Below are 1,153,433 nucleotides of genomic sequence, written 5' to 3' on the forward strand. Positions count from 1 at the left end.
TTGGAGTCAGTCAGACAAAGTCCCATTTATTTTGGTCATGTCATGTCACGTGATAACCAGGCTTCAATCCATGTTAACACATTTTCCTCAATAATGTGATCTCTTTCATGGTACCAGCTTATTATGTGCTACCTTACCAAATGCCTTCTGAAAATTCAAGTAACTACATCGACATGTTGCCCTGTATTGACTTTGCTTGTTACATCCTCGAAGAACTTCAGCAAATTTGTCAAACATCATTTCCCATTCAGTAAACCATGTTGACTTGGTTTGATTACATTAAGCTTCTCTAAATTACTATAACAAGAAGTGAAATAGCTACTAGTCCTCGCCCATCACTCACCCCTGACTTGCATGATGGAGGTCCACTGCAAGAAAGCAGCCCAGAGCCCCATCTGGTGGCTGTGGTCGCTGTGAATGAAATGGACAACTTCACACTGCTGGAAAAAGGAAAAAGTGGAACTTCTGAACTACAAGATGAGTCTGATGTGGATGCAAACATCCATCGACCAAAGATGGAGCAAGACTATGACCTGGCTGCACTCTGCGTGGTGTGTTAGCGACCATTGTCAATGGTGCAAGGGACTATCTGTTGTGGCAAGGACAGGTGCTGCTCTCCAACACTTCCCAAGGAGACTGAACAAGTTCCCACAGCACCGCGAGTGAGGAAAACTCTGAGGAAAGAAAGCGATTATTTTATTCAGACATTTACTCAACCTCTCAGTGGCCCAAAGCCCTTCAAAGGCCGAAGTGAGGTGAAGTTGTAGTTGTACTTCATGAAACACTGCTGCCAATTTGCACACTGCAAGATCCCACAAACACCAAATGAATCATTTGTTTAGTATGATTGAATTATTACATGTTGGCAGAGAGGCAGCTCTCTTATACTCTGTCAGGGAGCATCATTGGATCCTTCATGTTTTGAAAAGCTTTGCTTCACCTTCCAAATGATGTCACCTCCAACAGATCTGCACTCGCTTGCACTGTCAGCCAAGATTTTTTTCCCAGATCTTCAAAGTGGCTCTAATGCCTTCAGATTCTAACTCACGAGATTGCAGCTGACTGCATACAAGCTAGATTAATGTACTACAGCATCGCACTCTGGGTCTGGTGTGTGGTCATCTCATGGAATCTCATTATGCCTTTCAACCTGCACGGGCAATTTGAAGATACTTCATAGCAGCCCTTAATGCCACTCCTTTTCCACTGCACTGAAAATCCTCCCTTTCAAGCACACCTGTGCCCTGTGAGCAACACTTTGGGCGAGGGCTCTGATCTGCACAATAGCAAACCAATCACCTGTTTTTCAACTTGCCCAGTTTTGGCTTTGATTGAAATAATTGAGGACATGCCACTTTAAATGATACAAAACTTCCATTTAAATGCACAGCACCTTTGGGGCACAACTCGGGACACAGAACCCTTGGGGCACAACTGCAAACACGATATACGTCCACAAAGATGGCAATGGGCATGGCACAGAGCTCTGACAAACATCTCCTCCAAGGTCAGACCATTGCCAAGTGTGGAATGAAAGAAGACAACCCCACCCCCCTCACTGTCAGCCAGGATGAGCCTATCTTTTTTTTTAAGTGACCATCGGAAGAAAATCAATGGACTAAATCATTTGTTGGCTTTCTTTAAAAAATGTTTGGGGAGTTGTAACTTGGGGTGAGAGAGTGAGACTCGTTAGAGCCACAAATGAGCACAAGCAATAATTGTATTGTCGAGCTGACCAGCGCCCTGAACATTTTAGCAGAGTGTCCACAGGAATGGCTATTCATCATTGACCAGTTTCCAATGCATCTTGACTTCTGACAGGGAAATGGAGTAGAGGAGAATTTTCTTTATTCACTAGTTGGGATCTAGGAGTCATTGACGACATCAGCATTTATTGCCTCACCTCCACCCCATAATTACCCTTGAACTGCGTGGATTGTTGAGGTCTGAAGTCACTAGAAAACAGATCAAGTTATGCCTCTGTCCCACTTAGGAAACCTGAACGGAAACCTCTGGAGACTTTGCGCCCCAACCGAGGTTTCCGTGCGGTTCTCGGAAGTTGCAGGTGATTGCCGGAGTTTGCAGGTAGTGGAAGCAGGTAGGGACACTGACAAAATCCTCCGGGAACCACTCGGAAACCTTGGGTGGGGCGCAAAGTCTCCAGAGGTTTCTGTTCAGGTTTCCTAAGTGGGACAGGGGCATTAGGAGATCGTCCAAAAGGACCAGTCCAGAATCTAGCTCAGACCAACTCCTGTTCACTCATTTATAGTCACTCATACACCAATGCTGAGATTTAACAATTCATAGAATCAGAGTCATAGAATCATACAGTGTGGAAACAGGCCCTTCGGCCCAAATTGCCCACACTAACCAACATGTCCCACCTACACTAGTCCCACCTCCCTGTGTGTGGCCTGTATCCCTCTAAACCAGTCCTTTCCATGTGCCTGTCTAAATGTTTCTTAAACATTGCGATAGTCCCTGCCTCAACTACCTCCTCCGGCAGCTCGTTCCATAAACCCACCACCCTCTGTGTGAAAAATTCTTCATTTCATGTTCAGCATCTTCTGTGTCCTTCTGAAATGAAGACAGAAATAAACAGTTTGACCCGTATATCTCTAAACCTTTCTTATCTGTGTGCCTGTCCAAATGTATTTTAAATATTGTTTTTATTCTACCTCTGGCAACATTTCATACGCGTACCTGTACCATCTTTTATGTGAAAAATGACTCCTCAGGTTTCCGTTCAATCTTTTCCCTTTCACATTTAACCTATTCCATCTCAATCTTGATTCCCCAACGCTGGGGAAAAAGAATGTGTTCATTCACTTTATCAACACCCCTCATGGTTTTTATACATTCTTTGAGAAAGCCTCAATATGCCCAACCCTGTATCTCAGGCCCTTACGTTCTGGCTGTATCCTTGTAAATCTTTTCTGCTTTTCCAGCTTCTCGGCATCTTTTCTATCACAGAGTGACCAAATTGATCACAATACTCCAAGTGTGGCCTCAGCTACGTCTAGTGCAAATGCATTGTAATGTCCTAACTTCTATACTCATTGCTCATGTCAAAACCCCACTTCAACACTCTGTCTACTTGTGATGCCACTCACTAAGTTTTTTGTACTCCTAGTTCTCTCTGTTCTGAAACACTCCCCCGGGCCCTACTGGACACCATGAAAATCCATCCCTCATCTCACTTCCCAAATGTGTTCAGAAAAGTGTTTGGAAACTGGACAAAAATGGAGGCAGAGAGTACATGATCAAGTCTGCTCAATTAACTCCAGGGAAACAAGACTTTAGTTAGACGTAGATGCAAGGAACTGCGGACCCTGGTTTACAAGAAAAACAACAAAGTGCTGGAGTAACTCATATGTGATGTTTCAAGTCATGACCCGTCTTCAGACTGATTGTGGTTGGGGGTTTGAAGGGGGTGGAGAAAGCTGGAAGAGAGGAGGTACAGGACCAAACCTGGTAAGTAATAGGTTGATACAGGTGAGGTGGGCGGGGGGGCGGGGGGGGGGGGGGGGGGGGGGGGGGGGGGGGGGCCTTTGTCTGCACTGTAGATCTAAAATGAACTAGACTTTGTTTTGAAAGATCACATGGGTTTCTGTGATTGGTAAATAGAAGAATATGTGTGGTTGCCAAGAGCAGTTATTGTGGGCTTTGGAAGGAAAATAACAGGTGGAGTAAATTGTTTTGCTGTGCAGGCCTTGCTCATGGCCTGGTCTGATGCCCAAATTATGCCAAGTGTGCAGCAATCTGGACATGATGTGGACTGACCTTGTCGGGTTGCTCCCGTTTACCAGTCTAATGTACTAACCTATCCAGAGTGGTGTGTTGGGCAGAGAAAGAGTTACAAAGGCTATCAATACATCCTTCACCAAATCTCTGATAGTGTAGCTTTTAATTTGACTTGCACTGATGTATAGAGTTACAAATTGTGAAGCTGAAGGAAGGAATATAGGCAGCACAGTGGTAGAGCTGCTGCCACACAGTGCCAGAGACCCTGTTCCGATCCTGCTGTCTGTATGGAGTTTGGACAGTCTCCCTGTCACTGCATGGGTTTTCTCCTGGTGTTCCGGTTTCCTCCCACATTCTAAAGACGTGCAGGTTTGTAGGTTAATTGGCTTCTGCAAATTGCCCCCAGTGTGTAGGATGCAAAATTGGGATGACATGGAACTAGTATATAGGTGATTGTTGGTCAGCACAGACTCAGTGGGCAAAAGGGCTTTTTTCCATGCAATATATCGAAACGATACCAATCTAAACTAAACTTAACTAAACAATGAAACTACCCCTTTCTTTTTGTGCCCCCTCTCCACCATGCTCCACCTGAACACACCTATTTCTCCCCCCCCCCCCTCACATGTTTAATCAATAATGTTTTATTATCAATGTTTAATGTTTTATGTGTCATTCCTAGCTGTCATGTTGTCACTTGCGGGCGCAGCAACAAGGCAAATTCCTTATATGTAAATACTTGGCCAATAAACTTATTCATTCAATCATACATTCATTCATTCATTCATTCATTCATTCAATCATGCATTCACTCAATCATTCATTCCTCTACCATCACAATTCATCATTCTTAATTAATTTGTAATTCGTAATTAATAAATAATCTTTATGTCTCACACCTTCTCAATGTTTAATCTCTGGCCTTTGTCCAATCTCTGGCCTTCGTGGAGGAGCAACGTGGTGCAAGCTGGTTGACATTTAAATGTTAGCTGTCATTTGGACCTCAATGTGATTTCAACTCCAATTTCTATGATGGGAAATCAAGGTAAGTGCAACATTATTATTTTCTGATGTCTTCTCTGGGTTAGGAAGAGATCTTCCCAGCCTTAAAAATACACAAGGCTTTTTGTGTCCCTAGATTCCTCCCACCTTGTCTCCTCACTCCAATATGACTGATAATTGCGAAATAGTTTGGGACGTCCTGGGCTTAAGTTGTTGCAGGGTCGTGGGGCTCTTCACCCTATCTGACAGTCGGATCCCAACCTGAATGTAGCCAGGTGCTATGGGAGTTGAAACCACAGGTATTAAATAATGATGGGGAAAATCATAAGCATGGCCTAATATGCAATAAAACCTTAACTTACATGACAAAGGTTGAGTGAATTTATTTAAATCTTTTGCACAATGTGATAGAACATAGTTACCAATTAGAATGGGATACAAACTGACTGCAGTCTCTTTCCAATGACCACAGGCTCAGGCTAATGATCGGAATGGTAGATTTATTGGTGGAATAATGGTAACTCAGTGGCTGCAGTACATAAACCATGTGGTTTCACACCATTCTTTGCTGAATAACCCCACTCAAATTAAGATTTATATAGAAACGAGGAACTGCAGATGCTGGTTTACAAAAGCAGCACCAAGTGCTGGAGCAGCTCTGCCGGCAAGACAGCATCTCTGGAGGACACAGATAGATGCTTTTCAGGTTGGGACATTTCCCGGCCCAAAATATTCCCAGAGATGCTGCCCAAACCACTGAGCTACATCAGCGCCTTGTGTCTTCTTAAGAATTATACACCTTGATAAACATAGTGCCAAATGACCAACCACATCTTTAAACTATTCTTTGTCCCTATGCAATTAAACATGCCTGAAAGCATTGATTCTCTTCCTAGACCAGTGAACAGTAGTCCTGTCCTCCAGAGATAGTGTTCGGTAATGCCCTGTCCCACTTAGGAAACCTGAACGGAAACCTCTGGAGACGTTGTGCCCCACCCAAGGTTTCCGTGCGGTTCCCGGAGGTTTTTGTCAGTCTTCCTACCTGCGTCCACTACCTGCAACCTCCGGCAACCACCTGCAACCTCCGGGAACCGCACGGAAACCTTGTGTGGGGCGCAAAGTCTCCAGATGTTTCCGTTCAGATTTCCTAAGTGGGACAGGGGCATTAGAAGTTATTTGAGGCCCTTCAGCTCAACTTGCCCACACTGAACAACATGCCGCATCTACACTAATCGCACATGCGTTTGGCCCATATCCCTCTCAACCTATCCTATCCATGTACCTGTCTAAATGTTTTTTTAACATTATGATACTACCTGCCTCAACTACCTCCTCTAGCAGCTTGTTGCATGTACCTATAACCCTATGTGTATTAAAAAACCTGAAGGTTTTAATAGGAATCCTTCTGGTTCCCATTAAATCTTTCCCCCTCACTTTAAAACAATGTCCCTTGCTTCTGGATTCCCTAACCTGGGTATCCACTGTGCATTTACTTATAATAGAGATTCTGCTGGAGGCCTTGCCCCTATTTGCATTGGTAGTGAGAAGTGTTCGCACAAATTAAAGTGCGCAGGAACTGGAAAAGCCACTTTTAACATCCTATCTCCACCTGCAATGCTTTTAAAACCAATGTTTGCATGGAGTTGCCCAATAACTCTGCCAAAAGATTTTGAGTAACTGAAAGCAGTGACATTCACACCGTGTATAATTGAAGTTATAACACTGCGGGTAGGCTCCGGCCCGTGTTGAAACATGCAGACGTTCCCAGCTCAGCCCATCCCTGATCTCCATCAGCCACTCACATATTATTGCAACATCAGTTAGCAAAAAGTCAAAGCTTGCAGGAGCCCCAATGAAGCAGCTGGAGAGGAGAACATGCTGGCTCATTATGTATATGGTGACACGCACAGGACTTAGTAAGGGAGATTTATCACTATCCTTCATTTATAATGTAAGCTATGATCCTATATATCTTCCATTCAGAATAAAATCTTCCAGTTTTACCTGAATTCCCAGTGCAAACCCCTCGGATGTAATCGTGAATATTGTACATCTTGCAGTAAGTAGATTACTATAGATTGGACTCAATGAAAAACATAGGGGGAGCAGTACCGAAACATTTCTACCATATGTTGCTGCCAAAAACTTAAACTATCAGAGAGAATCACTACATGTTACATAAGGGCAATACAGTGACACAGCTAGCTGAGCTTCTGCTTCCCAACTCCAAAGACCCCGGTTCAATCCTGACCTTGGGTGCTGGCTTTGTGGAGTTTGCACATTCCCCTGGGTGCTGTAGTGTATAAAGATGCCTGGAATAGGGAATAACTCCTCAAATTGATCTGTGTTTGCGCCCTACTGCAGAACAATTCAGGAGGGAAGGTGAAAGGTTGCCTCGTATTTCTCACAGCTTTTAATGGAGGCCATTCAACCCGTCAGGTTTACGCCAGCCCTAGGAGCTACCCCATCAGTCCTAATCTCCCACTTATTTTCCTATCATTTCTTCTTTTTTTACATTCCCACTTGATTCTCCTACACAGTGGCGCAGTGGTAGAGTTGCTACCTTACAGCGCCGGAGATCCGGGTTCAATCCTGATGGGTGCAGTCTGTACAGAGATTGTACATTCTCCCCGTGACCGCGTGGGGTTTCTCCGAGATCTTCAGTTTCCTCCCACACTCCAAAGATGTACAGGTGTGTAGGATTGGTAAATGGTAAAAAATGGTGGCTTGGTAATGCAGAAAATTGTCCCTAGTGTGTGTAGGATAGTGTTAATGTGTGGGGATTGCTGGTCGGTGCAGGCCTGGTGGGCCAAAGGGCCTGTTTCTGCACAGTATCTCTAAACAAAACTAAACCCACTTAAACTATGACCATTTTATAGCACCCAGTTAACCTACTTTGAGTATGTCTTCCCACATTCTCATCAACTTGCCCCAGATTCTACCACTCACCTATTCATAGCAGCCATTTTACCTACCTACCTACCCACACAACTTTGAGACATGGGAGCATGTGAAACTGCAGCACCTAAGGGACTGTGAAAACTCCGCACAGACAGCATCTAAGGTCAGGATTGAATCAGGATCTCTGGAGCTGTGAGGCAGAGGTTCTACTAGCTGTGTCACTGTGTTGCCATTTTGTAAAATTGGAAAAAAATTCTGGCTGGTAGTTTAAGTCTTTGGCAAGAAAATGTACATTAAATTATTATTAAGGCACTAACTGGAAGATTTATCAGCAGTCAGAGAGTTTGCTATTAGCATTTCATCATAGGTTTGTAAAAATCCTGCTTCACAATTTAAACAGTTCTATGCAGCTTAGAGATACAGTGCGGAAACAGGCCCTTCAGCCCATTGAGACCGTACTGACCAGCGATCCCTACACATTATCACTACCCTACACATACTAGGGACAATTTTACATTTATACCTAAGCCAATTAACCTACAAACCTGCATGTCTTTGGATTGTGGGAGGAAACTGAAGATCTCGGAGAAAACCCACGCAGGTCACGGGGAGAACCTACAAACTCCATACAGATAAGCACCCGTAGTCAGGATCGAATGCAGGTCTCTGGCACTGTAAGGCAGTTGGTCTACTGCTATGCCACCGTGCCGCCCAATCTACTTATTATGTTGCTGTTGCTGACTAGCATTTTTTGAAAATGTCCTTGAGCTTTTTCTCCTGACCTCCTCTCCCATGTGCATTTCTCCACGCTTATCCGCTTGTTCTTCACCAAATAACCGTTCCAGATCTTTAATGGAGATGAGATTACATTTTTTTCATTGAAGACTGTTCCATTTTTGTGTTATACATTGTGAGAAGTGTCTTACATTTCCAGTCCTGCAAAACCACAGTACTGATTTTTTTTTCTTCTGAATCATTTCATAAGCCAGGACATGTAAGTGGGTGGAAAAACAATTATTTGTTTTGCCCCCTCATAGAGTTATGATTCCCTCCATCACTAGACACACATACACCAGGAAACAAGAACCAAGTCGTCATAATTATTGACCTATGCACAAGTACAGTAAGGTACATTGTTAAAATAAGATTAACTTGTCCGTCGAGTGATATGTGGTTTGCATGCCAATTCCTTGCTATAGCAATGTTGATGACTGTTTTGCTAGTTGTGGTACATTTTAATGAGTCCTAAAATTGTCACACACTTTGTGGAAAATCATGACATTATTACCTTCCCCACGCAGGTAATAAGGAGAATGCTGTCAATATAGAGGAGGTGGGAGGAAATATAATGTAAGGAAATGGTAAATAGGAAGTGCCTCAAAATTAGTAGCCACCTAGGAAAGATGAGATACTGTAATTAGTGGCTGAAGATGAAAGGATCTCTGCCTCTTTAGATACTGCAGCGATTGCATCTCTCTCAGGCGTGATTAGGGCAGGGTTTGCTACTGATACTCTTTTCCCATGAATTCATTCTATAAAAAGGGCAGGGCACTATAATCCCATCCTCTTCAGATCTGAGACTGATGTTACAGCTCTGATTAGAAGAGGGATGGAAGGTGGATAACGGCATGGAAACAAGACCAGCTAGCTATTATCCGTGGTAGGACGGAAGGTCACCATTTGGAAAACCATAGATGAATGAATGAAACTCGGCACCGAAATCGGGATCTGTGTCAAATTCAAAGGATAGTTGGCATTTATGGGAGAGATGGGAGACATTTAATGAGATGCCGAGTTGTACGAAACCCCTCGGCGGATCCAGATTGCTAGAAAGGGTGGAGAAAGGCTTAAAATATAAACATTAGTTTGTGTTATATTTCTCACAACTATTTCTATGCCTGGACTTGGAGCATTCCCATTCCACAAGATATTTTTAATGTATCTTCTCTCACACGTGTTCGTTCAACTCCCCATTTGCCCTCCTCCTCTGATTCTCTTACCACTCACCCACACTCAGAGTAATTCACAGTTGCTAATGTTGATTCTCTTCTGCCAAATGTTAAATAAAGACACGTATTGGCAGTGGGGAATAGGTAAGCAAGATGTCTACGATCTGTGCACGAAAAGTCTTGGCATTATGATCCTGGGTGTACATTAAAACCTGCCGAAGATGATTTCAAGTGTGGAGTTGTGACAGTGATGTGCCAGATCACAGGCGGCAGCCATGAGAAGCCTAGTACAGGTGGAACACTGATTTACTGACAACTGGTGGTCCGGCCCCTCATCTAATCCAGACAAAATCAAGAGAGCGCACATGAAATCTCCGCCGGGAGTCTCCCGAAAATGTGGCGCCGAGGCAACCGATCTCGACCTCATCGGCACTTCCACGCCAACCAGCGGGTTGAATTTGCCCCCCATGGCCAGGACTCTGGAACTCTGGCCCAGCCATTCCCATAGCCGACTTCTGATGCCGACTGTGTGGGCCGATATCTTGGCTCCTCATTGACCTACGCGGACCGTTCCCATATCGTTGGACTCCTCTCGGAGGCTTGCATCGGACAAATATAATACAGATCCTTGTCCCGACAAGCTCAATGAACATAAAACACCATAGTCTCCACAATAATTCAACAGATGAAAGCAACCAAATGTCTTGGAGAAGGTTGTTTGTAATGAAGGAACTCCAATGGAGTTGGTGGTCAACAGTGTGTAGAAAGGAACTGCAGATGCTGGTGTAGTGAAGATAGACACAAAGTGCTGGAGTAACACAATGGGTTTGGCAGCATCTCTGGAGAAAAAGGATGGGTGGCATTTCGGGTCGGGACCCTTCTTGACCAACCCAAAACGTCACCCATCCTTTTTCTGCAGAGGTGATGCCTGACCTTTTTCTGCAGAAGTGATGCACCTTGTCCGGAAACATTACCATCTGGTTTGGGAATTGCTCTGCCAAGGACAAGAAGGCTCTGCAGAGAGTAGTGCATTCGGCCGAACGCACTATGGGAACTTCACTCACCCCCCTGCAGGAACTATACAACAGGAGGTGCAACTCCAGAGCAAACAAAATCATGAGAGACCCCTTCCACCCCTGCAACGGACTGTTCCAGCCGCTACGGTCAGTCAAACGCCTCCGTTGCCATGCAGTGAGAACGGAGAGGTTGAGAAGGAGTTTCTTCCCAGAGGCAATTCGGACTGTAAACGCCTTTCTCACCAGGGACTAACGCTACAGAACGTTTTTCCTTCTATTATTTATTATGTAAAATAATATGTGTGTTATGATTGTGTTTATAATTTGTTTGGTTGTTTTGTTGTTTGTCTTTTGCACAAAAGTCCGCGAGCATTGCCACTTTCATTTCACTGCACATCTCGTATGTGTATGTGACAAATAAACTTGACTTGACTTGACCCGCTGAGTTACTCCAACACTTTGTGTCTATCTTTGATGGTCAACTGTGACTGTTGCTTAAAACACAAAGTGCTGAGTCTCTACTCAGCGGGTTAGGCAGCGTCTGTGGAGGGAACGGACAGGCAACGTTTCTGGTCGGGACAAATCTTCAGACCGTTGTGGGAAGGGAATGATGACGGACGGCACTTTGGAGGATGGGGGCAAGAGAGAGTTATCTGCAATGCCAGCTGAAGCACTGGGAACTATGAACCAGTACAGAATCATTGGGTGGGCTGCTATCATTAATTCTAGGTACAAGGCCCTGAACTGAAGGGCATGTTAGTAAACTGCTAACATGGAGCATTATGGAGCAGAACCAAACACATTCTTCGGATACATTTACATTCCATGCTGTCACCAGGTTTATTGAGAACAAACCCATGACCCATAAAATCGTGCTGTTAGCTGTAAACTAGTTCACCATGCCTGTGCAGTGAAGGGGATTTAGCAACACAACAGTATTGCTGTGTGTCTGTCACACCTCATGTCAAATCATCTCTCCACATAGTAGTTTAGGAACTTTGAGAGTACTTACACTGCAAAATCTGTTGATAATTCCACTTTGTGACAACTGGTGTGAGTGTGAACTGATTGATAAAGCAGGAGGCTGAGACCAGTTCACAGCCAGAGCTGTAGTCTCCAATCTATCAGTCGGCTGCAAATCAGTGAAAGCGCTTGTAAGCTGTAAAGTCCCAGTTAAAAGGCTTAAGCACATAATCACAGTGGGTACAATGGTGCGGTGCTGAGGTCTTGTTGTCTTGGTGGAGGTGTTATATCTTAAACACCAGGTATAGACACAAAATGCTGGAGTAACTCAGGAGGTCAGGCAGCATGTTTGGAGAAAAGGAATAGGTGACGTTTCACATTGAAACCCTTCAGACTGAGTGACCGAATGAATGAATAAATATTGTGTCACATGTGACAAGGCATGCAAATAGTCGCCCATAAAGGGCACTTACAAAGTTACAAAGTGTCCGCACTAGGTCCCCCTTGTTCTCCCCCACCCTCCCCCGCACCAGCACCCCCCCCATTGTTCTCCCCCCCTCCCTCACCCCTCAGGGCGGTCTCCCCAAGCCGGGTCGTCCACTGTTCCTCCCCCCGACAGCGGCCTCCTCACTCTCGCGCGGTCCGTCCTTGTCCGGCAGTCGACGCCATCATCGACCGCCACAACGGCCTCTCCACCATCGCTGCCTGGTCCTACCCGGACATCTCCATGATGCCGACCCAGGCCCCGGCCATGGGTCCCCCTGACCCAGGCTCCGACCCTCGGGCTCCCCGTCGGCCGAGGGCCATCTGCCGCAGTAGCCCAGTGGGAGAGTTAGGGGGGGGGGGAGGGAAACTAGAAGGATGTAAAGGGTGTGAAGGAAGGAACTGCAGATGATGAGACAGACACTGAGACAGACACAAAATGCTGGAGTAACTCCGCAGGATAGGCAGCATTTCTAATATTACTGTGATACAATTCAAAACTCCTTAATTACCTGTAAAAGTAATAAGGGTGGCACATGGATGCAGCTGCTGGTGCTGCTACCTGACAACTCCAATAACCCGGGTTCAATCCCGACCTTCAGTTCTGTCTATGTGGAGTTTGCATGTTCACAATGTGGTCTCTCCAAGTGCTGCTGTTTCCTCCCACATCCCAAAGACATGACCTACTGACACATAGATTACTGCTAATTACCCCCCTCAGCATAAGAACCCAAAGGAGAGTTGGTGAGCATGAGAGAGAGTTTAGAGTAGGAGTACAATGAAGAAATGGGACTAGTGGGATAGTTACTCTGGAAGCCAGCATGGGCTGAATGGCTTTGTCTGTGTCTAAATAAGGAAAGGTATATGTATTATGTTGGCAAGTGTAATATGTTCGCAAGTTCTTTTGGTCCAAACCGGTTTAGTTGGATTCCAAATGTGATAAGTTACTGCAGGAATCTTAAACTATTTCAGTGTCATTCACTCTTGAGACTTTATCACAAAATGTCATTCTCCCTTGACTAAATTTTCTTGTTTTATGGTAATTTTCATCTTATTCTCCCGTGTGTATAATTTTATATGTCATTTATTTTGTTACACGAGCAAAAAACATAAATTAACATTTCTTGTGTCTATTTCATTCAACATTTTGAACATCCTAAAAATATGTAAAGAAAACTAGGAGTGAAAAAAAAAAAGTTTAATTACAACTGGAGTTGGAAAATCGTTCTATTAGAATGAAAAAAAAACATTCCAAAGTCTAAACACTGGGTTTCAGCCCCATCCTACCCTTTCGGGCTTTGATTACTGCAGTTTTTTGCTTGGAAAAAACAAGCTCAAAAGAACATGGAGTATGTAAATTGCTATATACAAATAATTTCATTCACTCATGGGTGAACCATTCACCAGTTTAAGAAGCACTGAGCTACTGTTTCACAACCTGAACTGCATTTGGTTCTCATGCAAATCAAATGAGCATCGGAAAGATTGACAAAGATTTTGTTTTGCATGTGTGAATTCCTAAGTGCACCTTTCACATTCGCTCCAAATCTGGCCCATTCCAGGCAACCCCAGGAATCCCAGTAAAAGACAATATACTCCGTAGGTCAGGCGGCATCTGCGGACAGAGACATGTGGTTAACATGTGTGGTCGATGACCTTGCACAAGAATTCTAAGGCTGTAGCTTTTCGACAAGCACAGAGCCAAGGAAAAATACGGCACTGTGGTGCAGCGGTAGAGTTGCTGCCTTACAGCGCTAGAGACCCGGGTTCGATCCTGCCTAAGGGTGTTGTCTGCATGGAGTTTGCATGTTCTGCCTATGACCACGTGGGTTTTCTCTGGGTGTTCCAGTGTCCTCTGACATTCCAAGGGCGTGCAGGTTTGTAGGTTAATTGGCTTCTGTAAATTGTCCATAGTGTGTATGAGAGAACTAGGGGTATGGGTGACGGCTGATGGGCGCTCGCTCAGTGGGATGAAGAGCCGTTTCCAGGCTGCACCTCTAAATTAAACTAAAAAGGGGAGGACACAGATGCAGGGTCCATGTTAGGGTAAAAGGCAGGGTTGGGGGGAGGAGGGGGAGACAATGGTTGAATCATTATATGGCCATTAATTGTAAATTGCCCCCAATATATAAATGTGTGTAGAATCTGGAGTGAGTTGGTGATAAAGAGGGGAATATGAGTTTGGGGATTAGCATAAAAATTGGTGTTTGATGACTGGCGTAGAGTCGGTGTCCCAAAGGGCTTGTTTTTGGGACGTTTCTCTCAATGACTCTCTGATTCTAATCAAGAGAGATGATTGGGAGAAGGCAAAAGGAGGTGAAAATAAGACAAGGAAGGAAAAGGGAATGCAGAATAGTTGTAAAGTGTTACTACAGAATGTCAGAAAAGCAGGAAATATTCAGCAGGCAATTCAGCGGCTTAGGGATGTGGAAAAGAAAGCTGGGAAGACCCAAGAAATAAGAGCCAAGTTCCGTCTGTTTGCTGATGTGGGAGCCCCCACCTCAGGCACCAGCTCACTCCCTACTCCCCGCAGTTCTGGTCCACTTTCTCCCTGATGGTTGGGTGTGTGTGGAAGCTGTGGGATGTGTATGTAGGTGCCAAACTATCGTTCAGTGTGTGAGGGAGTGGAGGGAACCTAGTGCGAGTCCTGATTGATATTGGGTGCTGCTAATGAGAGATATGGGTGCATTTTATGATGTTAGGAATACAGTATGTAAAGAGGTTCTTTAGCCTCCGACTCCATGCCGACCAGCGATCACCCCAAACACTCACACTATCCTACACATGAGGGACAATTTACAGAATATAATTAACCTACAAACCTGTACATCTTGCGTGGGAGTAAACCAGACTACTCAGAGAAACCCCATGTGGTCACAGGGAGAACGTACAAACACCACCTGTAGTCAGGATCGAACCTGGGTCTCTGGCGCTGTAAGGCAGCAACTCTATACCACTGCGCCACCGTGCCACTCACTGTGCCGTGGCGAAGTGTACGAGGATCTGACTCTTCCTCTCACTTTCCCGCCTTCATTATCTACTTCCCAAGGAGAGGTGTGACCACACGCCCACTGATGGTGGGACTTTACACATGCCTCTTCAATTCTCCTTGTCTGTGACTTCCCCTTTACAATGGTGACAGGGCTTACAACTCCATCTCCTCCATGGGTCGGGCACTTTTCGGCGTTGCCGTTCCGACGCTGCTGTTTCGGCGCCTCTGTTTTGGCACCGCCCATAGTTAATGCTTATCACCTAGTTCATCTTAATTCATCTAAATTTTGGAAAGCTGTTATATACTTATCACCTAGTTCATGTTAATTCCTATAGTTTTCAATAGTTTTGGGAGCCTTTATTAAATAAAGAATAGGTGAATTAAAAATTGGTTAAAAAAAGTTAGTATAAAATAAATTCAATAACTTAATGTATTTCATAGTTATGGGATAAACCACGCAAGTATTCTAGTCGATCCCTTGTACCAAACTGTTGTACAATATTTAAAGTGCGCTCATCAGCTCTCTTGTATTTAAGGAGTTTTTGTTTAGGTGCATGTCCGGCAACCACGTGTTCATGACATACATCACGGCCTTTCTGAATTTTCCTCAATCCATCAATGAATTTCCATATTATGGGGTGGTTAACTCCTAATTCAGAATATATTTTTCTATGTGTTGCTTCAGCATGATTGTTTGTTCGGTCCTCTCCAGCGATTGTTCGATCGGTAGGAAAAAGTGGAGAGTGCCTTCAGTTGCCTCGTCTCAGTGGTCTCCCAACGTAATTATCTTCAAATCAATTAAGCAATGGTTGAAGTTCATCAGGCAAATCTTACGATAATGCATCAATGTAGTTATCCAAGTGAGAAACTGGAACAACTGGAACAATTATCATTTAAACAAGATCTAAACAACGAATTAAGAAGAACTAGGTAGAAACATAGACATAGAAAATAGGTGCAGGAGTAGGCCATTCGGCCCTTCGAGCCTGCACCGCCATTCAATATGATCATGGCTGATCATCCAACTCAGTGTCCTGTACCTTGGTGATAAGTATATAACAGCTTTCCAACATTTATACGAATTAGATGAATTAGGAAAGGATTGGCGCCAAAATGGAGGCGGCGAAACAGCGGTGCCGAAACGGCGGCGCCAAATGGTACCATTCCGCTCCTCTATTGCACACATTTATTCTCTCAGCCCCCGAGACCTTCCATCAAGAAAAATGCCAGGATTCCCCTTGTCCTCACCTTCCACCCATTATCATCATCAACGTTGAAAACACCAATGGGCACAGTGTCTTACAATGCCATGTACGACAGTGATCGCAACTTCTACTGAAGTGTGGATGGCCGTTGGCTCGCTAGGAGCTCATCCGCCCTTTGACATGTATTGTTTTTGGTCCTGCTGGGGGTCCACAGCCCCCTCCTCACCTGCAAACCACATGGGGAGATGGTTAGTCACCGACTATCTGACCATGGAGCAGCTAGCACGGGATTTCATGGTACCCGTGGCAAGGGGAACTCCCCCCGACCTGACCCACCATTAACCTTCACTGATCTCCAACATTTTTGCCATCTTGAATGTGATTCCACCTCGCAGTAGAACTTCCAGTACACTTTCTCATCCCCTCCCCGATCAGCAGTCCATAGGGCCAATTCCCTCTGCAAATCCCTTGTTTGTTATCAAACCAACCCCACCCCCGTTTCATACGGCACCTCCCCTGCAACAATAGGGGTGGCAACACCTTTTCTCTTTCTTTTTCCTTCCCGCCATTGAGAGACCCAATCGGCCTTTCAAGTGGAGCAGCAATTCACTTACACATCGTCCAACTGAATACACTACAGCTGCTCCTCGACCTATGATGGGGTTAGGTTCCGCTAAACCAATCGTAAATCGAAAATATTGCAAGTCGAAAAAGCATTTAATATAATTTGATCACGTGATTGAATGCGACGAGCGGGTCGCTGCCGTTGCCGAACGTTTGCACCATCGTAAAGTCGAAATATCGTAAGTCGAAGCATTGTAAACTGGGGAGCATCTGTAATCCGTAATCAAAATACACTCTCTACATTGGCGACACCAAGCATAGACGGTGTGCCTGTTTTTCAGAACACGCCTATTCAGTCCACAAGGGTGAACCTCAGCTTCCATTGCCTGTCACTTTAACACTCCATCCAATATCTTCTCTGACTGCTCTCGTTTCCCCCACTGATCCAATGAATACCTGTGCAAGGAAGAGCATCCCATTTTCCGACATGGAATATTTCAGCTCTAAAGACTCAACACTGAATACAGATGGGCAGTTAGTTTCGGAACCCGCTGCTCGGGATGCAAGGCAGGCAATGCCGCGAGTACTTCTAGTATTTCCTGATATGTGAAGTTGATGTGTATAGCTGTTGAGTGATGAGATCTGATTACGTCTTCACTGACGCTGGTCATACATATGATATCATTTATTCTCCTGCTACTCTGACCTTCGGTTTCTATGCTGGGCATCAGCCTTGAGTTGTGGCGTCAGGCACTGCTGATTCCATATGGACATGGTGGATTTAAGAGCATGCATGCATCTTTCCAAAGTTCTCCACAGTTGTGGGGATGGGTAATGGGAGGACTAGTTAGTTTATAGGAACTGAGATCAAGATTAATCTGTGCTTGTATTAATTTTGCACCCGGTGACTCCTAAGCTTAAATTGATGCTCTCACCTTTTAACCACTGTTAGACAGCACCTGCTCACCTTTTGCTGGGATTGGGGCTTATCTGACATTCCTCGCCTACATTCCCATAACCCTCAATTTCAATACCAGATGGCACAGTCTCAGCATGAGGAGGTCGCCCTTTCAGTCGAGAGTGAGGAGAAATTTCTCATGTCTGAAGAAGGGTCCCGACCCAAAATGTCACCTATTCATGTTCTCCAGGGATGCTGCTGCCTGACCTGCTGAGTTACTCCAGCAGTTGGTGTCTTTTTATGTAAACCAGAATCCGCAGATTCTTCTTTATTGATTAGAAAACTCTATATCTCAGTCTTAAACATCATCTTGAATTCCGTGGCAGCCGTCACAGGGGATGACCTCCTCTCCGTCTCCCCCGCCCGATCGTCTGTCATGCTGGTGGGTGTGCTTACCCTCATGGAAGCCACGCTCGGCCGGCCCTCTGCAGCTTTTCACCGTCCTCAGATCGCTCCAGGCCTCTCTCTGGTCCATGAAGGTCGCAGCCTAGCTCGGGCCTGGCGCCTGGTGGGGAGGCCTGCTCTACGACCTGGGTAGGTGCTGCCTCTAACCCCTCCCACTCTACCCCCTCCCCGGGGGGCAGAGAGAGGGAGAGAGGGAGAGAGAGAGAGGGTGGGTGTGTCCCTGGAGAGGGAATACCTCCAAAGTTCACGGGGACTTTGGAGGTATTCCGTGGGCGCTGGGCACCGCGTGGGGTTGAGAGTATTGTGAATAATGATTGTAATGTTGTACTATAATGACACGATATAATGTAAGTCCGTTTTGTGTATGACTTGATCTGTTGTATTATTTGATGTGTTGAATAAAGTCTTTGAAAAAGAAAAAAAAGAAAAAAGGGAGAGGGTGGGGGAGAGAGGGGGGGAGAGAGGGAGGGTATGATTACATTTGGAACATGATTAAAAAGAAAGAGAGCACTGGTGAACTTACTAATGGTAAAGGGACTGGCAGGCCAAGGAAGACCTCCACAGCTAATGACAGAAGAATTCTCTCTATAATAAAGAAAAATCCCCCAAACACCTGTCTGACAGATCAGAAACACGCTTCAGGTGTGGATTTGTCAATGGCCACTGTCCGCAGAAGACTTAATGAACATAAATACAGAGGCTACACTGCAAGATGCACCAAATAAGTTGGCCGGGTTACAGTTTGCCAAGAAGTACTTAAAAGAGCAACCACAGTTCTGGAAAAAGGACTTGTGGACAGATGAGATGAAGATTAACATATCAGAGCGATGGCAAGAGCAAAGTATGGAGGGGAAAAGGAACTGCCCAAGATCCAAAGCATACCACCTCATCTGTGAAACACAGTGGTGGGGGTGTTATGGCCTGGGCATGTATGGCTGCTGAAGGTACTGGCTCACTTATCTTTATTGATGATACAACTGCTGATGGTAGAAGCATAATGAATTTTGAAGTGTATAGATACATCCTATCTGCTCAAGTTCAAACAAATGCCTCAAAACTCATTGGCCGGTGATTCATTCTACAGCAAGACAATGATCCCAAACATATTGCTTATGCAACAGATATGTTTTTCAAAGCTAAAAAATGGTCAATTCTTGAGTGGCCATGTCAATCACCCGATCTGAACCCAATTGAGCATGCCTTTGTTATGCTGGAGAGAAATCTGAAGGGATCTAGCCCCCAAAACAAGCACAAGCTAAAGATGGATGCAATACAGGCCTGGCAGAACATCACCAGAGAAGACACCCAGCACCTGTTGATGTCCATGAATCGCAGACTTCAAGCAGTCATTGCATGCAAAAGATATGCAACAAAGTATTAAACATGACTACTTTCATTTACATTACATCGCTGTGTCCTAAACATTATGGTGCCTTGAAATCGGGGAGACTATGTATAATGACAATGTGCACTTTAAACACAAAGGCAAATGAATAAATGATGGGTCTTTGTCCCAAACATTATGGAGGGCACTGTAGACCTAGTGGGAATGTGTGATTGATGGTTAGCATGGCCTTGGTGGGCCGAAGAGCCCATTTCCATGCTATATCTTTCAATGAATCAATCAGAACTGGCCAGTAACTCACCTGGACCAGCCCGATGAAAACCATAGTTACAGGACAAGTTGAAGATTGTTTAATCTGTGGTTGGACTCACCCGACACCTAAAACTTTTCCATATGACAAGTCACAAGTTAGGTGTGTGGTAGAATACTCCCCACTTGTCTGGCAGAGTACACTTTCAACAACTCTCAAGAAATGTAGTACCATCAAGGACAAAGCAGTCTCCCTGGCCAACTCCCCATCCACTACCCTGAACATTTAACTGGTCCACCAGCAGAGCAGCACATTGTGTAGCTTCATGTGCCATCCATAAAATACATGGCAGCTCCCCAGCCATGTCATTCCCACTACATCTTTGAACCCTCCACCTTTATCACAAAGACCAAGGGCAGCAAATGCATGGGAACACCGCCACCTGCAGGTTCCCCACCAAGTGTAACATAGCAAAGAGTAGCGGGAAGCCAGAGGATTGGGAAACTTTCAAAGTACAACGAAGGTGACAAAAATGGCAATACGGGGTGAAAAGATAAAGTACGAGGGTAAGCTGGCCAAGAATGTAAAAGATAGTAAGAGCTTCTTTAGGTATGTTAAGAGAAAAAGATTACTAAAGACAAATGTGGTCCCTTGAAGGCAGAAACTGGTGAAATTATTATGGGGAATAAGGAAATGGCAGAAGAGTTGAACAGGTACACAAAAATAACTGGAAAAACTCAGCGGGTGCAGCAGCATCTATGGAGCGAAGGAAATAGGCAACGTTTCGGGCCGAAACCCTTCTTCAGACCTGAACAGGTATTTTTGTTGTGTCTTCACTAAGGAAGGCACCGCGATCTCACAGATGTACTAGAGGCAGAGGAGCTAGGGAGATAGAAGAATTGAAAGAAATTTGTATTAGGCGAGAAATAGTATTGGGTAGACTGATGGGACTGAAGGCTGATAAATCCCCAGGGCTTGATGGTCTGTATCCCAGGGTACTCAAGGAGGTGGCTCTAGAAATCTTGGACATATTGGTCATAATTTTCTAATGTTCTATAGATTCAGGATCAGTTCCTGGGGATTGGAGGACAGCTAATGTTATCCTACTTTTCAAGAAAGGAGCGAGAGAGAAAATGGGGAATTACAGACCAGTTAGCCTGACATCGGTGGTGGGGAAGATGCTGGAGTCAATTATTAAAGAAGTAATAACGGCGCATTTGGATAGCAGTAAAAGGATTGGTTCAAGTCAGCATAGATTTATGAAGGGGAAATCCTGCTTTACTAATCTGGAATTTTTTGAGGATATGGCAAGTAAAATGGATGAAGGAGAGCCAGTGGATGTAGTGTATTTGGACTTTCAGAACGTCTTTGATAAGGTCCCACACAGGAGATTAGTGGGAAAAATTAGAGCACATGGTATTGCGGTTAGGGTATTGACATGGATAGAGAATTGGTTGGCAGACAAGAAACATAGAGTAGGAATAAACGTGTCACTGTCAGAAAGGCAGGCAGTGACTAGTGGAGTGTCGCAAGGCTCGGTGCTGGGGCTGCCACTATTTACAATATATATTAATGATTTAGATGATGGGATTAAAAGTAACACTAGCAAATTTTCAGATGACACAAAGCTGGGTGGCAGTGTGAACTGTGAAGAGGATGCAGGGTGACTTGGACAGGTTGAGTGAGTGTGCAGTTGCAGTATAATGTAGATAAATGTGAGATTATCCACTTTGGTGGCAAGACCAAGGAGGCAGATTATTACCTCAATGGTGTCAGATTAGGAAAAAGGGAAGTGCAACGAGACCTGGGTGTCCTTGTACACCTGTCACTGAAAGTAAATATGCAGGTACCGCAGGCAATGAAGAAAGCCAATTTGGCCTTGAAGTTGGCCTTCATAACAAGAGGATTTGAGTATAGGAGTAAAGAAGTCATTCTGCAGTTGTACAGGGCCCTTCTGAGACCACATCTGGAGTATTGTGTGCAGTTTTGGTCTCCTAATTTGAGGAAGGACATCCTATTGAAGCAGTGCAGTTCCTGAGGTTAATCCCCGGGATGGCGGGACTGCCATGTACAGCACTTTGTGGTAACTGATGTTGTCTAAAAGCACTTTATAAATAAAGTTATTATTATTATATGAGGAAAGATTGGAAAGACAGGGCTTGTATTCACTGGAATTTAGAAGGATGAGAGTGGATTTTATAGAAACATATAAAATTATAAAAGGACTGGACAAGCTGGATGCAGGATAAATGTTCCCAATGTTAGGTGTCCAGCACCAGGGGCCACAGTAAGAATAAAGGGGAGGCCATTTAAAACTGAGATGAGAAAAAATGTTTTCACTCAGAGAGTTGTGAATTTGTGGAATTATCTGCTGCAGAAGGCAGTCAATTCACTGGATGAATATAAAAGAGTTACATAGAGCTCTAGGGGCTAGTGGAATCAAGGGATATAGGGAGAAGGCAGGCACGGGTTACTGATTGTGGATGATCAGCCATGGCCTTCTCCAGTACCTATTTTCTATGTTTCTATGTAAGTCATACAACATTATTTCTTGAAAATATATAATCATCCCTCATTGTTGCTGGGTCCAAACCCCAACCCAGAAAAACTGCAGTGATTCAAGAACATGATTCACCACTGTCATAGTGATGGTCAATAAATCCTTGTGATGGCGAGACGCCAAGAATGACTAGCAAAAGTACGACGGGATATCAAGGCAAGTGCAGTATCATGGCATCAAGACTTGATGATGAAAGTATGGTCTTTAGTTCTGCCAGCATTAGGAGATAATTAGGTTTGATAGATGATCCACTGTAAGAGATTGGACACCCATTATAACACTCAGTGAATTGCATTTGCACTAAACCATACACGTGAGTAAGTCCCACTTTAGACAAGTAAAATGTGACAGGACATTGTATTGAAGGGGCTCTATTTTCCATCTCCTCCTACCCACACCTCTGCCCTTCCATGCCAAACCCAATGATAGTTTGCCTGAACCTTTGCTGCTTGTCGACTTCATTCTTTTTAGCGAAGGGAGCCTCACTGTTGGGAAAGCCTTTGAAGAACTCAGTGCCATTGGCCTGTCATGTTGACTTGCATCATTACAACATGTCTCCCACACAGATGCAGGCTCAGCAGCCGGTTTCATTTTTACCCACCGTATTTTAGTCAGAAAATACACAAAAAACACTCAATACGGTTACTATTCCTCCACAGTATTGGAATGAATGGCATCAAAAGCACACAAGACTAATTCAAAATAACATTTACTATGTGGAGAGAGAAAGGAAACTAGCCATTCATCGGAGCAAGCATAGGTACGTATGTCAGGTTAAGGGAGCATGCTCATATATATACTAGAGCAAGTGCAGACCCGTTGGGTCTGTTCCCCCAACGCTCGGTTGTGGGGGGGGGGGGGGGGGGGGGGGGGGGAGGCGGCATGCAGCGTCACACACTAACTATCCCCCCCCCCCGCACTCATATTAATATTATTAATTTGTTCCTTTTACCCCATAACCACCCTATCTAATGATGCATAGCCCCCAACTTGCAGTCACATCTAGAGAGGGGGGGGGGGGTAGAGAATGAGGGCAGAGAGAGAAGGGGCAGTGACAGAGAGAGACACAGAGACACAGAGAGAGCGGCAAGAGGGAGAGGGGGTGGAGAGGTGGATAAGAGGGAGGGTGGGAGAGGGGGGAGGGGGAAGGGGGGGGAGGAGAGGGGGGAGGAGGGGAGGAGAGAGAAAGGGGGGAGAGAGGAGGGGGAGAGAGAGGAGGGGTGCTGAGAGGGGGGAGAGGTGGGGAGGGAGGCGGGAGGGTGGAGGGGATGGAGGGAAGGAGGGGGGGGAGAGAGGGGGAGAGAGAGGGGGAGGGGGGAGGGGGGAGCGAGGAGAGGGGGGAGGGGAGGGGGGAGGAGGGGGGAGGGGGGGGGGGGGAGAGGGGAGGAGAGGAGGGGGAGAGGGAGGCGAGAGGAGGGGGAGATGGGGGAGAGGGGAGAGGGGAGGGGGGAAGAGGGATTTTCGGGTAGAGAGAGAGGGAGAGAGAGGGAGAGGGAGAGGAGAGGGAGGGAGAGAGAGAGAGGAGAGGAGAGAGGGAGAGGGAGAGAGAGGGGGAGAGAGAGAGAGAGGGAGAGAGAGAGGGAGAGAGAGAGAGAGCCTTTTTAATTCAACCCAAACAAACATTTGCAGGCAGTGCTTTTTTACTTCAAACTAACTATATTTTCATTTTCAAACCAAATTAAGGGTACTCACAGTGCTGCAGACATTTGTTCAGTGTCATTCACAGCTCAGAGTGACAGAGACGAATTGACAGAGCTCCAGCTTGCAGAGACTAATTGAGGCACACCACTTCCTGGTTTTATAGTCCCTTCCCCTGCCTCCAGCGGGGGCAGCAGAAAGAATGGGGAATTTTGTAAAAACATTAATATCTCTGTCATTTTTCATCGACAGGAAAAATCCTCGGCACACATATGGCAGAGGGGGGCTCTGAGCAAGGTGGCCAAAAATGACGGCCGTAGGTGGCGGCGTTCTCTCGGAAATCGCAGCACAGATGGCCAAAACCGGTCAAGAACAGACTTTTAGTAATATAGATATGGTAGGTCTTATAAGTTAGATAGACACAAAAAGCTGGAGTAACTCAGCGGGACAGGCAGCATCTCTGGAGGGAAGGAATGGGTGACATTTCGGGTTGAGACCCTCCTTAAGTGAATTGTTTGTAAACCAGGGACATTCATGCCTGCACTCCAACATGGGTGAGATACTCTGCATAACACAACTTCTTTCATTTGCTAATTCCAAAAGCATTGCTCCTTTAAATGATTGAAGTTTTGATGTTGGAAGCCTTGAAATGTGTGAGGAATGTCGACCTGCAACAACTGGGCAAGAAGATGAACTGTTTCAGATCCACACCTAGTGGCATTTAAGTTCCACATGCTTTATGACAGGAAATGTGAAAGTATTTGACAGAAACAATTTAATTTCACCCAACCGATGATAATCTCTTCAACCTTTCATAAAATCCAAGTTAATTTCAAAGCAATATCAACATGCCAGCAAGAGTGATGAGAGATTGGATTTAGGGTTTTATTATCCTTTTATTCATTTTTGATTCATATGAGGGGCAGGACGGGCTCACTATCCCTAATCCCACTTCACTCATCGCCACCTTTTAATGTCGGGGTCTTGTGAAATGGTTAGGCATGAGCCCTGGGTCACTTGACAGAATTGAACTAGTCAGCAAGATCTTAGCCGTGCTTGAGATGCAGTGAATGTGGCTTTGATTTCATTGTCCAAGATGAGATTAGTAGGACCTTCCCAGTACAGTAAGATAGAAGCATGTTCGACAAATATTACCCTGACTCTGCACGAATGAGGTAAATTAAACTAGTTGCGCAAAAAATTAAACTGTGGAGGAACTCGGCAGATCAGGCAGCATCTGTGGATGATAATGAACAAGCAATGTTTTAGGCATCCAGTGTGTTCAAGGCACAGACATGGCGGATGAAAAGCTTTATGTCATGACAGGCCTGGAACGCATTGAGGTGGGATTGGAGAGGTACAAAGTATATAGATCTATACACTATAGACCCCTCCGCCCTCCATCCGGCTCCCCCCCACAACATTATGTAAAAGGGTCTAAAGAGGGTCTCAACCCCAAAACGTCACCCATTCCTTCTCTCCAGAGATGCTGCCTGTCCCGCTGAGTTACTCCAGCAATTTTGTGTCTATCTTCAGTTTAAACCAGCATCTGCAGTTCCTTCCTACACATTATTTAAAAGGGTATGCTTGTTTCGGATGGAATGTCCAAGGAAGATTTCTGCACTCTCTGCTGACTCCCTTTCCAGTGTTGCACTCTCTTAAAACTAAGATTGACTATTCCCTCTTGGAAACAAATCAAAACCAAAGCTAATGTTTTTTTTGATAATGATCTAAAAATATGAAAATAAATAAACTTAAACCGACATAAAAGATTGCGTTTACAAAAGTGAAACCAGTGTTAAGGATTCCTGCAGATAAATCTAATGTTACCTACTTTCATGATCCCTGCAGATACCACTAAAACCTTGCTAAGGGTTCCCACCAAAAAACTAAAGCTAACCATGATGATTCTTGCTGATAAATTAACTATAAACAATGCTAACAAGTGCAGAAAGAAACTGCAGATGCACGTTCATACCGAATATAGGCACAACGTGCTGGAGTAACTCAGCGGGTCAGGCAGCATCTCGTGGGGAGAAAGGATGGGTGATGTTTCACCCTTCTTCAGACTGCAGTTTGACGTCACCCATCCTTTTTCTCCAGATATGCTGAGTTACTCCAGCACTTTGTGTTTATCACTCAGTAATTCCTCTGATTGTATCACACAGAATAAATGTTGGAAGAAGGGTCTCGACCCAAGACATCGCCTATTCCTTCTATCCAGAGATGTTGCCTGTCCCGCTGAGCTACTCCAGCATTTTGTGTCTATCTTAAATGTTAGTGATTCCTGCTAATAATTAAACCAAAAAAAAGATAAGGATTCATGTGGATAAAGAAAGCACTGATAATGACTCTTAAATTGATTCGAAAGTTTCCTGTAGATAAATTAATCCAACCCTATGGATTCCTGCAGCTATATTAAACTAATCTTAAGGATTACTGTAGGTACATGAACTAATACCAATATTGAGGACTGATAAGTAAATTAAAGCACACATTAAGGGTTCCTGCTGATAAACCAAAACTAATCCTGGGGCTTCCTGTAGAGAAACAAATTCAGGCATAATGATTCCAGCTCATTAACTAAAACTACACCAAGGATTTCTGCCCATGAATTAACCAACACCGGCAGTGCTGATAATTTAAAACCAGCACCAAAAATTTCCTACGGTAAATAAATCAAAACCAGGGCGTTCCGTTGAAAAGGAACATTAATCATTGTTATTAATGCGGATGATCCCTGTAGATAAGCAAACAATGTTCTCTGATAAATAATCCAAAAGCAAGACTAATGTTTGCTGATGATAAATATTCATTAACCAAAGCCAAAGATTGCCGCTGAAACTAAGCTAATACTCAGAATTCCACTAACAAACAATTACAAAACGTTCCCGCTGAAATGTCGGCATGAAAGAACCTGTTGACAGGTAACCTAAAAACTAACATCTAGAGATTCTGCAGATAAACAGAAACTGACAATGATGACTCCTAAGATAGACATAAAAAGCTGGAGTAACTCAGCAGGCAGGGCAGCATCTCTGGAGAAAAGGAATAGGTGACGTTGGGTCAGGACCCTTCATCAGACTACGAGTCAGGGGAAAGGGAAACGAGAGATATAGACAGTGATATAGATATAGAACAAATGAATAGACGTTAATATAGATAAATCATAATGATGACTCCTACTTAATTAACTCAGGAGTGTTTTAGTGTCATATGTCCCAGACAGAACAATGAAATTCTTACTTGCTGCAGCGCAACAGAATATGTAATCATAATAAATAATAACAAAAACTCAGGGAAAAAATGAACAAAAAAAGTGCAATAATAATAATAATAATAGTCTATTGTAGTTCATAACTTATGAGGTTGGAGTGTTTAGCACTACAGTGTTTGTACTGATGGCTGTAGGGAAGAAGCTGTTCCTGAACCTGGACGTTACAGTCCTCATGCCAGGATGGTGTGGGTCTTTGATGATGTTGGCTGCCTTTTTGAGGCAGCAATTACGATAAAGCCCTTCGATAGTGGGGAGGTCAGAGCCAGTGATGGACTGGACAGTGGTCACAACTTTTTCCGTTCCGGGACGTTCAAGTTGCCGAACCGGGCCACGATGCAACCAGTCAGTATGCATTCTACTGTGCACCTGCAGAAGTTCAAGAGAATCCTATTTGACAAACCGAATCTCCGTAAACTTCTCAGGAAGTAGAGACGCTGATGTTTATGATTGCATCAGTGTGCGGGAAAGATCGTCGGAAACATGCACGCCCAGGAATTTGAAGTTTTTGACTCTCTCTCTCCAACAGGATTGTGGGTCCACCCTCAACTTTCCTCTTCCAAAGTCCACAATCAGTTCTTTGGTTTTGCTGATATTGAGAGCCAGGTTGTTGTGCTGGCACCATTTGGTCAGTCGGTCGATCTCACTTCTATACTCTGACTCATCACCATCTGTACGTCGTTCATCGCCCATGTCCTTCTTGATCACAGAAGTGGTTGATGATTCCTGCTGGGAATTAAACATCAATGTCCAGATTTATTTGAATAACCTAAATAATGCCAATGATATCTGCTCATGATCTAAAATGAACCATGCTCCCATGCTGATTATTGTAACCAACACTAGTGACTTTATAGGTGAAAAACCTAAAACCAATGTGAAGAATTCTTTGCACAAATAAACAAAAATCAACACAAGTCTGAAGAAGGGTTTCGACCCGAAACGTTGCCCATTTCCTTCACTCCATAGATGCTGCCTCACCCGCTGAGTTTCTCCAGCATTTTTGTCTACCTTCAACACAAGGCCCTTCTGGAATTTACCCAAAACAAAAGCTATGATTTATGGCTGTTGCACAAAAACCATTGAATGAATGAATGAATGAATGAATGAATGTATGAATGTATGAATGAATGCCATTTTATTGTCACTATACACATGTACAATGAGATTAAAAGCAGCTCCTACTCAGTGCAGACATGTAATTAATCAAAAACAAAAACAAAACAAAGGGGGGGGGGGGGGGGATAAGGTGCACAGTTCTGCGGTGCTATATACATATCTATAAAAAGACAATGGATGAATTGAGTGAATAAATAGGATTCCTATATACAGTTACAGTACAAATTACAGTAGGTGGATAGATAGAAGTCCGGGGGTTTGGCTGTGAAATCAATACATGTGTGAGTTCAGGGAGGTTATGGCTTTTGGAAAGCAACTGTTCTTGAGTCTGTTTGTCCTTGTTCTGATGCACCTATAGCGCCTCCCTGAGGGCAGCAGGTCGAACAGGCCAAATGCAGGATGGGAGCTGTCCTTGATGATGTTCTTCGCCCTGCTGAGGCAGCGGGAGGTGTAAATGTCCATCAGAGAGGGGAGAGGGCAGCCAATGACCTTCTGTGCTGCCCTAACTACCCTCTGAAGCCTCTCCCTGTCTGCCATGGTGCAGCTGCCATACCATGCTGTAATGCAGTATGTCAGCAGGCTCTCAATGGACGAGCGGTAGAAGGTCAGCAGCAGGTTGGAGTCCAGGTTGTGCTTCCTGAGGACCCTCAGGAAGTGCAGCCGCTGCTGAGTTTTATTGATAACCGCTGTGATGTTGTCTGTCCAGGAGATATCAGCGGAGATGAGGACACCGAGAAACCGGAAGGTGTAGACCCTCTCCACACACTCGCCGTTGATGTATAGGGGGGCTAAGTGGGTGCTGTGCCTCCTGAAGTCGACAATTAGCTCTTTTGTTTTCCTGGTGTTCAAAGCCAGGTTGTTTTCTGAGCACCAGGCTGTCAACTTCAGGACTTCCTCTCTGTAGGCTGTCTCAAGGACCTATGCAGATAAACAACTTAAACTAATGTTGAGGTTTCTTCACGGGACCTACAGATAAATAAACTCAAACACAAAGAAAAAATGCTAATAAACTCAAAGAATTGATTTCACCTGATGAACTGCAACCAACACTGAAAACTCCCTAATAAGCTTAAACTAAAGCTAGGTTTTCCTGCTGATAAATAGAGTAAACCAATAGTACCATCACCTGCTGTGACTGAACTCAAATTAGCACAAAGGTATCAGCTGATAAAAACAGAAAGCCAATGCTCAGGGCACCTTCTACTAATTAAACTAAAATCAATGTTGTTTTCATGTTGATAACTGAACTATATACTCCTACTTTGCCAAGACCAGAGTTTATTATCCACCTGAAGTGTTCAGGCTTAGCAGCCGAGGCAGAACAACATGCCTGGCGCTCCCTGTAGAGGTTGGTTGTAGAGGGTTTGTAGCCATGTCAACAACCAGACTCCTGAAGGGAATGGGAGGTTGAGGCCAGGCCTTCTGGCAAGCCGTCAGGTCGCTGAAAGAGACTGCTGAGCGAAGCAGCAACTGGCTGTGGCTGAAGAGGAAGGACTCCAACTGGGCTGCAAAATGACCAGCAAGAGGGGTAAAACGGAGGGGAGCGCACCTGGGACACCAGGAGTTGCTGTTGAGCCTCTGGAGGTGTCGTGGGCCTATCAACAAAACACCAAGGAAGGAGGGTGCCCACCTGATGACCCCAATGATGTTTTTACCCCTTCACCCAATCAAGATAGTAAGAAGGTGCCAATTATAGTAGGGATTGGCCCAGTAGTAGTGAAGAAGCAGAAATTCTACATTAGGGCAGTGTGTCACTTGGAGGGAACCTATCAGTGGTGGTGTTCTCATTTCAGATTCAATTTTTAATTGTCATTGTCAGTGTACAGTACAGAGACAACGAAATGCATTTTCTCATACGCCTGCCGCCCATGTCCTACTTGATCACAGAAGTTGTTGATGATTCCAGTTGAAACATCAATGCCCAGATTTATTTGAATAAATTAAATTAATTAATGGCAATTATATCTGCTCATGATCTAAAACAAACCAAGTCAAGTCAAGTCATGTTTATTTGTCACGTACACATACGAGATGTGCAGTGAAATGAAAGTGGCAATGCTCGCGGACTTTTGTGCAAAAAGACAAACAACCAAACAAACTATAAACACAATCATAACACACATATACCTTTACATAATAAATAATGGAAGGAAAAACGTTCAATAGCTTCCCTGCTTCCGTGCTTCCATGCTGATAGATGTAACCAACACTAGTGACTTTACAGGTGAAAAACCTAAAACCAATGTGAAGAATTCTTTCCACAAATAAACAAAAATCAACACAAGCCAGGCCCTTCTGGAATTTATCCAAAAGCAATGCTGAAGTTAATAAGTTAATTAGATTCAATGCTAAGGATGGCCATGATAACTACACTCAAACAGCAAGGATATCCAGCAGATAAATGTTTGTTATCGTTATTATTTATTGTTGAGTTTATTGTCATAAGTACAAGTACAACGTAAATCTTGCTTGCAGCAATATCATAGATTCATAGACCAGAGAACATAAAAAACGTAAATTATATATAAATTATATATAAATTCTGCAAGACAGTGAAAACTTGCAAAAAAAAAAGTCTGTGAAAATACACAATACACAGTACAGATCTCATTTTTAATTGTACCCTTTTTTCCTTTTACTATATTGCAGAATTTTACATGTTATTTATTCATTATGTACGTTATTGTGTGTTTCTCTGAGTGTGTGCCTATGATGCCGCTGCAAGCAAGATTTTTATTGTATCTATACCTCACCGTGCATGTTCATTTCACAAGAAACTCAAATTGGATTAGAGAAACAACTCCATGGCAGAGCAAGTGGGAGTCTGCAGTATACGTGGTTGCTGTAGGATTAGGGATGAGTAGGGTAGGTCAGTTCAGGAACATGATCGTTGTAGGAAAGTAGCAGGTCCTGAACCTAGTGGTGTGGGACTTCAGACTTCTGTAACTCCTGCCCAATGGTTGCAGTGAGAAGGAGTATTACCCTACGGATGAGGATCCTTAATGTTCGATGCTGCCTCCTTGAGACAGCACCTCATGCAGATGCCTTTGATTGAAGGAAGGGCTGTGCTTATTATGGACCAGGCTGAATCCAGCTCACCTCAACCTTTTGTGTTCCCGTGCATAGGAATTGTTGTATCAGGCCATGATGCAACCCGCCAGCATACTTTGTACAATACATCTATTGAAGATTGTTAGAGCATTCAGTGGCATGCTGAACCTCTTTAACCTTTGAAGAAAGTAGCAGCATTAGTGTGCCTTCTTCATGATTACATGCCTGTGCTGGATGCAGGACAGGTCATCAGGGAAGTTAATGCAAAATAATTTGAAGCTGCTAACTCTTTCCTCCACTGACTCATCAATGAAAACTGGCACCTCTTCGCCCCACCTCCCCTCGTGATTAGTTCCACGATTTAATTGACTTTCAGCGAGAGATTGTTGTTGCAGCACCACTCAACTAGGCGTTTGATTTCTATCCTCTACACTGACTCATCATCACCGGTGATTCAGCCAACAACAGAGGTGTCCTTGGTGAATTTATAGATGCCATAGGAGCTGTGCTGAGGCACACAGGCACAAAGAGAGTAGAGCAGTGGGCTAGGCACTCAGCCTTGAGGTGCATCTGTGTGATGGTCAATGAAGAGGAGATGTTATTACCTGTCTGTGCTGATTGAGGTCTAGTGATGAGCCAGTCAAGGATCCAGTTTCAAGCGAGCTACAGAGGCCGCTTATAGCTCGGTGATGAGTTTGGAGGAGATGATATTGTTGAATGCCAATCTGTGTCTGACCCGCTGAGTTACTCCAGCTTTGAGTGTGTATATATCTATTTCTATGGATATTGGTTGTACAAAGAACTTTGGTATTTGCATGTATTGCAGTTATTAATTTATTGAATATATAAATTCAATAAATTAATAAATGCAATATAAATTCATTTATATATAAACATATACATTCAATAAATTAATAACTGCACAATACTAGCGCAAATACCAAAGTCTTTTGTGCAATCAAAGTCAGTTCATGGAAATTAATAGTTGCTGAGGTTAGGGTTGTGTAATATTCAGAGTTTGATGATAATTGGGAAGAAACTATTCTTGAAACTGGTGGTCACAGTTTTCAGACTTCTGAACCTTCTTCCCAAAGGTAAGAGCATAATGAAAGCCTGGCCAGAACGATGTGGATCTTTGATGGCTTTTTGATGCAGTGTCTCCTATAGATCGCTAACTAATACAAAGGACTTTTGTTGATAAAGAAACTAAAACCAAAGAAAATGATTCTTGTTGGCAAACTAAAATCAAACTATGGATTCCCTGTGATAAACTAAAATGTAAGCTTGGTTCTCCTGATTAAAAACTAAACCAATGCTACTGACCCCTGCTGATGAATAAAATAAACCAATGTTGAGGATTTCTCCTGAAAAATAAACTATATCAGTCAATGAGGATTCCTATTGGCAAATAAATTAAAGCCAACATCAAAATTCCTGCTGTTAAATAAAGAATTCCCCTTGATCGACTAAAACAACATAAAAGATCACTGGCAATGAACTAAAATCAAGGCAAAGATCTCCTGCTGATAAACCAGATTAACCCAAGGATTCCTGTAGATGAATTAAAATGCCCAGGACTCCAGCTGACAAACTAAAACCAATGGCAAGCATTCTTGCTGATAAATAAATAAAAATCATAAATGAGAATTCCTGCTGATAAATTAAATCTGACACTACTGGCTGCTGCAGATAAACTAAATCTCAAGCTATTAACTCACATTGATAAACTAAATCCAACACCACCGACTCCTGCTGATAAAATAAACACCTCTAACTTCTAACTCGTGCCGATAAACTAAACCAGGCATTAAGAACTCCTGAACCTAACTAAACTAAATTGTAAACTAAACCTAACAATACTAGCTCCTGCTGATAATCTAAACAGCACTACTAACTCCTGCTGGTAAATCCTCTGCAATTGGATCCTCGACCTTCCTCATTCACAGACTACAGTCTGTTCGTATTGGTGGAAATGTGTCGGCATCGACAACAATCAGCACGGGAGCACCTCAAGGCTGCGTGCTCAGCCCCCTGCTGTACTCACTCTATACTCATGACTGCGTAGCCGGTCACAGTGCGAACTCCATCATCAAGTTCGCTGACGACACCACTGTTGTGGGGCGTATCACTGAAGGGGATGAGTCGGAATATAGACGAGAGATCGAGCAATTGTCCATATGGGGCCAGCGCAATAACCTGGCCCTCAACACCAGCAAAACCAAGGAACTGATTGTGGACTTTGGAAGGAGTAGGATGGGGACCCACAGCCCCGTTTATATCAACGGGTCAATGGTTGAAAGGGTCAAGAGCTTCAAATTCCTGGGCGTGCACATCTCTGAAGACCTTTCCTGGTCCGAGAACACTAATAATATCAAGAAAGCTCATCAGCGCCTCTACTTCCTGAGAAGATTACGGAGAGTCGGTTTGTCAAGGAGGACTCTCTCTAACTTCTACAGGTGCACAGTAGAGAGCATGCTGACCAGTTGCATCGTGGCTTGGTTTGGCAACTTGAGCGCCCTGGAGAGGAAAAGACTACAAAAAGTAGTAAACACTGCCCAGTCCATCATCGGCTCTGACCTTCCTTCCATTGAGGGGATTTATCGCAGTCGCTGCCTCAAAAAGGCTTCTTCCTGAGGAGACTAAAGAAGGTCCATCTGTCTCCTCAGATTCTGGTGAACTTCTACTGCTGCACCATCGAGAGCATCCTTACCAACTGTATCACAGTATGGTATGGAAACTGCTCTGTCTCCGACCGGAAAGCACTGCAGAGGGTGGTGAAAATTGCCCAACGCATCACCGGTTCCTCACTCCCCTCCATTGAGTCTGTCCAAAGCAAGCGTTGGCTGCGAAGGGCGCTCAGCATCGCCAAGGACTGCTCTCACCCCAACCACAGACTGTTTACCCTCCTACCATCCGGGAGGCGTTACAGGTCTCTCCGTTGCCGGACCAGCAGGTTCAGAAACAGCTTCTTCCCTGCGGCTGTTACACTACTCAACACTGTACCCCCCCATCGGACACTCCTCCCACCAGGAAAAAAATACTTTGACTGTATGCACGTAAATAGATTTATTTATTGCTCATATTTATGTCGCTCTTCTAGGGAGATGCTAACTGTATTTCGTTGTCTCTGTACTGTACACTGCACAATGACAATAAAGTTGAATCTGAATCTGATCTGAGTATCATCAAAGACCCACACCATCCTGGCCACACACTCATCTCCCTGCTAACATCAGGTAGAAGGTACAGGAGCCTGAAGACTGCAACAACCAGGTTCAGGAACAGCTACTTCCCCACAGCCATCGGGCTATTAAACCTGGCTCGGACAAAACTCTAATTATTAATAACCCATTATCTGTTATTTGCACTTTAACAGTTTATTTATTCATGTGTGTATATATTTATATTATGGTATATGGACACACTGATCTGTTTTGTAGTAAATGCCTACTATGTTCTGTGTGCTGAAGCAAAGCAAGAATTTCATTGTCCTATCAGGAACACATGACAATAAACTCACTTGAACTTGAACTAAATTAATCCTAGCACTACTAACTCATGCTGGAAAACTATACATAACATCACCACCTCCTGCTGCTAAACTAAATCTAACTCCTCCTGATAAGCTAAACACTTCTAATCCCTGCTGATAAATTGAACCAAGCACTACTAACTTCTGCTGATAAATTAAACATCTTTAACTCCTGCTGATATTGTAAACCTTACAACTCATAACACCTGCTGATAAACGAACCTTTAACACTACTAACTCCTGCTGGTAAACTAAACATAACATTATGACCTCCTGCTGGTAAACTACACCTAACACGACTACTCCTGATAAGCTAAACGCCCCTAACCCCTGCTGATAAATTGAACCTGATGCTACTGATAAAACTGTACTGATGAACCTGATAAACTAAACACTTCAACTACTGCTGGTAAACTCAACCTTACAACCCCTAAAACCTGCTGATAAGCTAAAGACTACTAACTGCTGCTGAGAAACTAAAGCCAACTAAAAATTCCTGCTTTTTTCTCCCCTAACTTTCAGTCTGAAGAAGGGTCTTGACCCGAAACGTCACCCATTCCTTCTCTCCAAAGATGCTGCCTGTCCCGCTGAATTACTCCAGTATTTTGTGTCCATCTTCAGTGTAAACTAGCATCTTCAGTTCCTTCCTTCCTGCCTGCTTTTTAAAATTTATTTGTGGCATTTGGGCACCACTAGCAAGGCTTGTGTACATCACACGTCCCCAACTGTTCTTGATAAGGTGGTGAGCTGGTTTCCAGAACTGCAACAGGGGTAGCTAGGAGGATGTTCCTGGCTCTAGATCCAATGATGACTTAAGGTTTGGCGATATGTTACCAGATCAGGAAGATGTCTGACTTGGAGCAAACTTTGTGGGTTTGGGAGATGCCATGAAGTAGCCTGGGCAAGCAATGACCAATGCAATTGATCACCAGGGACGCCGAACGATTGGCAGCCCCGCCAACAGTCTGTTTGTTTTTTCATCTTTTTAAATGTGTTTTAAGGCGTTTTATAAGTCTGTGTAAATGTTCTCTGGTTTGTTTTATGTCGGGGGAGGGGGAGGGGGAGGGGGAGGGGTCATGGGAACCGTTTTTAAGCTTCTTACCTTGCCGGAGACGCAATGTTTACGGGTTGCGTCTCCGGTCGCTCTGCAGCCGACCATCGATGGAGCTGGAGGCCTCTACGGACTGACCTTGGGCCCCACCGCGAGGCGCAGACTTAATATCGGAGCCGATCCCTTGCGTGGGATCCTCCAACTGCGGCCTGCGGACTTACCGTCAAGAGCTCGCAGTTGGCAGAGGCTAGTCAGGAGCTCCGACAAACGCAGAGGCTCGACCAGCCCCGACGCGGGGGATCTGACATTCCCTGATGCAGGAGCTGGATCACCCTGACGCGGAGGGCCCAAAACTCCGCCGGCCTAAGGAATCAAGATCGTCCCGTCAACAGACGGCTCGAGGCCCTTGACTGCGGGAGAGCAAAGGGAAGAGATTCAACTTTTTGTTTTTGTCTTCCATCACAGTGAGGAATGTGGAGGAGTCACTGTGCTGGATGATTATGTTAAAATGTGTTTTGTGTGATCTGTTGCTTTTTATTTGTATGACTGACTTGGCAAATGAAATTCCTCGTAAGTTGCAAAACATACTTGGCAAATAAAATATTATTGTGATTGTGATTTAGTGGAAGGTAGATACTGCATCCAAAGGGCACCAGTGTGGAGGGAAAGAATGTTTAGGGCAGTTGACGGAGTACAGAGCATGCAGGTTGTTTTGCCCTGGTTGGAGTTATTTCAGTTTAGTTTATTGTCACTAGTACCTGTACCAAGATACAGTGAAAAGCTTTTGTAGCGTGCTAACCAGTCAGCAGAAAGACAATAGATGATTACAAACGAGCCATTTACAGTGTATAGATACATGATAAGGGAATAACATTTAGGTAAAGGCAGTAAAGGTCCGAACAAAAATAATCCGATGTTTACTGATGAGGTAGATAGTAGTTCAGCACTGTTTCCTAGTTGCAGTAGCATGATTCAGTTGCCTGATAACAGCTGGGAAGAAACTGTCCCTAAATCTGGAGGAGTGCATTTTCACATCTCTATACCTTTTGCCCAATGGGAGAGGGGAGAAGAGGGAGTGGCTCATCCTTGATTATGTTGCTAGCCTTGCCGAGGCCGGGTGTGGTCTAAATGGAGTCAATGGAAGGGAGGTAGCTCTGTGTGATGGGCTTGGCTGCATCCACAACTCTTGCAGGTTGATGGAGCAACATTCAGCCAAGCAAGGGAAGAGTGACACAAAATGCTGGAGTATCTCAGCAGGACAGGCAGCATCTCTGGATAGAAAGTATAGATGACATTTCGGGTCAAGACCCGTCTGCAGACCAAGGGCAGATCAGCCCTTTGTGTTCACACTGACTCCCAATAATGCAAACCATCAGGCCCATTCATTCTCTTTACTGTCCTGTCCCCTATAACATACTCTCTCCTTTGCCCATGCAATTTGCCATTGATTTGTGTATCACTTGTGCACACTACACTGTCATTTACAGCAACCAGCTATCCTACCAGTAAATCTTTGGGATTTGGGAGAAAACCGGTGCCCAAGGGAAACCCAGTCAGATAATTCAAAGCTTTCACAAAGATAATCTAAATGCAGATAAACTGAAACTAACACCAGACACCAGGAACTCTGCCGATTAGCTAACACCAACAAAAAGGATTATTAGTCTGTAGAAAGTAAAGCGATCTTTGTTGTTCACTACAAGTGCACTCAAACCTTCACAAGGAATCTGTGCAGCTAAACTGATATGACCATGCAGGAGAACAAAAAAAGCCAGTCGGAGATCACAGTCAATAAAGTTAAAGTTGGCACCGGGCTTATTTGTGAATTAACAACCTCCAATACAAGGGAGCACTGCAGATCAACTGAAACCAAAGGAAGAGATCATGGCAGATCACCCATTGCCAAGGGATCATGGCAGAAATGCTGAAAGCTTCATGAGGTTCACTGAAGATAAAGTAACATGAGATGATGATAAAACAAATCCAAAACAAGCCGATCGTGCAGATTAGTTTATTGCAGATAGAGTAAAACTAAGTGATAACTTCAAACCAGACCAGACCAAGAGTTCAGAGCAAAAAGTACTAACATGGTCTATACTAACATACTAACTTTTAACATAAAAGCACTGACAAGAAATCTCTACAGATAAAACAAGAAGAAAACAATGTCGCTGCAGATAAAGAGAGATGATCACAAGGGTCCTCGACATGAAAACTAACCTCGACATCGCTGCAAATAAACTAAAACCATCACCAGGCTTCACTGGTTGTAAAGAAATACCATCCGAAGGGAACTGCGGGTAAACTAACACCATCACTGCAGATAAACCAACATGAAAATCAGAGGTTACCACAGGAATGCTAAAAACACAAGAGCAATTCTTTTGAGAGAGAAATAGAGATAGAAATAGTTAGAGAGAGAGAGAGAGAGAGAGAGAAATAGAGATTAAGAGAAATAGAGAGATTAAGAGATAGAGAGAGATATTCACACACACACACACACACACACACACACACACACACACACACACACACACACACACACACACACACACACACACACACACACACACACACACACACACACACACACACACACATATATATAAAGAAGATAGACACAAAATGCTGGAATAACAGCGGGACATGCAGCATATCGAGAGAAGAGAGAGAGAGAGAGAGAGGAGGGAGAGAGAGAGAGAGAGCGAGAGAGAGATAGCAAGAGATAAATGAGAACACCACTGGAGATAAACGAGAAATGACAGGAGTCAGATCAAAGCTGGTGAAGCAGTGTAGTCTGGCTGTGACAGCCCCTGAGGCAGAGTGGCTGTGGGCAGACAGCAGGCTCAGGCCCTCCAGCCCACAAATACCAGAGCCTGCTTAGCTCTCCTGGAAACCAAGTCTGCTGCTGCTGCACTTTGATCAGATTCCTTCTGACACTATTCGCTCTCTCCAAAACCAGCAAAATATTTGTTTGCGTCAGGCCAAATAAACTATGCCCAGTTATCAATGTCACTTTATGTTACAGAGTCACTCATGACCACTGGTTCAGCTGTCATTCTGGGAGATGACCAGGCTGCAATTTACATCACCTTGGCTTGACCTTGGGCCTTGAAATAAGGATTGTGGCAGCCACAAACTGCAGCACAAAATGACCTTGTAAGGCTGAGGGGTGAATTTAAATAAATGTCCCCTGCGCTCCATTCAAACAATGCAATGGGAACTTGTATTTTCACCTAAGAGGGCATGTGGGAATCTCAGTAAGCTACAATAATCCCCATTGTGTATTTAATTTAGCTTCAATGACCACTTGTGTTGGATTTAGTTTTGCTGTTGTGACTCTTCTTGCGGGTGTTAACTTTCCTGCACAGATTCCTCTCCTCCTCATTATTCTCATCTCCCCCTCCCCTTCCTACCCAAGTTTGTACTCCATTACTCCTCCCTCTATCTCTTTCATCCTCATCCTCTCTATGCTCCTCTATGATTATTCTCCCCCCTTCTCTTCCTTCCCTCTTCTCAGCCCTCCACCTTTTCCTTACTCCCTTCCCTCCCGTTATCCCTTCCCCGCGGCAGTTTCTCCTTTCCTCACAATTATCTCCCGTCCCTCACCCTCTCTCCTCCATTACCCTCCTTCTCTATCTGCACAAATCTCCATCCACCCACCCACTCACCCGCCTTCATCCTGCCCTCTCCAGAAATATACACTGGCCTCATAGACTTCACTGTACCTCCCAACATCAATGCCTTAGCAGGAGGGTGTGAGATACGCAGGGTGAAATAGCAGAGATAGGCTCCAGCATTTCACTATCCTTGTGGAAATAGTACCCAGCTAGTGTCCATTGTCAGAGTGAGGTTAGAGGAACAACATCTCATCTTTCGCTTGGGCAGCTTGCAGTGTTGTAATTACTCTAACTTCAAGCAACCCCGGCATTCCCTCTCTCTCCATCCCTCCCCCACCCAAGCCGCACCAGCTTCTCGTTTTCACCCAACAAACAGCTAACAATGACCTGCTTCCTATATCATCGTTGTTTTTTCTGCATTTCCTTCATTCATTGTTCTTTATCTCTCTACACCATCGTCTATATCTCTCGTTTCCCTTTCCCTAACTATCCTGAACAAGGGTCTCGACCCGAAACGTCACCCATTCCTTCTCTCCAGAGATGTTGCCTGTCCTGCTGAGATACTCCAGCTTTTTGTGTCTGGCTAAAGCTAAGGTTCCATTACAACCTGCAATCCCCACCCAACCCCATCCAGATCCCCTGAAGCCCACAACTGCTCTAAGTTCCCCTGCCAGTCGAAATATTTCCCTGTGTGACTTATTCTCCATGCTAAGTATGGTAGCAGAATCACCCAATCCACCATCTTCACTGGGAATGCAAGTCAAGCTGATGGGATTTCCCCTTATGATTTAACCCTTTACTCCCTGGGGTGCTGTTGATATTGTTGCACCTGTTCAAAACCGAGGCATAGTGTACAACAAAGATCCTATGGCGGAGCAAGATAGACCACTCCTTCTAAATGCAATGGGCTGACGTGCAGTACGCAACGGAGCGGAACGTGGGCCTTTTTTTCATCCATTTCATTAACTCGACCCGACCCGACCCGACCCGACCCGACTCACAGTGTAATCAACGTTGCGGGGGAACAGTTTGTGTTAATAAATTATAATTCTGAAAACAAGGAGAAGATTTTTACCAAATAACTTTTATTTTTACGCGGATGCTTTCGTAACCGGCTTCCGTCACCGCACTAATATCTTTGCTCCGCTACGGGATCTTGTGGTGCAGAGACGGAAGCCGGTTATGGAAATGGGGCCATAAATCTGCCCATGACCGTACTACGTCTTTTTTCGTTGAGTGATCTATCTTGCTTGCTATAGGGTCTTTGGTGTACAAGACTCAGTGCAGGGGTCAGGCCAGGTCTTTGTAGAACCAATGCAGAACTTCCTCCTGTCTATTCCAATGCAATAGAATGCACCTTATTGATTGTGGTTTGCATCAGTGCACCAGTCTTGAGTAACGTGTTCTGAGAAACTGAAATCTCTTCTTCCAGTCCCAACCTCTCACTACTAAGTTGTTATACTGATTATTTCCCTCTGGTTTTGGTTGGGCATGTTGATCTCCACCGCACATTTGTCCGAATTAAACTCCATCTGCCATTTTTCCAGAATATTTTCCAACTGATCCATATCCTGTTGTATCCTTTGACCATCTTCTTCACTCTCCACTTCTTCATCTGTGAACTTACTGCAGACCACCTGATCATCCGCAACAGTAATCTGTATCAGGATCAGAGATCTCATCGCTGATATTTGTGGATCACAGATTCCCTGTAAATAAAACACCCTTCTGCCTTCTACAAGCTAGCCAATTTTGGATCTAACTTACCATCTTACAATGGATCTCCTGTGACTTATCCTCTGGACCAGCTTCCCAGAAGGACCTTGTCCAATGTATTACTGATGCCCATGTGGACAACATCATAGCACTAGCCTCAATCACCTTCATCACTCCTTCAAATAACTCAACATGACCTCCCTCACACAAAGCCATGCTGACTCTCCCTAATATGTCCATGCTTGTCCAAATGCATGAACATATTGTCGTTAAGACTTTTCTCCAGTAATTTACCTACCGGTCTAAAATGTCTTGATTAGCCTCTATTGCTTTTTTTGAACAAAAATTACATCAGCTCTTCTGCAGTCATCTGAGACCTCACCATGTGGCTAAAGATCTCTGTCAAGGCCCCCATTAATCTCCCTTAGCATCTTCGGACAAGTTTAAGTTCTCAAATCATAATCATAATCGTAATTTATTAGCCAAGTATGTTTTGCAACATACGAGGAATTCGGTTTGCCGTACAGTCATACCAAAAAAGCACCAAGACACACAACTACACAAAATATGACATAAGCATCCACAACAGTGGCTCCTCCCCATTCCCCACTGTGATAGAAGGCAATAAAGTCTTATCTTCTTTCCTCCTTTATTCGCTCGGTCGGGGGAGTCGAACCATCCACAGTTGGGGCGATTGAAGCTCCTGCAGCCGGCGATCGAAGCTCCCGCATCGGGGCGGTCGAAGCTCCCGCGGCTTGGAGCTCCTGAAGTCGGTCTCTAACCAGGGACCGCGAGCTCCACGTTGTTAAAGTCCACAGGCTCCCGCAGTTGGATCTCCCAAGGTCCCAGCAAGAGGTCGCCAGCTCCACGATGTTAGGCCGCAGTGCAGACGGAGATACTACACAGAAAAAGTTGCATCTCCGTTTCCCCCACCCCCCACCACACCCCACATAATACAAAATTAAAGATAAACTAAAACATACATTCTATAACAAACTAAAAACACAAAGAAGGAAAAAGACGATACAGACTGTTGGCGAGGCTAACTTGACACCATTCAGATAATAACCTGCCTTCCTGTTCTTGCAACCAAAGTGGTAAACCTCACATTTATCCACATTAAACTGCATCTGCCATGCATCTGCCCACTCACCCAATCTGTTCAAGTGACCCGGGATCCTCATAGCATCCTCCTTACAGTTCACACTGCCACCCTGCTTCGTGTCATCTACAAATTTGTTAATGTTACTCTTAACCCTTCATCTAAATCAATAATGTATATTGTAAATAGCCACGGTCCCAGCACCGAGCCTTGCGGTACCCCATTTGTCACTGCCTGCCATTATGAAAGGGACCCATTAATCTCTACTTTTTGTTTCCTGCCTGCCATCCGTCAGTATCCTATCCACCAATGCCTGGTGCTCTAATTTTGCCCAATAATCTCCTATGTGGGACCTTATCAAAGGCTTTCTGGCTCTCCCTTGTCCATTTTCCTACTTACATCATAATGTTCCAGAAGGTTAGTCAAGAATGATTTTCCCTTCGTAAATCCATGCTGACTATTTATCTTTTATAATTCTCCAGCATCTTCCCTACCAGCGATGTCAGGCTGACTGGTCTGACTGAATCTATAGAACATTGGAAAATGATCACCAATACATCCACGATTTCTAGAGCCACTTCCTTAAGTATCCTTGGATGCAGACCATCAGACCCTGGGGATCCCATCTGTCTACCCAACACCATTTCCTGCCTAATGTGAATTTCCTTCAGTTCCTCTGCCACCCTAGGTCCTCTGGCCACTAGTACATCTGTGAGATTGTTTGTGTCTTCCTTAGTGAATACAGATCCAAAGTACCTTTTCAACTCATCTAACATTTCCCCCTTGGGAAAATGTTTCAGACTATCTACTCTACCAACACCTAATGGGGTGACCAGAATTGGTCAAAATACTCCAAATGCAGCCTAAACCATCTATCTTTATATTACTAAAAATCTCATCTTGTTTTTTTGTATGTGTACATGTGGGTGTGTACCTGAAACTACGCCAAAACGATACATGATAGCACTACAATTTTTGACCCACCTTATTCACCATTGTCCTGTGATGTAATTAAAACAATTTCGTTCCAATTTATGTTATATTTTATAGGTTAATGACAATTAAAACTTTAAACTTTACAAAAAACACTTTTCCACTTGCCCTGCCCGTCAGTTGCTATACAATGATGTGACAATGGGATCCCAAATCTCATTAACATTTAAAAACATGATTCTCAAAAAAAAAACAGTTTTAATCAAATTCTTCCGTTTTCATTGTGTTTAGGTTATTTTAAGGATATAAAACAATTTTCATAGAGAATTCCACTAAAAAAAAAAACGGCAATTTTCATTGTGGGGGCGGAGGGGGGGGGGGGGGGGGATAGGGGGGATGGTTCATTTTTTTTAATGGGATTGATTTTGGAAGTGAGGAGTGGGGGAGCAGGGGGGTAGAGGGAGAGGAGGGGGGTTGGGAGAGGATAGTGTGAGAGGTGAGGAGGGAGGAGGGAGAGTGTGGGAGGAGGGTGATAGAGGGAGAGGAGCGGGGGAGTGGAGGACGAAGGGAGTTGGGGGTAGAGGGAGAGGAGGGTAGTGGGGGGGGGGTGAGGAGGGAGAGTGGGGGGTGGGATAGTGGAGAGGTGAGGAGTGGTGGAGCAGGGGGAGAAGGGGGTTATGTAGGGGAGGGGGGTTATGGATGGAGGGTGGGAGTGACTGAGATAGGGGAAAGGAGAGGGAGGGAGAGGTGAGGGAGGGGTGTGGGAGGGGAGGAGGAGAGGGGAAAGAAGAGGGAGGTGAAGAGGATGGGAAGGGGGATGAGGGGGAATGGAGGAGGTTAGAGGTGGGAAGAGGGATGGCGAGGCGCAGTTGGGTGGAGGGTTGCCATGACTCGTGCCACAACGGGGATATCTGACATCACAACGGGAACCCCTCAGCCGCACCTGCGCAGTTGGGGGCTGTGGGGCAGTGGTGGAATATTGCCTTGGGGGACAGGCCCAACGTGTCCGCACCTGGTCTAGTAGTTTTATACATGTTGGTCGTGGTCCTCAAAAAGATTGGATTCACGGAATGCCCCCTTGGATTGTCATGGAAAGGAGCAATTAAGTTAGAAGAGAGATATTAACAGAAACATTTTTAAGAAACGAGGTTGTTTTTTATGTGTAAATTTCTTTATTATTGTTATGTTGTATTCTTTTTTATGTGCTGCAATGGCAATCCGCATTTCACTGCACCAATTGGTGTATGTGACTAATAAAGAACCTTTGAACCTTTGAACCTCATGGTTCAGACCCACATCACTTAGAACCATGCAGTGACGTGCGCGGCAAAAAGAAACAGGCCAATGGTGGAAAAAAATATGATCCATTCATTTGGATGACTGGGCACAGTCCAGAATCTCTCCTGAATCCTGAAAGACGAAGTAACCTGTTGCATTCTTTACATCTACTAGAAGCAGTTCCGGCTATCAATTGTAGGGATTGTGCAAGTCAGTGCTTACCTCTGGAGTGACAGGTTCAATATTCCCCAAGGAACAAAGTGTCAATCTGGGCTCAACCTTTTTATCGAAACGTTCACTTGTAGGGCACCTTAAACATTGTAATCTGCGATCCACTTAACGGTTTATTGAGCTAACTTTGACATCAAGCCAAATATAGTTCTGGTCAGGTGACAAAAACTAGGTTAAAGAACAGATGGTAAAGGTGCACCTGAAAGGAAGGAAGAGGGGAGAGAGATGGAGATGTTTGGGCAGAGAATTCCACAGCTGAGAGTCCAGGCAGCTAAAGGCATGGCCATCTCGTTGACATTCCTATCATGCAGTCCTGGTATTTCATATTAAATGGGGAAGAAGCCCAGCTACTCAGCGTAACTAAACCTGGTGAAGGTTTTGTGCAGGTTTTGTTGGTGATGCTTCTGACGCCATCCGAGGATCGTGTCCATGATGGGGTTCACAGCCCCCACAGGATGCAGATATTTCCTCCTCAGTAATTGATACCAAGAGATTTTGAGAGGGAGTTGAGGAGATGCTAGCTCTCCCTACAGCATTACTCAGCAGTGAAATACCAACCATTAGACAAACTACAGAGTTGACCTCCAGGTCTGATACTCATTACACTCCTGACAGAAGGAGAGCACGGCAGGGGTCTTCCTGCCAGGCCTCTATTCTCCATCTTCTTGTTAACTCGCTAATGTGATTAAGGCAAAGGAACAGAGATCAAGGCCTTAAACATCAAAGTCCAATGTTATTAAGATGTCAAGAGCTATGCATAATGATTGTGAAAAAATTAACTCTTTCCTGCCCCCAAAGGCAAATAAAGAATTCTTAATCCATAAAAACTTGCATTTATATAGCAGCTTCCACAACCTCCAGACATCATGAAGCACTTTGCTATCAATCATATATTCATGGTGTTGTAGTGCTGTGCAGGAAATGTGTAAATTTATTCATGTTCATTGATGCTGAAAAGGTGCAGAGAAAACACTTAAACGAGATTTTTTTGCCATATAAAAGATGGCACGTCCAACAGTACAGTGTTCCCTCAGACTGAAGAAGGGTCCCAACACAAAACTTCACCTATCCATGTTCTCCAGAGATGCTGCCAGACCTGCTGAGTTATTCCAGCACTTAGTGTCATTTTGTGTAAACCAGCATCTGCTGGTCCTTTTTTAGGCATTCCCTCAGTCATGTCAGACTCTAGAGCGAGGTGTGAATCTACCCTCTCAGCTCAGTAGTAAAAGCAACTACCACTCATTTATCTGCCCTTGTCTGAATGATGTCTGTGCTTGCTGCATATTTCATCAGCTGAAGAGTTGCAAATGCAATTGAACATGGTGCGGTCGTTAACAAACACCCCCACTTCTGGGCTTACGATGATTGGACCCTGAGTAATGTCCTGGACCTGGGATTGTTGATCTTGGATAACCTCCACAACATGCAAGGTATGGGTCCAGCACCCGAATGCTTTGCTTTGATATCTATTGACCAGATTCACTTGGTCAAATGCTGCTGGTCCAACTTTTCAATCAGCTGCTTCCCCCACCTGGTAGCTTTTTCTGACTTGTGACATCAAGACCAACTCTGACCTGGAGTGGTGGCACCATCGAGTATGGCAGCCTCGCCAGCAGCTGTCTGTCCTTTCACCTTTTGGTTATTTTTAGTCTGTCAAAAGTTTGTTTTTGGAGGTCTTTTAGTCCTTTTTATGTGTGGGGTGGGGTGGGGGGACCGTTTTTCTCAGTCACTACCTGGTCGAGGATGCGTCTTTCCTCCGAGCCGCATCTTCGCCCCTCCTCGCGGCCATCCACCTGGATCGGCGCAGCCTTTCCTGCCGGAGACCGGCCAGAGCTTCAGCGTTGGCGCAGCACTGAGTTACCATCGCGGAGCGGGCGATGCCTTACCGGGATCGCCGTGTTGGTGCTCCGGAGTGTTGGGCATGCCGACTTTAACACCGTGGAGCTGTGGTCTGTGGTCTGCGGAGCTTCCAGCCGCGGGCGGCATTGACATTAAACATCGCGGAGGCCTGGGGTCTTTCGCCGAGGATCGCCAGTGTTGAAGCTCTGCCCAGCTCGGCTTGTGGACTTCGGAAGCCGCGGTCCCCCGGAAGAAGTGGCCGATTCGGAACTCCAAGCCGCTGAGAGTGTGTGTGGGGGGGGGGGGGGGTGGTTTGTGTTTTATGTTATATTCTATAGTGTTATGTTTATCTTATTTGTGTGCTACATGGTAACTTAAATTACACTGCACCAATTGGTGTATGTGACAATAAATGTCTCTTGCCTCTTGTCTTTGTCTTTGCTGCTAGTCCCCAAGGGGTGATAAACTCTCACAGGTAATTCCACCTCCCTCCACCTCTGCTGCTGACTCGAGAGCTCAGAGCAGCCTCCCTTGCATGTTGTGCTCCGCTCACTGCCTCTTGCCCTCCTTTCCACATTGATGCACGTGTTTGCAGCTTCATTAGGCTGGCATCTCGCTATCTCTATCTCTGTGCCCTCCTAATTGAACCAAGGCTGTTCCCTTGGCTTGACTGTAAATACAGAGGGATATGCCAGACGATGAGCTAGTCTGTGCTGGTGAACATTTCTGCTGTTACTGACGCATCTCATGGATGTCCAGTTGCCATTTCCAAGTTTATTCAATTGGCTTTGTCAAGTTTTGCATCCTATTGCCTTTTTATGTATTGAACTTTTTAAAATGTACTTATATTATTATCAATTGATTACTGTGTGTATAAACCTGTTGTGCTGCCGTAAGTAAGGATTTCATCGTTCTGTTTGGGTACATCTATAACCACACGATAAACATGATTTTGTGAAAGGGAGATCTTCTCTGACAAACCTGTTGGAATTCGTTGAGGAAGTAAATAGCAGGATAGTCAGTGGATATGATTTACCTGGATTTAGAAGGGCTCATGCCACACATGAGGCTGCTCATGAAGATGAGTATCAGAGGGAAGATATTAGCATGGATAGCAGGTTGACTGGAGGGCAGAAGGAAGGGAGTGGCAATAAAGGGGGCTTTTCTCGTTGGCTGCCAGTGACAAGTGGTGTTCCATAAGGGTCGGTCCTGGAGCCGCTACTCTTCACGCTGTTTATTAATGATTTGGATGATGGGATTGAAGGCTTTGTGGCCAAATTTGCAGATGATATGAAAGTGGAGGGGCAGGAAGTGTAGAGAAAGCAGGGACTCTGCAGAGGTACTTGGACAGGTTGGGAGAGTGGGCTGAGAAATGGCAGATGGAATACAGTGTAGCAAAGAGTGGAGTCATACATTTTGGTGATAGGATTAAAGGTGTAGACTATTTTCTAAATAGGGAGAGAATTCAAAAATCAGAGGTGCAAAAGGACTTCAGAGTGCTGGTGCAGGATTCCTAACAAGTTAATTTGCAAGTTAAATCGCTAGTAAGGAACACAAATGCAATGCCAGCATTTATTTTGAGAGGGCTAGAATACTTAAAACAAGGATGTAATGTCGAGGTTTGATAAGGCACTGAGTCAAACCACATTTGGAGTATGGTGAGCAGCTTTGGGCTCAATTTCTAAGGAAGGGTGTGCTGGTGTTGAAGAGGGTCCCGAGGAGGTTTACTAGAATGATCCCTGGGATCATTGGGTTAAAATAAAATGAACATTTGACGGCACTAGGCCTCCACTCACTGGAGTTTAGAAGGATGAGGGGTCTCTTTATTGAAACTTACCGAATAGTGAAAGGCTTTGGTAGAGTGAATGTGGAGAAGATGCTTCCACTAGTGGGAGAGTCTAGGACCAGAGGGCATAGCCTCAGAATAAAAGGACGTACCTTTAGGGAGGAGATAAGGAATTTCTTTAGTCTGTGGGTGGTGAAACTGTGGAATTCATGGCTATTGGAGGCTGTGGATGCCAAGTCAATGGATTATTTTAAGATGGAGATTGACAAATTCTTGATTAGTAAGGATGTCACGGGTTATAGGGTGAAGGTAGGAGAATGGGGTTGAGAGGGAAAGATAGATCAGCCATCATTGAATGGCGGAGTAGATTTGATAGTCCAAATGGCCTAATTCTGCTCCTAGAACTTATGAACTTATTGTATATGTGTAATATGGTAAATGGTATTTTATATCAAAGTCTCGTGATGAGACTACGTGAAGAACCCACCAGCCCGCATGTGTATCAATACGTCGACGCATAGCGTGAGATACGGATGCATTCGGAAATGCTCCATCAGGTAAGGTGATTTTTCCTTGCAGCAACGGTGCAGCGGGCTCGGAGATGCTGACTGACAGGTGCGAACTGTACAGCAACCAGCATTAAAGCTCCGGAAGGGAGCAGGTGGCCCGGCCTCGGAGTAACTGGCAGGTGCGACCTGCACAGTAATCCACCAAGGCTCTGATATGGAGCAGCCTGCCGCACCGGGATCGGAGACGCTGGCAGGCGGGACCTGCACAGCAACCTCCGTCTAAAGCTCCGAAATGGAGCAGCTTGGGGTACCGGGCTCGGAGACACTGGCAGCATAGGTTGTACAATAACCTCCACCAGCTCTGAAAACGAGCAGGTTGACGACCCGGGCTCAGGGACGCTGGCAGGGTGGTCTGCACAGCGCCCTGTTAAAGCTCCAAAATGGAGCAGCTTCTCAACCCCAGTTCACGGAAGACCAACTCAGAACTGGCTGTTCAAAAGGACCATATTGGCCAGGGAAACTCTGCCTCAACATCAAAGATTGAGATTATCTGGCTGTTCACAAGAGTGAGGACAACTGAGTGAGCGCACTGCACTGATACCGACAGTTAAATTCAGATATTTGAGGATATCTCCTGCACAGAGGCAGGGAGTTTGAGGATTCCCTCAACACATGCAAAATACTTTCAGTTCACGGCTAAAATAGAGCTGCCAGCACTCTGGAACTTAATTTGCAATCCTCTCGGGGATAAGCAAAGCGTCAAAGGCCCGAACTGGCAAGTAGCATTATTACCTGACTACAGGTTCGTGTTGTAAAAAAATAAATAAATGAATAAATAAGAAGCAAAAGTTCTGAAAGGGAGCAGTTTGGTGACCCGACTATGGGGAAAGGCAAGGCCAAAACGGCAAAATATGTCGAAAAGGACAATTCTGGGCAGGCAGGTACTGCCTCATCATCCATTAAGGATATCATCTGTCGGCTCTCAAGACTGGAAAACCTGATTGAGAGGTTGATCGAAGGGAATGTGCTCCGAACACTGGCGAGCGATACAGGTAGTTGCAGTCAGATGTCTGCGGCAGCAATACCTGGTTCAGGGTTACATTATGATATCTTCCGCTCAGAGGAGGGGTGTTTTGAGGAGTATTACATGGTAGACTCTGACTGTGGGGAAGTCAACAGCGAACTCGAATTCCCTCACTAAGTGGATGATATGCTTCAATTCAAGTCTAAAAAGGAGCTGCCGGCATTTGTTAGTAAATTTGCCATCCTCTCGGGGATAGGAGAACCATTAGAGGAAGTACTGGCAAGTAGTCTTGGTTACTTGACTTCTCATCAGCTGAATGAGAAGAACATGCAGGGCGCTGCTGGAAAGTATGCTAGTCCTGATAACTGCCAGACACTGGAGATTCTGAAGGTTAATGCCACCATTTGGGGCTACCTGAATGGCAAAACAAATGCAACAGACTTAAAGTTCCAGTGAGTTCGGAGATTCTCACTAGAGGGATTCGGCCTTTGCAAGGTCAGTAGAGGGAACTCAGCTGTCTGATTTGCAGTAGACGCCTTAGCACTTCTGTGTGATGTACAGTTTGAGCTCAATTGTGTTGCAAAGGATTTGTGCAAGGCAAGTAATATGCAGTCTGCAAGTATCTCTTTGGAGAAGATTTGGGCAAACAAGTAAAATTCAAGGCTGCGGTGGGTGTGGTAAGACACCCTTTGTGGGTAAGACTCCCGTCTGCCGGCGTGCATGTCATCACTACCAAGCTAGCGGCACATACGGCTACACTGAGGCTGGTTGGAGCATCAGGCCTACACAATTAATACCAAGACAGAGGCTTTTTTTATGAGCAGGTTTCACAGCGCCCACAATGGAGGCAGCGCACTCCACATACTCAGTTTCGTTCCCCAGCCGGCTACGATGCCAGAGACAAAGGGACAGAGCATAATCTAGGGTCAGTTGACTCGATTGATCAACTGCCTAAGGCCATTTTGGTGTTGTCAGTCTCAGGGGTTGCTGGATCTTGGTGGCTGATGGTGATAATCACCTCTTGCCTATTATTTTATTAGCAGCCTTGTTGGTTTTTATAGCAAGCTCTTTCTTAGAAACTGCCTTGATCACACCTACAGCCACCGTCTGTCTCGTCATGGACAGCAAAGCGACCAAGAGGTGGGGGCCATTGAGGTATGCAAATACTTTCAGCTTACTAATCACAAATGTTTATAAGATTGAGTTTCTAGCTGATTAATTTCCTTCGCGGCAAGGAAAGCCAAGACTCCTGTATATACGGTCTAAAGAGGGAACTATGGCTATCCAAGTTTAAATAGGGAAACTACACAAATAGGGTGTGATTGAGCAGTCTGCCCATAAACAAGAGGGGATATTTCTAATATCTTCTCAAGGTTGAAGAATAGTGGAGGATACTGAAACTTTCTAGGATTTAGCTAGTCTGAACACATGCTTGGAATATACCCATTCTTAGATGGATATTTTTCATTCAGCAAAAAGTTGATTATAGAGGATTGCTTTATGGCCTCAATCAATCTTGAAGATGTATACTATTCAGTACCAATACATGATAACCACACGATATCTGAACTCAAGGTAGAGCCTAAAATTACCACAACTGGCCAGTTGTGGCAATTTTAGGCTCTACCTTGAGTTCAGCCCTAGGCTATTTACAAAGACTCTAAAGCTAATGTTGCCCTCCTCAGATCTAAAGGGCATATTGTGGGGGTTTTTTTAGATGACATGCTCATTGTAGAGAGGCGATCAGGTGTCACAGAGTTAGTTGTTTCAGCAACAAAGGCACTCCTAGAATATTTAGGGTTTGTTATTCATCCAGGAAAGTCCATACTGGAGGCGACAACATTTATTACATATCTAGGTTTAGTCATAAACTCTGCAGATTTGTCTGTGACCCTACCCAAAGAAAGAAAGAAACGGAATATTGGAGGCATGCACAGGGTATAAATATCGGAAGATGCCTCCAAAGATAATTCAAGTCGAGGCCAAATTGACCTATTCAACAACATGAATTATAGTAGCGCCAAATTGGCCTATTCAACCATTGTAAATAGGTCTGCTGAAAGAAGCTGCTATATCTGCTCCCAGACCCGAGCAGTGGTTAATTCAACCTAACACTCGTGCATTTATCACTGCATGGTTGTATGGAAAAGGGTTGTGAAGAGACACATGTGAGCTATTTTTAAAGCACAACTGAACCACTTTAAGGCAGAAGTAGCTGATGTTTGGAATTTCTTCCAGTTTTGTTTTTTGAGAAGCGTCTAAGTTATGGCGCTATTAACACTGCTCACGGTGCTTTATCAATGTACTTAGTGCTTGGGCTGGGACAACAAGGGGACGACCTCCCCTCCGTCTCTCCCGCCCGATCGTCTGACACGCTGGTGGGTGTGCTTACCCTCGCAGGAAGCCACGATCGGCTGGCCCTCCGCTGCTTCTCACCCTCCTCAGATCACTCCAGGCCTCGCGCTGGTCCATGCTGGCCACAGCCTAGCTCGGGCCCGGCCCCTGGTGGGGAGGCTCTATGACCTGGGTAGGTGCTATGTGAAAGGATTGAAAATAAAGATGAGGATTTAGAATTGAGTCTTTGCTTATCCAGGAGAGGATTTTGGCCGAACACTGGGACGATGTGGACAGGACCGGAATGGCTCGAGAGCAAAATAAAATGAGCAGAAATCAATGGTTTGTGTAAAAAATTGAGCTTATTAAATACAAAATTCTATGCTCAACAACAGTCCATAGTTGATACAGTTCACAGCCCCTGGTCTAAGGAACCCCTGGGACCTGGGTGACATTGTCCATTCCCCTCTTTGCAGGCTTCTTGGTTGCCCTTATCCCTGTGTGAATCCCCACCTTGTTCCCTTTATCTGACAATTCTTAAAGGCTACAAAATGTTTATATTTGGTCTTTAATAAAATCCACTTTATTTCATTTGTTTCCGGCTTTGCAATTTGCTGTTCACATCCGCTCCGGCTCCATTTTCACTGCAGATCCCCCACCGCCAAGAATTCCTCATAGACCCTTGTCCCAGTCAGCTTCTTGCCCAAGCAGTTTTGAGCTGCATCTTCATTATTTGCACCAGATACCCCAAATCGAAATTGTATTCCAAGCTCAGTCATGAGAAGAGAGTGGCGGACAGAGGAAAAAATTCAAGGAGACGCAAGTCGCTGCAGATGCTGGAATCTTGAGTAAAATACCAAGTGCTGGAGTAACTCAGCGGGTCAGGCAGCATCTCTGGAGAAAAGGAATAGGTGACATTTTGAGACCCTTCTTCAAACAGAGAGTCAGGGGAGAGGGAAACTAAAGGTATGAAAAGGTATAGAACAAATCAGAGCCGGCACCGCTCCAGAGATCTCCAGCTTTGTTGCCTGTCCCGCTGAGTTACTCCAATATTTTAGGCCACCCACCCTTTCAGGTACACAGTTATTGTTTAGAAAGGAGATCGACATCTTTCCTGCACTACTGCAGCATCTCCTCTGGTGATCACACAACTACAGATTCTTGAGACAGATAAAGGTTGCGCCCAGCACACAATTCTCTAACCAAGCCAAGTTCCTCACCATGTCTGGTGGTCAGAAGGTGGAGGCCAGGGTTTTGGCAGCTGATGAATGAACTGTGTGCTAATCCATGCTGAGAGATGTTCCCTTCAGAGACGCTGTGATTTTGTTGTGATCAACTCCCTCTAGTGATGGGATGGTGACATAATGTAAAATAACTTTTGCAAAGAGGGAAATTCATGGTGAAAGCTGCTGATCTGTGTGTGCTGCTTGACTTAGTGGGATGGAGTGTGGAATGAGACCTCCATCCACCATCTTCCTACTAGGGGTGCCATTCACTGATTCACTGGCTTTATCTTACAATAAATGTTATTCCCTCATCATTTACCTGTACACTGTGAATGGCTCAATTGTAACTTGTGTTATCTTTCCGCTGTCTGGTTAGTACGCAACTAAAGCTCAGTACACGTGATAATAAACTAAAACTGAAACTCTCCTGAGCGAGTTTTGAAGGTGGACCTTGTGGCCAACTCCGCACCTCCAGTGAATCACTAGCCAGGGAGGCAGGTCATGTGACAGACCTGAATGCTTGCTGATGTATCAGCATCAAACCAATTCCCCCCCATTCCACACCAGTGGACTGTTTCTCATCATACACTCCAATTTCGTTCACAATATTAATCAAGCGGGAGTTTATCTAAGACACTAGGAAATAAAGCCATATAACCGGCGACCAGGCCAATGCGCGCATAAAATGAAGAGGGAAAGCCATGCAATTTATATTTTGCAAATGAACAACTGATTTTACCTCTTCTGTCTGTTTATGTTCTTCAGCAGTGTTGAATCATCATTTAATATCCTAAACACTCTCATAAAACTAGGCAGCACAAGTTGTTTAAATAAACCAACCTGGCATTGAATTAAATTCAATTCCTACCTGTTATCTATGCAGTGAGATAAATCCAAGCGTGCTATCTCATTTACCCTTTCTCATTCCAATAGCAGAGAAGTTTGGTATTGCCTTTGCCAATCATCTATGAGATGCAGTTCGATTAAGGGTGATTTAGCAAGATATTGTGTAGTGTAGGGCTATCACATGCCTCTCAACAGCCAGGTGCGGTGGGAGGGGGCAAGAATCAAATGAAACAAATACGTTGCTACTCTCAGTGACGGGCTCTGTCATTTTACACAGTTGAATGGCCATCCATACAAATGGTAAAACAGAAGGCAGCCCTGAAACTGCGCCAAACAGTTTCAGAAAAGACGTATTTGTCCAATTTGACAGGAAAAATATAAAATATGGATAATTAAAATAATTAGAGATAACCGGGCCCTGAGGTACAGCAGGAATAACATGACATGGTGCATGCTCTGCAAAAAGCTAGTATGCAGGTACATTAAGTAATTAGGAGAGCTAACACATTACTGTTTATTGAGAAGAGAATTGAATATATGTTGGGAGATTATGAATCAGTTATATAGGGCATTACTGAGATCATCGGGAGTATTGTGCACAATATTAGACCTTTTAACTCAGGAAGAAATTAATGCATTGGAAGCAGTTCAGATTAGATGACAGAACGGAGAACATACAGTAGATTACAATATCACAAGAACAGGCCCTTCGGCCCATAACATCTGTGCCGAACACGAAACCAACATGAAATAATGTCATCTACCTGTACATGATCCATATCCCTCCATTAGTATTCATGTGCCGAACTAAAAGCCTCTTAAATGTCACTATTGTATGTCTCCACTGCCACCCCTTGCAGCATGTTCCAGGCACCCACTACTCTGTATAACAAAACTTGCCCCGAACCTCTCCTTTAAACTTTACCCCTCTCACCTTAAATACAAAGCCTTCCAGTCATTGACATTTCCTCCTGGGAGCAAGGTTCTGGCTTTCTACCCTATTTATACCTCATAATTGTATATACTTCTTGGGGGTCTCCTCTTTAACCACCAGCGTTCCAAGTGTGTCTAATCTCTCCATGCAGTCCACTAGAAGTCATAGGTTATTTTATGAGGAAGGTCTGGACAGACAGGATGGATGTAGAGAGGATTTTTTTTTATCTGGGAGAATATAGAACTAGGGGTCCATATGTAAGAATCATTTGTAGCCCATTTAGATAGAAGGAGGTGACATTTTATTGATGTACGCCCAAATTAGCAGGAACAAACCTCTTAAGTATTTATTACTCTTCTACAGAAAAGGTACTGAAGTAGAGCCTATGTGTATTTCAAAGCCAGAGATACAGCAGGTAGATTCTTTATAAGCCCAAGGTTATTGTTGGCATGTTGGAACATGAAGTTTGGATAATAGTCAGATTGGCTTGGAGCCCAGATGAAGAGGGGTGATCTTATTGAAGTGGATAAAATCAAGAGAGGAATAGATCGGGTAGACGCACAGTCTCTTGGGCAGAGTAGGTGGATCGAACACCAGAGGATTTAGGTTTAAGGTGAAGGGGAAAAGATTTCATACAAATCTGAGGGATAACCTTTTCACACAAAGGGTGGTGGGTGTATGGAACAAGCTGGCAGCGGAGGTAGTTGAGGCAGGGACTATCCCAATTTTTAAGAAACAGTTAGAGAGGTACATGGATAGGGCAGGCTTGGAGGGATATGGATTAAAAACAGGCAGGTAGGACTAGTGTAGATGGGGCATGTTGGCCAGTGTGGGCAAGTTGGGTTGAGGGGCCTGTTTCCACACGGTATCACTCTATGACTATGACAATGACTATGACGCCATGGCTGTATTCTGATTGTATTCATGACATTTAATTTGCTTCTTCCACAATATTTGGACATTCTGAATCGTTTAACATCCAGTGTGAACAATACTATAAGAATCACAAAAGTCACTTTCCAGACAATAGGCGTCACAAAGAACTGATAGTGATCAAAGCATCCACTATGTTCACTTACCTCACTCTTCTTCCCCCCCCCCACACCCCCCCCCCCCCCCCCCCCCCCCCCCCCCCCCCCCCCCCCCCCCCCCCCCCCCCCCCCCCCCATTCAGTTTGTCCACTCAGCACTTGGAAGGCTTTGCCCTGCCCCCCGCTTCTCTTCTCCAGCTTTCTCCTCCCTGCTACTATCAGTGAAGAAGGGCTCCAACCCAAACAGTCATCTACCCATTCCTTTCACAGGTGCTGCATTACCCGCTGAGTTCCTCCAGCCCTTTGTGTGTTGCTCAAGGTTCCAGCATCTACAGTTGCTTGTGTCTCCAAAACATCAATTTTTGTGGTATCAGAGGTGTTCAAAAATCTGGGTTCACTAGGTTTTGTGTTGAGGGTGTGCGACAACATTAAGGTATCTTCCCCACACATTAGATATTAAGCTAACTTGCTGTTTCAGGTGAAAGATGTCATCGACTTTTGGAAGAATATTTGGGAATTTTCCCCTAGTGACTCTGACACATGTGTATTCTTAATCACCATCATTAAAACACAGATAATTCAGTTAATATCCCATAGCCACTCACCGGAACTTGCTGAGCACGAAAACTTATTTTTCATACTGTACATTAGCACAATGATGAATGGCACTAGATTAATGTAAGTGTTCCTTCGACAGTCATGTTTCTTCAGGAATAAATGTTAGCCAGGGCACTGGGAAAACTTCCAGTCCACGGGATTTTTACTGTCATATTTATTCTCATTCCAGTCCATGGGATTTTTACTATCCACCTCAAAAGCAAACAGATCTTTCTTTAAAGTCTGACTTGAGAGATGGCATCTTTAATAGTGCAGTAATTCTAGAGTGCTGAACAAGACTACACAAACAACTTTCCTGATCATTTAGAAACATAGAAACAGAAAATAGGTGCAGGAGGAGGCCATTCAGCCCTTCGAGCCAGCACCGACATTCAATGTGATCATGGCTGATCGTTCCCTATCCCCGTGCCTGCCTTCTCCCCATATCCCTTGACTCCACTAGCCCCTAGAGCTCTATCTAACTCTCTCTTAAATCCATCCAGTGACTTGGCCTCCATTGCCCTCTGTGGCAGGGAATTACATAAATTCACAACTCTCTGGGCGAAAAAGTTTTTTCTCACCTCAGTCTTAAATGACCTCCCCTTTATTCTAAGACTGTGGCCCCTGGTTCTGGACTCGCTCAACATTGGGAACATTTTTCCTGCATCTAGCTTGTCCAGTCCTTTTATAATTTTATATGCTTCTATAAGATCACCCCTCATCCTTCTAAACTCCAGTGAATACAAGCCTAGTTTTTTCAATCTTTCCTCATATGACAGTCCCGTCATCCCAGGGATCAGTCTCATGAACCTACGCTGCACTGCCTCAATCACAAGGATGTCCTTCCTCAAATTAGGATGGCACGGTGGCGCAACGGCAGAGTTGCTGTGTTACAGCGCGCTGGAGACCCGGGTTTGATCGACCATGAGTGTCTGTCTGCACATAATTTATATGTTCTCCCCGTGAACGCATGGTTTTTCTCCAAGATCTTCGGTTTCTTTTCACACTCCAAACACAGGTATGTAGGTTAATTGGCTTGGTGTGTGTGTGTACATTGTCCCTAATGTGTGCAGGATGGTGTCAATGTGTGTGGGGATCGCTGGTCGGCGCAGACTCAGCGGGCCGAAAGGACGTTTCTGCGCTGTATCTCTAAACTAAACTTTCTCTTTAGAGAGGGACCTGCAAATGGAGTCAACAGCAAAGACACTCCCCACTTGTTTAATTAGTTCAGAAAGTTTATGTTTTTTTTTTCCAGAAATAGATGGTAAGAATACAACAATATCGATTATTGAAAAACATAGTGAAGATAGTTCATTATCATTCCTCCCAAGCATCTTCAATGGTTAGTTTTTGATGAATGTACATAAAATGATTTTGAACATAATAGTGCCAATTGTAACCTTGCAAAATGTCTTTGCAAGTAATTATCTAAGCTGGTGTTTCAGTAGCTTAAAAATATGGAAAGAATGTACTAAAAACTTTGAACTATGCTGTGCAAGGTCTATATAAAGTAAATTATAGATATGTTGAGACAAGAAATGAATAAATCAAATATCACCTGGCCAATGCAGGGCATGTAATTATAATGTGTTGTTCAATATATCATCTAGCAAGTAACTCAGCTGTGACATCTGAGGTGGAATTCTTAATTTGTGAAGGTGTGGTGTAATTTCTGCATCACTTTGAGGTGAAGGATAAACTACCTTAATTAGGCAGATTCTCTTTTTATATAATGCATTAGAAGAAGCTCGACTCCCGAATAGGAAGTGAGTGCTTATGTAAACATTTGCCATGGTTGGAAAGAATGTAGTTTTAAAACTTATTTGTTCATTATTTGGGATATTGGTGTCCCTGGTACAACCTGCACATATTGCCAATTACTGCTTACCCTTCAGACGATGATATATACAGGATACAGGACACAATTCCACAGCGCCTTACAAATCTCTCGATAATCTTGGCTTGACCTTCTACACTGAGTGATCCAGGCAGTTCTGCAGTGCTGGAAAAAGGGCAGATAATTTGGCAAAAGTAAGCTTGCACATGCAGCAACGTGATAATTTGATTCACTCCCCACGATATCCAGGAAGGGCTGAGAGGACTGAACAAGGAATGCCGATGGGATCCACAACATCCCAGCAGCTAGAGTACTGAGAGCTGCACCACCATCTACTGCACTGTCGAACGAACAGCACCACTTAATCAAGTGTAGGCGGAGCGGCTCTGGCCAGCAGCGGCCTCTGCAGTCTGTCCGCGTTTTTATTATTTTCTGTCGGTGTTTTTAATGTAGTTTTGTTATTTTTTGTTGGTGGGGGTGTGTGTGGGGGGGGGGGGGGGGGGGGTGGAGGGGGGGGGGGGGAACCAAGACCTTTTTCGCAACGAGGAGCGGCCTCCAACAGGAAGAAGCCGGGGACTCTGGTGCTACTCACTGTCCGTCGCGACTGGACGAGTTACGGTGGAGGAGCGCTGCTGGCATCTACTGGTATGCCGCTGCTGTTTTGCGGGTCTAAGCCCGCGGATCCCTGGAGGGAGAACGGCGAATTCTAATCGGGGTTGAAGAGCTCCGAGCGGGCGGGGCCTCACTACCGCCCCGCGCTCGCAATCTTTCGAGCGCAACGGGGGCTGACCCGGTGTGCGGAACCCGGGTGGCCATCAACAATCGCCATCGCCAGCCGGGGGCTTTGACTTTGACTCTGACATCGGGGGGGGGAGAGTGCAGTGGAGAGTTAAGTTTTTTTGGCCTTCCATCACAGCTATGTGATGGATGTTTATGTAAAATGTAATTATGTTGTGTCTGGGGTCTATTTGTGTGTAATGTATGGCTGCAGAAACGGCATTTCGTTTGGACCTCTAGGGGTCCAAATGACAATTAAATTGACTCTTGACTCTTGAAGTGACTCTCATCAGGAATCTGTTAACTGATGCACAGTTTTGGATTCATTTCCCAGAGGGTCTAAACTCGAGAGGCAAAGGGGTGGGACCAGAGTTGGTCAGAATATGGAAGGAGTGATCATAATCATAATCATAATCATACTATATTAGCCAAGTATGTTTTGCAACATACGAGGAATTTGATTCGCCATACAGGCATACCAATAAAAAGCAACAAGACACACAAAATACATTTTAACATAAACATCCACCACAGTGACTCCTCCACATTCCTCACTGTGATGGAAGGCAAAAAAAAAAAAAATCTTCCCTCCTTTGTTCTCCCGCGGTCGGGAACCTCGAGCCTTCCGTTGACGGGACGATCTTGGCTCCCGTAGCCGGCGGTCATGCCCTCCGCGTCGGGATGATCAAGCTCCCTTTTTGGGAGGAATCTCAGCTCCCCCGCACCAGGCGATCGGACCCCGTGTCGGGGATAGTCGAACTACCTGGGACTTTGGAGCTTCCCGACATCAGTCTCTTCCTGAGACTGAAAAGCGCCTCAATGGTGAAATCCGTAGGCCGTGGTTGGAGCGACAATCCCAGGCAAGGGATCACAGGCTCTGATGGTACGTCCATGGTGGGGTTCAATGTAAGTCGTGAGCAAGGCCGCCAGCTCCATGATGTTAAGCCGCAGAGCGACCAGAGATACGGTCTGGAAAACGGCAAGGTAAGAGGTTGAAAAAAAAATCCACCAACTCCTTCCCCCACCCTCACCCCCCACATAAAACAAACCAGAGAACATGAACACTAACTTTTTAAAACACACTAAAAATAAGAAAAAAGCAAAAAGACAGACATACCGAGAAGAAGACCTGCCCTAGTGCCCAACTTTAATATCATCTAGTTATTGGAGAAATAAAAGAAAGGAGAGTAAAGGACACTCTAATCATCTTTGAAAGAAACAAGATTGGCGACGTATAACTGTTTTAGGGACAATACCCACTTTAAAGGACTGATCGAATAAAAAAAACATTCCTCAGTGGTTTGGAGTAAAATTCCTAATTTGCGTCTAAATTATGGTTATTAGAAATAAATTTATAAATTTTGGATTCGGTCTCGAAATTGTGTGGTAATGAATTGTAGGGACTTTAAATTTTGAGATTTGGAATAGACTTGTGGAATCTGGTTTAGGAATAATTGGAGTTTGATTATTCATTGATATTGTTATTATCAATTAATCTCCCCGTGACCGCATAGGATTTCCCCGGGTGCTCCAGTTTCCTCCCACACTCCAAAGAAGTACAGGCTTTTAGGTTAATTGGCGTTGGTAAAAATTGTAAATTGTGTGTGGAGGACAGTACTAGTGTACGGGGATTGCTGGTCGGTGTGGAATCAGTGGGCCAAAGGGCCTGTTTCCACACTGTATCTCTACAGTAAACTGAACTAAGCACAACACTTGACCACAGCAGGCAGTGAAGAAAGCTAATGGCATGTTGGCCTTCATTGCAAGAGGATTTGAGTTTAGAAGCAAGGAGTTCCTACTGCAGTTGTACAGGGCCCTGGCGAGACCTCACCTGAAGTATTGTGTGTAATTTTGACCTTCTAGTTTGAGGAAGGACGTTATTGCTATTGAGGGAGTGCAGCGTAAGTTCACCAGGTTAATTCCTGGAATAGTGGGACTGACATATGATGAAAGAATGGGTCGAATGGGCTTGTATTCACTGGCATTTAGAATGAGAGGGGATCTTATAGAAACACATAAAATTCTTACTGGATTGGACAGGCTAGATGCAGGAAAAATGTTCCCGATGTTGGGGGAGTCCAGAACCGGGGGTTAAAGTTGAAGAATATTACTTACCAAGTTGTCTGCCAGGTTGACACTGATTTGTTTCAATATCCAGCACCCATTTTTCTTCAAGGTCAATGATGCAGTGTTAATTTTGTAGCAACGGCTTGAGAGAACTACAATAATGCTCAGTAAACATTGTTGTTGACACATTTGGTAGGGCTTGGCACACTAATTTCTATCTCATTGCTGGGATAGAGAGTCTTTTATCACAAAAGGAACAAATACTCAACTTAAATTTAATGTTGTGCCTTTTGAGGCTTGGCGAAACTTCCTCAAGAATGGCAAGATGTTTATCTTCATTCACTCCATCAATGAAAGAGAATAATATTGAAAAGGGCAGCTTAAATAGTCGTTCAATACTCAGGCTGCTGCAGAAGTTAAATCTGATGCCTCGCAGTGCCAGAGTCCCGGGTTTGATCCTGACCTTAGATGCTGTCTGTGTGGAGTTTGCATGTTCTCCCTGTGACTGTGTGGGTTTCAGCTGGATGCTCCAGTTTCCTTCCACATCCCAAGGATGCATGTTATGTAGGTTAATTAGCCTCTGTAAAATTACCCATAGTATGTAAGTAGTGGATGAGAACATGGGACAACATAGAACTAGTGTGAATGGGTGATCAATGGTCAGCATGGATTGGGTGGACTGAAGGGCCTGTTTCCATGCTGGGTCTGGAAACTAAACTAAAACCCAATAAGATCATCAATAATCCAATTAAATTGAATCTGAGTATCAACACCAAAATTCCACTCCCTCCCCAAACCATTGATGCTTTTTGTATCTAGAACTTCATCGATCTCCTTGTTAAAAATATTCAGCATCTCAGCCCTGTGTGGCAAAGAAACCCACATCTTCACCATCCGCTAATTGAATAAATTTTGTCCTAAATCTCTTCCGCTGTAACCTGAGAGTGGGATCCTTTGTTCTCAATCCTCCAACCCCAGAAAACACCCTTCATTCATCCAATGTGTCTCACTTTTTCGATGTTGTATTTTTCGATGAGGCCCCCTCTTATTTTTCAAGCACGTCGGGATGCGAAACTGGTCAATTTAATTCCTCCTTATATGACAGTTCTTCTGTCCCAGGAATCAGTCTGGTAAACCTTTGCTCCACACTCTCTCTGTAAGTATATTTTTTCTTTGGTAAAGAGACCAAGACTGCATGTGTCATTGCTGGTGTGTGATCTCATCAAGTCCCTGAATAATAGTAAGATATACTTGCTCCTAAAATCAGAACCATTTTCCATATATTATATATACCATTTACTTCCTTAACAGCTCACTACATCTGCATGTTTGCTTTGAGCAGCGGAGAAAGCAAATGCAGAACGTGGCAACAATGGGATTTAAAGAAGCCGACACACTTAGGAAGGTAGGGGAGAAAGCAGTGCAATTATTTGCAGGTCGGCACAGAAGCGCAGCGGTAGAGTTGCTGCCTTACAGCAACAGAGACCCAGGTTCAAACCTGACTACGGGGGCTGTCTGTATGGAGTTTGAACGTTCTCCCTATGACTGGGTTTTTTCTCCGGGAGCTCCGGTTTCCTCGCACACTCCAAAGACGTACAGATTTGTGGATTAATTGGCTTTGGTAAAAAAATTGCTAAATTGTCCCTACTGTGTAGGATAGTGCTAGTGTATGGGATGATCCCTGGTTGGTGCAGACTCGGTGTGCAGAAAGGCCTGTTTCCATGTTGTATTTCTAAAGTCTAAAGTCTTTGAGTGGTGTACAAGGATGCCCAATATTACCTCACCAAATTATTGATAAATATTGTGAACAGATGAAACTCAATGATCCATGTGAATAGTTGAAACTGCCTGTGGGGGGAAAGCAGGGATTAAATGGTGTATAAAATTGTGAGCCCATCTGTGCTAAATTGTATAACTCTTAAAATAAATAAACTCATATTGGTCTGAATAGGGAAATAGAGCGCAAGTCTTTTAGAAAGATATGACCTCTGAAAAGGAAGCAGTTTATCCGTACTGCACAGCGGTGTCAGTGTAGATCATGTGTTTAAAAATTGGCACTGGGGTTGAACTTACGAACCCTTGACTTGAAGGTCAGGTTGCAGTACTGAGCACAAGGTTGATTGAGAATTACAGGGAAGTGCTAGTAATAGCAATATGTATAAAAATAAGAAGAGATTCTGAAGATAACAGAAAATAGACATGGATAGGAATTAGAAGACAAGCCTTCTACAAAAATTGTTCTTCTTAAAACTGTAAATGACTGAACAGACACAGGTCTGGAGTTTAAATCATCTTTAATCATAAGGTATAGTAGAGCAGTACAGTAGGTTGTTAGTTCATCGCTACTGCTAGTATAACCACGTAGTGTAGGATATAGGTGTTAATATAAAGTGTATAGTAAGGTGGAGTGAATGATGCTACACTACTCTGATTAGTTCACATGCAATAACCAATCTACATCCTTCCCCGTAGAGTCAAAATTTGTTAGACAAATGTTAAACACATGCAGTTAAACATACTCGCCGTACCTGTCAGGTGGTCTACTAATGTGACCCGAACACGTACGACCAAACCCCTCTCCCTCCGTACCAGAAAAGCTAGTGGGGCTGGGAGGTGGGGATCCCGAAAAAGAGAGTGTAGCCGGGGGACACTTGAAGGGACCGGCGGGGAGAGCATGCGGGAATGTTAACGTGGGTGGATGGCGTAACCAACCGAGGCGGAGAGTGCACGATGGGACTAGGCAGGACAGGGGCAGCAGAGGGTTTAAACAGCAGAGGCGGTGCATATGGACCGGTAGGAGCTGGTCGAGGTTCGTTCACAAGCAGGAGATGTTGACGGCTGTGCCGGTACTGACACCATCGGCATTGACAAGGTAGGAACGAGGTTCCTTGGATAGAATAGAATAGTTTCTTTATTGTCATTGTAACATGAGCCATGTACAACAAAATTAAAAAATGTCAGCCAGTCAGTGCACCATTCAAACATTTCTAAAAGCTAACGATACATACAAGGTAAAATATTAAATGATAAACAACTAAATAAATATCACGAAAATAGCACGCATACACACCCAACCCTCCATCCTTCTGTCGATTTCACAGTTACCACAGTCCCTTAGTTTGTCTCGCCCCTGCGTTCCTTGGCGGCTACATTTAGTGCTTTTATAGCAGTGGGGTAAAAACTGTTTTTTAGTCTGTTCGTTCTTGTCCTTGTAGATCTGTACCGTCTGCCTGACGGCAACAGTTCAAACAGGGAGTGTCCGGGGTGGGAAATGTCCTTTATGATGCTCTGGGATTTTTTGGTGCAGTGGGAACTGTGTAAGTCCTCCAAGGTAAGGAGAGGGCAGCCGACAATCCTCTGGGCGTTGTCAATGGCCCTCTGGAGCGCTTTCCTCTGAGCCGCTGTGCAGCTGGTGTACCACACACATACACAGTATGTTAGTATGCTCTCAATGGAGCACCGATAAAAGGACAGCAGCAGTCTCTGAGTAATGTGATGGGTCTTCAACGAGACCCAGACGGGTATGTCCCACAGCAGTCTGCAAACGGACCACTTGACCTTGCATTAGCGGTTTTAGTGATTTGCTGGACTTGTCATAGGAGCGCTTCTGAATATCGTGTCTCTCCTGAATGTGCTTCTGGACCGCAGTCGGATTGAGCACCTGTGGCTTCAGCTGTTGCTGGGCAACGGGTCGTAGAGGCCGTGTTGTACGAGACATCAGCTGTTGAGCGGGAGAACCCAGGACCCCGTCCCTGGAAATGTTTCTCAGGTTCAGGAGGTCGAGGTAGACATCAGACTTGGCAAGATGAGAACGTTACATTAGTTGTTTTGTGCTCCTGATGGCACGTTCAGCGAGGCCGTTGGATTGGGGGTATTCAGGGCTGCTTGTGACATAGTGGAAGCTCCATCGTCTGGCAAAGTGTTTAAATGTTTGGCTGGTGAATTGTCTTCTGTTGTCAGTTTGCAGACAAACTGCTGCGCCGAATACAGAAAAATGTCTCGGAAGCTTTTGTATAACCATGTCGGATGTGATGGTGGGGAACAAGTCAAGTTCGAACCAGTTGGAGTATGAGTCGACTAGGACTAGGTAGTGTTTAACGTGCCATTCAAAAATGTCCGCTGCAAGAGATGTCCAAGGCAGTGCTGGAGCGGGTTGTTGCAGTAGAGGCTGTTTCTGTGGGTGGGGTGCCAAACTGTTGCAGATGGGGCAGGGTGCCGTTCTGTCTCATATGTACTTGGACATCCCACACCAATAGAACATGCTCTGTGCATGGGTAAGCGTGGCCTCGGTGCCTGGGTGGCTGTTGTGTACCTTTTTATAGTAATCGTCTCGCAAGGATGATGGGATCATGACTTTGTGACCTTTGACGATGACACTGTCCTGTATTACCAATTCATCATGGACTAGGAAGAATGGCTGTACCTCCAGCGGTGTGCTGGATTATCTTTCGGGCAATTGCCTCTTTTGATAATGGAGGAAAGCAGCAGTAGAGTTCCGCCAGGCGGCGTAGGCGTTCTGCGGGAACGAAGTTAACCTTGAGAACTGTGAGCTCATCACATTCATAAGGGTGCCGTTCACTGGACGCACGTGTTGCTCGAGAGAGAGAGTGTCAGTGATGAGCATGTCTTTGCCTTTTTTGTAAACGATCTTGAAATTAAATCGCTGGAGCTGCATCATCATGCGCTGCAAACGTGCAGGCGCTGCGTGAATCGGTTTGTTCAGGATGGTCACTAGTGGTTGATGGTCAGTTTCAATTGTGAACGTTTTCCCAAAGATGAAACCTTGAAATTTGGAGCATGCGAAGACAACAGCTAGCGGCTCCTTGTCGATTTGTGCATAGCGTTGTTCGGTGTCCGTCATGGTGCGAGAGGCGTACGATACAGGCACCACTGTGCCGTCGGCAGATGTTTGAAGGCAGGCTGCGCCCAACCCGTATTGTGAGGCATCACAGGTAATTGTGACTGGCCGCATCAGGTCAAAGTATGTCAGGGTAGGAGCGCTGGCCAGCTGGTGTTTTAAAGAGTCAAACACCTGTTGGTGTTGCTGGTACCAGGCCCAGTCAGTGTCCTTGTGGGTGAGCTGTCTCAGTGGCGAGATGAGTTTGCTGAGATTGGATATAAACTTTCCTAGATAGTTGACCATACCCAGAAAGCGTCGAAGGCTGTGTACATCGACAGGGGCAGGCACATTGGTGAAAATGCTTGGTTCTTGCTAATAATGTAATGTTTATTTTCAGGGACACCAAACCTTTTAGTGTCCACCGCAACGTACTTTTGTGTGTGTGATGTGTAACGCACGTTGCGATGTCCACTCAGATGGATGCAGTATTCTACTACATGATCAGGTGAATGAAGTGGGAACGGTGTTTGCAATTTTATTGTTCCATGTGGTATTCATAAACATAGAAAGGAATAAGAAATACGTGCACTCACTGTGCCAACCTGATCACTGGTGGACATCCATTACACAAAATGTATTTGTGTATTCCGAGGTAGACAAAAAAGCTGGAGAAACTCAGTGGGTGAGGCAGAATCTATGGAGAGATGGAATAGGCAACGTTGCTGGTCGAGACCCTTCTTCAGACTGAGAGCATTTTCGGAAACTTGCCATCAATATGCTATCTTTTCTTATATTTTTTGTTGATACTATGTTAGTCATGAACCCAATCAAGTGCTTGTCAACTTTTTTGAAGGACTTTGAAATATGACCTTCTTTTTGTCACATTTTTGTGTGCATTATTGTAAAAAGACACATATCTTTCATTCATTGGTCTTTATCTCTCCATATCACCGTCGATATCTCCTATTTCACATCCCTAACCAGTCTGACGAAGGGTCTTGACCTGAAATGTCACCCATTCCATCTCTCCAGAGATACTGCCTGTGTTACTCCAGCTTTTTGTATCTTTCTTCAGGGTACAGTGAGTATAGAAGTTGGAATGCTATGTAACAGTTGTATAAGACGTTAGTTAGTGAGGCCGAACTTGGAAAGTTGTGTTCAGTTTTGGTCATACCCCTATAGGAAAGATGCCATCAAGATGGAAAGAGTTACGAGGATGTTGCCAGGACTCGAAGGCCTGAGCTATATGGTGAAGTTGGGCAGGCTGGGATTTTATTCCTTGGAGCGTAGTAGGAAACTGGGGGGTGACCTTATAGAGGTATATACAAGCATGAGAAGCATAGATATGGTGATGCACAGTTTTTTTCCCACAAGCTAAAGGGCCCAGGTTTAAAGCCCTGTCTCACTGTACGAGTTTATTCAAGTGTTCTCCCGAGTTTGCCCTGATTCGAACTCGGAGATTTACGGTAATGGCCGCTCGTAGGTACTCGGGGCTCTCGTGGACATTTTTCAACATGTTGAAAAGTCTTCCTGAGACTTTCCGTTCTTACCGCTTTTCCCGAGTACCTGCTGTTAGCGTTACGAGCCGCTAAGAGACGTCCCCGAGCTCCGACGTACCGGCTACGTACATTCTTCGTGCTTCCACGAGTTTGATTTTTTTTTTAAACTCGGGAGAGCTCTTGAATGAACTCGTACAGTGGGACAGGGCTTTTAAGGTGAGATTTAATAGGAACCTGAGGGACAACTTGTTTACATGGAGGGTGATATGGAACGATTCGCTAGATGAAGTAGTTGAGGCAGGTGCAATAACAACATTTAAGATATTTGGCCAAGTACATGAATAGGAAAGGTTTAGAGGGATATGGGCCAGACACGGGCAAATGAGACTAGTTTGGATAATATCTTGGTTAGCATGGACATATTGGGCCGAAGGGCCTGGTCTGTGCTCTATGACGCAATGACTTTCCTTAATAATACAGAGGGTTTATTAAAGTTTCTGAAGGTATTTTCACTGAGGAGAAAATATGCATGACAATATAAGTCAAAAGAAGCTTTAGGTCTGAAAAAAAAGATGCAATATTGTGGGTCAGGCAGCACCTCTGCGAGATTCCGGATTAGTGTAGCTTCATCATAACTAATACCTTAGGGGTGTCCACCTGGCCCTTTAATGTGAAACTGACACCAACCACGATTGGGCAATCAAACCAGGGAGGTAACAGTGATGGCCAATCCCCCCCCCCATCCCCAAGACCCCAACATGACAAAGAGGGATAGATGATATGAAGATCAGCCCCCCCTCCCCCCACCCCGACATCTCCTTCCATGGATTCTTAATGAAGATTCCACTTCTCTGCTTGGTGACCTGTGAACCTTCCTGGAGCAGACTCAAACCCTGGCAAGAGAAGTCCCTGCAGGAGAGCATTGAAACCCCTGTCCACGCACCAGCACCGTCTCTGCGTTCCATAGATGATCTGGCTCGATAAAGATTAGATCTAGCTCATTCATTCAATACTTGCTCTGCATGAAGACAAACATGACAGGCAGCATCTCTGGAGAGAAGCAATGAGTGACGTTTCGGGTCGAGACCCTTCTTCAAACTGATCCTCTGTGGAACGAATGGACAAGCGACATTTCAGGTCGGGATCCTTCTTCAGACAATCTTTCCAGGAAGTTGTTTACTTTAATACTTTAATGGCAAGGGAATACTTGTCAGGAAGTTGTTTCTTGCCAGACTCACATCTGTGACACAAAATTAAATGTTTACACTGGGAACGTCAAGTGGAAAGGAGCAGGAACATTGTGCTGTGCATCTCCTTTCCAACTCCCCACATCTAACCAAGTGGTTTGGGCTGCAAGACGGAGAGGTATTGGCACCGCTCCTGGTTTTGCACCAGTTTCTAATCTGGTGCAGGCTCTACCCATGGAATCCGCCTTGAACTTTTTCATGTGGAATTTTCAAGAACTCAAAATGAAGCAGTAGAGAGTCTGCTGCAGATCCTAGCGTTGGGAACTGACAAACTTATTCCGGCAAGTGACGTAGGAAGAGAGCAGATATAATTATTGAGCTAATTGTGCCGTTAGGCCTATAACTCTTTTGCTGACATGTTATCTGTCAGTGGTGATACCATACGACATAATAGTAGGAGCAATATTAGACAACTCGGCTCATCGAACCTGCTGTGCAATTCGATCATCGCTGATCTATTTTTCACCCAAACCCATTCTGCCTTCTCCCCTTGTCCTTTGACGCCCTCACTAATAAAAAAACCTATTAATCACCGCTTTAAAAATCCCCAAAGACTTGGCCTCCACTGCAATCTGTGGTAATGAATTCCACATATTCACCACCCTCTGGCTAAAGAAACTACTCTGCAACTCCATTCTAATGGTATGCCCTTTTATTCTCAGGTTGTGCCCTCTGGTCCTAGCCTCTCCCACCACTGAAAACATCTGCTCCACATCTGCTCCATCTAGGCCATTCATTATTCAGTAGGTTTCTATGAGATCCCCCCTCATACTACTAAACGCCAGCGAGTAAGTAAGTAAGTAAGTAAGTATGTTTATGGGCCAAGTATTCACATACAAGGAATTTGCCTTGGTGCTCCGCCCACGAGTAACAGCAGGTCTAGAGCCATTGTGGACTGTTGGTGTCATTGGGACTGCTGATCATCATCTGCTCATGTTGCAACTTTGCTTATGGCTGCCAAGGCACTTTGAACCAGAGCTTAAAGTGTTTGGTGGAGACCCCAGGACTCTGGGTGGGCAACACTGGTTGTTTTGAAAGATCACAGAATGCACAGAATCTTTTGCCCAGAGTAGGGGAATCAAAGACAAGGGGACATAGGTTCAAGGTTAAGGGGAACTGATTTAGTAGGAATTTGAGGGGTAACTATTTCACACAGAGGGTGGTGGGTGCATGGAACAACCTAAGAGGAGATAGTTGAGGCTGGGCCTATCCCAACGTTTAAGGAACATAGATACATGGTACATGGATAGGATAAGTTTGGAGGGATATGGACTAAGCACAGGCAGGTGGGACCAGTGTAGCTGGGACATCTCTACAGTGAATTCATGGAGGGGGTCGAGGGTTCAGACCCAGCTGCCGGGTAGGGACGCTGACATGTGAGAGGGTCATTTGGCAGCAGTGGAGAGCCCAACTGCCCATTACCCTGGCGGTGGAGTCCGCAGGTTAGGTTAGGGTGGTGGCAGCATGTTGCTGAAGTGGGCTTTATGGAAAGTTTTATTCAATACACGGGATCATTTTTCAGCACTGCACAACTCGGTTGGCAAACTGGGCAGTTTGTGTCTATCCTGCTGCCTCCATGAGCTTCACTGACGAAAGCACGTACTGTGAGAGCCCCAGGCAGCCAGGATAATTATTAATTATATCAGTAATTAGTCTCGGTCAGGGTCTTGCTCCCTCCACTGAATCAAGACTATTCCCACAGCAAAATATTGAAATTGTAGCCAGAATCAAGTCCTTTCTGCTTCTTGAAAAGAGTAGAACAATTACTGACACTCTTAGCAACGTGGAAGCATAGTATGGAGGAATTTGCCCGTGTTTATATGGGTCATTGCTGAGCACACTTTAAGCCTAATATCCAAAGTTTGGCTTTGCTACACACGCTTGCTACTGCTGGACAGACATCCCAAAGTGCCTTTGAGCCAACCTGGCACACTCCAATGTCTGGCAGCATCCATGGAGGGAGAAACAGAGTTAATATTTCAGATTGGTGATTTTTCATCTTTGACTTTAGAATTTATTTTTATTTTCAGTCTCGAAGAGGATTCTTGCCGGTCAACAGACAATAGACACTAGGTGCAGGAGTAGGCCATTCGGCCCTTCAAGCCAGCACCGCCATTTAATGTGATCATGGCTGATCATCCCCAATCAGTACCCCATTCCTGCGTTCTCCCCATATCCCCTGACTAACTTTAAGAGCCGTATCTAGCTCTCTCTTGAAATTATCCAGAGAACCGGCCTCCATCGCCCTCTGAGGCAGAGAATTCCACAGACTCACAACCTGGGCGTGCACATCTCTGAAGATCTTTCCTGGTCCGAGAACACTAACGCAATTATCAAAAAAGCTCATCAGCGCCTCTACTTCCTGAGAAGATTACGGAGAGTCGGATTGTCAAGGAAGACTCTCTCTAACTTCTACAGGTGCACAGTCGAGAGCATGCTGACCGGTTGCATCGTGGCTTGGTTCAGCAATTTGAGCGCCCTGGAGAGGAAAAGACTACAAAAAGTAGTAAACACTGCCCAGTCCATCATCGGCTCTGACCTTCCTTTCATCGAGGGGATTTATCGTAGTCGCTGCCTCAAAAAGGCTGGCAGTATCATCAAAGACCCACACCATCCTGGCCACGCACTCATCTCCCTGCTACCTTCAGGTAGAAGGTACAGGAGCCTGAAGACTGCAACAACCAGTTTCAGGAATAGCTACTTCCCCACAGCCATCAGGCTATTAAACCTGGCTCGGACAAAACTCTGATTATTAATAACCACTTTCTGTTATTTGCACTTTATCCGTTTATTTATTCATGTGTGTATATATTTATATCATGGTATATGGACACATTTATCTGTTTTGTAGTAAATGCCTCCTATTTTCTGTGTGCTTAAGCAAAGCAAGAATTTCATTGTCCTATACAGGGACACATGACAACAAACTCACTTGAACTTGAACTCTGTGTGAAAAAGTGTTTCCTCATCTCCGTTCTAAATGGCCTACCCCTTATTTTTAAACTGTGGCCCCTGGCTCTGGACTCCCCCAACATCGGGAACATGTTTCCTGCCCCCAGCGTGACCAAACGCTTAATAATCTTATTTGTTTCAATGAGATCCCTTCGCATCCTTCTAAACTCCAGAGTATACAAGCCCAGCCGCTCCAGGCTAACTGGCCTATTATTCTGTTTTTTCTCTCCCGCCTTTCTTAAAAAGTAGGATAACATTGGCTACCCTTCACAATGTTCAAATGTTTCTGTTTCTCCTCTTGCTTTTTGATAAGATGTTGTTCAAAACTTCCGCAGGCACATATCTCCCCGTAGCCATGGGAGGTTGCTGATCTAACCAGTTGCCTCAGTTTCTCTTTGCGCAGATGCTGACCTGCCGATGATTTCTGTGACTTTGTTTTATTTAAGATTTTCAGTGTCTGCAGTTTTTTTTTTGCATTTAAGGCATTTTTGAAGTGTAGTTGCTCTCGTAATGCAAAGCAATGTAGTCCGATTTATGCACATCAAGGTACCACAAATTTCATTGAGTTAAATGTAAATATTGTCTATTTTAGTGGATTTGGTAATTGACTGAGATGTTGGGGAGATCTCCCCCGCTTTCCCAAACATATTGCTCTGGCATCCTATGAGGGATGAAGAGGGCCCAGATCAACATTTCATTGAAATTGCGGCAGCTTTGAAAATGCACCTCTGCCTCAGCACTGCACTGAATAACTCTAATCCCGGGATTGAGTATTTTGATTGATTGAAAGATACAGCATGGAAACAGGCCCTTCAACCCACCAAGTTCATGCCAACCATCGATCATCCATTTACGCTAATTTTATGTTGTCCCACTTTTGCATATAGTCCCGAAATATTAGGACCAATTTAGGGCTTGGGATTGTTAATTTTGAGCCTTTGATTGTCTAGTTTGCTTCCAGACTACCTTTTTCATTCCAAATGGTTCTTTAGCTTGCAGCCGCGGAGACCTTGCGTGTTTTGCAATGTATTTCTAGACTTGCAATCAACTATTCCATTATCAGTTCTTGGAATATTTTCCCTAAACATATTAACCTTACTGCTATTGGAATAGTCTTTAGCTATAGCCAGATTGGTCATGGTCTTCCCACACTTGGTTTGAATTCCGAATGAGGGCTTCTATCCAGATAACAGGATGTTGAAGTGTGAACATTAGAACTTTATTTCAGTCAATTGTATAATTCATTGATGAAGGTGAAATCACAGCGTATTGTAAGTTGTGATAAAGTGTTTTATAAGCCTGCGATGATGTTCATACTGCCTCTGAACATCTGATGTTTAGCAAAACTTTATAAAAAGATTAGATTGGCCCTTTGAACATTTGCCAATTTCTTGTGTGTTATATTTAGATAACAATGAACAATGGGGATTCTTCTCAATGATCATTAACCCTCTAACCCAATCAGCTATATTTAGGCTTTACGAAATCGCACTAACCCAGATTTCTGCTGCAGCTCACCTCAGCTTTTGTTGGTCAGGGGAAAATGGGATGTTTGTGCTACACAGCTTTCAAATGTAAATCCTGGTCTGCTCCGTTTATGGACTGGACGAATGAACCTGATGGTGTTCTCGATGCCCCTAAGTTAGAGGTGGAGGAGAGAAAGAGAGGCAAGGATATACTGAAACGCAAGGAGACACTGCTGATCACTATCCAATACACTTATGGACGCAAAGCACACGCATAGACTGTTTGAGGAACTCAGTGGGTCAGGCAACTTCGGTGGAGGGAAATGGGCATTGGGTATTTCAGGTCGAGACACTTCCTCTGCACACAAAACATTGAATGTTCACTTCCCTCCACAGATGCTACCTGACCCGTTGAGTTCCTCCAGTAGATTGCTTTTCGCTCAACATTCCAACATCTGCATTCTCTTTTATCTATACATATAGATTTGCTTCACTAAATTCCCTCGAAGAATGAACAGTTTCCTGATGTCCAAGATGGCATGTATCAATTTGGACATGGTGGAGCCATTGCATGCTGCTTGCTTGGCTGATGGCAGCGACCAACACTTTGACTCTTTGCTCTACATGGACTTGCACAGTCCATTCCCAGGCTTGTCCAGCCAGGAATGTCCATTCATGTTGTACTCAAGCCTCTCTTCTCCTTCATGTGCTCAAACAGTTGTCCCATCCCCCACCAGTCTAATGCCCCTGTCCCATTTAGGAAACCTGAACGGAAACCTCTGGAGACTTTGCGCCCCACCCAAGGTTTCCGTGCGGTTCCCAGAGGTTTTTGTCAGTCTCCCTAATGGCCGAAAGTGGTTCCCGCTTCTTCTATGATCTGGCGATTATTTCAAAAAATTAAATACTGGCTGCGACTAAAAATAGGTTGCCGTTTTAAAAATTGGTAATTTTTTAGTCGAAGCCAGTTGTGATGCTAGTTGAAGATAGTGGAAGGTCTTACCTGCAACCTCCAGCAACCACCTTCAACTAGTCGGGAACAGTTGGTAGGCCAAAGTGCCTGTTTCCATGCTGTAGCTCCAGACATTAAAAATAAGCAGGTGTAAGCCATTCACACCCTCATGCCTGCCTCACCATTCAATACTATCCTGGCTGGTCTTCCATTTCTGCCCCAATTTCCTGCACTAATCACTTATCCCTTGCTTTCCTTATATCATAAGATGTATTGAATATATTCAGTGTCCACACTCAGGGTATTACAAAAATTCACTATCTCAGGATAAAGATATTTTGTTCTCATCTCAACCCCTGACATTGGGCTGTGGGGATATCACAGGGATGCATTGAGGAGCTTGTGGAAGGGTCCCCTCCTTCCAGCCAGAGTGCAGTGCAACACACATGAACAAGACATCCAGCGACATTTGTTGATGAATCCCGACAGGCAAGCACATGTGAAAGCCACGCAGAATGCACCGCATAAACGGATGGAACTGCAGAGAGGTGCAAATACTAATCAGGTCTGACAGGTTTGAAATTTGTGAATTCCAGCTGTGAATTCATTAAGTGTCTCAAATATGCATTTACTTAAGAATGTTATAATCATTTTTATTTTGTAAGTTCGTTAACACTACCTTCTCAAGGCTGTTTACGCAAGACTGTCTGATTTTGCTTGAAGGGACAGGCTGAGTGAAGCTTTGACCTGTATTTAATTCAAGTGGTGCCAGCTCCAAATGAATTTGACAGAACAATGATTTTGTCTGTATCTAACCAGAACTCCCTGTGGCCTCTGAGCATTTGATGGGATGGTTTAGGCAGCACGGTGGTTCAGCAGCTAGAGCAGGTTCAGTGACCCGGATTAATTTCTGATTTCAGGGGCCTTCCGTGTGGAGTTTGTATATTCTCCCTGTGACCCACATCCCAAAGATAAGCAGGCAGGTTAGTTAGTGACTGTGAATTGCCCCCAGTGTAGGTGGGTGGAAAAATGCATTGAGGAGATGCAGAGAATAGTGGAGTGTGAATTAGATTGACAGGATTGCTCTGCTAGGAGCTGGTATGAATCCAATGGTCTTCTTGGATTGTGTCTCATACATAGTAAGTAAGTAGGTTTCAATACAGTGGTGACACAGTAGTCTGGTTACTGGATTAGTAACACAAAGGACATAGGCTGCAGATTTACCATTGTTTGTCAAAGTGTCGTACAACACATACAGCACAACACAAGAAACGGTCCCTTTGACCCACTATGTTCTCCCATCTAGACTAAACCCCTTTGCCTGTATTAAGAGCGTTATTTTCTATACCTTTTCTATTTAGGTGTCTCTCTTAAACACCGTGATTGTATTTGATTAGACCACCTCCTAAGACAACACATTACAAGTATTAACCTCTCTGTAAAAAAACTTACCTCCTTCCTTTCACCCTAAATCAATGCCCTTTTTGATGCTCAATACTATATTGCTAAAAGTTAAATGGACTAACATTTAATTTGTCCATCCAGAACTATCAATCCTCTACAGCTGACCTCACCCTTGTTCTAAACACAGTTTACTAGGTTCATTATGAGAAAATCTATTCCAAAGTTAAACCAATGTTGATTTTAAATGTTATATATACCATTGTGTCTTTCAAAAGCTGCAAAGAGGTATCTGCTGATTGTAATAGTGAAAACTCCAGGCTGATCCTGAGGTGCTTGTTTCACGTAAATGCTAAGTGCCTTCAGAACGTAAAATGATCTACATGTTTGCTGAAATTAATATTCAGGTGTTGTTGCATCCAATTAGCCTGAACACAGTGCTGAGGTGCTAAGCTGATCCCTCCCTTCATTTCACTGACAATTAGGCAGATCACTTTAGCATAGCATCTGATATCTTGCTTCTGTAGTTATTTGCTATTGCAGACCAGGCACAGGAAGGCTTTTATCCTGCTATAAGATCTTTGCTTTTATCTGTCAGTAAATAAAACTAAAAACAGTGGCTGGAAATCTGAAACAAAACCAAAAAATGGTGCAACCAATCGGCAGGTCGGGTGGAACCTGCGGAACGTGAATCAGAGTTAACGTTTCAAGTTGAGAAAACTTCGACAGAAATGGAAAAGAGGGGAAAACTAGTTAATTTTAAGTTGCGGAGAGGGGGGGGGAGGAAGGATGGAAAGAGCAAAGGGAACATCTAGGATGGGGAGACTGAAGTTGCCGCGGGGATAAATGGTGCACTCCCCGTGCCTGTCTCCATCCAGGGCGGCCTGAGAGCTTCAGCTCCAGCACTTCACAATCTCAGCAGATCCAAAGCACTTCATGTCCAATGAAAGACTTCAGATGCTGAATCACAGTGATGGCGTGACAGACAACCTTGGCATCACAAGATTCCCCAACCTCAGTGATTAGGTGTTCGCATTTAGTGTGACGAGAACAGCAACCTGAGATGTTGAGTTGCTATCTGATCCCCAGCACTTTCTCTCATGGCGTAATGTCCAACATTGCAAGTTCTTCACCATTGCCAAGCCACATTACACACGGCAAAACCCTTGTCTATGGGACCATGGTAGATCCCCGGACATTTATGTACTCCTAACTTATTGAAATGCCTTTCCAAAATATCTTTCACTTCTAACCACATTAGAAATAAGAGCGTGAGGGAACCAGAATACCCCCAAACCCTCAGCCATTGTTATTGTTCACCTTGGTTGACCTCAACTGTATTCTCCTACTTGATTTCCACAGCTCTTAAATACACTCTTTTTTTAATGTCATCAACTTCATTGCCAGTGCCTGACTGTCTTGCCCCCACAGTCTGAGGACCTCATCCACTTGGAGCAGAAAATCACATGGAAATCCACACACATCTCCATCCATCGCAGGCAAACACTATGTGCAACATGAATGTAGTTTTGAACGCTGGAAGACTGAGAACAGGGAAAGGCCGTTCAGTGCTTTGAGGTTACTCACTATTCAATTTGATTGGGATGATTGGCACTTCCGGTTGCATTCCTAAAAGGCTTTGCGAGTTGGGGAGAATGGCACATCTTGGCTTTTGAGATGACCTTCCTCATTCCTGATTGTCCACCAGATATTCCTGATTGTCAACCTGGTGTGTAGGAGCTGCAGACTTCACACCAGCTTTATCAGCTCCTCAATCAGTTCGTTCCCCAACCCTCTGTACCCAGGATTAACCCAAGTTAATGAAGTGGAGGAGCCTTTTGGGACAAGTGACCGCAGTTCGATTAGGTTTAAGATAGTTATGGGAACGGAGAGGGTCCACGTGCTAAAATGCTCAACTGGGGTAAGGCCAACTTTGAGGGTATGAGAGAAGGGCTCACTCAAGTTGACTGGAGCATGTTCAGGATCAGTTGCTGTGGATTGGAGGTTAGATAATGTTATCCCACTTTTTAAGAAAGGCGGGAGAGAGAAAACGGGGACTTATAGACCAGTTAGCTTGACATCGTTGGTGGGGAAGATGCTGGAGTCAATTATAAAAGTTGGAATAACGGCACATTTGGATAGCAGTAACAGGATCGGTCCGAGTCAACATAAATTTACGAAGGGGAAATCATGCTTGACTAATCTTCTGGAATTTTTGGAGGATGTAACGAGGAAAATGGACAAGGGAGAGCCAGTGGAGGTAGTGTGCCTGGACTTTCAGAAAGCATTTGATAAGGTCCCACATACGAGATTAGTGGACAAAATTAGGGCACAGGGAATTGAGGGTAAAGTGCTCACATGGATAAAAAATTGGTTGGCAGACAGGAAACAAAGAGTAGGGATTAACGGGTCCCTTTCAGAATGGCAGGCAGTGACTAGTGGGGTACCGCAAGGCTTGTTGCTGGGACCGCAACTATTTACAATGTACATCAACGATTTAGATGAAGGGATTCAATGTAACGTTAGAAATATTGCAGATGACACAAAGCTGGGTGGCAGTGTGAGGAGGGTGCTATGTGAATGCAGGGTGACTTGGACAGGTTGGATGAGTGGGCAGGTGCATGGTAGATGTGGTTTAATGTGGATAAATGTGAGGTTATCCACTTTGGTAGCAAAAACAGGAAAGCAGATTACTATCTAAATGGTGCCAAGTTGGGAACATTAGAGGTACAACGGGATCTGGGGGTCCTTGTTCATCAGTCAATGAAAGTAAGCATGCAGGTATAGCAGGCAGTGAAGAAAGCAAATGGCATGTTGGCCTTTATAACAGGAGGAGTTGAGTATAGGAGCAAAGAGGTCCTTCTGCAGTTTTACAGAGCCCTAGTGAGACCACACCTGGAGTATTGTGTGTAGTTTTGGTCCAGGACATTCTTGCTATTGAGGGAGTACAGCGTAGGTTTACAACGTTAATTCCCGGGATGGTGGGACTGTCATATGCTGAGAGAATGGAGCGGCTGGGCTTGTATACTCTGGAGAATGCAAGGATGAGAGGCTATCTTATTGAAACATATAAGATTATTAAGGGTTTGGACACACTAGAGGCAGGAAACATGTTCCCGATGCTGGGGGAGTCCAGAACCAGGGGCCACAGTTTAAGAATAAGGGGTAAGCCATTTAGAACGGAGACGAGGAAACACTTTTGTCACAGAGAGTTGTGATTCTGTGGTATTCTCTGCCTCAGAGGGCGGTGGAGGCAGGTTCTCGGAATGCTTTCAAGAAAGAGCTAGATAGGGCTCTTGAAGACAGCGGAGTCAGGGGATATGGGGAGAAGGCAGGAACGGGGTACTGATTGAGGGAGTACAGCCATGATCACATTGAATGGTGGTGCTGGCCCGAAGGGCTGAATGGCCTACTCCTGTACCTATTGTCTGTTGTCTATTGATTATTGTTATTTGAGGGGAAAAGGAACATCGACTAAGTGGGATGTTTTTAAAAGTGTACTGAAGAGAGCTCAGGATATGTACGTCCCTGTTATAGTGAAGGCAAAGCAGGCAAAAACGTAAGGAAGCTTGGTTGACGAGGGAAATTGAGACGTTGGTCAAAAACAAGAAGGTTGCATGGGACAGGTAGACGCAGCTGGGATCAAGTGCATCCCTGGAGGAGTATCGGTAACTAAAGAGCAAACTAAAAAAGGAGATCAGAAGGGCAAAAAGGGGCCAGGAGATGGCTCTGGCAGGTAGCATTAAGGACGAAAGATTTTATAAATACATAAGGGGGAAAATGGTAACTAGAGAATGAATGGGACTTCTCAGGAATCAAAGCGGTCACCTCTATGTGGAGCCACAGGAGACGGGCAAGGTCCTCAATGAGTATTTCTCCTCTGTATTTACCGAGGAGAAAGACAGTAGGACAGAGGAAATTGGAGCAGTCACTGGAGAGCAGTCAGGGTTACCGTCGAGGAAGTCCTGAAGGTAGACAAATCTCTGGGGACTGATCAGATATATCCCAGGACCTTGCGGGAAACTAGAGAGGAAATTGCGGGAGCCTTGGTTGCAATTTATGAGTCATCCTTAAATCCAGGTGAGGTGCCAGAGGATTGGATGGTGGCAAATGTTGTGCCTCTTTTCAAGAAGGGCAGCAGGGAAAATGCTGGGAACTATAGGAACTACAGCTTAACATCTGTCGTTGGTAAGTTACTGGAGAGATTTCAGAAGGATAGGCGATACTGGCGTTTGGATGGGCAAGTGCTGATTAGGGGCAGTCAGCACGGTTTTGTACGTGGGAGGTTGTTTTTCACAAAACTGATTGATTTTTTATTAGGACATGAGCAAAAAGGTTGTTGAGGGCAGAGCTGTAGATGTTGTGTACATGGACGTAAGGCGTTCAACAAGGTGCTGCTCTGGAAGGTTAGATCTCATGGGATTCAAGGAGATAGCTGAATGGATAGCAAATTGGCTCCATGGAAGGAAGCAGAGGGTGACGGTGGAAGGTTGCTTCTCAGAATGGAGGCCTGTGACTAGTGGTGTGCCACAAGGTTCGATGCTGGGCCCGTTACTGTTTGCCATCGACATCGATGATTTGGATGAGAACATACAGGGCAAGATTAGCAAGTTTGCTGATGATACAAAAGTTAGTGGTTTTGCAGGTAGTGAAGAAGGTTGTGAACGATTGGAGCAGCATCTGGATCATTTGGCCAGGTGGGCGGAGGAATGGATGAGGGAATTTAATACAGAGAAGTGTGATGGCGAACAAGGGCAGGACCTACACAGTAAATGTTAGACCTCTGAGTATTGTTGTAAAGCAGAGGGATCTAGTAGCACAAGTGCACATAGTTCCTTGAAGGTCAAGTCGCAGGTAGATAAGATGGTCAAAAAGGTTATTGACACTTTGGCCTTCATCAGTCAGAGTATTGAGTATAGAAGTTGAGAGGTCATGTTGGCATTGTATAAGACATTGGTGAGACCGCATTTGGAATATTGTATTCAGTTTTGGGCACCATTGAAAGATATTGTCAAGCTTGAAAGGGTTCAGAAAATGTTATGAGGATGTTGCCAGGAGTAGAGGGTGTGAGCTATAGGGAGAGGTTATGTAGGCTGGGTCTCTATTCTATGGAGCGTAGGAGGGTGAGGGGAGATCTTATAGAAGTATACAAAATCATGAGAGGAATAGATCGGGTAGATGCACAGAGTCTTTTACCCATAGTTGGGGAATCGAGGACCAGAGGACATAGGTTCAAGGTGAAGAGTAAAAGATTTAATAGGTATCCGAGGGGGTAACCTTTTCGCACAGAAGGTGGTGGGTGTATGGAACAAGCTGCCAGAGGAGGTAGCTGAGGCTGGGACTATCCCATTGTTTAAGAAACAGTTGGACAGGTACATGGATAGGCAGGTTTGGAGGATTATGGACTAAGCGCAGGCAAGTGGGACTAGGGTAGCTAGGACATGTTGGCCGGTGTGGGCGAGTTGGGCCGAAGGGCCTGTTTCCACACTGTATCACTGTGACTATCTATAAGAGAATAGAGCTGATTTGTACATACTATCCTTATAACTCAACCCCTAATCCCAAGGTATGTGTAGGAAGGAATTGCAGATGCTGGTTTAAACTGAAGATGGACACAAAATACTGGAGTAACTTAGTGGGTCAGGTAGCATCTCTGGAGAAAAGGAATAGGCAACATTTCGGGTCGAGACCCTTCTGGGAAATGATTCAGGAGTTGACAGGAGCAAGGTGCCCCTTACTTTGGGATCTTATTTTTAACAAAACTTACATATTAAGGTGACCTCTCTCTAAACTGCCCCGGCAATGTTTATATGATTCGGAAAGACACTTTGGAGCCTGTGGTTGATTCTGGTCAGTTGGCTGTCAGAGTAGCTGAGAATCTTCTAATTGCTGAGTCCCTGGGGACAATGATGGGGCTGCCGGCTGAGGTACAGTAGCCAGGAGCAGCAGAGGGTGATGAAAAGCACCAGGCAACCTCCCTTTTTCAATCTAATTTCAGAAAAAACTCCCTTTGGTGCAATTTGCTGTTTAGAGAAATGCGGGATTACCTCATTGAGACATAAGAGATCCTGAGGGTCAAGGTAAGGGGAGGCGATGAGATGTTTTCACTGGTGGAAGAGTCCCAAGGGTGCATACCTTCAAGATACGGAGTCAGTCATTTAAAACTGAGGTGTGGAGAAATGTTGCTGAAGATGGTGAACATTTGGAATTCTCTATCCCAGAGAAGGTAAGAAGTAATTAAGGTGGAGGTAGATGCGTTTTTGAAAGATCGAGGAATTGAGGGTTATGGGATGTGACACATAAGAGGCATTGACGCCAGCATAGATCAGCCAGGATTACATTGAGTAGTGGGGGCAGGCTTGAGGGGGCAGAGTGATCTATCCCTGCTACTATTTCTTGTGTCCTTTTCCCATTTAGAGCCAGCTCCATCTACTAATCGCAGAGGGGAACATTTCTACCCGAGAACCAGTGCTCTCGGCCTTTTCTCAAGAAGCACCCAGAACAATTTACAGAGTAATTTCATGATATTTTGGCAAGGTGAGCGACATTGTCTTTCATATGTTCAACCCATGTGCCTTTGATCTGCTGTGTTTAATAGCCTTAGGCTTGAGGGTTACTGACTGGAATAAGCAGCAGGAGTTTTTGTTGCACCTTTTGTTCACATGAATAACTCTTCAATATTGTACAGAGGCAAAGCGCAGGTTCAACATAAATGGTTGAAACTATTTAGAAACATAGAAACATAGAAATTAGGTGCAGGAGTAGGCCATTCGGCCCTTCGAGCCTGCACCGCCATTTAATATGATCATGGCTGATCATCCAACTCAGTATCCCGTACCTGCCTTCTCTCCATACCCTCTGATCCCCTTGGCCACAAGGGCCACATCTAACTCCCTCTTAAATATAGCCAATGAACGGGCCTCAACTACCCTCTGTGGCAGAGAGTTCCAGAGATTCACCACTCTCTGTGTGAAAAAAGTTCTCCTCATCTCGGTTTTAAAGGATTTCCCCCTTATCCTTAAGCTGTGACCCCTTGTCCTGGACTTCCCCAACATCGGGAACAATCTTCCTGCATCTAGCCTGTCCAACCCCTTAAGAATTTTGTAAGTTTCTATAAGATCCCCTCTCAATCTCCTTAATTCTAGAGAGTATAAACCAAGTCTATCCAGTCTTTCTTCATAAGACAGTCCTGACATCCCAGGAATCAGTCTGGTGAACCTTCTCTGCACTCCCTCTATGGCAATAATGTCCTTCATCAGATTTGGAGACCAAAACTGCACGCAATACTCCAGGTGTGGTCTCACCAAGACCCTATACAACTGCAGTAGAACCTCCCTGCTCCTATACTCAAATCCTCTTGCTATGAAAGCCAACATGCCATTCGCTTTCTTTACTGCCTGCTGCACCTGCATGCCTACCTTCAATGACTGGTGTACCATGACACCCAGGTCTCGCTGCATCTCCCCCTTTCCCAATCGGCCACCGTTTAGATAATAATCTGCTTTCCCGTTTTTGCCACCAAAATGGATAACCTCACATTTATCCACATTAAACTGCATCTGCCAAACATTTGCTCACTCACCCAGCCTATCCAAGTCACCTTGCAGTCTCCTAGCATCCTCCTCACACCTAACACTGCCCCCCAGCTTAGTGTCATCCGCAAACTTGGAGATATTGCCTTCAATTCCCTCATCCAGATCATTAATATATATTGTAAATAGCTGGGGTCCCAGTACTGAGCCTTGCGGTACCCCACTAGTCACTGCCTGCCATTGTGAAAAGGACCCGTTTACTCCTACTCTTTGCTTCCTGTTTGCCAGCCAGTTCTCTATCCACATCAATACTGAACCCCCAATGCCATGTGCTTTTAGTTTGTATACTAATCTCTTATTTGGGACCTTGTCGAAAGCCTTCTGGAAGTCCAGATACACCACATCCACTGGTTCTCCCCTATCCACGCTACTAGTTACATCTTCGAAAAATTCTATAAGATTCGTCAGACATGATTTACCTTTCGTAAATCCATGCTGACTTTGTCCAATGATTTCACCACTTTCTAAATGTGCTGCTATCCCATCTTTAATAACTGACTCTAGCAGTTTCCCCACTACCGATGTTAGGCTAACTGGTCTGTAATTCCCCGTTTTCTCTCTCCCTCCCTTCTTAAAAAGTGGGGTTACGTTTGCTACCCGCCAATCCTCTGGAACTACTCCAGAATCTAAAGAGTTTTGAAAGATTATTACTAATGCATCCACTATTTCTGGAGCTACTTCCTTAAGTACTCTGGGATGCAGCCTATCTGGCCCTGGGGATTTATTGGCCTTTAATCCATTCAATTTACCCAACACCACTTCCCGACTAACCTGGATTTCACTCAATTCCTCCACCTCCTTTGACCCGCGGGCCCCTGCTATTTCCGGCAGATCATTTATGTCTTCCTTAGTGAAGACGGAACCAAAGTAGTTATTCAATTGGTCCGCCATATCCTGGTTCCCCATGATCAACTCACCTGTTTCTGACTGCAAGGGACCTACATTTGTTTTAACTAATCTCTTTCTTTTCACATATCTATAAAAACTTTTGCAGTCAATTTTTATGTTCACTGCCAGTTTTCTTTCATAATCCATTTTTCCTTTTCTAATTAAGCCCTTCGTCCTCCTCTGCTGGTCTCTGAATTTCTCCCAGTCCTCCGGTATGCTGCTTTTTCTGGCTAGTTTGTACGCATCATCCTTTGCTTTGATACTATCCCTGATTTCCCTTGTTATCCATGGATGCACTACCTTCCCTGATTTATTCTTTTGCCAAACTGGGATGAACAATTTTTGTAGTTCATCCATGCAGTCTTTAAATGCCTTCCATTGCATATCCACCGTCAACCCAAGGCACTACAATAGTTGTTCAGATAAAACACGACATCATTGATGTTAGAGTAACATTTCCAAAGAATTGTAATGTATTGTGTTATTTTGATTTCAGCCACTGATTGCATGATACCGCACTACTTACTGGCTGACCGGTGCTGCCACAGAGAAACACATTTAAAATACCCAGATATTAAGGAATCTTTCTCTTTTTGTTGGGTGCATTTGCAGGAGCTGACATAAACATCATTGTCAAGTTGTTGGACAAGATACAAACTTTCAGGAAAGTAATAAATTCTAACCTGAATAATCATCTTGACAAGCAAACAGGTTTCACAAGTTGTAGTAGTTAATGGGGTGGGAAATTGCAACCTTCACATGGTCCACCCTGTTTCGACGAATGCAGTTAACCTGGCATGCACAAACAGAAGATCAAACAGTACAAGTTGCCTTACAACTTTAGGCTGTGCATGCCATATGCACGAAGAAGAAGTAGTTGGTAGCACATTCCTGGTTTCAAGTCAATTGAAGTCACGTTTTTATTGTTATATACACAAGTACGGTGAGGTATAGCTGCAATTAAAAATTTGACACGAAAACAGAAAGAAAATAAGACTGCAAAAAAACAGCATTTTAGGGCAAAAACACAATTGAAAAATACGTCCATGTTAGTGCAAGAGGAGGTCCACAGTGTTCCGTTGCCGAAGTAGGGTTGGGATTGTGCTGGTCGGTTCAAGAACCAGATGGATGTAGGAAATTAGCTGGTCCTAAACTTGTTGTTGTGAAACCATGCTTCAATACCTCCTGCAGAAGAGGGTGTACCTCAAATGATGTGGATCCTTGATGATAGATGCCACTTCTTGAGGCAGCACTTCATGTGGATGTTTTTTTATAGTTTGGGAGAGCTATGCCCATGAAGGACCGGGCAGAGGCCACCATTCTCTGCAGCCACTTCATTCTTGCAAGCAGTCAGAATACTTTCTACATCTATTGAAGTTTGTTAAAGTATTTGTTGACATGCTGGATCTCTTTCAACATCTAAGACAATAGAGTTGCTGTCACACCTTCTTTTTGATTGCATCTATGTTGCTGGGCTCAGGATAGGTCATCTTTGATGTTCACAGGCAGGTATTTGAAATAGTTAACTCTCTTCATTGTCGACACACCAATGATAATTGACACATGGTCTCCCTACGAACCCTTTTGAAGTCAATGAAAAATGTCTTTGTTTTAATTTTTTTTTAGTTCTAGAGATAACAGTGCGGAAATAGGCCCTTCGGCCCACCGAGTCCGCACCGATCAGCGATCTCCGCATATTAACACTATCTGACCTACATACACTAGGGACAATTTACACGTATATCAAACCAATTAATCAACAAACCTGTACGTCTTTGTAGTGTTGGAGAAAACTGAAGGTCTTGGAGAAAACCCACACGGTCATGGGGAGAATGTACGAAGTCCCACCCATAGTCCGGATAGAACCCGGGTCTCCAGCATGGCAAACACTGTAAGGCAGCAACTCTACCACTGCCCCACCATGCCGTCCAACATTGCCGATGATGTGTTAGAGGTGAATATTGTGTAAGCACTCAAAACAACCAGATTAGAGAAATGAGGGGTGACCTCATTGAGACATAAGAGATCCTGGGGGTCATGGTAGGGGAGGCGATGAGATGTTTTCACTGGTGGAAGAGTCCCAAGGGTGCATAACTTCAAGATAAGGAGTCAGTCATTTAAAACTGAGGTGTGTAGAAATGTTGCTGAAGATGGTGAACATCTGGAATTCTCTATCCCAGAGGAGGTAAAAAGTAATTAAGGTGGAGGTAGATGCGATTTTGAAAGCGAGGAATTGAGGGTTATGTGGATGTGACACAGAAGAGGAGTTGACACCAGCATAGATCTGCCACGATTACATTGAGTAGTGGGGGCAGGCTTGAGGGGGCCGAGTGATCTATTCCTGCTACTATTTCTTGTGTCTTTTTCCCATTTAGAGCCAGCTCCATCTACTAATCGCAGAGGTGAAATTTTCACCCGAGCACCAGTGCTCTTGGCCTTTTCACAAGAAGCACCCAGAGCAATTTACAGAGTAATTTAGAGATATTTTGGCAAGGTGCGTGGCATTATCTTTCATATTAATGATCTGGATGAGGGAATTGAAGGCACTATCTCCAAGTTTGCGGATGACACTAAGCTGGGGGCAGTGTTAGCTGTGAGGAGGATGCTAGGAGACTGCAAAGTGACTTGGATAGGCTGGGTGAGTGGGCAAATGTTTGGCAGATGCAGTATAATGTGGATAAATGTGAGGTTATCCATTTTGGTGGCAAAAACGGGAAAGCAGACTATTATCTAAATGGTGGCCGATTGGGAAAGGGGGAGATGCAGCGAGACTTGGGTGTCATGGTACACCAGTCATTGAAGGTAGGCATGCAGGTGCAGCAGGCAGTAAAGAAAGCGAATGGTATGTTGGCTTTCATAGAAAGAGGATTTGAGTATAGGAGCAGGGAGGTTCTACTGCAGTTGTACAGGGTCTTGGTGAGACCACACCTGGAGTATTGCGTGCAGTTTTGGTCTCCAAATCTGAGGAAGGACATTATTGCCATAGAGGGAGTGCAGAGAAGGTTCACCAAACTGATTCCTGGGATGTCAGGACTGTCTTATGAAGAAAGACTGGATAGACTTGGTTTATACTCTCTAGAATTTAGGAGATTGAGAGGGGATCTTATAGAAACTTGCAACATTCTTAAGGGGTTGGACAGGCTAGATGCAGGAAGATTGTTCCCGATGTTGGGGAAGTCCAGGACAAGGGGTCACAGCTTAAGGATAAGGGGGAAATCCTTTAAAACCGAGATGAGAACTTTTTTCACACAGAGAGTGGTGAATCTCTGGAACTCTCTGCCACAGAGGGTACTTGAGGCCAGTTCATTGGCTATATTTAAGAGGGAGTTAGATGTGGCCCTTGTGGCCAACAGGATCAGAGGGTATGGAGAGAAGGCAGGTACGGGATACTGAGTTGGATGATCAGCCATGATCATATTGAATGGCGGTGCAGGCTCGAAGGGCCGAATGGCCTACTCCTGCACCTAATTTCTATGTTTCTATGTTTCTATATGTTCAACCTATGCGCCTTTGATCTGCTGTGTTTAATAGCCTTAGGCTTGAGGGCTACTGACTGGAATAAGCAGAAGGAGTTTTTGTTGCACCTTTTGTTCACATGAATAACTCTTCAATATTGTACAGAGGCAAAGCGCAGGATCAACCAAACTGGTTGAAACTATTTGAGCTAAAGGCACTTCAATTGTTGTTCAGATAAAACACGACATCACTGATGTTAGAGTAACATTTTCAAAGAATTGTAATGTATTGTGTTATTTTGATTTCAGACACTAATTGCATGATACCGCACTACTTCTTTCCTGCTGAAATATTACGACCGGTGCTGCCACAGAGAATCACGTTAACTTTAAAATACCCAGGTAATAAGGAATCTTTCTCTATTTGTTGCGTGCATTTACAGTAGCTGACATAAACATCATTGGCAAGTTGTTGAACAAGATACAAACTTTCAGGAAAGTAATAAATTCTAACCTGAATAACCATCATGACAAGCAAACAGGTTTCACAAGTTGAAGTAGTTAGTAGCACATTCCTCGTTTCAAGTCAAGTTTTTATTGTTATATATGCAAGTAGGGTGATGTACAGTGCCCTCCATAATGTTTGGGACAAAGACCTATCATTTATTTATTTGTGTCTGTACTCCACAATCTACAAGGCAGCAACTCTACCCCTGTGCCACCAAGCCATCCGGCATTGTTGATGATGTGTAAGAGGTGATTATTATTTAGCACTAAAAGCAACCAGATTTAGAGATACAGCACTGAAACAGGGCCATTGAGTCAATGCCAACCATTGTTTACCCATCTCAAAGCTATCCCACTTTCTCACCCACTCCCTACACAAGCGATACTTTACAGAGGCTAATTAACCTACAAACTCGCATGTCTTTGGGCGATGCCTGGAAACCAGAGGAAGCCCATGTGGTCACAGAAAAAACATACAAAGCCACACAGCCGCACAGTCTGAAGAAGGGTCTCGACCCGAAACGTCACTCATTTCCTCTCTCCAGAGATGCTGCCTGTCCCGCTGAGTTACTCCAGCATTCTGTGTCCACACAGACAACATCCAAAATCAGAATCGTATCTGAGTTTCTGGCACCGAGGCAGCAGTTCTACCAGCTGTACGGCTGTGCTGCCCAAACGATCTCTTTCCTGGAGAAAATGGATAGTTTGCATTTCAGTTTGAGACCCTTTATGTCTAAGGGTCCCGACCCAAAACGTCACCTATCCATTTTATCCAGAGTTGCTGCTTGACACGCTGAGTTACTCCAGCATTTTATGTCTATCTCTGGTATAAACCAGCATCTGCAGTTCCAAATTATTACATTTTATCTCCTTCTTGTACACTGTGTCCTTGCCACCCTTGCTTTGGCCAACCCTAGTGGTATCGTCGGTGAATTCATATATGGCATTGTAACTGGCTTTGGTATTGCTTAGCCATACAGTCAAGGGTGTCGAGTGTAAAACAGGGGGCTGAACACAGCTTTGAGGGTCACTTGTGTTGAAGGTCAGTGAGGAGGAGATGTTGTTATTGATTTGCGCTGATTGAGGTCTGCCGATGAGGAAGTCAAGGATTCTATTGTAAAGGGAAGCACAGAGCCCTGGGTCTTGGAGCTTGGAGCTTGGAGCTTGGTGATGAGTGTGAAGGTGATTATTGTGTTGAATGCTGAGCTGTAATCACTAAACAGCAGCCTGATGTATGTGTTCCTGATATCAGAAAAAGCGTATCAGGCTTCAGAAATCCACTTTCCAGCTCTACTTTAAGAGCTCTGCACTTGATGCTGTGCCTAAAGTGTTAATCCCTGGGGATAGGATAGGATAGGATAGCTAGACTGGTCTTGTATTCCACAGATTAAGTGGTCTTTAAGATAATTAAAGGGTAGATGTGATGGAGCAAAAATATTTCCTCTGGTTTTGACCAGAAGCTTGAAATGAGAACAGGGGGATTGAGGGTAACGTCAAGGGTTCCCTGGCTACACGACCTCCCAATTTAACCACTCATCATTTCATACTCTGTTCTATCCTCTCACAGCCAACACTGACATCCACCGAGAGGCTTTGTCCATTCACTTAACCTAGTATCACCTCATTGTAAGCTGCTACCTCACTCCTGTCACCTATCTCTGCATGGCATACAAACTGTATTTAGTTTAAGTTTAGTGTAGGAATACAGTGCAGATACAGGCCCTTCGGCCCACTGAGGTCTCGCCGACCAGCGATCACCCGCACATTAACACTATCCGACACATACTAGGGACAATTTGCACCTATAGCAAGCCAATTAACCTACAAATCTGTACGACTTTGGAGCGTGGGTGGAAACCGGAGCACCCGGAGAAAAAACATCCGGCCCCGGGGGAACATGCAAACTCCGTACAAACAGCACCCGTAGTCGGGATCGAACCTGGGTCTCCGACGCTGCAAGCACAATAAAGCAGCAACTCTACCGCCACTGTGCATCCTGCACTCTAAACCATCGTTTCCAAGTGAGCTACTTAGCAAGAGGTATCTTACGTAGTTCATGACCAAGTGATTCTAGGTGGCTCTGGAAATGGGAGGTGGCTCTAGAAATAGTGGACGCATTGGTGATCATTTTCCAATGTTTAATATATTCAGGATCAGTTCCTGTGGATTGGAGGACAGCTAATGTTATCCCACTTTTCAAGAAAGGAGCGAGAGAAAACAGGGAATTACAGACCAGTTAGCCTGACTTTGGTGGTGGGAAAGATGCTGGAGTCAATTATTAAAGAGGTAATAATGGGGCATTTGGACGGCAGTAAAAGGATTAGTCCAAGTCAACATGGATTTATGAAAGGAAAATCATGCTTGATTAATCTTCTGGAATTTTTTGAGGATGTGACAAGTAAAATGGATGAAGGGGTGCCAGTGGATGTAGTGTATCTAGACTTTCAGAAAGCCTTTGATAAGGTCCCGCACGGGAGACTGGTGACTAAAATTAGAGCACATGGTTTTGGGGGTAGGGTGTTGATATGGATAGAAAATTGGTTGGCAGATAGGAAGCAATGAGTAGGAGTGAACGGGTCCTTTTCAGAATGGCAGGCAGTGGTGAATGGAGTGCCGCAAGGCTCGGTGTTGGGGCCTCAACTGTTTACCATATATATGAATGATTTGGAAGAGGGAATTAGGAGCAACACTAGCAAGTTTGCGGATGACACAAAGCTGGGTGGCAGTGTCAACTGTGAAGAGGATGTTAGGAGGTTGCAGGGTGACCTGGACAGGTTGAGTGAGTGGGTAGATGCGTGGCAGATGCAGTATAATATAGATAAATGTGAGGTTATCCTCTTTGGCGGCAAAAACAAGGGGAGCAGATTATTATCTCAATGGGGTTAGGTTAGGTAAGGGGGAGGTGCAGCGAGACCTGGGTGTACTTGTACACCAGTCACTGAAAGTTGGCGTGCAGGTACAGCAGGCAGTGAAGAAAGCTAATGGAATGTTGGCCTTCATAACAAGAGGATTTCAATATAGGAGTTCTGCAGTTGTAAGACCACATCTGGAGTATTGTGTACAGTTTTTGTCTCCTAATTTGAGGAAGGACATCATTGTGATTGAAGCAGTGCAGCGTAGGTTCACGAGATTGGCCCCTGGGATGGCGGGACTGTCATATGAGAAAAAATTGAAAAGACTAGGCTTGTATTCACCAGAGTTTAGAAGGATGAGTGGGACTCTTATAGGGACATATAAAATTATAAAAGGACTGGACAAGCTAGATGCAGGAAAAATGTTCCCAATGTTGGGCGAGTCCAAAACCAGGGGCCACAGTCTTAGAATAAAGGGGAGGCCATTTAAGACTGAGGTGAGAAAAAACGTTTTCACCCAGAGAGTTGTGAATTTGTGGAATTCCCTGCCACAGAGGGCAGTGGAGGCCAAATCACTGGATGGATTTAAGAGAGAGTTAGATAGAGCTCTAGGGGCTAGTGGAATCAAGGGATATGGGGAGAAGGCAGGCACGGGTTATTGATTGGGAACGATCAGCCATGATCACCATGAATGGCGGTGCTGGCTCGAAGGGCCGAATGGCCTCCTCCTGCACCTATTTTCTATGTTTTCTATGATTTCAATATTTTTGAAATATTTGTGTGCTTGTAATTTAGAAATACTTAAGGCATAAATTAAACAGAATCTAATTGAGCACAGAACCAGCTTGAGGCGATGAATGACCTATTTTGTTCTTGACAAACTCGAAGGATTGAATGGCATGTTACTGTTGCCACTCATCAGATTCATCCAACTGGTGACTCTTTCCCCCACCCTCCACTCAAGGTGCTGAACATTCCCCACATCCTTTCTGCAGTACAGTGGCACAGTTAGTGCCACAATCTCAAGGCTCCCTGGGTGCGATCCCCACCTCGGCTGTCTGTGTGGAGTTTGCAGGACCCAGGGTTTCCATGCAAGGCTTCCCTGGGAACTATGGTTTCCTTCCGCATCCCGAAGATATGAGGTTTGGAAGGTTGGTGGTAGAAGTTAGGAGGAGTTGATGAAACTGTGGCTGGTGAAGCTGGTGTGACCTCTGCACTCAGCTGGCTCCGTTCCTACCTTTCCAACAGATCCCACTTCATCTCTCTCCACAACCACACCTCTGCTACAGCCACAGTCACTCAAGGCGTTCCCCAAGGCTCCGTACTCGGCCCCCTCCTCTTCATAATCTACATCCTCCCCCTTGGTCAGATACTCCGCCACTTCAACCTGGATTTCCACTGTTACGCTGATGACACCCAGATCTACCTCGGCACCAAATCCCCCCACAACCCACCCCTCTCCCATATCAACTCCTGTTTGTCAGCTGTAAAAACCTGGATGCAACATAATTTCCTCAAACTCAACAGCGATAAGACAGAATTCCTCCTCATAGGCTCCAAAGCCACACTCAGCAAAATCAATAACCCCACTCTCACCATCGACGGCACCACTGTCTCCCCATCTCCCCAGGCCCGCAACCTTGGTGTGATCTTTGATTCCACCCTCTCCCTTGAGCCTCACATCCACCATGTCATTAAAACCTCCTTCTTTCATCTCCTCAACATCGCCAAAGTCAGACCCTCTCTCACTCCTCCCGCTGCTGAAAGAGTCATCCATGCCTTCATCTCCTCCCGACTGGACTACTGCAACTCACTTCTCCTTGGCATCAGCTCCACCTACATCAACCGACTCCAACTGGTCCAGAACGCAGCCGCCCGACTCATCACCCACACCAAATCCTGGCACCACATCACTCCAGTCCTCAAACAACTTCACTGGCTTCCCATCTCCCACCGGATCAACTACAAAATCCTGATCCTCACCTACAAAGCCCTCCACCATCCCCCCCCCCCCATATCTCACTGACCTCCTCTCCCCCTACCAACCCTCACGGTCCCTCAGATCTACATCAGCCTGTCTCCTCTCCATCCACAAGTCCAACCTCCGCAGTTTTGGGGACAGAGCCTTCTCCAGGGCAGCTCCCAGGCTCTGGAACTCCCTCCCCCAACTGATCCGCAGTTCCGTGTCCCTCACCATCTTCCAGTCCCACCTCAAGATCCATCTCTTCACCTCTGCCTATCCTTAGCCCCACGTCCCCCTCCCTTTTCATATGTGCATTAAATGCCTCATATTGTGTTTTGAATTGAATTCTGTCTTTATTTTGTGTACTATTCATGTCTCTACTATTTATTTCATTCCCCTTACATGTTTTTCCTCTACCTGCAAAATTTTTGTAAGGTGTCCTTGAGATTCTTGAAAGGCCCCATAAATAAAATTTATTATTATTATTATTATTGGTGTAAAACGGGATCAGTGTGGGGTTAGTGTAAGTGGCTGGCTGATGGTCAGTATAGACTTTATGTACTGAATAATTTATTTCTGTGCTATGTATGACTCTCCCCCACCTCCCTTTATCCTTTCCTTTCACGGTGCTGGCCTCCCCCACCCCACCCCTAAAATTATGTCACTTTTTAATTCTTTCCATGTGGCTGGGGCCTGGATAGACAAACTCAACAGGTCAGGCATCATCTGTCGAAAGAGACACAAGGTTAACATTTCAGGTGCACAAAAATGCTGGAGAAACTCAGCGGGTGCAGCAGCATCTATGGAGCGAAGGAAATAGGTGACGTTTCGGGCCGAAACCAGTCTGAAGAATAGTTTCGGCCCTTGACCACATGGGTTTTTTCAAGTGCTCCAGGTTCCTCTCACACTCCAAAGACGTACAGATTTGTAGGTTAATTGCCTAATGCATATTAAATCAGTATGTAGGATAGTGTTAGCGTACGGGGTTATTGCTGGTCAGTGTGGACTCGGTGGGCTGAAGGGCCTGTTTCTGTGCTGTATTTCTAAAATCTTTATTTTAAAGTCTATACTATATGACTTTATGCCTCATGACCTGCTTACACTGTTCCCTGCCACCTCCCTGACCCAAGGGCTATCTTCTGACCATCGGCTAGTGTGCTTGTGTTAAATACAAAGAAACATCCTACCTGGTACGCAGGTACTGGCATGGATATGGTAGGTATTGGTCTTTGTTTCAAGTGGATCATAAGAAGGAGACACATTTCTGTACTGTCAGCCGTGCCACTTTATGAACATCCCCCACAGCCTCTTGCAAACAGCACATCCTACACAGCAGGCAACCTCTATACTAATACATAGCACCTGGGTTAACAAGGGTGAATGCTGTGCAGTGGGATTTAGGCAGTGTCAGCAGTGGGTGCTTTCTACCTGATAACTTCACATCTTATTGTGCCCGCTGTAACAAAGTAACCTTCTTAATTAATCATTAAAGCAACGCACAACCTAAAATTAAGGTAGGACAAAGAACTTTTCAATCTCAGTTTTTAAATGGTGTGTGAAATTAAACCATCAAGAGTAATAACAAGCTTAGCCCAACCACTGGCTCTTTGTAATTTTAGATGGTTTAGTCGTAAATGAACAATTATGTCACATCCATTGAGATGAGAAGGTGCACACAGCAAACAACAATTTATTTGCAAGCCAATTGCAACCCTAATCCTGAATTATGTTTGAATAGCTTAAAAACACAAATGGAAATTATTTATTATATCGGAAACTATCATTGAATATTATCTGTCTCTTGTCACCTATTATCTTTCCCAATTGTGCCTGTCTTCTGCTACTGTAATGGCTGTAAAAAAAATGTTAATTTTGCACTTCTGCATGATTATTCCTTGAATTCCTCTCCTTAAAGGAGAATGTTTTCTGTAGAAGAGTACAGTGCAACACTTAAAACATTGACTAAAAATTTTATATTAATGTCTTTTTTCACAGTTCAGTCAGAAGGTTTGACGGAACAACTGCAAAGATCTCATGAATCTGCATTATATCCAATTGAAGAGAATGTAAGTCAATGCCTTCCTTGCCAGAGATCACTTCATACTTTCCCTTCAATCGGAGCAACAGGTCCTAGGTTACTGCTTCAGCCGTAGCTTAAAATGCACCTCGAAGATAGATACGAAAAGCTGGAGTAACTCAGCGGGGCAGACAGCATCTCTGGAGAAATGGAATAGGTGACGTTTCTGGTCGAGACCGTTCTTCAGATTGAGAGTCAGGGGTAAGGAAAACAAGAAATATAGAAAAAATGCATCTCATTGGATACAAATTGAAGTTTGAATGAATAGGAAGTATTTCCAGTGATTCCTACTGTTTTGAGGCATTTGATACTGCAGCCTTAAAGCCCTGTCCCATGGTACGAGTTCATTCCAAGAGCTCTCCCGAGTTTGCCCTGATTCGAACTCGGTGATCGAACTCGGCCACTCGTCGGTACTTAGGGCTTTCATGGACATTTTTCAACATGTTGAAAAATCTTCACGAGTCTTCCCATGCTTACCTGCCGTTAGCGAGTCTTCCCGAGTACCTGCCGTTAGCGTTACGAGCCGTTAACAGACGCCCCCGAGCTCCGACATACCCGCTACGTTCATTCTCCGTGCTTACCACAAGTTTGATTTTTTTTAAACACGGGAGAGCTCTTGGAATAAACCCGTACCGTGGGACAGGGCTATTAGTGTGTTAGTCTATCCCACTTGTACACTTCCAGATGTCTCTAACCTCCACACTGGCCTTGAGCTACCTGTCTGCAGGTTTTTCTCTGATAACATGCTTCATATGTCCAGCTTGTCAGTGTTTTTTGGAACTCTCGAACTTCGTGGAAAACGTATTATCATTCCCTGTCAATGAGCTCCCGAATCTCAGGGTGGATCATGGCTGGAGTGATGTCAACTCTGTTCCCTGCTTCAACTTTGCACCTGTCGATGTTCCTTCCTTAAAGCAAACTCAACAATCAAATGAGCAAAACTCATCTCGTGGCAATGTAATCCCTTGGGCCCCAAGCGTAGAATCCTCCATTTTGTCAGGTGGACATGATGAAACTGGTGCGATTCGACATCGGATGATCTTATAATGAGAGCCAGATCAATTTGACAGCACTGGGCCTCTATTCGCTGGAGTTTAGAAGGTTGAGGGAGGATCTCATTGAAATTTAAAAAGATCCCTCCCCCATTCTAGTCGTCCTGTTTCACTGTTTGTATCCCTTCATTATCACCTCCTCTACAGTCACCAATGGATCATCGTGGGCTCCCTGGCCATCGGTGCCGGCTCTCATTTGTTCTGTACCTTTTCAAACTTCTAATTTCCCTCTCCCTTGACTCTGAAGAAAGATCTCGACCCGAAACATCACCTATTCCTTTTGCCCAGAGATGTTGCCTGACCTGAGTTACTCCAGATTTTTGTGTCTGTCTTCACCGTAATTTCTCTCCTTTCTACTTCTCTCTCTGGTGAGATAACCCTGGGGCGCACATACTTTTGGCTTTAGACCTCGTGGCACAAGCTTTTGTGGCTGGTGCATTTGGAATCCCAGGTTCCTTTGTTCCTCTTCCAAGCACCACATCACATCCCTATTCCAAGCAAAATGATCCTCCACATTTATCCATGCTGAATATCATTTGCCAATTACTTTCCCTGTTCACAATGAGCCACCGAATCCCCACTGCTTGTTCCACTCCAGCAATAACCGCTCTTCACGATATATTTTTGTTTTGCATTAAAATTATTTGAAGCTTTTCCATCTGACATTGTAGAGAAGTGAGTTAACATCATCTACACTGCGTCTCTGCAGGTGGCTAATAGATGCAGCATTCCAAATGGGATCTTGTTCAGCTGACGACTCTTGTGTACCCAGGTACATGTCTGATTACTATTCCATTGTTCAAGGCCAGCTGTGAGCAGACCGTGTTTTGTACTACACCACACAGTCAGGACTCAAGTCTATATGATGTTATTTGTATCTAAAACAGAATCTGAAGGAAAGACTCAAACAGCATCTTCAGAAAGAGAAATTACAGTATGTTTCAGGTCAAAGACCCTTTGTCAGAAGGGTCTTTGGGAAAGAGAGAAAGCAAGTCAGTTTGAAGTTTCAGAGAGGGTGTGGGATACATGGACAGGACAAAGGGAAAATCTACGCTTATCTGAAGACAGCTTTGCCAGAGATTAAATGGTTAATAAACCTACATGAATGATTGGTTAATGAAGGAAATGAGAGAGAGAAAACACAAATAAAGATATGTAAAAGTTATAAAATAGAGGAAGTGTTATAGACAGGTCGGGCTTTGCTAAGAGATAAAAAACTGAACACGTGTTACTTAAAACAGTAACATTTAAAAATATAGATAGACACAAAATGCTGGAGTAACTCAGCGGGCCAGGAAGCATCTCTGGATAGGAGGAATGTGATGTTTCGGGTCGAGACACCTGCCTGAATTGACCTGGCTGGTGTCTGCTTTAGAAAATGAATGCTGTAATATTTGAGTCCAGATGAATACCTGTCTGTGTGTCTCGTGGCGGCACAGTGGTATAGTGGTAGAGTTGCTGCCAGGGACCCGGGTTTGATCCCGACTACGGGTGCTTTCTGTATTGAATTTGTACGTTCTCCCTGTGACCGCGTAGGTTTTTTTCAGGATGTTCCGGGTTCCTCACACACTACAATGACCTACAGGTTTGTACGCTAATTGGTTTCCGTAAATTGTCAGTAGCGTGTGAGATTGTGCTAGTGTACGGGGTGATCGCTGGTCAGCATGGGCTCAGTGGGCTGAAGGGCCTGATTCCATACTGTATCTCTAAACTAAACTAAAGGTGAACTTAAATTGAAAATGAGTTAAAAGCCTATGAAAATGTGTCATAGAAACATAGAAAAATAGGTGCAGAGTAGGCCATTCGGATCTTGGAGTCAGCACCGCCATTCAATATGATCATGGCAGATCATCTAAAATCAGTACCCCGTTCTGGCTTTTTCCCCATATCCCTTGATTCCTTTAGTGCTAAGAGCTAAATCTAAAACCCCTGTCCCACGGTACGAGTTCATTCGAAGAGTTCTCCCAAGTTTGCCCCGATTTGAACTCGGAGATTTACGGTAATGGCCACTCGTCGGCACTCGGGGCTCTCGTGGACATTTTTCATCATGTTGAAAGATCTTCATGAGTCTTTAGGTAGTCCCTGCTTTCCCCTTCTTTCCCCTCCCCAGCTCTTCCACAGCCCACACTCTCTGCCTTTTCCTTTCTTCTTCCCGCCCCCACATCAGTCTGAAGAAGGGTCTCGACCTGAAATGTCGCCTATTTCCTTCGCTCCATAGATGCTACCTCACCCACTGAGTTTCTCTAGTATTTTTGTCTACCTTCAATTTTCCACCATCTGCTGTTCCTTCTTAAACATTGATTCTCTTGATAATTAATAAAACCTATTAACATTTATACAATCTGTGTCATGCTGCATCTTTCATGTTTATATTGAATTAGAGAATTGCTTGTAGCAGCTCCTGATGAAATGTGAGCGTAAGTCGGCATGGAATAATTTGTGGGCTTTATCTATTGCTGTGATTTACACAGAAATGTGCCTCAAGAGTGTTCTAGGACAGCAGATTGTTCCAAACATCTTCACCGCTTACCCTTATTAAATTTTAACTTGGCATCAATCTGCGCAGCCTCACCAAAGCACATCAGCAGTTTAGTGTATAATTAGAATGAAACGCTATTTGCCTCTGTTTAAAGATTAAGAGAATTATGCAGTAATCAAGCTGTTTGCTTGGACTATCCCGTTCACTGTGGAGGTCAAGAGTAATTTGCTACATAGTATGTAGTACAACAGTGTGTTACTGGATCTTGTTGTCAATGTGCAGAGCCAGTTGGTGGCTGCAGGACCAGAACTAAATAACAGTTGCCTGGCAGTTAATATCTCCTGATAGTGAAGGAAGTCAGGGTTCAATTTTGTGTGGTGTAAACCTATAACCATATAACCATAACCATATAACAATTACAGCACGGAAACAGGCCATCTCGACCCTTCTAGTCCGTGCCGAACACATAATCTCCCCTAGTCCCATATACCTGCGCTCAGACCAGTTCCATCCATATAACTATCCAATTTATTTTTAAATGATAAAAAACGAACCTGCCTCCACCACCTTCACTGGAAGCTCATTCCACACAGCTACCACTCTCTGAGTAAAGAAGTTCCCCCTCAAGTTACCCCTAAACTTCAGTCCCTTAATTCTCATGTCATGTCCCCTTGTTTGAATCTTCCCTACTCTCAGTGGGAAAAGCTTCTCCACGTCAACTCTGTCTATCCCTCTCATCATTTTAAAAACCTCTATCAAGTCCCCCCTTAACCTTCTGCGCTCCAAAGAATAAAGCCCTAACTTGTTCAACCTTTCTCTGTAACTTAGTTGCTGAAACCCAGGCAACATTCTAGTAAATCTCCTCTGTACTCTCTCTATTTTGTTGACATCCTTCCTATATTTAGGCGACCAAAATTGTACACCATACTCCAGAATTGGCCTCACCAATGCCTTGTACAATTTTAACATTACAACCTATCATGGTCAAATTCTATAGACTCAGATAAAACATAAGTAGTTCATTGAAGGGCTCATTATGGAAGTCTTCCATAAATGCTGGCCACATGGATATAACACTGGAAGGGGTGGTACAATAACTTATCACAACCAATATTTTATATACCATATGACCACAACAACAGTTCAGGTGACTCCTCTGACCAAAGCAGGTTCATTACTTTTGCGTAATTCAGTAACATTCTCCTTTGGCACACATTGAGAAATAGGACAATATCACAAGAACATGAGAAACTTTCCGACTTCCAATAAGTTTGTGGCTGATCTTTTACCTTGGCACCACTTCCCTGCACATCCTTTAATTCCTCTTGTATCCAAAAACATCTGTCAATCTTTGTCTACATATGTGGTGCTATACTAGATTGTTCCTGGAGGTTGCACCTGCTCTAATGAGGTGGAGAGTAGTTTAGTTCAGTTTCGAGATGTATCTTGGAAACAAGCTGTATCGTTTCTGCACTGACCCATGGAGATGGTCCCATGGATGCATACCCATGCTTTGAACACTGATATTGTGGGCCAAAGGACCTTCCCAGGTTTGTACTGTTCTATTCAGTTCTATATATGTAATCCCATTTATGTAGTCCCACCTACACAATTCCATCGATACCATTGAAATACTGTTGTTTCTTTATATAGTCCCGATTAAATAATGTTATTTATACAGTCCTATTTATTCAGTTACATTTTCTGGAAGCTGAGTTTTCAGGAATGGAGTGGCTGGGCTTGTATAATCTGAAATTTAGAAGGATGAGAGGGTATCTTATTGAAAGATATAAGAATATTAAGGGTTTGGACACGCCAGAGGCAGGAAACATGTTTCCAATGTCGGAGGAGTCCAGAACCAGGGGCCAGTTTTCTTAAGGGGTAAGCCATTTAGAACGGAGATGAGGAAAAACTTTTTCACGCAGGGTGTTGTGAGTCTGTGGAATTCTCTACTCAGAGGGTGGTGGAGGCCGATTCTCTGGATACTTTCAAGAGAGAGCTAGATAGGGGTCTTGAAGAAAGCTGAGTCAGGGGATATGGAGAGAAGGCAGGCAAAACCCTTCTAAAGAGGGTTTCGGCCCAAAATGGTGCCTATTTCCTTCGCTCCGTAGATGCTGCCTCACCTGCTGAGTTTCTCCAGCATTTTTGTCTACCTTCGATTTTCCAGCATCTGCAGTTCCTTCGTAAACATACTGATTGTGGATGACCAGCCATGATCACATTGAATGGCGGTGCTTGCTTGAAGAGCCAGATGGCCTACTCCTGCACCTATTGTCTATTGTTTATGGCTGGTTCTGTCTTTACTCCCCTGTCGAACAATGGACAAACCTGAACTGAATCACTTACTGCGTCATTTCCTCAATACCTTTTCCTACTGTCAAAATGCAATTGAGCTATTAGCTACAATTTCTCTCCATTGAATCCACTCATGCGTGTCCATGCTGAACAGACTGCAGAGGGGCAGACCAAGGGCCCCGCTGGGACATAAAGCCCCACCTGGGACAGGTTTCTGGCAATCCTGCAGATAAATATTTCCCCCTGTTGCTTCCTGAATGAACACCAGCTGCCCTTCTGACACTTTACCCCCTCTGTCTCATCTGGAAACCCCCAAATCTGGTAAGTCCTGTCACTTCTGTCCCATCTTGCCACCATGTTGCGCTGACACCTGAATATAAATAATATAAATGTAATATCTACCTGAATATAAACAATAGTTCAGTGCAAAAAAAAATGTGATCTTCTTGAAGCTTGGCCTTAATTTTCCACAGCTTTCAAACTCAGACCTGTGCCTTTCCGGCCTCATTTACCAAACCCTGTTCCTCCAGGCTAATTTTTCTTCTCTCTTGAAACATTCACTTCGTCAAACATCTAATCTCCCCAATGGTGCCAGTAATTACGGAATCAAGGGATGTGGGGAGAAAGCAGGAACAGGGTACTGATTCTGGATGATCAGCCATGATCGTATTGATTGGCAGTGCTGGCTCGAAGGGCTGAATGGCCTACTCTTGCACCTGCTTTCTATGTTTCTATGTTAATTCTCCTGTGAGGACAGATATCTGATGTAATTTGTCGATTTCATCTGGGCCCCAACCACTGTTGAAACTTCCTGAACATGGCCTTTGGTCGGGTGGGGGTGATTAATGTGTGGGGTGAGGTAGTGTATGAGGCAGGGCAGTGTGTGGTGAAGGGTTTGTCAAGTGGGCAGTGTTGGAGGTGAGGAGTAAGTAGGGTGGGGCAGTGTGTGGGGTGGGAGGTGTCTGTGAGACCAGTGTGTGGGGTGGGCAGTGGAAGATAGTTTTGTGGGGTGGGCAGTGTGTGAGGTGGGAGGTGAGGGGTAGATAGTGTGTGGGTGGGGTGGGCAGTGTGGGGTATGGGAGGTGAGGGGTGGGGGCAGTGTAAAGGGTGCGGGAGGTGAGGGGTAGGTAGTGTGTGGGGTGTGCGGTGTGTGAGGTGTGGGAGGTGAGGTTTGGCAGTGAAGGGTGGGCAGTGTGTGGGGTGGGTTGTGTGTGGGGTGGGCAGTGTGAGGGGTGCGGGAGGTGAGGGGTGGTCAATAGTTAGGGGCTGGCAGATAGCCCTGGGCTAACAGGCTCGCTCTCAGCCTGACTGAATGTTTAGCCTTTTTCTCAGTGGGCGCGTAATGATTCGAATCTCTATAATGAGCGGTTTGTTGCTCTCTTGTCCAAGTGATGGTGTGAAAAGTGCCTGGAATGCACCTCAGAACTAATTAGTGTCTTGTACTAATTATCCTTACATTACTAAGTCAGGCTTGCACTGTGTTAATGTGAGCCATCACAACTTAATTAAAATTCACTTTTCCCTAATAAATGGTCATGATGTGACAGAGAGAGCAGCCATTTGTAGACACTGAAATCTCGACGAGTGAAGCAGCCTTTTCCTTATTCTTGAGCGATGCTGCTCTCTGCAATGTATTCTGGTTCCAACCAAAGCATTACAGCCACATTGCAAAACCTTGCTCGACGGGCAATTTCCAGGAAGGTTTTCAAGTTGGAATCATCCATATGTACCCATCCCTTCCCAGCAGTATAATTGAAAAGTAATCTGGAACAGGAACAAGAGCTTGTTCCTGAGGAGTGGGCCTCATTGCAGCCTGCCAATAGCTTCACGAGACGGGACCAGCAATCTGTAGCAGGTCCCACTTATGAAACCTGAACGGAAACCTCTGGAGACTTTGCACCCCACCCAAAGTTTCCGTGCGGTTCCCGGAGGTTGCAGGTGGTTGCCGGACGTTGCAGGTAGTGGAAGCAGGTAGGGAGAATGACAAAAAACCTCCGGGAACCGCACAGAAACCTTGGGTGGGGCGCAAAGTCTCCAGAGGTTTCCGTTCAGGTTTTCTAAGTGGGACAGGTGCATTAAGGCTTACAGTTCAACCCATTGTGAGTTGCTGAGCAGCTCACTGCATCTCATGTTCCATCCATGTCACCATCATAATGGCTTCCCATCTTGCAGTCCCTGTAAACTTGAAGTTGCTCAGGTCTCATCCAGGCTCCAAGTCTTCCCATCTCATTTGCCCATCTGCATGAACCGACAGACCAATAATGTTTAGAGGATAGGAATACAGCATGGAAACAGGCCTTTCGGCCCACTGAGTCCACTCCGTATACTAGTTCTATATTATCCCACTTTGGCATCCTACATACTAGGAACGGTTTACAAAAACAAATTAACCTACAAATCTGCACGTCTTTGGAATATGGGAGGAAACCAAAGCACCCGCTGAAAACCCAGGCGGTCACAGGGAGAACGTAAAAATTCTGCACTGACAGCGTCCGTAGTCAGGATTGAACCCGGGTCTCTGGCGCTGTGAGGCACCAACTCTACTGCTGTGCTGCTGCGTTGCCCTTTTGTGCTGTGCTACCAGATTTTCACCCTCGTATGCAAATTTCTTCATGGCACCGTCCTTAGTCCCGATCACCTCCTCCAAAGCTCCAACTCTCCATGGCAGTAATGTTCCCTGAAACATGTGCGTAAAACAAGTTTTCTTGCCATACGTGTAGTAAATATAAACTGCATAATGTCATGGATCACGTGTGTATTGTGTGCTTGGTTTGCATGGAAAAACCTCTTTCCACGGACAGTGGCTTCAAGGGTCTCACACCACACTTATTAATGACAAATGAAAGAATAAGACATTAGTGTGACCACACATGAAATACTATGTATAATTCTAGCCACCCACTGTAAGAAGGATGTCATTAAACTGGAAAGGGTGCAGAAAAAAAATCACTGTGATGTTACCTGGTTTTGCGGGCTCTTGTGTTATAGGTTGGATAGGCTAATATTTTTTTATTTGGAGTGTAGGTGGCTGAGGGCTGAGCATATTGAGGGTTACAAGACGTGTTCAAGATCCCGAGGGGGTGATGATAAAGTGAAGACTCAGTGCCTTCTCCCCAGTGTTGAAGATTTTAAAGTAGAGGGCATCGGCTTAAGGTGAGAGTGGTAACATTTAATGGATCTGAGGGCAACCTTCTCACCCAGAGGGTAGTCCGCATCTAGAATCAACGTCCAGGGGAAGCTATAGAGGTGGATATAATGAAGACATTTGGGCAGATATATGGATAGGAAGAGTCCAGGGAGATATTGGCCAAATGCAGGCAAATGGGACTAGCCCAGAATGCCAATTGGCCCACCAATGGACAAGGTGGGCCAAAGGGGCTGTTTCCCTGCTGTATAGCTCTATGACTACACGAGATCTTTGACTGGGATCAGTAAATCCTGCCGATGGAAACAGGATATAGCAACGTGAGATGAACAGAAGAAGTGGCCATCATTTCGAAACCACGGCAAAATAAATCAATGATCATTACAAATTCTGGGAAAGGGAAGATCAAAGAGATGTATGGTTCAAAGCACATCAGCACTATGACATGGGTTAAAACTGATCTATAAAAACCTTATAGAATATAGGCCATTCTCCCTAGGTAAATAATTAAAATGGGGAGAAAGTTACGTTTTGTTGTACAGAATCTTACTGCTCCACATAAGGATTTCTTCATTGAGTCTCAAGGATGGACTCATAGGATAGATATATTGGGAGGAATGTGTGTCCATTCTACATTGTGCAGTAACAGTGTGGATTCGCAGCTTCCGTGAAGAAAACCTGAGGTTTTGTGAAGTTGCATTATTCAAGGTGGGAATTACCCTGGTTTGTGTCTCACTTTTAATGTTATGCTGTAACACTCGACATCAGCCTATGGATCAAAATCTCAGCACGAGTGCCCTCAAAGGGGCACATTTGCAACTCTAGTCTTTCCTCATTTTTTTTCACGTCTAAGGAATAGTAGGAGACCATAGTCCCACTGAACTGTTCTGATGTTTGATCAGATTATGTTTGATTTGTATCAAGGATTAGGATATATTTTACAGTACATATGTAAACGTTCTTTTAGAGTATTTGGTGACATGCTGAATCTCTTTAAACTTTAAAGAAAATGAAGAAGACACAAGAAAGTGCAGATCAGAAAGAATAGGTTTAAAAATGGGATATGGGCCAAATGCAGGCAGATGGGACTAGTGTAGATGGGGCATGGGGCTTGTTGGCCGAAGAGACTATTTTCACACTGTGTGACTATGATTCTCTATGACTATCTCAATATTTACCTATATTTTCTCTATTTACTCTAATACTTTTGTTCAACTAAAATATATTCCTCCCATCTTGAAGAATTCAGTTAAACCCAGCATCCAGAGTTCCAAGGGAATAGACTTCCACAATTCCAATTCTTTCTTAATGAATGAGCCAAGATACCCCTACTAGAGGAAGCAGTTTCTCTATGTTTATACTCTTTCAAATCTCTTAAAAACGTAGATTAGAGCACCCTTATTAACCTTCTGAATGTTCAAACGGGAACACAAGCCTAGTTTAGGTAACCCAACCTCCCTATTTATTCCCAGTGGTGAAACTGTGGTCTTTCAAAATGATTTTATGTTTCCAGCATCACAGTGATCAGAATATTAGAGTTGTCTGGAAAGGCTCTGAATATAGTTCTGTACAAGTGAATGATAATCTCCACACTGAAAACATGCTGGAATAACAACGACTTCTGATTTAGCATGCCTTTCATGGGAGACTGTCCTTTCTTGTGCAGCATTAAAAAAAATGATCATGTTCCAAACTTAAGCTGCTTTAGAACCTTCCCCTTTCGAACAATCCAGCTGCTGAATATAAAGTGGTTATTGCTCAATATCATTTAAAGTTTCCAGCTATTTGCATAAATGTAGTTGCTGCCTTGGGCATGCTTTGTCCTTTCTACAATTCCCTTAGCATCTGAAGAGCAGAGTGCCGGAGAAGTATTTTGCCAAAGAGACAATTACTTATTCAGGTCGAATGTGTCACTTGCTTATTAAGCTAATTTGCCCAGATGCAAATTCTCTCATTTTCTCTTCATTAACAATTTAGAGCTAACTATTTCTTTTTTGTGTTCTCATTTGTAGGGGTGAACAAATTGATGTGGACTGGTGAAATGTTTTGAAATTATAATGGTGACTAATTTTCAAAGGGACAGGCAGAGGTCGAGGCTGGTTCAGGAGCAAACTGAAATCTTAGTTTGGGAAGTTAGATGTCACAAAATTAATTATTTCCACAATCTGTGCCAAATGGTTTCGATTATTTTGAAACAAAGGTGCTGATAATATGGATGTAAAACATCTTCAACTAATGCAAATGACCCGGACTATATTCCAGTTGTAAAATAAATAATGAACCTGAATATAACGACTGAGAGAATGATTATGGTTTTATCATTCAGTGTACTATCTGACATGGATATTCTTTGTGTTATTAGTTCTAGGGATGCAGATGTTGCTAGCATAGTCAGCATTTATTTCCTAGTCTTTTTTTATCCTGGGTGGTTTTTAGTTAATCTCCCTCTTGGGAGTTCTTGGATTTTGACCCCAGTGAAAGCAAAAGAACAACAGTACAGTTCCAACTCAAGAAAAACTATGATTTTGAGAGCTAGCTATTCCATGGTCTTGATCCCATGATGTTTCTCTTGAAAAGGAAGGTATACAAGGGCTTGGATTTAATTATTTAGATTCATACACTTATGGAGTTATATAGCACTGAAATAGACCCTTTGACTCAACTTATCCATGCAACTCCATGCTGAGTTACTCCAGCATTTTGTGTCTACGGTTTAAACCAGCATCTGCAGTTCCTTCCTACCCTGTTCATCTTCACTAGTCCCTTTTGCCTGTCTGTTTGGCCCTTATCCCTCTAATCCTCTCCTATTCATTTACCTGTGAAAATGTCTTTTAAACATTATAATTTTACTTTGGAGTCACGTGAGTGACTTCGTGAAGAACCCCGCTTCCAGCGCATGCGTGTCATATCGCTACACGCATTGTACGAGTCAAACAGGAGGGGGAGGACGTCCCCAGTAACGGGAGAGTACAAAAGGACCAGCAAAAGGCAGGTAAGGACTCTACATTTTACATTTATAGGAAAATGGATAGAGTTACAAGGAAGCGGCCTGCAAAGAAGCTGCCCGACAAACGAGTGGAAAACACGGGTGAACGGCAGGAACAGCAGCCGCCGACTATGGACACCTCGGCAGAGGTACCAGCTGTGCCAGAAACCGTTCTGGCACCACCAAAACTTATGGCCCGGGCGGGAGGAAAAGTTCGGAGAAAGACGCACCATCTAGAGAAACCCGACTTTGTTCCGCAACGGGAGACCAGCCCATATCAACACACTGCGGCTGAGGAGCGCGGGATGCAATTAACCCGCTATGAATGGGTGCACACAGAGCAGCCAAAAGACGCCGCGGACCGGGAACACACTCAGGAACGGTATGGTCAGCGGCCCAAGGAAGCAAGCCCGCAAGCCAGCACCCGTGAGTACCAGGGACGGGAGCAGCTGGGATATACCAGGAAACAGCAATTTGCTGAAAGCCTGCAAGATGTGGGGCAGCCAACAATGCCTAGTGCAGCCCAGCATAGAGAGCGCTTAAAGGAGCTGCTCGAGGAGCTCATTCATAGTGGCAGTCCCGAGAAGGAGACTTGCCAGAGTGAGCAGGCAAGCCCCATAGGGGTACCCCGTGAGGGACCCCCACCAATCTCAGACTCCTCAGAGGAGAGTGGGCAGGACCCTGAGGGGCCAGAGCCCGACAATACAGAGGCCCATGATCCAAATACAGCAGGGACTCTGCTGGACATGGTCGCCACGTATTTCATGCCAAGTCAAACAGGGGGAGACTTGGATCCCCGGATGGCAGCCAGTATCAACTACATGTCTGGCCACAAGCCACAGCAAGACGTATTCACCGAAACTCTGGCCAGACATCTGCCACCGGGGAACTGTGAGGCGTTACAAGTGCCCACTGTGAACCAATCTATTTGGCAGCATATGGGGAGGACCATAAGAAATCAAGACCTCAAAATCCAGAGAGCACTTAAGGGGCTGACAGCAGGTATCACGGCCTACACCCGCACATTGGACAAAACAGAGCTCACCAAGAATCACCAGGATGCACTAGCTCTGTTTTGCAATGTGCAGTACGAATTGAATAATATGCGGAAGACGGCCATTCAGCCAACCTTAGACCCCAGATATGCGCCTATCTGCAAACAGAAAACGGCTAACACATCAACCCTTTTATTTGGGAAGGACTTGACCGCACAAGTCAGAAAACTGGACGATGAAGCAAAAACACTAGGGCTCATTAAGGCCAGTGCAAAGGCATATTTTGGAGCGAGGTATCAGCCACATGCAAGACCTAAGAATGTGGCTCACACCAGTCGCATTTTCAAACCTCAACAGTACCAACAGCAGCCTTTTTTAGGATATGGCCAGGGCCGGCCACCCTGGAAGACACGGAAGCCTCAACCTCACACACAAAACCGAAAGGACATCAAACCGGAACCCCCCTTTTTCAGGAAACCCAAGAAATAAGTAAACCACCAGTAACCATGGAGGTAGGTGGGTGTGGTTCTGCTATAAAAAAGGGACCCACTATGGTGGGGGGGAGGTTGCAATACTATAGCTATGAATGGTGTAAAATCACTACAGACTCATATATTCTTAGCAGTATTCAAGGTTATCTAATAGAATTTATTTATCCCCAAAAGCCTCCAGTACAACATATACCAGAAAGGACTTTTGTCCTTGCAAAAACGGAACAATCTAAGGCCCACATGGAGCTACAAAGATTGTCCTCAAAAGGTGTGATTGAGCATTCTGTTCATGAAAAATTAGAATTTGTATCTAACATCTTTATTAGAAATAAAAAAGATGGGGGTTGCAGGATTATTATTGACCTTTCTACGTTGAACACATTTATTCAATATATTCACTTTAAAATGGATACTTTTATTACTGCTAAAGAATTAGTGTCAACTGGATTCTATATGGCAAGCATTGATTTAAAAGATGCATATTATACAGTACCCATCAGCAGGGATCACAGACGGTATTTGAAGTTTAACTGGATGGGGGATCTTTGGCAATATAGAGCCTTACCAAATGGGCTAACATCTGCCCCTAGATTATTTACAAAAATTCTGAAACCCGCTTTGGTGTTGTTACGTAAACAAAGCCATACGGTGATGGCATATTTAGATGACATCTTTATTGTTGGCACAACTTATGAATTGGCATATCAAACAGTGCTCGCCACAAAACTATTGTTTGAACAACTAGGGTTTGTCATCCATCCACTTAAATGTAAATTGATACCAGCAACTAATATGGATTATTTAGGATTCACCATTAACACGGTCAATATGTTAATAACTTTACCAATAGATAAAGCCGCAGCCCTTCAGGAGGATTGCAGCGTGCTTCTTAACACCGTCAGACCCTCCATTAGACGGGTAGCCCGAATAATTGGGAAGATTGTGGCCACTTTTCCGGCCACACAATTTGGGCCATTACATTATCAAAATTTGCAAAGAGCCAAAATTAGAGCACTCAAAATTAATAAAGGTCATTTTGATAGACCTATGGAGCTGCCTACGGAAGCTATCATTGAACTACAGTGGTGGGTTCATAATATTAGGTATTGCTCAAACCCCATCATTATTGACAACCCGTCTATGGTATTACAAACAGATGCCAGCGCCATTGGTTGGGGAGCCACTAACTCTGTTTCCAGTTGTGGAGGGAGATGGAAGGAAGAAGAGGCAGTATTACTTAACTCACGTGGCATTAATTACCTAGAAATGTTAGGGGCGTTTTATGGCCTTAAGTCATATTGCTCAGCTATTAACCACCAGCATGTACGATTACAAATTGATAATACCACCACAGTGGCATATATCAATCACATGGGTGGAAACATTTCGACATCTTGTGATCAATTGGCAAATTTAATTTGGCAATGGTGTATCCAAAGAAATATATGGATATTGGCTACTTACCTTCCAGGTAAGCTAAATTTAGTGGCAGACACCAGGTCACGCAAATTTAACGAGAACACGGAATGGATGTTAAATAAAGATATATTTGCTGAAATTACAGCAAAATATGGCAGACCAGATATTGATTTGTTTGCATCTAGGTTGAATCACCAATTACCAAGGTATGTTTCTTGGGAACCAGACCCTGGGGCAGAAGCTACAGATGCTTTCTCTTTGCATTGGGGGAATTGTCTCTTTTATGCATTTCCCCCGTTCTGCCTCATCAATCGGGTACTAAGGAAAATTCAACAAGACTCGGCATCTGGGATTCTCATAGTACCCAATTGGCCTACTCAACCGTGGTATTCAGTCATACACGGGATGGTATTAGAACCGTGTTCCCTTATTGGAAATAGCTCGAAGTTATTAATTCATCCAGTAACTGGGGATAGCCATCCATGCCATAAGACTATGGATCTGTTGATTTGTAGAGTCTAAAAGACCCACTACACGACATGGGGCTCTCAGACAGGACGATGAATCTGATCTCATCGGCTCAAAGACTGTCAACAAGGAAGCAGTACCTTGGACACATAAAGAAATGGGGCTTATTCTGCTTCCACAACAACCTGGACCAGAGGGCCAACAACATTCCGGCTGTATTGGAATTTTTAACAAGCCTTCATCATGATAACCGGTTGGGCTACAGTGCCATCAATAGTGCAAGAAGTGCACTTTCCAATTATCTGGCACAAGGATTGGAGCGGAACACGGTGGGAACGCACCCCCTGGTAATAAAACTTATGAGGGGCATATTTAATGCAAATCCTCCTAAATCCAGGTACTCCGAAATCTGGGATGTGGGTGTCGTTCTCAATATGCTGAGGGGCTGGTCGCCCATAACAGCTTTGTCACTCCAGAAACTTACCATGAAGATGGTTATGCTTATGGCACTTGTTACCGCTCAAAGAGTCCAGTCATTAAGTAAACTGAGACTGGACTCCATGATCACCTCACCTGAGAAACTGGTGTTTATCATCCAGGAACTAATCAAACAAAACAGACCAGGTTCATCGGGTCAAGTGATCGTATTCATGTCATATCCATATGACGAACAACTGTGTATAGTGAGGCACATCCGTTTATACATCGAAAATACTAACAGTATACGAGGTCAGGAAATGGCCTTGTTAATCAGTTACAAGAAACCGCACAAAAGGGTCACGACCCAAACTATTTCAAGGTGGCTCAAAATTGTCCTAAAGATGGCAGGGATAGATACTGATGTGTTTAAATCTCATTCCACTAGGGCTGCAGCAACATCCGCAGCGAAAATGCTGGAGGTGCCCACGGACCAGATACTTAGACTGGCAGGATGGTCATCCGAGAGGACATTCCAAAGGTTTTATAATAAACCAGTTTTGGAGCCATCATCATCATCATTTTCAGAAACCATTTTACGTTCAACCATATAATTTGCCCTAAAGAATACAGGGCTATGATTTAAATTAATAAATTTAATTTGTTTTTTACCACACAAGTCTTTGTATAAGTGTGTTTTAAACTTACTAATGATGCTCTCTCCCAATACCCAAGGCAGTTGTGAAGCATGGACTCGTTCCACGGCATGAGGTCACAGAGCTTTGAAATCTTCACGAAGTCACTCACGTGACTCCGAAGTAAAATAGTAAGATTAAACGAGAACTTACCAGTTTGAAGTTTGATCTGTATTTTATGAGGAGTTACGATGAGGGATTACGTGCCCTCCGCTCCCACCCTCTAATGATCATATCACAAACTGGTATATCTTTGATAATCTTACTATCTTAGGTCATTATAGTTTTCTGTGACCTCACACCGCTGCTTTGAAGAATGACACGCATGCGCTGGAAGCGGGGTTCTTCACGTAATCCCTCATCGTAACTCCTCATAAAATACAGATCAAACTTCAAACTGGTAAGTTCTCGTTTAATCTTACTATTCTACCTTCCCCTAGGACCACCTCTGTTTTTAAAAATCTGCCTCTCAAACCCCTTTTCAATTTCCCCCCCCCTCTCAGCTTAAATCCATGCCCTCTAGTTTGCAACTCCCCAACTCTGGGAAAAGCACTGTGGCTATCTACCCTATCTATGCCCATCATAATTTTTGAAAACCCCTATCAAGTTATACTTTTGCCCCCTTTTTCATGGGAATCAGCCCCATCCGATCGAATGTCTCCTTATAATACAAACCCTCCAGTCCATGCACCATTTTTGTGAATATTTTCTGACCCTCTCTAGCTTAATCACACCTTTAAGGTACTTGGGAGTGCTGGTGCAGGATTCCCAAAAAGTTAATTTGCAAGTTGGATCGGTAGCAAGCAAGGCACATGCAATGTTAGCATTAATTTTAAGAGGATTAGTGTATAAAAACAGAAATGTAATGCTAAGGCTTTATAAGGCACTGGTCAGACTGCATTTGGAAGATTGGGAACAGTTTTGGGTCCCATATTGGACGAAGAACATGCTGGCATTGGAGAGGGTGTGGGGTGAGGTTTACAAGAATGATCCAGGGGATGATGAGGTGATGATAAGCGTTTGATGGCACTGGGCCTGCACTCGTTGGAATTTAAAAAGATCGTGATAGGCCTCATTGAAATTTACCAAATAGTGGTATGCCTGCTCTGGATAGAGTGGATGCGGAGAGGATGTTTCCATTAGTGGGAAGCTCTGGGACTTGCTGGCATAGCCTAAAGGCCTGTCCCACTTTCACGACCTAATTCACAACCTTTTTTTACTCGTGGACATTTTTCATCATGCTAAAAAAACGCCCTGACCTACTTGATGCCACGAGTACCTACGACTAGCATCACGGCCTGCTACGACCTAACTACGACCTCCTACAACCTCGTGACGACCATGCTGCGAGTATGAGTCAAGAGCAAACTCAGCAGAGGTTGTGAATTAGGTCGTGAAAGTGGGACAAGCCCTTTAAAATAAAATGACCTACCTTTAGAAAGGAAATAAGGAGGATTTTATTTAGTCAGAGGGTGGTGAATCTGTGCAGTTCATTGCCACAGATGACTGGTGAGGCCATAATTTGGCAATTTTAAGGAGGAGATCGACAGATTCTTAATTAGTATGGGTGTCTAGGTTTATGGGGGGAAAGCAGGAGAATGAGGTTGAGAGGGAAATATAGATCAGCCGTGATTGAATGGCGGAGTAGACTTGATGGGCCGAATGGTCTACTTCTGCTCCTACGACTTATGGCAACCAGAAATTATCCAAATGAAGATTTGTACAACTGTAACATGATGAGCCTACTCCCACAATTAATGCCTCAGTCGATGAAGGCAAGAATACCATCCATTTCTTCATGATTCTGTCTCCCTATGTATAACCTATGTATAACAACTTCCAACTCATCAATTCTAGTCATGGTCTGGTCGATGAAGATAACTGAGCAAATGAACCAACGAACAGTAGCTGTCGTGGCACAGGTGATGTGAACACCTATGCGTCTGGAGTGAAAATTTAGTGAAGTGAAACAATGTGTTTGTTGCAGGACGTGCTGCATGTATTTCATCAAGAAAGGAACGGTTGAAGTTGGCCTTCCCTCTCCCTTCCTTGCCGATATCGGTTGACGGAGGGTTACATCCTTTCCAATCTTTGCATTGAATTCCCGTTTCCAGTTTGTCTCCCATTGGGATGCAGGCCAGCATGTTTTGAATGTTTACTTTTCCAGTTTCCAAAGTTGAGCTGTGCAATGACAACTGTTGTATTGTAAGGTGTAGGGTGTATGTTATTCATTGGTTCTGCTGGGTGAATCTCTGCGATGTTGGAACAGATCCTTCTTGATGGTGGTTAACTTCTTGAAGATGGTGATCATCTTTCAGTGTTTCCATTCAGGAGAAGGTGTACCACCACCTTGTGCTGTAAACTGGCGTCTCCTGCCTGTCGTGTTGCACTCCGTGTCCAAATTCCCAAGCTATGATGCCAAGCAACATTAAGGTCAAGTCAAGTCAAGTTTATTTGTCACATACACATACGAGATGTGCAGTGAAATGAAAGTGGCAATGCTCGCGGACTTTTGTGCAAAAGACAAACAACAAAACAACCAAACAAATTCTAAACACAATCATAACACACATATTCTTTTACATAATAAATAATAGAAGGAAAAACGTTCTGTAGAGTTAGTCCCTGGTGAGAAAGGCGTTTACAGTCCGAATTGCCTCTGGGAAGAAACTCCTTCTCAACCTCTCCGTTCTCACTGCATGGCAACGGAGGCGTTTGCCTGACCGTAGCGGCTGGAACAGTCCGTTGCAGGGGTGGAAGAGGTCTCTCATGATTTTGTTGCTCTGGAGTTGCACCTCCTGTTGTATAGTTCCTGCAGGGGGGTGAGTGAAGTTCCCATAGTGCGTTCGGCCGAACGCACTACTCTCTGCAGAGCCTTCTTGTCCTTGGCTGTGAATGACCACAAAGGTGCTACCATTCCAGGCCCCAACATCACACTGGGGAATGAACATCGCCTATTCATGATTTCTTTCAATGTTTGTTATTTGTTGCACACAGCAATCATACAAGCTCTACAGATCAAGCACTGTCACTGCTGGGATTAACATCAAGCCAGTGATGAGGCGCTCAACCTACCTGGCACATGAGCTCTCATTTGCACACACACACACACACACACACCACACACGCACGCACGCACGCACGCACGCACACACACACACACACACACACACACACACACACACACACACACACACACACACACACACACACACACACACACACACACACACACACACACACACACACACACACAGACAAAAACACACACGAGTCTAGGTCTAAAGAATAGCCTTAGAATTAAAGGGCATTCTTTTAGGAAGAGATCTTTGCCACAGAAGGCCAAGTCAGTGGATATGTTTCAGTGTCAGTGGCAGAGTGGACTCGATAGGCCGAATGGCCTAATTCTCTTCCTTTCACTTATGACCTTGTGACCTTATGACACACAAGCACACACACGTGCACACACACACTCACACACGTGTGCTCAGGCACAGATTTGTCCATTGCATCCCTCCTTGCAGCAGCCCACTGCAAGCTTGCTCGAGGAGCAGTTTGTTGCAAAGCAAAAATCTGCAGAATTATCAATCCGAAAATAGCATATGCGAAGGAAGATGTTTCAGTGTTTCAGGTCAATGGTCTTTCATCAGAACAGGGACAAGCATGTTTTAATCAGCAGACAGGGGCAGCAGAGTTGAGAACAGAGGGAACTTCTAAGATCTGCACCCTATGAAGTTCCCATCAATGAGAATCCCACCTGTCCTTCCTCTCCCCTACTAGCATTTCAAAGGGATCTCTCCCTTCATGACCCCCTTGTCCACTCTTCCATCCTACCTCTTATGGCACCCTTCCATGCAATCACCAGAGATGCAACACTCGTCCTCATCCCTCCTCAATATCCAGGGACTGACACCATTCTTCCAGGTGAAGCAGTGAACCGCTGGTACTTCTCCCATTCCAGTGTACTGCATAGAGCAGGCAGGATGTGGCCCCCTGTACAATGGAGAAACCAAACACAGATTGGGTGGCCATTTTGCAGATCATCTATGCTCAGTCCACAAGTACGACCCAGGTTTTGTGTTGTATGCCACTTTAATGCACCAACTCACTGGCATTCGGACCTCTCTGTGACACCTGCACTGTTATGACAAAATCTGATGTACACTTGATGAACAACTTGGTCAACTTCCATCAGTGCAAGGTTCAGTCATCTGAGCTCAGCATTGATTCAAAGATTTCAGATCAGTTTTCTGTTGGTATCGGAATTGGTCAGTTCTGCTGTCACTGTCATATTAACTCAGTTTGGCTCCGAACACAGACACTGCCTGTTCAGTTGAGAAATTGCAAAAATCTTCTTTACATCAGATTTCAGTAAGAGTTTTTTTCCCAGTTTTAGACATGTCTCTTTGTTTGCTTTCCCCTTCTCCAATTGCTCTAATTAAACTGCTCATCAAAACACTGGGATCACCTTGGGTCTCATCCTATCAGAGATGTCCATCTGAAGATAGACACAAAATGCTGGAGTAACTGAGTGAGTCAGAAAAGGAATAGGTGAGATTTCGAGTCAAAACAAGAGGGGTCTCGACCCGAAACGTCACCTATTCCTTATCTCCAGAGATGCTGCCTGACCCGTTGAGTTACTCCAGCATTTTTGTGCCTATTTTCTTTGTAGACCAGCATCTGCAGTTCCTTCTTATGAGATGTCCATCCCTTCCTTGTTTCCAGATTTTACTTCAGATTTTCAGAGTCTGCAGTTTTTTTTTTTTCATTCTCTCGATCCTCTCCTCCATCATCTCCCAGTCCTACTATTCCATTACCCAGTTTTCTCCAACTCCCACCTTTCCCACTCCGTTTCCCAGTCTCTTCCATCCGCCAGTCCCTTCCTGTCCCATGCCCCAGTTCCCCGCCCTCTACCATTTCCCAGGTCTGACTTACTGGAAGACCATTGTAAGCAGGATTAGTCTGAATGATTCTGGGCTCATCAAACCCTTGTGAAGTCCGCAGTCAGGAACCTAACACAAATGAGAGCCTGTGTAGGAAGGAACTGCAGATGGTTAAACTGCTGGTTAAAACCGAAGATAGATACAAAAAGCTGAAGTTACTCAGCACGTCAGGCGGCATCTCTGGAGAAAAGGAATAGGTGACGTTTTGGGTCGAGACCCTTCAGACCGATTCTTGCTAAGTTTTGAAAGCATGTTGAGGTTGGGGTTGGGGTTGATGCTGAATTGCTCAAACATCAGCTAAAAAAAGTGAACTGTATGTGAAGGTAAGCCTGGTCTCTTCAGCTGTAGAGACGAGGGTGGCTCCCTCTCAAAGACACAACATTCCTTCCAAAGAGCATCAAAGGAATCGGCTTGATATTCATTCATCTGGTGCTGATTGCCCCACTCCTGGGATTCCCAAACCTCCCTTTGCCTGATGTATGTTCAAGAAATCGACCACTGAGGGAACAGCCCAAATCTGCTCACAAGAGGCAAGAGGAAAAAACAAATGCACATTGGGGGAAGCTGTGTGTATGAAACGTACAGTACGCACTAAATGTTGCACGTCACAGGCCATTAACTTTATTACCTGATCAGAAGCCTTGTGGCTTTATTGTCAGAATAATTATTAATTTTGAATTTGATAATTGTATTTTTTTTTCATTATTACAGTGCATGATTGAACAGTTTTATGGCAGTTAATGCTGCTGTCAGCTCAGATGGTGGGAGAGTGGAAGTTACTGGGTTTCCATGTTCCACTGATATTCATCCAACTGAGACCCACACCGTGTCACAGGAGCTGGCATCGACAGGAGAGGGGTCTGGGGGACCGCAGCACGTGGATCAGCCCCTACAAGAGAGGGGCCTCTGGAGCTCAGACTGGATTGATAATATGTTGATTGTGTAGGAACTAACTGCAGATGCTGGTTTAAACCGAACATAGACACAAAAAGCTGGAGTAACTCAACAGTGCAGGCAGCATCTTCCGATACCATGTTGATTGTTTGGAGAAAGGCTGACTTTAATGGTTTAGTTTAATTTGGTTTTGAGATACAGCATGGAAACAGGCCCTTTAGCTCCCCGAGTCCGTGCCGACCAGCGATCCACATGCACCAGCACTATCATACACGCTAGGTGAAGTTTACAATCTTTGCCAAAGCCAATTAATCTACAAACCTGTACACCTTTGGAATGTTGCAGGAAACCAGAACTCCCAGAGAAACCCACGTGGTCACGGGGAGAACATACAAACTCCGTACAGACCTGGATCTTTGGAGATGTGAGGCAGCAATTTTATCACTGCACCGCCATGCCATCCCTGATGGGTTGAGATTAAGATAAAAGAAGACATTAACCATACGTGACTCCATAAATGAGTGGAGCCATAAGCTCAAGGAAAGAGGCAAATGTTAAGAATATTGACAGTAGGGAAGTGGCAGAGAGGTAATGATAGAGAGGGATTCAGAGAGGACATACAAACAATTATGATAGCTATGTGGGAATATGAAATTAAATGATCAAGGGCCCTAAACAAATATTGAAATATTTTACAGACATATATTATGAAAGAAAGGTTAGAATAAATATGCACCCATCATGGAAGGTACAGGACAAAGTCAGGAAACTATAGAACTGTTAAATCATTATTTTGTTTGAGTGTTTATCGGGCGACCTAATGCTGGATAATGAGATAAGTAATGAGATGTGCATTTAAAATAGAAAAAGAAGATAGCTTAAATAAACCAATCTAGCTTAAAGAGGATCTGCCTCCCTGGTCCAGATCGATTGCATCCATGCATATTAAAGTAATCTAGGGAAGAAGGACCAGAGGAATTGCAAGACATATTTACCGATTCATTAAAAAACGGTGCAGTGTCAGAGGAATGACGGAGAGCTAATGTAATACCTAAATTTAGATGCAGTGTAGAACAAGTCCAGGGAATTACAAAGCAGTAATAATACATGTGGTGGAAAAACGTAATAGAACCTGAGAATAGAAAATCTAGAAACACAAACTTCATCATTAGCAGTCAGCATAGCTTTATAGAACAATGATTAATGAACTTTACTGAATATGTTGAGGAGGTAACTTCCTCTCTTCCACTGAGGTGAGGAAATGGACAATGGCAATGTAATTTATTTAGATTTTCAAAAGACCTTCAATAATGACATTCCACAAGAGACTATGGATAATGTTGTAGAGTAAGGAGGTGGACTGCTTGCTGGCTTGAGGACAAGAGGCAGATAACAGGAGTATGAAGAAGTGCAGGAAGAAACTGCAGATGCTGGTTTAAATCGAAGATAGACACAAAATGCTGGAATAACTCAGCGGGACGGGCAGCATCTCTGGAGAGAAGGAATGGGTGACGTATCAGGATGAGACTCAACTTCAGACTGATGGCGTTTCGGGTCGAGACCCATCTTCAGACTGAAGACTGCAGAGACGTCAGATCCTGAAACGTCCTGAAATGCTGGTTTACACTGAAGACAGACACAAAATACTGGAGTATGTCCCACTGAGTTACTCCAGCATTTTATGCCTATCTTCTGTTAAGAATGTGTATGTTTTGATGAGATCTTTTCTCATTCTCATCAATTCTAAAGAATGCAGCCTAAGTTTAGTCACTCGTTGAGTCCTTAGATCTTACCGGACTGGCTGGTGACCCAAGGAATGAAGTACATCCTTGACAAGTGACAATGTTTTAAGTTGACGTTAATGTAAATATTTGTCTATACTGAATTGAGAATGGTGGAAATATTGAAAATATGTTCAGTTCAGTTCAGACACAGAATAAAGCTCCCTCCCTCTAAGCTGTGTGAAATGAAGAACTATTGAAGTCCTGGTATTATTGACGTTCCTGTGCTACTGAATACCTTGCACATTTTGGGTCCGTGCACCATTGGGGTTGTTGCATCTTTTGGCACTGTCTCGAGGATCATTGCCTTGACATAATGGAAAGAGCTGTGTATTCCAATGATCCCAAGAGTGAAATAACCTGGGACACACACTCCTCGAAATGCTGCCCATGGTCGCAATGTCAGGGAGAGATTCCAAACAAGAAATGATCTAACAATCCCTCAATGGGGGTGCCCCAATATTGTGGAGATCGCTTTCCCAGGTAGCACGGATCCAAATGCACACCAAGTCCCCACATTAATAATGACAAAAGCTTACATCAGATCCCAAAGCCCATGGGAATGGTGATGGTGATGGTGATGGTGATGGTGATGGTGATGGTGATGGTGATGGTGATGGTGATGGGAGAGGGCTGTCTGCAACGTCTGGTCAAAAACCTGCTCATGGACAGGGGGTGCATGTTGGTCATCGGGGACTTTTGGCAGCTGCACCCGTGCACCCCATAACCGGGTCCACTTCCCATGGAAACATTTCCTCCAATTGTCAGGCTACTGAGGTCACTTCCTCCTCCCTCCAAACAGAACAGAAATAGCGTTACCCTTGCCCTCACCTTTCACTCTACTAGTCTCTGCATCAAGCACATCACCCTTCATCAATTCTGCCCTCTGCACTGGGATCCCACTACTAACCACATGCATCCACCTTCCACAGGGGCCACTCCCTCCTTGACTCCCTGGTCCATGACATGTCACCTGTGTTGCCACCAGCTGTCTTATGTAAAGTAAAAAACAACTCATGGACAACCCTGGGGTCTGAGCAAACCCATGATCTCCTCTTTGGCTCTCGGTTCTTTTCCCTGATGTGGTGGGGGAAACAATCAGCAAAGGTGGCCAGAACAATGTTTCCCCTGTCCATGCAGCAGTGGTTCTCTTTGTAGAGCTGCGTCTGAGACTTTCATGAACTGTGCATGGGATTTATACACCTTGTAGGTTGTTTTAGGATATGACTGTCACTGAGATGCAGCATTGCCCAAAGGTCTCAGTGGTGCAGAAGCTGGCAACTTAAGAAAGATATTAACAAACTCGGTGACCTGGGCATCGACCCCTCCCTCTGCAACTGGATACTGGACTTTCTAACCAACAGACCCCAGTCTGTGAGGTTAGACAAGCACATCTTCAACCCTCACCCTGAACACCGGCGTTCCACAGGGCTGTGTGCTGAGCCCCCTCCTCTACTCCCTCTTCACCTATGACTGCACACCTGTACATGGTACTAACACCATCATCAAGTATGCAGATGATACAACGGTGATTGGCCTCATCAGCAACAACGATGAGCTGGCCTACAGGGAGGAGGTCCAGCACTTAGCAGCATGGTGCGCTGACAACAACCTGGCCCTTAACTCCAAGAAGACCAAGGAGCTCATTGTAGACTTCAGGAAGTCCAGAGGCGGCACGCACACCCCCATCCACATTAACGGGACGGAGGTGGAACGTGTTTCTAGCTTCAGGTTCCTGGGAGTCAACATCTCCGATGACCTCTCTTGGACCCACAATACCTCTACTCTGATCAAGAAGGCTCATCAGCGTCTCTTCTTCCTGAGGAGACTGAAGAAGGTCCATCTGTCTCCTCAGATCCTGGTGAACTTCTACTGCTGCACCATCGAGAGCATCCTTACCCTTACCAACTGTCTCCGACCGGAAGGCATTGCAGAGGGTGGTGAAAATTGCCCAACGCATCACCGGTTCCACGCTCCCCTCCATTGAGTCTGTCCAAAGCAAGCGCTGTCTGTGGAGGGCGCTCAGCATCGCCAAGGACTGCTCTCACCCCAACCATGGACTGTTTACCCTCCTACCATCCGGGAGGCGCTACAGGTCTCTCCGTTGCCGAACCAGCAGGTCGAGGAACAGGTTCTTTCCGGCGGCTGTCACTCTACTCAACAACGTACCTCGGTGACTGCCAATCACCACTCCCCCCGGACACTTATTATTATTTATTCAAATCGTTTGCTATGTCGCTCTTCCATGGAGATGCTAAATGCATTTCGTTGTCTCTGTACTGTACACTGACAATGACAATTAAAATTGAATCTGAATCTGAATCTGAATTCAATTCTAAGCAGTGAACAGTTATATATCACACTTGACAGTTCTGATTTGATTCTCTCTCTTGTCCTGTATGAATGGGATTCATGTAGGCCACATATGAAAAATTAAATGGGAGGCAGAGAGGTTTATAGGGATGCAGGCATGGAGACGGAAAGGTATTGAGTGTTGGGGGGGGGGGGAGAGAGGAGGGGGGGAGAGAGGGAGGGAGGGGGAGAGAGAGAGAGAGGGAGAGAGAGAGAGAGGGAGAGGGAGAGAGAGAGAGAGAGAGAGAGAGAGAGAGAGAGAGAGAGAGAGAGAGAGAGAGAGAGAGAGAGAGAGAGGGAGAGAGAGGAGAGAGGAGAGAGAGAGAGAGAGAGAGGAGAGAGAGAGAGAGAGAGAGAGAGAGAGAGAGAGAGAGAGAGAGAGAGAGAGAGAGAGAGAGAGAGAGAGAGAGAGAGAGAGAGAGAGAGAGAGAGAGAGCAGCAAAGGTTTAAACAGAGAGGGAGAAAGAGAGGGAGAGAGACAAAGTGAGAGGGAGGAGATCTACAATGTTGGACAGATGGAGGTGGAGATAAACAAAGTCGTAGAACAGTGGGGAAGAAAAAACAAGCCAGAGAGAAAAGGAGAGGCCAACTAGAGCTTTAATAGTATTCATAATATCTTTGAACATCTGGTACGAATTGTACATCGAGTGAAAGGTTTGTGGATTATGTGCTTGTGCATAATGAACACCGCATCATTGCTGAGAGACATATTGGCAACATCCTCAGTTAACAGTTTGATCAGAGGTATCTTTGTGAGGTCTGAGCTTGCTTGTGTTAACAATGTGTAGCAGGGACCAGTGGCCGGTGGGATCTTGCTCTCGTGCGTACACCCGCTTGAAAAAAAGGGAAATAAACGTGTAGTCAAGAAGTGGCCCACTGTGGCGGGGATTGCGGCTGCTCTTAATATCCTAACCTGTGAGGGTCAAAGGTTACGCGGGGAGAAATGCCTCTGACAGGGCCCAGACTGCTTGCCGCAATAAGCCGTTGTTGAGGCTGTGGATAGAAGTACATGATTAAATGGCAGCTTGCAATTAGATCCACACTGCTTCATTAACTCCAGGTCTGGGTGAAAGGAAGCTCTTTGATGAATACTAGGAGTCCTACTGTTTCACAGTGTGGTGCAAATGGTATAATTACTATGATCTAATGGCCGCCTTGATGGGAAGCCATTTGGGATGGTGCTACTCCGTGAATTGGGTCTCCTTTGTTTCCTTCTGAGGAGATTTATGTAACCTGTGGGGTGCCGGCAAGACTGGCGGTGGCGGAGGCCAGTGGGGGGAGGGGAACAGTGCAGCTAAGCTGCGACGTGAATGGAGGAGGCATCACGCAGCAGTTCCCCTGCTTGGTCTTTCATGAGCAATGCAACAGATTGAGGGTCAGTGGCAAACAAGCACCGGGTGCGCACTGGGCAACAGGCAGACGGCTGAACTAATTGGCGCTATGACCCTTCAACTCTCTCCCCACTCTGCGCTTGCCATGCAGAGTTGAAAGTAATCTCATGTCGGTTCTGATCAATTCATTCTAAGTGGAAGGCCGCCTCTTGTCAAGAACAACAGAAGAATTTTATCCAGCAGAGTTACCTACCATCTGATCATCGTTTCCCATTCACCTGCCACCTTAGGTTCTGTTCGACTGGTAGATTTCATATTCAAGAGTCAAGAGAGAGAGTCAAGAGTGTTTAATTGCCATATGTACAGGGACCAGAACAATGAAACTCTTACACACTGCAATTTCCCCGGCACATTAAATGCAACAACACAGCAAACAAATGCACAATAAATTATCAGTTATTCTAGGCACACCAGACCATAATAGCCAAAGTACATCGTACAATGCATTTCGTTGTCTCTGTACTGTACACTGACAATGACAATTAAAATTGAAATTGAATCTGACATCCTTAGTAATTTGACGATGAGATAGAGTTGCGGTTAAGATTTTTCAGGGAGGTTCAGGATCCTGATGGTCGATTAGAACAAGCTACAGGTGGTGGTTTTTCAGACTCCTGTATCTTCTTTAAGAAGGAACTGCACATGCTGGAAAATCGAAGGCAGACAAAAGTGCTGGAGAAACACAGCGGGTGCAGCAGCATCTATGGAGCGAAGGATATAGGCAACGTTTCGGGCCGAAACCGAAGTCTGAATTCAACTCAGTCTGAAGAAGGGTTTCGGCCCGAAACGTTGCCTATTTCCTTCGCTCCATAGATGCTGCTGCTGCACCCGCTGAGTTTCTCCGGCACTTTTGTCTACCTCCTGTATCTTCTTACCGATGGTAGCAGCAAGATAGGAACATGGTCAGGGTGATGTGGGCCTTTGATGACATCAGCCGCCTTTTTGAGATGGTGCTTCCTAATAATCGCTTCGATGATGGGGAGGTCAATCAATACTCGTGAAGGACCGGGCAATGTCCACCATTTTCTACTGCCTTCTCTTCGTTCTCGAGCATTTAGGTCACCAGGCCAGGCAGTGATGTAATCAGTCAGTGTGCCTTCCATCGGTTGATATTCAACTCTGCAAATCCTGCGGGAAGTAGAGGCATCGGCGAGCTTTCTTTGCGATTGCAAGCCTGGGCTGCGGTGTTCGGTGGCTGCACTCCCATCTTGCGGGACAGCAGGTTCATATTCCAGATACCCAACACCAGATCCGGTGCAGTGCTGGAGGATTACTGAATCACTGGAGGTGCACTCTTCCCCCAATCTCAAAATAAGAAGTTGACCATTTAGGACTGAAATAGTGAGGACGGCGAATCTCCAGAATTCACTGCATTTTATTTGGTCAAAACATGAAACAAATAGTAAAAAATCAGCCATGATCTTGTTGGAAGATAGAGCAGTGTTGAGGGGCCGAATGGCCTAACACTCCTCTTATTTCATACATTACGCTCTTGTTCAGACAAGATGCTTGAAGGTTAGCCATCTTCCCCACCACATTCTCTTGACTCCCATTCAGCAAGCCAGGTAGTATATCTGTGGAGGCAAAAAACATGTTGTTTTTATTGTACCTGTTCCTCACCGTATTTGTGCATAGGACAATAAGAATTAAGAATTAAGCGGTCGGCCATTTAGGACTGAGATGAGGAAAAAACTTTTACACCCAAAGAATTATGAATCTGTGGAATTATCTGCCACAGAAGGCAATGGAGGCCAATTCACTGCATGTTTTCAAGAGAGAGTTAGATATAGATCTTAGGGCTAACATAATCAGGGGATATGGGGTAAAAGCCAGAATGAGGTACTGATATTAGATGATCAGCTATGATCATATTGAATGGAGGTGCTGGCTCAAAGGGCCGAATGGCCTACTCCTGCACTTATTTTTATATGTTTCTAATAAACCCAACGTGATATGAATTTAATGGAGGAGTGTTGAAGTGATATCCAAACAGAAACTACTGCACATTGCAGTATGATAACAGAACACATGCCCTCAGCCCACTCCACAGCCAGTTGCCAATCTACAGTTACAATAGGTGAAGTTTGCATTTAATGCCAAATGCCAATTTTGGGCAATACAATTGGCAATAAAATTAGCAATGCTCCATTGTCAATGATATTGGGTCGGGAAATGGACAGACATTATCTGAGTTTAGCCTAGGCTTAAATTCCAGGCCCAAACTCTGAAGAATGCTTTGCGATCATGAACCGAGAGCTCCAGTAGAAATCGAGTGAAGCCTTTGTGTCCATTCTATTATATTAAAAAAATAACACAGTGAAGTTGATCTTTCCCCATGGTTGAGTGAGGCTCTCCTTTCAGATATCAATTCCCTTTTGAATGTCACACTGAGAATCAACCAAGCAGCCATGTAATTAGCTTCTCCCTATCTATCTTTAAAACATGATGCCCCTTTTAAATCTTGCTTTAACTGCCTGTGGTGTGTTTATATATAGTTATCCAGATATGTCATGTGGTCAGAGGCTGTAATGACTTTGTCACGTATCTAAATAAGGTGCAGTGTGAGTTCCTGGCTGTGATGTTAGAATAAACATTCCCGTTCAAAGCTTCTGTGTCCTGTAACTGTGGTTATTAGTAGATCTTGCTATAATACTAAAGACCCTAAGGATATGTTACATCCTCCATGCTGACAAGAGAATAATCCCACTTTCTCCAGATGTCTACACAAGTCAAGTCGCTCATCACTGCTGTCTCTCACCTAAAACTTTTTCCAAGGTCTTGATATTCTTTCGAACAAGTTTTCTTGAAATCAAACACAATACACTAGCTACGATATAACCAGAGTTTCACACTAGAGTTTACCTAGCTTTGTAGTTTGTCTCTGTTTATAATTTGGGACGGCACAGTGAAGCAGCGGTAGAGTTGCTGCCTTACAGCGCCAGAGACCCAGGTACGATCCTGACTATGGGTGCTGTCTGTACAGAGTTCATATGTTCTCCCCGTGACCGTGTGGGTTTTCTCCGGGTTGCAGACTAATTGGCTTGGTGTAAATGTAAATGTAAAAGGGCTGTGGAGGCAGGTTCTCTAGATGCTTTCAAGAAAAAGCTAGATAGGGCACTTAAAAATAACGGAGTCAGGGGATATGGGGAGAAGGCAGGAACTAATTGGGGATGATCAGCCATGATCACATTGAATGGTTCAAAGTACCGAATGGCCTACTCCTGCACCTATTGTCTATTGCCTATTGTCTAAATTGTCCCCTGTGTGTGTAGGATCGTGTTAATGTGCAGGGATCGCTGGTCAGTGTGGACTCAGTGGGCCGAAGAGCCTGTTTCTGTGCTGTATCTCTAAAACTAAAACTAAAACAAAAATGGAAGTTCCCATGCACTTTTTAACACACAGACAAGATTTTCCTTAAAATAATTCTGTATGTGAATCCCCAGTTTCCCTCATCTGGCATTTACTTTAATGATATTTTATTTAGTTTATATTGCCAGTCCTTGTTCTTCCTTGCAAAGTATATCACCTCGTACCTCTCTGAATAAAATGTCGTCCCATCTGCACTTGCCTATTATACCAGTCAGTGTATAATGCCCTGAAGTCCATTACAGTGCAACTCAATGCTTACTTTTCCAACTGTAGTTTCACCCGCAGACCTTGAAATTATTTAATCTACATCAAGTCAAATCGGGTCAAGTTTATAGTTATTGTCACAAATATGAATTGTGGGCGGCACAGTGACACAGTAGTAGAGTTGCTGCCTTGCAGGGCCGGTGACCCTGAGTTTGAAAGTATAAATTGTCCCCAGTGTGTGTAGGATGCTGTTAATGTGCAGGGATCACTGGTTGGTGTGGACTCGGTGGGCCAAAGGGCCTGTTTCTGCTCTCAATCTCTAAACTAAATTAAAACTAATACAGAGAGGTACAGGTAGTGAAAATCGTGTTTGAAGTAGCATCACAGGCACATAGACAAAACATACATTATACATAGATTACATACAAATTCTCCAGGACAATAAAAAGAAAGACTATTCAAAAAACAGTTTGGAGTGATTAGAAGAAACAATTGGAAATGAGAGCTGCCGCAGAGAGGAGACAAGATGCAACAATGTGGGGGAGTTTGGGGATCAAGAGTGGTTCTTGGGTCAGGATAAAAGAATCAACCCCAGCCACAAACACTGAAGAACATGATCAACATCTCATCCATCATTCTACTTGTTCCTGGTCGTATGGTGATACTCATCATCACCCTTCCCCTAGATTTGCAGTCAGATGCTGGAAACACAGGGCTATTTTCTGCAGTCTGATTAGATGTGGCTGTGAACCCTAATTTGATGCAAACAGAGTTGTTGCTTTTTCTTAAATAAAATACTCCCTTTAAAGCATGCAAATTCTATGCAGTGCCAAAGTCTCCGCACACAGTCGAATACACCCTCGGAGGCATCTTGTTTTCCACGGCTCTGAGAAGCCTGCACCGCCACACATATAAACAGCCTCGAAATGAAGTGTTGAACTGCGATTCGTGACAAGCATTCCTGGCACCAAGTGCGAGACTCCACCAAGGGTTTGCCTCACATTGCTTGATGCTTCTTCACCACTTTCCTGGGGCCAGAAGTATCTGCTTGGAAACAAAAAAAGGAAAAATAAATTCGGCAATCATTTTTTTTCCTGAGGGAAGCTCCTGGTTTTTTTTTCAATTGCAAATGAGTTGAACCACACTGACCGACCGGGGAGAGTCCAAATGCAGTCTCCATTGGTTAGAATAGATGTGGTGCCAGCTATATTCTGCACTCTTGGCTATTTGTCTTGGCTCTTTTTGAGCTAATTGCATCTACGTATGGTATATCTGATCTGTTTGGATAGCGTGCAGAACAAAGATCTTCACAGTACCTCGGTACAGGTGCAAATAACAAAGTTTAAATATAAATGTGAACCGAAATGCATCTTGGATCATAATCTGTGATCTTGGTCAGGGATACAGACTAACAGCCACAATTTTTGCTGCTCTTGCTTTTCAATGGACTGAATACAAAACACCGCAGGGCCCGGATGTCAGAAATTAAAAGAGAGAAAGTTGGAAAGGTTCAGCAGGCCAGGCAGCATCTGTGGAAAGAAAAGCAACGTTAACACTTCAATTCGATGACCTTTCATCAGAAGTGGGACTGGTGAAGGAGATAAGAACAAAAAGGAGACAAAGAGTAAGAGTTAGATGTAAGAGTAAAAAGAGTGAAAGGCGGAGCAGGTGGGAGAGGTGGCGCAGATGGGGGAAGTGAAGCAGGTGAAGGAGATTGGTGGGGGAGGTGGTGGAGGAAGGGGAGGAGGGTGAGGTAGGGTGAATGGATAAAGTAAAAGAACAGTAATGTGGGGATGTGGAGTAAGAGACCAGGGAGGGAAAGTAGATGTAAAAGAGCTGACAACACAAAGGCAAATTCACACTGGTTACTCCAGGTAATCCCATCGAAAGTGTCTTCACTAGTCAGGACATCCTCAGCTCCAGCCAAGCAAGGTTTCGATGCTTATTGGTAAGTTCTGGCAACGAGGCACTTTTTGCACCATCTGGCCAGTCTGCTCAGGGAATCACCCCACAGGTTCCATCATCATCTTGTCTTGTGGTTAAAGGTGTTGGTCTGGAAGCAGGATATGTGGTCAGGCAATGTCCAGCTCACTGGCCCATTGCTCTGCAGTGTTGCCAGGCCCATCCTTTGCAGCAACGGGGACAGGTTGAACCTCAACAGGTAACGACACTTGGTGCATATCTGCTTTGGCTCTACACACAGCCTGATGCAGCCACACACGAAGGTTCGCTATCAGGATGAGGGCAATGCCAGATGTGCTCATGTCTCCTTCTTCCTCACCAATTGCAGCTTACGTTGCTGGGAACAGATATTCAAAAAGCCTTTTGGAATTAGAGGGAGTGAGATGCAGAATTGCAGATCAGAAATTTTGATTTACATCCTCCATAACTTCAGCCCAACACCGATTTGACCTCAGCAACTGGTGTGAAAATAATAGTGACTGAGAGGTTGCACAACATCCCTGCCTCCTGCATACTGGGAGCAGAGATCCACTACGATACTGTGGACCAGACTAAATGCTACACAGCTGTGTATAGCTGGGCATGTTGTTCTACATGCTGCAGGTATGTGCTACATGCTGTTTACCTGACAAAATACAACATAGAAACATAGAAACATAGAAATTAGGTGCAGGAGTAGGCCATTTGGCCCTTCGAGCCTGCACCGCCATTCAATATGATCATGGCTGATCATCCAACTCAGTATCCCGTACCTGCCTTCTCTCCATACCCTCTGATCCCCTTAGCCACAAGGGCCACATCTAACTCCCTCTTAAATATAGCCAATGAACTGGCCTCGACTACCCTCTGCGGCAGAGAGTTCCAGAGATTCACCACTCTCTGTGTGAAAAAAGTTCTTCTCATCTCGGTTTTAAAGGATTTCCCCCTTATCCTTAAGCTGTGACCCCTTGTCCTGGACTTCCCTAACATCGGGAGCAATCTTCCTGCATCTAGCCTGTCCAACCCCTTAAGAATTTTGTAAGTTTCTATAAGATCCCCTCTCAATCTCCTAAATTCTAGAGAGTTTGGATAAGTACAGAATAGAGTCATAGTTACAGTTTGGAAACAGGCCCTTTGGCCCAACTTACCCACACCGGCCAACATGTCCCACTTTTCCCACCTGCCTGCATTTGGTCCATCTCTCCCTTCAAACTTGTCCTATCCATGTCCAATGTATAGTACCCGTACAATAGTACTGATCCAGTTATGTTCTTCCTGACTCTTAGACTGATGATGCGTCTTGACCCGAAATGTCACCTATTCCTTTTCTCCAGAGGTGTTGACTGACCCGTTGAGTTACTTCAGCACTCCAGGTCTATACCCACTACGACACTGTCCACTGGCACCCATCTGATGGGCGATCTGGAGACAGAGCCACAGGGCAATGAGGTTGTCAACTCAGAGGTGAAGAAGTATGGCACAATGAGCGAGTGATGGGTGTGTGTTGTGTAACCTTCAGGATGGAGTCCCGGGGGAACCAACAGGGTGACTCTGACAGTGGGGAACAAACAGTGAAACTCTGGGAAACCCATAATAAACTCGAGAATCAAACTCTGCAGCAGTGAGAGTGAGCACCAGGCAACCATGGGTTAAAGCTCTGGGAAAAGAACTAATGAATTTCTAGGTGAATGTCTCTCAGGGCTGAAAATCACGACGGCACATTAACTAGGAATTTAATATAACACTAACACACTATTTGCTCCATTGGGTAAGTACCGAATAGTACTTAGAAAAATAGAAACATAGAAAAATAAATGCAGGAGTAGGCCATTCGGCCCTTCGAGCCAGCACCGCCATTCAGTATGATCATGGCTGATCATCTAAAATCAATACCCCGTCCCTGCTTTCTCCCCATATCTATTGATTCCTTTAGCCCTAAGTGTTAAATCCAACTCTTTCTTGAAAACATCCAGTGAATTAACCTCCACTGCCTTCTGTGGCAGAGAATTCCACAGATTCACAACTTTCTGGATGAAGAAGTTTTGCCTCATCTCAGTCCTAAATGGCCTGCCCTTTATTCTTAAACTGTGACCCCTGGTTCTAGCCTACCCCAAAATCAGGAACATTTTATCTGCATCTAGCCTGTCCAATCCTTTCAGAATTTTATATGTTTCTATAAGATCCCTTCCCATCTTTCTAAATTCCAATAAATACAAGCCCAGTCGACCCATTTTTTCATCATATGTCAGTCCCGCCATCACGGGGATTAACCTGGTGAACCTACGCTGCACTCCCTCAATAGCAATAATGTCCTTCCTCAAATTAGGAGACCAAAATTGCACCCAAAACTCCAGGTAAGGTCTCACCAAGGCCCTACACATCTGCAGTAGGATCTCCTTGTTCCTAAACTCAAATCCTCTCGCTTTGAAGGCCAACATGCAATTAGCTTTATTCACTGCCTGCTGTACCTGCATGCTTATTTTCAGGGACTGATGTACAAGCACACCCAGGTCTTGTTGCACCTCCCCTTTTCCTAATTTGACACCATTCAGATAATAATCTGCCTTCCTGATCTTGCCGGCAAAGTGGATAACCTCACATGTATCCACATTATACTGCATCAGCCATGCATCTGCCCACTGACCCTATCCAAGCCACCCTCCAGCCTCATAACATCCTCCTTGGAGCTCACACTGTCACCCAGCTTTGTGTCATCCATAAACTTGGAGATGTCATATTTAATTCCCTCGTCTAAATCGTTAATATATATTGTAAATAATTGGGGTCCCAGCACCGAGCCTTGTGGCACCCCATTAGTCACTGCCTGCTATTCTGAAAAGGACCCGTTAATTCCTACTCTTTGCTTCCTGTCTGCCAACCAGTTCTTTATCCATGTCAATACCCTACCCCAATACCCCATGTGCTCTAATTTTGCACACTAATCTCTTGTGTGGGACCTTGTCAAAGGGTTTTTGTAAGTCCAGATACACCATATCCACTGGCTCTCCCTTATCCATTCTACTTGTTACATCCTCAAAAAATTCCAGAAGATTAGTCAAGCATGATTTCCCCTTCATAAATCCATGCTGACTTTGACCGATCCTGTCACTGCTTTCCAAATGCGCTGCTGTAACATCTTTAACAATCGACTCAAGCATCTTCCCCACTACTGATGTTAGGGTAACTGGTCTATAATTCCCCGTTTTCTCACTCCATCCTTTCTTAAAAAGTGGGGTTACATTGGCTACTTTCCAGTCCACAGGAACTGATCCAGGGTCGAGAGAACATTGGAAAATAATCACCAATGCATCCACGATTTCTAGGGCCACTTCCTTGATTACTCTGGGATGCAGACCATCAGGCCCAGGAGATTTATCTGCATTCAGACCCAACAAGTTACCAAACACCATTTTCTGACTGATGTGGATTCCCTTCAGTTCCTCCCTCCCACTAGATCCTCGGCCCCCTGGTATTTCTGGGAGATACTTCGTGAAGACAGAACCAAAGTACTTGTTTAAGTGTTCTGCCATTTCTTTGTTTCCCATTATAAATTCACCTGTCTCTGTTTGTAAGAGACCTACATTTGTCTTCATTAATCTTTTCATTTTTACATATCTAAAGAAGATTTTAGAGTCAGTTTTTATATTCCCCACAAGCTTTATTTCATGCTCTTTCCCCCCCCCCCCCCTCTTAATTAACCCTTTGTCCTCCTCTGTTGAGTTCTAAATTTCTCCCAGTCCTCCGGTCTGCTGCTTCCTCTGGTAAATGTATATGCCTTTCCCCTGGATTTAACACCATTCTTCATTTCCCTCGTTAGCCATGGTTGAGCCGTGGCTAAACTGTTTTATTTTTTCTCCAGACAGGCGAAAACATTTTTGGAGTTCATCTTCAAATCTTTGCAATTGCATCTCCACCGTCAATCCTTTAAGTATAATTTGCCAGTCTATCCTAGCCAATTCCCATCTCGTACCTTCAAAGTTTCCTTTCTTTAAGTTCAGGACCCTAGTCTCTGAATGAACTGTGTCACTTTCCATCCTAATGCAGAATTCCACCATATTATGGTCACTGTTGCCTAAGAGGGGCTTTGCACAGCAAGATCGCTAACTGGTCCAGTTATATTCTCAAAATATGTACAAACATGCACATGCATGCATACATATGTGGATGAATGCATGCATGAACACGCAAACATATAGGCACTGAGATAAACATGCAAACGTGATCACCCATGTGCATGTACAAACAGACACAAATACACAAACAGGCAATCATGCACACTCTCAAACAATCACGTAAACTCGCATACACACACTCAGAAACGCACACACACACAGAAACGTTTAGCACTCTCACACACACTCACGCACACACACTCACTCACATATGATCTCTCACACACATGCTTACATATACACTCACTTACACTCACTCGCTTAGACACACGCATACATAATACACATATACTTTGACATACACATGCACACACATATAAACACGCAAAAGACCACGGGAATGTACCAAGAATGATGCAATAATAAATCATCCGGAACAATGCTGTAGGTGATCAGTCCTCATTCAGATCAGTGACAACCATGATGCCCCTCCGACAGATGAAACCCAGTACAGCCTCTGTAACTCTCTGCCCAGGACCCGTGCGTGTGATGGGATCTAACCTTCTCCACAACCACAAAGTCGGTCTAATAAAACTACACGTGATTTCTCCCAAAATCTGGGCTAATGGTTTATGGGGAAGATCGAGCCAGAATTCTGAATGTCTGATGGTATTGGAAGACAGTGCAGTGGGAGGCCAAGAGACAGAGAGTGAATCCAGTTTCCCAGGAAGGAAACCAGCCTAAGATATTTTATAGACATATTTTATTTAGTGCAGGTGCTGGTTTACGTAAAAAAAAGACGCAAAATGCTGGAATAACTCAACGGGTGAGGCAGCATCTCGGTAAGACATGAATACATGATGCTTTGGGTCAGATCCTTTTCAGTCTAAAGACGGGCCTTGACCCTGAGACGTCGTCTATTGATATCCTTCAGAGATGCTGCCTGAACCACTGAGTAACTGCAGCACGTTGTGCCTTTATTAAAGATACTTTATCTCATCTTAAAGCCTCAGCTGCTGTTTTACACACAGCAATACAGGAATAATATTCACAACGAGGCACTGTCTGACAGGCAGTGTGACACACTCTGAATGGAGCCAAAATAAGAGTCGGTCACATCTTAAAATGAGCCATGAGACATTGCAGTCATTATCTCGGCATTTTTCCAAAATTGCGTGAATCTGTTTAATTTGTTTCTGAGCCCTTTCACCAGCCCCCGCCTATATTTAGATTGAACCAAGATGTTACTTGGCTTCCTTCTCCTGGCAGATTCCTTTCTCCCACCTCCAAGAACTCGCTCCACCATCAGCGCCAGCTTCTCTCCTCCCCTCCCGTCCCTGCCTCACTCAGTTACACTTGGACACACACTCCCTGTGTACATTCTGAACAGCAAACCGTTGCACAGCCAATGATTCCTTCTTGATTCCATCCCATCTCAGCCTCTTGCCCATCCCAACCAACCCTCTCCCAATCCCATCCACCATCCCAGCTCCCTCCCTATCCCATCTGATCCCAGCTTGGCATCCCCCTCATCTCAGACCAACAACCTATCCCATCCCCTGCATCCCGATTTAAACCTCTCCACTCTCCCAATCCCCCCCCCCCCCCCCCCCCCCCCCCCCCTCAATCCCAGCACGGCCCACATTCCATGATTTGCTTCCAAGGTCAATGTCGCTGGAATTTCACCCCTCTGGGGGTGAGGTCCCCACATCCTCCTTGGTTTCCAGTCATAAGCCTGAGAAGTCCCAGAGTCCATCCCAGCCACTGGTACCACCTCTTAGTGTCATCACTGGGGAATGCAGCTAAGGTGAGAGCTGAACATAGAGTGATTCTGCCAACAGAAGCAGCAATTGAACGCTGACACCCGGCAGACCTCGACAACTCATCTGTGAATGCAGCCTCAGGCTCTCTGACTGCATTTAATGGGGTCAACCCATGAGAGAGCTGTACTTGCCATGTTAACCTTGATCCTGAGTTCAGACCCCTGGTTAGAGAAGGGAGCCCCAGCATCGTCACCAATGTGACCCGTGTAGGAATAGCAAAAGGAAGGCAAACTTTAGACTTTAGAAATACAGCACAGAAACAGGCCCTTCAGCCTACCGAGTCCTCGCTGGCCAGCGACCAATAAACAATTTTTTTACCGAAGCCAATTAACCTACAAACCTGTACTCTCTTTGGAGTGTGGGAGAAAACCGGAGCACCTGGAGAAAACCCATGCAGTCACAGGGAGAATGTACACACCACGTACAGTCAGCACCAGTAGTTAGGATCGAACCTGGGTTGCTGGTACATGGAAGGCAGCAACTCCACCCCCCGCGCCACCACGCCACATCCTCCAACAAGGAGAAACAGCCAGTTGATTGACAAAGAGAGGACACTTCTCATTTGCTGCCTCGTTCAGTAGCTGGGCTGGTGCATTTAAAGCACGGGGCAAAGTGAACAGATGTCTGCCTTTGGCCTCCCGCCAAGCGTCTCAGCCAAGAGTAACGTCAGCTGCTGGAGATGGGGAAATTGTTCCAACACTCAAGCCCATCAATAATGAATGAGGCTCTCCAGGCAGACGCGGTCTCAGCGAGGTGGAAGAGGAAGGGCCTGCCTGGATCAGGCACAGTGACTAGCATTCGGCAGCCCCAGCAAGTCACAGGATGCACAGCAGTTTCTGCTGCTGGTGAGGTCAGTCCAGGGAGGTTCCTGGAAACAGGGCATGAATGGGGGTTCAGTGGAGGACCTTTGAGATGCCCTGGGAATAAGATCTGGGAATTCAAGGCAGTTAACCACATGATTCCTGAGACTGTAGCTCAGTCCTAACCATGGATACAAGTGGTATCCCTCAGCGCTTAATAATTGGGCTGGTGCACTGTACTGACCTAGTTTGCTTGGACTATATCGGGGTTTATCTGAAGTCTCATTGTGCTTGCACTAAGGGTTGGCTCCGTTTGTATTGAGATGATTATGCCATGGTCACCCAGTGATTTCCCTGAGGGCCAGTGTGATCTTATGGTGGTCTGATCGATATTTGATTGTGCGGGTAAATTGGCTGCCACAGTTAAACACCCAGAGGACCCAGATGCACCACTAACCCACGCCCATTTGATCCAGACCATGACCCACAGTCAGTAGTAATGAGGGCTACAAGGACCTTGAGACCCCAGCTCCCATCTGACCAAAGCCATACAAGGACCTTGCAATAAGAGGTATATTGTGACCACATGCAAGGCTAAAGGTTGCACCTTTGGACTTCAAGAGCTTGTTGGAAAGTTTGGCTAGATATGGTCCCGGGATGTGTTGTAGAGCAGAAGGACCTAGTGGTCCAAGTACATCAATACCTGAAAAAGAAAGTGTCATAGGGAGACAGGGTGGTGAGGAAGTGTTTTGGCATTCTGGCCTCCATCATTAAGAGCTTTTCATTTTAGAAGTTGGGATGTTATCTTGCAGACAAACAAGGTGTTGGTTTGGTCACATTTGGAGTATTGTGATTCATTTTGATCACCCTGCTATACAAAAATGGCAATTAATCTGTAAATAATGCAGAAAAACTTTACACAAATGTTGCTAGAACTCGAGGGTCTGGATTATTAAGAGAAGTTGCACTGGTTAGGACATTATTCCTTGGGTCATAGGAGATGACAGGTGATCTTATAGAGGTGTATAAAATCAAGAAACGAATATAGAAGGTAATTGCACATTTTCCCCCAGGATAGAGAATCCAGAACCAGAGGGCATAAATTTAATGTGGGAGGAGAAAGATTCAATAGGAACCAGAGGGGTTTATTTTTTCACACAGAAAGTGGTTTAGGTTTGGAATGATTTGTAATGGAAGTGATTGAGATGGGTACAACAGAGAATGGAGCGGCTGGGCTTGTACACTCTGGAGTTTAGAAGGATGAGAGAGGATTTCATTGAAACATATAAAATTGTTAAGGGTTTGGATATGCTAGGGGCAGGAAACATGTTCCTGATGTTGGGGGAGTTCAGAACCAGGGGCCACAGTTTAAGAATAAGGGGTAAGCCATTTAGAACGGAGAGGAGGAAACACTTTTTCTCACAGAGAGTTGTGAGTGTGGAATTCTCTGCCTCAGAGGGTGGTGGAGGCCGGTTCTCTGGATACTTTCAAGAGAGAGCTAGATAGGGCTCTTAAAGATAGTGTAGATGTGGAGAGGATGTTTCCACTAGTGGGAGAGTCTAGGATGAGAGATCATAGCCTCAGAATTAAAGGACTTTCCTTTAGGAAGGAGATGAGGAGGGATTTCCATAGTCAGAGGGTGGTGAAACTATGAAATTCATTGTCACAGAAGGCTGTGGAGCCCGTCAGTGGATATTATTAAAGCACAGATAGATAGATTCTTGATTAGTGCTGGTGTCAGGGGTTATGGGAGAAGGCAGGAGGATAGGGTTGAGAAGGAAAGATCGATAGGTCAGCCATGATGGAGTAAACTTGATGGGCCGAATGGCCTATTTCTGCTATCACTTATGAACAAGAACATATTCACGTGTAATATCTAAAACCCTCTTAAAAGCCACTAACGTATCTGCTTCCAATGCCACCCCTGGCAATGTGATCCAGTGGGTCACAGTTAACACTGGACCTGGGTGACTCAAAACTACTGCTTAGGCCTTTACTTTACAGAAAGTGTGAGGACACAAAGTGGTTCAGAATATTTCTTGAGGCAGAGATGTAAAACATTAGTGGTGGGGTTGGGGAGGGCTTGGCCCCAGGGAGTTGAGCACGTTGGCTCTGGACACTGGTCACTACAGACAAATGGGGAGGATGCAGAATTTGCACAATGCACAGACTCATGTTACTAATCTGGTAACTCAGAGACCTGGACTGTTTAACTGATATCTCCTAACCCACCCAGCTTAGAGGTTTGATTTCACTTTGAAACAATATGCCTCGGAGCCATGGTGTTGGAATAATAAAAATGTTTGGTGCCACTACGGCCTTGCTTTAAAGTCTGCTGAACAAACATGAGCTTGTGGAATTAGAGTAACATACTAGTGTAGATTGAACGTCAGTTAACAAAAAAATGATTCGAGACACAAGAAACTGCAGATCTGGATTCTTGAGTGAAACGCAAAGTGCTGGAGTAACTCAGTGAGTCATGCAGCATTTCTGGGGTACATGGATAGGCAACATTTCAGGCTAGCTGGCATGAGTAGTGGGGTAAAACAGGGATGGTGCTTGCTCTGTAGGTATTCGTGATCTATATCAATGATTTGGTTGAGATGAGTATGAGAATGAGAAGGGGAGTTAAAATGTTTGACAACTGGGAGATCGCATGGGCCAAGGCGGAACTGTATGTTTATTCAAAGTGAACCAGACTATAAAGATGCAATAACTAAAGTAAGCAGAGCAACCAGAATTGTGCAAAATCCATGGTGGGCCTGTGCTGAGGCAGGATTCTTGAATCGAAAATTGTAAAGAGCAGCTGTGGATTTAGGAGCAATCAATTCCACCTGCAATTATTCCCTCTGTACATTAAATTTCTTCAAGTGGCGAATATTCAGGCAATTATTAATTTGCTTCCTAATGGGTCTACAAGGACACAACAAACTAATTAGATATGGAATGCGTTCCCTGTTTTATTGACTTTTCCCACCCCTTCAATAATTAACAAAGCAGTAAGTTAAATGAGCTTTGTCAATCACTCATTACACCTCTATTAACACAAGGAATCAATTATTAAAACTAGATGTAACCTCTTTTTAAGAATAAATCTACTTAGTAGACTTCAAAGTCTGCCATTGCGAGTCTCATTGCTTACAATTTGTCATCATGAATTCCTGGTGATTTCACCGCAACAATGAATTACCGCGTTAACGATGGCACCCAGCCCAGGCGACTATTTGCGTGCTAGCCACAGAAGCAGATCTACAATCACATATTACAGCCGCTCCACACTATTAAATCTCTACTCCTATACACTCTAAATGGCCCAGTTGCAATCGGGCACATTGCAAGATGGCGGCGCTGCCTTAGCAGCTGCGGCTCGCCTGCAGTCCGTCTGTTTTTTTCTTTTTTGTTGTTTTTCTTTTGTCCTGTTTTAGTTCATTTTGGTTTATTAGGTTGTGTATGTGTGTGGGGGTGGGGGGAAGAAACATGTTTTTGGTCTCTTCCTTCAGGGGGATGCGACTTCTCTGTCGTATCCCCCATTCTCCGTCTCCATCTGCGCCGAGGCCTAATAGCGGAGCTGGTGGCCTCGGAGGTTCGGCCGCAGGCCCGGTGGACTCGGCCGTGGGCTCATTGTCGGGAGCTCGCAGGTCACAGGTTGTCAGCTCCCGCAACGACAGCTGCGTTCGCTGGACTGGAGGGCGGGCAGCTTCGACCGCCCCGGGCCGCGGAGTTTGAACCGGCCCGTTCGCGGCGCTTGGATTTAACTGCGGGACTGACTTACTTACCATCACCCGGCGGGGTCACAACATCATAGGCCTGGATCGCCTCGGCGCTGAGGGAGAACTAGGAGGGAAGAGACAAACACTTTAAAACTTTTGCCTCCCAACAAAGTGAGGAGGTGCCTGGTGAACTCACTGTGGTGGATGTTAAATTTGTGTTTATTGTGTGTTTTTGTCATTTTTATTATATGTATGACTGCAAGGCACAACATTTCGTTCAGACCAAAAGGTTTGAATGACAATAAGAGATACTTTGACTTTGACGTTGATGTATTGTATTCCACTGAACGGTTTGCACACAACAAAAGCTTTTCATCCGTACATTGGTACACATGACCATAAACTGAACTGAACTGAAGGTGGGACACAGGGGAGAGAGGGAGGGGGAAGAGAAAGAGAGGGGTGGAGGAGGAAGGGAAACATAGAAACATAGAAATTAGGTGCAGGAGTAGACCATTCGGCCCTTCGAGCCTGCACCGCCATTCAATATGATCATGGCTGATCATCCAACTCAGTATCCCGTACCTGCCTTCTCTCCACACCCCCTGATCCCCTTAGCCACAAGGGCCACATCTAACTCCCTCTTAAATATAGCCAATGAAGTGGCCTCAACTACCCTCTGCGGCAGAGAGTTCCAGAGATTCACCACTCTCTGGGTGAAAAAAGTTCTTCTCATCTCGGTTTTAAAGGATTTCCCCTTTATCCTTAAGTTGTGACCCCTTGTCCTGGACTTCCCTAACATCGGGAACAATCTTCCTGCATCTAGCCTGTCCAACCCCTTAAGAATTTTGTAAGTTTCTATAAGATCCCCTCTCAATCTTCTAAATTCTAAAGAGTATAAACCAAGTCTATCCAGTCTTTCTTCATAAGACAGTCCTGACATCCCAGGAATCAGTCTGGTGAACCGTCTCTCTGCACTCCCTCTATGGCAATAATGTCCTTCCTCAGATTTGGAGACCAAAACTGTACGCAATACTCCAGGTGTGGTCTCACCAAGACCCTGTACAACTGCAGTAGAACCTGTCTGCTCCTATACTCAAATCCTTTTGCAATGAAAGCTAACATACCATTCGCTTTCTTTACTGCCTGCTGCACCTGCATGCCTACCTTCAATGACTGGTGTACCATGACACCCAGGTCTTGCTGCATCTCCCCCTTTCCCAATCGGCCACCATTTAGATAATAGTCTGCTTTCCTGTTTTTGCCACCAAAATGGATAACCTCACATTTATCCACATTATACTGCATCTGCCAAACATTTGCCCACTCACCCAGCCTATCCAAGTCACCCTGCAGTCTCCTAGCATCCTCCTCACAGCTAACACTGCCCCCCCAGCTTAGTGTCATCCGCAAACTTGGAGATATTGCCTTCAATTCCCTCATCCAGATCATTAATTGGGGGGGGGGGGGGGGTGAAGTTCTAGGTGGAGTTGGTGATATGTTGTGGTTTAATAAAACTAGGCACCCATTCCTTGTTGTGTGAGAGGTTGGGCAGGTGCACCTGCAAAGCAGCATGAAAAGGGAAGTGATGCATTCTCCACGATCATTTGGGTCACTATATTTTGATGGTGGTGGGACATGTTGTGCAGAGAGCTTCACTCTTTGTGTCGGAGAGTCAGTGACCATGACCCGGGGTGCATAGGAATCTCCTCTCCATTGGGGAATCTCCAACAGCACAGCCATCCCTCTGTCTCTGCTGTGTTGGGTCAGTGACTCTTTAGTTCCTGGGGAACTACATCTTGAAATAAAGTAGCAATGTTACAACATTTTGCGATTTAAAAAATCAAGTCTGCAATTTACCCCATCAGATAAAGCATAACAATAAGTTTAATTTGACACCTAATTCACTTTCATATCTCAAGTAATAAAAAAGTTATGGCCATTTTCATACCCGGATATTAGCATCTTGTTCCCTATTGATTTTCTATGGACATAACAAAAAAGCTGTGATCGAGGACAGTCAAAAGCCCATAACCTTCTTAAAAATTAAGAGAACAATGACATTTTCAGTTATCATAGATTGAAGCATTCTGAAACAAATATAAAATAATCTTACTTGGAGGATCTGAAATTAAAGCATATAATTAGTTAGTTACCCCAATTGTAGCTAATTTCAAACTTCAATTACTAGATCTAAACATCTATCCATTTCTTAATAAATGATTAACGTTTTTAAATAGCCCAAGTGTCCAAATATTATTCACAAATAATTCACAATAAAACATGATTTTAAAATCTCATTTACATTAATTTATAGGCCAAATGGAAGGAATTTAGTGTTCAATTGCAGTAAATTAAAGTCAATTTAAATCGGCTTTCTAGTGGGTTCCTGTGGAACGCGCTGGTTTAGAACGTTCACATTGCGCTGGATTTGTGCCCTCAAATGCCCAGAAAAATACTGCGGGATATAAAGAGCCCAAAATGAACTATTCGCTATAGAAAACTTTATATACAGGGTTCTTAAGAAGCCCCTTTTAATGTAAAAATAAGGTACATACCTTTAATTGTTTGCTTTATAAAACCCTGGGGCTGCGAGAGGTTGCGGGTTGAGAGAGTGGTTTTTAAACTACTATAACTATTATACAAGGCCATAAAATCTAATAATACATTTTGCGACAGGGTCTTTCAGCGATTTTCCGTTAATGATTTACTAGGCTGAACATTTTCGATTGCAACAGCCTAGTAAAAATCGCGTTTTAAACCCGCCCCCTCTAAACAGCGGCAAAATCGCGCACACGGGTGGGGGCAGATTCTCATCGATGATTCAGGTAGGTTTTGTAACATACCTAAATAAAGCCTTCTGTCCAAAAGTAATATCCTTCTGATCCTGCAACCCTACCTCCTGGCACCCAAGATCTCTGCTAACCTGCCTTCCATCTGGGCTACTTCAGGCTTGGTTTGTGGTGTCCTGTTGGCCAGGTTATGGAATCCATTCACCAGCAGCCTGATTGTATCCTCCACCCCTGCCCTGGTGGTGGTGGGGTGCTGGAATATGCACAGGTGTTAAGATGCATGAGAATAGTGGGTGATCTAAATCTATCTCCCAGCCCCATGCTGGGTTCCTTAAGACACATGAGTTACCATGCTTTTTTATGGTACAAGAAATCTCTTGTTGTAACCATTGCCTGCCAGAGTATTTGGTCAGTTCACAAAAACACGAGAAAACAGGATTACGATAGTTCAAAAGGTCTAGGAGCAGAATTAGGCCATTCGGCCCATCACGTCTACTCCATCATTCAATCATAGCTGATCTATCTTTCCCTCTCAATCACATTCTCCTGCCCTCTCCCCATAATCCCTGACACCCTTACTAATCAAGAATCTGTCAATTTCCGCCTTAAAAATATTCATTGATTTGGCTTCCGTTTGATTTAGCCGTCTGTGGACATGAATCGCACAGATTCGCCACCCCTCTGACTAAAGAAATTCATCCTTATCCCCTTTCTAAATGTATGTCCTTTTATTCTGAGGCTATGGCCTCAGGTCCTAGACTCTCCCACTAGTGGAAACTTCCTCTCCACATTCACTCTATCCAGGCCTTTCATTATTCGGTAAGTTTTAATGAGGTTCCCCCCCATTCTAAACTCCAGCGAGTACAGTCCCAGTGCCTTCAAATGCTCATCATATTTAACCCACCCATTCCTGGGATCATTCCCGTTAACCTCCCCTGGTCCCTCTCAAATGCCAGCACATCCTTCCTCAGATATGGGACCCAAAAATGCTCACAACATTCCAAATGTGGTCTGATCAGTGCCTTACAGAGCCTCAGCATTACATCCCTATTTTTTTGTATTCTAGCCCTCTTGAAATGAATGGAATTGCATTTGCCTTCCTTACTGCTGATTCGATTTGCAAATTAACCTTTTGGTAATGCCGCACCAGCACTCCCAAGTTCCTTTGCAGCTCCGATTTCCGAATTCTTTCCCCATTTAGAAAATAGTCTACGCCTTTATTCCTACTATCAAAATGCACGACTCCACACTTTGCTGTGCGGATTCCATTTGCCACTTCTCAGCCCACTCTCCCAACCTGTCCAAATCATTCTACAGAGTCCCTACTTTCTCTACGCTACCTGCCCCTCCACCAATCCTCGTATCATCTGTAAACTTGGCCACAAAGCCTTCAATTCCCTAAATAGGCTGCCAGGCCCCTCAAGCCTGCATCGCCATTCAACGTGATCAATGCTAATCTACACTGGCTCCAACTACTCTTCTCTGCCCATTCCCCTTCATTCTCAATTCTTGATATTTCAAAATATACTTCTTTTGATCTTGCCCCAATAAGTGTCTAGGGTACCAAACTCCTGAGTAGGAGTACCACTGATTTACAGAGTAGCGGACTGCAGTCAATGCAACAGAATCTGTTGTCAGTAAGTGGTACTAATCACGGACCATTGCCTGGTTCCTCAACTGGTCGACTTATGAATGTCTGGTGTGGTTCCTGTCTCGAGATGTCTGGCAGATCATAGATCAGATTGCAGTTTGGGGTGAGTTAGCGAGCTAATTTTAAGAAAAAATAACTGAGACAATTTATTTTCTGGTGGTTGCACCCATTGCTGCTGATTAGCGATCTTCATCAAACATTATACGTTGGGTAATGGACGCACGAGAATCTATACCAGTGCCCGTATAGGATGGATAGTCTAACAGGAGGAGGAGCAATGCTGAATCCAGCTTGTGACTATTATTACCCACATTGGTTTCCATTAATAGACACAAAATGCTGTAGTAACTCAGCAGGAAAGGCAACATTTCTGGAGAGAAGGAATGGGGGATGTTTCGGGTCGAGACCCTTCTTCAGACCAGTTGGGGGAAAGAGAAACGAGAGATATAGACGGTGATGTAGAGAGATATGGAACAAATGAACAAAAGTTATGTCGATGCTGCCTGTCCTGCTGAGTTACTCCAGCACTTTGTGTCTATCTTCGGTTTTAAACCAGCATCTGCAGTTCCTTCCTACACAAATTGGTTTCCATTAATATGGGCACGTCCTTGCTCTTCTGTGCAGAGTGGCAAAAACTGTTGCAGAAATGGAAGAGAATGAGAGGTGTTGATGGATGCAAGTAGCTCCGTGTTTCCTTTCCCCAGGCAATTGCCTGTCACTGTTTCTCCTTCCCCGCACCCATTAGACTAAATTCAGCAATTCTGCACTCCCATCACGTACCCTCACACACAAACAGCATGGGCTGGGAATGTGATAACAAATACGGAAGAATTTGCATTTATGCAGCACTTTTCATGACCTCATGCCATCGTTATGGACAATTAAGTGTGACTGAAGTGTGCTCACTGTCGTAATTTAGAAACACACGCAGACAATTTTGAAACAGCAAAATCTCACTTCAGTCACAAGACATGCGATCAGGTATTTTGAATGTAAATTTACGGAGTGATGCAGGACACGAGTAGGGCATTTAACCCAACATGGTTTGGTCGTCTGGTAGGGTTGTGGCATGTGTTTATATGTAACTGTGTTCCACTGACTGCTCTTTCCCCACAGCCTGGCACTAATTTCCCCCTTCAAGCATTTGTTCAATTTGCCTCTGCCTGCTCCATTTGAATCAGCTTCACCGCTGTGGCCGGCAGTGATTGTGGAGTTAATAACACAGTGGGTGGAACATTGGCCATCGTCTGCTGTGTCATTCACCAACTGCTGGCCAGCAAAACCACATACTGTAGGAATCAGGACCAGGAACAAGCCACTCCACCCCTCAAGCCTGTTCTGCCATTGATAAGATGGGCTTTGACTGATTGTAACTTCATCTCTGCATTTCCACTGGTCCACAGTGGCCTTTCACCTTCTTGTTTATCAAGAATCTATCGATCACTGCGTTAAAAATATTCACTGTTTCCACCAACCTATGAGGAAGAGAAATTCCAAAGATTCACATTTCGGAGAGAAAAAGCTATACCTGTTTTGTCTTTCAAGGGCAACCCCTTAGTTTTAAACAGTAATTCCTATTTCCAGATTCACCCTCGAGAGTAAATGACCTTTCCACATCAAGACAATAGACAATAGACAATAGACAGTAGGTGCAGGAATAGGCCATTCGGCCCTTCGAGCCAGCACTGCCATTCAATGTTATCATGGCTGATCATCCCGAATCAATACCCCGTTCCTGCCTTCTCCCCATATCCGCTATCTTTAAGAGCCCTATCTAGCTCTCTCTTGAAAGTATCCAGAGAACCTGCCTCCACCGGCGTCTGAGGCAGAGAATTCCACAGACTCACAACTCTGTGAGAAAAGGTTTTTCCTCATCTCTGTTCTAAATGGCTTACCCCTTATTCTTAAACTGTGGCCCCTGGTTCTGGACTCCCCCAACATCGGGAATACATTTCCTGCCTCTAGCGCGTCCAAACCCTTAATAATCTTAAATGTTTCAATAAGATATCCTCTCATCCTTCTAAACTCCAGAGTGTACAAGCCCAGCCGCTCCATTCTCTCAGCATATGACAGTCCCGCCATCCCGGGAATAAAGCTTTGTAAATAAAGTTGGCACTGCAGGTTACATGGACTCGGTGGGCTGGAGAGCCTGTATATTGCAATCAATCAAAAGGATTGATCGTTGTGTAAAGTTAGGAAGCTGATTCAAAACATAAAGAGGTGGCAATGGAATAGATGCATTAAAATTGGTTTTAAAATCAGTGATCTAGAGAGAGAGAGAGGTTCCAAGGAGTTTACCAACATCGGGAATACATTTCCTGCCTCTAGCGTGTCCAAACCCTTAATAATCTTGTTTAAGAGGGAACTGCAGATGCTGGAGAATCAGTCTGAAGAAGGGTTTCGGCCCGAAACGTTGCCTATTTCCTTCGCTCCATAGATGCTGCTGCACCCGCTGAGTTTCTCCAGCTTTTTTGTGTAACCTTAATAATCTTATATGTTTCAATAAGATATCCTCTCATCCTGTGACAGGGCGACAGGTGGCGCAATGGGCTAAGTGTTCGGCTGGCGACCGGAAGGTAGTCGGTTCGAATCCCGCTTGGAGTGCATACTGTCGTTGTGTCCTTGGGCAAGACACTTCACCCTCCTTTGCCTGCGTGTGAATGTGTGTGAGTGACTGGTGGTGGTCGGAGGGGCCGTAGGCACAGATTAGCAGCCACGCTTCCGTCAGTCTGCCCCAGGGCAGCTGTGGCTACAGAAGTAGCTCACCACCACCGAGTGTGACTGAGGAGTGAATGAATAATGCGATGTAAAGCGCCTTGAGTATCTAGAAAGGCGCTATATAAATCCCATCCATTATTATTCATTATTACCTTACCAAAAACAACGCGATGAGATCTCCGTCTGGGCAACGCTCCAGCTGAGGCTCATGTGGCTTTCTCTTTAATGGTTCGTTTAAGACCTCTCAAGGTATCTTATAAAGTCATGGCGTCATCGCCACACCAGGCAGAAACTGGTCCAGAAGGATTATCTGTGCTGATCATCAAGCATCCATTTGCACTAATCCTACACTAATCACACTTCCCCTCTCACATCACCGTCAACCCACCCCCAACCCCTGACATTCTCCTGCCACCCGGCTTCACTTGGTGTAATTTACGGTACCTAATTAACCAAACAATCATTGTTCTTTCAATCAATTTGTTTTAACTTACTCCTAGACGCCAATTGACTGCAACACCTTCCAATTCTGCCTCCCCACTGTGAGAGCTGGTGAATCATCCCTCTGCGGCCAAGGTCAGGTTAATCCTTATATCAGGCTGCTTCTCCCCAGATAATTGACCGTTACCATATTGATAATCAACAGTGGGAGGGTGACTCCCGGGAGATGCTGAGGAGTGCCAGCATGTTTGCATGGTGCAAGCAACATTGCCTCCTTAATCCACTTTCTCTAAGAGCCGCACTATGTGTGGGATTAGAAAACAACAGGAACGTGTGAGTATTTAAAGTGATCATTTGAACAGGGGAGTGTGACACACAGTAACTTCACACAATGGGTGGTGGGTGTATGGAACAAGCTGCCAGAAGAGGTAGTTGAGGCTGGGACTATCCCAACGTTTAAGGAACAGTTAGACAGGTACATGGATAGGACAGGTTTGGAGGGATATGGACCATGGGACTAGTGTAGTTGGGACATGTTGGGTCGAAGGGCCTGTATCCACACTGTATCACTCTATGACTCTAACTGTGGCAAGTGGAGTGAAGCACAATGCATCCACCACTCCGACTTCATCAGCTGGGCCTCATTGTCTTCCGCAAAATGGTCTTCCTTAATTGGTTCACGGTGCTTAACATGAACTTCACGGAGTTCCATGGAGTAGCAACACTAATGTGTGAATATAAATTTCATTCATTTCAAATGTTAGCCCCTCAGTGCACCTTCCTAACTATTTGTATACAGATCTGATCAATACATTGTACATTTTATTAATTTTAGGCTGCTATTATGAAAACTCACCACCAATGTTGAGCTTCAGTCTAAAATGTTCAAGTTCTCAATCGCCTACAAAGTGGAACGTAGAAACAAGGAACTGCAGATGCTGGTTTACAAAAGAAGACACAAAGTGCTGGAGTAACAGTAGCATCTCTGGAGAACATGGATAGGTGATGTTTCGGGTATGACTCCATCCTCAGACTCCTAAAACTGTCTGTAGAAGAGTCCCAGTGTTTAAGAAGGAACTGCAAATGCTTGAAAATCGAAGGTACACAAAAATGCTGGATAAACTCAGCAGGTGCAGCAGTATCTATGGAGCAAAGGAAATAGACAATGTTTCGGGCCAAAACCCTTCTTCTGTAGAAGAGTCCCAACCTGAAACACCACTGGCTATGCTCTCCAGAGATGCTACCTGACCCGCTGAGTTACTCCAACAATTTGTGTTTTCACCTGCAGACTGGAGATATTCTGATGAAAGTGCTTCTTGATATTAGTGCTCTTTGAGTGAGGTCCAGGAAATATAGGGATGTTGCTGAAAGTCATTTTCGCAAACGTATTAAAGATACATTTATTTATGTGTTAAAATCAGTGCAGGGAATCAATGAAACAGGCTAGGAGGGAATGTTATGCATTATCTCAACTCCCAGTTAGAAGAAAGCCCAACCCTAGTCACCGCAGTCCATAGCAGCAGTGGTTAGTTCTAACTCCAGAGGCTTGGGCAGATAACACTAACAACTCTGGTGCAGTGCGCAAATAGTGTCATACTTTTTGGCAATTTTGCTTTCAGGAGGAAATGGTAAAGCAAAGCATTGTCAGTTGATGTAAAATATCGCAAGGCCTCACTTGAAGTAGTGCTTTGGGATCTCTCCCCGAGGCCTGTGGTTGAACCCCATCAAGCAACATTTGAACCTGATCCTGAACCAGTCCTGCACAATGGAAATCCACCCAGAATTCATTCATGAATGAGGAAAGAATTGTATGCATTTTTAAAATTTTTCTTTCACACGTGCAATAGACTCTAAACCAGTGCTTTCTTACTGATTAAAGTAGACAATTTCCAATGTTTTTTTGCTGTGTACAAAAGACAATTTGAACATTTTGAACAGTACACAAAGTGCTGGAGGAACTCAACAGGTCAGGCAACATCTGTAGAGAGAATGGACAAGCAGCATTTCAGGTTGAAACCCTTCTTCGATGAGTGTGAAAAAGGATCCCTACCCAAAACTTTGCCTGTCCAGTCCCTCCATAGATGCTGCCTGACCCGTTGAGTTCCTCCAGCACTTTGTGCTTTGCTCAAGATTCCAACGTTTGCAGGTACCTGCGGCTCAATTTGAACATATTGGCATTTGAAGAGCCAGAAGAACACAACCCTCTGGCTCTCATTTGGAGGATACTTTTCTGGTGATGAGAGAAAACATTCAGCTCTTCACTCCAGTAAAGGACATGAATGTCGCCAGCACAGCCTTAAGGCGTCTGTGGAGCAAGTCAAGGTGGTTTTTTCCACTGCTCAGTCACACGAGTAAATCAATGTCAATCCTATACCTGACAATGATAAAAGTAACAGACTTCTAAACTGCTCAAAGGGCAAAAGATGTGATTGATTTCCCTCAAGGGAAAATGAAACGCTGAGTGGATTTTAGGATTCTGAAGGGATTACATAATGTCTACCCTTAGTGGTTAGTTCACCTGGAGCAGAATAATAGAACCAAAGGATATGTCTATGCTTGAAGGGAAATTAAATCAGAACAATTTTTGAAAAGTGCTTTTCAATGAGCAGATGTCATACAATGGAACAGGTTCTTTGGGAGATGGGGGCAACATTTTTTTTTTTTTTTTTTTTTATTTATTAGAAGTAAGTACAATACAGTGGTACCTTTTTTTCAGGTGCCAAATATATGTTGGCATGTTACATTCTATGTACAGCTTCATTTTTTAATTTTTTTTAAAATGAGAGAGAGAAAAAGAGACTAGATAATAGAGTAGAAAAACGTGTAGTGTGTGAGAAGAAGAGAAAAAAAAACGAAAAGGGAGAGAGAGTGAGGGAGAAAAGTAAAAAAGAAAAAAGAAGAAAGAGAAAGAGTAGAAAATAGGAGATAGGAGATGAGTATTTGTATTCTTGACCATCTTTCACCCAGGCCTGAAACAGTTGCACCACATGCATCCAAGAAGTCAATAAATAAAGACCAACTCGTTAAGAATTGGTCTGGTTTATCTATTAGGAGGAATCGCATTTCTTCGAGATGTGCTGTGTCCAACATATTTATAATCCACATTTTAAGCGTTGGTATGGGTGTATTTTTCCAAAATTTGAGTATACGCTTTTTTGCTATTATTAACCCATAATTAAAAAATGAATTTTGAAATGTGTTTAATTTATTCCCGTCTCGGGGGCAACATATGGATTCAATCAGACATCTTGAGGTGCACTTCTTTCAGATAAAATCATTTTAAGATACAGTATAGGTTCATTTTATGACTTGACACATGGTAGAAGATGGATGCTTGTGAGAAACAGATAACATTGGACCTTTGGCTCCCAAACCTTGCCTACATTGAAAACTCTTCTTGTCTCAACTATAACGCAGACTGATTAAAGTATTGTATTACAATAATGAATCAACGGCTGTTTTACTATTTACACTGCGACCTGGACTGTAGAAAGGAGAGCAGCTGGAGGAACTCAGTGGGTCAGGCAGCATATGTGGAGGGAAAGAGACAGTCAACGTTTTGGGTCAAGACCCTTTATCGAGACTGAAAGAATAGAGGGGAAGTAGCCAGTATAAAGAGGTGGGGGGGTGTGTGGGGGGGTGGGGGGTGGCAAGAGCTAGCATAGGAAGGGTGGTAAATCTGGGGAATGGTTAATTGCCAGATAACTGTCAGGTGGGAAAGGGAAGGGTGGAGTTCACAATAGAGGCTGGAGGTGTTAAGTGGAGAATAAAAGGCTGCAGATTCTGAAATATGATAGGAACTTAGGGTAACCAATTTGTTCGGAAGGATATAGGATATTAGTATATGTAATGGTGTTGTTTGATCCACACTCCATGCCAGTTGGTGGCGGTAATGCACCAAAAAAGTTGTTTGCCAACCGCCAAAAAACACTATATAGAAGAAGAAGAAATATGATAGGAAACGAAGGTGAAGAATGGAACTGAATGAGGGGTGGTGGCAGATGGGATCAACAAAGGTTGGGTGGCGGGGGTGTGGGAAGGAGAGGGTGTGGGAGGGAGAGGGTGGGGGAAGGAGAGGGGGGGGGAAGGAGAGGGTGCGGGAAGGAGAGGGTGCGGGAAGGAGAGGGCGCGGGAAGGAGAGGGCGGGGGAAGGTGAGGGCGGGGGAAGGTGAGGGTGGGGGAAGGTGTGAGGGGGGGGAAGGTGAGGGCGGGGGAAGGTGAGGGGCGGGGGAAGGTGAGGGTGAGGGGGGGAAGGAGAGGGTGCGGGAAGGTGAGGGCGGGGGGAAGGTGAGGGTGGGGGAAGGAGAGGGTGGGGGAAGGAGAGGGTGGGGGAAGGAGAGGGTGGGGGAAGGAGAGGGTGGGGAAGAAGGGGAAGGAGAGGGTGCGGGAAGGAGAGGGGTGGGGGAAGGAGAGGGTGGGGGAAGGAGAGGGTGGGAAGGAGAGGGTGGGGGAGGGAGCTGTGGGGGAAGGACAGGGTGGGGGAAGGAGAGGGTGGGGGAAGGAGAGGGTGGGGGAAGGAGAGGGTGCGGGAAGGGAGCGAGTGGGAAGGGGATACAGAAGGAGGAGTGTGTGGGGGAGGATGTAAAAGAAAAAGGCCGAGAAGGGGCTGGAGGGATAAGGTTGGAAGAAGTGGGTGTGAGAGATGACCAGAGTAAATAGGAGTGCAGGCTGACTGATATTGGAGAATTCAATGGTCATGCCATTAAAGAGTAGGTCATCCACGTGGATAAGAGGAGCTGTTCCTCCAGTTTCTGTTTGGCCTCATTTTGCAGTGGAGAAGCTAAGGCCACAGTGCACAGGGGCAGCACAGTGGTACAGTTGCTACCTTACAATGCCAGAGACCCGGGTTCGATCCTGATTACACGTGCTGTCTGCGTACAGTTTATACATCCCCATGACCGCATGGGTTTTCTTTGAGTGCTCCAATTTCCTCCCACATTCCAAAGATGTGCAGGTTTGAAGGTTAATTGGCTTCAGTAAAATTGTAAATAATTGCTACTGTGTAGGATAGTGCGAGGGTATGGGTCGGCATTGACTCGGTGGGCCAAAGGGCCTGTTTCCGCATTGTATCTCAAAAGTGTGATGTCTAAAGACACCCAAGTCGGTGTGGGAATAGGAGGAAAATGGCTACCAACTGGGTGAGCCAGACAGACAGAGCGCTGCTACTCGGCTGAGTGGTCACCTAGTCTGCCTTTGGTCTCATTGATCATAAGTGATAGGAGTAGAATTAGGTCATACGGCTCATCAAGTCTGCTCCGCCATTTACTCATGGCTGATCTACCTCTTCCTCCTAGCCCCATTCTCCTGCCTTCTCCCCATAACCCATGACACCCATACTAATCAAGAATCTATCTATCTTTGTCCTAAAAATATCCATTGGCTTGGCTTTCACAGCCTTTGGTGGCAAATAATTCTGTAGATTCACCACCCTCTGACTAAATAAATTCCTCCTCATCTCCTTCCTAAAGGAACGTTCGTTATTTCTGAGGCTATGACCTCTAGTCCTAGACTCTCCCACTAGTGGAAACATCCTCTCCACATCCACTCTATCCAAGCTTTTCACTATTCGGTAAGATTCAATGAGGTCACCCCTCACCCTTCTAAACTCCAGTGAGTACAGGCCCTGTGCCGTCAAACGCTCATCATATGTTAACCCACTCATTAACCCACCCAGACGTTAACCCACTGATGTTGTATAGGAGGCCACATCAAGTGCTCTAAATGCAATAGACAAGGTTGGAAGAGGTGCATGTAAATCTCTACCTCACCTGGGAGGGCTGTTTGTGTCCATGAATGGTGATGTGTGAGGGGTTGTAGACAAGTGTTGCATCTCCTTCGCTTGCAAGAGAAAATGCCCGGGGATGAGTGGAGAGGGAAGAGCAAACCAGGCAGTCACAGAGAATAATCCTTGTGGAAGGAAACATAGAAAACACTGTAGGTGCAGGTGTAGGCCCTTCGGCCCTTCGAGCCAGCACCACCGTTCAATATGACCATGGCGGATCATCCAAACTCAGTACCCCGTTCCTGTAATCTCCCCATATTCCTTGATTCCATTAGCCCTAAGAGCTGTATCTAACTCGCTCTTGAATACATCAAGAGGTAGTAGGGGGCGGAAGATGAATGGTGGTGAGATCGCATTGTGGCGATTGGAAATGTAGGGGTAGTGCCCTGGATGCGGAGTCTTATGGGTGAAAGGAAAGAACTAAAAAACTGTGTGAGGGAGGTGGGGTGAGAGCAGAACTGCAGGATATCGAGGAGATGTGGTGAGGGCCTGGTCACCACAATTGGGAGATAACTTGATAAATCTTTATCTTGCCCACTCAAGCTCATGTTCCTACAAGTGATGGACTCTGACATGAAATAACATTTGAATCCTAGGTTTGATATTTATTAGGATTACAAGAAATGCAGTGGAATAAATAGGGTAATTGCAGAGTATTTTACACAGGGTAGGAGAATGAAAAACATGAGGACATATGTTTAAGCTGAGAGGAGGCAGATTTATATGAACCTGGGGGGTATTTGTTTCACTCAGAGGGTGGTGGGTATATGTAACAAGCTGCCAGAGGAGGTAATAAAAGCAGATATCATAGCAGCATAAAGAAGACACTTGGAACGGCAAATTGGTGCAAAAGGTTTAGCGGGATATGGGCCAAATATGGGGAGGTGGGACTAGCATAGATGGAGCATCTTGGTCGGTATGGTTGAGTTGGGCCGAAGGGCCTGTGTGACTGTATGACTAAATTCATCATTGGTCCCTGATCCTGTACGGATCAGATTGTGCAGAAGATGAGAGTTGTCAGGGGCTGATGCCAAATCATGCATTGCTCTTTGTGAATTTAATTTGCTTTAAATCTAGATTGTTTGGATGTGCCAACTGTTGCATGAGATTTGGAGACTGTTGAACGCTTCTTCCACTCTCGCCTCCATTTCGAGCCTTGGTGATCCCACCACATCACTTCATTTAATTAGATGCCGTAGCAAAATGTATCTAGTTGATCTCATCCTGAAACACTCATCAGAGCTGTCACAGCGAAAAGCTCCCGATTCGATTAATCGCCAGCATTTCAGCTCGGTCCTGCTTTCAACACCCCTTCAATATACAACAAACTGATCGCCTGATGTGAGGGCCCTATCCCCGACAATTCACTCACTCCCCAAGCCCTTCTCAGATGCTCCAAGCAAACGGTCAGATATCAAAGTATCTTTTCAGAGAACAAGAGTTCAAGGACCTACACACAACGGATCAGCCCTGTTGGTTAGAACCATGTTACGTACATAACTGTGGCCCACCAGGCAGATATTAAATCACAACTCTGCAGCAAGTCCGCTGAAAGGAAGTGATGACAGATATTGTGAGTACGCTGACCCTGGGATTACGGCCTCGTGTAACACTTGTCAATCTTCACTTTTCAGCAGGGAAAGCCAGGGAACAAAGTGTTGACAAAAAAAAGCGAAGTTGTCACAGGAGAAGATCGAGATCCAAAAATTAATTAGCACTTTGATATTTTTCTTAAAGTTTGTCAGTGAGTTACTCAGTGCGAGAGAGAGAGAGAGAGAGAGAGCAAAGATCAGTGGAGAGATGGAATTCTCGGTTCCAAGAAAGCCCGAGGGCTTGAGGCGAATTCTAATGGAAGTGATTGACTTATGTTTGGCATAAATATGTTAGCAAACCAAGGTGAGGGGATTGCTTACACATCCAGAGCTTTGATCACAATGAGCATCAGTGCAGGCTGAAGGGATGAATTGTTCTTTATTCATTTCACGGGAAGTGGGTTAATCCAGCATTTGTTGCATTTAAGGGGCTGTCCCACTTGGGCGACCTAATCGGCGAGTTTGAAAAAATGACATGTTGAAGACCTCCTTCAACCTCCTTCAACTATGTTGAAGACCAGCTTTGACTAGCTACGACTAGCTAACATCTTCCTTTGTCTGAGGTAAGACTCCAACCACTGGATTGTTCTCTGCTCAATGCCCATTGACTTCAATTTTACCACGTTCCTTGATGCCACTCGAGGTCAAGCTCTATGTTGATGTCCACAGGAGTCACTTCAGCTCTTTGGTCTGTGTTTGGAAAAAGGCTGTGATAAGATCTGGAGCGGTGAAACCCAAACTAATCATTAACGAGCTGATTATTAGTGATCTGGTGACATTTAATATCACTGTCAATGACACCCTACATTGCTTTGCTAATGATTAGGACAACATAGAACGGGTACAGCATAGGAACAGGCCCCTTGACCAACGATGTCTGTGCTGAGCATGATACCAGGTTAAACTCATCTACTCAGACTGCAATCATCCACATCCCCCCCATTCCCTTCACATGATAATCACAATCACAATAATACTTTATTAGCCAAGTATGGTTTGCAACTTACGAGGAATTTCATTTGCCAAGTCAGTCATACAAATATAAATCAACGAAACACACAAAATACATTTTAACATAAACATCCACCACAGTGACTTCTCCACATTCTTCACTGTGATGGAAGGCGAAAAAAAGTTCAAATCCATTCCCTTCTCTGCTCTCCCGCAGTCGGGGGGCCTTGAGCCCTCCGTTGACGGGATGATCTTCACTCCCGTAGCAGCAGCATTTGGGCCCTCCACGTCGGAGCGATCAGCTCGAACATTGGGGGATGTCAGCTCCCCCGCGCCGGTGATCAAACCCCGGGTCGGGGCCGGTCGAGCCTCTGCGTTGTTGGAGCTCCCGACCAGCCTCTCCCGAGACTGCGAGCTCTTGGAGGTAAGTCCGCAGGCTGCGATTGGAGCAATCCCAGGCAAGGAATCAGCTCCGATGTTAAGTCCACGCCCCGCGGTGGGGCTCATGTCGGTCCGAGGAAGCCGCCAGCTCCATCAATGGTAGGCCGCAGAGCGACCGGAGATGCGATCCGGAAAAAAAATCCCATTTCCGGCAAGGTAAGAAATTGGAAAAAAGTTTCCCTCCGCCACCCCCCACATAAAACAAAGCGGAGGACATTGACACAAACATTTAACACGCACAAATTTATTTTTTTTAAAGATGAAAAACAGTTTGTTGGTAAGGCTGCCAATCGTGCGGTGCCCCTGATGGTATGTATATCTAAATCTTTCTGTATATCTAAAAGTCTCTTAAACACCACTATCATATCTGCTTCCACGCTACCTCTGGCAGCACGTATAAGGCACGTATAAGGCACCCACCACTCTCTGATTGAAACACTTGCCCTGCACTTCTTCATTAATCTTTCCCCCTCTGACCTTCGAGCTTTGCCCTCTACACTTTGACATTTCCACCCTGGGAAAAGGGTATTGACTGCCTACCCTGTCTATGCCTCTTATAAAATTAAATACAATCAGATCTCTATTCGAACTGTGTAATGACCTGGCCATGGCAGGTAAAGGAGACTAATGAGCCTGTCCCACAGGCGACTTTTTAGGCGACTGCAGGAGACTATGCGGTCGCCACATGTTCGCGGGTGTTTGCTGGGGAGTCGCCTTGATGGTCGTGAGGAGTTCCCGCATTCTGGGAACTAGTCGCGGCCTCATTATGGTCACTGCAATTTTTTCAACGGCTACTATAATGAAGCTGCAATGGAGAAAAGCGAGATTTCTCGTGCCGTAGGTGGGTTGCCAGGAGGTCGAAAGTTCTCGGAGGTTCCCGGAGGTGCTGACCGGTGAATTTCAGTGGCTCATTGGGGAAAAAAAGGTAAGCAGCAGTTTTCAGAACCAAGGATAATCGACCGGTAATGTTAAATGTCCGCCCAGCTTCACAGCCGTGTATATCTGTCTTATTAAAAGTTGTCTCCAGTCCTTCTCCCCCCTTCTCTCTCCTCCCCCTCTTTTAAAGGACTTACCGTACACTGTGCTTTAGCCGTCTTAATTACAGCGCCAACCTTCCTGCTCATCGCGGTGTGTGTCTGTATCACCTAGGCTTTGCACAGTGTGAATTTATTAAACAATGCACCCCCTCTTGCCCTGTCCCCCGCCTGCATAACAGGTTGGTGAAGGAAGTGATGTGTTTGTGTTCCACTCTGACAGTCGCCGTTCCAGTTGCCAGCAGTTGCTGTTCCAGTCACCGGCAGTCCGCTGAAAAATCACCCAAGTGGGACAGGCCCATTAAGATATTATCACATCTCAATGGTCACAAGGAGGGAGAGTTTTGCCAGACTATAAACTCTCAATTTGCCTAGAAATGCAACAGTTGGCTGTTCCTAGTGCCTCACAAACAAATAAGAGCAGGGGGAATTCTTTGGTACTTTCAGTGATGAGCTAAGACTGACCAGACAATTGCAATTTCACAGATTTGTTGGGCTCGCTTATTAGAGATTGGATTATTTGTGGAATCTGGGAGTCTCGCCTGAGGGAACAACTGCTGCATATATAGAATGGAGCATAGACACAAAATGCTGGAGTAACTCAGTGGGTGAGGCAGCATCTCTGGAGAGAGGGAATGGGCGATGTTTCAGGTCGGAACCCTTCGGGCCAAGACTGATCATATAGACTGATCTATAGAATAGAGCATACAGTTATCCAGCGCGGAGGGGCTATGCAAGGCTAGCTTGAAATGTTTGATGACCAACAGCATTAAGTACCTAGAAACATAGAAACATAAAGAGGAGGTGCAGGAGTAGGCCATTCAGCCCTACGAGCCAGCACCGCCATTCAATATGATCATGGCGGATCATCCAGAATCAGTATCCTGTTCCTGCTTTTTCCCCATATCCCTTGATTCTGTTAGCCCTAAGAGATATATCTAACTCTTTCTTGAATACATCAGTGACACGCTGTTCAAAAGGCAGTACTAAGAGAGTTTGGACAAGATGACTTAGATGGTGCATGTATTGAAGACAGCAACATGAGTTGCTGAAAAAGAATGCCCTCTGAGTGGGATAGAGGATGTATGAAAGGAATAGGAATACACGTGACTAGGCACAGTGAGATCCTTTGCTTGCAAACACACAATATATACAAATGGGAAATAATTTCCACAAACAGCGCACAATCACGAGAACATCCATTATCCATGATGAGCCGCATTGAGACATCATGCAAGATCATATTCAGTAGAACATTTTGTACTTGGTGCTTAGTGAGTTAATTCTGTGGAAGAAACACTCATGAGGTATTTATTGCACCACTTCATGCTCAGGACAAACAGTGACGTCAACTTGACTCAGGAGCCACATCAACCTCGGGGCAGTGCTATGGGCGAGGAGCAGTGGGCGAGGAGCAGTGATGGGAAATTAATGGTAAACCACAAGCATGTCACACCTATTCGTGGAAGTTGTACAGTTGCACAGAAGGATGTTACACCTATTTGTGCAAGGGACTGAGAAAGCACCTGCCACATCAGGGATCTTAAGATTGCAGACAATCATTCAGCTACGCAACATACAGATAACAATGTAAAGTTTGTTTCCCAGAACAGAAACAATAAACGTGCAATAAGTTGCAAGGTAAGCGATGGTGAACATAAGGAGATAGAAGCACTGTGTTGCAGAGATGCCAAGGACCTGCCACTGCAAAGAGTCGGAGACAAGATGAGAATGAAGTCCACGTCAAGTGGACACCAGGCACAACGGGAGGCAGGGTGACCTGCCATTCATCTAACCTCAGGCCACACCAAGCGAAGGAGGGCATCTCATATCAGGAGACAGGCACTGTCATGGGAAGATACTGCAGGCACTTGCCTGATGGAAGAAAGCAGGAGACACTGGAGGGTGGACCACTAACCTGCAATGCTAGTGCTGCAGCTCAGCAAAGGCTCCAGGAGAAATATAATCAGTCTGGATCAGATTGGGGAAATCAGTCTGTCATCCCAAGTACCTCAGGGACTTTGCACCAAGTTAAAGCACAGGAAGGCTCAGGAGTTATTTGAATTAATGTTTCTTTAGTCCTTTTTGGGTTTTTTTACATTATTACAGGTGAGGGGCAATACGTGCATTATATTCAACATGGTTTTGAATGATCACATCCTTTTTTAAGAACATTCACGTTCACAAGTTATAGGAGTAGAATTGGGCCATTCGGCCGATCGAGTCTCCTCCACCATTCAATCATGGATGATCTCTGCCTCCTAATCCCATTTTCCTGCCTTCTCCCCATAACCATTAACACCCGTTCTAATCAATAATTTGTCTATCTCTGCCTTAAAAATATCCACTGACGGCCTCCACAGCCCTCTGTGGCAATGAGTTCCACAGATTAACTACCCTCTGAATAAAGAAGTTCCTCCTCACCTCCTCACATACTATTTTATGATCTTCACCGCACCGACCAACATTTGACTAATTCTGACTTTTTCAGGCATTGGTTGGTGTAGAAGATGCCGGAAGCTGTCCGACTCTGTGGAAAATGAACGCTATCTCACTGTGGATTTTTAGAAACAGATTGGAAAAAATAAATGGAGAAAAGAAATGAAAAGATTTGGCTGGTCACACAGCATCTATGGAGTGAGAAACTGAATCATACTTCATGCCAATGAGCCTTCAGCAGTTCTTGTGTTCATCCCAAACCTCTTGTTGTCAGTTTGAACTACTGACTCAGAGGCTCAGGCAAACCTATCGGAACAGTCACGCATACATAACTCTTCCACCAAATGTCTGCAATTGGTTGCTCAACTAATTCCCAAACAATTAATTTGCAAGTTGAATGGGTAGTAAAGAAAGCAAATGCGTTTAAATCAAGAGGACTAGAATATAAAAACAGGGATATAATACTGCTTTATAATTTATGATCAGACCACTTTTGGAGTATTTTTGAGCAGTTCTGGGCCCCATATCTGAGGAAAGACATGCTGTTGTTGGAGAGGGTCCAGAGGAGGTTTACGAGAATGATCCCAGGAAGCATTGGGTTAACATATGGTGAGCCTTGGACGGCACTGGGCCTTCCTCCACTTGCTGGAGTTTAGAAGCATGAGAGAGAACATAATTCAAACTTGCCAAACAGTGAAAGGCCTGGATAGAGCGAATGTGGAGAGGATGTTTTCACTAGTGGGAGAGTCTAGGAACAGGGGGCATAGCCTCGGAATAAAAGGAAGTACCTTTATAAAAGAGATGAGAAGGAATTTCTTTAGCCAGAGGATGGTGAATCTGTGGAAGTCATTGCCACAGAAGGCGGAGGAAGCCGCCAATGGATAATTTTAAGGTGGAGATTGACAGATTCTTGATTAGTAAGAGTGTCAGAGGTTATAGGGAAAAGGCAGGAGAATGGGGTTGAGAGGAAAAGATAGATCAGCCATGGTTGAATGGTAGAGTAGACTTGATGAGCCAAATGGCCTAGTTCTGCTCCTATGACATGAACATAATCTGGCAAACTCTTTGATATTCTTTGATATTCATCAAGATAGTTTGTGCCTGGGGAAACTCGGTCGAAAAATTCTTAAAGAGAATTCACTAGCATGGAAGCTGATGAAAATTCTCTAAGCATTGTCTAAGTTGACTTTCTGAAACTTGATTCATTCATCCAAGGCTATTTCACTGGACCTGATTGGAATCCCTGAATTGGAAATTGACAACAATGTTTTCCGTGTTAAATGGGGGTCAGTATTTATTGGACATTCCTAACTGCTCTGAGAGGTTGCTTGTGAGTCATCACCTGTAACCACTGAAGTCCCCCTGGAGAAGGTACATCCGCAGTGATATTCGAACTGGTGTTTAGCTTAGTTCAGAAATATAGTGCAGAAACAAACGCATCAACTCAGCGTGTCCACTCGACAATCGATCACCTGTTCACGCCGGTCCTGCTATCCCACTTTTACATCCACTCCCTACAAACTAGGGGTTATTTACAGCGACCAGTTAACCTACAAACCCACACGTCTTTGGGATGTGGGAGGAAACCAGAGCACCTGGAGAAAACCCATGTGGTCACAGGGAGAAAGTGCAAAATCCACACAGGCAGCAATCGAGGTCGGGATCGAGCCTGGGTCTCTGGCACTCTGAGGCAGCAGCTCAACCACAGTGCCACTGTGCCACTGCCACAGGTGTCCTGATGTGCCAGGACTTTAATTCAAGAACAAAGAAGAACCAGAAATAAAACAGAAATGGTAAATATTTGTGAACATTTGCGCCTAGTGAGTGAATACAGCAGTACTGTTAAATATGTACAGATATCAATGAACTAAAATAGTAGGCTATATATTGGCAAGTGGTATTTAGAACAATGTAGCATTTTGGATGCTGATTTCAGCAGCACAGATGAAGCATTTTTTTGCTGGCAAGACGTTGATTGTCAAAGCTGAATGTTCAATATGGAAAACTTGTAGGTTAAACTTAACAAAAGATTTTAATAGAATCTGTTGTTATAAATCAGAGAACCATGTCGATACTGTACAGACTGTGGCTTGGAAGTGGTGTAGTATTGTGTCTGGTTTGATCCTCTTTATTTGAAGGGAAAACAGTGGCCCGAGGAAAAGTGGTGAGAACAAAAAGAACCATTCCCACCTTAAAGTACCTCAGCGACACAGATAGATACAAAGCTCTTGATCTTTTTACTGTAGAGCATCATATTTCCCAGAAATACTCAAGTGGTCTAGAAATAATTAAAGTGCTTGGTCATATGGAGATTGACAAGTTGCTTTTAATTATCTGGGGGGAGAAAGGATTAAGTTTATAGGCGGAACTGCCCAATGTCTATACAGCACAATGGCTAGTTTAAAAAAAATAATTACAAAGAGCCTCTGGAATATAGATTATAAGAAACAGGAGCATGCAACATCTCACCATTTTGTAACGTCATGGCTGATCGGCACCTGCAGTTCCTCATAGGTAAATATTTGGAGTACATTTCCTGGTTAACTGATTGCTGACTCTGTGTGATTTCAAGACGGAGGTAGACCACTTCCTAACAGAGGAGAGGTTGCATCCCTGGAGGTGGTCCCTGCACATGGCTTTACCTTGGGAAGGTCCTGTTCCTGAGTCTACAGATCTCGGGTCCCTTCCTCGTGTGTTGCTTCTCACAGGAGGATGCAGCGTGGGAAGTACAGGCGGGAAACAAGCGCAGAGGTCCAGCAGGGCTTGGAGACAGGGCAATGGTTTTTGACAAAACAGTCGCCTAGTCCATGCTTGGTCTCATCAAAGTAAAGGAGGCCACATCGGGAGCATCAAATGCTGTAGATGAGGTTAAAGGAGGTGTATATAAACTTCTGTCTCTCCTGAACCATGCAGGTGCAGCAGGCAGTGAAGAAAGCTAATGGCATGTTGGCCTTCATTGTGAGAGGATTTGAGTTTAGGAGCAAGGAGGTCCTATTGCAGTTGTACAGGGCCCTGGTGAGGCCACACCTGGAGTTTTGTGTGCAATTTTGGTCTCCTAATTTGAGGAAGGACATTATTGCTATTGAGGGAGTGCAACGTAGGTTCACCAGGTTAATTCACGGGATGACGGGACTGATATATGTTGAAAGAATGGGTCGACTGGGCTTGTGTTCACTGGAATTTAGAAGGATGAGTGGAGATCTTACAGAAACATATAAAAAATTTAAATGATTGGACAGGTTAGATGCAGCAAAAATGTTCCTGATGTTGGAGGAGTCCAGAGGTCACATTTTAAGAATATGGGGTAGGCCATTTAGGACTGAGATGTGGAAAAACCTTTTCATGCAGAGAGTTGTGAATCTGTGGAATTCTCTGCCGCAGAAGGCAGTGGAGGCCAACTCACTGGATGTTTTCAAGAGGGAGGCTTATTTAGCTCTTAGGGTTAAAGGAATGAAGGGATATGGGGAAAAAGCTGGAACAGGGTACTAATTTTAGATGATCAGCCAGGATCATATTGAATGGTGACGCTGGTTTGAAGGGCTGAATGGCCTACTCCTGCACCTATTTTTCTAAGTTTTCTATGTTTCTATGAAAGGACTGGTGGTCACTGTATGGAAGTGATGGAGGAGGTGAAGGGACTGGTGTTACAACTCCTGCAGTTTTAGGATATAGTCCCTAGAGTGGGGCTGTTTGGGTGGGAAGAGATGAGTGAATTAAGGAGTTGTAGAGGGAGTGGTCTCTGTGGGAAGCAGAAAAGGGTTGGGATGGGAAGATGTGACACGTGGTGTGATCACGTTGAAGTATCGAGAGAGACGTGTATAATTGGGACATGCCTCTCACTACTTTGTATTATCAATTCAATACATTCTCTAACAATGCAGCCACACTGCTCATGTTTCCTCTCAACAATGCATCCCTGAAACGTTACACAGAGCCCAGCCCCGCAGTGTCCACTGAAGGTAAGTTTGCTCCTGAGCTCTGAGTTAGAGCTGGGTTCGGTGATAGCATGATGCTCTCTCTGTCCCACTGGACTCATGGTGACGAGATGGGCAGGAATCCATGCAGTACTAGAATGGTTCCTGAGTAAACATTGCCCTCTGCTGAATTATTCAATGATTTAATAATTCAATAATTGTTTATGAACACTATATTGTATAGTGAAGTGTTTTGTTTTACATGCAACCCAGTAAAATCATACAGCAGACCCCACCCCATACAGTCTTAGCACCGGAAAAGTTACAAAAGTGCACCAAACAGTCCTATCTGTTGCCTGCCGCTGCATGTAGCAGCAAGTGTACCCCTCTACCACCGGGTCCCACGTCATTCCCAGCCGCCGCTGCTGCCAGGTCTCCCTCGTTCTCGGCAGCCCGCCTGCTGCTTTGTCCCCCCTTTGCTCCTAGCGCCCCCCTCCTCCCTCCTCCCTCCTTCCCCTCACCCCCTTCATTTCTGGATTGAGACATTATAAATATCTCCTTCAGTGGATCAGAAGAAGATCAATGGAGAGTTAGAAGCAAATAACAGGTGATTTCAGTGAGGGAGGTAGAGGGGGTAAATGTCAGTGGATTGCTGTGGGGGTAAATGGGGTGCAAAAGGGATGGAGGTCAACATAAGGCTGACGGGAATTGTTCAGGTCACCTTGGCACACCTGGTGATGCAGTATATGTGTAGCCTTGCTCCATCGCCTTCCTCCTGCCCGACATTTCAATTAATTCTCTCTCTCTCTCTCTCCCTCTCTCTACCTTTCTCTTCTCCCTCTATCTCTCTGTCTCTCTGTTCCTCTCTCTCTCTCTCTCTATCTCTCTATCTCTCTCTCTCTCTCTCTCCCTAACTGTTTCAGTGAGTGTATCTTTAACAACTGACACTGTGCAGCAAAAAAAAGCCATGATAAACTGGGAACACTGCCTTGTGGACCCACGCAAGGCACAATTTAAACCATCTTGTTGGATGAAGTCCTGGTTGGGTTCATAGTCTAGTTAGTGATCTTGTCGTGAGGAGCCTCATTTGGTAGGAAGGATATCGTAGGGCACCAGCCAGACAGATGGAGAATGGTTAACGTTCCAGTCAGGGATGAGAGGGGGTGAGTGAGGAGATTGGGTAGGAGACTGGTAAAGGTTGGTTATCTGGGCACCGTAAGCATGTCCTGAGGGTGTGGGTGAATGATGGAATCTGGAAGGAGTTCATGGGGATGTAGGGTGAATAAAAAGGGGTAATTTCAAATAGTTGAAGAAGGATGAGCCCGAAGGATGAGACTTAAATAAGTCTGAAGGGTCCCGGCCTGAATCATTACCTAACCTTGTTCTCCAGGGATGCTGCCTGATTCATTACGTTACTCCAGCACGATGTGTCTTTAAAAAAAAAAAAATAATGTTTGCTTGATGATTGGCACAGTCTTGTTGGGGTTGTTTTGTGCTGTATATATGACTCTATGAGGGAGAAGGCAGAGAGAGTCTGGTGTAAGACGAGACGGGGTGATGGGGAAAGGACTGGGTAAGCGCGGTGAGGATGGACCACTCCACCCGAGGTTCTGATGCAGCCCCGTGACCCGTGATCCTCTGCTGCTGATTCCACAGCCCACTGAGGGCTTCTAGTGGCAGAGTGGCAGCACTACAGCAAAGAGTGCGTGCAGTGAAGAGTTCACACTTGATATCTTCATCAACACCCAACATCTATAAACATTTCACCGCTTCCACTTCACAGCTCCTGCTATGACTGGTGTTAGCACAAACATGTGTGTTGAATTTTAGGAAGTTTAACCAGGGCAGGATATACACAAGAGATGGCAAGGCCCTGGGGTGTGCTGTTGAACGGATAAATCCATGGGTACTGGTTCACTGAGAGTTGAAACAGGAGATGGGTTGGTGAAGAAAGTGCATGCTTGCCTGTTCCTGCATTCATTGTCTGACTAATGAAGGTCGGCACCTCACATGCTTTGGTAACCACATGATTTACCTGCACTGCCACCTTTAAGGATCTTTGGAGGACCTCAATACTCACTAAGGCTTACATTCATTGCATTTGCCCCAGCCTCATGAGTACCAAAAATGCAAGGCCTCACATTTATCAGGTTAAATTCCAGCTGCAATTTCCCAACCCATTTCAGCCACATTGATATAACACTGTAGCCTGAGACAACCCTTCACACTGTTAATAATTCCACTAATCCTATTGTGAATCCTCTGCGAATGAACACCAATCATACAATTAACAGCTATATATTTCCAGCATGTGCAGTTCCTTCTTAAACACTCTATATATAAATCATCCGTACATATTACAAACACTGATCTCTGTGGAACTCTGCTAGTCACAGCATCCAATCACTAAATACCTCTCTACCATTGCCCTCACTTTCCACTTGCCAAGCTGATTTTGGATCCAATTAGCTATCATGTCCTGCATCCCTCGGGCCTTGGCCTTTTGGATTAGCTTCTATGTAGAACCTTCTGAACCTTCTGAATTTTGTAGTTGGCAGGGCAGGACTCTGCATAGCAAGCCAATTAATCAAGCCATTAACCTACAAACCTGTACGTCTTTGGAGTGTGGGAGGAATCCGAAGATCTCGGAGAAAACCTACGCAGATCACGGGGAGAATGTACAAACTCCATTCAAACAGCACCCGTAGTCGGGATCGAACCTGGGTCTCTGGCGCTGCATTTTTGCTGTAAGGCAGCAAATCTACCGCTGTGCCGCCTGTGATCGCCCTTATTGAACCTTATTGAAGTCCCTGTAAACCACAGATATCGTATTTTCCTTCATCGATCTATCTACATACTGTGTCAAAAGGCTCTCATGGACGCACCAAATTATGTGTGCTCATACGATCATAAGTGTTAGAAGAATTAGGCCATTCAGCCAATCAAGTTTACTCCGCCATTCAATCATGGCTGATCTATCTCTCCCTCCTACTAATTCTCCTGCCTTCTCACAATAACCTCCGACACCCGTACTAATCAAGAATCTATCTATCTATGTCTTAAATATATCCACTGACTTTGCCTCCATAGCCTTCTGTGACAAAGAATTCCACAGATTCACCACACTCTGACTAAAGAAATTCCTCCTCGTCTCCTTCCTAAAAATCATCCTTTAATTCTAAGGCTATGACCTCTAGTCCTAAACTCTCCCACTAGTGGAAACATCCTCTCCACATCCATTCTATCCAAGCCTTTCACTATTCTGTATGTTTCAATGAGGGTCCCCCCCCCCCACCTCATATTTCTAAACTCCAGCGAACACGGGTCCAACTCTGACAAACACTCATTAAACGTCCATCATCTGTGTGTTCTCTCTGAGTCTTTCATGCTGGCGATCCCAATTAATATTTTGGAAATTGATTTCCTCTAATATGAGTATTCTATTTTTATCACCTCTCTGCAGTTTACTACATATCTGTAATACATCCTCTGCAAAGTTACAACACCCTTTTTGTTCGATCAAGTCCGATCAAGGATAGTCCAAGGGTCACCAAAGAGGTAGACAGTAGTTCAGCACTGCTCTCTGGTTGTGGTAGGATGATTCAGTTGCCTGATAACAGCAAGAATGATTATCAAGAGAAATGTGCCAATGCACTCTGGAGTTTAGAATGAGAGACGACCCCATTTAGACACAAGATTCTGAGAGGAAGTATCACAGATGCGAAGAATGGTCTCAGGTCTTCGATGGACTGTTTATGTTCTTTGTAATATTCCAACACTGGTACACAATGACATGACTATCAAATCATGCACCCTCTCAGTTGACAGGACAAAAGTGAAACGTGTTAGGTTTAATTATGATTGAGCACTCTTAATGTACAACTGTTAGTATTGCCAGTATGCATTCATATCAATTGCAAATTCTGAATCTAAATCTGACAAAATAAGTAATCCTTTCAATGATAATTTCCACTGTATGAATAATTCTTGAAGATCTTCTTTAGGAAAAAATTTACATAATAAAATGAATATGGTTTTGGTCAACGCACAGGAAATCATATTTTAGAGCTCATACAAAAATTAAATATTATAGTGGCGCAGCAGTGGAGTTGCTGCCTTACCGTGCCAGAGAGCCGAGTTCGATCCTGACTATGGGTGCTGTCTGTACGGAGTTTGTATGTTCTCCCTTTGACCACGTGGGTTTTCTCACGGTGCTCCAGTTTCCTCCCATACTCCAAAGGCATGCAGGTTAATTGGCTTCACTAGTGTGAAGGATAATGCTAGTATATGGTGTGATCGCTGGTCAGCATAGTCTCGATGGCCCGAAGGATCTGTTTACGTGCTGTATCTCTAAATAAAGTCTAAAAAGAAGGTATAAAGGCAAATGGAATGTTGATTATATTGCAAGACGCTGGTGGGATAAAAATAGTGAAGTCTCACTGCATAGAGTACGTACAGGGATTTAATGAAATCACACCTAGGCTAAACATATGCATTTATGACTTTATTTTCAGGGTGTATGTAATTGCTTTGGAGGCAGAGGAATATTCCAAGATGACTATAAGGAAAGGTTGAGCAGGTTGCGCCTACACTCCCCGGCGTTTAGAAAATTGGTAAGTGGTCTTTCTTGAAACAAAGGAAGGATGATTTGAAGCTGTTTTTTCAGCTGAAAGAATCCAGATCAATGGGAATGTTTCAGCATTTAGGAACTTAATTTCACAGGGCAGTAAATCTTTTAAATGTTCTACCTCAGGGAGCCATGGGTGTTGAGTTAATAGGGACATTCAAGGCTGAAATAGATTCTCGGATTACGGGGGAATCAAGGGTTGAAAGGGAGAGTTGATGTAGAGCTAAGATTCGATCAGCCAGAATTAATTATCAGGGTGGAGAGGGAGGGGTGTGTGGGGGTGGGGAGAGTGAGGGGTTTATGGAGGGGTCAATGCCTAGCTTATTCCTGATCCACCTTCTTATGTTCTCACATCAATTTTCAGTAAGTCCTCCGTCTACATATGTCAGTCTCCAATTCTGCTTCAGTTTATTTAAATAGCGGACGTACAAAGTTATTTATTCTCTACAATCTTCAGCCACCTCAACATAGAACAATATTCCTTGCTTATTTCAGCACCTTTCCCAAAGGTACCATCATCAGAAATTCGAGGATGCCAAATTTAAGACAGAACATGGCTGACTCTTTAGATCCCGTGTAGCACTGTGTATCATCTTGACATTTCTCAGTGGGAGATGCCATTTTAATCAAGTCTCATCCACCTGCCTTCAGAATATATACAGCTTTTAACATGGGTTCACCAGTGACACTAATCAGTTCATCCAAGAAATAATATTCCCCGTGGAGAATTTACGTGCAAAACACCGTACTGAATTTAAGGTATTCTGATATTAAATGACACAGTGTAGATTCAGTATTTGTTAGGGTATGATGGAGTCTGGCTTACATCTCTCTCACTGGCCTTCATGATAAACAAATGGTTGTACAAAAGCAAAGCTTGTCTGAATGCATTTCAGTTTACATACCACAATCTTGTAATAATTCACTTATCTTGAGTGGTGACATTTTGAACTGTCTTCGCCCGACATTTTATCTACTTGTCCTGACATATCCAAGACTAAACACAGCCCGTCAAACTTTTAGGAGACCATTTCCTTGGCAGTAACTGGGAACCTTATCTGTGGATGCGATAGAAGGTAGAACCAAACAAATGTTCCGTTCACACATTATCATTTTCAGAAAGTAACTGACGGTAGCTGGAGGAGTTTTGAATGGCAAATTTGAGAAGGTCATGCATCAAATCATTTTTATATCAAAAATTTTCATAATTGTCTTAAAGACACAGAATGAAGCAGCCTTCTCATTCACAGCACTCAAACTGGGTTAACATCATTAGTATTTATTTTATTGTGTTCCTCCAGTGAGTCAGAAGGATATGTTGTTTTTAACAATAATGCATGATATTATGATTATAAAGCATTATAGTGCACTTGTCATCAAATAACTCACAGCAGTCCAAAACCATGGCAGACAGGGAGAGGCTTCAGAGGGTAGTTAGGGCAGCACAGAAGATCATTGGCTGCCCTCTCCCTTCTCTGATGGACATTTACATCTCCCGCGGCCTCAGCAGGGCGAAGAACATCATCAAGGACAGCTCCCATCCTGCATTTGGCCTGTTCGACCTGCTGCCCTCAGGGAGGCGCTGTAGGTGCATCAGAACAAGGACAAACAGATTCAAGAACAGTTGCTTTCCAAAAGCCATAACCCCCCTGAACTCACACATGTATTGACTTCACAGCCAAACCCCAGGACTTCCATCTATCCACCTACTGTAATTTGTACTGTAACTGTACCCATACTGTATATAGGAATCCTATTTATTCACTCAATTCATCCATTGTCTTTTTATAGATATGTATATAGCACCGCAGAACTGTGCACCTTATCCCCCCCCTCCCCCCCCTTTGTTTTGTTTTTGATTAATTACATGTCTGCACTGAGTAGGAGCTGATTTTAATCTCATTGTACATGTGTATAGTGACAATAAAATGGCATTCATTCATTCATTCATTCATTCAAAACAGCATGAAGACATTTTGTTTGGGCCATTCCGAATCGACAAATGCTGACCCAGTTTTTATATCTGTGACTGGAAGTATTGAGTTCTTCAAATGGCAAGTATCTTGGTTTTGGTACAGTAGGGATGTGGATTTGTGTGTTTTGGGAGATAGAAGGTTTGCTTGTGAGCATTGCCAAGGAGAAGAGCATGAAAACCAAGGGTGATTTCTAATAATTTCAGGTCACTAAAACGTCACCTTCATGCTCATGTTGTCTTCGAACAGAAGTACTACAGGTATGAGGTTCAAGCTTGAGCGAGAACAATTACCATAACTTGGCAGCAGAGTGCAGCGTTATCCTAGCTGTTTCGAGGGGGCAAAGTAAAAAATTAGGAGCAGTACAATGTGACTTCATGTCTCATTGCCAAGTGCCCAATTTTATTAATGGGTTGCTTTACAAACCAATACGTAAGAACAATTATATGTTGTGCTGTTGGCTCATATAGGGGGTGTGTCTAGAGGTTTCCAAATGTAATCCCACTGTTTATAAAAGGACTGATGGAAGAAACGGGACTACGGACCTGTTGGCCAACAAACAATCTGCTGGAGAAGCTCAGTGGGTCAAGAAGCATTTCTGGGGAGAAAGAAATCACGCAGGATCCGTTTAGGACCAGAAACTTCAACAATTTATTTTCTCTCATGGCTGTTGCCCAACCTGCTGAGCTCCTCCAGCACATTGTTTGTTGGCCCAGATTTAGGCAATTGCTGATGTTTTAGTGCAGTCTCTTGTGTCTTAATTCTGCTCTCACTCCCTCCTGTTCTCTCCCACTACTTCCCTCTCACTGCAATCCCTCCAATTTATCATTTCCGCTGTGTTCCTCCAGCAGTTTGATTGTTGAATGAGTAAAGAATGTGGTCCATGAAGGATGGCTGGGAAGAAATGGGGGTGATTGAAAGAGGGGGTGGAACAAATGGGAGATTCATCAGGAGAGGGAGAGGTTAGGGATTTGGAGGAGTCCCGCAGACAGTGACCAGAGATCGAGTGATGTGGAGGACAGTGGGAGAAAAGGGAAGATTGGAAGGGGTGAATGGAGAACAGGACAGGAAGAAAAACAAGGTCAGGAGAGGGAATTCATGGGCTTTTGGAGAGACTGGGAGGTTTCAGAAATGACGGAATGATAGAAGAATCAAGAGATGAGAAGCAAAGTGAGAGGAGAGGGGGACATATAGAGGAAACTAGGAAAGGTGGAGTTGAAGCAATGAGCACGGATTGGGTTTGCTCAGCTACTTACCCCCAAGGACAATGAATTTAAGGTCACTCTGATTATATCAACTGTCAGGGAGCCCTCCAATTAACTGAAGAAGGGTTTCGGCCCGAAACGTTGCCTATTTCCTTCGCTCCGTAGATGCTGCTGCAGCCGTTGAGTTTCTCCAGCATTTTTGTCTACCTTCAATTTTCCAGCATCTGCAGTTCATAGAAACATAGAAACATAGAAATTAGGTGCAGGAGTAGGCCGTTCGGCCCTTCGAGCCTGCACCGCCATTCAATATGATCATGGCTGATCATCCAACTCAGTATCCCGTACCTGCCTTCTCTCCATACCCCCTGATCCCCTTAGCCACAAGGGCCACATCTAACTCCCTCTTAAATATAGCCAATGAACTGGCCTCAACTACCCTCTGTGGCAGAGAGTTCCAGAGATTCACCGTGTGAAAAAAGTTCTTCTCATCTCGGTTTTAAAGGATTTCCCACTTATCCTTAAGCTGTGACCCCTTGTCCTGGACTTCCCTAACATCGGGAACAATCTTCCTGCATCTAGCCTGTCCAACCCCTTAAGAATTTTGTAAGTTTCTATAAGATCTCCTCTCAATCTCCTAAATTCTAGAGAGTATAAACCAAGTCTTTCCAGTCTTTCTTCATAAGACAGTCCTGACATCCCAGAAATCAGTCTGGTGAACCGTCTCTGCACTCCCTCTATGGCAATAATGTCCTTCCTCAGATTTGGAGACCAAAACTGTACGCAATACTCCAGGTGTGGTCTCACCAAGACCCTGTACAACTGCAGTAGAACCTCCCTGCTCCTATACTCAAATCCTTTTGCAATGAAAGCTAACATACCATTCGCTTTCTTTACTGCCTGCTGCACCTGCATGCCTACCTTCAATGACTGGTGTACCATGACACCCAGGTCTCGCTGCATCTCCCCCTTTCCCAATCGGCCACCATTTAGATAATAGTCTGCTTTCCCATTTTTTTTGCCACCAAAATGGATAACCTCACATTTATCCACATTATACTGCATCTGCCAAACATTTGCCCACTCACCCAGCCTATCCAAGTCACATTGCAGTCTCCTGGTGTTTAAGAGTTCCTTCTTAAACACCTATCCTGATCTGTCCACCTGGAACCAAAGGGAGGGAAGGATTCCTCACCATGTCACGGGAAACAGTTGGTGCATTTTTTATTTACATGGAAACTCAAGCTGATCACCTTGGCAGCCCTAACCTATCTTTAATGAGCTAAACCTGTTTTTTTTTAATAGAGTTGATGGTGGGGCCTCTGCCCATCCTCCGTCAGTCCCTGACAGACTCTTCTCCTCAATCCCCCTGGTCCACTTCCTCTGCCCTTTCTTTGCTGAGCCTGTAATGAGGGAGCAGGTAATAAGGGAGCTGAGCAGACTCCGCCCAGTCAAAGCTGCAGGTCCAGATGGTGTCAGCCCTAGGGTACTCAAGGCGTGTGCCAGCCAGTTGTGTGGAGCACTCCATCATATCTTCAACCTGAGCCTGAGCCTGGAGAGGGTTCCTGTGATGTGAAGGGCATCCTAACTGGTTCCTGTACCAAAGAGGATGCACACACCCCAGCTCCACCAATGACCACAGACCAATAGCGCTGACTTCACACATCATGAAGTCCCTGGAGAGGCTGGTGCTCACTCACCTGCGACCCCTGGTTAAACCTTCCCTGGACCCCCTGCAATTCGCTTACCAAACGAAGATGGGGGTTGAGGATGCTACCATCCACCTGCTCCATCGTTCTTATGCTCACCTGGGAAAGCCGGGAGTCATGTTTTTTTACTTCTCCAGTGATTTTTACACGATCTGGCCTACTCTGCTAGGGAGCAAACTGACAAAGATGCGGGTGGATGCTCCATTGGTGTCCTGGATCACCAACTACTTGACCGGACCACCACAGTGTGTCAGGCTACAGAACTGTCTCGGACATGATGGTGGTGAGCAACACAGCGACTCACAGGGGATGGTCCTCTCTCCCTTCCTGTTTACCATCTACTCTTCAGACTTCAGATATAACTCCACCTCCTGCCACCTGCAGAAGTTTTCAAATGAATCTGCAATTGTGGGCTGCATCAGTGAGGGGAGGGAAGCTGAATACAGAGGTGAAGTCAACGACTTTGTTGAGTGATGTGGACTGAATCACCTGCAGCTCAACACTGATAAAACTAAGGAGTTAATGGTGGACTTTAGGAGGAGAGGAACACCCCTGACCCCTGTCTCCATCAATGGTGTTGATGTGCAGTTTACCAGGTGGTACAAATACCTGGGAGTGTACCTGGACAGTAAACTGGACTGGTCCAGGAACGCTGAGGCCCTGTACAAGAAGGGATAGAGGCCTGTACTTTTTCAGAAGGCTCCGCTCCTTCAACATCTGCAGTGAGATGCTGCAGATGTTCCACCAATTGGTGGTGGCCAGTGCCATCTTCTTCGCTGCCGTGTGCTGGGTCAACAGGGCGAAGGCTGCGGATGCCAATAGGATCAACAAACTCATCAGGAAGGCTGGGGGCGGAGTTGGATTCATGGGGGGTGGTCTTGGAGGGGAGGATGCTCCTCAAACTGCGGAGCATCCTGCACAATACAGCTCACCCCCTCCATGACACACTGGTCAACCTGAGGAGTACCTTGAGCAACAGACTGGTTCCACCAAGATGCAGCACAGAAAGGCCACAAAAGATCCTTCTTCCCTGTGGCTATCAAACTGTACAACTCCTCCCCCTCCTGTCGTGGGGTAGACTGAGACTGAGACTGACACCATTTTTCCAACATCTGCAGTTCTTTCTTAACCATTACCCCTAAGACCCTTACCCTGTGACTAGTAGTCACCAATTACCATTGGAAAGTAAGTCCCTTACCCAATGTCACGGGGGGTCAGTCTATCACCCAGTGTCACTGGGAACGATTTTTTGACCAGAGTAACTGGCGAGGGCGTCTTTAACCCGATATCCCTGGGAGCGATTATTTCTCCCAGGGTCCTCAGGGAGTGAGTCTTTGATGCAGTGTCACTGGGAATGTGCTTTTGACCGAGTATCCCCAGGAGTGGGACTTTTACCCCGTGTCCCAGAGAACGAGTCTTTTAGCCACGTAGGGCCCACTGGGAATGACCCAGAGTAACTTCAAGTGAGTCTTTGACTCAATATCTCCGGGAGTGAGTCTTCAGCTCATTAGAAGTGAACCTCTGATCTAGTGTCACTGGGATGAGTCTCACCACGGGGGGTGAGTCTTTGACCATGGCCCAGGGTGTGAGTCCAGGGTCAGTGGGAGTGAGTCTTTGACCCAGCGCTCCCAGGTGTGATTCTTTGATCCAAAGGGCTGCAGGACTGCAAAATTGTACTAATACTTCAGAATGGCCTGAGATTGCACACTCCAGCCTTGCACCCATTGCATATGTGTCTCCCTTCCCCCCCCCCCCCCCCCCCCCCCCCCCCCCCCCCCCCCCACCCCCTCCCCTCATCTCCTAGTTGGTGTGGCTATGTCCTGCTTTCAGTCCATACTCTGCTCGTATCAATGTAGATCTTAAATTGTAAAGTGAGTATCATTACATTTCCTGGCAAGTTTTATGTCTGCTGAATTTGTACTGTCAAAAGCACACAACTGCACTTCCCTTTGTTTGAGCATTATAGTACAGTATAGTATAGTACAGGCAGAAACAGCAACAGCAATTTGCATTCATACACTACCCCTGCCTTATGCCTCCCTCTCCCAAAGCTTCCCAACCTCCCAATGATTGACCAGGATGAATGACCAAAAGCTTGGTTGGAGAGGGTTGTGTTGAGGAGCCCCTTACTGGAGGAAGGCAAGTCGAGGCCCGGCAGGTTTAATTACATTTACGTGATGGATCAAAGACGATTCCACTGCATTGATAGGCAGTGCCGATTTGTAATGATTGACCGTTACTGGATAAAAGAGAAAGAAAACTACATTGGGGCTCTCAATGCTCATCTTAGTCGGGTAATTATCTCTCCACTGCTCTGGGTCAGAGGTCATGTTCAATGTGGGGCTATCGCTGGTCAGTGCCCATCCTCCAGTCAGCACAACTGTAGCAAACTAACCTCAGGAGTTCAGTCCTGGATTGAAAGCAACAGGAATGTGCTACAGAGGAGGACTTGAGGATGTTCCGTGAGGCCACCATTAATGATGGCCTTGTCTTTGATGAGTCCAGTGTTCCGGTTGCCTGGATGCTCAGTTGAGCTTAAAATTTATGTTCAAACCCTCCACCTGACTAGTATAGATAGGGTTCATTGGTTGGCATGGGCAGGTTGGCCTGAATAGTTCAATGGTTCGTTATTGTACATATGTCCTGCACGGTAAGATTCTTGCACCCATCGCCATATTTTGGCACCATTTACAAAATAAAAAATAAAATGTCTGCAGTTCAAAGACTGGTCCACATGCTGGACGTACAGGAGTGCCCCTGATCCAGGTAAGCCCCAAACTGCTACAGGTCCTCTTCCATCTCTTTTGACCAGCTTGGCCTGAAGGGCCTGTTTCCACGCTGTATGACCCTATGACCAGACTTGATCAATGGCTCTGGTCCAAGTACCCTATGAACTATGGGCAAAGCATAAGAATCGTGGGATGAGTGCATTCAGCCCCTGAACATAAACGGACTTAAAAAAAGGGTGCTGCCTTGCCATGTTTAAAACAATATTGACTGGCCCCGGAGGCTGGAGAAGGGACAGCTATGGTCTTTATGATTGACATGATTGTCTTTATTGCAACAAGCACTATTAGTGAAAATGCAAAGTCTGTGTAATACTCCTATTCTGCCAATCCCGAAAGTGGGAAGACATAATGAATGGTGTTTTCTAAGACCTGGGAGCTATTAAAAATAGTGATCCCTATTGCTCCTTTAGTACCTGACACCAATATTATTCTGTCATCTATACCGGCAGTAGCCGACACCTTTACAGTAATTGACCTATGTTCAGCCTTTTTCTCAATTCCCCTGCATAAAGCCCGGTAGCTTATTATTCCGTGGCTTTACCAGCAGTAGTGAAATGGCATGCCAGCCTGCTTACACGCTGTAATGGCGAGGGCTACAATGATAGAAGTGTTAGCAGTGAACTCGCTGCTGTAAGGTAAACACGCTTCCTTATCTGATTAGGATGATGGGTTTGAGCCATATCCCTTTACGAGCTCAAGGACAGGTTCAAACCAAATTACAATCAGACACATGTAGGCATCCATTTTTGCAATTGATTAATGTGAGAGAATATTTAAAAAACATCTTTACTATAATATAAGTATTGATCATAAAGATTCACAAGGAGGCACCTGTACTATCATAAAATTAGAGTTGCACATAACCCCGATGAGACTTCTAATATCACTGACTTTACTACCAATATTTCTCAAGAAATTGAGAAAATCCATAAGGTTGGCAATGACATGCATGGGTACAATGAAGGAGATGGGAGCTGCTGGCCATTCAGTTGGTTTGGTGGACTCTGGGGTACTGTGTTACATTATGGCTCTATCTTTTATTAATCATCGGGTGACAGATGGCGCAATGGGCTAAGTGTTCGGCTGGCAACCTGAAGGTGGCCGGTTCGAATCCTGCTTGGAGTGTGTACTGTCGTTGTGTCCTTGGGCAAGACACTTCACCTACCTTTGCCTGGGACTAGAGACGGAAATTAGCTGCTGATTAGCTACAATCTCGCATATTTACATACCGACTGGATTGTTTAACTGCTTGTTATACCATGAATGTTATCATAAATAATAAAGAGGAAGGAGTGAGAAAGTTTAAAGATTTAAAAGTTACAAAATGGATTCAGCTGTAGATTTAGAAGCAATAAAATGGATGCTTTGCCTTTATCCTATTACACTAGCAAGGCTACAGCATCATAACAGAAATCCTTTTGCCCTTCTTCCATAACACTAGCGAGATAACAGCACAAATACATGAATGTTTTTCGCTATGATATAAACAATCAAGAAAATGTTCAGACACTTGGCTCTTACCCTTTACTCTACAAGATTGTAATGTGTGTCAACAAGGTAAAAAAAAGCAAGTGCTTGAATCTGCAAAAAAAATAGCTTATTCAGCATAAACCTTTCCTCTATCGGAATAACCTGTCAATCCTAACAGGCAAGAGGCTGTACAATGCTCTGTAAGATAAAGTATTGATGATTGCTGATTATTGGGGTAAAAATATATCTGATTGAACATTACATCTCTGTGTGGGGAAAGAGTGACTCTATAGTCTGTATTTTACATACTGTGAGAGTTGACTGCCATACCCGCCTGGGCAAAATAAAGATGTATATGCTTTATTACTAATTATTGTGTTGTTGTTATCTGTTTGAAGTAAAAACGGACCTTTACAACATGACCCTTGAGTTGCTCTGCACGCGGTGCATTGCCTCAGTTCATCCAAGGCCACACTTCCCTTAGATGGTTGTAAATGGTGGGCCTTGCCATGTGAAATGATTCTAATCCCATGATATATTTTGAAGGCAGAGGAGCTGGCCATTGATTCATCTGCATTCATTCATGATCAGGCATGGTGCGGATTACATTGTAGTCATCTCTTCACTGATTGTGGGTGCTTGCTGTACATATGTTGACCATTCCATATCCCACGTTACTGAAAAGCATCTCATTGATTATAAAATGCTCTGGGTGGACCACGTGAAGGTTGCAATCTCCCACCCCGGGGCAATTCCATTCACTGCCCCATAGAGGATGTCATGAAGCCATCAAATCCAGGATATAAGAGCAGGGGAGTGATTCACATCAGCAGTTCATGCAGTGGAGTGAGGTTCAGTGCATCTCATGCAAAGAGTCAGTTTAACAGCTGCACAGAGGAAGGTGCTGGAATGAAGTGAATTAAAAAAATTGTAGCACACAGTAAATAAAGTAACTCACGCAATACAATTTAGTGTATATTAAAAACACCATCACCCTGCAGAGCGCACCCAATAAAGTGATTTAAAATTGTACCTCATACAAGGGGGTGAATAAGCTGACCATCACTGCAGTGGTGACCATCAAACTGCATAGTGGGCAGAGCTGACTCCCACAACAGTAAACGGGTCCTTTTCTCCAATGCTGTCCAGTGACTAGTGGGGCACCGCTCCCTGTGAGTACTGGGACCCCAGCTATTTACATCTATATGTGAAGATCTGGATGGTGAATTGAAGGCTTATGACTCCAAGTTTGCGGTGACACTAAGCTGGGGGGCAGTGTTAGGTGTGAGGAGGATGCTAGGAGACTGCAAGGTGACTTGGATAGGCTGGGTGAGTGGGCAAATGTTTGGCAGATGCAGTTTAATGTGGATAAATGTGAGGTTATCCATTTTGGTGGCAAAAACGGGAAAGCAGATTATTATCTAAACTGGTGGCCAATGGGAAATCAGATCATTGTGACCTGGGTGTCATGGTACATTTCATTGAAGCTAGGCATGTGTGGGGTGGGGGCATTCCACTCAGTAAAGAAAGCGAATGGCATGTTGGCTTGCATAGCAAGAGGATTTGAGTATAGGAGCAGGGAGGTTCTACTGCAGGTGTATAGGGTCTTGGTCGACCACACCTGGAGTATTGCGTGCAGTTTTGGTCTCCAAATCTGAGGAAGGACATTATTGCCATAGAGGGAGTGCAGAGAAGGTTCACCAGACTGATTCCTGGGATGTCAGGACTGTCTTATGAAGAAAGACTGGATAGACTTGGTTTATACTCTCTAGACTTTAGGAGATTGAGAGGGGATCTTATAGAAACTTACAAAATTCTTATGGGGTTGGACAGGCTAGATGCAGGAAGATTGTTCCCGATGTTGGGGAAGTCCAGGACAAGGGGTCACAGCTTAAGGATAAGGGGGACTTCCTTTAAAAACCGAGATGCGTAGAATTTTTTCACACAGAGAGTTTTAATCTCTGGAACTCTCTGCCACGGAGGGTAGTTGAGGCCATTTTATTGGCTATATTTAAGAGGGAGTTAGATGTGGCCCTTGTTGCCAAGGGGATCTGAGGGTATGGAGAGAAGGCAGGTGCAGGATACTGAGTTGGATGATCAGCCATGATCATATTAAATGGCGGTGCAGGCTCGAAGGGCCGAATGGCCTACTCCTGCACCTAATTTCTATGTTTCTATGTAACATGGGTTCAATCCTGATCTCCGATGCTGTCCATGTGGAGTTTGCATGTTCTCCCTGTGAGTTTGCACGTTCTCCTTATTATTCATCTCACTGTGAAGTGCGGTGAAAGAAATGCTCATGACTTACAGAGTGCAGTGAGAAACAGTGACCAACACATTGTAAAGTGTACTGGAAGAAACAACCGTCAAACTGCAGTTAGTACCGGGATGGGTGATAGTCATTTCATCCACTGCACTTCAATTTGATGGGTTTTTCTATTCACTGTGTTGCAGAGATGAACAGTCAATTTATCCAGTTTACTGCTCAGATGTGACAATCAAATCATTGTGAAATATGATGAGTATTTTACTTGCTTTGCTGTGTGAGCTGGGGGCAATTCCACTCTTCTTCCTCTTCTTCTTCTTGCGTATGGCGTGCACAGCCTAAAGTTGTAGGACAACTTGTTCTATTTGATCTTACTTGATTGTGCATGCCAGGTTGATTGCATTCGTCGAAACAGGGCGGACCACGTGAAGGTTGCAATCTCCCACCCCGGGGCAATTCCATTCACTACCCCATACAGGATATTGGTCACGTTGCATACTGCACCGTGTGATGTTTGTCAAGGCCTGTAACATGATATTCATTTTATCCATTGTATTGTATTGCACAATGGTCATTTTATTCAGAGCACAGTCCATCTTGATGGGGGATTTATTAACCGCAATGGGCAGGATGATGATGTTTTATTCAAAGCACTGGGTAGTTTGATGGAGACTTGGTTCACTGCATTTAATGCGTTACATAGTTTGATGGTCATTTTATTCACTGTTCTGTGCATTTTGATGGTGATTATGGTGAACATTTTATTGTTGCATGCTGCAGGCTGCAACCCATTTTATTAACTGCACTGGGTAGTTTGATGGTATTCCAATAATCTGTCTTGGGCTCGGCAATGATTATTATATCCCTTGTGCTGTCAAGTTAGTGTGCTGATGATATGTGTCTCTGCATTGTGAAGTGTAATTATCTTTTTATTTACCGCACCATACTACAATACAATACAATACAATACCATTTACTTGTCATTTGAACCTCACATGAAGTTCAAACGAAATTTGGTTTCTGCAGTCATACAAGAAAACAACCAAGACACACACCAACACATTTTACACAAACATCAATCACAGTGAATCTCCTCCTCACTGCGATGGAAGGCAAAGTCTTGTCTCTCCCTTGCTCTCCATTCTTCTCCCGATGTCAAAGTCAAAGTCAAAGCCCCCCGGCGGGCGCTAGCAAGTCTCGCGGCCATTTAAAGCCGCGCCGGGCTATGTACGGCCCTGCTCCGGGTCTTGATGTTGGAGCCCCCGGCAGGCGTTAGCAAGTCCCGCGGTTGTTTAAGCCGCGCCGGGCGATGTAAGGCCCCGCTCCAGGTCACTTCCAACCCCGCAATTCGGGCGGGAGAAGTTGCCATTGCTGGTGCTCCGTAAAGCAGTCTCCCACCGGGGACCTGCGAGCTCCCGGTCACCATCCACCGGAGTCGGGTCGCAGCAGCGCGCCACCACAGCCCTCCACGCTCCGAAGCCGGCCAGCTCCACGATGGTAGGTCCGCAGCTCCGCGGTGCTAGGCCCCAACGACAATGGAGACCCGACAGGGAAAAGGTCGGGTCCCCGTACAGGGAAGAGATTTAAAAGTTTCCCCCACCCACCCCCCCACACATACACAGTTAAAAACCCACTACAAACTATACCCTCAACGGGACAAATAAATAAACAAAAGACATATGGACTGCAGAGGCCACTGCGACGTCGGTCGCGCCGCCCACCCACTGGGTGGCGCCAGCAATGGATGCCTTGCCAACAGTCTGTCTGTTCCGTCCTTCTTTTGTTGTTTGTTTGTATGTGTTAAATGTATGTTTTAGTGTTCTTTAGCTTGTTTTACTATTACGTTTGCAGATGACACAAACTTTTTTCCGTATCGTGTCTCTATCCGCAACACGATCTAATATCGAGGAGTTGGCGGCCTTTGTTGGAGACCGACTTCGGGACCTCCACCGCGGGAGCCTGCGGACTTAACAACGTGAAGCCCGATATCCCTTTGCCAGGGATCGACCTTTGAGCTCTACAGCGGGAGCCTGCGGACTTCAACATTGTGGAGCTCGTGGTCACTGGTCAGAGATCGGCTTCGGGGTCTCCAAGTCACAGATCGCTAGGGACTCCCCAACCACGGGAGAATAAATGAAAGAAGTAATGGACTTTATTGAAGTTCATCACTGGAGGAAACAGGGTGTAAAGTAGACTGTGTTGGATGTTTATTAACCTTTATGTACGTTGTGTATGGTGTGGCTTTTTTAATTATGGCTTATGGAAATTCGATTTTCACTCCTAGTTAATTGGTACAGTTACAATAAAAATTACAACTTTGATATAGGATAATGCTATATACACTGCACTCTGCATCTGTGATGACGAAGTTAATCACTTATTTTGAGGAACCTGACTGTTTGTGATAATGAGATCATGTGCTTGCGAGTCAATTGTCTTGAGGAACCTGACCTTTGCTTTTACACATGCCATGTCATAATAAGATTGGAGGGCGCTGTATTTGCTTTTGCTTGCTACTGCTTATGTACTTGTATTATGCCACTTACCCTGGGGAACACTTGGAACGCCACGAGAGTGACAGGTTGTGGATCAGGTGTGTTGTTTCAGTCTATTCACTGAGGAAAGATTGAGGGAAAAGTAATCCAGTTTAACACCCTCACTCAAGGAAGGTCGTGATGTGCTGGAGAGGGTAAATAAGGGACTAACTAGGATGTTGTCTGGACTGGAGTATTTCAGTTATGAAGTGAGCTACGTATGTTTTCCTTGGGGCAGAGGAGGCTGAGAGGGATATTCAAAATTATGAAGCACATAGGAACATTAAACATTTAAAGACCTCTTCCCACAGCAAAGGTGGCTGAAACGAGAACATAGATTTGGCAAGGGGTGAGATTTGGAGAGAATATAAGAATTAACTTTTTAACTAAGATGGTGTTCACAGTTTGGAACGCAGTGCCTGAGTGGGCAAAGGAGGCATATACTCACAATATTTAAGTATCTAAAAGAGCACTTGTCACCTAGGCATGGAAAATATTGACAAAGTACATGTGATTAGCATTGACTGATCCTTTATGGTTGACATGGAACAGTAGGCCAAAGGGCCTGTTTTTGTGGTACACAACTACGCAGTGAAATTGTAATTTAATTCACTGGAATGATTGGGCTGAAGGTTTGTTTATTTACATTGTACCATGCACATTAATAGAAATTTGATTCAATTCAATTTGCAGGAAGATGTTTTTTTTATTCCCTTTACTCTATAGGAATGATTATCTATTCAGTCACTGTGTTATGTTATGGTGATGGTCTCTTTACAAGATACAAGATACCAGTTGGCACGGTGAAATGTGATCACCATGCAGCCATATAAATAAAATAAAGAACACAACACACGATAGAGTCCAACATAAAACATCCCCACACAGCAGAATCAAAGTTTCCCACCGTGAGTAACAGGCACACTTTGGTCGTCTATTTATTCACTGTACTGTGTGGTCTGAAGTCAATTTTATTCACCACCCTCTACAGATTCCCAAAGACTTAACTGAACTATGCAGGGAGATGATCATTTTTATTCACTACATGTGCAGTTTAATTAGAATATTGTTAACCACACTTTACATTTTCATGGTTGATTTATTCAATGCACTGTGTGTTGTGATTCTAGTCACTGCACTGTATAGGATTATGCCCATTTGATTAACTGCACTGGGACCATTTTATTCATAGCATGTGGGCAGGGAAAAAGCGTTAATGTTTTAACTCAGTGACTCTTCCATCTTTACTTTGATGCCTTTGGTCCTCCTGTGTGAAGCACTCAGAGACCACACCAGTTCTCCTAAAGAGCTGGCACTCATGATAAATTGTTATCCTTGTTCCCTCAATCCAAACATATTTATTCAGTATCACTTTGACGTATGGGGACAGGTGAGTTCAATTATATATTTAACATCAAATGTTGCAAAACTATTTCTTGAATTTCTCATTGATATGAAGCTTTTGAAGGAATGTTAACCAAAAGCTTCCAGGCTAATACAATTCCATAGATAATGTTCTGTTGAAATTGCATTTTTTAGTTATAGTAAGAAGAATACGATTTGCCTGAAGGATCCCTGTCACTTTATTTCGGCAGAAATGTTGCCATGTTTTAACACAAAACCTGATTTCCATGTGAATGCCTGCAGGAGGGGAGGGAGGGCCACGTGTGGTGCTGCAATTGATGAATGATTTATACCATGAAATAAACACAGTGGAATAATTTTGAAAACAAATGTTTAAAATGTGCTTTGAATAATTTTATGCTGTAGATTTTCCACTTTGCCATGGGCCAGCAACTTCTTTGCTACCCTGGCAGTGGTGACACAGATAGACAGGGTTTCAAGGAAGGCATTTGGCACATTTGCCTTTATATGTCTGGCCAAGGGTTGGGATGTCATGCTACAGCTGTATAAAATGGTGGTAACACCGCACTTGGAGTGTTGCCTTTCATCTTAATCAGCAAGCTATGGGAAGGATGTTGTTAAGCTGGAAAGAGTGTCGAATAGATTGACAATATGAATAGGCGCCACACATGACAGCCGTGCCAACAGCCTGTCTCGTCTTTTTGTTCTTTTGTTGCTTTTGTATGTGTTTATGTTTTGAGTGTATTTTAGTATTGCCTGCCTGCACTGTTGAGGACTCGGAGGGAGTGCCATGAGTGCAGTGATCCCGGGGTCCTGGCTCCATGAGGACATCCCAGAGTCTAGTGCGAGTGTAGTCAGATTTCTGACTGTTCGGACGGACAGGGACTGCAGAGAGAGTGACAGCGGTCGGTACAACTCTGGTCATATCACGGTGAAGGAGTGTGTGTGTGGCCCGGACATTGAACTGATGGCTGTGGGTCTCCGCTTATGCTGTGTGCCCTGGGGATTCTCACATGCTGTTATGGTGGCTGATAAAGTCTATGTTTAATTTTTATGTGGTTATGTATCTTGTTGCTTTTTTGTATGACTGTTGGCAAATCAAATCCCTTGTAAGTTTACATACTTGGCTAATAAATTAATTATTACAATTATAATTCTGGATAGGCTAGGGCTTCTTTTCCTTCAAGCATAGGAGGCGGAGGGGTGATCTTACAGAGATTTTACAAACCTTGTGGAGTTATATAGATGCATGAGGAGCACAGATAAAGTGAATGGACACAGTCTTTTTTTTTACCATGGTAGGGGAATCTAAAACATTGTGAACATAGTTTTAGTTTTTAGTTTAAAGATACAACACAGAAACAGTTTCTTGGGCCCACCAAGTCTGTGCCGACCAGCAATCCCCGCATATTAACACTAACCTACACACACTAGGGACAATTTACATTTATACCAAGCAAATTAACCCACAAACCTGTACGTCTTAGAGTGTGAGAGGAAACCGAAGATCTCGAAGAAAGCCCAAGCAGGTCACGGGGAGAGCATACAAACGGCGAACAGACAAGCAACCGCAGTCAGGATCGAACCCAGGTATATGGCGCTGGAATGCAGCAACTCTACCGCTGCGACACCATGCTGTCCTTTTTATAAAGGGAAGAGGGGGGAGAATTATGAGGGGCAACTTTGTCATACAGACAGTGGTGAGTGTAAATGATGAGTTAGCAACATGATAGAAGAGGGAAGAATTAGAATGTTTAAAAAAACATTTGGACTAGTACATGGACACTATAGTTTTAAAGGGACATGGGCCAAACAAAGGCAAATAAGACTAGCTCAGATAGCAACGTTTGGCACGGATGAGTTGGGCTGAAGTGACTGTTTCGGTGTTCTATAATCCTGCGACTATTAAATTGCTATCACAAATTCAACACAAACTGTAATCAAACACTAATTTGAAGAATAAGCTGGGACTTTGTAAAATGGTACTCCTTAGTGACATTTAAGAAGATTTGTAGAATCAGAGAGTCAAAGAGTTTTAACCGAGTTTGGTAATTCCTGTTGTTTCATTTATGATATAAAGTAGATGCATAGAATGATATGAGGGGTACTGTTCTATGTTTCTGGTGAGAATCTCATCAGAAGTAGGTTAAGAACCTGCTGGACCTGCTGTGTCTAAAAAAAAATGACAGTCATCAAATGGACACCACAAGGGAAAGAGAGTAGAACCATACCAGCCCCAGATCATTTCTTTCAGTTCCTTCCTCTCGCTTTCTATGAACTCCCCCGAAGCCATTTAGTTGATGAGGATCTTTGCCATTTAATCTAAGGCATTCTTTGATTTCAGTCTAAGTGAAATGTTGAAATTCTGTGAAATAACTTTACTTGCTCTCTAAATGTAGAAATCCGCTCCTAAAGCTCAGGCTTTCTTTGGAATGTTTATGCAGAGCAGATATTTCCGTTATGGCATCATGACCTTTCCCCTTTATAACCAATTCAGTTTAAGATGTGCAAAGGAGTTGTGATGCTCTAGCGACTGCTTTGACCTGGAGCTCGGGTGGTGTCCATGTAATGTTTACATATTCTCCCTTCGACCACGCAAGTCTCGTCAAGGTCCTTGTTTCCTCCCACATCCTAAAGACATGCGGGTTGATCTGCTGGTGGCTGTAAATGTCCATGGTTTTGGTGCATGGCAGGAGAAGCAAGGGGGTTGGTGGGCACGTGAGAGAGAACAGGTTCCTGGTGAATAAATGGGGGACTAGGATGAATGGAAATGCTCTGGGAACCATCAAAGACTCATTGGGCTGAATTACCTCTTTCGATGCTGTGAGAAATATGAAAAATGAATCCAAATATGCAGGACCTGGAGTCATTCACACTTTGTGCTTTAGGTCACGAAAATTAATCGGAACATTGGGTAGAGAAGGATTACGGTCGGAGGGCTAGCCGGGATAATGTTCCATCGATGTGCACAGAAAGGTTTGTTTTGTATCTGTGTACGTATTCCGTCCATGCCACCAGCCATTGAATGGCACCAAAGCCCTTCTTAGTATGACTGTAGTTTAAGAAAGCTTGCTGTGCGAGCTGTATTCTTCACCTCCTCCTATTCCCTGCACCAAACAACAAATATCTAAAACATAGAGGCCCCATTATGCCTCTGGACTTCATATTCTGGATATCTTTTCACCACCTGATTGTTCCAAAACTGCAGATGCCTATTAAGATTTGCAAATCACTGGTCACTCCAGGGCATCATTGCCTTTACCAAATTTGAACACCCCAGCATACTATCCAAGGACCTTTGGGCAAAATGGAAATAATTACCAGGTTTGCTGCACAGCACTAATTGTTCAGGTATAATTTCCTGCATTGCTTCCGAATGGTCCGTAACATTGCCCCAAACTTGGACATCTCTGAGAATTATAAAGTATGCCGTGCAATCAGTGCTGATGTGCACACATTATTCTTGGACCTTGCTGTAGTCAATCCCTGAACCAAAAGCACCAGTTGCAATATTCATCCACCCTAATGTGTGCAGCATCTAGCAAGGGGAATGCAGAAGAGTTGATAAAACAGGAACTGCTATGTTTAGCACCTGAAGCTCTTCCCGAAACACTGCTGATCTCTACATTTGCCTCATGGCAAACCATTCTCAGCTTGGGAAATTTACAACCAGCAGGACGGTGCAGTAATTGACTTTAGTCACGCACGCATTGTGTGTGAGAATATTGCCATGGGTTGGACTCTGTGGCTGCACGCTAGCTTTTACTGACACAAGGTCCCTCTCATTAAAGAACTAAAACATAGGAAGATGTTTAAGAAAGAACTGCAGATGCTGGAAAAATTGAAGATAGACAAAAAACCTGGAGAAACTCAGTGGGTGAGGCAGCTTCTAGTGAGCGAAGGAATAGGCGAAGTTTCGGGTCAAGACTGATGTTGGGTGGGGGGACTGGAAAACAGAAAGGAAGAGGTGGAGACAGTAGGCTGTGGGAGAGCTGGGAAGGGAAGGGGAAGGAAGGAGAAAGCAAGGACTACCTGAAATTGGAGAAGTCAATGTTCATACTACTGGGGTGTAAACTACCAAAGCAAAATATGAGGCGCTGTTCCTCCAATTTGCGGTGAGCCTCACTCTGGCCATGGAGGAGGCCCAGGACAGAAAGGTTGGATTCGGAATGGGAGGGGGAGTTGAAGTGCTGAGCCACCGGGAGATCAGGTTGGTTATTACGAATTGAGCGGAGGTGTTGGGCGAAGCGATCGCCAAGCCTGCGTTTGGTCTCACCGATGTAGAGCAGCTGACACCTAGAACAGCGGATGCAATAGATGAGGTTGGAGGAGTTTCAGGTGAACCTTTGCCTCACCTGGAAAGACTGCTTGGGTCCTTGGATGGAGGCGAAGGGGGAGGTAAAGCGACAAGGGTAGCATTTTCTGTGATTGCAAAGAACTAGGAAAGTGCCGGAGAGGGGGTGGTTTGGGTGGGAAGGGACAAATTGACTAGGAAGTTACGGAGGGAACGGTCTCTGCGGAAAGAAGAAAGGTGAGGAGATGGGAAGATGTGGCCAGTGGTGGGATCCCGTTGGAGGTGGCGTAAATATTCGAGGATTATATGTTGTATGTGATGGCTTGTAGGGTGGAAGGTGAGGACAAGGGGGACTCTGTCCTTGTAACGAGTGGGGGGATGGGGAGTGAAAGCGGAACTGCGGGATATAGAAGAGACCCTAGTGAGAGCCTCATCTATAGGAGAAGAGGGGAACCCCCTTTCCTAAAGAATGAGGACATCTCCGATGCCCTGGTTTGGAACACCTCATCCTGGGTGCAGATGCGGCGTAGACGGGGGAAGTGGTAGTAGAGGATAGAGTCCTTACAGGAAGCAAGTTGGGATGAAGTGTAGCCCAGATAGCCATGGGAGTCAGTGGGTTTGTAGTAGATGTCGGTTTGTAGTCTGATTCCTATGATGGAGATGGTGAGGTCTAGAAACAGTAGGGAGATGTCGGAAATGGTCCAGGTGAATTTGAGTGCCGGATGGCAGTTAGTGGTGAAATGGATGAAGTCAGTGAGTTCTGCATGGGTGCGGGAGGTAACACCAATGCAGTCGTCGATGTAGTGGAGGTAGAGTTCAGGGATAGGGCCACGGTACGCCTCGAACAAGGATTGTTCGACATACCCTACAAAGAGGCAGGCAGAGCTGGGGCCCAGGCGCGTGCCCATAGCTACGCCTTGGATTTGGAGGAAATGGGAGGAATCATAGGAAAAGTTGTTGAGGGTAAGGACCAGCTCCGCCAAGCGGAGGAGAGTATTTGTAGATGGGGATCGGTTGGTTCTGCGGTTGTGGAAGAAACTAGGGGTTTTAAGACCCTCCTGGAGGTGGATGGAGGTGTAGAGTGATTGGACATCTGTAGTGAAGATGAGGGAGTGGGGGCCTGGAAAACAGAAGTCTTGAAGGAGACGAAGAGTGTGTGAGGTGTCTTGGACATAGGTAGGGAGGGATTTGACCAGGGGGAATAGGATGGAGTTGAGGTATGTGGAAAGATGTTCGATGGGACAGAAACAATGGGTCTGCCAGGACAGTCAGGTCTGTGGATTGTGGAATGCTCCGATTTCCTCCCACACTCCAAAGAGGTTTGTAGGTTAATTGGCTTTGATACAATTGTATATTGTCTCTAGTGTGTGTAAGATAGTGCTAGTGTGTGGGGATCGCTGGTCGGCATGGACTCAGTGGGCCAAAGGGCCTGTTTCTGCATTGCATCGCTAAACTAAACAGCACCAGGGGGTCAGGGTTGAACCCGAGTCTCTGGAGCTGTGAGCAGCAGCTCTGCCAGCCTTACCACTGTTCTGCCCCAAAATATTGAGAATGAGCACTGATATCCTGTACTGCCAGCTTCCTTCCAATGCCCTGTTCTGTTGATGAATCCCCATCATTTCATGGTTTAGTTACCTGCAGAGAATTGAAACATTTTGAGTTATTTTTCTCTTATTTTTCTAGTTATTGTTCAAACTTGGAAGGGGATATGTTGCCCTGGAGTGACCGGTGATATGCAAATGTTTACAACCATCTGCAGCTTTGGAACAATGAAGTGGAGAAAATATATCCAGAATATGAAATCCGGAGGCATAATGGGGCCTTTTTGTTTTAGATGTTTGGTGTTTGGTGCAGGGAATAGGAGGAGGTGAAGAAGGCTGCTCACACAGCGAGATTCCTTAAACTACTGTCCAATTATGGAGGCCTTTGGAGCCATTCCATGGCTGGTGGAGTGGACAGAAAATATACACAAGGTGCATTACAATCCTCTCTGTGCGCATGTGCATTCAAGAGATGGAACATTGTCTGCAATCCTGTGTCAACTCCCCCACCAAGGAGGAATGTTGAGGGGATGTGTCCCCTCCTATCATAAGGCTGGAGGATGGCACAGCCCAAGAGTCAAAGGGAGACAAGGATTGCATCCAACAAAGGCTTCCTAAAAAGAAACTGAAACAACAGCGGAGCATCGCAGCAGTAGAGTAGCTGCCTAACAGCGCCAGAGACCCGGGTTCGTTTCTGACCACGGGTGCTGCTGGTCCAGAGTTTGTACGTTCTCCCCATGACCACAAGCGTTTTCCCCGGCTGCCCCAGTTTCCTCCCGCACTCCAAAGACAAACAGGTTTATGCTTAATTGGTTTCCGTAAATTGTAAATCGTCCCTAGTGAGTAGGATAGTGCCAGTGCACGGAGTGATCGCTGGTCGACATGGACTCGGTGTACCTCTACTGTACCTCTAAAGTCTAAAGTAAAGTCTCACGATTTACATCTCTCTGTTATAAAATGCCACTAAATTATTACACCAGTGTTAACTAGAAATGTTACTAACCCACTAACCCACATAGAAATCTAGAATAGGTGACCTAAATCCCTGGCAGCAGAGATGGTTTTAAAAGGTGTCTTCAAAAAGGATGAAGCGAGGTGGGAGGGGGAAGGGGGGAAGAGAGAGGGGAGGATGGGAATGGGGCTGGCAGGAAGGTGCAAGCAGTTTGCTGTTTGATGACCCCACTGGCAGCATGATGAGCAATGGTGGGACAATTAATATCTGATGAGAAGCTGCCAGCCTGAAATGCTTGATCCGTTTTTCCCTCCACAGATACTGCTGAACATTTCTTACCACTTGCTGTTTGTATTTCAGATTTCTCACATCTGCAGAAATTATGCTTTAAGATTAAAATCAAGAGATGACCAAGGAGCAAGAATTGAACTATGGGAAAGTGTAATTTCAAATGAGCATTGTACTGTGAAAAGGAGTCATAACCTTTGTTTCCAGGAAGATTATTTATTTAATTATTATAAAATCTCTTCTCCGCCCGTGGCACATTGCAGGACAAAAATACACAAAGGCCTTGCTTTGTTGCACCCAGTCGCAACATTTGAATCTATTAAACTTGCCTTTGATCTTTTTGTGATTGCTTTCAAGTTCAACACAAACAAAATATGGTTTCAAATTGTGCCAAAAGCCCCAAGGGGTTTGCTCACTGTCAGCATCTGACAATTAATGAGGTGATCCATCATCTGCCAGGCACACATCGGACGAGATACTTCACTCAACAGGACTGTAAATTCAGAACTAATAGTCATAGAATAATACAGTGTGGAAACAGGCCTATCAGCCCAATTTGGCCCACACCAGCCAACATATCTCAGCTACACTAGTCCCGCGTTTGGTCCATATCCCTCCAAACCTGTCCTGAGCAGACTGTTTGCCATGCAATCACTCATGTTTCTCAGCAAGCAGTGTCATCAAACATTGGACAACCTAACATCAATCTGGTGACTGGATACCCATCCAACATAGGCCCAAAAGCCCCAAATCCCACTCGTCCCAGGTTCAGCTTTTGATCGTCTGTCCCACCAGCTGTAGAAGGGAGCAGTTTTGATTTGTTCTTTGTTCATGCCATTGCTGCTCTGTTAGTGACTGATGGCCAGTGTATTTGACGACGGAATATCAAGCTAATTGTCAGCACCAAGCTTTTTCTTCCCAGCTGTTGAGCTTGAATGGTAAGGAACAGCCACTAAAAATAAGTCAAATACCAACTTGTTAACTTGTCCTCTTATCAGTCCACTGTCAATTGTCAACACAGGGATGGACTTGAAGAACATCAGAACATAGGACATAGAAATTGGAGTTAGCCGATTGGCCATCATACTTCAGGAAGTCCAGAGGTGGCACGCACACCCCCATCCACATTAACGGGACGGAGGTGGAACGTGTTTCTAGCTTCAGGTTCCTGGGAGTCAACATCTCCGATGACCTCTCTTGGACCCACAATACCTCTACTCTGATCAAGAAGGCTCATCAGCGTCTCTTCTTCCTGAGGAGACTGAAGAAGGTCCATCTGTCTCCTCAGATCCTGGTGAACTTCTACCGCTGCACCATCGAGAGCATCCTTACCAACTGCATCACAGTATGGTATGGCAACTGCTCTGTCTCCGACCGGAAGGCACTGCAGAGGGTGGTGAAAATTGCCCAACGCATCACCGGTTCCACGCTCCCCTCCATTGAGTCTGTCCAAAGCAAGCGCTGTCTGCGGAGGGCGCTCAGCATCGCCAAGGACTGCTCTCACCCCAACCATGGACTGTTTACCCTCCTACCATCCGGGAGGCGCTACAGGTCTCTCCGTTGCCGAACCAGCAGGTCGAGGAACAGCTTCTTTCCGGCGGCTGTCACTCTACTAAACAACGTACCTCGGTGACTGCCAATCACCCCCCCCCCCCCCCCCCGGACACTTATTATTTATTTTTTATTCAAATCGTTTGCTATGTCGCTCTTCAAGGGAGATGCTAAATGCATTTCGTTGTCTCTGTACTGTACACTGACAATGACAATTAAAATTGAATCTGAATCTGAATCTGATACCTGCTCCTCTGTCCAATAAGGTCATAACTGATATTTTGCCTCATTGCCACTCTTCTATACAAACCCTACACACATTGAATTGCTCAATATTCACGCATCTATACAGTGTGGCACATGCTCTGCATGAACAGTTCACCCTGCCCAGTCTGGGTTTTGCCAAGTGTACTCTACTCCAGACCTCATCACAGCCCTGATCCAAACATGAACTCAAGAGCTTCATTCCAAAGGTGAAGTGAGAGTGACTGTTCTAGACATCAAGGCAGCAGTTGGTCAAATGCAGCAGCAAAGAGCATTGGTAAAACCGAGGTCAACGGGCATCCTATCGTATCAAAGAGTTCTACCGTATCACATCAAAGAGTCACACTGAACACAAAGGAAGGCAGCTTTGCCAATGACATTCCGTCCATTCAGTTACAGGTCAAAAAACTAGCAAGTTCCATTCTTGCCAGCAGTCTGATGAAATGTCCCGACCCCAATATGCGTCTCCTACACATATCCACCAGAGATGCTACCTGACTTGCTGAGTTACTCCGGCACTTTGCAAGATTCTAGCATCTGCAGTTCCTTGTGTCTGCAAGTAACATTCTGGTTACAAAGCTGCCAAACGATGACTAACCATTACTGAGTTGCTTACCATCAACAACCTGGGGCTCACTATTAAGCCGACATACGAGACCAGCTACATCGATACTGGGAGCTAAATGGGAAGTACCGAGGCTTGGTTCCCCCTGGCCAGTGACTCAACACCTGACACCACAAAGCCTTTCCACCATTTACAAGGCACACATTTTCCTGAGTGAGCGCAATGCCAACACTCAGGAAGCTCCACACCACTCAGATCAAGGCAGCTGTCTGATCATTCTATCATTTCCATCATTTCTTGTTTGAAAAAATATGTCCAAGCTGGTTTTCTGTTTTGCCACAGAAATTAATATGTCCAACATGTCCAAACCAGAGCAAAATACAAAGTCAGGCAGCATCTATGGATTTAATTTAATATAGTTTAGAGATGCAGCATAGAAACAGGCCCTTCCACCCATTGAATCCACCACTGTGCAGCCCGACTGGAATGGATAGGCGACATTTTGGGTTGGGATAGACACAAAATGCTGGAGTAACTCAGCTGGTCAGGCAGCATCTCTGGATCTCCCATTGAGTTACTCCAGCATTTTGTGTCTATCTTCGGTGTAAATCCGCATCTGCAGTTCCTTTTGGGTTGGGTCCCTTCTTCTCACTCTGATCCAGATACATGAAGCAGATCCAATTATCTTTAAGAAGGAACTGCAGATGCTGGAAAATCGAAGGTAGACGGCGGGTGAGGCAGCATCTATGGAGCGAAAGAAATAGGCAACGTTTCGGGCCAAAACCCTTCTTCAGACCGTATCTCTGCTTTTCCAAGTACCACCCATCGGCTCACTCAGAGTGCGATTTGAGCCCTTCTTCACCTGCTGAGGTGGGCTGGTCCATTTTAGTCTTGTGCTACCTAATATTCCAAATGCTCAGTTGTGTACTCAGCATCTGAAAATAGGTAACGTGTGGGCGGTGTATTTCACCAATTTGGTTTCAGGATAATTGACTTGTCTTTGTGATTCATCAATAACAATTAATACATCAGATCAAACCAACCAGTCCAACCTTTCCCCCAGGCTCCCCTCTGCTCTGGAGCATTTCACCCAAAAAAAGAGGAATGAAACACTTGGCAAACAAGGGCGTATCGTGAGATTTATAAACCACGCCGTGCAAATTGGATGGAATTTCATTGAAAGAGCTTTCTCCCCATGGTATCGAGTTGGATTCTGTGGAATTATTTCATTAAAAAGCTCCTAGGGAAACGTACTGTTAACACACAGCAGGTCAAGCAGCATCTGTGGAAGGAAAAACAAAGTTAGTGTTTCTGATCATAGAACATAGAACATAGAAAATAGGTGCAGGAGGAGGCCATTCAGCTCTTCGAGCCAGCACCGCCATTCATTGCGATCATGGCCGATCGTCCCCAGTCAATAACCCGTGCCTGCCTTCTCCCCATACCCCTTGATTCCACTAGCCCCTAGAGCTCTATCTAACTCTCTCTTAAATCCATCCAGTGATTTGGCCTCCACTGCCCTCTGTGGCAGGGAATTCCACAAATGTGGCAGGGAATTCCACAAATCATTTCAGCATTTTATGTTGTTATTTCAGACTCTCAGCATCTTCATCTTTATTATGGTTTTCAATGACGGGAACATTTTTCTTTTGGGTATGGTGGATTGAACCAAATGTGAAGGCAGATGTTGCTCTTTATTTAATATGCAACGATATAAAACCTCAAAAGTAGACACAAAGCACTGGAGTAACTCAGCAGGTGAAGCAGCATCTGTGGAAAGCATGAGTGGGCAAGGTTTTTTAATTGTAATTACTTTATTAGCCAAGTATGTAAATATACAAGGGATATGATTTGCTAACAGTCATACAAGCATCAAGATACATAACCACATAAAAATCAAGGACTTAAACAGCCACCACAACGATGTGTGAGAATCCCCAGGGCACACGACATAAGCAGAGACCCACAGCCATCAGTTCAATGTCCGGGCTCCTTCACTGTGATGTGGCCAGAGTTTGTACTGACCTCTGTCACTCTCTCTACAGTCCCAGTCCACCCGAACAGTCAGGAAGCCGTCCACACTCGCACTAGACTCTGGGATGTCCTCACAGGGCAAGGTCCCCGCTAAACACAGAGATCACTGTACTCACGGCACGCCCTCCAAGTCCTCACCAGTGCAGGCAGCACGTCCATCTTGGTTTTTCGGCGACCTCACATTGCCCACCATGATGGAAGGCAAATAACGTCTTTCCCCCATTTGTCCCGCAGTTTTTGATCAAAGCTCCTGCATCGGGGCAACCGAAGCTCCCGCGATCGGGGCGATCGATGCTCCTGTGGTTGGAGCTCCCGCAGTCGATCCCTAACAAAGGGACCGCCAACTCCACCACGTCAAAGCCGCAGCGCAGACGGAGATACGATGAAAAAAATCGCATCTCCGTCTAGGAAAGGTTTCACCCAACCCTCCCCCTCCACCCCCACATTGTACAAAAACTAAAGGTGCACTAAAAACATAAAACCATAAAAACATAAAATCACAGTAAACACAGACCAAAACAGCAAAAGGAGAGAAAGATGAGACGGGCTGTTGGCGTGGCTGCCATGTATGGCACCAGTGCTATTTTCAGGTCGGGATTCTCCTTCAGATCAATTGCAGTGGTGGAGGGGGTGGGAGAAGGTGTGGAAGGAGATGATGGTGGATTAAGGCCTGGCAAGTGACAAGTGGATACGGACAAGGCTATTTTCATTGGCAAGTGAGCAGACAAAGACCAGAGATGAAAAGGCTGTTAGATGAGGTGAGGAGTAAATTGGGGAGCCAGAGGAAGGAATACTGGTGGAAAGGAGCAGGGTAATGGGAGAAAGGGGTGTACGTCCAGGTGAGGCACAGGGAAAAGGGAGGTGCAGGGGAGCGGTGGGAGGGTTGGTACCTGAAATTCAACGTTCATACTGTTAGGTTGTAAGCCTGTGGAACATGAGGTGTTCGTCCTTCTGTTTGCATGAGGCCTCACTCTGGCAATGGAGGAGGCCCAGGAATGAAAGGTCATTTTGGGAATGGAGAGGGGAGTTAAAATGGTTGGCAGCTGAGTGACCCAGCAGGCTTAGTTAGACTGTGGCTGGACTACTGAGCACAGTTCTGGTCACCACGCCACAGGCAGGACTGAGTGTAGGGGAGATTCACTGGGATGTTGCCTGGGATGCAATGTACAGCTGTGAAGAAAAACTGAATAGGCTGGGTTTGTTTTCCTTGGAGATGGCTGAGGAGAAACTTGATAGTGGGCCACAAAATGATGAGGGGCGTAAATAGAGTAAGTGATAAGCCTGGGCAGAGTTATCTCTGGCCAATGGGCTTAGCTATGAGACACGGGTTAGGAGATATAGAGAGGATTTGAGGAAGTGAGTAAGGGGAATTTTTTGCGTTTTTTGAAGAGGTGACAAAAGTGATTGATGAGGATGAGACGGTGGAGATAGACAAAAATGCTGGAGAAACTCAGCCGGGGTGAGGCAGCATCTATAGAGCAAAGAAATAGGTGACATTTCGGGTTGGGACCCTTCATCAGTCCGAGGACTTTTTACAGGGGCACGGTGGAGTCTGTACTCACGTACTGCATGAACACGTGGTACTCCAACTGTAACTGCTCAGACGGGAAGTCTCTGCAGAGGGTAGTGAGGTTAGCAGAGAGGATCATTGGCGTCTCGCTACCCTCGGTACAAGAACTGTTCCAGAGCCGCTGCCTGAAAAAAGCACTGAGCATAGCAAAGGACAGACTGCACCCACTCCACACACATCTAGATCTCCTGCCATCAGGAAAGAGATACTGCAGCATCAAAGCCCGGACAACCAGACTGCTAAACAGCTTCCTTCCACTGGCTGTGAGGCTGCTAAACAGTCACTCCACCTGATTCTGCTGCTTTTGCACTGACAATTTAATAACTGGCACTGAGTAATAACTCTGGCACTGGCTCAGGACATTTTATGACTTGTTTTTTTTTTACTTGTATTTTAATGTTGCCTTTTTTACCTGCACTTTTTTTAAATTATTCGTACTGTTTTTATCAGGAATGGATTGTTTAAGTTTTTATGTGCGATGCTCCGGTATTCCCTGGGAAACGTCTTGTCATTTTGCACTGTACAAATGTTGCTTTGCATGATGACAATAAAAGGATGATAATGATAATGATAATGAAGGGTCTCGACCCAAAACGTCACCTATTCCCTAGCTCTGTAGATGCCGCCTCACCAGCTGAGTTTCTCCAGCATTTTTGTCTACCTTCGATTTTTCCAGCATCTGCAGTTCTTTCTTAAACATGAGACAGTGGAGGTTGTCTGCATGGATTTTTAGGAAGGCATTTGATAAAGCTCCGCATGGTAGGCTTATCCAGAAGATTAAAATGCATACTGGAATTCTGGAATTCTGGAATTCACTGCTGGATGAGGTTGGAGAGGCAGGTACTCTCTCAACATTGAAGAAGTATTTAAATGAGCACTTGAAAAGCTATGGCTAAGGCTACAGGATGAGAGCTGATTAATGGGATTAATACTGATAGGTACCTGATGACTAGCATGGACAGAGCTTGCTAGTTCAGATTACTATTTAATGGCGTCAGTTGGGAAAAGGGGAAGTACAACGGGATCTGGGGGTCCTTGTTCATCAGTCTATGAAAGTAAGCATGCAGGTACAACAGGCAGTGAAGAAAGTGAATGGCATGTTGGCCTTTATAACAAGACGAGTCGAGTATAGGAGCAAAGAGGTCCTTCTGCAGTTCTGCAGAGCCCTAGTGAGACCAAACCTGGAGTATTGTGTGCAGTTTTGGTCCCCTAATTTGAGGAAGGGCATTCTTGCTATTGAGGGAGTGTAGCGTAGGTTTACAAGGTTAATTCTCGGGATGGCAGGACTGTCATATGCTGAGAGAATGGAGCAGCTGGGCTTGTACACTCTGGAGTTTAGAAGGATGAGAGGGTATCTCATTGAAACATATAAGATTGTTAAGGGTTTGGACACGCTAGAGGCAGGAAACATGTTCCCGATGTTGGGGGAGTCCAGAACCAGGGGCCACAGTTTACGAATAAGGGGTAAGTCATTTAGAACGGAGACGAGGAAACACTTTTTCTCACAGAGAGTTGTAAGTCTGTGGAATTCTCTGCCTCAGAGGGCGGTGGAGGCAGGTTCTCTGGATGCTTTCAAGAGAGAGCTGGATAGGACTCTTAAAGATAGCAGAATTGGGGATATGGGGAGAAGGCAGGAACGGGGTACTGATTGGGGATGATCAGCCATGATCATATTGAATGGCGGTGCTGGCTCGAAGGGCCGAATGGCCTACTCCTGCACCTATTGTCTATTGCCTATTGACAGAGTGGGCCAAAGGGTCTGTTTCTGTGCTATGTGACATTATGGCACCAATTCAGCACCATCTGTCAATGACTTTTTGAAGTACAGCATGAAAGCAGGCCCTTCAACTTACTGAGTCTACTCTGACCATCATCACCTGTCCGTCATACTGGTTCTATATTATCCAACTTTCCCATCCACTCCTTATGCATTAGAGGCCAATTGACCTTCAAATCCACACATCTTAGGGATGTGGGAGAAAACCAGAGCACCCGATGGGAAACCATGTGATCACAGGGAGAAAGTGCAAACTCCACACAAGTAGCACACATAATCAGGATTTAATCCAAGTCTCTGGCTCTGTAGGCAGCAACTCTATCGCTGTTCCACTGTGCTTCTCTATCTATTCAACACTGCAGTTCTATCCTACACACTAGGAACAATTTACAGAAGCCAATTAACCTACAAACCTTGTGTTTAAGAAGGACCTGCAGATGCTGGAAAATTGAAGGTTCACAAAAATGCTGGAGAAACTCAGCGGGTGCAGCAGCATCTATGGAGCGAAGGAAATAGGCAACGTTTTGGGACGAAACCCTTCTTCAGACTCTTCAGATCAGTCTGAAGAAGGGTTTTGGCCCAAAACGCTGCCTAATAATAATAATAATAATAATAATAATAATAAATACTTTATTGATCCCCTCAGGGAAATTCAGATGTCCAGAAGCCCCCAACCAATAAACCCACAGACAGAACGGACGCAGACAGAAAATACATAGAATACACTGTGGACACTACCTGAGAGCAATAAATACTTAAAAAGACCAATAATTAACAATTAAAAATTAAAAATTGCAAGAATGCATCCTCCTACAGCCTAGCGGTCCGAATTATAAAATCTAATGGCTGCAGGGGTGAAGGATCTCCTGAACCGCTCCGTTCTACAGGGCAGGGAGAGGAGCCGGTTGTTGTTCCGAGTGCTCTTTTGACTCTCCAGAATTACATGGAGGGGATGCCCGGGGTTTTTCAGGATGACCTGCACCTTGTGCCTCATACGCCTCTCAAGCACATCCATCCTAGAGTCTACGCTCCCCTCCAGCACTGAGCTAGCTCGTTTAACCAGTTTGACCAGCTTCTTGTTGTTTTTTGCACAAATGCTGTTGCCCCAGCAGACAACAGCGTAGAAAATAACACTTGCAACCACAGTGTTGTAAAACATGTGCAGCATGTCATTGCACACATTGAAGGATTTGAGCCTTCTGAGGAAAAAGAGTCTCCTCTGGCCTTTTTTGTAGAGGGAGTCAGAGTTGACAGACCAGTCCAGTTTGTTATCAAGGTGCACTCCAAGGTATTTATATGTCTGCACCACCTCAATGTCAGCCCCAGCAGCGTTGACCAGCTGAAGGGGGAGCTTGGAGCTGCCAAAGTTAACCACCATCTCTTTAGTCTTAGTTGTGTTCAGGATGAGACAGTTCTCTTCACTCCAGGCACAAAAGGAACTGGTCAAGTCCCTGTATTCCTCCTCCTGCCCGTTCCTTACACATGCCACAATCGCTGTATCATCTGAATATTTCTGTACGTGGCATGTGTCAGACTTATAGTTAAAGTCTGCTGTATACAGGGTGAAGAGGAACGGGGCCAGAACCGTTCCCTGTGGGGCTCCAACATTGCACACCTCTGTGCCAGAGGCACTGTCCCCCAGCTTGACAAACTGTGGTCGACCCGTCAGGTAGTCGTCTATCCCGGAGATAAATGTGGAATCCACCCCCATCTTCTCAAGCTTGTCATTCAGAATCAGGGGTTGGATGGTATTGAATGCACTTGAGAAGTCGAAGAACATAATCCTCACATAGCCACCGGGTTTGTCCAAAAAGGAGTAGATCCGGTGCAGCATGTAGAGGACTGCGTCATCCACCCCAATGTTCTCCTGGTATGCAAACTGTAGTGGGTCGAGTGCGTGCTGGACTTGTGGTCTCAGGAGACGAATGAGTAGCCGCTCCATTGTCTTCATGATATGGGATGTAAGGGCCACCGGTCTGTAGTCGTTGATCTCGGTCGGCTGCCCTGCTTTGGGAACCGGCACGAGACATGATGTTTTCCACAGACCTGGTACCCTCCCTGACTGGAGGCTCAGGTTGAAAATGGTCTGGAGCGACTCCGCCAGCTGAGCCGCACAGTCTTGTAGCAGCCTGGGACATACACCATCAGGGCCAGCTGCTTTACCAGGGTGCACGCAACCTCCTCAGCTCAGCTCTCACCTCATCCGCCGTGAAGAACAGTTGAGTAGATGCCGGCATAGGAGGTGCTGCAGCTGTGGTGTTGGGGGGGCTGCCTCATGGAGGTGATGGTGGGGGAGAGGCTGCACCTGTAGAGGTGGGAGGGGATACCAGATCAAACCTGTTATAGAACAGGTTAAACTCATTGGCCTTGTCCACATCTCCTGATGGCTGGCTTATCTTCTCCTTGAAGCCAGTGATGGTCTTCATTCCTCTCCACACCTCTTCGATGTTGTTGTACTGCAGTTTCTTCTCCAGCTTCCTTTTATAGTCCCCTTTTGCCTATTTCCTTCGCTCCATAGATGCTGCTGCACCCACTGAGTTTCTCCAGCATTTCTTTGGAATGTAGTCAGATATCAAAGCACCCGGTGGTCATATGGGTGTAAGCTCCGTTGGTCAGCCCCTGAGATCAGGATCAAACCCAGTTCCCTTGCACTGTGAGGCATCGAGTCTAGCGCTTCGCCACTGCGCCACTGCGCCGCATTTATAGACTGCTTGGAGTCAATGATATTTAAAGACTCAACACCGGAAACAGAAGAAATACAGTTGTTACTGACTTCATAAGACCATCTGAGAGATCCCAAACCAAAACAATGGATCAACCAGGTGGTTCACAATCTACCATGGGCCAGGCATCTCAGGCATTCGACTCAGGTGAGAAAGTGCGATATAAGAACTCGAGATACAACCTCAAGATGGACTGGGTTGGTGCTTTCCCTCTTTTCTCCTTATTTGGGAGCTTGGGCTATTCTATTCTCCTCATTGTGAGAGGGTGACGTTCCTCGCGGTGTTTAGCTGGGGCATCTCAGCATTCAGCTATCCCCTTGTCTTGGCCAGGCTCCAGCTATTGAAAATTCTAAGGCACACACCAAAGTGATTTCCCCACTTCAGTCCTCTCCAGATCTGATCTTTTAACCCCTCTCACATTCCTTGTCCACATTCTGTGACTGTGGAGAGCTGCACCATATCCCTGGCTCAAAGCAATCCAGATCAGCTTCCTCACACACCTGCGGTTGGGTTACTCCAGCAATTTGTGCCTATCTTTGGTGTAAACCATCATCTGCACTTCCTTCCTACACATTTTATCTGTCAGCTGTTTGGCCATAGTGTAATATTGGGCAGCTGACCATTGGAGCGGGGGAATCTAGCATTCACCCCTTAGTAGTGCCTGGGCAATTGGTGCCAGTTATAGAGGATTATCCTTCTGATATCAGGCACAGAGCCCCTGTGTCAATGGATTGATCAATTCAACTAGTTCCCCTTTAACTGTAGTGCCCTTGCAACATTCACCCAAATACATATTGTCTTGCATCTATGAAATTTAGACAGTCTATCAGTCAGGTGAATATGTCGCAGTTAATTACATTTTCGGAACATTTATTTTCAAATATACATAGACTCCCATCCCAATCACCCTCTGCCTGACTGACCCACTGAGTTCATTCAGCATCCTCCATAGTCCTGTTTTACAGATGTCTTCCAGCAGTTGTAACAGGAACAACAATCTCACCCCATCACTTATCAACAATCAATAGACAACAGGGAGCTAGTAACAGGATTGCCACAATCACAAACCCCCTCGAATCCCGTGCCTGGTCGACATGCTTGGACTACTGCCTGTTGGACATTCACCTCCTATCATCTGGTGGACTGCTCCACCTGGTGGCTACATTGTAAAATACCTGTGTAGACCCAGTTCAGATAGATAGCCTTTTATTGTCATTCAGACTGAAGTCTGAACAAAATTGCAGCAGTCATACATATAATACCATACAATAAAACAACAATAAACACACATTAACATCCACCACAGTGAGTCCACCCAGCATCTCCTCACTGTGATGGAGGCAAAAGTCTTAGGTCGCAGTCTCTTCCCTCCTCTTCTCCCTCTGCGCTGGGGCGATAACCCCCCCCCCCCGGGCGATGTTAAGAGCAGTCCCGCGGCTCAAACACCGCGGCCCGGGGTGGTTGAAGCTGCCGCCCACCAGTCCTGCAGACGCAGCCGCTGGCCCGCGGCCGAACCCCCGCCACTCAGGCCACCACCGCCAGAACACCGTCCCAGCCACCCTCACGTGAGTACTGTGCCGTCTTCAGACGCGGGCTGGGCCGCCCCGACTTGGGCGCCGAACCTCCCCTGGACCGGGCCGCCCCGACTTGGGCGCAGAACCTCCCCTGGACCGGGCCGCCCCGACTTGGGCGTCGCTTCTTCCCCGGACTGGGCTGCCCCGACTTGGGCGCCGAACCTCCCTCGGGCTGCCAGCGCCGCACCTTCCTGAGCTCGGCCGCTCCGACGGGAGCCTCGTTCCACCCTCGGGCTGGCCGTCCTCACGGGAGCGTCCCAGCCTCTTCCAGCCCTGAGTCGGACCACCCTCATGGGAGCGAGCTCAGAGCGAGTCCTGACGGTGCTCTGCCTCCGGAGCCTCGAGGTCGTCAGCTCCATTAGGCCTCAGCGCAGACGGAGGCAGAGAAGGGGAATACAACAAAAAGGTCGTATTCCCCCGCAGGGGGAATTCAGTATTATTCAGTATTATTCGCTTGCGTCACTCATCAGAATTAATCATTCTTCCCATGATTTGAGTGTGCTCACATTCATTCCTTAAGTAGCTAACTAATTTCAAGGTTCAACTAATTTCATTATTTGCCTCCTTAATATGGGCAACAGCCATCCATCCTGGAGTGTCACCAGGTGACACAAGGACACTAGCAGTCTGCCAGGGACCACAAACAGTATCATCCTCAGGGGGAAGAGCTGATTCATGCTCCATGGAGTCACCACAATGCCTCATATTAATTTTCATATCTTCTTACAATGTAGAGAGCGGCTGTTTGGCCCATAAAGTCTATGATATTGAAGAAGGGTCTCTACCCGAAACGTCACCATTCCTTCTTTCCAGAGACGCTGCCTGACCCACTGAGTTACTCCATCATTTTGTGTCTACCTTCGATTTAAACCATTATCTGCAGTTCTTTCCTTCACCATCCACAATTTATTTCCTTGTAACTCATTCTTTCCCCCAACAACCCCCTTGATTCTCCTGTCACCCAGATAATTTACAGCAGCCAATTAACCCACCATCCCACATGTCCTAGGGGAGGATGTGAAAGATCCAGTCACAGGGAGAACATGCAAACTCCATGCAGCACCAGAGGTCAGGTTCTAACATGAATCAGAGCCATCACCATCTACTGCACCATTGCATCACTCTCAACATACCTAGCAATGGCTGCCAGCCTCCCTAAACACAAATGTTGGGCCATCCTGATAGAATTGTAGGATAGACACTGTTGGAGGGAAACCAGAGCTCGCTAGGTATCCTCAGAGGGTCGGGCAGTGTCCGTGGAGCTGGGGACAGGCTCATATTTCAGGCTGATAACCTTCCATTGGAACAATAGACAATAGACAATAGGCGCAGGAGTAGGCCATTTGGCCCTTCGAGCCAGCACCGCCATTCAATGTGATCATGGCTGATCATTCCCAATCAGTACCCCGTTCCTGCCTTCTCCCCATATCCCCTGACTCCGCTATTTTTAAGAGCCCTATCTAGCTCTCTCTTGAAAGCATCCAGAGAACCTGCCTCCACGCCCTCTGAGGCAGAGAATTCCACACTCACCACACTCTATGAGAAGAAGTGTTTCCTCGTCTCTGTTCTAAATGGCTTACTCCTTATTCTTAAACTGTGGCCCCTGGTTCTGGACTCCCCCAACATCAGGAACATGTTTCCTGCATGTAGCGTGTCCAAGCCCTTAACGATCATATATGTTTCAATGAGATACCCTCTCATCCTTCTAAACGCCAGAGTGTACAAGCCCAGCTGCTCCATTCTCTCGGCGTATGACAAGTCCTGCCATCCCGGGGATTAACCTTGTGAACCTACGCTGCACTCCCTCAATAGCAAGAATGTCCGTCCTCAAATTAGGGGACCAAACCTGCATAGGATGGAGCCTGTGCAGAAGTGGTGTGCTCTGTAGAGACACCAGTTGTCACAATTGGATTGGAGTGTCAACGTGGAGCTGGTGAACACTCCGTGCAGAAATAACTACTTTTATTTTAGTTTTAAGGGGAGTGACAGCATCTCTGGCACTGAGACTTGCCAACATTGCTGGGATCCAACCACTGTTGTGTCCTGAGATCTTCCCTTGATCTACTCAACATAAAACGTACTTGTAGATCAGAAGATCTCCCTGACGGTAGCTGTCCCATTTTCCATAAGTACACTTAGCTACTTAATTCTCAGGGAGACTGAGCTGCCAGACAGTTTATACAGCCGAGGGCACTGCGCAGAGGGATGGAAAATGGGAACAAGAGCCACCTTTTATTGAACTCTATCCTCACAACAGTCTGGTTTCCTACCACAGCAACTGTGTGTTGCTAAAAGGGAACCTGGCAAGGAATAGAACCATTGTGGAGGACATTGTGCAAGCGTGGCTCTGATATCTGCATCTGCCCAGGAGCAATCTGCAGGGCGTGAACAGTCGGTACAGAGACTTCATTGTTGTATACCGCTCGCTGCATGTCCTCACTGTCACAACCAGCAGCCAGTGCTGGAGTAAGAGCACCAAAGGAGACCCAGAACCTGGGGCAGGGAGATGAGGAAAACTGGCAACATTACACCAGCAACCTCATCTCCCAGTGGAGGGAGAGAGGGAGACAGTTGACTACATGGGACATTAGGGACTGTTTGACAGAAAGATGTCTTTCATGAAGAGATCCCGTTAACGTAGCCCAGTCCAGACAATGTGACCTCCACACTCTAATCCTGAGCACCGACTTAGTTCACCAGCGATCACCTGAGACATTCCTGATGGCGCACAATACGCCCTTGATGTTGCCCTGCAGGGCCACCTACACTGATTAAAGCACACTAGTGAATGAACCGCTGAACCTCAGACTGATATGTGTCAGTACAACTGGTTTCTGTGATCTGCAGTTCACCCCAACATATCTTGTAAGTTCATGAGTGATGGGCTGCTTTCACGGCTGGAGATACCTCCTGCCAGGTTCTCCCTATGGTGGGAAAGAACTGCAGATGCTGGTTCAAACCCGAAGATAGACACAAAAAGCTGGTGTAACTCAGCGGGTCAGACAGCATCTCTGGAGAAAAGGAATAGGTGATGTTTTGGGTCGAGACCCTTCTTCAGACATCTTCCTCTGGTGGTCCTGGTAGGTCTCCTGATCCCTGGCACACAGGATTTCCCAGAGGTATCTAACTTACTGGTGAGAATGTCCAGGCCCCTCGGAGTGAATTAATGGGTTCTCTCCCTCTCCACTAGCACCAGGATAACCCAAGTGTATGTTTGCTGCCTCATGTTGAACCTGGTCCATTTGGTAACTACACTGAAACTGTTTTAGTAAGCACATCTTTCTGAAGGGTCTCGACCCGAAACATTACCTACTCCTTTTCTTCCGAAAGGGTGCCTGACCTGTTGAGTTACTCCAGCATTTTGTGTCTATTTTCTGGGTACAATCTCAATTCAAATGTTATTTTTCCAATCTCGATTCACTTTCTGCTATAAGGAATCTGATCAGGTACTATATGCAGCACATGTTTAGCACATAAAGAAGCAGATATTGGGGAGCAGGGGAACTCACAATGGGGAGAGACCCTCTGACCCTACTGTCTGATTGAGGGATGGGAATGGAGATGATACCTAACCAGTTCCAGGAAATCCAGATATCGGAGGAGTTTTTTCTTGTTTAGTCTTTTACTAGTGACTGCTGCCTGGGCCTTAATGAGACTGGGAGCCAGTTCTCTGCAGGGCAGTTTTTATAGGCTATCAACTCCTGTGTTTCTGCAGGCCCTGATGACCCCTTGGCATCTGATTTAAATTTACTGTTTAAACTGCTGCGACTGATCAGGCACATGAAAAAGGAAAGGAGGTGTGGCTGTGTCTTTATATTGCTGCTATCAACACTCACATTCTGCTAATGCCCAGTGTTACACATTGCAGCTTTAAAGTTATTTCTGGCCTGGACCTCAGACCAGAAACAGATGTCATTATTTGTGACCTTTGAAGATTTGCTTGACCTTTATAGATTAGCTCAGTGCATAGAGTTCGTGCTGTTGTCAGATTTCTTCCTATCTCTCCGTAACACTTTTCTTTTGCACTGCTCAAACTTTACCCAAGGGTAGCAGTGAAATGAGGAAGAAAACTGTTTTTATCAAAGTGCAACGTACACCTGGCTATCACTTGAGTGAAATCTTACGACTGGGTCTTTTACCCAGGGTAAGGGAATCAAGAATCAGAGTACATATGTTTAAGGTGAGAGGGGAAAGATAGAATAGGAACCTAAGGGGAAACCTTTTAGGAACTCAGAGGGTGGAGGATATAAGGAACAAAGTGTCAGAGTGGGTAGTTGAGGCAGGTACTAAAACTGCATTTAAAAGACACTTGAACAGGTACATGGATAGGAAAGTTTGAGTGGGATAAGGGCCAGATGTAGGCAAATGGGACCAGGTTAGATGAGACACCTTTGTCAGCTTGGACGCGTTAGGCCTGTTTCCGTGCTGTATGACTCCGTTTTGTCTCCAGGTCCTGTTCACCAAATGATAAATAATAAAATAAAATGAAAAGTGAATATTTCACTCGGATGAACATTTACTTCCCAAATTAATGAATACACTCGCCCAGTAAAACTACTAATCCAGCACGCTCAAAACTTTGGTGGTGCAGGAGTAGCAGATTTTCCAGATTATTGATCGTTACTCTTATTAAAACTCCGACACACTTATGTATATATTTTTTTTTAAGTGTTACACAGTTGTATGATAATAGTGAGCCTGGTTATTTGCAAGGTACTAGGGCCCTGGTGTGTCACAAGGATTGTGGGAACTAGGGCCCCTGGCGTGTCAAAGGATGGGTGGAAATCAGTACACAGTGAGTCAGATGCCAAACCATCAGGATTTCTGATCAATGTGATGGAAGATTAGTCACAGTCATTGACTCCTAGCAATGCAGCATCAAACTCATATTCCTCTGAATTCTTTCTATCTTTACCTGTGTAATTATCCAAATATCTTTTAAACATTGCACTTTAGCTGCCTCAACCACTTCCGCTGACAGCTCATTCCACAAACCAACCAACTTCTGTGCGAAAAGTTAAACCTCGGCCCCTCTCAATCTTTCCCATCTTACCTTAAACCTGTTCCCTCCAGTTTAAAACTACCCTGCGTTGGAAAAAAGACTGTGACCATTCAGCTTATGTATGCCCTCCTGGTTTTATATGCCTTGGTTTATTCGTTTTACTGTACCAGGATGTTTATTTTGTTTAGTTTTATGTCATATGTGCCGAGGTACAGTGAAAAGCTGTTTTGTTGTGTGCTATCCAGTCAGTGGAAAGACTATACATGATTACAATCAATCTGTCCACGGTCTACAGATATAGGATAAAGGGAATGATGTGTTGTGCAAGGTAAAGTCCAATAAAGTCCGATTAAAGGTAGTCTGAGGGTCTCCAATGAGGTGGATGGTAGGTCAGATCGCCCTCTAGTTGGTGATAGGATGGTTCAGTTGCCTGATAACAGCTGGGAAGAAGCTGTCCCTGAATCTGGAGGTATGCATGTTCTGATGAAGGTCTTCAACGTGAAAGGTTTCTCTGTCCATAGACGATGTCTGATCTAATGAGTGGTTCCAATATTTTTGGTTTTTATTCTAGATTTTCCACAGCTACAGTATTTTTTTCCATATGCATCAATGTTGAATTCAGTACATAATATATCAAGCTCTCAGGCTCTGACTTAGTTCTGGTTGGTTGGAGCTTTTATAGTGGCCCAGGGTTTTCACGAAACTAAACTCCCGCTGTTGACATTTGTAAGTGGGAGAGTCCACCTTTTAAGTCATAGGTTGCATAATCACATTGTAAAATCATTCACGAACAAAATCAATCTCTCACCGTATATGTAATTTAAAGGAAGTCACTGATGGATTTTAAGGTGGTCACATTGGTTTGATTGATAATTGAAAATGGGTTTCTTACATTCATTTTTATTCGGAGTAACTCAACCTGTACCTGCGAATGACTTAATTCACTAATCCCATTGATATGTATTGGCCCATTCCATAGCCAATATCACAGTCTCGGGTTCTTTGGCTTATGGATATTGATGGGCAGAGGACACCTCTCAAACAAGGGAAGGAATATCACTCCTGTGGGCCACATGTGTGGCAAGGGCATTTTGTTTAAAGATAGGTGAAAACACTTCTGACTATAACACCATTGAATGTATAGACACAGAGTCTGTATCAATAGTTTTTGCACAGTTTTTGTTTTGCATATTCTTTCATTCCGAATGAAGATTATTTTTGAAATGTGTTTACTGGTCTCAGACCGAGAAATTGTGTTCTGTTTCTTCACTCTTCAGGCACTGACATGTCACAGTTGCACCCTTTCTCGTTGCTCAGAACGGGACCTGGGTGAGTATTTGAGCGAGGTCAAAGCTTTGCACGCAAGCTTTCTGAAACCGGTGTTTAAATGATCGCGGAAACTGGCTTGAAGCGTGATTGAACATGTTTCAAATTCCAAGATGTTTCACATGGATTGTTCTAAGAGAAAACAAGTGGAAATGCTGCCCCTGATCTTTATACATTCCTGTTACTCCCTTCATGTGTCTCTTTGATAGTACCTAAATAAATAAAAGTTAAAATAAACTATACATACAGAGAATCTAAAAATAGCACAAACCCAGATATTTTCCTTTGTACAACTAACTGTTTTGCCTGCACTTGTTCCCAACTGACAGCATCGGGGTGTCTTTTAATTAGGTTCACCGAAGTGTCAGAACTAGCCATCGCTTTGAGGTCAGGCCGCCTCTTTGGACACTTTAAATTGACTTAAATGTCCCTGTTTAACAAGCAAAGGTGAAGGGTTACTGTTGTTGCAATATAAAGAGAATCAGGAGCAGGATGACATGAGTAGCCTTTGGGTCTGCTTGGTTAACCATTTGCACACACCTCTTCTGCAAGGGGTGATTTCTACACATAGCTCTGGTCTTAATCATAGAGTTATAGAGCCATATGGTGTTGAAACAGGTTCTTCACCCCCAACTTGCCCATGCCAACGTGCCCGTGTTTGGTCCATATTCCTCTCAACATATCCTAGCCATGTACCTGTCTAATTGTTTCTTAGATATTGCAATAGTACCTGCCTCAATTACCTCCTCCGGCAACTCGTTTCATACACCCACCATCCTTATGTGTTAAAAAGTTACCCAGCACATACCTCTCCTCACATACCTCTGTCCTCGATCCCCCTACTCTGGCTAAATGACCGTGCGTTTACGCAATCTCTTCCTCTCATGATTTTGTACACCTCTATAACATTACCCCTCATCCTCCTGTGCTCCAAGGAATAAAGCCCCAGCTTGCTCAACCTCTCCCTATAGCTTAGGCCCTCGTGTCCTGGCAACATCCTTGTAAATCTTTTCTGCACCCTTTCCTAAAACATGCTGACCAAAACTGAACACAATAATCTAAATGTGGCCTCACCAACATCTTATATAACTGCAACATGTCCTCCCAACTTCTATACTCAATTCTCTGAATGATGGAGGTTAATGTGCCAAAAGCCGTTTTGATCACCCTATCACCCTGTGACGACACTATTAAGTCTTCCCAATAAGCAAGAATGGCCTAAGGTAGGCTTTTGACTTCTATCAAATTTCTCCAAATAAACCTCAATACCGAGGAGAATACAGTGTAGCTCGGGGTAGTTGTTCAACAGTGCCTGGAGTAGTGTGTTTGGCTTGACCGTGGTGTTCCATGCGTCAGATAGGAATGCAAGAGGCACTGTGGGACCTTCAATTAATAAGCTTTCTCTCCATCCCCTCCACAGATGCTGCCCGAACCACTGAATTCCTCCAGCACTTTCAGTTTCGCTCAAGATTCCAGCAACTGCAGTTCCTTGTATCTGCCCATTTCCTCTGGTTTTCAGATCTGCTCCAAGGATCAGCGAGGAGATTGATCAAAGATTTCCTGAAGTTAAATGTCAATGTCTCTATCCCAGGCTCGCTATGGAATTTTTCAAAAGACCCATCTATCCACCCATCCAAGCAGCTCTTAAAAATCCCAACTGACACATCCAAATGCATTTTTGTTCAACCCTACAACTTTATCCAGTTTAGGTGACTGTGTTGGTCGTTTGCTGGGGAAAGAACATCCAAAGTCTATCCTTCATTAATTTGGACCCAAGTTCTGAAGTCAAGATGTAATCTAAGCAACATTTTCAATTGATCATTACCCGGCACAGGTTAAAATGCCAGTGTTCCTCCAAGTTTCCTCTCCAATGAACAGCAATCAAATTAGCACTGGTTCCCTTGCCCTGTCTCAATAGGATAACTGCATTAACTATGTGTGCCTGTTGCATTTCTGTGTTAGCTAAAGAATTGAAGGAGGATGATACATTATGTATGTACCATCCTAGCTCTGCCCACATTCTTCATACCCCACGCTGGATGCCATGAGATGAAAAGTTCTCCTTGTTATGATGTAGACCCGTGTAATGAATGTGAAAGAGATATTGTTACCGTGGCAATGTTGCATGGCTAATCAATTAGTTAATTTTACACTTGATCTAATATCTTGTGCTTGCTTTTTCTCATTTTTCAGTATAGAGCGAGTATCATTCCATATTTAACACATGCTATTCCATAGAGTGTGTGATGGAACTGTGCAGATGAAGCATTACTCTGCATCTAACCTAATGCTGCCCTTGCCCTGGGCCTTTTTTTTTACATTCATTCATTTTTTGGAAGATGGACATTTATAACCCATTCCTGATTGACTACAATATAGCACGCCTGGATTAGTAAATATTTCAACTCCGTACATTAAGTTTCTTCAGCGAGAGCCTGAAATTCACACAAAAAATAATTACAAAATCTGAGAGTGTGGAACCAATTAGGCGAAGCAGATGATGTCTTTCAGGAAGTTTGTAATGAGTGAAGGAGAAGGATTCTTTCCCAAGTTCCCTCGTCTGTGTCAGATCCCCTCACTGCTTTGCTTACTAGCTGTTTTATTGCTTTCCTCCACACTGGGTGCTTTTATGAAATGGTTTAATAGTAATGACACAGGAAACAGATATGCCTTTCTGTTGTCTGTAGCCTTTATATTACAGCCAATGAGCTGTAGGCAGACAGTAATGAACAAGGCGTGTGTAATGCAGCAGTCATTATTAGAGCCATAATTTGGCAGTTGATTAAGGCCTCGTCATTGATCGATATAATTAATGAATTTGATATTTAAGATGAATATTTTATTTCTGGAGTCTTTGGCTTATGGAGCCTGTAGTCTCCTAACAACCCCCCCCCCCCCTCCCCTCCCACCACCAAGAGCTAGCAAGCAAAGAATCAATAAGAGTTTTGCTCTTGAATTCTTTCTTGAATTAAAGTAACAAAGAATAATAGAGTGATACAACACATTCTTTCCAATCAAGAAAGATAACAATCACAAGCAGAATCACAAACACTCACATATTTTCAACAAATTCCCTTCTCAGTTACTTTAAATCATTGCTAACTGACCCGTAAACTGCTTAAAGCACTCATTGGTAATATAAAAATCATTCAACCAAATTTCTCTGCTGCAGGAGTGTTTAGGTCGGATCTCATCTCATATCCCATGCTAACTCCCACAGCATCTCAGCTCCTCAGTGTTTTGCTTACTGAGGTAAATGAAAGGTGCCGACAGCACATCTATATAATTAAAAGTCTCATCTTGACCACTTCCTGTCTGTGCTGTATATTGATTTTAAGAAAAAATGCTACTCTGTATCGCTGTGATTTTTGGCCGTCTTACTCACAGTCCCCCTCTGCTGAGCCAGCCCCGAGGATTTTTTCCATCAATGAAAAATAAAAATGTTATGAGTGTTTAAAAAACCTTGAGATCAGTTGATTGGTCCTCTCACCTGTCAATCACCGCGATGAAGGTAACGCCCCTTCGGGGGGGAGGGGGGGGGGCAGAACTACAAAACCCCGGATGCCTGGACGTGAGACAGTCACTGCAATGTCGCGAGGGCCACGACTGTCATTCTAAGCTGTGAATCAACTGAACTGTGAGTCTGCAATGTACTTGCAATAAATGATTTGTTAGCCCTTAATGACAATGCCATGAGTTGTTTGGCCTGCTGCCCTGCCTGTGCTTGAAAGTGCAATGCTTAATTGGAAATTAAATGAAATGAAATGACAATGCCATGTGTTGTTTGGCCTGCTGTCCTGCCTGTGCTTGAAACTGCAATGCTTTATTAGGTGTTTGGAAGAAATAAATGCTTTATTAGGTTTGATAGTGTTTGGAAGGAATAAATGCTTTATTAGGTCCGAATGTGTTTAGTCCAAAAGTCCCGCTCATTCAGTGACTTCCGCTTAGTGGACAGGTCACGCTGATTGCGTAATTTCCAGTAAGTGCAGAGGTCACGTTGATTGTGAAAGTGCCGCTGACTGCAGAAGCCGCAGAGTGGAGAGGCCGCGCTCAGCCGTGTGAGTAGATTCAAGAAAGTTTACTGTCATACATGTGGTCTGTGTCAGTGAGTGTGTATGTGTGTGTGAGTGTGAGCGTGTGTGAGTGTGAGTGTAAGTGTGTGTGAGTGTGTGTGTGTATGTGTGAGTGTATGTGTGAGTGAGTGTGTGTGTGTGCGTGAGTGTGCGTGAGTGAGTGTGTGTGTGCGTGAGTGTGCGTGAGTGTGCGTGTGAGAGAGTATGTGTGAGTGTGTGTGTATGTGTGCATGTGTGTGAGTGTGAGTGTGAGTGTGAGTGTGGGTATGTGTGTGTATGTGTGCATGTGTGTGAGTGTGAGTGTGAGTGTGAGTGTGAGTGTGAGTGTGAGTGTGAGTGTGAGTGTGAGTGTGTGTGTGTGTGTGTGTGTGTGTGTGTGTGTGTGTGTGTGTGTGTGTGTGTGTGCGTGAGGTGGGAGAGATTGGATTTGCTGGCTGGCCTGCACTCCGCTTCAAGTGCTGTGAGATTGGATTTGCTGCCTGGCCTGCACTCGGCTTGAAGTGCTGTGAGGTTGGATTTGCTGCCTGGATTTCCACTTGCCATGCCTGCATGTTCTTTATCGCAATGGGAACCTAATAGGCAGGAATGGCTGCGCTGCAGGGGAGATGGACTGAATGCGTGCGGAGGGAATGGCAAGGAGCAAAGTGGGGGGGGGGGGGGGGGGGGGGGGGTGAAGGGAGGAGGGGTGACTGAGTGAACTGCCACAACACCAGCCGTGAGTGACTGGAATGCCAGCCCACCAGCCATGAGTAGGTGAACTGCCAACCCACCAGCTGTAAGTGACTGAAGTGCCAGCCCACCAGCCATGACTTAGTGAACTGTCAGCCCACCAGCCATGACTCACTGAACTGCAAGTTCAAGAATCCATTCAGTCCACAATATCCATACTATCCCTCTGGAAACCCTTCCCGTCAGCCCACAACACCCATACTAGCACTCCAGAGATCCATGCAAGGATAGACTTTCTTCATTGCTGTGATCTGTAAAAAAATGAAAATGTCTAAAATTGATTCTCCACCCTCTCCCTCTTCCCTTCTGTTTTGGCCAGAATTTCTGGCAGTTTCTGAGCTGCCAGCCCAAGAATCCATTCAGCCCACAATGCCCATACTAGCCCTCTGAAAACCAGTCCCTTCAGCCCACAACACCCATGCTAGCACTTCAGAAAGCCCACCCATTGGCCAGCAATATTGGAATTGGTGGAAAGGTGGAATATTGCAATGGGGGACCAGCCCTCCCCTGTGAAGCTGGGACTCAACGGGTCCCACTTAATCTAGTATTTTATTAAAGTCTGTAAACTCTTAGCTAATGGCTGTGTCTGGCACCACAATGTATCAAAGAATGTATCACACGTTCATTTATTCACGATACACTTACTCATACATTTCACTACTATCCTTTCAACAAAATAAGTACATACACATCCACAATTAAATGGTTTAAATAAAATTATATGTAATCATACAAATTACCATTTAAACGAACATTAATGCAATCACTTTCTTTGTCTCCTTGACAATTAATCTTTTTATAATAAACTGCATTTAATATCTATAAAATACCCACTCCAACACTGGAAATTCCGCCGGATCATTTGACTTCATATATATTTATTTTCTCACATCCTGTTTTGCATTTATTATCCAGAGAGTCATAATTTTTGTAACTATGGATCAATATGAATATATTGTATTATATAGCCTAAACAACAACAGTTCCTATAAAACGCAACACATGGCAAATAACATATGTCAAATACCAAAGTAGATATAGTATAATTCTACATTACTAAACACCATGAACCTATTCACAAGAATTTCTATATTGACCGTTTTTAAGGCCCCCCATTTTTTACTCCAATATAATTTTGCTTTGTTTCAGCAGAAAGAGATCGAAGTAGTTCTATTGTTGATTCCGGTTCTTTTACCCCCCCCCCCCCCCCCACACCAGTCTGGACCAGTAAAACACTCATTTGAATACTGTAGTCTAAACCTTCTATTCACTGTGGGGTCGATTTCAGATCCACTCACTCGAGCCCACAGCAGCCTCGCACAAACAGAACAGGAAGAAAGATGACACGTCCCTACGAACCGATGTCCTATTTATACAGATATACAGTGGCGGGAAACTAGCGCCGAGAAAGTACAGAGGGAGGCAACCATTTAGACCAATCACAGATACATAAACAGTTGTCAGTACATTGAAACAAAACAGAAACTTCTTCAGGGGTCCAGACTTGGTGGCGACAGTAGGTATGTTACAAAACTTACCTTCAGCGGCGCTGCAAATCTGCCACTGGCCGTGTGCACGATTTTGGCGCGTTTGAGGGGGGGGCGGGGTTAAAACGGGTTTTTTTTCCGACCTGGTCCTGAATTATATTTTGTTGGAGTGCAAGATGTTGCTAAAGAATTGTTCCGACGGCCGTTCTTTGTGTTTTAAAAAAAAATTTGCAGACAAGTTAATCACTGGAGTGATTTTAAAATCACTCCAGTGATTAACTTGTCTGCAAATTTTTTTTTAAATTGTCGGCATTGACGGCTAAATTGCCGACAACGGGGATGGATTTTATGGAGGGGACAGGTAAAAGAAAGTAGTTTATTTTTATGTATAAAAGTGTTTCTTAAGATGTATTTAATTCACATTTTAAGTTGCGAAACGGTGATTTTTCCACCCGAAGAACCGGCAGTGTATTTGCTGCCGATATGGGGGTACAAATTTACTGCAACCTCAACGTTCCAAATGGTCCCGTTCCAGAAAATCCCACTCGCAAGCTGATTTAAATGGCCATTAATTTACAGGTATTAAACATTAAATTCCTTCCATTTGGCCTATAAACCCATGACAATTAGATTTTAAAATTATGTTATATTGTGAATTCTTGTGTGAATGTTATTTGGACACTTAGGCTATTTAAAAATGTTAATCTATTCTTAAGAAATGGATAGATGTTTAGATCTAGTAATTGAATTTTGTAATTACCTACAATTAGGTAACTAACTCATTATATGCTTTAATTTCAAGTCATCTAAGTAAGATTGTTTCATATTTGTTTCAGAATGCTTCAATCTATAATAACTGAAAATTTCTTTCAGTTTTCTTAAATTTTAAGAAAGTTATGGGCTTTAAAATGTTCTCGATCACAGCTTTTGTGTTAAGTCAATGAAAAAGCAATAGGGAACAAGATGCCAATTTCCAATTATGAAAATGGCCATAACTTTTTTTAATACTGAAGATATGAAAGTGAATTAGGTGTCAAATTAAACTTCTTTGTATGCTTTATCTGATGTGATAAATTAAAGACTTGATTTTTAAAATCTCAAAATGTTGTAACATTGCTAGTGACAGGTGGGTCACATGATGTCCAGGAATTGGGTCTCCACTCTGTGATGTCACCACCAGTGAAGCCAAGTCTCAACAGACACCTTCCATTCCCAAAGCACCACAATCCCAGCATATTCACACTATGACCTGGCCTCCAGCAAACTGACATGTTGTAGAATCAATTTTCATGTTTAAACAATTAATAAGATCATTGATATAAAACACCAATTCATTTTCTCTTGCAAATTCTGCCTAACCTACAGATCATTTCCCGCATATTTTCAATTTAGTCTAGGATCCATTGAGCCAACCTTGTCTGGCTGCCCAATAGATCCTATACAGTATCCCTGCAGAACAATGTTCATCCCTTTCCTCCCTGACACAGGTTGAAGACACGATAAAATTGGAGCAGGAGTGGGCTGTATGTCCCCTCAAGCCTGCCCCGCTATTCAAAGTGATCACGGTAATTCTATTCCAGGCCTCAACACCCCTCCTGTGTCAGATCCTCAATGCTCTCAATTCCCTGATCTTCCAACGAAAAAATATCTATCTTCATTTCAAATATATCTAACAAATATTACATAGCATGAAATCACCAAAGACCAGTGCCCGTGAATGTAGGGGATTTCGCTTCAACTAGTAGCACTCAAATCCAGTAAATGTCAGGCACATCTGTACAGTAATTCACAAATGTGTTTACACCCAGTATTAATAACCCTTGAAAACACTGGAAAGTTCAGAGAAGCATTGTAAGGAGGGGATGATTATTTTGTCTCACACTGGGGATGAATACTCTTTAGTGCTTTCTAGTGTTGCCATGGGCTGTCAACACAGAGTGTAAATAAAATTGTTAATTGCTGTAGACATGACCTGACATTCTTCTCCTTCGTCTTCTTCTTGCGTATGACGTGCACAGCCTAAAGTTGTAGGACAACTAGTTTTATTTGATCTTACTCGATTGTGAACGCCAGGTTAATTGCATTCGTCGAAACAGGGCGGACCACATGAAGGTTGCTATGTCCCATCCCGACCTGACCTTAATGTATTGCTACTAGTTGAAGTCATATTTGAATATATCACATTCACTATTCATAGCATGAGGACCATAACCCTTTTCACCATAGCTCAAGAGCAACGCCTGCAGGCTGTAGGCAGTAATACATCAGAATAAATATGTTTTTTTAGTTTAGAGATATAGCATGGAAATAGGCCCTTCAGCCTAGCGAGTCCACTCCAACCATCGATCATCCGTTCACAAGTTCTATGCTATCTCACTTTCTCATTACTCCCAACATACTAGGGCAACCTAGAGAGATCAACAAGCCCACGTGCTTTTGAGATATGGGTGAAAACCAGTGCACCCAGAGGAAACCGATGAGGTCAATAGACAATAGACAATAGGTACAGGAGTAGGCCATTCAGCCACAGGCAGATGTGCAAACTTCACACAAACAGCAATCCCAGGTCAGGATTGAACCCTGGTCTCTGGCGCTGTGAGACAGCAGCTCTCTCAGGTGCGCTGCTGTACCACCCTAGAATGTTTCCTGCAAAGCCTGCACTGCTGCGGAGCAAGTTTGAGATTGTGCACACTCTGTCTCGGGCGATGAATGTCAGACTTATGGACACCCGCACATTTGGACAAGCTCCCACAACATTATTAAATTCAAAATTGACCTATGTACATAAATTCGTTCCTACAAACAGCAGAACTAGCTTTCTTACTCACTGCGCTTTTAGTATTTGTTCTTTATTATCAATTTAATGTGCTTTTGATACAATACAGTGGAGGTGTGATTACCATAGCAGCTGATCCTCAGTGGATTTTCCGACTGACACACACAATGAACTTATGGACATCTGTAAAGATAAAACCAATTTGTTGCTCAGGGATGAAGTGTGTGTATGTGCGGGCCTTTTACAGGGTGTGCGCATGTGCGGGGTCTCAGGCCGGCGAGGCCTGCGGAATCAGCCATATTTTCCAGACGCTTTGAAGTTATGTATCACAGAAATGAGATGCTTAAAGCTGAAATAAAGTTTACGTAAATTACGAGTAGCGTAAAAGTTTCATTTGCCTCATAACAATTTAAACAACTAAATCTCAGAAGTTAAGCAGTGTGACATCGAGATGGAGAAACTATTGAAACCACAACACTTGGATCTGGATCCCAACTCACCTACTGGTGCAAAGGAATGGAAGCACCGGCTTTGTACACTAAATAACTTCTTTAATGAGTGTGGTGACAATGCACCAGACTAATTCAGGACATTAATAAGCTCTGTCTCTTATGATGTATATGATTACACAGAAGAATGTACAACATGATTCTGCTATTGATTTACTAAGCAGGCTCTTCGTTAAGACACCCAACATAATATTTGTTCGACGCCTCCGTGCTACTCGTAAACAAAAACCTTGATGAATTTTTACAATAACTTCAAAGACTTAGTAAAGACTGTGCCTTCAAAGCAGTTACAGCTAATCAATATCGACAGGAACTTATTCGAGACTCTTTTATCAATGGTTTGGCATCGCCTTTCATATGACAGAGACTATTAGAAAACAAACCCTTGGATTTACAGTCAGCTTACAATCAAGCTTACTCATTAGACTTGGCTCAGAAAAATTCAGATGCTTACGGCTCATCTAATGTGTATTCTGCTGCAACTACTACTAAAGAATCTAATCCAAGTTCTAATATGGAGCGAGCTGAAACAATTTCCACTGATAAATGTGCCCTTGCTGCAGCATGTACTTATTCAAAAAGGTAGTGTTACTTTTGCGTGGTTAATATTCATAATAGAGAGATATGTCCTGCTCGAGAGGCAACTTGTAATAGTTGTGGCAAGAAGGGACATTATTCTAGAGTATGTAAGTCCAAAGCAACTACTAAAAGTGGGTCTGCTGCCATGTATATGCCTTCTTTATGTGTAATTACAGCTGCATTTCCTCTGAGCTTGTCTCATGCAGCTACAACGGTATCCATTAATGGCCATACACTTAATGTACTACTTGATTCTGGCAGTTCAGAAAGTTTTATGTGAACAAGTTGTGTCTCGACTAAGTCTAACTATAATTCCTTCAAATAGAGAAATCTCGATGGCTCTGACAACTCTCAATACTCACATTATTGGATCTTGTATTGTAGACTTTATTCTGCACAAAACTAGCTATAAATCTGTATGACTTGGTATTTTGAAAAAAATGTGTAGTGATATAATTCTAGGTCAGGATTTTCAGAAACACACAGATCACTTCAAATAATGTATGAAGGAACTATGCCTGATCTTGTATTGTCAAAGCCACCAGTATTGGGTGTTTTTTCTGCTGCATCTGTTGGATCATTATTCACTAATTTATCCTCTAAGTGCAAGCCAATTGCTACAAAATCAAGACATTTTAGTAAAGATGACAGAAAATTTATCAACACAGAAGTAACTAATCTTTTACGAGAAGGTACCATACATGTTCCAGCTACATTAAACTCTCTACAAAGGGTTCTTGGTATGTTTGCATATTATGCTAAATGGATACCAAATTTTTCTGACAAAATTCAACCTTTGATTTGAGCAAAATCTTTCCCCCTTGACTCGACAGCAATTGGTGCCATTACTTCTATAAATAAACAATTAGAATCTGCAACATTACACGCCATCGATGAGTTGCCTTTCAGCAGTGGGAATGTGTTCTACCAGATGCATTACACTCCATCACATCTCTACTGTCAACTGCTACCAATACTACTCCACGTGAGCGGTTCTTTAACTTCAAACGGTGTTCTTCTAGTGGTACTTCTCTGCCATCATGGATGACTAGCCCTGGGCCTGTGTTGCTTCATCAGTATGTCTGATCAAATAAGAATGAACCCTTGGTTGATGAAGTTGAACTGACTGATGTCAACCCTTCTTATGCAACTATCAAGTATCGGGATGGACGTCAGTCAACTGTCTCACTTCATGACCTTGCACCATGTCCATCTTCTCCATCAGCTCCATCACTCCTTGATAATATTAATCGAGAACTTCCTTCAACACTCCCATCATCCCCTATGAAAACTTCTATAAGTAATTCTAAAATTGAAAATGTAAATAACAATATGAGTGAAGTTGATGACCAAGCAATATATGGTGTCTATTCCGACTGTGCAGGTACCAGGTCGGAGACTGATGATCGATTAGCGGTCCAGGTGTAGCCAACCGCTGCTGACTGCCCGCACTCCCGCGGTCCTCCGCAGCCAGTCTCCATTTGGACTTAGTCCATGGTTCCTTTCCTGTAACACATCCTCACAGAAATAGAACTAAACAACCTGAGAGTAAAGAATTTACCTGCAGGTCCTGTTTTAAACCTTCTGCTGCGGGGTCTTGAGGTCCTTGTATGCAGCCAGGGTTCCCTTGTTGTCGGGCCCCCTTTTTTTTTCATATGGCTCTATGGTAATTTGCATATCACTGTACCTTATTTGGTACATGTGACTATAAAAGACTTTTGAAACCTTTGAAGGCACACTTGTGTAATGTGATATTTCAGTTATCGACATTTGGTAACAAGCTCTGTATGTGCTTGACAATTCTATGAAGTTGTTGAGCTAAGCATGTCAAATGCAACATTTTGGGGAATAAAACTTTAAGTCACAAACAGAAGAACATTCTTGTGTTTTACATAAGTATTCAGACCCTTTGCTATGACACTCAAAATTGAGCTTAGGTCAATCCTGTTTCCATTGATTATCCTTGAGCTGTTTCTACAACTTGATTGGGGAGGCTGGCTGGACTATGGTGCCTTCCTCACCTGGGTGCCATTTATGTTATGTTGTGGACTTTATGTGTTTGTGCTTTTTTTTAATTTTTAATTCAATTTCAATTTTATTTTTAATATGTTTTATTATTTATTTATTATTTATTATTTATTTTTATTATTTTTCTTGTGATTTTTTTTTAACGATACTGCCTGTAAGGAAAATTCATTTCGTTGTCTCAAATTGAGACAATGACAATAAATTTAATACAATACAATACAATACAATAGTCCACCAGTGGTAAATTAAATTGATTGTACATGATTTGGAAAGGCACACACCTGTCTATATAAGGTCCCACAGTTGACAGTGCACGTCAGAGCAAAAACCAAGCCATGAAGACAAAGGAATTGTCCATAGACTTACGAGGCAGGATTTTGTCGAGACACAGATCTGCGGAATGGTATACAACAATGTCTGCAGCATTGCAGGTCCCGAAGAGCATAGTGGGGTCCGTCATTCCTAAATGGAAGAACTTTGGAACCACCAGGACTCTTCATAGAGCTAACCGCCTGGCCAAACTGAGCAATCGGGTTCTTGGTCAGGGAGGTGACCAAGTACACGATGGTCACTCTGACAGAGCTCCAGAGGTCCCCTGTGGATAGGAGAGAACCTTCCAGAAGGACAACTATATCTGCAGCACTCCACCAATTATGCTTTTATGGTAGAGTGGCCAGACGGAAGCCATTCCTCAGTAAAAGGCACATGACAGCCGCTTGGAGTTTGCCAAAAGGCACCTAAAGGACTATCAGACCATGAGAAACAAGATTCTCTGGTCTGATGAAACCAAGATTGAACTCTTTGGCCTGAATGCCAATCATCACGTCTGGAGGAAACCAGGCACCGCTCATCACGGTGAAGCATGGTGGGGGCAGCATCATGCTGTGGGTATGTTTTTCTGCGGCAGGAACTGAGAGACTAGTCAGGATCGAGGGAAAGATGAATGGAGCACAGTACAGAGAGATCCTTGATGAAAACCTGCTCCAGAGCATTCTGGACCTCAGACTGGGGCGGAGGTTCACCTTCCAGCAGGACAACGACCCTAAGCACACAGCCAAGACAATGCGGGAGTGGCTTAGTGACAAATCTGTAAATGTCCTTGAGTGGCCCAGCCAGAGCCCGGACTTGAACCCGATCGAACATCTCTGGAGGGACCTGAAAATAGCTGTGCATCAACGTTCCCCATCCAACCTGTCAGAGCTTGAGAGGATCTGCAAAGAATAATGGGAGAAATTACCCAAATACAGGTGTGCCAAGCTTGTATCGTCATATCCAAGAAGACTTGAGGCAGTAATTGCAGCCAAAGGTGCCTCAGCAAAGTACTGAATAAAGGGTCCAAATACTTATGTAACGGTGATATTTCAGTTATTTCTTTTTAATTACTATGCAAAAATTTCTAACCACCTGTTATTGCTTTTTTTATTATAGGATATTGTGTGTAGATTGATGATTAAAAAAAATGTTTAATCCATTTTGGAATAAGGCTGTAACGTAACAAAATGTGGAAAATGTGAAGTGGTCTGAAAACTTTCTGAATACACTACATCTTACTTGACGGTAGAAGGGAAAAGAGGGAGTGACTGAGGCGAGACTGGCTGTTGGTTTTGCTGGTGGCCTTGTCAAGACAGTCTGGTGTAGATAGAGTCATAGAAAGGGAGGTTAGTTTGCATGATGGTCTGGGCTATGTCCAGAACTCAGCGGTTTCTTGCAGTCTTGGATAGAGTTGTTCACAAACCATGCTGTGATGCATCCCGATAAAATGCTTTCCACAGTGCATCTGTAGAAGTTAGTGAGGGTTGTTGGGGACATGCTGAACTTTCTCAGCCTTCTTAAAAAACAGTAGAGGCGTTGGTGTGATTTCTTGGCCTCAACTGATTTGGCTGGTCCAGGACAAATTGCTGGTGATATTTATGGGGAAGAATTTGACGCTTTCAAGTTCAAGTTCAAGTGAGTTTATTGTCATGTGTCCCTGTATAGGACAATGAAATTCTTGCTTGGCTTCAGCACATAGAACATAGTAGGCATTTACTACAAAACAGATCAGTGTGTCCATATACCATAATATAAATATATACACACATGAATAAATAAACTGATGAAGTGCAAATAACAGATAATGGGTTATTAATAATCAGAGTTTTGTATGAGCCAGGTTTAATAGCCCGATGGCTGTGGGGAAGTAGCTATTCCTGAACCTGGTTGTTGCAGTCTTCAGGCTCCTGTACCTTCTACCTGAAGGTAGCAGGGAGATGAGTGTGTGGCCAGGATGGTGTGGGTCTTTGATGATACTGCCAGCCTTTTTGAGGCAGCGACTGCGATAAATCCCCTCGATGGAAGGAAGGTCAGAGCCGATGATGGACTGGGCAGTGTTTACTACTTTTTGTAGTATTTTCCTCTTCAGGGCGCTCAAGTTGCCGAACCAAGCCACGATGCAACGGTCAGCATGCTCTCTACTGTGCACCTGTAGAAGTTAGAGAGAGTCTTCCTTGACAATCCGACTCTCCGTAATCTTCTCAGGAAGTAGAGGCACTGATGAGCTTTCTTGATAATTGCATTAGTGTTCTCGGACCAGGAAAGATCTTCAGAGATGTGCACGCCCAGCAATTTGAAGCTCTTGACCCTTTCAACCATCGACCCATTGATATAAATGGGGCTGTGGGTCCCCCTCCTACTCCTTCCAAAGTCCACAATCAGTTCCTTGGTTTTGCTGGTGTTGAGGGCCAGGTTATTGCGCTGGCACCATATGGACAGTTGCTCGATCTCCCTTCTATACTCTGACTCATCCCCATCAGTGATACGTCCCACAACAGTGGTGTCGTCAGCGAACTTGATGATGGAGTTCGCACTGTGACTGGCTACGCAGTCATGAGTATAGAGTGAGTACAGCAGGGGGCTGAGCACGCAGCCTCGAGGTGCTCCCGTGCTGATTGTTATCGAGGCCGACACATTTCCACCAATACGAACAGACTGTGGTCTGTGAATGGGGAAGTCGAGGATCCAATTGCAGAGGGATGCGCAGAGACCCAGTTCTGCGAGTTTGGTAACCAGCTTGGAGGGGATGATTGTGTTAAATGCCGAGCTGTAATCGATGAATAACAGACTGACATATGAGTTTTTGTTGTCCAAGTGGTCCAGAGCGGAGTGGAGGGCCAGCGAGATCGCATCCACCGTTGATCTGTTGTGGCTGTAAGCGAACTGCAGTGGGTCCAGGTTTTGTCAACCATCTCTACTTCGGAGCCATCAATGTAGCAGGGTGTGTGTACTGCTTCACTTCGTGAGGTCAATCACAATCTACTTTGTCTTGCTGACATTTAGGGAGAGGTTGGTGACTGTTGAGGTGATGAGGTTTCCAAACTCCATCTTGTCATTATTTGATATCTGACTACAGTGGTATCTTCTGCCAATTGAATTGGATGTATTTGGATGCAGAGTCATGAGTGTATGTATAGTGGGAGGGCTGAGAACACATCCTTGCAGGGCACCCGTGTTGAGGATTATCGTAGTAGATGATTTGTCATCTTTCCTCACTGATTGTGGTCTGTTGGTCAATAAGTTGGGGATCTGGGTGCAGAGGAGAGGGCTGACGCCAAGTTCCACAATTTTGGAGATGAGTTTGGTTGGTATAATTATATTGAAAGCCGAGCTGTAGTCCACGAATAGGGAGTCTGATATTGGTGTCCTTCTTATCCAGGTGTTCCAGTGATAAGTATAGGGTCAGGGAGATGTCATCAGCCATGGACCTGTTGTGGTGGCAGGCAAACTGCCGTAGATCGAGGTTGCTTGGTAGGCTGAATTTAACGTGTGCCATGACCAACCTCTCGAAGCACTTCATAATGGTGGATGTCCAGACCACTGTATGGTTGTCATTAAGGTATGGGATCTTACTTTTGCGTGACACCACAACGATAGTGGTCTTCCTGAAGCAGGTGGGTATCTCAGAACGGAGTACGAAGAAATGAAAGATGACCACGAACTTTCCTGCAAGTTGGTCCTTGCAGTTCCTAAGGATGTGGTTAAGGATTTCCTCCAGGCCAACTACTTTCCGTGGGTTCACCCTCAGATGGGAAAGTCCACATGTCAAATGGATGGCTTCAATGGGAGAGGTTAAGGTGCTAGAAGGAAAACAAATCAATGTACTGTAAACCTCAAGTAGTGATAGGAATGGGCTTTAATGTAGGAGATATACTCTAAAGGTGGACATTAATGGGTAGATTAGAGAACTAGTGGGTATGCTATTATGTAATGTTGAGAACAATTTTCCATGTTTGCCTATTTTCATTCTATGAGCCATTGCTTCAACCTACCTATCTCTTATCACTGAAAAAATCTGCGAAAATAGACTTTAATAATCTCAGACAATCCCGTGGAATTAAGGATGACTTAACAGTGATTTTGTTGATAAATTCTCTGATGCACCTGTGTCTTGACACTGCCGATTCCACAAGGGGTCAGTGTGGACCACTCAGTCTCTGGCTCACAGCAGGGCTGTCTTAACAGCATTATAGGCATCCGGGCAAAACAGTGCACTGGAGCCCCTACCTACACAACCACTCACAGGAATAAAAATGGAAATGGTCGATAAAATGAAAGCCAGTTCAAACGCTGCTAACCCATTGTGCTGCGAAGCTGATTTTTTAAATAAGTTTCAGTCGTGAAAATGATCCTTCTCCTGCACAGTTGGTCATCATCATGCACATGAACACTCTCAGTGCAATTTCAACATTGGGAAACACAGATTTCAAGTTGTCCGAAATTATTTTGATCCTCTTCTTCTGATCTGTCATATCTAGTAAGACGCACACTTCGTTCCCGTTTTGTCACATCGCTATAATCTGAATCTGGACACCTACTCCTGGCTTTCAATTCGTATTCACTAGATTTGTCTCTAATTTCCTGAAGATAGGTTTTCAGAGACTCAAGAAGATTCATGGCAACAAGTATGTTCACATCCTGTGACTGCAGGACCTTATTCGTTTTGTTCACTCTTTCAAGAATGCCATTCCAAAGAATTGTGAGAAAGATAGTTTCCAGGTTCACCATTTTCTCGCTCAATCCTCCGGCCTCTAGCCTTGTTCAGTGTTCCTGTTCAGTGACAGCTGATACAGAATCCAGTGCATGTTTAATTTTCTCAAAACCCCCATACAGAGCATGAACAGCATCAAAATGTATCGACCATCTCGTGTCAGACAGGTGCTTGACCACAACATTTTTTTCTAAAGATGATGCCGGAACATTCCATCGATGTGTAGAAGCAGAGAAAAAGGAATACAGAGTTTTTAAGAAGGAACTGCAGATGCTGGAAAATCGAAGGTACACAAAAATGCTGGAGAAACTCAGCGGGTGCAGCAGCATCTAAGGAGCGAAGGAAATAGGCAACGTTTCGGGCCGAAACCCTTCTTCAGACTGATGGGGGGTTGGCGGGGAGAAGAAAGGAAAAAGGAGGAGGAGGAGCCCGAGGGCTGAGGAAGGGCTAACAAAATTGGGAGAATTCAATGTTCATGCCCGCAGGATGCAGACTTCCCAAGCGGAATATGAGGTGCTGTTCCTCCAATTCCCGGTGTTGCTCACTCTGGTCATGGAGGAGACCCAGGACAGAGAGGTCGGACGGGGAATGGGAGGGGGAGTTGAAGTGCTGAGCCACTGGGAGGTCAGGTAGGTTCTTGCGGACCGAGCGGAGGTGTTCAGCAAAACGATCGCCCAGCCTCCGCTTAGTCTCACCAATGTAGATCAGCTGACATCTAGAGCAGCGGATGCAATAGATGAGGTTGGAGGAGATACAGGTGAACCTCTGTCGCACCTGGAATGACTACTTGGGTCCTTGAATGGAGTCGAGGGGGGAGGTAAAGGGACAGGTGTTGCATCTCTTGCGGTTGCTACGGAAAGTGCCCAGGGAGGGGGTTGTACGGGAGGGAAGGGAAGAATTGACAAGGGAGTTACGGAGGGAGCGGTCTTTGCGGAAGGCATACATGGGGGAGATGGGAAGATGTGGCGAGTGGTGGGGTCACGTTGGAGGTGACGAAACTGACGGAGGATTACTTGTTGTATGTGACGGCTGGTGGGATGAAAGGACTAGGGGGACTCTGCCCTTGTTGCGAGTGGGGGGATGGGGAGAGAGAGCAGTGTTACGGGGTATGGAAGAGACCCTGGTGTGAGCCTCATCTATGGTGGAGGAAGGGAACCCCCGGTCCCTGAAGAACTAGGACATTTCAGATGCCCTGGTGTGGAACGCCTCATCCTGGAAGCAGATGCGGCGTAGACGGAGGAATTGGGAGTAGGGGATGGAGTCCTTACAGGAAGCAGGGTGGGAAGAAGTGTAGTCCAGATAGCCATGGGAGTCAGTAGGTTTATAGTGGATGTCGGTCAGAAGTCTATCACCTGCAATGGAGATAGTGAGGTCAAGGAATGGTAGGGAAGTGTCGGAAATAGTCCAGGTGTATTTAAGTGCCGGATGGAAGTTGGTGGTGAAGTGGATGAAGTCAGTCAGTTGTGTGTGCGTGCAGGAGGTGGCACCAAAGCAGTCGTCGATGTAACAGAGGTATAGGTCGGGGATGGGGCCCTGGTACGTATTCAACAAGGATTGTTCGACGTACCCAACAAAGAGGCAGGCGTAGCTGGGGCCCATGCGTGTGCCCATAGCTACGCCTTGTATTTGGAGGAAATGGGAGGAGTCAAACGTGAAGTTATTGAGGGTAAGGACCAGCTCCACTAAGCGGAGGAGAGTGTCAGTGGCGGGGTTAGGTTGCTCCTCTGGTCGAGGAAGAACCGGGGGGCTTTGAGGGGTGGGTGGGGGGGGGGGGGGGGGGGTGAGAGGTCTGTGCTGTGGGTGGGGAAGAGCAGGGGTCACATAGTTAGAGGGGGATGGGGAAGACCCAGTGGAACAGCCACTGGGGTTAACAAGGCTGGGCAGACTAGCACTAGGACCCAGTGGAGTCAAACCCAGGAGAGTGGCAGTTAGCAGTGTGGAGGCTTCAGGCCCAGTGCAGAGTCCAGGCTCCAGGTAAGGCGACGGCTGTGGGCTGCTAGAGGGGGGTGCAGTGGCGAGGGTCGGCGGATCCGATGGTGGGAGTCAGTGGGCAGTGGAGTCGGGGTCCGCGGGCGATGCGTGGGAGGTCCCAGTGGGCGGATGGTTGGTGGGGCGGCGCGGGGCGGCCAACCCGGTGAGGTGGCGAGATGAGTCTGGTGCGTTGCGGCAGCCATGTTCGGCGAGCCCCGGTCCGGTGGGCATGTTGAGTAGGTCCGGTTCGGCGGCAATGTTGGGTAGGCCGGGTGCGGCTGTGATGTTCGGCGGGCCCAGTGCAACGGCGATGTCGGATGGGCCCGGTGCGGCGATGAGGTTAGGTGGTCCCGGGGGGCGGCGAGGGTCGGAGAAATCAGCGAGGGGGAGAAAGTCCGAGTTACCGTTGAAGCAGCAAAGCTGGACGTCATCGGTAGGCAGGTGAAGGTCAGCAGCAGCATCGACGTGGAGGTCGGTGAAGGCGGCGTCCTAGTGAGTACTGGAGGCGCTCCTCGTGGCCAAGATGGCGTTGCGGGACTCGGGCAGGCGATGCAGGCCAGAGTTGGGGCCCGGAGCCTGCGGGCGGTCGAGTCGTGGAGTGTCGGTGGCGGTAGCGGCCTGCAGGCGGGATAATTTCAGATCCTTGGTGGAGTTAAGGTGGGCCAGGAATTTATGATTGAACAGGTGGATCTTCCGGCGGAATACAGACACTGAACAAAGTCAAAGAATGTTACAGTCTGTAGACAACACGCCGCTGCTTTTACACCCACCGAGTTCAGGCTGTGTCCAGCACAGGGGACATAGATGGCGAACTCATTCAGTTGATGAATCCGTGCTTTCAATCCAGTATTTATTTATTGACAGTAAGTCACAACATACATAGATTAGCATAAGGCGCCCCTATGCTCGTGGGCCCCGGGCAACTGCCTAGCGTGCCCATGCGTTAAGACGTCCTTGGCTCCCAGTGACATTTATATGCAAGAACCCTCACCTACATGCATACATGCATGTATATAAATACTCAGTCACCTTACTTGAATAAGTAAAGGTATACAAACTCACTCTTGTGTGCCACATACAGTGTACATACACACACACCCATGTCAGGCACACCCAGTAAATCTCCACCAGCAGAAAGTGCATATTACCAGTAGATGGCAGTGCACCGCCAGTAGAGGATTTGTGTGGAGAAGCTGTAGTTTCCTGGTTTTGCTCAGAAGGTTGTGTAGCCGGCGTATCCCTACTGCAAGGTTTGCTGTGAGGAAACATAAGTAACTCTTGTCACTTTTAGAGCCAAACGTCCATACTCTTTATGTCGGAAAAAACTGCAGATGCTGTTTTAAATCGAAGGTAGACACAAAATGCTGGAGTAACTCAGCGGAACAGGCAGCATCTTTGGACAGAAGTAATGGGTGACATTTTGGGTCGAGACCCTTCTTCAGACTGCTGAAGCAGGGTCTCAACCCGAAAAGTCACCCATTCCTTCTCCCCAGAGATGTTGCCTGACCCGCTGAGTTACTCCAGCATTATATGTCCATACTCTGTTGCCTGTCTGAAAACTATAAGCTCATCCATCCCAGTGTGCTCAGCATTGAGCCACCCATTCTCTATCTGGCCCAACATGCAATGCTGGAGACGAGGTTGAAACATACATAACCATGTTCAGCCGTAACTGCCAAGCAGACAATCTGTGTTGCACCACTGAAGCCAGTCTATAGGCAATTCAATTCATTCATGTCAAGAAATGGCTGAAAGCACTGAATACAGCAAAGGCCACCGCACTTGATAACATGACATCTGTGCTTGTAAAGGCCTGCACTCCAGAAGTAGTTGCATTTGTAGCTAAGCCATTCCAGGAGAGATATGGCACTGCCATATATTCAACAGGTGTAAAACTAGCCAGGTTTGACTTGCTCACAAAAAAATCGGACAATTCCACCCAATCAATCAATCATCAGCAAAAGGATAGAAGCCATCATCAACAATGCTATCAAGCAACATTTGCTCATCGATAGCCTACTCACCAATGCCCATTTTGGATTTCATTAGGGCCATTCAGTTCCAGTCCTCATTCCTCATCACCACCTTGGTCCATGCACAGACCAAAGAGCTGAATTCCAGAGATGAGGTGAGAAGTGTGGCTGCCTTTGACATCAAGGCAACATTTATCCATATGGGGCATCAAGAAAAGTGAAATCAATGGGAAATTATTCTGGCAGTTTGGATAGTTGTGGTTATTGGAGGTCAATCATCCGAGACCCAATGCAACGTTACACAACTTCTCAGCAAATCAATCAATCCACGCCTGCATGTAGCAAGACCTAAACAACAAGACATGAGAGATAAGGGTCAAGTAAAAAACCACTCCACAGAACAGCCAGGCAGTACCCACCACCAAAAAGAGAAAGTTTTGCCATCTACCCTTGACATACAATTTCATGATCACTATCCAGTTGCCCACAATCAACATCCTGGGATCATCGATGACCAGTAACCATCTGGACCAGTCACACGAATACAATGGCAAAGTTTAGCTCAGAGGTTATGTACGCATCCTTTTGCACCTCTTGAAATGCCAAGGCCTTTCTACTATGTACAAGGCACATGACAGGAGTAGCCCAGAATACATAACATTTACCTAGGATAGTATAGCTCCAAAAGCTCAAAGTGGTCAATTGCATCCAGGACAAAGCACCTGTTTCATTGACACCCAATCCTTCAAACTAGAAGTTCATTCCTTCTACTCCCGGCACACGGTAGCTGTAGCGTGTACGGGTCCTTCATTATCACTGTTCCGACTCATTCCATAATGGCTCAGCGGTAGAGTTGATGCCTTACAATGCCTAAGACCCAGATTTGATCCTGACCGCAGGAGCTTATTTGTACAGAGTTTGTACATTCTCCCCGTGACCTACAGTACGTGGGCTTTCTCTGGGAAGCTCCAGTTTCCTCCCACACTCCAAAGACATACAGGTTAATAAGCTAATTGGCTTTGTATAAATATAAATTGTCCCTAGTGTGTGTAGGATAGTGTTAGTGTGTGGGGATCACGAATTCGGTAGGCCGAAGGACCTGTTTCTGCACTGTATGTCTAAACTAAACTAAACTTTGGGAGTACTTTCACCAGAAAGACTGTAGCAATTCAACAGTGCCTCCCTACTATCTTCTCTGGGGCAATCAGAGACAATATGTGCTGGCAATGCCAGTGATGCCATAATCCTAACGGTTGAATAACTAATCATAACATACTTCTCCTTGCTGATTATGGGAGCTTATTGTGCAAGATTTCACATCTGCAGAAAAAAACAATGAATTAATGTGAGGCTAATCCAGTTACAGTACATTAAGGTCACAGAAAGTGAAATCACAGTTCCCCTGGACTACACAACCAGTAGATCACCACACCATTGTGCTGCACAAACTGTCAATCCATTGCTGGACTTGAGACCCAGCAGGTATTCCCAAAATGGATGGATGTTTGTGAAGGGATATACCTCACCTGTGGGAGATAGATTGTAGCTCAACTGTGTTTTTCCCAAAAGACCAAACGCTATATATATATATATATATATATATATATATATATATATATATACATAGCGTTTGGTCTTTTGGAATATATATATGTATATAAGATATGGAACTGGTGACCTCTCACGTCAATCATTAGATATTACATCTACCCTCAGTTGTCCAGTGTTAAGAGTAAACATCCTTGCAAAACCAGACCCCTGTGAGATCAGTCTCAAATCCTGAGAAACCCCTCTATCTCCATCCTGTGCATAAACACCCTGTTCATTTCCCAGGCGGTTAACTCGGAAAATGAGTTACCAGGTGCAGCTGCAGCCTAATTCTGCACTAACGAGATCACGTCTGAGGCAATTAGCGATCCAAAAGTCAGCTGAAGGCGATTATACAGTCTCCTTTGTTTCTTCTCTTTTAACTAATCTCTCTTCCCAGAAGATGCATATCTCCATTTGCCCATATACACCATCTTTAAATTGATCCTATTTCAATTTATCTCCACTAAGTTTGTGCCATCATTAGAGCAAACAACCACACACAATTCTCTGTTTAGTGCAAGCAAGCATAAAGTAAGCCTGGGACCCTTCCGTGGGAGTGTCACATCACCTCACACACAATCAGAAATGTGTGCACATGTTATATTGATACACTTAACTATTTAATATAGAGCATAGAAAAGGGAAGCATGAATTAAAGATTCAATTAAATGTCCTATCATGGTAAACAACTTCATTCTATGCGAACAAGCTGGGAGTGTCACTTGTGTACCAATAGTGAGTGTAATCAGAAATATCTAATCAGAAAGAACTAATCCTTGCCTGCACGTGATCTACATCCCTCCACTCCCTGCATTTCCATATGCCTATCCAAAGGTCTCTTAAATCCCACTATCTTAACTATTTAAATCCCACTATCATATCTGCCCCCATCATTATGTCTGGCAGTGCATCCATCACCCTTTGTGTAAAAAAGATGTACTCCGCAGATCACCTTTAAACTTTCCCCCTCTCACCTTAAACCTATGTTCTCTAGTCTTTGATATTTCCACCCTGGGATAAAGGTTCTGACTGTCAATCCTTATCTACGGCTCTCAGAATTTTATATACTTCTATAAGGTCTCCCCTCAGCATCTGATGTTCTGGAGGAAATAAACTATGTTTGTCCAACCTCTCCTCATAGCTAATAATACCTTTAATCCAGGCAACATTCTGGTAAACCTTTTCTGCACCCACTCCAAAGCATCACAATCTTCTCATAATAAGGTGATCAGAACGCACCAGTTAAGGCTGCAGATTTGCTCCACTAAAGCACATTGGTGCTCCAGAGAGATTTTACAACCCAGTAGTGTCAAGGTCACCACTGCTGATATCCGTTCTTTATTTCAGTTTTATTTATAGTAGCATTTATAGCAGCATTCCAATAATTTGGCATACTTGGTAGTGCAAGATTGAAAGATTTTCTAGATTATTGGATATTACGTTAATTACAATCTAACCATTATTTTATTTCATGTTGTTTGTGTGTTACACAGTATATAATACATTCTTAAATATGTCCAGTGAGTTTCAAGGGAGTTGGAAATATACCAGCACTTTGGTCTCCCTCTCCAGACACACATGTACCCATGACCCCTGGAGTTCTGGACCTCAACCCCAGCCACAGTCTGGACCCCAGGCTCTGACCACATTACCCCATGTGCACTCATGAGAGTCACGGAGAAGTATGAATTTGGAAATATCCACTTCAGCTCATCAAGTCCTCACCGACCATCAACCACCTATTTTACACTAATCCTCCATTTATGTCATTTTTAAATTTCTCCTCACATTCTCTTCAGCTCCCCCACCCCCCAGTTTCTATCACTCACCCACACACTAGGGCCAATCTATAATGTCCACTAAACCTACTAATCCACATATCTTTGGCATGAATGAGGAAACCAAAGTACATGGTGGAAACCCACGCAGTCACAGAGAGAATATACAAACACACTTAGACAGTCCTTGAGGTCAGGATTGAACCAAGGTCTTTGCCATTTCTGGTGAATCTAAATGTCAGATGGCCTCAGCTAATGCAAGAAATGGGCGTTAATATTGATTACATTCTGTAGTACAATGGCGAAAAGATGCAATCAGAATGTGGAAGCTTTAAGTTGAATTTCAGCTGTTGCACATCCTTGTGAAATGGTGATCCATGGTAAGGTCATGTCCTTGCGGGAACTCACAGTTCTGTTGGCACATTGACATCATACAATCCTATCCTTTCAAAGTCGAATGAGCTTATGGAAAAGGGAGTGCTTGGATAACACATTGTGACTTTGTTAAAGGCATTGAGATTGGGGTGATTACTTGAGGCTCCAGAATTGATGGTCCACAACTAGGAAGAGCAGTTATTCAGAAGCAGTGACATGAATGATACCCAAATATACACCATATCAAATTCCTAAATATTTTACGTGAATGAGAATAGGCAAGGAGTTGGAGGACAGTGTGAATGAGTCAATGGAATGTCAATAATGTCATAAAAATTCTCCTCAATCGATTGCATAGCTCAACAAACATTGGTTAAGGATCCATTTTGCAGCTTCATTTGTGGGAAGATGATTGCGATTGCCAACAGAACTCAAATGAATTTGTCAAAAATGTGTTGTCTTTCACGAAGCCGTGTTGACTTGGCTTGATTATATTAAGCTTTCCTAAATGATGAGCTATTTCTTCTTTGCTGACCGACTTTCACATCTTATCAGGAATAGTTGTTAAACAACGTAGCCCACAGTCTTTTGCCTTTTGTCTTCCCACCTTATTGAACATGGGAGTCATATTTGATGTTTTCTAATCCACTGCTACCCTCATGGAACCTATTGAATTTGAAAAATTTCAATCGGTGGTCCGCCATCTCTGCAGCTAATTCCTTTAAAACCTTTGATGCATGCCATTGGGTCCTGGAGACATCTATACATTTAGTCCCGTGAGGGTTCCCAAAATGTTGTTTCTCATGATTGGGATTTTTACAAGTCTTCCATGCCGTTGGAAATAGCCCATCATGCAAACACAATGGCGATAAATGAAGCCTGCCGTTTCTTTGTTTCCTAATATTAATTCCCTGGATGCCACACTCTCAAATTACATTCCTTCCTTATGTTATTTACCTTAGTCTCTTCCTTTTTTTCCATTGAAAATTTAACTCTTTGTTTTGGTATTGCATTCATATTTCTTATGATATTGCATGCATTTTTATTTTCTATATCTAAGACCTTCTTTGATTAATAATGCCATCCTGCGTTAATTCCCCTTTGCTCCGGTCTTTGGAATTGGTCATTACCTGGAATATTGACAGCCCAGTCCTGGTCACTCAGCAACCGTATCTCCCCAATAGCTATCTGATCACACTCACATTTTGCCATGTGTGCTGATGACTAATTTGTCTTGTGGGAAATGCTACTCAGTGGGAATGAATTTCGACTAATAATCACGATGGCAATTTGAGAGTTTGCTGGTCGCCACGAAGGTGATGTAAAACCTGGTGCTAAACTGATTTGCTAATAGCCTTTAAGGAAGGAAATCTGTTTTCTATACGCAGACTGGATTACGTGCAGCTTTAATTGTGCACTAATGTGTGTAACTCTTAACTGACTGTAGAATGGCCTCCAAAACATTCAAAATGGCACGGTAACTGCAATGATCCCACTTTGCCATTCAGGTCTACATCTTGGAAACATCTGTAAAAATTGATGATCTTATTGAGGTACATGGGGAATGTACCACAAACAAACTTGAAAACACGGACCAAGGATTGTTGGAATAAATGAGTTAAAAGTCCACACATTGAACTAACCCTTATGAAGGAGGCCTTGTTCCTTTCAGATTTGCAGTAAGCCATAGCTGGCTTTGTGTTGGAACGACACAACCTCACCAGACATGTCACAGGACAAAAGTCCAAATCACGGACAAAGATCCAATTATTGCAGCTGCTGTGTGGAAAGAAGGGTTGAAATTATTAAATCACAGCTCTTAGAAAACACTCCATTATCAGGGTTAGAATGTCTGAATACATTTGGCAAAGCCCCACATATCTTGCCAATGTTATCAGACTAAGCCCCTTAATGAGTACATTAATGGGCTCTGCCTTACAGGATCAACAGTCAACAAACAGGCTTTGTACAGGACAAACTATGGGATTAAAAGTGCTACAATGGCAAGGAGAGTTAGTGTAGTGAGAGTAAAGAAAGCAACCTCTGATTGTTTAGGGACTAATAATTTAGACAAAGGAGATCATCTTATTTGTATGCACAGAAATCACCCTCAAGGGTTTCAGACCTGACTCTGTGGGCAGCTCGCTCACTTCTCAGTGAGATGGTCCTGGCTTCAAGTCCCTGCACTAGAAACTTGAGCTTTTCTAATAGGCAAGTTCGGTATCCCGAAAAATGCAAGGAAGCATGGGATTTGTCAAAGGTCACTTGCGATAAACATTCTCGGGAACTGTGCTGCTGCATGTATACAGACCTGGTCAGGATCGAACCAGGGTCTCCGGCGCTGCAAGAGCTGTTGAATTGCTACTGGACCATTCCCGTCCCCTCTCGAGTGTCCCATCCCTGTCCAGGAGCGGCCAGAGATGTCTGAGGTGACCCTGGACTGACGGGACACCGACCCGGAGCAGTGGCGGGCCAGGCTTACAGCCAGCGCGGAGAAAAAGCGCTAACTGCAGCTCAATTCTGCCTGTCCCGCCGGGTTAACCGATAGTCCTGGATTGATGGGGCACCGGCTCGGAGCAGTGGAGTTAGTGCTTCTTCTCCTCGCTGGCTGTAAGCCTGGCCAGACACTGCTCCGGGCCGAAACTCCAGAGATTCCAATAGATGCCCCTCCCATTAAAACCACAACAATGGGAAAATCTTCCTTTGGATGTCAGGGTCATAAATTCCTGGGCTGGGAGATGACAGGTTTCAGGAGATCAGTGTGTTGGAGTCTGGGATTAGCCTCAACCAGCACTTTCTATTTGAGTGTTTGTCTGGGCTCTGTGCCACTGATGATTTTACACCTTGGGCATTGCGTCTCAATTTCTGCTGCACTCTGAGACCATTGCGTGATAGTAACCCAGTTATGGAACACACTGCATCAATCAAACGTCCAAATTACAAGTGTTATTTCAGAAGGTTTATAAGTAGATGAGCCAGTTCCGGTGAAACTGTGAGAGGAGAAGAAACAACACTTGTTTTTGGGATGTTCTGAGACACTGCGATAATTATGTAACGTGAGTACTAATTCCTTCATCACAACAATCTATCAGCCTAAAGCTGCTCAGCTCAATTGATGCTTGCTATAGGCAGCCTTGTAGGGAATTTCTACCTCCCCCAGTGAACTCAAGCACTTCCTGTTTTCACTTGTAATGAAGATTATACCCCTTCAATCTAGAAATCCTCACTAGAAAAATAATTTCCCATTTTTATTAATCAATTCCTTTTAACATTTTGAACGTCAAAAGTGATCACTCTTAATATCCAATAATATATGATGTCAAGCAAACTTGGCTCAAGATTTAATACATTTCATGAATGCCTTTCAGATGAATCTGCATCTCTCTCCCTCCATGGATAGAAATCCTCAGCAGGATATTGCACCAAGAAGTGAATCCTGAACTCCACATAATCAGACAAAGGTTCTATGTATCCAGCCCCACCACCATCAACAAGTGTCTCCTCCCAATAACCCCACCCCTACTCTGCATTTAGTTCATTAGACTATATGCAAGCACTGCACATTTGGTTCTTTAAGCACCACATTACGTTCAGAATTGGTGTTATCCTGACGGTTCTAAATGCAAAAAGAAATAATAATTATTGAGTGTTGAAGAAGGAACTGCAGATGCTGGAAAGTCGAAGGTACACAAAAATGCTGGAGAAACTCAGCGGGTACAGCAGCATCTATGGAGCGAAGGAAATAGGTAACGTTTCGGGGCGAAACCCTTCCTAATTATTATTGATGTCTGTTCATCAGATTTGGGACCTAAATATGTTTTAAGATACAATGATGTGGGAGAGGGGAAGATATGTGATATGTAGGTTGCAAGTCAAATTAATTACAAAAGGGGTAAAAGCATTAGACAAAAGTGGGTTGTGGTGTGGGCAGGAACCTAGGCATCAGGCAAGAGGAAGTATAAATGAGATAAGCAGAACCTATACATAATTAAAACTCTGATCGTGTGCTCTTCCAGTTTGCGTGATTCTTCTATTTGCGCATAAACGGTACACGATAGCGCTACAAATTTTCACCACCTTACCGTTCTCCTGTGCTGCAAGTGCAACAAGTTTTGTTCCCGATCGATGGTATATTTTAAAAGTTATTAAGTGTGGCCTCTCCCGTCTCACTCACAAACTCTCTCTCCTCCTCACAATAACGTCTACCATCTCCCCCACTACCGGCGGCTGTGGCGGCAGCAGGCAGGCAGGTAGACGGGTGGGTGGGACGGGCCTATCGGCAGCAGCGGGCAGGCGGTCAGGGCGAGGACGGGCCGAGTGGCAGCAGCGGGCGGTCGGGCAGGACGGAGACGGGGAGGATGTCATATATTTTAATAAGATAACCTCTCATTCATCTAAATTTCAGAGTATAAATCTGATTTTATTTGCTGCTCATGATGGAACATCTCACCCCAGGAATTAACTTATTGATCTCTTTGGCCTCAGCAATATAATGTACAATCATACGTGTACAGGCGAATGAAATGTTATATTAGTTTATATATTTCAATACATTAGCAGACAGTGTATGGGGAACTAAAGCTACAAAACACACTTTACTGGTTGAATCTAGTGAACCAAGGAAGAGTAGACGTTTAGTATTCAGGTGTGACTCAATGTTTGAGAAGCCACGATCTATGAAACCTATGTGTAGGTTAATTTCACTCCCCTGCCGATAACCATTAAAGTGTCCATGTCTTTTAATATCCCACCCAATCAAATCCCATTATCCTCCTGGGTCCCCATATCATTTTACATCCCACCCAATGTAGTCATTCCACTCATCTTTTTACCTAAAGCAATGCATTTTCTCCTTCAATACAGATTTCAAGATACAAGATACAAGATACAATTTATTTATCATTTGGACCCCTTGAGGTCCAAATGAAATGCCGTTTCTGCAGCCATACATTACAAACAAATAGACCCAAGACACAACATAATTTACATAAACATCCATCACATTGCTGTGATGGAAGGCCAAAAAAACTTATCTCTCCACTGTTCTCCCCCCCCCCCCCCCCCCCCCCCGATGTCAGAGTCAATGTCAAAGCCCCCGGCTGGCGATGGCGATTGACCCGCGGCCATTAAAGCCACGCCGGGTGATGCAAGGTCGCACAGCGGGTTCGTGATGTTAGAGCCCCCGGCGTGCGCTCGCAGAGTCCCACAGCCATTCCAAGCCGCGTGGGGCGGTGCTGTAAGGCCCCGCTCCAGGAGCTCTTCGACCCCGCAACTCGGGCCGGAGCCCTGAAAAGCGGTCTCCCTCCAGGAACCCGCGGGCTCCCGGTGCCGCCGTCCGCCAGACCCGCAGTTGCATCCTCCGAATCTCCGGAGGTCGGGCCTGCAGCAGCGTTCCACCACCGCTCCACCCGCTCTGGACTCGGCCAGCTCCGCGACGGTGAGGTGAGTCGTCGGCACCAGAGCCCCCGGTCTTCCTGTTGGAGGCCGCTCCTCGTTGCAGCCCCAACGACAACGGAGACCCGACAAAGAAAAGGTCGGGTCTCCCGTGCAGGGAGAGATTAAAAGTCACCCCCTCCCTCCCACCCCCCCACACACATACCCCAACAAAAAATAACAAAAACTACATAAAAACATAGACAAAAAATAATAAAAACGCAGACGGGCTGCAGAGGCCGCTGCTGACGAGAGTCGCGCCGCCTACCATATAAGATTTGACTTTATCATCACTTTGTTCACATTGGCTACTCATGTCTTTGCGAGTTGGAAATGACAAATGAGAGAAAGCTGGTAGAACAATACAGGATCTAATCATAGGCTCCATAAGAGTGTGGCATGTTACAACACAGGGGGCTTCAGGTCACTTTACTGTGCCTGAGACGTTTCTTTGACTGAAATCCTCATCAATTCCATTCCCTTGCTCATTCCCCATAATCTGCAACTGTTTCTGTTTCAGGTACTTTTACTATTAAAAACTAGCACTAAAGCTGCTTTAGATTTTAGATTTTAGACATCCAGCGTGGAACAAGCCTTTCAGCCCACCAGGTGCATGCCAACCAGTGATTACCCCATGCACTAACACACTAGGGAAATTTACAATTTTTTTATCAAAGCCAATAAACCTTCAAACCTGTAAGTCTTTGGAGTGTGAGAGGAAACTGGAGCACCCCAAAAAAAACCCCCACGTGGTCACAGAAGAACGTACAAACTCTGTACAGACATCAGCCGTAGTCAGGATCGAACCTGGGTCACTGGCACTGCAATGCAGCAGCGATACCAATACGCCATTGTGCCGCCCCAAATACAGATTTGACTTCCTTCCTTCTTCTCAGGCAGAGGGTTCCTGGTCTTTGCCCAATTGAAATAGAATCTTTCAGATCCAGACCAGTCTAACAAAGTCCAGGATATTAACAAGGCAGTTCACTTGTCCTGATAATAACCCATGAAGAAAATAACCATACACATCTCCTGTCTGGAAAAACAACTGTTCACAACCAAGTTTATCTTGTCTCTCAGGCAGTGTCACTGCCCCTTTAATCTTATGTATTTTAATTTTGCTAATAATTCAAGCTAATTTAACGTTTTGCTAATAAATCTTAGACTTAAGCACAAAAATAAAGGCTTATGCTGTAGAAATGCTGCTATGTTGAACAAGCTATCCTTTAATGAGATTTTGAAACTGAGGCCTAATCTGCTCAAACATCACATGGCTCAACTTTGAAGAGTAGGGAGTTTTCCCTGTATCTTTGGTAATATTTATCCCTCACTAAAACAGACCATCTGGTTATGATCACAGCTCTGTTTGTGGGAGCTGACTATCGCAGTTTGACTGCCATAATTCCTACATTCAACAGGGATTACCTTTCAAAAGTTCTTCATTGGCTGTAAAGTGCTTCGGAGTGTCCCAAAAACATACATGAAAATAAAAGGCTTTTTTTTTTTTAACCAAAAGCCTTTTGAAAGTCCATAAACCCAACCCTCTCTATTACTTCATCCAGTAAGATGTAATCTAATAAAACTTTCATCAGCAACATCACTTGACTTGACAAGTGTTTGATACATGATTAAATTGTTCCCAGACATTCTCAACCCATGTAAATTGCCACAATGCAGTCTCCTTCCTGAGTGAAGCAGCCTCCTTTCTGAGCAAGTCTTGGCCAGGTTTGAGGTTAGTGCATTCTTTTAAGATAAATGACTCAGTCTACCACAGACTAGCTGGAGGCTTTCGGTGGGCAGTACATCAGGAGACAGGAGACAGGAGACAGTAAACAATTAGTAGACAGGTGACTATTCCAAACTTTGACATGCCAAAACCATTCCCATTATAGAGCAGAGTTTAGTAAGGAAGGGTTGACTTTTTGCAAGGAGTAAAAATCAATGATAAAAAAACATGAGGTGGTTTGTTAGGTAGTGAGTTAGTTTGCTCCTTGAAACCACCCTCGCCTTAGAACAGGTTTATGATCTTCCTTATTTTCTCACTGTCCGGTCGGTGATTGTTTCTGGGACCACTGGGCCAGAGAAGGGATGACCAACAGCAAAATAAAAAGAAATGGAATGAAATATGTGCAGATGAATAAAACCAGAGAATCACATAGATGTTGATCATGCTGCTTGGTCTGGTCAACAGGCAAGCTTGAGAAAGAAATGTTAGGCTTGTTAAATAGAAGATTAAAGAAAGTCTTTGCAATATTCGCATAATGACTTGTTTGGTATTCATTCATTTGTCAGAACCTGGGCTTTCCAGAAAAGGTCACTATTTATTGTCCATCCCTAATTCCCCTTGTTGAGTGACTTACTAGGCCAATGGCCAAGGCAGATAAGGACAGCATATTACTTCTCCTTAGGGGCATTAGTGAACCAGGTAGACTTTTACATATGGCCTCACATAAGAACTGAAGAGCATAAGGAACAAGAGAGGGATAGGTCAACAGCACCTCTACACTGCTGAATATGAGAATGATTTATTCAACCTTAAAAATCAATGCTACTTTCCATCTTCTCCTCATACATCTGTGACTACAATGTTGTTTTTCTATCTGTTAGTCTCCATATTTAATGCGTTCAGTGACTCAATTACCGTAGCTTTTGTGGTAGAGCACTCCAAAGGTTAGAAAATCTCCAGGAAAAATAAATCCTCATCTCCTTCTGAAATAGGCAATGCCTTATTTAGAAAAAAATGTCCTTATTTCTAAATAACCCCACGAGGTGAAACATTGTTTTAACGTCTCGACCCCCACTCAGAATCTTGTTTTGATAGAATCATCTTTCTGAATTCCAGGCTCAACCTGCCTAGCTTTTCTTCAACAACAATCCCATCATCCGAGCATCAACCTAACAAACGTTCTCAGCACTTAGAGTCATAGAATCCTACAGCACCGAAGCAGGTTATTTGGTCCAACTAAGCCATGCCAAATAAGATGGCCATTTTCATTAATCCCACTTGTACATGTTTGACTCATGTACCTCTAAACCTTTTCTATCTACATGCCTGTCTAAATTAACTTTAGATGTTGTAATTTGTCCCTTAAGCGTTGTTATTCTCCAATGACATGGAGGGGACTCCACCTGGGCCCTTCGCATTCTGCAGGATCTCAGGAAACTTGAACTCACATCTACGACAATGACTGTAGGTACAGGTGCACTTGAGGCTGTTGGAGTGGATGCCATCGTTCTACCGACCTTCTGTTGAAAACAACATTTATCCTTGCTTAAATACAGAGGCCAAAGCAGTGCACAATACTCCAGGTGCAGTCTCACCAGTGCCCTACGAAGTTGTATCAAAACTTCCTTTCTATACCTCCGGCAATAAAGGCAAACACATTACTTCCTGCAAACTCTTTCCATTTCATGTACTTGAAAGCACCAAATTTATTTCTGCTGTAACATGCTGCAGTCTCACTCTGTTTAACAAATAATCTACTTGTTCATTTTTAATCAGACATGGCCTTGGAGGAATGTAAATACATAAATGACCTTGACATCCACCATCATGAATTGCTTTGAGAGGCTGGTTACAGAATGCATTAAATCCAGTCTACCAAGCAAACTTTATCCACTCCAGTTCGCATGCTACAACAGGTCCATGGCTGATGCCATCTCCCTGGCCCTACACTCATCCCTGGAACACTTGGAGAAGAGAAACACCAATGTCAGACTTCTATTCATAGACTACGGCTCTGCTTTCAGGACATTTATCCCATCTAAGCACATCCACGACTGTGCAGCAAAATGTGAATCCAACTCAATGTACACATTTGCAGTTGACACCACCGCAGTGGGGTCGGTTATCAAATAATAATGACACAGAGTACAGGAAGGAGATTGAAAACATCGCAACTTGGAACAAAGGCAACAACATTTCCCTAAATGCCATCAAGACAAAGGAGATTGTAATCAAATTTCAGGAAGTGAAGCGCTACAAATGCATTGATGCCGCCTAAGTAGAGATGGTTGAAAGCATTAGGAGTAAATATCAACAGCAACTTTGTCCTACCTGGACCACCCATATCAGTGCAATGGCAAAGAAAGCACACCAACACCTCTACTTCCTACAAAAGCATAGGAAGTTCATCATGTTCCCATCAACTCTCTACAATTTCTACAGATGCACCGTAGAAAGCATTTTATCAGTTGGATCACAGCATGGTTGGGGAACAGGTCTATCCAAGAACACAAGAAATTGCAGAGAAATGTGGATGCAACCCGGACCATCACACAAACCAACCTCCCTTCCATTGACTCCATCTACACTTTACGCTGCCTCAGCAAGGCCAACAGCATAATCAAGGACCAGTCTCACTCCCTCTTCTCTCCTCTCCCATCAGGCAAGAGTTACAAAAATGTGAAAACACATACCTCCAGATTCAGGGACAGTTTCTTCCCAGCTGTTATCAGGCAACTGAACCATGCTATCACCAACCAAAGAGTGATCCTGACCTATCATCTACCATCCTGAGAGGCAGCAGCACTAGTTGTGCACTGCCACCCAAGCTTGTTACATTCCACCCTGCTTATTACATTCCCAAAGATTTCCAACAAATTTATCAATCATGATTTCCTTTCATTAAACCACATTGACTGCTTGATTACCTTGTTATTTTCTAAATGTCCTGCTATTACCTTTTTAATGGATTCCAGCATTTTCCAGATGTTAAGCTCACTGGCCTGTAGTTTCCTGCTTTCTGTCTCTCCCCTTCTCAAATAATAACATTACATTTGCAGTTCTCCTGGTTTCTGGGACTTAGTTCATTGACAGAACATTTCAGCCTACCATCACACCAATCTAACTAATCCAATATGCCTGCACATGCTCCATATCTCTCTATTCCCTGCCTGCTCCTGTATCTGTCTAAGTGCCCTTTAAACATTGCTATGGTATCTGTGCCATACACTTCCCTGGTAGCATATTACAGGCACCTACTACTCTCTGTGTAAAATTAAACCTGCCTTGTGCAGCTTTAAACTTTCGGCCTCTTACCTTAAATCTATGACTTCAGGTAATAAGAATTTCTGCTCTGGGATAAAAAAACACTGATTATTCATGGAGAGATTACAACCTGCAGATACACTTTATTCACCTAAAATGCAGGCCATCAGGTCCAAGGCATTAGACTTTAGCCCCATTAGTTTCGGGGCTGCCAACTCTCACGCTTTGAGCGTGAGACTCACGCCCTCAAGCAAACTCTCACGCTGATCAGACATTTCTCACGCTCAGTGGTGAGAAATTTTGTGATCAACGAAAATTTCAAAACTCGGATAAACTGCAATGTCCGCGGGTGTTGCAGAATAGGGGCTGTGGGAGGGATGGGAACAGAACCAGTGGCTGGGGAAAGAGAGGGGAGAGAGAGGGGGAGAGAGAGAGGGGGAGAGGGGGATAGAGGCAGGGCTGCCAACTCCCACGCATTGAGCGTGAGAATCACGCATTTCACCAAATTCTCACGCTGATCACAAATTTCTCTCGCTCTGTTGTGAGAAATTCTGTGATCAACGAAAATTTCAAAACTCATATCAACTGCATGGGCCGCGGGTGTTGGAAGCAGAAGCAGCGGCGGGGACAGACGTGGACGGGGAGCGGGGCTGGCGAGTGTTTGCCGGGCTGGCGAGTCGCTCACTGCTGCTCCAGCCATGGAGCAGCCTCAGTGCAAGAGTCCCGGGCCGTCGGAGGCGTCGAAGCGTTGCGCCGCTGCCGTGAGAGTTTCTGTGCCGAATTTGCCCAGGTGACCGGCATGGATCAGGCTGCGGCTCGGTGCATCCTGGAGGACAACCAGTGGCTGCTGGAAGTAAGTACCAAGCACTGGGTAGATACGGTGGAAGATCCAATCCAATTTAAAGCCTCGTTATTGTCTTTTAATGTTGGGGTGTTATTGTAGCCATCAAAATTAATGACCATTTATTTTATAATTTGCAGACAATCAATTGAATTTTAACCATAGCTTTCATTAAAGCAAGTGAACTCAAGTATTTTGGATCATTAGTCCAGTGCTCTGGATTGTTAGCATGGTCATTTATTCACTGTGCACCACTGCTAACACAATGGTCTATATGGCATTTCAAACAACACACTAACTCTGTGCTATCAGGTATAAATATGCAGGAGTTTGGCATATTGTTTGTGACTAAAATAGTTGGTTCATTTATTAAACCTGCTGATATAGCTATTCCAACATACTCCTGGCTGGCCTACATCATCCTCCACAAACATCACCTCCTCTGAAACTTAGCTACCTACATCCTAAGTCACACATACTCATTGCCCCGATGCGCCGTCCTTTCTGTTTTAAAATTTCCATGATGTTTCTCTTTCCTCAGATGCTGTCTGATCTGCTGAGTAATTTCAGAATTCTGTTTTTATTTCAGATGTCCAGCATCTGAAGTCAGTTTTTTATGTGATGCCCAAGCATTTAAGAGGTTTAAATGGTACATTGGCCTTCATTGCAAGAGGAGTCATTTTTCCAAACCACGTCCATTGTAGTGTGCAGCTCCAGTAAAGACACATCAAATTAGTGAGGATTTGAGTACTACAATTGTACAGGTCCTTGGTGATATCACACATGAAGCATTGTGTATAATGAAGACTTTCTTACCTTTCTAATTTTCTTATGATTAATATTTTTATTTCTGTTTACAAATCCTACCAGATCCTGCCCATCCTATCTGTGAAATCCTTTATCTCTACCAAGCCAATAACTTTCTAAGAAATCTGTGCTCCTCCCATTGTTCCATCAAAGTCTTGAACACTGAAACTCCTTCCCTAGATCTCTCTACCTGTCCACTACGCACTTTTTCTTAAAAGCAAGCTTTTGGGCAACTACTTTAATATCATAAACACAAGGAATTGCAGGTGCTGGTTTACAAATAAAGAGATGAGTGCTGGAGTAACTCAGTGGGACAAGCCACCACCTGAACTCGCCCCTATTTCTCCCACCTCCTCCCCTTACACCTAATTTCCTTTCTCTAGTTTTACAAATTTGCAACTCTCCCTGGCCACTAGGGGCGCCGCAAGATGGCAGCCTCTGACAACAGTCTGTCTGTTTTTCCATCTCTTTTTTTTTCAGTCTGTTTAAAAAGTATGTTGTGGAGATTTCTTTGGTATTTCTATGTGGGGGAGGTGGGTAGGGTAAGGGGGAAACTATTTCCCAGTCACTTCCTGGCAAGGATGGACTATTCTCCGAGTCGCGTCCCCCCCCCCCCCCCCCCCCCCCCCCCCCCCCCCCCCGCGGCCTATCATCTGCATTGGCACGGCCTTTCCTGCCGGGGACTGACCAAAGCTTCGGCGGCGGCAAAGCACTGGATTCACCACGGGGCGGGCGATGCCTTACCTGGATCGCCATTTGAAGCTCCGGAGTGTTGGGCTTGCTGCTTCAACATTGTGGAGTTGTGGTTTGCAGAGCTTCCAGCACGGGCGGCATTGGCTTCAACATTGCGGAGGCCTGGGATCCTTTGCCGGGGGTCGCCAGTGTTGAATCTCCGTCCAGCGAGGTCTGTGGACTTTGGGAGCCGCGGACACCGGTAGGAAGTGGCCGATTCAGATGTCTACCATCTGCCGATTAACCCCCCCCCCCCCCCCCACACCTCACCTGTATCCACCTATTGCTTGCCAGGCTTTGTCCTGACCCTCCTTTCTTCCAGTTTTCTCTCCCCCCCCCTCCATAGTCAATCAGAAATGGCACCTTATGAAAGGTACTATGTTATTTAATAAGTCATTGTAAGTTATTATTAAATTAAATAATGTCATTTCTGGGAGTAGATGGTAATTTAATTGGACGGAAAGATATTCGCTAAAATTTTCAGTAATACTTGTGGGCCTGTCCCACTTAGGTGAATTTTCAGGTGCCGCCAGTCACCTGAAAAATCGGGAACACACACACACACACACACACACACACACACACACACACACACACACACACACACACACACACACACACACACACACACACACAGGACAAGCGGGGGAGCGCTGTATGAAATTCACACGGCACAAAGCCAAAGTGATACAGACACACACCGCAATGAACAGGAAGGTTGGCACTGTAATTAAGACGGCTAGCACAGCGTACGGTAAGTCCTTTAAAAGAGGAGGGAGAAGGAGGGGGGGAGGGGGGGGGGGAGAAGGGGGGGGAGAAGGTGGGGGGAGAGGGGGGGGGGGGGGGGGGTGGGGGAGGGTAGGTCCTTAAAAAGGGGGTGGGGAAGGGGGGAGAAGAAGTGGAGACACCTTTTAGGAACCCAGCCAACTTTTAATAAGCCAGAGATACACAGCTGTGAAGTTTGGTGGACATTTTACTGGTTGGTTATCCTTGGTTCTGAAAACTCCTGCTTGTGTTTCTTTTCCCCAATGAGCCAATGAAAATGACGGTCAGCAAAGGCGATTTAACTAAAACTGCCTACAACTACCTCAACTACCCATAACAACATGGCGACCTCACTACAACTTCACCTACGACTACAGGATTATCGATTTGCTCCATGGCAACCAATTTTTGCTCGCTGAAAATGTTTCAATACCAACCATACTGAGGCCGCGATTAGTTCCCAGAATGCGGGAACTCCTCGCGACCATGGAGGAGACTCACCAGAAACCAGAAGCGAACATGTGGCGATCATGTGGCGAGAGCAGAGTCTCCTGCACTCGCCTAAAAAGTCGCCTAAGTGGGACAGGCCCATTAGGCTACGAGCTGAATGGAATATGCATGGTCAAAGTGGGATCCAGTTGTCTGCAAACACACCCATTATTCAGTCATAGGTACACAAAAATGCTGGAGAAACTCAGCGGGTGCAGCAGCATCTATGGAACGAAGTCATTCCTGAATTAGTTCAATTAATCAGTTGTATGCCCGACAATCCCACTTTACACTTGGGAAATAAAACAATTATTGCATGAAAAGACACATAATGCATTAATTGTCAATCCATGGAATGTTGCACCTCCCCACAGACAGGATCACCAAGAACTTGCCCAGTGATGTATAACTGACTAAAAGGGAGGTTAATCACCGCAGTAACTCCAACAGAAGCTTTTATGACCATTTTCTTGTGTGATTGAATGAGAACGATGTCCTCTATTAGCCTGTGCTCATGGTCTACAGTGGCCGGCTCTGACCGTTTGCATTTCACTGTTGCTGTACATGTATCTCTGGTGGAAATTGCTCAGATTACCAACAGACACCAATTGTTACAAGGCAAGTGGCGGTTAGGTCAAGTGATATACGCTAGAGGCACCTCATTCAGGCTAGAGGAGCTTTGGTCTCCTGGTTAAGCCCCTTCCGATTTCCTCCTTTTCAGTTTAGTGTTCAACATTACAATCTTGGAATGCTCAGGAAGTATAGAAATGCATATTTGTTGCTTGTCACTTATAGCTTTGGTCAAGCCTGCACAGTGAACACTTGTGATAAATCCTTGCCCACCATTGATTCATCGGGTTCAACCACAATGATGGATTAACGTTGGAATGCTTGCGATTACTGATTGTACCTAGATGCTGAATGTCCATAAATCTGTGCCTCCGTGGAATCAGAGGTCTTCACATGTGCTTGAAGAAAGTGAAGTCAACGCCAATAAGTAGAAACTATATTTCAACATACAAGCAGTCGAACCGGAAAATAAACACCCAGTTAAACACCCAATTAAAATTTGAATGTTATTTAAGGTGTTCTTTCGGATAGGTGTTTCAATAGTATTACTTTCTAATTGCAAAATTTTTACTTTTGTGATTAGGCAAGAAGTTTATCATGGTTGTATCAGGAATCCAGAGGGCAAACAAATGAGTCTGGAAAATTATTTTAGTTAGTAATTCAATACCAGTATAAATTTACACAGTGATGTTTCTGTAGTGAAATGTTCAAAGACACTTCACATAATATGAGCAAAGCAAATCTTTGACACCTTTCCACAATAGAAGATATAAGTATCAGGAGTTCAATTGCTTAAAATCCTTGTAACTTAAATTGAGATAGAGATCTCATATTCTGAACACAAAGGCAGGTTCTACTGTGTTGAAATATGAATCAAAGTGTTAATTAACAATCGAGTCTAAACAGGCTCAAGAATCCAAGTGGTTGCAGAAGACCTGGGGTGAACTCAAAAAGTAGAGTATTGGTAACAATTACAAATTAATGACAGAATCATACACAATAAAAATGCATAGAGGAAAAATTGTTTCAATCCTTTCACCTTCAGTCCAAGGAAGTAAAATTGTAGGGACTCCAATCATTACTTTACATGCTCATATGTACATGTGATTATTACAGTACAAAATTAGGCTATTTGGCCCACCTTGTCCATGCCAGCTTCCAGCCACCCAATTACCCCTCTCATCCCCCTCTACCACTGCAATTTATTGTCTCTTATGCGCCACCAACTTTCCATTTAGTTTCTTTTGCCACTTATTACACTATAGGGTAACTTTAAGTGGCCAATTAACCTGCCAACACGTGCTTGCGATGGGAGAGAGAACCAGAGCACCCGTTGGAAACCCATGCAGTCACAGAGAGAACATGCAAACTCCACCAACACAGCATTGGGGTCAAGATTCAAACTTGGTTAATGGAGCTGTGTATTCACTGCACTACCACAGTTGGAACATGTAGCATGTACACCCGAGCATATCTGGTTTGAAGAGTCTGGAAAGTGATTCTCGTTCACCACCACATATATGTTGAAACTTGTGCACAGTGCTTCCAATTATGCAGAAGGAGCTGGAGTTAGCCAAGGACTATGGTGAAGAAAGGAATAATAATGTTTTTGTGATGTACATCGATGAAGATTGAGAGAGGTTATGTTCAGATTAAGCAATGGCATTAGAAATTGTCCTTATTTTTTCAGATTTTCATTTATTCAGCTTGGACAGATCTATCAAATTAATCACAGACCATAAGCCAGTTACAGCACTTTTTGTCCTTGGTTGACAATGGTAACAATGGCAGCATCAGAACGCAAAAGTGTGTCATTCTCTTTTAATAATATGATTGAATATAAAATTGTAAAACAAAATGCCATTGCAGATATATTTTCATGGGGCTCACATATAGGGAGCAAAAGCATGATTTTTCTTTACATGAGTAGAAGATAATCTTCTGGTTACAGCAATTGAGACAGCCAAGACACAAAAATATATTGTTGTAAAATGAGTATATCAAAATACTTTAAGAGGGTGCTCCAACCAGATAAATGTCCAGGTAAAGACCTGACATTGCACTAGTCTACTAGTGCTATTGGTGCTAGTAGACCTGCCCCTACCAGTCAAACTAGCGAAGAATCACTCTTATTTGGAGAGAAGAATGGATGAAAAAAATCGGTAGAAGTAAAGTTATAATTATAATTTATGCAAAGAAGCAACATGGTGTGACAGGGCTGATCTGTTAAAACTGACCATTGGAAATGGGAATAAAAAGACACAATGTTGGAGTAACTCAGCAGGTCAGGCAACATCTTTGTAGAACATGGGTAAGTGATGTTTCAGGTCAGGATACTTCTCCTGTCTCATGGATAGATGATGTTTCAGGTCCACACCATTCTTCAGACTTCAGAGATGTTGCCTGACCTGCTAAGTTACTCCAGCACTTTATCTTTTTTTGTAAACCAGCACCAACAGTTCCTTGCTGGAGCAACGTTTGAAGTATACAGTATATTGCAGAGATGGGGAAGCACGGTGGCACAGCGGTAGAGTTGCTGCATAACAGCGCCAGAGACTCGGTTTTGATCCGGACTGCAGGTACAGTCTGTGCGGAGTTTGTACATTGTCCCCGTGACCTGCGTGGGATTTCTCCAGGTGCTCCAGTTTCCTCCCACATTTCAAAGACGTACAGGTTTGTAGGTTAATTTGTTTCGGTGAGATTATAAATTGTCCCTAGTGTGTGTGGGATAGTTTTTGTGTGTGGAGATCGCTGGTCGGTACGAACTCGGTAGGCCAAAGGGCCTGTTTCCACGTTGTGTCTCTAATCTAAAAAACTAAACTAAAGATTTTGTGTAACTGGGAAATAAAATTATGTCACTTCATTCCAGCAAGAGAAAGACAAGAGAATACTCATTATGAGTTACTCCACAGAAAATGGGAAAAAAACCCCAATAATATTTAATTGAATTACGTCACACTTTCCTGAAGTCAAGAAGGAGACACAACGTCACCAACAGATTTCTTTGAAAAGTCAAAGAAACTCAGAAAATCTATCAATAAGTTGCTAATGTGTAATGTACCCATTCCTGCAAACATTACACAGCTCCAGCTGGACCTGGTAAATGCCTTGTTAAATTGTGTTGGAACCAACAGTTCCCCACCCCACGAATGGGGAGAGGTCGGGATGGAGCCTCACAGCTCAGACAGATGTAAAAAAAGCTGCCTACTCCTCCTTGAGTCATGGAGGTGGCACCCTAACTTAAATGTTTATTAGCCTCTGTCTATTTCTTCTGGCCACCTATGTTGAACGAACAGATTTTTGTTACAGACATTATTCATCTTGTGTAAATTTTATCTGTAATTGTGTGCATGATCTGTGGCAAACAGGTTAGGCAAGAGACATGCTTGTCCTCTAGTTCTGGGTGACGTTAATCCAGCACAAAACAATTTATATATAACAAAACCTTCCAATCTGATTCTATTATCGAAGAATTTAAGCAGCTGGTGCCATGCAGAGAAATCTTGTTCATGGTAAATCAAGCAGCACTGCTGTTGCTCAGCAACCATGCAGGCCAACTTTCAGTGCTCAGGCCTGTCTTCCTGCTTTAACATATTGAGGACTACAGTGACTGTAATTGGAAGACACAGCAGGGAGGTAGTAAACTACAAGTGGCAGCATTTATTACTTCCTCTGTAAGGAAACATCGAGCCAAGAACCCTTCTTGTCCACATTTTTATTGAATAAAATTTCCCTGGGAATTTGGCGATAACTCACCAGCTGGAGGAGTAGAGAGGGAAACATCCCAGAGGTTCAGTTACTCTCATTTAACTCATTCATGCTTTCCGATCATTGAGAGTTGCACAGCTGCCTTCGAGTAGTACTAACTACCCAAAGTGTGGCTCCAAGGAGAGATGTTGAACCTTGGCACCGAGTCTCAGCTTCCAGCACCTCCAGGTGTGATGGAAAATAAAGTCTGATTTTACCAATATGTCAAGAAAGTGAGATGCACGAGGTGTTCGTTATAACTGCACCATTATCTTTGACAAAGGTAGTATCACAGGCCATGCCCAGGTGGAGGAGATTGAGGTCCATGTTCTGACTGGACAGTGGTCTGCCTTTCCAGGTCGACCAAGAAGCAGTGTCGATGCCATCACACAGACCCTGAAACAGCTCCCCCAGTCCTTCCACGTCAAATGATGGCACACCAGACAACAGAGAAAGCCAGAAATACCTCTCACATATCATTGCACTCTCTCCTCACTGTCTGTCTCAAATAGAGCTCCCCCATCATTTCCCCAGGGCAGCTTCCCCGTGGCCCCTGGAGCTTCAGAAATCAGCTCTCTCCTGCACCGTGGGACCACAGATTACCTCCTCACCTTCAATGCAATCTGACTGACACTTCCCTCTCTTTATTATTGCATTCTGAGTATGGGGCTGGTGTTGGGGAGCTACAGGATGCAGCCTGCAAATACTGAGACAAATCATGAGGACATCTCAAAATGCCCCCTTTGTTTGTTTCTTAATTAAAAAATCATGACCCAATGAAATAAAAACAGTGAACGATGGGAACACTTTACCATGGCCTTAGGAAGTTATTTACGATTCAAACCACAATACCAAAGAAATGTTAACTCTCCCTCCAGCCTCAGTCTTGATCTCTGAATCCCTTTTACTCTTCACAACTGAACTCTCTGTAATACATTCCCACTTTCTCTTACATCCCCTATTTCCTTCCTCCTGATCCTCTCTACACCTATCTCCTCTCACATACCTCTTACCTTCTCTTCTTCATTGCCCATCTTCCTCTCCCTCTTTCGTCACCCCCTTTTCTCTATCTACATTTTCCCTCTACTTTCCTTTCCTGCTCTTCTCGTCTGTTTCCTCTTCCTCACATCTTTATATTCTTCATCCCTATATTTCTGTCCTCTCCCCCCATTCTTTGCTTATCTGTTTCGTTCCCTTCCCCTCCCTCTCTCTAGTTTATAGTGCACTCCATCAAAAGTTCCTGAGAATGTAGTGTTTAATTGGGACCAGGTGGTCAGGATGCAGCAAGCAGTATAGCAATCTCGCCTCTGCTAGGGACTCTTGCTAATTGCTGCCTGTTGCAGACAATTCTTTTTTTCCAAACAAAGACCATCATTTTTCGATGCCCGGGGCTGTCATACTTGTACAAGACTGAACATCCCGACTCCACAAGGAGACTGGAAAATCTTAAGACAAATCGCAGACCTGGTACTGCCTCTAGGAATTTGAATACCAGAAATTTCATTTTATTCTCAATCTTTGGTAATAAATTCACATAAATGCTGCCTAAATCCCTTAAAGATACATCAGCTCACTTGGCAATTTGGTGTGTTCCATTAAATTAATATTTTCCAATTGATAAAAAATGCATTTTGTTTCGGAGTCACGTGAGTGACTATGTGAAGACCCCGCCAGTACGCATGCGTGTCATATCGTCTATCGCATTGCGTTACGACTGGCAGGGTGGACGTGATTCTCCTGCCAGCAACAGACCTGAGGTAAGTTTTTAAAAAACTTTTCAGGCTTAAATCTTCTCGCAGGAACCTCTACTTAGAGGTCCTGCTAAATGTCCGGGGCGAAGTCGGGATGGAGGGGAGACCCCAGTCACGAACTTCAGGGAACCTCGGTCACGGGGAATCCCGCCCACGGACCTAGGCGCTCGGAAGACCGTGGAATGCGGGTAGCGAGCGACGGTGAATTCACCTTTGAGCCGCTGGCGGTAGAATCAGCAGCTTCATATTGGTGGAGAACCCGCTCGGGAGACCATGGAATATGGGGAGCGGACGGCGGTGGATTCGCCTTCGAGCCGCTGGCAGTAAAACCAGTGGCTTCATATTGGTGCCGGGGGCACCTGGACAACTGCTCCGGAGACCGTGGAATACGGGGAGCGGGCTGCGGTGGATGCGCCTTCGAGCCGCTGGCGGTGGAGCCAGCGGCTTCATATTGATGCCGGAGGCACCTGGAGAACCCGCACCATAGACTGCGGGATGCGAGGAGCGGACGGCGGTAACTATTGCCACTATTATTCATTAATAGCATCTATATCTATGTCATGTCTGAATGCATTCTTAATGTTCACTCATCATTGGCCTACTGATGCAGTGTATGATGCCTGGACTCGTTTCCACGGCATGAAATCACAGAGCTTTAAATTCTTCACGTAGTCACTCACGTGACTCCGAAGTAAAATAGTAAGATTAAACGAGAACTTACCAGTTTGAAGTTTGATCTTTATTTTATGAGGAGTAACGTTGAGGGATTACGTGCCCTCCACGCCCACCCTCGATCATAAATTTCAACTGGTATCCTATTTCTCTAATCTTACTATGTTCAGTTCATTTACTGTTGTCTATGATTTCACACCGCTGCTTTGAAGATTGACACGCATGCGTACTGGCGGGGTCTTCACGCAATCCCTCAACGTTACTCCTCATAAAATAAAGATCAAACTTCAAACTGGTAAATTCTCGTTTAATCTTACTATTTTATTTCATTTGGACTTTTAGGGCGAATGACTTATCTTTTTTACTCTGTATTTCTTTACTCTTAAATGAAACTCCTCAAAATCTTGAAATGATCCATAAAACAAATAAACCCTTTTTTGTGATGATAGTGTAAGGATGTAATTTATCTCGACTGCTGCTATACTGAACTCAACCATTTGAGAAAGGGTGCGTGGCATCTCTTTCCTTCTTCAATTGCCTCATTGCCCTACACCTTCTGCAAATCAAGGGCAGCAGAGTGGTGTAGCAGTTACTGATGCTGCCTCCCAACTCCAAGGACTTTGGTTTGTTCCTGACTTTGGGCACTGTCTGTCTGAATTTGCACATTCTTTTTGTGACTGCCTGGGTCTCTGCCATGCACTGATCAGTGGTACATCTACCACAGTGCAGATTAATGGTAAAATAATCAGAAAGGAGTTTTGGGGCATTTGAGAGAGAATAAATCGAAGGACTACAGAGATATAAAGAGATGACTGAAACTAACAGGATTGCTTTACTGGTAGCTGCCATGAAACCGATGGGATGAATGGTCTCTATGAATGGTGTCCTTCTGTGTAACAACGGACAGAAACTACAGGGAGTTAGTTGTAGGAACTGTCTGCACATGCTGGTATCAATCTGTTTAATTGTGTGTGTAGTTTCCCTGGTAGGACAGCTCATTTTTAAATATGCTAGGTGTGGCTCTGCCGATCAGTCTGAAGAAGGGTCTCGACCCGAAACGTCACCCATTCCTTCTCTCCAGAGATGCTGCCTCGCCCGCTAAGTTACTCCAGCATTTTGTGTCCACCTTTCTTCTACAGTTAATTGAATTGGGGTAGTGCTCCAATGGTGGTTTGCACGAGTTTGCAGATTGTATGGAATGTAGCACTGCTGCTGCTCGGAGTCTCAGAGAAAGGACAAAACATCATATTTCCAAGTTTTCTGATTATTCTAGAGTAAGTGGGATTGTGAGAATTATGTGGAGGCTTCAAAGGGACATAGACCAGTTGGTTGTCTGGATGAAAGCATGCAGATGATATGTGGTGAAGAAATATGTTTATTTGTACACATCCTCTCGTTATCAATCTACTGGCAATTTAGGAATTTTGCGACATGTTGATGTTCAAGAGTGCACGTATGCAATAGACAATAGACAATAGGTGCAGGAGTAGGTCATTCGGTCCTTCGAGTCAGCACCACCATTCACTGTGATCATGGCTGATCAACCACATTCAGTATCCCGTTCCTGCCCTTTCACCATATCCCCTGACTCCGCTATCATTAAGAGTCCTATCTAACTCTCTCTTGAAAGCATCCAGAGAATTAGCCTCCACTGCCTTCTGAGGCAGATAATTCCACAGATTCACAACTCTGGGTGAAAACGTTTTTTCTCAACTACGTTCTAAATGGCCTACCCCTAATTCTTAAACTGTGGCCCCTGGTTCTGGACTCCCCCAACATCGGGAACATGTTTCCTGCCTCGCTAGTGTCCAATCCCTTAATAATCTTATAAAATCCCCTCTCATCCTTCTAAATTCTAGAGTATACAAGCCCAGCCGCTCCATTCTATCAACATATGACAGTCCCGCCATCCCGGGAATTAACCTTGTGAACCTACGCTGCACTCCCTCAATAGCAAGAATGTCCTTCCTCAAATTTGGAGACCAAAACTGCACACAATATTCCAGGTGTTGTTTCACCAGGGTCCTGTACAACTGCAGAAGGACCTCTTTGCTCCTATACTCAACTCATCTTGTTATGAAGGCCAACATGCCATTAGCCTTCTTCACTGCCTGCTGTACCTGCATGCTTACTTTCAGTGACTGATGAACGAGGACCCCCGATCTCTTTGTACTTGCCCTTTTCCCAACTTGACACCATTCCGATAATAATCTGCCTTCCTGTTTTATGCCACCAAAGTGGATAACCTCTCATGTATCCACATTAAACTGCATCTGCCATGCATCTGCCAACTCACCTAACCTGTCCAAGCCACTCTGCATCCTCATAGCATCCTCCTCACATTTCACGCTGCCACCCAGCTTTGTGCCATCTGCAAATTTGCTAATATTACTTTTAATCCCTTCATCTAAATCATTGATGTATATTGTAAATAGCTGCGGACCCAGCACTGAGCCTTGCAATACCCCACTAATCACTGCCTTCCATTCTGAAAGAGTCCCGTTAATCCCTACTCTTTGTTTCCTGTCTGCCAACCAATTTTCTTTCCATGTCAGTACCCTACCACCAATACCATGTACCCTAATTTTGCCCATTAATCTCCTATGTGGGACCATATCAAATGCTTTCTGAAAGTCCAGGTAAACTACATCCACTGGCTCTCCCTTGTCCAGTTCCTAGTTACATCTTCAAAAAATCCCAGAAGATTCGCCAAGCATGATTTTCCCATCGTAAATCCATACTGACTCGGACCGATCCTGTCACTTACGTGTAGGCAAAACAACAGATGATAAAATATAAGCAACATATAAGAGGGGAAATGGTATGCTTGCCTTTAATAGAAGGTTTTTTATAGGAGAAAAGATTGGTTTGACTGTTATAATATTCTCTTTAATTAAGAAGAACAAATTTCCTAGTAATGGATATTTTTTTTTTAACTGCAGATCTGGGCAATCTGACCTAAATTCAGAAAATGCTTGGAATACTCAGCCGATCAGGCAGCATATGTGGAAAGAGAAAGAAACTTAACAAAATTCCTAAAAGGATTGATGAAGGGAGGGTGTTACCCCTGTTTGAGGAGTCTGCGATGACATGGCAGTTTCAGAATAGGTAAAGGCTTGTTAATAGGGAGATGCAAAGAAATGTCTTCACAGAGGATAACAATGCTCTGTAATCTTCTACCCTAGTGGGCTATGGATACTTAATTGTTGTCATTCAAAGGAGAGATCAATAGATTTTTGGACTTTGAGGGAATCAAGGGATCTGGACATAGTGCTATAAAATGGTGTTGTTTAACCATGATCTTAATGAACTTCATCTTATGTCCTTCAGTATTCTCATTCCTTACATTGGTTCTGCCGTACACCAAGAATGACAGCTCTTTCCTTCAGGACCCAGCCAACTGGTCAGTTGTGGTGAAACTAAGACAACATTGGTGATGGACTTTGTAGTCTGCATCCAGAATCTATACAATCTATACCGCTTCTTCCAAACTGCATTGACTGTGTAGCTGTATTGATTCATCATCTGAGGGGGGTGGGATGCAAAGAAGGGTCAGCAGGTGGTATACAGTGAGGAGTTCCGAAGCCATATTTAACCTAGAGCCAATGTTTTATTCTAAAGTCCAAAGTTGACCGCTCCTACTTTATTTGTATCATTGCGGTTGGCCTGCAATGTTATTGGGATACACAGAGGTGACTGAGGAGTCTGAGATTTTAGTCTGAGTATAATTTTGTGAGTGTGACTGTACACTTCAGGCTGTAAGTTTGTATAATATTTCCTCAATTTTAACACCAGTTCCCAAATGTTAGAGAGGTGAACATTACGGGGTTGACTGAGTTGGGTGAAGTTTCATGTGGCTGAATCTGATGCCCAGGTCAAAACCAAATGTTCAATGTCATTTTACATTCCACCTTCTCTCTTCTTTCAGTTTCATACAACTGATTAGTTAGGTCATCTATGCAGAGAGCAGATAAGAGCCAACTCCAATGGTGTATGACTGGAGTGAAATGTGGATAAGAGTAGCAAAAATGGTACATTGCATTTCTAAAAGACATTGGAGAATCAGACTAATTATTTACGGATCTGGATAATGATGCCTGCGTCCAATCCACAAAGTTACCAGTCTAGCACACACGACACAGTGGAGCAGGAAAGTGGTGTCCAGGTACACAATCCGCTATAATTAAACGTGGGGTACAAAAGCAATTAAAAAGATGAAGAGAATGTTAACTTTACCTTGTCTTACAGAAGATCATGCTTCAATTAAGAAAAGCAAGACTCCATTATGAATACTGCATTAGGTTCTGGCTATCTCTCCTCAAGAAGGGTGTTGTTGCTGAAGATTTATTGGTCCCTGAAAGATTAAATTATGAGGATGAATTGCAAATAATTTTAGTTCCTAGAGATCAATCAAATGACCCAAGGATTTGATAGTGTAGAACACAGTGAAATAATTTCTTTGGTTACACAAAAAAGCTGGAGAAACTCAGCGGGTGCAGCAGCATCTATGGAGCGAAGGAAATAGGCAACGTTTCGGGCCGAAACCCTTCTTCAGACCTTCGATTCTCCAGCATCTGCAGTTCCTTCTTAAACACGAAATAATTTCTTTGATAGGTGATTCCAAAAACGATGGTTCAATCATGCAACTAGGACTGGCTCATCAGGATAAAATTGGATAAAATCTAGAAGTATTTCTTCACCTACACTGGGGTTTGTGTAAATGGAGTACAGCCATAAGTCAGCCATAGAAACAGAAACCCCCAAAATAACAAGCAGCTCAGGGCATATCTGTTAAGAGAAAAAGTTAACTTCAATGGTTCAATGATAATTTATCGACACATGTACCCAGTGCAGTTAAATTAATTTTTTCCATACGACTCAGTAGAATCTCAGCACAATCATATCTAAGTACAAGAGTGTTACAATAATAGATTGCATCTAGGCAGTACACACAAATTTCAGTTCAAAGTTATTAAAAATGTAGTCGTAACTTGGCCTTAAGGGACGGATGTCCAGGCAGCAGCTTTGGTTCGGTGTTGCAGGAGTTAGCCTGGCAATGATGTTGGTGTACTCCGCCATTGTTCTATGACTTGAAAGTCATCAGCCTGAAACATTAGGCTCATCTCACTCATCTCACTCTCCACAAATGCACAAGACCTGCTCAGTATTTCCAGCATTTTCAGTTCTTATTTCAGATACCACATTTTTTATTATTTTCAAAAATACTCTAGTTGAAGAGGCAGCCTAAAGGTCCTGCTCTGAGTTCTACAACTGATCTTTTAATTAAATATTTCCAGCTTGTTGAAACTGCCCCAGAAAAACTCCCACCGTTTAATCCTGAAGGAATTTTAAATGGATGAGATTATCCAGTTCTTAATTTATCCTTTGCAAGGAGCACTGCTTGGAGGGCCAAAGAACCTTAAACACATCCTGAAACAGGATGGTATTAATAATGGAACCTTGACTAACATCAGACTTATCTGGAAGACCCGTCCCCACAAAGCCATCATTAACCATCATTTATCATCAATATCCATGGGGCCACGGGAATGCAGCAAATCCTCCTTGAGTTGTGTGATTTGAGGGTTGTGGCAGACAGATAATTGTATCCATCTGCAAAACAAAATAATAATCCATGGCATTGTTAATAGAAAACTAAAGATAAATGATCTTTCATGTGTAAAATGTGATGAGATTTTATCAGAGAGCACTCTCCCTTGCTTAGTTCATTCACCGAGCCTCCTTCCCTCTTACACGGCCCCAGTGGGCTTTTTAAAGTCCCTTAATCAAAAGGCCTGCTGTACTTGTTTGCCGTGCACGAGTCTGGCAACACTACACCGATGTTTCCCACTGCACTTGTTCCATCAGAATGGATCCCAGGAGATATCATTCTCAGGGCACCGTTCCATGATTACTCATCAACATTTCTAGATCCATACGGCAATAATCAGGCTTGGAAACATTAGCAAAAAAAAAGAATAAGGAATTTATTTCTGAACTCCAGCCCGATGTCATTATTTGTCTCTGCTGTGGCTATCAGCTGAATGAAAACAAGAGTGATTTTGAACTTTTTTTCTGGATGGAAATTTAAAATCCATCTAAAGCTGTAATGGGACCTAAAAAAGCTTAATTGACCAGGTAGCTTACTGGTATAATTACATTGACTAGTGTGACACTAGCCACGCCAAATGGTAGGTCCATGCTGAGTTCACAAGCTGCCTGTCCTGCTGGGTTACTTCAGCTTTTTGTGCCTATCTTCAGTTTAAACCAGCATTTGCAGTTCCTTCTTGCAGACACATGATATATCTATCTATCTATATCCATGCATCACTAAATCTCTCATCTTGTTATCTTCCGGTTTGCTTTGTTTTTACATTTGCGCACAAATGGTACGCGATAGCGCTACGATTTTTCGCCACCTTACTCACCGTTGTCCTGTGCTGCACATGCACCACGTTTTGTTCCGATCTGTGGTATATTTTAAACGTTATTAAGGGTTTAGAAACCTCCACTGTCAGTCACCGGCCGTGGCCCACCTCCCTGCCAGCGCCCACCTTCCTGCTGGTGCAGCCCGCCTGCCCACCAGTGCGGCATTCCTGCTGGGGATCCAGAGGCCTGGGTACTGAGCCTGGCTCTGAGGGCACCGATAGCTGATGCTCCTCCGGGGCACACAAGAAGGGCGAGGAGCGGCAACCTCGCGATCCTGGGGAGGTGAGAAGGGAGGGTGGTGGGGGTGGAGGGAGGGGAGGGGGTAGGGAGGGATATGGGGGGGAAGTGGGGGAGGTGAGGAGGGAGAGTGGGGGAAGAGGGGGCATAGAGGGAGAGGAGGAGGTAGGGAGGGGAGAGGAGTTATGGAGAGAGGATGTGACTGAGGGCAGGGAAAGGAGAGGTGAGGGAGGGATTGGGGAGGGTAGGAGGAGATGAGGAGGGAGAGTGAGGATGAGGGGGAATAGAGTGGGTGGAGGGGGAATGGGGGAAGTAGGGAGTAGGGAATAGAGGGAGAGGAGGGCAGGTGGGGAGGTGAGGAGGGATAGTGGGGGGATAGGGGGTGAGGAGTGGGGGTGATGGGGATAGAGGGATAGGAGGGGGGTAGGGTGGGAGAGGTGTTATGGAGGGAGGGAGGAAGTGACTGAGGGTAGGGGAAAGGAGAGGGAGGGTGAGATGAGGGAGGGGAGGAGGAGAGGGGAAAGAAGAGGGAGGGTGAAGAGGAGGGGGATGGAGTGCTGGGGGATGAGGGGAAAAGTGGGGGGGATAGGCGGAGGTGAGAAGTGGGGAACTGGGTGATAGAGGGAGAGGAGGGGGCTAAGGAGGGGAGAGGGAGGGGAAAGCGGGGGAGGTGAGGAGGAATGGGGAGGAGGAGGGATAGAGGGAGAGGAGGGGGGAGGTGGGGGGGGTAGGGAGTGGGGGATAGAGGGAGAGGAGGGCAGTGGCAGAGGTGAGGAGGGAGAGTGGGATAGGGGGGGAGGTGAGGAGTGGGGGAGCAGAGAGAGGGGTTATGAAGGAAGGGAGGGAGTGACTGAGGGTAGGGGAAAGGAGAGGGAGGGAGAGATGATGGAGGGAGTGGGGGAGGGGAGGAGAAGAGAGGGGAAAGAAGAGGGAAGGGGAAGAGGAGGGGGGGAGTGCTGGGGATGAGGGTGAATGGAGGAGGATAGGGGTTGGAAGAGGGATGGCAGTTGGGGGAGGGTTGCTGTGACTCGCGTCACAATGGGGATCTCTATCGTCACAACGGGAACCCCTCAGCCACGCCTGCGCGGTTGGGGGCTATGGGTCAGTAATGGAATATTGCCTTGGGGGACGGGGCCACACCTGGTCTAGTATACATATATATACATATATATAGGCTGTCAAGAGTATACAGCGGGATAAAGATCAACTGCAGAAATGATGCCTGGATTCGAGCGTATTAGCTACAGGAAGAGGTTGGACAAACTTGGATTGCTTTCTTTAGAATGCCAGAAGAAGGAGGGAAACCCCATGGAAATATATAAAATTATGAGAGACATAGATAGGGTAGATAATGAGAATCTATTTCCCAGGATGGAAATATCTAATACTAGAGGGCACAATTAGACAGAGTTGTAAATAAGGCATATGTATGCTTGTCTTCATCATTGAGCATAATGGTCAGTAAGTTACAACATTGGAGTATTATGTGCAGTTCTGGCCAACCCTTCACAGGAAGGATGTCGAGACTTTGGAGAGGGTGCAGAAGGGGTTACCAGAATGCTGCTTCGAACAGAGAGCATTACTCAGTAGGTCAGTCTGTATCTGTGGGGTGAGAAACAAAGTTTAGAATTCAGGATACAAACAGATGACAAAATATGTGAATTTAACTGTAAATTAAGAAAAAGAGGGGGATTAGAAACTGTTAACAACAATAAACACTTTACAATAAACAGCAATAAACACTTAAAAACTGTTAACAGCAATAATATACATAAAAATATTAAAACATATTTATATGTTGGGAATTTACTTTGGATTGCTATTTATAGTTTAAGAAGAGGGTTTAGGTTTATAATTGTCATGTGTACCGAGGTACAGTGAAAAGTTTTGCATTCTATCCAAACAGGTCAGATGTACTATATATAAATACAATCGTCAAACTCAAGTACAATAGATAGAGCAAAGGGGGAGATACAGAGTGCAGAATTTAGTAATCTCATATCAGTTCCAGGGACAAAGTCTAATGTCCTCCATGGGTAGAGGTGAATCAGACTGTATCCTAGCTTATGAATAAACCATTCAGAAGCCTGATTACAGAGGGGACGAAACTGTCCCTGAATCTGGTGGTGCACGCTTTCAAGCTTCTGTATTGTCTGGCAGATGGGAGCAGGGAGAAGGAGTGACAGGCACGGACGGCACAGTGGTGGCGCGGTAGAGCTGCTGCCTTTGTCTTGCTCACATTGAAGGAGAGGTTATTATCCTGACACTTTGTCACTAAGATCTCTATCTCCTTTCTGTACACCATCTCATCATTGTTCATGATTTGGGCCACTACAGTGACATCGTCTCTAAACCTGAAGGAGGAATCAGAGCCAAATTTTGCCTTACGGTTGTGAATGTATAATGAGTAAAGTAAGGTCTGAAAATGCATCTTTATGAGGCACCAGTATTGAGAATTATTGTGGAGGAGGTTTTGTCGCCTTCTCTCACTGATTGAGGTTTGGGGTTCAGAAAGTCTGATGTCTAGGTTCAGAAGTTTGGCATGAGTTTAGATGAGATGATGTAGAAGGCAGACCTGTGGTTGATAAATAGGAGCCTAACTTAGGAGTCCTTGTTGTCTAGGTGTTCCAGCCATGAATTTAGGGCCAGGGAGATGGCATCTGCTGTGGACCTGTTATGATGGTAAACAAACTGCTGGCTGGGAGGCTGGATTTAATGTGCACCATCACCAGTTGCTCGAAGCATTTCGTAAATAGTGGATGTCAGAACCACTGGTTCGCTACCTTACTTTCCTTTGGCACTGGAATGGTGGTGGTCTTTATGAAGCAGGTGGGGACCTCAGAACGGAGTAGTGAAAGGTTAAAGATATAGAAACATAGAAATTAGGTGCAGGAGTAGGCCATTCGGCCCTTCGAGCCTGCACCGCCATTCAACATGATCATGGCTGATCATCCAACTCAGTATCCCGTACCTGCCTTCTCTCCATACCCCCTGATCCCCTTAGCCACAAGGGCCACATCTAACTCCCTCTTAAATATAGCCAATGAACTGGCCTCAACTACCCTCTGTGGCAGAGAGTTCCAGAGATTCACCACTCTCTGTGTGAAAAAAGTTCTTCTCATCTTGGTTTTAAAGGATTTCCCCTTTATCCTTAAGCTGTGACCCCTTGTCCTGGACTTCCCTAACATCGGGAACAATCTTCCTGCATCTAGCCTGTCCAACCCCTTAAGAATTTTGTAAGTTTCTATAAGATCCCCTCTCAATCTTCTAAATTCTAGAGAGTATAAACCAAGTCTATCCAGTCTTTCTTCATAAGACAGTCCTGACATCCCAGGAATCAGTCTGGTGAACCGTCTCTGCACTCCCTCTATGGCAATAATGTCCTTCCTCAGATTTGGAGACCAAAACTGTACGCAATACTCCAGGTGTGGTCTCACCAAGACCCTGTACAACTGCAGTAGAACCTCTCTGCTCCTATACTCAAATCCTTTTGCAATGAAAGCTAACATACCATTCGCTTTCTTTACTGCCTGCTGCACCTGCATGCCTACCTTCAATGACTGGTGTACCATGACACCCAGGTCTCGCTGTATCTCCCCCTTTCCCAATCGGCCACCATTTAGATAATAGTCTGCTTTCCTGTTTTTGCCACCAAAATGGATAACCTCACATTTATCCACATTATACTGCATCTGCCAAACATTTGTCCACTCACCCAGCCTATCCAAGTCACCCTGCAGTCTCCTAGCATCCTCCTCACAGCTAACACTGCCCCCCAGCTTAGTGTCATCCGCAAACTTGGAGATATTGCCTTCAATTCCCTCATCCAGATCATTAATATATATTGTAAATAGCTGGGGTCCCAGTACTGAGCCTTGGGGTACCCCACTAGTCACTGCCTGCCATTGTGAAAAGGACCCGTTTACTCCTACTCTTTGCTTCCTGTTTGCCAGCCAGTTCTCTATCCACATCAATACTGAACCCCCAATGCCTTGTGCTTTAAGTTTGTATACTATTTTCTTATGTGGGACCTTGTCGAAAGCCGTCTGGAAGTCCAGATACACCTCGTCCACTTGTTCTCCCCTATCCACGCTACTAGTTACATCCTCGAAAAATTCTATAAGATTCGTCAGACATGATTTACCTTTCGTAAATCCATGCTGACTTTGTCCAATGATTTCACCACTTTCCAAATGTGCTGCTATCCCATCTTTAATAACTGACTCTAGCAGTTTCCCCATACCGATGTTAGACTAACTGGTCTGTAATTTCCCATTTTCTCTCTCCCTCCCTTCTTAAAAAGTGGGGTTACGTTTGCTACCCGCCAATCTTCAGGAACTACTCCAGAATCTAAAGAGTTTTGAAAGATTATTACTAATGCATCCACTATTTCTGGAGCTACTTCCTTAAGTACTCTGGGATGCAGCCTATCTGGCCCTGGGGATTTATCGGCCTTTAATCCATTCAATTTACCCAACACCACTTCCCGGCTAACCTGGATTTCACTCAATTCCTCCAACTCCTTTGACCCGCGGTCCCCTGCTATTTCCGGCAAATTATTTATGTCTTCCTTAGTGAAGACGGAACCAAAGTAGTTATTCAATTGGTCCGCCATATCCTTGTTCCCCATGATCAACTCACCTGTTTCTGACTGCAAGGGACCTACATTTGTTTTAACTAATCTCTTTCTTTATCGGTGAATACTTCAGCCAGCTGATCTGCACAGGTCCTGAGAACATGGTCAGAGACTCCATCTGGATCAGTTGCTTTCTGCAGATTCACGCTCAGGAAGGCCGATCTTATGTTTGCCAGAGTAACAGTTTGTACAGGCGCACCTGAAACTGGTGGGTGGTATTTCTACCACCAACCTTTTGATCAAACCAGCCATAGAATGTATTGAGTTAATTGGGGAGAGGCCCATTATTATAGTATGCCAAGTGCTATAATGAAATTTGGTTACTCCTTCAATTGGAAGATTTTCATCCAAGAAATGTAAAGGCAAGAATTGAGAACATTACAAGTGCCCTAAAGACATTCTCTTAAAGTTCTAATTATTCAGGAACCCTTCCATTAGTTTGAATAATTCCATAGATCATTTTGAAAGGGAGGGAGGGAAACTGGAAATTGTAGGCTTGGAAGGCTATGACCTGTTAAAATGTGTAACTGAATTCATTAGAATATTTAGGTTTAAGAAGGAACTGCAGATGCTGGAAAATCGAGTGTAGACAAAAATGCTGGAGAAACTCAGCGGGTGAGGCAGCATCTATGGAGCGAAGGAAATAGGCAACATTTCGGGTCGAGACCCTTCTTCAGACTGATGTGAGGGTGGGGGGGGGGGGGGGGAAGAAGAAAGGAAGAGGCGGAGACAGTGGGCTGAGGGAGAGCAGAAAAGGGGAGGAGAAAGTAGGAACTACCTGAAATTAGAGGTCAATGTTCATACCGCTGAGGTGCAAACTGCCCAAGCGAAAAATTAGGTGCTGCTCCTCCAATTTACGGTGGTCCTCACTCTGGCCATGGAGGAGGCCCAGGACAGAAAGGTCGGATTCGGAATGGTAGGGGGAGTTGAAGTGCTGAGCTACCGGGAGATCAGGTAGGTCACAGATAAGGATGGATCATACCTGCCTAATCTGATGGAATAATTTTGAAAAGGTATCTGAAAGAATGGACAAGGGCATGTTCTTTTCAGGATGCTCTGAAATATATCTGACAAAATCCTTCATGAGGTATAGCTATGAAGTTCAGGCAATTAAATAGAAGTTATTGAACTGGCTAAGAAACTGGCTGAGTTCCAGGAATGTGAGTGTGAATAACAGGCTGGAGAAACTCAGCGGGTGCAACAGCATCTATGGAGCGAAGGAAATAGGCAACGTTTCGGCCCGAAACGTTGCCTATTTCCTTCGCTCCATAGATGCTGCTGCACCCGCTGAGTTTCTCCAGCTTTTTTGTGTACCTTTGATTTACCAGCATCTGCAGTTCCTTCTTAAACACTGTGAAAAACAGGCAGTGCCCAGATTGGCATGATGTGACTGTCATGTCCTGCAAAGATCTTTGGTGTGATTTTAAAATATTCCCTTTATTTATTAATGACTTACTGTAGATAATGTGATAGAAACCCAAATATGTAAGTTTGAAAATGAGACAATAATATGCAACATAAGCAGAGTAAACAGATTAAAGGGAAAAGTGAAATTAGAAGGCAATGTTAATTATTGGGCTGATGTGGGCTGATCTGGGCAATGTTAGCATTCAGGGCTGGGGTGGGAATCTCAAGAAGCAGGAGAACTCAGGAGTTACAGAGGTTTGGAATTGATACATAAAGTGAATGAAAGAAAACATATTTCAAAGAACGCATATGTCTGTTAGCTAAAGTGTTTCTGCAAAGGAGAAAAAAAACATTTTGAAATGTGAAAATCTATGAACAATGATGTCCAAAAATCCTAAGTAAGTGGATATTGATTTGTCATTGTTTCTGATAAATACAGACATTTTTTTTTAAAGCTACTGGCCTATGTATCTGCCTGACTGCAAGTCATGTCACAGCTGAAGAACAATAGAATGTAACTGCATCTGAATGATGCCAGGACTCCAAGGGAGTAAATTATAACAAGATATTACATAATACAGGTTTGCACTGCAGTTACCTAGTAGATTAAGGGTGAGTTTCTTGAAGTTTGATTATAATGAGGAGATAGATAGATAGATAGATAGATAGATAGATAGATAGATAGATAGATAGATAGATAGATAGATAGATAGATAGATAGATAGATAGATAGATAGATAGATAGATAGATAGATAGATAGATAAAACATGTTTCCATTGGTCAAGAAGTCTGAAAATAGAAAGCCCCAGACCTTTCAGAGGTGAAGCCTATCAATATTTCTACATACAAAAGATAATGGAATCATATACAGCAGTTGATAGTGGATCACAGTTAAAAGTCATAGATTTCAGTTGGCATGGATATTATGGAATATGGGGAATAGCCTTGATCTTTCACCGACAGGTCAAACAGCATTGTGAAGCTAAACACAGGATACTGAGTTGGATGATCAGCCATGATCATATTGAATGGCGGTGAAGGCTCGAAGGGCCAAATGGCCTACTCCTGCACCTATTTTCTATGAATCTATAAACAGCCAATAATCATTCCTACAGAAATGATAAATGCCCTATCCTCTCCCCATCCCTCCTTTTACACACCTACCTATCACAACCCCAATTCCTATGTTCTCTTATTCACAAATTTTAATATTCCCCAATTTCGCCTAATCCTCCAAATCACATAATCTCATATTCATTAATTGCCCAAATCGCATCTTCCTTGAGAGGTCCACCACAACCTTCTCTACATATATTTGCCAAGACATAGTCACACAGTTGGACATCAATGAGCACAAATGAAAATCACTCATAGCATAGTGCATCTCCCCCCAGAACACCACACATGGAATTAACCAAAATGAGGGTTCCTATTTTTCCAGATTTGCCTAATCGAACTTCTCGCATTGCATGAGGCTAAATTCTTTCATTGTTGTTAATAAAACAGCAAATTCTTTGATTCTTTTGCACATTGCCATAGGACTTAAATGAAATGAATCATTTACTGATGGTCCTATTCCTTGGTGTGTGTGTGAGAGAGGGGCAGGAAAAAACTGAACTTGGCATTGAGAGGGCCGGAGGGTAAGGGAAATTAGAAACACAGATTTTCCATTCATACTACTCTTAAAAATACTTTAATTGGGCTACTGTTGTCAAATAATCAAAACCAGAATTTTGCTTAAAGGTCAAATGTTTAAAACATTAAATGAGTACAGATTGACAATGATTACAGGGATCTGGGTTAGGATGATGTCATTTTAAAAAGAGACGTGCTGAGATCCATCCTCCACATGGGGTCCATTTGATCAGAACATGCTCGTAGTTTTTGCAATTGATGTGATACCTGCCATGCAAGCCACGTAGATGTATTGGACATGAAACTCCACATGTTTCCTGCAAAAGGTGCAAAATCCATCAGCAATTACTGCATATCCCGGCTACATATTTGTGCTGTGTAGGGGGTAGGGTACAGTGATGGTTTGTTACTGGATTTGTCATTTCTGGGTTAATGTGAGTTGACTGTGGCATTTTATGAATTTGAATTGAGTTGGAAAACAAATTTGAAAATAAGGAACTGGCATCCTTGAAAGTGACCATGACCAAGAAGACATCAGCTTGCAATTAAACCCCAACTAGTTCACTTCAGCCCATAGATATCAGATGCCAGATACACGAAACAAATCAACATGATAATGTACACATACCTCTTAAAGTTTAACATGACATCATGCTAACTCAAACTATGGTCAATCAAAGTGCTGCTAACCCCCTGGGGTTTGGGATGGATCTCCAGAGAATACAGCTGTGTTTAAAAGATAAACGAGAAGTTGACCACCAGCCTAATTCAGACCATTTGCTGTGATTTAAGCAGCTCTTAGTAAAGCTAAAGGTCGCAGTCAGCCCACATTACCCCTTCCCTTCAGAAACAAAATCCTCCATTCCTATTCTATATGTGACTTCCATCCCATTCCAGCTGAACCTTTAACTGACCTGTCAAAATGACTCGTACAAATAAAATCATAACTAATGACCAAAAAGATCTTCTTGTATCATCTCGGGTGCTTGATAAATGCCAGCTGTTTGCAACGTCCACTGGAATAAAATGAATCCCTGTGGTGATCATGTGTAAACTGATGGTCAACCGCACAGAGCAGAAACCCAGGCTTCTGAGGGACCAGCTGAGCTTAGATGAGCAGTAGCGGCAATACCGCTGGTCTCTGTATTCTTAGGAAAGTAACATTCTCACTCCTGACCACTGTCCAATAATGGAAAGGGATTGTATGTAGAAGATTCAAGTTAGATGTGTCTCCTCTTTCTCTTCGTACACAGAGAACAATGACTGAACATGGCACTGGAAAGTAGCTGCTGTCTGCAGATTCAGTACACTAGAGTGTATGGAGTTAAATTAAATAGTCCGGCACAGTGGTACAGCGGTACAGTTGTTGCATTACAGCGTCAGAGACCCGCATTAGATCCTGATTATGGGTGCTGTCTATAGGGAGTCCATACGCTCTCTCTGTGCCCATGTGATTTTTCACCGGGTGCTCCGGTTTCCGCCCACACAAAATGTACGGATTGGTAGGTTATTTGGCTTTGGAAAAATGATAAATTGTCCCTCGTGTGTAGGATAGTGTCAGTATATGGGGTGATCTTTGGTCGGCACGAACTCGGTGAGCTGAAGGGCCTGTTTCTCTGCTGCATCTCTGAAGTCTGAAGTCTAAAAAATGGCCCTCAAAATGGGTGTAATGGTAGAGAATTCTGATGGGGTGACTGAGTAACTATTTGATCCAATGCAGACAATCCATCAAGTTAGTGCAATCTGTTCGGTAGGAGCAGTTCCACATAGAGCAAGGTTTAACCATACTATTTCTTAGATTATGATCTCAACAAGATGTCTAATATCATGAATGTAAATTCAAAGGTAATCTGGGCCAGACCACACTTTTCTAACACAGAGGCAGCAGCAGGTATTGGAGTGGCAGTGGATTCATGAGGAGCTCATTTTAGGATGCCGTCCTCTTTTAGGATGCCACCATTTGTGATTCCCATATTATCATCCAGAACCCTTGCGGTTGCCTGCCAGATAGCCAGTTCTTACAGCAGCCCCTCATGCCAAATGGGTCTGATGCTGAACCTTCTGGGTACACAGCTATCCATCATTGTTAGCCTAACCCATTTTATTTGGATTTTATTTTTTGCATTATGCCCAAAGTCAAAGTCAATTTTATTCATCACATGCACATTACATGCCGTGAAATGAATTGCCAGCAGCGATACACTTAAAAGAACACACAATACACAATAAAATTTAACACAAACATCCACCACAGCATTCTTCACTGTGGTGGAAGGCAACAAAGTTCATCCAGTCCACCTCCCTTGTTCACCCGTGGTCGGGACCATAGACCCACCATAGTCGCCGCTACAGACAGCCCTCGATGTACAGGTCTTCTCGTCGGGATGATCTAAACTCCGACGTGTGAAACACACTCCACGGCTTGGAGGTCCCGAATCGGCACTTTCCTACTGGAGTCCGCAGCTTCAGGCCGGCGGTCGGAGCTCTTCTCCGGCAATCCCTAGCGAGGGATCCCAGGCTTCAGATGCTGAGTCCATACCACGCCCATGGCTAGAAGCTCCGCAGACCACAGTCCCATGATGTCAACAACAACAGGCCAGCATTTGGAGCAATCCTCTCTGGCGACTCCCGGCAAGGATTCACCCGCTCCGCGATGGAAAGTCTACGCTGCGCCTGCTGCCGATGCTCTGGGCCCGACTCCGGGAAAGGCCACTCCAATCCATGATGTTAGGCCGCAAGGGAGGCGACATGGAAAAAGTTGCCTCTCCGTGGAGGAGGCGGCTGAAAGCGATTTCCCCCTTTCCCTCACCCCCACCCCCCACATAACACATACCGAGAGACACCCAAACTGACACTAGACACACCAAAAAAACAAAAAAGGTAGAAATGACGAACACACTGCTGGTAAGGCAGTAGTCTCACAGCGCCCCCACCGACCCAAGTAGATGCAGTAACAGTCTGCAAGTGGGACTGCTGGGAAATATTGTGCAGTTACATGTCTTTTTCAAGGGTTGCCTACCCAGGGATCCTTCCCAGGATGCCCTATTCTTCCTCCGCCTGTTTTCCTGCTGTTGAATATGCAGCAGCAACAAAAGTGAATGATTCTTTGCAATTGTGAGGAATGGTGAGGAATGATGGGCAGAAGGAGCCAGTCAAAGAGGGAAGGGATGAGTTGGGAGACAGACCGCCAGTCTGCGGACTATAACATCGTGAAGCCGCGTATGCGGAGCTTCTAGCCGCGGGCCGGGCGTGGACTTTCCATCGCAGAGCAGGGCGCTCCCTTGCCGGGGATCGACAGAAGAAGTGCTCCGACCGCCAGCCTGCGGCCTATAACATCGTGAGACGTGGTCTCCGGTAAGAAAGTGGCCGATTCGGGAACACCAAGTGTTCCGATCCGTCGCAACATCGGAGTTTCGCTCAACCCGACACATTTCATTCCTGACCCTGGTGTAGTTTGTGTGCAGTTTACATGTTCAGCTGTGATCCTTTGGGTTTTTCTTGGGTGTTGCCATTACCTTCCACATCCCAAAGGCAAGCTGGTTGGTCAGGGGGCTAATTTTCCAGGACAAGGGGTCACAGCTTAAGGATAAGGGGGGAAATCCTTTAAAACCGAGATGAGAAGAACTTTTTTCACACACAGAGAGTGGTGAATCTCTGGAACTCTCTGCCACAGAGGGTAGTTGAGGCCAGTTCATTGGCTATATTTAAGAGGGAGTTAGATGTGGCCCTTGTGGCTAAGGGGATCAGGGGGTATGGAGGGAAGGCAGGTACGGGATACTGAGTTGGATGATCAGCCATGATCATATTGAATGGCGGTGCAGGCTCGAAGGGCCGAATGGCCTACTCCTGCACCTAATTTCTATGTTTCTATGTTTCTAATTGGTCTCTTCCTACTCCATGTTCCCAGGCTTCTATCGCAAAAGGAGAAGATTATTCAACTTCACAAGCGTGTTCGATAGTAAGAGAAAGAAGGTATTCAGCCCCTTAAAGCTATTCCACTGTTAAATTAGATAAATGGGTTTACAACTCCACGTTACCCATCATATTTAAGCTTATGGAGGATGAGGAAATGGGGGTGATTTCATTTTTCCATTCCCTTTTGTGGAAAACTGTTTTCCAAATTGATTTTGGAATAGCTTAAATCTAACTTTGAGCTTCAGTAAATGTTGAACTCACCGCAAGAAAAGTCTCTTTAGAGAACAGACAGACTTCACCTAGGGGTAGGGCTTTTTTTTTTTTTTTGCTGTATTTAGTTGAACCACGTGTGTTGATCTCCAAATAATGGAGAAACAGAGCTGTGGGTGGTCGACATATTGCCTTCAGCAGTGGAAACATTACTTGAGCAGCAGAAAGCTAAAATTACTCATAATCTGAGCAAATTCCTCAGCTTCCAACAGTAATCCATCAGTTCAGTCATCTACTGGGAAATCAAGAACAATTGCATTTTCAGCTTTAACATCAATGTTTGGACAACAAGCGCTGACAATATAAAGACATTAAAAAAAAATGTATATAGTACTTCCCATACTGAACACGACTGAGGGTCGCACTGTGTAGAACATACGGGGGAGCAATAATGCTGACTCGGCTGACTTGGAACTGGAGGACATCATTAAACAATCTCCTCTGCTCAAAGGAGAACACCCTCTTGCCCTGAATGTCCTGTGTGAATTTTTCTTTGAACTTTAGTGAGAATTGGAATTTAGGCTGCACCTGAGAACTAACTTGACATAAGTTCAGCTAGGTTACAAACTAAACTGTCGACTTTTTCAATAAAAGTATTCAATTTATTCAGAATAGGATAGCACCTCCTCTCCCTGGTTCCATATTTTCTACCTTCCAGCGCACCAGGTGATTGACAGCTGGTGTTTAAAGGGAGATACTCGCAAAAAGCTGGAGTAACTCAGCGGGATAGGCAGCATCTCTGGTGAGAAGGAATGGGTGGCATTTTGGGTCGAGCCCCTTCTTCAGATTAAAAAAGGGTCCCGAACCAAAACGTCGACCATTCTTTCACTCCAGAGATGTTGCTTGTCCTGCTGAGTTACTCCAGCTTTTTGTTTAAACCAGCATCTGCAGTTCCTCCCTGTACATGGTGTTTAAAGGAGCCTGGTTGTAAAATCAATGTAACAGAGCTCAGTTTGTCTGCAATCGAGATCTCAAACGGTGAGCAGGTCCATGAAGTAGCAGGACTCTGATACACATGAGTTTGTATGAGTCATGCCACTCACCAGATTCGTTATCAGAGTAACACTACTTCATGGGCCCGCACTATAAGCGTGCCGTGCAGGCAGTGGATGACATCTGCCTTGCAGCAAAAGTAAAAGCAGAAAATAATGTAAATACTCAGCAAGTCAATCAACATCTATGGAGGAGGCAATGGAATTCATGTTTCAGTTCAATGGCTTTTTTCAGAACAAAGAAGAGTTGAAACATGTTGCAAGTTTCAGATAAAATGGAGGAATGGAGAGTGGAGAACAGAAGACACTGGATATACAAGAGATGGCAGTGGTGATGGCTGGTTAACAGCAGGCGAGCTGCCCAAAGAAGACATAAATCGAGGAAGGTAAATAAAATGAGGCAGATTTGAAATGTGTCTGCGAGATTGGCCCTGATTCCACCCATGTAATAACCACATGTGGAGAATCCTGGTGTTTATGTGCAGCATTAACACTTCCTCACCTGTGCTTTTTAAAGAGATCCTCAATGGCTTGCAGTTTGTGTGATATTATTGAGGTTTGTGTTAATTGGACAGGCACATGCTTGGAGAAGATAAAATACATCTGTGGCCCCTGAGGATGTTGTTACTGGGAATCAAGAGATCCCTTTTACTGCCAGTGAAGACTTTCACTATAGGTACGGAGCATGAGGAGAGGGGGTCAAGACCAGTCCAAGACGGCAGGAGGAGGACAGGGAGGCTCTAACCTGCCAGTGTGTTCCAAGGCAGATCCAACTTTCAGGGGAGATATGCCCAAGGTTCTCCAAATCAAAGGCCCATGGAGATCATCTGACCTATTGTTCTCCTCTTCACATTTGTTCATCTATACTGAATAATAATTACTCCATTTCATTTATTTTTTGACTGATTCTTTTCTCATTTTCCTTTGAATGTGCCCTATGAATACCTGCATAACTGCATTTGCCCATTATTGTCTGTATGTGTGTGTGTGCGTGTGTGTGTGTGTGTGTGTGTGTGTGTGTGTGTGTGTGTGTGTGTGTGTGTGTGTGTGTGTGTGTGTGTGTGTGTGTGTGTGTGCGTGTATGTGTATTTCTTCATCTGCTTGTGCGTGTGTGTATGTGTGTTTATATATGTGCCTGTACCCATAATCGTTATATGCATGCATGTGCCAAATGTATTTGTGAATGTGCCTGGTGTTTTTATGTGTTTCTGTGAGTCAGTCTGTTTGGACATGTGTTTGCCTGAGTGTGTCCTTGTGTATCATGTGCACATATGTCTATCTGTGATTGTGCACTTCTGTATGTTTAAATGCTTGCATGAGCCAATGCCTACATGGGTTGGTGTGCGGCTGAGTTCTGTGCCCATAAACATTTGTAAGTATCTACCTGTGTGTGTACATGTGCAAATGTGCATGGTGATTGTAAGTGTTATGTATGTTACCATCCATGAGTCTAATATGTACCTATGTGCATTGTGTTTGGGGTGCATGTGTGTGTATATGTGTATAACTATGTCTTTGTTTATGTCTGGCTCCATGTTTGAGTGTGAGCATGTGTTTGTCTGTATTGTATGGGGACATGTTCATGTGTGTATGTGTGGGGACATGTTCATATGTGTGAATGCTTTTGTTTATGCATTTAATGTGTGTGTTTGTGTTGTCTGTGGCAGCACATGCGCATAGGGTTTATGGATCTGTCTGTGTGCAGGTATGGTTGTGTATGCACATGAGTGTACGAGTGCGTGTCTATATATGTTTGTGTCTTCTCTGCAGGTTTATTTTTGACAGTGCATGGACATGGGTGTACAGGAGGATATATACACTTGTGTGCAGATTCATATGTGTGTGCATGCATGTGTCTGCATATGTAAGAACATTTGATACATATGCCTGTGTGTTTGTGTGCATGTGTACTCCCGTGTATTAATAGGTTTATGTGTAGCAATTATAGAGCACATCCTTGGCTTCATTACCAAGAGAGAGCAGGACTGGTGTGATGAAAATGTTCAGGAAGTCAAAGAGTTAAGTAATCATAAATATAAGGTGTTCCTGGAATGGAAGCGTCACCTTTCTTCAAGAGAAAGCCTCTACAAGGCAGAGGTCCTGGAGGAATCCTAGAATCAAAGGAACAGAGAGATAATAAGACAGATGCAAAAGGTTCAGCAACTCAAAGATACTAATTACATTTACAGAAAAACCTCAAGGATGTGCTCAAAGCTTATTTATAGAAATACACAACGTTACATTGACTTCTGGAAATTTCGGACTCGTGATCACTTAAATGTGGAGAAGCATTTAGAATGTTTCAGAGAACTTGAGGTTCAAACATCAGGAGCACACAGAAGCTGCGTAAATGTAGGAAAGTACACAAATGTCCCATTTGAAACCTGGCCCTGAAACTATGGAAGGGTTGCTTCATTAGGCACTTTAGAATCCATAACACGAGTGAAAGCAAGTCATTCTTGATTTCAAGGGACAGTCGAAGAAGATGACATGTGTAAGTCATGTGTGTGTGTGCGCAGTAGTGTGGAGAGGGAAGGGGAGTGTTTGTGTTTGTGTGCATTTCTATATGTGTCTGCATGTTTCTCTGTGTGAGGATGAATATGTGTGTGTCAGCACATGTCAATATGTTTGCATGCATCTGTATAACTTCATGTATGCGTGTATCTTTATTTGTACAGGCTTGGCTTCAGTTGTGTTGTTGGCCTTAATGAAATAACACTAATAAAGGCCATGTGGATTATATACTGATTGGGAAGGAGGGGGGGGGGGGGGGGGGGGGGGGGGGTGGAGGGGTGGAGGCAGCTTCTTCTCTGGAACTGGAGTCCAGCAAAACAATGCTTTTGATGGTGAAATACAGTATGAGCAGGAAAGGTCAGTGAAACAGTTCACTTTAAATTACCACAAGTTCTCCTTTAAAACAGCCCAGCTGGCTGCTTGCTGGGCTACAATGCAATTCTTGTGAGGATGACCACATTGACCCTTGGCCAGGCTCCAGTGAAAGCCTGCAGCGAGCTGGAATGTAGGGCTGCATGTTCCAAACTCTTAAAACAACACAGGTTGCAGCTGTGTATGCCAGCAGCCCGTGCTTCACTCCATCAACTGGCCTTGAGTGGCTTTCACAGCTTCAGCTGTCATAGTCACCAAACCCTGGGGAGCACAACAAGAAGATCATCCCCTGAGAGGAACCAGTCTGGTGCCAGGTATCACTGGCCTACCACCAATTGAGGAGAGCTGTTTGGTACGCAGAATAACAGATACTGGAATTTCATTTAATACATTTATACATAAAGACAGCTTACATCTTTAATATTGTGAAATGCCCCAAATTAGCCAAAGGGCCTGTTTTCATTGTGTACAGCTCCTCTACTCTAAGACACTTTGCAGGGGATGGTTACCAGCCAAGATTTGAAAGGGGCCACGGAAAATCCCAATGCAGCATCTTCAAGCTCAAAAGATGCAGCCTGTGTGTTTCCAGTATTTCCTGTTTTTTTTCCAAAAAGAACAGTTAGTCACAACTTGGTCAAGGAGGTGGGTTTAAAGAGCCATCTTAAAGAAAAGGTGGTGAACCGTTGCTGTTTGTGATACAGTATATATTAGCAACTTGATTGTGAATGTAGAAGTTATGATTAGTAAATTTGCAGATGACCCGACAAAATGATGGTTGGGGACAATAAGAAAGGTTGTCAAAGGCTACAGTGGGATATAGATCAGTTGTAAAATTGGGGATCTGAGAGGTAATTTTGTTGCACAGTGGTGCAGTTGATATCTGGAGCTCACTGTCCGAGGAGATGGGAGAATCAGATGCTATTAGTAATTAGAGGCATTTAAGCATCACTTAAATAAGCAAGATATAGAAGGATATGGACCTAATGAGGGAAAAGGGAATCAGTATACATGGGGAAGAAGGTAGCAAGGACATAGTGGGCCTAACGACCCATTTCTGTGCCCTATAACTCAGTGACTAGTTTAGAGGCCAGCACCTAGAGGTGCGGGAGCCAATGTTGGAGCAATTACAAAGAGTTATGATGGCAACCCTGAATTGAAGGTGCACTTAGATCTCTGGTGGCTGGAGAAATGGAAGAGACTTCAAGGACTGGGAATGAGATCATGAAGAGAGACACCAAGGATGAGAATTTTAAATGCAATATTGCTGGTCCAGGAACCAATCCAGGATATCAAGCTGAGGCTGATGAAGAAATGAGGAACAATTTAGCGTGAATTAAAATGGAGTTTATGGAGGGAAGAATTGGGATAGTTAATAGATGAGAATTTTAGCAGCAGGTTTGCAGAAGAAGCAGAAATGGGTAAAATTGTAAAGAGTAAGGAGAGAAAACACAGAAGAAAGCTGTGTTCAGGGAGCCATATATGCAAACTGTAATAGTTAGCCAGAGGCAATGTCTAAGAAGAGTGGGTGAAAGGGATCTCAGTGATATATGCACAGAATAACAAGCAGACAGAACCTTGTAATCAATTATTATCTAAGTAAGGGACGTTTAGCTACATAAAGTCTATACAAGGGTTACAGACAGACCTTGATGCTTTACATTTAAATTAACAGATACCGTGAGTGGATAAGAAGTTGGAATCAACTACAAAGGTGCAGATGGATTCTGAATAAAATAACAGATGAACTGGAATGAATTACAGGTGGAACTTGGTTGATTTGAAAATAGAAAACATATGGTCAAGAGTGAATTAACAGCTGGCATTAGTTTCTAATGCTTAATGTTACATACACCTGGGAGAGCTACATCTGGAAATTAATAGAATCATTAGGTTTGGACATAGGACATTAGGCTTAAGTTATATACTGAGATTTAATTAATGTGTTCAGGTGGTAGAACAGGGATGCCCAATGCTTTGGACTTGTTGGGCCATTTTTAAATCAGAGCACAAGATCGAATTACTGTCAACACTGCTGCTCATATGACACATTAGTAAATGTAAAAACATAGAGATATAAGATTTAAAGATGATAAAAATCAGTAGGTTGATGACCTGTTGTTCCGGAGCTCCCGCGGTAACAGCTTCGTCCGCTAGACTGGAGGGCGGCAGCTTCGACCACCCCGGGCCGCTGAGTTTGAACCGGCCCATTCACGGAGCACGGTTGAGCCGCGGGACTTACTTACCATCACCCGGTGGGGGTCACAACATCGGAGGCCTGGATCGCCTCAGCGCAGAGGGAGAACAAGGAGGGAAGAGACAAAGACTTAAGATTTTTGCCTTCCATCACAGTGAGGAGGTGTCTGGTGAACTCACTGTGGTGGATGTTAAATTTGTGTTTATTGTGTGTTTTGTTATTTTATTATATGTATGACTGCAAGGCAACAAAATTTCGTTCAGACCGAAAGGTCTCAATGACAATAAAGTTTCCAAGTTCCAAGGATACGTGGCCTAAACTACCCCTAAGCCTTTCGATAAGATCAGGACTCATCTTTCACCTCAACGCCATATTCCTGCATTAACCTTATACAGTATTCATTGATTTCTTTAAATCTATAAACCTATTTATCTACCTTGATATTCGCAGCAAAAGAGCCGCCACAGCTCTCTGGGGAAAGATATCTTCCGACTCCCTGTTTTGAGACTATATTATGGCACAGTAATCCCTGGTTCTAGAGAGCCCAATGAAAATATCAGGCCTGTATTTCACCTGTCGACTTCTGAGGAATTCTATGTTTCAATGAGATCACCTCCAATTTGTCACCATTTCTGAAAATATAGGTCCAGTCAGCCTAATATTCCCTCACAGGCCAAACCACTATCTCAGAGGACTTCTGTTGCAAGTACAGATAGGAAACTCAAACCTGCATTGAATATACCAGATGCGTTCTCACCAAGAGTCCATATATTTACAGTACAATGTTTTTTCTCTTGTACTCAAATACTTTTGTACTATATATGTCTTTTTAATTTCTTGTTTCACCCAAATATTAGTTTCCTGTGCCCTGATGTTCTGAGGTCCCCCAGAACATCAATATGATTCAATCACTCAGCATTCAAAAAACACACCACTTCCTTATTTTTTCTACCAAAATGAATAACTTCATATTGCCACGTTATATTCTCTATTTTTACCCCATTCATTTGGCCCACCCACAACCTCTAAATTTTTTTTTGGATTCTCCTGACAAACTGTATTGCTATCTAACTTTGTATCATCAGCAAACTTAGATATTATATTCTTCCAAATCATTGATATAGATTGCAAATAACTAGATCCCAATACTAATAACCCTTGTAGCAGCATAGCCTCCCAACCCAAAAGTGACCTATTTATTTACAATTTCAGTTTTCTGTCTACTAACCAATCTGGAATTACTCCCACTCCTCTTTTCTTTCATTCTGTATAACACTCTCTTGTATGGCATCTTATCGAAGGGCTTCCAAGAGTTTAAAAATGCCATGCCCACTGATTCCAACATAGCTATCCTGATCACTGTCTGCCACATACAAGTGTGTAAGCCCCTGAACATCACGGGTGGACTTGGGCTTCAGTTGGCAGTACATGTCAGAGCAAAAACCAAGCCATGAAGACGAAGGAATTGTCCGTAGACCTCCGAGACAGGATTGTGTCGAGACACAGATCTGGGGAACGATATAAAACAATTTCTGCAGCATTGCAAGCCCCGACGAGCACATTGGCCTCTGTCATTCTTAAATTGAAGAACTTTGGAACCACCAGGAATCTTCAAGGAGCTGGCCGCCCAGCCAAACTGAGCAATAGGGGAGAAGGGCCTTGGTCAGAGAGGTGACCAAGAACCAGATAGTCACTGACAGACCTCCAGAATTCCTCTGTGGAGATGGGAGAACCATCCAGAAGGATAACTATATCTGCAGCACTCCACCAATTAGGCATTTATGGTAGAGTGGCCAGACAGAAGCCACTCCTCAGTAGAAGACACATGACAGCCCGCTTGGAGTTTGCCAAAAGGCAGCTAAAGGACTCACAGACCACGAGAAACACGATTCTCAAGAAACCAAGATTGAACTCTATGACCTGAATACCAAGCGTCACGTCAGGAGGAAACCAGGCACCACTCATTACCTGGCCAATCCCATCCCTACGGTGAAGCATGGTGGTGGCAGCATCATGCTGTGGGGGTGTTTTTCAGTGGCAGGAACTGTGGGACTAGTCAGGATTGAGGGAAAGATGAACAGAGTAAAGTACAGAGTGATCCTTGATGAAAACCTGTTCCAGAGGATTCTGGACCTCAGACTGGGGCAGAGGTTCACCTTACAACAAGACAACAACCCTAAGCACACCGCCAAGACGGACAAGTCTGTGAATGTACTTGGGTGGCCCAGCCAGTGATCGAACATCTCTGGAGAGACCTGAAAATAGCTGTGCATCGACACTCCCCATCCAACCAGACAGAACTTGAGAGGATCTGCAGAGAAGAATGGGAGAAATTACCCAAATACAGGGGTGCCAAGCTTGTAGCGTCATACCCAAGAAGACTTGAGGCTGTAATCGCTGCCAAAGGTGCCTCAACAAAGTACTGAATAACGGGTCTGAATACATATGGAAATGTGATATTTCAGCTATTTATTTTTAATTACTTTGGAAAAATTTCTAAACACCCGTTTTCACTTTTTTATTATGGGGTATTGTGTGTAGATTAATGATTAAAAAAATGAATTTAATCCATTTTCGAATAAGGCTGTAACGTAACAAAATGTGAAAAAAGTGAAAGGGCCTGAATACTTTCTGAATGCACTGTATATAGCAGTAAATACACTGCATCCAGAGATGAGTTACCAGCTGGTTTATATATAATTAAACACATCCTGGAGTGATGTAAAGACAAGGGTCATTTTTTTCACTTAGTTACAGGAAGTGGATTTTACTGATAAGAAGACACAAGAAGCTGCAGATGTGGAATCTGGAGCAAAACACAAAATGGGGGAGGAATTTAAGAGTCAGGCAGCATATGGGAACAATGGACAGGTGACGTTTCAGATCAGGATCCTTCATCAGACTTGAATCTGTCTGAAGAAGCATTGTGACTTGAAACATCACTTATCCATTCCCTGTCTAGATGCTGCCTGACCGTGTGAGTCGCTCCACACTTTGTGTGTTACTGATATTCATAGGCCCCCATGGGTGTCTCCCTGGTTGGGTTATGCCTGTGCGTGACTTTGCTTAACTTGGGGAGACTGGTACACACGCAGCCACCACACGGTCCTTGACAGATCTGGGTCAGGATCCAGTGGCATGGAGTCCAAGACAACCAGAGACACTCTTCTGCTGCAGCCTTCATCCGCCTTCTCAGTCGTTGTGAAGCTCCACTAAGGTCAGCCATCATCCTCTGCCTGTTCCACCGTTGAGGTCTTGGTTGGATTGCTCTTTGTCAGAGTCCTCCCCCTCGACCTTACCGCCATGAGTGGCCCTATCAGGAGCATTGCTCAAGACGGCATCGCTCTCAGGATCTCAGGACCACACAAGCTTCTCCACCACAACAAGGTGACAATCCACAGAGAAGAAGGCTTACTTCCACGGAGGCTTACTGATAAGGCTTACTTTAAACAACAATATCTAATTGCCCAAGCATTGAGCCATCTCCTTAAATCTCTGCTGTCTGTGTTATGATGGTGTTCCATATTAAACACTCAGTTCAATATTTAAACGATGCAGCTCAACAATTAGTACAAAAGGGAAAGGTGTCTGTTAACGTGGTGACTGTGAAGTGAAGACGAGCTCCATAGTCCACTGCATCCCGCCAGCTGACCACCCAGGCCGCCGTTGATTGGCCGGAGCAGATCACGCAAGGTCCACGTGAGTGTTCGAGCTCAACTAACGAAGGTTCGAGACCAAAGTGGCACGGCCTGCCACAATACTATTGCATTGAGAATCTCGGATTTAGACAAAGGAGGACAACTCAAAATAGTGTCAGGAGAGAACTTGGATGGATGATATTCCCATTTGCCTGTTACCCTTGACATTTTAGTAATAGATTCAGAGATATGGAAAAAACCTTGACAAAAAACTGCAGTACTGGGTGCTTTGGCTTGAAATTGAAAGGCACTACTTACTGCAAATGGTGGCTTGGGTGCTTTGGCTTGAAGTTGAAGCACTACTTTCTGAAAATGGTGGCTTAGGTGCTTTGGCTTGAAGTTGAAAGGCACTACTTACTGCAAATGGTGGCTTGGGTGCTTTGGCTTGAAGTTGAAAGGCACTACTTACTGCAAATGGTGGCTTGGGTGCTTTGGCTTGAAGTTGAAAGGCACTACTTACTGCAAATGGTGGCTTGGGTGCTTTGGCTTGAAGTTGAAAGGCACCACTTACTGCAAATGCACTTACTTCCTGTTTGCACTGCATATTGATTTTAGATAAAACGCTACCACTTACGGATGATTTTTGGCCATCTTACTCAGTCCCCCACTGCTCATCAATGAATAATAAAAGTTATTAGTGTTTAAAAAAAGTTGCAAAAAATGGTTGAGAATCTCTCTCCTTAGATAACCGCCATGAAGCCCACACCTTTTTTGGGTAAGGGATTCAGGGTTATGAAAAAACCTTGACAAAAAACTGCAGTACTGGGTGCTTTGGCTTGAAGTTGCACTACTTACTGCAAATGGTGGGCTTGGGTGAGGGCACGACTGTTGAGCTGTGCAACTCATTACTGTCTACTGAATGGTGGGTTTGGGTGCTTTGGATTTAAAAGGTTTAACCCTGCATAAAATGGTATGAAGCTGCATTTGAATTTGGTGGCCTTGCACCCTGCTTGAAATGGTAGGGAAATGGATTTGAATTTGGTGGCCTTGCACCCTGCTTGAAATGGAATGAAACTGCACTTGAATTTCGGCCTCATCTTGCTGAAGTGGTATGAAAGTGCACTTGAATTCGGTGGCCTTTCAAAAATGTTAGGGAAATGGATTTGAATTTGGTGGCCTTCACCCTGCTTGAAATGGAACCTTTTCAAGGGGATAGCCATGAGTTACTGCCAACCCACCAGTGTGGGTGTGGCTCAGTCTCTCTGCATGATGGAGGAGGGAGAGGTCACGACTGTCTGAGCTGTGAATCAACTGAACACATTGAATGTCTACTGAATTGTGAGTTTGGTGTTTTGTGTGGATTTATGGTGGTTTAACCCTGCATGAAATGGTATGAAGCTGCATTTGAATTTGGTGGCCTTGCATCCTGCTGAAAGTGGTATGAAACTGCACTTGAATTCGGTGGCCTTGCACCCTGCTTGAAATGGTAGGAAAATGGATTTGAATTTGGTGGCCTTGCACCCTGCTTGAAATGGAATTTCAAGGAATAGCCATGAGTCAACTGCCAGCCCACCAGCCGTGAGTGAGCTGCCAGCAGATCAAGCTTGAGGGACTGAGCTGCCACCCCAAGAACCCATACCAGTGCTCCAGAAAGCCCCCCCCCCCCACTGGCCACCAATATTGGAATTTGTGGAGAGGTGGAATATTGCGTCGTGGGACCAGCCCTCCCGTGTGAACATGGGACCCAACGGGTCCCACTTAGTCTAGTAACTATTAAAAGTCTGATCTTATATGTGTATGTTTGTGTGTATAATTACATCTTCACGAAAAATATATGTGGTAACGATAAAATTTGCCGCTCTCTCTCTCTCTGCCCCCTCTCTCTCTCTCTGTCACCTGCTCTATCTCACCCTCAGCTCTCCCCCCTCTCTCTCTATCTCGTCCCCCCTCTCTCCCTGCCCTCTCTCTCTCTCCCCTCTCTCTCTCTGCCTCCCCTCTCCCTCTCTGCCTCCCCTGCCCCCTCTCTGCCTCCCCTGGGCCCTCTCTCTCTCCCCTCTCTCTCTCTCTGCCCTCCCCTCCCCCTCTCTGCTCTCCCGCCTCCCTCTCTGCCAACGGGTCCCACTTGGTCTAGTTAACTATTTTTCTCATTGCATATGTTTCTCACACATTTTGATTTGATTTAAGACATTCTGGTGATGTATTTTCAAAATAAGTCCTGCAGACTTGATCTAATGGTGAGTTCCAGTGATTGATATATAAAATAGTAGACACCCAGGCTGAAATTTAATCAAGTATTTTTGATTATTCACACAACTAATAACAAGTTTCCCACATGTGATTATAAACTGGTGTCTAATTAAGTGGTCATGCAGACTATATATACAAAACGGGTCATTTTGGCTGAATATCAAACTGGAATCTAGAATAACAAATCTCCAGAAATAATTTACAGATTGGAATCAAACCTAGTGATACAGAGGTTTAAATATACAATGAACATAAGAAATAACAGTGGAAGTAGCCTGCTCCACTGCTCAACATGATCATAACTGATTCTCAACCACCATTGTCCTGCCCAATCCTATAAGATCTAAATCTATTGATTTTTACTCTGAATGCAATAAATGACTGAGCCTCCACAGCCCTCCCTTCGACATGGAAAGTTCTAAAGATCTTCTAACTACTCTTTGAGTCCTAAAAAATCTTACCCTTTATGCTAAGATGGTGAGCCTGGGCACCACAGCCAAGGAAAACATCCCCACAGCTTCCATCTCCCACCCCAAACAAATACTTGGTAAGAGGTCCTGTCTCATTCTTTCAAACTTACACTCTTACACTTAGTAAGATTGCACCGAATGGATAGCAGGATTGTCATTGAACTGTATGCAAAAAAAGGAAACATTCACTGTACCCAAGTACACTTGACAATAAAGTCCATTGCACCATTGAGATCTGGTATCCCAGAAACCAGTCTAACAAATCTTTGCTGTAACCCCTATTTTGAAAATATATCCTTCTTTAGAATATGAACAATTGTGTAGAATACTATCTCATTGACTAAGGCCATGTGTAACTGTAGTAAAACATTCCTATTATTATATTTAAATCCCCTTGCAATAAAAAACAACATACCATTTACCTTACCTGTTGGCTTTCAATGACAGGCAGACATGAACAGTCAGGTCGGTTTGTACGTTATTATAATCAATTCCCAATTCCTCATCGTTTAAACAATTGAGAGGGAGTGGACCAGACTGGAGTCATAAAGAAGGCTACATTTAAAAATAACTGGTAACTGTTGATGTGTAACGGCTAATAATATAATTAAGAGGCATTAGTGGTTTATATACTAAATATCACACTGATAATATAATTCTGTCTGGAACATGACTGAATAGTTCAGGTGATTAACATGTAGAAGCATACCAATCTAGTGCAGGCTAATGGGATTAGTGCAGATGGACATAAGATCAGCATAGACATTGTGGGCCAAAGTGCCCATTTCTGTGAGCTAGTTTTGATTTTTTTTAAAACATCCGTTGATGCTCCTGAACACATTATCAGTGATGTAACCTGGGGTTATTTGGTGTTTTGGGTCTTTCAACATCAGACACCCTCACCCAGGCGACCCAGGCGGCATTCACTCCTCCCCACGGACCCCATGGACCTCCTCTCCTGATCCAGAGCCATCTCGAGGCTTTCTCCGCTGCCTCTGTGGTGTTCTTGATGGCTCTTCTCCTCTCCATTCCGTTGATGCCCAGTGCACTCAAGGCTTTGTAGTGCGATTGCCCTGCAAAACCTCTGCAGCCAACCTCGATGGGCATACACCTTGCCTTCCAGCCCTGCACTCAAAATAATAGAACATGTATCCAGAAAAAAAAAGACAGAAATAAAAAATAAAAACCATAGATTCTGATTGAGATGGTTTATATATCCAGTAATCTATATTGAACAATGACTTTTAGACAGGAATTTAATTATGTTTGCCTAATTTATAGAGATGATGTACTACCCAGTCTTAAAATACTGACAGGATTGTAATCAACATGTTTAGGTTGAGTATGCATAAAATAACCAATATCTGGGTATGGTACACAGGCAAACTGAACTGCATGTGTACACCTGAAAAGCTTGACAAAACATCTGGTGCTCCAGCATTTCAATAACAGTAAAGGTCTGCCTCTACATTGTGCACTACTATATGGCTCAGACGTGTGGTCAACAACAGCATCAGTATGCAGGAAAGTTAATGCATTTGAGTAATGTTGTCTGTGATAGATACTTAACAATCACTTCATCAAGCACATTAATGATGCCCAGGCCTGTTCTAGAAAATATGACCATGATTGAATATATTGTCACTTTGATGCCTGATCTTATCACTCCAACATCTTTAACAGCTTACGTCAAGACTGCAGCTAAACCTTGGGTAGACTGCGGTGAATGTGATCGCACATGCTTGAGGTTGATATCAAACATGCTCAACATGATTATGTTGAGGAGAGGGTTACCTGAGGGTATTTTTGAGGAACTGCCGTGCTGTAGGATAAGCAATAGAAAGGAATATGGAGTTAGTTAAGGGCTGGAATTATAAAGGAGTCTTAACACACATTTTAACAAGAATCTATTTGATAGAGAATGGTGAGGGATAAGTAGTATGTAAAACAGGATTGTCCTGGAAATCAAAGTAGGTGAGATAACAAATACAGGAAAAAGTACCCACATTCAAGTCATCGTCGATTTGTTTACTGAATTTACGAGAGACTGGTCTTTACATTCAACACCCCAGAGCAACACTGTCCCTGCTACATCAAATTACAATAAAGATGCATAGTAAGACACTGGGTAAAATGGACCATATCTAAGGACTCGCTCTCAGCAAAGACAGACATCAATGGATTTCACATTGTCTTCAGTTGCCAGCCCAACCTTTGACCACATTCACAAGGTCGCAAGTTGCAGGAGTAGAATTAAGCCATTCAGCCCATCGAGTCTACTCTGCCATTCAATCATGGCTGATGTCTGCCTCCTACTCCTATTTTCCTGCCTTCTCCCCATAATCCTTGCCACACGTTCTAGTCAAGAATTTGTCTATATCTGGATTAAAAATATCCACTGACTGCCTCCATGAGTTCCACAGATTAACTACCCTCTGACTAAAGGAGTTCCTCCTCACCTCCTTTCTAAAAGAGCATCCTTTAATTCTGAGGCTATAACCTCTGGTCCTAGATTCTCCCACCAGTGGAAACATCCACTCTATGCCTTTCATTATTGTGTAAGTTTCAATGAGGTCCCCCCTCAACCTTCTAAACTCCAGCGAGTAGAGGCCCAGTGCTGTCAAACACTCATCATATACTAACCTACTCATTTCTGGAATCATTGGTGTAAGCCTCCTCTGGACCCTCTCCAGAGCCAGCACATCCTTCCTCAGATATTGGTCCCAAATTTGCTCACAGTACTCCAACGTGGGTCTGACCAGCATCTTATAGAGCCTCGTCTCTGTTTTTGTATTCCAGTTCTCTTGATATAAATGCTAGCATTGAATTTGCCTTCCTTACTACTGATTCGACTTGCAAATTAACATTTTGGAAGTCCTGCACCAGCACTTCCAAGTCCCTTTGCACCACCGATTATTGAATTCTCTCTCCATTTAGAAAATAATCCACCCCGTTGTTCTTATTATCAAAATACATGACCCCGCACTGCTGTACTGATTTTCATCTGCCGCTTCTCTGCCCACTCTCCTAACCTGTCCAAGTCCTTCTGCAGAGTCCTTGCTACCTCTACACCCTCCACCTATCTCAGCACCATCTGCAAACTTGGCCACAAAGCCTTCATTCCTCTTAACCAAATCGTTAACATACAATGTGAAGAGAAGCGGCCCCAGCACCAACGCTAGTCCAATCTCTCCATTTAGAAACTAATCCACACCATTATTCTTATTACCAAAATGCTTTGACTCGGGGCCGAGATGCTCCATAGTTTTTATAAAACATAAATGTCATAAAAATGAGTGAAAGGAATTTTTCCTTTCACACCTTTCACTCCAGCCCTGGGACACGGAGGCAGATGGCAGAGAAGAGGGACATTGGTTCACCAGCCTGGGGCTTTCCTGGGCTTATCGGTGGTGATCCGGTACTTCCAACATGTGGACTTTGGACTGTCTTTTTTCTTTGGCCTGTGCATTTGCGGTGGTACAGAAGAATTTCACTGTGCCGTGCAGACTGTACGTGCCAATAAAGAACCATCCAACCTTTGATGAAAAGCATGTATGTCATTCATTTGGCAAGGTTATTTTTAATCAAATTTAAAATATATATTGTGAATCCTTTTTGTGCAGTTATTTTTTGTAAATTTAGCTCTCAAATCATCATAACTACTATAACTAAATATAAATACTATAACTAAATTTATCCTGTTAACAGAGCAGAGTCTGACTTAAATCACCCCTTAAATATTAACTCTGGGAAATTGAAAGCAAATGTCAGTGACAAAATTGTAGCAGGTTTTTGTGTGCGCTTTTGTCTGTGCTCAATCTTGGTGAGGCCTTTGAGATGTAGCGACTAAAACTAAATTAGGTCTTGTAGATGGTGTCTGCACAAGTCACTGCAGCAAAATTCAGCACATCTTCTGCCTGGGTGTGTGTTGTGAGAAATATGTGAAGTCTGAGAAAATGTTACATTTTGATAGGGCTTCCTGTTGTCCATGAAGGGTACCTTTATCACAACCTAAAGCACTATGGTTAACACAGCGGAGAATGTGGAAACAGTACGGTGCAACAATTTGTAATTTTAACAAGCCACGTAGTCTGATACAGAGTTTAGATGCTGAAGTAGGACTTTGTTTTTTTTTGTACCAAGGCAACAATTCTTGCAGTGGCTCAAATCCTTTCACATTGATCTTGCAGAGATGCCAGCTGGAAGGTTATGAGTACTAATGACAGAAGATGTCTTGAATTCTGGACTTGATAAGATAGATAGATCTTTTAAATTTCCAACATACTCATTCAGTATGGCACAAGAGGTAAACTTATGAATTCTTAAAAAATGGTGCTGCTCGCTGAATTCTTCATACCAGCCATCTTCTGCAGAGGAATTAAGCATTGGTTGTTGCACTGCAATAGTGCTATTCTGTAACTTCAGCCACTCAGTAACCAGAGCTATGCTGTACCAGTTTTCATCTGTACCCTGTGCCATTCTGTACCTATTGCCAATCGGTATATAACAGCATTCTGCACCAAATACCACTCTTTACTGAAAGGTATTTAGAAGCTAGTACCATTTATTGTTTGATGTTGCTCTGTACCCTGTGCTATTCTATTCTTGCTGTCACTCTACACCAATTGCGGTATTTTAGCCTGGTCACATGCTGCGATATTTCACTCCTAGTTCACTTGTATTTCTACGTTCACAAGAGGACTGAAATTGGGACAAATCAATGACTTGTGTTTACATATTTAAAACATATGGAATTTTAAATGCATATCTTGGCTTTCTATAAAATATCCTTCCACATTGTTGTGTTCGATAAATCATCGGATTCATATAACAGAGTTTGATTCACTCAGTAATTTAGTACACTACTAAATAAGGCACATACGTATCCCCGAATATCCCCGAAAACATTCGCAAACCCCGTGTATACAGCAGAGCATGCCGCAGGATGATTCCACATACACGCACGTAAACCCGTATGTACTCGCAAACTCACGCCACAGGATGTTTCTGGTCAAGATCACCTGGCACCATTCGCAACACGGTCCAAGGCTGAGCTTCTCTTTACCGAAAGGGCGCCCAACGCCATCCTTTATGGCATTTCTTGTCAGAGCAGACCGCGCCACTGCCCTCTCCCTGAGCCAATCATAAGCCCCCCTTGTCTGCAACGTTTCTGTGCCACGCACCAGGGGCGCGGGTGGTTTACCCCGTTATTGCGGTTGTGTTTTGTTCACCAACGCTACACTTTCCCATAGAATGGCCTGGGAAAGGCTGCATTCCCAGACAATGCGAGTCCCCACGCATGGACAGATGCAAGGTCTAGGATATAACGCGTCTGAATCTCGTTTTCAAGAGGTTATGGAATGCAGGGCTGACCATTTAGCTGATAACTCCCTCACATTTTAGCTGAAATTGTCAATTTAACCCCTCCACTACACACATGAACTGATAGAATAACCACTATTTTTCTTCCAAAGTGTATCAATTCTAATGCACAAGGTCTCATTGATTGGGCTGTTAAAAATGATCTTGTCAAATAAATCCATCCTACCGCAAGAGGGCAAAGCAAACAAGACTCCATTGTTCTCATTGCGTAATGAGACGAGCAAGTTTTCGAGGATTTGAATCAATGATTGGAGAACGAACCATTCAAGGTTACAATAGATGACTAAAGCTACAACTGCCATGAACATGCCCATCACACACATATGCCACGGTCTGCCATCCACAGTTTATCTGGAAAACAAAATAATATATTCTCTTATTTTCAGTGAAATATCTTACTTGCACTGCATACATTTTCCCAAATCTAAATAAACCAGTACTGACTGTCCCTGTATTAAATGCAAATATTAAAAGCATTGCCCAGTGTGTAAGCATGGGAAATATAGATACGTCACGCAAACACCGCCCATTCTCAAGGATGTCAGCTATTTACAGAGAGTTGTTCCCTTACACACTGTGAAAGATGGAGGATGTAGGAATAAGTTTGTCGTGGTTAGGATAGGCACAAAAAGCTGGTGTAACTCAGCGGGATAGAGAGTATCTCTGGAGAGAAGGAATGGGTGACGTTTTGGGTCATCTTTTGTATTAGTGATCTGCCCAGCTGGAAGCGGTTATTCAAGTTGTACGCAAAACAGATTGCCAACCTTTAAGGGAGACAAAGGAACTGCAGATGCTGGTTTATATTTAAAAAAAAACAAAGTTATGGAACTCAGCTGGTCAGACAGAATCTAGGGAGGACATGGATATGCAGAGTAGGTGAGAGGAGCTTAATCTGTTGTTTACGCAGTCGATTAATTTTCTCAATCATGCCTGATGCTTGGGGGAAGTAGGAAATGTGTTGTGGTCAATGTACACCATTGTCAGAAGTCCATTCCTGTACCTTCTGTCCTGAAAAGTGCAGCCCATTATCAGACTGTATTTCAAGAGAGTGTCTGAAGCAGGATATTAGTTGTGAAGGCTGCAGAGGGTACTTTTCTCGTCCACTTTAACAGAAGGGATGGCTATCAAAAGACCAGAGTAGATGTCAACCATGAATAAAAAGAGTTTAAGAGGGAACTGCAGATGCTGGAGAATCGAAGGTTACACAGAAAAGCTGGAGAAACTCAGCGGGTGCAGCAGCATCTATGGAGCGAAGGAAATAAGAGGAGAACTGAAGAAAGGTTTCGGCCCGAAACGTTGCCTATTTCCTTCGCTCCATAGATGCTGCTGCACCCGCTGAGTTTCTCCAGCTTTTCTGTGTAACCCATGAATAAAAAGACATTGGTGTCTTTGTTGCAGGGGAATTTGGCCAATGTAGTTGATGCAGAACTACTACAAGATTTTATGTGTACTATGGGCCCTTTACGTTTGGTCCTTCACTTATTGGTAGACTTCACATTGAAGCACACTCTTCAAAGTAGTCAAATGGGAAGGAAAGACCTCCCTGCTTAGCTCATTCTGCAGTACCCTGAATTCCCGAATGTCCTGAGATCTCATGTGCCCATACACACACAGGGTGGTTGTTCTTTGTTGATGGTCTCCAGTTTTGAGTAGAACAATCTGATCCGCAGTATCATGTAAAAGTCATCTTTCATGTGCACATCCACGCGTTACGCGGTGATGGTTACGCATTGGGCTTGTTTCAAAACATCTTGCCAGATGGGTTTGCCCCAAAGAGGCCTTCCCACAATATTGCAGTCATTTGTCTTTTTTGTCTAATTTGTCTAATTTGAGGAAGGACATTCTTGCTATTGAGGGAGTGCAGCGTAGGTTTACAAGGTTAATTCGGGATGGCGGGACTGTCATATGCTGAGAGAATGGAGCGGCTGGGTTTGTACACTCTGGAATTTAGAAGGATGAGAGGGAATCATTTGAAACATATAAGATTGTTAAGGGTTTGGACACGCTAGAGGCAGGAAACATGTTCCTGGTGTTGAGGGGGGGGGGGGGGGGGGGTCCAGAACCAGGGCCACATTTTAAGAAAAAGGTGTAAGTCATTTAGGATAGTGATGAGTATTTTTTACTTAGTCTGGAATTCTTATTCTGCCATATATATAAGGAAATTTTGGAGTCAATAATATCAAAGAAAGATTTAGGAACGTAAAGATTTCCTGAACATGTTTGCCCTGACCCACACTGCTGTTTTTAAAGGACATAGATGATGTCAGTCAAAAGACCATTGATTTTATCACTTTCCAACCTGTTTTTTTACAGAGTTACAAACATCTCTTAGCAACTGATCTTCCGTCTATTCTGATTTGTCCCCATCTTGACTTTATTTTCAGTCTTGGTTTATCCCAGATTCGCTTTGACTGCTCCGTTTCACTTCCTCCAATAGTGCAACCATACTAGCAACCTCTGCTACGGTCCTTCCAAGTGTTGGTCACAAAACAGTCGGCAAGATGCCACGTTGATGAGCAGACCATGTTCTCATCACAATGCTTCACGTGCCGCTTGTGAACTGTCGGCCTCAGGACCTGAAAGATGCTTCCCATTCATCCCCGTTTGTGAAGCCATATCCTGTAGCCGAGAAATGGCTATGCGCCATGGTCAGGGTTCTGATTCCTGGTCTATGACCATAAGGTAGCTGTCACTAAGGGCCTAGGTGATCCACTACTAGATAATGCGTCCCATCACCAGCATGCCATACTACTACTACAATGAGTGGATGTGTACTTAGCACCCATGTGTTTCATTCTGCTTTAAATTCATCTGGATTCTACAGCCAAGCATCGAATGGCTCACCAGGTTTTTATTTCATTCTGGCTCCTAATTCTTATAATTCACTGGTACTATAATTCCTGGCTGTGCTTTCTGTGCTTTCAATCAGAAGATCCAGCTGAGCCATTTGGTTATTTTCTCTCTGTTTATTTTTGACTTTTGGTTCGGACTAGTGGTCTAGCTTCTCCTACTGGTTTGTCCTCTTCTTTCCCCAATGGTCATTTTCTGCCTGACGCATCTGAACACCAAATATTCCCATCCTTATGGTTGGATACACATTCATCTTGTGCATGTTTTTTTTACCAGATCTAACCACCACTCCTTATTTAATTTATTTTGCTGTTGAACTGTATTAATTGATTTATTTCAATTACACCTTATTTGCCCGTTTCTTCACAGACTTTGCTTTGTCAGTCAAGTTCACACCGCCTGTTTTTTTCAAGGCGGCTAACTATTTTTAAAATTATTCACTTTCAGCTTCAAGTTTTTTGTTCTTGACACACTGCTGCCTTCGTGCAGTGGCAAGAATCCATCCCACATGTGGGAGATCCTCTTTCTTTTTGGGGAGGCCAGTTCCGTTCAAACATGTAATAATCAAAGACGGGAGCTTTCCTGGCTAACCCGACAGCTCTCTCTCCCAATTCTTAGGTGGTCTCCATTTGCTTATTACATTAGCCAAGCTCCCATACCCTTCAGAATTGTCCATACACCCAGGGACCTGAAAGATTGTGGGTTCTGGCTCTCCAATCTTCATTTCCACGTTTTCATTGAATCCTCCCAACAATGCCAAAAATATAATGATACAAACAGGTTTTTGAGGATTTGGATCAATGATTGAAGAAAGAACATTTCAAGGTTACAAACAACTATGTCTATTATAGTAAAATACAGGAATAAGATTCAATAAAGCAACAAATAGATGGCACAATGGCACAACATCAAGTGCACTCCCCCCATCACCCTTGAGATTATTGTCTTAAAATATCTCCTGATATAGTGCATTTGAAAATACCATTCTTTTCCTTCCTTTCTCCATGGTTTTGCTTGTCATCAACTCTGTAATCTTCCCGAACTGAGCAACCTCCAAGATAAAATCTGTGACTGCAAAAACAGTCTGAGGCCAGGTATCCTGTAGCAACTGATGTTATTCATAGTATCACACCTGATAGAGCTTCTGCCTCACAGTGCCAGACCCAGCTTCAATACTGACCATGGGTGCTGCCAATGCAGAGTTTTCATGTTCTCTCTGTGACCAAGTGGGTTTCTTCGGTTTTCCGGTTTTTTTAAGCTCATTTATTTTCCTTAGGATCCAATTGGTTTCCTAGGTGAGCCTGCTTGCTTGACAACGGGGCTGTAAGCAGACAACTTGATTTTAGCTGCAAAGCCTGTTTTAACCTTTATATTACTGCACCACTGTGCCACCCACTTTATTGAACAAGTCAATGGCAATTTGGAGGTTCCTACCTCTTTCAAAGCCCACAATCAGTTCCTTGGTTTTGCTGGTGTTGAGGGCCAGGTTATTGTGCTGGCACCATTTGGTCAGTCGGTCGATCTCTCTTCTATACTCCGACTCGTCCCCATCAGTGATACATCCCACATCAGCGAACTTGATGATGGAGTTCGCACTATAACCAGCTACGCAGTCATAAGTATAGGGTTGGTACAGCAGGGGGCTGAGCACGCAGCCTTGAGGTGCTCCCGTGCTGATTGTTGTCGAGGCAGACACCTTTCCACCAATTCGAACAGTCTGTAGTCTATGAATGAGGAAGTTAAGGATCCAATTGTAGAGAGATGCGCAGAGACCCAGTTCTGCGAATTTGGTAACCAGCTTGGAGGGGATGTTGTATTAAATGCCGAGCTGAAATCAATGAATAAAGGCCTGACATGAGTTTTTGTTGTCCAAGTGGTCCAGAGCGGAGTGGAGAGCCAGCGAGATCGCATCCACCGTTAATCTGTTGTGGCGGTAAGCGAAGTGCAGTGTGTCCAGGTTTTTGTCGAAGTAGGAGTTGATTTGCGCCATGATCAACCTCTTCATCACCACTGACATTAGTACCACTGGTCGATAGTCGTTGAGGCATGTCACCTTGCTCTTCTTGGGCACCGGTATTATTGATGACCTTTTAAAGCACGTGGGAACCTCAGACCTCAGAAGTGAGAGGTTGAAAATGTCCGTAAAAACTCCAGCCAGTTGGTCTGCACAGGTTTTTAGACCACGACCCTGTATACCATCAGGTCCAGACCCTTTTCGAAGGTTCACCCCTCTGAAGAAATTTCTGACGCCAGTTTCTGTGACTGTGACTGAAATACCATCACAGCGAATGGGGGCTCGAGAAGGCACATCAGTATTCTCCCTATCAAAGCGTGCGTAAAACCCATTGAGCTCGTCAGGGAGTGATGCTAGTCAACATACGAGCTACCTCCTGATTTCGCCTTGCAGGTGATTGCATTCAGGCCCCGCCACAGTTGCCGAACATCTGTTTCATCCTCCAACTTTTGGCCTTTTGGCCTTTTTAATGGCCTTACCAAGGTCGTATCTGGACTTCTTGTAGACCACTGTATCATCAGACATGAATGCCCGGTGTCTGGTCTTCAGGAGAGTGCGGATCTCAAAGTTCATCCAAGGCTTCTGATTCGGAAACACTCAGAAGGTTTTTTGTAGGGATGCAGTTCTCCACACATTTCTTTATGAAGTCTGTAACGACTGTGGCGTATTCGTTCAGGTCCGTTGCTGAGTCACTGAACATTGCCCAGTCTACAGACTCCAAACAGTCATGGAGTTGTTCCTCTGCCTAAGCCTCATCTAAGCTTTCTTGAGCTCTTCCATAAAAGCTGGATACAAAGCTGTGAATTTGTGCCAAAAATTCCTCTTTACCAAGATTTAGACCTTTAGGCATACCATCTGCTCCAGAGACTTTAATGTTTTTCAGTTGACATGGGGTGATGATGAGATTTTATAATATACTGTGTTACAGAAAGGAATCGGGGAAACCTGCATGATTAACAGAGTTTCAGTTGTTTGATCTGCTCATAATAACATTGACTCTCCGTCCTCAAACTCTCCTTTGTTCTTGCTTCTCTGCAGGGTGTGCTCTTGGGGTTTCAGCTGTGAAAGGCTCGACAGTCTGAGGAATCCACACGTCATGGTTATTGACTACTTACTGATTGCCTGCACCCTATCCACCCACCAGCTGCTCTTTAGGTCACAACATTTTTGTTGGACCTCAGCCTTCAAGTCTCTGAAGAGCTGTGCAGTTTTCCTTTAAGGCATGTTGGAGATTTCAATCCCTCAATATCGTATGGGTAATTTGTTCCTGGTTCTGCAGGTCATTCCAAGCAAACCAGCCCACTTGGTTTCTGGTAGAGAGGCAAAAGTCTCTTCACAAATGCTATTTATGATGGACCAGGGCAGTCCATGTACTGCTGATGTTCAAGCTCCTGTTGCTTAGTAATTATCCACGTAATCCAGGAGCTAACTGAGAAGAGCCTTCTCAGCGAGACCATGTGAATTTCGACTGCATTATATTTATTTATGCTGATGTTTTGGAGCCAGGCTAATGGAAATAGCAGTGCAAATTAAGCAATAATTGGTCCAGCAGTCATCAGCACCTATGAGTGAGGCAGCCACCCTTATGGTGTTTTGCTTTAATGGTGACATAATCTCATAAGGAGCCATGCCTGGTTCTGAGGTGATGCCATGCTTCTCGGCTAAAACAGGATGGTGTTTATGACAAGACTGTGTTCCAAGCATTTCATCAGAAAGTGGACTGCTCTCGAATTCACTTTCTCTAGTCTCCTCCTTGCCATTCACTCCTGACCTTCGCTCCAAATTCACTTAGGAGGATCAATTTATCTCCCTCTGAGATCCAAGCCAGAGCTTTCTCAAGGGCAGTGTAGAAATTCTCCTTGGCCTCATCAGGGTTGAAGATTTTACACTGACCCTAACACCAGAGTGAGTCTGAGGATTACAAGACATGTCACTTGGTCTTCAGCCAGTGGTCAATATAGCTGAGGTAGAGTTCGGGGATAGGGCCAAGGTATGCCTCGAACAAGGAATGTTCGAGGTACCCTACAAAGTGGCAGACATATCTGGGGCCCACGCTTGTGCCCATAGCTACTCCTTGGATTTGGAGGAAATGGGAGGAGTCAAAGAAAAAGTTGTTGAGGGTAAGGACCAGCGGAGGAGAGTATTTGTAGACGGGGATTGGTTGGTTCTGCGGTTGAGGAAGAAACGGTGGGTGTTAAGACCCCCCTGATGGGGGATGGAGGTGTAAAGTGACTGGACATCCATGGTGAAGATGAGGGAGTGGGGGCCTGGAAAACGGAAGTCATGGAGGAGACGCAGAGGGTGTGAGGTGTCTTCGACATAGGTAGAGAGGGATTTGACCGGGGGGGGGGGGGGGGGGGGGGGGGGGGTAGGATGGAGTTGAGGTATGTGGAAATAAGTTTGGTTGGACAAGAACAATGGGCTGCCAGGACAGTCAGGTTTGTGGATTTTGGGACGAAGGTAAAATCGGGACGTGTGGGGCTGGAGAATGATGAGGTTGGAGGTTTGGGAGGGCAGGGAGCCGGAAGTGATGGTGTTTGAGATAATGGCCTGGTGCTCATCTGTGGGGTCATGGTCCAAGGATAAGAAGGAGGAGGTGTCTGAGAGTTGGCGCCTGGCCTCAGACTGGAGATCAGCATTTTCCACACATAATTAAGCCCTCTGACATTGCTGTTAAGTTTCATTTTCAGACTTCTGCATGTTTCCTTTCATCTGTCTAGATGTTAAACAGGCTTCTAATTGGTGATATACCTATGATTATATTTTCTGTAACCACTGGCCGGCCCATTTGTGTTTAATTAATATATTGTTGTAGCTTTGGTATTATGTTGTTCTTCATCAATCTATCAGCTGTAATTATTTGTCATCAACTATTATGCACATGGTAGAGTTATTATTGGCAACTTTCTAATCTATGATTGGGCCATTTAATTTATGTTTGGGTTTATAATCTCTTGTATGTTTGGCTATTGTTAAATGTTGACCCAATTGACTGATACTATTAACTGCCATCCCAGCTCTGATTAGATAATTATTCATTATTATCCCAGCTGTTTTTATTTTTTATTAACTGTTCGTTCAGCTCTTATTGTTATTCATTGTTCTTCCAGCTGTATTATTTTTACTACTAACTGCTATCCTGCTGTATTTAAACTGTATTTATGATTTTGTCAGTTCATAAAGAAAGTGGAAGAGCTCTGTTCATGGGGAAACTGCCTTCTAGTCCACTCCTGCCGCTGTTTACCTGTGCTGGATACTTTGTCACACCAACTAATACATAAGTGGAGCCAGTTTTTGCCATAAATGCCATGTGCCTTTTCATGCCTTCTTTGATGATTTCAGGAAGATAATGCCTTTTTCATGATTGAGTGCCTAAATCAGCCTTTTTTGCCATTTTAACATAACTTACAAGAAATTTTACACCACCGGGGCGAAACCCAGCTGTAAGTGGGTGTTAAGTGGTGATTGGAGAGGGGTGCGTGGGAAAGGGTCCAGTCTTTGCAAACTGGAGTCATGCTTTAAGTAGGTGTGAAGTGCTGATTGGGAGGAGTAGGTGGGGAAGGGTCCAGTCTTTTCAACTGGAGTCAAGTTGTGAGTAGGTGTGAAGTGTTGGTTGGGATGGGGTGTGGGGGTACCAGGGTTAAGTTTCCGTTTATCGAACCTGCAGTAGAACTCGTTCAGGTCATTGGTCAGCTGACGATTGTCCAAGGAGCGGGGGGTTTTCCTCTTGTAGCTTGTGATTTCTTGCAAGCCATTCCACACTGAAGAAGAGTCATTTGCTGAGAACTTGCTCCTCAACTTCTCAGAGTACCTTTCCTTGGCAGCTCTGATTCCTCTTCTCAGCTTGTACTTGGCCTGCCTGAGCATCCCCGCTCCTGTAGGATCTACCCCTGCAAGCGTCAAAATGCCTAAAGTCAAGTCAACGCCTTGTAAAAAACCGAACGATTTGGTGAGAGTGTACGGGAGTGATATATTCTCTACAGACAACTGTGTGCTGTTTTGCAAAGCATGTGAGAAAGCAGTGAATCATGAGAAGAAATATTTTGTCTCCCAGCATGTACAGACAGCTAAACACAAGTCGGCGGCAGAGAAACTGAAGGTAGGAAATACGTAAGCTTGTCTCCTCACAACATTTAATGCCTTTTTATGCCTTTTTTGTCAATAAATGCCTTTTTTGTAATTTTATTATGTTTTTTTGCCTGCCTATTTCGGAGATTTTTAGCGCCTAAACATCCTGGCTCTATTTATAAGGAATTAATACATGGGGAGGAATCTATTGAATTCAAGTCCAACTGCAGATATCAGCCCATATTCTCTGCTTAACAATATGGTCCTGTGAACATGTTTGAATGTTGAAGGTGGCAACTTTTGGATGAGACATTAGACCAAGGTTCAGCTGCCCTCTTAGCCAATACAAGAGATCACAGGAGAGTTAGGAAGCTCTTCATAGTGTCATAGCTAATATTTGTCCTTCAGCCAATATCTGAAGAAGGTTCTTGATCCTGCCTGTCCCGCTGAGTTACTTCCTCCCTACCAGCATCTGCAGTTCCTTCCTACGCACTCACTAAATGTGGAGTTTGTGCATGCTCTGTGTGACTGTAAATTAGCTCTTCTAAGCTTCCCCCCCCAGACTAGTTCTGTCAACAAAATACTGATTCAAGCACTGGAACAACTAAAGGTTATTGTTGGATAGCACAATAAATTACACTATACGATACCTAAACCAACTGTGGGTTCGATCCTTGAATCTGCCTGGCCAAGCCCTTCAGCCTCGTGCAAGCAGAGACACTCCAAAAGGTCACACAGTCCCAAGCGCTCTTCCAGAAGATCGACAAAGGACCTCGTGGGGCTGCCTTTTATAGGTCCCCGAACCTTGAGGGGCCGAGCTACAGAAGGGTGGTCTGTTTACAATCCAATCAAACATATAAATTACAACAATATACGTTATTGACAGTTACACAGACCAATGACAAAATGTCCTTTACATTGTTGCAGGAGAAGCTTGTAGAGGAAGCTAACAGAACTTGAATAATTCAACATTTACCCTGGCATCCAAACAAACCGGCCAGGGGATTAACACTTTAACCAATCAACAATGTCTAGCAACATTATTTACAACATGTACACTTAGTTTGCATTTATCCAATTAACTTCATGCATTTTACATTACCTTGGATGTCCTCTGCAGAAATCCCATCCATCTGTCAATTGAATATGCAAGGTAGAGAAAAGTGCTGGAGGAACTCAGCGGGTGCAGCAGCATCTATGGAGCGAAGGAAATAGGCAACGTTTTGGGCTGATACCCTTCTTCAGACTGATGTAGGGTGGGGAGAAGAAAGGAAAAAGGAAGAGGAGGAGGAGCCCGAGGGCTGAGGGAGAGTTGAGAAGGGGAGGAGACAGCAAGGGCTACCGGAAATTGGAGAATTCAATGTTTATGCCGCTAGGGTGCAGACTGCCCAAGCAGAATATGAGGTGCTGCTCCTCCAATTTCCAGTGGTGCTCACTCTGGCCATGGAGGAGGTCCAGGACAGAGAGGTCGGATTCGGAATGGGAGGGGGAGTTGAAGTGCTGAGCCACCTGGAAATCAGGTTGGTTAACGCGGACCGAGCGGAGGTGTTCGGCGAAACAATCGCCAAGCCTGCGCTTGGTCGCACCAATGTAGATCAGCTGACATCTAGAGCAGCGGATGCAATAGATAGGGTTGGAGGAGATGCAGGTGAACCTCTGTCGCACCTGAAACGACTGCTTGCGTCCTTGAATGGAGGTAAAGCGACAAGTATAGCATCTCTTGCGGTTGCAAGGGAAAGTGCCCGGGGAGGGGGTGGTGCAGGAGGGAAGGGAAGAATTGACCAGGGAGTTTCGCCGAACACCTCCGCTTGGTCCGCATTAACCAACCTGATCTCCCGGTAGCTCAGCACTTCAACTCCCCCTCCCATTCCGAATCCAACCTCTCTGTCCTGGGCCTCCTCCATGGCCAGAGTGAGCACCACCGGAAATTGGAGGAGCAGCACCTCATATTCCGCTTGGGCAGTCTGCACCCTAGCGGCATAAACATTGAATTCTCCAATTTCCGGTAGCTCTTGCTGTCTCCTCCCCTTCTCAGCTCTCCCTCAGCCCTCGGGCTCCTCCTCTTCCTTTTTCCTTACTTCTCCCCACCCTACATCAGTCTGAAGAAGGGTTTCGGCCCGAAACATTGCCTATTTCCTTCGCTCCATTGATGCTGCTGCACCCGCTGAGGTTCTCCAGCACTTGTCTCTACCTTCAATTTTCCAGCATCTGCAGTTCCTTCTTAAACAATTGAATATGCAATACTGATCTGGGTCCCAGACCTACTGGCACCATTCAGAAGCTTGTCCTATTTCTGCAGAGCACACCAGACTTGACCAAAATGGCTTAGCAATACATGAGTCTTTACTAAATTTTGGGTACTATGGCTGCTCAATTTTAGCCAGGATTAACATGACCACATTGATTCCTGTGGATTCTCTAGTTCTTCACATATCCAAACGATTTGCTGGTAGGTTGACTGACCACTGTCAACAACTCCTCCTGCGACTCCTCCCACTCCCTCCAAATCCAAGGCGTAGCTATGGGCACTAGCATGGGCCCTAGCTATGCCTGCCTCTCTGTAGGGTATGTCGAACAATCCTTGTTCCAGGCATACACTGGCCCTAACCCGAACTATACCTTGGCTACATTGACGACTGCATTGGTGCTACCTCCCGCGCCCATGCAGAACTCACTGACTTCATCAACTTCACCATTAATTTCCATCCTGCAGTCAAATTCACTTGGATCATCTCCGACATCTCTCCCGTTTCTAGATCTCACCATCTCCATCACAGGAAACTGTTGACTATTGACCGACATCTATTACAAACCTACTGACTCCCATCACCCGAAATGTCGCCAATTCCTTCTCTCTATAGATGCTGCCTCACTCGCTGAGTCACTCCAGCATTTTGTTTCTACCACAGTAACTTACTCCTTTATGCAAGATAAGTGCAAAAAGAATCAAAAAGAGAATTGATAAGCATATGAGGAAGAATTTGTTGTTGGGGTACTGGGGAAAGAGAAGAGGGGGAATGGGACTAAAGGGATTGTTCCCCTGGAGCCTACATGGACCTGAGAGTGTGAATGATCTCATTCTGTATTTATTATAAAACAAGGCATCTCAGTCAGCCTGATGATGGTCGCACATTGATACTACCCTCAAGATAACGGGCAATAGGAGTCAATTACTATTCTCTAATCCCAAACGAACTCTAATCTTAAAACCCCTGGTTTATACTTATTCCTCTAATGTTACATATCCTTGATTCTGACCTTTAAACCTGCAAGTGGTACAGATCCTAATCTTTGACCTAGTGTTCCGGTTTCCTCCCACTCTCCAAGCTCCCCAAAGTTTGTAGGTTCATTGGCTTTGGCAAAATTGTAAATTGTCCCTAGTGTATAGGATAGTGCTAGTGTGTGGGGTGATCGTTGGGGGGCACGGACTCGTGGGCCGAAGGACACGTTTCCACGTTGTATCTTTAAAGTCTAAGGAGTCTGTTTTTCATGCTATCCAATCAAATTAGATAATATTAAACATGGATACTATCAAGCTGAACTCAAATACAATAATTACACCCTAAGGAACAGATAGAGTGCAGAATATAATTCTCAGCATTGTAGCGCAACAGTTTCAGAGACAAGGTCCACCGTCTGCAATGGGGTAGATATAAATTGGATAGCACCCTAGCTTATGGAAGGACCGTTCAGAAGCCTAATTACAGAGGGGAAGGTGTTGTCCCTGATTCTGGCGGTGTGCGCTTTTAAGCTTCTGTATCTTCTGCCCGATGGGAGCAGGGAGAAAAGAAATGACCAAGGCGGAACAAATCTTTGATTATATTGGCTGATTTTCCAATGAGTTTGAACCTCATTGCTATATGTAACCCTGACCTTAACTCCGAATTCCATGATCTTGTTCCCAACCATATATCACCATCCTCTATCCTTGACATTAAGCTTGATTACCCTAGGATTTTATCCCAAACTGTGACTGTAGTCCTATCTCTAAATCTAACACTGAATGCCTAACTCTTATACCCTGACATATTTCTAACTTTAACTCTGACCAATCCAACCCAGTCCCTCATCCCATTACGCAGATTCTAACGTAACCTGATCCTAAACATTAATTTCAATCCAAACTCCAATCATAACGGCCGCATCCAAACCCAAAGCATAATCTCTACCCATAAATCTATCTATTTATTTACCTACACCATCTAGGCAGCACGGTGGCGCAGCAATAGAGTTGCTGCCTTACAGTGCTTGCAGCGCCGGAGACCCAGGTTCAATCCCGACTACGGATGCTGTCTTTTAGGAAGTTTGGACATACAGGAATGTAGGTTAATTGGCTTGGTGTATGTGTAAATTGGCCCTAGTGTGTGTAGCATAGTGTTAATGTGTGGGGATTGTGGGTTGGCGCGGACTCGGTGGGCTGAAGAGCCCGTTTCCGCACTGTCTGTAAACTAAACTAAATCTCCTAAATGAGAAACATTTATTACAATCTGGAATCAAACCTGGAACCAGAAGTTTAATTTAGCTCGACACATGGTAAAAGCAGTTAAGCCAACAACACAGAAAACTTGGCAGTGCCACAGTCTTGTTTGTGCAGCTGTATATCGCTATCTTCCCCAGGAGGTTGAGCTGAGTCATTGCTCATTAATGGTGTCATAATTATTCCTCCATGATACTAAAATCCCTCTCTCTCCCTCTGAATCACTTGGCAACACTGGTGTTGAGCCAAAATCTTCATCCCTTGACCTGTGCTAACCTGGCTGATTTGTAAGTGCTTGGACATGTCACAACTTGCCTCAGTGCCACAACTGGCTAACTGAAAGAACAATGCAATCAAAGCACCAACATCCAGCAGCTTCCTAGAAATAACCACTTGACATGACCAACATGTGGATAGAGGCAAGAATGGATGCAAATCTACATCCCACATAATGGACAGCCGACAAGCAAAATAGCTCAAGAAGGAAGGAAACCTGTTTCTGGATGAAGTTAATATCTTCAGAACACAAATAGAGAAAGCTTAAAGATATATCTCAATAATGTTTAAAATAGGAAAAAATAAAATTTGGTTTATAAGTATTTCTCTTTAAACAGTCAATATTTGTGTTGAATGCACAATTTTACTATGCTCTAAGTGACAGACATGCTAGCTTATGATATTGACCATACAGCGCTTCAATTCATTGCATGGGAAACCTTCAGAATATTTCTGAAAGTGCTCTGTCTCTTTCTCTCTCTCTCCCTCTCCTCTTTCTCTGTCAAGTAACAACCCCCACACCCACCTCCATTCACCTTCATCACTGCCGCCCCAAACTACCATTCTCCTCCTATACACATATCCACGGAAAGGAAACTTTATATAATAAGAAGATTACATATATAATGCCCCCCCTTCCAACTTCGTTTTTAATTCAGTAAACAGAAAAAGCAATGAAACATCTTGCCCCTGTGTCTGACTCACCCCTTACCGCTTCATCAACAAGTAGTTAAATTTGAAAGCTCCTCCCTCTTGCTTAATTACAGACGCCCTTAAGACATTCAGATAATTTTCTGTTGCTACTTTTGAGTTTAGACTAAAGGGTGCTCCTCCCACTGAAGTAGCCTCCTGCTGGCTCCGTCTGCACTAGACAACTTCACTGATTTACATGCAGAAGTATTGCAACTCTTGTAGGTGAAGTACTCACAAGCTCTCGCTGAACTGTGGGAGCCGGTTCACACAGCATGGGTCCTGAACTACAACCTAACTTGGATAGCTTTGCATAGTGCCTGAGCACCCTCGTCTGAGCTGTAAAGAAGCAAAGAGGAGAGAGAGAGAGAGAGAGAGAGAGAAAGTGAGAGAGAGAGAGAAGAGAGAGAGAGAGACGTGACCATGTTTGTGTAGAAGAGTCACATAGCTGTCCAAACTGATTAAGAATGAGCTTCCTGCTGTTTATTAAAAAAGCTGCAGTGGGGCTTCTGTGGAACTGCTTTGTGCTGCAATCAGTTTTGGGGAACTTAACCACAGACAACGCCATCCATTCCAGTTTCATCCACGGGCGCCTAAAAAGTCAGGAAAGACGGGAGATGCAAAGAGAAATCCTCTCGATCCTGGGCCTGCCTCATCGCCCTCGACCCCATTTGCATGGCAAGCACAACTCTGCACCCATGTTCATGCTGGATCTCTACAATTCCATGTTAATGGAGGATGCGAAGGGCTTCTCATACCCTTACAGAGCCCTCTTCACCACCCAGGGACCACCTTTGGCCAGCCTGCAAGACAGTACCTTCCTCAGTGATGCAGACATGGTAATGAGCTTTGTCAACCTGGGTGAGTTAAATTTATTTCAATTCAAGAATTGCTGCCGTAGTTATGAACATGATCTAATGCTTTAGTTGTGGGTTTCCATGCATAACCTCCCTGTGCGGCACACCTTGCTTTAGATAGTTATTAAAATTCTTGATAAAGCTTTGCATCTTGCGTGAGAATCCACTACAGGTGGCAATCAAATTGTAAGTCAAAGATTGGAACAAATCTCTTTAGCAAATACTGCTTAATTTATTTCAGGCTGTTTAAAGTTAAATTTTTACTTCTCCCTTACTGCTTACTCTCTCAATTGTTAGAGAAAATTAACTGTGTACTTTGCTGAAGGTGAGTCCAGGTGACATCTCTCAAGCCAGCCACTCAAATTACTGCAAAAGACAAAGTGCTGGAGGAACTCAGTATCTGGGGAGAAAATGGACAGGCAACATTTCAAGTCAGGACCTTTCTTCAGACTGATTGTAGTAGGGGGGGAGAAAGCTGGAAAAGAGTGGTGGAGACGGGACAAAGCCTGGCAAGTGACAGGTGGGTACAGGTGAGAGGGGTCTGATATGCAGATGGATTGAATAAATGACAAAGGCTAGATGTGATAAGGAGACAAAAAAGTGTCAGTTAAGGAGAGGAGAGTCATCGAATCATAGAGCGTGGAAACAAGCCCTTCTGCCCAACTTGCCCACGCTGACTAAAATGCCCCATCTACACTTGCCTGTGTTTGGCCCATCTATCTATATATTACTGAAACTCCCCTCTTGTTTGGCTGTATGTATGCGTGTGTGCGTGTGTGCGATGTTCCAAAACCTCGCCAAAACGGTATACGATAGCGCTACAATTCTGGGCCCACCTTACTCACCATAGTCTTGGGATGTAAAAGAAACAAGTTTTGTTCAGAATTATGTGATATTTTACAAGTTATTGACATTTTAAACTTTACAAAAAACTTTTTAAACCACTTTTCCACTTGCCCTGCCCGTCAGCAGCATTCGACGTCACAATGATGTCACAATGGGATCCCGAATCACAGTTACATAAAAATCACGATTAAAAAAAAAAAAATCCGTTTTAATTAAATTCTTTCGTTTTCATTCACAATTACGTCAGTCGGTCAATCTCACTTCTATACTCTGACTCATCACCATCTGTAATTCGTCCCACAACAGTGGTGTCGTCAACGAACTTAAAAATTGAGTTTGCACTATGTCCGTCTACACAGTCATGAGGATAGAGCGAGTAGAGCAGGGGGCTGAGTACGCAGCCTTGAGGTATATGGAAGTAGGATAACGTAGAACTAATGTGAACGGGTGATCAATGATTGGTATAGGTAGACAAAAAGCTGGAGAAACTCAGCGGGTGAGGCAGCATCTATGGAGACTAAAGAAGGGTCTCGACCCGAAACTGAGTTAAAACTGTTAGCAAACGGGAGATCCAGCAGGCTTTAGTGGACAGAGCACAAGTGTTTGGCGAAGAGGTCACGTAGTCTATGCTTGCTCTCGCTGATGTCAGGAATTTACTGTCAGGCCATGCTGAGAATGTCAACTTTCCCTCTTTCCTATGCCTTTCCCTCTCTCCAGTTCCCTCACCAGTGCCATTTTTTCCATGAAACCCACTAAACCCTTTTTCCAGAAAACATATAGCATGTACTGGAAACAAAGACAAAAGAAACAGGTGGCAGTATGCTGCAGAAATAGGCCACTATACTGCAGGGACCTCTTACAAAAATGCAGATCACACAGATACACATTACAACTTTAGGATAATCAGCAATTAAATCATAGTTGGTAAGAAGAATGTTGTACACAATTTAATGATTTTGAATGCACTGTTGACAGTTTCAATGAAAAAATGTCTGAATTGAGACTTGAGAAAATACAATTAAAAGAACATGCAGGTTTGTAAGTGAATTGGCCACAAAATTGCCCCTAATATGTAGAGAGTCAAGAGTCAGAAGTGTTTTATTGTCATGTCCCAGATAGAACAATAACATTCTTACTTGATGCAGCACAACTGAATATGTAATCATAATAAATAATATAACAAAAATGAAAAAAAAAAGAACAAACAATAACAGTGCAATAATAATAATAATAGTCTATTGTAGTTCATAGCTTATGAGAATGTAGTGTTTAATAGCCTGATGGCTGTAGGGAAGAAGCTGTTCCTGAACCTGGATGTTACAGTTCTCAGGCTCCTGTACCTTCTTCCCAATGGCAGTGATGAGATGAGTGTGTGGCCAGGATGGTGTGGGTCTTTGATGATGTTGACGACTGCGATAGATCCCCTCGATGGTGGGGAGGTCAGAGCCGGTGATGCAGTCTTTTCCGCTCCTGGACGTTCAAGTTGCCGAACCAGGCCACGATGCAACCAGTCAGTATGCTCTCTACAGCGCACCTGTAGAAGTTCAAGAGAATCCTCTGTAATCTTCTCGGGAAGTAGAGGCGCTGATGTGCTTTCTTTATGATTGCATCAGTTAGTGTGGGAATGTGCTGGGTCCAGGAAAGATCATCGGAAATATGCACGCCCAGGAATTTGAAGTTTTTGACTCTCTCTCCATCATCATCCCATTGATGTAAACAGGATTGTGGGTCCTCAACCTTCCTCTCCCAAAGTCCACAATCAGTTCTTTGGTTTTGCTGATATTGAGAGCCAGGTTGTTGTGCTGGCACCATTTGGTCAGTCGGTCAATCTCACTTCTATACTCTGACTCATCACCATCTGTAATTCGTCCCACAACGGTGGTGTCGTCAACGAACTTGAAAATGGAGTTCGCACTATGTCCGTCTACACAGTCATGAGGATAGAGTGAGTAGAGCAGGGGGCTGAGTACGCAGCCTTGAGGTATATGGAAGTAGGATAACGTAGAACTAATGTGAACGGGTGATCAATGATTGGTATAGGTAGACAAAAAGCTGGAGAAACTCAGCGGGTGAGGCAGCATCTATGAAGACTGAAGAAGGGTCTCGACCCGAAACGTCACCCATTCCTTTGCTCCATAGATGCTGCCTCACCCGCTGAGTTTCTCCAGCTTTTTGTCTACCTTCGATTTTTCCAGTACCTGCAGTTGTTTCTTAAACAATGATTGGTATAGACTCAATTTTGAAAAAGGGCCTTTTTCAATGCTGTATCTTTCAATCAATTCAATATCAAAATATGGCTAGTGCTAATGAATAGAGTAAGACTAACTAGATTTTTTTTTAGAATTATCACATGCAAACAAGATTGGTTGAATTCCTGCTTTTGGTCTGAATTATGTAATTCTTCCTTTACAGGCTTTAAACTAAAGAGCTAAAACATCAAAACAATTTCAATGGCAATAACTGTAGTGGTTGTTTTATTTCCATTGACGAAGGTTACTGCTTGTGCTACAGTTTAAGAGTTAAAATAGTTCACGGGAAATAAAGTTGCTAAGAGGCAGGGGAATGTTTCCTGGTGAAATATGCACACCACAGGCTGTCTCTCCATTGCCCCATTTTGTGGAGCTGTTATGTGTAATCCTCAATCGATGTACTCACCTCAATCAAAGTAGGCAGTAATTACTATTTATGTTAACCCTTTGATCCATGCTGGAATATTCTTTTGTTTCCCTTCATTTAAACTTTATCAGACACATTATCCAACACTGTGTGTGGTGGGAATCAGGAGCTGGATGCTTTGCGTTTTCTAAACCCCGGGCAAAAAAACAGTTGCAACTGTCTCTCTGCATGTCAGAGATTGGCTAAATTAATTCAGACTCAGTATTTCTCAGGATAGACTTTTCAGTTTTTCAGCATATGGAGAAATGCACACGCGTTCTTAATGGTGTGAGACAAACATGCACATGAACATCCATAAAGTATGACGTATTAATGAACCTTTTGACAATTGATGGTGTGGAGCCATGCCCTAGCTTGCTAAATTTCTTTGTGCATGCCACTGCAAGGGTCTGGTCATGGTTCTGCCCTTTGTCCACATAATTTCACAGTGTTGATCCTAATATGCCACCCGCTCTGGATTTTGAATCTCCAGATGTACAATCTCATTAACTTGTTCAATGAGAATGAAGGTTGCCAGGCACTGAAATAATCAATTGAAATTCTGCAAATGTCAAAACACAATGGGAAGCAACACATAAAAAGTTATCACAGATAGGGATAAATTATGCCAGAAGATCCTTTACCTCAGCAGTCATCATTTCACTAGAAACTCATTCCTTGGAGTAAATGGGGTTCACAGTTTAGTTTAACCTGTTCACTGCCAGGTATTTTATTTCTCTATTGGCCAAGACCTGCATATAAACTCAGGGGAGGCACTGAACAGGTTAAAGAGGAGCTACGCAGGAATTATGGAGAAACATCAAACCTGTGTTTAGATTGGGAAGTACATTCTCTGATTTTGTGTGTGAATTGGGATCGGCACCACTATGGTTATGAAATGTCCGAGAAGCCATTCAGTTATAATCACCATGTTAAACCAAGAAAAGGATACAAATGGATGGACCACATGGCATCAATCTTCAAACATGGCAAAATAGTTCCTAGCACATTCAATCTTCATGATGAACATCTTGGTACCATGTCTAGATTGGGGCAGCTGTCAGACAATCAACAGTTTGCCATAGGTATTGTACACAGTGCAGCAGACTCTATCAGAATCCCTAAGCCGGACTGGCAGATGTTGGGACACTGCTTTTCAACAGAAGAGAACAGACTAGGAGTATTCAACATTGACTCCAGATCCCATTACGTCATATGTTATCAGGTCAAAAACAGATGGAAATTTCCTCTTGATTGGGCTCCCCATAAGCAGAAGAATTTTCTCTACATCAGTCCCACAAAATAACTTCCATAATCTGAAAGCTTTCAATTAAAGTCTTTTCGAAAGTAGGCTAGATTTATTCTTTGGCAACCCATAAAACAAGCCTGTCCCACTGCCCTATAATCCATCCTTTTCCACTGTGGTATAACGAAAAATGTCTCATCAAACAGCTAGTTCACTCTGAAATAACCAATAAAGCAGTATGTACCAATGTGATATAACCGTGCATACCATCTCACCAAACCAGTGTGTCCAAATATGATTAAATCAAAATGTCATTCACCAAACCAGCCTGTTTGATAAAATTCATAATGTCACCTTAACCAAACTATCTTATCCTGAATGCTACAACCAAATATATAAATTAATCAGTCCAGTCTGCTCCACTGAAATGTAACCAACTATATCTCCCCATCAATTCATTTTAAAGTAAAATATAATGCAATTTATCTCTGACTATTTGGAAGGTGCACAAATGATTCAAGAGGATTTTTACTGGAGCACTTGCGTAATAGGACATGGATAAGGAACCCTGAGCAATGGTCAGTGGCTACATGGAATCAGAAGTAGCTTTAGCGTGAATCACCAATCAACTACCTATTGCATTGGTGGTTAATATCAAACCTATTGATGCACATGGACCAGTTTATTTACAGTAGAAATCAAAAGGAGATAAACTGAATTTACGTAGTGCCTTTCACAATTTCGGCATATTATGAGTGCAATTAAAAATAAATAAAATACAATCTCATTAGGCATAAGATCTGAATGATTGGATGGTCAAGGTATTGAATAAATGTATTCCTTTTCCATATCCTTGTGTTTCCATTTTTACAAAGACTCAAAATCCAATTCTTACTAATTTTGTCAGGTTTAATAACAGTTCACCATGGATGCAGCATAGTGAGATAAATGGAGAAACAAAAGTAATTTATAGCTTCCATTTAGTGCTTTCAAATGTTATGTAATAAGGCACATTATCTGAAACCTCCATTAAGGGGCTTTTTTAAAGATCCAGTTCCTATTTGGAGTTATTGCAAAGCCTAAAAGCACCTTGCTAAATAAGATTATTTTGTTTTCCACTATGTGCATCTATGACTCACGTTTAAGATGTTGTGTATTGTGTAATTTGGGTAATTTGGTGAAAAAACAGCTATGTGATACGTCAACTACTCATCTTGATCTTCTATTTTGACAGTGATTTGACACTCATATATTTAAAAAAAAACAAATGTAGGATGCATCAAGGTTCTTCTCAGGAAGTAATTTCACAATGTAAGAAAAGTTACTGGCAGTATTGAGATTCCCATTGTATCAATGATTTTGATTTTGGGTGTAAGAAATTGGATTTAAATACAGATAGGGCTTTCAAACCTGATCAAGCTCTCAGAAAATACACCTCCGATCTTCTTGCCCAATACAAGAAGTTCGCCAATCCATTTTTCAGTTGGAGTTCACAATGCAAGCTGTGATACCAAGGGTCATTACCCAGAAGGCACAGATATATAGTAACTATCTGAAGAACCGGTGGTAACAATGGGTAAAATAATGTAAACTTTTTAAAATCCATGGGTTATTAAGATTTCACATGTTTTGTTCGATGATAAGATTATTATAGATTCAATGGTAGTTTAAAAGAAGAAATTGGATTAATCCCCATTTAATAACAGCAATAATCAAATCAATAAGAAAAACAATCTTTCTAGAACAAGTAATTAGAGAATAAAATCTAGGGATATGGGGAAAGAGTAAAATAATGGATCAGGTAGACACAAAATGCTGGAGAAACTCAGCGGGTGAGGCAGCGTCTATGGAGAGAAGGAATCTCAAGAAGGGTCTCGACTCGAAATGTCGCCTATTCCTTCTCTCCATAGATGCTGCCTCACCTGCTGAGTTTCTCCAGCATTTTGTGTCTACCTTTGATTTCACCAGCATCTGCAGTTCTTTCTTAAACAAAATAATGGGTCAGCTAGGTTGTTCTTCAAAAGAGCAAATCTGACCACCTGTCAAGTCACCACCTTCTGTGCTGTACCATCCTATAATTTTATTCAAAAACTTTTTTTCTTAGTGGATCTAATAGTGTTTTAATACAACTAAGTGTTTCAGTATGCAAATTAAAAAGGGCACAAGAATCAAACTCATTAATGTAGGACAAATATCACAAAAAGCACAATCTAGTAAAAAATAAAATGCAGCTCTAATTTGCTAAGGGACATTGAAGTACAAACATGGTAGAATAAATATCAAAGAGCTAATGCAAGTCATAGAACTACCTCCATTTGTTTTAGATTAAATTGTCAAATGTATTAATTCACTGCACAAGCTCAACCATTTAGATTCCTTGACACAAAGGTGATGCTGAGGTTGTGATTCCCCACGGTTTGGTAAGTATGACAGCTGAAGCTGTGAAAGCCACTCAAGGCTTATTGATGGAGTGATGCACGGGCTGCTGGCATGCACAGCTGCAACCTGTGTTGTTTTAAGAGTTTGGAACATGCAGCCCTACATTCCAGCTCGCTGCAGGCTTTCACTGGAGCCTGGCCAAGGGTCAATGTGGACATCCCAGAGCCCCTCACAATGAAACCAGCAAGCAGCCAGCTGGACTGTTTTACTTACGCATTGAGAAAAACCTTCTTGGTCTGAAAACAAGACCAGCCCGAGCTGATTTGATCAGGCTTCCTCCATACCATGCTGCAGAAGGATATGAAACATGCCATACAGTGACACTGACACAATCCTGAGTCCAATCTGTGTCAGTGTACCATCCAGCAACAGTGGGCAGGATGGATTTTTTTATTTTCGTGTGACCCCGCAACAAAAAATAGAGGAGTTCATGTTTTAACATAAATATGTCCATTTTACAGGAAAGTAGAATTTATAGTATATTAATAAGTAGAATTTATGGCACATTAATAAACTAAAATACTTTAATGTGTCATTTCTGCCACCCCAGGTGCTATTACATATTGGTGTAAGTAAGGCCAAATGCATGGAAATTACTGGATATGATTCACACATCGGAGTAGATGTTACATCTGGCTTTGACAGATAAGTTTTCTATTCATGCTGAATTCCAGATTATTTCTATAAAACTAGTATAAACTGCCACAAGCAACTTAATTTGTTAGAAACAAACGTTTAATCCCACTATGCCGTCTATATTATTCAGCTGAACTCTAAGCGGGTGGAAGATACCATGCTTATATTGTCTTTATTATCATCTAATTACTCCACTGAATGTCCAATAAATATTTGTAGTTCTGCAAAGACAGGATTACAAATAATTGTATCTCAATAATGGCTAGAGGCAGCATGGCTGGGCACCTGGCCAAAGTACAAGAATAAATAGCTTTAGTTATTCATGTTGTCAAGCCTCCTGGGGGCATTGAAGGCAAGACGAACAGACTCTTGGGTGTGAATGGCATTAATTTACCCAGAATTATCACTGGTGTCAGTTGGAGCATGCCAACTGCCTTATTCTGGAACATTGCTCAACAAGGATCAGTTGGACAGGCTGCACCAGGTGCCTCTCCCAATCCTTCTCTTCCAGAATGCACTCCAGCATAATTTTCATTCAATGAATTTCCATATGTATTTTAGATCAGATGTCAATTCAAGGCCCCAAATATCATATCAGGTTGTTGTATGTGTTTTCACTGAGCTATTTGAAGATCAGTAAACTGGTGTCCCAGTATCCTGGTGTTTAGCAGTGCACAATAATCCCTTCCCTGTCCATCCCCACCACTTTATTTAGAACAAGCCTCAGTGATTGGGTGTGGCCAGAGAACACCATGCTAATTCCTTTGGTAGTGGCTGAAGAGATAAAATCCTCCAAAATATTTCGGGAGATCTGCAGCTTGAGTTGGCATTATAATCTGAAATTATAATTGTAGCTATACTCAATTCTTGTGGCAATTCAATTCCTCTCCCTCCCCCCCTCCTCCTCCTCCTCCTTCTACTCATTATCCACCCCTACCCCTTTTGGTCTCCTGTTTACACCCTCCCCACCCCTTTCCCATCTACCCATTTCATTCTTCACTTTTCATTCTTATCTGATTCCACCATTTGCAGCCCTTTGTCTCCATTTATCAATCTCCAGACTTTGTGACAACTCCACCCACCCATTTCACCCAACCTGACCCAACTCACCCAAACTGACCCAACTCGTGCCCAACCCTTTCCTTCACCTCTATATGCCAGTCTTTAAGAAAAGATCTGGGCCAAAATGTCACCTCTCCATAAATGCTGCCTAACCCGCTAAATTCTTCCAGAAGTTTATATTTTGCTGATTAATGGCTGGATGTAATGAAGAATGTGCCACAGGGATCACTGCTGAAGAATCAACTATTTATAATTTCTGTAAATTATAAAATGGTTTAGTGTAGGAACCATGTAAAAATTGATATGTTGATCTTCTGGGACTTGGTGGACCAAGTTGCAAAGAGGACATAAGAAAACTTCCGGAGGATAAAGATAGGTTAGGTGAGCAGCCAAAGATTTCTCAAATACAGTATAATGTAAAAAAAAATGACTATGCATTTTGGATTGAAAAATAAAAATATAAATGAGAGAAAGGGCGTGAGATTGTGGGGATATGAGATGAAATAGGATTTGTGTGTCTGTGATTTAGAAAACAATTAGAATGTAATTATGAGAGAAATTGCATACAAATGGCAGGAGTTATGCTGCAATTATATAGGACATTGGTGGCACCATATCTGGTATATTGCATGCAGTATTGAATACTGTGGAAGATGGAACTGCAGTTGCTGGTTTAAACCAAAGATAGGCACAAAAAGCTGGAATAACTCAGCGAGCCAGCCAGCATCTCTAGAGAAAAGGAATACTAGTTGAGTTGAGTTTAGTTTAGTTTAATTTATTTTCGTCACATGTACCGAAGTATAATGAAAAGCTTTTGGTTGTGTGTTATCCTGTCAAAGAAAAGACCATGCATGATTAAAATCGTCATCCACAGTGTACAGATATAACATTGAAGTCGGATAAAGTCCAATTAAAGATAGTTCAAAGGTCTCCAATGAGGTAGATGGGAGGTCAAGACCACACTCAACTGATAAGAGGACGGTTCAGTTGCTGGATAACAGCTGGGAAGAAAATGTCTCTGAATCTGGAGGTTTGCGTTTTCAAACATCTGTATCTCTTGCCTGATGGGAGAGTGGAAAAGAGGGAGTGATCGATGTGAGACCGGTCCTTGATTACGCTTATATATTTATGCTAATTTATGGAAGAATGCTAATATGTTGTAAGTAGTTTAGAGAAGATTGACACCACTAACTGAATTAACATGCTATCTCATGAGGAAATGTGGATAGGCTACTTGCTGATGGATTTTAGAAGATGGAGGGAGGACTAGATTGAAATATGGATGTCGTTTCTGAAATACAATAACTCCAGCTTCCTCCATGCAGGAGTTCCTTCCTTTCTCCCAAGGCTTGAGAACTATAAAAAGGGCAGGTATCTGTACCGACTGCCAGTCAAATACTGAAGGGAATATCTGAGATCCAAAGTTAAACCAAATTGCGTAAATATGCAACGGTACTTTTGCAGAGGAATAGAGAAATAAAGTGGTGGATTTATTGCACATTGAAGACAAAGATTAAGAGCACTATATTTCATTTTGTCTGATGTTTGATGTATTGATGTATCCATCATTGCTGTTAGTTGAGTGTTATTCTTCAATGAAAGACATCTGGTTTAAAGCTTCAAACGCATTACTTTCCTTTCCAAATTGACACATAAATATCTACAGACAGTATATCAGCAAGTATTTGTGACGGCACCCCCTCCATTGGATGCTGCTCTGATCCGCACCTCTGGCTGACAGACCAGGGGAGGCCAAATCCCCAGCATCATTGGTATCAGCTGGGTCCAATTAACTGATATTGGTTTGACCACTTGAACCTTGTCAACCTACTCCCTATAAAACCCAGGCATTCTAGCCAGAGGGGAGAAAAGTGAGAGAAGCAGAAGAGAAAAGAAAGATTGAAGAAAGAAAGAAAACAGAAAAAAGAAAAAAGAAAGAAGAAAGAAGAAAGAAGAGAGAGTGGAAGTGGGGGAACTCTCTGCCAGCTGTATTCCCCTGTTGTAGGTTTGATGCAGACTGAGCCACTGTGACAAACCGGAGGCCACCAGCACCACTGTGTGGTTAAGGCTGGGCTGCTGGGGAAAACTCCTAGACAGCTGGAACCTCTACTGAGAGTGAGTGGCTGGGACAAGCTTGAGACAGTGGTTCATCCTGGGACAGTGCTTCATCCTGTTTGTGGACAATGAGGGACTTTGCCCACACTCGCAGGCAAAGACTGAGAAACCAGGATAAGCCTGGGACCACCAGCTCCTCCTCTTGAGGAAAGGTGAACTGCAGGGAGAAGCCTGAGTGCCATGCTTCCTCCTTTGAGATCAGGACTGAGCAGCCTGGAAAAGCCCAAGATTGCTAGCTTCACTGACCATGTGGCCTGGGGACAAGGAACTGTGCCCCCATGCCATCCGGGTCTTTCTTGTAACTGAGTGAGTTCACCTTACTACGAGTGTTGGTGTGGCCACTGCAAAACCATCGTCATTCCTGATGACAGCAATCAAGTGAATGGGAAAAGTAAATATTGTTTTAGAATGATCCCAGGCACTTTGGCATGAAATGTACAACCAGAGACAAGTAGAAACGGTCCAAAAGGATAAACCAGGTTAGGATGTAGGAAGATGGGTGAGGAGGAAGAGGGCCACTGTTGAGACAGAGGCTGGTAGGTGACAGGTGGAAACATAAGAAAGAAAAAATAGGCAGGTGAAGTATGTAATGGGGGGAGGGATTAGGGGAAGAGACAGAGTCAAGTAGGTTTAGTTTAGAGATACAGAGCGGAAACAGGCCTATCGGCCCACCGAGTCTGTGCTGACCAGTGACCCTCGCATTGTAACACTATCCTACACGCTCGGGACAATTTTTACATTTACCAAGTAAATTTACCTGGAAACCTCTACGCCTTTGGAGTGTAGGAGGAAACCGAAGATCTCGGAGAAAACCCACGGAGAGAACATACAAACTATGTACAGACAGCACAGGATCGAACCTGGGTCTCTGGCGTTGCAAGCGCTGTCAGGCAACAACTCTGCCGTGCTGTCCTATCCCGTGCCAGTGATAGGTGCAACCAGATGAGGTAAAGGTATTGAGCAGATGGAAATAAGTGTGGGATGGCGGTGAGTCTAAATGACAAGGAAGAAGGGATTGGATGAAAAAGGAGAATAATGGGCGAGAGAACTAGAAGAGATAGCGGGAAAAGAACAAAGGGGGAGTTGGCCATCTGAAATTGGAAACGTCAGTGCTCATGCCACTGACTGTCAAGGTGACAAGGAAAATATAAAATGTTCTTCTAGTTTTCACTTGATGTCACCATGCCAGAGGGAAAGACCATGAGGGGAATTGAAATGACATTTTTCGGAAGCTCAGAATGAGAGTTATGGTAAAAGCCAGAGGGATGCACCTTACAAACTGAGATGCTGCAAGTGCATAAGGCAGTCTCAGAAATAAATGGTAGATTCACAGTTGGAGATGCATGCATACAGCAGTGCAACCTTCTTTTTTTCATATTAATAATGAGGTGACATTAACTCCCCAAATCCACATTTAGTTCAGCATATTTATTGGTTAGCTTTCTAAAGTATCGAGTACCTGACAGCTTTACAAACAAATCTTGCAAGATGGGCATATTATAAGGTCAAAGTACATGGATGCCCAGTGAGTAGGGGGACAGATACTGGTGCAGATCTCCCAGTGTTGGGCTAGAAAACACATTGGAGTATTTATATAGTGTGACCCAATTTCCTTTTGCTGGTTGAGACAGCCACTCAAAATTACCATTTGCATTTTGCACTTTTACAGATTCGGAAATCAGTTTATGCAACACATAATCTCCAAAAGAAACAGTTTTCTGACCATGTCTACAATTTAGGTTGGCTCAGTTTGTCACAATCCATGGAATTCTTAATATCTTCATTATCCTGTGTCCGAAGGGGAGGTTGAAGGATCTGTAGACGCAATGAAAAAGCAGTAACTGGGCAAATGTTGTAAATGGTCCTTAAATCACTGGCTGGTATTACATCTGATTATATACAGAGCCACAAACACTTTACCACAGGATATTCTCCATCTGAAATTCAAGTGGGTGTACACATAGAGATGGGTGAGCATGGTACACCGTAAATTGGAGAGAAAAATGAGCCAGAAAGGGTGGCACAAGTCACAAGATCAGGATCGAGGATCACACAGAGTGATTGCTTCAACTGACAGGCCACAGACGATTGTTTTAGAAACATAGAAAATAGGTGCAGGAGGAGGCCATTCGAGCCAGATTCATTGTGATCATGGCTGATCATCCCCAATCAATAACTCGTGCCTGCCTTCTCCCCATATCCCTTGATTCCACTAGCCCCTAGAGCTCTATCTAACTCTCTCTTAATTCCATCCAGTGATTTGGCCTCCACTGCCCTCTGTGGCAGGGAGTTCCACAAATTCACAACTGGGGGAAAAAGTTTTTTCTCATCTCAATCTTAAATGGCCTCCCCTTTATTCTAAGACTGTGGCCCCTGGTTCTGGACTCGCCCAACATTGGGAACATTTTTCCTGCATCGAGCTTGTCCAGTCCTTTTATAATTTTATATGCTTCTATAAGAAACCCCCTCATCCTTCTAAACTCCAGTGAATGCAAGCCTAGTCTTTTCAATCTTTCCTCATATGACAGTTCCGCCATCCCAGGGATCAATCTTGTGAACCTACACTGCACTGCCTCAATCACAAGGATGTCCTTCCTCAAATTAGGAGTCCAAAACTGTACACAATATTCCAGATGTGGTCTTACCCGAGCCCTATACAACTGCAGAAGAATCTCTTTATTCCTATACTGAAATCCTCTTGTTATGAAGGCATTCAAGACAAGACATTCCATTAGCTTTCTTCACTGCCTGCTGTACCTGCACGCCAACTTTCAGTGACTGGTGTACAAGGACACCCAGGACTCGCTCCCCTTTACGTAGCCTAACCCCATTGAGATAATAATCTGCCCCCTTGTTTTTGCAGCCAAAGTGGATAACCTCACATTTATCTATATTATACTGCATCTGCCACGCATCTGCCCACTCACTCAACTTGTCCAAGTCACCCTGCAACGTTCTAACATCCTCTTCACAGTTCACACTGCCATCCAGCTTTGTGTCATCTGCAAACTTGCTAGTGTTGCTCCTAATTCCCTCTTCCAAATCGTTAATATATATGGTAAACAGTTGCGGCCCCAACACTGAGCCTTGCGGCACCACTCGAAAAGGACCCGTTCACTCCTAATCTTTGCTTCCTGTCTGCCAAGCAATTTTCTATCCATGTCAACACCCTACCCCCAATACCATGTGCTCTAATTTTAGTCACCAGTCTCCCGTGCGGGACCTTATCAAAGGCTTTCTGACAGTCTAGGTACACTACACCCACTGGCTCCCCTTCATCCATTTTACTTGTCACATCCTCAAAAAAATCCAGAAGATTAGTCAAGCATGATTTCCATTTCATAAATCCATGTTGACTTGGACTAATCCTTTTACTGCTATCCAAATGCCCCATTATTACCTCTTTGATAATTGACTCCAGCATCTTTCCCACCACCGAAGTCAGGCTAACTGATCTGTAATTCCCTGTTTTCTCTCTCTCTGTTGGAAAGGTGGGGAGATTTTTTAGAAAAATAGGGAGTTACAAATTATATGGTGAAAATGGACATCAGCTGTGGAAAATAATGTTTATTAATTGGTCATGGTGGACATTTAAAAAATATTGATTTGGAGCATGATGCACAGGACAAATCAGACTTTGAATTACTAGATTTATTCGTGGTACATGAGCTAGTGTTGGGTTGACCCAGGATATGGGTCAAAAAACATGGAAGATCTAAATGAGTAGATGCCACATAATCTACAAAATAAATAGAATTAATCAGAATCATGAATGTCTATGGTGAGTAGGTCATGAGTAACAAAAATGTCCCTCCAGTTGGGAAGATAACAGAGTTTAAAAAAACCTGAAAAATAATTAAATTAATTGCTGTCAACTGAATTTTGATATATAAATAGCTGATGTTAAATATATGTATGTACATAGTAACTTGGTGTATGTAACATAGGTGGATAGTTATTGCTCTGGCTTTGAAACCTTTTAGGGAGGATTGTATTAAAATATATGTTGAGTATAAATATACAATTAAGAACGATGTGTGCCATATGATATTATTTTTGATAAATTAATGTATAAAGGTAGTTGAATGTTGTTGTCTTCAATAAAGCATGTTTGGCTAGAATCCAACCTTGTTACTTACCATACAGACCAGCACAATAGAAGAACAAATTGAGGCTACCATGAAAGTAGCCTCGACGAAACGAGGTTCCTTTTGAGCCAAAGCTGACCATGTATTGGTGGTAAGTAGTGAAGTCTAGGTAATTTACCTAGTGAAGTCAGGTAAATTAGAAAATCCATTGGTTAATTTGGCAATCTCTGAGCCGAAAATAGTTGGTGGTCTAATACTTAATGTACACTAGGTTGGCCAAACTCAACCAAAATAACAACTGAGTTGTTGGAATTGGACCACTGCAACCCCAGGTTATGAGAAGGAGTAATGAATCAGAGTTTACCAATTATAATTGTCATTGTGCAAACTTCTCAGGTGAAACGGCAACCCGTTGAATTACTCCAGCACATAGTGTCTTTTTTTGTAAACAGAATCTGCAGTTCCTTGTGTCGAGAGTTTAAACGAATAAGTACTATTGAAAACAAAGAATGGGACTACCAATCCTACTTTCCATGGAGCACAGAGGGTAGAATAAAAATGTTGCAGTAAAATTAAAAATGAAATATAAAGTATGGGCGGGGAGGTAATATTGGAGTTGTATACGAGCTAGACCAAGCCGTAGGAGGGCATTCCGTTTTTTCATTACTCCATGGGAAGACGGCAAGAAGGCTGGAGAGTACATAGAGGAGATTTATGAGTAAGGAAGTTCAGTTTTGAAGAAATATTGTTTCGGCTGAACCTGCTTTCTTTAAAATAAAGGAAGTAGAGAGGAGATTTAATCAGGGCATATAAAATTGTGAGGGGCCTCAACAGGGTGAATGGGAAGGAATTATTTCCTTTGGTATAAAGATCAATAATTAGGGACCTAGATATTAAAGTCAAGAGACTCAAAAATATTTAATCGTCATATGCACCACGAAAGGAATAATTAATTCCTTACTTGCTGGAGTTTTACAGGGTTATTAATGCAACAACATAACAAATAAATATGCAATATCAATAATACATTAAATTAATAATCAGGACACTCGGTAACCAGACCATAATAGTACATAATCAAAGTATATAGTGTAAGTAGGGTTGTGGTCGGGGTTATGCAGTGTGGATCAAATGTCTGATAGTTGTGGGAAGATATTTCTTGAACATGGAGGCCATGGTTCTCAGGCTCCTGTACCTTCGTCACAATGACAACAATGAGGTGAGAGTGTGGCAAGGTAGTGTGGGTCTTTGATGATATCAGCTGCATTTTTTGAGGCAGCATTTCCTATGGTGGGGAGGTCAATATGTGTGATGGATTGGGCAATGTACACCTCTTTCTGCAGCCTCATTCATTCCTAGGTGTTTGTGATACTGAATCAGGCATGTGATGCAACCAGTCAGTGTGCTCCCTGCCATACACCTGTAGAGGTTTGACACAGTATTTGATGATATGCCAAATATCCTCAATCTTTAGAGGCATTGATGAGCTTTCTTTGTGATTGCAACAATGTCTTGTCCCAGGAAACATCTTCAGAGATAGATACATTCAGGAACTACAAGCTGTTGCAGGGCTGCCAACTCTCACGCTTTGAGCGTGAGACTCACGCCCTCAAACAAACTCTCACGCCCTCACGCTTATCAGAAATTTCTCACGCTCTGTGGTGAGAAATTTTGTGATCATCGAAAATTTCAAAAATCGGATAAACTGCATGGTCCGCGGGTGTTGGAGAGCCGGGGCTGCGGGAGGGATGGGAGCAGAACCAGCGGCCGGAACAGATGCGGGGAGCCGGGACGGACGAGTGTTTGCCGGGGCCGGCGTGTCGCTCGCTGCAGCTCTGGCCATGGAGCGCTCCGGACAGTGTAAGTCCCGGTAAGGGGGGGGAGAGAGAGAGTTGAGAGGACAAGAAGAGAGAGGGGGAAGAGTAAGGTGGGAGGGGGGGGAGAGAGAGAGGGGGGAGAGAGGGAGAGAGAGAAGAGAGGGAAGGTGAGAGGGGGAGACAGGGGAGAGAGAAGGGGTGAGAGGAGAGACAGAGGGGAGAGAGAGAGAGAGGGGAAAGAGAGGGAAGGGGAGAGAGAGAGAGAGGGGGGTTGAGAGGAGAGAGAGCAGAAGAGAGGGGGGAGAGGGAGAGAGTCTCTGTGTCGAATTTGCCCAGGTGACCGGCATGGATCAGGCTGCGGCTCGGTGCATCCTGGAGGACAACCAGTGGCTGCTGGAAGTAAGTGCCAAGCACTGGGTAGAAACGGTGGAAGATAGTGGACTTCAAATGGGGGTGGTTGGTGAAAGCATCCTGCTTGCCTGCTAGATTTTCACTTACTGTAACTGCAGGAAAAATGTTCCCGATGTTGGGGGCGTTCAGGACCATGGGTCACAGTTTAAGAATAAAGGGGGGGCCAGTTAGGACTGAGATGAGGACAAACTTTCTTCACGTAGAGAGTTGTGAATCTGTGGAATTCTCTGCCACGGAAGGCAGTGCAGGCCAATTCACTGGATGTTTTCAAGAGAGAGTTACATTTAGTTCTTGGGGCTAACGACATCAAGGGATATGGGGAAAAAACAGGAAAGAGGTGCTGATTTTAGATGAATAGCCATGATCATATTGAATGGCAGTGCTGGCTCGAAGGGCCGAATGGCCTATTCCTGCACCTGTTTTCTATGTATCTATGCTTAAGTATATGGCAATAAAACTCGATCACTTGATTTTGAAGCATTCATGCATGGTGGAGGTATAATGTAGTCATAGAGTGATACAGTGTGAAAACAGGCCCTTCGGCGCAACTTGCCCACACCCGCCAACATGTCCCAGCTACGCTACCTGCTTTTGGTCCATTCCTCCAAACCTGTCCTATCCATGTATCAGTCTAACTTTTTCTTAAATGTTGGGATGGTTCCTGCCTCAACTACCTCCTCTGGCAGCTTGTTCCATACACCCATCACCCTTTGTGTGGATAAAGTTACCCCTTAAAAAGTTACCTCTTAAAAATACTTTATACAAAAAACATTGAAATCATACTTCTACAGTGCACTAAAACATGATTTTAATACATCAAATTTCAAAAAGTTCCTACCCTTCTTGCATACCCTCTCCCCACTCGGTTGCTCCACTCCCTCACCGGGTACCCCCAAGGCCAGTGATCAGTGATCGCACAGCCTCCCCCTTTTCAAAAACGCTCCAATCCAATTTAAAGCATATATATTGCATTCAAGTGTAAGTTATAAGACTCGCTACAGTATGCACCATATTGCACAATTTCAAGCTGAAAAATGCAAATGTTCCGTACCCCCAATAATCAGATCCTTGGTTTTGGGTCTATGATCATTCCTATGCATTTGGATCCTCGACTTCCTCATCAACAGACCACAATCAACAACACTCCCTCCTCAATAACAGTCCCCAGTTCCAACTCACTTTAAACACAGTTCCGATGCCATCTTTAAATTCGCTGACAATAGCACCGTTGTTGAAAAAATAATAAGTAATGATGAGTCAGAATATAGGAGGAAGATTGAATATCTAATTGAACGATGCCAGAACAATCTTGCTCTCAATGTCAGCAAGACCCAAGGAGCTGATTAATTACTTTAGAAGGGGAACGTCAGGGCTCCACAAACCTCATTGACAGGTTGGCAGTGCAGATTCAACATTCTCAAGTTCCTGGGTAAGCATATCTTTGAAGATATGTCCTGAGGCCAGTGCCATTGATGCAATCACAAAGAAAGCCCATTCATTAGAAGATTGAGGAGATTCAGTATGTCCACGAATATCCCCTTGAATTCTACCAGTGTACAGTAGATACTGAATGCTTCAGCAATTCAAACACCCTGGAATAGAAAAGATTACAAACAATGGAGGGCACTGCCTGATTCATTACAAATACTGACCTCTCCTCCATCGGTGATCTGTGGAAAATGCTGCATCAAAAAGACAGCCCATATCATCAAAGACCAAAGGTACGCAAAAATGCTTGAGAAACTCAGCGGGTGCAGCAGCATCTATGGAGCGAAGGAAATAGGCAACGTTTCGGGCCGAAACCCTTCTTCGCTCCATAGATGCTGCTGCACCCGCTGAGTTTCTCCAGCATTTTTGTGTACCTTCGATTTTCCAGCATCTGCAGTTCCTTCTTAAACACTTCATCAAAGACCAACATCAATCTGGCCATGCTCTCGTTTCACTCCGACCTTCTGGATGAAGGCATAGGAGTTTGAAAACCATGACCACTAGGTTCCAGAATAGCCTCCTCCCAACAACCATCAAGCTTCTGAACACTTCATACTAACTCAACTATGAACTTCTATGGAACATCTTTGGTTGCACTAAAGTGTTTTTTTGCACTAGTAAATTAGTGGTTATCAATTTACTGATTTAAAAAAAAAAGTTCATTGTATACTATCTGTGTGCTTTGCACTTTGTGCTTTGCCTGTTATGCCCCTGCATGTAAGAAGAGCATTGTTCTGTATTTGCTGCAAAAGGCAATTAAACAATCTTGATTCTTATATTGAGTGCAAGATTATTGTTCTGACACCTTTTAGATTATCGATGTTCCTCCTGTACTATGATTCATGATTACTCATTATTCGTCTAACAACTGTGGTGCCATCAGCAAACTTAAAGATAGCTTTGGAGCTGCACTTGGCTAAGGGTATAAAGAGAGTAGAGCAGTGGACTGAACACACAATCTTGTGGTGCTCCTGTGTTAATGGTTATCATGGGAGAAGAATTAGAGGGGAGTAGATGTAACGAAATGCACCGAATAGTGATGGGAGTCTGAAATCCACTGCTTGAATGCATGATGGAGACAGAAACAGGCATCATCTTTGAAAGAAAAAAACAAATTCATCTTTTGGTATGGCACAATGACAAAGCCATTTGGTCTGATAACTGAAAACTCATTAGTCGCAAAAACTCTTTCTCCTTCATCAAGAGTATAACTGGATGAATGCCTTCTTTGAGGGCAGAAAATTGCAATGGGTCCTAAGAAATATCTGACAGATGATTAAATCCAATGGGGAATTCACAATAAATTTCATTCATGAGAAAGTTGTGGGAATGTGGAACATCCTATTGCAAGAAGTAGCCAAAGTAAATGACACAGATTATTTTAAGGTGGAGTAAGGTAGATAGAAATAGAAAGAAATTTCTCCACAAGAGTGCAGAGAAGATTTACAAGGATATTGCTTGGACTCCTGGGCCTGAGGTAGAGGAGAGGTTGGTCTGGCTAAGATTTTATTCCTTGGAGAACTAAAAGCTGAAGGGTGAACCTACAGTGGTGTATACAATCACGAGGGGAATGGAACTGCTTAGTGCACTGTCTTTCCCAGTTTAAGGGAATCAAGAACAAGAGGACACAGGTTTAGGGTGAGAAGAGAAAGATTTAATTAGAACCTGAAGGGCAACCTATCAACACAGAGATGGTGTGTATATAGAATTAGCTGCCAGATAAAGTAATTGAGGGAGGTACAATAACAACCTTTAAAAGACATTTGTACAAGTTCATGGATAGGATAGGTTAAGAGATGTACTAGACTAAGTGCAAACCAGTTGGGTCTGCTCCCAATGCAATATTCCACCACTCACCCATTCCCCCAACGCAACCCGTTCCCCCAACGCAATATTCCACCACTCACGGATAGCCCCCAACTGTGCCGGCACAGCTCATTTCCCCTCATCCCCCAGCACTCCTCCCTCTCCTCTTCACCCTCGCTCTTCGTACCCCTCTCCTTCTCCCCTCCCCAATCCCTCACCCCAATGCAGGTGGGCTGTTCAGAACTTAAGGAAATCAGAAGTGCTTTAATAGGCTCCACTTAAAGGAACAATCCAAATATACTTCCTAATGAGGTTTAATTAAAAAAATGCTTGATCTGTAATTTTCTTTCAGATCAAGAATCTGGCAGTTATTTTTTGATCCTACCTGTTCCTGGAATGTCTCCAGGCCAGGTGTACAGACAGATGTGGAAAGTTGTGTAAGGAGTGTGTTGTCAAGGGAACAGGGATGTTTGTTGGGACTTGCAGACACAGCAGAAGAAAGACTCTTCTTCCAATTAGCTCTGGTGGACCTAACATGATTGGACAATATGCTAAACTATGAGATTTCAAAGGTTTCAAAGGTCTTTTATTGTCAAGTACCAATTAAGGTACAGTGATATGCGAATTACCATACAGCCATACGAAAAAAAAAGCAACAGGACACACAATTACATAAAAGTTAACATAAACATCCACCACAGCAGATTCCCCACATTCTTCACTGTGATGGAAGGCAAAAAAGTCAAATTCCTCTTCCTCTTTATTCTCCCGCAGTCAGCGCAGTCGAACCATCCATCGATGGAAGCTCCCTACACTGTTGTGGATTTGTTGACCTCACCTGGTGATGAATGCAGGGGAAGAGGTTGTGGTTCAAGCTTATGATTTTAGAAAGTGAAAGAGGGATAAGATTTGTTTCTCCCAACCCAAACCAAAAGGACTGCAGTGTTATGATAAAAATTAACATCTAGTATCTATCCCCCCCCCCCCCCCCCCCCCATCCCCCCCCCCCCCCCCCCCCCCCCCCCCCCCCCCCCCCACTCAGGGTCTGAAGCACGTTCAGGGACCAGACCCAACGGGTCTGCACTTGGTCCAGTATACTTTTAAAACTCTGTGGGTGTGTGGGTGTGTGGGTGTACGGCAATTTGCATTTGGATTTTCAGACAGTGCAAGATTTTTTGAGCCCCGCGCCACTTTTCTCATCAAATTGTCATATTGTAATGTCACACTCATTTACTGATGTCCTTCTGAAATTATTATTCCTATCCTGTAAGGCAATGTGGTTGGTGGTCCAACGGCATTGTACTGGGCTAGGCCAACCCCTACTTCATCAAAGAAAGACACAAAAAGCTGGAGTAACTCAGCGGCACAGGCAGCGTCGCTGGAGAGAAGGAATGGGTGACATTTCAGGTCAAGACCCTTCTTCAGACTCTTGCTTAAGGTGCATAGGTTTTACACACAATGGTAACCTTATGGAATGAACTGCCAGAGAAAGTGGTTGAGATGAGTTAAAAAAAACATTTTGGACATATATGAATTTTGGACATAAATCGAAAATGTCAGATGGCAATGGGTCAAACATGGTCAGGTTGGACTAGTGTAGATGAGCGCCCGGTCGACATGGATGAGTCGGGCCAAAGGGCTTGTTTGACTATGATAGGAATTAGTTATTATCAGGAAAAGCATAGACTTATCAGCTGCGGTTAACATGACTTTGTGCAGGGGAATCATGTTTTACAAAATTGATTTAATTTTTTAAGGAGATGATGAAGCTGATTGATATGACCAGGACAGTCAGTATTGTCTACTTTAATAAAGCATTTGACAGGCCCTTCAAGGCAGGCTGATTGAGAAGATTAAGGCACATAGGATCCATGGAGACTTTGTATATTAGATTCAAATTGTCCTAGCTATAAATGACAGTGCTTAGTGTGGTGGAGTATAATTCTGACCAGTGGTGTTCCTCAGGATTTAGTGATGGGACTTCTGTTGTTTGCGATATATATAAATGATTTGGACAAAAATGTAGTTAAGGTGATTAGTAATTTGGCAGAAATAATCTGTGGAGTTATGGATAGTGAGGAAGGTTGTCAAAAGAATACAGCAGGATATAGATCAGTTGAAAATATGGGCAGAGAAATGGCAAATAGAGCTTAATCTGATCACGTGTAAAGTGATGCACTTTTGAGGCAAAATGTATGGGGAAAGTATGACAGGGCTCTTGGGAACATTAATGTGCAAAGGAATCTTGGCGTACAAATCCATGGCTCCCTAAAAGTGGCCACACAAGTAGATAGGGAAGCAAAGAAGGCATACACCATACTTGCCTTTACCAGTCGAAGCACTGAGTAGAAAAGATGGCAAGTCATTTTGCAGCTGTATAAAACTTTGGTTAGGCCACATTTAGAGTATTATGTGCAGTTCTAGCGGTTAGACAATCTTGGATTGTTTCCTCTGGAGGGTCAGAGTCTGACCTGATAGGAATGTATAAAATTATGAGTAGCATTGATAGTCAGAATCTTTTTCATAGTGTGAAAATTTCAATTTCTAGAAAGTACAGCTTTAAGGTGAGAGGAAACAAGTTTAAAACAGATTTGCTAGGCAGGTTCTTTTGTAGAGAGTGATGAATGTCAGGAACATGCAGCCAAAGTGGTGGAACCAGATGCCTTAGCAACATTTAACAGCAATTTAGACAAGCGTGCGAATAAGCAAGCAAAGGAGGGTATGGACCATGTGTGGGCGAGATGAGATTAGTTTAAATTAGCATAGCGGACAGCAGAGGCATTGCCTCAATATCCATCTGTCAATCTCCCACAGAATCATATTTGTTTCAATAAGATCAATTTTCTTTCTTCTAAACTCCAATGATAAGAGGACCAACCTTCTCCATCCTTCTTCATAAGTTAACCTTTTCATTCCAATGAACATGTTGTGTCTTGAATGCAGCTGTTGTGGCGGCACCTGGTGGTAGGCCACTGGCAGAGCGATCCCTCGGATCTGGAGGGAGGAGTTAGGTGTCTCGGTGTGGGGGGCGCAGGTCACGGGGTTGACCCATAGGGGTATTTAAGGTCGGGCAATGCCCGTGCCCTTTTGAGGAGTTGGGAGCTGTATCGTAACGAATAAAACACGTCTTGAGCACACAACTTGTGTCCGCTTAGTTTTTGGCTGGACTCCTGTGAGTCTCCGCTATACTGGTGACCCCGACGCCCAGGAGTGAAATCCTGGAAGGGAAATATCATAAGAAAATGCATTCCGCCACTGCCACCTACGAGGCCGAACTCAACGCGGTCTCACTGAAGCTGCCTACATTTTGGACCTCGCAGCCGGGGTTTTCGTCCCGACAGGCCATTCCCAATTCTACATCCGAGGCGTAACGCCTGACAAGACCCATTACCACTATGTGGTGAGCGCTCTTGATCAGGAGACGGTCGGTCGGGTTGTTCCTTACCTCGATAATCCGCTAGCAGTAGGGAAATACACAAGCCTCAAGGAGCTGCTGCTCCAGATCTATGGGCCGAGCAGCATGGAGCGAGCGTATCAGGTCCTCAACATGGGCAGGCTCAGCGACCGGAAGCCCTCGGCCCTCATGTGCGAGATGCTCACACTCATGGGCGACCACCAGCCCTGCTCCCTGTTTGAATTTACTTACCAACAGCAGTTGCCTCACGACATCCTACTGCATTTCGTCGCCTCTGTACTGTACACTGACAATGACAATTAAAGTTGAATCTGAATCTGAATCTGAATCTGACATCCACCGGCAGCTTTCGGGGAGAGCTTCGAGGATCCGCTGAAACTAGCGGCGCGCGCCGATGACGGTGGCTGTCCGACCAGCAGCAAGTGGGAGCACTGGAATTGCTAGAATCGCTGGACCAGATCGATTCTGCGCCCTGGAACGCACAGCGACCCAGGACCACGTCCACAAGAACCACAGACCAGACAAGTGGCGCAGGAGAGGAGGATGGCTGAGCAGGATTCAGGAAAAAGGATATGATGTTTTTACCACCAACGCTGGGGTTTACGCAAATGGGCACTTCCGCCCGGTCGTGCGCTCGTGCCCTCGTGGCTAATTGGGTGGCTCGCTTCGGGGTTCCTCTGGACATCACATTGGACCAGTGTGCCCAGTTCACTTCTGAACTGTGATCCGCAATGGCCCACATGCTGGGGACGCAGCTCCACTATTCGACAGTGTACCATTCCCAGTCGAATGGGTTGGTGGAGCGGTTCCACCGCCGTCTGAAGGACACCCTGAAGACTCGCCTCACGGGCCCTGAGTGGATGGACGAGTTGCCATGGGTCCTGTTGGGGATTCAGAATGCCCCCAAGAAGGATTTGTCATCGCCCTCGGCGGAACTAGTGTATGGCGCTCCACTCACCGTCCCCGGGGTGTTCGTCCCGACCGCTTATGGGTCCCGGCTACTGGCGTTATCTGTGTTGGTGCACTTGCGGGAGAGGGTTGGCGCCCTGGCTCCTGTCCCAACGTCCTGTCATATGGTGGCCCCATTCCATATGCCACTGGCATTGGTGGACTGTCCGTACAACTTTCTGCACCGTGACGCCCACAGGTCTCCCTTGCAGCGCCCTTATGAAGGTCCCTTTCATGTGCTGCGGCACGGGCACTCGACACGGGGACTGGCAGGAAACTGTATCTGTGGCTCGTTTAAAGCCAGCCCATCTGGACCTGAGCGAGCCAGTACAGGTGGCTCAACCTCCCCATCGCGGGCTCCCGCAGTCTCGGGTCCCCTTGAATTATTCCGGACTGGGCAAGTCCCCTGTGCGAGGAAACATATCTACGCGATTTGGTCACCTCATTCTGAGTCCTTGTCTGTTTCGTTGCCTCTGGTTCTGGGGGGGGGGGGTGATGTGGCGGCACCTGGTGTTAGGCCACAGGCAGAGCGAACTCTCGGATCTAGAGGGAGGAGTTAGGTGTCTTGGTGTTGGAGGCGCAGGTTACGGGGGATTTAAGGTCGGGCAATGCCCTACCCTTTTGAACCTTCTGAACCTTCTGAATTTTGTAGTCGGCAGGGCAGTATTCTGCATATCGCCAACTTGGACAATTTTACATTTTATTATCAAGCCAATTGACAGACCAATTAACCTACAAACCTGTACGTCTTGGAGTGTGGGAGGAAACCGAAGATCTCAAAGAAAACCCACGCAGATCACGGGAGAACGTACAAACTCCATACAGACAGCACCCGTAGTCGGGATCGAACCCAGGTCTCTGGCGCTGCATTTTGCTGTAAGGCAGCAACACTACCGCTGTGCCACCGTGACTGCCCGAGGAGTAGGGAGCTGTATTGTACCAAATAAAACACGTCTCGAGCATGCAACTTGGTCCGCTTAGTTTTTGGCTGGTTAGTTTCCGCTATACTATACCCTTATTTAAATGTGGAGACGAAAACTGCAAGTAATATTTCGCACTAAATTTCGTTCAGACCGAAAGGTCTGAATGACAATAAAGGAATCTAATCTAATCTAATACTCCAAATACAGTCTATTCAGTGGCCTGTAGAATTGCTTCAATCTTACCTATCTACCCGAGCAAAGACAACCCTACTGCTTCCTTTGTATGAAGTCCTGTGCCAGTGCTGGCAAGAAGGAGCTATACCGCAGGACATGAGGGATGTCACGATCATTACTCTCCACAAGAACAAGGGCAAGGTCTTTGCTCGGGTCATCTTGATCCGCCTGCTGGCAGAATGGGTCTACCCAGAGTCACTGTGCTGTTTCCGAGCTGGAAGGTCAACAGTAGACATAGTCTTCTCCCTTCGCCAGCTCCAGGAGAAGTGCAGAGAACAGCGGATGCCCCTGTGTTGCTTTCATTGACCTCACCGAGGCATTCGACCTCGTCAGCAGAGATGGCCTATTTAAGGCTCTGCCAAAGATCGGCTGCTCACCAAAACTGCAGAGCATGATAGAATCCTTCCACATCAACACGAAGGGGACAGTGCAGTTCAATGGCAGCTTCTCTGAGCCCTTCGACATCCGCAGTGGCATCAAACAAGGCTGCGTCCTCATTCCCACACTCTTAGGGATTTTCTTCGCACTGCTCCTGAAACATGCCTTCGGCACTGCAACAGAGGGGATCTACCTGCCTACTAGATCAGATGGCAGGATCTTCAACCTCACCTGCCTCAGAGCAAAGACAAAAGTACGTGAAGCACCCATCAGAGACATGTTGTTTGCCGACAGCGCCGCAGTTATGTCCCACACCCAGCAAGAACTGCAGTCACTGATGGACCGCTTCTATCGGGCATGCAAGGACTTCGGACGGTCATCAGCCTGAAGAAGACGTATGTCTTGGGACAGGATACAGAGGCGCCGCCTGTCATCACCATTGACGACTACGAACTTGATGCCGTCCATCAGTTCACGTACCTCGGTCCCACCATCACCGACAACCTCTCCTTGGACACAGAGATTGATAAGAGCATCGGGAAGGCAGCTACAACTCTCGCTCGCCTCACAACTCGAGTGTGGACCAACCCAAAGTTGACAGTGAAGACAAAGATAGCAGTCTACAATGCCCGTATCAACAGCACGCTGCTGTACGGCAGTGAGACATGGACTGCATATGCCAGGCAGGAGAGAAGACCCTGCAACTTCTACCTGAAAAGCATCTGCCGTTTCCTAGGCATATCCTGACAAGACAGAGTGTCCAATGCCGAGATCCTGTCTCGCGCTAGCCTTCCCAGTATGTACAGTCTACTCGGGCATCGCAGACTGCAGTGGCTGGGCCATGTTTATCGCATGGAGGATGGCCATATTCCAAAAGACATCCTCTATGGAGAGCTGACATCTGGGAGGAGAACCATCGGCCGCCCCCAGCTATGTCACAAGGATGTCTGCAAGAGAGGTATGAAGTCGCTCACGTTTGATGTGGAGTCCTGGGAGAGCCTGGCAGCTGCCCGCAAGAGGTGGAGAGGTACCCTTAACCAACATCTCAAAACGGGGGAAGAGAAACTGTTCATCGCAGCGGCAGACAAGCGGGCACGCAGAAAGGAGCGCAGCAACTTCAACAAACCAGAGACCACACACAAATGTGACCTTTGCCACAGAGACTGTCACTTCCGCATTGGTCTCTTCAGCCACAAGCGACGCTGCTCCAGCCAAGGTTTGGAGCAAGCAGCCAACAACTAGGATGCATCGCCCATGGTCAGTCACGGCCGAGGGGGGCCTAGGGCCTATCTTCATACTTCTTGCAATAAAGGCGAACATTCTGATAGCTTTACTAATCACTTGCTGCATTTGAATTTTTACTTTTTTATTTTCGTGCACTAGAATCCCCAGATCCCAATGTGCATTAACATTTTGTGATCTCACACCATTTAAATAGTGATTTGCTTTTTTGTCCTTTCTCACCAAATAGATAACCTCTTACACTCCATCTGCCAACTTCTCAACCCATTTACTGTATATCCTTTGCAGGATCTGTGCCCTTCTCATAACTTTGTAATCCACTATTTTTTTAGCAGCAGCATTTTACCTTCATTACATTCTGTCCGTTCATCCACTGTCATTAATACTTTCTAAGTAGTTGAGGGTCCTGCGCTGATCCTTGTGGTACCCCACAGTTTACTGATTATCAGTCTGAAAATGACTATTTTACATGGACTTACTGATTACAGTTTGCCACTCCACTACCCAAGCCAACATATTATTCCCAACTCAATGATGCACATCGAGTTCAATAAACTTTTATATGACACTTTATTAACCTTCTCCTAATCCAAATCAATCTACTGGTTCCCAAAGTCCTCCTTACCTTGGAGGACTTACACAGTTCCCGCTGCACCAAAAAAATCCCAGAGTATCATAAAGGACATATCCCACCCCGGACACTCCCTGTTTGAACTGTTGCCGTCAGGCAGACGGTACAGATCTACAAGGACAAGGACGAACAGACTAAAAAACAGTTTTTACCCCACTGCTATAAAAGCACTAAATGTAGCCGCCAAGGAACGCAGGGGCGAGACATACTAAGGGACTGTGGTACACTGTGAAATCGGCAGAAGGATGTAGGGTTGGGTGTTTATGCGTGCTATTTTCGTGATATTTATTTAGTTGTTTATCTTTTAATATTTTACCTTGTATGTATCGTTAGCTTTTAGAAATGTTTGAATGGTGCACTGACTGGCTGACATTTTTAAATTTCGTTGTACATGGTTCATGTTACAATGACAATAAAGAAACTATTCTATTCTATTCTATGAAAAGAGAAAAGTTCCAATTATTACAGTTGTATAGGAAAAGCAACAATTAATCTGACATTTGTGTTGAAACAAAATTTATGCTTCCTGATTGTAACATATTTTTGATGAATAAATATTTAATATCATCATGTGATGCAGCGGTACCGTAAAGATTGCTGATTTCAGTTCATGACGCGGATAGATCTACATCTCCGAATACAGATTTGAAAAATTCTCTTTTAAGGGGCCTTCTCTTCTATTTCTACTTTCTACTTTTTCTTTTTCTTTTTTATTTTTTATATACACACTTCACGTTTTTCTACTCTACCATCTATTTTTCCACTTTTTCCTCTTTCTATTGTTTTCTTTTTCTTGTCTTGCTTACTTCCTTCTTATAACATAAAACTAGAGGTTGTACATAGAATGGATTACGGTATTACATAGTTGGCACCTAAAATTAGATTCCACTGTACTGTTTTGTACTGTATTAACTTCTAATAAAATAAACAAAACAAAAAAAAAAAATAATAATAAATAAATATTTAATATCACATAGGCTGGTAAAAATACATCATGAATTATAGATGCAGGACCAAGTCAGCAATGGAACTGAAGCAGCCATGAATTTTATACGAGAAGAAAGCACAATGTAACTTCTGAAATCTTAGTTCGAAATGAAAGGGTCCCAGCTATGTGAATACACATAAACCCGTAACACGAGTAGTGTAATCAAGATAGGTTTATGAATCTCTGTTGAAACTTTTGGGGCTGTCAGAAATAGAATGAGATGTAGTGTAATTAGCTCACCAGAAGCAAAAATATAAGCAATTTGAGATGGAGGACAAGCTCAGAATACAAAGGACAATAAAGAAATGTTGGCAATAATTCCACAAATGTCCTGTCTGGTGTTACACTCTTTAGCTGTGGTATCAGAATGCATAGCCAAGACCAAGGTTGTGAAGTCAATCCCATTTGATCCTTTGCCATGATGATGTAAATCAGCACAGTAATGAAACAGGTGCAAGGTGGTGTCAAAGGCAAAAAAAACTACAAAGTAAACAGAAGGTGTCTTTTATCCTTAATTACAGCAAGGGAGGTGTCATCCTTGGAAACTATTGATACTCAGTTCTTCAGGAAATTATAGTCATTTACAAGTTTAAAGGGTAATTGCTAATTGAAATAGTGCAATTAGTTGGCATCATATTCCTGATGTACCATATGCAAGTTTCAGTGTTATTGATGTTCCTATGAAATTTGTCTGCGCAGATTACAATAAGTCATACAATACGGAAAGACGCCCTTCGGCCCAACTTACCCATGCCGGCCAAGATGCCTCATTCACACTAGTCCCACCTGCATGTGCTAGGTCCATATCCTATCTAAGTACCTGTCCAAATGTCTTTTAAACGTTGTTGTAGTATCTTCCTTCACCACCTCTTCTGGCAGCTCATTCCATATACCCACCATGTGAAGCTATTACTCCTCAGGTCCCTATTAAATGTTTCCCCTCTCAGCTGAAACCTATGTCCCCTGGTTCTTGATTCCCCAACTCTGGGTAAAAGACTCTTTGCATTTACCTAATCTATTCCCCTCATAGTCTTACACACATCTATCAGATCACCAACATTCTCCTGAGCTCCAAGGAAGAAAATTATAGTCTGCCCAATTCCCTGTCTAAACTCAGGCCCTCAAGTCTTGGCAACATCCTCATAAATGTTCTCTGCACTCTATCCAGCTTAATAATAAAAAAGCTTTTCACTGAACTTCGATAAATGTGACAGTAGTAAACTAAATTAAATAAACTAAACTTAACATCCTTCCTATAGCAGGATAACCAAAACTGAACACAATACTCCAAATGCAGCCTCACCAACGTCTTGTACAACTGTTACATAACATCCCAAATTTATAAATACCCTAACTGATGAAGACCAATGCACTGAAAGCTTTCTTGACCACTCTACCCATGATGCCATTTTCAAGGAACTATGTACCTGCACTCCGAGATCCCTCTGCTCCACAATGTTCCCCAGGGCCCTGCCATTCACTGTAAAAGTCCTGCCCTGGTTTGACTTTCCAAAATGCAACACCTTGCACTTGCATTAACTATTAATCAGTCCATTTGCCCAACTAATCAACTATAATTTTTTATAACAATCTTCGCCATCTACAATACCTCCCACTTTAATGTCATCTGCAAATTTACTCTTCATGCTTTCTACGTTCTCATCCAATCATTGATATAAACCACAAACAGCAATGATCCCTGAGGCTCACTACTAGTCACAGGCCTCCAGTCTGAAAAACAACCTTCCACCATCACCGAAAATAGACACAAAATGCTGCAGTAACTCAGCGGATCGGGCAGCATCTCTGGATAGAAGGAATGCGTGACATTTCTGGGTCGAGCCCCTTCTTCAGGCTGAATCAGTGGAGAGGGAGACACACATATAGAAGGGTACTAGACTAAGTGGGACGCCCCAGATCCCCCCTCTTCCCATCAACCCCCCCCCCAACTCCGCCTCTTGCCCCCCCCCCCCCCCCATGCACTCACTCCATCCCCCCTCAACCCCCCCCCCCCCCCCCCCCCCCCCCCCCCCAATCACTCTTAGCGGTTCTCCGGCAGCCCAGCTATTCCTGCCCATTGGGTTCTCTTTGTGACGTAGAAAATGCAGGTATTACTGCGCATGCGCAGCTGACGGGCACGGCAAGTGGAAAAGGGATTTATTAAAGCTTAAAATGTGAATAACTCTTAAAAAATAACAACAATTTAAACGTTAAAGATGAGATGTATTCAGTCCATTCTTTCTTGTTGCGTCTCTTGTTTGTTCTGCAGCCGGAGAGGGGGATGGCTTCAAGCGGGGGCTGTCGGTGGCCGGTGAGGGGAGTTCCTGCAGCTGGGGGAGGGGCACAGCTACAGGGAGGGGGGGACGGCTTCAGGCGGGGGCTGTCGGGGGCCGGTGGGGGTGGGGAGGAGCGTCCTGCACTCACTCCATCCCCCCTCAACCCCTCCCCCCCATCCACTCTTAGCAGCTTTCTGGTGGAGCAGCCATTCCCGCCCATTGGGTTCCCATTGTGACGTAGAACACGCAGTGGAAAAGGAATTTATTCAAGCTTCAAATGTGACTAATTCTTAAAATATAACAACAATTTAAATGTTAAAGATGAGATTTATTCAGTTATTTCTTTCTTGTTGTGTTCTGCAGCCGGGGGCTGTCAGGGGCCAGTGGGGGGAGCGTCCTGCAGCTTGGGGAGGGGCACAGCTTCAGGCGGGGACTGTCGGGGGCAGGTGGGGGTAGCGTCCTGCAGCCGGGAAGAGGACGGCATCAGGTCTGTGCTAAATTCAGTTTCACCTGAAAGGTGTGGAACATATTCAAACCCACATCTTAAACATTGTACATGACATCTAATCTATTCAGATAGAATTAAGACTATCACTATTGAGGTTATTGTTCTAAACATCTCCTATCTTATTCTTTGAAGGATTTGGGGAAGATTTATTGAGAGGGCTATAATTTAATTTAAAACTTGATCAGAGTACAAAGCTTTACCATTACTGACCAAAGAATCAAAAAATGAACAGGTGTGCATTAACTACGACAGTGGGGTGGACCACAGAACAATTGGAAACTGACTAAAATAATAATCAACAAAACTGAACAAGCTCGACAAGCTAAGAAAATGGTTTCATATCATTCCATGCATTCTTGTAGATACAAAGAGTCTCTCAGATGTATCCAACCCCAAGGCTGGATTTCGAGACATAAATTAAAGTGCTGACAGATTACTCATTACCAGTCAAACACTATCATTATATTGAGAACCTTTGATGCTGTGGTACAGCAAAATAAAATTCAAAATGCTGAATGTCTATTCTAAAATGCGTCTTCTTGATTATCGGTGGCAGTATCAGCGGTGGCCCAGTTGATAGCATTTATACTAGAAGGCTGAGTTTCAAATCCTACATCAAAACTTGCAACACTAATGTTAACAAAACTCTAATGCAATAATGAGGAAGTGCTCACAGTCATTCATGCCAACTTTTGGATTAAACCAAGGTTCTATTACTCTTGGGGGATGTAAAAGATCTTATCTCACTAAGAGGTGCAGGAGATTTCTCCTCGGCATTATGGTTAATTTTTACCACTCGACAAGCATAATTTAGTTCCATGCTGTTTGTATTAGCATGCTGTCCACGTCGACTGCTATGTTTTCTACAACACAACTGTGTATAACTTCAAAGGTACACAAAAAAGCTGGAGAAACTCAGCGGGTGCAGCAGCATCTATGGAGCGAAGGAAATAGGCAACGTTTTGGGCCGAAACCCTCAAGGGTTTCGGCCCGAAACGTTGCCTATTTCCTTCGCTCCATAGATGCTGCTGCACCCGCTGAGTTTCTCCAGCTTTTTTGTGTACCTTCGATTCTCCAGCATCTGCAGTTCCTTCTTAAACACTGTGTATAACTTCAAAATTACTTAATCGGGTGAAAAGACCATTCAAATGTCCTCAGGACAAGTACAGTAATTTATCGAATTGCATTCCTTCTGCCATCACCAGAAACAAAATAAATCATTTTTATTTACTTTATTTATTATCTTTTTTAGTTTCTAACACATCATGATCTGCTTCATCTCTCCCCACACTGATATCCCACTACTTGTTAACCACATGATTGATCAGAACCCAGTTCAAATGACTGAATGTCTCATATTACTGTACCTAAGACACAGATGTGGGAGAGAGGGTAAACAATTAGCTGATATTCCTTTTTATTTTTTTATTTTCAATGCAGATGGAAATTGTATGGAGTGTATAAAGATGGGACAATCTTATCCCAACATCATGTTTTTCTTTTTTGTAAGGGAGCTTCTTGTACCTTTTAAAACTATGGGCCAAGGGCTAATAAAGCGGCCAAATGTAGATGGGAACTTAATGGTTGGCATGGATGTGTTTGTTTCTGTGCTGTATATTTGAGTAGGAAGGAACTACAGATGATGGTTTAAACCAAAGATAGACACAAAAAGCTAGAGTAACTCAGCGGGACAGGCAGCATCTCTGGAGAGAAGGAATGGGTGACGTTTCAGGTCGAGACCCTTCTTCACTGGTCTTTTTGTGCCTATCTTCTGTATATTTGAGTACTCTTTCCTCATAATGAATGTAGCAATGAGAGTCTCTGGAGCAATCAAATCATTCTGCTGCCCGAAACCATATGATCATGTCTTCAGTTCATTCATTCAAGGACGCCCTACTGCAGCTTCATAAAATACAAAACAGAATGAAGCTATTAAAGTCAACCGTGCCTCTACACACTCTTTCAAAAATCCAGCTAAAAACTTACTCTTTCACCTACATAATCACGCAGAATCAAGCAATTCCTTTTGGAAAGTTACTACTGAATCTATTTCCAGTCTTCTTCCTGGTAGTATATTCCAGATCAAAACACGAATCTGCATCAAAATAATCCTCCACAAAAACTGTTAACAGTTAGCTTAAATTACCTTATGTTGAACCAAAGAGCATAAAATGAGCATTAACCTTTTGATTTATCAGTGCCAAAAATATTATCTAAAATAATGGTTCAGAATCCACATCAAACAGCTCTTTCTCGGAAGTAAGGATAAACCTTCAGGCATGATAAGAACATTTAATAAACCTGGCCAACTTTCAAACAGATCGCTAGGCCGGTTGGAATTTTGCAGATGGCTATGTTTGGATTTTGTTATCATTGCTTTTTTTCAACGTGGAGGGAAAGCATCCTGAGGCAAATGTTCACTCACTGAGCATTCTCGAGTTATATCAGGAGTATCTCATGTCACAATTTCTTGAAACCTTATGAAATAGAGAGATTCTGAAGCATAATTATAAAAGGCTTTAAAATGTATGTTTTAGTTAAAATTCTTAATTAGAAATGAAGAATCACTCCTTCTTTCTCCAGTTCCAACTTTCAATGCACAAACTATATTGCAAAGAAAAGAGCAACATTCACAATGATTTAAGAATTTTCATGATAATCAACAGACAAAAACAGTTGGGAGTTGCGTTTTTTTCAATAAGCATTTGTTTGTTTTAATCTGGAATGCATTCCGTGAAAGACTGGTGGAAGCAAACAGCAGCTTTGAAGAAGGATTTGGATAAATACTTTAAAAAGAAAACTTTGCAGAAGTATGAGAAAAGCAGGGAAATTGACTAGTTATTCTGAAGTATGTATCCTGAATAATGGTCAAAATTTGCTGTATCATTGTGCAAAAATCAAAGTGGTGATTTAATGTATTGTTGATTGGATATGAGATCTGCTCTTGGTTGCGTTTTCTGAGGAAGTGTTGGGTTTTGCCCTGTAGGGAGAAAATGTGTCACCCCTGACCAAACTCTGCATCCGAGGAGCATACTTGCCAGAAGGCAATTATCAATACGGTACCCAGCTAGAAGATGTTAAGCGTGGGTGAGAATGGTGCCTCCCATGACATTAACACCATGTTTGTGCAGAAATGGTATTGTGGGCCCCCCTCGGTCATGACTGACCATGGGCGATGCATCCTAGTTGTTGGGTGCTTGCAAACCTCGGTTCGAGCAGTGTCTCTTGTGGCTGAAGAGACCAATGCGGGAGTGACTGTCTCTGTGGCAAAGGTCACATTTGTGTGTGGTCTCTGGTTTGTTGAAGTTGCTGCGCTCCTTTCTGCATGCCCGCTTGTCTGCCGCTGCGTTCAACAGTTTCTCTTCCCCCGTTTTGAGATGTTGGTTCAGGGTACCTCTTCACCTTGTGCGGGCAGCTGCCAGGCTCTCCCAGGACTCCACATCCGATGTCGAGCGCCTTCATATCTCTCTTGCAGACATCCTTGTAACGTAGCTGGGGGCGGCCGATGGTTTTCCTCTCAGATTCCAGCTCTCCATAGAGGATGTCTTTTGGAATACGGCCATCCTCCATGCGGTGGACATGGCCCAGCCACTGCAGTCTGCGCTGCCTGAGTAGAGTGTACATACTGGGATGACCGGCGTGGAAGGTGTTGGGTCTTCTCTCCTGCCTGGCATATGTAGTCCATGTCTCACGGGCATACAGCAGCATGCTGTTGACACAGGCATTGTAGGCTGCTATATTTGTCTTCACTGTCAGCTTTCGGTTGGTCCACACTCGAGTTGTGAGGCGAGCGAGAGTTGTAGCTGCCTTCCCGATCCTCGTATCAATCTCTGTGTCCAAGGAGAGGTTGTCGGTGATGGTGGAGCCGAGTTGCGTGAACTGATGGACGGCATCAAGTTCGTAGTCGTCGATGGTGATGACAGCCGGCGCCTCTGTATCCTGCCGCAAAACATTTGTTTTCTTCAGGCTGATGGTCAGCCCGAAGTCTTTGCATGCCCGATAGAAGCGGTCCATCAGTGACTGTAATTTCTGCTGGGTATGGAACACAACTGCAGCGTCGTCGGCAAACAACATGTCTCTAATGAGAGCTTCACGTACTTTTGTCTTTGCTCTGAGGCGGGTGAGGTTGAAGAGTCTGCCATCTGCATGTCTGGGATCACATTACGCATGTGGATCCCCTCTGTTGCAGTGCTGAAAGCATGTTTCAGGAGCAGAGTGAAGAAAACCCCAAAGAGTGCGGGAGCAAGGACGCAGCCTTGTTTGACGCCACTGCAGATGTCGAAGGGCTCCGAGAGGCCATTGAACTGCACTGTCCCCTTCGTGTTTATGTGGAAGGATTCTATCATGCTCTGCAGTTTTGGTGGGCAGAAATGGTACACATCTTACAATCTAGTTGGACCACAGTAAGAATCATCATGTCTTGTTCTCATCTGCCAATATCATGTCCTATTTCTAGGTCAAAGATAGACACAAAATGCTGGTGTAACTCAGTGGGACAGGCAGCATCTCTGGAGAGAAGGAATGGGTGATGTTTCAGGTCGAGACCCATCTTCTCTCCGGAAACGCTGCCTGTCCCGCTGAGTTACTCCAGCATTTTGTGTCAATCTTTGGTTTAAACCATCATCTGCAGTTCCTTCCTATACTATTCTAGGTCATTCATTCAACTATCTTTGGAACAAAACATTCAGCATCAGGCAGCATCTGTTGAGGTAATGGGCAGCTAACATTTTTAGATCAGGAGCCTTCTGCAGACTCATCTTCAGTTCCCCCAGAATTTTATGTTTCGCTCAAACTTCCAGCATCTGCAGTTTCTTGAGCCTCTATCTCTTCCATCTTCTCCACCACTGAGCCAAATTAAGGTCCTCCTAATTTAGTTCTGAATTAACATCCAGTATATCACTCGCTTCTTTCCTATCTCCTTTCCTGCCATCCTAGAGCTCAACTTGTTTCTGGGTCACCCCTCCTGTTCCGCCCACATTACTTTGCTGACCTCATCTTTTTAACCCAGCACTCATGTTAATTGATATGTTAATAATTATTGCTTCTCAGGTACTGTCATCATCCTCTCTTTCAAATGTATTACTTTGCATCTTCTCTAATCTTGCTTATTACATCCAATATTAATTCTTTACCAAATCCTTGATTTTACTTCGGAGTCACGTGAGTGACCACGTGAAGACCCCGCCAGCATGCATGCGCGTAATATCGTCTATCGCATTGCGTGTCTAGCTAGCAGGTTCTGTTTCGTTGCAGGATTCTCTTTTTCAGAGCTTCCTGCAGGATGTCGTAATCCCGGTCATAAACCGTGGGGAATCCCGGTCAATGACCATGGGGAAGCCCGGTCACAGACTGTGGGGAAGCCCAGTCGCACAGACCACGGGGGTATCCCAGTTATAGACCGCAGGATACCCAGGTCACGGATCGCGGGGAAACCAGGCTGGACCGCGAGGGAGCCGACTCCGCTATGGTTCCCCAGGAGGGGGTAAAGTCAAGGGTAAGCCGGAGCCGGCTACGAACACCATGGAAATGCAGGTTCGCTACCCGAGTTGCTGACAGCGGTCAGCGACTTCCGACTTCGGCAGCACCAAGGGGTGCAGCCAAACGAAGTTGGGAAGAGGCCTGGACTGGGACTAGTCAGGCCAGGAGGGTCCCCTCCTACATGGGTACATCCTCGGATGTTTAACCCAGGTGGAGCATGGATGCATCCGCTGGCCGTTCATCCCACTGAGGTGATGGTCCATCCTGATATGGTCCATGGATCGGGGCCATATGAGCGCAGATCTCCTCGGGGGGCTGCGGCAGCACCTGTTCCAGGGCTGCTTACAAACTCCCTCTCCATGGAGGAGAGTGCGAGGGGTCACTGTGTAACTGACTCCAATCTCGGAAGTATGCCCGTGGAACATACTGGAGTACGTACGTGAGGTTCAAGAAATGTCTGTCATGGCATTAAGGGTTGCGATATACTCGCAAACGAAGGAGCTGCTGCAAGTTCCCCTCACGTTACAAGCTTTGCAAGCATCAGCTATCTCACGTCACATCATTACAGGAGCAGGTGACGGCTGCACCTGTAAAACGTTCCTGAAAGTACCAGCAGTGAACAGCGCTATCTGGGGTGACGTTGAAGGGGTTGGCTAGCAATGTTCAGCCGCCGAATCTTCTCTTCGGAGAAGACCTATCCAACAGGCAAGACCTGGATGAGGAAGCAAAAACTGTTGGACTAATCAAGGTATCAACGACGAGGAAAGCTTCATCATTTCAGCGACAACACACCCACGCCGCCATCAGCAGCGAGCGGTTCACTGAAGCTGGTGACAGTTGGAAAGCTGGGCTAAGGTGGCCAAGGCCCAAGCCGGTCTTCAGGAAAATATGGAATCCACGCACCCCAGCAGACCTACTCTCCAAATCAAGGACTGTAATAGAACCTGCATCAGGGGCCTTTGGGCTTACCATAAGACCACTGGTAGCCATGGTAATATTGGCTTTCAGCTGTGTTATTTGGGCCTTTGCATTATCAGAACTTACAGCGTACAAAGGAGTAATCTCTCAAGTACCATTTAGGTCATTGCTAATAGACCTATGCTATTACCAGCTGAAACTATTAAAGTCAATTTGGTGGACGAACAGTATTCAGCATTGCTCCATTAACTTTTCGTCAGTTAATCTTCAGCTATAATTACAAACTGATGTTATTGCTCAAAAATGGATAATTACTAATACCGTCTCTAATTATGGAGGCGGTTGGGGTTTGCATGAGTTCCCAATTCTTCAGTTATATGGTATCAACTACCTATAGACACCAGGTGCATTCTGTGGGTTAAGGGTTTGTGCGAATGTGCATAGTTGCATGCTCAAGTCCAAGTTGATACACTTTGGTGGTGAAAATGTCAAATAACATAGGTGCAATCAAGGCAAAGTATCCGGTGATAGTTTGCATAACCTCATTTGGTGCTGGTGTATTATCACGTAAGATCAATGACAAACCAAAATGAATGTTGGATCACAAAGTATTTAATAACATTGTGGCTCGATGGAACACTAAAGTTCGAGATGTTTGCACCCAGGCTCAATCTCCAGTTACAAAAAATATGTGGCATAGCAGTGGCGATGGATGCATTCTCGCCACACTGGGGAGGAATGTTCTTTTATGTCTTCTTCCATTTTGCCTCATCAGACGGGTCTTGCAAAAAATTCAGCAAGTTCCCGCTTCAGGCATTTTCATAGTACCTGATTGGCCTATACAGCCATGGTTCCCGCTAATGTTGGGAATGATAATAGAACCCTATATGATTATTCTAGACACAGAAATTTGCTGGTTTAGCCGTGACTCGGGAAACCATCCTCTGCATGATTAAATCTATTCTTTGACTTGCAGACTCTGAGAAGGCTGTTCCAGCGGCTCGGGTTGTCAAACCACTGCAGATTGCAGGGATAGCACCAAATAAGCAGTACATTTCCTCATAAGGAGATGGGAAGTATTTTGTTTAAATGCTAATATTACATATAAATCGGCACGGATGACTGACGTTTTGGAGTTCAGTTTTACATGGGTCTTTGACAATCATTAAGTTATAGTGCCATTAACTGTGCCAAACGTGCCTTCTCATCATATTGGCTGCTGGGAGCAGAATCCTCTCTGTCGGGTCTCACCCTCTGTTGAAGGGTACCTTCAACTCGAAACCTCCCAGGCCTAGGTATGCAGAGATATGGGATGTTAACATTGTGCTACGCCGCTTCGCCGGTGGACTCCAGCTACATCCCTGTCCTTGGTCAAACTCAATTGCAAAGTGGTTATGCTCATGGCGCTGAGTTCAGCGCAACGGGTGCAGTCATTGCATAGGCTGTGACTGGACAGGATGGTTACATCTGCAGGCAAATAACATTTTATGTTTGTGACTTAGTTAAGCAGAGTAGACCAGGGGCATCAGGTCTCAAACTAGATTTGTTGGCATATTCCATGGACCTTCGGTGTGTGTGGTCACATACCTACACCAGAATGAGACTCTGAATTAGCAATGGTTGTTAGTTACATAAAGCCTCATAACAAGGTATCAGTACAGACCATCTCCAGGTGGTTTACAGGTTCTGGCTTACACAGGAGTGAACATTGACATTTTAAATCTCACTCCACCAGGGCTGCAAAACCATCAGCAGCAGGGTAATGGACGTTTCGCAGGACCACATCCTAGCGGCTGCAGGATGGTCAAACAAACGATCTTTCCAAACATTTTAGAACTACCCATTGCCAGACCAGGGGTATTTGCCAACTCTATTTTAGTTCCTCCCGGTTGAGGGGAGTTTCTATTATTACTTTTGTTCATTAAAAGCATCAACATATCTATATCTATGTCATGTCTGAATGCATTATTAATGTTCACTCGTCCTTGGTCAACTGATGCAGTGTGTGACACATGGACTCGTTTCCACGGCATGAAATCACAGAGCTTTAAAATCTTCACGTAGTCACTCACGTGACTCCGAAGTAAAATAGTAAGATTAAACGAGAACTTACCAGTTTGAAGTTTGATCTTTATTTTATGAGGAGTAACGTTGAGGGATTACGTGCCCTCCACGCCCAACCCTCTATCATAAAGGTCAACTGGTATTCTAGTTCTCTTATCTTACTATGTTTACTTTGACTAACTGTTATCTGTGATTTCACACCGCTGCTTTGAAGATTGACTCGCATGTGTGCTGGCGGGGTCTTCACGTAATCCCTCAACGTTACACCCAATAAAACAAAAATCAAACTTCAAACTGGTAAATTCTCGTTTAATCTTACTAATATACTGTAACCTCCCTAATCTGTGCCCATTTTCACTGAAATAGAAAATATGAGCAGCAGTAGGCTGTTAAAGTTCAAATCCATCAATCCAAATCATGGTTGGTCATCTATTTCACTATCAACCTCCGGCAGTATCTCCTCTTATCCTTTCTATGTCTCATTTTAATTAGATCACCTCTCATTCTTCTGTTCTTGTGAATACAAACTCAACTGTCTCAATCTGTCGAAAAACAATACCACTGTACCACAAAGCACTGTGGAGAACATTTGCTGCATTCCCTCTCTGACAAGTATCTCCTTCCTCATGTAAGGAAATCAAACCAAGCATGATGTCAACAAGACCCTCTGTAATTGAGGCATAACATTCTTACTCCTGTGCTCAAATCCTCTTGCTACAAACTTAACATGCTACTTGTCAACAGTTTTTCAATGTGTAGTGTACAAGGTCACCCCAGCCTTTTTGTACACTAACATATCCCACCCAAACAGAAGTTAAATATATCAACATTTGGTACTCATATCAATTTATGACCTCTCCCTGGTAAATGATGTAATATTTTTTTGTATAAATCATTAATATATGTTGTGAAAAGCTGTGGCCCAAGCACAAATCCATGCAGTACATCAGTCATTGCCTCCTATCTGGAAAAATACCCATTTATTCCTATTTGGGGGTTTCCACCTGTCAACTGATTTCAACCTTTGTCAATAACATAACCCTGAATACTATGTTTTCCCCAATAACCGAATACTATATACTTTAATTCATATACTAGTCTCTTATTTGGGCTTTATCAAAATATTTCAGAAACTTAAGTTCACCACATTTACTGGTTCTTCCTTATCTATAGTGCCATTCACATCCCCAAAACTCCATTGAGAAAATTCCGTTTCTGAAATCCATGTTGAAAATGCCTAATCTTACTGATATTGCTAATAGCATCTCATGTCATCTCATTTGTAGTCTCCTATTTTTTCTCTCCCTCTGTTTTAAATAGTGGGATTACATTCGCCACCCGTCAATCTGCAGGAATTATTCTGTAATTTATAGAATTCAGGAAAATTATGACAATTGCATCCTCTGCTTTCAAAACTACTTCCTTGAAGTACTCTGAGATACACATTTTCAGGGATGGGGAATTTCAGCATTCAGTGCCATTAATTTCTCCAGTGATATTTTTTCACTAATAGAAAATTGCTTTTAGTTCAATAGATTATGTTTCTGCAACATTGTTGTGTGGAGATGAAACCAAATCAAATTCCTCGTATGTTGCAAAACATACTTGGCTAATAAAGTATGATTATGATTCTGATTAAAACATTTCCTTAACTACTCAGTCATCTTCCTGATCATCATTATGAATTCCGTTGTTTCTCAATGTAACCCCACGTAACTTCACTAATCTTTCTCTTTTTACATTTCGAGAAGCTCTTACATCCCCTTTAAATATATTCAAATATTCTATTTTTCCTTTCTTGATCAATTTATTTTACCATCTTTATTGGCATCTAAATGCTCCATTGTTTAATTACAGTACTGTTCTGACTGTCCAGCACTGAATGTTGAATGAGCAGGCTGATAATTTGCTGAAAATTAGAGACATTGTCATGAGATGTCCTCATCAAGCATGTGGGAAACACATGGATTTTAAAATGCTCATCCTTATTTCAAATCCATCCATGGTCTCATTCCTACCTCTCTCTCTAATTTCATAACCCATAAAGAAATCTGGATGTTTATAACTAGCCTTTTGACCATCCCAAAATGTAATCACTCCACTAATGTCAATGGTAGACAAAAATGCTGGAGAAACTCAGCGGGTGAGACAGCATCTATGGAGCAAAGGAAATAGGCAACGTTTCGGGTCGAAACCCTTCTTCAGTCTGCCTATTTCCTTTGTTGCCTATTTCCTTCGCTCCATAGATGCTGCCTCACCCGCTGAGTTTCTCCAGCATTTTTGTCTACCTTCGATTTTCCAGCATCTGCAGTTCCTTCTTGACCACTAATGTCAATGTAGTCTTCAGCTGATAAGGTCCTAAACTTTGGAATTCTAATCCTTGAACTTTTCCAATTGTACCTTATTTTTTGTTTATTTGTAATCTTCTTAAAATCTCATGTGGTATTCAATTTGATAATGCTCGCATTAAATGCTTTGTGGTATTTTGCTCAATTTCAGGTACAATATAATGCAAAATGCTTTGCTTTTTATCCTCAGAGTTATTTTAAAACTATGGCCATGTAAATATATAATCCCACACTGAAAATATTCTCATTAGGAACTTCCCATCAGGCAGATTGGAGAAAACAGTGTCAGCTCACAATTATGTTTGTGCTCCCAGCATTATACAGATACTTTGAAAATTTGTTACTTTGGTCTTGGGTCTGTGCTTTGACTAAAATTCCTAACTTCTACTTCACATGATGATTGCCACATGAATCTAGAAAATGGTGATGAATAATTATGGAGTGGTGCCCTCAGGTCACACTCTCCTGGGATCCATTTTAGTGGAACAGGTGCAGCGGGAAACATTAATGCAAGGATTGGAAACCAAACCGAGAGCAATGTGGATTTGGAAGGCCAAGGCATTTTTGATTTTACAAAATAAATCAAGCTGTTTTGCTGGTGATAAATAGATTTGTTGCTTCCAGCCTCCTAGTAAATCAGTAATCACTGTCCCCTCTATCCATTACAGTGCCCCTGAATTAATATAAACCAACAGTACATTCCCAGCCGACTGGGCAAACTCTTTAACATCAGCAGCAGCTGAATCTTGAGTCACCCACAACACTTGCTGCCATGGCAACTCACAGACTCAGCCTATAATGCTCCAGAATATTGAAATCATCTGGACCCCACATTCATTCTCAGTAAAATGAAATAATGGAGTAGGGATTTCAAAATGTTCTTTCCCATTCCGTTTGTGAAAAGCTTTTATTGAAGTTCATATTCAAAACACATGACTTAATAAACTGTGTGGTCCACTTGAATTTGTTTGAACAGTTGTCAATGTTGAGGCAATATCCCCCAATTTTTGCTTACGGTCACTTACAGCAGGTACTCTATTTCCATTCATAGCCTTCAGATTCAGTAAGTCTCTCGTGCTCTCAATATTCCTGATAGGATCTTTCTCTATGGCATTGGAAAAGTTGAAATCATATACCTATGATACTGTATTTATCAATTAATAATGAGCTTCAAACACAAGTTTAGTTGTGGCATTATGACGGGAGGACCATTAAATCGCAAAACTACAAAGGTAGGGTGGGATTTGACTCAAAAGGGGCTGAGCAAGCTTTCAACTTACATAATGCTTAAGGCTGTTTTAACACCCAAGTTTTGATCCCCACCCAAACACTCCGGGAAATTATGCTTACATGGTGAAGCTCGAAGGAGTTTTAAAACTCAAGCCACATTCAGTTTTTGACACCCACCCAAATACTCCAAGAAACCATTGCCTGTACTTGGGTGAGGCAAAGGTCTTTATGGTAGTTGAGATCAGAAATAGACTTTTTCAACTAGATAAGTGGCGAGAGTGGAGCAAGGGTCCCATAGCTATAGCCCGATGGGTCAGGTAAGCCTCACTAATCTTTTTCCCACATGTTCAATGGGGTCACCTAATGACCAAGGTGCTGAGTGCTCAAATGCAGGAAAGTTTTCATCGGCCATGTTGTGATGAGCAATCAATAAATCAGAGCAGGGTGGTGAAGGAGTAGGTAAATCCCAGACTTTTCTAAACGAGAACCATTCCCCCAATCTTTCCCCTTCTGCACCCCTCACATACCAAATGCCCACCACCTACCTCTTCAAGGGAAGAGGAAGATAGAATCAAGCTTTTTGCTAATGAGTGAAAGTAACAGGTGGAATTTAATAAAGAGTAAGGTTATCTACTTGACTCCAATAGTGAGAAAATGGCAAGGAAGGAATGTGTTATGGAGTCATATGGAGTCATAAAATCATACAGCATGGAAACGGGCCACTTGGCTCAACTCATCCACACTGACTGGGCACCCTTCCTTATTAATCCCATTTCCCAGCATGTGATTCATTGTCTTTTCTGCCGAGGTAGTTCATGTGCTCATCTAGATGCTTCTCAAATGGTGTCAACAGTCCAACCTCATTCACTCTTCTCAGGCAATGCAGTGCAGTACAGGCACTTACCATTCTCTGAGTAAAGAAGGGTCTGTCAAGTCAAGTCAGATTAAGTTTATTGTCATATGTAAATACAGTGAAGGATAGTTACAATTAAATATCTTGCTTGCAGTAACACCATAGGCACATAGACTCAGACAAACACACAAAACAAAATATACATAATTACACAGACAGTTTCTAAAAGAAAGAAGACTGCAAAACATTAATGCAAGATTGTAATTTGAAAAAAAAAATTCCATGGTAGTGCAATAGATGAACCGTAGTGTTCTGTTGTCAAGGTAGGATTAGGGTTGTGCAGGTTGGTTCAAGAATGAGATAGTTGTAGGAAAGTACATGTTCCTGAACCTCATGTAGGACTTCAGTCTTCTTAACCTCCTGCCCAATGACACAGTAAGAAGAGGGCATGGATGGCGGAGATCTTTGATGACAGATGCTGTTTTCTTAAGGCAGTGCCTCATGTAGATTATTTCAATGGAGGGGAGGCCTGTGCCCGTGATGGATTGGGCTGAGTCCACCACTCTCTGCAGCCTCTTGCAATCCTGTGTGTTGGAATTGCTATGCCAAGCCATGATGCAACCAGTCAGGATAATTTCTACATAACATATGTTGAAGTTTATTATAATACTAGACTAACTGCGACCCATTGGGTCCCATGCTCACACGGCTCTGTCAGCCCGCGTTTTTTATTCTGTGTTTTTATGTAGTTTTGTTATTTATTTTATGTTGGGGGTGTGTGTGGGGGGGGTGGGGGTGGGGTGGGAGGTGGGGGGGAACTTTTTGAATCTCTCTCTGCACTGGAGACCCGACCTTTTCTCGTCGGGTCTCAGGTGTCGTTGAGGCACCAGGAGCGGCCTCCAACTGAAGAAGCCGGGGACTCAGGTGCCGACTCACCTCACCGCTGCGGGGCCGGATCGGAGGGGTGGAGGTGGAGGAGCGCTGCTGCTGCTGTTGCTGCTGGCCGGAGAGGGAGGCTGCTGTGCGGGTCTGTGGACGAGGCACCGGGAGCCCACGGCTCCCTGGAGGGAGACCGCTTTTCAGGGCTCTCGCAACGGCGACTTCTCCCGGATTGCGGGGTTGAAGAGCTCCTGGAGCGGGGCTCAATCACTGCCCCGCGCGGGCTGGTGGCCGCGGACTCTGCGGCACCGGGGGCTCAAGACCCGGTGTGCGACCTCGCTCACCGGCGTGGCTTTAATGGGCGGGACAATCGCCATGGCAGCGGGGGCTGATGACTTTGACTCTGACTCGGGGGGGGGGAGAGTGCAGTGGAGAGGTTTATTTGGCCTTGGCAGCTCAGTCATGGATGTTCATGTAATTATGTTGTGTCTGGGGTCTATTTGTGTGTAATGTATGGCTGCAGAAACGGCATTTCGTTTGGACCTCCAGGGGTCCAAATGACAATTAAATTGACTCTTGACTCTTGACGGGAGGGCTGGTCCCCAACGCAATATTCCACCTCTCCACCAATTCCAATACTGATAGCCAGTGGGGGGAGGGGGGGGGGCTTTCTGGAGGGGTGGGGGTTGTTGGCCGAAGGGACTGGTTTCCAGAGGGATAGTATGGACATTGTGGGCTGAATGGATTCTTGGGCTGGCAGCTCAATCACTCAGGCCTGGTGGGCTGGCAGCTCAGTCACTCATGCCTTGTGGGCTGTGGCAGCTCAGTCACTCATGCCTTGTGGGCTGGCAGCTGAGTCACTCAGGCCTGGTGGGCTGGCAGCTCAGTAACTGCCAGAAATTCTGCCCAAAACAGATGAGAGAGAAGGGGGAGAGGGTGGAGAACCAATTTTAGACATTTTTCATCTTTTTCTGCAGATCACAGCAATGAAGGAGGAAAGTCTACCCTGGCCTGGATCTCACAGGGAGCCAATGAAGGGAGGGAGACAAATACTGGGGTGAGGTGTAATACTTGCAAGGGGGAATACTTACTGATGGGCAGAAGGGACTCCTCCTGGGCTAGTACAGGCCTGATGGGGCGAAGGGGCTCTTTTTTTTTAAATGAGAGAGATCTCAGTGAAAGGCACTTTTTCTGGACATTTCCTGGCCTGGCAAGGGCCTTTTGGGCTAAAATGCTCCTCCTGGGCTAACACGGGCATTTTGGGCAAAAGGGACTGGTTTCTCGGCTAATAGGGGCCTTGTAAGTAAGTAAGTAAGTTTTATTTATATAGCACGTTTTAAGTCAACTCGCATTGACACCAAAGTGCTTTACATAAAATAGATAATAAGTTTCCATACAAACCATAGAAAAAGGTTAAAAAAACAAAGAAAATGGACACAGCACATTATAGAGTTCAACACAAACGTCCCCCCACAGCAGAATCAAAATTTTCCACTGTGGGGAAAGGCACCAGAAAGTTAAGTCCTCTTCCTCTGTGAAACACCCGAGGTCGGGGCCCATTTGTGGCCTTGCAGCCAGCCCGATAATTTTCAGGGCCCTCTTGCCGAGAAGATGGAACTCCGGCGTCGGGTGAAACATTCCTCAGCGGCTTGGAAAGTCTGGAGCGGCTGCCTCCTCCCCGGAGACCGGGGCACTCGTAGTCCTCAGGCCGCGCCGGTTGGAGCTCTGACCCCGGCGAATTCAATCCCAGGCTCCGCGGCGCTCCAAATCCAGCGCTGCCCGCGGCCGGACGCCCGCAGCCACAGCTCCGCGATGTTGGGAGTCAGCGGCCACAGCGCTCCGGAGCTTACCGCACGACGACCCGGTAAGGCATCGCCTGCTCCGTGTTAGAATCCCAGCGCTGCGCCGCCGCTGTTCCCGACAGGAAACGCCGCTCCATTCTCGATGGTAGGCCGCGAGGACGGGGTGAAGAAGCAGTTCGGAGGGATGCTGCCTCTCCGACCAGGTCAGGGACTAAGAAATAAAGTTTCCCCCTTCCCCACCCCAACCCACCACATAAAAGACCTCCAACTAACATTTTGGACAGGACTTAAAATAAAAAAAAGGTGAAGAGACGGACTGCGGGCAGGCTGCCATACACAGACGGTGCCCACTCCTGCACATCCGCCATCTTAGTTTGGTTCCATATCAATTTCAAGCACAGGGCAGGCTAAACAACTGATTTCATTTCCATTTCAATTTCAAGCACAGGGCAGGCCAAACAGCTCATTGCATTTTATTTTCATTTCCATTTCCATTGCAGTTTCAAGCACAGGGCAGGCCAAACAGCTCATTGCATTTTCATTTTCCATTTCCATTTCCATTGCAGTTTCAAGCACAGGGCAGGCCAAACAGCTCATTGCATTTTATTTTCATTTCCATTTCCACTGCAGTTTCAAGCACAGGGCAGACAAAACAGCTCATTGCATTTTCATTTCATTTCCATTTGCACTGCAGTTTCAAGCACAGGGCAGGCCAAACAGCTCATTGCATTTTCATTTCATTTCCATTTCCATTGCAGTTTCCAGCACAGGGCAGGCCAAACAACTCATTTCATTTTCATTATGGGCTAACAAATGATTTATTGCAAGTACATTGCAGACTCACAGTTCAATTGATTCACAGCTTGGAATCAGTTGTAGCCTCTCCGTCGCGATCTTCCAGAGTGACTGACTCACGTCCAGGCATCCACGGTTTTATAGTCCTACTACCCGCCCCCGCCCCCCCACACACACACACCAACATAAAATAAAAAACAATATACAGCGCAGACTGGAAGTGGTCAAGATGAGACTTTTAGTTGTATAGATTTGAAGACATATCAAATCACTTTAAACTTCTAAGAAAATAGCTGTGCTGAGTGCCCTTTTCATGTTTACATCTATATGCTGGGCCCAATGCAGGTCATTGGCGAGTTTAAAGCCCAGGAATTTGAAACCGACAACACTCTGCATCATCAACCTGTCATACCTATGAATTTGAAGCTGCTAGCTCTCTTCACCACTAACTCATATCCCCTCTAAAACTTTCCACCTGTCTGCAAAAACTATCTGCTTTAGTTTTATCCACCCATGACATGGGTAAAAGATGCCTGCAGTATACCATATCTACTCATGACTTTGTATATCTCAATCATTTCTCCTCTTAACATCTTCTACTACAGGGAGAACAGACATAGCTTCTCCAGTCTCTACTCATAACTAAATTGTTCTATCCCAAGCAATATACTGGTGAATTCCTCAGTATCCCCTCTAACACTATCATCGTATAGCATGGCGGCCAGAACTACAAGCAGTACTCCAGCTCATGTCTGAACAAGGTTTTATAAAGTTGAAGCATAACCTCCCAACTGCTCTATTCAAATCCCCAATTAATGAAGGCCAGTAACCCTTATGCCTTCCTAACCTAATTTTAGCCCTACTGGTTCCCTGTTTAAGTTCTTTTCTGCTCCCTTTACATTCATCAATGGCATTATCCAATTTCAGCTTCCTACATATCTTGCTTTTTCATTCTTCATTAAATTTGTAACATCTCTGGTCATCCAAGTTTTCCGAACCTTGCAATTCTTGTCTATCTTCCTCACAGGAACACATTGGTCTTGAGTTCTGAGGAAATAGCCTTTAAATGACTTCCACCTGTCAGATGTGGACTTGCCCAATATCAGATGCTCACAATCTATTCTCCCCAGCTCCTGCCTAGTACTGTTGAACTTAACCTTCACACAATTTAGCACTTTCCCCTGACGTTCAGTTTTATCATATAACCATATAACATTTACAGCACGGAAACAGGCCATCTCGGCCCTATAAGTCCGTGCCGAACAACTTTTTTCCCTTAGTCCCACCTGCCTGCACTCATACCATAACCCTCCATTCCCATTTCATCCATATGCCTATCCAATTTATTTTTAAATGATACCAACGAACCTGCCAACACCACTTCCACTGGAAGCTCATTCCACACCGCTACCACTCTCTGAGTAAAGAAGTTCCCCCTCATGTTACCCCTAAACTTCTGTCCCTTAATTCTGAAGTCATGTCCTCTTGTTTGAATCTTCCCTATTCTCAAAGGGAAAAGCTTGTCCACATCAACTCTGTCTATCCCTCCTCATCATTTTAAAAGACCTCTATCAAGTCCCCCCTTAACCTTCTGCGCTCCAGAGAATAAAGACCTAACTTATTCAACCTATCTCTGTAACTTAGTTGTTGAAACCCAGGCAACATTCTAGTAAATCTCCTCTGTACTCTCTCTATTTTGTTGACATCCTTCCTATAATTGTCCTTATCCATAACTATCGGAGAGAACTAATCACGAGCTGATCACTGGAGCCGACAAGATACTGTGCACAAAGAAAGATGTACAGTGATGCTGACGCATTTCGGGGGGATCAGTCTGCTTATAGGGACAAAAAGATGGACTTTATTTCAAAGGCACAAAGTGAGGCAGCTTTATCTTCTGGACTAAAAGTTGTTTCAATCTTGGCTCCCTTTATTTTATCAATGTCAACATTAAGGCACAATGAAAATACACAGAGTGAAGAGGTTTTCATTGGCTGGATTACATGGTTCTAAGTGTCAATGAAGATACTTTCCTTCATGTGTCATGTTTAACTTAAGAAATCCCTTGGCTTTCAGCTGGTCAAGCTGACACAACAATAATGCTGAAAGAGATTCCAGCAAAATATGAAATGTCACTGGATCAATTGGAATTGAGACCTTGAAGTCCATTATGTACCTTGGAGAAACCACATCCAATACTCTCCAAGCTTGCTCTGTATTTACAACCTTTCACATTTTTCTGTTTTTTTATTTTCTGTTTTCTCAACATAAAATGTTTAATTATCCTCCATCACATCTGTTTGTGCTGGGTGTGCTAATGGAGGGCCAAACAGATGTGAATGTTTAATGATTGTGCAATTGGGGGGGGGGGGGGGGGGGTTGGGGGGGGGGGGGGGGGGGGGTCAGGGAGTTGGAAAAGGCTGGAACAATGCCCCAATGGTCAGTGTAAAATCCACCACAGCATGTGGAGAAGGGTCAGTTACTTCTGACTTTGGGTAACTTTCCAATTTTCTAGAAAAACAAAAGGAATATTTTCTACTACAGTACTTCACAGGGGAAAAAATGCATGTGCTTTGTGTTAAAGATGCTGGTATATCGCAAATTCAGTTTTACGAGGTTGTAAACAGAGATAGCAAATGCTTTTTTGGGGACAGATAAAAGCTTAGTAGATCTAAGAATTACATTCCAGTATACCCAATAATTTCCAATTCCCTCCCATTACTAAGAAGTTTTCATCTCAATCTAATCTTGAACACATTTCTTGGCAATGTAGCTTTGTTTATCAAAGTTTTGCTCAGTTGGTCAGTTTGATTGAATGATACTACATCCTCCTTTTAAGTATATTAAGAATTTTACATTTGTAATGCTTGTTTGGGAACGCAGAGAAGGGAACGATTCAAAAGAGAGTGACTGTTAATGCAGAAATTGTCACTGTGCGGGGTATTGAGAGACCATAATTTTGTAGAGAGCTATCACATAATAGAATATCCTGTTACTCAGCGGAGAGGCTTTTATTCAGCAAGGACAAAAGTAGTATTTAAAGGGGTGATGGCCACACAGAGTAAAACTTAGATGCACAGAGTCTCTTACCCAGAATAGGGGAATCGAGGACCAGAGGTCATAGGTTCAAGGTGAAGGGGAAAATATAGGAATCCGAGGGGGTAACTTTTTCACACAAAGGGTGGTAGGTGTATGAAACAAGCTGGCAGAGGAGATAGTTGCGACTGGGACTACCCCGTTGTTTAATACACAATTAGACAGGTACATGGTGGATAGGACATAGAGAGGTTAGATACTTCTCTAATTTCAGATAGCCCTTGCTTTCTCTCTTCATCCCCTCCACCTTCCCAGTTCTCACACTAGTCTCACTGTCTCCGCCTACATTCTATCTTTGTCCCGCCCTCTCCCCTGACATCAGTCTGAAGAAGGGTCTCAACCCGAAACGTTGCCCATTCCTTCTCTCCAGAGATGCTGCCTGTCCCGCTGAGCATTTTGTGTCTACATGGATAAAACAGGTTTGAGGGATATGGACCAAGCGCAGGTAGGTGGGACTAGTGTAGCTGGGTCATTGTTAGCCGGTGTGGGCAAGTAGGGCCGAAGGGCCTGTTTCCACACTGTATCACTCTATGACTCAATGACTCTAACTATCCCTCAATTGAAACAAAATCCAGAGGCAAAGTCACTCAAGAGAAACTAAATTTAATTTTGGAGAGAGAAAATGAGATGAATACTCCTAGTGGATCGAGTGTCACTCTGGGCAAAAACTGTCAGTCAGAGGGAAGAAAGCAGTTATTACCCAGGTAAGTGTGCATTGTGGTACTGTCATTTTATAGAGATAGACTTACTTTGTGTAAAGAAACCATCATCCCATGGGAGGATTGGGAGTAGAGAGACAAACTGTCATACAGTGGAGAAAAATTTATTAGTGAGTGCCGGGAAAACATTGCTCTATTAGAAGATAACCTATAATTTTGTGGAAAAGGCTAGTGTGAAGCCTGATGCATAGCACGTGACTTTTAGTCAATGTTTTAGCAGTTTGGGTGATCACTTTGTAGACCATCTGTGTTTAGACCACAAGAACTACTCAGTATACCCTATTGCCTCCCTTTTTAATTCTCTATCCCATTCCTACCCTGATCTATTTGCCAGTGGCCTCCTGCAATGTTATGCCCCTGTCCCACTTAGGAAATCTGAACGGAAACCTCTTGAGACTTTGCGCCCCACCCAAGGTTTCCGTGCGGTTCCCGAAGGTTGCAGGTGGTTGCCAGAGGTTGCAGGTAGTGGAAGCAGGTAGGGAGACTGACAAAAACCTCTGGGAACCACACGGAAACCTTGGGTGGGGCGCAAAGTCTCCAGAGGTTTCCGTTCAGGTTTCATAAGTGGGACAGGGGCATTACAGTCTGTTTCAGTCTGGGTTTGCTGCAGCCTTCCACACACAGTGGTGATTTCTCCAATTCTTCAGTTACAGGTTAAAACTATCTAGTCTGCCACCCTTGGAACCTGACCAGTGCTATGCACAGAAAATACCAAACCTCAGATATTCTCATTATCATCTGATCACGATAACGGTTATTTTTAAGTATAGTGGGACAGTTGTGATGAATGGCAAATGGGGGGTTCGGATAACAGTCCGTAACCAAAGTTTTGGTAAATTGAAAAAGTTGTTGACTGTGATAAAAAAAGTTGCATTGGTAAATTAATGAGCTATAGAATAGTACAGATCTTAGTTATAATTAATTCATTAGTTCAGATATGTTCTGCCAATTCAAAACATGCCGGACCAGGGGAGTTATCAGGCCACGGAGTGTTAGATCTGAGAATTTCAACCTATTATTCACTTTATTTGTCTATATCAGAACTGGAAACTTTGTCCATTTGTGATATTATCTTTCTACATTAGCTCAAATCATTTGTGATTTATCTCTCTTCATTGTGCAGCTCGATCAGCTGGGTATATCCCACTGCCCTGCTTTAACAATACATTGTGCTTTTTTGCCTCTGCCCCAAACTGTCATCTTTTGACATGAAGCCACCCACAATTCATCCTTTATCCATAACCTACCATATCACATATATTTCCTTTATCATATTCATACTCTTTCCACTTACCTTGTAATTTTAAACTACCTTTTCTTCTCTCTTTACCAGTTCTGAAAAAGAGTCAAGTTGAAATATTAATTATTCTCTTTCCACAGACGACGCTTGACCTCCTGAGTGTTTCTAACATTTTGTTTTAATTTTAGATTTCTACCATCGACAGTTATTTTAATTTTGATCTCTGAAATGACTTACTGGAACAGTGAAATGGCAGAGATAGACATACTTGATTGGCAAAGGAGTGAAAATCGCCCCAGGATGTTGAACTTACATCAGATCAGCCTTAACCAAGAGCAGAAGAAAACTGCTCGTTGCAATTTGTTGTAAATCTTAATTTTCAAGTCCTGGGTCTCACTTGCAAGGCCAGCATTTATTGCTCATCTTTAACTACCATAAGGAAGTTGTTGGTAAACTACCTTCTTGAACTGCTACAATGTTTTACTGAAAATACCCTCACGGTGCTGCTGGGAAAGGAGTTCCAGGATTAATGATGGAAAAGCAATACATTTCCAAGTCAGGATGGTGTGTAATTTCAAAAGAAATTTCCAACTAATGTTCCCATGTACTTGCTGCTAGTATTTCCTGGCAGTATGGCTTAGTTTTTGGAGGAGGTACTGGACCAGCCTAACCATAGTGCATTTTATATATGGTACACACTACAGCCACTGCAGCCAGTTGGGGAGAGAATTAATATTTAGGATGTGGTGCCAATCAATTGTATGCTTTGTCTTGCAAGCTGTGATCTTCTTGAGATTTGTTGGAGTTGCTTTCATCCAGTCCAGTGCACAGTATTCCACTACATTCCTGCCTTGCACTTGTATATGGGAAAGAGGCTTGGTGAATCCCTCACAACTGGATACAAGCATCTGATCTGCACTTGAAACCACCATATTTAAACAGCTGGTCAAGGTATCATGCTTGCCTTCTTCAGTCAGGGCATTGAGTGCAAGAGTTAAATCATCTTGTTGCAGCTGTACATCGGGATGTCAACTTTCTCACTCCCAAATAAGGGACAAAAAGTCAAAATAAGGGACAAATTCCCGAAGGCAATTAGTTGACCGACTAGGCTGTGTCTGGGTGAATGATGAGTTGGCCCGGGTGCTGGACTGCACACATAGCCCAGCCGGTGGGCCAGCTTTGGAGTTTTGGCCCAGGTGCCGGACTTTGCGCGCGACGTGGCGCGCAAAGTCCAGCACCCCCTCCAACTCATGAACCGATGATCGGCCATGAGGAAGGGTGGTGGTGTCGATGGTAAGCGAAGGTCTAAAGGTTCAACAGCTGGCCGGGCTGCCAACCAATGGGGCCAGGGGTGTGGCACTGCTGCTGCATTCCATGGGCTGCACTACATCGGGACGGGTGAGGCGCTCCGACCCGACAGTCTCCTCGACCCGAGTAGTAGCAGTCAAATACGGGACAAGGGCAGTCCCGTATGGGACAAACCAATTTAGCCCAATATACGGGATGTCCCGGCTAATAGGGGGCTGTTGGCAACCCTAACTGTACAAGAAGTTGATGAGGCTGCACTATTGTGTGCTGTTGTAATTGCCATATTATAGAAAGGATATGATTAAACTAAAGGATGTAGAAAAGATTCACATGAATATTGCTGGGCTGGTGGGTTTGAGTTAGAGGGAAAGACTGGATAGAATGTGACCATTTTCCCTGAGTGAAGGAGGCAAAGGGGTGAGCTTACCGAGGTTTATAAAATCATGAGGGGCATAGATAAGTGGATGGCCAGTCTTTTTCTCAAGGAAGGGGAGTCTAAAACTAGAGGACATAAGTTTAAGGTGAGAGGGGAAAGATTTAAAGAAGATCTGAGAGGAAGGTTTTTCCACACAGAGGGTAATGGGTATAGGGAACAAACTGTCAGGGGAAGTGATAGAGGCAGATACAATTAAAGATTCACATGGAGAGGAAAGGTTTGAAGGGATAAGGGCCAATTGCAGGGTAATGAAACCAGCTCAATAAGGCACCTTGGTTGGCATGGACAAGTTGGACTGAATTATCTGTTTCTATGCTGTTTGACTCTAATTGGGTAAGGAATCAGCATGTACCGAATTGTAATATAGATGCAGTAGATAATGATGTGAAATCAGTTAGGATGGAATATATAAATAGCAGGGGAAAGAAAATATAAAACATCCAAGGTGTTTCTTCTCAATAGGACTAAGCGTAAATGGCGTAATATCAAAAAGCATTTATGAAGAGAACTGGTTGAGAGATTTCAATCTGCATATTGGTTAGATGATTCAAATTGACAAAGGTACCATGCAAGAGGAATTTATAAAACGTGTCAGTGATTGATTCTTATAACAGTATGTTATAATACGGTAAGAGCTATTTTAGGTAGAATTGCATTGAAGTAGAATTAAAATAATATATTGTGGTTACGGATATCCTGGGGATTAGTGATCACATTATTGTACGGAGTCAAGGGATATGGGGAGAAGGCAGAAACGGGGTACTGATTGTGGATGATTAGCCATGATCACAGTGAATGGCGATGCTGGCTCGAAGGGCCGAATGGCCTACTCCTGCACCTATTGTCCATTGTCTATTGTCAATTCTAGATACATGTTGAGAGTGACAACCCAGGGTCCATAACGAGTGTCCTGAACATAAATAAAGTTAATTATAATGGTAAGAAGGTAGAATTGCTGGAATGGTCTGGGTAAATAGGCTAAGGGATAGGTCAGTGGATGGGCAATGGTTGATACTTAAACGTTCATTAATCATAATGCTCAGCAGAAATGTATCCCAATGAGAAAGAGGGGTACCAGGAGAAGTCTGAACTATCCATGGTTAACCAAGAAGGTCAAGACCACCAGTAAATCAAGACCACCAGTAAATCAAAGACTACAGCATATAGAACAACAAGGATTGGTGGAGCAATAAGGACAGAAGACTGGGAACCAGCAACAATGGTTTGAATGATGACTGCTTGACTGAGAACTTACACCCTGTCCTCACAGGCCATCCCAAGTATCAATTGCATACCATTTCAACTCCCCTTCCTCTTCCGACCTGTTTGGCCTCAGCATATTCCATTACCAGGGTGAGGTCCAAACCAAACAAGTGAACCGTCTTCGAGAATACCTCCCGAACTGACAAGCTCTACCAAAAAGAAGGATGAGGACACCATACACTGGGAGCATGTGCATCTGTGCCTTCACATCGTATCTATCTTTATTGAGAGCGCAGAAATTGAAAACTCCTACCAAATAACTGTGGAGTACCTTCAGTACATTTACTATAGCAGATACATACAGATACTATAGATTTCCTACTCTACCAAAGTTGGCAGGTTACATTCTCTCTGCTCCAGAGAATCATGCAGCACAAAAACAGACCCTTCAGCCCACCATTATCCATGCAGCCAATCAAATATTCATTGATACTAATCCATTTACCATCACTTGATCCAGAGCCTTCTGTGCCGTGGCAATTTAAATGCTTGGCGAAATACTTATTGAATATAAGAAGAGTACTTTCTTCCACACCCATCGTGCAGTGCATTCCAGATTCCAAACATCCTCTCAGTGAAAAGATCTTTCTTTGATCTCTTCTAAACATCTAACCATTTACCCTAAATCCACATCCTCTAGTTGTAAACATCTCTGCTGTGGGGAAAAGTTGCTTACTATCAATTCCTTGTCATTTTGTATACCTGTTAGATCCCACAGATTCTACATACTAGCACAAAACTGGATCTGGTTTAAAAAATTCCACCCACTCTAAACATATCACACAGTGATCCCAGTTATCATTGGAGAAGCCAAAATCCCCGACTACTGTAGCCCTTACACTATTATAATTCTTATGCAATATGAATTACTCTTACACCTTTCTGTGATTTCCCTCTCTATCTCTCAGTGAATGTTCGCAAGCCCTAATCACACCAACAAAGTGATCATCCAATTTTTGATTCTAATCTTTATCCATATGGTCTCGTTTGAAACATTTTTCAACAGATGATGTAATTGCTATGCTCACTGGAAGTGCAGCATGCAACTTCAGCACTATAGCTGGGATGTTGAGGCCCCACTGTTTTTTGCTGTTTTTATTATCCAATTCAATGAATTAAATGGGCTGAAAATTGGCTTCAATATTGGTGAGAATATCAGAAGGCCAAAATGGATCACAACATCAGCATTACTGACTAAAGATGACTGCGTGTGTTTCAGCACTGTTTTCAGCAAGAAAAGAACATTCTGTGTACAGGTCAAAAGAATGGAGTTATATCAACAATAAAAATCAGCATCTACCAGTTTCGTTTTATTTAGTTCAGACCAATGTCCTGTTTCTTTGTTGTACACTCTTACCTAATTCTATATTTCTAACCTAATTACTTTAGTGCTAGTTTCACAAGTTGGTACACAATAAATAGTCTTTTTCTCACCTTCTAAATAACATACACAGCCTTGTATTCCACTAGATCAATTACCGCGAAGATCAACTCCCACTTGAATATCATATCATCTGGAATAACTAGTTTCTCTGTGTTTGCTGACATAAAACTATAATTTTTTTATTGAAAATAATATGTTTATGGCTTCATCCGACACATCGACATGGGCTATTCAATCCAGAGCAGAAAAGTCTGAGCGATGACCATGTAAAAATATGCAAACTTAACCTAGACCCCACCTTGCCCAGCAACTACAGACCTATTTCCAAACTGACTTTCCTTTCTAAACCAACTAATGCTTTACCTACACCAAAATACCATCCTGGAAAGTTTCCAATCAGGTTTCAGGGCCCACCACAGCACAGAATCTGCCTTGTTGAAGGTACATAACGACCTGCTTCTCACCATTGACTCAGGTGACTGTGCAATCCTGCTCCTTCTCAACCTCAGCGCAGCATTTGATACAGTGGACCACACCATCCTAATTGACCGTCTCCGGTACGGGGTTGGTGTTGATGGCACTGCCCTGAGCTGGTTTGTCTCCTACCTCAAAGATAAGAGTTTCTCTTCAAACATAGGAAACTCTTTCTCTTCCCCAGCTAACCTTTGCTGCGGAGTTCCACAAGGCTCCATCCTAGGCCCCATTTTCTTCTCTCTGTATATGTTCCCCTTATGCCAAGTCATTCAAAGGCACGGCATTTCCTTCCACTGCTATGCAGACGATACATAGCTCTATCTCCCCCCTGAAACCCAACAACCGATCAAATCTACTCAGCCTTATGCACTGCCTCGAGGATATCAAGTGTTGGATGGCCCGGAACTTCCTCCAACTAAACAAGAGCAAGTCTGAGGTCATCCTACTCGGCTCCTCGGACTCCATCAAAACAATAGCAGGCAACCTTGGAAGCCTAACCTCCTTACTCAAACCTCACGTCAAAAACCTTGGCGTGATATTTGACTCGGCATTGAAGTTTGACAAACGGGTCAATGCTGTGGTAAAAGCTAGCTTCTTCCAGCTTCGCACGATAGCTAAAACCAAACCATTCCTTCAATTCAATGTCCTTGAAAAGATCATCCACGCATTTATTTCCTCCGGCCTTGATTACTGCAACTCCCATTACACTGGCATCAGCCAATCATTCCTGTCCCGCCTGCAATTGGTCCAAAACGCCGCAGCGAGACTTCTGACGGGCACCCGAAAAACGGACCACACCACCACGATTCTGGCCTCTCTCCACTGGCTCCCAGTGCGGTTCAGAATCAATTTCAAGCTCCTCCTTTATGTATACAAAGCCCGTAACGGGCTTACCCCCACCTACATCCAAAATCTGCTAACCCACCATTCTACCTCCAGGTGCCTCAGGTCGGCTGACTTGGGGCTACTGACTATCCCACGGTCCAGGTATAAGCTCAGGGGCGCGACCGCTCTTTTACGGTTGCAACACCTAGACTATGGAACAGCATCCCTCTTCTCATCAGAACTGGCCCCTCCGTCAACTCCTTTAAGTCTAGACTAAAAACTTATTTATCACAAGGGTTTCTTGAGGTCCTCTGAGGGAGCGCTGTATGTATGTATTTATGTATGTATTGTCAGATCTATGTACCACTGTATGTAGCACGTTAATACCTGCACTCATGGAAAGCACTTTGGTCAACGAGAATTGTTTTTAAATGTGCTATAGAAATAAAATTGACTTGACTTGACTTGACTGGGAGAATGGAAGGACTTCTTGCAGGACGCAGGGTGGGTGGAAGTATAGTTAAGATAGCTGTGGGAATCTGTGGGTTTGTAATGTCCTATCTCCTGGAGACAAGAGAATCAGGGGATAGGCCAGTCACAATGGAGACAGCGAGATCCAGAAAGATAAAATGAAAATCAGAAACAAAATCATAAACAGATCATGCAAAGGTGATACCGGATGGCAATTAGCGAAATTGTTTACAGAATGGTTACATTGGATCTAAAACTATCTTTTTTATTTTGTTGCAATGCTGTTTATAAGCACTTAGGTGTAGTGAGGATTGTCACTCCTCTGTTCATTTGAATGCTTTACATCCAAGGATGTGCTTCTGAGACCAATGTCTGACCACATTGTGACATTTCCCAGGCACATATGCTTTCTATATTTGTTTGAAAGGTTATGAAGACATAAAATTACAAATAAGTTCTCTAAGTTATGTAATTTCACAACACATGAACATATATAGAGTAAAATTTCCAAATCTGTCAAAAAGAGCAATGATTTCATCATACAATATTCATTGGATAGATTAATTACCAAGGCAAGTTAATTAATGATTTGTGGTTACTTTGGCTAATAGAACTATCTTACATGCAGATTCATTTAACTCCAAATTCCAATCTCTCCATCTAGTGGACTGTAGTTGTTCACATTATAGCTTTCTTGTCTCCAGAAAAAATTAACACAGATTGCGTGATCACTTTGCACTCGATTTGCAGGGCTGACGCCGAGCTTCTGGTAATTTGTATCTTTAATTCCTTATTCCACTCCTGCTCTTGTCATTTCAGGTTGTGCCCTTTTGCACTGTTTCAATAAGGTCCAATGCGTTAGAAAAAGGAACTACAGATGCTGGTTTACAAAAAAGTACGCAAAATGCTGGATTAACTCAGCAGGATCTCTGGAGAAGATGGATAGGTGACATTTCGGATCGGGGACCTTCTTCAGACAGACAGATTGGGGGGGGGGGGGGGAGAGGGGAGAGAAGAAAGCTGGGAGAGAGGGGGGGGGGGCAAGACAAAGTGTGGCACGTAAGAGGGGAACACAGGTGAAGGGGGTTTAAATAGGCAGATGGTTGGCAAAGATTAAAACAGGTGGTGTGAGACAAAATGAATGACTTGCGAACTGTGAAACCAGAGGAAGGAATGTAGGTGGAGGAGGAGGGGGGTGGAGAAAATTATATGCAAGCCCAGGTGGGGCAATGGAGGGGGGGGTGGGGGGGGGGGGAGGGGGTAAGAAAGTGGGTGGGGGAGAAAGGGGAGTGGGAGGTCGTTAGAGGCTACCCAAAATTTGAGAATTCAATGTTCATACCATTGGGTTGTTAGCTATTCAAGCGGAATAGGAGATGCTGTTGCTCCAGTTTGTGTGTGGGCTCAATCTGGCAATGGAGGAGGCCCAGAATAGAAAGGTCAGTATTGGGATGGGGAGAGGAATTAAATGGTTAGCAACCAGGAGAGCCAGAAGGCCGTGGCTGATTGAGCACAAGTGTTCGGCAAAACAGTTGCCAAGACTACGGTGGGTCTCACCGATGTACGTGCCTCATTGGGTATACCAAATACAGCAGATGAGATTAGAGGGGGTGCACGTTAACCTCTCTCCCACCTGGAAGGATTGCTGGGGGCCCTGGATGGAGGCCCAATGACACCTCACCTTCTGACCAGGCATGTAGCAACCTTCTGCTCTCAATATCAAATTCTCTCATTTTAGGTAACTTTCTTTATGTCTGTTGGATCAGAATATACTTATAGAATGAGGGGGGAAAACATTTGTTAACAGCCTAGCTTCTAAATAGGTCAGGCGTTTTTGGAATGACTTCCACCAGAAAATAGCATCTTTCCTTTAAAAGCCATAATCAATGCCAAATAGCGTAAATTGCTGAAACCCACTTACGAAGTTTCACCCTGTGGATAGTGGTGTAATGATAAACACTGTCATTGCAGGTTGCTGGATTCTATAATTATTATAAAATGAAAGCATGTATCCTGTTTCTGTCCTTTATGGGTTTTTCATGCATTTTTGCTCCAACGCATTTTTTCTCTGAACTATCTAGTTTCTCTCCAATAGTTTCATGAGTTAAAAGAATAGTCTGAAACGTTTAATATTTCCCACACTCATCACATCCTACCTGCTCCAAATCTATCAGATCATTAAAGCTCTTTAATTTTGTGTAAGGGGTCTCGTCACATGCAAATTGGCATCTGTGTTATCTACATTACAGCCATGACACTCCTCAAAAGTTGTAAAGAACTTCCATTGTCAGTACATATGACAATTAAACACCCTTGACTCGTCAGAATATCGTGAGGTTGTAAAAGGCACTTTATAATTGCAAGTACTTTCTTTAATATGACTGGCATTTGTTAGAAAAATAACATTAGCTGATTGATAGTCTGAATGGCTTGTCAAAGTGATTTGATTGAGGCATAGCCTGTCCATTGTGCTCTCAGTATGTACAAGGATTTAAGATTTTCCCAATACAGAACTGATTTTTTTAATTCATGTGTCAGTGATTTTATTTGGCGGTCCTGAATTGACATGCTATCTAACTGAACATTCAAACGTGCTGCTATTCCCAACCATCTGAACTCCCTGAATAAATTGAGCTATTATCTTCCTTAGGCTCATGAATGCTTACTCTTGTTTTGGAGCTTCACGTTGATTTTATTTAAATTGGCATCAGGTAGGAGAAGCAAGATCCCTGTGGTTATTGTGCTCTATGTAGCAATTATATTTCCAAATCTATTATTTTCTTGGAATAGTACTGAAAATAGAGAATACATTGGACTGTTGTCAAAATACTAAGGTCAGCCAATTAATAAAATGCTTCCACTCAATACAAAGCAATATCTACTAAGTTTTAAACTCAACATTGATTGGCTACACCTGACTTTAACTGAAATATAATGTCCAGATTTTCCGAATGTTTTATGAAAAGATGTTAACCAGCAGAGTTGTCACTGTGTTTTGGCAAAGCACTTCAAGAATCTTACAAAAATGGAAAATTAGCAGATTCCTTCAAAATTTGTTTCAGCATGTATTTAAATCTAGCATTTGCAATTGGTGTGGTTCATATGGACTACAAAAGGTACTTGTTAATAAGGTGCCCAATTATAGATTTGTCATTCTTTGAAGAATAAAAGAGGCTATAGTAGCACAAGTACTGGTTGAATTTACATAAACAGTAGTAGTAGTAATGCAACATTTTACAGACTGAAAGGAAATAGGGCTACTGTTTTTCTTAAGTTTATTAATGATTTGGATATGGGTGTAAAGGCAACATTTCCAAATTTGCAAACATCATAACATTTGGAGGAATGGCAAATCATGAAGCTAGTATTAATAGGGAGACATAGAGCTGTACACCACAAAAAAGCCCTTTGGACTACCTTGTCCACACCGACCAAGTTGGCTTATTGGGCCAGTCCCATTTGACTGCATTTGCCACATTCTAATTCCTTCTTATCCATATATCTGTGCTAATATATTTCAAATGTTGTAATTGTATCAGCTTCTATCATTTGCTCTGGGAGCTGACTAATATACTGACAACCATCCGAAAATGTTATCCCTGAGGTCCCTCTTAAATCTTTCTCCTTTCATCTTAAGCCCATGTCCTCTAGTTTTAGAATGCTCTACTATGGGAAAAAGATTGTGAGTGTTCACTTTCTACATGCTACTCATAATTTTGTACACTTCAATAAGGTCACCCCTCAGCCTCCAATGCTCCAAAGAAAAAGTTCTCACTGTAACTCGTCCGAAGACCCTCATAACATCCTGGTGAATCCTTTTGCACCTTTTCCAACTTAATTACCTTTTTCCTTTAGCTGACTTCAAGTAGATCTTCTCAGGCAACCACTTGAGATCCAGGATGACTTGCTCCATTGCATTTCTGAGGGATCTGAGGTGACTGATCAAACCAATGTGGGAACCACAGACTCTTCCACAAATAAAGGTGATGCCCATTGGTACAAACAGCCTTGTGGTTGTGAAGCGGTGCACTGTTTTTTCAGTTTACACTGGACTAGGCACTCCTTATGTGTGGAATCAAGGTTTTGTTTTGAATGATGAAATAGCTATTTCCTGTTCTGATACCACCAGATCTGTACTAACTCACTCATTATATCTTGCTTACCCTCAGAATTTCCCAATCCATCAACAACAGTCTTAAAAATCTCTTCTTGGTGTTAAATACTTTCTCACCCTCTACATTTCTGACATATATATGGTGTACGTTTTTCCATATCCTCCTTCCTGTCATTAGTAGCTGTGTCTTTTAGCATCTAAAATCTAGAATCAATGCCCTAAATCTCTATAGGTAGACACAAAATGCTGGAATAACTCAGCGAGACAGGCAGCATCACTGGAGAGAAGGAATGGTGACGTTTCGGGTCGAGACACTTCTTCAGACTGATATCAATGGAGTGGGAGGGACAGAGATAGAATGTAGTCAGAGACAGTAAGACTGGTGGGAGAACAGGGAGGTGGGAGGGGATGGAGAGAGAGGGAAAGCAAGGGCTATTTGAAGTGAGAGAAGTCATTGTTCATACCTCTGGGGTGTCAACAAACCAAGCGAAATATGAGGTGCTGTTCCTCTAATTTGTGCTGGGCCTCACTCTGACAATGGAGGAGGCCCAGGACAGAAAGGTCAGATTGTGAATGGGAGGGGGAGTTAAAGTGCTGAGCAACCGGGAAATCAGGTAGGTTAAGGCGGACTGAGCGGAGGTGTCCAGCGAAACGATCGCCAAGCTTGTGCTTATTCTCGTCGATGTACGGAAGTTGACATCTGGAACAACGGATGCAGTAAATGAGGTTGGAGGAGGTGCAAGTGAACCTCTGCCTCACCTGAAAAAATTGTTGGGGTCCTTGGATGGAGTCGACGGGGGAGGTAAAGGGACAGGTGTTGCATCTCCTGCGGTTGCAGGGGAAAGTACCTGGGGTGGGGATGGTTTTGGTGGGAAGGGGTGCATTGAGCAGAGAGTTGTGGAGGGAATGGTCTCTGTGGAAAGCAGAAAGGGATGTAGATGGGAAGATGTGGCCAGTGGTGGGATACGGTTGGAAGTCGAGAAAGTGTTGGACGGCTGATGGGGTGGAAGTTGAGGACAAGGGGGACTCTGTCCGTGGTGCGAATGGGGGGAGGGGGAGCAAGAGTGAAGCTGTGGGATATCGAGGAGAACCTAGTGAGAGCCTCATCTATAATGGAAGAGGGGAACCCCCGTTTCCTAAAGAATCCCTAAATATCTATATTCCTTTACTTTCATAAAAATCCTCTTCAAAAACTATTTGACATACCTATAATTAGTATTCACAAAATTTAATATTTTTAACACAGGGTCAATTTTTGTCACCACATATCAAAGTGCTTTAGGATGATTAGTGCTGTTTCAACACAAGACTGTTGTAGCTGATATTGTAACCATGGGACTGGCTAATTTTAACAGAAAAGTGATTTAAAAAAACCCCATTAATTTTGGCAATGTGAGTTGTCGGTGTACTGAATTGCAATCCAGTTGTCCATAAACTTGTACTTTTGGATGAGCACATTTCCTTTGTTATATTTATACATCTCCTCACACCACTCAAATTCAAATCTACAAACTATTTTGTTCTATACTTGAAAATTACTGCATTTCTAATTTGGGTAGTTTGCTGTGGTTGGTTGTGCATTGGCATTTTAATAGAAAGATTAAACGAGAACTTACCGTTTGAAGTTTGATCTTTATTTTATGAGGTTGCGATGAGGGATTGCGTGAAGAAGCCCGCCAGCCCGCATGCGCGTCAACCTTTAAAGCAGCTGTATGAAATCACAGAACAATCGCTCACCTAAACTATAGGAAGATTAACAAAATAGAACTACCGAATGATCTTTATGAGAATAGGGTTGGGAGTGGAGAGCACGTAATCCCTCATCGCAAATTCTCATGAAATAAAGATCAAACTTCAAACGGTAAGTTCTCGTTTAATCTTTCTATTTTATTTCGAAGTCATGTGAGTGACTACGTGAAGATTTCAAAGCTCTGTGATTTCATGCCGTGAACCAGAGTCCATGCAAACATACTGCGTCAGTTGACCAGATATGATTGAAAACATAGTGCATTCAAACATGATATAGGCTTAAACATGCTGATGCTTTTAATGAAAATAATAATAAGAGTCCCTTACATCAGGGAAAAGAATAGATTATTTAACAGAACTCAAAATTGTATTAGCAAACAAACCAAGCCTGGCAATAGGCTTATTGTAAAAAGCTTGAAAAGTCCGCTCATTCGACCATCCTGCTGTCGCTAGGATGCGGTCCAGCGGAACTTCCATGAATCTCGCTTCCGATGTCGTTGCAACCCTGGTAGAGTGAGATTTAAATACATCAGTGTCCACTCCTGTGAAAGCTAATACATGTCTCAACCATCTAGAAATGGTCTGCACCGTTACCCTTTTGTGTGGTTTTCTGTGGCTGCTGAACATAGCCAGATCAGTGCCTCGAAGGTCCTTCGTAACCTTTATATATTGTTGAATATACGTGACAACACAACACCTACGATCAGTTGGATATGCTAAAAACTCCAGCTTAAGACCTAGCACACCCGGTCTACTTTGCTTAATAAACTCATTTATGTAAAATGTTATCTTATTACATAGAAACATAGAAACATAGAAAATAGGTGCAGGAGTAGGGCATTCGGCCCTTCGAGCCTGCACTGCCATTCAATATGATCATGGCTGATCATCCAACTCAGTATCCTGTACCTGCCTTCTCTCCATACCCCCTGATCCCTTTAGCCACAAGGGTCATATCTAACTCCCTCTTAAATATAGCCAATGAACTGGCCTCAACTACCTTCTGCGGCAGAGAATTCCAGAGATTCACAACTTTCTGTGTGAAAAAAGTTTTCCCCATCTCGGTCCTAAAAGATTTCCCCCTTATCCTTAAACTGTGACCCCTTGTTCTGGACTTCCCCAACATCGGGAACAATCTTGCTGCATCTAGCCTGTCCAACCCCTTAAGAATTTTGTAAGTTTCTATAAGATCCCCCCTCAATCTTCTAAATTCTAGCGAGTACAACCCGAGTCTATCCAGTCTTTCTTCATATGAAAGTCCTGACATCCCAGGAATCAGTCTGGTGAACCTTCTCTGTACTCCCTCTATGGCAAGAATGTCTTTCCTCAGATTAGGAGACCAAAACTGTATGCAATACTGTCTCACCAAGACCCTGTACAACTGCAGTAGAACCTCCCTGCTCCTATACTCAAATCCTTTTGCTATGAATGCTAACATACCATTCGCCTTCTTCACTGCCTGCTGCACACGCATGCCTACTTTTAATGACTGGTGTACCATGACACCCAGGTCACGTTGCATCTCCCCCTTTCCTAATCGGCCACCATTCAGATAATAGTCTACTTTCCTGTTTTTGCCACCAAAGTGGATAACCTCACATTTATCCACATTATACTGCATCTGCCATGCATTTGCCCACTCACCCAGCCTATCCAAGTCACCTTGCAGCCTCCTAGCATCCTCCTCACAGCTAACACTGCCCCCCAGCTTCGTGTCATCCGCAAACTTGGAGATGTTACATTCAATTCCCTCGTCCAAATCATTAATATATATCGTAAATAGCTGGGGTCCCAGAACTGAGCCTTGTGGTACCCCACTAGTCACTGCCTGCCATTCTGAAAAGGACCCGTTTACTCCTACTCTTTGCTTCCTGTCTGCCAGCCAGTTCTCTATCCACATCAATACTGAACCCCCAATACCGTGTGCTTTAAGTTTGTATACTAATCTCTTATGTGGGACCTTGTCGAAAGCCTTCTGAAAGTCCAGTTATAACACATCCCCTGGTTCTCCCTTATCCACTCTACTAGTTACATCCTCGAAAAATTCTATAAGATTTGTCAGACATTACTTACCTTTCATAAATCCATGCTGACTTTGTCCAATGATTTCACCACTTTCCAAATGTGCTGCTATCCCATCTTTAATAACTGATTCTAGCAGTTTCCCCACTACCGACGTTAGACTAACTGGTCTGTAATTCCCCGTTTTCTCTCTCCCTCCCTTTTTAGAAAGTGGTGTTACATTAGCTACCCTCCAATCCTCAGGAACTACTCCAGAATCTAAAGAGTTTTGAAAAATTATCACTAATGCATCCACTATTTCTGGGGCTACTTCCTTAAGTACTCTGGGATGCTGCCTATCTGGCCCTGGGGATTTATCGACCTTTAATCCATTCAATTTACCTAACACCACTTCCCGGCTAACCTGGATTTCACTCAGATCCTCCATCTCATTTTACCCCCGGTCCCCTGCTATTTCTGACAGATTATTTATGTCTTCCTTAGTGAAGACAGAACCAAAGTAGTTATTCAATTGGTCTGCCATGTCCTTGTTCCCTATGATCAATTCACCTGTTTCTGACTATAAGGGACCTACATTTGTTTTAAATAATCTTTTTCTCTTCACATATTTATAAAAGCTTTTGCAGTCAGTTTTTATGTTCCCTGCCAGTTTTCTTTCATAATCTATTTTCCCTTCCTAATTAAGCCATTTGTCCTCCTCTGCTGGTCTCTGAATTTCTCCCATCCTCTGGTAGGCTGCTTTTTCTGGCTAATCTGTACGCTTCATCTTTTGTTTTGATACTATCCCTGATTTCCCTTGTTATCCACAAATGCACTACCTTCCCTGATTTATTTTTTTGCCAAACTGGGATGAACAATTGTTGTAGTTCATCCATGCAGTCTTTAAATGCCTTCCATTGCATATCCACCGTCAACCCATTAAGAATCAATCGCCAGTCTATTTTGGCCAATTCAAGTCTCATACCCTCAAAGTTACCTTTCTTTATGTTCAGGACCCTTGTTTCTGAATTAACGATGTCACTCTCCATCCTAATGAAGAACTCAACCATATTATGGTCACTCTTGCCCAAGGGGCCACGCACAACAAGACTGCTAACTAACCCTTCTTCATTACTCAATACCCAGTCTAGAATAGCCTGCTCTCTCGTTGGTTCCTCTACATGTTGGTTTAGAACACTATCCCGCATACATTCCAAGAAATCCTCTTCCTCAGCACCCTTGCTGATAATCCGAGCCCCAGAAAAGGTCTTCTTAAACTCTGCAAATCAATAAGTTGATTTTGTCATGCAGAGGATAAGATTCCCAAGTTACGGGATGAACAAGCAAGTCTTTATGCTTACTGATAATCATATATGGTTCCGTTAGCATTCCTAACATCAAAGGGAACCGTGGCTGCATTGGCCAGTGAGGCACTACTAAAATACCTGAAGCGGAGTCTTGCTTGATTTTTTGCAAGCACCGGCTGATGAGGCAAAATGGAGGGAAGGCTTAGAAGAACATTCCTCCCCAGTGTAACGAGAATGCATCTATAGCTACCGCCCCTGGGTCTGGCTCCGATGCAACATATTTTGGCAACTGGTGATTAAGCCTGGATGCAAACAAATCATTATCAGGCGTTCCATGTCGAGCAATAATGTCGTTAAACACTTTGTGATCTAACATCCATTCCGTGTTATCATTAAATTTACATGATCTAGTGTCTGCCACCGTATTAAATCTACCTGGCAAGTAGGTAGCTGAGATCCAAATCCTCCTTTCAATACACCAGCTCCAAATGAGATTAGCTAAACTATCACAGGATACAGATTTTATTCCACCCATATGATTAATATATGCCACCACTGTAGTGTTATCAATTTGAAGTCGAACATGGAGATCATGCATTTTCCCACAGTAAACCTTTAAACCATAGAACGCCCCCCAGCATTTCCAGGTAGTTGATACCATATGGATGGATAAATGGTAACTCGTGCATATCGCATTGCCGCCACAACTAGAGATGGTATTAGTAGCTCCCCATCCCTGTGCACTTGCATCAATACAATTGCATCAGTACATCAGAAAGGTAGTACAATTAAAGGTTTACTAATCAAAATGTCGCTGGAGCAATGCTGAATATTGGTCGTCCACCATTGTAACTCTGTTATAGATTCTGCCGACAATTACATAGGTCTGTTAAAATGACCTAAATGGGATTTAAGTGCTTGCTCCTTTGCACGCTGCAGATTTTGATAATGCAAAGGCCCAAATCGGGCAGCTGGAAAAACAGCCATTATTTTGCCAATTACACTAGCCACCTGGCGAATAGGCTCCATAACAAGAAGGTTATTACAGGCTTCTATTAAATCTAATCTCTTTCCCCAGGTCAGGGTCACAGACATTTCTATAAAGTTAATAGTAAGCCCTAAATAATCAATAACCCTTGTTGGTATCAACCTGGATTTGACTAGATGGATGAGAAACCCCAATTTCTCAAATATGAGCATCGTGGCTGAAACAGCTAGTTTAGCCAAATGTAGTGTTCTTCCTATGATTAGGATATCATCCAAATAGCCCATAACAATATGCTCTTGAGCTCTGAGCAGGCCGAGCACCGGCTTCAGCAATTTGGTAAATAACCTAGGAGCTGGGGTTAATCCATTTGGTAAATAACTCCCATCGCTGCCCCATCCAGCTAAATTTCAGATATCACCGGTGATCCTTGTGAATTGGAACTGAATAATATGCATCTTTAAGATCGATGCATGCCATAAAGCATCCTTTAGAAATTAGTTGCTTAGCAGTAAAGAAATTCTCCATTTTAAAATGTCTATACTGCACATACGAGTTGAGTTGTGTCAAATCAAGGATGATACGGCATCCCCCATCTTTCTTTTGCCTAGAGAATATATTAGAGACGTATTGATGACTTTCATAATTTGATCTCTCAATTACACCTTTTTTGTGCAATGTGTGAATTTTTGCTTGTATATCCAAAACCTCCCCATAATTCGCTAGAGACAACTGTTAAGAAAAATACCAAAAAAACACATCAGAGTAAGTTGTAGACTTACCTGTGAGATTTTAAAACTTACCGCTGGAGGAGCGACCCTCCTCCCAGCCAGTCGTGCGCCATGCATTAGACGTATTGACGCGCGTGCGGGCTGGCGGGCTTCTTCACGTGGTCACTAACGTGACTTCAAAATAAAATTGATTATATTCCACTTTTCTGAGTTTTCAGCAAAATAATACCAAACTTTCATGTTCCTGTGCCAGTTTTATCTCTGCTATCTGCTTCCAGGGCACCTCCAGCAACCACACAGCGAATGATTATTAGAGCTAGAAAGACAAGGTTTAGCCACTGCATGAAACATGCCTCTGTCTCCTTCCATAAGGAGACACTGATGTACAATATTTTTAAGGACAAAATAACCCATTATATTTCATAACCAATTTATACTATACATGAGTTACTCAGGAACATTGTCAGGCATTCAGCAACTGTCTCTACAATGTATCTTCATGCTAAGCAAAATTGTTGTGGAAATCTGGAACTCAGTACCCATAAAAGTAGCGGATGCTGGGGTCAGTTGAAGCTTTAATAACAGTGAAGATTATGTTTTGTTAGTTAAGGGAGTGGAAGGAATTCCAGGAAAAGGGTTAATTAGGGTTAGAATGTAGATGTCAATGTCAATATCAATGTAGAAGGTTTGCAGAGTTGAGTGACCAACTCCTATGCATCCAGATTGGATTTCCTTTTATTTTACTCTTTCACTTTGTTCTATTTTTTCTCAACAGATGCATCTGCTTTCTGACCCTCGCATATAGATGTGAGGAATTTTGACTGTATTGTTTCCCCACCTTTTTGTCATCTCTCACATTTTTCCAACATGCAATTTTATATTGCTAAAAAAAATGGCAAGCGGATAGGCAACTTGACCTTCATCTTTGCTCTGCCATTCATTAAACACATGGTTGATGTTCTACCTCAGCACCTATTTCCTGCACTAACCCCTTCATTTAATTAATATCTAATAAATACAATATATATATCACTTCTAATTTTCACCTCCGATATTTTGGTCCCACATCCACACCAGACCTGCATTATTCTATTAACTAGTGATTTGCAGATAATCTAATGTAAATAATGTACACGAAAAGAGTTGATTTTTGATTCAAACAAACCTCCAGAATTATATCTCCAGCAGAACATAGTTCTTTGGAGTAGATATGGTCTACGACTTTTCACTCACTAGTGCACTTATCACTCCTAGCTTTACTTCCAACCAACCAAGTTCCTCAGAATCCTAGCCAGAGGTTTCCTTCCAACCAACATGTTTAAACAGATTAGCTTTTTATTTTACAAATGTGCGGGAGTAGATCAGGGATGGTATCAGAAATGCTGATGACATTTAAAGGAAAACCACTTTAATGACAGTTTGATAAGCTTTACCTCCAGACAGAATTTAACCACACCAATAAATCCCATAGTCATACTGCATGGAAACGTGCCCTTTGCTCTAACTTGCCCATGCTGACCGGATGTCCCATCTGCACTAGCCACACCTCCCCTTGTTTGGCTCATATCACTCTTACCCTTTACTATTCATATAGCTGTCCAAATGTATTTTAAATGTTGTTATATTATCCATCTCAATTACCTGAACTGGCTGTTCGTTCCCTCTATGCGTAAAGTTGCCCCTCAGGTTCGTATTAAATCTTTCCCTTTTCACCTTAAACCTATGACTTCTGGTTCTTGATTCCCCTCCTCTGGCTAAAATGACACTATCTATTCCCCTCATGATTTTAAACACCTCTATAAGGTCACTCCTCAGTCTCCTGCACTCCAGGTAATAAAATCCTAGCCTGCCCAGCTTTTTCCTGTAGCTCAGGTCCTTAAGTCCTAGCAAGTCCTCATAAATGTTCTCTGCACTCTCTTCAGCTTAACAGCCTCCTTCCTACAGCAGGGTGACCAAAACTGAACATAATACTCCATTTACCACCGCTACATTGACGACTGCATTGGTGCCACCTCCTGTGGAACTCACTGACTTCATCCATTTCACCACTAACTTCCATCCAGCACTCAAATTCACCTGGACCATTTCCGATAACTCCCTACCGTTTCTAGACCTCACTATTTCCAACGCAGGTAACAGACTACTGACCAACATCTACTACAAACTCACAGACTCACATGGCTATCTGGACTACACTTCTTCCCACTCTATCCCCTACTCCCAATTCTCCATCTACGCCGCATCTGCACCCAGGTTGAGGTGTTCCAAACCATTCTTTAGGGAATGGGGATTCCTCTCTTCGACATAGCTCTCACCAGGGTCTCCTCTATATCCCGTAGTTCCGCTCTCACTCCCCATCCCCCCACTCTTAACACAGACAGAGTTCCCCTTGTTCTCACCTTCCACCCTACCAGCCTTCACACACAACAGATAATCCTCCGACATTTTCGCCACCTCCAACGGGATCCCCCCACTGGCCACATCTTCCCATCTTCTCCTCTTTCGGCTTTCTGCAGAGACCGTTCCCTCTGTAACTCCTTGATCAATTCGTCCCTTCACACACAAACCACCCCCTCCCCTGGTACTTTCCTTTGCAACTGCAGGAAAAGCTACACTTGTCGCTTTACCTCCTCCCTCGACTCCATCCAAGGACCCAAGCGGTCTTTCCAGGTGAGGCAGAGGTTCACCTGCACCTCCTCCAACCTCATCTATTGCATCCGCTGTTCTGGGTGTCAACTGCTCTACATCGGTGAGACCAAGCTCAGTTCGCATTAACCAACCTGATCTCCCGGTGGATCAGCACTTCAACTCCCCCTCCCATTCCGAATCCAACCTTTCTGTCCTGGGCCTCTTCCTTGGCCAGAGTGAGTCCCACCGCAAATTGGAGGAGCAGCACCTCATATTTTGCTTGGGCAGTTTACTCCCCTGCGGTATTAACATTGACTTCTCCAATTTCAGGTATCCTTGCTTCTCCCTCCTTCCCTCCCCTTTCCTCCTTCACAGCTCTCCCACAGCCTACTGTCTCCGCCTATTCCTTTCTTCTTCCCATCCCCACTCCCACATCAGTCTGAAGAAGGGTCTCAACCCGAAACAACACAGATTTCTTTGCTCCATAGATGCTGCCTCACCCGCTGACTTTCTCCAGCATTTACTCCAGCACAATACTCCAAATACTTCTCTCCAACTTCCTCAAGGATCCCTTGCCACATCACTTGTAGCTGAAATCTCCAGTCTGTGGTCTCTCCTTCCAACAATATAAGCCATGCTGAGAGTTTCATCACACCTGGATCCCTGAGTGCACAAGGTCAATGAATGAGTGTGACCCAAGGAAAGAACAGGATTGAATGTCAGAGTTAGGGAGTGTGGTCGAGGGGAGATGGATCTGAGCAGGGTTCAAGGCGATATTGGAGAGAGAATGCAGATCTGAGCTATGGTTGTTTTAAAAGAGGTAAAGTAGGTTGCATGTTATTCTTTGATTGTATTTAAATTTACCTTCCTCTCATATGTTCAACTTTACCATTTCCTCTGTGGGTTAATGATTAAAAAGGGAATAGATCTCACCCACCAAGCAGCCTTCCAAATTTGGTCAGGCTATATTTCAAAAACTATTTCTCACAAGACGGAAAACACTGTGGAATGTCCTCACATGATGAAAAGTGCTATTTCTATCCATGTTCTTTCCACTTAGCTTTAATAAGTTGCCACTTAAACATAGCAAGTGCAAAATCTGCCAATATTAACTTCAATCATATGGATGTAGGATATTCAAACACCTCATTCAAAGAAGCGAAGGTGGGGTTGTTTGTAGATTAGTTACCTAATATTGGAGAATTCTATGTTCATATCGTTAGCTACCCGTGAAATATGAGGTGAGCTCATATGCTTGGTATTTTCCTTAGAAATCCCGATCTCTGAAATTTCCTTCAATCCTACAACTTTGAAATGAAGGTTGGTCGTTAAAAATGAAAATTACAATTATTGATCAAAATCAAGGTTAGGTTGGGTTGATTAGTGGAAGTAAAATGGTGGTCATGGAGGGGCTGTGTGGTTGTGGTGATAGTGGCCAGAGTGAGATCATGAAGTTTGAAAATAGTAATTTGGGAAGAGAATTGGAGGGTGGGTGGGTACAGCATCAAGCATGGATATCTCACAGATGAAGACAACAGTGAGAAATTAGATCACTGGGCAGAAGATAGAGAAATTGAGGGAGAAACTGTGGAGATGAGAGGGAAGAGAGTATGATGGGATGGAATGGTGCTTGCAGGATAAGTCATGGTGGGTGGAGATGGTAGGCAGTAGGTGCAAGACATATCAAGTGTGGAGTGAGGATGGTGAAGGGTTTAGGGGAAGTATAGCCAGTAGAGATGGTGGCTGGAATACAAGATACACTGATGAGAGATAGTGTTGAGGAGCAAGGAGAGAATATAATACAAGATACACATGCTGATGAGGTTGATTGACTATGGTGGTAGGGAAATTGTGGTCAGCACATTCTGATTTCCAAAACTATGATGGAGGATGCAGGAAGAAAATCATTGTGAGGGGAAGACTTCTTTTAGAAAACTGATTTCAAGTTTTCAAACAGGATTATATCAAATATGTTCTCCAGGCTATTGGTCCAGAAATAGTCACTACACTGCCCAACCTTTAAAGTCAGGCGGAAAAGAGGAGAGTTTCAGTTTAGACATTATCAATATTGCCAGCAACTTAATTACCTTAATTTACTTCCATATAGCAATATAGCATATACAATAAATCCTTAAATATGCCGTGGAATCCGAATAAACTCCAGATTTGAGGAAAACATTGAATTTCACAAACTTTGATCATTTGCATCCTAAATTTGAGTTTGCAATAGTTAAGAGCCTTCAGTACAAAATTCTGCACTTTGTCATCAAATATGAAAAGGGATAGAAATCGGTTCTAAATGCATTTGACACTCAAAAATAAAGATTAATATCTGATTTTAGGGTATAAAACTGTCTGTTGAATATCCTCCAATGCTTCCTGTTTCTAGTGGAATATGACATGGAGATTTTCCACCAGCGACGACATCACAGAGAGTTTAAGTTTGATCTTGCGAAGATCCCAGAAGGGGAGGCTGTCACGGCAGCAGAGTTCCGAATCTATAAGGACTACACCAGAGAGCGGTTTGAAAATGAAACATTCCTGATCACAATCTACCAGGTGTTAGAGGAGCACATGGAAAGGTGAGCGAATCAACAAGGGCATGAAGTACTATCATCATGGTGATTCAGAGAGTCTCACAATACATTTGAGTGTATTCAGTGTCGGAGCAGCAATAGGAGGTTTCAAAAGGCAGCTATTGGATTGGCTGATTGTATTTCAATGTCGGAGAAGCAACGGGAGGTTTCAAAAGGTAGTGTTGGCTAAATGTATGGCCAATAAATTGGTTAATGGAGCAACCCTATAAAAAGGACGGGTGTAGTGAAGTGTTCGATTGGGAACGGCCATGTTGGGAGAGAGATTGTGTTGAGAGTAAGTGTGAGGGTTGGGATCAAGAGGGTTCGGCAAGGAGGTTGAGCAAAGGTACAGTCTGCTGTTTCTAGGGTGTGATTAACCATATAACCATATAAGAATTACATTTGGTGATTGGTGTGCTTTTTTTTCTTTTTAGTTCAGTAGAGATGGCAGGCAGAATGGTGGAATGCTCCTCCTGCAGGATGTGGGAAGTCAAGGAAACTGCTAGTATCCCTAATGACTACACCCTGCAGGAAGTGCTCCCAGGTGCAGCTCCTTGCAGACCTCCTTTGTGAACTGGACCTGAAGCTGAAGAAACATAGAAACATAGAAATCAGGTGCAGGAGTAGGCCATTCGGCCCTTCGAGCCTGCACCGCCATTCAATATGATCATGGCTGATCATCCAACTCAGTATCCCGTACCTGCCTTCTCTCCATTTACCCTGATCCCCTTAGCCACAAGGGCCACATCTAACTCCCTCTTAAATATAGCTCAAGATTGCTAAGAATATAGCTAAGAAGCGCAAGATTGTCCGAGAGAATGCGAACGACACATATAGGAGCTATAGCAATGTGGTCACGTCGAAAGTACATGAACAGAGTAGCTGGGTGACCGTGAAGAAATGGGGTAGGCAGGAGACCCCTGTCATCATTCCCCTACAAAAACAATACACCCTTTGGGATCCTATAGAGGGGGAATGGCCTATATGGGGAGAGCAGCAGCAACTGCAGTCAGGTTTGTTACACTGAACCTGGCTGTGAGACACAGGGAGGAAGGATAATATCAGTCAGAGCTACGGTCGAACACCCATTTGTTAGGGAGATAGACAAGAGATGCTGTGGCAGAAAACGAGATATTAGGATGGTGTGTTGCTACCCTGGTGTCAGGATATCTCGGAGTGACTGCACGACATTCTAAAGGGGGAGGGTGAGCAGCTGGAAGTCGTTATGCATATTGGCACAAATAACATAGGAGGGAAAAGGATGAGGTTCTGCAAAGTGAATATAGGGAATAAGGCAAAAGGCTAATAACCAGGATCTTCAGCTTAGTGATTTTCGGATTACTACCGATCTCACGTCTACTGAGGATAGGAACATGAAGATAATACAGGTGAATGCATGGCTGATGAGTTGATGCCGGGGGCAAGAATTCAATTTTTTGGACAGAGGTGACCTGTATAGGAGGGATGGGTTGCGCCTGAACTGGAGAGGAACCAATGTCCTGGCAGGCAGGTTTGCTAGTGCTACTCAGGTGGGTTTAAACCACTCTAGACTAAGTGGGACCCGTTTGGTCCCTGTCACACGTTTGGGGCGGCCTGGTCCCCCAAAGCAACCCGTTCCCCCAACAAAATATTCCACCACTCACCCATAGCCCCAAACATCACAAGCGCGGCTCATTTTCCCTCATCCCCAGCGCTCTCTCCCCTTCCTCTTCACCCTTCCTCTTATTTCCCCTCTCCTGCTCCCCTCCCCAATCTCTTCTTCACATCTCCCTCTCTCTCCTTTCCCCTACCCTCAATCACTCCCTCCCTCCATAACTCCTCTCCCTCTATCCTCCTCCTCCTCCTCCTCCCCCACTTCCCCTCCCTCTCTCTCACTACCCTTTCCTCTCCCTCAACCCCCCATCTCCCACCTCATCTCACCAACCTCCCTCCCTCCCTCCTCTCCCTCAATCCCCCCCACTCTCTTTAATTTCACCTCCACAGGATCTCGATGGTTTGCTATGATAACTGAAAATTTCATTCAATCTCATTTTTCAATTCAATTCGATCAAGCTTTTTTTTATTTAGAAAATCATTAGGAACCTTGCTAATTTCCGGTATGAAACAAAATGACTTTTTTCTGCAGCCATTACAAATTACAAATAAATAGACCCATGGGATACATTGCAGACATGATTTTTAAACAATATAAACATCTACTCACATTGCTGTGATGGAAGGAGAGGAAAAAACAGGTTATGCTACTCTCCACTGCATCCCCCCCCCCCCCCCCCATGTCAGAGTCAAAGTCAAAGCCCCCGGCTGGCGATGGCGATTGTCCCGCGGCCATTAAAGCCACGCCCGCCGGGTGTGATGCAAGGTCGCACACCGGGTCTTGATGTTGGAGCCCCCGGTGTGCGCTCGCAGAGTCCCGCGGCCATTCCAAGCCGCGCGGGGCAGTGGTGTCAGGCCCCGCCCCAGGAGCTCTTCGACCCCGCAACTCGGGCGGGAGAAGTCGCCGTTGCGGGAGCCCTGAAAAGCGGTCTCCCTCCATTGACCCGCGGGCTCCCGGTGCCCCGCCGTCCGCCAGCTCCCGCAGTTGCAGCCTCCGAATCTCCGGAGGTCCAACCTCCGCAGCTCCGCTCCACCCCCTCCCCTCCTCACTCACAGGACTCGGCCAGCTCCGCGACTTCTTGCGAGGTTAGTCGTCGGCACCAGAGTCCCCGGTCTTCACCTGTTGGAGGTCGCTCCTCTCGTTGCCTGGAGCCCCAACGACAACGGAGACCCGACAAAGAAAAGGTGGCAAAGGTGGTCTGTCCGTGCAGGGAGAGATTCAAAAGGAGACCCCCCCTACCTGTGGTTTTTCCCCCCCCACCCCCCCCCCCCCCCCCCCCCCCCTAGAAGGGGATGATCACCTTGTTCCCCCCCCCCCCCCCCACACATGATAGGCTCACAATCAAAGGGAATTAGAAGAACAAATATGTCACACAGGCCCCAACAAAACAATAAGTAAAAACTACATTCTGAAAACATAGACTTAGAAAAAATATCAAAATATAGCCCTTCTTTTTTGAATGCCGTCGGTCGTCGGCGCCCTCAGAGCCAGGCTCAGTGCCCAGGCCTCCAGATCCTCGGCGTGGCCCTGGAGCACCACCAGCTATGGCCGTGCCGGCAGAGGTGGCCGGGTGCCAGTGACTGACAGCAGACATGGCCAATCAGTGTGGCAAAGGTGCAGGAACGGGTGTCGCTGTCCCGGCAGTGACTGACAGGAGAGGAGACCAATCTGCACATGCGTGGTTTTTAAGGTTTTTAAACCTTTATAACTTTTAAAATATAAATGAGCAAGGTCTTCAACGTGTTTTTTTGCAATAAATGAGCAAGGTCGTCAACGTGTATTTTTTCTGTTTTTACTGTGGAGAAGTAAGTCTCCCAGGACTGATCAGATATATCAGACTGGATAGACTTGGCTTGTACTTGCAAGAATTTAGAAGATTGAGGGGGGATCTTATAGAAACTTACAAAATTCTTAAGGGGTTGGACAGGCTAGATGCAGGAAGATTGTTCCCGATGTTGGGGAAGTCCAGAACAAGGGGTCACAGTTTAAGGATAAGCGGGAAATCTTTTAGGACCGAGTTGAGACAAACATTTTTCACACACAGAGTGGTGAATCTCTGGAATTCTCTGCCACAGAAGGTAGTTGTGGCCAGTTCATTGGCTATATTTAAGAGGGAGTTAGATGTGGTCCTTGTGGCTAAAGGGATCAGGGGGTATAGAGAGAAGGCAGGTACAGGATACTGAGTTGGATGATCAGCCATGATCATATTGAATGGCGGTGCAGGCTCGAAGGGCCGAATGGCCTACTCCTGCACCTATTTTCCATGTTTCTATGTTTCTATCAGAGGACGCCATGGGAAGCTAGAGAAGAATTTCAAGCTGAGATATATGAGATATAAGGCGCAGGAAGACTGGAAGATTGGTTAATGTTGAGCCTCTATTTAAGAAGGGCTGCAAGGAAAAGCCTGGGAATTATAGATCAGTGAGCCTAACATTTGTGGTAGGTAAAGGGCCTGTCCCACTTGGGCGTCACTTGCGTGTCATTTACGCGACAGGCCGGCAGTGACCGACGTGCGACTGTTGTGCGAAAATCGTCTAGCAGTACGAGTCGCACGCCAAGTAGCGCCAGTCTCCGTGGCAAGCATTTTCCCAGTGAAAAATTTTCAAAACTCGCCGCGCTTTATACCGGGTGATCACGTGTTGCGGCGCTCAAATGATGCACAAATGGTGCGCCGACAGCGTACTGGCGTTGCGCGGCGACGCATGGTTATAGATGGTGGTTGACACACGGTGACGCACAATAAATTAGCGTAGACAATGTTCGTGCGTCACTGTGCGTGACCATGCGTCACCACGCGCAACACATACGCCATCAGTACGTCAGCGTGCGCAAGGGATACGTCACGCAGGTGGCCAGCAAGGATTTTGAACATTCCAAAATCCTGGGGCAATAGGGAAGCACCGCGCGTCATTGCATACGCCACCACGCCTCATCAAGCGCCACACTTTTAGGATGTCGCTTAAATGATGTACAAATGACGCCCAAGTGGGAGAGGCCCTTAAGTTACTGGTGAGAATTCCGAGGGATAAGAACTGTATGCATTTGGATGACAGAGGCTGATTATGGATAGTCAGCATGGTTTTGTACATGACAGATCATGTCTCATGAATCTGATTGAGTTTTATTTTAAGAGGTAACCAAAAGGAATGATGTAGACATTTTCTATATGGAATGTAGCAAGATCTTTAATTAGGATCCGCATAGTAGGCTGCTCTGGAAGCTTAGTTCGCATGTCATCCAGGGAGTTAACTGACTGGATAGAAAATTTGCTTCATGGAAAGAATCAGAGGGTGACAAAGATAGAAAATAGGTGAATGAGTAGGCCATTCGCCCTTCGAGCCAGCACCACCATTCAATATGATCATGGCTGAATATCCAAAATCAGTATCCCGTTCTTCCTTTTTCCCCCATATCCCTTGATTCCGTTAGCCTTAAGAGCTAAATCTAACTCTCTCTTCAAAACATCCAGTGAATTGGCCTCCACTGCCCTCTGTGGCAGAGAATTCCAGATTCAAAACTCTGCGTGAAAACGTTTTCCTCATCTCAGTCCTAAATGGCCTACCACTAATTCTTAAACTGTGACCCCTGATTCTGGACTCCCCCAACTTCAGGAACATTTTTCCTGCATCTAGTCTGTACAATCCCTTAAGAATGTTATATGTTTCTATAATATTCCCTCTCATCCTTCTAAATTCCAGTGAATACAAGCCCAGTCGTCCAAATTCTTTCACCATATGTCAGTCCCGCCATCCTGGGAATTAACCTGGTGAACCTATGTTACACTCCCTCAATAGCAAGAATGTCCTTCCTCAAATTAGGAGACCAAAACTGCACACAATACTCCAGGTGTGGTTTCACCCAGAGTCCTGTACAACTGTAGTAGGACCTCCTTGCTCCTAAACTCAAATCCTCTCGCAATGAAGGCCAACATACCATTGGCTTTCTTCACTGCCTGCTGTACCTGCATGCTTACTTTCAGTGACTGATGTACAATGACACCTAGGTCTCGTTGCACCTCCCCTTTTCCTAATCTGACACCATTCAGATAATAATCTGCCTTTGTGTTCTTGCCACCAAAGTGGATAACTTCACATTCATCTACATTGTACTGCATCAGCTATGCATCTGCCCACTCGCCCAACCTATCCAAGACACCCTGCAGCTTAATAGCATTCTCCTCACAGCTCACATTGCCACCCAGCTTTATGTCATCCGCAAATTTGGAGATGTTACTTTTAATTCCCTTGTCTAAATCGTTAATATATAATGTAAATAAGTGGGGTGCCAGCACAGAGCCTTGCGGCACCCCCCTAGTCACTACTGCCTTGCAGCACCCCATTAGTCATGGTGGAAGATTGATTTACACACTGGAGGCCTGTGACCAGTAGAGTGTCTCAGGGATCACTGCTGGGCCCATTACTGTTTGTGGTTAATATCAACGATTTGGAAGAGAATATACAAGCACAATTAGTCCATTTTCAGATGACACTAAAGTGGGTGGTATCATAGATAGTGAAAATGGTTATTCAAAATTACAGCAGGATTTTGATCAGTTGGGCAACAAGTAGGCAGCAGGATCTAGGAGTGCAAGTACGTGGTTCCCTGGAAGTAGGAAAGGTAGATAGGGTGGGCAAGGGGCTTTCAGTTGTCCTTCATCAGTCAGGCTATTGAGTATAGATAGACAGAGTAAAGAAGAGACGTTCTGGTACAGTTCTACAAGTCATTGGTTGTGCCGCATTTGGAGCATTGTGTTCAGTTTTGGTCACCCTGCTGTCAGAAGTATATCTTTAAGGTGGAAAGAGAGCAGAGAAGATTTACGAAAATGTTGCCCGGTCTCGAGGGACTGAGCTAAAGAGGAAAAACAGATTAAGATTTTCTTTCTTGGAGTGCAGGAGGCTGAGGGGTGACCTGAGAGATGGTGTGTAAGAAAATGAGGGGAATAGATAGACCCAGAGTAGATAGTATCAGAGGACATAGGTTTAAGGTGAGTGGAGAAAGATTTATTAGGATTAAGAGGCAACTTTTTCCGCACGGACAGTGCTGGATATATGGAATGAGCTGCCAGAGGTAGTTTTTAGGGCAGGTACTTTATCAACATTTAAAAGACATCTGGACAGGTACATGAATTGAAATGGTTTAGATGTTTTTGGGCTAAATGTGGGCAGGTATGGCGATCGTACATGGGACATCTTGGTCAGTTAGACAAGTTGGGGCGAAGAGCTTTTATGCATGCGATATGTTTCTATTTTATTTCAGGGTGTGAATACTGGACAAGGTATTTCAAAGCTTTGTAACATATATGATAACATGATGCACATTTCTTGCCTCCCGTCTTTTGGAGAAGATCACTGGCACCATGCTCATTTCTTGTTTTCATAATGCAAAGGCAATAATAAAAGCAAAAAGGTTCATGAAGCTGATACCAGAACTGAGGGAAAGACTGAAAAAGGTACTTCATGAGATCAAGGATATGAGGAAAGATGTTATCAAAGTGGTAAGGTGGGATATTCAGTGGAAATAAAATAACATTGTGCGAGAGTGCCCTCTAGTGTTATTTTTCAAATTGGCACCAAATATTTTTTTTTAGGTACAGGCAAAATATTTAGCCAATTAAATAAGGAAATCACTAATAAATCCAATAACAAAATTCAGGTTGATCCCCTTTATTCAAAACTAGACTAAGTGGGACACATCGGGTCCCTGTCACACGAGAGGCCAGGTCCCCCAACACAACCCGTTCCCCAATGCAATATTCCACCACTCACCCGTTCCGCATGTCCCCCTAACGCAATATTGCCCCCAACTGTGCAGTCATGGTTCATTTCCCTCATCCCCCAGCACTCCCTCCCCCTCCTCTTCACCCTCCCTCTTCTTTCCCCTCTCCTCCTCCACTCCCCTAATCCCTCCTTCTCCTTTCCTCTACCCTCAGTCACTCCCTCCCTCTCCGTAACTCATCTCCCCTCCCTACCCCCTCTATCCCCCACTCCTCACCTCCCCTATCCCCCTGTACTATCCCTCCTGGCCTCTCCCACTGCCCTACTCTCCCGCTATTCCCCACTCCCTATCTCCTCCACTCCCCCGCTCCTCTCCCCCTCTTCCCCATCACTCTCCTCACCTCCCCCACTTTCCCGCTCTCCCTCCCTACCGCTTCCTCTCCCTCAATCCCCCCACTCTCCCTCCTCACCTCCTCAGGATCTTTACCCTCTCATCCTCCCCTCCCCCAATCCCTCTCTCACCTCTCCCTTCCCCTCCTTTCCTTTACCCTCAGTCACTCCCTCCATCCATAAAAAGCAACATCTGCAGTTCCTTCCTCCACAGGTCATTCATTATTAGCTGTGGTTTAGATCCCATTGACTTGACGATTGGACCAGTTTGCATTGTGTGTGTGCGTGCATGTGTGAGTTACTCAAACCCGACTCTCCCTCCCTCCCTCTGCCCACTCCGGCTCAGCCGCCGCTCGGAGATGGATGGATGGATGGATGGAAGAAAGAAATGTAGAACTTGCTATCATATATCATTGGTAAAATATCAGGCCCTCCATCCTACCATGTCCATGCCAGCTATTGTACCCATCTACCCAATTCCATTCATCCACTCTTGGTCCATCGCCTTCTCTGTTTTGGTAACTCAAACACTGTTAAGATGCCTCTTGAATATTGTGAGGCTGTCTGCCTCCACCATTTCTTAGGGCAGCTTATTCCATCTTTGAACATGGAATTATCCAATTTAAAATATCCCCTCTCCCCAACCTTTTAATATAAAGTTCATTCTGCAGGAGTATGGCGAAGATATGGGTAGATTTTCTTCTTTGGTGTTGTATTTTGTCCAACTATGTTGGGTTCTTTGCATTTAATTATTTGTGCAGTACCTCAGTAGGAGACATAAAACGCTGCTCAAAGACCTCAGTGAGTCAGGCAGCATCTGTGGTGGGAATGGACAGGCAAATTTTCAGATCAGGACTAATAGGCTGAAGAAAGGTCCCGACCTGAAACATCACCTATCCATTCCCCCCCTAGATAATGCCTGACCTGCTGAGTTACTCCAGCATTTTGTGTCTCTCTTTGGTGTAAACTAGCATCTGCAGTTCCTTCCTACACACCAGGGATAAGTTGTTGTCTGCTTGGCAATGGTCCTCAGGTATTTGCGTACACTTGTCTGTGTCCCATGTGAAATCAATATAGTGTTTCAACCAGCTATAAAATTACATAAACTTTCTTTATAACATTTTAGGATTTTGGGCAATTCCGTGGTTGAAAATATAGGCAATGATTCAACAATATTACGGTCCATTTTGTATAAAGAAAATGAATAGATCAGGTAGAATCTACAAATGAAGTAAGAATCAGCAGAGAATCATTTTTACCAAAGGGTATTTGGAATTTGCTTAACTTCCCCTTATTTTCTTTCAGCGAGTCCGACTTGTTTCCACTGGATTCTAGAACTATTTGGGCTGCAGAGGAAGGGTGGCTGGTATTTGATATAACAGCCACTAGCAACCATTGGGTGGTGAATCCAAAAAATAACTTGGGGCTTCAACTCTTTGTGCAGACAACAACTGGTAAGATTTAAACTATGCCACTGCTGGCTTTTCTACCTATGCATTTGGGGGAAACGTTGAACCACAAAGGGAGATATATCCAAATTCCTATCTCCATCCGTGCAGTATTAAATATATATCTCTATACTTACACCTAAGTCTGTATCTAAGCACCTACCCATATCGGTATCTGAACCTGCATCTTCCTTTAGCCTCACCTGTAACCTTATTGGATAGTGATCCTACGAGAATTTCAACATAAACTGCTCAGTGAAAATAATCTGGTCAACATTTTGCTTTTCATCAAGCTTTGCAGTAAGTATAATCAAGTGGGTTGGTACATGTTTGGCAATTCAATTCTATCAATTTTCTGCTGAATTGTATTCTATTTGTACAATGTATCAATAACATACCAATGTCATGTTACTTTATCTGTATTTAACGCAAGAGCAAAAAATGGGTACAATAAAAATACAGATGGAAATATGTGCAGGTAAAAGGGGGCACGTGACACACATGTTAACACAAATAGAGGCACAGATATTGGTACAGATCTAGAAGTCAAGATCTTTTGGAATTTGCATCTGTCCCAAGTTTTCATCGGTATGAAATTGTATTTAAACCCACATAACATACCAGTCTCTCCCCTGCTCCTGTACTGGCATCTGCACTTTTATTCACCTTATAGCTTCTGGCTTCACTATCTGCTCTTCCTAATTCACTTCTGTCACGATCTTGACTCTCCCCAATGGGAGGAGAAAGACATGTATACGATTGTAAATGCCAATAATCGGCTATATAATTGTTTTGATTCCAATTGTTAACCAGGTGGTTTGGTTTTTCTTGCTCCCCCTTTGACAAACACTGGTCCCCAGTTCTCATGCTGCCTTAATGACACATTGTGTCCACAGTTTCCATACTCCATTAATATCTGCACTCCCTCAATGACATAGCAGAACCCCAGTTGCCAATGAGGCTCCAATTCCTGAGCTCCCTTTCAACTTACTAAGTTCATTGGAAGTTTTATGATGCCATCAATCTATAATGGAAGTGAATTAGGTTTGTTGGAACATTAATTAAAATAATATCCAACAGATCCAAAAATCTGCCAGTCTTGCACCACCAAAAATCCAAAACATGCTGAATAAACAGTGTTTAACCGTACAAAGTTTAATCTGTCCAATATGATAGGATATCCAAATATAGTGTCTCACACAAAATAGTCATGTTTTCCTCATGAAGCTCTGCATTAAAGCATGTCTTTACATCCAGATAAGTATCCAGGCCTTTACTTCAAAGTATGATACTTAACAATGATTATCAAAGTGATAAATTCTAAACTACACAACAAACATACTAATTGAATCATAAAATAGCCCAAAAATACTCAATTTAGCCCACTAAATCCATATTTTTCTGAAGAGTAATCTAGTTTGGCCCTTTTTCCCTTCTGTTGATTTTTACTTTTCTCCAACTATGTTGATTAATATTAAATCTGTGTCTATTGATTGGCACAGAGAATGCATTCCTAGATGGAATGCAAGTATGACAAGTAAGCAGACTATTGTTTTTTTCCTGTACCCTTAAACTCTTATTTCGCTCATTATCAGCTTTTCAGCCATTTAAATCATTCCTTTTTTATTCTAAACACCTCTCTCAAATCTCTGCTTGAATTTCTCTGTTCTTCAGTTACAATGTGTTTCTTTAAGCCCCGTCCTAAGGCGCTTTTTTCGGCGATTACAGGCAACTAGGCAGTCGCCACATGGTCGCGGGGTGATGCCTGTATGGTCGTGAGTAGTCTCCTCAAGTCGCTTAAAGAGGCGTAACATTTTTCTGGTCGCCGCTGGATTTTGAAATGTTCAAAACGTTTTGGCAACTGTGGGCTTGACGTAGCTTGTTTTATCCTGTCGTAGGCGCTGTCGTAGGTTGTCGCCAGGATGACGCAGGTTGGCCCCAGTTGACATTGGTTGTTGCCGGGTGCTGACTTTGGTGAATTCCATTGGCGACTATCTACGTCAACCTACATCAATCGGCGAATAAATTGTCTTCAGTTATCTTCAGTTGTCGCCGACAGGGTCGTTGCTTGTCGTAGCTTGTCACGGGTGGACGTAGGTTGTCTATGGTCGTCGTAGGTTGTTGTAGGTGTGTGGTCGTAGGTTGTCGTGGGTGGACGTCCTAATGGGCCGCCAGTAGCTTGATGTCGACTAAGTGGTAGGTTGTCGTAGCTTGTCATAGACATTGTTGTGAGGGGGGGGGGTCCAATCACCACGTTTTCGGTGAACTGCTACAACTGTGACAGTCGCCAAACAAATCGCCTAAGTGGGACAGGCCCATAAGTCTTTTCACACATACTGTTCTTTCCTGGTACCATTCCGGTACCACTATCTCGTCAGAGAAAGTAGTTGAGGCTGGTACACTAACAACCTTTAAAATATATTTGGACAGATGCATGGACAAGAGAGGTTTAGTGGTCTGTGAGCCTAACACAGGCAAATGGGTCTTGGCAAATAGGCTAACGCAGGCAAATAGAGCATCTTGATTGGCATAGATGAGTTCGGCAGAAGGGCTGTATGATTCTATGACTTTCCAATTGATACCTTTCCAGACGTAATTCACTTAATGAGTTTTTAATTAGCTCTTATCCATCTAATTTAGATGAGAGAAGACCTATTTCCATCTGATATTTTCTTAGTAGTTTTGGCAAACTGTGGGCTGTAGTGTCCCATCCCACAGGTGGGAAAACAGCTTGGAAACACTAGACATATGAATATGAAGAACAAACGCATTCTTGGTGTACTTTTTCTTAAAGGACAAAGTGTTAATCCCAAAACGGCAGGAATAATTGGAAGATTTGGACCTCAGAATAAACAACCTTTTATGGTAGTCTTCTTTAAAGCCACTGAGATCCACATTCGGAGTGCACGATCAGCAGGAGGTAAACAGAAGAACCAGAGTCGCTCTAAGTCTTCCAAAGGTCAAGATTCTCTAAGAGCAACTGGTCTAACAGGTAGACAAATACTATGTTCACATCTCTAGTATGTTTTTTTAATTATTCTTGTTAAAAATGTGCTTATAGAAAGATCCAAAGAATGACTCGTCCATTTTAAATCTTCTTTTGACACTTCTTTACACATTGCTTGTCAGATGCAGATCATACAAGTACAGAAGTTATATCATTCAGCCACACCTTGCAGAACCAAAGTTATTATTGAAAAAAAGTTAATTTGAAGAAAACCCCAATTGGGAAATTGAGGAGTGTACACACCTTCAGATAAATGCAATTATAATTTATACATTCCAGATAAACAAAATATTTATTGGTTACATAGCTTTCTTACCTTGGTATCTCCAAACTTGTTTGATTTACAATATATCTGCCAGTTATATGACACAAGATCATAATGGAAACAGTTAATTCAGAGTTCATGTTTATTCATTTATTAATGACTTCTATCTTTTGTTATTAACAGAAAACAGTAGTAGTGACCAACAACAGGCCTGCATGAAACATGAGCTCTATGTCAGCTTTCGTGATCTAGGATGGCAGGTAATTCCAAAGATGAATTAATTTTGAAAACATTGTGTTTCTAGTCCAAAATCATTCTAGAATTTTATCATCTTCCAATCTTTTATTGGGACTAACTAATTGTAAAGGGGTTCTATTCCTAAATATCCATGACAGCTGTAGATTTCAATCATTGCTGGATGGCATACATTTTATTGTGTAATTATGTTACTTAATCTTAGAAAATTGCCATAAATTAGAATTAGAATTCTGCAATTTCATTTAATAATCCTTAACTAAGTTAGTGCAGTTAGCTTACCCCTAGTGGTAGAACATTCTAGAGGTTCCCACGATGTTCAACTATGGTTAACTCTTGCGTCAAGTCGCCCCGTGAGAAAGGGGTTTAACTGTATTAGCAGTTAGAAGATTTGATGTTTAAATGCCACTTTAGCAGATAATAACTCAGATGAGGTCCTGACATCAAATTGAGGAAGTCTTTCTCTGTACCTCGAAGCTGATTTGATGAAATGGGCAGGGTTTTAATCCTTAATCAAAGCACAATTTGCAGTGTTATCTTTGTAAAGTTGCATTCTTTCCAAAAATTAAGACCCAAACTCTGGTCTGGCTTATTCGTCCTAATGCTGGAGTGAATGCTAAGCATGTTTTTTTTCCTTTTACTCTTGTTGTTTACTATTGTTGATATTTGTATAATACACTTGTAGATTTATTGTAAAACACAGAGATTTATCTGGATTTTTTTCTTCCTTTAATGTGTGTAATATTCCCCTCTTTGAAGGACTGGATCATAGCACCTGAGGGATATGCTGCATTCTATTGTGAAGGAGAATGCTCATTCCCACTGAACTCATACATGAATGCTACAAATCATGCTATTGTTCAAACTTTGGTAAGTACTGTAAGGCACAAGAGGAAATCGAACACTGTCTCACAATGCAAGTTAAATCAGTCGGAAATTTTTGAAATATTGATCACAGTAATTCAACTTTCAGGCTCATTCATTTTTAAAGCGACCCTGGTATAAAACACAGCCCATAAATTATCTTTTCTGGGGGTATTATGAGTAGTTAAACCAAAATCACGTCAGATGCAGATTTACATATTTACAACACGAAAATCTAATGACTATTGGAAGTATAAAAATCATTACGTCCTGCAGTCAATGACGATTTGAAAGAAGCAATGTAATTTTGGAGTTCAGTGCTTCAGCTAACATCCTCTTGTAACCTAGCCCTGCTGACCACATGTTTAATAATATCAAGGGTCCACAACCATGTTCAAGTCAGTTGTTGGTTGATGCTTATTAGTTGTTACTCCAATTCTAGTTTATAATGGTCTGTAAAGATGCTAAAATCTATAAACAACACTGCGGCAAATGTCAAGGGATGTTATTCAGATGTCAAGACATCTGCTCTATGTGCACTATGTATGCAGTGTTCCTCCTGAAAAGGCTGGTGTATGTAATCATAAAATGAAGATTTTACTGAATGGAGGAGGCTATTTAGCCCATCGTGACAATCCAAGAACCAGAATACCCATGTCTGTCCATGGTAGTTACAGATCTATATCTTCTTAGTATAAATATAATGAGATTCTGTCTCCTTCATCAATTAGTTCTAAACTCCTAGTACTCATTATCAAGAAAATAATCCACCCCACCCATCCTACTACAACCTACGTTTCCAAGCGCATCCATCTAGCTTTCCATAATTATATTCAGCTCATTTTACCTTCCAGAAAACAACCCAGCTAAGTGTGTCTCTGTTTATAGTTAAATTCTTCAGCCTACAATGTATCCATGTTAAATCTCCACTCTATGAACTCAAGTACCACCATATCCACAATGTGGTAACCAGAACTAGTCACCATACTCTTGGTATGCCTGAACTATTGTTTTTTAATATGCCTATGAGGATAAAACAATAGTTTAATTTGTCATTGATACCAAAATTGTGTTTAATTGTGTGGAAGAAAGTTTTAGACTACTGGACTAGGCTAGTTAAGTGGGCACGTAAGTGACAAGTAGAATTCCATTGATGATAATGGAAGCATCAATTTTTTTTTCTTATTACTGTGTCATTCAGGATCTATGATCCTGTTCTCCACATCCCTCTTGTCTTAACTGTGCTCAATAGACTACCAATTATCATTTCTTATTTGTCTTTCATGGCACTCCCCAAATGAATTGCTTTAAAGTCCCACAAATGGAATTCCACTTGCCACTTTTGTAACTGACCATATGTTATCACTAGTCAAGTGATATTCTCCTGAAATTTTATTCCACATAATCTACCATAATTTTGGTTACAATGACAAACTGACAAACTTTGTAATCTTAGCCTGCAGGAGCCAAATGGATACAACCGTGTGCAACTGACAAGTGGTGATTGTCAAATGCCTAGTAGGTCCTTGTCAAGTGCTTTGATAAAATCCTAGATGACAACAATAAATACATTAACATTATTAACTTACCTTGTCAACTCCTCAAAAATTTCAACCCAGACAAACTTGACCTTCCCCTAACAAATCCATGCTAAATAGCAATGATTATTTTTCCTCCCTCAATGTGGGTTTATGCGGCCATCGGAATTTTTACAAATGAACGTAGTAGTTAGAAGCAGGAGTACATCACTTAGCTCCCAAGCACACTCTATTTAATAATATTATGACTGATCTGCTTGTAACCTCAATTCCACATTCCAATCTATTTGCAGTAATCTTTCAGCTCCTTGCTAATCATGAAATTATCAAACACTGCCTTGAAAATATTCTAACACTCTGCTTATCATTATTTTTAGAATTTAAAAGACACGCCTCTAAAATAAATAAAATCACACAATCTCTTCATCTTAAATAGGTGACAATATTTTTATATTGCGACAATCTGATTCAATATTTACTTACAAGTACTCACCATAACCACCCTATCGAGATCCAGCAAATACGAACAAATCTGACCAACATTTCCACATTAGACAACCAATCCATTCTAGATATTAGAAAAACAAACTGCAGGTGCTGGAAATCTGAAATAAAAACACATAAAGTCAAAGTCAGTCAAATTTATTCATCACATGCACCAACCAAGGTCCCGTGAAATGAATTTGCCATGCAACGATACCGTTGAAAAAAAGAACACACAATACACAATAAAATCCAACACAAACATTCACCACAGCATTCTTCACTGTGGTGGAAGGCAACAACGTTCAGTCAGTCCTCCTCTCTTGTTCATCCATGATCGAGGCCATAAACCCTCCGTAGTCGCCACTATGGACGGCCGGATTGATAGGCCCTCTCGTCGGGATGATTGAAACTCCGACGTCGAACACACTCCGCAGCTTGGAGTGCCACTTTCCTACCGGAGACTGCGGCTTCAGGATGCTATGGGCGGCTCCAGTCCAATATCAAGCCTTAAAAAGGACATCGCTTGGTTAAGTTTATGCTGCATTATTTGGGTGGGCTGGAGAGGAATTTCTGCACAATCCAGTGAGATCTATTCCTAATCATTTGCACAAAAATACATGGTCATAATTGAATCAAATTTGATGGAAACTAACAGACTGTCAGTACACATGATCCAGATTCTTACTCAGGCAAGTTACAGGAGCTCAGTTGCTAAGAGATAACTGTTTGGCATTAAAAAAGTAGTCTCAGGAGAGGAAGCAACCCGTGTGATATAGGGAACTGCTATCTAGGAGAAAGATTATTATCTCAAAACATATTTCCCCAAATGTGCTTTGTTTATATCTAATTATGTACCAAGGGTTGTTGTATTGTATTGTATGTACCCAAGAAGTGTCTTCTAAACAAAACATTTATTTCTTAATTTTACATTCAGGTTCATTTAATAAACCCAGAGAATGTCCCGAAGCCATGCTGCGCTCCCACACAGCTCAATGCCATTTCCGTGCTTTACTTTGATGACAGCTCAAACGTCATCCTAAAAAAATACAGGAATATGGTGGTTAGAGCATGTGGGTGTCATTAGCACCTGAGAGAGAGAGCAATCAACATCTGATGACTATTGGAAACACACTGCCAGTCATGAATCCCACATGACAAATCAACTTACTTTCTAACCCAAGGTGGTTTTAAGGAAGATCTAATCACAAAATGAGAACATATTTTACCTTGTTTATTTTTATTCAATCTTTACACAATATTTATTTTTAAAGGCCTATTATGTATCGATTATTTCTGTATTAAGAACACGAGTGAAGTCAAATGATCTTTGATGAACTTTCCTATGAATTGGACAATTCGTCTTTTAATCAGCAGATTTCTGATTACCTCTGAATATAAGATTTTGTCATAAATGGAAGAAAACATTTTCGAACATTTTCTACACTGCTCCAAAATGGTTAATCAAAAATAGACTGGTGAAAAATAAATCCATGCACAATGACAAAGGACCTAGATCACTATTATGTTCAGATTTAAACTCAATTACAATCCATAATTCAACTGAAGGACATATTTTGTTTTCATACCAAAATAGTGAAAACTTCAACCATAATAAATTTTAGATATGTAGGAAATTAATAGGCAGAGAATTTTAAGAATAAAAAGGACTCATCTGAACCCAAGTCTGTGCAGAGTTAACTGAATTTAATCAGAGAGGTAAAGAGATAAATATCTTGATGTCAGTACCTCCTGGAGAAAGTAGAGAGGGGCACAGATTGACAACTTTGCATTGGTGATTTCTAACGAACCTTTTAGAAATGTAGTTATGACATCCCAATATTTTGATTCAAGTTATCAGGAAACATCACTTGTCTGTGGTAGTGGATCTAACTGAAAAGGAATAGGAGGCAGAGGAGTGTAATTTTCATCATATTGCTCATGCAATATGGGCTAAACGATGGTGGATTGCTGCCATCTGGCACTAGCTTATACTGCCACCGTCATTACTATCAGGTAAAATTAAAAATGACACCCATCTCCTTCAGTAGTTTAGCAGTGAAAAAGGGAAAAATAAACAAGCATTTTTGTAATTACTTGCTTAACGATGATGAACTTCATTACCAGCATTCATTGGCCATCCTTTATCACTAGAGCCAGGATTTTGTTATAAATGCCATGTGCTTTTTCATGCCATTTTTGATGATTTCACCAGGATAATGCCTTTTTCATGATCGAGTGCCTAAATCAGCCCTCTTTTGCTGTTAACGCGTTAATATTAATGTTATTATTAACCTGTTAACATAATATAACTTACAAGAAAATTTACACCACCGGGGTGAAAACCGGGGGTGGCACCATCGGTCGTTCACTCGTTCGTGCCGCTGCCCACTGGATCAGTCTTCTCCAAGATCTATTTAAGAAAGAACTGCAGATGCTGGAAAAATCGAAGGTAGACAAAAAATGCTGGAGGCAGTAGGACTAGAAGGAGAGCTGGGAAGGGGGAGGTGGGAGGAGGGAGAAGACAAGGGCTCTCTAAAATTAGAGAAGTCAATGTTGATACCACTGGGTTGTAGACTACCCAAGCAAAATACCCAAGCTTGTCTTCTCACTACATTTACTGCTGGCTCCAGTCGAAAATTTGAGTTTGAGTGATACGTGCAAAGCATTCATTGATGCTGGAATTCCACTGTGGAAATTGGAAAACAAATCTCTCAGAGGTTTTTTAGAGAAATACACAGAGGAACATATACCAAGCGAGTCATCATTACAGGAAAATGATGTTGACAGCAACATCAACATTGTTGTGCAGAAAATTGGAGATGAAGTTGCATGCAACAAAATATGGATCTCAATAGACGAGACAATCGATGCTGTGGGGAGATATGTTGCCAATGTGGTCAGCGGTACACTGGAGGCAGGTCCGCCATCAAATGAGTATTTGTTGACATTGGATGTATTGGAGAAGTCAAACAACTCAACTATTGCTCAGATGTTTATATCTTAATTTGCTGTACTTCGACCAGAAGGTATAAAACACGAGAATGTTCTTCTTTGTGACTGATGCAGCTCCGTACATGAAAAAAGCTGCTCGTGCTCTTAAAGTTTTATTCCCCAAAATGTTGCAATTGACATGCTTAGCTCAAAGACTTCATAGATTTGCCAAGCACATACATAGCTTGTTTCCAAATGTCCATCGCCTAGTTTCCAATGTCATGGAAATCTTCATCTAAGCACAGCCACATGTGCAGTTGTTCAAGGAAATGGCACCCGAAATTCCACTACCTCCTCAGCCCATTTTGACTAGGTGGGGTACATGACTCTCTGCTGTACTCTACTATGCTGCAAATTTTGAAAAGAAAAATAAATTGTCAACCGTTTTGAAGACGAAGAATCTGCTGCAGTCAGGATCGTCAGTGAAATCATGCAGAAAAAGTCCCTCCGCCGCGATCTTGTGTTTATTGCTTCCAATTTTGCAAACTTTCCATTGCAATCACTTCCCTTGTAGAACGTGGCGAAACATTAGTGAATAACTCATAGGTTTTCAACAAAGTAACTAACGGTATTCGTAAAGTTGTTGATGATGTAGGTTAAGACAAACAAAGAAAATGTGAGAGACTGATTTTAGCTAACAAAGATCTTGAAGAAATACAAAACATAGCCACAAGTTCTCAAAGGTAGTTGTAATGCACAAGATATCGACATGAATATAGAGTCGGTAGCTTGTTTTGGGTATGCACCAGTGACCTCAGCTGAGGTAGAACTTTTTCACAACTGAAGCATATTCTGTCTGACAGACGGCATCGTTTAAACACCAGATAATTTGAAAAAAAATGCTGGTAATTATGTGCAACCAGGCAACTTTGGTCATTTAATGTAGAATACCTTTATATTATCATTTTAAACCATATTTTGGTGGTGGAAATAAATGCCTTTTTATGCCTTTTTTTGGTCAATAAATGCCTTTTTGCGCCTTTTTTGTAATTTTAATATGCTTTTTTTTGCCTGCCTATTTCAATGTTTTTTAGTGCCTAAACATCCTGTCTCTATTTATCACCATTGTACTGAGGCTGTTAAGACTCAATCATATATAGGACAAAACCAGCAGGAATTATGACTTTCCTTTGCTGAATATTGGTGAACTGGGTGTCCACAAAGGAGGTTTTTTTGACTGAATGATAAAAGTCACTATTGGAACGGAGATATTTAATCAGAGTGTACAATCTGAGGCATCTACCTATAGATCACTTTTCTTGATAGTTCTATTTCAGCCTTGAATGTACCTCCTGCTCTCCAAATAATAAAAGAGCTATCAGGCCACTGGAGAAGATTTAAAAAAAAGATGATAACAGAACTAAACAAGCTTTAGCTTCAAGACTGAGAGATTATCTGAAATAGCTCTGAAAGTTAAGAAGGAATTTAGCAGGGTTGACAATGTTTTCAACTCTGGAACAAATTCAAAACGAGGCCATTAAATTAAGATAATCATAAATAAATACAGAAGGCAATTCAGGAGAAATTGCTTTAAGTGAAATTCGATATGATGATAAGTGGTTGCCGCAAACGGAAGTAGGATAAACAAGAGAGAGAAATTTTAAAAGTTAGATAAACACATGAGAGAAAGAATGTTAGTAATGCCAATTTGGATATATATTATAAGTTCATAAGACATACGAGCAGTGTTAGGCCATTTGGCCTATAGAGTTTGCTCATGGATGATCTATTAATCAAGAACCTATCAATCTCCGCTTTAAAATACTTTTGGCCTCTATTGCCATTTGTGGCAGCTAAAGAAATTCCTCCTCATCTCCATTCTAAGTTACGTCCCTTTATTCTGAGGCTGTGCCCTTTGGTTCTAGACTCTCCCACAACTGGAACCAATCTCTGCACATCCACTCTATCTAGATATTTTATTATTTGGTAGGTTTCAAAGAGATACCACCACATCCTTCCAAACTTCAGTGAGTACAGGTCTGATTACAGGCCCAGAACCATCAAACATTCCTCATTTGATAACCTGATCATCCCCAGGATCATTCTCATAAACCTCCTCTGGACCCTCTGTAACGCCAGCACATCTTTCCTCAGATATGGGGCCCAAACCTGTTCAAAACATTCCAAATGTGGTCTGACAAGCACCTCATAAAGGCCTCAACATTAAATCCTTGCTTTTATATTCTAGTCCTCTCAAAATGAATGCTAACATTGCATTGCTTACTGCCGACTCAACCTACAATTTAACCTTTGGGGAATCATTCTCCAGCACTCCCAAGTCCCATCGCACATCAGATTTCTGAATTCTCCCATTCAAAAAATAGTTTGCACCTTTTTTCATTCTACCAAAGTGCATGCCCGAACACTATGCTACGCTGTATTCTATTTGCCACTTCTTTCCCACTCTCCCAACATGTCTAAAACTGAACAATACTCTAAATGTGGCTGCACCATTGTCTTATATGGCTGTAACATGACCTCCCAACTTCTATACTCAATACTCTGGCTGATGAGTTTAATTCTGCTCCTATCACTTATGAACTGAAAAGGCCAATGTGCCGAAAGCCTTTAAAACCACCCTATCTACCTGTGATGCCACTTTCAAGGAACTATGTACCTGCACTGCTAGATCCCTCTGCTCTACAACACTCCCCAGAGCGCAACCCTTCACTGTGTAGGCCCTGCACTTGTTAGACTTCCCGAAATGCAACCACTTCACATTTCTGTGTATTAAACTTCATTAGCCATTCCTCAGCCGCCCTGCCCAACCGATCAAGATCTGTTGCAATTTGCTGCAATTTTTGCCAACCCATCTTCTCCATCTATAATACCGCCAACTTTAGTGTCATCGGTAGTAAGGAAGGCAAACAAGTTGAATCGATAGTAAGGTATTAAGGAAGGCAAACGCAAAATAGGGATATGATGCTGAGACTCTATAAGGCTCTGGTCAGACTGCATTTGGAGTATTGTGAACAATTTTTGGCCCCATATATGAGGATGTGCTGCCACTGGAGAGGGTCCAGAGGAGTTTTACGAAAATAATCCCAGGAATGAGTGGGTTAACATATGAACGTTTGACAGCACTGGGCCTCTATTCGCTGGAGTGTAGAAGGATGAGGGGTACGACCTCATTGAAATTTACCGAATAGTAAAAGACCCGGATAGAGTGGATGTGAGAGGGTGAGTCAGAGAGTGGTGAATCTCTGGAATTCATTGCCACAGAATGCTGTGGAGGCCGTCAATAGATATTTTTAAGGCAGAGATAGATAGATTCTTGATTAGTACAGGTGTTAGGGGTTATGGGGAGAAGGCAGGAGAATGGGGTTGAGAGCAAAAGATAGATCAGTCATGATTGAATGACGGAGCAGACTTGATGAGCCGAATTGCCTAATTCGGCTATCACTTGTGAACTTATCTGCAAACATGCTAATCATGCAATGTTCGTTCTCATCCTCATCATTGATATAGATGACAAACAGCAATGGTCCCAACATCGAACCCTGAGGCACTCCAATTGTCACAGGTCTCCAGTCTGAAAAACAACCTTCCACCATTACCCTCTGCTTCCCTCCATGAAGCCAATTTTCTATCCATTCAGCTATCTCTCTATAGATCCCATGCGATCTAACCTTCCAGAGCAGCCTACCATGCAGAACCTTGTTGAATGCTTTGCTGAAGTCCATACATACAACAGTTCTTCCCTCATCAACCTTGTTCTTCACATCTTCAAAAAACATCAGATTCATGAGACACAACCATGCTGACTATCCCTAATCAGTCCTTGTCCATCTAAATGCATATATCTCATCTCTCACAATACTCTTGAATAACTTTCCGACCACAGATGTTAGGCTCACTGGCCTCTAGTTACCAGACTTCTGCCTGCAGTTCTTTGTGAATAGAGGGACAACAACTGCCACCTCTTCTGGTACCTCATTGGAATTTAATGAAGACTCGTAAATCTTAGCCAGGGCACCTGCAACTTCCTCTCTAGTTTCCCAGTGTTCCCAGATTGATCTGATTAGTCCAGAGAGATTTGTTCACCTTCATACACGTCAGGACCTTCAGTACCTCCTTGACCGTAATACTGACTGCCATCAAAACACTTCCATAGATTGCTCCAAGTTCCCCAGTGTCTTTCTCCACAATAAACAGAGGACACATATTAATTGAGGACCTTGCTCATCTCCTGTGGCTCCACTCATTGTTGACCGCTTTGATTCCTGACAGGTTCTATTCTCTCTCTAATTACCCTTTTTCCCATTATGAACATAAAATCTCGGGATTATCTTCAATGCTATCTGCTAGAGCTATCTCCTGTCCCTTTTGTGCCCTAATTTTTTAGCTTATTCCTCATTTCCAAAAACTCCTCCAGGTATACACTTGATCCTAACTTCTTATACCTGTCCTATTCCTCCTCTTACTCTTGACCAACACCTCAATTTCCTTCGTTATTTAAGCTTCCTTACGCTCACCTGCCTTGCCCTTCACTCCAACAAGAACATGCATGTCCTGGACTCTTGTCAGCACCCTTTAAAAGCATCCCACTTTCCAGACATTCCTTTTCCTTCAGAAAACCTGCTCCAATCAACTTGAGCAAGTCTTGTACCTTCAAAGTTGGGTTTGCCCCAATTTAGAATTTTAATTCATGGGACTGTCCTGTCTCCATCCATAAATATCTTAAACCTAATAGAACAGCCGTCGCTGGTCCCAAAAGGCTCATCTATAAACACTTGATCCACTTGCCCCTCCCAATTTCCCAAGACAAGATCAAGCATTGCCCTCTCCCATGTGCAGCCCTCTACATATTGCCAGAGGAAACTTTCCTGAACATATCAGACAAATTCAACCCCATCTAAACCTTTCGCACTATGACATTCCCAGTCAATATTGGGAAAGTTAAAATCCCTTACAACAAACTTATTAGACCTGCAGCTGCCTGCAATCTCCTGGCACATTTTCTCTTCTAATTCCCATTGACTAATTGGGTGCCTGTTGTAAACTCCCAACAAGGTGATCATCCCTTTCTTGTTCCTCATCTCCACCCATTAAGCCGCACTAGACAAACCATCTGTAATGTCACCCTTGGCCACTGCTGTGACATCCTCCTTAAACAATAACGCAACATTCCACCTCTGTCTCTCCTGAAGCACCTGTACCGTGGAACATTGAGCTGCCAGTCCTGCCCTGCTCTTAACCAGGTTTCCGTAATGGCTACAATGTCCCAGTCGCATGTAACTATCCATGCCCTAAGTTCATCTGCCTAACCAGTCAGACATCTTGCATTAAAATAAGTGCAATTTAAACCTACAGTCCTTTCTTGCTCACCTTTTACCTGCCTATTCTGTCCACTAAACCCTTCTCTCATCTCCCTCCATATCAACTTATAACCTCTTACCTGACTGTCCAATACAGGATCCCATTCCCATGCCAATCTAGTCACAGGGTCCCACCCAATCTAGGATAGTATAACTACCCAGGAAAATTGGTATTGCCCAATACCACTAATTACCACGGATAAACAAAAACAGATCTTTACTATTAATTATACAGGATAAACTAAAATTGTTCATCATAACGGATTACCCAGGGTAACATCATACACCTCTTTCCCAGTAATTACGCAGAATAGTTTGAACCTGGTCTTTATCAATGGTAACCACAGGTAGCTTTCAAAAAACCTTTGACATGGTCGCACACAAGAGATTAGTGTGCAAAATTAGAGCACATGGTATTGGGGTAGGGTATTAGCATGGATAGAGAACTGGTTGCAGACAGGAAGCAAAGAGTTGGAATTAACAGATCCTTTTCAGAATGGCAGGCAGTGACTAGTGGGATGACGCAAGGCTCAGTGCTGGGACCCCAGTTTTTTACAATACATATTGACAATTTAGAGGAATTAATTAAATGTAACATCTCCAAGTTTGCGGATGAAACAAAGCTGGGTGGCAGTGTGAGCTGTGAGGAGGATGCTATGAGGCTGCAGGTTGTCTTGGATGGGGTGAGTGGGCCGATGCATGGCAGATGCAGTATAATGTGGATAAATGTGAGGTTATCCACTTTGGTGGAAAGAACAGGAAGGCAGATTATTATCTGAATGGTGTCAGATTAGGAAAAGGGGATGTGCAACAAACCTGTGTGTCCTTGTACATCAGTCACGGAAAGTAAGCATGCAGGTACAGCAGGCAGTGAAGAAAGCTAATGGCATGTTGGCCTTCATTGCGAGAGGATTTGAGTTTAGGAGCGAGGAGGTTCACCTGCAGATGTACAGGGCCCTGGTGAGACCGCACCTGGAGTATTGTGTGCAATTTTGGTCTCCTAATTTGAGGAAGGACATTATTGCTATTGAGGGAGTGCAGTGTAGGTACATTCCCAGGATGGCAGGACTGACATGATCAAAGAATGGGTCGACTGGGCTTGTATTCACTGGAATTTAGAAGGATGAGAGGAAACCTTATAGAAACATATTAAATTCTTAAAGGATTGGACAGGCTAGATGCAGGAAAAATGGTCTCCATGATGGGTGAGTCCAGAACCAGGGGTCACAGTTTAAGAATAAGGGGTAGGCCATTTAGGACTGAGATGAGGAAAAACTTTTTTACCCAGAGAGTTGTGAATCTGTGGATTTCTCTGCCACAGAAGACAGTGGAGGCCAATTCACTGGATTGAATCAAGAGAGATTTAGCTCATAGGGCAAAAGGAATCAAGGAATATGGGAAAAAATCAGGAACGGGGTACTGATTTTAGATGATTAGCCATGATCATATTGAATGGCGGTGCTGATTTGAAGGGCAGAATGGCCTACTCCTGCGCCTATTTTTCAATGTTTCTATAGTCTGAACATGTTCTTAACTGCAAAATACACAGTATAATCAGAACATGAGCTTTCTCGCAGATCACCCAGAATAATCAGAAGTAGCTCATTACTTCATGAGCCATAATAAGATAACCCTACTGTATTTGTTACTGATATTTCCAAAGGATGATATGGATCTGCTCCTTACTGGTATTTATCTTGAATAATTGTATCCAGTTCATGAACACCAGTTATTGGGGACCTTGTGGACTTATCTTTATCAATGATTATCTACGGTGATCTGGATCTGATATTCATCACATATTACTCACAGATATTGTTGCTTGCTTTTCGATAACCCGGGATAAATTAAACCATGCTGTACCAACAAATACCAAAAATAATCCGGAATTTGTGACTACTGCGCAGCCAGCACACCATGGACACCAAGGATTGTAGTACCACAATTATGCTAAATGGGACAGGCACAGAACAAACCTGGCACATTGAAGATAGACACAAAATGCTGGACTAACTCAGTAGGACAGGCAGCATCTCTGGAGTGAAGGAATGGGTGACGTTTGGGGTCACCCCTTTCAACTTGAAACATCACCCATTTCTTCTTTCCAGAAATGCTGCCTGCCCCGCTGAGTTACTCCAACATTTTGTGTCTTTCTTCGGTGTAAACCAGCATCTGCAGTTCCTTCCTACTCACCAGGCACATTGAATTTGAGTGTCTGTGAGACATTGAGACTAGCACCATCAACAGAAATACAGACCCCTTTGACATCCTGGCCTGCCATACCTCGTGATCATTAATATCAAACCAGAGATCAAACATTGTTCAATGAGATGAGATAACCCAAAAGCAAAGTGCCAACTTGATGAAGCTGAAGCCCAGGGCTACATTTGTGCATGTTTTCAGCATGCATTCAATCTTGTTTGGGATTTTAAAATATATCTTTCTTCCTTCCTCATTGATGGGTGTATATGGAATTTCTTCACCAACATCACAATGGGAATACCACCATTATAATTAATTCACGATTTAAGATGACATCTCACCAACACAAATTACAATGAAGAAGTTCAAGTTCAAGTTCAAGTGAGTTTATTGTCATGTGTCCCTGTATAGGACAATGAAATTCTTGCTTTGCTTAAGCACACAGAAAATGGTAGGCATTTACTACAAAACAGATAAATGTGTCCATATACCATGATATAAATATATATACACATGAATAAATAAACTAATAAAGTGCAAATAGCAGAAAGTGGTTATTAATAATCATAGTTTTGTCCGAGCCAGGTTTAATAGCCTGATGGCTGTGGGGAAGTAGCTATTCCTGAACCTGGTTGTTGCAGTCTTCAGGCTCCTGTACCTTCTACCTGAAGGAAGCAGGGAGATGAGTGTGTGGCCAGGATGGTGTGGGTCTTTGATGATACTGCCAGCCTTTTTGAGGCAGCAACTGCGATAAATCCCCTCGATGGAAGGAAGGTCAGAGCCGATGATGGACTGGGCAGTGTTTACTACTTTTTGTAGTCTTTTCCTCTCCAGGGCGCTCAAATTGCTGAACCAAGCCACGAAGCAACCGGTCAGCATGCTCTCTACTGTGCACCTGTAGAAGTTAGAGAGAGTCTTCCTTGACAAACCGACTCTCCGTAATCTTCTCAGGAAGTAGAGGCGCTGATGAGCTTTTTTGATAATTGCATTAGTGTTCTCGGACCAGGAAAGATCTTCAGAGATGTGCACGCCCAGGAATTTGAAGTTCTTGACCCTTTCAACAATCGACCCGTTGATATAAATGGGGCAGTGAGTCCCCCTCCTACTCCTTCCAAAGTCCACAATCAGTTCCTTGGTTTTGCTGGTGTTGAGGGCCAGGTTATTGCGCTGGCACCATATGGACAGTTGCTCGATCTCCCTTCTATATTCTGACTCATCCCCATCAGTGATACGCCCCACAATAGTGGTGTCGTCAGCGAACTTGATGATGGAGTTCGCACTGTGGTTGGCTACGCAGTCATGGGTATAGAGTGAGTACAGCAGGGGGCTGAGCACACAGCCTTGAGGTGCTCCCGTGCTGATTGTTATCGAGGCTGACACATTTCCACCAATACGAACAGACTGTGGTCTGTGGATGAGGAAGTCGAGGATCCAGTTGCAGAGGGATGCGCAGAGACCCAGTTCTGCGAGTTTGGTAACCAGTTTGGAGGGGATGATTGTGTTGAATGCCGAGCTGTAATTGATGAATAACAGCCTGACATATGAGTTTTGTTGTCCAAGTGGTCCAGTGTGGAGTGGAGGGCCAGCGAGATCGCATCCACCATTGATCTGTTGTGGCGGTAAGCGAACTGCAGTGGGTCCAGGTTTTTGTCGAGGTAGGAGTTGATTTGCTCCATGATCAGCCTCTCAAAGCACTTTCATCACCACCGGCGTTAGTGCCACTGGTCGATAGTCATTGAGGCACGTCACCTTACTCTTCTTGGGCACCAGTATAATTGATGCCCTTTTAAAGCAGGTGGGGACCTCCAACCTCAGAAATGAGAGGTTGAAAATGTCCGTAAAAACTCCCGCCAGTTGGTCCGAACAGGTTTTTAGAACACGACCGGGTATACCATCAGGACCAGGTACTTTTCGGGGGTTCACCCCTCTGAAGGATTTCCTGACGTCGGCCTCTGTGACTGAGACTGAAATGCCATCACAGCGAATGGGGGATCGGGAAGGCACATCAGTATTCTCCCTGTCAAAGCGTGCGTAAAATGCATTGAGCTCGTCAGGGAGTGATGTTTCACCGACATTCGAGCTGCCCCCTGGTTTTCGCCTTGTAGGAGGTGATTGCATTCAGGCCCCGCCACAGCTGCGAACAAATGAACAATTAATGTCAGAAATGCCCAGATCCGCAAAAATGAATTAAAAATTCTGATCCTGTTTATTATCACTAATAATTCTGGATAATCTGAACATATTAATTACAGCTGGTTATTGAGGATATTATGAACTAATTTATTATAGATATAGATATGCCATTTATTGTCACTATACATGTACAGTGAAACTGAAAGCTGCTCGTACTCAGTGCATACATACAATTTAGCAAACAAAAAACAAGAAACAGAAAAAAAAAAAAAAACAGAAGGAGATGGGGGGGGGGGGGGAATAGGTGCACAAATTCTGCGGCGTTACATACATATATACATATATACAGATGGAAGTCCGTGTTGGGCGGTGTAGTCAGTGCATGTGTGAATTTGAATTTATAGTAGATATAATTCTCGGGAAGCAACTATTCCTGAGTCTGTTTGTCTTATATTCAGGATAATCTGAATTTTGCTTTTATATCTGATTGCAATAATAATCTAAAATTATTTTTAACATAGATTACCCAGAATTTTCTCTTCCCAGATTCACAGGGATAAACAGAAGAGCACTTTAACCTGTTTAGCAGGGATATTTTGAACATAGCTACATTTCAATACACAGAGCAAAAGGATCCAGCTTTTTGTAACTAATCACAAGTGTGAACATATAATGCTCTTTCCCACTAATTAATCTCAATAATCTGAACCTACTTGTTACCAAAAAAGACCATGGATAATCTAAACATTTTCTTAACCACTAATTACAGAAGACTGTCAGAACATTCTCTTACTCATAGATTAATCTGGATAATTAAAAAAAATATCACTAATTGTCCAAGATCAATTTTACCTGTGCTTTACTGCTGATTAACCAGAAAAATTGCCTTGTTAATTACCTGGAATAATATTACCACTGACGACAGGATAATATGAATCTGCTGTTTAATACTGTTTATACCAAGTATTGCCTCACCCACTCATTACCACTGATTATCCAGAATATTCAGAACCAGTTCATTACCACTGGTTACCCAGTACAATCTGGATTTACACTTTAATTCTAATTAACCAGGATAATCTAAAATTCTTTATTAATAATGATCACACTGAATAATCATAATCTGCATTTAGTACTGCTCTCCTTATAAAATCTGAACCTCGTGTTCACCATTGAATACCCAAACATCTGAACTTGACCTTTACCACTGAGCACCCAGGTATACTTCTCTTCTCTTTACCACTGATTACCACAGATCATCTGAAACTACTCTTGACCGTTAATTACCCCCAAATCATCTTCAACATGTCCATCACTATCAATAATCCAGAATAACCTCAACATACTCACCATTGTTTATCCAAGATAATCTCAAACTATTCTTCACCGCTGACTCCTAGGATTAATCACCTATCTGCTTTTTTTCATGGATTTCACAGAATAATCTCAATTTATTTGTTACCACGTTATCCAAGATGATATGAATGTTCTCTTTTCCCTTGATTACTCGGAATAATCAATTGGGTTTTTTTTACTGATTATTACCAAAGAGAACATGCCCTTTACACTGAACACTTTGGATGAATTCAGTTTTGAGCATTACTGCTGATTAACCAAGATAATTTTGATTGTTATTTACCACTGATCATTTATCTGAATTTGCTTTCCAAATGTTTGCTTTTTATCATTGATTATGCAGAATAAAAGCAGCTACATTTTCGCCTGATAATCTTGAAAAGGATCATGTTATTCTTTAATCCTAATTTACTCCTTTTCACCAATTATAAAGGATAATCTGAACTCACACTTCACTGCTGCCTGTCCAGAATAATGTGCACCTTAGTTGTTTGCCACTACCAAGGATATCTCAAACCTGTTTTAATACTCATATTCCCAAATTTGTCCGAATGTCTTCAATATCACTTCAATAATCTACGAAGAACAGTTTCTGATCAACCTACATCAGGGAGAGGTTTAAATCTGAACCTGTTTTTTACCCCTGGTTTACTACGATAATCTGAACATGTTCTTCGTCAATAATTGCCTTGAATTATCAGAGCTGTTCATAATTCCCAATTTTTTTGGATAACGCAAACATTCTCTACCAATACCTATCCAGATTCATCTGAACCTCTCTCTGATCTTCTAGGATGATCAGAAACTATTCTTTATTATTGATTACTTAGCGTAATCATTATCTGGTCTTTACCAATACATTATTCAAGATAAACTAAACCTGACCTTTACCACTGATTACGCCAGGATAATCTGAACCTGTTCTTTATCACTGATTTCCCTGGTTAATCTGAATCATCAATTCAGCAATGAATGTCCTTATTAATTTAAACTATTCTTTACCATTAATCTATTTTTTTTACCTTCATACTGATTATCCAGGATAATCTGAATAAAATATTTACAAATAATTTCCAAATTCAGGATAACCTGAATTTGTTGCTAACTGCTGATCACCCTGGTTAATCCCAGCTTGTTCCTTAAATTGATTGCACAGAATAATCTGAACCTGTTATTTATCACTAACTCCCAAGGAATAATTTGAATTTCCTTTTAATTAGCTCTTGTTGCATAATAATAGTTCATACAATACAGCATTGTACCTCCTCCCAATTATACAATTATGTTCTGAAAAATAGAATAATTGATTTTGCATAAACATATTTTAAACTAACGATTTCCATAATTTTAGATTATAGTTTGCATAACGTTTTACAAATTCTATTTCCATTGCTGAGTTCTTCAGATCAGATAGTCACTGTTGTTCCTTACAATCTTGTGGGTGTCATATTCAATAGATGACAAACACACCATTAGCCTTTTCTCCAGAGATGCTGTCTGACCCGCTGAGTTACTCCAGCTTTTTGTGTCTATCTTTGGTTTAAACCAGCATCTGCAGTTCCATCCCACACATTAGGCTTACTTTTTGGAATGTGTTTGACCACGCGAATTAATAAAACATATTTGTATAGATCTCTAGATAACAACAGAGAAATTCTTGAGTGATCCTCAAATAACAGCATAATTATGTGCATGCCTATATTTACCATTAAAAGCTGGTTGGATCGTTTGTTGAACGGGAATTTAGGTAACTTGGCAGGAGAGTCACCCCCAGTGTGTTTTAAGAATGTACAAAACTTTACATAGATCGATTGTCAACATGTAATCTTGTCTAAATCTGTGTTCTTTTATGAACATACCAAGCAAGAATAATTGGTTTATGCATGCACATATTTATGAGTAGGCAGATTTTTAAAGGAAATTTATACAAGGTATAAGAAGGCCCAATGGGGAGAAACAGATGAAGACATTGCTAAATTACATACTCATTTTGTGATTTTTTTGTAGTACATTGCCAGATCTGGTCAATTCTAAATTATAGGCAGTTTTTTTCTTAATGTTGTAAAGGATAACAATGGTCACGTAAAACGACAAATAAAAATCTGCTTTTAAGAATACAATACAGTCTAGCTGATCATTTCCATCTATTTCTAATTGAAATGGTGCTTATCCTGCTCTGCAGGGGTTCACCTATTTGTATTTTAAATTATTTCTCAACTAAAATCACCAAATTGTTCTATGCCCTCACCTAAATGCCCCAGTAATTCTGTTTACAATTGAATCAGAAACAGGATTATTTTATTTCATTCAGATATGATGTGCTTGTGAACCTGCATGAGTGTACATGCAAGTTTGCATGCGTGTATATGTATGAACAATATTTGTGTACATAGCTTTTTACAAAACATAAAAAACTATTTATTTCCTCCAATTTTATTCTCATCCCTATGATCCATACCAAGATGGGAACCTTTAATTCTACGCAAAAGAAAAATCTTTTCTTATTTAAAAAACTATATTTATTATAAAAGATTCAGGCAGACTGTACATATACAATACTGTTCATTCCCTTAATAAAGTCAATGTTGAGAACTTTTCTGTTTCAAATTAAGTAGTTTGTAAAAAAAATGAAATGAATAAACTAGTTCTATTAAAATATGTTTCAGTCTTTGTTTATTTAGGATGTTTAAAGGCTAGGATTGCCAACTTCACTGTGCATCTGAGGGCTCTGCTGGCCACTTCCAGGCGTTGACGCTGCTGGTTCCACAGCTTCCCCTTGGTTGACTCTCCTTCTCCTTGGTCCTACTGCTCCCCCTGTTGATTCCACACTGGTCCTTAATGATGACACACTTGCTGTGCCCTGCTGCCCTTCCTCCTGCACTAACTACGCCATTTCCCCTATCTCTCACACCTAAACCATCCATTACTCTCCTCTGAGTCCCCCTCCTTTTTGCACAATTGCACCGAGCCTCCTCTGCTCTCCTCAAACCTTAAATCTGAAATCAGCCTCAATCCCTAATGGTTTTCACCATTTTCCCATCTCCCCTGACCTCCCCCTCTCCAATGCTGAACAGTCTGTTCTCAGCCAAGGCCTTATCCTTGTATCCCGGCTATGCCCATATCTCAGGAGTTCCAATCATGTTGAGCTCTTCTTCCATCATCTCTGCCTCCAGGCCTAACTCTCTGGCAGAGTCCGCGCTCTGCAATTACAACCTCTTTTCAAGTCTCTAACATTCCTCCGTCTCCTAGACACCCCCTGCCAGCTGTCTCAACCTCCCCTCCCCTTACTCGCCACAATCTCAATCCCTCCGAACCCGTAGCCCTCCGTTCACTCAGTAACAATCCAAATAATGTTATCAAACCTGCCAACAAGGGAGGTGCTGTTGTAGTTCTTCAACAGTTGAATAACTTTCAATTTGTAGGCCCGCGTTGCATCATCTTTACCAAGGACGTCCAGTCTCCTACACCTCCATTCCCCATGAGGAAGACCTGGTTCTTCCTTGAACTGAGACCCAATCAGTTCCTCGCAATTGACACTTCTACATTTGACCAAATTTGTCCACACCAGAAACAATTTCTCTTTTGACACCTCTCACTTTTTTCAAGTCGAAAGTTCAGACATGGGCACTCACATGAACCCCAACTATCCCTGTCTTTTTGTTGGTTAAGTTAAACAGTGTTTGTTCCAAATATACTTCAGCATCATTCCCCAACTCTTTCTCCAGTACATTGATGCCTGCATTGGGGTTACCTCCTGCACCCATGCAAAAATCATTGATTTCAATTTTACAACATCCACACTGCCCTCAAATTCAGTTGGACTATTTCTGACACCTCTTTCTCATTTCATGAACTCTCTATCTCCAACACATGAGACAAACTATGTACAGATGTCTACTTCAAACCCATTGACTCCCAGATACCTTGATTACATCGACTCCCATCCTGCCCCTTGCAAGGATGTAATTCCATCTGCTCTCACTCCCTCTCCCCCCAGATGGAACATGGACAGAGTTCCCCTGGTCTTCGCCTTTCACCCTATCATCCTCGGCATTCAATACATCATTCTGTGACATTTCTACCACCTTCAACATGATCCCATCTTTAATCACATCTTCCCATCACACTCCTTTCCACTTCTGGAAGAGACCACTCCCCATCTCCTTGGTTCACTCATCCTTTCCCACCCAAACCACCCCTTCCCCTGTATCTCCTACAAATGTAGGAGAGGTAACACCCATCACTGTACGTCCTCTCTCACTTCCATTCAGGGAATTCAGCAGCCCTTCCAGGTGTCAGAAATTTGTTTTCAACCCTGGTCTACTGCACACATGCTCCCAATGTCTACCATTTCACCAAACCCTTGCACTCCGCCCACGAAGGCCTGTTAGATCTCTGGATTGCTAGTCCCTTTTTCTCCATTACTCTTCCTCCTCCTCCAGTGAGACCTCATGCCAAATGGAGGACAGCACCTCATATTTCATTCGGATAGATTACAACCCAACAGTATGAACATTAAATTCTGCTCCCACAGCACCAGAGATCCAGATGGGGGGGAGAGGGGTAGTGTGGGCGGGGAGGAGTGGTGTGGGGGGAAGGGGTGGTGGTGTGGGGGGAAGGGGTGGTGTGGGGGGGGGAGGGTGTGGGAGTGGGTGTTGTTGTGGGGGGGAGGGAGTGGTGTGGAGGGTAGAGTGTGGTGTGGGGGTGGGGTGTGGTTTGGGGTTGTGAGGTTGTGTGGGGAGATGGGGGGAGATGGGGGGGGAGGAACAGGGAGGGGTAAAGGGGGGTGTGTGGGGGAGGGGGAGAGGGGGTTGTGTGGGGAGGAGGGGGAGGGGAGAAGGGGTGTGGGGTGGTGGCGGGTGTGCGGGGGGGAGGGACTCCACTCAGCGGCCACCAACCGCGGCACCACACAGCACCTCCCGACTCCACACAACGCTCACCAGACTCCATACGGAGGCTTTCTCGACCACACAGCGGCTTTCCCATTCCACTCCACTCTTGCAGACTCAATCAGCACAGCTTGTTTACTCAGCCCCGCCTTTGGGACTTTATTCTCCAGTGGGTGCCGGAAGGGACGTTACCTTCGTGGTGAGTGACAGGCGAGAAGACCAATCTGCTGATCTCACGATTTTTTTAACTTTCATAACATTTCTCATAATTAACTGATCAGAACCAAACTTGGTGTCTTGGAGCAGAGGACAACGGTGAGTAAGGTGGCAAAAAAATCCTAGCGATAGAGGGTGGCGTTTTTTTGGGGCAAATTTGATAACAATTTAATTACAACGCATTAAATCTGACACCATTCAGATAATAATCTGCCTTCCTGTTCTTGCCATCAAAGTGGATAACCTCACATCTATCCATATTATACTGCATCTGCCATGCATCTGCCCATTCACCCAACATATCCAAGTCACCCTGCAGCCTCATAGCATCCTCCTCATAGCTCACACTCCCACCCAGCTTTGTTTTATCCGCAAACTAGGAGATGTTACATTTAATTAATTTGTCTAAATCGTCAATATAGATTGTAAATCACTGGGGTCCCAGCACTGAGCCTTGCATCACCCCACCCCACAGACGTCTGGACTGACATCTTCAACCTGTCACTTGCCCAAGCAGTTGTCCCCACTTGCCTTAAAACCACCTCCATCGTGCCAGTGCCAAAACACTACACTGCGGCAAGCCTCAACGACTTCCGCCCAGTTGCACTTACCCCCCATCATCAGCAAGTGCTTCGAGAGGCTGGTCCTGGCACACCTCAAAAGCTGCCTACCCCCCACACTGGATCCCTATCAGTTTGCCTACCGCAAGAACAGGAGTACGGAGGATGCCATCTCAACGGCACTTCACTCCGCCCTCTCCCACCTCGACAACAGAGACACTTACGTAAGAATGCTGTTCATCGATTACAGCTCAGCATTCAACACCATTATATCATCAAAACTGATCACCAAACTCGGTAACCTGGGCATCGACCCCTCCCTCTGCAACTGGATACTGGACTTTCTAACCAACAGACCCCAGTCTGTGAGGTTAGACAAGCACACCTCTTCAACCCTCACCCTGAACACCGGCGTTCCACAGGGCTGTGTGCTGAGCCCCCTCCTCTACTCCCTCTTCACCTATGACTGCACACCTGTACATGGTACTAACACCATCATCAAGTGTGCAGATGATACAACGGTGATTGGCCTCATCAGCAACAACGATGAGCTGGCCTACAGGGAGGAGGTCCAGCACATAGCAGCATGGTGCGCTGACAACAACCTGGCCCTTAACTCCAAGAAGACCAAGGAGCTCATTGTAGACTTCAGGAAGTCCAGAGGCGGCACGCACACCCCCATCCACATTAACGGGACGGAGGTGGAACGTGTTTCTAGCTTCAGGTTCCTGGGAGTCAACATCTACGATGACCTCTCTTGGACCCACAATACCTCTACTCTGATCAAGAAGGCTCATCAGCGTCTCTTCTTCCTGAGGAGACTGAAGAAGGTCCATCCGTCTCCTCAGATCCTGGTGAACTTCTACCGCTGCCCCATCGAGAGCATCCTTACCAACTGCATCACAGTATGGTATGGCAACTGCTCTGTCTCCGACCGGAAGGCATTGCAGAGGGTGGTGAAAATTGCCCGACGCATCACCGGTTCCTCGCTCCCCTCCATTGAGTCTGTCCAAAGCAAGCGCTGTCTGCGGAGGGCGCTCAGCATCGCCAAGGACTGCTCTCACCCCAACCATGGACTGTTTACCCTCCTACCATCCGGGAGGCGCTACAGGTCTCTCCGTTGCCGAACCAGCAGGTCGAGGAACAGCTTCTTTCCGGCCGCTGTGACTCTACTCAACAACGTATCTCGGTGACTGCCAATCACCACCCCCCCCCGGACACTTATTATTATTTATTCAAATCGTTTGCTATGTCGCTCTTCCAGGGAGATGCTAAATGCATTTAGTTGTCTCTGTACTGTACACTGACAATGACAATTAAAATTGAATCTGAATCTGATCTGAATCTGAACTAGTCACTGCCCGCCATTTTGAAAAGGACCTATTAATGCCAACTCTTTGCTTCCTATCTGCCAACCAGTTCTCTATCCATGTCAATACCCTACCCCCAATACCATGTGCTCTAATTTTACACATTAATCTCTTGTGTGGGACCTTGTCAAAGGCTTTTTGAAAATCCAGGTACAACACATCCACTGGCTCTCCCTTATCCATTCTACTTGTTACATCCTCAAAACATTCCAGAAAATTAGTCAAGCATGATTTCCCCTTCATAAAACCATGCTGACTTTGACTGATCCTATCACTGCTTTCCAAATGTGCTGCTATTACATCTTTAATAATCGACTCAAGCATCTTGCCCACTACCGATGTCAGGCTAACTGGTCTATAACTCAGTTTTCTCTCGCCCTCCTTTCTTAAAAAATGTGGTTACATTATTCAGACATCAGTCTGAAGAAGGGTTTCGGCCCGAAACGTCGCCTATTTCCTTCGCTCCATAGATGCTGCTGCACCCGCTGAGTTTCTCCAGCAATTTTGTGTACCTTCGATCTTCCAGCATCTGCAGTTCCTTCTTGAACACAACTGGTTACATTAGCTACCCTCCTGCCCACAGGAACTGATCCAGAGTCTATAGAATATGCATCCACGATTTCTAGGGCCACCTCCTTGAGTAAGCTGGGATGCAGAACATCAGGCCCTGGGGATTCATCTGCCTTCAATCCCAACAGTTTACCTAACACCATTTCCAGACTAATTTGGATTTCCTTCAGTTCCCCCTCCCACGAGATCCTCGGTCCCCTAGTATTTCTGGGAGATTGTTTGTGTCTTCCTTAATGAAGACAGAACCAAAGTACTTGTTTAACTGGTCTGCCATTTCCTTGTTTCCCATTATAAATTTACCTATTTCTGACTGTAAGGGACCTACATTTGTCTTCACTAATCTTTTCCTCCATAGAAGATTTTACAGTCAGTTTTTATGTTCTCCATAAGTTTTCTTTCATGCTCTATTTTCTCCCAATCCTCCGGTTTGCTGCTTGCTGCCTCTGTCCAATTGATATGCCACTTCCTTGGATTTAACACTATCCCTAATTTTCCTCGTTAGCCACGGTTGAGCTGGTTCCCCTGTTTTATTTTTACGGCAGACAGGGATGAACAATTGTTGTAATTCATCCATGCGATCTTTAAATCTTTGCTATTGCATACCCATAACATATAACTAGTGAGCAAGTACTACTGCTCTCGATGTTCGACATGGACTCGTGGGCCAAAGGGCCTGTTTCCACGCTGTATCTCTAAACACCATTCCTCTCTTTTATACAATCATTTCCCAACCCAGAGAACCCCATTTCCCTTTTATTCCCCCCCCCCCCCTCTTTTCTCGCCTCCTGTCCACCCATATCACTCGATCCGGCTTTACATTTCACTCCTCTACTCTACTTATATGACACCCCTTTGTCTCCTTTACACTTCAAGCCTTTGTCACTTATTTCATCCAATCAAACCGTCCTTACCTACGTCCACCTATCACTTGCCAGGCTTTATGCAGAAACAGTGACCACCAAGTTCAAGGACAGCTTCTTCCCAGCAACCATCAGGCTCTTGAACACTACACACTAACCACTACCTCAGCAACTATCATCTTCTATGGTTGCACTCTGGACTTCAGTTTTGCACTATTAGGGTCACCTAACATTAGTGTCATTAATTTATTGTATTATTATTGTATATTTGTTTGTATTAATGGACCTATTAAACTGCAGTAAGTAAGAATTTCATTATTCTGTTGCTGATACATATGCCAATTAAACACTACTGACTCTTTACTTTATTCTGATATGTTAGTACAATTCCTTTTTAAGATTGTGCATTGTCCTGAACATGCTCATTATTAGGTGTGAATATAAAATAAAGAGCCATTGTGTATATTATTTCCAGCAATGAGTCCATTAGTTATTGGTACAATGGTAATGCAACAATATGGTTCCTGGAAACAAATAATTGATACTATAAATAATGTGTATGTGTAAATACTATTGATTTTTGATCCACTATATAGGAAACATAGAAACATAGAAAATAGGTGCAGGAGTAGGCCATTCGGCCCTTTGAGCCATTCAATATGATCGTGGCTGATCATCCAGAATCAGTACCCTGTTCCTGCATTCTCCCCATATCCCTTGATTCCGTTACCCATAAGAGCTACATCTTGAAGAACTTCTCAGACCCATAATCAAAACTGAATAACCCAGCTATTTTGCCCAATAGCTGCTGCTGAGAAGACATCCTAACTAATTTGACATCCTATTTGGTATGAATCTAAAATGTGCATTTTAATATACATATACTGTATAAGCCATTTATATTAGTCAGTATATTATAGCCATATCTAGATATTTCTAGTTTTATCTTTTTTGGTATGTTTGTGGGTGGGATTATATACGTAGGTGGGTGTGTCTACATCTGAGCAGGCTAGCGTCGCCACAGAGATTGGGTGTCATTTTAGACTCGAGGGATGGTTGAGACAACAGTTTTTGACACTCTCACTCTCACACGACTCTAAATGACACGGATGAAACAGTTAGTAAGAATGAAAAGTTACAATTTGTATTGGAATAAGAAATACTTGATATGAATCACTTCTTTGTTGTACTACATCAATAAAAGACCAATTAATCAAGAAACAACGACTGGAAGATTCGTTCTTACTATTGGTTAGTGCATAAGCTATATTTCTTCTACATCCCCGAATAGTAATGGCAATCAAAAGTTGGACATTGTAAAGTTAAGAAATTGCCATTACACATACATTGTATTTGTATATTGTTAAGATTGGGAAGTAGATGCTTAACCATTACCTTTTAATCTGTCTCTAAACGATCCTCAGTCCTAGTCCTGTCCCAATAGGAAACTGTTTCATAGGTTTGAAATGGCAATGACAGGATTGTACTAAAGGACACCATATGAAAAATAATTCATTCCTTTTACACTAACATGGTCAAAATTTAAAGATATATGATGAACCATTACTACCTACAATTGCTGACAGGGGGGGGGGGGGGGGGGGGGGGGGGGGGGGGGGGGGGGGGGGGGGGGATCACTTTTGATGTACATTTACTATGTAATAGAATACCACCTATATTATTCCACATTATTCTATATTATTCCATGTCATCTCAGAAGACTGATACACCTAATTTTTGATAAAGTGTCAGCTATTCACCATGTATTTACTGGAAAGTGAATGTGAATGTTGAAATCTGTTTTCAGTTACTTGTTCAGCCAAACTGCAGGATTTTTCGTGGTTGTAAATAAAGAGAGAAATAACTAGTATGCATGCTCTCTCCTCCCATCATTGAAACAGGTGAAAATGAACCATCTCAATGGTTTCATTTGATGGGCTGTTAGGAAGTCAAAAAAGCAAAATTATATTTACACTAATCGGACAATCAAACCTGAGCATTATGTTTCATTAAAAAAAAACGGCGACTGAGTGTGACAATATTTTGGCAGCAGCAAAATAGGTGAAGATCAAATATAGTCATTTTTTAAATTGAGATAGACGACACAAATCAGTGCTGTAACAAACAGGTTGTGAGACATTTAAATGCATTAGTGCTATTGCACTCTCCTGACGGCAATGGAGTTCCTGAAGGCAGTGGCCGTTCCAACCCCGTGGCATACATTAACAATGTCATAATGAGTGCAGTGGCTGGAAGGTCATTCGCTGCTTTGTCCCTGTCTTCGCTGGTTTGTGATTCTGTGTGGGCGCGAAGTAGGTCTTCACATTCATCATCCCAACAGGGAACATAGGCTTTACGTACACCGCAGGGGATGTTCTTGTTGGCGGAGGCCAACAGCATCTTGCAGTATAAGTCGTAGGCGTTGTTCAGGTTGGTGGGGCGTTGGTGTGGGAGGCCAACGGCTGCCTTATTCACTTGTTGTGTGAAGCCTACCCAGTTTGCTTTCTGGAAGTTCCACCTCTTGACATCTTTCCCTTCCACGGGTTGGACCAGAGATGGAATGGTTATGCGCGATGGTCGATGGTGTGACTGGGGAAACCTGTCCAGGATGCGTCTTACTTGGAGCGGTTCGTTGTCGCGACATTTTGCGAAGGCTAGGTCCGGGTTGGTCGTGCTGTTCCAGCGTGCAGAGTAGAAAGTGCGTGGCTCCTTTGGGTCGTATAGGAGTGTTGCATCGGCGGTCAAGGCCCATTCTGCCAGGAAGTCGCCATCAGCGTTGGAGCTGCTGTATGCCCAGTCTGTATGATGGCTGTTGAAGTCACCAGCATACACGGCAGGGGCTGGGACATCTGGCAGAGATGTTGGGACCAACCTGCTCGGTGGCGGCTTGTAAATGTTGACGATGGTAGTGTCTTGCACTTTGGTTGTGATCCATTCTACATCTGCATCCTTTGCGGACTGTGCTATGGCTGACCAGGCCATGTCGTTACGAACGAACGTAGCTATGCCATGATGTTTGTCGGCAGTGTGACCGGCCAGGGTATACCCAGGAAGTTTCAGGAAGTTCTTGTTTTCGGTGTGAGTCTCCTGCAGTAGAACTATATTGATGGCAATGTTCGATGACGTTGAGCTTGGCAGTGGTAAGGCCTTCAACATTGAGCTGCAGTAGCGCTAAACCTCGACAGTTGGCGGCATATAACGGTGCCGCCTGGCCTGGGAGGCATGGCTTTTAGCGGTCTGCAGACGTGGTAAAGACATTGGTTTCGCTTCGTGGGCTTATGAGCCTGTAAGCTACTCGTGGAGGAGGCCGCGTAGGGGCTGTCTTTGTCTCCTCCTTTAAACAGATGTCTCCGAAGAAGAAATGCAAAATTGTCGGGATCCAGCCTTCCCCTGTGACTCCGCTCCACCACCCCCCCCCCCCCCCCCCCCCCCCCCCCCCCCCCCCACCCCCCCACAACCCCCCCCCCCCCCCCCCAAAGAGATCTGACCCCTCCCTCTCTGCCCCCCTCCCTGATTTAGAGACAGCATTTGCAGAGATTATCCGAATTTGGACTACTCCAAATGTGATGAACTACAGGACATTCTTAATGGGAAAGTAGTGGGCAGAAAGGTGTGTCATGCGCGGTTTGAAGAGCAAAAACCTGTAGTTTACAATGCCAAAATTGAAAAGTTGAGGAATAACAAGGTGTACAGAGTTGCTTATTGGTTACAATCTGATGAGTATGATGATGCTACTGATTATGATATGCCAATGTACCAGCTAGTAACTGATCTCCTCCATAAAGACTTGGTCTATTGCTAGAAATTGTCATTTACTTACCTATCTGTTACGGATTTACAGCATATCTATCTATCTATCTATCTATCTATAAAACTCTGGGGCCATCCGACCGACTGCCGTCCGGCGCCCTTCCTGCCTTTCAATTCGTGCCCGATACTCGCAGATGTCCAATCGAAATGGCCGATGCTCGCAGATGTCCAATCGGAATGGATCCATTTGCATGTACGGGTGCCGGTTGCATTTCTTCCTTTGATTCATTGCCACGCCCAATCCAGAGGCTCAATCTCCGAGATCTTTTCCATTTCGGTAGAGATTTCGCTTTTTTTTCCAAGTATCCGCTCCTCATTACATTTCGTCGTGTTGAAGTGCACGTTTTTAATCAAATCCTTCTCCCCCCCCCCTCCACACCCAAGTATTTCAAAATTAACTGGCTTCTCCATTTACATGTCAGCTTCCAACACACTTCAAAACAAAGTTGCAAAGGAACATTCTGAACCTTTCACTGCTGCAGCAGGCAGGGGAGGTGCCATTGGATTTTTTTTTTAAATCCACTGCTGAGGGAGGCAGGGCAGTGCTGGAATCTTACTTTTGGGAACGGCTTCAGTTCCATTGGAGGAGACGGGTGCATGGTGGAATATTGGGTTGGGGGATCACACCATTGGGGGAGCAGACCCAACGGGTCTGCACTTGGTCTAGTATATATATAAAACTCTCGCCCCATCCGACCGCCTGCCGTACGGCGCCCTTCCTGCCTTTCGATTCGTTCCCGCCGTGCGATGTCACAATGCCCGATGCTCGCGGACGTCCAATCGCGATGCCCGACGCTCGCAGACGTCCAATCGGAATGGATCCATTTGCATGTACGGCTTCCGGCCGCGTTTCTTCCTTTGATTCCCTGCAACTCCGAAACCGGACGCAGAATCGCCGACATCTTTTCCATTTCGGTAGAGATTTCGCTTTTCTTTCTAAGTATCCGCTCCTCATTACATTTCGTCGTGTTTAAGTACACGTTTTTAATCAAATCCTTCCCCCCCCCCCCACCTCAATATTTCAAAAATAAACTGGCTTCTCACCCATAGAAGCAGCACCAGCCCCAGCCCCTGATGAACGTTCCATTGTGTGATGTCACAATGCCCGATGCTCACAGATGTCCAATCGGAATGGATACATTTACATATGCCTTTGCAGGAGCCCAGCCCATGGTGAACGTTCCATCGTGTGATGTCACAATGCCCAATGTTCAAATACATTGTTGCCATAGAGAACGCTCAGCGATTATTCGAATTCTTCACTAACCGTCATTCTGACTTTGCTTGTGAAAAAAAAATCCTGAATTGCATTTGTCTGATGCAGGATGTTGGAGAAGTCCAGGACAAGCCGGACACAGTTTAAGGATAAAGGGGAAATCCTTTAGTACTGAGATGAGGAAAACATTTTTCACACAGATAGTGGTGAGTCTCTGGAACTCTCTGCCACAGAAGGTAGTTGAGGCCAGTTCATTGGCTATATTTAAGAGGGAGTTAGATGTGGCCCTTGTGGCTAAAGGGATCAGGGGGTATGGAGAGAAGGCAGGTACGGGATACTGAGTTGGATGATCAGCCATGATCATATTGAATGGTGGTGCAGGCTAGAACGGCCGAATGGCCTACTCCTGCACTTAATTTCTATGTTTCCCTCTCCTCACCCCTCTCCCTCTCTCCCTCACCCCCCTTCCCTCTCTACTCCACCCCTTCCCTCTCTCCTCCCGCCCCCTTCCCCCTACCCCTCTGTCCCTCTTCCACCACCCCCCCTACTACCCTCCCTCCCCACTCTTCCACCTCTCGCCTTACCCCACCGCTCTCCCTCCCCCCCCCCCCTCTTCCCCTCCCTTCCTTTCTCTCCCCCACTTCCTCCTACCCCTCTGTTCCTCTTCCACCACTCCCCCGGGTCTCTTCCACCACTCCTGCTACCCCTCTACCCCTCCCTCCCTCCCCTCTCTTCCACTTCTCTCCCCCCTTCTCTCCTCCCCCTCTCCTCACCACTCTCCCTCTCCCATCCCTCTCTCCCCCCCCCCCCCTTCCCTCTCTACCCCCACCCCCTTCCCTCTCTCCCCTGCCCCTTCCCCCTATCCCTCTGTCCCTCTTCCATCACTCCCCCTACCCCTCTCCTCCTCCCTACCCACTCTTCCACTTCTCTCCCCCTTCCCCCCTCCACTCTTCCTCCCCACTGTTTCCCCTCTCTCCCCCCTCCCTCCTCCCCTCCCTCCCTCTCCCATCCCCCACATCTCTCTCCCCATCTCTCAACCCCTACCCCACTCCTTTTCCTCCAACATTTATCCCGTTTCCTCCTCCTCCTCTCCCCTCCCTCCACTCTTCTCACCATCCCTCCCACCCCCGCAAACACTGTTGGGGAACCAGACCCAACGGGTCTGCCCTTGGTCTAGCTTTATCTATAAAACTCTGTGGCTGCCGCCTGCCGTTCGTCCGGCTGCCTTTCTGCCTTTTGATTCGTTCCAATGTCCAATACTCGCAGATGTCCAATCAGAATGGATCCATTTACATGGACGGCTGCTCCTTCCTATTAGCTTCCAACACACTTCAAAACAAAGTTGCAAGACAGGAACACTCTGAACTTTTCACCTCAATGGGATATCACAGCAAGTGCTTCAACAGGAGGGGGAGGGCCAATTGGTATTGCAATTGGAACTGCTGCAGCAGGCAGGGGAGGTGCAATTGGAATTTTTTTTAATCCACTGCTGAGGGAGGCAGGGGAGTGCTGGAATCTTACATTTAGTGACGGGTTCAATTCCGTTGGAGGAGACGGGTGCATGGTGGAATATTGGGTTGGGGGATCACACCATTGGGGGAGCAGACCCAACACTTGCTCTAGTAATACAATAATATTAAAGTTCTGATCTTGAGAATATTACATTTTTGAATTTTCAAGGCAGTCTGGGTGTTTATTACTATTTCCGTCACAACGGGTCAATTTTGTAATTAGCAACAATTAGGTAACTGGGGTCAAGGAAAGAGCGTTCACGTCACGGCCCTGTTTACACCGATCTTTCCACCACTGCACACAAGAAGCACAAGAAGCGACAAGACAGACACCATTGTAAGCAGATGCCGAGAAGTGTGTTCAGCTCTGGCTGAACAACTTCTAATCTTGTGTGTGGACTCGATAAGAAGAAGATTTGGTAACTAACTAAATATACTTTAATTTCAGGTAATCCAAGTAAGTTTTTTTCATATTTGTTTCAGAATGCTTCAATCTATAATAAATGTAAATTCCATTCAGTTCTCTTAATTTTTAAGAAAGTTATGGGCTTTTGACTGTCCTCGATCGCAGCTTTTGTGTTAAGTCAATGGAAAAGCAATAAGATGCTAATTTCTGAGTATGAAAATGGCCATAACTTTTTTAATACTGAAGATATGAAACTGAATTAGGTATCAAATTAAACTTCTTTTTATGTGTTACCTGATGGGATAAATTGCAGCCTTGATTTTTTAAATCTCAAAATGTTGTAACATTGCTAAGTATTGCATTCGGGAAACAGCCTTCCCCTGTGACTCCGCTCCACCACCACCACCCCCAATCTCTACCCCTCCCTCTCTGCCCCCTCCCTCTCTACCCCCTCCCTCTCTACCACCCCACCCCCTTCTAGCCATGCCTGCACAGTTGGGTGTTATGGGGATGGGATAAAAGGAGCGAATGAATAATATTAATATAATATCAATGGTGGTGTGTTTGTTTGTGTAGGGTGAGTGTGTGTGTGACGCCGAAGGCCTCCCCCGCAACCGCACGTGGAGGGGACCGGATCCAACGGGTCCCAATTGGTCTAGTGTTCCCTAAAATTCAGTTCTTTGACCAAGCTGTCTGAGCATCTGCCCTGATATTAGGTATGTTACAATACTTACCTTCAGCGGCGCTGCAATTCTGCCACTGGCCGTGTGCGCGATTTTGGCGCCTTTGAGGGGGGGGAGGCGGGGTTAAAATGCGTTTTTTTCCTACCTTGTCCTGGAATATATTTGATTGGAGTGCAAGCTTTTGCTGAAGAATCGTTCCGACGGGCGTTCTGTGTTTTTTTTTTTTATTGCCCGACAAGTTCAGCGCTGGAGTAATTTTAAAATCAGTTTCTACCGTCAACGCCGCCAACAGGGACGGATTTCAGGTACGGGACAGGTAAAAGAAAGCAATTTATTTTATGTATAAAAGTGGTCGTTAAAATGCCTTTAATTCACATTTTAAGTTGCGAAAAGGTTATTTAGTCCCCATACGAACTAGCAGTATTTTTCCTGCCGATATGGGGTATAAATTAACCGCAACGTTCCAAATGATCGCGTTCCAGAAAAAAACCCACTCGCAAGATGGTCATTAATTTACAGGTATTAAACATTAAATTCCTTCCATTTGGCCTATAAATCCATGACATTGAGATTTAAAAATTATGTTATATTGTGAATTCTTGTGTGAATGTTATTTGGACACTTAGGCTATTTAAAAATGTTAATCTATCCTTAAGAAATTGATAGATGTTTAGATCCAGTAATTGAATTTTGTAACTAGCTACAGTTAGGTAACAAACTAATTATATGCTTTAATTTCAAGTCATCTAAGTAAGATTGTTTCATATTTGTTTCAGAATGCTTCAATCTATAATAACTGAAAATGTCTTTTAGTTCTCTTAATTTTTAAGAAAGTTATGGCCATTTGACTGTCCTCGATCACAGCTTTTGTGTTAAGTCAATGGAAACGCAATAGAGAACAAGATGCTAATTTCCGAGTATGAAAATGGCCATAACCTTTTAAATACTGAAGATATGAAAGTGAATTAGGTGACAAATTAAACTTCTTTTTATGCTTTATCTGATGGGATAAATTACAGACTTGACTTTTAAAATTTCAAAATGTTGTAACATTGCTACTTATACCTACACAAAGCGTATATGTTTTACAAGATATGTGCAACTTCTCAAGCGTTGATAATATGAAGATTGCAGAACCTACCTAATCAGCGTCAGGAAAATGCTGCTCGCCGAAGGGAGGAAGGAGTGTGTGATGCGGGACTTTCATCAATGACGATACGGTCGATCTGGAGTATAATGACGCCGTCATAATAATAGAAACGTAAGTTTGTCACTACCTGGGAAGCCTCGAATAAACAGAAGGCCGCAAACTGTAACACGCTTTAGATCTGAAGTGGGTTACAATAATTTATCTGTGACTTCTTGAACAAAGAGGCAGCTAAACGTCAACAAGAACGGTCGCGCAACGTCGAGGGTTTTGAGCAGCAGCAAATCCGCTGTAGGATCTTTGGGCAGCAGCGTGTCAGAGGCCAAAGCGGGTCGGACCGCGAGCGCCATCGGACGCCGGCGGGCGGGAGGCGCGAGCACGGCCGTTTGAAACCGCAACGGTTTAAACCAAAGATCATAGAGCGGAGCTTCATGTTTAATTTTCTTTGGTTTAAACGGCGCGAGGCAGTGAAGGCGACGGGATGTGGAGGGAATCGGACCAGAAATTGCCAGTGTCGTATCGAAGGCATAGCGGAGGGAGCTGTGGGACGGAGATTGTTGGAATCATGGCGAAGGCATAAATGAGGAAGGAAGGGAACATGGATCTTAGTTGCTGACGCCGCCATTTGTTGCCCAGACCCCACGTCGTGGGGAACGCGAGAGGGAAGAAGACGATGCTGGGGTTGAAGAAGAGTGCTGGGGAATGCGGCTCAATATTTGAAAAAGTTGTTGGAAGTGAAGATATGAATGTTGATAGGGCGAGGAGAATGGAGGGAGCAAGGATCTTTGGATGTAGGCAGATAGTGGGCCTGTCATAATTGGGAGATGGAGAAGTGAGAGAGACCGCCAAACATGTTGGAAATGTGGGGAAATTATGACAAATGGAAGAAACTGATAAACAGATTGAACAAGAGTGCTGTCCGTGGAGAAGCAGCAACTATAAATGAGGTAGGAATGTGAGAGTATTGTGGGGATATGTGAAAATCTCTGAGACTATTAACAATTAAGGTGAAACTCAGAGCTTCTCTTGCATTGTTGTGCGGGAGGTGGATGTATGTGGCTCATGACATCAAACGAGTGTAATCATTTTGTCCACTATTGCTTAATTTTCCCGGATCATCCAATCAAGTACTTTAAATGTAATGGCAAATTTCCAACTTTACCAGTTTTTCCGTTGCCATTACTACACAGGTAGGAGGTGTGATTTTACACAGGCCAAATAGAACATAATTTCCTGTCGTTATTTCCAGTTATTGGTTCTTTATTGAAGTAGTTGTACAAACAAAGAGATGAACGGACCAGGTTCCCCTTATTTTGCATGCAAGTTGTAAAGCCTGTTCTGTCAGTCTGGTCAGGTCTGTTCCCTGATCTGGCGAAAACAGTATTGATTTGATTTAATTTAATTTATTGTCATTGTCTTCAATTAAGAGACAACAAAATTATTTTTCCCTTAGTCATACAAATAATTAAAAAAACAAAAACACAGAACACAGTAGTCCACAACACAAACATCCCCACAGCGGCACCAAAGTTCCCCACTTTGAGGGAAGGAACCAAAGCCCAGTCAGCCTCCTCACCGATGTTCCCCAATGTTCGCCCGTGGTCGGGATCTCCTGAGCACCCCACAGTCACCACTACGGGCGGCCCAGATGTTCAGGCCCTCTCGCCGGAAACGATGGAACCCCAACGTCAAACAGGAAAACACCCTCAGCGGCTTGGACCTGCGAATCGGCCACCTTCCACCGGAGTCCGCGGCTCCCGATGTCCACAGGCAGGCACTGGGCGGAGATTCACGCTGGCGATCCCCGGCTTAGGGTTCCAGGGCTCCGTGATGTCAAGGTCAGCGCCGCCCGCGTTGGGAGCTTTGCTCCCACAGCTCCGCGATGTTGGTTCAGTGGCCCAACATTCCAGAGCTCCAAGCGGCGATCCAGGTAAGGCTTTGCCCGCTCGGCGAATATTTCCAGCGCCTCGCTGCCGCTGCTGAAGCTCTGGTCCGGGCCGGCAGGAAGGGCCGCGCCAATCCAGTTAGTAGGCCGCGAGGAGGGGGGGCGAGGGCGCAACTCAGAAAACAGTCGCATCATCGTCAGGAAGTGACTGAAGGACGGTTCCCCCTTACCATACACTCTTCCCCCACATAAAATACTGAAAACCCACCAAAAATACACTTTAAACATAACAAAAGCCAACCAGACTGTGACCGGAGGCAGCTAGTAACAGCGCCACCAGATGTCCAAAAAGCTTTCCTTCCCGTGGCTGGTCTGATCTTCTATATAATGTTTTTTGGCGGTTGGCAAACAACTTTTTTGGTGCATTACCGCCACCAACTGGCATGGAGTGTGGATCAAACAACACCATTACATATTCTAATAACCTATATCCTTCCGAACAAATTGGTTACCCTAAGAAAAAGCATCAGGATTTGATAGCACTTATTTGAACTCCCTTGCAAAATATCTACCAAATCAAATTGTACTCCTTCTTTTCTGAACTGCTCACTCATCCGTTCTCTCTCATCCTCATACCTCTCACAATGTACAATGACATGCTCTATCGTTTCCTCTTGCCCACAGTATTCACATCTGCCTGTATTATGCTTGCCCATTACAAAAAGTGTACTGTTCAGACCAGTGTGTCCAAATCTAATTCTTGAAATCACTGGCTCCTCTTCTCTGTTGTTTCCTGCACATCTCATCTCTCCCACTTTCCTCTGGACTCTGTAGAACTACCGTCCTTTCCGGTCTTCCTCCCATTGCTTTAGCCATCTTTCCTTCAGTCTTTGCTTAATAATGTCTTTGATTTCAGTTTTACCTATATTAATACTTAAATCAATCTTACTTCTTTTTGTTACCTCTTTTGCTACCTTATCTGCCATTTCGTTTCCTCTAATGCCAATGTGTGCTGGTACCCATAAAAATATGACTGTAAGCCCCATCATTTGAATTCTGAATAGTGTTTGTTGTATTTCTATCAAAATGTCTGGTCTATTGTCTGAATGACTGTGCTGTAAACTCTTTATTGCTAAACTTGAATCTGAACAAATAACTGTCCTTAAAGGCCTATTATCCTCGACCCACTGTACTGCTAACAATATTGCAATCATTTCACCTGTGTATACTGAGACCTCATTATTGATCCTCTTCCCTACTTTGATGTGAAATTCTGGTACAATAAATGCTATTCCTACTTTATCTACTGAATCTTTTGATGCATCTGTATAAATTTGGACAAAACTGTAGTATCTGTCAATGTATTCCTGTATGATGACTGAATTATACATATGCTGTTTATCCTTGTTTTTCTGTTCTAATATTGTAAAGTCTACTGTTGCATCTGGAAGTATCCAAGGTGGAATTGAAGGTAATGGAACCGTTGGAACCACATTTAATTGGGCTATGCTAATTTGTATTGCTCTCTGGGTCACTGTCCATCCAAAACTTTTTGTTTCCCTTCTCTCCTTTTCCCAGCATGGTTTGACAGTAACTTGTACTGGGTGTTCTTGACTGTGGCCCTGTAGGTTAATCCAGTAATTCAATGAAAGCTGTATCCTTCTCATCTCTAGAGGCATCTCCCCCATTTCAACCTGTAATGCTGCTGTTGGAGTTGTTTTTATTGCACCTGTACATATTCTCAATGCCTGGTATTGAATGTTGTCTATTTTCTTAAGAGAAGTACTTGATGCGGACCCATACACCACACAACCATAATCTAACACAGATCTAATTAACCCAGTGTATATAGCCTTCGCCTGGTCTGATCTCTCTCTCTGTCCACTATATATATATATATATATATATATATATATATATATATATACACATATATATATATATATACACACACACACACACATATATATATATATATATATATATATATATATATATATATATATATATATATATATATGTCCCCTTGTGCTTTTAATGACTGCCCACAAATTCCCAAAATAATACTGCAAGATATATCTAGACAAAATAATATAATATGCCAACAGTAAAGTTGTGAATCTGTGGAATTCTCTGCCTCGGAAGGCAGTGGAGACCAATTCTCTGGATGCTTTCAAGAGAGAGTTAGAAAGAGCTCTTAAAGACAGCGGAGTCAGGGGATATGGAGAGAAAGCAGGAACGTGGTACTGAATGTGGATGATCAGCCATGATCAGTTAATGGTGGTGCTGGCACGAAGGGCCAAAAGGCCTACTCCTGCACCTATTGCCTAATGTCTATTATCAATTGAGTTTAAGCAGGTTCAGTGCAAGGTACAAAGTGGAGGAACTAAAAATCCTCGCCAGAATCAAAACTTGAAACTGATATTAAAATATGAAAGAGTATGTTAATGCGCACATTTTACATTTGATTTTAAAGAAACGAGCTCATTTAATGTTTATAACAATAGGTGCAAGAGTAGACCCCTGGTTCTGGACTCCCCCAACATGGGGAACATGTTTCCTGCCTCTAACATGTCCAATCCCTTAATCTATATTACTAAAAGTCTGATCTTGACCACTTTTGGCTCGCTGTGGCGTGATTTCCGAGAGAAGGCCGTCACCTACGGCCGTCATTTTTGGCCACCTCGCTCAGAGCCCCCCTCCCCCTTCCGGGACGGGAGGATTTTTCCCATCGATGAAAAATCAGAGAGATATTAATGTTATTCCATTTTTTGCCATTCTCTCTGCTGCCCCTGCTGGTGGGAGGGGGGAGGGACAATAAAACCCGGAAGTGGTGTGCCTCAGTCAGTCTCTGCAAGATGGAGGAAGCCACAGGTTCACGTCTCTCTGAATAACACTAAACACATGTCTACTCAACTGTGAGTGCCCTTAATGTGGTTTGAAAATGAAAATATGGTTGGTTTGAAGTACAAATGCAATGCAAATGGCTGTTTGGGTGGGGTGTTTTGGGTTGAAGTGGAAATGGGGCACTGCAAAAAAGTGGAAATGCACTGCAAATGGCTGTTTGAGTAGGGTGTTTTGGGTTGAAATGCACTGCAAAAATGCACTTCAAATGGCTGTTTGGAGGGGTGCTTTGGGTTGAAGTGGAAATGCACTGCAAATGGCTGTTTGGCTAAACTTGACAACTTCCTGTTTGCACTATATTGATTTTAGATAAAAGGCTACCACTTACGGCTGTGATTTTTGGCCATCTTAGTCCCCCCCCCTCCGCTCATCGGGTGCAGAGGATTCTTCCCATTAATTAATAATAAGTGTTAGTAGTGTTTAAAAAATGTTGAGAATCTCTCTCCTACGAATCACGCCATGAAGGCCACAACTTTTCCGGGGGGAGGGATGATAAAACCTGGAAGTGCGGGTGTAGCTCAGTCTCTGCATGATGGGGGAGGGAGAGGTCATGACTCTGTCTGAGCTGTGAATCAACTGAATGTCTACTGAACTGTTGAGTGTGGTGTTTTGTGTGGTTTTATGGTGGTTTTACCCTGCTTGAAATGGTATGAATCTGCATTTGAATTTGGTGGCCTTGCACCCTGCTTGAAGTGGTATGAAACTGCACTTGAATTTGGTGGCCTTGCATCCTGCTTGAAGTGTTAGGAAACTGAACCTAAATTTGGTGGCCTTGCACCCTGCTTGAAGTGGTAGGAAAATGGATTTGAATTTGGTGGCCTTGCACTCTGCTTGAAATGGAATTTCAAGGAATAGCCGTGTCAACTGCCAGTTCACCAGCCGTGAGTGAGCTGCCAGCACATCAGGCTTGAGGGACTGAGCTGCCACCCCATGATTCCACAATGTCCATACTAGCCCTCTGGAGACCAACAGCACAACAGCAACACCAGCGGTCCAGAAAGCCCCCCCCCCCCCCCCCCCCCCCCCTCCCCCACTGGCCACCAATGTTGGAATGTGTGGGAGGGGTGGAAAGTGGGGGTGGGGGGGTGTAGGCGGGGGGGGGTGAGCTGGGGGGTTGTGGGAGGGAGAGGGGTGTGTGGGCTGGGGTGGTGGTGGGGGGATAGAGAGCTCAGAGAAAAGATGGGGAAGAGCATGGGGGGGGGGGGGGGGGGGAGGGAGTTTCAAGGTGGAGGGGGGCAGGAGTCAGCGAGGGGGACCGGGGTGGAAGGGGCTGGAGCTGGTGGTGTGATGGGGACTCACAGCGGTCCTGGTCATTCTCCTCTGCAGGGATCAGAGCCTCCACTTTTCATTTGGCGACATGGCGACATCTCTGGGCCGCTTCCAGTCCCTCCGAAAATTTTGTCCGGTTGGAGACCTCCACCGGCCATCCAGAGCATCCCTCAGCTCCAGTAAAGACGCGATGGCGCAGGAAAGGGCGGGCTGTCCCGCGGAGTGACAGGAGAAGAGAGTAATCTGCGCGGCACAAACTGTCAGGGCAGGAGATCAATCTGCGCAAGCGCAGTTTTTAAGATTTTTAAACCTCGCTAACTTTTACATTATGCCACCGATCGGAAGGAAACTTGGTACACTCACAACACAGAAGAACGGTGAGTGAGCTGGTGAAAATCAGCACTATCGCATACCGTGTTTGTGCAAATAGAAAGACCGCGCAAACCAGAAGTTCAGAGTTTTAGTTATGTATAGATAGATAGACAGATAGATGAACAAGACCCGCAGATCTCTTTGTACTTCCCCTTTTCCCAACTTGACACCATTCAGATAATAATCTGCCTTCCTGTTTTTGCCACCAAAGTGGATAACCTCACATTTAAGCACATTAAACTGCATCTGCCATGCATCCGTCCACTCACCCAACCTGTCCAAGCCACCCTGCATCCTCATAGCATCCTCCTCACAGTTCACACTGTGTGTCATCTGCAAATTTGCTGATGTTACCTTGTATCCTTTCATCAAAATCATTGTATATTGTAAATAGGTGCGTTCCCAGCACTGAGCTTTGCGGTACCCCACTAGTCACTGCCTGCCATTCTGAAAGGGACCCGTTAATCCCGTTAACTGGTCTATAATTCCGTTTCCTCTCTCCCGCCTTTCTTAAAAAGTGGGATAACACTAGCTATCCTCCAATCCACAGGAACTGATCCTGAATCTATAGAACATTGGAAAATGATCACCAATGCGTCTACGATTTCTAGAGCCAAATCCTTAAGTACCCTGGGACGCAGACCATCAGACCCTGGGATTTATCAGCCTTCAGTCCCATCAGTCTACCCAACACCATTTCCTGCCTAAAGTGCATTTCCTTCAGTTCCTCCGTCACCCTAGATCTACTGGCCACTAGTACATCAGGGAAACTATTTGTGTCATCCTTAGTGAAGACACATCCAAAGTACCTGTGCAACTCGTCTGCCATTTCCTTGTTCCCCATAATAAATTCACCTCTTTCAAGGGCCTGTCCCACTGTACGAGGCAATTCAAGAGCTCTCCCTAGTTTAAAAAAAAAAATCAATCTCATGTTAAGCACGTAGAATGTACGTAGTGGGTACGTCGGAGCTCGGGACGTCTCAGCGGCTCGTAACGCTAAAGGCAGGTACTCGGGAAACGTGGTAAGCTCGTGAAAACCTTTCAACATGTTGGAAAATGTCCACAAGAGCCGCAAGTACCTACGAGCGGCTATTAGCGTAATTCTCCGAGTTCAAATCAGGGGAACCTCGGGAGAACTCTTGAATTAGCTCGTACAGTGGGACAGGCCCTTCATTCTTCAAGGGTCCAACTTTGGTCTTAACTCATTTTTTCCTCTTCACATACCTAAAGAAGCTTTTATAATCTTGGCTAGCTTACCTTCGTACCTCATCTTTTCACCTAAGTATTGCCTTTTTAGTTATCTTCTGTTGCTCTTTAAGAAATACTCAATCCTCTGGCTTCCTGCTCATCTTTGCTATGTTATACTTCTTTATTTTTATTCTGTACTCGACTTCCTTTGTCAGCCATGGTCGCCCCTTACTCCCCTTGGAATTTTTCTTCCTCTTTGCAATTAACTGATCCTACACCTTCTGTATTATTCCCAGAAATACCTGCCATTTCTGTTCCACTGTCATCCATGCTAGGGTATCTTTCCGGTCAACTTTCGCCAATTCCTCTGTCATGTCTCCATAGTCCCCTTTGTTCAACTGTAATACTGACATTTCCGATTTTCCCTTTCTCCCTCTCAAATTGTAGATTAAAACGTACCATATTATGGTGACTACCTCCGAATGGCTCCTTTACCTCGAGTTCGCTTATCAAATCCAGTTCATTACACAACACTGAATCCAGAATTGCCTTCTCCCTGGTTTGCTCCAGTACAAGCTGCTCTAAGAATCCATCACGGAGGCACTCCACAAACTCCCTTTCTTGGGGACCAGCGCCAACCTGATTTTCCCAGTCTACCTGCATGTTGAAATCCTCCATAACAACCATAGCATTACCTTTGCGACATGCCAATTTTAATTCTTGATTCAACTTGCACCCTATATCCAGACTACTGTTGGGGGCCTGTAGATAACTCCCATTAGGGTCTTTTTACCCTTACAATTTCTCAGTTCTATCCATACTGACTCTACATTTTCTGATTCTATGTCACCCCTCGCAAGGAGACTGAATTTAATTCCTCACAAACAGAGCTACCCCACCCCCTCTGCCCCCCTGTCTGCCTTTTCGATAGGACGTATACCCTTGAATATTCAGTTCCCAGCTCTGGTTTTCTTGCAGCCATGTTGCCGTAATTCGCACAACATCATACTTGTCAATTTCCAACCGAGCCTCAAGCTCATCCAATTTATTTTAATTATTCGTGTATTCATATATAATACTTTTAAACCATCACTCACCTCAGCCTTCACATTGATTCCTATTTCATTTGGCCTTGCTCTCCTATCCCTTCCTGAGCTTTCTGCCCCGTTAATTCTGGTGTATTTTTCAACTTTTCTTATACTCTCTTTCCCTTTAACTCCATCCTTATATATCCAGTTTGTCTGCTCCCCCCCCCCCACACACACACTATTTAGCTTAAACACACCTGTGTAGCAGTGGCAAACCTGCCTGCCAGAATGCCGATTCCCCTCCTGTTAAGGTGCAACCTGTCCTTTTTGTACAATTTACCCTTCCTCCAAAACAGATCCCAGTCGTCTAAGAATCCAAATCCCTGCCTCCCGCACCAGCTCCTCAGCCACATATTCAGATCCTCTATCTCCCTGTTCCTGCCCTCACCAGCACGAGGAATTGGAAGCAAACTGGTTATAACCACCCTAGAGGTCCTGCTTTTCAGTCTTCCAAGTTCTCTGAAGTCACGCTGCAGAATGTCTTTCCTCTTCCTCACTACGTCATTTGTACTGACATGCATTACCACTTCTGGTTGCTCCCCTTCACCCTTGAGGATGCTCTGCAATCGGTCCGTAACATCCTGGATCCTGGCACCAGGGAGGCAACACACCATCCTTGACCTCCCGCCTGTTGCCGCAGAAACCCCTGCCTGTATCTCTCACGATGGAGTCCCCGACTACCACGGCTCTGCCTAACGTTTATCTCTTCGGTTTTGCCTCAGCGTCACCTTTTGACTCGCAGATCTGTCCCCCACTCATAATGGCAGTGTCTTCTGTCCCGACAGCTTCCAAGATGGTGAACCTGTTTTCAAGAGGTACATCCCCCAGGGTCTCCTGTACTCCAAGCTTCCTTCCTTTCTCGATATCTTCGGTGTAACGATCTTGTAGGTCCAGTCCAGGAAACTCTTGTTTTCCCGGATGATCCTGAGATTATCCAGTTGCCTGTCTTACTGTAAGCCTGTATAGTACTTAATTTCAAATATTTATCCAGTTTTGCTTTGAGAAGGTGAAGTACTTCTAACAATTAATCCACGTGAGTATTTTATGTTCCACAAAATATTTTGTATCAGAAAATTTGTCCTAAACTCTCCCTATACTTTTACCAATTTGCAAACCATAGAATACAATCTTACTCTATCATCTGTTAATAAATAAGTTTATTAAATATGATATTCATCAACATCTCAGTAAATCAGTACTGTATGTTACCATTTACTAGTTTTCGTTTTTCACTTGGCTGTAAAAGATGTCAGAATTTCTGCAGCAATAATTTTGATAATATATTGTACAGTAAATGCTCACTATAACAGACCACATGGTGGAGATGGTGTCTGTTATTACTAGAGCCAGGATTTTGCCATAAATGCCATGTACCTTTTCATGCCTTTTTTGATAATTTCAGGAAGATAATGCCTTTTTCACTATTAAGTGCCTAAATCAGCCTTTTTTTTGCCGTTTTAACGTAACTTACGTTAACGGCTCTTTTTCCTGAGAAGACTGAGAAAGTTTGGCATGAACGCCAGCATCCTCACCAACTTCCACAGTTGAACCATCGAGAGTCTGCTGACGTGATGCTGACTATTCTGCCCACAGCCTCAAATCACTACAGGGAGTGGTGAAGGCGGCACAGCACGTTATTGGCAACTGTCTCCTGGCCATTCAGGACATTTTCCACCGGCGGTGCCTGCGGAAGGCACACGGCATCATCAAGGACTACAGCCACCCAGCACACAGACTGTTCTCCTTGTTGCCGTCAGGTAGACATTATAGGAGGTACACAAAATTGCTGGAGAAACTCAGCGGGTGCAGCAGCATCTATGGAGCGAAGGAAATAGGCGACGTTTCGGGCCGAAACCCTTCTTCAGACTGGTTCAGACCAGTCTGAAGAAGGGTTTCGGCCCGAAACGTCGCCTATTTCCTTCGCTCCATAGATGCTGCTGCACCCGCTGAGTTTCTCCAGCAATTTTGTGTACCTTCAATCTTCCAGCATCTGCAGTTCCTTCTTGAAGACATTATAGGAGCATCGCTGCACGTACCACCAGACTTAAGAACCATTTTTATCATCATGCCATCAGGCTTCTGAACACATAAACACATCATATATGTTGATTATTTTATTTATTATTGTCTTTTACCTACCATTGTCACTTTTATTTCTTACCTTAATTTTATCCTTGTAATATCATTGCTGAGGTGACCCGTTGTCTTGTCAAACACATTTCATTGTACCGTTGACCCTGTGTTAACCGACAAATAAAACCGAACTGAACAAGAAAATTTACACCACTGGGGCGAAACCCGGCTGTAAGTGGGTGTTAAGTTGTGATTGGAGAGGAGTGCGTGGGAAAGGGTCCAGTCTTTGCAGACTGGAGTCATGCTTTAAGTAGGTGTGAAGTGATGATTGGGAGGAGTAGGTGGTGAAGGGTCCAGTCTTTTCAATCTGGAGTCAGGCTGTGAGTAGGTGTGAAGTGTTGGTTGGGGATGGGGTGTGGGGGTACCAGGGTTACGTTTCTGTTTATCGAACCTGCAGTAGAACTCATTCAGGTCATTGGTCACAAAGATCCTATAGCAGAGCAAGATAGGCTACTCCTGCTAAATGCAATGGACTGATGTGCAGTACGCTATGGAGGGGACATGGGCATTTTTCCACGCCCATTTTTAGCAACCTGAGCCTACCTAACCCGACCCGACTCACACTGTAATCAATGTTGCGGGGCAACAGTTTGTGTGGGTTAGATTCATAAATCTGTCAGTTCAAACTTCTTGTCAAGAATAAAATTTGATTCTGGTAATTGTCTTTTTAATGTTTTTTAAATAATTTATTTTTAAATGGCTCACAAGCAATGTTTGAGTTGATTTTGTAATAACCGGAACTGACCCGACTCGCAGGGTGATTGACAGGGGGGGACTTTTTGTGCGTGATATAGGGTTAGATTCATAATTCTGTTAGTTCATAATTCTGTTGATTCTTGTTAAAGAATAAAATGTTTATAAACACACATACATGAAAATTATATAAATGTATATAACACACACAATTATATTTCTTCTAATCCAATATGAACTTTATTTCAGACTAGACAAGGGACATTAAATAAGAAACATTGTAAATAAGAAACATTGTAAACCTCCCTGCAACTTCACACACACTAGGCCTTATCCCCCCCGGCACTCTCTCGCCTGCCCCCTTACTACAATGTCTCCACCCCTCCCCCCCATCCCCCTACTATGCCCTTCTCCTCGCTGCCCCCGGGCCCCGCACTCTCTCTCCCCGCTGCCCCGGGCCCCACACGCCCTTCTCCTCGCTGCCCCGGGTCGCACACTCCTTCTCCTCGCTGCCCCGGGCCACACACTCCTTCTCCTCGCTGCCCGGGGCTCCACACTTCCTTATCCCACTGCATCGGGCCCCACACTCCTTATCCCCGCTGCCCTGGGCCCCGCACTCTCTCTCCTCGCTGCCCCTGGCCACGCACTCTTTCTCCTCGCTGCCCCGCACTCCTTCTCCTCGCTGCCCCGCACTCTCCCCGCTGCCCCGCCCTCTCCCCCCCGCTGCCCCGGGCCCCACACACCTTCTCCTTTCTGCCCCGGGCCCCGCACTCCTTCTCCTCGCGCTGCCCCGCACTCCTTCTCCTCGCTGCCCCGCACTCCTTCTCCTCGCTGTCCCGCACTCCTTCTCCTCACTGCCCCGCACCTCTCTCTCTCCTCGCTGCCCCACACTCCTTCTCCTCGCCGCCCCACACTCCTTCTCCTCGCTGCCCCGCACTCCTTCTCCTCGCTGTCCCGCACTCCTTCTCCTCACTGCCCCGCACTCTCTCTCCTCGCTGCCCCGCACTCCTCTCCTCGCTGCCCTGGGCCCCGCACTCCTTCTCCTCGCTGTCCCGCACTCCGTCTCCTCACTGCCCCCGCACTCTCTCTCTCCTCGCTGCCCCGCACTCCTTCTCCTCGCTACCCGGGCCCCGCACTCCTTCTCCTCGCTGCCCCGGGCCCCGCACTCCTTCTCCTCCTCGCTGCCCCGCACTCCTTCTCCTCGCTGTCCCGCACTCCTTCTCCTCACTGCCCCGCACTCTCTCTCCTCGCTGCCCCGCACTCCTTCTCCTCGCTGCCCCGCACTCCTTCTCCTCGCTGCCCCGCACTCTCTCTCCCCGCGCTGCGGATCCAATCTTTGGCCGGAAGCAAGAAGGCGGGAGCAAGAAAGCGGAGCAAGATGGCGGAGGCAGGTTGCTAAAATGAGGCATAAAATCGTCCATGAATCCGCCCATGAACGTACCTCACTTTTGCGTGAGAGTAACCCATCTTGCTCTGCTATAGGATCTTTGATTGGTCAGCTGATGATTGTTCAATAGCGGGGGTTTTTCCTCGTAGCTTGTGATTTCTTGCAAGCCCTTCCACACTGAAGAGTCATTTGCTGAGAACTTTCTCCTCAACTTCTCAGAGTACCTTTCTTTGGCAGCTCTGATTCCTCTTCTCAGCTTGTACTTGGCCTGGCTGTAGAGGTCTGCATCCCCGCTCCTGTAGGATCTACCCCTGCAAGTGTCAAAATGCCTAAAGTCAAGTCAACGGCATGTAAAAAAACGGAACGATTTGTTTAGAGTGTACAGGAGTGATATGCTATCTACAGACAACTGTGTGCTGTTTTGCAAAGCATTTGAGAAAGCAGTGAATTATGAGAAGAAATATTTCAGCTCCCAGCATGTACAGACAGCTAAACACGTCGGCGGCAGAGAAACTGAAGGTAGGAACACGTTTGTCTCCGAACAACATTTACTGCTGACTCCAGTCGCAAATCTGAGTTTGAGTGATCTGTGCAACGCATTCAATGATGATGGAATTCCACTGTGGAAATTGGAAAACAAATCTCTCAGAGGTTTTTTAGGGAAATACACAGAGATTATACCAAGCGAGTCATCATTAGGGAAAAATTATGTTGACAGCAACTTCAACATTGTTGTGCAGAAAATTATAGATGAAGTTGCATGCAACAAAATATGGATATCAATAGACGAGACAACTGATGCAGTGGGGAGATATGCTGCCAATGTGGTCATCGGTACACTGGAGGCAGGTCAACCATCAAAGGAGTATTTCTTGACATTGGAAATATTGGAGAAGTCAAAGAGCTCAACTATTGATTAGTTGTTTACATCTTCACTTGCTGTACTTTGTACTTAAAGTTCCTGGCGATGTAGGTAAAGACATACAAGGAAAATGTGAGAAGGGGATTTTAGCTAACAAAATTTTAAAGAAATACAAAACATAGCTAAAGTTCTCAAAGGTAGTTGTAATGCATAAGATATCGACATGAATATAGAGTTTGTAGCTTGTTTCAGGTATGCACCGGTGACCTCAGCTAGGGTAGAAAGTAGTTTTTCACAACTGAAACATATTCTGTCTGACAGACGGCATAGTTTAACACCAGATAATTTGGAAAAAAATGCTAGTAATTATGTGCAACCAGGCAACTTTGGTCATTTAATGTACTATACCTTTATATTATCATTTTAAACCATATTTTGGTGGTGGAAATAAATGCCTTTTTTGTCAATAAATGCCTTTTTTGTAATTTTATTATGCCTTTTTGCCTGCCTATTTCAGAGATTTTTAATGCCTAAACATCCTGTCTCTAGTTATTACTGATAATCCATTATAACCAGATAAGGGAGTTAATATGTATAGTACTATTGGAAAAACAGACAATAAATGTACACCACACAATAATCAGTGAAGGACACAGAATGTACAATACCTTGAGATGGCACTATGGCGCCGTGATAGAGAACAGAGTTCAGTCATGTTGCCACCTTACAGAATGCCTTCCAAAAATTCACCTCTGTTTTGCTCAAGATTTCGTCATCTGCCATTTAGTTTAGAGATAATAGTTTGGAGGTACAGGCCCTTCAGCGCATTGAGTCCATGCTGACAATGATCACCCACACGCTAGGTCAATGCTGTCCCATTCTATACATGGGGCAATTTACAGAAGCCAATTAGCATATAAATCTACACGTCTTTGGAGTTTTTTTCTTTTTTGGAAGTTCCTTGGGTTTGCCTCTTGACACCATTCTCAGCAGACATCTAAACTGATTCGTTTTCCAGCATAGGTTATTGGTGCCAATTAGGATTAGAAATCTAATTGGCACTTCTTGTATGTATCCCAAGCCTATAATATTGTGACTGAAATCAGCTATATCAGCCTGGATGTGGAGATAACTCCTGTTACATTTAGCTTAATAACACGACATGTAATGGCATTATCTCCTAAGCAAGCAAAATATACTGCTTACCGTCCCTTAGTTCCACTACTGAGGTCCATAAATCAAAATATAAATAAACTCGGTGCAAATATTAGAATCTAAAAATCAAAGATCCTTCACATAACATTGGTTGATGGAAATAATATTCAGGCAAACTGTAAAATAAGATGCTAATTTGTTTCATTTTGTGCTACCACCAAAGATCAGTTACATCACCATTCATTTTCTTTTCTTTGATACAATTACCAGCCTAGCATTATATCAAATTTATAAAACTTTTCAATGTCATATACCAATTACATCATAAAGGCATATCTGTCATGCTGATTATATGGTATAGCCTGCCCTGCTATCATTCATGCCACACACTGACCACATCTTATCTTCTGCCCCACCATAAATCCTACCACAACTGTTTACATCTAGTAACACACCCCACTGTCATTCCCATTCCAACTGACTGAATCATAAAGGCTGCTTCTCAAACCAAAGCAAAGATTCGTTCCTGATTCATCCAGATCTCAATGGTAAGTAATCACAATATATCTTAACAGGTGCTGGGCAGTTCATTGGTTGGTTTTCTTTGGAAGAGAGAAAACTTGGACCTACAGGGCAATTTTATTATTTAATGAGAATTAACAACAATGATCCAGACAAAGTGTTTATTGTCCTCATTTAAATATCAAGAACAAAAAGAGTATATATGAAAAAATTAAGTAAGAGTACGAAATTGCATGACTTTTCATGAAAGGCAGCTCTCTGACAAGTTCCCATAGATTCTTATACATTTCAATAAAATCACGTCTAAATCATCTAAACTTCAGAGAATAAACTCATTTTGCTTATTCCTTCAGTAAAGAATCTTATCCTAGGCAATAAAAAGGCCAAAACTGTAATATGTGCTTTGGGTACACAAAAATACTGGAGAAACTCAGCGGGTGCAGCAGCATCTATGGAGCGAAGGAAATAGGTGACGTTTCGGGCCGAAACCCTTCTTCAGACTGTGCTTTGGGTATGTTCTCACCAAATTCTCTGCAGGGTTGTATCAAAACTCTGTTACTCCATTCTCCATGCAATAAAGTTCAATAGTCCATTTACTTTCCTAATTAACTGCAGTATCTATGTTCAAACATTCTGGGATTTATGTGCAAGGACCCCCAGGACTGTCTAAATACTAAAGCACAATTGTCTCATATTATTTAAATAATAATCCTTTTTACTCATTCCATTAAAGTAGGCAACTGCTTATTTATTCTAATTATGATGCAACTACCATCATTTTACTCATTTGTTTAATCTTTCATCATTTTGTAGCTACCTTTTGTTTCTTTGACAACTTTCTTAACTTTTAGCATCAGAAAATGAGGATGCATTACAATTGATCTCTTCATCTAAACAAAAGCTGAAAATCCTAACATCATCAAACAACTAATTACAGATTGCTATCATGAAATTATCCATTTCTAACTTAACATGAATGGATTCACTATGAAACAAACTGGGAAATATAAAAGTCTGTATTCCACACAATCAGACATTCACTTGAAGACCCTCTCAGTCAAATCTCCAAATTCAAAGTACATATAGTCTTCATACTAGTAAGAACAAAGACAACAGCAGGTGATTCAATACAATACTACAGCAACATTATTTATTTCACTGTGCTGAATCTGACAAATGGTTTCATTGAATTACATATTTACAACATGAGCCTCTTCTGTTATGGTGTTGAGGGATGTCTCCCTGAATATGGAGACAGCAGATAATTAGGTGACTGAGCAGATATACCTGGTTTGTATTAAGAGGCAGAGATATGCCTTTCACAATGTTTTAATACCAGAGGAGGCAATAGACAATAGGTGCAGGAGTAGGCCATTCAGCCCTTCAAGCCAGCACTGCCATTCAATATGATCATGGTTGATCAACCACAATCAGTACCCCGTTCCTGCCTTCTCACCATATCCCTTGACTCCGCGATCTTCAATCCAACTCTCTCTTTAAAGCATCCAGAGAATTGGCCTGCGCTGACTTCTGAGGCAGAGAATTCCACAGATCCACAATTCTCTGGTTGAAAAAGTTTTTCCTCATCTCCATTCTAAATAGCCTACCCATTAAATAACACCTTCCTTGATCTCATAATGAAGGGTTTCACTGTGGGCCAATTAACATAAACAATTATCTATTGTCCTCTGCACGTGCTTACAAATGGCACAGAATCAGAATGTCCCCCAACAAATAATTGGTCTGCTAGTCTTTAAATCACCTATTATCTCTTTTCTCCACATTCTGTCCATACCCATTACTCTACTCATGACAATGTTTTTTCCTTCAACACCATGTCATTATCTTTCGCACAAACCTTTTCAGCGGGCACCCCATCAAATGCCTTTTTTAAAACTCCAAATACATTTTTCCTGCTCCCTTTTAGCTTGTTGCTGCTTACTTCCTGAAAGAGCTCTTGTTTGTTAGACATGATTTCCTTTTCTTAAAACTGATGTGCCTAATCATGATATGCTTTTCTAATTGTTCAATTATTACTCCATAACAGTGTGTCAGCATTTTTCAGCTGAAAGATGTTAGATTAAATGGCCTGCAGCTCCCTCCTTTCCCATCTTGTTTTCCATCCCTCCCCCTTCCTAGTTCTCCCACCAGTCTGACTGGCCCCAATTAAATCTTATTTCCAATGCTTTCTTGTCACCATCTCCTAGTTAACAATGATCTATTCTACATTTTCCTTGAGCTTCATCCCCTTTAATATCTTGTTCTCACGCCTTACACGTCTCCCCTGACTCTCAGCCTGAAGAAAGGTCTCGCCCCGAAACATCACGCATTCCTTCTATCCAGAGATGCTGCCTGAGTTACTCCAGCATTTTGTGTCTATCTTTAGTGATAACCAACATCTACAGTTCCTTCCTACTCATATTTACTTCTCATCTTTAATGGGATCTACAGTTACTTTTTATGCTTTTTTCCTTTTTACTTACTTGCAGAACTATAACTACCGTTTTCTTTATTTCTTGTTAGTTTGCTGACATGTCCCACTTTTTCCTACTTTATCAACGTTATTAATCCTTTGCAAGTTTTATAGTTGCCCAACCTTGCTACTATTCTTTGGAGTGATTGAACTCTTTCAATCTGACACCACCTTTCTTTGGAGTACCATACATCACTTTTCTCTTCGATTCTTATCTCAGAGGAGTGTAGTTTATTAAGCATTATGAACGATTTCATTCAATCTCTGCCATCATATCTTTTAATTTAATTTCCCAATCCACCTCAGTCAACTTACCCCTCACACTGGTTATTGCCTTTACTTCAGTTTAATGCTGTAATTTCAAACTTCATTGTACCACTCTCAAACTGAACATTACAGGGTATCGGCTTGAAACGTTGTCTATTTCTTTCGCTCCATAGATGCTGCCTCACCCGCTGAGTTTCTCCAGAATTTTTGTCTACCATTACATTCAACATGTTGTATTGATTGTTCCCATGTAGATCCTTTTAAAATTTCCGAATGATTATTGGATGTTGGCATTAGTTGCAAGAACAGCATTTATTGCCCATTCCTAATAGCACAAAAAATGATCTGCCTTCTTGAACAGCTGCTAACATTTTGGTGAAAGTATTCCCACAATGCTATTGGGCAGGGAGTTCCAGGATTAAGACCCAGCACTGCTGAAACAATGGTGATCTATTTTTATGACGGATGTGAGGAATGTGGATTGGATTGGAAGGAAGCCTTTTGCTCATGACTCCAGCATCTGCACAGTATCTGCGTTATTACCTGTCATGTATTTCTTGTTTTCCCTCTCTGTCCATCCCTCCCCCTTACTAGTTCTCCGACCACTCTGTCTCCCTGATTATTACCTGTCATGTATTCGCCATGCTTGAACATTATCTAGGTCTTGCTGTATGGAGGCATAAACTGCTGTATTTGCTCATTAGTTACCAATGGAATTGGACCTGGTACAATCATGTGCAAACATCCCCATATTAATGGAAAGAAAACCACTGTTGGAATAGCTGAAAATGTTTTGGCTCAGAACATTGTCCTGAGAATTGCTTTAGAAATAGGATGATTGATGCCCATAGCCATAGTCATCTAGTGTGAGGAGGGAATGCAGCCATTGGAGGTTTTTTACACGATAGACTTCAGCTTCATCAGTCGCATTGCTGCATTTGGTCAACTGCTGCCTTGGTGCCAAGATCTGTCACTCTCATTTCACCTCGGAAATTCAACCTCTTAGTCCATGTTGAACCAAGGCTGTGATGAAGTCTGGAGCCCAATATTCCAGGCAAAACCTTAACCGAGTGATAAGTGCCATTTGACAACATAGTTACCTTAGTTACCATCTCCTTGCTGATCACTGAGAGTAGACAAATTAGGTAGTAATTAGCTGGATTAGATTCATACAGCTTTTGAGAACAGGCATGGGCAATTTCTCATATGGTAATTCTTAAGAAGTATTGCACTGAAACAGTTTGATTAGAGGTACAGCCAAGACTTGAACAAGTGTTCAGTATTACATCCATGATGTTGATTGGTCCTGTAGTCTTTACTATATAAAGTGTTTGCAACTGTTTCCGTACACAATGTGGAATAAGTTTAATTGGCTAAAGGCTGGCTTCTTTGACAATGGGGATTTCAGGGGGGAAGCCAACTCCAATTATCCAGATCTCGGATCTTTGAGCCACCATTATTGCACATTTTTTCAGTGTTTCAATGTGGATTTTAGTACTTACAGGTTGTGTATCATCATTGTTGAGTATATCACGATGTTCTTGGGAGTACCTCTCCTCGGCTACAGAATTGTTAAACCCTATTCACGTGTTGATTTGGCAGGGCTACACAGCTTTGATTTTATATTAGTTGTTGTATCACTTATTGAATGGGGGATTTGCTGTTTATCAAGCACTGGAAAATAAGTGCTTTAACCTTGGAATCAACATGTAGCTAAAAAGAACAGTTTCTGTTCCCTATCATCACCATTACTTTTCACTTCCAATTCTACATGAATGGCCATTTGTACCACCGTACTGATCTATTTTCTCATTCTCCTATAATCTTACTATCATTTACAGAGAAAGCAAGACACTCATGCCCTGTTGGACAACAACAAAAAATATGGCACTCTATGCTGGGGCCATTATTGTTATTGGTTTATTATTGTTAGATATATCAGTGGAAAGCTTTTTTTGTGTATGTTATCCAGTCAAATCATACTAGTTGTGTTTAATACTTAATTGTGTACAACTAAGCCATATACGAGTACCATGATAATACAAAGAGAAAAATATCAGCGGTCAGAACATAGTATAATAGCATTACAATTGTAAAGAAGGTGTCCAAGGTAGGTTGGAACATCCTAATTTATGGGAGGACTGTTCAGTAATCTGATTGTAGTGGGAAAGTGGCTATTCCTGAATCTGGTGGTACATGCTTTCAAGCTTTTGTATCATCTGCCTGATGGGAGATGAGAAGAAGAAATGATCGTAGTTAAAACGGTCCTTGATTATGTGGGGCTTTCTCGAGTCAGCGTGCAGTGTAAATGGAGTCGATGGGGGGGGGAAGAGGTTGGTCAGTGAGGACTGGCTACATCACAATTCTCTGCAATTTCTTGCAGTCTTATGCCCCTGTCCCACTTAGGAAACCTGAACGGAAACCTCTGGAGACTTTGTGCCCCACCCAAGGTTTCCGAGCGGTTCCTGGAGGTTTTTGTCAGTCTCCCTACCTGCTTCCACTACCTGCAACCACCTGCAACCTCCGGGAACCGCACGGAAACCTTGGGTGGGGCGCCAAGTCTCCAGAGGTTTCCGTTCAGGTTTCCTAAGTGGGACAGGAGCATTAGGCAGAGCTGTTGCCAAACCAAGCTGTGATGCATCCCAATTGGATGTGTCCTACTGCGTACCTGTAGGGGTTAACAAATGTTGTTGGAGATATGCTGGACCTCCTTTGTCTGCTGAGTAAGTGGAGGCATTGGTGTGCTCTCTTTGCTGCAGCTTCAATGTAGTTGGTCCAGGACAAGTTGTTGGTGATAGTTATGCTTAGAAACTTGAAGCTCTCAACCATCTCCACTTAATCACCATTGTGATGTAGTGTATGTACACAACCTCATTTCCTGAAGTCAATAACAAGCCCCTTCATCTTGCTGACATTCAATAAGAAGTTGTTGTCTTGACTCCATGTTACTACGCTCTCCATCTCCTTCCTGTACTCTGACCCATCATTGTTCGCGATATGGCCACTACAGTGATGTCATCTGCAAAGTTGTATATGTAGTTGGAGCAGAATGTTATGAGCACAGTTATGAGTGTATAGAGAATATAGTAAGGGGTGAGCATGCATCCTTGCAAGGAACCAGTGTCAAGAATTATCATGGAGGTTGTTTTGTCATCTACCCTCACTGATTGTGGTCTGTGGGTCATAAAGTCGAGGATCCAGAAGGCTGACTCGTGGGTTCAGGATTTGAGATTAATTTGATTGGGATGTTGGTGTTGAAGGCAGAGCTGTTCACAGTTAATAGAAGTCTGACGTAGGTGTCATTGTTATCTAGATGTTCCAGCGGTGAATGTAGGGCCAGGGAGATAATGTCTGTGGTGAACGTGTTGCGACGGTAGCAAACTGTAATGAAGCTAGACTGTGTCTGCTCAGTTTTTACCCCACTGCTATAAAAGCACTAAATGTAGCCGCCAAGGAACGCAGGGGCGATACATACTAAGGGACTGTGGTACACTGTGAAATCGACAGAAGGATGGAGGGTTGGGTGTTTATGCGTGCTATTTTCATGATATTTATTTTAGTTGTTTATCTTTTAATATTTTATCTTGTATGTATCGTTAGCTTTTGGAAATGTTTGAATGGTGCACTGACTGGCTGACATTTTTAAATTTCGTTCTACATGGTTCATGTTACAATGACAATAAAGAAACTATTCTATTCTCCATGACCGACCTCTCAAACCACTTAATGATGGTGGATGGCAGACCCACTGGATGGTAATCATTGAGGCACACTGCTTTTCTTTGACACTGGGATGATACTGCACTGCTTAAAGCAAGTGGGGACTTCAGAATGGAGAATGGAGTGGTTAAAGATGTCTGTGAATCCTAAAATGATAGCCATACTCACCTGCAACAGTGAATCTGAGGCTGTCGGGGTGGACAAAGTCATTCCACTGATCTGGTTAAGGTATGTGTATAGTGCATTGAGCTTGTCGGGGAGGGACGAGTTGTTGCCAGCAATACTGTCTGACTTTGTAGCCCATTTTAGCACGCAAACACTGCCACAATCAACATTTATCCTGGGACTCTAGCTTGGTCTGTAATTTCATTTTGGCCTTCCTGATGGCTTTGCAAAGATTGTAGGTGTATTTCTTGTACCTCTCATGGTCATTTGACTTGAACGCTGCAGACTTGGGCTTGAAATTGGAATGGACCCTATGTTTTCCAGTTGGAGAGCATTCATATTGTCATCTGTAGCAAATATTTGTCTGCACACTTACTGATGAAATCTTTGACAGCAGTGGCATAGTTATTTAGGTTGGCGCAGAGTCCTTAAGTCCAGCCGACCTAGTCAAAGCAGTGGCAAAGTAACTCACCTGTTTCCTCAGACTAGCACAGCAAGACTTTCTGTAACAGATCCCCCCGATTCAGTTTCTTCTTGTAAGCAAGAGTAGAAGCATAACCAAGTGGTCAGATTTTCCAAAATGGGTCATATTGGTCCAATTTATAGTAGTGGTGAATAAAATTGAAGGTCAATTAAAAAGATGCGGCTTAATCTAAATACATTATAATTTATAACCTAAAAGATATAAAAACATACGTTTAAAGAACTGAATGTACAGTTCAAAAGTGGAGTGCAGTTCTTGGAGTACCAGCATAATTAATGGGAAAAGCAGAATCTCTACCATTGAAACAATCTGCACCTGATCTGTGCTTGGGACAGTACTCTAATGAGCCTATATGTTGCGAACCAAATAGGGTGTTAAACCAATACAGGGAAAAGCGATTAAAATTGCGCAGATGTGATAAATGAAAGAATGAAGGTAAAACTGGAGAGAACGGTATTAATGTGACATATACACAGACAGTGACAGGAATGGATAAAGGATATGGATCAAGGAGTAGGTAGACAAAATGCTGGAGAAACTCAGCGGGTGAGGCAGCATCTAGGGAGCGAAGGAAATAGGCGACGTTTCGGGTTGAGACCCTTCTTCAGAATGATGTGAGGGTGGGGGCGCGGGAAGCAGAAAGGAAGAGGCGGAGACAGTGGGCTGAGGGAGAGCCGGGAAGGGGAGGAGAAAGCAGGGACTACCTGAAATTGGAGAAGTCAATGTTCATACTGTTGGGGTGCTTCCTACAATTTACAGTGGGCCTCACTCTGGCAATGGAGGAGGCCCAGGATAGAAAGGTCGGATTCGGAATGGGAGGGGGAGTTGAATTGCTGAGTCAACCGGAGATCAGATTGGTTATCGCGAACCGAGGTGTTGGGCGAAGTGATCACCAAGCCTGTGCTTGGTCTCACCGATGTAGAGCAGCTGACACCTAGAGCAGCGGATGCAATAGGTGAGGTTGGAAGAGGTGCAGGTGAACCTCTGCCGCATCTGGAAAGACTGCTTGGGTCCTTGAATGGAGTCAAGGTGGGAGGTAAAGCGATAAGTGTAGCATTTTCTGCGGTTGCGAGGGAAAGTGCCAGGGGACGAATGGTTTGGGTGGGAAGGGACGAATTGACCAGGGAGTTACGGAGGGAGCGGTCTCTGCAGAAGGCAGACAAGGGAGCAGATGGGATGATGTGGCCAGTGGTGGGATCCCGTTGGAGGTGGCGAAAATGTCGGAGGATTATTTGTTGTAAGTGACGGCTGGTAGGGTGGAAGGTGAGGACAAGGGGGACTCTGCCCTTGTTACGAGTGGGGAGATGTGTGAGCAGAGTAACGAGGTATAGAAGAGACCCTGGTAAGAGCCTCATCTATAGTAGAAGAGGGGAACCCCCGTTCCCTGAAGAATGAGGACATCTCCGATGCCCTGGCGTAGACGGAGGAATTGGGTGTAGGGGATGGAGTCTTTATAGGAAGTAGGGTGGGAAGAAGTGTAGTCCAGATATCCATGGGAGTCAGTGGGTTTATAGTAGATAAAGTGTTATCAAGGAGTAAATAAGTAGATTAGACAAGAGGTTAAAAAATAACAAAAGGACTAAACTAAAGATTCTATGCAAGCAGCTTTCAAAATAGAACAGTTGAATTTTGAGCACAGATAGAAATAAATATGACCTCATAATCATTACAAAAACACTGCTGCAAATTAATGTACAATGGGGTTGATTATCAGAGAGTACATGATATTTAAGAAGGACAAGAAGCTAGGAAGACGTAGAAGAGTGGCTCTGTTATGGTAGTGTTAGCTCAATGGAGAGAGATAACCTAAATGATGTTACTAGGATTTAGAAGCAGTTTCCAGTTTTCTATATCTAGATTAAAATTCACCATGTTTATTGCCAATTATTTCTGAAAAGCTCCTATTATTTCTTCCATTTTGCTATGTCCTACTGTGTGATTACTGTTGGGGAGCCAATCCCATCGCTCCCACAAGCTTCTGTCTATTTTAGGGGGTAGTTGGGTCTGTTCCCTCAACGTGTGGTTGTATGGGTGGGGGGGGGGGGGAGGGGCATGCAGCGTCACACACTAACTACCCCCCCCCCCCCCCCCGCACTCACGCTAATGGAGGGGAGGAGGGGGGAGAGAGAGAGAGAGAGAGAGTGGGGGAGAGAGAGAGAGAGAGAGAGAGAGAGAGAGAGAGAGAGAGAGAGTGGGAGAGAGAGAGAGAGAGGGGGGGAGAGAGAGAGGGGGGGGGAGAGAGAGAGAGAGGGGGAGAGAGAGAGAGGGGGGGGAGAGAGAGAAGGGGGAGAGAGAGTGAGGAGAGAGAGAGGAGGGGGGGAGAGAGAGGGGGGGGGAGAGAGAGGGGGGGGGAGAGGAGAGAGGGGGGGAGAGAGAGAGGGGGGGGAAGAGAGCGGGGAGAGAGAGGGGGGGGAGGGAGGGGGGAGGGGAGGGGGGAGGAGGGGGGGGGAGGGGAGGAGAGGGAGGGGGGGGGAGGGGGGGGGAGGAGAGAGAGTGCCTTTTTACTTCAACCCAAACAACCATTTGCAGTGCCTTTTTACCTCTAACCATATTTTCATTTTCAAACCAAATTAAGGGTACTCACAGTGCTGTAGATATTTGTCGGTGTCATTCAAAGCTCTGATTGAGGCACACCACTTGCAGAGACTGATTGAGGCACACCACTTGCAGAGACTGATTGAGGCACACCACTTCCTGGTTTTATAGTCCCTCCCCCCTGCCGCCAGCAGGGGCAGCAGAGAGAATGGGGAATGTTGTAAAAACATTAATACCTCTGTCAATTTTCATCGACGGAAAAAATCCTCGGCACACACGCGGCGGAGGGGGGCTCTGAGCGAGGTGGCCAAAAATGACGGCCGTAGGTGGCGGCGTACTCTCGGAAATTGCAGCACAGAAAGCCGAAACCGGTCAAGAACAGAGTTTTAGTAATATAGATTTCTGCCCAAACCACTTCTACATTCTGGAAACAGAACTTAATTCACCATCCTTACTTAAGAATATATGTTAATAGATTGAAGACGGTTTAGAAGAGGTTCACTAGACTGTTGTTAAGAATAGGCAGATTGCCCTACATAGGAATATTCAATAGGCTGGATTTGAAACCACTGGAACTTAGATGTGTGAAAGAACATTTTTTAAGGCAGAGGCAGATAACTACTTGATAAACAAAGGGATTCAAGTATTTTGCAACCACTTTATCAGCTAGTCTTGGTACCTCCAATTCCCCCATTCCCCCAGATCTCTCTGTACATATATGTTTTTTGTATTGTGCCCTTGAGTTTATATAGTATCCCCTTTTGTTTCCTCCCATATGTAACACTTCCCATTTCACAACATAGCTGCCTCTTATCTAACCATTTCATCAGTCTCTACATTTGACGTCTACATCTACATGATCTAAAACTATTTGCCTCTATGGTTTGCTTTGCCTCTAAGTTATGCCTCGTGCAAATTTAAAAATTGTGGATGTAGCCAAATAATTTAATAAGTATGTCGTCAAGTCTGTCTGTGCTTCATCAAAAAACTTTTTCAAGTGCGGTAAACAGAATTTGACTTTAACCAATCAATGCTGACTGTCCCTCATTAATCCATCTTGATTTAAGCATCTGCTAATTCTTCCCTAGATGTTGAGAATCTTCCCCAATACATGGCAGGTTTATTAACTTTGATTTAAAAAAAAGAAAATGTACATTGTACATTTGTAATATTCCAGGTCTTCGCACTGCCCGTAAATCAATACATGTCTGGATGATAATGACCAGGGCCTCTGAAATTCCTCCAACTAAATTTAAATTACCACCAGGAAACAGGTTAGTTGCTCAGGAAGGGAAAAACTTGTTACAACATTATTATCAGAAGTTGAGATGGCATTCAGGATGCAAAGAATGAACTACTGCACAACAAGGAGTCAGTATCTGATGAGCATTAAGCTCAGCCAAACTAATATTGCGATCCTTCAAAATCCACATAACTGCATAAAATTAGTACAATCATCATTACTATCCAATGTAGTGATACTTGACTACCAATGTAGTGATTACCATCCAATGTAGTGATACATGTTGCGGGGTGATGCCTGTTTGGTCGTGAATAGTTGCCCAAAGAGTCGTACCTTTTTTCTGGTTGTCGCTGGATTTTCAACATTTAAAAAAATTTCGGCGACCTGCTTGCGACTATGACCGGTGCCGGCAAGTCGCCGAAAAAATTGCGTAAGTGGGACAGGCCCTTAAGATGAAGTGCAGTGCAGTGCAGTGACGAAGTCAAATGAGATCTCATACAGTAAAACTCTGATACCAGCGACTTTGACAATGCAAAACTGGCAGATTATTTGGACTGTTGGATGTTATTCCTATTAATACCCCAACACACAATTCACTTTTTTAAGCAATTACACAGTTTTATAATATTTTTTTCAGTGAATCTGTTAAGTTTAAAGGGAGCACGGGAAACAGAGACCCGATAAATTGAGGGAGCATGGGAAACGGGGCCCCATTGAATAAAAATGCAGCAAAGGAGCCAGGGCACCAACAAATAGAAAGGGAACATGGCAAACATCTCTGGTGAGTCAGATGCCGAAACATCGGGATTTTTGAATAGTCAGATAACAGATTAGTGTATCATGCCTTCACCTGACAACTAGCCATAACTGTTCCTTCTGCAGCAGCCAAGTCAAAGCTGGTGCTGTCACTTGGAGAGTCCCCAGAAAACAGGCTAAGATCCACAGGTAAGCCAGGAAGTAGAGGAGCTTCAACCTCCAGCTAATGTATGGATCTATAGTCGTCAAGTGAAAATTTGGCTCACGCATATCAATCTACTTACACAAAACATTGCCAGGCGCCACTGATAGATTATGGCATCTTCTTTCATCCAAAAAGACATTAGAAGGTATTTACTCATTTTTATATGAATTGAGGAAAAAAAATGTAGGATAGAAACAGGATAACTATGAAAAGTGAATGCAAGGATTGTAACGCACAATTAACCTGTCCCTTTGAAGCAAAATTTAGAGCTCATCTCCTTACAGTGAAAGCTTTACTATCCAGTCTTCAATTAACCTGAAAATTCTGCTAATCAACATTTTTTCCCTCTTAAACCAATGCAAATTAATCCTTCACAATCCAGGAAAATTAGCCTTTCTTTTGACAGCAGCACGGTGGCGCAGGGGTAGATTTGCCACCTTACAACGCCAGGGACTCGGGTTTGATCCTGAATATGGGTGCTGTCTGTATGGAGATTGCATATCTCTGGGTGCTCTGGTTTCTTACCACACTCTGAAGACGTACAGATTTGTAGGATAATTGGCCGGTAAAAGTTATAAATTGTCCCTAGTGTAGTGTTGGTCGGCGTGGACTAGATGGGCAGAAGAGCCTGTTTACATAATCTAAACTATCTCTAAACTAAACCAAACTATCCTGCATGCATTTCTATCCATTTTTATGTCGCGTGCATCCCCTCTTCTTCCATGTGTCATAAAATCATCATTGGTATAACAGAATATTGACAAAAATGTAGGCTTACAATCATGAAGAAGGTGAAAATAGTAAAGTATCTAGTAAAGTAAAAATGAGAATAATCTGATGATGGAATTTAACGTTCAATAATGTACTGTATAAAAGCTCAAAGGGTTCAACTTTGAGATGAGCAAGGGTGTAAAACTTATCATGCTTTTCAAAAATCAATACTAGCCCAGTTAGGCAAAGTAGGTTTGCTTTGAGATTGTTCAGAGTATCAAAAAAGCTAAGGACTTTCATGAGATAGTGCAGCTTACAGAACCCAACATATTTTTAGATGGTTGATTCTCACATTTAAACCTTTGTTATGGTATCTGAAATCCTGATATTTCAGTATGGAGGAAAAAAAATCTGCTAAAAAATACAGCAAGTTCTTTTAGAAATTGGTAAATGAACGTTGTCTCCCTCCAGAGAACAAATCTACGATGCCAAAACTGGGTTTGCGGTTTCATCTAAAATTGGCATAAGCAAGTGCAAGCGAGAAAACAGCGTCTGGCTTTAAGGATTAAGATTATTTTACTGTAATAACTGTGCTAATGTGGCGGGCATGCAGAAGGTAAGTTTACTGATTGCCAGAAAATACAACAAGAACTTTCAAGAGTGTCACACACCTACCAATGGAATATCAAGCACAATTTACTGCTTGCATGGAAAGATAAATCCATTCACATTGAATCCATCATGTTTTTGCATCAGCAGTAAAGGTACATTTGAGGAAAGTCAGAAGATACTAAAGACATTCTTATTCTCATTAACTACAGAGCCCATGTTCATGCTGGAAATATTTCCATAGCTTTCCTGCTTTCCAGTGTGGCAGCTCTTCTACAGTTGATCGATCAAGGAAATGTCCAAAACATGAAAAAACTCTATTGGAAGGATTGAACATGCAAACTGATGAACTAAGAGAGTACCATTCAAGAATGTCAATCCAAGTACACCGTGCAATTTATAATTTAACGTGTTGGGAATTCTATGGGTCGAACTTTGAGAAGAGTCTTCAGGAAACTTCTGCTGTCCATTGTGTTCGAGAGTGGCTTCTCTGATGAAGACTGTGAAGGTTTGGAAGCAAGCAAAGAGAAGCCAATTAGTGAAATAAGAGATGTCCTTAAGAATGCTGATACTCAAACCAACTTGCAGAACTTGGAAAAGAAGAAATTGAAGAATGAGTGAATATGGATCCTATTATCAAAGCCACTTCAACTTAACTGATGTTCATATCATCCAAAATATTAATCCTGACCTAGCCATTGCTTTTAGTTTAGATTCCCAGGTAGATGACAACCAATCTAACAAGTCAAAAATATTCTGGGCAAATGTTAGAAAAGATCTGGAATTATTCAACAAATGCTGTAACAAGAATACTCTTATTCTGCACAGGAAGTGTTATAGCTACACATGAACCATAACAATTTTATGAAGAAAAGGCAACTTAGTTTTAGGCAGTCAGACATTCAAAATTTGCTGCAAACTGCTTCTACAGCATGTGTGAAACTTTCAAGCTCTGCATTATAACCAATATCATCGATGCCAGCAGCCAGTTTGTAGATTCCCCTCCTGCAGCAAAAGAATCTTGATACAGTGTAAACATGTTAAATTAATGTAGTATTGTACCAGTGGAAACAAGTGAATGATAATTGAAGTGCATCGTATATTTTAAATTACTCTGTAATAGTGTACAATATTAATATTGTAATGCCTCTGTACTATAATAAATGGATCACAATTCATTCATGAGTATTGTAAAATATTGTATTTTGTTTCCCTTAGTTGTAAGTTACAATATTGATTTTATGAAAATATTCAATTCTTGTCTAACATATTTGACTAACTGGCATCTCCCATTCCTCATGGCTGCCAGATAGTAAAGCTTTTACTGTATTATGATTATAATAATGGGCCAACATCATTTGAGGAGTCCAGTTTTGTTAACAGTTAGACACAAAGAACTGCAGATGCTGATTTACAAAAAAAGACAGAAATTGCTGGAGTAACTCAGCGTGTCAGTCAGCATCTCACGAGAATATAGATAGGAGACATTTTGGGTTGGGACCCTTCATCCAGACTGATTTGAATTTGTGCGAGTCTGAAGAAGGGTCCCGAGCCGAAATGTCTCTTATTCGTGTTCTCCAGAGACGCTGACAGAACCGCTGAGTTACTCCAGCACTTCCTGTCTTTTTGTGTTAACAGTGATCTTTAGTGGTAGCCAAAATGTGTAGGAAAGAACTGCATATGCTGGTTTAATTCGAAGATAGACACAAAATGTTGGAGTAACTCAGCGGGACAGTCAGCATCTCTGGAGAGAATGAATGCGTGACGTTCCACTTTAGTTGTAGCCACTTGACACTGATTGAAGTCATGACCATTTAAAACTGAATGAGCTTATTACTTTGCTACCCTTTTAGAATTATTCCATATTCCACTCATGTCGGCATGTAGGCATAAGCATGGGCAAGAACTGGTAACCCAATTTTCTGGCATCTGGATGCTTTGGTAGACATGGTGTTGAAGTCTCTCATGAATATTGAACAAACTAAGGCCTAAGATTAAATAATATTGCATATCAGATGTCGTACCAAGGGCATGAATGGAATTACATATGACTAAGAAATAGAATTAGCGATTTGGGTCAATGACTTTTCATCGGAGCTAAGCAATATAGAGATCAAAAATGTTTTACATTCAGAGAATGGGGAGATATTGAGGTGGAAAGAGAATGTCTGCGTTAAGGTAGAATCAAAGAGAGGCTGAGTGACACAAAGTTATTGAAGGTTTGTTAGTTTCCAAAGATCAAACTTCAAACTGGTAAGTTCTCGTTTAATCTTACTGTTATATTCTAACTTCGCTACCGCTGTATTCCATTTGCTACTTCTTTGCCCACTCTCCCAACCTGTCCAAGTCCTTCTGCAGAGTTTCTGCTTTCTCTACACTACCTGCCCCTCCACCTATCTTCATATCATCTACACACTTGGCCACAAAGCCTTCAACTTACTCATCCAAATCATTGAAAAAACTTGAAGAGTAACGGTACCAGCACTGACCCCTGCTGAACACTACTCGTCACTGGCAGCCAACTAAAACAATCCCCTTTTTTGCCACTCTTTGCCTTCTACCATCTAGCCAACCTGCTATCCATGCTAGTATCTTCCCTCTGATTCCATAGGCTCTTGTCTTCTTTAGCAGCCACACGTGCGTCACCTATCAAAGTCGTTCTGAAAATCCAGATAAACCACATCCACTGACTCTCCTTTGTCTATGCTGCTATTTACTTCCTCAAAGAATTCCAACAGGTTCGTCAGGCAATATCTCCCTTTGACAAAGCCTATTTAATGATTAGCTTCTTCGTACTTAGAAAGCTCATTTTTTATAAAAATTTACCAATCATTGAAGCCAGGCTAAATGGCCCATAGTTTCCACTCTTCTGCTTTGCCCTCTTCTTGAACAGCGGAGTAATATTTGCAATTTACCAATCGTCAGGAAACCCTCCTGACCCTACTGATTCTTGAACGATTACTATTAATGGGCCTATCCCACATAGGTGACTTTTTATCAAGTATCAAGTATATCTTTATTGTCATTTTCCTGAGTACTCACCTACCCAGAGAAAACAAAAAAACCTTGCTCAACCAGTGTCCATTCAGTGTGCAATAAAAAATAAATAGAAATGAAAATACATATATCATGAACAAATTAAACACTCTACTCTCTCCTAAACATCAACAGGCGACAGCAGGAGACAATGCGGTCGCAACATGGTCGCCACATGTTTGCGGGTGGTTGCCGGAGAGTTGCCTTCATGGTCGTGGGGAGTTCCCGCATTCTGGGAACTAGTCGCGGCCTCATTATGGTTGCCCTGAATTTTTCAATATGTTGAAAAATTAGCGGTGAATAGAATGAAGCCGTCATGGAGAGTAGTGAAAATTCTCGAGCCATAGGTGGCCAGTGAATTTCATTTGTCTGAACCAAGAATAACTGACCAGTAATGTTAAATATCCACTGAGCTTCACAGCCGTGTGTCTCTGGATTCTTAAAAGTTGTCTCCAGTCCTTCTCGCCCAAGTGGGACAGGCCCATTATACCTCCACAACCTCTAAAGTAATCTCTTTCAGAACCCTGGGATGCAGTCAATCAGGTCCAGGTGACTTTTAGTTACCCAAGCATCTTCTCATTAATAATAACCACTCCACATACTTCCACACCTGACTCTCCTGAATTTCATGCACTTTGCTGATATTAAAATTACATACAATTAAGAACAAGTCCTAGAAATTGAATGGCACCTGTTTTAGTTCACTTGAAGATTATCATTCGGCAGTTCTGCTCTCCGTCAAGAAAATGTGATTTAAAAAAACAAAACAAGTGTGGACTTAAGAAATTCCAGATGTTGGAATCTTGAGCAAAGGATAGGGGGAATTCAACAGGTCAGGCGGCATTGTGGAGGGAATAGGCAGATGACGTTTCAGGTCAGGACTCTTCACCAGAGTGACTAAGCTTCCCAACCCAAAACGCCTGTCTATTCCCTCCACAGACACTGCCTCATCCGTTGAACTCCAGCATTTTGTTTTCTGTTAAAACAAATGCAACAACATTAATACAACCTGCACAGTTCCTTATTCAATTTAGGGCACATGTACAGCAACCAGAGAAGGATGTTTGCCTTAATGATACAGTACAGATCCTTTGGCAGCCTGATGGCAGCAAAAGACATTAAAACTACAATGGAGGAGACAGAAGGGGAGAGAGAGAGATCCATGCAATACAAAACAAAGAGAGTATGCTCACCCCACTAATGATATTCTAACCCCTCCACATAGGTTCAGCTTCTCAGGATATGACATTAAAAGAGGCTTGCATGGTCTTAGATGGTCAGGTTTCTTGAGTTGATGGAACTACACTCATCTAGGCATTATGTTAGTTACTCCAGCATTTTGTGTTTATCTTCAGTGTAAACCAGCATCTGCAGTTCCTTCCTACACATTTGATAGTGTTGCTGGCTTGTGTCTTTGGAGATGTTGGAAAGGCTTTAGGATGTCAGGAAATATGTCACTCACTTCAGAATACGCAGCCACTGACCTGCTCTTGTACTCATGGTATTTATTTGACTGGGCCAATTGAGGTTCCTATACCTTTTGACTTTCACTACATTGTATGCTACTTCATATTAAATGTGTTTGGGGCATCGTTTGTAAATGCAACTATCTTCTCTTTGCAGGTACGGAGAGAGAGTCCTGTTTCCCCATAAAACAAATTACAGAGCAGGGAAGCATAAATAGATGTAGTAGCTGGAGGAATGAGAGAAAAAAATGGAGGGGAAATCATTGGAGGGGAATGATGATACCAATGAACGAAGTACACAGCAACTGCTCAGATTCTGGCAGCTTGAGCATGGCAAAAATATGGAATTAGCCAAGCTGCATCCTGGCATGAGGCATAGTCAATCTGATGCATGGGTTCACCAGATAATGGGTCCATGCATTTATACTGCCCCAGCCGATTCTGGTAAAGGCTATGATCAGAAGGTCTACATTCACTCTGGAAGTGATGCACTTTGCAAAAGATAACAAATAACATGTACCCATTAAATTAGGTTCCAGCTGCCGTAAATACACAGAGGCCTCACAATATATTTCTGCTTTTATACAGTCTCAATCGGATTCAGCTAAAGGTCCAGTCTCTGCCACACAGGAACAGTTGAAGCTCCTCAAGAAAAATGGTATGGCACATGCTATCTTTGTGGAGTTTGTACATTGTGCCTGTGAACACGTGAGTTTCCCCTCAGGTGCTTCAGTTTTGTCCCACATCATAAAGATGTAGACTAAATGGCAACTTTAAATTCCCCTTGGCATTGGTAGGTGAGTGTAGAAGAACTAGGATAGAATGAATGGTTGTGAGAGAGATTCAATTACAGGAATGTAAGTGGGGCAATGGGACAGATGGGAATGCACTGAGAGTTGGATTAACTCGATATGACCTCCATCCATGTCTTAAAAATATATCAAAACTTGATGTCCCTTTGAGATGCCATTCAGGAGCAGACTACGGATCTCATTGAGCATGAGGTGCCAATCATGAGCAGATTGTTGCTATTACTGGACACAGAAGTGCAAGTCATGAGCTCATGGTTCAGGAGGAATAGAAAACTGCGTGTGACCAGTTGTTATTCTCCACAATAGCATTTGGCTTTCCTGCTTGAGCCAAGATTTATCACCCGTGTACAGGTTGATTGTTATGCAAGCAGAGATGTTGCATGTGTGAAATCATCTCTCTCTTCTGCAGAAGTAGAATTCCTCTGACTCATACGTTTCTTTGATGGGAGTAGATGAAGTTTGCAGAGAACTAACACAAAGTAAAAGAGTGTAGACAACTGGGACATCACACATGCATTTTGGAATGTTTCTGTTTGGAGATCTGCGGGTCATAGGATAAGTGTATGGTCTGGGTGTCACCAGATCATTGAACCATTTATTACCGAGTCCTTGAGAGGTCACCTGATGTGTAGGTGCAGGACATTAAAGTCCTCCTCATGAGGTCACCAATACAACTCCTATTAGACAACATACTCACCTGTGTCCAACAGCCAACCATCCCAATGGCTCCTTAAATTAGTCTTGACCCGAAAATGGAAATTGAATCAAGGACTTCTGTGTTGACTCAAATTGAAAGGGAGCAGCTCTTCACCATTCAGTTTGCAGCCACAAAAGCAACAATGTGATCCAATATTATATCAAAAAACACCTACGTACTTACCACCACCCAACATTACGGTGCTTACCCTGATAGAAATAGGTCATAATTTTCTGTTCTCATTATATGATGTTGCTCTATTCTTAAATGTGTTTCTAAAGTCTAGCAATATTTAACGCATAACATATTTCACTGTGCACAGATAAGTTACAATAGTGTGGCAGCCGCTGTCATTGTTCTATATTCTATAATGCAGCATCAAGTAACAGTTAACATCATGCATTTCAGGTTAGCATGCTCAAGGAGAATCTTGATTGCTATTGAACAAAGAGAGATGTCTTTCCAGTAATAAAGGATTGCTTCTCGGCTGTAGACTCAATTATAGTGAAATAATTTCACAAATACTACAGTTGCTATGTAATTTTAGTAATGAATGAATAAGACTTGCAAGATGTAGTTTATTCTTTTTTTCAGGCTTCTTCTCCCTTTCTTACAATGAGAAGCTGAGGAATAACAGTGTGGCTGCTTAATGAGATGAAACATCCATTTTATGCTGGCAGTTCAATCCCCTTTTATGTATAGGATGGAAACCAACTGGAATATCTGAAATAACATTCATTGCTTGAGCGGGACACATGGCATTATGGTGATCACACCTACATTAATTGTGAAAAGAATGAACATTTTTGCATCTGCCACCAAGACCATCAATTGTCCCATTATTACCCCTGAAGTGGTCAGTTTTAGCTTAAAATGTATTTTGAGTTCCATGAGAGACTTCTCAATGAATATTGATTGACGCTCAAGTGCAGTAAATGGTTGCTTGTATTTATAAGAAGTCGGCTGTCAAAGATGTCAGTTGTTCGTCAAGGAAATCAAAAATAATAATATTTTTCCTACAAAAGAAACCCTAGGGATCTCTCCAATGCAGCAGTAAACAAATGAAGAGCTATAGTAGAGTTTTGCTCTGGCATCCAGCAATGATCCAGTGCATGAAGTTGAGAGTCAGCATTAACATGACCTGCATGAATTCCAGACACAAGAGCCTGACCAAAAGTTATCATGCAGACTTTCATTTATCTCAGCGGTTAATATCTTCAAAAACCTATATGTGCTGGAATAGGCTCCTCCTTGCAAATTATGTCTTTGCCTCCAGCTCAATAATGCCAAATGCTTTCTAAATTGCCTGCTGTGCTCTTCCCTGTGTTTCACAGCCAAAGCATGCTTTGACTGCGACCTCACCATTTTCAAGTTTTTTTTAAATGTAAAATATACTTTATGTTTATGATAATATGTTTATATACACACACACACACACACACGCGCATCCACACACACACACACACATATATATATATATATCTATATTACTAAAAGTCTGTTCTTGACCGGTTTTGGCATTCTGTGCTGCGATTTCCGAGAGAATGCCGCCACCTACGGCAGTCATTTTTGGCCACCTCGCTCAGAGCCCCCCTCCGCCGTATGTGTGCCGAGGATTTTTCCCATTGATGAAAAATGACAGAGATATTAATGATTTTACAAAATTCCCCATTCTCTCTGCTGCCCCCGCTGGCGGCAGGGGGGAGGGACTATAAAACCAGGAAGTGGTGTGCCCCAATCAGTCTCTTCAAGATGGAGGAAGGCAGAGGGTCACGTTTCTCTGAGCTGTGAATAACACTGAACACATGTCTACTCAACTGTAAGTGCCCTTAGTGGTTCTACAATGCTTGCAGAATGTGTCTCTTTTGGCTCTAAAATGTTTTTATAGGATCTCCCCCCCCTCTCCTCTCCCCCCCCCCTCCAACCCCTCCTCCTCTCCTCCCTCCCCCCTCGCCCCCCTCCCCCCCTCCTCTCCACTCCCTCCTCTCCCCCCTCCTCTCCCTCCTCTCCTCCCCCCCTCTCCCCCCCCTCCTCTCCCTCTCCTCCTTCTCCCCCTCTCCTCTCCCCCCCCTCTCCTCTCCTCCCCCCCTCTCCTCCCTCCCCCCTCTCCCCTCCCCCACACCTTCGGTCCACCCTCCCCTCCCCTCCCCCCCTCCCTCCTCCTCCCCTCTCCTCTCCTCCCCCTCTCCTCTCCCCCCCTCTCTCCTCCTCTCTCCCTCCTCCTCTCCACCCCTCTCCTCTCCCCCCTCTCCTCGCCCCCCCTCCCTCTCTCTTTCCCCCTCTCCTCTACCCCCCTCCCTCTCCTCCCTCCCCCCTCCCCTCCACCATTGTATCCATTCCTCCCCTAAACCCCCTCCCCTCCACCTACCCCCTTCCCCTCCACCCTCCCTCCCCCTCCCTGCTCCCCACCCCCACCCCCTCCCCCTCTCTCCTACCCTCTCTCTCCCCCCCCCTCCCCTCTCTCCCCCTCCCTCTCTCCCTCCCCCCCCTCTCCCTCTCTCTCTCCCCCCCCCCCCCCCTCTCTCCCCCTCTCTCTCCCCCCCCCTCCCTCTCCTCCCTCCCCCCTCTCCCCCCCCCCTCTTTCCCTCTCTCCTCTCCTGTGTCCCCCTCCCCTCCCCTCCTCCTCTCCTCCGCTGCCCTCCCTCCCCGCTCCCCCCCTCTCCTCCTGTTCTTCCCCCCCCACTTCTCCCCCCCTATCCTCCCTCCTCTCTTCCTCTCCCTCTTTTCTCCTCTCTGCCCCCCCTCCTCCTCCCCCCTCTCCCCTCCCTTCCTCCTCTCCGTCTCCTCCTCCTCCTTCCCCCCTCTCCTCCTCCTCCCCCCTCTCCTCTTCCCCCCCCTCTCCCCTCCTCCTCCCCCCTCTCCCCCCCCTCTCATCTCTCCCCCTCCCCCCCTTTCCCCCCCTCCCCCCCTCTCCCCCCTCTCTCTTTCCCCCCCTCCTCTCCCCTCTCCCTCTCCTCTCTCCCCCCTCTCTCCCTCTCCCCCTCCCCTCCCCCTCCACCACATTCCTCCCCCCTAAACCCCTCCCCTGCACCCTCCCCCCCTTCCCTCCAACCTCCCTCCCCCTCTCCCTGCTCTCCCACCTCTCACCCCCTCCCTCTCACCCACACCCTCTCTCTCCCCCCCTCTCCCCTCCCCCCCTCCCCCCCTCTCTCCCCCTCTTTCCCATCTGTGCATCCCCCCTCTCCTAAAACGCTTGCAGGATGTGTCTAGTGTTCAATGTTTGCAAAAGTGTTTATTGGTTCTAAAATGTTTGCAAAAAGTGTCTCTTTTGGTTCTACAATGCTTGCAAAAAGTGTCTCTTTTGGTTCTACAATGCTTGCGGAATGTGTCTTTTTTGGTTCTAAAATGTTTATTAGGTTCTCCCCCCCCCCTTTCCTCTCCCCCCCCTCTCCTTAGTGTGAGGGAGGGGGGGGATAGTTAGTGTGTGTGACGCTGTGTGCTGCCTCCCCCCCCCCCCCCCCCCCCCCCCCCCCCCCCCCCCCACAACCGTACGCTGGGGGAACGGACCCAACGGGTCTGCTGCACGGTCTATATATATATATATATATATATATAAATATGAGAAATGCAGTTGATACACCCTGACTTTCCCTACATTAATTGTACCATCAAATCAATACAGTTCTAACCATGTCAGTGCCTTCCATGTTAAACAATATACCCGTGAAGTTTCTGAGCAACTGTTACAAAGGACTAAGCCCCTCGGTGTCCTTCCCCACAAAGTCTTTACGGTGACTGCACCAAGCTTCAGCATGTACTCCTGCATCCTTGAATGCGTAGTACATGCTGAAGTCAAGCAGCAGTCGATAGAGAGGATCTTCTTACACCTGAACGCAACAGGTTTCAGGAGACCAAAGTGTTCTTTCATCAAGTTAATCATCTTCCAACAGCTGTAGGTGCATGTCTCAGTATGAATTCCTGAGAACATGTAGATCACAGCATCCTCTGTTACAGAGCTACTTGGGATGAATCCCCACAAGGGACATTCCTAGCAAATGCACAGGACACAAAGAGATTAATCTCATCCACACGCAACCATCTTGAGGGCAGTATGTGGCATGGTGAGTATCCACCTGTGCAAGGAGCTAGGGCCCCTCTCATTATCTGCCAAGCAAGGTCTTATCAGCCAAGCAAGGTCTTGTAAATTCTAGCAAAATGGAGTCTTATCAAATTACATTAAAAGATCGGCAAACTATCCCATTGGATTAGCAGGCTTAAGGTCAAAATATTTTCTTTAGAACCATTTCTACAAAGGACAGGTAGTGTGGCAAGAACCAGCTGAATGGAACATTGCACAGTAACATTGCAAGTCCAGGCCCTTGCTTAGAAGCACTGGGACGTGTATTTAGATGCAGCCACACACAAAGGTGGCCATCATGATGAGTGTTATATTTGGTACATTTACCCCCTCCCCATTCCCTTGAGATTTTTCATCACAACCCAATGGATACGATCCATCCTAGATGTCCAGATTAAGCATTTGAAAGCATTCAAAACAATGTCTGGGCACAAACCTGAGATTCCCAACTTTAGTCAGTACTGTAGCTTTCTGTGATTTAATCTGCAGGCAATTAATAGCTAGCCTTCTAAATAAATTAAATACTCATAGATGAAGTGAATCTCTATACCTATAAAAGTTTCATCTTGTTTGGTGTGTGTGTTTGTGTTTGTTTTGTATCTTCCTCAAAACGCTATGTGCTAACGCTTAAATATTTACATATTCGAACTCACATTTTTCCTGTCCAGGCCGTACTCAGGTTCACTTGAGATTTCATCCTGTATTTCACAAGTTATCAATGATTCAAGTTTTAAAAAAAGGAAAAAAACAGTTCTCACACACAGCCACAGTGCCACAATTACATCACAATGGGGGGTTGCCAAGGGTAACCGCAGCTTCTCACAGTCAGCCTTTTTCCAAGGAGGTTCCACTGTTGATGTCACAATGCAACTCACAGTGCACCAATCCAATGGGCTCTCAAGCTGCCGAGTGCCACTATGACATCACAAATGGACATTAGCAATGGTAACCGCAGCATGAGGTTGCTGCCCCTGTATCAATACCTGAAGGGGCTGCTCCTCAAGTTCTGGTTGCATTTTAGTCCCACGATCCTGATGTTTGGACACAAGGCAGGGAGTGGGGAGGGCCAATCGGGGAGGGATGGTGGGGCGGATCTCCCTGTCGATTTGCTTCTTGGCCTTGCCGAGATGCCCATTCGCAGGTCCAGGCAGCGGGCGGTCGATGTTCACACCAGAGTCGACTGCCTGCCCCTCTTCCGGGCCTACATCAGTGCTTGCGTGTACCTGTATAAGGAACACGCGATGTCCACAGGAACGCTGGAGGCCGCTGGAAATGCAGATGGTGAGGAAGGTTATCAAATAATACAGCAACATTTAGATCAGTTGGAAATTTGAACACAGAGAGGCTTTGGAGAAAGTGCTATAGAGGTTCACTTTAGAGTTTGCCTTTAGAGTATAAGCTATAAGGAAAGGTTGGACAAACTAAGATTCTTTTCTCTGGAGCATCAAAAGCTGAAGTGTGACCTGATAGAAGTGTATACAATTAAAAGAAGATAAAACAGATGGTCTCATTTCTAAGGTATGAATGTACTAAAATGCATAGGTTTTAAGTAAAAAGGGGAAGGTTTAAAGGAGATTTGCAAGATCTTTTTTACATTTAGAGGGGTAGGTGCCTGGAACTCTGGGGAGGTGGTAGAAGCAGATTTGATAACAACATTTAAGAGGCATTTAGACAGACCGTGAACATGCAGGAAATTTAGGGAGACTGACCATGTGCCAGCAAATGGGATTAGTTACGTTGCGCTAATGCTGATGCAGCCTTGGGCTAAACAGCCAATTTTGGTCTGTTCTGTTCTATGTTATTCAATTACTGCTAACATAATTGTAAAAATCCTTTTACTTAGTTTGAATGTACCTGTTGAATTTTACTGCAAATTTCTAAACTACTTACATCTAACAGACCGACGCTGTGTGTTTTTTAATAAAGATTCCTGCTTTTACATTATTATTGGTACGACATCCAGAAATTGGAGGTAAAGGAATACAAGAATGTTCACCACACAAGACATTAGAAAAGGATAATTGGATCTACATTCTCTACTCTCTGTGACGGTGTATAAATCTAACCTCTGAAATGTACTTGTGGAAATTTAAACAGTTTCATAATTCTGTATGTCAACAAATAAGAAACAAACAACATTTGAATTAAATGTTTCATCCAGGCATGCAGCCTAGTTCCAAGTACTACGACACCGTGTACAATTCCTGAAAGTTGAACCAATACACCCAACTTTTCTCATACAAACTTTTTTGAGGTGCAGCAATTACATCATTTGATTACAGGCAGTTCTACTATAACACATATTTGCTTTGTTAATTAGATATTATGCTATTGATGAATTAGGGAACACTATTTGTATTATGACAGTCAAATTGGTTATGACACAATTTTCAATCGAGAAGTAAATAACCACGTAAAAGCTATTTTGGAAATTAACAAGCAAGAAAAAAAGCTGTCTAGGAAAAAAAACGGTCTAAGGAAGGGCTGTTCACAAGTAACCTCCCTGCAGTAATCAGGTAGCATTGTCTCTTAAGACTTCGGGTTGCAGGTTTCACCATTGGATAGCCATTGAAATTGACAGGCAATCACTTCAATTATGTGATGATACTGTATTAAGCAATATAATATATACAGCCTTTTAGCTTGCAGTAACAAAAATAAACTGCTAGCTGTTAAAAAGACCCCTGTCTGAAAAGTTACTTTGTTATTGCAATTCCAAAACTTTCTACCCCTAAACCTTTTCCCCATTCATGCAATTGTTTTTTTAATGTGATTTTCTATAAAGCAAAGTATCTTTGTTTTACTAAACTATTGCGTAATAGCAGAACTACTTGTATTGCCCATTTGTCAATTCCATTTTTCTTTAAATGTAAAGTTCCATTCATTATCTATTTAATACGAATGAATAATTAATTTATTTGTAATTGCTACCACTAAACTGGATATCATCCTCCATTTCTGAAAATGAATATGGAGAGGCGAGTACAGTTAGTGCTGTTGGTATCTGGCAGACTGATCTACCTTGCAGAGACCAGTCGACAGCTCTTGGATATTTCCTCATATTTACCCTTGGACCATAACTCCACCAATGACAACCAAGCCACTGTCTCCCAGACGGCAACAGATCTCATCAGATCAGAAGAATTCCCATTCACAACCTCTAACCTGATAATGCCTCAACCCCACAATTTCCATTATTCCTGCTGGCTCTTGCTCCACCGAACCTACTCCTCGTACCTTGACTCTATCCTGTCACCCCTAGTCCAATCCTTTCCTATTGACATTCAGAACACCTTGCGTATCCTCCACCATTTTGACAACTGCCAATTCCCTTGTCCCTACCACCTCATCTTCACTATGGATATCCAGTTGTTATACAGCTTCTACTCCTATCGAATATTTTAAAGCCCTTGTTTCCCATTGCGACAAAGATCCAACTAGATTCCTTCCACCAATATTCTCATCTGCCTGACTGAACTAGTTCTTACCTTGAACAGCTTTTTAACTTCCCTCACTTCCTATAAATTATAGATGTAACCATGTACTCTTGCATGGGCCCTCCTAGCTATGCCTGTCTTTTTGTTTGCTCTGTGGAACAGTCATTACCCCAAACAGTATGTGTTTCCACTCCAGCATATTACACCAATGACTGCATTATCACCTTTGCTACAAACTCCAAACTGTCTCTGCTTCCACTCTCCAGCTCCTTCTATATTACATCAATGACTATTTTATCACCTTTGCTACAAACTTCCACCCTGTCCTCAAATTCAATTGGACCATTTCTGACACCCATATCTGGATTTCTTGTCTCCAACTCGGGACAAATTGTCCATGATATTTACAATACACCCACTGACCCACACGTTCTCTTTCATGTTACAATCAGGTTTGTCTTAGGGCATTAAATACAAAGTCATCAGTGGAATACCAATCTTCTCACCACATTTCGAGGAATGAAACCTTGGCAGGTAAATGTATTAAGGGTCTCAACCTGAAACGTCACCCATTCCTTCTCTCCAGAGATTCTGCCTGTCCCGCTGAGTTACTCCAGCTTTTTGTGTCTACGTGTTTATAATTAAGAATGTGTGAAAGCAGCATTATCACAGCTGCTTTGCAATTGGCAATTACCAATAATCTCTTCTACTATATTTGTGTTACACAAAATCACTGGCAAAAAAATGACCCTGGCCATTGATTTTCAATTGGTCAGTTTAAATAGCAATAAAGGCATTCCAGCTAAAAGAGGAAATCATGCATCTAATGCATTTTGTTGAAAAAAGGTGGAAGAATGTGGTTAGAATGTGTCAGAGTGACATCTACAAATCGGATTAGAAGAGCTAACCTTGTATCCATTGAAATGTTAAAGGTGCTATATAAATGTTTGTGTTGTTCCAAAAAATTCTTGTTTGGTGTAGGAAGATGGTTGGAAGATTAGTACTAAGATAAATTGTCAAGATGTAAAAAATTTGATTTGATTTCCCTATTTGCTTGTGGTTTAAATTATAGCAATGAGTGTTGCTTACTTTTTATTGAACATGAAAGCAATCAGAGGGTACAGATAAACTTTTAAACTAATTTCAGCCTGATACTGTAGCTTACAACATTATTTGTGCCCTTTTGTATAATATATGTCAAAAGCATCTGCTCTCTAAATAACGGATGGTAAATTCTTCAGGAATATGAAACATCGTCATATCCTATGGGAACCTATGCTGCACCTCAATATCCTGTGAATACCTATGCTAAAATTCAGTATCCGGCGGGAACTCCTGCATCACCTCAGTATCCTACAGAGACCAATGCTAAAACTGAATATCCTGCGGGGACTTATGCCACGTCTCAGTATCCAGGAGGAACCTTTGCCACATCCTCTGGCAAAACTGAGTATCCTTTGAGTGTCATTGCCAAACCTGAATATCCTGTGGGTGTCTATGCCAAACCTGAGTATCCTGTGGGAATCTATGCCACATCTCAGTATCCTGGAGGAATCTACCCTACATCTCAGTATCCTGGAGGAATCTACCCTACAACTCAGTACCCTGGAGCCTCCTATGCCACAGCTCTTTACCCTGGAGGAACCTATGGTACATCTGAATATCCTGTGGAATATCAAGCCAAAACGCAGTATCCTATGAGGATCGCAGGTGAAACTCAGCATCCTGGAAGCTACTATGTAGCAGATCAATATCCAATGAAGACTTATGTCATGGGTCAGTATCGCATGGGCACTTACAACTCAGTTCCATATCAGACTAGAAACTACGTCTCAGGTCACTATCCTCCGATGACCAACTATGCACATGAATATGCAGTCAGGAATTACATCATGGGTCACACTCAAATGCAAACTTATGGTGCAGACCAATACCTTTTGCAAGCCTATCTTTCACCTGAAGATTCTGCGAGGACTGATCCCATGGGTCGGTATTCAACAACAAATCATGTAACAGATCAGAATATTAGAAGAACCAATAACGCAAACCAGAATTTTGAAATGACCAATACGGCATATGAGAATCTTTCAAGAGCTGAGAGTACTGACCAGGATTTTGAAAGGGCTGAAAGTGCAGACCAAGACATTGGAAGGGTTGAGAGTGTAGACCAGGATTTTGAAAGAGCTGATACTGTGGACCATGATGCTGAAAGAAATGAGACTGCTGACCAGGAAGCCATGAGATACAGTAGTGAAGACCAGGATTCTTTGAGAGCTGACAGTGTTGACCAGGATTCTGTGAGCGCAGAGCAATATTCTGTGAGGACTGACAGTGTAGAGGAAGATCCCATAAAGATTGGCAGCAGAAGTCAGGATATTTTAATGATTGACAAAGACCAGGATTCCATGAGGACAGACAGTGCAGAGCATAGTACTGCAAAAAACAACAGTCAGGATATGGACGGGATGAAAAGCATTGCTGAGAGCTCTATGAGGAACTATTTTATGCCTCAGTATCCACTGAATGCCAACGTCACAGGCCAGTATCCAGTGATGGCCAATGGTGGGGAGGAATATTTTTTTCAGGCTTACTCCAGACCTCATTTTCCTGTGAGAAGCTATATAGTGAACCCAGCTTCTACAAGGGCCTACATGGCAATTCAGAATCCTACTTGGGTTGACAGCACAGAGCAGGACTTCAATAAGATGATGAATCCAACACAAAGTCCTGCAAAGAGCTCAGATCAAAGTCATGCAAAGACAAGAAGCTCAGAACAAAGTTCTGCAAAAACACGAAGCCCAGAACACAGTCTTCCAAAAACAAGAGGCCCAGAGCACAGTCTACCAAAAACAAGCCCAGAACACAGTCTTCCAAAAACAAGCCCAGAAAACAGTCTTCCAAAAACAAGAGGCCCAGAGCACAGTCGTCCAAAAACAAGCCCAGAACACAGTCTTCCAAAAACAAGAACCCCAGAACACAGTCGTCCAAAAACAAGAAGCCCAGAACACAGTCTTCCAAAAACAAGAATCCCAGAACATAGTCTTGCAAAGCCTCGAGGCCTAGAACAGAGTGTTGTAAAGACCCGAAACCTAGAACAGAGTGTTGTAAAGAACAGAAACCCAACACAAAGTTCTGCAAAGACCAGAAGTCCAGGCCAGAATTTTGCAAAGAACAGAAGCTTAATTCAAGGGCCTGAAGAGAATAGAGAGCAACCCCCGGGCCCTATGAAGACCAAATCCCCAGGCCAAGACAACACAATCAGCAAGACAGAGGAACCTGTAGGTACCTATGTCTCAGCTCAGTATCCTGTAGCGATTCGCTATCCAGGCTTATATCCTATAAGGAGCTACTTACCATCTAATTATCCCTCAGGTCCTTATTATACACATCATGTACCTGTGAAAACCTATGTGACACCTCCATGCCCTATGAGAAACTGTGTTACACCACAATACCCTATGCAGACCTACTTCCAATACCCCTTGATGAACTACAGTTCACCACAGTATCCTTTGAGATCCTACCAAATTCCTGTGTATCCTTTGAAGACCAACATGGAACTTAAATATCCTGTGAGGTGTGTCAGCCTTTAATCATGGCATCATTGGTCATGCATCTGTGTCTGTGAACATCATCTTTAAACAAGCTCTGCTGCTTTTACTAAGCACAAAAGTAATACTGAAAATAAAATAAAGCCAGTCCTGACCACTCCATCTGTATGTTTATTTTTAATAAATGTTGTGTTTATTAAGGTACTATGGAATTAAACATTCATGCTGTTCAAGGTAAGCATCAACTACTCCAACAGCAGATAAATCACAGAAAACTGCACAACAAAGATATATTTTAGACTGTCTCAACAATATGGCTTGAGCTAACAATACATCTTTCTATTCAAACAGTGACATTATTGAATAAGGTTGACATCTTATTGGCAGATTCTTTTCCTCCATGTTTCCTAAGAACTGAATTATGACTTTCCAAGCTAACTTCACATAGAAATCATATGTGACATACATAGAACTTTGCCCCACACCTTGAAACTATGCCCTCTAGTATTTCCACCCTGGATAAAAGGTTCTTACTGTCTACCCTATCTATGCCTCTCTTAATTTTATACACGCCAATCAGGTCTCCCCTCAACCTCTGGTGTTCCATGGAAAACAACCAAAACAGTTCAACCTCTCATAGCTAATACCCTCTAATCCAGGCTTCATTCTGGTAAACGCTATCTGCACCCTGTCCAAAGTCTCTAAATCCTTCGTGCTTTAGGTCACCTTCATGGCAGTGCCATTGCATGTGGCTTTAATACCTTCATGTTCACTATCCTCTGATCATTTCCTCTCAACGCTCTCTGTCCACAATGACTTATTTCTCTCTCAAGCTGACCACAATGATGTACCCTATATCTGAACAAGAATGATAACATTGACAAAACCTGATATTCACAATTCAAACTAAGCTTAGTTTTGACTTAATTATGACAAATTCTAATGATTTGTCTATATTATTCCCCTAACCATAAAGCTAGAAAAATGTAGATAAATACTTCTACCACAATTGTTTCTTTATTGCAACGATCTGAATGAGTTCATGGGAACTGTTATTCTGATCTTTTGACAAAAAATCAGCAAAATTTGATACTGACTGGCTTTTAACGACAATCACTTGCATTTATATAGCACCATTAAATTAAAATATATTCCTATGCACACAGAAAACAATGAGCAGAGAGAGGAGAGTTTAGAGATATAACTGAGTGCTTAAACAACTGGCATGACCTTAACAGATTTGTATAGAGTTATAATCAAGATGCATGTATTAAAAACAGAAAATGCTAGAACATTCAGCAGGTCAGAAAGAATTTATGGAAATGGGAACAGAGATGATTTTTTAGGTCTGAGAACTTTCATCAGAGCCTGGTGTAGAGATGAAATGTGCAATATAACTGTTTCAATGTCACAAACACTAAAGCCACATTGGGTTGAAGGCTTCGTTTTTATACTCATTTTGCCAATCAACACCTGACTTTCCAAAAGCATTTATATATCTTATTAGAAGCTTCTCCAGTAACTTACCAACCACGAATGTTAGGCTTTCTAGTCTGCAGTTCCTGGTTTTCTTTGAAGCCCTTTTGTAAATAGAGGCATAACATTCATCACCCTCCAGTCTTCCAACAACTCACCCTCAGCTCATTAAGGAGAAGCCAGAGATTTGACATGTATATTAAGGGCAAAGTGGTAACTAGGGAGAGAATAGGGCCTCTCAGAAAAGAAAATGGTAATCTATGTGTGGACTCAGGGCTCCTGCAATTTCATCTCCAGCTTCCCACTTGAATGTTCCAGATTAGATCAGATTTATCCACCTTCATACGTTTTAGGACATCCAGTACTTCCTCGACTGTAATATGAACTGTCTTCAAGAAAGCCTTTCACTTTCCTAAGTTCTCTAGCCCTCATGTATTTCTCTAAGGTAAAAACAGGAGAAATATTTATTGTCCTTGCCCATCTCTTGCTGTTCCACACATTGATGACCACTGTGGTTTCTCAGATTCCTTATTCTTTCTCTTTTTCCCTTAATATACTTGTAAAATCTCTTTGTATTCTCCTTAATCTTATCTGCCAGAGGAATCTTGTGCCACCTTTTTACCCTCATGATTTCTGTCTTAAGTATACTCCACAATCCCCTATGCACCTCCAGGGATACAGTTTATCCCAGCTGCCTATCCTATGCCTGACCCACACTTACTGTTTCCAAAAGCCAGAGCCAGAGGCTCACATACATCCTTAATTTCTCTCATCAACCAAAATTCCTTATTCATACCTGCTTTGCCCTTCACTCTAACAGGAACATGCACATCTTAAACTCTCATTATCGTGCTTTTAAAAGTGTCAATTTATGAACGTCCCTTTGTTTGCAATCATCCTACTCCGACATGCAAATTCCTGTCTAATACCATCATAGTTGGACTTGCCTCAACTTAGAATTTTAACTTATGGAATAATGCTGTCCTTTTCCATGACTATTTTAAAGCCAATAGAACTACAGTCGCGGATCCCAAAGTGCCCACTCATTGACACTTCAGTCATTCGTCCTGCCATACTTTCCAAGTGTAGGTCAAGCATTGCCCTTCCCCTCCAAAGTTGCCTAAGGAAACTTTCCTGAACACACTTGACAAATTCCATCCCATCTAAGCCCTTGGCACTATGGCAATCCAATATGGAAATCTATATTGGTAAAGTTAAAATCCCCTATTTTGACAACCCTATTAGTCATGCAGCTGTCTGCAATCTCCTGTCATGTTTGTTCCACTAACTTTCATGGACAATTGGGGACCTATAGTACAATCCCAACAAGGTGACCATCTTTTTTTATTTTTCAGCTCCATCTGTATAGCCTCAAAGGATGATCCCTCAGCAATGTTGTGTCAGACTACTGCTGCAAAGTTCTCATTAAATCAACATAATGGCTCCCCACTTCTTTCACCCCCCACCTATGTCTCGCTTGGAGCACCTTGACCCTGGAACATTAAGCAATAATTTTGATCACAAATTGAACATACCATTAGACCGATAAATTATAATTCATGCTACATATTGACTATAATACTGTCACAATCTAATTCTACCTGGTTCCACGGTATATTCTCGTCCTTGCTGCACTCAAGTGTTTTTTCTCCCTCCACACTCAAATATGTTCTTTATCCCTATGCACATAACTCAGGGCCATGTGCAAACTGAGTCCAGGCCTTTTGTACACATCGCATGATCTTCTCTGCAGGTTCCGCATGATATTCTCCCTGTCACTAAACAGTAAATTAGTTGTTTCTCTGAGCATAGTTCTCTTTCATTCATCCTGAGCATGGCATTTATTACTGCTCCTATTCAGGGGTACTTATTAGTTCTCTCTGTATGATGAATGCACCATTTTCTCTCAATCTGTGGACAGTCATTGCAACATTCTGCAGTATTATAATTTAAGCAGTATTTATTTTATTTACACAGTACATATTTTCTCGCTCTGTACATTCTGTGTGTTGTATTCACACACTCACCACACTCATTCACTGATGATGATATTCACCCCTATCTTCAAGACATCAGCATAGCCTTTAATCAGTTAAGGAAAACAGTTTGAAGATCAGACTTCAGACCAGCCACAAAACTAATGGGTCAATAAATCGCAATGATTCCTGGCCTGTAGGTTTCTGAGATCTGCACTAACTACAGCAGTCACCCTGAGACACTGAAAACATACCACAAATGCAGGCAATGTGGGTTAAAAAGAAGAAAAGTGCAACTACTCCAATGAGATTGTACTGTTGAGCCCCAATAGCCAGCATGAGATGGAGGAACAAATATGTGGAAATATATATCAATGCAACAGGGTTGTCGTGATAGGCAACATTTACTTTACCAATATTAACTGAGACTTATTCAGTGCAAACGGCTTAAATGGGACACAATTTGTTAGATTAATCCAAAAGGGTGTCTTGAAACAATATGGCACAAAAACAGAAAAGGAAATTCTACCCAACCATAAAGTTTATAATAAAGTTGCCAGATTAGGTAGTAAATCTAAGAACTGGAAAAAGATTAAGAGTTTGGTTAACAGGAGATTGGTTGGCAAGAGATTGATTAAAAGAGTAAAAATAAAGTAAAAGATTAAACGTAAAAATATAAAATAAAAGTTAACTGTAAAAGCTTCTATAAATGTGTAAAAAGATGGATCAGTGAAGACAAATGCAAAATGCATTTAGTCAAAAAACAGGACTATTTATATTTGCAGGCATAGAAATAGCAGACCAATTAAGTGGACCTTGAAGACTGAAAAAGGTGAATTTATTATGGGGAACAATGAAATGGCACATGTTGAATAGGTACTTTGGATCCGTCTTCACTAAGGAGGACACAAACAATCTTCCTGATGTACTAGTGGCCAGAGGATCTGGGGTGATAAAGGAACTGAAGGAGATCCACATTAGGTAGGAAATAGTGTTGGGTGGACTGATGGGACTGAAGGCTGATAAATCCCCAGGGTCTCCATCCCAGGGTACTTAAGGAAGTGGCTCTGGAAATTGTGGACGCATTGGTGATAATTTTCCAATGTTCTATATATTCAGGATCAGTTCCTGTGGATTGGAGGGTAGCTAATGTTATCCGACTTTTTAAGAAAGGCGGCAGAGAAAAAACAGGACATTATAGACCAGTTGACCTGGAGTCAATTATAAAAGATGAAAAAGCGGCACATTTGGATAGCAGTAACAGAATCAGTCCGAGTCTGCATAGTTTTACAAAGGGGAAATCATGCTTGCCTAATCTTCTGGAATTTTTTGAGGATGTAACTAGGAAAATGGACAAGGGAGCCAGTGGATGTAGTGTACCTGGACTTTCAAAAAACATTTGATAAGGTCCCACATAGGGGATTAGTGGTCAAAATTAGGGCACATGGTATTGGGGGTAAAGTGCTGACATGGATAGAAAATTGGTTGGCAGACAGGAAACAAAGAGTAGGGATTAACGGGTCCCTTACAGAATGGCAGGCAGTGACTAGTGGGATACCGCAAGGCTCGGTGCTGGGACCGCTGCTATTTACAATATACATCAATGATTTAGATGAAGGGATTCAAAGTAACAGCAAATTTGCAGATGACACAAGGTTAATCCCTGGGATGGCGGGACATATGCTGATAGAATGGAGCAGCTGGGCTTGTACACTCTTGTTTAGAAGGATGAATAATAATAATAATAATAACTTTATTTGTTAAGCACCTTAAAAACAACCAAAGCTGACCAAAGTGCTGTACAGAAAAAAGAAAACAAGCAAGACATCATAAAACAGGCAGAACAACAGAACATACAACTAACACGAGGCGCATAAATTACATACAAAAATCCAAACAATAAATTAAAAAACATAAAACACAAGTACAAACAACGCAGCAAAACCAAGCAAATAAAGTTAATAAACAATTCGACACCTCACTGGTCTACAAAGGCCATGGAGAATAGATATGTCTTCAGGAGTGATTTAAAAACAGCTAGAGAAGGGGCCTGTTTAACGTGCAGAGGCAATTCATTCCACAATCTCGGAGCCGACACAGCAAAGGCACGGTCCCCTCTGAGCTTCCGCTTAGTCTTTGGCTCAATCAGGAGCAGCTGATCATCTGAAAGGTGATCTCATTGAAACATAAAAGATTGTTAAGGGTTTGGACACGTTAGAGGCAGGAAACATGTTCCCGATGTTGGGAGTGTCCAGAACCAGGGGCCACTGTTTAAGAATAAGGAGTAAGCCATTTAGAATGGAGACGAGAGGGGGAAAGGAGGGGGGAGAGGAGAGGGGGGGGAGGAGGAGGGGGGGGGAGAGGGGGGGGGGGGAGGAGGGGGGGGGGGGGGGGGAGGAGGGGGGGGGGGGGGGGGGGGGGGGGGGGGGGGGGAGAAAGAGTGCCTTTTTATTTCAACCCAAACCCCCTAACCAACCATTTGCAGGCAGTGCTTTTTTACTTTAACCGTATTTTCATTTTCAAACCACATTAAGGGTACTTACTCAGTTGTGTGAACATGTGTTCAGTGTTATTGCTCAGAGAAACGTGACCCTCTGCCTTCCTCCAGCTTGCAGACTAATTGAGGCACACCACTTCCTGGTTTTATAGTCCATCCCCCCTGCCGCCAGCGGGGGCAGCAGAGAGAATGGGGAATTTTGTAAAATCATTAATATCTCTGTCATTTTTCATCGACTGGAAAAATCCTCAGCACACATGCGGCGGAGGGGGGCTCTGAGCGATATGGCCAAAAATGACGGCCGTAGGTGACGGCGTTCTCTCGGAAATCGCAGCACAGATTGCCAAAACCAGTCAAGAACAGACTTTTAGTAATATAGATGAAATAGTTTCTGTAGTTTGGAAATGGGAATGTAGCTAGGAGAATATATACGAACCAGTTAATGTGGTGTATTTGGACATTGAAAAGATCCCTGATAAAGTTCCTCATTAGAGATTAGACTAAAAATTAAAACGCATGAGAGATAGGGTAATGTACTGAGATGATCTGAGAATTGATGAACATACAGGAAAGAGTTAAATAAATCAGACTTTGTCAGGATGGCAGGCAGCGAATAGTGGATATCGCGCGGATCCATGTTTGGGCCCTGTTATTTGCTGATTTTGAGGCGGAGATGGATGAATATGCTGACAGCACAAAATTAGATTGAGTTGTGAGCTATCAGTATGATGCAAAGTGATTTTAAAGCTATTTAGACAGACTGAGCGAGAGAGAAATACAACAGATTCAAATGTCCATGTATAAATGAGTAGTTATCCAATTCAATACGAGAAATAGAAAGGCAGAGTATTATTAAAATGGTGCTAGAATTAGACTTTTTAATGTACAATGGGTTCCTGAAAGCAAACGTGCAGATGTAACGGTTAAGATGGCAAATGCTGCACGACTGCTCATTGCAAGAGGTTTTGAAAACTAGAACAGGGATATCATTCTATAATTATACCTGGCCCAGGTGAGACCACATCTGGAATATTGTGTGCAGTTTTGCTTTCCTTATCTAATAGTGCTTCACAGCTCCGGTGACCCCAATTCAATCTCTCGACTTCTGATGCTGTCTGTGGAGTTTTGCACATTCTACAGGTGACGCAAGTCTCCTTCACGTGCTCTAGTTTTCTTCCATTTGCAAAATATGTGGGTTGGGAGGTTAATTAGCTACTGTAGCGTGTCTCCTGTGCAGGTGGATAGTGATTAGGTGAAGTTGAATGTGGAGCAGGTAAAATGTGCGTAGTGGTAATTAGCATGGAATTGGTGGGCAGCAGAGACTGAGTATGTGCTGCATTACTGCAATACAAGCTTTTTTCAGGTTGCTCCCTGGGATGGTGGAGTGAATAGAAAAATGACAGGAGATCTCATTAAAGTGCGAACATTTCTGACAAGGCTGACAGAATGGATGCAAGCAAACTGTTTATTTTAATTGGGCTCGGTTGGTTGTTCGAGAACTCGGAGGTTACACTCTCATGACTCGGAATGATGAACCATGGTGAGCCTGTGGAATGTTCTACCACAGAGCCAATGTTGAATATATTTATGGTGATGGGACAGATGTCTAGAGGCAAAGACATCAAGGAGATGGAGAGAGACCAGGAATAGGGCACTGACAGAGGATCGGTCTTCATCACACCGAGAGGCTGACAGATCGACTCCTGCTATCAATGTTTTTACCACCTCCCTACTCATCTCCCTGCTTTTCCTTCCTCCTCCCGCACTCCACCTCCTCCCTTCCTCTCCCACTCTTCCTCCCCGCGCCCAAACATCTATAATCTTTGCCCATGCCCTCTCCCCGCCCCGGCAGCTGCCAACTCTGCGCCATCATCAATGCGGGCCGGAAGCAGCGCGGCGCTCAGTGACGAGCGGAGGAGGTGACGCCATTGTGGGAGCCATGAACAGCCTGGAAGCCGACGACCCGTACCTGGTGGAGGAGCTGAGTGAAGAAGAGGAAGACCCGGCGTCGAGGTGAGGAGAGGAGGGCGTTGTAGGAAGAGAGTTAGATGGATGGATTTGGGGGTGGAAGTGTGCGTGGACCGGGCTGCCGGTGCGCTGGGCCGCGCCGCGCCGTCTTCTCAATGTTGTCCCATCAGTGAGCTCTCACGGCGACCCCAGCAGTTTATGTTTGTTTTTTAAAAATAATATTTTTTATTAGAAGCATATCATAATCCAAACAAATACAGACTTTGTTTAACGATTACATATTATTAGTATCTATTGTCTCGGGGTCCCAGCTATCAAAATAGTTCTGACATAGTAATTGGCAACTGGTTCGGCCCGGGGAGGAGTGAGAGAGAAGATGGATACTTCACTAGTTGCCACTGTTGTCACATAGAAACATAGAAAATAGGTGCAGGAGGAGGCCATTCGGCCCTTTGAGCCTGCACCGCCATTCAATATGATCATGGCTGATCATCCAACTCAGTATCCTGTACCTGCCATCTCTCCATACCCCCTGATCCCTTTAGCCACAAGGGCCACATCTAACTCCCTCTTAAATATAGCAAATTGAAGATAGACACAAATATAGTCACATTGAAGATAGACACAAAAAGCTGGAGTGACTCAGCGGGACAGGAAGCATCTCTGGATAGAAGGAATGGGTGACGTTTGGGATCGAGACCATTCTTCAGACTGCTGGGTTGTAAGTTGCCCAAGCAAAATATTAGAGGTCTTGTTCCTCCAATTTGCGTTGAGCCTCACACTGACAGTGGAGGTTGCCCAGGACAGAAGGGTCCGTGTGGGAATGGGAAGGGGAGTTAAAGTGTTTAGTAACCGGGAGATCGCAAAAGCCCAGGCGGACTGAGCGAAGGTGTTCAGCGAAACGATCGCCGGACCTGCACTTGGTCTCGCCTATATACAGGAGTCAGGAACAGAGGATACAGTAGATGAGGTTGGAGGAGGTGCAAGTGAACTTCTGTCTCACCTGAAAGGTTGTTGGGGTCATTGGATGGAGTCAAAGGAGGAGGTATAGAGACAGGTGTTGCATCTCCTGCGGTTGCAGGGGAAAGTATCTGGGGAGGAGGTGGTTTGGGTGGGAAGTGATGAGTTAATTAGGTAGTTGCGAAGGGAACGGAGGGAGTTGCGGAAAGGGGTGGTGATGGGACAATGTGACTAGTGGTGGTATCCCCCTGTGTGATATTTAATGTTAGGTTGCCGGATCCTTTATTGTTTGCATCAGTTACTGAAGCTACTTGGTCCAGGAAATTTGTCACTACTAAGTGATGTTACTTTTTTCTTTGTTGTCATCTACATTACTTTTGCCTAGTCCCCGGTTTGATATTAATTTCCTTTAGGCTGTGGTCCGAGGAGCTTTATTCTGCATTCGTGACCCAAGTCACCAAACTGCATGACATTTTCACATATTGTGTAAAAACAATTATATAAATCACCCCTGAAACTCGATATGAAGAAGACTTGCACATTTTTATTAAATTAGAGAAAAAACGGAAAAATCTCGGGTATTTTTTAGTCCAATCAAAGCACATTGTTTCAGGCTAGCACACAAAATGGCTAAGGGGGCTTCACAGATGCCTGTTTTATTGGAGATTCCGAATTGTTGTTCTGTGGAATAAATGTCATGGAAACTTGCAGCAGGTAATTGTATTTAGTGGGAAAAGCATTAGAAAGGCTGAAGAAAGTGCTGCTAAGTTGAGGAAGCGGAAGAAAGCCTTGAAAGCAAAGTCCCTGCTGAGGTCCTGGAACACAAAGATTAAGACAGTCAGGAACCAACTCTAACTAAAAGATAAGATCTAACGTCTGAATTTATGAAAATCTATCTGTATGGAGTTTAATTAATTTAATTGCACCCTTTTATAAAAATTACCCGAAATTTTTCCGGTTTTTCTCTAATAAAAATGTGCAAGTCTTCCTCATATCGAGTTTCAGGGGTGATTTATATAAATCTTTTTACACAATATGTGAAAATTTCATGTAGTTTGGTGACTTGGGTCACGAAATCCTATTTATAGACACATTTTTGATGCTCGGCCCACAGCCTACTTGCGATGCTGTCCTGTTGTCTTGAAAATGTTAACTTAAAGCAATAATTCATAATGAGTCATTTTTCAATCAGTAACAATGAATTGACCATTATAAATTTTAAGGGGAGTTCATTGTTCCTGACTATTTCTTTACTAATACAATGGTAAAGCGATTTTTTGCATTATACCCCTGACAGTTTTGTATTTTGCCTTTTTGTAGCTCTATTGTTTATTTTATCACCTCGACTTACTATAAAATACTGGAAATGCACTGCAGGTCAGACTGTATCCTTGGGAAGATAAACAACATTTCACATTGACGATCTTTTATTAGAACATCGACATTTTTTTTCTTTGTCCCCACCTTTGGGATTTTGCTAGTTTCATTTTATATTTTCTCTTATAGTTTTATGTTGTTCCTTAACCCTCATGATTGTTTAACTTTTGACAAGTAACGCTATGCCTCCCAGGGGTGTAGAATAGTTCCATATCAGTATACATTGCAGAGTTTCAACAGAAAGTTAATCATAGGGACTTTGGGCTGATAAATAGTAATGAGGCCCCAGGCAGTATTAATACTCCTCAAACAAATGAAACATTAGAATGTAGATTTAATATAATTTTAAATGAAAATCAAAAATATTGCAGTTGGTGGAAATTTAAAATTAATCACAAAATGTTGAAAAAACGTAGCAAATCTGGCAGCAGCCTCTTTGGGAAGAGCGGAGTTAACATTTAAGCAATTTTTAAAAATAGTTCATTAGGATTCTCCAATCAGGTTTGAAGCTTGCAGATAATAATTGAGGTACAGTAGCATATTAGTTCTGTTAGATTACTAACATTCTGAGACCAAGACTGTTGATCTGTGGACATGATTTTGAATCCATCGCAACAGCTGGGCACCTAACCGGAAACCATGGATGAACCGTGAAGTACATTCCTGTGTGAAGAACAGGTCCGCTGCATACTAGGCAAATGTTTGCTGTGATCTTCGCAAAGCCATCAAGAATCCCAAGAGGCAATACCGGAACAAACTCGAGTCCCAGTTTAATCATTCGGACAACCATAAACTGTGGCATGGTCTGAGCAGTCCAAACTACCTCATTGGAGACATTTGAACTATCTTTACTTGGACTTTACTGGACTTTATCTTGCACTAAACATTATTCCCTTTATCCTGTATCTGTACATTGTGGGTGGCTTGATTATAATCAAGTTTTTTCGCTGACTCGATAGCAGGAAGCTTTTCACCGTTCCTTGGTACAGGCGGCAATAATAAACTAAACTAAACTAGAATTAAAAATGGCCTCAGCAATGGTGACCACAAAACTAGTGTATTTTAAAATACCATCTGATTTTTTTTATGTTGTTCAGGATATGACTTTTACTGCCCTTACTTGCTTGCCTATGTGTGATTCTAGACCAACTGATGCAGCTGACTCTTCAGTGCCTTTTGAAAAGGACATAAAGGAATAAAGGTGCAGACTATTTTCTAAATGGGAAGAGAATTCAGAAATTGGAGGTGCAAAGAGACTTTGTGCAGGATTCCCAAAAAGTTAATTTGCAAGTTGAATTGGTAGTAATGAAGGAATGCTAGCATTTATCTCAAGAGGGCAAGAATACAAAAACAGGGATGTAATGCTGAGTCTCTATAGGTGTTGACCAGGCTGTATTTGGAGTATTGACAGCAATTTTGGGCACCATTTGAGAGGAAGGATGTGCTGGCTCTGGAGAGAGTCTGGAGGTTTACAAGAATGATCCCAGGAATGAGTGGTTTAACATATGATGAGCATTTAACAGCACTGGGCCAATACTCGCTGGAGTTTAGAAGGATGAAACTGCCTCAACTACCTCCCCTGGCAGCTTGATCCATACACTTTGTGTGAAAAAGTTACCTCTCGGATTCCTATTAAATCTTTCCCTCTTCACCATAAACCTATGGCCTCTGGTTCACAATTCTCTGAGTATGGACAAGTCTACCTGATCTATTCCTCTCATGATTTTATATACCTCTATAAGATCAACCCTCCTGCGCTCCAAGGAATAGAGTCCCAGCCTGCTCAACCTCTCGCTATAGCAAAGACCTTCGAGTCCAGGCAACATCCTCATAAATCTTCTTTGTACCCATACCAACATAACAACATTTTTCCTATAATTTGGTGCCCAGAACTGAACACAATACTCTAAATACGTCCTCACCTCACCTATGTCTCATATAACTGCAACATGACCTTCCAACTTTTATATTCAGTACTCTGACTGATTAGGGCCAATGTGCCAAAAGCCTTTTTGACCACCCTATCTATCTGTGACACCACCTTCTAGAAATGATGTACCCGCACTTCTAGACCCCTCTGCTCCACAACACTGCCCATGTCAGACTTTCCAAAATGCAATACCTCACATTTTTCTGTATTAAATTCCAAATTTAATTTGTTTCCCCTTTCCAGCTCCGAGGACGAATTAGATATTCTACTCCATGGCACGCCTGAACGCAAACGCAAATTGATCAAGGAATATTTAACAGGTGAAAGTGAATCCAGCGATGACGAATTTGAGAAGGAGATGGCAGCGGAGCTGGATACCACCATGAAGGTTATTGAGGGGAGCTGGTCATTCACACCTGAAGGTACGTTTCAGCATTATTAATGCTCCTTCTGTAAATTAGAACTTCACGTCATTGTATTGGCTTTGGCTTTAGTAAATTAAACCCTGATGAAGTATATTCAAAGAGTAATGTAAATAGATGTTTGTTTGACCATTGCACTATATGACCTCTGCAGCTCTGACTATTGGAGTTTAAGAATGTGGTGAACAGGACACACAGGTGTCAGAACTCTACACCAGAACCCTGCAACTCAACAGGAGACAAAGGTTTACATGCACCTCCTCAAATCTCGTCTATTCGGTGCTCCCAATGTAACGTCCTTTACATCGGCAATACAAAGCGTAGACTAGGTGACTGTTTCGCCAAACACATGTGCTCCATCTGCCAAGACCTCCCAGATGTCCAGTTGTGAACCATTTTAACTCCCCTTCCCATTCACATACTGACCTTTCTGTCTTGGACCTCCTACATTGCCGCAATGAGGCCACACGCAAACTGGAGGAACAGCACCTCGTATTGTGCTTACATAGAAGACAACCGAACAATATGAACATTGACTGCTCTTATTTCAAGTAATACATCCCTATTCCTCCTTTCCTGTGCCCCCCAACACCCATTTTCTACTATTGTTCCTCAACCCCTGCTCTTCCCCCCCCCTCATGAACATCTCCTACCCCTGAGTCCCTCATTTTTCTTTTATCCCTCTGCCCCCTTCTACCTATACCCTTCTCTCTGGTTTTATATTTCACTTCTCTCCTTATCTGACACTCTTTTGTCTCATTTTCTCCTCTAGCCTTTGTCACTTACTCCATCCATCTGCCAATCAAAACACTCCCTTACCTGTATCCCTTGCCAGGTTTTGTCCTGGCTCCACCTCACTTTTCCATCTTTCTCCTCCCTGCTACAATCACTCTAAAATAAGGACCCAGCCCGAAATGGTAACTGTCCATTCCTTCCACAGATGCTGTCTGACCTGCTGTGTGTTTGCTCAAGATTCCACCATCAGCAGTTCCTTATCCAGAACTCTAAATGTGATTTCTTGTTCATTGGAGGAAGAAAACTGCCCTTAATTTTTCAACAGTCTCAAATAAATTAACATGGTGAATTTGTGAAAACTGTGGAAAATTAGAAAGTAACCACTCACTTGGGGGTATGCTTCACTCCATAACTAATTTGTGCTATGTTTTGGTGTTTGGTACAATGTAAAGGGGGCTTTGGATCTAAACTGAGTTACACCTGCCTTATCTGTGTTTTATGGGTTGTTGTACAGTGAATTTTAATCTGATGTTATCCCACGTTGTCAGCGGACCTGTGCTCTTTATCACTTGGGTGCTGGTACCAGCTCTTGAACTGTTTCTCATTCTCTCGCAACATTTCATGCCTTGCTAAATAGAATGTTGCCACTTGTAAGGAATTTTAATGTGATTTTGCTCTCGATGGTCTTTCATGTCAGGTGCTTCCTCCAGTGCCGTGAGCTCTCAGTCGCGAGCTGCTCCCGAACAGCAATACTACAACGAAGTGTACTTTGACTCGGACTCTGAGGGTGAAGATGAACAGGGTAGGAACTTTACTTCTTTGGTTCTTTACCTGCAGTTGGATGAATATAGAGAATGATGTAGATGAGGGAAATTGTGACACCCACAAATCAGATCTGTCTGTGGCTGCAGGAGCAGCTTCAGTCCATCCTGATGCCCCTGGCATCCTCATTCCATTACCTGCATTTTGTTCGATTTGGTAAGAATGGTTTATTATTGATCTTGCGGAGGAAGCCCTGAGCATTTGGGTGGCGCAGCGATAGAGCTGCGGCCTTACAGCGCCTGAGACCCGGGTTCAATCCTGACAATGGGCTGTCTGTTCAGAGTTTGCATGTTCTTCCTGTAACCGCGTGGGTTTTCTCTGGGTGTTCCAGTTTCCTCCCATACTCCAAAGAGGTACAGGTTTGTAGGTTAATTACGGTAGCTTTGGTAAAATTATAAATTATAAATAGTCCCTAGTGAGTAGGATAGTACTAGTGTATGGGTGATCGCTGGTTGGCACAGACTCCTATGGGCATGTTTCCGCATTGTGTCTTTAAAGTAAGGTCATTGCCCCTGCCTACAGTGCCGCAGACCAAGCTGAAGAAAGCAAACTCAACCACAGTTTCTAGACCTGTGATAATTTAAGAGACACTTGCTGCAAAAATTAGATTCAAGACTTGCCAACGATGGCTTTTGGGGGTAAACAGCCCAACTTGCCCCACTTAAGGGATTCATTAAGTATGAAGATTAATCATGAGCAAAGTACCAAGAGTTGCAGGCTCTGTGACATGAGCAAGTGAGAGGTAATCTCTTTGTAGCTCAAGAAGGAACAGTGGGAATTATTGTCTTTGAATGAGTCATATTCTTCGTTGGACTTTGTAATATCTTACTTTATAGTTAAATGGCATAGGGGTCCATTCAGCCTATCATGTCTAGTCAACACAGTGGATCAATCCCATTAATTCTATTCCCCTCTCCTTATTTCCCTGTATCCTTGTTACTAATTTCATCTTACATATACCAGTCAACTTCCCTCTTATTACTTTTGCTATTAATGTACACAAAGAGTTGATTTCCAGGAACCAATTTGTTGGATGTGGGGGGAAAATGGAGCAACTGGAGAAAACCCACACAGACATGGAGTGATTGTGCAAATTATAGAACATAGAAAAGCACAGCACAGGAACAGGCCCTTTGATCCTTTTTTATTTTTTTTAATTAGAAGCATTGTACATACATCTTAATCATGATATGCAACGTAATACATTTCGTGTACAACTTCACTTTTTTTTTTAAACTTTAACCTGTAATAGAAAAAGAGAAAGAAGAGAAAAATGAGGATAGTAGTGAAGTGTAGTCCGCAGTAGTTGGCGTGCTTGAGAATGTGAAAGAAAAGGAAAGAAAAAATAAAAGAAAACAGGCCCCAAAGAGAAGAGGGTCTTAAGAAGGGAAAGGAAATAAGTAAAAAATCCAAAGAAGGTAGAGCTAAACAAAAAAGAAAGGGAATGGGCCTAATTCATAATGATTCACACCCATCACCTAATTCTAAAACAATAACTTTCTAGGGTTATGCTGCACCATATTATACTTGTAACAAATCAATACAAGGTGACCATATTCTTAAGAATTGTTCTTGTTTTCCTGCTAGAACGAGTCATTTCCTCGAGATGTAATATTTCCGACATATTTGTGATCCACATTTTAAACGTTGGGATAGGAGCGTTTTTCCAGAATTTAAGTATAAGTTTTTTTGCCGTTATCAAACCATAGTTTAGGAAACATTTTTGAAATATAGTTAGTTCAGAACAGGCTTCCCTTACTCTGAAAATAATAAATTCTGTATTTGGGTCCAGTCTTAATTTAAATATTTTTGAACAGCTTTCAAAAATGTCCTTCCAAAATTTCTGAAGTTTTGCACAGGAAACAAATGAGTGTGCTATTGTTGCCTCTTTAGTTAGGCACTTATCACAGATGGGAGAAACATTTGGAAAGATTTTATTTAGTTTTGTTTTTGAGTAATATAATCTGTGTACAATTTTAATTTGTGTCTATCGTGAATCGAACATTTGTGTACATATGACACATAATCTTCCCATCTGTTCTTGGGAATTTCTATAGCCAATTCTTGGTCCCATTGTTTTCTTATACCTTCTGTCGAAGGTATATCTATATTTAATATCTATATTACTAAATCTCTGTTCTTGACCACTTTTGGCCGTCTGTGCTGCGATCCACCTACGGCCGTCATTTTTGGCCACCTTCCTCAGAGCCCCCCTCCGCCGCATGTGTGCCGAGGATTTTTCCCGTCGATTAAAAATGACAGAGATATTAATGTTTTTACAAAATTCCCCATTCTCTCTGCTGCCCCAGCTGGCGGCAGGGGGGAGGGACTATAAAACCAGGAAATGGTATGCCTCACTCACTCTACGCTGAGGCCTAGCGGAGCCGGCGACCTCGGGACTCTGGAGGCAGCTGACAGGACTCGTCCCGGGCTCGCTCCCGGCCCAGCCTGGGATGGAACGGTGCTCCCGTGAGAGCGGCCTGGTGAGGGGCTGGAGTGGCCCAGCCCGAGGGAGGAACGGCACTCCCGTCGGAGTGGCCCAGCCCGAGGGAGGAACGGCACTCCCGTCGGAGTGGCCCAGCCCAAGGGTGGAACGGCACTCCCGTCGGAGTGGCCCAGCCCGAGGGTGGAACGGCACTCCCGCTGGAGTGGCCCAGCCCGAGGGTGGAACGGTACTCACGTGAGGGCGATCCGGTCCGGGGGCTGGGACGGTGCTCCGGTGGCTGGGACGACGTTCTGGCGGTGGTGTCCAGAGTCCTGGGTACAGCCGCGGGCCGGCGGCTGCGTGTGCTGGACTGGAGGTGCGGCGGCTTCGACCACCCCGGGCCGCAGTGTTTGAACCGGTCCGTTCGCGGGGTTCGGTGAGCTGCGGGACTGTTTATACCATCGCCCGGTGGGGAATCGCCTCAGCGCAGAGGGAGAAGAGGGAGAGACTGCAACCCTAAGATTTTTGCCTCCACCACAGTGAGGAGGTTTTGGAGGACTCACTGTGGTGGATGTTAATTTGTGTTTATTGTTGTTATTATTGTATGTATGACTGCAGGCACGAAATTTTGTTCAGACCTTAAGGTCTGAATGACAATAAAGGAAAATTCAATTCAATTCAAGATGGAGGAAGGCAGAGGGTCACGTTTCTCTGAGCTGTGAATAACACTGAACACATGTCTACTCAAATGTGAGTGCCCTTAGTGGTTCTACAATGTTTGCAAAAAGTCTCTTTTGGTTCTACAATGCTTGCAAAAAAATGTCTGTTGATTCTAAAGCTTGCAAAAAAATGTCTATTGGTTCTAAAATGTTTGCAAAAAGTGTCTATTGGTTCTAACATGTTTGCAAAAACTGTCTCTTGGTTCTACAATGTTTGTAAAAAGTGTCTCTTTTGGTTCTACAATGTTTGCAGAATGTGTCTTTTTTGGTTCTAAAATGCTTGCAAAAAATGTCTTATTGGTTCTAAAGCTTGCAAAAAATGTCTATTGGTTCTAAAGCTTGCAAAAAAAATGTCTATTGGTTCTAAAGCTTGCAAAAAATGTCTATTGGTTCTAAAATGCTTGCAGATAGTATCTCTATTGCTTCTAAAGTGTGTGTGTGCGTTGTCTGTCTGCGTGTATGTATGAGTTGCTGTGTCTGTGTAAGTGTCTGGATGAGTGTGAGTGTCTGTATGAGTGTATGTTTGAGTGTGTCTCTGTATGAGTGTCTGAGTGTGTGTCTGCGTGAGTGTCTGAGTATCTGTGTGAATGCGCGCGTGTGTGTTTAGAGCCATTAAGAGTGCATAGGGAGAGATTGAGGGAAGATGGACTGAATGCGTGTGGAGGAGGGGAATGGCATGGAGCAGAGTGGGGGGAGAAGGGAACAGGGGTGACTGAGTGAACTGCCACCACCAGCTGTGAGTGACTGGGCTGCCAACCCACCAGCCATGAGTAAGTGAAATGCCAGCCCCCACCACTCATGACTTAGTGAACTGCAAGTCCAAAAATCCATTCAGTCCACAATGTCCATACTAGCCCTCTGGAAACCAGTTCCTTCAGTGCACAACAGCCTGCCCGGCCAGAGTGACTGAGCTGCCAGCCCAAGAATCCATTCAGCCCACAATGTCCATACTAGCCCTCTGGAAGCCAGTCCCTTTGACCCACAACACACATACTAGCGCTCCAGAAACACCCCACTGGCCAGCAATATTGGAATTGGTGGAGAGGTGGAATATTGCGTTGGGGGACCAGCCCTCCCGTGTGATGCTGGGACCCAACGGGTCCCACTTAGTCTAGCAGTATTATAAAAATATGATGTTAAATTATCCAATTCTACCTGTCTATTCACGCCTTGCTCTAGAAGGTCCAACTTCAAATTTTGATAATCTTGTGAGTGTTTTTTTCAAATAATCTCAGGTTTGTAAGTATCTAAAATATTGGTTATTTTCCAAATTGTATTTTAAGCTGGAAGTCTTGGAATGGTAAAAATGTTCCCTCTTCATACAAATCTTCTCAAGTCTTAATTCCTAATCATTCGATCCTAAAGACTGTACTGAACATAATACCAAGCTCAGCTGCCTGCACGTGACCCATATGGCTCCATTTCCCGCATATCCATGTGCCTATCTAAAAGCCTCCACCACTAGTCCCAGCAGTGTGTTCCAGTCATCCACCATCCTTTGTGTAAAAAAAACCTGCCCCACACATCTCCTTTAAACTTTGTCCTGCTCTCCTCAAAGCTATGCCCTCTAGCCTTTGAGGACCTGAGTAATGGGACGTTAAGTTACACTTGGATTAACTTGTGGGGTAAAATTAATAAAAATGTCTTGGTAAGATTCCGTTTAGATACACAACATATGATGCAGACAGAATCCGTTGCTCTTCACTACTTCAGTGAGATCTTGCCAGTATGTATCACTAACTGGAGCCGTGAGATGCTAGTCACCCTGTCTGGAATGTGCCTGTGGTGCCGCACAATGCCTTCAGGGTTACATCAAGTGATATCAATATTCACGAGACAAATGGAGAAATGCTATTGTGGATGTTTTAGAACAGAAATGTGGGAATAAAAGGTGACCATGATGTTGGATTATTGTTAAGAACCCTGACAGTGATCCACCACTCTTAGAATAAACCCTCAAACTTTCCCTCTATAAATATGAAACAAAGCAATCATAATTGTTTAATTTATTTTGTAAATGAGGGATATCTTGTAGCAAAGGCAATCTATGATCTCTCCACTCATTGTAATTTGAGAATTAAGTTTTTGGTATATTGGTTTTGGTGTATTGCTGTATGCACAGCTTCACTTTGAAAATGACTGCCGGTTATCCCTGCAGAAGGAAGTGGTTCAAAGAAGAAATGCAGCAAGCGGCAGAAGGTTTTGACAAATGATGAGCTTTTGTATGACCCAGATCAAGATGATCGTGACCAGGCCTGGGTTGACATGCAGAGGAGAGGGTGAGTATTAAAGATACCCTTTCTCCTAGTGTTACTTAAATTGATCTAAATTCTCAAAACAATGGTGCTTTGTCAATGTATGAATTCATTCCTGATCTAGTTTGCACTATCAGAGTTGTTAAAAGTTCACCAAGCTTGACTTGATTTCAAACATAACTTTGGCAATGATGATTTTAACTTCCTCCCTGCCTGTGTCTGCTCCTCATGTAATAGGAGAATTAGACATTCGGCCCTTCAAGTCTACTCTGCCATCATGGCTGATCTATCTCTCCTAACCCCATTCTTCTGCCTTCGCCCCCTAACTGTCACCCATGTATCCCCATATTGAGATCCAGTTTGGTTGTTACTTTGGTAGTATTGACCAAGATTAATCTGTGAATTCCCAGTGGCCCATTACAGTCTTCTCAAGGGCCTGTGGCGTGAACATATCTGATAATGGCCGTGGATCACAAATGTTAAAATATCTGAATCATGGAAATGAGTATTGGTTAAAAAGACACAAAGTGCTGGAGTAAATTATAAATCTGTTCCCAGCATTGATCTGGTAAAAATCTTTCCTTATGATTCTTCAGCCAAGTTAATATCTATTTTGTTTATCTGACCATCCATATACTGACCTTTAGTATCATAACCCATTGATTTTCTTTACCAAAATCAATAGATTGCATCAACTTTCTCCTCACAGTATAATTCAATTGCAAATGTATGAAAAAGCTCAGGAAAGTATATCTCCTGTTATACCTTTTACAGCTATCGTGGACTTAAGCAACACATGTCAGAATCGCTGCCAATCCCTGTCAGCGATGCAGTTTTGAACTGCCCAGCATGCATGACAACTCTGTGTCTGGATTGCCAACGGTAAGCAGTAGCATTTGACTTGTGTGTGTTAGTGGCCCTGCTTTACAGTTGGCCAGATTTCCTGCATTGGGTTTAGTCCAAAGTTGATATTAAATTCAGTGTATAGTCGGGTGGCAGAGCAGCTGTACTAATAAGAGAGCAGCTGGGACTCTCAGATATATCAGCATATCAACTTTTTTTATTTTTATTTTTTTTAATGTGGATGCAGGGTCACCCTCCACTACACATGAAAATTAAGACACTGGATGCTTGAAATCTGAAGCAAAAATCTGCAGGTGCTCTTCAGCAAATTAAGCAGCATCTGTACAAAAAGTTATTTTACAGTAATCAAAAAGGTTTGGGGAGGGATAGACAGATGGAAAGGAGGGAGAAAGCAAGGCCTACCTGAAATTGTAGGAGTCAATGTTCATACCGCTGGGGTGTAAACTACCCAAGCGAAATGAGGTGCTGCACCTCCAATTTGCGGTAAGACTCACTGGCCATGGAGGAGGCCCAGGACAGAAAGGTCGGATTCGGAATGGGGAGTTAATGCTATCGCCTTCGCTTGGTCTCACCGATGTAGAGCAGTTGACACCTGGAACAGCGGATGCAATAGATGAGGTTGGAGGAGGTGCAGGTGAAGATTTGTCTCACCTGGAAAGACTGCTTGGGTCCTTTAATGGAGTTGAGGAGGGAACGTAAAGCGACAAGTGTAGCATTTCCTGCAGTTGCAAGGGAAAGTACCAGGGGAGGGGGTGGTTTGGGTGAGAAGAAACAAATTGACCAGGGAGTTACGGAGGGAAGGTCTCGACCTGAAACGTCGCCTATTCCTTCGCTCCATAGATGCTGCCTCACCCGCTGATTTTCTCCAGCATTATTGTCTACCTTTGATTATTTAAAAAACCAGCATCTGCATTTCTTCCTTAAGTATACATGAATGTGTTTTATCTTGGGTTTCTAGCTAAGATTCTTCCTAACAGGCTTAATTTTTTGTTGTTTTCTATCTTTCATGTAGAACGTAGAGTATTTTATTACATTTTAGGTGAAAGTAAAAGTGATTAAGTGTTATTGTAATTGGAGACCATGTGTGATGTTGAAATTTGTTTGAGGACAAAGGCAGTGCTTAAAATCCACGCTGGTCCACTAACTCTGCCACTGCTTATGCACATCTTCAAATGCTGTCCTGCTGCATTTTACTTGATAGTCTTGGTTTTAAAGAATGAGGATGAAGTCAACTGTTGTGTTCTGGAGCAACATTGATACTTAAACTATTTGTGAAAGGAGATCTATGTGAAGGCAGCAGGGGCAGTTTTATATAAAAATGTGCTTTTTTTTTTTATTTGTTCAGGCACGACTTGTACAAGGAGCAGTACAGAGCTATGTTTGTGATGAATTGTATTATCAACAGAGGAGAAATTCTCAAGTACAAGAATCCTACCAATGGGAAAAGAAGGAACAGATCCAAGAAAGTGAAATATCAAAGTGACAAAACTACAGGCAGCTCAGAGCAGCATGGGGAGGAGATATATCATCCAGTACGCTGTGCTGAGTGTTTAGTGGAAGTAGCTGTTTTTGACAAAGATGAAGTGTATCATTTCTTTAATGTTCTGGCTAGCCACTGTTAGTGTCCCAATCTTTTTTTGTAATGTTAATTGTTGGATCTAGTGGGAACCTAACCACCAGCAATGAAGTTGTGTTGGTTAACTGGCCAGGCAGTACCAAATGGTCCAATACTGCAGAATAGTCATGTTGAGTCCAAAGTTGGTTTCGTGACACCACAGAAACAAGGTTGTAATCAAAATTAAGGGGCACCAGTGTAAACCTTAACTAAGATAACAATTAGGATGGGAACACTGAAAGTGTGTAGCTTTGGAATGCTGAGAAGACTGAAAGTTTCAAAATTAAAACAAATTCATCTCCATTCTTAAATCTACATTGATTTCCTAATGTACTCTGACATCTCAGATGAACTTACAGGAGACATCCTCTGCAACTGTGTACACATCCAAACTAAATTTGACCTTGCCTGTCTTCCCCTAGAGGAAATTTGTCATACGAGGTAGTAATTGTTGAAATTCACCGAATTTCATCGATCTGTTCAAGACCATGCAAGTCCTATTCACTAGTTTCCTTACCAGCACATGTCTGTTTAATTTTTCCATATATGCCATATCTGCACAGCATATACCAGCATGCATTAGGGAGAATTAGTGGCCATTTAATCTACCAATCCACATGGCTGCGAGGGGAAATAATGTGCAAACTGTATTCACACAACATTGCAGATCAGGACTGCAGATCATTAGAACATCAGCAACATATGTAAAGGTTGGTTACTAGGATTTACCATAAATAGCCAAGAATAATCCTTTTCACAACCTTTCCACCAATACTATGCATTCCATTTGTATGGCTGCAAAGCTGACATCTTCTCCCTAAACTATGCTCAGGCAAAATCTATCTTTGACAAAGCACTCTGACCCAATTAGGGGAGTAGGATTATTCAGTGGTATTGTTTGATATGACCACAGGCTACTGAAATATTCAACAGTGAATGTAATCTCACAAGCAAAGGAAGAACTCTACTATTGGATGCCAAATCGGCTCATTTGAAAAATCAGATTACATGATCAACCTTCACAGAACCCATGAGTTACTAAAATTCAAAAGATGCACTGTACACAAGTACAGGTCTATTAAAATTAAAACAACTCAATGAGTTTGTGAAGTCTTGTTTCCACATTATTTGTTAAATAATAAATCTGATTTGCAAGGCAAATCTCATGGAATTCCCATTGAAACAATTCTTGTCAAGGTGAATCCCAAAATAATGTTCGACATTTGCTTTGTGTACTTACAATGAGCATCGGCCATCAAAAGATCTTCCAAACATTTTTTTAGTTGTAGCTTTATTTACTTTTCACCATGCAGATATACTGTGAGAAAACTTTGACTGGAACAGAACAAGTGATTGACTACATTTAACCAAAAACATTAAAATCTATTTTATTGATACAAGACCACAATTACTTAGATTTAGCAGTAATCTAGCAAAAAGTTAGAATTACAGAAACATTCAAACACTCGAGTTAATATTAATTACAGCCTAAATCTTTCAGAAAAATGTGGAGCGTGGGCAACTGTTAGTGGTTTGTCACTGGGTTTGATGTCCACAGTTTTGTAATGTCGCACAGGATTTGCTTTGTGCACCTGCAAAAGACGGATGTTGATTCAGGTAAGTTGAACACTTAAAACAAAACTGAGCTAACTGAGGCAGGCACAATAACATTTAAGGCACTGACAGGTACATGGATAGGGAAGATTTGGAAAAGATCTTAGATAGACTATCTTGTTTGGCATAGATGAGGGATCAAAAAAGCCTGTTTCCATGCTGTACGGCTAACAGATTGTAAAATAGAATTTGCCGTCACAAATAAAACCTGGAGGGGCTAATTTAGAAAATACACCAAAAACAAATTTCTCTTAATGGAAAGGGTACAATGCCAGACATGTCACACCATATGGAAAATTTAATTCAGGATTTCACTCAAAAAAAAATCTCGACAGTGGTTTGATGTATCAGGATAGCCACGCAGCATATTTATCCATCGGTTTATATACTGCTAACATTCAAGAGTTACTGCTTGATACCAAAATTTCTACAATAATTTAAAGTATTCCTGCCATGCAGTATATATAAATGTTTGAAACAACGATCACTGGGACTTTTATCCAATTTGGTTCGGTATGTTATTATATTTAAGCCAATTAGAAGCCCCGGGGGTTTTTTTTTTTTTGGTTTTTTTTAAATATGGAGGTTGGGGAAGTAGTTGTAGGTTGTAGTCATTCATTCTTCAACACCTTCCTCCCTTGAACGACTATGTCTATACATTGTACTTTGACAGTTCCGCTGCACTAACAAATGCTATATTTATAAACACACCAGGATGTCAGTGGCTGTGCAAAAAAGACTGCATCACATTCCGTCTTAAATGCCCCAGAGAAACATTATACATTTCCAGAGAATGCCCTAGAAAAACATACATTTCGGTGGAACAGTTTGTACATAACAATTTCCATTATCAAATACTCACAAGTTCCTGTCGAAGTCTAGACGTTTCATCTTTATCAAGCTTTTCAGCTTCTTTCTGTTTTTCCTGCTGAACCTTTTCTCGCATGGCTTTATCGTCTGCTTTGCGCATTTCAAATTCCATGCGCTCTTTTGCACGCTTCTCTGTTGCTAATTCAAACTTCTCTTGAGCCATAGAAGGGAACCTTTCTAAGTTTGGGCAAAATGGAAGAGCTAAGATTTTTACCCAGGTTATCCATAGAGGAAAGAGCAAAATAATTTGCATCTTTAACAATTCATCAAACATCTTTAAAATCTACTAGAACACCATATTTCTACTTGGTATGCTAGCCCAATAGCCAATTATTTAAATCACCAGTAGGTTGTGGGCTGAGGTGCTTTTTAATTTAAATTTGTGACCCAAATCATGCAACTACCTGAATTTAACAAAGTGTAAAAATTATAGATATCATACCTGAAACTAGTCAACAAAACCTGCACATTTAAAAAAAATGAGAAAAACCTCCAATTTTCCCAAGTAGTAATTTGTCCAATCAATGCACATTTGACATGGCGTTGGACGTCAATTGAAAAATCACGCGCTTTGTTTCATGATAGCTAGGCAGCGAGCACTCTGCTGCCTCCTAATTACATCAAAACAAAGGACAAGGACAAAGGACATTTATTGTCACATACACCAATTGGTGTAGTGAAATTTGTCTTGCCATGCAGCACACAGATAAAGATAAGACACAACATTAAAGAATTTAACAATAAACATAAAAAACATCCCAGGGAAACATGAGGGAAGGCACAAAGTCCAGTCCCCATCCCCTTGTCCACCCATAGAGGGCCTATTGAGGCCTCCGCAGTCGCCGCTACGGAGGCCGATGTTACAGGCCCTTCTTCGTGAGTCGGTTGAACCCTCTCAGCGGCTCAGGGTGCCTGGAACGGCCGCTTACAGAACTGGCGATCTCGGCGAGAGATCCCATGCTCCTGATGTCAGTGCCGCCTCCCGAAGCAGGCCGCTCCACAGTCTCCGCGATGTTCACCTGCGGTCTCCAGCGCGGCGACCCGGGTAAGGCATCGCCTGCTCCGCGATAGCGCTCCAGCGCTGTGCCGCTGCCGAAGCAGAGGTTCTGGGCGGCCCCCTCAAGAAACGCCGCTCCAGGCCCGCTGGTAGGCCGCGAGGACGGGTCGACCGTGCAGCCCGGAGAAAAGCCGCCTCTCCGACCAGGTAGGGTAGAAAGTAGTTTCTCCCTTCCCCCTTTCTCTTCCCCCCCCCCCCCCCCCCCCCACACACACATAAAAAAGGCTATAACTACGAAAACAAAAAATTCAACTAACTAAAAATAAAAAAAGGGTCGGTCAGGTTGTCGGTCCCCGTGAGTGCTGCGAAGGGTCGGTCGGGCTGTTAGAAACATAGAAAATAGGTGCAGGAGTAGGCTATTCGGCCCTTCGAGCCTGCACCAACATTCAATATGATCATGGCTGATGGTAAGCCAGTGGATGATATGAAGGATTGATCGGGCTGTCGGGCCCTGGTGAATGCTGCGAGGGGTCAGTCGTGCTGTTGGCCCGCCGTGGGTGCTGCAAGGGGTCGGCCGGGCTGTCGACCGGCCTGTGTTGCAGCGAGCGGACTGACGGAGTCGGCACTTATGGGGGTGCTGAAGTCAGCCCGGGCAGCGTGCTCCCCACCATCATGGTGGACGTGCTGAGTGACCACATTTACGGAGCCCGCAACTGGTCCCAAAGCAGCTCCAACTCCAGCCGTGGGCAGCTGCAAGGGGAGTGAGCTAGGGTTAGGCATTTTCCTCTCAGTGGAAGATGCCTTAGCCTTCCCCCAATCTGCACACTGGCAGTCAATGGGATTCAGTAAACAGGGCTACCCACAGGAACTGCCCTCACCCATTAATTAGGCTGGTTCAGGATCCAGACCTTTGTGGCAGTCTCATTCAAAATACACACAATTATATTATCTAAAACATAATTAACTCTAGTCATATTCACAAGACATATTGTATAATAATATGGTTTCAATAGACAGCAGCACCGAATCAGAGTTGGATGATCAGCCATGATCATATTGAATGGCGGTCGGTGCAGGCTCGAAGGGCCGAATGGCCTACTCCTGCACCTATTTTCTACGTAATTAGGCTCCTCACGGAGAGTTTGAGTAGGTTGGGACTATTCCTTGGAGCGCAAGAAGATGAAGGGTGATCTTACAGAGGTGTATAAAATCATAATAGATTGGGTAGATGCAGAGTCTCTTGCTCAAGACTAGGTGAATCGAGGACTAAAGGACAGGTTTAAGGTGAAGGGGAAAAGATAAGCGATAACTTTTTCCACCTAAAGATGTGGTGGGTATATGGAACAAGCTGCCAGAGGAGGTAGTTGAGACAGGGACTACCAACATTTAAGAAACAGACAGGTACATGGATAAGACGGGTTTGTAGGGATATGGACCAAACACAGGCTGATGGGAGTAGTGCAGCTGGGACATGTTGGCCAGTATGGGCAAGTTGGGCCGAAAGTCCTGTTTCCACACTATCACTCAATGACTAAGCATTTGTACATGCAGCAAAATCTAATTTCACAGTGTATTTCATATCACAAGGTAATAAATACCTGTTAATGATTGGTCTGCCTTCTTTGGTTGAAATGGTTCACGATTAGCAACAGAATTGGGTCTGGCTTTAAAACATGCTGCTTCTTTTTGCTTTCTCAGCTCTTCCTTCATCTGCAAGGAGGAAATAGTTTATATTGGAAGCAGTGTGCAAGAGCAGGTTGCAAGATTGAAATCACAGCAGTAGGTTCGGTTCCCAAGACTAACAGTACAAATTCATTTCATTTAGTTTATCTCCATCTATATTACTAAATGTATGATCTTGACCACTTCTTGTTGTTCTGTATATTGATTTTAGAAAAGCACTGCCACTTACGGCTGTGATTTTTGGCCATCTTACTCAGAGTCCCCTCTGCTGTGCAGGACAAGAGGATTTCCCCCCATCGATGAAAAATAAGTTATTAGTGTTTAAAAAATGTTGATATTCTCTCTCCTGAAGGCCACGCCCCTTCCGGAGGGACTATAAAACCCAGACGTGTTGAGTGCCGCAGTCAGTCTCTGCAAGATGGGGAGTGAGAGGATCACGTCTCAGTCCTAGCTGTGAATAACACTGAACACATGTCAACTAAACCGAGTGTGGTTTTACTGACCTTGAGCGCCTTTAATGTGGTATGAAACTGAAAATGTAGTTGGTTTGAAATAAAGTAAAGCACTCAAAATGGCTGTTGATGGTGGTTGCTTCGAAATGGCAAATGATTAAAAGTCTAAACTTGACAACTTCCTGTTTGCACTGTATATTGATTTTAGATAAAATGCTAGCACTTGCGACTGTGATTTTTGTCATCTTACTCAGCCCCCCACCGCTCATCAGGTGCAGAGGATTCTTCCCATCAATGAAAAATAAGTGTTAGTTTTTTAAATGTTGAGAATCTCTCTCCTGTCAATCACGCCATGAAGGCCACACCCCTTCTGGTGGGAGGGGGAGGGATTATAAAACCCTGAAGTGTGGGTGTGGCTCAGTCTCTGCAAGATGGGGGAGGGAGCAGTCACGACTGAGCTGTGAATCGACTGAACGTCTACTTAACTACGAGTGTGGTGTTTATGTGATGTTTTGTGTGGTTTTATGGTGGTTTCACTCTGCTTGAAATTGTATGAAACTGCATTTGAATGTGGTGGCCTTGCACCCTGCATGAAATGGTATGAAACTGCGCAATTGGTGGCCTTGCACCCTTGAATTTGGTGGCCCTGCACCCTGCTTGAAGTGGAATTTCAAGGAATAGCCATGAGTCAACTGTCAGTCCACCAGCCACGAGTGAGCTGCCAGCACATCAGGCTTGAGTGACTGAGCCACCAATATTGGAATTGGCGGAGAGGTGGAATATTGCATTGGGGGACCAGCCCTCCCGTGTGAACATGGGACCCAACGGGTTCCACAGTCTAGTATCCAATTACATACGTGCCAAACCAACCATTATAGATGATGTAATCTAACTTGACATAACTCTTCAATATATTTTCAATGTTATGACGAGATCCAAGCAGCTTACCATCTGTGACCATTCTTTGTCTTTCATAGCACCACGTTCTTCAACTCGTAGATGAAATGGTTCAACTTTGGTCACAGGCTTCATCACTTTATCTGGTAGCCGGGAAACGTCAAAGTCAGGAAGTATCCTTGCTTTAAAAACAGGGACCTACACAAAGTAATAATTGACAAGTAAATTCCCCAGTACAATCATTTATCAATCAGACATTACTACAACTATATGCAGTTGCTCAATTAACCAATGCACTGAATTTTACATGGAATAAATTGTTTAGTCCATCATACTTTACTTCTGCCAGTTCTCAATTCTTCATTTCGTCATCACCACAATATGTTCCTATAACTGATACTACAAGAATTGGATATAACCATTTCAAGATTTCCCAGCAAAAGCTACACAAAAATGCAGATCTGCATGTTAAAACCTACCAAAGTTAATTGCTTATGGAAGGTTTATCATTTGTAATCATATATAAAATACCTCTGCCGTCTTCTTGCGCATTTGCTCAATTTTCTTCTGTTTTAATGCTTCCCTCTCTTTGTCTCGGACCTCAAATGAGAAGGGCTGAATTTCTACAGCTTTCTCTTCAGTGGATCTTGGCTTGAATGGAACAGCATAGTGTGGCATGGGATTTGCTTTAATAACATGAGCTTCCTCCTGGAATATTCAAATAAGAAAAAACTCAAACCTTGCACTGGACCACAGCACTTTAAATGAACAAGTACCATTTTAGCACCAGAAGCCATAGAATAAATCAAAACCTTGCATAGAAAAATGACTGTTCAATCAGTGTTAAAGAGTAATGGCCAAAAGAAAACTAGATGGGATTTTGGATTTAAATTTACTTAGGAATTTAAAAAAATCAAGTGGGGTATAAAGAACCAAATGTAGGCCAGTCCTGTTCTAGCAGCAACTGTCAAACTTAAATGGATCAAATTACTGATGACCAACACCATCCACACCCCATAATTGAATTATCAACCGAGTTACAAATTTTTCTAAAATAACTAAAGTGTTTGTTAAAACTTGTCATTCAAAATATTCCATGATAATTAACATTTAACCATACCTTCTCTTCCTCCTTGTATGAAATTCTCACACGGTTCTTCAGAGTAAAAGCTGGAGATTTGGGCATTGTTACGGGCCGCGGTTTCTTCTCTGGGACTCCCTGTGCAAAAAAAGTTGCAGCATATGAAACAAAATTTCCAGCTACAGATCAGGATTAAACCATACTTGAAAATTGAATTTTGCTCCACAATAAATTATCAATTAGAAATAAAAAATGTTAAGGGGACAAGAGAATCTTTACCACAACACTATCTAATATTTTCGAAGGACACGGCTGCGAGTGGAAGCTGTACTCTTCCACTTCTTCGGTCTTCCGGATTTCTTCCCTTTCACGGATACGTTTCTCTATTTCCAAATCAAAGCCGATAGGTTTTGTTGTTTCTTTAACATGTGGTTTCTTTGGCACAGCAAAACAACCTTCCATGATTCTGGAATTTACTTCCTGGGCTCTGAATTTGTATCTGCAAAAGCAAGACAACATGATAATCCTCCGTCACATGTTCAATACAAACCATTAAATCAAAGAACTAAACACAATAAACATACAAAAGACCGACTATAAAGTTCACCTAAGCCAGGTAAAGTAACATTTCAGTAACAGCAACAAGTTAACAGAATCAGAAATATCTCAAGCTTTGAGGCTTCCAGAAGCTCTGCAGATGAATTTTGAATCCAGTGGGATTTTGGGGTCATGCCATAGCTCCCCAAATGTGGCATCATACTTAATAGAATAGTAAAGAAGCTGTATGGTATGTTTACTTCATTGGTCAGGGCATTGAATACATGAGTCAGGAAGCAACTTTATAAGCTATATTTATAAGCCCTTGTGCCATTCTGCTTGCCCCATTAAATGAAGGATGTGGAGGCTGAGGAGTGGGTGCAGAAGAGGTTTACCAGGTTGCTGTCTGGATTAGAGGGCATTATCAGCTGCAAAGAGTTCTCTTGAATGTCAGAACTGATGGGAGACCTGATAAAAGTATGTAACATTATGAAAAGCATAGATAAAGTACATTATTGCCAGATTGGAAATGTCAAACACTATAGGGCATTGCTTTCAAGTGATAGAACTTTTTTTTTGAAACAGGTGGGCACCTGGAATGCACAGCTACTGGATGCAGATATTGGCAACTAAGATGCTTTAGGTTAGAGACATGGATATGCAGGGAATGGAGGGATATAGATCATGTGTAAGGAGGGATCTCAGTTTTTTGGTTCAGACAGTTGGCTGAAGAGCCTGTTCCTGTGCTGTACTGTTTTATAAATATGTCAAAGTACATTCCAAATTGACAACACTTGTTCAACTATACTATGGAAATCCTGCAAAAAGATAACAAGGCTCATTAACTTCTAGAGTGTACATCTGTTTTATCTTAAACCCTATGTTCATGACAAAACATCCAGTACCAAAGAGACATTCTAGGCTTATTTAGAACATACTTACGACTGCATCTTCTCCAGCTCTTCAGCTTCCTTTTCAACTGCACTCTTGCATGTGGGTGGTCGAGAACGGGTCTTAGTTGTCAGTAAAGGAGTGCAAGGCTTAGTCAGTTTCACTTTTGCAGGCACCTTGGAAGGACCTTAAGGAAGGAATGCATGACAGAAGCAGTCAGTCAACCTTGAGAGTAAGTAAAAAGCACTTTAGACTGTCAGTCAACCTTTAGAGAGTAAGTAAAGAGGTTCAATATACTCAAAGCAATCCACCAATAGAGGATAACTTTGTTGGGATTTTCCTTCCTTACAAACTTGCAAGTTATCTACATAACTAGTTAAAAGTAAAGACATTACAAATAGATTTTGCGTTACCCTCCAGCTGAGCGCTGCTCCTCAGGTGATACCGTGGCGGTGTGCGGGATTGAAATGCTTCTATCTGCTGTGCCAGAGAAACGTATTCTTTGTTATCTGTATCTGCATGTTTCCTTTTGCTCCCACAAGAGAAGTTGAATGGTTTTGGCACGGTAGGTCCTTTGTGTTCACGTGTCTATGGAAAGAGTCAATAGATTAATGACCTCGGTCCCACTCAAGCCCTTTTCTATTACTTTGACCAGTCTTTCCAACTTCCACAACCAGTGTTATCAAAGCTTTCCATTCCATTCCTGGATTCATGGAATGAAGCTATGCTAGATATTATCTTTCAGTTTTGAAAAGATCAAAGAACAAAGGAGCCATTCTTTACAAATCCATAGATATATAATGTGACAATAAGGCAAATAAGATCAAGGCACCACACAAGATGCTGGCTGTCATTAGATAATGCATTGAATAGAAGAGCATGGAGATCACGATATAAATTCATAAAATATTGGTAGGCCACAGCTGGAGTAATGTATAGTTCAGGTCATCAAATTATAGAAATTACATGAATGTAATTAAATTTACCAGAACGTTATCTGGATGTAAAGTTGCAGCTATGAGAAGACACCAAATTGGCTTTGTGTGTTTTCCTCAGAGCAGAGGCAGTGATAGGGTGAACAGTGAGAGTTCCCTATAACAGTGACTTTCAAAACCAGAGAGCACAAATTTAAAGTAAAGAGCAAGCAGATTAGAAATAACCAAATTCACCCATAACCGACCAACTTGAGTAGATGGTTCTTTAGGTACTCAGTATTCAACAACTGCTTGACCAAGCAACTGAATTGCCAAGATTTAAAAGCTATAGACCAAATGCTGGTAAATGGGATTAGCATAGTTGGGTACATGGTGTCCTCAAGGATACTATGGACCAGTTTGTTTGACACTACAGATCCTGAAAATCTGAATGCCTCGACAAGGCAGGCAACATCAGTAGAAAGGAAAAAAAAAAAAAAAAAAATCAAGATGGGCAGAGCTGAAGTAACTCGGGTCAGACAGTATCTCTGGAGAAAAGGAATAGGTGACATTTCAGGTCAAGACCCTTCTTCAGAGTGAAGGGAAAAAAATTCAGATCTACAACCTTCGATCAGAACTATAATGAAATGTCACCTACCCAAAATGTCACTGTTCCTCTTACAGATGCTGCCCAGTGAGTATGTTCAGCATCATCCCCTCCCATTCAGTTTCACCGCTATATACATACACACACAGGGGAAGGATATATATCCCTCCTTTTACCCCATCCCCCGCCCTATCCACACGCATAACCCCCAACTGCACAGGCGTGGCTAGAGAAGGGGTGGATGGGGGGGGGGGGAAGAGAGGGGTGCGGGGGAGCAGAGTGTGGTATAATATGGTTTAAATAGACTTCAGCACTGAATTAGGCTCCCCATAGAGTAATCTGAGCATTGAGCAGTAGATGGAGCTTACTATTTAGATCTAATTTTCTAATTAGTGTGCAATTTTTGCCACTGACGCATTATGAATTCCTTCTCAATTATATTTTACCTAAATCAATGCCAAATTCCAAGTAGATACCAGACATAGGTCACAAAAGTTACATTCTAGACACATTTTCAATGCTCAGCCCAGTCTAGAAGTACTGAGCCAGTCTGCACATTATATTACTCAACCACATTTAGGGTCTGTCAAGTAGGCATATTCTAGACACATTGAAGGGAAAGCTAGGAGACAATTTACACCAAGATAAACCAGATGGAAAGAGTGGTGCATAAATTGATAAAGCAGCATACTACCTAATATTCGCAATTGTAACAATATCCTTTCCCCTAAAATTAATTTAAAAAAAATCTAAAGCTATATTGGTACTGCTGTCTTTTGAAACCATCAAGAAGGTTCCCAATTATGTGACCATGGATTTTACAAAGACTTCTACAAGGGTTAATGTTTTAATCGAATGAGTAAAGAGGGCCTCAAAATTACAAAATCAAACTACAAAATGTTAACAGCCCACCTCATCTCATCCATATTCACACCATGACAAAATACTCACAGGAGATTGCCGATGTTTGCGTAATTCACTGGTGAAGTTCACTTCCTTATACACTTGTCCTTCATGTGCATGAATGCGCTTATCTGTGTGGAACTTTATATCCAATGGCTTTGTGGTTGGGATTTGCACTATTTTTTTGCTCTGACCTGAAACCAGCAGGAAGCAGATTTTTCATTAAAAATAAATTGAATGAGGAGAAGAGGGATAAAGATGACCAACAGAACAGACTGCTGCAGCTTAAATAAAAACACTGAAAATGCAATTAGATTAGAGTCAGAGATTCTAATCTATTGCTGCCATCATGCTGCTTCCAATTTGAAACAAAATAGGACCAGAAGCAAGTCACCCAGCTCCACAGGTCTGTCCCACCATTCATCTGCTGGCCTCAACACTACTATGCCAGAGAAGATGTGGAAAAATCTGCAGCTTAGATCCATTTCATAATATGGTCACCAGCAAGATGGACTAAAATGCTGGAGAAACTCGGCGCGTGCGGCAGCATCTATGGAGCGAAGGAAATAGGCAACGTTTCGTGCCGAAACCCGCCCAAAACGTTGCCCATTTCCTTCGTTCCATAGATGCCGAGTTTCTCCAGCATTTTTGTCTACCTTCGATTTTCCAGCATCTGCAGTTCATTCTTGAACATGGTCAACAGCAAGCTCAGAGTGAGGGTCAAGATTCTCCACTCATGAAAGACATTTCTACACTCCACAATTTAATTGCCAGACCCTTTTCTGTGACTCTCCCATTAATGGAAACCTCCATCCTCTCAAGCCCCCTTAGGATTATATTTGAATCGGGTCACCCCATATTCCAACTCCAAAGAACACAAACTATCCAGCCCTCCTGACAAGACCACCTTCTCATCCCAGGAATTAGCTTTATCATTAAGGCAAGGGGATCAAAACTGCATTAAATTTAAGATGAGACTTCACCAAGACCACTAATAAAACCACCCAGTTCTTAAACTCTTGGCAATAAAGGCCAACATGCCAATTACCTCAACTATTGGGATCTGTGCACTATTTGTTTTAAGATTCATGCACTAGAACACTGACCCTCTAAAAGTCACATATTTTGCAATCTATCTCCATTTAAACAATAATCTGCCTTCTAATCCCACTTACTAAAATGCATGATCTCACATTTCCCCGCCTTTCACTTGGTTACTGAATCCAAACCCTGTAGCAGAATCACAATGTCTTAGTCAAAATGTACCCGTCCAATTGTGTTCATATTAATTGGTAACTTTGGAAATCTTACATTCTCTCCCACAAATCACTAATGTAAATAATTATTCAATTGGAGGACAATGGATCTGAGATGCACATATTACATTATTCAAACCTGAAATTTATCACCTATTCCAACTGTTTTCTAAGTGGCAGCTATGTTTTCAATCTATAATGTACTTCTTCCAATGCTCAGTTTAAAAAAAAATGTGCACACCATCTTCATGTGGCAAATGCCTGCTTGGAAACTAAACACCACATGAACAGTGTGCCCTCTATCAACCTTCCCCATCACATCTTTAAAGTATGGGCAATTTGTCAAACGTGATCTAACCATTCAAAACCATGTCAACCAGGTATGATTTTACAGGTTATCATTCCAGAGAGAGATTCTCAAGCTCCACCGCAGCTCTCAAACCCATCCCACCAGGGTGCTAAAATTTGCTTGTATCTACACAAGTCGGATACATAAGTTGGGATGGAGCTTTCCTCAATGATTAGTTAAATTTCTCTTTATCGACTCTAGCATCTTGAATCAATAGACCTAGATTGGTCTATAGATCCCTACCTTCTGTGTCCCTCCCTTTGGACATTGGCGGTTCGACAAACAGTCCTGTTATTTGACACGAGTCCATCCGTTATTTTGGAAATGGATGCAGTGTTCCACATGAAGAATAATGCTAAAATATCAAATTTTTGATTCCTCAGGGGTTTGTGAACAAAACTCAACCTTTGCAAGAGATTACAATGTGGGCAGACAGTTTACTTTCACTTGTTTATAATTTGGTCCTTGAAAATTCAGCATATGAAAACAGTGGAAGAGAAGGAGAATTCCATAGCATGAAAATAAGTAGAAAAGTTGGTGCCTTCACGTGTGAATTGTGCTAGTGTATTATGAGGTCGTTTAAGCCCAGAGTCTACACCAGATCAGAGCAATTAGCCTACTAATTTTGCCTTGAACTCATCCATTTTCCAAGATTCCTATCAACTCCCCAGATTCTACTGCTCATCTACACAGGTAAATTGCAGCAGCCAACTAACACATACATCTTTAGGATGAAGGAGAAAACTGGTGCACCCAGGCAAAACCCCAATGGAGTCACAGGGAAAACAAAACTTCACAGACTGCAGGTCAGCTGGTTTAAAATGTATTCAGTGTTGTGACTGGTTTAATGTAGGTTAAATTCTCCTGCTTAAAACCCCCCCCCCCTCCCAAAAAAAAAGTATTTTGCATAGTGTAAAGAACTGCAATTTTTTTTAAAGCAGGGAATTTACTAAGACATACCATTCACCCAAAACTTGGGTTTAGTTGCAAAACAAATTTGTGCTTTAAAAATAGGTAGCAACACACTCCGCGTTTGCTGATCATGCTAATAACATTTAACTTCCCACAAATCAGTAAGACCTTTAAAATATTGTAAATAATTATAAATGGGTCTGCCGCAAGGTTAAGTCAGTCATGACTTTATGGCAGCAAATTTGAGTGCTTCAAAAGCGTCCAAAGAGAAAAATCTTAACATGTTTTAAGCGGAACACCATTTCCATAATACAAATAAATTAGTGGAGGCATAAACATCCTTATTTACCATGTAAATCGTTTCCTGCCACATCATAAATTCTGCTCCTTGCTTTTCACTATATCAAAAGCATAGTTTGTTTATTTAGTGCCACTTTCCAGATCCCAGAAGACTGCTGTGGTTGACACTACCTTTTAGTTAGAACTAGAGGGAAAAGCCCAAATGGCTACACTTAATTTGGGCAAACCAAGCAAAAGTTAAATGAAAATAAAACTAAATTCTTCCTATTTTTAATATGATAGTATACCTGCACCAGAGATGGCAAGCTTTAGTGACTCTTCATTCAGTTTCCTCTGCTCTGCCACTTCCTTCTGAAATTGGGCAATTTTTTCCATCTCCAATTCTTCTGTGCTTTTCCCCTTTGAACTCATATGTGGTTGCCTCCTACAAGAAGCAAAGAAGATCAATTTGAATACTATCTTCAAAATATACTAAAGAAATACACTTACACAGCCTGAAATGGTGACAACTAAAGCATAGATTTTCTCAGTCAATGAAGGAATGTACCTAGCAAAAGACAGGCAGTCTTGAATGCGAATTCAGAAAGTTTACATAGCATTTATATCCAGACAGGCAGTTTTCAATTCAGTCCAATGGGCCATTTTGCTTAAATTCCACAAGCGCCACCTTATTTCAGATTTTTGTTTCTACAGCCAATTTTTCACCGCACTTATTAGCACTGACCAGCGGGAAAAAAATCTTCAGAAGCATCAGACCTTAAAGTTATAACAGCTTTACTTTGAATACAGTTCATAGGAAAGTCCACAATACAAACAAATACATCTAGGTAGAATAAGAATTAAGATCAAAACAGTCAGTTGCTAAGAGGCATAATTCCTTTTTAAAATGCACATGCATAAGAAAGTAAAGCACAAGGGAAGGAAGCAAATGTAAAACAGTGACACAATTTGATAGTGCAACAGTAGAAATCTCAATCCACTAAAATAAGGTGCCAATATAGTTAGCAACTGAGCTGAGCGATTCAATATTACAATGGGCAGTGATAGGATAATGCAGGAGATAAGAAAACAGTAATCCAAAGGACCTTAGCCTGGCATGTTTATCACCCAATGGTTATAATTTTAAGTTACGAATATAAATTATCAGCTAAATAGAGAAAACTTGGATTTTAAAAAAGTGCACCCTGAAAACATAGCTTATCACTTTCCAAAATAGCATACCTGAGAACTGTAGGAGTCCCAAATGACATTTTCTGTTTGCCCTGACTCCGACTTCTGCTGTTGGAGCACTTTCCAGTTGCATCCCTAGATTTAGGATAAAGAATATTTCATATTTTCTATCTGAACAAATGCTTCCGAACAAAATTGTTGGCCGATACATAATTTTTGCATCATTGCAGCCCAAATGTTTTCTCAATTGTTCAAGGTTGCTTCACACACAAGTAATTCCTAATAATTGAACATTTCCAGGAAAGAGCAAAATACTTGTATTTGCACAACAATGGGATGATCATAGTGACCCTCGATTGCTCGCGTTACAGAGCAGTATTTCAGTCATCTGAAACAGATCGCGGTAATTTTCAGAGATTTGCATTCAAATGGCAAAGGAGCTATGTACATAGTTAAATATAAAGAGAGCTTACAACCGGGCTTTTTTGTTATCTGGAGGTTCTATCGCTTTCATATCCTGAGATCGCCTTGCAGCTCGAATGTTGCCCAACTGTTTTCTCAATTGTTCAGATGGTCTGCGGCTTGATCTAACAATAAATTAAATTCGGAAATCTTTAGATTGAAGTAATGTGCATAAAAATACAGAAACATTAGAACAAAATGTCTACATTAAAAATGCAACCTGGAACCAAGAGATCTCCAAATGGGGTATTACACAGCATGGATACATAGAAACATAGAAATTAGGTGCAGGAGTAGGCCATTCGGCCCTTCGAGCCCGCACCACCATTCAATATGATCATGGCTGATCATCCAACTCAGTATCCCATACCTGCCTTCTCTCCATACCCTCCGATCCCCTTAGCCACAAGGGCCACATCTAACTCCCTCTTAAATATAGCCAATGAACTGGCCTCGACTACGCTCTGCGGCAGAGAGTTCCAGAGGTTCAGCACTCTCTGTGTGAAAAAAAGTTCTTCTCATCTCGGTTTTAAAGGATTTCCCCCTTATCCTTAAGCTGTGACCCTTGTCCTGGACTTCCCTAACATCGGGAACAATCTTCCTGCATCTAGCCTGTCCAACCCCTTAAGAATTTAGTAAGTTTCTATAAGATCCCCTCTCAATCTTCTAAATTCTAGAGAGTATAAACCAAGTCTATCCAGCCTTTCTTCATAAGACAGTCCTGACATCCCAGGAATCAGTCTGGTGAACCTTCTCTGCACTCCCTCTATGGCAATAATGTCCATCCTCAGATTTGGAGACCAAAACTTTACGCAATACTCCTTATGCAATACAGGTGTGGTCTCACCAAGACCCTGTACAAGTGCAGTAGAACCTCCCTGCTCCTATACTCAAATCCTTTTGTGATGAATGCTAACATACCATTCGCTTTCTTCACTGCCTGCTGCACCTGCATGCCTACTTTCAATGACTGGTGTACCATGACACCCAGGTCTCGCTGCATCTCCCCTTTTCCTAGTCGGCCACCATTTAGATAGACCCTTCTGCCCGCCAAACATGCATTTTCTCCAATCCTACACATGTTTAATTTTATTTTACCCATTTTACCATCAATTCCATCAAGCTTTACAACTGATCTACACACTGAAGGCTATTTATTAGTGGCCAATTAATCTCAGGAACATGCAAATTGTTAGATCTGTGAGGGAACCACAGCAAGCAGAGGAAACTCAGTCGGAAGCACCACCCAGATATGAAGCTGGGATCACTGGAGCTTGAGGCAGTAACTCTACCAGCTATGTAATCTCCATTTCCAACAACAAAACGGATCAGACAAAGGGGCTTGTGGAGACCATTGCCAAAAATTCCACTTTATCCTTTCATGAAAAACGGAATCATAAGGGACGAATAAAAAAAAATTGTTTAATATGTTTCTTTATCAGGAAGTAAAGCATTCAAACAAGAGAATAGCCAACATGAATATAGATTTAGGAACTATCAAAAGTAGTGCAAAGAACGAATTGCCAGATGAAGAATTTAACAGAATTTGCTGATGGCATGGATAACAGCAATATAATTACAGATAATTCTTTGAATATCTCTAGTATTTTGGGGTGAACAAAAGATTTGCAATTGAAATTAAATATTGCACAATCTGCATATTACAGTGTACAGCCAGTCATTACTGCTGAGCAGAATCAGCTCACTTAGTGACGACAAAAATCATAAAAAATACAACAGTGCTATCTGATTGCTAGGGCCTGAATTTCCTTACTCTTCCCCATTTTTTAATAACCGCTGCGTCCTTCATGAGGAATTGGTACTTGCTATTTCTGTCAGTATATTCAAGAATTTATGATTTTGAATCAGTGTACCTGAACCTATGTAAGGTGGACAAAACATAAGAGCCATCCTCCCTTGTATACATTCCTTGAATTCAGAAAGTGTTAACAGAAACCAGATTTCTCCTCGCTTTAAATAACTGAACACAATTCAAGTTAAGTACTTCTCTTAAGAGTAATAGCAATTGGAGTTCACCTACTTCACTAAAATGACATTTATTACTTACCTTCTCAAGGGTTCAGAGGTATTGCTTGATTTAGCTCTCCACTCTTCCAGTGAGGTGACCAGGTTACATGGTGGGGGTTTACTAGCTGCATCTTCTACAGGTGGAAAAATAAATAGCTCCAAATTTATAACAAAGCAACAAATACAGTAAAAATATGATTACAAATGAAGGAAATTATAAAATAAGAGCAAAGTAAAACCAACCATGTATAATTATACAAAAATACAACCCAATTATTCACCAATTACGCAGTTGAAGGCTATCATATCCTTATTACTATAAATCTGTGTGCGTGTGTGTTTAAATAGACCGCAGCACCGAATTAGGCTCCCCATAGAGTAATAGGAGCATTGAGCACTAAATGCCAGCCCTCCCCTGTGACGACCCAGCCCTCCCCTCCGCCCGGGCTCTGGACTGAAGTCGCTGAACATGCAATCATTTGGTTGACGCCCACCCCACTCCCCTCCACCTCTCTGTGCCCCCCTCGCGAGTTGGGGGCTATGCGTGAATGGACAGGGCGGGGGATGGAGTAAAAGGAGTGAATGAACAATATTAATATAATATCAATGGGGGTGGGGTGGTCAGTGTGTGTGGAAGTGGTTAGTGTGAAGCCGCAGGCCGCCCCCCTCTCCCCGCATTGAGAGGACGGGACCCAATGTCAGTCTGTCTGTGAATAAAAAGCTGTCTTCTTGCTTGCGCTGTGAGTGGTCACCCTCCCCGACCACTCCCCCAGTACGCGGGCCCTGCCTGGAGCGAGGGTGTATTGCGTTCGGGAACCAGCCCTCCCCTATGATGCCCCCCCCCCCCCCCCCAAACCACTCAAACTCTCCCCATGGGGGCTCAGGGTGGGGGGCGGGGTGTGTTGGGGGAGCTGTGTAGTTTTGAACAGATTTTCTGTCAGTTGTGATGTTATACCAAGGCTTCCCATCTTCAAATGGAGAGAAAGATGGCACTATTTAAGACTCATTTTCTCTCCCTCCCCCATCCATCACAATGCTGTTTGAGCCTTATTGCGCACAATTTAATCTGCCCTCTTATCTAACTCTGAAAAACATCAGTTCTCAAACACTGTTGCCAATGCTTTAGTATAATTTTGCATCTGATTTAAAACCCTCAGAATGTTTCCAATCTTCAGCATCCTCCAGCCCAACTAAATCCTTAATATCATTCAACTGCCTGTCTTGTCAGGACCCAATCTTAACCCCACCATCCACAACCAAATACCTTTGCCTCAATCTATATAACCAAGCATGGCTACCCTTTCTACAGGAGCTTACAGGAGGCTTGTCTAAAAGACAAGTTAAACCCTACGAAAGCCTTGGGAATAGGAAGGAGAAGGTGATAGTGAAGGGTTGCACAATTAAAATAAGCAAATTAAAAGAGGGTTGAAGTAAAGGTGGGTGGGTTACATGGGAGTAATAACCAATAGCCTAAAAAAATCTGCCAATCTGGCACTGGAGTCCCAAGGTACTAGGTTTACTGTAATGAGACAGGTTTTTCTCCCCCATTGCAAAGGTGCACAAAACAGAGCTCAGGTTTAATGGAAACCCAATTTTATGGTATAGGGTGATTTCACGAAAGGTCACTGGAGCGTAGATCCGCACCCACGTGACCGAAAATCTCAAGTGGAGGCCATGCTATACATCCGGTACATCTTAATGAATGGGAAAACACGCACTTTCCCACCCGTTAAAAACATCGAAAACGGCCAGTTTTTGAGCTGCAATTTACTGTGCCAGTCGGGGTGACCGTGAGGCACAGCTACCTAGATTTTCAGTCCAAAAAAAAAGATAGAAACTAAGGTAAATTAAAGAGGGAGCTGAAGGTGCCAATCCAGCGGAAGTGAACAGCGGACATTTGCCGTGGAGATTTAAAGGTCCAAAATATCGGGAATTATTGCGTTTGCTCGCTGCATTTCACCAATAAAGATAAAAAAGTCAATAATGCCTTACTTTTGATGAAATGCAGCGAGCAAACGTGATAATTCCCGATATTTTGGATCTTTAAATCGCTACGGCAAATGTCCGATAAGCATTTCCGCTGGATTTGCACCTTCAGCTCCCTCTTGAATTTACCTTAGTTTCTATCTTTTTTTTGGACTGTAAATTTAGGTAGCTGTGCCTCACGGTCACCCCGACTGGCACAGTAAATTGCAGCTCAAAAACTGGCCGTTTTCGATGTTTTTAACGGGTGTGAAAGTGCGTGTTTTCCCATTCACTAACATGTACCGGATGTATAGCATGTCCTCCACTTGAGATTTTCGGTCACGTGGGTGCGGATCTACGCTCCAGTGACCTTTTGTGAAATCACCCTATAGAATCAGAGGAACAAGAATGCCAGAGGGGTGGTGAAGATAGAAACAACATTTTTGTACCTACATGAGCATATGAACTGCCACGGCTTTAGGATCATGGGATTAGTGCAGACAAGTGAACCAAAAGACTATTTCTATGCATTAGAATCAACGACCACACTTTCATTCATTTCTTTGGACTTTTATACCTCATTTCCCATTCCCCAACTCTGAAGAAGGGTATCAACAGGAAACAACACCCATTCCTTTTCTCCAGAGATGGTGTCTGACCTGGTGAGATACTCCAGCTTTGTGTCTATCTTCGATATTACAGTGGATGTCAATGCCTACAACAGTGCTCAAGAGGCTTTCAGACCGTTTAAACTACTATTTGCACTGCAGAAAAACAATGATACAAGCAGTTTGGACACAGTGGCCATGAAGATCGCATACCTTGACATGATTCTCAGATATTGATGATTGTAAAATAGTGTGGCTTCATCTTCAAGCATAGACCAGGTGAGTATGCTATTGCAGAGCTCCAAATTACTAGCCACTTCCCCTTCCACACCAATCTCTCCTCAGGCTCCTCCACTGCCAGAGCAAGGCCATACGCAGACCAACATCTCCAATTGTGCTGAAATGCCTACAACCTACCAGCATAAATTCTCCAATTACAGGTAAACACCACTGTGTTCCTTATCTATCACTTTTCCATACCCCCATCCAGTCACCCAGTTTCTATCCCATCTGCTCATCACATTTCTCCTTACTGAAGAGCCCCTATTTTTCTTAACCCGTCTATTCCCTTCAACCCATCATTCCTTCAGTTCTACATTTTATTCCACACCTTCCTTTCTCATCATAGCACCCTTTTCTCACAACTCCACCTCCAAAGCATCACATTTCCATAATCCCGTTTAGAAACTTTTTTCATCATCCGTAATCGTAATCAAACAAGCAGAGCCATAATATCACCAACTTTGGCAAATAATATTTTCCAAATTTTCACTTGTATTCTTCCATCCATGTCTGTTTATAGTCCAAATTAATTGTCAGAATCAACTAAAAAGCACTCAAAATTAGCCTAGGCAGGTTTTCTAGGCTAATCAAAATTACAATTTAATGTCAAATATCAGTTGAATAGACTACTGCTCTGACCAAGGTAGCACGTTTTCACTATAGATCCAGGTGTATCAGAAAATATTACAGTTAATATTAACCAGAAATGTAATGCAACGGGTCAGGGCTTTGCAGAGAAGCTTTTAGATGCTGGTTTGGCTGGCTTTTATACAGGAGTAACTATTCATAAATATTGCAAAAAATCAAATTCTCACGTGCAGATGCATCTTCTTTGTTCAACTGTAGCTGTGATTCTGTTTTAGAAGAATCTTCCGGTATTCGCAGATCCTGATTTTGTGGGGCAGACGCTACCGCAAGAACAGTTGCTGGTTCATTTTGATCCATTCCAAAATTTTGATCTTGTACGAGTGGTACTGCCGCGGGCATAGCAGTCGTTGAATCTTGGTCCACTTGCCGATCTAAGACAATATACTACAATGGTTACGTTTTTTTTTGTTTTTTTAAATAATTGCTTAAAGTGCACTTTTTGCATAAGTGTAAGAGTGCACTACTTCTGGTAACACCTGCACTTGACTGCTGCAACTATAGACTTGACTGCCCCAACATGGATATCTACAGCTAACAGTCTGGCTGCAATCATCCAAACCAAAGCTTTTAAATATGGGTTGAATATTATTTGCCACTGCAGCTCGATGCACATCTGAGGGGATATAGATTTTAAAGACCACATGATAGTTGCTATTCATAATTCAGTTGTTTTTTTTAAAAGAGAAACCCAACGGGTTAGTAAAATCTGTGAGTGATAATGTCAAATTTCAAAGGACGACTTGAAATGGCATTTTAAAAAGGCAACATTCCGTAAAGACTACCCAATTGTCTCAAACTACATCTGGAATAGACACGGGGCTGCAAATGCTGGTTTACAATAAAACACTGCCTCAAGTAGGATTGTAACAAAACACATCCTTCCCTATATTTGCTCCTCACAACTCCCTGGACCACTCTTGTTTCAACATATCAACCACTGGCCTTTCAAATACCTTTCCAGCCCACCACCCAGTCTTATCAGGTGAAACTGTGATTTATAGCCACTTCTTACAATTATACTCAATTCAACATTCACAACGTGGCCTCCACGACACTGGAGAAACCAAATGTAGATATGATGATAACGTTGTAGAACACCTGCAATTAGTCCACAGGAATGACACTGAAGTCCAATGCCTGCCATTTTAATACACCATCACACTCCCATTCTGACTTCTCCAATGGTGAACATCTGCACCATTTGAGCTTCCTTGAAGTACGACACCACATCTTCTATCAGGGTGCATAGCAGCCTTGTAGATTAAACACCAAATTCTCCAACTTCAGACAACTCTGCATCAGTTCTGGCCATTTCAGGTTTTATCATTTGGCCCAGTTTTTGGTTTGTTATTTACATAGTCTCATCTGCAGAGCATATCCTACAGCCTTACCATTAGCAACACATTATGTTGCTTTTATCCATGTAATCTGCTCTTCATTGCTGCATTTACTCATTTAGTCTAACCCTAACAATATGCTCTTTATTTCTTATCTTCGGGTGTAAATGAAAGCCAACAGTTCTGATTAAGAGTCTTGGATCTAAAACATTAACTGCGAGTCAATTCCAATTATACTCCCATGAGAACTCTGCCAATTACTGTTATTTATGTTAAGTACTCTATCACTCCCATAAATGTTTCTACTATTGATATCAAGCTAACTGGTGTAGTTAATTTCATCACAACCACCTTACATAATAGAAATACATTTATTGACTTCCATTCATTAACCATTGGAATTTTGAAATACAAGTAACATATCAGCTCTCAAAATCTGAAGTTTCCCTGGAATTTGCTGAAACACTTCTAATTTTCTAACATAATCTTACATTAGCATCAGGTCAATTAGCAAGTTATAATGTTTTCTGCTCCTTCATTTTCCTTACTTTCACCCAAACCAATCCTATTAATTTACCGCGGAAAAGATCTGTTGACTTTTTTTTTTAATCCCACCTCTATCAAGGTTAGACTGTCAGAAGAAATTTCGCATATTTTTATTTCATTCCCAATTGTGAACACGTGTATCGCGGCTAAAAGACCAAAATGTGAACTTTAGAAAAGAATTGCAGCCCTGGCTGTAGGTAGAAAGATCAACCCAGGGGAGTGCGTTGAGGGGCGGGGGTGAGAGCAGAAAGGAGACAGGGTGGTTGAAAAACTTAAAACATGGTTAAGGATTTAAAGAACTGGGGTTCAATACAAGTCAAAGCAGAAACAAAATCGAGTTACTTTAATGTACGGGGGGGAAATTTAGCCCCGCTTAGATTGCCTGCATTTACATCAATGGCTGCAAAACATCAGCAAAAGCCACACACTAGGGCTTGTACTGGAACCATCCAGTGCAAATGCAATGGACATCAGCGACTGAACCGGTGACGAGTTTCAGTGAGTGCGTAGATCTTGAGCTAAAATAGATTCGTTCCAGGGCGATGCAACGGACACCGGGCGTCGCCCTTGTGTTCGAGCTCACGGAGTCGGGAGCCCGACCCGTAGTGGAGAGCCCGAGTTGTGATGACCGCCCAGAACGGTCGACTGCTCCGCTTACCGAACCAGTAATCGGCCATGGGGTCATCGTCTTCCTGGAGGTTACCGAAATCGATGTGTGTGGTGGGGGCATCGTAGCTCCAGGTGCTGCGAGCAGTGTTCATGGCGGAACCGCGGGTCGCAAACTCACAGCGGCGAGAGAGCGCGCGCTGTTTGAAAGCAACGGCCCTAACCGCCTTACTTTGAATCTGCCCCGGCCAATCACAGCCCGTGCTGCCCGCAGGCCGCAGCTGACTGGACGGTCTAAATTACGTCACCGTGAATGGGCGGGGCTTCCAGAACCCCGCGCTGCGCTACTGCGGACCGCCATTACCGCCCGCTGACTAGCTCCATCGCTACCGTCGGCGGTACATGAACCCGTGAGGAACCGGCATTTTAATTCAAGTGGGTATGGTTGGAATCTGAGGTTAATCAGTGATCGCTCAATACTCTAGCCAATCACGTCCGCAACCTGTAGCTTTGGCCAATGGATTTCGGTCGCTGGAGATTTAAACTGGCCAATTAGCACTGAGTGGGGGTGGGGGAAACAAGACCCGCCCTTCTTCTTGCACTCGCTGGGAAGAAAGTGCAATGAAAATGGTGGCATTCCCGGGAGTTGCACATACTGCATCAGTACCAGATTTAAGTGGACTACAATAATGCCATGTTGGTTCACACTGAAGATAGACACAAAATGCTGGAGTCTCAGCGGGTCAAAAGTGTTTTATTGTCATACAGTGCCCTCCATAATGTTTGGGACAACCCGTCATTTATTTATTTGCCTCTGTACTCCACAATTTTGAGAATTGTAATAGAAAAAAAAATCACATATAGTTAAGGGGCAAATTTTTTTATTTCAGATTTTAATAAAGGCCATTTTTATACACTCTGGTTGCACCATGTAGAAATTACAACAGTGTTTACACATAGTCTCCTCCCCCCCCTCCCCCAATTTCAGGGCACTCTTGGTGTCTTTGGTGATGCTCTGCCGGGCCTGTATTGCAGCCATCTTTAGCTTATGCTTGTTTTGGGGGGGTAGTAGTCCTCTTCAGTTTTCTCTTCAGCATATAAAAGGGATGCTCAATTGGGTTTAGAACAGGTGATTGACTTGGCCACATCAGAATCGACAATTTTTTAGCTTTGAAAAACTCCTTTGTTGCTTTAGCAGTGTGTTTGGGATCATTGTCTTGCTGTAGAATGAACTGCCGGCCAATGAGTTCTGAGGCATTTGTTTGAAATTGAGCAGATAGGATGTGTCTATACACTTTAGAATTCATTATGCTACTACCATCAGCAGTTGTATCATCAATGAAGATAAGTGAGCCAGTACCTTCAGCTGCCATACATGCCCAGGACATAACACCCCCACCACCGTGTTTCACAGATGAGGTGGTATGCTTTGGATCTTGTGCAGTTCCTTCTCTCCTCCATACTTTGCTCTTGCCATCTCTGACATGTTCATCTTAGTCTCATGTGTCCACAAGAGCTTTTTCCAGAACTGTGGTTGCTCTTTTAAGTACTTGGCAAACTAACCTGGCCATCCTAATTTTTGTGGCTAATCCGTGGTTTGCATCTTGCAGTGTAGCCTTTGTACTGTTCATGAAGTCGTCTGCGGACAGTGGTCATTGACAAATCCACACCTGACTCCTGAAGGGTGTTTCTGATCTGTCGGACAGGTGTTTGGGGATTTTTCTTTATTTTCTGAGATAATTCTTCTGTCATCAGCTGTGGAGGTCTTCCTTGGCCCGCCAGTCCCTTTGTGATTCATAAGCTCACCAGTGCTCTCTTTCTTTTAATGATGTTCCAAACAGTTGATTTTGGTAAGTCTAAAGGTTGGCTGAAAGTTGTATTCTTGTTTCTCAGTCTCACAATGGCTTTTTTGGCTTTCATTGGCACAACTGGTCCTTATGTTGATAAACAGCAATAAAAGTTTTCAAAGGTGATGGAAAGACTAGAAGAAAGACTAGATTCTAAGCGCTCCCTTATACCTGCATTAAGGAGGCAATTAAACACACCTGAGCAATTACAAATACCTGTGAAGCCATGTGCCCAAATATTATGGTGCACTGACATGGGGGGGATTATGTATAAACACAGCTGTAATTTCTACATGGTGACACCAAAATGTATAAAATTACCCTTTAATAAAATCTGACAGTGTGCACTTTAACCATATGTGATTTTTTTTCTTATATAAATCTCAAATTGTGGAGTACAGAGGCAAATAACTAAATGATGGTCTTTGTCCCAAACATTATGGAGGGCACTATGTCCTAGATCGAACAATGCAATTCTTACTCGCAGCAGCACAACAGAATATGTAAACATAGTACACTGTAGAAACATAGAAAATAGGTGCAGGAGTAGGCCATTCGGCCCTGCACCACCATTCAATATGATCATGGCTGATCATCCAACTCAGTATGCTGTACCTGCCTTCTCTCCATACCCCCTGATCCCTTCAGCCACAAGGGCCACATCTAACTCCCTCTTAAATATAGCCAATGAACTGGCCTCAACTACCTTCTGTGGCAGAGAATTCCAGAGATTCACCACTCTCTGTGTGAAAAATGTTTTCCTCATCTCGGTCCTAAAAGATTTCCCCCTTATCCTTAAACTGTGACCCCTTGTTCTGGACTTCCCCAACATCGGGAACAATCTTCCTGCATCTAGCCTGTCCAACCCCTTAAGAATTTTGTAAGTTTCTATAAGATCCCCCTCAATCTTCTAAATTCTAGCGAATACAAGCCGAGTCTATCCAGTCTTTCTTCATATGGAAGTCCTGACATCCCAGGAATCAGTCTGGTGAACCTTCTCTGCACTCCCTCTATGGCAAGAATGTATTTCCTCAGATTAGGAGACCAAAACTATGCAATACTCCAGGTGTGGTCTCACCAAGACCCTGTACAACTGCAGTAGAACCTCCCTGCTCCTATACTCAAATCCTTTTGCAATGAATGCTAACATACCATTCGCCTTCTTCACTGCCTGCTGCACCTGCATGCCTACTTTTAATGAGTGGTGTACCATGACACTCAGGTCTCGTTGCATCTCCCCCTTTCCTAATCGGCCACCATTCAGATAATAGTCTACTTTCCTGTTTTTGCCACCAAAGTGGATAACCTCACATTTATCCACATTATACTGCATCTGCCATGCATTTGCCCGCTCACCCAGCCTATCCAAGTCGCCTTGCAGCCTCCTAGCATCCTCCACCAGCTAACACTGCCCCCCAGCTTCATGTCATCCGCAAACTTGGAGATGTTGCATTCAATTCCCTGGTCCAAATCATTAATATATATCGTAAATAGCTAGGGTCCCAGCACTGAGCCTTGCGGTACCCCACTAGTCACTGCCTGTCATTGTGAAAAGGACCCGCTTACTCCTACTCTTTGCTTCCTGTCTGCCAGCCAGTTCTCTATCCACATCAATACTGAACCCCCAATACCGTGTGCTTTAAGTTTGTATACTAATCTCTTCTGTGGGACCTTGTCGAAAGCCTTCTGAAAGTCCAGGTATAAAATCCTTATACCAGGACTGCTATCAATAACTGCCTGATCAGCTCAGTTACATCCATCAGCATGACTTCAAAATATCAAAAGAAGGGTTATGACCCGAAACATCACCTATTCCTTCTCTCCATAGATGCAGCCTCACCCACTGAGTTTCTCTAGCATTATTGTCTACCTTCAAAGTATCAGTGTCAGCAGAAGCTCTGCCACAATTGCAATGTCAAAGTTGTCAAATCCACCACAAAATCAGCTTTGTTTTAGTGAGCAACTAAGAAATACACTGTCAATTTTCAGCCGAGAACTAGTTTGATAAGAATAATCAGACACTAAGTAACTTTAGGAAGGAACTGCAGATGCTGGTTTACACCGAAGATAGCACAAAATGCTGCAGTAATGAGGCGGGACAGGCAGCATCTCTGGAGAGAAGGAATGGGTGACCTTTGGGTTTGAGAAGTCTGAAGAAGGCTCTCAACCCAAAATGTGTCTATCTTCTAAGTAACTGTAAATGTGTAGAGCTGTAAGAACTCAGCACATCAGGCAGCATCTGTGGATGGAATGTGTAGACAACGTTTTGGATCGGGACCCTTCAGACTAATTGGAGTAAGGGAGAGAAAGCAGAAAACGAGAAGTGGGGGTCTGATAAAGTCTGGCAAGTGATAGGTGGATAGTCACAAAATGCTGGAGTAACTCAGTGGGACAGGCAGCATCTCTGGATAGAACAAATGGGTTACGTTTGGGGTCGAGACCCTTCACTCAGTCTGAAGAAGGGTCTTGACCGGAAACGTCGCCCATTCCTTCTATCCAGAGATGCTGCCTGTCCCGCTGAGTTACTCAAGCATTTTGTGTCTATCTTCGGTGTAAACCGACATCTGCAATTCCTTCCTACACCAGTGATAAGTGGATATACATAAACCGGGGTGGGTGGTGATTGGTAGATGGGGGGGGGGGGGGGGGGGGGGGGGGATAGTGACGGACGGATAAAAAGGAGATAAAATGGTTCAGATAAGGAAAGAGAAGGAGCAGTGACATGTAAAGCCGGACGGAGGGATATTGGTGGAAGGGGACTGTAGGAGGTGGAGAAAGAGAGGGAGACAAAAGGGAAATGTGGGTCTTGGGAATGGGAAATTAGCATATGGAAAGGAGCGGGTGGTGAGGGATGGTGAGGGAAATGGGTGTGCACTGTGGTCGGTGTCATGGGAAAGGGAGGGGAGGGAAGGGAGGAGTATTACTTGATTTACTTGATTTGCAGAATTTGATATTCATACCTTTGGGTTGCAGCCAAGCAGAATGTGAGGCACTTTCCTTCCAGTTTGAGTGTGGCCTCTCACTGGCAATGGAGGAGCCCAAGATTTGTATGGGAATGGGATGGGGAGTTAAAATGGTGGGCAACTGAAAGCTCCAGTGGGCCTTGGTAGACTAAGCATGTGTTCAGTGAAACCATCGCCTAGCCAATGCTTGGTCTTGTCACTGTTAAGGAGGCAAGTTTACGGATTTTTGAAGTTCCCTACATATGCAGTTAGTTAGCCCCTGATTATTTTCATCAAATCAGTTGGCCATTTGCCTTCATGGGCTTATAGAGATGCTTCTTGTCTCTTGCGGAAAAGTGGAGCTTCCTGGATTGGAAACTCCACTTTTTTACAGGAGGAAAGCAATAACGTCACTCCACCTAAATGCAGATGACCAATAGAAAATCAAGAACCTAGAGAACAGATGATGGATAAAGAGAGCAAGGTTCAGTGCCTTGCAAATAGCCATGATATACGAGGGTTCTTCCAGACCAAGGGTTCCCAACCTGGGGTCAATTTGCCTCCAGGGGTTAAATTTCGCCTACCCAGGGGGTACATATGTTGATTCTGGATTTGTACACATTTTTTCTCATTGACTGACTGTGTTTGGTTCTGGTATACTGGTATCTGTTCAACTTTAGTTGTTCATAAATAAGTGAAATAACATTGTTATGTGCTATTAACGTTGCCTGGGGTAAACTGGATGAAAAATGTTGGGAGCCCCTGCTCTAGACAGTGAAACCCATCAAGGACCCAAACGCCAAAGGCCCCAACCCACTGAGTGCCAAGAATGGGACTGATCCCATTAGGGATAGAGAGTGGGTCATGGGAAGTCACTGTAATGCTGGACCAACCTTCTTGATGTTGGAGATCATCCCCTGAAGATGGTGATGAGAGTCTTTCAGTTTTCCCTTTCATGAGGGAAAACATTAATGACATCAATCATGACTGTCGTTGATGTGATCAGCTTAGACATCATTGCACAGCAACCTATTCAGGTGAGCCTTGCCACCACTGCTGAGTCGAGGTAGGAAATCAAGAAGGCTGTGTACCAATTGGAAAAATAAGATGGCCCTGTCAACAATTGATATCCCTCCGGAACTCCTAAAATCAGTCAGTGAAGCTTTAGTCCACACTCTTGTCACAACTGCAAAGGGGATATGACAGGACCCCTAAGAAATGCTGCAATCTTGACCATCACCAAGAAAAAAGATTCTGACTGGGATAAATCTTGAGAGATCTCCCTATTGTCTGCTGCAGGGAAAGTCATCACCAAGGCCCTTTTGAACTGCCTCTTCCCAGTGGCTAAAGGGTTGCCCACAAATCACAGTGTAATGTTTCTACTATCTGGATGGATAGTGGACCAATGTGCCTTTTTCAACTTAACTAACACATTTCCCTCCAAGAATCTGGAGGGATTGTGCAAGCTTGTTCTCAAATTTGGCTTCCCTCAGAAATTCATCTCCAGACATTTATCTGTGACAGCATGCAAGCCATGATCCTAACCATCAGGTCCAAAGCAGAGCCAACCTCAATGAAGACGTGTCATACAAGGTGGTATAAGACTGGTGCCACCTTTGCCTCATCACGTTTCGCAATCTTCTGTGTTACATTATTGCCAGTGTTCTCCAACAAACTTCCTGTGGGAGTGGAAGTAACCTTTGGAACTAAAGGGAAACTATTAAATCTATGGAAGCAAGGCCAAACTCAGTAGTTGCACTGCAGTATACAAACTTTGCCTTTGCTGGTCCACACTCAGAAACTAAGCTCCTAGCCTTTGTTGACGAGTTCACTGAAGCATATAAGAAGACTCAAAAAGATCCTCTACCTGCCCATTCCTGAAGCATCATAATTCACTCCTACAATAAAAGTTGTCCATGAAGGCAGACATCAATGATGAAATTCATTACCACTTTCACAAAACTCAGGTTTAATGGGCAGCAGTGATCCCTGTCTTCATTTATGCAGTTGAGACCTAAACTACCTAAAACAAACTCCTTATTGTACTGGAAAAATCCCAACATCACTGTCTCCACAAAGTTCTCCAAATTCACTGGATGGATGTGAAGCAATGTCAGTGTCCTCTGCCAGACCAACACCAACACCAACACCAACAGACCATTATTAATGGTCATTGCAAGCCAGACACCAGACCTACGAAGCAGAAGGTAATCTTGTCACAGGAAGACACTAGCATGTGGATAGAAAAAAAAAATGTTACATCCCCATTGATTCCTGGGGATGTCTGGCTCATGACCAATTAAGACAAAGAAAGAGTGTGGGGGTGTAAAGAGAGAGACAGAGGGATACAGCACAAAAATAAGCACTTCAACATATTGAGTCCATGCTGCCTGTTTACACTAATCCACAGATTTTTCCACTCACTTACAGACCATAGTCAATTACAATTAACATACCATCCTGTAGGTCTTTGGGATGTGGGAAAAAACTGGAGCACCCGGAGCACATAGTCACAGGGAGAACACGTGTGCTCCACACAGACAGCGCCCAAAGTCCGGACGCATTCTTTGGCAGCAGTTCTAATGCATGGATCACTGCCCATGCAGAATGTTATCGGGAACCTTAAGTTCATGAATTGGGAGCACACAAAACTGCTGTTTAAGTGACAGAAGGAATGCACCACCCCACAAAGCACCCATCTGCCCATTCCAACAGGCACCTCGTGCCTCATCTGCGGAAGTGTCTGTGAGTCCCTCGTTAGTTAGCTCAGCCTCATCAGAAAAACACAAAACCAAAGTGACCAATCACCCTTGTTCTCAAGGAGTTACTAAGCTATGTGAAAATTGGATTGAGATTAACGATATGAAATGCATTCACTGAAATGAGTCCTTGTCCAGCTTTTGTTTACACCAGCACTAATAAATTTCCACAAATTAATACATGGTAATCAGGAGTGAAAAATCTGGTTTATTCCCCACTTCCTATCTTGGAATAGGAAGTGGGGAATATACTCACTATTTCCCATGCCCGAATCAATATCTTCCACAAGCACTTGGTACTTTCTGGGCTGTGTAGCTCAACTACAAGATACCCTTATCAATCAAGAAACAAGCCAATGCTGAACATAAGATTATATCCAAAACTTGCCATGAACAAATGTTTCTTTGTCCCCTTATGAACTCTTTGAACAGTTCCAATATGATTAAACAAGAGTGTTGGAAAGAGAATAAAGAGCTAGCTGTGTTAAATATCAGCTGCTTAGGTTGATATACGTCATATGCTGAGAGAAAACAGGATATAAGGTAGGTTTGAATAATGCTAACCTTTCAGCTCAATTGAACACATCCCTTTAGAGTTCCACAGCAAGGACCTCCCATTACGGTATCTTATTGTCTCTTATATGAGTTCGGACTTCAATTTCCTTTTCATCTGCGTAAATAAACAAATACATTTGATACATTTGTGTAACATCTCTCGCATCCTAATTTCAGAACCATAGTTTCAGAATAAGTGTTTGTCCATTTATGATGAAGATCAAGGGGGTTTCTGATTTCAGAGTGTTCCAAATCTCCAGAATTCTCAATGCCAGCCCCTTTCACCACTGTGCAGGCCAAGTCTTTGAAGTCTTTAAAATCTTATTTTAGAGAAGTGATAGATCAGACCATATCATCCGCCATGCCAATTGGTAACTAGAAGTGTATCCACCATTGTTTCCATTCAGATAGAATGGCTTGCCCTTTGCAGAGTTGACCACCTTTTGACTGCCGACTTGCCAATCTCTTACAGTAGCACTCTGAGTTGTAACCTCCATTTATTGACAGAGCATTGTCAAGATCTCTCAGTGCAACACAGTCTGAAGAAGAACTGACCGGGAATGATATCTGTCGAAGCCCTCCACTGATGCAGCCTGACTAGTTCCTCCAGCACTTTGTTTTTTGCTCATGATTCCAGCCATTCTTCGGAACTGTAAGAATGACTTCAGTTAGTCAACTGAGGCTGATGGAGGAAGGGATCTGAATGGGCCTCTATTCCAGGAAGAAGTGATGGTTCCCTCATATCATATTGGTGTAGGATGGAGGTGTAGAAGGATTGAACAAAGGGAGAAAGCTTGAGGTCAGGATAGGAAGAAATATGTTCTATGGGTCAAAAATAGAATGAAATAATGGATCTTCCACAACTGTCCTTCTTGTGCATCTTGGGGAGAAGGTGCGCCGCCTGACCTGCTGGGTATTCCCTGCATTATGATTCTTATTTTAGATATCGCGCATCCAAGGATTGAAGCTAACTCTGATATTTTTATAAATAACCATACCCCCTCCTGGTTGATTAGTATGGAAGCCATGGTAATGTTTCCCAGCTGTGTCTTTCATGTTGAATTGGACCTTTCCCTTCGCAAAAAAAAATGCACAGGTGAGATAACCATGTCAATGCCTGTGAAATGAAGCAACTAGCATCATTAAGTGCAAACTAGACTAAGTGGGACCCGTTGGGTCCCAGCTTCACATGGGAAGGCTGGTCCCTCAATGCAATATTCCACCTCGTCACCAATTCCAATATACACACTCAAACACACACTCCACCTCACAACACACACACACACACACACACACCCACACACATACACGTATACTCTAACACACATACACACACACGCACACAGCCTCACACACGCACATACTTACACACACACACTCACACACATACACACACACACTCACACACACATACACTCAAACACACACGTACACACACACACATACACTCACACATATACGCACATACACTCACATGCACACACACACTGACTCACACACCATATATATGACTGTAAACATTCTTGAATCTACTCACACGGCCTCTGCACTGTGGGGCTTCTGCAGTCAGTGGCACATCCGCAATCAGCGTGACTTCTGCACTCAGCATGACCTGTCCACTAAGCGGAAGTCACAAAATGAGCGGGACTTTTGGACTAAACACAGTTGGACCTAATAAAGCATTTATTCATTCCAAACACATACAGACCTAATAAAGCATTTATTCCTTCCAAACTCAGTCGTACATAATAAAGCATTTATTCCTTCCAAGCACAGTTGGACCTAATAAAGCATTGTAGTTTCAAGCAAAGGCAGGCTGGCAGGCCAAACAACTTATGGCATTGCCATTTCATTTCGAATTAAGCATTGCACTTTCAAGCACAGGCAGGGCAGCAGGGCAAATAAGTCATGACATTGTCATTAAGGGTTAACAAATCATTTATTGCAAGTACATTGCAGACTCACGGTTCAGTTGATTCACAGCTTAGAATGACAGTTGTGGCCTCTCCCTCGCAATCTTGCAGAGTGACTGACTCACGTCCAGGCATCCGGGGTTTTATAGTCCTGCTCACCCCACCCCCACACCCCCAGAAGGGGCGTTACCCTCAATGCGGTGATTGCCAGGCAAGAGGACCAATCAGCTGGTCTTTTTGTTTTTTTAATATACACTTGTATTGGCATTCCACAACAAACACATTTCCATAAAACGGGTTTCAGGTATAATGCTATATGTATACATCATCCACTTATGTTTGTCTTGAATTGTCTCTTTTTGAGGTTTGTACAAAACAAATATAGAAACAAGAACACAGTAAAAACTACAAACACTTAGGTAGGGATCCTTTCTTTACCATATAATCAAAACTTTGTAAAATTAAGTCTGGCCTATGAGGTGTTACATAGTTAACCCAATTTTCCCAGCGTGGCACAAATAAATCCAGTTTAAAGTTAACATATGCTGTTATTTTCTCCATTTTATAAATGTCCATTATGATGTCCGTCCATGCATTCAGAGTTGGACTCTCCTGTGATAACCATTTCTTTGTGAGAGCTTTTTTACCAACTATCATCAATATATTCAGTATTTGTCTTTTTCTGCCAGTCTTCAGGTATGAGTCCAAACAACATGGTCTTACTCTCCAGGGGCATCTAAAAAATGTCGTGTAAGGCATCATGTAACTCTCTCCAAAAATCTCTAATAACAGGGCAATCCCAGAGTCCAGGCATCCGGGGATTTATAGTCCTGCCCCACCCCCAGAAGGGGCGTTACCTTCACCATGATGATTGACAGGCGAGAGAACCAATCAGCTGAGCTCAAGGTTTTTTAAACACTCATAACTTTTTTATTTTCCATCGATGGGAAAAACCCATCGGCTGGCTCAGCAGAGGAGGACTGTGAGTAAGATGGCCAAAATATGCCATTTTTTTCTAAAATCAATATACAGCGCAGACAGGAAGTGGTCAACATGAGACTTTTAATTATATAGATGTAGGTGGATCACATGAGCATGAATGCTGGGCAAGTGGCAGAGTCAGTCTGCCAACTTAGTCACAACTACAAGGTGAATGTGTTTGCATCTTGGTCAGGATGATCCTGCTAGTGCAGGACTCCCAAAAAAGTTAATTTGCAAGTCGAATCAGTAGTAAGGAAGGCAAATTCAATGCTAGAATTTATATCAAGAGGACTGGAATACAAAAACAGAGATGTAATGCTGATGCTCTACAAGCTGCTGGTCAGACCACATTTAGAGTACTGTGAGCAAATTTGGGCCCCATATCCGAGGATGTGCTGGCTCTGGAGAGGGTCCAGAGGAGGTTTGCAAGAATGATTCCAGGAATGAGTGGGTTAGCATATGATGAGCACTTGACAGCGTGGACCTCTGCTTGCTTGAGTTTAGAAGGTTGAGGGGGGACCTCATTGAAATTTACAGAATACTGAAAGGCATAGATAGAGTTGATTGGAAAGGATGTTTCCACTGTTGGGGCAGTCTAGGACCAGAGGTCATAGCCTCAGAATTAAAGGGTGCTTTTTTTTAAAAAGGAGGTGAGTAGGAAATTCTTTAGGGCAGTTAATCTGTGGAACTCGTTGCTGTGGAGGCCAAGTCAGTGGATATTTTTAAGTTCAAGTTACATTTATTGTCACATGCACCAATTGGTACAGTGAGATTTGAGTTACCATGCAGCCTTACGAATAAGGCAGAGATAAACAAATTCTTGATTAGAATGGGTGACAAGAGTTATGTGGAGAAGGCAGGAAAATGGTAGGAGGCTGAGATCAGCCATGATTGAATGGCGGAGTAGACTCAACGAGCCAAATGACCTAATTCTCCTCCTCTAACTTGTGAATGTGAATGTGAACTTGTCCAACGTTAGCAAGCCTGGTTTCCATGCCCTAGCTGTGCCTGAAAAATGATGATTTAATCCAAAGGGTGTGAACCACCCTGGAAATACTGATGTTCAGGCCTCTGAACACACCTGACAGTGCATTTGGTGCAGATATCCTCCAATCCAAGAAGCTGACGACAAAGTAAATCAAAATTCAAATTTAAAATTGTTAAATGTCAACATGGAAAGTTGCCAGTTCAAATGTTAACTGACTCTCTTCCTGGTGGATGCAGAGCTGACTGTATCTAAAGTTGTTAATCAGGACATTGTAATTAAGCAATATTTATGGCCCTATTATATGTGGGCATATTTAAAATCAGATTGTTTTAGTACTCATTCAAAAGGCATTTCGATGGATGTTTTTCATACGTTATTCTTTTGTTGAAGGAAAATGTGAGAAAGTTGGAATAGAAATTGGACACTACATCTGAAAGAGATGAGATTCCTCTTAGCAGGTAAAGCAGACCAATTCCAAAAGACGTGGTCTACGTTTTTGGAACTATTACAAGCATGAGGTGCAATAGTAATTTAAAAAAATAAATAAATAAATAAATAAATGGTATCAGGGTCTGGCAATGGGGGGGGGGGGGTAAAACAACAAAACAGACTTGGTTGGTAGTTCCCTTTCTGCGGAGTTTAATGTTATAATAGAGCGATTGTTTCTACTTTCTTTTTCCTTCTTTTCTAGGGTCTACTTTCTTTCTTTACATCCTTCTCTAACTTCTTTTCCAAGGGGCTTTCTTTTCCCAACACTCTTGCACCTTCACGACTCTTGCGCACTTTCCTTACTTCCTTTACTTCTATCTTTTTCTTAAAGCTCAAAAAATGAAGCTGTACAAAAAATGTATTAAGACATATGTGTTGTGTATTATTGTAACTTACCGTACTTCTAATAAAAATAAATAAAAATAAAATAAAATTTAAAAAAAAGAAATTGGACTCTAGAAAAACACCAGAAAATTCAGGAAAAAATAGGAAGCAATCACGATTTATTCTCATTCGATTTTCTTAAATAAACAGATTAATTTACTCAATACAGATATTAAATGTTGTGTTGTTATGCTGCTGCAAGTAAGAATGTAATTGTTCAGTTTCAGGACATATGACAATCAAACACTTTTGACTCTTGACAGGTTAGTTGCTGCCTGATTGCGTTCGGATGACACCTTCCATCACGGTGGTGATAATTGAGAGTGTAAAATGATTGGGCTGTAATTAGCAAGATTAAATTTGTCCAGCTATTTGTCAACATGACATATCTGGACAAATGTCGGCTCTGCCAGGCAGGTTTCAGTGTTGTGACTCAGGCTGACAACATGTTTAGTTCCGGGGTGAAGGTTTATTTTATTATATGTGGGATTTTGTCCAGTTCCACAACACTGAGCCATTTCTTGATATCGGATCATAAGTCTCCTGTTAACTGAAGATGGCTTTTAGTGATGGTGGGGATCTCAATTAAAAATTGAGGTGAAATAGTCACTCACCATCCTGGCTGAACATTGTCGTGAATGGTTCAACCTTTAAGTTTGGCACTTTTTAGCGAAATACATTTTAGCAGTTAAAATAAAACATGATCACGATGTATCAACTATCTTGACTATATCTCTCTGTCTCAATTCCATCTGTTCTGAAAATGATACCTTTCACACTTTTACAACTAATACTTTTTTCTTCGCCCATGGTTTCCCATGACATGGACCTCAACCGCATCTGTTCCATTTCCTGCACCCTTATAATACCTTCTCCTCCCAAACAGATCAAGGATTCTGCTTGTCCTTGCTTTCCAACCTACCAATCTCTAAAATCAACTTTCATCAGTCACTTCTTCTTCTCCCTCCCCTTTAAGTATTCCAAAGAAACTGTTCTCAATTCTACACAAGAGTTTAGTGTGCAAAGTTAGAGCACATGTAATTGGGGGTAGGGTATTGACATGGATAGAGAACAGGTTGGCAGATAGGAAGCAAAGAGTAGGGTCCTTTTCAGAATGGCAACAGTAACTAGTGGAGTGTAGCAATGCTCAATGCTGGAACCCCATTTATTTACAATATATAGTAACAACTTAGATTAAGGAATTAGATGTAACATCTCCAAGTTTGCGGATGACACAATGCTGGGTGGCAGTGTGAGCTGTTAGGAGGAGGCTATGAGGCTGCAAGATGATTTGAATAGGTTGGGTGAGTGGGCAGATGCATGGCAGAAGCAGTATAATGTGGATAAATGTGTGGCAAAAACAATAAGGCAGATTATTATCTGAATGGTGTCAGGTTAGGAAAAGGGGAGGTGCAACGAGACCTGGGTATCGTTGTACATCAGTCACTGAAAGTAAGCGTGCAGGTACAGCAGGCAGTGAAGAAAGCAAATGGTATGTTGGTCTTCATTGCAAGAGGATTTAAGTATAGAAGCCAGCCAGGAGGTCCTACTGCAGTTGCACAGAGCCCTGGTGAGACCACACCTGGAGTATTGTGTGCAGTTTTGAGTTAGTTTGAGGAAGGACTTTCTTGCCATTGAGGGAGTGCAGCATAGGTTCACCAGGCTAATTCCCGGGATGGCGAGACTGACATACGATGAAAGAATGGAATGACTGGGCTTACTGTATATTCACTGGAATTTAGAAGGATAAGGGATTTTATAGAAACATATAAAATTATTAAGGGCTTGGACAGGCTAGATACAGGAAAAATGTTCCCGATGTTGGAGCAGCCCAGAACCTGGGGTTACAGACTCGAATAAGCAGAGGGGCGTAAGAGTTATTTTGTATTGTTTCTTTATTGAGTTGATTGAGTTTCTGTGTTTTACTTGTGTTTGCTTTCACAAGTAGTTAATTGTGCTCTTCGCCATGTGCTTCTTCCATTTATTGATCCGAATCCTTGAATCCTGCATATATTTAATTACAAGATCCTTGTTGGATTATCCATTTTGCCAGACTAATAGAGGTCACGGCCTCGGAGGGCCGAGACACGGGCCCGCAAAGTCGGCCATGGATGTCGGCACTGGGAAAAATTTTGGGAACAATAATTTTGTCCAGATTAAAGCAGGTGATGGACCACTAGGTTGCCAGGAAATTGGTGGTGGACCTGTGGAGATTAACTTGCACTTCTTCCAATTTTCTATACTCAATGTTGGGCTCATGATGTAGACTTCTTTACTTTGGAGGAACTGAATACAGTTTGAGCGCCTGCTTTGTGGTATCAAGGATGACCCTCAACTTCCAGTAGTCAGTTTAATTCTCTATCCCATTCCCACAATATTACCAGCCATTGTTGTTTTGTTTCATACATTTTCAATGTTATTTTGTTTTTCTCTCTCCTTTTCTGGTATTATGTATTTCATTCAACTTATGTTATTTAATCTACTCTGTGGAAACATTACCACCCAGTTGCTACCACTGTTCCTTGTGTCTTTTAATCTCTCCTGGTCCATCTTAACGTAGATTTTCACTTTAGTTCCTTTCACCCACCCAATTATTATGCATCTTAAGACTTGTTTTTATTACTAACTGTCTAGTTTTGATAAAAGGATATTGAGTTGAAACGTTGACTCTGTCCATCTCTACAAATGATGTTTGAGCTGCTGAATCATCCATTATTTTTCTACAATCAGGACCTGAAGGGTTTAAGAAACAACAGGGAAAAATTAAGATGTTTTAAAGGAGAGGTGCAGCTATTTTCCTTGCTATGTAGCACAGGGATAAACACACCAATGTGCTACAAATACAGTTTGCATTGTTTTGAATGGTTGTAATCATTACAGTGACCCGTGCAGAGCTTGACAGACTGAGGAAGTTTTTGAATGGATCTAGATTTGGTATTGCTTGCTAAGTGTGGATGGATATTGGTTGCTGTCAGTAAACTTGCTATGATCTGCCATTGTACTGCTTGCACTACAAACTATTATGGTTACCAGTAATATGGTTAATAATTGATGTATTTATGTTTCTTATGTATTTATATTTATGTTGATGTGATATTGATATTATCACTTTGTTATTACATTTTTGGGCTTGTAGCAAGTAAGAATTTCATTGTTCTGTTGCCGATAGATGACAATTGAATTTTCTTGGCTTTCTCGAGAGTGGTGAGAGGGATGAGCATTAGCGACACAGTGCAGTGGTAACGTTGCTGCCTTACAGCACCAGATACCTGGATTTGATCATGACCACGGGTGCTGTCTGTATGGAGTTTGTGTGTTTCCTCTGTGACCGTCTGGGTTTTATCCGGATGCTCTGGTTTTCTCCCACATTCGAAAGACGTACAGGTTTGTAGGTTAATAGGTTTCTGTAAATTGTCCCGAGTGTGTAAGATATAAGTGTGTAGTGTATAGGTGATTGCTGGTCGGTGCAAACTTTGTGAGCGAAATATCCCATTTTCACCCTGTATATCTAGGGTTGCCAACTTTCTCACTCCCAAATAAGGAGCAAACGGTCACAATAAAGGACAAATTCCTAACTGCAATTCGTTGACTGACTCGGCCGTGGCTGGGTGAATGATGAGATGGCCCGGGTGCTGGACTGCACACAAAGCCCAGCCGGCAAGCCAGCTGGGGAGTTTTGGCCTGGGCCGCGTGACATCGCGCGCAAAGTCCGGCACCCCATCCACCTCATGAACCAATGATTGGCCATGAGAAGGAGGGGTGATGGTGTCGGTAATGGCCGGGCTGCCGAGCGATCGGGCCGCTGCACTACGCTGCACTACGTTGAGACGGGTGAGGCGGTGTCAGACGCTGCGCTCCAATTCGACAGTCCCCTCGCAGTCAAATACGGGACAAGGCTGACAAATATGGGACATACCAATTAAGCTCAATATACGGGTTGTCCCGGCTAATACATTGGCAACCCTACCTGTATTTCTAAACTAAACTGTAACCATTGGCCCAGTGGTGGGGCAATGCTAGTGTTGGGATAACGCTAGGGTTGGCGCCATGGTGAAGGTTAGAGTCATGCTGGGGGTGGGCAAATACTGGACTCGGGTTAAGCTGGAGGCAATGTCATACTAAGGGGTGGAGCCATGGTAGGAGCGGTGCCAGCTGGGGAGCAGGTAACACAGGGATGCGGGTTTGAACCGGCTGCGGGTGAGGTGAGGATGGATGATGGGGGGGGGGGGGAGGAAATGATAGTGACCACTGGCGACCATAGGACCGAGCAGGCCGCCAGCCTGCGAAGTGGGGCGTGGCAACGTTGGCGACAGGCGGGTGTGGCCGTGACGCGTAGCCGGGATTGGGCGCAGGGGCGTGGTTGGGGGGCGTGGCCATGATGGCGGGTGCGAGGCGTCCATGACGGCGGGAGGGAGGGGTTGGCATGGCGTGGTAGGGGGCGTGGCCATAGCGGCGGGGTCACGGCAGCGGTGGGTGGGGTGGGGGGGGGGGGGGGCGTGGCAGCGCGGGCGGGAGGGAGGGAGGGGCTGCGCTGCTCGGCGCCGTTTGAGCCGCCCGCCCGCGGTGCGCGCGAGGAGCAGTTTGTGAGGCGCTGTCCGCAGGATGTGCAGCAGCAGTGAGCTCGTCATCCACTTCCTGCGCTACAGACTGCAGCAGCGGGGCCACAGTTGGAGCCGGCTGTGTGAACAGGATGGCGCGGCCGAACGGGGACTCAACTCTGATGTCGCCGCTGATTTCAATGACAGGCACGAGGCCGAACGCACCTGCCAGGCCCTGCGAGAGGCCGCCGAGGAATTCGAGCTGCGCTACCGCCGGGCCTTCAGCGATCTGTCCGCTCAGCTGCGCGTCACCCCGGACACTGCTTACCGGCGTTTCGAGCAGGTTGTGGGCGAGCTGTTCCGCGACGGCGTCAACTGGGGCCGGTTGGTCGCATTCTTCTGCTTCGGGGCGGCGCTGAGTGTGGAGAGCGCCGAGAAGGAGATGGGTACACTGGTGCCACGGATCGCCCATTGGATGAGCACCTACCTGGAAAGTAATCTGGAGCCGTGGATCCAACAACACGGCGGCTGGGTAAGGGTGGTGGCGGAGCTTCATTCATCCCAGCACTGCGGGAATCTTCCCCTGCGACCTCTCTCCACTGGCACTCCCAGTCCTGTCCTCATCACTCGTAATGAAGAAGGTCCCGACCCGAAACATCCACTCCCTCCACAGATGCTGCCGGACCTGCTGAGTTACTCCAGCATTTTGTGTTTTGCTCAGTATTTCAGCATCTGCAGTGTCTTGTGCCCCCCTCGGATCTGTTCCCCAACACGCATCGTGCAGGATTGTCCCCAGTACAAAGCATCTACCTCCGGATCCTCCAGAAATCTGACGACCCCAGCCCTTATCCTCAACTGAGCCTTAACACTTGTTCCAAAATACAATTACCTTGCCTCCGATTGTAACCCCTGTGTAAAATTCGCGACCCTTTCCTATTCTGCTAGTTTAACTGAAATTTTGATGCTTCCCCACGCACATCTTTTCTCTAACTAGGCATGTAATTGCCGCTATCCTCGTTTTGTTTTTCTCCTTTTTCAGTAAACCGGATATACAATCCTGTTTGGACTCTTGCCCCAGCATACGTGATTCCCGAACCAGCTCCACGCATAATATGCCCTGGAGACCCAAGACCCCCCCGTCACTAGGTGACCTTATTCCAGCTATCCCGTTTGCAACTCGGGATTCATGACCCTTGAGCCCCTATTATTAAATCGCATTGTTATCTTGCTCTCAACATAAAGGGCCACAACCTTGTGACCCAAAGCATTGATACTTTTCTCCCAACAAAAGCGTAGGTTGTTGGGAAGGTGCACGAAAAGTTGTTGACCATGAAGGTGGTGTGGCATCAGAGACAATATTTTGAAAAATAAAATGTGTTTGTTGATACTGTTCACAATCCAACAAAGCTTTAGTGGGACATCAAATATGAATGCTCAGGTTTAGCCCAAGCAAAATATAAGGTTTTAGTTTTAGTTTTGGCCACATTTCAAATACTACGGGTACGGGACATAGCTTTAAGGTGAGAGGCGCAAAGTTTAAAGGAGATGTGCAGGGCGACCGAGGATGATGAGTGTTTGGAATGCAATGCTGAAGCATTGTGGTGCTTGAAGCAGATACATCGGTGGCATTAAAAAGACTTTTGTGTAGGAATATGGAGGTGCAAGGAATGTACAGATATGGGTTTTGTGCAGGTAGTTAAGTGATAGTCTTGTTATCATGTTTGACACAGACTTTGAGGTTTTTCACTGTACACCTGACAATAAACTGAACTGAACTTGTGCTGTACTGTTCTAATTTCTATTAATTCTGTTCCATCCATTACCGCATCTGAATTGAAAGCGACACCCAAGTTAATGTGGGATTAAGGTGATTTATTTGGCAGTGTGTGCAAGCTGAGGGAATTCATTGCAGAGCCTGTTGTGAGTGATGGATTGGCTAGGAAGGGAATCATTAAAGGTAAGTGCTGGAAAGGTTTATGGTGAGAAGCAGGGGACGTCCCGCAGTAGAAGTGAACAATTGGTGATGAGAACAATCTTTGAAAGTTGCTGGTAAGATATCATGTGAAATGGAGAGATGAGTATTATCTCATAGGGTATCTTTGACAAGACGATGTCGCTGCTGTCATTTAGGATTACCAAGTACAGTCTTTGTGACTGATATAATAACAAGGAACTGCCAAAGCCATTTTATTAATGAAAGACACAAAGTGCTGGAGTAACTCAATGGGCCAGGAAGCAACTCTGGAGAACATGGATAGGTGTTAATGGTCAGGACCCTTCTTCAGCTTGTGGATTGTGTAGCCGTTGTAAGGAATGTAGGTGGAGGGGGGAGAACGGGAGCAACTGGCCCTAGATCAGCCAGTATTTAGGGGGGGGGGGGGGAGGGGGGGGGGGGTGTTTGTCTAAGTTACCTAACATTGGAAAATTCAATATTCATACCGTTGGAATGCGCGGCGTTGTTTCCTCTAGTTTGCGTGTGGCCTCACTCTGGCAGTGGAAGAAGCCCAGCATAGAAAAGTCAGTATGGGAATGGGAAGGGACTGGAAATTGGGAGATCCCTACATTTGCAATTTTCTGTCCCTGAGCTTCGAAATTTGCAACTCTTTATCGTTTCAGGCTCATATCTGGTTTTTTTCTTATGTTTGTCCAACAATTTGCCTATCAAAAACCCCACATCTATTACTGGCCATGCATTGTCCTGCTTCTCTATTCCAGCTTTCTTTACTGCCCCCCCCCCCCCCCCCCCCCCCCCCCCGCAATCAGGCTGAAGAAGGGTAGTGACCCGAAACATCATCTATCCATGCTTTCCAGAGGTGCTGCTTGACTTGCTGAGTTACTGCAGCATTTTCTGTCCTTGTAAGTTATGCATTAATTCATAGTTGTTGACAGATACAGCATGAAAACAAGCCCTTTGGACCACTGGCCATCAACCACCTTTTTAAATCTGAATGGCAGTGTGAGGACAAAATTAAACTGAAAATTGGATACAAATGAGAGGGGGCATTTAGTTAAAACTGTGACTAAAACAGTGTTAATACAGAAGTAATACAGAATACAGTAGTCCCAAAAGTACAATGTTACATTTTTGAGATAGTTTTGTGAAGAGTCAAGCGGAATGATAGAAATTTACAGATTATCATACTTTATTGCATATTCCGCCTGATGATGTGATATTCCATGACGTGATTATGATGTTAAAGGCTGAATATAAAGTGATACATTAGGAGTAATTAGTGAAGCCTTTCCTTGTGTCGATGAGTTTGTATGCAAGAGGCAGCTGAATTACAGAGTTGCTGTTCGTTGCACATGGTTGTTCCACAGACTGTTCCATGAATAAATATCCTCTATATCTGTAATTTAGGATTATCAAACGCTGTCTTTGTGGCTGATGTAATAATACAACATATAATCCTCTGACATTTTAGCCACCTCAAATGGGATCCTACCACTGGCCACATCTTCGCATCTCCTCCCCATTCTGCTTTCTGCAGAGACCGTTCCCTCCGTAACTCCCTGGTCAATTCGTCCCTTCCGACCCAAACCACCGCCTCCCCGGGTACTTTCCCTTGCAACAGCAGGAAATGCTACATTTGTCGCTTTACCTCCCCCCTCGACTCCATCCAAGGACTCAATCAGTCTTTCCAGGTGAGGTAACGGATCATCTGCACCTCCTCCAATCGCATCTGCTGCATCCGCTGTTCCAGGTATCAACTTCTCTACATCGGCGAGACCAAAGGCTCTTCTAGTATCTTTGGGCGAGACCAAGCGCAGGCTCGGCGATCGCTTCGCTGAACATAGAAACATAGAAAATAGGTGCAGTAGTAGGCCATTCGGCCCTTCGAGCCTGCACTGCCATTCAATATGATCATGGCTGATCATCCAACTCAGTATCCTGTACCTGCCTTCTCTCCATACACCCTGATCCCTTTAGCCACAAGGGCCACATCTAACTCCCTCTTAAATATAGCCAATGAACTGGCCTCAACTACCTTCTGCGGGAGAGAATTCCAGAGATTCACCGCTCTCTGTGTGAAAAATGTTTTCCTCATCTCGGTCCTAAAAGACTTCCCCCTTATCCTTCGCTCAGTTCGTACTAACCAACCTGATTTCCCATTTGCTCAGCACTTCAACTCCCCTTCCCTTTCCCAATCTGACCTTTCTGTCCTGGGCCTCCTCCATTGCCAGAGTGAGGCCCAGTGCAAATTGGAGGAACAGCACGTCATATTTTGCTTGGGTAGTTTACACCCCAGCGGTATGAACATTGACTTGTCTAATTTTAAATAGTCCTTGCTTTCTCCCTCCTTCCCCTCCCCCTTCCCAGCTCCCCCACAAAGCCTACTGTATCTGTCTCTTCCTTTCTTTTTCCTGCCCCCCCCCCCCCCCCATCCCCCCGGACATCAGTCTGAAGAAGGGTCTTGACCCGGAACGTCGCCCATTCCTTCTCTCCATAGATGCTGCCTCACCCACTGAGTTTCTCCAGTGTTTTTTGTCTACCCTCTATATCTAATATTCGTCTAAAGTTTTAGGCATTTTGCACAGTCAATCACTGAGGTCCCAGGAAAATTCTTGGTTCTTGGTTACTTGGTCCTCCAAAATATTCCAACTGGAATTTAAACTGGACGTGGGTTTAGTTTAGTTTAATTTAGACATACAGCGTGGAAACAGGCCCTTTGGCCCACTGAGTCCATGCTGGCCATCGATTACCTGTACACACTATCACCCCTTTACATAAGGGTAATTTACAGAAGCCTACAAATCTGCACATCTTTGGAATGGGGGAGAAAACCAGGGCACCTGGAGAAACCCATGTAATGACAGGGAGGTTGTACAAACTCTGCACCGACAGCACCCATAGTCAAGATCGAACCTGGGACTCTGGTGCTGAGAGGCAGCAAATCACCCGCTGCGCCACCATGCCGCTCACAAAATTCCATTTGGAATTTTCAGAAAGGTTCAGGGGAGATATTCTTCCAGTCGAATTTTGATGCTTTGTTTCTGTGGGTTTGAAGTGACCTCTGTTCAGTGAGCTCAGGGTGGACTCGACCTGATGGGTGGTCTTGGTGCGGATCTGATATTCTGACTGATGGACTCTGCAGGCCTGGTCCGACGGTGTGGCTCTTCTGAATGGTCTCGGTGCTTGGCTGTAAGACAATGGTGGGCTTGGCAATCTCTGTGCCATTTTTGTGCCCTATATCTCCGATGATCCTTGGAGAGCAATCCTATCAGTTCCATCCGCCTACACTTTTGTTCACAAGCGCCTGTTTGAAACCACTGATCCATTTTATTTCAACCGCCTTCTGGTAGTGAATTCCAGATCATAAATGCTTTGAAATAAAATAAAATTCTCACACCCTCGTGCATCTTTTACTCAAGAACGGGAGCAGCTGCCCTCTATTTTACTCTGTCTAAACCAGTGGTGATCTTCTACTGGACTATTAAACATTTGCATCAAGGGGAACAACAAAATACATTTTTGAAAAGTTTTCTTCCTTGGAATCAGCTTGATGAAGTATCTTGGTGAAGTATCTCCAATGCAGCTATACCCGTTCTTGGATAAGGAACCTAAAATGGTGCGCCATACTCCAGGTGTGGTCTCACCAAAAGTGTTATGTGGTTGCAACAGGACCGGTTTGCTTTTGCATTCCATCCCCTGGGGTGATGCTTAAATGTAGTTAAGACTCCCACAGAGTCACAACTGATATATTGCTTGCAGGTAACTGCACTCTTATTGAATACTGGGTACAATGAGACCCACTGTTACCTTGGGTGTGGAACACTGTTGGAATTTCAAATATGACCAGTCAATTATTGCAATTCACCTTTTACAGTGTTCAGAAATCTCTCACTGATTAATCCAGTAAATTACTTTCATTTTCTCTGCACTGCAGTGTATGTGCATTAGGTACCTGTTCTGGGTAATAATGTACCTTGTAGCATTTTATTATGCTGCTTTCAGCATCTGAGTAAATCTCTGAATGTTTCTAGGTTCTTTTAGAGGTCACTAATTCATGTGAAAGTGCAGAATGCTGTGCTATTAATCTGGATGGTGTCAGATCAGTGAACATATCTATTAATTGTCACATTCAATCCTGATAAAATGAGAGCTGATGAGAAGTCCTTGCCCCAGAAGCACTGGACAGATGTAATAATCGCAATATCTCTATGTGGCACCTATGCCTAACACAAGAGGCAGTGTCCCAGCCTCAAGTAATGTTTAATCATCTTTGGTATTAAATGGCAGATTAGTTTCAATGGATTGAATGGTACATTCTGGTTTCTGCACTCTGCCAGTTTTCCACCTAATGTACCATGTAATCCCAGAAGCTAGCACCATTAGTGATACAGCATGGGTGCAATACTATGTTTGTTGTTGTATGTCTTGTGCCCGGAGATGCTCTGTAAAGGAGAATTGATGTGTTGAATAGGGTGTGGACTGAGAGTAGAAATGGAGAGTGAATCACATGAACACGAGAATAGAAGCAGCAGTAGGTCATCAGGCCTTTCATGCCTGCCCCGCCAGTTAATATGAGGTTGAAGGAGAGGTTGAACAGGCGAGGACTGTATTCCTTGGAGAGCAGAAGGATGAGGGGTGATCTTATTGAGGTGTACAAAATCATGAGAGGAATACATTGGGTAAACACACAGAGTCTCTTGTCTAAAGTAGTGGAATCAGAACCAGAGGATATAAATTTAAGGTGAGGATGGAAAGATTTAATAGGAACCTGAGGGGTAATGTTTTTTACACAAAGGGGTGGTGGGTGTATGGAACAAGTTGCCAGAGGAAGTAGATGGGGCAGGTGCTATTGCAACGCTTCAGAAATAATTAGACAGGTACAAGGATAGAATGGGTTTTGACAAATATGGGCGAAACACAGGTAGATTGGATTACTGTAGATGGGGCATGTTAACAGGTTTGGGCAAGTTGGGCCTAAGAGCCTGATTCCACGCTGTATGACTCCAAATCCGTGTAATAATCAAGCTTGTACCATCCACTGAGCAGGGAATTCCAGACCAATTGATAACTCTTAAATTGGCTCTGAAAGTAGAAAATGCTGGATGAACTAATCGGAGAGAAACAGTCGAGACTTTCAGCTGTGGACCTTTAGTCAGAGCATCTGAAATGTAAACCTTTCCTCCACAGTTGCTGCTTCACTTCCTTGGAATTTACAATACTTTCTGTTTTTAATTTGATTTCCAGCTGGAATGCTTGGAGATTTGAGGATGGAAGTCATTGGATGAGTCCGCAATAGTTCAAGTTAACAACGACCAGAATGGCCATTTTGAAAAATGGGAACCTAGTTGATGGAGCCTTGAGGAATCCAGTAGAACATTATGAGGATGTTGCCAGGACTAGAGGGTCTGAGCTACAGGGAGAGGTTAAGTAGGCTGGGACTCTTTTCCTTGGAGGGCAGGAGGATGAGGGGGTGATCTTATATAGGTGTATAAAATCATGAGAGGAATAAATTGGGCAGACAGTCTCTTGCCCAGAATAGGGGAATCGAGGATCAGAGGTCATGGGTTTAAGGTGAAGGGGAAAAGTTTTAACAGGAATATGAGGGTTTTTTTTTTTTACACACAATGGGTGGTAGGTGTATGGAACAAGCTGCTAGAGGAGGTAGTTGAGGCAGGGATGATCGCCAACGTTTAAGAAACAGTTAGACAGGTATATGGATAGGACAGGCTTGGAGAGATATGGTCCAAATACGGGCAGTTGCGACTAGTGTAGCTGGGACATTTTGGCCAGTGTGGACAAGTAGGGCTGATGGGCCTGTTTCCATGCTGTATCAGTGAAGGGACTGTTTCCGTGCTGTATCAGGACAGTGTAAAAATAAAAGAGACGTATAACATAGCAAAGATGAGCGAGAGCCAGAGGATTGGGAAACTTTTAAAGAGCAATAGAAGATAACTAAAAAGGCAACGGGGAGAAAAGATGAGGTACGAAGGAAAGCTAGCCAAGAATATAAAGGAGGATAGTAAAAGCTTATTTAGGTAGGTGAAGAGGAAAAAATTAGTTCAGACAAATGTGGGTCCCTTGAAGACAGAAACAGGTGAATTTATTGTGGGGAACGAGGAAATGGTAGACGAGTTGAACAGGTACTTTGTTTGTGTCTTCCTTAGTGAAGGCAGATCCAATCTCCCAGATGTACTAGTGGCCAGAGGACCTAGGGAGGAAATGGTGTTGGATAGACTGATGGGACTGAAGGTTGATAAATCTCCAGGGCCTGATGGTCTGCGTCCAAGGGTACTTAAGGAAGTGGCTCTAACAATCATGGACACATTGGTGATCATTTTCCAATGTTCTTTATATTCAGGATCAGTTCCTATGGATTTGAGGGTAGCTAATGTTACCCCACTTTTTAAGAAAGGTGGGAAAGAGAAAACAGGGAATTATAGACCAGTTCGCCTGACATTGATAGTGGGGAAGATGCTGGAGTCAATTATAAAAGATGAAATAGCAGCACATTTGGATAGCAGTCACAGGATCTGTCTGATTTAAGCATGGATTTAAGATGGGGAAATCATGCTTGACTAATCTTTTGGGATTTTTTGAGGATGTTACTAGGAAAATGGAATATGGATCATGTAAAGAGTATAATCAATGGGAGTAGGAATGCTCTTTCAACTACTTAAGCATGCTCTGCCACTCTGCCATTGGCTAATGATCTGCATTAATCAATTTTCCTACATTATCCACCTACCGTTTGATTCCCGTAATATTCAAGAACACTTTTGAATATGCCTGAGCACCAGAGTCCTGCAGGGTAATGAACTCTCAACGATTTGTCTCCGTTTGGGCAAAGCTATTTTCCCCCATATATGACGTGCTTCTTAATTTAAGACTGAGCTCAGAATTTTGTACCTTTCATTCTTTTAAACTCTACAGATTGGAAGAATACTAAATCTCGACTTGTATGGCATTCCAGTCTGATAATTTGTACTTTAATGAGAACAATGCATTTGTATTTGTATAACACTCTATTACATCATTTGAATATCCCAAAGCAGCTTGGTGGCCATGAATCATTTTTGATGTTCTGTTGCTGTTTTCAGTGCAGCAGGGCCCCACTGCAGAAACATGAATGTTGATTGTGAGCACTGGAGGGGCTCCTGCAACGGCGAATTCTCCCGCCCGTGTTGCGGGGTTGAAGAGCTCCTGGAGCGGGGCCTGACACTACTGCCCCGCGCGGCTGGAATGGCCGCGGGACTTTGCGAGCGCACACCGGGGGCTCCAACACCAAGACCCAGTGTGCGACCTCGCACCACCCGGCGTGGCTTTAATGGCCGTGGGACAATCGCCATCGCCAGCCGGGGGCTTTGACTTGACTCTGACATAGGGGGGGGGAGAGTGCAATGGAGAGATAAGTTTATTTGGCCTTCCATCACAGCTATGTGATGGATGTTTATGTAAAATGTAATTATGTTGTGTCTGGGGTCTATTTGTGTGTAATGTATGGCTGCAGAAACGGCATTTCGTTTGGACCTCCAGGGGTCCAAATGACAATTAAATTGACTCTGACTCTGACTCTCAATGGAATTTCGTACTTGATTAGTATTGTGTGATCTATTGTATCCTACTGAGCAACCAAAGAGAGACTTGATTTAATGTATCATCAAGTACTTTGAGGGCTCACTATTGCATGGAAACATCAGTGTGAGTGTCATCTTCAAGTACATAGTGAAGTTGAAACTGCAACCTTTTAGGTTGGGGAAATTCCATCCAACTGAGACAATCTGACAAAATGCTGCTCTGATAGCATGTTAACATCAGCATTGCTGCACTTGTTGAAGGTCTCGTAGTGTTTCAACCTATCCTTTGTTGGTCTCAACAAAAACTTCAGTTCCATTAGTGAAGGATGTGCAGCAACAGAAGTGGATTTTGGCTTTCTCAGGAACATCTCAACTGAAACAGCCACAATGCTTCTTTGTAACTTGGTTATTTCAGGTTTTGCCTCTTTTGCATAGGTGTCGTGTGTAAAAAGGGGCAGGGTTGCTATTTTAAACACATTCTTGACCCAACACCTATGGATGAGGTTTTGTGTGAGATTGGGATTGCAAAAGTATTATCGGATATGTGTCAAATAGAATATTGATCCGTTTATTTATGCAGCAGAACTTTCTATAATTCCATGCAGCTAATTTTAGAGTTCCTGGATTTCTTCTTCTACACATTTTCTTATATATATAGATATATATATATATATATTTATACACATATATATATCTATATATATATATATATACATATATATATATATATATATATATATATATGTGTATATATGTGTATATGTGTATATATATATATGTATGTATATGTGTGTGTATATATATATATGTGTATATATGTGTGTGTATATATATATGTGTGTGTGTATATATATATATATATATATATATATATATGTATATATATATATATATATGTATATATGTGTATATATATATGTATATGTATATGTGTATATATATATATATATATATATATATATAGGTATATATCTCTCTCTCTCTATATATATATATATATATATATATATATATATTATCATATATATATGTGTGTGTTTGCTGGAAAAATTTAAGGAATTGAGTGTTTCAATGAGAGAATGTAGGAAAGAAGTACAGGTGCACAACCTTTTATCCGAAAGCCTTTGGACCAGACACTTTTCGTAATTCAGAATTTGTCGGTCTTGGGAATGGAAATTTTTTAGCGTAGACTTTAATGGCTGGCTCAGTGGTAGAGTATTCGGCTCATATCCGCAAGGTCGCGAGTTTGCGCCTCGATCCAGGCAGTTACTCGGTCGCGAGTTTGAGTCTTCAATGTCGTTTTTTCTTGCAGAATAAATGTTTGTATGAAATGCAATGTAGGAGAGGTGTACTGACTGTGTGGGCAGAACTTTGGAAGTGATTGCCCACCAGTCTAAAAAGCCGCTGTGTCTCCCTGTCCCTGGGATAGTAGGGGGCGATCAAACAGCACAATACCCCCCTCCAACTCCAGAGGAATCCGCTCCCCGATGGGCCGCTACGACGACAAGTGGTAGTTTGCCCACAGCCCGAGCTGCGCCACGCCAAGAACAAGTACCTTGCACACCATCAGCTTCTGCCCCTACGTGTTCCTCTGGAGTTGGAGCGGGGCTGGGCTGGAGTTGCTGCTGGCTGTGAGTCTCTGGGATCTCCGTCCTTGCAGTGGGCCTGGGGGCCGCTGTCCCGTTGGTCCTGACGTCTCCGACCACCCCCCTGGACTGGAGCTGAGACTGGGAACTGTACCGCCCTTGCCCCCTCCCTCTGCAACTGCAAACAACCCCACTCTCCTGCAAGGGCGGTACAGTTCCCGGAGGATAGCAGGTGGCCGGAGACGTCAGGACCAACAGGAACCCGATCCCCGATGGGCCCCTACGACGCCCCGAGCTGCGCCCCGTCATCCGCAACCCATGTTCCTCTGTAGTTGGAGCGGGGCTGGGCTGGGCTGCTGTTGGCTGTGGGTCTCTGGGATCTCCGTGCTTGCGGTGGGTCTGGTGGTCGACGTCCAATTGGTCCTGACGTCTCCGGTGACTGCACTGACCTGCTGGCAGCCATCGCCGACTTGAAGACAGTGCAAAGCCCCTGTGCCGGTGCAATGAGCGGGGAGCTGGAGAGGGGAGGGAAGGGGTCACACACATGGCCGGGAAGCAGAGGGGTGTAGGTGGGGTGAAACTGAAGGGAGCGACAATCTACTGCTGCCTGCACGCTGTTAAAAAGTTCCCACGCAAGACTCACGATACACTGTGTATCGTGTCTACCGTGGGAACTTTTTAACCCAGCAGCATATTGTCAATTAATAACCCTCCCGCGCAATATACCCTCACCTCTTTTATGAATGGGGATTTAGTTCCCCTTTCTTCGAGGACCGACCGGAGGTTCCGCTGTCACCTCTGCGGGCCGCCCTCGGTGAACGTTTTCAAGGACCTTTCTTCAAGGACCGAAAAAATGTCGCTATTCGGAGGTTTTCGTTATTTGGATCGTCGGATAAAAGGTTGTGCACCTGTACTTGTAAAGAGTAGTTCTGAAATGTATATGATACCACTAACTTGGAAGCTCTGCAGAAAGCTATAGGGCGATGGACTAGTCAGGGCAATTGTCCAGGTGAATCTTAGTCCCTATTCTATAAATTGCAGACACGTAATTGTAGATGCTGCAAATTGCAGGTTCTGAATTATCAATCAATGAAAGGTGTTTAAAATGAGGGAAATGAAGCAGTCATTCCATGTGTTCTCAGGAAAAGGATTGAAACAACTACGTCAAAATCACTGGTACACAAAAAAGCTGGAGAAACTCAGCGGGTGCAGCAGCATCTATGGAGCGAAGGAAATAGGCAACGTTTCGGGCCGAAACCCTTCAGTCTGAAGAAGGGTTTCGGCCCGAAACGTTGCCTATTTCCTTCGCTCCATAGATGCTGCTGCACCCGCTGAGTTTCTCCAGCTTTTTTGTGTACCTTCGATTCTCCAGCATCTGCAGTTCCTTCTTAAACACGTCAAAATCACTGTTCATTTCACTTTTATTTGAAGATTTTACACAAAGTTGAAGGGCAGAGCAGTCTTGAACCAAATGACTTACTGCTCTTTCTAAAAATCTTGCATCATGGCATTAAATATCTATTGATTCTTTCATATCATCCTGTTTCCAGTATGATTGTAAAGATCCTAGCGTGTATAAAAAAAAAGTCTGAGGAAGTGGTCCAAGATGACTTTAGCCTTATGATGAATCAGTGAGTGACTATTGCTTAACTATAAAATGACTCCATGCTCTTTTACTGGTATTGCTGCAGCTGAGCTGCTGTTGATTTGTCATCGTACATACAGCCTGTATAACCTAATTTAGAAGAGGAAGAGTGGGTGGAAGAGATAGCAGTTGAAGCAAGCGATGAAGTATCAGGGAAACGAAAAGCAATTTGTAAAAGTCGGAGCCACCAGAACAGTAAGAACAGCCAGACTCAGCAACATTATGGCCTGGTCACACAGTGTTACTGATTATTGTTATTCTATTACTGATTTATTGTATGTTTATTTATGTGATTGCGTTAATAGGTCTGTAAAGCTACAGCAAGTAAGAATTTAATTGTTTCATTGCCAATACATATGACAATTAAACACTTCTGAGTCTCTCCTTCAACCTCATTAAATTATTCAGATCTGTCTGATGGAAATGTGTTCATATGGATCTCATGATCATAGTTAGAGACTATAAAATTATGTATGATGATGGATCTAATCATGGCATTAATACAGTCAGCTATCTTTAAAGAGTCATGAATAGCAGAGGGTTAGGTCAAGAGGTTCCAACTTCCTCATTTCCCGGAATGATTATGTCAGAAACAAATACATGGTTGAAGAGGAACTATCAACGAAGGAAGCCAGTCAACAGACTGAATCGGTAGTGGCAGTGTAAAACTGTGAAACATGTTTAAATATTTTTTGTAGAGAGGGAAAGCAGAGTGCCTATTTTTGAGAGTGAAGGCCCTGTCCCACTTTCCCGAGTTACTCACGAACTCCCCCGAGTTTTGATTGTAACTCGGAGAATTGCGGTAATAGCCATACGTAGGTACTCGGGGCTATTTTTATTTACTCTGGACATTTTTCAACATGTTGAAAAAATGTCCCGACTTACCTGATGCACCAAGTTCCTATGGCTGGCATTACGAGCCGCTCAAAACATCTACAGTCTCCTACAGACTCGCTACGGACATTACCCGACATTCCCCGAATTCGAATCAAGGGGAAAACTCGGGAGAGTTCGTGAGTAACACGGGAAAGTGGGACAGGGCCTATATGTGGTTACTGGGCAGGGATGTGAATGAAGTTACATAATAGATGTACATGAAGTAAGCATTGTGTAGTGAGAGCCCTTGGCGTCCGAACTTGGAATAAACACCACTTGTTTGAAGCTCTCTTGCATCATTAGCTGCAACATCATCCTAGATCCACACTACCCTGGCCATGCACTCATTTCTCTCCTACCATCAGGGAGAAAGTATAGGAGCCTGGGAACTAACATTCAGGTTCAGGAGCAGCTTCTTCCCAACAACCATTAAGCTATTAAACTGTAACCAACTAAGCTCCAAACGACATAGACTTGGGGGCATTGTTTTTATCTTTGCATTATTATTGTATGTTTTTGTTATGCTGAACTTTTTTGGTGTCTTTATGGTGTATTATGTTTACATATCTGTCGTGTTGCTACAAGTAAGAATGTAGTTGTTCTGTTTAGGAACATATGACAATAAAATAGTCCTGACTCTTGGAAAAAGTAGAATTTACCAGAACTCTAGCCTTATAATATCTTTATACTAGCTTATTTTCCTCTTTCATGTATATATGTGTGACCCACAGATGTGAAAATCTTACAAATGTTACATCTCTAATATCCCAGCTATGATTTGAGGCTCTTTGAAACTCTGCCCGTGTTCCAAAATTAGGTTTATGTTCTGAGTTAATGGTTTTATTAGTTAAATCTGGTGGGCATTTTTGCTGTGCAGAATGTTGCACTTTACAGGTCTTTGGTTTGAATCAATACAGAATGATATAAGTTATTTCAAATATAATCAGTACAATTCTTTATGGCTGGAATATGAATCCTTTATTGGATGGAATATGAAGATTTGCAGAATGGTTGCTTTCATGCGGGTGGGGTTAATTGCAGTAGATTTGCAGGTGGCTGTCACTACAGTTAGAAGTGAAATTTGGTAAAGAGGTGTAAGATATCAGTGGAGATTGGAAGTGGGACCTTGCAGAGGGTTGAGCAAGGGAAAATGAAGCATACAGTAACAACAGAATCTGCAGTGGAATATTGGAAAGAATCCACATGGAAATTTTTATGCACTGAGGAATTCCTTCCTTTAATGCTTGGGGTGTGCCTGATTTTGCTGAAAGGGCAGAGGAAATGTCTGAAACTCTTGATAACAAGAGGAATAGTTGTACTCCCCTGATTTGAAAGATAAGATTCCAGGAAAGGCTTTTACTTTGAGAAATTTAACCAATTCAGTCATGTAGCTATCACTTTCCTGCAGACTATTGTGCAAGCGAAGATACACGATGCCTAAGGTTGCCAATGATCTAGGCTCGCAAAGGCTCCAGGCCAAATCCATACAGTTTTGAACATTTTCCTGACAAACTCGCAAATGTAGGGTTATCATCCTGGCCTGAGCAGAATGACACCAGGAGTGTATTTGTACCAGATAGACATGACCAGGTTTTGTAGGTGAGCAGCAAGTATGTCGACCTCTGGTATAAATTATGGCCTGCTGTGAGGTGACACTTGTAACAGGAATTTATTGAAACCAATGAGTAAAATTATTCCTATTCAGATAGCACAAGTGTGCCCAGGGTAGCTCTGTCCCTATCTAAATCAGTTGTCAAAGCAATAAAGCACTGCAAGTAGGTGTCGCAAAGACTGGGTGGATCATGGAATGTAAAAACTATTTCAAGATTTTGTTATTGTATTGTAAGAAATTGCGTTCTTATTTTATGAAACATTTGGACTGCTTTTAACTCCCTGTTGAATCACCATAAGTATCAGCAGCAACCACAGCACGCTATTGCAATCCCTTATTTTTGAAACAAAATATTGGCAGCCTATATATCTCCGCAGGACAGTCCGTATGAGGATGTGTGCAACATAAAACATTTGCACATCGCAGATTTTTTCCCAGAGACTCATTGGTACAGGCTGTGCCAAATATGAATGTCCCTACATACAAACGAGCTCCCATAACATTATCTATCTATATTACTAAAAGTCTGTTCTTGACCGGTTTTGGCCTTCTTAGGGCTGCCCCCCCCCCCCCGTCCTCTCCTTCACCCTCCCCCCTCTCTCTTCCCCCCCCTCTTCCCTCTTCCCCCCTCTCCTCTCCCCCCCCTCCTCTTCCTTCCCCCCCTCTCTCCTCCCCCCCTCTCCTCTTCCCCCCTCTCCTCTTCGCCCCCTCTCCTCTTCCCCCCCTCTCCTCTCCCCCCCCCTCTCCTCTTCCCCCCCCTCCCCTCCTCTTCCCCCCCCTCTCCTCTCCCCCCCCTCCCTTCCCGCCTCCCTCTTCCCCCCTCTCTCCTCTTCCCCCCCTCTCCCCTCCCCCCCTCTCCCCTTCCCCCCCCTCTCCCCTCTCCCCCCCCCTCCCCTTCCCCCCCTCTCCCCTTCCCCCCCTCTCCCCTCCCCCCCCCTCCTCCCCCCCCCCTCTCCCCCTCCCCCCCTCTCCCTCCCCCCCCTCTCCCCTGCCCCCCCTCTCCTCTTCCCCCCCTCTCCTCTTCCACCCCCCCCTCTCCCCCCCCGCTCCTCCCCCCCCCCTCTCCTCTCCTCGCCCCCTCCTCCTCTTCTCCTCTTCCCCCCCTCTCCTCTTCCCCCCCTCTCCTCCCCCCCCCCCTCTCCCCTTCCCCCCCCCCCCCCCTCTCCTCTTCCCCCCCTCTCCTCTCGCCCCCCCTCTCCTCTTCCCCCCCCCTCCTCTTCCCCCCCCTCCCTCTCCCCCCCCCTCCTCTTCCCCCCCTCTCCTCTTCCCCCCCCCTCTCCCCTCTTCCCCCCCCTCTCCCTCTTCCCCCCCTCTCCTCTTCCCCCCCTCCTCTTCCCCCCCCCCTCTCCTCTTCCCCCCCCGCTCCTCTCCCCCCCTCTCCTCTTCCCCCCCCTCTCCTCTTCCCCCCCTCTCCTCCTCTCCCTCCCCTCCCTCCCCTCTCCTCTTCCCCCCCCTCTCCTCTTCCCCCCCTCCTCCTCTCTTCCCCCCCTCTCTCCTCTTCCCCCCCTCTCCTCTCCCCCCCCCTCTCCTCTTCCCCCCCTCTCTCCTCTCCCCCCCCCTCTCCCCCCCTCCTCTCCCCCCCCCTCTCTCTCTTCCTCACTCTCTCCCTCCCTCTCTCCGTCACCCCCCCTCCTCCTCCCTCCCTCCCCCCCTCTCCTCTTCCCCCCCTGCCTCCTCTCCCCCCCTCTCCTCTTCCCCCCCTCTTCTCCCTCCTCTTCCCCCCCCTCTCCCTCGTCCCCCCCCTCTCCTCTCCTCCTTCCCCTCTCTCCTCTTCCCCCTCCCTCTCCCCCCCCTCTCCTCGGCCCCCCCCTCCCTCTCCTCCCTCCCCCCCCTCCTCCTCCCTCCCTCTCCCTTCCCCCCCCCCTCTCCCTTCCCCCCCCCTCCTCTCCTCTTCCCCCCCCTCTCCTCTTCCCCCCCTCTCCTCTCTCCCCCCCCCCTCTCCTCTCTCTGCCCCCCCTCTCTCCTCCTCCCCTCCCCTCTCCTCTCCTCCCCCTCCCTCTCCTCTCCTCTCGCCCCCCCCCTCTCCTCTCCCCCCCCCCCTCTCCTCTTCCCCCCCCCCCTCTCCTCTTCTCCCCCCCTCTCCTCTTCCCCCCCCCTCTCCCCTCCTCTTCCCCCCCCTCTCTCCTCTTCCCCCCCTCTCCTCTTGCCCCCCCCTCTCCTCTTGCCCCCGTCCCCTCTCCTCTTCCCCCCCTCTCCTCTCCCCCCCCCTCTCCCTCTTGTCCCCCCCTCTTCCCCCCTTCCCCCCCTCTCCTCTTCCCCCCCTCTCCTCTTTCCCCCCCCTCTCCTCCCCCCCTCTCCTCCTCCCCCCCTCTCCTCAAGGAAGAATTCTCCCCCCCCTCTCCTCTTCCCCCCCTCTCCTCTCTCCCCCCCTCTCCTCTCCCCCCCCTCCTCCCTCTCCCCCCCCTCCCCCTCTCCCCCCCCCTACTCCCCCTCCCTCCCCTCTCCTCTCCTCCCCCCCTCTCCCTCTTGGCCCCTCTCTCTCTCCTCTCCTCCCCGCGGGGGATAATTAGTGTGTGTGACACCCCCCCCCCCCCCCCCCCCACCCCCCCCCCCCCCCCCCCCCCCCCCCCCCCCCCCCCCCAACAACCGCACGTTGGAGGAAGCACTTGATCTAGTTACATTTAAAATTTTGATGTAAGTACATTACTGTTTTCTCTGTTATGCCATACCCCCTCAAATGTTGCCCCAATGTCAAGGGCAGACATTCTTGCCTAGCGTCTGGAATGGAGCTTTTTGCTCAATGTTCGGGCCAAAGTGACGAGGAGAATTGGAGCTGTACACACCTGGTGATATCTAAGGTGGTCTTGTCTCTGTCAGCCTTGCCTCTTGGTTGAAGATAAACACAAAACGTTGGAGTAACTCAGCAGGACAGGCAGCATCTCTGGAGAGAAGGAATTGGTAACGTTTCAGGTCGAGACCCTTCCTCAGACTCCTTACCCCTTGGTTGGCTCAGTATAGACACCAATTCAAAGTGGATGATTTGTTCTTGCTGCCCTTGCTATTTCTTCCAAATGTTACTCAACATGAAAGAACACTGTCTCGTCTGTTAGTGGTTCTGTCTTGGCCTTTGTTTGTAGTGCAGTGTGAGCTGCATAATTATGGCAAAGAATTTCATTATTGTCAGGAGAGGATGTCACTACCAAGTACAACAAATATTGTTGCTCTTAGAGTTGATTGTGAGCTGTCCTGACTGATGCAACTTGCAATGGGGTTGTTACCTTGACACCCGCAGTGCTGTTAGTTTGAAACTTCCACGAATTTGCTCCAGCAGTAGTGAAAGAATGGGGATATGTATGAATTGGCATGGAGGTGTTCCTATCGTCCTGCTGGCCTTGCTCAGGAGAGCAGTACAAGTAGCCCGCATAGGCAACCTTGTTGAAGGCTGAGTAAGTTGTTACATTCATCATGCAGATAGGACGATTCATGTCACGGTCTTTGATGGTCTTCCATCCTTCTGATGTTCACAAAGTTAACCAATACTAATCTGAATAGTATACCAATGCTATTCTGTCTGCCGGCGAAAGATTTTGTCACTGGTGAATGATATTTTATGACTTGGAATTGTAGTGTATCGATTAAATGAGGAGGCAGCTCGAATGTCGGCGAAACATCACTCCCAGATGAGCGCAATGCGTTTTACGCACGCTTTGATAGGGAGAATACTGATGTGCCATCCCGAGCCCCCATTTGCTGTGATGGTATTTCAGTCACAGTCACAGACGCCGACGTCAGGAAATCCTTCAGAGGGATGAACCCTCGAAAAGCGCCTGGACCTGATGGTATACCTGGTCGTGTTCTAAAAACCTGTTCGGACCAACTGGCTGGAGTTTTTACGGACATTTTCAACCTCTCACGTCTGAGGTTCCCACCTGCTTTAAAAGGACATCAATTATACCGGTGCCCAAGAAGAGCAAGGTGACGTGCCTCAATGACTATCGACCAGTGGCACTAACGTCTGTGGTGGTGATGTGCTTTGAGAGGTCGATCATGGTGCAAATCAACTCCTAACCTTGACAAAAACCTGGACCCACTGCAGTTCGCTTACCGCCACAACAGTGGATGCGACCTCGCTGGCTCTCCACTCCGCTCTGGACCACTTGGCCAACAAAAACACATATGTCAGGCTGTTATTCATTGATTACAGCTCTGCATTCAATACAGTCATCCCCTCCAAGCTGGTTACCAAACTCGCAGATCTGGGCATCCCTCTGCAATTGGATCCTCGACTTCCTCATTCACAGACCACAGTCTGTTCGTATTGGTGGAAATGTGTCAGCCTCAATAACAATCAGCACGGGAGCACCTCAAGGCTGCGTGCTCAGCCCCCTGCTGTACTCTATACTCATGACTGTGTAGCGGGTCACAGTGCGGACTCCATCATCAAGGTCGCTGACGACACCACTGTTGTGAAATGTATCACTGATGGGGATGAACCAGAGTATGGAAGAGAGATCGAGCGACTGTCCATATGGTGCCAGCACAATAACCTGGCCCTCAACACCAGCAAAACCAAGGAACTGATTGTGGACTTTGAAAGGAGTAGGATGGGGACCCACAGTCCCGTTTATTTCAACGAGTCGATGGTTGAAAGGGTCAAGAGCTTCAAATTCCTGGGCGTGCATATCTCTGAAGATCTTTCCTGGAACTGATGCAATTATTAAGAAAGCACATCAGCGCCTCTACTTCCTGAGAAGATTACGGAGAGTCAGTTCGTCAAGGAGGACTCTCTCTAACTTCTACAGGTGCACAGTAGAGAGCATGCTGACCGAGCATCGTGGCTTGGTTCGGCAACTTGAGCACCCTGGAGAGGAAAAGACTACAAAAAGTAGTAAACACTGCCCAGTCGATTGGCTCTGACCTCCCTTCCATCGAGGGGATCTATCGCAGTCTCAAAAAGGCTGGCAGTATTGTCAAGGACCCACACCATCCTGGCCAAGCACTCATTTCCCCGCAACCTTCATGTAGACGGTACAGAAGCCTGAAGACTGCAACGACCAGGTTCAGGAATAGCTACTTCCCCACTGCCATCAGGCTATTAAACTTGGCTCGGACAAAACTCTGAACATTAATAGCCCATTATCTGTTTATTTGCACTTTATCAATTTATTTATTCATGTGTGTATATATTTATATAATGATATATGGACACACTGATCTGTTCTGTAGTCATGCCTACTATGTTCTGTTGTGCTGAAGCAAAGCAAGAATTTAATTGTCCTACCAGGGACACATGACAATAAACTCTCTTGAGTCTTGATCTTGAAGTAATCAATCTGTTAAAACGGCATTCAGTCTGTTTAATGTGCTATCAATCAAGCTGATTGCACTGTATGGAAGCGATGTGCTTCTTTGATGTTGTTGAAACTAAACTATCCAGGCAGTAGAGAACATGCCATCACACTTCAGATTTTTTTTGTAGATGGCACAAGTAAGGAGGCAAGTCAAGCATCCTGTCGCTGATCCATTGTTATAATCATGTTATTTAAGTAGCTAAGATTTTGGTTATTCTTTTTTTTTAAATCAATGCCCCTCAGTATTCTCCTGGGCAATCAATTAGTGGGATTGATTATGCCATGCACCTGAGAGGGCAATGGTGAGATTTCCATTTATTGCAACGATGCAGAAGTCCCTTCCTACTGATCAGCCTTGAACTGAATATTCTCTGTCTTGAGATAGTCCTAAAGTGCTGGAGGAACTCGGCAGCAACTGTGGGGGAAAAAGGATGGGTGATGTTTCAGGTCGGGACCCTTCTTAACTGAAAGTAGGGTGTGGGGAGGAAGAGTTGAAGACCTGGAGGTGAGAAAATATGGCACAAATGACCTCAGGCAAGATGGTGTATGGCCTCCCCCCCCCCCCCCCCCATCCCTTCCCCCCATACTTTCAGTCTGAAAAATGGCCACAACTCAAAATGTCACATACTTTTTCCCCAGATATGCTGCCTGACCTGCTAAGTTACACCTGCACTATGTGTCCTTTTTTTGGTATAAACCAGCATCTGCAGTTCATTTTTTACACATTCACTGAGTCTTGTTCCATGTGAGCAGAGATTGCTTCAATAACTGAAGAGCAGTAACTGTGAACAGAATGATAAGCATCCTCACTTCTGACCATAGAATGCAGGTCAATTAAAGGGCAATGCTTGCACAAAAAATCAGTTTGCCTTTCAAGTGTAAAGTCGCGCTAAAATGTTGGATATCGCAAACTTTTAACAATTCAATAGCAGCATCATGCTGTTGGTTCATAACTGGATTTACTAGTCTCATGGTCATTTACTGCAGTTCATTTGAATTTAAAGCATAAAGATGTATCTGTTGACATTCTATGTTGGCTCATTCTATGTAGCGATTCATTTTATTTTGGAATAAGACTCCTTTGTCAGGTTTCTCTTCAACTTTGCATGACTGAACATGCCTTTCAACTTTCATACCTCGCCCTAAATCATCATCAGTGGTGCTCACCATAAAGGTCAATTTTTTTCATGTGATGCTTCTTAGCATGTTTGACTGGAGGGTCTTGTATCTTGTTCGTGTCTTTACCTGATGTGTACTTTTTTAATAAAGCACTAAACTTCTGGAATATTTAAGAAAGAACTGCAGATGCTGGAAAAATCGAAGGCAGACAAAAATGCTGGAGAAACTCAGCGGGTGAGGCAGCATCTATAGAGTGAAGGAATAGATTCCATTGCTCCATAGATGCTGCCTCACCCGCTGAGTTTCTCTAGCATTTTTGTCTACCTTAAACTTCTGGAATAAATTACTGAGACGTGATTAAAGTGCCTCTCCACTATAATGCGATTAATAATCGACTGGTGACAAACAAGTGGCATAGTTGGCTTCTGACTGGACAAACAATTTGGAGGTTGAGAATGCAGATCCCACCTCAATAACAAATTGTGTTACTAAATTCAATTAATTTGTGGGCAGCACCGGAAGAACAGTAATGAAAGTTGCATGATGGTTATGAAATCTAATCAATTAACTAATATCTCTGCTGTGACCTACATTTAGTTCCAGTCACACATTTCACAGTCGGCTTCTAATTTTCTGAATAGCTTACTGAGATAATTCAACTATTTCTCTTGGAAAGAAGATAATACAAGTACTGCAAACTTACTGACTACAGATACCTAGATAAAATAAATAATATTGTATGGTTTACTAGCTAAGTAGTAGAAAACAAGAATTAAACTGGAACCTTGCCTGTGTTGTTTAGAAAAGGACTTTGCTTTGTCAAGGACTTGATTGTGGACTTCGTTACAGTGAGTAATGGAGTTGTTTATTTAGGACTGTCGACTAAGTGACGTGCTGGCAGCTAACTCGTCTGTGTTTTGTGTCCCCAGAATGCCTTTGTGGTGCTATATGGGAATAATGCTGCTGCACGTAACCGTGAGTTACAGGAGAAGGCCATGAAATGGTTTGTGGCACTAATGGCTTTGGGTGCAACACTAGCCGTTGCTGCGTATGTGGCCCGGAGAAGGTAACGGCTACGAAACTACACTAAGGAGCAAGCCTTGGCTAACAACCACTACGTAAGAAGACACATTGGACTGGCATGACTCTGAAAGCCACCGCAGTGGATTGCAGTTAATTCCATAATGGGACCAATTCCCATCTACTTGTATATTTTGCATAGTGTATGTGTATTCAGTTTACAAATACGAACCATTCGGGCTGGTGCTGTGACAAAATGAAGATTATCTGCATGAAAATCAACTACAGTGAGTGAAGCTAAGATCTGACTGAGGAACTCTGCCTCTACAGCTAATGTGACTGTGCTGGATTGCCAAAGGTGCATGACCCGAGTTTTGAAGCTAACGTGACAGTGTCGAGGTGCCTGTCATATATGACTGAGCGGAATGGTAGGGAGACTGCACAGGAAGAAAACTATGTCCCTGGGATTCGGGAGATATATTTGCAGCACAGGAGAAAGCTGCTGCTCGGTCCCAGGACATCTGAAACCTAGAAACCAAAGGAAGTAGCGAGAAACTCCCTCTAGAAGGAGCTGCCAGAAAAACATAAGAGAAGGGTGCAACTTTTTGACGTTTTATTTACAGATCCAATATTCTTTGTAATTGGCTGGGATGGGACAGGCACTCAAGGACAATACCAAGCCAGTCTCAATGGACTATGTTCTCGAGGCTTGCTGGGTAACCATGATCAAAGGACAATGTAGAAGAGTTTGAGTCAACTTTCATGGTGCAGTTTCAAGGTTCAACTGCTTCTCAGCAGGAATTTGAAAGGTATTGTGGCCATTTTCTCAAGATGCTGTTAAATAATCATTTGTGAAAGATTGTGAAGTGCAGGTCCCCTCATTTCCTTAATGTACAACATTTATTTTGAAACTTTGCATCATGTGAAGGTTGAAAGTGTGACAGTTGGTCACTATTCATTGTAATCATTCCGTGTTAGTTTGCTGCTTACACCACATTAAGAGCGAGACTTTTACACAGGATATCTTAAAATTTAAATTAAAATACTTTGTTTTTAAATTAAACGGTGAAATTCAGCTCTCTGGTGTGTTTGTTATTTATTTCCTGCTGCATTGTGTTGCCAGATCATTTTAACTGTTGTGACTGTCACATGTCTGTTGCTGTACCTGGGTCATCAATATGGAAAATGTCAATGGATAATGATCTGGGGAGACATCATGGACATTTAATCCCAGAAGCCAATTGCAAAATCAATAATCTGTCCTTTCACATAGAAAGCAGCTGAGCCCATTTGGCTCACCCTATATTACACTGAAATAGCCATCCAATCTGTCCATTTATTCTTTCCGCGTAGCTCTCCAATTCTTTTACAACAAATTCCTTTTAACTTTGCAACTCTGTTTACTGCCACTGCCTTTTTAAGGAAATGCATTCCAGATCATAACTTACTGTATAATTTTGTTTTCTTTCTGCTCTGATTCTTTTGCCTGATGGTTAAATTAGGCCCTGAGTGAGCTTGGACTTGTTGCAAGCAGTGGCAGTGTTTGGTCAGCAACATAATTAGTGCAGAGCCATACCCAAAGCTTGATCTCCACACTGATGTACAGTTAGAGCATTCCTTTAGATAACTATAAATGCTGAGTTCAATTTACAGCCAGTGCTTTAGTTGGGCTTGGGTAAGCATAAGGTAAACCAGTAGTCGCTCTTCAGAGCTCACCTTCCTGTGTCTGTGGAAACAAAAGTACAGCTTCCTTACCAATGGACTGTTTAATTCCACCCTTTTCATGCAGTGAATTATGCTGGTGATATTTCTCAAGCATGCTTGTGCCACAGAATTTAAGAAGAGCAACCTTTATTACAAGTTGCATTATTACAGCAATGACATTTTAATTATTAAAAGCTGCTGAAGGCACGTGTGCTTATTTTACATTTCATTTAGACACTGGGAGGATGAAAATAGGCCATTTAAAGTAGTTCCATTGGCGATTGTTGGAATCTCGGGCTTCGGTCTTAAACGATTACTTAATCCACTCATTCTTCTCATAATCCCATTTGGAGGCAATTCCCTCAATAGGGTTCATGCGCATATCCAGCATTCTTTTGATTTGTTTTCGTTGCCACTCCTCATTGAAGGTGTGTGGTTGGGAGGGATAAACTGAAACAAATAGGAAAGCCACAATTAGGTCAGAGCAAGAATTGCACTGCTTTTACTCAGTATACCACCCCCGTCAGCCACTGGAGAGAAGAAAGAGCTACTGGTCCAGGAAGCACTGTTAGATGAGTCATTGAAAGTTTGGACGTAAAATAAGAGGATAGATTTGTGAAAAGGGCTGCAGCGGCTATCGGTCTGATGGTAATGGCGGAGCATGCTAATATGTGTGCTGGGACAGGAGTTGCAGATTCAAGAATGGATTGGATGCTGTAAGGGAGTTTCAGGCTAGGGAGGTGATTTTGAGGTGCTAGGAGATGGAAGTGTCGGTCTGTAACATGATCTGATGGTTTGGGTGATGGGCAGGGGGGGAGAAAACAGAAATTATTTGTAGCAGAGGAGCAGATGGAATTCAGCAACATTTAGTTTAGACATACAACATGGAAACAAGCCCTTCGGCCCACTGAGTCCGCGCTGACAAACGATCGCCCGTACACTGGTTCCGACTTACACACTAGGGATAATTTACAGAAGCAATTAACCTAAAAACCTGCACGGCTTTGGAATGTGGGAGAAAACCGGAGCACCCGGAGAAAACTCACGCGGTTACAACTCCGTACAGACAGCACCTGTATTCAAGATCGAACCCGAGTCTTTGGTGCTGTAAGACAGCAACTCTACCACTATGCCATCCAACACACATTTTAATGGTGGAGGGGCTGAGGAGTGAAATAAATGACTAGGTGAGAAAACTGGATTAATCTGAATAGATACAGTCTTATTTGTCAAGTATTTCCTGCTTTGCTTTTTTTAAATTTCCAACTGGTGTGATATTTTGCTTTTGTCATGATGGTTAGGACTCGTTTGAGCCAAACATGTCCTCTATCACCTTGGGTATTGTTCAATAGATTTGCTTTGTTGTAATTATTGGAGCAGTCTAGCAGTTGTAATGTGCAGCTGTGAATTATCCCATGGGACATTAGGAAAACAAGGAGACTTGCAAGATCTGAACATGACACTGAAAACCTGAGTCAAAAGACATTGGAAGCTACTTTTAATACCCTGCGCATGCAGAGTTAGACATTGCTCTACTACTCTGAATATTCTCAGCATCTGTGGAAATATAGAACATAGGTACACGAGTAGGCCATTCGGCCCTTCGAACCAGCACCGCCATTCAATATGATCATCCAAAATTAGTACCCTGTTCCGGCTTTTCCCCACATATCCCTTGATTCCTGAGCCCTAAGAGCTAAATCTAACTCTCTTTTGAAAGCATCCAGTGTATTGGCCTCCACTGCCTTCTGTGGCAGAATTCCACAGATTCACAATGTGGAGAGTGACAATTTGCCAACAGTCTGTCTGTTCCTTCCTTCTTTGTGTTTTAATAGTATGTGATAAATGTATGTTTTTAGCATTCTTTAGCATGTTTTATGTTGGGGGGGGGGGGGGGGGGGGAGATTAGGGTAAACTTTTTCTAATCTCTTACCTCGACGGAGATGTGATTTTTTTTCCATATCGTATCTCCGTCCGCGCTGCGGCCTAACATCAAGGAGATGGCAGCCTTTGCTGGAAACTTTTGAGAGCTCTACCATGGGGAGTCTATGGGACTTTAACATCGTGGAGCGCGATCCCTTTGCCAGGGATCGGCCTCGGAGCTCCAACCGTGGGTTCTTGTGGACTTAACATCACGGAGCTCGCGGTCTGGTCAGAGACCGACTTTGGAAACTCCAAGCCACAGGGGCTTCGACCGCCCGATGCGGGAGCTTCGTCTGCCCAGACCGCGGGAGAATAAAGAGGAAGCAGATTGGACTTTTTTGCCTACCATCACAGTGAGGAATCTGTTGTGGTGGCTGTTTATGTTGACTTATGTTGTTGTGACTTGTTGCTTTTTTTTTCGTATGGCTGTATGGCAATTCACATATCACGGTACCTTAATTGGTACGTGACAATAAAAGACCTTTGAAGAGTGAGAAAACATGCCAGTTTGAAGTTGCAAAAGACGGAGGGCTGGAGAGGCAAAATAAATATGTGATATATGGTTGAGACCAAAATAATCCTGGTGATAGGTGTTGTCGAAGAAAAGGAAACAAATGTTTGAAAATCTGCCAGAAGTGTAAATTAGTACATGAACAAGGAGCAGAAAAATACAAATCCTACTCCTTTACAATTTAAAGCACACCTATTTTGCCACTAACACTTATGATTTAAATTAATGTTAATTGATTCTCCCTCCACAATTTCTGCCTGACCCAAATATCTCCAGTACTTTCTGTTTTCAGTGTTTAAGAAGGAACTGCAGATGCTGGAGAGTCTGAGTAAGGGTTTCGGCCCGAAACATTGCCTATTTCCTTCGCTCCATAAATGGCTGCTGCACCCGCTGAGTTTCTCCAGCACTTTTGTCTACCTTCTGTATTCAGTGATTGCTGTTTTTTTTGGTTTGACACAATGGTGCTGGACACAATAAATATAATTGGGAGAGTAATGATGCCTTAGCCTTGTCCTTGAGTAATAAGAACTCCAGCACTGACAATGGCAAGAAAGATCTAGCCTTTGTGAATGCCCTATCAATTCCCAGTTCCTCGCCTCAAGCTCGTAAAAACAAGAGTGAAAATCAGTTAACAATATGAAAGGTTTTAGCCAGTCACACAGTAAGTATTTGGATCTGGAAGTGAAGATGGTTGAGAGCTTCAGTTCCTTCATGTAAATATCACCAACAACTTGGCCTGGTCCAACCATATTGATGCTGTGGCCTAGAAAGCACACCAATGCTCTTGTCCTCAGAAGACTAAGGAAATTTGGCATGTCCGCAATGACTCTTACCGATTTCTAAAGAGCACCACAGAAAGCCACCCGTTGTGAGGCATCACAGTGTGGACAAGTGTTCTGACCAAGACTACAAGAAACTAGTGTTGTGGATACAACCCAATCCATCACACAAATTGGCCTTCCTCAACACTTCACACTGCCATAAACAGCCAACATAATTACACATTCTCTCCCTGGTCATTTCCTCATCCCCCATCGGGCATTAGGTACAAATGCTTGAAAGGACATACCAACCAGATCAAAGAACAGCTTCGTCCCCGCTGTTAAGACTATTGAATAATCTCCCATAAGATAAGGATGATCTCCCAATTTACCTCGTTGCAGCCTTACACCATTTTTTCAAAACTGCGCTTTCTCTGTAGCTGTATTCTGTGCTATGTTGTAATCATATTAGAATTTGTCTGAATAGCTTGCAAAATAAAAGTTACTGTACTTCAGTGTACATGACAATCATAAACTAATACCAAAAAAGACTAATGAATCAATTGTTCCACAGGCTGCATGTGTACACATCAGTAAATGTTCTAATAATGGCAATTGCCAACAAATTGTCCGACTGCCAAATTCTGTGGGATTGGAAACTCGGATCAAGTATTATATGAAGGACACTCGGTTGGAATGTGATGATGTCTGGGCAGCAGGCCATTGACAACTACTGGCAGTTTTCCGTACGTATGGCAACACCCATAGGAAATGTATTGGAGGTCATATACATATTTTTTTAACCTCTTATTCCAAGCCTGGTCTTACCACTGAGGTGTGGTCCAGGTACATGTTGAAGGTGACCCTTTAGTTTTACAGCAGCCTCGGCCTCTATAGCATGGTCTCAATCAGTGGAATCAGTCGCCAGCCTTCATTTAAATGGCGATATTAGAGTGACCATTTGGTGATTTAAAAAAAAAATGTTTGTCAATGGATTCTCTAGTTTAGTTGAGTTTTAAGTTTAGTTTAGACATACAACGGGGAAACGGGTCCTTCGGCCCACCGGGTCCACGCCGGAGTAGGGGAGGAAACGGAAGATCTCGGAGAAAACCCACGCAGGTCACGGGGCGAACGTACAAACTCTGTACAGACAGCACCCGTAGTCGGGATCGAACCCGGGTCTCCAGCACTGCATTCGCTGTAAGGCAGCAACTCTACCGCTGCGCCACTGTTAAAACAATAAGAATCTAATTTTTTTTTAAATTAATTAAAAAGAAAATACAGCTGCTTCCAAAAGTGTATCAGGGCAGTGTGTGGACAGCGCCAATGTCCAATGCTGCTGGTACATTGAGCACTAATACAAGAGGAACACCAATAAATGCTTGTTAACATCTATAGCCTACCTCATCTTCAGCAGTACATAGCCTAAGCAATTAGAACATTTCAGAATCATAGTGTATGCACAGACATAGGGTAAGCCTTGAGCATGTGACAGATATGGGGGAAAATAATGGAACAAACCCAACTGATTAATTACAAGTATTTTTGAAAGTATCAAAAATAAGGGCTGTCATTGGACAGAGTTAACCTGATGCACTGCACTACTCTTGCTTCTGCCGGCAATCTCTTAATTTTACAAGCAGTTAATAAACAATGGCAGCCTGATTATTGTAAAAGTGAAATGACCAATGGTAACAAATGAAGACACAGTGGGTGGAGCAATATAGACAGCAGGATTGGTAAAAGATCATAACAACATGGGAGAAAAACACTTGCAAGAGATAGTCGTCTGTAGAAAATCAGAAATAACTTTATCACCAGCCAGTGTCTCGAGACAGTACTGCTGCACTGTGTAACAAATAGAGGGGCAAAAAACAAAATGCTAGAAACTAAGCAGGTCAAGCTGCATCTGTAGACAGAAACACAGTTAACATTGCGGACCTAAGAACCTTTGTCAGAATGGAGGAAATTTTGGTTGACAGCCAGGAGAATATTGGAAGACAAAGTCTGGTGGGAAAAGCATGGAGAGGGATTTAGAATGAGGTGCGTTTGGTGAGGGAAGGAGCTGTGATGTTATGTGAAACAGTGTTCATGATGTAAATAGTTTTGGAAGCTCAGCTCAGAATTAAACAATGCTATGTCACCTAGCAGCTGGGTTCTGCCTCAATCAACGGGAGTGGTCTAGAGTTGCTGGAGAAGCAAAAGGAGTTTGTGACACAGATCCAAAATATTAATGATTTTGTTTTCCCCAAATGTTAGCTGGAGAAACTCTCTTCATCCAGTATTGGTCATTGGCAAGCTATTTCATGATTAAGAAGAAATGGAGGGGTAGAAGGATACTGCACATAAACAGGTCCCGTGGTCCACCGAGTCTGTGCCAACTGTAAATTATTCATTTACACTAATCCCACTTTATTCCTCGTACATTCCCCTTAGCTCCCCCAGATTCCACATGCACATTACGGGCCATTTAGTGCGACCAGGTAACCTGCCTATCCGCATGTCTTTGGGGTGCAGGAACAAACCAGAGCACCCAAGGGAAACCCACACAGTCTCAGGAAGAATGTGATGTGTCTGCATCCATATGGAAACTGTTACTGCTCTTGACACTGTTGGCAGGGGACACGATTCACTTGAGAATTAGCCCAGAGACAAAGGTAGATTCCTCAAGGACTGCATATGTGTTAGTTCAGAAGATCAATCCATTGAAGGATTAACCTCCTGCACTAGCACATATGTAGTCCTTGTTATAGTATGCTTAACCCTTGCATTACAGACACCCTGAGATTATAGCATAACCTATAATGTAAGGGTTAAGCAGGCTCAACTAAAATTGAGTCAACTTAAAATTGAATAAAATTGACTGTCAGCTAACTGCATGCTTTTTCAACTAAATTAACAGCACCACATGTCAAGCGTGTAGTCTCGCTTAGAAAAATTATGTTTGTGAAAATACTTGAGCTAACTTGGAAGAACCAGTAAATCACGAGGCCACAAAGATAAACTTTTACCTTCTTGGAGACACCCGTGACTGGCTCAGCTCCTGGTGCAACGAATAACAGTCAACTATTGTTCTTAGATGGGGTAGTAGCTCAGGATTTTATGTCTAAAAATGCCTGTTACACACGAGCTTGCAGCTCTTCACCTCGAGCAGAGCTTCCAGAGTATAGCCAGAGTACCCAGGTTCCTCAAGAGTTCTCCAGCACAAGTTTTCCCACCAAGCTTTGATGTTACAGCCTTTAAATGCTGAAGGTTGTGTGAGATTCAGTGTATATTTGCCACTTTCTGCTGCTATTTATATTGTGGTTCATTTGTGTTTTTTAGTTGCTTTACGAGAAATTGTATTGCTAACTTCTCATTGTTGCTTTAATAAATGTTTGTGCTTTAAATTTGATATTGTCGGAGTTCTTCCATCATTGATCTGAATCCTTGAAACCTGCTAATTTCTGTTTGTGTCCTATAACTTTTGTTATATTCGATCAAGTAATTTAAGTGTATTCCTGTTGTACGGTAGAAACAATACTGCAATCTCTTTTTAGACATCGAGATTATACCATTAGCAATGACAAAACAATCAGATCACTTTTGATGTTGAAAGGGAAAACTGCCACATTGCCTTCAAATAAGATCATAGAATCATTTGCAGTCACCAAGAAGCCCCCTTGATTCACTGGCAGCTTGGACATTGCAGTACAGCAGCCCCGATTTTGTGATGGGGCTTCAACTCACAACCTTCAATCTCATCTGAGAGTGACCAGCAGCTGAAAGTTATAATGTAGTAAAAAGGAACTGCAGGTGCTGGTTTATACCAAAGATAGACACAAAATGCTGGAGTAACTCAGGTCAGACCAAGCCACACATCCAGAGAAAATGGATTGGTGATGTTTCAGGTCAGGACCATTCTTTAGAATGAAGAAGGGTCACGACCCAAAACGTCACCAATGCATTTTGTCCAGAAATGCTGCTTGACCTGCTGAGTTACTCCAACATTATGTCTACCTTTGCTGAAAATTATAAACTGTTTATTAGCAGGATACAGGATAACTGGTAAATGCCAATAGCTGGTTCTTATATTGAGAAAAAAATGTTTGAATTGAGAGAAGATAAGCTACAAATGCCTTGTTCTTTTGTGCAGCCTATACATACGTTTTACAGTCAAGAGGTTGCTATTTATGAAGGGCCTTCACAGCAGCCTAGGATGAACTGAAGGGAAACTGGAAACAAAAAACACTCAATCCCAAACTACTGGCAGTTCTGAAGCCCCAGTTGACAGCAGTCAGTGCTGCACCTAGCCTAGTGTTTGACTGAACCTGTCACTAAATAAGACAGATCTAATCAGTAACAAGGGTTCCTCAATTCCAATAATCTCTCCACCTTGTCATTTACAAAGTGTGACGATGGAAAAGGGATAAGGGCAGAAAGGGGGCTCACCGTTGGCTGTCTGCCACCACACAATCAGGCCAGTGAATCCGATGAAAATGAACACACCGCCCACCACAGTCTTCCACTCGTTGTTTTTTCTGGACATCTCTGTGTAGCTCTGGTGGAAAGCTACACGGTACACTAGATTAAAGAAAACATGGGATCAATCCACAAGGAGACAGAAAACATTCACTGAAACATACCCCACAACAAATGAAATGGTCAGAAATTCATTGTATTAGAGAAAAAAAATCATTTTCTGAGTTATAGAGAACTGTGGTGATTTAGGGGCTGTTGTAGGTCCCGGATGAGAGCAGGATTTTTCCTTCTCATGAGAAATCTGCATTATTTAGCAAGACAATTTCTATTATTTTCCTTCCCTAGGAAATGACAGTGATGTTACCCACAGACCCAATGGGTCATGTGATTACACAAATGTCGACAACTGTGTTATAAACAGCTTAGCTTGCCTTTGGATATGCTATTGAATGCAGCTTAAAACGATTGGCTCCAGCGTCCAAGCTTTCCTGGGCTTTTAACAAATAATCCAGGGATGTTGCAAATCTGGATCCCAATAAGAATTATGAACATGTACCCAAGAAATGAACTTTGATTCACCCCAGGTTGCAGTGTTGGACACTGCTTTACTGCACAAAGTGACCAGAATAACGCAGGGATCAAGTGATGGATTCTCATCCCTTTTTGGGAGTGGGGCACACAACTACGCTGACCATAGTCATAGTCATACAGCATGGAATCAGGACCTTCAGCCCAGCTCATTCATACTGACATTGATGCCCCATCCAAGCTATTCCCATTTGAAGGTGCCTGGTCCATATCCCTCTAAACCTTTCATATCCATGTGCCTGTGCAAATGTTTTCTAAATGTTATTCTACTTCCCCAACTACTTAATTCCGGTAGGCGGCGCGGCTCTGGCCAGCAGCGGCCTCTGCAGCCTGTCCGCGTTTTTATTATTTTTTGTCTGTGTTTTTATGTAGTTTTGTTATTTTATGTTGGGGTGTGCTCTAACACCAAGACCCGGTGTGCGACCTCGCACCACCCGGCGTGGCTTTAATGGCCGCGGGACAATCGCCATCGCCAGCCGGGGCTATGACTTTGACTCTGACATCGGGGGGGGGGGGAGAGTGCAGTGGAGAGATAAGTTTATTTGGCCTTCCATCACAGCTATGTGATGGATGTTTATGTTAAATGTAATTATTGTTGTGTCTGGGGTCTATTTGTGTGTAATGTATGGCTGCAGAAACGGCATTTTGTTTGGACCTCCAGGGGTCCAAATGACAATAAATTGACTCTCTCACTCTCTCACTCTCACTCTTAATCCACTGGTTAATTTCATAAATCCACCACCCTCTGTGTGAAAACGTTTACCCTCGGGTTTCTATTAAATCTTTCTCCTCTCACCTTAAACCTAGGTCTTCCCCACCCTGGGGTAAAAAAAACTGTGTGCGTTTGCCTTAAGTATTCCTCTCATTATTCTCTACGTCTCTAGAGGATCGCTCCTCAGCCTCCTATGCTCCAAGGAATTAAGTCCTCACAGTAAAGTAAGAGGACATTGCCCATCTCCTGCAGCTCCACAAATAGATGGCCACTTTGGTATCTGAGGGGCCCTATTCTCTCTCCAGATAACATTAAAAATATATATACATATCTTGGGATTTTCCTTAATCTTATTTGGCAGATCTATCATTTACCTCCCGCCCCCCTGTCTGGATTACTTTCTTAAATATGCTGCTGATTTCCTTATACTCCTCCAGGAAACACGGGATCCCAGTTCCCTATGCCTCACCCATGCCTCCTCCTTTTTCCTGACCAGAGCCCTAATCTCTCTCTTCATCGACAGTTCCTTAATGCTACTTGCCATGCCCTTCACTCTAACAGCAACATGCATACCATGAACTCTCACTATCCCACTTTCCAAATGTACCTTTGCCCACAAACAACCTACTTCTATCAACTTTTGCAAGTTCCTGTCTCATACCAAAGTTGACCTTGCCCCTAATTCAGAACATTCACTTGTAGACCAGCCCTATCGTTATCCATAACTATTTTAAAGGTAATAGAACCATGGTCATTGAACCCCAAAATGTTCATCCACTGAAGTGTTAGGCACTTGTCCCACCCAGTTCACTAACTGCAAGTCAAGCTTTGCCCTCTTCCTTATAGGGCATTCTCTAGATTGCCCAAGGAAACATTCCTGAACCCATTTGACATATTCCACCCAATCGAAGTCATCGGTACAATGGCATTCCCAGTCTATATTGGGAAAGTTAAATTCCATACAATGACAACACTATATTCACTCAGCTGACTGCAATCTCCTGGCATATTAGTTGCTCAATTTTCCGATTACTATTTGGGGACCTGAAGTACACTCCCAGCAATGTGAATACCCCCTTTTTGTTTCTTAGCTCCATCCACAGCCTCAGTGGATGAATCCTCAGTAATATCATCTCAGTCCACTGCCGTGATGTTCTCCTTATTAAATAATGCAACTCACCTTCCTTTTTAACCTTCAACTCTTTCTCGCCTATAACACCTGTACACAGCTGCCAGTTCTGCCCCTTCTTTAGCCAGGTTTCTGTAATGGTTATAATGACCCAGCCGCACGTACCCATCTACACTCCGAGTTCACCTGGCTTATCTGTCAGGCTCCTGGCATTGAAAGAGGTACAATTTAATCCTACATCTTTTCTTGCTCCGTACTGTGCTCCTGCTCATCGTTTCTACTAAACTTGCTACCACTGACTTCTGTATCAATTTCCTGCCCCACCTGCCTCACTACTGCATTGGATCCTATCCCTTGCCAATCTACTTAAATCCTGCCGAGTGGCACCATAAAACCTGCCCACCAGGATATTGGTCCACATCCAGATCGGGTGCAACCCACAGCTCTGCACCAGAAGTGATGTCAAGGATCTAAATGTCTGCCCCTTGCACCAAGACCTCAGCCACACAATCTTCCTATTCCTATGCTCACTCACACATGGCACTGGGAGTAATCTGGAGATTACTACCCTCGAGGACCCTGATGTTCAACCTTTTATCGAACTCCCAATAGTCACTCTGCAGGATCTTATCCTTTTTCCGACCAATGCCATTTGTGCCAAAGCGCACAATGACTTCCGGCTGCTCGCCCTCCCCCCTTGAGAATGCTCCACAGCTGTTCAGAGACATCCTGGACCCTGACACAGAGAGGCAACACACCACCACGGAGACCTGCATGCAGCCACAGGATCTCTTGTCTCTCCTAAACTATCAAGTTTAAAACTTTAATCAAGTTTCCTGATACCATAGCCCTGCCTGACTTCTCCCTTCCATGCTGTGCCTCAGGCCTGACTGCGACTGCTCTCCTCTAAATGGTCATCTCCCCTTGTACTTGTTTTAGAGGGGATTCTTGCATTCTCTGCCTATTCCCTTTACCCTTCCTGAAGGTTACCCATCTACTGTCTGCCTGTCGGAATAAGGGTCACAATCTGAAACGTCACGTATTCAAATCCTCCAGAGATGCTGCCTGCCTCGCTGAGTTGTTCCAGCACTGTGTCCTACACGAGATTTCAGCATCTGCAGTTTATTATGTCTCTACTTTCTGCCTGTTGGCTATAGCTCAGTGGGGGCACCTGGTTTAAACACTGGCTTCAAGTAATGGAAACTATTCAGTTACTCAGCATCATTATCCAGTCAATGTGAAGAAATATCAATGGCCAACTGGCTCAGGTTCTCTTACATGCGACCTTCTCCTCGTTGGTCAAATTTGTCCACGCACTCTTCTCCTTTTCTTTCAGTGCCGTCTGCTCGGCATTCATCTCCTTAACATAGGGAATATCCGGGAGTGGTGTATCCTTCCGATCACTGTACATCGGTAGTGACATGTTCTCCTGCTTAACAATCTCTGGATAAAAGTGTGCAGAGCCATTAGCAAATCATGTGCACAGTGTGTCCCACCCTATACCTGACCGTTTATAATGGGTCCTTTATTTCCTGTACCTCCGCTCTCTTCTGGTGGACAGTCTGTGTGTTCCTTCCAATCAGTCTCCCTAACACTTCCCTCCATAGCCCCATACTGTGTAAATGCAGAAGGAGCCTGCAGTGATGGACTGCAAATCTATGTTGCTGTTGGATCAGACATATTCCTTTAAATAAATAATTCTATTAAGATGATAGATTATTGACCAAACACATTAACTGTTTCTCTGTCATAGATGCTCACTCACTGCGGAACATTTCCAGTATTTTAAGTTTCAGATGTCCAAAATTCACCTTTTTTTTGGTACATTGAAATTATTTTGGAGTTGTATCAATATTTAGAATAGCATTAAATAATGGAGAAAGTCAGTGGGTGAAGCAGCACCTATGAAAGCAAATTGGCATTTGACAATGTCCTGATGCAGGTCTCCGCCCAAAACGTCAACTATGCCTTTCGCTTCACAGATGCTGCTTGGCTCTCTGAGTTCCTTCAGCAATTTTTATTGGCTCCAGATTCCAACATCTCAGATGCCTCCTCTTAGAACAGCATAGCTGATGCCTTATTTTGCATCCACTGTCCTGCAACTGTCCTCAATTATTAAATGGGGCAGCATTGAAAGATATTCAGTAGCTGAGTTGTGATATCCTTTCCTGCCACTCTGTTACCAATGTCATCCTATTTTCCTGTAGAAACATCCCTCACTGGGCTCAAACATAAAAGTAGAATGTAGATTTCAATTCCAAACATATTCTGGAATACATCTGCTTCAATCAGACACATTGGAAGGGACTAAAATCAAATCCACCACACTCTCAGCTGATCACCAGACAGTATTCAGCACTCATTAGCCCCAGTCACAGCATGAACTATGGCACTGGCTAGCAGCCATCACTTGCAGTAAGTGGGGTATCCTGCTCTTCTCTGGCACCAGTGTTTCTACCGTTCAGTCACTCTGGTCAATATATTATCTGAAGGGTTGGAGGAGTTAATTATACCAGTAGAGTCTGCTTCAGGTAATACCCTGTGTTCTCGGTTGTTCCTTATTCCATACCTAGCAGGCAATGTCTTGCTTAATTCTTCACATGTCAACCCAGAATTCAGTTGCCAGCCATCTATTTAATCCTGCACTGCATCAGAACATTGACCAAGCCAATTTTCATCTATCAGGAGTCCCTGGTTGGTGACCAAAGGAGGATCTTCATCCAGATTTAATGATGTGCACTTCATCTGGCCAGCTATGCCTCCTGTGGGTCCATCAACTTTTACTATGTGATTTTATTTTGAGTGCAGTGAATGAATTGAGAGACGATTTAAGTTAACATTAACTCTTGTGAAACATCTCGAATTCCTTACAGATCTGACTTCCTTCTTCAAAGATGAAAGGAAGCAGAAACATGTTTCCCAACCCATTAATTTCACCATTATTGAGCTCACTTTTATGGAATTCATTGAACTTTATTCTTCTTTTCGCAATAGGGGGATTTGAATCTCATCACTTTAGATCATTAGTGCAGGCTTTTGCATTACCTGTCCACTATCTAATTGTTTCTCTTAGACCACGTTATTGATTATGTGCAGATCTGGTCATGTGACAGTGGCTGGGAATCAGTGGTGATTTGGGTGCAAGACGGCTAGATGCTTACCATGTCCATGAACCGTTCGAACAGCGGCAGCAGATAAAAGATTTCGAGCTCTCAGGAGGTTAGCTCCTCGAAACACAGAAAAACACAACATCTGCAATCAAACAACACACAATTCAGTCTGAAGGGTCTCAACCCGAAACATCACTCATTCCTTCTTTCCAGAGAAGCTGGCTGGCCCGTTGAGTTACTCCAGAGGTTTGTGTCCATCTATGGTGTAAACCAGCATCTGCAGTTTCTTCCTACACAACATACAATTCATTGTGTTTCATATGAAAAACTCCCTTTCCAAGCTGCACACAGCAAGGCACCAGTGTTTCTGCCGTTCAGTCGCAAAATACCGTTCAGAAGCAAGGCGCAATGGAAAACATTTAAACATGGACGGTGGGTGGATAAATCTTCCAAACATGGAGTTTGTTTTTCTCCCTACTTTATGAATGTTGGACGTTGCTCAATCACATTGTGCCATGGGACAAAGGGAGTTTCAGGACCTGTGTATGCAGTATGCTTGCATATTATGGAAAGACAGCATGTTTAAGAAGGAACTGTGGATGCTGGAAAATCGAAGGGAGACGAAAATGCTGGAGAAACTCAGCGGGTGAGGCAGCATCAACCTGCTGCGTTTCTGCAGCATTTTTGTCTATCAAGGAAAGTCAGCAATCCGGATTGCTGGCAAGCATTTTATCAATATCTCATGAAAATTGAATTTCACTGTGCATAACCCGTGCCCTGGGTTTAGGAGCAGGGAGCTCTAGCTTGGCCAATAGACCAATATAGTGCAGAAAGATGTGTTGGAATGCCTTGGCCACTGTGTTTCGGTGTCACTGACAACTCGCCCTGAATCACCTTCCCATTCCCCACGTGTCATGAATATCAACAGGGAAGTGAAAGGTTGCCAGTGTTAAAACGCATATGGCCCTGTCTTGTGCCAACACAACCGTGCGAGGAAGTAACGTTGGTACATGATGAGACGGTCATTATCCATGTGACAAACGATAAAGCGGCTCCCGCCGATTGCGAACTCGCCGTGTACTGGCAGCTGCTGCGAGTCGAGCCTTTCTTGTAAGAGTGCTGCAACTTCCTGTTCTTCCACAGAGGCCCGATCTAAGGCACAGTCGCAGCTGTGGCACAGCGCACACCCTCCTTGCCCGTGTACCCCGGCTCACCTCTCCTCCGTTCTCACCAAAGGGTTCTCACCCCCCCCCCCCCCCCTCTCCAAATTTCCTGCAGCCACCACTTTCTTCTCGCTTCCCCGACTCCCACCCCTCGCTCACCCCCAGTCTCCCTCCCACTGTTCCCTCCATGCGATTCCCGCCTGATGTCCTTGTCTATGTGCAACTCGGGGCTTATTTTAAACGGGTAATAAAGCATGAGGGGGGGGGGGGGGGGGGTGTGTCGACCTGACCTCTAGACGGGCCGGGCAGGGGAGCCCCGGGATCGGAGCCCTGCGGCGCCCAGCCCAGTCCAGCCCAGCCCAGCCCAGTTGGGTTCTCGCTCCCGGCGCCGCCAGCCCGCAGCCCCGGGGTTGAGCGGCGCGGGTTGTGAGCCGGGTTGTCGGCGCCTTACCGTGCCTGTTCGTCGCTCGGTGCAGCAGCAACTTGCGGGCGGGGCCAGTGCCGACTCACCGCGGCATCATGGGAGCCACCGCTCCAAACTTTCTCAAACTTCTACAAACTTTATTTTCCGGGCCGCCGCCCCCGCGGCTAGACTGGCGCGGTGTTTTTAACGGCGATGTGGGCGAGCGGGGTGGGGGTTCCCGGTTTGCACCCCTCCCCACTCCCCGAGGGGGCTGGCGTTGGCCGCTGGCCGAGGGCGGAGCGCAGACCGTGGGGCGGAACCGGGGCCCCGGGCGCTCCATCGCTCCCTCTCGGTGATCGGATGGCTGAAACACCTCACATGAAACGTCACCCATTCCTTCTCTCCAGAGATGCTGCCTGGCCCGCAGAGTTACTCCAGCATTTTGTCTCTATCCTCTCGTCCACTTCCAGCTTATCTGCGATTTGCCGGAATCGTCCACGGAGCAGTTTTGCGGAAATGTTCTGTTGTAATCATCGTGGCACCCGGTTTGCACAGCACTGACGATAAAACGATAGACACAAAATGCTGGAGTAACTCAGCGGGGACAAGCAGCATCTCTGGAGAGAAGGAATAGGTTATGTTACCCGAAATGTCACAGATTCCTTCTTTCCAGAGATGCTTCCTGTCCCGCTGAGTTACTCCAGCATTTTGTGTCTATCTTCGGTTTAAACCAGCATCTGCAGTTCCTTCCTACACACTGATGATATAAGATTGAATCATGTTGGAAAACGAGAAGAACGCCCATGGAAATAAAGAAACAAAAACATTGTGAACACTCAATGGTGTCCGGTGCATTTGTGGAAAGAGAACGTTTAATCACCCTGCATCAGTCCTGAAACTTAACCCATGGATGCCAGTATTTTCTGGTCAAGCCTAACGCTGAGCGATAAACACTGTTTAGGAGACCAAGGGGAACTATTCGTGCTTCATGATGGTGCTACTGGTTCCTTTGCATCCATCAAAAGGGGCCGATTGTTCGAATATCGTTTTCATCAATGTCGCATTTGCCAAAATGCTTCTCGGGAGCCGGCTACACTGAGCGTTGTCCTCAGAAGGAACACTAAAACTCAGTACTTACTTCCAGTTCAAACTAACCTTGCGAGGAACCCACTAAGGTGTAGATAGAACCGGGCCAATTGTTTCAGTAGGGATGTGTTGTTTCTGGAGATCCAAAATCTGTCACCAGATCCGTTGCAAATTAATCCTGCATATGTTTTCTATCTTGTATTAACGGTATGTGATGATATAAATTCACCATGTGTTGATTCCCCAACCTCTGCTGTCCGCTGGGTTAGACTGCGTGAGACAAGAGCAATGTCACTGATCACAGTCCCCCCCCCACCCCCCGTCCCTGACTCAGGATATATCAAGCCTTTCAAATCATTGGCATTCTATCCTCATGATCTGAACCTCCTCTTCCAAACACTTGCTGTTACGAAGATTATTTTAATATAAGAAACAAAGCAGATTTCTGTCCAGTTGATTTATGGGCTTCTGGATCATTGATAGTTTTTATAACATCCAGAGTCTAACGGACTCCTGGTTAGTCCTCATTTTCCATCCACTTCTTTGAGCTGATCCAAACTTGAGCCTTGATTTAAAGTTGACCTCCCCCTTTCATTCATCATAGAGCACTGTTTCCAAGTCTACAGCCCATAATTCTACAATGCCCAACTTTGTGATTAAATCATTAGTTGGAAAGGCATTAATTTAGATATCAAGCCTGTGAGACTTTAGTGTTGAACTCTGAACTCTGAGTACCCTCACCCCACTGCTCCATCCTTGGGAGATGTGCATTCTACCAACAAGCATAAGGTCTGGATTTCCTTTCAGAGTCGTACAGTACAGAAATGGATAATTTCAGACCAATTAGTTTCTGATGATGTATAGGAAAGAACTGCAGATGCTGGTCTAAATCAAAGATAGACACAAAATGCTGGAGTAACTCAGCGGGTCTGGCAGCATCCCTGGAGAGAAGGAATGGGTGACGTTTCGGGTCTAGACCCTTTTGTCTGAAGAAGGTACTTGACCCGAAACATCACCCATTCCTTCTCTCCAGAGATGCCGTCTGCCCCGCTGAGTTACTCAGGCATTTTGTGTCTAGTTTCTGATGATTATGATCCTTATCTATGCTAATCCTATTAGCTTAATGAAGTCCATGTCAACCACATTAACTGCATTGCCCTCAATATATTTTGTTACCATTTAAAAACATGCAAGTGGTCAGACTGAATCTCACCCTAACAAAGAATAGTTCTGTTTAATCCCAACGTTTTAAAGTGCATCTCAGTCCTATCCCTCAGATTTTTTTTTTGCACTGACACTGGCCTGTGATTACTATTCTTATCCATGCGCCTCTTCTTGAATAATAGAACCACATTTTCTGTCCTCCAGTCATCTGGTCCATCACCTGTGGCCTTTGAAGATTTAAACATCTCTCGGTGTTTGTAATCTCCTCCCTTGCCTGCTTTAGCAGCCTGAAGTCCATCTCATTGGGCTCTACAGAATTAGCCAACATTAATGGTAACATTCCAGACTTTTTGCTGTTTTATAGTCAGAATGTTGTACCATACAGAAATGGACCTTTCAGCCAACCACATCTATCCCAACATTTTACTGATCTACTGTAATCCTATTTACCCCCATTAGGACTGCATCCTTTGATTCTTTGCCTATGTAATTGCCTGTCTAAATGTCCCCTCCGTTAAAGCTCGGGCTCTACACTCTGATTCCTTCAAGAACCTATTTTAAATTTTCATATTTAACCAAGACTTTAGTCTCTTTTTCTAAAATCATTTTTTCTGGTGTCAATCATTGTTTTATACAAAGAACAATAAACTATTTACTACATTAAAGACTGTGCAAGTTGTATCATTTATGTTTAGGTTTACATCCCATGAGCAGCAGGAATATACCTCCTGAAATTAATCATAAATGCAAACATGTTATTGAGAGATCTTATTTCATGCGGCAGGATCCACCCAAACCAAACAACATATTTATGTGTATGTACTGCTCAAAATCTCTAATTCTCAATGTAGAAACATAGAAACATAGAAAATAGGTGCAGGAGTCGGCCATTCGGCCCTTTGAGCCTGCACCGCCATTCAATATGATCATGGCTGATCATCCAACTCAGTATCCTGTACCTGCCTTCTTTCCATGCCCCCTGATCCCTTTAGCCACAAGGGCCACATCTAACTCCTTCTTAATTATAGTCAATGAACTGGCCTCAACTACCTTCTGTGGCAGAGAATTCCAGAGATTCACCACTCTCTGTGTAAAAAATGTTTTTCTCATCTCAGTCCTAAAAGATTTCCCCTTTATCCTTAAACTGTGACCCCTTGTTCTGGACTTCCCCAACATCGGGGACAATCGTCCTGCATCTAGCCTGTCCAACCCCTTAAGAATTTTGTAAGTTTCTATAAGATCCTCTCTCAATCTTCTAAATTCTAGCGAGTACAAGCCGAGTCTATCCAGTCTTTCTTCATATGAAAGTCCTGACATCCCAGGAATCAGTCTGGTGAACCTTCTCTGTACTCCCTCTATGGCAAGAATGTCTTTCCTCAAACTCCGCGGCCCGGGGCGGTCGAAGCTGCCGAAGCTGCCGTCCTCCAGTCCAGCGGACGCAGCTGTAGTTGCGGGAGCTCCGGAAAACAGAACTCGAGCTCCTGATGATGTCGTCCACTGGCCCTCGGCCGAGCCTCCGAGGCTCCAAAGTCGGGTCGGAAGTTGGGTCACACCGCAACCACAGCCCCGAAGTCGGCCAGCCTCGCGTTTGTAAGTCCTGGCTCTGCCTCGAGGTCGATCACAGTTGGAGGCCGCCAGTTCCGCGATAGGCCTCAGTGCAGACGGACACGGAGACGGGGAATCGGCAGGAAAGGTCGCATCCCCCCCGAAGGGAGAGTCAAAAAACATGTTACACCCACCCCCCCCCCCCCACACATACACAACTAAATAAACCGAAATAAACTGTAAAAACGGGACAAGAGAAAACAAAAAACAGAAAGGACAAACGGACTGCAGGTGAGCCGCAGCTGCAAGCCAGCGCCGCCATTTCCGGTTATCCACTTTTTGCCACCAAAGTGGATAACCTCACATTTATCCACATTATACTGCATCTGCCATGCATTTGCCCACTCACCCAGCCGATCCAAGTCACCTTGCAGCCTCCCAGCATCCTCCTCACAGCTAACACTGCCCCCCAGCTTCGTGTCATCCGTTAACTTGGAGATGTTGCATTCAATTCCCTCGTCCAAATCATTAATATATATTGTAAATAGCTGGGGTCCCAGCACTGAGCTTTGCGGTACCCCACTAGTCACTGCCTGCCATTCAGAAAAGGTCCCATTTACTCCTACTCTTTGCTTCCTGTCTGCCAGCCAGTTCTCTATCCACATCAATACTGAACCCCCAATACCGTGTGCTTTAAGTTTGTATACTAATCTCTTATGTGGGACCTTGTCGAAAGCCTTCTGGAAGTCTAGATCTAACACATCCACTGGTTCTCCCCTACCCACGCTACTAGTTACATCCTCGAAAAATTCTATAAGATTCGTCAGACATGATTTACCTTTCATAAATCCATGCTGACTTTGTCCAATGATTTCACCACTTTCCAAATGTACTGCTATCCCATCTTTAATAACTGACTTTAGCAGTTTCCCCACTACCGACGTTAGGCTAACTGGTCTGTAATTCCCCGTTTTCTCTCTCTCCCTCCCTTTTTAAAAAGTGGGGTTACATTAGCTACCCTCCAATCCTCAAGAACTACACCAGAATCTAAAGAGTTTTGAAAAATTATCACTAATGCATCCACTATTTCTGGGGCAACTTCCTTAAGTACTCTGGGATGAGGCCTATCTGGCCCTGGGGATTTATCGACCTTTAATCCATTCAATTTACCTAACACCACTTCCCGGCTAACCTGGATTTCACTCAGATCCTCCATCTCATTTGACCCCCGGTCCCCTGCTATTTCCGGCAGATTATTTATGCCTTTCTTAGTGAAGACAGAACCAAAGTAGTTATTCAATTGGTCTGCCATGTCCTTGTTCCCCATGACCAATTCACCCGTTTCTGACTGCAAGGGACCTACATTTTTTTTAAAATCTTTTTCTCTTCACATATCTATAAAACCTTTTGCAGTCATTTTTTTATGTTCCCTGCCAGTTTTCTTTCATAATCTATTTTCCCTTTCCTAATTAAGCCCTTTGTCCTCATCTGCTGGACTCTGAATTTCTCCCAGTCCTCTGGTAGGCTGCTTTTTCTGGCTAATTTGTATGCTTTTGTAGTATCTTTTGTTTTGATACTATCCCTGATTTCCCTTGTTATCCACAGATGCACTACCTTCCCTGATTTATTATTTTGCCAAACTGGGATGAACAATTGTTGTAGTTCATCCATGCAGTCTTTAAATGCCTTCCATTGCATATCCACTGTCAACCCTTTTAGAATCAATTGCCAGTCTATCTTGGCCAATTCACGTCTCATACCCTCAAATTTACCTTTCTTTAAGTTCAGAACCCTTGTTTCTGAATTAATTATGTCACTCTCCATCCTAATGAAGAACTCAACCATATTATGGTCACTCTTGCCCAAGGGGCCATGCACAACAAGGCTGCTAACTAACCCTTCCTCATTACTCAATACCCTGTCTAGAATTGCCTGCTCTCTCGTTGGTTCCTCTACATGTTGGTTTAGAAAACTATCCCGCATACATTCCAAGAAATCCTCTTCCTCAGCACCCCTGCCAATTTGATTCACCCATTCTATATGTAGATTGAAGTCACCCATTATAACTGTTTTACCTTTGTTGCACGCATTTCTAATTTCCTGTTTGATGCCATCCCCATCTCCACTACTACTGTTAGGTGGCCTGTACACAACTCCCACTAGTGTTTTCTGCCCCTTAGTGTTTCGCAGCTCTACCCATATCGATTCCACATCCTCCAAGTTAATGTCCTTCCTTTCTATTGCGTTAATCTCCTCTCTAACCAGCAACGCTACCCCACCTCCTTTTCCTTTCTGTCTATCCCTCCTGAATATTGAATATCCCTGGATGTTCAGCTCCCAGCCTTGGTCACCCTGGAGCCATGTCTCCGTGATCCCAACTATATCATAGTCATTAATAGCTATCTGCACATTCAACTAATCCACCCTATTACGAATGCTCCTTGCATTGAGACACAAAGCCTTCAGGCTTGTTTTTACAACACCCTTACCCCTTATACAATTATGTTGAAAATTGGCCCTTTAGCTCAGGAGATTCTCCCACCAGGTCTCTTCCTGAATACCTGCTTGTGCTGGACAAAGATCTATTACTTCTGCGGTCCTTTCATAAGCTAGAGAACGGTGTGATTCACTTCTATCCCATTGCAGACATTGGACTTTGTCTATGGAACTGTTGTGCTACAATGTGAAGAACTATATTTTACAACTCTGCATCTTCCCCTTTGCTCGACCTATTTAACTTGATTGTATTTATATATAGTATTATCTGATCTGATTGGCTAGTATGTAAAACAAAGCTTTTTATTGTACCTTGGTACACATGACAATAACATACCTAACCCCATTCTCATGTCTCATTTAAAGTTATACTCCTGGCTTTGGTCTCCCTACATTGAAACATTTAATCTTTTGTAAAGAGTCATACAAGATCATCCTTGAACAGATCTTCCCAACTTGGTGAAGAATTAAACTATTTCATCCAGAAAGATGACCCCACAGACCTTCCAGATGAGACAAAGGTTCACAAGCATCCCTTCCAAACCTGTCTCTTGCACATGGTACTCCCTCCCGGTGTGGCTTCCTTCAGAGACCAAGACTAGACTAGGTAATGTTCATACCGTTGGGTTATAAGCTGCCCAAGCAAACTATGAGGTGCTGTTCCTCCAATTTACATTTGGCCTCAATCTGACAAAGGAGGAGGCCGAGGATAGAACGGTCAGTATGGGAATTGGAAGGGGAGTTAAAGTGTTTGGCAACCAGGAGATCATGTAGGCCCAGGTGGACTGAGCGAAGGTGTTCAGCAAAATGATCGACCAGTCTGCGTTTCGCCTCTCCGATATATAGACCACACCTGGGAACAGCGGATACAGTCGATGAGGTTGGAGGAGGTGCATGAATATTGATTTCTCTAACTTCGTCATCCTTGCATTTAGGTGTATTACATTTAGTCCCTTCATCTATCATTGATACAGATTTTACACAATCCCGGCAAGCAGAGGGCTGGAACACACAAGCTCGAATCGCCTGACGTGGTCAGACGATGGAGGAGGATTCACAGGTGCAGTGCAGATAATGTGGGACAGGGCAACTGTCACTGAGTGCCGCGGCCTACGGAGAAGACGGCGTAGAGTGAGTGGTCAAAGTGAGGTGATCGTGTCGGAGCCTCGAGGTCGAGATGGGTCGAAGTGGCGGGGCCGCACCGCCGAGAACAAAGGGAGACCTGGCGTGGAGGGTGGGGGGGACGAAGAAGGGATGAGTACATTTTGTAAATTTGCCGGCTTCTTTGTGGCGACTCTTTTGTGAACTTTGTGTGCAAAAACAAAGAATTTCACTGCACCTAGCTAGGTACAAGTGACAATAAAGTATCATCATCCTCATTTGGTGAGGGCAAACTTTGGTCATTGTAGTGTGTCAACCTGAAAATGACCTAGTTATCACCACTCTGTTTTCAGTGTGTGCTATTGATTGCCATTATGTTGAGCACATGTACACACCTGATTCTTTCACAGACATATAAAATGCCCGCCCCAGTCATCATTGGGAATGTCACAAGATCCCGATGCCTTTGCTTGATTGGAACTTGGTCATCAACAGAGTTAACTGACGACTGATGATGCTGAACCTACTTTCTGCTTTATTTCACACTTCAAAATATCACAGTTATATTTGACTTTGTATTTAAGACATTTTTATAATAAGCTCTGCAAGACATGCTCCTTGTGTTACTGGTTTGCATCAGCAGGTGGTGCCCAAACGTGAATAGTTTTTAGCATCTTTCCTCTGCTTCTGAAAAAGTGAGATACAGAAAATTCAGCTCCATGCAACTGTGAAATGTAACACTCTACCACAAAAACAATCTTCTGTTCTCCAGTAGTATGGTTATTACAGCATCTTGTCTGAAAAGCATGGCTAATATGGAAATAGGGCACGAATTATAATTTGATTGGTGCAATGCCTGCTGCATATAATACAGTAAGACATTATTTTGCTTTAAGTATGACGTGAGTGCAATATTAAGTCCACAGCCTCAGGGTCAAAGTCCTTCTCATATCAGGATTTAATCTAGGAATTCTGAAATATCTTGACTTTGTATAAATGGTAAAAATAGTAACAAAGCTTTGGAGCTGACAGAAATCTGGCCTGTCTTGCTTTAAGTTTTGGACTGGTGATCTTCTTAATTTCAATGCATCCAAGACATGCTAAGCCATAGTAAGATAGACTTGGTTGTAGTGTTTTACTAGAATCACAACATGATAAAATACTAAACCTTTCCCTTATGACTACTGTTTCATTTGAAAAGATATTTCAATGAATCTCACTGTTCTGCTTTTTCCACACACCCTCAAATTTCCCCTATCCAAATATTTATTCAATTTGCATGAAAAGATCTACAGGTATGTTTGAATCTACTTTCCGGCACTGGATGATTATGAATTTTTGTGTATAATTGTGTTTGCCTTAGTCATACCAGGTTACTTGAACAATTAATAATCAGTTATTTGGATTAATTCCAAATTATAATAGGCAGTAGAACAGAAGCTTGGAATCCCTACATCTCTGATACTTGATGAATGAGGATGCCATAAGACTGATAAATAATGAGGTACGTTGGACTTTAAATAAAGTATCCTCCTCACATTAACAAAATACATCACTTTTCATATTGTGAAGTAACAAAGATTGTGGTGGCAATGAAGGAAAAAGGGTAATATCCACTACAAAAATGCTAGATCCTAACATAAATCACATAATTACAAACAGACAAACTTAAAAACAAGGCTCATAGCGCGATAAAAAATCATAAACATACCTTCAAAGAATAGTTGAATTAGTCTGAATCAGGATCCCTGTTGCATTCAGATAAAATTAGTGAGCAGTGCATTGGGTAGAGCCTTGCCAGCAGTAAAGATATTCTTTGAGGAACCTATATGAATAAATAATAAATGTAGCAGTTCTGGTCCACTTGATCACAGTGCTGGTGAAAATAGCCCATTGCGACAATAGACAATAGGATCAGGAATAGGCCATTCGGCCCTTCGAGCCATTCAATGTGATCATGGCTGATCATCCCCAATGACCCTGTGACAACTTTATATATGGAACACAACCTGCATTAATCACTAGTAATGGTCTGATAATTCACCCAACATTAATGTAACTCTGCAAGATGTTTGAAATATTATGAGCAGTGAGAAAAGGTAAGACCAGGTTTAGACATTTCTGCTCCTTTCTTGAAAATGCCAATATCCTACTTAATGTCTCCATGATACAATCCCAGATAAGCAAACCGTAAACTCACTTTGTTCCTCTATCACACTGGATCAATAATTGATATCTTGGTTCCAGTTGTTCTTTTCTGCTTTACCTGGGTGGAGGATTGCAGAAGACCAGCCAATGTGAATGGTAATGGGAAAGGTGGAGAATATGTGGTGTAGAGATGACAGTAGGTTGGGGCTATTGGTACATATAAGGTGGGGGTTTGTTGTGACAGGGGTGCAATGAATGGTATTGGAATGGGGCAGAGATGATGATGATACGATGGATATAGGGTGAGGTTGAATCAGGTCTATGATGCAGGGTGAATGGTGTTGGTTTGGGATGTCGGGTGAATGGATTTGGGACATTGCTGGGTGCGGTGTAACAACAAGGAACTGCAAATGCTGGTTTATTCCAGAGATAGACGCAAAATGCTGGAGTAACTCAACGATGGGTGGGTGATATTCTGGGTCAGAACCCTTCTTCAGTCTGATTGTAGGGTGGAGTGTCAGTCCGAAGAAGGGTTCCGACCACCCTACAATCAGACTGAAGAAGGGTTCTGACCCAGAACATCACCCATCCATATTCTCTAAGGATGATGCCTGACCGGCTGAGTTACTCCAGCATTTTGTGTCTATCTGGCTGTAGAATATTGGGAGGTAGGCTGCATGGTGAATGGTGTTGTGCAGGACAGAATACGAACTGGAATGACTAGTGTTTGGATGGAGCAGCCTGGGTGTTGCTACACGGGTGAAGGGTGACAGTGGTGTTGGAATAAGGGTGAGGGGTGAAAGGTTTTGAGATGGAGTTGGGTGGATGGTGTTCGCGTGGTTGGCGTGGTTGATCCTGGGGTAACTCTAAACTTACCATTCACAACAAGTAATCCCTGCAGGATCGGGTACAGCACCGCCTTACTTGCCGATATGGTGAAGGGCGGCACATAATTCTACGACACGGAAGTGGGATTCGCTCCGGAAGCCATTGGAAAAATCTGAGGTGGAAATAAGAGTTATTTACACAGGGTTAGCAGCATCACAGTCATACAGCGTGTAAACAGACCCTTTCGGCTCAAATTGTTCACGCCGAACAATATGCCCCATCTACACTAGAACAACCTGCCCGTGCTTGGCCCATATCCCTCTAAACCTTTCCTGTCTATGTACAAGTTTAAATGCATCTTAAATGTTAACTGCCTCAACTACCTCCTCCAGCTGCTCGTTCCATACTCCCACAACATTTTGTGTAAAAAAAATGAGTTTGAGTGTAGTTTATTGTCACATGTACTGAGGTACAGTGAATAGCGTTAGTTGCGTACTGCAAGACATGGACAACATTCCGATGTAGAGTGATCAGTGGCAAGTAATAATTATGCCACACAAGTGTCAGACAATGAAGACACAAGGAACTGCAGATCTGGAATCTTAAGTAGAATATAAAAAGCTGGAGCAGCTCAGTGGATTAAGAGGCATCTCTGGAAGACATGCTTCGGGTTGGGATCCATCTTCAGCCTGATTGTAGTAAGGGCTTGACCTGCTGAGTTACTCCAGAATTTAAGCCACCAGAAAGGCTTTGTGAGGAATGACCTGTAAGGAGCTGCCCGAGGAAGCTATAGAGGTGGATACAATGACACCTTTTAAAAAACATTAAGACAGGCTGCAGAAATCGTTTGAAATGTGGAATCTCGGGTTTGTGGCAATATTTGCAGGTTAACTTAAATGCCCTGTGCTCAACAAATATATGTCACATTTGGTAGGTCTGTCTGTCTGTCTGTCTGTCTGTCTGTCTGTCTGTCTGTCTGTCTGTCTGTCTGTCTGTCTGTCTGTCTGTCTATCTATCTATCTATCTATCTAAAAGTCGCATCGTGACCTGTCTGCGTTGCATTTTGATTTTAGAAAAAAAAATGCTACCCTATATCGCTATGATGTTTGGCTATCTTATTCACAGTCCTCCGCTGAGGCAGCCCCGAGGATTTTTCTGATCGATGAAAAATAAAAAAGTTGAGTGTTTAAAAAATCTTGACATCAGCTGATTGGTCCTCTTGCCTGTCAATCACCATGATGAAGGTAATGCCCCTTCTGGGGGGGGTGGGGGCAGGATTATAAAACCCCGGATGCCTGGACATGAGTCAGTCACTCTGGAAGATCGCGAGGGAGAGGCCACAACTCTGAGTCTGCAATGTACTTGCAATAAATAATTTGTTAGCCTTTAATGAAAATGAAATGAGCTGTTTGGCCTGCCCTGTGCTTGAAACTGCAATGGAAATGGAAATGAAATGAAAATGCAATGAGCTGTTTGGCCTGCCCTGTGCTTGAAACTGCAATGGAAATGGAAATTAAATGAAAATGCAATGAGCTGTTTGGCCTGTCCTGTGCTTGAAACTGCAATGGAAATGGAAATTAAATGAAAATGCAATGAGCTGTTTGGCCTGTCCTGTGCTTGAAACAGCCATGGAAATGGAAATTAAATGAGTTGTTTCGCCTGCCTGAAACCACTAATTTTGGCCCACCAGCCCCCTATTAGCCGAGAAACCAGTCCCTTTTGCGCAAAATGCCCATATTAGTTCAGGAGGAGCATTTTGGCCCAAAAGGCCATGCCAGGCCAGGAAAAGTCTGAAAAAGTGTCTGCTGTATGTACCATCTACAAAATACACAGCAGCAACTCACCAAGGTGCTTTTAGCAGCAATCTCATACCTTTGTGTCCTCTACCACTTAGAATGTTGTTTTTCAATCTTAACCTGAACCCATTTTCTGAACTCACACAAATTATGAATGGCATCTCGTCCAAACCACTGACCCCCCAAAAATTTGCAAAAAAAACATGGCACCCTATCCTTATACCTGACCTATTCCTTAATGATGTGATTACAAATTCTAATTGTGTTCTAACAGTGCGGAAATGAAAGAAAGGAAAAAAGTCGGACCTTTAACCTAAAAGTCTAGCACACTCACATTTTCCTGAGTTTTCCCACAAATAATGCACCAGCTGCCTGGGAAATATACCGATCAGTCTTCATCACTATTGAATCAAAAGTTTGGAAGTCTCTTTTCAACAATGCTGTGCAAATAATGACATGATACAAGGTTGCAGTTCTACATCACCTTCTTAAAGTCAAGTAAAGATGGACAAGAGTTCAAGCTTAATAATTATGGCTAATGGCTTTATTTAGTGGGAAACTGTCAGAAACAATAAGAAGTGTCTGCAATGAAGAAAACCTGCTCTCACTTACTACTGCTCGCGGAAGAGATTGAGAATTGATGACATGTGACTGACTCCTGTTCCTAATTCATATAAACTATTAACTTCACAATATTTAAACATTACCTCTTGCTAGCATAACTAGCAAGCCTATCTGTTTTACCCAATTGTTTGTATCTTCCTCACCTCACAGTGCTGAGGTAATGGTAGTAACACGTGTCCATCCGCAGTAGGTTCAAACTCTCATTGACTATTTCTTGCAAGAGGATGAGCTTTTCATTCAAACAATTAAACATTTGCAATAATTTGAGATCCTTTTTTAGCTGTACAAATAGAAAACAAAAATCGTGAGAGTCCTTAAATCAAAAGGGGAAAGCACTAGTGTATTGAGCTTGAGTTTCCTCTTCTTATCAATTGATATTCAGGTAGTATTCCTGAGAACTTGCATAGAGCTGTAGGATGAGTTTCTTCTCGCCTCCCCCAAACCCTTTGACGGCTCCTTTTATCATTTAAGGCAAATGTTTTAGTTATAATGCCAATAACACTGGGTTTAACGGAGTTGCTACATCACAGTATATCATTGGGTTAGAAACATAGAAAATAGGTGCAAGAGTAGGCCATTCGGTTGACATACTCAGTGTGGAATCAGTGACCAAATCCTGTTACTTAATTTGTGGTTTTGGTAGTTTATATCAAAGGTACTAGAGCAAGAGCAAGATGGTCCACTCGGTGAAAATGCCGTAGTAGGTCATGCGTAATTTTTTTGCGCCATCTTGGGAACCGGCTTCGCGATTAGCGTCAGGTTCTAGTATCTTTGCCTGCAAGTACAGAGTACGCAGCGGCACATTAGTCATGCTAGTGCCACACATTAATGTTATTATATTGAGGCAAATTAATGGGGGGCCCCCATTATAATAATTTTTGTTTATACACGAGTCTGCAGCCATGATTGAGCAATTCGAGTCAGCTTGCACCCTAGCAACAGCGTTCCTAGCTTTGTGTACTTACCGCGTTATCTCCGAGGAAGTAATTTCTCCTAAGTTTGGACCATGTAATTAATTTAATTCATTGTGCAAACTTTTTTGAATGGGATTGCAGTGAAACATGCACGAACTCTGGGAGCGAAAATGTGGGAAGTTTCCCCGATCTGTCCGTGGGTGCTTGCATTCACTTATTATCTTTTATTCACGTGTTAAAAAGTAATTAAGAGGCAGGTAATTTGATTAGATATTGCACACATCTATGATCTTTGGTTTATATAGACATCCTGTAGGTATGTTACAAAACTTACCTTCAGCGGCGCTGCAGTTCTGTCACTGGCCGTGTGCGCTTGTCCTGGATATATTTTCTCGGGGTGCTAGCAAATGCTGAAGAATTGTTCCGACTGCTGTTCTGTGAATTTTTTTTTTTTAATTGCGGGACAATTTCAGCGCTGGAGTAAAATAAAAATCAGCTTCTAATGCTGTAACCGCCGATAACCGGGACGGATTTCACGTGCGGGACAGCTAAATGTAAGCCGTTTATTTTACATTTGGATTACCTTAATCCAAATTTTACGTTGCGAAAATGTGATTATGTAAATATACGAACCAGCAGTATTTTTCCTGCCGATATGGGGTTCAAATTCATTGCAACTGGAACGTTCCAAACGATCGCGTTCCACAAAATCTCACTGGCAAGATGATTTAAATGGCCATTAATGTACTGGTATTAAACACTAAATTCCATCTTTTTGGCCTATAAATTCATGACAATGAGATTAAAAAATCATGTTATATTGAGAATTCTTGTTTGAATATTATTTGGACACTTAGGCTATTTAAAAATGTTAATTTTTTCTTAAGGAATGGATAGATGTTTAGATCAAAGATTATAGAGGAGCGATCTAGTAATTGAATTGTGTAATTAGCTACAATTAGGTAACTAACTAATTATATGCTTTCATTTCAGGTCATCCAAGTAAGATTGTTTCACATTTCTTTCAGAATGCTTCAATCTATAATAACTGAATATTTATTTCAGTTCTCTTAATTTTTAAGAAAGTTATGGGCTTTTGACTGTCCATGATCACAGCTTTTGAGTTAAGTCAATGGAAAAGCATTGCAAGATGCTAATTTCCGAGTATGAAAATGGCCATAACTTTTTTTAACGCTGAAGATATGAAAGTGAATTAGGTGTCAAATTAAACTTCTTTTTATGCTTTATCTGATGGGATAAATTGCAGACTTGATTTTTTAAATCTCAAAATTTTGTAACATTGCTACATCCTGGTCCAGGCTTAAACTCCACAAAAGATTGCTGTACTTGATTCATCCCCTTCCTGAAGAGGCCGAGCTCACCTGGGGATCGTGGTCAGGCGTGTGTGTGTGTGTGATCGATATCAACAGCTACCACTACCACATCACAGAGTTGATGGGCGCAAGAATATGAGTCTTGAACTCCCCGGGGATCGTGGAGGGGGAGCACGTGCCGGGGGCATGGAGGGGGGCACGTGCCGGGGGGCATGGACGGGCCGGGGGGCATGGAGGGGGAGCACGTGCCGGGGGGCATGTAGGGGAGCACGTGCCGGAGGGGGCATGCCGGGGGGATGGAGGGGAGCACGTGCCGGGGGGCATGTAGGGGGAGCACGTGCCGGGGGGGGGGGGGCGGCAGCGAGGGCGGGATAGATGGCTGGCGCGCGCGCGGCGCGGGCTGTACCTGCTTCAAGTGGTTGAGGTCGCGGCGGTAACGGGCCTCGGCGGTCTCCGGCTTGTCGTGGGCCTGGTAGCGCAAGGCAGAGCGGAGTTTAAGATGGTGAGAATCATCCCTCAATAGTGGTGCCTTCACCCCCGAGGCACCCCTTGCCTCGACCTGAACTGTGGGAAAGGAGCCGTGGTACCGCAGCATCGGGAGCCGCGAGCATGTGCCCATCCTGTGGTGGGTTTTCAGCGGCAAAACTTTTTTGGGGGGAGTTGGGTGGCGGACAAGACGGAGCCGGGCCTTGGGTCGCGTCACAAACTGCGGCTGTCTGGCCCGGTGAGGTGAGGTGAGGTGACGGCCAGCGCCCTGTCAGAGGCTATCATGGTCCGGATCCTCATCGCCTGTTGGGCTCCAATTCCCTCCCTTGTCAGTCTCGATTACCCCCACACCGCAGGTCCGGGTTCGGATTTTCCCTCCCACCGAACGTGGGCCTCGGCGTCCCACTAGTCCTCTATAGTAGCGGTGTACCCCCCTGCTCTGCTACGCGGTGAATCAAGCTCAATGGTGCTGTAGCCCAGTGGGGATTCTCTTCCCCACATCATCATTTAATCATGATATCTACACTTACTATAGATGTACATTGCCATTCATTACAAAAGACAGATCACTCCATTTGCTTAAAGATTTGCAAAGGTTCAGCATTTCAAGATTTTTTTTCATTCACTCCTTGCCTCTTGGGTGTGGATAACCCTGCGTGGGAACTGGGGAAGGTCTTGTATTGAAATTACCTTGCCTTGAAATTATCCTAGTATTGATCCATCTGGTGCTTCTGACACAGGTATCAGGGCTGTCAACATCGGGTGAGAGTTGGGAGTGAGAAATTGCGAGAGACCAAGCCCGAGGGAGCATAGCGACGGGGGGAGGGGGGGGGGGGGGGGGGGCGACCCATAAGTGTCCCCCTCCCTTTGGTATGGAACATTTGCATTTTTCAGCTTGAAATTGTGCAATATGGTGTATACTGTAGCGGGTCTTTTAACTTACACTTGAATGCAATTATATATGTGGGAGTGGCGGCGCCTAATGGCAGCAGCTCGACTACAGTCGTCTGTCTTTTTTAATTTTTATTTTTGTCTTGTTAAATGTATGTCTTTGAGTTAGTTTTTATTATTTTTTTAGCTGTGTATATGTGGGGGGCTGTGGGGGAAACCGTTTAAATCTCTTCCCTGTCAGGTCTCGGATGTCCTTGGGCCTAACATCGTGGAGCCGGCGGCGGCCTCTGGCCGGGACTAACCTGAGGGCTCCAGTTGCAGAGCCTGCGGAACTAACATCGCGGAGCTGGCCAACTTCGGAGCGGGAAGAGCTGTGGTGGCGGGCTGTGACCCGACTTTTGGAGTTCCGAGGCACCGGCCGCAGACCCGGTGGACGGGAACATCGGGAGTTCGCAGGTCCCTGGTGGGAGACCGCTTTTCCGAGCTCTGCAACGCGACTTCTCCCACTAGAATCGCGGGTTTAAGGACATGGAGCCGGGGCCTAACATCGCCCGGCGTGGCTTAATCAGCCTCAGGACTTACCATCGCCCGCTGGGGCTTTAACATCGGAGCCCCAGTTCGCCTCGACACTGCAGTTGGACTGCTGAACCGCAGAAGAAGAAACAAAGGGAAGAGATAAAGACTTTGCCTTCCATCACAGTGAGGAGATGTTGGAGACTCGCTGTGATGGATGTTTATGTAAACTGTTAAGTGTGGGTCTTGGATTGTTTTGTAATGTAAAAAACTAGAAATGCAATTTTGTTCAAACCTAGGTTTGAATGACAATAAATAGCATACTGTTCTAAATTGGATTGGAGCGTTTTTGAAAGGGGGGAGGCTGTGCAATTACTGATCACTGGCTTTGGGGGTACCCAGTGAGGGAGTGGAGCAACCGAGTCCTGCCGAGTGCCTTAGCAGTTTGAATTTATGTCCCTGTGTAGTGGCCATTTGACTTGTTTTTGTGTGTCATTGATGATGGCATGTATCTTTAAATTTTAGACTGCCCGTTATAATGTGGGTGGGATTGATGACGTATTTTAAGGCGTGTTTGGAGCTAAGTTTCTTGTGCAGAAGCTTACTTTTTAGTTTAGTTTTGGACCAGCATGGGGAAGGTTCACCCTTTGACCATGTGAAGCATAACGGAGACACGAGGAGTTTTCTAACCTTTAAAGCGATAAGCTGGAGTTCGATGAAGATTATAGTGTACGAGTTGGAAGAAGTTTGGATGTACCTTATTGTTTTTCATCAACAATAAATAATTTATTAATCGAAGGACTGTGTTTTGAAGATTTATCTGTGAAGAAGCTCTGAAGGTCCCCGACGGAGAATTTGCATGCGTACAAATACATTCCCCTTAACCATGTAGTCCATTTAGTGGCTAGAGGGAGTAATCACTTGAACGATATAAAAATCTGCCCCCGCTACTAGAGGGAGTAATCACTTGAACGATATAAAAATCTGCCGCTACACCAAATGTTTGCTGTTTCAAATTAAGACAAAACATCCTGATCAGCTTTTGGAAAAGGAGTGGAGTTGTTTTCTGGTGTTAGTTGACCAATATTGATCCCTCAATCAACATAATTAAAGCAGATTAATTAGCTGTTAGTGAAATCTTGCTTCCAACATGCACACAATCCTGTTTGCTATATTGCAACAGAGGCTACTCTTCAAAGAAAAGTAATCAGACTGGGACAGAATTATTATAAATTTATAAAAATAAGATTGAAGATCATTCAGCGTAACATATTTGTGCTGGTCAAAAAAATCACCTTCCACTATTTGGTCAATAGTTCTGTAGGCCACATCATTAAAAGTACACTAGATTACACAGGGATATAAGGACAGACCTTTGAAATGGGTGGATTTGTGGAAGATTAAATCTACTGTTGAAAAATGTCAATTGGATGGAAACTGCTCTACTGCCCTACTAACATAATTTTTTACCAGTCCTGCCACTGAGAGAAATTGATCACCTATTGTGAAATAGGTATGTTGTGTGATCCTGTAGCCAAATCTATTAATTTTTAGTTTCCTTCAATAAAAATTATCAAAAAATTATCAAATCAGCTGGAGAAGAAGTTAAGGACCAGAGAATATCATACTTAGTGAGCAGTTCAGGAGAGAATTCTTTACTCGTAGTGGTCAATATGTGGAATGTGATATCATAGCGGCTGAGGATTGGAACAGATGTTTGTAAGTGCAGGCTAGATTAGTAAATGAGGGTGTCAAGAAAAAATATGTTGGGGAGCGATATTTTTATCAAGAGGAAGATATAGTGAAACAAAAACACTAGTGGACCTGCTGGGCCATAAGAGCTGTTGTTGCTATGTTGTAAAAATTCTTAGTTAAAATCATTGAGTATGTTTGCAAAGCCCTATCCTGGATTCCTGAATTAATTCAATCCCAATAATGAAAAGACTGCTATTGCATCCAGATTTCTTCCAATTTCCCAGTTAAATGTGTTTGCATCCCAATGTATCTAAAAAAACTTTCAATTCCATTTTGAAGATCTAATGATTTTGTTTGTTTTTCCCTCAGCCTTGCACCCTTATTGGTATCAAATTTCTTCCTCTGAGATTCGCTATTTTTTCCCTGTGGGTTTCTCTCGAGTGCTCGGTTGAGCCTCTACAGTTGTGCCTTCGGTTACTGCAATTAGCGACTGCAAATTGCCTGTATTGAATCTGTTGGGTAGGGGGTAGGGGATTTGGAATTGATAGGGATGTGGGGATAGTTGTTTGGAGAAAACTATTAGGACATGGGATAGCTCTGTGAACCTGCATAGACTGAAGAGGCCCAAATAGCCGCCTGTGTTGTAATGAAATATGGTAATTTAATGGTTTGATTTAATTATTGGTATCTTGGATTCAAGCAGTCATTTTCTCATTATAACAGAGATTTATATTATGACTGAAGTAAATCTTTAGAAATAGAAGGATTGCTTGTAGCTGTACAGATTTAACTTTGTTTTAATTAATTTTCTTATTTTCCTCCCCCAAAGCAGTCAGAGGGAACAGAATGGAGACTTAAGAGATGAATAAAACAATGAAGGCTCTGGAGATTATGGAACTTACAGTGCCCTCCATAATGTTTGGGACAAAGACCCGTCATGTGTTTATCATGTATTTATTTGCCTCTGTACTCCACAATTTGAGATTTGTAATAGAAAAAAAATCGCATGTGGTTAAAGTGCACATTGTTGGATTTTAATAAAAGCCATTTTTATAGATTTTGGTTTCACCATGTAGAAATGACAGCAGTGTTTATACATAGTTTGCCCCATTCAGGGCACCATAATGTTTGGGACGCAGCAATGTCATGCAAATGAAAGTAGTTATGTTTAGTATTTTGTTGCATATCTTTTGCATGCAATGATTGCTTGAAGTCTGTGATTCATGGACATCACCAGTTGCTGGGTGCCTTCTCTGCCAGGCCTGTATTGCAGCCATCTTTAGCTCATGCTTGTTTTGGGGCAAATCTCCTTCAGTTTTCTCTTCAGCATATAAAAGGCATGCTAAATTGGGTTCAGATTGGGTGATTGACTTGGCCACACAAGAATTTACCATATTTTAGCTATGAAAAACTCCTTTGTTGCTCTAGCAGTATGTTTAGGATCATTGTCTTGCTGTAGAATGAACCGCCGCCAATGAGTTTTGAGGCATTTGTTTGAACTTGAGCAGATAGGATAGTACCCGGACGGGACGTCGAAGGATGAGAAGCCAAAGCGAAGAAGTGGAAGCCAAGATACCGAACGGAAACAATGCCGAAAAGCCAAATAACCGAACACACGACGGCGAAAAGCCAAATAACCGAACACAACGTCCAAAAGCCAAATAACCGAAAAGGCACGACGACTAAAAGCTAAATAACCGAACAGACACGATACCGAAAAGCCAAATAACCAAATGGACAGGACGCCTAAAAGCCAAATAACCGAAAGGGCACGATGCCGAAAGGATACAAACCCGTACGGACTCCATGCCGAAAGGACAATACGCAGAACGGACATGATGTTGAAAAGCTGCTGAACGGACATGACGTCTCAGGGGGGACAGGATTTGTCCGAGACCTTGTCAACGATTGGTCCAGACCCCCGCGTCCATCATATCACTGACCGGGGGAGACAGGAGGTGGGGGGGATTTTTAATTTTCCTACACCGCTTTTGGACTTTCCTGAATATAAATAAAACCACGTGTGATTGGATCGCAGCAGCTTGGAGTCACTGCCATAGACCATAGAGCAGGATATTCCTGCAGTTGAATGTTGCGGTTATCTCTGCCCACTCCTTTTGCATCGTATGTCTAGGGCATTCCCTGCCTCAAACATCAGAAGTCGTTACCACCTACATCAAAGCTCCAATGCATCATGGAAAAAACCATAGTATTTCCTTGCAGATTATTGGCATACACTGGCACACTGTCCAAAGGCAAGGCAGTGGGAGGAAGCTGTGTCGGGTTTCACAAGGGGAAATCAACTTGGATTACAGCTCCTGATCCTTATACAATAATCACCCCTGAATGGGTGACTAATGAAACCAAACTACATTCACTGTGGTGGAAAGTTTGGCTCTTGCATTACAAACCTTCGCCTGCTGTAATTTCTACATGGTGAAACCAAAATGCACAAAAATGGCCTTTATTAAAATCTGACAATGTGCACTTTAACCACATGTGAGTTTTTATATTATAAATATCAATTTTGGAGTACAGGGGCAAATTAAATAAATGATGGGTCTTTGTCCCAAATATTATGGAGGGCACTGTTTTTATCTTTACATAGATGTATATTACTGATTGCATGAATTCAACTAATTGCTGAAAAGGTTGGAGGTGAGAAGAAACCATTCATAAAGATTAGGTCTGAACCCAGTATAAATTAATTGTAAAGACAAAAACGCCCACCATATTAAAAACACTATAGATATGTACCATAAGGAAACCTAAGTGAAATCAGTGCAAAGAGATTTTTCATCTGGTGAGTGCCTGAACATTTGCAGATTTTTGGTTTTCTGTGATTCTGTTCCTGAAAAGAATTGTTGTGTCCTGGGAAGTAATGCCGCTGTTATTTATTATTGTTGTTCAACTTTGTTTCATGATTCCATGCATCCCACTTGAACATTAGTGTCACTCATTCTGTGGCTCCGCCTACAAGCTTATTAGCTCTCTCCCTCTCCCTCTCCCTCTCCCTCTCCCTCTCCCTCTCCCTCTCCCCCTCCTGGTAATGTCAGTAATAATTGTGTGAACTGTGGAGGTTCGCATGTTGCAATTCGTGGACGTTGCCTGGCTTATGGAAAGCTTTGCCACTTCTGTAAATGAAGAAATCATTTTATTCGTTGTTGTCGTTCATTGGGAAACAGAGTTCAAACAAAGCAACCCGTCAATTTGCTCAACCATGGGAGCATGGCTCCGGTGCGTTCCCAGATGCCTCCCACGCGTGCTGTTCCAGCTAACGAGGATCTTGATATTGAGCTACATTCTTTGGCTGACTTGTCTCATAAACATCAAGATCCCAGGGTCGCTCTCCTCATTAACGGAAAGAATGTTTTTGTAAAACTATACACTGGGGCTTGCTGTAATGTGTTATCCTTATCTGAACTCAAAAGGATTTGAAAAAAAGAGACTATCAAACACACGGTCGCCACTACTTCCATTTGCAGGAGGTGCAGTACACCCTATCGGTCAAGTCGAGCTAGCGATGCTGTCTTGATTCACGTGTCCACAGCCTGAGCTTCTTTATTGTTCGAGAAAATGTGCGTTCTTTGTTGGTGATTAAGGCTTGTAACGACCTGGGTCTGGTCACCTTCAGTGCATCTGTAATCAACTGCCTACAACATGTGGCTTCACTCAACAAATCCTGACACAATACAAAAGTCTTTGATAACAAGCTGGGCAGGTTGCCTGTCAAGTACACAATCACAACTAACCCAGAGGTACTCCCAGTTGTCCGTCCGGCACACTCGGATTCCCCATATTATGCGGGACTGTGTACAAGGTGAACTCGAAAGAATGGTGACTATGGGTGTGATCGCCCCCATCGCTGACCCCTCAGATTGGGTCTCGACCATGGTTGTAGCAACAAAAAAGAATAAGGATGAAATATGGGTTGCATCAATCCTAAGGATTTAAACACAGCCATTAAGCGACCACACTATCTCATGCGCACAGTGGAAGAGATTGCAGCGCAGCTGGGCGAAGCAACTGTATTCACAGTACTAGATGCCAATAGTTCATTCTGGCAGATTGCTCTGGAACACAACTCCTCCAAGTTAACTATCTTCAGCACACCTTTTGGGTGGTACAAATTTCTTCGTATGCCATTCGGCATAAGCTCTGCTAGTGAAGTATTTCAACGTGCTATGGAACAATTGTTTGCAGGCTACCTGTGCTCCATCGCAGTTGATGATATCCTCATTGCTGGACGAACTATTCAAGAACACGATGTGAATTTAAAAAAGGGTCTGGACTGTGGTAAAGAAATCAACCTCAAGTTAAACCCTCAAAAGTGCAAATTCAGAGTAAGTGAGGTGAACTACGTAGGCCATGTCCACTAAAGACGGCCTCAAAGCTGAAAATCGAAAACCATTGCTATTAACGAGTTACCAGCACCCACAGGCGTATTCAGCCTGCAGAGATTCCTTGGCATGGTAAACTACTTGGGAAAATGTATTCCTAAGTTCAGTGAAATATCGGCCCCACTGCGCCAGCTGACCCACAAATACACTGTTTGGGCCTGGCATGAGCAACAGCAGAGGGCGTTTGACACTCTTAAACAGCAGATATCTTTTGTCCCCACTCTCGCATACTTTAATTCTAAATTACCGGTCACACTGACTTGTGATGCCTCAATGTACGGTTTAGGGCAACCTGTCTCCAAGATGATGGTAACGGCAACAGGCCTGCCGCCTAGGCTTCACGCACCATGACTGACATGGAACAACGCTACGTCTAGATTGAAATGGAGCTGCTTGCGGTCGTTTTCGCATTCAAGAAGTTTAATGACTTTATCTTTGGAAATACGGTCACAATTGAAACTGACCACCAAACCCTGATCAGCATCTTGAACAAACCAATTCATGCCTCTCCAGGACGCCTTCAACGGATGTTACTACAGCTTCAAAATATGACATTGTTTTGACCTACAAACATGGCAAGGACATGCACCTGACTGACAACCTCTTGCGTGCTCCTCGAAAGACCTGCAAGGGTCCGCCTTCACCAGATGACGGTTTTGTAGTAATGACTGTTTCCTTTGTTCCCTCGTCCTGTTTGGAGGACCTGGTTACCCACACTGCTGCTGACGATACCTTACATTTGCTCTCCTCCGGCATTAAGCACGGCTGGCCTGACAAGCAATACAATTTTCCACTTCCAGTTCAGCCCTTCTTTGCAGTCCATGATGAACTAGTACTACAAGATGGCATTATCGTAAAAGGCCACAAGGCTGTAGTCCCTGCCTCTCTACACAGCAAGTATTTTGATGCTGTCCATGCCCGAAGGCACCGAAGCAACTGTCCTACGAGAGACAAACATGTTTTACTGGCCTGGCATGACTGATTACATTCACGAGAAAGTGGAATCCTGTGCAGTGTGCAACAGTGTGGCACCATATCAACAAAAGCAACCACTTCTCTCACACCTGGTTCATGCCCTCCCGTGGTCTACAGTATCAACTGACATATTTGAGTGGCATGGCAAGCAATACCTGGTTCTTGTCGACTCGTATTCCGGTTGGTTTGACATCAATCTTCTTTGCCCCTCTTCTCACGGGGTAGTTCTAAAGCTGGCTCACCATTTCTCAGACCACGGAGGTCTTTGTCAACTACTATCTGATAATGGCAGTCAATTTACCAGCCAGTACTTCAAAAACTTTGCAACACACGGGTTTTCTTCACATCACCAGCAGTTAAGGGCGGAAATCACTTTGAAAACATGGGGGTGGGTGGGGGGGGGGGGGGGGGGGGGGACACACACACACAATTGCCTGGCAGCCCGATAACAAGTGTGCATGACAACTAACAATTTTATCTCCTTATCTCTCAAAAGTTTCTTTATGTTTTTGTTAGTTTGTGGAAAGTTTACGTGTATCTTTTCTCCCTCTCTCCCTCTCTCCCTCTCTCCCTCCCCTCCAAGGTTAGTTCTTCTGTTTACCTTTATTTGCCTCAGTGTTATTTATCATGTTGTTGCTTTTGAAAGATATAAGCGGGTATCGGACGGTCATTATGGGTCCGGAGCCTGAGCACGGGCTTCCTGGCGTGCAGGTACAGTTCCTCATTCACCAGGTTATTTAGTCATTTTTATCCATCAGTTAGGGAACATGATGGATAAAAATGACTAAATATAGCGGGTGAATGAGGAACTGTACCTGCACGCCAGGAAGCTTGTGCTCGCGGTCCGGAGCCCTTAATGATCGTCCGAATGGTCCGATACCCATTTAAATCTTTCAAAAGCTACAACATGATAAATAACAATAAATAAAACTGAAGCAAATAAAGGCAAACAGAAGAACTAATCTTGGAGGAGAGAGAGAGAGAAAACAACACACATAAACTTTTCACAAACTAACAAAAATATACATAAATAAACTTTTGATAAACAAAAATAAACATAAACATACTTAATTAAAAAAAAATTCATATAACAGCCCTAAATGATGGCTAAAAATTACTGAATAACGTGGGTGAATGAGGGGCTATACCTGCACATCAGCTTGACCGCCGGACCCCTTAATGACCCTCTTATACCCGTTTAAATCTTTCCCATCCACCAATACATCCAAAGTTCACAAAGGGTCTGAAGAAGGGTCGAGACCCGAAACGTCGCCTATTCCTTCTCTACATAGATGCTGCCTCACCCGCTGTGTTCATCCAGCATTTTTTGTCTGCCTCCAAAATTCAAATGGTAATTATACCCGCATCAGACAGTTTTAAGAAATCCCCCAGTTAATTTTATTCAAAGGAACGCATCAGTAATACTTGAAGGTCAAAACACAATTATATTTACTGAGGAATGCATAGCGATGTATTGGTTGGTGACACATCGAAATAACAGTGTTAATACGACAGTTAACACATCGGTTTTGTCTCAGATGAATGAAGTGATAAACAACTCCAATCGTTCTGCAGTATTCATTAAACCCGAGAGCTTTTTAAAAATGTAAAATTCCAAGGCGGTTTTGCTTTTGCTGCAATCTATTTTGTGTATTGTATGATGACGATAAGCGTTTATCATTACCAAAGGTTGACATTTAATTATTTTCAGAGTCTGAGCCAGCTGACCATGCATGCGGCCGTGACTCCGCAGCGTGTGGTCGGATGGGTTCTGATTGCAAAATATATGTTTCACAAAACATGGGGGGATTGTCCCCGACCTCTCAAAACATGGAAGGGACAAGTTTCCCCTCCCTCCCCCCGGGATTTCCACCCATGCTAGCAGCCCTGAATATCCTCAGTCAAATGGGCTGGCTGAACCAAAAAAGGAGTACCAAACAATTAATGGAACGATCCCACAGAGCAAAATCAGATGTGTACCTGGACCTGCTCAACCTGAGCAACATCTCCCACGACCCTATCTTGGGTTCACCTGCTCAGCATCTGTTGTCAAAGCAGACCCGAGCCACATTGCCTGTGGCGAATCAGGCATTAGTCCTGCAGGTGGTCCCACCATCAGAGGTTTAGTCCACGCTGTAACAAAAGTGCGACATTCAGAAAGAGTGGTATGACAAAACGAGCAAACCGCTTCCACCATTAGCCAAGGGGCAAGTGGTGCATCTGCAAACTGACAAAACGCCACGACTGCATCGGTGTAATTTCTGGAACTGCCTCTGAGCCACGTTCAATACCGATGGCGGCACCTACGGACGTAATAGGCAACATATCCTGCCTGTGAATGAGCCAGCACCACCTCCGTACTATCCTGACTGCAAAAGTGTACTTCCATCCACATCCAGCGGCATCGGCTGCCTGCACCAGCATGACAACCTGTTTCTGAAATGGTTACTTTGCCGATGGCTACGCCACCTCCACCCATGCCAAAGTCTCCTGTTTCTTCACAGGGAATGCCGTTTCAATCTCTGACACCTATTTCATCACCGATTGTGTCCCCGGTGGCAGATGGACTATACCATACACGCGTTGGTCGTGTTTGTAAGCCCACCGTAAATACCCGGGCTATGTTTGGACTTCCTCCAGGTAATTGTCATATACTATATGCTTTATATAGTCAGTAGTTTTGTATTTGCATTTAATTCTTAAAGAGGGAGGATGTAGATTAGTGTTACTCATACTGTGGCTCTGGCCACGGGCTTATTAGAGAGCTCTCTTAAACTAGTTATGCATGCTGAGATGAAGGCTCTTTGAGTTACCTCTGCAGAGTTGCAAATACAAGACTATGGATTCTAATCACTTTGTGTGAACTTGATCTTTATTCAATACCACTGTCACATCGTTTCAGTTCATTCCGAATTCCTCTTTCCTTACCTGCAGAAGGCAGTCACGAGGAGATTGACAGCAGGCACCAGGAGAAGGCAGTCATCAGCAAAGATCAGTCACAATCACAAGGCAGGCAGAAGCTGAAGGGAGGTCCCAACATAAGGTAGCCAGGAAGAGATGACATTGATCACAGAAGGCAACCACCAACAGAATGCACAATCAGTATGGATAGGTGATAAAACATCTTCCACAATAGTTCTCCACACTGGTGCCCAACAGGGATGTGTTCTCAGCCCTTTACTGAACTCCCTATACACGGCTGTGCAGCCAAATTCTGCTCTGACTTAATTTAGTTTCAAGATGTAGTGGGCTGGATCTTGAACACTGACGAGAAGGAGTACAGGAAGGAGATAGAGAGCTTAGTAACATGATGTCAAGACATCAGATTCTCCCAAAATCAGCTAGTTATTGATTTTAGGAAAATGGGTCACAAGGCGCTGGAGTAACTCAAGCAGTATCTCGAGAACATGGAAGGTGACGTTTCAGGTCAGGATACTTCTTCAAATAAACTGTTTTAAGAAACAAGGTTGTGTACATCCCCCAGTCAGATGTGGATATGGTCAAGCGCTTCAAGTTACTGGGCATAAATATTACTCGTATTTTGACCTGGTAAAGCCACGTTGAAGCTACAGCCAAAAAAACACAGCAACGTCTTTATTTTTTCAAAAGACGAAAGAGGTTTGCCATGTCTCCAACGACTTACCAACATCTACAGATGCAACATAGAAAATATCCTATTGAGATGCATCACAGCTTGGTTTGGCAACAGCTCTGTCCATGACATCAAGAAATTGCAAAGTTGTGGATGTAGTCCAGTCAATCACACAAACCAGCTTCCTCCCCTTACCCAACCCCTCCCTCATTAACTCCATCTACACTTCACTCTGCCTCAGGAAATCTGCAAACACAACCAAGGACTTAAGTATTTTACTCTCCGCCAAACCTGTATGTACATGGTTTGATTGTTGTATAGTATGTACAGTATGATTTCACTGGATTGCACACATACAAAGCTTTTCACTATCTCGGCAGTACATATGACAATAATAATACACAAATACCTATCCATTAGAAATTTCAGTCACCAAAGAAGCTAGTCACGAGAGGAGGACAGTAATCAGCAGAAGACAGTTGCAGCAAAAAACAGTCACTGGCATAAAGCAGATAGCAGCAGACAAGTCCAAGCATTAAACATTTACCTGACCAAAATTCAACTATCAGTGGAGAGCAGTCAGGAGGAAGAGGCAGCCAGTAACAGAAGGCAGTCTTAGCAGAAAGCAGTCACCAGCACATTACGGTCACCAGCAGACGTTAGTATCAACTGGAGTCACTCACAAACAAAAACAGAATCATTCGAGGTCAGATATCAGGAGAAAGGGAACGCCAGCAGAATTTGTTAACCAGCTGAAGGGAATACTCACCTATACAAGCCAGACTCCAGCAGCATGTAGAACTAAGGATGACAACCATCAGCAGAGGATAGGCACTAGAAAGAGCAGACACTGGGAAAAGGCAGTCACATAATAAGAAGCCAAAAATCAGTTTGCAGCAGACTAAACACCAGGAGAGAAGCAGCAGAAGATAATCATCAACAGAAGATGGTTCCAGCACAAGGCAGTTAATAGGTGATGACCGTCACCACGAAAGGTATCACAAGTAGAAGAAGATCACTATCTTGAAGTTACTTGAAGACCGCCTCAACACGAAGTCATCACCAACTTAAGACAATCTCCAGCAGATGGCGCTCACCAACAGAAGGCAGTTGACTACCAGCACCAAGCAGGCACCAGCAGAAAGCAGAGATCAGCAAAATGCATTTGTGGTGCTTAATAGCATTTAGCACTCAATAGCATACCAACCAGTAGAATTTGCTCATCAAGGCAGACCAGTGACATCCGGGCAAGGACCGAGGCTGATAAGAAAGAAGATGGAACTGGGGTCTAGCCTTCCGTGCCCTCATGGTCGGCTGCGGGAGGTACCCCGTGGAACAAAGAACAGACAAGGAGAGCGACGTGGCATCCAAGGAAGGAGATAGCTGGAGGCCAGCAACACCCTGGGATTTGCCTGGTACAGGCACCTCTCATAAGAACTAGAATGTGGAGTTTGAACATGCCGCCAAAACATGGTGCCTCCTGCAAGCAGCTCAGTAGATTATTCTTGTACACTTGCTGATCGGAAGTATGGTGAAACTCTATTGGACTGTTTGCAAGGAAAATAATTTCGCAATTTACATATGTGGCAATAAAAAAAACTATTGAAACTACTATAACTCCATGATGCACTCTTCTAATAAGGCCTAATCTAAACGGGGAACAATACCTTATCTGCTTGCAGCACACACAATTGATTTCTGGATTAAAAATGGAATTCTACAACTTCTGGTAACTTGCTTTCTCTGTTTCTATCAGAACTGGTATTCTAATTGTAAGATATGCATTTGTAATACTCGGTTTATGTTATGCATTTGCGCTGGAACAGACTTTAAATAAGACTCGGAACACACAGGTACTTAACAAGCTTCTTGTATTGAAATCGCCATCTTTAGTCTCCCAGCGCATGCATACAATTGCGCAAGACATTCCAATATGCTAATCATATTCCCATACACACCAGTTTGTCATCTATATCAAATATTTGGATGAGATTGTGCCCTGGTTTGACTTTCCAAAATGCACTACACACTTATCTCAATTAAATTGCATTAGCCATTCTGCGGCCCAATTACCCGGCATCATCTCTGGATAGAAGGAATGGGCGACCCGAAACATCACCCATTCCTTCTCTCCAGAAATGCTGCCTGTCTCGCTGAGTTACTCCAGATTTTGTGTCTATCTGCAAAGAATCTTCTTAGTTTCACGGTGAAAATCTTGAAAGGATAAGGTATATTCCACATTTATATATTTTATTATCTTAATTTAGGATTTAGCTGTTAATAAAGATGCTTGTATTGATGTATTTTTAGTTTTTGTCTGAAATTCTTTGAGCTGAACAGAGAATTTTATTAAAATATTGAAAATTTATTATCTTTACTTCAATTCTCAATTTACGAAGGGGTTACATATCAAGAAAATATTTAGTTAAATGAAAATCTGTAATTTTTTTAATGTTTTCTAGTTAGTTTCAAAATCTGGATTGAGATGGACCCGAGTAGACTAGACTTAAAAATGTGCAACCAGGACAATAATTGAACAATGAGGTTGATGTTCTTCAGCTGCAGAGGCCTTATCCATAATCCTCTAAAGAGTGATGTCCGAGTACAGGTCCTCTGCTTACAAATGCCTGACTTACAGGCTGTACATATGAACGGGCGTTTCAGTGATCGGCAGGATGAATTTGCCAGCTGCTCTGTGTTTGCAGGCATCGTTTGCCATGTGGTAACTCAGGATCACGGCAGCATTTCCAACTGGAGAACTATTTGAGTTTTGAGATGCTCCCGGGAAGCAGACCGAACCCGCCCGCCACAGACTGACCTCGAAGGACCCACCCGATAGGGTCGGCTCACCCACCACAGTCTTCGGTGAGACCTGGTACCCACCTGAAGGCTCGACAGAGTCTCGCCATGGGTGGGACCTCACCCAAAGGCTCGCAGTGTGCAGGACCTTGCCCAAAGGCTCGGTAGTCGACAGGACTGGGACCAGCCCAAAGGCTCATCAGACGCTGTAACCAGGAGGGAGCTGGAGATGTGAGACGCGAGGAGCAAGTAACTGGGACGGTGAATCGGGAAATGTCTCCAGCGCCGTCAGGTAGGTGTCCATCAGACAAAAGGTATAGAAGTGTGAATCTGCACTAAACGTTATTCCCTTATGTATTTATACACTGTAAATGGATTGATTGTAATCATGTATTGTCTTCCTGCTGACTGGTTACCATACAACAAAAAGCTTTTCCCTGTACCTTGGTACATGACAATAAACTAAACTGAACTAAACTAAACATAAGCCTGCAGGAGGTGCCACCCGCTACAGAAAGATGGCCAGGAGAGGAGAGGGACGTCGGTTCACGGGAACTGCTCCAGTACATCTAGCGCGTGGGCCAACCAGAATTTGGACTTTGAATAATGAAGCAATGGTGCATGTGGAGTATATGCCAAACAAATTTCACTGTGCTGTTGCATATTTGTCAAATAAAGCTCTATTGACTATTAACCAAAGTGAAATCAGTTTAACCTTGGTGGTGATGGTAATTGTATAAACTAACTAGACTAAGTGCCCGGCTCTCCGGCGGCGCAGCCATTCCCGACCATTGGGTTCCTATTGTGAACTAGAACACGCCGGTATTACTGCACAGGTGCAGTTGACTGGCACGGCAAGTGGAAAAGGGATTTATTAAAGCATAAAATGTGAATAACTTAAAATACAACAATTTAAATGTTAAAGATGAGATTTATTCAGTCCATTCTTTCTTGTTGCGTCTCTTGTTGTGTTCCGCAGCCGGGGGAGGGCTTCAGACGGGGCTGTCGGGGGCCGGTGGGGGGGGGGAAGTGTCCTGCAGCTAGGGGAGGAGGATGGCTTCATGTGGGGGCTGTTGGAGGCCAGTGGTTGGGGGAGCGTCCTGCAGCCGGGGTGGGGCTGTTGGGGGCCAGTGGGGTGCGGAGAGCGTCCTGCAGCGGGGGAGGGGGACCGCTTCAGTTGGGGGCCAGTGGGGGGCGGGGAGAGCGTCCTGCAGCCAGGGAAGAGAGGCGGCTTCAGTCGGGGGCTGCCAGCGGCCATTGGGGGGAGGAGCATCCTGCAGCCGGGGGAGGGGGACGGCTTCAGGCCTGTAGGGGGCCTGTAGGGGGCCGGTGGGGAGAGGGGGTGCGCGTGCCCGGGGCCTGGGGGGCTGAGCTTCTTCGGGGCTACCGCTTCTGTGGCCTACCACTGCTGTAGCCTACCCCTGCCGTGGCCTACCGTTACCACTGCCTACCCCTGCGTCTACTGTAGCCTGCTGCTGCCGTGGCCTCTCGCTGTCGTGGCTTACCGCTGCTTCAGGTGGCGGCTGGCGGAGAGGGGAGCATCCTGCAGCCAGGGGAGGGGGACGGCTTCAGGCAGGCTGTCGGGGGCCGGTGGGGGTAGCATCCTGCAGCCGGGGGTGCGGGGGCTCAGGTGGTGGCCGGGGGTCTTTCTACAGGTCTAGTACAGGTATTGTGGGCCAAAGAGACTGGTTTCCAGTGGGCTAGTAGACCTGGGCCAAAGGTACTGGTCTTGGGGTAATACAAGTGGGGAAGGGGATTGGTGTATGTGGGCAGGAGGCATATGGGGGGAGGGGTGTTTGTGAGTGGGGGGTAGGGGAAGGGGTGTATGTGGGAGGGGTGTGTGTGGTGGGGTGGGGGGTGTCAGTGTGGGGAGGGGGTGTGGGCTCAGCGGCTCCAGGCCTCGGCCCCTGCTCCAGAATCACACTTCGGCTGCACTCAGCGGCACCCGGCTCCTGATTCATATCTCATACTGTTATAAACCTTTATCAGGCCTCCCCTAGCCTCCGACACTCCACATGTTCACCAATGGAAGTTCATTTCAAGAAATAAACATCATCATTTTTATTACACATTGTGTGATACAATTGATTGGTGGAATGAAATGAGTGTATTAACATACAAAGGTACATTATTATATTTGTTTAACTTACTGATGAACTGCATGTTATTACTGTTCTGAATACATCTAGATTAGCTTTAAATACAATACAAAACTTATCCAGCAGCATTACAGGCAGGGAATATCTATGGCTGTGGTACCATTACAAGGAATATTTTATATATGAAATCATAGGGAGAAATTACTCATCAGCACTGTTAAAAACAATATTCAAATCATAGGCATCAATGACATGGAGTATTTAGTCCTATAACGCTAATCCTGTAGCACATTCCACCTCTCCATGAATTATGACTCTCTCATTTACTACCTAACAGCAGCAATATCGGCAGGAGTACGCAACCCCTCTGACTGCCTCATCATACCTGGGCCAGTGATGATTGAAGTAGGTTTCAATTGTCATGAGGTGAGATAGTTTCCATTGATCTTTGAAATCTTGGTTTAATGACAGACTTCATAACATACTTTGATGGTTGGTGGTGGGGAACAGAGAGCTTGCTGGTTAGTGTGGGAAATGGAGTCGCAACTAATGGCTTGCTTTGGGGAGTAGAGAGGCAGTTGATGACTGGTGTTGCGAACAAGATACATCGCACTGAGACCAGTCAGTTTGAAAACAGGTACAAAGGTGTGCGATGCTGATACAGTGCCCAAATTTTGAAATGTTTGATTATGTAACCTCCCTCACTTAAATGAGCCTATCGGATATAAGACGAGTGATAAAAGATGAACAATTGTCAAACTTGGTCAAACAAAAATCTACCATCAATACAGTACATTTGTTACTGAAAGTGCCTCCAGTGTCTAAAGCAAAATGTATTTGTGCATATTATAATCCTTGATTCTTGATGTTATAACAGGAAATTAGATTTCCTTGTGGAATTTATGGGAATAATAATACACACAATGCCCCAGGGCTTTCAGCATAGATGAAAGGATTAGAGCTTTTAATGAAGCTTGTCATCAAATGGGGTAATTACCAAATAAATTTCAAATGGTTCTTACAAAGGAAGCCAGCTACACCAATCGCACACAGCTGGTCACAATGCTAATGAAAGGATATCGAGGGCCTGTCCCACTTGGCGATTTTTTCGGCGACTGCCGGCAACATTGACTGACAGGTCACCGAAAAATTTGCGGCATGACGTGGCGTGATGACGTATGACGCCCGGTGTTTTTTCAAGTGGCGCAACATTTTTTGTTGTTGCCGCTGGATTTTGAAATGTTCAAAATCTTTTGGCGACACTGATATGACGCCGGCAGTCGCCGAAAAAGTGGGACAGGCCCTTTAACAATCTGCAGGATGCGGCCTGCCTCTTTGTAAAGTACGTCGAACAATCCTTGTTCCAGGTGTACACTGGCCCTATCTCCGAACTCTATCTCCGCTACATTGACGACTGTATTGGTGCTACCTCCTGCACCCATGAATAACTCACTGACCTCATCAACCAGCACTAATTTCCATCCAGCACTTAAATTAACTTGGACCCTCTCTGACATCTCCCTACCATTTCTAGATCTCACCATCTCCATCATATGAAACAAACTATTGACCAACATCTACTACAAACCTACTGACTCCCTTAGCTATCTTGACTACACTTCTTTCCACTCTGCCTCCTGTAAAGACTCTATCCCCTACTCCCAATTCCTCCGTCTACGCCACCTCTGCACCCAGGAAGAGGTGTTCCATACCAGGGCATCGGTCCTCATTCTTTACGAAACGGGGGTTCCCCTCTTCCATTATAGATGAGGCTCTCACCAAGGTCACCTCAATATCCCGCAGCTCCGCTCTTACTCTCCCCCCCTTTTGTAACAAGGACAGAGTCCCCCTTGTCCTCACCTTCCACTCCACCAGCCATAGCATACAGCATATAATCCTCCAACATTTTTGCCACCCACTACTGGCCACGTCTTCCCATCTCCACCCCTTTCTGCTTTCTGCATAGACCGTTCCCTCCAAAATTCCCTGGTCAACTCTCAGTCTGAAGAAGGGTCTCGACCTGAAACGTCGCCCGTTCGTTCTCTCCAGAGATGCTGCCTCATCTGCTGAGTTACTCCAGCATTTTGTGTCTACCTGCAGGATGCAGTAGTTGGAATGTACGTTATTGCTTTCAGTCTGCATATCCCACAATTCAAACTGGAAGGGAAGTATATTATGATGTACAGGAGAGCGGTTTGTATTATAGAGTGATGCAATGATTGATCGGAGATGCCCATTATCTAAACTGCCTTCTCCTCAAGTCTGGGTTCAAAGCATGGCTCTGGGACAGTAACTATAATGCGGTGATGATACGGGGAAATATTCATCACCCATACCTAAAAGTAGATTGCAATCTATAATCCTATGTACAGTAGAGTACAGGACGTGCACAGGATCCTAACAGTGGTATTTTCCCCTCTCTTTCAGATTGTGGTGCAGTGTTAGTAGCTCATAACGTCATTAATACAAATTCTGGAAAAATACATAACAAATGAACTACCAATTGTTGCACCTACACCACCAATCTGATCAGTGTACAACAAAAGCTTAAAATGTTTGATTCTACACTCTGTCAATGACATTAATATAAAATGAATAGATTCCATGCAACCAGTGACTGGCTAATCAAATGCAACAATAATTAAAAGGTAAGTAAATTGCTGTTGTTTGTCTTCCTACACTTGAGCAGCTGCCATTCATCACAGTTTTGTTCCTACTTGGATAGAGTTGTGCTCTTTGTGGAGACTTGTGCGTTCTTATAAATTACCTCTCTCAGGCCTTTGTAAAAATGTAAATCTGCTCCAATTGACAGAAAACCCTAGGAATGAGGAAAAAAAACACAATTGACAACCTGGCATTTATTATTAGGCTTAAAAATAAAATTATAAATAAAATCCTAACTGCTGAAATTCCAGTTTCAATTGACTTAAATTATGGCTGTGTCTTCAGGGTATTTTTGGTTCAGACTGAGTGACTAACCTGGTTATTGAGAAGCAGGTTGACAATTTAAATATTAAAATAGAACTGGGTACTTCTTAATTTAGCACTATTTCAAATTTGACTCCACCCTGTCGAGTTTCACAGATGTCAGGAAATTGGCAATTGCTTGGAAAAGGTAAGTACCTTTCAGATTGGTTGTGGGCAGAAGGTGCAACAGTGTTTTCTCTAGACGCTCACAAGCTAGGCACAACTGACTAAACTCAACCCAACATCCAATCTCCCCACCCGATTTGGTGATCTTTTAACCAGTACTTTCCCCTAACTTGTACCTCATTCCAGTATATGACCTATCCCCTGGTCTATGGTTTTAACCCTCTACAACAGTGTTTAATTCTTTCTGCTCTCTGTCTGTGTCTCCCCCTTCCCTCACCCCTTAACTGAAACTCCTACCCCTTAACTGAACTGAACTTCACCACCAGTTCAACACTGAAAAGTAAAAATAAAAGAAAATGCAAGTCTTACCATTAAAACTCGAGTGGAATATGAGAGAAAGGCAACAGAAGTGGGCCATTCAGTCGCTCAAATCTGTGCCATAATTTGGAGAGATCAAGGCTGATCAGTGACCTAACTTCTAAACTTCCTTTTCCTTAATACGTTTGATTGAAATTAATGTGGAATGTCAGATTTGAAATTCGCAATAGATATTGTATCAATTGGAATATGTGGAAGTGTGCTGCAAACTCCTGCACATCCTTTATTTGTTTCTGAACTTTACTACTGAGAGGTGTGGCTCTAATTTTCAAATTCTGCCTCTTGAACATAACATTTAAAGACTCAAAGAAATAGGTTATTCGGCCCACTGAGTCCACACCAACCAGCGATCCACACACACTTGCATTATCCTACACACACTAGGGACATTTTACAATTATACCAAGCCAATTAACCTACAAAGCTTTGAAACGTGGGAGGAAACCGGAGATCTCGGGGAACATACAAACTCTGTACAGCCAGTACCCGTAGTCACGATCATAATCAGGATCGCACCTGGCGATCTGGCGCTGTAAGGCAGCAACTCTACCGCTGCATGTTAATTAATTAATTCTTGATTCAAATTTTAAATAGGAATAGATGCTGGAAATCTAATATAAAAACAGAAAATGCTGGAACCGTTCAGCAGGTAAGACAGCAGCAGAGGGCAGAGAAATAATAGATATTTTTCAGATCTGAGACACATCATCAGAACTGAGAAAGAGAAAACATTAGTTTTAGGTAGGAGGTGGGAGACCAATAGGTAGAGCAAAGGGAATATCTCTCAAAGGGCGAGGCTAGATGATTACATGTGGTATGAAATGCAACTCATCCCAGCAAACTTGTTTTAAATTCCACCTTTCCTCCTCACTGTCCTGCAATGTTCCCAACTCACAGCTGTTTTTATGGTCACTGGAAGCAATTTCTGACCACAAAAAAAACCCCAAATGAAATTTTACTTTCTTGCAAAAGATTCCCAGGAAACTTCTCTAAGATAGCATACTTGTAACCTACTCTAAAGCATAGAAAACGAATAGATTAATTTCAAGCAGGACTCTGGTCAATGGGACCCCAGGGCTCCTTCACTACAGGAAATAATTCCTGGAATCCCACCCATCTTTCCTTATAGAGTGAACTAGAAAGATAAATCTGCAGCATTGTTTTGTGAGGATTTAAGTTCAGCTCTTCCATCATAGCATTGGGATGGTGTTGGGGGTGGGTAGAAGTATATTTCACATTGGCATTTTGGATAGCCTTTAACACATCTGCAAAATGGTACAGGACTGGTGCTCTTTATTGTGTGTGGAGTGCCACATGGGGTAGAGCATGGTAACATAAGACATAACAAACAAGCTGATAAATTATCACATCTGAAGAAGGGTTCCTACCCAAAATGTCACCTATCCATTTTCTCCAGAGATGCTGCTTGACCTGCTGAGTTACTCCAACATTTTGGAGTATTTGCATTTAATGTGCAGCAAACACGTCGCCTGACATATATAAGAAGGAACTGCAGATGCTGGTTTAAACGGAAGAAAGACAAAATGCTGGAGTAATTCATCAGGATAGGCAGCATCTCTGTAGAGAAGGAATGGGTGGATTCAGATCTGAAGAAGGGTCTCGACCTGAAACATCACCCATTCTTTCTCCAGAGATGCTGCCTGTCATGCCGAGTTATTCCAGCATTTTGTGTCTATGTCGCCCGACATCATTTGCAATCTATTCACAAATTAGTCAGGTCCTGGGTAACACATTTTAACTTCAATATCAGCAGTTACCAAACCTATTTTTAAAAATGTGTAAGTAGTTCATGCGCAGAGTCCTTTAATATGTTAGATTACTCACCATGTGGTTTGTCACAGTCTCATTGATGAGATCAATTCCTTCTGGCAGTGGAATCTGCACACCCTGCAGAGCTCGCTCTGAGCAGGGAAAGAACAAAAACTGGAGAGTAAACAGCTGAAGGACGAGTTTGCACTTCGTACAAATGACATATTCAAGTCAAGAGTTTTTCATTCTCATAAGTTCCAAAACGGAACAAAATAAAATTCTTACTTTCAGTAGCACAACAGATATGTAAACATGGTACTATGTATGAGGGAGCCAACAGGTCTCAAACCCTCGATGAGTTTAGGGACTTGCTCAGCCAAGCATGCAAAGTCTGTCCCGATGGATTGGGTGTAATGGGCCTGTCCCACAGGCGATCTTTCAGCAGACTGCCGGCGTCTGTCAAGTTGCCGACAGTTGCTGATAAACCGGGAACTGGAACGGCAACTGTCAGAGTGGGACACACACACACACACACACACACACACACACACACACACACACATCGCAAAGGCGGGGGCCAGGCAAACAGGGGAGCGCTATCTGAAAGTCAAGGTGATACAGACACACACCATGATGAACAGGAAGGTTGGCGCTGTAATTAAGATGGCTAGCACAATGTACGGTAAGTCCTTTAAAGGAGGGAGAAGGGGGGAGAAGGAGTGGAGACAACTTTTAATACGGCAGAGATACACAGCTATGAAATTCGGCGGACATTTAACATTACCGGTTGATTATCCTTGGTTCTGAAAACTCCTGCTTACGTTTCTTTCTCCGAATGAGCCATTGAAAATGACCAGTCAGCAAAAGCGATTAACTAAAACTACCTACGACTACCTTGACATAACTACATGGCAACCCCACTACAACTGCACCTACGATTACAGGATTATCGATTTTTTCCATGGCGACCAATTTTGTGTCGCAGAAAAATTTTCAACATGTTTAGTTCCCAGAATGCGGGAACTCCTCCGAACCCTGAAGGAGACTCACCAGAGACCATCAGCAAACATGTGGCGACCATGCAGCGAGAGCAGAGTCTCCTGCACTCGCCTAAAAAGTCGCCTAAGTGGGACAGGCCCATAAGAAATCCACTGGAGAGTTCAACGGCCAGGAAGGCGGCTCTGCAGCGCACTGTGAAGTGCAAAGGGCATGTCATGGCACAAAAGAAGACCTGGACATCCACTGCAGCCAAGGGACTTTCCAATCGTGACGTCTAACCGTGCCACTGGAATCCAGCTTCTGCGGCCGAGAGGGTGGGGTTGCTCATGTGCAACAACCTCTTCACCGTAATCTCTTCCACGCACAGGCTCTTGTGCACAGGCTCTATCAGTTACATGCTATCGGCGTCTATGACGGGCCACCACCGCAATGTAAACACCATAATAAATAATATAAAAGTTCAGTATAGATATTAAAAAAAACACAACCAGATAGTAACAATGCAAACACCAATACAATGCTCCCAAGTTTATGTAGTTTGGGGGTTGTAAAGTTCAATAGCCTGATGGTTGTAGGCACAGTGTTATATGTTCTGTGACATACGTAGATTATGGGTGTTGCCAGTATGAACTATGTATGGTGTAACACTCCCACTCAGCTGACCTCAACTGAGTTCATAGGTTTACTGTCAATGCACTACAAATTCACTCAGCTCCCTCGGAACAGGGATTGCAGAACAGAGGTATACATTTCTGCCATTGTGACCATACCGTGATTTCCTAAATATTGACATGGCTATGATGCTCTCTTTTTTATGCATATGCAAGACCCACCTAACACAAGCAGCTACATAATAAAGAATTATCAGGCTATTTCCTGGGACACATACTGAGACCATCAACTTGGTTAAAATCGCAATTTAGTCTGGCAGAATCTTGTTGGTCTTCTATTACAAGGAGATGTCCATATTACAAGGCGATGCCCATAGCAAATTATGCTGACTGCCATACATTCCAATGTTAATAGACGCATTGTGGCTTGGTGCAGCCACCACAAAAGCTTTGTGGGGAAGGACCAGTCTAGGGTCTTACTGTAGTAGGACATTGAGGGGTTGGGTCCTGTGTAACAACCTCCCAATCCCTCTACTGATGCATAAAATGAAAACATAAGTGGCATTGATACTTTGCAAGGTAATGTACTGAATTAATGATCTAATGAATATAAATAAAGAAATGACCCAATTTTATTTACTGTATGCATGACCGCATAGTGTAGCCATAATCTGGGAATAAAGAATAATGTTTGTAATTACAGCATGCAAACAAATAATCTACACAATGGTGTTTGTACCAATACAGCAGTCAATTCTGAGAATCTATACAACGATGAGTGTGTAAATGTAGCCCCCAACAGTGAAAGCCTATATAATGTAATTAATGTGTAAAATAGTATCTGATTGTGACAAGAATGTGAGTGTGTAAAACTCCAATACGCTATAGAATGATGTGACCGTATATTAATTGAAAATACATTCACCGAATTGTGATAATATGTAGTTGCTAATTGTAAAACTCGACACATTTTTGTCAGTGTGAAAATTCGGCATCCAGCCGTGCGAATCTAATTAATAATTAGATAATATTAATATAGCAGCTAACGGTAATAATCTATGCAAATGTAAATGTGTAACTGCCCATTGACAAAATATATATATTTAAATTGTGGTGTGCAAATGTAGTACTTAACTGTGGCAATTTAGCAGTGGCTGGTGTTAGTAAATATAGCACCCAATTGTTATAATTTATATAATGGCATGTGTACAAATAACACCGTAATCCAATAATCTCTCCAATAGCATAAGTGTGTCAATGCAGTAACCAACTGTGATAATCTACATTATATAATGAATGTGTAAACAGTGCACCTAACTGTGATAATTGATGAATATGAGGAGTGTACTTACCATTGATCATTGGCATGATAGTGAGCTGCAGAAGAGCTTTCAGTGGAGCCTGTATAGGAATCAACTATAAAGGTACAGAGGTGTCAGTAATCCGTTGACATTCACATCAGTTCATTGCTCCTACTGGTTATTATGTCTTATGATATCGAATATATAATCACCACAGCTTTCAGAGAATTTCGCGTAGTTAAACAAATATGGCAATAACCTCATTCTAGCACTAGCACTATTATCATGAAGTAAAGCAAATAACTGACAGTATAGTGAGAATTGTTTTTTATACTAAGCTTAGTTTCGACATTCATACTCCTTTGGTTCCTCTGCACCTCTTTCACTGTGTAATCTCAGGTGTACTACCACCTATTCACAAGTCTGAACTCGCTGACCAGCTCATGCATTACCAAAATGTATAACCAAAGAACTGCAGATGCTGGTAAATACGTAAAAGGACACAAAGTGCGAGAGTACCTGTCCCACATGGGCGTCATTTGCGCGTCATTTACACGTCACGATGCGCGCATGGTGCTTGGTGACATAAGCAGTGACGCGCGATCGCGCGCGGCGCCCCAGGATTTTGGGGATGTACAAAATCTTCGCGCGCCATCTGCGTGACACGCAAACGGCGCCCAAGTGGGACAGGCCCTGAACTCAGCAGGTCAGGCAGTATCTCTGGAGAACACGAATAGGTGATGTTTTGGGTCGAGACCCTTCTTCATACTGATTGTAGGGGGGGAGAAAAATATTGGAAAAGGGGAGAGCAAGACAAAGCGTGGCAGGTAAAAGTCAACACAGGTGAGGGTTTTATATTTCCAACCATCTGACTATCAAAAAATCTCCCTTGCCTGTGTTAACCTATTACCTGCCACACTTTGTCCTGCCGCTCCTTTTCCCAGCTTTCTTCTTCCCCCTACAATCAATGTGAAGAAGATTTTTGACCTGAAATATCATCTATCCATGCACTCCGGAGATGTTGCCTGACCGGCTGAGTTACTGCAGCACGGTGTACTTTCATGCATTACCAAGATGTTGTTCAACACACGGATAATTTTCAATGATCTTCCATGCAGGAAATGGCGCTGAAAAAGAGTGAGATAAAATCAAAAATGTTCTCATGTCTTCCAAAGAATCAAAATTAATTTGTGAAAAAATTGAACCCGTTACAGAGTAAAAACAAAATATCACCCAAAATTGGGTGGTCGTAATTGTGTGTTTTCTTCAGTAAACGGCTGCCTGATCTTCCATGTTTCAATTTGTTGTAAATTGGACACCCTTCGTTTTTTGAAGACAAGATGGTCAGATTTGTTATGGATTGGTAATCAAGTTTAATTAAGGTGTTAACCATATTTTGTGGGGACAATTCGGCTATGTTTGTTGTCATTTGGTACCCATATTTACTTGGGACTATGTGGCCATGTTTTATGTGGAGGAGGTGTGTTTGTTCTTAGTTGGTTGCCATCAGTAAACAACTGACCTTGGTTCCAGAACTGACTATAAGGTCATCCTCTGGTCTTTTGGCAATACTGTTTTAAACACCTCTTATAAAAGGATGGCTTAAACCTTCACATGGGATAATATCTAATCAGGATGGAACATCTTCCATTAATTTCGTTAAATAAAATCATGTTTTTTTTATAATCTCGGGAAGATCCAAAGTGATTTACAGCCAACAATGTGAACGGAGATTGAAAGGTTCTTAATTAGTAAGGGCGTTAAAGGTTACGGGGAGAAGGCAGGAGAATGGGATTCAGATGAAAAATAGATCAGCCATGATTGAATGGCTGAGTAGACTCAATGGACTAAATGGCCTAATTCTGTTCCTATGTGTTAAGGTCTATGCACCTTTATGAGTGCATTGTATCAGCCCATACACAAGAAGGTCCAAAGAGATAATTTGAAAATAACAAAATATATTTTTAAATAAGTTTGTAAAGTGATAATTATTGCCTAGGATTACAGATAACTCTCCTGCATATCAGCAAGACCGTGCCTTGGAATCATTCCCACAGAGCCACAGTTTAAAATATCACCCGTGGACTGGTGCAATGCAACCTCCATTTCTATTGTGCCCTTTATGATATCAAGACACCTCAAAATATTTTGCAACTAATACAGTACTCGTGGAAGATGGTCATTTAGGAGATCTCACAAACTACACTGTGACATTGACCAAAGCGCCAGTTTTAGTTAGGGTGATTGAGGGGTAATTTTAGGCCAAGGCACCAGAGATAACTACCCTGCTCATCATCAGTGCAGTACTCTGATATATTTTACATTTACCTGAGAGAGTAGCAGGAGTCACAGTTTAAAATCTAATCTGAGGGACAACAGCTCCTACACAGTCATTCCTCAGTACTACACAAGTGCCAGGCTTGAATTTAAATAATCAATATATTGCTGATTGTATAATTCTGAAATGGACATGTAATTTGATTAGATTGCTGATCATGTAGTGGTGATAAAAGCCCTCCCTCTGATTGTGATCACTTACCGCCAGTGATTCTAGAGTTGATTTCGCTGAGAAAATCTTGAATCTACGGGGAGAAAAAATCATCAATGCATTCCAATAAGTCTTACCTGTGTAGCACAGGACACCTGGAGGCTCCTGTCCAGAGAACTGTGCTCCTTATGATATAGACTCTATAATGTGGATGTTTGGGAATTCAACATTACTGACACTCCCAGTTTACACACTAATTCCCACATGTGTTCTCAAAATGAACTCGCCCATTCTGATAATTAAGTCAGATTTTGGGAAAGCAGTTGTCCTCTTAGGGTGAAATATTCTTGAATTTAATGTGTTGCATCTAGGGTTTTAGCTGGGACCTACAGCCCAAATCCATCATCAGCTGATATTCTCACTCGAAGAACTCACCAGGAGCTTGCTGTGAGAAATGAAAATTGTGAAAAAACAGGTCACGGCAACAAGAAAATGGCCAAGTAGCTCAATAACTATATACGCTGAGACTATCTGAAAATGTCATACCAGTAAAGCTCTTCTGTCTTCCTCTCATCAACACAATGGGCTTTAGTTCCCTCATTACTACTCTGACAATTATACTACTGGATCCTGCCAAGGTTGTTCGCAATATTTTATTGTACTCATGTCCTACCCATAATTCTACGGTTGCACTCAGTTCTTCTCACAACTCTGATGTTGAACCAATGGAGAGCTGCCAAAGATTGCACTAAAGTACCCGGGGAGTGTAGCTTGCAACGCAGGGAATTCTTCAAATGGAGAATCCCAGTCATAAAAAACAGAAATGCTGAAAACACAGCAAGTTCTGTGCTGTAATTGTTATATGGTTAAGTTAGGCAACATTTGTGCAAAGAGAAACAGTAAATGTTTTACATTGAAGACCCTTCATCTGAACTGGAAAATGAAAAACATTAGTTTTAAGTGGAAATTAAGGTGGGAGAAGTATGGATGGAATATTCAAACCCACCTTCCTTTGCAGCCTTCAGAACTCTAGAGCAAATTCCATACTTTAAATAGTTCCGTTTTTCTCTCTGTACTAGCTCAAATATTCTCTCTCCATTGACAGTACTGAGCACTTCTAGTAGATTCCTTTTAGTTTCAGGTATAGGAACAGATCTGACCAAGTATGTAATAGTAAAGAATATTACATATAACAAACATTTGAAATTGTTCCTTAAAAATATTTTGATACACCATTTTCAAAAAAGGGAACAAGAGCAAAAAATTCATGATGAATCTTTATAAAATATTGGATCTGCCACAACTTAAATATTATGTCTAATTTTGCATACCATACTTTATGAAATCTTAGAGTGGGTATAGGATAAATATACTAAAATAACTATCCAGGTGAACGAGTTAGATGAATAGACTGGAGAAGCCGGAGTTACTCTTGGTACACAGGAGGGTGTGATAAGATCTGATAAGGTATTCAAAATCATAAAGGTATAGACACAAGGAACTGCAGATGCTGGAATCTTGAGCAAAAACAGAAGGCTGGAGGAACACAGCAGGCCAAGCAGCATCTGTGCAGAAAATGGACAGATGATATTTCGGGTGGAAACGTTCAGACTGATGTAGTAGGTGGAAAAGAGGTGTGGGTGGGACAGATTGGCGTGATAGATGGATGCATATGTGTGGAGTAAGTAACAGGCTGGAGCTGTAAATTGATGGGTGTCAGCTATGGAAAGAATTGGAGTGAAATATAAAGCCAGAGGGAGGGGGATAATGAAACTGGATACAGTGAAACTGTTTCCACTGGAGGCCAGATTAATGACGAAAGGATGGTGTGGGTTTTTTTTTACACAACCAGTGGTCAGGGTGTGGAATGTATTGCCAAGCACAGTAATGAAAACAGGTGTAATTGTAGAGGTCAGGACGGAGTTGGATCAATATTTGAATAGGAAATAATTTACAGGGTCTGGGGAGGGCGAGGGAAATGTGTCTAGCTGGAAAGCTCTAACCTACATTACGGACTTCACAGGCGATCTGGCTACCTTCCATGACGTCAGCATTCCGCTGCCAACTATTTATTAAGTGAAGTATTTTCATAAAATATGCAGAGTCTGCTGCCAACATTGAATTTGAATACCCATGGATTGTTGTTGACACTGGATTTAAGTCCCTTGGCAGTGCTTCTTACAATTGCAATTAATCTTTAACAGAAAGCTGTTTACATTTGTACTAAAGTCCCACCGTAAATTGGGGAACAGCACCTCTTATTTCGCTTGGGTAGTTTACACCCCAGCGATATGAACATTGACCTCCAATTTCAGGTAGTCCTTGCTTTCTCCCTCTTTCCCCTCCCCTTTCCAGCTCTCCCTCAGCCCACTGTCTCCGCCTCTTCCCTTCTTCTTCTTCCCCCCCCCCACATCAGCCTGAAGAAGGGTCTTGACCCGAAACGTCACCTATTCCTTCACTGCATAGATGCTGCCTCACCCGCTGAGTTCCTCCAGCATTTTTGTCTAGCTTACATTTGTACTAAAATATCCACGGAGATTCCCACATTTGCAGTCCAGCCTACAATTAAAATGCAGGGAGTTTCAGTTACATTACAGTACTCAGGGAGAGCTATTTGCAACTATTCCAGGTGGAGAGGATCATAGAAGCAGCATGGATACAGTCCCTTTAACCACCAGAAACAAATCAATCATCTTTTTATACTAACCCTCGTACTTATTTTATTCTCCATACATTCCCATCAGCTCACCCTCCACAGATTCTACCACCCACATTCACTAGCCAGGAGATGCTACCCCCAACAATATCAAGGCATTCAGCGAATTGCCCAAAATTTAAAATATTTGTTGACTATATACTAATCATACTAAAGTTCTAAGGCAGGTCTATCCTATTTTCTGTAACCCAGCTAGCTCTATATACAATATCAAAAGTTGCAAGAAATCCCAGCCCTAGATTGTACTGAAAAGCCCAGAGAAAGTTGTGCAATTTTTTGTAAAACAAGCAGAGCTCCCAGTGCTCAAGGAGCACTACCCATAATTATATTAAAAGATATCTTGTTTGTGTAGCCCCCAAATAGTCAATAAGAATTAGCAGAACAAATATGCCAGGAGATTGCACGCAGTTTTTAGTTTTAGAGATACAGCACGAAACAGGTCCTCCGGCCCACCAAGTCCGCACCGACTAGCGATCCCTGCACACAAATATTATCCTACACACACTAGGAACAATTACCGCTGCGCCAACGTGCTGCCCTTAAGACTACAAGCTGCAAGACTGATAGGATTTTAACTTTCTTGATATAGACTGGGATTGCCATAGTGCCAAGGTGTTAGATGGGATGGAGTACTCAAATGTGTTCAGGAAAGCTTCCTTGGGCCATATGTAGAGGGCTGTACAAGAGAGAGGGCAAAGCCTGACCTAGTCATAGGAAATTGGGAAGGGCAAGTAACTGAAATGTCAGTGGGTGAACTACTGGGAACAGTGGCCATGGTTTGGATTGGTTAAAATAGTTATGGATATGGACAGGGCAGGCCCACAAGTTAGTTGTGAATTTGGGCAAGGACAACTTTGATGCTATTAGACAGGAACTTGGTAACGTTGATTGGAGTCGATAGTTTGCGAGCAAAGGGATGTGAGGAAAGTGGGATGCTTTTAAAAATGTGACAGAAAGTTCATGGCATGCATGTTCCTTTTAGAGTGATGAGAAAGGCAACTGGGAGAAAGGATGTTTGGATGACGAGAGAAATTAATGCCCCTGTCCCACTTAGGAAACCTGAACAGAAACCTCTGGAGACTTTGCGCCCCACCCAAGGTTTCCGTGCGGATCCTGGAGGTTGCAGCTGGTTGCCGGAGGTTGCAAGTAGTGGAAGCAGGTAGGGAGACTGACAAAAACCTCCGGGAACCGCACGGAAACCTTGGGTGGGGCGCAATGTCTCCAGAGGTTTCCGTTCAGGTTTCCTAAGTGGGACAGGGTCATTAGGCTCTAGTCAGGGAAAAGAAAAAGACATACATCAGATATAAACAGCTGGGATCGTGTATCCCTGGAGGAGTTTAGGTGACTGAGGAGTGTTCTTATGGAGGAAATCAAGAGGGGCAAAGAGGGAGCTCTGGTTGATTAGGTTAAGAAGAATCCAAAAAGATTTTATGTACACTAAGGGAAAGACGGTAACTATAGGGAGAATATGGCCCCACTGAAACCAAAGATGTCATCTGTGCATGGAGCCACAGGAGATGGGTGAGGTCCTCAATGTGTATTTCTCTGTTTTTACTGTGGAGAAAGACACAAAGCCAAGGGAACTTTGGTCAGTTAAAGTCATGGTTTGAGGACAGTACGTATTATGGTCGAGGAGATGCTGGATGTCCCATGGCGAATTAAGGTAGATAAATTCCCCAAGCCTGATCAGACATATCCAAGGGCAACGTGGGAAGCTAGAGAAGAAATTGGGGGAGCCCTGGCTGAGAGATATGAATCATTGTTAGGCATGGGATTGGTGCCAGAAAACTGGAGGATGGCTAATGTTGTACTCTATTTAAGAAGGGCTGCAACGAAAAGACTGGGAACTAGAGACTAGAGAGCCTAACTTCTGTAGTAAGCAAGTTAGTGTAAATGATTCTGAGAAAAAATATATAAATGCATTTGGTTAGATGGGCTGACTATGAATAACATGGTTTTGTATTGTTTCTTATGAATCTGATCAAGTTTTCTGAAGAAGTAACCAAGGTTGATGAAGGCAAGGCTGTAAACATTGTCTATATGGACTTCAGCAAGGCCTTTGATAAGGTACTGCATGGTAGGCTACTCTGGAAGGAATATAAGGAGAGCTAGCTGACTGGATAGAGAATTGGCTTCATAGAAGGAAGCAGAGGTTGATAATGGAAGGTAGTTTTTCGGACTGGAGGCTTCTAACAAGTGCGTTTCAGGGATCGTTGTTGGACCCATTGCTGTTTGTGGTTTATATCATTCTTGATTTGGACAAAAATGTACAAGGCATGATTAGTAAGTTTGAAAGTGACAATAAAGTAGGTGGTATTGTTGACCGTGAGGATGGTCATCACAAATTACAACAGGATTTTGGCTGATAGACGCTTGGCAGGCGGGCTGACGAATAACTAATGGAGTTTAAAGGGCCTGTCCCATTTAGGCTATTTTTTAGGTGACTGCAGGTGACTAGGTTGTCGCCAGATGGTCACCGGGTGTTGCCTGTATGGTGACGTCAATGAGCGTAGCTTAACTTCTCCTGACGTAGGTGCTGTCGTAGGTTGTCGCCAAGATGACGTAGGTTGTCGCCAGTGCTGACTTCAGTGAATTCCATTGGCAACTACGTACGTCAACCGGCGACAGGTACCAGCGACTGAATTGTCTCCAGTTGTCGCCAACAGGGTCGTAGGTTGACCGGTTGTCGTAGGTTGTCACCTGTGTGGTCGTAGGTGAACGTCCTAATGGGTCGCCGGTTGTCGGTAGCTTGATGTCGACTAGGTGGTAGGTTGTTGTAGCTTGTCGTAGATATTGTCGTAGACATTGTTGTAGGGAGGTCCAGTTGCTGGTTTTTGGGCGACCTGCTACCGCTATAACAGATGCCGGCAGTCACCTAAAAAATCGCCCAAGTGGGACAGGCCTTCAATGCAGAAGTACTGAAGTAACTCAGAAGATCAGGCAGCAGCTGTGGAGAACATGGATAGGTGATGTTTCAGGTTGGGACCCTTCAGAATGGTATAGAATTTGGACATTATGTTGCAGTTGTACGTCATTGGCGATGCTGCATTTGGAGTATTGTGCTCAGTTTTGCTATAGGAAGGATATCATTAAATGGAAAGGCAGAGAAGAGTTATTAGGATGTTGCCAGGACTAGAGGGCCTGAGCAACATGAAGAGGTTCAGCGGGTTAGGATTTTATTCCTGGGGTACAATCTTACAGAGGTGTATAAAATCATGAAGGGAATAAATATGGTGAATGCATGGTCTCTTACCCAGAATAAGTAAGTCAAAATCAGAGGACATAGATTTAAGGTGTGAAGGGAAAGATTTAATACGAACCTGAGGGGCAACTTTTTGACTCAGAGGGTGGTGTACATGGAATGAGCTGCTGAATAACTAGGAATCTGACACTCATGGAATCCTCCCTGAGCATTTCATGCTTGTGAGGGTTTCCGACAGTTCTAAATCTGTACCCAGTGCTGTGCCCAGTATTCGGTCCTCTAAATAAATTTTGCACTGCAATTACTCCATTGTGGGCCATGTGAGCGAGAGAGTCAATAGTACTATTATGATACTGGAAACAGTATCCACAATTCTAATACTGTGAATTGTATATGATGATGATTCCATCTCTGCAGTGCCAGTGCTGTTCACATTGCTACTCCAGGATGGAGTGAATGACGTATACAATTCTACTGTGAATGATGCCTACAGTTCTAATAATTTATCCTCTTAATACCGTCCACATGAACTTACCAATTAGATGCAAGAGTGGGCTACTCATCTTCATGACCCTGCTGATCTGATAGTAACATCAACTTCACTTACCATTCTACCAATGGTAACCTTTCAGCCCCTTGCTCATTGAGAATATATCCGCCTTAAAAGTATTCAATCACTGTTTCCTCTGCCTTTTGAGGAATAGAATTTCAAATATATCCACCTCAACTTGTTATCTCCTACAAGATTTCCTGTTTCCACTATAATCTTTGCTCTGGCAGTTTATCAAACATCTTCGGGAATTCTGAGCAGATCACTTTCACCCGATTCCTTTATCCACACCACATATTACTTTATCAAAGTAAATTAGTCAAACACGATTTCCCTTTCATAAAATGATGCTGATTTTGCCCATTTACGGTGAATTTGCTGCACCCAACCTGTTGGGGTAAGAGACTGTGCTTTCTGATATCTGTCCCAGTTTTGTTTCAGTTCCACACTTTCCCTTTGTAATGCCACCATTCTGTTTAATTGAATTCTGCCTCTGCAATGAATTACTTATAAGTTGACTTAACATTCTTGGCATGTATCTACAGAGAGCTTCACATTATAACAATAATAGACTAAAGATTTTTGTCACTAAGGTTTAACTAATCCGTTAAATGCTTAAGAATCAAAATAAGACCCAGCCCACTTTCGGACCCATAAGTGATAGTACCGCAGAATACACGACATTGGTGTCTTAAATCACACCCCCCTGGGTGTTGGGCTTCATTTGAACATTTTATGAATGTTCCCTGTTTGTTTGAGACTGGTTTGCCATTTCAAATCATCTTCATGGACAGCAGGCTCCTCAGTTAAGATACTTTGGTCTGCTTTCTCTGAACACATGGGGAAAAAACTGCAACTTTACTTGGGGCCAATGGAATGGTAATGAAGTAGAGCAACCTTTCTCCCACAAAACACTGGAATGCAATTAGGTCCATTTCGGATGGGTTTATTAATGCTGATCAGGGTGATAGACCCTGTTCAATTTGAGATGATATCTCTGCTCCTGTTCCTCCAGTTTGGCCCTCTATTATTCATTGGGCTAAATGTCCAACAGTTGAGATCTTTCCTAGGAGCCAATGAATGATCAGTGCATTCTGCCAATCAGGTTCACAATGTAGGATCCAGTGACCTGGCTCAGTAACCTATGGATTTTTACTATATTGCACAAGGTGATAATTATGTGCTGACACATTGCAGACCACCAATGATCCTACCTTTTAAGGCCCAGTGTGACTGCTAGGTTCTTCCCCTTCAAAGCCACCTTAGCATTCAACTTTGACTCCTGCAACGAAAAAAAACAAATGAGGTGCCACATGTGATGTTGATTAACAAACCATTAATTTGTCCATTTTTTTTACTGCTAAAACACAAAGTACTTATGTAAAATGCCTTTACACAGTAAAACTATGGGACTACAAAAACTAGCACGTAGATGCTAGTATATCATAGGGGTTACCAAGAGGGCACCTCCCGTCACTGGTGTTTCATTGAGTTAGGCCCACGACACCTTGGGAAGGCTCAACAATCCATTCTGGTCTCCCAGACCACATTATTCAATACCTGCTCTCACCACCTAGGCTACCAGTATGCTCTATGAAACAGCTAACTAAGTATCTACTAAGTATCTACCAAGTGAAAAATAAACTACTGATGATTGATTCAACACTCATACAAAAGTTAAACACCCATGCTCATTTGAGAACCCCAATGATATTCTGGATATTTATCAGTCATAGAAACATACAAAAGAGGAGTAGGCCATTTGGCCCTTCGAGCCAGCACTGCCATTCAATTTGATCATGGCTGATCATCCAAAATCAGTACCCTGTTCCTGCTTTCTCCACCTATCCCTTGATTCCATTAGCCCTTAAAGCTCTATTTAACTCTCTGTTGAAAACATCTAGTGAATTGGCCTTCCACTGCCTTCTGTGGCAGAGAATTGAGGATGTGATTCAATTAAGGTAACAACATGAAATGTCAAAGGTATATGGTTAAATTCTCCCTTGGTCACTGCCTGACATTTCCATGGTGGAGATGTTAACTGACACCTATCAGCACACACCTGAATGTGTCTAGGTTTCACCAGATGCAGGGATAGACTGTTTCATTTGCTGAATAGTTGGGAATGACATATAGTGCTGGAGTGACTCAGTGGGTCAGGCAGCATCTTTGGTGAACATGGATAGATGACATTTGGTTTGGGACCCTTAAGACTGATGGGGGGGGGGGGGGGGGGGGGGGGGGGGGGTGGGGAGGAAGAAAGCTGGGATAGAGGAAAAGCACGACAAAGCTTGGCAGGTAACTAACAGGTGGACACAGGTGGGTGGGGCTTTATTGGTTGAAAAAAGGACCAGAGACTGAAGTAGAAAGTGTGAGACAGAGGATTTAGGAGTTGCAATTTATGAAGCCAGAGAAAGGAATTGAGAAAGGAATTTTGGAAAGTAGGGGGGAGGGGGGAGGGGGGGAGAAATTGGTGCAAATCCAGGTGGAGCAGAAGTGAGGGGGAGGGAGAAAGGGGATGGGGGTGGGAGGTTCATGGAGGTTACCGAATATTGGAAAATTAAATGTTCATACCACAGGGGTAAGTTACTCAAGTAGAATATCATGTGCAGGTACTCCAGTTTGTGTGTGGCCTAAATCTGGCAATGAAGAAGGCTCAGGCCAGAATGGTCAGTATGTGAAAGGGGAGTTGTAACAGAAATGTTGGAAGATGATGTGTTAGATGCAGAAGCTGGTAAGGTGAAAGGTGAGGACCAGGGAGTTAGATGTGACCCTTGTGGCTAAAGGGATCAGGGGGTATGGAGAGAAGGCAGGGATGGGATACTGAGTTGGATGATCAGCCATGATCATATCGAATGGCAGTGCAGGCTCGAAGGGCCGAATGGCCTACTCCTGCACCTATTTTCTATGTTTCTAAATGGTTACAACCAGTAGACCTTGGCAGAACGTGCGCAAATGTTTGATGAAATAGTTGCCAAGTCTACACTTGGTCTCGCCGATGTACAGTAGACCACATGGGCAACACCAAATGTAAAAGATAAAGTTGGAAAAGGTGCACATGAACCTGAGATGAGAGGTGTTTTGGTGGGAAGGGATATGTGAGTGCAGGAATTGCAGAGGGAACGGTCTCTATGAAAGGGGGAAAAAGCGTAAGATGGAAAGATGTGACTGGTGGTGGAAACATGTTGGAGGTAACAGAAATGTTGGAAGATGATGTGATAGATGCAGAAGCTGGTAGGGTGCTAGGAGGACCAGGGAAACTCTGTGTGTAGGAAGGAACTGCAGATGCTGGTTTAAACCGAAGATAGACAAAAAGCTGGAGTAACTCAACGGGACAGGCAGCATCTCTGGAGAGGAATAGGTGACGTTTCGGGTCGAGACTCTTCTTCAGACTCCACCTCTGGAGAGAAGGAATGGGTGACATTTCGGGTCGAGACCCTTCAGGTTCTATCCTTGTTCCATCTGGTGGGAGGGAGAGCGCGAGCAGAACCACAGAACACAGAGGAGCCCCAGGTGAGGGATCCATGTATAACATAAGAGGGGAAACCACACTTTGAAACCACAAAGAAAGAGGACATCACGGATGCCCTAGAATGGAAAGCCTTATCTTGGGAGAAGATGCGTCAGAGATGGAGGAATTGATTAGTCTAGAAATACCTAGTCTTTGCAAGAGACTGACCCCATTTAACTGTGGAAGTCATTAGGTTTGTAATAGATGCCAGTCGACAGTACATCTCCTGCGATGGAGGCTGGGATATCAAGAAAAGGGAGAGAGGTGTCAGAGACTATCGACTGACATCTAGTACAAATCTACCGACTCCCAGAGTTATCAGAACTACTCTGCCTCTTGCAAAAGCAGGTGAAATCCAGATGGGAGGTTACAATGACTTCCTTTGACGTCAAGTAGCATTACAGTGCATTCAGACCTCTTCACTTTTTCCACATTTTATTACATTACAGCCTTATTCTAAAATGGATTAAATTAATTATTTTTTTATCATCAATCTACACACAATACTTCATTATAAAAAAGCAAAAACAGGTGTTTGGAAATGTTTGCAAAGTAATTAAAAAGAAATAACCGAAATATCACATTTACATAAATATTCAGACCCCTTACTCAGTACTTTGTTGAGGCACCTTTGGCAGCGATTACAGCATCAAGTCTTCTTGGGTATGAAGCTACAGTAATTTCTCCCATTCTTTTCTGCAGATCCTCTCAAGCTCTGTCAGGTTGGATGGGGAGTGTTGATGCACAGCTATTTTCAGGTCCCTCCAGAAATGTTCCATCGGGTTTAAGTCCGGGCTCTGGCTGGGCCACTCAAGGACATTCACAGACTTGTCACGTAGCCACTCCTGTGTTGACTTGGCTGTGTGCTTTGGGCCGTTGTCCTGTTGGAAGGTGAACCTCCGCCCCAGTCTGAGGTCCAGAATGCTCTGGAGCAGGTTTTCATCAAGGATCTCTCTGTACTTTGCTCCATTCAGCTTTACCACAATCCTGACTAGTCTCCCAGTTCCTGCCGCTGAAAAACATCCCCACAGCATGATGCTGCCACCACCATGCTTCACCGTGATGAGCGGTGCCTGGTTTCCTCCAGACATGATGCTTGGCATTCAGGCCAAAGAGTTCAATCTTGGTTTAGGTGCCTTTTGGAAAACTCCAAGCGGGCTGTCAAGTGCGTTTTACTGAGGAGTGGCTTCCGTCTGGCCACTCTACCATAAAGACCTGATTGGAGGAGTGCTGCAGATATAGTTGTCCTTCTGGAAGGTTCTCCCATCTCCACGGAGAAACTCTGGAGCTCTGTCGGTGACCATCTGTTTCTTGTCCACCTCCCAGACCAAGGCCCTTCTACCCCGATTGCTCAGTTTGGCTGGGTGGCCAGCTCTATGAAGAGTCCTGGTGGTTCCAAAGTTCTTCCATTTAAGAATGATGGAGGTCATTCCGCTCTTCGGGACCTGGAATGCTGCAGAAATTGTTTTATACCCTTCTGCAGATCAGTGTCTCGACACAATCCTATGTCGGAAGTCTACGGACAATTCCTTCATCTTCATGGCTTGCTTTTTGCTCTAACATGCACTGTCAACTGTGGGACCTTATATAGACAGGTGTGTGCCTTTCCAAATCATGTACAATCAATGTAATTTTCTACTGGTGGACTTCAATCAAGTTGTAGAAACATCTCAAGGATAATCAATGAAAACAGGATGAACCAAAGCTCAATTTTGAGTGTCATAGCAAAGGGTTTGAATACTTATGTAAACGTGATATTTCAGTTATTTATTTTTAATTACTTTGCAAAAATTTCTAAACACCTGTTTTCGCTTCTTCATTCTGGGGTAGATTGATGATAAAAAAAAAAGATTGAACCCATTTTAAAATAAGGCTGTAACATAACAAAATGCGGAAAAAAGTGAAGGGGTCCGAATACTTTCTGAATGCACTGTACATCAAGTGCATTAAGGAACCAAAGTTAAAGTTAACAAGCATTAGAGGGAATCCATATCTCCAGATCAAAAGACCAGGCATGGAAAGTAGGGCCATGAAATGGCCATTCAGCTCTTCAAGTTTGCTCCACCATTCAACATGAACACGGTTAATCCTCTATCACAATATTATATTCCTGCACCCTCCCTGTGCCCGCCGATGCCTTTTGTATCTATCTGCTGTTGATCTTCTTTTTAAAGATATTCAGTAACTTGGACTCCGCCACCTTCATGGCAGAGAATTTCTAAGGTTCACTATCCTCTGAATGAAGCTTCAGAGTCCTATGACCTTGGTCCTGCGACTGTGAACTCTCGTTCTGAAACATCCTTCCCTCATCAAGCTTGTCTAGTCCTTTTAGAATTTTGTTTGTTTTAATTCCCATTCTTCTAAAATCTAATGAACACAGTTCACAGTGAAGTAGTTAATCCAATCTTTCCTCATGTAACCATTTTAGCATCCCAAGAATCAGTGTGTTGAATCTGCGCTGCACTGCCTCTGTGGCCGATAGGACTCCAGTTGCGGTTTCAGCAAGGTCACCGATAATTTTCTGCACTCATAACCTTTTTCAATGATGTCCAATGTATCACTTTGCTTCATCACTGTTAATCAGTTTGATTTCAATGATCGAGTTACTTGGTAAATCAATATTTCTCAATATCTTGTCTTATACTTTACGTTTCTGCGTTTCCTAATTTACATTTATCCAGGTTGGATGTGAAATAACTGAAGCAGACTTCCAATGGACATAACAAGGACGGAAAGTCACAGTGTTACTGATTTTTCTTCTATGCCAATATGGCTCTGTTCTTCACGCCCGATCTCCAAGACCCCAAACTTTCATCTCAGTGCTCCATTATAATTTCCCACAAACGTTTGCTTTTACATACATTCCCCATTCACAACCTTTCCCAAAACATACCTCTTGGAGGTGGATGTGTATATAGGGGAAATATTGGATCCTTTGCCCTGAAGGAGCAGCAAATTGGTGGAAGGTGCACAATAGGTTAGTGAGATTAGAAAAGGTCGGGTATGCAGTTTAACACAATTAGGACTTTGGACTTTGGAACGGTAGCCTGAGAGATCTCAGGACACTGGTCTATTTTTCGAGTGGTGCGACTATCTGGATACCATAAGTGTAAGAACATTGTTGCTGGAAGAATAATGTGAAATTGTAATTGTAGGGTCACTCTGATATGAGGACACTTATGCCCCTGTCCAACTTAGGAAACCTGAGCGGAAACCTCTGGAGACTGCGCCCCACCCAAGGTTTCCGTGCGGTTCCCGTAGGTTGCAGGTGGTTGCCGGAGGTGGCAGGTAGTGGAAGCAGGTAGGGAGAATGACAAAAACCTTCGGGAACCTCCGGGAACCGCATGGAAACCTTGGGTGGGGCGCAAAGTCTCCAGAGGTTTCCGTTCAGGTTTCCTAAGTGGGACAGAGGCATTAGACTACAAGAATATTCTGAGCGCAAGGGCAGTAATCCCAGGCTATTTTGTGAATGTATGGGCTCTGCATGATTCAGGCACTGTGATTGTGGGCAAACTGCAAGTGTGAGGACACTGTGTAACAATAGGGGAAATGTGAAGCTGTAAAGAATGAAAAGTTTGTAGATTGAGAATACACTCCTTACCATTGTAATACTGGACAATGTGACTGGTGCGGCATTTGGCGGCAGGAGGATGATATTCATGCGAGCGCTGACACTGGCAGTGATCCCTGACGGCTTGATTGTGCAGCGAGGAGCCGATGTCACTTCCAACTTGAGCAGCAAAGGAGCTTCCTTGGCTGATGATGTTGGGGTCTTGGTGTCAGGGATTGGGAAAAGAAGTAGACAGTTAAAAGATTCAAGCATTTTCTGCATCAAAATGTAGTTTGGTTGCATCTCACTACAATAGGCGTTGTTAAGGAATTCATTTCAAAATGAACTCTTTACAGCATTACAAATTACAAAATAAATTATTTAAAGGTCATGAAACATAGAAACATAGAAAATAGGTGCAGGAGTAGGCTATTCGGCCCTTCGAGCCTGCACCGCCATTCAATAAGATCATGGCTGATCATCCAACTCAGTATCCCGTACCTGCCTTCTCTCCATACCCCCGATCCCTCTAGCCACAAGGGCCACATCTAACTCCCTCTTAAATATATCCAATGAATAACTATGGTGTTTCGCTTTGTGATTAAACTATGTATTCTGACAAGGGGGATAGGTAATCTATTGCATTTAATGTAACCATATGGAGGATTATTTGTACCAGTCCCATTACTGGACAAACAGATATTTCCTCCTAAAACACATTTTGCCAGACTGAGCCAGGATAGTCAGATTTTGGCACAAATTCTCTCTGGCAACTATTTATCTCTCTGTTCTCAGCACATGTCATGAGTCACACTGTTCACAATCTGGATATATTCGAGTCCAAAACAAAAATATGACACAGTGTTCACAAGATCAACAAGATTGTCGACTTTCACTTCCATAACACTGCCCTTCTCCACTCCTGGCTCAACCCATCTGCTCGTGAAACCCTCAACCAGGCATCTTTTACTCATGGACTAGTCACTTCCAAAAAAACGGGCCAAATATTGAAGAGCTAGAAAACAGACAACAGTCCCCACAAAGACTTGCGTGCACAGCCTCCTAACATCGTTAATGTGTTTGGTGCTCCATTTGTGAACTGCTCTATGTCGGCAAGACTAAGAGCAGATTAGGTGACTGATTTGCAGAGCCCTTGTGCTCTGTTCGCAACGACTACCCCAAGCTCCCGGTTGTAAGCATTTCAATTCCCCTCCCCATTCCCACGCTGTCTTGGCCATCTCACTGCCAGGCCGAGGCCAAACACAAACTACAGGAACAATAGCTCGTATTCTGCCTGGATAGTCTGCAACCCAATGATATAAACAAGAGATTTTTCAATTTACCTCCCGAGTTCCCTCTTTCTCTCCTGATCCTCCCATTTGTGTTCCCTTTCCTATTTAGCTCCCTGTACAATTTCCCTCCTCCTCCTTCTTCCATCCATCTATTACCCACACATTTCACCCACTGAATCTCCTCCACCAACTGGCTACATGTGCTCATCACCTTTCCGTTAAAGGATTCGCATTATCACCTTCCTTACTAATTAGATTACAGCACGTGTACCATTGGTGTCTTCATTGTCACCCTCCAGCCTGTCCCCACCCTCCCCCAATCAGACTCCAACTGCCCCTTTTGTTTCTTGTTTGTTTCCACCTATCACCCACCTGCCTTGGGCACAAATGACAGCTTCAAGTTTCCCAGTCAACTACATTTACACCTTGAATGTTCAAACCCTCTACATCTCCATCCGACTCCCAAACTGTCTGTGAATACTTTGCTTCTTCTGCCAACAAAAGCTCAACCCACTCATCTCCTCTCTCCTTCACTGGGCAGAACCTGTCTTTAAATTCCATTCACTTCCTCCAAATCATCAGAGCCATCATGAAGAGAAAGAAGGAGAGAGAAAATGAGAGGGAGAGAAAAAAGAGATGGGGAGGAGAGAATAAACAAATTGGAAATGTTGCAACAGAGAGGGGAAGGAGAAAGACAGATGTAAAGATAATCAGAAATTAGATAGCAAGGTGGGGAAAGAAAATGAGAGAACAACATAAAATCAGTAGAAAAGGAAGGGAGTAATAATAACATATGCCATCATATTCATACTTACCATCAAGATAATTAATCCAAAGAATGTAGTCCTCAGTAAATAAGCAAGATCCATGGGCATCTGGTACAAATTGTCAACAGGGATTCATTAATAGCCAACAATTTATTTCACATGAAAAGTGTCTGTAATGACCATGAACCCACCTTGCTCTCAGGAATATCAGCCTTTAGTGTTCCAGCTTTATAATAAGAGTACATGGCAGAGTCAAAGAAGTACTCGGATAAACAGATGTACACCATGCGATCCTTGCTCTTCAAATCAGGCATACTTACAGTGTTTGGCAGTGTGTCATTTTCATTATGAAGAGGGTAGAACATTCCCTGAAAAAAATAGCCGGAACCTCTCAGTAACACTGGAGTATATGTACTCCAGGCCCACCCCATGTGGTTGACTCTTAAAACCATTTGAAGTAGCCCGTTAAGACACTGAGCTGTACCATTTTATCTCTGTTCTGATTCCTATGGATATTAAAGGAGGAAACCTTTGCATTCTCACAGAGGCAGTGAAGTGATTATACAGGCATGAGTGAAATTAAAGAAAAACAAATGTGCTTATGTAAAGTGGTTTATCTTAGCTCTAAGTGGAAGCATTTCATCAACAAAAAGAACTCCATTATAGAGAGTATTGGAACTGTTTCTCTCATGGGAATGGTGCAATCTTGTGCATCTTTTCAAGTGAATTTGTCAATGGTATTTTTTGCTGCTTCAACATTTATTATCTGAAGTAAAGGGCAATTGAGTGGTTTTGATTTGGAAGATAAAATTAGGCAGTGAAGCTAATTTATAATGACACCAGCCAGGAATTAAGGTTTAGTGGGTGATGCTACAAGCTATTACCATGGGGCAGTTATCCGACTTGCAAAGGATGATGACCATGGAAATGCATAACCCATTGGATTTTTCTCCCATTCATTAAGAGTAGCAATGTTACAAAATTTTGAGATTTAAAAAATCAAGTCTGCAATTTATCCCATCAGATAAAGCATAACAATAAGTTTAATTTGACACCTAATTCACTTTCATATCTCAAGTAATAAAAACGTTATGGCCATTTTCATACTCGGAAATTAGCATCTTGTTCCCTATTGATTTTCTATGGACATAACAAAAAAGCTGTGATCGTGGACAGTCAAAAGCACATAACCTTCTTAAAAATTAAGAGAACTGAATGAAATTTTCAGTTATCATAGATTGAACCATTCTGAAACAAATATAAAATAATCTAACTTGGATGACCTGAAATTAAAGCATATAATTAGTTAGTTACCCAATTGTAGCTAATTTCAAACTTCAATTTACTAGATCTAAACATCTATCCATTTCTTAATAAATGATTAACATTTTTAAATAGCCCAAGTGTCCAAATAATATTCACAAATAATTCACAATAAAACATGATTTTTAAATCTCATTTACATCAATTTATAGGCCAAATGGAAGGAATTTTTTGTTCAATTGCTGTAAATTAAAGTCAATTTAAATCGGCTTTCTAGTGGGTTCCTGTGAACGCGCTGGTTTAGAACGTTCACATTGCACTGGATTTGTGCCCTGAAATGCCCAGAAAAATACTGCGGGATATAAAGAGCCCAAAATGAGCTACTCGCTATAGAAAACTTTATATACAGGGTTATATACAAGCCCCATTTAATGTAAAAATAAGGTACATACCTTTAATTGTTTGCTTTATAAAACCTGGGGCTGCGAGAGGTTGCGAGTTTAGAGAGTGATTTTTAAACTACTCTAACTATTTTACAAGGCCATAAAAACTAATAATACCTTTTGCGACGGGGTCTTTCAGCGATTTTCTGTTAATGATTTACTAGGCTGAACATTTTCGATTGCAACAGCCTAGTAAAAATCGCGTTTTAAACCCGCCCGCTCTAAACAGCGCCAAAATCACACACAAGGGGTGGGGCAGATGCTCAGCCACGATTCAGGTAGGTTTTGTAACATACCTATTAAGAGCATGGCATACATTTAACCTCGCTGCCCCTTTTCTGCCTTTGGATTCCTTTAAAATTAAAAAAAATCTCTGATTTCCATGTAGAATGTATGAATGTAATCAGGGACTGAGCTTCCACGCCCCTCTTCAGTAGAGAATTGTAGTTTCACCTCCCAAGGAGGGGTAGAAATCTCTTCCCATCTCTGTCCTGAGAGACAAATTCCTTACTTTAAGATTGTGACTGCTTGTTCCAGTCACACCTTTACTATCTTTGCTTTCCCTCCCTCCCGAGCAGCAGAACACACCTAGGTCACCCTCCGTCTCAACAATGTTTCAAGCTGGTCATGAACAAACACCCAATCTCAGCACAGGGCCAGATGGGGGAATTGCAAGGTTAAAAGAGGTACCCTCGTCCCAATCTTCAATGCAGTCCTGGCCCTGCTTTTCCCCAAAGGCGAGTCGCTCGGGAAAGGTCTGATAATCACAGTGAAGGCATGTACTGGGCAGCAGGGAGAAAACTGTCATTATTTCTCACAGAGTCTGCACCTGCTTATGGTCCTTACCTTGAAGTCCATGTCCATCCACTCAGATTTAACATCGGGGTCACTGAGGAGGGAATAATCGATCCCTACGTCTTGATCCACTGCTGTCCGCACTTTGTGAGGAAGGCACAGACATCCACAGAGGCGCACCAATTAGTCAATATAGTGATCATTGAAAAACATAATCAATTGTTGAACTGCAAAAGACTTTCAATCCTATAGCCTAGATCAACATCACTCAGACTTTAGAAAATCATAAACTCGCCATCAGTGTTATTACAGTGGTGTAGCAAGTAGATCTGTCATACAGCTCCAGCAACTCTAATTCAATCCCGACCTCCAGTGCTGCCCATGTGAAGTTTGCGCATAATCCCTGTGACAATGTGATTCTACTCTGAGTGCTCCGGTTTCCTGTCCAAATGTCTTTTAAATATTGTTATAGTATCAGCCTCAACTACCCCGTCTGGCAGCTCATTCCATATACCCTCTGTGTGAAAGATTTGCCCAACAGGTTCCTATTAAATATTTCTCTCTTACATCTTAAACCTATGTCCTCTGGTTCTTGATTCCCTAGCTCCGGGTAAATGACTCTGTGTATCTACTCTATCTATTCCTCTCAAGATCTCGTACACCTCGACAAAATCACCCTTCATCCTGCTGCCCTCCAAGGAATAAAGTCCCAGCCCCCACCTCTCCCTATAGCTGAGGCCCTAAAATCTTGGCAACATCCTCGTAAATGTTCTTTGCACTCTTTCCAGTTGAACAGAATCTTTCCTGCAGCAGGGTGACCAAAACTGAACACAAGACTGCAAATGTGGCCTCACCAATATCTTGTACAACTGTAACATAACATCCCACCTACTATACTCAATACCCTGCCTGATGAAGGCGAATGTGCCAAAAGGCTTTTTGACCACTCTATCTACCTGTGAAGCCACTTGCAAGGTAGTATGTAGCTACACCCGCTGTTCTACAACACTCCTCAGAGCCTGCCATTCACTGTGTGTTTGTATAGCCTCCGAGAATGTTGGATTAATTTTTCGCACGGTCCATGTATCGTATATATTTATTACTTGAATAAAATCTATTTTGAAATTTGCAAAAAAAAAAGGTCCTGTGCTGGGTTGACTTCCCAAAATGCAACACCTCACACTTATCTGCGTTAAACTCCATTAACCATTCCTCACCGTCTCCTTGCCCAACTGATCATGATCTCTTTTTTTGGAAACCTGCATCTGCAGTTCCCTGTGTCTCCAGATTAGAGTTAGAATCGGGAACGAGAGATTTGCAGATACTGTGCATCTAGACTGACTGGTCTAAAAAGCCGACAGCTGGCAGTGAAGCAGTCTGCAACCTGCAATCTTGTGGAAGCTTGCTGTGCATACATAGGCTGACGCTTTCCCTCCTCTTACTTAAGTGAACAATATAATTTGTCAAAAATAGCGGAGGTTAATCTGGAGGTATGATTCAAATTTTAGTTTAGTTTCGTGATACAGCTCGGAAACAGGTCCTTTGGACCACCGAATCCACACCGACCAGCAATCCCCACACACTAACACTATCCTAGGGCCAATTTTACATTTATACCAATTAACCTACAAACCTGTATGTCTTTGGAGAGTGGGAGGAAACCGAAGATCTCGGAGAAAGCCCACGCAGGTTACGTGGAGTACGTACAAACTCCGTGCAGACAAACACCTGTAGTCAGAATCGAGCTCAGATCTCTGCCGTTGTAAGGCAGTAGCACTACTGCTACGCATTTGTGCCACCCTGCTGTGCCACAGTGCCGCCCTGCGGTGCCACAGTGCCGCCCTGCAGTGCCACAGTGCCGCCCTGCTATGCCACAGTGCCACCCTGCTATGCCACAGTGCCACCCTGCTATGCCACAGTGCCGCCCTGCTATGCCACAGTGCCACCCTGCTATGCCACATGCCACAGTGCCGCCCTGCTGTGCCACAGTGCCGCCCTGCTATGCCACAGTGCCACCCTGCTATGCCACAGTGCCGCCCTGCTATGCCACAGTGCCACCCTGCTATGCCACAGTGCCACCCTGCTATGCCACAGTGCCGCCCTGCTGTGCCACAGTGCCGCCCTGCTGTGCCACAGTGCCGCCCTGCTGTGCCACAGTGCTGCCCTGCTGTGCCACAGTGCCGCTGTGGGATGCCATTTGTCATTGAGAACAGTAAATCCACTGTTGGATTTCTGGAATGAAGAGATTCACCTAGCTCTGATCAGTGGTTGAGCACTAAGATGGGGGGGGGGGGGGGGGGGATGTATTAGAGTCATAGAGAGGGTGGTATCAATATCTATGAGTGGTGGGTTGGAATACCTTGTCTCAGGGAATTAGGACAGACACCCATTGACTGTGCTTTTCCCATTTCCTTTTGCTTCCTTGGCCAATTCCCTGCAATTGTCATGCACAGCAATTAATATCAATTTCCAGTGACAACCAGTACCCATTCTTTAAGTGGAGGGGACAAACTTTCATAGTTAACATGACTTGTTTCAAGATCTTTCCCAACTGATCAAAACAGAAACATGAAACAGAAGCATCATAGCTTGGCCAGATGTCTCCCATTGGAACTCTGGGACAGGTGGTTGTATCCAGGAAAGCATACCTCAAGAATGCTAAGCACTTTATCCTAGAAACATGGCACTCTCCTCGTAAATGCAGCTCCAAGCCCTGCAATCTGGAGCCACACGTTTAACAAGGCACTTTGCATTCACTGTAGGTATCCTGTATCGGAATTCCCCACCACCCCCAACTTTCACCAAATTCCCCCAATGCGTTTAATTGTTGACGGTTATCAATCCAAGGGTCAGCCCAGATGAGGTGGTGAGAATACTAAAAACCTCCACACAAAAAATGATACCTGCCCTTATCCTGTTCAGCCCCCACTCTTAGCGAAGGGTGGAAACACAACAGCAGTGCACGGTATGAAACAGTTCACTGCATGGACATGTACTCACCTGGTACGGTCGCCAGCAGCGAGTTCAGCAGCACCAGCCCTGAGTGCTGTAAGGCTGGGCAAATCTACAAAAGTAGAGAAAGGGAATAATTGAGACAGAAAAGACAATGTTGCTCCTCAATTATTTTCAAAAGTTCAAGCTAACCACAGGAATCCAATGTCCATAGTGCAATATCTCAGTCTTTAAGAAGGAACTGCAGATGCTGGAAAATCGAAGGTACACAAAAATGCTGTAGAAACTCAGCGGGTGCAGCAGCATCTATGGAGCAAAGGAAAGAGGCAACGTTTCGGCCCGAAACGTTGCCTATTTCCTTCGCTCCATAGATTTCTCCAGCATTTTTGTGTACGTGCAATATCTCAGAATGCTTTCAATCGATGTATGCTGAGAACGCCCATTGGGGTTAGAATATTAGAATATACACCACATGTTTCGGTGCCTGCCGATCCCTCTGGTGATGTTGACTGTGTTGTCTTTTATTCAATTATGTTTAAGTAATTTCACCCGTATATCATCATTTGTGTTACCCATAGAGATCCCTATTTAACTGCTGATGTTTGGCTTAGTCTTGGATTTTTTTCCCCATGCAGAGCTTGTTGTTCAGGACTTTCTCATGCTGAACCTTATACTCTTGGTCATGGAGTCATAGAGTGATACAGTGTGGAAAAAGGCCATTCGGCCCAACTTGACCACACCGGCCAAAATATTCTAGCTACACTGGTCCCACCTGCCAGCATTTCATCCATATCCCTACAAACCTGTCCTATCCATGTGCCTGTCTAACTGTTTCTTAAATGTTGGGATAGTCCTTGCCTCAATTACCTCCTCTGGCAGCTTGTTCCATACACCCACCACCCTTTGTGTGAAACAGTTACCCCTCAGATTAAATATTTCCCCATCACCTTAAACCTATGTCCTCTGGTCCTCGATTCACCTACTCTGGGCAAGAGACTCTCTGCATTCGTATTTATCAGAGTTCTAGTAAAAGCCTTCTTGAGTTTAACTTACTTCCGGCTTCTATGTATTCCCTGTGCTTGGGTCTACTCATCTCTCAGCATTGTTTTACCAGGATAAATCCACACACTTGACAAACTATATTCAAAGAATAACCAAACCCTCATACTGACATTGTGTGCCATGTGTGATTATCTTAGATCATGAGGTCACGTCTTCAAGGAACAGCCTGGTTCCCTCAATACAACCAGCTCAGCATTACAACAAGAAGCTACATGTATTACCAGCATTCTCACTACGATTAGAGGGCATGCTTTGTGCTGGGATAGAATATTTGCAGGTGAACATTGTTCACAGCTCACGCATACCTTTTCTTTTCCAGGAGGTGAACTCTGAGCCATAGTTAACAGCCCAGAGCAGCTACAGCAGTCACTTGCATTAATGTAGAAGATGGTGGCATGATCAAATAATCAGTCCACACAGAATACCTGGTCACAAATTGGTACCCGGAGAAAAATATTTAATTAGAAGGGCACATTTGTTGAGGAGAGACACTAGATCATGGTTGACTGGAAGAGTATGGAGTGGTGTGGAGTGGAGTGGAGATCAGCTCCACTTACATTGAGTCGAGTCAGTGGTGTCCCGGATGGAAATGAGTGCCTCGAGGGGAAATATTAGGACAAGGTTCTTGGCTTTGTACTCTTCCTTGCCCTGAGTCAAGACCAACCATCAGTTTAGTGGGGACGCAGGGGATTCCAAGTACGTATTCCTGCAAAATTGCTGTAGAACCAGGAAGTTTTCACCTCCATATGGAATGATTTGCGATGGAAATAACACGGAATCTTGGTGCCTGATGGAGCAGTTAACTACCCAACTGCAGCCCACTCTCAATGCTCTGAACACTGAAGAAATTCAATAGAAAATGGCACATTACCCCATCCACCACCCTCAACATTTGTTCTGTCCACCACTAGTGCACCATGGCTGTTGTATGTACCACCTACAAAATGCAATTATGCACCAATGCTATTCCAATAGCACCTCCCAAATCCATGATGTCCACCATCAAGAGAGACATTGAGCCCAGGGGAACACTATCAAATAGAGGCTTTGCTTCAAGTGATAGACCATACTGATCAGGAAATAAATTATTCATTTGTAGTGGCACCTGCTGGTGCCTTGGGGTAGTCGAACCCTCGGATTGGCTACCCCAGTCACGTGGGTGCGGGGTGGAGGTTTTGCGCGCTTTTGATCGAGCCCATTCATTCGGAGCACCACCCTTGTGGCAACAACATCGTTAATTTAGCCGTCTCACAGGCTCGCGTTGTTCTTTGTTTAACTGTTTGCAATAAATCTCGTTAAATCAACTCACGGTCTCGACTCCACTAAACATTCATCCTTATTTGGTCTAAACCCTAGCAACTGTTCTGTGGGATACTTTCATTAGGAGGACTGCAGTGTTCAAAAAGACAGCTCACCACCAGTCACTTAAGAATGGATAATGTATTTACTTCCTGAAAAATGAATAAAAACCGTTGCACATGTATATAGAATGCGAATTACCTGCTGGTTTATTAGGAAGCGCAAGCCGGTTGTGAGAATTGTTGCGAATATTTCATAAAAGCCCCTGTAAAAAAAGTAGCATAAACTTAGGAAATCACCTAGAACATTAGAGAGAAGCTAATGGTTTGCGGAGAACCACCATGCATATGTAATCAATATTTGGCATCAACCAGCAAGAAGATTGTATTTGGAATTAAAACCAGACCTAAGGCTGAGCCCAAGCATCCACTCATCCTGCAGTGATAGCAGCCCTAAGGTGCAGAGATACAAGGAATTCTTCACATAGTCATAGAGACATACAACATGGAAATAGGCCCTTCAGTCTAACGTACCCCATACATTTCCTGTTGGATTCCTTGGGAACTTATAGTGACATTTCTGTTCATCGCCAGATTGGATTGAATGGCACTGTTTTCTTGTGAGCAAATTGCAACTGAATTTTATCAATGGAAGTGGTAAATTGTGAAAATGCTGTGAAATTGCATAGCTTGTAGAATGTGGCCAGGCACTTTGGCCATGGTGAACACATGTATAACATTTCACAAGTAGAGTAACTGTCCCCTTTCCCCCAGAGTAATGTTTGTTTGGGACTTCTACAGTTAACATTTGGGCATAATTTTCTGCTTTAGATACACAATTGGGAGATGCTGTCAGCAAAATTGGGAAAGTTATCTTTCCATGGGTATGAAGTTTGGGTGATTTCCCTAATGCAGCAAAGTGAGAAATGGCATATAGATTAGTAACAGCAGCCAATGTGGTGAGTGTCGTGGATGTTTCCATTTGACATTTTATTACATCTGTGTAATGAGACTGTTGTTCCCATAATGAAACCTATTCTTAAGCACACCATGTCTCATAATAAAATAAATCTTTACCGAAAGTTCCCATTAAACTTTGCTTTCATTCCGGCAATGGAGGCTTTGCAGGACACCTTGTTTATCATCATCTGCCCAAATTCACCCTTGGACAGATGTAGTACAGTCCAGATGTTGACTCCTTCAGCAGAGGCATTAATCTGGCCATAGTCCTTCCTGAAAAAAAAATGTTTCAGTAGTGGCGGATCAAACTCCAATCATGCACTGTATCCAATCATGCCCCCCTGGTTATAGCCCTTCACCAACGCAGCACATGAATACCCTGCCCCTACCCAATCCTGTTGGCCATTATCAGACCCTTGACCAACTTCCTGGTCACCACTCGATCCTTGACCAGCATTAACTCTTATCCTACATTGACACCAACAGCTCACTGACACATTACTCATAAGGTTGTTTGGTTGTTTTGTTGTTTGTCTTTTGCACAAAAGTCCGCGAGCATTGCCACTTTCATTTCACTGCACATCTCGTATGTGTATGTGACAAATAAACTTGACTTGACTTGACTTGACTTGATAGGCGCAGAATTAGGCCATTCAGTCCATCATCTACTCCGTCATTCAATCATGGCTGATCTATCTCTCCATTCTAACCCCATTCTCCTGCCTTCTCCCCATTACCCCTGATATCCATACTAATCAAGAATCTATATATCTCTGCCTTAAAAATATCCATTGACGCAGCTTCCACAGCCTTATGTGGCAAATAATTTCACAGATTCACCTTCCTAAAGGAATGTCCTTTAATTCTGAAGCTATGACTTCTAGGCCTAGACTCTCTCACTAGTGGAAACATCCTCTCCACATTCACTCTACCCAAGCCTTTTACTATTTGTATTTTTCAATGAGGTCCCCCCTCATTCTTCTGAACTAGTGAGTACAGGTCCAGTGCCGACAAACGCTCATCATAGGTTAACCCACTCATTCCTGTGATCATTCTTGTAAACTTTCTCTGGATCAGCTCCAGAGCCAGCACATCCTTCCTCAGATATGGTGCCCAAATTTGCTCACAATATTCCAAATGCGGCCTTACCTGTGCCTTATGGACCCTCAACATTACATCCCTGTTTTTGTACTCTAGCCCTCTTGATATAGATGCTAGCATTGCGTTTGCCTTCTTTACTACTGATTCGACTTTCAGATTAACTTTTTGGGAATCCTGCACCAGCACTCCCAAGTCCCTTTGTACCTCCGATTTCTGGATTATCTCCCCATTTAGAAAATAGTCTACTTTTTTATTGCTATCCCTCATTATCCAAATTCTCAATATCCCCAACCCTTAAAAAAGTCTGAATCTAGTAGCCTTGGTGATGCCTCTAATCATATCCTACACTACAATCCCATGTTTCCTCATTCTATTCCCAGTATATCGGTTGTTGAAAGATTACTTGCCTCCTCCCCCACCTACTCATCCACGTGACCACGGATAATACCATAACCCCCATTACTTGACTTTGGTCACACCGCTAATCCCCGCCACCCTACTCTCAAACACTGATCACACCGCTTCCCATGGTTACCACATCCACAGCACCACAGGTCACTCTTCCCCCCAATCCCCACCATCATCTGCAGCCCCAGTGACAACATCTACCTCACTGATCACAGATACAACTAAATGAGCTCCATTAGCAATCCAGATTTCAATCCTCAATATTATTCATTAGAAAGTGTGAAATCAAACCGTCTGCGCATAATACGATTTCCCCCGCAAGAACATGACATTGGCAAGATGAGAGGCAGTTTCAAGGATAAACATGTGAACTGCCAGTAGTGCCAGCACTGACTAACTGTTGGTCAACTACCAACTGTTCATCAGAACTGTGTTCGCTTCTTATTCAGGAGTATTTGTGGGTGTTGAATGGGAGCCCTATCCACTGAAGGAGAGCAATTTATGATGCCTGCACTTTGAGAAGACTTTGCAATGTAAGACATTTGACAAGGTTTCAGATGGGAGGCTGGACCAGAACATTAAGGCATGTGGGTTCCGAGGCAAACTGGAAAATTGAATCCAAAATTGGCTTGGTGAAAGGAGGTGGAGAGTAGAGTGCTGGGATCAGTGGTGGGATCAGTGGTGGGATCAGTGCTGGGATCAGTGGTGGGATCAAATCAGAATTTAATCCCAACAAGTGTGAGATGATGCATTTGTGGAAGTCAAATATGGGTAGGACATATACAATAAATAGCAGGATGTCACAGAATGTTGATGAACAGTGAGACTTAGAGATCCAAATCTAAGTGGTAACACAGTGTAGTGAAGATGGTATATGGCAGACTAAAGAAGGGTCCCGACCCCTTAACATCATCTATCCATGTTCTCTAGAGATGCTGCCTGACCTGCTAAGCACTTCCTGTCCTTTTTTATGGCATATGGCATGTTTTGTTTTCATAGTTTATAAGCATAGAATGTAAGATTTTGTTGCACAGCCAGAGGAGGTAGAAGGAATGGATGTAATTACCACGTTATACATGTAAGAGATATTTAGACATAAATAGACAAGGCACGGGAAGATATGATCCTATTGTGGGCAAATCAAGTTAAGTGTAGATGAGCCGAGTGTCACTGAAATTCCTGGCAGTAATCACATTTATCTACCGGGAGGACTTTAAACTCACTTTTTGTAGAATGTATAGCAGGAACAGTTTTTGTGCTGAACAACTCAGACTTTATGATAAGCTCCAGCATGGCCTGATAGGGATAAATGTCCATTTCTCTACTGTACATTTGACGTAAAGTGAGTTTAAACCACCCCCAGGTGAATATATGTGATACCTGCAAGGAATTTCAGCGACACTGGGGTCTCAAAACCTGGCCAATGATGCAAGCGGGTGAAGCACAGGTGCTGGGATGTGTAACACAGCGTGACAGCACAGATCATGCAGGACACGGTAGGAATAAAAGGCACTCACAACAGCCAGTACATCATGTCCCTCTGGAAGGTGATGCTGATGGATGAGTTAATTGTTTCAAAGAGTAGACCAGTGCCATTTTGGAAGCCAAGGGTGGCACCAGATAAATCCAGTTCATTGATATTCACCCTGTAGGATATCAAAAAGTACAAATCTCAGTGTTCCTGGTCCACAAGCAAGCAGCAGCAAGGTCCAAGAAGATACTTACCCATTAATGGAATACTGGAATGGACCCTGTTTCCCAGATACATCCGAAATTGAGATATTTTCAAGTTCTTCAGCAACAAATTTCAATCCTTCATACTGAACTATAAAAAACAAAAGAATATTCAGACTTGGTTTTGTGCAGCACGGCTTGAATTTCCAATAATATCTGCCCTGACTTGTGTTCAAATTTGTATCAATTGCAATTGTCTAGGAAATGAGTCAGCCCACCGTGTCATTCAGTGTCTATATACTGTATATATTAAATGTGGGTTTGTGTATATATATGTTTGCATGCATGTGATTGTATCATGGGTGTGTGTGTGTGAGATGTGATTGTGCACGTGAATGCACAGAAGTGTGAAGTATGCATATATGTGTTTTGTGACAATGTGTCGGTGTGCATATGTGTGTGAGTGCATGAGTGATGTGATTGAATGTGTGTGAAAGTGTGCACACCTATTGGAGTTGTGTGTGCAAGTCCCCTGCAGGTTACAACAGGTCACCCCATTTCTGAGAACTACTTATGACCAGAACAGTTCACGTCAAAAATATTGTGGACTGCCAATATACTTAAATAAAAACAAAAGCCATCCAAGGGCAATGTGTAGTTGAACCAGGAGATTCCACTTAACCATTCAGATATTGCCACAAACTGAGTTCCCACATGGCAGAACATATCCACCACCCCGCAGTAGCTGTAAAATCCGTCATGCCAGTCTCCCAAACACTGAGTCCTATATACGGGCCATGCAAGTCAGGCATTTGTAAACTGGAAAGGACCCGGATATGAAAATAAAGAACTTGCATTTGTGAATCTCCATTCATGACCTCAAGGTACCCAAACATTTCCAACCGGCACACTTCTCAGTGATGTTGGTTCACAGTGAACGATAGGGACCTGGGGAGTGCTGTAGAACTGAGGGACCTGGGGGTGCAGGTACTTAATTCCCAGGATGGCATCGCAGGTGGACAGAGTGGTGAAGAAGACTTTTGGCATGCTGTGCCTCATCAATAAGGGCATTGAGTACTGGAGTTTGGACACTATAATTGTAGTAGTAGTACAGAATCATTACGATCCACTCTTGTGTTCAGCTTGGTCACTCTGCTATAGGAAAGATGCAATTAAGCTAGAAAGAGTTCAGAACAGATTTATGAGGATGTTGCCAGGATTTGATGGACTGAATTATAGGAAGGGATTGGGTGGGCTGGGACTTCATTCTTGGAACGTCAGAGATTGTAAAGGGGTGGTCTTATGGAGGTATATAAAATCACGAGGGTCATTGATAGGGTGAATGCACGCAGCATTTTCCCAGGGTAGGGGAATCAAAAACTAGAGGGTATAGGTTTAAGATGAGAGAAGAAAGATTTAATAGGAATCTGACGGGGAACTTTTTGTCATAGAAGGTAGAAGGTGATACATGTAGGGAACAAGCTGCCAGAGGAAGTGGTGGATGCAGGTAGAATAACAATATTTAAAAGATATTTGGACATACATGGAACGGAGAGGTTTTAGAGAGATATGCATAAAATGTGAGCAAATGGGATTAGTGTAGATGGGCATCTTGGTTGGCATGGATGCGTTGGTCCGAAGGACCTGTTTCCAATGCTGCTTGACTCCATGTGTGCCCACTGCCATTATATGAGAAAGGTAGTTTATATGATTTTTGTTACCTGCTCCTGGAATGAGGGTATCTCTGGCAAATCTCCATCTGTTCAGGAGAGATGCTGATAAAGCTCTGGAAAGTGTTACACTCCTCATGGCGAAGCTGTTACCAAATTACTGCCAAAATGTAGATCCAACGATTATGTAGAAGCAACAATCGACTTCCAAGACGTGTGAGAGTTTTTTGGCTGGCAGTGTTTCCATGTGCCTGCTGCCAGGTGTCAGAAGGAGCCGGGTTGATTAATGCATGGTTAATTTAATTTAATCTTTATTTGTGACTGCTCTGAATCCAGGCAGTGGAAAGTTTCCTTTTTAATTCTGTTCAAGGTGTACTCACAAAGCTGTGTATATTGGAGTGTGCATGTGCTGTTGTGTGTAGATACACGGATTATGTACAAGTACATCGCTTTTTGTTCTGCTGCGTCTTTGTGTGGATGTGTGCAAGGTCAGTTTATGTGATTGCATATGTGCAGAGGGGTGGAGGCAATGCAGATATTGCATGTGTGTGTGGAAGCCTTTAGCTTGAAATGCATTGACAATGCGTGTGTGTTTTTCACCAGTTTTTCACCAGTGTTTTTCACCAGTGCACAGAGCAGTTGTGTGTGATAGAGCACACGGATAGTATAAATGCATTGATAGTGTCTGACCTAAATAGATGGGCAACATATGTGTATGTCACTATTGGTTATAATTGGTGTAAAAGATCTGTGTGTGCACACGAGCCTGTAGGTATTTGTATATAGGGCATGCTTCTATCAAGCGTGTGTGTGTGAATGGATAGGTTCTGATATGTGGTTATGTCCCTTTAGTATGCTGAGCTGAAACACAATCGATGTTATGTATAGATATCCATCCTGTGAGATACGGTGAGTTCCCTCCTTCATAGCAATTCATCACTTGCAGCTGCTGGCCCACAAACAATGATAGGCTGACAGTGAAGTGTATCAGCCCTCCTCCCCCCCTCCCCACCAAACATTCAGAAAGTTGCACTTTCATTGTTCGCAAAGTAAGCTGTGTGTTTGTTTGGTGAGAAGCGACCCGGGAATGTGAGGCTGCGGGATCTTACTCAGCGTCAGGCCTCTCTCAGTGATGCGGACGCGGCAGCCAGGGTTGGAGCTTGTTGTGGTGCTCAGTCCCATCAGGAGCAACAAGCCAGTGATCCAGCGAGCCATCGTCTCCCCACGTACCTGCGGGGCAAGGGACTGGCATCTTAAATATCATCAAGCCCTATAACAACAGACACAGGCACAACAGAGAACGATCGCTGTCCCCACTGCTACTGCCCAGGCCAACAAGTCCCGTCTCGGGAGGAGACCATTCAGCCCTTCAAGCCTGTTATCCAGCAATAGGAATTAGTCACTGAGACACTCAGTGTCTTTTACACAAGAATATTCAGCCCTTTGCCCTGATGGAAAGGCATATCGACAATGACGGATTAAATCAATAATGATCATACTGCCAGAATTGGAGGAGTGGACATTTTTCAGTGGAGTGAGACTGGGGGAAGCATAGAATGCAGCAAAGCTCTGGAGGACATACAAACGGTGGTGGGTGTATGGAACAAGCTGCCAGAGGGACTTTCCCAACATTTAACAAACAGTTGGACAGGTACATGGATAGGAGAGGTTTGGAGAGATATGGACCAAATGCGGGCTGGGACATTTGGTAGCTGGTGTGGGTAAATTGGGCTGGAGGGTCTGTTTCCACACTGTGTCACTCTATGACACTTTGACATTGAAAATGAGACTTAAAACTACTGTTTACTATGAGTCATTGAGGGTTCAACAGGCACAGAGAAGATAGGTTAATAGGTGATGGTCAGTATACACAGGTGTAATGGTTTCATGGTTCAGTTAAGCAACTACAGGATGACCTTTTAAAATCTAGTCTCACCAGTGCATTCACATTTTCATTAAACTATGATGTGACCCAGATACTCTCTGTCCTCGGTCAGTGGGACATTAATACTCTCTCTCTCTCCTGACTCAGTGTGATAATACTGTGTGGAATGGGGGGGCTTGAATCACACCGTGGGAACACTGAGCTCGGCCCTGTGGCGGAAACTCCCTGTTCCCGGGGAAACTGCCCAGGGCCCAACACCAGGATAATCGGTACTCCCTGTCCGGGTCAGTGTGACCCTGGTCCTTTCTATCCCTGGTCAGTGTGATCGTGATACCCCTGCCCCGTGTCAGTGTGACCCTGGTACTCCCTATGTGGGTCAGTGTGACCCTGGTCCTTTCTATCCTGTGTCAGTGTGACCCAGTACTTTCTACCTGGGTCAGTGTCACCCTGGTCCTCTGTATGTGGGTCAGCGTGACCCTGTATTTTCTATCCCGGGTCAGTATGACCCTGGTCCTCTCTATGTGTGTCAGTGTGACCCAGTACTTTCTACCTGGGTCAGTGTCACCCTGGTACTCCCTGTCCTGGGTCAGTGTAACCCTGGTCCTCTGTATGTGTGCCAGTGTGACCCTGGTTCCTTCTATCCTGTGCCAGTGTGACCCTATACTTTTTACCTGGGTCAGTGTAACCCTGGTACTCCCTGTCATGGGTCAGTGTGACCCTGGTCCTCTCTATGTGTGTCAGTATGACCTATACTTTCTATCCTGGGTCAGTGTGACCTATACTTTCTATCCTGGGTCAGAGTGACCCTATACTTTTTATCCCGGGTCAGAGTGAACCTAGTTCTGTCTGCCCCGGGCGAGTGACTCTGCTGTGTCCTTGCCTTTCTCCAACAGCCTATTATTGAACGTTGAGCTGATTGTTCAAAGCTTTGTACAATGTACCAAATAACATTATCACGCTGTCTCTCTACTCTGCCACTGCTGGAACCAATTTGTGGCCGAGTGCCCTCAATAAACCCGTTATCCTGGTGTTGAGCCCCAGGCAGTTTCCACGGGAACAGGCAGTCTCCTCTACAAGGCCGGGCTCAGTGTTCCCAAGGTGTGATTCAAGCCCCCCCCCCCCCCCCCCCCCCCCCATTCCACACAGCCCCTCACTCATCACACCACTGCCCGATTGTAAACGCACCCCACAAAATACAGCCGGAGAATGGGTTTGAAAATCATACTTATCACAGTGAACAGTGTCAGTTCCTTCTCCTTCGAAAAGGCTCTGTTGTGAGAGGATTGCCGATTCAGGCAGCTCTGCAAATGAACAGCAGGGGCTGATCTCTCAATTGAAAACACAAGAAATTGTTGATCCCCCCCCCATCGCCCCCCCCTCTCCCCAGTCTTGGCCGGACGTTCACTAAACCCGAGCTGTTTGATGACCTTTGACCCTTCCCCTCCCTCCCCATTCCTCCTCTGTTTGGTTGTCAGAACAAATGACATCAAATCAACCCATTTTTCAGTCAACACTGCAGTGTTACTGTGGCCCTGTGTACCGCGGAGTGCACTCACCACAGGGCGGGGAGGCTACTGCTGGAATAAAAAGGCCGATTGTTCTGCTGAATGTCGTCACACTGCAGCGGTCGGTACAGCAATGTTGTGCCAGTTCACACACACACAGAGTTCTCCGTGGGAGGCTGGGTGCAGAACACGTCAACAAGAGCAGTAATTGGAGAGCACGGCTGCAAAGTGGTTGATCCCGTAACCCTTGCTGTGTGTCATCCCTTGTGTGCTGGGGCCTGGCTTTGAGTTTGTGTCAGACCCCAGATGACTGTCGGGGTTCTGGCCAATGCCGGCTTCTGGTGAAGCCACAGGTTCTTCAGGGACCCAGTGCCAGTGGCCGGTGTATTGTCAATTCTGATCGGACGTTTTTGTTACTTGACTCTCCCGAAACAGTCCACACTTGCCTTCCTGACTGTGGGTGATTCCTTTATGGACTCCCCTTCCTCACTAATCCAAAAGCAAGCAGTCCTCATTACTCAACTCAATCAGCCGTCTGCTCTCATTTCCAGTATGTGTAATTTCTCACTCATGGCGAACGCTGCTAGTGATCTCTCAACAGCACAAGTACAGTGAGGCACCTGGTTACGATGCATCCTGGCTGTGAATGGGAGCTCTTCCTGTCCGTCCACTGACACCTTCACACCCTTCTGTATAAATGGATTCAAACAGCCTGGAAATGGTGCCCGTAAGTTTAAAAGGAGCAGGGTAAGAGAGATCCGGAGAGTTAAAGGAGTGTGGGAAGCATATTACCGGTGTAAAAGGAATGAATGAAACACAATCCCTGTGAGTAAAAAGAGTGTGGAAACACAGACCCTAGTGAGTAAAACGAGTGTGGAACACAGACCTGGCGAGTAAAATGGATGCAGGACACACATTGGGTGCGTGGAATGTGGAGGCAGGAGTGGTGGTGGAAGCAGATACGATTGTGGGTTTTAGACAGGCACACGGATATGTAGGAAACGGAAGGATCTGGATTTTGGGATTACAGTACACTCCACAATGTTTGGGATAAAGACCCATCATTTATTTATTTGCCTCTGTATTTCACAATTTGAGATTTGTAATAGAAAAAAATCAAATATGGTTAAAGTGCACATTGTCAGATTTTAATAAAGGCCATTTTAATACATTTTGGTTTCACCATGTAGAAATTACAGCAGTGTGTATACATAGTCCTCCCATTTCAGGGCGCCAAATTGTTTGGGACACAGCAATGTCATGTAAATGAAAGTAGTCATGTTTAGTATTTTGTTGCATATCCTTTGCATACAATGACTGCTTGAAGTCTGTGATTCATGGACATCACCAGTTGCTGGGTGTCTTCTCTGGTGATGCTCTGCCAGGCCTGTATTGCAGCCATATTTAGCTTATGCTAGTTTTGGGGGCTAGTCCCCTTCAGTTTTCTCTTCAGCATATAAATTGGGTTCAGATCGGGTGATTGACTTGGCCATTCAAGAATTGACCATTTTTAAGCTTTAAAAAACTCCTTTGTTGCTTTAGCAGTATGTTTGCGATCATTGTCTTGCTGTAGAATGAACCGCTGGCCAATGAGTTTTGAGGCATTTGTTTGAACTTGAGCAGAATGATGAGTAATTTTGCATCATGGGCCAAACGACATGTCCCTGTGCTTTCCTGTTCTATGTTCAGCCTGTACACATATGTTCAGCCTGACACACTGTGCCTGCCAGTACGTATTTATCATCTGCGCACAAGATTTTGTCAATAAACAAGAAATTGTGGCGACGAATTGTTTATACACCGAGTATAATCAATACAAATTGCAGCTACCCATACAGAATGAACCTTGACATAACATTCTCAGCCTTGCCTACCCACGGTGTCAATCCATAAACCTTGTATTTGGTTTAAACATTGATACCTTTTTAGTTTATTTAGTTTAGAGATACAGCACAGAAAACCCACGCGGTCACGGGGAGAATGTACAACTTCTGTACAGACAGCATCTGTAGTCGGGATTGAACCCGGGTCTCCGGCACTGCAAGCGCTGTAAGGCAGCAACTTTACCGCTGTGCCGCCCAACCAGTCTGCATACACTGACACTCTTCTTTAGTCAACATTGCTGATTCTGAGATTGGGAAAAGTGTTGGGCAGTCCTGTTTTACACATGTTTCCAATCGGAATGTTTCTGTTGTAGACTTGTTGGTTAATGGTGCCTGCGTGCCAGTTTAAAGCAACCATACACCAATGCCATTCATATATATTGACAGCTGCCTGCACGCACTGCCCTATTTCTGTGCAGCCGCTGCTTGGACTAAAAACCTTGGATAGACACAAAAAGCTGGAGTAACTCAGCGGGGCAGGCAGCATCTCTGGAGAGAAGGAATGGGCGATGTTTCGGGTCGAGACCCTTCTTCAGACTGCTTAGAGATAAGGGAAATGAGAGATATAGATGATGATGTAGAGAGATAAAGAACAATAAATAAAAGATATGCAAAAAAGTAACAATGAAATGGAAACAGGTCATTGTAAGCTGTTTGTTACGTGAGTACTATTTTCATACTTCAGGGGTATCCAGCTTGCAGTTCTTCCATTGATGCTCTAATGTTACAGTTTTACTATTAGAATCAGAGAGCATGGAACCAGGCCCTTCGGCCCAACTTGCCCACGCTGACCAAGATGCCCAAACCACACTAGTCCCGCCTACCTGCATTTGTCCCATTTCCCTTCAACCCTTTCCCATTCATGTACCTGTCCAAATGTCTTTTAAATGTTGCAATATAGTCACTGCCTCAACTACCTATTCTGGCAGCTTGTTCCATATACCCACCGCCCACTGTGTGAACAAGTTACCTCGCAGGTCCCTATTAAATCTTTCTCCTCATGCCTATATCCTCTGGTTCTAGATTCCCCTATTCTGGGTAAAATACTCTATACATCTACCCAATCCATACCCCTCGTGATCTTATACACCTCTAAAGATCACCCGATTGTAGGGTAGTTTCACCTTCCAGGGGTACATTTCTACACTTGCTGGGATGCAGTTTGATCATTAATAAAGAGGTACAGTTCCATCATTGCAAGATAGAATTCCACTAATGATGGGATACGGCTCTACCACTGCTAAGATACATTTCTAGGATCATTGACCTACAGTGTACTCACTGCAGGGGTACAACTATGATTATTTTGGTACTGTTCCACCATTTTCATTTCCAGTTACAATTCGACCAATGCTGAGCTGCAATATGGTGCCCAGGAATTGTACCTCCATGTTGCAGAACAAATTGCTTTTCCCCCATTCTGTGGATTTGAAAGTGATGGATGATCCAGAATCTGTGCACTCACAGACTCTGTCATATGTATTGCTAATAGGATGGGTGGGTTGTTCATTTGGACTGTTGCTCCCGCCTTCTGTAGTTTGTATTCCAGCTCCATGTGTTTCTGCTGCCGATACACAACATAAACAGTGCTTTCCCAAATATTTCTCCCTCCACTTTCAGCAGTGTAGACCTGGGATGAGGCAGTGAGAACGGTACATGTTCTATCGGAGGCTTTGAGGACGTCCTTTGAGTGATATCCCTGCCTTCCTGAAAATGGCTTGGCATAATGGAACTGGGAATAATGCCTGTTTTTGTAGTATGTTTAAGGACGATATGACCCCCTTCGATGGAGCTGTATGGTGGGCCCTTATCTCCCAAATGTTTAGCGTGAAATTTGCCCTCATGGAGGCTTCAGTGTGGAATTTGGTCTTTGAGTGTGCGAGTAGGCAAATGTCACTGCGCACTTTAACACTTGTTGGAGTGTCCATGGTTCTGGACTGGAGGAGGCAGAGGATGAGTAGATTCCCTTGTCCACTTCAAAAGCTTGTTGGAGATGAGGGGCCATTTTGCAGTGAGGAAAATTGAATAGTGGGTTAGGGCAATATGTAGCCTTGCTTGACTCCTCTATGCGCTGGGATCGGGCCTGTGTTGGTAAGGATCACAGCTAACACATCATTATGGAGAGAGAAGAAGATGATACATTTTTACAGGCAGCCAACTTTGAGATCTTCCATAATCTTTCTCAGTTGACAGCACTGAGGCTTTTGTGAGTCAAGCCATGGACAACAGTCGCTATTACTCCCCACGCTTTAATTGCCGTGCTGAGGTCCATTCAATATCCCACTGATTTGGCAGTATAGTTCCTCAATACTGCATGCAGCTCTCCTGATGATGTGTTGACATTGGTGCTTGGTTAATTTAAAATGAAGTAAAACCCAGAAAATGCTTGAAATACTCAGCAATCTGGTCACATCTATGGGAAGAAAACGGACAACATTTCAGGTCAAAGACCCTTTGTCATTAGTTTGGCTGCTGGTTGGTTACCAGTTTATCATCATTTGTACAATTCCACTGTAATGTTGTATAGTTCAACTGACATTTATATATACATTCACCTCTGTTGGGTAACATACCAACTGTTACTGACTTACTATTGCTGTTATGCAGTAACACTGAAATAGTGGGTAACTATTTCACTGAACAGAAATACTGTTTTGCCACCATTGGATGATTTTTTATTGTTGCTAGGATACATACTTTCAACTGAGAAGAGATGGTTCAATGGCTCCTCAAAGTGAGGGCGACCCATGACTAGATCAAAGACCCATCGTTGCTGGGGATTGTGTTTGTTACTTTTGAGGTGCAGTCTTACCATTATGATCTTATATAAGATCACCCCATTGTAGGGTAGTTTCACCTTCCAGGGATACATTTCTACACTAGCTGAGATGTAGAATACAGTTGTTCCCTCATTGGAAGTACAGTTTTAATGATACAGCTTATTTGTCAGTTTCAATATTCTCCCAATCTTTGGGCTTACGGCTCGATTTGAAAATGTTTTAGAAACGTAGAAAAAGCAACAGAAGTAGGTAACCTGGCTCAACCATCCAGCATGCTCGTAGACTTCAGTACCCTGTTCCCTCTTTACCGCCAAATCCCCCGATCCCTTTAGACACCACTGCCTATTCTAGTTGAGGATTTCACACGTTCATCTGTATTAGCTGCACCTCATCATGCACTAGTGGTGCAACGATTGTACCACAGCCTCACTGCTCCCGCAACTCTGGTTCAGTCCTGACCTCTAGTGTTGTCTGTGTGGAGTTAAGGGCCTGTCCCGCTTGGTCGTCATTTGCACGTCACGCAGATGGCGTGTGAAGATTTTGTACATCACAAAATCTTGGGATGCTGCGCACAACCGCGAGTCGCTGCCTATGTCACCACGCACCATGCGCGCATCACGTGCGTGTCACGACGCGCCTCATGCATCATGACGCGTAAATGATGTCGCATAAATGACGGCCACGTGGGACAGTCCCTTTAGCATTTTCCCCTTGTGATCTTGTGGGCTTCCTCGGTGCTCTAGTTTTCTTCCACATCCCAAAGTATACAGAACATTAGGTTAAATAACTACCGTACATTGCCCCTCTCTTTCTTCAGTTTCAGTTTAGATTATTGTCACTCGTGTCGAGGTAGAGTGAAAAGCTTTTGTTGCGTGCTAACCAGTCAGCAGAAAGACAATACATGATTACAATCGATCCGTTTACAGTGTACAGATACATGATAAGAGAATAATGTTGAGTGCAATGTAAAGCCAGCAAAGTCTGATCAAGGATAGTCCGAGGGTCACCAAAGAGGTAGATAGTAGTTCAGTTTTGCTTTTTGGTTGTGGTAGGATGATTCAGTTGTCTGATAAAAGCTGGGAAGAAACTGCTGTTATCAGCAACTGAATCATCCCACCACAACCAGAGAGCAATGCTGAACTGTTATCGATCTCTTGGTTCAATTGCAGTGGTGATGGCAGGTAAGCTGGTACAATGGGCCTCCTGCAGCATGAGGAAAGTTAGGGAAACTGCTCGTGTTCATGTTCCAGGGTACCTAGAGTGCAGGTATGTAGTTCCTTGAAAGTGCGGTCATGGGTAGATAGGGCGGTCAAAGATGGCTTTCGGCACATTGGCCTTCATCAGTCAGAGCATTGAGTAGAGACGTTGGGAGAACATGTTGCTGTTGTGTGGCCTGACTTTGGTGTGGCCACTTTAGTTCAGTTTTGGTCACCTTGTTATAGGAAAGCTGTTGTTAAGCTGGAAAGGGAGCTGAGAAGATTGACCAGGATGTTGCCAGGTCTTAAGGGCCTGAGCTATAGGGGGAGGTTGAGCAGGCTAGGACTTTATTCCTTGGAGTGCAGGAGGAGGAGGGGTGATCTTCTTAAGGTGTATATGATCATGAGAGAAATAGTTAGGGTAAATGCACAGTTTTTTACCCAGAATAGGCGAATCGAGAACCAGAACGCATAGGTTTAAGGTGAGAGGAGAAAGATTTAATAGGAAACTGAGGGGTAACTTTCTTTATTCACAGAGTGCTAGGTCTATGGAACAAGCTGCCAGAAGAGGTAGTTGAGGTACTATCATGATGTTTAAAAGAACATTTGGACAGGTTCATGGATAGGATAGGTTTAGAGGGATATGGGCCAAACACTGGCTGGTGGGACTAGTGTTGGTCGGCGTGGGCAAGTTGGGCCGAAAAGTCTGTTTCCAAGCTGTATGACTCAATGGCTCTATCTATGACTGTATGCATGGGTAAGTAGTACAATATGGGGTGGGGATGGCTGGGGAATTGACAGAAATACAGGGAGAATAAAATCGGATTAGTGAGGTATAGTTCTTTTAAGACTAAGAAATAGTCTCACATTACTGGGGTCTTATACCATTCTGCTGTTACTGTGGGACAGCTCTTTCATTTGTGGTGTACAGTGTTATAGTTGCTGAGTTTTGATTTGATATTGTCAATTCATTCCTTTAGTTAGGTACTGTTCTATTTTTCTACCTTTCCTGGAGTCCATTCCTATGTTTTTGGTGGTCCACTCCACGTTACTGAGACAATCTTCCACTTCAGCTTGGCATGACACCTCTGCAATGTTGAGTCAGTATCACCACGGCTGACGGTCACTTCTTCATTGATTCTTAAAACGCCTGTGTTAGAAATTTGTGAAATGGTGCTCAGCAGTGAGGGAGAGTGAAAGGTGGGTGAATCTGCTGGGATATCTGGATATGGTGAGCCTGCAGCATTGCCAGAGGATGAGAAGCTTAAGGGTTGCTGCCTGCCCTGAAGTCTGTCAGCATTATGCAGCTTAGATCCAGGCATGAACTGCTTGAAAACGAGGGTGGGGAAGAAAGCAGCAATTTTCTACCATCTCAGCAGGAACAAATCACCTCCCATTTAGTTTTATTTTAGTTTCAGAGATACAGCATGGAAACAGGCCCTTTGGCCCACCGAGTCCGCACCAACCAGCAATCCTCACACAACTATCCTACCCTTATACCAAGCCAATTGACGTACAAACCTGTACATCTTTGGAATGTGGGTGGAAACCAAAGATCTCGGAGAAAACCCACGGGGTCACGGGGAGAACATACCAACTCTGTATAGACAGTACCCATAGTCGGGATCGAACCCGGGTCTCCGGCGCTGCGACACCGTGACGCCCATTAGATTCTTATCCACACGTGCTACTCCATATTGAACTAATCAATCCCTTCATAAATAAGCATCAGACAGAAACTATTTAATTTTGAACTACTTCCCTCTCTGCAGATAAATATTGAATGAAACTAAATCAAGTTTCAAAATCGATAGAGTGTATGCACAGACATTTTATTTCCAAGGCAGCTTTTTTCTACTTGTAAATTTCCAAAATAACTTTTGAGTGGTTCTCTGGTTCCCAGTTGAAATGGCATTTTAAACCAAATCAGCCCCCGTAATACAAGTAGTATTCACCAATTCATCATTCACGTTATATCCAGGTGGCGCTACGGAATCACGCTCATGTCCCCTTCATACTTTCAGTCCTGACGCAGGGTCTCGAGCTGAAACGTCGCTATTAGCTCCACTGATGCTGTCTGACCCTCGAGTTCTTCCGGCAGCTTGTTCTTTGCTCCAGATCCCAGTATCTGCAGTCTCTTGTGTCTACGCAGGCTTTCTTCCTTTCTCCAATGTTTACAACCATTTAATCTCACAATGTAAAATGGAAGCAGCAGGTAGGTTTTTGATAACACTATTATATTTATCCATGTTGCTGTCTGCAGGGTCATACATCCTTGGCAAGTGGTGTCAATGCAGGAGGGCTGGAGGCACTGAGCTAAGAGCAGCCCTGGTCTGATCGAATGAATGAATGTGGTCAGGTGGCTAAACAGTCTCTTCCTGTTCCCAATTGTGAATGTGTCCCTGATTCAGAAGGCGTGAGGTCTGATCCCATCTCTTTGAGTGAAGAACCTCAAACTATGAGTCCAGTGCACCATTGACAGTATGCTGTGCCATTGAAGGCGCAGTCATATGGTCAGGATGTCAAACTGAGACAGTCTGTTCTCTTTGGTGGGCAAAAGATTTATTTATCAGAAGAGCAGGGAGGTTATTCTGGTGCCCTGTACACTATTTGCCCTTCATTCAGTATAAAAGAAAACAAAATCCGATCAATGGAACTGCTTGTGGGGGTAATCCATTTGTTGTACACCTGCTTCAAGTAATCCCAAAAGGGATGTAAATAATGCAACATAAATGCAAGACTTTCTTTTTAATCATCCACTTAAGAGAATTTGTCCTTACCTCTTCCTTCCTGCTTTCTTCAGCCGGTTATCTTGAACAGATGTGATCCTGGTACTGCTCTCCCACCAGGAAGTCTGTGGAATACTATTTGAAAGACATAAAGTGCACAAGCAGCCAGCTGTTCCCTTACAACATCCACACTCTCTCTGCTTATCTAAGCTGAGCTGTGCTCAGTATGAATTGTGATTAGTGCCCGGGAGTGAAGATTCTTGATGTTATTTAAAGCCAAGAACCCAGCCCAGTTTTTACTAGTTGGCATATACACAGTTCTATATATGTATAATTGTAGCTCTCAGTAAGAGACTGGCCTTTAGATCTTCCTACATTGCCTATATCCTGTGCAAAGTTGACCTGAGGATACTCACTGCCAATGCACCCACTCAACATACTTCAGTTGTCTGCTTCCAATTTATTTAATGGTTCGTGATTGTGCTGTGTTTTAGGAATAATGACCAGAATCAGCTTTGAGCATATCTGGGACCTGGGCGTTGCTGCCAGCACTTACTGCCTATCCCTACTTAGCCTAGAGAAGGTGATGGTGAGTTGTAGTCCTGAACCTCTGCAGTCCTTTTGGTGAAAGTACTTACTTCCACAGTGCTGTTAGGAGGAGAGTTTCAGGATTTAGGTTAGGATACTAGGGTGGCGTGATCAAGAGTGGCAGCCTCACCAGCAGCTGTCTGTCCTTTCACCCTTTTTGTTATTTATGTGTGTCTAAAAGTATGTTTTTAAAGGTTTCTTAGTCTTTTTTATGTGTGGGGGGTGAGGGGGGTGGGGGTGGGGGGGTGGGGGGGGGGGGGGGGGGGGGGGGGAATAGGGGGAAACCGTTTTTCAGTCACTTACCTGGACGGAGATGCGTCTTTTGTCTGATTTGCATCTTTGCTCCCCCTCGCGGCCTACCAACTGGATTGGCGCGGCCTCTCCTGGAGACCGGCCAGAGCTTCAGCAGCGGCAAAGCACTGAATTCCATCGCGGAGCGGGGATCGCCTGTGTTGGAGCTCTGGAGTGTTGGGCCTGCTGATTAACACCGTGGAGCTGTGGTTTGTGGAGCTACTAGCCGCGGGCGGCGCTGACTTTAACATCACGGAGTCCTGGGTTCTTTTGCCGAGGGTCGCCAGTGTTGAAGCTCCGCCCAGCTCGGCCTGTGGATTTGGAAGCCGTGGTCTCTGGTAAGAAGTGGCCAATTCGGAAACTCCAAGCCGCTGAGTGTGTTCTTCCATTCCGACGCCGGAGCTCCGATCATCCCGGCGGGAGGGCCTGAACATCGGGCCGCCGTAGCGGCGACTGCGGAGGGTTCAAAGGCCCTGAACACGGGTGAACAAAGAGGAAGATGACTGAACTTTATTGCCTTCCCTCACAGTGGGAAACGTTGATTCCACTGTGTGGAGATATTCATGTACAAATTCTATCATGTATTGTGTTCTTTTTATTCGTATGGCTTTATGGTAACTCAAATCTCACTGTACCAAGTGGTTCATGTGACAATGAATGTAAGTTGAACTTGATTTAAAGAACCCTTCAGGGTGAGCAGTTCCAAGACAAATGGTTTCCACTAAAACTGTTTATGAGAGAATAGAGCCTATTTCCCATCCCACTGCGTTTCTCATCAAATCCTGATTCGAGTAATATTTCATTTTTATACTTTTTTCCAAAGCAAATAACCCTGCATTCTGCATATTACAATCCAACTGCCATTTTTGACCACTTAATTTGCTACAATACCATATTCTCCTTTTTCTATAGAGATGCTGTCTGACCCGTTGAGTTACTCCAGTACTTTGTATCTATCCCATCCACAGCATCCTGATTTGGAAACATACCATTGCTTCTTCAACACTCCTGGGTCTAACTCGTGTTGTGGGAGGATCTTCAACATGACTGCAGTGAATCAAGATGCCTGCTCACCATCACCTCAAGGAGAATAATGGATGGGCATTAAATGCTGGTCTTGTTGGTGATGCCCAGAGTTCCCAGAACTGTTCATGGCCAGTCACATCAAATCATTCCCCTTCCACTCTTCAGTACAAATTGGGGCCTTCCCCTTCCAGGCTTCAGTACAGGCTGGACCCTATCCTGCACTCCAGTACAACTGTGGGCCCTCCCCTCCCACATCAGTACAACTCTGGGTCCTTCTCCTCTCGTGAGGTCCTGTACAACTCTGGGCCCCTCTTCTCTCATGCTCCAGTACTATTCAGGGCCCCTACCTTCCTAGAGGTACCACATCTTTAGTTTAGTTTATTATTATCACGTGTACTGAGGTATAGTGTCAAGTTTTTTTGTTGTGTGCTGCTATCCAGCCAAAGAAAAGTCTGTATACGATCGCAATCAAATGGTCCACAGAGTACAGATAAAGAATAAAGAGTAAAACATTTAGTGCAAGATAAAGTCCGATTGAAGATAGTTCAAGGTTTCTAATGAGGTAGACGGGAGGTCAGTGACCCACTCCAGTTGGTGAGAGGACGGTTCAGTTGACTTATAAAAGCTGGGAAGAAACAATCCCAGAATCTGCAGGTATGCATTTTCAAACTTCTGTACCTCTTGCCTGATGGGAGAGGGAGAAGAGGGAGTGACCGGGTTGACACTGGTCCTTGATGATGCTGGTGGCCTTGCTGAAGCAGTGCGAAATAAAGATGGGGTCAATGTAGGTTAGTTTGCATTCTGGTTTGGGCTATGTCCACAACTCTCTGTAATTTCTTGCAGTCTTGGATGGAGTTCCCAACCCATGCAGTGATGCATCACAACAAATTGTTTTCTGCAGTGCATCTGTAGAAGTTGGTGAGGGTTGCTGTGGGCATGGTAAACTTGGGTTTTGGAATAGGTTTTGAGCCAGAGCCTGGTAACACTGAGATAAAAGGCACAAAAGAAACGGCAAACTGTTTCTCACAAAAGAAGAAGCACAGACTTTAGTTTACTGGCTCAAACAAATAGTGTTAAATGGACCCAGCTAAGCTATAGATATTTCAATCACTGCCATCTTTCGTCTGTCTATCCATAACTAAAGCTCTGATCTTGTTATTTTCCGGTTTGCACGGTCATTCTATTTGCGCAAAAAACGGTACGTGAACGCGCTACGATTTTTCGCCAGCTTATTCACCGTTCTCCTGTGCTGCGATTGCACCAAGTTTCGTTACGATCGGTGGTCTAATGTAATAGTTCGCGAGGTTTAAAAATCTTAAAAACCACACGTGCGCAGATCGATCTCCTCTCCTGCCGTTCAGCGCCACGTGGATTGGTCTCTCCACCCCGCCCACACAACCCTACCCCAGCACTACCCTCCCCCACAGGCCCCCAACAGGCCCTGCCTAAAGCCGTCCTACCCTCCTTGGCTGCAGGATGCTGCCGGCTGAAGCCGTCCCCGTTGTCCAGCTACCGAATAATCCTGCCGGCCCCCGCCTTAAGCAGTCCCCGACACCAGCTGTAGGACGCTTCCCCTTCCCACCAGCCCCCGCCTAAATCCGTCCCCCTCCCCCGGCTGCAGGACCCTCCCCGCCGGCCCCCGCCTGAAGCCGTCCCTGGCCGCTGAACACAAGAGACGCAACAAAAAAGAATGGACTGAATAAATCTCATCTTTAACGTTATTCACATTTTAAGCTTTAATAAATCCCTTTTCCACTTGCCATGCCAGTCAACTGCACCTGCGCAGTAATATCTGTATGTTCTATGTCACAATGGGAACCCAATGGGCAGGAATGGCTGCGCCGCCAGAGAGCTGCAAAGAGTGGATGGGGAAGGGGGGGTTTGAAGGGCGGGAAAGGCAAGGGGCAGAGTGGGGGGTGGGGTGAGGGAGGAGGGGGGTGAGGGGAGGAGGGGGATGAGGGGAGGAGGGGGGATGAGGGGAGGAGGGGGAAATCGGGCGTCACAATGGGAACCCGTCAGCCGCGCTTGCGCAGTTAAGGGCTATGGGTGAGTGGTGGAATATTGTATTGGAGGGACAGGTTGTGTTGGGGGAATGGGTGAGTGGTGGAATACGGCTTTGGGGAATGGGTTTCGTTCGGGGACCAGGCCTCCAGTGTGACTGGGACCCAACGGTTCCCACTTAGTCTAGTACTTTGTACCCACCAGTCACAGGAACAGCATAGTGCTGCCCAGAGTTGAAATGTCTTCAATGATTAAAGGCTTCCTGAGTGTGTGCGAGTCAGGAGTTTCACACTGAAGTATATAGAACATACAACAATAAAGGAATATGCCCTCCGACCCTAACTAGCTGGAGTTTAGAAAGATGAGGGGGACCTCATTGAAACTTACAGAATATTGAAAGGCCTGGATAGAGTGGCTATAGAGAGGGTGTTTCCACCAATGGGAATAGCCTCAGAATTAAAGAACGATTCTATAGGAAGGAAATGAGGAGGAATTTATTTAGTCAAGTGTGTGATGAATCTGTGGAATTCATTGCCACAGAAGGCAGAGGAGGCCAAGTCAATGGATTTTTTAAAGCTATAGATAGATAGATTCTTGATTAGTATGGATGTCAGAGGCAACGGGGAGAAGGCAGGAGGGAGAGATTGATCAGACATGATTGAATTGAGTTAACTTGATGGGCGGATTGCCTAATTCTACTCCTATCGCTTATGAATTTATGAAAATGATGTTAAGCTAATCTCCTCTGAATGTGATCCAAATTCCACCATTCCCTACATACCCATGTGCCTATCTAAAAGCTTCTTAAAGTCTCATATTTGTATCTGCTATACCTGGCAGTGGTCAATTTCTTACTCCCCCCCATTTCAGTAATTCTTGGAAATGTTTTGTTATTCTTGGAAATAGAGAAACAACATTAGAAGGAGCTCATCCAGGAATGTGAGTACGTCTCCCGCGGTTTCTGCAGCTGGCCTTTGCGATTAGCAAATCTTCCCTGTTCCCAGATGCTCATGGTGAAAGTCCCAATCCAGAGGATGGGTGAGAAAGAAAAACAAACAATGTCAAGCGAGTACAACATTCCCGTCAGAGTTCAGCAGGCTTCAGACCAATTCCAGCCACAGCTGCTGCCTGATCCACTGAGTTCCACCAGCGGGATATTTTGTTTTGCTCCTGATTCCAGTTCTGAAGTATTTTGTGTCAAAAGTGAATCAGCGTCACTAACCACTTTTATTTGCACCTGGAAAGCATTTAGAAACTTGATTACATTTGAATATCTTTACAACGGCACCGTTATTTCTTATTAGTTCTAAATATTAGATGAGTTTTAGTTGAAACAGCCAATTATTTATTTTCTTCGTAATCTAATTCGATTCAGAGATGCATGGTATATATTTTCTAGTTACTGTCTGAAAGATAATTGGGAGTGTGCTGTATTCGCCAAGTCCCCAGAGCCCGCTCCTTCATAGCGTCTCCCTCGGATGTCCAGCGGCCCAGAGCAGCCGGACAATCTCGCTGGAGTTGGATGGGCAGCAAGGACCTGCATTTACCGGCGATTCACCGCTGCGCACCCCCTATCTCCGAATTAGTTGCGTTTCCGCCGGTGGGTTGGTTGTGAGTTTCAGCTCGTAGTGAGCTCCAGCGAGTGCAGGCGTCGGGCGGCATTGCCACTCGGTGGCAGGCAGCCGCCACAACATGATCATTACAGAGGCTGGATATCCGAAACACAAAAAACAGGCAGCGTCAATAGGTTAACGTTGCATAGTGAAGACATATCGTCAGAACTGGGTAATGGGAATCAAGGTCGTTTTTACGATGAATAAAACGAAAGGAATATCTTTCAGAATGAGCAAAACGCAAAGTGCTGGAGTAACTCGGGAGGTCAGTCAGCATCTGTGGAGGGAATGGATAGGCGACGTTTCGGGTTGGGCTCTTCTTCAGACTGCAGAAGTCTAGAGTCTGAAGAAGGGTCCCAACCCGAAAAGTCGCTTATCCAGGGCTGCCAACATTGGGTGAGAGTTGGGAGTGAGACACTGCGAGAGACCAAGCCCGAGGGAGCATAGCGTCGGGGTGGGGGTGGTGGGAAGGGTGTCCCCCTCCCATTGGAATTGTGCGACATGGTGCATACTGCAGCGAGTCTTTTAACTTACACTTGAATACAATATATATGCTTTAAATTGGATTGGAGCGTTTTTGAAAGGGGGGAGGCTGTGCGAACACTGATCACTGGCCTTGGGGGTACCTGGTGAGGGAGTGGAGCAACTGAGTGGGGAGAGGGTGTGGAAGAAGGGGGTCCTCCCTCCAAGGGTAGAAACTTATTGAAATTTGATGTATTAAAATCATGTTTTAATGCCCTGTAGAAGTATGATTTCAATGTTTTTTGGATGAAGTATTTTTAAGAGGTAACTTTTTAAGGGGTAAGTTTATCCACACAAAGGGTGATGGGTGCATGGCACAAGCTGCCAGAGGAGGTAGTTGAGGCAGGGACTATCCCAATATTTAAGAAAAAGTTAGACTGATACATGGATAGGACAGGTTTGGAGGTATGGACCAAAAGCAGGTAGCGTAGCTGGGACATGTTGGCGGGTGTGGGTGGGCAAGTTGCGCCGAAGGGCCTGTTTTCACACTGTATCACTCTATGACTACATTATACCTCCACCATGCATGAATGCTTCAAAATCAAGTGATCGAGTTTTATTGCCATATACTCAAGCATAGAAACATAGAAAATAGGTGCAGGAATAGGCCATCGGCCCTTCGAGCCAGCACTGCCATTCAATATGATCATGGCTATTCATATAAAATCAGTACCTCTTTCCTGTTTGTTCCCCATATCCCTTGATGTCGTTAGCCCCAAGAACAAAATCTAACTCTCTCTTGAAAACATCCGGTGAATTGGCCTGCACTGCCTTCCGTGGCAGAGAATTCCACAGATTCACAACTCTCTGTGTGAAGAAAGTTTGTCCTCATCTCAGTCCTAACTGCCCCCCCCCCCCTTTATTCTTAAACTGTGACCCATGGTCCTGAACGCCCCCAACATCGGGAAAATTTTTCCTGCAGTTACAGTAAGTGAAAATCTAGCAGGCAAGCAGGATGCTTTCACCAACCACCCCCATTTGAAGTCCACTATCTTCCACTGTTTTTCTTGGTACTTACTTCCAGCAGCCACTGGTTGTCCTCCAGGATGCACTCTCTCTCCTCTCACCCCCCCCCCCTCTCTCCCCTCCATCTCTCTTTCCTCTCTGTCTCTCCTCTCACCCCTCTCTCTCCCCTTCCCTCTCTCTCTCTCCCCCTCTCTCTCTTCCCCCCTCTCTCCCCCCCCTCTCTTCTTCTCTCTCCCCCCCTCTCTCTCTTCTTCCCCCCCTCTCCCCCACCTCACCTCCCCCCTCTCTCTCGTCCCCTCTCCTCTCTCTCCCCTCCTTCCCTCTCTCCCCTAACTCTCTCCCCTCACTCTCTCTTCTCCCTCTCTCTCTTCCCCCTCTCTTTCTTCTCTCTCTCTCCTCCCTCCTCTCTCCCCCTCCCCCCCCTCTCTGCCTCTATCTCTGCCTCTCTCTATCTCTCTCTCTATCTCTGTCTCTCTCTCTCTCACCTCTCCCCCCCACCTCATCTCTCTTTCCTCATCTCTCCCCTCTCTCTTTCTCCTGTCTCTATCTCCTCTTTCTCTTCCCCCCCATCTCTCTCTTTCCCCCTCTCTCTCCCTCTTCCCCCCCTCTTTTTTTACCACTCCTCTCTCTCCCATTCTCTCCTACCCTCCCTCTCTACCTCTCTCTCTCTTCCCTCTTTCTTCCCTCTCTTTCCCCCCTCTCTTCCCACCTCACTCTGCCCCCACTCTCTCTCCCCTACCTCTTTCCCCCTCTCCCTCTTCTCTCTCTCCATTCATACCCCCCCCTCTCTCTCTCCCCCTGTCTCCTCCCCCCCCCTCTCTCTCCACCTCCCTTTGAGAGTCTGTCCCTTCGGCACAGACTCTCGCGGCAGCAGCGCTTCTGACGCCCCCGACGGCCCGGGACACTTGCACTGTCTGGAGCTGCAGCGAGCGACTCGTTAGCCGCGCAAATACTCGTCAGCCCCGCAAACTCACCAGCCCCGGCTCCCCGCATCTGTATCCGCCCGCTGCTTCCATCCCTCCCGCAGTCCCTGCTCTCCAACACCCTTGGACCATGTAGTTTATCCGAGTTTTGACATTTTTGTTGATCACAGAATTTCTCACCACAGAGCGAGAGTTTGCTTGAGGGCGTGATTCTCACGCTCAAAGCGTGAGAGTTGGCAGCCCTGCTTATCTATTCCTTCCACAGATGCTGCCTAACCCGCTGAGTTTCTCCAGTACTTCGTGTTTTGCAGCATCTGTCTCTCGTGTCCCTCTCTTTTCTGGTGAGCCAGGGCTACCTTGAGGGCCTGTTATAGTAATCCATTGACGAGAGCTATGCAATGGGGGCAGATAGCGAGTGAGAAGAGAGAAAGGCAAAAAGGCATTACATAGAAACATAGAAAATAGGTGCAGTAGTAGGCCATTCGACCCTTCAAGCCAGCACTGCCATTGAATATGTTCATGGCTGATCATCCAAAATCCGTACCCCTAAGAGCCTAAGAACAATGCAGGGCTGTAGAAAATCCCACGGTCAGATTCTGCCAATCCAGAGACGAAATGCCACAACAAATGCTTTGATTTATTTCTGGAACGTGAGCCTCACCGACAAAGCTAGAATTTATAATTTATCCCCAAGTTGCCTGTAAGTAAGTGGTGCTGGGTCACCTTGTTGCATTACTGCAGTCTTTTTGATGCAGTTACCCACCACTGCTTTTTGGGAATTGCAAAACTTAGACCGAATAATGATGAAGAACAGGTGAAATATTTCCGAAAGGACACTATTATAATAATAATAATATATTTTATTGTCATTGCACATAAGTGCAACGAGATTTGGGTATGTAGTTTACATCCGATGTCATAACTTAAATAACTAATACAATTTAGATTTAGATACCCCGAGAACATGGTTTATAAAAAGAACATTAAAACAGTAAAACAGTCAAAACAAACTAAAGTGCAGATGTGTCTGTGCGACGTGACTATCCAAGGGAGACAGTCCATGGGGATGGGGGGCACTCAGCAGGGCCGGTTCAGAGCTGCTATAGTTCTGGGAATGAAGCTGTTCCTGAGTCTGGAGGTGCGGGCGTAGAAGGAATTGTAACGTCTGCTGGAAGGAAGTAGTTCGAGCAGTCCATTACAAGGGTGTGAGGAGTCTTTATGGATGCTGACGGCCTTCCTGAGGCACCGTGTGTGGTAGATGCACTCCAAGGCTGGTAGCTGTGTCCCAATGATCTTCCGTGCTTGGTGGACGACGTGCTGAAGAGCTCTCCTCTCCGCCTCCGTGCAGCTGAGATACCACACAGAGAAGCCGTACGTTAGTATGCTCTCTGTCGTGCAGCGGTAGAAGGTTGTCAACAGCTGTTGGGGCAGACCAGTCTTTTTCAATGTTCTCAGGAAGAACAGTCGTTGCTATGCCTTTTTGACCAGCACAGCGGTGTTGGTGGACCATGTGCGGTCCTCTGAGATGGGAGTGCCCAGAAACTTAAAGCTGGACACTCTCTCCACACTGTCCCCGTAGATGGAGATTGGTGCGTATTCCCCATTCTGTGTCCTCCTGAAGTCGATAATCAGCTTTTTGGTCTTGGAAGTGTTTAATGACAAGTTGTTCACTCTATGTGGCTCGGGAAACCCACAGCTAGTGATATTAACAATGTACCTTTCCCCCATGTTCCTTTGATGTTGCAGCTATTCTGGAGACTTAGTTACAAGTGGGACATGACTGGAAATTCAATGTTCTAGGGTTTCGAGGTTTCAGGTGTGACAGAGAAGGAGGTAAAATAGATGGGGGAATTGCTTTACTAATCAGTGCAGCCACAGTGGCATTCAGGGTGGACATATCGGAGGATTGTCCATCAGGCAATATGGGTACAGCCCAAATATAAGACGGGTGCGATCACACTGATGGGATTGTTCTTTCGGCCTTCCAATAGCCAGCGGGAGATAGAGGTACAGATATGTGGGCAGATTACAGAAAGAAGCAAAAGCAACAGGGTTGCCATAGTGGGTATCTTTAACTTGCCCAATATTGACTGGGACTTACATAGTGGAAAAGACTAAGACAGGACAGACTTTCTGAGGTGTATCCTAAGGGTTTCCTAAAATGGAATGTGGATAGTCCAACTCGAGGGACCCTACTGGACCTGGTATTTGTGAAACAAGCCTGCCCAAGTAACTAGTGTGGGCAGGTGTTTTGAGGATAGTGATCACAACTGCATACATTGTAAGTTTGTATTGAATAGGGATAGGTCTGGACTTTGGAGGAGGAAATAATTTGGAGATTACAAGATTATTAAGCAGGAACTAAGGAGAGTAAATTGGGAGCAGTTGATATTGGGATCTGCTGATGTCCACATCTGACTTTTAAAGGCCAGTTAAGCAAAATTCAGGACTGGCATATTCCACTAAGGAGGATGGATATGGATGGCAAGGTAAGGGATCATTAGGTAACCAAATAAGTAAATTTGATCAAGAAGAGGAAGTGTATGTAGTTTTAAGAACATGAAAATTGACAAGACCTTTGTGAAATATAAAGCAAATGGGAAACAACTTAAGCGGGCAATTAGAAGGTTCAAACAAAGCCATGATATGTATTTGACGAGTTGGATTAAAGAAAAGCACAAGGGTTTTTATGTATACATTAAAAACAAGGGGGTAACCAGGGAGAATGTGGGGCCACTCAATACTAAAGGAGGGAATTTGTGTTTGGAGTCGGAGGATGTAGGCAAGATACTAAACAATGCATCTGTATTCACTAAGGAGAAGGACATAGAGGACAATGAGATCAGTGTGGAGAATTCTAATATGCAAGAAAAGTTTGAGATCAAGAAGGAGATCATTGAGCATTATATCTCAATGAGCATTAGAGTGGATAAATCCCCAGGGCGTGATGGGATCTATTCCAGGTTATTCAGAAAGGCAATAGAAGAAATTGCAGGAATCTTGACAAAGATCTTTTCATCTTCTCGAGCCATTCATGAGGTCCTGCTGGTCTAATTGGTAGCAAATGGTGTTCCTTTGTTTAAGAAGGGAAGTAGAGAAAATCTAGGACATTCCCAGTATTCCCATAGGGAAGCTAGTGGAGAGGATGTTTTTGGAATAGGATTTAATCCCATTTGGCAGAGAATGGGTTAATTAGGGACAGTCAGCATGGCTTTGTATGTTGCAGGTCACATCTTACTAACGATCAAATCTTTTCAGGAGGTGACAAAAATAATTGTAGGGTGGTGGATGGTGTTAGGGTATTAACTATTGGGCGAGGTTAAACAAACTTGGATTGCTTTCTCTGGAATGCTGGAGCTTGAGAGATCTATTTATGAGAGCATGGTTAGGATAGACAGTCAGAACCTTCATCCCAGGGTGGAAATGTTAAAGAGTAGAGGGCATAGCTTTACATAATGGGGCACATGTTAAAGATGTGTGTGGGTAGGTTTTTTTTTACACAGAGTGGTGGGTGCCTGGAACACACTGCCTAGGGTTGTGGCACAGACAGATATGATAGTGGAATTTAGGAGGCTTTTTGATAGGCACAAGGACGTGCAGGGAATGGAGGGATATGGATCAGGCAGATGCGATTTGGTTATCTTGGCATCATGTTTGCATTGTGGGCCGAAGAGGCTGTGTAGTACTGTTATTTGTTCTTTGTGATAGTGGTTGCAGGTTCAGGTGAAGCAGTTAGTGTAGCCTAAGCAAGTAACAGCAGTGCATTTGGTAAATGATACACTGCTGGAGTGGTGCATGGATGTGGACAAAATGAATGTTCATGGTCGGGGTAATATACCAGTCAAGCCAGTTGTTTTGTTCTGGTGTTGAAGTTCTTGTAAGTGCTTTTGGAACTAAGGTGACATCCAGAATTTGATGGTGTGCATTTTGGCAACGGCATTGCCATAGAATGGGGAGGGTAAAAGAGTTGATGAATATACGAGAGAAAATAGATTACAGAAAAGAACATGGGAAAATGGAACTGATGGGAGTGCTCTCAGACCACGTGTAGCAATGATGCGCCAAATGGCCTCCTCCTGTGATCTAAGAAAATATAAAATAAGATAATGTCAAGGTCATAAGGAATAGGAATAGAATTAGGCCATTCGACCCATCAAGTCTACTCAGCCATTACTGATCTTTCTGTCCCTCCTAACCCCATTCTCCTGCCTTCTCCCCATAACGTCTGGCACCTGTACTAATCAAGAATCAATCTATCTATCTAGCTCTGCTGTAAAAATATCCACTGACTTGGCCTCCACAACCTTCTGTGACAAAAAAATCCACAGGTTCACCATCCTCTAGGCTAAATAAATCTCTCCTCATCTCCTTCCTAAAAGAACATCCTTTAATTCTGAGGCTGTGACACCTATAGTCCTCGTCTCTTCCAGGAGTGGAAACATCCCCTCCACATCCACTCTATCCAATCCTTTCACTATTCTGTATGTTTCAATGAGGTCCCCCTCATTCTTCTAAACTCCATCGATTACAAGTCCAGTGCCGACAAACATTCATCATAGGTTAACCTACTCATTCCTGGGATCATTCTTGTGAACCTCCTCTGGATCCTCTCCAGAGCCAGCACATCCTTCCTCGGATATGGTGCCCAAAATTGCTCGCAATATTCTAAATGTGGTCTGACCAGCGCCTTATAGAGCCTCAGCAATACATTCCTGTTTTTGTATTCTAGCCCTCTTGAAATAAATGCTTGCATTGCATTTGCCTTCTTTACAACTGATTCGACTTGCAGATTAACTTTTTGGGAATCCTGAACCAGCACTTCCACGTCCCTTTGCACCTCCGATTTCTGGATTCTCATCCCAGTTAGAAAAAAGTATTACTTTATTCCTGCTACCGAAATGCATGACTCCACACTTTGCTACGCTATATTCCATCTCCCACTTCTCTGCCCACTCTCCCAATCTGTCCAAGTCCTTCGGCAGAGCTCCTGCTTTTTCTACACCACCTGCACAGAAGGCAGTGGAGGCTACTTCACTGGATATTTTCAAGAGAGAGTTAGATTTAGCTTTTAGGGCTAAGGGAATTTTGCTTCTTTCTGTAATCTGTCCTCTTATCTCCCGCTGGCTATTGGAAGGCTGAAAGAACAATCCCATCAGTGTGATTGCACCTGTCTTATTATTGTCTGAGGGACAATCCTCCGATATGTCCACCCTGAATGCCACTGTGGCTGCACTAATTAGTAAAGCAACTCCACCATCTCTTTTATCTCCTTCTCTGTCACACCTGAAACCTCGAAACCCTAGAACATTGAATTGCCAGTCATGTCCCACTTGTAACTAAGTCTTCAGAATAGCTGCAACATCAAAGGAACACAGGGGAAAGGTACATTGTTAATATCACTAGCTGTGGGTTCCCCGAGCTGCATAATGTCCTCATTTGGAAATATTTCAGCTGTTCTTCATCATTATTTGGACTAAATTTTGTAATTCATAAAAAGCAGTGGTGGGTAACTGCATCAAAAAGACTGCAGTAATTCGAAGAGGTGACCCAGCACCACTTACTTAAAGGTAACTTGGGGATAAATTATAAATTCTAGCTTTGTCGGTGAGGCTCACGTTCCAGAAATAAATCAAAGCATTTGTTGTGGCATTGGCTCAGATTTTGTCTCTGGATTGGCAGATCTGACTGTAGGATTTTCTACAGCCCTGCATTGCGTTTACGGCTCTTAGGCCTAAGGGACTCAAGGGGTATGGGGGAAAAAAAACGGAACGGGGTACAGATTTTGGATGATCATATTGAATGGCGGTGCTGGCTCAAAGGGCCGAATGGCCTACTCCTGCACCTGTTTTCTATGTTTCTATGCTCCTCCACCTATCTTTATATCACCCGCAAACTTTGCCATAAAGCCTTTAATCCCCTCGTCCAAATCATTAGTATACAACGTGAAGAGTAGCGGCCCCAGCACCGACCCTTGCAGAACTCCACTAGTCACTGGCAGCCAACTAGTAATAGCCTCCTTTATTGCCACTCTTTGTCTTCTGCCATCCAACCAACCTGCTATCCATGCTAACATTTGAACTGTGGGCTCTCATCCTCCTAAGCAGCCTAACGTGTGGCACCTTATCAAAGGCTTTCTGAAAATCTAAGTAAACAACATCTACTGACACTCCTTTGTCCTGTTATTTACTTCTTCAAAGAATTCCAGCAAATTTGTCAAGCAAGACCTCCCCTTCACAAAGCCATGCTGACTTCAGCCTATTTTATAGTGAACTTCTAAGTACTCCGTAACCTCATCCTTTATAATGGACTCTAAAATCTTACCAACCACTGAAGTCTGACTAACCAGTCAGAATACAGCTGCTCCTCGACCTACGATGGGGTTACGTTCCAATAAACTCATCGTCAACCAAAAATATCGCAAGTCGAAAATGCATTGCGATATATCGCGATCACGGAGGTGACGTGCGACTCGCTGCCGTTGCTGAGTGTTTGCTGATTGTAAAGTCGAAATATCGCGTCAAAGCATCGTAAATCGGGGAGCACCTGTAGTTCCCACTGTTCTGCCTTGCTCCCTTTTTGTGTAGTGGGGTAATATTGGCAATTTCCCCATCATCTGGAACCACTCCTGACTAGTGATTCCTGAAATATCACTATCAATGCCTCCACAATCTCTAAAGCCACCTCTTTCAGATCCCTAGGGTGCAGTCCATCCGGCCAGGTGACATCCACCTTCAGCCCTTTCAGCTTCCCAAGCACCTTCTCCCTAGTAATAACCAATTCACTAACTTCCACCCCCTGACTCTCTTGAATTTCAGGCACATTGCCGGTGTCTTCCACTGTGAAGACTGATGCAAAAGTTATTCAACTCCTCTGCCATTTCTTTATTCCCCATTATCACATCTGTATCATTCTTCAGTGGTCCAACATCCACTCTTGCCTCTATTATATTACTGAATAAACTATTGCTATCCTCTTTTATATTATTTGCTATCTTACCTTCATATTTTCTCCCCATATTGTCTTTTTAGTTAACCTCTGTTGTTCTTTAAAAGCTTCCCAATCCGCTGGCTTTGCTGCATTATTCGCCTTCTCTTTTAGTTTTATACTGTCCATGACTTGCCTTGTCAGCCATGTTCGCCTCTTATTCCCCTTAGAATCTTTCTTCCTCTTTGGAATGATAAAATCCTGCATCTTCTGGATTATTCCCTGAAATTCCTGCCATTGCTGTTCCACTGTCATCCCTGCTAGGGTCCCTTTTCAGTCAACTTTGGCCAGCTCCTCTGTCATGCCTCTGTAGTCCCCTTTGCCCAGCTGCAATGCTGACACATCTGATTTCACCTCCCTCTCAAATTGCAGATTAAAATTTATCATGTTATGGTCGATACCTCCTGATGGTTCCTTTACCTTCAGTTCCCTTTTCAAATCCAGTTCTTTACATAACATTAAATCCAAATTTGCTTTTTCCCTGGTAGGCTCCACTACAAGCTGCTCTGATCCATCTCAGAGGCACTCTACAAATTCCCTTATTTGGGGTCCAGTACCAACCTAATTTTCCCGATCTACTTATTGAAATCTCCCATGACCACCAGAGCATTGCCTTTTTACATGCCAATTTTATCTTCTGATGTAACTTGTACCCTATATCCTGGCTACTTTTTGGAGGCCTATAAACAACTCCCATTAAGGTCTTGTTACCCATATAATTTCTCAGCTCTATCCACAATGATTCTCCATCTTCTGATCCTATATCACCCCCTAACTAAGGACTGAATTTAATTCCTAACTAACGGAGCAACCATCAAGCGTATGCCCTTTAGGGTTGGTAATTACCTGGCATTTTTGTGGCATTATTATTACTTGCCACTTTATCACCACTGCCTGGATGTTTTATAGGCTTTGTTGCATGTAGGCGTGGGGTATTGGGAAGTTGTGAATGGATTTTGAAATTGTATAATAATCTGTGAACATCCTGATTTCTGATGGGAGGAAGATCATTGATGAAGATAGAAGGGCCTTGGATACTGCCTGGAAAAACTCTGCAGTGATATTCTGAAATGGGATGATTGACCTCAAATATAATCATTTTCCTTTGAACAAGGAGTGACTCCAACCATTGGAGTGGATTCTCCATATGTCATTGGGGAGGAAACTAATATTGCATGCATTGTTATTGTCATCATCTGTATATATGATGCCAGGATTGCTTTGTACCTAGAGAATGATATGGATCCAATTTCCTGACAGATAGGCCTTTCAATAGAAAAATGGGCACAATTACTTTAGAACAGGTACAAGATGATTTTGGTGCATGATTTTTGCACAAAAAGTGGGGACAAAGGGGTAATTTCCGTAGGCACTGAAATATTTTTTAAGTGATGCTGAAGAATTGTTGCAATGTGGGAAATGCAGCAGAGAATTTGCACTGTCCATCTTCAATAATAAACATATTTATGAGCTGATAAGTAGCCAGTGGTCATTTTCTTTCACAATTACTGCTTGTGTATCCCTGGGTCATTTTATTACCTACATAATCATTTTAGACGCGGTCTTCCTGTGAGGGTTTTGCTCTATGCCCTTGGAGAGGATCTTACGGTTCAGATTTACCAATGAGCTGGGTCTCCAATTCCTGGTGTCATCTCTCTCCCCTTCTGCTTGTAGATAAGGGTATGATGCCCTTACACATGGATTCTGACCTGCTGCCAGCCAGAAGTATAGCGTTGCACATTTCCAACGGGTCCAAGCAACTAATCCTCTCGGGCTCACACGTATATCCAGCCAAACATCACCCTATCAAGAGACCTCCTTCCCTAAGGACATCTGTTGCTGGCCGGATTGGTTGTTTTTTCTTTGCTTCATTTTCTTTTCCCCGCTCTCCCTATTATGATCGGTATGAAGAAAGGTCCCGATTTCTCCAGAGATGCTGCCTGACCTGCTGAGTTACCCCAGCATTTTGTGTCTATCTTGAGGTATTTACCAATCACTGCCCACCATTTTATTATCCTTTTAATCATCTAAATTATTAAGTAGTTTAGTACAAAAAATAATAATTCCTTCTGGGCCTCATATACACAGTGAACAGATATGATTTCAAAGTAGAACAACATGAGCAATGTGGGATAGCACAGTGGCATATCGGTAAAGTTATTGCCTCACAACATCAGAGACCAGAGTTCGATCCTGACTATGGGTGTTGTCTGTGCAGTTTGTATGTTCTCCCAATGACCGTGGGTTTTCTCCAGAGCTCCGGTTTCTTCTCACATTCCAGAGTCCTGCAGGTTTGTAGGTTAATTGGCTTCTGTAACTTGCCCCTAGTGTAGGATGCGAACCTGGGATAACATAAAACTAGTGGATGGGTGATCGTTAGTCAGCATGTACTCGATGGGAGGAAGGGCTTGTTTCCACGCTGTATTTCCAAACTAAACACTTTCCACTTCCAGCAATTCAAAGAAACGACGTGTATTTTTTCTGTCCCTTCTAATCAATTTGTAATCCATTTTGACATTGTATATCTAATTCAATGTTTATTAGTCTTTTTCTAGGGTAGGGCACATGATATTTTTTCATCGACCATGTATGTTTCTTTGTGAAGCATAATCTTCCCTATTTGTATGTGGTTTTTTACATGGCCTTTATCTAGATTTATTATAATTTTGCCCTTTATTGCGGGCTTAAGTGGGCTAGAGTCAGTAGTTAAGGAGCTAAGTAAAGAATACGAGTCAAATCTGTAATGCAAATACAGTAATTTTTACCATGCAAGATTGCGACAGTTGTATCAATGAACCATCAGGATTCTTTGTTGTTATATTTTAATCAGACTCTCTCAGTGCATTAAAAAGCAGTTATAAAATTCTATGTCTATTCTTCAAGCAAAACGTATCCACTTGTATTCTTCCCATGAATTATCAGATGTACAAACTCCTCTCTCGGCACTGAACTACTGAGAGTGCACGATGAATCATGGCTTGCACCATCATTATTTGGTTAATTCTAAAATAGCTGGAAATTTATTTGTGCTGTTTACATTGAATGTGCCTGCAAAACGGTAGTAAGAATGTTATTGTTCCAGTCCCAGTACACGTGGTAATTAACCATTCTCGACTGTCTTTACTCTTGAATTGCAGCATTTTCCAAACATTTGCCTGTCCTGATCACCAATTTTATATCCCCCCCCACTACCCTGAACTTAGTGCTTCTCAATCCCTGATAAAAGTCCTCTCTTCCTGCACCTCACGCCCATCAAGATTTACAGTCCTCTTCCATCTCTTAATATTGTATTCTTCTATACCTAATTTCCCACAATATAGTTCTCTGCTTCTGCAGACAGCACTTCTCTCCTAGGTCGCTGTACTCTCTTCCACACCTAGATCACAGACCACTCAACTTCCTCTGTGTTGTCTTCTCCTGGTTTGTGGTTCGCTTGCATCATCTCCCATTGTAGAAACCTTCTCCATTTCTGGTCCTTCCAGAATGTCTTCCACTTTACACCCCAAAGCTCCGAGCCTTCCTCGACTGTTGATTGGAGACATATTAACCCCACTCCCCACAAACACTCCTTCCCCAGTGGAATTTGTAGGATACAATTGTTTCAATGACAACATTGGAATTTAGACAATCAGCCAAATGGGTTTATAAATAAGAGCTATTTAATGATTTAAGAGACATACAATCATAAAGGAAATCAAAACATTGAAGCATTAAGTTGGATAACAGAGTAGAGACAATAATGATCATCTCCCTCCTCGGTCCTGACGATCTCTTCATTTTGTTGCGCATTATCCTCGCAGGTGAAGCTTCTGTGATAGCAAACCTTCCCTGATGTCCCATTTCTATGATTTCTCATTTTGGCAATCGATGCACTGCGCTGAGTGTGGTGTATTGGGCCTTCCTTCCTCATTAAGCCCTGCCACCGTTTGAATCTGCTGTCAAACATATGACCAGCTTCTGAACTTGTAAACAGTTTTTCACAAGAGCCAAAGACCTGTGCAAGCTTCTTAGGTTTTTTACATTGTTGCCTTTGTAGTCTAATGCAGAAAAACAGGGTGAAAGCAGGTGCTTAAATTCACAATGTCCGACTGGCATAGAATTGTCTAATTTCAGCTCAAAAAGATGCTTTGGTTAATTTGAATTTAAGCGATCGATTATTAATCGATTATGGGAAGAGAGTAGGAATATAGCATTGTAATTATATTGAATGGTGGAGCAACGCTTAAAGTACCAAATAGCCGACTCATCTTCCTAACTTTTTATTTGAATCTGCAATGAAGTATTAAACATAAACATGTCTTCACCGAGGTACATGGAACAAGCTGCTGGAGGAGGTAATTGAAGCAGGTACTATCGCAACGTTTAAGAAACATTAAGACAGGTAGCTGGGTAAGATAAGTATAGAGGGATATGGGCCAAGTGTAGGCAATTGGGGCGAGTGTAGGTGTTGGTTGGCGTGGGCAAGTAGAGCCAATGGGCCTGTTTCCATGCTGAATGACTTTATGACTCTATAAGTGCTGCTTTGTGCAACCATTTTGAAGCTGTAAATGTGAGTTCCATACTCCACTGGAAGTGTGGAGTACTCTTCTTGTCACACAGTGCTACATGCTGGATTGATTGGGTATCAGTGAATAGCAAAACAGATTCTGGAGACTCAGATGGAGGAGCTATAGAAAAGGGGTGCCCCATACTTGTCGGTATAAAGGGCACCTGGTCAATTCTATGCCTCATTACTCATCTCTTCTCAAGTCACTGCCACTCTAGTGAGCACCGTGCCTTCCACCCACTCTCTATCCGGAACGGGCAGAAACACTAATGATAACTACGAACAAGCAACCCCCTTCTCCCGGTGACCATTATATTTAAAATGAAAATCTAATACGCTGTTAAGGAAATCAGACTGGATTCTCATGAAGAGTCCCAGTCCTGAAATGTTCTCCGTCTACACAGAGGCTGCCTTACTTGCTGAGTGTTTCTAACATTTGATGTTTCTATGATCATTTTATCACCTTTAGTAAGATATTGTAGAAGGGCATTTACTTTTTGTAGATAATTTCCTCAAGAATTTGCAGGATAAATGTTGATTGAGCATTGGTAATGTCTTGATAAGGTGTCCGAGAAAGACCTGTATATGCTTCTGAGGTCCTCATCATAACAGAGAAGGAATAGGATGTGGTGAATGTTCCTTCCTAGCCACATCTCTACCAGACTGATTCCCATCTTATGCTTTTGTGCCAAGAACAAAGGCTAGCCATCAACCTTTTTAATAGATGCTAGTGGAATGGGAGAAATTTGAGTAGAGTGGAAGAAAGGGTTTCAATTCATGGGTCATTGGCAGCAGTTCTGGAGGAATTCGATTCCATTGAGACTGCTTCATTTAAAGTGGGAGGGACCAGGTGTCCCATTGAATTGGACAAACAGGTTGAAAAAATAGATTTAACCAATAAAAGGATATGTGAAGGAATGGCGATAGATTTAATGGCAGCCACATGACAACACCAAGGCACATCATAATAATTGTCAAGAAATTTGATTACAGTAAGCAAAAGCGTTTTCATGCCATCTGCTACAGTAAACATTGTCAGCAGCATGCTCCACAGCTATCTTCTCCCCGCAGCCACAGAGCTGTCCCCAAACTGCAGAGTGGATTTTGTACATCTAGTGCAGGGGTCTGCAACCTTGTTCTGCAAAGGGACCAGGACCCATGTCTGTGAGCAGATGGTGGGCCACATCTATGAGGTGGTGCCATCCGCACACAGATAGATGGTGCCACCTCATAGATAGATCCACATCTATCTGTGAGCGGATGGCATGTCCCGGGACTGTCTGCAGTTCCCAGGTCGCGAAAACGAATAGAAAAAAAATACGCTTGCAGGCCGGATGATTTTGGGTTACGGGCCGTAGGTTATTGACCTCTGATCTAGTGGCATAATGGATATGATATTCATCTTCTCTCCAAAGTCTTGGAAAGTCAATCAAGATGGATTATGGAGCAATCTTCCCAAATTAGTTTGTTCACAAGAAATTCATCTTCATTTTATGCCTGCTTGATGACACGCATTAAGTACTAAGAGCATTACAGACATGATGTCAGTACAAACCAGTATCATGCAAGGTTGCCTCATCAACCCAACTCTTTTTCCAAGCAATCTTGATAAATGCTGAGCCTCACCACCAAAATGCTTCCCAATGGAATGGGGCTAATCTACTGAAAAAAATAGAGCACCTCCACTCCAGGGCTTCCCAGCTTTAATTATAGAGCTGTTTTACGCAGATGATTTTTGTGCATGTTCATATACAGAGGCTAGGCTGCAAGTCACTGTTGACTCCTTCACTGAAATATACGAAAGAAAAGTAATTATGCTAAATATTGGCCAAACTCCCCTATTTTGTACAATACACCCTCCAACAATTAAGGCCCACACTAAAGCTATGGGAGATACCTCAATGAAGTGATTGTTAGGAATTATTCAATAGTTATAAAATTATGTGGGAGTAGCAGCCTTCAATTCAAAACAAGTCAGTCCTTAGAATATATGCTCCAAAGTACATTGAAAGCAGTAATCAGTTTGAAAGTAAAAAGACACCTTTGCAAACAGACTTGATTAACAAGAATGGTGTTTTACAAAAATCCCCTAAAGTGCTGGAGTAACTCAGCAGGTCAGGCAGCATCTCTGGAGGACATGGATAGGTGACATTTTGGGATGGGACCCTTCAATATATGTTATTTGGGCATATATCAAACCAAAAATCTTCATCACAAGTGATTTCAAACCATTGTGATATTCGTGAAGGACCTTTCCAGCCAGAATTATTTTGTCATTTGCAAATCAAACATGGTCATTGGCATATTTGTCTATCAATAATTGGGATGTTTGTGTACTCAAGAGAATTAGCCCTCACAACAGTAATTTGGGCTTTCACATTCTCTGCCCTTGGAAGCTCTTAGATCATCCATATGTATTACTGTGCCCCAGCAAAGGTGTTTAAATATTCAGACAAAAACCTCGACACACTGCAGTTCGCTTACCGCCACAACAGATCAACGGTGGATGCAATCTCACTGGCTCTCCACTCCGCTCTGGAACACTTGGACAACAGAAACTCATTTGTCAGGCTGTTATTCATTGACTTTAGCTCGGCGTTTAACACCGTCATCCCCTCCAAGCTGGTTACCAAGCTCTCAGATCTGGGTCTCTGCGCATCCCTCTTAGCGATAAACTTGCAAAGATTGATCGGGAGAGGTTACTTGCATGTAAAATAACACCTAGCAAGTGGGAAGCTTTTAAAGATGAGATGGGGAGAGTTGGAGTGAAGACAAGGATGACTGGATTAGGGAACCCTGATTGATAAAGGATATTAAGCCTGTGATCATGCAAAAGGAGTTATGACAGGTACAGACAGCTGGGATCAAGTGAACCCCTTGAGTATAAGCGGAAAATCAGGAGGCACAAAGAAGACATGAGATAGCTCTGGCAGATAAGGTAATGGAATCCTAAGGGATTCGACAAATATTTTAAGAATAAAAGGATAATTAGGGAGAGAATAGGTTTCCTTAAGGATCAATGTGGCCATCTAAATGTGGAGCCACAGGAAATGGGCAAGGTCTTAAATGCATATGTTTCATCTGCATTTACCCTGGAGAACATTACGGAAATCAATGAATAAAGGGAAATTAATAGTGATGTCTTGGAACATACCCACATTTAAAAAGAGTAGGTGCTGACAGTCTTAAAGCTTATAAAGATGGATAAATCTCTGGGGCATGCCAATGTGTATCCTATTACATTGTGGGAAGTTAGGGAAAATTTACATTGGGTTGGCAGAGATATTTACATCATCTTTATCCACGGACAAGGTACTGTGAATCATGGCCAATGTGCCTTAATTTAAAAAGGCTGCAAAAACAAGCCAGGAAATTATAAGTCAGTGAACCTAACTGACATCAGTTGTGGGAGAGTTACTGGGGGAAGATTCTGAGGGACTGGATCTACCAGCATCAAGGACTGATTAGGGTTAGCCAGCATGACTTTGTCCATGGGAAATTATGTCTCATAAATTTGATTGTAACTTACAAAATTCTTAAGGGGTTGGACAGGCTAGATGCAGGAAGATTGTTCCCGATGTTGGGGAAGTCCAGAACAAGGGGTCATAGTTTAAGGATAAGGGGGAAATCTTTTAGGACCGAGATGAGGAAAACTTTTTTCACACAGAGAGTGGTGAATCTCTGGAATTCTCTACCGCAGAAGGTAGTTGAGGCCAGTTCATTGGCTATATTTAAGAGGGAGTTAGATGTGGCCCTTGTGGCTAAAGGGATCAGGGGGTATGGAGAGAAGGCAGGAACAGGATACTGAGTTGGATGATCAGCCATGATCATATTGAATGGCGGTGCAGGCTCGAAGGGCCGAATGGCCTACTCCTGCACCTAATTTCTATGTTTCTATGTATTGCTTGAACAGGACACAAAAAAGATTGACGAGGCAGGGTGATGGACATTTGGATGTTGTCCACGTGGACTTTAGTAAGGCCTTTGAGAGGATGGTAGTGGAAGGTTGTTTTACACATTTTGGATGCCTGTGACCAAGTGATGTGCAGTAGGGATCGGTGCTGTGTCTGTTTTCCTCTCCTCATCTACATTGTTTGAATGACAATGTAACTGATATTAATTGATGTTAACTCGTAACTGATGAATATGATTGTGGACAACACCAAAAGTGGTATAGTGGATAGTGAAGAGGGTTCTCGTAGAATACAATGGGATGCAAGTCGAATGGGGATGCAAGTCAAACAATGGCAGGTAGAATTTAACTCGGACAATTCTGAGGTGCTGCTTTAAGTTAAACTAAGGTAGCTCTTACACAGTAAATGGTAGGTCTCTGGAAAGTGTTGTTAAACCCAGACCCAGGTGTACTGGTATAGACACATTATGCTGGAGTAACGCAGCAGCACAGCAGCACTTCTGGATAGAATAGGTGGTGTTTTGGATCGAGATCTTTAAGTTCCCCGAGATCGGCGGCGTCGCAGATAGACAGGGTGCTGAAGCAGCATGTTGGCATACTTTCATTCATTAGTTAGGGAATTGAGTATAGGAATTGGGAAGTCATGTTACTAGGACAAGCTGTTACTGAAACCACACTTGCAGTATTATGTAGAGGTTTAGTTGCACAGCTATAGAAAGGATGTCATATCTGGAAAGGGTGAAGAAAATATTCACACAGATATTACCGAGACTGGAGGGCTTGACGTGCATAGAGAGGCTGGGACTTTTCCCCAGAGTGTAGGGAGCTGAGTAGTCTTCTTGTAGAGGTATATGAAATCATGATGGACGGAGATCAGGTCAATTAAAGCACGTAATAATTGATGAGTTTTTAACCTCTATATTTGTTTACAATCTCCTTTAGGGCATATATACACGTCAGTGCCATGTTTAGCTTTAAAACCAAACTGGTTATCTACTATCAGTATAATGAACCCTTTTAGGACCAGTTTTGAGTCTACACCCACATTGGGGAGCTCAAGGCATAGCTTGTCAAACTTCTCTGGATTAAGCTTGTTCAAAATGCCTTTGACTTTCCAGAAGATTCCATCTTGCTAGGGGAGGATTCCATTTTCTCCAGGGGAGGAGAGTCCAAAACTAGAGAGAATACAGTTTCCCTCCATAATGTTGGGGACAAAGATCTATCATTTATTTATTTGCCTCTTTATTATTATTAAACTTTATTTCTGACTCAAGGTGCAGACAAGAGACAACATTACATAAAATACATTGCATATAAAACACGATAAAATACATATAGTGCATAAATTACTTATGAGCATCATAAAATATACAAAAGCACAATACAAGATTTAAAATCCAGAATTAAAAGAGAGGTCAGTATCCTACGACGAGACAATACCAATGTCTCCACAACTGGCATTAGTGTAGTGCTATACCTTATGTTTGGTAAGACCAAGATAATTATATTTTCAGAGTCATTAATCCTGCAAATAAATGTATACATATGATTTCTTAGGATAGCTTCTAAAGTACCGACTCCTGCAGCCACAAACATTTCACCAGCACTACACCATCTAGGCTTCCTTAGCAGTGTTCTCATTGCATCATTATAGGCCACCTTTAGTCTCTGTGAACTTGTCTTTCTGTAGTTAGACCACAGGTGTGCAGTATTAGAGTGATGCACAATATGCTCTAAATAGAGACATCTTCACCACATCTGTACACGCACCAAACTTACGTAAGAGAATATTCACCTGTACATACATCATCTGGCGTTGCCTATAAATATCCTCATCATCTGTAATTTGTTCTGTAATAAAATGTCCAAGATATTTTACCTTATTACAGACACTAAGATTATTGTCAGACAATTTAAAATCAGGACATTTTAGACATTTACCCCCTTTGGTTCTGCAGATCATAACAGCACTCTTACCAGCATTATATTTGATATCATGTTCTACACCATACACAGAACATATAGTAAGGAGCTACTGGAGACCAGCGCTAGATGGACTAAAGACCAGAAGATCATCTGCATACATAATATGGTTCACTACGGTATTACAAATCATACACCCAGTATTACAGGTTTTCAATTGCTTGGACAGACCATCAATATAAAGATTAAAAATGACTGGGGACAAAATCCCCCCTTGTCTGACACCATTGCTAACCCCAAATGGGGCTGACACCCTATGGCCCCATTTTACTTGCATAATCTGATGGGCACACCAGTAAACCAGAATTCTCACAATGTATTTAGGCACCCCTCTTCGCCTCAATTTAACAAACAACTTTCTATGATTAACACGATCAAAGGCTTTGGAAGCATCAATAAAGCACATAATAATTGCTGAGTGTTTACCTATATATTTGTTTACAATCTCCTTTAGGGCATATATACACGTCAGTGTCATGTTTAGCTTTAAAACCAAGCTGGTTATCTGTGGAGTTAACAAACTCATTTAATCTATCCAGCAGAATTATTTCTAGGATTTTTGACAATATGCTGGCTAAAACTATGGGCCTGTAATTATTTAGGCTGCCTACTTTACCAGTTATGTCCTTAATAACCGGCACTAGCAGAACAGACAACATTGAGTCTGGTAACAAACCATGAATCATAAAGCCAGTAAAAGGGCTTTCTCACGGTGCGACCTGAAGCAAGACTTAACAAGACTTAACATCGTGGGAACCTCCTGCGATAACAGTACGGCATTCATGGACCACCGAGGATCTCCGTGGCGCTAACGGCAGGTAGTCGTGTAACTTGTTAAGGTCGGGACAAAATTCAAACATTTTTGAATTTCTCCAAGAGTGACTTGAGCAGTGTTGCAACATTGTATGAACGCAGATGCCAGTGCGATATACGTGCGATATCCGTAATGACTGTTGCGGGTACCGTGGGAACTCCTGCGAACGGTAATATGGGTTGAGCACAACACCGGCTGAAAGGAGGCCATCGAGAAGCAGATGTACGCCTTTGAAATTTTTTTGGCATTGGCTTTTTTAAATGTTTTATGTAATTTATGTTTTTATGTGTCTTGAGTTCTATGTGCAAATCCTTTTCAGTTCCAGGTATCAGAGCGTTGGAAGCAGGATGCCAGAGGCCACTCAGCCACTCTTCGGGCCAGTGCAGGGGTGCGAGCGGATGGCCAGCGTAGACCACTGGCAGCAACGTTACCCCACCCACGTGGCCGATGTGGCCCTGGTCTGCCGGCAGCTGTCCGAGCGATGGCTACAGGTCAGTGCCCCCCTCCCCTCCCTCTCCAACGCTCACACCCCCCCCCCCCCGTCACTCCCCCCCCCTCCCCATACCATCACCCACGCCCCCCCCCCCCCCCCCATCACTCAATCCCCATCCACATGCCTTGATGTGTCAGCAGCTGTCCGAGCACCACCTGTGAGTGTAGAGCTCCAACCCCCGATCCCCTCCCTCTCCCCCACCCGGGAGAGAGGGAGGGGAGGTGGGTGGAGTGGGGAAGTGAGCGAGGGGGAGAGATGGGGGGGGGGGGTGGTAGAGGGAGAACAGTTGACTGTAAACTATCACAGCTGGAATCTTGCTTTGCTTTACTGTGCGCTCCCTCTGCTGATGCGGAATACCTCCCTACTGGACTCCTCGGTCAGTGGGGTTTTCCACTGGTCTGGCAATGAGCAGATGACCAAGTTCCAGATGGCTTGCACCATGGCAGACGTCTTCAGACTCCCCAATGCCCACCTGCGCCCGGTAAGTGTGTGTGGGTGGAGGGGCGGGGGGCAGGCTAGAGTGGCTGAGTGGCCTCTGGCATCCTGCTTCCAACGCTCTGATACCTGGAACTGAAAAGGATTTGCACATAGAACTCAAGACACATAAAAACATAAAACATTTAAAAAAGCCAATGCCAAAAATTTTTCAAAGGCGTACATCTGCCTCTCGATGGCCACCTTTCAGCCGGTGTTGTGCTCAACCCATATTACCGTTCGCAGGAGTTCCCACGGTACCCGCAACAGTCATTACGGATATCGCACTGGCATCTGCGTTCATACAATGTTGCAACGCTGCTCAAGTCACTCTTGGAGAAATTCAAAAATGTTTGAATTTTCTCCCGACCTTAACAAGTTACACGACTACCTGCCGTTAGCGCCACGGAGGTCCTCGGTGGTCCACGAATGCCGTACTGTTATCGCAGGAGGTTCCCACGATGTTAAGTCTTGCTTCAGGTCGCACCGTGAGAAAGAGCCATAAAACAAATAACAAGGAGAGGAGTTATCCTCATACTCGCATACTTAAGATGTTCAGCAGAAATATGATCTAAACCACTAAACCAGTTGGACCGCTTGTTCATGGCATGATACACCTCATGTGACATAATCATCATTGAATCATTACTCTCAATATTGTCCACCCTATAGAAAATCACCTTGGACACAGTTGAATAAAGTACTATAATGTTGTCACCATAACTCCGCAATATTAGCTGTTCCGGAGATTCCATCTACAGTGCATGGTAGAGATGTTTTGCAGCTGTTAAGAGCACTCACTTCCCAAAAATCAGTATCGTTGTTACTTAGCAGCTTCATAGCCATGGATTCAGCCCTCATAGCTTGCTCATTTTTACAGATGAAGCAAACGGCATACTTATTTCTTGCAAAAGTGAGAGCTTATGCAAGATATAACACAGGCCCCTGTCTGGGCCTACCTGCCATAGCCCATAATTTAGTGGCTTCACGTGCTTCAGCATGACACTCAGCTACATATTTATTCCAGCCAGGCCTGATGTTATATGTCTTATTTTTATGGTTGCAGTAGGGCTTACTGCCTACATATAAAGCACTTACTATATCATTATACATGGAGCAGATATCTCTCCTATGCTTCATATCCTTACAATTAACATTAATACACATTATTGCATCTTTAGGTAGATGAATATTGCTTAAGGAGTTATCTGTATGAGCATAATAGGCTAAGATGTCTTCCTTTGTGAGGGTTGACCAGTCCAGTTTTTCTGTGTTAAAGCTATTTCCATCTCTGGATACCACAGGTACTGGGATCGAAATTAACAGTTGCCTGGTTGCCAATGGCCACCTAAAGTCCTGCCGGGCAACCTAAAAGCCGTGTCATTTTTGCCTGGCTTAGCACCTCTCTCTATTTCTCTCTCTGTGCCACTCTCCGTCTCCACCCGCCATTCGTGTCCAGGCTGCCTTGTCTCCGCTCTCCAGCCACTCATCCACTGGCATGGCCAGCCGCCTTGCACATGTGCACTGCCATGGCCAGCACATCATCGGCCGCTCTGCACATGCGCACTGCCACGGCCACTGGTAGGCACCAGGTACTTTCTCCCTCCCTTTGCATTGTGGGAGATTTGACCGCCATTGATGTCCGGTCGCCACGACCCTTGAAACCCAACGCAGAATCACTCCCTGGAGCTGGAGTAACTCTTGCTTCTTGGTTTCCTGGTCCTCCAAAAATATTCCAAATGGAATTTAAAATGGACGTGGTGGAGGGTTAAACATAGTGGAGGGTTAAACATAGTACTCTGTAAACAGTGTTATAAACGAGAATACAAAACTGTGTATTTATATATAAATATATAACCATATAAATATATATAATTAAAAGCATCACCTTGACCCTGTTTGCACTGTGCTTTGATTTTAGAAAAAAGCTACCACTTACGGCTGTGATTTTTGGCCATCTTACTCAGTTCCCCTCCGCTCATCAGGTGCCGAGGATTTTTCCCATCGATGAAAAATAAGAGTTATTAGTGTTTAAAAAATGTTGAGATTCTCTCTCCTGCCAATCACCGCCATGAAGGCCAGGGGTGGGGGAGGGGCTATAAAACACGGAAGTCTGGACTTGGCTCAGTCTGTCTGTAAGATGGCGAGGGAGAGGCCACGACTAAGTCTGGGCTGGGAATCTACACAACACTTAGTGTCTACTAACCTGTGAGTGCCCTTTATGTGGTTTTAAATGTGTTTTTAATTGTTTTTCTTGATGTGATCTTTGTGGTTTTATGTGCTGTTTGTGGTTGTTATGCTTTTTGTGGTTTTATGTGCTGTTTGTGGTTTTATGTGCAACTGTGTTTGGAAAGAATAAACGCTTTATTAAATCCGACTGTATTTGGTTCAAAAGTCCTGCTCATTTAGTGACCCGTTTAGTGGACAGGTCGCGCTGATTGTATCATTTCCGATGAGTTCAGTAGTCGTGCTTAACGCGGAAGTGTTGTTGTCTGCGGAAGGCCCACTGTGGAGACGCCGCGCTCAGCCATTTGAGTATAGAAGAAAGTTTACTGCCATACGTATGTGTGAATGTATGTGGGGTAGAGGATGTGTGTGATAGTCTGTGTGTGTGAGTGTGTAAGGTGGAGGGTGTGTGTGTGTGTTCAATAAATAACAAATAGTACAAATAATATAGTCATTTGTAGTTCAGAGCTTATTCGCTGTTTAATAGCCTGATGGCTGTCAGGAAGCTGTTCCTGAATGAGTGTGTGAGTGTGTGTGTGTGAGTCTGTGTGTGAGTGCATGTATCTGTTTGAGTGTATGTGAGTGTATATGTGTATATGTGTGTGTGTGTGTGTGTGTGTGTGTGTGTGTGCGCGAGTGTGTGTGAGTGTATGTGTGTGCACTCTGCTTGGAGTGCTGTGAGCTTGGACTTGCTGCCTGCACTCTGCTTGAGTGCTGCGAGGTTGGACTTGCTGCTTGCACTGTGCTTGCAGTGCTGTGAGGTTGGACTTGCTGCCTGCAATATGCTTGGAGTGCTGCGACGTTAGACTTGCTGACTGACTCGGAGTGCTGTGAGGTTGGGCTTCCTGCTTGCATTTTGCTTGTAGTGCTGTGAGGTTGGACTTGCTGCCTGCACTCTGCTTGGAGTGCTGTGAGGTTGGATTTGTGGCCTGCACTCCGCTTCGAGTGCTGTGAGATTGGATTTGCAGGTCTGCATTGAATGATGACGAGGTAAATTCTCAGATTTTCTTTGTTAAAATGTGACCGCGCAATCTCTCTATATTAATTTTTTTTTTTTATCAACAGCAAAGAGGCATCAAGAGGCAGTGAGCAGCAGAACACAACAAGAGACACAACAAGAAATAACTTAATAAATCTCATCTTTAACATTTAAATTGTTGTTATATTTTAAGACTTATTCACATTTTAAACTTTAATAAATCCTTTTTTCACTTGCCATGCCTGCGTGTTCTTCATCACACTGGGAACCTAATAGGCAGGAATGGCTGCGCTGTCGGAGAGCCACTAAGAGTGCATGGGGGGAGGTTGAGGGGAGATGGACTGAATGTGTGGGGGGAGGGGAATGGCAAGTGGGGAGGTGAAGGGAGGAGGGGTGACTTGAGTGAACTGCCACCACACCAGCCATGTGACTGGACTTCAAGCACACCAGCCATGACTCACTGAACTGCAAGTCCAAGAATCCATTCAGTCCACAATGTCCATACCAGCCCTCTAGGAACCAGTCCTTCAGCACACAACACCCACACTAGCTCTCCAGAGATCCACACAAGGATAGACTTTCCTGCTTCATTGCTGTGATCTGTAAAAAAAGATGAAAACGTCTGAAATTGATTGTCCATTCTCTCCTCCTTCTCTCTGAGTCTGTCACCTGTTTTCGGCAGAATTTCTGGCAGTTTCTTAGCTGCCAGCCCGTCAGGCCCGAGTTACTGAGCTGCCAGCCTGCCATGCCCGAGTGAATGAGCTGCCTGGCCTGAGTGAATGAGCTGCCTGGCCTTAGTGAATGAGCTGCCTGGCCTGAGTGACTGAGCTGCCAGCCCAAGAGTCCATTCGGCCGACAACACCATATTAGCCCTCTGGAAACCAGTCCGTTCAGCCCACAACACCCATGCTAGCGCTCCAGCTGGCCCGGGGGGGGGGGGGGGGGGGAGAGAGAAAGAGTTCCTTTCACAGTGTTTGAGGAGTCTGGCCCGGGGTAAAGTTATGGGGAGGGCAGGAGTGTTGTGAAGAAGGCGATTGGGGCCAGTAACCCACTTACGACGCTCCACCGCAACCTCTCTCCTGCCGCTCGCCGGCCTCGCTCATGTCAACCGCTTCCCGCAAATCCTTAAATTCCGACAGCGTGTTCAAGGGACCAATTGAGGTTATTTGGCTGTCGGAATTTAAGGATTTGCGGGAAGTGTCCCCCACCCATTTAGTAATTAAAAAATGAAGGAGATTTAGAAGCCTTGGGGAAATTGAATTGTTACTTATTTTTATTTTTTACGGAGAGAACAATCTGCGTATCCGGGTTTAAGATTTTTTTTTAAAGCCGACTGACTGCCTACCTTGAGTAATTACTTATGGCACGGGCCCGATTATAACATACAGTAGCTGTAAAGAGGGACATAGCGTCACTTAGAGATTTAAGACTGAAATTGGATAGTTTCTTTTTTTTTTAGTAACCAAAGTTATCAACGTATAATTTTTTGTATGTTGGAAAACAAAATATAGTGGTACAGCTGGTGGACTTGCTGCCTCACACACCAGAGATCTGTGTTCGATCCTGTCCTCGGGAACTGTCTGTGTTGAATTTGCGCATTCTCCCTGAAAGCATGTGGGTTTCCTCCCACATCCCAAAGACTCATTGGCTTTGTAGGTTAACTCGTCTCTGTAAAATTGCCCTTAATGTGTAGGGTGCGGGTGAGGAAAGTGGGATAACAGAACTTGTGTGAATGGGTAGACAAAAATGCTGGAGAAACTCAGCAGGTGAGGCAGCGTCTAAGGAGCGAAGGAAATAGGCGACGTTTCGGATCGACACCCTTCTTCAGACTGATGTGAGGGTGGGGGGGGGGGGGGCGGGAAGATGAAAGAAAGATGCGGAGACTGTGGGCTAAGGGAGAGCTTGGAAGGGGAGGAGAAAGCCGGGACTACCTGAAATTGGAGAAGTCGATGTTCATAGAAACATAGAAATTAGGTGCAGGAGTAGGCCATTCGGCCCTTCGAGCCTGCACCGCCATTCAATATGATCATGGCTGATCATCCAACTCAGTATCCCGTACCTGCCTTCTCTCCATACCCTCTGATCCCCTTAGCCACAAGGGCCACATCTAACTCCCTCTTAAATATAGCCATTGAACTGGCCTCGACTACCCTCTGCGGCAGAGAGTTCCAGAGATTCACCACTCTGTGTGTGAAAAAAGTTCATACCGCTGAGGTGCAAACTGCCCAAGCGAAATATGAGGTGCTGCTCCTCCAATTTATGGTGGACCACACTCTGGCCATGGAGGAGGCCCAGGACAGAAAGGTTGGATTTGGAATGGGATGGGGAGTTGAAGTGCTGAGCCACCGGGAGATCAGGTTGGTTATTGCGAACCAAGCGGAGGTGTTGGGCGAAGCAATCGCCAAGCCAACGCTTGGTCTCACCGAGGACGATCATACGCTGAATAATCCAACCACATTTTTGTTTGGAAGTGGAAAGAAATAATAGAAACTAGACTAAGTGGGATCCTTTGGGTCCCAGCATCACAGGAGGGCTGGTCCCCCAACGCAATATTCCACCTCTCCACCAATTCCAATATTGGCGTACACCCCAGCTGTATGAACATTGACTTCTCCAATTTCAGTGGGGGGGTAAAATGGTTTCCAGAGGGCTAGTATGGACACTGTGGGCCGAATGGATTATTGGGCTGGTGGCACAGTCACTTAAGCCTGTTGTGCTGGCAGCTCGCTCACTCACAGCTGGTGGGCTGGCAGTTGACTCACGGCTATTCCTTGAAATTCCATTTCAAGCAGGGTGCAAGGCCACCAAATTCAAGTGCAGTTTCATTCTATTTCAAGCAGGGTGCAAGGCCACTAAAGACAGCAAGTCGTGACCTCTTCCTTATCCAACTTGCAGAGACTGAGCCACTCCCACACTTCTGGGTTTTATAGTCCTTCCCCCCCTCCCACCAGAAGGGGCATGGCCTTCATGGAGTGATTGACAGGAGAGAGAATCTCAACATTTTTTAAACACTAATAACTCTTTTATTTTTCATCGATGGGAAAAATTCTCGGCACCTGATGAGCAGAGGGGGACTGAGTAAAATGGTCAAAAATCACAGCCGTACGTGGTAGCGTTTTTTCTAAAATCAATATAAAGTGCAAACAGGAAGTGGTCAAGATTACACTTTTAATTATATAGAAGGCAAGCCAACTTTAATTAGGCAGTGCAACTTTAATTAGGGAAGGCAATTTTAATTAGGCAACACAGCTTTAGCGTTTCCAAACCAAAGGCAACACAGCTTTGGTATTTCCAAACCAAAGGCAACACAGCTTTAGCATTTCCAAACCAAAGGCAACACAGCTTTAGCATTTCCAAACTATATTTTCCAAACCACAGTAAGGGCACTGACAGGTCAGTAAAACCACTCACAGTTTAGTAGACATGTGTTCAGCGTTATTCACAGCTCAGACTGAGAGACATGATCCTCTCGCTCCCCCATCTTGCAGAGACTGACTGAGGCACTCAACACTTCCTGGTTTTATAGTCGTCCGGAAGGGGCGCGGCTTTCAGGAGAGACAATCTCAACATTTTTTAAACACTAATAACTCATTTATTTTTCATCGATGGGAAAGATTCTCTTGTCCTGCGCAGCAGAGGGGGGCTCCGAGTAAGATGGCCAAAAATCACAGCCGTAAGTGGTAGCGTTTTTTCTAAAATCAATATACAGAACAGGAAGTGGTCAAGATCAGACATTTAGTAATATAGATTGCATTCATTGCAATGTGCAAAAAGAGTTGAGATACTGTATTATAATTTTGCTGCATGTCATTGTGGTTTATATCATGTCTTGATTGGTGAATATGTTTAGTTTTTGACTTTCTTTGAAGCAGAAATAATATGTGAATGCTTCATTGAGCATAATTCCGACTGCTATGTACTTCGTCCGAGCACATTATCGCACGCGTCATGCAAGCCATCTTAAATGACCACATAAACTGTCATTTGGCAACCTAAAAAGCTGCCTAGATTGCCCGGCTGATAACAAGGGAAAAAAAGTTAAGTGAGAGCCCTGTATGGAGGAGAGAAGAAACTGCCCAAGATTCAATGCACACCACCTCATCTGTGAAACACTGTGGTGGGGGTGTTATGGCCTGGGCATGTGTGGCTGATGAAGTACTGTCTCACTTATCTTCATTAATGATACAACTGCTGATGGTAGTAGCATAATGAATTCTGAATTGTATAGACACATCTAATCTGCTCAAGTTTAAACAAGTGCCTCAAAACTCATTGGCCGACAGTTCATTCTACAGCAAGACAATGGTCCCAAACATACTGCTAAAGCAACAAAGGAGTTTTTCAAAGCTAAAAAATGGTCAATTCTTGAGTGGCCGTCAATCACCCGATCTGAACCTAATTGAGCATGTCTTTTATATGCTGAAGAGAAAACTGAAGGGAACTAGCCCCCCAAAATAAAGCATAAGCTAAAGATGGCTGCAATACAGGCCTGGCAGAGCATCACCAGGGAAGACACCCAGCAACTGGTGATGTCCATGAATTGCAGACTTCAAGCAGTCATTGCATGGAAAGGATATGCAACAAAATACTAAACATGACTACTTTCATTTACATGGCATTGCTGTGTCCCAAACATTATGGTGTCCTGAAATTGGGGGGGGGGGGGCGGGGTGGTGGACTATGTATAGACACTGCTGTGATTTCTACACGGCAAAATGGCCTTTATTAAAATTTGACAATGTGCACTTTAACCGCATGTGATTTTTTTTCTATTACAAATCTCAAATTGTGGAGTACAGAGGCAAATAAATAATGATGGGTCTTTGTCCCAGACATTACGGAGGGCACTGTAGTTAAAGGTGAGAGGGGGAAACTTTTTTTTTTTTTTTTTAAACCAGAGGTCAGTGGATATATGGCATGAGCTGCCACAGGAAGCGATACCAGCAGATACAATTATTATATTTAAAATACATGAATAGGAAAGTTGAGGGATGTGGACCAAACACAGTCAGACGGGACAAGTTCAGGTAAACAACTTATTGGGCTTGGATAAGTTGGGCCAAAGGGCCTGTTGCCATGCTGTATGAGTACGTGGCTCTAGATAGGTCTCTTCCCATTGTAGGGATGTCTAAAACAAGTGGACATAGGTTTAAGATGAGTTTTATAGGGGAAAGGTGACTACTCATAAAGTAGTCAGTATCTGGAATAAAGTGCTAAAGATGGTAGTACAGGCCACAATACATTGCTGAAGAATAGCTTTGACCCGAAACGTCACCCATTCTTTCTTTCCAGAGATGCTGCCCGACTTAATCCAGCTTTTTGTGTCCAACTATCATTTTGTGTGTGTGTGTCTATCTTCAGAAACAGTAACACTTAAGAGACATCTTGACAGATAATTGAATGGACAGGGTATAGAGGGATATGGAATTAATAAGTGAGTTAGTATAGATTAGCATGATGGTCAGCGCAGATACTTTTTCTATACTATATCACAATAACTTAAAATCCATTCTATCTATTCTCTGCTGGCCCACACATTTGGAGACCACGATCAAACTCAGAGTTGTATTTGTAATATGTCTCAGGAATGCACACAGGGCACAATTATTGTTGTTGTTATCTGTGATAGCACCAGCAAACGCGATCAGTCCTCCTCACTAATGAACTCCAAGTTGAACTATAATCACAGGCCAAGTAGTCAGTGCCATCCCAAATAACAACATTCAGTCCCATGCCATAATGTAAACATAACGCATTTGTACCAATATCGAGTTTACAGCCCTACGCTAAGAAAGTTTCAGCATCAAGCCAAACTGCTGGAGGAACTCAGCAGGTCAGCCAGCGTCTGTGGAGGGAAATAAGACAGGCAATGCTTCGGACCAGGACCCTTCTTCTGATTGACTGATCAGTCTCTGCGAAGATGCTACCTCATCCTCTAAGTTACTCCAGTACCTTGTGTTTTTACTCAATACTTCATATTTCTTTCATTTTTTGTCTCAGCACCAAGACACTCTTTGGCTCCCATAATACATTGCTGGCCATCCGCCCAGACCATTGGAGATTCTCACCCAGAGACCAATTCCTCCCACAAACCATGAGACCCACAGAACCTATGATACAGACTCACATCCACTCCACGAATGAGCAGAACACCCTCCAAGACCCTGTTTATTTTGATGACGTGCTCGCTCTACCCACCACGTGCCACTCGACGGCCAATCACCAAACCTCTGGCTCTTTAGCGGGAGCTCCGTCCAATCGGATACAGCGATGATGGCCGTCAATTCAACCAATCAGAACGTCCATTACTGATGTCTGCGGCCCAGCCAATCGCCGTTCGCGCGCCTTTCTCGCGCCAGCCAATCAGCGGCTGCGCGCCGTGGAGGCGCGCCTGCGCAGTGCAGCGCGGCGCTCCGGAATACAAGATGGAGGCGGCGGCCGAGCGGTGAAGCGGAGGCGGGATCAGAGGCGAGGAGGCTTGGTGGCGGACCTCCTCACTGCACAGCCGGTAATCGGGCCGCGCATTACACCGGCACATGCCGCGTGACGAGAGCGGTACCGCGCACCTCACCAGTGTCCGTAACTCCCGCCAGGACGCGAGGAGGAGAGAGCCGGGGAGGCAGTGGCGGCGCTGCGAGCGGGCTCCCTGCCGTCGCCATCTTGAGGCTATTACTGTGACACCACTCGGGAGCGCGGTCTGCTCGTCCGTCGGCGCCGATGCTCTGCCTCCTCTCCCGTAAGAGAATGCCCGTCACCGCAGCGCTCGAAGCCGGTGCCGAAGGCAGCCCGAGCTCCGGGCTGCGGCGGACGGACGCGAACCTTCCTCGCCGCTTGCTCGAGTTGCTGCCGAGGATCTGGGCGGGCGGCATAGGCAGAGCATGCGCAGTGAGGCGCCAGCGGCGCAACGGCTCCATTGAGTGGCGCGGAGGAGCGGAGCGGGGCGAGAGGAGGGTTATGCAGGACAGAGGATGAACGGGGGTTCTGTGCGGCATGGAGGATGGAGAGGGGATTTGTTTTTGCCAAGCGGAGGATGGAGGGGGGTGTTGGACGGAGGATGAAGGGGGGTGTGTGCGCGCGGGAGGGGCAAATGGAGGGGGTGTGTGCGAGCAGGAGGGGCAAATGGAGGGTGTGTGTTCAAGGGGGGGGGGGGGGGAGGAGCGCGAGGGCTGGGGGGGAGAGAGGAAGGGGGGTCTGTGGGCGAGCGGGGGGGGGGGGGGGGGAAAGGAGAGAAAGAGGGGTGGGGGCGGAGGGAGGGAGATCGAGAGGCTGTGTGTGTGGGCGGGAGGGTGTGGTTTGCGTTTAGTCGGAAAGACCGGGATCGGAATGGGAATGCAGGAGTATGACGATGCGCGCGATTGAGGGACAAGGGAGGAAGGGGGTTGCGGGAGGGTGGACTATGTGCCTGCTGACACAAACGTGGGTGCCACCTTGGTTATCTTCTTTAAATGTTCATTGACAATCATATTCTGAGGAACTCAAATACCCAAATGGCCTTCCCTTTATTTTTAAACAGTAATACAAAGTTATTTGTTCCACAGGGCAATGTAGATGGACATAAATTGTGGTCATGCCAGTGTTCTCTATTTTGCCAAATTGTAGAGTAGGGAATCAGTAATTTAATTTAAATTAATTGGTGCAGCAGTTAGTGTTGCTGCTTCACAATTTCAACACTCTGGTTTTGATTCTTATCTCGTGTTGTCTTTGTGGAATTGTTCTCTAATTGATTGCTGTGGCTTCTTCCCACATCCTGTAGATTGCTGTGGCTTCTTCCCACATTCCCACATTGGCTCTTGCAAGTTGCCCCATGTTGGGGAATTGGAAAACCAGGGTTAAGTTGATGGGCATGAGAGTTACACAGGTTACCAGAAAATATGTGAGAAAATAAAATTACTCTAAAAGCTTGTATAGACTGTGTTAATAGCTCATATTTGGAGAAATATGGATTTGTCTCAGTCTCTAGATTTCAAATACATATATTAACTGCGATGCTGCCATTTCCCAAATAAAGATTATGCATTGATGCAACAGTACATGTGCACATTACTTGGTACATGTGCAGATTTGGGCAACTTTTTACCCCCCCCCCCATTAGTTTAGTGCCCAAAGGAACTAAACTATTTTTTTTAGGAAGATATTACCTGGAGAATAATTGCTGGCCACTATGATTGGATAGAAACGATGGAACCAGGATTGAGTCTATGTCAAATTTTTATGTTCCTTGTGTTCTCATCAATTTGCCCCAAGGTCTGACTATCACCTACCTATCCACTAGCAGCATTTTACAGTAGCTAATTAACTTACCAATTTACACATCTTTGGAATGTGGGAGGAAACTATCGTCCAGAGGAAATGAGGTAGTCATGGGGTGAACGTGCAGATGCAGTCAGCATCCAAAATCAGGGTGGAATCTGGGTCTCTGGCAGTTCGACTAACCACCACAGTGCTGCAAAGATTTGGAAACCTAAGTTTTAAGTTTTAAAAATTCAACATCTGAAGTTTATTCAACCTAGAAATTCTATCTAGATTAGTATTTTAATGGACTTGCTTTGGCAATCTAAACCTTCTGAAATACATCTAACTGGCAAGATGAAGCATGAAATCAGACTGAAGACCGTTTGCATTGCTTAAACTAATCTTTTGCTTAATTTGAATTTTACCAGTGCTCTGGCTTTTAAATTACTGTCATTTTGTGTACTTTCAAAAGGATTAAAGAAAAGCCATTAGCCTATGCATCTGTCCTTAATTGTCGAGAAAGTAATGGGTATTTCAAAGGTTGGTAGAAATTCCATCACTATTATGTTTTGATGACCGATTGTGAAACGTTTTAATGACTGAAACTGATTACATTTGTAAATTATTAATCTTTGAGGTGGCAGACTGAGATGATACTTGTGTTATAGAAGCTATTCTGGCTGCTCAACGCTGGGCATCTGTAAGATGCTATGGGCTCAGTGGTAGTTGCAAATGTATACTATCACAATTTTTACCTTTTGCCTACTGTGTTCCTCATCTGACTGTTGCTGTCAATCCAAAGCATCGTCTCTGGTTCCATGAGTAGTGCAGATGGACATGTTGGGAGCTGCAACAGCTGCACATAAAAATGCTGTCAATCCAGTAACAAGCTATATATATTATACTGCAAAAAAACACAGCAGGTTTGCAGCCGATGGATCGATTTAAACATGTACAGTGCCCTCCATGATGTTTGGGACAAAGATCCATCATTTATTCATTTGCCTCTATACTTGAGTACAGAGGAGATTTACTAGAATGTTGCCTGGGTTTCAGCAACTAAGTTACAGAGAAAGGTTGAACAAGTTAGGGCTTTATTCTTTGGAGCGCAGAAGGTTAAGGGGGGACTTGATAGAGGTCTTTAAAACGATGAGAGGGATAGACGGAGTTGACGTGGATAAGCGTTTCCCACTGAGAGTAGGGAAGATTCAAACAAGGGGACATTACTTGAGAATTAAGGGACAGATGTTTAGTGGTAACATGAGGGGGAACTTATTTACTCAGAGAGTGGTGGCTGTGTGGGATGAGCTTCCAGTGAAGGTGGTGGAGGCAGGTTCGTTTTTATCATTTAAAAATAAATTGGATAGTTATATGGACGGGAAAGGAATGGAGGGATATGGTCTGAGCGCAGGTATATGGGACTAGGGGAGAATACGTGTTCGGCACAGACTAGAAGGGTCGAGATGGCCTGTTCCGTGCTGTAATTGTTATATGGTTATATACTCCACAATTTGAGATTTGTAATAGAAAAAATTACATGTGATTGTACACATTGCAATATTTTAATAAAGGCCATTTTAATAGTTTGGTTTCACCATGTAGAAATGACAGCAGTGTTTATACATAGCCCCCCCCCCCCCCCTTTTCAGGCAACCATAATGTTTGGGACACAGCAATGTCATGTAAATTAAATGTTTAGTATTTTGTTGCATATCCTTTGCATGCAATGACTGCTTGAAATCTGAGATTCATGGACATCACCAGTTGCTGGGTGTCTTCTCTGGTGATGCTCTGCCAGGCCTGTATTACAGCCATCTTTAGCTTATGCTTGTTTTGGGGGGTAATCCCCTTCAGTTTTCTCTTCAGCATATAAAAGGCATGCTCAATTGGGTTCAGATTGGGTGATTGACTTGGCCACTCAAGAATTGACCATTCAATTATTCAGTTCATGTTACTTGGCCTGCCAGTGCCTTTGCGATTAGTAAGCTCACCAGTATTCTCTTCTTAATGATGTTCCAAACAGTTGATTTTGGTATGCCTAAGGTTTGGCTGATGTCTAACAGTTTTATTCTTGTTTCTCAGTCTCGTAATGGCTCCTTTGACATCATTGTCAGAACTTTGGTCCTCATGTTGATAAACAGCAATAAAAGTTTCCAAAGGTGATGGAAAGACTGAAGGAAAGACTAAGTGCTGAGAGCTCTCTATACCTGCATTAAGGAGGCAATTAAACACACCTGAGCAATTACAAACACCAATGAAGCCATGTGCCCCAAACATTATGTGCCTTGAAATAGGACTGTATAAACACAGCTGTAATTTCTACATGGTGAAACAAATGTATAAAAATGGCCTTTAATAAAATCGGACAATGTGCACTTTAACCACATGTGATTTTTTTATGTAACAAATCTCAAATTGTGGAGTACAGGGGGAAATAAATGGCGGGTCTTTGTCCCAAACATTATGGAGGGCACTGTAGCTCTGTCATATCAAGTGAATGGTAAAGAATAACTCGAGCACTGGGTGGGGGAAGAGATAGTTTGAAAATATTCCCATCTTTAACAATGGCAGAGCCCAGTTTGAGTGCTAATGATTAAACTGGAGCATTCCCCACTCGCAGCCATCATAAAATCCGTCCTTTTGCCTATTCATTCTGAATTTCACCATGGTATTCAAAGGTATAGGGTCAGGCATTGGTGGTACTGGAGATTACTGTCAGTAAAATGACAGTAATTGCAGAACTGGTCTTGGCACAAGCTAAGCTGTTTCTGTGTAGTATGAAATGCTGAAATTATAAGCTTTGTCCTTTTCACAAAAGTGTTGGACAAATCTAACGAGGCAAACTACTACCTACTCAATCTACAGCCAACAATCAGCAAAGTGGCTGGTGTCAACAGTGCTGTCAAGTTGTACCTGTCTGTAATGACCTTATTAATGCTCAGTTTTGGTTTCACCAGGATCACTCGCCTCCAGACTTCATCATAGCCCGATCTAAACATGAACTGAAGAATTGAATTCCAGAGAGATTGTGGGAGTAGTTGATTTTTCTGTGTATAATTAATCAATTTACCAGGATATAATTTCTCATGGTTCTCAGTTAATTTAAAAGTACTTCAATGATTGGACTTGTACAAAGGAAGTTGTTGCCTCTTCTTCTGGACTCCTGGATTTGCATCTTGGGGCTTTACTATCTGCTGCTTCACAATATTGGCAGTGCCCAAGGTCATGAAAAAGATTTGCCAAAGTACTGCTTGAGTTGAACAGATTCAGGTGACAATATCTTTAACTTGTCCTCGCACTTTAACATGAGTTGATCGATTGCGAAGCAGGAAAAATTTACTTCATTTAATTTTTAAGGAAATAAACTGGTCTTTTCAGTATTTGTAGCAGAGAATACTGGAAATGTGGCAGTTCCTTGTATTTCATGAAAAAAAATGGACACGAGACAAGTATTGATTAAAGTTCACATCTGAATTGTGTGCATCAATGTGCCTTTTTTGAAAGCATCGCCCTCCATCTTTGACCATGTCAGTTTGGGTTACATGCTTGTGCATAATGCTTCTTGGATTAACTTTGTACGGTGTGAAATGTGAGACACATGGGCATGTATTTCTGGCTCTGAAAAATGGCAACATTCAATGTGTATTGTATAAAATCAAAGATTTATTGTATTCTGTGGTATCTTTAGATACCTTGTTGTTTAATTTTAGTTTGAGTATAGCTTTTAAAGAATTCATAATGGCAATCAGAAAGGAAGAAAATCAGTGCAAGAGATTTTAGTGAATGGGTTGGAAGCTAAATTTTGGATCTGTTAGGTGAAAGTTTTGCACAGCAAGCTAAATCTGAGCAAATGAGCATGAATAATGATATTACTTATTAATAGTGATTTCAGGCGGTACAATGGTACAGAGGTAACGATGCAGCCGTACAGTGGCAGAAACCCTGACTGGGTGTTGTTTGTATGGAGTTTGTACACTCCATGTGACCTCGTGGGTTTTCTCCGGAGGCACCAGCTTCCTCCCAGATTCTAAAGACGTGCAGGTGTGTAGATCAATTGGTAAATTGTCCCTTGGTGTACGATAGAACTAGTGTATGAAAATTGTTGATTGTTGCAAAGTTGGTGGGCAGTAGAGCCTGTTTCGTGCTGACTAAAATAAAATAAAAGCTAAAATTAACAAAACAACAAAATTAGGACAAAAGACTTAGAACAGTTTTTAAGCTTCACGATTGAGGGAAGTGGAGTTGCATAAAATCTATTTTGAATTATGCCACAGGATGAGGGAAAATTGTCCCAAATGAATAGTATACTTCAGTTTCTGTGCATTGGATTATTACTCGCGGATCTGTCATACTGCATATTTAAAATATTTGATTTTGACACGATGAGGAATCTAGAGGCATCAAGAGTTAATGAAGAATCTTGCTTTTCTCAAACATAGTTGTATCAATATTCATTTTGAGGGGTATCACATTTACATTACATTTAACATTTTGTATGTTTATTCGGCATTGGGGAAAGAATGCTGGAACTGTAACTAACTTTTAATTGCATTGGGGAAGCTGAAGTGTCACTGAAGTGACAAGCTCATGTGGAGGTGGATAGTTTCTGACATTACGGAAATATCCATCAATTCACTCCTTGTTAATACCAAATTATATGAATTAAGCACAACCATCATTGAACAGTAGAGCAGAGCAATGAGATCAGATTCAATTCTTTATTGAAGTAGTTTATTTTTCCCAAATTTTCCAGATTTATCTTATTTGTATTTATGTCTATCAGTAGCCATGATGTTGGAAACTTTTCAGTGCTTTTGTTGTGCCACTGTGCAGTCTTTGCTGCTGTCTATATACGTGCTCTTATTTTCTGTTGGGTATTCCTGGTTCCTCCCACATCCTCCTGCTTTGATTTTTAGTTGTTCTTGTTGAAAGTAAAAAGGTTCCTAGATTACTTTAATTCCATGTTAAGTAGAAGTATTTGTAATTATCCTGATTGTTGAATGCTGGATTTAAAGCACCTCTATAGGGCTGAAGTATTTTTTGGAGAGGGGGCTAGAGCTCTGCAGCAAAGGTTTGAAAGTTCTGGCTTAGCTGCAGAGTAAAGAATTTGTTTATTTTTAGGCATGTGTGGCATGAAGGTATATGTTTTACACTGCATCTTTGATAAAGCACCAATTTGAAAAACCCATAAGAAATGACCAAAATTGCTAGTTTAACTGCAGTTAAGGAACCACCTCTGGTTCTGCCCAACATCATTTACTCCAACCAAATGAAACTATTATTCAAATACTACTAAATTGGACAGACTGGAGCCAACTTTGCCAATTGTGTAACTTTATGTTACTGTTGTCTTACTTTCAATTCTAACCATTATTTTCCAGTGTATCTTTTGCTTTCAAACATGATGGAAATTTTCTGAATCTATACAGAAGCAAGATTTAACATGGGAATTAATCTACCAACCAACAAATCTGACTGGAAACCAGGACACTCAAGGAAAACTGTGCAGTCACAGAAAGAATGCAAATCCAGAGACAGCACCCAAGGTCAAAATTGAATCTGGTTCTCTGAAATCACTTGGCCTAGAATTAATAATCGTATCTATTTGCAGGAAACTGCATTACATTTGAAAGTACATTTTATATACACTTGATCTACTGAACTAGCGAAAATTCAAAACGCAGTACAATTTTGTATTTTCTAAGATAACTGCAAGGATTAAAAAAAGAGTTCAAACGCAGTGTTAGACTTACCAGAATTACTGATGAGGTAGATCAGTTGTTACCCCAGCACATCATGATCCTGGGAAATGGCGATCTTTGGTGTCACAATTTTTCCAATAAAATACTAGTTTCACAACTTTAAACCCTGAAATGTTCTATCCCCTCCTCCTATCCTATTATTCTCTGGAAACGTCTCTCAAGGTAACATAGTGGTTAGTGCTATTGCCTTACAGTTTCAGCGACGCAAAATCAATTGTGACCTTGAGTGCTGTCTCATGAGTGCACATTTGTTCTGTGACTGAGTGGGTTTTCCTTGTGTGCTCTGGTTTCTAGCCAGATTTGCTGTTTGGGAGCTTAATTATCCCTATTGCAGGTGGTTGGTAGGAGAAGCAGATGGTGGGGATTGGGAAGTTTGTTAATGTGGTTTGCATGAGAAAGAGTGAAATTAAGGTAATAATTAGTACTGACACGGTGGGCTGAAGCATCTATTCGTATACTATATGAGACTTCGAGGATGGAATGGAAACTCGGAGTCAATCACCACAGTAGTGCGATTTGGTCTTTAAATTCTGCCACGTACTGTCTTTATTGCATTTAAAGCACAAATATACCAAGTATCACAGAGAGCAATAAGGAATTTTGACACATTTGGAATCAGGTGATAGTTTATTTTCAGTGAGTATTTAAAAGCAGGTGCCCTTAAATGTTGAACAATGATTTGCTTTACCTCTAACAAATTTCTACTAGAGTCATGGATAATCTTGAAACGGTGACGTCATATTGAATGCTGCCGACTCCTGAGTGTATTTATAACTTTTATGCATAATCAGTTTTCAGACTCATGATATAGAATGTTTTATTATCGCTTTAAGTATTAATTACTCAATTTTTGCATCTTATTATAGTTATGTTTTCTTAGTACATTTTTGAGGGAATTTAACTGGAAGTGTTATAGTTGGGAGAATGTGCAAATTCAGGCTTAAATATAATGTGTTGCTTGACTGTGTGGGTGTGTGCGTCATGGGGGTAATTGTTGATTTTTCCTCTTAGTTTGCAGGGCAAATGCAAACAAAATGGCAAGTGAAAATCACAGCAGCCTGCAAGCAGGGGATCCCACGACAATTATCCGTCCAGCGAGTACTTCTGAACAAGGACAACCCTCATCACCAAAGTCTGTAAAACCTTTGGTGCAGGATTTGCCAGGTGACAGCTGAGCCTCTGATTAATTCTCTGTTTACTGGTGTTTTTAAGATCTAATTTGTTTCCTTTGTTCACCTGAAGGGTATCTTGGACATTGCAAATGGATCTGTGTATACTGAAATGGCAGAAACGTTAACTAATATTTTCTGTTTGAAGAAGCTGCAGAAAACCTGGAAATGATGATGGGCTATGGGTATAGAGTAAATGAGGAGCTCAAAGAGATGACAGTTACAAACTTTTAAATAAATTAATGGGATTGAAAAGTGATTAATCTCCAGGACTTGCTGACCTGCATATTATGGTTTTTAAAATGGTGCAAAGGATAGGGTGGATCCCATTGTTGACATCATTCAAAATTCCATAGAATTTAGAATGGTTTCCACAGCTTGGACAGTAGAAAAGTAACTCTGTCTGAGAAAGGATAAGAGAAAACGGAATTGTAGACCTATTCGTTGGAAGAGGAGAAATGCTGGAATCTAGTTTTAAGGTAGTGATAATGGATGAGTTGGACAATAATAATTGACTGCCCAGTCAAGTATGGATATTATGAAGGAGAAATCATGTTTGACAGATCTGGTGGGACTTTTTGAATGTATTTAGCAAAATAAATGAGGGCAATTGATGTAGTGTATTTGGATGTTCAAATGGCCTTCGGGTAAGCTGCTGCACAAAAGATCATCAGAAAGCTAGGTATTGGGGGGGAAAATTGAAATGTATTGAAAATTGGTTAGGGAAGAATAAAAAGTTCAATTTTGGGTCAAAGTCGGACGTGTTTATTCGTCATAGGCACTGCAAATTTTTATTTGCGGGTTAACAGACCCATTAGATGCCATCACAAAATTACATGTATAATAAATGATCAATTAATCTAATTAAAAATGGACCATGATAGTGCAAAACCCAAAGTATGTAGAACAACCAAAGTAGTGCAAAGTAGAACAATTTTCAGGTTTCTGTATAATCTTTCCGATGGTAGCAGCGAGAAGAGAAGTGGTGTGAATCTTTATTGATATTAACTGTCTTGAGGCAGGGCTTTCTGGAGATTCTGTCAATGCTGGGGAGTTCAGTATCCTTGATGGACTGGACAATGTCCACCGCTTTCTGTGGCCTCTTTTGATCTTGAGCATTTGAATATCCGAATCGGGGCTTGATGCAGCTTGTTAGAATGCTCTCCACTGTGCACTTGTAGGAGTTGGGTAGAGTATGCGGTAACATGTCAAATCTTCTCGAACGTCTGAGGAAGTAGAAGCGTGGGAAAGCTTTTCACTGTACCTCGGTACACGTGACAAGAAATTAAACTAAAGGCTTTCTTTGTGATGGGACATGTATATGAATAGGAAAGCTTTAGTGGGATAAGGGCCAAACACAGGCAATTGGGACTAGTTTCGATAGGGCATCTTGGTCGGCATGGTTGAGTGTGGGCTGACGGGCCTGTTTCTGTGCCACATGACTTCATCAGTGTGCTGGGCTCAGGATCATCAGATGTAAAAATCCAGGAGGGTGAAGTTGTCGCCTCTCTTCAACATCTCACATGAACGAAGACAGGTGCATGTTCCCTTGGTTTCTCCTTCCTAAAATTAAACTTGGTCTTGTAAAATTTAGAAAAAGATAGTTGTTCCGGCACCAATCAATCAGATGATCAATCTTCTTCCTGTACTCTGACTCATTAGCTTTATTCATCCAACAGCAGTAGTTTCGCTAGCAAATTTAAAAATGGCGTTGGAGCTGTGTCTGGATTCTTAAGGAGAACATCATGTCAGTTGTCCAAGATGACATTACTGAAGGATCTTTCAGTGAGACTATATGGGTGGACTTGAGGAATAAAACGGGATTAATCATCTTGATGGGATTGTGCTGTAGAACTACAAAGCGGAAATTAGAGGAACAATATGCTGGGAGAATGTTGACAGCTGCAAGAATAGGGGGTTGGCATAATAGGGTATTTTAACTTTCCCAATATACACTGGGGCTGCCATAGTGAGAGTTTAGTTTAGAAATACAGCATGGAAACAGGCTCTTTGGCCCACAGACCAACGATACCTGCACACTATGTACACTAGGGACAATTTTACAAGCCAATTAACCTACAAACCTTTACATTTTGGAGTGTGGGAGGAAACCAAAGATCTCAGTGAAAACTCGCATAAGTCACGGGGAGAATGTACAAACTCCGTACAGACAAGCACCTGTAGTCAGGATCGAACCCGGGTCTCTGTTGCTGTAAGGCAGTAGCTCCACTGCTGCACCACCATGCCACCCTAAAGAGATGTTTGGTGTTTAAAACAACCTGGTTGCCCATGTAGATGATTCAATGAAAGTTAACGCAGTTAGAGGGACCAATAAGGCAAATTCTGGTTAAGCGTCTCAAACTTGTAACATTAACTTGGTTTATTTTTCTGTAGATGCTGTCTGATCAGCTGCATGTTTCCAGCATTTTCTGTTTTTATCTAAGGCAAATGGTATGTTGGCTTTTATTGGAGGAATATTTGGTGGAAACAGTAGAGGTGTAATAATAATATATATAATAATATATTCCGATGAAGGCCATTATGCCATTGGCTTACTTCACTGCCTGCTGTACCTGCATGCTTACTTTCAGTGACTGATGTACAAGCGCACCCAGATCTTGTTGCACCTCCCCTTTTCCTAATCTGACACAATTCAGATATTAATCTGCCTTGTTGTCACCAAAGTGGATAACCTCACATTTATCCACATTATACTGCATCTCAAGAGTATCAAGAGTATATTTAATTGTCATTTGGACCCCTGGAGGTCCAAATGAAATGCCGTTTCTGCAGCCATACATTACACACAAATAGACCCCAGACACAACATAATTACATTTTACATAAACATCCATCACAATAGCTGTGATGGAAGGCCAAATAAACTTATCTCTCCACTGCACTCTCTCCCCCCCGATGTCAAAGTCAAAGTCAAAGCCCCCGGCTGGCGATGGCGATTGTCCCGCGGCCATTAAAGCCACGCCGGGTGGTGCGAGGTCGCACACCGGGTCTTGATGTTGGAGCCCCCGGTGTGCGCTCGCAAAGTCCCGTGGCCGTTCCAGCCGCGCGGGGCAGTGGTGCTAAGCCCCGCTCCAGGAGCTCTTCAACCCCGCAACTCGGGCGGGAGAAGTCGCCGTTGCAGGAGCCCTGAAAAGCGGTCTCCCTCCAGGGATCCGCGGGCTCCCGGTGCCGCCGTCCGCAGACCCGCAGCAGCAGCCTCCGACTCAGCAGCAGCAGCGGCGGCAGCAGCAGCAGCAGCAGCAGCAGCGGCAGCGCTCCTCCACCGCTCCACCCGCTCCGGTCTCGGCCAGCTCCGCGACGGTGAGGTGAGTCGGCACCTGAGTCCCCGGCTTCTTCCTGTTGGAGGCCGCTCCTCGTTGCGGCCCCAACGACAGCTGAGACCCAACGAGAAAAGGTCGGGTCTCCAGTGCAGGGAGAGATTCAAACGTTTCCCCCCCCCCCCCCTCCCACCCCCCCCCACCCCCCCCCACACACACACCCCAACATAAAATAACAAAAACTACATATAAACATAGACAAAAAAATAATAAAAACGCGGACAGGCTGCAGAGGCCGCTGCTGACCAGAGTCGCGCCGCCTCATCTGCCCACTAACCCTATCCCCAAGTCACCCTGCAGCCTCATAGCATCCTCATCGCAGCTCACACTGCCACCCTGCTTTGTGTCATCCACTAACTTGGAGATGTCACATTCAATTCCCTCATCTAAATCATTAATATATTGTAAATAACTGGCGTCCCAGCACTGAGCCTTGCGGCACCCCACTAGTCACTGCCTACTAGTAGGACCACTAATCCCATTCTGAAAAGAACCCATAAATTCCTACTCTGCTTCCTGTCTGCCAACCAGTTCTCTATCTGTGTCATTGCCATACCCCCAATACCATGTGCTCTAATTTTGCACATTAATCTCTTGTGTAGGACCTTGTCAAAGGCTTTTTGAAAGTCCAGATACACCACATCCACTGGCTCCCCCTTATCCATTCTACTTGTTACATCCTCAAAAAATTCCAGAAGATTAATCAGGCATGATTTCCTCTTCATAGATCCATGCTGACTTGGACTGATCCTGACACTGCTTTCCAACTATTCGGATAATTAAGGTGCAAGGACACTTTCAAAGTGGGTCACAAGCAACATAACTAGTTTCCCCGATTGTGAGAGTTTGTGTGAAGGACTTAAAAGACCATTGAGATATGAACAATTCGCACTGTTGAGAGAAATTTTGCCTCGTTTAGCTGGTACTTTATTGCAGATGACTGCCAGTATTTTAGTCATTTTATGTTTGAACTTTTGGGAAGGGGGATATTAATCTCGCTCTCTAGATGCAGGTGGTTATACATTTCTGTGAATATATTTGCAAAGTAGGGAAATAATGGTATATTGGCTCAACATTTATGCATTAACCCATATTACCAGGTCTGAAGAAGGGTCTCGACCCGAAACGTCGCCCATTCCTTCTCTCCAGAGATGCTGCCTGTCCCGCTGAGTTACTCGAGCATTTTGTGTCTACCTTTGATTTAAACGTGTATCTGCAGTTCTTTCCTTCACAAATACACAGTCATGTTTGCCATTTCCACTGATATTCTGATGTTCAGGAATTCTATGAGATGATTTGAAATACCTAGCACATGTGAAAAGTGCTATGTTGATCTGAGTTACTGTCTTTGACAGTCCTTGAGGGTTATTGATAGGACTGGGATGTTTGAAGGTGTTTAATGTTCTGGATTAGGTGGGAAAATGCTGAATGTAAGTGTAAGAAAAGCTTGTGATAAATTGAAGGAATCCATATATAACTGCCGTGAGATGGTAGGAATATTTGTGGTGTGTTTTCTTTTTTTCTGCTTGTATTGGAGTGCCTCCGAGATGGATTCTTAGAGCAGCTTGTACTGGAGCCTTCCAGGGAGAAGGCAATTCTGAATGTTGTGTAATGAAGGGGATTTGATAAGGGAGGTAGTGACCATAATAAGATAAGTTTTAATCTACAATTGGAGAGGGGAAAATCGGAAGTGTCAGTATTACAGTTGAGCAAAGGTACTATGGAGGCATGAGGGAGGAGCTGGCCAAAGTTGACTGGAAAGAGACCCTAGCAGGGATGACAGTGGAACAACAATGGCAGGTATTTCTGGGAACAATACAGAAGGTGCAGGATCAGTTCATTCCAAAGAGGAAGAAAGATTCTAAGGGGAGTAAGAGGCGACCCTGGCTGACAAGGGAAGTCAAGAACAGTGTAAAAATAAAAGAGAACAAGTATAACATAGCAAAGATGAGCAGGAAGCCAGAGGATTGGGAAACTTTTAAAGAGCAATAGAAGATAACTAAAAAGGCAATACAGGGAGAAAAGATGAGGTACGAAGTTAAGCTAGCCAAGAATATAAAGCTTCTTTAGGTATGTGAAGAGGAAAAAATGAGTTAAGACCATAGTTGACCTTTGAAGACTTAAACAGGTAAATTTATTATGGGGAATAAGGAAATGGCAGACAGTTGAACAGGTACTTTGGATCTGTCTTCATTAAGGACGACACAAACAATCTCCCAGATATACTAGTGGCCAGAGGAATTTGGGTAACAAAGGAACTGAGGGAAATTCACATTAGGCAGGAATTGGTGTTGGGTAGATTGATGGGACTGAAGGGGGAGGAGCCATCTTGGGGAATGGCTGCGAACCAGCAGTCGTTCGTTTAATTAACTTTTTTTTGTAGTTCTAGTGAGTTCTGTGTTTTGTTTGTGGGAGAAATAGACTTTTTATTGTGGGGGGGAAGGGGGTAACTATATTTCTAGGTCCCTACCTGGTCGCTGAGGCAGCTTTTTCTCCGGGCTGCCCCCGTCGACCCGTCCGCGTGGAGCGGCGTTTCCTGGCGGGGACCGCCCAGCACCTTTGCTTTGGTGGCGGCACAGCGCTATCACGGAGCGGGCGATGCCTAACCTGGGTCGCCGCGCTGGAGCTCTGGTGAGCTGTGACCGCCGAGTTCAACACCTCCGGGCGGGCTGCGGAGTGGAGCGGGCGGCGCCGACTTCAATATCGGGAGCCTGTGAGCTCCAAACCGGCAATGCCTTGTCGGCTTCGAAAGCCGCGGTCTCTCTTGTAAGCAAGCGGCCGTTCCAGGCGGCCCAGCCGCTGAGAGGACTCCCCCAATGCCGGGGCAACAACACCCTGCAAGAACGGCCAGGAACAACGGGCCTCTGCAAAGGCAACAGCGGAGGCCTCAATAGGCCTGACTTTGGGAGAACTGGGGATGGGGACTGGACATTGTGCCTTCCCCCACAGTGGTATCCATTGTGGGGGGATGTTTTTTTGTGTGCAAGTGATTATTTTAGTTTGTGTAGGGAGAGTGTACGCTGGCGCGGTTTAGCTGCCGCTGCTCTCTCTTCACATTGTGTTTTTGATTTTTTGTCTTTGGATCGAATTCTGTCTTTAATTTGTGTATTGGTGATGTCTTTATTATTTATTTTACTCCTATTATATGTTTTGTCAAATTCTGTAAGGTGTCCTTGAGACTTTTGAAAGGTGTAAATAAAATTTATTATTATTATTATTAAGGTTGATAAATTCCCAGGGCCTGATGGTCTGATAGATTGAAAGGGTAACTAATGTTATCCCACTTTTTAAAAGGCGGGTGAGAGAAAACGGAATTTATCAATTATTAGGTGCTGGATTATTAAGATGAAATTGAGCAATCCCCAGGGCCTGATGGTCTGCATCCCAGGAACATTAGCAAATTTGCAGATGACACAAAGCTAGGTGGCAGTGTGAAGTGTGCGGAAGATGCTATGAGGATGCAGGGTGGCTTGGACAGGATACTGACATGGGAAAATTGGTTGGCGACATGCAAAGAGTGGCATGGGTTTCAGAATGGCAGGCAATGATGAGTGGGGTACCAAATGTGGGACCACAGGTGAATTTCCACTTTGGTGGGTAACAAAACATTTGCAGAAGGACACAAAGCTAGATGGCAGTGTATTATCTGAGGATGGTGTCACAGTTGGGTAAATGCAGGGAAGTACAACGAGATCTGAGGCGATCCCTTGTTCAAAACTGAAAGTAAGCTGAATGGTGATGTAGTAAGCATAGGAACAGCAGGCAGTAAAGAAAGCTAATGGCATGTTGGCCTTTATAACAAGAGGAGTTGAGTATAGAGGTCCTTTTGCAGTTGTACAGTGCCCTAGTGAGACCACACCTGGAGTATTGTGTTCAGGACATTCTTGTTATTTTGGGAGTGCAGCGTAGGTTCACGAGGTTAATTCCCGGGATGGCAGGACAGTCATATGTCGATAGAATGGAGCGGCTGGGCTTGTATACCTTGGAATTTAGAAGGATGAGAGCAGATCTTATTGAAACACATAAGACTATTAATGGATTGGACACACTAGAGGCAGGAAACATGTTCCTGATGTTGGGGGAATCCAGAACCAGGGGTCACCGTTTAAGAATTAGGGGTAGGCCATTTAGAACGGAGATGAGGAAAAACTTTTTCACCCAGAGAATTGTGAATCTGGAATTCTCTGCTTCAGAAGGCAGTGGAGGCCGATTCTCTGGATGCTTTCAAGAGAGTTAGATAGAGCTCTTAAAGATAGCCGAGTCAGGGGATATGGTGAGAAGGCAGTAATGTGGATGATCATCCATTGTCATATTGAATGGCGGTGTTAGCACGTAGGGCCGAATGGCCTACTCCTGCACCTATTGTCTATTGAAACTGTTTCTGTATGTTTGATTTTTTTTTTAATGCTTTTATATGTTGGCCTATACTCCCAAATCAACCAGGGCTCTCCCTTAACTTTTTTTCCCTGTTGCCAGCCGGGCAACCATGGCAACTTTTTAGGTTGCCAAATGACAGTTTAGGTGGTCATTTAAGATGGCTTGCATGACCCGGACAAAGTGCGTAGTTACCAGTCGGAATTATGCTCAATGAAGCATTCACATATTATTTCTGCTTCAAATAAAGTCACAAACTAAACATTCACCAATCAAGACATGAGATATACCACAATGACATGCAGCAAAATTATAATACAGTATCTCAACTCTTTTTACACATTGCAATGAATGCAATTTTTATTATTTCTTTCCACTTCCAAACAAAAATGTGGTAGGATTATTCAGCGTATGATCAACATGTGTCAATAAATCCTGGACCATGATAACATATATGCTTAACCATGCACACTACAGATTGATGCAAGCATGTTTTCTGTGAAGGACCGAAAATTATCATGACATGGCCATAGCATAGGTCGTTATTGCTATTGGTACAGAAACACTCTCACTTCCCACACAATTTATCCACAACAAAATATACAGGTTGCAAGGAATTTTCTAAAGGCATTTTATGATAATTGCTGTTAAAACTGACTATACCCAACTGACAGGTTAAACATTACACTAACTAACAAGAGATGGCCAAAGGACATAAATGCAGCAAATGTTCATTTGGTAATATATTTAAAGGTGTCAAGACGCCCCATTACCGGACATTCAGATTAGTTGTATGTGTTGATAACAGTGAAGATACCCAGTTTGCAAGCAACAAATTTAAAAAAAAATTGTTGATAAACGCTTTTCCCATCATTCTCACTTCAGAATTAACGTTAACATTGCAACTGAAATATCTCCTGACCAAATTTGTGATGTATATGACTGACTAGAAGTAAAACCTGGATAAATCCAACGTATGGTTGTGAATGTTGCTCATTAAATAACTACAGTACTGATGCTCCATATTAAGAGCATTGATTTGCCGTTAAAATGACTTCTGCAATAACGTGTCAACGGTAGCAGTGACAATCGAACACTGCGGTTTTAATGTTTCACGTGTTCACAATTTAATTAATCCATCTTTATGGAGTAAAACAAATAATAACATTGGGAATTAAAACATATTTGATTGCATTCCGTTATCAAACATAGTCAATGTTCGCTCTGAAGACATTTCCAGCACAATATGGTCGGGGGGGGTGAATCAGCGCAAAATGGATGGGTGGTGGGGGGGGGATCAGTGCAGGATGAAGGGGGGGAGCAGTGCAGGATGGATGGGAAGAGGGGTCAGTACAGGATGAATTGAGGAATCAGTGTAGGATTGATGGGGAGTGGCAGGAGAATCAATGCGAGGGATAGGGAGATCAGTGCAGGATGAATAGATGGGGGTGGGGGAGGGGGTAGATGAGGAGGGGAGCACAGGGGATGTCAGTGAGAACTGAATAGAGGCGGGAATGGGGATCAGTGCGGGGTGGAGAGGAGGGGTCTCAGGATAAGTGGAGGGGGTGTACAAGAGAGAGAGGAATGGGCAGAGGAGGTGGGAAGGAAGGTCAGCGCTCCTCAGACAATACCGTCATCATCGCTCAAATCGCTATCAAAATATGGAGGGGACTGGGGGACAGAATAGCTTGCCGGCTGCTCGTGCATGCGCACACTCACGCACGCGAGGCTTCTGAAGGCCCTGTGAACGGTAATTTCAGCTCAATCCAGCGCTAAATGCAGCTCAACTCTGCCTGTCTCGCCTACAGCCTTGTCTCAATCCAGATAGGGACAGGCAGAGTTGAGCAGCGCTGCTTCTCTGCGCTGGCTGTGGGCCTGGGGCACCGCTCCCGTCTGACACCTGACGCCTCTGGCCACCCACGGGCGTGGGGGGGCTCTCGGGTGGGGACGGGGATGGTCCAGTGGCGGTTCGGCAGCGATTGCAGAGCCGGAGACCGGGATCGATCCTGGCTGTGGTGCAGGTTTGCCAAGAGTGTTTTGGCACGTCTCCCTCCTCCAATCACCGCGCTCTATCCTCAACCACCCTCCCCCTACTTCCGCCTCTGACCGACACCTTCCTCCAAGGGTTTGTTTTGAAAGCGCTGTTGGCGGAGTGGCAGCAGTGGCCGCTAACAGCAAAGATCCTATAGTGTTATCCGGCGGGGTGCAGGAGGAGGAGGAGATGGAGCCGCCGCTGCTGCTGCTGTGCGGGGCCCGTCACGCCACACTTAGCATCTTTCCCACGGTATATCTTCGATATAAACCAAGTTGCCAAGCCGGGCGAAATGACTCGGTGTTTAGGTTGCCCGGCGGCACTTTGAGTGGTCAGTGGCACCCGGGCAAACGCTAATTTCGAGCCCTGTCAATCTTTGTTATAAAGCAGGTTCAAACTTACACAAATATTTATTGTGTCCAATCTCATGTAATTCTCCCTATGAAATAAAATCTGAATAAGATGGAAGTGACCTTTCTACAGTTTATCAGTTTGCAGACATTACATGAGTATGCAATTGTTTACTGGTGATTAACACAAAGTGAGCTTTTAGTGTTAAACATTATTCTGCTATATAAGATCTCCTGTACCAAAGGCTCCAGTTGGATGATCTCTGTTTTGTTTTGTGTCTCTGGACTGGGAAGAATGAAAAGGACAAGACATTCCATTGCCTGTGAATGGATGTCAGCTTTCAGAGCTTTGTACCAGTTACTGCCAGAGTTGGCTTTGATTTAGTTCTCCGACAGCTAACCTGCAATGTCCAGTGGGGTAGGGTGGTTGGGTGGAAGAATGGGTTGGAGGATGCATGTCAGAAATACCGCACTTCATTTTCCTTGCAGAGAATTGAGACTTTAATTTCACAGCAACTAGGACATAGGAGCTGGGAGGTTCTACTGCAGTTGTACAGGGTTTTGGTGAGACCACAACTGGAGTATTGCGTACAGTTTTGGTTTCCTAATCTGAGGAAAGACATTCTTGCCATAGAGGGAGTACAGAGAAGGTTCACCAGACTGATTCCTGGGATGTCAGGACTTTCATATGAAGAAAGACTGGATAGACTCGGCTTGTACTCGCTAGAATTTAAAAGATTGAGGGGGGATCTTATAGAAACTTACAAAATTCTTAAGTGGTTGGACAGGCTAGATTCAGGAAGAATGTTCCCGATGTTGGGGAAGCCCAGAACAAGGGGTCACAGTTTAAGGATAAGGGGGAAATCTTTTAGGACCAAGATGAGGAAAACATTTTTCACACAGAGAGTGGTGAATTTCTGGAATTCTCTGCCACAGAAGGTAGTTGAGGCCAGTTCATTGGCTATATTTAAGAGGGAGTTAGATGTGGCCCTTGTGGCTAAAGGGATCAGGGGGTATGGAGAGAAGGCAGGTACAGGATACTGAGTTGGATGATCAGACATGATCATATTGAATGGCGGTGCAGGCTCGAAGGGCCGAATGGCCTACTCCTGCACCTATTTTCTATGTTTCTATCATAAAGCTGTATACAGTAATTCTTAAATTCGCCTAATAAAGCAACGATGCCTGGACCTTTTTTTCCCCCCAATGCCTGGCTAAAAGTAAATTTCACATGTCATTGACTGGATAAGTAATTGTATGGTTTTGGATTTATTTAAATGTTGATTGTATTGTTTTCAGATGAGCTGGTGCAGGCAGGATGGTCGAAGTGTTGGAGTAGGAGAGAAAATAGGCCATATTACTTCAACAAGTTCACCAACCAGTCGCTCTGGGAGATGCCTGTATTTGGACAGCATGACATCATTGTAAGTAACCAGATTCTGCGTGTTGCAAGTTTTCAATCTTTCGGCCAAATCATCACTCTCCCTTTTAGGCTTAAGGCCCTTTAGTGGACAATGCTTATGCAAAGGGTATTGTTTGCAGGTGAGTTTGGAATCATACACATTTGCCTGGGTACATCATATATTTTAAGTACTAGTAATAGATCATTCTCTCAGCACTTTATGAAACTAGAGTCTTGGTGTTTATTGTGTTTAATATTAGGTATAAAACTTGTGAATTTTTGGTGGTCAAGCTATTTTTCTAAAATTATGAAGTTGAAGATCTGTTCTGTGGTGATTCTTTCTGATCTTAATCCACCTTGTTTCAGGACTTTGTAAAGGAGCACAAGCAACGAATATTGGCTCTTGATTACTGATGAGACTGATAATGTGAAGCTCTATTGGTTTAGATTCCCTTTCTTTGCTTAGGGATTATCATTTAATTTTCTCCTGCATTTGCCAGATTTTTCTTATTTTGCAGATTTTGTAGTTTGGAAACTCACTTTTCTAATGTTCTGCGAGTAATAATTCCGTCACTAAATATTTAGGGATAGTGTAGAAAAATTGAGCTAAGGAAGAAGATTCGCCATTATGTTGAATCATGGAGCAGACATTCGGCCCTTCGAGCCACTGGACTACTCTTTTGTGTTCTTCTGTTTTTTATTGACATTTCCTCTGTTTGACAATTCCATTCTTTCTCAGATTATAAAACCAGAATTACTTTTGTGTTGAGAATCTCTTTGAATCTCTTCACATCAGTCTGGGATCCATTTCACTTTTGCTTTTCTTATGTAATATCATAATTTCAAAGCCGTCAAAAAATAATTGATAGATAGAGGCATAATAAAAAGATGCTGGTTGATACCAAAGATAGACACAAAATGCTGGATTAACTCAGCAGGTTACTCCAGCATCTCTGGAGAAACATTGGAAGAAGGGTTCCTGAAACCAGAAACATCACTTTTCCATTTTTCCAGAGATGCCGCCTGACCAATTGATTTACTCCAGCATTTAGTGTCTATGATAGGTAGAGGTAATTGGTTTAACTAGGCATCATGTTTGGTGCGGACATTGAGGCGAAGGGCCTGGTCCTCTGCTGTTCTATGTACTATGTTTGGCTAACAATGAAAAAGCATATTGTCAGCTACAATAGTAAGTCTCGTAAAAGAGCTTTTCAATAATACTAGTAATAGGTTTCTGATTTACAACATTAGCTTTACAGCAAGTCTCTTTTATTCATACATCTTTATCACTGAAACACATTTTGCCAGTTGCTTGAATGCGTCACTGGAATTGTGTCAGTTGGAGGAAGAAGAATTTAAAATATTTATTTTGTGAATAATGTTGAAGTAATAGCGGAAATTTTAGAAGAATGCTAAATCAAAATACTATCAACACATCTTCTGTCCCACCAGAGGCCCAAACACCCATGACCGCAACTACACGACCATCAAAGATGTCTACCGCTCCACCCCCCACCTGCATTTTGGAAAATCTGACCAACGGGCTGTGATCTACGCCCTGCTTACAAACAGAAACAGAATCGTGAGGATCCCGTACAGAGAGTTGTACAGTGTTGGTCTGAGGAATCAGACAAGCTCCTTCGTGACTGCTTTGAGTTGTTGGACCGGTCTTTATTCAAAGGCACAGGAGACAATCAAAATGAGCATAATATACCATCACAGACTTCATCAGTAAGTGTGTAGAGGGCTGCGTGCCAAAGACATCAAACAGAGCATTCCCCAACCAGAAACCATGAATGAACCATGAGATCCATGCCCTGGTGAAGGCCGATATCAACACCAGGTCAGAGATGATCAAGTGATCCCTGATGGCTTTGTGAAGATCATACCTCGATTTCCGAGGCCATCAGGGACGTCATTAGACAATTCAAGACCAAGCTAAAGTCCTAGACTGACCACACAGACATCTGTCGATTGGGACAAAACATGCATGCCATAACGGGCTACAGAATGAAAATGGGAATAATCACTGGCAATAATGCACCCCTCCCAGAAATTCAATGCCTTCTATGCACATTTTGAAAGAAGGCCAGCGGAATATCAGCATTTGTATCCACGGTCACCGTCGTAGATATCAGATTGGCTTTCCTGAGTAAAATGATTGGCCTAGACGGAGACCCTTGCATGCTCTCATAAACTGTGGACCATCTGGCAGGAGTATTTTTTAACCTCTCCAATCTGAGGGTCCCACCTGCTTTAAGAAGACCAATGTCAAGGAAAATCAAAGTAACATTCTTAATAACTAGAGTCTGGTGACTTTAACTTCCATAATCATGAAACGCTTCAAGAGACTGGTCATGGTGCACATCAACCCAAGCCTCCTAGACACCTTGATTCACTGAAATACACCTACTGCCTCAACAGTTCCATGACAGATGTGGCCCTGAACTTATTACTGGAACATCTGGATAACAAGGACACTGATGTTAGACTCCTACCTATTGGCTAAAACTTTGCCTTCAATATCATATTTCCAAACAAATTTGTCTCCAAGCTCCTGGACTCGGCACCCACTTTCTGCAACTGTATTCTTGACTTCCTGCCCATAGACAGCAATCGGTAAGGACAGTCTTCCATGAAAATTCCCAACACTGGTACACTGCCAGGCTGTTCTCGGCCCCCTATGATGCTTCCTATATACTCATAACTATACGGCCAATTTTTGCTCAAACTCCATTTGCAGGTGTTTAGATGACATCATCATAGGAGACTGGACCTCAAACAATGACAAGACGGAGCACAGGAAGGAGATACAAGTGCTTTGTAGCATGGTGTCAAGGCAACAACCACTCTCAATGACAGGAAAAGGAGTTTATCATCAACTTCAGAAAGCAGGGTATATAAATGGTGCTGAAGGCGTGATGTCGAGAGCTTTAAGGTCCTCGATGCAACATTACCAACAATTTGTATTGTCCACCACATTCAGCGCCACTACTTCCTCAGAAGACTAAAGAAATTTGGCATGTCTCCAATGACTCTTACCAATTGGTAAATATGCACCGTTAAAGACATCCAAATACATCACATCTCAGTATGACATCTGTTCTGCTGAAGACCACAAGAAATTGCAGAAAATTGTGAGCGCAACCCAATCCATCATGTAAACCAGCTTCTCTTATTTACTCCTATATTTCATGCTTCTTTGATAGCACTGATCATTGGCTCCATTCATACTACGGTCATTCTCTCTTTTCCTCTCTGCATTTGCTATGGTTTGCCCAGATTACATGAAAAACAATATTTTCATTGTATCTCGATACATGTGACGATAATAACCTAATACCAAGAGCTTATGGAAATAATAGATAGGCTGCATAAAAGGGCAACAAAATATGAATCGGAAATCCGTGTGGAGTAAATATGATAAAAGACAGCAGTAAAAATGGTTACACACTGAGCAACTGTCATACATGAAGCTCTCTTAGCCAATGTAAAAATAACAGGTTTCTTTATTGGCTAACTAGTGAAATTGAAGTAAATCTGAATTAGAAACAACATCACAAGCAAGGACAAAATATTACCTACTATATGCTGCTGTCACTTTAACAATATTGTTCAGTTGTGAGCCCTGGACTTTCGAAGATAGCTGAGTGATTTGAAATGCTGTACTTTTGGGTGGCACAGTGGCGCAGCGATAGAGTTACTGTCTTACAACATCAGAGATCCAGATTCATTCCTGACTAGGTGCTGTCTGTATGGAATTGGTATGTTCTCCCTGCGACCCGTAGGGTTTTCTCTGGGTGCTCCGGTTTCCTCCCAGATTCAGAAGATGTAAAGGTTTGTAAGTTAATTAGCTTCTGTAAGTTATCCCTAGTGTGTAGGATAGAACTAATGTGCGGGTGAACACTTGTTGGAGCGGACTCGGTGGGCTGAAGGGCCTGTTTCCATGCTGTATCTAAACTAAACTAAATACTTCAGAAGACTCATGTGTACCTTAGCAATGAAAAAGCAAAGCATAAATCCAGAATAGATCAAATCGGTTCTTGCACAAAATCAGAAAGCTGCAGTGGTTGGATGTGGAGAAGAAAGCCTCAGTAGCCTTACGAATACCATCCTAGAGTGTGCCGTGGACTGATGAGAAGAAGACCAAGAACAATTTATTTTAAGACTGACTGGACAAAGGTAGATAAAGGAAAGAATGGAGGAGAGTTGCTCTGCATCAAAGACATGACTGATGCAGCCTCATACTGACTTAATTTGATTAGGTTTAAGAAGGTTTTGTAGGTTGAATGATTTCATATGGCCAATAAAGCATGATAACTGAACCTTCAGTTTGTGTCAAAGTTGCTCTGTATTGTGTTCTGTATCTTTAACAAGGAAATCGTTGTGTACAATGGGGTGTTTATCCCCATCTGTGTTGAGGTACTTTATTGTAGTGATATCAAAATAAAATTGCGACATATGGGGAAACCTGAGACTCTGATTAGTGTCCTTGTTGATAAATTTGGACTGGTTAATTTGCTTTGCTGTTGAAATAATGTGCATTTCCCAAGGCCACATTTCCTTGTAGATGGGAATGGTTGCACCACAACAAAATACCATGAATAATAAAGTCAACGTCTTTTTTTCTAATTTAACTACATTATTAGTTTTCCCTCATGGCTCAGTTCATAATCTGGATGTTAGACCATTATGATTTAACACCTTGGAGCTATTGCAGGATGACTTAACATTTCATTACTTTGGTGCTGCTTTCATTGGCAAATGACTTCTGTGAATTGTGAATGCTCCAGTTTGAAAATATATTGAAATAATTGTCTGCGCCATTAAAAAATACTATACATTTCCCTGTCAGAGCCAGGTACAAAATGAAGGAAATGGTTAACCATTCTGATGCTGTGTTAGAATTTCTTATCAGTTAAATATTACAGAAATTATTTGGATTCGAAGATTAAGTTTAGTAAAACAAACTGACATGCAGACAAAACAGATTGCTTTAGATGGGACGGCTGAACCTATCTAGGATTGTGAAGAAAACAATAGAATCAACTGAGATGGAGAAGTCTCATCAGTATATAGACTGTTTGACCACCATCTCGCCATTGTGGTTACTTGGTAAAGAAAAGGCAGATTTCAAAATGATTAATTGTGCTTGGGCTCTGTGGAGGTGCTGAATAGGTGATATATTTCAGCATTTTTTCTTGAATACCCACCATAGTCTGCTGGGGAGATCTAATTAAGGTAGCGGAAATCCTTGTAAACAATAATCTGATCAATACAAGGGCTGGTGAGCTCTATCCCTGCTCTGTCCAGGAGGAGAGAGGGTGATAGTAGAGGTCAAAGTCTTAGAAAATGGAAAGTGGCTCAGCAAGAACAGCGATTTCTCAGAGGCACTTGTGTGGAAAGACTTAACATCGAGCAGAGACAGGAACTGGAAAAGTGCAGTGTAATCCTTTATAGGAGGGATAGTGAGAGAGGGTGACAGCCAACGGAGAAGCTGTTCATCTGCAAAAGCAGAGGATTCTCAGACCATTTTGGTGAGGGATGGAGGTGTAAAATAATTGTAAAATTATGCTAAAGATGTGCATTTCTTCCAATATAATATTTTTCATTTGGTGCTCATGATGTGGCCACCCCTATAGTGAAGAAACCAAATGAGAATTGGTGTCTGCAAAGTGCCACCCAGCATTCAGACTGCAGGAACGATTTCTGAGCTTGTCACTTGCCACTGTCACATTCCTACTATCTGCCTATGGCCTCCTACATTATTATAATAATGCACATTATTTCAATGGCTTGAGGAACAACAGCTCAACATCCATCTAGATACCTTGGAGTCTTCCTGACTTGATATTGAATTTTACATCTTCAGATAACTCGCCTTTTCTGTTTGTATCAGAACTGGCAATTCTGCTGTTGCTCATCGTTTCATGATAGCGGCTCAGGTTTTCTTTCTCTATTAGCACCACCTGACCTGGATATTTAATGCAGCTTTGCATTTTACAATGTTAATGTTCTTTGTGTTGTCAATCTGTCTCGCCTTTGTATTCCTTTTCCATCATGTTCTTTTAATGTCCTCATCAACCTGTCAAACTGGATGGCTCCAAATACAGATTATCCAAACAGAAATCCTGGCTTTGCCTGATCATAAATACCTCCTTTGTCCTGTTCTATTTTCCCTCACCCGCTTTGCCACTTAAAATCAACACATTTTCTCTTTCCCAGTTCTGATGAAGGATCTGCTACCTGAAATGTTAACCCTGTTTCTTTTTCCATAGATACTTCCTGATTTGCTGAATGTTTCCAGCAATTTCTGTCTTTATTTCAGTTTCCTAGTACATGCAATATTTTGTTTCTCATGACTATAATGTATATTAAATGTAGATGGCTCTTCAGTGATAAACTTAATCTGGCTCTTTCAGTAGAAAACATCAGAGTATTTAGCAGTGGGTCTTAAACAGTTCAACAAAGTCAGAGAAAGCACAAGAAGAGGAGAAACTGCATCAGCCTCATCGGTGGATGCTGAGTTATTACCAGTCTTCTTGTTGCATAAGCTTGACTGCTAATTATTTTAGGATTTTCTACCACCTGGGCTTGATTGTATAATTGACAAACTGAAATATTAATGTAATACTTGTGACTTTGTACTCTGCAATATGTGCACACTGAATGGAGAGTGAAACCTTTACTAGCCCAGTGGTTTAGTCTCCATCTACTCACTGGTTTTTGGCTGTTTACTTTATCTGTTGAATGGTGTTTTTGTTCAGGTGGGATGCCTTTAAATTATTTATTAACATTTCTCATGGCTGACTTTTAAAGTTAATTAATATATAAAATGAGACCTGCATCAATTAATTCTTTAAAAGAATTAGGGAGAATATAACAGTTTGTCTTGGCATCATGTTCGGCACAGACATTGTGGGCCGAAGGGCCTGTTCTTGTGCTGTAATGTTTTAAAATACCGGCATATCTAGGAGATTTGTGTGTGCCTTTTATAGTTCTATTTGAAGAATAGAGTGAAGATGGTGAGAAGATCACGATAAACATTGAAATCGTTTAACTTAGAATTAATTGCTCTCAAATAGAATTAATTGCTCTCAAAGAACTGTTAAGTCAATACTGTGTAATCCTAAACTGCAAAAATGACGTTCCTAAACTAGTACAAATATCATAATGCTATATAATATCTTTCTCTGTGCTTTTCCTCCCTTTCTGTTGCATGGGAGCCCCAAGGTCCCCCACACCCCTTTTCAGACTTATTGTCACTGCAGAGGAAGTGTCACTATCACTTCATTAAAAAAAATATTTTGCACTGACGATATCTCAAACCTCATGAGCCTGCTCTGAGAACAGGTATTTGGGTTGATGAGCACAAATAGTCAAGGCATGTTACTCAGTTTAGTTTAGAGTTATGAAGATTTCTCCACAAGTTGATAGTGGAACCGTGTACAAATGTAGATTGAAGAGGGTGGGCAGTTGGAAAAAATGTAACTGCATTAGCGACAATGCATGACAGATATTTTTCCTTTGCACCATTTCTACGTGGCTCCACTAGGGAAAAGGGCTTAATTAAATTGATTCTCTTTGATTGATAAGCAGTTGAAATACCACTAGGCACCACCATAATGCCCAAATAGTTAGAATGGCTCCTGACTTCTGAGCCACCCACAGGGAGCCATTCTTGGTGTCCAGTGGGCTATAATTGAAGCACACAAATAGTAGGTAGTGAATAATGCTTTGACATGCACCTCAGCAGTCAAAGGGACACTGTGAATGGAACTAAATGATATGGTTAGGAAATGACTAGAAGCATTTGACGGTTATTTTAAATGCCAAGCCATTATGGCGAATAATACATGCATTAATCGACCTTTAATGTAAAACACCGCTAATTATTTTACCTCTAACTTTAGATCTCTTGGGTTTTGAGTTAATGGATGAAAATGAGAAAGGAAGTAGGGTTTAAGAATGAGGGACCAGGGATGCAAGAGATTTTAAGTCTAAACAAAAAATGTTATTCTATGGAATGTGCTGCAGGAGTTAATGATTATGTAAATGGAGTAGGATGCTGCTCATGTGGACGTAGACTGGATGAGACACATGACCTGTGCTGTGATTTCTCTGTTATTTTACAAGGAGGCTTTGAAGATGGGCCAAGAAGTGGAAATGAAAAGTGGCTTAGATGGTCCAGAGCACCAGGACAAAATGGTTGATGGCCCTGCAGCGCAAAAATGAAAAGACCATTGGAAGAAGTGTTAGGCCAGGGGGAGTGGATTAATATGGATTCTGTAAAGTTAGAAACAAACAAAACACGCATTATATGGTGCCATTCATAGTCTCTGAATATGTCAAAATAAACAATGAATAGGATTATTACAGTGCTTAAAGGGGCTATGTGGTCCATCTAACCCACAGACAGTATGAGAAAAGATCTACCAGACACTTAGCAGATGAAGGTCAATGCAAAGAAATGCAAAATATCTACCCTTTCTGGTGGCAACAAATCCGTCATTATGTTCAAATGATTGGATAGATACAAGAAGGGGAAAATAAAATGCATTATTTTGAGTAAGGAGGCAGGGAGTATGAAAGTCTGGTCTTTCCTTGCATGGTCTGTCTGAGCTTGATGGTCTGAATAGCACCTCTCGGCACTGTAATTTTATTTATTATTTATTTTGGAATATCCCTTGTAATCGCAAACTTATAAACTTTGTATCATTTGTTGATGTTGAAATGTGCCCTGTATCACTGAGTAAAAAGGCATTAAAACATCTCTGGAGAAGGAGTAGTTCTATTACTAATGCCCGTAGATGCTTACGTCACTGTGTACTTGAAAGCTGAAAACAACTGTCTCAGATGTCAAATTGACTGGCGTATAGTTTTTGGGTTTGTGGCATTTCTTTGACTTTTCAGGATCTTGGTTCCCTCGATAATCTGCAATATATCCCATTGGATCTGGTGACTTATCTACGATCAATAGAGTTAAGCTATCTGGTGATTTTGTTTCATCAATTTTCAGCATGTTCAGTATTTCAACGCTGGTATTCTCTTTTACAATGACTTCAGCTGCATGTCCTTGATAAAGACCAAGTAAAGTATACATTAGATACTTTTGCCATACTATCTCCACGTGTATCAATTTTTATTTCTAACTGACCCCACCTCTTGATATTTATTATTTCTAAGTCGACAGGGACATATTGATTGTTAGTTCTTCATGGCTAGAAGTCTCCTTTAATGTGTCCCACTCAAGAATCTTATTAAGACTCCAGTTATCCTATATTTGGCATGATTCTCTCATCTCAATTTTCCATCTCTTATCTGATGTAGGAGGCTCTTGCATTTCTTACCCTACCTATCCCACTAGGAATGCATTCACTTATAGAACAGCTAGTATACTGTTTTAAAGATGTTCTTGCATAAAATCATTGTCATATAGTCCAGCTGTAGATGAGTACTTAACTGTCTTGTATGTAGGGTTGATGACTATATAGTAAACAATATAAAGAAGCAAATAATGTTTGGAGGAAACCACTTAGCACACAGCCCATTAAGTACCTTTGCTGCACAAGATATCTCTTTGTCAGTAGCATAGTGAAGCTTACTATCTGCAGTCTACCGTTTCATTGAAACAGTTTATTTAGGTGATTTGCATAATACCATCTGCCCTATGTTCACTAACGTTGTGATTGTGTATAATCATAGATTTGTAATGGTACAGGAGGCTGATCAACCGATTGAAATATCAGCGCTACCCTTTGAAGGTACTGATAGATTCTTTTCCCCCAGCTCTAATCAGTGAATTCCCCACCAAAACTAATATCTGCATAAGTTTTTCATTACATTTTCCATGTATCGTTTTGCCTCAATTTTAAATTTGGCCTTTACCCCTCAAACCATCCACTGCTGGAACCAGCTTGCCTCAGTTTTCCATGTCAAAATCTGGCACGATGTTCAATGCTTCCAGCAAATCTCCCCTCATTTGGTGCATGGCGAATTACCCCAGCTTCTCTGGTGTAACCATAAGGCTGTATTCATATCCCTGGAATCATTCTTGTATATCTTTTCTGTATATTATGGAGAGTTAGGTGACCAGAATTGTACACAATATTCCAGCTATAGGTTAACTACTGCTTGTTTTGTGCAGGTTCATCACAACTTTTCCTGCTTTATACTTTGCTTCTAAATTTGAGAGACAGAATCTAACGTTTTTAACTAATCAGTGAGTTAGCATTCCACCTTGGAAGAATAGCTTCATAATAGGAACATCATCTCCAAATAATTCTGCATTATCTTCTGCATGCAAATGTATTGTCATTTCATAATCATTGCTACTTTATCACTTTTGGGGAAACTTTCACGTACAGTGCACATTCTCCCATCACTTGGACAAAATGTGTTTCAGGGGTGAAATAAACAATTATGTAACACCTTTTATAAATACTGCGTCTTATCTATAACATGCTTCATTAAAGGTTGTACCTTCCTTGTGAAATCCTGTATTGGTGATTGCATCTTACTCAACATTCCCCACAAAAGAAAAACATTTTAATAAAGCTGCTTTATTTGGAAACTCCAATACACAGATACTGTAAGTTCCACTTGTATTATTTATTTCCTATAACATGATGTATCTAAATGTATAATGGAGTCATCTGCTGAGACTGCTTAATGCAATTTGGATGAAAATGAAGTATTGAAAACGGTCATTCTAGCTTTGTCCTGCAGGTGGTGCTGCTGAATCACTGAAAGCCACCATCAGCCCCATTGTGATAATATCACCTCCAGACATACTACCCAAAGTACAACCGAGAGGATTTAAAACTAACGGACCGACATTTGCAGATAAAATATCGGCAAGGTTAATGGCTTTTTCCATACTTGTTGGTAAATAGTATTGCAACTTCAGGCAAGAAGCAAGTGAAGAGTTAACGTTGAATATCCACAACCTATTCGGTTTGTGCAACTTTTCCCTCGTGGCAATGTCCTTGGCCTCTCCATTACATTAATGAACTTGATTTTTTTTGCTCATTAATTACTTATTGAATTTGCTGCACCTCAAGCTTTATCATTGCAAGCTTATATCCTTTTAACAATTATGCCATTTAAATTATTGTTATCCTCCCTTTCCCAGATATGTCGAAGGTTTTTGCTCATTAATAAGAGCCATGAATTTTTAAGCCAAATATTAATATTTATATATATAAAATTTTATTTTCCTTTCAGTTTTCTTAACCATTTCTCAATTTTGTTTGATGCATCCCCTGTATTTTTACTGTACCCAATTAGATTTTACAGTTGCACCTGAAATTCCCACCAAATTAAACCAAATCTGCATCTGCCCTTTACGGTTGATATAAACAAACCCATATTGCCATTTTGAAGACATCTAAGATTTATTTTTAATACTCTGGCTAACATCCCCCCTCTCATTAGCACAGAAACAGATTCTTTGGTTATTGCTGTTTGTGGAAGCATGTGTACAAATTGTCTGCAACATTTCCTACATTACAACAGTGAAAACCCTCTGGTTCCTCGTTGGTTATATAGCAGTTAGGAACAGAAATGGAAATAAGGTCAATAGCGGCAGTTAGATGTGCCTTCATTCAACCCGAAATCTATTCTGATAAAGAAATGCATTTCAGAATCCTTAAGAGATTTTTTTCACATACATTAATTGATGTACAGCACATGGGAAACATTTTCTGTTTTGCCTCGTATACTTGTTTTAAAACTTTTGTTTCAATGTAAGCAGCTAGTTAGGATTGCATTATGTAAGCTAGTACAGATAGGTGAATGTTATACCTGTAACCAAACTTAACAGGCTGTAATTGGCACACCTCCTTTAACCTTGAATAAATCAGACCTTAAAAAGTTACTGCAATAAATTCCACACGCCAAAAAGATGGGAAAGTGTAATTATGTCCGCTTTCATATGGAGAATGGCAAAGCAGAATATTAGGCGGTTATGAGATCAATGAATGCTGGTGTTCTGAAAGATTGGGATATCTCCAGACAGGAAACATCATCATCCATGTGCAGCAAGTAAACAGGAAGCAAATGGAATGTTGGATGTATCATTAAGTGAGTGGAGTACAAGAGCAAGGAAATCTTGTTCTAACTTTACAGGGCTTTACAATACTCTGTGCAGAAGTAGTCTACTTCCCCTGGTGGCAATGGAGAATTGACTAGATTGATACCTGGAATTTTTTCAGGGTGGAATTTATATTCTGTAGACTTAAAGGAACAAGAAGAGATTTTATTGAAACATGATTCTGAGAGGATTTAACAAGGAAGATGAGATGATGTCTCCCTGAGTGGAGAGGGAAAAGAATGGAATCATGTAATCTAAGAGAGTTGCAAAACTTTTGGTTTACAACATCAGAGCTGTGGATGCTGAGTTCGGAAGAGTCATAGGTAGTTTTGGATGATTGGTTACTCTGAATGGAGTTGAGGCTGATAATCTGATCAGCCAAAGCAAGTTTGAGCCACGGTTCTTACATTCTTGTGAATTCTTCACTCACAAAGCTCATCTGTAACATGGGGGCAAAACCCACCTTGCCTTGCAGATGAAGCTGATTTAGCGGAGTTGAGTAAACTATATGTGGTCAAACTCTTCGGCATAGTACTGTTTTAAGACACAGGAATTTAAAAAATTGAGAAACTTGGATGAATAGGGAAATTCACTGCTGAAATCCAGATCCATGGTTTTCAAGAAGGATGACCTCATACTGTACACAGACCAAGTATGATCATTGCAAGCTTATCCGGGATGCCAAGGGAGAATTACAGAACAAGCCAGAGGCTGCTTCCAGTCAAGCAGATGGCAGGCGAATGTGGCAGGCCTAAATACCATCATAAGCTACAAGATGAAATCGGGGCTGATTTCTGTCAATATACAGTGCCCTCCATAATGTTTGGGCCAAAGACTCATCATTTATTTATTTGCCTCTACTCCACAATTTGAGATTTGTAATGGGAAAAAAATCACACATGGTTAAAGTGCACATTGTCAGATTTTAATAAAGGCTATTTTTACACATTTTGGTTTCACTATGTAGAAATCACAGCAAAGCACCATAATGTTTGGGACACATAGCTTAATAGGTGTTTGTAATTTCCCAGGTGTGTATAATTGCCTCCTTAATGCAGGTATAAGAGAGCTCTCAGCACCTAGTCCTTCCTCCAGTTTTTCCATCATCTTTGGAACATTTTATTGCTGTTTATCAACATGAGGACCAAAGTTGTGCCAATGAAAGTCAAAGAAGCCATTGTGAGACTGAGAAGCAAGAATAAAACTGTTAGAGACATCAGCCAAACCTTAGGCTTACCAAAATCAACTAATTGGAACACCATTAAGAAGAAAGAGCACTGGTGAGCTTATTAATCGCAAAGGGACTGGCAGGCCAAGGAAGACCTCCACAGCTGATGACAGAAGAACTCTCTATAATAAAGAAAAATCCCCAAACACCTGTCTGACAGATCAGAAACACTCTTCAGGAGTCATGTGTGGATTTGTCAATGACCACTGTCCCCAGAAGACATGAACAGAAATACAGAGGCTACACTGCAAGATGCAAATTACTGGTTAGCCGCAAAAATAGGATGGCCAGGTTACAGTTTACCAAGAAGTACTTAAAAGAGCAACAACAGTTCTGGAAAAAGGTCTTGTGGACAGATGAGACAAAGATGAACATATCAGAGTGATGGCAAGAGCAAAGTATGGAGGAGAGAAGGAACTGCCCAAGATCCAAAGCATACCACCTCATCTGTGAAACACAGTGGTGGGGGTGTTATGGCTTGGGCATGTATGGCTGCTGAAGGTACTGGCTCACATATCTTTATTGATGATGCAACTGCTGATGGTAGTAACATAATGAATTCTGAAGTGTATAGACACATCCTATCTGCTCAAGTTCAAACAAATGCCTCAAAACTCATTGGCCGGCGGTTCATTCTACAGCAAGCCAATGATCCCAAACATACTGCTAAAGCAACAAAGGAGTTTTTCAAAGCTAACAAATGGTCAATTCTTGAATGGCCAAGTCAATCACCCGATCTGAATCAATTGAGCATGCCGTTTATATGCTGAAGAGAAAATTTAAGGGGACTAGCCCCCAAAACAAGCATAAGCTAAAGATGGCTGCAATACAGGCCTGGCAGAGCATCACCAGAGAAGACACCCAGCAACGGGTGATGTGTGTGAATCACAGACTTCAAGCAGTCATTACGTGCAAAGGATATGCAACAAAATACTAAACATGCCTACTTTCATTTACATGATATTGCTGTGTCCCAAACATTATGGTTCCCTGAAATGGGGGGACTACGTATAAGCACTGCTGTAATTTCTAGATGGTGAAACCAAAATGTATAAAAATGGCCTTTATTAAAATGTGACTGCGCTCTTTAACCATGTGATTTTTCCTATTACAAATCTCAAATTATGGAGTGCAGAGGCAAATAAATAAATGATGGGTCTTTGCCCCAAACATTATGGAGGCACTGTAATCTCTGGATGAGCTCAATGCCTTTTAAGCTTGTTTTGAAAAGGCAAATGAAGTTTCATCAAGGTATGTCCTCCATTCCCCACTAACTCTGTCCCATACATCTTGGTGGCAGATCTTCTTTCATGAGGGAAAACACTTGGAAAGCAGCTGGCCCGGATAGAGTACCTGGATGAATTGTGAAATCGTGTAGCAATCAACTGGCCACAGTTCTTTGTAAATACCATTTCAACAGTCACTTCAACAGTTTACGGTCCCTATCTGCTTCAATATAACTCATAATTTCAAAACCCAATGAAAGTAAAGTAACTGGTCTCAACGTCGATCATAATAAAGAAGTGTGAACGACTGGTAATGGCCCATATCTGTGCCAGTCCCCTGGTCAATCAAGACCTCTTGCAATTTGCATATAGGATAAATAGATCCAAGGAGGAGTCAATTTACCTTGAACTACATTCAGTTCTGGATCACTGTGGTAATATAAACACCACTGTCATCCATTCATTTGCTAGAACTCAATCTTCAACACCATAATACTGACTTAGCTCATTCCTAAACTTCTGGACCTTGGTCTTTGAATGCATTTCTGCAACTGGCTTCTGACAATTGGTCTCAACATTTCCTCCTCTCTGACCCTCAAAAACTGCTGTTCCTCAGAGTTGTAAGCTCAGTCCCCAGAGAATGTGTGGCTAAGTCGAGCGGCAGCTCGATCTAAAACAAAATTCATCAATAATATCACTGTTTTCGGCTGAATCAACAAAAATGATGCGATGGAGTACAGGAAAGAAATTGGGAACTTTGTGCAATGGTGTTAGAACAACAACGCGCCCTTAACATCAGCAAGATGAAAGAGTTAGCTATTGACTTAATGTACCTCATGTACCGAGCTGCTGTAGAGATGGTTGACTGTCATGTTTCTAGACATCCATATCCCCGTGACCTAATCTGGTGTTCTGTAGAAGGGTTTCGGCCCGAAACGTTACCTATTTCCCTCGCTCCATAGATGCTGCTGCACCAGCTGAGTTTCTCCAGCATTTTTGTGTACCTTCACCGGTGACCTAATCTGGCCCTTTACACTGATGCTGTGATCTTTCTTAAGTGTGAGAAAATTCTGTGAACATGAGCATTCTCTCAAACTTCTACCATATTGGCTACAGAAAGTATTCTGACGTGATATTCCTGAGCTTCGTGTGGCATTTGCTCTGCACATGACTGCCTGAACCTGCAGAGAGTGGTGAACACAGCCCAATCTATCACTGACTCATCATTTCTATCCAGTCCATCTTCACGGTGCACTACATGATGAAGGCTGGAAATATCATCAAGGCTCCTGGCCACACTCATTTCTACCTTCAAACTTTGGGGAGAAGGCACTGGAGCCTGAAAGCATGAACATCCAGAATTTGGAACAAGCCCTTCCCCACTGCTATCAGACTCCTGAAACAATAGCCTCTTACTCAGCCCCTTCCTGGAGGTACCACCATGTATTCTGACTCTTATTCGGTTATTCTACTATTGCACAGTAGTATTTTATTTGCACTACTTCAGATTATACTACAGTCTTTGCACCATTCTGCTGTTTAGTTGTGCATTTATAGTTTTATGCATCATTACTATGCAGTTATTCATAGTAAAGATCTTTATTCAAACAAGGAATTTCATTTTACTCTTATGTGTATGACAATAAACTAATGGGAATCTGAATATTGTCATCTTGAACAGGATGACGTTTTTGACACATTCCTTAAAGTGAATGTTAGTCTAATGTTGTGCAATTTATTGCTTTAAATTAGTGTTCCTCTGAGTGGGGAAAACTGCTCTGGATTTTCTTTGTGGGTGTGTCTGAAACTGCTCAAAAATTGCATTCCGTATTGGAAGTGATCATGTTCTTGATGAGAGCAAAACTGCTGAAGACTTATTCTCTGATGTATATGATACTGCTCAACAAATACATTTTGAGTCATAGAGTGATACAGTGTTGAAACAGGCCCTTCGGCCCAACTTGCCCGCACTGGACATTTCTTAATGTTGCTCCAGTTTCTTTGTGGAGAAGTTTCTAAACTAAGACTCCTTTGTGTAGGTGATGATTAGTCTGGGCCTTCAATTTTTAATGTGGACAATGCAGGTCTAGACTCATAATCAGTAGTGAGTGTGACTTTGGCTCAAGTTCTCATTCTTTCATGTGGGTAATGATGGTGTAGACCAACCTTTTTCATCCCGTTTACCCCTGGCAACTTTTAATAGCACATAACAATGTTATTTCACTTATTTATGAACAACTAATGATGACCAGATACCGGTATACCAGAACCAAACCCAGTCAGTCAATGAGAAAAAATATGTACAAATCCAGAATCAACAAATTTACCCTCTGGGTAGGTGAAATTTACCCCCTGGGGATAAATTTACCCCAGGTTGGGAACCCTTGGTCTAGACGTATATTCTGTAACTAGGGTGAAGTTGGTCTTGATTCACAGCCTGTGATGTGAATAATGATGTCTAAATTCACATTTAATATGTGAGCAATGTTTTACATTCACATCTCATGGTGTGGGTGATGCTGTTAAGACTTGGATCCTGTGATATAGGTCATTTTAGTCTTGGCTCAGATTCTGAAGCGTGAGTGATGTTGTTGTTTACATGCATTCCTTTTAATATGGATGATGCTGATCGAGCTTCACATTCTAGAGTGTGGTCGATATTCATCCAGAGTCGTATTCAGTTATGGAGGTGATATTGGACTCGACTTGCATCCTGTGATGTTGGTGATGTTGTTCTGGTTTCACATTCAACAATGTGGATGATTTTAGTGGTAAGTGAAAAGTCTTTTGAATGGTGGAGCAAGGATTGCATGTAGAAAAATTGCCGTTTGGCCTGAAATGGAGATTATTTTTATTTATTTTTTTAAATTTTATTTTATTAGAAGTAAGCACAGTCATATGGCACCAAAGTGCCTAATATATATTTTCATAATACATTTTATGTACAACTTTTTTTTTTTTTTTTTGTTACATTGAAAAAAGATGAGCATAAGAAAAAGAAGTTAGATAGTAAAGGATAGAAAGATGTGAAATATATAGTGTGTGAAGAAAGAAAACGAGTAAATGAAGAAAGTTGAGAGAGAAAATAGTGAAAAGAAAAGGAGATCATTATTTATAATCTTGACCATGGAGATTATAATCTGAAATGGAGATTATGTATTGGTTTTTGGAATGTGATTGTGAGGTGTGGGTCTGGGCAATAAGGAGTAAACATTAAAACATTACTGTTGAAAATCAATGTTTCAAACTGGTTTGGCTATCCAGAGATATCAGGAGAAGGCAATGTCTTGAGTATTTAAATATGTTGAGCAATCTGGTCATCACAAAACTTTACTTCATATTGCAGAAATCAGTAAGTCTTATTTTCCATTTTTTTGTGGTACTCTAACATTGTCCTATTGTTCTGCAATTATTTGTGTTGTCCTTATCAACCTAGTTTGCCAATCTCCCATGACAACAATTAGGTTATGGCATTTTGTTCCCTCAGACTTGGCCTGTAGCATGAGAGAATTTGTCCTTTGCTTCTTCATTATGTTCATCGTCAGAGTATGGCCCTGAATCAGGGTAATGTTACATCTTTAAAAGGATAGCAACATCCTCATTCAGAATGCAGTAGTATTTCTCCTGAGGCTTTTGTTAATCTTCCTGATTTCATCCATTACCCCTCACTAACATGCACAATATAATCTCTGTTGCAATCAAAACTAGCTTTCGTGTTTCATATATTGTCCGTTTGTACCAAAAAATAATGTTTTTTGGCCAGGTGATGAGCACTTCAGTTGTCATTGCATGTGACTTTATTTTGGCTTTCGCCATTGCCAGTCATTAACTCTTTCAGACAGTAGTGGTTGATTTTTCCAGTTCTGTCTTTGAAACACACGTAGGGTTTAGGTTTATTATTGACACGTGTATCGTGGTAAGGTGAAAAGCTGTGTTTTGCATGCTATCAAGTCAAATCAGATAATACTGTACATAAATGCAATTAAGGCAAACTCAAGTACAATAGGTAAAGCAAAGTAAAAGATACAGAGTGTAGAAAATAGTTCTCACCATTACAGCGGACCAGTTCCAGAGACAGCGTCCAACATCAGTAATAGAGTCGAGGTGAATCAGTACCCTAGCTTATGGAAGGACTGTTCAGAAGCCTAATAACAGAGGGGAAGAAGCTGTTCCTGAGTCTGGTCGTGCGAGCTTTCAAGCTTCTGTATCTTCTGCCTGGAGGGAGTGGAGAGAAGAAGGAATGTAGGACAGGTCTTTGATTATATTGTCTGCTTTTTTGAGGAAGGGTGAAGTGTAGATGAAGTCAGTGGTGGGAAGACATGTCTGTGTGATGGACTGGGCCACATCCACAACTCTCTGCAATTTCTTGTAGTTTTGGACAGAACTGTTCCCAAACCAAGCTGTGATGCAACTGACAGCATGCTTTCCATGGTGCATCTGTAGAAGTTTGTAAGAGTCATCGGAAACATGTGGAATTTCCTCAATCTCCTGAGAAAGTAGTGGCATTGGTGAGTGTCCTTAGCTGTCACTTAAATATGAATAGTCCATGACTAGATCATTGACAATTACACCAAGGAACTTGAAGCTCTCAACCATTCTATCTTAGCATCATTGATGCTGTTTGGGGCATAAACTTCACCATAGTTCCTGAAGTTGATAATTAGCTCCTTCATCTTGTTTTTATCTTGAGGAAAAAGTTATTGCCCTGACACGGTTTTAAATTCTTTATTTGCTTCCTGAACTCTATCTCGTCATTGTTCGTGATTCGATCCATTACAGTGGTGTCATCTGCAAACTTGTAGATGGAATTAGAGCTGAATTTGAGTGTATGGGGAGTATAGTGGGGTACTATGTGTATAGAGAGTATAGTGGAGGATTGAGAACCCATTCTAGGGGGACTATTGTGAGAATTATTGTGGAAAATGTGTTATCTATCTTTACTGATTGTGGTCAGTGGGTCAGAAAGTTAAGGATCCAGTGGCAGTTAGAGTTGTTGATCCTTGGTGCAGGAGTTTGGAGATGAGTGTGGGTGGGATTATGGTGTTGAGGGTGGAGCTATAGTCAATAAATAGGAGTCTAATGTAGGCGTCCTTATTGTCTAAATGTTGCGGAGATGATTTTAGGACCAGAGAGATGGCGTCTACTTTAAACCCGTTGCGATGGTAGGCAGATTGGATCATGGATGTGTGGGAGGCTGGTGATAATGAGCTCCATCACTAGTCTCGAAGCACATTGTGATGGTGGACTTGTTTTTTAACAAAACATTACCAGTTCCCCAACATGGAGATTGGAGCATCTGTCTGGTCATTTCTCTAGATCAGTTGACATAGAGAAAAAGCCTTATGACATGTCTTGAGCATGCAAGTGTCCCACCAAAGCAGTCCAGTCAAGTTTGCTGTCATATGAACTAGTACGGTGAGGTACAGGTACAATGAAAATCTTGTTTGCAGCAGCAACATAGACTGAGACAACATACAAACGTATATTGTACATACATTCTATGTGACAATGAAAAAAAGACTGCATTAGTGCAAAACACAGAAAAAAAACAAGTTTGTGGCAGTGCAAGAGGTGGCCCGTAGTGTTCCGTTGCTGGGATAGGACTAAGGTTGTGCAGGTCAGTTCAAGATGGTTGCAATGCAGTAGCTGTTTCTAAAGATATTATACCCCCTGCCTGACAACAGTACTAAGAGGACATGGCCTTGGATGGTGGGTATTCTTAATAATATATGTTACCTTCTTTAGGCAATGCCTCTGAAGGCATTTTGATGATGGGAGGACAACAGGGGATGATGGGAGGGCACCAGGGGACACTCTTAGTTGAGAACAATTCTGTTGAACCCCAAGGAATTTACTTACTTTCAAGACATGACTGGTAAGTTTGCAGATGACACCAAAGTAGGTGATATAGTTGTCAGTAAATGATCAAGACGTACAGCAGGAGGTTGATCAGCTGAGCAAGTGAACTGAGCAATGGCTAATGGAGTTTAATTCAGCTAAATGTGAGGTATTACAGTTTGGAAAGTGAACCAGGATGGGATCATCACAGTGAAGGGTAGGGCCCAAGGGAATGTTGAAGAGCAAAATAATCTAAGAGCACAAGTACATAGTTTCCCAGGGTGGCACCCAGGGTCGATAGGGTGGTGAAAAATGCTTTTGCCACATTGACCTTCAACAGTCAAAGATTTGAGTATAGAAGTTTGAACGCTGTGTTACAGCGGTAAAATGAGTGAGACCACACTTAAATTATTATGCTCAGTTTTGGTCACTCTGCTATAAGAAAGATGCCATTCACTTGGAAGGTTAGGACCTAGTCTTCAGAGTGCAGGAGGCTTAGGTGTGATCTTAAAGAGATATATAAAATCAAGATGGGAGGTCGATAGTGTGAATGAACAGAATCTTTTTCCCAGGGTTGAGGATTCAAGAATGGTAGGCCATAGGTTCAAGGTTAGGGGGGGAAGATTTAATAGGAACCTGAGGAGCAATGTTTCTATGGATATATGGAACAAACTATTCAGAAGAAATTTTAAAATTACCGCAAAGTGCTGGAGTAACTCAGCGAGTCAGGCAGCATCTCTGGAGAACATGGATAGGTGACGTTTCAGATCGGGACCCTTCTTCAGACTGATGTTCTCCAGAATTACTGCCTGCCCTGCTGAGTTACTCTAGCACTTGTGTCCTTTTTAAACCAGCATCTGCAATACCTTGTTGCTACTGTCAGAAGAAATAGCAACATTTAAAAGACATTTGGAAAGGTACATGGATAGAAACATTTTAGAGATATGGGCCAAACATTGCTAAATGGGACTATCTTAGATAGGGCATCTTGGGCAACACAGACGAGTTAGGCCAAAGGGCTTGTTTCTGTGCTGTATGACTCTACAATTCTAATTGACGTAGCACCTAATAAAGATGCCAAACTAATTATAAGCAGATAAAATAAAAGAAGCAAATATGTATCAGATATATTCAACTGCTATTACTACCAACATTGATAATCAAAGATTCTCTTGGAAAAAAAAGGCAATCAAAATAAACGCATTTCCATTCATTATGGGAAGGTTCGGTTCAATACTAGCATTCGATCAATTTAATATATTGCCAAAACCACAAATCGTCAATTGAATGGCTGAAAAAAAAGAGGATGTTTCTCCATTGTAAGGATGATAGGGCAGCTTAGCACTGAATTAAATGGAAATGTTTTGCAGCCTTCTCAGTGTTATAGTGCCATGGCATACACTGAAGTTTAGTTTAGAGATACAGCATGGAAGCAGGCCCTTCGGACCACCAAGTCCACACCGACCATCAATCCCCATTCGCACTATTTCAATGTTATCTCATTTTTGTATCCATTCCTTACATACTTGGGGAAATTCACAGGGGGCAATTAGCCTACAAATCTTCACGCCTTTGAAATGTGAGAGGAAACTGGAGCACCCAGAGGAGGCCCACGCAGTCATAGGGAGAACTCAACATAGACAGCACACGAGGTCAGGATTGAATCCGGGTCTCTGGTGTTATGCGGCTGCAGTTCTACCAGTACAAATACCACGTACTAAAGTTGTTATGGATCTACAATGAGACCTACACAGAGCAGGTCTTATTGTAGACACTATTGATTATTATTCTCATGCTTTCTAATATATATTGTGAAACTTGTTATGTGAAAGAAAATCTCTGTTACATATTCAGAGTGATAAGGTTAAACGTATGAAATACCACATTGGTAACGAATAGCGGGCCAGTCCACATCTGAGAGATAAAACTCAGTTCCCAGGATAGACTTTACGGTGGATTAAACATGCTTTAAGTCTAATTTAAACTAATGGAACACAGCTCTTTTGTCTGGAAATCTACGCTCTATGGTCTATATTATAGTAATTACCCATTTTTGCCTGTACCTGAGATTCAGTGGCATTGTTTTCAGAGTACAGATGCTGTCACTACTTCATAGTTTATCTATCACTACTAACCAGGGATACAATTTTAGGTTTTCTTCGTAACTATATTCTTTGATAATAAATATTCCTTATAATAATGTATGTCCTGATTGTCAGGAATAAACTTAAGGGCCTGTCCCACTTACACGACCTTTACAGGCGACTGCCAGCACCCGTGATAGGTCGCCGAAATTTTCAACACGTTGAAAATACAGCGGCGACCAGAAAGACGCTACGACTCTTTGGAGACCTCTCATGACCGTAGGAGACCTCTCATGACCATATAGGCTGTATGGACGAGAGAGGTCTCCTATGGTCGTGAGAGGACACCCACGACATGTCGCCAGGGGTCGCCTGTATGATCATGAGAGGTCTCCTATGGTCATGAGAGGTCTCCAAAGAGTCGTAGCGTCTTTTTGGTTGCCCAACATTCTACGGCCCCAGATATTATTTCCAATGAAGTGGTTATTCGCTTATAATTCTGTCAGTTTTGTGTATTTTATTCACTTCCTGTGATTGCTTTCCTCTGGGAGATAACATGCAGATTATGTGACTGCTTTGAAAAACACTTCCTGTGTGGTCCAGTTCCAGTTATTTATCAGTCTTCCATCTCAGTTCAACTTTGATTTGTTTGTGCTCGGCCTCCAATAGTGTTTCATTGTGTGCGATTGAGGAACGGTGTCTCATGTTTCTAACAAGCGCACCTATCATCCTTTGTGCTGCATCTGACACCAGCCACTGGAGCCGCTTGGCGGAGGGACCTTGACACCACATTTAGCTTAAATTTCTCTTGACAAAAGCAGCTGATCTGCAATCTCCTGCATTTCAGCTCTTTGGTCAATGTCTGATATTATTTTTGAATAGAGTGAAATCTCTCAAGTTAAATTGTAGGGATGTTTATTCACAAAATTTGAAGCCAGGCTGAATGAGTTATTTGGGCAGATAAATAAAAGCTTGGACAAAGAGTTTAGGATTGCCTCAATTTAGCATTGTTCAGGAGGGAATTTGCAACTTTGGAACATAGCAGTTGAAGGCACAGTTGCCAAGGGTGGGACAATTCTAATTGGCAATACAAGAAGCTTGAATTGGAGGGGGATAAGATCATACATTTTCATAATGCTGGAGATTAGATGCAGGGACTGGAATAATCTTGAAAGAATTCTGGAAAGATGAGAACTGGTCAGGAGAGATGGGGGTGCACTTGAGCTCTTCATACTTGAAGGTGACTTTGTAGGAGGTAGACGTGAATTGGTGTAACAAACCTTCCAGAAAAAAGTAAATTATATTTTCATTCCAGGCTGATCCAGAACAGTGATTGCTTTTGGATGATGGTATCAAGGGCCAATATTTTTTTATATTTTTAGTGAATTCAAGATTATCATAGTTGGAGGTGAGAATATGTGTTTTAGTTTAGTTTAGAGATACAACGCGGAAATAGGCCCTTTGGCCCAGGCAGTCCACACCGACCAGCGATGTCCGCACATTAACATTATCCTACACACACTAGGGACAATTTACACATACACCACGCCAATTAACCTATATACCTGTGCGTCTTTGAAGTGTGGGAGGTAACCGAAGATCTCAGAGAAAACCCACACGGGGAGAACGTACAAACTCTGTACAGACAGCACCCGTAGTCGGGATCGAGCCCGGCTCTCTGGCATTGCAAGCGCTTTATGGCAGCAACTCGACTGCTGCACCACTGTGCCGCCCAATGTACTGCAGATCAATGCACAGCATTACACAGCACTGTAACTTTGATTGAAGGGTGCAGTTAATATTTTGCTGCCATTTAACATTTAATTTTGTTTCTCTTGTAGTCTGATCCTCTTGGGTTAAATGCAACTGTGGAATCAGGTGACGGAGATTCAATAGCTGACAATGCACAACGGAAGAGACGACATTCTGAAGAAACCCAGCAGCAATCAACAAATAGCTTCAAAAGACCCAGAGTAAGAATTGTCAGATTTTTTTTTTAAGTTGCCTGATTTAAAAATAATCTTTCCATTAGGCAACATGTTTACGAATATCATATGCTGAAAATCTTAGGAACATAATGGAAATAAAAAGATCCTCTGATATGTCTTAATTTTTCTTCGACTATCAAAGTTCTATTTCATGCCCTTCTGTTCTCAACCTTTCCTGTTTCTTCTCAGATTCTTAATCAAGGTACCCTCATTTTTGCCTTCCATCCCTCACTGTTCATTCGATAATCAACTTCCACTATTTCCGGCACTTTCTGGTATCTCCAGCATTCTTAGTATATTGTAAATGTTGTTTCAAATGCAGTCCTAAATACACATTGAATGATGGTTATGGGGATCATCTATACTTGCTTCATAAGCATGTCCCAAGGTTTTGGTTACCTGTTATTTTAATTCTCCATCAAATTCCCACTCCCAACTGTCTGTTCTTTATCACCCGCATCATTCCAAAATAGCTCAACCTAATCTCAACAAAAAATTGGGTAATCTCTTTTTTGAGAGAGGTAGGAAGAAATGTGAATAGGAAAGTAAGTCATGAAGGGCATATTAGAAGACTACAAAGGGAAGTAGATTGAGTAAGTGAATGGGCAAAGCTTCTTCTTCCTATCGAGTCCACACACAAGATTAGAAGTTGTTCAGCCAGAGCTGAACACACTTCTCAGCATCTGCATACAATGGTATCTGTCTTGTCGCTTCTTGTGCTTCTTGTGCGTGGTGGTGGAAAGATTGGTGGAAACAGGGCCGTGACGTGAACACTCTTTCCTTGGCCCCATGGGCAAAGCTGGTAAATGGAGTCTAATGTGGGATCTAGCTGCCTTGTTGCATGATTTACAAAAGACCACTATGCTGGTAAAATAAGTAATGAGGAAAACTAACAGAATGTGTTTTATGCAAGTGGAATTGTATTTAAAAATAGAGAGGCTATACTTTAGCTATATAGCTAATTGATCAGACCATATCTTGTATATTATGTGCAGTATTGATCATCTTATTTAAGGAAGGGTATAAGTGTTGCAAGGTGGTGGGTGGAGAATATTGGTTGACTAGAAGGAACAAATCAGCGATGGTATGGATGGCAGGGAAAATTAGATGACCAAACTGAAGGTGTACAATAAAGAAACAAATTTGAGCTATGAGCATTAAACGTAAGCATCATGAATTCAGCCTGAATTAAATGTAACTGGGGCCAACACCTTATGCATGCATTCTATTGTGATTTGATGAATGCATTCTGAAAGATTAAGATCCTGGCTTTGTGGAAAAATGTTAATGAAGGAACAATAGTAGGCTGCATGAATGACATCATGGAGGTTTGACCTAGAATCTCTTAATATTTTATTCTTCTGTTTCCTCATTGGCATGCTTGTCGTGTATGGAAAACCATCTTCAGGAGGCTTTTATGGACAGGGCAACCAGGATAACAAAAATATTGAGGATGGTGAAAAGGATAACTTCTGTTGCTGCTGTGCAAATTGACCTTTTAATGTGTGAAATTATTCAGCATTAAATCATATGGATAATGGTGTTTATTCAGCATGAGTATCCAGGCAGTCACTTTCAAAATGCAGGGGAGAGTTACACTAACCAATATACTCAAAGGAGTGTTTGCCATTACATGTATCGGATTCTGACTCATTTGTTTGCTGTCATAAATTCAGCCTGAAGTCTTCCACACTTTCAGGATGTGCTTCATACTGTAATTCAAGTCTCTGGATTTCCATTAAATCAATCATTAGCTTGCACCCTATCTCACATTGTTCAATAGCAAAGAGGTTAGTGCTTAAGGGGACACCTGTTATTTAATTATCTGAGCTTGCAGCTCCTTCCATGCATCATTTGTTTCTTGCTACTGTTGGCCTGGGAATGGATATGTACCACTGCAGAAAGACACAGCTCACTGCTGAAGAGGTAGGGCAATTATTACTGTGTGAAGGTTTTATCTGCAAAATATCAGCTTTATTCGCCTGTTTAGATATTCCAGTGGAGCAGCACTGACCTTAGTTTCAATGGGCAGATTACACCATTATTTCAACAGACAGTTTGCCTACAATAAGTTAATCTTTTACATATTTTCTCTATCCCTTTCCCTTCTCTATCTTTTACTGTCCAGATGCCGCCTGGCTTAAATGTGAACAGCTTCTAACATGAAAACATAAAACCCAAAAAAGTGTTTGCATTCTACCTCCCTGTTATTTAATTATTGCTAATTATGCTAATTTATCGAATTTAGCACCCATTCCTCATCAGCCAAAGCCAGCAGATAATGATTTTAACACACTAAACCTAGCTTTATTAAGTGTCAGGTCTTTGGCAGGAAAAACATTTTTAATCAATTATTTTATTATCAGGCACGATCTTGATTGTTTGTTCTTAACTGAAACCTGGTTAGATCAAAACAACAGTGTTGCTGTTCTTATTGAATCAACTCCTCCCAACTTCAGTTTTATAAGTGAGGCTAGAGTGCATAAGAAAGGAGGAGGAGTGGCTGTTCTGTATAATGATTCCCTCCAATGCAAGCAGATATCTTATGGAAACTTTGCCTCCTTTGAATATGTGGCTGATAAGTTGAACTCTTCTTCCCGAGTTATGTTCCTAAATGTCTACAGGCCACCTAAATACTGTGCAGCCTTTTTTGACTAATTTTCTAAACTACTGTCTACAATCTGTATTGACTTTGACTGTGTAGTTATTGTTGGTGATTTTAATATTCATGTTGACAAACTCCATGACAAAGGGACTAAAGAACTGTATTGTGTCATTGATAACTATGGACTGAATCAGCATGTGATGGAGCCCACACCCAACAAAGGTCACACTCTGGACTTAGTCATGTCCAAGGGTGTTAGCATTTCTAAGGTTGTTGTGATTGATGCTGCCCTCTCTGATCGTTCCTGTGTTTTCTTTGAGAGTGCTATCTCTGTGCAGACTAATGTTCAAAGAAAAGTAATCACAAAATGGTACATAACAGAAAACACATGTGGAACATTTATTCAGGCTTTTCTCCTCCACGCCCACTCTCCCTTGGGCCTCAGTTAATGAGCTTGTCGATAATTTCAATGTGAAAATTACAAATATTATTGATGCCATTACACCCACTAAGGTGAAAGTGGTCCTGGCAAAAAGAAGTCTCCATGGAGAAACGCCACGTTGGTAAAAATTGAAAAAAGAGAGTGTCTGAAAGCTGAACGTAGGTGGCAGAAAACAAATCTCCAGGTTCACTACTACATCTATAAAGAAAGACTTTGAATCTACAACTTGGAACTGAGAAATGCAAGGCAATCCTTCTTCTCTGACATAATTGCCAAAAACAATAATAATGCACGGGCCGTGTTTACTACTGTCGATAGGCTAACAAACCCTCCTGTGTCAGTAGCCCCTGAACTGCTTTCCACAAGGGCCTGTAATGAATTTGCCTCCTCCTCCACCGATTCAGAAAATTAGGCAAGCAGTCAGTGCCTCCACATCAGGTGCAGGACATGTGTTGTCCATGTGTCCACTTATAATCAATTCAAATGCCATGACACAATTTTATGTTATTAACCATAAAACCTTGGAGGACATTATACAACATTTGAAATCCTCCTCCTGCTGCCTCGATATTCTACCAACAGGCCTTTTCAAAGCTGTATCAAACTGTATGACCTCAGACCTTCTACAGATTGTAAACACGTCCCTTCTCTCAGGTGTCTTCCCACAGGCCCTGAAAACTGCTGTTATCAAGCCTCTCTTAAAAAAGAAGAACTTAGACACTTCACTACTGAACAATTACAGACCAATATCAAACCTCCCATTTCTCAGTAAAATCATTGAAAAAGCTGTTTTTAAGCAGCTGAACAATTTCATGTTAATGAACAGCTGATTTGATGTCTTCCAGTCAGGAATTAGACCACACCACAGCACCGAGACGGCTCTTGTTAAGGTCTTCAATGACATTCACTTAAACACAGACAATGGCGAAATTTCAGTCTTAGTATTACTAGATCTCAGTGTTGCATTCGACACAGTCGATCACAACATATTACTAGACCGTCTGGAAAACTGGGTGGGACTTTCGGGCACAGCATTAAAATGGTTTGAATCCTACTTGAAGGACAGGACTACTTTGTGTCTATAGGTAATTACACATCTGAGCGTGCAAAAATTACATGTGGAGTTCCCCAGGGCTCCATTCTGGGGCCTCTTCTGTTTAACATCTACATGCTTCCACTGGCTCAGATCATGAAAAGTATCAAAATATGTTACCATAGTTATGCAGACGACACACAAATCTACATAACAATATCACCAGGAGACTATAGTCCAATACAAGCACTGAGTAGATGCATTGAGCAAATCAACAATTGGATGAACCAGAATGTTCTCCAATTAAACAAAGAAAAAACTGAAATCATTGTTTTTGGAGCCAAGGAAGAACGATTAAAAGTTAGCACCCAGCTTCAAATGGTAATGCTAAAAACAACAAACCAAGCCAGAAACTTAGTAGTAGTCATGGACTCAGACCTGAACTTCAACAGCCACATAAAAACAGTCACAAAGTCAGCCTACTATCACCTAAAGAATATATCAAGGATTAAAGGACTTATGTCTCAGCAGGATTTGGAAAAACTTGTCCATGCATTTATCTTCAGCAGGCTCGACTACTGTAACAGTGTCTTTACAGGTCTCCCTAAAAAGTCGACAGACAGCTGCAGTTAATTCAGAACGCTGCGGCTCGAGTCTTCACTAAGACCAAAAAAGTATATCACATTACTCTAGTTCTGAGGTCTGTACACTGACTTCCTGTCTGTCAAATAATTGATTTCAAAATACTACTGTTGGTTTACAAAGCACTGAATGGTTTATGGGGCTTTCTCACGGGGCGACTTGACGCAAGATGTAACCAGAGTGAAGTGGTCGTGGTCTAGCACGATATCACACGATATAACGGGGGGTAGATAAAGAGTTCCCACGGGTACTCGGCGTTTCTGTTATTTGTGCGAGTGACTTGTCCGTCTCCCGAGCTTTCCCGTTAAATCTTGAATGAACATTGTGAACTGTGAAGTGTAGTTAAATCATCACGTGGCACAAATGATGTAACTTTTTTTTCACACACTATAAATACTAGGTACATGGAGAAGTGGTGCAACCGAGGAGGAAATGGTCCCACTGCAGCGTTTCAAAGGTAACTCGGGTACATACAGTGGGAAAGAGCAAAGAGGCCATCTCTGCGCTTACTACAATTCACAATTGGGGAGTGTGCCGTGGCAGGACAGCTCTATTGATGGGTAGCCGACCACAGGAACACTACTGCATGTTAGCAGACATGCATAGAAAATAAGCTGATAATAATGTCCCGTTGTAATCCTGCTTACTTCTCTTTGTTTCACTTTAAAGTGTTGTCCTCTGAAAAGTGCTTCCTATAAGATGGTCGTCCGCAAAACCTGCCATTTAGCACATTGCATTGTCCCTTTTATTGCCTGAGTTTAGGCTTGTTGCGGAGGTTAATGAATAGAATCTGTTTAAAAAAATCTAGCGTGCCTCATTTGTTGATTTTCATGTTTGCGAAGCCCTTTTTTAGACAAATGTTGTTTGGTGTGATGCACCTTCTCTCAATATGTGCAAGAAGTCGTCTTTTTATATTGTCAAATAGGAATAAAGACTTTGTCTCACATTGACCGTGATGATTGTCTTATTTTATTATCTACTGAGAGGTGAAACTTTCAAACGTTTAAATAGCTCAGCAATTGAGGGACCTGAACACTCAAAAATGAAAAAGAATTAAAATGTGATTATATCACCTCCCTTCAACTATTTTGTGTTTCAGCATGAGAGGGATTATAACATTAGAGACATTCATCTTGTAGTGATTTGTTAATGAAGAATTGCAGACATCAAAAAATATATTTATTTAACAATGAGGTAAACAAGCACTGACAATCAAACTGCTGAGTTAAAAGCTTTATCACACTTCAGGCGTTCGCAGGAGTTCCCACGGTAAACGCAAGAGTTATTACGAATATCGCACTGGCCAATACGTCCATATAATGTTTCAATGTTCAACCACAAGTGTACAAGTCCCTCTTGGAGAAATTCAAGCTTGCTTGAATTTTCTCCCGAGTCAACAAGTTACACGAGTACCTGCCGTTAGCGCCACGGTGGTCCACGGTGGTCCAGGAATGCCGTACGGTTATTGTACGAGGTTCCCACGATGTTCAACTCTGGTTACCTCTTGCGTCAAGTCGCCCCGTGAGAAAGCCCCATCAGGGCCAAAATACATTTCTGATCTTCTGCTTAGCTACGAACCACCCAGACCTCTCAGATCGTCTGGGACAGGTCTGCTCTGTGTCCCCAGAGTCAGAACTAAACATGGAGAGGCAGCATTTAGTTTTTGTGCGCCACATATCTGGAACAAACTCCCAGAAAACTGCAGGTCTGCTGCAACTCTCAGCTCTTTTAAATCTAGGCTGAAGACTTTTCTGTTTGCCGCTGCTTTTCAGTAAACAATACAATTTATTAATTACCTATACTGCACTGTAACTTCTATTCCTGGTTTTATTCTATTTTTAATATTTTATTTGATTGCTTTTAATTTTGTAATTATTTTATCTGAATAATCTAATAATCGTTTTACATCTAAATGTAATTTTATATGTGTTTCTTTCAAATGCTTTAAATGTTTTATGTAAAGCACTTTGAATTACCTTGTTGTTGAAAGGTGCTATACAAATAAACTTGCCTTGCCTTGTCTCCCTGTGTCACAAGGCCTATTTTGTCTATATCCCTATCTCTCTGTCTCTCTCTCTCTCTCTGTCCATCTGTTTGTCTGACTGTCTGTCTAATTAATTTTGAAACAGAAATTATCAACACAAATATAGAAAGGTAAAATAACAGGAGATTTGAGGTATTTTCCAGTTGAGGCATGAGGACTGTTTGCAGCTAGAAGGCATTTGGTTTTAGTGAATTTGTTTGACAAGCCTTTTTATAGACTTTTTGGCAGCACTTGAGTTGGGGTAAAATTAGTAAAGACATTTAAGTTGCTGCCAATTTGACACTTGTTGGGGAGCAATTTCACCCTTGCTTCCAACAAAAGAAAACAGTGGTTGCGTAACTTTAGATGAACTTGCATTGTGTCCATATTTCCCTTCAGTTTTAACGTTGGTTGATTTCGTAACTAACATTGTTGAATATGCTTTTGTTCTCATTACTCTTCTTACAGACAGATGCCTCCTTAACTCCGACAACTCCTATTTCTCCCATTGTTTCTGGTGCTCCAAGCACACCTATATCCCGAACAAGTGGATCCAAATCATCTGATGAAAAACCCCAACCTGCGCCTTCATCATTGGTGCCACCGGCATCAGCACCGGCATCAGCACCGGCACCGGCACCGGCACCAGCACCGGCAGCGGCACCAGCACCAGCACCGGCAGCAGCAGCTACATCGGCAGCGACATCGGCAGCGACATCAGCAGCGACATCAGCACCGTCATCGTCCTCGTCCTCATCCTCATCCTCGTCATCAGCTGTTCATACACCTGCATCTGTCCGTCCAACAGCGTAAGTAGACAGCAAGCAAGGTGGAATCTCTGGAAGTATTAAAGCTATTAATGCACAGAACTATACTCGATGGTACTGTTACGTAATCCGTTAGTATTGGTATTTAAATCCTATCCAGTTGGTATTGATACATAGATCTAAGCAGGAGAAATATTCATACTCAAATACAAGCATAGGAGTATTGCACTCAAAGTTAGATGGTATCAGCACTCAAATCCAAATCCAAGCTTTTTATAAACCTGTTGAAGCTGGAGACTAAACAACATAATGCCGAAGGGACTGTGAGTTTTTTTTTTGTCAAAGCGTTTAATGTCTTGTTCAAGATTCCAGCATCTATAGTTCCTTTGTCTCCATTTTACTACTAGGCTGTGGGCTGAGGAGCGTTTTTAGAAACATAGAAATTAGGTGCAGGAGTAGGCCATTCGGCCCTTCGAGCCTGCACCGCCATTCAATATGATCATGGCTGATCATCCAACTCAGTATCCCGTACCTGCCTTCTCTTCATACCCCCTGATCCCCTTAGCCACAAGGGCCACATCTAACTCCCTCTTAAATATAGCCAATGAACTGGCCTCAACTACCCTCTGCGGCAGAGAGTTCCAGAGATTCACCACTCTCTGCGTGAAAACACTCTCTGTTTAGTTTTGTGGCCCAACTAACAGAACTACCTGAATTTTTTAACATATTGTGTAAAAATATTATGTAAATCATACCTGAAACTCATCAAGAACAAAACCTGCACATTTTTAAGAAATATGCGAAAAACCTCAAATTTTCTGAGTAGTAATTGCCCAATCAATGCACGTTTGACATTGAGGTCAGACGCAAATTGGCCAATCCCGCGCTTTGTTTTATGGTCGCTAGGCAGCGAGGACGCTGGGATCATGGCTGCCTCCTCATGACATCAATAGCAATAACAAGGTTTCCAAGGATAAAGATAATGCTAACCTTGCTGATAATTTAGTTTTTCATTTGATTTATCTTTATAATGTTATAATGTGTACTGGTAAATAAAAATGATACATAACAAATGTAGAGCTAGGATTAGGGTCAGTCTGTTTGTTAGTCTGTCTGTCAGTCAATCTGTCGGTCGGGCCGTCGGTGGTGAGGGTTAGGCATTTTCCTGCCTTAGCCTTCCCCCAGCCTGACCCTGCCCCAGTCCCACTATGGCCGTGATCCCCCACTCTGCACACTAGCAGTCAGTGGGGTTCAGTAAACGGGGGAACCCATAAGAACTGCCCTGACCTATTAATTAGGCTGGTTCAGGAGGACATCTGCGGCAGTTCATTAAAAAAAACCTCACAATTATATTTATTATATTATTTTTATAGAATACAATTATACATAATTATATATGATTACAGTCATATTCACAAGTCGTATACAGATGGTATAATAATATATAGTTTAAATAGACTGCAACACGGAAATAGGTGTTTATGGGCATTGGATACTAGATGGCGCTTACTTTTCCGATCTCATTTTCTAATTAGTTTAATTAATTAATGTGCAACTTTTGGCACTGACGAGTTATGACTTCCTTCTCAATTATATTTAATCTAAATCTGGGCAAAATTCCATGTAGTTCCGAGACGTGGGTCACGAAAATGGATTACTAGATACATTTTTGATCCTCGGCCCACAGCCTATACTGGATTAACTCAGTGGTTCAGGCAGCACCTGTGGAGGGAAATGAAAGATGATGTTTCGGGCCGGGACCATTCCTTAGACTGAAAGAGTAGGGGGAAGAAAGGTAGAACAGAGGTGTGGGGGTGGGGCAAAGCCTGGTAAGTGATAGGTGGATAATGGTGGGGGGGGGGATTGATTGGCAGATAGGTGGTCTAGAGGTGAAAAGGAGACAAAAGGGTGTTGGATAAGTAACGGAAAGGAGGAATTAAATGTAAAGCCGGAGGGAGGAAAATGGGTGGAAGGAGACAAAGAGGAGGAGAAAGAGACAGATAAAAGGGAAACATGGGACTCAGGGATGGGATATGGGCATGTGGAAGAGGCGAAAGGAGCGGGGTGACTAGGGTGGTGGAACATGGTGGGAGAAATGCTTACGTAATGGGGTGGGGGCTGGGTAAATAGAAAGTTTGGGGTATTACTTGGAGCATTCAATGCTCATATAATTATAAGATGCCCAAGGGGAATATCTGGTGCTGTTCTTCCAATTTGTACGTGGCCTTTGGCAATGGAGGAGGCCAAGGACAAAAGGGTCAGAATGGGAAGGGAGATATAATGGTTAGCAACTGGGAGCTCCAACTGACCGTGGCAGATTTGCTGTTCTGCAAAGATATTGGGTGGAAGTAGTCATATCATAAAACTACCAGCAAACAATTCATTCACATTGGTGCTTTAGTGAAGCCTGAACTTTATTCAAGTTATCAGGAATCTGTATCCAAGATTGGTAATCTCCAAAGGGTGCAGTCTGAGACAAGTCAACAAATAATGCAAGTCAGGGGTATTATACCTGTAATCAAAAAGCAAAAAGATTACAAATGCTGGAAACCTGGAAATGGAAAATGCTGCTGACTCTTAGCTGATTTGCCATCCTATATGGAAAGGGAAGTGATTCAGGTTGATAGATTTACATCAGAACACTCAAAATGGGAAACCAAACATTATATAGATTGAAGCGAGGGCGAGGGAATAAATGGGTTGATCATGGATGCCAAGACTGTCTAGGTGACATAAAAACTAGAAGCCATGTAAGGCAGAATAATGAATACTTGTTAATCACTGACGATCTGTCTAGAGAAGTGCAAGTAGAGAGAAATCAATGAGGGCAGGGGAGAAAAAAAAGAAAATACAGGAATTGTGAACTGCAGAACCGAGAAATTGCTGGAAATCTGATATGTGCTGATTGCTTTAAAATTAATTATATAGATGAAATGCACAGTGATGAATATCTGTGACCATCAAATATCTGCCATCTCAAGAGGTTATGGGTTTGGGAGGCGCTGCTGGAATAATATGGATAAGTATTTGCAGTGCGCTGTGGAGTGAGGCTGTTCTGATTAATATGTTTTTCAAAAAATAATTCATGAAAGTCATCATTGATTAAAGTGATTACATTTCTAAACTCTCTCCTCTCTAAAGCTAGTACTAGAATAGGAAACATAGAAACATAGAAATTAGGTGTAGGAGTAGGCCATTCGGCCCTTCGAGCCTGCACCGCCATTCAATATGATCATGGCTGATCATCCAACTCAGTATCCCGTACCTGCCTTCTCTCCATACCCTCTGATCCCTTTAGCCACAAGGGCCACATCTAACTCCCTCTTAAATATAGCCAATGAACTGGCCTCAACTACCATCTGTGGCAGAGAGTTCCAGAGATTCACCACTCTCTGTGTGAAAAAAGTTTTTCTCATCTCGGTTTTAAAGGATTTCCCCCTTATCCTTAAGCTGTGACCCCTTGTCCTGGACTTCCCCAACATCTGGAACAATCTTCCTGCATCTAGCCTGTCCAACCCCTTAAGAATTTTGTAAGTTTCTATAAGATCCCCTCTCAATCTCCTAAATTCTAGAGAGTATAAACCAAGTCTATCCAGTCTTTCTTCATAAGACAGTCCTGACATCCCAGGAATCAGTCTGGTGAACCTTCTCTGCACTCCCTCTATGGCAATAATGTTCTTCCTCAGATTTGGAGACCAAAACTGTACGCAATACTCCAGTAGAACCTCCCTGCCCCTATACTCAAATCCTTTTGCTATGAAAGCTAACATACCATTCGCTTTCTTCACTGCCTGCTGCACCTGCATGCCTACTTTCAATGACTGGTGTACCATGACACCCAGGTCTCGCTGCATCTCCCCTTTTCCTAATCGGCCACCATTTAGATAACAGTCTGCTTTCCTGTTTTTGCCACCAAAATGGATAACCTCACATTTATCCACATTATACTGCATCTGCCAAACATTAGCCCACTCACCCAGCATATCCAAGTCACCTTGCAGTCTCCTAGCATCCTCCTCACAGCTAACACTGCCCCCCAGGAAGATACGAGAATTCCTTGTTTTGTAAAAAAAAATGGTGACTTTGCAGCCAGTTTATCCTGAAAAGCTAAGCAAAAATGTAAACATAATTAGTAAAATGCATTCAGAAAATTTTGAACAGCAAGATGTCGGATAACTATTGATTTTCAAGGCAAGAAGTCGGACGTTTAGCGGAACTTTCTTGTGAAGAAACACAATAGGAATTTTGTGAAGTGCAAATGTTGCGAAACAGCTTTCAAATATGAGCCATTCCTGTCATCATTCAAATATCATCTGGAACACAAACATGTCGTTAAAGTTGACCCAATGTCCAAACAAATCAGTTGGCATTCCAACCGGCATAATTCCGGGAACAATTCTTCCGCATTTCAAGCAGAAATCAACAGAAACCCCTGAGTTTGCTATTGTACGTTTGCAACTTAGGCCAAAAGTGTTGACATAAAAAATGGCTGACCATCCAAAGTACGAGAGAAGGAATTTGTGATATGATCTTGAAGTTTGGAACAAAAATCCAGGAAGAAATGGAGCAGGAATTGAAGGAAATACTGGAATCTGGGGACCGCTTTTCACTCAATTTAGGCGCATGGTCCTCAAAGAGAAATCAGCGTGACATGCGTCTCAATGGTTGAATGCCTGCTGAAAAAGGACGAAACTGATCAATGTATTATGACTCAGCCTGGAAGTCTTCACTTGCATTCCCACCAACAAATGATCTTGTCAAAATTGCAAGAGACATTTACATGTGGCTGTTCTCAAAGTTGAATTATATGATGACAATGGTGAAGAAGATAATAATCAAGTTGAGACCACTGTGCAGCAAAGTAAATCAAAAGAGCTTGATGCGTTTCTCTTCAGAAAGAATGCCAAGAATCTGGCGCCAATAGGGTTATTTTCAAACATGCTAGCCATTTTGAAGATATTGAGGTGAGAAATGGTAGTCCTGGAAAGCATGTTGAAACACCCACGCACACTTGAAAAGGTGTACAGAGCACTCATGACAATTCCTCTTAGCTTAGTTGAGTCGGAAAGATGTTTGAGTGCTGCTGACTGCTTTGTCACAAAGTTGCGCACAAGATGAGTGATGAAACCGTTGATATCATGTTTTTTGACTTCTTACCTCATGACAGTGTAAAGTAGGTTTACATTTGAAAAATAAAGTTAAATTGCCAAGAATTAATGAGTTTCAATTTCAATTAATCAGTTAATCAGAAAGCAACCCTACTTTGGAGACAGTAAACGCTGCAGCTATTATGTACTGGTGAATGAAATATATATTCTGGGTGATAGATGGGGTGCCAGTCAAAGGGGCTGCTTTGTCCTGGATGGCTTTGTGTTTTGACACGTCCGTCATCTCTGCAAACGAGGAGTATTCCATCACACTCCTAACATACTTTGGAAAGGTCTTGAGGAGTCAGGAGGTGAATCATTCATTGCAGCCCCAGCTTTGGACGTGTGCTTTTAAGGCCCAGCAGAGCACATGGGGTGGAATGAGTCGAATTTGTGGTCAGTCAGGTTGAGCCTGATAGTATATCCAGACAGCTTCTACTACCATCTGCGCATATCCCCTCCCCTTAACCACCTTCTACCACTTGCACACATCTCCATGTAGAATTGTACAGAACATCAAGCAAGCACAGCAGACACAAGTTGGGCTGAAGGGCCTGTTTCTGTGCTCTATAAGTCCATTATAATGAAAGACAAAAGGAAATTACATAAATTTGGTTTCTGCTCATTGAACTGGTTTTTGCTCAAGAATGTGTTCAAAACTGCAGGGGACCAATAACCTCCTTAATACAGTAGCGTACCGCCCCCCCCCCCCCCCCCCCCCCCGCCGGATAAATGGTATGGATGCTGTTCTCTGGTCCAAAGGCCGATGGGACGACAGATGGCACAATGGGCTAAGTGTTCGGCTGGCGACCGGAAGGTAGCCGGTTCGAATCCCGCTTGGAGTGCATACTGTCGTTGTGTCCTTGGGGCAAGACACTTCACCCACCTTTGCCTGTGTGTAAATGTAATGTAATTATGTGAAGCACTTTGGGTCAATGCAAGTTGACTAAAAATGTGCTATATAAATAAGATTATTATTATTATTATTATTAAAGGCCAGGAAATACAGAGTGCATCAATTGTGCGAGGAACGCTTTAAATTTCACAACTGCCCTGAATAGACTGGTAAGAAAGGTGCTTGCCTGTGAGTGAGCGATAACATTGCTAAAGTAGAAAATGCCGAAATAGAAAAACACGGACCAAATTCACCTGCCACAACTGTCATCATTTTGCATAGTGAATAGAACCATTCTGCACGCGTTCTGTGAAGTAGTCAATGTGTGCTGGTGTGGATCACGAGTGAAAGCAGCTGGATCAAATTCCCTGAACTGCACAAATCGTTGAGATTGCATTGGTTTTTAGTTGCAATGTGTTGGAAAAGACGGCATTGTACAATTCAGCTTCTAGGCAATAGAGTTCATTTTATGAATTATACTGCTATTTAAGAGGCAGCTCATTATATAAATGTATTGTGAATCACTGGTTACAATTCTGTGTTGCAGTGTTTACTGGGACCTTGATATTCCAACAAATGCAGTAATTAAGGAGCGTGCTCCATTTGAGCTACTTCCGCCACACCCGGATGTAGAAATGCTACGATCACAATTGACAATAAAACTGAGACAACACTATCAAGAGCTGTGTCAACAGAGAGAAGGTAATCCCTATATCTGGTAAGGATGCAGAAGTGTTCTCTTGCTGCTCCTCTTCATATGCCCCCCAAAAATGTGATATCTTAATGAGATAAAAACACTTCAGGCTGTGGATTGTTTTCCAGTGCAGGTTGGTTAATTTACCTTCCTTTCAACTTACCACTCAAACATATGAATTAGGAGCAAGAGGTTGTCACTTGGCATTAAATCCTGCTTCACCATATTATGAGTTTGTGATTGACTTCATTGTTGCTCTACCCAGCATTGTTGCCTACCTGAAGTTACCTATCATTGCTTTTCGTACCTGCGTCTGCCTTAAAAATATTCAAAGACTGTTCTTTGAGGAGGAGAATTCCAAAGAATCTTGACCCTGTGTGAGGAGAAATGTCATCTCTGTCTTCAAAAGTGACTCTTTATCTTAAAACAGATTTTCTGTTCTAAGTTCCACTTAAACTTAAGTTCCAGATTTTCTCACAAGAGGAAAGATTTTCCAAAAGTCGATCCTATCAAGACCCCTATGAATTGTGATTCAATAAAATACCTTTTCACTGTACCAAACTTTAGTGGACCGAACCCAATAAAGGATTAAGGGCCTTTGATAGCCAGTGATTTTTTGGAACCCAAACAGTCTTTGAAGTCCCTCAGGTATCTTTGCATCATCTGAATAAAAAATAGTACTCGAGACAATATTATTCCATGAAACCGATTAACAGTTCATTTATCTCTATTATGTGTTGATACTAGCTAAACCACAATTGACTTTCTCAATACTGCAACAAATGCAATATTTCAGAACTGGTTGTTCAGACCACTGTCCTGACAGTATGAAAGGTGCAATATAAATGCAGGTCCCCTCTTTTCACTAACAGGGTTCTTATAGGATAGCGTAAGGGAAGACTGCAGGATTTGGCTGAATTTTTTTTTTTGGGATCATATTGTTTCTCAAGAAGGTTCTGACTGTTGCTAGAAATCAGACGCGATTTGGACCATGTCTTATGTGTCAGCCAAGACAGTGAATTTTGATTTGGGAAAAATTGTAGTCAAACTGTGAAGCCCATTAGTTTTCAAACATAACAACCATTATAGATTTTTCCAACAGCAGATTGGATGGCAGTTGGGGAAAAAGCATAAACCTAGCCTCTAAGTTGAAGCTGGTTAAAATGTGTTGCTGGCAATCACACTGAAATCAATCAGCTCGCCACTGATAAAATCTGGCAGATATTTTCCTGTACCAAATTACTTTCAAAGCACATGTACTCCTCTGAATTTCAATTGTTTCATTGCCTACAGTGCCCTCCATAATGTTTAGGACAAAAACCCATCATGTATTTATTTGCCACTGTACTCCACAATTTGAGATTTGTAATAGGAAAAATCACATGTGGTTTAAGTGCACATTGTCAGATTTTATTAAAGGTCATTTTTATACATTTTGGTTTCATCATGTAGAAATTACAGCTGTGTTTATATATAGTCTCCTTATTTCAGAACACCATAATGTTTGGACCCCATGGCTTCACAGGCGTTTGTAATTGCTCAGGTGTGCTTAATGCAGGTATAAGAGAGCTCTGAGCACTTATTCTTTCCTCCAGTCTTTCCATCACCTTTGGACACTTTTATTGCTGTTTATCAACATGAGGACCAAAGTTGTGCCAATGAAAGTAAAATAAGTCATTATGAGACTGAGAAACAAGAATAAAACTGTTAGAGACATCAGCCAAACCTTAGGCTTACCAAAATAACTGTTTGGAACATCATGAAGAAGAAAGAGAGCACTGGTGAGCTTACTAATCGCAAAGGGACTGGCAGTCCAAGGAAGACCTCCACAGCTGATGACAGTAGAATTCTCGCTATAATAAAGAAAAAAAAAAAAATACCTGTCCGACAGATCAGAAACACTCATCAGGAGTCAGGTGTGGATTTGTCAATGACCACTGTCCGCCAAAGACTTCATGAACAGATATACAAAGGCTACACTGCAAGATGCCAACCACTGGTTAGCCGCAAAAATAGGATGGCCGGGTTACAGTTTGCCAAGAAGTACTTAAAAAAGCAACCACAGTTCTGGAAAAAGCTCTTGTGTACAGATGAGACGGAGATTAACTTATATCAGGGTGATGACAAGAGCACAGTATGGAACAGAGAAGGAACTGCCCAAGATCTAAAGCATATCACCTCATCTGTGAAACACGGTGGTGGGGGTGTTATGGCCTGGGCATGTATGGCTGCTGAAGGTATTGGCTCACTTATCTTCATTGATGATACAAATGCTGATGGTAGTAGCATAATGAATTCTGAAGTGTAGACACATTCTATCTGGTCAAGTTCAAACAAATGCCTCAAAACTCATTGGCTGGCGATTCATTCTACAGCAAGCCAATGATCCCAAACATACTGCTAAAGCAACAAAGGAGTTTTTTATAGCTAAGAATGGTTAATTCTTGAATGGCCAAGTCAATCACCCGATCTGAACCCAATTGAGCATGCCTTTTATATGCTGAAGAGAAAACTGAAGGGGACTGGCCCCCAAAACAAGCATAAGCTAAAGATGACTGAAATGCAGGCCTGGCAGAGCATGACCAGAGAAGACACCCAGCAACTGGTGATGTCTATGAATCGCAGACTTCAAGCAGTCGTTGCATGCAAAGATTATGCAACAAAATACTAAACATGACTACTTTCATTTACCTGATATTGATGTGTCCCAAACATTACGGTGCCCTGAAATGGGGGGACTATGTATGAACACTACTGTAATTTCTAGATGGTGAAACCAAAATGTATAAAAATGGTCTTTATTAAAATCTGACAATGTGCACTTTAACCACATGTGATTTTTTTTCTATTACAAATCTCAAATTGTGTAGTACAGAGGCAAATAAATAAAATATGGATCTTTGTCCCAAACATTCTGTATATAACAATCAATTTTATTTTTGTGGTTAAATGGTCCAATATATTCTGTAGTACAAATAGTGGACAAGCTGAACTAAGGTTCCAGACAAGATATCAATGTGACCTGCGGGTGCTATTTAACATTAATGTCTTTGCTCTGGCAGGGATTGAACCGCCTCGTGACTCATTTAATCGCTGGCTTTTGGAGCGCAAGGTGATCGACAAGGGCATGGATCCTTTGTTGCCCAGTGATTGTGATCCTATTGTATCTCCTTCCATGTTTCGAGAAGTAATGAATGATATTCCTATCAGGTAATGTTGTATTTTATTTTGTACTGCAGACTGTAGTCTTAGCCTGTGATTCTTGTACTGAGACCCTTGTTCCATATAAGACCTTTGCAAGTATTTTTCCATGTACCTATACATTCCCTTTTTCTAAACATCCCATGACAACCCCTCCCACAACCAAGAACAAACTACTCTTCTCAAACTTGACCATATTGTCTCCAGGGGATAGGCAAGTATAAATAGATAAATATTTGTACTTGGGGAATTGATGGGCACCCATTAACGAAGAAAAGACTTTGAGATGTGACTAACCGCATAATTCACAATCCTGAAATTGACACAGTGAAATCAATGCAAATCTTTGATCTTTGCAGATTGTCTCGTATTAAGTACAGGGAAGAAGCCCGAAGATTACTTTTCAAATATGCAGAATCAGCAAAGCGGATGATTGAATCGAGGTTAGTTTATGTTGCTTCTGCTTGGGTTGTTTCCACCATCAGTATTCACGTATATTTTGAGATCTTCACGGTCGTGCTGATAAGGTCTTTCGGATGTTCCAAGAATTAATATAAAGATCGATTTTGAGATTTTAAAATATCAGGAATCAGACTGACTCTTTCTGGGATGCTGTTGTGTTCCTTAATATCAACCCCAAATTCAAGTCAATTGGATGACAAAGTAGTTTTCAGTAAATTTGCAGATGACACCAACATTGGTGGTATAGTAAACAGTGAGGAAGGATATCTAAGTTTACAACAGGATCTAGATCAGTTGGAAGTAGGGCTGACATTTTGGTATGTCAAATTAAGGCGAGATTTGTAAATGAGTACAAATCAGTAAATGAAAGACCCCAGGGGAGTGTTGCAGAGCAGAGAGATTTGGAAGTGAAGATGCATCGTTCCTTAAAAGTATGGGGGGGGGGGGGGGGGGGGGGGGGCTGGTTTGGATAGTGTGATGAAGAAGAAATAATGATGCAACTGTACAAATTGTTGGGGATACTACGCTTGGAATACAATGTGCAATTACTAAAAAAAGGGACTTCAATGCTGATGAATGATGAATTCCAGGATTTTGACTCGCCAATGATGAATAATGTTTCCTGGTTTGTATAATTTGTAACTTGGAAGTGAAGGTATTCCTGCACAACTGCTGTCCCTAACTTTAGGTGGGAAGTATCACAAGTTTAGGAAGGGCTGTCAGAGACCTTCATCAGAACTGGAAACTTGCAACATCTTTTTTAGTTATTGTGAAAGATTGTTGAACTGAAACCATAGCATTATTTGTAGCCTAATTGGCAAAGTGTAAACCAGAAGTCATTACAATCTGGGAATTGCAAATTGCTGCAGTGGATTTTGTAGATGAAACGTATTGTATGCATTGCCCACTAGTAGTGGAGGGAATGAATGATAGGATGGTGAATTGCTTGATATCTAAGCAGGCTGATTTACCCTGGATGATAGTCTTTTGAAAATTGTTGACGTTGCATGTGTCCAAGTACCTGAAGGGTGCTGCATCCTGGTGGATATTAGAGAAGTTTTTGGTGTCACTTACAGCTGGATATCTAGCCTCTTGCAAGGTGGCTGATCAAGTTACATTTTAGGTTGTTGTGAGTATGTGTTTGTATATGGGGGTGGGGGGTGCAGAATTGGTGCTATTAATGCTGGTAATTTCTAGTCTATGTTGGGGTTGTGGATTATAGTTACCTCCAGTGAAAGACGGTATACTTGATGAGCTATGAGAAGGAACTTGACTCTTTTTGCCTGATTTGTAAGTAACGATGTAAGGATCTATTTTCTCCTGCTCACTGTATGCTGCTTTCCCAGGAATGCTACACCAGATATCAGGAAAACTGTAAAATGGAACGTTGAAGATACCTTCAATTGGCTACGAAAGGAGCCATCTGCGACAAAAGAAGACTATATGGTAAGGGAAAACTTAAAGGATGATTACAGAACAATGGTTGCATTATTACTATGATAATACAGGTTGGGGATAATGAGGGTCATGACATAGTGAGCATTAATGAAAGAATTAGATTGATAGACGGTTGCCAGTGAGAAACAGGGGCCAAAAAAGTAGCGTTTAAGGGAAAATTCCAGTCATAAAGTTGACAGACTAATGGGGTAATTGGAGAGCACAACTGCACAGTGATTATAAAATGAGATTGTGGATCCAGAGGTAGGTGATAAGAACTTAAAACTCACTGTAGCAAAATGGGAATTTAAATGAATTAAATAAAACCTTAAATAGCAATGATGATAGAACTATTGGATTATTGTAAAATCCTCTCTGGTTCTCTAAAGCCCAGATATTTTCTTTCCGAAACCAATCAGTAGGAACAGATTCACAATAAATCAATTCATGATTCAAGATCCATCGCAGTGTAGTTGACTTTAAACTAATCTCTGAAATCGTCTGGAAAACCATTCAGTGCAATCAAATTTCTGTGACAGTTCAATAATAAGATAGGGTGGATAATCTGAGATCGATCTAGGCATCAAATATGAGGTGTGCAATGATATATTCCAATCTTTCCTACAAAATGCTCTTCAGCAACATCTCCAGAATTCACTAAAAGTGGGGACACTCGAATATCATCAGGAAAAAATGACTCTGGGAATCATCAACATTGTGTGCAGTTAATGAAAATGTCATGAAATCAGGTCATGCAAAGGCATGGAAGATGCTGAGCATTACTTGAAAGAAGCAATAAGTGCAACAAGAGATGCCAAGCCTGAAGAGAGATGTTCCATGCATTACACCATCCTCCAAGCCACAATATTCAAGATTAGCATCGAACTAATACAGGGATACTCCTGTATCCCTCACTGAAAGTCAGTAGCATTTGATCAGCCATTCTGCATTAATTTTGGTAGAACTCCATGGAAGCTCTCACTGAAACAGATTTAATTGAGTTATCTAAGCAGATTCATGAGATTTCATTGAGAAATTTGATTTAACTGTTTACTTTATGATTGCTTTTATACGTATAAATGTAAATGTAAAATTGTCCAAGTTGGCGATACTGCCCTGCCGACTACAAAATTCAGAAGCTTCAGAAGGTATGATAATCAGTGACTTTGGGAAGCAGGATCACTTGGTGTAATCCCTAGATAAGTACTTCATGAACAGCTTTCCATAAAGGCACATCAACCTCTCGGTCCTCAGATATTTGCTGGGATCTTGGTGGAAAAGTTGTTTTTTGCTTTGCGAAGTATTGCAAGGCTTTTCCAGAGTTGTCCATGCATTAGAACCACATTGTCAACCTGTTACTGCTTCGTGATATATTGTATGTAAATCGCTGTTGAGAACGTGATAAACATGTTCATCATCCAGTTTGTCATCAGACACTCATTCCCAACCAGGTTTAACACTGTGACTGGTAACCAGGATACTAGTATTGACCTGCATGATTCATTGTATTTTGTTGCACACCAGCCAGACACTGAATGAGTAGAATATCTCTCCCAAGTGATCTATGTGCAGTCAATGGCATCCTGTACTATGGGGAAACCTGCCAATTTAGCGGGTCATGAGTTTTCTTCACCTGATGGAGTCTGCCAAGGAGAATGAAAACTAATTGTCAAGTGTGGGTGCTGATTATATCTCCAGCTGCAGATGGAGGCAGGAATAATTTTTGCCACGTTCCAGCAATATGTTCTTTGCCCTGCACTGAGATTGTGGTTGCATCAGCAGCAGCTGATAAAGGACACTTCATTCAAGTACAGATGTCTGTCACATTGCTGCTCAAAAAGGAGAATATATCCCTAAACATCCTGGGGGGGAGGGGGTATAGCCTCCTGCTGAGGGACTTTGTCCACTTATCCTGTCTTTCAGCAGCTTGATTTGCTCTTTGTTTATTCTGAGGAAGGACATTATTGCCATAGAGTGCAGAGAAGGTTCACCAGACTGATTCCTGGGATGTCAAGACTTTCATATGAGGAAAGACTGGATAGACTCAGCTTGTACTCGCTAGAATTTAGATTGAGGGGGGGGGATCTTATAGAAACGTACAAAATTCTTAAGGGGTTGGACAGGCTAGATGCAGGGGGATTGTTCCAGATGTTGGGGAAGTCCAGGACAAGGGGTCACAGTTTAAGGATAGAGGGGAAATCCTTTAGGACCGAGATGAGAAAAACATTTTTCGCACAGAGAGTGGCGAATGTGGTGAATCTCTGGAACTCTCTGCCACAGAAGGTAGTTGAGGCCAGTTCATTAGCTATATTTAAGAGGGAGTTAGATGTGGCCCTTGTGGCTAAAGGGATCAGGGGGTATGGAGAGAAGGCAGGTACGGGATACTGTTGGATGATCAGCCATGATCATATTGAATGGTGGTGCAGGCTCGAAGGGCTGAATGGCCTACTCCTGCACCTATGTTCTATGATTCTATGTTTCTGTTTACCTGTCAAGCTGCATTTTAAAGAGAACACCGAGTTATATTCCAAAGTCAGTTTGTATAGAAGCTTTGAAGTTAACAAAAACAATTCTTCAGAGCTTGCCACATTACTCCTTTTTCAGCTTAAAAATATATAGACAACAAAAAATCCAAGAACAATTAAGAGTGGCAGCTGAAGAAATCAACCAGGTTGTTACCATTAATTTTGTGGGTAATTAGCTTAAATGGGGGGTGTGGAAGATTGCAACCTTCACGAGGTCCGCCCTGTTTCGACGAATGCAATCAACCCGGTGTGCACAATCAAATAAGATCAAATACAACAAGTTGTCCTACAACTTTAGGCTGTGCACGCCATTCACAAAAAGAAGAAGCTTAGATGGTGGGGGAATTTGGGAATGCAACATTGTGTTCCAAAATGGCAACACTGGAATCAAACCAACTTTGCACATTGATGGACATCATGATCTTCCAACTATAATTATTTACAATATGCACCACCAATATGCTGCTTGCTGTCATTTCTCCTGAATACAATTTTAGACATTTAACAACACAGATGAGTATGATTCTAGTTTCTTAATGTAACTTGAGGCACAGAAATGAAATCGAAAACATTATTGTATTAATAGAACCTTTTTAATGGAGGAGCTATGGCCGTGACGGAATGAATTTTTATCTTGGAATGACGTAGTGGTTTTGGTCTTAGTGAGGGTTGGTCTACTCTAGTGGATTGGGCTTTAAAGTTACAAATGGATACTGGAGGGATTGTCTTCAATGAGGCTGCTGCGTTCACTTCTTGTAATGCCACTCATCTGCCACCAGGCCAGGCAGGATTCAGCCCTGTGCTTTGCTGAAACAACACAAGCTCTCAGGGGAAGCCACTGCATATTGGCTCAGCGGCTCGATCAAGCTGTGCAGCAATAAGATCGGTTGTACGAGAGCTGAGCCCTGAATAAGATTCTTGCCACAGTTACTCTTTACAAATGTTTCTTTGTAAAAATTTATTGTGATCTAATCTGTTGCATGAGTCCTGACACTTATTTTTTGCAGGAGCGGCTTGACCATTTGCGGAAGCAATGTGGACCTCATGTAGCAGCAGTGGCTAAAGATTCAGTAGAAGCAATCTGTGGGAAGATCTATTGCATATCTGGTGAATATGTGAAGCGTGTCCGAGACAAGCATTTAGCAGTACTGAGTGAATGCAATATGTCAGGTGAGCTATTGCAGACAATGACAAATCAATAGCAAGGATTTTTTTTTGTGGGTTTAGCATCGTAGGCATCCATTGCACATCTCTAGTTAACTTGGTAGCTGTTGGAATACTTCTGCGGGCCATTAATTAGTCAGTGATTTTGCAGTGAAGGAAGGACTGATCCTATATTAATGAACAGGTCGGTTCATCTTTCCCTAAAGCAATCTCTTGTTTGTTCACATCTACTACTTGATTCACACTGTTGACAAAACTTTTCCTAAATCACTTTTTTATACTTTTATCTCTTGGTTTCATTCTTTGCTATGTTGGCTCATCAGTTTAGCCCCCATGCCTTTCTCTTAAAGGCAACCTTGAGAAAAGTTGGACGGCACAGTGGTGCAGTTGGTAGAGTTGCTGCCTCATAGCGCCATAGACCCGGGTTCAATCCTTACCTGTGTGGTGTTTGCACATTCTCACTGTGACTGCATTGGTTTACTCTGAGTACTTTGGTTTCTCCCCACCATCCATAGGCCACCAAGCTTGTAGGTTAACTGGCATTTGTCCTTAATGTACAGCGAGGCGATGGGAAAGTAGGATAAAATTGGGCTAGTTTGAATGGGTCAGTGTGGACTCAGTGGGCCGAATGACAACTTTCTACGCAGTGTCTGTAAAATTAAAAGACCAATGTGTGCAGGATAACAGAGCTTTACTGTTCTAATTTCTTTGAGTTTCCTTTTCACACAAGAAATGTTGGCATTCACTATCTTCTAGAGGTGATCTGTACCTTCTATGAAGACAGATACAAAATATCTGATTAATTTCACTGCCATTTCTTATTCACCTTTATAACGTCTCCTGCTCACCTATAAAAGATTCACATTACTTTCTACTACTTTTATTGGTATATCTGGACAAATATAACTGCACTCCTTGCTCCAAGTATGGCTTTGTTAAAGTCCATATAGACAGCGTCCAGGCCCGCCCTCAACGATCCTCTTGGTGACCTAACCTCTTCAAAAACTCTATTAGATTTACAAGACACAATTTCCCACATACAAGGCTGACATTCTCTAATCAGTCCCTGCCTATCCATATACAGATCAATCCAGTCCCTCAACATCTTTCCTATCACTGAAGTCAAGCTCACCGGCCTGTAGTTCCCTACCTCTTAAATAACAGTACAACATGACCGTGGTGAAGGATGATGCGTACAAATTAGCCAGAAAAAGCAGCATACCGGAGGACGGGGAGAAATTCAGAGACCAGCAGAGGAGGACAAAGGGCTTAATTAGGAAAGGAAAAATAGATTATGAAAGAAAACTGGCAGGGAACATAAAAACTGACTGCAAAAGTTTTTATAGTGAAATGTGATATGTGAAAAGAAAGAGATTAGTTAAAACAAATGTAGGTCCCTTGCAGTCAGAAACAGGTGAGTTGATCATGGGGAACAAGGATATGGCGGACCAATTGAATAACTACTTTGGTTCCGTCTTCACTAAGGAAGACATAAATAATTTGCTTGAAATAGCAGGGGACCGCGGGTCAAAGGAGTTGGAGGAATTGAGTGAAATCCAGGTTAGCTGGGAAGTGGTGTTGGGTAAATTGAATGGTTTAAAGGCCGATAAATCCCCAGGACCAGATAGGCTGCATCCCAGAGTACTTAAGGAAGTAGCTCCAGAAATAGTGGATGCATTAGTAATAATCTTTCAAAACTCTTTAGATTCTGGAGTAGTTCCTGAAGATTGGCGGGTAGCAAACGTAACCCCACTTTTTAAGAAGGGAGGGAGAGAGAAAATGGGGAATTACAGACCAGTTAGTCTAACATCGGTAGTGGGGAAACTGCTAGAGTCAGTTATTAAAGATGGGATAGCAGCACATTTGGAAAGTGGTGAAATCATTGGACAAAGTCAGCATGGATTTACGAAAGGTAAATCATGTCTGACGAATCTTATAGAATTTTTCGAGGATGTAACTAGTAGCGTGGATAGGGGAGAACCAGTGGATGTGGTGTATCTGGACTTCCAGAAGGCTTTCGACAAGGTCCCACATAAGAGATTAGCATACAAACTTAAAGCACACGGCATTGGGGGTTCAGTATTGATGTGGATAGAGAACTGGCTGGCAAACAGGAAGCAAAGAGTAGGAGTAAACGGGTCCTTTTCACAATGGCAGGCAGTTACTAGTGGGGTACCGCAAGGCTCAGTGCTGGGACCCCAGCTATTTACAATATATATTAATGATCTGGATGAGGGAATTGAAGGCAATATCTCCAAGTTTGCGGATGACACTAAGCTGGGGGGCAGTGTTAGCTGTGAGGAGGATGCTAGGATACTGCAAGGTGACTTGGATAGGCTGGGTGAGTGGGCAAATGTTTGGCAGATGCAGTATAATGTGGATAAATGTGAGGTTATCCATTTTGGTGGCAAAAACGGGAAAGCCCCCTGATTGCCTTCTTAAAAGTATACTCCAACATTATACTCACTGGGAATGGGGGTGTGGTGGGGGGTTGTTTGATTCTGACTACCAACAATTGGCATATGCCACTTTCTCTTTCTGGACCAGCTCCTCAACTCCTCTCATCAATCAGGATTACTTAAACTTGTCAGCCTTCCCCTTCACCCTAACAGGAACATGCTTCCCTGTAATCTTGCTATCTCACTTTTGCCAGCCTTCCCCTTTATAGCAAAAGACTTTACCCATTCCACTTGTGCAAGCTTCCACGTAATACCTCCAAAATCGGCCATGACCCAAATTAGGACGTGGATCCAGTCTTATTTTTCTCAATAACTACTTTAAAACGTTTGGAATTATGGTAATTAGTTCAAAAGTGCTCCCCTACTGACAAGCGGTGAGGCCTGCAATCCAATGGCCGTGGCAAAACTCACACTGGGCAGGCTATTCCTGAGTGAGGTGAGCAGAATGTACCTGAACAATCTTTTGCATTGTCTGGTATATACCAACAATAATGTAAATACTGGAACAGCTTGGCTAGAGACACAGTCGGTGCTATAGATGGTTGTTTGGTTCCACGGCCATTGTTTCATTTATTTCTTCTCAACCATTTCTTGATATCATTTGGAATGATGGGTCTTTGTCCCAAACATTATGGAGGGCACTGTATGTTAATGCATTTAATAGCAATGTTACAAAATTTTGAGATTTAAAAAATCAAGTCTGCAATTTATCTCATCAGATAAAACATAAAAAGAAGTTTAATTTGACACCTAATTCACTTTCATATCTCAAGTAATAAAAACGTTATGGCCATTTTCATACTGGGAAATTAGCATCTTGTTCCCTATTGATTTTCTATGGACATAACAAAAAAGCTATGATCATGGACAGTCAAAAGCCCATAACCTTCTTAAAAATTAAGAGAACTGAATGAAATTTTCAGTTATCATAGATTGAACCATTCTGAAACAAATATAAAATAATCTTACTTGGATGACCTGAAATTAAAGCATATAATTAGTTAGTTACCCAATTGTAGCTAATTCCAAACTTCAATTACTAGATCTAAACATCTATCCATTTCTTAATAAATGATTAACATTTTTAAATAGCCTAAGTGTCCAAATAATATTCACAAATAATTCACAATAAAACATGATTTTTAAATCTCATTTACATCAATTTATAGGCCAAATGGAAGGAATTTAGTGTTTAATTGCTGTAAATTAAAGTCAATTTAAATCAGCTTTCTAGTGGGTTCCTGTGAACGCGCTGGTTTAGAACGTTCACATTGCGGTAGATTTGTGCCTCAAATGCCCAGAAAAATACTGCGGGATATAAAGAGCCCAAAATGAACTGCTCGCTATAGTAAACTTTGTATAAAGGGGTCTTAAGAAGCCCTTTTTAATGTAAAAATAAGGTACATACCTTTAATTGTTTGCTTTATAAAACCCTGGGGCTGCGAGAGGTCGCGGGTTGAGAGAGTGATTTTAAAACTATTATAACTATTATTCGAGGCCTATAAAACTAATAATACCTTTTGCGACGGGGTCTTTCAGCGATTTTTCGTTAATGATTTACTAGGCTGAACATCTTCGATTGGAACAGCCTAGTAAAAATCGCGTTTTAAACCCGCCCCCTCTAAACAGCGCCAAAATCGCGCACACGGGCTGGGGCAGATTCTCAGCGACGATTCAGGTAGGTTTTGCAACATACCTACATTTAATAGCATAAATGTTAATAGAAATCTCCTTATTCCCCAGGCGATCCATTCTGAAATCTTTCAAGTCACTTACACTTTTTCTTCATATGTTGAAAACATTCATTTTTATATATTTGATTTACAATTTTATTCCCCACAGTACGTCTACTTTATAGCTTGTACATTATATATTTAACTTCATATTTCAGTTTTCATTCTGATTCAAGTTTATGAACTTTTACTGTTTGCTTTCTCACAGAAGAGTTGGAGAGGCCCGAGGTAACGGACAGATTGGTGTATTGTTATCCGTCAAGGCTTGCATACTCTACGATTCCACTCCCACGCGTTGAAATGCACTTTGAGAATGATATTGCATGTGTACGATATAAAGGAGAAGTTAGGAAAATCAGCCGGAATTACTTAAATAAATTGGTGAGTCTTTTACTGTTTTTGTCTGGTCATCTCGGGCAAGTGAATATGAAATGGATTTTGTTTTGAAATGATTTTGTTTTGAATCATAGATAGACAGAAAAAACTGGATGAACTCAGCGGGACAGGCAGCATCTCTGGAGAGAAGGAATGGGATGACATTTTGGGATGATAAAGGAAACAGGCTATTGTTAGCTGTTTGTTGGGTGGAAACGAGAAGCTAATGCGACTTGGGTGGGGGAGGGATAGAGAGAGAGGAAATCCCGGGGTTACCTGAAGTGGTATATTCATACCACTGGGCTGTAAACTATCCAAGCGAATATGAGAAGCTGTTCCTCCAATTTGCGTTTAGCCTCACACTGACAATGGAGGAGAACTAGGACAGAAAGGTCTGTGTGGGAATGGAAAGGAGAATTAAAGTGTTTAGCAACCAGGAGATCAGGTAGGTTCAGGTGGACTGAGTGACAGTAGATGACGTCGGAAGAGGTGCAAGTGAACCTCTGCCTAACCTGAAAGGACTGTCGGGGTCCCTGGTCAGAGTTGAGGGAGGAGGTATAGGAACAGGTGTTGCATCTTCTGCGGTTACAGGTGAAAGTACCTGGGTGGGAAGGGATGAGTTAACCAGGGATTTGCGGAGGGAACGATCTCTGCGGAAAGGGGGGGGGGGAAATCTGGCTGGTGGTGGGATCCCGTTGGAGGTGGCGGAAATTTCAGAGGATTATGTGCTGCATGCAATGGCTGATGGGGTGGAAGGTAAGGACTAGGGAGACTCTGTCTCTGTTGCGACTAGACGGAGGAGGAGCAAGGGCGGAGCTGCGGGGTACCGACGAGACACGAGTGAGGGCCTCATCAATGATGGGAGAGGGGAATCCCTGCTCCCTAGAGAATGAGGACATTTTGGATGTCCTGGTATGGAACACCTCATCTTGGACGCAGATGTCGCATAGACGGTGGAATTGGGAATAGAGGGTATATAGGGTATAGAGTCTTTGCAGGAACCAGGGTCGGAAGAAGTGTACTCGAGATAGTTATGTGAGTCAGTGGGTTTGTAATAGACATCAGTCGAAAGTCTATTACCTGTGATGGAGACTGTGATCAAGAAAGGGGAGGAAGGTGTCTGAGATGGTCCAAGTAAATTTGAGAGCAGGATGGAAATTGGTGGTGAAGTTGAAGTCCATGAGTTCTGCATGGGTGGATTGTTGAGGCTAAACGCAAATTGAAGGAACAGCATCTCATATTTTGCTTGGGGCAGCTTGCAGCCCAGTGGTATGAAATTATTTCTCTCACTTCAGATAGTCCCTGCATTCCCTCTCTCTCTATCTGTCCCCCACCCAAGTCATACTGGGTTCTCGTTTTCACCCAATAAAAGTCTGAAGAAGGGTTTCGGCCCGAAACGTCACCTATTTCCTTCGCTCCATAGATGCTGCTGCACCCGCTTTCTCCAGCAATTTTGTGTACCTTAAACAGCTAACAATGGCCTGTTTCCTTTACCATCGTTATTTTGTTGCATATCTTTTATTCATTGTTCTTTATCTCTACATCATCGTCTATATCTCTCGTTTCCCTTATCCCTAACCAGTCTGAAGAAGGGTCTTAACTTGAAACGTCACCCATTCCTTCTCTCCAGAGATGCTGCTTGTCCCGTTGAGTTACTCCAGTTTTTTGCGTCTATCTTCGGTTTAAACCAGCATCTGCAGATCCTTCCTAAACATTGTTTTGAATCATAGTGTGAGATGTACTTATTTGCGTAGGTTTAATTTTATTATTGTTACGTGGACCGAAGTATTGTGAAAAGCTTTAATTTGCATGCTATCCAATCAAATCATAAATATAATCAAGCCAGATCTATCCCTTTGTAGCCTCCTTACTCCCTATGTTCTCTGCTCAACCTATTTTTCTACTTTGTGTCATTGGGGAATTTAGCAGTCCTTCCTTCAATGCGTCTATCTAATTTTTTTAATATAGATTATTATTAATTGAGCTTACCACTCATTAGGTTTGTCAGCCACAGGTGACCCACTTATTGCAACACCAGGTTTAATGACAGTCAGCCAATCCTATCGTTAATATATTACCTTCTACACCATGAGCTTTTATCTTTTACACCAACCTTTCATGCAGCAAAGCATCAAATACATTCTGCAAATCTAAATATAGTACATCCACCAGTTCCCCTTCATCCACTGCACATAAAAAACTTCAATAAACTGGACACATATGGTTTCTTTCACCAAACATTTTGACTTTGCCTGATTATTGTGAATTTTTTTCAGTGTACTGCTACAAACATCTTTAGTAATAATTATTCACCCCCGTACCCCTCATGGCAGATGTTAAGCTAACTGGCTTTAAATAAAATAATTACCGTTGCTATTTTCCCATATAATGGAGCATTCCCTAAACCTGTGAAATTTAACAATCCCACAAAAGATATTTATCTTATCCCTCAGATAAGATCTGTCAGATTAGCAAAGGACCTTGAAGCCTGCAATTCAAGCCATTAATTCAGGACTACATCGTGATTATAATCTTTCAAATTCTTCCATCTTCCTAATCCTAATTTACAGCTGTTTCTGAGATGTTACTTTCATTCTTTATCACATCCAAAGCAAAATACCCATGAACGTCAAAATCAAAAAAGCCAATACATAGCTTAAAGAGCCAGACAAGTATGAGATGTCAGGAGGAATCATAAATCAATAATGAGGTAGCATGGAGAATACAAAAATCATTAATGAGATGCCATTGAGTCTGACACAATCAGTAAAGTGTTATTAGGTAGTAGAAAATGTACAGTAAACCCTCGCTATAATGGACCATACAGGGGGAGATAGTGTCCGTTATTACTGCTATAGCTGAATAAGGGGGTTTACGTACAGTAGTAATGGAAAAACACCCAATAAACATACACTAAACAATAAACAATAAAGGGCATAAAATAAACAGTACCTTGCGATGGCACAGTGACGTCACGGCAGAGTTGCTACCTGACAGTGCCAGAGACCCGAGTTTGATCCTGACCTCGGGTGTTCCCTGTGGCAGCGTGCGGTTTCTCCGGGTGATCCGGTTTCCTCCCACATTGCGGAGATGTATAGGTTTGTGGTGTGGTTGGGCTATATGGGTTGCTGCCTCGTGACCCCAGGTTCGATCCTGGCCTCAGGTGCCCCCTCCTCTGGGGGGGGGGGGGGGGTCACCTACGCTGTCACAATGCCTTTGTCTTTGCAATATGGGAGGGAAGAACCATTACTGTGGGAGGAAAGATAGAACCACTGTGGTCGCTCTATCCTAAATAAAGTGAATTATCCCTAATGTGTAGGATGCAAGTAGTGAAACACTGGTCGGCACAGACTCAGTGTTTCCACACTGTATCTCTAAACTAAACTAAGCTAAAATGTTCAAAAAACACCATCCGCTCCATCCACCTAGTGGTCATTCCGTGAATCAACAAATTTGGTCTACGACACATTTGGTCCACTAATCCAAATCTGTTATAAAGTGGTCCGTTAAAACGAGGGTTTATGGTATTGAGAGAACACAGGGAGTAAAATCAGCAGTGAGTTGGAGCCAGATACTTCCATTCTTATCTCCATGTCACACATCTGTGCAGAGAAAGAAGAAGTCAGGCGACATCTGTGGAAAGCGTCACGGTTTTGGGTCTGCAACCTTGCGTTTTCTTTGTTACTGTGCTAATGTTTATTTAGTAGTTAAATCAACAGTGAAATGACCTGGTTTTTAATAATTTTATTGTCCTTTTTTAGGAACAGTTGTATAGGTACAGTTGTATTGATGATCCACGGTTTGACAAGTTTTTGGCAAGAGTCTGGTGTTTACTCAGGCGATACCAGGTAAGCTGAGGACCATTCAATTCAAGGATACACATTTTTCCCCTCTGATTCCAGACAAGATTTTACCTCTGCATCCCAAGTGCTTTTCACAGAACATGGATTGGGTTTTAGGGTTGTTTATTGGCTCTTCACGTATTATAAAAAGCTGTTTTTCTTCTGTTTGTCCTGTGACAAATATAAATTTAACAATAATCTGCCGTCAATGAGAGTTCCAAATGCTGACTAGAAGTTTTGGTATTTGTATTCTTCTGAAAATTCACTCGTGATTTGTTTGTTGTATTTAAAGGGTGTTTTTTTTGGTGATGGTCCACTCAATTTGAACTACTTCTGGCAAAACTCCTCATTTTGAAATTTGTGTAACTATATCATGGATTATAATGCAATTACCTCTCACAATATCAGTCTGGACAAAGTGTGAAAACTAGCTGGCTCTGCAAGAGCTGTCAGGCAAACCACACATTGAAACACAACCCTAGCTACCAAATTTTTGAAGTACAATTTTGGTTGAGGGGATCATGAGCACACAGATGCCTGCCTGCTAATTGACAGGGTGTTGAGCATTACGAGTGTATCCCCACATGGATTCAAGGCACTGGTACCAATAGCAAATTTGTTTCTATGTCCAAAGTACTTAAAAAAACAATTTCCTAGAAACTCATCTCCGACCAACTGCCACCTTAGGTCCCAAACCTCTGTTCTCCTCTCGATGAATTTTTCAGAGATTGAGAGTGACCAAAAATTCTTGAGAGTAGAGAAATCGCTTAACAGGAGCAGGTGAGCTGGAATTCAGTCAAGATCCATTTACAGCAAAGTGTTAGAAACATAGGAAATAGGTGCAGGAGGAGGACATTCGGCCCTTCGAGCCAGCACCGCCATTCATTGTGATCATAGCTGATCGTCCCAAATCAATGACCTTTGCCTGCCTTCTCCCCATATCCCTTGATTCCACTAGCCCCTAGAATAGAAACATAGAATGTTTGGTTTGGTGTGGTGTTTCCCTCCAGCTATACAGCTGTACTCCTCAAAGCTGCGATTCATCATCATTAAACAAATGTAGGCTCTTGCTGGCAATTCAATGTGTAAAGAAAGGATTTGATAGTGGGATTTCTCTTTTTTCAGACCATGTTTGGTCCTGGAACACATGAAGGCACTGGGCTGCAAGGGGCATTACCAGTATCTGTATTTGAAACATTGAACAAGCAGTTTGGTGTGACGTTCGAGTGCTTTGCATCACCATTGAACTGTTACTTCAGACAGTATTGCTCTGCGTTCCCTGACACTGATGGCTACTTTGGTTCCAGGGGGTAAGTCTGATATCATAATAGATTATAGAGCTGGTCAGTTTGTTAATAAATCTCCAATGAAAATCAGAGTTTAGTTACTTTCTGTAGCTGTTTTGAGATGGTTATAATAATAATAATAATAATAATAAATAATACATTTTATTCATGGGCGCCTTTCAAGACTCAAGGACACCTTACAAAAATTTAGCAGGTAGAGGAAAAACATGTAAGGGGAATGAAATAAATAGTAGAGACATGACTAGTACACAAAGTAAAGACAGAATTCAATTCAAAACACAATATGAGGCAATTAATGCACAGATGAAAAGGGAGGGGTACGTGGGGCTAAGGATAGGCAGAGGTGAAGAGATGGGTCTTGAGGCGGGACTGGAAGATGGTGAGGGACACGGAATTGCGGATCAGTTGGGGGAGGGAGTTCCAGAGCCTGGGAGCTGCCCTGGAGAAGGCTCTGTCCCCAAAACTGCGGAGGTTGGACTTGTGGATGGAGAGGAGACCGGCTGATGTGGATCTGAGGGACCGTGAGGGTTGGTAGGGGGAGAGGAGGTCAGTGAGATATGGGGGGGCCAGATGGTGGAGGGCTTTGTAGGTGAGGATCAGGATTTTGTAGGTGATCCGGTGGGAGATGGGAAGCCAGTGAAGTTGTTTGAGGACTGGAGTGATGTGATGCCGGGATTTGGTGTGGGTGATGAGTCGGGCGGCTGCGTTCTGGACCAGTTGGGGTCGGTTGATGTAGGTGGAGCTGATGCCAAGGAGAAGTGAGCTGCAATAGTCCAGTCGGGAGGAGATGAAGGCATGGATGAGTCTTTCAGCAGCGGGAGGTGTGAGAGAGGGTCTGAGTTTGGCGATGTTGCGGAGATGAAAGAAGGAGGTTTTAATGACATGGCGGATGTGAGGCTCAAGGGAGAGGGTGGAATCAAAGATCACACCAAGGTTGCGGGCCTGGGGAGATGGTTATGTATCTTAATCGTTTCATATTTTGACTTTGGTTATTGATTTTTTTTAAATGGTTTCCTTTTGTGTTTTGTCTTTTGGATTCTCTCCCTTGTGTTTTTTGTTTGTTTCTCATTAATGACCCATTTGTTTTACTTTCTAAGCTTGTTTTATGTTTCACTTGAGCTTTTCACGAGCCTTTCACTTTAAGACTAATTATAATCTCATCTGTCTGGTGGAAATTGCACAGATTCGAGTCAGGCTCTCATTTCCCTCTGTGCCCCATTTCATTTTTCATTGGCTTCACTGGAGCTTAATTAAGTATGGGTGTAAATATGAATGGTTGAGTCGTTTTTCTGCACCAAGAGAGGTTGAAAGGAGGAAAACGTTGTGAAAATGGAGTATAATTAGGGGCAAGAAGGTGCCTATGCAAATTTTGTACAGGCTCACTGGCCATGCAATTCTATTGCTCATGATGCCCAAGGCATTGTGACTGGTAGAATAGATTTTACATACTTAAGCACACAGTTTATTTCCATGGTGGTAAAGAGACAGGATAGAGAGTGTGTTGATAGAGGATATACTGGTAAATATCAGGATGTAGTTGGATGAGATGGAGAACGTTGGGGGGATTTGAGAAAATGCTCTCGAAGTTGGTACATTTGGGGTTGTAGGTTCAAATACACAATCAACATGGGGTGTGTTGGTTGAGGAAATTATCCATCATTGTGTGGAGAAGGAGCATTAACCAAATAAAGGAATGGGGCCCCAGTAAAACATCAGCAGTGTTGTGTGGTGGACAGTACCAAGGGAAATATTTAAAAGAGGACCTACCTGTGAGGTGATAGGCACCTTGAACCCATAGCATCAAAATAGGTAAGCTTTTCCCCCTTGGTTTTAAAGTTAGTTAAATGCTCAAGCAGGCTTCACCACCAGTTTTAGTGTGGTAAAACGCATGGAAGAATTTTACAATCCAACTCCAATTTACAGAAATGTACAATACATAGGCAAAGGAGCTGATCACATTTAATGATTGTTTTAGATAAAATTGGGAAAAAATGCCATAGAAAAGATTTTAATTTCATGCCATCAAAGCATCACTATTTGACCAAAGTTTCCTGCACATGTGTGCCTCATACAGTCCTGTCACTTATCTTTAGCTTAGTTTAGTTTAGAGATACAGCACGGAAATAGGCCCTTCGGCTCACCGTCCGCCATGACCAGCGATCCCCACACTCTGACACTATTCTACACACACCAGGGACAATTTACATTTATATCAAGCCAATTAGCCTACAAACCTGTACTTCTTTGGAGTGTGGGAGGAAACTGGAGGTTCTCGGAAAAAAACGATGCCGGTCACGGGGAGAACGTATAAACTCCATACAAACAGCACCTGTAGTTAGGATCAAACCTGGGTCTCTAGTGCTGTAAGGCAGCAACTCTAACGCTGCGCCGCAGGCTTGTGTGCTTTCTCCATTGCCTTCACTGTGACATTAAAAGAGAGTTAGATGGAACTCTGTGAGGCGAGCGGAATCAAGGGATATGGGGAGAAGGCAGGCACGCGCTACTGATTGTGGATGATCAGCCATGATCACAATGAATGGCGATGCTGGCTCGAAGGGCCAAATGGCCTCTTCCTGCACCTATTTTCTATGTCTTTGTCTAAGTCTATTAATGTCCGCTTCTCACATGAACCTCTGTCCAATCCTATTACTTCCTTCTTATGCATTTCTTTCCCTCTCCTCTCTCACTCCCAACCATGCCACTTTTTGTCCCTATCCATGCCTGTCCTTTTACTGCGTATGGTCTCATTTACATTTCTCTCTTATTCCCTCGTCTCCTTCTTACTATCATGCCTGTTTCTCATTCCCACGTATCTCTTATTTGCACAACCATCTTTCTCACTTACATCTCCTACTCACATGTATGTCTCATTCCTGTTTTTCCATTAATCCCATTTGCCACTCATTCCCATGTACGTTTTCCCTATCATGTCAAAGTGCCACTTTTGTGCTTCATTTACTGTAAATGCGTTCCTCTGTTTCAATCCTCTCTGAATTCAAACCAGGTTACTCATGATGTTTTGCATCCTCTTCCCTGAAAAAAAGCACCTAATAATATTTTTAAAAATTAATATATTTTGGTGGTCAATTACTATGGTAAAAGTGTCAGTGACAGAGTATCAATTACTTAGATTATTTGCACAGCAAGAAGGGGTAGCCCAGGAAAATGTAGTGCAAATTAGATATATAATAAAGCAAATTGAACTGCTTATCAATACTTTTTCTTGGATCAATGATTTCTATCCTGACCAAGGAAATTGGAAATTGAAAATTACTAATTGTAGTATTAAAATAGATGGCAGGCCAGGCAGTAAATGTAGAGAACATTAGAAAAATAAAATATTAGGTAAAATCCTACATTCCGATAATATTTGAGTTGATTTGTTTCTCTGTGATACTTTCCAGCTGCTAAATAAATATAACATCCAATAGAAAAATAATAAATGTGAAGCTTTGATTATTTGATACCTGCCCACTTTTGTCAACTCATTTACTTTATGTAAAATCTTGTGCGTTATCTGTGATAAGGCCCATTTCTAGGCATTCATTGTAAGATTTGAATTAACTATAAGATTAGGTTTATTTTTGTGTTATCACTCATCTTGTAGGATTATCCCATTTAATATTACAGGATGATCCACCTGTTCATCTAGCCAAGCTCAACTTTTCTTTATCTTCACAATTCCTATTTCTCTCCACTCATTTATACAGAAATAAATGTAATCTAATCTTCAGTGCAAAGGCATAAATACCATTATCAGGACTAGCAGCATTGCTATCAATATCTATTGTAACTATATTAGAAGCCTTTGTACTGATATCAATGACACTTAGCTAGAGTGATATATAATGCACTGATACCAATACTTGATTGCCATGTAATAATATGTTTATCAATACGGGAAACAAACTTGCATCCAAAGTCCTGGAAAATTGATCTGAAGACGTTGGTTTGAACACATGGTTTTACAAATCTGGTATACAATTAAACTAGTATCATTAGCAATGATCACCAAATGATCTTAAAAACCTACTTGATTCATAAATGTGTGTTAGGGCAGGAGATGTAGCATCCACACCTGGTTGGGCCTTGTTATTACTCCAGACTCAGGATATTTACCTCTTATCAGCCACCTGAAATCGTCAGGCAAAGCACTCTGTTTAAACACATTGAATCAGGTCAGATACTGGTACCATTGCCTGTGAAGTCGGAGACAGTAAAACTGGGAGAACTGGGGAGGGTATGGAGGCAAGTCCCGAGAAAACAAACGTGGCTGTGGTAACGGGTCTGGGTTAAGATGTGGTCATAGAGTTGTAGGGAAGGAGGAATCTCAGAGGTGGAGCAGTGAGAGAGGATGTTGCTGAACTCATCGGAGAGAGGAGGAGAACTTCTTCAAAGTAGACATACCTTGAGGACATTTCGCAGTGGAGCGGACAAAATGTGTAGGAAAGAACTGTAGATGCTGGTTTAAATCGAAGGTAGACACAAAATGCTCGAGTAACTCAGTGGGACCGCAGCATCTGGAGAGAAGGAATAGGATATTTTGTAGGTCGAGACTCTTCTTTAGACTGATGTCAGGGGAGTGGGTGGGACGTAATGTTTGGGACAAAGACCCATCATTTATTTATTTGCCTCTGTATCACAATTTGAGATTTGTAATAGAAATAGTCACATATGGGTAAAGTGCACATTATCTGATTTTATTAAAGGCCACTTTTAAACATTTTGATTTCACCATGTAAAAATTACAATAGTGTTTATATATATAGTCCCTCCATTTCAGGGCACCATATGTTTGGGACAGCAATGTCAAGTAAATTAAAGTAGTCATGTTTAGTATTTTGTTCCATATTCTTTGCATGCAATGACTGCTTGAAGTCTGCGATTCATGGACATCACCAGTTGCTGGGTGTCTTCTCTGGTGAAGCAATGCAAGACCTGTATTGCAGCCATCTTTAGCTTATGCTTGTTTTGGGGGCTAGTCCCCCAACTGTGGTTGCTCTTTTAAGTTGCTCTTGGCAAACTGTAACCCGGCCATCCTATTTTTGCGGCTAACCAGTGGTTTACTTCTTGCAGTGTAGCTTTTCTATGTCTGTTCATGAAGTCTTCTGCAGATAGTGGTCATTGACAAATCCACACCTGATTCCTGTAAAGTGTTTCTGATCTGTCGGACAGGTATTTGAGGATTTTTCTTTATTATAGAGAGAATTCTTCTGTCATCAGCTGTGGGGGTCTTCCTTGGCCTGCCAGTCCCTTTGCGATTGGTAAGCTCAACAGTGCTCTCTTTCTTCTAAATGATGTTCCAAACAGTTGATTTTGGTAAGCCTAAGGTTTGGCTTATGTCTCTAACAGTTTTATTCTTGTTTCTCAGTCTCATAATGGCTCATTTGACGTTCATTTGCACAACTTTGGTCCTCGTTGATAAACAGCAATAAAAGTTTCCAACGGTGATGGAAAGACTAGAGGAAAGACTAGGTGCTGAGAGCTCCCGTTATACCCGGATTAAGGAGGCATTTAAACATACCTGAGCAGTTACAAACGCCTGTGAAGTCATGTCCCAAATATTATGGTGCCCTGAAATGGGGGGGACTATGTATAAACACTACAGTAATTTCTACATGGTGAGAAGGAATGTCACCCATTCCTTCTCTCCAGAGATCTGCCTGTCCCGCTGAGTTACTCCAGCATTTTGTATCTATCTTCGGTTTAAACCAGCATCTGCAGCTCATTCCTACACATGCCAATTTAAACTAATCTCCTCTGCAAATGTTGAAATAGTTATTGAAATTATTATGATCAATAGAATTTCAACTGGATTTCCGGAATAGAGAACCTCTGTAGGAAATTGTTATGTTGGAAAGGATTAGAAGGTTCATGAAAGTTGCCCCATGATTAAGAAACGTAGAACCCTCTTTAGACACACTTACTTGAAAAGATAGAATTGTTCATAGTATAGGAATGTTGAGAGACATTTTAATTAAGCTTGTTCAAAATTATGAAGGATTATGAAGGTCCTAGTTGTTGGCTTGTTGTATTTGTCTTATGTGTGACTTTATTGCAGCTGACCATATATTATTGATGTTTCCCTATTCTGGTGGAAATTGACACATTAACACATCACGAGTTAAACAAGATTTGCGATGTTGCTGAAAGCATGCCTCTCTGCAGATTAAGAAGATACAAAGCAAGGACATAGAAAAGAAAAGATAGGAATTATTTTCAGTAATAACAAGGGTTGCATTTCATTTGATTACTATAGGTTCATATAATGTAAGATATTTTGGAAAACAGGAAAGGGTAACATGCTAAGAATTTAAAAGTTCTTTGACGGGGGCCAGATGAGCATATGAATGTGGCACTGAATAATTCCAATTAGATTCCAATCGAGGATTACATTACTTGCTAATTTAGATAACTACATTGACTGAAAATTAATTTCAACAACCTGCTGTTGAATGCAGTGTATCAGGATATAGAAATATTATGAATATTCTGAGTTCACTACCTCTCTAACTCATCTTACAAAATTATTTGTAATTGCGTTTGTGATTGCTCAGGTGTGTATAAATGATTCTTGACACAGGCAAGGAATACTTTCAGGGCAACAGGTGAGAATATTAAAAAAACACCAGCTAAAATGTACTGCTGATCTTAAAAATGATGCCAAGGCTCTTGTGACATTTGCAGATAGCCATTCTGGCTGCAGTTCCCAAGTATGCTCGCCTGCCCCGGGACCGGCTGTGGCGCCCAGGTCGCCTGTGTGCCCTGGGACGAGCTGCAGTTTCCAGATAAGCTCGCGTCCCCGAGACTGGCTACAGTACCCAGGTCGCCAAAACGAATTGAAAGAAAATACGCCTGCGGGCCAGATGATTTCGGGTTACGGGCCGGATCTGGCCCGAGGGCCGTAGGTAGCCGTCTCCTGGTATAGAAGGACATGAATGTAATTTCCACAAATCTTTGAATGTGGAAGGAGAAAACAAAAGCATACAGGTTCCTGGACTTCATAAATTAAGCCAGAATATGAAACAAAGAAGATATGTTAACCTATATGAAGAATGATTTAATATAACTAGCGCATTGTATTTAATTCCAGCCACCACAGTCTGTATTTGGATGTAGCAGCTGTACAGGAGGTGCAAGATTTAGTAGGATGGTCACAGGGATGAGGGGATGGATTGAAACTGGGATTTTTCTGCTTAAAATAAAGGAAATAGTTGAGTGTTCAAAATCATCTGTTAAAATGAATACAAAAACCAGTTTACAAGGGTGGATTGAGAACTAGAGAGCCAGAACCAGAGAATCTTATTGGTAAAATAACCAGGGGTGATTGGTAAAAGAACCAGGGGTGGAAAAGGAAATCTTTCTCGTGCAACATGCAGTAGTCATGATCCGAATGTGTGGTGCAGTAGAGCTTTCAAAAGAGAATTGGATAGGTGAGGGGAAAAAAATTGGCAAGAGATAGAAATTGTACCGACCGTTGCTTTTGCAGAGAGTCAAGTCTGCTCAATAGGTCTCACAGCATAGACTAGAAAACATAGTGAAAGGTTTCCACAGTGACTGAGTATATGATCACACCAGACAGCACAGTGGTGCAACAGTAGAGCTGCTGCCTCACAGCACAGGAGACCCACGTTTGATTCCCACCTCGGGTGCTGTGTGTGTGGAGCTTTCCACATTCTCCCTGTGACCTACTGTGGGTTACTTCCAGGCGCTCCGGTTTCCTCCCACATCCCAGAGACGTGCGAGTTTGTAGGTTGATTGGTCTCTGTATATTGCCCTTAATGTATAGTGGGATTACTGGTGTGAATGGGTGATCAATGGTCAGCATGGACCAGGTGAGCTGAAGGACACTATTTCCAAACTAAACTAAACATTTTTATTGCACCTTCACTGTTTGAAAAATATTTCAAGGCCCTTCACGGTTGTTAGATTTGACAATGTAGCACAAAAAGGGGACAAGAGCAATGTCTTAAGGAACACGTTTAAAAAAAAACCAGTGTGGCATAATGATTGTGATTGTGTTTATAGTTTGTTTGGTTGTTTGTTTGTTTGGCTTTTTGCACAAAGTACGCGAGCATTGCCATTTTTCATTTCACTGCACATCTCGTATGTGTATGTGACGAATAAACTTAACTTGACTTGACTTGACTTGAAGGACTTAGATAATCTTTATCACAATCAGGCGGAATGGAATGATTAAATTATAAGATATTGAAGGGGACAACGTTTTAGAGATATGGATACCTCACAGGGTTGTAGAGTTGGAAGTGATTTCAAAGATTTGAAAAACTGAATGAGAATTTTAATATCTATAAAATTGTGAAAAGTGACTCATAAAAGGTTAGCAGTGGGTGTGATAGTACTTTGCATGAAAGAGATGGTTGGAGGATGATTATCCACAGATTTATACAGCAGATACGCTGTATATACTCTTAGTGTGGGTCCATACACAGTCAGAGACACACAGCACAGAAACAGGCCCTTTGGCCCAATGTCCATGCTGACCAAGATGTCCCATTTGCCTGCCTTTGCACCATGTCTTTCCGAACCTTTCCATGTACCTGTCTAAGTGACTTTGAATTATTGTTAATGTACCTGCCTCAACTACCTCCTCTGGCAGCACATTTCATATTCCCACCACCCTCTGAGAGGGAACAAGGCTTTCTCTTATTCGTTTATAACATGTGGGTGTTGCTAGCAATACTGACACTGATTAATCCTTAATTTCTCCTGAACTAAGGAGCCAATTAAGAGCTAACAACATTAATAGGTCTGTTATTACATGTCACCCAGGCTATCAAAGCATTGCATATTCCCTTTTTAGAAAAAACATTGAGTAAACCACATGGGTTTTAATGTAAATATGATAGGATCAGGTTAGTTTACGTTTAACATTGTACTGTGGAGAATGGTTTACATTCAGGTAAAGAGTGTTTGGAAGGTTTATATACCAAAAACAGAGAGGGTTGTATACAGAGGTTTATATACAGAGGATGCATTGGATTTATATGTCAAGAAGAATGTGTGTACATGTAAGGGTTGATATATCGTAAAGAGTATGGGTTTATATAAAGATGGGAGAGTAGGTTGTATTCAGAGCAGAAAGTGAGTTTATATTGCAGGTAAGTAGTTTATATACAAAGACAAGGATGATTTTTATTCCAAGAAGACAATGCTTATATTCAGAGAAGAATTTAACTCAGTGAAGAAAAGGTTTGCACACAAAGAGGCAGTCTTTACTTGAAGAAACATGTATACACAGTAAAGAGGCTTGATCTCCACTTTGCCTCATGCGATCATCAAGTTTTTACAGTAGGTGGACATGTGGCAGTTGTGTTGTAGTTCAGTTTCTCTTAAACAGACAGAAACGCAAATAAAATCAGTAATCAAGTAGTACAATCTTTATTTCGCCAGGCGGGTGTGGCTGTAAACTTTCACAGTATGTAATATACAGACTATAGGTTCGCTCTATCCCCACACAAAGGGGCAGTGTTTAAGTAGATGCATTTATACCTCAATTATCAGCAATTCTGCAATACCTTTACAGAGCATGATACAGCCTCTTCCTTCTTAAGATTGACAGCTTCTTAAGATTGACAGCTACTTAAAATTGACAGGTTCTTCCGAGAGAGGAAGGGTTAGCCCATATATGGTTAAGATGAGAAGGCATTTTTTACTTAAATGACGCACATTATAATCTTATAGAGCAAGGGTAGGAGCAGAGTGTCTGGACATCCTCTTAATGTTTATATTATAGAGGAGACATTCACAAAGTTGTGCTTGTTATCTCGCTTGTTATGGGAAAAAGAGCATAAATATCTTTGTTAGCCTTGTTAGTGTAATAGGAGCAAGGGTAAGCGTTTTCTGCTGGCTTTGCAATTATAATAGGAGAAAGGTAGCAGCCTGTCTGTACTTCTAGTTTCAGCTGAATCCATTTTTGTAACTTTTAAATCTTTTAAACTTCCGCAGTTGGAAGGAAAAATAAGATGCACATAGATGTGGGACTATAAATTAGCACCTCTGTTGGAAGTAATTCAATTTTGCATGGTAGCAGACTCCAGATGGAAGAAGCTGTAAGAAAAATAGAATCAGAAAGCATGTGCATGTAATATGTATTTAAGGTTGGCAAGCTGGAAGCACAAAGAGCTATGTGGGAGTTGTTTGAATGCCAGTCGCTGAGACATGGGATCTCGACCCGAAATATCACCCATTCCTGCTCTCCAGAGATGCTGCCTGTCCCGCTGAGTTACTCCACTGTTTTGTGCCTATCTTTGGCTGAAATAAAGGTCGGATTTGGGAACTTGATATTCAAGTAACCCTGTATCCAGGAACGATAAGCAATGGTAAAATATGTGGGTGGCAGTACTGATTAGGAAGGATGTATTGCTGAAGAGGCAAGATGCGCTTGAGGGATTAATATTGAAGTAAGGGGGAATTTCTAAAAGTGTTCAGAACTTACTTGATTGGTTTGTTTTCAGCCTGATGTGGGAGGAGACATTGGTGCATTTAAGATGAGAAAAGTGCTGCGTGTGTCAAGGGGAGAGCAGGGCAATAAAGCTCATCTATTTATATTGATACTACTTGATACTGGAGTAGTATAAGGAATAATAGCAGAAATAATGGATCAAAATTAATAAATGAAAAGAATTGGAAGACGAGTGAACGTGGACATTATCGTGAATGCGGTTTTCCCACTTATCCCTGTCTCCTTTGTGTCATGTAGTTCTGCTCTTGCTTCAAGAACAAGGATATACATCTCCTGCCCCTCATCTTTGAGCCCACCATCCTCCGCATCCAACACATCATTCTCCAACATTTCCGACACCCCCAACCTGATCCCAGGACAAGCTGCATCCTATCATCACCGACCCTTTCCGCTTTGCAAAGAGATCACTCCCTCCGCAAATCCTTGGTTTGCTCATCGCTCCCCATCCAACCCACCCTTCCCCAGGTAATTCCCCTGGAACTGCAGGAGATGTACCACCGTTCCTACAAATCCCATCTCACCTCAATCCTGGAACTCTAACCGCCCTTCGAGGTGAGACAAAAGATTACATGCATCTTTTCAATCTTTGTCTACTGCATTTGGTGCTCCCGATATGTTCTTCTTTTCATCAGCGAGACCAAATAGACAAGGTGACCATTTTGTCACCATATACACTCTATTAAAGTCTGCTGATCGTCCAGGTGCTAACTATTTTAACTCCCCTTCCCATACTGAAATCATAGTCCTCTTAGGTAGCTTACAGACACAACAATGTAACATCATAAAATTCTTCAATTCTTCTCTTACTCCACCCATCTGCCATTCAAACCCCTCTTTACCTATATTGACCTTTCACTTGCTATGCTTTGTATAGCCCCTTACCGCTCTTTTTCAGCTTTCTCTCCCAACCCCATTGGTCTGAAGAAGGCTCCAGATCCAAAATGTCACCTGTACATTCTGTCCATAGATGCTGCTTAACCTGCTGAGTTTCACCAGCACTTTGCGTTTTGTTCAAATTTTAAATCATTTGTGGCTGTAATTAAAAGAAATAAATAACTAAATGGGATATAACCTCATTTGATGAGTGAAGTCGGGATGCAAATTGTGGAAGAACTTGCCAGAAACTTTAATGCGTTAAGAAAACTTTAGAAATAATAATCGGGAAAAACATTAATAGAAATTTGAAGAATGGGTTAATAAAGGAGCCAGCATGGATTTGTTTAAAGTAAATAGTGGTTGAGTGTTTTATCGTAATAGTAAACTTTGATCAAGCAAATGAAATCGATATTATCTATATGAATTTATAGGTACTTGACAACCTCTTCACATAAAAGAGTTATAAGTGAAATTGAGGACCATGGAATAAAGATGTCAATAGCAGCATAGAGAAAAAAACATGGCTAAAGGTCAGAAGGCAAAGTCAGTAGACAGTGAGTCAAAAGAGAGAGGTTTTACATCCAGAAATGAGTTCCTACTCAGATGTATGGTCAGAGGGTCTTTACTCCGAAGAGATGGATGTGGGAGTGAGTGTTTTGCAAGCGCTTTCCGCTCCAGACGAGGAAGGTTGCCGTACCAAGCCAGATGATGCAATGATCAGCATGCTTTCTGAATGAAGGCCTGTACAAAATAGGGCCAGCAACAGTGACCTACATGGAGTCCCCCCCTATCAGGGCTGGGGAAGATGTTTGGGACACGTGAGAATGTCATGTGAATGCAAGTAATCATGTTTAGTGGGGGGGGGGGGGGGGGGGGGGGGGGAGGGGGGGAAACTCAGCGGGAGAGACAGCATCTATGGAGCGAAGGAAATAGGCAACGTTTCGGGGCGAAACCCTTATTTCGACCCGAAACGTTGCCTATTTCCTTCGCTCCATAAATGCTTCCTCACCCGCTGAATTTCTCCAGCATTTTTGTCTACCTTCGATTTTCCAGCATCTGCAGTTCCTTCTTAATCATGTTTAGTATTTTGTTGCATATCTTTTGCATGTAATGACTGCTTGAAGTCTGTGATTCATGGTCATCACCAATTGGTGGGTGTCTTTGGTGATGTTCTGCCAGGCCTGTATTGCAGCCATCTTTAGCTTATGCTTGTTTTGGGGGCTAGTCCCCTTCAGTTTGCTCCAGCATATAAAAGGCATGCTCAATTGGGTTCAGATCAGGTGATTGACGATTTTTTTAGCTTTGAAAAACTCCTTTGTTGCATTAGATTAGGATGTGTCTATACACTTCAGAATTCATTATGCTATTACCATCAGCAGTTGTATTATCAATGACGATAAGTGAGCCAGTACCTTCAGCAGCCATACATGCCCAGGCTATAACACCCCCACCACCGTGTTTCACGGATAAGGAGGTATGCTTTGGATCTTGGGCAGTTCCTTCTCTCCTCCATACTTTGCTCTTGCCATCACTCTGATATAGAAACATAGAAAATAGGTGCAGGAGTAGGCCATTCGGCCCTTCGAGCCTGCACCGCCATTCGATATGATCATGGCTGATCATCCAACTCAGTATCCCATCCCTGCCTTCTGTCCATACCCCCTGATCCCTTTAGCCACAAGGACCACATCTAACTCCCTCTTAAATAAAGCCAATGAACTGGCCTCAACTAACTTCTGTGGCAGAGAATTCCACAGATTCACCATTCTGTGTAAAAAATGATTTTCTCAAGTTAAGTTAATAAGTTAATCTTCATCTCATCTGTCCACAAGACAATTTTCTAGAACTGTGGTTGCTCTTGTCAAACTGTAACCTAGCCATCCTATTTTTGCAGCTAACCAGTGGTTTGCATCTTGCAGTGTAGCCTCAGTATTTCTGTTCATGAAGTCATCTGCAGACAGTGGTCATTGACAAATCTACACCTGCCTCCTGAAGAGTGTTTCTGATCTGTCAGACAGGTGTTTGGGGATTTTTCTTTATCTTGGAAAGAATTCTTCCGTCATCAGCTGTGGAGGTCTTCCTTGGCCTGCCAGTCCCTTTGTGATTAGTAAGCTTACCAGTGCACGCTTTCTTCCTAATGATGTTCCAAACAGTTGATTTTGATAAGCCTAAGGTTTGGCTGATGTCTCTAAAGGTTTTATTCTTGTTTCTCACTCATAATGGCTTCTTTGACTTTCTTTGGCACAACTTTGGTCCTCATGTTGATAAACAGCAATACAAGTTTCCAAAGATGATGAAAGATTGGAGAAAGAATAAGTGCTGAGAGCTCTCTTATCCCGGCCTTGAAGCAATTAAACACACCTGAGTAATTACAGACACCTTTGACGTCACATGTCCCAAACATTATGATGTCCTGAAATGGGGGGACTATGTATAAACACTATTGTAATTTCTACATGGTGAAACTAAAATGTATAAAAATGGCCTTTAATAAAATCTGACAATGTGCACCTTAACCATATGTGATTTTTTTTCTATTACAAATCCCAAATTGTGGAGTACAGAGGCAAATAAATAAAAGGTGGGTCTTTGTCCATTGGCACTGTTAAAGAGGGTTAATACATTAGAAGATAGATAATTGACACTTAGAGAAATAATGTGTCTTGCCAAATGATTAATGGTCTAGTAGGGAAGGTTTATATTCAAATAGAGAAACAGTGATACTCAGATGAGGGTAGGTGTATATGGATAGCGCTTATCTTTGGAGGGGAGAGATTTATGGATTATGCAGGGTTTTTCCTCAAAGTTGGGTGAATTTATACTCTGTAAGTGGGTTTTTAGTCAGGATGTTGCGTTTATACACAGAAAAAAGTATATATGCACAGCAGGAAGGATTAGTTCAGAGTGGAATAAGAGTCTATATACAGTAGATTAGGAGTTCAGATTCAGGAATGAGGTTGTATTCCCAGAGGGAACTAAGTTTATATTCACAATTTATGAGATTACTACACAGGAGAAAGATAATTTATACACCAGAGGCCATATTTGTACAGTTACAAGGTTTTTATGTTAATGGAGATTTGTACTCCTGAGATAATGTGAGATCTCAGGGCCTAATATGTGTTACAGTCGGATCCTCATGTCTCCACTGTGGATGGAAGTCAGTTTCCTGTGTTTATGTTTGTAACAATGGCCAGTTCCTTTGGTTTTGTGCTTTCTGATATTGTAGATATGAGATTTCCTCACTCCTGTGTGTGAGGTGCAATTCCCTCAGATGGTGATGGGTACAGGTCAAATTCCCGGCATTGGGCTTTAGTTGAGGCTCAGTGTTTAGAGTTTGTGCAAGAAGTGTTTAATCACTGTGATCACTGAGGATGCAAGTGGATTGTGCTGTGAGTAAATGATTGTACCACAGTGTGAGAAGTCATTTGCTATGTGTTGTCCCTATTGTATACACCTGTCTGTAGAGTTGACGCTGAACTGTGTGAAAGTTGCTACTTGTTTTCTCCTTTACAGCTCATTCTTGACTTTCTCACCAGTCGGCGGCTCCTTTGAAGCAAATCCTCCGTTTGGTGAAGAGCTGATGGACAGTATGGTCGCACATATGGAGGTGAGGGCCCAAGGTGTTAGTCTGCAATATCAAAGTAGACCAGGTGTAGGACAAAGGGTTGTATTAAGTTAAACAGTTAAAGTATTGTGTTTCAAGGAACAAGAACTTTATTGATGAGATATAAGGCCACAGATCAAATAACGTCACTGGGCAAAATTATTAATTTCTATTATGAGGCCACGTTATGAGGAGATATATCTCTTCTTTTTGTGAATTCATGTATTTTGGTCACGTTTTATTATGCAGTACATTGAATTAGAATAGAGTATCAGATTCGTTCAACATTGTTGTTCCACTTTGCACTCATGGACCAGTTATGATTTGAGGAACTTTCTGTCAAAAAATCTCTGTCCCTGTAAGCCTTAAGGAAATCAGGCAAGCATCAGGACCTCCTGGTCTATTGGTTATTATCTCCAAATGGTCTGCTTATTTCCTTTACTTTTAAATTGATGAGTGCCATTATGAACTAAGTTGATTTTCACTGCCCCTTCACAATGCTGTTCCGCGGGGGAGATCATTCTCACTCCCTGGTTCCTTTATTTAGAGAGAAGACTGAAGCTCCATGGCATTTTGCAATGTTATTGTGCCATTACTAAGTACTTTAGCGTGCTACTGAGCTGCATAAATAAAAATTCAGACAAATGAATGACTGAAAGCTTGGTAAAGATCCAGGTTTTAAGAAACAGCTTAAAATAAGTAACAGAGACAGCGAATTTTAGATAGGAAATTCCACACCTTACCATATTCGAAGCTGAAGGCATACCCAGCATTGGAAGGTTAAAGGAAATTGGGGATGTGCAAAATGCCAGTTTTGGGGATTGCAGCAATCTCATAGGTTTATAGCTAGGTGAGAAGTTACAGAGATAAGGCATGCAAGGTATTTAAAAACAGAAATGCTACACCTTGAAATCTGGAGCATTTACTGTCTTGTGTTACAATGAAATCTGCTCAACTGTGCTTCTGTTTTTTTCCCTCTATATGCGCTGAATAAATAGACCCTTTCTCATTTCACTTTTCTCATCATGGCTCATAATTCAGTTCTTAGATTAGTTCTACATTTGAATTAGGTACAACAAGAACTCGGGCTCTGGTTACGCACTCCTGGTGATATCCTCCTGCCAGAAGTGAGAGCTCAGGTTTTTCTCCATGAATCCTGCAGGACGTGGAAGAAACAAATTAAACGAGATACCTCCTTCATGCCCTTAGAGAAAGGCAAGAAACTTTAAAATATGAGCAATAGAAATGCTAAATAACCAGGCAGGGTAAATGACATCTGCTGTAGCCTCATTAAGAGTTTATGTCTGCTACTGTAACTCAACGGGTTAGGCAGTATCTATGGTCGGGACCCATTTACTACACAGATGTTGTCTGACCCACAGAGTTCCTCAGTTTGTTTACTGCTCAAACTATATATTAATTTAGAAAATAACAACCTTTTTGCATGTAAACATTTATTTAAATATTTTCCAGTCCTTTTATGAGGCAATATTGGACATTTTTGAATAAAACGATTTTGTACAGAGATCCTATCAAAAAAAAATCCTTTAGAGCAAATGCATCCTAGGCTTGCACTATGAAAGAAGGAATCAATAATTGGTTCACACCCCATCATTGTCTGAACAGACCCTTTTTCAAAGTGTCATGTTACCAGACCTTCACTTGAAACGCAACTAAAATTGATGTCAGCAATTTACACCGGTGACAACGTTTTCACTGTACTATATCTCAGTACACGTGATAATAATATTAAATCTACTTAGCACCTTCCTGGACGAAAGAAGCATTCACCTTTTCCATCATATGCTTCTGTTCATCTTTCAATTAAATATACATTCCAAACATGTACAGGTCTTTAATCCTTCAATTTTAAATCTGGTCGACTTTGCTGATTAACTTTATTGTAATAGAGAAGCTACAGTGCCCTCCATAATATTTGGTACAGAGACACATCGTTTATTTATTTGCCTCCTTACTCTACAATTTGAGATTTGTAATAGAAAAATATCAAATGTGGTTAAAGTGCATAGTCAGATTTTAATAAAGGCCATTTGTATACATTTTGGTTTCACCATGTAGAAATTACAGCAATGTTTATACATAGTCCCCCCCATTTCAGGGCACCATAATGTTTGGGACACAGCAATGTCATGTAAATGACATGTTTAGTATTTTGTTGCATAACCTTTGTATGCAATGACTACTTGAACTCTGCGATTCATGGACATCACCAGTTGGTGGGTGTCTTCTCTGGTGATGCTCTGCCAGGCCTGCATTGTTTTGGGGACTAGTCTCCTTCAGTTTTCTCTTCAGCATATAAAAGTCTTGCTCAATTGGGTTCAGATCGGGTGATTAACTTGGCCGCTCAAGAATTGACCACTTTTTAGCTTTGAAAAACTCCTTTGTTGCTTTAGCAGTATGTTTGGGATCATTATCTTGCTGTAGAATGAACTGCAGGCCAATGAGTTTTGAGGCATTTGTTTTTGGCATTCGATAGGGTGTGTCCATACACTTCAGAATTCATTATGCTACTACCATCAGCAGTTGTATCATCAATGACGATAAGTGAGCCAGTACCTTCAACAGCCATACATGCCCACCATCGTGTTTCACCGATGAGGTGGTATGTTTTGGATCTTGGGCAGTTCCTTCCCTCCTCCATACTCCTGCCATCACTCTGATATAAGTTAATCTTTGACTCATCTGTCCACAAGACCCTTTTCCAGAACTGTGGTTGATCTTTTAAGCACTTCTTGGTAAACTAACCTGGCCATCCTATTTTTACAGCTAACCAGTAATCCACAGTGTTTCTGATCTGTCGGACAGGTGTTTGGGGATTTTTCTTTATTATAGAGAGAATTCTTCTGTCATCAGCTGTGGGGGTCTTCCTTGGCCTGCCAGTCCCTTTGCGATTAGTAAGCTCATCAGTGCTCTCTTTCTTCTTAATGATGTTCCAAACAGTTGATTGTGGTTAGCCTAATGCTTGGCTGATGTCTCTAACAGTTTTATTCTTCTTTCTCAGTCTCATAATGTCTTATTTGACTTTCATTGGCATAACTTTGGTCCCCATGTTAATAAACAGCAATAAATGTTTCCAAAGGTGATGGAAAGACTGGATGAAAGACTAGGTGCTGAGGGCTCTCATACCTGCATTAAGGAGGCAATTAAACACACCTGAGCAATTACAGATGCCTGTGAAGCCAAATATAATGGTGCCTTGAAATGGGGGATCGATGTATAAACACTTGCTGTAATTTCTACATGGTGGAACCAAAATATTTTAAAATGGCCTTTAATAAAATCTGACATTGTGCACTTTAACCACATGTGATATTTTTTCTATTACAAATCTTAAATTGTGGAGTACAGAGGCAAATAAATAAATGATGGGTCTTTGTGCCAAACATTATGGAGGGCACTGTATGAGAAATGGTAAAAATGAATTATGCCAGAAATACATAGATTGTTATCTGTTCAAACACAAGTAGGCAATATATATGATGGTCAAAGAGGAATATCCAATCTTCTTAAAGCTGGGATAAGATTTGCCATCAATATCCAACTGTTACTGTGAATAAATCTATGAGATGTCATGATCTGATGGCCCTGTTGTATAAATGGTTATAATTTGAGTTCCCACATATAGAATGTACTTCTATGTAATCATACAGCATTTCTTAGATTCTTGTACAAAATTTGGCTTCACTTTCAATCTAGAGAAGGAAATCATAGTAAATATTTTCTTCCATTCAACATTATTGGCTGCAATGGATAGATTCTCCTATTAAGATGATTCAGAAAATTGTAGTTTTTTTTAAAGCTAATAGCCTTTTCGGGAAATATTAGAAATTAAATGATTAAAAAGGGAATTAAATATAATAAAACTGGAGGGCCACAAACATTAGTTTGTTTGTATATGAGAGCAAGACCACTTACGATCACCCTGTGAATTTCAGTTGCTTTTATCTTGGAAAGATGAGACCTGGAATTGTCTACATTGAAATAGGAAATTGCAACAGTCTGATGAGCAATCAATCTGCCAGACAAAAAGACAGTGATGACAAAGACATAGGCATAAGTGAAGGCGAACCTTAAGAAATGCACCGCTCAAATGTTGCAAGGATCACTTAAAGACCACTCTAAAATAATGTGTCATCTCAAATGAAAATTGGGAGCATACTTTCATGATAAGAATTTGATAAACTATTATTCACAAATGTACAACAAAGTTAGAAGCAAGTTATATCCAGCTAGACAAATAGAAGAACCCAAGAGAAACTGGAAAAAATATCGATATGTAATTTGGATTTATCTTCAGGAGAGCTATATCTTCTTTAGGAAGATCCTCTTCTTGATTATCATTTATTATACTGCCACAGATATTGAATTTTATTTTTAAAAAGGACAGATTGTGCTGGAATAACTTAGTGGATCAGGCACTCAGCGGATCGCTGGAGGACATGGATAGGTGATGTTTTGGATCGGGACTCTTCATCAGACTGATTGTGCTGGAAAACACTGATTGTGTAGGAAAACGCTGGAAGAGAGGTGGGGGGCAGAGCGATAGGTGGATAAAGATGAAGGGGAGTTTTTGATAAGCAGTTGGTTAGACAGAGATGAAAAGGCAAAAAAGGATAGAAGAGGCACGGATGAATTGTGAAGCCAGACGAAGGAATATAGGTGGAATGGAGCAGGGGAAGGGGGGGAATGGTGTGAATCCAGGTGTAGTACAGGGAAGAGAGGGGACGGGGGAATAAATAAATAATAAGATAATTAGAAGGGGGTTGTTTGAAAGTTAATTACCTCAAATTGGAGAATTGAATGTTCATACGATTAGGTATGAACAACCAGCATCTGCAGTTCCTTGTATCTCCAACTTTATTTTTAGATAGGCATAAGGCAAGGTCAGCCTTGCAAATTGAGACACCAGACTAAGTTCCCTGAAGATTCATTATTGACCAAAAGGTGATTTAGGCCATTCATTTCATTTTACTGCACTTATGTGCAAGTGCCGAATAAAACTTGACTTGACTTCAGTAGGAACTGGTGTATGATAGCAATATTGCACTGGCAAGATCCCATTAGCAAATTGACTGGAGCCTTCCAATAGGAGGCACAAGGAGGATGGATCTGGAGCGGAGCAGAAATTCTGCCCAATCCAATAACCAAAAAAACACAGAGCATGCTCATAAACCTCAGCAGCTCGGGGAGCCTCTGTGGAGGGAGACAGAAAATCACAGGGAATAATTTAAAAAAAACTGTGGGTGCTGGAAATTTGAAATAAACACACATAATGCTGAAAGTACTCAGCATGGTGAACAACATCTGCGGAAAGAGAAACAGTTAACATTTTAGGTTGAAAACCTTTTGTCAGATCTAAATTCTAATGAAGGGTATTTAACCTGCAATGTTAACTCTTTTTCTCTTTCCACAGAGAAACAGAGTTAAGCTTGATGACTTTTTGTTAAAAAATTTGGAATTAATGGGTCTGGTGTGAAGGTAGGTTGAAGAGTTTATCGTTTATCATATGAAAAAGACACTGGCTGGCTTGACCTGTTGCTTATAGCTGTGAAACTGAGGCATACTATTAAGTATTTCATCTTCATTTCTCTTTCATACAGAACCTTCTGGGCAATTCAAACGAGCCACTCTCCTTCATTGTGTTTGTCCCAGAATGGAGAAACCCTCCAACACCGGCTTTGGTCCGAATGGAGGAGAGCAAGTTTAAGCGGCACCAGGTTCTCATCCCAGCCTATGAGCATGAGTACAGGAGCGGAGCACAGCACATCTGCAAAAAGTAAGTTTCAAATCAACGTGAGCGGCAGGTTGAGCGATGGGTTATCGAATGATTTATTTCCTGCAAGTGGATGGATTGGGAATGAGCGGTATGCATGAGGGTAAGGGTTGGGCAGGTGCCAGTCACAAGATGGTGAGGGTTTATTGGAAAGAGAAAGCAACCCAGGGCAGTCATAGGACGAGGGATGGTCATAGCGTAGAAGACAGCTATAGGCAGTGTGGCTGTGAGGCAGTTGCTCAGATTGAGGTGGGGGATCTTGAGATTGTAATTATGTGAGGGCATGAAACAGATGGAGTGTGTACGGGAGGGAGGGAGAGGGGCTTGGATTGAGGCTGTTGGGTATTCTGTTTAGGATGTGGGGCATTGCGGGAACAGGGCAAACGAGGTGAGTGAGGGGCAGTCAAGATGAGGGTGCAGGACAGTCGAGATGAGGGTGCGGGGCGATTGAAATGAGGGAGTGAGACAGATGAGATGAGGATACAGGACAGATGAGATGAGGATACAGAGCAGTCAAGCATTCAATACGATATGAAGTGAGATCAAAATGTCTTTTTTGTTTATTTTTTAGGGAAGACATCTATTATAAAGCTGTGCACTCAACAGCTCTCATCTTCCTGCAGAATGATGCTGGATTTGCAAAATGGGAACCTGCGCAGGAGCGGGTGCAGGAATTAATGGCAGCTTATAAAATAGCAGGAAAGTCATCATCTTCTTCGTCCTCCTCTGTGACACCTGGTGATAAAGATCAGGAACAGAATCGGGACCAAAGCAGCAACACCGAGCACCTTTGAACTGTAATTGATAAAGGAACCACAACACAGCTAATACTCTGTGTGGTTTTAAACAGACTGATTTGAAACAAGCTGCATAACCATTGTCATCACCAGCAAGAAATGTACATATGTACAGTGTCTTTCTAAACAGAACCACAGTTCTGGATTCTTAATGTTTTTGTTTGTTGCTTTTATTTTTACCAAGGTATGTAGCAGAGAGAAGCAGAATGCGTCTGTGTAATATATTCTATGAAAATATTTCATAACAGAATACAGTGTCTGTTTTATCAGCTTTTTTTAAATTTTTTTGAGATTATGCAATTCCGCCTAATTTTTGTAAACTTTGCAAATAGTGGCTGTAGACATTCTCCATTTTAATGCCGTGAGTATAGGAATTTCTTTATATTGCTGAGAATTAAGTTTAAGTGTACAACCAGATGGATAGGAATTGATTGGTGTTGCTTCTTGTTGACCTATGTAGACTATCTCTGAATTATTCAGACAGCTTCACGCACTGAGTGTGCAAATGTACATCATCCAATGTGTACTGTGCGGCTTTGCATCTAATTCTTCACTGGCACGGGAATATGATGAATTTTTGAAAGAAAATCTTGAAAGCTACAGGAAGAACAGAGAGATGGGATGAGAGCACAGGTTGTACAGCATGGGATCCTTTAACTTTTTCTCATGAAACCTGTGGAGATTTGCTTTGTGCACCCAGTCATGGTTAGTTTCCCAATTGCGTAACATGCTGTGGATTGAGAGATAGTGATTCCAGACAACGGCAGTCTTCTGCTACCTGACAACAAGTCAGATTCAAGTTAGCAGAACAACTTCATTCTTATCAGGGCCACCCAGTGAAGGGTTAAATGCAGGATTGCTTTGTCTAGAAGTGTTTATCAAGATATTCTGTCACAGAGTAACTGAGATTGTAAGATATTGCGTGTCCATGCATTGTCTCAACCACAGCACCAAGCACCAGCACAGCCAGGCCACCAGACCTTTTTCTCTGCTTTTGCCATATCTGCTGGAAGATACACACATGCCACAAAGCGGTGGGGAACTGGTGATTACCTCATAACCTTTGGGGTATAACCACTCTTTTGGTTCAATTGCACTGAGAATTTGGTTGATGCTTCACAGAACTGAAGTCCAGGTTTGAAACTCTTCTGATTGAACTTACAGGCATTCAAGCTTGAAGACCTGGCTGGTCTGGGCAGGGCTGTATCCTAAGTATTGTATGACAGTCTTACTGTAACAGTACACAACATCAGGTTGGATGAGCAGCTTCCTACTACAAAACCTTAAAACAGCAGTGCAAAGTGAAGAGTTGTTATTATTTTTTATCGTGTGTGGCTGAAGAAAGCATGAGGATAGCTGAAGCGAAGGTAATTGCAACAAAAATACTTTTAACAAATATAGAAATGCCATAAACAAATGATCAACCCATCAGCCCATAGAGTGAAGGAGGGGCACAAACTTGAAACAAATAACTTTCTTTGTGTGGGCCATGCCTGATCTGCATATTTTGCATATTTCCAGCAGTATTTTGTTCATATCTTAAATTTTCAACATTTACAGTATTGTTTTATTCTCAAGCGCGGGGTGTTGAACATCCCTTGTTGTATCCATTCCAAAAGCAAACTATTGTAGCTGCTGGAAATCTGAATTCAAAACAAATGCTGGAAATACTCAGCAATTCAGGCAATGTCCCTAAAGAGAGGACCGGTTGATTGGTTTTCATTAGAACCCATGAAACTTCGATTTTCCAGCATCTGCAGTTCCTTCTTAAACTCACTGACCTAAACCTCTGTTTTCCTCTGTGCCTGACCTCAATTTCCAGCCGTTTCTGTTTTATTTCCTGCATCCATTCTGCTATCTTAAACTGTGGCTCATTTACTGATATTGTATCTGCATCAAGCTATGCTGGTCCCACATTGCATTTTTGCTTTACAGTTCTTTACTGACCCTTTAGTCAAGTCAAGTCACGTCAAGTTTATTTGTCACATACACATACAAGATGTGCAGTGAAATGAAAGTGGCAAAGCCTGCGGAATTGCAAAAACACCAGAATAACAGAACAGAATAGAACAGAACCAGTATTTACATTTTAGAAAAAAAAAAGACACAACAAACAGTAAATTACTAAATTAGTCCCTGGTGAGATAAGAGTTTACAGTCCTGATGGCCTGTGGGAAGAAACTCCGTCTCATCCTCTCTGTTTTCACAGCGTGACAGCGGAGGCACTTGCCTGACCGTAGCAGCTGGAACAGTCCGTTGCTGAGGTGGTAGGGATCCCTCATTATGTTGCTGGCTCTGGATCTGCACCTCCTGGTGTATAGGTCCTGCGGGAGGGTGAGTGTTATTCCCATAGTGTGTTCGGCCAAACGCACTACTCTCTGCAGAGCCTTCCTGTCCTGGGCAGAGCTGTTCCCAAACCAGATTGAGATGTTGCCGGACGAGATGCTTTCTACAGCCCCAGAGTAGAAGCACTGAAGGATCCTCAGAGAGACTCTTAATTTCCTCAGCTGCTTGAGGTGGTAAAGGCGCTGCCTTGCCTTACTCACCAGTGCGGCAGTGTGTGTTGACCGTGTCAGATCCTCTGTGATGTGGACTCCCAGGTATTTAAAGGTCCCAGGTCTCATGTTGTTCTGTCACCTTGGCCTTTGCCGCAAGTTTGGTGTCCTGTGATCCAGTGATTCCGTATTGGCCCATTATCCCATGACCCTGTATTGTCCCATCACCTCACGGTTCTCTGATGCCCTGTGATTCTCTGATTGCTTGTGGTTCCACCAACTTCAATCGCACTTTTCATATGATCTCAACATAACTTTCACACAGAGGAATCTCTTCAGCAGTGTTCCTTCGGAAACTAATAAAGTGCATTGTATAAAAAGAGCTATGTGTGATATGGAAAAATGCAGTTTAGAAGTTTAATAACAAAGGAGATTTGGTACAACAAATGGAATACATTTAAAATCTTTTAGTTTTGGCATCCTTGGCAATATTTTGCACCATTGTCTACATGCTTTGTTTTTTTACAGCATGTGCAATCTCATCAGAGTATCAGTCTTTCCTTACCTCTCCCCATGCATTGTGCAGAGCGAGTCTTCCTCACCTCTCCCCATACAGTGAGCAGAGATTTTCTTCCCTCACCTCTCTCCATCCACAGTACAGAGCCGGCCTCTCTTTTATCTGGAATACTTTACTGTTAAGGCACCTCCTTCACATTGTTTAGCAGCTGTGTGATCAATTTACAACCCTTTCGTTCAGCCCAGTTTTAGAAAATATCTTGTCTCCTCCATTTATTCCATTGTCTCCTTTTTAACATGAACATCTCAATGATCGTGTACCAGGCATCATTTATCAAAACATGCCTACTGAACATAGAAACATAGAAAATAGGTGCAGGAGGAGGCCATTCGGCCGTCCATTGTGATCATGGCTGATCACCCCTATCAATAACCCGTGCCTGCCTTCTCCCCATATTCCTTGACTCCAGTAGCTCTATCTAACTCTCTCTTAAATCCATCCAGTGATTTGGCCTCCACTGCCCTCTGTGGCAGGGAATTCCATAAATTCACAACTCTGGGTGAAAAAGTTTTTTCTCACCTCAGCCTTAAATGACCTCCCCTTTATTCTAAGACTGTGGCCCCTGGTTCTGGACTCACCCAACATTGGGAACATTTTTCCTGCATCTAGCTTGTCCAGTCCTTTTATAATTTTATATGTTTCTAGAAGATATCCCGTCATCCTTCTAAACTCCTGTGAATACAAGCCTAGTCTTTTCAATCTTTCCTCATATGACAGTCCCGCTATCCCAGGGATCAATCTCGTGAACCTACACTGCACTGCTTCAATCACAAGGATGTCCTTCCTCAAATTAGGAGACCAAAACTGTACACAATACTCCAGATGTGGTCTCACCAGAGCCCTATAGAACTGCAGAAGAACCTCTTTACTCCTATACTGAAATCCTCTTGTTATGAAGGCCAACATTTTATAAATCAGAGCATTCAGTATAGAAGCTGGGATGTAATGTTAAAATTGTACAAGGCATTGGTGAGACCAAATCTGGAGTGTGGTGTACAATTTTGGTCGCCCAATTATAGTAAGGATGTCAACAAAATGGAGAGAGTACAGAGGAGATTTACTAGAATGTTGCCTGGGTTTCAAGAACTAAGTTACAGAGATAGGTTGAATAAGTTAGGTCTTTATTCTCTGGAGCGCAGAAGGTTAAGGGGGGACTTGATAGAGGTCTTTAAAATGATGAGAGGGATAGACAGAGTTGATGTGGACAAGCTTTTCCCTTTGAGAATAGGGAAGATTCAAACAAGAGGGCATGACTTCAGAATTAAGGGACAGAAGTTTAGGGGTAACATGAGGGGGAACTTCTTTAGTCGGAGAGTGGTAGCGGTGTGGAATGAGCTTCCAGTGGAAGTGGTGGAGGCAGTTTCGTTGGTATCATTTAAAAATAAATTGGATAGGCATATGGATGAGAAGGGAATGGAGGGTTATGGTATGAGTGCAGGCAGGGAAAAAAGTTGTTTGGCACGGACTTGTAGGGCCGAGATGGCCTGTTTCCGTGCTGTAATTGTTATATGGTTATAACATTCCATTAGCTTTCACTGCCTGCTGTACCTGCACGCCAACTTTCAGTGACCAGTGTACAAGGACACCCAGGTCTCGCTGTACCTCCCCCTTACCTAACCTAACCCCATTGAGATAATAATCTGCCCCCTTGTGTTTGCCGCCAAAGTGGATAACCTCACATTTATCTATATTATACTGCATCTGCCACGCATCTGCCCACTCACTCGACCTTCCAGGTCACCCTGCAACCTCCTAACATCCTTTTCACAGTTCACAATGCCACCCAGCTTTGTGTCATCCGCAAACTTGCTAGTGTTGCTCCTAATTCCCTCTTCAAAATCATTAATATATATGGTAAATAGTTGCGGCCCCAACACCGAGCCTTGCGGCACTCCACTCGCCACTGCCTGCCATTCTGAAAAGGACCCGTTCACTCCTACTGTTTGCTTCTGGTCTGCCAACCAATTTTCTATCCATGTCAACACCCTACCCCCAATACCATGTGCTCTAATTTTAGTCACCAGTCTCCCGTGCGGGACCTTATCAAAGGCTTTCTGAAAGTCTAGATACACTACATCCACTGGCACCCCTTCATCCATTTTACTTGTCACATCTTCAAAAAATTCCAGAAGATTAGTCGAGCATGATTTCCCTTTCATAAATCCATGTTGACTTGGACTAATCCTTTAACGCTATCCAAATGCCCCATTATTACCTCTTTAATAATTGACTCCAGCATCTTTCCCACCACCGAAGTCAGGCTAACTGGTCTGTAATTCCCTGTTTTCTCTCTCGCTCCTTTCTTGAAAAGTGGGATAACATTAGCTATCCTCCAATCCACAGGAACTGATCCTGAATCTATTGAACATTGGAAAATGATCACCAATGCGTCCACTATTTCTAGAGCCACCTCCCTGAGGACCCTAGGATGCAGACCATCAGGTCCAGGGGATTTATCAGCCTTCAGCCCCATTAGCCTACCCAATACTATTTCTCGCCTAATGAAAATTTATTTCAGTTCCTCTACCCCCTTAGATCCTCTGTCCTCCAGTACATCTGGGAGATTGTTTGTGTCTTCCTTAGTGAAGATAGATCTGAAGTACCTATTCAACTCTTCTGACATTTCCTTGTTGCCCATAATAATTTCACCCGCGTCTGCCTCAAGGGACCTACATTTGACTTTGCTCCTCTTTTTCCCCTTAACATATCTAAAGAAGCTTTTACTGTCCTTCTTTATATTCATGGCTAGCTTCCCTTCGTACTTCATCTTTTCAGCCCGTATTGCCCGTTTTGTTTCCTTCTGTTGTCCTATGAAAGTTTCCCAATCCTCTGACTTCCGGCTACTCTTTGCTGTGTTATACATCTTTTCTTTGAGTTTTATTCTATCCGTATCGTCTCTTGTCAGCCACGGTTGCCTCCTACTCCCCTTAGAATCTTTCTTCCTTTTTGGAATGAAATGATCCTGCGTCTTCCGGATTATGCCCAGAAATTCCTGCCATTGCTGTTCCACCGTCATTCCTGCTAGGATCCCTTTCCAGTCTACCTTGGCCAGCTCCCCTCTCATGCCTTCATAGTCCCCTTTGTTCAACTGCATCACTGCCACTTCCAATTTAACGTTCTCCTTCTCAAATTGCAGATTAAAACTAATCATGTTATGATCACTACCTCCAAGCGGTTCCTTTACCTTGAGTTCTCTTATCATATCTGGTTCATTGGACAACACTAAATCCAGAATTGCCTTTTCTCTGGTCGGCTCCATTACAAGCTGCTCTAAGAATCCATCTCGGAGGCATTCTACAAACTCTTTCTTGGGGTCCTGAACCAACCATCTGATCTGTCCAATATTTTACAAATGTGTGCAGTTTTCTGTTATTCTTTAGATGGCACATATACTAAGGTTCTATTATCTGAATCACTCCATCTGGATCATCTGCTTTTAAAGGAATACTGAAATCTATTTTCTCTCCTCATGCTTTCTCATCTCTTGCACTGGAAGTCTCCACATTATCCATCTATTGACTTCCTAGGATCAAACCTGCCCCTGGATGCCAAACCTTCAAATATTTCTCTACGTAAAACTAAAATCTGACCACGACCGAAACTTGCTTCTCTTTCCAATTGCTGAACAGAGGTTAGGAACAAATCAGCGTTGCTGCTAGCTTCTTATCTATAAACATAACTTCTTGCATGATATTAGTTATAAGCTTTTCAATGGACAAAGCAATCCTTGCTCATTTTCCTCCTCTCACTCAGTGTAATCTCCTGGGATTTAAACTGAGTGTTTCTATGTTTCCTAATTTCTAACATGCAGAAGACCAGCTAAATGCCCGTATGGGGATTTATAAAAATACTGCGCCTGTCCCAGCTCCTATTTAAATAATTATACTTAATAAACCAGCACAGGCATTAAACAGCAGTTCCTGTTCATGTATATACCTAAACCAGAATATATTTACCTCAGCCTTAAGAAGTAGCCCGCACTTGCTCCTCACTTCTTTGGCTGAAGCCACCTGGGTGAAAATTACAATTGCAGCTTCTGTTGCACTTGCCAATTTGTTCTAAAAGTTGCTGTCATTTGACATCTCCCTATTTTTTTTAAAAGGTGACGTATCCATGCAAGATCACATAAAATATCAATATGTCACTGATATAATTCCCCGTGTATTGGTGAATCCAAAGGTAGTACTAAGTGTACATTGAAATGGAGATAGAACAAACCAGAGCCTTAACTGGCCCAACCTATCAATCCAGTAGGGCAGTGAATAGCATCGTTTTTCTTTGGACTGGGGTGGGGTGCGTGCTGTTACACAATCCTGGTAATATTGCCCGATAAATACCCGTCCTTGAGGTCAGACCAGTGCACAATATTCCAGTTACTGTCTCTGCAGGTCCATGCATAATTGAAGTAAGATAATCTCAACTCTTGTAATCAACTTCTCTTGCAATAAACACTTGCCTTCCTAACTGCTGTACCTGCATGGTAACTTTTAATGGTTCATGTTTGATCTATCTTCCAAAATATACTCCACTTTTCTACCTACTACCAAATTTTCTAGATTATATTCCATCTGCCATGGTTGTGCAAATTATTTGACCTCTGTCTAACCCCCCCCCCCCCCCCCAAGAGCTTTTCTGCATCTTCCCTCAGCCTGCACTGGCACTCAGTTTTGCATCATCCAGTGTTTGGCTTCACAGTGGGGGGGAGTCACACCTTGTGCCTTTGGCTAGCAACATTCGAGTGTTTGTTCTGATGGTTACACTAAAATCTGTAGGGAGAGAATTTGCATGTGATGACCATCCCAAGACTGCCGGAAGTGCTCAGACATTCAGAGTGCAGGGAACTGAGCAGAGCAACGGTGTCTGGGACTCTGGAAGCTGCAGAAGTGACATACGCACATGACTGGTGCATAAATAAGTTGTAAGAGACGATTGGTGAAGAGGGGACAGGTGGACCTAACTAGGAGGTTGTGCGCAGGGTCCTTGGGCACTGGTTGTAAACAATAAATAGGACTTTGTGACTAGCTTTTTAACAGGGAAGACAGACAATGACTTCATACTCGTGTCCACCTGGGCTATGGACCCATTGTCATCCAATGGGGAAATCATAAGGCACTGGGACTTTGATGGGATGAAGAATGTGCTCCAGTTTATTGGATATACAATCGATGTATTGACACAGGAACACTGGCCCAGGTTGTAATCCTGGGGAATGTCAGTATTGCCCTCGGTGATGACAGCTGGTGCAGGCGGAAATGGAATAGAATAGAATACTTTATTGTCACATGTGACAAGTCTGAAAATATTTACATACCTTGCCACGGTACGCAAACTCGTCCGTTAAAGGCACTTACAAAGTTACAAATTCCCCTCCAGCGCCAGTTCCCTCATTGTTCATCCCTCCTCCCTCATGGCGGTCCCCCCCACGCCAGTTCCTCCTTTGTTTCTTCCCTCAACAGCGGCGTCCTGACTCCACGTGTCCGTCCATGTCCGTCAGTCGTCGCCATCATCGATCGCCGCACAAACCTTTCCACTAACGCTGCCAGGTTCTCTCTGTGTTGCCGACCCAGGTCCCAGCCACGGGCTCTGCTGACCCAGGCTATGGACTTTGTCAACCCGCGAGGCTCTATACCGACCCGCAAGGCCCCCAAGCTCCGACCCTCGAGGCTCTACCTCCGACCTGATGGAGATCAATTGGGGATGTGAGTTCATCACGATTGTAGACAGCAGGTTGATGTTGAAGTCATGAGCTCGGTGCGAGTACAACAATGCGTGACAGTGGTGCTGACTGCCAATAGACAATAGGTGCAGCAGTAGGCCATTCGGCCCTTCAAGCCAGCACCGCCATTCAATGCGATCATGGCTGATCATCCACAATCATTACCCCGTTCCTGCCTTCTCCCCATATCCCCTGATTCGTCTATGTTCAAGAGCCCTATATAGCTGTCTTGAAAGTATCCAGAGAACCAGCCTCCACCGCCCTCTGAGGCAGAGAATTCCAGACTCCCAACTCTCTGAGTGAAAAAGTGTTTCCTTATCTCCGTTCTAAATGGCTTACCCCTTATTCTTAAACTGTGGCCCCTGGTTCTGTCCTACACTCAAGTAGGGGCTTCCACTCATAGAACTTACAGGTGCTGGATATGAGAAGCTGTTCCTCTGGGTCAACATGATGAAGCCTGTGTACCCATGGCTCCTCAGGGACTGTCTTTGCCCAGAGACTAAGAGGCTTCACTCTCCTTCCCTGTTTCCTCACTCCTGTGCAATTCCCTCACTGCCTACAGACCAGCACAATAATGAAAGCCACACAAGGACTAGAATGAATGTGGAGAACTCCAAAAGCATCCCTAATTAGACTCCATTCAGCCGTCCCCATCGGACCTGGAGTACTCTCTAGAATACTCCAACCAGGTGCTATATGTTGCAGAATCCAGCAATAATTAGCATCAGCAGCATGTTCTGGAGGGAGGAATTCCAAGGCAGATGACCCTCTACGAGCAGAGGAAGAGACACAAGAGGAAGAACCATGTGGTTAAAGCGCACCACACAAAACAATCACCATCAACCCAAGATGTCACCTATTCCTTTTCTCCAGAGATGCTGCCTGACTCGCTGAGTTACTCCAGGGATCACTGTCACTTGGTACGTCATGGTTTGTGCTTGAAATCTTGATCTTCAAACGATCTTTTCCTGGCACCATGAAAGTTACGGTGAATTACGCCATCAATGTCTGTCTGCTCCAAGAAGCAGCTCCCCAGACCTGGGAAATAGTCCAAATTTTCCAAGGTGTCACCACAAACCTATCTTGTTGAAGAGCGGTGGTCCCTTTTATCCCCTCACTTTCCCTGCATCCCTATCCCCTTCTACTCAGATCCTTCCCTCCGGCTTTACATTTCACTCCTCTTCTTATCTGATACCCTTTTGGCTCATTTTCATCTCAAGCCTTTGTCACGTTCTCTGTCCATCCTCAAATCAAGCCACCCTCATCTGTTTCCACCCGTACGCTTGTTAAGCTCTGCCTCTTCCTCCCTTTCCCTTCTTTCTCCCCTCTACTCAGTCTGAAGGTGGGTCCTGACTCGAAACGTTGTCTGTCCATTCCCACCACTGGCGCTGCCTGACCCGTTGAGCTCCTCCAAGTCCTTGTTGGGTTAGGTAGGTAGTTTGAGGCAATCTGACAATTCCACCATTTAAAACAGAACATAGATAATGATACATGTAGGAAGAGAAAACGGGGAATTACAGATCAGTTAGCCTGACTTCGGTGGTGAGAAAGATGCTGGAGTCGATTATTAAAGAGGTAATAATGGGGCATTTGGATAGCAGTAAAAGGATTAGTCCAAGTCAACATGGATTTATGAAAGGGAAATCATGCTTGATTCTTCCGTCTTCTTGAATTTTTGGAGTATGTGACAAGTAAAATGGATGAAGGGGAGCCAGTGGTTGTAGTTTATCTAGACTTTCAGAAAGCCTTTGATAAGGTCCCGCACTGGAGACTGGTGACTAAAATTGGAGCACATGGTATTGGGGGTAGGGTGATGACATGGATAGAAAATTGGTTGGCAGACTGGAAGCAAGGAGTAGGAGTGGGTGGGTCCTTTTCAGAATGGCAGGCAGTAGCGAGTGGAGTGCCGCAAGGCTCGATGTTGGGACCGCAACTGTTTCCCATATATATTAATGATTTGGAAGAGGGAATTAGGAGCAACACTAGCAAGTTTGCGGATGACACAAAGCTGGATGGCAGTGTGAACTGTGAAGAGGATGTTAGGAGGTTGCAGGGTGACCTGGACAGGTTGAGTGAGTGGGCTGATGCGTGGCAGATGCAGTATAATATAGATAAATGTGAGGTTATCCACTTTGGCGGCAAAAACAAGGGGGCAGATTATTATCTCAATGGGGTTAGGTTAGGTATGGGGGAGGTGCAGCGAGATCTGGGTGTACTTGTACACCAGCCATTGAAAGTTAGCGTGCAGGTACAGCAGGCAGTGAAGAAAGCTAATGGAATGTCGGCCTTCATAACAAGAGGATTTCACTGTAGGAGTAAAGAGGTTCTTCTGCAATTGTATAGGGCTCTGGTGAGATCACATCTGGAGTATTGTGTACAGTTTTGGTCTCCTAAATTGAGGAAGAACATCCTTGTGTTTGAAGCAGTGCAGCGTAGGTTCACGAGATTGATTCCTGGGATGGCGGGACTGTCATATGTGGAAAGATTGAAAAGACTAGGCTTGTATTCACTGGAGTTCAGAAGGATGAGGGGGCAATCTTATAGAAACATATAAAATTATAAAAGTACTGGACAAGCTAGATGCAGGAAAAATGTTCCCAATGTTGGGTGAGTCCAGGGGCCACAGTCTTTGAATAAAGGGGAGGTCATTTAAGACTCGGGTGAGAAAAAACTTGTTTAACCCAAAGAGTTGTGTATTTATGGAATTCCCTGTCACAGAGGGCAGTGGAGGCCAAGTCACTGGATGGATTTAAGAGAGAGTTAGATAGTGCTCTAGGGGCTAGTGGAGTCAAGGGATATGGGGAGAAGGCAGACACGGGTTATTGATAGCGGACGATCAGCCATGATCACAATGAATGGCGGTGCGGGTTCGAAGGGCCGAATGGCCTCCTCCTGCACCTATTTTCTATGTTTCTATGAAATGCAGATGGTAGTTTAAACTGAAGATAGACACAAATTGCTGGAATAACTCAACAGGCCAGGCAGCATCTCTGGAGAGAGGGAATGGGTGACGTTTTGGTTCAAGACCCTTCTTCAAAAGTCTGAAGAAGGGTCTCGACCAGAAACATCACCCATTAATTTTCTCTAGTGAAGCTGCCTTTCCCGCTGAGTTACTCCAGCATTTTGTGTATATTATAGAGTAAGGTACAGTACATGATATAGACAGGGTGAATGTACAGAGTGTTTTATCCAAGGTAAAGGAATCAAGAATCAGAACACATAGGTTAAGGTGTAAGGGACAAGGTTTAATAGGAACCTGGGGGATAACCTTTTCAATCAGAGGGTGATGGGATTTTGGACTGAGCTGCCTGGAAGGTAGTTGAGGCAGGTACTGTAACAGCATTTCAAAGCTTTAGAGGGATATGGGCCAGCACAGACAAATTGGACTTGCTTAGATGGAACATCTTGATCGGCATGGATGAGTTGGACCGAAGGGCCTATGTGAATGCAGTATGACTCTGAACATTGGCCCTTCAGTCCAGAATGTCTGTGCCGAAAATTATACTAGTTAAACTAATGTCCTCTGCCCCCATTTGATGCATATCTTACACATTCATATTCCTGGCAAATGCTTCTTAAATACCACTCACATCTTTGTTTTCATCACCACAATGACAGCGCATTTATGGCACCCATCCCTCTCGGTGTAAAAAAACCTGTCCCGTATATCTCCTTCAAACTTTCCCCCTCTGCACTGAAAGCCATAACCTCTTGGCTTTGACATTTTCACCCTGGGAAAAAAAGTTCTGATCTATCTATGATTCTTTCTATGCCTCTAATAGTTTTATATGCTACTATCAGGTCTCCCTTCATCCTCTGATGCTCCAGAGAAAACAGTCCAGGTTTGTCCAACCTTTTCTTTTAGCCAATCCAGGAATATTATCTTAATCCGGGCTAGTGCGGGCTCCCAACACATGGACTCCAGGTTTTTCTGTGCCCTCTGGATACTCTCTCCATTTCCAGGATGAATACTGCAAATGGGAGGCTTTGAGAACATCCTTAAATCTTTCCTCCTGCCTGTCTGTTAATCTTTTCCTGTGACAGACTTTAGAATAAAGTGTCTGCTATGACAGGCTATCATTGGGAATGCAAACAACATGGCCCGTCCAACAGAGTCTATTGAGTGTCTGATAAGGACCTCCATGCTGATGATGTTTGATGAGGAAAGAATGCTAACGTTAGTTGGCTTAGGTAACACCTTGCATTGAAGTGTATCAAATCAAAATGTTAGACAGCATCTCTGGAGTCTGAAGAAGGGGCTCGACCCAAAACGTCACTTATTCCTTTTCTCCAGAGATGTTATCTGACCCGCTGAGTTACTCCAACTTTTTGTGTCTATCTTAGGTTTAAACCAGCATCTGCAGTTCCTTCCTACACAAATCAAAATGCTAAACACTTTCCCCTTTCTTGTTGCTGAGAGAACTCGCTGTATTTCTAACATTTCATTTGCACTATTGTTTTATCTGTCACAAATATAAGGTAAGAGGAAACCATCCAGTCCTCGTATTAATACCAAGGGCTGATTTGGCAAGAGCATATTGCAGGGATGAACCTTTCCCATCAATTGCAGGCATCATTAACTTTCCAATGATGGAGAAAGCTTCCAACTGGCAGCAAGACCTCAGGAAATGAGCCCATAAATACGATAGAATTCCAGCACTGTTATCATGTGTTTAATTATTCAAGAGCATAATTGGATGCCCAGAGAAATAATGAGTTGCCATTAAACAATCATTAGGGATACGAATAACATGCTATCCAATCCCATTGGAATAAACAGCATCAATGATATGGACGATGTTGTCTCCGGTATCAAAAAGGGATTATTTTGTAACAATACATTACGCTGCATCTTCGGACATAAAGTATACCAGACCAGACCAACGACAATGCACGGGAGCCAATAAAAAAAGTTGAATAATTATCTCAAATGGGAAAACCACTATTTATCATTTCATTTTAAAATCAATTATTTCAAAGGCTAATGGGCCTGTCCCATTTAGGCGATTTTTTAATGCGATTTTTTTAGGCGACTGCCGGCGATTGTCAAAAGTCTGAAAAACCGGCAACTGGAACGGCGACTCAGAGTGGAACACACACACACACACGTCGCTTCTTTCAACTGCCCGTTACGCAGGCGGGGGACAGGGCAAGTGGGGGGAGCACTGTCTGAGTGAAATTCACACGGTGCAAAGCCAAGGTCATACAGCCACACACCGCGATGAACAGGAAGGTTGCCGCTGTAAAGCACAGTGTACGGCGGACATTTAACATTACCGGTCGGTTATCCCTAGTTTTGAAAACTAATACTTACTTTTATTTCCCATTGAGTCAATGAAATTCACCGGTCAGAACCGGCTACAACCTATGAGAACCTTTGACCTCCTGGCAACGTGTTGAAAAATTTACGGGGATCATATTGAGGCCACGACTAGTTCCCAGAATGTGGGAACTCCTCACGACCATGAAGGCGACTCCCCGGCAACCACATGTGGCGACCATGTGGCGACTGCATAGTCTCCTGCAGTCGCCTAGTAATAGATAGGCTTCCACTTCTTGGCTTTGGCTTCTATCCTTCAACACCCTGTCCGCATATACTCCAGGCTTCCAGTGAAACACTATCAGCCTTCATCCTTAAGCATTTGGCCTGGATTTTGACTGCGCTCCAACCCCCCTCCCCCGCAGCACTCCTCACCACCACCCACTCCTCCTCCCCACCAGATACCACATCTATTCGGAGCAACCTTTTAAACAATAATGGGCCTGTCCAAATAACCGAACGGACACGACGTCCGAATAGCCAAATAACCGAACGGACTCAACGGCGTAAAGCCAAATACGTGACGCCGAAAAGCCAAATAATGGACATGACGTCTCCGGGAGCGGGATTTGTCCGAGACCTTGTCAACAATTGGTCCATCACATCACTGGCTGTGGGGAGACGGGAGGGAGGGGGAGAGAGAGAGTGAGAGAGAGAGAGAGATTCCAGCCTCTTAACCCCAAGCACCGTGGTAAATCAATGCTTACAAAAATTATCCTCTCTATGATCCTTGGCAGTCCAAAAGCGGTGAAGGGAAATTAAATATCCCCCCCCACCCTCCCATCTCCCCCGGCCAGTGATGTGATGGACGTGGTGGTCTGGACCAATCGCTGACAAGGTCTCGGACAAATCCCAAACCCGGAGACGTCATGTCCGTTATTTGGCGTCATTTCCGTTTGGTATCTTGGCTTCCACTTCTTGACTTCAGCCTCTCGTCCCTCAATGCCCCGTCCGGGTACCGCCTGGAGATCTTCACTATGTCTGTGTTGACAGCATAAAACATTGAAGATAGTTAAATCTAACTGGTATCAGAATGGAGCTGCATCCTTCAGTGTTGATGTTTTTTGGTATCTGTGGGCCCCAAGGTGAATAAGAGAAGCAAACTTAATATTAGGAAAGGTTACATTGTGCAACGGCTGCAAGATTATTCTAAAAATAAAAGAAAACTGGTCAAATTCTTCAACTTTCTGTTTATCTTCAAAGAATGAAAAGATAACTTAAATGATTTTGAACTAGTGCAGAAATTAAATATTCTTTGCACTATTATGGTTTAACAAGGTTAGTTAAAATGTTTCATTCAAAACAGTTAATCGCACAATAGCATTAACATTTACCAGCCATTCTCATACAACTTACTTGTATTATAATCCATGATTCTATGAGTTCGCACAGACTGGTCATTGGTGGGGCAGATAGTCTTAACAAATCATTCACAGGCACAAATCCAACGAGCAGGGAGAGAGCATTAAAAGTGACGCAAATTAATCAAAAGCAGAGAATGGTAATTTACACTACAATTTATAAATCAGGGTGAGGCAGAGAGTTTGCTGTCGAGTAGTTAAGCAATATCACTTTGTTTATGAATACTCCTGTAGTGTTTTGTATGTGACGGTGTAATCAGGTTTGATATTGCCTGGAAATGACAAAAGTGGATGGAATTTCTTTCCGCCAAGGCAGAAATGATGAATATTGATGTCGATATGGCTACTTGAACACTTGATAAATCGATTCCTTTGCATTCAATTTAGTGTTGCAAAGAAATGTAGTACAATCTCAAATTATGGATTTGACAGACGTTGTTATTACAATCAGAAGGTGAAGCTTCACATCATTACTTATACTGCAGGCAGATGATTACCCATCCAGGCTGCTCCTTCTAAGATAGATATTAGAGATGAATAATATTTTCATTTCACATACGACTCAGCCAAAAAGTGTAGAAATATATGAAATACAGTATATAAATATGCAAATAATTTCAAAATAGGAATGTATTCATAGAGATAAATGAAAATTACATGATAAAAAATCATAATATGATGATACTATTATTTATATCATTGATTTTGTGTGAGCAGAATTTATGTAAGGGGAAGCCAAGCATCAGATTTGTTTTGTTAATTTAACAAAATATCTACCATGCCTAATAGTGCCTTCTTTGTATTGTCTTTAGAATCTGATCCCAGCGTGATGATTAGGTCAGTGAATGGATTTAAATAACCACTAACATTTGACACTATCTGCATCTCATGCTGCCTTGGGGAAGCAGCTAAAATAATCAATGATTCATACACCATCATTCACTCTTCTCCCCTCTGCCATCAGGCAGAAGATACAAAAGCTTGAAAGCATGTACTTCAAAACAGCTTCTTCCCTGCTGTTATCAGCCTTTTGAACGAACCTCTCATAAACTATGGATGTAGTCCCAAGCTCCCAATCTGCAGCGCCCTCCATAATGTTTGGGACAAAGACCCATCATTTATTGATTTGCCTCTGTACTCTACAATTTGAGATTTGTAATAGAAAGAATCACATGTGGTTAAAGTGCATATTGTCAGATTTTAATAAAGGCCATTTTTTTTAATACATTTTGGTTTCACCATGTAGAAATTTAAACATAGTCCCCCCATTTCAGGGCACCATAATGTTTGGAACAAAGCAATGTCATGTAAATAAAAGTAGTCATGTTAAGTATTTTGTTGCATGTCCTTTGCATGCAATGACTGCTTGAAGTCTGCGATTCATGGACATCACCAGTTGCTGGGTGTCTTCAAAGGTGATGCTCTGCCAGGCCTGTGTTGCAGCCATCTTTAGTTTATGCTTGTTTTGGGGGCTAGTCCCCTTCAGTTTTCTCTTCAGCATATAAAAGGCATGGTTCAGATCAGGTGATTGGCACTCAAGAATTAATCATTTTTTAGCTTTGAAAAAATAATTTGTTGCTTTAGCAGTATGTTTGGGATCATTGTCTTGCTGTAGAATGAACTGCGGCTAACCAGTGGTTTGTATCTTGCAGTGTAGTCTCTGTATTTCTGTTCATGAATTCTTCAGCAGACAGTGGTCATTGACAAATCAACACCTGACTTCAGTAGAGGGTTTCTGATCTGTCGGGCAGGTGTTTGGGGATTTTTCTTTATTATGGAGAGAATTCTCCTGTCATCAGCTGTGGAGGTCTTCCTTGGCCTGCCAGTCCCTTTGCGATTAGTAAGTTCACCAGTGCTCTCTTTCTCCTTAATCATGTTCCAAACAGTTATTCTGGTAAGCCTAAGGTTTGGCTGATCTCTCTAACAGTTTTATTCTTGTTTCTCAGTCTCATAATGGCTTCTTTGACTTTCATGGGCACCACTTTGGTCCTCATGTTGATAAACAGCAATAAAAGTTTCCAAAGGTGATGGAAAGACTAGGTGCTGACAGCTCCCTTATACCCGGATTAAGGAGGCATTTAAACACACCTGAACAATTACAAATGCTTGTGAGGCCATGTATCCCAAACATTATGGTGCCCTGAAATGGGGTGTCTATATATAAACACAGCTGTAATTTCTACATGGTGAAACCAAAATGTATAAAAATGGCCTTTAATAAAATTGGACTAAGTGCACTTTAACCACATGTGATTTTTTTCAATTGCAAATCTCAAATTTTGGAGTACAGAGGCAAATAAATAAATGATGGGTCTTTGTCCCAAACATTATGGAGGGCACGGTATGTTGTTGCAGCCTTAACATTTTCTTTATCTGCTCTTTCTCTGTCGTTATAGCACTATATGATCCTCTGGTTTTTTTCTTCTCTTCTTGCACTACCAGTTGTGCTCAGACATGGTTTGATTGTAATCATGTACGGATGACCTGGATAGCATGAAAGACAAAGTTTCTCGGTTTATCCTGGTGCATATGATGATGGTAATAAACCAAACCAAAAGTTGGCCCAACCTTTTTCACTTGATCATGCATGGGAAATTTGAATTGTGAAACATTTTATTCCACGCATTGATTTTACTCCTAAATAACAGAATAAAATATCCAGATGAGTTTGTTTGGAGGGGGACAGTTAATGAGCAAGACGTCACAGTAAAGAGCAAGATGTGCTAAACGGTGCCTTTGTTGTGATTGTGCCGTTATGTAATGGCAGGACATTTCTTCCCTGCATGCATTATCAAGAGCAAATCATGCAATTGTGCAAATTAATGAGATCATTCCTGTTGGCTGTTTATAAATCTCCAGGCAGCCCCTGTGTTCCAGGGCGGTGGGCTCACAGTAAACGGTCTGTATCACAATTTCCCGTAATATTAAACTCCATCACCTATGCATGCACCAAGATATGCGAATTGAAATAAAAAGTGTGCGGATTTATTTATTTATTTTTCACGCAAATTCTGTGAAAACAAATTTTATTCTCCATCTCTGCAAGGAAAATATTCCATAACTTGAATCACATCCTTAGAGCGCAGGGGGATGATGGGGTGAATTTATAGAGGTGTAGAAGATAATGAGGGGAATGCAGTCTTTTACCCAAAATAGGGGAATCAAGAACCAGGATGAGAGGGGAAAGATTTAATAGGAACCTGGTGGGCAACTCTTTCATAGAAAGGGTGGTGAGTGTATGGAATGAGCTGCTAGAGGAGGTAGTTGAGGCAGGTACTATAACAACATTTAAACAACATTTGAACAGGTACATGGATAGGACAGGTTTAGAGGGATATGAGCCAAACACAGGCAGGTGGGACAAATGTAGCTGGGACATCTTGGTTGGCATGGGCAGGTTGGGCCAAAGGTCCTGTTTCCATATTGTATAACTGTATGACTCTATGACCACACTCATGATGTAGGATTGGTGTGGAGAGTGGGGAGTGATAGATGCTCTTGGACCTAGATACCTGCAACAGCTTAAAGGGCTAAAAGGTGTCATTAATACATTATAGCCTTCAATGAATTGAGAAAATTCCTTCCTACATTGATTCTGCTGATGGTTCAGAGCAACTTCCCTGATGTGGCCTACAACACCCAAAAATGGTGGTAGTTTGTTCTATCCTGGGGTTCATAGTGTCAAATGTTGGTAAGGTGACTGAAGTTTTGACTTCTCTCAGTCATTTATGGTGCTGAACGGTGGTCATGATGTCCATGCTCAGAGCCCATACTGTTCTCACCGCCAGAAATATGTTTTCTGGCTCACCTGAGCTGATGATACTGGAAGCCCGGCTGCAGTGACCTTCTTGAAAGGCAGGGTTGTCCACAGTGATGGACAGCCTTGAGGCATGGTGGTAAAATTCATTGGAAAACCTTATAAATGAAAGGGATTTAAGAAACACTCCAATGAGCTAGAAATTAATTGAATAACATTAAAAAAAAATTGTTACCTTGTCAAAAGGGGTCATGTTACATAAACCCAGGAGTATGAGGGGCCAGATACAAAGCGCATAATCAATTTGACTGAAGTATCAATACAGAGGATCCAAAATTCAAACAGGAAGCATAAGTTCTAAAATAGAACTCAATGCCAAGTTATATTTTGCTAAAACATCTTTAATAAAATATTGTTTAACCTTTTAAACAACCTCCTAATAGTATCTCCAAACATTGAAGTAAAGGTAAGAGTCAGTGATGTTGTTTGGCAAAAGTTAATTACAGTGCAATTAAATTATTACATGTTTCGATGAACAAATGCCAACATTCCTGGTGAGAATCGTCAGTGTTTACTATGTACTGAGGCTGATGACAAACTCTGCCGTCAAAGCCTCTTCACTATTATTCAACTTGGTCAAATTACTGTCCATTAGTTCCATTCTTATGTGTCTGGAGATTGCAGTAAAGTTGTCTGCAATTATTTATTTTTCCACCCCTTAAACTACCTCTGGCCATTTCCTATTCCTCATCCATTGTGTATTGCTTCTGAAGTGTACTCCACTAAAGAGACAATGAACCATTACAGCCTGTATTTGAATTGTAACATGCGGTATGTGTATTTCTTTGTAAGTGTATTCTGTGTAAGTATATCCCGATTTTATGCAAGGTTACTATTTGTGGTATTAGGAGTTTAATGATCGGTTAGGATAAGTGGAAGATAGGATGTGAGTGTTTAGCATTTGTTAGAGTTAATTAATCAGTAGTTTCTGCTATTTAGTAGATACTGGTAGCATAGATGGTGAGAGCAGGTATTGAGGGGGGTTGTTTTGGGACACCAGAACCAACTGTTGAGCCTTCCTGAGATGTCGTGGGCCGAACTCAACGAAACGCCAGTGAAGGGAGGTGTCCACTTAATAACCCCAAATGATATACTTGCATTTACATAATCAGTTTAAAAGAAAATGTGTTTGTTAACATGTAGGTAACTGATTATTGCATATGGGTTAGTTATTGTCCTTAGCATAAGTTGGTATAATCAGTTTAGATAGTACCATGGCTTTGGGCTTGGTTTCCTTGATTGAGACTTATCCTCGTGTTATAGCACAAGTACTTTGTGTTTTAATTGTAATCATTGTTATTACTTTACTGTTTAAACCTAGATCTTTGTTTACAGAATACCTCGTTATTATTGGTACACCATAAAATTGATCTCTGAACACATGTGACATAAAAATCAATAATATTATGTTATGGTCCTGCTTTAAGAATGCAGATCACCTCTTGGAATCAATATTTCTTATGCTTTTAAAATGTAATTTCCTTTACATCAGTTAACTGATTTCTTAGGATGAAGGGTTTCGGCCTGAAACGTTGCCTATTTCCTTCGCTCCATAGATGCTGCTGCACCCGCTGAGTTTCTCCAGCTTTTTTGTGTACCAACTGATTTCTTAATCCTGTTTTAATGCATCCTTATGTGTAATCAGTACAACTTCCATGAACATCATCTTAAGACAATTTAATCAAACTATTCAGGCATGGTGTCAGGAATAGAGCTGTGATGACATTTAGCCACTGAACCATATTATCGTATATCTGGATTTTGTAAAGAGATTCTTTAGTAATAGTAATTCTCTATTTAATTCTGTCAGATTGTTTCTTCACCTGTTTATATTGGAATAATATAATTGCTCACCCGTTCCGTTATATTACTGGCCAGCCTGCCTGAGCACGAGAATAACTCTCCAATTAGAACAGGATGAAACCAAACATGTCAATTCACCAATTTTCTCAAGAAAATGTCTCATTAACATTGACGACGGTAATTCTGCTTCAGGCTATTACCTTAAAAGGAACCCCTCCCAGAAACTTACACTGAACATTTAATATGAAGCAAAAAGCAAACAGCTGGAGGGAATCATCATGTCAGGCAACAGCTCTGGAGGGAAATGGATAGTTCCTTCTGCACTCGTTTTTTTTTTCTCAAGATTCCAGCTGTCTCTTTGTCTCCATAATTACAATGGATTTTATTAGCCACTTTAATCAAGGATCTTTTTCACCCTGGCATTCCTTCTTCTCCACTTTCCTGCCGGGTAGACTATACAAAAGCTCGCTGCACCAGATTCATGAACAGATTCTCCCCTGCTGTTATCAGAATACTGACTAATGCTCCCATAAAGTAGGGCGTAGTCTCAATCTTCCAATCTACCTTATTACAGATCTTGGACTTTTCTCTGTAACTGTAATGCTATAACAGTGTAACACTATATTACGTATTTTGGTACCTTTCTTTTTGCACTTGTGTTGTCTTGTATATGACTTGATTGTACTCATGTATATTATGATTTGGCTGAATAGAGACCAAAGCTTTGTATTGTATTTCAATATACGTGACATTAATAAACCAATACCAATAACAACCTTCAACTATTCCTTACATAAAATGCTGTGATTGGTTTTTACAAATAATTATAATGAACAAAAAACTCCCCATTTGATATAAGTGGCAAAACTAAATGAATATCACAGCTCAATGCTTCAAACGTACTTCAAACAGACAGTATGAAACTGCTTCTGCACTTTGAGAACACTATCATACACGTATTTTCCTGTCAACTGAGCTCAGACGGACAAGTGAACTGTGTCGTATAATCTAGACAGACAGAAGACTGCAGATACCGGAATCTGTAGCAAATGAAAACTGCTGGAGAAACTCAGTGGGTTAAGTAGAATCTGTGGAATGGAAAAGATTTGTCGATATTTCAGTCGAGGCTGTGCACCAGTCCAGTTGCCGGGTGGTGACCAGAAATGTCGACAACTCTTTTCCTCTCGATAGATACTGAACAACCCACTGAGTTCCTCCAGCAGATTTTTTTTTTCATGCAGTTTTATTTCATGTCAATTGATATACAATTGTATTTTGCACAATTTAAAGGTGTTCTAGTCACTAAATAAAACTACCTTGTGGCAATCAGAGTAAAATTGCCACACCACTGACCTTGATCACCTGTTGCATGTGGGTGACATCTGAAGTAACTGGAACATATAGGTGACAACCTGGCACTTGGTTTTGAAGTCAATGAAACTAAACCTGGGGGGTGGGGGGGGGAGCTAAATGAGCTGCAAAACCACCAGGATTTTATATTTTCACATAGTTAAAACATTAGACTTTAGAGATACAGCATGGAAACATGGAAACAGGCCCTTCGGCCCATCATGTCCACGCTGACCAGTGATCATCACGTACACTAGCACATGAGGGATAATTTCCATTTAATTTATAAATATAATAGAGATATATTTTTTTAATTACATAAACAAATGAACCTACAAACCTGTGTGTCTTTTGAGTGTGGGAGGAAACCGGAGCACTCGGATAAAAGTCATGCGGTCGCAGGGAGAACGTACACACACCGTTCAAACAACACCCATAGTGAGGATTGAACTTAGGTCTCTGGCGCTGCAAGGCAGCAACTCTACCATTGTGCTGCTGAAGATGAAACTCCTAATCCTCTGCTGCATGCATCTTGGAAACCATTTGGTTGTTAAAAGAATACCAAGATTAAGCAAGATTTATGAAGTAATAATTTACAAAGCTACCATATGAGAAGGGTGTCTCAATGGGACTTTGTGTTCAAGTTCAGGTTCCAAAAGTGGCAGCACAATTCTTTAATATATGAATATTGCGACTTGCTCAAAGTGTGGGATCGCAATATTTACCCTATAAATTAAACATAACAGATCCAAACATTGTACCAATGTTCCAGGCAACCCGAGTCATTCAGTTACCCCCTGAGGGATTCTGGCACACAACAGTAAATTTAGATTGTGATTGTGAGTGTGTATTGATGTTGTATATTGGAGTTAACTATTATCTTCAAAATGTAAGGAGCGTATTTTTGAGATTTTTAGATTTTAGAGATACAGCACAGAAACAGGCCCGACAGCCCACTATGTTCCCGCCGTCCAGCGATCACCCTGTATACTAGCACTAACCTACATTCTGTAACATTTGCCCAGGAGCTAAAAATAAAATCTTACCATATAAATAAAGGCAACTAATTTGTGGCACGTGGCGTAGCGCTAGAGCTACTGACTTCCAGCGCCAGACACCCGGGTTCGATCCTGACTACGGGTGCTTGTCTGTACGGAGTTTGTACGTACTCCCCATGACCTGCATGGGTTTTCTCCAAGATCTTTGGTTTCCTCCCACACTCCAAAGACGTACAGATTTTTAGGTTAATTGGTTTGGCATAAATGTAAATTATCCCTCGTGTGTGTAGGGTAGTGTTAGTGTGCGGGCATCGTTGGTCGGTGTGGACTCGGTGGGCCGAAGGGCCTGTTTCCATGCTGTATCTCTAAACAACACTAAACTAAACTAAACTAAACTAAACTAAACTAAATTCATTTTTCATTTGTAAAGGCCACTGTATATAGCCACTCTGGAAAATTTTATTATTGCAATATTCAGGGTGAGTTCACGTTACATATAGAATTCTATACAATCAACAGCAGCACACATACAGTTCTGTTTACTGTATTTCACTGAATTATATTTGCATACCTCCCCAGGGGATTATAAATTTAATTCTCGATTTGTTAAGTAATTTGTTCATGCCCGCCTAAAGAAATCCAGCTTTCCACATAAACCTGTTGCCTGATCCCACATTCAGTAACATGCCACACAAAATATTTAAAACCTAAACTTGCAACAGCTAAATAAGATTGTGTGAATCTATTCTAACTGTATGTTACAGTATTTCTTTTGAAAATCATCAGTAATTTAATGAGAAAATTAAATACCTGGGCTGTAATCCAACCTTGGATAAATTAAAATAAAATTTGGAAATCTGAAAGAAAATGCTGGAAAATGTCAGCAAGTCAGGCAGCATCTGTGGAAAGAGAAGCTGTCAACGTTTCAGGTTAGTGACCCAAAACTCAAACTGAGATGCGTTGAAGGGTCACAGAACCTAAATGAAGCCTGCTTCTCTTTTCACAAATGTTACCCTGACCTTCTGAGTTAATCAATGTTTTCTTTTTTTGAAACTAATTTTGGTTTGGTTTAGCTTAGGGATACAGCATGGACACAGGCCCTTCGGCCCACTGAGACCAAGTCGGCCATCAATCACCCGTTCTATCAGGAGGAGGCGCCATCTTGGGGAGCGGCTGCTAACCAGCAGCCGTCCGTTTAATTCGCTTTTTTTAAAAAGTTTTTAGTAAGTCCTGTGTTTCGTCCGTTGGAGAAATGGACTTTTTAATGTGGATTTTTTTTGTCTGTAAGTAATCCTGTTAGTCTTTGTCCAAGATGGCTGTCGGAAGGGAGAGTGGTCGCTGGCGCGCTTTAGCTGCCGCTGCTCTCTCTTCACATTGTGTTTTTGATTTTTTGTTTTTGGACTGAATTCTGTTTTTAATTTGTGTTCCTGTGATGTCTTTATTATTTATTTTATTCTGATTATATGTTTTCTATTCCTGTTAATCTCTGTAAGGTGTCCTTGAGATTTCTGAAAGGCGCCCAAAAATAAAATTTATTATTATTATTATTATATCCAAATTCATGCCCTATGGGCAATTTATACAGGCTAATTAACTTACAATCCCACACGTCTTTGGAATGTGGGAGGAAGCCAGAAATACACTTGTGCTCTGATATCCTAGCATCTGTTTAGTGGCATATCTGTTTGCCAAACCTTTTGATGGTACTTCTTACTGAAGTACAAGGCATTCAGGAAGTCCAATGTTTCATCTGCTTTAAGTAGTAATATTAAACAGCAAGCTGAATGCTGAAAATGATATACTTTATTTTAAGGGCAGGAAATCACTAACAAAGGAATTTATGATGTTCTTTCCATTCACTGTAGGGGTAGAAATATCAATTGGGGGTTAGACACCAGTTGTGTTACCTGCTTCTAAAGCACAGTGTAACATAGCCAGGAACACAAAATATTCAATTCTGCACCTTACTATCTATTTCCCCCTTCATTGTGATATTTATTGTTTTCTATAAGAGCACCTGATCAGAATCAGAATCAGAATTTATTCGCCAAGTATACGCAACATACGAGGAATTTCACTAGCCAGGTCAGTCATACAATTAAATGCAACAGAATTAAAAACACATTTTAACATGAACATCCACCACAGTGACTCCTACACATTCCTCACTGTGATGGAAGGCGAAATAAAGTTCAAGGCCTTCCTTTTGTTCTTCCTTGGTCGTGGGCCTCGAGCCCTCCGTTAACGGGACAGTCTTGACTCCCTTAACCGGCAGCGTTGGGGCCCTCAGTGTTGAGGTGTTCAGCTCCTGCATTGGGGGGTTGTCAGCTCCTCCGTGCCGAGCGATCAAACCTCGCGTCAGGACTGGTCAAACCTTCTGCGGCGTTGGAGCTCCCGACTAGCCTCTCTCGAGACTGCGAGCCCTTGATGGTAAGTCCGCAGGCCGCGGTGGGAACGATCCCAGGCAAGGGAACAGCTCCGATGTTAAGTCCGCGCCCCGCGGTGGGGCTCATGACAGTCCGGGGAGGCCTCCAACTCCATCGATGGTAGGTCGCAGAGCCCGGAGAATGTGATCCGAAATTCAATCACATCTCCAGGAAGGTAAGAACTTAAAAAATAGTTTCACCCGATCCCCCCCCCCCCCTCCCCCCACATAAAACAAACCAAAGTACATTAAAACAAACTCTTAACAGACGCTAAAAATAACAAAAAGATGAAAAACAAACACTGCCGGCAGGGCTGGCCATCTTCCCGGTGCCCCTGGTGGTCTCTGAAAATGATAAAACTATTAATAAACTAAACTAAGTGGGCAGCATCACACGGAAAGGCTGGTCCCCCAACGCAATATTCCACCTCTCCACCAATTCCAATGTTGGTGGCCAGTGGTGGTGGTGGGGGGGGGGGGGGTTTCTGGAGCACAAGTATGGGTGTTGTGGGCTGAAGGGACTGGTTTCCAGAGGGCTAGTATGGACATTTCCAAACCAAAGGCAACACTGCTTTAGCAACATTTTCTAAACACTAATAACTCTTTTATTTTTCATCGATGGGAAAAATCCTCTTGTCCTGCGCAGTGGAGGGGGACTCTGAGTGAGATGGCCAAAGATCACAGCCATAAGTGGCAGCGTTTTTTCTAAAATCAATATACAAAACAACAGGCAGTGGTCAAGATCAGACTTTTAGTAATACAGATAACAATTGGTTACAATGTGATTAATCGTGTGAATTACCTGTGGTAATAAGAAACATTTTGAGGTTGCTTAAATTAATTACAGGTACTCATATTGCAACAGTTTGCATTTGAACAGCAGACTAAAAACAGAAAGGGATTATAGGGGGATTATAACGGATGAAAAATGAAGATTTAATTAATTTGTCTAGGTTTGATTCAAACTTAAATCCTATTAGCAAAGAGGTATGCTGTTGACTGCAAGTGGTTGACGTGTTCACCACAAATTTTCCAATGTATTCCATTCTTAATTTCAGATTTTAAAAGATTGGAGTTTGGACGTTGTTTCTTGCACATTTGCCTCTCGTCATATTTTAAACATTAGAATATCTTTGTTACTCCCACAATAACAAATACCATTTTGTTTTCATGCCTCATCTATTTACCTCAATAGGTGCAAAAATAGCCGTGTTTGTTCAATACAGGGATTTGTCCTTTCATTATTTAACAGCAGCATTGAAAGGCTCCTTGACCATGAGAGCTGTATTCACTCAATTTCATGCTTAATTAAAGCATTTAATGATTAAACACATGTCTACAGTCTCAGGTCTATGATTCAGTGAATATTCTTCCTGCTGCTTTGCTGCTTTTGATCTAATTCCAGCTAATGGTACAGCCCTCTTACCATTCAAGCAGTGGTGAGTACAATTGGCATTTATATTCAATTAAAATGAATAACTCCAAACAAAAACAAAAACAAATGCAATGTTTAGATAGATATTCTGACAGCTTTTTTTTCAACAACCTACTAATGTTGTCAGGAAGACGTGTCCTCTTTACAGCATGGAAACAGGCCTCCAGTCCAACTTGCCAATGCCGATCAAGATGTCCCTTTTACACTGGTCTCACCTGCTTGAATTTGGCCCACATCTTTAAAAATGTTGACTATTTCTTTGTAAGATGTATAAAAAAGGAAATGTAGATGCTGGTTTATAAAAAAGATACAAAGTGCTGGAGTAACTCAGCAGGTCAGGCAGCATTTCTGAAGAGCGGGATAGGTGACGTTTCAGCTTGAGACCCTTCTTCAGACTCCTTTTAAAACTAGGAGACTCAATTATGTGGCAAGTTACCCAGACAAAATTAGGCATATTTAAAGTTAAAAAATCAGACATAAGTCTTATACTTACTCAAGTTACTCATTAACTTACAAATACAATTTGTCCTGAGAGTTTTATATGGGTTTTTTTTACACAAAGTAAAGTTACTTTCTTAGGAACATATAAACTTCACATTGATCTTTTACTGACATTCATGTTCCCATCAAATTAATTGATCACAGCAAACAATTGTACCTGTTCTGATATTTATTGTCTGTTACTCGTCTTTAAAAGCCATCCTGGCATCAAAGGGAATAATAACAGCAAAAAAAAACGATGAGAGCAATCAGTTTATTCCACAAACAAATGTACATTCACCAATTCATGTAATTTTATAATTTTACTCATCATTTAATCCAAACAATAAAAAAAATCTCCTTTCAAATGAATATTTTCAAAGCTAACGTTATATTTCAGTACCCAAAGAATGAATACCCAGTCCAGAACAAAATACTCAAGGACAGACACCAATACACATATAAGCAACAATTACATTGACTATGTATGATGTGAACTCTTTAAGCTCCAAAGCTCACAATATTTGACTGGAAATAAATAGCTGCCATCTTTGGCCCCTGAATAAAACCAAACGGCTTTCTGAGTTTGTTCCTTTAAATCCCTTCTTTAGAATTTACAACAGACTTTAAACTCACACTACAGACAGTTGAAATGACAAATAAGCAAGTTATCATTTAGGATTATCTACAGTTTAGTTCTCAAAACCAGATCAGGAAGAGGTGTGTATACAAAGGATAAAAATGCAAAGTGCAAATGTTCACAGATAGCAGAAATTCATCATACAATGAGCTAACAATAGAAATCTTTGCATTGTAGAACATTGCCTACTATTACATTTGCACCAAAATTAGATATTGTCAGTAAAAAAATCAAATTCAAACAAGTAACTTTTTAGATTAAGAACAACACCCAAATAATGAAACATTCAGTGTATTGGGCAGAGCGGAAATAAATATATTCTCTATTATACTGCACTAAAACATGAATGTCATTGAAACCTGTTTCATATCAACCTCTGTATCAGATAGTTAAAGCTTGAACTTTCAAATCCAAATCCGAAGGTCACTTTGTACAATATGCGTTCATGGTGGATTTGTGGGGAGGATCTATCATACATTCAATAGGTAGCACTCACATTATTTCTCATCAACACTGAATTATCAGAAGAGATTAGAGAGGGTAGATCTGTTTTCTCTACAGCGAAAGAGGTTGAGAGGTGACTTGATAGAGGTATATAGAATTATGAGGGGCACAGATAGGGTAGATAGCCAGAGTATGTTTCTCAAGGAGTGTCTCAGACTAGATGGCATAGATTTAAAGGAGGTCTGAGGATAAACAGTATACACAAAGATTTATTGGTACGTGAAATGAGCTGCCAGAGGAGATGGTGGAAGCAGGAACCGTAACAAAATTTGAGAGATTTCTTGACAGGTATTTGAATGAAGATGGCACAGAAGGATATGGATTAATACAAGCAAGTGGGATTAGTAAAGATAGACATAGTGGATGTCATAGACACTGTTGGCCAACAGGCCTGTTTCTATGCTGTATAGATTAATAGCCCTATTCCATTTCAGATGCACTTCTCAATGCAGTAAAATGACTCGACAACCTTTGCATTAATGTTCTAAATCAATGGGATGATAATACTTGCAATTTGTGAAGTTTGTTTGTTTCCATTACCTGGCTGAGGAACCTTACTGCATCATTTGTACAAATTATTGTAAAATGTGCAATATAATGTTCCATGTTATATGCTCTATAAAGTGACAGAATGTATGAGGGTAACATTCTATAAGTTTCAGACTCTTTATTGGGTCCAAAAAGGGTGGCATGGTGGTGCAGCGGTAGAGTTGCTGCCTTATAGCACTGGAGACCCGGGTTCGATCCTGACTACGTGTGCTGTCTGTACGGAGTTTCTACGTTCTCCCCATGACCTGCTTGGGTTTTCTCCGGGATCTCCGGGTTCCTCCCCATCCTCTGAAGGCGTGGAGGTTTGTAGGTGAATTGGCTTGGTATAATTGTAAGTTGTCCTTAGTGTATGTAGGATAGTATAAGTCAGCAGGGATCACTGGTTGGCACAGACTCGGTGGGCCGAAGGGCGTTTCCATGCTCTATCTCTAAATTAAATTAAAGTATGGTGTAACAGACGATGGTTAAATATTAAAAGTGATATCAGAATAGACAAAGTTTCCCTTTATAGAAACATTGACAGCTGCATTTAAAAAAATAGATGTATGATATTACATATATTTGATTCTATCTTGTATGTTAGAAAATGGAAGAGTTGAATATATATTAGCACAGGCCTCCAATACAGGATGTAACAATTATCAGGATTAACAGATACTGGAGCATTGTTTTATGCTCGGTGAGCATAAAACATACGGTTGGAGAAATTCAGCCTTTGAGGCAGATTCTATGGAGGGAATTGGACAGATGAGGTTTTGTTTTGGAACCTTCCTGATCTGAAACATAGTCTGTCCATGTCTCTCCACAGATGAGTTCCTCCAGCAGTTTGTTCCTGTAACAATTACAACTGTTATTAAAATAAATTTAACCCTGATTGTAAACTAACTCAGAATTTCAGTTCTATAAGTTGAAAGAATTGGATGTGCTCTGGAGGATCATGCATACTGGAGGCACTAGAGTCAGGCAGTTGGGTGATTGAACGCTTGAGGCCAGAGTCTCCGGAGTCAAGAGGAACAATGGAGGATGGTAGGGTGTTGCCTTTTTGTGTTGAAATGCTGGAAGATGGAAGGTAAGTGAGGCATTTATCTTACAGTGGTTCTCAAAGGTGGCACAGAGGCATACCGGTAGAGCTGTTGCCAGAGGCCCGGGTTTGATGCTGACTACGTGTGCTGTCTGTACTGAGTTTGTACATTCGCCCTGTGACTGAGTGGGTTTTCCGTCGATGCTCCAGTTTCCTCCCACATTCCAAAGACGTGCAGGTTTGTAGATTAAATGGCTTCTGCAAATTGTCCCCAGTGAGTAGGATCCAAGCTGTTCAGGAGATGGTCATTCTCAGGACAAATTACTCTTAAAATCCCCTGCAATACTTCAATAAGATTGTCTCCTCATGAGCATGACGGTTGTGGAAATCGCAAAAGTCACGCAAGAAAACTTCACTGGGAATTGCCCAGAGAATTTCAGCAGCATTTCATTCTTGAAAAAAGATTTGCAATTGCATAAGGTTGTACAAACATGACCAACGTTGAATAAAAATGTTTTGACTACATTAAGTTTGCTGCATTAAGCCTGCTTGCCTTTATATTATAGATGTTTAAATATTATTGCAAAATCTGGGAAATAAGTTTAAAAACGTTAACCATGGAGATATAATAATCAGAGCTTTAAAAACTGCAAATAGAGAGGTTATGTTTTTCATTCCAGAATGATACTCATGGCAGCAATTATACTGTGACTCTTTCACTTTAGGGTGAAAATATGCACATTTATGATTTATTCCAAGTAGCATTTTACAAAATTGTTATTCTCCACTTAGGATCTGGTCATGCACCAGACCACACAGTTGTTAAACACACAAAAGACTGCAGGATTAATATCTGCTTCTTTAATATAGCCAAGGAAGTGTTGCTTAGCAACTAAACATGCCTGGAACAGGTGCCACTGGAAGTGTGGTGTGACTGACTGCCTGTTTTCAGTTATTAAAGTCGACAAAATCACTCACTCAAATAATTTACCCAGTTGCCACACTTGACGTACAGATGCATTATAAGAAATAGGATTTCTAAGACGAGAAAGTAAAATACACTATGGTCTATTAGGAGAAGCATATTTTTCAACGCTGTGTCTTTTATCTCTATATACAATTCACGACAAATTACATTCACTTGTATTTAAAAAGTACAACATTCATTTTGTTTTGTGTTCCAGAAGTGCAAATAAAACTGTAAATGCTGGAACTGAAATAGGGGCTAGCGGAGTGAAGGGATATGGGGAGAAGGCAGGCACGGGTTACTGATTGTGGACGATCAGCCATGGCGGCGCGACTCACCCGTTGCAGCGGCCCCTACAGCCTGTCTGTCTTTTTTTTATTTTTTGTCTAGTTAAATGTAGTGTGTTTGGGTTTTTTAATAGTATTTTTAAAGTAAATGTGTAAATGTGGGGGGCAGGGGGAAACTGTTTTTTAAATCTCTTCCCTGTCCGGGAGACCCGACTTTTTCCCTGTCGGGTCTCGGCTGTCGTTGGGGCCTAGCACCGTGGAGCGGCCTCCAGCCTGAACGACCCGGGGGCTCGGGAGACTGCGGAGCTGCGGACTCACCATCGTCGGGGGTGGCCAGCCTCGGAGCGTGGGGAGCGGCGGTGACTCGCTGCTGCGACTCGACTCCTGGGGCTCGGAGGCTCCAGCAACGCAGCCGCAGGTCCGGTGGACCGGGACATCGGGAGCTCGCGGGTCTGGGAGGAGAGAGAGAGACCGCTTCCCGGAGCTCCCGCAACGCGACTTCTCCAGCCGGTGTCACGGGGTTGGAACAACCCGGACCGGGACAGTACATCACCCGGCACGGCTTCATGGCCGTGGGACTCACCATCGCCCGTGGGGGTTCCAACCTTAGACTTTCAGACCGGGAGCGGGGCCGTAAATCGCCCCGCGCGGCCTAAAATGGCCGTGGGACTCATCATCGCCCGCCTGGGGCTTGGACATCGGGAGAGACACGGAGAACAGGGGAGAGAAAAGACTTGCCTTCCATCACAGTGGCTTCACTGTGATGGATGTTTGTGTGAATTTAATTATGTGTATGTCTGTAAGACAGTGTCTTTGTTTGTATGGCTGTGGAAACAACATTTCGTTTGAGTCTCACTGGGGCTCAAATGATAATAAATTTGTATTGTATTGTATGATCACAATGTATGGCGGTGCTAGCTCGAAGGGCCAAATGGCCTCCTCCTGCACCTATTTTCTATGTTTCTAAAACAGAAAACACTGGAAATAACTCAGCAGGTCAGGCAGCATCTGTGGAGAGAGAGATGGTTTCGGTTGACGTTCTTTCATCAGAATACACATTATTCTGGTTAAAAAACTGCTGGAAGATCATTTATCTGATACTTCACTCTGCTGTTCTCTCCACAGATCTACCCGGCCTGCTGAATATCTCCAGCATTTTCTGTTTTTTTTTAAATTAACTTTCTTGGGCAAACTGCATTCTACACACAATAGCATTGGTCATGATTCTGATGGTAATTTATTCAGTAGAAGAAGATAACTGTGAAGGTAAAAATGAAAAACATGGGTATAAATACATTTGTCTGAATACAGACTTGATGGATCAAAGAACATCCTTTGCAGCCATAACAATTCTATAATTTTACAGCAATATTAATATGATGTGGGGCACAGTTTCTACTTTGACTGCATTGAGTAATTCAAGTGCAGTTTACAACACAAATTTTGCTCGTTTTGAGAAGAATTGCTGTCCAGAGTTCTGCTCAAAATCATTTGGTCATTAAATATAAAACTGGCATTAACCAGTGCAATTGAGCTTTAAAGGTATTCCATGACATCTTTAAGAGTGGGGGAGGCTTGGTGGCGCAGCAGTAGACTTGCTGCCTTACAGCACCAGAGACCTGGGTTCGATCCTGACTATGAGTGCTGTCTGTAAGGAGTTTGTACGTTTGCCCTGTGACCTGCTTGGGCTTTCTCCAGGAACTTCGGATTCAACCCACTCCAAAGACATGTTGGTTGATAGGTTAATTGGCTTGGTAAAATTGTAAATTGTCTCTAGGGTGAGTAGGATAGTGTTACTGTATGGGGATCGCTGGTCGGCACGGATTCAGTCGGCCTAAGGGCCTGTTTCCGCACTGTATCTCTAAACTAAACTAATCTAAGAATGTTGTCTTGGCGTCTCTTTGAACTCACCTGGTTTTGTCTACTGTATTTCCTTGAAATTCACGATGTATTATACCACTGTACTGTGCAATATCTAAAAAAAGATATTACGCGGTGAAGCATCGGCAGCGGTGAGGCCTCTGTGGTAGCAGCATTGAGACCTCGGCTGCGGCGGTGAGACCTTTCGGTGATGGTGCCTCGGCAGCGGCAATGCCTCGCAGGTCGATCCGTGATCGGCCGTCGATGAGAACATGGAGGGACTGCCGTGGTGGGGGGGGGGGGAAACAATGGACAATGGGGACCCGGCATGCGTCTTAAATTGAAACTGTGGGGGTGGGAGGTGAGGGGGTGACAAAAGTTTGGAGGTAATCCTGTGATCATTTACACACATATGTGCTCTATGCGTACTTTGGAAACTCCAGAAATTGCCTGTTCAACTTTACAAATGTATTCTAATAGTCCCATTATTTAGGAAAAAATGTAATTACATAATTTGAGAATACTTAGCGCCAAAATTCTTCAGCCAAAATTCATGTATTTGAATTTAAGAAAAAATTTCAGTGAATGGTATTTTGTATTGGACCATAGTGCTATAGTCTTGGGCTTTGGTGCCTGTGAAGCAAAGAATGTCACTGTGCGGAGCTGACTCTGGATATTTCACATGTGACAATAAATTTGTATTCCTAATGACCTATAGGTACATAATATCCTTTGATTAAAGCATTGACCATTGAAAATGTAGACACAAGGAACTGCAGATGCTGGTTTACGAAAAAGCCACAAAGTGCTGGAGTATCTCAGCGGGTCAGGTAGCATTTCTGGAGAACATGGACAGGCAACATTTTGGGTCAGAACCCATCTTCAGACTGACTGTAGTCAGGGGGAGAAAGCTGGTAGAGAAGTGGGGGGTGTGAAAAATCCTGGCAAGTGATGGGTGGATAGATACAAAGTGCTGAGTAACTGAGGTCAGGCAAACACCTCCGGAGAAAAAGAGTAAATTACATTTGCGTCGGGCTTCAGACTGAAGAAGGGTCCCGTCCCGAAACGTCATGCATCCTTTTTCTTCGGAGATGCTGACTGACCCACTGAGTTAGTCCAGCACTTTGCGTCTTAAATTGAAAGTGTATTAAGTGTTGGAATACATTCAATAGTCCAAAATACCTGCTCATCAGCACCACCCTAGTCCTGAGCATGCCAGATAAATAGAGCTTTAGTGTATGTCTATTGAACTTGAGCAAAGTTTGCAGAATCCATGGCAACTGTCTATTGCACCTGTAATCCTGTGATCATTTACACACATGTGCTCTATGCTGTAAAAAGAAAAACACTGATTGATTGGAAACTCCAAGAAATTGCCTTTGAAATTGTACAAATGTATTCTAATAATAACATCCCATTATTTAGGAAAAAATGTAATTACATAATTTGGAGAATATCTTAGTTCGCCAAAATTCATGTCAGTAATTACCAATCTTCTGAATTTCTTCATTAACTATTTGAATTTAATTGTTATCAGTTAGTACATTGTTTCTTTGGTGAGAACGTTGGAGTAAGTATGATTGCTGGAAATACTATTTGACTTTCTGCTAATTGCACGAGTCTTGGGCTTTGGTTGCCTGTGAAGGCAGTAGGAGCTGAGGGTGGAAAAGAAATTTTGTCTGAAGTTTGCAGAGACCAAGTTGTACAGGATAGGGTTGATGGCTGAGCTGACATAGAAGAGGATGTTTGTCACCATGTAGAAGTAATGATAGAAATCATAGAGAAATCTGGAAGAAGTAGTCATAGCAGTTAAGATAACAAAAATACAGCAAAACTAATAATACATTTATTAAGAATGCATTGACCAGTATTTTATGAGTGCAACAGCATTCTTTGAAAGACATTTTTTTAGAAAGACAGTTCATCTGAAATTGTGTTATCCATAACTTTTTAATTCCACACTATGTAATTGCATGAAATCTTATTGAAGATAGATATACTGTATATTAAAATTTTTGAGACTAGTGACTCCCTTCTTTCGGCTTAACTTCTAAGTAACCACAAATAAATTATTAAATGGTAATCTACTATCAACTTTCTTTCTGAACGATACAAAATAAGACAGGATTCAATTAATGCCTCATTGACCCAGAAGGGTTATGTGATTGAAGTTTGTCATTTGTTATGCATGATAAAGCCACATGATAATAACTTATGACCATTGACTTCCAATTCTGAAATTCTATTCCACTGATATCACTGAAGCTGAATTTTGTAAATAATGTACATGTGCTATTTTATCAAGTGTTTAAGAGGACAAATTTAATTTCATGGTGCTTGTAATGCTCCTTCAGTTATCAATTCTCATTTGATTCTTTTTTTTACGTTTTATACCATAATTCCTTTTCCCTCAAGTATTTACCAAACTATTTTTTAATAGAATTATTTCATGCACAAAAACTACATGTTAATTATCCTAAATGCTGCCAGGGAAGATTATATTTTTAAATCTTCATAAGGTATTAATTACCGAGTATAATTACAAAATGGAAACTGTTCAGGTCTAAGGCCCAGCAGAAGCCTAGTACTCATACTCATCTTTCAGTTTGACAACCCGTGTTTATGCTAAATAATCTGCAATGAGAAACATTGTTAATAGCTTTTAGTATATAAGTGCAGTCTTTGAATTTATCTCAATCTTTTCCCCACTGAAAAGTAAATTTGTCATAATTTAAGGTGGTGGATAATTGGCATTGCTGGATAAATTGAGACCAATTCCAGCTCAGCATTAACCATCATGGTAGATGCATAATATCATGCAAAAAGTTTTCTTCACTATCCATTTAATTCGCCAATTTCTTGGGGTCTAGGAGGACTTGTTTCCACTCCGATTCCGATTGCATTCCAGTTCTTAGTGCCATCACACAAGCTCTTACATCACATTGACCATGCACAGACTGATTCTGAGGAATCAGCGGCAAAATGAAATTACTTCAAGGACATTTTGAGAACATCCTTGAACCTTTTCCTCTGCTTGTTTAGTAATTTCTTCCATGACAGAGCTTAGGATGTGTATCTTTCAGGCATGTGAACGATGTGGCCTGCACAACAGAGGCAACTAAGAGTAATTAGGCCTCAACGCTGACCTGAGAGAGGAGAGTAACTTTGGATGCTGGCTTGAGAGAGGACAGTAACATTGGTTCTGTTATATTTTCAGTGGATTTGGAAGATACTGAGCAGGATCACAGCTGCTTGTGATCTTCAGACACATCCTGTTTCACAGCACCCAGGCTGTGCTATCCATTAGATGAAAACAATAGTAATTTTAAAAAGTAAGCTTTTTGTTTATTTGTCCTCTTCCATATTAATTTCAGAAAATCCCAAAACATTTTACAGTCAATAAATTATTTGCAAAGATGAGTTAAAAGGACATTTGGACAGTTACATGGCTAGGAAAGGTTTAGAAGGATATGGGCCAAATTCAGGCAAATGAAACTAGCTTAAAGGGATATCTTGGTCAGCATGGATTAGTTGGGCTGAAGGGGCTGTTTTCAATGACTTTATGAGTTGTTGTAATTTGAAAAAACCAGTAACCACTTTGCACACAGAAAGCTTTAACAGCCGGCATGGTGAGAATGTCCATGTCATCAGTGCCTTACTAATGCTGGCTGAGCAATTGGTAATAGGAAAAATAGCACAAATAACTCTCCTGTTCTTAGAAATAATGGTGAAAAGAATAAACTGCTGCAGTGAAGATAGACACAAAATGCTGGAGTAACTCAGTGGGACAGGCAGCATCTCTGAATAAAAGACAGAATTGTCTAGATAGATAGGATAGATGGTTGAGAGACGAAATGTCGAGACACGAAACATCACCCATTCCTTCTCTCCAGAGATGCTGCCTGTGTCGCCGAGTTACTCCAGCATTTTGTGTCTACCTTTGGTGTAAATCAGCATCTGCAGTTCTTTCCTACACAAACTGCTGCAGGGACTCAGCGGGCCAGACATGATCTGCGGAGGGAAATGGGCAGTTGATGTTTCGAGTCGAGACCCTTCATCTGGAGGGAATGAAGCATTCATGCTCGAGATTCCAGCATCTACAGTCGCTTGTGTGCACAACACAATGCCTTGTTTTCTACATAAATAACAAAGGTGGATCCTTCCTTATCAATGATGAATTAAAATTCCTAAATTCAAATCGAGAATGAACGAATTTAAGTCTTGTTTCCCTCCATAAACTCAGTGTACAGAACTGAAGGATTGGTATGTATGCAAGTTCTTATTGTTAATGTTACATCACCATATTCTTCTCATATTTTTGTTTTTTGTAGACAGTAAGCTTCCACAAAGAGCAAATAAAAAGCAACACATTACACTGAAATGCTACATAAATAGACAAGCTTGTTAATATTGATTGCTAACTCGTGGCCTGGAAGGGGTTGACTCCGCTGTTCTACTTAAGTTATAGTGCTGTTTGATTCAATTTAGTTTAGTTTATTGTCACATGTACGAGGGTACAGTGACAAACTCTGAAGATCTCTTACATCTAGATAAGGCTTTTGGTTTAATGCTTCATTCAAAAGGCAGCATGTCTTTTGGCAGTGGCACTCCCTCAGCACAGCAAGTGTCAGGAGTGTGACCTGAATCCACAACCATTTTACTTGGCACATTCATCTATAAACCAAGTAACAATCTGTACCGATCATATTAAAATACTCAAAAATACAATTGAAATGTTGGTCCTATTTTCTTTCATAAAATATTTTGTACATATTGTTATCAATTCGGAACATTAATCAGTTGGTGCTTACTCTGTCCAGTGATGTTTAGGCACATAGCAGAACATGAGACGTCGTATGTGATACGGAAGCCAACAGACCACAAAGGCAATGACCACGGCTCCTGAAGGACAAAACAAATAACTCTGAATGCTTATTCTTAATACTCGTAATCACCATGCTTAATCAATTAATTCTTACTAAGAAGATAAAGAAAATTGAGAAATAATGCTGTAATGAAAGATCCTTAAGAAATTAGACATTCTTCTGATCAACACATGAGCATGGGTTGTACTACTTGGACGACTTGTTAGACGTACAACTTTAACTTGAAACAACAACATGAAGTAGACAAGGATGGAAAGAGGATTGAATGAAACACCAATTCTGCCTGAGCCACTGAGTACTTGGAGTACTTTCTTGAGGCATAGATACATAGTCAAAACCCTTTTCCCAGGGTGGAAATATCCAACACTGGAAGGTACAGCTAAAAGGTGAGATGGGGAAAGTTTACTGGAGATGTGCAGTGTTGTTTTTTTACACAGAGTGGTGGGGGCCTAGAATACACTGCCAGGTGTGGTGGTGAACGCAGATATGATAATGGCTTTAAGAGGCTTTTAGATGGGCACAAGGAAAGAGCAGGGAATAGAGAGATATGGATCATGTGAGAGATGGGAAGATGTGGCCAGTAGTGGGATCCCTTTGGAGGTGGTTGGAGGTGGCGAGAATGTTGGAGGATTATATGCCATTATTATGTGGCAGGGGTCACAGTTTAAGAATAAGGGGTAGGCCATTTAGGACAGATGAGGAAAAACATTTTCACCCAGAGAGTTGTGAATCTGTGGAATTCTCTGCCACAGAAGGTAGTAGAGGCCAATTCACTAGATGTATTCAAGAGAGAATTAGATATAGCTCTTAGGGCTAATGGAATGAAGGGATATGTGGGGAAAGCAGGAACAGGGTACTGATTCTGGATGATCAGCCTTGATCATATTGAATGGCAGTGCTGGCTCAAAGGGCTGAATGACCTACTCCTGCTCCTATTTTAGTAATAATAATAATAATAATAATAATACATTTTATTTATGGGCGCCTTTCAAGAGTCTCAAGGACACCTTTTCTATATTTCAATGTTTCTATAAAGATTGTCCTGGCACCTTCTGGAGACACCCACCGAAACATGAATGATGGCTTTAAGATATGCAGACTGACATTTCAACCAAAGTATTATACAATGTTTCTACTAAAGTTTAATGAGATACTGCACGTTTGTTTGCTTTAATATTTTTTGTAGCATGTAAATGAGGACTGCCCTGGTGAACTCTATTGCTATATCAATTATCGTGTATTGTTAACATCACAATTCCCCTGGGGAACAGAGGGTTCACAAAAACTACAGGTTATTTGATGATGATACCTGTTCAAGGCAAGTGTAACGTTGAGGCTCTATAAGGCGCTGGTCAGGCCGCATTTGGAATATTGTAAGCAATTTTGGGCACCATATCTGAGGAAGGATGTGCTGACTGGAGAGGGTCCAGAGGAGATTTACAAGAATGATCCCAGGAATGTGTAGGTTAACCTATGATGAGCGTTTGTCGTCACTGGGCCTGTACTCGTTGGAGTTTAGGAAAATGAGGGGGGACCTCAATGAAACGTACAGAATAGTGAAAGGCTTGGATAGAGTGGATGTGGAGAGGATGTTTCCACTGGTGGCATAGTCTAGGACTAGAGGTCATAGCCTCAGAATTAAAGGACGTTCTTTTTGGAAGGAGATGAGGAGAAATTTCTTTAGTCAAAGGGTTGTGAATCTGTGGAATTCTTTGCCACAGAAGACTGTGGAGGCCAAGTCAATGGATATGTTTAAAGCAGAGATAGAATTTTGATTAGTACGGGTGTCAGAGGTTATTGGGAGAAGGCAGGAGAATGGGGTTAGGAGGGAGAGATAGATCATTCTTTTAGAGATAGATTTCTTCTCAGAATAAAGGGGAGGTAATTTAAGACTGAGGTGAGAAAAAATGTTTTCACCCAGAGAGTTGTGAATTTATGGAATTCCCTGCCACAGAGGGCAGTGGAGGCCAAATCACTGGATGGATTTAAGAGAGAGTTAGATAGAGCTCTAGGGGCTAGTGGAGTCAAGGGATATGGGGAGAAGGCAGGCACGGGTTATTGATACGGGACGATCAGCCATGATCACAATGAATGGCGGTGCTGGCTCGAAGGGCCTAATGGCCTCCTATTTTCTATGTTTTCTTTTCTATGTTTCTATCAGCCATGATTTAATGGCAAAGAAGACTTGATGGGCCGAATGGCCTAATTCTACTCCAATTCCTTATGACCTTATGACCTTATGACAGCTGTCCTCAGGATGAGAAAAGCAGGGATAGAGAGGTTGACAGATTAGATCTGACAGAAAGAATAGGGATAGAGTTGTACCAGCATGTGAGGCAAAGCTGAGTTGTTGGGAAGAACATTTGGAGAGGTCTAGTACTCTAGTCTTTAGAAGTTGTCAGGATGAGTTGGGCTGATTTGGAAAATAAGGAATGTTGGATTGTGATACAGTGTGGAAACAGGCCCTTCGGCCCAACTTACCCACGCTGACCAACATGTCCCATCTACACTAGTCCCATCTGCCTGCGTTTGGCCCATATCCCTCTAAACCTGTCCTATCCATGTATCTGTTTAAATTTTTCTTTAACGTTGCGATAGTACCTGCCTCAACTACCTCCTCCGGTAGCACTTCCCATACACTCACCACCCTTTGTCAAAAAGGTTACCTCTCACCAGGTTCCTGTTAAATCTTTCCCCCTTCACCTTAAACCTATGTCCTCTGGTTCTTGATTCCCCAGCTCTGAGCAAGATACTCTGTGCATCTACCCCACCTATTCCTCTCCTAGAGTGAAGAACAGGTGGGATCACACTGTGCAGGGTCAGACCAGGAAATGAAGCACAGTGGGCTTGATTGGTCAAGCCGTTCCAATAGAACAAACATCAAAAAAGGAACACAAGAATGCAGATGCTTGAGCACAAAACGCAAAACACAAAGTTTACACAGTAACTCAGTAGGTCAGGGAAAATTTGTGCAGGGAATGGAAAGGGTGAAGTTTCGGATCGGGACCCTTCTTCAGTATGGAGTAGTAGGGGCAAGAAAGCTGGAAAAGAGATGGGGTCGGGACTAAGCCTGGTAAGTGACCAGGAAAGGCAGATTCTAGTCCCATGCTTCTGTGAGAGTATTTCTTTAGTTTTCCAGGAAATTTATATCTTAATAACTGTGTTTACTGTGTAGCAAATGGAAACATTAAAAAAAATGGAAATGTAAACTTCAGGAGCAAACTTGGCCAGTTTTTAGCTTGTGATTAGTAATTTTTAAAATACATATTAATCAGTTAGTTTCTCATGGACTTTTTATGTAAACTGCTGGTTTTTCTAATTGACCAATTTTAGTGAAATAGCGGGATTACTTAACAAACTGTAGTGATTTAATCAATTTAGATGATACAACAGTTTGACAAGGGTCAGATAATATTTAAACATTCTATGTTTGTGATTTATGAAAGGATATTACAAATTAAAATGGATCAATGTTTTCCAGGTACAGTAAGTAAAATCCATAGGCTATTCTCCATGATAACAAAATAGAGCTTAGATTTAACAGGACCGGCAGCATCTCTGGATAAAAGGAATGGGTGACGTTTTGGGTCGAGACCCCTCTTCAAACTTTCTAAATACATTAATCTGATTTACTAAATAATTTAGTACCAGTTCTGTGCTACTCTTTTAAAGAATAGATAATTACCACACCAAAGACATAACTGAGAAGAAGGGTCTTGATCCGAACCGCCACCCATTCCTTCTCTCCAAAGATGCTGCCTGACCTGCTGAGCTACTCCAGCATTTTGTGCTTTCCTTCGGTGTAAAACCCGCATCTACACATTAGCGCTTAGATTTATTATGTAACATAAACAGTAGATTGTTCATTCCCATATTGTCCGTTAAGTGATTTACCATGCAATTCAGTTACAATATCGTCAAATGCTGACTATTACTTAAAAGTGATATTATCTAAGATACAACAACAATTAATTACACTATACTGCTTCAATCAGAGTCAAATACTGCACTTCACTTCTGGTGTAGCAGATAAGACAACCAGTTAATGTTCCATTTTATTAGGAGAGGGGGGGAGACCGCTTTAGTTCTTAAAATCTGTTCATGATATTAAATAAATTCCTGAATTAATTTTGTTCTCAAATTAACAATTCATCATACTTTATTAATACATATTTCATCATTTCCATTATTTTAGTCATTGAACTCAGATACCTTTGAAGGAAGAGATGGAGGCACAAGAGACTGAGATACAATACGATACAATAGAACATTATTTATCCCAGGAGAGAATTTGGTCTGCCAACAGTCATAAAACACAACAAGATATGTGAAACATGAAATTAAATTGACGAGTGGCCCAGGATTGCGGGGGAGCCTGATACTGGACTTGATTGACTCTGAAGGAAGAAACGCCAATATCAGTGAATTTTGTGCACTAACCAATGCTCTAATGAAAGGTCATGGATTCGAAACATTAACTCTGTTCTCCCTGCAGAAATACTGCATTACCTCTTGAGTATTTCCAGCATTGTCTTTTTTTCATGACTCATTTGGTGTTTGGCCTTTACAATTTGCAACGTCACAGATGGTAAACATGTCACTGAAGATGAGGCAGGTGTTAGCTCATGTCGCTTACATTATTATGCTCGGTACTATTCCCTAAGATGTGACAGATCTTTTGTGAAACGATTGAAAGTTGGATTACAATACTGCAATCTCAGAGTATGTGTCTTTTTGTATGAAATATTAATCAGAAATTACACCAGTGGATATTTTTAAGGCCGAGATAGATCGATTCTTGATTAGTACAGGTGTCAGAGGTTATGGGGAGAAGACAGGGGTTCAGAGGAAACGATAGGTCAGACACAATTGAATGGCGGAGTAGATGATGGGCTGAATGGCCTAATTCTACTCCCATTCCTTATGACCTACCTTTTAGATCAATGTGAGAAGTCCAAATCCAAAGAAGAGGAGTGGTATTACCTTAGTGCCCTGGGCAACATTTATTCCTCTACCATCACTGATTACCTGGCTCATCTCAATCATGTTTTTAAACTGTATGTGTAGATTAGCTGCTTAATTTTCTGCATTTCATCTACATGTCAAATGTTAAGGCATAGGGTCATAGTGCTACACAATGCAGAGCAGGCCCTTCGGCCCAACTCATCCATGCCAACCGAGTTGCCTGAATGAGTTAGTCTCACTTGCCTCTGACTTGCCCGATGGTCCAACAGCATTTCTGTGAAATTGTTATCCTTCAGTTCCTTTTTAAATCTTTCTCCTCTCATCTTAAACCACTGCCTTCCCTACCATGGGAAAAAGACTGTGGCTATTCACCTTGGCTGTGCCCCTCATGCTTTTATAAATCTCTATATGGTCATTCCCCAGAGTCCCTTTCCTGTTTAATGGCATCCTTCCTCTAGCAGATTGATGGAAATTGTACTTGGTTCTTCAAATGTGGCCTTACCAACGTCTTCGATAGTTGTAACCGCAATTGATACCTTGGGTGATGAAAGCAAGCAGAACAAATGCCTTTATCAACACCCCTGTTCAACTGTGTTGCCAATTTCAATGGACATTAACCAGAACCCCAGGCCTTTCTAATCTACAACACAATCCCCAGAGTTTTGCTGTTTTCAGTGTAAAGGGCCTGTCCCACTTGGGCGTCATTTGCGCGTCATGTGCGAAGATTTTGTGAATCCCAAAATCCAGGTGTGCCACGTGCGACCGCGCGTCACTGCCTATGTCACAACGCACAGTTCGCGCATCACGTGAGCGTCATGATGCGCGCGTCGTGCATTGTGACGCGTAAATGATGTCGCGTAAATGACACTGTTGCCACCGGCACAGCTACAATCACCACCATTACCACCACCACAGCTGCCACCGCCACCACCATTATCACCATTGACCATGAGGTCTGACCAATAACTCCGTCGATCCTCGCCACACACCCGGCCAACTCACCTGGATTGCAGGTCCAGTTCCTAACCGAGAGTCTGAAGAAGTGTCTAAGACCTGAGACGTCACCTATCCATGTTCTCCAGAGGTGCTGCCTGACCAGCAAAGTAACTCCAGCACTCTGTGTCCTTTTGTGTATTTACCAGCAACTGCAGTTGTTTGCCTCTACTATTTATCCAGTGATAATCCCTTACTTGATTACTGCGGACAATCGGCATAACGGACACCACCTTTCCCCCCTATGGTCCATTTCAATGAGGCTTTACTGTAATTCTTTGACCTTGCTGATCTGTAGAAGCATAGAAATGATTCAGTAATTGTCTGAATTAACATTCATTGTAAGCAGAGAATGAAGAAGGGTCTCAACCTGAAACGTCACCTATTCGATTTCTCCAGAGATGCCAATGGACCCGCTGAGTTACTCCAGTTTTTTGTGTCTATCTTCAGTTTAAACCGGCATCTGCAGTTCCTTCCTACACAAATCAAAATGTTAAACTCATTCCCCTTTCTTGTTGCTTAGAGAACTGCTCTGTATTTCTAACATTTCATTTGCACTATTGTTTTATATGAGGTAAGAGGGTCCAGTCCTCTTACTAATACCAAGGGCTGATTTGTATTGCAGGGAAGAACCTTTCCCATCCATTGCAGGCATCTTTAACTTGGTGGTCCACTCTGTCATAATGATTAGTTGTCTAGTGTGATTTGTCCCAATTTAAAAATTGACTAGGATGTAAAATGCTAATCCGTCTACTGTTTTTATTGATATTTTGAAATAAATTTATTGAACATGAAGTGATTTTGATTAGCCTGCAAACACCAGTGTGCACTGTATAATACCAGGTTCTTCCAGTTTTTTTGTCGTTGATTCATTGTAGAAGCTGCCTAATATTAGAATTAAATGCCGAATTAAAAATCCAAAGGGAAACTCAGGAGGGACATTTTTATTCGCCGAATATACGGAACTCACTATCTGAAACAGCAGGAGATGGTAATAATCTGGAAGTTGTTTAAGGTAAACCCGATAAAGAGACTTGCATGAAACAGAAATACACTATGGACCTTTTAGTCTGAATGGCATATATTTCAGCTGTAATAACTATGCAATTGAACCATGACAAAGAGATCTTCCATAATGGCGCAGCAACTCTATGCATTTTATCAGCACTCCTCGTGCAGCACAGATGTTTACTTCACAGCTGGTGGCTCATTAAAATGATTAGAATATCCCGCCAGCAGTAACGATCATGTTAATTAGTTAGCAGGAAGGCCCGACTTTATGAATTATTTGCATCAGCTTCTGTTCGCCCACAGTATTGAAAGCCGGCGCACACCTCTTAAAGGGGAGGTGCTTTGTTGCCATGAATTGGTGGGAAGGTTGTAAGAACATAATAAAAACAGAAATAGAAGGTCAATTTGTCACTTTGTCACAGTAAAGGTTTATGGATGTTCTCAAAGCCTCCTTGAAGAACTGCAATATCCCTACTAACTAGACTCTTTGAGATATGGATAGAAAAAGGTTTCGAGGGATATGGGCCAAACATGCTCAGGTGGGACTAGTGTGGATGGGGCATCTTGGACGATATGGACGTGTTGGGCCGACGAGCCTGTTTCCGTGCTGTATGACTCTATAACGATTGGAAGCGTAGGGAGTAGGGGAATCCACCAGTCTATACAATCCTATCTGATCTTTTACTTCAGTGCCGATGTCCTGCACTAACCCTATCTCCCTTGATTCATTTAATATTTAAAAGTCTATTGATCTCGTTCTCATTGTCATTGACAGAGGCTTCAACAGTCTCTTGGATAGACAAGTCAAACCTCCGACTGAAGAAATGTTTTCTCGCCTCTGTCCAAAATGACCAATCGTGTACTTTGAATATGAGATTGCTGGGTTCCACGTACCCCAGATGAGGAAAACATTTTCCCTGCAATTACCCATTAAAAATGTTGTATGTGTCAATGCGATTGCCTCTCATTCTTCAACCATATAGAGAGTATAGTTCTAGCCTTCTTGCTCTCTTCATGTGCAAGACAGTTGCATCTGAATTCATGGTAGCCTTGCTATTGTAAGTATATATTTCTCAGGTTGGGGACTCAGATAATGTTCCGGTGAATAGAGTCATAGTCACAGAGTGATACAGTGTGGAAACAGGCCCTTCGGCCCAACTTGCCCACACTGGCCAACATGTCCCAACAACACTAGTAGCTTGCCTACACCTGCCAGCATTTGGTCCATATCCCCCCCCGCAAACATGTCCTATCGTACACAGCAGTATGAATGTTGATTTCTCTAACTTCAAATGTCTCTTGCATACCCTTCTCCCCTCTCTCACACCCTCCCTGGCCATCCTACCAGTTCCACTGTTTGAATCCCTGTATCCCTCTTGTACACCGTCCTCAGCCAACAATGGACCATCCTGAGGTTATCTGTTGCCAGCCTGAGCTTGGTTATTTGGCTTTTCGGCGTCTTTGCCGTTCAGTATCTTGGCTTCTACTTGTTCACTTCGGCTTCTCGCCTTCGACGTCCCGTCCGCACGCGATATTGGACATGAACCCTTTTTCAAAATTATTATTTAATAATCTCTTTAATGGCACTTTACTGAGGCTTTCTGGACGTCCAAATACACTACATCAACTGCTTAATCTATATATATTCCATTGGTCATGATCTCAAACAATCTTCCAACCCTACATTTGCCAAATATGATTACCCTTTCATACATTCAGTCCTACTACTATTTTCTATGTGGCTTGTTTCAATTTCCTTAATAATAATAATATAATTCCTGCATTTACCACACTGTCAATAACTCCTTATTTTATTTTCCCACCCCTTCTAAAAAATGGGGTTGTATTTGCTAACTTCCAATCCATAAGAACCATTCTCGAATCTCTGGAATTTAAAAATATGACAATCACTGTTCTGACGAAAGGCCTCGTCCCAAAACGTCACTCATTCCTTCTCTCCAGAGATGCTGCCTGTCCCGCTGAATTACTCCAGCATTCTGTGTCTATCTTTGGTTTAAACTAACATCTGCTGTTCCTTCCTACACAATCATCGTGGAAGTTTGAAAGATGATTGATAGAGCCCCATAGCCACCCACTTTAAAATCCCAGAATGCAGGAAAATATAACTGGCTCACACAAGAATGGCATACGTGGCTCCATGTTGTTCCAATGCTCCACTGCATGTTGCAATGTACCTTAATGTATCTTTTAAAAGATACATTAAGTGGAAAAAGATGGAAAAATTGAAGAATGTGTAGTAACATGTTCCTTAATCAGAAATCTACTATCAGAAACTGTAACATTTGATCCAAACGGAAAGATTGCATGGACAATCTAAACGAAATTCACAAATACCACCAGAGACTTCAGGAAGAATTCGATGAATAAGATTACTTTTATTCCTGAATATTGCATTATGTGCTTGTATTTCAAAGTCATGGCATACACTAGTGATCAGCGCTCCTTTGTCCTTTGCCTCTTTCATTAATGCAATGCAACAATCACTTACAGTCTGATAGATGAAAGGACTCAACCTAGCGACTGTATATAAAACATCTTCAACTTTAATCTGCTTTATAATGAGATCAAGGGAGATTGTGAGAAAGCAAGTAATAGTATGACATAACTCCACTCTTCATCTGAATCGGGAATTCAAATAATTAGGGCAAATAGTTTCAGTATTCTGTAAAAGTATGAACATTGACAATACTTTTTCCCCAAACCACATGTATTCAAACAATCGAGAAAACAATCAAATTATCATGAGAGAATGTTACTGGCCCGTACACCACACTCAAGGGTTATTCCGTGTTACAGTAGAAGATTGGGAAGGAAAGAAAGAAGTTATCAGAAGAACCCTCTATGCCAGAACATCACAGGGTTGCAACATACAGGGAGTGGAAAATAACGCGAGGGCAGCACTGTGGCGCAGCTGGTAGAGCTCCTGCCTCACAGCGCCAGAGACCAAAGTTCAATCCTGACCTTAGAAGCTGTCTGTGTGGAGTTTGCACATTCTCCCTGTGATGCTGGCATTTCTTCTCGGTCCTTCAATTTCATCCCCCATCCCAAACATTTAGGAGTTTGTAAGTTAATCGATCTCTGCAAATTTCCCCTGGTGTGAACTGCTGAGCCAGCCATGGTCAGCGTGGATTTGATGGGCTGACGGGCCTCTTTCCGAAATGTATCTTTTACCGGGTCGCCTGGGTGAGGGTGTCTGATGTTGAAAGACCCGAAACACCCAATGACCCCAGGTTACATCACTGATGATGTGTTCAGGAGCATCCATCGATGTATTTGTATCAATCACCCAATCAATCAAAATTAATCCTTTTGATCTACAGGATCAAAGGTCGGGGGAAGAGATATAGAAATTCAGAGATTTCAGGAAGAATTCCATAAGATCAGTGCAGGATGACAATTCGGAGAATGCCCATGCCCATGGTATTGTGTTATACAGCTACATCTTATTCATGCTTCAATAACGGTAGGACTGTTCTAATTTTCCAAATTTTATACATCAAAACTACCTTCCTTCATTTTGAAGATCGACACAATGCGCTGGAGTAACTCAACAGGTCAGGCAGCATCTTTGGAGAAAATGGAAGGGTGACGTTTTGGGTCAGGATCTTTCTTCGGACTGAAAGTAGGGGGTGGGTGGGAAGGTGAAGAGCTGAAGGCGAGCAGCTGAAGGAGCAGCTCTACGATTATCAGAGGCAGGCATTTGGAACTGGTCGAGAGCAATGTCTCAAGGAAATATATTTAGTCTGAAGAGGTGTCATCCATCCTTTTTAACCAGAGATGCTGCCTGACCTGCTGAGTTACTCCAGTACTTTGTGTCTATCTTTGATATAAACCAGCATCTGCAGTTCCTATCAACACATTCCTCCATTTTGAAATTGATAAACATGCAGAGAGATGCTGACTTCATCAGCCATATCTGAATCGTGTTGAGTCAATAGACCAAAGTCATGCAGTAACAGCCCCTTCAGCCTGATCATCCATGCTGACCTTGATGCTGATCTATGCCTACATAACTTGCCTACAACAGGCTGACATTCCTCAACTCCTTTCCTATCCAAGTACTTGTTCCAATGCCTTTTTAAACATTGCCATTGTATCTGCCTCCACCATTCCCTTGGCAGCACATTTCAGATTTTCACCATCCACTAAGTGAAAACTCTACCCCTCTCACCTTAAACCTGCACTCTTCAGTTCTCGACTCTCCTGCCCTGGGACAGAAATTCCAGCTATCTAATAGATCAAAGAATTTTTTAAACCTCTGTAAGGTCACCCCTCATCTTCCTATATTCCTTGGAGAATAAACCCTGCTGATGAAATCTTTCCTTAGAACTCCAACCTCCTCCCCTCCATTCCAGGCAACATCCTGGTGAATCACTTCTGCACTCTGTCTATTGCTGTTACATCCTCCCTGTAGTGTGGTGACCAGAACTGTACACAATAATTGCAGCCTCGCCAATGTTCTGTGTCACTGCAACGTGACATCACAAAGCTTATGCTCAATGACTTTTAGCCCATGAAAGCAACCATACCAAATTGCTTTTCTCTACCCTAGCCACCTGTGATGTCACTTTCAAAGCGCTATGGACCTGCTCACCAACACTCCTAAGACCTGTTCTATTTATTCTCTGTTCTAACTGAATTTGACTTGCTGAAGTGCATTATGCTTGTCTATGTTAAATTCCATCTGCCACTGCTCCATCCAACTTTCCAGTTAAGCTACATCTGCTGTATCCTTAGACATCCTTCTTCACTAATTACAATTCCACAAATATCTATGTTGTCTATTCGTACCACCTACATTCTCATCCAAGTCTTTTATACTATACGGTACGATAGAACTTTATTTATCCCAGGAGGGAAATTGATCTGTCAACCATCATAAAAACACAAAATACATGAAACATGAAATTGAAGTAACATGTGGAAACGATTGGGGATGTGCAAAGATTGTGGAAAGGGGGCGGAGGGGGGGAGTAATTCTCAGTCTCAGTCTACCCCATGACAGAAGGGGGAGGAGTTGTACAGTTGAATAACCACAGGGAAGAAGGATCTCCTGTGGCGTTCCGTTCTGCATCTTGGTGGAACCAGTCTGTTCCTGAAGGTACTCCTCAGGTTGACCAGTGTGTCATGGAGGGGGTGAGCTGTATTGTCCAGGATGCTCTGCAATTTGAAGAGCATCCTTCCCTCCAAGACCACCTCCCATGAATCCAACTCAGGACAGAGCCAGCCTTCCTGATGAGTTTGTTATATATCACAAACAACAAAGATCCCAGCATTGATCCTTGTGAGACACCACTGGTTATAGACTGCTAGTTAGAAAAACACCCATCCACCATGACCCTTAGCTTCCTATCACCAAGCCAATCTTAGAAAATAGGTGCAGGAGGAGGCCATTCGGCCCTTCGAGCCAGCACCGCTTGCATCCAAGTTGCCAACATGTCTCAGATCTGAGATAGACACAAAGTGCTGGAGTAACTCAGCGGGTTAGACAGCATCTCTGGAAAAAATGGAAGGGTAACATTTCACATCGGGATCCTTGTTCCGCCTCGGATCTGTTATGCTTTAGCCTTCGGGACTGGTCTATCATGCAGGAGGTTTCCAATTGATTGCTAACAAAGGAATCACCTATTCTGAACTGAATCTTTGACTTAAAAGTTTAACTCTGTTTCTCTTCCTACGATGCTGCCTGACCTGTGGTGTGTTTCCAGTCATTTCTATATTCTTAACGAACCTTGGATTGTTTTAATTTGTTACATTAATTTTCAATAAGCCATGGCTGATAAAGAAACATTTGGAATGTTAAACCTGAGGTTATGAATTAATTGAAAACAAAGCTAAAAGTCGAGGCCTGTAATGACAAGACCACAGCAAATAAACGATGCTACAGATGGGACATTAGCTCTCATGGCTAAACAGAAACTGCCCTTCCCCAGCAGTGCTGGACAATGTAGTGCTGGGCATACGTCTTGGGCCGTTGTGCTCCATGTACTGAGGGAGGTCCCACTGGGCTCTCAGTGATGGGGCTCCAGGATTCTGATCCGTTGTCCCGACAGCGATGTCAATGGGGAAATAACACCTACTCTGTTATAGCGGACAATCGGCAATAACGGAGACCGTTCTTCCCCCACCTCCCCCACAACCAATACATTATAATGAGGGTTTACTCTATCGCCAAATATTAATAATAGCAGTATTGGTAATCTCTATCCAAACTGTATTGTATCGGGATGTTTTAAATGTTGTTCACTACATTTGCAGAGTAAGTATTTCATGGTAATTTTGCTCTTGATGGTCAGGAAATTTCATCCGGTGTTCATTCAATCAGAATGTCACAATCTTGGCAGATGGAGTATGGAAACCCACCCACACAGTGTGGCTGTGATTTAGTGGAACTTGTTTCTACTGACATTCCACTGCAAATGCACAATATATTGAATAACTTCTTGCGAAAACTGCTTGTGTCAATGGTTGAGCAGCTCACAGCTCAGGCTCCCTAGAGAAAAGCTGTTCACGTACTGTCACAGGGCTATGATGGAATGAAGGCTTGCTTCAAAGGCACAAAATAGTGACCAGTGAAGGGATCATACATACTGAGAACTTTGACTCCATGACGAAGGGATTGGATCCGGCTTGGCTCCACCACAATGCTCAGTGTGTTTTGCTGGCCCTCGACGATGCACACCCCGCTCTCTGGAGCCGCATGCTTTAAGATTGCTATCAGCTGGTTGGCGATGATGGTGTTGAAGACTGAGATCATTACCATGGGGATGACAAAGGAGAGGAATGCGTTTACCTACAAAGTGAGATAAGTAGAAACAATTATACAATAGAAGCATCAATGATCCAACAACATGGAATACCATGCACTTTTTGACGTTTCACCGGGATTGTTTCCAGTGTTGTCCTTTGACATCGCAGTGATAGTTGCAGGGATCGCAGAGGGGAACATCATTTGCCTTTGTGCACTTCGTTACCAACTGCCTACCTTTGGAAAGATGTCCACCCTCTCGACCTCAAATGGCCATGTTGTTCCCTACTTATAACAAGCTGTAGGAGGGAGGGATATAACTGAATTGATCTTTAGGACCCAGGTTACCAACCCCTTGGGCTTCACCTTCCCATTTGGGGTTTTATATGCTCTTCTGGGTGCAGGTAGTTTCGTGGTAGCACTAACACACGACAAATGCCTGCAGTTTAATAAATTCCAGCCCCATTCTTTGAAGGCTCATTAATATCCACTGGGAACTGAAATAGCCTAACAATGATCAACAGTTGACTGAAAATAACTTTTATATCTTGATGTTGGGAAGGAAATTAACAGCTCATGACTATCAAATAGCCATCAAATTTCCTTGCACTACCGTAGTTTTATATGAGAATTTTGCCCGAAACTTCTGAAACCCATAGCACTGTTGACAATAGCGCTATGTTTAAAGCCCATAGCGCTGTGGCCGGTAACGCATATGTTTAGATTCCCAAATGCTAACCTGACAGCGCTTTGTTTAAACCTTTGTGTGCCAAACTGGCAGCGCTGTTTGTATTACTTTGCGCGCCAAGTCTATAGTGCTGTGTGTATTACTTTGAGCGCCAAGGCTGTAGCTCTGTGTATTGCTTTACGTGCCAGTCTGCGGCTGATAGTGCTTAGTTCCCAAAGAGAGGGGAGGCTTGCTCGAATGCAGTCCCCTGCCATTGGTTATAGTTTGAATCTAGGAGCAGCACTATTGGTCAGGACTTACCGGCGGTTATTTCAACGGCTGATTTCTTACCTGTATGAAGGCAAGCGCCAGGAAACCATGTTAGTTTATGTATGAGAAGGGTTCACCGACGGGTTGAGTCATGATCAGCGCTGCGGACGGAGGCAGAGAGAGAGAGTGGGAGAGGTGCGCTGCTGTAAACCGGACCCACCCATACCAAGACAAATATTGTTTTTGTTCTCCCTTGCCAATAAAACTGATTTGTATCTAAACAGATGAGTGAGCCTTATTCTGTTCTACTAGTCAGATCCTTGAACCTGTTCCCTTGTAACAATTGGCGTAGTCGGCAGGATCTGACGAATAGAATAGCAAATGTTTGGTAAAAAGAAATAGCAAACGAGATGGCGCTGGTGCAGGCCAAGCACCCTCGTAACAAGCTGCTGCCCTCAGTGCAGGGGAGCTCGCAGCAGGCTGTGCTGAAGGTGGGACCAAGAACCTCGAGTCTTGAAGCTCCTCTAATGCTTTTAACCGGTCATGAGGAAGAAGTTTATTGTTGTAAATTTCACTAGAATGGATCAACACTGGCATCTGCAGGATTTGTTTGACTCGTATTGTTTTGGAATGTATATGGTGACTTCGATAATTATGCTACATTGGAAGGTCACAGTGGAGCAGTGATGGAATTGCATTATAACACAGACGGCAGCATGCCTTTTCCAGCATTGACAGACAAAACTGTAGCAGTGTGGGACAGTGAAACAGGTGAAAGAATCAAGAGACTTAAAGGTCACACATCCTTTGTGAATTCATGTTATCCAGCCCGATGGTGACCATAATTTCAAAACATGTACCAATTACTGGCAGCAATGTTTAATGACACAAGCGATCAGATTATCTCTGGTGTTATTGATGACGGCATTAAGGCTTGTGACCGCCAACAAAAACAAGTTAATTTATACCATGCATGGTCATACAGACTCAGTGACTGGTTAGCCCCTGAATGGGGTAAATGAGAACATCACCAAACTCACTGACCACATCCAGGAAGCCGTCGAGAAGATTTGAAGGGTCGGAGAACAGTATCACGACTACAATCCCTCGGGAGAATGGTGTAAAACAGTGGTGCACTGGGGACTGACCATTGGGACAATCTTTTTGGCCATAATATTACGACATTGTATGTACGGATTGACATCATGACCGCGTGGACTTTATAGCCTGTGGGCCAGATGTAACGAGGTAGCGCCTGTGGGCCGGATGCGCCGTGTTAAAGCATGCCGGCCGGATGTGATGGTAACCAGTCCGTTGAAAGGGTGGAATGTAAAACGAGAATTTTGCCCGAACAGTCCATAGTGCTGTGGCCGGTAGCGCTATATTTAGATTCCCACATGTTAAGCCGACACTGCTCTGTTTAAACCATTGCGCGCCAAACCAGCAGCGCTTTGTGTATTGATTTGCGCGGCAAGTCTGTAGCGCTGTGTATTGCTTTAAGCGCCAGTCTGCGGCTGATAGCGCTTTGTCCCCAAAAGAAGGGGGGCTCGCTCAGATACAGTCACCTGCCATTGGTTATAGTTTGTATTTGGGAGAGCACTATTGGCCAGGACTTACCAGCGGTTATTTCAACAGCTGCTTTCCTACCTGTATAAAGGCAGGCGCCAGGAAGCCATAAGTTTGTTTATGAACGAGAGGGATTCACCAACGGGCTGAGTCGCAATCAGCACCGTGGACAGAGGCAGAGAGAGAGATAGAGGTGTGCTGCTGTAAACCGGACCCACCCATACCAAGACAAATATTGTTTTTGTTCTCCCTTGCCAATAAAACTGATTTGCAACTAAACAGATGAGTGAGACTTTTTCTGTTCCACTAGTCAGATCCTTGAACCTGTTCCCTAGTAACACTTAGCCATGAAGATTCTATTAACACCGGAAACAGCATATAATTATCCCAATGAATAGCAAAAGCATAGACAGGAACCAAGTACTGATTGTATCTAAGCTTTGTTCCTACTGCCGAGCTGATAATACACAATTACTTCCAATTTATTCTGTATTTCATCACTTGAATTAGTTAAATCTAAGGTTCAAGTTGGGAAAGAAACTCTTCAGCTGTTTCAGATATTGTTACTTTATAGATCATTCACTATGTGTTCTGTCTGAATGTTTAGAAATTTATGGGAATACTATTATTTGATAGATGTTCACTTGCTATGTTGAGAGAATTTGTGGCTTAGTGAAAGTGGTGACTACATAAAATAGTTAGAAAGTTAAATGTTCCTTTCATTATTTAAAATGTAGATAACCATAGTATTTCAACCACAGCAGCTTTTTAAAAGTTTCTATACATTGATCTTATGTGATAATAATAATTTTTAAAATAAGCTGATGGCGAGGACTAATTAAACCAATAGCAAGTAGTCCTCCTAAGCATCACTTCAGCAAAGTCCACTAAACAATGAATGTTTAAAAGAACTGCAAGAAAATAGTTGAAGAAATTACTATTTAATGGAGAACGTGACGGAATGTTTGTGGAATAAAATTTCTTCTGCAACCTAAATAACATTCATTAACTGAAGTGCGGTGAACAGTAACTCTGTCAAATGCTAGCAGCTAAGAGTGATATCATAGTTGGTAATATTGATCGTGCAGTGCAGAAACAGTTTTCAGAGCAAATTAGGATTAAAAATGTAGGCAATAGATAGAAATGTTTCCCATTGCTGATATGATTTCCTCAGGAAAAAAAAAAATACTAAGAATGGTATAAGGACCACGATGAAGCATCATTTTGGATTCTTCTCTCATGGTCTTCACAATACATACATCATTTGGCTCCAGAAATGCATCTCATTTGCTCTTACATCTAAATGAAACTGAAATATGCATTTATATGGTGCCTTCTCAGTCCATCTTAAAAGCACATAATGGCCTAATTTTGCACAACAGGCTCCTGCAAAAGGCAGTAAGAATTTGTGTGCACAATTAGTGTTTTTGTGAATTTAGTGTGTGAATTTTTATTATTGTCCAAGATCCTGGTAGTAATTCCTGGCTTTACATCCAACTGGGCCCAAATGTAACATATTATCTTAATCATTTTCTCAGTTCTGCATTGGAATGTAAACGTTGATTTTTGAACTGAAGTCTGTGGAGTTGGACTTGAACCAAAACCATCGGGCTTAAAGCTTAGCACACTACCAACTGAGCTGCAGATGGCATTTTGGATAATTAATCCTTCCTTGATCATTTACTTCACATTCAAGATTCTCGGCGTAAATTTAACTCCTTTATCTTGTTGAGATTAACATAGTAGTTGACTTAAAATGCCTGAGCCTAGTCTTCTGTCATCATTAGTACATATATTTAGGCTGCTGAGCTTCATTTGTACATTAAAATAGAGGCTTTAAAATGGCAATAAGATACTAAGGCAATTTTAATAGGCATGTGGAGAAGTCCTTCCTGGTAATAACCTGTTGAATATACTGCATATGAGCAGGATCATTTCCAAAGGCAAACAGAACTCTCCCTCAAGCACAATCCCAGGAGAGTCTGCTTGACTTTTTTTCTACATTTATCCTCAATGATCAGTGGGTCTTCCGTCACTTTGGTAAAAATACCTCATATGAAGGGGTATGGAATGATGGGGTGTAGCATGAATCAGACTTGGACAAGGTAGTGTTCTGGCGCTTAAATCTCGTCTAGGAACCAGAGGGATTTGAATAAATACTCCAGTTCAAATCCCAGTCATGGAATTTAAATTCAGATGATAAAATAAATATATTTTCTTAAACTAGGTTTAATGAAGATGGCCACATAACTCGGGTTGTCATAAAAACCCGCCTGGTTCACTATTGTCTTTCAGAGGAGGGAATGTGGTATCCTTTCAAGGTTTGGTCCATACGCGAGTCCAGAACCCAACCATTTGCTTAACTCTTAAAATCGCCATGCAGACCACCTCGTTCAGGGGTAATATGAGATGGGCAATAAAAGTCAACCTGTCTAATGACACCCACATTCTGAAAAATGAATATGTGACAAGAAAGGCCTATATCAGTAGAATTGTGTGTATCTGCAGAGCGATATTGGTTGCTCTCAATAATCTATTACAGACATGTACAACTAAACTATATTCCAGTGAATGTCTCCTTTGATCTGGGATCCTTCCAGGTTGGAACAAATGCTACTTCTCATAACAACAACATTCGCATTGGTTTTGAGTAGTCATTGACAGGAATGTCCTGTGGGACTTAGTGTACTTGTTTGCTTCTCCAAAGTTCAGAGTCACATAAATTAAACCCACCAGGACATATAATGATCAACTTGCTGCTACTGTTGGTGGACAAGATCATCGCGCAATGAATGTGCAGATGATTAGTGATTACGGTGACAAAATCATGACCTTTTCTTCCTGGGACTCAGCGGTTGTCATGTTGGCTTCATTATTCACTGGACAAGTCTTAAATTACCTTTCCGCTTATACCTTCCACAGTTCAAAGCATCAAAGAATGGCAGTTGTAATAGAGTTTGCCCACATACTTCATGTTGGTATTTTAACAAGGGAAGGAATATAGCAGCATTATGACAGTTTGTAATGAAGCCTGGAATAGTGAGTTGCTTGCTAGGAAACACATAATGTATATCATGGCCTGGCGTTTGGAAAAAACAGTAAAGAAAACAGACACTGATGGATGAGAATAAGAGTGGTAAGGATCAGGAAGTTACATATGTGTCATCCTAATTGCCAGTTGGTATAAGCTTGGCAGGCTGTGGAAATTGAAAATTGTCATTGAAAATAGTCTAACAGTAGAATAGAAGCTCTACCCTCCAGAAACTGAAGCAGTAGAGCACCAACTACTTAGCCTCAACTCGTGCAAATGATGATAGGATTGAGAATAATTAGTCTTGTCGTTATAGAGTCATATTACACGGAAACATGCTCCTAGGTCCAGTTTACCCATGTTGACCAAGATGCCACATCTACACTAGTCCACTTTGGTCCATATCCCTCTAAACCTTTACTGTCCATGTACCTGTCCAAACAATTATATTCAAACAACAGTTATATTCATGCAGCAGTTGTTTTTTTTTGCTCAAGGTTCCAGCAGTTTCTTGTGTCTCCATTAAAGAAGTCACCCTGGAGACACGAGGAACTGCAGATGCTGAAACACAAGGTGCTGGAGTAAGTCAACAGACCAGGCAGAATTTCTAGAGGTCAGCCTGATTGTGGGGTGGGAGATTGCAACCTTCATGTGGTCCGCCCTGTTTTGACTAATGCAATCAACCTGGCGTGCACAATCAAATATGATCAAATAGAACAAGTTGTCCTTCAACTTTAGGCTGTGCACGCCATACACAAGAAGAAGAAGCCTGATTGTAGTGGGGGTGGAGGGGCTGTAAAAGTGGGGGTGGGATAAAGCCTGACAAATGATAGGTGGAAGGTAGACAAAAATGCTGGAGAAACTCAGCGGGTGTGGCAGCATCTGTGGAGCAAAGGAAATAGGCAACGTTTCGGGCCAAAACCCTGATAGGTGGATATAGCTGAGGGGCATTTTGATTGGCAGATAGGTGGACAAAAGCAAGAAATGAAAAAGAGACAAAAGGGTGATAAAATGGACAAAAGCAGACAAAAAGGAGATGTGGAGACAAAAGAGTGTCAGATAATCAGAGGGGTGAAAGAGGAATAAAATTTAAAACCAAATGGAGGGGTATAGGTGAAAGTAGATAGGGAGGAGGGGAAGGGAAGGGAAAAGAAAGGGAAGCAGGATAGTGAAAGAAATGGCTGAAAGAGCAGGGTGGGGGTGATCAGGAAAGAGAGGGGTTCGAATAAAGGGGGTGTCACCTAAAGATGGAGCATTCATTGTTGTTTAAGAAGTCATTCTGCTGTTAAAATGAAGCGAGGGGTTGATGCAGAGCTTGATATAGAGCAGTATATAATTGTACACACATCTACAGACAAGATTTGGCCATTAAGTTCCCTCCAATGTGGAGTTTGGGAGCAAGGCGCCTTGCCCTCGTTATGAATCAAGCTGAAGGCTGAGCTCGAGAGTGTTTGGAAAGTAGAGGTGTAAGGAATATGGTGAACAGGCAGGAAAGTGGAGTTGAGCCACTGAACCTGCATGCAGTTTGTTACACTCATCGCCTTAATGGCATGAGCAGCTTCAATCTATCAATCAATCAATCTATCAATCAATCAATCATCCTTTATTGTCATCTTGCAAGCAACAGTTGTACAGTGCAAAATGAAAAGACGTTTCCCAGGGAATAGCGGAGCATCGCACATGAAATTTAAATCATTTCACACATAATAACACTAAAAACAATCCAGTCCCTGATGGAACAGTATAAATAGTTAAAAGCAGGTAAAACAACAACGTTAAAATACAGTAAAACCAATCATAAAAATGTCCGGGGCAGCTGATTTGAGTGGCCAGTGCCAGTTATTAAAGTGTCCGTGCCAAGCCGCAGAATCAGGTGACTGTGAGTACAGAGTGACTGTTTAGCAGCCTCACAGCCTGTGGCAGGAAGCTGTTTAGCAGTCTTGTAGTCCGGGCTTTGATGCTTCGATATCTCTTGCCTGATGGCAGGAGATCCAGGTGTATGTGGAGGGGGTGCAGTTTGTCCTTAGCAATTCTCTGAGCTTTTTTCAGACAGCGGCTCTGGAACAGTTCTTGTACCGAGGGTAGGGAGACGCCAATGATCCTCTCTGCTCCCCTCACTACCCTCTGCAGAGCCTTCCTGTCTGAGCAGTTGCAGGTGGAGTACCACGTATTTATGCAGTACGTGAGTACAGACTCCACCGTACCCCTGTAGAAAGTCCTGAGGATGTTGGTGGGGAGTGAGGCCTGTTTTAGTTTCCTCAGGAAGTGCAGTCGCCGATGGGCCCGTTTGACGGTCCCAGTGGTGTTCCTGGACCAGGTGAGGCTGTCTGTAATTTGCACACCGAGGAACTTTATGCTCTCCACTCTCTCCACTTCCTCTCAATGCTGGGAAGGGGAACCTCACACTCAGTAACACAGAAAGCAAAGTCTTGAAAAATGGTGTCAAACCCCTTACAGACCTTGAATCTATCAAGAAAATTCACTCTCTTTTTGCGCAGTGCATCGAATTCCATCTTTTAATTGACCCTTCAGATTATGTATTTGAGATCGTATTGAGCAAGACCTGAAATCTCAATGGTTTTGCTGAGATCTCATGTGCACATAGTTTTGCTCTGCCTTACCTGAGGAACAATGTAGGTGCCCTGCCAGGAGTGCAGCAAATATCACATTGGCTCGAAGGGCCGACTGGCCTACTCCTGCATCTATTGTCTATTGTCTTTATCAACTTACGAGGTTCTTACCGGATTCATTCATTAAAGGGAGCACATACACTCGAGTTTAAAAACGGAACGAATTCTTGTCAAAATATATAATCGTCCCTTGAATGTGAGCACCACTGGTGGCCAGCATTACTTGGCCATCTCTCACTGATCCCGAATCACGTATTGTTTTTCCGTTGACCAGTTAGTACGCAACAGAAGCTTTTCACGGTACCTCGGTTTATGTTACAATAAACTAAACTCAAACTCAATTTTCGCTATCTTGGTATACTGTTTTCTTGCTGCATTTGTATAGTATTTCCATCCTACAGACTGCTGCAGTCTGTAGGATGGAAATACTATACAAATGGATTATGAAGCATGGTTTGCAATATGTATAATTTATAAGACTAGAATTAATGCGCATTTTGAACAGTTACATTTTATCACAAATTCTAATCAAGAAATGATGAACCAAATATATTACATTTGTTGTCAAATAAACGAAAATTAAAGTTTAGAATGCAAAATAAAACATAATAAAGGAATTACTGTCCTAGCAAATCAATTTAATGCACTTTGTATGTTAAAACATGCAAAAATTCATTGCATTTAATCAATGGTTTAATGTTGTGAATATTTAATATTAATATCGGTTTAATGCACTGATGACATTCTAATTTAGTCTTTCCATCTATTTACAGTGTTTCTGTGATACATTATGCAGAGAAAGGTTTTTAAAGACCAGAGTTCTAAACACATTTTCTGTAAATTCCAATCAACCAATTGCTTTTGGGAGTCCACAAAATTAAAACATTTTATACATGAAGAGTGAGAAACAACATTGAAAATAATATGCAGACACAAGGAACTGCAGATGTTAGAATCTTGTACAAGAACAAAGTGCAAGGGTAACTAGGGTGGCAATAATGGTGCAGATGTGGAGTTGCTGCCTCACAGCCAGAGACACATGGGTTCTAATCTGTGTGCTGTCTGCAGGGAGTTTGTACGTTCTTCCTGTGCTGGTGTGGGTTTACTCCGGGCGCTCCGAATACCTCCAGCACTCCAAAGACATCCAGGTTTGGCTTCGGTAAAATTGTAAATTGTCCTTACAACATAGGATAGTGGTAGTGTATGGGGATCACCGATCGTTGCAGACTTGGTGGACTCAAGGGCCTGTTTCCGTGCTGTATCGTCAAACTAAGCTTAACTAAAACTCAACAGTTCAGGCAGTATCTGTGGAGGGAATGGACAGACGACGTTTTGGTCCGGACCCTTCTTCAGACTGGTTGTAGTAGGGGGGAGAAAGCTGAAAAAGAAGTTGGTGTGGGACAAAGCCTAGCAAGTGACACAGGTGAAGGCGGTTTGATTAGCAGATAGGTGGACAAAAGCTAGAGATGAAAAAGATAGGTGGATAAAAGCTAAAGATGACAAAGAGACAAAAGGGTGTCAGGTACGGAGAGAATAGGAATGAAATGGAAAGCCAGAGGGAGGGATATAAGTAGAAATGGACAGGGGCAGGAAGAAAAGGGCGAGAGTGGGAGAAATAGGTAAAAAGCAAAAAATCTTCTCCCTGTACCTCAGTACATGTGACAATTAACTAAACTAATCTAAACCAGGTGTGCACCAGGGTAGGGGTGGGGAACAGGAAAGAGAGATGGTGAAGGGGGTGTTACTGAAAGACCACCAGGGGCGCCATTCGATGGCAGCTCCGCCGGCAGTCTGGTCATTTTTTCATCTTTTTTTTAATTTTTAGTGTTTGGTAAAAGTTTGTTATAATGTTCTCCAGTTTGTCTTATGTGGGGGAGGGGGAGAGGATCGGGGGAAACTTTTTTTCAGGCTCTTACCTTGCCGGAGACGCGATTGATTTTCGCATCGCATTCTCCGGGCTCTCTGCGGCCTTCCATCGATGGAGCTGGAGGCCTCCTCGGACTGACTTTAAGCCCCACCATGGGGCACGGACTTAACATCGGAGCTGATCCCTTGCCTGGGATCGCTCCCACCGCGGCCTGCAGACTTACCATCATGAGCTCGCAGTCTCGGGAGAGGCGAGTCGGAAGCTCCAACAATGCAGAAGGTTCGACCAGCCCCGACGAGAAGTTTAATCGTCCAGTGCGGGAGAGCTGACATCCCCCCGATGCAGTAACTGATCGCCTCGATGTGGAAGGCCAAGATGCCGCCGACTATGGGTGTCAAGATTGTCCTGTCAATGGAGGGCTCAAAGCCCTCGACTGCGGGAGAACAAAGGGAAGGGACTTGAACTTTCTTTCGCCTTCCATCACAGTGAAGAATGTGTAGGTGTCACTGTGGTGGATGTTCATGTTAAAATGTGTTTTGGGTGATCTGTTGCTTTTTATTTGTATGACTGACTTGGCAAATGAAATTCCTCGTATGTTACAAAACATACTTGGCAAATAAAGTATTACTGTATTCTGATTCTGATTCTTATAATTGAAGAAATCAATATTCATACCCAAGCAGAATATGAGGTGCTGTTCCTCCAATTTGTATGTGGCCTATCTCTGGCACTTGCTTGTTCATTCCTTCCACAGATGCTGCCTGACTTGTTGGGTTATTCCAGCACCTTGTGTTTTGCTTAACAATGAAATCATCTGCTCCGTGGTAGATGACTGCATATTTACTCAGTTACTGTGCCTAACAAATAAATTAAAATGTATACTTCCTGAGGGCAGAGAACAGCTCTGTGAATTAATGATATTCTTGTACAATAATTAATGAGATATACCCAGATATAGTTGAGTAATGTTATCATAGAAACGCACATGTTCGGACAACTTTCTATTATTTTAACAGCTTTATTATTCTACTTGTTTTATATAATTTAATGATTCCATTAGAATGTTTGAGACAGGAATGAATTAAAGATTTATAACATTGCTCATGATTTATCAGATTGGCGCATGTATTCTGTACCTTGTGCTGAAGCACAGTGGGGCAATACTTTGACAGAACATTCAAAGCGCTGCTCAGTTTTGATCTTTTATCAAACACACTTCTTGAAATTATTTTGGATTTATGTCCCAAAAGTAAAACTAAGATGAAATACATCGTTTGTGTGATTGACATCTCTGACAATTCAGTTCACTGCCAATACAACATTAAATTCATTGATTTTATTGAATTAATTTTATGTAATGAGTTTCTGAATGTGTCTTTACAAATGTTCTGAAGCCAAATGATTATCAATTGGATAGTGATTAAAAATGAAATGCCTTCAACAAGTGAGGAAGGCTACAAAGGGAACTTGATAAAGGGATATTTCCAAAATGAACACATTTGATATTCTTTGTTTTGTTAATGGATACCTGATCCTTGAACTATCTAGGTTTAGGTTTACATTTATTATTGTCGTATGTACCGAGGTACAGTGAAAGGCTTTGTTTTGCATGCTATCCAACAAATCAAATAATACGAAGATATTATCAAATAAACTGATTTTCTGTATGGAGTTAGTTTCCCATCCCAAGTGTTATCACAGACAAGATACCCTGAAAAACGCAACTATTTTTTGTTTGTCATTAAAGATTATAATACCTCAATGTGCTTTAATTACAACAAGATTCTTCCACCGTGTGATGAATAAAGAACGTTTACATCAAATCCTTCCGTTTCCAGGTGTCTCTTTAACTTATATGTGTGCAATAGTTATAAATAAAACTGCTCTCAAAAGCAATGCCAGTGTTTTTCAGTTTACCATCATGGAATGAAAAGCAAAAAACTGGTTTCAGCACTGGAACTCTGGGATCAACCACAGTCATGACCTCACACGAGGCCTCCAGCTGTTATCAGGCAACTGAATCATCCCACCACAACCAGAGAGCAGTCCTGAACTACTATCAACCTCTTTGGTGGCCCTCAGACTATCCCTGATCGGATTTTGCTGGTTTTACCTTGCACTAAATATTATTCCCTTATCATGTATCTATACACTGTAAATGGCTCGATTGTAATCCTATATTCTCTTCCTGCTGAATGGATAGTATACAACAAAAGCTTAGCACTGTACCTCGGTACATGTGACAATAAACTAAGCTGAACTGAACTGGGGGATGAAACAACAAATCTATCAAGCTTGCCCATGTTTTAAGCTTGTACATCTCTCCCATGATCATATAATCACCTAGGAGAAATAAGTGAAGAACAATTTAGGAAAAAAATCCTTCAAAACTCTTGAAAACAATCAACACATACTCTGGTAACCCTTCATTCCTTATAACATCAGTGGATCTCCTATTTACAACTAGCAAATAAAAATGCCTGTCTCTCTCAAAAAAAAGTGTCTACCTCACCTTTGAAATATTGCACAAAACGACACTCATGTAAATGTTCCAGATGATGATGAATCTAAAAGTGTGCATTCTCACATCTAACCTGGAACCTTGCTACTGACTACATTTATATCCTGCTTTTGAACATATGCCTCACATAAAATGCCTAATGCTTCACTGTCCCTTTATCATTATGAGGATAAGATCTTTCCAATAACAAAAAAAGCTTTCTGATAGAGTTAAAAAGGAGTGACCATCGAGATAAACCATAAAAGAGGGATATTTGGTTAATGAGTGGTTGGGAGCAGTGACAAATCATGTTCTTTGATCTCACTCTCCAATGTACTAAAGTCATCAGTGAAGAAACTGAATGGCATGTTGGCCTTTATAACACGAGGAATTGAATATAGGAGCAAAGAGGTCCTTCTGCAGTTGTACAGAGCCCTAGTGAGACCACACCTGGAGTATTGTGTGCAGTTTTGGTCCCCTAATTTGAGGAAGGACATTCTTGCTATTGACGGAGTGCAGCGTAGGTTTACAAGGTTAATTCCCGGGAAACATATAAGATTGTTAAGGGTTTGGACACACTAGAGACAGGAAACATGTTCCCGATGTTGGGGGAGTCCAGAACCAGGGGCCGCAGTTTAAGAATAAGGAGTAATCCATTTAGAACGGAGACAAGGAAACACTTTTACTCACAGAGAGTCTGTGGAATTCTGGAGGCAGGTTCTCTGGATGCTTTCAAGAGAGAGCTAGATAGGGCTCTTAAAATTAGCGGAGTCAGGGGATATGGGTAGAAGGCAGGAACGGGGTACTGATGGGGATGATCAGCCATGATCACATTGAATGTCGGTGCTGGCTCGAAGGGCCGAATGACCTACTCCTGCATCTATTGTCTATTGTCTATTAAGCAATTACATCATTATTTCCTTCCCAAATTATAATACATAATTGAGTTTTTAGTTCTGTGGAATGTAAAACCTATAGAAGATTTCATGTAGTGCTTTAATATTGACATGCAAAATGTACTACAAAAGGTCACATTATATAAATAGTACAGGAGAAATGAAAATTTCTAATTGATCAGGGAACTAAAAAAAGGAGAGAATACAAAATTTGAGGGAACATTGACTATACCAGGGTACTAAGAAATATCTTGAAAATGTTCAACTAAATGGCTAAAATATTAACCCTTCTTGGTCATTGTCTTACAGAAACTACATGAGTTGAGGAAGATTTTGATTTAACTTTCCTTTCTAAGTAGATGTTCTGTAAGAAGGACTGCCCGTCCTTCACAGAACCCTCCAATATTTCATTTCACCTTATGTTTACACAACAAAGATCAAAGAGGTACAGTCCATGGAAGTACAGTCGAGGCAGTCTCTTCAGTTGTTCATGCCTCCTTGTTTAACCTTCCACAGACACCTAATCTTCATAGTGACTTGTTAAAGAAATACTGAAAAACTTGCAAGTTCCATTACTTACTCTTTCAATTTCAAGAGAGGAACAAACAAACTTAAACAATTATTACAGAACAGCATTATTTTTATAACCATATAACCATATAACAATTACAGCACGGAAACAGGCCATCTCGACGCTTCTAGTCCATGCCGAACACATAATCTCCCCTAGTCCCATATACCTGCGCTCAGACCATAACCCTCCATTCCCTTCCCGTCCATATAACTATCCAATTTATTTTTAAATGATAAAAAACGAACCTGCCTCCACCACCTTCACTGGAAGCTCATTCCACACAGCTACCACTCTCTGAGTAAAGAAGTTCCCCCTCATCTTACCCCTAAACTTCAGTCCCTTAATTCTCATGTCATGTCCCCTTGTTTGAATCTTCCCTACTCTCAGTGGGAAAAGCTTTTCCACGTCAACTCTGTCTATCCCTCTCATCATTTAAAAAACCTCTATCAAGTCCCCCCTTAACCTTCTGCACTCCAAAGAATAAAGCCCTAACTTGTTCAACCTTTCTCTGTAACGTAGTTGCTGAAACCCAGGCAACATTCTAGTAAATCTCCTCTGTACTCTCTCTATTTTGTTGAATACATCTTGATTGTTTGTTTTTTTGGAGAAAATGAACGGACCTGTATTCTGGTGCATATTTCACACAGCTACATGATCACCCTACCATGAAAATTCTATTATCTACTGCAGCGACTGAAACAGCTTTAGATTCAGCTAAAGCAAGTCAAGCAAGTCAGTGATTAATCTTAAACCTGAACATATTCTAAATCTATTGTTTTTATTGAAGTTGCCCACCTTAAATAATGTAAATGTCCACCTTGTTTTCATGTTGCTTCATGGAGGGAGACATTGGCCAGTTCCATTTTTATCACAGAACTAATGAATTACTCTCAGCAGGCAACATTAACAATATGAATTAGAATGCTACATGATGTAAAACATAACATGAAAACAAGGTGGACATTTACATTATTTAATTTGGACAACCTCAAAAAGGAATTGATTTGGAATATGTTCAGGGTTAAGGTTATGTTTTGGACTTCTCACGTTGCTCTGCTCAGATTTATTTTATTGAAAGCCGGCTCTTGGTTTGCGCACATTGCGCTCGGAATGTCAATAATATTTCTAGGGTGCCAAAAAAGGTCAGTCATCTATCTGTTTTATTTCCAGAAGGACGACGTTCCCATTAGCTGATGGGTTTCAGAATCAGATCGCGTGATTTATAACTTTAGCGGAAGGGCAACGGGAAGTATGCGAGAAAATCCTTTGTTGTTGAGTGTAATTCTGAAGCTAGACAACAAATACTGGAGTAACAAACTCCGCGGGACAGGCAGCATCTCTCGAGAGAAGGAATGGGCGACGTTTCGGGTCGAGACCCTTCTTCTGACCTGGAACTCACTAACCTGTGGGTGTGATGGAAATCGAGTCAATCTGGGATCCCTGAAGACAATACAATTGAATGGAAGGATTGTTCCACCAGGAGTTGGCGTGGACCTCATGGGCCGAATGGCCTCATCCTGCGCCTTCACAATTCTGATATTCAATGGCTCTCACTTTACGCTTTCATTCATCGCGTACTTTTGAACCAGCGTTCCATCTGTACACCCTTCATTGTGCTATTCAGACCTTTCCGCCCACCGTTTAACCTCGCCTCGCATTCCCAGCTCCTTCTCCCTATCGGCAACTCATCCACCCCAACACAAGCGGCTCCCAACGCGGCCACATACACTGAACCGTGTCCCCGAGTTCAAAGTCGCCGAAAGCCACATGGAAAAGAAAGCAGTGGGAGACCTACTCCAGTACCTTGTTGGTGTTGAATAGGTTTAGATATAACATCATGTTCGGCACAAGCACTACGGGCCGAAGGGCCTGTTCCTGTGCTGGACAGTTCTGTCCAGGGCGGTACTGTGGCGCGGCGGTAGACCCGCTGCCTTACAGCACCAGAGGCTCAGGTTCGATCCTGACTACTGGTGCTGTCTGTATGGAGTTTGTACGTTCTCCCTGTGACCGCGTGCGGTTTCTCCGGGAGCTCGGGTCTCCTCCCACACACCAAAAACTTACAATTTGTCAGTTAATTGGCTTCGGTAAAATTGCAAATAGTCCCGAGTATATAGGACAGTGCTAGTGTACAGGGATCGCTGGGCGATGTGGACTCGGTGGGCCGAAGGGCCAGTTTCCGCGCTGTATCTCTAAAGTCTAAAGTAAAGTGTTCTCCGCTCTATGATGTGCAAAGCAGAAGGCGCTGGCTACTTGCCTGGATGACGGTTTTGACAGTCACTTCGTCCACGATAGTGGTGCAGATCAATTCATCCGGATCCGGGACGGGGTTGGCGTATTTCTCTCCCATAGTAAAGAGCATAGGGGTGGCGAGCAGGAAGGACAACAGCCAGATGAGGGAGATCAGCTTCTTGGTGCGGCTGCTGGACATGAGGGTCTTGGCTTTGAACGGGTGACAAATGGCCATATAGCGCTCGGCGCTCAGGCTGCTGATGTTGAGAGCCGTGGCGTATGTGCAGGCGTCGCGGAGAAAGTAATAACCCCGGCACACGGCGTCGCCGAAGGCCCAGGGGTGGTGGACCCAGATGAAGTTGTAGAGCTCGATTGGCATGCAGAGCAACAGGATGAGGAGGTCGGACAGAGCCAGGTTGGCCAGGTGGTAGTTCACGGTGCCCTGCAAGTGCTGCAGAGTATTCTTCTTCATCAGAGTATAAATGGTGATAAAGTTCCCGAGCGAACCCAGCACGAAGAGGCCGATGTAAATCAGCGTGACCACCACTTTGGAATAGACATCCGTGTCCACGTCCAGGTCGTTTTCTGCCGCTTCTCGCAGCGCGATGCTCTCGTTGCCGGCGGGGTCTGGCCCCGGACGCCCACTGAAAGCATCGCGCCCGTCCAGGCTGGAGTTCAATGCAAGGCTCATTCCTGCTCAGGGAATGAATGACCCGGTTCACTTCTCCGATGGGAAAGCCCTCGACCAAGCCGACGGCTCGGCGCGTTGCTAGCGGAGGGGGCGCAACAGCCGACGGCACAGGGACGGACGGGTGGGCTTTTATTGCCGAGTTACACCACTCCCCCTCAACAAGTCCCGGAGCTGGGGGAGGGACGAGCAACGCGGGCAGCACCTGACCGACAATAGACAACTAAATGCTGGAGTAACTCAGCGGGACAGGCAGCATCTCTGGAGAGTAGGAATGGGCGACGGTTCGGGTCGAGACCCTTCTTCAGGCTGATCACCGGTCCGGCAATTGGGCTCATCGGGAACATGCTGGGCTTTCTTTTTAGTTTCCTTTGGAATACTCAATGTAATCTGTATGAATGAAAGGCTTGTTGCACTTTAACAACTGCATCATAAAAAAACAAAAATACAAGTCACTCAGTACAAGTACAATGTTAATTCCCGGGATGGCGGGACTGTCATATGCTGAGAGAATGGAGTGGCTGGGCTTGTACACTCTGGAGTTTAGAAGGATGAGAGGAGATCTCATTGAAACATATAAGATTGTTAAGGGCTTGTACACGCTAGAGGCAGGAAACATGTTCCCGATGTTGGGAAGGGGCCACAGTTTAAGAATAACGAGTAAGCCATTTAGAGAACAGAGACGAGAAAACACTTTTTCTCACAGAGAGTGGTGAGTCTGTGGAATTCTCTGCCTCAGAAAAAGTGGTCAGAGAGGGAGGGCGGTGGAGGCAGGTTCGCTGGATGCTTTCAAGAGAGAGCTGGATACGGCTCTTAAAAATAGCAGTCAGGGGATATGGGGAGAAGGCAGGAACGGGGTACTGATTGGGGATGATCAGCCATGATCACATTGAATGGCGGTGCTGGATCGTAGGGCCGAATGGACTACTTCTACACCTATTGGCTATTGTCTATTGATAATAGAGAATGACTGGCAGTCCATCCATGACCTGGTCTTTAACTGTATGTGGTACCGTGGAGAAACCGTGGAGTTTCAAAGCGTAGGGATATGGACCACTTGGGTTCTTCATATGATAGTGGTTCAGCTGGGTCAGCGATTCCATGGTATCGTGGAGAAAAACAACGAGAGAATGGTCTCTCGACAGAACTAGGAAAAGTTTTATCTTAACCTAGCAGAATCCCCTAAATATTTCAACCTAGGGCTGTGTTTTAAAAAGATGGCGCAGCGGTAGAGTTGCTGCCTTACAGCGCCCGATACTCTGGTTCGATACTGACTACAGGTGCTGTCTGTACGGAGTTTGCACGTTTCCCCTGTAACCGCGTGGGTGTTCTCCGGGTGTTCCGGTTTCCTCCCACACTCCAAATACCAAATTGCTTAATTGGCTTCGATTTAAAAAAATGTAAAGTTGTCCCGTGTGTGATAGGATAGTGATAGTGTACGGGGATCAGTGGTCGGCGCGGACTCGGTGGGTCCAAAGGCCTCTTTCCACGGGGTATCTCTACAGACGCTGCCTGACCTGCTGGTTATTCCCAACCTTTTTGTGGTTTGCAGTTCAGATGTTTTTGATATTGCATCGATTAGATTCCAAAGGGTCATCATCCAACACCAACATCCCATAGCCAGGGCTCACTCAGTAGGTCAATGTGTAGTTTTGCCTTCTCCTCACCCCTAACAATCAGCATCGAGGCCAGAGGCGTTCTAAACCAGGCAGCTCCACCCTGAGCCCAGAGTTCATCATTCCTAGTTTTTTGTTCACCAGTTGTACAGTTCTCCAAGTTATTTCTCTTGAGATCATACCCTCCTTGGCCAACAATGGACCTACCCAGGCTGGCCCTGATTAGTCCTGGTCTTTTCTCGCCTCTAACTCTTCATAAATTCATGAGTTGTATGAGCCATATTGGGCCATTCGGCCCATCAAATCAACTCCACCATTCAATCATGGTTGATCTATCTCTTCCTCTCAACACCATTCTCCTGCCAACCCCCACCGCCTACTCTTCACGTCCACCCTCTGCCTTCAGTCTGAAGGAGGGTCCCGACACGAAACGTCATCCATCCTTTTTGTCCAGAGATGCTGCCTGGCCCGCCGAGTTACTCCAGCGTTTTGTGTCTTTCATAGGTGTAAACCCGCATCATCTTTATAATTCTCTATTTCTACAGTGAATCCATCTCTTGCCCGAGCGCAGGAGTCTCTCCCCCTTTGACACAAACCGCATTGAACAAAGCAATTCAGCAGGGACACAAGACACTGCAGACGCTGGAATCTCGAGCAAAACACAAAGTGCTGGAGGAACTCGCCGGGTCAGGCAGCATCTGTGGAGGGGATGGACAGACGTCGTTTCGGGTCGGGATCCTTCTTCAAACTAATAAGGTCTCCAACATCCTTTTCTCTTTGCTATTTTGCCAAGATGAGCACAGTTGTAGATTCCGAATTGAGATCGTGGCCATGATAATGTGCGCTCGCTGCGTTTACTGGGCGCTGTGATGGAGGTGGTCACTTCAGTTCATCCACACGAATGTACTTGGGATAATGCTCACGGTCAGATGAGAACTGTCTGCATACAATGAGTTCCATATTGTGACCAGCACGCCGAGCGCATTGTTTAGGAGTTGTTACCTGTGTAATAATCTGAACAATAAGCACGCTGCTTTTGCCGAGACTTTGCGTTGTCGGGCGAGATGTCTGGGCTGTTATTGAGCTGGTTTCTAAGTGACAAACACATGTATGTATCATGATTCTCGCAGATAGGCACAAAATGTTGGAGTGACTCAGCGGGGCAGGCAGCATCAAAGCAGCATCCCTGGAGAGAAGGAATGGGTAACGTTTCGGGTCGAGAACCTTCACAGGGGTGAGGGAAACGAGACATGGAAGGGATCATGAATCTCTATCGCTTGGATTTGCTGGAGAGTCTTCACTCCACTGGATGCGAACCTCTTCCTCACACAATCCCAGCCCCCCCCCCCCCCCCCCCCCCCGTCCCCCTCCACCTCTATCCATTCCCCTGGCGTCACAATTTATCGCTCAACTCTCCTAATCCTACAGAATGTTGTCTTTGCCTTTGTCCAGCTATCTGTCAATAACCCCCCTTCGCCTATATCCACCTATCACTTGCTAGGCTTTGTCCAGCCCCCCCCCGTCTCTCCTCAGCTTTCTCCTCTCCCCCCACCCACTACAATCAGTCAGAAGAGTCCCGACACGAAAGGTTAACTATCCATATCGTTCAGACTCAGATATGTTGCCTGACCCACCGAGTTACTCCAGCTCCCTGAGTATTTAACCTTCCAAATGGTTTCATGTAACCTCTGTAAATAAATAATGTAAATAAATGGCATGTCTCCAAGATTAGAATGTGTGCGCTTCGATGTATGGGCATGATAGTAAATGATCTGTGCAATTGCACAAAGCGTCCGACTGCAGTCACGTCTTTCGCGTAATTGTCTTTGGCGATATTTAATTTAATAGCGATAGACACAAAGTGTTGGAGTAATTCAGCGGGACTGACAGCATCTCTGGGGAGAAGGAATTGATGGCGTTTCTGGTCGAGATCCTTCTTCAGACCATTCTTTATTTTATAAGTCAGCATCTCTCCCGAAAGCACAAAGTCACAGCGAGCAGGGTCGCTGTATTCTGTAACCCCGCGCAGTAAGTGGCAATGGGCATTAGGCGATCTCACCCTAGATTATTAAACTGGTTACAACTACTGAACAATAAACTTCGCTCACACACACACGGCTCCGAAAACAAAAACAGTTGAAGACGGATTTTACAAAGTTAGACGGTTACTGCTCCTCACATTGCACCACGGGCAAACTGATTTCTAAACACAGAGACGTTTGAAGTAAGTGGGGAAATGGAGGAGGAAAAGAGACAAGCAGATTGTGAACAATCTCAAGTGCCGGCGAGACTGTGGAATTGCCGCACGCAGTGACTTCGAGACCCGGGTGAATCTGTTCGGGAAAGTTGCAATGGTACAAGGTGAAATAATGGGAGGAAATGTTAAGTAAGTAAGTAAGTTTATTGGCCAAGTATTCACTTACAAGGAATTTGCCTTGGCGCTCCTCCCACTAATTACAACATTTTGAGGTTTTGAGATTTTAAAATTCGTCTGCAATTTATCCCATCAGATAAAGCATAAAAAGAAGTTTAATTTGACACCTAATTCACTTTCATATCTTCAGTATTAAAAAAAGGTTATGGCCATTTTCATACTCTGAAATTAGCATCTTGTTCCCTATTGCTTTTTATTGACTTAAGAGCTGTGATCGAGGACAGTCAAAAGCCCATAACTTTCTTAAAAATTTAGAGAACTGAATGAAATTTTCAGTTATTATAGATTGAAGCATTCTGAAAGAAATATGAAACAATCTTACTTGGATGACCTGAAATTAAAGAGTATAATTAGTTAGTTACATAATTGTAGACTCTAATTGGATAAAATGAACAGTGGCCCAATCCATTTTGGAATTTAACCCCAGAGGGATTGATGCATCTGCTGGTAGCTTAAGGGGAAGGGACAAGGGAAAACATGATGCGCCATTTTATGTGTGTGCCAAACTTCTTGTGGTTAAATGAAATAAGATTTCCTTTAATGCCAAAGGAGAAGCAAAGTCTGCAAGGTGCAGTTGTTTGTCCTTATTTGAGGATCTCCACTGAAAGTGTAAATGTACCGATGTCCGGTGTAGGCAGGACTGGAGATGATTGTGATCAATGTTCTCTCTAAGCTGTGCACGCGCACACATATTTTGCAACATGCACACAAAGGAAATTTATGTGCGCACAACAGGATTTCCGCGGATTTTGAATGATATTTACATTATATGAAAAATGGCAATACAGTGTTATTAGCCATGAGAGAGGCGCTATGGCAAAAATAAGGTGAAACAATTTCAGCTTTAAAGTTGCACAAGAATTCAGTGCACATACATTTGTAATGGCATAAAAAATTGCACAATACAAGATTTCTGCGCGCACAAACTGCTAACAATGAGAGGGAACATTGAATGTGATGTTTCTCTAAACCCAATAAACTTTTATAATTCACTGTGAATGATCACTTACTGATATACTTTACTGTCCCTGAAATTATATCTAATTTGTTGGGATGCATAACTGAGAAGAAATGATTTTAGTAGTTTCTAGTTTTGCTGATGCAATTTATTTTCCTGCTGTAACATATTGATTGCATGAGACATAACAAATGTCTGTCATTCCTCATTTAACTTAAAATAAAAATTACCGTTATTTACTTGAAATACTTTGATCTTATTTTATTAAACAATGCACTGAACAACTAATGATATGATTTTTGTGTCTAATTTATATGGTAGGGTTTCTGAATTTAACCATTTCTGGCTAGAATATTTGCAATTATTTAATTTGGATTAAATAGGAGCAATACCAAAAGCAAAATCATTATTTGTATTCAATAGCTATATTCACAATTTATGTATGCGAAAGTTTCACAACTGTTCTCTTGGTTTATTATGAAGTAGAATTGGAAATTACGGTTCAAATTAAAATTAAACTATTTAATTAACATGCGTTATCGGGAAAGAATGACATTTATATAGTCTTATACTAATCAACTCCTCTGTACAGCACTTAGACTGTAAGAGTTAAGGACTTAAAGAGGCTAATTAATTGATAGCCAGCAACATGGCACAAACAGTTCAAATGCGTTTTCAGCATATCATTCTAACTAAGAGCTGACCAGAGGGGTTTATTCATGCAAGACTATATTAAATTCGTTCTTTCCCAAAAGAACATATCAATTAACTAGTATTGAGCAAACATCAAATGTCATCTTTTTACAGGAGTCCTTTGATAACTTATTTCAATAATTATTTCTAACTATATAATTTAATAATTATAACAACTGAATATACTTACAAAGCGCATATTATTGTTTTAAAAAAGCTCACCCCATGCAACATTGATCTTAAATACATTGCATTAGTTTTAGTTTTGATTCCTTGTCTGGGGTCCACCAGCCTATGGCCGTTATGTGTTATGGTTAAATTAGCCCAGTTGTTCTGGGTCTCTAATAGGAAAATGAGCTGGCTTCCTGCCCTTATCTTCATAATTAATTGATTAATTAATTGGATGTGGCCATCACCATAGTGACATTTATTGCCCATCCACATTGTACGTGGACCAAATTGTTTTCTAAGTAACTTCAGCACGATGGCAAGCATCAACCACATTAGTGGGTTTTCAGTCACAGTTCAGGAAAGGATGGTGGCTTCCACCCTGACACACCAGTGCAGTGTCTTTCTTGGTCACCTGTACTGATCCCACTCTGCTATTCAGAATTATTTATCTTGATTCATATTAATCAATAAATATACAATGAAATATCAAGAGGCAATACCCATTCTACAGCCTTTAAGCTTTTAGTAAGAAAGTCAAATTGTACAGAGTATTCAAACTGTACTGTTATAACCTTTGATATAGATTCACCATTATCTTTTGACTTGTACATTCTGCGTCGTAAACCAATATTCAGTTTGCTTTTTCTGGATACAGAGATTAAATACAATTTATGAATCGTCAAATCTCCTTGTTGTTGCACATCACTCAGCTTTCCCCAATTTAAATAATAGTTATCATACTTTTTAGCAAAATAAACTGTTGACATAGAAACATAGAAAATAAGAGCAGGAGTGAGCTTTTCAGCTCCTTGACTGTTTTGCCCTATCTGAAAATCATATTCCTGCTTTGTCCTCATGTCCTTTGGGCATTTTGTATTTATCCACTTCATTGAATTCAGTGGAACTCACTTTCACGGCGAAATAAATATCTGCTTGGATTTTATCATAATTTATCATGAATCCTATTTCGATATCTAAATTAAGCACCACTCAGTCTGGTTCTCTATTCGATAACTAATGCATGTAGCGAACAGTAGTTATCCTACAATTAAACTACAGATTTCCAGCCAACATAAGTGTAAATGTTCGATCCCTGGAATTATTTTCAGCAAATTTTCTATTAGTGACAGGAAATTTATATCTTCTTGTAACATTATTGGTTCCTACTTTTCGCATATGAAGTTTTATACGACATTACAACATATGCACTTCATATTGTTGGACCGCATTTAATTAAACTTTTATCTTTTTAAAAAATCAAAGCCACTGCTTTATTCCTTTATCAGAAACAATTTCTAGTTTAGAAATGGACAATCTGGACTATTTTACTTCATGTGTTTTTCTTTAGTTTGCATCTTTCTGTTTATTTTTTATTTACATATTTACATCATCTATTTTGAGCTCCTGTACTAAATGTAATTTTTGCAATTTTGTTGCAAACTTTTTTGCAAATTTATGCCAAAGGATTATTATTAATTTTGTGAGGTCACTAACATTATCTAGTATTTAATTTTAGACTATGGTTGAAAATCATTCCATTCAAAACTAATTCATCACAAAGCAGAAAACGGTGGAAATATTCAGCGGGGCTGGACAATCAGTGGAAGAGAAATGTTGTTATCAAATTCCCTTTATCATGTTCCTGTCCACTGTGAACGGCTCGATTGCAATCCTGTACTCTCTTTCTGCTGACTGATTAGCATGCAACAAAAGCATTTCACTGTACCTCGGTTCCAAAGGTCCTCCGCTCTAGGATCTTAGCTCGGTACACGTGACAATAAACTAAATTAAACTAACCAAATGTAGGATGCCCTTCATTAGAATTGCAAAAGAGGCAAAAGAAGCCTATTAAGTTGCAGAGAAAGTGTGGGATGGGGATGTCTTCATTGTACAACCTTGGAGACCATGGGGATGAGGTATAAACAAGAATATCTGATAAATCGGAGAAGTTAGAGAGTGTGAGAACTGAGACAAAAGATCTTAACCAAGCATGTCCTCCTGTTCTGCATTTTGCAATTTCTCATTATTTTGTAGTAAACACAATGCCAAATTTAATTGTGACCATTCAACTGAAAGAGTAAACCATATTATAAATTATGACATAGATACTGATGTTTGATGATTTTGTGAGAACTCCGTACTGCAAAATCTGAAGCCATCAAGTGGGTCACAGACCTCAACTTTAATTTGCCATGTCACTACTCTGTCTGAAATATTAATGTTTCCATTTACAGAGGATGATCATATCTGCAAAAAGATCAGAAACATGGAAGCATTTATTAAACCAGCTACAGAATCTCAATGTTAAATAATAGATAATAGTTCTTTTCTTAATAATTATTGATTGCAACGAGGCACAGCGGCACAGCTGCTGCTGCCTTTCCGTGCCAGAGACTAGGGTTTGATCCTGACTTCAGGATCTTGACCATGTGGACTTTTCCCATTCTCCCTTTGACCACATGGATTTTCTCCAGGTGCTCCTGTTTCCTCCCAACTCCCAAAGATGTTTGGGTTTGTACAATAAATGGTTCTGTAAATTGCCCGTAGTTTGAAGGGAGTGGATGCAAAAGTGGGATAATATAGAACGAGTGTGAGAGGGTGATCGATGGCTGGAGAGGCCTTTTTTTCAAGCTATGTCTTCCAATTCAATTCAATTCAAATGAACAAGTTTGTGTACTGAATAAAGCTTAAATGAATGCACTCAGTGACATTTCATAAGGGAAACAATCTTGCAGAATATAAAACTAAAAATGCCAGGATTTCAGAATTCAGAAAAACCTGAAGCCTTAGATTAAGTAGAATGCATTTTCTACTTTTATTACATTTTATATCACTTAATCTTACTTTTTATGCTGCAACAAAAATAAAACCTTTGTTGGTCATAAACTATACATCTTTTGAGCTTTAAAAAAAAGATAAGTAAAGGAAGTAAGGAAAGTGCGCAAGAACTTCTATCTTTTTTTTAAAAGTTCAAAAAATGAAGCGGTACAAAAAATGTATTAAGACATATGTGTTGTGTATTATTGTAACTTACCGTACTTCTAATAAAAAAAATAAATAAAAAAAAATTAAAAAATAAACTATACATCACACTGTTTTTACTACCTTGCTATGAACATGTCGAAAGCATGGATGAGTGTCTATTGGATGAGTACCCAAGCATCTAATTTCACACATAATAGGCCGTGGCAATCTGACCAGGCTTTATCTCGGTTTTCAGTGGTTTGACTACCAATCCTTGATGCAAAAGTGTTCCTAATTGTTCATAGCTAATATTAAAAATGTATTGAAACCCAGAAATTAAAAAAAGCCTTGATCTTATGTCAATTTTTGCTCTTTTGATGAATTTTTAAATACAAAATCACGACACTTTTTTGCATGCCATTTCAGCTTAATTATTAGTAAGGTGATTCTGCTTAGTCTTGCAGATGGTTAAATGGATTAAGTTGATAACATGGCCATGACGCTTAGCACCCTGAGCATACCTGGTTTCACAACATAATTATATTTTATATGGCGAATGGAAAAATGTTTTAATCTTCATTAAGCATTAATCTCTTTTAAATTCTTTACATTCATAGTTTTCTTTTAAAGTTCTCTGCTCACAACAGAATTTATTGCAAGAAGTACAATTGTCCTCATAACCAGTGCACCATTTCCCAAATGCAGTCAATAATGTGTGAAAAATATGCTGGGGCAATTCTCATGTTATGATTATAATAAATACCTAGTTTGATCTGATGAATTTTCTTACTGGAACAAAATGTAAAATTGTTTCGTATCCCCAATAATCTAATCAGTATCTGGCACCTCTCAAAATGTCTGATAATACTCCTGTGAAGCATCGAGTGTGATTATTGACAGATTGAAAGTTGTCTTATAACTGGAGGCTGTTGGTGTTTTACCTTGATGACAATCTCTTACATATCCGCATGTATTTTTATGCCTCTATTTGCTTCACAAGTACCAAGTGCAAACATCGCAATCTCTTAGGTAAATCTTTGGATTTTTGTTCAATAGTTCCGATCTTTATTGTGATTGCCTGAGTGACTGCTGAGTATACCAATTGTCGTAACTATTCAAACCACATTGCCTTTCACTCTCCAACTAGAATATGACTGGATGCTACCTCCCATTAGCAAATATCTTTCCTTTTGGAGCTGACACGGACTGGAAGGGTCGAGATTGCCTGTTTCCGTGCTGTAATTGTTATATGGTAATTGTTATATGGCAGTTAAGAGCTGTACCTACTTAATTGTGAAAGCATTATTCTGAATTGTCAAATTGGCCTACAATATTTCTGACGATGTTTCCAAGCCACATGAGTTTGCATTTAGAGAGCAAATTATTTCAGTCGGTATGAGGTAAGCTATGAATTAGAGCTAAAGAGGGAACTGCAGATGCTGGAGAATCGAAGGTTACACAGAAAAGCTGGAGAAACTCAGCGGGTGCAGCAGCATCTATGGAGCGGTCAGTCTGAATCAGTCTGAAGAAGGGTTTCGGCCCGAAACGTTGCCTATTTCCTTCGCTCCATAGATGCTGCTGCACCCGCTGAGTTTCTCCAGCTTTTCTGTGTAACCTATGAATTAGAGCTGCCTGTTTATTGATGTACCTACTAAATTGCGCAAGCCATGAGCATTATTCTGAATGGTCAAACTGGCATACAATATTTTAGTCATGTGTTTGCATTTAATAATAAATAACATTAGTAAATATGCAATAACTCTTGAGATCAATTGATATACAACTATCAATCAACACTGAAATGTGGGTCCTAAGCATTCACAGAAGTGAAGAAAAAATTCAAAATAGAAAGACTTGAAGGACTATGGAAAAAGGGCAAAATATTGTGTTTAAATAGTCTCCAGAGAGACAGAATACACTTGACAGAATGAATGACCTTCATTCTGTGCCTTATTTTATTATTATGTGTGGTTACAGCTCCAATGTGGCTGGTCCAAGATGAATTGCTGGTGATACAGTGTTTATGCAAGGAACTTGAAGCTTTTGACCATCTCTACTTCGGCACCATCAGTGCATACTGGGGTGTGTGTCCAGCAGCTTTGGGGGACTCAGCGTATTTATTTATCTATTTATTTGTGTATTTATTTATTTGTTTATTTGTTTATTTGTTTGTTTGATTTATTTTTATTAGAAGCAACAGTACAAAGAAAAAACATTCGGCATCTATGATTATACAATTATTGTACAGGTTCATTTTCAACCATGTAACTTGAAATTGAAAAAAGAGAAGAACAAGAGAGGGAAAAAGTGAGAAGTGAAAAGATAGCTTGAAAAAGCACACAGGAAAGATCCTTAAACTACCAAAGTAATGTGGCCGAAAAAAATAAAGATAAGAAAAAAGAAGTGGAGATATACCTGCCCTTCATTCCCCGCCCCCTCCCGCCCACAGCCCGGGATCGGATTTAAATTTAGATTTGTGTTGCGCCATGCTATTCTTGTAAGAATTCGATGAAAGGTGTCCACGTCTTGAGAAATTGATCTGGTTTTTCTGCCAAGACAAGCCTAATGTTTTCCAAATGTAGTGTCTCGGACATGTTTGTAATCCACATCTTCACTGTAGGGACTGTTGTCTGTTTCCAAAATTTAAGTATTCATTTTTTTGCCGTTATAGTTAAGAAAACATCTTTGAAATAGTGTTGGCTCAGAACAGGCTTCTGACATACCTAGTGTGATCAATTTTATGTCGGGGTCCAATTTTATTTAAAGTATTTTAGAAAATAAATCAAAAATTCCCCTCCAGAAGTTTTGTGATTTTGTACAGGAAGCAAAGGAATGGGTTATGGTTGCTTCTTGGAGATTCAGCTTATTTATAATTGGAAACTATACCAGTGAACATTTTGCCTCATGTGGGGCGGCACAGTGGCGCAGCGGTAGAGTTGTTGCCTTACAGTGCTTGCTGCGTCAGAGACACGGGTCGATCCTGACTACGGGTGTCTGTACTGAGTTTGTCCGTTCTCCCCGTGACCGCGTGGGTTTTCTCCGAGATCTTCGGTTTCCTCCCACAAACCAAAGACGTACAGATATGTAGGTAAATTGGCTTGGGGTAAAGTATAAAATTGTCCCTAGTGTGTTGGATAGTGTTAATGTGCTGGGATCTCTGGTCAGTGCGGGCTCGGTGGGCGAAGGGCCTGTTTCCGGGCTGTATCTCTAAACTAAACTAAACTAAAAGTTAAACTATAAGAGATCAATTAATTCTAAAAAAAATGGGATTCCAATGAACTGCTCGGGGAATATATATGAGCAAATTGAATAAAAAATCAATGGTACGCATAGGCAGTGACGTAAAGATGATGTATATTAACCTTGTTCTGAGAAAGAATGGAAGAGAATTAGAAAGGTAGAGAGAAAGAAAATCAAGGATATGGTATTCTCTTCACTTAATTAAGAAACTCCTTATGCTGCAAAATCTCTTCTGGCTTTGTTCCCCGTTAAATTAGCCAGAGAGCCGTGTAAAACCAACTCCTTTGCTGGCTGTGCTTTCTGGGGAAGGACTCTCATGTGCAATGTCACTGCAGGAAATGGTGGCACCCATTCCTGCCCCTTTCCTTTCTCACCCTCTTACCCCATCCGTGTAACCTTCCTTACCCATTGCTCCACACACACCCTGCCCCCTCCCCACTCCGTCTCTCTGGGTTACAATTCTTACTTTTCCATTGTCTCAATCTTACAACCTCATCCAGATGAGTACAAAAGACATGTGAAGATTAATTCTTATTAGAAATCAAAATGAATGAGCATTTAACTAAAGAAGATAAAAGTGATAGCACCAAAAAATCCAATTAATGTATATGGAACCGCTGACTAACTTTATATTAAAGGAACACTCATTTGATTAACTTACCAATTAAAATGGGAGTGTAAATTTTTCTTGTGGTTGAGGTTACAAATAGATAAATTTGGTTACCAGATTAGAGTTATGGAGTTATAGAGTGATACAGCGTGGAAACAGGCCCTTCGGCCCAACTTGCTCACACCAACCTACATGTCCCAGCTACACTAGTCTCACCTGCCTGAGTTTGGTCTATATTCCTCCAAACCATTCCTATCCAAGTACCTGTCTAACTGTTTCCTAAATGTTGGGATAGTCACTGCCTCAACTACCTCCTCTGGCTGCTTGTTCCACACACTGACTACCTTTTGTTTGAAAGGTTTATCACTCAGATTCCTATTAAATCTTTTCCCCTTCACTGTATGTTCTCTTGTCCTTGATTTGCCTACTCTGGTGACTTTGTGCATCTACCTAATCTTTTCCCCTCATCATATTTATAAAATCACCCCCTCCATCCACACCTCCTGCGCTCCATAGAATAGAGTCCCAGCCGACTCAACCTCTCCCTATAGCTCAGACCCTCTAGTCCTGGCAGCATCCTCATATATATTCTCTGTACCCTTTCCAGCTTGACAACATCTTTCCTATAACATGGTGCCCAGAACTCATTGCCCAGAACAGAATTGTTGGCAAAAACATCCATGAATGATTAATATATTCAAATCCTTTGTGAGTAAAATGTCATTGAACTTTATCCCATTTCCAGTGATAACACTCAACAGTTGAAATTAGGTAAAGTCAACAAAATAGGTAACAGTTGAATCTTACGGAGTTCTGTTCTAGACAGAAGCATCCTGATGCAAAAGCCAAAGGCATCAATTGTAGAGGGATTGTGATATTGGGTTTAGTGAAAAAAGTTCAGCTCAGTTGAAGAGTTGAACAGACGTTGGAGTCATTCAGATTGAAAGCCCAGTTTGGCAAGAAGCATTTGCGTGATTATATCAACTCAAAACTACATTTAACATTCAATAGAATTTTGCTTTGAAAGAACAGTCAATGATCCTTGAAGCAGGCTGGTGCACTGGAGTGTTTATGCATCGTATCTTCATTTCTATTTATGAGAGAACTCTTGAAGCTGTCAGTCATGATAAATACAGCATTGAAAATGTAGACCACGCAATGAAATATTTAAAAAGAGACATTTTTATCACAAACGTTCTAGTTTGCATTTGCAACATGCATCATCGCTGAACAGCCAAACTAGCTTCTGAATTTAAAGTATATTTACAAAGACAAAAATACCACAGAGAGAAAACCAAACGCTAAAAAGGTTTCTTTATTTTGTGCTTAATGTTTTACAAAGCACACCATCTTAATGCTCATAATATTTTCCAAGTTCACCAATGAACATTGATTCTGGATTAAATCAAACATTTTCAATAAAGTGCTGCATGTTTTTTTTTCGTGATTATTTGAATGGGTGTATAAGCAACTGTCTTGTAGCGTTATTTTAGTTGTTCTAAACCTCATTGTCCCTCCAGTGTCCTTTGGTTGTGGATGGGCCAAGGGCTCCTCTAGACCAAGGGTTCCCAACCTGGGGTAAATTTACCCACAGGGGGTAAATTTCGCCTACCCAGGGGGTAAATTTGTTGATTCTGGATTTGTACATTTTTTTTCTCATTGACTGACTGTGTTTGGTTCTGGTATACCGGTATCTGTTCATCATTAGTTGTTCATAAATATGTGAAATGAAATTGTTATGTGCTGTTAACGTTGCGTGGGGTAAACAGGATGAACAAGGTTGGGAACCCCTGCTCTAGACCCTCCTTGGCCGAAGAGGGCACCTAAAGAAGGAGATCATTCTGGATCATACCATTCCTTATATTACTCCTGTTTGATAACAACAACAACTAAAAGCTTTGGCAACATAATTTGACTTTTGCTTCAGCTTCCCAATGATGAGGATCATCTGTTTAAAAGTAAGCAATTTAATTTTTGAGCTGAATTCTTGCAGCAGTTAAAATATTGGAGTAGGAATCTGTCTTGGTGCAAAATGTATATATAGTAGTAACTACAAGTTATAATCCACTTTGAATTTCATCGAATCACGGAGTGGTTACAGGATGGAAGGAAGGCATTCATCCAATATCCATCCCAGGTCTATGTGAGAACAATCCAAGTCATTCCACCTCCACCATAATCTCTCTTTTAATACTTTAAGGTGAGTGGGGAAAGATTTAATAGGATCCTGAGGAGCAACATTTTCACACATAGGGTGGTGGATAAATGGAACGAGCTGCCAGAGGAGGTAGTTGTGGAAAGTACTATACAACATTTAAATAACATTTGGACAGGTGCATGGTAGGAACGATTTAGAGGGATATGTGCCAAACATGGGTAGTGGGACCAGTATAGATGGGGCATCTTGGTCGGCTGGGACAAGTTGGGCTGAAGGTCCTATTTCCATGCTGTATGACTCTATGACTACTCATTCACCTCTCGTTTGAATGCTGTGACTTTGAATGCTGTCTCTTTCCCCTGGCAGTGCATTCCAGATGTCAACCACTCAGCTAAAACTCAGCTACTCCCAGCACTCTGTGTCTTCTTGAGCTTTACTTTCTTTTATTTTGTTCTAGCTTCAGTTTCTCTATTCTGTCTGACGTATGCAGTTATAAAAGTTTGTATTTGGTTCACCTGCACCTCCTCCAACCTCATCTATTGCATCCGCTGTTCCAGGTGTCAGTTGCTCTACATCGGTGAGACCAAGCACAGGCTTGGCGATCGCTTCGCCCAACACCTCAGTTCAGTTCACAATAACCAACCTGATCTACCAGCGGCTCAGCACTTCAACTCCCCCTCCCATTCTGAATCCGACCTTTCTGTCCTGGGCCTCCTCCATGGCCAAAGTGAGTCCCACCGCAAGTTGGAGGAGCAGCACCTCATATTTTGCTTGGGTAGTTTATACCCCAGCGGTATGAATATTGACTTCTGCAATTTCAGATAGTCCTTGCTTTCTCCCTCCTTCTCCCCCTTCCCAGCTCTCCCACAGCTTACTCTATCTTCGTTTCTTCTTCCCCCCCCCCCCCCCCACATCAGTCTGAAGAAGAGTCTTGACCCGAAATGTCGCCTATTCCTTCGCTCCATAGATGCTGCCTCACCTGCTGAGTTTCTCCAGCATTTTTGCCTACCTTCTATTTATTAACAGGATATGTTTTCATTCTTTGTCTCAGTGAATAATTAAATCTTAAAATGTTGGCACTTTTTTCACTCAACTTCCAAGACGGCTGTTCTGATCTTCACTTACATTGATAAACTGAATGTATCTTGGAAATTGCATTTCTATTTAAACACTATTTCTTTTGGTAAATATATGTTAAATGCAACAGTGGTTGATTTTATAATCCATACTTATCTGCACTGCATATAAGTTGTGGTTTGTTTATATACATGAAGGAAATTCAGCGTGGGCATACTTTCTTCAACATGACCGACACATCCAAAGTTTAATAAAGATACCAAATGAAGTGAAGCAAAGCTATCCTGACCATGAGCTGGTAAATTGTATTAATCGATGCTGAAACAAGGGAAGACAACAGATGTTTCAACTTCTTTCATCTCTGCAAATGATATTTTTCAAATAGTGACAAATGTCAGTCGTGACATCTGCCGTTGGCTCTGAGGCAAAGGCTTGTTTGTGCCACTGCCGACACACACACAAAAGCATTTCACTGGCTCTTGAGTATCGTACGGAAGATAGAAAATTTGCACAAATGTTAGTGTTGTTGCATTGCAGTGTTAGAGAAATTGTTAGAGTTTAGTTTAGAGAAACAGGCTCTATGGCCCACAGAGTCCGCGCCGACCAGCGATCCCCGCACATTAATACTATCCTATACATTAGTGACAATTTTACATTCATACCAAGCCAATTAACCTACAATCCTGCACATCTTTGGAGTGTGGTTGGAAACCAGAGATCCTGGAGGAAACCCACGCAGGTCACAGGGAGAATATACAAACTCTGTACAAACAGCACCCATAGTCAGGATCGAATCCGTGTCCCTGGCGCTGGAAGGCAGCAACTCTACCCCTGCGCCACCGTGCTGCCCTGTGTTGCCTGTAGTTTGCACGTTGACTATTTTTTTCTGCTGTGTGCTCCAGTTTCCTCCCAAATTCCAATGATGTGGTGGTAGTTAACAAATGACTATAATGTATCCCTCCACGAATGACCAAAGAACATGAGAAGTTCATGGGTGTGTTTGAGAGAGAATAAATTGCAGGGGAGGAAATAAAAGGAGGGAGAAGTGGGACTGAGGATAAAAAAGCAAATCACTGGAAGAGCAGCGGGTCAAACAGCATCTGAGGAAGCAAAAAGGTGTAAGATGGTGTATCATGACTGAGAGAGTATGGTACAAAAGAGGGGCAGGACACAGGCTGGTAGGTGTTAGGTAGATCAACATGCAGAGGTCATGATTAGTAAAAGGATCCAGATGGGGGTGGGTTAGGAGAGATGGCGAAGGTCAACAAGGGAAGAAGAGAACAAGATAGACTGGCAAGTGTGTGAGGGGAAGAACACATTAAATTTGAAAATTCAATTCAATTCAATTCAACTTTATTGTCATTGCACAGATACAAGTATAGGTACAATGAAATGCAGTTTAGCGTCTGGTCATAGTCATAGTGCAAGATAGGAATTAAAAAAAATACAGAACAAGCATACATTAGAGTAAGAAGAGTACTGGTTAACACTGTGGATGGAGAGACCAAAGATATCTAGCGACGGGACTCCGAGTTCAGCAATGTAAGTGTGTTGTTGAAAAAGCTGTTCCTCATCCTGCTAGTTCGAGACCTGAGGGTCCTGTACCGCCTCCCTGATGGGAGGAGGGCAAACAGTCCATGGTTAGGGTGAGAGGGGTCCTTGATGATCTTCCTGGCCCGTCTCAGACATCGTTTTCGGTGGAGGGCATCCATGGCACCGATGATGTGCGATGATGCTGAGCGGTTTTCACCACCCGTTGTAGTGCCTTCTTGTCCGCTGCTGTACCATACCGTGAAGCAGGTGGTCAGGATGCTTTCGATAGTACGGCGGTAAAGTTGGTCAGGATCTGGGGGGACGGGTGAGCTTTCTTGAGCCTCCTCAGAAGTTAAGGCGCTGCTGCGCCTTTTTGTTGAGTTTGGTGGTATTGAGGGACCAGGACAGATCCTCCGAGATGTGTACCCCGAGGAATTTGTAGTTGGAGACGCGCTCCACCTCAGTCCCGTTTATATGGATGGGGGTGTCTCTGCCCCCTCTGTTCTTCCTGATGTCAACAATAATTTCCTTCGTCTTCTTGGAGTTGAGGACGAGGTTATTGTTGGCACACCAGGCTGCCAGGTGCTGGACCTCCTCCCTGTAGGCTGACTCGTCGTTGTCACTGATCAGCCCTACCACCGTGGTGTTCATGTTCATGCCATTGCTACCCAAATTACAAATGATATGTCATCCTTCCAATTTGCGTTTGGCTTCATCATAGAAATGGGAAAGGCCGAGGACAGACGGGTCGGGGTGAGGGTGGGAGACAGGGGTAAAATTACATGTTACCTGAACTTTGAGATGGCCCTTCCACAGAGCACTGGATTGTTTCTGCATGGTCTCAAATACCCTCCTTTTATGCTGCATGAAATATAGATGCCAGTTTTTGGATTTGATGTTAAGGTAGGACTCTGGCAGTTCACGCAGGTGGGTCCCATGCTACGACCATCTTTATTTTTGGACACAATGGCCCAAGTAATTTCCTGAGCATGCACATCTCTGAAGATCTTTCTTGGTCCGAGAACGCTAATGCAATTATCAAGAAAACACATCAGCACCTCTACTTCCTGAGAAGATTACGGAGAGTCGGTTTGGCAAGGAGGACCCTCTCTATCTTCTACAGTTGCACAGTAGAGAGCATGCTGGCTTGGTTTGACAACTTGAGCGCCCTGGAGAGGAAAAGACTACAAAAAGTAGTAAACACTGCCCAGTCCATCATCGGTTCTGACCTTCCTTCCATCGAGGGGATTTATCACAGTCACTGCCTCAAAAAGGCTGGCAGTATCATCAAAGACCCACACACTTATCTCCCTCCCTGCCTTCAGGTAGAAGGTACAGGAGCCTGAAGACTGCAACAACCAGGTTCAGGAATAGCTACTTCCCCACAGCCATCAGGTTATTAAACCTGGCTCGGACAAAACTCTGATCATTAATAGCGCATTATCTGTTATTTGCACTATATCTGTCCATTTATTCTTGTGTTTATATTTATATAATAGTACTAGACTAAGTGGGACCCGTTGGGTCCCAGCATCACACAGGAGGGCTAGTCATCCAACGCAATATTCCACCTCTCCAGCAATTCTAATATTGGTGGCCAGTTTGGGGGGGGGGCTTTCTGGAGTGCTAGTATGGGTGTTGTGGGCTGAAGGGACTGGTTTCCAGAGGGCTAGTATGCAAATTGTGCGCCAAATGGATTCTTGGGCTGGCGTCTCAGTCAATCAAGCCTGTTGTGCTGGCAACTCACTCACTCACGGCAGGTGGGCTGGTAGTTGGCTCACGGCTAATCCTTGAAATTCTATTTCTGGAGCGCTAGTATGAACCATTTTAGAACCAATAGAATTTTTTTTTTGCAAGCTTTATAACCAATAGAGACACTTTTTGCAAGTTTTAGAACCAATAGACATTTTTTTGCAAGCTTTAGAACCAATAGACATTTTTGCAAGCTTTAGAACCAATAGAGACATTTTTTGCAAGCTTTTTAGACATTTTTGCAAGCTTTAGAACCAATAGACATTTGTTTGCAAGCTTTAGAACCAATAGACACTTTTTGCAAGCTTTAGAACCAATAGATTTTTTTGCAAGCTTTAGAACCAATAGACATTTTTTTTTGCAAGCTTTAGAACCAATAGACATTTTTTGCAAGCTTTAGAACCAATTGCAACATTTTTTTGAAAGCTTTAGTACCAATAGACATTTTATTGCAAGCTTTAGAACCAACAGACACTTTTTTTTGCAATCTTTAGAACCAATAGACTTTTTTTTTTTGCAAGCTTTAGAACCAATTTTTTTGCAAGTTTTAGAACCAATAGAGACATTTTTTTGCAAGTTTTAGAACCAATAGATATATTTTTTTGCAAGCTTTAGAACCAATAGAGACACTTTTTGCTAGCTTTAGAACCAATAGACATTTTTTTTTTGCAAGCTTTAGAACCAATAGACATTTTTTGCAAGCTTTAGAACCAATAGAGACACTTTTTGCAAGCTTTAGAACCAATAGACATTTTTTGCAAGCTTTAGAACCAATAGACACTTTTTTTAGCAAGCTTTAGAAACAAAATTTTTTTGCAAGCTTTAGAACAAATAGACATTTTTTGCAAGCTTTAGAACCAATAGAGACACTTTTTGCAACCTTTAGAACCAATAGACATTTTTTGAAAGCTTTAGAACCAATAGACATTTTTTGCAAGCTTTAGAACCAATAGACATTTTTTTTGCAAGATTTAGAACCAATAGACACTTTTTTTGCAAGCTTTAGAACCAATAGACACATTCTGGAAGCATTTTAGAACCACTAAGGGCACTTACATTTGAGTAGACATGTGTTCAGTGTTATTCACAGCTCAGAGAAACGTGACCCTCTGCCTTCCTCCATCTTGAAGAGACTGTGTGGCACACTACTTCCTGGTTTTATAGTCCCTCCCCCCTGCTGCCAGCAGGGGCAGCAGAGAGAATGGGAAATTTTGTAAAAACATTAATATCTCTGTCATTTTTAATCGACGGGAAAAATCCTCGGCACACATGCGGTGGAGGGGGGCTCTGAGCGAGGTGGCCAAAAATGACAGCCGTAGGTGGCGGCGTTCTCTCAGAAAGCGCAGCACAGAGGGCCAAAACCGGTCAAGAACAGAGTTTTAGTAATATAAGATAAGATATGGACACACTGATCTGTTTGGTAGTAAATGACTACTATGTTCTGTGTGCTGAAGCAAAGCAAGAATTTCATTCTCCTATCTGGGATACATGACAATAAACTCACTTGAACTTGAACACTTTATTCATATATTTCAATAAATCCACAATATACTGCCAGTTGGAATATTTTCTAAAGTCGGGTTTTCTATTAACTGGGCAGTGACTTTCTATTTTGCCCTGGCACTTCTCTAGGTTTGCACACTGCAGAAAGAAGAATGAACCTGTAATCATATCGAGTGTTCCTTGTCTTGGTATGTCCCTCAGTGTCTGTCAACAGCTGTTGTAACTTGGAAATGTAATTGCTATTGATACATTGAATGTAACAAGTTCAGTGTTCTCGGACATTTTTTTAAATTACAAAATTAATTATCATTTTAATCTGAAATCAGCTATAACTTTATGCACCGCAAGTTTTTGTTTCATCATCTACCATTTTGTTCTCATTTATATCGCCCAGCTGTAAAAACAAGCAAATTATGCATTGAAACATCTTACATTTTTATCAAATTGTGCTAACAAAATGCATTTTATGCCAATATAAGCCTGGTTGTCTTTCATAGAGCAATCTTTCTACCTAAATCTGGAAATTAATTATCTCATTTTCCTTGCAGTGAATAAACCAAGTGTTGGAAATTCCTCCACCCTCTCCGGATGTAAAGAAACATCAAAACTCCAGATGGATTACACTTGAAGGTGATAAAAAATATCCAGTGAATCTTTCTATGTTTCAAGAATCATATTGATTGAATAGCTGGATATAAATAAATTAATGCAAATACATATTAATTTCACTACACTTACTGGAAAGCAAAACATACCTTGACTTTATGTGTGCGCTTGGCATATATCCAATGCATCATTCTGATAAATGTTTCCAGAATACAAAGGGCATTCTTCTGATTTGTATAACCTACAGTATGTGGCCCACAACTTTTTTATCATTGTCATTTTTATTATTACTGACATTTTGTTCTAATGCATTTTAGAAAGAAAATGTTCAAGATACTCACACAGGAGCCATTTTTTAAAAGATTTCGAGTGGCCGTCAACACTGTTAATGGTTCTCTGGATCTGGGCTGTCAGCCACAATCCACCAGGCTGTTCTGTTCCTCCCCACTGTTTTCATGCATTAACTTAATCATTAATAGCATGATATATACAGGAATTGACATATTTCCTTATGGTTGACCGCGCAGCTTAAATAGACTGCCAACTATTTTAAGATAAAATGCTGCTATGAACTCCATTTAGCTCATCGCTATTAGATAAAAGAGCTTCTTGGAATACAATACAGAATTTAAATAAAATGCCTTTCCAGAATAGTATTACTTACATGCAACATCAGTTTGAGATAATGGACGTTCACTCAATGTATTATTTATTAAATTTGCACAATATTGAGACCATTTCATGAATACAAACTCAGTGGAGTTGGTGCCTGGAACGCAGTCCTTAGAAGAATGGTAGTAAATTTAATTGGACACACAAGAGTCTGCAGACGCTATAGTTTTGAGCAAAAAACAAACGGCTGCAGGAACTCAGCTGACCTTCTTCTTCTTCCTCCTCGTGTCCGGCCATCTTCTATATCACGTCTTTCCGGTCGGTCAGTGACGGTTGACGGTTGGTGGTTGCAGAATTGGCTACTTCAGTGTCACTGTGGTACAGTCCCTATCGTCAGCATTGCCCGGGATGTGCCACGTGGAGGCTTCTGCTTGCATCCCACTCAGCTGATCAGGCGGCATCTGAGGACTGAAAAAGGGTTCCAACCAAAAACATTGTCCATTTCCCTCTATAGATACTGCTGATCTGCTGACTTCCTCCAGCAGTTTGATTTTTGTTAGGAGATTAAGCTGATGACTCAAATATCCATTAATTGGGCAGGCAAGACATAAAGTCGTTACTCAAGGTTTTGTCTTTCTGAGAAGGTCACTAGAGTTTAGATAAATCTCATGAGGAATCCTTGTAGATCTATGGTGATCGTTAGTCAAAGGACACCCACTTAATTCATTGTTAATGTTAATAACTGAACCATTTTATCACCAACTAGGTTACCACCTACTTCATTGGATACCTTCGGACTATCTTTAATCAGACTTTATCTTGCACTACAAGTTACAGTATTCTCTTATTGTGTATCTGTGTACACTGTGTTTACCCTCCTACCATCCGGGAGGCGGTCTCTCTGTTCAATTGTACATCTTTCCGGCGGCTGTATAGTACCTCGGTGACTGCCAATCCACCCCCCCCCCCCCCCCCCTGACTTATTATTATTTATTCAAATCGTTTGCTATGCGCTCTTCAAGGGAGAAAAGCATTTTGTCTCTGTACTGTACACTGACAATGACAATTAAAATTGAATCTGAATCTGAATCTGAATCGGGATCTTTTCACTGTACCTCGGTACACGTGACAATAAACTAAACTAAACTAAATGTAAAACAAAATGACTAAGCAATAGATTTTATGGTAATATAGATGAGAGAAAGGGGCATATGTTGACCAATAAAAATTAATTAATTGAAGTGATTTGAGATTTTCTTACCCATCCAGTCTATGCCATTTTGCAAAATGATCTAATTCTCCCAATAATTTTCACAGTAATCTATTCGCCCTACACGCCCAGCAACTTTCCCTGCATTCTATCACTCATCTTCACATTTGTGGTAATTTACAATGGCCAATTAACCTTTCAACCTGCATACGTTTGAGAAATGGGAGTATCCTGGAGTCCACACAGTCCCAGGAAAAACAGAGAAATTCCACACAGTTAGTCCAGTGATCAGTAAGGGGTAACGTTTTTACACAAACGATGGTGGGTACATGGAACGTGCTGCTTGACGAGGCAGTAAGGCAGGTATTATGGTAACATTTAAAACGCATTTAGACAGGTGCATGGATTGGATAGGTTTGGAGGATATGGGCCTAATGCAGGCAGGTGGCACTAGTGTAGATTGGACATGTTGGTCGGCATGGGCAAGTTGGGCCAAAGGGCCAGTTTCCACGCTGGAGACGTGACGCAACAGATCCACTAGTTGCGCTTCTGGGAGGAAACATTCTGAGAAGCAATATCAATGGTGTAGCACAATTTTACAATCTAAGAGGGGATTGGGGAATAGAAAGGTTTGGGGCAAACAAAAACAATTTTTTGATGACCTGCTGAGGAGCTTGGTATGTGATCATTGGTTTTATGGCAGCCTTGGTCCAAATATGGATAAGAGAGCTGAGCTCCAGAGGTGAAGTGAGAACAACTTGACAACAAGGCAGTATTGAATGGAGTATGGCATCAAGGAGCCAAGGCTAAACTGGAGTCAATGTGAAAACCCTCTGCTGCCTTGAATCATACCTACCGCAAAGGAAGATGGTTGTGGTGGTTGGCGGTCAACCATATCAGCCACAGCTAACTCTGCAGCAGTTCCTCAGGGTATTGTCCAAATAAGCCAAGCCATCTTCAAGTCCTTCACAAATTACCTTCCTTCAATCCCATGGTGAGATATAGCAATGTTCGCTGATGATTGTAAAACGTAGATCTCCATTCACGACTCCTCAGAAAAAGAAGCAGTCTATAACCAAATGCAGCAAGATCAGGCTACACAATTACCAAGCTATGAAGATATCCAACAAGAGAAAATCCATATTCACCCCTGCCATTCAATGCATCACCATCACAAGAATACCACATTATCAATATCCTTGGAGTTATCATTGACCAAAAACTGAAGTGGAGTAGCTATATACAGAATGTGGCTGCAAGAGGAGGTCAGAGGCTAGGAATCTTATGGCAACTAGTTCACTTGCTAATTCATAGAGTCATAGGCCATTAAACTACGCAGCATGGAAATATGCCCTCAGTCCATGATGACCATGATGACAAATGTTACCGACGAAGCTGGTCCCATTTGCCTTCCCCTGGCCCATATTACTCTAAACCTTTCCTAATCATGTACCTGTTGAAGTATCTTTTAAATGTCATAACCTTATGACATTTACTCTCCTTTCCCACTTTCTTTGGCGGCTTGTTTCATATGCACCACCCCTCAGGCACCTTTTAAATATTTCCCTTCTCACCTTAAACCTGTGCCCTCTAGTTTTTGACTCCTCCACCCTGTGGATGAGATTGCTTCATAATGTTATAAACGTTTTAAGGTCACTCTTCAGTCACCTATGCTCCAGGAACAAAAGACCCAGCCTATTCATCTACCTCCAGGCCCGGAAATTTTCTTGTAAATCTTTGTTTGCACGTGCACTAGCAAGGTGACCAGAACTGTACACAGCGCTCCAAATGTAGTCTTACCAATATAGCTGTTATACTCCTGTACTCACTACCCCAATGAAGGCTAGTGTTCAAACACCTTTTTCACCATCCTACCTACCTGTGTGGCCCCCTTCTTTGAACTATGCATCTGCACCGCTAGATCTCTGTTCTACAACACTCCCCAGGGCCCTACCATTTACTGTGTAAGTCCTGCCATGCCATGTTTTACCAAAATGCAACCCTTCACATTTATTTGAATTAAACTCTATCTGCCATTCCTCAGCTTGTTGGCCCAGTTGATCAAGATCCTGTTGTAATCATAGATAATCTTCTTCACTGCCCACTAACTCCCCATCTACAAGGCTGAGGTCAGGGGTGTGATGGAATACTTTCCACGCCTAGATGAGTGCCGCTTTAACAACACTCCAGACGTTCAACACTATACAGGACATACAGTAATAGCCCACTTGCTTGAAACCCATCCACAGTCATTCACTCCCTTCACAACCAGTGCACAGTAGCTTGTAACATCTACAAGATGCACTGTAGCAACTCACCAAGATTCCTCCGGGAGCAACTTCCAAACCCATGACCTTTGGTTCTAGGTTCCTGTGAAATTTACATTAGAATGGTATTGTTAATTCTTGATTATTCAACCTGGTCTGGTCTATAGTTAAATCTCCTATACTTTGATATTTGAAAACCTAACACATTCCTTATTTTAACTTAACATTTTACCAATTGTATGTAATTATGTTGATCCGCAAAGTATGCCAGAGTTGACACATTAAGTTAAAATTTATAAATATTGCTAGTCTATTATATGCAATAAAATACACATTATTAATTATAAATAATATATTTTGCAAGTGCAATGTGTTAGTACTTTGAAAATATTGACAACAATCAGGTGCAACTAATGAGAATTTTAATAACAAAATTGATTTGTTCTGAAAGAAAATCTAATACAAATATCAATATTCAGATATGCTAAATGAACTCAAATTTGCTTTTTAATTTTATTTTTCAGGCATTCCCTGTTCCCACATAAACAAAGGCACATGGGTTTGTGTCAATTGATATGAAATCACAAAAGGAGGTAAATGGCAATTTCAGAGTTTTAATTTTGTTCAGCACCTGGTTGGTTCCACTGACATTTGATCCCTTGCACAATTTACAGATTCGTAAAATATTTAGCCCTTAAAGTTGCTTCTCTTGTTGTGAGGGTGAGCTAATAGTCTGGAGCATGTGTTATGGCCTGATGCTATTCAAATCTTAATGCTATGCTAATCCAGTGAACAATGAATATTTTAATATTGATTTGGTATGAAAAAATGGTCAAGTGTTTGGAGATAAATGTAACTTAACACACCATTAACAATTTGTCATATAGTCACACAGCATAGAAACCGGCCCTTCGGCCCACCATGTTCATGCTGGCATTTCACCAATCTACATTAATCACCTTTGGCCATATTATTATTATTATTAAAGCTTTATTTCAGACACAGGTCCATATACACATCAAACAGTACAAAGAATTACAAAGATACATTAAGAAATTGCATATTAGCTTAAAATATATATAAGCTATTGCACCAATGCCATCTTAGCCTAGAAGTGAATCTATAGCAGCTTTTCAGAGGGCTGACTAAGGCTTCAATTATGTGGTTCTCTGACTTGTCCAGGCGACACATACAACTAAACATCAGCTGTCTTAAGAGTGCCTCACAGGTTGGCACTCTAGTGGACACAAACAATTGACTGGCACTATGCCACCTAGGGACACAAAGTAGCAACCTCATTGCATCATTGTATGCTACCTTAAGCCTCTGCATACTCTTTTTCTTATACTTAAGACCACAATTGAGCAGTATATAACGGTGTGATGTAGGTTCTGAACAGGGAACACTTCACATGGTCAGAGCACATATAAAACTTCCTTATAAGCATGTTGGCTTGAAGATAAATTTTACAGCGCTGTCGGTAGAGGTCTTTGTCATCCTTCCAGTCATCAGATATGACATGACCTAAGTATTTAATTTCCTCACACACTGCAAGAGGACTGTCTGACAAATAAAAGGTTGGAAAAGTTGATTCCCTGTCCTCAGCGCTTCTAACTACCATTATGCGGCTTTTCTTAGCGTTATACTTTATGTCATAATCAAGGCCATACTGAGAGCACACCTTCAGCATCTGCTGCAGCCCAGCACTATATGGACAGAGCAGGACCAGGTCGTCTGCATACATCAGATGATTAACATATTTTCAAGTTAACAAGGTATATTTTCATGCCTTGTCTATCTGTGTGTCTGCCTAAATGCAGCACAGTGGCGCAGCGGTAGAGTTCCTTCCTTATGCCCCTGTCCCACTTAGGAAACCTGAACGGAAACCTCTGGAGACTTTGCGCCCCATCCAAGGTTTCCGTGCGCTTTCCAGAGGTTGCAGGTGGTTGCCGGAGGTTGCAGGTAGTGGAAGCAGGTGGGGAGACTGACAAAAACCAGAGGTTTCCGTTCAGGTTTCCTAAGTGGGACAGGGGCATAACAGCGCTTGCCACGCCGGAGACCCAGGTTCGATCCCGAATAGGGGTGCTGTCTGTCTGGAGTTTGTATGTTCTCCCCTGACCTGCGTGGGTTTTCTCCGAGATCTTCGGTTTTCTTCCACACTCCAAAGATGTACAGGTTTATAGGTTAATTGGCTTGGTAAATGAAAAAATTGTCCCTATTCTTGTATTCATTCTTGTATTCAAATTTTATTGTCATTGCCTCACTTTGAGACAACGAAATGAATTTCCCGTACAGGCAGTATCGTTAAAAAAAATCACAAGAAAAATAATAAAAATAAATAATAAATAAATAATAAAACATGTTAAAAATAAAATTGTAATTGAATTAAAAATTTAAAAAAAGCACAAACACAGAAAGTCCACAACACAACATAACATAAATGGCACCCAGGTGAGGAAGGCACCATAGTCCAGCCAGCCTCCCCTCCGTGTCCATCCGTGGTCGGGGTGTGTGTAGGATAGTGTTAATGTGCAGGGATCGCTGGTTGATGCGGACCAGCTGTGCCGAAGGGCCTGTTTTCACGCTGTATTTCTGAACTAAACTAAACTAAACTAAAAAATGCATCATAAATGTAGTTATATAATAATCATACAGTTTAGTTTAGTTTATTGTTTATTGTCACATGAACTGAGGTAGTTTTTTGTTGCATGCTGACCAGTCATTGTAAAGACAATATGTGTAGGAGGGAACTGCAGATGCTGGTTTACACCGAAGATAGACACAAAATGCTGGAGTAACTCAGGCAGCATCTCTGGATAGAAGGAATGGATAACGTTTCGGGTCTGAAGAAAGGTCTCAACCCGAAACATTGCCCATTTCTTCTATCCAGAGTCGCTGTCTGTCTTGCTGAGTTATTCCAAAAATTTAGTGTAAAGACAATACATGATTACAATCGAGCCGTCTACAGAGCACAGATACATGATAAAGGGAATAATGTGAATAATGTTTATTGCAAGATAAAGTACAGTAAAGTCCAATCAAGATAGTGCGAGGGTCTCCAATTATCGTAACGATTCTACTGCCTCATCTGACTACATGTTGTGGATATCAACTATTCTCTGTGCAAAAATCGTTCCCCTCAAATCCTCTTTAAAATTCCTTCCTCTCGCCTTATACAAATGTCTTCATGTTTTTGATGCTCCCTCGAGAAAAATCAACCATATCTCTGCCTCTCATGGTTTTATATACTTACATCAGGACATCTCTCAGCCTCCTTTGCTCTGGTGAAAACAAGCCTAGCCTAGCCAATCTCTTCCCATAATTTCCCCACATCAGTGACTTTGTTATTTCAGTGTGCAATGGAAGGTTGTCAATGACTGACATGCAGGGATTCTAGCAAACCATGATGTCTTCCTGAATTTACAGTCAACTTCAGTAATCTAAAGATGTTATCTCCCTCATCTTTGGTTTATGACTGCAATTATACCGTATACATTCTGAGACTGGAACGATAACATCCACCTTTTGCATCTTGAAAATGCATCTTTCATCGGATGAGTGTACACATTTTAAACATTATAATTCATAACATTCAGAATTATAAATTCAGAAATTTATAACATTCATACATGGTTTCTAACTGGAAGAATAAGCTTTGATGTTTGAGGAACTGTAACCCACTGTCACTATGGCATAAATAATACATGGTGAGAGGAATAGCAGTAACAAATATCTGTTGCAGACACACAACTCTATTGACTACTAATCAACTTTATTTTTATTGAAAAATTGCTTGCAAGTAGGGGATAATGCAATATGTTTATGCATTAAGAGGCAATAGACTGGCAGCTCACAATCATCTGGTGATTGCTGATGGAACAAAACGAACTTGGATAAATTGGATAGACAAAAAAAGCTGGAATAACTCAGCAGGACAGGCAGCATCTCTGGAGAGACGCAATCATTTAGAAGAATTCTTGTAGCAAATCATGAGGCTTGGGCCTCCAACCAATGATTATGTTGAATGGTGGAGCAGGTCTGAGGAGCTGTGTGGCCTACTCCTGCTCATGTTTACTTATGTTCATTTAGATCAGTAAATGTACAACAACAGTTAAATACATTTAACTAAAACATTAAACTACTAACAAAATATTAAAATAAAGTGAAATAACTCAGGTACTTTCCTCATGATCTGAAAGGTCCTTCCTTGTGTAATGGTGAGGAGTTGGGTAGTATGTGCAACAAGACCCTCCCCATGATGTGTCAGTGCTCTACTGCAGGAGTCAATGCTCCATTGCAGGGGTCAATGTGCCACTGCAGGGACCAATGCTCCACTGTAGGGGTCCAATGCTCCACCGCAGGGTCCAATGCTCTACTGTAAGGGTCAATGCACCACTGCAGGGGTCAATGCTCCATTGCAGGGGTCAATGTGCCACTGCAGGGATCAATGCTCCACTGTTGGGGGTCGATGCACCAGTGCAGGGGCCAAATCTCTACTATAGGGGTCCAATGTTCCACTGCAGAGTCCACTGCTCCATTGCAGGGGTCAATGCACCACTGCAGGAGTCAATGCTCTGTTGCAGGCATCAAAGCTCCGCTAATAATGGGGTCAATGCACCTCCGCAGGGATTAGTGCCTCACTGCAGGGGTCATGGTGAGTCCATCAGTGGAGGAGTGTATCAGATGTTCCTGCTACTGACCCAAAGGCTCTTCATGGACCAGCACAGATCATCACAGACAAATGGATGTCCAATATATACTGGACATCAAGTATTTGATCATCTATGGCAACTTCTAGAAACAACTGCAGCAGATAAGCCTGTTATACCTTCCACCTTAATAACGACCCACCACAATAGATCAAAGAATGAGGGGTGACCTCTTTGAAACGTACAGAATAGCGAAAGGCTTTGATAAAGTGGATGTGGAGAGGATGCTTCTACTAGTAGGAGAGTCGAGGACGAGAGGTCATAGCCTCAGAATTAAAGGACGTTCTTTTAGAAAGGAGATGGGGAGGAATTTCTTTAGTCAGATGGTGGTGAATCTGTGGAATTCTTTGCCACAGAAGGCTGTGGAAGCCGTCATTGGATATATTTAAGGAAGAGATAGATACATTCTTGATTAGTACGGTGTCAGTTATGGGGAGAAGGCAGGGTTAGGAGGGAGAGTTAGATCAGCCATGGTTGAATGGTGGAGTAGTGAATGAGCTGAATGGCCTAATTCTGCTCCAATCACTTATGATCTTATGACAGGGGATGTGATCTACCTGGCTCCCCACTCTGCATGACCACTAGGATAATAAGAACAGATACATCAGGCTGTACACAACACCGTCATGCCCTCCAAAATCATCATCATACTTATCATCATATGCAGAGAGCTGGGTCTCTGATCATCTCTATGGAATTGGATCCTCAACTTCCTCTTAGACAGACCACAATCAGTATTAAGTGGCAACAGTACTTCCTTCTCGATAACCATCCACACAAGAGTACTTCAAGACTGTGTGCGTAGACCCTTACTTTACTCTTTCTATACTTATGACTGTGTAGCCAGGCACAGCATATATTTAATATTATGGTTGCCTAGTATTATGGTTATTAATTTACTGTAGTTTTGATTCTTATATATTATCTGTGTGTTATTGCTTTACAGCCGTATTAAGATGCAGTAAATAAGAATGTTGTTGTTGGTACATGACAATTAAACATTCTTGGCTATAATTATGGTATTGGCTTACCAGAGTGCATTAGTTTAGTTCAGTTTAGTTTAGAGGTACAGTGTAGAAACAAGCCCTTCGGCCCATCGAGTCTGTACCGACAAGCGATCCCCACGCATTAACACCATCCTACACACTATGGACAATTTACAATTTATACCAAGCCAATTAACCTACAAACCCATACGTCTTTGGAGTGTGGGAGGAAACCGAAGATCTCGTAGAAAACCCACTTGATCACATGGAGAATGTACAAACTCTGTACAGATAGGACCTGTAGTCGGGATCGAACCTGGGTCTCCGGTGCTGTAAGCGCTGTAAGGCAGCAACTCTACCGCTGTGCCACCGTGCTGCCCCTCAGATTAATCAAACATTCAGTCTTGCTAAGATAATAAGATCATGATGAATTGATTTCAGATTTTTACTTCTTACCTATTTATTTCTACACTAACCCTGTGCTTCTGCTTTGTGAGCTTAAAGTTCCTTGCACCCCCGCCCCCACCCCCAACCCCCCCCCCCCCACCCCCCCCCCCCCTCCCCCCCTCTACTGTTATGAGATTTGCCAAGGTTGTCAGGGGAATTGAAGTGCACATCAGGAAGATGAATGAGTGTATGAGGCAGTATCTAAATGAAATCTCTTTCATTCTTTTCATCCCACAGTGAAGCATATTAGATAGATTACATAGTGAAATACATCCTCTTAAATAAGAAGCATTTTCATTCTTATAATTAAATGTGCAGTTTAATTACCTTCTAAAAGGTTAATAAAAAGTACAGAATTTAATGTTATTCTTTTGTACAGGTTTAAAAAAACACCCAATGAAAATTAAAGAACCTTTTTGGTGTCCATGAGACAGTTTACCTTTATATGTAACTGGTGTTTTAATAATCTTTATGCTTGTTACCTTATTGCCATAGAAACGTGCAGCATTATATTTTGGAGAAATAAAAGTTGATGGTTAAAAAGTACATTGGAAGTCTTAGATTGTTTTTTTTTAAAGTTTCATGTTTTTGACTTGATTCTTGAAAAATGGAAGAGATTTTCTCGAGGGCACTCGGCAAGTACCTGGAGAAGATTGCTTTTTTTTTTGTGGAATTGCATTTACTTTGATGAATGGTCTGACTCACATTGAAGTAATTACAAGACGGGGCATCATAGCTAGTTAACAGCACACACCACATGAAGGGACATGAATGTCTTGTTTGATGGTCTGAGCAATAAACATTGGGTTTAGGTATATTATTTTTATTTGGTGGCTTATACAAAAGAATGGCAAAATAAATGTGTATAAATTTGAGGCACTAGATGATTGATTTGGACATCCAGGAAACAGGGAATAAATTTTCATTACTCATTAGATTACATTCAGAAATGACAGCAAATTTCTTGGTGCCTTTAAATTGCTACTCAGCATTGAAATTGCACTGTGCAAGTCAATGCACTTGAGTTTGTATTTGTCAAGCCTTATGAAAATAATGGAAATTGGAGAAGGTAACTGACCTTGTTTCAGTGTTAGTCCCGGTCTCTTAAAGGGTGTTCTTGCTGTCTGAATTATTAGTATTGTTTGAATACCAATGATAACTTATTTTTGACACAGGCTGCTTTAAAGCTTATTAAAGACACAACCATTTTGCAAGACCTCATTTCCCATTGGTATTTTAATTTGAGTTCGATAAAATTAAATTAATTATCAAACATAAAAGTAACAGTGCAGCACAGGAACAGGCCCTCTGGCCGATAATGTCTGTATCGGACATGATGTCAAAACCAAATCTTATCTGCCTGCATATTTATGTTTGTAGGTACACAAAAATGCTGGAGAAACTCAGCGGGTGCAGCAGCATCTATGGAGCGAAGGAAATAGGTAACGTTTCGGGCCGAACCCTTCTTCAGACTGATGGGGGGTGGGGGGGAGAAGGAAGGAAAAATGGAGGAGGAGGAGCCTGAGGGCGGGGGGATGGGAGGAGACAGCTCGAGGGTTAAGGAAGGGGACATCCCTGAAGAGCGATGTCCCATCGCAGGGGACAGACTTCTGACCGACATACACTACAAACCCACTGACTCACATGGCTATCTGGACTATACGTCTACCCACCCTGCCCCCTCCTCCATCCCCTACTCCCAATTCCTCCGCCTACGCCGCATCTGTTCCCAGGATGAGACGTTCCATACCAGGGCATCGGAAATGTCCTCGCTCTTCAGGGAACGGGGATTCCCCTCCTCCACCATAGATGAGGCTCGCACCAGGGTCTCTTCCATACCCCGCAACACTGCTCTCTCTCCCCATCCCCGCACTCGCAACAAGGGCAGAGTCCCTCTAGTCCTCACCTTTCACCCCACCAGCCGGCAAATACAACAAATAATCCTCCGCCATTTCCGCCACCTCCAACGTGACCCCACCACTCGCCACATCTTCCCATCTCCCCCCCATGTCTGCCTTCCGCAAAGACCCCTCCCTCCGCAACTCCCTTGTCAATTCTTCCCTTCCCTCCCGTACCACCCCCTCCCCGGGCACTTTCCGTTGCAACCGCAAGAAATGCAACACCTGCCCCTTTACCTCCCCCCTCGACTCCATTCAAGGACCCAAGCAGTCGTTCCAGGTGCGACAAAGGTTCACCTGTATCTCCTCCAACCTCATCTACTGCATCCGCTGCTCTAGATGTCAGCTGATTTACATCGGTGAGACTAAGTGGAGGTTGGGCGATCGTTTCGCCGAACACCTTCGCTCAGTCCGCAATAACCTACCTGAACTACCGATGGCTCAGCACTTCAACTCCCGATCCCATTCCCAATCCGACCTCTCTGTCCTGGGTCTCCTCCATTGCCAGAGTGAGCAACACCGGAAATTGGAGGAACAGCACCTCGTATTCCGCCTGGGTTGCTTGCGTCCGGTTGGCATGAACTTTGAATTCTCCCAATTTTGCTAGCCCATGCTGTCTCCTCCCCTTCCTTAACCCTCGAGCTGTCAATCAATCAACCTTTATTGTCATCTTGCAAGCAACAGTTGTACAGTGCAAAATGAAAAGACGTTTCCCAGGGAATAGCGGAGCATCGCACATGAAATTTAAAATGTTTCACACATAATAACACTCAAAACAATCCAGTCCCTGATGGAACAGTAAAAATAAATAGTTAAAAGCAGGTAAAACACAACGTTAAAATACAATAAACCAATCATAACAATGTCCGGGGCAGCTGATTTGAGTGGCCAGTGCCAGTTATTAAAGTGTCCGTGCCAGCCGCAGAATCAAGTGACTGTGAGTACAGAGTGACTATTTAGCAGCCTCACAGCCTGTGGCAGGAAGCTGTTTAGCAGTCTTGTAGTCCGGGCTTTGATGCTGCGATATCTCTTGCCTGATGGCAGGAGATCCAGGTGTATGTGGAGGGGGTGCAGTTTGTCCTTAGCAATTCTCTGAGCTTTTTTCAGACAGCGGCTCTGGAACAGTTCTTGTACCGAGGGTAGGGAGACGCCAATGATCCTCTCACTACCCTCTGCAGAGCCTTCCTGTCCGAGCAATTGCAGGTGGAGTACCACGTATTTATGCAGTACGTGAGTACAGACTCCACCGTACCCCTGTAGAAAGTCCTGAGGGTGTTGGTGGGGAGTGAGGCCTGTTTTAGTTTCCTCAGGAAGTGCAGTCGCTGATGGGCCCGTTTGATGGTCCCAGTGGTGTTCCTGGACCAGGTGACGCTGTCTGTAATTTGCACACCGAGGGACTTTATGCTCTCCACTCTCTCCACTGTGGTGCCACTGATGTTGAGGGATGTATGCTTTTGCTGCGCCCTCCTGAAGTCGACAACCATCTCCTTTGTTTTGACGACATTTAATTCTAGATTATTTTTGCCGCACCATTCCACTAGTTGTTTTACTTCCTCCCTGTACATTGATTCGTCATCTCCGCTGATGAGTCCCACCACTGTTGTGTCATCCGCGAATTTTATGATCTTGTTGTCCCTGAATCTGGCAGCACAGTCATGTGTGAGCAATGTGAACAACAGCGGGCTGAGCACACAGCCTTGAGGGGAGCCGGTGCTCAGCGTGATCGAGCCTGAAGTGTTCTTGCCAACATGGACTGACTGCGGTCTCTCTGTCAGAAAGTCCAAGATCCAGTGACACAGGGTGGTGTTGAGGCCCAGCAGGGTCTCCTCCCATCCCCCCGCCCTTGGGCTCCTCCTCCTCCCTTTTTCCTTCCTTCTCCCCCCCACCCCCCATCAGTCTGAAGAAGGGTTTCAGCCCGAAACGTCACCTATTTCCTTCGCTCCATAGATGCTGCTGCACCCGCTGAGTTTCTCCAGCATTTTTGTGTACCTTCGATCTTCCAGCATCTGCAGTTCCTTCTTGAACACTATTTATGTTTGTATACCATTTTATTTGCAGGATCTGGCTCAAAGAAAGTATATCTGATATTTGAGAATGATGAACTTGGCAAAATCCCACCCTATGTCACCTACCTACAGATGAACTAGAAGATACAACTAACACATTTTACAGCCTAGATCTGTGTGTACACTTGCAAGCCAACAAGGAGAACAATGGTAGCTATAACAATAACAACAGTGTCTAGAGTGCTTCTCAAGATTAGCTTTAATTTTAACAAGTATTACTGTCAGTATAATATATTACATCAGGCCAAGAACCAGGCCACATTATTAATTTATATCTTCACAGCAGATGTTCTGCAATTTTATTGTTTATGCCAAAATTGCAAAGCACTGATGGTGATAACCATGTGGGCATTTGGGTCACAAACATATTGCTTGCTCTGGAACACAGGACCACAAAGCTTTTAAGAGATTAAAAGGATGATGACAGGCTGCAGAATTATGTTTTGAGGAGGGACTGGGGTGGCACAGTGGTACCGACAGCAGAGGTGCAGAGGGCCAGAACCTAAGGTTCAATCCTGGCCTTTGGTAATGTTTGTGTGGAGTGTGCATGCTCTCCCTGTGAGCATGTAGATTTCCTCCCACATCTCAAGATGAAGGAGTTGTTAAGTAAACTGCCCCTCGTGTGTTGGCAACTGGTAGAATTTAGGGGAAGTTGTTGAGAAAGTGGAGAGAATATCAAATGGGATTAATGCAGGATTTGTGTAAAACGAGTGCTTGATGGTTGACATGGACTCTATGGGCTGGAGATCTTATTTCTGTGCAGTGTCTACACCATTTTATTTAGCTTAGTAAGCAATAAATTAATTTAATAGTTGAAATAATTTTCACATTGAAGTAATTTTTCCTCAACGTGGCCCCACTTCAAAAATGTTATAGATTATTGGTTTAAACCAAAGTTGTTTTGATTGAAGCACAAAGAAAATGAGGGAAGATTCAACTGAGGGGGCATAAACTATGAAAAAGCTACACAGGGTTGATAGAAATACAGTACCCTCCATAATGTTTGGGACAAAGACCCATCATTTATTTATTTGCCTCTGTACTCCACAATTTGTGATTTGTGTAATAGAAAAAAATCACATGTGGTTAAAATGCACATTGTCAGATTTTATTTAAGACCTTTTTTTATACATTGTGGTTTCACCATGTAGGAATTACAGCTGTGTTTATACATAGTCCAACTATTTCATCTCATTTCTATACCCTGACTCGTCTCCATCAGTGATTCGTCCCACAACAGTGGTGTCGTTGGTGAACTTGATGATGGAGGCACGTTTGGGACACGTGGCTTCACAGGTGTTTGTAATTGTTCAGGTGTGTTTAATTGCCTCTCCAATGGAGGTGTAAGAGAGCTCTCAGCACCTAGTCTTTCCTCCTTTGGAAATTTGGAAATTTTTATTGCTGTTTATCAACATGAGGACCAAAGTTGTGCTAATGAAAGTCAAAGGAGCCATTATGAGACTGAGAAACAAGAATAAAACTGTTAGAGACATCAGCCAAGCCTAAGGCTTACCAAAATCAATGTACGGAACATCATTAAGAAGAAAGAGGGCACTGGTGAGCTTACTAATCACAAAGGGACTGGCAGACCAAGGAAGACCCCCACAGCTGATGACAGAAGAATTTTCTCTATAATAAAGAAAAATCCCCAAATCTGCCCGACAGATCATAAACACTCTTCAGGAGTTAGGTGTGGGTTTGTCAATGACCACTGTCTGCATAAGACTTTGAGAGGTTGATTATGGCGCATATCAACTCCTACCTCGACAAGAACCTCGACCCACTGCAGTTTGCTTATCACTATAACAGATCAACGGTGGATGCAGTCTCACTGGCTCTCCACTCCGCTCTAGACCACTAGGACAACAAAGACTCATATGCCAGGCTGTTATTCATTGACTACAGCTCGGCATTTAACACCATCATCCCCTCCAAGCTGGTTACCAAGCTCTCAGATCTTGGTCTCTGCGCATCCTTCTGCAATTGGATCCTCGACTTAGCCCTGTCTAAAAACTTCCCATGGTGCAAAGCCAGGGTGATACAGACACACACCGCAATGAACAGGAAGGTTGATGCTGTAATTAAGACAGCTAAAGCACAGTGTACTGTAAGTCCTTTAAAAAAGGGGGGAGAAGGAGGGAGAAGGAGGGAGAAGGAGTAGTGACAACTTTTAAGAAGCCAGAGATACACGGCTGTGAAGTTCAGTGCACATTTAACATTACCGGTCGGTTCCTTGGTTCTGAAAACTACTGGTTGCCTTATTTCCCCCCAATGAGCCAATGAAATTCACCAGTCAGCACTGGCTCCAACTTACGAGGACCTCCGAGAACCTTCGGCTTTCTGGCAAACCACTAGGACTTCCTGGCGACCCACCTATGGCTCGCGAATTCTCCCTAATCTCCATGGCGACTTCATTCTAGTCACAGCTAATTTTTCAACATGTTGAAAAATTCTCGGTGACCATAATGAGGCCGCGACTAGTTCCCAAAATGTGGGAACTCCTCACGACCATGAAGGCGACTCCCCGGCAACCACCCGCGACCATGTGGCGACTGCAAAGTCTCCTGCAGTCGCCTAAAAAGTCGCCTAAGTGGGACTGGCCCATAAATATATTTTAAATGCAGAGAGATAATATCCAGCTGTATTTACTAGAGCTTAAGACAATGAGAGGAGATCTCATTCAGAAATGCACAAAGTTCTTAAAGAGGTTGACAGGCTGGATGTAGGGAGGATGCTTTCTCTGGCTAATGCGTGTGAGAACAGGGTGCACAGTTTCAGATGAGGAGCAAGTGGTGAATCTCTGGAAACCTTCAGCTCCGAGAACTGTGGGCTCAATTGTGGCGTTTCTTCAAAATACAAATGGATCAATTTCTGGAAATGAAGGGATTCCAAAAAAAATGGTCAGATGTGAAAATATGACTGTGATGTAGAAGATCCTCCATGATGTTGATGAATGGTGGATTATTCTTGAGGGGGCCAAATAGCTCACTGCTGCCTCTTATATCTTATATCATTGCACTGTACAGCACATGCAAACATGAGCTATTTGGCAATAACCAGTGCCACCTGCTGGGCTCTAAGTTGCTCACTTCAAGGTACAGAAACATTCAATGAATAGGTTACTACTGTGTAGGAAATGAAATAAATGTCATTACAAGATTTAGTTAACCATTGCATTTCTTTGCACCATTAGAACGTTATGCCCTTTTGTAAATGTTACAGTCTTAAATTTTCTGCTTCTAAAATATGCAAATTTTATTCCTCTTCTTATTCTCTGTTCTGCAGGAAACTCTCTTGGGTGCCATGCTCAGTATCGTGCATAATGTTATATGAGCTATTGGCAGCTTACACTGACTTCAAGCCTTCATACCTTTACTACTGTATCTAACCAGGCAGTGCATCTACCAAGGAATATTGGGGTACATTCAATTAATCGCTTTATATACCAAGTTGTTGTACAAAAAATGTGTTCTCAGGGCAGTTTGAGATCAAGAAGGAGGTGGTGACGGAGCACTTCAAGAACATTAAGGTGTATAAATCCCCAGGTTATTGAGAGAGGCAAGGGCGGAGATTGCAGGAAACTTGACGAAAATCTTTGTGCCTTCTCTAGCCATAGCCTAAGTCACGGTGGATTGGCGTGTAGCCAAACTTGTTCCTTTGTTTAAGAAGGAAAGGAGGTAAAATCCAGGAACCTATAGGCTGGTGAGCCTCCCTTCAGTGGTTGGGAAAGGGTTCTTTGGGGTAGCTTTTAATCACATTTGGAAGAGAATGGGCTAATTATGGACAGTCAGCATGGATTTGTCTGCAGAAGTTATGCTTTACAAATGATCAATGTTTTTTTGAAGAGGTAATGAAGGTGATCTATGAAGGTAGGGCAGTGGATTAGGACAGTGATTATTAAGGCATAGCTTTTATTAAGGCATTTGTTAAAGCCCCTCATGGTAGGCTGACCCTGAATATGAAAAAGCATTGGATGCATGTTGACTAGGTTGTTTCAATTCAGAACTGGTTTACTTATAGAAGACAAAGGATCGTATGGGTGTTATTCTGGCAGGAGGTCTGTGATCAGTGGAGTTTGGCAGGGATCTGTGCTGGGAACTCTGTTGTTTGTGATGTAGTGACAGATGTAAATGTGAAAGAGTTGGTTAATAATGGTGCAATTGTGGACAGTGAGGAAAGTTGTCAAACAGCAGGATATAGTTCAGCTACAGAAATGGATGGAGAAGTGGAAGATGAAGTTTAATCTGAGCAAGTGTAAGCTGTTGCACTTTTGGGAAATTGAATGTAAGGGGAAAGTATACAGTTTATTCCAAGGCCCTTAACAGCATTAATGTACAGAGGTATCTTGGAATGTAGGTCCATAGCTTCCTGAGAGTGGCTACACAGATAGAAAAAGGGCCTGTCCCACATAGGCATCTTTTTAGGCGAGTGCGGGAGACTCTGCACTCGCCACATGTTCGCCACATGTTCGCTGGTGGTCTCTGGTGAATTTCCTTCACGGTCGCGAGGAGTTCCCGCATTCTGGGAACTAGTCGCGGCCTCAGCATGGTCACCACAAACTTTTCAAAATATTGAAACATTTTCTGCGACGAAAAATTGGTTGCCATTGTGAAAATCGATACTTTTGTAGTCGTGGGTGCAGTTGTAGTGGGGTCGCCATGTAGTTATAGGTAGTCGAGCTGGTCGTAGATAGTTTTAGTTAATTGCCTTTGCTGACCGGGCATTTTCATTGGCTCATTGGGGGAAAAAAAAAGTAAGCACCAGTTTTCAGAACCAAGGAAAACCGACCAGTAATGTTAAATGCCCGCTAAACTTCACAGCTGTGTATCTCTGGCTTATTAAAAGTTGTCTGGCTTCTTAAAAGTGTCTCCACTCCTTCTCCCCACCCTTCTCCCCTCCCCCTCTCCTCTTTTAAAGGGCTTACCGTACACTGGGCTAACCGTCTTAACCTCCCTGTTCATCGCGGTGTGTGTCTGTATCTCCTTGGTTTTGCACCGTGAATTTCAGACAATGCTGCCCCCCCCACCCGCTTGCCCTGCCCCCCACCTTTGCAATGTGTTTGTGCGTGTGTGTTCCACTCTGACAATCGCCATTCCAGTTCCCAGTTTTTCAGCGAGTGCCGCAAACTTGACAGTCGCCGGCAGTCCGCTGAAAAATCGTCCAAGTGGTACAGGCCCTTAAGAGTGGTAAATAAAATGCAAAGTATGCTTAATTCCATTAGTCAAGGCATTGAGTATAAGAGATGGGAAGTCATGACACAACTTTATGCTACTTAGAGTGGCACAGTGGTGCAGCAGTAGAGTAGCTGCCTTACAGCACCAGAGATCCGGGTTTGATCCTGACTACGGGTGCTGTATGAATGTAGTGTGTATGTTCTCCCCGTGACTGTGTGGGTCTACTCCGAGTGCTCCGGTTACCTTCCACATTCCAAAGATGCACATGTCTGTAGGTTAATTGGCTTCTGTAAAATGTCCCTAGTATGAAGCATAGAGCTAGTGTACAGGTGATCGCTAGTTGGCGTGTACTCTGTGGGCCAAACGGTTAGGGTTAGGGTTGGTAATGTCAAAATACAAAAGGGCTTTAAGATGAAAGAGGCAGTTTAATGGGTAAGTGTGAGGTAGGTTTATTTACACAGTGAGTGGTGGGTGCCTGGACCACGCTGCCAGGGGTGGTGGAAGCAGATATGAAAGTAGCATTTAAGAGGCTTTTGGATTGGCACATGGATAGCAGGGAATGGCGGGATATGCATCGCAAATCACTCAGAGATTAGTTTAATTTTAGTTTAGAGATACAGCGCGGAAACAGGTCCTTCGGCCCAACGGATCCGCACTGACCAGCGATCCCCACACATTAACGCCACCCTACCACACACTAAGGACAATTTTACATTTATACCAAGCCAATTAACCTATAAACCTGTACGTCTTTGGAGTGTGGGAGGAAACCGAAGATCTCGGAGAAAACCCACGCTTTCATGGGGAGAATGTACAAACCCCATACAGCCAAGCACCTCCAGTCAGGATTGAACCCGGGTCTCTGGCACTGAAAGGCAGTAGCTCTACAACTACTATGCCACCCTTTGTTAATATAATGTTAATGTTTATTGTCCGTGCCCAACATGGCATCCTATTCGGCATGGAGATTGCGGACTGAATGGCCCATTCCTTTGCCATGTTCTATAAATTACTGATGCGGATAAGCTCACAGTTTTGCTTGCTTTCTTCTTCTTCTTCAATTTATATCCAACTGCATTCACCAGAGCTTAGAAGAATGAATAGTGTTCTCACTGAAATGTAGAGATCTTAGGTTGGGAATTCTCTCCACACCAGGTTGATTGCATTCGTCGAAACTGGGTGGACCACGTGAAGGTTGCAATCTCCCACCCCGGAATTCTCTCTAATGAACTGCTACAAGTTTCTTCTGAATGAGTTAAAACAGAAACTCTATTAAATCCCTTCTCACAAATATCCCAAACCAAATGACTAAGGTCTCCAGTGAAATTCCTTCTGATTCACTTTATTAAAGGTGGGGAAAGGAAGTTTTTATTTCAGTAAGATATTGGACAGTTTTCAATAAGAGGGAGACCTGAACTGTTTAGTGCTAGTCTGGATGAATTGCCACAGTAACATCATTTCTAAAGTAGTTTGATTCTAACGTACTTGGTGAATACAGAGGTTAATGTAAATGCAAACATTGCACCTATTTCTTAATCAAGATCAAAGTCCATGGAATAAAATCGCATGTGTAGAAAAATGGCCTAATAACAGAAAATAGTAAATCTCCTCTGGATGCTGATACTAGGACAGTTAGGGATTATTCAGGGTTTATAAAGCTATGTGGAAGTAGCAGCCATTAATCCAAAACAAGAATTTTCCTGAAAATGCTGAAGGGCTGTGGTCGACCCACTGAGAGGTTTAGACTTGGAAATAACTGTGGGCTCCACCTACCCTGCTCTACTATCATGGGACAGGGAGGCAGGCCAGAGGAGAGGGAAGAGGGGTGCAAGGTGGCTCTAGTGAATAGAGGACACACAGAGAACTTGCTTTAATCGCAACCAGGAAACTTAGCAATGCCACACCAGACATTGAAGGGTAAAGGAGATGAAATGTTCCAACTGTGGCCTCCAAAGCCATGGTTGGAAGCAGTGGGAGTGAGCCCTGAGATGGATCTACCAAAACAAGTAGAGGCCACAACAAATTCTTAAACTTCCACCCTACTAGCACCCTCCCTGAAAATTTGACTGCTGACCAGAGCTTGAAAAGACAGCATCCAGGTCGGACAAATAGACGGCAGCAGCTCCCATTGCCAGAGGTGGTGACCCGCGGATGTACACAACAACATTGGTAGGAGGCTGGCACTGTGATATGTTAATCGATACAGGATCATTATAGTATTGATAACTGACCTACCCTTACCTACAACAGGGAAGGTTATTTATATAACGCGTGTTGGGGGGAAACCAGTAAAGTCAGAGGGAGGTGAGTCCCAGATACATGAGACAGGAGGAATCCACCTCCCTGTGTATTTCTGTGACTGTCCAAATAGTGAAGTTACTATTATAGAGATATACTAAGGGAGTCAGGAGACTAATGACTCAGGAAAGGGAAAACTAACATGGACAGGTCACGAGCAGCAAACATGCACAACCAATAGAGTGCCCATCATAGTCACGGCAGACCTGGTCAGCAGGGACTGGAACCTGGACAGAGTGTATGGGTTACTTTGCCTGCAGGTGCCAGTGGTTTGTGATGGACACAAACTAGACTTAGGGCAGGTAAAGATAGAACCATGTTAAAATAGAAGGGGAGCTGCACAAACCCTCAGCAGTACCCCATGAAAGCCGATGCACCGTCTGCCACCCAGAGTAACCGCAACCAGAAAGTAATCCTGAACTATTATTGGACTATCTTTGGTCAGACCTTGCTGGCTTTACCTTGCACTAAACGTTATTCCCTCATCATGTATCCGTACGCTGTGAATGGCTCGATTGAAATCGTGTATTGTCTTTCCGCTGGCTGGTTAGCACGCAACAAAAACTTTTCACTGTACCTCGGCACATGTGACAGTAAACTAAACTAAACTGGAGAGGAGTTAAAATACTAGGGAATATTAAGAGAGACCTTGTCTACCAACACTCTGCTCTCAGACCTCAGTCTGAAGGCAGCTCTCGACCCGAAACGTCATGCATTCCTTCTCTCCAGAGACACTGCCTGTACCGCTGAGTTACTCCAGCATTTTGTGTCTATCTTCGGTTTAAATCAGCATCTGCAGGTCCTTCCTTCACATTTTCCCCACCTTTGGTGAGCTTACATTATCTCCTGGTTGCTAACCATTTTAATTTCCCTTCCCGTTCTCATGCTGACCTTTCAGGCCTGGGCCCCCCTCGTTAGCCAGAGTGAGGCCACGTGCAAACTGTGGGAAAAGCACCTCATATTACGTTTGGGTAACTTACTACTCAACATTATTAACATTAAATTTTCCAGTTTTAAGTATCAGTCCCCTTTCTCTCTTTCCACCCCCCACCTCAGTATGCGTGCATTTAGATTAGATTAGATTAGACTTTATTAATCCCCTTATTCAGGGGAAATTCAGATGTCCTTGCAGCACACTAATAAAAATACAACATAGTATTCATGAAGAAATTCAACACCAAACATAAAACATCCCCCCACAGTGATTCCCACTGTGGGGGAAGGCACAAAGTCCAGTCCCCATCCGCTTGTCCACCCAATTTCTCTCACAATCCTGCCCCTCTTTCCCCATTCTCCTCCCCTTCCACCTATATCCCATCCTCGAGCTTTACATTTTACTCATCTTCTGTTTATCTAACACTCTTTTGTTTCCTTTTCATCTCTAGCCTTTGTCCACCCATCTGCAATCAATATCCCCCTTCACCTGTATTCACTTTTCAATTGACAGGCTTTGTAATGCCCCCACCTCTTTTCCAGCTTTCTCTCCACTACTACAATCAGTCTGACCAATCCAAAACATGACCTTTTTATTCCTTCCACAGATGGTGCCTGAGTGGCCAAGTTACTCCAGCACCATGCGTTTTACTTAAGGTGCCAGCATCTGCAGTTTCGTTGGTCTTAAGTGTTTCATTTGCCTTTCCACCAAACTTACTGCAATTGGATTTCAATGTCCTTCTCAGGCACACCTGAGATAAGCAAACAAATGCATGATTCAAATTGAACCAACATGTTGCATCTGTCTTCAGTTCTGGTTCTCAGCCCCTTTCTTTACTCCTTGTATACCCACGACTGTGCAGCCATGTACAAATCTAAATTCCATTTTCAAATTAGCATACGACATCAACGTTGTGGACTTGATATCAAATAATGATGAGATGGAGTACAGGAAGGGGATCGAGAACCGCGTGTCCTGCTCTTGAGACAACCTTTCTCTTAATGTCAGCAAGACAAAAGGAGATAGTGATCAACTTCAGGAAGCGAAGTGGTACACACACCCCAGTTTGCATTGACCACTCCGAAGTAGGAATTCCTAGGAATTCTGATCTCCCCTCCCATTGGGCAAAGGTGCGTTTAAGTGTGAAAACGCACACCTCCAAATTCAGAGACAGTTTCCTCCTAGCTGTTAGCAGGTAACAGAACAATCCTACCACAACTAGAGAGTAGTGCTGAACTACTATCTACCTCTTTGGTGACCCACTTACTATCGGACTTTACTGGCTATACCTTGCACTAAACGTAATTCCCTTATCATGAATCTATATACTGTAAATGGCTTGATTGTAATCATGTATTGTCTTTCCGCTGACTGGATAACACACAACAAAAGCTTTTCACGGTAACTCAGTGCACGTGACAATAAACTAAACTAAATCTTGCAAGCCTATCATCAGTCCAGTCACACAATATTGCGAAATATCTACAGTGCCAATCATTTCCCTTGCGTTTCCCCAACTCAATTATATTACACAAGAAATGAAAACACTAAAAATTGAGTGCAACTCAATGAAAGTAACAAATTGCAAATTCAAGTCAAACATTTTCAAACTATTGAATAAGAGACGACTAAAATTTGAAATCATTTTTATTTAAACACGTGCAGAAAGTTTTACATTGATACTTACAAAAAGATTTACAAGTCTCTCCATTTCACTTTAAACATTTCCAATTAAGAAAGGGATGTAAAAATACCCAACTTTATCAGGCAGGTTAAACAATTTTCCAACAGATGACCACATAATCAATGCACGGCAAATTGTCCACATTTCTGGTTTCGACATGAGATCCAAACTTTACCAGCAAAAATACATAGACAGTGCTTAACAAATTTACAAAATACTTCTCTGGCATGAAGGACCATCCAGATGCTCACATACATCAGTGTGTACAAATACTCCTTTATTTTGCTTGAAATAGCATTAGTTGTGCTGTTGTATCTATTTTGTAAAAGCACTTTACTGTCACCTGCTCATATTACTGTAAAGTTATAAATGATGCTATATTGCTACTATAGCTCTGGCAGTTCATTGTAAACAGTTACAGCGAGATGGGTGGGGCTGCAGGCAAAACGTTACTGTAAAATTCACTAGTGTGCCATGCCCCCATCATTTTGTGCTGTTGAAAAAAGGTCTTGTTTGCTTTGTCAATTGAAGGAAAGCAGCTAAGCCCAGGTCAAGTCTTACGCTTGAGGGGGTTGGTATGGTCATGGATACTTGAGATCAGGGGTCCACTCTAACCCCACAGCATCGATGATGTGGTGAGGTTGAAGTTAACTGGAGTTGGTGGTAAGATCACAATGCAGGATAGAGGGTGGGGCGGAAAAGCTGTCAGGTATTACATTGCGGTACTCAATGGGTGAGATGGATGAGTTTTGATAGCTTGGGGAGAGGGGAGAGGGGAGAGGGGAGGCCAGATAAGTAAATAATAAAATAAGTGTTATATTTAATTCTTCCACGATGTTTCGGGTCTCGACCTGAAACGTCACCTATTCCTTCTCTCCATAGATGCTGAGTTTCTCCACCATTTTTTGTCTACCCAAGATTATTGTACAAGTCATAAAGATATCTGGCAATAATTCACCAACATTTTATTCAGCAATAAATTCAGTTTAATGGTTCGAGAGGTTATACCAATTCTAGTGTGAATATTCATTCAACAGGATAACACAAATATTTCATTCAGTACTAATTCTGAATATAATTTATGCCATGAAATAAATAGTGATACGTTAAACATATTCAGCAATTTCAAATTGTATTGCAATAATTGTCAATATACCAATATCTGTTTTCACAGACCATTTTATTTCCATGCTCTGCATTAAGAATAAAATATCAACCCATAACAAATAACCTTATTTTAAAAAAATAAACCAAAAATGCTTGCAGCAAATATATATATTTTTAAATTGTCTTAATAATCATTTTAATTATATACAGCATACGTGGGTAGTCTCCCAAACACCCTCATTGGTGTTCCTTTCTGAGGAAAAACTATTTTTGATAAGCTGCACTAATATGAAACAGAAAGGTTGCAACCTTGTAGCAGCAATGCATATTACAATGGACAAATTTGCTGCTCTGTAAATTCAGCAAAATAGCACAGTGTTGGATGCAAGTTGTATGCAGTTAGAGTAATCAGGGGAGTAATATCACTTCACTTGTTCCGACCATATATTATCATAGACCACACTGAGATCAACTGCAATTGTAATCACAATAAGTAATTACAGTTCAATCTCAGATCATAGACTTTATTTCCTACTGCCTATTCCAGGTTCATTCTGACTGGCTATGAATTTAATTATAGCCACCAGAAGATCTCCACATATAACTACTTTCCGATCCTTAAATCTTAAATAATTCACAAGAATGTTAAGGATTCTATCTTATGTCAAAACATCTCACTTCATGGAAGTTTATGAAGTAGTCAAGAGGCCAAACACATCTAAGCACTTTTAAACTTTGAGACCACATTGTGCAATTTATATCCCATCATTTAAAATTACAATTGAATTGCTGAGTAATCCAAATGAAGTGCAAGAAATTAATCCTCTAGAATTTTTTTGATTAACGGAAGAAGCCACATGTATTGTTATTAAAATCAAGGACTGAAATCTGGCCACCCCAAAGAAGTTTAAATGCTTTAATTACAGATTCATGCAGTGAACTGTTGTCCCTGGTATTTTGTTAATGGTTCTATGTAAACTGCAATGCTCCATCCTTCCAGAGACATTTGCCTCCTACCTATTCTCAGATTCTGTTCCAAAATGGCATCTTAACAATTTGTTCCTCTGCTCAACCAACTTCACAATATACTCTATACGTTTGTGGTTTATGGATAGTTTTGTGGTTTCAGTGGATTGTTAGACTGATCGTCTGATCTTCTGTTAAACCAATTTGTCCATGGTTGAACTGGGCCAGTTTTGTGCTAAATGCCAAATAAGGAGGGTTTGTCGATTGAAGGTCACATTTTCTTTCAACTAGATGACTGCTGCACGAGAGATTCTTAGAGACCCATCAGATTTGTCGAAATAATTTGAGTAAGATACATAAGATTTACCAAATTGAATACTTCACACAGCAACTTAAGAATCAGAAGCAGAAGCAAATGTGCAGGATTCTGTTCTGGGCCTCCTCCACTGTCAGAGTGAGGTCAAACACAAAATGGAGGAACAACACCTCATATTTCCCTTGGGCAGCTTACAACCCAGCGGTATGAATATTGATTTCTCTAACTTCAAGTAGCTCTTGCTTTTCCTCTCTCTCCATCCCTCCCCCACCCTAATTCTCCTACTGGTTTCACTGTCCTCCTGATTAATTTTACTGTTTGTATACCTCGTTGTCAACTTCCCCTCAACCAACAATGAACCATTGTACATTTCCTTGATCATCATCTGCTTTGATGTTCTTTTCACACCTAACATGTTCTTTGTATATTCCTTCCATATCTCATTCTGAAGAAGGGTCTCGACAGGAAATGTCCTTTCCTCCAGAGATGCTGCCTGCCCCCAAATTTCTTCTGCATTTTCTGTCTGACTACAGGATCTTTGAGTTTGCTTGCCATTTTATAAAGTAAAAGTTGGTCTTCCACTTCAACTCCACTTTGTTTTTGTTGTCACAACATCAAATGAATCCCATAGAAATGTATGTACTCAAAACCTTTGCAGCCACAGCCCTCTGGGCTGAGAATGACAAAGGCCAGTAACTCCTTGAGTGAGGACATTTCCTATCCGTTCTGTTATAAACAATTAAGGCCATTTTCTGCCACTATGACTGAAGCTAGATTCCACAATTGGAGGAAATGCTTAGAAGCTGCTACCCTGTCAATCTGATTAAGAACTTTGGGATACGATTTCTCATTCTTCCAAACTCTAGGGAATAGGATAAGTGTGGCAAGAGATAAAACAACCGTCCTCAGAGGATCCCCCTATTTCATGGAAACATAGATTATATCAAAAACAGCGAAAACTCCTATAAATCTCAACAATTATTGTATTTCAAAAATTCACTCATGTAGAATATGAATCTGAATAATCCTGACATTAAACTCCTATACATCATTGCAAATGATAAACTCTAACCCTTGCATTGGTAAAATAGTGCTTTTAAAAGTTAACTAACAAAATAGAATATAGAAACTATCCTGAAATACCAAATTTTAGTAACTCTAGTAACTGATGGATTTTTTGGTTAGTCTGGGGCAGTTTGATTAAGAGATAAATTCCATCTTAGAGATTGATGACACCTTTAATAAACTAATAATCAATTCCTTATTTTATTGCAATATTTAAAAAGTTACATCATGGCACAAACCACGTCAGTTGCAAAACTTGTTCCTTTTATTTTGGCAGTCTATTGTCTAGAAATTGGAATTCATTCTTTGTGTTTAGTATTAACGCCCACCTAGACTCCGAAAAACTAAACCGAGGGATTTTATTTTTCAAATACATTTTGTGGCACTTTCCACACTGATTGATGTGCTAAGATGGGGACTGTGCAGTTCCTGTCAAGAATTGCTTGCCAAATTAAGTTAACGCATCTTTCCCATGCTCATCGCTGGGAAGGCAGTCAGACTTCAAAGCACTGCTCCTCATGTCCACCCCATAGCAGCGCAGAAAAGGGCGTGTCTTTCCAAATACAGTGGGGGTGGTGGGGTGAATGGAAAGCTGAATAAATGGCTCCATACCTAATGTGTTCTAATGTCCCGATCAAGTCCCTTGTCCCAAGCTTTTGGGGGACACAGGCTGATTAGTCTGGCAGATCAACGAAGACGCATAGCATAGAATTTCTGCCACTACCGAGGGAACAACATCCGCATGTAATCTGCGATGACAAACAAGGCTGGCACACAGGGGTGAAACATTGGTTATTTTACACATGTTTACTGAACTGTTGCCCATTTGCTCCTTGATATCTTTTGACTGATAGACAAAGGTGGTAGATTGCATCCTTATGCTGAAAATCATGGGAGTGGCAGCCGTGCATATGTTAATTACCTAGTTAATTAGATTCATGTCTTTATGCAATCTGAGGAAGGAATCCAACCCAATAAGTTACCTGTTCCTTTTCTCCAGAGATGCTGCCTGACCTGCTGAGTTGCTCCAGCACTTTGTGTCTATCTTCGATATAAACCAGCACCTGCAGTTCCTTCCTACACTAATATATTTAAGTGCCTGTATCTCAGCATCATTTCAAGGGAAAGGTTTATAAAAAAATGTTATCCATTTTTTATGTCTTTTGATAAAAGAAGAGCAATTAATAATAAATAATGCACAAGGATGTTATTAATCACCTGATAATCAGTGCCAGCTCCCACAGCCACAACTAACATCCTGAATAATTAACCTCCAGTTCAACAGTTTCTAAAACAAACACTCAGTGTCCAACATATAGCTGCAGGTTTTCTTTCAAGTATTAATGTGAGCCAAGGGTGTTAATCTGGTACATCACTCTCATAATTATTACTATGGAAGCTAAATATTCCTTCCACGCCCACTGCACCATGCAACAACCATCTCCACCACTAACACCAATTCTGGTCACTTTCAGCTTACAGTCCCACAAATGGTTAGGATGATAAAAAGAAAATAATTGTGCCTTATAAATAACATGGGCTTCCCATATCATTTTGCTATACTCTTATTTTATTTGAATTGCATTCGAAGTTTTGAATGGATTTCCTTTAGGATATTTGTGATTTTTTTTCCTGGGATGTAGTATTACCAATTGCCAAGTTACAATTGACATTTAGCAAGATTTCCGTTCCCTTAGCAACTATATTATTTAGTTCCTCATAGAGAAATTTTCTAAATCTACGCAATGGTCTGTTGTTGGAGTCCCCATGGTTGCACTGCCCCAGGATTGGAGCTAAAGACTGAAGTAATTGGGAATTTATAAAGAAAAGTAAGAAAATCCTAGTCTTAATGTCTAATATCAAAAGTGTAAAATGTACCTGTGAATTGCATAATTAAGAATTTGTCAATATTTAAAAGAGCTTTGTAAATAGCTGAAATAAATGACATTACAGCTGCATAGACATCCATTAAAGGCTTAAGCACTGTTGCATAGTTTATGGGTGTGTAAACCATGCCAATCCTCAGTCTCCTGACCCATCCAGTGCAATGGCTAACACTTGCAATGAAGAATCCTTATACGTATATAGATGTAGTGTTTGCAGGTAAACATCATCACTTATTCACTTTCAATCGTTTCTATATCATTGTACACTCTGCACAGATTTAATTTATACAATTTTCAATGTTAAAATTTTGTAAATAGTCCCGATGTTCAACAACGTTAAAACTGAAAAAGTTGATCATGAAAATAACAAGGTTGATGTTAAAATGTGGCTGGTTAGATGAGTACGGTGAATGACATCCAATAATGTGGAGTGGCAAGAATACAATTTTCATTAAATGCAATGTAAGTGCGAGTTAATTAGAGAGTAATTACTTTTTTAACTGTATTTTGTGAAACACCCTTGTCTAAATCAGAGTCTCCATTGTCCATGGTTGAACTACTGAGTGTTGATCCTGGTGGTTTGTACAGAAAAAAAGCCAGGAGAAAGAATAATAACCCCGCTATCTGTAAAGGAAAAAGCAAAATAATTCTGGTTAATTCAAGCACAAAGGAGCAGCTCTGGTGATACTTTCATAGGTTCTTAAATTATAGGAACGGAATTAGGCTATTCGACACATCAAGTCTATCCCGCCATTCAATCGTGGCTGATCTATCGTTCCCTCTCAACCCTTGTCCTGCTTTCTCCCGCTAACCCGGGACACCCATACAAATCAACAATCTGTCAACCTCTGCCTTAGAAATACCCAATAATGGCCTCCACAGCCGTCTGTGGGCAATAAATTCCACAGATTCACCACCCTCTGACTAAATAAATTCTTCATCAACTTTCATCCTTTTATTCTGAGGCTATGGTCTCTGGTCCTCGACTCTCTAATGGAAACATCCTCTCCACTCTATGTAGGTCTTTCACTATTCGATAAGATTCAATGAGGTCCCCCCCTCATCTTTCTAAACTCCATCGAGTACAGGCCCACTGCTGTCAAATGCTCATCATATGTTAACCCAATCATTCCTGAAATCATTCTCGTAAACCTTCTCTGGATCCTCTCCAATGCCAGAACATCCTTTCTCAGATATGGGGCCAAAAACTGCTCACAATACTCCAAATGCGGTCTGACCAGTCCCTTATAAAGCCTCAGCATTGTATCCCTGTTTTTATATTGTAGAAATAAATGCTAGAATTGCATTTGCCTTCCTTACTACTGATTCGATTTGCAAATGAACATTTTAGGACTTCTTCATTTCCACGTACCACTTGACTAGAGTTTTGGCTTAAGTCTTCACATTAGTTGTTTAATCCTCAGCCCGTGTACTCCTGAGCCGTTATATTTTCATTTCCACCATGACAAAATTAATAAAGTAGCAGTGTGTATTATTTTTCCCCCATATTAACCAACAACGCTAATTGTTCTCATATGTTACCTTGTATGTTATTCCTGCAATCAGGAGATATTTGCTCATGGCTGAATTTTGGTAGATATAACAAGAGCCTCTCTCTGTGCATTGACGCTGCCACAACAAGCAGGACATGTCAATAACGGATCCAAACGCAATTGGGCCTGGGATTCCTCCTGTGGAAATGCATACAGAGGAAGATTAAAGAGAAATCAGGCAGAGATCACATATAACTTTGGCACTTGATATTATAGCTCAATATTACATTATCAACATTTGCATTTTATCATTAGTGTTCAAATTAACTACAAATTACAGGTTTATTTTTTACCTGATTAATGTAGAAAGTACTATTCTAGGTACTTTTAATTAATTATTAATTAAGCAATATTTAAGGCCTTTACCAAATATTCAACTAGATAAATACCACCAACGTTGTATTTAGACAGTCTCCTGCTTACGTCTTAGTTTTAAGCCACTGGCATGATATCATGTGTGCTGGAGCAACAAATACACAAAAAAAAATTCAAAGCAGATAAGGCACCTTACCTAAAGTACGGACTAAAATCCATTGAATACCGAGTGCAAATGATCGCTGACTATCAGGGACACACCTAAATCAAATGAAAAAAGCATTCCAATTTAGACAGAAATATTGTGGGACTTTTTTAGCCCACAATTCATTTCAATAGCAAATATCAATAAGCTCACTGACCCATTTAGGAATAAATCTACAACTACGAGGTAGTAAATTTAATTTTACTTAAAAAAAAATTGACTGTAAACACACTTTACATTTCATATTCATTTTGAGGTTGTTATAGAGTCACTCAGAATGGAAACAGGCCCTTGGATCCAACTTGCTCACTCCAACCAAGATGACCTATCTACACTGGTCCCAACTGCCTCCATTTGTCCCATGTTCCTCTAAACCTTTCCTATCAACATACCTATCCAAATATCTTTTAAATGTTGTGATCGTACCTGTCTCAACTATTTCCTCTGACAGCTCATTCCATATATCCATCACCCTCTGTGTGAAAAGGTTGCCCCTCAGGTTCCTATTAAATCTTTCCCTCCTCAACTTAAACCTATATCTGCTGGTTCTTGATTCTCTTACTCTGACTAAATGACTATACATTTCCCCTATCTATTCCCCTTATGGTCTTATACAACTGTATAAGATCATCCCTCATCCTCCCAGCCTGAACATGATAATTCAAATGTGGCCTCACCAATGTCGTGTACACTGTAACATAACATCCCAACTTCTATGTTCAATGCTCTGACTGAGAATGCCAATGTGCTGAAAGCCTTCTTGGCCATCCTATCTACAAGTGATACCACTTTCAAGGAACTATGTTCCTCTGCTCCTAAATCCCTCGGCTCTATAATATTCCCCAGAGCCTTGTCATTTGCTGTGAAGGCCCTGCTCTGGTTTGACTTCCCAAAATATACAACACCTCGCACTTATAAGTATTAAACTCCATTAACTATTCCTCAGCCCACCTGGCCAATTGATCAAAATCCTGCTGCAATTTTTCATCAGCCTGGTTTTCACTGTGTTAATGGCATGGCCTCTGTCAGATGCTTTTCTTTCCAGTCTTCTCTTTACTTTTTTTGTTACCCAGGGAGTTCTGTCTTAAAAAACCCTTCCCTTTCCTGGGAATTGCACTGAGACTGTAACTGAAAACTTTCCACTTTAAAGGCCACTAAAGTGTTCAACAACAGATTTGGCTGCCAATTTGATTCTAATGCAACATTTCTCTCTACTGACTTCAATGGCACTCAGAGGTAGGATACAATACACTGCTGTTTCTGTACTTCATGATCAGTGTTTCAGACAGGAGATGAATTTCTAGGAATCCATATCAAGCCAGGGTAAGAGGGAGGGATAAATAAAACCCTCAAATACTAACACCTTGTGGTTAACTATAGTTTTTTTTATAAACACATTTTTAAAAGTAATTGTTGCTTGCTTATTCATCTCATCGCATCTTATTTAAAGTGAACTAAAGTAAACATCTGAAAGGTTTACTTTAGTTCCGTTTAAAAGTAATTCTATCCTATTTACACTGAGCTTGTTATGGCAAGTGCTATGGGGTTTTCTCCTGCCTTAACCGCAACAACTAACAAATGGAAATTTACACTTTGATAAAACAGCTTATTTGGCAGAGTTGCCAGCCAAACCTCTGGCTTGACAATAATCTTAAAAAATGTTGGTGATTCCCATTTGAGATCAAGAAATTACTTGCATGATCACAATTTGTTCGAAGAGGATGTCAGAATGTGCTGCCACTCTTTCCTACCTGAGAGTTGCTGTTAACGCAGGAATGCTGCTCAAGAACGTGAAGAAAATTACAAAAAAGAAGATCGACATAAATAGTGGCAATTGTGTACAGGGAGAATCGCATTTCCCAGATTCTGCATAACCCCGCCTCATCGCATCGTGCTCCATTACACAGAGACAGTTGTGGAATATCTGGGAATGAAGGAAAATAAATTTAAAATGTTGACAATAACAAATAATGGTGCAATTCAACTATGTGACTGCCTGATTTGAAAGGGGATTTAAATGGAACGTGCATGGCTTCAACTATACTGCACGTCTTAATCCAGTTCTTTATCACACCCCTTTTCAGGTGACCCAATAATTAGTTAGCTAACTCTAAATTTAATTGCAGATACCACATTGTCTAATTCATTAAAACATACTACCATAAGAAAATGTTATTTCATGCATATTTCACTATTAATACCATTATAGTAAGTGTGTGTTAGGGTAACCAAGGCAGAGAAATGAGATGCCGCTGTCCTGTCCATGTGCCCGTATATTCCACCAGCCACCGAGACTACTCTCACCTACACTCCATGGGCCTCTCTCTCCTAGTAATCTCCCAGTCTCGGGATCACTCGCCTACATGATATCTCCATTCCTCGAGTTTCAAGCCACTTGCTGGATCTGTTTTGGCAACCGGTTCTTTGAATATCCCACGACCCAAAGGAAGGTTGTAAACTCCATGTGCCTCTTGCATGTGGGATCAGTGGACTATTTCTACACAATTTGCTAATCGGGATGTGCTTAGGTATGGCAATACTCTACTAGGCTGTTTATAAGAAAATAATTTCATGCTGTGTTTTCAGGTGACAATAAAGATAAGACCTGTGTTTGCTGGTGACAATAAAAGCACCATTGAACCATCCATGACAAAAACTACCGTTACAACCCAGCTTACAACTCAGCAGTATGAATATTGATTTCTCTAACTTCAAGTAACTTGCTTTCCCTCTCTATGTGTCTAGTTTAGTTTAGAGTTACAGTGCAGAAACTGGCCCTTTAGCCCAGCGAATCCGCACCGTACAGCGATACCCTGCACACTAACATTGTCCTATACACACTAAGGACAATTTATACAATACCAAGCCAATTTACCTACAAACCTTTGGAGGATGGGAGGAAACTGAGGATCTTGGAGAAAGCCCATGTGATCACGGGGAGAACGTACAAACTCCGTATAGGCAGCACCCGTAGTTGGTATCCAACCCGGTACAATCCAAACGCTGTAAGGCAGCAACTCTACCGCTGTGCCACCATGCCACCACAACGTCTCCCTACCTCCCTAGTTCTCCGACTAGTTCCACACTCTCCTCCTGATTAATTTTACTGTTTTTTCTGCTTCATTGCGACCTTCCCCTCATCCAACAATGAAACATTCTACATTTCCTTGAGCATCGTCTGCTTTGATCTGCTGTTTTCACACCTTACATTCTCTTTGTGCCCATCCATATCTCCAGTTTCCCTCTCCCCTGACTCAGACTGAAGAAGGGTCTCGACCCGGTAGGTTGTCCATTCCTTCCCTCCAGAGATGCTGCTGGTCCCGCTGAGTTACTCCAGCATTTTGTGTCTACCGTTTTAATCTACTCTGTCTGGAACTGGAGGTACTTCCCATTAATGCTCTCTGCGGGTCACAGGTGATCTTGGCAGCTCACAATGTATTCACAATGTGATCATTCCTCATGGCTGAATAATCCCAGCAGCAAATTGCACATTTTGATAAAAATGTAGTAACACAAACATTTCCATTGGAACAACTTTATACATTCTCGAAGTTTAGTGGGTGAATTTAGATAACCTTCATCAACATTTGCAGCTGACTTCTAGTGCTGGATGATTTTTTGATGTAAATTAGAGAGACTGATATTCTAGCCTTAAAGAGAAACCAGATGCACGCAATTAAGATATTAAACTTTATATGCAAGCTAACTTAGAAAGCATAACTTCAAATCAAATAAATCAAGGATGGCACGGGGACATAGTGGTAGAGCTACTACCTACAGCTCCAGAGACTCGGGTTCAATCCTGACTATGGGTGCTTGTCTATATTGAGTTTGTACATTCTCCCCGTGATCTGCTTGGGTTTTCTCTGTGATCTTTTGTTTCCTCCCACACTCCAAAGCCGTACCGGTTTGTAGGCTTGGTATAAATGTAATTGTCCCTACTGTGTGTAGGGTAGTGTTAACATGCGGGAATCGCTGGTAGATGCGGACTCAGTGGGCCAAAGGTCCTGTTTCAGAGGGCCAGAGGTCCTGTAGCTCTAAACTAAACATTGTTCAAGACAACAGTGATTAACATGTTAAAGATAAATTCTAGGTTTTGAAGAAAATGATCTTGGCAGAATTCCAAAATTCAGAATAGTTTTCCAAAGTTAGGTATAGATGAAAATACTTTATATTTGTTCTTCTTCCAGTTGGATTATAAAAATAAGTCTTAATGTTCTGGAAAAAAGATTAGAGGCTCTGGTTGCACTCAATTATATTTATAATATATTGGTTGATTAAGATTATTCTCCAAACTCAATTAAATATATTTAAAAACTGAAAATAAAAAAAATGCACAATTGCAAAAACTGAGTTGCAACAAGAGCTGTGCCGAAGAAAATTTTTCATGGATATTTATTATTATATATTATTTTACATTCTATTTTAAAACACAGTATTGCATTCATCTTGATGTATCACAAGATGTAAAACATTAGAAAGAGGTTTAACATTTTAGTTTCCCCATTTCCCCCCATATGTTTGCCTTTAATCTTACCTGCCCCCCCCCCCCCCCCCCCCCCCCGCTTCATACAAGATATGTTGAGAATAGAAAATAGTATTCTGGTGCCAAATGCCCTTTGCTTGGAATTAACAAAAAACAGATGAGCAAAGTTCTTAAATTTTGTCCAGCAATTTGTCTTCTCCACCTACTCAGACCAGCAATTGTCGGTGCAATATCACCATGGCTATCAGGAGACACTGAAGATAAATGACTCATGCTACGTCTTGAAAGTAGGCTAGATGTTTCAGCCTACTTTGATTTGATTACTGGTGAACATCATCCCATCTCACCCTTTCCTCTGTCATTTGCAACTTCATTTATAAGCTTTCCCAGTTATGCCCTCAAATACCAATTGTTTCACTCTCTATGAATATTACCTGACTTGCTGATTATTTCCAACATGTTTCCCTTATATTTCAAGTGTTTTGCCATCCGGGTGTAGCAATTGTTTTGGGATTATGTAAACTCCATTCATCTGATATGACTATTTTACCAAACAAAATCCTATCAATCTTTCAAATTTTTCAATTGATTCATTCTCAATTATGTGAAAATCCCAGTCTTAATGTATATTTTTCACAAAAGAATAAGTCCTTCTTAATTTCTCAAGCTGCGGTAATAGCCATTCGTAGATAGTCGGGGTTATTTTTTTTTACTCGTGGACATTTTGCAACATGTTGAAAAAAGGTCCCTACTTACCTGATGCCCCGAGTTCCTACGCTGGCATTATGAGCCGTTACGAAACATCTACGGACTTCAACCGCCTCGCTACGGACATTCCCCGACATTCCCCGAGTTTGAATCAAGGGGAAATCTCGGGAGAGTTCGTGAGTAACTCGGGAAAGTGGGACAAGGCCTTAAGTTTACCTGCTGATAACGATGAAAATTATGATTGAATAAGTTACCTTTCTGCCATTTGGTGACAGTGTTGAATTAAATTCTGTGCATCCAGCATGACAAGGTGAGTAATACATTAAACCATCTGCTCCACAAACTGGATTGTACAATTCCATTAAACAGTTACAATCAGCGTTGCATGTTGCAGTCACATTGATAGCCCCATCATAAACACTGTTAAATAAAAATGCCGCCACATTAATTACCAGTAGACACATTTTTTAGTTTACCACATCACTATAGTATTAAAGGCTGGAAATCAAACAAGTAACTTATTTATACTTTTCCATATTCAATCTTTTAAAATAGTTTCATTGCACTACTTTAATTTTGTATGGGGAACAAAATTGTGATGACATTGCACCCATTCCACAAATGTTATCCCGTGAATGTGAAATCAACAAAATAGCTACAAGAGCGTCTTCTGCTCTGCCACAGAAAATTGCCAGTTGCTATTTGTTCAGTTAAATGATTAGAAAGTTTATTTCTAAGAAACCAAACATAGAGTGCAAAATAGGCAGTGTGCGTATAAACAAAATAAAGCGAATGGTGAATAAAGCAGAGAACAAATGCCAATTGTTCGGATGGACATGCAACTAATGCTATTTTATCAAGATGAAGCAATTGTGCATCTGCAGGGCTCCTACATATTGGAATCTTAATTTCCGATCTCTGGTTGTTACTTACATGAACCTTGTTAATCATTGGTTATAATAGTTATTCTATTAATCGCAATTAAGATAGGTTTATTACAATTGTAGCGTAAAACTAAATTTGAAAAGTGACTCATTGCTCATACCTGCCATTGAATGTTGAAGTGATCCCAGCCACAGCCATGTTGGGGCAGTTAATGCTGACAATGAAAATAGCTAGCAGGCTCATGAATGCACAAATAATACTAATCTTGATGATTCCCGCACAACGAAGTTTTAATTTATTCACAATGAATCCGCCAAGGAATGTGCCACCTCCTCCCGCTGGAACTACAATGTACCCTAGAATCGAGGAAAGAATAAAGTTGCAAATTCAATAAGTGATAAGGAAATTAATTTGAGGAACACCTTTTGCAATGTAGTGAAACACTGCAACAAATTAAATGTGTTTTGTATCCGCAACCACTTTCGAAATGTATACCACTGTCTCGCAAACACAGAGGTGATATATCAACCAGATAATCAGTACTTTTAGTGATGGTAGCTAGTGAATAAATCTTGGCAAGAACACGAGAACACCTTTAAAAATTTTATTCATTAGAGATACAGTGTGGAAACAGGGTCTTCGGCCCACCGAGCCCGCGCCGACCCGCGATCACCCTGCACGCTAACACTATGCTACACTATCCTACACATTAGGGACAATTTTACCAAAGCCAATTTACCTACAAACCTGTACATCTTTGGAGTATGGGAGGAAATCAGAGCACCCAGAGAAAACCCACATGGTCACAGAGAGAACATACAAGCTCCGTACAGACAGCACCCGTAGTCAGGATTGAACCTAAGTATCTGGTGCTGTAAGGCAGCAACTCTAACGCTGTAATGTTTAAGAAAGAACTGCAGATGCTGGAAATGTTTTTGTCTACCGCTGCATAATTTATAAATTGAAGGAATTATAAAACCTTTATGAATTTCAGGATTCATACTAATTTACAGAACTGCACTTAAGTACAAACTAAGATGCAATTACTATTAGTAATCTGTAATGTTACCCAACATGGTAATAAAACTGCTTTATTGGAGATTGGGGAACAACTTTTAATGAGTTGTGTAAACTACAATTTTTTATCAAACCTCTCTAATAGCAGGATGGGAACTTTCACAAGCATCCCACAAACGAAAAAGGCAACTTTGCTGAATATCCCAATGGAAGGAGCAACACTATTTCAGGAGCACCAGCCTAGTTTTTTTGTATTCAACTCTTTGGAGTTTGTTAGGAACCCATAACTCTTCTGAAGAAGTGGAACAGTGTATTTTTCATTAAGTCAGAATTGATAATCTACTTCTCCTGGCATTTGACCATTGAGTCATTGGCATGAAGAATAAAACTCATCATTGCTAAAGAAAAAATATTACCATAAATGTTCATTCTAATCTCAGTTGGGTTACCAACAGTTTAGTCAAACAGACCTGAGCATCTCATAGCAAAGAGATTTAGTATTCAAGTATGCCACTAGACTTTGTTCTTTGAATTAACTTCTAAGGCTATCAATTGCAAGATGATAGACGGGAAAAGCTGGAGTGACTCAGCGAGCCAGACAGCATCTCTGGAGACAAGGAATAGGTGACGTTTTGGGTCGAGGCCTTTCTTCTGACTTATGATTATGAATTCTTCATAATTCTTCAGAGTTATGATAGAGGGGATTTCACTTTCAAACCCAAGTCATTATTAAAACTATAAATCGGTTTGGGATTTGTAGGAGAACTCTGCCAAGCCAGTTTAGAAAATGTAGAACGTTTTAAAACTGCTCATCGTAGACCCAATGCACAACATTGAGAAGGAACCGTACAAGAGCTTGGATGTTTATGATGAGTTCTAGTTCATGAGCAGTGGAAGTTTTAGTTTTAGTTTTAGTTTTATAGATACAGCGCGGAAACAGGCCCTTCGGCCCACCGAGTCCACGCCGACCAGCGATCCCCGCACATTAACACTATCCTACACACACCAGGGACAATTTACACATACACCAAGCCAATTAACCTACATACCTGTGTGTCGTTGGAGTGTGGGAGGAATTTCTACAAAGTAGGCATACTGATAGGAAATTTTACAGCAGAGCAGTCAAATGGACACACAATGACCTGAAGATGTGGAATCTTGCATAGAAGACAAAGTGTTGGAGTAACTCAGTGGACCAGACAGCAGCTATGGAGGACATGGATAGGTGGCGTTTCAGGTGGGAACTGTGCTTGCTACTGGTCTCTGATGCTGGTGTGTGGTTAACCTGCCCCACCATTATGTTTTGCTATTCATGAAGCAGTTCAAACTCCACTCAGAAAAACTATTTGTCAACATCTTTAAGAAGCAATTTGACAGGTACTGTTCATGGATAGGAAAGATTTAGAAGGATATGGGCCAACCACAGGCAAGTGGGACTAGTGTAGATGGGACATGCTGGTCAGTGTGGGCAAGTTGGGCTGAAGGTCCTGTTAACCACACTGTATGACTCTATAACACTCACTGTAAATTGACTAACAAATCTTCAGATCTTCAAAAGGGTCTCGTCCCAAAACATTACCTATTCCTTTTCTCCAGAGATGCTGTCTGACCCGCTGCGTTACTCCAGCAATTTGTGTCTATCTTCAGTTTAAAACCAGCATCTGCAGTTCCTTCCTATACAATTGACTGACCAGGCTTGTTCAAGGGAATGAAACAAAAACTTCACAACCTCTTTGCCTCCTTGGAATTAACAAATATGTTTTATGCAAAGTGAGACCAACAGTTTGGCTTGCGGGATTCGCTTCTTACCAAATAGGGTTGCACCTTGAGAGGCACTCAGACCAAACTGGGCTTCAAGGAACTTGGGTCCAAACGTGGACATGCCGGCTATGAGAGTGGCCTCAGTTGCTCCTGACAGGCAGAGAAAGATGAATGTTGGATTCCTCAGCAACAACATTGCAGACCTGCGATTAAAAACATGCTTGGTCATTCACATGGGTTTTAATGTGTTTGACAGTCAAATTTCCTTATCATGCTTTTCATGCTCTTTTTTCATTCTGTGGAAGGTGTGATGGTGTAATAATTATATTACTAAACTACGAACCGTTCAGAGACCAGAGTTCAATTCACTCCATGGCCGCTGTGGGATTCCCTCAAATTCCCATCTTAAATCTCTCTATCTATTCTCTCCTCCCTCAAGAACTTCCTTAAACTCTACATTTGAGCAGGTTGTTACTTTTCCCCCTCTGGCCTGGTATCAATTGTCTGAATGCTTTCCAATAAACTCATCTGTGATCCTTCTATGCCAAAGAGACTAAGCTATTCCTGCTTTGTACATCATGTTCAGCCTCTGGCATGCTTTGTTCTCTTACATATCATTGAAAATAACTCTCATTCTCATAAAATGTTGTTTAAAAATTTTGTTTCAGTCGTTGACATTACAGACGCGTGCAATTGCCACAAGGAATAATATGTGTTCACTTAGAAAAACAGCTGAAGTGGAATAAACTGTGACTGCTGGTGGGAAGCTCATGTGCCACACGCCCAGATACTACACACATTATCCGATACCTTGAGCTTTTTGAATTATAGAAGAAACTCATTCACAATGCAAGATTGTAATAACTGGCACCAGGGAATGCATATGGAGTTGGCACTTCCATGTTTTGCAGCACACGAGGCCCAATGTTTGTGTTAAAGATCAGGACTGGCATAGTGTGTGTGTGTGGTGATGACATCTGGGGGAAGGGGGGGGGGGTGTCTAGAGAAGGACATGGGTCAGACTTGGAATCTTGGAGAGTGGATGGGGGGGGGGGGGGAAAGACAGGTGTTGGTCATGGTCTATTTGCAACTTAGATGCACAGTGGCATGATTGATAGAGTTGCTCTCTCAAAGTGCCCGAGACCTGGGTTCGACCCTGACCTTGGGTGCTCTCTGTGTGGAATTTGTCATTTCTCCCTGTGAGTTTGTGGGTTTCCTCTGGCACTAGTTTCCTCCCACATTCCAAACACATGTGGGTTTGTAGGTTACTTGGCCTTTGTAAAATGCCCCTAGTATGTTGGGAGTGGATGCAAAAGAGGGATAACAGAACTATTGTGAACGGTTGATCGATGGCGTGAACTCAATGGGCCAAAGGACCTGTTTCCATGCTGTATCTTTCAATTCAACAATTCCATTTAATGACAGTCTTTGGACCTAGAATCATAGTCATGCAGCACGGAAACCTTTGGCCCCCAATGTCCATTCTAACCATTAAATATCGATCTACGCTAATCCCATTTAACAGAACTTGATTAGTTTAGAGATACAATGCGGAAACAGGCCCTTCGGCCCACCGGGTCCATGCCGACCAGTGACCCCTGCACATTAACACCATCCTACACCCACTAGGGGCAAGTTTTTTTACATTTACCAAGCCAATTACCATACAAACCTGTACGTCTTTGGAATGTGGGAGGAAACAGAAGATCTAGGAGAAAACCCATGCAGGTCACAGGGAGAACGTACAAACTCCACACAGACAGCACCCGTAGTCGGGATTGAACCCGGGTCTCCGGCGCTACATCCGCTGTAAGGCAGCAACTCTACCGCTGCGCCACCATGACCGTCCTGTAGCCTACAATGCCTTGGTGAATCAAGTGCCCATCCACATACATTGGAATTGTTGTGAGAATATCTACTTCACTCACCTTCTCAGGCAGTGAGTACCAGATTGAAATCACCCTCTGGGTGAAAACAATTCTTCCTCAGATTTCCCCATTAAACATCTTACACCTCATCTTAAACTTATCCCCTCTGGCCTTAGACATCTCTGCCATAGGGAAAATATTTTACTGTCCACCCTCTCTATGAGTCTTGTAATTTACCATACTCTTTATCAGGTCTTCCATCAGCCTATTCTACTCTAAGGAAAGCAAGCCAAGCCTATCCATTCTGCCCTTATAACTGGAATCTTCCATCCCAGGCAAAACCTTGGTAAATCACCTCAGCACCCTCTCCATTGTAATCAAATTCCTTCCTTTGGTGTAGTTACCAAAACTGCACACAATATTCTAGCTGTGGCCCAACCAAGTTCGACTTGGCCTCCCTGCTATGCCCCAGCTAATGAATGCAAGCATCTCAAATGCTTTTTCCACCTGTGCTGCCACCTTCAGGGTTTTAGAAACAAAGCAAATAGGTGCAGTAGTAGGCCATTTGGCCCTTTGGGCTAGCACCGCCATTCAATATGATCATGGCTGATCATCCAGAATCAGTACCCTGTTCCTGCTTTTTCCCCATATCCCTTGATTCCATTAGCCCCAAGAGCCATATCTAACTCTCTCTTGAATACATCTAGTGAATTGGCCTCCACTGCCTTCGATGGCAGAGAATTCCACAGATTTGCAACTCTCTGGCTGAAAAAGTTTTTCCTCATCTCAGTCCTAAATGGCCTACCCCTTATTCTTAAACTGTGACCCCTGGTTCTGGACTCCCTCAACATCGGTAATATTTTTCCTCCATCTAGCCTGTCCAATCGCTTAAGAATTTTATATGTTTCTGTAAGATCCTCTCCTGTCCTTCTAAATTCCAGTTAAAATAAGCCCAGTCAATCCATTCTTTCTTCATATGTCAGTCCCGCCATCCCAGGAATTAACCTGGTGAACCTACGCTGCACTCCCTCAATAGCAAGAATGTCCTTCCTCAAATTAGAAGACCAAAACTGGGATTTGGGATTTGTACATCGAGATCCCTTTGTTCTTCAATACTCCCTAGGCCCTTCAATTCATGATAAATGTCCTACCTTATTAGATTCCCAAAAATGCATCAGCTCACACTTAGCAGAATTAAAATCCATCTTCCATTGGTAGCCCTATTTACCAACCAATCAATATTGGGGGACCTCATTGAAACATACCAAATAGTGAAAGGCCTGGACAGAGTGAATATGAAGAGGATGTTTCCACTCATGGAAGGGTCTAGATCCAGAGGGCATGGCCTCAGAATAAAAGGACGTATATTTAGAAAGGAGATGAGGAATTTCTTTAGTTAGAGGATGGTGAGTCGGTGGAATTCATTGCTACAGACGGCTGTGGAGGCCAAGTTGTTGGTTATTTTTAAGGCGGAGATTAACAGATACTTGATTGGTACGGATGTCAATGGTTATGGGGAAAAGGCAGGAGAATGGGGTGGAGAGTGAAATATAAATCAGCCATGATGAATGGCAAAGTAGACTCGACGGGCCGAATGGCCTACTTCTGCTCCCATGACTTATGAATGTGAATATTATTCTGCAGCCCAAGATTATCCAAGTAATTATCAACAACACCACGAGTTTTATGTAATTTGCAAATATACAAAGCACACCTGGGACATCCATACCATTAATGTATGCAAAGGACATAAAGCCTCACGGCACAGCACTACTTCAATAGAGAGTGTCCATACAAAATGTATGATGAAAAAATGTGGATATATTGTCCAGGCATGTGGTGCAGCTGAAGAGAGCCTAGAAGAACATTTTTAAACTGCAGAACATAAATGATACATCGTGTGCAAGAAGGAACTGCAGGTGCTGGTTTACACCAAAGATAGACACAAAATGCTGGAGTAACTCAATGGGACTGGCAGCATCTCTGGAGAGAAGGAATTGGTGATGTTTGGCCAAGGTCTTCGGTCTGAAGAAGGGTCTTGACCCGAAACGTAACCCATTCCTTCTTTCCGGAGACACTGCCTGTCCTGCTGAGTTACTCCACCATTTTGTGTCCATCATCTATACATGATACACCTCCAGTTTTCTATTGGGAAATCTTGATAGTAGAAATTAAATTGAGTAAAGCTTCTCATATGGATTTTGTTATATAGTGTCACCATCCATTTTGTGAATTGATTGTTAATGATGGCCACGTCTAAAGTGGAATTATCTCCTGATGTACAATTTAGAATGCGGCACGTGAGCAGGATCTTTGCTAAAAGGAGCTTAAGTAAGCAGAGAAAGATGCATGAAACAGATACTTCATTTCCACGCTGCACATTACCTGGGCAAGTCCCTTAACGTCTTCCCAAAATCTGGCTCCAGTGCAGTCTGCTGGCTCCCATCCTTCAGTTGGTGAGCTTCTGAGACCCTCATGGCCATATACTGTTGGGACTCTAATTTACAAAAACATTGTTTAGATGTGGACTTAGCAAGACAAAGTACAGACTACTATTTATCAATCAGAGACGTCATGACCAAATAGTAAGAACACATGTTCATAATCTTTCTCTCTTTTGCGCATCTCAAAGTTGTTGCTTTTAATTAGGTAATAACCGTGTATTTTATTACAGAATAGCAATGTTTAGAAAGGAAAAAAGTCATCTTAGAATTTACACCACAAACACAAGTGATTATTTTGTAATGATCTTTTCACTGGTGTCTTTAACCTACATTAAGTTGAGTTTGTTTTGCCGGGGCAATAACTGTTTAAAATGAAGATTAAAAGTTATTATGCAACAGAGAAACACACACAACGTAATTGGTCTGAAATATTTACTTAGATTTTCTCACCTGATCTGAGTATTTCTGGAATGTTTGTCCATATTGAATCAGAACAATAGTAATTTAAGATTGGAGATACTGTACAACTGATATTCTGATAAATTGATATTCGCATTTTGAAACAAGACAATAGATAGGGTTATTGGCTTAAGCCCTACTCCCAACAGCACTGGCAAATGGCGATGCAACTTCCTGTCTCTGACTGCAGGGTTAAATTGCGCTTTTGTAGTTCGGAACTGCAGTTGAAGATAGACACAAAAAGCTGGAGTAACGCAGCGGGTCAGAAAGCATCTCTGGAGAAAAGGAATAGGTAATGTTTCAGGTTTAGACCCTTCTTCTCGACCTGAAAGGTCACCTATTCCTTATCTTCAGAGATGCTGCCTGACTCGTTAAAGTGCCTGTCCCACTTTGGTGTCATTTGCGCATAATTTATGCGACATCATTTACACGTCACGACGCACACGTGACGCGCGCATGGTGCGAGGTGACGTAGGCAATGACGCGTGGTTGCGCGCGGCGCCCCGGAATTTTGGGATGTACAATGTCTTCGCACGGCATATGCATGACGTGTAAATGACGCCTAAGTGGGACAGGCCCTTAAGTTGTGCTCCACTTTGCTTCACTTTGTAGTCCTAGTACTATGCTCTGAACAGGTTTGACTTCCACGAGATGGCAGTAGAGTGCACACCATGCATTCAGATCCTCTGGCAAACCTGGGCTGTGACTGATCCATGTTAAAAGGGGTTTTGTGTGGAAAAATTCAGGACATAATTTACTCGCTGTGAAGCAGTAATGCAAAGAGATCATTGCTACAGGACATGAAAAAGGAAGAATGAAGACTTAAAGCAGGATGTTCAAATCTAACAGTATCGAGTATATCTCAAGCATTGCTAAGCAATAATTTAATGCAGGATATTTGTTCCACAAAGCTAAATATTTTATCTTCCTAATAGCTATGGGTATTGTATACTATTGCTTGATACACTTGGTATCTTTGCATTTCCTCAAAACAATGTCAATTGGACACCAAGGCTCAAAATGACTCCAAACCAAAGCACAATGTAGATTCCTTCCTTAAGAAGTCTCTCTGAAGTATGGATCATGCGTAATGCTACAAATAATTTCAACATAGGATGCAGGCTTAAGGTGAAGGGGAAAAGATTTAATAGGAATCTGAGGGGTAACCTTTTCACACAAAGGGTGGTGGGTGTATGAAACAAGTTGCCGGAGGAGGTAGTTGAGGCAGGGACTATCCCAATGAGTAAGAAACAGTTAGACAGGTACATGGGTATGACAGGTTTGGATGGATATTGGCCAAACATGGGCAGGTGGGACTAGCGTAGCAGGGACATGTTGGCCGGTGTGGGCAAGTTGAGCTGAAGGGCCTGCTTCCACGCTGTACAACTCTATGACTAACTGTTCTGTCAGCGCAAAGGAAGGGTGCAAAAGGCTTCCACGGTGCATTTTTATTGCTTAGTGGTCAATCCTCATCCATACCTATCATCGGTCAATCAGCCAATAGCTCAGGGTCCAAGAAATCACCAAATGCTGATAGTAAAATCAAAAATGAGCTGTGAGATACACTGATTAACTGATAAAAGGAACGGATAAAATGCTGATTCTCAACTTTATCCCAAGAGTCAGGATGCGATAAGCGTGTGTAATGATCATATGCACTGGGTTCTTTGATAACTTTTATTTCATACGCTGTGGTGGTCCTGTCTTGAGTTAACCGCAAGTTCACTGATTAAAAGAAGTAACATCCATATTTCTGAAGGCAGTGAAAGAACTGAAAAGAGCTGCATTGCTGCTGCCCTCTGCTGGACATATTTAGCAACCACAATCACGAGTATGTAGACACACGGAACTGCTGATGGCGGTTTACAAAAGAAGGCACAGAGTGCTGGAGTCGCTCAGCAGGTCAGGCAGCATCTCAAGAGAACATGGATAGGCACATTTCGGGTTGGGACCCTTCTTCAAACTGACTGAAGTGCCCCGACCAGAAACGTTGCCAATCCGTGTTGTCCTGAGATGCTGCCTAACCTGCTGAGCTATTCAGCACTCTGTGTCTTCTAAATTCAAAAGTATTCTCAGCGAGAGATCTCAATGCAGGCTTCCTGCTCATTTCACAGTGGTGCAAGATAAATTGTGGCCAAAACAAAATTGAACAAATAAGTATAGAAGAAAAGAATATCCCATTGTGAATGAGTTGCAGTTTTCTTTTAGTTTTCAACTGTATTAAGGTCATAAGGTCATAAGTGGTAGGAACAGTCACCTCTCATTCTTCAAAAGCGAGGGGATAAAACTATTGGCTGAACCTCATTTGTTTGCAAAATCCAATCTTGCAACTCAGGAATCAGCTTAGTGAACTTTTGCTGCATATCATGCAATGCAGGCATATCTTTCCTTAACTAAGGGATTGTAGAAAATACCCAAGTTTCACCCTCACCAAAGCCCCATAGTAATTCCAGTACAATTGCTTTACTATTAACTCCAATACCTTCTGTAATAAAGTAAAAACATTTACATCAGATACAAAAACTGGGATAAACTTAAAAAGCACATTTGAATTTTCAGCACAGAATTTGGGACCAGTGACCACATTTCGATTAGGTTTAAGATAGTTATGGATAGGGATGGAGAGGGTCCACATGTTAAAATGCTCAACTAGGATAAGGCCAACATTGAGGGGATGAGAGAAGGTCTGGCTCAGGTTGACTGGAGCAGGTTGTTAGAGGGGAAAGTAGGATGTTTTTAAAAGTGTACTGATGAAAGCTCAGAATGAGTACGTCCCCGTTATAGTGAAGGGCAAAGCAAGCAAATGTAAGGAAGCTTGGCTGACGACGGAAATTGAGTCATTTGTCAAAAACAAGAAGGATGCATGGGACAGGTATAGGCAGCTGGGATCAAGTGCATCAGTTTGGGGGAACTAAGGACTAAACTAAAAAAGGAAATCAGAAGGACAAAAAGGGGCCAGGGGATACTCTGGCAGGTAACATTAAGGACAATCCCAAATTATTTTATAAATACATAAGGGGGAAAAGGGTAACTAGAGAGAGAGAGAGTGGGACAACTCAGGGATAAAAGCGGTCACCTCTATGTGGAGCCACAGGAGAGGCAGCGCCTTTACCACCTCAGGCAAGTGAGGAAATTCAGAGTGTCTCCGAGGATCCTCCAGTGCTTCTACGCAGCGGCGGTGGAAAGCATCTTGTCCGGGAACATTACCATCTAGTTTGGGAATTGCTCTGCCAAGGACAAGAAGGCTCTGCAGAGAGTAGTGCGTTCGGCTGAACGCACTATAGGAACTTCACTCACCCCCCTGCAGGAACTATACAACAGGAGGTGCAACTCCAGAGCAAACAAAATCATGAGAGACCTCTTCCACCCTGCAAGGTGCTACAATTTGTTTGGTTGTTTTGTTGTTCGCGAGCATTGCCACTTTCATTTTCACTGCACGACCTTTGACTGAATAGATAGAGAGAGTACTCACCTATGGACCAAAGGGCAGAGCCACAGGAGATGGAGCTATACTAAATGAGTATTTCTCCTCTGTATTTCGAGGAGAAAGACAGTAGGACGGAGGGAATTGGAGAAGTCACTGGAAGTGGTTTGAGAGCAGTCAGGGTTACTGTTGAAGAAGTACTGAATGTACTGTCGTGTTTGAAGGTAGACAAATCTCCAGGGCCTGATCTGATATATCCGAGGACATTGTGGGAAATTAGAGAGGAAATTGCGGGAGCCCTGGTTGAAATTTACGAGTCGTCCTTCAATGCAGGAGAGGTGCCGGAAGACTGGAGGATGACAAATGTTGTTCCTCTTTTCAAGAAGGGCTGCAGGGAAAATGCTGGGAACTATAGGCTGGTGAGCTTAACATCTGTAGTTGGTAAATTACTGGAGAATAATCTGAGGGATAGGATATACAGGCATTTGGACGGGCAAAGGCTAGTCAGCATGGTTTAGTACGTAGAGGTCGTGTCTCACAAATCTGATGAATTTTTTGAAGACATGACCAAAAAGATTGAGGAAGGCAGAGTTGTAGATGTGGTGTACGTGGACTTCAGAAAAGTGTTCAACAAGGTTCTGCCTGGTAGGCTGGTCTGGAAGGTTAGATAGCATGGGACCCAACATGAGATAGCTGAATGGATAGCAAATTGGCTCCATGGAAGGGAGCAGAGGGTAATGGTGGGAGGTTGCTTCTCAGACTAGAGGCCTGTTACTCGTGGTGTGCCTCGGGGTTCGGTGCTGGGCCTGTTATTGTTTGGCATCTACATCAATGATTTGGATGAGAACATACAGGGCAAGATTAGCAAGTTTGCTGATGATACAAAAGTTAGTGGATTTGCAGATAGTGAAGATGGTTGTGAACGATTGCAGTAGGATCTGGATCGATTGGCCAGGTGGGTGGAGGAATGGTTGATGGAATTTAATAGATATGTGAGGTGTTACATTTTGGAACATCGAACATGGGCCTGGACCTACACAGTAAATGGTAGGCCTCTAGGTAGTGTTGTTGAGCAGAGGGATCTTGGAGTGCAGGTGCATGGTTCCTTGAAGGTCGAGTCGCAGGTAGATAAGGTGGTCAAACCTTTTGGCACTTTGGTCAGTCAGAGTATTGAGTAGAGAACTTGGGAGGTCATGTTGCAGATTTATAAGACGTTGGTGAGACCGCATTTAGAATATTGTGTTCAGTTCTGGGCACCATGTTATAGGAAAGATATTGGCGAGCTTGAAAGGGTTCAGAAAAGATTTACGAGGATGTTGCCAGGATTAGAGTGTGTGAGCTATAGGGAGAGGTTGAATAGGCTGGGTCTCTATTCCATGGAACGCAGGAGGATGAAGGGAGATCTTATAGAGGTAGACAAAAATCATGAGAGGAATAGATCAGGTCGATGCACAGAGTCTTTTGCCCAGAGTAGGGGAATCGAGAACCAGAGGTAAAGGGGAAAAGATTTAATAGGAATCCGAGGGGTAACTTTTTCACACAAAGGGTGGTGGGTGTATGGAACAAGCTGCCAGTTGAGGCTGGGACTATTCCATCGTTTAAGAAACAGTTAGACAGGTAAGTGGATAGGACTGGTTTGGAGGGATATGGACCAAGCGCAGGCAAGTGGGACTAGTGTGGCTCAGACATTGTTGGCCTGTGTGGTCGAGCTGGGCTGAAGGGAATGTTTCCACACTGTGTCATTCTATGACTATGAGATATGATGACACCCTGTGGTCAAAATATTTTACTGCACAGAAGTTTTAAACTATTTTACTTAAAACAGTACAAATACTGTAGATTACAAGAGACTACAGATGCTGGAATCTGGAGCAAAAAACTAACTGTTGCTTGAACTCAGCAGCATCTGTTTTGGCAAAGAGGTGGTTTACAATAGACAATAGGTGCAGGAATTGGCCATTCGGCCCTTCGAGTCAGCACCGCCATTCAATATGATTATGGCTGATCATGATCATCCCCATCTGTACCCCATTCCTGCCTTCTCCCCATATCCCCTGACTCGGCTATCTTTAAGAGCCCTATCTAGCTCTTGAACGTATCCAGAGAACTGGCCTCCACTGCCCTATGAGGCAGAGAATTCCACACTCACAACTCTGTGTGAAAAAGTGTTTCCTCATCTCTGTTCTAAACGGCTTACCCCTTATGCTTAAACTGTGGCACCTGGTTCTGGACTCCCCCAACATCTGGAACATGTTTCCTGCCTCTAGCATGTCCAAACCCTTTGTAATCTTATGTTTCAATAAGATGCCCTCTCATCCTTCAAAATTCCAGAGTATACAAGCCCAGTCGCTCCATTCTCTCAGCATTCGACAGTCCCGCCATCCTGGGAATTAACCTTGTAAACCTACGCTGCAATCCCTCAATAGCAAGAATGTCCTTCCTCAAATTAGGGGTTCAAAACTGCACACAATACTCCAGTTGTGGTCTCACTAGGGCCCTGTACAACTGCACAAGGACCTCTTTGCTCCTATACTCACGTTTCACATTGAGACCCTGCACCAGATTTATTTTCGACACAAAATATTATTGAGCGCATTTCATTCGGATAAGTTGTCATAACAGAAGGCTATACTGACACCCGGAAACGTTTCAGTTTATTTTATTTGTAAAAGATGCAGATCCTGAAGATCTGCCACATATTTCAGTTTGTGATTGATGAACCTTTTTGTCCGCCACATTTAAACTCAACACCCAAATCATTTCCCAATACAATTCAAATAAAAAATTTAGGATCGTCAAACCAGAATTGACATTTGGTTAAAAAATCTGATAAAATAAAAATAAAATATCTGGTATTTTATTCAGATAATATATGTTTTAAAATCTAGAGATTAAAACTTGATTCTTGTATATTCTCTTGACTGCTCCTCCTCCTCCCCTTCTGCTTCTTGAGTGTTTTATCACTTTTCTCAATTCCTAAAGCCAAGGATTGCTAATGATACATTTTAAGTGCACCAGTAAACCCAGCAGCTTATCCATCAAACAACATCTCAGGGATTTTAAAGCAGGTAACTGCCTTCCATCTCCAGCTCAGGCAGTACCTGTAATTTCCTTATACGTTTGATCATGGATAAAAACGTACAAGATAGCAGCAGAAGTAGGTACTTGGCCCTTGGAGATCACTTTATCCATGCAACACATGATCAGTATAGCCCAATAAGGTCACCCTTAAGCCTCCTACTCTCTAAAGAAAAAAAGTCCCAGTCCATCCAACCTTTCCCTATACCTTAAGCCTGCACGACCAGGTAACATATCATAAGGTCATAAGGAATAGGAGTAAGGTCATAAGGAATTAGGCCATTCGGCCCATCAAGTCTACACCGCCATTCAACCATGACTGATCTCTCCCTCCTAACCCCATTCTCCTGTCCTCCCCATAACCCCTGACTCCTGAGATATTGGTGAATCTCTTCTATATCCTTTCCAATTTAATGGCATCCTTCCTATACCTAGGTGACCAGGGCTGCACACAGTTACTCCAATTGTGGTCTCTCCAACAACTTGAACAGCTGCATCATGATGTGCCAACTTTTGTGCTCAATACCCTTCCCAATGGAGGCAAGCGTTTCTTTACCATACGTCCACCTGACTAACATTTTGCGAGCGAGAAATTTGTATCAGAAACGATTATGTTTAACTTAAAAGGTAAATACAATTGAATGAGAATCAAATTGGCTAACATGGACTGGGCAGATAGATTAGCAGAAAAACCACCAGGCAAGCAGTGGCAGACATTAACGAGGCAATTCATGATCCTCAGAGAACATATCCTAATAAAAACGAACTGTTCTAAGCGAGGAACCAACACAATTCTCAGGGAGGAACCAACAAAGTTAAATTAAGCTTAACATAAGTTAAGTATCTGAAGTTAAATCTGAAGAAGGGTCCTGATCTCAAATTTCACCTACATCCTCCAGAGATGCTCCCTGACCTGTTGAGTTACTTCAGCAATTTGCTTCTCAAAATTAAGTATCAATCTGCCCCTCTCTCTCTCCTTTCCTCTTTCTCTATCTCTCCATTCTTTAAAACACACGTTACCCTCCAATCCATTGGAACAATTTTGGTGTTTATGCTATCAGACCATTCACCATCTCCAAAGCCACCACTTTCCAAACTTTGGATTGAACATAATCGGGTGCGTGGGTTTTAATAGCTTTCAAACCCACTCATTTCTGGAGTCATTTTCTTTTTGTGAGTACTTATTCCTTTCAATTTGTTGTACTCACGTGACCCACAGCTCTCTGGTAAATCAGGCAGATATTTGGTATCTTCTTCCAAAAAGGGAGCCTCAAAGTAGTTATTTAAATCCTCTGCCTCTGTCTTATTTCCTATTATAAATTCTCTTGTTTTCATCGGAACTCACGTTTTCTTTCAAGCAAAATACAAACTGCTGGATTGACTCAGTTGGCCAGGCAGCATCCAATGCTGACCAGCTAGCTTTCGATGCTGCTTGACCAAAAGAGTTCTTCCAGCAGTTATACTGTTCAAATTCCCAGCATCTGCAGTCTCTAGTGTCTCTACGTTTGCCCTTCCTACTTTTCTTCTCTTTATAAACATAGATCGGCACTGACAGTCTGTTTTTTTTTAATGTTTCTTCCCACTCTACACTCATGTCCTATTTTGCCTTTCTTTTCAAATCAATCTTGTGGTCCTCCTCCGCTGAGTTATAAAATATGCCTAATCCTCCGCCTCACGGCAGTATCCGGCAGATCTACATGCTTCTTTCTTTAATCTAATATTATCTTTAACTTCTTGTCAGCTATGGATGAATCATTCTTTCTGTTGGGATATTGTGTGTGAAAGGATATTTTGGCTCCTCAGGGCTAATAGATTTCTGGCATTGGAAGTAATCCAGTTGACGTTCACAAACAAGCACTGGCAACAAGGCAGGTGGGACTAGAAATCCTGCCTGGTTTTCATTCCCCTTGCACAGGAGTGATAAAGATAACTGTAATGCTTGAACTGTCCCTGGTCAAATAAGCTGGTAAAAACAAGCAATGCTTTTGTTGTTCAAGAAGGAACTGCAGATGCTGGAAAATCGAAGGTACATAAAAATGCTGGAGAAACTCAGCGGGTGCAACAGCATCTATGGAGCGAAGGAAATAGGTGACGTTTCGGGCCGAAACCCTTTTGTTGTTATAGTTGTCTATTTAATATTCTACTTAATATGTGAACATTGGGATGGAGAGAGCAAATGTGTCTTTGACATTTCGGAAGAATGAAGGAGGCTGCAGGAAATGGTGGATGTTTCCGAGTCCATCATGGGTATTGACCTCGTCACCGTCGAATGGATCTACAGGAAGTGTTGGACCATGAACGCAATATCATCAAGGACCTACACACTCTGGGCAAGTTCTCATCTCACTGCTACCATCAGGAAGAAAGTGTGGTAGTCCACTAACTGTTACCTCTAGCTTCAAGAACAGCTCCCTCTCATTAACCATGAGTGTCCTGAACCTCCCTGCGCAATTCTAACCACACCCCCTACCTCAGCACCAACCGCTACGGAACTTGTGCCATTGTTATAGCTCTTCATACTTTGATTTTGCACAAGCCTAGTCTATTTTATTTAGAATAACTGGGCGGCACGGTGGCATAGCGGCAGCACTATTGCCTTACAGTGCCAGAGACCCAGGTTCGATCCTGACTATGGGCGCTGTCTGTACGGAGTTTGTATATTCTCCTTGTGACCTGCGTAGATTTTCTCCGAGATCTTCAGTTTTCTCCCACACTCTAAAGATGTACAGGTTTGTAGGTCAATTGGCTTTGTATAAAAAGTAAAACCTGTCCCTAGTGTGTGTAGGGTAATATTAGTCATCAGGGATTGCTGGCTTGCACGGACCTGGAGGGCCGAAGGGCCATGTTTCCATGCCATATCTACAAAAAAACTAAACTACTAATTTATTGTATATTTAGTTTTGTTGTTGTTGCTGCATCTAATGCCTGCAAAGCTGCAGCAAGTAAGAATTTGATTGTTATGGTTGCCATCTGGTCCTTATGACAAATAAACACTCTTGAATATTGAGTTAATGCAGTGACCTCTATAGTTTGTAGCCCTATCTTCAATTAAATGGTTTTCAGCACCACAATATCACATACTTATTCAAGGACCTTTACCAATGTGAAAAGGCAATCTGTTTCCATTGCCCTTTGAGGTGCACAGTTCCAGATCCCATATCATAATTTGGCTGAAAATGTTTTCCCTTAACTCTTGTCAAAATAGCTTACATTATGGATGGACCGTGATTATGGAGATCTCCTCAAAGTTAATTAGATCCTAATCATTCATTCTGCCCAGGCTGCATATAATGTTAAGCACCGATTGAAATTCCCTTTACCTTCCACTGCTCCAAAATCACAGTTTGGTCAATTGTCCTCTCATCCTGGCAACAAGCTCATTAGTCTCTCAACTGCTACTGCATACTTCCTGCATGCAGTAACATGAAGGATGTACGGATTGATGAATGCATGTACCACTAATGTCATGATCTCATTTGCTCAGTGAACTCTCTCTCTGACTTCCATGTCCAAAAACATGTAGGATGTTTCTGTGCTGTACTGTTCTACATTCCATATTCCATCACCAGGCAGATTATTAATAACGTTGCAATTAATATTTTCCTTCAAAGGTTCAGGGTTTATTGGCTGTTTTAACACTTAGCGATATGGCTTCAAAGTGCATTAAAATTACAATCCATTTGAATCAAGCCAAATGGTGCAAAATGAATTTCAGGGAGTGGCTCTAATTACTTAACCACGAGGGCCCGAGCCCCATTTATCAGCATCCTGATATGGCCTCAGGAGACAATGTAGTTGTGTTTGTGTAGGTGGGAACCAAGGTGTGGCTTGATAATAGATCCTGTGCTTCTGGTCTCCGCCTTAGGGAATGGTGATATAAGCTCATCTCGCGTGACATTGCAGTGCACATCACATTGTGTTTTTGTTTGTGCGTTTCTGAGATGCATGTGCGGGAAGTTCAGACTTGTAAGATTTCATTATCATAAACAATGATACCAAGCCCTTCTGCATTTCCAGTCTTGCTGTTTAGTTTGGTATTTTAGTTTAGGTTAGAGATACAGCGTGGAAAAAGGCCCACCGTGTCTGCGCTGACCAGCGATCCCCGTACACTTACGCAATCCTGCACACTAGGGACTATTTACAAGAAGCCAAATTAACCTACAAATCTGTATGCCTTTGGAGTGTGGGAGTAAACTGGAGCCCCCGGGGGCAACCTGCGTGGTCAGGGGGCGAAAGAAACAAACTCCGTACAAACAGCACCTGTAGTCATGATCGAACCTGGGCTCTGGTTCTGCAAGGCACCAACTCTACTGCAGCGCAACCATGCCGCCCTAAATTATATTTAGGCCAGCTGGAATGATATAAAATTCCTGGACATGTCACAATCTTAGCAAAGTGAACAAGGCATTAATTCTCTCAGAGTATTTCTTTGCACTTTAGAACCATTCTACATTGAAACAAAAAAATCGATTGCATGGTGATCATAAAAATCTTAATTATTAATATCTCTGTAACACATTAAAGAACAAATTTGTGTTACTTTATATGCAGCAGCATTATTGCACAATGCTTGAGACAACATTAGAAAGGTTCAGTGAGTAAAACACTGAGAAAACATATTGTCAGTTTATTTATTTTCTTTCAGTTATCGAGGTCTTTAAACTTGCATCTTATATTTTATTATTCCTGAAAACAAATTTTAAAAATATTCATTTTGCCTATCACCTGATTGTCAATTCAAGTTTAGTTTAGTTTGGATTAGAGGTATAGCATGGAAACAGGCCCTTCAGCCCACCGAATCCATGCTGACCATCGTTCACCCATTCAGATTAGTTCTATGTTATCCCATGTTTGCATCGTACACACAAGGGGCACTTTACAGAGGCCAATTAACCTGCAAACCCGCACATCTTTAGGATGTGGGGAGAATCCGGTGCACCCATAGAAAACCCATGTGGACACAGGGAGAACATGCAAACTCCAAACAGGCAGCACCCAAGGTCAGGATTGAGTCTGGGTCTGTGACACTGTGAGGCAGCAGCTGTACCATTGCGCCACTGTGTTGCCTTAATCATCTGGAGAAAGGCGATAATAATTGCAGATGTGTCTGTAGGGAGAATATTATAATGTAATAAAATGAAGTTTATTCTCATTACCACAATGTCTCTGCACTGGTGTGGCCTGTAAACCCACGCTGGAGCGCAGTGCTCACCAGTGGATGCGATGTGGACCATCTACTCCAGAGAAATGAGAAGGCATGTTTTCTTGCAGGGTATATCTTACTGGATTTATTTACGAAAATACTTCAATCAGTCTGGGGTGAGAATATAATATAAATTATTGATGTGACAAAAATAATCAGTAAAGATTTTTTAGGCGACTGCCGGCGACTCTCATAGTCATAGCAGGTCGACGAAAAACCGGAGACTGGACCTCCCCCCCCCCCACGACAATGTCTACGACAAGCTACAACAACCTACCACCTAGTCGACGTCAAGCTACGGCAAGCTACCGACAACCGGCGACCCATTAATACGTCCACCTACGACAACCTACGACCACACAGGCGTCAACCGAAGTCAACCTATGTCCACCCGCGACCAGCTCCGACAAGCTGCAACCAATGTTCCCTCTAATGTTTAGTAGTTCGTGTGCGCAGAAATCTTGCATTGTGCATTTTTTATGTTGTTACAAATGTGTGTGCGCACTGAATTCTTGTGCAAATACGTGACCTCATGGGCTTTTGGTTTAGCAGTTTTTACTATTTCGTTAAGCCATTCAACTTTACACCAACTTGCAGTTCTTTTGCGCTTCACAGCTTTTGCATCCTTTGAATTTGACATGGGTGAATCAAAATTTATTTAAATAAAAACTCAATAAGCCAGCTACAGAATTTGAAATGGATCTCTGTAAACTGTACAATAAAGTCAATATGATTATGAGATTTTTACAAATAAGTATAAATTATATAGTGTATAATACTATAATTATTGATGACTACATTTTAGGTAACATTGTAGTGTCTAAGATACAGACTCTTGAATACTTTTGTTTCTACCTCTCCCCCTCCCCCTCTCTCCTCTTCCCTCTCTCCCCTCCACCTCTCCCCCCTCTCTCCTCCTCCCTCTCCCTCCACATCCGGCCCGCGAACGGGCCCAATTAATGTTTTCCCTGTCGATGCCAGAGCGATCTGCAGTTGTTCCCGGTTCCGGATTGGGCTGCGGATTTTGAAATTCGGAAAAAAGTCATAGTCGTAGCTGGTCGCCTAAAAAACGGCCACAATCTACGACAGCACCTACGTCTGGAGAAGTCAAGCTATGCTCATTGGTGTCAAACCCACTGTTGCCAAAAATGTTTCAACATGTTGAAAATTTAGCGGTGACCGCAAAGATACTACGGCTTTTTGCTCGACTGAGGAGATTACTCCCGGTGACCACCGGCAAACATGTGGCGACAAACTTGTCACCTGTAGTTGCCTAAAAAATCACCTGTGGGACTGGCCCATAACTCATGAGGGAGTTGTATCAAATCCCTTTTACATGTCCATACAAATAACATGCTTAAACATTATTATCCATCATCTTTCAGCCTTCGTTATATTCACATTTGCTTAATATTTATCAATAAAGTTAATAAGAAAAACAAAATTCTGACCTAGATTCTTGACTTTCAAAGTGAATTAATTATGATAAACATTTATAATTATTCTATGTAAACCTCCTTTTGTACTTTAACTGAGGCACTGACCACACAAATAATTACATGGGGGAGTTGTATCAAATACAATTGCCACAAATTATGTGGGAAGGGAATGCGGATGCTGGTTTACACTGAAGATAGACACAAATGCTGGAGTAACTCAGTGGGTCTGGCAGCATCTCTGGGAAAATGAATAGGTGACATTTCGGGTTGAGCTCCTTCTTCAGGCTGAGAATCAGGTGAGAGGAACACTAGAGGTATGAAAAGGTTCAGAACAAGTCAGAGCTGGCACGGATTGACCAAAGAAAGGTGGAGCCCACAATGACCCATTTGTTGCTGTGGAAAAAATGATAACAAAGGGATATATGTATGGACAAATTACTTGTGTGGAATTGCACTTAGCTTCTTTATACTAATATCATGGGCAAATGATAATGTGTCCTGTACCTGGAAGTTGTCGAGGGTAACCGAAGATTGGGATAGAGACGAGGAAAGCTGCTGCTCCGGCTCCAAGGAATCCGACCCACCATGCCCCCACCCACAGGGGATTCTCCGGAGTAAGATTAACCCTGTAGTAACCAAAGTCGGCTGTTAGTTTTATTCCATTCACAACATTCTTCAAATGCAAAGTAACTTTTCTATAACAAAATAAATAATGTATGAAAAATTGTAATTTCTCTAAAACCCATAATCTTCAAAATATATGAAGAGATTTCAAATATCTCAGGCAGGCAAAAAAAAGAAAAAATGACTCATCTACAAAGCACCTTTAATTCCCTGTCTCGATTACCCCATTGGCTTTACAGACAAGTAAGAATAGTTTGCAGACATTGAACTGAACACAAGTTTCCACAGCAGCAACATAGCAATGAGCAGTTTATTTAAAGATGTGGTTTTGGGTGAAGAACAAATAGTGGCCAGGATACTGCAAATTACATCCCTGCGGTTCCTCAGTTCAGAGCCACAGCATTGCATGTATTCAGCTGGAGATCAGGAAGCTCTTGGTGTAAAGTCTCAACTGACTATCCTCATCTCTAGGCCTTGCAGCGCCCAACAGTCCCGCAGTGAAGTGTAAACATGTTTTTGTGGGGAAATCCTGAGAACTGGACTTGACCACACAACCTGAGGATGTGACCATAGTTCACATAGATGAATGTATAAAAGCATTTTCACTAACAACTAGATGATAAGCAACATGTAAATGAATATGCAGAGATAAGACACATTGTTGCCAATGAAGAAGATGTCATAATACAGCTGGTTTAAGTGAATTGAAATATAAACGCAATTATAAAATTAGATTTAGCAATGGCAAGAAACAATGTTGTCCACAAATCACTCAATTTCACCATTCTTTCCATGATTTAACCACATCATTTATAACCATAGGATTTACGAGCAGGAGTAGGCTGTTCAGGCTTGCTTTGGCATTTATTAAGATTATGTTTGATCTAATTATGTTCTGTGTCTTTTTTCTTTTTTCTCTTTTTTGTTTTGTATGGATATATTGACATTTGATCTGTTCATTTAATTTAATCAATCTCTGTAAAGCACTTTGGTTCAAATACTGGTTTTGTTGAAAAGTGCTATATAAATAAAGATTATTATTATTATTATTATTATTGTAACCCCCACCCTTTCCACCCATCCCTGTAACATTTCAATCACTTGCTTATCGAGCATCTATCTACATCCGGCCTAAAAATATTCACAGACTCTCCTTCCACCGTCCCTTGAGGAAGTGAGTTCCAAATTTTCATGAGCCTACATCTCCGACTTAAATGGTGGCCCCTTATTTTTGAATAGCGGCCCCTAGATCTAGATACTCAAATAAGAGGAAACATCGTCTCCACATCCACCCCATCACGAATTCTCAGGATTTTGTATCTTTCAATCAAGTCTGCTCTTACTTTTATAAACTGTGAAGAATACAAGCCTTGCGTATTTTGGCGCACCCATTTCTGGTATTAATTGTGTAAGTCTTCTCTGAACTGCTTCCAGTACCTTTACATCCTTCCTTAAATAAGGAGACTAACATATACACCAGATGTGGTTTACCAATACCTTATTTGTTTTAAGTTTAATTTTCTACTATTGTACTCAATTTCCTTGGCATTAAATGACAACATTCTATTAACTTTCCCCTACTAGCTGTACCATCTCCCTGCCTTTTAGGCATTTAGACACTTAGTTAGATACCCCGTGCATCTCAGATCTCTACATTCCTTCACCATTTGGTAATATGCTTCTTTATCTCAGTCATAATGTACAACTTCACATGTTCCACTTAAAGCACAATTTCACATTTTCCACAGTATACACCATTTGCATGCTCACTTCATCTGTCTGTATCCATTTGTCACCTCTTTCTATCCTTTACACACGTTACTTTCCCAACCTTCTTTGTGTCACCCGAACATTTTGCAACCGTACCTTTGATGCCAAAACATACATGCGGAGATTTGAATGATCTTTTTGTTGTGAACACAAAAACAAAAGCACAGATTACGACCAAACGGTCCTTTGTGTAATTATTGGCTTTACATTCTTACTTCGGGCCAACTGAAGGTCAAATACTGCTCTTTTCCTAAATTATTTTCATATCAATTTCAAGTAATTCTTTTTTAACATCTAATAATCTGTGTTCCAAAAACCACTATTTAGTACGTGGCAAGAATTAATTCATTTTTGAACAAAGAATAGTTCAATACACGAACAGGCCCTTTGACACATGATATCTGCGCCGAGCAAAATTCCAATTTAAACTGCACATCTACCTGAACATAGTCTATACTGCTATATTCCCTGGCTGTTCATGTGTTTGTCTAAATGCCTCACAAACATTGCTTCTACTAGCAACGTGTATCACGCACGTATCGTTATCGGTATGAAAAATGTACCTTGTAAATGTTTACAAATTTTCCCCCTCTTAAAGCTATGGCCTCCAGTATTTGACATTGTCATCCTTGGAAAAGGAGTCTGACTATCTTCCCTCGCTATGCCTCTCATAAATTTATATATTTCCATCAGCCCCTCACACTATGGAGAAAACAACCCAAGTTTGTCCAACCTCTTCTCATTGCTAATGCTCTCTAATTCAGGCAATAGTCACGATGAAAGCTTAAAATATCGATAGTCCATTCTCCTCCCCCCCCCCCCCCCCCCTCTGTTGGTCGACTCACTGAGTTCTTCAAGCAGATTGCTCATTACTCCTAAATTATAGCATCTGCAGCCTCTTGTGTCAACTTTCTGGGAAACCTCCTCTGCAACCTCTCCAAGGCCTACAAATCTTCCCTATATTGCAGTGACTCGAATTGCACTCAGTATTCTACAGTGGCCTATACACAATATTATGCAGCTGTAACATGACTTTATGACTTTCACACTCAACATCCTGACCGATGACGGCAAGGACCACCCTATCTACTTGTATAGCCACTTTTAGAGAACTGTGGCCTTGCACCACAAGATATCTCTGCATATCAGTGCTTCTAGGGAGACCTGCTATTGACTGTAGACTTTCCTCTTCCACTTGATCTCTCAAAATTAAATATCTCACACTTGTCCTGATTAATCTCCATTTCTCTTTTCTATTTGCCATTTCTCTGCCCATAACGGTCTATTTCCTGTCAAACTGTTGCCAGGCTTTCTCACTATCCGCAACAATTATTTTGTCATCTGCAGACATATTAATTAGCCCACGTCCTACATCTACACTTTTGTCCAAATTATTGATATAAATCACAAAATAACTGGTTCCAACACAGATCGTTGCAGAATGCCACTACTCACAGATTTCCACTCACAATACCATAACTCCACTGTTTCACTCTGTCTCCTATGGACAAGCCACCTTTTCATCCAACCAACTGTGTGCGCTAATCTTCCAGATTATCCCACCAAGAGGGATGTTGTCTGAAGCTTGACTAAAGTCCACATATACCTCACTCACTATCATCCCCTCATTAATGATTTTTGCCACCTACTCCAAAAACTCAATCAAGTTGGAAAGATATGATATCCCCTACATATAACCATGCCGACTGTCCCTAATAAGTCAATGCTTCTCAAGATGTGAGAAGATCCTATCCCAGAGGATCTTCTCCAATAGTTCTCCTACCAATGATGTAGGATTCACTAAAATGCCATGGGATTCTCTTTAATTCTGCTCACCTAGAACCTTTCATGACCCTTTTAGCCTTCGCGATTCCCTGCTTTCCTGTTGCTTCAGTATGCTTTTTTAAAAGCACTTTTTCTTCAAATGCAATATTTTCTAATTGAGGTATGCTAAACACTTTAGAATTTTTTTTAAACACAGTAGAATCACACAATGTCTTCATGGACTTCCATTTACTCATATTCTTCAAAAGAGATCACTTGCAAAAAATTCAATTAACTTTGCAGACATTGATTGGTTATTGGATAGGTCATATGAGATAGAGAGTGAGAGGGGATCGGAAGGTCATTCAACTTGACGAAGTGCAACAATAGGAGTTCCCTTGGGAACTATGTTGGAGCTCCAGCTTTGATCTGTGTAGATCAGTAACTTATCTGAGGAAATTCATGACGTCATGCCAAAATGTACACGTGAGATTAAGTTAATATTTATGATAAAGTTCATAGATGAGAGCAGAATGTAGTAAGGGGCGGATTATATTTTTGAACGAAAATGGTAGCAGGTGGAGCTCATAACACGGATGTGTTAGTTCAACCACTTTGATCTCAAGAATAAGAATTCAGAACGCAGGAATTTGCTCCTGTACTCCACCCTCCCGTGCTTTCAAGTAGAAAGTGGTGTTTATTTTTGACTTATTATGTACTGCACCTGATTATAAATGAAAGGAAATGGTTTAACAGCTTCAATCTTATCTAAAAAAAAACTGTGCATGTTGCAAAAGAGTACTGGATTAAGTCAGCAGGTCAGACAGGCAGAATCTCTGGAGAACATAGACAGGTGACATTTCGAGTCAGGACCTTTCTTCAGGTTGGTCTGTAGAAGGGCCCTGACCTGGAACGTCACCTATCCATGTTCTCCAGAGATGTTGCCTAACCTGCTGAGTTACTCCAGCACTTTGCGTCTTTTTGTGTAAACCAGCATCGGCAATTCCTTGTTTCTACGCATATTTGAAACAGGATATAAAGTGCTGGCGAGCTCTGGAACGGAATCATAAGTAATGTTTCAATTAAGTCTAGCAACAACATGAAAAACATCACAGTGAATGAGTCACGGAAAGGAGACATGGAACAGAGATCCAATAGAAAAATTAAAAAAAGAACAGGATCAAAACAGCAAAAGGTAGGGACAAAAAATAAAGCTCTGGGTAAATAGCTCAGATACTGTTTAGACTGCACGTGTAAGCTAGGCTCCAAGTATTATAAAGATCGTGAGAAATGTGGCTTGTCCTTGTCTTTTGTGAAACAGATTTATAGCAGTAAAGCAGTTCAACCATGGCTATAGTTATCAAATCAAATTCTCGGGGAAGCTGGATTGCAAGAAAACTCACAATTAGTCGGTAAATCACAAAGGTTGTTACTCACGTGGTGTTTATCTCAGTGTACATTTGGAGGAAAAAGCCTCCAAGTAAGTAGCCAGCTGCTGGTCCAACAATAGCTGCTGTGTAGAAAATAGCTTGAAATAGAAGCAAAAATGAATTACTTCAGAAATTGCACATTACTCGCATAATGCATTAACATATACAATAAGTGTTTAAGAAGGAACTGCAGATGCTGGAGAATCAAAGGTACACAAAAAAGCTGGAGAAACTCAGCGGGTGCAGCAGCATCTATGGAGCGAAGGAAATAGGCAACGTTTCGGGCCGAAACCCTTCTTCAGTCTAAAGAAGGGTTTCGGCCCGAAACGTTGCCTATTTCCTTCGCTCCATAAATGCTGCTGCACCCGCTGAGTTTCGCCAACATATACAATAACATCTGTCAGAGCAGGAGTAATCCACTCAGCTCCGCCATTTAATAAGATCATGGTTGATCCCATTGTAACCTTAACTCTGCTACCCTTGGTAATCTTGCACACCTTTACTTGCCAAGTATTTACGTATCTCTGCTTTAAAAATAGTTGAAGACCCAACTGAGAAAGACAGTTTCGAAGACCCTGTGGAAAATACAAATTACCCTTATTAATCTTATATGGCCTTTATTCTCAAACCATGCCTCCATTTCTAGATTCTCCGACATCAAGAAACATCTCCTCCATATTTACCTTGTCAAAGACTCCTTAGAATTTGATTTGTTTTAATCAGGTCAGTTCTCACTCTTCTAAATTCCTGGCCTCTCTAAACATTTGTAATATGACAACTTGCAAGTAATTTTAGTGAGTAATCAAATCTACTTCCAAAGTGTTAACGTCTTTCCTTAAAACAAAGAAAAGAGACCAATGCCAAACCTAATAATGCTGCTGTTGTTTCACCAATGCCATACATTAAAAAAAAGCATAACTTCCCTGTTTTAGGAGCAGCACAGTGGCGCAGCGGTAGAGTTGCTGCCTCGCAGCGCGGGAGACCTGGCTTTGATCCCGACTATGGGCGCTGTCTGTATGCATTTAACACATCCTCTCTGTGACCGTTTGGGATTTCACTGGCTATTCTGTTTTACTCCCTCATTCCAAAGACATGCAGATTGTAGGTTAATTGGTTTCAGTAGATTGTCCCTTGTGTGTGTAGGATGGAACTAGAGTACAGGTGGTCATGGGCTAGACTAAACTAAACGTAACTTCTCAGTTTTCCTTACAATTAACGATAACATTAGTGTCACAGAGAATGGAACGGCTGTGTTCATGCTAATCCTCATGCACCCATCTACACTAATCCCACACCAATACTAATTCTCCCAATTTCAATCAAACCTCTGGCTCTATCACTCTCCCACACACCGGCAGCAAGTTAAGGTTGCCAATTAATCTACAACACTACAAATGAAGTTGGGATGTGTGCTCTTAGATGAATTCCCGCACTCTGGCAACTAGTCGTATGTTGAAAATTTTTCTGCAACCAAAAATTGATTGCCATGGAGAAGATTGATAATCCTGCAGTCGTAGGTGCAGTTGTAGTGGGGTCACCATGTAGTTACTGGTAGTCGAGGTAGTTGTAGGCAGTTTTAGTTAATCGCCTTTGCTGACCGATCATTTTTATTGGCTTATTGGGGAAAAGGATAACCAATCGGTAATGTTAAATGTCCGCCGAACTTCACAGCTGTGTATCTCTGGCTTATTGAAAGTTGGCTGGCTTCTTAAAAGTTGTCTCCAATCCTTCTCCCCCCTCTCCCCACCTCCCCCCTCTTCTAAAGGACTTACCAAACACTGTGCTAGCCGTCTTAATTACAGCGCCAACCTTCCTGTTCATCACAGTGTGTGTCTGTATCACCTCGGCTTTGCACCGTGTGAATTTCAGACATCGCTCCCCCGCTTGCCCTGGCCCCCCTCGTCTTTGCGATGTGTTTGTGTGTGTGTTCCATTCTGACAATCGCCGTTCCAGCTCCCGGTTTTTCAAGCGACTGCCGGCAACTTGGCAGTCGCCGGAAGTCCGCTGAAAAATCGCCTAAGTGGGACAGGCCCTTAGTGTGGTTTTGCATCAGGCCAGAAGGGTGCTCAGATCAAAAGGTGGCAGAAAAGAAACATAATGTTGCAACTGACATGGATGCCAATTTCACTTCTATTGGCAAGTTCCGTGCTGAGCAAATTGAAATAGGAGATGAGGATTTGCTGAGCGATAGGTAACATAAAGCCTGCTGGATATTTCGGTTGATATATGCGCAGTAGATTCTCGACTATGAATTTCTTTACAGTAATAGCGTCTCTTTTGTTCAAAAGTCTATTTAAAAAATCTGTGATTATTTATTCTTCTTGTCAATATTGTCCCCCATAAACTATTTAAATCTTCTATTGGATGCTGAATACATTTAGCATTGTAATTTATGCATTTTCAGAAGACTATGCTATTTCAAGTTCATTTTACGCAAGCATAAATATATGGTTATGAGAATCACAAATTACACTTATCTTGGGCTCTTATAAATATCATATGTCTTTACTTATGATACAAATGGAGACCATTCGGCCAATTGAGTCTATGAACACTCTCAGAGCTGGACCATCAGTCCATGCTCTGATTCCCACACTTATCGCCTTTGTTTTATCTCTTCCAATAATCCCCATTTAGCTATATTCCATCTACACCACTTTACAATGCCCAACCAACCCACTGGAATTCAGAGGAACCGAAGCACCCAAGCCTAACCTACACAGCCATGAGAAGAACATGCAAACTCCATGCAGCCAGCACCCAGTGTCGCGATGAAACCCAAGTCTCTCTATCTAAGCAACAGCAGCACTAACTGCTGCATCACTACACAGTCTTTACTTTAATCAGGCTTTTATCTACCTGAAATTCTTAGGTTTTTTTCCTTTCTTATACAGTAGGGCATACAACCAATTGTTCAATCGCTTGGTAATCTGAATTCATAATCCATTATAGGCAAGAGGTCTACAAGTTGCCAGGAGCAGGTATAGGAATTTATGATCCTGCACTCAGAAATGGGAATAACATTTTACATTGAAAAAGCTGATTGCATTATAAATTGGCTTAAGATTACTTGTTCAACTGTCTTTGAGATCTATGTGAAGTTTCCAAAATTGTGTTGCCTTAATTGCATTACAGGTCAAAAAATCTGAAGGGTCCCGACCGGAAACATTGACTGTCGATATCCCTCCACCAAAGCAGCCTGACCTGCTGGGTTCCTCCAGCAGTTTGCTTTTTTGTGCAGATAAAAACTTCATTGCTTTATACGGCTTGATATCTATGATGAAAACCAGGAACATGCAGACGGTTAACTGGTTTTATTTCTGTGCCTGTGCTAACTGTAAGGGCATTGCACTTGGCAGGTGGGACACTGGTAATATGTTCTGACCAATGGAGAGCACAGGGGGAGCTAGCCCTCAGTCTCGACCTGAAACGTCACCCACTCCTTCTCTCCAGCAAAGGTGCCTGTCCCGCTGAGTTACTCCCACATTTTGTGCCTATTTACAGGGGGAGCTAAACCAGGATAGTTAAACATCATCTCATTTATTTAGATTGGCTGAAAGCCAAAGAATGATGGATCAAAGCAGCACATCTAGTAAGGCTCCATGGAGAAGAATGTTTCACTCCACGTTGCTCGGGAACTTGCTCACATTTAATCCATACTGCTAATTTAGCATGACTGCAAAATGAGATTGGTTCATGTGAATTCTAAACGTCTGGTGCCCTGAGAGTACCTCAGGACGAGAGTATTCAGCAAGTACATTTTTGGGGGAGGAATTCAATATTATACGTAACTGAAGATCTCACTGCTCATTAGTTTCTTCCTGAAAGGAAGTTATAAATGTTTTATATGTCACCTAAATGCTAGACACTCCTTTGGTATTGGTTTATCTGCTATACTTGGGTGTCCTAGTCATCCTGATCAAATTACTGTCATCACGTGGACCATTGGCTCACTTTCACCACAGCTCTGAGAATATCAGCTGACGGCATTCTTGAATTTCCTTGAATCTGAAGTGAAATTTATAATGGAACCAAGAGCATCTTCAGGCAATTAAATCTCTTTGTAATTGTGAGATATTTTGTCCCAAAACATATGCAGGCTGCATGTGATATCAAATGTACAATCAGCGGTGCACTGATTGATTACCTGAGCTCCTGCCACGACTCATACTCTGTCCTAATCCTCAGTGATTAGGTTTGAAACAGGTGAGTCTATGAGGCTGGGAGACCATTGGTTGCACTCAAGCGGTGCCTGATGCCTCCCATTCTGAATCCATATAGTTCTGCCAAGGAAGGAAAGTTATAAGGAGCATCGGTCTTCCAGGGGCTCAGTTCAAAAGAGTTGTTATAATTTAAATACACAATTGCTCAACTAATATTGAAATGTGCTGTAGTATAGTCTGCAGCAGAATAACGTGGAAGCTTTCAGATCTACGAATTATAATCTTAGACTTTTAGAAAATTACACTACATTCACACGGGCTCCATTGCAGAGGAAGGATGCAAACTTGTCGGCAAGAATTTTCTTAGAATTCTTTTCACTGAATTCACTTCCTTTCAAACATCAATGGGGAATTGAATCTGCCCATTGTCCTTAATTCGTAGGATGTCATTCTCATCTCTGCCAACTGAAAGTCCATTGACCTTTGGCAACATTTCTCAATTTTTAAGGGGTATATCAACACATCATCAATTGCCTGTGATTAGGCAAGGCATCTCAAAACTGCACTAGGAAATGTTGTCATTTCTGGAGAGAGCCAATGGACTTTTTAATGCTACCATTTGCATCATTATATCTATCTGATTTAATAATACATGACACTAGTGTCAGAAGAACTGAAAGTTGTTGCATTATCTAGGGCTGATACGATAACCATTATCCTAAAGTTCCTTCGTCTACATTTCTAGATTCGCAAACAAAAATCTTAACACATCATTTTAGAAATGTCAACTGAATTGTAAATATAATCTATCTTTAATGATCGCAGCGATGTTGCAAAGTATTGCCAAATACTTTTCTTGGATTTGACTTGCAAACTGTATGGAGGAGCCAAATTGAAAAGTGGTTTTCGTAGCTGTCAGAGAGATTCTGGGGGAATGGATTTCTTTTCAGGAAACTTTAGGAATGTGCTCATTGGAGTTTTGAAGGTTGTGGCCACAGAAATTGGATGGCTGGAACTAACGTCAGAGGGACCATAATGAGGGAACCGATAAATTGCCAACTAAACCAAAGTGCCCCGTGATCCAGTACAGAACTCAACCCTGCAGGTTAGTGCAGATATGAAATTATCCCAAAGCAATCTGAGTACTTCCATGCAATCTGACAGTGCTCACTGACAACTTAGCACATATGACAAAAGGAAATGAATGGATACAAGTCGGCTGTTGTTGGAATTCTGTGCTCCGTGTCCTAGACACATTCTCAATGAGAATAGAACATACTGGCCCTGACCAGTTGGCTATAACCAGTTGTTTCAGCCCAAACCATATAATCATAAAAATGCCCAACACTGAAGGACCATCTGCCTCTTATCACCAAGCTAATTTTGGATCCAGGTTGTTAATCTGTCCATAGATCTTCTTAATCGTCCTACATGCGAGACCTTGCCAAAAGCCTTAAGGGCCTGTCCCACTTGAGTGTCATTTGCACGTCACGCAGATGGCGGGCGAAGATTTAGTACATTCCAAAACCCTGGGGCGCTGCGCGCGACTGCGCGTCACTGCCTACGTCACCATGCATGCATCACGTGCACGGCACGACGCGTGCAATAAATGATGTTGCGTAAATTACGCGCAAATGACGCCCAAGTGGGACAGGCCTTTTAGCAATGTCCATGTCTACTGCTCTGCCTTTATCAATTTTCTTAGTTAACTCTTTACATCATATTTGTGAGACATGATCTCCTCTGCAGAAGTCATGTGACCTCTCATAATCATTGACTGCTTTCCAAGTGAACATAAATCCTATCCCTCAAAATGTTCTTTCCTGCAATTTACCTGCCACTGACATAAGGTGCACCAAGCTATAGTTTCCAGGCTCAGCCCTACTGCTCACTTTGAACAATGGAACAACATTACCTATCTTCTATTAGCTAACTATCTTTTAATAAAAATGTAATGTTAATTGAAAGTTTCAAAATATGGGTGGAGTAGGCATCTTGATGAGAGGGGAGGGGAGGGGAGGGGAAGAATGGATACACAGGTTGAATACAATGTTCTCAAATAGAGAATAGAGAAATACAGGATGGAAACAGGTCCTTCAGCTCACCAAGTCTGTGTCGACCATCAACCACCTATTTACACAAATCCTACATTAATCCCTAATCACCCATTTTTTAATTCTCCTCACATTCCCATCATCTTTCACTGGATTCTACCACTTTCATATGTAATACGGACAATTTACAATGACTAATTAGCCCAATAACCTGCACATCTTTAGGATGTGGGCGGAAACCACAACAACCAGGAAACCCCATGTGGTCACAGGGAGAACATTCAAAGTCCATATAGATAGGACCCGAAGTCAGATTGAACTGGGGTCTCTGGTGCTGTGAGGCCACAGCTCTACTAACTTCACTGCAGGCCACCCCCTTAAGACAGATTTACTATAGATTTATCTATTTATATAGATGTAGAGAAACTGCTTATTATAGATTTGTTTTGTTTTCCTTTTATCACATGCTTTGTTGATTATTTCCATTGCTCTCCCTTAAAGCATATCTAATTTAATGAGGAGAATTAGAAGGTGGTAGTGCATTTTGCTGACGGCAACCAGTGATAACCACCAACCAACCTCCTTCAAATGCCACAACACACATGGCAAAGATTCTCCAGGAGTGCTGCGAAGGAACTCCAGAGTTTGACACAGTGGCAAAGGAGAGTGACTTATTTCCTAGTGCGGAGGTTTGTGACTTGGATGGGTTGGTGGGGCTGTGTGCCTGTTCTCCTTGCCCTACCAAGTGGTGGATGGTGCCAAATCAGCCACCGAGAGTTTCTACAGGCTTGGTAGCTTTATGAAAACCAAACAAAAAAATCTGCAGATCTGAGAATTCTGAAACAGAAAATGTTGGCCTCTGTGGAATGAGAAACAAAGTCAATGTAATGACCCATCAAGATCTCCAAGGAGGTCCACAGATATGTGGAGAGCATGAGTAAGTGCTGGTGAGGCTAAGACTGGGACAGTCATAATCTTACTGAATAGCTCAAGGGGATAATTGTTGCTGTTTCTTATCAGATGGTCCCTCCAACTTTTGGCTTATCAGGTTTTGGCTTATCAATAGATTAGGATGTCTGTGATCAACTCCCATGGGAAGAGAGTCTATGTTAAAACATTGATTGCTCCTTTAGAGCAATATTAACATTTGCTTGTAGATTTAACAGTATGTCGTCAATGAAAGTTGACCATAATAATCCATTCAGGGGAGATATTAATGTATGTGGGGCATTCGGCGAAAATACAAAAGGACATGTGAGCTTGTTAAACAGGCATATACTGAGAATGGAGCTGAATGGAGCTGAATATGAAACATGCCCCATAGTTCACTGTCTTTATGTTTAGAACAGAAAAATAATGCACATATTTTTGGCCTCAATTTGCAAGATGATGACTGGATATAAACTCATATCCAAACATAGGATAAACTCGCTTGAAATAGGAAAGCTTAGAAAACAAATAGAAACAATATTTAGTGACTGAAATAGTGAATAAACAAATTGCACATGGTTAAAAATAACTAAACAAGTGCAGATGTTATTAGTTGAGAATTCAGATTAAGATGGTGATTATTTAGAAGATTGCCACTTTTAAAGATTATCGTGATGTCTGGTATTGGAAGTAGCTGAAAATTGAACGGTAAGCTGTTCACAAGTAGTGCATCCACAGAGGGGATTCTCCAATGTTGCTGTAAAATGGTTTATTCAAACAACGCAGCAAGAGGCATCTGTGTGGACTTGAGGTTATCATGTGATTCCCAATGGACACATCAGCCTTGAACAGACTTACTTCGGAAGTTGGATGCAAAGAGTGGCAGGTTCAGCAGAATCAGTAGTCACTCATAGGACATAGAATAGTGCAGCACAGGAACGGGCCCTTCAACCCACGATGGTCAGTGCCAAACATGATGTCAGGTTAATCTAATCTCCTCTGCCTGCACCTGACCCATATCTCTATATTCCTGTATATCTTTGCGCCTATCCAAAAGCCTCTTAGAAACATAGAAATTAGGTGCAGGACTAGGCCATTCGGTCCTTCGAGCCTGCACCGCCATTCAATATGATCATGGCTGATCATCCAACTCAGTATCCCGTACCTGCCTTCTCTCCATACCCTCTGATCCCCTTGGCCACAAGGGCCACATCTAACTCCCTCTTAAATATAGCCAATGAACTGGCCTCAACTACCCTCTGTGGCAGAGAGTTCCAGAGATTCACCACTCTCTGTGTGAAAAAAGTTCTCCTCATCTCGGTTTTAAAGAATTTCCCCCTTATCCTTAAGCTGTGACCCCTTGTCCTGGACTTCCCCAACATCGGGAACAATCTTTCTGCATCTAGCCTGTCCAACCCCTTAAGAATTTTGTAAGTTTCTATAAGATCCCCCCTCAATCTCCTAAATTCTAGAGAGTATAAACCAAGTCTATCCAGTCTTTCTTCATAAGACAGTCCTGACATCCCAGGAATCAGTCTGGTGAACCGTCTCTGCACTCCCTCTATGGCAATAATGTCCTTCATCAGATTTGGAGACCAAAAACTGCACGCAATACTCCAGGTGTGGTCTCACCAAGACCCTGTACAACTGCAGTACAACTCTTAAATACCACTATCGCATGTACCTCCACCTGCCTCACTGGTAGCACATTCCAGGCTCCCACTGCTCTTTTTGCTATAAACCGGTCCCTCACACCCGCATTAATCTTTGTTCCACTCACCTTAAAGTGATCCCCTCTCGTCTTTGACATTTCCACTCTGGGGCAAAGGTTCTGACCATCTATACCATCTATGCAGTGGCGGACTGGCCAGGGTGTCAGCTTGCCCGATGCCCCCTATATCAAGTGGGCCCCTGATGAAGTGGGTCCCCTTTGTCTCCTGGCAACCAATATTTTTAGACCCAGTCCGCCACTGCATCTATACCATCTATGCTTCCAGCAGGATTACATGAAAGATAGCAGACATGCCTTGAAAGAGTCCATAAAGTACATAGAGAGAGGATAATCAAACATCGGGAATGTTGGAAATGTGAAATTAGAACAGAAACTGCTGGAAACGCTCAGCAGGCCAGGCAGAACATTTGAAAAGTGAAACAGAGTGAAACAAAGCACATTTAGTCAGGACTAGAAATGCTGGCTGACCCGCTGACTGCCTCAGTGTTTCTATTTTAGGCCATAGATAAGGTTGGACATTGACAAGCACCAGAGTCTCAGCATCTACATTTGCTGTTGGCTATACTTGAAACCTATTATAACAGGTTTATATCCGCTGGATACTAAGGAATCAAGCTTTTGTACCAGTTGATCAACTCCCCATCAACTTTGAGTAAATAGTGAAAGGCCTGGATAGCGAATAGAATAGTGAAAGGGCTGGATAGTGTAGATGCAGAGAGGATGTTTCCACCAGAGCAGGAGTCTAGGACCAGCGTGCACAGCCTCAGAATAAAGGAGTCGAGGAGCAATTTCTTTAGTCTGTGGTGAATCTGTGGAATTCATTGCCATGGACAGCTGCGATGGTCAAGTCGTTGGGTACTTTAAGTCGGAGATTGACATATTCTTGATTAGTTAGGGTATCAAGGGTTGTGAGGAGAAGACAGGGAGAATGGAGTTGAGAGGGAAATATATATCAGCCATGATTGAATGGCAGAGTAAACTCAATGGTTGAAATCCACAGGAAATCCTGATGGCCTGGTTGGCAGGGCGAATGATTACATCAATGCTTGTGGCAATAAGGGCCTTTAGATGGAGTGGGTGGTTCGGTTTGTTGTTACATGATAATCCACATGTGTAGTTCATCAGATTGCAAACATGGCCATCAAGGGACCCATGGGACCCACAAAAGGGGCACCACTTCAATGCCATGCGCCTTTCACAGCCCACATGGGGGTTCATTCCTCTCATAAAGCGCTGTTGTGCACTTTACATCCGCCAGATGATGGTGAAAAAATGGTGGATATTTCCTGCCAGGTTTGATGCCCCGCACTGCTGGCAACGCAGACATTGTTCCTCCACTGTACTATGTAACCCTTTGATCTCACGAACATCATCGGAACCATCAGAAACATAAGACTACAGAATAGTAAAGGTCTTCCCCGACCTCTGCATGTGTCCACGTTGTGGATGGGATGCATGTGAGCACATTGTTCATTCTTTACCACTGCTAGAGAATGTCTCAGTGGATGACAGATAGAGACGCAGCATTGTTGCCCAACCAAGGAGTGCTTGGTTAATAGTGCGACCCTGCATCATATACCTGCTGTTTCTGACTCCACCATCTACTCTTGTTCCATTATTTGGTGCCTGTCAGAAGGAGAAAACCCTCTTCCGTGTAAAAGCCAATTAATCATTAAATGCATAAAGTGACAACGTACTCGATTATCTTCACTTTTTCAGTGGCCGAATGGATTGTAGTCTGAGGAAGAGTGGGGCAAGTCTACTATAAGGTGATCTGATGGGATGAGTGTGAGAATGCAGAATGAAGGGATTGGAATAATGTGCATGCCAGAATGAAAGGGAATGAGCCTCTGCATTCATCTTTCCTTACTAGAGGAAGTCATTATACCAGGAGCAGGGAACCGCTGACTAATGTTTGTGGTCACCCCGAACATGCCCGCTCAATCCAACAAGTCAGAAAATATGGCTGTAACATGTTCATGCAGCGATTGGGTTAAAAACATAGACCTAGAAACATAGAAAATAGGTGCAGGAGTAGGCCATTCGGCCCTTCGAGTCAGCACCGCCACTCAATGTGATCATAGTTGATCATCCAGAATCAGTACCCCGTTCCCGCTTTCTCCTCATATCCCTTGATTCCATTAGCACTAAGAGCCACATCCAACTATCTTGAATCGAGGGTTCAAATGCCTCTAAGACAAACTGCATTAACTTCAGTGTTTCCCATGTGTTATCAGACCCTTGCCAAAGCTCCCACCCATAACGTGTTGACATTAAAATTACATGCATACTTTTTCTTCTTGGTTTCTTGGTCCTCCAAAATATTCCAAATGGAATTTAAACTGGAGGTGGTGGAGGGAGGACTTAAGCCAGAAAGGGTTATTGGGAAGAAAGAGCTACTTTAAATTTAATTGCATCTGGTTGGGTAACTATAGTAGGGTGGAGATTATTCCATGCTTTAATTGTGCGGGGGAAGAACGAATTGCTGTACACATCTGTCTTTGTAGCTGGGATCACAAATTTGATCGAATGCCCTCGTCTGCTCCTAATTGGTTTGGGTTTGGTGTAGGAAATTTCAGCACTTTCCTTATGCCCATTGTTTTATAATGCTTACACCTGAGTGTACGTTTAAAACGTCAGTGCATGAGATTTGTAGGAAGTATGAGCATGAATTGGCGAAGGCAGATCTGTCATCCACTGAGACATTTCAGGTCCATTTATGGGGTTGTGCCCATGATTAATTTCCAGGCCCATGTCTATTTCCAGGTCTACACTTGGACATCTCCAATGTCAAAGTACTGGCCCCAATACATGTCAGCTGTTCACGATGCCTCATGTCAGATTAGAAAATAAAATTGCATGATACACACTAAGTGTTCCGAGCTAATCTTTGTCCTAAAACGATAACCAAAGAATGCTCGAGATAACAGCAAGAACTTTAGTGGTTACTTAAGAGAATTAAACTTTTATGAAATGTGGCACAGCTACAATGTATTTTGTTCCACATGTGACTCCTTACAGGAAGATATATATTGTTACTACAATCTTGCTTAAGTCTCTATTAAATTACAGATCTAAAAATGGAGAAATAAGATTATTTTTAAATTGACATTTAGGCACCTTTTGGATGGAGTCAAGGATTTAGTTTGTGCAAACAGGTATGTTGGATGATAAATACGTGAACTATAGCTGTAATCTGTACAGTATTATTCACTTTCATTAGTCAAATAATGCAATCACACAAATGAACAATGGAAAAAGGGCATGACTGATTTAAAAAAAACTCAGTATTGGTAATCATTACTAGTCAAATCTCACGTGGCGACATTTCAAGTTGTAAACTTCTTTGGCACTGATGTGTTGGGCCAAAGGGCCTGTTTCCCTGCTATATAACTTTATGACTATGAAATATTGAGAGGCATTGTCAGATGGGAGTTCGATGGAGTTACATATTTCGCTCAAATTATTTCTAATTTTGCTGCAAACAAGGGGAAATAAGAGTACAGGTGTTAATAACTATTGGACAAGAAGATGTATCCAGTGGTGATGAAAGCATTTGGCATTCGTTATTGCAAATGATCCAGAAGAAACTATAGAACACAGAATTTCTGAGCCTTGAAATTATATTGGGTTTTATTACTTATTTAAAGTAAGAAATACATTACTTTTGACTCATTATGGTTGAGTATCTCAATTTGGGTAATAATTTATTTTTAGGAATCTAGTTTAGTTTATAACAAGCACGGAGCAAGGCAGATCCGTGTTTATCCAGTACCACCCAGGTATGCCACAACTACATTGAAGATTATCTAAAATAGATCTTCATTCCTCACGTCAAATGTTTGTTTCCACTGGTACTGCCAAAATTCTACAGCAGTGATATGCCATCGATAAAAGTGCATCCAATTCTAAAGAGATACCCTTTACAATGCCATCACAAACAGCAATCTGTTTTGACTACAGATTGCTGAATTGTTGAAAGGAACGTGCTCTGACGGGGATTGGCTTGGTGCAGCAGATGTGCACTTTGACTTTTACGATACAACTAACAGTACTAACTGCTTTAGAATCTTCCAAACCAAGGTCAGTGTGTTTTTAATATGGTTGTGATGGACTGTTTTCTAGTTGAGTCTAATGGTTCAAATGTGTGCACATCACTTGGAAATCTTCGCAAATATTAGCAACATTAACCTCAAGTTGCATTAGCAACCAAGTGTTCACTGAATCTAAACTTTGGATCTTTATGTGGGTTCTGGTATTTAAAGTTGGAGATTGATTGTTAAGGTTTCTCTGATTCATAGGAGATAGCCTTCATCTAATTAACAGCATTGTTCCTAATTCCTTTGGGCTTCTCCCACCAGCATAACTTTGTCAGAAATAAGGTGGTGGAAGAATGTCTTTCAATGCTACTGCTAAAGAACAGGGAGAAATTCCCTATGTATTTATCTAATTTTACAGACAGGGATTGGTTTTATTTGATCCCTGACTGAGCAAAGGCACGAGATTTACCAGAATATTTCCTAAGCTCTATTGCCATCGTAACAACAACAGGAATCCCAGAAGAGTAACACTGTTCATCGCCACCTCTCGATACACTCACCGATGTAAACAGGAGCATGGTTGGACCTGACATTTTCATCGAGATAGGTCACTCCCAGGGTGTACAGTGGTGTTGCCCCAATGCCATGGAGGAACTGTCCAAGCATGAACAGAAACCTGTAGTTGGAGGAACTTGACGAACCTTCCTGACATTGTGTAGACTTTGTGGTGTTGCATAAACCAGACTGCTCCGTTAAATCCACTATATAATGACTGGAAACAAAATGAGGCAAAGAAAACACGAGTGACCCCAAAGCCATGATTAAGACCCCCCAGCCGAGCCACTTTGGCTTGTGACCACTCCCACCAAAGTAGCTGACAAACAGCAGGCAGATGCACGCAGCTATGTCATAAGAGCTGGCAATCATGCCACTGTGGTAGCTGCGTAGATCAAATCTCCGTTCAATTGAAGTGATAACAGTATTTATAAATCCATTAACGATCATTCCTTGGAGAAAGGAAGCACAGCAGAGGAAGCCAAGGATTCCTATTGGCGTGTTGCAAGCCTGCAGAAATTTGGGCTTGAACAGACCCCAGCCACACACATGTTCAGAATTGTTCGAGTGCGAATTATGTTGGTAGGACTTATTGTATACTTTTGTCCCATTGCACTGTATTTTCTCGTTAATGACTTCAGAATCCGCAGTCTCTACATTATTGGTGCTCAAGCATGGTTCATTTAAATTCAGCAGTTCCTGTCTGGAGCTGAATGAAGCATCTCCGGTTAAATGGCTCGACATGTTTCGTCTTCGTCCAAAGTCAGTTGCAGGATATTTCAATAAATGTAGAAGGAGAATTATCCCTTTCTACTTAGCAGTCCATCATGGAGACTCACACAATGTCTTCAGCGTTTTAAACAAATTGGTTTCACTCTGCGGAAGAAATATGGCAATTATTATCAACCATGCACATGCTGTAAGTAGAGGCATAGACATGTAAACTCATAATGCAAATTTATTATTGCTTCAACAACATTTTCAAACCATGTTAATACAAATTTCTGTGCTGTACCATAATCCTTAAAAAATATATATTTTATATTGTAATCTATACTTTGCAGTTAACAGATGGAATTTATGAGGGAATGTGCATTTTGGTAGTCCAGTATTGAGAGATCTAGACTAATAAATTATAAAGGAAATATTACGGCAATAAACTGGTCTCAATAAAATTAGCAATGTGGTCAATCAAAACTGCCTTGCCATGTCCTGATGGAAAAAACACCTGCCACTGTAACTTGACGTCTTACCAAGACGGCTGATTTAGAAATGCCTTCCTGAAGTTGGGTTGATTCCCCTAGACCGGTGTCAAGAGGAATAGCACACAGGCGAACAAGGGATAGATAATGGCCCACAGGAGAACAAGGGATGGACAATACATACTGGCATTGTTGAGGTCGTAGCAGCATTCTGAAAATAAAATACAAGTATCCCACCCAAGCACATTCATTTTTAGGACAGAAGTGAAAGACCGAAATCCAGTTAATAACTTCAATTTAAAAATATTATATGCGCATTACAGATTTTTTAAGAAACAGAACATAAGAAAGAGATACTACTTCAGGTGACCCAAAGCTAGTAAAAATGTGAGGATTCAAGCAATTAAATGGAATCAAAGACAGATAGTTGGGGAAGAAGTTTCAATCTCCCATATCTGGGCTCTTGTGGTTGTTCTAACGGAGGATGGGCAAAGCACTCTAATTGGTGAAGCATATGGGTCTTTGTGTAAATTTACACCACTGCACGTCATCATTCAGCCCATCATATCCATGTGGGCTGAAAAAACCCCACTTCAAATTCTCAACTTGTTGTCGTGCAAGTCAATGCCGATTCAGATATCTTTTAGTTTAGTTTAAGATACATTGAAAAAACAGGCCCTTTGGCCCAATGAGTCGGTATCGACCAGCCATCCCTGCACATTAACATTATCCTGCGCACACCAGAGACTATTTTACATTTTATACCAAGCCAATTAACCTACAAACCTATACATCTTTGGAGTGTGGGAGGAAACTGAAGATCTCGGACAAAACCAGTGCGGTCAGGCTAGAACATACAAACTCCATACAGACAGTACCCGTAATCAGGATCGTACCTTGGTCTCTGGCGCTGTAAGGCAGCAACTCTACCGCTGTGCCACCATGCCACCCCAAACCAGATGAGGATTTCTTCCTCTGTTTGTACATTGCAAACCATTCTCATCACAATGTTTGAAAAAAAAATTGACTTCCCTCCAAGGCTTCTTGTAGGATCTTTTATCTAATCCAGTTTTTGAGTTCTGAGATTTTGAATCTGGGATACTGATTCTTCCGATCTATTTGGCAAGCCCAATTAAAATCTTATACGTCAATTAAATCAAACTTACTCCAATAAAACAACCCCTGCCTGTTCAGACCTTGCCAATAACTAACATTTTCCACTCCCAGTAATATAGTCATGTAGGTGGTTGAAAGCTTCAAGTTCTGAGGAATAAATATCGGCAGCAATTTCTCCTGGACCAGCCACATCGAAGCAATAGACCTTCAGCCCAAAGACATTAGGCTAGACGAACTAGATACCAACGTCTGACTATGGGAGTGTGTAGGGGGCACCTGAAATGAACGGAATTGGGTGTCTGTCCGGTACCGCCCGCTGCGTGTAGACCTGGAGTACCCTCCAAGGGGCCAAACAATGGGTGCTAAATAGATGAGTGAGGTACCACTTAAATCCACTACCATGGTGTGCTCACTGCCATGCCTATATCAACAACACAAACGGCAGACATTTTTCCCGCTGCAAAAGGCCAGCCAGACCCCCCCTAAAGGGCCTAAAAAATGGGCTAGCATATAGATGAGCAAGGTACCACTCAAAAATAATGCCAAATGAACAAGTTGAGTTCATAGAGTACAAAATGGGTTACGCCAGACAAATAGTCTGCTGCACGACAGGTACTAGACACCCCAAAAATGGACACTCTGCTGTCCAACTAGGCCAGCCTAGATATTGTGGGTACCAGCTAAAACCAAGTTTAAATGATCTATCACACCTTGGAGAATATAAAATGACCTATGACAGAACAATTATCTGCTGCGTTGGGCCTACCGGACCCCCTAAATGGGCCCTTGGGCCAATCTAGGCTAGCCTAGATATTAAAGGTACCAGCTAAAATCAGGTTTAGATGATCAATCACAGCCTAGGAAATACAAAATGACCCATGCCAGAATGATAACCCATTGCCTTGTCCTTACCAGATCCCCCCCCCCCCCCCAATGAGTCCTTGGGGCTAAGTAGGCTAGTCTATGAATTAAAGATATGAGCTGGACCAGGTTTATATGATCAACCACAACTTCGGCTCGTGAATACAGAGTGACTCATGTCAAAAAATTAACCACTTTATCGACCATTTCCACAACAACCAATTTCAATGAGGGAAGAGGGACAAGAGGCTAATAATAGGTATAAACAGTGGGATTACTATATATTTGGCCATTTGGCTGAATGCAGTGACAAGCTCTCCTTAGCTGCAGCCAAACAATATATCAACATCGGATTGGATGGACGTTATGAAGTAAAGAATCATTGCTTGCGGCTGTTTGAGGTAAGTTGTTTTACTTTGCTACATAATTATAGTTTGCTATTATAATGCAGGGATTTCATGCATGATTCAGTTATAGTGTTCAGTTGATAATTTACGCTAAAACCAATGCCATGGGGCAATGCCATGCCCAGAGCACATGGCCTGAAGAGAGGTACAATGACTGACACGTGGTTAGGATCAAGTATCAGCAAGTGCATATAAAAGCCCTGTGGAATTTGTGCAATAAACTATGCTATATAGGCCTAAGTACAATTTAAGCTGGAATATCACGTTATTTGATGGTGATTTATCTTAAATAGGGATGGACTATAATTTGATAAGCTTACAGAGTCATCTCCCGTCTTTAAGAAAAACGACGGAAAGCCGTATCAGACATCCTATAGTATGGACATAATTGCAATATCAGTAATATGCAGTGAGTGTATGCTTAAAATATTAAACTCGATAATGTTGTTTATAGTCAGGCTCAATTTGTGCCATTATAGGATGTTTTATCTGTGGCATGGTCAGCAAATAGTTTGAAGATACTTGTTCTGTACTTTAGATTAATTACATTCAGTCTCGTGTTTAAAATTGTAAGTATGAATTTTGGAACATTTGCAATATTTACTTACCATATATCCCAGTGGAACATTTGTAATATTTACTTATATCACAGATCAAGAAGATAATTGCAACAATAATGTTAATTTTTTAGTGATTCATAAATTGATAATTTGTTATTTATGTTTGTTAGGTTTACCATCCAAACTAATACAAAAATACTTTGATGACCTAGGTTTTTAAAGTTTTCTACATTCAAATGAAGGAACAAGCTTTGAAGGGGAGTATTTTTAGTCCACATTGTTCTCCCATTAAATTTGCCCAGGATAATATTAGCCTGAACTGTATTAAAAAGTACAGTACAGGCTAATATTATCCTGGGCAAATTACCAGACCTAGCTAGTACAACTGTAATGATGATTTACCATTGCATTACGTTGCCGGTAAATCATAGCATGCAATGAGTTGGAAATAAGTGCAAAAATTAGCATTTTGGGGCATATTTGTAATTTTTCTTAATATCGCGATGCACAATCCACTAAATTTTCCACATGGTTGTGTAAATCATATCATCTATATTAAAACACTTATAAAACTTAGAAACTGTTATCAAGCTAATTTTTTTCTCATTGCAAAAAATGTCCCAGCTGTTCATTTTGTGCTAATTTTGCTAATGACACCTTCAGACTGCTTTTGGTGCAAACTGTTTGATTTGAAATGGCCATATCTAAGAACTGAGTAATGGTAGACCCAGTTTTCTTTTCAGAATTATACTCAGGTAAACATATTGAAGTACAGAATATGTTACACAATTTGGAATTAATATATTTTGAATTTAAAGGTTTATTAAAGGTTTAATGTAACTATGCAATATAACAAAATACATTTTCCTTAGGGGTTAACATTTATAGAAACATAGAAACATAGAAATTAGGTGCAGGAGTAGGCCATTCGGCCCTTCTAGCCTTCACCGCCATTCAATATGATCATGGCTGATCATCCAACTCCGTATCCCGTACCTGCCTTCTCTCCATACCCTCAGATCCCCTTAGCCACAAGGGCCACATCTAACTCCTTCTTAAATATGGCCAATGAACAGGCCTCAACTACCCTCTGTGGCAGAGAGTTCCACAGATTCACCACTCTCTGTGTGAAAAAAAGTTCTTCTCATCTCGGTTTTAAAGGATTTCCCCCTTATCCTTAAGCTGTGACCCCTTGTCCTGGACTTCCCTAACATCGGGAACAATCTTCCTGCATCTAGCCTGTCCAACCCCTTAAGAATTTTGTAAGTTTCTATAAGATCCCCTCTCAATCTCCTAAATTCTAGAGAGTATAAACCAAGTCTATCCAGTCTTTCTTCATAAGACAATCCTGACATCCCAGGAATCAGTCTGGTGAACCGTCTCTGCACTCCCTCTATGGCAATAATGTCCTTCCTCAGATTTGGAGACCAAAACTGTATGCAATACTCCAGGTATGGTCTCACCAAGACCCTGTACAATTGCAGTAGAACCTCCCTGCTCCTATACTCAAATCCTTTTGCAATGAAAGCTAACATACCATTCGCTTTCTATACTGCCTGCTGCACTTGCATGCCTACCTTCAATGACTGGTGTACCATGACACCCAGGTCTCGCTGCATCTCCCCCTTTCCCAATTGGCCACCATTTAGATAATAGTCTGCTTTCCCGTTTTTGCCTAGTCTGCTTTCCCGTTTTTGCCTCTGCTTTCCCGTTTTTGCCGTTTGAGTCTGTTATTTGAGTCTGTTATTCTTTAATGAATCATTCCTTACACAAGTACATTAATAATAAACTTTTAAAATGCATTGGGCCATATACAAATGAGCTTGGGAGCAAAATGTCAATTTTGGACCACATGTTTGCCATCAGGCTAAATGTTTGCTTTAAATGATCAATCACACCTTGGGGAATACAAAATGACCGATGCCAGAGCAATTATCTGCTGCCTTGTACCTATCTGACCCTCCACCCCAGTTGGGCAATTTGGGGAGTCTGGTAGGACCAAGGCAATGGATTATTATTCTGGCATAGGTGATTTTGTATTTCCTAGGCTGTGATTGATCATCTAAACCCAGTTTTAGCTGGTACCTTTAATATCTAGGTTAGCCTCGATGGACCCAAGGGCCCATTTAGGGGGTCTGGTAGAGAGGCAGCGGATAATTGTTCTGTCATAGGTCATTTTATATCCCGCAAGGTGTGATAGATCATTGAAACTTGGTTTTATCTGGGACCCACAATATCTAGGCTGGCCTAGTTGGACAGCAGGGTGTCCATTTTTGGGGTGTCTGTACCTGTGGTGCAGCGGACTATTTGTCTGGCGTAACCCATTTTGTACTCTATGAACTCAATTTGTTCATTTGGCAATATTTTTGAGTGGCACCTTGCTCGTCTATGCTAGTCCATGTTTTAGGCCCTTTGTGGGGAGTCTGGCAGGCCTTTTGCAGTGGGCAAAATGTTTTCCATTTGTGTTGTTGATATAGGCATGGCAGTGAGCACACCATGGTAGTGGATTTAAGTGGTACCTCACTCAACTATTTAGCACCCATTTTTTGGCCCCTTGGGGGGTCCCCCAGGTCTACACGCAGCGGGTGGTACCTGGCAGACTCCCAATTCCATTCATTTCAGGTGACCCCCCACACACTCCCATAGTTAGACATTGGTATCTAGTTAGAAACATAGAAACATAGAAATTAGGTGCAGGAGTAGGCCATTCAGCCATTCGAGCCTGCACCGCCATTCAATATGATCAAGGCTGATCATCCAACTCAGTATCCCGTACCCGCCTTCTCTCTATACCCCCTGATCCCTTTAGCCACAAGGGCCACATCTAACTCCCTCTTAAATATAGCCAATTAACTGGCCTCAACTACCTTCTGTGGCAGAGAATTCCAGAGATTCACCACTCTCTGTGTGAAAAATGTTTTTCCCATCTCGGTCCTAAAAGATTTCCCCCTTATCCTTAAACTGTGACCCCTTGTTCTGGACTTCCTCAACATCGGGAACAATCTTCCTGCATCTAGCCCGTCCAACCCCTTAAGAATTTTGTAAGTTTCTATAAGATCCCCCCTCAATCTTCTAAATTCTAACGAGTACAAGCCGAGTCTATCCAGTCTTTCTTCATATGAAAGTCCTGACATCCCAGGAGTCAGTCTGGTGAAGCTTCTCTGTACTCCCTCTAGTTCGTCTAACCTAATTTCTCTGGGCTGAAGGTCTACAATGGCCCAGAAATCACACCAACGCCTCTACTTCCTTAGAAGGATTAGAAAGTTTGGCATGTCACCAACAACTCTCATCAACCTCTAAAGATGTGCATAGAAAGCATTTTATCGGGATGCATCCCAGCTTGGTTTGGGAACCATCCAAGCTCATACGAAATTGCAGAGTTGTGGATGTAGGCTGGACAATCACGCAAACCAACCTCCATTGACTTACACACTGCCTCGGCAAGGCCACCAGCAAAATCAAGGATGAGTCACTTCCTCTTCTCCCCTCTTCCATCAGACAAGGTACAGAAGTTGGAAAATGCATATCTTTAGATTCGACAGTTTCCAGCTGTTCGAGGTGTTTCCAGCTGTTACCAGTCAACCGTTATCGCACCAGCTAGAGTGGTCCTGACCTCCCATCTATCTCATTGAAGACTTTCAAACTACCTTAAATTGGACTTTATTGGATTTTACCTTGCACTAAACATTATACAGATAAAGCAGAGGGTTTCAAAATGAAATCCAAGTTCGTAGCTGGAGCACTCATCCAAGATAACACTCTGAATTTTAAATGGGTTAAATGAAAGCTGAAAGAAGAAAGAAAGTAACAAGGACCTGCTTTATGCACATCTCCCATTAATTTACAAATGGAAGGAAAAATGATGAAATATTGCTTCTTTAGGCAAGATCATGTTGCAATAATCTGTATGGTGCAAAATCAGAACTGGAAAAATGAAAAAGGATTTTTTTCAAATGGATAGTTCTGACCCAAAATGTCACCTATCCATGTTCTCCATGAATGCTGCCTGACCCACTGATTTACTTCAACATCTTGTTCCTATCTTTGGTATAAACCAGCATCTGTCTGTGATCTACCGATGTGATTGTTATCACATCATAGACGATTCCCTGGTCTTTATAGTTTTCAAAACACTGAGCAGCATAAAGGTTAAATCATATTGCAGCTGTTGATGATATTGTCAATTTAATTTAAAATATCCAAAAAAGAAAAGCTTTCACATTGACTGGAAATTGCAACATAACAATTGTTTCATCACACAAGTTGGGAGTATTTGGAGTATTTTGAACATGCTCCATCATTCAATAAAATCTAATTGTAACCTCAACTCACATTCCCGCCTGCCCACAGTAACTTGCACCACCTTGCCTATTAAAAACATGTCAAAAAATATTCTAAGACTCTTCGTGCATCACCCTTTAAGGAGAGATATTCAAGAACACAACCTTCAGGAGAAAATATTTCACCTGGCTTATGCAAGTCCTTAGACACGAGGAAATATCCTCCCCACCCCTCCCCCCCCCTGTCAGCATCTCATATCTTTCAATCAACCCATATTTCACTCTTCTGAATACTAGCGGACATAAGCCTAACCTGCCCAGCCTTTCCTCTTAAGGCAAGTTGCTCACTGCCGATATCAAACTAATATACTTTTTAACAAGTTCCAATCTATTTACATACTTTAAAACAAAAATAAGGCAGTCCAGTCAAATTTAACACAAAATGTACTTACTAGGACAGGTACACTTTCTGTGTAAAAAATAACTTGAATAGCTGTGGGTTTTCACTGAGGAAATCCTTCACCTGGCGAGACAGCAAAGAGCAATAGGCTATTGATTGTTCAAATACTTTTAAACGCAGTCACCGTAAATACAACAGAGGAATTACTGTGCAAGTTACATAAAGCATCGACATATACGCTATCAGGAAAATCTGTCACTTCGAACTGCCGTATCCTTAAACTTCAAAAATAACTTTCAAAGCAAAGTGCAAAGAAAAGTTCCACGGCTTTATAATAGAGTTGTCATGTACACTGATCAGGTGCAGTAGGTGGAGCTTTCTTCTGTACCTCTGGCATAGCTGAATTCTCATGGGCGTATATTAATGTTGGCAGTCTGCCAAAAGTCCAAACATGTTTATGTATCACCAGCTAGTTGCCTCACCTTGACAACTAAGAAATAAAAAAAGCACTCAAACTTGTCTTTAATGTAACTAAAGACAGCTACAGAATAAGAACTAAATACAACATGTAATTGATCTGGGCTGGGATTTCCTACCTAACTAACGATAGTGGACAGAAAACAGTTCTGGACACCAACAGTCTTATACGATAAAATCAGAAAATGTTCTCACAGCTATTGTGAAGATAGTTAATGTTTCAATTGTCAGAACTCATTAGTATGTTTGGAAATAAATAAAACATTATGCTTCTGTTGACAATTAATCGGTGCAATGGACACTGTTATTTAAAAAGACCTTGTTAATTCGATCAATTAAATAGCATGTTGAGGTTCTGAATAAATTTCAGGAATGAATGGGATAAATAAATGATGAGGATAAGTCATCAAGACTCCAGGGAAGGGGTGCAACTAGTGAATTACTTTGGGAGAGAGGCAGCATAGACATTATGGATTGAATGGCCCCTTTCTGTACTGTCACCATTCTATGATAGTGGGAAAGTCAACATAAACACCATGAACTCTTCACTCTTTTAAGATCACTAAAACCAATGAGTATATTTTTTTGTTTTGATGGCAGGCCATGCATTGTTGCTGCTGCAGGAGTACAATAAGTGTGGCCTTCTGAGGCGGACAATAATCTGCGTTGCCACTGAAGGCAGCATCTAACCCAATTTCCTTTGCATTAAATTACCCCCTTTTTAAAACATAAAATATTAAACTTTCCCTGTGAAAAAAACACTTTTTAAAAGTGAATACTAATCCATTCCATGTTCAGTGTTCGGTTAATGAGCTAACAATGTGTCATAAAATGTTGAGGAACAAGATGAGGCTTTGTAATCCATGTCAGCTAAAAGGAGTAATCCAAATGTAATTCCTTTATAGCTTATGAATTATGATATTTCAACAGCATGTTCAAACATTGTTTTTAACCAGCAAATTTACAAGCTGCCACTTCTATGGTATTAGAATGTCAGAAATTTGAACTATATAAAGACAGAATTAATTCCTTTAAAAATTAAAAAACCGAAAGTACTTTTAAAAATGTCTTTTCAATGGAAAGGATTTGCTGTAAGAGAGAGGTGTATTTCAATTAATTTGCATTTCTTTCAAAATTAAACTTTATATAATTTTCAATAAAATGTAAATCTCCTGAACTTTACCCAAATCCATTTCTTTCATCACTGGGTTTGGCCCAAATCTAACCTGGAGCAGCTCCGATGAGCTGGAGAATTGCAAGATGTTGTTGCAGGTATTGCAGCTTCCATATGGACTCCAACACGATGCAGTTGGAGGAACAGAGAAGCAGCTTTTCAGTAAGGTCAAGTGCTTATCCACAAGCATTTGAACAATGAGCAAATAAATGAAAGCATTTATGTGTGCAATTGTCAACATTTCAGGAAAATCCAGGCCCCAGCAAACTACATGCACTGTTAAATGGGCAGTCAGTGATAGTCTATTTTCTTTGGGCTTGTTGGTGCAATCTAGCTTTCTACATGTAATTTTCTAAGCCAGAAAATAATTAGCCGATAAATAAGTTGTATTTGGCCTTATGTCAGTGTGCACTAAACTTTAATGAATGCCGAATATCATCTTGGCCCTGAGAAATAAATTTAATTTGTTGCGTTTAATTCACTCAAAATATTTCAAACTCCTATGACTTTTAAAAGCTTTATTCAAACATTCATTATATATTTCATTAGTTACATTAATATATGGTTATCTCAATCTTTATTTCACAAACTATATTGTCTCAATCTATATCATTTTTGTTTATTATATATTATTTATATGTATTGTTTACAGAACTGTTATGCTGCTGCAAGTAAGAATCTCATTGTTTTGTTGTCGATACATATCACAATCACACTCGATACTATGCAAAATCAGAAAATTAAAAAAGTCAGTTTTTTTTTTACTTCTTGGCTTGTATCTGGAAGGCTTCAGATAAGAATTCAGTGAGAACTTCACTCGTTCCTATAGGATGGTTAAAGTTGCCTTTCACAAAGTCCCTTGTCTTTTTTCCTGGGGGGAGCGGCAGAATCACCGTCCCTGTGACGAGGCGCAGTCCTGCAGCAGGAGCCTCCACAGCCAGAGAAGCATAAACATGGAAAGAGTTTGCAGAGATGATACTGCAGGTGTCCTGGCTCCTGTGTGGTTACGAGTACATAATTCAGTCTTTTAAATTCTATCATAGATAAAAGCTCCCCTTATGACTGTGAAGCTTCAATTAAATGTTGAGCGGGTTCTCTGCAAAGTGTTTAAGAGCATTTCCTAGCTCAACACATTGTAATGTAGAGCTTCATGTTGCAGGAAATGTTACTCAGGCTTGGTGTTTGCTATCAGAGCCATAGAGAGGGTAGGATTAGTTTTATCAAAATAAGCTCATATTTCAGGTTTGGGCATGTAAAGCTTTTGATATCTTTGGACAATTTAATATTTAATAAACGTGCACGCAAACATTCCAATCTGCATGATAGGTGAGGAAAGACAAATCATTTCAGGATTTCAGAGAAAGAATTCATACTGCATAATATTATTCTTTTGCTTTTTTTTTACACAACATTTCAGAATAGTCTCAGGGAATTGAATTTACACTGCAAAATTAATTTCTGAAGATTTCCTAGCGGAAATATTCCTGCTGAACTCATCATGGAGGAAAGAGCACTTCCCTGAAATCAACCCTGGGATCAGGAAATGAGCAAAATCCAGAAAGGAACACAAGAGTCATATTCTCCCCTTCACAGCTGTGATTATTTTCCACTGTTTCTCTTTAAATATACAGATTATTTCATAGGCAGACTGAGCCAAAGAGGGGTTGCACAACTATTGAAAAGATTTGCAGTTGGTATGGACTAAAGAAATATTTGGAGCTCAAAAGTTTAACTGTGTTCCCGTTAAGCTATGTACTGATTATCAGGTGTCAATACCCCATGGATAGAAAGAAGAACCAAAACTACTGGGATGATTGCAATGTTGGAAGTGTCAAAAGATATAATTGTATTAAATGGGTTTGTGCCAATTCCTACAATTCCCCACAAAAGTTAGGTCTACTGTCCAAAACCAAAGGTAATGTTGTTACATCATTGCATTCTAAGAATAAAGGGGAGGTCATTTAAGACCGAGGCGAGAAAAAAAAGTTTTCACCCAGAGAGTTGTGAATTTATGGCATTCCCTTCCACACAGGGCAGTGGAGGCCAAGTCACTGGATGGATTTAAGAGAGAGTTAGATAGAGCTCTAGGGGCTTGTGGAGTCAAGGGATATGGGGAGAAGGCAGGCACCGGTTATTGATAGGGGATGATCAGCCATGATCACAATGAATGGCGGTGCTGGCTCAAAGGGCTGAATGGCCTCCTCCTGCACCTATTTTCTATGTTTCTATTTCAGATTTCAAATACTTGATTTCTACAGGGTTAGTAAATCTAGCTTTGGATGCAGGCAGAAATGGTGGTATATTCCTGAGGTACAAACAAAATATGCTGGAAATACTCAACAGGTCAGGTATCATCCATAGAGAAGGAAAGAGTTATTGGCCTGAATCATTTGCAGAACTGCCTGCAGCAGTGGGTGGAACCACTGGACTGTGCAAAGCTTCAGGATTCCTACACAAAACGTGAAGCCCCCAAGAGTTTGCAAAAGCTGCTCCACGGCTGGTGTTCTGGTTGTACACCACTAATGGCCTGCTCATCTTGTCCACCACTACTCTGATTAGTTCTCAGTTATTGTGCTGGGAAACCAGCTCACTGAATGCATGCCAATTTAGACTCCATGCAGACCCATTTAATTTGATTACACAAAACAGGGTGTGATTTAAGTTAATTGTTGTTAGTTAATTTAAGTGCTTTAAGTTTCCGCTATACTTAATTTATAATAAGGAGACATGGAAGAGCAGGTTGGGGGAGGGGAACAGCAAGCGTCGACCATCTACACACCACCCTTCTTCCCGCCCCATCAGTCACCACATGAACCATCAGTTCCCACATTGGCTACATCCAACACTACAAGGTTCACAGAACCTGAGACATCCTTAATCCCGAAGGACTACCTAAAGGATGTGAATGGAAAGGTAGGAAGCTACCGCAATGACAGCCCCCAGCTAAACAGCAAGGGCTCGTGCAGTGTGGAGCCTTTGTAGTCTCAAGAGGCAAGTCCTAACCAATAATTAATTTCTGAACATTTCTATTTAGCTGGGAGTCCTCTTGCTCAACCTATTGCAAATTCATTCATTTGAATAGAGAAGGCAGGGAGGGGATGAAGGTCAAGTATAATAATTTGAGTTCATTCTTTTGCCTTAAGTATATTTATTTTGTAATATAGTTCTGGAATGATGGTGCACTATGGTGAAAGCAGTGGCATAATTAGTTAGAAATAGAAAAACAGGTGCAGAAGTAGGCCATTCGGCCTTACAAGTCAGCACTGCCATTCAATATGATCATGGCTGATCATCTAAAATCAGTACCTCGTTCCTGCTCTTTCAGGAGTTAGGAGTTATTAATTTATTTTGTTTCTTATATATTGACCATATGCATTAGATTTACAGACCTGTTAAGTTGCTGCAAGTAAGAATTTCATTGCACCATTGTTAGTGTATATCACAATTAAACGCTCTCGACTCGTGAGGGGTATGATTTGCTTCTTTTAAGGGCCTGTCCCCTGTGGGGACCTAATTTACGCTCACCACAAACTCGCAGCATGGTCGACACGTGGTCCTAGGAGGTCACTGTAACTCTCCTTCATGCTCGAGAGAAGTTCCTCCATACTCACGGCCTCAGTTTGGTCGAGGAGAATATTTTACTATGCTGAAAAATTGTCTGCAAGTAAAATTTGGTCGGCATGGAAAAAAATCTATATCTTAGTCGAGTAGGTCGGCATGTTATTATTAGGTAATCAAAGGCAATTGAAGGTAATCAAAGGTATTCTAAGGTATTCGTAGATAGTGTTAGTATAGTCGAAGGTAGTTGAAGGTGGTCGGCTTCAGTCTCCACTATTCGGTGTCCAGTTATCCCGAGAGCATCGGCGAGTAAATTGTAGATAGTCGAAGCTAGTCTTCAACACAGTCGAAGGAGGTTGAAGGAGGTCTTCTACATGGTTGTAAGAGGTCTTCTACATATTCATAGGAGGTTCTCTACATAGTCGAAGGAGGTCGTAGGAGGTGTTCTACTTCGGCGATACAACAAGACCATGACACTCTCCTAAACTTGCAAATTAGGTCCCCACAGTGGGACAGGCCCTTGGGTTAGACAGGTCAGGCTTTGCTCATTAGCTGTGAGGTATCCACAGAGTGACCTGCTCAGTAACACTCAGGCATAGTTGTCCCTCCCTTTATAAGCTCTTGTGACTCAGCACTATTCAATTATCGAAGAAGTATTAACCGTTGAAAATCGAGTTTCTTAGGTAACCTAATTACACCCTAGACTCATCATTCATTGCTCTATGCGTCAAAAAGAAGGCATTTCTTTGATGTAGAAATAAAAAATAAACAATCTGAGTAGATTGACAACAAACGAACTTCTGAAAGATTTAGGTGTGGTCAAAATATGCAAATAGGGAAAAGTAATGGATAACTGGGTAGCATATCTAAGCGGAACAAGAGATAAATACTATTGAATATTATGCAGCAAGCAGTTATATGGTACCTCAAGGACTCAAATGCTATTATACATTTCCCATGTCCCAGTGGGGAAGACACATTTAGTGTGGTGCTCACTATGAGGACTGTTAACTATGATTATCTGTTTTTGCACCCAGAAAAAAACATCCTGAACAAAGCAGGAAGATGATACCCGCCACATTTTCTATTGAAAGTTATTGGATATTCTCATTTTGTGCGGATTTTGACCAACATCTTGCCTTTAAGGCAAGAAAATGTGACACACGCAATGTCATTGGTAAATTGGATTAGAGAGAATCCAAAGGCTTTTTAGACATACATTAAAAACAAAAGGGTAACTTGATAGAAGGTAGGACTGCTCTAGCACAATGGAGGGAATTTATGCTTGGAGTCAGAGAATGTAAGCGAGGTGTGAAATCAGTACTTTGCACCTGTGGTTACACAAAAAAGCTGGAGAAACTCAGTGGGGTGCAGCAGCATCTATGGAGCGAAGGAAATAGGCAAACGATTTTCCCCGGGGGCCGAAATCGAATTCTCCCATTTTGTTAGTCCTTGGGGGCGGGGGCCCCCCTGCTGGCCTTTGGGGCTCCTCCTCCTTTTCCCTTTCTTGTCCCCACCCACCCCCGCCCCCGATCAGTCTGAAGAAGGGTTTTGGCACGAAACGTTGCCTATTTCCTTCGCTCCATAGATGCTGCTGCACCCGCTGAGTTTCTCCAGCTTTTTTGTGTAACCTTTCATTCTCCAGCATCTGCAGTAGTCTTAAATACTTTGCAGGGTATCACCAAGGAGAAAGACATAGGTTAAAACAATATCAAGGTGATGGGGGATGACTTTGCAAGAGTATTAAAAATCAATTAGGCCTCATGCCTGGTGATGATTGTCCCATTAAGGTGAGAGAGGCTCAGGGCCTGGTGGGATCTATCCCAGGTTATTGAGAGAGGCAAGGGTGGAGATTGCGGGGATGTTGGTGAAGAATTTTGTTCCAGATGACTGGAGGGTAGCCAATGTTGTTCCCTTGTTTAAAATGGAAAGTGGAGAAAATCCAAGAAATTATGGGCCCAGAGGCCTCAAGCAAGTAGTAGACATCGTACAGGAGAGGAATCTTCAGGAAAGTATTTACTCATATTTGGAGAGAATGGGCTAATTAGGGAGCAGACAAAAGGATTTTCTGCATTGCAGGTCATGTTTTTTTGAGGGGGTGATGAAGGTAATTTATGAGTGTATGGCATGGATGTGTCCACGTGGATCTTAGTAAGTCAATTGATAAAGTCCCTCATGGCAGGCTGATTCAGATGATTGAAAATCATGGGTTCCATGGTGATTTGGATTTAGATTAAGAACTGGCTTATCCATGGGTAATTTTGGAAGGGTGTTATTCCAGCCGGAGGTGTGTTACCAGTGATGTTCCGCAAGGATCTGTACTAAGAGCCCTGTGATATATATAAATTACTTGGCCGAAATGTAGATGGGCTGGCTAGTAATTTTGTTGACAGTGAAGAAGGCTATCAACAGATACTGCAGGATATAGACCCATTACAGGTGTGGGTGGAGAAATAGCCGATGAAGATTTATCCATGTGAGTGTGAGGTGTTGCAGGTTGGGATGCCAAATGTGAGGGGAAAATGTATAGTTAATGACAAGATCATTAGTGGCACCAGTGGGTCCAAATCCATCGTTTCCTGAAAGTGGCAACCCAAGTAGGGAGTAACAAAGAAGGTGTATGCTATAAAGGTACACAAAAAAGCTGGAGAAACTCAGCGGGTGCAGCAGCATCTATGGAGCGAAGGAAATAGGCAACGTTTCGGGCCGAAACCTTTCTCCATAGATGCTGCTGCACCCGCTGAGTTTCTCCAGCTTTTTTGTGTACCAGCATCTGCAGTTCCTTCTTAAACAAGGTTATGCTATGCTTGTCTCCAATTGGTTGAGGAATTGAGTACAAGAATCAGGAGGACTCGCCCCCCCCCCCCCCCCCCCCCCCCCCCCCCCCCCCCCCCCCCCCCCCCCCCCCCCCAATAGAAATTACAAAGATTAGAGGGCATAGCTGTAAATTCAAAGGGGGAAAGTTTAAAGGATACTTGCATGGCAAGTTCTGTTTTACACAGAAAGAGGTAGGAGCCTGGAACGTGTTGCCAGGGGCGTTTGTGGAGACAGATACAATTGTGGCTTTTGGAATGACACAAATATGCAAATGAATGAATATGGAGCATCTGCAGACGGAGGTTAGTTTAATTTGGCATCAGGTTTGGTACAGTCATTGTCTTTATGTTATGCTGTTCTGTTCTATTTGTAGCATTGTATGTACAGGAATTTTAACTACAGAGAATTTGATTAACAGTGAGAGAGAGAACTATTTGTTGCATGCTACAAAAGATTCCTTACGCTAAGCCAGTAAAACCTGTCTGTATTTAGATATTTAGCAAGGTTATATTTTCATATTTGATCTAAACACATACAGAACCCAGGTTACTGTGCATTCATATGCAAATAATGTTTGCTATGTAAATACTTTAGCTTTGGAATTGTTTTAAATAGAAGCATCATCGTAAAAATATTCAAATTATACAACTTAATTTATTTGTATGTTCAATATGTATGTCCATTATATTCAATGTGTTCATTGTATTCAATAATCTGTACATCCATTATATTCAATAATCCTTTAGACACCCAACTTCATGAGAGTCATGAACATGCAACAGAATACATTTACTTCTGTAACAATGAGGATAAACATTTATATGCAGATGATTTAGGGAAACTGAGGATCTTCTTTAACGCTGGGAATGCAATAAAAACAAATAAATCGATCTTTTAAAAGTTAATAAGAGTTCTTAATGATAATGCCAGGTATTTTCCCTGAGATGAATCTGTAAAGAGACATATTTTGGGTTTGTCATCATATATAAAAGGAACAGCAAAGAAGCAGCTAAAGAGATCTTACAAAGACCAGTGATTAAAAAAAAAACATAGAATGCTCCAACAGAGCAGAATCTAGTATATATTATTAAAGTTTATTGTAATGTTTGATAGAGTGTACAGTGTTAGAGCATGGGCACTTTGGAGGATATCTCAAGCACAGTGGACAATGTGTCCCTTTAGTCTCAATGATCTTAAGATGCATAATCATCTGGTGCGTTGCAATATTAATATTTTAAATCAGGGAGTCAACTTGATTCCAATCAAAGTCGTGACAATGAGTCAAGCATGTGGGTTACTGATTCCTTCCAGCACATGGTCTAGGCCTGGGCTGACAGGTCAGTCATGTACTGCTGTCTTTGGAGGCTGCCCACTGTCTGCCTGATGGTTAAAGATAAAATAAAACTCCTGGTCTGAACACGTATAGTTTGTAGCAGCCTGGTGACATAGCTAATGGAGCTGCTGCTTTACAGCTTCAGTGACCCGCTTTCAATTTTGCCCCCCAGTATTGTTTGTACGTTCTCCCTGTGACCGTGTGGGTTTCCTCCAGGGTTTCATCCAAAGACGTGCGGGTTGGTAAGTTAATTGGCCACTCTAAATTGTCCCCCTAGTGTATAAATTAGTGGTAGTATTTTGTGGGGGGTGTTGAGGGGAAATAGAGGTGAAACAAAGTGGTGGTGGACATGGATGCAGTTAGCAGAAGGACTTATTTCAGCAGAAGGACTGAATATTCAATGATGCTATGTACACCCCTGCCTTTAGAATCTCCTCAAGCTGGGCACTGCCGTTTTTCAAAAATTACAGCAGGGTTTTGCTCAGATAGGTAAGTGAGCTGAAAAATGGCAAAAGGCAATAAGCGAGTTCTGTATTCCGACTCTGCATGCCCAGGTCATAGGTCACTAGCTATGAACAGTCTTGGCAACAATTGCTGCTGCATTGTGTGCAGGCTTGCGTTTTGTCCGTGGTCGGGGTCAGGGTCGGGTTCTGCTCTCCGTCGCTGTGGGTGCTCTTGAGTTGCTACTGGGCCGTCCACATCCCCTCCCCAGTGTCCCGTCCCTGTCTGGAGGTGTCCGTGGTGACCCTGGGCAGGCGGGGCGGCCCCGGACTTGCAGCTGCTGGCTCCAGCTCAGCTCTGCCTGTCCTGCCGGGTTGGCAGGGTAGCCTTCCACCTCCACCCCCTCCCCTCAGTCCGACACCAAGATCCTGCTGAAGATGGGCAGTCGCCGGCCCTGCTCGAAGACGGGCGACTCGGAGCCGCTGCTGCTGGGGTCGTCCTGGTCGGAGAGAGAGTCTGCGGACAGTCTCCTGCCAGTCATGGGCAGACCGGGCGCGCGCTGGAGCTGCTGGTGCTGTTGGTGATGCTTGCGGCAGCAACAACCTCCTTCCCCTCCCTTGCCCAGCCCCAAGCCCAGAGTCTGGGCCAGCTCCAACTCCAGGTTGGTGCTGAAGGCCGCCCTCAGCGTGGCCCAGTTTAGCGCCGGGCCGGAGGAAGCTGAGCTCAGGCTGGAGCAGGCGAGGTGGCATTGGGGCAGAAGCCGGTGGTGTGCAAGGTCCGGCACGGCTCCGTCTTGTACTTGGGGTGGCACTTGTCGCCTGAGTGGGGGGGGAGAACCAGGGATGGTCCAGTGGTGCTTTGGCAGTTCTTGCGGCGTTGGGGACACGGGTTCGATCCTGGCTGCGGATGAGAGCTGGTCCAGTCTCCTCCTCCCCTCGGAATACTGACCTCGCTTATTTAAGTTTGAGGTGTTGCACTTTGCGAAGTCAAACTAGGTTAAGACTTTCACAGTGAACAGTAGAGCCCTGGGGAGTGTTGCAGAAAAGGAGGGCCCAAGAGTGCAAGTACATGGTTCCCTAAAAGCTGGGTCACTGGTAGACAGGGTAGTGAAGACATTTGGCTGGCAGGACTTAATCAGTCAGCACATTGAGTATATGGCATATTAAGTGCAACACGTCATTGATGAGGCCACACCTGGATTATTGTTATATAGTTCGGTTACCTAGCTACAGGAAAGACTTCATTAAGCTGCAAAGAATGCAAAGAAGATTTACAAGAATGTTGCCAAGACACGTGGGCTTTAATTAAATGGAATGTTTGGACTTTCTCAGACTTTATTCATGGAGCTAGAAGACTAAAGGGTGATCTTGTGGTGAATAAAATCATGAGGGGCATGTAAAAGGTGAATGTCCATGGTCTTTTGCCCCAGGAAAGTGGGGTAGAAAACTAGATATCATGGGTTTAAGGTGCAAGAAAAGGTATAAGGTTTAAGAAAACATGTAAATGAGAAAACAATTAAAAGAGACCAGAGGAGCAATTCCTTCAGACAGAGGGTGGTGCTTACATGGAATGAGCAGCCAGAGAACTCCCAGGTTGCAGCTGGTACATCGATTGGAAAGGATTAGAGGGATGATGGCAAATGGGACCGGCTGAGATGGGCATCCTGGTCAGCATGGACAAGTTGGGCCGAAGGGCCTTTTAAAGTACTGCATAACACTATGCCTCTTTAATTTGAGCATGTCCCTTTTGTCCCTAAGCTAGGCCCAAAATCACATGAATCAGAAACCTTTCCAAATACCTATCAAGTCAAATGACAATAAAGCATCATACATTCCTCCCTGCACCAGATTGATTTTGGCTATGGCTCCTCAGCACAATATATTCCTTCTCAATGCCAGCATCACCACTCATTTAAATAAATAATTCAACAAATAAATCATTGTTCCCTCCTGGGGAAAGCAAACACCCCACATTGAAAACCCAGGATTTATTGGCTTGGCAGAAGTGTCCTCCTTGCCCTGATCCTTTGTCTCTGTCTCCTGATCCTCATCTGCAGAAGGCAGATTTCCATCAACCATTTTGGAGGAGGCTGCTTGATGAATCTCAGCTTTAAGCTTGACAGAGCACTTCATCACGGAGAACATTGTCAAACAAAATATACTCTGGAAGAGAGCAAGGAAAGCAAGAAGCACAGTCTACAAGTTATAATTTTTTTATTACTTTCAAAACAGTTGAAATTATGAACCATTTTCATTTTAAACCTGTAAAAATCCAATCGGTGGGATACAATATCTGCTGATTTTTTAAAAACCAAGTTCAGGAACCTGTCATTTAAAATTAAACCAGAAAAAAAAATGCAAATGCTGCAAATCTCAAGTAAAAGTCTGAAGGCAGGTTTGATGAAAGTTTTTTTTTTACCTAAAGTATTAATGTTTTCTTTTCCCCCACAAATGCAACAGCATAACCAAGAAGGACAACACCCCAGGCACGCCCTCTTCTCCCCTCTCCCATCAGGCAACAGATATAGAAGTGTCAAAACGCACACCTCCAGATTCAGGGACAGCTTCTTCTCTGCTGTCCTCAGGCAACTGAACCATCCTACCGATAACTAGAGAGCAGTCCTGAGCTACTATCTACCTCATTGGAGACCCTTGGACTATCTTTGATCGTATTTTACTGGACTTGCACTAAACGTCATTCACATTATTCCCTTTTATCATGTATCTGTGCACTATGGATGGCTCAATTGTAATCATGTATTGTATTTATGCTGACTGATTAGCACGCAACAAAAGCTTTTCACTTTACCTTTGTACACGCGACAATAAACTAAACTCAAATGTTGTCTGTGTGTTACTACCATTTTCTGTTTACATTACTGTTAGTCTCCCTGGCTTGCAGTTTGTGTGGTGTGGTGTTTATTAAACAACTTCGTAAATATGCTTTTTTTCTCTTGGACTGGACACAGTGAAGGGCACTCAGAACAGCATTCAAGAGTTTTTAAGGCGTAGCACATGAGAGGTATGGCCTTACAACCTGATAACAGGCTTGACAAGCCATGACAATTATACCTCTAGATCGACTGGTCATACAAAAGGACACAGATTCATTTCACAAAACCCATTTCATTCTGGGAGATTAATCTTCTACGAGAGAGTTGATGTGGTAACATTAATACATAACCAAATTATACGTTCAGTATCTTTAGATAGATTTCCGAAACCCATTTAGCATTTATTAAATTTAAGCATGCCCAATGCCCTTTATTCCAAGACAATGTCCTCTTGGAATTTCTTCCAGTGCCAGAAATTGGAATAGTGTGTTTATTTAAGGAATCTGATGCCAATTAAGCTGGCCAAAAGCCAGTTGAGAAACATTAGGGCTGTAAGGATGTTGGGAAGGGAGTTGATAATGACTTTGTAGGAAAGAACTGCAGATGCAGGTTTAAATCGAAGATAGACACAAAATGTTGGAGTAACTCAGCGGGATAGTCAGCATCTCTGGAGAGAAGGAATGGGTGACGTTTCGGGTCGAGACCCTTCTTCAGATTGAAGAAAGGTCTTGACAATGACTTTGGTTTGCATATCTTTCCAGTAAATTTGGAGGGTTTTGCAGAGAAAGTGTTGGCAGTATCTCTCCAATAGTTTGAGGTAACTGCTTGAGTAGTTTGAATCTCAGAACCCTCTGGGAGGGTAGTGATCACAGCAGATGTTGAGTGCTGGGCCCGTTGTTTTATTGCTAATGACTTGGGGCTTGATCTTTGAACTGCACAGACACAGCAAGAAGAGAGTGTGGCCAGGGTGGTGTGGGTCTTTGATGATATTAGCTGCCTTCTTGTGGCAATACTTCCCGCAGATCCCTTCATTGGTGAGGAGATTAGTACCCGTGATGAACTGGGCAATGCCCAGATATTCTGCAGGCTCCTTCATTGTTGAATGTTTGAGCCAGTCGAGTTGCTCGCCACTCTATACTTTCAGAAGTTCAAAGGAGTATTTGGTGACATGTTATATTTTCTCAAACTTCTGAGGAAGTTGTGGCATTGGTGAGCTTTCTTTATGATTGCATCAATGTGTTGGGTTTAGTACAGATCATTAGAGATGTGTATGTCCAGCAATTTGAACCTGTTGACTCTCTCCACCGCCATCTCACCACCAAGGGCCCTTGGCCTTCCCTTCTCTGAAGTCAACAATCAGATCCTCAGTCGTGCTAATGTTGAGAGCAAGATTATTGTACTGCTACCATTCAATCAGATTATTAATCTCCCTCCAATACTCTGACTCATTATCTGTCCAACAATAGTGGCACAGTTGGTGAATTTAAGGACAGTGTTGGTAGTGTCTCACTATAGAGCTTTGTTTAACTTGTCTCCAGCAGTTTAGATTTCTTCCAAGTTCCTTCATCTGACAGCAGCAGCACAATGGTACGCCTACCCACCATACACACCCACACTGAAGAAGATATTGACATGAAGCGTCACCCATTCCTTCTCTCCAGAGATGCTGCCTGAGTTATTCCAGTATTTTGTGTCTATCCACCCAATTAAAGTTCTGTAATTGTTTATTATTACAAAAATTCAGTGCAGCCATATGTTTTATATTGTAATTACTGATGATTATAGGATTTGTGGTTTCAAGTATATTTTCTTAATTTCATAGATTAAACTGCATATTTTAGGTCATCTGGCTCAGGAAATGTACGTTTAATTTGATATACCCCAAAGTAGTAGTTGAAGCTGATACATTAGTGGCATATTAGTCCTTTGAATGAGCACATGGATATTCAGGGAATGGAAGAATATGGGTTCTGTTCAGGTGGGTAAGAGTTGGGCGTGTCATCATGTTTGGCATAGATGTTGTGGGCTGAAGGGCATATATATTCCTGTGCTGTACTGTTCTATGTTAAGTGTGCCACTATTACAGATAATCTCATAGATGCACCTCTGAGATTAATAAAGTGTTAGCGATTGAAAAATGTGTTCAGACAATTAATTAATGCTCACTGGCATTGAAAACACTGAAAAACTCCAAAGTCCTTTTAAAGAATTTAACTAAAAGATGGACATGTCACCGGCTGATCAAAGGGCGATCTGCCCAGTCTTATTCCACAGGCTATAGTATTTTGTAAATTTATACAGTAACAGTCGATATAATTTGGCCAATGTATTGGAACATCTTCTGTGTGCAATTTATAAACTATAAAGACTTGCCGCATAAAGATAAACAGACTTAAAGGAGGCTTGGAGAGATCGGTCTTTTAACAGCGAAAATTTATCCAGCCATGATAGTGGGGGACAATTTTTATTTTCAATCACATCTCAGATGGTGGTAATAAAAGCAAGGAGACTGTGGATTCTAGCCCTTGCATAAATCTTTAAAGACAACATTAATACTGAGGCTGAAGTGCAGAAACATGGTGGAAGTGCTGGGCTCAGATGTGCACTGTTTGAAGGACATTTTCTTGATTCAAGGTGGATGGGAAAGGTTCGATGATACATTATTCCCACCAAAGGAGGGAAGGGAAGTTATCTCTGGTTTCTTGCACAAAACTTTCCTTCATAAAACCTCAGCAATAATTTATCAGAACATAATATTGCCACAGAGAGTAAAATTGGCTCATGTTTCCAGTGTTGCAAGCAGTAATAAAAGTACATTTCAGTGTGTGCAAAATAGTTTTGAGAGACAGGTCATAAAAGGCACCATATACTGTAACTGCAGAAGTTTGTATTGCATCATTGTCCTTTTCACCAGTATATTGCAATTAAATTGAAAATATATACAAAACAAATGAATAAAGATCATGAATATAAATGTTGTTTTGATGAAAACAATAGAAAATGTAAAAAAATACCTAAGCTTCTGATCCGCAGTCCAGAGATTTTTGTTGACAACCAGCCTGTTCTGTCCTGACACCCCTAATGAACTCGCATCAGAAGGATGCTGCAATCCAAGGGTTCTTACAGCCAAGATTCCGGAAAATGTCTTCAGTGAATGAGGAGAGAATCCTGAAGGAAAAGGAGAGAAGGAGAAACAGCTTTTACTGGTAGATGGAAACAGTATTGAGTGAAACACAAAGGGTTGGAGTAACTCAGTAGGTCAGGCAGCGTCCGTGAATGGAATGGACAGGCAATGTTTGGGTCAGGATCTTTTATCAGAGTAATTATGGTAGGGGGAGAGAAAGCTGCAAAAGAGGTGGGGCTGGGATAAAGCGTGGCAAGTGACAGGTGGATACAGGATGGGTGAACAAGGGCTAGAGGTGAAGAGGAGATAAAAGGGTGTCATATAGAGAGAGACGAAGGTGCGAAATGTAAAGTCAGTGGGAGGGATATGGGTTGAAAGGGACAGGATAGTGGGAGAAATGGGTGCACAACAGGGAGAGCGAGAGACGTGTGCACATGCAACACACTGGAAAGGGAGGGGAGTGTTATCTCAAATTGGAAAATCCAATGTTCATTCCGCTGGGTTGCTAATAGATTATGAAGTGCAATGAGTAGGAAGGAACTGCAGATGCTGGTTTACACCTCAGATATAACCATAATGTTGAGTAACTCAGCGGGACAGGCAGCATTTCTGGAAAGGAATTGGTGACGTTTCGCATCGAGATCCTGAAGTCTGAAGAAGGGTCTCGACCTGAAACGTCTCAAGTTCCTTCTATTTAGAGATGCTGCCTGTCCCGCTGAGTTACTCCAGGACATTGTGTCTATCTGAAGTGCAATGAGCTTGGAGCTTTACGGGAACACACTGAGAAAACCAGCTTCAGGCTGACAATAAACTTAAAAACTCAATTTGCAATCATTATGACGGTCATCAGAAAATCAGCTAACTTAAAAGAAGAATCACTAACAGTTATTAAATTTAATAATAACAGATGTATTCCTTTAAACTAGGCTGCGCTGATTTACTGAACATCGAGTGGCCTAGATATTATTGCCAAAATAATTGCTCATAATGATGAGTAAGTCTCTGGCAACGAGGGTAAAAAAATGATCTTTGCACAAATCAAATTTGATTGATATTAATTACTGACTACATAGATACATAGACAATAGGTGCAGGAGTAAGCCATTCGGCCCTTCGAGCTATTCAATGTGATCATGCCTGATCATCCACAATCAGTACCCCGTTTCTGCCTTTTCCCCCATATCCCTTGATTCCACTAGCCTTAAGAGCTCTATTAAGTCTCTTTTGAAAGCATCCAGTGAATCGGCCCTACTGCCTTGTGAGGCAGAGAATTCCACAAATTCACAACTCTCTGGGTGAAAAAGTGTTTCCTCATCTCAGTTCTAAATGGCCTACCCCTTATTCCTAAACTGTGGCCCCTGGTTCTGGACTCCCCCAATATCGGGAACATGTTTCCTGCATCTTGCGTGTCCAATTCCTTAATAATTTTATATATTTCTATAAGAAACCCTCTCATCCTTCTAAATTCCAGTGAATATAAGCCCAGTCACTCCATTCTTGCATCATATTACAGCCCCGCCATCCACGGAATTAACCTACGCTCCCTCAATAGCAAGAACGTCCTTCCTCAAATTAGGAGACCAAATCTGCACACACACAAGGATGCCCAGGTCTCGTCGCACTTCTCCTTTTCCTAACCTGACACCATTCAGATAATAATCTGCCTTCCTGTTCTTGCCTGCAAAGAGGGTAACCTCACATTTATCCATATTATACAGCATCTACCATGCATCTGCCAGCTCACCCAAGCTGTCCATGTCACCTTGTATCCTCACAACATCCTCTTCACAGTTCACACTGCCACCCAGCTTTGTGTCATCTGCAAATTTGCTAATGTTACTTTTAATTCCTTCATCTAAATCATTAATGCATATTGTAAATAGCTGTGGTCCCAGCACCGAGCCTTGCGGTACCCCACTAGTCACTGCCTGCCATTCTGAAAGGGAGCCGTTAATCCCTACTCTTTGTTTCCTGTCTGCCAACCAATTTTCTATCCATGTTAATACCCTACCCCCATACCATGTGCTCTAATTTTGCCCACTAATCTCCTATGTGGGGTCTTATCAAAGGCTTTCTGAAAGTCCATGTACACTACATCCACTGGTTCTCCCTTGTCCATTATTCCATGCTGACTTGGACCGATCCTGTTACTGCTATCCAAATGCACCGCTATTACATCTTTAATAATCAACTCCAGCATCTTCCCCACCACCAATGTCAGGCTAACTGGTCTATAATTCACTGCTCTCTCTCTCCCTCTTTTCTTAAAAAGTGGGATTATATTAGCTACCCCACAATTCACAGAAACTGATTCAGAATCTACAGAACATTGGAAAATGATCACCAATGAGTCCACGATTTCTAGAGTCACTTCCTTAAATACCCTGGGATGCAGACCATCAGGCTCCGGGGATTTATCAGCCTTCAGTCCCATCAGTCTACCCAACAACATTTCCTGCCAAATGTGAATTTCCTTCAATTCCTCCTTCATCCTAGATCCTCTGTCCCCAAGTACACCTGGGAGATTGTTGAACAACCAAAGTAATTGTTCAACTCATCTACCATTTTCTTGTTCCCCATAATAAATTTACCTGTTTCTTTTAAGGGACCCACATTTGACTTAACTAATTTTTCCTCCACATACTTAAAGAAGCTTTTACTATCCTCTATATTCTTGGCTAGCTTACCTTCGTACTTCATCTTTTCTCCCCGTATTGCCTTTTTAGATCTTTAAAATCTTCCCAATCCTCTGGCTTCCCGCTCATCTTTGCTTTGTTATACGTCTTCTCACTCATTTTTATACTGTCCTTGACTTCCCTTGTCAGCCACGGTCGCCTCTTACTCCCCTAAGAATCTGTCTTCCTCTTTGTCCCACAGAGCTTGGAGTGGTACTTTACTCAAATTTAAACGATCCTTGCGATATATTTCACTACTTCTTATGAATTTCTCCAGCACAGAAAGATAATTTTATACCAGTTCCATTTCTTAGGTAGCAAACATAGCTATTAGAGTATATTATAGTCTCAGTATTTCACTTTGTTTGCTCTTCTAATCAAGTTTCTTTAAACAATTTGACCTGAACCCATTCATTTATTTATATTATTAAATCTCTAGTTAAAAATACAAAAAAGCTGGAGAAACTCAGTGGGTGCAGCAGCATCTATGGAGCGAAGGAAATAGGCAACGTTTTGGGCCGAAACGTTGCCTATTTCCTTCGCTCCATAGATGCTGCTGCACCCGCTGAGTTTCTCCAGCTTTTTTGTGTACCTTCGATTTTCCAGCATCTGCAGTTCCTTCTTAAACATCTCTAGTTAAAAATGTCAGCTCCTGTGAAGGAGTCAGGGTGGAGTCTCAACGCCGCACTCAGTGGGTGACAACATGAAAGTGTTCTCATTGGTTTCAGAAACCTGGGAAACGTTGTGTGGACCAAGTCCAAACCTCCTTTGAATTGATTGAATGTGACACAGGCCCACAGGATGAGGCTCAGTGCTCCTCTCATGTTCCTGAGTGACCGCTACTCCGCTGTATGAATTAAACTCTTTCTATTAAAAGATATGTCGCAGAATATATAGCTCTGTTAATTACAGTCTAGGCATTTGGTACAATTCACAAAAACTAAGTAACATTGTTTTAATATATTATATTGTAACATCCAAAGTAAGGAAAACACACATTTAGAGATTAACCAGATGATGCTTCCATAGAAACATAGAAAATAGGTGCAGGAGTAGGCCATTCGGCCCTTCGAGCCTGCACAGCCATTCAATATGATCATGACTGATCATCCAACTCAGTATCCTGTACCTGCCTTCTTAAGGAGATCCCCCACAGCATAATCAAGCTGGCCCAAGGGATGCAAATCAGATGGGTACACTAATTAATTTTACTTCACCTGCCTCTCTCTCAGGGCCCTCTACTGCATACCCCATCTCAGTTCTCGGACTGTGATATTCCCAACAGCATCCCACACTTCCATCTATGCACATTCCCAACCTAATCTCCCTGGTACCAACACCCTCCAGTCAGAAGAAGGGTCCCGACCTGAAACGATGCTTGTCCATTCCCCCCATGATATGTGCCTGTCCCGCTGAGTTACTCCAGCACTTTGTGTTTAACTCAAGATTCCAGCATCTGCAGTTCCCCGTGTCTGCTTCTGAACATCGACACCCTTCCTAGTTTATCTAAGCGCACCCGTGATTAATGACTACTCTCCTCCAGTTAGCTCATCCTCCATGGGAGCATGACCACACCTGGCCAAGTTATCACCTTAGCACAAATATTCCCACCCCAGTACCTGGCTTTACCTGCATCTCACCACTCCCAATCGCTCCTCTGCTGATTTGGCTCGTCAAATTGACCAGCCTATTTGGCTACCAATTTACAAATGAGCAGCGAGCAAAGTAGTGCTCACATTCCTCTCAACACGGATGAGAATCACAAGACCTAGATCTATTGGACCATCAGATATATCCACAGATAAAGTAAAAATCAGAGCAGCAGGATTTTGGAGCTTTGTGCTTAACTTAGAGATAGAGTGTGGAAACAAACCCTTCGGCCCAATTAGTCCAAACCAGCCATCGATCACCCATACACTAGTTCTATGTCCTACACACTATGGGCAATTTTGCAGAAGCCAATTATCCTACAAACCTGTGTTTAAGAGGGAACTGCAGATGCTGGAGAATTGTGTAACCTACAAACCTGCATGTGCTTGGATTGTGGGAGATAACCAGAGCACCCAGAGGAAACCCACGCAGTCACAGGGAGAATTTACAAACTCTTGTACAGACAGCACCCGAGGTCAGGATCGAACCCAGGTCTCTGGTGCTCTGCCACCATGCCACCCTTTGGACTTTAAATTTCTCAAGAATTTCAATAAAGTAATAAGGCAGCATATGCTGAGAATAAGTGCAAGGACAAAATTAAAAATCACCATGCAAAGAAAAACCTGGATAAAAAAAAACATAATGATCCTTTGCAATTGTAAAGCAAGGAGTTGCAGATGTAGGAAATCTGAAATGAAATAGAAAATGCTACATCTATGGAAGGAAAAAACAGATTACTATTTCAGGACTGAATTTTCATCAGGTCCCTCTGCACCCTTGTTTTGATCTCAGATGTCTATGCTGGATGCACATGGCACATCTGAATACAAGATGCACAAAACGTTTAGTTCCCTGTAATGTGTAAAAATGCTCATATAGTTCAGGGAGGGAGCAATATCTTGCACCCCTAAACTCACCAAACTTTTCAAAATCAAAATTATACATGTCTCGCCAAAATCAATAACAGTGTGATATCACAAGATAATAAACACTCAAAACATGAGAGAAATGCCTGTATAAAAACAAAATACTAAACAATACCTAATCTGTGAAAATAGCACCTCTCACACCCTTCACATCTTCACATTATAGCAATTGTTTGATTATACATCTAATTGTTCAGCTAAAATCACAAGAACTGTACAATTGAGTTCAGAATGCAGGCAAACATAATAATATCACGTTAAATCAACTTTACTTCTACTACTTCTATTCAGATTATGTATAAAGGGTTGGTGGTGTTACTCACCGAGCCATACAACGAGTAGCTGTAGACTTGCTAAGTCATTGCACTCACTTCAGGTTTCTCTCTTCGTGGTCTTAAATAGACATGGGTAAGTGCACGTGTTTAGGGAGTAATGTCATTCAAGCATTTGAGTATTTTCCTTCCGTAAACAGTGCCAAGGATTGGCTAATCATTACAAGGTTATTTGGAATCCATCTACGTTAATACACTTCAAAACCAGTTTAATTTGGACACCAAAGCGATTTTCCTTTCCAGTTGTTTATGAAATTGCGATTGAAATTGGGATACTATTCAACACTTTAAAAGAAGCATTTCCCTTCAGAATTGAATGGGCTACAATAGAAAGCTTCCAGAACTGGCACATTAATATCCAAAGGTACTGATCTGAATCTGAAAGTACACATGAGCCAGGTCAGCCGGGTTAAAGATCATGAGTGGCATCATGGCCTTACCGATGTAGCTATAGGGTGACAAAGCGCTGATATATGCCATCTATGAACAGATGTCTCGAGCATAGCAGTATCCTGTGCACACTATTCCAGAATCGGTCTTGAATGAAAAAAGACCTCCTAGGATTTGACTACCATTATGGCCCTGTCCCACTGTACAAGTTTGTTCAAGTGCTCTCCCAAAATTAAAAAAAAATCAAACTCGTGGTAACCATATAACCATATAACAATTACAGCACGGAAACAGGCCATCTCGGCCCTACAAGTCCGTGCCGACACAACTTTTTTTCCTTTGGTCCCACCTGCCTGCACTCATACCATAACCCTCCATTCCCTTCTCATCCATATGCCTATCCAATTTATTTTTAAATGATACCAACGAACCTGCCTCCACCACTTCCACTGGAAGCTCATTCCACGCCGCTACCACTCTCTGAGTAAAGAAGTTCCCCCTCATGTTACCCCTAAACTTCTGTCCCTTAATTCTGAAGTCATGTCCTCTTGTTTGAATCTTCCCTATTCTCAAAGGGAAAAGCACGTAGGATGAACATAGCGGGTACGTCGGAGCTCGGGGACGTCTCTTAGCGGCTCGTAACGCTAACGGCAGGTACTCGGGAAACGCGGTAAGCTTGGGAAGACTCGTGAAGATTTTTCAGTATGTTGAAAAATGTCCACGAGAGCCCCGAGTACCGACGAGCGGCCATTACCGTAAATCTCCGAGTTTGAATCAGGGCAAACTCGGGAGAACTCTTTGAATGAACTCGTACAGTGGGACAGGACTTGTAACTCTCCACCTCAACTCTCATTTCTTCCATCAACACGAGCATCAAAAAGGCTGAGGGACTCAAGGACTTTGCAACGATCATTCAACCTGCCACCACTGTGGCTTCCTCTCATCCCCTGGACAGCGGGATGAAACCTCTCCCACTGCCCTGAACTTATTTCACCCACATCATGCCCTTTACAACCACATCTTGCCCTACGAGACCTCTCTCTGTATTTTCACTGCCCCTGCCCAACCTAACTCTACCCACCTGCGTTAGCTGATATTGTTAATAGTGCTCTGCTTTCGATGTTGTGGGCATCCCCTACATATCTGCTGTCATCACCTTTTTAAAAGGCAAAACAACCACCCATCCTTTCACTCCTTTTCATCAAAATCCTTGAAAACACCGCGGCTTTCTAATCTCATACAACATAGAGAGTGCAGCACAGAAACAGATCCTTTGGCCCACAGTGCCAGTGTTGAATATGACACCAAATTAAACTAATCTCATCTGCCTTCATTTAATCCATTTTCTTGTACACAACCAAAAGCCTTTTAAACACCACAATCGTATTTGTTTCCACCACCACCCCAGGCAATGCGTTCCAGGCACCCAACATTCCACGTATTAAAAACACCTTGTCCTGGACATCTCATTTAAACTTTCCTCATGTGTCCTTAAGCTATACTCGTTTGCCATCTCCATTCTGGGAAAGCCGCTCTAACTGTCTACGTTGTTCATAATAATAATAATAATAATAATAAATTTTATTTATGGGCGCCTTTCAAGAGTCTCAAGGACACCTTACAAAAATTTAGCAAGTAGAGGAAAAACATGTAAGGGGAATGAAATAAATAGTAGAGACATGACTAGTACACAAATTAAAGATAGAATTCAATTCAAAACACAATATGAGGCAATTCAAGCACAGATGAAAAGGGAGGGGGACGTGGGGCTAAGGGTAGGCAGAGGTGAAGAGATGGGTCTTGAGGCGGGACTGGAAGATGGTGAGGGACACGGAATTGTGGATCAGTTGGGGGAGGGAGTTCCAGAGCTGCCCTGGAGAAGGCTCTGTCCCCAAAACTGCGGAGGTTGGATTTGTGGATGGAGAGGAGACCGGCTGATGTGGATCTGAGGGACCGTGAGGGTTGGTAGGGGGAGAGGAGGTCAGTGAGATATGGGGGGGGCAGATGGTGGAGGGCTTTGTAGGTGAGGACCAGGATTTTGTAGGTGATCCGGTGGGAGATGGGAAGCCAGTGAAGTTGTTTGAGGACTGGAGTGATGTGATGCCAGGATTTGGTGTGGGTGATGAGTCGGGCGGCTGCGTTCTGGACCAGTTGGAGTCGGTTGATGTAGGTGGAGCTGATGCCAAGGAGAAGTTAGTTGCAGTAATCCAGTCGGGAAGATATGAAGGCATGGATGACTCTTTCAACAGCGAGAGGCGTGAGAGAGGGTCTGATTTTGGCGATGTTGCGGAGGTGAAAGAAGGAGGTTTTAATGACATGGCGGATGTGAGGCTCAAGGGAGAGGGTGGAATCAAAGATCACGCCAAGGTTGCGGGCCTGGGGAGATGGGGAGACAGTGGTGCCGTCGATGGTGAGAGTGGAGTTATTGATTTTGTAATACTTCTGTACTACTTCTATCAGGTCTCCTGACAGTTTTCGGTGCTTCAGAGAAAACAATCCATGTTTGTCCTAGCTCTCCTTTTAGCTAGTACCCTCTAAAGCAGCCATGATCCTGGTCAATCTCTCCTGCACCCTCACTTAAGACTCCACATCCTTCTTGTAATGGAGGACCAGAATATTCTGGTGTAATCCTTTCTTTGAATCCTTTGTTTGGATGCCTCTGATCAGTATTTCGACCTTTTCTTTAGGCAGAGGGTGGTGATCTGTGGAATCTATTGCCACCGAAGGCTGTGGAGGCCAAGTCAATGGATATTTTTAAGGCAGAGACACTGTAGATAGATTATTTGTTCTTTCTGGGTGTCTGGGGTTATGGAGAGAAGGCAGGAGATTGGGGTCAGGAGAGAGAGATAGATTAGCCATGGTTGGATGGCGGAGGAGTCTTGATGAGCCAAATAGTCTAATCCTGCCTATGAACTTATGAACTCCTCTGGTTTCTGACCAAAAATGGAGCTTATCCAAGATCCCAACTATAGCAAAGCATCTATGACAGATAATCCATCTTACCCACAACACTTGATGTGATTAACTACAATGCCCTTCTGCCAAGTCGTTATGTTAGCCCCTTCTGGGAAAAACTGCGATCTCCTGGATTTCATTCACATCCATGACAACGCAACATTCCCTTCTCTTCCTGCTGCTGTTTTATCTCCCTCGGATATTTTCCTATTGCTGTCTCTCAGTAATCTCCAGCAAACTCAAAAAGACATTTTCAAGCACTTTCTCATCACCTCACGAAAAACTCTTCCGCCCGTATCCTGGCACACACACAGTCATGCTCATACAGCACCAATCTGCTCCCGCATTTGAACCAGCTTCAGGTTTAGCATCGCCTCAGGTTTTAAATTCTACCACTGTTTTTAATTTCTCCATGTCATGACCCTCTCTATTTCTAATCTTCTCCATCCTATAACCTTCAGATATTTCTCTACCCCACTAGAAACATTCATAACATTCTTATTCAATTTTCAGGTACTTCATGTCGTTGACAAGACCCTCAATTATTGCCCATTCCCAATTGATCTTAATATTCAGTGCCTTTAGTCATTAACTGTATACATTCTCCTTACATTCAACTTTCCAAAGTGCAACACCTAACTCTTGCTCTGGTTAACTCCCATCTGCTATTTCTCCAACCATTTCTGCAGCTGATCTATATCCTGCTGATCAAAATTTCCAAATTTGGTGTTGTCAGCAAAGACACTCACTAAACCATCTACATTTACATCAAAGTCATTTACAGTATATCTATACATAATTAATACTCTGATCTTGTGCTCTTCCGGTTTGCGTGGCTTTTCTATTTGCGCAAAAATGGTACACGATAGCGCTACAATCTTTTGCCACCTTACTCACTATTCTTCTGTGCTCAAGTGCAACAGGGTTTGTTCCGATCGATGGTATAGTTTAAAAATCTACTTAATTAAGGTTTAAAAATCTTTAAAAAAACGTGCATGCGCAGATTGGTCTCCTCTCCTGCCAGTCACCAGAAGAGGTGAGGGAGGGATTGGGGATGGGAGGAGGAATGGGGAAAGATCCTGGGAGGTGAGGAGGGAGAGTGGGGGGATTGAGGGAGAGGAAGGGGTAGGGAGGGAGAGGGGGGGATATGGGGGAGATGAGGAGGGAGAGTGGGGGAGGAGGGAGCATAGAGGGTGAAGAAGGGGGGGTGGGGACTAGAGGGCGAGGAGGGCAGTGGGAGAGGTCAGGCGAGATATTGCGGGGGGATAGTGGAGGGTAGGGAGGGGAGATGTTATGGAGGGAGGGAGAGAGTGACTGAGGGTAGGGGAAAGGAGAGGGATTGTTGCAGGGGAGGAGGAGAGAGGAAAGAAGAGGGAGGATGAAGAGGGGGGGAGGGAGTGCTGAGGGATGAGGGGAAATGAACCTCGCCTGCGCATTTAGGGGCTATAGGTGAGTGGTGGAATATTGTGCTGGGGGAACAGATTGCGTTGGGGGAATGGGTGCGTGATGGCATATTGCATTGGGGAACAGGTTGCGTTGGGGGACCAGGCCTCCCGTGTGACTGGGACCCAACGGGTCCCACTTAGTCTAGTATATTATAAACAGCAGAGGTCCCATCACAGATCCATGCAGAACTCCACTGGGCCCAAACCTTCAGCCAGAATATCTACCTTCCAACGCATCCCTCTGCCTGCTATGAAGAAGCCAGTTCTGAATGTCTGCCTCTTTGTAGGGTACATTGAGCAATCCCTGTTCCAGGCGTACACTGGCCCTATACCCAAACTCTATCTCCGTTACATTGATGATTGCATCGCTGCTACCTCCTGCACCCATGCAGAACTCATGGACTTCATCAATTTCACCAATTTTAATCCTGCACTCAAATTTACTTGGACCATCTCAGACACCTCCCTCCCCTTTATTGATCTCAGTCTCCATCGCAAGAAATAGACTATTTGACTGATGTCTATTACAAACCCACTGACTCCCACAACGATCTCGACTACACTTCTTCCCACCCTGCTTCCTGCAAAGACTCTATCCCCTACTCCCAATTCCTCCGTCTACGCTGCATCTGCGTCCAAGATGAGGTTTCCATATTAGAACATCTGGGATGTCCTCATTCTTTGGGGAATGGGTGTTCCTCTCTCCCATGAGGCCCTCACTTGTGTCTCCTCGGTACCCCGCAGCTCCGTCCTTGCTCCCCCTCCCCCTAGTCGCAACAGAGACAGGGTCCCCTTAGTCCTTACCTTCCACCCCATCAGCCGTCGCATACAACACATAATCCTCCAAAACATCTGTCACCTCCAACGGGATCCCACCACTTGCCACATTTTCCCATCTCCACACCTTTCCGCTTTTCGCAGACACTGTTCCCTCCGCAACTCCCTGGTTAACTCAGACCTACCCACCCAAACCACCCCCTCCCCAGACACCTTCCCCTGCGACCGCAGAAGATGCCACACCTGTCGTTCTATCTCCTCCCTTGACCCTGTCCAGGGACCCCGACAGTCCTTTCAGGTTAGGCAGATGTTCACTTTCACCTCCTCCAGCCTCATCTAATGTAATGGTTGTTCATGATATGGACTCTTGTACATCGGCTTGACCAAACGCAGACTGAGAGATTGTTTTGCGGAAAACCTTCACTCAGCCCGCGTGAACCAACCCGATCTCCTGGTTGCTGGACACTAATTCTCCTTCCTTCCCATTCCTACACAGACCTTTCTGTCCTCGGTCTCCTCCATTGTCAGAATGATGCTAAATGTAAATTGGAGGAACAGCATCTCATATTTCGCTTGGACAATTTACAGCCCAGTGGTATGAATATTGATTTCTCTCACTTCAGGTAGCCCTGGCATTCCCTCTCTCTCTATCCCTCCCCCACCCAAGTCACACCAGCTTCCCATTTTCACCCTTACCTCAGCCTGTTTCCTTTATCATTGTTACTTTTTTGCATATCTTTCATTCATTGTTCTGTATCTCTCCACATCGCCATCTATGTCTCTTGTTTCCCTTATCCCTAACCAGTCTGAAGAAGGGCCTCGACCCGAAATGTCACCCATTCCTTCTCTCCAGAGATGCTGTCTGTCCCGCTGAGTCACTCCGTCTTTTTGGGTCTATCTTTGGTTTAAACCAGCATCCGCAGTTCCTTCTTACACATTCTCCATTCCTTTCTCTGGCTTTACAATTTGCAAATCTTCAATCCTTCTGTCTCACATCTTCTGCTTTAAACTCTGGCCTTGGTTCCAACCATCTGGCTATCAAAACCCCCCCTCACCAGTGTCCACCCATCACCTGCCACCTTTTTTCCCTGCCTCTCCAAAGCTATTGGAGTGTCGTAAAAACCTAGCTTTAATGCCTGTCAGGGAAGGACATCTACTAGGTTTCTTTGGTTTGGTCGATCTGTGACTCCAGACCCACCAAGGCACCTGACTCATAATTGTCTTCTGAACCCGCCCTTGGATCCTACTCAAGATCAAGTAGGGATGGAAAACACATGCTGGCCTTGCCAATAATACCCACATCTGAAAGACTACAAGACAGGATTGGTTCAATGATGCATTAAAATTCTTGGAGGACTGAGAAAGAAAGACCAATTTAGGTCGTCTCTTCGACCGCTCAACGGACAAGGCAAAAAAAATAATTTGCAGTGTTTGAACAAACCGTGGAAAGGCTCTGAACTAATTGAGAACATAGATTAAGGAGGGTGGAGAAATAAACACAAGGATTAAAGGGCAAAGTAGCATGGATGGAAAAGTACTTACAGTATTATTTGATTTTCTCATATCCCTCACAACAGTTTTGGCAACATGGTCAGATTTTGTATTATTTGTTCCAGAAACCTAACTAGGCCAGCCACATAAATGCTGCAGTGACTCACTTGTGTATTGCACAAAGCCTTTTAAATATTAAAATGGCATAAGCTGGTAGTTGAAAGAGCAATAAATAATACAACAAATAACAAATAATCATCCATGCTAGTTGATAGAGCATAGGTCCAACAACAAGATTCTCAACACCAGCCACGGTATAACAACCTGTCTGACTGTCATCCAAACTGGGTGGCACAGTGGCGCAGCGGCAGAGTTGCTGCCTTACAGCGCCAGGGACCCTGGTATAGTCCTGACCATGGGTGCTGTATGTATGGAGCTTGTACGGTTTTGGTAAAACACACTAATAATAATAATAATAATAATATTAATAATAATAATAATAATAATAATAATAATATATTTTATTGTCCTTACACAGAGGTACAACGAGATTTGGTATGCAGCTTCCATCCGATGTAATAACTTAATTAACTAAAACTTTAGACATCCAGAGAAACAAGGGGGGGGCGGGGGCACTCAGCAGGGCCGGTTCAGAGCAACTATAGCTCTGGGGATGAAGCTGTTTCTAAGTCTGGAGGTGCGGGCTTAGAAGGCCATGTAACGTCTGTCGGAAGATAGAAGTTCAAACAGACTATTGCAAGGGTGTGAGGAGTCTTTGTGAATGCTGACGGCCTTCCAGAGGCACTGAATTGTCCCTAGTGCCAAAGGGCCTGTTTCTGCCCTGTATCTCTAAAGCCTAAGGTAAAGTCTAAAGTCTGAAGCCTAATCTACTTCAAGAATCCACCCACAATATTAGTAGCGTGCCACTGATTCATTTATGAACATCTGACAAAGTACACCTACGGAAGCTTTAGTGACAGCATTGGTCAAACCCATGACTGCTACCACCAAGTACAACAGCAGGCACCATGGAAACACCACCACTTACAGATTCCTCTTCAAGCTGTCTAATATTGTGCCCTGGAATTATCACTACACCTTCATTTTTGCCAGATCTAAATCCCGGAGCCTGACTCCACAGCACCTTCAGTAAGGCAGCTCATCATCACTTGGGGAGGGACTGTTAAATGCTGCGAGTGAGAATAACATTTTTCTCATTTTTCAGTTTGCCATTCTTGTAAATGTCCTGACTTATCAGAACTGAAAGAGGAACTGGAACAGATGCATGCAGTGAAAAACAGTGGTGACAGAATTTCTCCACAAAGACTTTCCACCATAACTTCCCTTGAGTCACATCCAAACGATGAGAGAAACAGTGCACAACGCAGCAAAGGACCATCATTGAAAAACAAGCTAAAAATATAGTCATGCACAAAATCCTTTTTGAACACATATTTTCCAAATCAAAGGGAATCTTAAACAAGCAACAAAGTGAAGAATATCTGTCAGTTGAAAATTAGTCCAGTATGCTGCTGACAGAATGGTTCAACTGGATTCAGCAGCCCAGAAAGAAAGGAAAAATAACTGAATGGCAATCAGAAAAGGATGTTTTCATTCATCTTCCTGGCAGGCAGCATCATCTGGAAACGATACATGCTCATCTTTTTGGCAATGCTTCTGTAGAGGGGAAAAGCAACTGAACAGAACTGCCCAAATGATGCAATTTGGAACCTTTAATTCTGCAAATTGCATAACTGAAAGGAAATAATGATGGATGCCAAAACGTTTTGGCAATTACATATGATGCACAACCACACACAAGCTGCACTTGTAGAATGGAACATTAAAGACCCATTTATCATGAGGAATGTTGCAATGATATTCATCAAAAGTCTGAGTGTGTGCCTCAGCAGTAGATACCTACACCAATATTGTGCTGGGTTAAAAGAGAGATAAATAAAGTATTTCTGGAGCAAGTTAATTAAAAAGATCTGTGAACATTTTGATTGTATAACAAATCAAATCAATAATTCTAGATTGTCAACAAAGAAAATCCAAATGTTCACAATCCTTTATCTCCCGGTACGATGGTCTAAAATTAGAGGGCAGAGATTAATGGTGAGAGGGAAAGATTTCAAGGGGATCCTAGCGACAACATTTTCACACATTGGGTGGTGGATAGGTGGAACAATCTGCCAGAGGAAGCGATAGAGGCGGATGCGATTACAACATTTAAAACTCGCTTGGACAGGTACATGGATTTGAATGGTTTAGAGGAATATGAACTAAATGCAGGCAAATGGGTCAATCTCAGGTAGACCTTTGTAGATAATCATGAGTTGGTTTGAAGGGACTGTTTCTGTGCTGTATAACTAGGCGGCATAGTGGCACTGCGGTAGAGTTGCTGCCTTACAGCACCAGAGACCCAGGTTCGATCCTGATTAAGAGTGCTATCTGTAAGGAGTTTGTACGTTCTCCCTGTGACCTGTGTGGGATTTCTCCGGGTGCTCCGGTTTCCTCCCACACTCCAAAGACGTACAGGTTTGTACATTTAATTTGCTTGATAAATTTGTAAATTGTCCCTAGCGTGTGTAAGATGGTGTTAGTGTGCGGGAATCTCTGGTCAGCGCGGACTCGGTGGGCCGAAGGGTCTGTTTCTGCACTGTACCTCTAAACTAAACTATGACTATGGACATGAAAGCTAGTGTTGAAGGCTATCCTCTTTACAACTTGAAAATTCCAGCTAATATGTCTCCAAACAGGTTGTCAATCCCCAGCAAAGTCTGCTAATAAGTCTGAACCGTAGTTCAACCGAATCATAATTGAATTGAAATGGCCTCAGTTGTCATTCTGACACCTGGGGTCAGTCCCCATAGGACCAAAATTCAAAACAAATATAATAATCGCCAGACTCCTCACATTTTTCCTATAGTTGGCCAATGTTTCTAATTGCTTGTCTTGAGTGGCCAATGGGAAAAAATGGTCATGAATGGATTTACTTACCAATAGAAACCCAAACCCATCTCAGAATAAAGCCGAGATGCCCCACAGGCAATTAGAATAAAACAAATTATAGAGTTATGCCCCTGTCCCACTTAGGAAACCTGAACGGAAACCTCTGGTGACTTTGCGCCCCACCCAAGGTTTCCATGCAGTTCCCGGAGGTTTTTGTCAGTCTTCCTAATGGTTGAAAGTGGTTTCCACTTCTTCTATGTTCCGGCGATTATTTCAAAAAATTCAAAACCGGCCTCAACTAAAAATAGGTTGCCATTTGAAAAATTGGTAATTTTTTAGTCGAAGCCGGTTGCGATGCTAGTTGAAGGTGGTTGCCGGAGGTTGCAACCTCCAGCAACCACCTGCAACCACCTGCAACCTCCGGCAACCACCTTCAACTTGCATCGCAACTGGCTTCGACTTTAAAATTACAGATTTTTAAAACGGCAACCTATTTTTAGTTGAGGCCGGTTTTTAATTGTTTGGGAACCGCACGGAAGCCTTGGGTGGGTGGGGCGCAAAGTCTCAAGAGGTTTCCGTTCAGGTTTCCGAAGTGGGACAGGGGCATTACATATTTGACATTGTCGGACAACAGATTCCCATCACTGAAAGGTTTTTGTGATCAATCTTGTTTGAAACAATCTGTCTGCTTTCATGGTTATTGTACCTTGGTTCCAGGCTACTTATCCTCAGAATTACTCAATTCAGTTCCCTAACTTACATTGTATGAATGGCTTCAATATTTTAAGAACCTTGTCCATCAATATTACGAGAGCTGAATCTGACTTCCTACAGTTGATTTCAATAAATTGACTGTGCGTAACAGATAGAGAATGATTTCACTTGCACCTCCTCCAACCTCGCCTACCGTACATAGGTGAGGCAGAGTTCACTTGTACTCCTACAACCTCATCTACTGTATCCGCTGTTCCAGGTGTGGACTCCTATATCTCGGCGATACCAAGTGCAGGCTCGGTGATTGTTTTGCTGAACACCTCCGCTCAGACCGCCTAGAACTACATGATCTCCCGGTTGCTAAACACTTTAACTCCCCCTTCCCCTCCCATTCCTATATTGACCTTGCTGCCGTGGGCTTTCTTCGCTGTCAGAGTGAGGCCCAACGCAAATTGGAGGAGCAGCACCACTTATTTCACTTGGGCAGCTTACAACCCAGCTGTATGAATATTGATCTCTAACTTCAAGTAACCCTTGCTTTCCCTCTTTCTCCATCCCAGCCCCATCCTAGTTCTCCGATCAGTCTGACTTTCCTCCTGATTAAATTGTATCTAAAATTATTTTCGTCGTTGTCATCTTCCCCGAGCTTACAATGACCTATTTTACATTTCCCTTGAACCTCGTCCCCTTTGTTCTCTCGTTTTCACACCTTACCCTACCATATCTCTGTGTCTCCCTCTCCCCGACTCTCAGTCTAAAGAAGGGTCTTGACCCGAAACATCTCCCATTCCTTCTCACCGGAGATGCTGCCTGTCCTGCTGAATTACTCCACGATTTTGTGCCTATCTTAGGCGTAAACCAGCATCTGCAGTTCCTTCCTACACATAGTGAATGTCTCTCTTGCGGCACTGCTCCCGATCGTAGTGCATCCCATTGAAATCATTGCACTTGCAATGGCACTCTACCAAAACAGTGATCCTGTATAAAAATGGGGACCAAGAAAAGATATTGGGAGTTGGTGGGATATCTTTTCTAAAATAGATCTTGAATTGTCAATTAAATAAACATGGAACTGTTTTTTCCAAAGTTCAGCTTTAAAATTACAACTGCCCCACGATTCACTCTGTTAGTCAATTTTTTGCATTTTATGTACATATCCAGATGTAATTTGACCCAATTCTACTGAACACCTAATTTCTTAATTGAACTCTGGGACTGATTTCAATTTCAATGTATTCATACATTTCAAAAGATAACTGCGGATATTAAGGACCAGCTCAAATTCAAGGTGTTCCATGTGAATTTGCTTTGTTACAAAAGATAAAACATTTCAGTTTTGGAGATCATAACACTGCAGGACCTTCGAACAATTACCGGGAAGTGTCAAAGACTGGGATAGGCTTCACCTAGGCCAATAACAATATCTTCAAAAAGGCAGTAAATAAAGAAGTGAGTAAACAGACTTCTGTTTGTTTCTCAGAGACAGAAAGCTACGTATTCAAGTCCTATTTCAGAGATTTGAGCATAAAATCTAGAATAACATTTTAGTTAAGGCCCTGTCCCACTTTCCCGAGTGACTCACGAACTCTCCCGGGTTTTCCCCTTGATTCGAACTCGGGGAATGTCGGGTAATTTCCATAGCGAGTCCGTAGATGTTTCGTAGCGGCTCGTAATGCCAGCCGCAGGAACTCGGGGCATCAGGTAAGTCGGGACGTTTTTTCAACATGTGGAAAAATGTCCACAAGTTAAAAAAATAGCCCAGAGTACCTACGAATGGCTATTGCTGTAATTCTCCGAGTTCGACTCAAGGGGGAAACTCGGTAGAGTTCGTGAGTAGCTCGGGAAAGTGGGACAGGGCCTTACGTCTCTGAAGTCATCTTCTTCAGAAAGCGGCGCTTGGGTGCAGCTGGTAGAGCTGCTGCCTCAACGCGCCAGAGACCAGAGTTCAATTCTAACCTCGGGTGTTGTCCGTGAAGAGTTTGCACGTTCTCCCAGTGGACTTCTCCCGCATGGGTTTCTTCCAGGTGCTCCAGTTTCCACCCACATCCCAAAGATGTGCGGGTTTGTAGGTTAATTGTCCCTCAGTAAATTGCCCCTGGTGTGTAGGGAGTGGATGCAAAAATGGGAATACATAGAACTAGTGTGAAGACTGGTGTGAAGTGTGAAGATCGGTGTGGGCTCGGTGGGCCAAACGGGTATGTTTTAATGCTGTATCTCTAAAACAAATTAAAATCAAGTCCCTCAAGATTGAGGATAATTTACTTCCATTCAGATTCTGTAAATTGATGAAGACAATGTGGCAACTTCGGCCTTTTCCACAGATGAGGCAGCTCCTTGACAGGGAAGGGTGGATAGTTAGTGACGTACTCTGCTTCCTCTGGTGGGCTTCTGCATGTTCCTGGTGTATGAACACAGTAGCATCAGGAACATTTCCACTCCACTTCAAGCAGTCCCATTATCTAGGGATTCCCAGGAGTCAGAGACACAAGATGAAGGGTCCTGGCCTCAAATATTGCCTGTCCGATTCCCTCCATAGATGCTGCCTGATCCACTGAGTTCCTCCATGTTGCCAGAAGTCAGTGGGGACATGGGGGATTTTCCAAGAAGGCTTTGTGCACATCCTTCAAGTCTTTCCTTTGTTCACCTCATATTTCTTTCCCCGTAAGTGAACTTGGAATGGAGAACTTATTTCAGGTATCTGGAGGTGGGCATACAAATGACGTGGCAGGCCCAGGTATAATTAAGACCTCAATGCTAGGGACGTTGGCCTGAGAGAGGATCCTCACATTAGTTTGTTTATCCTTTCAATTAATTTGGAAGATAAAGCGGAGAATGCGTTGGTAATTTGCAAGCACTTGAAGTGGTCCGAGACTTGCATGTCTCAGAGGTATAGAGGATTTAATGGAGACCAAGACGTAAGTGCCTGATCTGAAGTCTTGATTTTCCCCAATTAACCAAATGTGTGATGAATTTGTAAATGAGGAGATCTTCAAAATATTCCTCACTGCCTCGATCATTATTCCTCCACTTGGTTCTCTGTCAGTTTGGACCTTGGGCTGTAGATGGCTTGACATTACTGAGAAACCCAGGCATGTTATGGCTGCCTCCTCGGCACTTTCCACTCACTACTTGTGATTTGATCACAGGGCTTTTGCAGGACATCAATCTACAGGTGCCTACAGTGTCCTTTCCCTTCTCTTTGGAAATGGTAGAGCTTCCAATCAAGAAATGCATCATGCCCATAGTTATTTAGCTCTGATCTCTTCGATTATTATCATCAAAGTAGTGCCAGTTCTTCTTGGAAGAGAGCCTTCACATATGCCAATTATGGGGAACCCCATATAAACTGTGGAAACTGCATCTTCTGTCTGGGCTAGTTCAGATTTTATGTCCTGAGGTTTTATGCTTATCCCCTGTTGAATGTGCATTGGTTGCGACAAGACCATGCACAGAGCATTTTGTCAGGAGAAGGATCTTTATGGAATTATTCTTCCCTACTTTTCCTAGTCACTGCTTGTCCACAGGGTCATGCCTTTTCTAGCCCTGGTGTTGAGGTGATGCCCGGTTAGCACTGTGCAGCAGCGTGGCACAGCGGTAGTGTTGCTGCCTTATAACACCATAAACCCAGCTTCAATCCTGACTATGGGGGCTGTCTGTACGGAGTTTGTACTTTCTCCCTTTGACCACGTGGGGTTTCGCCGGGTGCTCCGGTTTTCTCTCACACTCCAAAGACGTACAGGTTTGCAGGTTTATTGGCTTCTGTAAATAGTAAATTGTCCCTCATGCGTAGGATAGTGCTAGTGTACGGGGTGATTACTGGTCAACACGGACTCGGTGGGCCAGTTTCCATGCTGCATCTCTAAAGTCTAAAGCAATTCATCCTCCTGGGAGATGCCTTCTGCTATCCTATGTTGACATGCATCTGCAGTTCTTTCTGCAGATCTCATTACACCCGGTACTTGTTATTCACAGATCCACATTATCATTAAGGTGTTTGTGCACTACAGGGAGGATTGGCAAATATAGCATATTCCTCCTGAGTGCATCTCCTGTTGTGCCTGATTAATCCTGTTTGCCATGTGTATTAAGGAACTACAGATGCTGGTATAAACCAAAGATGAGACACAAAATGCTGGAGTAACTCAGTGGGACAGGCAGCATCTCTGGAGCGAAGGAATGGGTGACGTTTCGGGCCGAGACCCTTCTTCAGACCTGTTTCTCATTTGATGGATTGCATTTGATGGCTTGTGGTGGAAGTTAACATCAATACAAGGGCCGCAGCTGGGGTCAGAGTGGGGTCAGGAACTGAGAATCGAGAACTTACAAGATGAAATGTACGTGGACAGACTTAATGTTATTCCCAGTGGCATTATTGGCATTCACATTTTTTATTATCTCACAGGAAGTCCATGCCCTATTCACTGCACTATGGAAGGGTGTTAACTGATGAAATTTAACATTTCATCTTCCCAAAAACAGATTACAATAAAACCTTTGATATTTTGCTATCCTATTATTCAAAAATCCTGATGTTTAGGGATCTCGTTCAACAGTTTCCTGTGCTTTCCTTAATATTAGTGGGTTAACTGGAAAATGTATAATGTAACTAATTTGTTTTAAAAGGTATATTAATAGTATGTTGGAGTAATATGAGGGGGAACTTCTTTACGCAGAGAGTGGTAGCGGTGTGGAATGAGCTCCCTAGGCAGGTTTTGGTTTAAAATAAAGGTATATGGATGAGAAGGGAATAGTATGTTATGGTATGAGTGCAGGCAGGTGGGACTAAGGTGAAAAAAATGACATCCAATGTTTCCGTGCTGTTAATATCAGCCATTTTGGCCCCAGCAAATCAGCCAGTTTGGCCCCTGGCATGCTGGATTAGTGGAGTTTTACTGTACAGTACTATTTATACTGATGTTTGGGAGATCTTGCTCCAAACTAACTGGTATCATATTTCTACCAGTAAAACAATGACTATGTTTCAAACATATTGGCTGTAAAGTCGACATGTACATTCTGAAAGCTGAAAAGACCTCACTTTTGCTCCATAAATACCGCTGTATGTTTGGTTTGGAAGTTGTTCAAGAAAATTACTGGCTGACAGTTGGGATTGGAATGATACTAACTGTAACACGGATCTTTGAAAACGGTGATTTGAAGAATTATCAAAATGAATGGACAATTAAACGAAAGAGGGGAAATGTCCAGCCCCATAAATTTGCACATCACCAATGAAAGTCCCAGATTTTCCGACTGAGCTTTTTGCCTGTCATATATTGATTGCACTCTGCCACGTACACCACAGGGCATCTAATGCTGAAGCTTGCCAATATCCCCCAGCCCTTACACAGGGGAATTTGCTATTGCATCCCACACATGGTTTGATCTGGAATGGACTTGTAGAGCTATACAGCCTGCATTTGTCCCATATCCCTCTAAATCCTTTTTAACCACATATCTGTCCAAATGTCTTTTGAAAGTCATAGCTCTATCCCCTTCTGCAGCTGACTCTGGCAACTCATTCCAGAAATGGACGACCTTCTGAGTCAGAAAGTTGGTCCTGAAAATGCCATCTGCAACACCCTATTCACCGGACTCGCACTTTGAACCCACTGATCTGAATGGGGATTTGTAAGTAAAAATGGAGTGCTTGTGTTTCTGTACTTTCAGAAACATTAAAGATGTCAGCCAGCCCAAGTCATAAGGGATAGGAGTAGAATTAGGCCTTTCAGCCCCTCAAGTCTACTCCACCATTCAATCATGGCTGATCTATCTCTCCCTCCGAACTCCATTCTCCTGCCTTCTCCCCATAACCTCTGACACAAATACTAATCGAGAATCTATCTATCTCTGCCTTAAAAATATCCACTGACTTGGCCTCCACAGCCTCCTGTGGCAAAGAATTCCACAGATTCACCACCCTCTGACTAAAGAAGTGTCCCCTCAGCTCCTTCCTAACAGAATGTCCTTGAATTCTGGGACTCTGACCTCTAGTCCTAGACTCTCCCACAAGTGGAAACATCCCGTTCACATCCTCATTATGTTCCTTATTGGCTGGATATCATTCAGGGGCTCAACTGGCTTCCTTTGGGCCAACAAGATCAGCCTTCAGAATCCAAGCAGCATTAGAGTCCCAACTCAACAAATTGAACCAATAAAATACAAAGGACACTGAAGTACCCAGGGATAATGGGCAGCAAATCAGCAAAGCATTGGTCTTGACTTTTCCCACACTCATGTCCAATGAATGTACCCTGGGAGTGGATGAATAGGAAACTATTCAACTACAATGACTGGTTACACAGAAAAGCTGGAGAAACTCAGCGGGTGCAGCAGCATCTATGGAGCGAAGGAAATAGGCAACGTTTCGGGCCGAAACCCTTCTTCAGACTGAAGGAGGGTCTGAAGAAGGGTTTCGGCCCGAAACGTTGCCTATTTCCTTCGCTCCATAGATGCTGCTGCACCCGCTGAGTTTCTCCAGCTTTTCTGTGTAACCTTCGATTCTCCAGCATCTGCAGTTCCCTCTTTAACAACTACAATGACTACTCTAAAACCAAGGTAATTTAAATCTCAGATAGGCACAAAATGCTGGCGGAACTCAGCGGGTCAGACAGTTTCTCTGGAGAAAATGGAAAGTTAATGTTTCAGGTTGGGTCCCTTCTTCAGACTGATTACATAGAAACATAGAAAATAGGTGCAGGAGGAGGCAGGAGGAGGCCATTCGGCCCTTCGAGCCAGCACTGCCATTCATGGTGATCATGGCTGATCGTCCCCAATCAATTACAGGGGGGAAGTGGGGACAAAAATTGGGATAGAAGAGGAGGCTGGACAAATCACCGCCCGGCAGCAGAGGACCACAGACAAGGGGGTTTCCAGATAGGCAGATTGTTCGATAGAAGCAGGGGAGAGCCCAAAATAAATACATAGTCGCAAACTTCAAAGCCTGTTGAAGGATTTGCTGGAAGGGATGGGGGATGGGGAGGGGGGGAAGGGAGGTTGGGGGGGGGGGGGGGGGGAAATAAACTATTGCAAGGTCACCTAAGGTTCAGGGAGAGGGAAATGTTTGTAGAAGTTACCTAAGATTGGAGAATTCAAACATTCATACCGTTGGGTTGTAAGCAATCTTAAACCTCAGCAGTCAAATTGTAGAATGCAGATAAAACCTCAGGGTACATGCACACAGAGGTTGAGCTCATGCCATTGTTGACATGTTCATTGCAGTATACACGAGGGTGGGTTGTATAATCAATATCTGCACGATAAACGCCTCTACCAATCTTCCCCTAGTCTACAACACGGCCCTTCATGGATAAAGATTTGTCCCACCAGGGGCCAGAACACCCTCGGCTACTCCTACACATTAATAAAAATGTCCCTCGGCCACATTTAGGGAAACTGATCACCTAGTTGCGCTTCTGCTCCCTGCCTACAAACAAAAACTGAAGCAGGAGGAACTGGTTTAGAAAGTTGTTAAATGCTGGTCAGTGACATGGATGATATCCTACATGACTGCTTTAGGTCAGCGGACTAGTCCATATTCAGGGATTCTGCAGCTCACATGGATGAGTAGGCCACTGCCGTGACGGACTTCATCAACTGCAGCTAACATGGATAAGGCCAGGTCTGCTGCATACAAGTCAAACTATCCCAAGCGGTACGATGATCTCCACAAAGCCATCAAAGATGCCAAGAGACAATACCGGGAAAAACTTAATGCCCAGTATAATCACTCAGACACACGCAGAATGTGGCATGATCTGAATACAATAACTGGTTGCAAAGCGAATTCAGGCAACTGCAGGAATGATAGTGCGATCCTACCTGATAACTGAATACTTCCTATGCTCACATTGAAGGCCAACAGGGCCGTGACACCTGGCCCTTCAGACACAAGTGTGCCTCTTCCTTGGGTCACTATTGCAGAGGTTAGATTGGCCTTCTTGAGGGCGAACCCATGGGAAGCAACTGTGCCCAGACGGAGTTCCAGGCCGTGTCCTTTGTAGCTGTGCAGACCAGCTAGCGGGATTATTCACAGATATCTTTAACCTCACCCACCTCCATTCTGAGGTACCCACCAAGAAGACCACCTTCATCCCAGTGCTGAAGAAAAGCAAGACCTCATGCCTAAATGACTTCCGTCCAGTGGCCTTGACATTCGCCATCATGAAATGCTTTGACAGGATAGTTATGGAACGCATTAAACCCAGTCTACCCAGCGGCCTTGACCCACTGCAGTTCACATACCACCACAACAGGTCCACGGACAATGCCATCTCCCTGGCCCTTCAATCATCGCTGGAACACCTGGATTTGAGAGACACCGACATCAGATTCCTATTCATGGATCACAGCTTAGCCTTTGACACCATTAAACCATCCAAACTCATCACCAAACGCACGGGACTTGAGTCAGCACTCACCTCAGCAACTGAATCCTTGACATCCTGACCAACAGAGCCCAATCAGTGAGGATAGGGGACAAATCAGCTCCTACAACCCTCACACTGGTGCTCCACAAGGATGCGTTCTCAACCCCCTTCTTTACTCCTTGTACACTCATGACTGTGCAGCCATTACACATCTAATTCAATTTACAAATTCACGGACAACACCACCATCAGATGATGATGAGACGGAGTACAGGAAGGAGATTGAGAACTTTGTGACCTGGTGTCATCGAGATAACAACCTTTCTCTCAATGTCCGCAAGGCAAAGGAGATAGTGATCAACTACTGGAAGCAAAGTGGTACACATACCCCAGTTTGTATTTAAGAAGGAACTGCAGATGCTGGAGAATCGAAGGTACACAAAAAAGCTGGAGAAACTCAGCGGGTGCAGTAGCAGCCCCAGTTTGTATTGATGGTGGTGAAGTAGAGATGGTCAAAACTTCAAATTCCTAGGAGTCAATATCACCAACAACTTCTTCTGGGCCACCCATATTGAAGCAATGGCCAAGTAAGCACATCAACCCTTCTACTTCTACCCTAAGGCTTTGGAGGTTCAGCATGTCCCCAACAATTCTCACCAACTTCTCCAATGTGCCATAGAAAGTTTTTTATCGGGTTGCTTCGTAGCATGGTTTGGGAACAGCTCTATCCAAGACCGCAAGAAATTGCAGAGAATTGTGGATGCAGCCCAGACCATCACACAAACCAACCTCCCTTCCATTGACTCCATTTATACCTCACACTGCCTCAGCAAGGCCACCAGCATAATCAAGGACAAGTCGCACCCCTGCCAATCTCTAAGAGGTATAGAAATGCAAAAACGCATACCTCCAGATTCAGGGACAGTTTCTTCCCAACTTTTATCAGGCAACTGAACCAACCAAACACAACTAGTAGGCATTTACTACAAAACAGATCAGTGTGTCCATATACCATAATATAAATATATACATACATGAATAAATAAACTGATAAAGTGCAAATAACAGATAATGGGTTATTAATAATCAGAGTTTTGTCTGAGCCATGTTTAATAGCCTGATGGCTCTGGGGAAGTAGCTATTCCTGAACCTGGTTGTTGCAGTCTTCAGGCTCCTGTACCTTCTACCTGAAGGTAGCAGGGAGATGAGTGTGTGAGTGAAAAAGGACGGATGACGTTTCGGATCGGGGCTGAACAAGGGTCCTAAACTGAAACATCTCCCATCCTTTTTCTCCAGAGATGCTGCCTGACCCGCTGAGTTACTCCAGCACTTTGTGTCTATCTTCAGTATATAACCAGCATCTGCAGTTCCTTTCTGCACCCTCATGAAACAGACACTCTGCTTCAAGCTCTGTCACAAGAAAAGATCATCATGCTGACAGAAGAAAGGATTGAAGGATGAGCTCAAAGCCTCCTGGCAAATAGCTCAGATCGTCATCGACTTCTGAGAGTCCTTAACACTTGACTCTTCAGCGTGGAGAAGCAGCACTTGGGATGGCATAGAAAACCTACAGATCCCTTGCATTGAAAGCACACAGAAAGCCTACGTTAATGGCATAGAGAGATTAGTTTTAGTTTAGTTTAGAGATACAGCGCAGAGCAGGCCCTTCAGCCCACCGAGTCTGTGCTGACCAGTGATCCCCTAACATTAACACACACTGGGGACAATTTTACCTTTAAATCAAGCCAATTAACCTGTAGCGTTGGAGTGTAACACTACAAACCTGTAGTGTTGGAGTGTGGGAGTACTATGGAGTGTGGGAGGAAACCGAAGATCTCAGAGAAAACCCATGCAGTCACGGGGAGAATGAACAAACTCCGTACTGACAGCACCCGTAGTCTGGATCGAACCTGGGACTCTGGCACTGTAAGGCAGCAACTCTACTGCTGCACTGCCATAACGCCCAAGTGTGCTTTATAAACTGTCCACCAAATTGTGGAAAAGCCTGTAGTTCCCACATCAGCCTCATCCATCATCTCAGAGGCGACAGAATTGGAGCAAGAAGGGTTGCTTAATTTTGCTTAACACGACTTTATGGGAACTAGTTGACCTATTTTAAATGGCGAGACATTGTTTTGGAACCTAGAGTGTTTTGATTTGAGGAATTAAACAGGAAACTATATATTTTAACCACAATATATTCTGAAGTGACAAGGAGGGGAATCAAGGAAGTGTTATTTATTAACTAAAAGATAATAAATCCCAGTCATGGAAGTTGAAGCATTTAAGTTTAGTTGAGTTCAGAGATACAGAGCGGAAACAGGCCCTTTGGCCCACCGAGACCGCACTGACCAGCGATCCCCGCACTCTAACACTATCCTACACACACTAGGGTGCCAAGCCAATTTACCTATATACCTGTACGTCTTTGTAGTGAGGGAGGAAAACCGAAGATCTCGGAGAAAACCAACACAGTCATGGGGAGAACGTACAAACTCCATACAGTCAGCACCCGTAGCCGGGATCTCTGGTGCTGCAAGTGCTAAAGCAGCAACTCTACCGCTGCACCACTGCGATGATGGTGTTGAGCCAGTTTGCTTGCACAGAGAATTAATGTATCCAACGCTACTAGCAAAGAATTTGAAGGAATAATGAGACAGTGGAGGAGGAAATTTGATATAATTTGGAAAGGTCTGCAATAGTGACTGTAGATTGGCTATTGCATGTTAGCCAATCTGAATGCTTAGTAATAATAACTCCGCTTAGTGCATGCTTTATAGTGTAAGAACCCGCTTACTACCTTCAGTAGCTGCAGTAGACTGAATGTTTGATGTACTGCTTATATTATAATGGAATGAGCATTAAAGATGCTTCTACCTTTACCTGTGTGGGAGTCATGTATTTACATGGTGTCAGAGAACTGGGTCTAACCCTTGTCTGTTAACCGTGATTTGTTTTCTTTATCAGTTTTTATTTGTGATTTATTTTCGACGACGTGGCCAACTCCTGCCGAAAGCCGAGTCCCCTCATGTCTGACTCTGACATAGCTGAGCGATGGCGAATGTTTGAACGTGATTATGCTCACTACATTCGTATCGTTCACCGTAATGACCCCGATGAAGTGAAGGCATCGCTACTGCTCAATCTAGCGGGTCCAGAAGTAATGATTCGTGTAGAAAACTTCGAGTTCGCCCCGGAACTAATTTACGCTAATGGGCAAGTCCTGGTGCCGGCAGAAACTATCGACAACCAGATGGTCCTACTCAGAAAGTTTAGAGAGTTATGCGACCTGCCATCGAAACGCATCCTCGGGAGAACACGGTTCTTCGCCCAACTGCAGCAGGTCGATGAACCTGTCGAACGATTTATCAGCGACTTACGACACGTGGCTACACAGTGCCGTTTCAGTGAGTTGACTAACGAATAAGTACGGGGCAAGATTGTGGAGGGAATGAGCGACCGCAAGCTAAGAGCAGAACTGCTTCGGAACGCTGAACTAACTTTAGATCAAGCCATTCATTCGTGACGAATGGCAGAGGTCATGGCCCCACTTGCAGATTTCGACCCTGCCAGCCCACAACAGCAACTTAATGTAAATCTTGCCAACTATTCTCCTCGGAGTGTTTTAAACGCGCCTCGCAAAAGTCCTAATGTGCCCGCCACGAGATGCCCCAACTGTAATTATTGCCACTCTAGAGGGCGCCAGTTTTGCGTTGCCCATGGGGAAGTTTGTCACAACTGCAAGAAGCTTAATCACTTTGCTACATGTTGTCGATCTCATGGGAACACTGCTTCAAGGATAAATCTGCACCTGCTTCAACAAGGGCTGTCTGACTGATTCCCAAGAACACGACGATGCTTCCGACGGGAACAATTTTGATAACACAGACAATGACTCAGCCCGTACTATCTATCCTACGCTCTTCAGGCAAACTGCAGGACCCAGCAGTGACCATGGTGATAAACAACAAAGACCTGACCGCCAAAGTCGACACGGGTGCAAAGGTCAAAGTAATGTCATTCAGAGAGTTGAACAAGATCAGGAGCACTGACTGAACTGATGAAAAAGGACTCCTCGACCCTACATGCCTACGGGGGGGGAAACAAAGAAGAATTGTGGGTCTGCATCAACCCCAAAGATTTAAACACAGCAATTAAACGCCCACACTACCCAATGAGACCCACTGAGGATGTGGCGGTGCAAATCGGAAATGCAACGGTGTTCTCGGTCCATTCTGGCAGCTCATTCTGGCAAATACCACTGGACCGGGCATCATCTGCTCTAACAATTTTTGCCACATTTGGCCGTTGCAGATCTGTAAGAATGCCCTTTGGCATCAACTCAGCCAGCCAAGTCTTTCAACGCGCAATGGAACAACTGTTCGCAGAATATCCATGTGCCATCATTGCTGACGATATCCTGGTCTACGGCCGTGATCTGGCCGAGCATGACGCTAGCTTAAAGAAGATACTAAACCGTGCTAGAGTTATCAACCTCAAACTCAACCCTCTTAAGTGCAAGTTCCGGGTTCAAGACGTCACCCACGTCGGTCATGTATTCACTAGCAACGGATTAAAACCTGATCTGATAAAGACTGCAGCCATCAATGAGCTGCCAGTTCCAACCAACGTCACCCCCTTGCACAAATTCCTCGGCATGGTTAACTACCTGTGCAAATTAATTCCTAACCTTAGCGAACTTTCTGCCCCCCTGTGACAATTGACCCACAAAGACAATGCATGGACCTGGTACCCCCAGCACCAAAGAGCCTTCGAGACACTCAAGCTCCAGCTAGCCAGCGCACCAACACTGGCGTATTTCAACCTCAACCTGCCAGTCACCGTCACCTGCGATGCATCCCAGCATGGGCTAGGCACAGCATGCCTACAGACAACTACTGACGGCGATGTGATGCCTGTCTCCTATGCATCACGCACCCTAACAGACACAACGCTATGGCCAAGTCGGGAAGGAACTACTTGCCGTCGTCTTCACCTGCTCAAAATTTAAAGACTTTATCTTTGGCAAAACCTTCACTGTCGAGACTGACCACCAGCCACTAGTCACCATTCTAAACAAGCCCATCCATGCCACCCCAGCCCGTCTACAAGACATGGTGATGCTGCTGCAGCGGTTCGACTTCCGCATCATACACAAGAAAGGTAAAGACATGCACATCGCAGACACGCTCTCCAGGGCCCCGCGCTCTACCAGCGAACGTCACCCTATCCTACAGGACGAGTTCTCAATCCTGAAGGTCTCGTTCGTGCCCACTGACCGTCTACGCCGCCTTGCCGAACACACAGCTGCAGCCAAAACCTCGCAACTGCTGTCCTCCGTCATAAGGAACCAACAAACAGCCCAGCAGCCCGTTTGAAATACGACCCTACTTCCTGGTTCGTGACGAACTTGTGCTTCAGGACGGAATATTTGTCAAAGGCTACAAGGCAGTCATCCCCTCCACTCTGCGGAGTGAGTACTACTATATCATCCACGGAGGCCACCCCGGCACAGAAACCACTCTAAAACGAGCACAGAACAGGGCTCCTACCTGGCAAAATCTGGCGTGCACCTGGACCTACTAAACCTGCGAAACATTTCAAGGGAGAGCGTTCTCGGCACGCCCGCCCAACGGCTAATGTCCCGCTAGACACGTCCACCACTGCCTGTCTCCCAGCAACAGCAGGTCCTCTCTCCCACCGTGGTACAAAAGCGAGTGCAGTTTAAACGATACACGCAAATGCGGTTTTACGACTAGGCCAGCAAGCCGCTCAAACCACTTGTACAAGGACAAGTGGTGCGCCTACAAACTGACAAAGGACATACCAAACTGGGACACATTCAGAGGAACCACGCTCCTACCTGGTCGAAGTGCATGGTGTCCTCTACAGACGCAACCGTCAACACCTCCATCCTGTGAAGGAATCTCGTCCGGCGCCTCCGGGTCCTGATGCCCCACCGCTCGTGTTCTCGCTGACGCTTATTGCAGCCGTTCCCTCACCTGCCGCGACCAAGTCCACTCACTCCCTGCGTCGGCCTGCTCTTGCGCCTCCCATTGTAACCTGTACCCTGGTCAACCCCCCGTTCCCCCGTGGCAGTCTCTCCCCACAGGCCCATTGGGTCTCCCGCGGTATTACCAACCCCAGTCCCCATCTTTTCGGAAGGAAAGGGTGATGAGGCAGCCCCCTACCACATGAGGACCGGGGGGGTTAGCAGGCCACCCACTAGATATGGCGATTATGTTTAACCCCACTATATTCCCTCACCTTATCGTTTAAAGTGCCTTAGTTTTTTTTTTTTCATTTCTACAAGAAACACAGAAACATAGAAAATAGATGCAGGAGTAGGCCATTCGGCCCTTCGAGTCTGCACCGCCATTCAATATGATCATGGCTGATCATCCAACTCAGTATCCTGTTCCTGCCTTCTCTCCATACCCCCTGATCCCTTTAGCCACAAGGGCCACATCTAACTCCCTCTTAAATATAGCCAATGAACTGGCCTCAACTACCTTCTGTGGCAGAGAATTCCAGAGATTCACCACTCTCTGGGTGAAAAAAGTTTTCCTCATCTCGGTCCTAAAAGATTTCCCCCTTATTCTTAAGCTGTGACCCCTTGGCCTGGACTTCCCCAACATCGGGAACAATCTTCGTGCATCTAGCCTGTCCAACCCCTTAAGAATTTTGTAAGTTTCTATAAGATCCCCCCTCAATCTTCTAAATTCTAGCGACTACAAACTGAGTCTATCCAGTCTTTCTTCATATGAAAGTCCTGACATCCCAGGAATCAGTCTGGTGAACCTTCTCTGTACTCCCTCTATGGCAAGAATGTCTTTCCTCAGATTAGGAGACCAAAACTGTATGCAATACTCCAGGTGTGGTCTCACCAAGACCCTGTACAACTGCAGTAGAACCTCCCTGCTCCTATACTCAAATCCATCCATCCATCAAGAAGAGATGTAGATTGGCTATGGCATGTTAGCCTATCAGAATGCTTAGTAATAATAACTCCGCCCAGTGCATGTTTTATAGTGTAAGAACTTGCCTATAGTAGCTGCAGTAGACTGAATGTTTGATGTACTGCTTATATGATAATGGAATGAACATTAAAGATGCTTATACCTTTACCTGTGTGGGAGTCAGGTATTTACAGTGACTGACCGCTGTCCTGAGATGACTGGGAAAAATTGGTCAACATTCAACTTTCCTCCAGTCAAGAAGGACTAAAATTATGATATTCCTATCAACTAACATTTATTGAAAATACCTAGCCTCCCAAACAAAAATTAAGAATTATTTGTCATGGAAGATAATTTATTATGTTAAATGCATTCCAAATAGCAATTAGAAGTTATCTCAATTGCAAAGACAGAAAAATATTTAAACAGAAAAATGTTGAGGCATTTAAATGATGTACTGCAGAGTAGAATAAAAAACTAAAATACTGTGTTTTCTTGAAGCAACAGCACATTTTATTTAGTTCCTGGTTTTCACCTAGTAATTAAGCAGTAAGTGGCACGTACTGTATTACTTGAAGGGTGGGAAAGAAATATCCACCTAAAACTTGACTGCAGCACAGATAAAGATCGAGATATCACGTCTCCCAGGACTCAGCAGCTGGATGCTCACATCCACGGAAGAATGGACTGCAACCTTTCTTTAACAGCAATAGTTGTAATATTAAGCAATAGTAATCTCTCCAGAGATGCTGCCTGCCCTGCTGAGTTACTCCAGCATGTTGTGTCAATCTATAGTTTCATGGAATTTTCTGCCAAAAAGCATTGCTGATGAAGAGCCCAAATATTCCCAAAACAGAACTTGAATTGTCACTTGATAAATGGTAAATGAGATGGTTTGGCATGAATTTATAGTAAGTAACATATTTATATGATCATGAGTGATCATCCAAAGACAGTATCCCGTTCCTGCTTTCTCCCCATATCCCTTGATTCCATTGGGCTAACGTAATCAAGGGATATGGAGAGAAAGCAGGAATGAGGTACTGATTTTGGATGATCATATTGAGGCAGTGCTGGCTCAAAGGGCCGAATGGCCTACTGCACCTATTTTCTATGTTTCTACATTTCTATTTGGAAATCTATAAAAAAAAATGAAATGTAAATATAAAATCAAAGTTATATTGAACAGATTTTGTATATCCCTTACTTAAATGCTTAGTACATATTGTGAAATCTTTGACTCTCCTGACTCAACCATTGCCATTATTAATAGCTCACATGCATGATCCAGAGAAACCCAATGAAGATATTATTGGTACAATAGTAGCAGCCACCCTAAATCTTTAAGTCCACTTGAGGGCAAAGTAAATGAGATAAAAACACACTTTATATGCTTAATGTTTGACCCCAGAGTCACTGGTGGAAAGTTTGAGTAGAGAGGCTCAATCTCTCACTCAAAGTGGTCCTAACTGTGGAGTTTTACTCTGTCCCTTAATGAATCCCCAGTTAACTTAGTGTCATATGTACTTCTTTGCCAATCTGAAGACCAAAAAACTATTTTCAAATCAAGCTGCACTCTTTCACATGAAAGGGAATTTATTTAAAAACTCTCTCAACCAACATATTACTTTCATGCAGCTAAATAAAAAAGACCGGGCACTTATCGAGTGTGTGCACCCCCATTTGTACAACTCTGGCGACACAGTTTTCCGTTAAACAAGATTCACGTGTAACTTCCTTCTACCCAAACACAATTTTGACTCAGTCTATTTTTTTAAAGTACATGTCCAGTTTATAAAGCTTAAACCTACAGCCATTGTAAACTTTAAATCTCCCCACATCAGCAGTTGTTTAAAGTAGATTCTATTTCACAAGAGTTTTGAGCTACAGATGAGAACAACATTCTAAATGATGATTCATTCAGTCAAGGCTATGGCCTTCATTGGCAAGTGGAAGTACAGACAAGATGAAGTGCCCAAAGAAAGTGCTGTGAAAGGGCAGACTACAATGGATTATTCCACCAGGCATAGAACTGACAATGAAAAGAGCTATAATAACTAATTCAACATCAGTGAAGGATGAAAAAAGTATAAAGACATCAGATATCTGATAGGAATCTGTCAGAAACAGTGGATCCATTCAGTACATTTGCCTCAAACTGCCTTTGAAATGTTATGACAAAGCACCACCACTTTAACTTTGCATGCCATTGTTTATGTATCAACTTTCTAGGAAATGATAAAGAGCATTGTGTTGAACTGCATGGTACCTTGCTAGTTTGCTCATGTTTCACTGACTGTTTGCCAAAGCAATAAATAACTATATATCTCCCGATGTAGATTGTCAATTTGCTGAATTTATCCCATCTACAGCAGGCAGCAATAAGCAGATGATGTTATTGTGAGTGATGAGGGAGTTATGGCCAGCACATCAGTGACAGCTGGGGCAACTAACAACAGGCATTTTGTAAGTGCAATGTTTATCCACATCTGAAATAACATCGCTCAAAACTTTCTTTCAAAATCCCATGCCCTAGGCAATTTAAGCTCGATAGCTGATGATAGATCAAAATACTGGAAACATGAAATAAAAGTGGACAATGCCTGTGAACTCTTACGGGGCTGTCCCACTGTATGAGCTAATTCAAGAGCTCTCCCGAGTTTAAAAAAAAATCAAACTCGTGGTAAGCACGTAGAATGTATGTTGCGGGTACGTCGGAGCTCGGGACGTCTCTTAACGGCTCGTAACGATAACGGCAGGTATTCGAGAAATGCGGTAAGCTCGTGAAGACTCATGAAGATTTTTCAACATGTTGAAAAATGTCCACGAGAGCCCCGAGTACCTACGAGCGGCCATTACCGTAATTCTCCGAGTTCGAATCTGGGGAAACTCGGGAGAACTCTTGAATTAGCTCGAAGAGTGGGACAGCCCCATTAGCAGGCCAGGCAGCGTCTGTGAAAGAAGAAACAGAGATTGCATCCCAGCTTTTGTCAGAACTGAGAGGGACAGAGAACAGTTTAGCATCAAGCCTGGACGAATAAGACAAAGGAGATATCTCTGTCACGAGGAGGCTAGGGTTTCCCAGGTGATGGTATAAGGTAGGTCATAGGGACAATGGGTTAATGGCGGCTGTTAGGGAGGAAGAACTAATTAATTATTCATAAATGTTATGTAATGGGGAGGATGGGCAATGAAATCAGACAAGGGAAGGTCATAATTCAACATGTATGGCTGCAGGAGATGGCAGTGTGCTGCTGCAGGGAGAAAGACAGCCAATGTGATACCTCATTCTGATACAGAGGAAGAAAGTTACTCAAAGTTGTAGAATTCACTACAAAGTCCGAAAGGCTGCATTGTGCTTCACTGGCACCGTTCTTCAGGCTTATGTTGGGCTATAGGCAGGTCAGATTGATGCAGAGATGGATTGAGCCAAGTAGGCAAGCAAAAGAAAGTGCAGGTCTCAATGTGAGTGGTCCGTAGAACATGGACAATGGGGTTGAATAGGTTTGATTGAGACATCCCAATTAAGATAAAGCAGCTGGGCAGAGAACAAACCTCACAACAACATGGAGGGATAATATCTGGAACACATGAAGAGTATTATGAGTTTGGGAGGTGCAGCTGAGGCCAGGCCCCATCAAGGGGGGGCGAAGGGGGAGGGGGGGGGGGGGGGGGGGACGTGCCATTTGCCTTGGGCCTCAAGCCTGTCTGCTTCAAAGGGATCTTGATTTGGGGCCTCTAAAATTGAGGGGCCCTGCTTGATCTTGGTTTGGGGGCCTCTAAAATTGAAATTGGCCTGGGCCTCAGTTCGTCTATGAGAGGACCTGGCTGAGGCAGCATTGATATCTTGTCATGCTGCCTGTCCCGCTGAGTTACTGTAGCATTTTGCATCTCTTTTTCATATCTTGTCAAATGTCTAGTTAATTATAACTGGTATCATTTCCATTTTAACATAAATTGTGTGGGAAGGAACTGCAGATGCTGGTTTACACCGAAGATAGACTCAAAGTACACAAAAAGATGTAGTAACTCAGCGGGACAGACAGCATCTCTCGAGACAAGGAATGGGTGACATTTCGGGTCGAGACCCTTCTTCAGACATAAACTTATAAATTACCATTAAAGTGTGATATTCTTAATTAGGGCCTTTGGTATTTATTTTCGTTTGCTCGCAGTTAAAAACCTAAACTAATTTAACCCTTGTTAAAGTATAGGTAACTGTATATAGCTTCAAATTTTAAAAAAAAGATCTGCTGTGTCAAAATGCAATGTCTCAAACACAATTAGTACAAACTATTCATGTATGTCTTTACAAAATTGATAATTAAACTCTGGCTTCTGAATCCTCTCTGAATTTAAATCACATAGCCATTAATGGCTGTCAAATCTCCTTGAACCTAGTCATTGTTTCCTTCTGTAAGATGCACACCAAAATCTGACTTTTATATAAAGCTTTATCTTCCAGCCTAACAGCATTTGAGTCAATGGAAATTTTATTCCATTCTAGACCAGGTTGGACTCCGTCGCCCAAGGCAATATTCCGCCACTGACCCATAGCCCCCAACTGCGCAGGCGTGGCTGAGGGATTCCTGTTGTGATGCCAGATGCCTCATCACAATGATTTTAAAAATGAAACTTCCCACCATCCCAACCCCCCACAATGAAAATCGCGATTTGAAAAAGAAAATGAAACCTCCCCCAATGAAAATTGTGATTTTTCTTTAAAATAACCTAAACACAATGTTAGCTGTTAATGAAAACGGAAGAATTTGATTAAAACATTATTTTTTTTTTTAATGTAAATGAGATTCGGGATCCCATTGTGACATCATTGTGATGATGTCAAAAGCGACGGATGTGCAGGGCAAGTGGAAAAGTGGTTTGAAAAGCAGTTTTTGTAAAGTGTAAAATGTTAATAATTTGAAAATATACACCATCAATCTGAACGAAACTTGTTTCTTTTACATCCCAGGACAATGGTAAGGTGAGCCAAAAATTGTAGCACTGTCATGTACCGTTTTGCCGGGGTTTTGGAAAATCATGCACACGCAAACAAACAAGATGGGAGATTTAGTAATATATACTAGACCAAATGTGACCCATTGGGTCCCTGCCACACAGGAGGGCTGGTTCCCAAAAGCAATATTTCACCACTCATCCATAGCCCCCAACTGCGCAGGCGTGGCTGACGGGTTCCCGTTGTGATGCCAGAGATCCCTGTTGTGACGCAAGTCACGGCAACCCTCCCCAACTGCGCCTTTCCATCCCTCTTCCTATCCCTATCCTCCTCCATTCCCCCTTCATCCCACAACACTCCCTCTCCCTCCTCTTCACCCTCTGGGAGTCACTCCCTCCCTCAGTCACTCACTCCCTCCCTCCATAACCCCTCTCCCCTCCCTACCCCCCTCCTCTCCCTCTATCTCCCTGCTCCCCCACTCCTCACCTCTCCCCTATCCCATTACCCCACTAAACAGAAATGTTTAAATAACAGTTCTCCTCCTTCCCTCCCTCTCCTTACAACAATGTTACAAATCTCCCATTGCACTGGGTGGAACACTGTTGATGGGCAGTTTATGTAAATGAGATCACATTGTGACGTTAAACGCTGCAAACTGCCAGTGGAACACTGGTGAGGGGAAGTTTCTATAAATGATATCCCATTGTGACGTCATTGCTGCTAACTGCCAGTGCAGATGAAAGACTTTTTCAAAGTGGGGTTTTGTAAAGTTAAAATTGTGAATAACTTGTAAAATATAAGATCAAATTGAACAAAACTTGATACACGACACCACAGGACAATGCTGGGTAAGATGGCCCAAATATTGTAGCACTGTCATGTACCATTTTGGCATAAGTGAGGCCATGAATCACACACACGTGAGCACACAAACACACACGCACACACAGACAAGATGAGAGTTTTAGTATACTACTAGACCAAAGTGCAGACCCGTTGGGTCTGTTTTCCCCAACGGCGTTTGCGGGGGAGGGAGGGGGGGGGGGGTGGGGCTGCGGTATCACACTAACCTTAACCACCCCCCCCCAAACACACAGGTGGGGGGGGGGGGGTGAGAAGAGGGGAGGGAGGGGAGAGGAGGAGGAAGAAAGAGTGGGGAGGGAGGGAGGGGTAGAGGGGTAGCGGAAGTGGTGTGAAGAGAGGGACGGGGGAGTGGTGGAAGAGGAACAGAGGGGTAGGAGGAAGGGGTGGGGGAGGGAGGGGTGGGGTAAGGAGAGAGAAGTGGAAGAGTGGGGAGGAAGGGGTAGGGGGAGTTGTGGAAGAGTGGGGAGGAAAGGGTAGGGGGAGTTTGTGGAAGAGGGACAGAGGGGTAGGGGGAAGGGGTCGGGGGAGAGAGGGAAGGGGGTGTGGGTAGAGAGGGAAGCCAGTGGGAAAGGGGGGAGAGAGGGGTGGGTGGAGAGGAGAGAGGTGAGGAGAGGTAAAACATAGAAACATAGAAATTAGGTGCAGGAGTAGGCCATTCGGCCCTTTGAGCCTGCACCACCATTCAATATGATCATGGCTGATCATCCAACTTAGTATCCTGTACCTGCCTTCTCTCCACACCCCCTGATCCCTTTAGCCACAAGGGCCACATCTAACTCCTTCTTAAATATAGCCAATGAACTGGCCTCAACTACCTTCTGTGCCAGTGAATTCCAGAGATTCACCACTCTGTGTGAAAAATGTTTTTCTCATCTCGGTCCTAAAAGATTTACCCCTTATCCTTAAACTGTGACCCCTTGTCCTGGACTTCCCCAACATCTGGAACAATCTTCCTGCATCTAGCCTGTCCAACCCCTTAAGAATTTTGTAAGTTTCTATAAGATACCCCCTCAATCTTCTAAAATCTAGCGAGTACAAGCCAAGTCTATCCAGTCTTTATTCATATGAAAGTCCTGACATCCCAGGAATCAGTCTGGTGAACCTTCTCTGTACCTCCCTCTATGGCAAGAATGTCTTTGAACATTGGGCATTGTGACATCACACGATGGAACGTTCACCAGGGGCTGGGGCTCCTCCAAAGGCATATGTAAATGGATCCATTCCGATTGGACATCTGTGAGCATCATGCATTGTGACATCACACGATGGAACGTTCACCAGGGGCTGGGGCTGGGGCTGCTTCTATGGGTGAGAAGCCAGTTTATTTTTGAAATATTGGGGGGGGGGGAGAAGGATTTGATTAAAAACGTGTACTTAAACACGACAAAATGTAATGAGGAGCGGATACTTAGAAAGAAAAGTGAAATTTCTACCGAAATGGAAAATATGTCGGCGATTCTGCGTCTGGTTTCGGAGTTGCAGTGAATCAAAGGAAGAAAGTCCGATTGGACATCTGTGAGCATTGGGCATTGTGACATCACATGATGGAAACGAATCAAAGGGAAGAAAGGCAGCCGTCAGCCGGACGGACGGACGGCAGGCGGCAGCCACATAGTTTTATATAATAATAGATAGATAGATACCAAGTTGGACCCGTTGGGCCCCGTTCCCCCAATGCAAAATTCCACCACTCACCCGTTCCCCCAATGCAACCTGTTTCCACCACACCTGCTGACCCAACGTAACCCGTTCTCAATGCAATATTCCACCACTCACCCATAGCCCCCAACTGCACAGGCGTGGCTCATTTCCCCTCATCCCCCAACACCCCATCCCCCTCCTCTTCACACACTTCTCTCTCATCTGCTCCTCCTCTCCATCCCTCATATCTCTCTCACTCTCCTTTCCCCTTACCCTCAGTCACTCCCTACCCTCAGTCACTCCCTCTCACCCTCCCTCCATAACCCCTCTCCTCTCCCTACCCCCCTGACACATTGGGCTCCGTTCCCCCAATACAATATTACACCACTCACCCGTTTCCTCAACGCAAACCGTTTCCACCACTCACCGTTGATTGGCAGCTTATGTAAATGAGATTGCATTGTAACATCATAGCTGCAAACTGCCAGCATCTGCCACTGCAGTGTTCAGGTCATTCTTTCTCAAAAAGGATTTTGTAAAGTTGAAAATGTGAAAAACTTGTAAAATATTGCATATAGATAGATAGATAGATTGTCACCACTGAGCACTTTGTCACATTTTGCCAGAAGCTATAATTTGTTGATGGTGTTATTTACAGTAGATATATTTTAAATTCTTTCTTAGGGTGGGCACCATAAAATAAAAACATGTTATGCAACTGATGAAATAACCAAGAAAACACCCATCTAATTGAGGCAGCTCACAGATTTATTAATGTATTCCTTCTGTTTTCAATTATCAAATGTTAACCGTCAAGGATTTCATAAGTTCCAGTTGTTTTTCTTCCAACCATGTGGTCCAAAATAACAGCCTGGAATGCTGGATATTATTTTCCTACTTTATAATTTTGACTGAGTTTTGAGCTAATAATCCACGTCATTTCTGTTCAGGAAAACTTTGAAGAAGCTTTCTGGCAACTTGCTCCATCCACCCAACACCCTTCGGGTGAAAAAATTACCCCTCAGATTTCTATTAAATCTTTTCCCCTTCAACTTGAACCTGTGCCCTCTTGTCCTCGATTCCCCTACTCTGGGAAGAGACTCTGCATCCACCTGATCTATTCCTCTCATGATTTTATACACTTCTATTAGATTTTATTCATCCTCCTGCGCGCCAAGGAATAGAGACCCAGCCTACTCAACCTCTCCCTATAGCTCACACCCTCTAGTCCTGGCAACATCCTCGTAAATCTTCTCTGCACCCTTTCCTATAACATGGTTCCTAGAACTGAACACAATCTAAATGCAGTCTCACCAACATCTTATACAACTGCAACATGACATCCCAATACTCTGACTGAACGCCAATGTGCGAAAAGCCTTTTTGACCACCTTATCTACCTGCGACACGACCTTCAAGAAATCATGCATCTGCACTCCTTGATCCCTCTGCTCTACAACACTCCCCAGAGGCCTACCATTTACTGTGTAGGTCCTGCCCTAGTTAGACATCCCAAAATGAACACCTTACACTTCTCTGTAATAAATTATATCAACCATTCCACAGACCACCTGGCCAGTCGATCCAGATCCTACTGCAAGAGTTCAGAGTCTTTCCTTTGAACATCACAGAGGACACCATCTTCACAACCATCTTCACTATCTGCAAAACCACCCACTTTTGTATTATCAGCAAACTTGCTGAACTTGCCCTGTATGTTCTCATCCAAATCATTGATGTAGATGACAAACAGTAACGGGCCCAGCACCGAACCCTAAGGCACACCACTAGTCACAGGTCTCCGGTCTGAGAAACAACATTCCACCATCACCCTCTGCTTCCTTCCATGGAGCCAATTTGCGATCCATTCAGCTATCGCCCCTTGGATCCCATGCGATCTAACCTTCCAGAGCAACCTACCATGCGGAACCTTGTCGAATGCCTTACTGAATTCCATGTACACTACATCTAGAGCATTTCTTCATTGACCTTTTCGGTCACATCTTCAAAAAAATCAATCAGATTTGTGAGACACAACCTCCCACGTACAAAACCATGCTGACTATACCTAATCAGCCCATGCCCGTCCAATACCTGTATAACCTGTCCCTCAGAATGCTCTTTCCAACTACAGATATTATGCTCACCGGCCATTTTCCCTGCAGCCCTTCTTGAGAAGAGTGCCACCCTCCAGTCTTCTGGCACCTCTCCTGTATTTAAGGACAACTCCTAAATTTCAACCAGGCTCCCACAATTTCCTCTCTGGTTTCCCACAAATGTCCTCGGATATATCTGATCAGGTCATGGAGATTCGTCCACCTTCAGTTGCAGGGCGATCATGTAAACTCCACACAGACAGCACCTAAAGTAGGGATTGAACCAGGTTTCTGGTGCTGTCAGGCGAAACAAAACTATTGGATGCTTCCTAATATTGGAGGAAGCATTATATAATGTTTGGATGTGGTAAATCTGAATTTAAATGGACGATGGGTAGCACCTCAAGAGCCCGTTCAAAATTATTATCATAGTGAGTTTAGAGTTTGAATGCTATGAGAATTGAAGGGACCTTTATTAATTTTGGTCTAGCAATTTTGTCATAAGGCTTGGAGAGTATTCCCATATTAAAGTATACCCAAAGGCAAGTGTTTTCAGACTCTACAGATTTTCTCAGGTAAACATTAACCTCTGCTGAATCATTTTCAGCTGGTTACTGATAATGCATTCCTCATCACTTCCTCAACACCGAGCTCATATCTCTGTGCAAACCACATTCAGAAATGCTAGATAGTTATTAATGCCAGGGGTGGAAGAGGAAAATTTTATTTATTGTGGCAAAAGACTATTTAATTAGTCAAATACCTTCTATAAAGCATTGGTATTGTTTCCAATAAATATTTTTTTGAAAAGCGGCTTTCATTACAATATACTAATGATGCAAAACATAGGTAAATTATTTGTTATTTATATTAACACTAAGTACATTTGCAAATCCTACACAAGAATTTGGGATCACAATACTCCATTCTAATATGGAAACATAGTCCATAACTTTCTTTTCACTGATAGAGTCATAGAAACATAGAAAATAGGTGCAGGAGTAGGCCATTCGGCCCTTCGAGCCTGCACCGCCATTCAATATGATCATGGCTGATCATCCAATTCAGTATCCCATCCCTGTCTTCTCTCCATACCCCCTGATCCCTTTAGACACGAGGGCCACATCTAACTCCTTCTTAAATATAGCCAATGAACTGGCCTCAACTACCTTCTGTGGCAGAGAATTCCACAGATTCACCACTCTCTGTGTAAAAAATGATTTTCTCATCTCGGTCCTAAAAGACTTCCCTCTTATCCTTAAACTGTGACCCCTAGTTCTGGACTTCCCCAACATCGGGAATAATCTTCCTGCATCTAGCCTGTCCAACCCCTTAAGTTTTGTAAGTTTCTATAAGATCCCCCCTCAATCTTCTAAATTATAGCGTGTACAAGTCATAGAGAGTGATACAGTGTGGAAACAGATCCTTCGGACCCACTTGCCCACACCGGCCAACATGTCCTAGCTACACTAGTCCCACCTACCTGCGCTGGGTCCATATCCCTCCAAACCTGTCCTATCCATGTGATCTCTACCTATTTCTGGGATATCTGCTTTTGAGTCTTGATCATGTTCAACACCACCATTTTAATGACTGTGAGTAAGAGGGCATTGTTAATTTAGTGTTGGGATTAACTGAATTAACCAATGCTTCAAATTATTGTTAACATATATATTCCTAAAACTCTGTTCTTGACTGCTTTTGGCGATCTGTGCTGCGATTTCCGTGAGAACGCCGCCACATACAGCCGTCATATTTGGCCACCTCGCTCAGAGCCCCCCTCCGCCGCTTGTGTGCAAAGGATTTTTCCCGTTGATGACATATGACAGAGATATTAATGTTTTTACAAAATTCCCCATTCTCTCTGCTGCTCCTGCTGGTGGGATGGGGGAGGGACTATAAAACCAGGAAGTGGTGTGCCCCAATCAGTCTCTACAACATGGAGGTCAGAGCTCTGAATGACTGAACAAATGTCTACACAGCTGTGAGTAAGTACCCTTAATTTGGTTTGAAAATGAAAATATGGTTATGGTTAGTTTGAAGGAAAAAAGCACTGCCTGCAAATGGTTGTTTGGGGGGGTTTTGGGTTCTCTCTCTCTCTCCCCCCCCCCCCCTCCTGTCTCCTCCCCTCTCCTCTCTCCTCCCCTCTCCTCTCTCCCTCCCTCCCCCTCTCCTCCTCTCCCCCCTCCCTCTCCTCCCCTCTCCTCTCTCCCCATCTCTTCTCTTCCCCCCTCTCTCTCTCTCCCCCCCTCTCCTCTCTCCCCCCCTCTCCTCTCTCCACTCTCCCCTGTCCTCTCCCTCACTCTCCTCTCCCCCCCCTCTCCACTCTTCCCCCCTCTCCTCTTCCCCCCCCCTCTCCTCTCCCCCCCTCCTCTCCCCTCCTCTCTCCTCTTCCCCCTCACCTCTTGCCCCCCTCTCCTCTTCCCCCCCTCTCCTCACCCCTCTCCTCCTCACCCCTCTCTCCTCCCCCCCCTCTCTCTCTCTCCCCTCCTCCCCTCCCCCACCTTCCGTCCCCTAAACTCCCTTCCCTCCACACCCCTACACTCTTCCCCCCTCCCTCCTCCTCACCCCCCTCTCAGCACCCCCTCTCTCCCCCCCGTCACTCTCCCCCTCTCTCTCTCCTCCCCTCTCTGTCTCTACCCCCGCCCACCCCCTCTCTAGATATGACTGCAAGTTGGGGGCTATGCGTCAGTAGATAGGGTTGTTATGGGGTAAAGGGAGCAAATTAATAATATTAATATAATATCAAGGGGGGTAATTAGCGTGAGTGCGGGGGGGGGGGGGGGGGGGTATTTAGTGTGTGACCCTGCATGCCCCAATCAGCATGAAGTTCTTCCATTAATAACAAAGCATTACATTACATCAGTAATATCTGGGCATTGAAACGTTATGGTTATCTTGGAAGAACACACACATACCCACTAGGAACAAGAGACTGGAATCTAGAACAACATAAATCCACTGCGAATGCTGTGGGGGGGAAGATAAATTGTCACATTTTGGATTAAAATCATGCATCAGGACTAACAGTGGAGCAGGAAAGGGGGATTGGTGAGACAGGGCTCAATTGAATCTAAAGAGGGGTGAAAGGATGGAGAAATAAGTAATTGCAGATGCTGCTTTACAAAAAACAGATACAAAGTGCCAGGGTGACTCAGCAGGTCAGACAGCATCTCTGCAGAAAAGGAATGTGCGGTTTCGGATCGAGACCCTTCTTCGGATGGGCGAATGAAGCCAGGGAGGGGAAGAGGAGCGGTAAGGAGAGTAGGTGAGTGATTGATGGAGGTAGGCAAGACAAAGAGTGGCAGATGGAGTCGAGTGAGTGGAAGGAAGGGTGATGCTAGAGGGTGGTAAGGAGGAACACGAAGGCTACCAGTGCTGGAATCTATTAAGTAAGAAAGGTGATCATGAGAACCTCTAGTGGAGAGATGAAGAGCAGATGGAATCAGAACCAGATGGAAGGTACATCTCTCTTTCACCTCTCTCCCAATGGTCCCCATTGCCATCCTCTCAGATTCCAGCACAGGCAGCCTTTGTGCTCCAGCTTATCTTCACCCCACCCCACAATTGGTTACAATGTCCTCCTTTTTTGCCTGTCTCCATTTACCACCCTCCTGCCGCAGTCTCACAACTGCAGCCCTCCCCCACTGGGCTCCATCTGCCCGTCCTGTCTACTCTATAGGTATATTGTATGAAGAATTAAGATGTTTGTATAAAGATACTGGAATCTTGAGCAAAAAAAAAAAACTGCTGGAGGAACTCAATGGGCAACTGTGGGGCAGACGAAGTTTCAGGTCAGGAGTCTTCTTCAGACTATTGACAGAAGATGTTTTGGGTCTTCAGTCTGAAGAAGGATCCCAGCATAAAGCGTTGTCCGTCCACTTCCTGCCAAGGAAGCTGGTTGGCCCACCGAGCAGTTTGATTTTTGTGTTATATAAAGAAAGTGGACTTTGATACAGGGCTTAGTGAGATCATTGAAATTGCACAGAAAATCTACATTAATCTATTTGAAATTCCATGACTTAAAAGCACAAAATCAATTTTGGACAGAGCAAGCAGCAGTTTCTTCAATAAAGGGGTATTTCAGCACTGTTAGCTTGTTCATTAATCTTGGCAGCTGACCTTGTGTTCCAGGTTGTCCTATGTGGAAAAAATAATATTTCCCAGCAAAGTTGCAACACCGATCATTTCTAGCCAAAGCAGCAATGTAGATTTATTCATGCAGGTAGAAAGCCCACTGTCATTGCAATTTTCTCCCTGGCCATTTGGAAATAAAAATATAATGTCACACTTTTGAGCCTTTCTTGTGCAATTCAGATACTCTGTCAATTACTAAACTAACTTGCTGAAGTTGTAGTTGCGAGCCTTGGATCATTCTTCATAATGTACTGTATATCTTTGACCTTTCGAGTATGAAGGAACTGCAGATGCTGGTTTAAACCAATGATAGACACAAAATGCTGGAGTAACTCAGCGGGACAGGCAGCATCTCTGGAGAGAAGGAATGGGTGACGTTTTGGGTTGAGACCCTTCTTCAGACCCTTCTTTGACGTTTTATTGTCTACACCTGTCCATTTGTGTCACTGTTTTCAGAGCATTTCTACAATGTCCATTTCCCATTGGTAATGCAACTTTACATTCACAACATTCATGCTGTTTTATCTCATATTGAATGCTTAATTTAATGCTTAATACAGCACTGATGTCTGTCCACTGGGTGGCGATTCGATACAGCCTCGCCTCCAGTCTGTCTACCCTTTTCGTCATTTTTGGTATTTTAGTGTGTTTTAAAAGTTTGTATTAATGTCCTCTGGTTTGTTTTATGTGGGGGGTGGGGGAGGGGGCCAGGGGAGACTTTTTTTCATTCTCTTACCTTGCCGGAGATCCGGATCGCATCTCCGGTTGCTCTGCGGCCTAACATCGTGAAGTTGCTTGGGACTGACTTTGAGTCCCACTGCGGGGATGTGGACTTACCATCGGAGCCGATCCCTTGCCTGGGATCGACGCTCCAACCGCAGCCTGCGGATTTTACCATCGAGACTGACGTCGGGAGCTCCAAAAGCCGCACAATGTTCAACTAGCCCCGACCCGGGGTAGATTGCCCGGCGTGGGGGAGCTGAGATTCCCCCCCGATGCAGGACCTTGATCGCCCCAACGAAGAAGGCCCGCTGCCGGTTACGGGAGTGAGATAATCCCATCAATGGAAGGTTAGAGGCCCCCGACCGCTGGAGGACAAAGAAGGGAGTGATTGAACTTTTTTTCGCCTTCCATCACAATGAGAAATGTGGCGAAGTCACTGTGGTGGATGCTCATGTTAAAATTTATTTTGTGTGTTCTGTTGCTTTTTATTAGTATGACTGTATGGCAAATGAAATGTTGCAAAATATACTTGGCTAGTAAAATTATTATGATTATGATTAGATTCAGGTATAATGTGTAAGACTAACATTTAAAAGCTGATTTTCAAAAAAATTACCTGTTACAATGCACAGCAAAAATTGAGAGAAACAAAATCATATCTACAAGAAATGATTAATGGGAATCGTGAATAAACATTTGAAATGTATTTAAATATACAATTTTATTATTGTAAAGTTGAATGATCATTTAAATCATTAAAATATTTTATCATATAATCGTAGCATTGTACAGCATCGATAAAATTGTCTACACACATTCAGTCTACCATGTCTATGCCAACCATCATGGATATCTCTAATAATCCTACTTGCTGCAATTTTATATCCCTCTTAAATGTTATTACTGTTCCTGCCTCAGCCACCACCTTTGGCAGCTCAGTTCATAGTCCAACTACTCCATAAAAAAAATGATCTCTCAAATTTCCTCTATACCAGCTTCCTCTTACCTCAAACCTATATCCTGCAATTTTAAGCATCCCTACCACGGAAAACTGGCACTGTCTGTGTACCTTCTCTCTGTTTCTCACAATGTCTATCACGCCAGTGGTAGGGAAGCTATTGGAGAGAATTCTTCAGGACAGGATTTACTCTCACCTGGAAGAGCATGGGTTATTTAGAGACAGTCAGCATGGCTTTGTACATGGCTGGTCATGTCTAATTAACTTGATTGAATTTTTTGAAGAGGTGACAATGAGGGAAGGGCGATGGATGTTGTCTACATAGAGTTTTCTAAGGCATTCGATAAAGTTCCCCATGGTCTGGTAATGTGGAAGATTAAGATGCACGGGTTTCACAGTGACTGGGTCGTATGAATTTAGAACTGCCTAACTGGTAGAAGACAGAGGGTTGGGGTGGAAGGACAATATACAGTCCAGAGGTCTGTCATCAGTAGAGTTTCTGCAGGGATCTGTGCTGTGTCTTTTGTGAATTATATAAATGACTTTGACATAAATGCAGATGGGTTGGTTAGTAAATTTACAGATGATTTACAGAAATTTACTGGCTGTGTGGAATGAGCTTCCAGTGGAAGTGGTGGAGGCAGGTTAGATTTTATCATTTAAAAATAAATTGGATAGGTATATGGACGGGAAAGGAATGGAGGGTTATGGTCTGAGTGCAGGTAGATGGGACTAGGGGAGAATAAGTGTTCGGCACGGACTAGAAGGGCCGAGATGGCCTATTTCCATGCTGCCATTGTTATATGGTTATATGACACCAAGATTACTGGGGTCAAGACAAGTCAACAGTGTGGCAAAGAAAGTATATGGTATACTTAGCCTTCATTGGGTGGGGCATTGATTATGAGTCAGGAAACATGATGCAGCTTTATAAGGCTTTGGTTAAGCAGCATTTGGAGTATTGCACGCAGTTTTGTTCGTCTCATTACAGGAAGGATGTTAAGGCTATGCAGAATGTGTAGAGGTGGTTTAGCAGAGAATACCAAGGGCCAATGTGCAGTACTAATCTTTGCATGTTGTTTTTTTTTCATCCTCTGTCTCTTTTGCTCCAGGGAGAACAGCCATAGCCTATCCAATCTCTACTAATAACTTAAGCCCTCCAATCCAGGCAATCTTGAGCATCTTCTCTGCACCATTTAGCTTAATTGCAGCTTTCCTGTAGAGTGGTAACCAGAACTTCACACAATACTGTCCCTGTCCCACTTAGGAAACCTGAATGGAAACTCTGGAGACTTTGCGCAGGTGGTTGCTGGAGGTTGCAGGTAGTGGAAGCAGGTAGGGAGACTGACAAAAACCTCCAGGAACCTCCGGGAACCGCACGGAAACCTTGGGTCGGGCGCAAAGTCTCCAGAGGTTTCCGTTCAGGTTTCCTAAGTGGGACAGGGGTATTAAAGTGCACTCTAACTAATGTTTTATACATCTGTGACACAAGTAAGCAACTCCTATATTCAATGCCTCAGCTGAAGGTGGCAAGCATGCCTTATACCTTCTTCACCATCTCGTATACTTGTATTGTTATAAATAGATAACAAAAGCCATATGGCATGCTTATCTTCATTGTTCAGGGTATTGAGTCTAACAGTCAGGAAGTCATGTTGCAGCTTTCTAAAACGTTGGCAGGCTGTATGGGCACTTTGGTAATCCCGTTACAGGAAGGATGTGAAGAAATTACATTCCAGTGAAGAAATGTCAAATAGTATAAGGCAACGCTTGAAAGTGATAGGGGCAAAGTTTAACGGAGATGTGTGGTGCAAGTCTTATTGTTTGCGTTCTCACACAAGCGCACACACACACCTGCACGCACACGTGCTCACGCACACATGCACATGGCCTGGAACGCACTGCCAGCAGTGGTGGTGGAAGCAGATGGCGATTAAGAGGCATTTTGATGGGCGCGTGAAGATGCGAGGAATTAATGGATATGGATCAAGTGCAGGGAGAAAGGATTAGCTTAATTTGATATCATATTCAATACGGATATCATGGGCTATGGGATTGTTCGGGTGCTGCACTCTTCTATGTTTTGTGACATTTAAATCACCATTTTTAGTCAAATAGTTCAGCAGAAAATAAGGTATGTTTCTGCAAGAATCCCGATAAAATAATTCATGCCATAAAATAACAAATACTGCAGATTTTGTGATTCTAACATAAATAGAAAACACTGCAGATACTCAGATTGGACAGCGTCTGTGAAGTTTGATGACCTTTCAATGCATGTCTGACTGGAACATCTCCTCAGATTCTGCTTTACATGCTGTGTTTCCAGCATTGTTTTTATGTTTAAGATGATGCCCAAGGATTTAATTAACAAATGTACATGGTAACGATGTTTTGAAATAGTTAATTATTGCATCAGATCCGAAGCTACATTGCCATCAGTTTAGTAGATATCCAAATGTAACGATAAATCTAATCTTTCTAAGTTTTTCTTGTTATTTCACAACTTGCAAATGCACATGCATGGTGCCAAATCTGTCACCATCTGAAAAAAAATGACACTTGGCAGCTTATTCTTGCAGTACAGGTCTTACGTAAGTTACTGGAGACTATTCTGAGGGATAGGATATACACGCATTTGGATGGGCAAGGGCTGTTTAGGGAGAGTCAGCATGGTTTTGTATGTGGGAGGTCGTGTCTCACAAATCGGATTGATTTTTTTGAAGACGTGACCAAAAAGGTTGATGAGGGCAGAGCTGTAGATGTTGTGTACATGGACTTCAGTAAGGCGTTCGACAAGGTTCCACATTGTAGGCTGCTCTGGAAGGTTGGATTGCATGGTATACAAGGAGAGTTAGCTGAATGGATAGCAAATTGGCTCCATAGAAGGAAGCAGAGGGTGATGGTGGAAGGTTGCTTCTCAGACTGGATGCCTGTGACTAGTGGTGTGCTTCAGGGTTCGGTACTGGGTCCGTTACTGTTCGTCATCTACATCAATGATTTGGATGGGAACATACAGGGCAAGATTAGCAAGTTTGCTGATGATACAAAAGTTAGTGGTTTTGCAGAAAGTGAAGATGGTTGTGAATGATTGCAGTAGGATCTGGATCAATTGGCCAGGTGGGCAGAAGAATGGTTGATGCAATTTAATACAGAGAAGTGTGAGGTTTTGCATATTAGGATGTCAAACAAGGGCAGGACCTACACAGTAAATTGTAGGCCACTGGGTACTGTTGTAGAGCAGAGGGATCTAGGAATACAGGTGCATGGTTCCTTGAAGGTCGAGTCGCAGGTAAATAAGGTGGTCAAAAAGGCTTTTGGCACTTTGGCCTTCATCAGCCAAAGTATTGTATAGAAGTTGGGATGTCATGTTGCAGTTGTATAAGTCGTAGGTGAGATCGCATTTAGAATATTATTTTCAGTTCTGGGCACCATGTGATAGAAAAGATATTGTCAAGCTTGAAAGGGTTCAGAAAAGATTTACGAGGATGTTGCCAGGACTTGAGATTGTGAGCTATAGGGAGAGGTTGAGTAGGCTGGGGCCTCTATTCCATGGAGCGCAGGAGGATGAGGGGTGCTCGTATAGAGGTAGACAAAATTATGAGAGGAATAGATCAGGTAGATGCACGGAGTATTTTGCCCCGAGTAGGGGAATTGAGGATCAGAGGACATAGGTTCAAGGTGAAGGGGAAAAGATTTATATTCTATATAGATCTATAGGAATCTGAGGGGTAACCTTTTCACCCAAAGGGTGGTGGGTGTATGGAACAAACTACCTGATGAGGTAGTTGAGGTTGGGACTATCCCATTGTTTAAGAAACAGTTAGACAGGTACATGGATAAGGTTACACAGAAAAGCTGGAGAAACTCAGCGGGTGCAGCAGCATCTATGGAGCGAAGGAAATAGGCAACGTTTCGGGCCGAAACCCTTCTTCAGACATGGATAAGACAGGTTTGGAGGAATATGGACCAAGCGCAGGCAGGTGGGACTAGTGTGGCTGGGAGATTGTTGGCCGGTGTGGGCGAGTTGGGCCGAGGGGCCTGTTTCCACTCTTTGACTCTACTATTCAATTTACTGAGTTGGAAATCCTGTGCTAGTAAGCTTGAGAGATGGGAAGAGCTCAGTCTATTTGACCATACTCTGGTGGGAAACAAATCCACCGATATGTAACCTGGCAATGTAAATGAGAAATAACTTTTTTATTTCAAACACAAAATCCTGGAGTACCTCAGAGGGGACAGGCCACATCCCTGGTGATAAGGAATAGGTGATGTTCCGGGTCGAGTCGCTTCAACAGACTCCAAGGACGCAAAATATAATTCCCTATCATTTAGTGAAATTCACTAACACTATTAAATTCACTATATAATTCACTAGCACGATCAAAAAAAGTTTGTATAAATTTACATGAAAATAAAATAAACAAATATACAAACTTTTTCAAACTTCAATTTCTTGATGCGTGCGCAGACGGCTAAGTTTCGTGTTACAGAAAATTGCAATATACGAACAATTTTCTAGGATTGCCACATCCCCCCATAAACCACCCTCAAAATGGGTGTTTTTTTTTTTACTGTTGTTAGACTATTGTGATGGTTTATCAATACAACAGGATAGTAATAGATCAAGAGTGGGGACGGTAAATGCAGCCTAGCCAGTTACACACATGTACCATGAAAACACTTCACAAATATAACCATGTACGGGCTACATTATGAAATGTGCTTATTATCCAAATCACTTGGTCCATCCATTTCTCAGTCCATATTTTCAACTCTGATTTCAACCAGGATTATAACATAAATTCTTAATTCACATTCAAGAAATCTTTTAACTTCCTCTTAATTTATTCTGCAGGTCGTGTAGGAATAGAAGAAAGGCACCTTGGTGTGATGAAAGATTAATATTTTTCAAAGTGCCTCAACCTGCTACCATAGCTCTGAAAAGACTGGACATTTATCAATGTCTATAGAATGCACGATGGAATGCATCCTATAAACATGCATCACAGCCTGGTTTGGCAAGTGCTCTACCCAAGACTGCAAGAAATTGCCGAGAGTTATGGACGCAGCCCAGTCCATCACACAAATCAGCCTTCTCCACCATTAACTCTCTTTATACTTTACACTTCCTTGGGAAAGCTGCCAGCATAATCAAGGGCCACTCAGATCCCAGTCATTCCCTCTTCTCCCCTCTCCTGTCGGGCAGAAGATACAAAATCTTGAAAGTATTTGCCATCAGATTCAAGGATAGTTTCTTCCCCCTCTATTAGATTCTTGATTGCATCTCTCGCAAACTAAGCAATTTATTTTCAAACCCCCAATCCACCTAATTTTTTTTAAATATCCGCATTGTCTCTGTAGCTCTGTATTATGGTATCATATCAGTTCTAAGTGAAGGGAAATAAAAGTGCAGAATACATTGCTAGAACTATAGAGAAAATGGGCATAAGGTCGACATCTTTCAGCGGATATGGATCAGTGAAAGAACATTAGGGATATTATTTATTTATTGTCATGTGTGCATGAGATCCAGATGTATGGTCATGAGATACAGTGAAATACTCATTTGTGATTGTACTCATGGTTTTGATTATAATCATGTATGGATGTATTTTATTCACCTGCCTTGGCATATAAAGCAAACATATTTCACTGTATCACAGTACACATGACAATAAACCAATACCAGACATTATGCTCTTGTTTTGTTCACTGAAAGATGATATCAAAGCAGTGGAAAATTAGCAGGTTCACAAACAGCCTCTGAATTGAAAATGAAAACTGTAGTCATCAAAAAACAATTCATCCTATGCTGGTGGAGGAATTGTCGTGTATTAAATCTAGGAATGGAATTTTGATAGGCGCAACTATTGTTTCATGAAGAAACACTGTGCTAATTATAAACCGATCGAGACCCAGATTCTCCATGCAAAACTAATGCAACAAATGACAGCACTGCAATAAAGACAAAAATTGCTGGACGTATTTATGAGATCAAGCAGCATCCCCAAAAACTGGAACAGATTTAACATGTTAGCTTAGTGTTTTTCACAACAGGTAGTGAATTATATGTTATCCTCATTTTTAACTCATCACAATCATTAAATCATCAAATGACTTTACAGTTTATGTTCCTACTGTGTGCACTTCAGCAAAGTATATAATAGATCAGGGCACAATTACATCCTTAACAACAAAATTCCGACTTTTGCCTTGGACTCTTGCTTATGTTGCCAGATAACAATCTGGAAATCATGCCATCATTTTGCTACCATGAATACCTAAATATATTTGCAATCTTGTTATATCCATGGACTATCCCAGAGTGGAACATCCTTCCCGACACCACCAGACATGCACCAACCTTGTCACTCTTCAAGTCACAGCTCGACAACTTGGACATGGATCATCTCACCAAACTTGCCCACATACAAATCTAAATAACCCTTTTGCAACCAGTGCCCATGCACATGTAACCTGCATGACATTGCCCAGCTGTTGGCGGTTGTGCAATAGCAAGCAGTACCAGAAGCAAAAGTTACTCAGTATTAGCGTAAGCAAATTCGGCTTCTGGAAAGCTCAAACATCAGACAGGTTGGAGTGCACAGGCAACTTACTTGAAACAGAAGAATACTCTCTGCATTGGCTGAAGATGATGGAGAAAAGGAGTTGATCCAAGTTTAAAGAAAAATTCAATGCAAAGTGGTCGCAGGATCTGGCTATCTGCAATGTGCAAAGCATCAGACACAGTTTTCACTACCAACTACCCACCGCATTCATTTGCAGCGTTGTGGCACTTTAGTTGGTATCCACTCTATGGTTTGCTCAGAATTTCTACAATTAGGTTAGACTCCAGCAAAACCTACTCACCAATTAGCCGTTGCCCAAGGAGGAACCACTGATTCAAAGCAAAAGCGATTATTTTCGTAATGTTACAGTTCACAGAAGACGATTTCGCAGTAGCGTTTATCACATTGGATTTTACAACCAGTCTGTCTGTTATTCAGTAATGTCAGCACTATGTTATGACTGGACTTTGATACCAGTTTAAATCAAATACGTAAAGGATTAAAGATAAAGCAGGGTAGCTAGAAATAATATACATCAATAGCAATTTGCATTTTGGCTTGGTGAGCTGATATATTTCACTGAAATTTGTTTCAGGAATCTACTAGTTAAAAAGTACCATCAGGTAATATGTTTTAAATTACTCGAATAGTACATGCTATATTTAGTACAGAGTTATTCTGAAGAGATGCTGGGTCCCAATAAAAGAACATACTAAATTGTAGCCTATAACCCACTCATTTGCCAAAAGAAATCCTCATCAATTGCTTAAAGCTATTAATTATCCTGTCTTAAAAATAGATAACCTTGTAATTTCTTGTACAGTGTATCACGATTCAAAATGGTCATAAATGCTCCTCAAATTCATAACAAGGAACACAGAAATGGCAGAAATGAATGTGATTTTCTTGCATTGATACCTTGCGATTTACATTTCTCGAGGATCTTTTAAATCTTCCATCTACATCACGTATGCACAACATGAAGGCCGATAGCTCACCAGATGATGTTTTTGCTACTAACATGATGGCAAGGGGTGGACTTATTTGAAGGAGGGAAGCTTATTACTGGTCTCCTGGAGATAAGCTGTTTGGTCTCAGTTCTAAGTTTCTCAGTTCAGCCTCATACCACAATCTTGCCATATTAGCCCAAATTGTTTCTTAAAGCAAAAGGATTTGAGTATAGGAGCAGGGAGATTCTACTGCAGTTGTACAGGGTCTTGGTAAGACCACACCTGGAATATTGCGTACAGTTTTGGTCTCCCAAATCTGAGGAAGGTTCACCAGACTGATTCCTGGGATGTCAGGACTGTCTTATGAAGAAAGACTGGATAGACTTGGTTTATACTCTATAGAATTTAGGAGAATGAGAGGGGATCTTATAGAAACTTACAAAATTCTTAAGGGGTTGGACAGGCTAGATGCAGGAAGATTGCTCCCGATGTTGGGGAAGTCCAGGACAAGGGGTCACAGCTTAAGGATAAGGGGGAAATCCTTTAAAACCGAGATGAGAAGAACATTTTTCACACAGAGAGTGGTGAATCTCTGGAACTCTCTGCCACAGAGGGTAGTCAAGGCCAGTTCATTGGCTATATTTAAGAGGGAGTTAGATGTGTACTTGTGGCTAAGGGGATCAGAGGGAATGGAGAGAAGGCAGGTACGGGATACTGAGTTGGATGATCAGCCATGATCATATTGAATGGCGGTGCAGGCTCGAAGGGCCGAATGGCCTACTCCTGCACCTAATTTCTATGTTTCTATGTTTCTAAACACAAGCAAAATATATATCTGAGTAAAGGCCAGATCTCTATTAGGCTGACTTTAAAGTCATGTATAAGAATGTATGACTAATCTTTAAAAACAGAGTAGGTCATGTGGTGGCATTTCAATGCCTTATTTTCCCAGGCACTGCTGTTTAACTAGGTAAAACATGTTATGTTTATAGTTATAGAGAATGCAACCCTTTGGCATAACTCATCCATGTTAAAAAGTCTCTATCTGAGCTAGTCTAATTTGCCAGCGTTTGGCCCATATCCATCTCAACATTTTCTATCCACCTACTTGCCCAAATGTCTTTCAAACATTGCAATTGTAAACACCTTTACATCTTTCTCTGGCACCTCATATACTCACCGCCACCATGTGAAATTATGGCCCCTCAGGACCCTTCTAGTTCTTTCCCCTCTCTCCTCGAGCCTATACTGTCTGGCTTTAGACTCTTAGCTATTCCCCTTATGATATATATCTCTACGAGTCACCCATCAACCTCCGATGCTCCAAGGAAAAAAATACCAACCCATTGTGCTTCTCTTTGGACAAAGCAGTGGTCAAAGCAGTCTATGAGCCCTTGGCTTCCATGACTTTTGCTTACGTACAAGATGATTAGTCACTCCCTCACAATATTTCTAAGTTGGCAGATCAAGTATGCAGACTTGACTGAGCTTGATGCAGACCAAATTGGAAAGACTGGGGGACGAAGAAGCCAGAAGTGGTAATGAAAGCCATAAGGTCTGGAGAGATGGTTTCAAGTGTGTGACATATGATTTTTCTGCCGCAGCATTGAATGTCAAGGTAGAGGCACAGAGATATAGAATTGATTGGAGTCAGGAAATGTCTGAAGAAAATGGGCAATAGATGTTGAGTAAATTCATATGGAACAATGACTGTTTTTCCTGAGAACATTAAAAAAGACTGATCTGTCCCAACAGCTGCTGACAACCTTCTACCGCTGCACCACAGAGAGCATACTAACGTATATGGCATCTCTGTGTGGTATCTCAGCTGCACGGAGGCGGAGAGGAGAGCTCTTCAGCGCGTCGTCCACAGAGCGCAGAAGATTATTGGGACACAGCTACCAGCCTTGGAGGGCATCTACCACACACGGTGCCTCAGGAAGGCCGTCCGCATCCATAAGGACTCCTCACAACCTTGTAATGGACTGTTCAAACTACTTCCCTCCGGCAGACGTTACAAAGCCTTCTATGCCCGAACCTCCAGACTCAGGAACAGCTTCATTCCCAGGACTGTCTCCCTCGGATGGTCACGTCGCACATCTGCACTTTAGTCTGTTTGAACTGTTTTGACTATTTTACTGTTGTAATGTTTGTTTTATAAACCATGTTCTCGGGGTATCTAAATCTAAATTGTATTAGTTACTTAAGTTATGACATTGGATGGAAGCTGCATACCCAAATCTCGTTGCACTTATGTGCAATGACAATAAAATATATTATTATTATTATTATTATTATTATTATTATACATGGACATGATGCACATGTCATTTCAATAAACTGTGATTGATAATGAGGTTTTGGATGATCATGATTGGAATTACAGAATGGTTTCCATGATATAATGAGTTTGATGAAGGGTCTCGACCCGAAAACGTCACGTATTCTTTTTCTCCAGAGATGCTGCCTGACCCGCTGAGTTACTCCAGTATTTTGTGTTGATCTATGACATAGATTGTAGGCTGTGCACGCCATACGCAAGAAGAAGAAGAAGAAGATATAGATTGTGGGTCAGGAGAAGTAGGAAATCTGAAATGAAGTAGATGATGCACAACCTTCAAGAGTAGCTGATCCATAAGAAATTAGGGTATTTATGGGGTGACAAGTGGACAAATTTGTAATGAATGTTATCTCAGGAAATCAAGGCAACTGGTGGATCATTCAACTTAAAACTGATTGCATTCTAACCATAACAACTGTACCCTAACATCTCCTTAAACTTGACCCCCTCACCTTAAAGCTATGCCCTCTATTCTTTGATAATCCCACCCTGGAAGAAAGGTTCTAACTGTCTGCTCATATTTTATATGCTTCAATCAGGTTCATGAGAAAACAGTCCAAGTTTGTCTAACCCCTCCTTGTAGCTAATACTCCGTAATCCAGATAGCATTTGGCTTGGGGGGTATTAGCTACAAGGAGAATTTCTTCTGCACCCTCTCCAAATGCTCCATGCCTACCTGCAAAGGGGCAACCAGAATGATGCGCAATATTCCAAATGCGGCCTAATTCAATTCTTATAGAGCTGCATCATGACTTCCTGAACCTTATAACTCAATGCCCCCAGGAAAGTTCTTATTCCATCAGTGGATGTATGTGCTACTTTGCAAACTATCTACCGTTAGCCACCTCTTACTGCGCCAATGGGGAAGTTAGTGGTTCCCACATTGGCCTCAAAGGTCTCCTCAAAATGCACAAAACTAGATGGGAAGCAAGTCATCCATGACCAGGTGTGTTTGCTGAAGAAAGATGGAGGTAGAGCCTCTGCAGGATTTGTTGGTTCACAAGATAATGTGCACAGGGACATCGCTTGGAGGATACAGGTATTCTGGAGGATATCGGTATGATATAGGTATTGGTATCCTCCAGGTATCTTGGTGGATACAGGTATGACAATAAAGGTATTCTTCTTCTTCTATTCTGTCATTTAGACCATTTGCCATGAAGCTCTCAAATGTTTTGTTGATTATGACCCGGCAAAGCTGTTACTACTTCTGTGTTGATGTTACTGCCATTAGTGCCAGAGGCAGGAGACAGCCCTAAATCCTACCACAGCGGCCTTCATGTGCCCCCACTGCTCCCAAGTGTGAGCATCAGACATGTGAGTCACACTCCATCGCACAAGACATGAGACTGTACAACCATGCTATCTTCATCTACGACGGGGCCACCATTGATGAAGTTTTGTTAGATAAGCAACCAATCGCATTAAAGGTCCTCTTTAAAGCCAAAGCAACAACTTGATACAGTTGGACAAAGATGGTTCAGCTGTAATCCACAAAGAGGTAAAAGTCCATTTGTATTTATGTGGCCGTAGCTATTCTTATTTTCTTAGACCACAGGATATATTTGGCAAATTCAAGGAAGACATTAAATGGTCTCAGAGTACAGGGAAGGCCTTTATGGTTGGATGCATATTCCAACATTCAGGAGAACCAGGGTGGAATAAACAATGACCATGCTTGGCACCAAAAGTGGGTCAGATTGTGTAATCGCTGGCATCCACAGACAATATACCAGTCATAACTCAACAACGTATTGACAGGGGAAGATGTGGATAGGCCGGCACATTCAGTGGATAGATTTAGAATGTAAGATGACATTGTTACAATATGAAAATGTATGACTTAAACATTCAAAATCGTGGTTCTCTAATGATACTGAGTAATTGCTTCACAACAAAAAGCCTATTCTGAAGCTGTTGTGTGAGGGATGCATGGTAATATATCAGGCTGGAAGCCAGATATTTTGTCTAGTCACTGGGTATATGCAAACAGTGAAAAGATACATTTCACCAGAAACCCTTCTCAGCCTCTGGGCCTAGCTAAATAAACCTTGGCCACAATTACACAAGGATTGGCTGGAGCTAGACAATTTCTCATGTGTGACTAGAACTGGTGTGGTGAAGATGGACACATTATTCAGGAGACGTCACCCTGTCTATCGATGAGGCGTCTGTGCAAACTAGGCTGTATCACTTGCAAAGAGTGAGAAAACTGCCAGATCAACTTTGTAAATACAGTGAAGAGGTTCACATGTTGTATAAACAATACAGCTCAACAATTAGTACATGGGAGACTGGTTCAAATGGTTAGGGCCCCGTGGTATTCAGGGCAAGCTCATAAATTAGTTATAAAGTTGATTGAACAATTGGAGAAATAGGGCGATGGTGTTCCACAGGATCAGCCCTGGGACTCTTGGTGTTTGTTATATATGTGAATGATAAGGGTATGGATGTACGAGGCATGATCAGTCAGGTCGCAAATAGCAAGTAGATTGGCGGAGTTGATGATCATGTGGAGGGTAGTCTTGGGCTCACGGATTACATTAAAATGGGCTTGGAAATGGCAGATCGAGTTTAATCCTGGTAAATGAGAGGTGATGGATTTTGGGAGTACTAATGAGACTAGGACATAGACCAAGAATGGTAGGGTCCTAGAGAGTATAGAGTAATCGAGAGACCTCAGTGAACAAATCCATTGATATTTGTACATAGCAGTACAGGTGGAGAATGTGGTTAAGAAGGTATATTGGATACTGGCCTTACTTTGTCAGCGTATTGAATATAAGTGTAGGGAGGTTATGCTCCAACTTTATAAAGCATTGGCCCGACCTTAGCCAGAAAACTCTGTGCAGTTCCAGTAACCACACAATAAGAATTATGTGGTCTGGTACTTTAGTTGTAACATGTACTGAGGTGCAGTGAAATTCAGTTTGAATACAGTTGAGTACGTATCACTATACATAAGCACTAAAGGGCCTGCCCCACTGTACGGGGTTATTCAAGTTCTCCCGAGTTTCCCCTGATTCGAACGCGGAGAATTGCGGTAACAGCCGATCGTAGTTACTCGGGGCTCTCGTGGACATTTTTCAGTGCTGAAAAAACATCACGACTTACTGCGTTTCCCGAATACCTGCCATTAGCATTACGAGCCGCTGCGCGACATCCACGAGCTCCGACGTAGTCGCTACGTACCATCTACGTACTTACCATGAGTTTGATTTTTTTTAAACTCGGGAGAGCTCTTGAATTACCTCGTACAGTGGGGCAGGCCCTTTAGATACATATTAGATAAGCATCTCAGATACAGTTCAAATGCATAGCAGTAGTACCCTAATACAGTATACAGCTTTGCCAGTTTGGCGCCATTTTCAAGTCCCAGTTGTTGTTTCATTGATGTTCAGTGCGTCAAACAAGTTTTAACAAGTAACATGGAAGAGAAGATTATATAGTTTGGTATCAAGCCAACTAAATTATATACACATCAATAAAGTTATCTATTTTATTGCCAGTAATGACTGTTGGAAAGGATGCCAAAGTCTACAGTTACAAACTTTGAACACCACACCATGTAGCTTCATCAGTCAAATTAGTCATAGCAGGAAAGGAACAGCACAAAAAAACAAGCCATCAGAGCCATGGTGTCGCAACAACCATTTTATAGGCATTTACACTATTCCAACCCAAACCAATTTTTTTCTCCCCACTTACCCCACCAACATCCTCACAGATTCTGCCTCTTATCCATTCCCTAGGGCCAATGAACCGATCAGCCGCACATTTTTGGTCAGTGGTGCTCCGCAAGTTGGTAGTAACGCACCTATTCACTAGCGAATATATGCAGATCATTCAAATCAAGACAATGATGGCAGTGCATTGGACTTTTCCAGCATTCGTACATTTCCAGCCTTTAATTTTTTTCCTCCTTGCTATTCTGGGATTTCAGATTTAATTTGTTGCCTCCCATTTACACGTCCTCTGGACCTGCCTTTGCCACCATCTCCCAACTACATACATTCATTCATTGTCCTAGAATCACAGGACATGGACCTTCACCTGTTATCTCTGCCCTTCTCACATTTCTATGCAACTTGAGACTGGTTTATTTCTAAATATTCCCAGTTCGGGTGAGAGGTCTTCGACTCAAATCACTACCTCTGAGTCTCTCTCTGCACATCTCACAATCTGACTCAAGCTACCTAAATATGCACATTAGTGGCAGTAAAGTCAATCCACTGTGGTTAGCTGCAATAGAAAATTAAGTGAGCATCTGTAACTTGGAAATTGTTTAACAAAATGTACGACCTTATGTACTTCTGCAGTGGTCTTAATGGGAGTGCCTGAGAGCATTTGGTCTGAATGGGAGGATGACTCGGAGAGGAATGATTCTGCTAACGTTTGACTTGAACACCAATAGTACTTCTTGTTTCTTTGAGGCAGTTAAACATTGATAATTGAGTCATATTTGAGTCATGGAACCATAGCGAGATGCAGGGCGAAACAGGCCCTTTGACTCACTGAGTCTGTATCAACCATCAACCACACATTTACAGTAAGGTTACATTCATACCATGTTTTATTATCCTCACCCCTTCCCCTGGTCCTACCACTCACCCATACACTGGGGGCAATTCATCATGCTCAGTTAATATAGCAAACCACATGTCTTTGGGGTGGGAGGAAACAAGAGCATCCAGAGGAAACCTACACTGACACATGGAGAATGTGCAAAGTCCATCTTTCTTGACCCATGCTTGTTCAGTGCTCTTGCCTAAACATTGCATTTGAAGTCCCCCTGGATATAATTCTTCTTCATCAATAGTCCTACAAAAATGACAACTGAAGCAACTACTATGGAGACTTTGGACTCCTGATCATCCGAACAGAAATATTATATCTGAAAAATAAGCAACTTCATGTTGAACACTGACAATATGCTAACAGATGACTTACATACACCCCACCCAGTATAGAATTGGTATAGTACTGGGAAACAAAATAATGTTAAATACTGGGAAATGGGCAGGGTGGGAACAGAAAGCTTAAAAACAATGAACTTAAAAGATTGATGGTAGACAAAAATGCTGGAGAAACTCAGCCGGTGAGGCAGCATCTATGGAGTGAAGGAATAGGTAACGTTTCATGTCAAGACCCTTTTTCAAACTGATGTGGGGGGGGGGGGGGGCGGGGTAGAAGAAAGGAAGAGGTGGAGACAGTGGGCTGTGGGAGAGCTGGGAAGGAGAGGGGAAGGAGCGAGAAGCAAGGACTATCTGAAATTAGAGGTTAATGTTCATACCGCTGGGGTGTAAATTACCCAAACAAAATATGAGGTTCTGCTCCTCCAATTTGTTGTGCGACTCACTGGCCATGGAGGAGGCCGAGGGCAGAAAGATCGGATATGGAATGGGAGGGGGAGTTGAAGTGCTGAGCCACCCGGAGATCGGGTTGGTTAATGTGGACTGTGCGGAGGTGTTGGGCGAGGTCATAGATGCTGCCTCACCCGCTGAGTTTCTCCAGCACTTTAGTCTATCTTCGATTTTTCCAGCATCTGCAATTATTTCTTAAACTTAAAAGATTGTAATCTTTATTCAAGCTCCGAGTATGGAAAATGTATGCAAAGGAACAAGGCTGAAAAATTAAAATTCACTGTTCAACATTTGTCCAGCATGATTCTGACTACAAAGACCTGTCGACCTTTCTTCAAAATAGTTTGGGTTTCGTGCAACACGAAACTTGAAGATGGACAAAAGCTGGAGTAGCTCAGCAGGACAGGCAGCGCAGCGACTCTGGAGAGAAGACCCTTCTTCAGACTGAACTGAACTCTCGGCGGTGAGAGTACTTGTGATTGTCTGAAGAAGGGTCTTGATCAGAAATGCAACCCTCTCCCCAGAGCCCCTGCCCGTCCCGCTGAGCCACCACAGACAGGGAGCTGAAGGTAGACACAGGGGGGTCCACCTTCAACTTCAGAGCCAAACAAAAAACACAGAGTGCTGGAGGAACTCAGCGGGAAAGGCAGCACCCGCGGAGGGAACATATCACTTATCAGGAGCCGCCATGGGTCAGGACTCTCCTCCCCCCCCCCCCCCCCCCCCCCCCCCCACCAACAGAAAGGAACCGCAGATGCAGTCGTCACCACAAAACGTCTAAGGAACTGCAGATGCTGGAAAATCGAAGGTAGACAAAAATGCTGGAGAAACTGAGCGGGTGCGAAGCCCTGTTCCACTGTGCGAGTGCACCCACGAGTTCTCCTGAGATAAAAAAAAAATCAAAACTCGTGGTAAGCACGTAGAATGAACGTAGCAGGTACGTCGGAGCTCGGGACATTTCTTAGCGCTAACGGGAGGTACTCGGGAAATGTGGTAACTCGTGAAGATTTTTCAACACGTTGAGAAATGTCCACAAGTAAAATATACTCGGGATGTAAAAATTTGATACTTTTAATTTAGTCATACCGTAATAGCTCGTGAGTTTATCGTAGTAGGACCTGGTGTCCTATATCAGTATTGTATGTTCATGATGGAAATAAGAATACTCAGTATATTCATTACCTTTGAATTGTAGTTTTATGTAATCCTCCATAATTTCTGAGTTGCATTTCACAATATCTATCAGACATACAGAATATTGCAAGGTAATATTTTGCCCACTCAGTTGTATCTTTCTATCTCAATAAATATCACAAAATATGCCATTGTTTCAGCCACATTATGACAAAATATAGAATGTAGGTTATTTGTAATCAGTCACCCCATCCCAGAAACAACAGTACTTAAAGAAGAACATTTGTTTTACTCATTTACAAGCATGTACCATACATAGTCTGTTGAATCATATACACCAAAATGTTGTGATCATTGCATAAAAGGTATTATCGTCTAAGAAATTTCATGTGGAATGATAATCCATCTCAGAACTCATTTAGGCAAGTCCCGAGCTATAGATACTTTCCCCCCCACCCCCAATCCCCCTCGCCCGATCTTCATTGAACCTACCATTTGACCAATCTTTTACTCAGCTGATGTAACGTTTCCTTCCTATCAAAGTCTCTGTGTAGCATCTTTGTCCCTATCTTCAAATTCCCACTTAGAAATAAAATACAACTTTCGACAAAAAATTCGCAGCAGGATCGCTATATAAATGCAAATATATGGTATTTAATCCTAGCATCCCCCCCCCCCCCCCCTTACCACCACACAAGAAGCGTAACTTGAAGCGTTTGCATTTGGAGAAGTTCGATACGGACCAGGAATGAAAATTAATAGCTTGAATCGATTAACAGCGAGCTACGAGGTTAGATTGAAACACCTGTCAGAGAGCTAAGAAACAATCCGGAGTTGACGGCTTATTGTTTTAAGTGAGCATTTTGCAGCAACCTCACCTTATATTCTGGTTCAATATTCTTTCCATGGAAATCTCCTATTTCACTTTGAAATTATATTCATTTATAACCTTTTGTAACATCAGTAATCACCTTAATGTTCGTGCATTTAGGACCGGGTATGCTTAAAACAATTTATTGTAATGTACTGTATCTTAAAAAAAACCCGACATCAACCAGGTGTGAAAATTACACTGAATCGAACGATGATTGAAAATGTGTGGGAATCGACTAATCGCGATCCTGCTGCATAATTTTTACGTCGAAATTTGTATTTTATTTCAAAGTGGGAATTTGAAGATAGGGACAGAGATGCTACACAGAGATTTTAAAATTGGGAGAGCTCTTGGGTGAACTTGCACAGTGGGACAGGGCTTGAGGCAGCATCTATGGAGCGAAGGAAATAGCCAACGTTTCGGGCCGGGTTTGAAGAAGGGTTTCGACCCGAAACCTTGCATATTTCCTTCGCTCCATAGATGGTGCCTCACCAGCTGAGTTTCACCAACAATTTAGTCTACCGCAAGACGTCAATGATTCCGGGAATTCGACAGAGCTAGAGAGAGACGAAATTGGGAGCGGGAGAGAGAGCGCACGAGAGAGAGAGAGGGAGAGAGCGAAAGAGAGGGAGACACAACGTGGGTCGGTAGGTAAATTGAATGACTAACCTGCTGCACACCAAGAAGCTCACAAAGAAGAAGCCCTCCCTCAATTATGATGGTCAGTTTTTAAAAATTCTCAATGTGTCATCAATGCATCAAAGGAATGCAGCTTCATTAATACTTGTTCAAAACACAATTACATTTACTGAGGAATGTGGATCGATGCATTGATGACACATTGTATAACTACTTGTTAACTACTGGCTGTTAACAAGTGCTACAGTAGTAGTTAACAAATCGTTTGTGTCTGATGGCCGTGCAACGGTTGTTATCCATGTTCGTTTTGTAAAAAAATCTATATGGCGAATGTTTTTAAAAAATATTTATTCAACAAAACAAATTTGTATTTCCGTACGAAATACGGAAAATTAACACAGGGTCCCCCTGAGGCACGGGGCCCAATTTGGAGAAATCGGTCCAATCGGCTTAAGGCTGGCCCTGCCTACTCCCAATTCCTCCGTCTACGCCGCATCTGCACCCAGGATGAAGTGTCCCACACCAGGCATCAGAGATATCCTCATTCTTCAGTGAATGGGGGTTCCCCTCTTCTACTATAGATGAGGCTGTCACCAGGGTCTCTTCTATACCTCGTGACTCTGCTCTCACTCCCCATACCCCCACTCGTAACAAGGACAGAGTCTCCCTTGTCCTCACCTTCCACCCTATCAGCCGTCACATACAATAAATAATCCTGACATTTTTGCCACCTCCAACCTGATCCCACCACTTGCCACATCTTCCCATTTCCTCCCCTGTCTGCTTTCTGCAGAGACCGCTCCCTCCATAACTCCCTGGTCAATTCGTCCCTTCCCACCCGAACAACCCCCTCTCCAGGCACTTTCCCTTGCAACCGCAAGAAATGCTACACTTGTCGCTTTACCTCCCCCCTTGACTCCATTCAAGGTCCCAAGCAGTCTTTCCAGGTGCAGCAGAGGTTCAACCTGCATCTCCTCCAACCTCATCTGTTGCATCCACTGCTCTAGATGTCAGCTGCTCTACATCGGTGAGACCAAGCGTAGGCTTGGCGATCGCTTCGTAGGAACACCTCTGCTCGGTTCGCAATAACCAACCTGATCTCTCGGTGGCTCAGCACTTCAACGTTCCCTCCCATTCCGAATCCGAGCTTTCTGTCCTGGGCCTCCTCCATGGCCAGAGTGAGGATCACCATACATTGGAGGAGCAGCACCTCATATTTCGCTTGGGTAGTTTACACCCCAGCAGTATGTACATTAACTTCTCTAATTTCAGGTAGTCCCTACTTTCTCCTCCCCTTCTCAGCTCTCCCTCAGCCCACTGTCTCTGTCTCTGCCTCTTCATTTCTTTTTCCTGCCCCCCACCCTCACATCAGGCTGAAGAAGGTTTTCGACCCGAAACGTTGCCTATTTCCTTCGCTCCGTAAATGCTGCCTCACCCGCTGAGTTTCTCCCGCATTTCTATCTACCTACAGTTCAGATACAATTAATTGGGATGTGCCAAAGTGAGGCACAGCCAAAGAGGAGAGTCCAATACTATAAATACAAGATTTTGTTATTGCACAAATTCTGTCCAGTCTATTCAATTACAACTCAAGGTAACCCATTAGAGTCCCACAAAGAGCGGAAGAACTAGAACATAGATATAGGCCATTTTGCTCGCTATGTCAAACAATGCTTATCAATACTAATCTTATTCGCCTGCATTAATTCTATACTCCCTTGCACATCAGAATACCTGTCCGTATACCTCTTAGTCATGTTTACTGTTCCTGTTACCTTCAGTTCTGGCAGTTCATTCCAGATATCCACTACTCTTTGCCTCTCAGGACCCCATTAAACATCCTCTCACTCACTTCTAATGTTTGCCCTCTAGATTTCCTCCATCATGGGAAATCGATATGGCAGCTTTCATGCTGTTATGTACCTCTAACATGTCAGCTCCCAGCCTCCTTTCCTTCATGTAAAACAGATCCAGCCTATCAAAAAAAAGACACAAAGTACTGGAGTAACTCAATGGGTCAGGCATGATTTTTGTAAACCAGCACCTGCAGTTCCATGTATCCAGCCGATCTAATCTCTCCTTATAACTCAAGCACTCCAATCCAGGCAACATTGTGGTGAATCGAACCTACACCCTCCCTAGTTTAATTACAACGTTCCTATGCTGCAGTGACCATAAATGTACACACTACTCCTTATCCAATTTAAATTTAATCTGCCATTCCTTTGCCCACTGTTGCAGTTTGATCTATTTCCTGATGTAATCTTAGACGACCCTCCTTGTTCACTATACCAGTAATTTTGGTGTCATCCACAAATTTGCAAACCCATATCACCTACATTCCCATCCAAATCATTAATATATATGAGAAACAAGACCTACAAACAGATCCTTACAGTCACAGGCTTCCAATCTGAAAAGCAATCCACCAACATCATCCTCTGCCTGCTATCACCAAACCAACTGTATCTAAATGGCTAGCGTACCCTAGATTCCATGTGTTCCAGATTCAGATTCAGATTCAATTTTAATTGTCATTGTCAGTGTACAGTACAGAGACAACGAAATGCATTTAGCATCTCCCTTGAAGAGCGACATAGCAAACGATTTGAATTAAAAAAAAATAATAAGTGTCCGGGAGGGGGGGGGGGGGTGGGGATTGGCAGTCACCGAGGTACGTTGTTGAGTAGAGTGACAGCCGCCGTAAAGAAGCTGTTCCTCGACCTGCTGGTTCGGCAACGGAGAGACCTGTAGCGCCTCCCGGATGGTAGGAGGGTAAACAGTCCATGGTTGGGGTGAGAGCAGTCCTTGGCGATGCTGAGCGCCCTCCGCAGACAGCGCTTGCTTTGGACAGACTCAATGGAGGGGAGCGTGGAACCGGTGATGCGTTGGGCAATTTTCACCACCCTCTGCAATGCCTTCCGGTCGGAGACAGAGCAGTCGCCATACCATACTGTGATGTAGTTGGTAAGGATGCTCTCGATGGTGCAGCGGTAGAAGTTCACCAGGATCTGAGGAGACAGATGGACCTTCTTCAGTCTCCTCAGGAAGAAGAGACGCTGATGAGCCTTCTTGATCAGAGTAGAGGTATTGTGGGTCCAAGAGAGGTCATCGGAGATGTTGACTCCCAGGAACCTGAAGCTAGAAACACGTTCCACCTCCGTCCCGTTAATGTGGATGGGGGTATGCGTGCCGCCTCTGGACTTCCTGAAGTCTACAATGAGCTCCTTGGTCTTCTTGGAGTTAAGGGCCAGGTTGTTGTCAGCGCACCATGCTGCTAAGTGCTGGACCTCCTCCCTGTAGGCCAGCTCATCGTTGTTGCTGATGAGGCCAATCACCGTTGTATCATCTGCATACTTGATGATGGTGTTAGTACCATGTACAGGTGTGCAGTCATAGGTGAAGAGGGAGTAGAGGAGGGGGCTCAACACACAGCCCTGAGGAACGCCGGTGTTCAGGGTGAGGGTTGAAGAGGTGTGCTTGTCTAACCTCACAGACTGGGGTCTGTTGGTTAGAAAGTCCAGTATCCAGTTGCAGAGGGAGGGGTCGATGCCCAGGTTACCGAGTTTGGTGATCAGTTTTGATGGAATAATGGTGTTGAATGCTGAGCTGTAATCGATGAACAGCATTCTTACATAAGTTGTTGTCGAGGTGGGAGAGGGCGGAGTGAAGTGCCGTTGAGATGGCATCCTCCGTACTCCTGTTCTTGCGGTAGGCAAACTGATAGGGATCCAGTGTGGGGGGTAGGCAGCTTTTGAGGTGTGCCAGGACCAGCCTCTCGAAGCACTTGGTGATGATGGGGGTAAGTTCCAACCTTCCGGACCAGTCTACCATGCCCAATTTCATCAAATGCCTTGTTACATTATACATAGACAGTATCTATTGTCCTGCCCATGGTCACTGCTGCAACAAAACTCAATCAAATTTGAGACATAAATCTGATGGAAAGTTCTTAAAAGGTTTTTAACTGACCTCTTATGCTAAAGCAAATGAATCTCTGCTGCACTGATATGATTTAATGTTCCAAGGAACATGAAACAAGGTTCCTTCAGGAAACCTTCAAGGAAGGTGACCTCCACAACATGACAAAGCCAAAGTCACGAACATGGACAACATGGATGGGCATCAATAATACCGGTGCCCAAGAAGAACAAGGTGACGTGCCTCAATGACTATTGACCAGTGGCACTAACGTCTGTGGTAATGAAGTGCTTTGAGAGGTTGATTATGGCGCATATCAACTCTTACCTCGACTAGAACCTCGACCCAATGCAGTTCGCTTATCGCCACAACAGATCAACAGATCGGTGGATGCGATCTCACTGGCTCTCCACTCTGCTCTGGACCACATGGACAACAGAAACTCATATGTCAGGCTGTTCTTCATTGACTACAGCTCGGCGTTTAACACCATCACCCCCTCCAAGCTGGTTACCAAGCTCTCAGATCTGGGTCTCTGCGCATCCCTCTGCAATTGGATCCTTGACTTCCTCATCCACAGACCAATTTGTCCGTATTGGTGGAAATGTGTCTTCCTCAATAACAATCAACACGGGAGCACCTCATGGCTGCGTGCTCAGCCCCCTGCTGTACTCACTCTATACTCATGACTGTGTAACTGGATTTAGTGTGAACTTCATTATCAAGTTCTCCGACGACACCACTGTTGTGGCACGAATCACATCATTCACCAACAGTATTGTATGAAACTTCAGTTTCAATAAATTGGAGAAAAACATATTGCCCGCTATGTGAAGCTTGCTGTTGAACATATTATAGTCCATAGAGATCAACTATATGAAAGCTATGAGTAAAAAAAACCCTCAATCTTGCCTACATATAAATTACGTTCAGTTTTGGACTATGTCAGCTGAGCAGAATACAGCACCAAGATAGACTTTGAAGAACAAGATTAGCATTTGTTCCTTAACTGAAACATATGACACTGACAATATGACAAAATCTACACAACTTGTAGCCGCTTTATTTTAAATGGACTGACTTCATATCAGGATGTAAATAAGAGGAACCTTCCCCATATATACTGAAATAAACCATCTAAAATCATAGACATAAAATGCTGGAGTAACAGGCAGCATCTCTGGATAGAAGGAATGGGTGATGTTTCGGGTTGAGGCCCTTCTTAAGGGCCTGTCCCACCAGCATGCGATTGCATGCGTCTAGTGCGACCAAACGTGGTGGCCGGCTTGAGGCGTACGGCCTCGCGGGGCCGGTCCCACTTCCAACCGCGGAGCCGTCTGGAGTTGTGCGTGGCTGGTCCCAACATCATACTCACCAATCAGCTGGGCAGGAGGCGGGCCGACTGAATTTGGACGTTGCACAGCGTTGGGCAGTTACATCATCACGCAACGGCACGCCGAGCGGTAACGTCATCGCGCAACGCCATGCGCTAAGCATACGCCGTCAAGACGCTACGTACGGCATCAAGACGCTGCGTACGGCGTCGAGACGCTGCGTACGCCCTTCGAGGCTCTGCGTACGGCTTCAATGCGGCTGCGGGCCGACAGGCCATTGCTGCGCGGAATTTTTGGACAGTGTCAGTTTTTCGGAGCCCCGCGCGATGTCGGGACCAGCCCCGCACAACTCCATACAGCTCCGGCGATCGAAGTGGGACCGGCCCCGCGAGGCCGTACGGCTCAAGCGACCACGTTAGGTTGCGCTAGCTGTATGCAGTCGCATGCTGGTGGGACAGGCCCTTTCGGCTGTCAGTGGAAAGGGAGAGGAATTGTAAGGTGTGAAAACGAGACAAAGGTGATGCAAATCAAGGGAAAATGTAGAATAGATCATTGTTAACTAGGAGAAGTTAACAACAAAGCAAACAGATAAAATGTAAACGATGACAGTCAAACTTGTTGGAGAACTGGGAAGGGGGGAGGGATGGGGAGAGAGGGAAGGCATGGGTTACTTGATGTTTGAGAGGTCCAATATTCATACCGCCCAAGCTGCCCAAGCAAAAGATGAGGTGTTGTTCCTCCAATTTGTGCTGGGCCTCACCCTGACACTGGAGGAGGCCAAGGACAGAAAGGTCAATGCGGGAATGGGAGGGAGAGTTAAGTGTTTAGCAACTGGGAGATCAGGTACCTTTATGCGGATTGAGCGGAGGTGTTCAGCGAAACGATCGCCAAGCCGACGCTTGGTCTCGCTGATATATAGGAGTCCACACCTGGAACAGCAGATCCAGTAGATGAGGTTGGAGGAGATACAAGTGAACCTCTGCCTCACTTGAAAAGACTGTCAGGGCCCTAGGGTTACGGGGGTTCCCCACTTCCATCATAGATGAGGCCCTCACTCGGGTCTCCTCAATATCCCATCGCTCCGCTCTTGCTCCCCCTCTCCCCAGCTGCAACAGGGACAGAGTCCCTCTAGTCTCCCCTTCCCACTCCCACACTGGCCGTTCAGTCCTGGGCCTTCTCCATTGTCAGAGTGAGGCCAAGCGCAAATTGGAGGAACAACACCTCTTATTTTGCTTGAGCAACTAACGCCCAGCGGAATTAATATTGACTTTGTCTCCATCTCCCTTGCCTTCCGTCTCTCTCCATTCCTCCCTCTTCCCAGTTTTCCGACTAGTCTGACTGTCCTTGTTTACATTTTATCTGTTTGTTTTGTTGTTCTTCTAGCTACAATGATCTATTCTACATGTTCCTTGATCCTCATCCCCTTTGTTTAGTTTTCACACCTTACACTTCCTTATCTCTGTATCTCCCTGACTCAGTCTGAAGAAGCGTGTCGACCCGAAACATCACCCATTCCTTCTATCCAGAGGAGCTGCCTATCCTGCTGTTACTCCAGCATTTTGTGTCTATCTGCAGTTCCTTGTTACTCATCTGTGTACAAGAAGGCACAGCAACGCCTGTTCCTGCTGAGGAAACTCAGGAGCTTTGATATCAGACAGGACATTTTAACAGCTGTCTATAAATCACTTATAGAATCTGTACTCACCTTTAACATCACATCCTGGTTCACCCTCACCTCTGTCAAAGACAAATCAAAGCTTTCCCGGATCATCAATCAGGCAAGCAAAATAACTGGCAAAACTCAAAATCAATTATCAGTACTCCACACCCAGGCACTTAAAAGGAAAGCCAATTTCATTACACAGGATCCCACCCACCCCCTGCACAAGTCTTTCCAACTTCTGCCATCAGGCTGCCGATATAAAGTCCCCCTATCCAAGAAAAACATCCACAAAAACTCATTCATACCCATTGCCATAAACAGCTTAAATAAAAAATAAACAATGAACAAATTAACCCTGACGCATTGTCACTTTACACGTATCCACAACTTTTATCTTGTCTATTTTTACTGTTTTTAATCTTTATATTTGCTTTTAAGATCGATACACACTGTATGTGCTCGCAGAAATCTGTGCTGTATGACTGCTTATCAGTACATTGTCCTGTCTGTATGTTGAGCCACGTCAAAGAAGATTTTTTGTTACAACAGACAATAAAGTTTTCTGAATCTGCATCTGAATCTGAATAATCATTGCCAGTTAAACTCCTGCAGTGAAGCCAATCAATGAATTCCACTGCTGGGAAAAAAATGTTGGACGCAAAGCATTGAGAAAACGTGATGTTTTGGCTTCTTCATTCCCTGTCAGTAAATTCTAACAATGTGGCCTGTCCTAATTGCTACTCTTCAACCAGACACTAAAAGTTATCTTCCATAAAGTAATTTATTTTGTTTTTATATTCCATGTGATTATCCCTCTGTAACCAGTTTGATATTATAGCCTGGATTCAGAGTAGCAATGAAGGATGTTGACAACATTAACTGTTGTCCACAATGCTTCCTTTTGCGTTTAAGTGTGGACTTGCTTAGATTCACTACATGCTTCACCAACCGCCCTCAGAGTGCCCACTGGTTTCAAATGATTGACTGAAAAACCCACTGAGACATGAAGGCCACACTCTGACATATAGAACAAGTGAGGCAGGAATGGTAAAAGGCAGAGTCAGAAAGAAAGAGGGGAAATGGGAAAATGGGAGAAGGTTAAGAAAAAGAGGCATGAATAATTAATGTGAATAAAGAGGAAATATAGAGATAAGAGGCATGAAAGAGGGAAAAAGTCTCCAACAGCAATATCTAAATGAATGAGACTCCATATATCATTAGCAAAGAGCTAATAATTAAATACCTACTTGATAAAATGTGTTTATGCTTTAAAGTATTATTTTGAACATTGTCCGACATGGTTTTGGGCTGAATGTAACCAGGTAATGTAACTTTATGTGCCTTTCATGGTGGAGTTACATCCTTGAGGTGCTGATATAATGCACACAATTGAGATTCAAGGTAATACGGTTAATAGCTTCATATCAGCATATCTAACTATTCATGAGTGAATACAGACATTGCTGCCCGATTTGCTCTGCGTTAAAGCTGAACACCATGGCTTCACTTATTAAAACAGGATCTAGGATCCCATTGCCAACTCTGTGGGCTGACACACAGCTATCAATAAAGACTCTGTTAATCTGACACACTCTCTGGACCTGATGAGGCATCAACAATTCATCAACTCAATTGGTTGCAAAATATAGTTTCCTACACAGGCCCCAGCACATCTGCACAGGGTGGAGATTTAATTATCCAAATGCTGGCTCAAAAACCCAGAGGAAGTCTGCCAGCAAGTGTAATGACAGCTGGTGTCATTCAGTCACCATTGGGGACATTAACAGCTGAATATCTAGGGAATACAGTGCATTCAGAAAGTATTCAGACCCCTTCACATTTTCCACAATTTGTAACGTTACAGCCTTATTTTAAAATGGATTCATTTCATTTTTCTTATCATCAATCTACACATAATACCCCAGAATGAAGAAGCGAAATTAGGTGTTTAGAAACTTTTGCAAAGTAATTAAAAAGAAATAACTGAAAAATCACATTTACATAAGTATTCAGACCCTTTGCTATGACACTCAAAATTGAGCTTAGGTGCATCCTGTTTCCACTGATTATTCTTGAGATGTTTCTACAATGATTGTAGTCCACCAGTGGTAAATTAAATTGATTGTACATGATTTGGAAAGGCACACAACTGTCCATTTAAGGTCCAACAGTTGACAGTGCACGTCAGAGCAAAAACCAAGCCATGAAGACAAAGGAATTGTCCATAGACCTCCGAGACAAGATTGTGTCGAGACACAGATGTGGGGAAGGGTATAAAACAATTTCTGCAGTATTGCAGGTCCCGAAGAGCACAGTGGCCTCTGTCATTCTTAAATGGAAGAACTTTGCAACCACCAGGACTCTTCATACAGCTGGCCACCAGGCCAAACTGAGCAATCGCGGGAGAAGGGCCTTGGTCAGGAAGGTGACCTAGAACCCCATGGTCACCCTGACAGAGCTCCAGAGTTCCTTTGTGGAGATGGGAGAACCTTCCAGAAGGACAACTATATCTGCAGCACCACCAATCAGGCCTTTATGGTAGAGTGGCCATACGGAAGCCATTCCTCAAAAAAAGGCACATGACAGCCCGCTTGGAGTTTGCCAAAAGGCACCTAAAGGGCTCTCACAATGAGAACCAAGATTCTCTGATCTGATGAAACCAAGATTGAACACTTTGGCCTGAATGTCAAGCGTTACGTCTGGAGGAAACCAGGCACCACTCATCACCTTGCCAACATCATACCTACGGTGAAACATGGTGGTGGCAGCTTCATGCTGTGGGGATGTTTTTCAGCGGCAAGAACTGGGAGAATCGTCAGGATTGAGGGAAGGATGAATGGAGCAAAGTACAGAGATACTTGATAAAAATCTGCTCCAGAGCGTTCTGGACCTCAGATGGGGCAGAGGTTCACCTTCCAACAGGACAACGGCCCTCAGCGCACAGCCAAGACAACGCAAGAGTGGCTTCGTGACAAGTCTGTGAATGTCCTTGAGTGGCCCATCCAGAGCCCGGACTTGAACCCGATCGAACATCTCTGGACCTGAAAATTGCTCCCATTCAAACCTGAGAAAGCTTGAGAGAATCTGCAGAGAAGAATGGGAGAAATTACCAAATACAGGTGTGCCAAGCTTGTAGAGTCATACCCAAGAGGACTTGAGGATGTAATCGCTTCCAAAGGTGCCTCAACAAAGTACTGAATAAAGGGTCTGAATACTTATGTAAATGTGATATTTTGGTTATTTCTTTTTAATTACTTTGCAAACATTTCTGAATACCTGTTTTCACTTTTTTATTATTTGATATTGTGTGTAGATTGATGATTAAAAAAATGAATTCAATCCATTTTAGAATAAGGCTGTAACGTAACAAAATGTGGAAAAAGTGAAGGGGTCTGAATACTTTCTGATTGCACTGTATATGACTATCTCCAACAGATTGGCAAGCGGGTGACAAAGAACCTATGTCTCATAACAAATACAGCACTCAACTATTTCCCTAGCCAAGAAACCTGAATGATGGGCTGTGAATAGTATATTTACATTGTGCACGAGAAGCATTCCTTCCTTCCATACTATTTCCTGTTTAATAAATGAAGGGTGTTACCCTACATTCACCAAACTTTATTCACGATGAATCATGTATCTTTATTTGAAATTATTATGAAACGTGCCACTGTGCGAGTCTTAACGTTGGACCGGATCAGCCCAACATGCCAGTTGGTGCTCATTCAGCCAAATGGTTGTCTGAACATGGCCACCAAAGTTCTATTATACATTAAACAAAAACGTTACGCAGTCATTGAACTAAGAATAAGCATCTTATATAAGAAAAGTAAGAAACTGGCCAATGATGCACAAAACTTCAAATAATTTTGAGGTTCAATTAAACATCTACAATTTTGTGCCCACCTTGTGCTTCAAATTCTCCTTCTACTTTATTGAAATCACCTCTTTTGACTCAATACTACCTTTGAACAATTTTTCTGAGTTAATAAATAACACAAAATGTGTAACTCTGTGGGTCAGGCAGCATCTCTGGAGATCATGAACAGGTGACGTTTCAGGTCAGGACCCTTCTTCAGACTCCCGACTAGAAATGTCGCCTATCCAGAAATCTCCAGAGATGCTGCTTGACTCACTGAGTTACTCCAGCACTCTGTGTCTTTTCTCATAAATCAGCACCTGCAGTTCCTCGTGTCTATATCTTTATGTGGTGTTCAGTCACCATTTAAAAATGCCTTCAAAACAACTCATAGTGAATGAATTTTGCATACTGAAGATGCAACAGAAGGGACAGACTTATATACTGATGGCAGTGGGGAATACAGAAACCATCAGGGAAATCCTGTAGTGGCCCACAATAGCATTTGCTGTGATTCAACCAAACTTGGTGTTGAATGGGTTTATCTGTAATGCACCAGTTACTCTGCACACCTGGCATAGTGCTGAGTGTCCCGCTAAAGTGGGTTGGTTTAACCTGTGGAGACATTTGTGGAGCTGGTGAAAGGAAGACTGAAGTCTAGCCTTCAATAGTGTTGAAGTACATCAAGCCTAAAAGGGATCGAGGAAAAAACACTTTCCTTTGGGAAGATCCAGAAGGATAGGGTCTGAGATAGAGGAGAGATTAGGAGATGGCGGAAGAGCAGTGAATTCAGAGAAGAATAAAGAGAGCATTTCGTTGTCTCTGTACTGTACACTGACAATGACAATTAAAATTGAATCTGAATCTGAGCTCTAGGGGCAGTGAATTCCAAGGATTCGTCAACTTTGAAGAACTTTCAGCTCTTATTTTGAGATTGTGACCCCTGGGATTCCACACTGTGGAAAACAGCCTCTTTAAATCTTTACCTATAAAAACTTTAAACTATTTTATAAAATACACATAGATCAGCAGAGATATACTACAATGGAAGGACTGCAATAATTGTTCACCTGATTGATTCCAAAACTGCGCTTAGGTTATCCAATAAGAGATGCAGACTGGGCCTATATTCTCTTTGAAGACCGAGAGGTGATGTAATTGAAACAGTCAAAATTCGAACAGGACTTGTAAAAGTAGAGGCAGGATGTTATGTTTTCCAGCCACTGTGTCTAGAATTGGTGGCACAGACTCAAGATGAGGGGTTGATCATTTAGGAGAGATGAGAGAAAAAATCTTCACCAAGGGTTAGTGACTCTTTAAAGTGAGAGTTTGAGTCATGGAGTTATACAGCACAGAAATGGGCCCTTTGTTCCACCACGTCCATGCAAACCCTTTTGCCCATCTAGACTGATCCCATTGCTCACATAGAGCCTGTCTAAATGCATCTCAAACTTAGCAACTGGATCTGGCAGTGCATTTTAGATATCTGTGTAAAAAAAACGTACTTGTCATATTCCCATTACATCTCTCATGCCCGCTTGTTTTGATAACCAGACCAAAGGATTACGATTTTTGACTTTTTACCCAGCCTAAATGACTGTCAAGATGGCCACGCCGTGTTTGGCTGCCTGTCGTCTCCCGTCTGGACGTCCATATGGCCTGCAGTCAATCCTGATCCACAAACGCCAAACATTCCTGGACATCTGAGCTGTTGTCGTGGAGGTATTCATCCAAGGCCCCGGAAAAAGCCTCGGACAAAGCCCCGGACAAAGCTACCTCAACCGTTCGCTCCACGCTCGGCTCCCGGTGGGTGTACGCGCCGTGCCAGGAGGCGGAGTAAATACGCGGGCGCCCTGGAAAGGTTGCAGAATCTCTCTCGCGCCCGTTCAACATCAGTTTACCTCGCCCAGCGCTGTGAAGTCGGATCTGGTTGGCCCTACCGCTCTATCTATTGGCGGTCCCTCGAGCCCAGGTATGCCTCTCTCCGGTCGATCATTCCGGTCCCCGGTCTGTCGGCCCGCTGGCTCCCAGCCAGGCCATGTGTGAAACGCAGCGGCGTGGTCTCCCTGAACCTCCGCCCGCTGGCTTGGGAGCCGCTACCGGACAACAACTTACTTGCAGTCCCTGCTAAAGTGGCCCTGATCAACGCGAGATCCTTACTGAACAAAACCTTCAACCTCAACGACTTATTCACCGCACGTGGATTGGACATCTTACTGGACACAGAAACCTGGCTTAATCCTGGTGAGCTTGCTCCACTCGTGGAACTCTGTCCTGATAACTGTAACTTTTTCAGCTCGCCTAGGCTCTCCGGATCAGGTGGGGGCCTGGCCACTGTGTTTAAGAAACATTTCAACTGCCACCTCCTGAACGCTGATCATTTCTCAAACTTCGAACATCAACTAATTATAGTTTGTCTAGTCTGTCCACTTTTAATTGTTCTTGTGTATCACCCACCAAAAACGCATAAGGACTTTATCACACAATTTGCTGATCTTATCTCTAGCTTGTTGCCCAAATTTGACCGGGTCCTGATTCTTGGTGATTTTAACATTCATGTCTGCTGTCCTACTAAGGCTCTTGTGAGTGAATTTATGAACCTGGTTGAGTCCTTCAATCTGACTCTACTTACCACTGGACCCACGCACAAGCTTGGCCACACACTCGACCTGGTGCTATCGTCTGGTCTCCCAATTTGTAATATTGAAATTATTGATGCTTGTCTGTCAGATCATAGCGCAATTATATATGATCCATCTCTGCCTTTCTCTCCCTCAAAATCCCATCTCCCTGTTCGCTACTGCCACTACATAAACTCTTCGACTGCCAGTAAGTTCTCTGAGGCTCTCATAGCTGCTCCCGACATCTGCACCATCGAGGTTTCTCCCCTCCATCTCAGCACTGACGACCTCATTTCTTTATTCATTACCACTTGCTCTTCCATCCTGGATTCTGTTGCTCCTCTTAAAATGAAAAAGCCTAAGCCTAAAGGCTGGCCCTGGCTCAATGACACCACCAGAGCCCGAAGAAGAGAGTACAGAAAATCAGAACGGAACTATAAATCTGATAAGCTTCATATTTCCTTTGAACTTCTGAGAAACAATTTCTCAAATACCAGGAAGCAGTAAAGTCTGCAAGGACACAATACTTTTCCGACCTTATTTCCAAAAACGCCCATAACTCCAAGGTCCTATTTAGTACCATTACCTCTGTCATATGTCCTGCCCCCAGTACCAGCTTAGCTGGGTCCCCTGCTAAGTGCGAAGACTTTACTACAATTTTCACCAGCAAAGTTGAGAACATCAGAACGAATATTTCCCCTCCCATCCGTGACCTAGCTGTCTCATTGGTCTGTTCTTCTAAATTAGACTGTTTCCAACCCGTTACTCTACCCTCCCTTGTAAAGCTGGTCTCCACTATGAAACCTGCAACCTGCCCCCTTGACGTTGTCCCCACTGCCCTTCTGAAGGATGTCATTGCAATAGCCGGTCCCAGCATCCTCTCTATCATCAACAGTTCTCAGGCCACTGGCACTGTTCCAACCTGCTTCAAGCACACGGTGGTCCAGCCCCTCCTGAAAAAACCTAACCTAAACCCCACCTTGCCCAGCAACTACAGACCTATTTCCAAACTGCCTTTCCTTTCAAAAGTCCTTGAAAAGGTTATTCTAAATCAACTAATGGCTTACCTACACCAAAATACCATCCTGGAAAGTTTCCAATCAGGTTTCAGGGCCCACCACAGCACAGAGTCTGCCTTTTTGAAGGTACATAATTACCTACTTCTCACCATTGACTCCGGTGACTGTGCAATCCTGCTCCTTCTCAACCCCAGAGCAGCATTTGATACAGTGGACCACACCATCCTAATTGACTGTCTCCGGTACAGGGTTGGTATTGATGGCACTGCCCTGAGCTGGTTCGTTTCTAACCTCAAAGATAGGAGTTTCTCTACAAACATAGACATCTCTTTCTCTTCCCCAGCTAACCTTTGCTGTGGGGGGTTCCATCCTAGACCCCATTCTCTTCTCCCTGTATATGTTCCCCCTAGGCCAAGTCATTCAAAGGCACGGCATTTCCTTGAAGAAGGGTTTCGGCCTGAAACTTTGCCTATTTCCTTCGCTCCATAGGTGCAGCTGCACCCGCTGAGTTTCTCCAGCACTTTTGTCTACCTTCGATTTTCCAGCAACTGTAGTTCCTTCTTAAACAGAGAGTTGTTTTTAAATGTGCTATAGAAATAAAATTGACTTGACTATATACCTATCTATCTTCTATACTTCTATCAGGTCTCCCCTCAGCCTCCTTTATTCCAGGGAAAATAAATCGAGCCTGAACAATCTCTCCCCAGAAGTCCTCCCATCCAAAGAACATGACAGAACAGGCCCTTCAGCCCACAATGCTGTCCTGAACATGATACTAAGATAAACTAATCTCAACTGCCTGCACGTGACCCATAACCCTTCATACCTTGCATATCCATGTGCCTATCTAAAAGCCTCTTAAATGCGCTGATCACATCTGTCTCCACCACCACACTGGCAGTGTGGTCTAGTCACCCTCTGTGTAAATGATTGTCCCGCTCATCTCCATTAAACTTTGCCCCTCTGACCATAAAGCTATACCCTCCAGTCTTTGATATTTCCACCCTGAGGAAAAAGGTTCTGAGTGCACACTCAATCTGTGCCTCTCATAATTTTATAAACTTCTATTGAGACTGCCGTTAACCACAGGTGTTCCAGCCAAAACAATCCAACATCCTGGTTGAATCAAAGAACTACAGATGCTGGTTAATATTGACACCAAGTGCTGTAGTAACTCAGCAGGTCAGGGCAGCGTCTTTGGAGAATGTGGATAGGTGACGTGTGGGTTGAGACCCATATTCAGACTGATTGTAGGAGAGTGGAGAAGGGGAGAAGCAGTGGAACACGTGGTAGGTAATAGGTTGATACTGGTGAGATATTATTTTAATAGAGAGTTGATTGGAATGAAGGCCAGCGATGAGAACAGAAGGTGTGAGGGTTTTGAAGAGTTAGGGAGGGAGGGGGAGGGAGAGAAATAGGTGGGAGTTCTGGTGGGGCACAGGGGAAGGAAGGGGGAGGGGAGCAGTTGGGGTGGGGGGTGGTGGGGGTGAGATTGTTAGAGGTTATGTAAAATCGCAAAATTCAATGTTCATACCGTTGGGCTGTAAGCTATCCAAACGGAATATGAGTTGCTGATTCTCCAGTTTGCGTGTGGCCTCACTCTGGCAATGGAGGCAGCTCATTACAGAAAGCTCTGTATGGGAATGGGAAGGAGAATTAAAATGGTTAGCAACTGGAAGAATCAGTAGACCTTGGTGGACCGAGCGCAAATGTTCAGCAAAGGGTGAATGTCCTCTGTAATCTCTTCAGTACAATCACATGGTTTGGAATGCTTTATCGATGAAACATGTAGAGGGTCAGTCGCTGAAAGTATCCAATGTACAGAGCGATTGTTTTTTTGGGAAGTGGTCCTGAGGTAAAAGATCAGACAATAACCTTACGGAATGGCAGGGCACAGCGCAAGGGGCTGATACCCACCATTATGTTGACGATAGACACAAAATGCTGGAGTAACTCAGTGGGTCAGGCAGCAACCCTGGAGAGAAGGAATGGGTGACGTTTTGGGCCGCGACACTTCTTCAGACCTGAAGAAGGGTCTCGACCCGAAACGTCACACACTCCTTCTCTCTAGAGACGCTGGCTGTCCTGCTGAGTTATAGCCCTGCCCCACGTTACAAGTTCATTCCAAGAGCTCTTCCCAGTTTGCCCTGATTCGAACTCGGAGATTTACGGTAATGGCCACTCGTCGGTACTCGGGGCTCTCGTGGACATTTTTCAACATGTTGAAAAATCTTCACGCGTCTTCCCGTGCTTACCTGCCGTTAGCATCGCGATCCGCTAAGAGACGTCCCCGAGCTCCGACGTACCCGCCACGTTCATTCTCCGTGCTTACCACGAGTTCATTTATTTTTTAACTCGGGAGAGCTCTTGGAATGAACTCGTACGGTGGGACAGGGCTATTACTCCAGCATCTTGTATCTATCTTAGGTGTAAACCAGCATTTCCAGTTCCATCCTACACATTGCTATTATGTTATCTTTTTAGAACACAACTACAGGTACATTAAAAAAATCTTGTTAGATTCTGGGCTGCCTGCAAACGAAGGTAGACACAAAGTGCTGGAGTAATTCAGCGTGCCAGGCAGCATTTCTGGAGAAAAAGGATGGGTGACTTTTCGGGTTGGGACTGAAAGAAGGATCCCAACCCAACCTTTTTCTCCAGCAATGCTGCTGACCCACTGAGATACACCAGCGTGTTGTCTTTCTTTGGCATAAACCAGCATCTGCATTTCTATGGTTCTACAAAATAAAGTTAGGGCCACATATCTTGCCTTGAATTGTTTTTTTGGGGAAAGCACCAATATGTATTTTGCACCTGGAATGACGTCAACATGTTCGCGTAAAAACCTGTCGGGGAAATTATGAAGAATATTTACTTCCCCCAGTCAGTGACAAGAGAACATGTGACCAGTGTGGCATTTCACTCGATCTCAGCAATAGGAAGGCAGTGCCTTTAGAAAGCAACGTGCCAGTGCTGGCGGATCTTAGCTTATTAATTTACAAGACATTTTATCAGGATCCTGCTACTGATGTGGGAGGCTCTGCCAAGCACCTGTTCGCCGATGTAAGAGGCAGGCGGCAGGTTTGACCTATAGTAACCCCTCTAAACGGTCCTCGTAAAAAGCACAAACACATATTTCAAGATCACTGGATCTTCAGTTCATATTATATTGGTTTAATGTAATTACATTTTATTTTAAACCAGAATTCTGACACGGAAACCCTTTATAAATATCACATTATATCAGCTTACAGCTGTAGCGCAAGGGTACCACGCAACAACATCTATTTGCATGTCTGAAATACCAACTTTCAGCATGCAATCACACTATACTTGAAACACAAGCACAGGCCACAAAGTGAACTTGAATAAACGAGTCCAAAATACACACAAAGGCTGTTGTTATAAGCTGTTATAGGCGGAATAACGCACAAAGCCTTAAAAGGCTGTTTGTTATAAGCGTAAATCTAACCGTATGCTGCTAATTGAAATGCATAATGCTTATACATGTTGGTTTGAATCTCTCCCGCACGTTTATCTGTCGGGGGAGGCGGTCGGTATAGCAGGATGAACAAGGCGAGCTGCAAAGGTAAAGGCACTCACATGTAGGACTATGTGTTCAGCGCTGTCCATGTCCAAGCCCCATTCATGAGGCAGGGAGGGAGGGGGTGGGACGCTGGAGGCGATGACTGACAGCCAAACCAGCCAAGGACGACACATCGCTCCATGGGACTATCCTAAAAGACCCAACCAGAGGCCACCCGTTGAATTACACGTCGACTTTGTATCGAGGATGTAGGCCAGCGATTGAAGCTGAGCGCCAATTTTGTACAAATGCCTGTTAGTTATCAAGGGCAACCTTCCATGCGGAGTGAATAAAACCAGAGGATCTTTATATCCTAACAGCAGTACCTCATACTTTGTATGATGGATGCTAGTAGTTTAAGAGGAAAATACATATTATCTGGAGAATCAAGAAGTTCATGTTATGAAATTAATTATGAGTCATAGTCATAGAGTGATACAGTGTGGAAACAGGCCCTTTGGCCCAACTTGCCCACACCAGCCAACAATGTCCTAGCTACACTAGTCCCACTTGCCTGCGCTTGGTCCATATCCCTCCAAACCTGTCCATTTGATAAGGTCCCACATAGGAGATTAGTAGGCAAAATTAGGGCACATGGTATTGGGGGTGGAGTGCTGACATGGATAGAGAAGTGGTCAGCAGACAGGAAACAGAGCGTGGGGATTAACCTTTCAGAATGGCAGGCAGTGACTAGTGGGGTACCGCAAGGCTCGGTGCTGGGACCGCAGCTATTTACAATATACATCAATAATTTGGATGAAGGGATTCAAAGTAACATCAGCAAATTTGCAGATGACACAAAGCTGGTTGGCAGTGTGAACTGTGAGAAGGATGCTATGAGGATGCAGGGTGACTTGGACAGGTTGGTGGAGTGGGCAGATGCATGGCAGATGAAGTTTAATGCAGATAAATGTGAGGTTATCCACTTTGGTAGCAAAAACAGGAAGGCAGATTACTATCTAAATGGCGTGAAGTTGGGAAAAGGGGAAGTACAACGGGATCTGGGGGTCCTTGTACATCAGTCTATGAAAGTAAGCATACAGGTACAGCAGGCTGTGAAGAAAGCAAATGGCATGTTAGCCTTTATAACAAGAGGAATCGAATATAGGAGCAAAGAGGTCCTCCTGCAATTTTCCAAAGCCCTAATGAGACCACACCTGGAGTATTGTGTGCAGTTTTGGTCCCCTGATTTGAGGAAGGACATTCTTGTTATTGAGGGAGTGTATCGTAGGTTTACAAGGTTAATTCCCGAGATGGTGTTTCCTCGCCTCCATTCTAAATGGCTTACTCCAGGCACCCACCAATCTGTGTGTAAAAAAACATGCTCCGCTCATCTTTAAACTTTGCCCCTCTCACCTTAAAACTATATCCTCTAATACTTGATATTTCCATTCTGGGAAAAGGGTTCTGACTGTCTATCCTATTTATGACTTTCATAATTTGATATTCTTCTTTCAGGTCTCTCCTCATATGCTGAGAGAATGGAGCAGCTGGGCTTGTACACTCTGGAATTTAGAAGGATGAGAGGGCATGTCATTGAAACATATAAGATTGTTAAGGGCTTTGACACGCTAGAGGCAGGAAACATGTTCCCGATGTTGGGGGAGTCCAGAACCAGGCGCCACAGATTAAGAATAAGGAGTAAGCCATTTAGAAGGGAGACGAGGAATCACTTTTTCTCACAGAGAGTGGTGAGTCTGTGGAACTCTCTGCCTCAGAGGGCGGTGGAGGTGGGTTCTCTGGATGCTTTCAAGAGAGAGTTAGAAAGGGCTCTTAAAAATAGCAGAGTCAGGGGATATGGGAAGAAGGCAGGAACGGGGTACTGATTGGGGATGATCAGCCATGATCACATTGAATGGCGGTGCTGGCTCGAAGGGCCGAATGGCTTATTGTCTATTGTCTATCCCTGTACCTGTCTAACTGTTTCTTAAACGATGGGATAGTCCCAGCCTCAACTACCTCATCTGGCAGTTTGTTCCATACACCCACCACCCTCTGTGTGAAAAAGTTACCCCTCAGATTATTTTCCCCTTCACCTTGAACCAATGTCCTCTGGTCCTTGATTCCCCTACTCTGGTCAAGAGACTGTGCATGTACCCAATCTATTCCTCTCATGATTTTGTACACCTCTATAAGATTCCCCCTCATCCTCCTGCGCTCCATGGAATAGAGACCCAGCCTACTCCACCTCGCCCTACAGCTCAGACTCTCTACTCCTGATGTCATCTTAGTAAATCTTTTCAGAACCCTTTCAAGGTTGACAATATCTTTCCTATAACATGGTGCCCATAACTGAACACAATATTCTAAACGCGATCTCGCCAAAGTCTGATACAACTGCAACATGACCTCCCAACTTTTATACTCAATACTCTGACTGATGCAGGCCAACAGCCTTTTTGACCACCTTATATACCTTCGATCTCGACCTTCAAGGAACCATGCACCTCTAATCCTAGATCCCGCAGCTCTACAACACTACCCAGAGGCCTACCATTCACTGTGTATGTTCTGCCCTTGTTCGACGTCCCAAATGCAACACCTCACACTTATCTGTATTAAATTCCATCCTCTGCCCACCTGGCCAATCGATCAAGATCCTGCTGCAATCTTTCATAACCATCTTCACTATCTGCAAAACCACTCACTTTTGTATCATTTTTGCATTAATCTTCAATAATATACCTAGGATTTTAAATGTCCTCCTGAAGCCAGCTGTGTGTTATTCCATCTTGAGTATTGGCTTTTATGGAATGTGATGAACTGCCCAGAAAAGCAATTTTTTTCAACAATATACTATGTAATCTAATCTAACAAGTTCTACTTTCTGATATTCGGAAAGTTCACGTTTCAATATAAGAAATAGGAGCAGGAAAAGGCTCTTCAGCTCTTTGAGTCTTTGCTGTTGTTCAAAAGGATTACAACACATGTAATGTTGACCTCAATGCCGCATTCCCACTATCTTCCCACACGACTTGAGTCCCTTGCAGTTATAGAACATAGAACCAGACAGCACAGGAACAATACAATACAATATTTATAGTCATTTGAACCTCAGTGAGGCTCAAACGAAATTCCGTTTGTCAAGATCAACTCGAATTTGCCAGAACATGCTCCATATCCCTCCATTCACTGTGTATCCATGTGCCTATACAAAATACTCTTTTTGGATAATAACCTTTATCAAATACCAGTATTGTATCTGCCTCCTCCACCATCCCTGGCAGCGCTTTCCAGGCACCCACAAATCTGTGTGTAAAAAAAAACGTGCTCCATTCATCTTTAAACTTTGCCCCTCTCACCTTAAAACTATATCCTCTAGTATTTGATATTTCCATCCTGGGAAAAAGGTTCTGACTGTCTATCCTATTTATGTCTTTCATAATTTGATATTCTTCTATCATGTCGCTCCTCATTCTCCGGCGTTCCGGAGAAAACAATCCGTGTGTGACCAACCTCTCCATGTAGCTAAACCTATGAATCCAGGCATCATACTGGTAAACATCCTCTGCACCCTTTCCAAAACATCCCTGCACTTTGTGTAAAGGGGTGAACAGAACTGATCACAATACTCCAAATGTGCCCAGGAAGTGTCACAGCTGGCGTCCTGGTGCCATCGCAACAACCTGGAGCTCAATGCTCTTAAGACAGTGGAATTGATTGTAGACTTTAGGAGACATCCCCTTCCCCCCACCCCACTCTCCATCAACAACGCCACAGTCACATCTGTGGAGTCTTTTAAGTTCCTGGGAACAATCATCTCAAAGGACCTTACGTGGGGGGCTACCATCGACTCCACAGTCAAAAAGCCACAACAGAGGATGTACTTCCTGCGGCAGCTGAGGAAGCACAATCTGCCACAGGCAATGATGGTCCAATTCTATACGGCCATCATAGAGTCTGTACTCACCTTCTCCACCATGGTCTGGTTTGGCTCAGCCACCAAACACGACACACGGAGGCTGCAGCGAATCGTCCGATCAGCTGAGAAGGTTATTGGCTGCAACCTTCCCTCCAGTGACGAACTGCACACTGCAAGGGCCAGGAAGCAAGCGGGTAAGTTCATCTCTGACCCCTCTCACCCTGGCCACAAACTCTTTGAATCACTTCCCTCTGGAAGGCGACTCCGGACTGTCAAAGCTGCCATAGCCAGACATAAAACAGCATTTTTCCACGAGTAGTAGCTCTACTAACCAAAAGTCTGTAGCCTCCTTTTGCTCTGGTATTTTATTTAATTCACATGTTTAATCAATAATGCTTTATTATTAATGTTTAATGTTTTATGTATCATTCTTAACTGTCACCGTATGTCATGTTGTCACTTGTGGGCAGAACACCAGGGCAAATTCCTTGAATATGAATACTTGGCCAATAAACATATTAATTAATCAATTAAGTAATTAATTAATTAATTCATTCATTCATAACCAATGTCCCATAAGGACAGTCTTACTCACAGTCTGCGTCTCCAAGTCATATAAATGTGTCAGTCATATAAATAAATAAGCAAATAAATAAATAAATAAATCCATGCAAACAAATACATACAAATAAATATTTATGCTTCCCCAGTTTTCTGTCGCAGAGATTTCCAAAGAATCAGATCTTCTAAAACTCCTCCTCATCTCAGTAGAAGTGGGAAACAGCTTGGATTTGCTGAAAGTGATTTTTATTGATGTATTTTTCTGCCATTATCACATGATGCCAACTACTCTAAAATCAGAGAATTGTTAGTGATCAAATGGAGCCCTTTTGCCTTGAGTCTATGCTACAATTCACATCCTTTTAATCTCTAGAGAATATTTGTCCACTCTGTATACTCTTTCATTATACATCTACTATCCAGGTATCAATCTTGTAAATCATGACTACACTTGAGCCATCTCCTATTATTACACTTGAGCCATCTCCTATGCACAAAGACCAGCCCTATACACAATTTTCCACACATGCTCTCATGGGGCCCTAAAACTGCCTCTGCTTTGAAACTCAGATCCATTTACAATAAAGACCAATTATTTGCTTGTTGAACATTCATGTGCAAGGACTCCCATTGACTTTTGAATGCAAGCACCTTTCAACATCATAATTTTAAAAAGTATTTTTAATTTTTCAGTCGAGGTAGATGACCTCAGGTTTTTTTGTATTACATTCAATCTGCTTGCCATGGCCTTGTCCGTTAACTTAGTCCGTCTTTGCTCTTTGAATTTGTGAATCCTCTTTGAATTCACCTCACAAAGCAAGCTAGCATTGTATAATTACATTACCACATGCATTTGCATCCTCATTCTAAACATTGAAATTGATTGTGAACTGCTGGGGCTTCAATACTGACCCCCTTTGGTTGAAACATCTGCTTTCAGTCCATTAACCATTTGTCTGTTCATTAGTTCCTACAATTATGGGCTCTAATATTGTTTAATAACCACAAGTCTACTTCTCATGCAACACAAATGCAACTGCAGAAGCAAGGTTTACAAATTAAAAGACACAAAGTAATGGAGCAACTCAGTAGGTCAGAGAGCATCTCTGGAGAACGAATGGGTGACGGGACCTTTCTTCAGACTGATTGATGTGGGTGAGGGGAGAAAGCTGGAGGAAATGTGGGGGGCAGGATACCTGGTAAGAGAAGGATGATGGGCAGAGGGAACCAAGTGAGGATGGTTAATGATGGGGGGGGATGGAAAAAAGAACCAAAGGAATAGAGAACCCGAGGTGGGACTGGGAAAAGGAACACGAGAGGTTTGGGTTACATTAAATGGAAAATCCAATGTTCATACCGTTGAGATGTAAGCTATCCAAGTACAATATAATGTGTTGTTCTTTTTTATGTTTGGCCTCACCAAAGCAGTTGAGTAGAATTAAGATATGCAGGTTAGTGTGGGACGGGGAATTAGAGTTGAAATATCAGCAGCTAGAAGCTTAAGATTATCACAGGGGACAGAATGCAAAATGGTCACCTATTCTACGTTGGATCTTGTTGATTTAGAGGAAGCCACATCGAAAGCACTGAATGCAATGGACCAGGTTGTTGAAGGTGTGCGCGGATTTCTGCCCCACCTGGAAATGCTGTTTAGATCTTTCGATGATTTTGAGGAAGGAGGTGCAGGGATAGGTGTTTAAACTCCTAAGGATTCGTGGGCAAGTGCCGGGGAATGGGCAGAAGTGAGTGGTGAGGCATGAGCGGACATGGGAGAGGATCCCTGGAGAAAACAGAAAGAGGGGACAGAGGAGAAGATATGACTGGTGGTGGGATTCCGTTGCCGTTAGCAGAAATGGCGAAGGATAATATACTGGATGCAGAGACTAGTGAATTAAAACATTAGGGCTTAGGGAACACTATCTCTATTCTGTCTGTGGGGGGTGTGTGTGTGTGTGTGTGGGGTGAGGTGGGTGGGATGGGAGCAGATGTGTGAGAAATGAGGAAATGCAAGTCAAATACAATACAATACAATACAATCTATTTGTCATTTGAACCCCATTGAGGTTCAAACAAAATGTTGTTTCTGCAGTCATACACACAAGAAAGAACCAAGACACAACACAATTTACACAAACATCCATCACAGCGCATCTCCTCCTCGCTGTGATGGAAGGCAAAGATTTATCTCTCCCCTGCACTCCCCATTCCCCTCCCGATGTCATAGAAACATAGAAACATAGAAAATAGGTGCAGGAGTAGGCCATTCAGCCCTTCGAGCCTGCACTGCCATTCAATATGATCATGGCTGATCATCCAACTCAGTATCCTGTTCCTGCCTTCTCTCCATACCCCCTGATCCCTTTAGCCACAAGGGCCACATTTAACTCCCGCGCCAGTCAATGAACTGGTGATGCAGAGGCCGAGCACCACTCTCTGTGTGTCTTGGTTTTCCTTGGAGATTTCCCCCTTATCCTTAAACTGTGACCCCTTGTTCTGGACTTCCCCAACATCGGGAACAATCTTCCGGGCGCTGTCCAACCAAAGTCCCCCCCCTCAGCCATTCCGAGTATAAACCGAGTCTATCCAGTCTTTCTTCATATGAAAGTCCTGAAATCCCAGGAATCAGTCTGGTGAACCGTCTCTGCACTCCCTCTATGACAATAATGTCCTTCCTCAGATTTGGAGACCAAAACTGTACGCAATACTCCAGGTGTGGTCTCACCAAGACCCTGTACAACCAGAACCTCCCTGCTCTCCTTCAACCCCGCAACTCGGGTCCTTTTGCTATGAAGTCGCCGTTGTGGAAGCCCCTGAAAAGCGGTGTACCATGACACCCAGGGGATCTCCCCCCGCAGGCTCAGATAATAATCTACTTTCCTGTTTTTTGCCACTGTCACACCACTGACCATGCATTTGGCCTATCCAAGTCATCTTGAGCCTCCGCAATCTCCGCTAACACTGGGTCAGGTCATGTCATCCGCCTTGGAGCGCCACCACAGCATTAATATATATCGTAAATAGCTGGGGCTCCGAACTCGGCCAGTCACTGCCACCATGGTGAGTTTATCCTACAGCTCCGCGACTGGATCCCCACTGAACCCCCAATACCGTGTGCTTTTGTATACTTCTCTGGGCTGTCGAAAGCCTTCTGGGCCGCTCCATGGTGCTAGGTTACATCCCAACGATTCATCAACGGAGACCCGAGAGTCAAAGAAAAGGTCGATGGTTCTCCATGCGCCGGGGATGCAAGGCCGCGCTCCGGGTCTTGGATTTGGAGCCCCCGACTCTAGCAAAGTCCCGCTAGCCAGTAAAGGGAATGCCAGGTATATTTCCTGAAAAAGGGGGATCGCCGTTTCGGAAGCCCTGAAAAGCAAAAAACGAATGCTCCCTGATTAGCGTTGGAGTAAATCTCTGCAGCGCTCCGGCAGCATCTGGGGAACATTGACAGGTGCATTTTGGGTTGGGACCCTTCTTCATATATTCATTTTTTTAGATTTCAGAAATTTAGTTCAGAATTTGTATTATATATAAAACATAAGATCTTTCAGAAGTTCTGGAACAGGAGAGAACAGGCATGTTTTTCCAAATAAAAAGGTTGTAACAAAGGGTTTGGGTTAACAAGAAACGAGGTGCAAAAAAAATTATTTCACTTAAAATTGGTAAGAGTCTGAATTGACAGTAAAGGCAGAATTTCTCACTGCATTTAAAACAATATCTGGATGTACTTTTGAAGAGCTATAAATTTCAAGGATCTGAGCCAAGAGTTGGGAAGTCAGATTAATTTAAGTTTCCGGCTGCCAATTGTTTCTTTCCATGCCAAACAATTGTACGATTTCTATAATTCTTTGTTCCAGCTTAGGTGGTTATAATGGTTCAATAGTTCTTTTTTGTTACATGTACCGAAGTACAGTGAAATAATTTTTTTGCATACATCCCGTGGCTGTAGAGTTGCTGCCTTACAACGCTTGAAGTGCCAGAGACCCGGGTTCGATCCCGACTATGGGTGCTGTCAGTCCGGAGTTTGTATGTTCTCCCCGTGAGTTTTCCCCAAGATCTTTGGTTTCCTCCCACACTCCAAAAACGTACAGATATGTAGGTTAATTTGCTTTGTGTATGAGTAAAATTATCACTAGTGTGTGTAGAATAGTGTTGATATGTGGACATCGCTGGTCGATGTGGACTTGGTGAGCCGAAGGGCCTGTTTTCACACTGTATCTCTAAAACTAAAATTAAAACTAAGTTCAGAAAAGTCTATTCATAAGCACAATCTAGGTCTGTCATGTCACAATCGCAGGATGCTGACCATGGTCTGTCATGTGGCACCATGGTGTGCCACCCGGCACCATGGTCTTGTCTCTTCATAGAGATACCCATTACCAGTCACACGTGTGGCATAATTATAACTTAGGTGGTATCAACCCAGGCCTGATTATTGTCCAGATCTTGCTGCAAGCGGGTATAGATTGTTGCATTTTCTAAATAAATGGTAAATAATCAGCAAATCTTATGATGGAAGGGATATGAAGCAAGCACTCATGTTGCAATATCCTGCATCCCAACAGCAAGAATCGCTGCTATCTTCTTTTGAGCGGCATATAGTGAAAGTTTGTGCCTTGTGAAAATGCATTCACAGAGCTCACTTTATCTGATCTCTACTGTTCAACCAGCTCATTATTATTTGCTTACTGCTTGATTTGCTGAACTTAAGTCCTCAAATTGCTGAACTGCTACTTAATCATCATGCTTCTAGGGTATGCTACAATTGTGAGATTCAAAGAATAACGTTATCAAAAGCAATGCAATGATCCTTGAAGATGGTTCAGCAGCATCTTTACTGGGCAGCTGAGCGCAGACAATAAATTCAGCTTCATCAGTGTTGACTGAAGGTGAAGAATTAATATTAAAATAGTTGGAATATAAAATAGTTGGAATATATCTAGAAATGGGTCTCAGAGCTGTCTGCTAAAATTCTTTTAACCATTTTGGGGACAATACATTGAATCCGAGAGAAGATTTTCAAAATTATAATATATTTTGGCCTCAAATAATTCTATTTCTCTGAAACGTTTTAAAATATTGAGCTCCACAGAAGCCACTGTCCGGTGAATGGTTCAAAGGGAATCAAATGTGAGATCAAGGGTAGCATGTTTACATTCAGAAGAGGAAATCTTTATGTGTATGTAAAACATGTAAATGAATGCAAACACTTTAGCTGAAAAAACAAATATCAAAGCCAGTATTGAAGGTTCAAACACAAGTTTATTATTTAGAAAATCAAAGGAATTAATTCAATTCCCAGCAGCAGATAATATCAGCGATCACAGACAGGCTGGTTCCTGGTTCAAAGTAATGTTTATTTTCAATACAATACCTGCAAACATTTTCTTATGTCATACAAGCATGTAGCATTTTTTTCATGTTGAAGATGCTGTAGTTTGTTAGTGGCAGGATTTGTATCTTCTAATCATGTCTCTATACATTTTCAAACTATGGACGTCGACAACATTTTTTATTAAACTCGTTACATGTTCAAAGGTTAGCCTAAAATATATCTAATTACTGGTATTTCCAATTTAAAAACATGACATTTGAGATATGCATAACGTAACACTGTAATATCACAACTTTATGTTTCAACACTGTATACCATGTCATGTTTAATCTTTGCAAATACTAACGCCACTGTCCAATTCCTTTATAGGAAGACTTGCACCGAGCGCAACTCCAGCAAAGCAAATGGTGCAGTTAGTTTTTTTCAATCTTCTTTCATGGGATGAGTGTATCCTGACAAGTGCAGCGATGAATGCCAACCTTTATTAACCCGAGGCGGTGATGGTGAGGCTGTCTCCAGATCTGCCACAATCTGTAAGCTGATAGTTCTGCCGGAGAGTCATACATTATAGAAACAGGCCCTCTGTTAAAGTCTATGAAATCCATTAAGTCTATGCCAACCGTCAAGTATCTATCCATACTGATTTCATTTATCTGCACTCGGTCCATAGCCTTCCATTACTTGGTGATTGAACTGCTGATTATTATACTTCTTAAAAGTGGGACTCCCTCCCTCCACTCCCTCAGCTATTGGGAGGGAATTCCAGGATTTTGATCTGGGCAACAGTGAAGCAGGAATTAATTTTTAGGTCCGGTTGGTGTTACACCTGAAGTATTTAGGGTTGATGATGTTTCTATGTGTCTGCCATCCTTGCCCTTCTGGGAATTTAATCTTTCTTTTTAAACTTTAAACTTTAGAGATACAGCACGGACTCAGGCTCTACAGCCCACTATGTCCACGTGCCAACCAGCAATTCCCGTACACTAGCACTATCCTACACACGAGGGACAATTTACAATTTTACAGAAGCCAAATAACCTACAAAACCTGTACATCACGGGAGTGCAGGAGGAAACCGGAGCACCCGGAGAAAACCCTATGATGTCACAGAACGTGCAAACTCCATACAGACAGCACCCATAGTCAGCGTTGAACCTGGGTGTCTGGTGTCTGTGGGGTGGGAGGGGAGGGTTCTATAATGTGGATGGCAGTCATTGCAAAACATGGTTTGTAATTTTGTCAGCATCCAAACGTGTCCTGCCTAAGTGAGGTCTGCAGTTTCTTTCTACACATAGAACTTGCTCTCACAGGTACAGGCACTCCCTGATTTATGCAATAGATAATTTACATAAACTCACTTTTATGTAAACAATTCTTTAAGCTCACTGCTGTATTTCTGAGCAATGCACCGTTGCTATTTGCAGTGTTAGATTGGTGCGCAGCAGGTTAAGGAAGGCGGGGTGGATTTTGCCGTTACCCGAGCGCTTAATAAAAATGAGAAACACAAAATTAGCAACGGGAGAATGGCGAGGGCTTCCCATCCACCTCATTGATGTAAAGGTGACGCCCGGGCTCGCTGCTCTTCCATTGGAATAGAGTGGAATGGAATACTTTAATGTCACATTTACGGCGTGATACTGGGCAGTCGAGCGGGAAGGAGGGAGACGGTGGAGAGCGACTCGCTATGGCGGAGAACCACAAGGTAGAACATGCTGGCGATTCCAGGGGATGAACCGGCAGTGGAGGGGGGGGGAGCGGTGGTGTAGACAAAGTTGCGGCCGACAGGAAGAAGCGTCAGTGGGCATCTCAGCAGCACAAGACGGGAGGAATCTCCAGGGTGACCGAGTGCATCTTGTTGATGGCGGTGTAGCATCTCGCTCGCTGCGCTGAAGAAACCGCTGTTTGCCAGCGAGTTGCTGCACTGCCACTTGCTGGCCAACAAACACTTTTGCATTTAAAAAAAATATTAGCCTTGATATTAATATTAGCTGTAGTTTAGTTTAGAGATACAGCATGGAAATAGGCCCTTCGGCCAACCGAGCCCGCGCCGACCAGCGATCCCCGTACACTAGCACAATCCTAACACTTGGGACAATTTTTACTATTTTTACTCTAGCCAATTAACCTACAAGTCTATAAGTCTTTGGAGCTGGAGCATCTGGAGGAAACCTACGCTGTCACAGGGAGAATGTACAAACTCCGTATAGACAGCACCCATTGTCAGGGTTGAACTCAGGGCTCTGGTGCTGTAAGGCAGCAACTCTCCCGATGCATCATTGCAAATAAAGCCAGACTATAACACACCTTGAATTGCCCATTTCCAAATTTACACATGTACAGTAGTATTCTAAGCGTATCTGATCTACGTAAAATCTAACTTACATAAGGCTTTGCTGAACGTAACCTTATGCAAGTCGGGAAGTGGCTGTACAGTACTTCTGTGGCTGGTCCAGTAAGTGTATACTCATGTAAATTCAGTAAATTCTCAGGATGCTGATAATGGGAGAAATAGTGATAATTTATTTGACTATTTTGCTGAGCACTGTTAGTGGGCTAATTGCATTGGAAAGGTTCAGAGGGATTACACAGTTCCCGCTGCACCAAAAAAACCCAGAATATCATAAAGGACATTTCCCACCCCGGACACTCCCTGTTTGAACTGTTGCCGTCAGGCAGACGGTACAGATCTACAAGGACAAGGACAAATAGACTAAAAAACAGTTTTTACCCCACTGCTATAAAAGCACTAAATGTAGCCGACAAGCAACGCAGGGGCGATACAGACTAAGGGACTGTGGTAACTGTGAAATCGACAGAAGGATGGAGGGTTGGGTGTGTATGCGTGCTTTGTTCGTGATATTTATTTAGTTGTTTATCTTTAATATTTTACCTTGTATGTATCGTTAGCTTTTAGAAATGTTTGAATGCTGCACTGACTGGCTGACATTTTAAATTTCGTTGTACATGGTTCATGTTACAATGACAATAAAGAAACTATTCTATTCTATTCTATTCTATATTCTATTCTATTCTATATGGTGCAAACATGGGCAACTTGAACCAGCTTAGATGAGGCATCTTGGTCGGCATGGCGGAGTTGGATGAAATCAAGAAACTGTTTCAGCTAGTTCTGAAAAGTAGGTTTTGATCGCTGTTCTGAAAATGATGAAAGTAATGCTGGGTTGTACTGTAAAGATCAATCAGCCACTCTGGATGGAAATGGTTGAGAATGCTTCAGCCTTGCCAAGGGAGATTCAAGGACCGTCCTCCTCACATTAGATAATTGTTCACCACAGCATGTTACAGGACTGAGGAATTTTGATTTGTTCTTTTTGTTATACTTCTATCTATAAGATGTAATTTCTGCTTTACTTTAGACTTTAGAGATGCAGCGTGGAAACAAATCCTTTGGCCCACCAAGTCCGTGCTGACCATCGATCACCTCGTACACTAGCACTGTCCTACACACAAGAGGAACAATTTACAATTTTACCAGAGCCAATTAACCTACGAACCTGTACGTCTTTGGAGTGTGGGAAGAAGCCAGAGCACCTGGAGAAAACCCATGTGATCAAAGGGAGAACGTACAAACTCCCTAGAGACAGCACCCACAATCAGGATCGAACCCAGGTCTCTGGCATTGTAAGGCAGCAACTCTACCGCTGCATCACTGCGCCTCCCAAACTGTATTTAGATATGTACTTATCTATCTATCTATCTATCTATCTATCTATCTATCTATCTATCTATCTATCTATCTATATTACTAAAGTCTGATCTTGACCACTTCCTGTTGTTCAGTATATTGATTTAAAAAAACAAAAACACTGCCACTTGCGGCTGTGATTTTTGGCCATCTTACCCAGAGTCCCCCTCCGCTGCGCAGGACAAGAGGATTATTCCTATTGGTGAAAAATATAAGCGTTATTAGTGTTTAAAAAACGTTGAGATTCTCTCTCCTGAAGACCACGCCCCTTCTGGAGGGACTATAAAACCCGGAAGTGTTGAGTGCCTCAGTCAGTCTCTGCAAGATGGGGGAGCGAGAGGGTCACCTCTCAGTCTGAGCTGTGAAATACACTGAACACATGTCTACTAAAATGTGAGTGGTTTTACTGAGCTGCCAGTGCCCTTAATGCGGTTTGAAAATATAGTTTGGAAATGCTAAAGCCGTGTTGCCTTTGGTTTGGAAATCCTAAAGCCGTGTTGCCTTTTGTTTGGAAATGCTAAAGCTGTGATGCCTTTGGTTTGGAAATGCTAAAGCTGGGTTGCCTAATTAAAGTTGCCATGCCTAATTAAAGTTGCCTTGGCTAAATAAAGTTGCCTTGGCTAAATAAAGTTGCCTTGCCAAATTAAAGTTGCCTTGCCAAATTAAAGTTGCCTTGCCTTCTATATAATTAAAAGTCTAATTTTGACCACTTCCTGTTTGCGCTTTATATTGATTTTAGAAAAAATGCTATCATGTACGGATGTGATTTTTGGCCATCTTATTCAGAGTCCCCCTCCGCTCATCAGGTGCCGAGGATTTTTCCCATCGATGAAAAATAAAAGAGTTATTAGTGTTTTAAAAATGTTGAGATTCTCTCTCCTGTCAATCACGCCATGAAGGCCACGCCCCTCTGGTGGGAGGGGGAGGGACTATAATACCCAGAAATGTGGGCATGGCTCAGCCTCTGCAAGATGGAGGAGGGAGAGGTCATGATTCGCTACCTTTAGTGGCCTTGCAACCTGCTTGAAATGGTATGAAACTGTACTTGAATTTGGTGGCCTTGCACCCTGCTTGAAGTGGTAAGAAACTGCACTTGAATTTGGTGGCCTTTGGTGGAATTTGGTGCCCCACCCCCACCCCCCACTGGCCACCAATATTAGAATTGGTGGAGAGGTGGAATATTGCGTTGGGGGACCAGCCCTCTTGTGTGAACATTACACTGAACATTTTATGCTTTATTTCCTGACTGGATATTCATAAAACAGAAGCACTCTGTGTTATGCAGTAGAGAGAATTGAATATAAATACATTTATTACAGTTTATTTTCATATGAAAGTGAAGTCAGCACTTAGAAAAAAAATACATTGGAAGTTAACACCATGTCAATGTGTATTATTAAGCTTTTTTAGATTTTAAAGTTAGGAAGTCAATATTCATACCGCTGGGTCGTAAACTGCCCAAGTGAACTATGAGGTGCTGTTCCTCCAATTTGCGTTGGGCCTCACTCTGACAGTGGAGTAGGCCCAGGACAGAGTAGGCCCAGGCACTCTTTGCTATAATGCAAACACACAGCTCGCTGACCTTGAATTCATCTGAAAATGGTCTATCAGACCCCAAATCTCTTTTACAATTATATATTTAAACAGGTTAAAAAAAATGGTTCACCAGCTACGCTGCCATTCCCAACGGCTAAATATTATGGACAACCTTCCGGTTCTGATCTGTAATCGTGAATTTTAACCTTAGGCACCATCTACTGAGGTCTGCCCTGAGCATTTATACGAGTACAGTGCATGGTGTTTAGCCTTCCTCAATTCAACTGCAGAGTAATCAACGGCAGAATCACCACAAGTCTCAGTTGTTTGTGCCACTTGGTTCAATGAAATCAAGGGCCAAAAATGTTTTTTTGGCATTATCGCAATCATCCAGTTTTCCAAACCATTCTCAAAGCTTCTCTAAAGCTGCTACTGATAGTTTCTTTGTCAGTAAGATTACATTTAGTATGCACAAGGAAACACAGATTATTTTAGATTTGTTTTACATTAAACTGAAGTTATCCAATTAAAAATGTTTATTGTTTAGAAGGCAAATATCTTGCAATCCATACTGGGTCAGTCATCTTGAAAGTAATCTGGTGGTGAGACAAGTAGCTACAAAGTAGTTATTTGTGTAAAGAAATAGGCAACATTTTAATCCTCGTTAAGTGTTTATCATCTTGTTTACAGCTTTCGACACGGTGAATTCTATGAATATGATGACTATGTCAAACAATGGTATAATTTATTGAACGCGAGGAGGGAGAATGAAGAAATAAATGAGGCTTCTTACCATCTCATCAATTAGGTTCACACCCAAACACTTGGACACATGACAAATTAAAGGGAATGCATAGCCCATGCAGTAACCACCACAACAGCTCACACCACCCACTCAATAACTGCACATGAAGCTATACATCTGCTGTGTTCAGCTTTTTCTCCACAAGGATGTAAAATTGGCTGCAGGAATGAATTTGTCCAAGATATTGGCCACATTATCTGAACATGCAGAATGAAAGGATCCAGTTTAGGTCTGAATTTCATGTTTATTCTTTGGCAACAAGTCTTGGCGATATTATTAATTTCAAGAAAACAGAGTCTTGGGATTCCAGTGAAGATTATTGACTTATGAATGTTTACTTTGTCCATTGTGCATTTTGCAACAAACATTCTATGATCCAATCCAAACACATGGCACTGTTCACCTACAGTCAACTCACCTGAAAATGCTGGTGAGCTTTTCATAGTTGAACAATTAACTGTTTAGCAACACTATCATTGGAAGGTTATGAAGGCTATGGAACTGCGTACCTTGCGAGTTTTACCTTGCAAATGTCTTGTTGAAACATTGTTACACATTTACATTCTTCACACAGATAAGCCAATGGACCACAAAGAGACCCCACTTCTGTTTTCCAAGCTAATTGAATGTTCTCCGCTTTAAAGAGAATTACCTACCTGCTACTGATGCCGCTGGGATCATTCTGTTCCTGCTGCTCTTTCACACTAGAAAATAACTTGTTTGGAACCACAGATACAGAACAGTCTAGTCACTGACCTGGAACTATGTCCTTGCTTGCCTGCCAATGCAATCTGGCTACAGGGAGTGATGATTTCAGTCTCCACTGGCTGATCAATTGGAACAGGTCATCAGCCTCTGGCACACAATATATGTTGGGACACTGTGTTGGAGCTTCACAAGACAATTGTTGATGTATCACAGTATGTGCAATTCTGTACATTGCACAATAGAAGGATGTGGTTGCACTAGAGAAGATGCAGGCAAAATCCATGTTGCTTGAACTGAAGAACATTAGTTATCGGGCGAGGTGAATAGGTTGGGTTCATTTCCCCTGGAGTGAAGCAGGGGTGACCCAATAGAGCTATATAAAATTAAATGAGGCATTATATGAAGCGGATAGTCAGAATACTTTTCCCATGGGAAGGGTATCAAAAAGAGGGCATAGTTTTATGGTGAGAGGAAAGAGTTTTAACAGGGATTTGAGAGAAATACTTTTTACACATAAATTTGTTTAAACACACAATGCCACCACTCAGTAGTGAGATTAAGACTTGGTTGGGGAAAAGTACTCCTCTCTCCAGAATGATCACTCACAGAAACCAGATGGGTTACAAAATGTATCCAGCATAATAAATGAGTTTGCAATTATGAGTAATTTATCAAATGTAAATATGTTTGGTTGAGGTTAGCATTAAGTTTGCCCGACAAAGAAGTCAAGACATGTAGAGTTGATTGTCATATGCACAGGTATGATGAGGTCCTGACAGGTACAATAAAATCATGCTTACATCAGCATTACATGCACATCGACTCCCAAAACATGAATCATGCTTAAATTACACATACATTCTGCATAAACACTACACGGGCCTCGACACGAAACATCACCCATTCCCTCTCTCCAGAGATGTGCCTGTCCCGCTGAGTTACTCCAGCATTTTGTGTCTATCTTCGGTAAACTTTAACACCTGCGGTTTGGCACGTTTTACAGTGTGAAGATAAGGATTGCAAAAAAAGCAAGAGATTGGAGCAAAAAATACTGATTAAATTTATTAGAAGAATTTCAAAGCGAGCTGATTTAAAAAATTATATCAACCTCGAGCATATAGAAAAAGATATTTTAAATGCAAGTAGGTGATTGTCTAAAACTGATGTCCTCAAAAAGGAATGAGAAACCTAAACACTGCTGGGACCCTGAACTTGTTGCAAAATACTGATAGTAACCCTGAAAAAAATAGTTATCTGGTCCATGTATTGCACAGGTTTTCATTCATTTATGGAATGAAGATAACAAAACTAGCATTTATTTTCCCCCCTCTCATGCCAGTCGATAGTCCCAGGGAAGTTGTAGGTAGAAAGGAACTGCAGATGCTGGTTTAAACCAAAGATAGACACAAAAAGCTGGAGTAAATCAGCAGGACAGCCAGCATCTCTGGATAGAATCACTCCAGTTTTTAGTGACTCTGGGATGATGATGACGACTTATGATCCGCTAATGGTTTCAGCTGAGGCTACGGTCACTGATATTAATGACGGAGTTCCAGGATTTATAACCTGCAAAAATGAAGAAACTGTAGCGGGTGATGGTATACCCATGCACATTCTGCCAGTTTGGGAGGTGCTGTCGAAAGTAGTCTAGGCAAATAATGGCAGAGCATTCTGTAGATGGTGCACACTGCAGCAAGAAGGCACTGGCGACAGAGAATGAATGGGATTCCCATCAAGGGGACTGGTTCAACCTGGATGGTGTTGACCTTCTTGAATGTTGGTGGAGCTGCACTCATCCAACCAACTGGAGAATAGTCTAGAGAAAGGTCTCAACCCGAAACATCACATATTTGTTTACACCAGAGATGCTGTCTGACCCACTGAGTTACTCCAGCTTTTTGTGTCTATCTTTGGAAAATAGTCCACCCTGTTCCTGACATGCTTTGTGGATGGTGGAAACACTCCTGAATGTTATGAGGTGACCAGCATTTGCTCGGTTGTTCCAGGTTAAATTTCTGATCAATGTTAATTTCCACGGTGCTGATAGTGGTGTGGGGTGTCAGCGGTATTGCAGCTGATTATCAAGGGGACACTATCATTTGGTTATTGCTTCATATTTCTGCAGTATGAATATTACTTGCCACAGAAGCTGGGGAGGCCGTCAATGGATATTTTCAAGGCAGAGATAGTTAGATTCTTGATTAGCAGGGTATCAGGGGTTAATGGAGGTTAAAGAGGGAAAGATAGATTAGCCATGATTGAATGGTGAAGTAGACTTAATGGGCCGAAGGGCTTAATTCTGCTCCTATCACTTATGAACATGAATTTATCAGCCCATTCTTACGGGTTATCCATACCCGTCTGAAGACAAATGTGGACTGCTTCATTTTCTGGGAAGTTAAATTTGAACTAAGTTATCAGTCATCAGAGAACATTTTAAGGTGCAAGGAGCAACATTTAAAGGACAAATGTTTTGTATAGAAGTGATGGAAGATATAATCAATGGTGCAATAAAATGGAACTCTCTGGAACATTAGATTAGATTAGATTCGTTTATTGTCATTCAGACCATTCGGTCTGAACGAAATTCTGACATGCTGACAGGGGTGGTGGTGGAGGCAGAAATGGTAACGGGATTTAATAGGCTTTTGGATAGGCACATGGATATGGATCACATGCAGGGAGAGGAAATTAAGTTAACATGGCATCATGTTCAGCACAGAAAATGTGGGCCAAAGGGCCTGATCCTGTGCTGTACGGTTCAATTGTTCTATGTAACTTTTTCCATTTCAGGCCTAATGGTGAAGGCAGTTTGTAAAAACACCGTTGAAGATGATTGACATTGTTCCGAGGACATTCTGCAGGGATGGCCTGGGATTGACATAATCAATCCCTCACAGCCACAACTCTTTATTTACCTTTCTGTAACGTATGCCTCTGGTCATCTCAGAGTTTCCCATTGACTTCAGTTTTACCAGAGCTCCTAGCTCCTAGCTCTGGTAAGGAGCCAACATTACTCAGCATTGTATTGTTGTCCAGAGGATCCACTCTCAAATCACTTCAGGATTTCAGCATTTCGGTCCTTATTTGGACCAAGGTAGCAATGAAGTCCAGAGTTCGGTGGTCCTGGTGAAACCACACATTCAGCATTGAAGAGCAAATTATTGTGAGAGAGTTCCATTTTATTGCACCATTGATTATATCTTCCATCACATGGTTTGTAATTGATTGGGTTGCAATTAGCTGATTTAGACTTCTCCTGTCGCTTGCTGTTTGCCAATATTGTGCCTGTTTTGTAATAGTTTGGCTGGAGGCAGAGCTTGTTCTGGAGTGTAATGGGGCTGTCCCACTTAGGCTATTTTTAGGCGACTGCCAGCGACTGTTATAGGCGTAGCAGGTCCCCGAAAAACCGGCGACTGGACCCCCCCTTCGACATAAAATTTGAAATAGCATCATACTTTAGCAACAAAACAAAATCGGTCAGCTCCGGCGACAACCTATGTCATCCTGGCGACATCCTACGACAGCACCTACCTCAGGAAAAGTAAAGCTACACTCATTGGCATCAATCCAACCGTCGCCGATTGTCGCCAAAAAGTTTTGAACATTTCAAAATCCAGAGGCGGCCAGAAACAGGGGCGGAAATCACTATCAAATCATGGGGGGGATACAATTTCTTGGTGGGGATGAGTCCGAGTATAGAAGAGAGATCAAGCAACTGTCCATATGGTACCAGCACAATAACCTGGCCCTCAACACCAGCAAAACCAAGGAACTAATTGTAAACTTTGGAAGGAGTAGGAAGGGGATCCACAGTCCCGTTTATATCAATGGGTCGATGGTTGAAAGGGTTAAGAGCTTCAAATTCCTGGGCGTGCACATCTCTGAAGATCTTTCCTGGTCCGAGAACACTGATGCAATTATTAAGAAAGCACATCAGCGCGTCCACTTCCTGATAAGAATACGGAGAATTGGTTTGTCAAGGCGGACTCTCTCTAACTTCTACAGGTGCACAGTAGAGAGCATGCTGACCAGTTGCATCGTGGCTTGGTTCGGCAACTTGAGTGCCCTGGAGAGGAAAAGACTACAAAACGTAATAAACACTGCCCAGTCCATCATCGGCTCTGACCTCCCTTCCATCAAGGGGATCTATCATAGTCACTGCCTCAAAAAGGCTAGCAGTATCAGCAAGGACCCAAACCATCCTGGCCACACACTCATCTCCCTGTACCTTCAGGCAGCCTGAAGACTGCAACAACCAGGTTCAGGAATAGCTACTTCCCCACAGCCATCAGGCTATTAAACTTGGCTCGGACAAAACTGTGAACATTATCTGTTATTTGCACTTTATCAGTTTATTTATTCATGTGTGTATATATATTTATATTATGATATATGGACACACTGATCTGTTTGGTAGTCAATGCCTACTATGTTCTGTTGTGCTGAAGCAAAGCAAGAATTTCTGTGTTCTATCATGACAATAAACTCACTTGGACTTGGACATGTTGGCCGCACACGCATACACACACGTGCACGAGGCTTCGGGTTTGTGGGCCCTGTGAACGGCAACATTGGGAGCTGACCTGGTTGGTGACCAAGTCCGAACTCCAGCAACAGCAGCTTCATCTGCCCCGAATTGTGGGGCTTGAAACGGCCCGTTCGTGGGGCCTTTCATCGCCCGGCGCGGCTTAAAATCGGCCGGCGGTGGCTTCAACATCATGAGCCTCAATCGCCTTGATGCAGCAATTTGACCTGCGGGGCGGTGGAAGATCCCGCTGCTGATTTTAATCCGCCCCTCCTCCAATCACCATGCTCTATCCTCAGTCCCACCGCCCCTACTTCCTCCCCTGGCCGACACCTCCCTCCTCCAATCATCGTGCTGAATCCACATGTCCCCCCCCCCCCCCCCCCCACTTCCTGCTGACCGACGTCTCTCTCGTCCAATCGGCGCCCTCGATCATGTCCCACCCCCACTGATTTTTTTTTCACTGAATTTCAAAATCCTGATTACAATACATGGGGGGGAATGTCCCCCACCTTTCAAAACATGGAGGGGACATGTGTCCCCCCCCCCCCGTGTCCCCCCAGGATTTGAGCCCATGGCCAGAAAAATGCTATGGCTCTTTGGGCGACTGAGGAGACTACTCACGATCATACAGGAGACACCTGGCGACCATGTGGCTACAGCCGATTCACCTGTAGCTGACTAAAAAAATCACCTAAGTGGGACAGGGGCATAAGCTTTCAATATTACTGCTGGGATGTTACTTGACCCACAGCCTTTGCAGTACTGTCAGAAATGTTGATATCATGTGAAAGAAGTGATTTGGCTGGAGAATAGCTCAATCTCAGAAATAAACTGAGGTGAATCATTACTGGTTAGTTTTGATTAAAGATATGTAAGAAAGAACTGCAGATGCTGGTTTAAATCGAAGGTTGATACAAAATGTTAGAGTAACTGAGCGGGACAGGCAGCATTTCTGGAGAGAAGGAATGGGTGACGTTTCGGGCCAAGACTTCAGTCTGAAGAAGGATCTCGACCCGAAATGTCACCCATTCCTTCTCTCCAGAGTTGTTGCCTGTCCCGCTGAGTTACTCCAGCATTTTGATTAATGGTAGTTGCAAATATCTTTTTAGTCTTCCTGCATTGGCTGCTGTCATTGAGATTTTTAGTATCTTCTTCTCCTTTTTGTTGTTTTATTACCTGCCATTGTTAAAAACTTGATAGGGCGGCACAGTGGTGCAGCGGTAGAATTGATGCTTCAAAGGGTCAGAGACATGGGTTTGATCGTGACCGGGAGAATGTCTGTACGGGGTTTGTACTTTCTCCCTATGACTGCGCGGATTTTCTCCGGGTGCTCCGGTTTCCTCCCACATTTTAAAGTAGTGGAGGTTTGTAGGTAAATTGGTTTCTGTAAACTGTTCCTAATGTCTAGGAAAGAACTAGTGAATGGGTGATCATGGGCCTGAAATGCCTGTTTCCACACTGTATCTGTCAACTAAACTAAAATATGGTTAGACTGCAGAGTGGCATGGTTCCCACTATGGTAGAAAGAACAGATAAGCAGAATATTATTAATTGGAAAGAGACTGTATAATCCTTCTGTACAGAGGTATCTGGGTACCCGAAAACAGATAGGACACATGCAAGTACTGTACAGCAATTGATTAGAATGTCAAAGCTAATATTGGCTTTTATTGCAAGGGGAATAGGTTACATAAGTAGTAAACCGTGGGCCAAGGTGCTTTTTCGTTTCATTTTGTGACCCAAATCATGTATCTACCTGTATTTCTCACATATTGTGTAAAAGTATTATAGAAATCATACCTGAAACACGCCAAGAACAAAACCTGCACATATTTTTAAAATATGAGAAAAACCTCCAATTTTCTGAGTAGTAATTGTCCAATCAAAGCACTTTTGACATTGAGCTTTGCTTCATGTTAGCGAGGCAGCGAGCAAAATTGGCATCATGGCTGCCTCCGAATAACATCAAAACAATAGCAAGGTTTCGAAGGAATAAAGGTAATGCTAACCTTGCTGATAATTTTGTTTTACAACTGATTTCTCTTTGTAAAGTTATGATGTGAACTGTTAAATAAAAATGATAAATAAAAATGTAGAGCTAGGGTTAGGATTAGGATTAGGGTTAGGGTTAGTCAGTCGATCGGGCTGTCGGCCAGCCGGAGGGTGCAATGAGGGGTCGGTCGGGCCCTTGCTAATGAGCGCTGCTGTTTAATTAATGTTACAAATTAAACAACAGGAGTTGCTGGTGCCAGATTTGAGAGTTTCATGCATTTAAGAGCCAACAGGCTTCACACACGGGGGCAGAATCTGGCAACTCAAAAGCACACATAATGAGACCACTATATGGAAAGCACATAGCCATTTAAATACCTTCATTAAAATTAAACAGTTGTGATTACAGGCAAAAATGGTTCAAACCTGAGGAGTTGCATTACCAAGCTGAATCATTATATTTTTAATAGTTTTGAAGAGCTTGTGGTGGGTGTATGGAACAAGCTGCTAGAAGAGATAGTTGCGGCTGGGACTATCCCAATGTTTAAGAGACAATTAGACAGGTACATGGATAGGGCAGGTTTGGAGGGATATGAACTAAATGCTGGCAGGTGGGACTAGGGTAGCTGGGACATTGTTGGCCAGTGTAGGCTAGTTGGGCCGAAGGGCCTATTTCCACACTATCACTATGACTCTAATTACTTATAGTTGTGGAGAAGAATGTTCTCATGGAGAACATGATGACTTTGTTGCCGATCTGATAATACAAAAACTCAGATAAATCATACAAATCACCCAATGACTCAACAGCAGCTGGGTAATTTAATTTGTTAATGAAATAATCTAGTAATTAAATGGTAATTAAACATTCTGGTCATATGACTCTCAAGATCAACATCTATTCTCTGAAAATAGACGCACAGTGCTGGAGTAAGTCAACGGGTGAGGGAGCACCTCTGGAGAAAAGGATTGGCGACGTTTCGGGTCGAGACCCTTCTTCAGACTGAATGTAGGGTCCCGACTTTTCTCCAAAGATGATGTCAGACCCGTTGAGTTACTCCAGAACTTTGTGTCTATCTTCGGTATAAACCAAAATCTGCAGTTCCTTTCTACACAACTATTCTCTGAAATTTCCCAGTGAGCCATTCAGTTCATAGACAATGCGGAATGGAGATTAAGGAATACTCTTCCCAATGATGACCACATCCCATGAAGGAATATAAAATATAAATTGGTTGCGGAGAAGTGGGATTAATGTTGACGGACAAAAATGTTGGAATGGGATATGAATGGTCTATTTCTATGCTGTAGAACTCTATACATTAATACAAATAAAAGTTGTTACAGTACAGTACAGTGTTACAGTACCCCCCCCCCCCCAAAGGCGCCAAAATCGCGCACACGTTCAGTGGCAGAATTGCAGCACCGCTGAAGGTAAGTATTGTAATATACCTACCACATGCAAGCAAATAGGACTACCCCAAGACGCCAACTTGGACGGCACGGTCAAGCTGGGCCGAAGGACCTGTTTCCGTGTTGTACAGCACATAGACTAAAGCCTATCTAGTGGGATTGACATGTTTTGTATTTTTCCTCTCTAAAGATGCAGTGTATTTTGGTGACTGTTGCACACTGTGGACCAGAAGCGCCTTCAATACCCAAATATACCAGATCTTATTTTGCGGCAACTGTTTATAATGCTCTCTGCATTATGAAATCCTCGACAGTGAACCCCATGGGCAATCACTACCAAAGTGTCTGCCCACACAGTCAGTACACCGCTCCTACACTTGTCTCCCGTACTAAGTCACCCCAACCCCTCCCACTTCCCCCCCCCGCTGAGTTAAAGAGTGCCCACGGTAGACGCACGAGTCACTACGGTAAACTCACGGGCTACTACGTTCTTACAACGAGTTTAAAAGTTTTACTTCAAGAGTAAATTTGACTCATGGAAATCTTTCATCAGGTTGAAAGATTTTCACGAGTTAACAAGTTTCCCCGTGTACCTGCTGTTAGCGTTATTAGTAGCTAAGCAACAATGACCATATGGTTCTGCCTATTCATCTGAAGTTAATATTGTTAAAGAGGAAGTTGGTGAAAAGTTATGTGATGGTTACCATTCTTGCTGAAAATCACCACTTTTTTCCAGCAGTAAACTGTTACAAAGGTTTAAAATCAACGTATTAGACTGAAAAAGTATTTTTTTGGTGGTTTATTTGAGGAAGATACTATAATTTGAAAGGCTGTGACAAAACTTTGATTTTATATTCTTAAATCAGTTATCTTTTACAGTTGTTCATCATAATAATGGGACGGACATGACTGAATGAAATGGGCAACCTGGAAAAAGCAGAAGTTTCCCTGGCCCCCGCCTTTGCGATGTGTTTGTGTGAGTGTTCCATTCTGACACTCGCCGCTCCAGCTCCCGGTTTTTCAGCGAGTGCCGCGAACTTGACAGTTGCCGTCAGTCCGCTGAAAAATCGCCCAAGTGGGACAGGCTCTTAAGGATTTTTGATATACCAACAGATTTTCCAGATGTCTCTAGAGTATAAAGGAGACTGCATAAAGTGTGGCTGCCTGCTACAAAGTAAATTTCTAACATGATATCACCTATTATAATTATCACATGAAACATCTACCACCTAATAAATTTGCAGTGTTCCTTCCAGTAATTTATACATCCCCATTCTCTAATCTCTGCTCCCATTACCCTGTTACTGATCACAAAATAGAATCTTCCTTCCTCCTGCTTCCAAAATTAAACAGCCCATACATTGCCCAGGGGTAGCTTGCTGTTTACTTGTTTCAGGAGGATTCAATTTGACCTAATTAATTGCTCATTAGGAATCATTTCAAGCTACTTCAAAACCAAAGAAATATCAGTTTTATTTTAGTGGTTTAATTTTTTGTTGGGTGGGGGTTGTTTGTATGTGTATTTATGCTGGTGATGCCTATAAATATATTATTGATTATCTGTATAGTTAGGAGGTGGGGTTCCATTGAACTAAAGGAAGTCATTATGTTGTGCTTCTTTCTTATTCTTACATTTCTTTAGTATCTATTAAAGGGATTGTTCCCAAGTTCACGTTATAGGAGTAGAATTAGGCCATTCGGCCCATCAAGTCTACTCCGCCATTCAAACATGGTTGATCTCTGCCTCCTAATCCCATTTTCCTGCCTTCTCCCCATATCCCTTGACACCCGTTCTAATCAAGAATTTGTGCATCTCTCCCTTAAAAATATCTACTGAATTGTGTGTAATTGTGCAATTTTCAGTTGATATGTTGGATATGTTGGTCAGCATGGACATGTTGGGATGAACATACTCCTTCCATACCCTATGTTGTTTCATGTCAAGCATCTTGGGTGCAAGGTTTCTGTAATTGGATCATATTGGACTCCAGTTGAGTGCATTAATAGATGGCACACCGAGACATGGAATATGGCATAGTTGCATTGATTCTCTGACCTGTGCTCCTTTCGAGTAGAACTTTCTGATTAGAGGGCAGGTTTGGTGAATTTTACACTTCCACTGATCCAGTTTTACAACTCCGAAAAGATAGCAGGGCTAGGCTTTATCAATTCTGCAAATGAAATCTCTGTGGGTTGGCGTGCATACTGAACATTCCTGAAACTCTGGAGTCCAAAGTGCTTTGCATTTCAATAGAAATTCCACTGAGCTGCAATAGATGTGTATGGAAGGCGGAGGGGATCCCATTACCATGATGTTTGTGCAAAATGAGAATATGGCATTGACCATGAAAAATATGGCAAGCAAAAGCTAAGAGTTCATAGCAAATTGGCGGAGGCTTAATAATTGTCAAGGAAGTCTGTAATTTGTAGATTGGAAAATGCTTAATTTAATTAACTCAGAGCATAGCCTACTGAATTTTTAGAATTTTTGGTATGGGAGGGATGTTTGATTTCATTTTCTTCAACTGACCTTTATTATATTGCCTAAATCATCATAACCCAAGCAGTGTTTCTGAAAGCTTAAATACTTCACATACTGAAACTTTCAGCCTTTTTCAATCAATCTGTTTTGGTGGTTGTGCGAAATCATAGAGGGCATATTTTCTCTACACGAGTCATACGAGTCAACACGAGTCATATGCTTGAAGAGAGAAAGGTCAACAAACGACGCCCATATAATGAGCTAGTCGATATGGAGAACAACAGAGACAAGAGGGAATTGAAACAGAAAATGCAAACGAGTCTCAGCCGGTTAGGCAGCATCTGTGGGGAGAGAAAGGAAAAGGTAACTTTAGTTCAATTGCTTTCATCAGAACCTTTAAATAAAAGGTCGCTGATCTGAAACTTTTGCTCGAGTTAACTTTACTTTAGAGATACAGCGCGGAAACAGGCCCTCAACCCACTCAGACTGCACCAACCAGCGATCACCCTTTATACCAGCACAAGGGACAGTACCCAATTTTACCAAACCCAATTAACCCACAAAACTGTACGTCTTTGGAGAGCGAGAGGAAACCAGAGCACCCGGAGAAAACCCACGCAGTCACGGGGAGAACATACAAACTATATACAGACAGTACCAATAATCATGATGTAACCTGGGCCTATGGAGTTGTGAGGCAGCAACTCTACCGCTGCACCATTGTGTGGCCCCCTTAACTCCATTTATCTTGCATTAGATACTTATTGATATGTCAAATAGTTCCAACATTTTCTCTTTTTATTTAAGAAATCTGCATTAGCTTGCTTCTGGGAAGGCCTGAAACTGGATTGAAGGAAAAGTATTGGCAGGAAAAACACTGGATGAAACGTCCCTCATTATGGAGGAAGGGGGAATAAATCCAGCCATTCAGACAACAGTACGAGAGACACATCATTGACAAAATCAGAAGCAAACAACGTCAGGCAATGTACCTGTCAATTTATTTTGCACTTCTCAAGTCAAGCCACAAGTCACATTTATTTATATAGCACATTTAAAAAAACAACTCTCGTTGGCCAAAGTGCTTTACATTTGTTATAAGAATAGTATAAACAAACAAACTACATACATATATACATATAGCCCTCGCTCAGTGGACTCAGTCAGGAAAGGCTTGGGAGTATAGATAAGTTTTTAGTCTTGGCTTAAAAGAGTCGATGGAGAGGGCAGTTCTGATGGGAAAGGGGATGTTGTTCCACAGTCTAGGAGCTGCAACCGCAAAGGCGCGGTCCCCCTTAAGCTTATGCCTAGACCGCGGGATATTCAGCAGCCCCAAGTCGACCAATCTGAGGGACCTGGAGGTGGAGTGGTGGGTGAGAAGACTTTTAATGTAGGAGGGGGCAAGCCCATTGAGGGCTTTGTAGAAGACATAGGGGAGGGTCTTGAAATGTATACGGAACCGCACATGGAGCCAGTGGAGAGAGGCCAGGGTCGGGGTGATGTGGTCCCTTTTTCGGGTGCCCGTCAGGAGTTTCGCTGCGGTGTTTTGGACCAGTTGCAGGCGGGACAGGGAAGTGGAAAGAGAGTTGCAGTAATCTAGGCGGGAGGAGATAAATGTGTGGATGATCTTTTCGAGGTCATCAAAGTGGAGGAATTGTTTTATTTTAGCTATTGTCCGAAGCTGAAAGAAGCTAGCTTTTACCACAGCATTGACTTCTAATACTACTAATTCTAATTTGTGATATATAAATTTCCCAGATCAAAAGTAACCTTGGGTTTCAATCACATACAGGGCTACTCGATTTAACAAAATGTACATTTCGACAGTGAAAGGCATGGGGAGGAACAGTGAGCTCTATCGAGTTTTCAGTTCTGCATCGGATATAAAATAACTAATCCTTTTGTATTGGAAGACCCAAATATTTAGAAGGACAATTATGTGTTCAATTAATAAAGAAGTACCCAAGCTAAAAGTGAAGACGCAGCAACAACTTGGGCAGTTCAATTAGGAACGGGCAGGGTCATATAAATAACTATCAAAGAAGTGCAGCCAAAGAACGTTCTCATATAAAGAAGGTTGCTTATTGTAACATTTGCATTATAAAACAGTTCAGTGGGTGGTATTCTTTTCTCCGAGTTAAAAGGTTATGGACTTAAGTCCTACTCCAGAGACTTGAGTAATCTAAGGTAAAGTTCTGCAGATGAAATACTCAGCTGCTGTAAGTACCACATTTAGGTGAGGTGATTCCATTTACTCCCTCGTGTGGAATGAGAGATTTCAAAGCATTTTGCATTTTGGGACGTCTAACAAGGGCAGGACCTACACAGTGAATGGTAGGCCTCTGGGGGGTGTTGTAGAGCAGAGGGATCTAGGAGTGCAGGTGCATGGTTCCTTGGAGGTCGAGCCGTAGATAGATAAGGTGGTCAAAAAAGACGTTTTTGGCATTTTGGCCTTCATCAGTTAGAGTATAGAGTATAGAAGTTGGGAGGTCATGTTGCAGTTGTATAAGACATTGGTGAGACTGCAGAATATTATGAATAGTTCTGGGCGCCATGTTATAGGAAATATATTGTCAAGCTTGAAAGGGTTCAGAGAAGATTTACGAGGATGTTACCAGGACTAGAGGGTGCGAGCTACAGGGAGAGGTCGAGTCGGCTGGGTCTCTATTCCTTCGAGCGCAGGAGGATGAATAAAATCTAATAGTGTATAAAATCCATGAGAGGAATAGATCGGGTAGATGCACAGAGTCTCCTGCCCAGCGTAGGGGAATTGAGGACCAGAGGACATAGGTTCAAGGTGAAGGGAAAAAGATTTAATAGGAATCTGAGGGGTAACTTTTTCCACACAAAGGGCGGTGGGTGTATGGAACAAGCTGCCAGATGAGGTAGTTGAGGCTGGGACTATCCCATCGTTTAAGAAACAGTTAGACAGGTACATGGGTAGGACAGGTTTGGAGGCATATGGACCAAGCGAACAAGGTGGAACTCGTGTAGCTGGGACATGTAGGCCGGTTTGTATAGTGTATCTATTAATCACTTTTAATCCTTTCACATGGGAATGTCTATTAATTGGATGAAAAGTTGGTCTGAAACATCTCTGTAGAGAATGGTTGGCAAAATCCTCTTTGCAGGTTACCTTTTTTCCCCCATCTGCCCACAAGGGATGGGCATATAGATAGGGTGGTAAAGAACTCTTTTGGTATGCTAGCCTTTATAAATCAGAGCATTGAGTATAGAAGCTGGGATGTAATGTTAAAATTGTACAAGGCATTGGTGAGACCAAATCTGGAGTATGGTGTACAATTTTGGTCGCCCCATTATAGGAAGGATGTCAACAAAATAGAGAGAGTACAGAGGAGATTTACTAGAATGTTGCCTTGGTTTCAACAACTAAGTTACAGAGAAAGGTTGAATAAGTTAGGTCTTTATTCTCTGGAGCGCAGAAGGTTAAGGGGGGGACTTGATAGAGGTCTTTAAAATGATGAGAGAGATAGACAGAGTTGATGTGGACAAGCTTTTCCCTTTGAGAATAGGGAAGTTTCAAACAAGAGGACATGACTTCAGAATTAAGGGACAGACTTTAGGGGTAACATGAGGGGGAACTTCTTAACTCAGAGAGATGTTAGCGGTGTGGAATGAGCTTCCAGTGGAAGTGGTGGAGGCAGGTTCATTGGTATCATTTAAAAATAAATTGGACAGGCATATGGATGAGAAGGGAATGGAGGGTTATGGTATGAGTGCAGGCAGGTGGGACTAAGGGAAAAAGTTGTTCGGCACGGACTTGTAGGGCCGAGATGGCCTGTTTCCGTGCTGTAATTGTTATATGGTTATATGTCACATTGTGGCACATCTGAACTGCAGCACTGTTGTTCCACTCACCACTGAATGTAGAGATAGGGGTTCAGTCATACTTGGCTTTTGTTGTCACTAGCTGTGGGTTGAGTTGGTTGTTGTAGTACAGCTCTATTGATGTGGATGGGACCACCAACCCGAATTGAAAATAGAAATGCAGGGAAATATATTTCTTTCATTTTTTATTTTCAGAGATGTTCAGAAAAGTTGAAACAATTTATAATCACTACAAGCTATCGAAGCACCATCAAAGGCAAGCCCTCAAGAAGCACGATCACCACTCCCGGATAGCACTGCTTTCTAGAAGCTTCAACAGCGCCACCTGTGATGGCAGAAGCACCCAGAGCACTGTGGCCTGCAGGGAGAGCAGGTGAGCCAGCCGACTGCAAGACCCAGTGGACTGCGGCCTACAGGGAGAAGCCGCCGAGCCCGCCCTTGCTTGGAGAACCCGGTGGACCACAGCCTAGAACGGGGAGATCGCTGAGCCGACCCACGTTCCTGACCAGGAGGATGGACGATGGACATGATCAGCGAGGGTGGTAGGAAAGGAGAGGGAACTGGGGTCTTGCCTACCCTGCCCTAGAGGTTGGCTGCTGGAGGTGTCCCCGGGGAACATAGGTGGACAGGCGAGAGGGGAGGGGGGTGGGGGTGGGGGGGAAACGTGGGTTTGCTGGTCGATCCATGCATCCAAGAATGCAACTGCTGGAGGCCTGCAGCAGACTGGGGCTTACCTGGAATGGGCACAGCTCATAATACTTAGAGCATGGACGGGACTCTGAAAATGGCATCAGAACATGGCACCTGTTGCTAGTGGGATCAGTAGTCTATTTCTGTCCAAGTTGCTAATCGGGGATGTTCTTAGGTATGGCAATACTCTACTGGACCGCTTGTCGGAAAATAATGTCATTGTGCATTTCCACTATGCATGTGTGATAATAATAGCACTGTTGAATCATTGTTGCAACAGGACCTGGGGCTAATTAAAAACACAGAGCACAGATCAGTGCAGCACAGGAGCTGGCCCTTCGGCTGACAGACAGTCTGTGACAAACATGATGCCAAGTCAATCTCTTCTGCCTGAACGGGATGCAAAAATCCTCCATTCCTTGCATATTCCTGTGGCTGTCTAAAAGCTTTTTAAACACCACCATCTGCTGCCTGCACCACTTTGACATCCTGTACCAGCTGCCACCACTTACACTTGCCCTGTTCATTTACTTCACACTTTACTCTTTGAACTTAAAGCTATGCCCTCTAGCCTTGAACATGTACACCCTGGGAAAAAAGGTTTTGACTGTCTGCCCCACCTATGCTATTCCTAATTCTATTTACTTCTACCAGGTCTCCCGTTAACCTCCCAGAGAAAACAGTTCGAGTTTGTCCGAATTCTAATGCCCTCGAATCTAGGCAACATTCTGGTACCCACTCATACGCCTTTACATCCTTTCTGCATTGGAGCAACCAGAATTGCACACAATACTCCCGATGCAGCCCAACCAGTTTTATAGTGCTGCATCATAACTTTGTGATACTTATACTCAATGCCTCAACTATTGAAGGCAAGTATACCAATATGCATTCTTTACCACTCTCGCTACTCGTGTTGTTGCTTTCAGGGAGTTGTGGATTTGTACCCCAAGATCTCTCTGTACATAATAGCTGTTAAGAGTCCCCTTTAACTGTATACTTTCCCCTTATATTCGACTACCAAAATCTCACACTTGCTCGGATTAAACTCCATCTGCCATTTCTCCGCCCACATCTGTAACTAATCTTAATCGCCTGGTGTTCTTTGTCCTTATTGTCTCTTTTGGTCTTATCTGCAAATTTACTAAACACCACAAGTCACTTATATAGATCACAACAACAGAAGTCCCAGCAGAGATCCCTGATGAACACCACAATTCACAGACCTCCAGACAGAACAATACCCTTCCACCATTACCCTCGGACATACATGGGTAAATCAGTTCTGAATCCAAACTACCAAGTCACCTGCATCTTAATCTTCTGGATCAGCCTATCATGAGGGGACCTTATCAAATGCCTTACAAAAATCCTTGTGGACAACATAAATCATTTTCATCACCTCCACAAAGAAAAAAAATGATCTAGTTAATGAGACATGACCTGCCATGGACAAAACCATGCTGGCTATCCATAATTATCCCTTTCTCTTCAAAATGGGAGTAAATCCAAATCAGTTTCCAATATCTTCCCTATTATTGATGTGAGGCTCAGGGCCTTTACTTCACTCGATTCTCCCGATTTCCCTTCTTAAATAAAGGATCAACATTCACCAATCACCAGCTCTCCGGGACCTTAGCTGTGGCTAGAGAGGATACAAAGAGCTCTGTCAAGGCCTCTTGCCTCTCTCAATAACCTGGGATAGATCACCCCAGGCCCTAGGATCTATCCTCCACCATGCTTTGCAAGAGACCCAGCACCACCACCTCGATCTCAAACTCCCCAAGCATATTAGTATACCCCACACTAATCTCCATATCCTTCTCCTTGATGAACACATATGCAAAGTACTCATTTAGTATTTAGCCTACATCCGCTGACTCCAAGCATAAATTATCAATTCATTCTTGAGTGATCACATCTTCACCTTGTTATCCTCTTATTTTTAATAAATGTATAAAAAGTTTTGGGATTTTCTTTAATCCTGCTGGTCATTATTCCATGACCTTTTGGCCCTTCTAAATTACCTGCTTGAATTATTTTCTGCTTGGTTTATATCCTTGAAAGGCCCTGTATGATTTCATCTTCCTAAACCTTACACATGCTTCCTCATTCTTTGGAACACATTTAGAACTTCTTTGGTCACCCAAAGTTCCCTTACCTGAACATCCTTGTTCCTTATTGAACATTCTGGTCCTGAACTCTGATCAGCTGATCTTTAAACAACTCCCACTTGTCTGCTGGGAGTTCCCAATACCAGGTGCTCCCAATTTATTTTCCTTAGAGCCTGCCTGATAATGTTGTAATCAGCTTTATATCAATTTAGTACTTTCACTCAAGGTCTAGACTTATCCTTATTTGTAACTATCTTAAAGCTTATGCAGCTGCGATCACTGTTCCCCAAAATGCCCTTCCACTGACACTCCAGTCACTTGGCCTGTCTCGTTTATAAATATAAGGTGCTTCACAGATGACAAATATTCTTAATACAGCAGAGATAAGATTTTGACTAAAGACAAAGTGTCAGTCTCGCTGCCCCCATCCAAACATCTAGGATTGACTTCACTCTCTCCCCATCCCTACTCCAAATGCTGGTCTCGATGTTCTCAACCCCAAAGTCCAGAAATGATTCCATCATCCTTACCCCAACAACACCTGTCTGACCACTGTTCCCCATCTCAATTCCTTGCGCCAGTCTAATCTACTCCCTCACTCTCACACAAAATCCTCTCTGGTGATTGATTTTCAATTGTAAACATTGGGATGAAAATGTACCACCTAATAATCCCTTCCAGGACTGGGCGCAGTGATACTGTGGATGGAAGGATGCCTGTAGGTGTGGGAATTGGTGCACAATATGTGATGGATGTTTCATTTATTCATTTTTCAGGATCAGGGCATCACTGGCAAGCCGAGCATTTATTCTCGGGAGAAGATCAGTTTTGGTGTAGGATTGAATGGTTCGTGAGAAGCCAATGAGTACCATAGCAGAGTCTGGGATTGGATAAATGAGGGGAGAGAATAGCAAATGGTATTGGCATTGGAGGATTGGAGCAAGACCAGCACTTATTCGTGAAGGTGCACAAAAAAGCTGGAGAAACTCAGCGGGTGCAGCAGCATCTATGGAGCGAAGGAAATAGGCAACGTTTCGGGCCGAAACCCTCCTTCAGAAACTCTGAAGAAGGGTTTCGGCCCGAAACGTTGCCGCTTCCTAAACCTTACACGTGCTTTTGAAACTCAGCCGTGTTATTCCAGCACAACCCTTTAGGAAGTTATAGAGCCATACTATAGAGCACAGGAACCGGCTGGTCAGCATAACTTGTCCATGACGATAAAACTGTCCCTTCTAGGCTAGACCCTTTTGCGTGCATTTGGTCCATATCCCTATCCATGCACCAGTCCAAATGTCTTTTAAATAGAGAGAATACAGAGGAGATTTACTAGAATGTTGCCTGGGTTTCAGCAACTAAGTTACAGAGAAAGGTTGAACAAGTTAGGTCTTTATTTTTTGGAGCGCAGAAGGTTAAGGGGGGACTTGATAGAGGTCTTTAAAATGATGAGAGGGATAGACGTGGATAAGCTTTTCCCACTGAGAGTAGGGAAGATTCAAAACAAGAGGACATGACTTGAGAATGAAGGGACAGAAGTTTAGGGGTAACATGAGGGGGAACATCTTTACTCAGAGAGTGGTGGCTGTGTGGAATGAGCTTCCAGTGAAGGTGGTGGAGGCAGGTTCGATTTTATCATTTAAAAATAAATTGGATAGTTATATGGATGGGAAAGGAATGGAGGGTTATGATTGAGTGCAGGTAGATGGGACTAGGGGAAAATACGTGTTCGGCATGGACTAGAAGGGCCGAGATGGCCTGTTTCCGTGCTGTCATTTTTATATGGTTATATGGTTATATAAATACTGCTATTGTATCTGACTCAAATAATTCATCCGACAACTTATTCCATATACTCACCACCCGCTGTGTGAAAAAAATGTCTCTCAAGTTCCTGTTCTATCTTTCCCCTCTCACCTATGAGGCCTAGTACTTTATTCCACTATCCTAGGAAGAAGTCAACATACATCCAAATCATAGTGTAAAATCTGGTGCACTCCTCTACCATTTATACTGGGCTCCTCATAAGCCACGGAAACTTTGTGAACAAGCCTAAATAGTTCCTTCTATCCACTTGGTAAATTCTTGCCGTGATGATGCTGAGATGTAGGATGTTTCTTTTGGTGGTCTAGGTATGCAAACAATGTGTTCTTATGCAAACAATGTGTTCTCTTCATTAGCATCTCTGTACATGAGATAATGTCTAGCAGGGGAAACTGATGTGGTTTGCTTATCCTACCAGGGGATTTTTGAAGATATTGGAATGACGGCTTTGGTGGTATCTCTGCAGTCTTATCTTTGACCAAATGGGGAAAAGTAAGCCTGAAGATCAAGAAGTTCAATGAGGCATAAAACTTGTGCCCAGCTGGCATGCAGTGCTTGCTGTATACAACAGCTATCTTTCAAGAGTAGATATGGATCTGTCAGATGTATGCAAGAGGGTTTCCGGAGAGAGTATGTGGAAGTCCAATCCAAAAAGAGAGCAGAATGGACCTCGTGTTGATACCAAGCATGGCCAGATAACTGATGTTTTAGTGGAAAAGCATTTTAGGGATAGTTACCACAACTCCATAAATCTTAAGATTGTTTTGAATAGGGATAGGTCTGGACCTTGCAGGAAGGCACTAAATTGAAGTAAGATAAATTACAACGTTATTAGGCAGGAGCTAGGGAGATTAAGTTGGGAGCAGATGTTGTTAAGTAAATTCACTTTTGACATGTGGGAATCATTTAAAAGTGGATTCAAGTTCAGTAAGGGCGTGATCCAGTAATGAGGAGGGATAAGGATGGCAAGGTAAAGGATCAGTATCGTTGGATGACCAAAGAGGTTGTAAATTTGTTCAGAGGTAAAGCAAGGTTTAAGAAGTGAAATCAGACAGGGCTTTTGAGGAATATAAAGCATGTATGCAAGGATAAAAGTGGATGACTAGAAGGCCACAAGCGACCATGAAATGGCTTTGGCTAGTTACATTAAAAGCAAGATGGTAACTAAGGGGAAGATAGGATCACTCAACGATAAAGAAGTGAATTTGTGCTTGGAGACTGGGGATGTAGGTGAGGTACTAAATGAGTACTTTGCATCTGTTTTAACCAAGAAGATGCACAAGAAAGACTGTGCGATCAGTGTGAGAATACCCATATGCAAGAGCAGTTTGAGATTAAGAAGGAGGTGATGTTTGCTCTCTTGAAGAGCATTCAGGTGAATGAATCCATGGGGCCTGATGGGATCTATCCCAGGCTATTAAGAGAGGAGATTGCAGGAACCTTGACGAAGATCTGTAATTACTTTTCAGCAAGCGGCTAGATCCCAGCGCACTGGAGAATAGCCAATGATTTTCCTTTGTTTAAAAAGCAAAGTAGAGAGAACCCAGGGAATTATATGCCAGTGAGTCTCACATCAGTGGTCGGGAAGGTTTTGGAGAAGATTTTTCAGGTTAAAATTTACTCCCATTTGGAAGGGAATGAGTTAACTAGGAATAGTCAGCGTGGCTTTGTAAATGGCTGGTTGTGTCTTACTAACTTGATCATGGAGGACGATGATTGAACTTTATTACCTTCCATCACAGTGAGGAATGTAGATTCCGCTGTGGTGGATGTTTATATTAAATTTTATATATGTGGCTGTGTGTATTGTTGATTTTCATTTAGTATAGCTGTATGGTAACTAAAATATCACTGTACCTTAATTAGTGCATGTGACAATAAATTTGAACTTGAACTCGAACTTGAAGTTTTTTGAGGAGGTGATGAAACATACAATTCTTAAGGGATTAGACGGGCTAGATGCAGGAAAAAGGTTCCCGATGTTGGGGGAGTCCAGAACCAGGGGTCACAATTTAAGAATAAGGGGTAGACCATTTAGGACTGAGATGAGGATAAACTTTTTCACCCAGAGAGTTGTGAATCTGTGGAATTCTCTGCCACGGAAGGCAGTGGAGGCCAATTCACTGGATATTTTCAAAAGAGCGTTGGATATAATGTATCTCTTAGGACTAAAGGAATCAAGGGATATGGGGAGAAATCAGGAATGGGGTACTGATTTTTGGATGATCAGCCATGATACTCCTGCACCTATTTTTTATGTTTCTGTTTCCTTTATACGCTTGGTTGATCACCATTTACATTCTATGCCATCCTGTTAAGAATGAGCTAGATCCTTAAACAGGTTGGCACCTATTAACAAGTAACTATTAAGGGCAGGTTCACCTTAGTAGCAGCCAACCATTCATTCCACTTAGTTGATGTACAATAAGATTTTCAATTGCCAACAAAATTCATCTGAACTCACATGCTTGGTGCATGCTATTTTATAATAATATATCATTCCTATTGTTTGCATCAAATCAATAAGCTTTATTTTCCATTCACTGCTTTTTTATTTTATTCTATTTAAGGAATTACTTCAAGTTACCTTGGATTTGCTCTTTTGTGAGTTTTTCAAACTCTTTGAATTCTCGTCAGCTGCCCAACGTATTAGTCACCATTTTGACATGTACAGTCATGCTTCACATCTGTAGAGGTCAACCTGACCGTGAATATGAGCCTCTTTTTTTCGCCTCATTGAAATTAACATAATGACCAGGAGTCTCTTTCATCCCCACGTAAAACAAAGATTCCTTCATTTGACACAGAATACAATGTACTGTAATCCCAAGAGTTGACTTCAGCGCAAGTGGCCAAGTCCCACACTGCAAAATGAGTTACATTGGTAAAAAAAGCTGTAAACCATTGTTAACTTGTTATTGAATGCTCACTCTATACTGTGGGAAACCAAATGAACTGGTGGAAACTGGTGAATGGGAGCATTCAGAGGAACAGGTCAAATTCAGCAGAGTTAGCCTTGTGTAACAAAACAACCTGCACACGGGACACCATTACCAAGAAACAGCAGCTTCTTATACATATCACAAGAATTCTCAGGAATTCTGTTGTGGATGCCTTATGAGTAGGCAAAAAAGAGATGCCACAAATATGATCGGAAAGCTTTTGTTTTGTTACTTCAGTGGGTAATGTTGCAAAGAGTGATTTCAAAGTTACCTTAGAATAAAAGCTAAACTTAAAAGAGCCTCGTTCTTATGGAAGCCGTTTGTGGCAAGCCTCTTAATTGTTTACAAGTACATTGTGTACAGACATAACTCGGCCCTATTGATGTTTTCCTTAATTTATTCCTGATGTTGGGTCAAACATGTGGTGCAAAATCAGTCACGAGAAGATGTATTCATGGGCCATAAATAAATGGAAAATCTCTGTATCCAGTGCCCGTGAGATGATATCATTTGTGTAGGAAAGAACTACAGAAGCTGGTTTACACCGAAGATAGACACTAAATGCTGGAGTAATTCAGCGGGACAGGCAGCATCTCTGGAGAGAAGGAATGGGTGATGTTTTGGGTCAAGACGAAATGTCTGAAGAAGGGTCTCGACCTGAAACGTCACCCATTCCTCTGTCCAGAGGATTGAGGCCAAATATTCCCTCATTGTTGGACTGAAAACTCTCCTAAAGTTAACTAACAGAACATTTTCACTGATGATTATTGTTAAGGGTAAATATTGGGCAAGATGCCGAGAGAACACTTTGGCTTTCCAACTGTGAAAATGTTCTGTTTTCTCTGAACCTGAGACAAGCCATTTCTTCCATTGTTTCCACCTACAGGATGATGGTTATTTTCACAAGAAACATTTTTTGTGTAGGCAGCTCATTAATCAAGGAAATAATCAAGGGAATCAAGGGAATGATTTGCATATGATGAAAGATTGGGTCATGACTGACATATGATGAAAGAATGGGTCGACTGGCCTTGTATTCTATAGAATTTAGAAGGATGAGAGGAAATCATAGAAACATATAAAATTCTTAAGGGATTGGACAAGCTAGATGCAGGAATTATGTTCCCGATGTTGGGGGAGTCCAGAACCAGGGGTCAAGTTTAAGAATAAGGGGCAAGCCATTTAGGACTGAAATGAGGAAAACCTTTTCACCCAAAGAGTTGTGAATCTGTGGAATTCTCTGCCACAGAAGGCAGTGGAGGCCAATTCACTGGATATTTTCAAGAGAGAGTTAGATTTAGCTCTTGGGGCTGATTTTGGATGATCCACCATGATCATAGTGAATGGCAGTGCTGGCTCGGTGCCAAATGGCCTACTCCTGCACCTATTTTCTATGTTTCTATGAATAGGTGAGATACTATGGACCATCCGCATGCTATTCCCATTTCTGTATGTCAACTGTATTTTCTCATCGCTGCTGGTTAGGAAACTGTGGGGTTGTCCTTGAAACCAGAACTCTTTAATGCAGATGTAATAATTGGCATTGGTATTGATATCAGTAGCAATGTTACAAAATTTTGAGATTTAAAAAATCAAGTCTGCAATTTATCCCATCAGATAAAGCATAACAATAAGTTTAATTTGACACCTAATTCACTTTCATATCTCAAGTAATAAAAAAGTTATGGCCATTTTCGGAAATTAGCGTCTTGTTCCCTATTGATTTCTATGGACATAACAAAAAAGCTGTGATCGTGGACAGTCAAAAGCCCATAACTTTCTTAAAAATTAAGAGAACCGAATAAAATTTACAGTTATCATAGATTGAAGCATTCTGAACAAATATAAAATAATCTTACTTGGATGACCTGAAATTAAAGCATATAATTAGTTAGTTACCCAATTGTAGCTAATTTCAAACTTCAATTACTAGTCTAAGCATCTATGCATTTCTTAATAAATGATTAACATTTTTAAATAGCCTAAGTGTCCAAATAATATTCACAAATAATTCACAATAAAACATGATTTTTAAATCTCATTTACATCAATTTATAGGCCAAATGGAAGGAATTTAGTGTTCAATTGCTGTAAATTAAAGTCAATTTAAATCGGCTTTCTAGTGGGTTCCTGTGAACGCGCTGGTTTAGAACGTTCACATTGCGCTGGATTTGTGCCCTCGTGCCCAGAAAAATACTGCGGGATATAAAGAGCCCAAAATGAGCTACTCGCTATAGAAAACTTTAATTACAGGGTTAAATTACAAGCCCCATTTAATGTAAAAATAAGGTACATACCTTTAATTGTTTGCTTTATAAAACCCTGGGGCTGCAAGAGGTTGCGGAGTGAGAGAGTGATTTTTAAACTACTATAAATATTATACAAGGCCATAAAAACTAATAATACCTTTTGCGACGGGGTCTTTCAGCGATTTTCCGTTAATGATTTACTAGGCTGAACATTTTCGATTGGAACAGCCTAATAAAAATCGCGTTTTAAACCTGCCCCCTCAAAACAGCGCCAAAATCACACACAAGGGGTGGGGCAGATGCTCAGCCACGATTCAGGTAGGTTTTGTAACATACCTAATATCAGTTACTATTGTCACATGTAGAGTGATACTGTGAAAATCTGTGTTTGTTGTGCTCTCCAGGCAAATACCATACATATGTACACCAGGTAATGCTAGAAACAAAATAAACAGAGTGCAGCATGCAATGTTACAATTATAGAGAAAGTGAAGATAAAAATAAATGCAAGGACTGCAACTTGGTTGACTGGAAGAACGGCATTTCATCATTAGCCCGTGAGAGGACTGCTCAAGAGTCTAATAACAGAGGGGAAGAAGTTGTTCTTGAATCTGGTGGTATGTACTTTTGTATCTTCTGCCCATTGGGAGAGGGAATGACCAGGCTGTGAGCGGTCCTTGATTATGTTTTTGTCAAAACGACTGTTTTCCTGAGGCAGCATGAAGTGTAAATGGAGTTGAGGGGGTGAGACTGGTTTGCGTAATGGACTGGGGTGTGGTCACAACTTTCTGCAAATGCTTGCAGTCATGGGCAGAGCAGATGCCAAACAAATACTTGGATAGGATACTTTATGTGGAGCATCTTTAGAAATTAATAAGAGTTGTGGAAACATGCTGAATTTCCTTAGACTTCTGAGGAAGCTGAAGTGTAAGTGTGCTGTCCTGGCCGTAGCTTCAATTTGGTTGGTCCACGACACATTGTCGGTGATACTTACATCTAGGAAATTGAAGCTTTCTTCCATCTCCACTCCATCACCATTGATACAAGCTGGAGTGCATACTCCACCATCAAACCAAAGCACCCCTCTGCATAACTCTGTCAGGTGAATAAAGCAGGGTTCAGGTTGATCTAGTGTAATGGACATAGACAAATTCTGGAGCTCTCAATCCAATAACATGTTGGAGCACCTTTACCAGAAGGGCTGCAACGGTTAAAAAAGGAAGCTTACCATAATCTTCTCTCGGACAAGAAGTACTGAACACTGCCAGCAATGCCCATATCATAGAGTCATAGAGCTATGCAACACGGAAACAGGCTCTTTGGCCAAACCTATCCATGCCCGTCAAGTTGCCTAACCAAACTAGTCTCACTGACCTGTGCCTGGCCCACATTCCTCTAAACCTTTTCTATCCATATATCTACTCAGGTGTCTTTTAAGTGATGATGCCACAACTATTCCACTGGGAATTTATTTTCACATACACATCACCATCTGTGTAGGAAAGTGGCTCCTCGCGTCGCATTTACATCTTTACCTTCTCATCTTAAACCTATGCACTCGAGTTTAATAATTCCCTTGGGGAAAAGACTGTGACTATTCAACTTGTCTAGCCCTTCATGATTTCCTGTACATCTATAATGTTACCCCTCAGTGTCTTATGGTAGACACAAATGCTGGAGAAACTCAGCGGGTGAGGCAGCATCCATGGAGAGAAGGTATAGGCGACGTTTCGGGTCGAGATCCTTCTTCAGACTGATGTCAGGGGGCGGGACAGGAAAATGAAAGGAAGAGGCAGAGACAGTAGGCATGTGGGAGAGATGGGAAGGGGAGGGGAAGGAGGGAGAAAGCAAGGACTACTTGAAATTTGAGAAGTCCAATGTTCATACTGCTGGGGTGTATACTACCCAAGCGAAATATGAGGTGCTGTTCCTCCAATTTGCGCTGGACCACACTCTGGCAATGGGGGAGGCCCAGGACAGAAAGGTCAGATTTGGAATGGGAGGGGGAGTTGAAGTGCTGAGCCACCGGGAGATCAGGTTGGTTATTGCGAACTGAGCGGAGGAGTTGGGCGAAGCAATCGCCAAGCCTGCACTTGGTCTCACCGATGTAGAGAAGTTGACACCAGGAACAGTGGATGCAGTAGATGAGGTTGAAGGAGGTACAGGTGAACTTCTGCCTCACCTGGAAAGGCTGCTTGGGTCCTTGGATGGAGTCGAGGGGGGAGGTAAAGCGACAAGTGTAGCATTTCCTGCGGTTGCAGGAGAAAGTACCAGGGGAGGAGGTGGTTTGGGTGGAAAGGGATGAATTGACCAGGGAGTTATGGATGGAGATGAGAAGATGTGGCCAGTGGTGGGATCCCGTTGGAGGTGGCGAAAATGTCGGAGGATTATATGTTGTATGCGACAGCTGGTAGGTGGAAGGTGACGACAAGGGGAACTCTGTCCTTGTTACGAGTGGGGGAGATGGGGAGTGAGAGCACAGTGGCGGGATATAGAGGAGGCCCTGGTGAGAGCCTCATCTACAATAGAAGAGGGGAACCCCCGTTCCCTAAAGAGTGAGGACATCTCCAATGCCCTAGTCTGGAACATCTCATTCTGGGTGCAGATGCGGTGTAGACGGAGGAATTGGGAGTAGGGGATAGAGTCCTTACAGGAAGAAGGGTGGGAAGAAGTGTAGTTCAGGTAGCCATGGGAGTCAGTGGGTTTGTAGTAGATGTCGGTCAGTATTCTGTTACCTGCGATGGAGATAGTGAGGTCCTGAAACTGTAGGGAGATGTCGGAAATGGTCCAGGTGAATTTGAGTGCCGGATGGAAGTTAGTGGTGAAATGGATGAAGTCAGTGAGTTCTGCATGGGTGCAGGAGGTAACACTTTTACATCCCAGCGGTATGAACATTGACCTCCAATTTTAGATAGTCCTTGGTTTCTCCCTCCTTAGAAACATAGAAACATAGAAAATAGGTGCAGGAGTAGGCCATTCGGCCTTTCGAGCCTGCACCGCCATTCAATAGCATCATGGCTGATCATCCAACTCAGTATCCTGTACATGCCTTCTCTCCATACCCCCTGATCCCTTTACCCACAAGGGCCACATCTAACTCCCTCTTAAATATAGCCAATGAACTGGCCTCAACTACCTTCTGCGGCAGAGCGTTCCAGAGATTTACCACTCTCTGTGTGAAAAATGTCTGAGCTCCATATTGTGAGAAACAAAAAGATTCTACACATGCAATTTAAATAGATGATGCTATAACAAATCTTAGCAGTGAAGAATAAGTAGATAAGGGCATTTATCTTTGGGGAAGACAGTGCTTAATAGTTATTGAGGAGGAGGATTTAACAGTTTAGCAGATGCAGTATAATGTGGATAAATGTGAGGTCATCCACTTTGGTGGCAAAAACAGGAAAGTAGACTCTTATCTGAATGGTGGCCGATTAGGAAAAGGGGAGATGCAACGAGACCTGGGTGTCATGGTACACCAGTCATTGAAAGTAGGCATGCAGGTGCAGCAGGCAGTGAAGAAAGCGAATGGTATGTTAGCATTCATCGCAAAAGGATTTGAGTATAGGAGCAGGGAGGTTCTACTGCAGTTGTGCAGGGTCTTGGTGAGACCACACCTGGAGTATTGCGTACAGTTTTGGTCTCCTAATCTGAGGAAAGACATTCTTGCCATAGAGGGAGTACAGAGAAGGTTCACCAGACTGATTCCTGGGATGTCAGGACTTTCATATGAAGAAAGACTGGATAAACTCAGCTTGTACTCGCTAGAATTTAGAAGATTGAAGGGGAATCTTATAGAAACATACAAAATTCTTAAGGCGTTGGACAGGCTAGATGCAGGAAGATTGTTCCCGATGTTGGGGAAGCCCAGAACAAGGGGCACAGTTTAAGGATAAGGGGGCAATCTTTTAGGACCGAGACGAGAATTTTTTTTTTCACAGAGAGTGGTGAATCTCTGGAATTCTCTGCCACAGAAGGTAGTTGAGGCCAATTCATTGGCTATATTTAAGAGGGAGAGATGTGGCCCTTGTGGCTAAAGGTATCAGGGGGTATGGAGAGAAGGCAGGTACAGGATACTGAGGGATGATCAGCCATGATCATATTGAATGGCGTTGCAGGCTCGAAGGGCCAAATGGCCTACTCCTGTACCTATTTTCTATGTTTCTATGTTTCTATGTTTAGATGCAGAGAAAGTGTTGCTATTTGTGGAGAACCCAAACTCAGGTAGAATGAATATAAAGTAGCCGTTCGATCCAATTAGCATTTTAACTGATATTTATTACTCTGGAGGTAATGATAATGTGAAGCTCTCGCTGTCACCTCCAATGGTGATGTAATTAGGTCCCTGTATTTAAGGGAAGCTAGATTATTTTGTGCTTGCTCATGAGAAGTGACACAGGTGGCTATTCCAGCATTTTATGGCCATCGTTAATTAACATCCAAAAAGTGATGGTAAATTATGTTCTTGAACCACTGGAGTCCAATTGATAAAGGCTTGGATTTCCAAGATTTAGGTCCAATAATAATAAAGAAAAAGCAAAGCTTTTCCAAGTAGGAATGAGCGACACTTGGATGGACACTGAGAGCGCATATCATCAATCCCATGGTCTTTTCCTGTTAAATGAGAAGAGTTGTGGGTTTGGTGATATGTTGAGGTAAGTACAATGGTAGGCATGGTAGAGGGGGAGTAAGATTTGAAAGGTAAATGAAAAATGAAGAAAATAAACAGCAGGTCAGGCAGCATCAGTGGAGAGAGAAACATTGGTAGGACATGTGAGGTAAAGTTAAATGTTAAGCCTTCTCTGGGTTTTCTGAATCCCAAGGCACATGTTGCATTATTTATCTATGTTAGCTTCCTTCTCGAAGCCTTACCAGATGTATCAGTTACTATGTTATTGGGTTGGGGAACTGTCAATCATGTACTTTTGTAATCGATATGTATTATTGGACTGTACAGAGACCACCTCCGTGTAGTTCGGCCCCTCAAGGTTCGGGGACCTATAAAAGGTAGCCCCCACGAGGTCCTTTGTCGATCTTCTCAAAGAACACTTGGGACTGTGTGTCCTTTTGGAGTGTCTCTACTTGCAGAAGGCTAGAAGGGCTTGGCCAAGCAGATACAAGGATCGAATCCGCGGTGGTTAGGTATCGTATTGGGGAATTTGTGTTGTGTTATCCAAAATAAAGTTTAGTTGCTCAAGTGCTTGATTCAGTATTTTATTGACTGAAACTAGACTGGGGGGGAATTTAGAACGAGTTATTTACAATTGGGCTGTGGGGTTTATGTTGATTGGGCACAAATTCATGCCCTTTGAATACCGACATAGGCCAGTTAAAGTTCATGGCTAACAGTACTGCAATGTCCTATTTCACCTGTTATACGAGATGGAACTTGAGCTCCACATATCATTTATGAAAAAAGGAAAAATAATAGACAATGATATTAGATCATAGCTCACTTTTGCCTTTGCTGTCTTCAAGTGCCTACAGAATACTGCTGTTGGACTTTGGCCATTGTGAGGACTTTGAGTTTTCTTTGGAAAAATACTTCAAATCTTGAGGCCTAGTGCCTGGTTCTCAAGCTACACAATATTTTCATAGCTTCCCAATCTTTGCCAGCTCTCTACTTAGAACTTGGCAAAAGCAAACAGTGCATGATGTGTGTTAGAAACATTTGCTATTTCCTTCATACAACATATTTCACCATGTCTTTCTGATTCATCATCATTTAGTTTCTAATCTTAACAAATGTCACATTTAATGGTTCAAAGTAACCTTTAATACAACTACACTGGAACAATGCCGAGAGTTATCTGTTCCTTATTTTCTATTTAGCCGTGGGAAATATTGGCAAGAGTTATGGAATCCGTGTAATATACCAAAGGTCAGTTGCAGTAAATGAAATCAACAGATTCCATCCCATTAAGGTACTGAACAGAACAATTCTGGGAACTTCATCAACTATTCTCCGCATGCATTTTCCTCTTGTTACTTAAGCCAATGACACTCTATGCCATTGCATATAGACTTACTTATCCAAGCCAACTGACCAGTTCTGTTAACTGTCAGCTGTTGATTGCTGTCTGGTTTATATTCCATGAACATTATCTTTTTTATTCTTGGTGTCGAAATATTGTGTGAGAAATAAGATAATCCACCCCCCCTCCTTCCTCCTCCCACACCTTAGGAATGCATTACTCATTGCTTATTATGATGGAATGTACTATATATTGATGCTGAGTTATATATTTCAACACTTAACAGTCCCATTTATATAAAATTATAACATTTTACCAAAAAGAGTGCGGTCTAATTTCAGAATGTGATACACACTCAGCTTTATCTCCACGATCTTTTGAGTCTTCTTCACCATCCATGGAATAATTGCAGATTGGACCTTGACCTCAGCTTCTCTTTGCTGCCTGTCACCCACAATCCCTGCATCCTCTACAGTCTGAAGAGCTATCTCAGCCTTGGAAATATATTGTGACAGCCTCTTAATCTTTCTATAGTCCATCATGGGTACGGATCTCCCCACCAAAGGTATATATGGGAGGCACTGCCTCAAAAAGGCAGCCACCATCGACAGAGACCCACACTGCACTGACCATTCTCTCATTTCACTCCTGCCATCAGGAAGGAAGGTATAGGAGGCTGAAAACTGTAACATCCAGGTTCAGGAACAGCTTTTTCACAACAACCATTATGATATTAAACGCTACAAACTCCAACTAAAGGCCAAACTGCTTTGATTGCACACTGGATTTTCGGCTTTCTATTTGTTCTTGCACCAGAGTTTTTTTTTTAAAGAATTGAACTCTTTGTTGTATTTTATAGTATCTACTGAATACTGTGTTTACATACCTGCTGTGCTGCTGCAGGTAAGAATATAATTGTTCCATTTTGACTCTTGAATATTCACTACCCACTGCAAGAAGACATTTCTCCTAATTTTCAAGTTAAATGGGTGAAGCCTTATTCTGATTCTTCTGGATTCTATATTCACCATGGGGGATTATTTTTAAGTGTTATGGTCTTTCTCTTGCTGTCTATCCCAGAAATGTACAATAGTTTTATGATAGCCTCCATCTATAGAGCTGTCCTGTATAATTATGCCCCTGTCCCACTTAGGAAACCTGAACGGAAACCTCTGGAGACTTTGCGCCCCACCCAAGGTTTCAGTGCGGTTCCCGGAGGTTCCCGGAGGTTTTTGTCAGTCTTCCTGATGGTTGAAAGTGGTTTCTGCTTCTTCTATGTTCTGGCGATTATTTAAAAAATTCAAAACCGGCCGCGCCTAAAAATAGGTTGCCGTTTTAAAAATCGGTCATTTTTTAGTCGAAGCTGGTTGCGATGCTAGTTGAAGGTGGTTGCCGGAGGTTGCAGGTGGTTGCCGGAGGTTGCAGGTAGTGGAAGGTAAGAAGGTAGTGGAGGTAAGAAGAAGCGGAAACCACTTTCGACCATTAGGGAGACTGACAAAAACCTCCGGGAACCGCACGGAAACCGCACGGAAACCGCACGGAAACCTTGGGAGGGGCGCAAAGTCTCCAGAGGTTTCCGTTCCGGTTTCCTAAGTGAGACAGGGGCATTAGTGAGCATGTTCACTCTAGTTTCCAGTTGGCAGCAAAACTCTGAATTTGAAGACAGCCTCTGGTGATTTTCCATAGTAACTCTGCTGTCATTCTGATAGACGGCAGGGACACTGATACTGGCGCAGATACCAGATCTAGGATTGATCTGCGAGTTTGTGCTCCCTTATCTCCAGTTAGTTCTGACCTGCTTTGGAGGCTTATGTGGGGTTGAAAATATGAGGTCTGTGCAAAGTATTTGGTGGAAATACAGGCTGAGATTGCTTGAATGAAATCGTATTTCAATTTGGTAATGCTGTGGGTGACAATGCAGAGTGGGTCCCAGGCAGTTTTAATGGGGTTGTGGACAGGCTAGGTCATCATCAGACGGTTGCCCAGGAGAGTAAAGGAGGTGGAAATAGGTTTGGGAAGAAAGCAATCACATTGGCAAAGATATTATTTAATTGAATCACATCTTCTCTATACTTTGATTTATAGAACATCGAATAGCACAGCACCAGAGCGTGACAAATGTGGCAATGTCTATGCTGAACATGATGCCAAGTTAAACTGATCTTATCCGTCTGTACATGATCCATATTCCTCTATTTCCTGCACTTCCATGAGCCTGTCTAAAAATCCTCTTAAATGCAACTATCGTATCTGCCTCCACCACAACCCCTGGCAATTCCTTTCAAAAGCTCCCATCATATTGTAAAAAAAACCTGCCATCACATCTCCATTAAACTTCCCCCTCTTATTTTATAGCTGTGTCCTCTAGTGTTGGACGTTTCCACCCTGGGAAAAAAGGTTCTGACTGCCTACCCATCTATGCATCTCATAATTGTACATACGCCTATCACGTCTTCCCTCAACCTCTGACATTTCAGAGAAAACAATTCGTCTATTCAACCTTGTAGCTGAAACCCTCTAATCCAGACAGCATTCTGGTAAACCTCCTCTAAACCCTCTCTAAAGTCTCCACGTCTTCACTACAATAGGGCAACCCGAACTGCATGCAATACTCCAAATAAATGTATGTGATGATATGTATTGAGCATATTTCAATTATTATTATATGTTTAAAATTGACGCTATTAACAGTATATATTTTTAACAATATGATGTTATCGGGCCCGAATGTATTAGCAGCTGACGTATCGGTATAGATCCTGAGGCATTTCCTTAATGGTGTGTGTGTTTCTGCAGTGACTTAAACTGCTTGCACATTAATGTGTAGGAAGGAACTGCTGATAGATGTTGGTTTAAATCGAAGATAGACACAAAAAGCCGGAGTAACTCAGCGGGTCAGGCAGCATCTCTGGAGAAAAGGAACAGACGATATTTCGGGTCGAGACCCTTCTTCGGACACACATTTACCTTGTACTAAACTATCTGCATATAACTGATTTTGAGAGCTGAAGCCAGTCATTCTTCAGTGGTACGACAGGGACCGCTAGTGCCCTCTGGTGACCCATGCCATTTGCTGCACCTCTCTCAAACACATTTCTTTTCTCAATCATTGCAACAACAGTCTTTGTTAAGTTTTATTCCAAAATTAATAATAATAATTGCTAACAGGTTAAAAATACAGGGATTTGGATAAGTAAGTGGGCAAAAGCTGCCAAATGAACTATAATTGTGAAAATATGAAATTGTCCATTTTGGCAGGAAAAAAGATAAATGAAGCATTGTCAAAATGATGGAATCTGGATATCTTAATGTGGGATTTACAAAAGGCTAGCAGGCAGGCATAGTGAGTAATTAGAAAAGCTCAAAAGGACACAAAGTGCTGGAGTAACCCAGCAGGCCAGGCAGCATGTCTGGAGAACAATTGATAGGTGATGTATCAGGCGAAGACCCTACAACCAGACTGAAGGGTCTCGACCCAAAATGTCACCTATCCATGTTCTCCACAGATACTGCCTGACCTGCTGAGGTACTCCAGAACTTTATGTCTATTTGTATATTAAGCAGCATCTGCAGTTCCTTGGTTCTACAATTAGAAAAGCTAACGGAAGTCTGACCCGAAATGTTACCTATTCCTTTTGTCCAGAGATGCTGTCTGACCCGCTGGGTAACACCAGCTTTTCTATCCTTTTTCTCAGGGTGGAAACTTTTTCCCTGGATGGAAATGTCAACAACTATAGGGTATTGCTTAAGGGTGAGAGGGGCAAAGTTTAAAGGAGATGTACAGGGCAAGTTTTTATCTAGAGGATGGCAGGTGCCTGGAACGTGTTGCCAGGGGTTGTAGTGGAGGAAGATATGATAGTGGCATTTAAAGGGCTTTTTAACAGGCACATGGATATGCAGAGAATCAAAGAATATGGATCATGTGCAGGCAGATATGTTTATCTTGTTTGGATGATGTTCGGGATTGTGGACCGAAGGGAGTGTTCCTGTGCTGTATAGTTCTATGTTCCATGTTCTAATATTGGTGTTTACTTCCAGGTAAATTGAGTACAAAGGTAACAAGGTTAAATTACAATTAAACACAAAGTACTTGTGCTATAACTCCAGGATGAGTGCTCAACTAAGAAAGCACAGAGCCAAAGTATTATCTAACTACATATACCAATTTACAATAAATAACTCCATATGCAAAAAAACCCAGCTACTTACATAATAACTAGCATTTAAAAAAAATGAATCCTGGAGATGCCAGAATATCATTGGGGTTATCAAGTGGGCAGCTTCCATCACTGGTGTTTCAATTAGTTAGGTCCATCCACGACACCTTGGGACAGCTCCACAGTTCGTTTAGGCATCCCAGAACAACCCAACCCTCAACCCTGAACCCCCAACCCAACAACCCCCCCCCCCCAACAAAGAAATACACATACTGCATGTCATATGTTTCCTTTCTCAGGTAGATGGCCTCAGGTAGATGGCCTCAGGTAGATGGCCTCAGGTAGATTGCCTCGCATAGATGGAAAAAATGGTTATATTTAGATCAGCCATGTTCTTATTAAATGGCAGATCAAGTTCGTGAGACTCAGCGCATAATCCTGCTCCTAATTTGCAAGAAAATGATCATATAGTTTAACTATAAATCTCAAGATAAACACAGCAATTAACTCGAGATAAAAAAGTTTAAGGGAAAATAGTCCAAAATGATGACCGACTTTCCAGATTGATAAAATAGTATTGACACACATCATCTTGAGATTAAACAGCAGAATGTTTTTGGTCATTCGCAGGATGCGGATGTCACAGGCAAGGAGTGTTTATTGTCCATTCCTAACTGTCCCTTAAATAGCTGGCTTGGCTTTTCAGTCTAGTTAAGGTTCCGCCAAGTTAGTATTTCAGAAGTCAATATAGCATAGATCGGGTCAGCATAGCAGATTTCTTTCTTTAAAGGGCATTATTGAATCAATTTAGTTATTAACAAATCCAGTACTGATGCTAGGTTTCCATCCCAAGTTTATTTAATTATTTGAATTGAAATTACCCGAGGAGGGATTTGAACTTATGTTGATAGATCAATCATTGTAGCTTTTAAATATGAATCACAATTTTACAACATTGCATTTAATACTGTATAATTACACTTGCTTTGTGGCATAATTAGCTACTGGCTCAAGGCAGGCTTGGGATTGGATGACAGATTGTGAATGGTGTGATTTTGTTCTGGGTTTGATTTTGGTTGAGTGCATCAAAGCACTCACTTTACGCATGTACACAACTCCCTCCGGCTTCTGTTGTTTGTTTAAATCAGGAGCCTCTGGATTTGTTAGTTACCATGTTCCTCAAAGTGCTGTGGTCAGGATGTATCCCATGGGTGACGATCAGTGTGTCTGTGGTTGTGATGTGCGATTTTTCTCACTGAATGCAGCTTCATGCTAATATACAATGCACCTTAAGTACAAGTTAATGTTTGATACTTTGTGTTTCAGATATCAGTGTCCATAAATTCTTGAAAAATTGTTGTCTTGAGTAAAGGAAAATATATTAAAATTTAAAGATTTTCTATGATTTATTTCAATAAAATACAATGTTACTCTTGTTAGCCCATAACATGATTTTCTTTGCTTTACAGTGCATTCAGAAAGTATTCAGACCCCTTCACTTTTTCCACATTTTGTTACGTTACAGCCTTATTCGAAAATGGATTAAATTCATTTTTTTTATTAGCAATCTACACACAATACCCCACAATAAAATAAGTCAAAACACGTGTTTAGAAATTTTTGCAAAATAATTAAAAATAAATAACTGAAATATCACATTTACATAAGTATTCAGACCCTTTACTCAGTACTTTATTGAGGCACCTTTGGCAGTGATTACAACTTCAAGTCTTCTTGTGTATCACACTACAAGCTTGGCACACCTTTATTTGGGTAATTTATCCCATTCTACTCTGCAGATTCTCTCCAGCTCTGTCAGGTTGGATGGGGAGTGTTGATGCACAGCTATTTTCAGGTCCTTCCAGAGATGTTCGATTGGGTTCAAGTCCGGGCTCTGGCCGGGCCAGTTACGGACATTCACAGACTTGTCACAAAGCCACTCCTGCGTTGTCTTGGACATGAGCTTTAGGTCGTTGTCCTGTTGGAAGGCGAACGTCTGCCCCAGTCCGAGGTCCTGAAAGCTCTGGAGCAGGTTTTCATCCAGGATCTCTCTATACTTTGCTCCGTTCATCTTTACCTCGATCCTGACTGGTCTCCCAGTTCCTACCGCAGATAAACATCCCTACAGCATGATGCTGCCACCACCATGCTTCACCGTAGATATGGTATTGGCCAGGTGATGAGCGGTGCCAGTTTTCCACCAGACGTGACACTTGGCATTCAGGCCAAAGAGTTCAATCTTGGTTTCATCAGGCCAGGGAATTTTGTTTAGGTGCCTTTTGGCAAACTCCAAGCGGGCTGTCATGTGCCTTTAACTGAGGAGTGGCTTATGTCTGGCCACTCTACAATAAAGGCCTGATTGGTGGAGTGCTGCAGATATAGTTGTCCTTCTGGAAGTTTCTCCCATCTCCACAGAGGAACTCTGGAGCTCTGTCAGAGTGACCATTGGGTTCTTGGTCACCTCTCTGAATATGTTAGTAAGTCTCTATCCTAAGGCCCTTCTCCCCCGATTGCTCAGTTTGGCCAGGCTCTATGAAGAATCCTGGTGGTTTCAAAGTTGTATTTAAGAATGACGGAGGCCACTGTGCTCTTCGGGACTAGCAATGCTCCAAAACTTCAGGACTAGCAATGCTCCACCATAGTCCCCTTGCCCAAAAAAACCAACATCTCCAGCCTCAACGACTACCGGCCAGTCGCACTCACACCAGTGGTGATGAAGTGTTTTGAAAAACTGGTCCGGGGTCATATCACATCACTTCTGCCTCGAAGCTTTGACCCCCACCAGTTTGCGTACAGAGCGAATAGATCCACAGAGGACGCTGTAGCCACAGCTCTCCATGCTGCACTGTCTCACCTGGAGCAGCGGGGGAGCTATGTGCGGATGCTCTTTGTGGACTACAGCTCTGTTTTTAATACTATCCTTCCCCACAAACTGGTGGACAAACTGGGGGACTTGGGACTTCCACACTCCACCTGTACGTGGATAAATAGCTTCCTGTCGGGTCGAAGCCAGAGAGTCAGAGTGGGCCATCACACATCCACGGCCCTCAGCCTCAGTACCGGCTCTCCACAGGGCTGCGTACTGAGCCCCCTGCTCTACACCATCTACACACATGACTGCACCCCCGCCCACCACAGCAACACCATTGTCAAATTTGCGGATGACACTACAGTGGTGGGACTCATCTCCGGGGGGGACGAGTACGCCTACCGGGATGAGGTGGAGCAGCTGACAGTGTGGTGCGAAGAAAATAACCTGCTCCTCAACACCTCAAAGACGAAGGAGGTAATAATAGACTTCAGGAAAAACAAAACGGACATGGTACCACTGACCATCAGAGGGGACTGTGTAGAGAGGGTGGCGGATTTCCGCTTCCTGGGAATCCACACATTGAGGAGGACCTGACGTGGAGCGTGAATTCCACTGCGCTGCTGAAAAAGGTCCAGAAGAGACTGCACTTCCTTAGAGTGCTCAGGAAGAACAACATCACTCAGAGGCTGCTGCTGTCCTTTTATCGGTGCTCCATTGAGAGCATGTCACAAACATACTGTGTATGCGTGTGGTACACCAGCTGCACAGCGGCTCAGAGGAAAGCGCTCCAGAGGGCCATTTACAACGCCCAGAGGATTGTCGGCTGCCCTCTCCTTACTTTGGAGGACCTACACAGTTCCCGCTGCACCAAAAAAACCCAGAAAAATATAATAAAGGACATCTCCCATGCTTCCCCGGACACTCCCTGTTTGAACTGTTGCCGTCAGGCAGACGGTACAGATCCACAAGGACAAGGACAAATAGACTAAAAAACAGTTTTTACCCCACTGCTATAAAAGCACTAAATGTAGCCGCCAAGGAACGCAGGGGCGATACAGACTAAGGGACTGTGGTAACGGTGAAATCGACAGAAGGATGGAGGGTTGGGTGTGTATGCGTGCTTTGTGATATTTATTTATTTGCTTATCTTTATTATTTTACCATGGATGTTTCGTTAGCTTTAGAAATGTTTGAATGCTGCACTGACTGGCTGACATTTTAAATTTCGTTGTACATGGCCCATGTTACAATGACAATAAAGAAACTATTCTATTCTATTCTATTCTATTCTATTCTATTCTATTCTATTCTATTCTAAACATGTTTCATACCCTTCCCCAGATCTGTGTCTCAACACAATCCTGTCTCGGAGGTCTACAGACAATTCCTTCGTCTTCATGGCTTGTTTTTTGCTCTGACATGCACTGTCAACTGTGGGACCTTATATAGACAGGTGTGTGCCTTTCCAAATCATGTACAATCAATTTAATTTACCACTTGTAGACTCCTATCAAGTTGTAGAAACATCTCAAGGATAATCAATGGAAACACGATGCACCAAAGCTCAATTTTGAGTCACAGCAAAGGGTCTGAATACTTGCGTAAATGTGATATTTCAGTTATTTATTTTTAATTATTTATCAATAATTATTAAACACCTGTTTTCACTTTTATATTATGAGGTATTATGCATAGATTGATCATAAAAAAAATGACTGTAACCAATTTTAGAATAAGGCTGTAATGTAACAAAATGTGGAAAAAGTGAAGGGGTCTGAATACTTTCTCAATGCACTGTATAATAGCAAATATTATTTATACTTTTATAAAAAGTATCAAAGATACACACAAACTACTGGAGTAACTCTGGAGAAAAAGGGTGTGTGATGTTTCGGGTCGGGACCCTTCCTTAGGCTATAGTGATGCTACCTGACCCGTTAAGTTACTCCAGCACTTGGTGACAATCTTTGGTATAAAGCAGCATCTGCAGTTCTTTGTTTCTATACTTGTGTGTGAATGACTGAAACTTAACATGCAGATCCAACAAAAAAATTAGGAGAGCAAATTGTATGTTGCAAAATATATAAATTCATTTGACTGCAATTATACCTGATGAGACTGCATCGGGAATATCATGTCTGTCCCTCCCCCATCCCCACCCTTGTCGCCCATCAAAGGAAGGATATGCTTTTGATTGAAGGAATAGAATGAAGATGAAAATGAAAAAAGGCAGATGCTGGAAATCTGAAATAATAATAACAAATGGGAAAATCAGCAAGTCTGGCAGTATCTGTGGAAGAGAAACACAGTTACATTTCATATCAAAGACCCTTCAGAGCTGGGAGAAGCGTCTCAAATGATTCCTGACATCCAGCCCAATGTTCCATGAGGAGAGATTAAGTGTAACAGTTCTCTGCTTTAAAATGTAAAGCTAGAGATAAAATATACAGGGTTTACAGGCTAAATAGATAGACCATGTTTCCCCTGAGGTATCTGCAGCTAGGGATCACGATCTCAAAATAATCAGTCATTCATTCAGGACTGAGATGGGTACCCTGTGGAGGCCCTGTACATTACAGTAAACGCCCCTTTCAGCCACAAAATCTGAGCTGAACATAAAGCCAAGATAGTCTCATCTGCCTGCACATGATCCACATTCCTAGCATATCAATGTGCCTATCGAAATGCTTCTTAAATGTCACTGTCATATCTGCCTCCACCACAACCCCCGGCAACTCATTCACCCTGGCAATGGGTTTGCAAACACAGCACATACCTGATAATACAATAAACAAACAAAAAAAAAATCAATTAAAAACACAATGTAATGTAAAAAAACAAAGCCCAAATCCCTAATGCAACTCAGGCAGTTCACAGTTCGGAGTTTAGTTGGAGTTCATAATGTGGAAATGCCTGATGTTTGTTGGGTAGAAGCTTCAACATGATATCCATTTTCCTTTACATGTTTTCTCTGTGCAAACAGACCAAGGGTTTATTAACCATCAATGTGTAATGGTGAGAGGGTGTTAGACCGCGGCCCTTCCCCTAGGGACCTGCAAGACGCTTCAGTGCAATTTTCACCATCGAGACTCGGACAATGAAATGTGTCTGTCAGCAACATTCAGTTGTCAACAGCTTCTTGCTCTGGAAGGATGGCCAAGATTCAGTCAGGTCCGAGAACATTTTACTTAACATTTTCTCTTCCCATATGTGTTATTTGTAAATATACAACATTGGATGTTGCTTTTGACATTAGACATGCAGCATGGAAACAGGCCCTTCGGCCCACCAAGTCTGTGCTAACCAGCGATCACGTTGTACACTAGCACTATCCTACACACTAGGGACAATTTACAATTTACCAAAGCCAATTAACCTAAGGCAGCAACTCTACCGCTGCATTACTTTTATTCACCGTATCAATTATATCATAGGATTTGCTTATGACATTTACATTATGCCAACAGGCCACAATTTTTCAGTTCCAAACATTTTGTGAGCGATGCATTTGAAGATTATATGGCAGGACAGAGTCGCCAGGTATCCAGAGACGGGATGTTCCGAAACTGTACTCCACCCACCACTGTGCAGTGGCTGCACTGAGCTACATTTCATCCCTCAAAACATAGTTCATAAAAAGGTCCTGCTATGCATGGTTAATACTCATACAGTATATAATTTGCCTACTACATATATTGGGCACACTGGTCTATAGTTCCCAGGCTTTTCTCTGCAGCCGTTCTTAAACAGAGGCACAAGATTAGCTACCCACCAGTCTTCCAGCACCTCACCCGGGTCTAATGAAGATTTGTACCTCTCAGTCTGGGCTTCTGCAATTTCCACTATAGCTGCCACAGTGTCATCAAATATTTCGGAACAAGCCTGGGAGATTTATCTACACTCACATGAGCATACAGGTGCTGAGCGTTCCTCCTTGACCCTAATACAAACTGTCCTGACGACATCTCCATTAACTGTCCCAAGTTCCCCAGTCTTCATGTCTTTCTCCACGATGTATTCAAGAGAGAGTTAGATAGAGCTCTTCGGACAATCAGAATCAAGGGACATGGGGAGAAAGCAGGAATGGGATACTGATTCTGGATGATCAGCCATGATCATATTGAATGGCAGTGCTGGCTCAAAGTGCTGAATGGCCTACTCCACCTAGTTTCTATATTTCTAGGTAAAAACAGAAGAGAAATACTCATTGGGAATTCTCATTGAAACCGAATACAGCATGCCTTTAAACTTTGCATTAAAATCGAATATGTGGCCTGTGCTATTTTGAATGTTATGTCCTCGAGTGTAAATTACAGTTTAGACTGAATGGTTAGATTGGACTTTCCAGACCATCTTTAAACAGCTTAGATTGAGTGATATCCTGCAGTAACATTTACAGGCAATTAACACTGGGCAAGTGCACAGAGAGCCAAATAATCTGCTGGGAGAATACTTTAAATAAATAACAAGGGTAAGACTTTTCATTCACCTATTGCAGCAGACAGAAATCTGATTAATAATGCATAAGGCTTCTACAAATAGAAGAAGATTGAGAGCTGGAGAAGGCCTTTAAAGTCCCAAAGGCTGTTTTTAAGAACATGCCTAATGATGGTAGATTCCTGGCGTTTCCAGATAAATAAATCTTCAATAACAAGAGGCCAGATCAGCATATGGTGAAAATATATCTCACAACTGTGATATAATTGTGTTTGATAATATAATATAAAAACACATGTGATGCTTCCACTTTGGGCCCCAGCTTGCATTTACTTGCACTCTACTATCCCTCAGCTCATTGCATCAAACGGGTTTATTTACAACACTCATAGAATCATAGAGTCATACAGTGTGGAAACAAGCCCTTCGACCCAACTTGCCCATGCTGACCAACATGCACCATCTATACTAGTCCCACCTACCTGCATTTGGCCCATATCCCTCTAAACACATCCTATCCATGCACCTATTTATATGCTTCTTAAACGTTGCAATAGTACCTGCCTCAATTACCCTCAGGTCCCTAGTAAATCTTTCCCCCCTCAACAGACCTATGTCCTCTGGTTCTTGATTCCCCTATTCTGGGCAATGTTTACCCGATTTATTCCTCTCATGATTTTGTACACCTCTATAAGATCACCCCTGTGCTCTAAGGAATAGAGTCCTATCCTGACCAAGTCCCTATAGGACCAGGCCCTCGAGTTCTGGCAATTTCTTTGTAATTATTCTCTGCACCCTTTCCAGCTTGACATTATCTTTCCTATAACATGGTGCCCAAAACTGAACGCAATAATCTGAATGTGGCCTCACCAACATCTTGTTTAACTGCAACATGACCTCCCAATTTCTATACTCAATACTCTGCCTGATGAAGGCCAATGTGCCAAAAGCTTTTTGACTACCGTATCTACTTGTGATGCCACTTTCATGGAACTATGTACCTGCACTCCTAGTTCCCTCTGCCCTGCAACAATCCCCAGAGTCTGCCGTTCACTGTGTAGGCCCTGCCCATGTTTGACTTAAATGCAATAACTTGCATTTCTCTGTATTCAATTTCATCAACCATTCCTCAGCACATCTGCCCAACCGATCAAGGCCCTGCTGCAATTCTTGACAACCATCTTCACTATCCACAATACGTTTGCACCTATGGTCTAGACACCAGAAAACTCCACATTGAGTAATCTCACATCAAGAAATGGAGGATTCATCACCTTATATCAATGTATTGGTGTTGGTTATTACCTGAAATTAGGACAAAACTCAGCAAGCAGTCAGCTGTTCTAGGAGCAACACCAGGAAAACTGAAACAACTGCTCTTGTAGAGTGCTACTGTAGTCAAGGCAAGTAAAGGCAAGATATTTTGATGAGCCATCATTGTGCTTCAGTCACTCACAGGACTAAACTGGATGGAAAATTAGTCCAGTCCAGATGACGGGTCTCAACCCAAAATCTTGTCCGGACATTTCCCTCCACAGATGCTAACTAATCTACTGAATAAATGAGTCATGGATTTATAGAGCAAGGAAACAGGCTTTTTTGCCAAATTTGGCCATGGTGACCATCAAAGCTAGTCCCATTTTCCTACATTTGACCCGGTTCTAGGTAAATTCCACCACGGTATATTCCACCACGGTAAATTGCACCATAGGTAAATTCCACCACGGTATATTCCACCACGGTAAATTCCACCAGAGTAAATTTTAAAAAAGCAACTCCCACCGCAAAATGTTTAATATAATATAATTTGTGATAAAGAAAGAAAAAGAATACATTTTAGCTCACATTTTATTCTGACATTAGGATAAAAAATAACAGCGAGTACATTAAAAAAGCAGTGATGAAAAAAAAAGTTCAATTTATTTAAAGAAAATTCTCTTAAGACAAATTGCGTGCAATACTTCTTAAAAATTGCAGAGGGTTTTCATTTTGATAATCTTGAACTAGTCGTGAATCAGTCGTGCATCAATAATTTTGATAGGTCTTTTTTTTGTTGTTGAGTCTCCACGTCGAATGTGTGCAATTTTTGTCTGGCTTAATCCTTCCTCAGCCTTAAGGGCAGTGCACAGTTTCCACAAATTTGGATGTGTGGATGTTATCGACGAGCGCAAAGCATTGTGGAACCCTTCTACGGAATTATTTGATCTTGGCAAGTCATTTAAAATGCGGTCGCCTACATTCCAGAGTTGAATAGGAAACTGTGGGGTTTCTCTTCATTGATGAAGACCCCGTCCCCTTTGCTGAGTGATTATGGGAGCCCGATGAAAAAATTACTTCTGGTTCACTGCAGTTGTAAGTTGTATGTAGTCTAGCTCGGCAACCATTATAAAAACGCTCACAACGCCAATATGTCTTGATTTTGCTACTGTTATCTCCATGCTTTTCGTATATATGATTCTCTTCATCGCAAAGCTTACGTTTTCAGTTAAAGTGTGTATTAAACAGTTATTCGAGTCACGTGGTGGAATTTACCAGTCACCTTTTGACCCATATCCCTCTAAACCTTTCCTATCCTTGTACCTGTCCAAATATTGTTATTTTACCTGCCCCAATCAATCCGCTGATAGCTTGTTTCATATACGTACCGCCCTCAGTGTGAAAAAGTTGCCTCCCAGATTCTTATTAAATCTTTCCACTTTTACCTTAACCTATGCCTTGTTGATTTTCCAATCCTGGAAAAGACTCTGTGGATTCACCCAATCCGTGGTCCTCATAATTTTATACACCTCGTCCCTCAGTCTCCTGCACTAAAAGGATTAAAGTCCCAACCTGCTCAACCGCTCGCCATAACTCAGCTCCCGGAGTCCTGGGAACATTTTTGTAAATCTTCTCTGCACTCTTTCCAGTTTATGGCACCTTTTCTTTCATGACCGAAGGAACCACAGGAGATGCACCACCTGCCCTAATTCCTCCTCCCTCGACTCCGTCCAGGGACCCTGACAGTTCTTTCAGGTGATACAGAGGTTCAGGTTTACCTCCTCCAACCTCAGCTACTGTACCCTGTGTTCCCAGTGTGGGCTCCTGTACATCAGCGAGCCTTGGCGACCGTTTGGGGAACACTTAGACCTACGGGATCTCCTGGTTGCTAACCATCTTAACTCCTCTTCCCATTCCCATACTGACCTTTCTGTCTCGGACCACCTCCATTGCCAGAGTGAGGCCACATGCAAATTGGAGGAACAGCACCTCATATTTTGCTTGGGTAGCTTGCAATCCAACGGTATGAACTTTGAATTCCCTCATTTTAAATAACACACTTAATGCTAAAACTCCCTCCCCCTTTGCCCCCTTCCTCCACTTTAGTTGTTTAACCAGTTCCACAGTTGGCAAAAATGTATCCCACTTGAAATCACACCGTCCCTAGCCAACAATTGGCCTACCGTGGAACGATCCTGCCTGAGGTCATCTGTTGCCAGCCTTGATATGTCTTGGGCTCTCCCCCCTCCCCCCTTCTTTCAGTCTGAAGAAGGGTCCCAACCCGAAACATCACCTATCCATTATCTCCAGAGATTCTGCCTGTCCCGCTGAGTTATTCTAGCACATTGTGTCTATCTTTGGTATAAACCAGCACCTACTGTTCTGTGTTTATACATATTGTAGAAAGTATCATGACTGACTTTTTTGTCACTGACTGCACATCGTGACTTGGCATGGCAATCCCAATGCACAGGAATGCAAGAGGCTGTAGAGCATGACAAACTCAGCCCACTTCATCATGGGCCCAACCCTCCCCATCATCATCCACCTCAAGAAGGCAGCATCTATCACCACATACCCCCAACATCCGGGCCAGGCTTTCTTATCACTGCTATCATTGGGGAGGATGTAAAGAAGCCTCAAGTCCCATACCACCGGGCTCAGGAACAGCTACTTTTTATTCAAACATCAGGTTCTTGAACCAACCTGCAAAACCCTAATCCTACCACAACAACAGTAGGGGCGGCACGGTGGCGCAGCGGTAGAGTTGCTGTCTTGCATCGCCAGGACGATCCGGGTTAGTTCCTGACTATGGGTGCCGTCTGTACAGAGGTTATACGTTCTCGTCGTGACCGTGTGGGTTTTCCTCAGCTGCTCCAGCTTCCTCCCACATTCCAAAGGCATACAGGTTTGCAGGTTCATTGGCTTTGGTAAAGATTGTAAATTGTCCCCAGTGTGTAGGGATAGTACTGGTGTATGGGGACTGCTGGTTGGCGCGTTTCCACGCTGTATCTCAAAATGTAAATAAATAAAGAAATAAATAAACAGAACAGTAAGGACCAACCCTTGCACTACCATGGGCCTGTTTTCCAATTGTATTTTGCGCTAATGTCATGTTTTTGTGTAGTATTTTTATTTTCGTTGTGTTGTAGTGTGTGTAATTTATGAACATTTTATTTTTGTGTGTTGTCTGAGTCTGTGTGGCTGTGATGCTGCTCCAGCAAGGTTTTCCATTATACCTGCATGCACCTCATTGTACTTGTGCATATGACAATTAACTCAACTTGATTTGAAATTACCTTGGTTAGACTGCTCACTTACCTGAACTAAACTCCACTTGCTATTACTCATCCCACTTACCCAGATAACGATGATTCTGCTGAACCTTTCTACCGTTCATTCAGCCACGCTCCTTTCTTGCTCCAGATTCCAGCATCTGCAGTTTCCTGTGCCCCAGACTATTCAAGTAGTGTGGAGCTTGGAATAAATATTGTCATATGAAACTGATCCCTATGTTTTACAGTTAAAGGCTGAATCTTGGTGAGATTCCATAATGCTGGTGGCAGGAATATCCATTATTCCTGAGATTTCCCAAGCAATAGTTTCAATGGGACGAGCTGTGTAAGAACTATCAGAGGAGCCAGCATTGCTGGCCTGGCCTCATCCAATCCGGCAGCAGTTCTGAAGTGTTGTACAGATAAAGACAAGACTCCAGATCAGACCAAATGCTTCATCCTCTGTTATGGAGCCAAGAGCAGTTTTAATCAGCCATCTGAGAATAAACTTACAACTGCACAGGAAGTGTGCTTGATGCGATATGAGAGAGAGAGAGAGAGAGAGAGAGGCCTGTGAAACTTGCACGGCAAGTATAAGCAAGTTCAGTATTCCGAAAAATGCAAGGAATCATGGGATTTGTCAGGTAGTGAGAGGGAGGTGTTAGATGCGAGTGGGAGACAGGGGGAAAGACTGGACTGGCGGAAAGACATTTTTGGCAGCTGATTTGCTGCGTGTGGACAGACCAGCGTTTCATCCGTAGTCAGGATTGAACCCGGGTCTCAGGTGCGGCAAGCGCTGTTGAATTGCAACTCGACTATCCCTGTTCCATCTCTGTCCGGGGGTGGCCGGAGATGTCTGGGGTTACCCTGGAACACTGGCATGGAGCAATGGCGGCCCCAGGCTAACAGCCAGCATGGAGAAGAAGCACTAACTCCAGCTCAACTCTGCCTGTACCGCTGGGTTAACCGACAGACCTGGACTGAGGGTCCACACTAGCTGTAAGCCTGGGGCCGCCACTGCTCTGGGCCGGTGTCCCGTCAGTCCAGGATCACCCCAGACATCTCCAGCTGCCCCCGGAGAGGGATGGGACACTCGGGAGGGGACGGGGCCGGTCCTGACTACGGATGAAATGCAGGCCTGCATAAATGCAGCAGCTGAGCTGCCGAGAATGTTTCTCGCGAATGACCTATGACCTATGACCTGGGCATGTGCAGTCGGAATTCCGAACTCACTTATTGCAGATTTGTTAAAATGCAGCCACAAGGGGGCAGTAACAACCACAAAAAGATCCTCTCCTGGAGCGAGGAACAGACATGAAAATAAATTGATTATTGTAAGTTGTCCTTGGAGGAAGGTTGTAAATGTATTCAGTACTTTTATAGTCAGTTGCATAATTTACAAAATATTCAGCTTTATTCATAAAATTATTTGCAAAGCTGATCTTATTACAGTGTAGAAAACACAATGACGATAAAACAGCTGGACACCGAACCTGCATATGAAACCATGCACAGCCTGCTCTTTGTAAGTATTGAAAAGGCATATAAATAGAATGATTCAAGCCTTCATCATCTAATTTGCTAAGCAGTTTTTTTCAGTCTCACTTCGCATTGATATAAACATGCATCTTTCACCAGTTTAAATACTCAAATTTGAAGGAAATGGGACATCAGGTTGATAACTTTTACAAACTCACTTCACAATGACAACATTTTTGTATCGGTTTCTGTGCTTTTCTGACTGACATCACTGAACTGTAATATTAAATCATTACAACTACACCTTAAGTGAATGGGTAAATATGGATTTATTTTTTAATTGCCATCTATTGCCATCTAAAATAAGTGAGATCATAGACAGTGAAGATGGCTCTCAAGAATTACAGCAGGGTCTTGATCAGCCGAGCAAGTGGAGTTTAATTCAGATAAGTGAGTGGTGCTGAATATTTCAAATCAAACCAGGGCAGGACCTTCACAGTGAACAGTCGGAGCCTTGGTAGATTTGTAGAGCATTTGGATCGATGAGTACAAGTACATGGTTCCCTGAAATTGGTATCAATACAATACAATACAATACGGTTTATTTGTCACATTGCACATAAGTGCAAGTGAAATGAATATGTCAGCAGCGGTACAATTATAAAGAACACACACAAAAACACAATAAAAGTTTAACATAAACATCCACCACAGCATTCATCACTGTGGTGGAAGGCACACAATTTGGCCAGTCCTCCTCCATTTTCCCCCGTGGTCGGGAACCCAACCCTCCGCAGCCCTGTGGGCGGCCAGATGGCAAAAGGACAAGGTACAAGTCCAGATAAGTCCAGAGTCGGCTCTTCCCCACCGGAGACCGCGGCTTTAAGTTGGTGTAGGCCGCAGGCCGGCGGCCGAAGATTTAAAGTCCCCGCCGCGCCGCAGACAGAAGCACCGCAGACCGCAGGGCCGGCGGTCGAAGCTCCCCTCCAGGGGTGATGGTAAGTTCACGCCGGGCCCGCGGTAGAAGTTGGCCGCGGGCCGGCAGTGATGGCTTCTTCTTCCCCCGGGTCCCCCACGAGGGATCCCGGGCTGTAGACGCCGCGCCAGCTGGAGCTCTGCAGACCGCGCGCGGCTTCAGGCTGCCGGCTGCCATGGGCCAGCGAAACGGAGCGCTCCCCTCCAGTGAGCCCCAGCGAGGAGCTCGCCCGCTCCGCGCCGAGAGTCCATGCTGCGCCCGCCGCTGAAGCCCCGATCGCGTCTCCGGGAAAGGCCGCGCCGATCCTTGCTGTTAGGCCACGGGGAGGCGACCTGGAAAAAGTCGCCTCTCCATGGAGGAGGCGGCCGAAACGGTTTCCCCCTCACCACCCCCCACACAAGACACACAAAGAAACATTAAAAACATACTTAAAAACATACTAAAAAAATTTAAAAAAGTTGAAAAAACTAACGCGCTGCTGACAGGGCTGCCGCCATTGCAGCGCCCCCACCGAATCATGGATTGATAGGGTGGTAAAGGCCTTTTGCCCATTGGCCTTCATCAGTCAGGGAAGTGAGTATAGCAGTTGAGACATTATGTTATATTTGTGTAAGATATTGGTGAGGCCACACTTGGAGTATTGTGTTCTGTTTTGGTCATGCTGCTATAGGAAAGATGATATTAAACTGGAAAATGGGTCAAGAAGATTTACGAGGATGTTGCCAGGACCTGAGGGCTTAGGCTAAAGGAAGTGTTTGGGCAGGCAGGGAATTTATTCCTAGTAGTGCAGGAGGCTGGAGGCAATCTTATCGTGGTATATAAACTCATGAAGGTAATGGATAGGGTGAATGCACAAGATCCTTTTTCCAGGGTAGGAGAACCAAGAATAGAGGGCATAGTTTTAAGGTGAGAGTGGAATTAATAGTAACCTAATGGGATACTTTTTCACATAGAGGATGGGGGCTTATGGACTGAAATCCCCGAGAAAGCAGTTGAGAGAGGTACAATAACATAATTTAAAAGACATTTGGACAGGTGCATGGATAAGAAAGGTTTGGTGGCTAAACAGGGGTGAATGTAAAAGCATAGTGAAAACTATAGATATAAAATTAATTTAATACTGGGAATACTCATCAGCTGGGAAGCATCACTGGAGAGAGAAACAGAATGAATGTTTCTGACATCCCATCAGAACAGCCAAGAGTACATCAACACCGTTATTCAAATTTGTAAAGGATCAGGAGGGTAAGAATTCTCGTACATGCCGTAAAATAAGCATACAGAGTATTAAAAACTTTTGCTCAACTCGAGGTACAACATTCAAAGTAAAACAAAACAAAATGAAATTATTTTCCATTGAGGCAGCATGCCTATGCTAAATCAATAGTATGATATCAGTCTTTTTTTAAATAATGTTCACTTTGCACTATATAAACTCCAAAAGGGTTATTTCAGTGTAATATAACCACAAATGGGCTAGGGATCTAGGGAATTTTAGATCTATTGAGGAATGGAATCTGCATTCTCATGTTGTTTGAGTCTCCAATAAGATGATTCACGCAATGGAGGTAGCCATTCACTGCAAAACAACCATTGGTAGATTGGCAAGCTGTGGGGTGGGTGGATCTTCACTGAATGACATGAAATGGCAGTTCTACATCTTGGGGTTGTAAATCTTTGGGACGTTTTACTCCAGATGGTTGTGGAAACGCTAGTTGCTGAGCATATCCCAGAAGGGAAGTGGTTAATTTCTGAGTGCTCGGAAGTAAGTCGCATATGGATAGAGTCATACAGTGTGGTACCAGGCCCTTCGGCTCAACGTGCCGGCACCGACAAACATACGACAGGATACGATACGATGCTACTTTATTTTCAACGTCTGAAATTTGTTTTGCATCGCAGCAGCTCAAATTTACAGCATCACATAAAAGTTACAAGAGACTTGAAAAGTCATGCATTAAGACATATCCCATCTACACTAGTCCCACCTGCTTGCGTTTGGCCCATATCCCTCTAAACCTATCCATGTACCTGTCTAAATGTTTCTTAAACATTGATGTAGTATTACCTCAACTACCTCCTCCAGCACCTCGTTCCATACACCCACCACCCTTTGTGCAAAGCAGTTACCCCTCACGTTCTTATTAAATGTATCCCCCCCCTAACCTTAAACCTACTTCATCTGGTTCTTAACCCCCGGGCAAGAGACTCTATGTGTTTACCCGATCTATTCCTCTCATGATTTGACGCCACTTGTACAAATAAATATCTGAGGTCAGGATTTTATTCAATTGCGGAGCAGGCTCAGGGATCTTTTCCTACTTCTGCTCCTGAAAGGTTTTGTTTTTTACATAATCAAGTTGCTCTGGCTGTGAATGTCATCAAACAGGTGGCGATGCTCCTTCAAGGCTGGCAGACAGAAAGGTACGTGTGCACTGAAGCAAGATTAAAGTCATTTCTGCTCCTCCCATCACAAGGCACACTATATAGTGACCACAGCCCTAATTGGAAAGTTTAATCATTACTATGCCATGTTCATCTGACAAACTTGTCTGCCAATCTACACCTATCCAGATTGTCATAGAAAGTGTTTGACTACCAAGCAACTGGATGTTTGCCCTAGAGGGATGAGCAGAGTACAAGGACATGTGATGATTTTGCCCTTTGAAGCATTTATAGAAAACTTTGGAGAAACTGCAACCATGTAAACGTTCCACAATTTATGTTTGCAACACCTTGGGAATTGATCACTGCTTCCATTCACTCATAGAGACATTGTACCTTGGAGTCACTTAGCTCCAAAACAGGCCCTTCAGCCTACCATGACCATGCTAGCTCAGATTCAGATTTGGATTAGTTGATTGCCATATACAACAGGGTGCAATTAAATTCCTTGTTCACATGAGGCCTGTAGAATAAACAATAAATATAATAAGTTCACAATTAGTACAACTACAAATGCAAAAAACAGCAAAATTGTACGAAGATTGTAATGCAAACTGAAGAAGTACAAACAAAATATTAAAATGCAAAAAAGGATTGATCAAATGAGACAGAGTTAGGAATAAGAAAACCTGGTAGTACAGGGTTGTTTTCATCCCCTCGCTTCCTGAAGTCAACAACACACTCTTTCGTCTGGCTGACACTAAGGGCATGGGTGTACAAGGAGTAAGGGACTGAGCACAACCTTCTGAACCTTTTGAATTTTGTAGTCGGCAGGGCATATCGCCAACTTGAACAATTTTACATTTTTTATCAAGCCCATTAACCTACAAATCTGTACGTCTTTGGAGTGTGGGAGGAAACCGAATCTCTCGGAGAAAACCCATGCCGATCACGGGGAGATCGTACAAACTCCATAGAGACAGCACCCGTAGGTGAGATTGAACCCGGGTCTCTGGTGCTACATTTTGCTGTAAGGCAGCAACTCTACCGCTGCGCCACCATGACGGCCCACACTCTGAGAAGCACCAGTGATGAGGGTCAGGGTGGAGGAAATGTTATGACCAATTCTAACTAACTGATCTCTGCTAGGCGGGATAGACACAAAATGCTGGAGTAACTCAGCGGGACAGGCAGCATCTCTGGAGAGAAGGAATGGGTGACGTTTCGGGTCGAGACCCTTCTTCAGACTCAACCCGGTCTGCCAGACAGGAAGTCCAGAAGCCAGTTGCTGTTGGAGGCTCCAAGGCCAAAGTCCAGTGTTTAGAGCCATACAGTCATAGGGCAAGGAAACAGGCCCTTCAGCCCACCTTGCCCATGCCAACCAAGATGCCCTTTCTCACTAGTCTTACCCGCCCGTGTTCGGTCCACATCCCTCTAAACCAGCGTTTCTCAACCTTTTCATGTCTCAGGGAACCTCTACATAAAAATCATTATTTATCTATATTAATCTCTTTCATAAACTTAAAGTTCATAAGGCAAACATAATATATTTTTCTGATAGACAAAAATGCTGGAGAAACTCAGTGGGTGAGGCAGCATCTATGGAGCACCACCACCACCCGCTGAGTTTCTCCAGCATTTTTGTCTACCTTCAATTTTCCAGCATCTGCAGTTCCTTCTTAAATATTTTTCTACCTGGTTTAAGCAAAAAATAACTTTTCCCAAATGTTCTCAAGTTTATTGACAATGCAAAAAAAACACTGAAATCAAACTGCTTGTTCAAAACTGAAGCAAATAAAGGCAAACAGAACTAACCTTGGAGGAGAGAGAGAGAGAGAAAACACCATCCATGAGCTTTTGATAAACTAACAAAAATAAACATAAACATACTTAATATTTAAAAATTCTATAACATCCATAAATGTTGGGTAAAATTTACTAAATGTCGTGGGTGAATGAGGGATTGTACCTGCAAGCCAGGAAGCCTGTGCTCGACCGCCTGAGCCCTTAAAGGGCCTGTCCCACTTTCACAACCTAATTCATGACCTTTTTTACTCGTGGACATTTTTCATCAGGGTAGAAAAACGTCCCGATCTACGATGCCACGAGCACATACGACTAGCATCACGACCTACCTACGACCTCCTACGACCTCGTGACGACCATGCTGCGAGTATGAGTCAAGGGCAAACTCGGCAGAGGTCGTGAAAGTGGAACAGGCCCTTTATGACCGCCGACCCCGACTTTCTTGTCGATAACTGCAGCAATCTTCACGACGACAGCCGCCAGATGCATTACGAATGCCTCTGCTCCGTCGATCCAGGCTCTGGCTGCGTGTTCTGTCAACGCAGGCTCCGCACGCGGGCTTCGTCGATCCAGGCTCCGGCCGCGGTTTCTGCTACCGCCGCCTGGTTTCTTCGCGGCCTCCTGGAAGTCGTCTGCCATCGCGGTTTATTAAAGTCAATTTATTGAAGGCCTTAATAGTGTGTACTGACACTATTGTGTGTGATTAGCATATTTATCACTATTTCTCTCAGAACCCCTAGCGACCTCTCGCAGAACCCTAGGGTTCCGGGAACCCCGGTTGAGAAACACTGCTCTGAACCTTTCCTATTCATGTACGTGTCCAAGTGCCTTTTAAATCTTGTTATAGTAACTGCATCAACTACCTCCTCTGGCAGCTCATTCCGTATATCCACACCATCTATGTGAAAGAGCTTACAGATAAGCTTAATTGGCATTATGGTGTTGCAGGCTGAGCTTTTGTCAAAGAATAAAATCCTAACGTAGGTGTTGTTATTGTCAAGTTGATCCAGAGCTCAATGAATTGCAAGGGAGATGGCACCCTCTGCAGATCTATTTTCCCTGCAAGGAGATTGTCTGGCAGACTGGAGCTGATGTTGGCCATCATTTTCCAAAGTATTTAATTATGGCCAATGTTAGAGCTATTGGGTGGTTGCTATTGAGACAAGACACATTGGGGACTGAACTTATGAATGTTTCCTTGAAGCAGATGGGGACAGTCTACTGTTGAAGTGAGAGGTTGAAGATGTCAGTGAAGACAGCTTCCAATTGATTGGTGCATGATTTCTGAACCCATCCAGGAACTCCATCTAGGATGAAGTTATTTTCCAAGAGTCTATTCTCGTGAGACCTGACCTGACATTGGGATATTTGGGACAGAGCCAGTGGGGGATGAAGCATGTGCCTTGATGAAACAATCTTTGCCTTTTCAAAATGGACATAGAAGGCATTGAGCTCGTCCAGTAGAGATATGATCTTGCCAGAAATCGTCCATTTGTAACCAACTGGCAGTCACGGTGGTGCAGCGATAGATCGATCCCGAACACGGTGCTGTCTGTATGGAGTTTCTACATTCTCCCCGTGACCTGCATGGGTTTTCTCCGAGATCTTCGGTTTCCTCCCACACTCCAAAGACGTACAGGCATGTAGGTTAATTGGCTTGGTAAATGTAAAAATTGTCCCTAGTGGGATCGTGTTAATGTGCTGGAATCGCTGGTTGGCGCGGACCCGGTGTCCGAAGGGCTTGTTTCCGCGCTGTATTTCTAAACTAAACTAAACTAAACTAAACTGAGATCTGCCGGTCATTAAGTCCAGAAGTTTTTTACAGATGGAGGCCCTTAGGCCCAGATCCAGGATTTTAGAGATGATCTAATTCAATAATGTGTTGTTGAAGGCTGAGCTGTAGTCAATAAATAATATCCCGTCAAAGTTTTCTTATTGTCACGGTGTTCCCGAGCTGAAAGTAGTGCATGGAACATGATGACTACTGTAGACCTAAATAACAATTAAAACACAAAGTACTTGTGCTATAACTCCAGGATAAGTGCTCAACTAAGACAACCAAGCCCAAAGTATTATCTAAATATCTACTTAAATATACGAACTTAAAATAAATAACTCCATATGGAAAAAAACAGCTACCTACATATTAATTAGCTCTTAAAAAATAATTAATCCTGTAGATTCAAGTATATCATTGGGGTTATCAAGTGGGCACCTCCCTTCATTGGTGTTTTCGTTGAGTTAGACCCACGAAAACAACAGTTGCTTCCGGTGTTCCAGAAACACCGACCTCAATACCTGCACTTACAAGATACAAGATACAAGATACAAGATACAAGATACATTTAATTGTCATTTGGACCCCTTGAGGTCCAAATGAAATGCCATTTCTGCAGCCATACATTACAAACACATAGACCCAAGACACAACATAATTTACATAAACATCCATCACATTGCTGTGATGGAAGGCCAAATAAACTTATCTCTCCACTGCACTCTCCCCCCCCATGTCATAGTCAAAGTCAAAGCCCCCGGATGGCGATTGTCCCGCGGCCATTAAAGCCACGCCGGGTGGTGCGAGGTCGCACACCGGGTCTTGGTGTTAGAGCCCCCGGCGTGCGCTCGCAGAGTCCCGCGGCCATTCCAAGCCGCGCGGGGCAGTGATGTAGGCCCCGCTCCAGGAGCTCTTCAACCCCGCAACTCGGGCGGGGGAAGTCGCCGTTGCGAGAGCCCTGAAAAGCGGTCTCCCTCCAGGGACCCGCGGGCTCCTGGTGCCGCCGTCCACAGACCTGCAGTTGAAGCCCCGACTCTCCGGTCGGGCCGCAGCAGCAGCAGCAGCAGCAGCAGCAGCGCTCCTCCACCGCTCCACCCGCTCCGGACTCGGCCAGCCCCGCGACGGTGACGGTGAGTCGTAGCACCAGAATCCCCGGTCTCTTCCTGTTGGAGGCCGCTCCTCGTTGCGGCCCCAACGACAACGGAAACCCGACGAGAAAAGGTCGGGTCTTCCGTGCAGGGAGAGATTTAAAAAGTTTCCCCCCCCCCCTCCCACCCCACCCCCGCCCCCCCCACACACACACCCCAACAAAAAATAACAAAAAACTCCATAAAAACACAGACAGAAAATAATAAAACGCGGACAGACTGCAGAGGCCGCTGCTGACCAGAGTCGCGCCGCCCACCGGACTTACCACTTATGCTACCAGTATCTATTAAATAAAGGAAGAATAAATGAAATATATTTCCTTGCAAATTGCAAGGGGTGGAGAGTGTCTGGAAGATACAGGCAAGTTTATTTTACCATTGAACCAGGAAAGTACATTTTTTTTGGGGAGTGGGATGATGGAGTTTTCCTTGAAGCAGATAGGGACAGTAGACTGCCGGACTGAGAGGTTGAAGTTGTCAATGAATACTGAGGGCAGTGGCTCGACGCCGATCACAGCCTTCCATGCCGTTCAGTGACTCCATCCATCTGGTGTGGCCGCTTTCTGAGAGTTTACTCTTGTGAAAGCAGATCAGACATCTGCCACAGAACCAGCGGGGGTGGGGAAAACGGCCTCAAAACAGAGGTAAAAGGCATTGAGATCCGGTAGAGATATGTTGCTGCGCAAGATTGCCCCTGATTGCAGCTTGTAGCCCATGATAGTATTCAGGCCCTGCCACCACTGCCTGGCATCCGCATGAATGAATGGAGCCTCTCGCTTGTATTGGTTCTCTGTTGGCATTCCTGATCACCTTCCACAGAATGTACTTTGCATTCTTGTACAGTGCAAGCATTAGCTCTGGATTTATACTAAACCCATTTACCTGCACTGGGTATAGAAGTTGCTTATGTATCGTGAGAATCTGTCTCCACCACCTCTTATTCCACCCTCTATGTGAAATATTCCCCCTCAGATCCCCTTCTAAACCTTCACATCCTTTCTATCTTGTGGATTGGGGCAATCAGAACTGCACTCACTCTCAATACACCAGGTGAGATATAACCAGTGTTTTATAAAGTTATAACATGAAACCTCACTCCCTGGTGGTCCACTATATAATCTAATGGAAATCTAATGGAAAGGCACAACAATATGTTTTTATTTAAACTGAAAGCAAATGCCAACACCAACATGGCTGAAGCTTACAAAGCCCTCCCCCTCCCCCACCTTGGTCAGTCTGATCACATCTCATTGTTCCTGCTCCCCAAGTACTCCCCACTCATCAGACGGGTTAAACCAACTGTAAGGACAGTTAAAGTCTGGTCAGAGGAAGCGGACTTCACACTTCAGCAGTGTTTTGGAAACACTGACTGGAAGGCGTTTGCAGCCCAGGCCACCCTTGACTCTCACACGGACATTGATTCCTATACATCCTCTGTTCTGGACTTTATAAACTCCACCATCAATAGTGTCACCTCCCTCAAACAGGTGACCATATACCCGAATCAGAAGCCATGGATGAACAGCGAGGTCAGGCTACTGCTGAAAGCACGGGACACCGCTTTCAGGTCAGGCGATGCTCGAGCCTACAGTTCATCCAGGGCTAACCTGAAGAGGGGCATCAGGAAGGCCAAGCACTGCCATAAGCTCAGGATTGAGGAGCACTTCAACAACAACTCCGACCCCCGACGCATGTGGCAAGGCATCCAGGCCATCACGGACTACAGACCCTCCAACATCACCCCCACATCCAGCGACGCCTCCTTCCTTGAGGAGCTTAATCACTTCTATGGCCGCTTCGACAGGGACAATCTAGAGACAGCCATCAAGGCTGTGCTACCTGCCGATCACCAACCCCTCACACTCATCCCCTACGACGTGTACGTGGCACTGAGTAGGACCAATGCACGTAAGGCTGCTGGCCCTGACGGCATCCTCGGTCGCGTGCTCAGGGCCTGTGCTGCGCAGCTGACAGACGTCTGGACTGACATCTTCAACCTGTCACTTGCCCAAGCAGTTGTCCCCACTTGCCTTAAAGCCACCTCCATCGTGCCAGTGCCAAAACACTCCACTGCGGCAAGCCTCAACGACTTCCGCCCAGTTGCACTTACCCCCATCATCACCAAGTGCTTCGAGAGGCTGGTCCTGGCACACCTCAAAAGCTGCCTACCCCCCACACTGGATCCCTATCAGTTTGCCTACCGTAAGAATAGGAGTACGGAGGATGCCATCTCAACGGCACTTCACTCCGCCCTCTCCCACCTTGACAACAGAGACACTTATGTAAGAATGCTGTTCATCGATTACAGCTCAGCATTCAACACCATTATTCCATCAAAACTGATCACCAAACTCGGTAACCTGGGCATCGACCCCTCCCTCTGCAACTGGATACTGGACTTTCTAACCAACAGACCCCAGTCTGTGAGGTTAGACAAGCACACCTCTTCAACCCTCACCCTGAACACCGGCGTTCCTCAGGGCTGTGTGCTGAGCCCCCTCCTCTACTCCCTCTTCACCTATGACTGCACACCTGTACATGGTACTAACACCATCATCAAGTATGCAGATGATACAACGGTGATTGGCCTCATCAGCAACAACGATGAGCTGGCCTACAGGGAGGAGGTCCAGCACTTAGCAGCATGGTGCGCTGACAACAACCTGGCCCTTAACTCCAAGAAGACCAAGGAGCTCATTGTAGACTTCAGGAAGTCCAGAGGTGGCACGCACACCCCCATCCACATTAACGGGACGGAGGTGGAACGTGTTTCTAGCTTCAGGTTCCTGGGAGTCAACATCTCCGATGACCTCTCTTGGACCCACAATACCTCTACTCTGATCAAGAAGGCTCATCAGCGTCTCTTCTTCCTGAGGAGACTGAAGAAGGTCCATCTGTCTCCTCAGATCCTGGTGAACTTCTACCGCTGCACCATCGAGAGCATCCTTACCAACTGCATCACAGTATGGTATGGCAACTGCTCTGTCTCCGACCGGAAGGCACTGCAGAGGGTGGTGAAAATTGCCCAACGCATCACCGGTTCCACGCTCCCCTCCATTGAGTCTGTCCAAAGCAAGCGCTGTCTGCGGAGGGCGCTCAGCATCGCCAAAGACTGCTCTCACCCCAACCATGGACTGTTTACCCTCCTACCATCCGGGAGGCGCTACAGGTCTCTCCGTTGCCGAACCAGCAGGTCGAGGAACAGCTTCTTTCCGGCGGCTGTCACTCTACTAAACAACGTACCTCGGTGACTGCCAATCACCCCCCCCCCCGGACACTTATTATTTTTTTTTTTTATTCAAATCGTTTGCTATGTCGCTCTTCAAGGGAGATGCTAAATGCATTTCGTTGTCTCTGTACTGTACACTGACAATGACAATTAAAATTGAATCTGAATCTGAAATACCATTCTTTATCCCTTTGCAGTACATGGTCTGATTGTTAAAGTTAATAGAAGCACAATATTATCTGTAGACTTGATCTCTTTATTCCAGCTATCCCCTGTTTAAAGTTATTGGAATGCATGTGGATTCCTATGGAATGAAAGGCACAGCAGTCACTCCCCAACACTTCATAATGCGGACAATAGACACCCACTTGCAATCATTCAGGAAAAGAATGAAAGATAAAACTGTCAAGAGGTATAAATGACGGTTTAAAGATTTGATGTTTTTAGATTAGCTCTGCATGGCAATTATTGATTCGATGTTTCTGGGGAATTTTTGTGTTTTGTTCGCTCGGGATTGAATTCATTGTTACTGGAGGCTATTTCCACAGTTGAACACCTTTCATAATTTGGTGTTTCCATTGCTTTCACGTTAGGCCGAGGAGGGGAAGAAAAGTAACATCGTTAGTTAAAAGAGTTAAAAGAGTCCGAAGAAGCTGTCATGATTAAAGATCATATTGGAGCTCAACGAACAGCATGGGTAATCAAGAGGATAGGACTGTCTCGGTGAATTGAATGCCTACTCTTTGTTCTAGTGCTCTACAGTAGGCTGTGGAGAAAGGAATTTAATATTCTGACAGGCAAATGCTAATGGCAGCAATTACAGCAGATAAACCTGAATGGGTGCTAATTGGATTTTGTAAAATAATTTTCAAATATTTCAAACAAAGTGCAATTTTGCATGTGGGCTACAAATTGGTAGGGTGCTGATTTCATTGTCGGTTAAACTTGTCACAGGTTGTACTAATTGAAATTGGTGAAACCAAGTGGTGGAAAAGGCATAGGAATGAATTAGCCTGTCCCGCTAAGTTACTCCTGCATTTTGTGTCTATCTTTGGTGTAAACCAGCATCTGCAGTTCCTTCTACACATAGGAATGAATTACTTCAGTTCATTTTGGGTGAAGTAGTGAAAACTGTCGCACACAAATAAAGAATTAACTACTTTCTAAAAAACATCTTTATGATTAAAATGACGGTAGATAGCTTGCTGGAAATACTTAACATATTTGTGTACCATTATAATTAGACATATATGCTCATTCTGACTCAATAACACATGATTTAAGAGTAAAAGTTGCAACTCTTAACGAATGGGTTATTAGCATAGAAAGATGGATGCATGTGCTGCATAATTGGACAAATATTTAATATTTTCCTTAGCATGTCCTGTATATACTATGGAAAATATTAAGTATCTGGCCAATCTGCAACAGGATTAGACAAGCTGATTTATACCAAAGATAGACACAAAATACTGGAGTAACTCAGTGGGCCAGGAAGCATCTCTGGAGAAAAGGAATAGGTGACGTTTCGGATCAAGACCCTTCTTCAGACTGAGAGTCAGGGGATAGGGATATGGAAGAGTAATGTGTGAAAACAACCAGATCAAAGCAGACGATGGTCAAGGGAATGTAGAATGGTTAATTGTTAGCTGAGGGGAAGCTGAAGCTCGAGTTATAATGGCATTACCATCCCTGAATTCACCACCTTCAACATCCAGTTGTGGGCAAGAACTCATTCGGAATCCCAAAGATGTGCAGATTTGAAGGTTAATTTGGCCGCTGTAAATCGACCCTCCCTTGTTTGTTGATAGTGATCGTGAACCTGGAATAACATAGAACTATTGTGAACAGGTCAGCGTGGACTCGGTGGGCCAAAGGGCTTGTTTCCACACTATCCATCTTTAAAATAAAGTACTGCACATGGTTATAAAGAGCAGCTCTGAGGCTGTGAAACCTGGAGTAAGTGACTTCAAGTTCCAACATGCCAAATCCTTTGGAGTCATGTGAGACTGCAGATGCTGGAATATTGAGTAAAAAACAAAGTGCTGGAGGAATTCAGTGGAGTCAGGCAGCATCTGTGAAGGGGAACGGACAGACAACATTTCAGACAGTGATTAAGAAGGAACTGCAGATGCTGGAAAATCAAAGGTAGACAAAAATGCTTCAGACTGTGACCCTTCTTCAGACTGAGTCCTCGGATGCTTGTTTTATACCAAATATTTTACAAGGCTCTTGTAAACCTTAACCAAGATTATGGAAGATTTCAATAGGATTCATATATTTTCCACTTGCTTGGCTGAGGGCCACTCCAAAAAACCTGAACCTTCCAGGACAAAGCAGCCCATCGGGCAGACATCCAAGCCCCATCAACATTTGAAGTCATTCATGCAACGGGCAGTTTACTCTGGCTGTAGTTTGTAGTTTCCAAACATTGCACTGCTGTTACTTCAAACCAGCATCTCTGCATCTTCTTTCAAGGAGGTTATCTTTGTTTAAAATTCATGCGCATATTAAATGTCAAACACAAGACCTTCATTGGAGTCTTCTGAATCCCGCTGGGTCAAACCCATAAACACTCAAGTCTATGAAGACAATTTGGCATTTCTCTGCCATTGGACTAGGATTTGTACATTTTAGTTGACTGGTTGATACTAATTACTTTTTAAACTCTTTGTGCCTCTAATCTTCTCTTGTTTGTCACAAGTACATTTCAGTGATTGGTTCTCTCAGGCTAGTGGTTGATAATAGTTGCTCCATACTTTAATGGAGTTACAGGATTGCACATATCTCTTGTGACAGTTTAATGACTGTTTTATCTTAAAGTTATACCAACCTGCTGATCTCATAGCAACCCATGATTTATCCTTGGTAACCAGTTGTCTTTGTCTGACAGATAATGTCTATTAACGCTCCTCTTTGTCAGCTTGTATTTAGTGTGGTTTCATCATTAAAGGTCTTCCAATATATCATTCAGATTTCGAGGAACCACAGTGTTTTGCCCTTGCATTAAAGTACTTAAAACGGTTAAGGATTCTTAAAGGATTCTTAAAGAGCAGCAGGGCATGCAAGAGATGAATAGCTAAATATTTACACGATTCAATGGGTTGAATAATGTGGTAACGTTTCGGGAATCTCTTACTTAAAACAAGTTGTTCATTAGAATGTCGTCAGGATTGAAGAACTATAAATATTACCATGACTTGAACAAGGGCATGTGGAAGGAAGCTCAGATTCAGATTCAGATTCAGATTCAATTTTAATTGTCATTGTCAGTGTACAGTACAGAGACAACAAAATGCATTTAGCATCTCCCTGGAAGAGCGACATAGCAAATGATTTGAATAAATAATAATAAGTGTCCGGGGGGGGGGTGGTGATTGGCAGTCACCGAGGTACGTTGTTGAGTAGAGTGACAGCCGCCGGGAAGAAGCTGTTCCTCGACCTGCTGGTTCGGCAACGGAGAGACCTGTAGCGCCTCCCGGATGGTAGGAGGGTAAACAGTCCATGGTTGGGGTGAGAGCAGTCCTTGGCGATGCTGAGCGCCCTCCGCAGACAACGCTTGCTTTGGACAGACTCACAGCTGCTCGAATTTATAAAATGTTTTTAAGTGTGGAAATGTGAAAGGAGGCTGGAATTTGTTTACACTATAAACAAGCTGTCAATGTTCATTGACTGACAAGAGGTTATTTCCCTGGAAGTGCATTCCCATGTTAAATGCCACCATGAGGAAAATGAGGGACGAAATGGGATTTATCAAAAAATAAACAGTGGGAGGGAACAATTCGATCAAATTTGAAACAAGGATATGGCTTCCTATGATTTGGATGCACTATTTAATCCAAGTGACTACAGGTATACCAGATTCTCCATCTTTTGTCGATTTATAACAAACACTTATACAGAGCCCCAACGATCAATTTTCTGTTTTTATTTCCTATCAGCACAGGCATAAGTGGATAGCAATTGGTGCACATTGAATGAAGAGCAGCTGAATAATGGAAAATGTTATATTATTTTTGATATACATTGCCAATAAAAAATAATAGCAACCAAAAAACGTCTTCTATTTAGATTTAGACTTTGGGGAAAAAACCCGCACATACTTGCAGAAAACAATGAAGTAATAGCACTCACAGGCCTTAAATAACACCACCCAAAATTACTTAGCAACATTGTTGCAGAGACTTCTGGTTTATTATGTTGGTTGCTTTTGAATTGAATTTAAAATTAATTTCTGATAAGCAATTTTGAATCAGCAAGCTGGTTGATGGCTTCTTGCAGATAATAAAATAAAGTAAAATAATCACAATTATTGGGTGGCACAGTTGTGCAGTGGTAGAGTTGCTGCCTTAAAACGCCAGACCCGGGTATGATCCTGACTTGGATGCTGTCTGTGTGGAGTTTGTACATTCTCCCTGTGACCGCATGGGTTTTCTCCGGGTGCTCCGGTTTCACCCCACATTCCAAAGACATGCAGGTTTGTAGATTGTGTATAAAGGAACTGCAGATGCTGAAGAAGGGTCTTGACCTGAAACGTCACCCATTCCTTCTCTCCAGAGTTGCTGCCTGTCCCGCTGCGTTACTCCAGCATTTTGTGTCTATCTCAGTTTTGTAGGTTAATTGGCTTCTGTAAATTGTTCCTAGTATGTAGGATAGAATGAGTGTATGGGCTGATTGAGGGTTGGTGTGGACTTGATGGGCCGAAGGGCCCGTTTCTGCGCTACAGCTCTAAACTAAACTAATTTAAATAAAGATTTGAACATACAATTATGGTTTGGGATAAGGTGAAATGGCATTAAGCAAGCTTAGGGGAGGTGGTGGAAGGGGAGGTGGTGGAGGGGGGGGGGGGGGGGGTGGGGGGGGGGGGGGGGGGGGGGGGGGGGTGGGGGGGGGGGGGGGGGGGGGGGTGGGGTGGGGGGGGGGAAAGGGATGGGGGAAGGGGGGCTGGGGGGGGTGGGGGGTGGGGGGAAGGGGGGGTGGGGGTGGGGGGGGGGGGGGGGGGACGCGGGGGGGGGGGGGTGGGACGAGGGGGGGGGGGGGGGGGAACGGGGGAGGGGGGGGGGGAAGGAGGGGGGGGGGGGGGGGGGGGGGGGGAGGGGGGTGTGGGGGGGGGTGGGGGGGGGGGGGGGGTTATGGGGGGGGGGTGGGGGAAGGGGAGCTGTGGAAGGGGAAGGGGAGGTGGTCGCAGCAAACGCACCTCGCACTCTGTTCACCCTGCACCTTCAGCTTTCGGTCTGTTGCAGCAGCTCCTGGTCCCACTATGACATCACCCTGAGGGTTCCGGTTCAACTTAACACGCTGCTCACGGTCTCAGCTCTGCCTCCGGGGCTTTAATCTCCACGGGTGCCGAAAGGGGTGTTACCTTCATGGTGACTGACAGGCAAGACCAATCTGCTGATCTCACGATTTTTTAAACCTTCATAACTTTTCTAAAATTTTACCGATCAGAACAAAACTTGGCTGCGCTTGGAGCAGAGGAGAACGCTGAGTAAGGTGGTGAAGAAATCCTAGAGATATAGGCTACCGTTTTTCGCAAATTAAGAAAGAAAACACAGACTCCGTGGGCAAAATGAAAATTTTAGTAATAGTATAAATCGATTAAGGACAAAGAGTTTTCTAAAACCTCAAGTGGCTGCTATGCCAGTAAACCGCACCAAGATCTCATGCAACGAGGTTCAACATTTTTGAGATATTTCACAGAAAGTCTACATAATTATAGCGTTCTAACTTATAATTATGAGTCTGAAGAAGGGTCTCAACCCGAAATGTCACCCATTCCTTCTCGCCAGAGATGCTGCCTGTCCCGCTGTTACTCCAGCATTTTGTGTCTACTTATAGTTAACTTATGTCCATGACAATTCAAGTGGTTTATCTTGATTCCATTAGAAAAACTGATTCCTGGGATGTCAGGACTGTCTTATGAAGAAAGACTGGATAGACTTGGTTTATACTCTCTAGAATTTAGAAGATTGAGAGGGGATCTTATAGAAACTTACAAAATTCTTAAGGGGTTGGACAGGCTAGATGTAGGAAGATTGTTCCCCGATGTTGGGGAAGTCCAGGACAAGGGGTCACAGCTTAAGGATAAGGGGGAAATCCTTTAAAACCGAGATGAGAAGAACTTTTTTCACACAGAGAGTGGTGAATCTCTGGAACTCTCTGCCACAGGGGGTAGTTGAGGCCAGTTCATTGGCTATATTTAA

At 43.1% G+C, this 1,153,433-nt stretch overlaps 10 protein-coding genes, 3 long non-coding RNA genes and 1 pseudogene across 34 annotated transcripts; 7 read left to right on the forward strand and 7 right to left on the reverse strand.

The window, feature by feature from the left end:
• The first annotated feature begins 234,739 nt into the window (after nt 1-234,739).
• Nucleotides 234,740-496,217, forward strand: eapp (e2f-associated phosphoprotein). Its single transcript, XM_055652085.1, has 7 exons — nt 234,740-234,743; nt 481,750-481,835; nt 486,301-486,479; nt 487,912-488,016; nt 493,339-493,459; nt 494,210-494,317; nt 495,645-496,217. The coding sequence occupies exons 2-7, from the start codon at nt 481,762-481,764 to the stop codon at nt 495,919-495,921; spliced, it is 864 nt and encodes a 287-aa protein (XP_055508060.1). The 5' UTR covers nt 234,740-234,743; nt 481,750-481,761; the 3' UTR covers nt 495,922-496,217.
• Nucleotides 304,622-399,396, forward strand: bmp7b (bone morphogenetic protein 7b). The gene is made up of 7 exons (XM_055652084.1): nt 304,622-305,552; nt 381,185-381,377; nt 390,375-390,523; nt 393,312-393,509; nt 393,973-394,049; nt 394,804-394,914; nt 397,867-399,396. The coding sequence occupies exons 1-7, from the start codon at nt 305,159-305,161 to the stop codon at nt 398,014-398,016; spliced, it is 1,272 nt and encodes a 423-aa protein (XP_055508059.1). The 5' UTR covers nt 304,622-305,158; the 3' UTR covers nt 398,017-399,396.
• On the forward strand, nt 428,200-474,034 carry LOC129707222 (uncharacterized). Of its 8 annotated transcripts, XM_055652075.1 has the most exons (4): nt 442,869-443,654; nt 455,398-455,460; nt 461,887-461,956; nt 471,564-474,034. In XM_055652075.1, exons 3-4 carry the CDS (start codon nt 461,954-461,956, stop codon nt 473,913-473,915), a joined length of 2,355 nt encoding a protein of 784 aa, XP_055508050.1. In that variant the 5' UTR covers nt 442,869-443,654; nt 455,398-455,460; nt 461,887-461,953; the 3' UTR covers nt 473,916-474,034. The 8 variants fall into 8 exon arrangements, with proteins under 8 accessions (XP_055508051.1, XP_055508049.1, XP_055508044.1 ...); XM_055652076.1 differs by lacking the exons at nt 442,869-443,654; nt 455,398-455,460 and adding an exon at nt 428,200-428,284; XM_055652074.1 differs by lacking the exons at nt 442,869-443,654; nt 455,398-455,460 and adding an exon at nt 428,299-429,117.
• A 971-nt stretch (nt 496,218-497,188) lies between the features above and the next one.
• Nucleotides 497,189-520,067, reverse strand: tpx2 (TPX2 microtubule nucleation factor). The gene is made up of 16 exons (XM_055652078.1): nt 519,882-520,067; nt 517,508-517,711; nt 513,878-513,971; nt 511,821-511,934; nt 511,399-511,482; nt 510,465-510,601; nt 507,409-507,554; nt 505,350-505,524; nt 504,988-505,123; nt 503,788-504,007; nt 503,548-503,646; nt 502,959-503,135; nt 502,479-502,625; nt 500,994-501,105; nt 498,391-498,575; nt 497,189-497,506 (listed from the first exon to the last, which is right to left on the reverse strand). Exons 1-16 carry the CDS (start codon nt 519,982-519,984, stop codon nt 497,396-497,398), a joined length of 2,244 nt encoding a protein of 747 aa, XP_055508053.1. The 5' UTR covers nt 519,985-520,067; the 3' UTR covers nt 497,189-497,395.
• Nucleotides 520,068-537,222: 17,155 nt separating this feature from the next.
• Nucleotides 537,223-560,977, forward strand: bcl2l1 (BCL2 like 1). Its single transcript, XM_055652086.1, has 2 exons — nt 537,223-537,757; nt 559,812-560,977. Exons 1-2 carry the CDS (start codon nt 537,290-537,292, stop codon nt 559,950-559,952), a joined length of 609 nt encoding a protein of 202 aa, XP_055508061.1. The 5' UTR covers nt 537,223-537,289; the 3' UTR covers nt 559,953-560,977.
• Nucleotides 560,978-561,736: 759 nt separating this feature from the next.
• On the reverse strand, nt 561,737-576,569 carry LOC129707228 (cytochrome c oxidase subunit 4 isoform 1, mitochondrial). 2 transcript variants are annotated; one of them, XM_055652088.1, is made up of 5 exons: nt 576,416-576,569; nt 574,853-574,943; nt 572,970-573,134; nt 569,233-569,364; nt 561,737-562,056 (listed from the first exon to the last, which is right to left on the reverse strand). In XM_055652088.1, the coding sequence occupies exons 2-5, from the start codon at nt 574,941-574,943 to the stop codon at nt 561,920-561,922; spliced, it is 525 nt and encodes a 174-aa protein (XP_055508063.1). In that variant the 5' UTR covers nt 576,416-576,569; the 3' UTR covers nt 561,737-561,919. The 2 variants fall into 2 exon arrangements, with proteins under 2 accessions (XP_055508063.1, XP_055508062.1); XM_055652087.1 differs by lacking the exon at nt 576,416-576,569 and adding an exon at nt 576,124-576,168.
• A 7,298-nt stretch (nt 576,570-583,867) lies between these two features.
• On the reverse strand, nt 583,868-591,849 carry LOC129707230 (uncharacterized). The gene is made up of 5 exons (XR_008725158.1): nt 591,810-591,849; nt 589,299-589,435; nt 586,784-586,907; nt 585,471-585,584; nt 583,868-584,446 (listed from the first exon to the last, which is right to left on the reverse strand). It is a non-coding gene; the product is annotated as an uncharacterized LOC129707230 (long non-coding RNA).
• On the forward strand, nt 591,766-593,624 carry LOC129707231 (uncharacterized). Its single transcript, XR_008725159.1, has 2 exons — nt 591,766-591,905; nt 593,022-593,624. It is a non-coding gene; the product is annotated as an uncharacterized LOC129707231 (long non-coding RNA).
• Nucleotides 593,625-608,790: 15,166 nt separating this feature from the next.
• pltp (phospholipid transfer protein) lies at nt 608,791-660,860 on the reverse strand. 4 transcript variants are annotated; one of them, XM_055652080.1, is made up of 17 exons: nt 652,149-652,331; nt 651,818-651,893; nt 649,817-649,937; nt 647,089-647,188; nt 646,881-647,009; nt 643,972-644,127; nt 643,097-643,160; nt 640,583-640,646; nt 637,634-637,725; nt 635,273-635,449; nt 635,130-635,189; nt 633,074-633,244; nt 627,176-627,243; nt 619,545-619,587; nt 617,057-617,120; nt 614,170-614,246; nt 608,791-611,671 (listed from the first exon to the last, which is right to left on the reverse strand). In XM_055652080.1, exons 3-17 carry the CDS (start codon nt 649,920-649,922, stop codon nt 611,567-611,569), a joined length of 1,476 nt encoding a protein of 491 aa, XP_055508055.1. In that variant the 5' UTR covers nt 649,923-649,937; nt 651,818-651,893; nt 652,149-652,331; the 3' UTR covers nt 608,791-611,566. The 4 variants fall into 4 exon arrangements, with proteins under 4 accessions (XP_055508055.1, XP_055508058.1, XP_055508056.1 ...); XM_055652083.1 differs by lacking the exons at nt 651,818-651,893; nt 652,149-652,331 and adding an exon at nt 660,737-660,860; XM_055652081.1 differs by lacking the exon at nt 651,818-651,893 and having other exon boundaries at nt 652,149-652,335.
• A 24,559-nt stretch (nt 660,861-685,419) lies between these two features.
• LOC129707229 (uncharacterized) lies at nt 685,420-697,551 on the reverse strand. 2 transcript variants are annotated; one of them, XR_008725157.1, is made up of 3 exons: nt 697,226-697,551; nt 694,439-694,719; nt 685,420-685,909 (listed from the first exon to the last, which is right to left on the reverse strand). It is a non-coding gene; the product is annotated as an uncharacterized LOC129707229 (long non-coding RNA). The 2 variants fall into 2 exon arrangements; XR_008725156.1 differs by lacking the exon at nt 685,420-685,909 and adding an exon at nt 690,759-691,627.
• pcif1 (phosphorylated CTD interacting factor 1) lies at nt 697,411-797,763 on the forward strand. 9 transcript variants are annotated; one of them, XM_055652067.1, is made up of 18 exons: nt 697,420-697,535; nt 699,732-699,799; nt 706,033-706,185; nt 717,584-717,708; nt 741,998-742,129; nt 747,267-747,323; nt 749,358-749,698; nt 756,246-756,400; nt 759,455-759,602; nt 759,953-760,036; nt 761,402-761,501; nt 765,025-765,187; nt 769,582-769,754; nt 773,510-773,596; nt 774,716-774,900; nt 789,776-789,869; nt 795,488-795,663; nt 796,232-797,763. In XM_055652067.1, exons 3-18 carry the CDS (start codon nt 706,056-706,058, stop codon nt 796,452-796,454), a joined length of 2,373 nt encoding a protein of 790 aa, XP_055508042.1. In that variant the 5' UTR covers nt 697,420-697,535; nt 699,732-699,799; nt 706,033-706,055; the 3' UTR covers nt 796,455-797,763. The 9 variants fall into 9 exon arrangements, with proteins under 9 accessions (XP_055508040.1, XP_055508042.1, XP_055508035.1 ...); XM_055652060.1 differs by lacking the exon at nt 697,420-697,535 and adding an exon at nt 697,545-697,763; XM_055652068.1 differs by lacking the exons at nt 697,420-697,535; nt 796,232-797,763 and adding exons at nt 697,545-697,763; nt 795,301-795,365 and having other exon boundaries at nt 795,488-795,625.
• Nucleotides 797,764-830,861: 33,098 nt separating this feature from the next.
• ntsr1 (neurotensin receptor 1 (high affinity)) lies at nt 830,862-865,999 on the reverse strand. Its single transcript, XM_055652090.1, has 4 exons — nt 864,942-865,999; nt 848,530-848,731; nt 834,874-834,964; nt 830,862-831,849 (listed from the first exon to the last, which is right to left on the reverse strand). Exons 1-4 carry the CDS (start codon nt 865,605-865,607, stop codon nt 831,600-831,602), a joined length of 1,209 nt encoding a protein of 402 aa, XP_055508065.1. The 5' UTR covers nt 865,608-865,999; the 3' UTR covers nt 830,862-831,599.
• On the forward strand, nt 849,927-854,540 carry LOC129707232 (U5 small nuclear ribonucleoprotein 40 kDa protein-like; annotated as a pseudogene).
• Nucleotides 866,000-912,074: 46,075 nt separating the features above from the next.
• On the reverse strand, nt 912,075-1,072,011 carry slco4a1 (solute carrier organic anion transporter family, member 4A1). Of its 2 annotated transcripts, none has more exons than XM_055652092.1 (14): nt 1,071,945-1,072,011; nt 988,925-989,078; nt 973,330-973,400; nt 964,457-965,327; nt 950,985-951,075; nt 945,894-946,015; nt 931,728-931,839; nt 927,523-927,677; nt 924,857-925,052; nt 924,066-924,231; nt 920,369-920,541; nt 918,609-918,673; nt 918,087-918,235; nt 912,075-917,168 (listed from the first exon to the last, which is right to left on the reverse strand). In XM_055652092.1, the coding sequence occupies exons 4-14, from the start codon at nt 965,193-965,195 to the stop codon at nt 917,022-917,024; spliced, it is 2,115 nt and encodes a 704-aa protein (XP_055508067.1). In that variant the 5' UTR covers nt 965,196-965,327; nt 973,330-973,400; nt 988,925-989,078; nt 1,071,945-1,072,011; the 3' UTR covers nt 912,075-917,021. The 2 variants fall into 2 exon arrangements, with proteins under 2 accessions (XP_055508067.1, XP_055508066.1); XM_055652091.1 differs by lacking the exon at nt 1,071,945-1,072,011 and adding an exon at nt 994,609-995,239.
• Nucleotides 1,072,012-1,153,433: the final 81,422 nt, after the last annotated feature.

The sequence above is a fragment of the Leucoraja erinacea genome, chromosome 21 (assembly GCF_028641065.1).
Source record: "Leucoraja erinacea ecotype New England chromosome 21, Leri_hhj_1, whole genome shotgun sequence".
Taxonomy (NCBI): Eukaryota; Metazoa; Chordata; class Chondrichthyes; order Rajiformes; family Rajidae; genus Leucoraja; species Leucoraja erinaceus.

What these genes read in the sequence shown, in the direction of transcription:
- pcif1 (XM_055652060.1), top strand. Translation starts at nt 697,564, where the DNA reads ATGCCGCGTGACGAGAGCGGTACCGCGCACCTCACCAGTGTCCGTAAC. An exon ending in CCCACTGCAGCGTTTCAAAG is followed by an intron (nt 747,324 to 749,357) that starts GTAACTCGGGTA and finishes CTCTTCTTACAG; the next exon opens with ACAGATGCCTCCTTAACTCC. An exon ending in GCACAGCACATCTGCAAAAA is followed by an intron (nt 795,664 to 796,231) that starts GTAAGTTTCAAA and finishes TTTATTTTTTAG; the next exon opens with GGAAGACATCTATTATAAAG.
- eapp (XM_055652085.1), top strand. Translation starts at nt 481,762, where the DNA reads ATGAACAGCCTGGAAGCCGACGACCCGTACCTGGTGGAGGAGCTGAGT. An exon ending in TGAGGGTGAAGATGAACAGG is followed by an intron (nt 488,017 to 493,338) that starts GTAGGAACTTTA and finishes TTATCCCTGCAG; the next exon opens with AAGGAAGTGGTTCAAAGAAG. An exon ending in GTTGACATGCAGAGGAGAGG is followed by an intron (nt 493,460 to 494,209) that starts GTGAGTATTAAA and finishes TACCTTTTACAG; the next exon opens with CTATCGTGGACTTAAGCAAC.
- bmp7b (XM_055652084.1), top strand. Translation starts at nt 305,159, where the DNA reads ATGAGCTTCCTGCTGTTTATTAAAAAAGCTGCAGTGGGGCTTCTGTGG. An exon ending in AATGAGCTTTGTCAACCTGG is followed by an intron (nt 305,553 to 381,184) that starts GTGAGTTAAATT and finishes TCCTGTTTCTAG; the next exon opens with TGGAATATGACATGGAGATT. An exon ending in TTAGAGGAGCACATGGAAAG is followed by an intron (nt 381,378 to 390,374) that starts GTGAGCGAATCA and finishes ATTTTCTTTCAG; the next exon opens with CGAGTCCGACTTGTTTCCAC.
- bcl2l1 (XM_055652086.1), top strand. Translation starts at nt 537,290, where the DNA reads ATGTGCAGCAGCAGTGAGCTCGTCATCCACTTCCTGCGCTACAGACTG. An exon ending in TCCAACAACACGGCGGCTGG is followed by an intron (nt 537,758 to 559,811) that starts GTAAGGGTGGTG and finishes TTGTGTCCCCAG; the next exon opens with AATGCCTTTGTGGTGCTATA.
- tpx2 (XM_055652078.1), bottom strand. Translation starts at nt 519,984, where the DNA reads ATGAACACTGCTCGCAGCACCTGGAGCTACGATGCCCCCACCACACAC. An exon ending in GAGCAGCGCTCAGCTGGAGG is followed by an intron (nt 505,124 to 505,349) that starts GTAACGCAAAAT and finishes TCCTTCCTTAAG; the next exon opens with GTCCTTCCAAGGTGCCTGCA. An exon ending in GAGCTGGAGAAGATGCAGTC is followed by an intron (nt 504,008 to 504,987) that starts GTAAGTATGTTC and finishes TTGCTTTTGCAG; the next exon opens with ATACAAATTCAGAGCCCAGG.
- slco4a1 (XM_055652092.1), bottom strand. Translation starts at nt 965,195, where the DNA reads ATGTCGAGCCATTTAACCGGAGATGCTTCATTCAGCTCCAGACAGGAA. An exon ending in ACGTTAAGGGACTTGCCCAG is followed by an intron (nt 927,678 to 931,727) that starts GTAATGTGCAGC and finishes TTTTAATCGCAG; the next exon opens with GTCTGCAATGTTGTTGCTGA. An exon ending in GATTTTAGTCCGTACTTTAG is followed by an intron (nt 918,236 to 918,608) that starts GTAAGGTGCCTT and finishes GCATTTCCACAG; the next exon opens with GAGGAATCCCAGGCCCAATT.
- pltp (XM_055652083.1), bottom strand. Translation starts at nt 649,922, where the DNA reads ATGGCTCGCTGGATCACTGGCTTGTTGCTCCTGATGGGACTGAGCACC. An exon ending in TTCCAGTATTCCATTAATGG is followed by an intron (nt 647,010 to 647,088) that starts GTAAGTATCTTC and finishes GATATCCTACAG; the next exon opens with GGTGAATATCAATGAACTGG. An exon ending in GCTGCTGGCGACCGTACCAG is followed by an intron (nt 637,726 to 640,582) that starts GTGAGTACATGT and finishes TTCCTCACAAAG; the next exon opens with TGCGGACAGCAGTGGATCAA.
- ntsr1 (XM_055652090.1), bottom strand. Translation starts at nt 865,607, where the DNA reads ATGAGCCTTGCATTGAACTCCAGCCTGGACGGGCGCGATGCTTTCAGT. An exon ending in CTGTCAAAACCGTCATCCAG is followed by an intron (nt 848,732 to 864,941) that starts GCAAGTAGCCAG and finishes CTCACTTTGTAG; the next exon opens with GTAAACGCATTCCTCTCCTT. An exon ending in TCATGGAGTCAAAGTTCTCA is followed by an intron (nt 834,965 to 848,529) that starts GTATGTATGATC and finishes TTTGTCCTTCAG; the next exon opens with GAGCCGTGGTCATTGCCTTT.
- LOC129707222 (XM_055652069.1), top strand. Translation starts at nt 429,022, where the DNA reads ATGTTGGAAATGTGGGGAAATTATGACAAATGGAAGAAACTGATAAAC. An exon ending in AAGCAGCAACTATAAATGAG is followed by an intron (nt 429,118 to 471,563) that starts GTAGGAATGTGA and finishes TAAATTCTTCAG; the next exon opens with GAATATGAAACATCGTCATA.
- LOC129707228 (XM_055652087.1), bottom strand. Translation starts at nt 576,153, where the DNA reads ATGGAGGGAACAGTGGGAGGGAGACTGGGG. An exon ending in TCGAACGGTTCATGGACATG is followed by an intron (nt 573,135 to 574,852) that starts GTAAGCATCTAG and finishes ACTTTTATCCAG; the next exon opens with AGATTGTTAAGCAGGAGAAC. An exon ending in CAACGAGGAGAAGGTCGCAT is followed by an intron (nt 569,365 to 572,969) that starts GTAAGAGAACCT and finishes TCTTTAATCTAG; the next exon opens with TGTACCGTGTAGCTTTCCAC.